We start from the raw sequence: 1153433 nt of genomic DNA on the forward strand, positions 1-1153433 counted from the left end.
ACATCACCAGACTGACAATACAAATGTAGTCATCCTAGCAATTATATCATCTTACCTTCTATTGTCTGCATGTAGACATGTCTTTCAGAAATATAGGTCTGGAACATCCCTCTCAAAGCTCTACTGTGTCTTTAAGCTCCTGTAACTGAGTGGCATATTTCTTGTTAGTCACTCCTATGTTGGCTCCTTCCTAACAATGTCTTCTACAAAGGAAAGTACCTATGACCTCTATTAAGTGGGTCAGCTGTGTGAATCCAATACTCTTGTTTCCAAATGGTCACAGATGACATACTGCTTGAAATGGTAGTGTCATTTGAACTCACTGAGAAAAATGACAGAACTCAGCTAGAATGAAGAAGCTGGTGTCAAGTTCATGATGATATCAGTGAATGAAAGCTGGAGAGTCGAGGCTGGCAGACAATGGTGAGGAGGAATCGGGGACTGCAGACCTGAAGAATAGGAGTATCAGTCACACAGAGGCTTTGAGATAAGGGAGAAGGCAAACGTCTGGCAGCTATACTGTTAATGAAGAAGAAGGTAAGATGACTTCCACTCTCCACACTAAGCTGTGGAAGGCATGCAAAATGTTCACCAGTGAAAAATGTGTCCTTAGGGATGAACCACATTTTAGTCAAGACCGGAGTAAAATATACTATCAAGAGATTTAGTGTACAGAGGCATTTGCTTACTATGGAAAACCAGAGGGCACCACAAAAAGTGTGGTATGGAGAAGAGAGTAGTGAGAAAATGGACAAGGGATGGGAAGAATAGGGTCACGTGGGGTTGAAATTAAGAAAAGGTGGGTAGCTGAAGGAGCTGTCCCAGGAAGAGTGCACCATTCTCTTAAAAAGTTGACACTAGTGGCATAGTTTTATTTTGCTCTTAAGAGAGACAAAGGCCAAGTGAGCAGTCAGTCACAACATTTCCCTTCCTCAATGTGTGAGGTATTTTCTGAGATTGGCAGAGACATTTTGCCCCCTCTCAGAACAACTCTTATATTGTCAGGCTAGAATTGTTTCACTTGTCCACCCACAGTTGCTACTGGGTAACAGAGTACTGCTATTCTCGGAGAGCAGTCCATCTCCTTCTGCAGATCATTACTACTACCAGGATGGTAGCCATCTTGAATGATGTTAGTTACCTTTAGACTTTCTATCTTGGACTGTGCTCTCTGCTTACTCAGGTTGTCCCTACAGACAATGGGAGCAATTTTTCACCTATTTTGTTTAATTTTATCTTCAGTTTTATTTCCAATATCCTAGATCAGGGTTTCTCAAGCAACAACATTATTACCATTTTGGGTTAGATAATTCTCTGTTAAGGTGATGGATTGTGTTTGTGTAATGTATAATATTTTAGCAGTATCTCTGATCTCTACCAGAAATGCTAGTAGCATGCCTTGAGTGTCATAGTGATTTATTCAATTTATATGCTAAGAAATAATTTATCAAAGGGATAAAACAAGAACTTAGTAATTTGGGATGAGATTCTGCAATAGAAATTTGTTTCTCTGAAATATTTTGAAGATTTTTTTATAATATTGGTGTTCAGGATACAAGAGAGTAGAAAATTTTAAATCAAGATTCTTGGAGACTTGTTACTAAGAACAAAAATGCCACAAACCAATAAAATTTTTCTCTACTTTTTAGACCAAACATCACTTTTAAGAGTTTTTAAAAAATCAATTGCATTTCTATAGATAATTAGAGCATCTTCCTAATTAATTAGAATATTTTCCTAAGGCAGAGATAAGATAATAATTTATAACTCATTTTACCAATGATAAATAGGTTTGTAAGCACAAACTGTTCCATTAAAAATTAAATACATAATAAATATTATTTTTAGTTAATGCTTAAATTTTATCCCCCACAAAACAATTTGGTTTGTTAAATTTTTAAAATTGAAAATGAAAATGCAATCCTATATATTATATGTGATACATTAATGTCTTGTGCATTTTTCTTAGTGTATCATTTTTTAATAAAAGAAGATATTTGTGAGTATCAAAAGGTATGAAAGCCATATTTGAAAATGTAAAGAATATCTTTTAAAACTATTGTTTAAAGGAATCCCAAAGTCAACACAAACAAATTCACATGCACACACTTTTTTTTCCACATTTTAGTTTCATACCTTTTTTATTATTTTTAGTAACTTTCATAGAAAGCCATTTCTTGCATAACTTATAGCTTTTACATAGATTCTTCTTTGGTTTAGCTTTTTATAACCTGATAATGGTACTCTTATTAGAGGTGCTAAGAATTATTTTAAGAAAATTATTAACTCTGGAGCATAAATGAATTATTCAAAAAATATGAATGTTTCAACAATATGGAAGTGATAAGAGATGAGACAAAAAGTTAAGCATACAAGAGGATTGTAAAACATGCTTCCTTTGTTTTCTGCTTCAGACTCTATACTAACCATTCCTGAAATAATAGTATAGCAGAGTAGGTAGACTCCCAAGGTCAAGAAGCCTCACTTGCCTGGCAAGAGTAATTCTTTCATGGCCCACTCCTACCCATGTTGAGTTGCTCCACCTCTTTCAAACCCATTGATCTTGACTAGATTCCTTGACAACTCAGTGGTAGAACTCCATTATCCTGATATAAGGAGGAAAGTGCTTTTCATCTCAAATGCTCAAATATCTAAACCCCTATCATATGGTAAAACTCTTCTCATTGAAATAAGTTGGTTTCCTTAAAGTTATCATTTTCCTACTGTAAATTTTGAGTTACATATTAACTTACATTGATATATGTGATTTAGAATAAATGACGGTCATGATTCAGCTTTTCTCAAATTTATCTCAAATTTCAAATACTACATAATAGGTTAAAAAACAAAATGTTTATTTCATTATTAACACCTTTTCCTTTGTATGTATATCTTCATCATAAATTGATTCTATAATATATACCCCTAAATTTAAAAAATATTTAAAATTTACTTTTCACAGATAGGAAATACAGTGCAATAATTTAGAGAATAAACTTTGGAATGAGATCTCTATTTAGTTCCATTTATTAGCAGTTGGTTTTGAGCAAGTTTTCAAAATAGTCTCCCAGTTATAAAATGTAAATAGATCATATGCACATCATAGGTTTATGTTCATATTAAATAAAACAATATAGAAATAAACCAGGTGGCAAAAGACAAATACCATATGATCTCACCTAATACAGGAAACTAATGAACAAAACAAGTAAACAAGCGAAAGAGAACCACAGGCATGTAAACAAAGAACAGACTCACAGTGGCCAGGGGGGAGGGGGAGGGGAAAAAAGGGGAAAGAAGGGGAAGGGTCTAGTCAAGGAACTAGTATAAATGACCCATGGACATGGACAATGGGGTGGGGATTGACTATAGGAGAGAGGGTAGGTGGGAAGGGCAAGGGAGAGCAATGGGAAAATAAGTAGAACAACTATAATAGAAAAGCAATATAAATAAATAAATTTCAGTTGCTTTAAGCCACAAAAAAATTTAAAATAGAATAAATAAATAATACATATAAATTAACAGCCATTGGGCTTGTCAAACAGTAAGCACTCAGTATATATTAGCTATTTTTTATTATTATGTAAGAATTAGTTCTATAAGTCTACACAGAACAGGAAAAAACTCAGCCTTGGATACATGAAAATATATGTGACGAATGTACTTTGCTTTTTATTGACCTCAGTTTCTAAACTGTGGAATTTTTGATGATGAAACAAAGGCTTTATGGATCTGTGGAAGAGTTAAATTGACTTAGATTAAAGTCTCAGGGATTATTCACACTCCTTGTTGTGCAATGGCCTCTTCCTTAATTTAGACCTGACCCTGTTTACAGTTTGAGATGGAATATATTTTCCTCAGTTTTCCTGAATGTAATCTTTGCATAAACTATTGAATAAATGAAAAGGCTAAAAATGCCATTGTTTTATATAAAAGCAAGTGCTTCATAGTTATAGATACTGTTCAATAATTTATGCTAAATTCAGAAATTTAATATACAAATAAAACAATAATCATATTGATTCGATATAATCAATGATAGAAAGTAAAATTAATTTCACTTAGAAGAGATATGAGGAAGATATAATTAATGTAATGGCTTCCTCAGTATGAACTTCAAATCAATATGTTATATAGAAAAATGGAAAGGTCTGGCATGACCAATGTTATTTTTCCCCAAACAATAGTAAATTAAACTGAAATAAAAACATGAATAATATACAATATGGCATACTCTATATTTCAATATCTCCAAATTTGGGTTTTTATAAATATGATTCCATCTATGTTTATGAAGCACCTTGATTCATTTAATTATGCCTATTTAGTAGTTTTAAAAGCTATATGGACTATAATTTAAAGGAGAAATGTAATAAATATCATTGTAATATTTAATAAAATATTATAAAATATATTCAGTAGAAATAAGTATTCTTTTTCAAATTCTTTCATGGATGTTATTCTTGAAAATATGTTACCCTAGCATTGATTGCTAACCTTGACCTAATTTTTCCCAAAATTTTATAAAAGGAGAAACCAGGGAATTTTTGGGTTTCAGAGTACATGCTGACTGGGTTCTTCTCAGATTGGAATCCTAGGAGAGCAGCAGCCCAATTGTTCCATTCCATTATAAAATATGAAGTGAGGAAGGTGACATTCCTCTTTCTGGTGGTATAATTCTGGTGACTAGATGGCAAATTTTGGGAATTATTCCTTGAATTTACACATTGGAGGCTAAGTTGTGACAAGAGATGGTTAGGTACTCATGTTTGACAGAGAACAGGAGCCAAATGAGGGGAGGATCATGGGAATAGGAGAGCTCAGAACAAGGAGAGGAGAGGACTAGTGCAATGATATACCTCCTGAAATGGAAGTATATGATTTCTGTCAGGAAAAAGTCTAGTCTTTTTTAAAATAATAATGGTTTGTGCAACATCTATGTAAACTAGCAGTCAAGGAGAGTGGACTGGAATGCATGTATGTGAACAATGGCGACTTCACTGCGCTAGTCAGTGGGGGTGGTATGCGCCACTGAATGAGCATGTGTACTGTCTGGCTGTTGCATTCAATATGACTGAGTGAGTCGAGCAATGAACCTGCATCATATTTTGTGTTAAGCTTGCATGTTCTTCCACGGAAACTATTTTGATGATTCAGAAGGCTGCAGCTAAGAGCAACTGCCCAATTGGCAGCTTCATCATAATAACGCATCTGCTCATGCATCATGTCTCATGCAGAAATTTTTGGGAAAACATCAAATCACCCAGGTGACTCAGACCCCTACAGCCCAGATTTGGCACCCTGTTACTTCTGGCTTTTCCCAAAACTAAAATCACCTTTGAAGGGGAAAAGATTTTAGACTGTTGATGACATTCAGGAAAACATGACATGACAGCTGATGGTGACTGAGAACTGTGTGATGTCCCAAGGTCCCAATGAGGCAACATTGTCCTGGGTACAATGCTTCCTGTATCTTGTATCTTCTTCAATAAATGTCTCTAGTTTTCATAGTATGTGGCTGGATACTTCCTGGATGCACCTCATATACTTTAAATAAAGGATTCTTTTTCCTTACTGCTGGAGTCTGTCTCCAGAGTTTTTGTCTAAGGATATATTCTGGAGAGACCTCACAAATGCCTAGGTGGCTTTCTATTCATTCATCAAAGACCCATAAGCATGCTTGATCATAAAGAAAGATAAAACACCATTTCTCACTGAGGAAAAGCCAGAGCATTTTATTTATTTAACTTCTCAAAGCCATTCACTTGTTTGGGTTCATTCATTTGTCAAATGCATTATGCTCCCACATGGTTTATGTAACAGATCTTCCTGACTAGTTTGAATGCCTTAGCCCCACTAGAAGCACAAGTCCATATAATATCTAGAATAACAAACTCTTTCCTGTAGGTTTTCTTAAAGGTTTTACAATCCCTATAGTAACAGCAAAGGAATTACACTTGCTCAAAACTCCCAGTGTTTTCCTAAGGGCCTTGGAATCTTATAGGATTTAAAAAGGGAATTGCTGTACATGCTCTGATTTTCAGTATTCATCTAAAAAGAAGAGTTCAAGAGTAGCTCTAGTGAATATATATGATTCTTCAAATATCTAGGTTACATTTTTATCCAGAAGTAATAGCTTCATGTTATTTGAAAGAAGGTTAAGTTAGAGCATAATGTGCGATCAATAGAGGACCAGGAAGGGTGGGATTAGTATTAAGGCTGGTCTGTGACATTCCCATCATGAAAGACAGTAGTGCACAATAGTGTGAGAAGTATTACTCACTCTAGAAACCATTTTTTAAAAGACCTCTGGAAAATAACACCCTGTATATTCTCTTGCTCCTTTGATAAGGATCCCTAATTTGTAGTTTGCTCAGCTCAGATGATTGATGTACTTGTTTTTTATATGACCTAGGAAAAAGAAAGAGAGAATTTTAATAAAGTTAAAAGTAGGGGGAACTATGATGTTTTACAGGGCCATATAAAAACACATATCTTGATAGTGATTAAACAGAGAAGGAGCATGCCAAGGAGATGAAGAAAACAGAGAGGGGTTGTGCGATAGTGAATGGGCCAGAAGATAAGGGAACTGATTGAGACCTGAAAGGCATTTTTATCTGCTTTGAATTCTCTATTTTTTAATTTTATTTTATTCAATATGCACAGCCTTACAGTTTTGCAAAATGTGTCAAGTTTGGCAAATATTCCAAATAAGGACAGCCAGATAACAGTATTCAAGGTCACTTTTTCCATACTCTGTTTTCATTGCTGAAAAGAGCTGGAATGCTGCTAATAGTAAAGCAGTTTCCAGGACTGACTGAGGCTCTACAATTACCATTCTTTTTAACAAAGCCCTCATTTCCTGAGGTTCAGACCAGTGGGTGAAAAAAGGTTATCTTTAAGTTATTCTTTTCTAATTTAAAGGAACACTGTGCTATTGAATGGAAAAGCAGGTTTTCTGTGTCTTTTTTAAAATGTATATTTAGGTTAGTTCCCTATTTAATATTTATCCTATGCATACACTTTTTTCTTAAATTACAACACTAAAAACTCAAAAGAGAGTCATAATATGTTTACCATTAACACTCATTTAATAAGAAAAAAAACTGGAAACACAGTATGTTTTCTGTACAGTTAATAAATTCTTCATTAAAAATACTTGGTCACTAACAGTCATCATGTTACTTAAATAATTAGCAGAGCAAAATTTCTGGCCTTTGCATTTTTATACAACTTTATGACATCATGGTTGAAATTGTCAATGTAGAGAAAAGTCTAAGTCTCTAGAGAATTTTTATGAGTTTATTTGAGCCAAAGTGACAACAATTGCCAGGAAGCAAAATCTCAACTAACTGAGAAAATGCTCTGAAGTGTGGCACGGTTGCAGTTTATATTATGCATTAGAATTTAAGGAGGAGTACTAAGAAGGTTTACATAAAATCCATTGGTGGTAGATTAAGGGGGCTGGAGAAAGCAAAGCAGGGAAATCTCTGGGATTGGATAAAAAGTAAAACAGAGATCAAAGATGGCGGAGTAGTAAGTGGAAGCTACACTAATCTCCTCCCAGGACCAGTCTGGATTTACAACTTAAATTTGGAGAAATCATCTGGAATAACCAACCGAACACTAGCTGGAGAGAAGTGTTATAACCACGGAGAGACAGAAAAGGCCGCTACATCACTATGTGACCAGTAGGGAGTGCGGAGATGAGGAAGAGCTGACTGGGCTCCTACGGGTGGCAGCTGAAGGGACTGAGAAAGAGCTCAGCAGCCGGGGATTCCCCCTGAGAAGGGCAGGGTCTAAACCCCCAGCTGGGCTTCCCAGCCTACAGCAACAGAGTAGAAAGTAAAATAGTATCCAGCTGTGAAAAGCGAAAAGCCACAGTGTTTCTTGCTGGCCAGAGAGAAACAGATGGAGAAAAAGAGCTCTTAAGTGGATCACATACAAAAATATTTTGGTCCCCACTTACCCTGGGCTCAAGCAGAGGGAAGGCAGAGAGGACTAGAGACACTTGGGGAGAGTTTGGCATGGTGGCTTTGAGGGGAGAGCTGGGGGAGAAGCTGACCGGGTCCCAGTGCTGACTCATCCCCAGTACTGCAGGCAGACCATTCCCCTCCAAGTGGCATCAGCCTGAGGGGAAGCAAAAGCCCTGCCTACAGGAATTAAGCTGCCACACCCACGGTCCTTAAGCCTGACAGCTAATCACAGATTGAATAGATTAAAAATGAAAGAAGACAGACTAAGGCAGTAGATCCCTGGAAGTCTCCAACAGGCTGCCTAGGCCCAGACTGGTACAGGATCTGATGCCACCAGGAGCAGATCCAGGAAGTGCAGATCACTCTAAGAAGCACCAACAAACAATAAGAGTCACAAAAATGGGGAAACAGAGAAACAACCCCCCATCAAAAGGAAAGATCGAATCCCCAGAAAGAGTGCTAAATGAAATAGAGGGGAGCAAACTATCAGATATGGAATTCAAAACATGGATTATGGAGAAGCTCAATGAGCTCAGCGGAAACTACAAAGAACTCCAGAAAAACTACAAGGAACTTACTGAGAATTACACCAGCATGAAACAGGACAAAGAAGCTATCAATAAGAGCCAGGAGGAAATGAAGAATACAATCTCTGAATTGAAGAGCACAATAGAAGGAATTAAAAGCAGGCTACAGGAAGCAGAAGATTGGATCAGTGGGCTGGAGGACAACATAGACAAAAACTCCCAGACAGTGAAACAAAATGAAAAAATATTGAGAAAGAATGAAGAGGTTCTAAGACAGCTGCAGGACAACATGAAACATAATAATATCCATATCATGAGAATTCCAGAAGAAGAAGAAGAAGAGCAAGGTATAGAAAATCTCTTTGAAAAACTAACAACAGAAAACTTCCCTAACATGAGGAGAGAAAGAGACACACAAGTCCAGGAAGCACACAGGGTCCCACTGAAGAGGAACCTCAACAGGCCCACTTCAGGGTACATCATAATTAAAATGGCAGCATTCAAAGACAAAGAGAAAATCCTAAAAGCAGCAAGAGAGAAACAACTAATAACATACAAGGGAGCTCCAATAAGGCTATCATCAGATTTCTCAGCAGAAACACTACAAGCCAAAAGGGAATGGCATAAAATATTCCAAGCAATGAAAAACAAAGGCCTACAACCAAGAATATTCTACTCAGCAAGGCTCTCATTCAAAATGGAAGGTGAAATAAGGAGTTTCCAAGACAAAAGAAGGCTAAAAGAATGCATCTCCACCAAACCAGCATTGCAAGAGATGCTAAAGGGTCTGCTTTAAGAAGATGAAGAAACAGAGAGAGACAGAGAGGAACATGAGTATAAAGGGGGAAAATGACAATGAATAAGTACTTATCACTTATAACCTTAAATGTAAATGGATTAAATGCTCCAATCAAAAGACACAGGGTAGCTGAATGGATTAGAAAGCATGACCCACATATATGCTGTCTAGAAGAGACCCACCTTAGAACAAAAGCTCTACACAGACTGAAAGTGAAGGGATGGAAAAAAGTATTTCAAGCAAATGGACATGAAAAAAAAGCTGGGGTAGCAATATTTATATCAGAAAAAAACAGATTTCACAGCAACGGCCATAAAAAGAGACAAAGAAGGACATTTCATAATACTTAAGGGAAAAATCCACCAAGAAGATATAAGCCTTATAAATATATATGCACCCAACTTAGGAGCACCCAAATATGTAAGGAAAATTTTGAAAGACTCCAAGAAAGATATAGACAGCAACACACTCATAGTAGGGACCTTAACACCCCCTGTCAACAATGGACATATCTTCGAAGCAAAGAAACACCAAAGATATTGAGGCACTGAACAACACTCTAGATCAGATGGACTTAGTCGATATATGTAGAACTTTTCACTCCAAAGAAGCAAAATATACATTCTTCTCAAGTGCACATGGAACATTTTCAAAGATAGACCAGATGGTAGGACACAAAAGAAGCCTCAACAAATTCAAGAAAACTGAAATTATATCAAGCATCTTCTCAGATGACAATGGCTTAAAATTGGAAATCAACCTCAAGGAAAAAACTCAAAAACACTCAAACTCATGGAGAATGAATAACATGCTATTAAATAATGAATGGATTAACAATGACATCAAGGAAGAAATCAAAAAGTTTCTGGAAACTAATGATGATGAACACACAAAAACCCAAAACATATGGGACACAGCGAAAGCAGTCCTGAGAGGAAAGTTCATAGCAATACAGGCCTACCTAAAAAAGCTAGAAGAATCTCCAATAAAAAAATTTAACCCTACAGCTACAAGAACTAGAGGAAGAACAACAAGCAAAGCCCAGATCAAGTAGAAGGAAGGAAATCATCAAGATCAGAGCACAATTAAATGACATAGAGACTAAACTAACAATTCAAAAGATCAACAAAAGTAGGAGCTGGTTCTTTGAAAAGATAAACAAAATTGACAAGCCTTTAACCAGGCTCATCAAGAAAAAAAGAGAAAGGACCCAAATAACTAAAATTAGAAATGAAAGGGAAGAAATCACAACCGATGCCACAGAAATGCATAGGATTGTAAGAAATTATTACGAACAACTGTATGGCAAGAAATTTGACAACCTAGAGTAAATGGACAAATTCCTGGAAACCTATAGTCTTCCAAAACTGAATCAAAAAGAAGCAGAAAGCCTGAATAGACCAATAACAACTAGTGAAATTGAAGCAGTAATCAAAAACCTCCTGGCACACAAAAGCCCTGGACTGGATGGCTTCACAAGTGAATTCTACAAAACATTTAGGAAAGAACTAACTCCTATCCTCCTCAAACTATTCCAAAAGATCCAAGAAGAGGGAAGACTCCCAAGCTCATTCTATGAAGCCAGTATAACCCTAATTCCAAAACCAGGTCAAGACACAACAAAGAAAGAAAACTACAGGCCAATATCGCTGATGAACATAGATGCTAAAATCCTCAACAAAATATTGGCAAACCAGATCCAGCAACACATTAGAAAGATCATACACCGCTATCAAGTGGGATTCATCCCAGGGATGCAAGGATGGTTTAATATTCGCAAATCAATAAACGTAATCACCACATAAACAAAATGAAAGACAAAAATCACATGATCATATCAATAGATGCAGAAAAATCATTTAATAAAGTACAACACTTATTTATGAGGAAAACTTTCAGCAAAATGGGAAAAAAGGAAGCATACCTCAACATAATAAAGGCCACATATGAGAAACCTGAAGCCAACATCATACTCAATGGGCAAAAATTGAGAACATTTGCCCTGAGATCAGGAACAAGACAAGGATTTCCACTCTCTCAATTCATATTCAACATAGTCTTGGAAGTTCTAGCCACAGCAATCAGACAAGAAAGAGAAATAAAGGCATCCAAATTGAAAAAAAGGAAGTAAAACTGTCACTATCTGCAGAGGACATTATAGTGTACATAGAAATCCCTATAGACTCCACAAAAAAACTGCTCACCTAATAAATGAATTTGGCAAAATAGCAGGATACAAAGTCAATATTCAGAAATCGAAGGCATTTCTGTACACCAACAATAAAATCTCAGAGATAGAAACTAAAAGAAAAATCCCATTTACCATAGCAACAAGAAAAATAAAGTACCTAGGAATAAACTTAACCAAGGAGGTAAAAGACCTATACTCAGAAAACTACATGACACTGAAGAAAAAAATTAAAGAAGATGCAAATAAATGGAAGCATATACCATGCTCATGGATGGGAAGAATCAACATTATTAAAATGTCCATACTACCCAAAGCAATTTATAGATTCACTGCAATCCCTATTAAAATACCAATGAAATTTTTCACAGAACTAGAACAAATACTTCAAAAATTTATATGGAACCAAAAAAGAGCTCGAATAGCTACAGCAATTTTGAGGAAGAAGAACATAGTAGGAGGAATCACAATACCTGATATCAGAGTATACTACAAGGTAACGGTAATTAAAAGTGTCTGGTACTAGCATAAAAGCAGACATATAGATCAATGGAACAGAACAGAGAGCCCAGATATAAACCCAGGTCTATATGGTCAACTAAATTTGACAAAGGAGAAAGGAACATCAAATGGAGTAAAAAGAGCCTCTTCAACAAACGGTGTTGGGAGAACTGGACAGGGACATGCAAAAAAATGAAACTAGACCACCAACTTACACCATACACCAGAATAAACTCAAAATGGATCAAACACTTAAATGTAAGCTGTGGCACCATAAAAGTCCTAGAGGAAAACATAGGCAGGAAAATTTCAGATATCCCACGTAGCAACATTTTCACTGATATATCTCCTAAGGCAAGGGGAATAAAGGAAAGAATAAACAAATGGGACTACATCAAACTAAAAAGTTTCTGCTCAGCTAAAGAAAACATCAGCAAGATGAAAAGGAAACCAACCATATGGGAAAATATATTTGCCAATGATATCTCAGACAAGGGATTGATCTCCAAAATATATAAAGAACTCATACGACTCAACACCAAGAAGACAGACAACCCAATTAGAAAATGGTCAAAGGACCTGAAGAAACACCTCTCCAAAGAGGACATACAGAGGGTCCATAGACATATGAAAGAATGCTCAACATCACTAACCATCAGAGAGATGCAAATAAAAACCACAATGAGATACCACCTCACACCAGTCAGAATGGCCATCATCAACAAATCAACAAACAATCTGTGCTGGATAGGATGTGGAGAAATGGGAACCCTGGTGCATTGCTGGTGAGAATGCAGACTGGTGCAGCCACTATGGAAAACAGTTTGGAATTTCCTCAAAAAACTAAAAATAGAACTGCCGTTTGAACCAGCAATTCCATTGCTAGAATTATATCCGAAAAATCCTGAAACACCAATTCAAAAGAACCTATGCACCCCTATGTTCGTAGCAGCACTATTTACAGTAGCCAAGTGCTGAAAACAACTTAAGTGCCCATCTGTAGATGAGTGAATCAAAAAACTGTGGTACATTTACACAATGGAGTACTATGTAGCAGAAAGAAAGAAGGAACTTCTACCATTTGCAACAACATGGATGGAACTAGAGAGAATTATGCTTAGTGAAATAAGCCAGGCAACAAAATAAAAATACCTTATGCTGTCGCCTATTACAGGAAATGAATGAATAACACAAACAAATGAGCAAACTTGAACCAGAGGTATGTAAACAAGGAGTAGACTAACAGTAACAAGTGGGGAGGTGGGAGGGAGATAAGGAGGTAAGAAGGGGAAGGGTCTAGTCAAAGAACATGTATAAATGACCCATGGACATGGACAACTGAGTGGGGACTGAATGTCGGAGAAGGGAGCGACAGGGTTCAGGGAAGCAAGAGGGGAAAAAAAGTGGGACTACTGTAATGGAAAAACAAACAAACAAAATTTTAGTGGAGGAAAAGTGAAAATATGAAGAACGGAAATGCCTGTTCAGTGAATATTAGAAGGACAAGGATTTTCCTCCACACTGTATATTTTTCTCCCTATCTGATTTTTTCAGAGTTTGGCATTCTAAAGAAGTAAGTAATGACATAAATTTCTTTGCATAAAGCTAATAAGACCACTTGTTAATAGAGGTTTTTTTTGACCAAGACGTTGACTGGAATGTCATGCCTAAAGGAGACATGCTTGGCTCTGGTTGTTACCAAAAAGCCCTGAGGAACTGGGAATTAGTTTCAAAGGTAACAAAAGCCCATGAGATAAAAGGCCTGGTACTGTGGTTGGATTTGCGGTCCATGGCAATCTTTCCAGGGAAGGAATGAAGGTTGTTTTCCTGAAAGATGGCTAGATGGGACCTTAAGGCACAATGAAAACCTGAAGGACTTGGAAAAGACAGGTGTGTACAGGCAAGGCTGAATGCCAGGTATGTGGCTCAGCTTCTGTGCCTTGAAGGGCAGACTGAAGGTCACCCTAAATGTTCCTTGCGTAAGTTCCAGCAAAGCAGAACTAAAGATCATAAGTGATCATTTGCTGCTCTTGTTGTGTTTATGCAAATGAACAGGATAAATTAAAAATGGACTTAATGCAGTCCCTTTAATGACAAGGAGGGTAATCTTAGGGAGAAAAATTGTTATTCAAGGGAAATCACAATGATCAGTGGCAGACTATAAAGTAGTGCAGCTAACCGTCTTAAAAGTTTCTTTTCATTTAAAACATGTTTTCATTTGAAAGTTAAACTATGTCTGTGGTATCATCAAATATGTTTAATTTACAGGCAAGAAGAATGTCAAATGACTTGCAACTGGATGTCTTTCTAATAAGACAGTCTTACAGATTTAGAGACTTGTTTGTGGGTTATGTTACTTAAATTAACATGTGTTTTCTGTTTTTAAAGGGCATAAGCCTATGATCTCATTACCTGAGTGATTGTATGTATAGGCCTCACTTAATCCTGTCTGCATCGCTGCCTCCTGAGACTCAACTGTTTGGCTGAACTAAGTGGCTGGGTTGGTGAAGAATGGGGTGGTCTGTGGGCTTCACTTTACAAAACCGGTTTCTCTTTTTTATCCTAATGGCTTGGACAGAAGGGGCCCAGAGGTCTGAGAGGGGGGGAAACCTAAAATATTTCCCTCATCCCAAACTATGTATAATGGGCAAAAGTGTTTTGGACAGGTGAAATGTGCCTGGCACACCTTCCTCCAAAGAAGCCCTGTTTTTGTCTAATGTGGGACATTGAAAAATTAATCCCTGCCTTCTGTTATCTAGTGGTTATGGATTGAATGATGTCTTTTAAACCTATTGCCAAATCTGTTGCCCCCAGAATACAGCAAGGATGCCAGCCTGTTAAACCAAGCACGTTGTTGTCCGGGGACTGCCAACTGACCTGGAGTCTGCACGATCATTCCCCATGTGGGAAGGCCACCCTCCCCTCCGAACCCTCACTCTTATTAGGGATTTCTGGACCAAATGGTAGGTAGGATGACGACCATGTCCAGCTTGAAGCAGCTAGATGAGCTTGAGACCTTCGCCCATTGTCCTTCATAAGATTATAAAGGGTCTTAAGTCTGAGAGGGAGGAATTGTTATTTTTTATTGTTAAAATAATTAATTAATAATTTATTTATTAAAAAAAAGAAGAAGAATATATGAAAGGGTGAAGCAGGAGAGCTTGTATGTACGACCCATGGGCATGGACTTGGGCGAGGATTGCAGGGGGAGGGGGCGTCTGGGTGGAGGGGAGCAAAGGGGAAATAGTTGAAACTGTTGAAACAATATAATCAATAAAATATACTTTAAAAAAAAGTAAAACACAGAGACACATACTTATTTTACACTGGTGGGTACAGGATAGTTAATAATTAACATTTCTAGTACACAGAGGTTTTATGCCTGGAACCAGATCACAATGAGAGGTTTTTCTACCCTGAGGGCTCTGGAAAAGGAGATTACTCTGCCCAAAAGACAACAAACAGGCTCACTTAAGGTAAAGATTGATCTTTGTACATAAGCTATAGGCCTAGGAGATTACCTGCTTTTTAGATAGAAATTTTAATGTTCAAATCATCCTCAATGATTCGTTTGGGTCTCTGTGTTTGAAAGGCCACCACACATGCCTCCCCTGAGCTTGTCAGGTTTAGTATGTGGCCTCTTTACAGTCCACAAAATGATAAATCTTACCACCTAGCAACACTGAGAACCAGCTATCACTGGACAGAAGACCTGGCTTTGAGCGGGTCTGCCTAGGGCCAGCCAGTAGTATGTGGGTTCTTGACTTTGTGCAGGAAAAATATTACAGCATGAATCCAGATGACTATGAGGGAATGTTTATTGAAGCTGGGGACAGTGAAACAAGGAGTGACCTAGTGTAGAAGAAGCAACAGGAAAGAGCCGAGGCTGGACTGCCTTAACTCACTGGGAAATCAGAGAAAATTGGGCCTTGGAGAAAAGTGCAGGGATTTAGCCTGGGACAAGCTGCTACTGCCTATTGCTCCCATGGTTGCAAGTCTTGTGGAGACCCTTAGAGTTTAGAAGATGTGTGCTCATGGGGAAGAGGAGAGGGAAGGAGAGGGGGAAGGGAATGGTGCGGGTTGGTCCTGAGAGGGATAATGCATGCTAGACTTTTTTCGTGAGGATTTTTTCTGTCTTGCAGGTGGAAATCTTAGGCGAGGTCTCAGGGGAGGGTTTCAGCAAATCTTCATCAGTTTTCCAGGTGTGTGTATTCAAGGCTGTGGTCTCCAATGATTGGTCAGTGCGAGGACTGGAGGTCATCAGTCACTGCAGCTGGTCCTGCCCCTCTCTGGGCCTGGAGCTAAAATACAACTCAGGCATAGATGTTATCTCTAGGGAGGTGAACTTTTGTATGTGGCTGTAAATTGCTTGGCAGGTTTGCTCAGCCATCTGTCTCAGTTTTTCCATTCCACTTGTCCTGGCTTACTGGCCTGCCTCACAACAAGTTTCATCTCAGAAGTTTTCCTTTCACCTCTCTTTAACTTTCCTAACTTTAACTTTACTTGAGCCCCATCCAACTTTAGCAGGAAGCTACATCTGCATTTGAATCTTGCTTCTGTATACAAGGCAAAAGTAGGTTTACAGTTGTAAATACAGAAAACACAGGCTATATTCTAGTATTATTATTTTAATGATTTTATTATTTTCCATATGAACAACTGTAAACCTACTTTTGTCCCATGCTATATTTTTTAACTTCTTTGAACCTCAGTTTTTAAGTTATGAAACAAAGGCAAACATACCTGGTTGTTGTGAAGATTTAATGCACTAACATGTGTTAGATCTTTTTCTGAGTCAAGCATTTTGTTTTAACTAACATGTGTACTCCAATATTGTTTCTCAATTTTTAGCTCTAGTAACTTCCATGAAGCCTCCCTCTGCGAAAAAGAGTCAAAAAATTTCTGGAAGAAATTATTATTTTCCTTTGCAATGCTTATTTATGGTAGATTATAACTTCTGTAAAGCAAATTTTAAGAGACACGAAACAAAAAAAGCACTTAAATATAATATTTAGAAAGCAAGAAATGCAGAAATAGATATTTATGGAAACTATTAATATTACAATCATTATAAATAGCTCTAATTATCTGCTGAAGGCAAAAAATGAGTCAAATGTAAATGATTGGAACCTTCTCTACACACACCCACACCCACCCACACATGCATACTGAGCTGTCTTCATGGGGTGCCATCCACCTTGGCTTTTACACATGACTTCTAGGAATCAAACACGGTGCTGTTGGTTGTTAAGTAGGCCTTAAGTTCAACCAAACCATTAGCACTAATGCCAAAAGAGTTTAGAATCTTGATATTAAAGGGAACTTCCTGCTTTTTAGAAATCTGCACATATTGATACTAGAATGGGAAAGGATGAACTGGTATTATGCTTACATTGCAAAATAATGATACTAATAGAAAGCACTTAAAATTCCACTTGTATGCTCAGTGATACAATTTATTCTGGAAGGATTCAGTATGCCTCATTTATTGTAATAGCAAAAAATTCATTCTATGTTTCATCATGAACATCTTTTCTTTAAGCCTTTAAATTTTAACATGTATTTTAATATCTTAGCTTTAATTGTGATGGAATTTCAACTCAATACTATGATGATTTGTTAATTACAAATTCTTTTTGAAGACAGCTGCTTACTTCTCTGCAATTTATAGCCTTTTAAACCTACTCAGATTAGCTTTGAAATATATAATTAGGCAACTTCAAAGTCATATGTAATAATCAAATATATAAAATAATCTTTTACTTTAGATATGAATGTAGTAACTTTCAAACTACATCACTAATATTATTTGGAGAGGTTTTCAAAAACTATATTACTAATTCACTTTTTACATTAATATTGCCATCATACAGATCACACAAAGGATTTTTTCCCCTGGAGGCCAGTCTTTAAATTCAATAGCTAGTAGCATTAAAAGGCTTTTGGGATCTGAGGGAGGGCTGAATATGTAGAGAGAATATAGGACTGAACAGAAGTTCAGGCAGAGAGAGAAACATCTCCTGTGTATAACAAACAGTGCACGATTTCATTGTACCTCAAGACCACTAAAACTTCTGAATAGACAACGAAGGACTTTAACTGTTATTCTATGGAATTCACTGTGACTATTTTAACATTTTTGGCAATTTCATTTGTGGTAAATACATATAGGGAAGATTTTCTGTATGTATTAGGTTAGTATGAATGAAACAGCTGTCATTTAAGATAGAAAGACTTAGCAACGTATAGTGATATATTAGAAGGAATTATTTTTCTTCTATTGGCTTCTAATAGAGTCAAAAGATTTTATCTATGATAAGCAGATTTTTAAACAAAGAGTTATGAAAATGAAGGCATATGTAGGAAGCAGTTTCTTTTAGATCCATTTGCACTGTTTCAGATTGGCTTTCATTTCCCAGTCATTTCTGTGGTATTTACATTCAGGTAGCTGAATCAGCAAAGGGGATATGAGAACAGACGTGTAATGGAAATGATTTGCTCAGGGACCCCTAGCAGTAAAAGCTTCAGTACAGTGAGCAGTGCAATGCTAAATGATTTGCATGCTGGTGGGGCGAGTATACCACACTTCTGTGTTCTTCATTTCCCCCGCTTCCTACTTCTATTACTGCAGATGGAAACAGATTCACTGGAACTTAAAACGGATAGAGAATTATTAGTTTTTACATGAACTCTTTAAATTTCTATGGAACAATATTTTCTAGCTTTTATAAAAACCCATGAATAATCTCCTCTCTGCCTCTGACAGATAAATTGTGTTGAATTTTTAAATTTTCTAATGTTGTCAAAGTACACTGTAGGCATATTCTGAGATATTGTAACTATTTTGGATTAAAAGGAAATTTTTTGTTTCGACATCAAGGATAAATATGTCAATTAAATAGAACATAGTGAATGGTTCAGGGAAGAAAAACAAATGAAAGCACAATATAATGTGCTTTAACATAACTTTTCCCCAGACCAGCAACTTTCAACCTGTGTGCTGCAAGAATCTTTAAAACATGCAATTCCTGATTTTTTAGTCAGAAGCACTGGCCTCTTTTCCCCTTAGATTGCCAAATTAAAAAATAATAACAGCCAACATGACAATAGCTGTCCACTGCAAATGAATCAAAATTCTACCTAGTTTTTGTCAGATTGGCGAAAAATGTAATAAAGGTTTTGATGTGCCACAGAATTTTAGTAATTAGTTTATCTGATCCATGAGATAAAAAGTTGAAAATTGCTGCCCTTGACCACTAAGCCCAGATGCATTGGTCTGGTTTCTGTGCCTCCTACTTAGAAATACAGTAGACTTGTTCCCACCTTAGAGTCTTTTGAACTAGCTGTAGCTCTTCCTTGTCTTTCAGACCTCCATTTAAATGTACATAAAAAGAGAGTCCTCTGTTGGCACCAAAGAAGTCACCCATCACACAGAGTGTCATTTTAATTCCTTGTGCTTATAGCATTCGTTTTTCATGAAATCATCTTAGGTATTTGGTTATCTATTTGTTATCTTTCTACTTTCTTACCCTACTCCTGTTCTTCTACCAATAGAATATAAACCCCAGAAAAGCAGCAATACTTACTTCTTTGTCCATCCGTTGTCTTTAGTCTGGTCATGATTGACAAATCTTAGGTGTTCCATAAATATTTTTTGAATACTAAAAAGTGTATTACTAATGAGTAGATTTTACATTTAAAAAATAAATTAGTCATAGTCTGGCAAATTCAAAAATATTTGATTCATATTTTTCTTTTTTTTCCTTTTTATTGAATTTATTGGGGTGATACTTGTTAACAAAATTATACAAGTTTCAACTGCACAATTTTACAACATATCTTCTGTACACTGTGTTGTGTGTTCACCACTCTAAGTAATTCATGTTTTTTAACACTTTTTTTCCATTAGGGAGGGTAACTTGGAGTTACTTTTATATGTCTTCAGTACATTGGAGGAATTTATATATTCAATGATTTAGCAATTTGGTTATGATGCATATTAATAACCATAGATACAATATACTGAATACTTGTTCAGGTACTATTACATATTCCCATGTCCTCTCATTTAATTCCCTCAAACACTCAATGATATTAAACACTATTATTACTGTCACTTTAAATATGTGGCAACTTAGGACTAGTGAGGTTAAATAACTTACCCCAAGTTGCTCTGGTGATAAAATGAAGAGCGAGGTTTTGATGCCAGTTCTGTGGAACCTACAAAAGCAGTGATCTTAATCACTACATTTTTTGGCCTCTGATTAAATTAGCTGTTATGTTTACATCTGTTCTCATTATTTACACAACAGGGCCATATTATTCTTTTTCATAAAATATGCCCTCTAGTTAAGCAACAGTTTTGTCATTTTCCCTCCTAAGTTTTGGTTTTAAAAAAAAAAATGTTTTGTTTTGTTGAAACAGACATGCACTATCTACTTACACATTTTCTTTTTTAAGCAAAGCTAAGGTAGTCTGTGAATATAGAAGAATGTGAAATGAAAGAATTCAAATAGTGACCCTGCTTCTATGATGGCATTTGCTTGCTGCCTAGCCCGCGCACATTCCTTGAAAAACTCTGTCAAGTGCATTATACTACTCTATGAGTAACTGGTCTAAGGATTTGGAGGCAGGCTTTCAGATGCTGAAAATAATGTACTCATCACTGGAAGCTTAATTCTTGAAAATGGAGTCACATGCTTAACTCAATCAAGGGATTAATAAGAGTGGAGTTCATCTTGTACTTGGTTTTACTTCAAAATGGACTCATTTTGGTTAAGACATTGGAATAAATAACAGTATCTACTATGGTAGAGAAAGAAATAGGAGAGGGAGGAATGGTAAGAAGAAGAAAAGAACAGAACATGGAGTTAAACAAAGGTATAGAAAACAAAGAAGAAATATTTTACTTACCTTTAAAAGCATTGTTTTAAAGTCAAGGAATTTTTTCCTCTGGGAAGTATTATATAGAAGTATTTTCATACTGCTATATATTCTGCACAAAAAATTAAATACCTGCAGTTACCTAAATTAAATATCTATAAACACCTTAAAATTTTTAACAGTTAAGAAAGAAAAACTTTTAGTAAGAGATCTCTATAGATTTTACAGAGTACTGAGTGACTTTAGGTCATAAATTCATGCAGGTTTTTGAGGCATAACTTATTATTGCCCTGGAGACTGAAAACCATTCTCATTTTAAATTTATTGTTAATGAACATGTATTTAATATGGTAGTGCATTCTATATGCTTCAGTACTTGTGCTACCCTTTAAATTTTTTTCAGGAGTTAGTTAATTGTCTAGGCTTTAGGCATACTTTTCCTATGAGAACATTAAACATTAACACACGGAGACAGCTTGTGCCTTCATTAGAAGAAAATACCAGATTGAACTGATAACATAGAAATCACAGTCTCATGCCCTGAATTGGAAGAGCAGGTGAGCCATGTTATTGCAAATAATGTAGCATCGACCAGGAAATTATTACAAGGCAAAACTGGCTTTTTATAGGTAACCTAATGTTATAGCTGTATGATCTGATTTTATCAAGGTGTGGTATTTCTAAAACATATAAGTTAATGCATAATTCTTAAAAAATTAGATAAAAATAACTTTTAAGCAGATTCTCATTGTTTACAATGTTCATATTTTTTTATATATAAAGGATATAGACCTTAAGGGGTTCCTAATGATATCTAAATATCAAAAAGTCCAACCATCTATCTCTCTTTAGAGGGATCTTTAGGAAAAGAAATTTCCCAAGTGTGTACTTGCTCTGAGTAGTCACTAACACCCTGACCTATATTTTTAGGCTGTCATTTTATGCAGGATAAAAATAGAACTGCCTCAAAAAATGTATGACATAAAAATATTGAGTGAAATATGCACATCAGAATAACCATTTGAGTAGTGGGGTAAAAAAAAAAAAAAAAGAATAACCATTTGAGTTCAGGAAGGATCATGATTTAATTTAAACTTGCTGGTTGTTTTTCCAGTCTATTTCTAATTGGTGCCTGTCCTAGGCAGTAGCCACAGGGTTTGCACCAGAGTATAACTTAAACAACTCTTCCAACATACAATGCTTCTGTAAAACAGTACATTATCTTTTTTATTTAGGCATTTTAATCGTACATAGTATCTCAAAACAAAAAATTTAATGTTTTGATATCAACAACTAGATACAAAATTAACTAAATAAAAGTTGACTGAGAAAAATTACAAAACTGCATTTTTTTCATTTATTAATTCTCAGGAATATGCATCCACTCTGTTATCTTCCATGAACAGAGATTCTCAAATATATAGGCAGCATAAATATTTTCCATTATGTCCATAGGTATCTGGCAAAATATTTAGTGTCTGAGTTAGCAATTAGTTATAAGAATAAAAAAATAAAATGCATAGACTAAAGATAAAGATTAAAAATATGTAAAGTTTTATAAATTTAATGTTTATTACAATATATTCCCAAACACAAGCTTATTTGAATACTAAAAAATTAACAAACATTTATTAAACTCAACAATAGAATAATTATTTTGCAGGCACTTGTTTAACCAAGATTATATAGTCAGGCAAGATACATATTTTTGGAACTCAGGCCAGATAAAGCATCTGATAGCCATCCTTTCCTGACAACCCACCCCTTAAGGTGGATAATTTATACCTCTGACATATAATACAAAACATTCCATTTTGCATCTATTTTGGCCCTTATCACACAGTTTAGTAATTGCCTATTTATTTATTCATCTTTCTTATTAGATTCTCAGTTCTCCATATATATTTTCTATTTCTGTATCTCCACAGTTTATAACTCTGCTTAGTATAATGCCAATGTTTAATTAAAATTTTATTATTCATCTTTTTATCTAACTCCTGGCACATAGTAGACACTTAGTAAATATTTGTGGACTAAATGAATAAATGAGTGAATGCCATCTGCTTTTAGAATCATTGTGAAAATGCATTTCTCAACTATCAGTTGTCTTACAAATACTGAGATTAATTTTTAAAAATGCCATACAAAATCTTACAAAATTTATACAAAATGGCAAGAATTTGTTTTGTTTTCTAGAAGAGTTAGTGAAGATAATGTTGAAACCCTTTTTGTCCCCCATTGTACTCTTATATATGCATCTATCATCAAATAGATTGTATTGTGCTTTTATTCAGTGTTGCTAATATACTGTGAGGGGCAAAGGTAGCTTTAGAGATCAGAAGGCTATTGCAATAACCTAAGTGAATGATGATGGTGGCTTAAAGCAGACCGTAGCAGTGGAAATGGTTGAATGCTATATTATGTGAAGGTAAAGCCAACAGGATTTGGTGACACATTAGATGAGCATTACAAAATAAAATGAGAAACTAAAAATGACCCAGAGATGACCCAAAGGACTGCAACATAAACAACTGAAAGAATAGAGTTGATGTTGACTGAGGAGACTGCATACAGAACAGATTTTGAGAGGAATTTAGAAGGCTTTGTATATTTTAAGTTTGAGATGCTTCTGCATACAAGTAGAGATGTCAAGTGGACAGGTAGAAAAGAGTTAGGTGCTTAAGGCTGGAGTTACAAACCTGGTTGTCATCATCATTCAGATGGTATGAAAACTCTGAGCCTAAACGTGCTCACCAAATAGTGTGTATAAATAGAAAATGGAAGTTTAAGTCTTGAGTCATGGAATGGTCCAAATGTGGGGGTCATGAAGGTGAGTTGAATCAGTGAAAGTGACTAAGAATGTATAGGGAGAAAGTTAAGTATGAAAACGAGACTGTGGTGTCTAAGTGTCCCAATGCCTGAGAAACCAAATGGAAGAAATGCTTCAAATAGAAAAAAATGACTAAAATGATCATGTTAATGTATGATTTAGTCATTTTTTACTTTGCTTACAGTTTACATCTAATCCTCAGTACCTCTTTGGCTCCTTCTACAAGATATAGCCATAAATAAGTGTGCATTTGATAAGAGAAACAGAATATGATTGATAGGATGAAGGGATTTATTGTAGGAATTAGACATGCAATTGTGGGAGCTGAGACGAAGTCTATGCAAGTTCACTGAGACTACATCTCGTGTTTTAAAATCACTGAGATCAATAAACTAGCAGTTAGGAAGAAAAGCTGTGTGGACTTGGGGTCATCTGGGACAAACTGAAATCCTCAGAATCAATTGGACTTCCAAAAGACAATCTTGACCTACATTTGTCTCTTTCCACCTCTAACCTCAACATTACAAGTGATACATAGAAGGACCCTTTACAATAGAGTTTCTTACACGTATACAGCGACATTCAGAGGATAAAGGAGTTGTTTTGGCAGGAACTGAAGGAGTCGCAAGCATAGCTGCTGCCCTAAACCAACGAGGTGAGCTCGCAGTTCAAAAACAAGGAACATGAGATGAGACAGCACCTGGTTCCCTGTGCTAACCTTCAGCATATAATAAAGCTGATACTGCATTTCCTTCTCCCAGATCTTATGGAGACATCTTTTCTGACAACCTCAATGAAGAACTATACAGGAAAGGGAATTCTGGGAAGCACAGTTCCAGTTTAGTGAGGTCAACATAGTACAAAGTCACGCAAATCCAAAATCCACTAAAGTAAAGTGAGGACTGAGAGTTAACTATTGTAATCATTGGTTGTAGTGTGTCTCCTATGGGATTGCAACTTCCTTGAAGGCAAAGAGTAACTGTCTATGTATCATTTTCATTGCCCAGTATTCTAATCATTTGTATCCAGGACTGTCTCAGTGGAAAGCATTTTTCTTGATTTTGGTCTCAAGAGTATTTGGCTTATTTAACATCTTTAATACAAATTTTTTGAATTATTAAGATACCTTTAAATTCTACTTTTCTATTATTTTAAATAAACATGTTTTGTAGATACTAACAATGCAAGATTGGTAAGACATTACCAGTTAATGTAGATCATGAAATAATTCTTATATATCATATTTGTGAATATAGTTCTCCAGTATATTTAGACTGACTCTCAATCTGTAACTCCTATCTCATTTAACTTTTTTTGACTATACAGCATGGCTACATAAATAATTACCCTTTATTTAACTAGGAGTTCTCTCTACAGCTCCCTGTGGAGTTATTTCATGACAAATTTTGCTGTTTTTTTTCACTTCTTTTACTTTTATTATTTTTCTCACCTCTTTTATTTTAATATTTCATATTTTTATTCAGTTTTTATTTTCTATGATTCAACCCAGTACAAGAAACATCTAATGCACCAAGATCCCATGTTTTTTCAGAGAGGTGGCATTCTACTGGCTGGAACTTTTACCCATAAGCATGGTCATAATATATGGAAAAGAAGAAAATAGTTAACAACTATTCAGTCAAAAAAGCAAATGTGGTAATACTAAGTACCATATCTCAATCCCAGGATCAGTTAAAGTTTTTGGAAAAAGCTGAGTTTATTGTCTTTTATATCTTCCTCAGTGTTGACCTGTGCTATGGTCTGAATGTTTGTGTCACTCCACCCTTCTCCCCAACACCCCCCCCCCTCAAAATTTGTATGTTGAAATTCTAAAGCCCAATGTGATGGAATTAGGAAGTATAATTTTTTCAGAGTTTCTTGGTCATAAGAGTCCACCCCTTTGAATGGCATTGGTATTGTAAAAAGAGACTCTACTGAGATCCCTTGCCCCATGTACCAGGTGAAGACACAGTTATAAGACACTGGGCTCTCACCAGAGCACAAACCATGCTGGCACCCTGATAACAGACTTCCTAGCCTCCAGAACTGTGGGAACAAAAATGTCTGTCATTTATAAGTCATCCATCCACTCAGTCACATTTTGTTATAGCAGCGAAAAAGTACTAAGACAATCTGCCATGTTGTCACATCAAAGCTTGCCACACTCTTCCCTATGACTGAATATTGCTTACTCAGTGCTCTAGTAGTGTCTGCAAATTTCATTTTATTTACTTATATTTTTAAATTAAAATTCAGTTTATTTAAACTAAAAAAATAGTTCACCCATTTCTCCTACTCTCCTACTCCCCACCTCTGGCAACTAGCAATCTTCTCTCTTATCTACAAGCTTAGTTTTATTTATTTACTTATTTATTTTTTATATTCTATATGTAAGAGGGATCACGGTTTTTGTCCTTTTCTCTGACTTATTTTATTTAGCACAATGCCCTTGTGCTCCATCTATCTTGCTGAAAATGGCAAAAATTTATTCTTATTTTAAGGTTGAATGATATTCCATTGAATATATACCACACGTTCTTTATCAGTTTATCCATTGATGGAGACTTAGGTTGTTTCCATATCTTAACTATTGTAAATAGTGCTGCAGTGAACATGAGGGTGCATCTAACTTTCTGAGTTAGTGTTTTTTTTTCCTTCAAATAAATACCCAGAAGTGGAATTGCTGGATAATATGGTAGTTCTCTTTGTTCCTTTCCTTCTTTCCTTCCTTCCTTCCTTCCTTCCTTCCTTCCTTCCTTCCTCCCTCCCTCCCTCCCTTCCTTCCTTCCTTCCTTCCTTCCTTCCTTCCTTCCTTCCTTCCTTCCTTCCTTCCTTTCTTCCTTCCTTCCTTCCTTCCTTCCTTTCTTTATGAATTCATTGGGGTGACATCTGTTAATAAAGTTAAATGGGTTTCACATGTTCAATTATACAATACATCATCTGTATTGTATGTTTACCAGTCCAAGTCAAGTCTTCTTCTATCACCACTTATCCTCCCTTTACTCGTTTCTTACTTCCCCTGTAGCCCTTTCATCTGGCAATCACCATACTGTTGTCTGTGTCCATGAGCCTTTCTTTTTTTCTTTGCTTAATCTCTTCACTCTTCTTACCTAGCCCCCAATATCCTCCCTTCTGACAGCTCTCTATTCTCTGTATCCATTGAACTGTCTCCACTTGGTTTATTTTGTTCATTAGATTTCCCACGTAAGTGAAATAATTTTTGGAACCTCCATATTGTTTGTTATGGTGCTGACAAATTTACATTCCCAACAACAGGGCACAAGGTTCCCTTTTCTCCACATTCTTGCCAACAGTTGCTATTTCTTACCTTTTTAATATTGGCCATTCTAACAGATATGAGGTAATATCTCATTGTGGTTTTGATTTGTATTTACCTAACAATTAATTATGTATAGTATAGTATCTTTTCATGTACCTGTTGGCCATCTCGATCTCTTCTTTGAAAAAAAAAAGTCTACTCAGACCTGTTCATTTAAAATCATACACACACACACACACACACACACACACACACATATTTATAACATATAAATAGTTTAGCTATTGAGTTGTATGAGTTCATTGTATATTTTGGATAGTAGATCCTTTTCTGATATATGATTTGAAAATATTTTCTTCTATTCAGGTTGCCTTTTAATTTTGTTGATGGTTTCCTTTGCTGTCCAGAAAACTTTCGTTCAATGTAGTCCCACTTGGGTTTATTTTTGCTTTTGTTGCTTTTGCTTTTGGTGTCAGATTTTGACCTTAGTCAAAAAGCTTACTGCCTATGTTTTCTTCTAGGAGTTTCATGGTTTCAGGTTGTAGGCTCAAGTCTTTAATTCATTTTTTGTTAATTTTTGTAAATGGTGTAAAGTAGTGGTTCAGTTTTTTGTTTTATATGTATCTGACCAGTTTTTCCAGCATCATTTATTGAAAGGACTGTCTTTTCCTCATTGCATATTCTTGACTCTTTTGTCATATATGTGTGTTTATTTCTGGGTTCTCTATTTTGTTTCATTGATCTATGTGTCTGGTTTTATGCCAATTTATTTTTCATTATTAATCATTGTAATATTGTTTGAAATTAGGGAGCATGATGCTTCCAGTTTTGTCCTTCTTTCTCAAGATTGCTTTGGCATTTCATAGTCTTTTATAGCTCCATACAAATTTTAGGATTGTTTGTTCTATTTTTGTGAAATATAACATTGTAATCCTGATAAGAGATTGTGTTAAATTTGTTGATAGCTTTGGGTAGTCTGGATATATCAACAATATTAATTCTTTCAATCTATGAGCAAGAAATATCTTTCATTTATTTGTATCTACTGCACTTTCTTTCTTTAATATCTTGTAGTTTTCATTATACAAGCCTTTTACCTCTTTGATTAAATTTATTTCTAGATATTATTGACACTATTGGAAGTGGGATTATTTTCTTAATTTCTCTTTGTGATAGTTTATTATTTGTGTATATAAATGTAATAAATTTTCACTCATTGACTTTTGTATCCTGAAACTTTACTGAATTTGTTTATTTGTTCTAACAGTTTTTAAAAATATTTTATTTATTTTTAGAGAGAGGGGAAGGGAGGGAGAAAGAGAGGAAGAGGAAGAGAAACACTGATCAGTTACCTCTTTTTTTTTAATTTTAGTTTTTTTGTTTTTCAATCACAGCTGTCCCATTTTCTTCCCCAATGCTCCCCCCCACCCAGCCCACCCCTTCTCCCACAATCATATCCCTCCCTGTTGTCCATGTCCATGAGTCATTTATACATGTTCCTTGACTAAACCCTTCCCTTACTTATCCCCATTCTCTCCCTCCCCCCTCCCACCATTGACAGTTATTCTGCTCCTTGTTCTATTCAGTTCATTTGTTTATGTTGTTCTTTAGTTTCCTGTATTAGGTGATATCATATGGTATTTTTCTTTCTTTTCCTGGCTTATTTCACTAAGCATGATTCTCTCTAGTTCCATCCATGTTGTCGCAAATGGCAGGAGTTCCTTCTTTCTCTCTGCTGTATAGTATTCCATTGTGTAAATGTACCACAGTTTTTTGATACACTCATCTACAGATGGGCACTTAGGCTGTTTCCAGCATTTAGCTATTGTATCAGTTGCCTCTTGAATGCACACATGGTTGCATTTCAAAGGCACCCCCACCAGGACTGAACCCCCAACCTAGGCATGTGCCTGACCAGGACTCAAACTGGTGACCTTTTATTTTGTGGGACAACACCCAACCAACTGAGCTACATGGGTCAGGGCTCTAATATATATATATATATTTTTGATTGACTACTTAGGATTTTCTATGTCAGGTCATCTGTGAATAGTAACAGTTTTTTTTTTTCTCTTTAAACTTGAATGCTTTTAATTCCTTTTTCTCGCCTAAATTCTTCAGATGGGAGGACTTTGATACTATGCTGAATGAAAGTGGTTCAAGTGAGGATCCTTGTTTTTTTCCTTATCTTGGAAAGCTTTTAGCTTTTCACATTGAGAGTAATGTTAGCCATGAGCTTATCATATTTGACCTTTGTTGAGGTACATTGCCTATATATGTTGACTGTTGCAAAATTATTTTCCTGCATCTGTTGAGATAATCATAATTTTCATTCTTCATTTTGTTAATGTGGCATATAATCTTGACTGATGTGCAGATGCTGAACTATCCTTTCTTCCCTGGAATAAAACCACTTAATGGTGGAGTATGATCCTTTTAATGTATTGTTGAATTCAGTTTGTTAGCATTTGTTGAGAATTTTTGTATCTATGTTCATCGGAGATATTGTTCTATAATTTTCTTTTCTTGTGGCATTCTTGTCTGGTTTTGGTAACAGGTTAATGCTGGCCTTTAAAAATAAGTTTGGAAGAGTACCCTCATTTTAAAATTTTCTTTTCAAAGTCAGTTCAAGAAGAAAGATAACTTATGAAAGATGTTTAAAGAAAAAATATTGCCAATAGTTAGAAGGAAAATAAAGGCTCTTGAAGGGATAATGAACAATATGAATTTTGTGTTACATATAATTTTCAGGAAATGATAAAGTAAAGCTACAGTCATATGCACCATCTTTTGTGTCACATATTATTTTGCTTCAACTAGGCACTGGGGATATATGAGAAGTAAATCAGTCATGGGCTCACCATTGGATTTTAGTCTAGTGGGAGAATTTTCTCTGGTTGGTAGAAGAAGACAAAGTTAAGGACTTGAAGCATGAGAATGAGTCAAAGCAAATGTTATTGGCTTAAAGGGGAAGAAGACACATGTCAAGGAAACAGAGACCTCTTTCATACTTTAAGAACTGAATTCTGCCAACAACCAGAAAGAGCTAGGAAGCTGATTTCTGCCCCAGAGCCTCCAGATGGAGGTGTAAACTCAACCTGGATAACACCTTGATTTCAAGCTTGTGATATTGAGCAGAAAACTAGCCATACTTTGCAAGAATTCTGATCTACAGAACTGATCTAAGCAACTATGTTTGTAGCAATCTGTTATGCAGAAATAAAAAACTAATACAGTGCTTGCTTCGGCAGCACCTATACTAAAATTGGAATGATGCAGAGAAGATTAGCATGGCCCCTGCAGAAGGATGACATGCAAATTTGTGAAGCGTTCCATATTTTTGAATCTAAAAAAATAAGAACAAAATCCAACTAAGCAAACCAGAATAGGAACAGAATAATGGGTATGGGGATCATTTGGAGGGTTATCAGCTGGGATGGAGAAGAGGGAGAAATGGGGAAATGGAGCAGGAATTAAGCAGCATAATCAGTTGGCACAAAATAGACAGGGGAAAATCAAGAATAATATAGGAAAGGGTGAAGTCAAAGAACTGATATGCATGACCCATGGACATGAACTAAGGTGGGGTGGGACTGCTGAAGGGAAGGAGGGTTAGGGGCAGAGGGGAGCAAAGAGGAAAAAATTGAAACTACTCTAACAACATAATAAAATATACTTTAAAAAAAAAAAACCTAATAGTTTGTCTCTGCTCCACGTGATTGGCAGGAGATAGATAGATTTGGAGCTGGAGGACATACTTTCATGATGGCGGACATATTAGTGCTATTTGCATGTGGAGTCTGTAAGATGATGCCAAGGGCTGGGGTCATCAGTTCTCCATTTGGGTCTTATATAGGCTACAGGTCTTCCATATAACAGGCAGCAAGGTTCCAAGAGAACAAAGATAAAGTCCCTGCCAATTTTATTACCTAATCTAGGAAATTACATGACATAATTTTCACTATATTCCATTGGTGTGGTCAGTCATAAAATTTGCCTAGGTTCAAGCAGAAGGGATAATAACCCTTATCATTCAATCAGAACTGTTTCAACATCTCATTGTAAGTAGTCAGTATGAAATGGGATATTTTGTGACAGCCATATTGGAAACATGCAATTACATGGTGGTTTAATCATTCACTCCTATCTCAATACCCACTTGTTTGTTAAAATATTAATATTTGAATAACACTGTAGAATTGGGACAGTGCAAAGAAAAACACCATTATATCTTAATGATAAGTTAGGGATGTGAGTGATTTAGATGTATACATCAGCACATATTAAATCCCAAAATGACAGAAGTCAAAAGTGCTTGCTAACTTTAACATTAACTTAAATTTTTAGAAAACATACGAGATGTTGAAGATGGGGAGTGAAAATAAAAATTAAGATCTATTTAAATGTAAATGTGTTATTTTAACTGTAATTTATATTACTTTAATTTAAATTACATTACTATTGGTTCTTAAACACTTATTCAATACATAGCAATATGTAACATTAAAAATAGTTATATTTCATACATGGCACATTTTGGTTTGTATGGTATGTAAAGGCTAAGAAAGCAGAGAAATTACTATTCACCCAGATATAAAATGTAAACAACTTTTCCATTACAGGGTTAAGTATCTCATTTATGTTTACTTTTCCCAGAAAGTAAGCAAAATTTAGTATTGTTTTTATTTACGGAATACATGGTAAGTGAATATAAAGCAATGACATTAGCCCTCAGCAGATCAAGGCCACATAAAAACATACAAATGATTCCACTTCATCTTCTACATCTGTATGATTAAAAATTGAATCTCCTTACTGAGTGACCAAAAAATTTAGAAAAACACTTCAATTCATGATAACATATACATTCATTATTGAAGTTAAAATTTTCATTAAACATTGTATAGGTTTGGCAAAATAAAAATGACATCCATTTTACATGACTTCATAAGTCTAGAATTCAATGTGTGAGAGAAATTTTATACAAATCACAAAAACAAGGAAATGTATTTTCTACATTTTAATTAGAATTCACATGTCTATGTCTCCTGTTGAGATGTTTTGTTAGAAAGAGATCTGATTTTTGAAACTGCCAGTGTAGAAACTGACAGATTGTAAAACCAGTTTCCAACCTGCTTAAGTACTGGTTTAATATAGTTTAGATTATTTTATTAGCACTGTCTATTTTTGCTATGTAATAGCACAGAGAACTATTACTGTTATGTTACAGTTCTTGTGCTGTTATCATTAGACCTATTTTTATGAATTATACATAAATTTATTATGCTTTCAGATTTTATCAATATACTATTTTTAGAGATGCTTCAACTGATAATTTCTCTAAAAATATATGTCAAGTTTGTTTATTTCAATGAAATGACTACAAACACATAGATGTCTGGAGACAACCATAATAGAACAACTCAAAACCCAATTAAAAAATCACTTTGATAACTGTAGCTCATAGACCTCAACAAATGAACCAATTAATTGGATTAGATATATTTTTTAATATTACAATCAGAGGAGATAAGTATTCAGAGATGAAAATTACCTCATATGAAGGTGAGAAATCCTGAGGTCATTCTCCAAAGACATCATTAATCACAAAAAACAATAAAATTACTGGGGATCTACTTAGAAAATCTCCTTTTGTATTATTTTTAGTACAGTTTACTTCCCTTAAAAAACAAAGAGATGTAAATTCAGAGAATATCAGTGTTGTCAGCTCTCCTCCTTCCACCACCTCAACTATTTCCAGCTCTCTAAACTGAAGAGTTTCCCCTGGAAATCACCTCAGTTACTGGGTAATCAATGCTTCTCCACACTCTCTGCTTTGTTTCCTTTCAGCCCTTTAAATGGGCTTAGAACTAGATCACTTTTTAAACCAGGAGCCTGGTGGCTCAATGACAAGGACAGTGGCATATATTCACCTTAATACTCTTGTTACTGTGTTTGTCCCCTGTGTAGTTCCCAGATCAAAGACAGCTGATGCAGGGAATCTTTTGACCCAGTCTTCTGGGCTTAGGTTCTGCCAAGGATTCCTGTTTGAAATCCTGATCAGTTGACCTGCCTGGCCTATTAGTTTCCTCCACAGTGCAAGAACATGAATAGACTTTGCTGTTCTGACACCTGGCATAATTTCTCCTGGAAAAAAAAAAAAAAAAAAAGACAACTTACCAAATATCATTATCTCTACTAGATTTCAGAAAAATAATTCTATCTAAATTTGCATCTACTGTGTTCTGCCTACCAGTAAGTAGGCTGCCACAATTAATACAATGTTAAGATTCAGTTTCTCCTATGCTCTCTGGACCCTGAACTGCAGCTGAGAAATCCCACCCTTTATCACCAGTCCTTGATCTTGAATCAAGTGATTGCTTCAGGCTCCTGCTGCTCTAAGGTAGGCATAATGCCATTTTTATTTTACAACTGTTGCTACCAAAGGATAATTTATATTGTAGTGTTACGGAAGAAATCCAAAATGTTAATACCAAACCTTTCATTTTCTCATTTCATTTCTTTCTTTTCTTTCTTTTATTTTTTTATTTTACTGTTAAGTTCAAGCAAAGGGAGAAAATGGCCTTCGCAATGACTGTGTACTCATTATAGGGTATGAAGTAAATTAGAACACAAAAATAGTAAGGACAGAAAAAGAGAAATGCAACTTTTAAATTTATTTTCTGATACTGCATCTACAAGCATTGTTTGCAAATGTTTTAAAGTTAATTCACTTTCTAAAACATCTCATGAATTTCATTATAGTAATAGGATTGAAAATAAAAAAAATTTATTCCCCTCCATTTTCCCTAGGCACTAATTTACTTTTTAGGTATCACTACTGAAGAATTTCTAATTTGGCTCATAACTTCAGTGGGAATACAGTGCACTTAAGGTGCACATATGTAATTGGCAACCTAATTTTTCTGCTTTCATCAAATGGTGCAATGCCAAATCTTCATTGAACTTGCCAGTTAAATGCACTTGGGAACCAAACAGAAGCAAGCATAGGAGATGAAAATGAACAAACTGGAAAGAGTCATTAGCTTTCTGTTTTCTTATCACAACAAAAATTATATCATTCAAAGTGTAGTGATGTGGGAACTTCTACTTGAAACATTAAACAATATTAAAAGAGAATAATTTATTTAGTTAACTTCTAAAATATTATTATAATTTGTAAATGGGATTTCTAGTACAGTCTTTTTTTAACAAATACAAAATAGTTAAAATGAATCAACTTGTTAGAAGTGTGTTTCAGGTGACATTTATATATACATATATATAAATATGTATATGTACATTTTTTGTCTAGTACATATAAACTCTAGACTTTATTTGGAAAGCAAAATTGTTAGAAAATTACGTGAGAAATGCTGACTTTATTTAATAACTTAATGAAAAAAGGCAATGGACAGATTGTCATGGTTCTCACTAATTAGGGATGCAATTGAGAGTGTGAAAATTGCCATCAGTTGTGGTTACCAAAAATGTCCTTGAAATATCTGGTCTAATATATAATTTTGAGGTATGCAATATAGAGTCATTATTAAGTTATCATTATTGATGACAATTAAATAGAGAACTAGGACAATAAAAGCACTAAAAACTTGCCTAATACAATTAAGCATCATTCTTAAAGCGGGACAAAACCTTAAAACTATATCTATTTACAGCTCTTAAATAGACCACGTAAAATGGGGAATGCAAACAAACCCAAAATTATCTTCTGGAGGGCAGGCTTCTTGTATTACAGGTTTCCCTCCCACTCCTCCAACTAGGTGAGTGTTCTAGGAACCCATCTGTACCAGTGTACCAGCTGGCATTGTTGTGAGAGGATGCGTTTGGCTTTAGTAAATATTTTTTGAAGACTCTTTCAACGTATTTGCCTATTTCATGATGGGTGATTTACAAGCACAGCTGCCCACACCACTCTGAGTTTTCTGCAGTTTTGACCAAAAACAGCAAGACCTCCATGGCCCACCCTCCTTATTCACCTGATCTCAACCCTGGTGCCATTTTTTGTTTCTCTGGATGAAAAAGTCTTCGAAGGGAAAAGTTGTGCTGATGTGGAAGAGGTAAAACAAAAAATAGCAGAAGCACTAAAATGCATCAAAACTGAAAAGTTCCAAAAACTCTTTTTGAGCAGTGGAAAAAGCATCTTTTAAAATTTTTTAATTTTTTTAATATGATTTATTGGTTATGCTGTTACAGTTGTCCCAATTTCTTTTCCCTTTGTCCCCCTCCAACCAGTGGCCGCCCTCCCTCCAGTTGTCCCCCACCCTTCGTCCACGCCCATTGGTTATGCATATAGTTCTTCTCAGCATTTTCCTATCTACTCCACTCCATCCTACTATGCTTCTTAATTCCTGTACCATCTCTCTCCCTTTCCCTTCCCCCTCCCTGCTGACCTCCCCCTACAATGTTCCCCATACCTATAATTCTTTTCCCACTCTTGTTGCCTACTTAGTTTGCCTTTGTTTCGATTCCCTAGCTGCTATTGTTGGTTGTTGTGACACAGTTTTTATTTTAATGTTCATAGTTTTGATCCTCTCTCTCCTAAACAAGTCCTTTTAACATTTTATATAACAGTGGTTTGGATCTGATGAAATCCTTCAGTTTTACTTTGTCCTGGAAGCACTTTTTCTGCCCTTCTATTCTGAATGACAGCTTCGCTGGATAGAGTAATCGTGGTTGTAGGTTTTTGCTTTCAATTACTTTGAATATTTCTTGCCAGTCCCTTCTTGCCTGCAGAGTTTCTTTTGAGAAAGTAGTTGATAGTCTTTTTGGGACCCCTTTGTACATAATTCTCTTCTTCTCTCTTACTGCTTTTAAGATTCTCTCTTTATTCTTTATTTTTGACATTTTGATTATAATGTGTCTTGGAGTGGTTCTCCATGGGTCCAGTTTTTTTTTGAACTCTCTGTGCTTCCTGGATCTATGAGTCTATTTCCTTCCCCAAGTTAGGGAAGTTCTGCTTCATTATTTTTTCACATAATTTTTTCAATTTCTAGTTCTTCTTCTTCATCTTCTGGCAACCCTATGATTCAGATGTTGGCCCGCTTATAGCTGTCCCATAGGTCTCTGATCCCCTCCTCATTTTCCTCACTTTTAGTTTCCTCTTTCTGCACTGGTTGACTGTTTGTTCCTTCCCTATGTTTCAATTTGTTGATTTGATCCCTGGTTTTCTTTCCCTCACCACTAGCTTCATATATGTTGTCATTCATTTCAGCAGGACTAGCCTTCATTCCTTACCCATCTTGTTTAAGGTCTGCTGTTAGGTTTGGTTATATCGTTCACATAACCAAAGCTCTGAACTGAGCCTCAGAAAGATTTCCTATCTGCTGAGTTCTTACATTAAATATTTGCTGGCTGATATGCTGCATCACTGGGATCTCTATTATGATCTGTGCAATCCTGACAGTTTTGTGTTTACCTTTGCTTCCTGGTGGGGCTGTCACACCTCCTATGCTATAGGGGGGTGGAGCCCCATGCACTCATCACTACCAGGTGACACTTCTCACCACACTGTGGTGCTTTGTGTGGGGGCAGGGTTCCAAGATGGATTTCTGCTGTTTACTCTCCTCTGAGAGACCAGGAGCCTCTGCCTCCATCCCCATGCCTTCTGGTTCTCACAGTCCGAGGCATTGGGGGATCTGCCTTCCCTGGCATTGGAATCGTGAGCTGACGGTTTGGGCTGCAGCTAGGAGTGCTCCCAAGGTACTTCTCACCTCCCCTTAAATACAGGTGACTGTGCTTACCGCTGTTCCGTTGCTGTTGCCGCAGCTGCTGCCACCAGTAAAACTTGACCTCTCTGCCCTGGCTTTGTCCCTCCTACCTGTCCAGATGTGCACCACTTCTTTATAACTTCATACGTTGGACTTTCATGTAGCTTTATTTTCTGGAACTTCTGGTTATTTCTGGTTTTGCGGTAGTTGTATTCCTTCTTAGTTGTGGAGGGAGATGGAGCATGTCAATTTAGGCCTCCTTCATGGCTGGAATTCAAAAGCATCTTGATAGGTGTATAGCATTAGGTAGCGAGTACTTTGAAGGTGACTTAAGTTTAAACATGTAAGAATAAATACACAACTTTTTATAAATAAATTCCAGTTTTAGGGTCCCTCCTCGTATTTATTAGCTCAGTGAAAATGTTCAAATCAGGGATATCATTTATAAAAAATTTCCTACTTTTTTCATTTTTAAGCCTAAGTAGTTAGGACAGCCTTAAATCCTTTCCCAACCCATAGAAATGAACATTTTGTAAACCCTTCTTTCAATGGAAAAGAAAGAAAAGGTACAAGGATCATTCCAAAAGATTGTAGGTCAGCTCATTTTATGATTATCAAAAGCTCTAAAGAAAGTATTTAAATTTTCAACTAAGCCAGGAGTTCTGAATAGGAGGCTGTATGGACAGTAGAGTAAGATAGACTAAGGTTGAGTTCTAGCTTCACCACTTGATCTGTTTGTGACCTAATTACTACTTCTTCCCCAAACCTGACTTTTGTCATCTGTGAAATTGAATGATAATATCATTTTAAAACACAGGCACACACACATTAAGTTCCAAAATCCTTTGTTAGTGTGTCCATTTTCCAATGCTTAATCAAAGAAGCTATTATGTCCTGTATTTATATGTTATTGATATATTTGTCCATTGGTCTGAACTTGCTTCCCTTTCTTAATTACTGATAGATGCTTAAGCCACTTTTGACGGACTTAGACCCTAAACTCTTTATATGAGACACAAAGGAATTAGGGGAAAGGAAAATCAATGTGCAAAACCTAAAGACATAGCAATGGTCATGAGCTACTACTAACAAGGATAGGATATATAATAACTGAGTTGTCAACCTTCCCGCCACCTCACAGCCTCCTAAATACTTGTCACATTTATGAGAAAAAAGTTTTCCACAGTTTCCCCATTCCAAAAGCAGGGTTTTATTCATGCCAAAAATACACATCAATGACTAACACTCATTCAGAAATAAACCTTGATTTTACACCCAATTGATTCACATTTCTGAAGTCAGATCATAGCCAGTTAGATTACTTAGAAAACACACACACATCCTTGAAAGAAATATAGATTGCTTGATTCCTGGACTCTGTTTCCCAATACAGTAATACACCAGATCACAAATAGCCTGTAATCTGGGCAGGAGGCTAATTAGGGTATAAGGGATGTGATGTCAGGTGTACAAACTTAACACTGGGGATGTACGAGTATTATCCAATGAGAAATGGTCCTACACACCAAGATAATGGGTTAAAAAGTGTTTCACATACACAGTTAAATGCATTCCATCTGCTGTACTGCCCGCTAAAGACATAAATATATAGGAGTGGAGATAAAGAAGGGGATAGATGGGAAAGAGTTCAGGACCCAGTGTAAACTGAGGCAGTGCAATGGGAGAGAAAATGTAGGGAAAGTAAATTACATAAGTAACAGCACCATGTAACTGGAGTGTTCTCTGTCTCTAAACTGGAAAATTTTCTCCATGGGGCCATCTGTCAAACGATGCCAACATGGTAGCTGGTTCTGTTTGTAATTTTGCGTTTTCGAGGACCATATGTGTAGGAACCCAAGTTCCACTCCAGTTCACAGTCCCAATGCTTCCATTATCCTCTAGAAAAATCGATTGCTGTAAATGGTTCCTGGAAGGTGTGACTTGCTTTCAGGAAAGAAACCTGACGAGCTGTCCTGAAGGGAAGAGAGACCTGTCAGAATGTTAATAGGTTGGGTGTGGGTGAAAAGGGGAGAAAGAGCCTCACAATTTCCTCCCTGAGAGGAGGAAGAGAAAGAAGACAATATCGATGGTTTGGAGAAAAGATCCAGTGCATTTTCAGCATCCTCAGAGTCGTTCCTTGAGCTTTAGCCCCCCCACCCCTTTCTCTCTTGACCTGTCTCTGCACTTGGACTCGACTTAAGCAAAAGGATAGGCTAAGGGGAAAGCCAAGTCAGCACGGACGGATACGGGCTTTCCCTAAAATGAAAACTCAGCAGCAGGCCAGCAGTGGGTGTGCGTTCGTCGATGTGTGAGTATGCGTGTGTGGAAACCGGAGGACGCCGTTGGCCCGGCGCCGCCCCAGCCCCTCCCCCACAAATCCTATAAAGGCCGCGCTTGCCACCGCCCTCCTCACAGTCGGAAACGCTGTGTGCCTGGGAGGTGGCTCCCCGGCTCTCCGGCTCCCCACACGGTCACACTCCGCGCACTCACACACTTGGAAGCGCCTCCCCACGTCCCTCCCCTGCCCTCCTCTTGCTCTGCTCTTCTCTCTCTTACCACAAATAGTCGGCGACCGACTGCCAATCCGCCTCTCTCAACAACATGACTGGCTGGGAAGCGGTGGCTCAGGCAGAGCTGCTCTGCCGGCGCAGGCAAGAGGAGCAGGAGGATTATTAAATAACGCAGCTCGACTCTGTGCACCTGGAAGTGGAGAGAAGGAGCCCAACAGCCGAGAAGGGGAGGGAGGGCAGAGGAGGGGATCCAGGAAAGACACCCCAGTGCCCAGAAGACATAAACCCCGGAGTGCCCGGGAAGAGCCTTAACAAGCAGCGCGGAGCCCTCAAGGTAGTAACGCCCCTGATGCCTCTGAGCCCGGAGGGTCGCGCGTCGTGTCTTCGCTGCACTGGGGCCAGCCTCAGGCGGATGCCGGGAAGACCGCTGGGCAGGTGACCGCGCAGTGGTCTGGCTGCTCAGGAGCAGCTCCTGCCCAGGCCTGGGGCGCCGGGAGCGGGAGCGGCAGTGCGTGCGCGGCGCTGAGACCTGGCCTTGCGGGTGGGTGGGAGGGGGCGGAGGGGCTCGCTCGCTGCTGGTCCGTGACTCCGGGCGCTGCGTGGCCCTTCACTCCGTGCTCCTGTCGCTCTGCTCCCCGGGGCCGCGGCCGTCGCTCCAGGACTATGCGGAGTGTGGCCGGCCAAGGAGGCAAGAGTTGGCGCAGGCTCTGGGCCGCTTCTCTTCCTCGCCACCCGCATCCCGCAGGTAGGGGCGACCCAGCTGCTGGCGCCGGGGCGAGGGCGGCTGCGAGGAGGGCGGTGGGGGAGAGGAGATGGAGGGGGCGGGGAGCCCGGGGCTCCTGGCTGGAGCCGCAGTGCTGGAGCCGGGACCGCCTCGGGCCCCCCCCTGCTTGTCCTCTGGCTCTGGCTTCCTGGATTGGATGGGAGACCCTCCCTGGCAGCTTAGGAACAGCAGCGACTTAGTGTGAACAAATTGCTTTGTGGTGGCGCGTCAAGGGCTCCCGGGAGGGGTGTGTGTGTGTGTGTGTGTGTGTGGTGTGTGTGTTTGTTTGTGTGCATTAGCGCTCCTGATTAATCTATGCGTTGGTTCACCTGGAAAGAATATCAGTCCTGAGCTGAAATCGCAGGTGGCCCCTTGGGCCCTCTTATCTCTTGGTTTGTTTCTCTGGGACTACACATGGTACCATCTCCCGCGGGGGTGCGGCAAGAGGGGTGCGGGAAGGGGTGACGGAGGGATTTGTGAATGGTGCCTCAGCGCGTGGAGGCTGAGCTTTGCTGATGTCAAGGAGGAGGTATCCCTAGTGAGAAGAAAGACTATTTATGGCCAAGAGTTGTGAAATTTCTCGGGGTTTCTTTCAGTGTATCTTAAGCTTCACTCTGTCTCGCCCTTCTTCCTTCTCTCATATCTCCCCTCTTCTTTCACAGAATCAGAAGGATTTTTGCTTTCCCCTGTCTCTTGTGGGACCTATAATATGAAATGAACTCAGAAAGTCAGTTGTCTTTTACAGGTGGAAAAATGCTTCTTTGACGATCGCTTGCTCTTTAATGCTTGTGTGTACTTAGTTTCCACTCCTCTTAACTCTTCAGGCCATCAGTAGGACCCACAAGACAGAAAGTACCCACTTGATTTCAACAGCTTTCATTTCTAATATCTTTACAGTTCAATAGCTTCCCACTGAAATGTAACACATACCCTCCATCCCTACCCCCTAAGAAAGGCTGTTAAAAATGATATGCACACATTTTACTGTAAAGCTGGTTTTATTAAAAGTGTTGGGGAGGAAAAAGAAGTAGAAATTTAGCTGAGTTTATATTGATTACTACTGATTAAAAACTAGCTATTAAGAGATCTAAAATACTATTTATTAATAATAGGCTACAACATAGTTTGTTTCTGTTTCTCTTTCTATTTGCTTTTAAACAAGAACAAATTACAAAGGCATAACTCGAAGCTTAGATATAACTTGAGACAGTGTCTACCGACTGTGTTTTAGCAAATATGCACGTGTTTGAAAAGTTAGCAGCCTATGATCTTACAGAACCAATGACTGGGTTGTGACGGAAATGGTAGGGCAGTGTCCTTATTAATGTGTTAAAAAATATTTTATTGTTTATGTTATTAGAACTGTCCCAGTTTTTTTCCTTTGTCCACCTCCACCTAATGTGCTTATTATTTTAAGCTGGTGTATAAGGTCTGCCTGCCAGGCCACTGTGTTCAAAACATTGAAATTGTATGTTGCAACCACCCTTTCAATAATATCATAGAGAAGAAAGAGAAAGAAACTGGTCAATCTATTGTAAGAGTGATTTGTCTTTCTTTTATATTAATTATGGAGCTCCTTATTTTGATCAAAACATGCCAACTGTTCTAGGGTATTCCACCCCTGCCTTCACGCAGTGTGAAAGTAGCTTTCCTTACCACCCCTGTTCATTTTGAAGACAGAGTAGTGTTAAGGATTTGTTGGTTTGATTTGGTTATGTTCATATTGGTTTAAAATACATTTTCAACATTGGCACAGGTGCAGTTTTATATGTTACCTTAGGACGTAGACTGAGAGCCCCACTGAGTGTTGTTCCTGAACCATTGCGGTGTAGAAGAAATACTGAGGAATTTTAGAACAATTTTGCAATGTGCTTCATAAACTGTATTATTATAATCATTAAAGTCATATTTGTCATATTTATGAATATTTTGTTTTTTGACACTCAGAGAATCAGCAACTTTATTTTCATGATGCGTTATTTATACTATAGACGTAAATGTACGTCAAACTCATGAAGTAGCAAATGAAAAATATATTTTATAATTATTTGACTCTTTATTGCATTTTATTATTCAACATAGCACTCATAATAGCCTGTTATGTGCAAGGTACTATTTAGGCATTGTAGAGTGTTTCTAGCTCTGCTCTTCAGGAGCTTATTCTCCACTTGGGAGGAATCTTATGCCCATGCTTAAACAGAGTTAACAACTCATGACAATAAGAAATTGCATGTCTAATGAGGACTGCAGGAGTTCAGAGCATGATAATAACATTTCATACTGGGTTTTGTTTGAAAAGGCTTCAGAGATAGGTAGAATTGCTTGGTCTTGATCTTCCAGGATAAATAGGATTAGTGGCTTATGGATGAGAATATGAAGTATAAGATGCAAGTCTCTTGGAATTATAGAAAATAACAAAAGATATGAGGGAAGATATGTTTGATTTGAAATAGATTTACATATTGCAAAGTGGTTGCAATTGTTGTTCCAAGTGCAGAGTGAGTCTGTTTTTAATATAAAACATTCTGTACATTCTATTCTTGTAATAAATTGCCAACACATGTTTCTGTACCTTAGAAAACAAAATTCTGACTTTTTATTGCCTTTTGATGAAAAGAAAAAGCTTGACATATATTTGTAGACATTATTTACTCTAAATATTTAAATATACCACATCACACTGAGGTGGTGAATTTGGTATTGATAACAATGTAGCACATAGAAGAACCTCTTTGAAGCATGTTTGAGGTACATCTTTAACCCTACTTAATAAAGTATGAGATATGTAGAAAAACAACTGTATAATAGTAAGGAATTATTAAGCATCTACATGCTAGTTAATCTATCCTTACATTATTTTCCATGAATGGCTTGTGGAGAACAATTTTAGAATTGTAGCAACAATTTTAAAGATAGTTTAACTATCTTCTGGTAAATAGGTTGTATTAGTAATAGAAACATGTCTTATCTCTAAGCATTCTGAACTTACTTATCTTTCTTTGTATATATATTTGTTTTTATAAATACACAGAAATGTTTAAAATACATTTCTTCTTTTTAAGACTACAAGGGGAAATATCTGAGTTGACTTTTAGCGTGTCTTTCAATATGACACAGCAGAACTGTGTTATGGTGACGGTAAAGAAATAGTACAAATATTAAATATGACTATCAGTAAATAACAGAAGACAATTATTGTACTTTTAGGTTAGTTGAATTAAGAGTTTTGTATATATTTTTTGTTGACAGTGAACAGATAAGCATTATTAGAAAAATGAAAAATCTATTAAATCACCAATTTTATATTTGTACAGGAATGGGATGATTTCTAAGGTAGTCAGAGTACAAACCAGACGCTGTTAATTGGTCTCTTTTGAGTTTGGTTTTGGACTATATGTCACAGGTGTTATCACTCTGATAATATAATCTCTCTCACTGTATGACTGACAGCTTCTGCATGATTTTCCTACTGATAGTGACAAAATCTGTTGCCTTTATATCCACTTCTTTCAACAGTATTATTTTGCTATGCATGAGTGTCAGTTAACGATAAAACATAAGGTCTGGGGTGGGATAAGCAGTGACAAAAGATGGCAAGATTTCAATATGTAGCTTAAACTAAATATAATATAAAAATGACCAATCTAAACTGCAATGGATACAGTGCCAAGATATTGTTATTAGTTTTTATTTTAAAACTGCTATATTGCATTTTAATCTGTTTTATATGGGCTAAAGAAAATGAAAAAGTGGTTGTTGAAAATGCATACTAGGTTCTGTGCTATGACATTAAAATTTTTTTACAGAGCTTTCTGTTTAGATAATTGACACATGAAGTTTGTTGTTTGGCTCAGTTGTGGCCCTGCACATAGATTAATTTTAAAAAGCTTTTGGTTTTGCATTATTTGCATTGTATTAACAATTTCTATTTATTTATTTATTTATTTATTTTAACTTTGAAATTTCAGTTAAACTGATTTAAATTTTGAACGCCATAACTCTGTTCTGAAAGTAAATAAACTCTAAAGGTCATTTATAAGGAAACATCTAATGGCAAATTCTTAACCTAGAGTAGTTGTTCTCAAAATGTGGTCCCCTGAGCAGCAGCACCAGTGAATTATTACAGTGCCAATCCCAGCACAGACTCATTGAATGAGAAACTCTGAGATGGAGTCTTGTATGTGATTCTTACATCCAATGAGGTTTGAGAACCACTGACCTAGAGCATTGTATAGTGAAATGTGAAGATTGTGTCTTCCACCTGTTTTATATCTGAGTACTTTTCTCAACTGGTGGAGATAGCTAAGGTTAGACCTGGAAAATACTGTATTATACTCTCCACCAGAAAATTTTCATCTTAACTGTAATTAAAAATAATTTAAATGAGTTTCTAATTCTTGTGCACATATGTTGTTTGGGGGAAGTAGTACATAAGTGTAGAATTTAGCCAGACAGTAATGACCCCAGCAGGACCTTACTGATAGTCATTTATAAAACTAAAAATATTCACAGTGTACTAATGTTGACCATTTTTTGTTTAGTCTTGTTGACTCTTATGTGATATTTTTGGTCTTGGCGTGTAGCAATCCTCTTTCTCTGTACAAGATTATAGTTATTTTAGCTGCACAACAATAGCATCACATTATGGAATGTTGTAGAAAACTAACTGTTGAAATACATTTTAGACCACACCTCTACATCTTTCACGATTAAAGATAATGTATTCATATCCCATATATCTTTTAGTTTCCCTCTCCCTTTCCCTTTTCTTCTCCTCCTTCCTCTTTGCCTCTCTCTTCCCCTCAACCCCCAACCCCCAACATCTCTCTGTTTCAGATATTAGCTCAGTTATCTCTTCAGCCTCCTTTGCTACATCAGTTACCTTGTTACATATTGCTTCATTTCCATGTTCCTCTACCTCGTGGTACTTACTGTAGTCTTAATCTTACATTTATTGGTGTAATTGGTTTAATATTGTATCACCAGGGATGAACAGTACCCATATGCAGTGGATACCCAATAAGTCTTGGCTGAATGACTATATGCCCTTGTTCTATGGATGTTTTATGTTTTTCCAAATAAAGACACTGTAAGAAAGACTTTAAAATCAAGAGAGTCTTAGAACATATATGAACATAAGTTATTGTTTTCCCTTCTATTTTTCAAATGATGACTTTTTAAAAAAAATTAACAGCAGCAATGGCCATAATGGGCTGAACACTTCCAACATCATGAGCAGTTTATATATGTTATGCCATGTGATTCATCTGAAATTATAAACATATTTTTGTGCATATTTTAGAGATAAGGAAACTGAGGCTCTGCTCTCTGATCTGCCAAGCTATCTATACCAGAGTTTGATTTTTTTAAATTACAATGATGCAAAAATTATGAAATCAGTAGACAGCAAAGTATGAAGAAGTGTATCTTCTTTTTCCCGATTTAACCCAGTACTACCTAACCTGCTGGTGCCATTTTCAATGATGCTGTTCTTGCTTCTTGTGTAACTAGAACAAGAGATGAAGGAGTTGCAAGGCTGAAGCTTCCAACTTCTTATTCTTTTCAGTCTGATATTGTGCATCCTCAGTATCACACAAGCCCAGTTTTCTTATCCTATCTAGTCAGAATCTCCCATTTTATTAATGAAAATTCAAAATGTAGCCAAGTATAATTTTAAGAATAGATGCATTTATGTAGATAATGTTCAAACATTAGATATTCTTCATATTTGAAGACTTGCAGCTTATCTTCCAGAAAGATTCACACAGACCTTTGAGTACCTTGATTAAGCAAAGTTGGTCTTAGGTGCATCTATTAATCCAGTTTATCTCCCATGAAAAGGAAATATCATATGGTAATATCAATTTAGTTTGTTTTTTTGGCTTTTATTCTTCAGTTCACTTATTTAAATGTGGATTTAGTCACTGTTCAAATGTTCATAGCAAAGGAAGTATTTAAAGACTGGTTCTGTAAAAGTCAATGAACAATCAGAAAGTTAAAGTTGGTTGCTCTGAACCCCTCTTCTCGACTAAATGTACAAAGCTATATAATTAATGTGTTTAAATCAGTCAATTACATGAATAACAGTAGATGCATAATATCAAGAATAAAAAAGTTAATTGGTTGTTTAACTGAGTATTTCAGATATGGCCTATTTTGTAGCTTTTGTCAGAATTTGTTTCTGTTGCTGGAATAATTTAATCACTAACTGGATCCTCAGTCATGCCCCTGATTCAGGACCAATCCTTCTATGTAGTGGGAGGATTGTTCATAGCCTGATAATTTGGGACTTAACATCAAGTCAACCCTTGATATCTAGCTCTAATATTATTACATATGTATAGTAATGCTTTTTATTTTTTAATAACTGAAACTGATTTGTCACCTAGTATCTTTTCCAGCATCTTGATAAACCACCATTATCACCAATTCTTCTACTGTTTGAGCTAGGCTTTCTTTATATCTTTAGAGACTGGGATCCTCCCTCTGAAACCATCTAATTTTCTGAGTCCTTTTATGTATCAGGAAACCCCTCCCAAAATACCACTTTCCCACATCTTTCAACATTACCAGCTCCCAGAGGGATGCTCAATTTTTAGTACTCACCCTTGGACCTCCATGATGTCAACCACTTAGGGCATATTGCCATGCCTCTGGATACTCAGGCTAGCTGGACTTCTTAGAACTATTTACACTCTTGTTCTGTGTTCTGACCATCACCAGTGTGCCTCATTTTGATACATGTAATCTTCCCTTACATTATAGAGCTACATCACTTATCATCATTGACAAAAAACAGTGTGTAAATGCTTATTATGTATAAGCCATTCTGTTTCAAAAAGAATGTTCCTCCTATGGTTCCTAGGGTTCCTGAACAGCATTACCAATGATAAATGAAATACACATTCTTACATATCCTTTTGGTACCCATATGTGATATGTGTATACAAATATTTGCAGGAGATGCATGTGAATTCTTTAGGATTTGCCTGTTTCTCCTTTTCTAGTCAGTTAATTTCTAGATGATCTGACTCTGCTTTAGCCTCCTTCATAACCTTATTTGTACATGATATGTTTGGAATGTAGAACAGCTGGAGACATATATTCCAGAAGGTATGATGCCTTCTCTGATATTTCTCATTCATTAATACCAACTGGCAGTATTCCTGTGTTTAAGAAGTGATTGTTAAGCCAGGTGTCCTACCCTAATTCAACTCTTCTGTGTGTCTTAGTGATATACCTTCCTCATCAACCAAAGTTAGACTGCCTATCATAACTCTTAGGTGCCTATTCACTGCAATTAGCTGTTTTCTAGAAATAGGTAAATACTGTGGTTTTGTTAATGAGTTGTTATTGTTGTATGTGTGGTTTCTTTGATTCTTGTTTGTTTTTGACAACAGCAGGAAAATATTGATCTCAAACCTATATCAGGTTTATAAGTGAAACCAAACAAAGATAGATGAATAAAAGCATGGTAAAAATAAGTACAAGCGTAGGCTCTAACATTCTAGGCAATTCTTCCTGTTAAAACTGCCTTTATATTTGTTTGTTTGGTTGGGTTTTGTTTGTAGTTATACAAATTGCTGGAGCCTTAAATCTGAATATATGCAATATATTTAGTAAGTTCTCCTTTCTAACACTCAGTATTCTTTAAGATATTGAAGAAAAGCTTGAAGGCAGAAAAACACAAATATCCCAAAACCATCAGATGAGCAGGTTAGGTAAGGGAAGAAAAATACTTCTAAACCGAACTCAGGTTCAATATTAGAAATGTGGATTAAAAATAACTTATTTCAGGTAAGGATTCAAAATACCTTATTGATAACAAAACCAATGGGTCTGTATGTATCAAGATTTTAAATTTTTCAAAGGAATTTTACTGATTAGGTAGAGAGCTCAAGGATATTTATTTGATTTTGTTTTTAATTTTTAATATTATATTCATGTATAAGCAGAACCAAGAACACAAAGTATTCATTAATTAAGGAAATTACTTAGTTAGAAAGTACCTCCTGTAGTAGTAATTATAAAAATAAAGTATAGATTACTAAATGGGCCTTTAAAATCATTAAGATTTGTACACAACAACGATATAAACTTATAGCAACATTATGACTAAAATTAACTTTTAAGGGTATTCCTATAGCATACCTCAAGGTGTAAATGTGGTGGTACTGGGGAGCTTCTGAAATGATAAAGGGTCCTTCAGTGGGAGGATGTAAGTTGATTGGAGGGAGAGTATAATATGATGCATCTCTGGGGGAATTTTGAGGGTTCCAGATTTGTGCTGTTTAAAACAGGAAGTGACAAAGACCCTACAGTGCTGTTCAGTGAAGGAAGAAATTGCCTTCCAGGATATTTCTAAGGAATATAATCAGTTTTATTGGATGCTGATAGAGAAGACACACAACCCCCGAGTTCTAATGAAGGAAATGAATGGATGAAGTATTTTGAAAACCAGTGAGTTTTTATTTGAATGTAAGACAGATTGGTTAATTTGAAGTTCTGGAGATCCTCTATTTTGTCTTCCAATCTGCTAGACCTCAGTCTCTCCAATCACCATTCATGCCAGGGAGCTATCCAGGGTACTAGACTCCTGTTGAACTTCTCTTGCAAAATTATGCAACAATTTTTTTTTGCTTCCCCCACCCCCTCAATCCTCGGGCCTCCCAATTGGAAGACATTACATTATTCACTTGGAATGGCTAACCTATCATTTGTTTTATTCCAGTGTGTTCTTCAAGTCCCAATTCAAATATAAATTAAAGATAGCCTACCCCAAACTCATGCAAGAGGCCTGTTTTGAGTTCTTGTAACAGCCTGTTTATATCACTATCAAATCTCCACTTAAAGTATCATAATTTACTGCATGCTTGTGCCTTTCCCACCAGATTGTGAGCTCTGTGAGGGCAGAAGTTTTGTATTCTATGCTCTTTTTTAAAGCAGCTGGTCTAAATCAGTGATGTGAGGATCCTCAGTAGTTGATAAATGAGTGACTAAAGAGTGACCTGAATTTTGTGCATTTTATGTGAGCTACTCCCAGTGCTAGCCACTGTCCTGACTCATATTTAGATTCACTTTGAATATTTCCCTCCATGGATTTTTCAAGGACTGAATTTTTTTTACTGAACTTGGAACTGAGTAACCTAAAAAGGCTAAAAGTCATGAAGAAAAAGTAAAAGGACTAGAGGAATTCTAGAAACTATGGCATATGTACCATGGCCATTAGGGGATCTGCAAGGTTTAAAGAAGCAAGAGAAAAAGCAGTAAACGTTGCTATGGAGAATGAGGGTCAAAGGAGAATCTGTTTTTTTACTTCCTCCAACCAGAATTTAGAGCATCAACTCCACATTCATTGTGTCACACCTCTGGAATATATCCTTTCCTCTCATTTCCCAGATCTACATTTTGAAATGTCTGCAGATCTGAGGCCATGTGAGGCTGGTAGGATCCTTTCATTCAGTAAACAAATGTTAATAGGCCCCTTGCATGTGTTGGTTAATGAAATACATATGATTCCTGTCCTGCTGAAGCACAAAGTCTAGTTTCCAATTGTAGTACCCAAATTATCCATGGTCCTTGGTGAGAATAGAAGTTGGTAGACTTCTTTTCTCTGTCTTCTTGTAGCCATGTTAATGACTTCCTGGACAGCCATAAAGAGTAAGTGTGCTTTTGTTTCCAGTAATCTGTCCCCGCATATATTGTACTGAATGTCCAATGTGGCAACAATTGACTACATCATCATAGAAAAACACTTTTACTTCCATGTAATACATCTTGTCACTGGTGTGATATTGACTTATTTATCACTTTTCCATGATGTTGGTAGTTTGTGTGCCAGTTTATATGTTCCCTTATTGGGACATTCCAAGAATAGATTATATACCATAGTTTATCTTTTGATCAGAAATTCCGTGTATTTCAAGTGCATGAACCATAGGAAATGGTTGTGTGGTCTCATGTAGGGAATATTTTCACTTTGAAATTCTACCATTCATAGTGCTGAAGTGCATATACTATTTATCCCATAGGTCATGTAGTTCTCTTCCTGCTCCTTTGTTTTACCTAAGCTAGCAGGAATGTTTCAATTTTAAAGAATTAAAAAAAGCTCTAATCCTTATCAATTTGCCCCTTGAGAATCTAGTTATATACCTTAGAGAAATAATATGGATTCAAAATAACTTAGATGTAAAAGAAAGGATTTTTAGAGTGTAAAAAATGAATGAAGCAAGGTTGTTGTGTAACCATCTCAAATGAACTCATTTTGAAGACTAATAATTTCTTTGCTAAATATTTAGAATTATGACAAATAAGATGATTATCATTAATTTTATGAATTGAAAACTGATAGAGCCATTTTTTAAATAATAATACTGGAGATAAAGCACTCCTGTAAAAACTATGTTTAATCTATCTGGAATAAAAGTTGCCTTAAAAAATATTTCAGGAGTGAGTGCGATGTGTACTCTCAATTTAGGTGTTTTATGATGAAACTATTAGGAAATACAGAGGAATTTTTGGAATCATGTGAATCATTTGTGTTGTGTAAGCATAGCCCCAGGAATCCTCAGCACCTGGTCAAACCTAAGCATCCAAAAGTGATGATGGCCTCTGATTTAGAATGTGGTCAGATAAGATGGGTCCTGCAGTGATTACTTTCTTCAACAGAAGAAAGCAATGAAGTTTACACCTCCAACAAAACCAGTTTACAAGTCTGTACAAATATTACCAAATTAAAATGTTTTTTCTACAATATTATATGACATTAAGTGAAAACTTGGATCAATTTTTTGTTATATCTGTGTATGCACAAACATACACATGTATATAGTGTCATGTTATAATGGGACCTATTTTGTCTACATTTCTTCTAATAGTGTGGATGTCCTTAGTTAATTTTTTTGAGAGGGAGAAATGAATCAGTCAGTGCTCTCCAGAAAAAAAAATACATATGTATGTGTATATATATATGTAGATTTTAAAAATAAATTTGGTTCACATGATTGAGGGGGCTGGAAATCTGTAGGACAGACTAGAAACTCAAACAGGTGTTCTATGTTATAATTTGAGGCAGAATTCCTTCTTCTCCAAGAAACTTCAATCTTGCTCTTAAGGCCTTCTAATGATTGGATGAGACCCACCCATTATTGATGGTAATTTGCTTTACTTAAAGTCAAATTATAGATATTAATCATAACTATAAAATATTTTCACAGCAACATCTAGACCGGTGTTTGGCTAAACAATTGAATACCATAGGTAAGCCAAATTGACATATATACAATTTAGCCTTCACAAAAGGAGAGGTACAATATGTTAACAAGCCTGCTCTGGTTTACATAAGTTAATGTATACATATTTTTTCTTTGTCCTGAGTTACTTTAATATTATTCAACTATTGGTATCGTAGGCATAGGTTATCATTCATTTGTTCTTCATTCATTTTGTAATCATTTATTAAGTGTGCACTATGTGCAAGAGACAATGCTATCAGTTGAGTAATTTACAGAAAATGGATGATGGAAATACACTTATCTTCTAAGTGTATTGATTCTAGTGGAAGATTCACAAGTATATTAGTTAAGTAAGTTTTTCTACTTAGTCAATTAAATGTCATTTTCCCCCATGAGCAACCAACAAACAAAATTCACATCAGTGGTTAATAGACTAAGTTACTCTACTTATTAGTTTGAGTATAACTCATGTAAAATCGGATTATGAGAAGTATGCTTGTCCGCTGCAGGTCAACTTTATTTATACATTGTTGACCACAAATACATTTATTTCAGCACTTTAAAGGACTTGTATTTGTATTCAACCTATGCAAAGATGATTCAGTATATACTCATCAGAGGTGTGACAAATGGACTGTCATGTTTTGTTGACAATCTTGTTCTTCATATAATATAGGGCAATAAATGTTTTCTTTACTGTCTCTAAATGGGTGTTTACACATGATACTTCCTCATTCCGAAACTACATTTTGTTTTTCTTGTCTTAGTCAAGGAATGTGAACTGTCTGCCTGGAATTTGAGGCCCTCTGTAAGCTCACCACACCTTATTAATCCAAACATAGATCTTTTACTTTGTTAATGTCAGGTAAATTAGAGCACTCTCACACATGCAGAATATGCATTTAATCTTTTCTGTCTATGCAAATATCAGCTGTCATTACAGGCCTAACTCCATGAAACCTTCCAAGACAACTTAAAACTGCCTGGGAGATCCCTTTGCTGCACTCTGAGTTGTGAGCAAAACTTAGTTGGTACTAGACAATTAAGTATAGTTTGTTCTGCTACAATGCATCTTTCTGTAATGTGAATTAGCTTCTACATGATGGGTCAATAGGGGAATTATGTTAGTAAAATGTGTAACTTGGTTAATGTGTAATTTTTTCCCAGCATATTAATATTTAACTTTACCTAGTAATCAAAGCTGAATGCAAAGTATATGACTATAAGCAAATGCAAAATACAATAGAGGGATACCCTTTTCATCAATCTACTTTAATATTTTTTTAAAAGAGTTTATGTATTTACTATATTATTTCTTTTTTATTAGAAATTTTACATATAATTTTAAGCATATAGGATTTTTATTAAAATCGTTATGGTTTTATTTAGAACTTTGGGTTATTAGCTGTATCAGTTTTGAGTTTCTGCCAAGCCCTGTTTTGGGGATTATAAGCTTTGTTGTAGTTATTGGCTAGTTTTTTAGAATGAAAGAACTCATGTTGCAATAGAAGGTATTGAACAAATTTATTTCAAATCACTCAATAGTTGTCGAACATCTACTATGTGCCAGATACTAGTGCTGATTTTGGATGTATGAAAGATGAGCAAGGGAGACAGAGCAAAAATCCTGTATGATGGTTGTTCTATTGCAGCTCAGTAGATGAGGAGGAAGAAAGACAAAACATAACTGTGACCTTTGTTTATGTTTCTCTATCTGCCTGGAATGCTCTTTCATTCCTGTTTAATTTAGCCAATTCCTTGCCAAACTTCCTTTCTCAAGTGTCACTTCTTTATACTATTTTAAATTCTCAGAGCACCATGCCCTTTTCTTTAAGGTAGATGTAATTTTACAATGATTTGTGAGATTATTTAGAATACATATATATATTATATATATATATATATATATATATAAAATTCTTTTTTTACTTAGACTGTAAGGCCATGAGAACAGAGCTCATGTTTGTTTTTTCTGATAAATCTATTTCCATTTCATGTCAAGTCCTTAAACACACACACACACACATATATATATATATATATATATATACACACACACACACACACATATATATGTATATAAATATATATGTATATATAAGTTTTAGTTGCATGAGTGGATGACTGGGTGAAATAATTTTCTTTCTTTTCTTTATTTTTTAACAACTAAACTTTGAATATGCTTCTCAGAATAAGTCTGTTTTTTTCTATCCATATTACTTTTGTTATCACTGCATTTCTTGGTAGTGTATGAATTTGCGGAAGTTTGTGGTTTATATATTTCTTTTATAAAATTTTATTAAAAACATTATGAAGGGAAAAATGTTATAGGCCCTGGAACTTCTTATATTTATATCTTCCAAAAACTGAATAATTTAAAAAATGTACAAAATCTAAAAACTTAGAGAAGAGAGTATGGAACAGTATATTTATTATGCTTGATTATAGAAGGATAACTTAAAAAAGGCCTTAAAAGGAAAAACTTAAAAGAAGTAGTTGACACTTTTTGAAAGAAGCTATTGCTTATTTTTTTAATTAAGAATATCTGAACATCAAAAGGCACCATAAACCATTCTCAGTCCCTTATTAACCTTTCCCCCTCCCTTATTAACCTTTTCCACACTTTTATAAACACTACTTATGTTCTTAAACATATTCTACACTCTCAAACCTATGTAACTTTAACAACATACTTATACAGTACTGCAAAATCCCGCGATATAGTGAAAAGTCTATGATAAATAATTAATATAATATTTAAAAAAATCCCGTGATACAGTGAGACCACGATAAGTGAACCGCGATATAGAGAGGGACTACTGTACTTAGTTTTGGTGGGAATGCAGAGTATTATTAATATGCATTTCTTGTGAGAGTGTAAATCATTATGAATACTTTGGGGACCCCTCTGGTAATATATGGCAAAGTTGAAGATATGAAGAGTCAATTATAAAGCAGTTCTATTTTTAGGTTTTACATTAAAGTAATTGACTCGTGCATCAGAATACATTAAAAAATTCGGTGCAGCATTTTTAAAAATAGTGAATAACTGACAACAGTCTTAATGACTCTTCACAGATGTACCTTTGTAAGAGTTTAAAATTATTTTTGTCTTAAACTTGCAAATTGAAGTTATACATTGTATATGGATGCATAATATTTGTAAAATGGCATGTTGTGTGCCAAATTTTGCGTAGTGATTTTTTCTGGGCAAGAGGAAAAAAAGATTAGAATGGGTTTTGTACAGCTACTAAATTTAATATAGAATACAATCATATCTGTATTTTTACAGGGGAATAAACTGGTACTCAGAGAAGTTGTGAGTTGCTCATAGTCACTCAGCCTGAGTTGTGCCCCAGGTGCCATGTTTGATGTCAATTTGTTGACATCCTTAATATATGTGAGCTGTAAATTCTTTTCATATTGCATCCTCCCAAACAATGTTATTTGCGTATCCATTGCTTAAAAGGTCACTTCAGCACCCAAGTGATAAAATATCTTTTTTAAAAAAAGAAAGATAGAAATTCTTGTTAGATTATTCCATCTATTGCCTTTTCTCCCTAAACTTAACAGTTGAAATTTGTTTCTTGAAATTTCATTTTAGTATAGCTCACAGGTTTCCTGAACTTGTGTTTATGCCTTGCCTGGTGAATATAGAGCAAATTTATATTCAGCTTTTGTCAAGGAAACTTGATAGTAGAAGGTACCCTCTACTATTCATTGGAATAATTATAATTTCAAACTTGTGGATGACATCTTTGTTGTTTCCCACTTAATATGACCTGTAGGTGACTAGATTATTTTAAGTGGAACATTTTTTGTTCAAGTACATAGTGCGACACCATATATGTCTTGTAACATTGATCCCACTACCAGCTATTAATACTTGCTTCACTGCCACAGCGTTGGATATAAATTAGTTGCAGTTTTTGTGCATGTGATCTCTGATTTAGTCAATGCACATAGTGGAGCAGCTGGGTAAAAACTTGTTTAAGCAGTGAGGTAAAATAAATGATGAAGTAGTGCAATATAATTACAAAATATTTTGATGTGACCAGATAATGTTCATAAAGTATATTAATAGTTGATTGTTATTTCTCCAAAGGAAAATACATTTATTAGAACAGCATGCTTTTGAAAATATTTCACTGGAAAATGACTAATTGTCCTTGAAGATGTGGCACTGCTTTGGCCATGGTCTTATATTTTTGACTTTTGTCAAATCAGCATCAGTGCTGCTATTACTCTGACAACACACACACACACACTACTTCTGTTTTAAGATACTACCATATCCTTACAAATGTGCTTAACAGCCTTAGCCTGATGGTCAGTTGGTTGGAGCGTCATTCTCATATACCGCCCCCACCCCCCCCAAAAAAATAAGTTGCTGGTCCTATTGCCAGTCAGGGCACATACCTGGACTTTTGTGTTCAATCTCTGGTTGGGATGTGTATGGAAGGCAACTGATCTCTCTCTCTCTCTCTCTCTCTCTCTCTGTCTATGTCTTACCCTCTTACCCTCCCTTCCTCACACTCTCTCTAAAAAAATAAGATAAACTAACATAGAAAGTTAAATACTCATTTTTATTGAGTACATTCTGTGTACAAGGCAGAACACTAAATTCTTCACATTCATGGTCTTATTTTATTCTTAGAACCATTCTATGAGACAGATTGTTTTTAATAATCTGTTTTTGTTGGAAAAGGGAGGCATAGAAAAATTAACCCATCAATGACTGCATGGATTGTATGTGGTAGAAGAAGTTATTTCCCTTTATCTTACATAACTTTATTATATCAAATAAAATATTTCATTGTAAAAGGGACTTTACAAACCAGAAGTTATTTTTGGTGTAGTAAAGTACCCATCTACTTATAGATATGAAAGTAATATTGGCACTGTTAAAACACCTAAATGGCTATTATAAATTATTCTGAAAAAATACTTTTATTAAATATATGCTTCATAACCATTAGTATGTCAAGAAATCAGTGTAATTGGAGCAAAAGGCTTAAAATTTTAGAAAATATCCATGACATAATTATTTCAGGTTTGAAAGTGAAATGAATACATCTATAAACACAAACATTTAAAATAATTTTATATTTATATTGAAAAATAGAAATGCCATTCTATTGGTCTAACCAATGTGGTTTTATTAAAGAAAATATTACTGTATAATATTGTAAATTTATATAGATTAGAATATGATTAATTTTGAGCAAGGTAATTTATTTGAAGATCTTTTACATTTTCTAATTTAAAATTTTAAGTTATTGCCACTTTTGGAAGTTGAGGAAACAAATGATCTTTTCCCCCCAATTAACATGTGCATAAACAAACAAAAAATTAGTGTTTGTAAGTTCCAGTACTGTTTTCTTTACAGCAGGGAAAAAGCTGAGAGAGGAATTGATGAGGAGTCAATATTTGGATATACTGAATTAGCTACTCAGGGAGCCATTGAATATTAGGATCCTTGGAGTTCAGTTTTTCAAAGCCTTTTATTTCACTGGTGAATATTTTAATATTCACAGAATATATAGTGATTTACTCGATTCCCATTGCTTTACATTTTGGAGGTAGTTTTCACAACCAGTTCTCTTAACTAAGCTCAGTTCTCTGTCCATTTAACATAGCTGCCTCCATGTTTGATATATACATTGATATATTTTGTCAGAATAATAAATAATGCTTAACATTTATTGAATATCACTTTATTTCAGAAATTGTGCCAAGCCATTTTTACTCTTATTAACAGTTTTTACTTGATAAGTGTGATAGTTAAAATCTTAGTATATAGTGTTACTGAATACTTAAAACATGACCTTTCACTGTTAAGCACTTTTCATGTATTATATACTGTGCATTTAATAACCATCCTATGATAACTAGTGCTGTTATTTTCATTTTACAGATCGGAAAATTTACACATGAAGATGTTATGTAATATACCTAAGATCACACAACCCAAAGGGGCAGAGCAGGATTTGATTTTATAAAATTATTTTACTCAAACCAGTGCACATTGTTGCCATCAAAGTAAATGCTTAAAATGGTATTGTAGCTAAGTGAAGGAAAGGGGGTAGTCAAGACACCTGAGTTTGGAAATTAGAAAGGTGAGACTAAAAACTTATCCAGAGTTAGGCCTAATAGTGCCGATGATACGGCTATCACAGCGATGTACGTTTACGATGGGAATTGAAGCTATGGGGTTGGGTTATATTTACAAGGGTGAATTAGAGAAAGATAAGAGACCTAGAGTCAGAATCTGGGACCAAGCAACTAAAAAGTTAGGAGGACCATCAAGAGAGTTCAGTGACAAAGAATGCAATGAAGATTAGATTTTTAAAACGAAGAAGATGACCAAAATTCTCCAGTGACATAAGGAAAAATCCTGTTAGGTTTGGATAACAAGGAGCTCATTGGTGGCTTGTCAAGACACCCATTTTTATCATGTGGCAGTTACAGAAGGCACTGGAAATAGTGTTAATGAATAAGTGCAGTGGCTCTTTCTAGTTGGAGTGAGATTCCATTGGAGAAGGAAATTTTCAAGAATCACAAGGGAGACAATCTAGGTAATGTAGCTTGATATTGGAGACTATGGAAAGTAATAGAATGGAAAGCACTAGTGGGAAAAATAGCTTTAACAGGAATTCTAGAGAAAGAAGAGACTGATGAAGATTTAGAAAAAAGGCATTCTGCAGTCAAGGGCAATTGGGAATAATCTCATTGATGAGCTCGGTGCTCTCAGTCACATATATGACTAAATTGCCATTGTACTTTAGTGAGATTATTTTGCCAAATACCACATATACCACAATTACTAAATTCCCTAGAAATAAACACTTTAAAAATTCACATTTAGCTGCCATAAAAATAAGCTACCAAAAAATATGAATCATGAAAAATAAAACTGCCTGCCTATACTGATGCCTGATAAAAATGCACAACTCATGCTGTTGTGCCCTAAGTGAATATAAAGATAAAAATAAACTTGTGAAGTCTTCACATTTCCTATCATACATTTACTCATTCTGTGTTCTTTTCTTTTTTGCTGATGACCCTTAGCCTGAGTTATTACAGGTGTGCAGTTTCCACCTTCTCTCTAGACCCTTCCTCAATGCAGAATAAGAACAGATTGCATAGTCAGTTTATAGTAACAGTTAACATTTATTTAACTTACTATGTTCCTGGCTGTGTTGTAATGGCTTGGACATAATAAATCATTTATGACTCCCACCAAATTTGAGTTAGATATTCTTTTTAGTCTAATGTTGCAAATGAAAACACTGAAATATAGAATTTATATACTTTTTGATTAATTTGCTATTTGCATTTTGCTTTAATTAATTCAAACACAATCATGTTTATGAAATTAAAGAGCTCCTTTTTATCAGAAAGAGGGTTTTTTATTTTTTAGTAAGTAGAAAAATGTTGCATTGGATAGAAAGGCTGTTAATATTAGGTCTACTCCCCTGGTCAGAGGTGGAAAAGGACAAAACTGAAGCGTCTTGGAAGGTGGAGTGTGGTAGAGTGGGAAGGGGATAAATTGTTGAGAGGTGCAGTGGCAGAAGGTATAAACCACGTTCTCTCATGCTGACCCTCTTTTTGACTTGGCAAGCTCATTTTGACTGTTACCCTCTCATTGGGATATTTGTTAAGAAACTGTCTTACCTATCCCCCACTCCCAACCCAGGGCAAAGAAGGAGGCTTTTACTTCATTAACTTTATCCCAATTTGAAAGATTATTTTCGTCGTCGTCGTCGGCAGCCGTCCGTCTCGAGAGACGATGGTGTAGCTTCTTAAGAGTCTATCTGCACCGCCGAGAATGGTTGTGCAGTCCGACTCGGGAGTGACACGGCATCTGTCTCCTCCCGTGTTGAATCGACATCTTGCGATGACGCTGGAGTGTCCTCTCCAGTGAAGCTGAAGCTACAGAGCCTGGGCAGGGTGATATGGAGGGTCTGCTCTTGCCCATGCAGCAGACCCCCCCTCTCTTCGCAGCTGAAGGGTCCAAGGGAAAGACGGAGTCAATACAGCTTGGCTTCAGGTGCGCTGCAGGAGTTGCCGGTGTTGACTACAACGTCAAACCGCCTTAGGGACTCCGGCTCCGGATTTTCTGTCGGGGTTTACTCCCTTAGCCTTTCCCCTGAAGAGGTATGCCGCAAGGCAGCGGAGGTTTTTTGGAATCAGAGTTTTCCTTCTCTGACAAAGATTATTTTACATATTTACATATTATATGGACCTGGCATAATAAGTTCTCATGTTACATTAATATTTGGTAATTGTAATAGCAAAAGCCTTATATATTCCTCCTGCATCATTTCTTATCTGATAATGACATTTTGGATAAAAATATTTAATTAAAATTCATTCTTAATGCTTGTATTTACTTTCTGTATGTAAAAGTTAACAAAATATAGATTATATATTCAGTTGGAAAAGAACATCTAAAACTTATTTTATATTTAAATGAGAGTGCCAATACCATTAAACAGTATTCTAGTAGTCTGAAAAAAGTGAAGACATCAAAACCTCAACAGTGGTAGAAAGTCACTTGAGCAGTGACAGGAACAGGGTTCAAGAGTCATAAATAAGCTAAATTAATTCAGAAGCAGCAGGGTGCTGCAAAGATGTGGTTGCTACCTTTTGATCTGTGACATAAAAACACATCCTTTTGTTGTTCCATGGTATACAAGGATAGCCTCCTGAGGTTTTTATTCACTGAATTTACAGTATTCAGTATTTGAATATGAAAGTAAGAACAATGATGTTTTTAAAAAATGGTGGATTAGAGTGTCAGGGACAGTGACTTAGATAAGTGTGTTAATATTTCAGGTCACTAGAGAACCACTTAATTGAATAATTTAAAACCTTTATGTCTTTGCCCAGGGAATAAGAGACTGAGGAAATTATTGAGATATATCACAATTTAAGATTATTTTTATTCATGTATGTGTTTGGCTGTTATATTTTTATATATTTCAGGAGAAGGGAAATATATGATTATTACTTTTCAACTATTTTGCCATTTAGTTTAGAGGTAAGCTGTTTACTCACATTCAAATAAAATCTTTAAATTTATTTGTGCTTTCTCATATATCAATATTGAAGAATTTCTTACACTTTTAGTTTATGATGCAAAAAATAATTGCATTTTTAAAGGCAGGTAAATGTCATAAGGTAGTTTTTAGTGTAGTAGATAGAAATAATAATAAACTATTTCATAATTGTATTTGGCAACGCAAGGAATAGTTCATGGAAAGAGAACAACATGGTTAACTGACTCAGAACTTACACATTTTATCTCCCTAGGTCTTGAATTTGGTTTAATTTGTGTATTGATCTGCTATAATTATCCTTTCTATACTGGTAAATACATAGGGAAATTACATTTTTTATCTTCTGATCAAGGAATTTAATAGTTCGTTTTATCAGTAAATGGAAAAATAAAGAAGAGTTTAACTTCTGATTTATAAACCCACACTTTTTCAATGTTATTATTAATGTATATTGATTAAATATTTGCTTTCAGCCTAAAACTTTTCTAGGTACTTAATGTGTATTATCTAAGTTAATTTGCAACACTGACAAGAAGTATTTTTTGTCAGTCTGCTCCATGTATCCATGTCTCTGTTTTTATTTTGCTCATCAGTTTATCTTGTTCATTAGATCCCACATGTAAGTGAGAGCATATTGTATTTGCCTTTCTTTCTTTCTTTGGCTTAAGTAGATTTTGCTTGGGGTAATGGGCACATGATGCAGTGGGCAGATGATGTTTTATTAAGTTGTACACTTGAAACCTGTATGGTTTTGTGAACAAATGTCACCCTAATAAATTAAGTCAAAATAAGTATTTTCTATTATTATTCTGATTTTAAAATGAGAGGTATGAGATAGAGGAAGATTAAGCAACATTACGAAAGTCAAGTAGAAGGCAGAGGAGAGAGGCTTAGATGATTATAAATTTTCTAATTTTACTTAATTCCAGATTTGTCTCCACCCCCCAAAGAAGATTAGATATATTAAGTTAAAGGCATTTGAGAACCTCATGAGATACCACCTGACTTTCTGGATTTCTCATTAATAAAATGGGAATGAAAAATGGGAGAAATACTATATTTACTAGGAAAGCTTCATTCGTTGCCCTTGGCATATGGAAAAGGAGAGCATTTCTTTTGAAATTTTTGAAAATTTGCAGCCATTTCGGCTGAACATCTTAAGTTTTTCAAAGTGTTGAATTTCAATGCATTTCATTGCAGTCTTTGTATCTGAGTATCTGCTGCTCTCATGGTTCCTATTTGTCAGGGGCTGAGAGCACCCTGAGATGTCATACACATTCAAATCAGCAGCAGGATCTCTGGTACTTGCGAATGCTTCCTGGATTACTACCTTCTGTCCAATATAAGGGTCTTCAAACTTCCATAACTTAGTAGCATTTCAGAAGCTACATGAAGATATTCCACAGTACAAGTTAAATAAGGACTTTTTTTGTCCAAATCATGAAGGAAAATAATAGCTAGAGTTCCCCACATGCTTAAGATTTAATTTTTTTGCTTTAAATCTTGGCTTATGCTATTACTTGCCTATGGAAAAGGCTATTCTAGTGGTTACATTTATATGTTAGCTTGAAATTTATATTCAGTTATTGAAAATATGGAAATCACAAAAAATTCAAGAAATAGTTGTTTTCTCTTTAATGATTGTTGGCTAAAGGAGAGTGATTGTTGCTGAGTTCTTGAGGTCTTTCTGATAATCAGAATAATGGACAGGGAGATGGTATTTTGAATTACATAAGAGAGAACAAATAGCTAACTAGATATTATCAGAAGTGGATTTACAAGATAGACACAATAAAATAATCTGAACTAATATGTCCAGAATTAAAGATAAAATGAAAATAAAAAATAGTCTAGATTTTTTTTTAAATAGAGGGAGAAAAAATTGTGAGAAAACATTGTGAAACAGCTCCTGTGTTTTATGTGCCATTGTCTAAAGACAAGTGTCTGATGTTTTTAAAAATTGTTTTATTCTTTGTTGCATTGATATACAAATTCACCCATCCACTCTTTTACTTCTCCCTCCCAATTACTGTTTGCTCTCCTCTTGACAATTGGTAAACTTTGCATGGTTTTGGATTTCTCTTTTTTTATTTTTTTAGATGTGCATTGGTGTTTATGAATATTATATATAACATGCAGACATAGACCATAAGGCAGAACAATGTGGAAAAAATAGTATTTAGTGTGTTTTTCTCCTGAAACACAAAGACATATAGGTGTTTCATAACTTGAACATGTTGAAAATCACTAGCTACATTTTTTTCTTGGATTCTAATTCTCAGCTCCCAGGCTAAACCTGTTATCTACTTGGCACTCTTTGTGAGAATCTAGAATCCTGACCTTAGTGCCCATGCCTTGTAGTTGATAGAATCTTCTCTGATACCAACTGTGCCAAGTATTAAGTTTCATTAAACACAGTAGCCAGTGTTATACCTATACTTGGAGTCAGTAAAGGCCTAGTTGTTGAAAAGGTGCCTAAAACTACTCTAAGCAATGTTGATTTTTTTTTAAGCTATTGCTCTTTACTAATTATTGATTTCTTTATGTTCAGCCTGTTTAGTTTGGAAAATGCGGTGTGAATTGAAATTCCTGAAACTACACTAATATTACCTTATCATCTCCTGGTAACTCTGTTATCCGAGATGCAATAATGAATAAGAACTCTCTTTGACTTCATGGATCATATTAAATATTGGAGAATACAACTATGTAAACAGATTAAATGCATCTTTCTATCATCCTGATACACAGATGTGATAAATGCTAAAATAGAGGGAATCGCAAGACAATAATCTGAGAGTTATATTAATTGTAAAGGACTGGTTGACATAGGGAAGGAATCTGAATGGTAAAGATTAATTGAGTTGAAGACTTTACAGTGGGTGAGGCAAGGTGAGTTTAAGAAGTAGAATTGAATGATAAACTAGGAATGAGTGAAACCAGAGGATTATTAGTTCAATATTAAAATTCCTAGGGAAAGCCAGGATGCAACTGGGTATGTTGATTTCTGGAAGTTAAGAATGGTGGTTCAAGATGTGAGTTCATAAACACAATTCATATTACAAGTAATAGGAAGATTAAATAGCTACATATAGGAACAAATAAGTATATTATCCTAGATTATTAAACATTATACCATATTTAGAAACTTGACATAGTGGTTTTTGGAAATGGGACTCTCAAGGAGGCATTTTCTTTAGACCATTAAGTTTATAGCATTTTAAAAAATCAAAGTGAGAATAGTTCTCAAATTTTCACTCCTTGCTAATATCAGTATAAGTGAAATGCAAATGTAAGTTTAAAGAACATAATTCAATGAAGCTTTCCTTTTGTGATTTCTAAAATAATTTTACAAAAGTAATCGCTTGCAGTAAAATCAGCTCTAAGGCAGCCTTGCTGGTGTGGCTTAGTAGGTTGGTGCATTGTCTTGTAAACCGAAAGGTTGTAGGTTGGATTCCTGGTCAGGACACATGCCTAGATTGAGGGTGAGGGTGAGGTCCCCCATTGGGGTGCATGTCAGAGGCAACCAATCGATGTTTCTCTCTCACATCCATGATTCTCTCTCTCTCTCTTAAATCAATAAGCATGTCCTTGGGTGAGGATTAAAAAAAAAAAAAAAAAGGTGGGGGAGTAAACAGTTCTAAAGCAAAAAAAAAACCACCTAATTGCCTCATTATAGTCAAATACAGGTCTTTTTCTTGCAAATGTTAAATGAGTTTTAAATATCAGCTTTTAAAACTTATTTAAAGGATCATGGTATGCCACCTTGATTTAAATAGTATATAATTAACCTATTTAGACTGTTTAATTAATATACCAGTGATTAAGCAATTTGGGATCATGATGTTCTTGAACTGAGGCCATGTAACTTTTTAAGTAGTTTTTCTTCTTTTTGGCTATATTTTTAATTTCTGAGAAAGTTCCTTGCTAGAAACATTAATTTAGTTAAGTATTATACTTTATTAAAACATAGCCTTAGGTTATCTGATATATAATTTTATTATAATCAATGATCATAAAAATGACTTTACATAAGGAAACCAGGTAAAATAAACTCACCAATATAATTTTGAAGTTTCCAATTTTCTATGTTAAAGATACAAACTTAAAGAATTACAAAGCTGTTAAATATTAAAATATCAATGAAGTTTATCATTTACACATATCTTTTTAAAGTATATATTCACTTCCTAAATATATCTTTCAATCACAGCCATTAAAAATGTGTTAATTTGAAGGATTTTATTACAGAGGTAAGACTACATAATGAATTTAAGAAATTTACAAGAATATTTCAATAAGGTTGTAAATTGTCATTTTATCAATATCAATCCATGCAATAATGAGTAGTCATTTATACCAAAAGATAATGAGAAAGACATTTTGGGGTAAGTTTAACTGGGTATGAGAAAATCAAGTTTCTCTCAGAACGAGAAAGAGAAAGGATATCATTTGAAAAATTGTGGCATTGCTATAAACCATCATGTTGCTGAACTGTATTATTTTTACAAGCCTCTACACCATAGCAAAAGTTTAATGTGGAGCATGAAAACAACTTCTTCCTTCTCTGTACATACTCAACATTTCTTCATTCCTCATTAGTTAACCTTTGTCTGTGCTTATTTATAGGTTAGTTTCTGTGGGTGTGGACCACAGAGTTACTGTGTGTATTTACCTAGTGTTCCTGTTTGATTCTTAGTTCTGAGCATATACTCTCTTGTTTAATTTTCCAGGCAGAGTCTTCTATGGCAACCCACTTAACCTCTGTCCCCTCCCCTTTCCTCTTCTCCCCTTCCCTCCCACTTCTCTCTGCCCTTCTGTTTTTATCTTCCCAAAAGAGGTGACTCACCTTTATTCTGGTTCATATCATCCCAGATTTCCTTTAGTTCTCACTTATTTCCAGGTTCCTCTAAAAGCTTCCACATTTCTTCACAACTTCTACATCTTGGTTCATACCTAATCAGATGCCCATTTCACTCTTCTGAAATGTGGGGCAGATAGGCAGTGTATCTACAAATAGTTTGCCTCATGCTAGTATTTCTATACCAGAAATTTGATTTCTATAGAAATTGTACTTGGACATGCAAACAGATTCAATACCTCCTGTTATATCATGTATAAGATTTATATTGTTGGCCCCACCACCACCACAAACGTATTGAACTGAAGCCATGGCTATGTGAAAAGAATCTGGAAATACCTCTCTATTCTCTAAGCCCATACACACCCAGCTTAATAATAACTAACATTCTTTTACGATCTGCCTGGCACTGAACTCAACAATTTAAAAATATTTTTTAATAATATTTAGATTATGAAATTTCCCAGTTTTCTTTGACTGTTTACTCAAATTAAAATTAAAAAAACAATGTTGTTATTAAGTTCCTTCTAAAGCCTAACCTGAATGCTTATTATGTCAATCTGCCCTCACAAAAACAGAATATTCATAATATAAACATTTACTACTATTAAACACTCAGGTTTCTCTTGTCTACTATATATTCTTTTCTTAAAAGTCTTTTTAATCATACACTGATTAATTTGGGCTTCTTTTGGTAATTTCAATGTAACCTCCAAATAATAAAGAGGTTTTAACTTAAAAACACTTCAGATGTTTTTCTTTACTTAGAAACAAATTCCACCATGTAAGTCCCTTGAAGTTGTTATAATTATTATAGCCTGTGGAGATTAGTATATTGTAAGGAGATTACTTGAGTTCTTTACTTAGCAGCACAATGAGAGAAGGTGCACTGTGAGAATAAAGAGCAGTAAATGTTTGAGTTGTACAATCAGAAGTTTTGGATAAACATGTTATATTCCAGTACCCTCTTTAAAAAACATCAGACCAACTAATTTTGAGTACTATTCTGTATATATTATTTTCTATATGGGATAGAGTATAGAAAAATATGATGGTTTTTATTCTCAGGAATTCTGCAATCAGTTTTTAAGAAGGGATTTGTATATGTTATAGGCATTTTATAAATTATCTTATTAATAGTGTTATTTTAATAATAGTAAAGTGAGAGACACTGAGAATTAGAGAAGTCAGATAGAAGCCAAGAGTTATACAGGGGGTAATTCAAAAGGTATAGAGTTGGAATTCAAATTTGTCTGGGTAAAAAGGTCATGCTTTTTCTTCATGATAAATCAATTAGATTTAAAAAGAAATAAAAAGCCCATAATACCCTGTACTCTTTCTTTCCAACTTGGGCCCAGCATAACGGCTCCTACAAAGAAGTGTGGGAAGAAGGACTGCTCTGCCATCAACAAGGTAGTGACCAGGGAGTACACCATCAACATCCACAAGCACATCTATGCAGTGCGTTTCAAGAAGCGTGCTCCTGTCTGGCAATTTGCCATGAAGGAGATGGGAACTCTAGATGTGTGCGTTGACACCAGCCTCAACAGAGCTGTGTAGGCCAAAGGAATAAGGAATTTCCCATAACGTATCTGGAAGCAGTTGTCCAGAAAACTTAATGAGGATGAAGACTCACCAAACAAGCTCTATGCATTGGTCACCTACATACCTGTCACCACTTTCAAAAATCTACAAATATTTAATGTGAATGAGAAAAAACTACTGATTGTTGAATAAAGCTATAACACTACCTAAATAAATCAATCAATAAATAATCACTCATAAAATAACATTGAGTCCTTAAGTGATGATGACTTGCATTGTGAGTATAGTATATAGTTGCTCTAGAAAACCTCAGGGTAGGTTAAAGTAACCCAACAATGCTTTGTGGAAGAGACGAGAATTGTTGTGTTTTAAAGAGAATTATGGTAAAGAAACATACAGGGAAAATCAAAGTATAAGAGAAAGAATTTATGCAAAGGCATGTAAATAGGAATAGGTTCCTTGTGGGGTGTTCAAATGTGGAAGCCAATAAATCAATTTTGTCAATTTATAGTGGAAAGATTCTTTTAGTAAGAGCTTGGGAATAAGATTGGATAGGGCGTAACTGTAGTAGCTACATCGACTGATAATGTCCTAGTTATGGTTTCAGTTAAGTACTTTAAATATATTAGCTAATTTAATTTGCAGAACAACTATGTCAGAGGGGTATTAAAATGAACATTTTATAGGTGAAGTCATGGTTGTATAGAGGTTAAACAGCTGTTCTCAAGTGCATACAGCTATTAAATGGAGAACTTAATTCAAAACTAGGCATCTGGTTCTAGATCCTATACTCTTAACTATTCATTGCTCTGGGAAAATGATAAAATATTACATGCAGCCTTGAAAGTCATACATGCCAGCTATACTTGGGACAGAAAAATAGAATAATGACCTAGAATCAAAATGAACTGCATGCCTGGTTTGGTTTGAATTAAATAGTGGGTGTGTGCTGTAATATCAGAGAGTAAGATCGTAAAGTCTGAAATAATTTGTGATTGGATATATATATATATATATATGAGGTGAGGTAGTGTTAAAATGTGTATGAGGTTCTGGATTTTAATGATTGGAACAGTGCTGCATCATTTACAGAGAGGCAGGTTGGTTGTGAGACCCATGTGGAAAGGAAAGTTCAGTTTTTTGTTCTGAGCCAACTATGAAACATCAAGAGATTGATACCCAGAAGGCATATTTTAGAATACAGGAAAGACGATCCCCTGAGGAACACAAATTAAGTTATTAACTTAGGAGTTGTGCTGCCTAGTATAAATATTTAGGAGTATAAGAAGTTGCTAAAAAAATGTGTTACTCAAACTGGATTTCATGGATCTATACTCGTCGGCAGCCGTCCGTCTCGAGAGATGATGGTGTAGCTTCTTAAGAGTCTATCTGCACCGCCGAGAATGGCTGTGCAGTCCGACTCGGGAGTGACACGGTATCTGTCTCCTCCCGTGTTGAATCGACATCTTGCGATGACGCTGGAGTGTCCTCTCCAGTGAAGCTGAAGCTACAGAGACTGGGCGGGGTGATATGGAGGGTCTGCTGTTGCCCATGCAGCAGACCCCCCCTCTCTTCGCAGCTGAGGGATCCAAGGGACAGACGGAGTCAATACAGCTTGGCCTCAGGTGCGCCGCAGGAGTTGCCAGTGTTGACTACAACGTCAAACCGCCTTAGGGACTCCGGCTCCGGATTTTCTGTCCGGGTTTACTCCCTTAGCCTTTCCCTGAAGAGGTATGCCGCAAGGCAGTGGAGGTTTTTTGGAGTCAGAGTTTTCCTTCTCTGATGTGCCCTGACTGGAAGATCGAACCAGCGACACTTAGCTCGCAGGCCGACGCTCAATCAATCCACTGAGCCAAACCAGCCAGGGGGGGATCTATACTAGGCCACAAATTATTACCAGTAAGAATTAAGAATAATTCATGTTTGTTTTATTTTACAAAAGTATTGATATGGTTGATGTTAAAAAGTGGGTCTTTATGACAAATACTTTAAGAATCACTTCTCTGTATGGTTACATCTCTTTACTGTGTAATAACTGGTCAATATCAAGGTAATCCAGACAGATTGAGACAATTTACAGCATTATGGGATCAAGCTCAATTAAATTCACTTTATTCAATTTTGTCCTTCCAATGGCCCTTCCTGATAATTAGGAGCCTGCATCACCAATCTCATCCTGAAGTGCAATGTCCTAGAAGTTTTGGACAAATACTGGGGCAGAGCATTAATTTTCTGTAATATGTGATTAAAGAGAACACTCCAAGAGGCAGAATCTTGTAATGGTACCAAAATCAATCCAGACAAACCATTCACTCTATCATCGATCCAGAAGGGCTAGACACAAGGTTAAGGATTAAACATAAAGAACTGGAAAGAAAACAATAATTTTCTCTTCACCTGAGAAAATAGCCAAAGTCATTTTCATACATCATGTATATGTTTTATGGTCAGTTAGGGATTTTTTAGGAGCATTGGTCATACCTGTACAGTTATTATCTGGCAGTCATCAGACTTGATTAACTAAACATCAGCATGAGATGGTTTGTTTTCCGTTCCTTAAATTGTACCTGCACCATTGCTATGCTTCCTGAGGATCATCAGGCTCTTATTTAGGCTTTTTAAAGAAGGGTTGACTGAGCCCATCAGGCACTAGAATGGGGCAGGGAACACGTTATTTAAAGTAGTTACAGTATGGGGTTTTCTACAATAAAAGTGAATTGACATTCTCTCTCTAGGCCCTTTTCTCTTTAGGTAGAATGGTAGGAGAAAAGTTCTTATCTCAGAAGACCTTGGAAGTTTTGGTGCTCTTGGGGGTCTGAGATAGCACCTTCCTTCTGGGTCAGCCTCTGTCCAGTGGCCATTGCTCAAGGTCTCAAACACAAATGCCCACTGCAGAGTCCTAGTGGTACTGTGACCAATGAAAAAGCACAGAATCCAGGTAGAGCGCCTGTTTCAATCAGCTATGTATAACAGGAAGATCAGGCAGATGCACCAGGTTTTCTTTTCCTTTCATCCAAGTCAAAAACAACACATCTACATTATTAGCTTATCTCTTTGGTCAAAGTAGCTGATATATTTGTTTAGTAGCTAAAGTTTCTCTGTAATCTCAAGCAGCAGGCAAGAAGAGGTGGGTATAGAAAATGCCTTTTAATAATAAATGATCTGAGTTGCCTAGAAAGCCATAATGTCCACAGTATGAGGAATACAAAAATAGAAGAACAATCTACCTGTGTTATGAGTTTACAATTAGCTTATAGCACCAAGCATACCAAAAGTCTATAATTAAGAATATAAACAAATGGCATTTGATGGACCCATTTGGCCTTACACCTGAAACAGCAAAAAAACAGACAAAATATATGAAGCACTCATTTTCAAGACACTAGATATCAGCCAACAAAGAGCAATGAACCTTAAAGGTTGGAGAACAAATGAGGTGAGTCTTAAGTTTTTACTCAGGTTTAGTGCCTGGTGAGTTTTCAAGTCTTGGTGAATGGATGGGAAATGCAGGGGAAACCTGGTGGATTTCCTGTGATGAAGAGACCAGTGAAAGTTCAGGGAGTCAACAGCAAGTAGAGATTGCAGGACAAAATACTGGAAAAGAGAGCTGCACACAAATGAAGAACCCCAGAGATATGCAGAGGATCTCCCTTATTAGCTGAGTACTAAGTAGCATGTGTGTGTAAGGAAACTACCTGAGGTCAGTAGAAGAAACACAGTATTTACAAGGCACGGAGGTAACATTGTCTGATTCTTACACAGGGCTAGTAATAGTACCCACTGCAATAACCACACACCTATTCGAATGACTACAATTAGAAATACTGCTCATACCAAGTGTTTATGGTAATGTGGAAAAACTGGAACCTCACACACTACTGGTAGGAATGTAAAATGGTAGAGCAATCTTGGAACACAGATTATCAGATTCTTAAAATGTCAAACATATGTCTACTATGACCTTGTGATATTTTCATACATAAGTATCTGCACAAAAGAAATGAAAGCATATATTCACAAAATGACTTGTACACATGTGTTCTTGTGAGTTTTATTGTAGAAGCCAGTAACTGGGAACAAACTGAATGGCCATCAATCAGCGAGTAGATAAACAAATGGTGGTATATGTATATACTGAAATATTATTGAGGAATATAAGACAATGGGCCATTGCTATAATAATGGGTGGATGTCAAATAATTATATTGAGTGGAAGGAGCCAGAATAAAATAGTGTATAGTAGATGGTTCAATTTGTATTAAATTCTGGAAAATGAAACGAATATAGTGATAAAAATCAGTTCAAGTGGTTCTCCGGTGAGGTTTGCACTGGCAGGAGGAAGGGTTACATGAAGGAAACTTTTAAGGGTGAGAGATATGTTTTTTTAATAAACCAGATGTTTTTTAAAAAATATCTTCACCTCAGGATATGTTTATTTATTTTTTGGGGTGGGGAAAGTGGAAGGGTGCAGGGAGAGAAATATTGATTGGTTGCCTCCTGTATATGGACACAACCTTGGTCTGGGGCCTGACCAGAGATTGAACAGGAAGTCGTTTTTGGTGTACGGGAGAATGCTCCAACCAACTGAGCCACCTGGCCAGGGATATATGTTCATTTTCTTGATTGTGTTAATGGTTTCATAGGTTCTTACATATGCCAAGACTTATCAATTAGTACAACTTAATAAGTGCAGTTTATTGACTTCTGGCCAAGATAGAGGTGTAGACAGACATGCTGAGTCTCCCTCCACAACTAAGAAGGAATACAACTACCTCAAAACTAGAAACAACCAGAAGTTCCAGAAAATCAAACTGCATGGAAGTCCAGCAAACAGAGATATAAAGAAGAAATACTCACCCAGACAGGTAGGAGGGCAGAGTCGGGGTGGAGAGGATGCAGTGTGGTGGTGGCAGCAGCAGCAGCGGTAGGCTGGCAGAAAGTGCAGTCACATGTTTTAAAAAGTCAGGAGAGACACCTGGGGATCATTCTCAGCTCCTTACCGGCCCTCACCCCTCATGGTCCAGCACCAGGGAAAACCAAAGCTTGTTGCTTCTGACTGTGCAGACCAGTGGTGTTTGGGGTGGAGGCAGAAACTCCCAGTCTCAGCAGAGTCTGCTTATTTAAAGGCCCCCCACAGTCCTGGAACATCCTCAGACCCACCCACTCAGAGAATGACGGCCAGGGAAACAGCTAGAGGGGCTCCAATCAGGTGCAGAAATGGGAGAGGTGCCTGGAAAAGGGGCGAGTGCTGGGCAGGCGGCATTGTTCCCTCTCAAACCCCTCCCCCACATACAGCGCCACAATGTAGTGAAACGGTTAGCCCTGTACTGACGAATCCCAAAGGCTCCACCCCTTACAAGGTAACAGGAGCGACAGCTCTACCTGGGATGCGGAGGCAAACAAACAAAGGAGCCTGTCAGAATGAGGAGACAGAGAAGTATGGCCCATAAGGGGGAACAGATCAAGGTCCCAGTGGGAGAACTAAGCGATGAGGAGATAGCCAACCTAACAGATGAGGAGATAGACAATCTAACAGATGCAGAATTCAAAACACTGGTGATAAAGATGCTCACAGGCTTGACAGATATGCTTGAGTACGGCAAACGCATAAGAGAAGAAGTGAAGGCTATGCTAAGTGAAACGAAGGAAGCTCCACACAAAATTAATGGTGAAGGGAAGGAAACCGGTGTTCAAATCAATGATTTGGAACATAAGGAAGGAAAAAAAACAGTCAACCAGTGCAGCATGAAGAAGCAAGAATTGAAAACAATGAGGAAAACTTCCCAAATTTTGTGAAGGAGATGGACTTACGGGTCCAGGAAGCATGGAGGGTCCCGGGTGAGCTGGACCCAGGGGGGGACACCAGGACACATCATGACTGAGATGCCAAAGGTGAAAGATAAAGAGAGAGTCCTGGGGGCAGCAAGAGAGAGGCAGAGAATTGCCTGCAGGGGGTTGCCTATAGGACTATCAGTTGATTTCTCAGAGGACACTTTCCAGGCAGAAAGGGACCAGCAAGCAGTATTCAATGTGATGAAAGGCAGCCTACAGCCAAGATCATTCTATCCAGCAAGGCTATCATTTGGAATGGAAGGGCAGATGAAGCGCTTCCCAGACAAGGTGAAGCTAAAAGGAGTTCATGATCACCAAGCCATTATTACATGCAATGTCGACTTACTTAAGAAAAAGAAGATCAAAACTATGAACACTAAAATGACAAAAAATTCACAACTATCAACAACTGAATCTAAAAAATAAAAACAAAATCCAACTAAGTAAATCAGAATAGAAACAGACTCATAGGTATGGGGATCATTTGAAAGGTTATCAACTGGGAGGGGGGAGGGGGAGAAATGGCGAAGTGGTGCAGGGACTAAGAAGCAAAATTGGTTGGTACAAAATAGACAGGGGGAAGTAAACTAAGGAGGGTGGGATTTCTGGAGGGAAGGAGGGTACTGGGCAGAGGGGGGAAAAGGGGAAAAATTGGAACTACTATAACAACATAATCAGTAAAATATATTTAAAGTGCAGTTTATTATATGGTGATTCTTTCTCAAAAAGCTTTAATAAAAGAATATAAACAAATTATGTTTGCTAAATGAAGGATAGACACAGTACATGCAATAGTTATTTAGAAGAGTGTGAGAGAGAAGTAGAGAATATAAATTACCATCAGATGAGGAAAGCTATACAAAGGAGATGAGTTATGTGTTAGAAGTAAAAAAGGTAAACATTTTGATAGGGATGAAAGATACATAGGGATTTGTACAATATAAACAGTCATCAAAGTGGTATTCATGAAATTTTCATGGGTTATATAGGCTGCGATCTCAGCTAGAGTGATGCCAACTGGTGTTAAAGAGAAATAATGAAATGGGTTGGAACTTTTGAATGATTGGCTAAGGAGTTTTGGCGGTATTTTTAGAGTATGAATGCTTGGAATTATCAGAGGGCTGGAGTTATCCAGCCCTCTAGAGCAGAGGACACTAATTTGAGTCTTCAGAAGCACATGAGTTAAGTGGATTCAGGAAAAAGAGTTACAAAGACATTTTTTGAAGGAGTGGATGTAGAGAAGCATGCAGTCATTATGGTATCAAAGAGGCTAATTTGGTAAAAGAGCTTCAGAAATATGGATACAAGTTTTGAAACTTCGGAAGAGAAGTCCTAGAGAAAGGAAGAATCAAAGGGTCGTGGCTTTATCAATGAGAAGATACTGGTTTCTTTAGTAAACACAATGAATGCGTCTCTGCGAGGAACTGTGTCAAACATACCCAATGGTTAAGAGGACTTCTGTGAGAATACATAGAAAGGAGGGAAAATTCAGCTGTGTACATTTTTTCCATAAAAAATTGGCTTACATTTGGACCTATTTTGAGTGTCAAGAAACTCTGAGAAACTCTTAGAACCATTCCAAGTGCTATTAACATTGTGACAGATTTAAAGTTAATTGACATCATTAAACTTCAAAATAAGTAATACATTGGAAACCTTAAAGTTAGGAGGGTCCTGCTAGGGAGGCTGACATTTTCCTTTCTGAGTTTCAGTGGGAACCAAGCAATTCTGAAGAATGTAATAAATGTAGGTTAGGCCACTGTGTTATTCCCTGGGTACAAATTAGGCTCTGACAATCTCATTCTCTTTGTAATAGAACAACCTGCTGTTGATAAATGAGTTAGCATTACATTATGAGCAAAACATGAGCAAAGGGGTTGCAACATTATATTGGTACATGAAGCGGTGATAGAGTTGAAGTGACAGACTCTATCAGCAGTATATTAAAAGTGCCCTCTGGTAAAACTTACCATGATATTTTCAGATCAACTGTGTGTTCAGGACACACGGATAATGACAAGATTGTGAACGTTATCTCTAAATATGAAAGTTGTGATAGGTACATGCTCAGCTATCAAAGAATAGTTTATTTTAAAATAAGCCATATTTTCCTGTAGTTGCAGGGCAAGAGAAGAGAAAATAGTTTATAAAAGAAATGAAGATGTTGATCTCTGACAGCCTGTCTTTTCAACCTAAGTAAAAACATCAACTGTAGTGGCAGCAGCAACAAACTTACCAATTTCCCTTTTTATTTCAAAGGTTTCTTGTACCTTTAAAGTGCTTTTAGTGATGAATGGACTAGGTTTTCATTTTCCTCTCCAGATCACTAATCTTGGATGGGTAGTCATGGTTGAAATGGCCCAATAAACATTCCAGTTGTGGAGAATACTGTTGATGGGATAGACTGCTCTTCTGTGAATACATTGTAGGTCTTACCAAAGTGGTCTCTGGGACTCATCCACTCTTTTATTCTTTTCATATCTCTTCTTCAAAATATTACCCGTCTTCACTTCCTGCAAAAATCACTCTGATGGTAAAGGTTAAATCCATCATTGCATTTTTAATCCTGAATCAAGGGGGCTATTACTGCTTTTCTTCACAAGAGAAGTTCTTTTTGTACACTTTTTCATTATAAGTTGTGCTGAAACCATAACAGTTTCTTATAACATGTCATAAGAAGTATTACATTTCAAGGAGAATACACAGGTCTTGTTTTGACCATGCTTATTTACACAATCAGGGAAGGCACTGATCACCTGTATGGAAACATTGAACTTTTAAATTTTTAAACATATTATTTTATTTGACAGTAAAATTGTTTCAGTTTGCTTGAAACTAAAATACAGCAATTTAGTATAAATTTTAGAACATAACTAGAAAAGTATTTCAAGGATACTTGCAAAATTGTCATTTCTAGGTTTGAAAAAATAAAAGTAATTGAAGTTATAGTAAAAATACAATAACTGGAAGGAAAATTGGACAGCTATAATTAATGGAAACAATTTTTTTCTAACAAAAAAATTTGTTGTTTTTTTTTCTTTTTCCATTACCTTCTATCTTAGGACAGTGCTCTAATCAGGAATTTTATGCTGGATTTTTGAAAGATCAAATATTTGATATTAATTTTTGTTTGACGTAGTGAAGGCTTTTCTAGAAAACTGTGAGTTCCAAAGGTGACATTTATTATTGTATTATGTGTCCTTTCTGAAAATAATTGAATAAAAGGAAGTGTTAATTAGTGTCCTGAGTAGCCTGGAAAGAATCAAATATCCCTCCTCACTAAAGGAGAAAAGCTTGGGGTGGTGTGTGACAAACTATGCCACATGAGTTTGTTGGACTGTGAAAAGACAATGTCATGGACACAACAATACATCCCTGAAAGACTATTGTAATTCTTCCAAGACTTATGGAATGATTGTTTTGCTCTCAAGGAAAAAAGTTCAGCTGGTTAAATTATGTGCATGATTTTAAAGAGTTGCTTATATTTTTCAATGAAATTCTGTATATGTTTCCAAAATGTGAAATTCTTTTGCCATATGGATAAATAGTAATATTTAGAACTGGCTAAATAAGCAGCTCCTACTTGTTGTTCTTTTTTCTTATCCTTTTTCCTGGTAGAGAAACTTCACACACACACACACACACACACACACACACACACACACACACACCACATACACCCTCAGGAAGTTGTTTTCAGTTTCTATAGATTATCACACTTTAAGCGATGCTGGTGTAAGCAGTTCTTGTTAGTTTTACACAGCTATTGCTTTCTGTTATGAAGAAAATAGTACCCTTGCACACCTTAGGAACAATCAGAACAAGTGATCAGTGTTCTTTCTTTGAAGAACATATCTGAGTGAAAGCCTTTGACATGGTATGTTTAAGAGGAAAAAGTTAAAATAAAAGAAAGTAAATAATAGCCCAAAGATAAGCTAAGAGTAGCATCTAAAGTAAGTAGGCAGTTTGACATGAAAGGAAAGTTATCCAACTTCATATCTGCAACATGTACAAGAAATTTTCAGAGGTATAGCTAAAAGCATTTTAAGCATTTCCTGTGAGTGGTTCCAATCATGGATATCCAGTAACTTCCTTTGAATTGTTTTTATATAGCCTAATTGCTGTTTCCTTAGAAATTATTTCCTGATGTTTAACCCAATTTTTCTTTATCCAGTTCAACTTCATTATTTCTAGCTGCTGTAATTATAAACATACTAACAAGCCTTTCATGGTTTTGTGTGTTCACAAAAGATCTGAAACCTTCATTGTTTTGTATTTTTGCAATTTTATAAGGCATGTCTAAATTAAATATGCAATAATCCTATCAAATTAGAAAAGATGAAGCACCTCTAATATATGATGGAAAAAAGAAAGAAAAAAATTAAATTAGGCTAAATTTTGTTATGGCTACTAAATAATTTTCCCATGAATATATTTTAATTTCTAAAAAGGAAAGTCGTTGGTATGAAAGACGTAATAGTATTATTATATTGTTTTTGCTTTTGTTACCTTTAGGCACCTTACAATCCTTTTAATTGTGTATATATCTTATAGAGTTGGAACACACTTTTTAAGTACATAAGATATCTTAACTCTTAAAATTAAGCCAAAATTAAGAGTAAAGAAATACTCAATAATTGCTTCTGCCTTATCAAAACTTCTCCCTCCATGTCCTCATTATTGCTAGTCACCTTCCTAAACGTCCTGTTTTGAATCAATGAGTTAGCATATTTTCTTTTAGTCGCCTATCCTTTCACCTTCAGAGGCACAATCATCACTCTCACTAAGGCTTGAGAAACTGAGAAAGGGAATATATAGGTATTTAGTAAGTACTTAAGGGATTTGATAAAAAGTAACACTTAAAATGAACATCATCATGTAAATGAAATGTGGCTGACATGGTAGGCTGAGCTACATTATATGGATTTGAATACTCTACCATTGCACAAATGATCCTTGTGCAAGTTATTAAGCCTCTCTGTGCTTCAATTTACTTAACTATATAATGTGTATAACAATAATGTCTCCATCATGTGTTGTGAGGATCATATGCATTAATACACACAAAACACTTAGAAAGTTTTCTGGCCTTGGCTGGGTGATTCAGGTAGTTGGAAGTCATCCTGTACAGCCAAAGGTTGTGGGTACAATTCCCAGTCAGGCCCACATACCCAGTTTGTGGGCTCAGTCCCTCGCTGATACCTAGTCATGGTGCAAATGGGAGGTAACCTATTGATGTTTCTCTCTCTCTCTCCCCCAACCCCCTTGCTCTCTCTCTCTCTCTCTAAAAACAAAAGAGTTTTTTGGTACAGAGTAAGCACTTACAATAATTATCTAATGATGGTAGTAATAATATAATAACTCATATAAAATGTACTTTATTTTTTCAAGGGAAAATATATGAGCAATATGATAGAAAAATAATGCAAAAATGATGAAGTTTTGATACATGCTGCAACATGGATGAAACTCAAAGAAATTATTCTAAGGAAAATAAGTGGACACCAAACACATGAGTATCTTTTTACCTATCTTCTTCCATGTTTGCTTTCTACTCTCCATCTGTAACCCATTCAGTAGAGAACAATGGAAGGAATAGAATAAGGAGAATATGTAAGAGGTAGGGGAAAGAAGCAAAAGCAAAAGCAAAATAATGAGACAGAGGAAGGTGCAGGGGAGGGGTTAATCTGCCTTTTCCATTGTTCCAATGAACTTGTCGGTTTTCTTTTCCTCTGATGAAGTTTCAAACAACTTTTTGATTAAAAAATTAAGTTCCCCAGTAACTTCCATCTTTATCAGCATGACTCGGGAGATTCTCTGAAAGCTTCCAGATTTTTTGACAAAGGAAAGATTTTTAACTTATAGGATATAGAGCTAGTGAGTCAGCTGACTGCCTTTCCGTGTTTCTCTACTTCTCCCAGTCCTCTGAGAGTGAGAGAAAGGAGCATTTCATAAAAGCAGTCACTTGGTAAACATTTAAAGTTGAATTGAAAAACAGTGGGAGTTTTGAGTCACAAGATTTGGAATAAAATAAGGGGTCACATGACAATAACTGATTATTTGTTTATAGAGTCTGTGGGCACAGTATTTCTTAAATAAATTTTTAAATATGTCTAGAAAAAAAGAAAAATGACTTGAAGCCAGGTATTTTGGAGATAGAAAGCCCTTTTGTATTCGTCATCGTCGTCGGCAGCCGTCCGTCTCGAGAGATGATGGCGTAGCTTCTTGAGAGTCTATCTGCACCGCCGAGAATGGCTGTGCAGTCCGACTCGGGAGTGACAATCCCTGCCACACTTGTTACAGGTGAAGGCAGATGGCTGTTGTTGCTGCTGTTGATGCTGCTTCCGCCTCGATCTTTTCTGGACCGCCTCCTCGTTGCGCGCAGCCTCTGCGCGTGATGCACCTTGCCTGACTGCGAGCCTCCAGGCTAGGCGGTCGTCTGCTTGAACTTCCCATGTGTTGAGATTGATGGAGCATTGTGTCATGTCCTTTTTGCAGATGTCTTTGAACCGCAGTTTTGGGCGCCCTGTCATCCTCTTGCCTTCTGCTAGCTCGCCGTAGAGGAGGTCTTTGAGGATACGGCCTGCATCCATTCTTTTGACATGGCCGAGCCACCTGAGGCATCTCTCGCTAAGAACTGCATGCAAACTGCTCATATTGGCTCGCTTCAGCACCTCGGTGTTGGGGACCTTATCCTGCCAGGCGACATGCAGGACGCGTCGCAGGCACCTCATGTGGAAGCTGTTGAGTTTCCTTTCGTGCCTTGCGTAGGTGGTCCACGTCTCGCTGCCATAGAGGAGAGTGCTGAGTACGCAGGCTTGGTAGATGCGCAGTCTGGTTTTCTCAGTGAGGCTGGAATTGTTCCACGCTTGCCGGTTCAGTCTGGCCATAACTGTGGCTGCCCTGGCGATTCTCCGGTTGACCTCCAAGTCGACTGACAGAGAGCTCGAGATGGTGGACCCGAGGTAAGTGAAGTCGTTGACAACCTCCAGGGTGTACCCGTCGATGGTGATGCATGGGGGAGTCCCCGTGCCTTGAGCCATAACATTCGTCTTCGTCAGGCTGATGGCTAGTCCGAACTCCTTGCATGCGTGGGAAAGGCAAGTGACTAGCTGCTGGAGTCCCTCTTCGGAGTGTGATGTCAAAGCTGCGTCGTCGGCGAAGAGCATCTCACGGATGAGCACCTCTTTGACTTTGTTCTTGGCTCGTAGACGGGCCAGGTTGTAGAGCTTGCCATCAGATCTGGTGTGAATGAAGACACCCTCGCTGCAGTCCTTAAAGGCGTATTGGAGGAGCATGGAGAAGAAGATTCCGAACAGCGTAGGCGCGAGGACGCAGCCCTGCTTTACTCCACTGCTGACTGGGAAGGCCTCAGAGGTTGCGCCGTTGTAGGACACCGTGCTGTGCAGGTTGTCGTGAAAGGACATGACCACAGCAAGCAGATGTGGTGGACAGCCAATCTTCCGTAGCAAGCTGAAGAGACTGCTTCGACTGACCAGATCAAACGCCTTCGTAAGGTCGATAAAGGCGAGGTAGAGTGGTTTATGCTGCTCGTGACACTTCTCCTGCAGCTGGCGTAGGGAGAAGATCATGTCCACTGTTGATCGGCCAGCTCTGAAGCCACACTGGGACTCTGGGTAGACGCGGGAAGCAAGGGTCTGCAGGCGGGCAAGAGCGACCCGGGCGAATACTTTGCCGACGACGCTGAGTAGAGAGATGCCCCGGTAGTTGTTGCAGTCGCTGCGGTCTCCTTTGTTCTTGTACATGGTGATAATGTTGGCATCTCTCATATCCTGGGGGATGTAACCCTCCTTCCAGCAGTGACAGAGTAGATGGTGGAGCGGCTGTAGCAGGACTGGTTTCCCGCTCTTTAGGATTTCTGGAGGGATTCCGTCGCTTCCTGGTGCTTTCCCGCAAGCGAGGCGGTCGATGGCTTTGCCGAGCTCTGCCGCAGTAGGTGGGGTGTCTAGCTCCTCCATGACTGGTAGGTCTGGGATGGCGTTAAGAGCAGTGCCTGTTATGGTGTTCTTCGTTGCGTACAGCTCGAGGTAGTGCTCGGTCCACCGCCGCATTTGCTGTTCCTGGTCAGTGATGACCTCACCTGTCTTGGACTTAAGGGGGGCGATCTTGGAGGGGATTGGGCCTATTGCCTTCTTGATACCCTCATACATTCCTCGTGCGTTGCCTATATCGGCGGCTTCCTGAATGCTTCTGCACAGGTTTAGTCAATAGGTGTTGGCACAGTGGCGGGCAGTCTTCTGGACTTTGTTCCTGGCAGCCCGTAGAGCTTGAAGTGTACTGGGAGTGGGCGTGACCTTGTAAGCCAGTAGGGCCTTCCTCTTAGCCTCGATCACGGGTTCCATTTCTTCCCAGTGAGCCTCGTACCAGTCAGCGTTCTTCCGCTCTTTCTTCGCGTAAGCAATAATGGCGGAGTTGTATATGGTGTCGCGGAGACGTGGCCAATTGGATTTGATAAAGTCATCTGCCGCCACTCCCTCGCCGAGTGCATCTTCCATCTTGTTGATGAATTGCTGGGTCTTAACTGGGTTGCTGGCACAACTGGTGTTGATGCGTGGGCGACCCTTCATCTTGGAGTGGTGCAACCTCTTCGGCATTATGCGCACCTTGCTTACCACGAGGGCATGGTCCGTGTCGCAGTCTGCACTGTGGTAGCTGCGGGTGAGGAGGGTGCTGCCAATATCCGTTCTTCTGGTGATGACGAGGTCAAGCTGGTGCCAATGGCGGGAGCGGGGTTGCCTCCATGACACCTGGTGGATCTCTTTGCACTTGAAGAATGTGTTTGTCATGCACAGGCCGTGGTGACACGAAAGCTCAAGCAGTCGCTGACCATTCTCATTGATCTTTCCTCTCCCAAAGTTTCCAAGGCAGGTGGGCCAGGCCATGTGGTCGGCTCCTACTCTTGCGTTGAAGTCTCCAAGGAGATAGAGAGCGTTACTTCTGGGGATCTTGGATAACGCTTCGTCCAGTGCATGGTAGAACTGTTCTTTCTCTTCGATGGTGGCGCAGAGGGTTGGGGCGTACGTGCTAAGAATGCTGACTGGGCCGAAAGTTGTTGACAATCGGAGGGTAAGTAATCTCTCTGTGCCTCCTGTGGGTGGCTCTACGGAGTTAACAAGCGTGTTCTTCACAGCAAACCCAACACCGTGCTGTCTTGGTTGGTCCGGAGACTTCCCTTGCCAGTAGAAGGTGTAGTTGGTTTCTCTGATAGTTCCGTTGTCGGCCAACCGGGTCTCCTGTAGAGCCGCAATGTCGATGTTTAGTCGTGCCAGTTCCCTATCGATGACAGCGGTTTTCCTGGCACCCTTGATCCACGGAAGGTCTGTAGTAAGTCCGGGGCACATGGTCCTGATGTTCCAGCTAGCGAGGCGAAGAGCCGGAGGCTTCTTTCTTGTTGTTTGCTTGGAATTAACTGGTGCGGGTGTTTTGTGGCCCACTTTTCGAGAGGCGCCTCTCTGATCCCCACACACCCAGTGGGGCAGGCGAGCCATGGCGAGACGGCACCTAATTGGCTGGGGCTGCCCAGCTTGAGGCGGGCGGTAGCTGTCCAGTGAGGTGCGATGACCTCTCCCACCGTCAGAGGAGACCCCTGGCGCTCGTTTCCTTCGCCAATCGGATGAGCTTATAACCGGTATCTGTCTCCTCCCGTGTTGAGTCGACATCTTGCGATGACGCTGGAGTGTCCTCTCCAGTGAAACTGAAGCTACAGAGCCTGGGCAGGGTGATATGGAGGGTCTGCTGTTGCCCATGCAGCAGACCCCCCCTCTCTTCGCAGCTGAAGGGTCCAAGGGAAAGACAAAGTCAATACAGCTTGGCTTCAGGTGCGCCGCAGGAGTTGCCGGTGTTGACTACAACGTCAAACCGCCTTAGGGACTCCGGCTCCGGATTTTCTGTCGGGGTTTACTCCCTTAGCCTTTCCCCTGAAGAGGTATGCCGCAAGGCAGCGGAGGTTTTTTGGAGTCAGAGTTTTCCTTCTCTGATTTTAGAGATGTCCTTCCTCTTTCCTCGAATGTTTCATTTTAAAAAAATGTAAATGGTCTCAACTAGTGGTTGGCAAACTTTTTCTGTGAAGAGGCAGAAAATATTTCAGGCTTTGAGGACCATATGGCTTCTGTCCCAGCTACTTAACCTTGCCACGGTCGGGGCGCGCTAGGCGGCCTCATCCAGGGGCACCTGCGGCCAGGCAGAATGGGCCCGGACGGCGCAGTCACCGAGAGGGCGAGTCTGCCCGCCCACCCACTGGTGCCGTCCCCTCCGACTGCCCGAGAGAGCGCAGTCTCCCTCCTCTGGACGGAACTCGGATACCCCAGCTCCGCCGGATGCCCCCGCCAGGCTCCCACCCCCTTCCCCGGCAGCCTCCCCCTCTACACCGTTTTCTTAATACAAGAAAAAATACTAAAGATGATTCTAATTATGTGCTACAAATTGTTTTGTTTTATATTTTTTCTTTAATTTTGAGATGGAATTGAATTGCCTTTGTCAACATATTATAAAGTTTCACTTCTTGTACTTAAAAAAATGGTTATAGTTTTAAAATACTAAGAACATATTTCCCTTTAGTTTGATTCACTTTACTTGACCTCCAAGAGATACATATCTGATTATCTATGATTAAGATGGATAGAAATTTCTAGGAATCAAAATTGGTTTATTCAGTGCAATTATATTTTTCATTGTTGTTAGCCCAGAAGAAGTAGAACTAGTCTTTCTGCTATTCTTTACTGACTTCTCTCAGATATTATAGTCAATTTGCCTTACCCAGTGGTGAAGGACAGATCACAGAGTTTCTGTGGATAATGATGAGGGTCTTGGTAAAAATGATGTCTGAGGCTGACTTTTCAGAGAAAGAATGGACTATTTAAGCTTCTTTCATTTAAGAAATTGCAGATTTTTGAGTATCATTGGATAATTTTTAGTAAAACCTATCCACCTCTATTTTGGAAAGGAAGATTGGAGGGGCAACATAAGCTTGGAGAAAATACTGTCTTATTTTTTAAAGATTTAATTTTTTTAGAACAGATTTAGGTTTACAAGAAAATTGAGCGGAGGCTACAGAGATTTCCCATATACCCTCTTGATTCCCACACATACATAACCTCCCTCATTATTAACATAACTCACCAGAATGGTACACTTTTTATCAAGGATGAAGCTACACTGACACATCATAATTTTCCACAGTATGTAGTTTACCGAAGAGTTCACTCTTGGATTGTACATTCAGTTGGGTTATACAAATGTATTATGATATATATTCATTAGTATAATATACATTGTATTTTCACTGCCCTAAAATTTTTTTATGCTCTGCCTGTTCATCTCTCCCCTCCTCCCCCAACTACTCCAAAACAGCTGATTTCTTTATTGTCTCCATAGTTTGGCCTTTTCTCAAGTGTCATACAGTTGGAATCATACAGTATGAAGGCTTCTCAGGTTTGCTTTTCTCACCTAGTAATAGAAAGATTGACTTTACAAAGTAAATATGCACTTAACACTGATGAGATACACATCTAATACACTTATGCTGAAAGAAAATTGCATTCAACACTAACATATGAAGAACATGCTCAAAAAATTGGTTTAATAAGAGAAAGTATTAACTTTCTCTTTACTGATGTTTGCTTAAATAAAAATTCTATTTAATTAAATTCTACTTGCTATTAAATAAACTGTTGCAGAAGTGAAGGAAATCCAGTCATAATTAAAGATAGAAAAATACTTTATTTTTCCAGTACTCCTCTCTCCTTCCTCTAAGTTTTATATCCTCAATTTTCTCACTTGGTATATAAGAAAACATAAAATGTGTTTTTTTTTTTTTCTATATGTTATCATTATGAAATAGGAAACCTCTGAAAAATTATTAGTGGATCTTGGGGAAATGTTTAAATTATGACATCTAAGATAACGCCTAATCAAATATTCAGTATTCTCTATAAGCAAAATTACAAAGTGGGTGGTTTGTCTTAATTTCCCTTGCTAGATTTCCTCCTTATTTATATCTCTGTGACCTCCAAACACATACATAGACAGACACACACACTCATACACTCACACACTCTATTTCTCTACCCTGTAACTTCTTAATCATCAAATGGGGACAATAACTAATCTCTTACTACAGGTGTAAAATGATAATGGTTTAGGTGCTGCCAAAGAAAACCAGGGGTAAAAACAGAATTTATTTGGAACTATGGCAATAGAGGAAAAGACACCTCATTATAGAACTGAAGTCAATTACCAATACAACACAGAAAAGTGGGGATTTATAGCCAAGGAGCAGTGTGGAGGTTGGTGGGTGGAAAATTACTAAAGATCAGGGGTGAAGGGGTCTGGCTAAACCTACCCAACAGGATTCTTGTTAAAGGCAGACCAGAATGATCAGATATCACTGGGTGTGGGGGATGGTGGAGGATGAGAAACCTGATTAGATGTTGAGAGTGATTCATTTGGAAGGTGGGGATTCTCCTTAAATGATTTATCAGAGTTCTTGCTGAAACTGGATTTTACAAGGAGATTTGTAGACTGACCTAGGAAAAAGTTCAGGAGCCTGACTAAAGTTTGGTCAAGCTAAGGATCTTTGTTAGTATAAAGTCTGTGATCATTATAAGAGGAAAAGGGTGGGAAGGTCAGAGAACAAGATTGGAATGATAAAATCATTCCATCCAGTTACATCTGGGTGGAAAGATTTCGAAAATTTTCACTTTCCTTACCAAGTGTGTCAGTGACTTTCGCCATTCTACCACAACACACAGACACACTCATGTGTGCACATGCACACACACACACACATACAATAGTGGAGTGAGTCAGGAATAATGGGCCTCTATTATAATAGCTCTGAAAAGGTACTCACTCAGCTATACAACTATTCTGATGAGTTTTTCACTAACTAAATTTTTAACCCTCAAAGGCAGTCTTTGCCAAGTTTTGAATGTTTCCATGAGGACATGACTAGAATTATTGTAAATTAAATTCTCTTCTATTGTCACAATGGGGCAGTGTCAAGCACAATTTCATTTTACTGCAAATAATATATTTGAAGGATATTTTCCACACACATTTGAATGAAGTTTTGTTTTCAGGGTAATTGTTAATTTGACAAACTTCATTTTGATTTTATTTATATGATATCAAGATACCATATGAAGGTGAGAAAAATCAATAAATAATACTGTAGAACTGTAAAACTCTATGTGTTGTTTGTGCTTCCCTGTAGAAAAAGAAAACTGTACTTTGAAGAGCATCATAAAGCACATCTGAACGGAAATAATCTCCCTAATGGCTGCTGTGTGCCTGAAATATCCAGCACTAATCCAGAAATAATATATAGGGGAGGAGGTTCTGTTAAATTGTGAACATATTTCTTGAAAACAGTAAGACAGTAGTCATGGCTATAACATAACACATTTATGCATATTTGGTTATTACTTTACTTGATTTTCATATTAGAAAGTAGACAACAATACTGAGGAATAAGACATGGAACACGAGGCTTTCTGTTGAAGGAAAACACAGTACTGGCCAATCCTAAGTGTGTTGATCTATATTTGTAACCCCTGTTGGGAGTTGACAAAAGATTTAGCACCAAGGAATAGATTTACAATTAAATGCAAAATGATCTATGAGGATGACTTAAGATCAGGCTTTGACTTCTTAAATTTTTTCTTTAGCGACTTAGTACTATTTGAACCCAGATGCCAGATGTCAGGATTTTATATATATATATATATATGTATATATATATATATATATATATAATCTTTCCTGGCTGGTTTGGCTCAGTGGATTGAGCGTCGGCCTGCGAGCTAAGTGTCGCTGGTTCGATCTTCCAGTCAGGGCACATCAGAGAAGGAAAACTCTGACTCCAAAAACCTCCGCTGCCTTGCGGCATACCTCTTCAGGGGAAAGGCTAAGGGAGTAAACCCCGACAGAAAATCCGGAGCCGGAGTCCCTAAGGCGGTTTGACGTTGTAGTCAACACTGGCAACTCCTGCGGCGCACCTGAAGCCAAGCTGTATTGACTCGTCTTTCCCTTGGACCCTTCAGCTGTGAAGAGAGGGGGGGTCTGCTGCATGGGCAACAGCAGACCCTCCATATCACCCTGCCCAGGCTCTGTAGCTTCAGCTTCACTGGAGAGGACACTCCAGCGTCATCTTAAGCTGTCGATTCAACACGGGAGGAGACAGATACCGTGTCACTCCCGAGTCGGACTGCACAGCCATTCTCGGCGGTGCAGATAGACTCTTAAGAAGCTACACCATCGTCTCTCGAGACAGACGGCTGCCGACGACGACGACGACGATATATAAAATCACTGAAGCATGGGAAATAGAGAAACGGGCAATAGAACCTTCTGCAGATAATATTGGAAGAGATGGTGCAGTAGACTGAAGACATCGGAGTATTTTATTGAAACTTGTGTTTATTAATTGATTAAAAGTAGAAGGTTTCTGTGCGTTTAACACCACACTCTAGCTGCTGGAAAAGTCAAAACTGAATAATTATTCTGAATTTAAGCAGGTAAAATTCTTGCATAGCCTGCCGAGGGTTTTGACACACCTGATGTAGTTTCTGCCCCTGGGATGAGCAGTGTAAACACTGAAAAGGAATTACGATATGGTGCAGTGTGTTTTCAGTGCAGTTGGGAGGGGCAATGTGAGGACAGAGGGAGGGATCGCAGTGGAAATGTGACCTTAGATCTCTAAAAGATGATGTGCTTTACACACTAGTTATTGCTGAAGTTATGGATTTTCCACGTAGTTTGGGACAAAAGAAAGCAGCAGTTCCTGTCTTTGTGCCACAAACCTTTTATTCTCTAGGGTCTGACAAGAATCTGAGGTTACTTGACCTTAGGGAGTGGGAGTGGGCGTCTTGCCACCCATGGCTGAATCTCCAGCACTCTTTCAGGTGTCTGCACAAGGCTGGCAGTCAGCACTATTGAGCTGAATACTGACTTCAAGGAGCCTGAGAGAATACCTTCCCACCATCACAATTTGTTCAGATTAGTAGTCTTCGCCTTCTGTGAAGAGAAGCTGCTTTTTTATTTTTCTAAAGCTTTGATTTCAACATGCATTCATTCAACAGATGTTTTCTGAGGACCTCCTATATATTATTGAGAAATAATTGATTTGTATCAATGTGTAAGTTTAAGATGTACAATGTGTTGGTTTGATACATCTATACCTGTGTATTGCAATATGATTGCCACCTTAGCCTTAGTTAACACCTCTATCTCCCCAAATACTTATTTCTTTGTCATGGTGAGAAAAATTAAGACCTAGTGTCTTAGCAACTTTGAAGCTTATAATATAGTATTGTTGACTATATTCACTATGCTGTTCATTATATCTTCAGAACTTATTTATTAGTTGCAAGTTTGTACACTTAACACCTCCCTGCTTCCTTCACCCCTCAGCCCCTGTCAATCACCATTCTACTCTCAGTTTTTATGAATTCAGCTTTTTACAATAGATTGCACATATTTGTCATTTTCTGGTCTAACTTACCTCACCATAATGCCCTCAAGAACCATTCATGTCCTTGCAAATGGCAGGATTTCCTTCTTTCTCATGGCTGATAATATTCAGTATTGTGTGTGTGCATGTGTGTGTGTGTGTCTGTTTGTGTGAGTATCCATTGTCTTTATTTTTTCATTGGTGGAAACTTAAGTTGTTTCTATATCTTGGCTATTTTGAACAATGCTGCAATGAATATGTGTATGCTTGATATATTGATGAAATTCTTTTGAATATATACCTAGGAGTGAGATTGCTGGATCATATGGTAGATCAATTTTTATGTTTTTTAAGAAGCCTTAAGTGGTTCATAATAGCTGGACCATTTTACATTCCCACTAATAGTGTATGAGTTCCCTTTATTCTCTATCTTCACCAGCATTTGTTATCTTTTGTCTGTTTTGATAGCAACCATTCTATCATGCAAGGTGATAATGTGGTTTTGATTTTCATTTCCCTGATAAGTAAGGTTAAGCAACTTTTCATGTACCTATTGGCCATTTGTATGTCTTCTTTGGAAAAATGTCTATTCAGAGCCTTTACCTAATTTTACTTGGATTATTTGCTTCTTTGTTATTGATTTGTGAGAGTTCTTTTATATATTTTGGATTTTAATCCCTTATCAGATATATGGTTTGTGACTCTTTTCTCCCATCCTGTAGGTTACCTTTTCTGTTTATTGATTGTTTCCTCTGTTGTGCAGAGTGTTTCAGCGAGATGTAACCCCACTTGTTTATTTTAGCTTTGATAACCTGTGCTTTTGGTGTCTTATCCAAGAAATCATCACCAAGACTAATGTCAATGATCCTTTCCCCTATTTTTTTCTAGAAATTTAATGATTTATGTTCTTGTATTTAAGTCTTTGATTAATTTCAAGTTAATTTTTGTGAGTGGTATGACATATGCTTCCAGTTTTATTCTTTTGCATGTGGATGTCCAGTTTTTCCAACACGATGTATTGAAGAGATTGTACTTACCTATTGTTTGTTCTTGGCACCTTTATCAAAATTAGTTGACCATATATGTGTGGGTTCATGTCTGGGTTCTCTCTTCTGTTATACTAATCTGTGTGCCTGTTTTTATGCCAGTAACATACTGTTTTGATAACTATAGCTTTAAGTCAGGTAGTGTGACTCACCAGCTTTGTTATTTTGTCTCAGGGTTGCTTTAGCTTGTCAAGATCTTTTGTGGTTCCCCATAAATTTTAGAATTTTTTTTTATTTCTGTGAAAAAATGCCATTAGTATTTTGATTGGGGTTACATTTAATGTGTATATTTCTTAGGTGGGATTGACATTTTTACAATATCAAGTCTCTCAATCCAAGAACATGAGATAGCTTTCCATTTATTTATCTCTTCCTTAATCTATTTCTTCAATGTCTCAACAGCTTTTGTTGTTCAGATCTTTAACTTCCTTGGTCAAATTTATTCCTATTTCATTGATTCAGATGCTATTATAAATGGGATTGCTTCCTTAATTTATCTTTCAGGTAGACCATTGTTAGTGATAGAAATGCAACTGACTTCTGTGTTTTGATTTTATATCCTGCTACTTTACTGAATTTATTAATTAGTTCTAACATTTTTTTCCAGTGGAATCTTTAGGATTTTCTATATGAAAGGTAATATCACCTGCAAGCATAAATACTCTTATTTCTGTATGGATGCCTTTTATTTCTTTTTCTTGCTTAATTGCTCTGGCTAAGATTTCCAGTACTATTTAACTAGAAATGGTGAAATGGGCATCCCTGTCCCAACTATTAGGCATTTTCATATTGAGTTGCAGAATCATGCATTTTCAAGGAGTATATTATACTCAACATCTCTCTGTTATCTTAGATATCTAAAAGTAAAACAGACAAATTGTTATCAGAGAAACCCTGGTTCTTCTTGCTGATGCAATAAAGAATTTACAGATCAGTGAGTCTATTAGTGTGCACGTAAAGTTTATTAGTGAATGGGAGAGCCAAAGGCCAGGGTGTCAAGTTTGCCCTAGTGTGGCCAATGCCAGGGACCAGAGGCTGGGGGCCAGAGGGCCAAGAGAGCCCAGTCCTTTGTTCTGAGGACTTTCATAGTTGGTGGAATGGGGGATGGGTGAAGAAGTTACATATTGATTGACAGGTAAAGGTAGTGCTAACTTTCCCAGAGGAACAGGGCATGAATACTCAATGTTAGTAGGCTTCTTTCTTTAGGCCTTGTGGGATGCAAACACAGTTTCAAAGGCTTTCCTTCCTAGATAGTGGAAAAGACACATAGAATTCCAAGGACTTTCCTCCTCCCGTGCTAACATAGTGCTTCTTGTGATGTTGGAACACCTGGCAATACTATCAGACCAGGCCCAGGACTGCTGGGTTAGCGGGCAAGACACTTCTCCCTCTTCCTCTAGCCTCTTCTGTTAAGTTCTTTGTTAGATTGCAGTGGTGAGGGTCCTGCCTTTATTTTCCCTCTGCTACTCATTCTACTGTAATAAAATGGATATTTCATCTTGATCTCCAAGAAATAATTTGTTTAGAACACTGTTTTAGGCAGATAATATTAATTTTACTTTAGAGGTGAGGCCTTACAGAATATTTCATCTCTTTATATGGCCTTTCTATCATAACTAAAATTGCTACTGTCCTTCTCAAAGGCTATGTCTCAGGTAGTTATGCTCCTGTGAGGTAAAGTTAAATTATTTCTACATGTCTTGCAGTCACCAGTGGCATAGCTTATATAAAATCTCAGATATTTGACCCTAGCTGACTTTGAACTCTGCTCTTAATATCAGAAGCAAACACTCATTTTAGTATAAATCAGTGTCTTCCTGAAGCCTTAGAGAGGGAAAGGGTGTCACACATCATAAAATATGAAATAGAAACCATGAGCAAGTAAACTTCTTTCTGGTTTTGAGAACAGTTGAAGTATTTATCATTGAATAATGTCAAATCACACACACACACACACACACACACACACATATATATATATATATATATATATATATATATATATATATATATATATATATAATGATCATTAGGTAACCCAAATTTTGAGTGTTCTTAGAAGTCTTAATAGAAATGTGCTTCTTTAGTGGTATCTCCTATATCCTAAGAATGTCTAATTGTCTTCATGTTAAGATATAGGCAATATTGTGAAGGTTTCTTTTTGTTTGTTGGTTTTTCTGCTTTTTTGCTTCTCTCATCATCTTTGCTTTATATCCTTATACCCCAGCCTTGCAGCATGGATTCCCCCATTTCTATCTTCATGGTGCATCAGAAGCCTCTTTTGGGTAGTAGCCTAGGTTAAGTCTATAAACTGAGCAACTTTTTTCTTTCTTTCTACCTTTTTCTGCATCCTTTACTTTTCTCTGATAATCTTTAAAGTTAATATTCTTTATGGTTTTTATGACTGGTCATAGATTAATGCATGTTAACAATTGTTAATGATATAATCAGCTACACTTCCTGGGTGAAATATTTGCATTTTAAAAGAGATTTTTAGAATCAACCTTATTTAATAAGATGACTCAGTGTGAGAATTTAAAATCTGTTGATGATCAGTAGGGAGAAGTACCATGTTAGATTTTTCCCACATTTTAACATCTCTGAGAACTAGGGTACCTTCTTAAAACTGGTGTGATAATAAAACATTGTGTCATAGTTTAATTGGAAGAATGCTTTTTTCATTCTCAGTGCTGCATAACATAATAATGTGTCTTAAAATCAATGACATAATACATTTGGTTAAATACAGTAGCCATATTTTGCTATCCTTCAAGCCATGTCTCAGTATAGGTAGAAACTGCCTCATCATATTTCACCCTCACACACACTAAAACTCACCTCTCTAAAAATTAAACACATGTGAATAAACACATGTCCTAGCACCACTGGACCACTGGTTTTTCCTAACTGGAAGTATTTGAGGGTTTTTCCCATATTAAAGAAGCTCCCCCAAATTGGTTTAAGAACATTTTTAAGAAATCTGCACTGGGAATATGTATTTATAACACCTATTTTCTATTTTTAATATCATATATAATACTTTGATTTCTTTTATTCTGTCTTGCTTTGTTTTGAGAGATGATCAATATGAGTAAATACCACAAAGGAATATAGGTCTTGAAGGATTAGCTATCCTTTTTCAGATGAAAAGGCTTTGTATCTGTATTTACTGATCACATGATACACAATTTCAAATAAAAGAGTTAGTGTCATTTTTTCTTTTTAGAAGACGTTAGAAACAATTGTAGAATGAAAAGCAATCTCATCAACAACAAAAAAAATCAGTCAGAAAATTGGCTAAAATTCAGCTCTTTGTGCTCTTCAGACTAAAAGCTGTAGCTGAAAGAAAGCTCTTCAATTTTCCACCATGCAAATCATCACCTCCTTTTAGATTGGTTTATTCTTTTGAAGCAGTTAACTAGTACAATTTCTTGGCAAAAACCTTCAGTTAAATAATTCTTTGCAATTTCTGTTTATTTTTCCCATGTCTCACTCGACTCCATTGCCCACCCTGCACCACGAACTTCACATACTGGTACGAGGTATGAGGAATGGACACTAATATACGTTCCTCTAGGCTATCCTTATTTTATTAACTTTTAAGTTCAAAATTAGCATTTTGGAATTAAGGACTTTTAAAAATATATATTGCCAGTCATATTTTCATTATTGACATCGAGTATATATTTTTCAGTCTTCTTGGTGAATAAATGGGGTTTTGATTTAACTTCTATTATCATAGTCTTATATTTACAAGTTTTCCAAAGGTTTAAAAGCAGTGTTGGTTTTTGCAGGGACACTGTTATTCATGTAGTTAATAGGTTACAGAATAAATGGTGAAACTTGAAAATATGATGGTCCATTGTTTTCATGGAATTTTTTGTATGTATAGCACTAAGTAAAATTAGAAACTCTAGTAACTGTGAAATGTTAGTATTAACCTATTAGCTCCTTCTTAATATGTCAGCCAGGATTAGTGTTTTTCAGATTAATGATATTCAAAGAGAAGTGATCTGGGTGAGTAATAACAAAGGACAGGGGACAGTCATTGTGAGAGTAGAAAAACCTGATAAACCTGATTCATGGTTGATAATCAATGGTTAGAGGAGGCTGCTCCAAACAAATAAAGAGCATTCCAGAGGGTGTGGCCTCAGAAAACAAATTTTACCTTCTTTATATTTTGCATAGGGTTAGCCAAGGGGCTTTGTTCATTGGAAAAATTAACATCAAATGATGCCATGTTCATGTTAAGCTAAACCCTTTAGCTGCCATGCTGTAACAAGGAAGGAGATGTTGTGTTTAGAAGATACCCATGAAAGTCTGCTGGACCAAGGATCTGTGAAATATGGTTTTGTCAAGAAGGGCACCTCTGAGTCTATTACAATTACAGAACAATGCAGTCTATAATGAATCTCATCCCTATTTTTTGAGAACTCTAAAAATAGAGTAGATAGCCAGGTCTTTAAGTGGTTAAAGAACTGACCTGCTCAAAGGAAAGGATCTCCTTAGATAACCTCTTAATGCCCCTCTCCATTCTGTAATTTGAAGTCTGAGATAATTGGCTTATGAAATGCACTGAGCCTATAAATGTGTACAAGATATGTACAAGTATGTTTAGTTTGTATACATAGATATGTGTTTATGTATATATGTGTATGTACATACATGTAAACCTATATACCATGGTAAAATTATCTGTTTAATATTTTATGCTCCTTTTTAAAATTTCATAAGCCTGTATAAAATTTTCTCTCCCATTCCTTCCCATCCTCCCTCTTGCCATATATATTATGTCTTTTATATTAAAATATACATAATTACTTTTGCAGTTGGATGTCAAATATGTGATCTTTGAAGGTTAAGTTTCCTCATTAAATACCCTATGACTTTATCCTTGATGTTTTCCTGAGAGCTCTGTGTCTCTTTATTGAGTGAAAGGCATATTTTCAATACAGTATGAGTTTTATTTATGAAGAGAAAGAAATGTACAACATAGAGTTTAATTTGGTAACATGATATTTACACTTACAACTAGAAAAGGGGTGTGTGGGTTAGAATCAACATCAATTTTTACTTTGTTAATAAAGGGTCTTCTAATATAGGACTACTGATAGATATATGAGTATCAGAGAACTGAGCATTTATGCATTTTGATTTGGCTCTAATGCTTAATAACTATAGTTAGTCAAGAAGCCAAAGTACAAAAATGCCATTTGACTTTGCAACCACATCTGAAACAATGAATAAAACCCCCCACCTCTGGGTCAGACACTTAACTACAAAAAGGACTCCTCCCGAAAAGTAAATACAGCATTTGCAATCATATTTGCATTCATGTTGAAAAGCAACCTCCTGTGACAGTCATTGTGGGAAAAGTTCAAAGCCTTGGTTTTTTTTTTATGTTAAGAGCCACTTCAGTAGCAGTTTCTTGATAATGAAATTATTTACAATGAGCTGGTCTTAGAAGACATATTTCATCAGAATGCAGACAATTGCTTTGCTACTTTTACTTACAATAAAGGAAAAAGCATTCATTCTCAGCTCTCAAAAATCCCTCCTCACATTTTAACACCATAGAATCTATTCACAGATTTGTGTGTGTTTGTGTGTGTGTGTGTGTGTGTGTGTGTGTGTGTGTGTGTGTGAGAGAGAGAGAGAGAGAGAGAGAGAGGGAGAGAGAGAGAGAGAGATATAACAAACACATTCACAAAATTTAAAGGACAGGCAATTCTTTGCCAGTTGCTCCCAGGCATTAGTGATAGTAGTTCACTTATCCCAAACCTTATTTTGTCCCATATTTGTTGCTTTTGCCAAACTACTATCTGTCTGGTTACTCTGTTATCTCTTGTCAGCTCTCTTATGTGATTAGGAAAGAACACTTCTTTGGGCAAGATGCAGATGCAGTTGTTAATGGAACCAAGGATTTCTTCCTGGTACTTGGAACAAAATTATTATTGTCAGCAGCTTGAAAATAGAAAATTTGAAACTCTCCTAATATAATATATAAAAACATTACTGGAAATAAAATCTTTATATAGCTAATACAAATTGAAGAAGAAGAAAAAAATTCTTAAAAAGAACTAAAAGAACCTAATGAGAATTGAGTGTCATGTCTAAACATATTTAAGGAATTTAGCTTTCCTCCTTTTTCTGGCTTCTCTTTGGACTAGTTTGATTGAGCAACTATTGTTGCAGTACTTTGTGGTCGAGGGCGCGGAAGTAATTCCAGCAGACAGAATGGGATGGACGGAGGGCTGCTGTGCACTCAGGCAGGTCAGCACTGAGCAGAGCAAGCACCTTCCTTTTATTAGCTTTTACAGATATGCTAATCAATAGGGAGGGTAAAGAATGAGCTCACAGGCACATTCCAGGAATGATTACAATGTACTTGAGACTTACAACAGAGGAAGCTTAAAGGATTAACTAAAGAGAACACTTCCTGATAAACAAGTCTATATAGCATCTATAAAGTCAATCATCTATTCTTTCAAGGCTGTGGAATGTATGCACTGTTCCTTAAACACTAACAGAAAGCAATCAAGGTTAAACACCATTTGTGCTTAGTTTTGTTTGATTTCCTTATCAACATCAGGGAAGATGGAGTACTCAGCAATATTCTTTTTAAGTCACAGGATGTCTTAAGACCCTGAGGCCTGAGCAGTCAGAGACTGTCCACACCAGCGAGTCCAGCTCGCTACTCGGATCATTAAACACCGGGACCGAGAGGCATGTAAACATACCTCAAATCAGAAGTCTTGATTTCCAGCATCAAACTATTTATGTTCATAACTTAGTAAGTTATAAGCTTTACAGGAAAAGTAGAATACCTGGCTGGCCAAATTCTTCCAGTTCAGAGCTTTCTAGAAAAATAATTGCCAGATGTTGCTTATAGTAGATTAGATGAGGCCTCTTTCTCTCTGTATCTCTGTCTGTGGCATGAGATCATTATTACAGTCTATATGTGGATGGGGTATAAAATCTGGTGTAAAGCCTACCCACTACAATGAGAGAGGTGATCATGTTACTGAGCAAAACAGGGCTCATTCACGTGGTACCTTGGAGTATGACCCAACCATTTGTGTTGAAAAAAACAGGTCTTTCTTTATTTACAGTATTCCAACTTTTGGGGAGGGTGGCAGCTGTGTTACAGAACCCCTGGGCTACTCCAGTTGAAAACAAACCCACGGGCTCTTTAGTTAGGGGCCCGATTGCCCGCCGCCAAAATTATAACTCTCAATACCAGAGTTTAGTGAAAAGAAAAAGAATAGTTTATTTAACAGTTATATAGATTTAGTTATTTGCGGATTTCTGTTGTTAAGTCTTATGTTCTTTAAAACACCCATAAACACATATCCTTGCCTCCCCCCCACCAAACCAGGCTAGTTTTAGAAAAGTCAGAGAAACCCTTTCCCTACTTTCCAAACACAGTTCAGCTTTACCAGTAGCTGCCAATCATTCAATCCTGATTGGGGAGACCTCGTCTGTGTTATGGGGTCCACCAGCTTTTAATCCAGAACCTCATGGATTCTCAGCCTCCTTGTAAACTGTATAGTTAGTCCTTTTGTAATCTGCACAGTCAGCCTCAGCCTTAGTCCAATTCGCACAGTCCGCCTTAACCTTAGTTAAATCCGCACAGTCAGCCCTAACCTTAGTTAAATCCGCACAGTCAGTCCGCCTAAAATGTCTGCCGCTTATTTTTAAATCCCTGACTACATCCTCTGATGTAGTGGGTGCGGTAACCAGTTCTGACCATTCACAGAACCTCACGCAGGCTCTGTGTGCTTTCTCCATACCATCCCCTGGTTCAAGACTCCTCCCATCTACCTGAGGCTTTGGATGCATTAAAGCCATTTTGCATAAAAAAGACACTAGCCACCGGCCTCAGGCATGTGGAGGCATTCTGAAAAGCTGCTTCCTTCTCCCCATCCCCCAGCTGCAAACTCTGGGGTTTTTTGGAACACCCCTGTTTCTGTAAGTTTCCCCCCTCTCAGACTTAGACCCTTTATAATCTTATAAAGGACAATGGGCGAAGGTCTCATGCTCCTCTAACTGCTTCCTGCTGGACGTGGTCGTTGTCCTACCTACCCTTGGGTCTAGAAATCCCTAATAAGAGTGGGGATGTAGGGGAGGGTGGCCTTCCCACATGGGGAAGGATCTTGCAGAGTCCAGGTCAGTTGGCTGTTCCTGGGTAGCAGCATGCTCAGTTTCCAAGGGCTGGCACTGCTGGACAAGCTGACATTTTTGTAGTATTCTAGAGGCAACAGATTTGGCAACAGGGTTAAAAAAAAAACACAATTCAACCTACAACCACTATATACAAAAGGCAGAAGTTAATTTTTCAATGTCCCACATTAGAAAAAAGAAATGGCTTCTTTGGAGGAAGGTGTGCAGGGCATGTCACACCTGTCCAAAGCCTTTTTGCCCACTTCACTTAGCTTGGGCTGAGGGGTATAAATTTTGGATTTCCCCCCTCTCAGACCTCTGGGCCCTTTCTGTCCAAGCCATTAGGACAGAAAAGAAACCAGTTTTAAAGTGAAGCCCACAGACCACCCTATACTTCACCAACTCAATCACTTAGTTCAGCCAAACCGTTGAGTCTCAGGAGGTGGCAAGGCAGATGGGCTTCTTAAGTGAGGCCTATATGTACAGATAATCACTCAGGTAGAGATCATAGGCTTATGCCCTATGAAAACAGAAAGAACATGCATGTTAAATCACAACACAGTTCACAAACCAGTCTTCAAACCTGAGAGACTGTCTTATTGTTAAGACATCCACTGACATTTTTCTTGCCTGTAAATTAAACATCCTTTATAATGTCACAGACCTGGTTTAACTTTCAAATGAAAAACAAACTTTATAGACAGCTGCACTGAGCATTGTGATTTTCCTTGAGTCACAATTTTTCTCCTTAAGATCACCCTCCTTGTCAGTAAAGGGACTGCATTAAGTCCAGTTTTTAATTTAGCCTGTTCATTTGCATAAACACAACAAGAGCAGTGATTGATCACATATGATCCTTAAGTCTACTTTGCTGGAACTTATACAAGGAAACTTCATGTTGACTTTAGTCTGCCCATCAGGGCACAGAAGCTGAGCCACACACCTGCCATTCAGCCTTGCCTGCAAACACCTGCTTTCCCAAGTCCTTTGGGTTTTCCATTGTGCCTTAGGTTCTTTCTAGCCATTCTTCAGGAAAGCAACCTTCGTTCCTTCCCTGGAAAGACTGCCATGAACCGCACAACCAACCAAGGTATCAGGCCTTTTTCCTTCTGGGCTTCCCTTAGCTTCAAAAGTCAAGTCCAGTTCCTTAGGGCTTTCTGGTGACAACCAGAGCCCAAGCATGCCTCCTTCAGGCATGTCACTCCAGTCAAAAGTCTTGGTTAACAATACCTTTATTAACAACTGGTCTTTTTAGTTTTATGCAAAGAAACCTAATGTAATTACTTACTCCTTTAAATTGCCAAATTCTGGAGGGATTAGATAGGGAGAAAAATACACAGTGTGAAGGAAAATCCTTGTCCTTCTAATATTCCCTAAAATTGCATTTCCATGCCTTATACTTTTTTGTTCACTTTTCTACATGTGAAGTTTTTTAACTTTCTTTGGGAAACCTTAATTTTCCTTTCAGATTATATGGCCAGTACCAATACAGAGAATTCCAGACCCTTCCTAGGCCTTAGAGAATTCTAGACCTTACATAGGTCTCCAGTGGCTAATGCCAAACCAATACAGGGAATTCCAAATGACCTTTCATAGGTCCCAAGGCTAAATGCCAACACAGGGAATTCCAAATGACCTTTCATAGGTCCCCAATGGCTACATGCCAATACAGAGGTACAGTAACCATACAATTAGACCACAAGTAGTTGAGGTTTCCCTTTTCCCAGGTTTAAAAACTTTCACAACCTTTCTACATATTTTTATGACTTTCCACAGACCTTCTGCAACATTCACAAACTTTCCATATATTTACCCATTCAGATTTAACCATAACCCATTTCCAATTCTTTTCCACACTGTAAAGGACTCTACCCAAACTCAGTATTTGGCAGCTAAAATTCCCTAGATTTGTAGATATTTTGCAGTTTTCTGAAGCTTAGACCTTGCAAATACCTCTCATGCAACAATGACTTGAATGTTTAGACATATACCATTTTGCAAACAAAGCACATTACCTTAAGAGCATACCTAACCCACCATTTTGCCCACTTCAAAGATGGCGGCAGCATTACATGCAGCATCTTTGAAGACAGTGGCACCCATAAGTACCACCCACAAGATGGTGGCAAACCCACGTGACTCATCCACCATGGTGGAGCACTCACGTGGCGTACCCAAAATGGCAGTATACCTATGAGGCTCAGTGTCCAAATCACAACCTTCATGCGGGCTCTGGAGGGAGAGACCCATTTCTCCTCCTGAAGAGGTGGAGTCATTGGCTTTGTAGTCACTTCAGAGGCCATAACCAAAAGGCGTGCTGAGAGGGAAGTCCCTTGAATCTGCAGATGGGTGGGCACTGCAGAAGCCATGCCCACCTGCAGAGAGGGCTGCGCCCCAGGAGCTCTGGATGCTGCCTCGGGAGCTGCCCCTACCTGTGGAAGGGGTGGTGCCATGGGAGGCGCCTTTACCTGGGCGCAGTTTGGCGCCAAAACAGTTCCTTTGTCTCCCGGATTTAGAGAGTTAAAGAGGGCTACTTCTTCATTTTCCTCCTTCTCTGGCGTTTGACTTTCAGGAAAAGGCTTTTTGGCCTCTTCTTCCCTCTGCACCATTATTTGGCCCTCTACCTTCACCAAGGCTTCATTATACAACTTTACAGATGCATCTAGATAATAAACATCTTCCCAATTTCCCGATTGCAGACAGTACCTCTTTAATTGATTAATCATAAGGTAATTCAGAGAACCATTCACAGGCCACCTTTTCTTACCACCCAGAACATACTCAGGCCAAACAGTGTTACAGTAATAAATTAACATTTTCTTAGTCATAGGATAACGACAGTACATATCCCAATTTTCCAAAATTCTCTTCAGTGGACTGCACTCAGGGGCTTGCCAAGAACTGCTTTTATTGACCCAGACATACATGACAATGGCTATAACCAGAAAAACCCCAAAGACCAGAAAGCATATATACCACTCAGGCATCCATAGTTCTGTTACTTCCAGGAATTCTCCTAATTGGACAAACAAATCTAGTATCCATGATGCCATTATTTCAGAAATACTTCAGAAATAAGTTTTAGCAAACAATCTTACTTCTCTAATCCCTTCTCAGTTCTATTTTCTTTTCACCACATTGGCGTGCTTAGGCGGTCGGCGCCCTCAGAAGGTGTCTCCCAAGGGGATCGACCTGCCACGGGCAATTATTAACGTCCCGTCTGCGTCGCCAAATTGTTACAGAACCCCTGGGCTACTCCAGTTGAAAACAAACCCACGGGCTCTTTAGTTAGGGGCCCGATTGCCCGCCGCCAAAATTATAACTCTCAATACCAGAGTTTAGTGAAAAGAAAAAGAATAGTTTATTTAACAGTTATATAGATTTAGTTATTTGCGGATTTCTGTTGTTAAGTCTTATGTTCTTTAAAACACCCATAAACACATATCCTTGCCTCCCCCCTACCAAACCAGGCTAGTTTTAGAAAAGTCAGAGAAACCCTTTCCCTACTTTCCAAACACAGTTCAGCTTTACCAGTAGCTGCCAATCATTCAATCCTGATTGGGGAGACCTCGTCTGTGTTATGGGGTCCACCAGCTTTTAATCCAGAACCTCATGGATTCTCAGCCTCCTTGTAAACTGGATAGTAAGTCCTTTTGTAATCCGCAGTCAGCCTCAGCCTTAGTCCAATTCGCATAGTCAGTCCTAACCTTAGTGAAATCCGCACAGTCCGCCTTAACCTTAGTTAAATCCGCACAGTCAGTCCGCCTAAAATGTCTGCCGCTTATTTTTAAATCCCTGACTACGTCCTCTGATGTAGTGGGTGCGGTAACCAGTTGTGACCATTCACAGAACCTTACGCAGGTTCTGTGTGCTTTCTCCATACCATCCCCTGGTTCAAGACTCCTCCCATCTACCTGAGGCTTTGGATGCATTAAAGCCATTTTGCATAAAAAAGACACTAGCCACCGGCCTCAGGCATGTGGAGGCATTCTGAAAAGCTGCTTCCTTCTCCCCATCCCCCAGCTGCAAACTCTGGGGTTTTTTGGAACACCCCTGTTTCTGTAACAGCTGGGAGCACTCCTGCTCAGAGCCCTGTTTTCCCCTGGCACCCAGCACTTCCCTTGCTCCCCCAAAGGCTATAAGCAGAACCGAGACCAGAAGTTCCCCATCCCTTATCTGTCATTTGTCTCCTTCAGGATCTGGGGTATGATGTCATCAGCCTCCATATCATAGGTCAGGAAAGCATGTGCCATGTTGCACTGGAGCATGGTGAAGTCCAGGAAAGGCACGAGTCCTAAGAGAGCATCCTCTCCATATGTCACGAGTTCCAAGAGTCCAGATAGAGTCCGGGTCTGCAAGGCAGAGTCCTTGGTGGCTTTGGAGTGAGCCGGAACAGGCACAACCAAAGCAGCATGGTTTCTTACGAGCCTAGGTTGCATGGTCAAATCCTGATTACAAACTGCATGGCTGCTTGCTGCTTCCCACATGGCTGCTACAACATCTTCCTACATCATGGCACTCTTTCATCATGCTCCTTCTCTCAGGGCTTCCTGCCGTTCCTTTTAAATCCTGAAAACCACTCTACACCTTTTGCCTGGGGTGGTAGCACAGCTTTTATTTAGTTACCAGCTGGTCATAGATAGGCAAAGTACCTTTAAAGCTATATTATCTCCTTACTCCACTCCCCAAATGTGGGCTGTGGGGACTTTGGGAATTCCTCCACCACTATGTTTCAATTAGAAAAAGATTATTTGTTCTTATTGCCTAATGCCAGACTGGTCTGGAGTGCCTGGCCCTTTGTCAGCCTAGATCATTTAATCCATGGACAAGAGAGCAGTCAAGTCCAACCTTCCAAGAGGAAGCAGAGAGACTAGAGAGAGGGGCAGTCATTTTACCACACTAGCAACAAGTATAAAGGACATGGTAGAAAGGATAAGAGGGCTTACCATGAGTGGACACTGGCCTTTAACCAATATTCACTCCAATCATTTATGAAAAAAGTCCCAGCAACATCTTAGGTGTGGATGATCAGACATCTCCTATTTGGGAAGGAATTGGTAAGGAAACAGGGAGATGTACTGAGTATTTCCTCCATCAGCCTCCTCTAGTGAGAAGTTGCAATACACATTGAAAGTTATTATTCTGTTTAATTACCTAATTACATAGTTTTACCTGCTACATAGTTATTTAATCTCATTTCTACCTGTACTCCCTTGCATGGAGTCTGAGAAAGCCACTTAACATGAGTTATTTTTGCCCAGTAACAGTAACAATCCAATTAGTTTTAAGTATAGGTCATTAAAAAGCTTAGAACACTACTACCTACAGGAAGATATCTATATATTTTTAACATGTATCTCATCTCATAGAAAGTATAAAAACTAGGAGGAAAAAAATGGATCAGGAGAATGCCCGTTGATACAATCAGCAAATTCTAGAAAAGTCTAGTTCTTAGGACAAGGGAGTTAAAGTTAAAAAGATGGACTAAAAATATTGAAATTAGGGACTTTGATTTTATTCTCTATATAACATATTAGGTGGTCAGGATGTACATTTTAAATATTTATACATTTAAATATACTGTATGGACTGTATGTTTAGTAAACATTCAGTCATCCATTCAGATGAATTCATTAAATTCTTTTGGAATAAGTTGGGGTATTAATTTGTGTTGTCTTTGTAGGTCCAGTGAATCAGTAGTCACAACAGGATGCTTTAGGAAGAAAAGAGCACTCTGTTTCCTAGGGCAGTGATATTATAATTAGAAGATTATAGTTTAAAACAAATAGCCTATATCATAACTCCAGCCCACTTACTTATCGGTACCTTAATTTTAGGCAACTAATTTAACTCAATTTTCTCATCTACAAAGTGGAAAAACTATTGTATATGCTGTACTATTCTTATGAGGATTAATTAAAATTATGACTTAAGGGCAGTTGGTACAATGTTCAGCATATGAACCATGCTCAGTAGCTGGCCCCTGTTGTTATTTAGGTACTTGTTAATCTGAACTTTATTAGTAATAGTTACTTATATCAATACATCAGTTAATATTCACTATAGCTAACTATACTTAAATGAGAGGTTTGGACTTCATGGTGTTTTGAATTCACTACAGCTTTAAAACCTATGATTTGTTAAAGTGTGATTGCTGCTGAAGAACTTGTACTGTGTGTATATAAAGTTGAACATGTAAATATGGGATTTATTGAACTCTAGAATATTTTATCTCATTTTTGTGGTCTTTATTGTTGCTATTAATTTATGACCTGTGTCATTCACTTTGGATAGCTGAAGGGCCAAATAGATTGTTAAAATAACAACAAACTTTGTTTTTCATAAGTAAAAATGACAAAGAAACTCAGACCTTACTAGTTAAACCAAGAACTTAAATAACATAAAAGGAAGCAACTCATAATCTTAGTAATTTGGTTATTCTTCTGAAGAAAGCGTAGAATTAGTCTTTTGAAAGTAAACTAAGTTCTTCTGTAAGTTAAGGTACATAGAAATGTTTTTACATAAAATATGGGAAAGATTGAAATATCTATGTAACTGCCTTAAAATAATCAAGACATTATGCCAAATTAAGTACCTTTTAGCCACAGATACCAGGGATACCTATAAAGTGGGCAGATGGGTTCCAGGACTCTCTGCAAATATTAAAACCCAGGGATGATCAAGTCCCTTATATCAGATGGTGTAGTACTTGAATATATAACTTATATTTGTGTACAGGCTGCAGCAGGGTATGCATGCCAACATATCACTTCATTCATGTGGATTCAGTGTAGTGCTTGGTGCTAGTCTCAAATTTACTTAAATTTGCTTGTGGAACATTTTGTGATTAAAAAAAAAGTTTCCTGTCCATGGCTGATACTCATAGAATTTTTAGATGTGAAACCTGCAGATGTGGAAGACCAATATATATCTTTTAAATAACTAATAGGCTTGCCTGTCACAATTTAATAAAAGAGAAGCTTAAAAAAATAACCTTAGCCTTATTGTATTAGACATTCAGTTGTTCAAGCAACAGGATATAAGACATTTTAATGTTTGAAATACTTTTTTCTGAGGCAACAGTGAAGAAGTATGAATTACTATGACATACAGGATTGATGCTATATCACAAAAGAAATAGAAACATATTTTAACAACTCTATGCCACGGTAAAATGTTTATTGACTTTTGCTGCTGCAAACTGAGTCCTTACATTGGATCTAATGTAAAATTTCAGTGAACTTTATCTTGGTGAATTTCAGCTTTAGAGGAATTCAGCTTTTGTAAAAATCTTCAATTCACCATCTATAGTCAGCACTAAAAAAGATGCTTATTGGACTTTACACTTAAAAAGAACTATTTGAAATCATGTAAGAGACATTTTAATGAGAATGTGCAAACCCATCAGTCCAGAAGAGCTTCTTCCTTGAAAAAAAGTGATGAAGAATCAATAAAAGTTATTTTTAGAAATATATATCCACAAGGCTTTACATGAACAGGATAGTTTTGCAAGCATAAATGCCTTGAAACCTTTTAGATTATTCTGATTTTTCTATTTATTGTAAAATTTATGAACTTGGGTTGCCATTGATGTTTGTGTTTTTTACATTTGTTTATAGTAATAATAATAATTATATGTTGTAAAGCTTTATGTATATCAATTTCCATATATATATGAATATATATTTTAAATATTTTATTTATTTATTTTTAGAGAGAGGGGAATGGAGGGAGAAAAAGGGAGAGAAACATTGATGTGTGCAAGAAACATTGATTGGTTGCCTCTCACACACCCCCAACAGGGGATCCAACCCACAACCCAGGCATGTACCCTGGCTGGGGATCGAACCGGTGACCTTTTTGTTCCCTTGCCAACACTCAACCCACTGAGCCACACCAGCCAGGGTGCATATATTATTTCTAATGCTTACAAGTCTTGGTATTTGATTCTTATAGAAAGAAACAATACTAGAGTCACTTAAATAATTTAAACAATATCACATTGTAAGTATGTAGAAGAATTAAGGTTCAGATTCATCATGTCTGACTCCAACGCAATGTTTTTCCCATTATATTATTAACTTTCCTTCTCTACTCCTGCCTTGATACACACACATGCTCACATGCATTTTCTTTCTGATTGCTGGTAGCTTTATTACTAGCACTCAGTCTTCTCAGAGCTCAATGTGAGCAGTAGATTTGACAAAAAGCCTTCAATTTGAATTTTTAAAGTGTATGGTACATATACTTATAAAGTTATAGAAACAGTGTGGCTATGCCATCCCCTTACCTTGCTTAAGGTAAATATGTGAATTAAACTCTAATATTAGAATGAGTTTACTATATTAAAATAAGTAACATCTCCTTGATGTGATAAGTGAAAGCATATTTATTTATATTCATATTAACTTTTCTACATTCTTTGTAGCCCTCTAGCTTCTGTAAAAGAAGCATGTTCTAGAGATAGAAAAATAAATTAGCAGAAGTTATTATATAATTAGTACAGAATATTATATAGTTGAATAAAATGGGTACTGTAGACCAGAGTTGTCCCCACAAGTGTAATGCAAACCATGAGTGTGATTTTAAGTTTTCAGGAGCTAAACTTTAAAAATTAAAAAGAAACAGGTCTAATTAACTTACTAATACATTTATTTAACCTACTATATCTAAAATATTATTTCAACAGATAATAAAAGTGTTGATGTGACATTTGTATTTTCTACTAAATATTTAAAATCAATATATATTTACATTTACCTCAGTTTGAACTAGCCACATTTAAAGTTTGAATAGCTATATATGGCTAGTGGCAACTGTATCGGACATTGCTAGATAAATTAGCATTACAGATGTTCAAAGAATATTCAGATCAAACAATAGTAGAAGTGTATAGAATACATAATACTTGTTCTGAGTCTTGAAATTTTAGTGGAATTTATGCAAATGTAAGGGAAGAATATCCAACAATAAAAAGGATTGCTAGATTTTGAAACATAACTTATTGAGAATGGTCATTGTAGTTTAAACTGTTGAGCAGATTTCTAGTTTATAATGTACTTCGTGTCACTCTTACAGAAGATTAGTATATAATTTAAGAAGTGTGTAACCCATTTGTTACTCTTACTATATTTTCTAAGAACATTAGACAAAGCATTTCCAAAAGAGTATTCATTGAATAGTAATTTCTCACGATATTATGTAGAAATAGAATTTTTTGGTTTAAATAGAGTTGAAAACTAAATAATCCTGCGTGGTGATTCACAATGAATCCCAGAATAATAAGGTTTTTTGAATGTGTTGTAAACATTTTAAATTTTGTTTAATTCAATCTTCCCAAACATCCTGTGCTAAGGGGTCTCATTTTCATAGTACCACTGTAACATTCATGGATTTGGTGTCCCGTGGAACATATGTTTGGGAGCATTGTAATGTTTTTTTTTTTTTTTTTTTTTTAAGTCTGCATAAAATGTGTATGGAGAGTGTTTTTTTCACTGCCAGAATTTAGGAATACTTAATTATGTCCTTTTAATTACTTACTCAATTTGTTCATTTAGTTAGATGATGACATTTATCCATTTATTCACTGAAATTGCTATCTATCTTCTTATCTTTGGAAATGCATTTTTTGTAAACCACAGTTGCCTATGTGATTTCTAATGGCTCATGTAAACTGATAAATGACAGGTGCAGTACTTTGTATCTCATTAAATATTCTGCAGTTGAAAGGCCCAGGCATATTTGCAATTGTGTTTGATTATCCACTGATTTTTAATTGATTTTCAAAAAAATTATGGAGCATTCTAAATTTTTCATCATTAGATTTTTTTAAAAATGGAAGGATTGAGCAAAAAAGATAAAGGACTCATGGACGTGGACAACAGTGGGGTGATTATGTCAGGGGAGAGCGTTTTAGGGGGCTGATGGTAATAGAAAAAATACAATAAAAATAATAATCTGAAAAGAGTTTACTTAACATTGTCAAATTACTTGTCTATAGTTTGTCTTCAGAAACAACTATGATTACCACATATATTCTTTAGTAAACAAAGGAGAGAAAATAATTTGTTATATGACTATGCTTTAAATATTTATTTAATCATTTATTACAAAGTAGTTGATTTTTCTTATGTATTGCTTTTGTTGGGCTCTGTATTGAAAAATAAATGAAAATATCATTTTTAGGTGTTCTTGTTTTTGTCCTTCCAGAAGATGCTCAGAGGCCTACCTGTGCATAAGACATGGGCCCATTACAGTGACCTTTGGAGGGAGTCTTCTGTTACTGATTGCCTCCATTCACTGTAAAGCTACAGAGAATGATCCATTGAAACAGATAGCTGTGTGATTACAGGAAGGAATGAACACTAAGTGTTCTGGTCTCTGAAATTCAAGTGAGGGGCTGCCAGAGTCAAACCTAGCACAAAGGAGTGGATTTACCTTTGGATCACCCTTCTTTGCAGTACTGGCATAGATAGGGATCTGGGTAAATGAAGCCAATGTTCAGCAGTGAACAGCAGAGTGAGGCAACTGGTGGAAGGGCAGACTCCAACAACCTACAGCTCCAAGGATAGGCAGGAGAGACAGCGGCCTGATCACACCTGGGTCACTTACATGAACAGAAGTCTAGCCATGCTTTTCTTTGAACTGCTTATGTGCTGATTATCTGAGGGGTCCGTGCTACAAAAAACAAAAACAAAAACAAAAAACAGGCTTTTGTGAAGAACTTTGCTCAAAGTACATACATTACTAGCTTTCCCAAGGACCTAATTAGTGGGAACTAAGGCAATTCTAAACTTATTTAAGAATAATGGTATTACATTTTGAATTTCAGTTTTCCCTTTACTTTGCTTCAGATTGAATTCTTAGAACTTCCTCTCCAAACTAAATTTCCCTGAATAATCAAGCTCATTGTGTTTGTTTGTATAATTTTTTTTCCAAAAGTTTTGGTATACTCTTGTTTTAACCGCATTAAAAATTAATATTTACTTACTATTGTTAAAGGTTCATCATATTTTAATTTTTCCCCTGTAAATACTGAGGAAAACCAGTCGACCCATCTCATTCTGTGTTTATTTGTATGTGTGTGCAGCAGTACTGTTGTCAATTGTAATTTCTCCTAATCAGTTTGTCTGGTATTAAAATTACTGTAGCCTTTCTTTGTCAGTATCTTACAGTTTTAGACTTCCTGCATACTGCTAACCAGGGGAATCTCTTCTTTACTCTCACAGGCTCTCTTCGCACTGTTTTCAGTAGCCCCAGAAAGAGTTATGTAGGGGAAAGGTCTTTTGATAAAAAGAAGGAAATTGAGCAACCATTTCCCCTTTCCTTCTTTGGACTGCACCTGCAAGCAAGTGGCCTATGCTTCAATCGTTTCTGTTTACATCATTTTAAAAGAACTCATAAACATAGAACAGTATGGTGATTACCAGAGGGAAAGGGGTGGTAAAGGGTGACTGACAGAGAAGACTTGATCTTGAGTGGTGACCACACAATATAATATACAAATGACGTATTATAAAATTTTACACCTGAAAACTATAAACTATATAATTTTATTAACCAGTGTCACCCCAATAAAGTCAATTAAAATTTAAAAATCAGTTATTGTTTCAGAGAACTTATCTTTGAAAAATTATACATAAAAATAATGGAAAATTAATGCTATAAAATTGACTGTTCATTGTATGCTGTTTCTTAAATTTGAATTGTAAGTTATAAATAGTTGGCTTCACCTGCATTGCTTATATCTATTTTCTGTATGCAGTATCAGGTATTCTGCTATCATTGCTAATATAATTAAGTACACATGTGGCAAAACTCTAATGATTATTTGATTTTGTTAGGCAGTACTTTTGATAAATTAGAATTTTTAACATTATTATTTAAAACATTACAGTATTTATATTTAGCTTTAGTTAATGGTCAAAAGGTAAAGGATATAAAAATACAGTTGTTTTTGTGGAGCACAGACACCTAGTATGAATTAAATTTAGCAGAGAAGTGATATTCAAATACCATGGACACTGTGAACATAAAAATTTGGTTTTATATACAAATATTTAAACAAACCTTTCAGAATATTTCATGCTCTTTATAAATAATGATAAATATATATGTGCATATGTTAACAATGGCATAGTTTTCCAAATTTTGTTTTTGTAGATTCAGTGGCTAAATAAGCATAATTATTTAAATATTATATTCTAGAATTGTAATATTTTACTTTAATTTTTAATTCTGTTATAGATTACTGCTAAAATCTTTTTTTCACAAGTATGCTTTTATATATGATTTAATTAGCATTATGATAATTATATTGTCTTATGGGAGGGATGTATTTTTTTAATTTAAACTGTCCTGTGCCATATTCTGACACTTTCAACATTTTACATTTTCTTTAATGTTCCACTGAGTGTTAAAAATTTTCAGTTTCATAGGTATTTTATTTTGCATGACAGTATGACAATGGCTAGGGATTTAGTAGTTTTTTGTACATCATTGGGATCAAAGTAAACTTCTTGAGGAATCCATTTAAATCACTCCTAGAAAGAATGGAGCATCTGAAATCTCCATGTACGACAAGATTAGCAGATCTTCAATTCTGCTTTCCATCCTGCAATCTAGAGATCTGTGGGTTTCTCAGATCCCTCCTATATTTTAAATCATTTCTAAGAATCATATCGCTGTTGCTGATGCCTCTTGGGTTCAGTCAAGCCATGGCTAGTCCTGCATCATTCTAGCATTATTGCTTACACTATAATTCCAGGGCAGGAGAATTATCACAAAACTGGTATACTTATATTTAAAGGGAGATTCATGGGTGTTGCTCAGAGAACTCCTGTTTTGACTATGGCATCTGCATAGGAATCTCTTGTATTCTATTGGATATTTAAAAAGTCACTAAGGGCAGCACAGATACAAGAAGTGACTCTGCTTTTAAATGAAGAGAGTAGCAAAATCACACTGAAGAAGAGGCAGTGGGATGGGAGTGTTCTTATAGCCATCTTTGGAAATGTAATCAGCCACAATAGATTACCCTGATAATCTTCATTCTATAGGTGACTGAGAGTTATTGAATAATATTAGAAAGGGATAATAATATAATCAGAAATATATTTACTGATAACCTTTTGAGAAAAATAATATAATCAAGGAAATTCATTGCATTTTGTCCTTAAAAAATTTTCAGAAGTGTTTTGAGCATACGTATAGACAGAATGGGAAGAAGTAGAAATGAAGAAAGTATCAAATAATCTTAAAGGTAGAAGGAAACACAAAATACTTCTTTAATGAAGCAGACTCCTTCCAGTAATTTACATAATGTATCTTGGTGGAATGCCACCCAGTTTAAATATAAGCATCAAGCAGATGTCAGCCCATTTCTATTTGAACACAACTCATTAAATACCTGCTTTCATTAAGTAGAAAAATTTTAAGATGTGTTGTGAAATTGAGCACCTTCTTCTGGAGACTCTGATTTGCCTATAAAACCCTAATTAAAATATCTTATATGTAGTGCAGAGATGTTTAAATTACCATAAGATACTGTCATTTTGAATTCCTAGGTATCCACTGCAAAGAGCCCAAATTTTGAAGATTACTCAAAAAGAAGCTGTATTTCTTTGGCTTGTCACGTATGTCAATATACAAAAGTTGTATTTATTGATGGAAATTGTTACATTTGAGTGTCTTATACTTATAGCATTTTTATTTGGAAATATTTTTATTACCACTGAATATTAAAATGTTGATGATCCCTTGTTAAGGCATTTTACATTACTATTTTGTTTACATCAAGTTTGCTTCATGTTGTGTCACTCCAAAAGGGTAGCGACCTCATAAAGGCAAATGCATCTGGAGGCCTGACTTTATAAAGTTTTATAGGAACACAAAAACAAAGTGAAAAATAATTTCAACCCTGAATAATGCATCTTAAATATTTAATCATATTAGACAATTGTTTACAAAATATTCATATTTTATCTAATAATGTTGGAGAGTTTTGAATTCTTAACTCTATAAGACTGTGAATATCTAGTATGTGTGACATTAACAAGTGCTAAGGAGAGTATTAAAGTGGGATATTAGGAAATGGGCATGTGATAGCAGATCTATTTTTATATAAGATTTTTTTTTTTACATTTTTTTGTTTTTCTATTGAAGTTGTCCCATTTTCCCCTCCATTGCGCCCTGCCTCCCCTGCCCTGCCCCCCCCTCCAAACATTCAATCCCTATTCTGTTGTTCATGTCCATGGGTCATTCATACTAGTTCCTTGTCTAGCCTCTTCTCCTTCTTCCCACCCTTCCCCTCTCTCCCCTCCCCCCTGGCCACTGTCAGTCAGTTCCCTGTTTACATGCCTCTGGTTCTATTTTGCTCATTTGTTTGTGTTGTTCATTAGTTTCCTGTGTTAGGTGATATCATTAGTGAAATAAGCCAGATAGCGAAAGACAAATACCATATGATTTCAGGGAAGATCTTTTTGAAAATGTAACCTTTGAGCAGAGATCTAGGGGGTGCAAATTTGTGGGAAGAATGTTTCAGTCAAAGAGAACATCGAGCAGGAGGGTACTTGGCCTGTTTGAGATGGGCAAAGAACAGAATGTCTGCAGCAAAGTGGCCTCATGGGAGATGAGGCCCAACATGTATATGGGGAAATTAGAGTATGAAAGGCTTTGTAAAGAACTTGGTTTTTATTCTGTATGATACAGGTGATACAGGAAAGATTATGAATGGTTTTAAAGATGAGGGAGAAGATCATATTTAACAGGTGCAGTGTGTCTTCAGTGATGGAACTACCCTGGTAGCAGGCTGACCAGGTGAATGTTGATGGTGTTTATGAGGGCCACAGCAGTGGCAGTGACCATATTGAGTTGCTAAAGACTTGATGTAAGGTGTGAGAGAGGGATTTCAGGGATGACTGGTTTAGAGGCTGGGCTGTGGACATGGAATTGCCATTTACTGGTACAGAGAGGTGTGTGAGATGAGCAGGTACCAGAAAAACCAGGTATTTAGTTTGGGACATGTTAAGGTTGAGATATGTATTAGACAGTGAAGTGGGAATGTTGAGCAGGCTGTAGAACATGTGAATCTGGATTTCAGGTCTAGGCTGGAAATGTATTTGGAAGTACACAGTATATAACTGGTGTTTGGAATGTGAAACTAGGAAAGCGATGTACCTGAAACTCATACAGAGTGATATTGAATGTAAACTGTAATGGAAAAATAAACAAAAAAGAGGAGAGATCCCAGAACTAAGTAGTGTGCATATTAGGAGATTATGGAAATGATGAGGAAGAACTAGCAGGTGCACAAGGATGAGAAGCCAAGATGGGAGGGAGCGGGAGAACTAGGAGTATGTTGTACCAGAAGTTAAGTAATGAAATACTTAACTTCTGGTACAACGAATGCTGCTGATAGGTCTTAAATAAGATGAGAGATGAATTTAACAATGGTCTTAGCAGTGTAAAGATCATTCATTTATTTTGACAAAAGCTGCTCAGTTGAAATGGTGGCGATGAAAACAACTAGAGTATGTTTAAGAGAAAATGGGAGAAGTAGTATTGGAGACTGCAAGTACGAGCAACTTTTGGAGTCGTTTTTCTATTAAAAAGAAGAAAATAGGGTTATAGGTGGAGGGAGTAATTAAGGGTTTTTTTTGTTTGTTTTAAAAACTGAATACATTATATTTGCAGGGAATAATCTAATGCAGTATTTCAGAAGAAAAGAGAAAATTAACCATGCAATTAAAAAACATACATTTACTTTTGAAGTGAGGCCACTGAGTGACTTAGCACAGAATGGAGTGCAAATGGGGAAGAATTGGTCTTAGATAGGCACATTAATTGTTTATCCTTAGTAATGGGAGGGAAGGCAGATTGCATGGGCACAGGGGAGGGAGGGCTGCAAATATGAGATGGGAAGTCTGGGTGAGTTCTTTTTAAGGTGCTTCATTTGTTCTTGATAGACAAATCTGAGAGTGAGGACATAGGAGAAATTACTGAAGGTTTTAGGGAGAGGAAAAGTTATCTAGGTGACTTGGAGAGGGATGGATAATCCTGGAGAGCACCCAGGGATACACTGGAGGTTAAATCCTGTGAGTCTAAGATCAGAGTGATCAATAAACATTTCTTGACAAAAATAAATGAATTGTGTATTTTTCAGTTCTTTTTATAGCAGCTAGCTTTGTAGTTGGAAGAATATTACAAGGCAATGGAAAGCCAGTGTATTTTCTAAAAAAGAGCTTTATATTGGGAGATCTGGGCAAGTCTATGGATTTGGTAAATAGCAAAGGCACCATCAGAGTTCTTACTCATTCAGTCTTGGATGAAATAAACTCTGATATGTGAACTATCATAAAGACATGAGATAACTGACTCCAGAAAGAATCTGTAGAACATTTTTATAATTTTGTAAGCAAAGAACCTGAAGTCTAGAAAGGTTAGAGACATTCTTTACCTTTTGTGAATCTTACTTCTTACAGAGAATTTTGAAGATTTTAGTAGCTATATTCTCCTACAAATGTTACATTTTATTCTATATTCCTTCTGATAGAACATTGTTGTTTGTTTTTTAAATTTATGTTTGATTTCACAGTTATCTAAATTCTTTTTGGCAGATTTGTTATTAAGGGGAGTAGGAATTCCAATTTAAAAAGCTCATTAATTGTAAAGGAATATGTTTTGAATTAATGTTTTGAGTGCTATTTTTTCTTTTTATATCACTTCTTCTGGAGGAATAGAATTCTATCAAAAAATAGGTTGTTTAAAAATGATTAGATAGGAGTTATATAAAATTTCATGTACACTGTTACTGAGAAATAGGTTGAAATGTAATACTCAGTAGTGAAGCATTATCATTAACAATACAAGATTACATTGTAGCCCTGCTTTACAAAGCTAGCTATAAAAATGTTTTCTGTTTAAACATTTTCAAAGTGTCTTTTAATGGGTGAGGATTTATTAAATGAAAGTCCTCTCATCAATGTTCAGTATGTATTTCTTAAGCATACTGACTGGGAAAGAATGTTCTTGACCTACTCACTTACAAAAAATATAAATAGTTACCTTCTACTTGAAGTATAACAGCAAGTTTAATGATGAGTGAGTAAGCTATCACTGTCCAGATATCAATATCAACTGACTTTCTGGAAATTCAGGAAAAACAGTTGATCTCATTTAAAAAATAATCAGAAATACATGTTCATGCTCACTTTTAAAAATCATTGTTTTGTCTACTTGGATAACAAATACACATTTTAGAAGTATGTTTGTATAGTAAAATGCATCAGCTTTTCCTGACTACTAAATTTAGAGATATGATCTAGAATGTGCTTTTCACAAGAATTCCTTTCTATCATCACTGACTTGTTCATACATTGAATTTCAGAAGCACTTCTCTAGAAGCCAGAAATGTTGCTATAAATTCCCTTTTGTATGAACTAAGGCATAATATAGGGAAAGCGTATTTCTACTTACAGTTGGAGTTCATACTCTCCTATCGTGAAGTTTTTAGTGCTTTTGAAATAGCCCAAGAGATTCCAGGGGAAGGAGGTGTTTTGCGATTGTACAACCTCAAAATTGTAGCAATCAGAGCGTGTTATTTTTAAGGCACATTAGAGTTTTACATTTGTAAAAGAATTTTTTGCTGCTAAATTTAAAAAATGTTTTTAAAAGAAAAGAAATAAAATATTAAACTTACTGTGAAGAGATCTGGTTTTTATTATCTAGTTATGTGCAATTACTACATAATAAGGGCGAGTGAAAACCTCCCAGGGTCTGGATTCCTCAGGGACAGTTTACTATGCATAGGCTGAAAGTGGGGTGAAGTGTTTGGAATTTATCTCTAGGCTAAGAGAACTCGTTGAAGGGCTTAGAAAAAGGAGTGAAGTTGGCATTTTTGATGACTGATACTGGCAAAGAAGGGGAGTAAACAAAGCCACAGACAGATATAAGCTAGACTCTATTTGAATAATATAGGCAAATATGATGGTAATATGAATTAGACATAGAGAAATAGGGATGGGGAGAAATGAACTATTTAGGGGGAGGAATCTATACATACAGCCACTGATTGTTGGGGGTTGGTGAGAAGAAGGGAAATGTCATGGCTTATTCCTGTGTTTTGGGCCTTCAAACCCCTGATTTCAAGTTGATTTGAAAGGAATTGATCGATTCTGTTTTTCTTTCTCTTTTCTTTCTTTCTTTCTTTCCTTCCTTCCTTCCTTCCTTCCTTCCTCCCTCCCTCCCTCCCTCCCTCCCTCCCTCCCTCCCTTCCTTCCTTCCTTCCTTCCTTCCTTCCTTCCTTCCTTCCTTCCTTCCTTCCTTCCTTAGATTGAACATCCAATTGAAGATGCTTGGTAAACAGACATCTGGTATTCATCCCTTAAATATTTAATTATTTTGAGATAATTATATTTTCTGTAACATTTATTCTCATTATTCAAATAATTGAATATATAAATGCCTTCATATCTACATTCTCAGTCTAGATTACTCACTAGAACTCAAATTCCAAATGTAACTGGAGCATCAGCTTATTTTCAATAAAAATTATGCCTTGATATTCATTGGAAATAGAAGTAGGTGCTTTTAAAATTCCTCTACTTTTATATGGCAAATGTAACTTTATTCAGTTTCAGATTGTGAGAAACATAATTATTTAGGGGCAAGGATGGTGATGGAGCTTGTTTTAGTGTCACTTTTGTATCTAAGAACAACACCTTAGAAATGCTCCATGTTCAAATAGTTATTGCATTACACACTGGACATCTGAGTCATCAAATGTCTTCTATAAATTAGGAATGAGGAAATGAATGTATGAGAAATGAGCATGATAATGATGAATAAATAAAGAAAATAGTTTTATTTTAGCACTGGTGAAAAAAATATAAAACTGGACTTCTCTAGTACTTGTTTTCCCATGATCTTTGCCCTTTTTTGACTTCGTCATCTATATCATTTTTCCCCAGCACATGAATATTTGCTTAGATTTTTTTAAATTTACTTTTGATTTTGAAGAAAATACAGATGACTATAAGGATATTTAATGTGCTATGTTTTTTGTTTTTCTTTTTTTTTTGACTAGAGTTATCATTCTTAAAAATATTTTAATATAAAGGATTTTTGATAACATAACAAAACAAAAATCAGGTTTGTAGACTTCAACATAATCTGAAGTATATATCCTGTCTGAAAAAAAAAATTCAAGCATTCAACACAGCTGGCACCTTTTCTGTATTTTGCATCCATCTCCGCTAGCCAATCTTGTGTATTTGTGACAGCATCGACATTGATGAATCACTTTAATTTACCAGGCAACAGACAGTTTGCTGAGGCTGTCTGTAAGAACCAGCTAGATCTGGTCTTAATTGTTACAGATATGTGTATTTTTTTCAAAAAATGTAACTGATTAGAAACAATTTAGATGTATCTTTGTACCATAAGGACATAGAAATGCATTTTTTACTATCCTCTTGATTTTTATTTTATGACTATTATGGAAAAATAAATACCTCTATAAATTTTTGCTAATTTAGTTATTTGATAAAATGGATTGTGATATAATTAGATGTTTTTAAATGTTGAGGATAATTTTTAAATTAAGTTTTTATAATCAGGAATTGGAATTTACAAAAAGAATATATTTATGCCACTTTATATGCTTTAAAATAACAAATAATTGTTTTGACAATAATACGTTGTGTTATCAATTTTTAAATAATTAGTTTAGACTTTAGGTGAAGAACAGAAAGTGGAATACATAAAATATCAAAGATTGGGTTGGCCAAAAAGTTTGTTGCAGTTTTTCCCGTACCATGGCTCTAGGAGTGCTTAGGTGTCTTTAACTTCATTTGAAACAATTTTTTGTATTGTGACAGCTATCATATCAGTATGCATTTAAAAAGAAAACTTATTAAAAAAGACCTCTGGAGACTTCTGGCCAAGATGGAGTCCTAGACAGACACGCTACATCTCCCTCCACAACTAAGAAGGAATACAACAACCGCAAAACTAGATTCAACCAGAAGTTCCAGAAAATTGAGCTGCATGGATGTCAAAAAAACAAAGCTATAAAGAAGAAATACTCATCCAGACAGGTAGGAGGGGCGGAACTGGGGCAAAGAGGATGCGGTGTGGAGGTGGGAGCAGCAGCAGCAGCAGCAGTGCCAGGCCAGCAGAAAGTGCAGTCACATGTTTTAAAAAATGGGGAGGGACACTTGGGGAGTGCTCCCAGCACTAGACCAGACTGCGCAGTTCATGGTTCCAGCACCAAGGAAAATAAAGCCTCATTGCTTTTGACTGTGAAAACCAGTGGGGATTGTGGCAGAGAAAGAAACTGCTGGTCTTTCAGCAGTGTCTGCTTGTTTGAGGGGCCCACACAGTCTTAGAATGTCCACAGACCCATCCACTCTGGGAACGATGGCCAGGGCAACAGCTAGAGAGGTACCAGTCCCATGCAGAAGTGGGAGAAGTGCCTGGGGCGAATGCTGAGCAGGCAGCATGTTTCCTCTTGGACCCCTCACCCACACACAGCGCAACTATGTGGTGAAACGGGTCGCCCTCTACTGATGAATCCCTAAGGCTCCACCCCTTACAACATAATAGGAGTGACAGCTCTACCTTAGACACAGAGGCAAACAAACACATGAGCCTGTCAAGAAGAGGAGACAGAGAAGTATGGCCCAAAAGAGGGAATGGATCAAGGTTCCAGTGGGAGAACTAAGTGACAAGGAAATAGCCAACCTAACAAATGAGGAGATAACCAACCTAACAGATGAAGAGATAGCCAACCTAACAGATGCAGAGTTCCAAACACTGGTGATAAAGATGCTCACAGGCTTGACAGATATGCTTATGTATGGCAAATACATAAGGGAGAAAGTGAAGGCTGTGCTAAATGAAACAAAGGAAAACCCACACAAAATCAATGGTGAAGGGAAGGACACTGGAGTTCAAATCAATGATTTGGAATGTAAGGAAGAAAAAAACAGTTAACCAGTACAGAATGAGGAAACAAGAACTGAAGAAAATGAAGAGAGGCTTAGAAACCTCTGGGACAACTTTAAACATGCCAACATCCGAGCCATAGGGGAGCCAGAAGGAGAAGAGGAAGAGCAAGAAATTAAAAGCTTATGTGAGAAAATAATGAAGGAAAACTCGCCAAATGTGGTGAAGGAAATAGATATACAAGTGCAAGAAGCACAGAGAGACCCAAACAAGCTAGGCCCAAAATGGATCACACCAAGATACTTCATATTTAAAATGCCAATGGTTAAAGATAAAGAGAGAATCTTAAAAACAGCAAGAGCAAAGCAGAGTTACCTACAAAGGGGTTCCTATAAGACTATCAGCTGATTTCTAAAAAAAAAACTTTGCAGGCAAGAAGGGACTGGCAAGAAGTATTTAAGGTGATGAAAAGCAAGGACTTTACAACCAAGATTACTCTATCCAGCAAAGCTATCATTTAGAATGGAAGGGCAGATAAAATGCTTCCTAGACAAGGTAAACTTAAGGAGTTCATCATTACCAAGCTATTATTATATGAAACGTCAAAGGGGCTTTCTTAAGAAAAAGAAGATCAAAATTATGAACATTAAAATGGCAACAAACTCACAACTATCAACAACTGAATCTAAAAATAAAAACAAAATCCAACTAAGCAAACCAGAACAGGAACAGAATCATAGATATGGGGATCATTTGGAGGTTTCTCAGCTGGGAGGGGGAGTGAGAGAAATGGGGAAATGGTGCAGAGATCAAGAAGCATAACTCATAGGTACAAAATAGACAGGGGGACGTTAAGAATAATATAGGAAAGGGTGAAGCCAAAGAACTTATATGCATGACCCATGGACATGAACTAAGAGGGTGGGATTGCTGAAAGGAAGTGGGTACTGGGCAGAGGGGGGCAAAGGGGAAAAATTGGGACCACTGTAACAACAGAATCAATAAAATACACTTAAAAATAAAATCAAAAGAAAACATCAAAATTGGTGAATTTTTGTGCAGCCATTTTAATATTGAAGATTGAAGAAAATAGACAACCATTTTTGACATATTATACTTTATTATTTTAAGAAAGGTAAAAAAGCAACTGAAATGCAAAAAAAAAAAGATTTATACAATGTATAGAAAAGATGCTGTGACTGATTGAACGTGTCATAAGTGTTTTGTGAAGTTTGTTGGTACTCTTGACATTTTGGCCGAATAATTTTTCGCTGCGGGGCTGTCTCATGCATTGGAATATGTTTAGCAGCACCCCTGGCCTCTATCCACTAGAAACCAAGAGTGGGAGATAGCCAACATACTCAAGATATCCAAATCAATAAAGTTATTGGTGAAAATGAAAAATGTGTTTTACTTTTATGGAAAAAAATATAGAGCATTTGGCCAATGCAATATTATACAATTTTAAGGAAGGTATACTTAATAGTGGTATAAGAAATGATAATCTTGGGAAGACTGAGGAGAGAGAAGTTTATTACATATAATATGCAAAAGTCATATTTTCTTGATCATTAGCATATATGCAAGTTATATGTTTTTGAACTGCATTAAAAACTATCATTATATTTGGACTAGATAGCTTGTCCATGGTTATATGGTACTATTACAGAATTTTTTAAAAATCAGCATATGTATATAGTATCTATCATATGCCAAATACTGCACCAGCCATTTTCACATGTCAGTAGTGCATTAAAGAAAATGTTATAACATGTAGTGGGGTCTGATGTCCTCCAAATGCCTCTTACTGCCACATTTTGGTTTCTGAAACCCTACTGATTAAACCTCAAAACTTAAAACTTTATTACTATTAAAATGGTGTATATATATATATATATTTAAGTTATTGGGAGAAGTTATTCTTTGTATTCATAAATATCATAAATATATATCCCCCTTTGGTGTGAATGGTCAAAACCTCTCCAACCAGGCTTTGACAGAGGAAGTAGAAATGATTTTAGAGGCTTTGACTCTTTTAACTGAGCTGGTAGAACACAGAAAATAAGGACCAATGGATCAAGAGTTGTTTATTCATTTGTTTAGCCCACATTACATATCAAATAGGGCTACTGCAGGCTGGATTTAATATGGTTAATTGAATAAAGCATATCTTATATATTAGATAAATAAAATTCATACACCAAACCTGAAGTTATTTTTTGGTTTTTCTGTGTAATATTCCAAGAATGGCTCATATGTTTTTACTTTATAACAGTAATGCAAGCACATCAAAACATCAGGTGGGTTTGAATTTCTCCGGCTAGTGTAGCAAAGTAAGTGGGTATATGGGAATTATTTTAGAGGTGAGGATGCCCATGAAAAATTAATGTGAGTTAACAGAGAAGTTGTGAATGACTTCATGAAACCTCCTAAATTGAGAGAAGTCCAATTCTTGTCATTATTTTTGTTTGCTTTTATGTTTTCTGCCACAGCCCTCTGTAGCAAGGTGGAAACGGGTTGTATCTTTGGGTAGAGAAAGGTAACACACCTGATTTTCCTACTTAGGAAACAATGTTTTGTGCATTCAATAAGTTTTTGGCACTTTATATTTACAAAGAACATTCTAAACATTGTCTATGAAATCTCAGTCATGACTTTTCCTGTCAAATTAAGGAAACATAGTTCCCTACTTGTGTGAACACTCTCTCCAAAGATTCTCTTTTAGTCCAAGAAAGCTTGAACATTCATCATCTTCTTTATTATTTAGGACTCTGGGTTTGGGACTAATAGATGCTGGTACTAAAAATTATATGGATTATTACTTAAAATACTATTGTTTTAGTTTATTTTAATAAGTAAATTGATCCACTGTTTTGTCACCATAGTCTGATTTCTCTCTACTGGGCACTTTCCCACCAACTGGGCCAATGTCAAACTTGGGTAATAGAGGTCAGGCTTTAAAACCAGAGCCACAGGCAGTATATAAACAATATCTGTAGTAGATGAGGTGACAAAATACAATTCAAAAGGAGCACATTGAGAGCGAAAGGAGGTATTATTAATAATAGTGCTGGAATGCTGTGCGTAAACTAGAAATGCCTCTAAGGACCTGAACAAACACTTCTCCAAGGAGGATATACAGAGGGTCCATAGGCATGTGAAGGAATACTCAACATCACTAACCATCAGAGAGATGCAAATAAAAACTACAATGAGATCCACTTCACACCAGTCAGAATGGCCATCATCAACAAATCAACAAACAACAAGTGCTGGCAAGGAAGTGGAGAAAAGGAAACCGTGGTACAATGTTGGTGGGAATGCAGACTGGTGCAGCCACTGTGTAAAACAGTACAGAATTTCCTCCAAAAACTAAAAATGGAACTGCCTTTTGAATCAGCGATTCCATTGCTAGAATTATACCCAAAGAATCCTGAAACCCCAATACAAAAGAACTTAAGCACCCCTATGTTCATAGCAGAGCTATTTACAATAGCCAAGTGCTGGAAACAGCCTAAGTGCCCACCTGTAGATGAGTGTTTCAAAAAACTGTGGTACATTTACACAATGGAATACTATGCAGCAGAGAGAAAGAAGGTACTCCTGCCATTTGCGACAACATGGATGGAACTAGAGAGGATTATGCTTAGCGAAATAAGTCAGGCAATGAAAGAAAAATACCATATGATATCACCTAATATAGGAGACTAAGGAACAACACAAATGAATGAACAAAATTGAACGAGGAACAGAGTAACGGTTATCAGGGGGGAGGCGGGGAGGGAGAGAAGTGGGTAAGTAGGGGAAGGGTTTAGTGAAGGAACAAGTATAAATAACCCACGGACATGGACAACGGGGTGTCGATTGACTGTGGGAGAAGGGGTGGGCTGGATTGGGGGGAGCAATGGAGGGACTAGTGAGACAACTATGGTAGAAAAACAATAAAAATTAAAATTAAAAAATATAACAGGAAATCCTCACGTGAACTGGGACATGGAGTTATCCCAATGATATAATTAATATAATTATTAAGACTAATGCTACATGACTTTACTAAGGCTTCATTTTTTTGAAAGTTGTGGTCCAGAGGATGAATAAGAAACATTATTTTAAAGGTACAGGGTCAGGCAGACATGTCCCATATTTGGACAGGGACATATTTAAGTGGGATATTCCTAGGACCTTCTTTGGCTAAGAGAGTGTCTTAGTTCTAATTAGCATATTAAAAGAGACTTACATAAAATATTTGGGATTTAAAATATATTTTGATCCAGTCCAATTTTTTATGCTCTTGTAAGTAATTTTCCTTTCCTTTCTCTCACCTCATAATTCATGGAACAACATTTAAACATTCCTTATAGTTGGTGGTAGAAGTTATGTACATAGTTCAGAGGATGAATCGTTTTAATAGCATTGCTTCTTTTCTTAAAGACAAGTTTGGGTTTGGCTGGATTTTGGAGTTGCTTTGAAAATTTGGCTTAGCATATTGTTTTCAAATGAAGATAGGAGAATTAGAACAAGGGAACAGATCATACAACTCTCACATGGTATTTTATATTGGTATTTAAAATACAAAGTGAATTAAATTAAATTTTAAATTCTTGTCTCTGCCACTACAGCATTTTAAAAGTACTAAATGTTATATTCCTTGTATCTTTTCTATTTATATCTCCTATTTATGTATCTTTTATATACTTGTATCATTTTATATTGAGACTCTTATGAAAACATGCTCTCTGTGTTTCCTTTTAATTGAAATTTTATTGAGCTAATTCTAGATTTATATCCAGTTGCTACATACAGAGTTTCTGTGAACCCTTCACCCAGTTTGCTCCAGTATTAACATCTTTCAAAATTATTATACAATATTGCATGTAGGAGATTTTCATTGATTCAGTATGCCAATATTATTCAGATTTTACCAGTTTTGCTTGTATTCATGTATGTGTGTTAAGTGTGCAAGTTCTATACAATTTTTTCATATGCAGATGTCGGTTGAGATACTGAACAGTTTCATCATCCCAAGTGTTCCACCTGTTGCCGATACATAATCATACTCACTTCCCTTCTGCCTCACCGACACCATCCCTAACCCTGGGCAACCACTAATATGTTCTCCATTTCTAAAATTTTGTGACTTCAAAATTGTCTTACTAATGGACTAATATAGTATGTAACCTTTTTGGATTGACTGTTTCTATGTGTTTAAAACATTATGCATTTTTCATGGTATGTTTTTTGACCTAAGACTGTAAGAATGTAATAAAATATAATGTTTATTTTACAATGTTTATTAGAGGTTCAGGGAAACTAATCTTTTTTTGCATATATGGAAATCACTAACTCTTCATTATTGGTATTAATGGAAAGAGCTGAGAGACAATTAAGTGGTTAGAATATTACACACTGTAAACAAGAAATATGTGACTGTGGGTCACAAAAATACTGATTACATTGATGTTTAACATGGGAGATTCACGTGGACACGATCACTGGAGTATAACATGGACAAGGTTTTATCAGGAGTGTCACAAGCAGAGAGAGAAAAATGTGGATTTAGAATCAAAACATCTAGTAATTTACATTACATTGAGCTCGTTTTATGACCTTGATGGACTCATGCTATAGGGAGTTTATTAAACATGAACAATATTAATCCAGTGACATGATTTTGGATCTAGAAGAAACCATATAACTAAAATTTTCTGTATTGCATTGAATGTGATGTAGAAGATTGTTCAGTTGTAGGCCTCAAATTATAAAATGTTTTTCTAATATAGTTTCTCAGTTTATATATGCAGAAGGAAACAAAGTTAATATTCCTTGGCTATTATAAAAAGATAGGAAATATGTGTTGGTGAGGATGTGAAAAAAAGGCAACTCTTGTGCACTGTTGGAGGGAATGTAAATTGGTACAGTAACTAAAGAAAACAGTATGGAAGTTCCTCAAAAAATATAGAATTATGATATGATCCAGCAATCCCATGTCTGAATATATATCTGAAGGAAATGGAATCATTATTTCAATGAGATCTCTGTACCCCGGTGCTCACTGCTGCATTATTCACAATAGCCAAGGAGTGGAAACAATCCTAAGTATCCACCAGTGGAGTATGGATAAAGAAGATGCCATAGAATATTAATCAGGCATAAAAAAGAGAAAATCCTGTCATTTGTCCATTGATGATGGACCTTTAGGGCATTATGTTAAGTTAAATATGTCATGCAAAGACAAATAATGTATAATCTCACTATGTAAAATCTTAAAAAGCCAGATTCATAGGAACAGAGTAGGATGGTAGTTGCCAGACCTGAGGATCAGAAACATGCAGAGATATGATTCAAAGAACACAAACTTCCAGTTATAAGATAAATAGGTTCTAGGGATCTAATGCACAGCATGGTGATTATAGTTAACAATATGTTGCTGAGAATAAACTTAAATATTGCATTAACATATTTTGTGAGGTAATAGAGGTGTTAATTAACTTTATTATGATAATTATTTTATAATGTCTTACATATATTGAATCACCACCTTATGCACTCTAACTTACACAGTGTTATATGTCAGTTTTATCTTAATAGAGCTGGATAAAAGAAGATGCCCCCCAAATATCCAAAATTAATATTTCTGATAATTACATATTGATGACTTGATGAAGATAGATAGTGTCTTGTTTGTCTTTGAATCGTATAAGCTTAGGCAAAACAAGTTAAGTAAATATGTGTTGAGTAACTTGTTTTATTAGAATGGAAAATTGCTCTAGGGAAATATATATAATTTCAGTACTTTTAAAAATCAACAGTTACCTGACTGTCATCTATCTACTTACTTATAAGCTAGGTTGGAATTTATGGGTAGTAGCATCATTCACATCTTACTGGCAAAGGATTCTGTATTCATCTATGGACCTAACCCAGCTAATCAATTTTGTTCCTAACTAGAGCTCTAGAATTCATTAGAAGACAGAAAAAAGGCAGACTCCTGAGGCTAATATATTACAAAGAGATCTTCAGTGTTTCTCTTTTCACTTTTTTTCATTGTTCCTTTCCTATTTGTATGTAGGATGTCAGCACCACCTAACAAATATTTGAAATGATTTTAAAGACATTGTTATAAAACAATTGGTGGTATTGGTTTGCTCAGGGTGCTGCATTGTTCAATAAAAAAAGCTTAAGTTGAAAACCTCTGGCTCCAGTGAAAATGGTCTTATGGCTGGAAGTCATTTATATAGTTTTTTTAATCTGTGTTTAGTCATTTGCTATTCTACTGTACTATAACATGTTTTTTCAATCTCTTAAATATTTTATTTTTAAAAAAATGATTATAATGTACAACACATGTAATGATTAATGAATGAAACACAATGTGGTTTATTTCACACTTAATTTAAGATAACATTCTAAGGAAGAGGAGATTTTTGTCTTTTTCACAACTGTGTGTAATGTTTGTCAAGTAATATTAACTCAGCACAGGTGTTTGAAAATAAATGAGTGATGTGATTTGTAATTTGCATGTTTAAAAATGATACAGAGGGCTATTGGTAGTTTCAGTAGTATTTGAGAGGCTCCAGAGGTACAATGATAGGCAATAGGGTCATAATTAGCCCAACCCTTATTAGTATATTACAAATGACTCTGAATTTTCCAAGAACACTAGGAGCTTCTAGTCTCTGACATATATACCTAAGAAATAAGAAGCCCTCAATGGTTCAATATGCAAGCCCTCAAAACTCCCACATGCATAACTTTGTAATCATAAGAAAAGCCCATGGTACTTCACCTAATCTGGTTCAATTCATTCTGCCTCCACCCTTCTTATAGTTACCTTTCCCTGGATCGAGAGTGGCCCTAGAAGTTACCTCTTCTTGAAGTTAAGAAGAGAAACAAAAATGAAAAACCAAACTAAAAACTCCCACTCCTGATTAAGACAGATTTCTATAGGTTCATTACCCCATTTGATTCTTATATCAACCTAAAGAGAAAGATAGTATTTTGTCTCTTTGATAGTTGAGTAAAGGAGGTTCATAGAGGGTATGAAACTAGGATAGTATCAAGTATCTAGTAAGACAAATTATTATCTTATTTCAGTAAGATCTAAAGCTCTACTTCTAGGTTATTTCTGGATCAGGTTGCCACACTAAAGTAATTTGTTTTTCCTTTGCTCCTATCTTTGGTATAGAACCTACCCATTCTGTTTTGGCCACACCCACTTAGAACTCTATTTCTTTTTTTCTCATTTCTGTCTCTTCCTTAAAGATTGATTCTTTAAATGCACTACTGGCTTGATAACAGATTTACCTCAGTGGTTGATTAAAGTTGGTCATAAATACTTTGCTGCTCCTCTCACCAGAAGGTGGGATCTGTTTCTCACTGTCTTATTCCAGGAGATAGCTGAGGGACCTGCCTTGATGACTACAGTGTGGCTTAAGTTGCGGTGTGCCAGTTATGGGATTAAGCTTTAAAGAGGCCTGGCAGCTACTACTTTTACTCTCTTGGACTCCTTAGTCACCATGTAATGCAGTTTACTACCCTACCAGAGATGCTGTGAGGACGAAATGAGAGAGATACAGGTTAGCCAGCAGTGGTTTTGACCACCTCAGCTGAAGCACCAGGAATATCAGTGAGGCCATTCTGATTTCAGCCCTATTTGAGCTTCTAGAAGACATCTCCTGCATGAGTAGTCAAGTGAGACAAGCCAAAACACCCAGCTAACTGAGCCTTGCTCAGAGTGTGGACTCATAAGCAAATAAATGCTTGTTTTGGGGTTTAGTGATGAGTAGATATCTGAAATAATCACTGACTTCCAAATATACTCTGTCTACATGTACTGAAAACCAAGGATTATTTTCTATCATCTCTATGCGATCTTAAGATACTGAGACCTCAGCTAAGGTGAGGTTCTAATTTCTCTAGGAAAGGGAGTTTGGAGAAAGTTAAGGATTTGGAGTGTTAAAACTGAACAAATGAAAATTCAAGTGGGTTAAAAAAATTATTTTCAACTATCTGAGGGCTGTTTTGATAAGAGGAATATAGTTGGTTTTGAGAATTGAAGGAATGGAAACATAAAAAATGATCAGAAGCCACATATGACTAAATATATTTAGTTTCAATGTGATGAAGCTTCCCCCACATTGAAATTAAATATGGAGCTGGCACATGTAGTACACTTTCAAAAATAGCACTGGTGCTCAATGAATTAGTACATTCTCCATTGCTGGCCAGTCAGGGGGCCTTAGCTTACTACTTTTTTGAGATGTGCAGCAGTCATGGAGTCACGCTGCTTGGCCTCCTTTCAAGAAAACTTGTTTTTCAGCTCCGAGGGGTATAGTTAGCAGACATTTAACTACAGAATCATTAGAATCCTTTGCAGCATTCAAGCTAAAGCAGTGCTCTTCCAGATCATCCCCCAGCTAATGACTGAGCATGGTAAGCATGACAAGTTCCTAAATGTTGGCCGTTTCTGACAGGCTGTTTTTTCTCTAGAGCTTCCTATTCGATTGGTCAAAACTTTGTGAGGTTGGCATTTATTCTGTATATATTTCTCCGTGTCCAATTCTTCCTACTCTATATTTTCCCCCACATGTTGGATCTGCTTTATGGTTTGAAGGCTTCCCCTGGACTATCTTATTTCCTTTTTCTTTCTCTCTCATACATGTACTCCCCCATACACATCTTGTACTCCTCATTCTGGTTCAGCATATGTTCCTATTAGGACTTGAGCAAGATGCAGCTGATGGCACTAAACTGACAGGTGGCTTAATTTAGAAGGATTTGAAGGGCCCTTGTAACTCTGCAATCTTATAACATTATGCTCTGCAGTCTAATTGCTCCTAGGCAGAGTTGGATAATTGTATCACAACAATTCTAAGACGTATGGCACGAGATATATTTTGGGGGTAGAGAGGCACCCATTTCCATCACAGACTTTATACTTTGGAAAATATGTGTTTTCTTCAAAAAATTTAAAGGTGCACGTGTATTGTGGTTTTTAAATTTTTATTCACTTACTAATATTTGTAACCATCTGGAGTCATTTAAATCTGCTACACTCAGCAAAAAAAAAAGATGAAAATATATCATTGTCTAATAAAAGAGCTCTACTTAAGCTTCTTGCAACACATTTTCTGGGCAGATAGCACTAACATTGAAGATGATTAAAGAAAGACGAGTGGGAAAACTTGTAATCATGGTGCTATTTATTAGAATTTGGAGAATAATCTTCCATTTACTCTCCTATTAGTATGTATCATTAATATGAACAATGTACCCAGATACGGCATAATTAGCACATAACAAATAACAAGTAATAAGTAATAACAATTGGTTTTTGAAATATGGATACTATTAAATTATGCATTTCTTAGAATATATGTAGAATTCTAGAAAAAATTAAAATGTACTGAAAGAAACATTACTCGAGTTAAATGAATTTCTTTAAAGGTTTTTTTAATGTTGTACTTATGTCATATGAATGGAAAACAAATGCTACTTTTAAGGTTTGAAATTAGAAAATTCAGGAAATATAGTTATTAGTCCATCCTATGATTCCCAGACCTCCTGTGGTATACAGGTGGTAAAACGAGGGCAAAAGTAGAAGCCAAAATATAACATTCCCCTTGGGCAATGCGTACACCTACACCTCTCATGTTCTTTTGAGATGAATTTTGGAATTCCTGGGTATATTGTGAGACTTGGTAATAAGACATAGCCCTCATGGCACACGAGGCTTTGATTTGTCTCTTTTTTGTGTGTTTTTTTTTGTTGTTTGTTTTTTTTAGAGCCATCTTTATTGAGCCTTTATTATCTTCTGGATATTATGCTAAGTTTCTTAGGTAAATTATCTCATTAATTATCACCACAGTCATATTATATAGGAACTATTGATACTTCCATTTTAAATATGAAAAATATGACTTTAGAGAGGTTAAATAATTTGACCAATGTTACTATAGCTCATAATTGACAGTGCCTGGGTTTTAACTGAGCTGTGGCTGGGTGCAAGGTCTGTGCTGTCATAAGCACTGGGTTACCTAAGCTTTCCTATTCCCATAATTGTTTTGCTGAGCTGTCAGTCACTGAGACCCAAAAGTGCTACTGGTTGGCATGGAAGATGCTGCTGCTGCTTCTCTGCCATTGTCTGCCAGTTTTCCTGCCATAGAGACCAGGCTGTGGGTGCCAAGGTATAGGGAACTGATGTGCAGGCGGCTAAAGAAACTCGTGTGGCTGCCAGACTCTGTTATCACTACCTGCACCGCTGCTCCATTAGTGCTGCTGCCAACCTGCCAGCCCTGCTGTTGCCGGTGCCGGAGCTGCTGCTGCCTGGGGCTCTGAGCGTCCCATGGCGATTCTCCAGACAAGCAGCTGCTTTTAGATTTTACTTGCTCATTACCTATAGATCCTTTGCCTCAGGACTCAACTCTTAAATCCATGGAGCCTGAGGCAGAAGATGATTGGAGGTATATTTTATCTTCCCTAGAATCTGGGACAACTATTCTTGAACCAAACATGTGCACCTACATTCTCTATTCTCTTTGTCCTTAGAGATTTCTTTTCCTCAGAGGTTCTTCCATCATGCAGTGCCCCACTAGCCCTGGAAACATGAGCATAACCACTGGAACCTTAGAATGAACATTCTTTCTTTCTTCCTCTCTTCCTCTTTCTTTCTTTCTTTCTTTCTTCCTTCCTTCCTCTCTTCCTTCCTTCCTCTTTCTTTCTTTCTTTCTTTCTTTCTTTCTTTCTTTCTTTCTTTCTTTCTTTCTTTCTTTCTTTCTTTCTTCCTTTCTTTTTTTCTTTCATTCTTTTTCTATCTATCTATCTATCTATCTATCTATCTATCTATCAATTATATATATCTATTTATCTATTTATTTGCTTGCTTTTTGTGGGGGGATGAGACCTGGTATCTCTTATTCTATCATCTTGCTGAGGTCATTCAGTAACTTATTTTCTTTCCTTTTTATTATAGTTTATTGATTATGCTATTACAGTTTTCCCATTTTCTCCCTTTGCCCCCTCTACCCAGTGTCCCTCAGGCAATCCCAAAACCATTGTTCTTGTCCATGGGTCATGTGTATAAGTTATTTGACTACTCCTATTCCTATACTGTACTTTACATCCCCATGGCTATTCTGTAAATAACTTTTTTTCTACTTCTTAATCCCCTCCCCTCCTCATCCATTTCCCCACATCCCCCTCCCATCTGGCAACCAGCAAAATGCTCTCTGTATCCATGATCCTGTTTCTGTTCTTCTTGTTTGCTTAACTTGTTTTTTAGATTCAATTGTTGACAAATATGTACATATTGCCATTCTATTGTTCATAGTTTTGATATTCTCTTTCTTAAGTGCCTTTAACATTTTATATAATAATGGTTTGGTGATGATGAACTCCTTTAGATTTTTCTTGTCTAGGAATGACAGCTTTGCTGGGTAGAGCAATCTTGGCTATAGGTCCCTGCCTTTTATGACTTTGAATATTTCTTGTCAACCCCTTTTAGCCTGGAAAGTTTCTTTTGATAAATCATCTGACAGTCTTATGGGAGCTCCCCTGTAGGTGACTAACTGTTTTTCTCTTGCTGCTTTTAAGATTCTCTCTTGATCATGAACCTTTGGCTTTTTAATTATGATGTGTCTTGAAGTAGACCTCTGTATCCATCTTGTTTGGGACTCTCTCTGCTTCCTGGATTTGCATGTCTTATTTCCTTCACCAAATTAGGGAAGTTTTATTCCATTATTTTTTTTCCAATAGGTTTCCAGTTTCTTGCTCTTTCTCTTCACCTTCTGGCACCTCTATGATGCAAATGTTGGAACACTTGAAGTTGTCCCATAGGCTCCTTACACTATCCTTATTTTACCTTTGCTTCTAATTCTAACTCACAAAGAAGCCAACATTGTCTTGAAGCTAGAAAAGAAGGAAATAGCATGAAAATTTACCAACCTCTACTCTTAAGGATATGCAAAATAAAGAATATTTAACTGGAGATAAAGAATGTCACATTGCTGAATTATTTGTTACATTAAACGAAAATAACATTTTGTTTGAATTTTTTAATTGTGAAATACCTTATGGGAGGCAATGAGCTCCTTGTTTGGAAGAGCTTTTAGTTCTATGCTAAAAAAGTTTTTCTTTAACTTTTTCTTTTTCTTTTTCTTTTTGCTTCAAGTAGTCCAACAAGAAAAACAATAATTTTATCAAGGTCCTGGTCAAGATTCTCTTTGTCAAGGAGTTTACTTATTTATTTAATTAATTAAAAATTTATATTGTATTTTTTATTACCATTTAGTGCCCTTATACTCCCCTCCCCCAGCAGTCACCACACTGTTGTCCATGTCCGTGAGTCCCTTTTCTTTTTGCTCAATGCCTCCATGCACTAACCTCGCCCACCACCCTGCCAATAGCTGTCATCCTGCTCCCTATCTATGACTCTGTCTCAATTTTGTCTGTTAGTTCAGTTTGTTCACTAGATTCCACATATGAGTGAAATCAATTGGTGTTTTTCTTTCTTTGACTGGCTTATTTCACTTAGCATAATGCTCTCTAGATCCATCCATGATAAAGCAATCAATTTTCTTGTTTGAGTATAATGCAACTTTATATTTCCATTTCACCTGCAATAATAATTGAGAGTTTTGTGTTTTATTTTTAATTAAGTAATTTTAGATTGGTAAATAAATCTTAACTACATGCATTTCCAATAGGGTGAGCATTTTGATGTGTCAGACCCATGGAGTTATAGAATGAATTTTCATCCAGACTCTTCTTTTCCCCTGGGTGAATTGCATGATAAATAGAATTCATTTAATAGATATAAATATGTTAATTTTGGAATATGTATTTTTTTTTAGTTATCCTAGCAGACATATGTGGATGTAGTTGTGTTTGTGTACTCAATATGCATATTTTCTTTCTGAGTTGTTGTTTTTCTTAATATTAAAGTTGGAGTGAAAGAAAAATAGATTAGTATATGACACATTTAAAAAATCTAATAATGTTATTGTGTTTAAACATCATACCTAGATATGTGGTTTGCTATTTTATGAGCTGTATGCTAGCATATGTTATAAAGAACTCTAGGGATAAAATTAAAATAAAAAAACAGTGCAGGGAAAAATAAATTATAGTTGCCTTACATTTTCTATCCTGTTTATATTTTAGCTTTTAACAGCAATTCATTCCTCTTATGTGAAGATACTAATGTTCTCCAAAAGTTATGAGGAAAAATAACTTTTAAAATTTTATAGGATCGATGTCACTTATAAATATTAATGTTTATGAGTACTGAGTATTCTATCATCTATCATCTGTACTTGGTACTATCATTTTATTTTAATAGTATGTGTAAGAAATATTTGTTCTATGCTTAGAGGTCCTTTTCTAGATAGTTTTTCTTTTCCTTTTTCTTATGCTCCCAATCGGTTTACACAGATGAGATTTGAAAGTATTTGAATTCAGTTAGTTCATAGTTGAGCAGACTAATGAAAATTTTTCTCAGTAGCTTTTTCAAAGACGTACTAACTAGTTCATTAAATAGATTAATATCATTTTTATATTTACTATACATAACCAAGAAAACTTTAGTTTGTAAGTCCTTAGAAAATTAAAACAAAAAAAGAAAATAATTAATTAAAACTATAAACTATTCAGGGAGCCACTGGAATTGGAAATGCTACAGAATATTACTACCAAGTAGATTTTTTTTTAATGTATGAATTTATTATCCTGTGAAAGGAGAACTTTTATATTGAAAATAATGACAGCACTTTAATTATGTTGATTTTATTGAAAGCTGACTATAATAATAAGATGCATTCCAGGTTTTTGGAGCAGTAGCAGCTGTCAAACACCAACATTTTTCTCTCAGAATAGATTTACTGCGGTGTTTTTCAAGGACAAGTTGCTCGGCTCTTGTATCAGTGTGTGCTGCTAGTTAATATTCAACAGTTTTCTTAATCAAAATTGTGTGTCCTGCTCCCTAGAGAGTGTGTTAAAGTGAGTGTGTTTATCAGAGCCTTCAACAGCAAAAACAGCATATTTCTGGATGAGGTGCTGGTAATGAGAACCTATATTATCTCAAGGTGCTGATAAGAATAAGCAAAATACTGTCAAAATACATTGTTTGTAAAAAAAAAAATAATTAACCTTAGCTCAAAAAGTCAAACCTTTCTTTGAAGCCCTTGTACTTTATATAACATCAATTGTTTATTTAGAATAATGGGACAGCAGAGGTATGGCAATATCCTACTGTAAACTCCAGGAATGGCGTGCCAGTGATCAAATAGTCTCGGGGTCTATTAATCATTGCTTCTGTTGCATGGCTGATTAAGGTTTTCACAACCTGTTTCCTTTAGATTACAGAAAGTTCCTAATGAAGTAATGCTTGGAGGGTGAGCATTGGAGAGCTTAGTTTGGCATTCTTCAAATGGAATTGAAAGGTCATGTGGGGAAAAGGAGTTTTGACAAACGTAAAATAATGCAACAGCTAACATTTTTTCATAAAATACTGTGCCTAAGATGCAGGTTTTGTTACTACTTTTATTTTTAATCTTAAATTATTTTCTATTTCTATGGTGATACTCCCCTGAAAGCAGAAAACAGAACTATCTTGTTAGATGTGACTTTTTGTGCCAAGGGTCTCACCTTTTTCTTTCGCTCCTTCTCAAGTAGTCAAGGACACATTGTTTGTAAAGCATGTCCCTATAATACTAAAAAGAACATTTATTTTGAATGTCCTGTTGTCTCTAATGGAGCTCTATGAAGGATGTTGTCTTCCGTAAACAGTTAACTTTAATTATTATGTTGGTGGATTTTCCTCTAGAATTAGAAGATTTAATACCAAAAAGACATTTTTTAAAAATTATTTTATGTAAGAAAAAGCACACTTTGTACATTCATTAGGAAACAATGCACCTACATCTCATAGAAGTTAATCTTCATAAATAACAATCTTTTTTTAGGCTATAATCAGAGATATTGATTATTTCAGTGATACTGAAATGTGGACTGGACCATATACATTGTTATTTGATATAGAAAGATGGGAACATTAATGTAAAAATTTATTACTGCCACATATTTGAAACTTACACTGTTTGCTAATATTCAAATTAACTCATTTACTTGGTATGGTTATGTGAAATCAATTTCTAATTTACCTTTTTAAAAAATTGGTCATGTCTGTATTTTTATTTATTTTTAGGTGTAGCTTATAATTGTTTCAAAACTTGGCTCACAGATTGTTTTTTACCAGGTTTTAGAAGAATTGTGTATCAGTAAGTACAGTCAGGAAATGAAAACCATGTTAAATAAATGAGTTTAATATAAAAAAATTATTACATCAAAATAAAAAGTTTTTGCACAGCAAAGGAAAATATCAACAAAATAAAGACAACCCAGAGAATGGGAGAACATATTTGCTGATACATCTGATAAGGGCTTAATATCTAAAATTTATAAAGAACTTACAAAACAACACCAAACCAAACCAAACAAAACAGCCCTATTAAAAAATGGGCAAAGGGTCTGAATATACACATCTCCAAAGAGGACATACAGGTAGCCAATAGACATATGAAAAGATGCTCAATGCTCCTAATCAGCAGAGAAATGTAAATTAAAACCACCATGAAATATCATTTCACACCTGTCAGAATGGCTATCATCAATAAATCAATAAACAACAAGTAGTGGAGAGGATGTGGAGAAATGGGAACCCTTTTGCACTGTTGGTAGGAATGAATATTGGTACAGCCACCATGGAAAGCAGCATGTAGATACCTCAAAAAATTAGACATGGATATGTTTTTTGACCTAGTGTTCCCACTTCTGGGAATATATCCAAAACACTAATCCATAAGCACCCCTATGTTTATTGCAGCATTATTTACAATTGCCAAGATATGAAAGCAGCCCAAGTGCCCATCAATACATGAGTGGATAGAACAACAATGAGACATTTACACATTGGAATTCTGCTCTGCTATAAAAAAGAGGAAAATTTTACCCTTTGCAACAGTATGGGTGGACCTGGAGAATATTATGCTAACTGAAATAAGCCAGTCAGAGAAAGACAAATACCATATAATTCCACTCATATGTGGAATCTAATGAAAAAAACTGAGCTAACAAGGAAAATAGGGACAGACTCATATGGAGAGCAGAAGACAGCTAGTTGGGGAAGGTGAAGCGTGGAGAGATTGAGCAAAAAAAAGAGACTCATGGGCATGGACAATGATGAGGTGATTGTGGGGTGGGGGAGGTGGGTATAAGGGCTCTAAATAGTAAAGGGAAAAATACAATTTAAAAAACTCAAAACAATCCCAACATCAACAACAAGAGAGAACCAGAGGCATAGAATCATGGAATAGACTGACAGCTGAAAGAGGGGAGGAGAGAGGTGGGGACCGGTTGAACGAAGGTGAAGGGATTATTTAAGAAAGACAAATACCACAGGATCTCACCTAATACAGGAACCTAATGAACAAAACAAACAAGCAAAATAGAACCAGAGGTGTGCAAACAAGAACAGACTGACAGTGGCCAGAGGGGAGGGAGGATGGGGCGAAGGTGGAAAGAAGGAATTAATTTAAATGACCCATGGACATGCATAACAGGGTGGGGATTGTCTGTGCGGGAGAGGGGGTAGGTGGGTGGGACAAGGGAGAGAAATGGGGGAAAAATGGGACAACTGTAATAGAACAACAAATAAAAAAATAACAACAACAAAAACTCATGAAGGACCCATGGACATAGATAACAATGTGGGGAATGACTATGCACCTGAGGAATGAGCTAGGGGAGGGGGTGAAGAGGGGAAACTTGGGACAACTGTAATAGTATAAACAGTAAATATATATTATTTAATTAAAATTATAAACTACGACAACAGTGTAACTAGGAGATACAGGGAAACCTACATGATACCCTAGGGCTGAGAGAGCATACTAAAGAAGAACAAACCTAGAAGGGGTTCAGATCTCTGGAGAAAAGTTGTAGTAATTCATCCTGTTGGCAGCAGAGAATTTCAGAAGTTTGGCCATGCATAGAGAGGGTCTGCAAGTCACTGGATAAGGTGGTGGCAGAGAGAGCAGGTCAGTACCAGCAATCAAACTGGGGACTGCCCATTAGAAGGCCTGGACCTCTTGGCAACAGAAACTGCGAGAGAGCCACTTTGTCCTGCAGTGTCCCTTCAGTTTTTCTATCTAAGAACTTTAACATACTGCTTATTGTAAAGGAGAAGTTCTTAAAGGATTTCCAGCTATGATCACAAAACATATAATTATTGAAGAGTGCAGTCACATTTGGGAGGCAATTACAGTTAACCCTTGAACAACATGAGTTTGAACTGCTTAGGTACACTTACATGTAGATTTTTTTCAATAAATATACAAGTTGATCCTCCATATCCCCAGTTTTCATGTCCATGGATTCAACCAACTATGGATAGAAAACACTATTTTTGATCTGTGGTGGGGAAATCTGAGCATGTGTTATTCTACACTTTTATATAAAAGACTTGAGCATCTGTGGATTTTGATATCTGCAGAGGTCCTCAGACCAGTCCCCCACAGATATCACAGGATGACTCAAGTAAAGTTTTTGGGGAGTTAAAAGTTATACCTGGATTTTCCATGTGGGACTGGTTACCCTAACCCTCTCATTGTTCAGGGATGAATTGTCATTCATAACAGGCATATGTTAATTCACATTTAGATGTTATAGTTAATGTTACAGCAAAACCAACAATTCTGATTTCCTTAAGAACATCATGTTCTTTACTGCCACCTTAATTTTAGCGCTTTGTACTTGTCTATCCTGATTAGTCACATTATTCTTGTTTTCAGTAGTTGAGCTTAGGTCTGTGCTTACTTTTCACTATAGCTTTCCAATGTACTGCATATAGTTTTTTGCAGTGGAATATGAAGCCTTTCTATATATGCCACTGTATGTCTGCCCAAATTTTTTACATGAAGTGTTTGAGCAACCTTAGTGGAAGAAACCTGTGCAGTATCAATAAACTCTGTTCTAATTAGAGCCTTTCATATCTCTTTTATAAGCAAGTGAAGAAACTGTTTACCCCTCGAGTCTGCACTAGAAATAGCACACAGTTAGTTCATTTGGCAAAGCTAAAGGGCAATATTGATTTTGAGGCACTGAGGAACATGTAAGTGTGTAGATCAATTTGTTACTAGTCAGTTGTTATTTTTCTCTCTGCTATTATTGTGCCACCTATGCCATTATTGTGGCATAGGTGAGAAAGCATTATTATTAGTGACTGTTTCCTAGTTTTCTATAGATATGATCATTTGCATTTATGAATATATTTATATACTGTTGTAATCAAAATGTCAGTGAATTGTCAACTATTATATATTATGTATATGTAAGAGACAGGTGTCCAGGTGTACAAGTGTTAAATATAGTGTTTAAAAAGATATACACTAATTAGTAATTCCTTGATAAAGCTGGTTTATTATGAACCACATTAACAGCCATGTGCTAAATCACTCAAAATATTTCTGTGTATTCTTGCTCTGACATAAGAATTGCCACTGGCAAGCAAGTATTTTTCTAGCAGCTAGGACATTGAACAGATTTATTATAAATGGTGTATTCTTTCTTAGGTTAAAGGAAAAATAAAGTTTTTGATGGAAATACTTTAATTTCTTTGGCAATTTGCTTTGGGTTTATAATCTTTCCTCAAGGTGCTTTTTTCCTCCCCTTTAGGTAAAAGAAGATGGGGAAGGGGGTATTGTATTATAAATGTTTTAAAGAATTTCATGATGAATAAGTCCAACAGGTAAATTGCTTGCAATTACCTTTTTTAAAAGAGTGTTGCAGGAACATGAACATTGAAAAACTAATACTTAAATTGAAATGGTTTATTTGTAGTGTGGAAAAAATAGGTGATGCTATGAAAACCATTATAAACCACATCTATAAAATGACAAATAGAACAATTAATTATAGGACAAAACACCTGCCTTTGGTATATCTTCCAACATTAGTAAAATTTACTAACCCTGATTTTAATGCATGATAATAAGTTTTATGAATGGATTCATCTCCATCTATCATGAATATAGCAAAGCATTACATGTTGTAGTGGATGTAGAAGTAAGATATTATTTCTGACTTTAATGAACTTCAAATAGCTCTTTAACTGTAGATATTTTGTTTTTGCTAAACTACCAAGAAATGGATAAGGTTTGTGCAAAAATAATGTTCAATTTCGAGTCTATTTTTAAAATGAAAAAACCCATGATTATGAAAATATTTATTTGTTAACATAACCTCCTTTGCTTTCTAGAACCTCATTCCATCTGTCAACTAGCTTATACATGCCACACTTGTAAAATTCTTTAGGTTTTGAAGCAAAATATGAATCCAACTCATTTTCAACCTCTTCTCTAGATGTCAACCTAAGACCATCAAAATGGTTCTGTAGTCCCCAAAACAAGTGATAATCAGAAGGGGCAAGGTCAGGAGAATAGGAAGAATGAAGCAATATTTCCCAACCAAGCTCTTTCAAGAAATTTTTGGCAAGTTGAGCTGTGTGAGGATAAGCATTATTGTGATGGAAGATGACACCCTTTCTGTTGACTAAGGAGGGTCGCTTTTGGTTCAAAGCTGCTTTCAAATGATGAAGTTGTTCACAGTAAAGATTGGCAGTAATAGTTTGATTGTTGTCTGACAGTTTGTAATGGACAATTCATTCCATATCCCACCATACACTCAACATGATCTTCTTTGGATGAAGTCCTCCTCTTGGTTGTTGAACTCTTCTTCATCCTTGGCTCATCCACGATCAGTAGCATTTAATGTTATGGTAAAGGATCCACTTCTCAGCACCTGTAACAAGCCTACCTAAAAATGGTGCCTGAAGTTGTTGAGAAAGCAATGATTCACAACAAGCAACATGCTGTTGCAGATTCTCTGGAGACAGTTTGTGTGGGACCATTTTTCAAATACTGAAACCTTTCTGATCCTTTTCAGTTGGCGTAGCAGGGTTGTATGGGCTATGTTAAATTGTTCTGCAAGTTCCCTAGAGGTAATGGTGGGGTTTTCTGTGACAACAGCTTCCAACACTTTGGAATCAAGTTTTTTTGGATGACCCTCTTTTGGCTCATTTTTCAAACTGAAATCCCCACTTTGGAAATGGGAAAACCACCTCCTGCAGCTGCTTTCAGTCACTGCATCATCCCCATAAGTGCTCTGTATAGACTTCACTGCAGTACCTGCATTGGCACCTTTATGAAACTCACAGAGTAAAACATTTCTAATGTGGTCTTTAGATGGGACGAACATGGGTGCAAATATTGTAGATGATTGTGAACAATACTTTGATAATCAGAAAAAATAATGTATAAATCAGTCACTGTGACATCAAAAAATTGTAAGAAGAAGCACAAATTTAATAAATGCTATCTAAAACTTCCTTTCTAAAGAAGTCAGACATTACTTTTGCACCAACTTGATATAAGAGAGTTGAATCAAAAATACATAAGTCATTGAGAACAAAAAAGTGTAAAAAGGAGATAAAAGGAGGGAGAAGAACATAGAGCAAATAAATTATTATGTATGCATGGTAGGTTATCAATGAACAGACATCCATAAAATGCATCATTTCCATGGTTCTGTGAAAATTAAGCTGGAAAAACAATAAGTTCATTTTTTCTTTATTATAAAAGGGCAACAACTAATCATAGATAGCATTCATTGAGGGTACTCTTAAGTAGATGACTGATATGTACAGAATTGGTTGTCTTTCCCATTATTCAGGACCTCAATTTTAAATGGATGTTCAGACACAATAGGAGACTTGGTGCATGTAGTCACACAGCCAAAAGTAGTGAACAGAGATACAAACCCTGTACTGCACATCCCCAAAGTCCAGGCCCTTTCCACTATACACTGTGGCTTCTAAAAGTTCAAAATAATTAAAGCACTTTTCTTCAGATGTTAACTACTTGATAATTTTATTAACTTCTATGTGGGATTTAAAGACTAAAAATTCAGCTGATAATTTTTATTAGATTTGTAGTCATGTCACTTAACTTCTACATCTGTTTACCTAAAGTATAAACATAGATGAAACCTATAATGTGATATGAGTGATCAAGGTAAATATGTTATAATTTTTAAAAAAATAATTTGTTTTTCTATACCTGGGAACCTTTTTTGCTATTGAGGCTTTCACTGATAACTTCATATTTCACTCTTGGCTCACATAATAAAAACTAAGTATGTTGATTTCCTCTTTGTGGCTTATTTATAGATCCTTTTCTAACATTAATTCTTAAGTATTGCAGTAATGAAAATAATAGCTATCTCAATAGTGAATTATCAACTTTCTCTTTTTTTCTATCATTTCATTATTCCAATAAATGTTTAGAGAATTTTGGGTTATTTCTTACCTCTCCAGTTAGGAAAATAAGCTTTTTAATATTTGTATCACCATTTTCTTTTAATGAGGGAGACTAAACTCAGAGGTGTTTATATAATAAATATTATAGATTAAACACCTGATTATTCTGGGTGGAGAGAGAATTATGAACAAGGTTTTGCTAATTGTAACAAGATGATTGATAAGTTTGGAGTTTCCTAAGTTCTTGATAAGATTTGTTTATTATGATGATATGTATATTTACATATTGAGAATTTGAAAAATTGCATTTTCATTAGTAAAAGCCCTGAAAAATGGAAAATTCACCAAATATTTTGCAGTGGAGTGGTGTAATAACATCTGGCAAAGGTTAAATGCTTTGACATCAAAATCTAGAACAAGTCTTAAGTTATAAACTTTCTTAGAAATGTGCTTAGAGGCATCATGACCAACTGAATAGAGAATGAGCTTTAGACGCACATGACCTGGGTGTTTGAGTTCCAGATCTATCATTAGTTCTATGAATTTAGCAAGTTGATTTCCCTTACCATGTTTCTTCACCTATAAAATAAAAATAATAGCATGTCTTATGTGAGACTTTTGTGAGGATTAACTAGAATAATGAAGGAATTCTATCTGGTACAAATAGGATTCTCAAAAAATCTAGCTCCTTCTAATTTTAAATATCAAAGTCTATTTGATGTAGATTACTTGAAGTACTTAAGATTATTAATATTAGACTATTATGAGGAAAAATCAAGGGGATTTAAAATATTACAAAAGATTGTTTAAATCTGTGAATAGTATTTTAAAAAATAATTTTAAAGTCTATTTTTATAATAAATATGTGCAATGCCTTTTAGTTCTTTAGAAAATTTAGCCGGATGTTTGTGGTTCTTTCATGGTGTAATTAGTCTTCTCATCTGAAAGAGTTAAGCTGCCTGTGGCTGACTCTTTCTCTAGATGAATGGGTGTGTTAAGAACTTTAATCTGTTTCATTTTAGTTTCCTTCTCATAAGTCACCGAGTTCAGGAAAAAGACATTCTTAGTGAGTTCCTTTTATTACTTGCTCCTATAACAGCCCATTGTTAGTTGAAAATTAACTATAGAATTTTATTCATATGTATGGTAAAAGTCAGAGCAATTTTACAAAACGGAGCATGAGCATTATGCATCAAGGTATTATGCAAATGAAGCATATGTATTTTCAGTTGAAGTAGTTGTTTGGTGGTACTGGTTTTGACCTTATATTACTGAGTTCCTGCAGGCCAATTTCATATATTCTCTCCTTCACTTTCTGGTGTTTGTAAAATGGTCAGTTGCAATGATGATATTCCACTTTGAAATGTTAGGTTTATCTATCTAATTAAGATGCTGCAGAACACATTATAAAATATTTGTAACCACAAGGACTCTAGTAGCCTAGAACAATTAAACAGAATAAGTAGCCTTCTTTTTTTTCTCATTAGGGAATCAGTTTAAATAGAAATTATAGAGAAGGTAATTAATATTGTTCTCTAAGTATTCGGCCATCCTGAAATAGTTATCTCTCTCACAAAAGGGGGCATTGTTATTTAATAGGATTACAGACCAATTATCAACTGGCATCCTGGTGGCTCACTGTGGATTGGTAAGGGAATGAAAAAGCCTTTATTAAGCATTGGCAATTTTATAGTTGCATTTCATACATAAAGCACTTTTTGTGCTTAAAAATAGTATGTGTGTTTGTATTTTCATTTTGCACATGACAAAATTAAGGCTTAGAGAAGTCAAACTTTATTTTTGGGGTCATATGTTTAAAACTGACAAATGAAATTTCAACCAATGTAGTCTGATTTCAATTCTTAATCTTTGCTGTCATGTGGCTTTTGTGTCTGGACTTCATTATAATTTTAACTGCCTTGCTGACTAAAATACAAAATATATTTGTATCTTGTTCCCAATAAAAACGTATTCATTCATTCATGTACATTGGGCAAGGGACCTAAGTTATCCTTGCAGTAATTGCAGAGTGGTAGGTGATGCGTTTAGAAGGCAGACCTGGGTCAGATCACATAGGGGTATATACCGTATTTTTCACTTCATAAGATGCACTTTCCCCCCCCAAAGAAGTGGGGGGAAATGTCTGTGCATCTTATGGAGTGAATATTGTGTCACAGACCATGATGTGTATTACCTGACCTGTCAGAGGTGGTGACAGCTGTTAGAAGAGGAAGCAGTGGGCCCATGCGAAACCTCTGGAGATGCTTAAATGTCCCACTTTACTGCTGAATCTGAAGGCGTCTGGTCTGTTGCCGTCCACCTCTGCCCATCACCCGGGGCCTGGGAGAGTGCAGAGAGCCGCCTGACACTCCCAGCTGCAACCACTGACCTCTCGAATCAGCTGAGGCTAATAACGGGTATGAGGCATAGTACCAATTGCCAGTTGTCTTTGACACTGGGTGGGGTCTGTGTCAGTAGAACCACCTCCAATCACCAATCACCAGTCACTGTGTTTTAAGCTCTGCCAATCATGAGAGGCAGATGGGTGGAGCTGAAGTAACATGTTCTTGGCTAGCTACTGGCTCCGTTAGATGCTGCAGCTGTCTCGTCTACCTCCATACTGTTTCCCGTGCACACCAGATTTCTGTGTGAGGAGGCCAGCAGTAACTGGATGAGCAGCCATAAATGCTGAACTTCATAGTATATAAAGGGAGTTCTGGTGGGGTCACTACTCTAGTAGTAACAGAGGCACCGAAGGGATTAAGGGGTATCATTAGCTGTAACAGGCACTGGGGGTAGTCCACCAGAACCTGTAACTAGGATAGTGATACTCTCAGTGACTATTGCAAGTAGTGATACTTCTTAACTCCCTCAGTGCCTGTTATTAAAGGCCCCCATAAAGTCTGACACTAGCAATGATGAGTTCTTGGTGTTCCCAGAAAACTGGAAGAGTGCTTGAACCTTAAAGTCTCTCCTCATTTGTTAATGACAGTGATGATCGTTCTTAATACTGCTGCTGACTGCTATTCACTTTACGTGGTTGAAATATCATTCTGTTATATTTTATTAAATATTTTAGTACACCATTTGGTTCAGAATATTATTTTCTTGTTTTCCTCCTCTAAACCTAGGTGCATCTTATGGTCAGGTGCGTCTTATAGTGCAAAACATATGGTAATTTATGTGCTGTTGGAAGGCACAATAAGGGGTTAATTAGAGGATAGACAAGGTGATTCTTATGATTTCTGGTGTGTGTACTTCGGTGGTGGTGGTGGTGGGGGTGGGGGTGGCAGGAATAGAAGCAAAGGTGCCAGAGAAGAGATGTGTGCCATGGCCAAGCTGGAGGTGAAGCCATGCTTGTGGCTTCCACTGCAATGAGTTGGATGTGGATGGGGAGTACAAGGAGAAATCCTGAATAGCCCCTTGACTTTTGTTGTATATGCTGGTGGATGATGGTAAGTTTATTGACAAAGAGAACAGGCAGTAGAACAGATTTACTGGTGGGAGTGAGAGATTCAGGGTTTGGTTAAGACCAATTAAGTTTAAGTATTTGTTTGAATCATGTGAAATTGCTTATATTCAATTTTTGTCCATCAGAAATGGTAACTTCATGTAGTTCAACATAATATCTATTAGACATCCTAGTGGAGATATCAAATAGGTCATTGCACATATAAGTCTGAAGTGCCGGAAAGCAATCTGGGATGAATACATAGATTTGGGAGTCATCACATTGGGACCAGATGAGATGGAAAAAGGAGTGTGTAGATAGAGCAAAGTACAGGTCCCAGGATAGTCCAAAGTGGAAGCAAGAAGAATTGTATAGGCTGGCAAGATGTGGAAAGTTATCAATAAGTTCTTTTTCTTTGCTGTCATCAGAACGTCGTTACTTGTGTGCATTTTTGTTGGAATCTGAATGTGAAACCTAACCTCTCTCTGTTTACACATTTTGCATCCTATTGGTTAAGTGAACCTTGGGCTAATCTGAAATTTTTTTAAAGACCCATATGTGGTACAATATAATCTGAGGGATAAATAGCTGGTAGAGGTGATAAATAGAACTTTCATGGCCCAAGTGGCTCTCTATTAATTTTTTTTCCCAAGAGTATTGCTTTTCAACTTGTCAACATGCTTATACATAAATAAATTCACCTATATAAATTATCAAAAACATCTAGTAAGCATACATGTATATGTACATATTGCATAAATCATCAAACATTTCTATATTTAAGTTCTGAAAGTGAAAATGTGGTAAGCTTGTGAATGGACTTTAGAAACAGGTTCATATAACACCAGCAGAAGGACCTTGTCTCCTGCCTACCATGTTCTTCTTAGAGCCTGACATATAATAGATTCTTAATAAATATGTATTGAATTAGTTAAAGTATTAAATTACAAGGGTTAGGGATGAAAATCTGGACATAAATGATTCTTTTTATTTAATCTTTATTGTATTTTTTTTCATTGCCATTTAGTCCCATTATAACTCCCTACCCTCAGCAGTCACCACACTGTTGTCCCTGTCCATGAGTCCTTTTTCCTTTTTGCTCAGTCCTTCCATCCCCTTCTTGATGGCAATTTTGTATAGTAGGTTCTTCATATTACTTGACTGCTGCTGCTTGTTTCCTATTGCATAATTGGGTTTTACTTTCCCAGCCCTACATTACACATTTCACCTCAGAATCATGATATACTTGATAATTTACTCAACAGTAACTCAGGAGCTTAAAAATGTTGGGCACTTAACAATGATATTCTGCTCAGGTCCTAATTTAACTCTTGGATATGTATTGCTACTAACTACCTAGTCACTCTCAAGTCCCACTCCTCTGCTAGATTTTATATGCTACCTGGATCTAGCTGAGGGTAGGTTCAAATGAACATGTTCCATTACTGTTGTCTGACTTGTATAATTTTTAAATTCCTAGTTACTTTTCCTGAGCCCCTAACCATGGTAACAAATATCTAAGTTATAATTATAGGGAAATGAAAGCTTCTTTATGTGGCAAAGGCATGATATAGTTCTAATTCTTCATAATATAATCTGTGTTTCACAGCCTTAGTCATTGATCATCAGGGAGATAAAGGATGGCTTAGAGGGAAAGTTGATCCTTATAACAATTGAATCTTCTTATTTGTTGTCTCCAGTAAGGAAAGCATACCACTAATAGGCGAGTGAGTGTGTATGTGTGCGTACGTGCATGCACGTATATCCATCCCTTAGGATTTTCTGGATGCCAGATCCTAACATCATGTCTGCAAGTAGAGATAGATTTACTTTTTCCTTTCCAATATGAATTCTTTTTTAAATTTATTTTTATTTTTATTATTTTTATTCCTGTCCTGACTAGAACCTCCAGTATAATGTTGAATAGACATGATGAGAGTGAACCTCCCTGTTTGTTCCTAATTTTACATAGAAGGCATTCAGGCTTTTACCACTAAGCATAATGATAACCATGGATGTTTTGTACATATCCTTCATCAGATTGAGGAAGTTTCCCCTCTATTCTTACTTTCTTCAGAGTTTTTGTTATGGAATTTGTCACATACTTTTGCTGCATTTATGAGACAATAATGTGCTGTTGTTCTTTATTCTGTTGTTATAGTGTATTACATTGATTTGTTTTGAGATGTTAAATCAACCTTTTATTCTGGAAAAAATTCATTTCATCATGGTATATGAACTTTTTATTATGATTGTAAGGATTTTGTTGAGGATTTTGCATGCAAATTCATGAGAGATATTAGTCTCTAGTTTCCTCTTTCATGTCATTGTCTTGTTTTGGTATCAGCGTAATACTGGCCTTATAGAATGAATTGAAAAGCATTCCTTCCTATATTTTGGAAGTTTATGAAGGGTCAGAATTAATTATTCTTTAAACGTAGGGTAGAATTCTCCAGTGAAGTGATATGGGCATGGTCTTTTTTTTTTGTGGAAAGTTTTAAATTTACTAATTAATTATATTTAGTTTTTATAGGTCTATTTAGATTTTCTATTTATTATTCAGTTGGAATTGGTCATTTGCCTTTTTTAGAATCTGTGCTTTTCATCTAAGTTCATAGTACTCCTTATAATTCTTTTTATTTCTATAATGTTGGTAGTGATTCTCTCATTTTTTGATGTAATACTTTGAGTCTTCCCTCTTTTATCTTGGTCAATCTTGCTCAAGGTTTATTCAATGTTCTTTTTTTTTATTTTTTGCATTGTTTTCCTATTATTTATTTCAGCAATTTGTATACCAATCTTTATCATTTCCTTTATTCTTCTTTTAGATTTTATTTACCTTTCTATTGCTACTGCTTTCAGGTAACAGGTAATTATATTAATTTGGGATAGTTTATTTTTTCTTTTTTAATGTATATACAGCTATAAATACCCCTCAATGCATTGCTTATATATATATATAAGTATATACATGTACTTATGGAGAAAAACACAGAAAGATAGTTTATATTACAAACCGTATCATACATTGTTATAATTATTAATTTAAATAAGTTTTAGGTATTTTAAGAAAGCTGAGAGTAAGGGAGAGCCAGTATATATTTATAGAGTTTTCTTATGTTAACTTTTTAATTTACCACTTCATTTTTTCCTGTGGGTTCCTTTACCACAAGGTGTCCTTTTCTTAATTCAGTATGACTTTTCTCCCACCTACTTTCTTTATATTGTTATAAATATATTACATTTCTACATGTTATAGGCTCAACAATATAATTATATAAATATATTTTGTCTTATACAACTACATTAACATCAGTCAAGAGAAGAAAGGAGAAGGTGCAGTTGTCTTTTATAATTTTTAAATAATTACCTTTAGTGACATATTTTATTTTTTAATGTAGGTTCATACTCCTGTTGGATGTCCCTTACTTTCAGCCTTAAAAATTTCCTTTGGTATTTCTTGAAATGCAGATGTGCTATATAATGAATTCTTTCAGTTTTTGTTTATCTTAGAATATCTTTGTCTTCATATTTGAAAGATTTTGCTGAATATGAAAATCTTGACTGACATGTGTCCCCTTTCAGCACCCTGAAAATATCCCACTGCCTTATGTTCTCCATTGTTTTTTATGAAAAACCAGTTATTCTTCAGAGGGTGCCTTTCTATGTGCTATATTGTTTTCCTCTTGCTGCTTTCAAGATTTTCTTATGCTCATCACTGTTTATTTGTTTAGTAATTTTTCCCAACTATTTTAATAAAGTCCATTTCTTCCACAGTGTGTAGCCTCTGGTGCTGTTCCTCAGAGGCACAGCCTTGGCACGTGCATAGTCACCCCGACATCTGTTTTTATCAAGAGATAACAGTAGCTTTAGTCAGTCTCATTTTGATTGTCTCTTACTCTGATTTCCCTGTTAAATTTCCAACTGGTCTATCTCTATTGGTATCATCTGCAGCAGTTAGCCTCTTCTAGCCTCTTCTAATTGCTTTTGGATTCCTCTATTATTTTGAACAACACCTAGGGAAATTATTTCTTTGCAGTTTGAGCCAAATAAATTTGAGTCTGTTTTCACAGGTTTTCTTTGGAATAAGACTTTTCTCTGTTAAAACTTGTAGCTTCTCTGCTGTTATTATTTTTACTCTCATGGAGCTACTAGTCTGCTCTTAATTTATCACCATAAAACTTCTGTCTTTTAAGCATCCTTAGACTCGCACTTTCCATGTTCTGTCCCAAATAAAATAAGTCTCTGTAAAGAGAGCTTTGGAATATTCTGTTCCTATGGCATGTCCCTTCTTCTGGGAAGAACAGTTGAACTAGTACCTCAGAACTGGGGATAAGGCAGGGGCTCACTTCTCTAGGGCTGACACCCTTGTTATAATGAGTATGGTAGTTGACAGGGGTGTTAGTCCTTGTTCTTGCATTTTTCTTGAACCTGAACCCTAGGAGCCTGGTTCTGCAAGGGTGATCAGGGCCCAGTGCCATCATCCAGATACATGTGGGTGTTCATTTGGTTGTTCTTGCTTGGAATAGAGCTTTGGCAACACTGAGCTGGGCAAGATGAGGGATGCTGGTGACCTCCTCCTCTTGGGAAGAAACCATAACCCTAGAGTAGAATCTTGGGAGACAGGTCTGTGTTCTTGGCTGCTCATCCTTGCAGTAGAGCTTCCATCAGGCAGAGCTGGGTAGGGAGAAGGGGGTCATTACTCAAATACTACAGACTCTCACTGTTTCTATTGAGGCTTATCAGCTTTTGTTGAATAAATGTTTCTCATGTTGCATTCCCTTACAAAATTTCCTGGCATAGTTACATAATTTTTACCTGTTATGGTTGTTTCCCCAAGGAAGGGGTCTAGGGAACTCTTTATACCCACATTCTGAAAGCTTGCTTTCAAATATATTTATTTTTTGTCTGCAAAGAGTGCTGTCTCCAATGATCATTGTGAAATTGAAGTATTCTGTAAATTAATAGAACTTTAGGTGGGTGTGAAAAACCAAGGAAATTCAGAGATTCAATGTGGTTTGTTTATTCTTTGGATTTGTAAAACACCCTTATTCTAGGAGCCCAAGTGTTAATTATTCCTTTTTTAAAAAGTATATTTTATTCATTATGTTCTTACAGTAGTTCCAATTTTTTCCCCTTTGCTCCCTTCTGCCCAGTACCCCCCTTCCCTCCAGCAATCCCACCCTCCTTAGTTCATGTCCATGGCTCATGCATATAAATTCTTTGGCTTCACCCTTTCCTATATTATTCTTAACGTCTCCCTGTCTATTTTGTACCAACCGATTATGCTTCTTAGTCTCTGCACCATATCCCCATTTCTTCCCTTTTCCCCTCCCAGCTGATAACCCTCCAACTGATCCCCATACCTATGGTTCTGTTCCTATTTTGGTTTGCTTAGATGGATTTTGTTTCTATTTTTTATATTCAGTTGTTGATAGTTGTGAGTTTGTTGTCATTTTAGTATTCATAGTTTTGATCTTTTTTTTTAAGTAAATCCCTTTGACATTTCATATAATAATGGCTCGGTGATGATGAACTCCTTTAGCTTCACCTTGGCTGGGAAGCACTTCATCTGCCTTTTCATTCCAAATGATAGTTTTGCTGGATAGAGTAATCTTGGTTGTAGGTTGCTTTTCATCACATTGAATACTGCTTGCCAGTCCCTTCCTTCCTGCAAAGTGTCCTCTGAGAAATCAGTTGATTGTCCGATAGTGACCCCCCTGTAGGCAACTCTCTGCCTCTCTCTTGCTGCCCACAGGACTCTGTCTTTATCGTTCACTTTGGCATCTAAATCATGAGACATCCTGATATTATCCCCTCTGGGTCCAGCTCATCCAGGACCCTCTGTGCTCCTGGACCTGTATGTCCATCTCCTTCGCAAAATTTGGAAAGTTTTCCTCATTTTTTTCAATTCTTGCTTCCTCATTCTGCATTGGTTGACTGTTCTTTTTTCTTCCTTATGTTCCAAATCATTGATTTGAACACCAGTTTCCTTCCCTTCACCATTGGTTTTATGTGGATTCTCCTTTGTTTCACTTAGCATAGCCTTCACTTCTCTTACACGTTTTGCCGTACTCACGCATATCTGTCAAGCCTGTGAGAATCCTTAGCACCAGTGTTTTGAATTCTGTGTCTGTTAGGTTGTCTATCACGTCATCTGTTAGGTTGGCTATTTCCTTGTCACTTAGTTCTCCCACTGGAAACTTGATTCATTCCCCCCTTTGGACCATACTTCTCTGTCTTCTCATTCTGACAGGCTCCTGTGTTTGTTTGTCTCTGCATCCCTGGTAGAGCTGTTGCTCCTGTTGCATTATAAGGGGCAGAGAGCCATAGGGATTCGTCAGTACAGGGCGACCTGTTTTACCATGTTGTGGTGCTGTATGTGGGGGAGGGGTCTGAGGGTGAACAATGATGCCTGTTCAGCACTCGCCCCTTTTCCAGTCACCTCTCGCAATCCCACACCAGACTGGTGTCCCTCTAGCTGCTGCCTTGGCCATCATTCCCAGAGTGGGTGGGTCTGTGGATGTTCTAGAACCATGGGGGGCCCTTTAAACAAGCGGACTCTGCTGAGACTGGCAGTTTCTGCCTCCACCCCAACCCCCACTGGTCTTCACAGTCAGAAGCAATGAGGCTTGATTTTCCCCCGGTGCTGGAACTGTGAGCTGTGAGGTCCAGTGAAGAGCTGGGAACCGGGAATGCTTCCCAGGTGTCCCTCCTGACTTTTTAAAACATGTGACTATACTTTATGCTGGCCGGCTGCTGCCGCTGCTGCTGCTACAGCTGTCGCCACCACCACAGTGCATCCTCTCCGCCTGGCTCTGCCCCTCCTACCTGTCTGGATGAGTATTTCTTCTTTATTTCTTTGTTTGCTGGACTTTCACGCAGTTTGATTTTCTGCAACATCTAGTTGTTTCTAGTTTTGAGATAGTTGTATTCCTTCTTAGCTGTGGAGGGAGATGCAGCGTGTCTGTCTATGTCTCCATCTTGGCTGGAAGTCTATTGTTGCTTTTTAATGCTTACCAAAGATGTGTGGAAAGTGAAAAACTGTTCTAAATTGTGGGAACTCTTGATTTTTTTTGAGAAACAAAGTTGGACACATCAATATGCATAATGCAATTTTTAAAGGATCAGTTGTCACAGGACTCTTAACATGAGAATGTTTAACTGAATATTACTGGTATCCTTATGAAGTTTTGAAATACAGTATAGCTTATATCAATAGGTAAAATGTGGCGGTCTGCAGACATGTTACATTTTAAGCAGATCAAAGATATAAAGATGAAATTTAGAATAGATGCATTTGTGAAAATTTTATTAATTTTTAAAATAAGAAATTTCATATTGGACGTCAACTGTAATTGAAAAAAAATAAAAAAATGAATCCCAAAAGAGTTCTTTCAAATAGTTTCCTCATGTAGCATTCTTAACATTTACTTTTACAAAAATTTGTATATGTTTATAAACAACTATACATTGATACATTTATTTCCTTTATGAACATATTTTCCCTATATGTATTTATTCTGCCTCTACCAGTAAGTGTATTTGTGTATGTGTGTGTGTGTGTGTGTCTGTGCATGTGAAATGACAGAGGTTATCAAAACACATGTCAGGGAAAATGTACTCTAGTGCTTTGCATCACCAAGTAACAATACTTTCATAAACACCATCTCCCTGTTTCATTACAAATACTACCAGAATCCAAATTTATTAATTTACAAAGATAATTATAATTATTACATAAAAATAACTACTTGAATAAGCATCATCATATATTTTTCTCATTAGAGAGATATACATAGGAAGTAAAATTACAATCAGAAGATTGCTTTGTGATCACAGAATCTGAATAATAGCGAAACTTCAATAATTAGAATGATTCATAGTATCAAGTCATTATGTTTTGACTTTATTTTTGCATTTCACCCTCTGTTCTACTGTCAATAAATTTTATTCAATTTATAGGAATACAGCCTATAAAAACTAGGGCATCTCAAACATAAGGATACTAATTCTAAAAATTTACAATATAAATCAAAATGATAAATGCAAAATTTTGACATATACAGAAATGTTTTCCAAATTTAGCATTTGGACTTTTTAACGATTTCACATCTCTATTCTTAGAGAACAGATGCCTGGCCTTTACATGCAATATATCACACCAAAATTATCATTGTTACCAGTTGCCCAAAGAAGAGTAAAAGAGCACAGTTTAAGCAAGAGAAATCTTTTGAAAACACATCATCAATAGCCATTTCACAAGTATGGTAATATCTAATGTTTCCTTTCTATGTTTCAGATACTGTCCACTTCACATGTGTATTTTTGTTTAGTCGTCACCGTAAATAGGAACATGTTTGTTTTACAGAAGAGGGATCTCTAACTTGGGTGTATATGTAATGTATCTGAGTTTCAGAGCTAGCTAATGATGGGACTGTGGCGTTCGCCTTGGCAGCCTAACTCCAGAGCTGTTACATTGCATCTGAAATTATGTAAAGACTTTTTTCTCATCTCCTTTAGTTTATTGCCTTAGGTTTCACAGATCTCAAAAGCATGTTTATTGACACTCGTCCAGATGCAACTGGAGTTCTCTCTGTTATTGTAACTTGGCTAATTAAAATGCTGGAGGAGGCTATCCATTATAGACATGGATATTTCCAGCAGGCATTATATGACCTGGCCTATTCTCTCTATTGCAAAAATACATAATTTGCAGGATAGTTAAGATGAAGGATATAAGAGGCAGGCCAAAGCATAGTTCTCCAGATATTATTCTAGTGCTATCTGCATGTTACTTCATTTCATCTATGGTAATATTCTGTGGGATGGGCATTGTTGTCTCCAGTTTTACAGATGAAGACATTTAGAGTCAGTGAGGCTAACTAACACGCTTTGGCTACATAGTTTTTAGGTATTGGATCTGAATTCTGTCCCTTTGTTCTGAAGATTGTTCTTTTCCATAGTCCTTGTCATATCCTCAGATGATTTCTGAGTGCCAGACATCTCAGGCTTTCTGAGCAAACTCTCATGAAAATGTTTCTGTGGAGGTGGTTATTATTAATCCTCTATTAAGAAGGAGAAACTATTAATCAAAAAAAGAATAGTCATAAGAAATGTTTACATAGTTCACCTTGAGATTGCTATGAAAAATTAATAAGCAGTACAATTACAAAGTGGATAAGAAATAGTTTTATTTATTTATTGTTGAACAAAATAGTGGTGCTGTTAATAAATATACAACTTTTTTGAACATTAACATGATTTTAGCAAATGAAAGAAAAGAGATAACATTCAGTATTAGTGTTCTATGTCATAAACTGTAATCTGTCAATAATATAGCATTGCTATTTATTATAAAATATCTGTTATCAAAATGAGCAATTATGATTCTAGGACAGGGACCATATATAGTTCTTTTTTTAATGTCTAAAACATTAAACATAATGGACACTCAATAAATGTGTATTAAGGGAGTAAACAAAATATTTTTCAGTGTATTTGAAATTCAAATAAGCAATACAGAAATTTATGTTGGTGGAAAAGAGATTCATTGTGGGCTAGGTAACATACAGCCTTTATTAGTCTGGTTTTTCCAGAAAACAGAACCAATAGGGAAGGGAGGAAGGGAGGGAGGAAGGGAGGGAGGGAGGGAGGGAGAGAGAGAGAAAGAGAAAGACGCAGAAAGAAAAAGAATGGGAAAGTGGAAGAAAGAGAAACTGAGATTTATTATAAGGAGTTGGCTCATGTAATTATGGACACTGAGAAATCCCAATATCTACAGCTGGCAAGCTGGATGGATACCCAGGAGAGCCTCTGGTGTTAAGTTCCGTTCTGAGCCCCAATACAAAGGCAGAAGACCAATGTCCCAATTATCTGGGCAGCCTGTGGCCCAATTAAGTTGAGACATAGAATTGTTTCACTGCTCAATTTTCTGTTAACTCTAGTCATTTGAAAGGCTCCAGACTAATGGTACAATGCTACAGAGTTGGTAGCTAGCAAATATATTATAGTTTTTATAGAATAAAGACTCCAATGCTTCAATCTGTATTTGATGACTATTGACATGACATTATAGAAACATGATTATTATCAAATTATTTATTCATTTCAAACAATTATAAGAGGGAAATATAAAAATTAAAAAAATTAAGTGTATCATGATTTTTAAGAAGTTTCTCTTTTATAGTTGCATTTCTCAGAAGTAAATAGTTATAATGGTTGATATATTCCTTTCTAGCATTGTTTCTACACAAATGAAATTAATTATATCTGCTATGTTAGTTTGGGTCCCCCAAAAAACAGACATCAGAATAGAACCAGAAGTGCAAGAGGTTTAATGGAGGAGACACCTGTGAAGGATAAAGGAGAGTGAGCAGAAGTAGTCTTGGGGAGTTTTCAGACTATGATGATCTGACATCTGTAAAAAGAGGCAGGAGGGAAAATTGGGTAGGAAGAACCTCAGACAACAAAATCATTTGAGAAAGTCTCAGCCAATCCATTGAGAGGTCCTCAAATGGATTTTGCCCCTAATAGAATTCCATGTCTAATAGGAATGACCTGATTCTAGGAGCCCCGTCATGCTCAGTCACTGACTGAGAACAGACTGGGGAAGTGTGACGTCAGCGTGAACACCTTGGTGGATCTAAACATTGTGGCAGCTGGAGGCTGTCAGTTAGTATTGCTCCCCACAGCTGGTTCTCTTAAAGGAAGGTCTGAGTGGAGCAATTGTATAGCCACTCTGCATATGCATACCATGTTTTACTCAATGGGGTCATAGTATAAATATATATATATAACATGTTTTTTGACTGTAAATTTGTCATGAAATACTTTCATAATCTTTCTCAATGAAGAATAGTATCAGTTGTGTGTCTTCAGAACAATTTAACCATCCAATCCAATTTCTGAATTATTTATTTGAGAAATATTTTAAATCAACTGTGGAAACTGATATGGTATTATTATATTTGATTTTTAAGTCATAAGATATTTTTTTCATAAGGTACATTTTAAATTATAGAAGTATAGCTATATATTTTTTATTCAACATTCATAGATATATTATACATCCAATGTGCCTCTAAAATTAATGAGATACAGTGAAAGCCAGACATGCCTAGGCTAGTTAACCAAAAACAAACTCAACCAAACAATAGGTAGTTTATTTAACAACTTGTTAGCCCAACACAGGTGCGCAGTTAAGGAAAGATTAAAAAAGAGTAAAAGGAACTCAGCAAACACAAACAAGTGAATTAATAGATGACCAGCAGTAATGCTTGGACATAACCTTATTCCCTGAAACAGGCATTAGTATTTGTTTAAAGAAGAATCTACTGTTATATTTTTACTGTGATTTTTGCATAGGATTAATTCAATAGGATAGAAATTATTGGGAGTGCTACCTTTTTAAACAGATGGGGATTTTAATTTTATCCTTTGCACACTTTTCACATATTTAAGATAATTTCTGAATAAAGCTCTCTCTTGATGCATTTATATAGAAGAGTAAAATCATACTTGAGTATTATTGGAGCAGTAGGAAATGTTTGATGATTACTGAGAGCTTCTAAAAAATTTGCATATAAGAAGTCCCTGTTTAAAGACATTTTTGTAATTTTAATATAACTTGAGCCCCTGGGTCTTTGGTTACATATATAGGATAAGATGAACTCGTAGGAATTCCCAAACTAAAGATTCATTCTTTTATGTTTCTGAATGAATTTCTTGCCTCTGGAATAAACTTAATTGGGCCATTTTATTATCCTAAAAGCCTTTTATTATGTGGACCATGCTATAGAACTAAAACTTTGAACTCAGATGGAATTGCATTTATTTGTGATAAGACCTTTTGAAATTGAAAAAGTAAATTATGGTAAGTTAAGTAATCATCAAATCTGATAACAGCCTTGTTACTATATGCATTAAATCGAAATGCTTAGAATTACAACTTTTGGAAAAACATTATACCATGTTTAGATTGATATGTATGAATTCATTAAAGCTGGATATTTCAATTATTCCGATAATTTTAAGTAAATGTTTTGAGGAAAACAAGTTTATTGATAAGTGAAAAACAATGAAATGAATTATATAAAATATATTTATAAACATCCGTATTTTGATTGGTACATACAAGTTATCCCATTTTATAATTGACAAAGCTAAAACCCTCTTTTTTCCCTACTTATCTGTGTGTATGTGTGTGTGTTTGTGTGTGCGCATGCATGTGCGTATGTGCACACAGCAGATGGGTCATAGACTATTGGGAAAATATTTTCATTTCCTCACAAAATTGGATGATGAAATAAAACTTTAATGTTATGCTTAGGATATTTTCTTTTTGGTTTTAACGTTTATCTGAGGTAATTTCAAATTGTCAGAGTTTCTGGGGTAATATTAACCTGAAATCAAATGTTAGGAGCCCTCTTCTGTCTCTTCCAAATCCTTCTATCACACTGTTTTAAACTATTTTTATGGTTGTTTCTAAGATGGTGCAGTCTTGGGCTATAGACATTTTGGAGAACATTTCACTTTTGAGAGAGCACAGAAGAATCTTTTTAATACTAATACAGAAAGTATTCAAACATATAAAGAAAGGAATTGATGTGTCTAGGGATTTAATTTGATGGTAGGCAGTTAACTGATTCTGAATGTACAAAGCAAATTATTAACCTGTGGATAATACAATGCACACAGCTCATAATTGTTTAAACTTTGGAAATGCACCTCTACTAAAAGCGTTAGAGCTAATTTAAAATAATTTTCCATTTATTCATCTTTTAAACAAATATTCTTTAATGCTTATTATAATCTGGATATTGTATATAGAAGAGAGCAAGACAGATAAAGTCACTGCCCACTTGGAACTCATACTCCTATCTGGAGAGGTAGACAGATGGGAAAGTAAGGAAATAGGTTAGCAAGACAGTTTTGAGAGAAGAATGAATACTACGAAGCAGGCAAGTAGGAGCCATAGAGAGATGTTCTTAAGTAGAGTGAGGAGGTAGGAGAATAAACAATTTGATATAAAGAGTGACCTGCAAGTCTCTATGAGGAGGTGAGATTTGAAATAAGACCTGAATAACAAGAATGAGCCAGTCGTGCACAAATGCAGGAGCAGGGGAGGCAAGAGTAAATAAGTAAAAAGGGCTTCCATATGGTCAATAAAAAGAAAGAGAAAAAAAATAAAAAGGTTAATGTAGCTGAAACAGCACCAGCAGTGAGGATAACCTGCTATAAAAGCAAAGAAGTAGGACTTTGTCAAATGTATATGATTTATTTGGATTTAAGTACACTGGTAAGTCTTTAAAGACCTTAAGTGAGGGTATGACAAAAGTATTTTTAAAAACATGAAAAAATATCTTTGGTATGCATGAAAGACTGTGGAGGGACAATGATGGAAGCAGGGAGTCAGTCCAGTCGTAGAATTTTTAGTTGATTTGACAGGAGATAATGCTAAATAAGAGTTTGACCAGAGCTTAGAAGATAGTTTCATAGGAAAATGAGATGTGTTCTCACTGTAAGTGATCTTTTTTGTAAACTTACTAAAATATATTTCTTTAAGGAAACACTTAATGTTATATAACTGGTTCTGGTGCAAATGGTTGTTTCAGGGAAAAAAGCCACTTTTTAGCTATATATATATGAAGGTACAAATTCAGAGTAAATACTTTGGAGAAATAAGTTTAGAACTTTGCCTGAAAAAATGAAATAAAACATAAATAAATTGATAATTGCAATGATGGCTTCAATACAAAGAATGAAAAAAGAGTGATCAAGTGTTGATTTCGAAAAGCCATTTTACAGACATAAAGGTGTAGTAGAAAGATGCAACAGCTTTCAATTCACACATGACTTTTAACAACACCATAATAAAGAGAATCTCTAGTTCAAAAATATTTAAGGGTTTCATCCATTTCTTCAAGGACCTAATATATGGTATTCAAAGAATGCTTTTTTCTTGCACAAATTTTGTAGCTATTTTCTCTTCTTTCATAAGTCTTTATCTTATAGTTTTGATTTGTCAGTGGCTTTGTGTGTGTGTCGAGCAGTTTTCTTCCTCACTTTCATGAGTTTAGTGAAATCCTGCTATTCTTGTATTCTCTGCAATTTTACTTTGGAATTTATACATTTTATTTGCATTGAATATTTGGTTATTTACAATGAAAGCATAACTCCCAAAGACATTGATATGATTTCTGGGGAGTTACTGGATTATTAACTGAGATGAGAAATTTTGTTGACTATTAACATTATAAAAGTTTAGTTTATTAGAGAGTATTTTCATGTTAGGATTAATTTTGTCATCCTTTATACTCCATACAACCTCAGCTAACACTATTAGAACTAACAAAAACATCCTTTATATTGTTATACTTTCCTATTTGCAGTAATGCTTTTCTGTAGTTTTTCAAGGGAATGGGAATGTTTCTAAGCTTTCTTTTCCTCTATCTGCTGTTAGTTAACAAATCCACTGCTCTATTCAATGTATACATAGCTGTGTGGCACACTTAAATTTCTTTTAATGAATTTGCGTGATGTTCTGAATGGTTGAGTTGGCTGAATCATTTCTATTTCTTTCTATCTGTCTGTCTGTCTGTCTATCTACCTACCTACCTACCTACCTACCTACCCATCTGAGCACTTAATATTCCTCTCCAGACTATTAGGGTTATCTTGATCATTATTAACTGAAAGTTTTTACTTTGTCATTCTCTAAATTGATATGTTAATTCTGAATTTATTCCTTCAAAAAAGAAGTCTCCTTAATAGAGTTTGAATTACATTCTTTCCACTAAATGCAACTCATTTTTATGATATTTATTGTTGATCCACTTTATTTTAAAGAAGGGATATAATTTTTATTCCATCTCCATAAACAAGAATAAAAATAATATCTACTAAACAATATTCTTGAATTTCAGTCAGCTTATATATTACAATTTTTACCTTGTGAACAGATAAATCTTTATAGGGTTTATGTCAAGGAGAAAATGACATGAACAACTTGTAATTTCTTATTTGACCCTTTTATGGTTCTTAAAGTAATTATACCAAAATTAGTATGATTGGTATATAATAAATATACCAAATAATTATACCTGCTTATTTTGTCAGGGCAGTATAATATAATTAATTTCATTTTTAAAACTTTATTTTTGAATAGTTTTTAAGATGGATATTTATATTAAGAAATGTTCATTTAAGAAAGGTTATTTTAACATTTACAATAACATATTTGTGGATATATGTAGATATCAAGTTAGATGACAATCATGACTAAACATGTATTTAAAAATGAACCTGATGAATAGGTGGTAAATGTTTAAATTTCACCAGTGTAAAATTAAGTGTGGTTAATAACAATTTTACTCTTGACTATAATGATACAAAAATTAAAATGTGTTAATTATTAGGTAATTACATCTAATCATTTTAAAGGCATTTCTTCTCATATTGCTGTATTTTAAAGAAGGTCAATGAAAGAATCTATCAGAAATTAAAATAAAATATTTTGTATTCTACTATGAGGTTATATCCCTGGTTAGTTCAAAATCAAATGTGTCTTTCTGGGTATAGTGAGGAGAAGATATTTCATGCTTAATGCTGAATCCAGCTGTTTTACTCCATGAAATATTAATTACATGATCTTAAGGATAAGAATCTCTTTTACAGTAACATTCTGTAGGAAAAATAATTTGATCATCATTGTATTTCATTTTCTTGATTGAATAGATACATAGAATAAAATACACTACCATCTTTTGAGAATCACATCCCGAGGCTCTGATTAAATGCTTCTATTATAACCTTAAAGCATTTTTAGCTTTTCAAATTCAGATCTAGTTCTGCTGTAGCCTTCAGGTGTTTTGCAGCAAAATACTTAAATTCCTTGGCTGTTCAGTAGCCCTAGGTGTGAGGTCCTTGACTTTAATATTCACCTTTAAATTATTTTACTTATGACTTTATCTAAATATTTAAAATTGTAATCATATAAAACAGAGATCTAATATAATAATTATTATGATAATGAAACAGACAAGGAGTACCATCATTCATCTTAAAATTCCAATATAAAACTATTGGAACAGAGTTTAAAAATATTCTAAAGTCAATTTCCCCTCTCTTCCTCCCATTTTACTTTGATAGTTGCCATTAGAAAACTTAATGTTAATAATTGTCATTATAGACACAAAATTTACTGTCACGTGGCTTAGAAAAGTCATAAAATTATTTCCTCTACGCTGTTTGTAAATCATTGTTAATTTCACGTATTTTCATCTATATATATTCCAAAAATATATTTTTAAAACGAGGTTCTTAATCTGATCAAATTTTTTTTTAGAAATTTAGTTTTTTAGTCATGACATTTTTAGGCTAACTCACAATAACTAGTTTATGTAGTTAGTATAACACAGCCACATCCTATTACATTATCTCCTGGATATACATGACTTTGACTCTCTATAGAAAAATGCATTCTGAAGTTAAGTTCAAAATGTCAGGGTAATTCTTCCTAATTCCATAATCCAACCTCTGAATAGTGATTTTCTCTTGTGCAGTGAATCAGAGCAACAGAAGTAATACTCCCAGGGACAAGAAGTATGTGGGAGGGAGAAGAGAAGGAGGCGTCTGTGCATTCTGGCATTCTTTAAGGTTGTTGGATCTTACCAAATGTGTTGTGATGGGAACACAGGATAATGTAGCCCTCCCTTCATTTTTAAGAGTAAGACAAATTAAAACTACCTGTGGGTGGATGCTACCCAAATATTTTTGAGACATTGACTCCAATGAATCCAAGTCTTCCACATCCTTTTGTGTCCAAACTCAGCTGTTCCTACCCTTCCACCCCAGCTAACTTTGAATGAGAATTTGTCTTGGAATAGTGCTGTATCCAAACTTTAAAAAAGAACATTGAGGAAGGTGCATGAGACTTCTTTTAACAGTCTGGTAGATTCATGTCATCAAGTATAGAAGTCATGGTGGCAAAACATAAGAAAATTACCAGGTACTTGTAGAGTACTTGACTTAAAACCAGTAGATAATTAAAGATACATTGAGCAATCTTTTTCATACTATGTATGTATTGTTGTATTACTTCGTTATTATATTTGCTTGAAGAGTTGTTACCACAGCAGTTTTGCTGTTGAGGAAACAAAGACATGGTAATGTAAACTAGTGGGGAAAGGGAGGGATGACTAGACAGAAGACAGATGATTTTTAGGGCAATTAAAATACATTGTATAATACCATAACGATGGATACATATTATTATACATTTGTCCCAAGCCATAGAATTCACAAAGAGCATTAATAATTTTGGGGGGAATGTGTTTTGTCACTAGTGCTCTTTTACAACATCTTAAACCTAAGACAGTATCTTTATTAATTCTGTAGAGTTCTACCTCAAAAGCTAGGACAACTCAACATTTACTGACTGTTGCCAATTTTTTTATTGTGTGTGTCTCTTCAACATTTGATTCTTGTTTAGAAATCTCTTGAAAAGTGTTTTCTAACTCAGATTGCACTTAGATTTCATGAATTCAGAACTAAGGACAAGAAGGGAAGAACAGGAACAGAGTTTTTATTGAAAAAGTGAGTTGATAGGATATACATCAATAAAGTGAAAATTTAATGTCTTTAGTTGGTGGTTGGCAAATCAGGTGTTTAATAACTTTAATGACTGTAGGGTTTTTCCTTAAGAGTAGGTTAATAGCTGGACAGTCCAGGTTATAGCAGAAAATATACAGCTCATGGGTTACCAGCTTTCTCTCCATTGTCCATGTCACACATTATATTGTATTGTGGCAGTTTTTATCTTTTATTTTTACTACTGAGCTTGGAGAGACCTCACAATTGTCCTCAGTACTTCACTCAAAGTAAGCCCACTAATTAATTTAAATTGGGCTTCAGGTAAAACTTTGGTGTAGTGCAACACTTTTCAACCTTTTTTATGTGATATCACACATAAACTAATTACTAAAAGTGTGTGGCACACCAAAAAACATATTTTTGTCAATCTGACAAAAAAATAGGTATAATTTTGATTCATCCATGCCAGACAGCTAATGTTGAGTTGGCTGCTTTCATTTTTTTTTTAATTTGACAATATAAGGGAAACGAGGTCAGTGCCCCTGACTAAATAGTCAGCTGTTGCATGTTTTAAAAATGCTTGCAACACCTCAGTTGAAAATTGTAGGTGCAGTGTAATCTAGCCATTACTGGAATGTATAAAACTAATGTGACTAGACAGATATATAGATGCTTGTATTTTGCTGGATGATTATATTCTGAAATTCTGTGGAATATAAATAGATAGAGTATATGGAAATAATTTTTATCAGTGTGGTGTGAATTGGAGACAGGCATAACAAAAAGAGAGAGGATCATATGTCATACTACTATGGAAGCTAAAGTATGGAAGCTAAAACTAAGTGTTTATGATATTCATTGTATACTGGAAGAAGTAGCCACATAGCAATAATACAAGGTGAAAAACAGAAAATTACCTAGGAAGATTTTGGTAGCTCCCAAATGAGGCAGAGAAATGGAATAGAAATTGAATGAAAGATCTAGCAATTACCTATAGCATTTCCATGATGAATAAAAATCTTGTGTAGAAATTCTTTCCTGTTCCTTGCTGTACTTTATGTGTGTGTGTACACAGACATATATGAAAAAATTATTTTATTATGTGAAAGTAGCTGGAGCATATCAGGACACACCAATTAGGAAAAATGGTTCCTTATTCATTTAATATTCAGATGGCCATAACTACCTACCTGTTGCTTCAAATGGTTAATGTAATCCGTTGGCTGTAATAGGATCCAATGCTTTAGGAACTCACTCTCTAGAAGTGACTAGCTCTTTGAAGTAATTTTGTTTTGTACTAATGTGTGCTGTGAATGAAAATTGTATAATGTGGCTTATGAATGCTAGTCAAATATTAAAAGCTTATTATAAAATTAATCTTTGACATCTTCTCTGTCAAGACAACCCAAGCAAAGATTCTAAAATTTTCATTCCATATAAAAATGAGAAGAGTTAAAGGACCTTTGTTCAAAATAAATTTGTAGCAGAGATGGGGACAAATACACTTCAAAATCCCATATTAATAAATTATGAAGTAAAAGGAGGTTTGCTGAACTACATAAAAAAATGGAAACAGTTGGTAAAAGGATTACAAACTCACCAATTGTATGAAACTGTTTCCATGTTTGATTTCAAGAACCAGAGTACTGAATGAATGAATCCATTACCCCACATCTGGTGGACAAATTGTAATGATGGATATTTTGGCCTCCATAAAATATTTTCATGGGCAAATAATGAGGTTTTTTGTTTGTTTGTTTTGTTTTGTTTTAATTAAAAGGACTGTTTGAACCCAGCACTAAGCAATGCCACAGCTCTACACAAAAGGAAGGAAATGGAATGGGAGGACTCTGATATTTCTTCTCATGTGATTGCTGGACTTTCAATAAATGGGTCCCTGTTTTAAGAGTTGAAATCTGTGGACTCACACATAACTCTAGAGGCTATAAATCAGACATAACCTAGGTCCTCATTTACATGTGGCTATAAATTTCCTAACTATCCTCCTCTCTCAGAGTGTCTGCTTTCCAAGTTAGAATTTCGAATAAGAAAACCAGCCTCTCCTGACACATGAGAATGTCTTTTACCCATTAATCTAAATATTTTATCACATTGGTTGAAGTGTGGCCTGGAAGACTTCCAGTAAAGTGGAAGTCTTTGTAGCTAAAGCTCTGGAGTTATGTTTCAGCACAGATTATTATTTTAACAGTTCCATTCCTGTTGCTTTGCTAATCACCTGATCATATTACACAGCCCAATGTTTGTTCATATATAAAGTTATATGAATGAAATAACATTTGAAATAATACTAATATTTACATTTAAACACAATGGTGTCATTTTGTTTACTAAACAAATCTAGGTATGTAGTAGCATAGATATTCAGAATTTCCTGCATATTTTAAACATATTTTTGACTATTGCTGATTTGGGTTATATAGCTTCCCTAGTTCTGTCCCACCCAAGTAATGTTTTTTTATTCATACCTTATATGAAAAAATACAGAAAAATAACAATCATGCCTTCTAAAGCAATTCATAGGAATGAATCACTGCCATTCTCAAGTCTTTTTTCATCTATGTTAGCTTTTCTCATGAATGGTGTTGAAAAGTCTGAAAACTGTGAATAGTAATGAATCCATTCTATATTTTCATAGAGCTAGATAAATTCACACAATTTTCAATTATTTTATGATTCTGAACATTTAAACTTGAACATAAGCAGACTTGTATAACTGAGATAGCATTGGTATATTCATTGAAAAAAAAATCCAACTAGAGTCACCATGGGGATACCCATGATTGACTTGCTTATTTGGCTGCATTTCACTCTCACACATTTTGATGGGATAAAAACACTGTATTTTCTAAACCAGATTTTCCAAAGACACTCAGGATGACTGAGCAAAGCATTTTGTTGTCAGTAGTGCTGTGCTCAGATACAGTGTATGAAATCTACATTTATGTCTGCAGTTTTGGAGAACTAAGAGCCATATGGTATCTTGGTTTTATACTTCCTGAATCAGCTTAATTGCAGCTGCATGCCAATTAGACTTGAATAAATATGTTGAGTGCTTTTTAGTTGTTGATATTTTGTTACAAAGCACTTATTTACAGTTTTACTAAAAACATTCTAACTGTACTTTTTTTGTTAAAGGGTTACTAGCTTATATTAATATATATCATATGTCATATTCTTTTTATGCCTAAAAAGAGCATTATTTTGGGTGTGGTTATTAATGTCAAAATGATATAAAAAGTAAGCAAACCCTCTGTGAATGAGGTTAAATTTTATATATACATCTATACAATACATATTATATATAACATATAATAGATTATACATTCATTGTATGTATTTCATTGTTAATAGTTAATTTTTATAAATCACTATAGAATGTGAATGAACTTTTAACTTGTTGGCATTAGTGTTTTTAAAATATTTTAAGTGGTTAAGTAAATTTAAGTACAGCTATAGACCCAAAACTTGAGATTTATACACATTGAAATCTTCAATGTTTTAGATGCTAGTCTCAATTTACCCAAATTATTGTATCGGCAGAGCTCTTTTACAAATCCACTGTATTGTCCCACTCACCCAATCTATTTACTATGTCCTCATTATGTTACTGTAGAAGACACACTTTTTTGAGTTCTTGGAAATGAATATTTAAAGGAGTTGCATAATTCAGTGAGGAGACATTATGGGTCACTGTATTTCACACATTCAGATTAAGGTCCAATACTCTATTCAAGCCACTCTTAGATCCTATTGATGCTGATAATAGTTTTCTATCCTGTAAAAGAGGATAGGTAAGTGCTAAATTATTAAAGTTACAGCAAAGCATTTGGTATAAAGCAGTAAAATGATCATCATACAGCATTACTATAGGGTTCCTCACTGCTGTTTTAAAAGTAAACATATTTTGTTTACCTGAATTTATATTTCCCATTTATTTTTTTCTCTGTAATCTACTGTATGGACAGTAGGAGACCATTACCTAGTAGCAACATGTTATTTTATTGACATTATCTTTTAAGTAAAATTTTAGGAAAGCCTCTTTTTCACAGAAACTCTAATACTTCATGGTATTTTGTGATATAAAAGTATATCATCATTGGTGTCATTTTAAAGTCAGATTTCATAGCATTAATGCTATTGATTCTGTTACATTCTGAATAATTGTTACATTATGTTCTACTGCATACCTGCTATTAAATAGAATTTAAAAATTTCAGATTAAATTCATTTTTTTATTTGCCCCTTTCTTATATTTGGCAATTTCATTGTTTGGAAAAGGAAATGAAAGCAGGCTTTATGATTTCACTATAGTTGTAATAAAATTTCAGTAATTTTGGGGAATGACTAGTTCAGTTTATTAAATAATTATAGAATTCTCTGATTGTGTTACACAAATTCCTTGCTAGATACTTTCTTTATAAAATGTTTCCCAGTGATGAAAGTTCACATAACACCAAGGAAAGTAATTACTTTATTATTAAAAAAAAATTATTTCTCAGGAAGAGTGGATTTTGAAGACTGACTTAAGTTTAGTGAGCATTTATATTAGACATATTTCTTTAATCTTGGACAGGGATATTTTGCCTCAGAGAAAAATTTATACTCATAATATTCAAAGAGCTCTCTCTACACTCTAGTCCCAAATCAGTTCCTTATTTCATTATGACTTCACCAATCTTTTGTACCACTAAACTGGTACAGTATACATGGTACACAATACCCAAATCCTATGTATACATGGAAGGTGTTTTGTTTGTTGATTGGTTTCTGTATCTAGTGGTTATAAAAGTCTAGTGTCTAGGGCCAGCAGCAGCAGTAGCATCTGGGGATTTGTTAGAAATGCTAAACCTACTTTGTCAGACCTACTGTTTCAGAAACTGTGGGAAATCCAGTAATCTGTGTGTAAACAAGACCTGTAGGTGATTTTTATGAATGCTAAAATTTGAGTCTAACACTTAAAAATATAGATGAATTAACGAATTAAACATAAAAATGAACTCACAAGTATTTGAAGAAATAATAGGTGAATTCTCACCTTTTGGAAAAGATAAAATTTTTCAAAGCATAAAGTACTAAAAAATAATAAAAGATGTGACTGTTTCATATTACATAAAAAATTAAAAAACCAACATTCAGCCCTGGCTGCTGTGGTTCAGTGGATTGAGCATTGGCCTGCAAGCCAAGTGTTGCTGGTTTGATTCCCAGTCAGGACACATGACTAGGTTGCATGCCAGGTCCCCAACTGGGGGCGTGTGAGATGCAACCACACATTGATGTTTCTCTCCCTCTCTTTCTCCTTTCCCCTCTCTCTAAAAAGAAACAAACAAGTAATTAAAAAAAATTCAAAATTAAAAAATATTAAAAATGAAATAGGAAGATATTTACAATTAATATTGTAAAGAGCTATATATCCTTAATATATAATGAAAATTAACAAATACCTAAAGAATAAAAGAAAATGCCCAAAGAAAAATAGGAAAAGAACATTAAAAGACCATTTTTTTTATTTGTATGGTTTCTATTCTGTTTTTAAAACAATTAATTCTATTTTACTTTTAAAGTAAAAAAAAATCTGGAAGTGATTTTATATCACATGTCTTAGTTAACTTAGTTTATCACCAAATGAAAAGGGAATAAATTTTTTTTGTATATTTTATTGATTATGTTGTTACAATAGTTTCCCCCTTTGCTCCCCTTCCCTTAGCAATCCCACCTCTCCACCTAGTTCATGTCCATGGGTTGCGTATATAAGTGTTTTTGCTTCACCCGTTCCTGTATTCTTCCTGTTTAAAAAAAATAATTAATTTTTTGTAACAATAAAACGTAACAATTCCCCTCTCTCAGACTTAAGACCCTTTACAATCTTATAAAGGACAATGGTCAAAGGTCTCGTGATCCTCTAGCTGCTTCAAGCTGGACATGGTCATCGTCCTACCTACTTTGGGTCCAGAAATCCCTAATAAGAGTGGGGGTGTGAAGGGGAGGGTGGCCTTCCCACATGGGGAAGGATCATGCAGACTTCAGGTCAGTTGGCTGTCCCCGGACAACGGCATGCTTGGTTTAACAGGCTGGCATCCTTGTTGTATTCTAGGGGCAACAGATTGGGCAATGGGGTTAAAAGGCATCATTCAATTCATAACCACTAGATGACAAAAGGCAGGGATTAATTTTTCAATGTCCCATATTAGGGGGGAAAAAAGACTCTTTGAAGGAAGGTGTGCAAGACATGTCATATCTGTCAAAACACTTTTGCCCACTATACTTAGTTTGGGCTGAGGGGAATATTTTAGGCTTCCCCACTCTCAGACCTCTGGGCATTTTCTATCCAAGCCTTTAGGACAGAAAAGAGAAACCAGTTTTAAAGTGAAGCCCACAGACCACCCCATTCTTCACCAACCCAGCCACTTACTTCAGCCAAACCATTGAATCTCAGGAGGCAGCAATGCAGACAGGATTAAGTGAGGCCTATACATATGGACAATCACTTAGGCAATGAGATAGTAGGCTTATGTCCTATGAAAACAGAACACAAATGCTAATTTACGCAACATAACCCACAAACTATTCTCTATATCTGCAAGACTGTCTTATTGGAAAGACATCCAGTTGCAAGGCATTTGACATTCTTCTTGCCTGTAAATTAAGCATCTTTGATGATATCACAGACCTAGTTTAACTTTCAAATAAAAACAAACTTTAAATGAAAATAAACTTTAAAGACAGTTAGCTACACTACTTTATAGTCTACCACTGACCATTGTGGTTTATCTTAAATTGTGATTTTTCTCCTTAAGATTACCCTTCTTGTCATCAAAGGGACTGCATTAAGTCCAGTTTTAATTTATCATTACATTTGCATAAACACAACAAGAGCAGCAAATGATCACATATGATCTTTAAGTCTGCTTTGTTGGAACTTACACAGGGAACCTTTAGGATGACTTTCAGTCTGCCCTTCAGGGCAGAGGAGCTGAACCACGTACCTGCCATTCAGCCTTGCCTGTAAACACCTGTCTTTTCCAAGTCTTTCAGGTTTTCAATTGTGCTTTAAGGTCCCTTCTAGTCATCTTTGAGAAAAGCAACCTTTGTTCCTTCCCTGGAAAGATTGCCATGGACTGCACAACCAACCAAGGCACCAGGCCCTTTTTTCTCGTGGGCTTTTATTACCTTCAAAAGTCAATCCCAGATCCTCAGGGCTTTTTGTTAACAACCAGAGCCCAAGCATGTCTCCTTTAGGCAGGACATTCCAGTCAAAGTCATGGTCAACAAAACCTCTATTAACAACTGGTCTTATTTCTATGCAAAAAACCTTATGTCATTGCTTACTTCTTCAGAATGCCAAATTCTGGAGGTATCAGGTAGGGAGAAAAATATACAGTGTGAAGGAAAATCTGTGTCCTTCTAATATTCACTAAAATTGCATTTCCATACTTTACAGTTTCTTTTGTTCACTGTCCTACATATGAGTTTTTTTTTTTTTTTTTGGTGGGAGGTGGGTTTGCTGGATCATTTATTAATTTATTTTGCTTTGATTCTTTTCCCCCACTGAAAATTTTGTTCGTTTCTTTTTCTATTACAGTTGTCACACTTTTTTTTTCCTATTTCTTCCCTGCACCCTGCCCACCCCTTCTCCCACAGTCAGTCCCCACCCCATTGTCCATGTCCATGGGTCATTTATACATGTTCTTTTACTAGACCCTTCCCCTTCTTAACCCCTTCTCTCCCTCCTTCCTCCCCCCATTGTCACTGTTAGTCTACTCCTTGTTTACATACCTCCGGTTCAATTTTGCTTGTTTGTTTGTGTTGTTCATTAGTCTCCTGTAATAGGTGATAGCATAAGGTATTTTTCTTTCATTGCCTGGCTTATTCTGCTAAGCATAATGCTCTCTAGTTTCATCCATGTTCTTACAAATGGCAGGAGTTCCTTCTTTCTTTCTGCTACATAGCACTCCATTGTGTAAATGTACCACAGTTTTTTAATCCACTCATCTACAGATGGGCACTTAGTTTGTTTCCAGCACTTGGCTATTGAAAATAGTGCTGCTATGAACATTGGAGTGCATAGGTTCTTTTGAATTGGTGTTTCAGGATTCTTTGGATATCATCCAAAGAATCGCTGGTTCAAAAGGGAGTTCCATTTTTAGTTTTTTGAGGAAATTCCAAACTGTTTTCCATAGTGGCTGCACCAGTCTGAATTCCCACCAACAGTGTACCAGGGTTTCCTTTATTCCACATCCTTGCCAGCACAAGTTGTTTGTTGATTTGTTGATGATGGTTATTCTGACTGGTGTGAGGTGGTATCTCATTGTGGTTTTTATTTGCATCTTTCTGATGGTTAGTGATATTGAGCATTCTTTCATATGCCTATGGACCCTCTGTATATCCTCCTTGGATAAGTGTTCAGGTCCTTTGCCCATTTTTTAACTGGATTGTCTGTCTTCTTGGTGTTGAGTCATACTAGTTCTTTATATATTTTGGAGACCAATCCCTTGTCTGAGGTATCATTGGCAAATATATTTTCCCATATGGTTGGTTCCCTTTTCATCTTGGTGATGTTCTCTTTTGCTGAGTAGAAACTCTTAAGTTTAATGTAGTCCCATTTGTTTTTTCTTTCCTTTATTTCCCTTGCCTTAGGAGATATTTCAGTGAAAATGTTGCTACATGGGATATCTGAAATTTTCCTGCCTATGTTTTCCTCTAGGACTTTTATGGTGCCACGGCCTACATTTAAGTCTTTGATCCATCTTGAGTTTACTCTGGTGTATGGTGTAAGTTGGTGGTTTAGTTTCATTTTTTTGCATGTCCCTGTCCAGTTTTTTCAACACCATTTGTTGAAGAGGCTGTTTTCCCTCCATTTTATGTTCCTTCCCCCCTTTGTCAAATATTAGTTGACCATATAGACCTGGGTTTATTTCTGGGCTCTCTATTGTGTTCCATTGACCCATATATCTGTTCTTATGCCAGTACCAAACTGTTTTGATTACTGTGGCCTTGTAGCATAGTTCGGTACCAGGTATTGTGATTCCTCCTACTGTGTTCTTCTCCCTCATGATTGCTGTGCCTATTTGGGGTCTTTTTTGGTTCATATAAATTTTTGAAGTATTTGTTCTTGGTCTGTGAAATATGTTGCTGGTATTTTAATAGGGATTGCATTGAATCTATAAATTGCTTTGGGTAGGATGAACATTTTAATGATGTTGATTCTTCCCATCCATGAACATGGTATATGCTTCTATTTATTTGTATCTTCCTTAATTTCTGAGTACAGGTCTTTTAGTTCCTGGATTAAATTTATTCCTAGGTACTTTGTTTTTCTTTTTTTTTTTTTTTTTTTTTGAATTATTTATAGATTTTTATTGTATGTTTTATTTTTTTATTATTGTTTTTCAGTTACAGTTGTCCAATTTTCCCTTCATTGCTCCTCCCCACCCAGCCCACCCCTTCTCTCACAGTCATATCCCACCCCGTTGTCCATGTCCATGAGTCATTTATACATGTTCTTTGACTAAACCCTTTTCTTACTTATCCCCCTCTCTCCGGCCCCCCTCTCCCTTATAACTGATACTCTGTTTCTTGTTCAATTTAGTTCATTTGTTTGTGTTGTTCCTTAGTCTCCTGTATTAGGTGATATCATATGGTATTTTTTTTTCATTGCCTGGCTTATTTCACTAAGCATAATTCTCTCTAGTTCCATCCATGTTGTCGCAAATGGCAGGAGTTTTTTCTTTCTGCTGCATAGTACTCCATCGTGTAAATGTACCACAGCTTTTTAATTCACTCATCTACAGATGGGCACTTAGGCTGTTTCTAGCACTTAGATATTGTAAACAACGCTGCTATGAACATACGGGTGTGTAAGTTCTTTTGAATTGGGGTTTTAGGATTTTTCGGGTATAATCGTAGCAGTGGAATCACTGCTTCAAAAGGGAGTTCCATTTTTATTTTTTTGAGGTGATTCCATACTGTTTTCCACAGCGGCTGCACCAGTCTGCATTCCCACCAACAGTGCAGTAGGGCTCCCGTTTCTTCACTTCCTCTCCATCACTTGTTGTTTGTTGATTTATTGATGATGGCCATTCTGACTGGTGTAAAATGGTATCTCATTGTGGTTTTTATTTGCATCTCTCTAATGGTTAGTGATTTTGAGCATTCTTTCATGTGTCTATGGACCTTCTGTTATCCTCCTTGAAGAAGTGTTTGTTCAAGTCTTTTTTATTTTTCTTGTTGCTATAGTAATGGGACTTTTTTTCTAGGTTCCATCTCTGACATTTTATTGTTGATGTACAGAAATGCCTTTGATTTTTGAATATTGACTTTGTACCCTGCTATTTTGCCAAATTCACTTATTATGTAGAGTAGTTTTTTGTAGAGTCTATAGAGTTTTCTATGTACACTATCATGTCGTGTGCAAATAACAGTTTTACTTCCTCTTTTCAAATTTGGATACTCTTTATTTCTCTTTCTTTTCTAATTGCTGTGGCTATAACTTCCAACACTATGTTGAATAGGAGTCGAGATAGTGGACATTCTTGTCTTGTTCCTGACCTGAAGGGTAATGCTTTCAGTTTTTGCCCATTGATTATGATTTTGGCTTCAGATTTCTTGTATATGGCCTTTATTATGTTGAGATATGCTCCCTCTATTCTCATTTTGCTGTGAATTTTCATCACAAATGGGTGTTTTACTTTATCAAATGCTTTTTCTGCACTTATCTATATGATCATATGGTTTTTGTCTTTCATTTAATTTATGTGGTGTATTATGTTTGTTGATTTGTGAATATTAAACCATCTTTGTATCCCTGGGATGAATCCCACTTGACCATGGTGTATGATATCTCTAATGTGTTGCTGGATCCAGTTTGCCATTATTTTGTTGAGGATTTTAGCATCTGTGTTCATGAGCGATGTTGGCCTGTAGTTTTCTTTCTATGTTGTGTCTTGACCTGATTTTAGAATTAGGGTAATACTGGCTTCATATAAAGTGTTTGGGAGTTTCCCTTCTTCTTGGAATTTTTGGAATAGTCTGAGAAGGATAAGAGTTAGTTCTTTCCTAAATGTTTTGTAAAATTTGCCTGTGAAGCCATCCGGTCCAGGGCTTTTGTGTGCTGGGAGTTTTTTTATTACTGCTTCAATTTCAGTAATTGTTATTGGTCTGTTAAGGCTTTCTGCTTCTTCTTGATTTAGTTTTGGAAGATTATATATGTTTCCAGAAATCTGTCCATTTCATCTAGGTTGTCAAATTTCTTGTGATACAGTTGTTCATAATATTTTTTACAGTCCTTTGTATATCTGTGGTATCGGTTGTGATTTCTCTTTCACTTCTGATTTTATTTATTTGGGTCCTGTCTTTTTCTTGATGAGCCTTGTTAAAGGCTTGTCGATTTTGTTTATCTTTTCAAAGAATGAGCTCGTACTCTTGTTGACCTTTTATATTGTTTGTTAAGTCTCTATGTCATTTAATTCTGCTCTGATCTTGATGATTTCCTTCCTTCTACTAGCTCTGGGCTTCGTTTGTTGTTGTTCCTTTACTTCTTGTAGCTGTATATTTAGATTTTTTATTAGAGATTTTTCTATCCTTTTTAGGTGCACTTGTATTGCTATGAACTTCCCTCTCAGGACTGCTTTCGCTGTATCCCATAGGTTTTGAGTTGTTGTGTGTTCATTATCATTTGTTTCCAGAAACTTTTTTATTTCTTCCTTGATGTCATTGTTAACCCATTCATTATTTACTAGCATGTTATTCATTCTCCATGAGTTTGAGTGCTTTTGAGTTTGTTTCCTTGAGGTTGATTTCCAGTTTTAAGCCATTGTGATCTGAGTAGGTGCTTGATATAATTTCAAATTTCTTGAATTTGTTGAGGCTTGTTTTGTGTCCTACCATGAGTTCTACCTTTGAAAATGTTCCATGTGCCATTGAAAAGAATGTGTATTTTGCTTTTTTTGTGGTGAAAAGTTCTATATATATCAACTAAGTCCATTTGATCTAGAATGCTGTTCAATGCCTCAATATCTTTGGTGTTTCTTTCTTTGAAGATCTGTCCATTGTTGACATGGGGTATTGAGGTCCCTACTATGAGTGTGTTGCTGTCTAGATCCTTCCTGAAGTCTTTCAAAAATTTCCTTACATATTTGGGTGCTCCTATGTTGGGTGCATTTTTGTTTACAAGGGTTATATCTTCTTGATGGATTTTTCCCTTAAGTATTATGAAATGTCCTTCCTTGTCTTTTTTTATGGCCTTTGCTGTGAAATCTGTTTTGTCTTATATAAGAATTGCTACCCAAGCTTTTTTTCATGTCCATTTGCTTGAAATACTTTATTCCATCCCTTCACTTTCAGTCTCTGTAGATTGTTTGTTTTAAGGTGGGTCTCTTATAGGCAGGATATATGTGGGTCATGTTTTCTAATCCATTCAGCTACCCTATGTCTTTTGATTGGTGCATTTAATCCATTTACATTTAAGGTTATTTTCGATAGGTACTTATAGTTTTTTCCCTTCTTGTACTTGTGTTCCTTTCTCTCTCTCTCTCTGTTTCCTCATCTTCTTAAAGCAGATCCTTCAGCATCTCTTGCAATGCTGGTTTGGTGAAGATGTATTCTTTTAGCCTTCTTTTGTCTTGGAAACTCCTTATTTCACCTTCCATTTTGAATGAGAACCTTGCTGGGTAGAGTATTCTTGGTTGCAGGCCTTTGTTTTTCATTTGCTTGTAATACTTTTTTGCCATTCTCTTCTGGCTTGTAGTGTTTCTGCTGAGAAATCTGATGATAGCCTTATTGGAGCTCCCTTGTATGTTATTAGCTGTTTCTCTTGCTACTTTTAGGATTCTCTCTTTGTCTTTCAATGTTGTCATTTTAATTAAGATGTGTCTTGAAGTGGGCCTGTTCGGGATCTCCATTGGGAACCTCTGTGCTTCCTGGACTTGTATGACTCTTTCTCTCATCAAGTTAGAGAAGTTTTCTGTCATTACTTTTTCAAACAAGTTTTCTAACCCTTGTTTCTCTTCTTCTCCTTCTGGAATTCCTATGATATGGATATTATTACGTTTCATGTTGTCCTGCAGCTCTCTTAAAACCTCTTCATTCTTTTTCAGGCTTTTTTCATTTTGTTGCACAGTCTGGGAATTTATTTCTAGTTGTCCTCCAGCTCACTGATTCGATCTTCTGCTTCTTCTAGCCTGCTTTTAATTCCTTCTACTGTGTTCTTCAATTCATAAATTGTATTCTTCATTTCCTCCTGGCTCTTATTAATAGCTTCTATGTCCTTTTTCATGCTGGTGTAATTCTCAGTAAGTTCCTTGTAATTTTCCTGGAGTTCTTTGTAGTTTTTGTTGAGCTCGCTGATCTCATTGATCTTCCCTATAATCCATGTTTTGAATTTCATGTCTGATAGTTTTGTTCCCTCTATTTCATTTAGCACTCTTTCTGGGAATTCCTCCTTTCCTTTCGATAGGGGGTTGTTTCTCTGTCTCCCCATATTGCGACTCTCCTTGTTTGTCTCTGCTTCTTAGATTGATCTGCACTTCCCGAATCTGTCCCTGGTGGCATCAGATCTTGTACCAGTTGGCCTAGGCAGCCATTGGAGACTAGCAGAGATCTACTGCCTCTGTCTGTCTCCTGTAGTTGTTAATCTATTCAATCTGTGATCATCTGTCAGCCTTAAGGACTGAGAGTGTGGCAGCTTAATTTCTGTAGGTGGGGCTTTTGCTTCCCTGCTGGCTGACACCACTTGGAGGAGAATGGTCTGCCTGCAGTGTGGGGAATGAGTCACCACTGGAACCCATTCAGCTGCTCCCCTTAGTTCTCCTCTCAAAGGAACTGCCCCAAATTCTCCCCAAGTGTCTCTAGTCCTCTCTGCCCTACCTCTGCTTGAGCCCAGGGTAAGTGGGTTCCAAAATATTTTCGTACGTTATTCGCTTAAGAGCTCTTTTTCTCTAGCTGTTTCTCTCAGGCCAGAAAGAAACCCTGTGGCTTTTCCCTTTTCACAGGTGTATACTATTTTACTTTCCCCTCTGTTGCTGTAGGCTGGGAAGCCCAGCTGGGGGTTTAGACCTTGCCCTTCTCATGGGGAACTCCTGTCTGCTGAGCTGTTTTTCAGTTCCTTCAGCTGCCACCAGTGGGGACCCAGCCAGCCCTTTTGTTTTTCCACACTTCCTACCAGTCATGTTGTGATGAAGTGGCCTTTTCTGTCTCTTCATGGTTATAAGACTTCTCTCCAGCTAGTGTTCGGTTGGTTATTCCAGGTGATTTCTCCACAATTAAGTTGTAAGGACAGAGTAGTCCTGGGAGGGGGTTAGTGTAGCTTTCACTTACTCCTCTGCCATCTTGGATCTTCTCTGGAAATACAACTTTAATGAAGTGTACACTATTTATAAGCAGCAGATACATATTCCAAGGCTCATTTATGGCAAGGGGAAAAAAATAAGTTGCTGGAACCAAGAGAAAATTTGCATTCATATTATAGTGGAAGAAAAAAAAATGAAAATGATATCCTGTGAGTGAGAAATCATGCTTTTGGTTTTTGCTCTGCAATTAACTAGCAAATAATTACCTCATGTTTGTCTACAAATTTGTCCTTGATTAGCTTAGGCCAGTTGTGTTTACTCCATAGCCTGCCTCAGTGCATCAGAATCATTTAAAGGTCTTGGTAATACACCCAGATTACTTGGGGAGACCACCACAGTTTCTGATGGAGCATTTCTGGGGAGTGTGGCCCAACAGTTCACATTTTAAATGATTCTTCAGGTGCTGCTGATGCTATTGGATTGGGAACTATACAGCAGGTCCTATAATAATGTGGTTTGGTCTAATTCAGTTTCTTTATAATGATGAGGAACAGAAAGTAAAAATTTGATTCCCAGGCCAGGACCACTTTCTGTGTAGTTTGCACATTTTTCTCTTGTTTACATGAGTTTTCTCCAGAGATTTTGGTTTCCCTCCACATCCCAAAGATGTGCACTTGAGGTGAATTGGCATGTCTGATTGTCCAGTATGAATGTGTGTGTGGGTGTAGGTGTGCCCTAAGCTGCTGGGAGAAGCTCCAGCCACACATGAACATGAACAGGAATAAGTGGGTTGGAAAACAAGCATCTTACTTTTTTAAAATTAATTTTTCTTCAGTGTGTGTATTGCTCACATTTCCGTGTTTAACACTGGATGTGTTTTGGGTCTTCATTTAAATGTTTGATGTTATCAATATATGACATAGGAAGCTATCTCTTGCTTATAACAATTACTCTATGGTAAAACTGGTTTTGTTATACATCGTTTTGCTTAGAGTCAGTTTCCAAGAAGGTATCAAACACATTAAGTGAGAACTTCCCGTACTTTTAGAACCACTTCTTTCCTGGCTCCCATGCTCATGAGCTAGGTCTAGTATTTTATTGCTCTTGCAACCTCATGGCCGATTGACAAATAAATGAGGAGGGAGAAAAAAAGAGATGAACATCCTCAGTGTCCTGCCAGAAAGAGAATAGATTTTTCAATGGGTATGTAATGAATAAATGAACTCCGCAGTCCCTAAAATCTCAAAAACATCACAAAAACTCTTCTGTCTCAAATACTCATGCCTTAGTTTGCTCCTTTATTAATAGTTGTCCTCTCTAGTCTGCATCACTTTCTTTTCTTTTCAGAACTATAATTGCATTTTTAGTCAATACCACAGTATCATTCATATCTGGCCTGTTTCCTTTTATGTTAGTTTAATTAGATCATAAAATTCTGAAGGTCAGGGAACAAGTCTGCATTTATTTTGCATTTTCCTCATTCTTGGTACAGGTCCCCCACTTTTTAGGTAATTTTAATAAAGTATGCTGAATTATTTACTTGTAAGTTGATTTGCATTCTTTGTAAATGTCTTATCTCAATGTCAGTATTATTCACTTTGTTGCCTGCTTTCTTGACTTTATTTCTCAAATTAAAATCCTACAGAGAGGTGCTCTTAACTCTGTCTACATGAATTCAAATGAATTAATCATTGCAGAATGGGAGACCTTGTAAGGACGAATAAACGCAGTTTAGTAAGACACTTTTGCCTCTGATGGCTGAAGCCATAGTATGTTGCTGTAGTAATTTACTAAATGCTCTCCTAGTGGCCTAAAAGAGTTTGTAGGTTTCAGGACAGGTTCAGTTATTACTAAGAAGAGATTTACACATAGGACTTTGGTCCAGCTACATTGATAATAGAAGAAATATAGCCATCAGGCTGAAATCCAAAACATCACTTAGGGTTCTATCATTAATAAAAATGCCAAACACGAAGTCAGATAAAAAACAGAGGTATTAAATGCTATCAAATTATTATTTAGCAATAAAATGAATTACTTTTATGATAATATAGTATAGTATAAGACTGCCATTTTTAAAAAACAGAAACAATTTAAACTGGTAATTTCCCTTAAGAAATACTACCCAATTGTTAAAACTTTTTGAAAAGTTAATAATATATCAAAAATTGCTAAAAGATACATTTTATATGCATTTTACCTCAAAAATGTAAAGGTTACTGAAAAAAAAAGGCACTGATTTGCATTATCTACTGTGTTAACCGAGACTCATGAGATATAAGTACTACTGAATTATGCAAAGCTAGGATACAGTTCCCATATGCACATTTCAGTTATCATAGTACCATGCAAATCAAAGACTCCTACAATTTAAAATAAACTAACAGAGTACCGTGGATGGGATTGGATGCCTTTAATTTTTATTTTGATAATATTCTTTGTATTTTCCAATTTTGAGATCAAATAATGGACTTATATTTAAAGACTATGTTGCAGAAACACTTTGCTTTCAATATAAAGATATTACTTAGGAGTCAATACTAAATCATAATTTAAGAGTTTGAGTGTCTGTTTTTCATTTATCTATTCCATATTGGGTTTACTATTATGATGGTCATTTTGAGTAGTGTTTTTTCCCCTAGTTAAAACAAATAACAAACTCACTACAATATTAATAAAAAAATCTAAACTTAAGGCATTTTCTCTTATTCTTCTTTTAATTGCTCCTCACTCGTTTCCATCAGTGTTTTTGTTGGTACTGCCCATGAATTATGACTATCCAAGCTACACCACCATTATCTCTCCTTTGGTTTCCCAACTGGCCAGCTACTACTTCAATCCCTCCTCTACAAAGAAGATATCTTTTAACTTAGCTCACCAATAGGGTTTTCTAGCAATTGGAATAAGCATGTTACAAAGGCCTGTGAGACCCTACAATATCTGGCCCCTCTACCTTCATGGTCTGCCTCATCTCATACACATTCCCTTAACTCACATAGACCAAATGCAGGCCTGCCCCATGGATAGTACTTGAGGTTGCCTCTCCTAGAAATGCCTTTCCCATTGATCTTCATTTACATCAAATATTCACACCTCTGCATTTTCCTCTTCACTTTTTATCTCCTTACTGTGATTTTTTTTTACATGATATATAAGGTCTGTCCAGAAAAATTCCAGCCATTGTTAATATAGCTAGAATGGTTTGTGTGACATCGATGTAACCTGGCAGCAAAGGAGGGTAGACTGGAATGTGCACACATGAACAATGACAACTTCACTGTACTAGTCAGTGGGGGTGGTAGGTATCATTGAGTAAGCATGTGTACTCTTTGGCTGTTGCATTCAAAATGACTGAACAAGTAGAGCAATGAGTGTGCATCATATTTTGCTTAAACATTTCTCCATGGGAGCTATTTGGATGATTCAGAAGGCCACAGCTATGGGAAGCTGGTGATTGGCAGCTTCATCACAACAATGTGCCTGCTCATACATCATATCTCATGCAGAGTTTTTGGCAAGACATCAAATCACTCAGGTGACTCAGCCCCCCTATAGCCCAGATTTGCTGCCTTGCAATTTCTGGCTTTTCCCAGAAGTAAAAATCACCTTTGAAAGATAAGAGATTTCAGACCATCAATGAGATTTAGGAAAATATGAAAGGGCAGTTGAATGGTGACTGAGAGAATTGTGTAAAGTCCCAAGGTGCCTACTTTGAAGGGAACTAAGTCATCATTTTTTTTATCACTATTTATAATGTTTCTAGTGTCTTTTATCTTCTTTAATAAATGTCTCTATTTTTCATAGTTCATGGCTGGATACTTTCTGGACAGGCCTCATATGTCACTTTTGAATTATCTGTCATATTTATTTGACTTCTTATTTGTATTCTGTCTCTTTCACTGAAATAGATACTCCACCAGAAAAGAGAATTTGTGTAGTTTTTCTTTTGAATCATCTGTGACAAGAAGAGTATATGGTTCTAATTTTTGAATTATTTGAGTAAGAGAACCCACAGAGCACTTTATGTATGCTGCAGGCAGTGGTATTCAGACTGTAGTGTGGTAACTCAGGGTTTCAAGGACTTACCTGGTCTACATAAGCATAAATAGCTGTAAGAGAATTAATTTCTCAATCCTCAATTTCCAGTTGTGATTTTTTATATGATTTCCTTGCCTGAGAAACTTTTGAGTGTTGCCTGTTCATCTTCTTTACTTTGCCTTTTATGGTCTCTTCCTTTCTTTTTAAGGGCAAACTTCTTATCTTTTCTGAATTTTTCTAGGATGCATTGATTTTCCAGTGTATAAAAATCTACAAGCTATCGATCATAGATTTAATTCCTCAGGGGGTCCCTCGAGTATGTCCTAAAGAAATGTTGGAGAAGATGGTGCTTTATTTCATAGAAGCAGCATTTTAAGTCATTCTCCTTTTACCTTCCTCCCCTTCCTTCCTCCCTTTTCTATCAGATTTCAAAAAATGACTAAGCGAGAATGCTGACCTGGAGTATTAAAAGGTTTATCTGATGATTTAAACCTTTTCTTGTTCTGAATACTCTTCATTGTCTGGTTGGTTTGACAGTGAGGATTTAAAAAAAATAGACTATAATAACTTGCATTTACATATCTTTTCCTTAAATGAGCTAAATATGTCACTAGACAGTATTAATACAAATCTATTTAAAGCACACGTAGAATATAGAACGTGCCACAAAAATATGTCCTTTGCTGTATTTAAAAACTGGAAGAATTGTTAGTTGTTAACTTTTGAAGTGTGGTAGGGATTATATAGATTTTCAGTTATTTTAGTAAAATAAGCTTGAAATTACTGTATTAGATAATATGAACAACATAAAATGATCTAAGGTATCAGTGTAAAATATAATTGAATAAAAGAAAAAAAATGTTTGCCTTTCACATAGAATGTTAAGATTTATTGCCTCCATCTTTCTTCAATATCAGGTTAACAGTACAGTTCTCTATGCTAGGGCTTATGGAGAGATATTATCTGCTCTATCCAGACATACACTATTTTTACTTGTAGCTCGCATAGAAGCAAATAATCCTTATTTAGTGAAAATTCTGCAAAGGATGTTGCTTCAATAGTTTTTCTCACTCAAGGCATTAAGTTCTTGACACTTTTTTCTTTCACACTTTGAAAATATACAAGTTGGATACACTTTAAATAATTTTGTAATAAGAAAATTAGATAACATTTATTGTGTGCTTACTCTATGTTTGGCACAGTTCTAAGCACTTAACATGCATTCACTCTTGAATCCTCATAATAGTTAGCTCTATTGTGGTAGGTGCTATTTATTTCCCCATTTCACATGTAGTGAAACTGGGGATAAGAGAGACATTAAGTAGTTTATCCAAAGTTAATGAGTGTAGAAGCCAGAAACCAAATGCAGAAAATGTGGATCCAGAAATTTAACCCATAGATTACACAGAACAAAACCAGAATGAGAGATTAAGTTGTTCAGAAGAAAAGTAAAAAGTTATTTTGAGACAACTGTGACCCTCATTCTGTTACAGAGCAAAAGCAGGTTCTTTGATGTGGTGCCTTGGTGTAAAACCCACCAACTACTGTTGAGGAAAATGGGTCTTTATTTACAGTATTCCAACCTGGGGAGTGCAGTGCACACTTTAGCTCAGAGCCCTGTTTTCCCATGGAACCCAGCACTTGCTTTGCTCCCCAAAAGTCTAGAAGACAAAAACATTCCCAGAAGTTCCCATCCCTTATTTGTCAGCTGTCTCCTTCAGGATCTGGGGTACGATGTCATCAGCCTCCATATAACAGTCCAGGAAAACATGTGCTTTGCCCTTTCAAAGCCACATGGTATTCTCCCTTTCAAAGCAGCATGGAGTTCTCCTCTGCCCACCTTGCAAACCTCATGGATCTCCTCTCTTCTCTAAAAGGGTTACTGCCTCATTTTTAAATCCCAGACTGCAACATAATGGGCATGGTAACCAGTTCTGACCATTCACACAACCTTGCACAGGCTCTGTATGCTCTTTCCTCACTATTTCATAGTTAAATTCCCTCCCACCTCCTTGGGGCCTTGGAAGAACCGAAGCCATTTGCTTAACTAAAACACTAGCTACCAGCCATAGTCATGCAAAGGTATCTTAAAAGCTGTTCCCTTTTTTCCATCCCCCAACCCACAAGCTCTGGGGATTTTTGGAGACCCCACTCTGTAACAATTCTGTGATTATTTTGTTATATTATTAAAGTATTTAATACAGTATATATATATATGTGTGTGTGTGTGTGTGTGTGTGTGTGTTTGTGATATAAAATATATAGTGGTGGTCCAATACCATTATGTGGTTTCTCCACAAACAAAGCTATTAGGACTCCCTGCAGGTTCTTCCAGTTTCTGGTAACCTTCTGTTTGTTGTGTGATATGGTTTCTTTTACTTACTTCATTCTTTGAAGATTTTATTGTGAATCACAAAATGTTCTTAGGTTCCAGTTATGTCTTTAACACTTAGTCTTGGACATTGAACTATTAGCTTGGTTAAATCTGTAGGCTGGCACAGCCATTTCTGTCTTTCCTTCTCTGCCCATTTCTTTTGTTGTTGAACTCAACATTCTGCATATTCTTTGCTAGTGGGGACGTTTTTCATTCTGAAGATTTAATATTCTCTGTGTGCTATTATGATTGGAGAGTCATTTAAAACTCCTCTGAATTATCTCGCAATAGATCTATCCTTGGAATACTATGCCACTCCCAACTATGCATTCTTAGGGTAGCAATAAGAATATTATTATTTAATATCATATAATATTATTATTACTGTATCTATTTTGTGCACTCAGGCAGAGTGATATGATTTCAAAATTTGTTTTAGCATCAGAAATACCATGGACCCACCAAGGATGAACAAGTGGGTCCTAGAGCAAATTAAACCTGAAACATCACTGGAGGCAAAAGTGACAAAACTGAAGCTGTCTTATTTGGGGCACATCATGAGAAGGCAGGGTTCTTTAGGGAAGACAATACTGATGGGGAAGATAGAAGGCAGCAGGGAAAGAGGAGGAACAAATATGAGATGAACTGACTCCATAAAAGAAGCCATAGGCATGATGGATGAGTCTATACAGGAGCTGAGCAGGGCTGTTGAGGACAGGACACTGGACATCACTTATTCATGGTGTTTGTTACCAGGAGGAGGAGCTGACTCAATGGCAGGTGATACACAGAAGAATATTTAGTTCTCAACAGTCGTTCAGATGATTAAAATGGGATAACTTACATACTCATTAAATATGAGATCACCCTATGTTTTTTAAAATAAAAGCCAAGAAAAAGGGAAACGAGATGACATTATGTTAATGTAGTTCCTTGAAACATCAATTATATATTAAGGTTATGCAAAAATGGTGACAATATTCAATTATATAGATATATTAGATGCTTATAGAACAAGGGTTCTTTTGCTCGTTCAAAATAAAAAGTTTCTGTCAGTGACAGTCTGCTTTTATTTGACTGGATTAGAGTTAATTTCATTATCAGGAACACTGAGCTCTATGTTAGTGTTGCCACTTATTTGTGTATCTTTGAGGTATCTAACCAATCTGGATTTTGATTTCTTCATTCTCTGAAAGAAGTCCACTTTTCAAGTGGAACACTATGTAAATTGTATGACCATCTAACCACTAAGCTGCACATCTGAAATCAATAAATTAGTAATAATAATAATAAGTAGTAGTAGTAGTCCACCTTTCAAATGTAAAATCCTATACAATTGTTCACCAAGGCAAAACTCTTTAAATGTTCCAAGATGCAAAATCTCCCTCTAGACTCAAGTTGCAGCTCAAATAAACTCAAGGCAAGCACATTTCCCTTGCTACCAAGTACAGCTAAAACAGCCCTTGTGGCATAAACGTAGGTCCTCTCATGATTTCATTCTTAGTAAATATTCTATCAAATTAACAGTAAATGGCTCAGTATAAATTATTTAAGTCAGTCATACCTTAGACTGGTTTTTGATGAAGGTTTTGGTCTCATAAGATGATTTAGTAAAATTTTAAAGAAAGTTTAGGGATTTTTTTAAAAGAAAGAAATTAATTGAATTTATTATGTTTTATTCATTGTAATAATTATATAGTTCCTTTTAAAAATAAATAAAATTTTAACTCCATAATATAGGTAATAAAATATACTTTTATTTATTTATTTATTTAGTTCTGAACATAATTTTATTTTCCTATCACTTTTAAAAGTTTATTTTTAAGAATATTTTATTGATTAGGTTGTTACAGTTGTCCCAAGTTATTTTCCCTTTGTTCCCCTCTGCCCAGTATCTCCCTTTCCCTCCAGCAATCCCACCCTCCTTACTTCATGTCCATGGCTCATGCATGTAAGTTCTTTGGCTTCACCCTTTCCTATATTATTCTTAACATATCCCTGTCCATTTTGTACCAACAGATTATGCTTCTTAATCCCTGTACCATTTCCCCATTTCTCCCCCTTTCCCCTACCAGCTGATAACCCTCTGAATTATCCCCATACCTAGGATTCTGTTCCTATTCTGGTTTGCTTAGTTGGATTTTGTTTTTATTTTTTAGATTCAGTTATTGATAGTTGTGAGTTTGTTGTCATTTTAGTGTTCATAGTTTTGGCCTTATTTTTCTTAAATAAGTTCCTTTAACATTTCATATAATAATAGATTTGTGATGATGAACTCTTTCAGCTTTACCTTGTCTGGGAAGTACTTCATCTGCCTTTCCATTCTAAATGATAGCTTTACTGCGTAGATTAATCTTGGTTGTAGGCCCTTGCTTTTCATCACCTTGAATACTTCTTGCCAGTCCCTTCTTGACTGCAAAGTTTCATTTGAGAAATCAGCTGATCACCCCTTTGTAGGTAACTCTCTGCTTTTCTCTTGCTGCTTTTAGATTCTCACTTTCTCTTTCACCTTTGGCATTTTAATTATAATGTGTCTCGGTGTGGTCCTCTTTGGGTCTAGCTTGTTTGGGACTCCCTGTGCTTCCTGTACTTGTATGTCTATTTCCTAACCAAATTTGGGAAGTTTTCCTTCATTATTTTTTCACATAAGCTTTCAATTTCTTGCTCTTCCTCTTCTTCTTCTGGCACCCCTATGATTTGGATGTTGGCATGTTTAAAGTTGTCCCAGAGGTTCCTAAGCCTCTCCTCACTTTTTTTTTCAATTCTGATTTTCTCATTCTGTACTAGTTGACTGTTTTTTTCTTTCTTGTGTTCCAAATAAGTGATTTGAACCCTGGTCTTCTTCCCTTCACCATTGGTTTTGTGTGTATTTTCCTTCATTTCATTTAGCATAAACTTCATGTCTTCCTTTATGCATTTGCTTTACTCAAGCATGTCTGTCAAGTCTGTGAGCATCTTTATCACCAGTGCTTTGAACTCTATGTCTGGTAGGTTGGCTATTTTCTCATCTGTTAGGTTGTCTATCTCCTCATCGCTTAGTTCTCCCACTAGAACCTTGATCCATTCCCTCTTTTGGGTTATAACTCTCCTCATCTTGACAGCCTCCTGTGTTTGTTTGCCTCTGTGTCTTAGGTAGAGTTGTCACACCTGTTACATTGTAAGGGGTAGAGCCTTAGATATTTGTCAATACAGGGCAACTGGTTTCACCACGTTGTGGTGCTCTATGTGGGGGAGGGGTCTGAGAGGGAACAATGCTGCTTGCTCAGCACTCAACCCTTTTCTGGGCATTTCTCCCACTTCCCATATGGGACTGGCACCCCTCTAGCTGTTGCCCTGGCCGTTGTTCCCAGAGTGGGTGGGTCTGTGGATGTTCTGGGACTGTGAGGGCCCTTTAAACAAGAGGACTCTGCTGAGAGACTGGCAGTTTCTGCCTCTGCCCCAAACCCCACTGGTCTGCACAGTCAGAAGCAATGAGGCTGTGAGCTGCGTGGTCTGGTCTGGTGCTGGGAGTGCTTCCCAGGTGTCCTTCCCTACTTTTTAAAACATGTGACTACACTTTCTGCTGGCCTGCTGCTGCCTGCACTGCTGCCACCACCACACTGCTTCCTCTCTGCCTTGGCTCTGTCCCTCTTACATATCTGGATGAGTTTTTCTTCTTTATATCTTTGTTTGTTGGACTTCCATGCAGCTTTATTTTTTGGAACTTCTGGTTGTGTCTAGTTTTGAGGTAGTTATATTCCTTCTTAGTTGTGGAGGGAGACACAGTGTGTCTATCTATGCCTCCATCTTGGCTGGAAGTCCCACTTTATTATATTTATTAATTTCTACTTTTAATTATATTTTATAAATCTACAGTAAATCTATTAATCATTGGGTTAATATTGGACTTTTCTACCAATGTAAAATATATCTCAATATAATTTGAAAATTTAATCTGATACTATATTGTATCAGAGGCTTTTGTTTTCAAAATATGTTAAATATCAGTCATCTCTTCCTTCATAGATTCTAAAAACTAAGTACCTGTTTTATTTTATTCATTATAAACCACAATTTTAAATAATAAAAGTAAGAAAATTTGAATATGATTTGGTGAAGCTTATTGGTTACACAAGTAAGTACAATATAATGGGAAGAAAGAAACATCATATTCCTAATTTTATCATGTAACGAATAGACTTTATTCCCAGATGTACTTTTGCTCTCTTTTTGTAAGATATGCTACATCTGTGTTTGTGGTAATAATTAAGACATATTGTGAAACAGTCTCTGACAAATTTGATCATTATATGTTGAGTTTAAAGACAACATTTTAAAGATGACAAATCTATCCCGGCCAGTGTGGCTTGGTTGGTTGGAACATCATCCAGTAAACTAAAAAGTTGTGTGTTTGATTCCTGGTCAGGTTGCTGTTTGGATCCCCAGTCGGGGTGCGTATGAGAAAACAACCAAATCATGTTTCTCTCCTTCTCTTTTTCTTCCTCTCTCTCTAAAAGGAGTAAAAAAGAAGAAACTCTTAATTTTGCAACACCATGGATGGACCTGGAGAATATTATATTAAGTGAAATAAGCCAATCGGTGAAAGACAAATACCACTTGATCTCACTTATATGTGGAATCTAATAAACATAGTAAACTAGTGAGCAAAATAGAAACAGAAGCATAGATACATGGGACAGACTGGCAGCTGGAGGTGGGGACAGGATGAAAGATGGTGAAGGGATTAACCAAAGAACATTTTTTCATACCCCATGGACATGGGCAGCAATGTAGAGATTGACTGAGGGAAGAGAGAGGGTGGGGCTGAGTAGAGGCGGGGAAAGGGTGAAAAAGTGGAAACAACTGTAGTAGCATAAACAATAAAAATTAAATAAAACGGTCTACTTTTAGTCTTCATAAATAAATAAATAAATAAATAAATAAATAAATGCAGTAAAAAAATGTCCTTGGTTAAGGATAAAAAAAAATTAAGAAAATTGACAAATCCACAATTCTGTTTACAAAATGATTCTGACAGGTATCATACTCCATGCCAACACATGAATGGATCGCAATTAATATATTCTTTAACATGCTGCTATTAGCATTGTAAATGATACAATAGTATTTATAACAGAAGCCAGGCAGGAATGACTTTTGGATATACTTACTTCTTTTTTTCCTCTCACCAGACCAATGGCTTTTTCCTCTCAGCAGATCAACCAATGGTTACTTTCTATTATACTGACCTTAGTTTATAGTTATATTTGTAGTGACCCAGTTTATAGTTGAATTGGAGCATAGATTGAAAATATTGGATTTTATGTTACTGCTGATGCTGATTTATATTGTTAGGTATAATTTTACTGAACATGGACACAACATACACATAATTATATATATTGAGTGTAGCCTACTTTAAATTTAATTTCCTAATATGTATTTAAAGATTATTTTCTTTTAGTTTTTGTATCACTTTATCTTGACATATGATAGTATTTTTCTTTTCTTATTTATATTTGTGTCTGTGACCATGAGCTGTTATATGCAATGTCATAAGTATAATTTAAAAAATAAATGATACTTACAACATATAATAGGAACAAGATATGCTACTATCTTTACACACTTTTGCACTAATATATATTTTTACAAACAAGTGCTTATGTTCTCCTGTTGCTCCCGAAATGATGAGAGGGAAATACCGGGAAATAAATAATAAAATTGAATTGATATATATGAATCTAAATTACTTTTAAAATATAAGCCCTACACATATTCATACATTAAATACTAAAAAACCTTTTATTTTCACTCTTCTAATCATTGTTTAAAACTTTGAAGTTGAGTTAGGAGTCTTCCTTTAATTCTAAAACAGACTTTTTTTCTAAGATGCTAATTGTTTAATTAAACAAAGATTTAACTTTCAAAAGTATTTGGAGACTTTTATTTTTTATTTACATAAAGGGCTTTGTGATATTGTTGATAATTAACTGCGCAATAGCTTAAATTGGTTCTGAAAGTTAGAACAACTGACTTTAAGGAAGATCTCCTCCACCCTCTGCTGACTGGTAAATGCAACTGCAGTTTATTTGTTATAAAGTTGGTTATTTTTTAGTGAAGAAAATAAAATGTAAGGCAAATCCAGTCATTTTAATATTTACTAAACAGACTATTATAAATGTCTTAAAGAAGTATGTATTTTGAATTGAGCAAATATAAAACCGACCTGTCTAGTTAGTTTACTAGCCTTGAGAAGAATGGCATAATAGCATCAATTTGTTATTAACGACAAAAAGTCATAGTGCTACATGCTTCCAAATCATCATAGAACTTAAACTTATTAGCCAACTGCATAAACTAATCTATGGTGGATTAATGTTTATGCTATGGAAATGTAAAACATTTAAAAGATTGCAAAAATTCCTAAATGATCATTTGTGTCTGACTTATCACTGACGATATGTAGAGATGAATTATGTAATAAAGAAATAATGAAAGATTTTTTAAGAAGGAGGAAATAGTTTTTAATAGTTGATTCATAAAAAGATGCAGTTTGAACTGATATATAAAATATGAATTTTTACTATTAAAAATTTAGGTTCATGTATTGTAAGTATTGTTTTTCTTTCATTGTTGACACTATTACAGATGTCCCCCATTTACCACCCCTGCCCTTTGCCCCCTTCAACTCAGGCCCTGGCCTTCACCACACTACTGCCTGGGTCTGTGGGTGATGCATATATATTCTTTGGCTAATCTCTTTACCTTGTTTTATCCAGTCCCATCTACTCTCCTCCCCTCCGAGATCTGTTAGTCTGCTCTGTGTATCTATGCCTCTGTTTGTATTTTGTTCGTCAGTTTATTTTATTCATTAGATTCTATATATAAGTGAGATAATACAGTTTTTGTCTTTCTCTGACTGGCTTATCTTGACTAGCCTAATAATCTCCGGGTCCATACATGCTGTCCCAAAGAGTAAGAGTTTCTCCATTTTTTTATGGCCATGTAGTATTGCATTGTGTAAACTTATCACAGGTTTTTCATCCATTCATTTTCTGATGGGCACTTGGGTTGTTTCCATATCTTGGTGGTTATAAACAGTGCTGCTATGAACATAAAGGTGTATATATTCTTTTTTATTGGTGTTTTGGGATTCCTAGGGTATATTCCCAGTAGTGGAATCACTGGGTCAAAAGGCAGTTACATTTTTATTTTTTTAAGGTAACTCCATACTGCTTTCCACAGTGGCTTTACCAGTCTGCATTCCCACCAAGAGTGCACTAGGGTCCCCTTTTCTCCACATCTTCGCCAGCAATTGTTTGTTGATTAATTGATGGCAGACATTCTGACAAGTGATACTGTAAGGATTCTTTACATTTCATAGGTTTTATTTGTTCAAATATATTGTATTAAAATTCAAGAGATTATTAAAAACTCAGAATTGATATTTGTGTTTGTCATAGTTGGTCAAATTACTTTTAGAAATAACATTTCCTCAGGTGCTCATTTTTTTTCTTCCAGAGGCAATGACTATTTAAAAATTTTAGGCACCCTTCAAATAACTTTTAAGCCATTTACATGTCTAAATTCTTCAATATTATGTAATTTTTGATAGGCCATATATTTTTATACTACTTTAACTTAAATTTTTAAAAGTTTTAATTACCAAAGTAACTTATGGATTTATTATCATTATTAAAACTCCATATCACATATAGTACTAATGTCCTAATTTATGACAATCCCCAATGCAAAGGCCCTCTTCAAGCATAACCACAGTTCACACCTTGAAATGTAAAACCTAACATATTTTTTCCTATGCATTTACATGTTGCTTGTTTATATTCTTTATTCATTTATTTTTGCTTTTGGGTTGTCTTTTTCTCATTGATTTATAAAGATTCTTTATATATTCCAGATATCAATCCTTTGCCTGTTTTATATTTTTCAAATATTTTTACCCATTCCTTAGAGAAGTCTACAGATGGTTGACTAGCATGGGGATCCAAGGACTAGCTACTCTATCGAAATACCAATTTGTACTCCAGATCCCATGGGCTCAGTCTCTGGCTAGTTTCCATTTGAGACCACATCTTGGGTTAGCTTTTCCCCCTATCCTATCATGGCTTCTTTCCTCACCTTCTCCTGAGAGTCGTTGGCAGCCGTCCGTCTCAAGAGACGATGGTGTAGCTTCTTAAGAGTCTATCTGCACCGCCGAGAATGGCTGTGCAGTCCAACTCGGGAGTGACACGGTATCTGTCTCCTCCCGTATTGAATTGACATCTTGCGATGACGCTGGAGTGTCCTCTCCAGTGAAGCTGAAGCTACAGAGCCTGGGCAGGGTGATATGGAGGGTCTGCTGTTGCCCATGCAGCAGACCCCCCCTCTCTTCGCAGCTGAAGGGTCCAAGGGAAAGACGGAGTCAATACAGCTTGGCTTCAGGTGCGCCGCAGGAGTTGCCGGTGTTGACTACAACGTCAAACCGCCTTAGGGACTCCGGCTCCGGATTTTCTGTCGGGGTTTACTCCCCTAGCCTTTCCCCTGAAGAGGTATGCCGCAAGGCAGCGGAGGTTTTTTGGAGTCAGAGTTTTCCTTCTCTGATGTACCCTGACTGGAAGATCGAACCAGCAACACTTAGCTCGCAGGCCGACGCTCAATCCACTGAGCCAAACCAGCCAGGGACATCCTGAGAGTAATTATGTAATAAATTGCTTGAATAGGCATCCTTTGCTCAGGCTCTGCTTCTAGGAAGCCTAGTCTAGGAAACTATGAGGATTTTTTTCCCCAAAAATAGTATTAAAAATCCAAACCAAAATCAAATTCTCCATTGTAAGTTAAAGAGTATAAAAATAATACAATTATTTTTTATTAACATGTACACTTTTAGAGGTGTGCTATCCTTTTTTAAGTGGCATATTTGTTGACATTGGCATTGCTCAAGAAACTTATCAAAGTCATCTTTTGTGAATCACATTCAGGGTCTGAGACACAGTCTTTGAATATTGATAATATTTTCACTGATTTGCTCCTTGAAATCTGGATTATTTTGTTCTAGATTAAAACCTAAGTCTGCATAATTAAACTCAATATTTATTTAATAAAAAATTCAACTGAACTTGTCTTCAGGAAGGAGATCAACATAGTCAATAATGTTTTTTGACAAAAGCAAGCCATGATTGAATAAAATTATTTGTATGAGACTATTTAAAAAGTCTGATATTGGCCACATCACTATTTAATCAGTGACAGGTAGGCAGACTGGATAGATAGGTAGATGGATAGAAAGATAGAGAGATGTAGTAATTCAAAGCCCCACTGCCATACAGGTCGTCGGCAGCCGTCCGTCTCGAGAGACGATGGTGTAGCTTCTTAAGAGTCTATCTGCACCGCCGAGAATGGCTGTGCAGTCCGACTTGGGAGTGACACGGTATCTGTCTCCTCCCGTGTTAAATCGACATCTTGTGATGACGCTGGAGTGTCCTCTCCAGTGAAGCTGAAGCTACAGAGCCTGGGCAGGGTGATATGGAGGGTCTGCTGTTGCCCATGCAGCAGACCCCCCCTCTCTTCGCAGCTGAAGGGTCCAAGGGAAAGACGGAGTCAATACAGCTTGGCTTCAGGTGCGCCGCAGGAGTTGCCGGTGTTGACTACAACGTCAAACCGCCTTAGGGACTCCGGCTCCGGATTTTCTGTCGGGGTTTACTCCCTTAGCCTTTCCCCTGAAGAGGTATGCTGCAAGGCAGCGGAGGTTTTTTGGAGTCAGAGTTTTCCTTCTCTGATGTGCCCTGACTGGAAGATCGAACCAGCGACACTTAGCTCGCAGGCCGACGCTCAATCCACTGAGCCAAACCAGCCAGGGGTACTGCTGTTCTAATAACATCTCTGTGTTCAGGATTGGCTTGGGAAATGACAGTATTAGGCTACCAGTAGGTAAAAGTTGAACTTCCAACTAAGAGAGGTTGGAGAAGTTGTAAGCTAAATTAACATACATTTGCTGTAAAACAGCACAAGAATGGTTAATTTTCCTCATAAATAAATTATAGTTATTAAGCACTTATCATGTGCTAGACCCTGTTCTAAATGCCTTTTTGCACTTACTTATTTGATCCTCATACAAGTTCTTTAAGGCAGCACAATCATTATTCACACATTTGGAGTTTAAGTAACTTTTTAATTCAAATCTAGATATTCTTGTCTCAGAATCTGAATTCTCAATAGTAATGCATTCATTGTGTGTAAATCCCAGAATATGTAATGTCCTTTAAATACAAATGTACTCTCATGTTTACATCTAAGCTTCGTCACATGTAGATATGGCTTTAGATTACTTTCTTCTGTCACTCCTAACTTCTGTCTAATCTCTGGCCAAGATTTATTCTTTCTCTCTTTATTTACCTTCTCTCTCTGTTGTCACCTTTGGTCACAAAAGAGCTAAGATCATATCTGGCTGGGTCTCAAGATTACATGTCATGTTAAATATGTATCATGGCCCATCACATGGCCTTTAATTAATTCAGACAAGGAACTCATCTGTTCCTTAAATTCTGCTAGAATAATCTCTTTGAAATGAATTCTCCTTTCCTGTGGCAACAGTTCCCATTATCATGCTAATTTGGCATCTCTTTTTACTTAGGGGATTGATTTATACAGATTTATTCAGGGACAATCTATCTTACATACTACCTTTAGGATCAAATCATTTTTAGTAGTTACATAAAGATAGATATTTTTGATGGACTCAATTCTTTCTTTCTTTCTTTTTTTTTGGCTTATTTAAAAAATTAACTGTACTCAATGTGGCTAAATTATATGCAAATTTAATAAATTGTTAATTAAACACATCCAACCAATCTGTGATTTCTGACTCATTCTGCTGGATGACAATCTCATTTTCTTCCTGTGACCAATCACCCACATGATAACAATAAGTCATACTTTCAGCGTGCCTCATATTTTCCTCACTGCCCCTGCTGGCTGAAGTGGCCCTTCATCATGTTGTGCAGGTGATTTATCTATTAAACTGCTTTCATTAGTTCCCTATCATTTATGGGAACATGAGAAAACATTTTGTATGTCCTTTGTAGTAGAAAGAGTCTGGAAGGCTTTCCAGCTAAACACTAACCACCTAACAAGTGTGAGCCTCATTTAAATTTGTAGCTAAATTACATAATTAGATAAGATTGTTCTGGAAATTTCTTCAAGCTGCTATTGTCCTGTTTAATTTTGGTAAAAACTGATCAATGCCCTTTGAGATATTTGCATATGATTTATTTTCTGTCATCACTTTTTTAATGTTGAAAAATTGTTACCTAGAAACTATTTGGTTTCTGTGAATTTTCTTTCTTCTATTTTATCATGTATCATAGATTTTCTTTTCAGTCTGGTCATTAAGGCTTTACTGGGTCATTTTCTGAAATCTGAGAAAGAATAGAATTGGGACAAGATTTATTTCAAGCAACATTTCTCACAAGCATTTCAAATATTGTACACTGTTTTTAAATTCCAATAAAAATGTATACTTTGGGGGAGGTTCATCATAAGGGTTTAGAATACGGATCTCAATTTATATATCCCCCACCCCAATATTTTTAAGTGTTTTTGTTTAACATAGGGCTTGGGATAGATTTTGAAAAGTAGCTCATTTTCATAATTACTCTATGTATGTGCTGCACCACCATGAACCACTTGTTTGAATGTATTTCATAGAAAAGGAAGAAACTGAAAATATACTCTATACCAGGCAGTGTTAATTTTCTTTCTATGTTGCACCTTCTTACCCTTAAAAGAAATCAATATAAAATGATTGTTACCTATATTCTAGTTCATGCTACTAACACATGGCAGAGCTTGGATTTGAAACTTTTTTTTTCGCTTATTGCATTTGTGTGTCAGAGGTATTTTTATTTAGTTTTGCTCTTTCCCCACCCCCCACAAAATGCCATCAGTTTTGGAAGAAAGACAAAGGATACTTAGGACTATTTCAGATGTGGACATAAGATGATTCTTTTATCACCTTTGGCTCACAGTAAAAAAATATTAGGTTTTAAAAATTCTAAGGAAATCCTTTTTAAATGTTAGAAAAGTAAAAGGTGAAGGGGATTTTGTTTTGCTTCTTTTACCTCCACAGAAAGACATACCTGTATGCATGGTAATCAGTTTCCAAGATGATAGCTCTGCAATCCTGCAAGGTTGTTTTATGCCTTTGGATAAAGCCTTTGGAATCATGGAAGTCTTTTTCTTTGTCTTTTTTCAGTATTTCTTATTTCTTTAATGTATTTCATGTTTACTCTAATTTTAAATAGGTAACATATTAACAATTCATATAATCCCTTCAACTAGAATCCATATCATCCTCAACCATGCTAAACAAGATATTTACCTCTGATTTTATTCATAATAGATCCATCATTTGAACTTGCACTCTATTAAGGGTAATGCTTGTGTTTGCTAAGAGATCACTGAAAAAAAAAAAAAAAAACTTTATGGGAGTTTTTTTGTTAGCTGTGGTGCTAAAGAACAAAGGATATTATTTCTTCAATTGAGATCACACTGAGTTTCACACCACTTCTAATAGGGTCAGTATGCATCTATGTAGTGATATTTCCTACAAGTCAGTATTTTTTGCTAATTTATGCAGCTTAAAAGGTATAATTAAAAGACCCTCTTTTAGATAAAGAATGTGCTTTTCCAAAGAATATAATGTTTATGGTTGTAAAGGTCCCTGGACAATGGGAAGGTCTAGTCCAACCCATATATTTTTAGGACCAGTTATGTTTGAAGTGACTATGACTTCTGAACCAAGAGAAGGACTGAAAAAAAATATTTTATCTGATTTGGAAATTTATAAAAGTATATGAAAGTATATTCAAGGTTTGGGAAGGAATTAAAGGTAATAAAAATAAAATAACATGTTATAATGTTATATTTATCTTTCATTAGTAATTGAAGTTGATGTGATGATATACTGTTCTAAACTTATTCAACATTGTCTTTTCATGTTAGCAGATTTTAGATTATTGAATAATATTACAGTTTGAAATGTTTTCAATTAACTTGTGAATCTTTGAAAGTTGTAATTCAGCATAACCTTAAATCATAGCATTTATTTATGGTAGAGAGACTGAAATTATGTTTTTTTATGTTTGAAATACTGATGTATTCAAGATAAAACTTCATTTTTGGAAATATATTTATTCTTTGGGTATCAATTTTGTATTAATTAGGTATTGGGTTCTCAATGCAAAGCAGAGACGGACTTTGCTACTATGGTAGAATAGTGAAGTCAGATAAATAAACAGATGTTTACTATATAAAAAAATACTTGAGGATTCATAAGGGAGTATTACATCTAAAATATAAGAGGGTGGGACAGATTGGACAGGAGTGGCATCCTGGAAGGGGATGGTGTTATAGAAACAGGAATATTGCACATCAGAATTCCAGGAAAGGCATGCCAGGCAGGTGGAAACACATCTGCAAATGCCCAGCAGGTAAAAGTGGATGGACAGAAAATGGAAAGCATAATCAGTGTGATTAACTAATGAAATGTGAGGAGAAATGCATTGAATAGATGGTATCTAGACCTTAAAGAGTCTATCTAAAAAATATGGATAATTCCAACTATAGATATTTTTATGTGTCTTGTTGAGCTGGAAAGTTCTTAGTAGGAAATAAAGAACTTCATTTAAACAACTATCAGTAGACAAAGTAAAATCTAAAGGATATTTGTCTCTAATATATTTATATTCACTCCCTGTGATCCATTCAGTGTGCAAATATCTCTTAGTACCTCTATGATGTATTACTTAAAGAAATTATGAAAAATATATTAGTAGCCTAAATGTATTATTTGTACCCAATGGAAGTCTGGTCATTTTCATTTAAGTACTTAGGAAGAGGAATAATTATTATAACAGTTTTTTATTAATTTTTAAATTCTTTGAATACTTACAAAGAGATATAGAACTTGAATCACTTCTGTTTTTAAATGCTGATACAAATGCAAAAAATAATAAAAAAGAGGCCAGTAACTATTTTAATATACATAAATTCTGAAACTATTTCAATAAAAATGATAAATATCTTGACATTAATGCATTGAAGGCCATAGGTTCATTACAGCTGTAAATCATTATTGTTGATAATGCTATAATTAGAGCAAAATCTTCACTGGACATTGGATCAAAACAAATCTTGCATATAAATGAAAAATCACAGCTGAGAATAATGTTCTTTAAAGCATTGTGATGAGTGAAATCATGAAAAAAATTGTATTATATTTTGTATTCACTTTGGAAAACTTAAGCTGGGAGGAAAATGAGATATTTTTAAATTCCTGGAAGACTTTAAAAGCTAAAATGTCTTTGTTTATATTTTAAGGTTTCTTCAACCAAAACCTTATAAGAATACTGAAATATATTGGGGGTGGTTTATACATTGTTTGATTTAAGTTCAAATTCAATAAGTGTAATTAAAAATCATCCTAAAAATCATATAATGCAAAACTTAGATTTTATATCATTTGGAACAAAATAGTAAATATATATGAATGCATATCTGAAAGAGAAAATATTTTCCATTTTTATCACGTATTTCTTTAAGGACATGGAACTATTTACTTGCTCAAGCTAATAATATATGAGTAAGGATGATAAAATAAAGGGCTTGTCATTTTATATAATATTTGTCATTGTTTGGTTTTAGTTGCAAAAAGCAACAAAATGAAATAGCCCTGGCCGGTGTGGCTCAGTTGGTTGGAGCATTGTCCCATAGCTATAAGATTGCTGCTTTGATTCCTAGTTAGGGCACATGCCTGGGTTGTGGGTTCGATCCCTGGTTTGGGTGAGTAAGGGAAGCAACCAATCGGTGCTCTCTCTCCCTTCCTCTGTCTCTAAAAGCAAAGAAAAAAATTTCTTCAGATGAGGGTAAAAGCAAATTAAGAAAAAAAAAGCAAAAAATTGTAACAGAGCCTCAATCAAGTTGACAAAAGGGGTATGTACTAGTTAAGGTATTAAGTAAAATTTAGAAAGAAAGCAAAACAAAACATGAATCAAATCACGACATATTATGAAAACCAGGGAAAAATAGAAGTCACCAGAATGGCAAGACTGACCATACAACTTCAGGGGAAGTGGAAGCACATCTGGGCCTTGGCCAGCATGTGTTTTGGGCTCTTCACTCCTCTGAAAGCTATATGTACCATGCTGATCATGAGCTGAACCTCTGGTTAGATAAGGCTTAGCTTCTTATTCCTGCTTTACCACTTTTTAGCTGAGTGACATTAGGCAAGTTACCTTTGTGCTGTAAAATGTCCATAGTAACATATCTACTTCTACAGTCAGAAGCATTAAAAGAGGTGAGCTGTATAAAAGTACTAAGTAGATCAGAGTTGAACTATGGTCTCTTCCTTCTTCTCTTTCTGATATTAATATGGTTCAGAAATTTTCTATGCTTCTGCTCCTCTCAGTCTGTGTTCTTATTTGTCTCAAGATTACCAGTTGAATTAGTGTTAAATTAGGCCTTCAACTCATAGTTGTGGTTTCTTCGTAACTTTATCTTGCTTATAACTCTGAACTATATCCTTTGTGGCATAGTTGCCTCTGCCATTGGCCTTATTATCTCTAACTATCCAGTCAAACTCCAAGGGGAAGAAAACATCCTAGTTGTTTATTCCATGAGTGGAGTTTCTAGTGTCAGGTCATACCTTAGACTGGTGTGTGATTCTGTTAAGCTTAAGTTAATCACTTGTTGAATCCTGTGGTCTATCTGGTGCTGCCTAACAGAGGCAGTGGTGAGATCTTTACCCAGAGGGTAACCATCATGGGCTCTCACATGCCTGGTACATCTAAACAAATAGACATAAAAAGTTAAGATTATACAACTTACCAAATTATAGAACCACTGTGAATAGTAAGGCTGAGTCTTGAATAATGCTGTTGTGTTTCCGAACCCAACATGATTTTGAACAGACTTTAAATATTCTGGGTGATCTTGAAATTTTTGCACCATTATAAAATTGCTATGCGAAGTATTGGACAATTTTGCTACTTTTACCTTTTTAATAAAACCCTTAAGTATCGTAATATTATTATTTATTGTTTTAGTATAAACCTAATTGTATTCTATGTTTTGAAGAATAGTGATATATTTTACAATGTCTTACTTATAATTGAATTCTATTGACTTGTTCTTTTTGTCTTTACTTTTCCCAGGCTGCTAAGTTGGCTATCACAGTGCAAGCTTTGGGGTCCCAATGGGGGACTCTGGATCAAGGCGATCTACCCTGGTCTCTCGGTTGCCAATATTCAGAAGAAGTATTAGCAGAAGACATGATTCTCTTCCTTCTTCACCCTCCTCCAGTAACACAGTTGGTGTCCACAGTTCCTCTCCTTCCAGCACTAACTCAAGCTCAGGTAGTACAGGTAAACGCAGGAGCATATTCCGTACTCCTTCCATTAGCTTCCACCATAGGAAAGGGAGTGAACCGAAGCAAGAACCTACCAACCAGAGCCTTACTATTTCCAATGGTGCTCAACCTGGTCACAGCAGTATGCAAAAATTGAGTTTGGAAGAACATATTAAAATCAGAGGAAGACATTCTGTTGGTTTTATTAGTTCACGAAATAAGAAGATAACAAGGTCTTTGACAGAGGATTTTGAAAGGGAAAAGGAACACTCAACTAATAAGAATGTCTTTATAAATTGCCTAAGTTCTGGAAAAAGTGAGGGGGATGATTCTGGATTCACAGAAGAACAAACTCGTCGTTCCGTTAAGCAGTCAACGAAAAAGCTGCTTACTAAATCTTTTTCATCTCACTATAAATTTTCTAAGCCAGTTCCACAGAGCCAGTCTATTTCATTAGAACAACAGTCTGAATTTTCGTTGGAAATTACACAGTACCAAGAGAGAGAACCTGTATTAGTAAGAGTTTCTCCATCTTGTTCCGTGGATCTGACAGAACGGGCAGGAAGTTCTTTACAATCTCCCTTGCTCTCTGCTGATCTTACCACAGCTCAGACACCTTCAGAGTTTTTAGCTTTGACTGAAGATTCTGTGTCTGAAGCAGATGCATTTTCTAAAAGTGGAAGCATGGCATCCCACTGTGACAACTTTGGCCACAATGATTCTACCTCTCAGATCTCTCCCAATCCTGCTGTTGTTACAAAGGCAACACTAGACCTTATGGGAACTGTTTCCTGTGCAATTATGTCTCCTGGGAAATATAGGTTAGAAGGTCGTTGTAGTACTGAATCTAATTCCTTATCAGAAACCTCTGCTGCTAATCAGAAGGAAGTGTTATTGCAAGTCACTGAACTCCCTGTTACCAATGGGAGTGACTCAGAGACTCACCTATCTGCAAATACTCAAGGAGAAGAGAATATAGTATTACAAAATGGTGAGTCGATGTTGGTGACAAGCTCCCCAAGGAAACTTGGATTTTATGAGCAACATAAAGCAATAGCTGAACGTGTTAAAGGGATCCATCCTGTATCAGATTCGAGAAAAATACCATCTCCTGGTGATCATCATATTTTTAACAAAACATGTGGATATGATGCAAATCCTGCAAAAGGTATGTTGATTTTCTTTGTATAATAAGTATAAATTATAATTTTTATTATGATTATTTAATTATATAGCTTAATATATTTCACATTTTATACGAGATCACTTTTTCTTATCTGCCTACTTTAAGTTTTTAAAAATCTTTGTAGCTTTGCTTATACTTTTGGCTTTAGTTTTACCTGCTTAATCCTTTAATGTATAATTATAAGAATGATTATGAGGAGATAGTGATAATGGACACCCTTTTTATACACTTAATATATGTCAAAAATATACTAAGGAGTTTGCATAAATTGTTTCATTGAATTTTAACCAAAATTTTATGTGGCAGTTATTAATAACTGAGGTTTAAGATTGAGTTAAATAACTATGAGATCACATTGTTAGGACATGGTGGCTCTCAGATTGGCATCTTGGCAGATTTTTAAAGGAATAGCACAGAAGTAGGTAGAAATATATTATTCTGATTATATCTGATTCTGATTTAGAAATGATAACTGTATCAGTATCAAATTGAATACAGTAGTCCCTCTCTATATCGCGGTTCACTTATCGCGGCCTCACTGTATTGAGGGATTTTTAAAAATATTATATTTACTTATTTACCGTGACTTTTTCACTATTTGGCGGGATTTTGTGGTACTATATACGTATGTTGTTAAAGTTACGTAGGCTTAAGAGTATAGACTATGTTTAAGAATATAAGTAGTGTTTATAAAAGTATGGAAAAAGTTAATAAGGGATGTGAAAGGTTAATAAGGGACTGGGAATGGTTTGTAAGTATGTGGGAAGGGTTTATAAAGCCTTAAAATACAGTATTCCCTCACTTGTTGTGGGTATTACGCTGTAGAACTCCCCCTCTCCTCGAGATAGGTGAAAATCCACAAAGTAGGAACCTTACATTTATTTTAGTATATATATATATATATATATATATATATATATTTTAAAGCTTTATAAACCCTTCCCACGCATTATAAAGTGTTCCAGTCCCTTATTAACCTTATAGTAACAAATCCACGATAAATAATTAAATATTATATTTTTAAAAAATCCCGCAATACAGTGAGGCCACGATAAGTGAACCGCGATATAGAGAGGGACTACTGTATATATAAATATTAAAATAAATGTAAGATTTCTACTTCATGGATTTTCACCTATCGCGGGGAGTCTAGAATGTAATACCTGCAATAAATGAGGGAATACTGTATTGTATATATTTATTCCTGTGGAAACTAGAGAATGACCAACAATTAACCTTGCTATTAATCTGTTGACTGAGATCCTAATTATGAACTATTTAACATATTAAAGTAATTTCACTGAATTTGCCAATGTGTTGCCTGTTTTTGGTCTGCTATTTATTAATATTATTTGCAACTTATAAAGTAGTGATAGACAAATTAGTTGGTAATGTTAACAGGGAAAGATGATAATATACCATCCTCAAATAGTGGTCATGTTTACCTGCTATTCATAAAGATTTTGTAATTTGGAAGCTTAACATTTTAAAGCCAGTTAAGTATATGTAGTTTTTGTAAGATAGAGTTGCTGTACACATTAAATTTCATAATACTAAATTTATTCTGTATTTATTATGAAATATATTTAAGCTAGTATTTAATACATATCTTGATATATTAGGTATACAATCAAATCAAAATTAAAAATATAATGTTGATATATCTGGCAATATAATTTTTATTCATTCACTTAAAAAGTTACTTTAAAAAGAGCTGTGTTGGCCTAACAGGGTGGTCTGGCCAAAAGTCTTTAAGCCAGGAGATGAGCCTATATAGAACAGTTCATTTATTCACTCACTCACTCATGTAGTCATTCATTCCACAAATATTTGCTTTGGCACTGTTTTAAGCACTAGAGATACAGCAATAAACAAAATAAGCATGAATTTCTACATTCATGAAGCTTACTTTTACTGGGAATATTCAGGCAATAAACATACAATAAATAAATGAGATATGGTGGTAACTGCTGAGGATAAGTTTAAACCAGAATGAAAGAGTAAAAAATGGGGAATGGGATTGTATTCTGTATTTATTTCCAGCTTTATTGAGTGTAATTGAAAAATAAAATGGTAAAATATTGGAATTCTACAGTGATTTAATATATGTATACAATGTGAAAGGATTCTCTACCATTGAGTTAACATATCTACTATCTCACATATTCACCTTCTTTTTTGTGAGAATATTTACATTTTACTGTCTTAGCAAATTTCAGTTATATGATATAATGTCATCAAATACAGTCACCTTGTTATACATTAGATCTCAGACCTTATTCATTTTATAACTAAAAGTTTGTACCCTTTTACTAACCTATCCTTTTTCTCCCTACCTCCTAGCCCTTGGCAACCACTCTTTGTTTCTATGAGTTCAACATTTTTATTTTATTTTTTTTAGATTCCACATATAAATTATACCATGCAGTATTTTTCTTTCTCTAGCTAACTTATTTCACTTAGCATACTGCCCTGTAGGTTCATCCATGTTGACACGTATGATAGATTTCCTTATTTTTTAAGGCTGAGTAGTATCCCATTGTATATAATACCATATTTTCTTCATTCGTTCATTCATGAATGCTTAGTTTCCATACTTTGGCTATTGTGCATATTATTGCTTTAAACACGGTAGCACAATTATCTCTATGAAATGATGATTTTATTTCCTTTGCACATACCCAAATATGGGATTTCTGGATCATACAGTAGTTCTATTTTTAATTTCTTGAAGAAACTCTATACAGCATTTTCTCACTTATATGGGTATTACATTCTAGAACTCCCTGTGAAGTAGGAACCTTACATTCATTCTACACTGTTAAACCTACATAACTTTAATAACATACATATACAGTACCGCAAAATCCCGCGATATAGTGAAAAATCCATGATAGATAATTAAATATAATATTTAAAAAATTCCTGTGATACAGTGAGGCCACGATAAGTGAACCATGATATAGAGAGGGACTACTGTACTCTTTCACAGTGGCTTTTCCAGTTTACATTCCTACCAACAGTGTATAAGGGTTTCCTTTTTTTCACATTTTCATCAAACTTGTTATCTTTTGACTTTTTGATAATAGCCATCTAACATATCTCATTGTGGTTTTGATTTGAGTTTCCCTAATGATTAGTGATGTTGAACACTATTTAATGCACCTGTTAGCCATTTATGTCTTTGGAAAATGTTTATTAGGTTTTTTGCCCATTTTTAAAATTGGGTTGTTTGTATGCAAGGGTCGTTGTTGTCTTGTTTTGCTATTGAGTTGGTTGGGTTCCCTGTATATTTTGGATATTAACTGCTTATTAGATATGTGATTTGCAAATATTTTCTCCCAAATCTATAGGATGCCTTTTAATTTTGTGAATTCTTTGTTTTGCTGAGCAGAAGCCTTTAAGTTTGAAGTAGTTCCATTTATTTTTGCTTTTGTTTCCTGTACTTTTGATGTCAAATCCAAAAAAATCATTGCAAGACCCATGCCAAGACTCTTACTGTCTATGTTTTATTCTAGGTTTACAGTTTAAGGTCTTATATTCAACTGTAATCCATTTTGAGTTGATTTTTGTGCATAGTGTAACATAGGGATCCAGATTCATTCTTTTGCAAGTTGCTATCTAGTTTTCCCCATATCATTAATTGAAGAGACTGACCATTCCCCATTGTATATTCTTGGTTGCTTTGTCAAAATTTAATTGGCCATATAGGCATGGGTTTATTTCTGAGATCTATATTCTGTTTTATTGATATATATACCTGTTTTTCTGTTAATATCATACTGTTTTGATTTCTATGTATTTGTAATACAGTTTTTTAAAGTATATTTTATTGATTATATTGTTACAATAGTTCCAATTTTTTCCCCTTTGCTCCCCTCCACCCAGCACCATCCCTCCTCCAGCAATCCCCCCCCCAAGTTCATGCCCATGGGTCATACGTACAAGCTCTCCAACTTCATCCTTTCATATATTCTTCTTCATTTTAAATAAATAAGTGATTAATTAATTATTTTAACAATAAAAAATAACAATCCCTTCCTCTCAGACTTCAGACCCTTTGTAATCTTATAAAGGACAATGGGCGAAGGTCTCGAGCTCCTCTAGCTGCTTCAAGCTGGACATGGTCGTCGTCCTACCTACCCTTGGGTCCAGACATCCCTAATAGGAGTGGGGGTGTGGAGGGGAGGGTAGCCTTCCCACATGGGGAAGGATCGTACAGACTCCAGGTCAGTTGGCTGTCCCCTGACGACGGTGTGCTTGGTTTAACAGGCTGGCATCCTTGTTGTAATACAGTTTTAAAGCAAGGAGTGTGATGACTGTAGCTTTGTCCTTCTTTGTCAAATTGCTTTGGCTATTTGGGGTCTTCTGAGGTTCCATACAAATTTTAGAGATTTTTTTCTATTTCTGTGAAAAATGCCATTGTAATATTGATAAGAATTGCATTGAATCTATAAATCACTGTGGATAGTATGGAAATTTTAACAATATTAATTGTTTCATTCCTTGAACTTGAAGGTGATTAGGGAGTAAGATATAAAAATATATAAGAGATGTTTTATCAGTACAAAGTCTATTGGGTGGAGCATGCCTGAAGTTTCCTAGGGATAACAAGATGTTCAGTGTGGCAAGAGGTCCAGTGTGGCATAAGCATAGGAAGGGTGAGGAGGGGAAGCAGAAGATGAAATTAGAAATGTGAACAGATAAATGATGGGTAGACCCCCTGTGTAAGAGTAGGATCATATTATGAGGAGCCTGATTGACCAATGGGAAAACATCAGCTTTATGACTAGAGCAGTGATTGTGACCCATCTCACTAATATTTAAGCATGCCATTCTGGATACCATGTCAAAAGTAGATTGTATGTTGGTGGGGAAAATGTGGGTAGAGACAGGGACAGGAGATTATTAGAAGTATTACAGTAATCTATGCTAGCATTGATGGAGTTCAGTCAAGATATTAGTGAGGGAGGTAGTAAGAAGTGATCATGATTGGATAAAAAAGACATGGGGCATATATATGTAGTAGAATACTACTCAGGCACTAGAAAAGATGAAATACTGCCATTTGTGACAACATGTATGTTTTTCACAGTATCATGGTAAGTGAAATAAGTGAGACAGAAAAAGTAAAAAACCGTATGATTTCACTCATATGTGAGATATAATACTGAAAGCCACTAATGAACAAACAAAAACAAACAAAAGCTCAGAGACATAGACAACAGAAGGAAGGGGGTGGCGGATACTAAAGGGCAAAGGGTATCAAATATATGGTGAAAGAAGATTTGACTTTGGGTGGTGGGCACAGAAATGCTATACACAGATGATGTATTATAGAATTGTACACTTGAAACCTATATAATTTTATTAACCAATTCACTCCAATAAATGCAATTTAAAAAGAAGTGATCAGATTCTATATACAATTTGAAGATAGTGAGTGCAGAATTTGCTTATGTGATTTATGTGAGGTACAGAGATGCCTGGATGATTCCAACAGTTTTGGGCTTCAAAGTGATTGCATGACTAAGCAAACTAAACTTTAACTATTAATATAAAAAGTTATAGTGATAGATAATTTTTAAATGCTGTTCAGGGTTTCCCGTATGCTTTCAATGGAGCACTTATAAAAAGTGCATTTAAACATTTATATTAATTTTATTTATTTATTTTTACTAGTTCTTGCCAGTAGCCTCAGTCCATATCGTGAAGGAAGATTTGTAGAGAGACGACTGCGGTCCTCATCAGAAGGAACTGCGGGAAGTAGCAGGATGATTTTGAAACCAAAAGATGGAAATGGAGAAGAAGTTAATAGTCTAAGAAAGCAAAGAGCAGGTTCATCGTCTTCAAAAATGAACAGCATGGTAAGTCAATACATATGCCTGCACATGATAAAATAATTCTATCTATATCTGGTATGTTCTTGCATGGAAAATGGAAACAGACTGAAAAACAGAGTCTTTATATTTGAAAGGAAAATTGATCTCCATACTTGATGTCACCAGTCAGAGATGCTAAGTTTTCACCGAAGACCCTTATGAAAGGAGCACACCATGATAGCTGCCATTAATTCCTGTCTTCCCTGCTTCAATAGAAAGTTCAGTGTTTTCCATTCTATAGCAAAACCCTTGGATACACAAGCTAAGAAAAATGCTGAACATGAGGAGTCCCTCTAACACCATCATGGCACACCACCCCATAGCCATTGTAAAATATGTTGTTTTATAAACCATACTTCTGCCAGTACCACCCTTAGATCCATTAGTGGACCCCCAGCTGTCATTTTACAGTCACTCCGACACACAAAGTGAGGAGCCTGAGGGTCATGGCAAAATCCAGCTTTCACACATTCTAGGTATCCGAGATTCCAGGTTCATGGTCCAAAATGTGGAAGCCAGCCAATGAGGGTGTGGGTGGCATGTGTATGAGGGATGGGTCTGGTCTTGCACTTGTGGACTGCATGTCTTAGGGGCATGTGCATGAAGCTTCCTCATAATTTTAGATGGGAAGAGATGGCCAATGGACTACAGCCCAAGGGGTCCAGGAGGCTTTAGGTCTCAAATATTGGGGTGGGCTTGCCTTTTGGAGAATTCCAAAGTCTAATTTAATTCACTTTCTCACAAATGTGTTCTCTTTCACCAGTGTCTTTGATCCCTAATATTTTACAATTTTTTTTTCAAATGATCTACCTACCTACATATCTATTTATGTTTATATTTGAAAAATGTACAAAAGTACATAGTTAATGATATCTCTAGGTATTTTTGATTATTGTTTCATATGAAAACATTAGCTTATGTAGTTCAGACAATCATGCTATGAAGAAGCCTTAAGTTACTGAGGCACTACTGAGTGCTAGCAAAATCTTTGTACTTGAAGTCAAGCTTGGCCAGATTTTAACCTTGAGCAATTCAGAATCTACAAAACAACAAATAATAATGGCTTCCCTGTTTCTATTATACTAAAAAATGATTGTGTGTATTTATATGTGTATATATAGAAATATATTTCATCTTCTTTGTTCTTTTTTGCTCTGAAAATGTTATTGTGGCAATTGATATTTTTTGTCTTAAGTTTAAGAACATGCTCAGAAATATTTCCAATTGATGCAGCATTAAATGTTGTGGCTAATGAATTATTATGAAACATTCCTCTTCACAGAATTTTTATTATTCCTTCATAGAGTTGTATTTATATTAATAATTGTACACTATTATAGTTGCCCAAAGTTGGGTCTTTTATGTATTCTTTATATCTCATTTTTATACTACATTTAAATAATTTCCCTTATAATGTCAAAGAATTGCTTTTCCTCTAAAATATGCTTTCAAAATTTAAATGTGAAAACACAAAAATGTAATTTTGTTCTTTTATTTGAGCCTTTTTATTAATTTTCAGAATGTGTCACTGCAGTGATGTAAATATTTCACTAGATGGCAGGACTACATCATTGCCATGGTGAGGGAAAGGCTATAAACAGAGATTTTCAACCTTTTTCATGTCATGGCACAAACAAATATTCTGTGGCACACTAAAAATATATATATATATATATATTTTTTTGCCAATCTGACAAAATATAGAGATAATATTGATTCAGCCACAACGACAGCTGTTGTATTGGCGGAAGTCATTTTTTATTTGACAACCTAAGAAAAAGAGGTCAGTATTCCTGACTAAAAATAGTCAGGTATAATGTATTTTAAAATATTTTGTGGCAATTGGTTGAAAACCATTGCAATAAAGATTAGGACAGAAACTTGATTAAAATATTGTGCATTTTTACTGGATTTACAGGTAAAACTTGTTGAATAAATACTGAACTTTAAGTTTTACATGAAACCTATGAAAATTAATTTATGACTTTACTGTTTTCCTTTGGAATTTGCAACTAATAACTCATTATTAAATAATTTACAGTTTAATAGTTAATTAAAATGCATAAAATATATTTTAATTCATAGTAATCTAAGTAAGAAATGCTAGTTTTCTTTATGTACTTTTAGCTATATATAAAATAAATGACATACATTTAGAAAAGTATAGCTTTTTGTGTGAAAAGTTACACATATTTTTTTTTGTATTCTTTAGCAAACTAATTTAAATGGTGGAAGAGGGCAAAGTGGGGGACAACTGTAATAGAGTAGCAATAAAAAAATCTTAAAAAATAAAAATAATAAAAATTAAAAAATATATAATCATTCAATAATAAAACAACAACAACAAAAAGAATATGCACACAGTTCAATTATTCTTTTCTTTTAGACCAATAACAATAGTAACATGTATTTTTAAGGCTAATTTGAACCAAGGGACTATTTGTAATGCTTTTCATGTATTATCACATTCATTCCTCACAAAACTATGAACCAAGTGTTACTGATATTGATCACAGTTTGCCCAAAAACATTGATAGTAAGTGACAGAGATAAGATATATATATGGACCCTACCTGTCTAACTTTAAACCACACATACAGTGGGGAGACCCTACCTGTCTAACTTTAAACCACACATACACTGGGGAGATATAATAGATTTAAATAAATTTTTCATTTTTCCTGCATTATTATGTGTCATGAAGTTAGCACATTTAAGGCAATCTATACTTGCTCTAAGTGTAGACTGAGACCATCCATAACGGATACAAAAAAGAAAAAAAAAGTACTTATTCTGAACTTAAAATTTGGTAGAGTTTCTTGATATGTTCATTAATGGTATCAATGTCTTTATTGAGGGATAGCTCACTCAAAAATGAACTTCATCACAAATGAAGATACTCATAGTTAGAAAGAACCAGAGTAAGTCTATACCTTGTGTCTGGAAGGTATAGACTCAGATGAGCCTGGTTGGCACTGATGACTATCATATTCTCAAATAATTTATTTATCTCAGTTATTTTCACTAACTGAGGTTTCCTTCGTGTCTTCTCCCTCCCTTCTGTTCACAGTCATTTAATGGTCACAGACTTTATGTCTCACATTGCACTGGTCACTGGTTTAACCCTTTGAGTGTCAACTTCTCTGTGAGCAACACTGACAAATTTTCCCAAAAGTGCCAGCGTCCCTCCCAGCGACGCTTTTTTCCGATAGCTATAAATGTAAATAACAATGGAATAATTCGTATTTTATGTTTTGTTCTCTTTTTTTGTACCTCAGGTTATATATTGATATAACTTTTTCTCATGTTGATCCAAATTTTGAATTTTTACGCTTGTTCAAATACTGACATATTAATTGTTATAATTTTTACTTACATTTTAAACGTTCCTTTTAATTTCATTTATCTTTGCAATAATCGTCGAAACTCTATGTAGTGTGTATGATAAGGAAGCTTTTGCTAATGGGCATTTTCATTGCTTCATGGTATCGTGTTAGCATTTTGTTTATACACTGTTTTTCACTGTTGATATCTATTGATATATTTCTCTAGTGTGGATGCTGTTTGTGTTCATTTTTTTGTATGTTATGAAGTTTTCTTTTTTTCCAAAAATTTATGCAATATTTGGCATACTTCTTGCTTGTTATTCATGTTGCTATGTGTTTTCTCAAATTATAGTCATAGATTTTATATTATGCCATATATTATACTTCAAAAGCCATATTGAAGGAAAGAATACTTTTCTAAAATAATTGTTATAATAAAATAATTTGAATGCAATAACTTTTTTGATAAATTGCATCAAAGAACACTGCTTATAAAAGAAGAGTGTATTTACTATATGTCATGAAATTTTCAGCAAATTAATATGAAGAATAATTTTTATAGACATTTTTCATAAACTCTATTTCTCTGCAAAATAGCCTGGCATTTCTCACATGAATTTTAGCGATTACGCATGGCGCTCACCGGATTAAAAAGTTGAAGACATCTGTGAAATTGAAGGATTCATTCCTTACCCCAAGTTTTATATTTTGGCATGTACTCTCTTCCTAACTGAAAGGTCTTGAGATGTATATCTAAAAAGTACTTGATTCAATTTCTGGGAATCCGACTATATTTGGAAGTATTTTTTATTACATTAAAAAGCTGATTTGTAAAGTTGTATTATCTTTAAATGACTCAGCAAATGCATCCACAAAGTTTGCCTGAACTATTTGTGCTAAGCAATTCTATCAGCGTTCATTTATGACTAGTTTTACTTTGACACAATGTAATTTCTCTCATTTGCAGCCTGGCATCCTGCTGCTTTTGGGTAGAAACTGTGAATAGCATAGTGAAAACATAAGCTGTATGACTTTTCATTAGAAAGATAAATTGGATTTATATTTAATCAAATGTTATTACTTGCAGATTATTAACATCTCAGGTCATATTTTAATTATTTGGTATGTCAAAATCCAGAATTTAGCTATTACTAATAATAGTTAAATAATCGAAGACTAATTAAGCCTTTTGTTAAATAGCCAAGTGCTTTGCTATGCATTCACTTTTCTTCTGCAGCCTACTATTTTCTCCTTTAGTAAGTTAACCTTTATCCATTTACCCATTCATCAGTAAATCCACACTTTCCTTCAATAAATATAAATAGAGAGCCTAATCTGAGGATGAAAAGATGAGAGAGACTAAAGAGAAAGCCCTTTAGGAATCTAGGGTGTTCCTTATTGGGAGACATTAACATGATCTTGTCAATAGAACAGATTTAACCATTGTGACCATCTTAAAATTCAGAATGGGTGGGGCTTGGTTTGGATTGTGACTTTGATATCAAATGTTAAAAAGATTGAGAAAGGGCACATGAACTTCTTTATCTCTAATTTATATAGTGTCTATTTTACACTCTCAATTGGCACTTGAATATATGTGAAAATTCTTGTGTCTTTTGCTAATTTCTATCACTGAGGCCCACCTGCTAATAAGCAGGGACTCTGAGAAGCAGCGAGACTGTAAAAAAGAAAGTACAGAATTAAGTTTCTTTCTTTAGAAAAAATGATTATATTTTTTCATTATCATCTAATTTTCCTACCCCCTTACCCTGCCCCCCACAACACACACAATCACCGCACTATTTTCCATGTTCATGAATTCTTTTTCCTTTTGGCTCAAATCCTCTACTCCCTACACTACCCCTGCCCCCCCTAGTGTTAAGTTTCGAAAAATCAGTTTCAAATTACCCCACCTCTTCCATCTACCAGGCAATGGAACTCTCCTGGCCCTGTTGGGTATATGCACCTTCACAGCTACATTTTGTGGCATGGAAGTTGTTTATGCTCAAAATTAGAACAAAAGAATGAGGAATAAAAATCTGAAGAAATTTATCTTCTTAATCCTGAAATCCTCAATGAGACATTCAAATATGAAAAATTGTTAATGTCTTTTTAAGGGTTAAAGTAATAATCTCAGCTTTTGGTTTAACTCATTGTCAGTTGAATTAAAGCAAATATCATTGCTTACTACAAGGACATCTAATGAGAAAAAGTTCCTAAATTTTTAAAAATAATTTATTTATTTATTTGTTTATTTATTTATTTTTAGAGAGAGGGGAAAGGAGAAAGAGAGGGAGAGAAACATCAATGTGTGGTTGCCTCTCACTCGCACCCCCAACTGGGGACCTGACATGCAACCTAGTCATGTGCCCTACTGGGAATCAAACCAGCGACACTTGGCTCACAGGCCAACGCTCAATCCACTGAGCCACAGCAGCCAGGAGTTCCTTAATATTTTTAAGGAACTAGTCACACAAACCATTGTCTTCAATCCTTATATACTTTAAGAAATAAAATCATAAGCATCACTCATTCAATATGAAATTACATTCGTATTTTAGATTAATAGCCCCAATCCTTAATGCCTTTATTGACTTTTCTAGTTACTAATGATCCTTTCCTATCAAAGTCATTCTTAGTTATATGATGTATATGCCAACCACTGCTTAGTTATTTGAATGTGTCTAATTTTACCTGTTAGACTTTAATCTTTTAAATGGAAAAAATTTTGTATGTATTAGAATTTCTTATAGCAGTTAATGTAGTTCCTGGTACACAAAAGATCTGGGTGATTTAAAGGTAAAATTGTTGATTAGGTTTTGATGTATGCTTTTAGTACAGTCTTTGTGTGTGGTGCGCTTATGCACATTTTTCACAATTTATATATGTACAGATGTTTTTATGAAGAATTTTTTGATAAAGCTTAGAGTTTTGATGCTAAGTTCTTGATCATGAAGGCCATACCAATCATCACATTATTCCAATAGAAACATAATTTATTTTAGAATAACCAGCCTTATGGAATGGTTTATAAGATCATAACAGTACAATAGTTATGGACTTCCCATACAAAGAAGACAAGAAATAGTCAATTATTTGTGATATTGGAAAAACCATTTAAAAAATACAAGTTCTTGGTCAAGGATATCTAAGGTGATATTTTAAAACTCCTGTGAATATTTTATCTAGTCCAACTCTCTTCATGTCTTATAAACTTGAAGATTCATAATTACTTTTACAGAAGCAGAATTGGATAAAATATACCATTTATTTTTTCACTTTTAGCTTTTGGGGTGTCATTTTTATTTAGCAGCCATCACAGTATGTTTGTCCCACAAAATTATGAATACCTTATTTATGGAGCTAACTCACTTCATTTTAAATGACCTTAAGATTAGTTTGAGTAAATAAAGTTGCAGTATCACAATTATTACCTATCTCTTCATATAGTTCACATGAGAATGTGCATAGGACCTAATCTTTTCCTCCATGATTACATTCTTAAAACTGAAAATGCATCTTAGCTCCTTAAGGAGATATAACAAAATATCACAGACTGGGTAGCTTATAAATAACAGAAATTTATTTCTCACAGTTCCTGGGACTGGAATTGCAATATTGAGGTGCCATTCCTGGTTCATAACCAGCACCTTCTCTTTGTATCTTACATGATGGATGGGGCTAGGGATCTCTCTGGAATCTCTTATACAGGTACTAGTTCCATTCCTGAGGTCTCCACCCTCATGACCTAAGTATCTTCCAAAGACCCTACCTCCTAATACCGTCATATATGGATACATATGAACTTTGGGGGACAGACATTTAGACCATAGCAATAAGCAATCATGTTATAGCAATAGCAATATTGAACAATAAATATTGAAACCTTCATTAAGAAAATTACATATTTTTATTTATTATTAAGGAAATAAGAAGGACAGTTGTAGAAAAAAATTAAAGATTTTTTTCTCTAACCATACTACATTGAGCATACCTGTTAGATAAACAGTTCATATTCATCTAAGATTAATAAATTGGATAATTAAGGTTGCTTACCTTTTGTCTTGATGTTAGAGTACAAAAATGACAATTTTAATTTAAACTGGATCAAATTATCTCACTTTTCTGTAAGACCAAAACTGTTAGGTAACCCTGTGGACTTGCACAGCTTTCATAGCAGGAGAGAAAATATTTATTGATTCAGGAGTCATGAAAAATCTCTGACCATTCGAACAGCTGCACAAGCTGTTGACCTTGAGTAAAATAATTGCCTTTTCTGACAGAATAGTCATTAGATGTTAAGTTTCTACATTATTGAAGTTAGACAATGAAGCAAAATTTATTCTTAGACTCTGTTATTCTAAAATTTAAATACAACATAATAAATTAATTTTAATAATTAAATAATAATTTTTTTTGACTTCCAAGTCAAGAAATATAGTAGTAGAAATATATTTAATATTAAGCATTATTGTTTATAGAAAATATAACTATTTTAACATATTAACATTATTTTGAAATAATTTTAAAATCGAGACAGACATTTATAATTATATCACAAGCCATCATATTTGCAATGTCAGTATAAAAAGATGTGACTTAGACATGAATCATGCATATCCATTTCACACTTTTCCAACACAATGATGTTTTTAATTTAGTCATTTCTAAATTAGAGTAGCTGTCATTTTATCACTTCTATAATTTAATTCAGTGATCATTTCACTCTAGTATTTATTTTTTAACTTCAAATTAATTTATTTTTAATTCAATTTTTACTGTATTTTTTTTCTATTACCATTTAGTCTCCTTAGACCCCCCTCCTCCCAGCAATCACCACACTGTTGTCCGTTTGCTCAGAAATGCCTCCTTTGTTTACTTCCTCTACTGTGCTTAGCTCGTTACATCCAACCTGAAACAGCCTAAGTGCTGATATTTTTTAGTGCCTTCTCTTAGGCTTTTATCGTATACATTTGTTATTCCTTACAAAATATCAGCTAGTTGTTTTTCAACATTGCCCAATAATTAGTGTTTGTGTCAATGAGAAACACAAATAATTTTTTGTTTAGAGAGACTCACATGAAGAAGAGCTTTTATCAGGTGTCAAGAGGCACAGTTGAGGTAGAGAGAGATCTGGAGCACCTTCCCAGCAACCAGGTCCTTCCAGCGTTTGATGGGCCCTTGCCCAGATTGCTGGATGAGGTTTTGATTGTTGGACATGAACAACCACCTCCTTTACACAGAAGGAGCCACCTCAGTAAAAAACATCTCTTGTTTACTTTTTCAACCATATTCATCATGCTGTACATTACTTACCCAGAACTTACTTATTTTATAACTGGATGTTTTTACCTTTTGACCATATAAAACCTCTCTGTTTTATACTCAGATATGTATCACTCATGGATATTTTTCAATGAGCCCTAGCCCATAAATCTCTACATTCCCGGTTTAGTTTTCATAAGTAATCCTAGAAAATTATACACATTCTATTAAAAGCTTTCCATATATAAACTCCCCTACTAGTGAAAAAAAATTAGTTTGTTAGTTTGTGTTTGTTTGCTACGAGGTCTGTCATTAGTATGTTTACAAGGAGATTACACTAAGTCACCTGCCTTTTCATTTTCTAGGAGGCATACTCCATTTCCCCCTGCAACAGGGAAAATGGATCACAGACCAGTTGCTTAATCCAGGCACTACATGTAAATATTAAACACTCCCCTCAGGCTATCTATCTTGTTCTTGCCACTCACTCCAAAAACATTCCTGTTATTACCAATTAGACCTTCATTTCCTCTGATCTTAAAGATATGTGTCCTGCATTCTTCAGAGCACTTTTTTCTACTTGTCTTCTGGATTTCAACCCCTCACCTCCTTTAAAACAGTACTTCATCAATATGCTTCCTCTGTTTTTATTCCCAGTTTTTTCTCCATCTCTTCATTACTATCAACACTACCAAGTATTCTATCATTGAGGAAAACAAATAATTTCTTTTTTCTACATCCTGTCTGCTCCTAATTATCTCTATCTCATTTTTCTATATACCTGCAACGCAAAAAGTTCTGAAAGAATAGCCTTCTCTTGCCATATTTTTTTTTTTTCTAATTGGTCACAAACTCCCCAGCGTCATGAAGTTTGGTTCGTGTAATATACAGGATGTATCTCAACACCAACACTATTGATGTTTTATCCTGGATAGTTTTTTTGGGGGGGGAGGGGTGTCTCATGAATTGGATAGGGTGTTTAATAGCATTTCTGAGCCCTCCCCATGAAATGCCAGTAGAACCCCTGAGTTGTGACAACAAAAAATATCTCCAAATATCACCAAATATGCCCTGATCAGCAAAAATCGCCCCCAGTTGAGAACTACTCTAAAAGCATCAGTGTCTTCACCAATTTTCAGATTATTTGTGTTTCTCTTTACCTTTCTTGACCTCCCTTCAGCTTCCAACACCGTTGAAGACTTTATTTGTATACTTCAACGATTCTTCTTTTTGCAGAGCTAACTCTCCTCTGGTTCTTTTCTTATTCCAGACTCCTTGGCAGGTTTCTCCTTCACACTCACACTTTAAACGCAGCTATTACTTGGCATTTGGTCCATGATCCTTTTGCCTTTTATTTATTTTTATCTGTCCTGTGAGAAAATGTCACACATAGGTAAAGTAATATGCAGATTCCAAATGAATAGACAAGAACTCTATTTTATCAGAAATATGACAAAACCCATAGGCATTGGGAAACACAATATATTGGATTTATGGAAGTAGAATGAGGGTGTATGAGGATGTTTGCATAAGGAGAGTAGCTGAAACTGAGGACTAAAAGTTTGGAGTGGATGTGGAAAAATAGGCAGTGAGCTGTCTTTTGCCCTAATGGCAAGTGACTTTTGTCCCCCATCTACATTACTATCTTATTTCTGTTTTAAAATGTACACATTTTTCAGCCTCCTTTTAAGATATGCCAATAATTCTAAATCTCCCTCTGTTTCTAAAGTCACACTGGCGAAGCAGCAATTGTATCACTTGAAATAGGCCATCCCTATTAGAGTCACAGTAAATAATAAATGTTACCTTCCCTATTATCACCCACCACTACAAGTTTTGTTTTGCTTTTTTTTCAAATTGACAGCAGCTTTAAGTTGAGCAAAGTACAGACAGTGACAAAAGTTGTGGGCATTGTGCAAGCAGTACGTATTTGACCTTCTAGAAAACTTGGTAACCACTAGAGAACCACACATGTAACAGAACCCATGGACTTTTTCAATTGAAACTGAACCCACGGGCTGTTCAGTTATGAGGGGCCTGATTGCCCACTGCCAGAAGCATAACTCTCAATACCAGAGTTTGGTGAAAAGAAAAGGAATTGTTTATTTAAAGGTTATACAGTTTTAGATTATTGGCAGATTTCTGCCATTAAGTCTTTTTTCTTTTTTTTTTAAACACCCGCAAACACATAGCTTTGCCTCCCCCTCCCAAATCAGGCTCATTTTAGAAAAGTCAGAGATACAGTTTCCCTACTTCCCAGACACAGTTCAGTTTTACCAGCAGCTCCCATCATTCGAGCCTGACTGGGGAGGTTTTGCCAGTGGTGCCATGCTTTCCAGCTCTTAATGCAGAACCACGTGGAGTTCCCAGCCTCCTTGTAAATCGCATGGATCTCTCCTCTCTGCAAACCATGTGGTTCTCCTTCCAAAATGCTTGCTGCCTTAATTTTAAATTCCTGATTGCATCCTGTGACGCAGTGGGCAGGGTGACTAATTGCAGTCACTTGTAGAACTTTACGTAGGCCCCGTATCTTTTTGTCACCATTCTATGGTTAAAGCCGCTTCCATCTCATTGGGGGCCCAGCTCTATAACACACATAGCCCACCTCTGTCCTTCTGTGTAGTCTCCACACCTACTATTTCTGTTTTGTCCCTCTCAAAGCTTCCTGTGGATTGTGCCTCAGGCTGGCTCTGGTGCAAGAGGAACTTATGGTGTGCAGTGTGTGTGTGTGCAAGGGGAGGAGGGAGTAGTAAACAGGATTTCAGGAGGCAGAGGGAATCTATAAAATACCATTACTTCCTAAAAATACAGAACAGTAATTTAATTAAAATGTAGTAAATTAATAACAAAATCTTATATTTTCATACTGTTTACACTTTATTTTGTTCCAAAATGCCTCTAGTGCCTTTTAATTTTAATATAAGAATACACATTTTTATTTTGTCTTTGTGACATCTGTCTGGAATAAAAGTGTATTGCTTAAACATCAAAGGCAAACTATTTCTAACACACAAACATGACCAAAATGGAAAAAATAAATAAAAGTAGGAATTCTTAGGGTAGGAAGATAGTGTCCACATAGGTGGAAGCTGAGCATACTTGCTCATGACCCGGGCACAGATTTTCTGACCAGTGACCTGAACAATCAATGGAATCATAGCGGAGGTGAGTTTTTGAAGCCAAGGAGTACAGAAGATGCTTTGCACTATCCAGTAGGAGATTTTATGAGTTGAAAGGGCAATGCATTGTGGGAGGTGTCTGAAGCAGAGGCGAGACCAGACCAAAAACACAGCTTAGTATAGCTCCCTCCCCTCCCAGATTGGGGGTGGAGGACAGTCCCGCACAGGGATCCCCCAACCGCAGCAGGGACTTGGGAGTCTGGGAGTCTCAGGCTGCACTCACACGGCGAGCAGCATGTCCATTGCTGCAGCACCAACCAGAAGAGATCCACAGAGAAATTCTGTCTCCTACAACTGTCAGAGGCACCGGCAGGCTGCTGCCAGCCCCGACCAAGAGAGACGTTTTGCTTTCTGGGGAAGTGGAGTATGCAGGGAATTGGGCGGTGACTCCCGCTGCAGTGTCGGTGCTACACAGAGACCTTTTAAACAGGGAGCAGAAGCCTGGCTGGACAGGGACCCTGCACCCACACACGCACAGCTGCCCTGCCAGAAAAGAAACCCGATTGAAAGCACAGTTTGTACCCACAGAATCCGGCTGGGCAGGAAGATTAGAAAGCTGCAGGGCGAGGGGACTGCAGAGCCCCGTCATTCACGGCTGGTGAGCGGAGGGCTGTGTGCAGAACACAGGTTCGCATGTGAGCCTCCTGTGAGAGCAGTGGGCTGGGAGGTAGATGGGCAAGAGCTGAGCACCTGAGATTCTTTGCAGCTAGGCAGGTCTCCTCATACTGTGGAGCACACAGCGCTAGGAAGAGGAAGGTGTGCTGTCCTGCCCCCCCCCCCCCCCACTCCCCGCCCCACCTCCAGGATTGCAAACTCAGCAGGACAGTAAGCCTAGGCGCAGGAATGCCCTGATGGGTGTATATCCTTAGGGGAAAGAAAGAGAATCTCCAAAAGAGCCCTTTAAAAACTTTCTATCAGACAAGACAAGTTACACTGGTTCCTCCTTGTACCGTATTCCACTGAAAATAGCAGAGCAGAGATTAGAAACTGGTTTCCAGGGCCCAGCCCAGCCTCGGTTCTCACAAGAGCTGCCATTAGCACCAAGCATGGAAGAGCTGGCCCTTTCACACAGGTTGGCCCCTCACAGGAAACCGACAGCTAATTCATCAGAAACTATACGTTATTAGAAATAAGCTGGGACAGACCAAGACTTACGGTACAGGGGTTGGGGGACACAGCCACCATCTTCCGTGAAAACTAAACAGCACCTCTCAGGAGAGAACCAGGGATCCCACCCTCCCCATCACACCAGGAGCCCCTCTAGAGGCAGATGGAGGGAGTACATGAGGTGCTGTCAGACATTAGATGAACCACCCCTGGGCCCTGTGCTGATAAAAAGCCAGCAGGGCAGAACAATGAGGAGCTGCCAAGCCTGAAGGACACAGGCAAAGACTATGGAACGCTTGTAGCCTCAAACAGGCCCAAAAGCTAGACTGGGACACGGTCGGACATTATGAGACATATCCCAAAGGGAAAAACAGGAGGCAAGCAATAGACTCCGCTGAGATGAATCCCACCTTGTTCTTTTTCATTATTGGCATTATTTTTCTTCTGCATAGCTTTTTGATTTTTTTCTTTCTTCAACTTTGTTCCTATTATTTCACTATTTTTAAAATTTTAGTTTTATTTCAAATCTCATATCCTACTTTTCCTTCTCTTACTTCATTTTGCCTACTTTCTTCTCTTTCTTATTTTCATTTTAAATTTTAGTGTTTTCCCTTCTATGTATTATTTTTATTCTTTACTCTTACTTTCACTTCCTTCCATCGTCTCAAAACAATTTTTCTTTCCATTAATCATCTTTCATTCTTATTCCCTTTTTAATAATATTCTTATACCCTCTCCACCCTTATTAATCTTTGGTCATTTGTCATTGGTATTGTGGTTGTTGCATTTCTTCAATTTTATTCCTAATGTCCACTACTTTTTTATTTCAAATCTCATATTTTACTGTTCACCTGTCCTGCTTCATTTTGCCTCCCCCCTGCTCCTTCTTATTTTCATTTTAAATTTTATTTTGTCTCTTTCTTAGCCTGGTTTCTAATCCATACACTTATTGTTTCTCCTCCCACTACCCTCTCAATATCATTTTTCTTTCCTTTAGGCATCTCATATTCTTTTTTTTTTCATTCCTTCTTTTCTTTCCTCAAAATATTCTTATTTTCTTTCCAACTTTATTAATCTTTGCTCATGTTTCATGAATATTGCTGTGGTGGATGTTTTTCTTTAACTTGGTTCCTTTTTTTTTCACTTAAAAATGTCAAACCTCATATTATACTCTTCCTTTTTCTTACTCCATTTTGTCCTATTTCCTCCCATTTGTATTTACATAGTAAATTTTATTTTCTCTCTTTCCCCACTTTTTATTATTTCTCATCCCTCTACCATCACAAAATCATTTTTTATTTCATTAGTCACCTCATATTTTTTTTCCTTTCTTATAATATTCTACTTTCACCTTTATTAATCTTTGCTCTTTTGTTGTTGATATTGCAGTTGTGGTTAGGAGGTATTTTTGCTGCTGTGGGTGTTGTTGATGGTTTTTTTTGTTTTGTTCTGGTAGCACCTGTAAAACAGCATACAAGACGTGGGTTTTTTTCTTTTCTTCTGGCAGTACCTGTAAAACAGCATACAAGACTTGGGTGTGTGACTCTCACTCAGTTAGCCAGAGGGGAAGACATATGAATGAATATGCCAACAACAACCAAAATCCAATTACAATAAGAGAGCCCGCATCAACTGCATAAAGGGCATCCATATAGCATGCAGCTCAGAAGATCAAGGAGACTGCACCACTGAGTTCCATAGAAGGCCATGTCACAAAGACAGTGAGTCAAAGCAGATCAATCTGGTATACAGAAACAAACAAAAAGAGTCACCTAAAATGGGGAGACAAAGAACAACCCCCAATCCAAAGGACCAAAGGAAAGGAGGAATCTTCAGAAGGAATGCTAAATGAAATTGAGGCAAGCAACCTATCAGATACAGAATTCAAAGTAATGCTTATAAGGATGCTCAAGAAACTCAGTGAGAACTATAAGGAACTTTTTGAGAGCTACAGGGAACTTAGTGAGAATTACGCAGCATAAAAAAGGACATAGATACTGTGAATAAGTACTGAAGAATACACTACCTGGAATGAAGACTACATTAGGAGGAATTAAAAGCAGGCTAGATGAAGCAGAAGATCAAATTAGCACGTTGGAAGACAAAGTAGGAAGAACACCCGGTCAGAGAAACAAAATGAAAAAAAGAGTTAAAATGAATGAAGATAGTTTAAGGGATCTGCAGGACAACATGAAAGGTAACAACATGCACATCATAGGGATACAAGAAATAGACAAAAAGGAGCAAAGAATAGAAAACCTGTTTGAAAGAAATAAAGACAGAAAACATCCCTAACTTGGTGAGAGAAGAAGTTATGCAATTTCAGGAAGTATGGAAGTCCCAATCAAGATGAACCCAAAGAGGCCCACTCCAAGATCCATTATAATTAAAATGGCCTCTTCAACTGGACTGGTACATGCAAAAAAATGAAACTAGATTATCAACTCATACCATATATGGGAATAAACTCAAAATGAGTAAAAGACTTAAATATAAGTTGTGATACCATAAAAGTCCTACCAGAAATCATGAGCAGTAAAATTTCAGATATCCCACATAGCAATATTTTGCTGCTATATCTCCTAGAGCAAGAGGAATAAAGGAAAAACGAATGGGACTACATCAAATTAAAAGGCTTCTGCATGGCTAAAGAAACCATCATCAAAATTAATTGGCAACTGACTGTAGGGGAGAACATATTTGCCAATGATACATTGGACAACTCTTTAATCTCCAAAATATATAAAGAACTCATATGACTCAACACCAGGAGGACAATTCAATTAAAAAATCAGCAAATGACCTGTATAGAAACTTCTCAAAAAAGGACATACAGATGGTCCATAGATGTATGAAAAAATGCTCAACATCACTAACCATCAGCAAGATGCAAATTAAAACCATAACTAGATACTACGTCACACCTATCAAATTGCCATCATTATTAAATCAATTAACAACAAAGGCTGGTGAGGATGTGGAGAAAAGGGAACCCTAATGAACTATTGGTGGGAATTGCAGACTGGTTCAGCCACTGTGGAAAACAGTATGGAATTTCTTCAAAAAACTAAAATTGGAACGGCCTTTTGACCCAGCTGTTGCACTGCTGGGAATATACCATAAGAATTCAGAAACACCAATTCCAAAGAATTTATGCACCCCTATGTTTGTAGCAGCACTATTTATAATAGCCAACTACTGGAAACAGTAGGTATTGCTTCTCACTGCTATGTCCTCATATGAATCCTTTACTTAAAAAAAAAATGGTAACCAAATTTACTTTGAGACTACACAGCACCAGCTGTGGTAACAATGTTGCTTTAAATTTACCAAATACATTTTATTTTTATTTTATAATTTTATATTTACAGAAAAATCAGAAGAATTATACCAGAAACTCATATATCCTCTACATAGATTCATCAATCATTAATTTTTACTACAAAATTTTTTTTTACCATGATACATACATATACATAATATTTATACTATCTTCTTGAAGTCTCTGGAGTGAGTTGTACACATCATGAACTTTTACTCCTAAATATTTTAGAATACATTTTCTAAGAACAAAGATATTCTCATACATCACAGTGTATCAAAACCAGGAAATTTGACCTTGACATAATACCTTATTTAATATAAATTCCTATTTAATGTTTACTTATTGTTTTGATTTTTTTCAAAAATATCAGAATCATATGTTATCTTTACATTCGTTTTTCTTAGTCTAGAATGGGTCCTCACCGTCCTTCATCTTACATGGTAATAAGATTCATGCCAGGTATTTTGTGGAATGTTCTTCAATTCATGTTTGGTATTTCACTATTGGATTCAGCATATGCAACATTTGAAAGGAAAAATATGTGTGTAATATTGTGTTTTTAGTGAATCACATTAGTAGGTACATAATATTAGTTTGTCTCATTAAGGTAGTTACTTTTTATCATTTAGTGAAGGTGGTGTTTACTAGGTCCACCACTAATGTTATTATTTTTCCTTGTTCATTAATAACTAATCTTTGAAGGGATAATTTGAAGCTGTGTAAATATCATATTTATCATCTTTTACCCAGGAGTTTTAGTATCCATTGATGATACCCCCTGAATTATTTATTTTCTGTGTTACTTGTACAATAGTGATTTTACAATATCATCCCTTCTATATTAATTAATTAGGATTCTACTATAGGAAAGTCTTTTCCTTTTTTTCTATTTAGGTAAGTATATATGCATATATATGCATATAGGCATATATGATTTATCAGAAGTAAATAATGAGTTCCTGTTTTATTCAATGGATTATAATTTATTGTCATCATTGATTTTGGTGCTCAAATTATTGCAGATTTGATTTGAGGGGGCCTCCTCAAAGTGCTCCCGAATCACTTTAAAGATGGGTGATGGGTGATATTGGAAGGCTGAGCGAAGCTACCTTTTAGCAAGTATATGGGTATGTGTCTGGTGGAGCTTCCATCTCTTGGTATTGGTAACATTTTAACACTTTTATTCTCTGCCTTGGTATTATAAATTTCATGGTATCTATCCATCCCCAATAGTTTCAAAGGAAACCAATTGGCCATGAGAGTTTTACTGTTAAACTCTCTATTACATATAATAAAAAAAGTACTGTATCTTTTTAATTTAAATATTTATTTATTTTTATAGATAGGGGAAGGGAGGGAGAAAGGGAGGAAAATATCGATGTGACAGGGACTTCAATCAGTTGCCTCTCGCACATGTCCCAACTGGGGACTGAACTCACAACTCAGGCATGTGCCCTGATCGGGAATCGAACCAGCAACCTTTCCCTTTGTGAATGATGCCCAACCAGCTAAGCCATACTGGTCAGGGCTGCACTGATGAGGTTGAGTTACCTTTTCCAATAAGATAAGTAAATAAATGTTGATTTTAAATTCATTCATATATGCTTCCATTGACTTATTTAATTCACATTTATGGTTAAGTACACTTAAGTACTAGATTTTGTTAAGCCCTAGAGATTCAGTAAAAATGTGAACAGGGTCTAGGCTACTAGGGCTCTGAGGTGCAGCAAACGCAGAGAGAAAAGTAAATAAATTTATGTATATTGCTTTTATGTTACTATTAGCAAGGTAGAGTAGTGACACAAAAGACAGAGATAAATTCTTGAGTATTACAAAAGGTTTTATGGTGTAGTTAATAGGAAAACCAATATAACTTAAAGCTGGTTCAAAGAGTACTTGAGGAACAGGTTATTTATAGGAATTTTAATAAAGAAATGTTAAAATAAGGTTATTAGTTTGATTATAAAACTGAATAATATCTTGTAGGTGAAGAAACTATAATATTTGAGTTTTCTTTTTCACAAAAACATTTGTACTTCTGTTGGATACAAACTTACAAGTTAACATGTAACTTCACAGAGTCTGAGCCTTTAATCAATTGCAGACAGCAAGATCAAAAGCAGGACAGTCCCCTTGTAAATTAAATAATCCCTCAGAATGACATTGACAAGGTGTGCAATCATTATCTTGGTCTTATTCCTAATATTTGGGTTTTTTCCTTAACATTGCTCTCTTTGATCCCAAATGTTTTTTAAATATTATTGTAATTTTAATATGTATATTGTTATATTACAAATATATTTATTATAAAGTTATAACATATTAAGATTATTATTGATCTCAGAAAAAGGGCTAATCCTGATTTTTATTATAGACTAATTATGTATATCTGTGTGACGCAAGATGTTAATGATTTGTGCCTTCCTGAACATGGAGTATTGAGTTACTATTATATTAAATGTCATTAAGAAATACAAGAATAGATCTTTTAAAAGCTTTATTACTTGCTTTCAATACTGAGGCTATGAAACTATGCCCACCTCTCCATTAGATGTCACTTGTAGTACCTATAATTTTGGTGAATTCCTTTCTTCTGAGGTCTCCAAAATTTGCTAAGGTTCCTTTTCTTCCAGTAAGTAACTATACTTATGAGTACAGTTCTTTCCACAAGATTCTGAGACTGCTTTTTTAGATCCTAATTTCTGGCTTACATATATATAAATCTCAAGAGTTGCTTTTCTTTTCAGTGGGCACATAATTTTAATTAAGTTTATCTCCCAACTAGACAGACAACATCACCACCAACACCAACAACAAAATCCCAATTAAATGAGATCCTATTGTGTCTCACCTAATAGAGGACAGGTATCTATCTTCAACATAATACATATTGTCAAATAATCATACTATTAAATTAGATACTTCACAAATGGGGAATTACTGGTCATGTAAAACCATACTCCCATATACTCAGGTGCTCTTTTTGACCATGTAATTGAAGCTGGCTTAGCTCTACTGGCATAGTCCCTTGCTTGGCTGGGACAGAACACCTGTGAAGCCATTGCTTACACAGGGTGGTTTCTCAACTATACATTTGTAACTGGCTTAGTTTTTGAGATGAGACACAGACTGAACAGCCTTGAGGCTTGATTGTGCAAAGGATTGTAGTCCTAAATCAGGAGGTAGGCATGGAATGGACAGAATGACAAAATTTGTCAGAAGCCAAACAAACAAAACTAAAACAATCAAATTCAAGTAAAATCAAAAGAAAGAAAAAAATAGCAAACAGAAAGTCAGCAAAGGTAATTACTATTGCCAGCTGGAAGTCACTTTGGGATCCAAGAAGAGACATGTTTGTACAGTGAAGTGGCTTCTCTGGCATTGCAGTTTAATTGCCTCTCTGTGAATCTGAAGTAATTTTTTTGGCCTTGTTTCTAAGTGTTGGGTAATGATTCTTTTTTTCCTTTCCTTTTAAATTACATTATTGGAGTAATGTTGGTTAATAAGATTGTATAAGTTTCATGATCTGTATATCACATTGTGTGCCCACCACCCAAAGTGAAATCTTCTGTCACCATACATTTGACCCCTCTGCCCTTTACTACTCCCATCCTTTTTCCCTTTCATAACCACCATACTGTTGTCTGTGTCTATGAGTTTTTGTTTGTTTGTTTGTTTTTCTTGTTTGTTCATTTGTTGCTTTTCATTTCATATCCCACATGAGTGAAGTCATATAGTTCATGACTTTCTGTCTGACTTCTTTTGCTTAGCACGGCACTTTTCAACCTTTTTCGTCTCGTGGCACACGTACGCTAATCACTAAAATCCTGCAGCACACCAAAAGATGCATTACATTTTTTGCTAATGTAACAAAAAATAGGTATAATTTTGATTCATTCACACAGGATGGCTATTGTTTTGTGTTGGCTGTTGTCATTATTGATTTGACAGTTTAAGGGAAAAGAGGTCAGTGCCCCTGACTGCATAGTCAGGTATTGCATGTTTTAAAAATTCTTGCTGTATGCCTCTTGCAGCATACCAGTGTGCTGCAGTACACAGGACGAAAATTGCTGGCTTATTCTCAAGATACATCCATGTTTTTGCAAATGGCAGTATTTCATCTTCTCAATGACTTAAGAATAGAGTTATCATAGGACCCAACAACTTCTCTTCTGGGTATCTACCAAAAAAATTAGAAAGCATTTATTTGCAAAGATATATGCACCCCCATGTTTATTGCAACATCATTCATGGTGGCTAAGACATGGAAACAACCGAAGTGTCCTTTCATAGACAATTGGGTAAAGAAGATGTGTTGCATATATACAATGAAATACTACTTACTCAGCCATAAGAAAAGTTGAAATACTGAATAATGTTCTTAACACAGCCATTACCCCCATGGTGAGTTCAAGAGAATAGCAATTTATATCTAGAGCAGCAGTTCTGAGTAATTGCCTTAATGTATGAAGTAGTTCTGTAAGCCAGAAATGTTGGAATAGAGGTGGGTTCTTAAAATAGGGGAAGAAAAATAGGGAAGAGAGTCAGAATCTTGTAATAAGTCGGGAGCCACTGATGTTTTTAAGCAGGATGTTGGCATAAGTAAAAGACTTAGAATTATTAATCACCTAATTTTAAATGGATTAAATGAATTCATTAGGTGACTATAGGTTACAGTGATAAATAACTTACATGAGAAAACTGCACTTTTTAATTGTGTGAATATAAAATAACATATTGCTCTTTTGTTGACATTTGAGGTAAACCTTATATTCAAATTTAGTTGAGACACTTTGCTGTGAAATTAAAATTATTTCCTCAGCACTTCACTAAAGTTTTATTTTATTTATTCAATTATTTGTTGTCCTATGTTTCTAAAAATTGTGAAATTGTATAACTGAAGGCTTTCCCATTAGTGAATAATATTGAATAATTAGTAATGTATCAATTAAACCTCAGTGGAAAGTAGCAATAAAGATATTTCTAGAAGAAGGAAAGCACTGAATTATGCATGGTTTGGCTATTTTTTACTTGGCAATTTGTTTACCTTTCTCACATTACAGTGTATAATTCTGCTTAGTTATAAAGTACCATAATTTATTAGCTACTGTAGTCACATAGCCTATTTATGAACAACCCATTTTCTAGGCAAGCCAGTTTTTCATTGTCTCTTACTCAATTGTCAACCTGCAATATGTTCATAAACTTTGAATGGAAGGTCATGTGGAAGGTGATATAAGGTAATAGGAGGACTTTATAGAAATAGAAGATATTTGTAGGTAGTTGTGTCTGTGCATGTAGGGATTGATGCCCTGCATTGTAATTAGCAGTGCTTTTTTTTTTTTTTTTCCTGTGTGCTCACTCTGGAATCAGCTCTCTTCTTCAAAGTGCATCTTTTTACTAAATCTGGTGACATGAAGGAACAAGAGGCCAGAGATGCAATCTATCTGAGCTTATTACAGGATTCTTTTCTAAGCAAAATGATGTATCATGATTAAGAAAGTGAAATGTACTGTTACATAGACTTTTTAATTGATAGAAAAGGAAGTGTCGTACTCTCATTCTACACCATTTCTAAACAACTTCAGGGAGTGTACTTAAAGACAACAAACTAATTAATTAATGATGGTGTATTAGACAAGGGACATACAAACAACCATGTCTGAAAAGAAGAAAGAAGTAGCGATTATGTATAAACTTGCAGGTCATTATTATTAGATGTTCAGCTTTTTTTTTTCCACATGCCTAAGAATATATGCTTTTTATAACTATTTCACCTATAACTTTCAGAATTAAAAATTTTATAATGTTTTCCCCTTCTTTTAACTTTTATCAGAGCAAATATTTATTTCATAGTTTATATTCATGGATAGGAAAATTAGAAAGTTAATAGTTATTAGGAGTTTATTTTGTATCATAGATTACATAATCACTTTTACTGTGGGAAAGATTTCATATTTACAACCCTTCTAAGAAGAAAAAATTTCACTAAAGAGCTCTTTAAACCTTTGTGAAATGTCTATTGTTATTAAAATTATATTTTTATATTGAACTGAATTCTGCCTCCTTCTAATTTGTATCTAGTTCTCTGATGCTACACTCACTTCTAGTCCTTAAGATATTTAAAGCTTTTTAAAAATACTTATGGCAGTTTTAAAAAATAAGTAGGCTTAAAACCTATGTATTTTTTTCAATAGTCAGGATCCTTATCATTTTCTGGTTGTATTTATAGTCTAGTTTTTAGGAAAAAATTAGAAGTGTGTAATATCCACTGGCAAATAGCACAAATCACATGTCTGTACACTGAGTAGAGAGATAATTAATTCTCTCCTTTTCTGGACACTAGACCCCAGAATATCTTTAATTATTTTACTTTCTTCTAAGAGATTTTGCTCTGACTATTGAAATTACCACAGAATGATTATTTTGCCTACTGGCTTGATTAACTTAACTGACAACTATGCATTACTGAGTTAAAGGACCAGAGGGACAATGGCAGAATTATTTGTTAGTTGTATAGTTTTTGTTAAAGATATCTGCTTAGCATAACTGATATGTGGAATAGTTTTTCAGATTCCAAGCCTGGGATTCAGCATGCGTCATATAAGATAATGTAAAATGAAAGCAAACAAACAAACAAACTTGTGACCAAATTGAACTAACAAGTTTGTGCTTTCATTCATAAACTGTTGTTTAACCTCAACCAGTTTTTACCTCTATTCTTCTTAGAGTTAATTTTTTAAAAATTGGTTTTATGTAAGGATGGGAACAGCCTGTTAAAGACTTTTGTAAGTTTTCAACTGCATTTTATTATTGTGCAAGAAGTATTATATCATCCTGGTCCCTATCCTTGAGGACATGTGTCCTAGATTTATGTCTTTTGGGAGAGGAGTCATTTCTGATGATGATGTTTATATGTGAACTTTTATAAAACAAGTGAATTTGGAGGTTATGATATTTGTATGAGATTTTTGTAAATACCCTCAATAATAAATCTCTCTTTTGCATTCATTATCATCAGTAATGATGGAAATTTATTAAGGACTGGTTATCTATAGGATGGCTCCAAGTCTAGAATGGAAGGTCAACACACAATATATGGTTTATTAATATAATGTTATGAAATGCAAATCGTGTAATATGTTTGAAAATTAAATGGAGGTTAAATTAAAATTGGGGTATTTTTAATGCAAGTCAATAGCACCCAAGTGAAGTGTCTTTTGTGTGTACATATAAGAGAGAGACATTTATTGAGAGGTAACATATGAATACAGAAAAAGTCAAATATTGAACTACTGGAGACCGATAATGCTCCCATTCTCCACAAGGAACTCAATTATCAGGAATGTAAACTAATCAATTTAAGAAGATTATAACTATGTTTTTCAAATGGTTTTCTGATTGTCTTCTATTATTTTCCATTGCTTTACACCTATTTATACATTTTTCTGTCTGCTCTTTATGATAATGTCCTTTTTAAACAACAATTTTCTAGCTATTTTTATTCTGTTCCTTACACAGGAAAATAAGCAAAGAACAAATATGCCACCTTTTGTAAGGAAATAAAAATATTTCATCTCGATTACTCTGTGAGGATTTGAGTGCCTAAGCATAGTATTCAGCCAAGAAGTGTTTGTTGTGTTTAACTTGATTGACCACTTTCTGTCTCTGTACTTTATTTTACTGAGCTAAGAATACTGAGGCTAGACTGAAATGCTGAATGATACTGAGACTATGTTACTTAAATCAGGTATTACTGACTTTAATCAGATGTGCTATCTATGTGCTTCAGAAAGATTACTCTGTGTGTGTGTGTGAGGGGAGTGAGCAGAGCTGGTAACAAAAACTATCTCCTATACCTATGTATACTTTGCTGTTCAGATGTTCCACATGATGAATATATCTTATTATTGTATTCACATCATCACATAATACAAGTCTAGCCACATAAATTAATAAAATAGATTAGTGTAGTTGTTTCCAGTTTGTAGACCATGTATATCTGGCAAACAGCTTAGTTTTTGCAGAAGGTGCTAATTAAAAGTAATATTTGTTGATAAATAACATGATGTGCACAAATGTGCTCCTCTAAATTTAAAATGTTTGTTGTAATTTTTCATTAAAATTACAATATACTTACATAGTTTATAATATGATCCTTTGGCAAAGAAGAATTCTTTTATTTGTATGGCACTCCAGACTACTCAACCCTATTTCCTGCTTCCTTCCTGTTACTCATGCCAAGAAACTTGAGCTCTTCCTTCCCCATGTTCCTCTTCTGAGAACTTTCATTAACAAATTCTTTTGTTTCCTTTGTCATAAGGCATTCAGAATATGATCAGTTTTTATTATCTACAAAAGTACCATATTTCCAGCCCATCTTTTTGGCTAGAATATTGCAATAGCCTCCCAACTGTTCTTCCTACTTTTGTTCTTTTCCTACTCATTTATAGCCTATTTTCTTTATAGCTGCTGAAGTGATCCCTTAATATTCAAATTAAATTGTGTTATGTGTATCCTTAAAAATATCCAGTGCTTTTTCATTTTTCCGAAGAAAAAGCAAAGGGCTTACAATGGCCTAAATTTCCCAAAATGATCCTTCCAGCTTTCACTCGAGTTATCTTCTATGTCCCTTTGGCTCAGTGTACTAGCCTCATTAGCCTCCCTGATTTTTTCCAGCTTGTCAGGCAATTTCTCATCTCAGTCTTTTTGCACTTGCAGTTCCTGCTGATTGGAACACTTTGTCTCCTGATTTGTGTATGTAGTCCTCTCTAATTTTCTTTGTGTTTCTGCTCAAATATCATTGGTTCATCCTTGACATTCTATGTAGAATACTTATCTTCTGATATCTCTTTTACCCTTTAATTTTTCAATCATATCACTTATGACCGTTTTACATAGTGTGTGTTTGTTTGCTTGTTTATTGTTGGCCTCGCCCCATATTGGGATAATAGATCCTTGAGTGCATGGGTCACTTTTTTTTTTTAAGTGAACTATCCCCAAGGCCTAGAAAAGAGTCTTGCAAAAAGAAGACATGAAATACATATGAATGAAAGAAAAAAGAAAAGAATAATTGAGATTAAGATTTATAAATTTATAGTAACCCTTTGTTATTTTATAATTTCTCCATGACAGTTTAAACAATCTATATATTACACTGGGGAACAATTTTTAACATATTTCTGCTGAGTTCAGTTTTCAGCTGTTTTAGACTTAAATAGGCATGCTGATTACAAAAGTGCAGTTTTTTTTCTATCACGTCAAATTTTTTCTGTACAGTTTATCTTAATGTGACCACTCAAGGCTGAATTGAACCTGGATCAAGGGAAGCACTAGTGCTCTCCTATTGGCTGAGAGCAAACCTCCCTCGAGTGGGGAGGGTTGGGGGCAACCTTGGAGACCAGTGACAGGTTCATACTTGTCTAGGCTGTTCAGTTACACATGAGACAGTGTAGTGAGAGGTTGTGTGCCACTCTATATAGTGAATCGTATTCCGAAGTGCAGTCCGAGTTCTTGTCTGTATAGAAGGAGTTAGAATTATTTATTTTTTTATTTCAATGTTTTTATTATTTTTTAATATGCTTTATTGATTATGCTGTTACGGTGGTCCCAATTTCTTTTCCCTTTGTTCCCCTCCACCCAGTGACCCCCCTCTCTACAGTTGTTCCCCCCCACTTAGTCCATGCCCATTGGTTGTGCATATAGTTCTTCGCAACATCTTCCTGTCTACTCTACTCCCTCCTACTATGATTCTTAATTCCTGTACCATCTCCCTCCCTATCCCCCCAGCCCCCTCCCTGCTGACCTCCCCCCAATATGTTCCTCATACCTATAATTCTTTTTCCACTCTTGTTGCCTACTTAGTTTGGCTTTGTTTTGGTTCCCTAGCTTCTGTTGTTGGTTGTTGTGATACAGTTATCATTTTAATGTTCACAGTTTTGATCCTCTTTCTCCTAAATAAGTCCCTTTAACATTTCATATAACAGCGGTTTGGATCTGATGAACTCCTTCAGTTTTACTTTGTCCTGGAAGCACTTTCTCTGCCCTTCTATTCTGAATGACAGCTTCACTAGATAGAGTAATCATGGCTGTAGGTTTTTGCTTTTCATTACTTTGAATATTTCTTGGGAGTCCCTTCTTACCTGGAGAGTTTCTTTTGAGAAATCAGCTGAGAGTCTTATTGGGACTCCTTTGTACATAATTTTCTTCTTCTCTCTTGCTGCTTTTAAGATTCTCTCTTTATCCTTAATTTTTGACATTTTGATTATAATGTGTCTTGATGTGGTTCTCCCTGGGTCCAGTTTATTTGGAACTCTCTGTGCTTCCAGGACCTGTAAGTCTATTTCCTTCCCCAAGTTAGGAACGTTCCGCTTCATTATTTTTTCACATAATTTTTCAATTTCTAGTTCTTTTTCTTCACCTTCTGGCAACCCTATGATTTGGATGTTGGCTCACTTATAGCTGTCCCATAGGTTTCTGAGCCTCTCCTCACTTTCCTTACTTTTTGTTTCCTCTTTCTGCGCTGGTTGACTGTTTGTTTCTTCCCTATGTTCCGATTTGTTGATTTGATCCCTGGTGTTCTTTCCCTCACCACTAGTTTTATATGTGTTTTTGTTCATTTCAGCAGGACTAGCCTTCATTCCTTCCTTGTCTTGTTTAAGATCTGTTGTTAGTTCTAAGCATTTTTAAAACCAAAGCTCTGAATTGTGCCTCAGAAAGATTTCCTATCTGCTGCTTCATTAGATTAGGCATTTGCTGTCTGGTCAGATGCATCACTGGATCTCTATCATGATCTGTGCCATCCTGACAGTTTTGTGTTTACCTTTGCTTACTGGGTGGGGCTGTTACACCTCCTACACTACAGGGGGTAGAGCCCCATGTACTCATCACAATTGGGAGACCCTTCTCACCATGCTGTGGCATTTTCTGTGGGAGTGGGGGTCCAAGATGAATTCCTGCTGTTCACTCTCCGCTGAAAGACCAGGAGGCTCCTCCTCCATCCCCACCTACTCTGGGCTTCACAGTCCAAGGCAATGGGGAGTCTGCCTTCCCAGGCATTGGAATAGCCTGATGGGTCTGGTCTGCAGCCGGGGGTGTTCCCCAGGTGCTTCTTGCCTCCCCTTAAATACAAGTGTTTGTGCTTACTACCATCCTTCCACTGTCACCACAGCTGCCACCACCAGCACAGCTTGACCTCTCCGCCCCGGCTTCTCCTCTCCTACCCATCTGGATGAGCACCACTTTTTTATAACTTCATATGTTGGACTTCCACTTATTTCCTGGAACTTCTGGTTATTTCTGGTTTTGCATAGTTGTACTCCTTAGTTGTGGAGGGAGATGGAGTGTGTCAGTCTATGCCTCCATCTTGGCCAGAAGTCAAATTTTTTTATTTACATACGTACTTATATCCTTTCCTTCAGAGCATGTCTGCCTCTGCTATTTTTCATCATAAGTGCCTAAACAACCCTGATTCGTTTTGTTATATTTGTGGCAGTTTCACCATTCACAGTCAAAGGACAAACATCAGAGCATTTGTCAGGCAAGCCTATTTTGCATATTTTAAAGTAAAACTTGGTGATCAAGATAAGTCTTAGGCCCCTCACAAGGTGTGCAGTGTGTTGAGCATTTATGGATGTGGACAAAGGGAACACATGATAAATTGCCATTTGGTATAGCTGTGGTTTGGCAGGAGCCCAGAGATCATTCAAGTGACTATTACTTTTGTATAGTGAAAACATCTGGATAGAACAAGAAAAATAAATGTAAAATAGAGTATCCTTGTCTATTATCAGCTATACGCCCAGTGCCTCATTCAGCTGAAATCCCAGTGCCAGTTTTCATTGAACTACCCTCTTTCAAAAAACAGTAGTATGGTGAAGAACTAAGTGACAGCAATGATGAAGATTTTGAAATTGAAGATGACTCAGTTCATAAGGGATTTGATCAGCATGAGCTGAATGATTTGGCACAAGATTTGGGACAATCCAAAAAGGCTTCAGAACTCCTAGCATCAATACTGCACAAGAAAAATTTGCTTAAAAAAGGAGCAAATGTATCCTACTTTTGATCAAGAGAAAGTGCATTTCTGCACTTTTAAAGTGACAGTGGCTTTACGTACTGCCATAGCATACATGGTTTAATGGAGGAATTGGAAATTCCAATCTAGAACACAACTGAATGGTGACTGTTCATTGATAGCTCAAAGCAGAGCTTGAAGTGTGTCCTTATTCACAGTATAAATTTTATTTGGTGCAGTCCCAATTGACCATTCAGTTTGTCTTTGTGAAGAATATGAAGATGTAAAGAGAGTCATTGATCTGTTGCTATATCACAAGCACAATTGGATCATCTGTGTTGACCTTCAAATGGCCTGCTTCCTTCTTGATCAGCAGCATGGATACACCAAGGATTCCTGTTTTCTGTGTAAGTGGGATAGCAGAGCTTGTGAGAAGCATTAGATGGAGTTGAATTGGCCTCCAAGATCTGACATCAAACCTGGTGATCCAAACATTCTACATGAGCCACTTGTTGACAGAAAGAACATTATATTCCCACCTCTGCACATAAAACTGGGTCTCATGAAGCACCAAGGTGCATTTTCTGCATAGCCATCTTGCTGACTTCCAAAAAAATCTTGGTGCAGTCAGTGATGAGCAAGGTGAACGATTCCACCAAGATTTTAAGGTGACGGAGGAATGTATCAGGGTAGATGGGACGTACATATGATGGCTGACTATTGTTGGAGCATCAGGTGAGATTGTCCACAGATTGAACACTCTAGGAAAAGCTATAAGCATAAATTTTTACCTTAATATGTATGTTTTGATAGCAGAACTTTACTACTTGTACACAATTTGACTTACAGTAACAATATATAGCCTTTGTATAAATAAAATAACTAAAAAAACAGTATATGCAGGTAATTTTTTCTTCATTTTCCTTTGTATGTACATTTTGTATGATTTGGGGGACAAAGGGAGGGTATACTGTACCTTAAAAAGTTGACGTGATAGAGAAGACTGGGGTCATTTTTGCATTCAGATGCCAAAAGTCAGTCAAAAACAAGTGTCAGATCTAACTCACTGAAAATTGTGTTTTCCAGTGTTATTACCTATCCCCCCCAACACACACTTGCACTTTAGATGCTTTTATGCCACTGGCATAAGAATTTGCTAAAACAGGCTTTCTTAATCATCAAAGTATGTATTAATTTCTCCCTTGGCCACAGAAAAGGAGAATTACTTCAAGTGGTACAAGCACATTTTTATATTAAAATATGCATACTAATGCATAATTGTAAGGCTCCCACTATATTTGTTTATTCTGAAACATTGAGTTACAATTATCCTCAAGCATTCAAAAGAAGAGGAAATGAATGCTCTGTTCCTTCACAGTAAATTTCTTGTATAAGGAAAAACTTTTTTTTTTTCTTTTTAAAAAGGTCCTCAGAGAAAACTTACTGCAATTATTTCTGTCAAATTGAATTTCATTTGTGAATTTGTGGTAGTTTAAGACATTTAGAAATCAGACATTTGGCACACTTTATGGATTCAGAGCAAATTATAATAACAGTAGTCTAAAGCTATGAAAAAAAATAGAAACAGTTGAATCAGCTATTGTGCATATTGCATAATTTGTAATTTTAGACTTGGTAATTCAGTTAATTTGACATGTCAACTTTTCTGTGCTTTACAACTTGGCAATTTCAAGGGATTAAATAATTTTTTTCCCTTTTTTATTTCTAACCATTCCCGTAAGATTTACGCAAGTCTTGGAAATACTAATATCATATGGAGTACACTTTCTATTAATTTGAAATTTCATTGTTAATTGTAGTTATTCATCCATTTCAGAGCCCAGTGACATTTCTCAAAATGAATCATTGATTCATCTTGGAATAAGGTACCAGGCTGAGGCATTAAAAATTTAACCAAACAATTGGATATGTTTAATAACAATGAAGTAATGAACAAATTTACAATATACAAGGTGGGGCAAAAGTAAGTTTACAGTTATGAGCATGTGAACACAGGAGTTTATCTGTATTCAATATTATTATTTATTAATTATTGTATTATTTTGCATATAGACTATTTTAAACCTACTTTTGTCCTACCCTATATGTATAATATACACATTTTCACATATGACTTGAAAGGTGCTTAAGATTTGAATATCAGTAATGGGTTTTTATTGTAGTTACAATATAATGCAGGAGGAATAGTGTGTTTTTCAAATATAATATAATTTTTACAACCATTGCTGTCATTATAGGATTGAAATTTTATGATATTTTTGAAAATCACTACATTTAAAAGCTGAAATATCTGTTTTCTCACATGAAAAATTTTAAAACAATATCCTTACTCTTGCATTTTTGAAATGATGTCAGTGAAAATGTTACTTGATAAAGTGCTTAGCTTTGAGATCTTGTAAGAGTTTAATTAACTTCTTCCTGGATGAAAAATATCTCATTAGTATTTATCTTTAACATTAACTTGACAAGGTTTAGAAAATAAATAAATCAAATTATGATACTTAATATAAATTCACAAGTAAATTTATGATTCTTTGGAGGCTATAAATATAAAAGAAATATTTTCTAGTATAATATTGTTTTGGTGAAATTATTAAGAGAACTAAAAATTAATTTTCTCACGACCCCAATGACTTCAAATATTCTATTTGTTATTACATTTTTATTTACCAGTTCAAGTGAGTTAAATAAAATAGCCAATTTTCTATAACTTTCTTTACCAAAGTATTAACATTTTTCTGCATTATATTTGATGGTCAGTGGATAAAGAGGCTTTAACTCGTTAGCATGAGCATTACACTGGACAATGAATTCAGGTTTGTTTGGTTTTTTTTTTTTTTTGTCTGTTTTCTTATTTAGACTGACCCTGATTTATTATTACACCAAATAAATTAAATACACATTATTTTATTTGAGAATAATTTATTTGACCTGAATCTGCTTTAATTGTGGAAATTAAATGACAATGAGAAATAATAAATTTGAGAGAACTTAGTGTCTTGTAGCATATTTTATTATGGAGTCCTTACCTTATATGCATAGATACAGCAATAAAACACTTCTGTAATGGACTTCCAGCTAAGATTGGGGCCTAGACAGACACGCTGCATCTCCCTCCACAACTAAGAAGGAATACAACCAACTCAAAACTAGAGACAGCCAGAACTTTCAGAAAATCGAGCTGCATGGAAGTCCAACAAACAAAAATATAAGGAAGAAATACTCATTCAGACAGGTAGGAGAGGTGGAACCGGGGTGGAGAAGACACGATGTGGTGGCAGAAGCAGTGGTGGTGGCAGGAGCAGTGGCAGCCTCAGGCTGCTGGAAAGCACAGTCACATATTTTTAAAAGTTAGGAGGGACACCTGGGGAGCACTTCCAGCACCACACCAGACCATGCAGCTTACAGTCCCAGTGCTGGGGAAAATAAAGCCTCATTGCTTCTGACTGTGCAAACCAGTGGGGGTTGGGGCAGAGGCAGACACTGCCAGTCTCTCAGCAGAGTCCTCTTGTTTAAAGGGCCCTCACCATCCCAGAACATCCACAGACCCACCCACTCTGGGAACAATGGCCAGGGCAACAGCTAGAGGGGTGCCAGTCCTGTACGGAAGTGGGGGAAGTGCTTGGAAAAGGGGCAAGTGCTGAGCAAGTGACATTGTTCCCTCTCGGACCCCTCCCCCACATACAGTGCCACAACGTGGTGAAACAGGTCACCCTCTACTGATGAGAAAACCTAAGGCTCTGCCCCTTACAATGTAACAGGAGCAACAGCTCTGCCTAAGACACAGAGGCAAACAAATACAGGAGCCTGTCAAGAAGAGGAGACAGAGAAGTATGGCCCAAAAGGGGGAACAGATCAAGGTTCCAGTGGGAAAACTAAGCGACAAGGAGATAACCAACCTAACAAATGAGGAGATAGACAACTGAACAGATGCAGAGTTCAAAACACTACTGATAAAGGTGTTCACAGGCTTGACAGATATGCTTAAGTATGGCAGATGCATAAGGGAAGAAGTGAAGGCTATGCTAAATGAAACAAAGTAAAATCCACACAAAACCAATGGTGATGGGAAGGAAACAAGGGCTCAAATCAATGGTTTGGAACATAAGGAGGAAAACAACAGTCAACCAGTACAGAATGAGGAAATGAGAATTGAAAAAAAAAAATGAAGAGAGGCATAGGAACCTCTGGGACAATTTTAAACGTGCCTACATCCACACCAAAGGGGTGCCAGAAAGAGAAGAGGAAGAGCAAGAAATTGAAAACTTATATGAGAAAATAATGAAGGAAAACTCTCCATATTTGGCAAAGGAATGGACATATAAGTCCAACAAGCACAGAGAGTCCCAAACAAACTAGAACCAAAATGGACCACATCAAGACACATCATAATTAAAATGCTAAAGATAAAGAGAGAATCTTAAAAGTAGCAAGAGAAAAGCAGAGTGTTACCTACAAAGGGGTGCCTATAAGACTATTAGCTGATTTCACAAAAGAAACTTTGTGGGCAAGAAGGGACTGGTAAGAAGTATTCAAGGTGATGAAAAGCAATGACTTACAACCAAGATTACTCTATCCATCAAAGCTATCATTTAGAATGGAAGGGCAGTTAAAGTGCTCCCCAGACAAGGTAAAGCTAAAGGAGCTCATCATCACAAAGCTATTATTATATGAAATGTTAAAGGGACTTACTTAAGAAAAAGATCAAAATTATGAACACTAAAATGACAACAAACTCACAACTATCAACAACTGAATCTAAAAAATAAAAACATAAACAAGCTAAATAGGAACAGGATCAAAGGTATGGGGATCATTTGGAGGGTTATCAGCTGGGAGGGGAAAGGGAGAGAAATGCGGATATGGTGCAGGGATTAAGAATCATAATTGGTTGGTACCAAATAGACAGGGGGAAGTTAAGAATAGTATAGGAAAGGGAGAAGCCAAAGAACATATATGCACTACCTATGGACATGAACTAAGTGAGGGTGGGATTGCTGGAGGGAAGGGGTGTACTGGGAAGAGGGGAGCAAAGGGGAAAAATTTGAACAACTGTAACAACATAATCAATAAAATATACTTAAAAAACACTTCTGTATCAATTAATGCATATAATTGTAGAACCTAAGGATTTGAAAGAATAACAATCAGTGGGCACTGATCTTGTTTTCTTATGGTCACCTCTCCCTTGAAGACTAAAAGTTCTAGTTCATCTTCAGTTCCAGATACTTACTAAAAAAGTAACAAATTATTTTGTTTTAAATGCAGACATTGTGTACGATTTGAATTTAAGATGAGAGGTGAAAGAGGGAAGTGTACCAAGAAAACCGGTTTATTTTCTACTTTCTTTAGACCAATAAAGATACATTAGAGCTGGGAATTTAATATGTTGTGGAAACAGAATGAATTGATACCAGGGCATGCATGAGACCTCCACACTTGTGATCTTATCACCAGCTGGCCAGTGCCTTCACATGGCTCTCATCATCTTGCTCTCCATATTTTACTATAAGTCTTAATCATTGACTACCGTCACCCCTACCCCACCCTCCTTTCTCAGGAGGTAAACTTGTTTTTATTTCCACAGAGAAAATGGAGACTATGGGAGTTGAACTCAGGCAGTCTGCCCATTATTTCTCACATATAAATCTATATATAGTTCCATTTAGCATTATTTCTTTCACTCTAGTCTTGAAGGGAAGTTAATTAGTCAAGAATCTTATTTATAGGTGAACAGAGAACACTGGTGACTGTCCTTCTGCCACCTTACTTCTCAATTTCATAGCCAATCACTTCGAAAACTTTTACTTTCTTACCATCTAGTACGTTTTCAACAGACTGCAGCACATTGTAGGAACTGCTTTTGCTAAAGATGCCCCTAGTTTCTTCATTGTCACTGTTGGTGGACTTTATCATTCTTCTTTCTCTTATTTTATATTATCGATTATTCCCTTATTTTTTTCTTTAAACATTACATTGAATGGGTGACATTGATTAATAAAATTATATAAGTTTCAAGTTACAATTCTGTGATTCATCCCCTGTATATTGCATTGTGTGTTTACCACCCAAAGTCAAATCATCTTCTATCACGATATATTTGTCCCCTTTACCCTTTACTATCCCCACAACCCCCCATCCCTCTGGTGACCAACATAATGTTGTCTGTGTCTGTGATTTTTTTGTTTTTCTTATTCCTTCATTTGTTGCTTTTAGTTTTGTTCCCACATATGAGTGAAGTCATATGGTTCTTGACTTTCTCTGCCTGACTTATTTTGCTTAGCATGATATTCTGAAAATCCACCCATGTTGCAAATGACAGTGTTTTATATTTTCTTATGGTTGAGTAGTATTCCATTGTATATATGCTTCACATCTTTACCCAATCACCTGTGGAAGAACACTTCAGTTGTTTGTGTCTTGGCTACCATGGAGAAAAAGGAATCCTCATTCACTGCTGATGGGAATGTAAACTGGTACAGCTGCTATGAAAAACAGTATGGAGGCTCCTCAAAAAATTAAGAATAGAGTTACAATATGACTCAGCAACCCCTTTTTTTGATGTCTACCTAGTACCTAGAAAATTTAAAACCATTATTTGCAAAGATATATGCACCACTTTGTTCATTGCAGTATTTCCTTATTCTTAAAACAACTTTTCTGGCTTTCAAACCACTGCATTCTTTCTCTTTTTTATTCTCTTGCTCATTTCTTCTCAGTTACTTTTGCTAATGACTTTTTAAAAAGTATCGATGTTTCTCAGGTATTTGTTATGGGCACTTATGTTCTTTTTCAAAGCATTTTCTCTGAATTATTTAGTTCATTCATCTTTTAGTGATGACAATAAACCTTTATCTTCAGATCAACCTTTTAACTGTATGACCCACACACGTCACTGTTAATATGTTTAAAGTGGACTATTCTTATTATCTTGCAATCTTTTCTCCTTTCTTCTTGAGGGCCATATCAGCTCACTAATGAAATCATTTTTCATACCTTTTAAGTATTAATACAGATTCTTTTAAAAAATTTATTTATATGTTTATTTATTTATTTATTTTTAGAGAGGGGGAAAGGAGAAAGAGGGAGAGAAACATCACTGTGTGGTTGCCTCTCACTCGTGCCCCAACTGGGGACCTGACGTGCAACCTAGTCACGTGCCCTGACTGGAAATCGAACCAGCGACACTTAGCTCGCAGGCCGATGTTCAGTCCAGCCAGGGTGATACAGATTCTTAGTTAACACTTCATACTGTCTTCTTTCCATTCTCACTCTCATTACCTGAATTCAGATAATGAATTAAGTAATTATTACCTATTACTTACCACCTAGGTAACTGCAATGACCTTCAAACTAGACTCTATTCTTTAATTTTGATCTTCTCTAATATATTCTCATATAGAGAGTTTTTTTTTAAGACAGAGGATGTTATATTGATTTTCTATTATTTAAAACCAGTCAAATTAAAATCCCAATTGTTTATTAGACCCTTTTGGACCTTATGGTTGCCTATACTTCATCCTCACCTCTAACTGTGTTCCCCTTTACGACACATGAAATGATACCCAACCAAATCATATGAAGTCAAATTAATTTCATTTTGTTTGCATTTATTTATTCTTCTGCTTAAAGTACTCTTGATATATAAACAGTTTGTCTGTTTCATATCACATTTCAAGAGATAACTGAAGGACCTTCTCCCATGGTACTGTGTTCTAAAACACATTCTTTTTATAGTTATTATCATGCTTATTTTCATTTATGTGTATAATGTTCATTTTTTTTACTGGCTTCTCAGTACAGCATGAATGTAGACACTATTTTATTTATCCATCTGCTCTCATGCAAAACACAGTAAATTGTGCATAATAAGGGCTCAATAAACATTTAAAGAATGTGTGTATGTATTACATTCTAATAGATATAACCAAATAAGAACAAAAGGGTAACTTCAAAAGAGAATTTGTGTGTGTAAGATATACTAATTTATTTTTGCAGAACTTATATTTAATCGAGGTCACTTTCTTCCTGTATATATAAAATATTAAATATTTAAAATTTCAATTTCCACATAATGTTTATTTCACAAACTCCAGTCAGGAAATCCATGATTTCCATTCCTAATAGTCTGTTCATCTGCTAAAGATGAAGAGAGAAAAAAAGAAGAAAAATTAAAATCCTCTTCTCTCTAATCAAAGACTTTGGCACTATTATATGACATCATTATTAAATATGATTTTAAGAATGATAGTTACATTTAAAATGTGTTTACATGCAAGCTGGCCTTTAAAAAGTACAGTTAACAGAACTATATGTGTAGAAACGAATGGCAGACCCATAAATGTTAAAATCATTGATTGCCATGTTATTGACAAAGTGTTTAAATGGAAGTAACATAAAGAGATCAGGTTGTCTTCTAAACTGTGTAGATTCTATAGGCTGTTTTTTTTTGTTTTTGTTTTTAGTTTTAATGTTTGGAATTGAAACATTTTAAGAAACATCTATCAATTTTTAGTGGCAAGTGCTAAGCAAAGAGTATCTTTAAAAAACTGGGATGCTGATGCTAATCCTTCTAAATGTATATACCTTATAACACAAATTTTTGTTCTTTTTTTATTTTTTATTTTATTTATTTATTTATTTTTATTTTGGTTTTTCAATTACAGTTGTCCCCCTTTCCCCTAATTTCTCTCCCCCACCCAACCCACCACCTCTCCCGCAATCATATCCCTCCCCGTTGTCCATGTCCATGAGTCATTTATACGGGTTCTTTGACTAAACCCTTCCCTTTCTTCTCCCCATTCTCTCCCTCCCCCCTCCCCCCTACTGACTACTATTCTAGTCTTTGCCTATTTAGTTCGTTTGTTTGTGTTGTTCTTTAGTTTCCTGTATTAGGTGATATCATATGGTATTTTTCTTTCTTTGCCTGGCTTATTTCACTAAGCATAATTCTCTCTAGTTCCATCCATGTTGTTGCAAATGGCAGGAGTTCCTTCTTTCTTTCTGCTACATAGTATTCCATTGTGTAAATGTACCACAGTTTTTTGATCTACTCATCTACAGATAGGCACTTAGGTTGTTTCCAGCACTTAGCTATTGTAAACAGTGCTGCAATGAACATAGGGGTGCATAAGTTCTTTTGAATTGGTGTTTCAAGATTCTTCAGGTATAATCCTAGTAGTGGAGTCGCTGGTTCAAAAGGCAGTTCCATTTTTAATCTTTTGAGGTAATTCCATACTGTTCTCCATAGTGGCTGCACCTGTCTGCATTCCCACCAACAGTGCAGTAGGGTTCCCGTTTCTCCACATCCTCGCCAGCACTTGTTGCTTGTTGATTTGTTGATGATGGCCATTCTGACTGGGGTAAAATGGTATCTCATTGTGGTTTTTATTTGCATCTCCCTGATGGCTAATGATGTTGAGCATTTTTTCATGTGTCTATGGACCTTCTGTATGTCCTCTTCGGAGAAGTGTCTGTTCAGGTCCCTCGCCCATTTTTTAATTGGGTTGTTTGTTTTCTTGATGTTGAGTCGTATCAGCTCTTTATACATTTTGGAAATCAGTCCCCTGTCTGTGATGTCATTGGCAAATATGTTTTCCCATGTGGTTGGTTTCCTTTTCATCTTGCTGATGTTTTCTTTTGCTGAGCAGAAACTCTTTAGTTTGATGTAATCCCATTTATTTATTTTTTCCTTTATTTCTCTTGCTTTAGGAGATGTATCCGTGAAGAGATTGTTACGTGAGATATCTGATATTTTCTTGCCTATGTTTTCCTCTAGGACTTTTATGGTGTCACGGCTTACATTTAAGTCTTTGATCCATCTTGAGTTTATTCTCGTGTGTGGTGTAAGTTGGTGGTCTAGTTTCATTTTTTGCAGGTCCCTATCCAGTTCTCCCAGCACCATTTGTTAAAGAGGCTCTTCTCCATTTTATGTTCCTTCCCCTTTATCAAATATTAGCTGACCATAGAGGCCTGGGTTTATTTCTGGACTCTCTATTCTGGTCCACTGATCTATATGTCTGTTCTTATGCCAGTACCAGGCTGTTTTGATTACAGTGGCTTTGTAGTATTGTTTGATATCTGGTGTTGTGATTCCTCCTGCTGTGTTCTTCCATCTCAAGATTGCTTTTGCTATTTGGGTCTTTTTTGGTTCCATGTGAATTTATGGAGTATTTGTTCTAGGTCAGTGAACTATGTCATTGGTATTTTAATAGGGATTGCATTGAATCTGTAAATTGCTTTGGGTAGTATGGCCATTTTGATGATGTTGATTCTTCCCATTCAAGAACATGGTATTTGCTTCCTTTTATTTGTATCTTCCTTAATTTCTTTCTTCAATGTTATGTAATTTTCAGAGTACAGGTCTTTTATCTTTTTGGTTAAGTTTACTCCTAGGTACTTTATTTTTCCTGTTGCTATAGTAAATGGTATTTTCTTTTTTGTCTCTGTCTCTGATATTTTATTGTTGGTGTACAGAAATGCCTTAGATTTCTGTATATTTATTTTGTACCCTGCGATTCTGCCAAATTCACTTATTATATTGAGTAGTCTTTTAGTGGAGTTTATAGGGTTTTCTAGGTATACTATCATGTCATCTGCATATAATGATAGCTTTACATCTTCTTTCTCAATTTTGATGCCTTTTATTTCTTTTTCTTGTCTGATTGCTGTGGCTAGGACTTCCAACACTATGTTGAATAGGAGTAGGGAGAGTGGACAGCCTTGTCTAGTTCCTGATTTCAGGGGGAATGCTTTCAGTTTTTGTCCATTGAGTATGATGTTGGCTTCAGGCTTCTCATATATAGCCTTAATTATGTTAAGGTATGCTCCCTCTATTCCCATTTTGCTGAGTGTTTTTATCATAAATGGGTGTTGTACTTTATCAAATGCTTTTTCTGCATCTATTGATATGATCACATGATTTTTGTCTTTCATTTTGTTTAGATGATGTATTATATTTATTGATTTGCGAATATTAAACCATCCTTGCATCCCTGGGATGAATCCCACTCGATCGTGGTGTATGATCTTTTTGATGTGTTGCTGGATCCTGTTTGCCAAAATTTTATTGAGGATTTTAGCATCTATGTTCATCAGTGATATTGGCCTGTAGTTTTCTTTCTTTGTTGTGTCTTGACCTCGTTTTGGAATTAGGGTACTACTGGCTTCATAGAAAGAGTTTGGGATTTTTCCCTCTTCTTGTATTTTTTGGAATAGTTTGAGGAGGGTAGGAGTTAGTTCTTCCCTAAATGTTTTGTAAAATTTGCCTGTGAAGCCATCCGGTCCAGGGCTTTGTGTGCAGGGAGATTTTTGATTACTGTTTCAATTTCCTTCTTTGTTATTGGTCTGTTGAGACTTTGTACTTCTTCTTGATTCAGTTTTGAAGGTTATATGTTTCTAGAAATCTGTCCATTTCTACTAGGTTGTCAAATTTCTTGCCATACAGTTGTTTGTAGTATTTCTTACAATCATTTGTATTTCTGTGATATCAGTCATGATTTCTCCTCTTTCATTTCTAATTTTGTTTATTTGAGTCTTCTTTTTTTCTTGATGAGCCTGGCTAGAGGCTTGTCGATTTTGTTTATTTTTCACAGAACCAGCTCCTAGTTTCATTGATTTTTTGAATTGTTTGTTTGGTCTCTATGTCCTTTGATTCTTCTCTGATCTTGATGATTTCCTTCCTTCTTCTTACCCTAGGCTTTGTTTGTTGTTGTTGTTCTAGTTCTTGTAGCTTTAGGGTTAGATTTTTTACTTGAGATTCTCTATCCTTTTCAGATATTCCTGTGTTGCTATGAACTTCCCTCTTAGCACTGCTTTTGCTGTGTCCCATAGGTTTTGGGCTGTTGCGTGTTCATTATCATTAATTTCAAGATATTTCTTGATTTTCTCTTTGATGTCATTGTTAACCCATTCGTTATTTAATAGCGTGTTATTCATTCTCCATGAGTTTGGGTGTCTTTGATTTTTTTCTCTGAGGTTTATTTTTAGTTTCAAGGCATTGTGTTCTGCAAAGATGCTTGATATGATTTCAATTTTCTTGAATTTGTTGAGGCTTTTTTTGTGTCCTATCATGTGGTCTATCTTTGAAAATGTCCCATGTGCATTTGAAAAGAATGTATATTTTGTTTCTTTGGGGTGGAAAGTTCTATATATATCAGTTAAGTCCATGTGGTTTAGTGTGTTGTTCAATGCCTGTATATCCTTGGTGTTTGTTTGCTTCGATGATCTGTCTATTGTTTATAATGGAGTGTTAAAGTCCCCTACTATGAGTGTGTTGCTGTTAATATCCTTCTTCTGGTCTTCTAGTATTTTCTTTATGTGTTTGGGTACTCCTATGTTGGGTGCATATATGTTTGTCAGTGTTATATCTTCTTGATGAATTGTCCCCTTAAGTATTATGAAATGTTCTTCTTTGTCTCTTTTTATTGCCCTTGCTTTGAAATCCGTTTTGTCTGATATGAGGACTGCTACCCCAGCTTTTTTTTCATGTGTGTTTTCTTGGAATACTTTTTTCCATCCCTTTACATTCAGTCTGTATAAATCTTTTGTTTTGATGTGCTTTTTTTGTTGACAGCAAATATGTGGGTCCTGTTTTCTTATCCATTCTGTTACCCTATGTCTTTTATTTGGAGCATTTAATCTATTTACATATAAGGTTATTATTGACATGTATTTATTCATTTCCCTTTGTACCTATTTTCCTCTCCATTTTTTTTTTCTTTTTTCTTAAAACATTCCCTTTAGCATCTCTTGCAATGCTGGTTTGGTGGAGATGTATTCTTTTAGTCTTCCTTTGTCTGGGAAACTCCTTATTTCACCTTCCATTTTGAATGGGAGCATTGCTGGGTAGAGTATTCTTGGTTGTAGTTCTTTGTTTTTCATTGCTTGAAATATTTTTGACCATTCCCTTCTGGCTTGTAGTGTTTCTGTTGAGAAATTGGATAATAGCCTTATTAGATCTTCCTTGTATGTTATTTGATGTTTTTCTCTTGCTGCTTTCAGGATTCTCTCTTTGTCTTGGAATGTTGCCATTTTAATTACGATGTGCCTTGGACTTGTTTTTTGGGGGTTCCTCTTCATTGGAACTCTCTGTGCTTCCTGAACTTGCATAACTTTTTCTCTCATCAGGTTTGGAAAATTTTCTGTCATTATTTCTCCTAACCAGCTTTTTTATTCCTCATTCCTCTTCTCCCTCTTTAATTCCAATGACTCTGATGTTGTGTTTCCTCATGCTATCCTGTAATTCCCTTACATCTTCTTCATACTTTTTCAATCTTTTTTTATTTTGTTGTATTGTCTTGGAATTTTTTCTACATTATCCTCTAGCTCACTGATCCTATCCTCTGCTTTGTTTAGTCTGCTTTTGATTGATTCTACTGTGTTTTTCAGTTTAGAGATTGTGTTCTTCATTTCTTCCTGGTTCTTGTTAATAATTTCTATGTCCTTTTTTATGCTGGTGTAGTTCTTTGCAAGTTCCCTATAATTTTCTTGAAAAATATGGAACACTTCACGAGTTTCCATGTCATCCATGCGCAGGTGTCATGCTAATCTTCTCTGTATCGTTCCAATTTTAGTATATGTGCTGCCGAAGCAAGCACTATTCTACATTCTTAAACCTATGTAACTTTAACAACATATGTATACAGTGTCCCAAAATTCTATGATATAGTGAAAAATCTGTGACAAATTATTAAATATAATATTTTTTAAAAATCCTGCAATATAATGAGGCCACAATAAGTGAACTGTGATATAGAGAGGGGCTACTGTACTTCATAAAATAGCACCAAAAATAATAAAATACTTCAACTGTACATAAAATATAGAAAACGGTTTCAAGAAAAATTTTGAAAGTTTTTATTGGTACAGAAAAATAATCTTGAAGAAGTGGACTAGTATGCCTTAGTCCCAGATAGAAAGAATCAGTTTCATAAAGATGTTAATTTTCCCCTAGTTAATCTATAAATTAATTACATTTTAATAAATAACCAAATTTAAAAAAAAATTATAGTAGATATTTTATAGCACTTAGGAGAAAATGAGCAAATAAGATAAGCCAGGAAACTTTTCAAAGAATTAAGAGCATACTATTCCTATCAGATATTAAAACATATAAAACTGTAGTGATTAAAAGGTATGCTACTCTAATAAATATTAAAATATATTATAACACTAAAAAAATTAAGTTTTGTACTGGTGCATGTATAGTCCTTCAGATCATTTGGGAAAAATAAAAATTCAATAGCCAGGTCTAAATATGTAAAGATATTTAGTGTTATAATAAAGGTGGCATTTGTAATCAATGGGCAAAGAAAAATTATCTAGTAAATAGTTTGGGATGTCTCGGTAGTCATCTAGAAAAAATTAAAGTTTCTTCCCTCCTCTATCACAGTTTACACCAAAATAATTCCACAGAGAAAGCAAACATAAAGCAATAATAGAAAACAAATGCCTTATTTTTTTTTAATTTGAAAATGGAAAACATTTTAAATTATATTACATGCTTAAAGACATAAAATAAGCATGAGTACATACAAATAAAATAGAACTCCACATGTAATAATAACAGTAAAATAACTACCAGAAAGTACTTAAAAATGAGAAAAAAAAAAGAACAAAATACATTTGTCAGTGTTTATGTTCAACTACCCTTTGGGAAGAAAAAGAAAATATTTGTTGACTTCTGGTCAAGATGGAGGCATAGGAAGACATGCTTTGCTTCCTCGTGCAACCAAAGATTTACAACCAGAGCTCAAAACTAGTAACACCGAGAACCATCAGAAAATCGAGCTGTATGCATATCTGACAACCAAGGATTTAAAGAAGACACATTCATCCAGATGGGTAGTAGGGGCAGAGTCATGGAGACAGGTGGAGGGGCAGTGTGGTGCAGAAAGCCAGTGGCAGAGGTGGTTGAAAAATGGATGGGAGGGATACCATGGGAGTGAGCAATGCCAGCCTCAGGCGAGGCCACACAGTCCAGGGTTCCAGCACCAGGAAAACAGACCCCTGTTACCTCTGGCGGTAAAAACCAGTGGGGGTTGAGGCAGCAGAAGAAACTGCCCCATTTTTGCCATTTAAAAGGCCAACATGGTCTTAGAATGTACACAAACCCATCCACTCTGGATTCACCACTGGAGCACCAGCTGGAAGGGTGCCAGTCACACAAGAGAAGGGGGTGAAGTGACTGGAAATGAGGCAAGCACCAAGCAAACTGCCAGAAGCCAGGTGGCAGCATTGTCTTCTCGCCGAACCTTCCCCACACAGCCACAAAGCATTGAAGCAGGTCTCCCCACTCTGGCAATTACCTTAGGTTCTGCCCCACACAATTTACAGGTGCCTTTGCTACAGAGACCATGCTATGAAGACAGGGAATAAAAGCAGCTCTACTGAATACACAGAAACAAACACAGGAAGGATGCTAAATTGGGAGACACAGAAATATGGCCCAAATGAAAACAGAACAAAACCCTAGAAAAAGACCTAAGGAAAATGGAGATAGCCAACCTATAAGATGTAGAGTAAAATACTGGCTGTCAGTTTGCTCAGAGAACTCCTTTAGTATGGCAAAAAAAACAAAAACAAAAACAAAACAAAACAAAAAAAACAAAGGAAGAAATGAAGGTTACACTAAGTGAAATAAAGAATAATCTACAGGAAACCAATAGAGAAGGGAAGGAAGCCAGGATTCAAACCAATGATTTAGAGCATGAGGATGATCCAAACTTTCAACCAGAAGAAAAAGAAGAAACAAGAATTCAAGTTAAAATGTCTAAGCCTCCGTGCTTTTATCTACTAAATGAGAATGATATTACCAACCTCATAGATCTGAAGTGAGGACTGACTGAGATAATCCATTTAAAGCACACAGGGAAACAAAATTTAGCTTCTACCTTTGTTTTTGTTGGATTGAGTATTAACTTATCTATTTATTCAATACAGATACCATATAAATCTATATATTTAATAATTTCTGGTAATATTTTAGAAGAGAAATTAAATAGTTTCTAATATACCAGACAAAAATAAGTGAATCTATGATATTTTCACTATAACTTTCAGATTTTTTTTGATATTACAAAGTTTTGAAAATTAATAGAATTTAAAGCAGAAATGAAGTGAGTTGGTCTAAATAAATTAATTCATATAGAAATAGACATGCCAAAAACATTTTGACCAATTCTATTTGGAAAATTCAAGTAGGTTATGAAATTACATTTTAAGAGTCTAATAAAAATGCTGAGTTCTCCTCTTTTTCTAACAATAGTGAGTGATCAAAGGATTGTTTTTTATTTTTATATTTTTGCCTTTTTATCATGCTACTTAATGGCAGAATACATTTATGTAATTGCAGAACTTCAGTGTTATATTAAAACATATATAAAACATATTTAACAATCACCTCTCATGTGCTTTTAAAAATTATTTTATGTATTCTCATTATAGTTCCTCACATAAGGTATATGCGACCTATCAAAGCTACTTGGCTTCAATATTTTGTACAGTTAATCTTATTGTCGTCCACTTGATGGCAGTATAACACTTGGTAAAGTCAGTATTAGGGGTTTTTTTTTTAAACACTTGGTTTCTTATGTAACAGAGTAAGTAAGCCTTTCAATTAAAACATAAATTATGAGAGACTTATTTTCTTCTAATACCTAAGTGGTTATAATTCAGAAATATTTAGTGGCGGAACCAAACTGGAACAGTAAAACTGTTGCATGTTGGAAAAGAGGTACTCTTGAGAGAAGAGGCAATAGGTATTTACAGGATTTAAAGTTCATAGCTCTGAAATATTTTTAGTTTTCATCATTCTTAATGGTATATTCACTTGTAGAAAAAGGTCACCAGGGACGGCATGATAAAGAATACATATTCATTGATTAATAGGTCAAGTATTAAGCTTTAACTAGAGGAAATATGGTGTACATCACAAAAATAATTAATCACTAATTGCAGGATAGATGTTTCTGCTTTTGTCTTACTAATAGGATGTGGCAGGCCTATCGAAACTATCAAGTCAGCTCCTTTACTAGCAATAAAGAGACATTTTTTGCTTCTCAGCTTCTAAAGCTTCATTGAAAATAAGTCCTACATTATGATGCTCAAAATACTTTAGTGTGAAAGAAAAAATTTTCCTGCCCTTACCATTAAAAACCATATCCCAACAATTAACCTTCTATAAAGTGTCTCAAAAACATATATGGAGTTCTTGGGAATAATCTGATTTTAAAACCTAATAAATAGATATCTTGGTAAGATATCTCAGTTCTTAGCAGAAGTTTAATTGTGAGAAAAAAAACCTTACTATAAAATGATAACATTTTGAAAAAAGATGTTTTGGAAGTAAGTAAATAATACCGTATGTCAAATAGTCACCTCGATATGGTGATTCTTTCTTTTTAATGAACATTTTGTTTACTTTTATACATTTGCATTACCTCAATTTGGATTTTAGTTACTTAGATTGAAAAAGTACATATTCCATGTAGTCAAACTATTAATTCGGTATCTGAATAATAATTCTGTTATCATTATTTTACATATGAGGAATCAGAGATACTAAAATGCTAAATAACTTGCCTAACATTGTATACCTAACACATGACAAAGCTGAGAGTGATTATGAGTGAAGAAACATAAAGTTAAAATAGTCTCAATCCTTGTTTTCCAGTTTAGGTCTTGCCAATATCTAATCCAGCATTTTTTATGGTATTCTGTAATCAATTGATTTGATTATCTCTCAAAAAAAAAAAAAAAAAAACACTAAGAACCCCAAGAACAGGCATATATTTTGTCTTTTAAACTGTGTCTTTAAAAATACTTTTGTTTTTGTGTGTGTATTGCAAATCCTGAAGGGATACTAACAACTGTCACATAATAGATACTCCATAAGTGCTCGTTGAGCAATCTCAGTGTGGTCTTACAGTACGCCAGATTGTGAGGGCATTTCTCCTTGTTTTACACTTCCTGACTTTCAGGGCACTCATGTTTTGAGAGTTTTATATAAAAAGACAAAAACAAAAACTGATAACCCAAACACAACTTGGCTAGCCAACTGTAATTTGGCAAACATAGACTTTTAAATTTTGATCTTTATTGCATTTTTTTCCATTACCATTTCGTTGCCTTATACCATCTCTGTCCCCAGCAATAACCACATGTGCATGAGCCCTTTTTACTTTTGACTCAGTCCCTCCACCCTCTAAACTCACCAGCCCCCAGCTGTCATCTGCTCTCCATTTATGATTCTTTCTCTGTTTTCCTTGTTAGTTCAGTCTGTTCATTAAATTCCACATATGAGTGAAATCATATGGTACCTGTCTTTCTCTGACTGGCTTATTTCACTTAGCATACTGTTCTCCAGGTCAATCCATGCTGTTGCAAAGGTTAAGATTTTATTTTCTTACAGTCTGGTAGTATTCCATTGTGTAAATGTCCCATAGTGGTTTTTTCCGCTCATCTACGGATGGACAGTTGGGCTGCTTCCATATCTTGGTGATTGTAAATAATTCTGCAACAGACATAGGGGTGCTTATGTTCTTTTGAATTAGTGTTTTGGGTTCCTTCAGATATATTCCCAGAAGTGGGGCAGCTGGGTCAAAAGGCAGATCCATTTTTAATTATTTGAGTTATCACCATACTGCTTTCCACAGTGGCCGCACCATTCTGCATTCCCACCAACAGTGCACTTGTTGTTTGTTGATTTATTGAAGATGGCCATTTGGACAGGTGTGAGATGATACCTCATTGTGGTTTAATTTGCATTTCTCTGATGATTAGTGATGTTGAACATCTTTTCATATGTCTATTGGCCATTCTGTAGGTCCTCCTTGGAGAAGTGTCTATTCAAGTCCTTTGTCCATTTTTTTAATGGTGTCGTTTATTTTTTTAGTGTTGAGTTTTGGAAGTTCTTTATTCTGGATATGAATCCCTATCAGATGTATCAGTGAATATGGTCTCCATTCTGTGAGTTGTGTTTTTATTTTGTTGATGATTTCCTTTGCTGTGCAAAAGCTTTTTAGTTTGATATAGTTCAATTTATTGATTTATTTATTGGTTTCCCTTGCCTGGAGAGATATATCCAAAAAATATTGCACTGAGCAACATCCAAGATTTTGCTGCCTATGTTTTCTTCTATAACTTTTATGACTTCAGGTCTAACATTTAAGGTACTGGCATAAAAACAAACACATAGATCAATGGAACAGAATAGAGAACCCAGATATAAGCCCACACGTTTACTGTAAATTAATATACCACAGAGGAAGTCAGCACATACAATGGTCTAAAGATAGTTTATTTAATAAATAGTGTTGGGGAAATTGGACACATACATACAGAAAAATGAAACTAGATGATCTTATACCACCCACAAGAATAAATTCAAAATGGGGCAAACATAGATTTTCAAGTAAAGGTGAAAAAAGAAAGTTGTCAAATTAAACAAAACTTGAAATATTTTATAATTTTATTTTTTTATGTAATTGCCTCTACAGGGTTTCCCCAAGCATTATTGTAGTCATGCTTTTCTGTAGTGGTCTAGTGTTGCCAGCCAAGGTGTAGAAAAATACTCTTTTAGAAACATGTTTATTCTACAAAGAGATAATATTTTTAATATAAAATCAAATCGATGGCCAAGTTACATTTTACCATTGTGGAATCCCTTGAAAAACTGTTGAAAGGTATACTTTGGTTTGTTTCTTTTCAAAATTATCAGTTGTTATTTTAATGTTTTCTGCTTATAAACTTTGTTTCCATGTTGGAAAGCAAGTGGGGGAAAAAGTAGGAAGTGATCTTGTTTAATAAGTTGGGTTTATAAAGCCTTTTTCTCTTGTAACATAGAAGTAAAGATTTTTATATGAAACAAAATAATCTCTGCGTGTCACACTATATTTTTACCTTTTAATAGATAATAAAATTGACCCCTTTGGATGGAAATGGTGGAGAGAGGACAGAAAATGTGAGCCTTTTGAATTATGTCTCTTTCCTTCAAATTCAGGCAGTACCGCATTTCCCTCTACTCGCAGTTTTCACACAAACCCCAATCCTCTTTTTAACCAAGGATTAAGTTTACTGTCTTTGGTGAGAGAAATTTGAAGATTGTATCAATTGTCAACTGAAATTAAAGGTTGAGAACCACTACAATAGATGGTATTCTGTTATTAGGATACAGAAGAAAATGGCAGTTTAAAAAACATGACATTTGATCTATTAGCTAGTGAAAATATAAACTATGGAGTAAAATTTAAGCCAAGTATTTTTATACCAAAAATCAACTTAAACAGTATACAGATTTTTAAAAGAGCATTAAAATAATTTTTTATCTTTAAAATAGTAAGCTAATTCTATTTTATATTATATCTCTGTTACTAGCTACTAAGCGCTAACTCATGATGTGGGAAGTATTAATATTTTGTGCATACTAAGTATGAAGATGTATAATATTAAACAAAATAAATTACAGTTAATGGTTAAAAAATGAGATCTTCAGTTTGAGTTTATATTGAAGAATAAAAATAAAAAAGAATATTTCTTAAAGGTCAAAATGAAATTTTGAAAATATTCATTTCTTTTTTTTTTTTTATTTTGGTTTTTCAATTACAGTTGTCCCCTTTTCCCCCAATTTCTCTCCCCCACCCAACCCACCCCCTCTCCCGCAATCATATCCCTCCCCACTGTCCATGTCCATGAGTCTTTCATATAGGCTCTTTAATTAAACCCTTCCCTTACTTATCCCCCTTCTCTCCCTCTCCCCTCCCCCCTATTGACTGCTATTCTGCTCTTTGTTCTATTTAGTTCCTTTGTTTGTGTTGTTCTTTAGTTTCCTGTATTAGGTGATATCATATGGTATTTTTCTTTCTTTGCCTGGCTTATTTCACTAAGCATAATTCTCTCCAGTTCCATCCATGTTGTTGCAAATGGCAGGAGTTCCTTCTTTCTTTCTGCTACATAGTATTCCATTGTGTAAGTGTACCACAGTTTTTTGATCCACTCATCTACAGATGGGCACTTAGGTTGTTTCCAGCACTTAGCTATCGTAAACAGTGCTGCAATGAACATAGGAGTGCATAAGTTCTTTTGAATTGGTGTTTCAAGATTCTTCGGGTATAATCCTAGTAGTGGAGTCGCTGGTTCAAAAGGCAGTTCCATTTTTAATCTTTTGAGGTAATTCCATACTGTTCTCCATAGTGGCTGCACCTGTCTGCATTCCCACCAACAGTGCAGTAGGGTTCCCGTTTCTCCACATCCTCGCCAGCACTTGTTGCTTGTTGATTTGTTGATGATGGCCATTCTGACTGGGGTAAAATGGTATCTCATTGTGGTTTTTATTTGCATCTCCCTGATGGCTAATGATGTTGAGCATTTTTTCATGTGTCTATGGACCTTCTGTATGTCCTCTTCGGAGAAGTGTCTGTTCAGGTCCCTCGCCCATTTTTTAATTGGGTTGTTTGTTTTCTTGATGTTGAGTCGTATCAGCTCTTTATATATTTTGGAAATCAGTCCCCTGTCTGTGATGTCATTGGCAAATATGTTTTCCCATATGGTTGGTTTCCTTTTCATCTTGCTGATGTTTTCTTTTGCTGAGCAGAAACTCTTCAGTTTGATGTAATCCCATTTATTTATTTTTTCCTTTATTTCTCTTGCTTTAGGAGATGTATCCGTGAAGAGATTGTTACGTGAGATATCTGATATTTTCTTGCCTATGTTTTCCTCTAGGACTTTTATGGTGTCACGTCATTTCTTTTATAAAATTACAATTCTGTTTCCAATAGAAAGACTACTTTCTATTCAGTTTATCACAACTGAAGATAAAGATGTCAGTAATTTAATTACTTTGGAATCAATATTAGTGTGTATTTTAAACAATTTATTTGAGGTAGGGGTTTAAATACTTATTTAGTTTTTTTTTTTTTATGCCCAGTGTAAAGTAAATTTAAATAACATAATCCAGTCTATTTTACAAATTTTACATGTAACAATTTAAACAAAAAGCAGATATTCTTGAAACCACATGTAGACAACTAAAAGTCTTCTGTGGTAAGATGACTGAATGAAGAAAGATTACAGGATTTCCTTACTACAAAATATAATGAAGGGTGTATATAAATCAGCAAATCAAAACCAATAAAGCATTTTTCTTAATCTATGAGCATACAATACTGTATATTTAAAATGAAGCTTTATGGCAGATAAGCAGTCATTATGGAAAGCCCATGAAATTTATACACTGTATTGGAGCAGTTATATAATAGTTACAGAATTGTCAATATTAAAAAAGAATGAGACAAAAATGAACAAGAATATGTTAATTATCTACTAAAGCTAAAGCAAAAAGATGAGGAAAGAAACAATGAAATAAAGAAAAGACAAACATCCAATAATGGAAGAATGATATATATTTTGTTGTGGAAAACAACAACAATAACAATAAACAGAAGAGAATTCACACAAGATGTACCATCCGAATTATTGCAGTGAATAAGCACATAAGCACCCTGGCTTCATAAACCGGACTAATGTGGTCAGATTCCACAGTTAGTGTGATGTTGGGCAAGTAACTTAACGTTTGTGTTTTTTAGTTTTCTCATAGTAATATGAGAATAATAATAGCAGTTTCTCCAGAATTTTTGTTGAAAAATTAAATATTAAGGACGGTGCCTGGCAGATAATGCTTATTAAGTTTTAGCTAATCAAATCTTGTGTTTAGGAAAAGCTTAAGGAAAAAAAGAAGTGAAAGAGAAATGCACAGGAGAAATTAGTTTAAAAATGTGGTATCAACATGAAAAGAAAGTATCAATAGAATAGTAGCAGAATTTATGGACTTAGTATGTGAAATAAGAAAAATTAATAAAACAGAAAGACCTTTGGAGGATTAACTTATTAAACATAATGATGAATATGAAAGTTATGGCAGAAAATTGACTTGGTTACAGAGATAAAAGGTTCCAGAAAATAGTCCAATTAAATACTTAGGGAAACATCAGCAATTAAAACAACTAGGAGGTAATTTTTCACTTTGTACAACTAAAGCTTCAAGAAGAGGACATGATGATCCTGAATTAAAAATAAATTATTTCACATATCGCATGTGATTTTGGTCATCTACATTTCTGTTTTAAGAGTAAAATTAAATATTACTCAAAGTTTAGCATGTTTTGTATGTGTTTTGTGGGGAATCTGAAAAAAAAAAATCACAGAGCCTGCATTCCATTTTCTTTTCTAGCTTATTACACACATTCTTTCAGGAATGTTAATTTTAAGTTATTTTTTTCAAAGGATAAAAGCTTTTCAGATTTTTTTCTTGTAGAAAAGATATTCAAAAGCTTTACCGTATTCACATAGCATTTTAATTGTGGTTGCAAAGGATTCTATAAGTTTAAAGCTCTTGCTGTTTTCCTTATGGTAATTTTTATTATAATTATTTTTCCCTTTGAAGCATGTGAAGTTTCAGAAGATGGAACATTAATTTTGGTCATGAATTATTCAGTTTTGTTTTTCAAAACTGACCTTAGTTTAAATGGCTTAACATTTTCCCTTGGTGATTCTTAGATTTTCTAATGCAGCTCATAATGCTAAGTTTCTTATCTGGTACAAAGCTTGATGCATTAGCTGATACAAGCTGTTGCAGGAAATAAACCCAGACCTTGACTATAAATAACTATCTAATTTTAATCTGAAATTCTAACATCATATAAGATATGAATGCTTATAGTTGTATAGGGTGTGTGATCATCTCGTCTGCTTTTTGGGGAGATGATGAGAGCAAATGAATCCAATTAATCTTAAAATATCCCATTTCCAAGAAATCCACTGTCACCCAGAAAATGATCCTTATGCTGATTTTTTTTTAAATAATAAGTTTGTGAAGTTAAGATATAATATGTGCTTTAAGAATTAACCCTTTGGGTTAATTTCTTAATTATGCTAGCAACTATAATAGAATATGTAAATCAAATATGTTTACAAATAATTGCTATGCTTTAACACAATAAATGATATTTTACTTAACTTTAAGTAGTGAGATAACTCCATTATTCAAAGATTAATGAGAGTTTGTACATATTAAAAATTAGAAATTAGCTAAGGAAGAAAACCGTTATGAGACATAAATTGAAAAGCACCATAGCAACAAAAATACTGTTGTTTTCATTATCATTTTATGTTTGGGAATAATTTAGAGTTATAAGACATCTTGGAGATTATTTAGTTTAACCTTTTTTTTAAATGGATAAACAGACCTGGAATCAAGTTATTGCTCTAGTATGAACTGCCCAGTTTGACACCATTTCTGGATCCATCATTGTAGTGGACATGACAACACACCCACCATTGCAGACTAGTCACAAAACAAAAGACCCAGGTTTCTTATAAAGAGGCTACCCTTGCATGAAAGACTTGTGGCTCTTGTCAAAATTGATGCACTTTTCTTGCATGGTGCAGATAGTCCCTTTACACAGAACACTGTTCCCTCCCACTCCTGGCACACTGACTACATTGGACCTTTGACACTCTTTTTAGTGTCTTATTGCTATTAATACCTTTTCAGATTACAGTGCTGTTCCTGTTCAGTCAGTCCATTTTGGCCATACCTTTTTGTACTTTGAAATTAAGCTTTGCCATATGTTCTGCTTCCTAAACTTTTGTGGTCTGACATTAGTGTTCCTTTGGTTACAAAAGCCACTAGATAATCGGCTCATAGTTAAGATAACGAAACTCGTGTACTCCCTATCATCTACAGTTGTCTGTTGTGTTATAATGGCATGTCCAATTACTAACTCAAAAAGACTTTTTACCTCCTTTACTTCTTCCTGGTAAAGACAATCTTAGTAAGAAAGTTTAGTCAGTGAGTACAGCTGTCTCCAGAAAGGGTCATTTCCTTGCAGCCACTGCCTAACAAAAGGGGTGGTGGTTTTAAAGATCTATTTTGAAAATTTGGGATACTGCCTATTATTTTTTCATGATGTTTCTTTCTCCCAATGGAAACCTCCATTTGGCCTGATTGGTAAACCCTCTGGGTAGCATCCCAGGAAAAATGAGACTCAAAGGATTCAAACTTAATTCTAGTTCATTCATCTGAAATCTTTTGTTGAATCGACATGCTCTTAGATCAACTGAGTGCACTGCTTAAGCATCCCTGGAGTGGTCCACATGAATCATGTGAGTGACACCTGGTTCTATGTGGACTTAAAATATAAATGCCTTTGTCATCTTTCACCTTATTCCTTCCAGATGAGAGGGCTGGAGACAGGAAAAAGGTAAAGTATAACTACTACAATGGGACAGGAGAATTATATAGTAGCAGAGGAAGAGCACCAATTCTAGAACCTAGAGAGAGAATAACTTAGACCCAGAGGGATTTGGGGGAAGGAGAGACCTTAGTCATTCTTCTTTTTCAGAATCTCACCTGTCCCCTTCCACTTGAAGGAAATCACCTTGGTACACTTGTTCAAACTATAACTGTCTACTTAAATTTAATTGAGAGCTGGGTCTACCATGTCCCACCTGATGGCTGTAACTATGATTTTATTACCATTCCCCTTTAAACTTACTGTGAAATGTATTGATTACAGCAGGGGTGGCTCCAGTTTTTGTATCTCCAGTGGAAAGCACCTGCCAAAACTCCTGATATCTCCAACTCGCAGATTTTCTGTCACCCAGTCAGTTTGTAGGCCAGACAAATGCACCTGACTGGTGCCATTGACAAGATAGGTTGGATTCATTTCTTAGGCAGTCCTTCCAAAAACAAGGACTAGATCCAATTATTTGAACTTAACTGGGTACACAATACATTCCAGCCATCTGGGAGGACATATTGAAGGCACTCTTGACCTGTGCCCTCTACGCCCATTTTTTGAAGGAGTAAAACAATTGCTAAAAACCCTTCTGTTTCAGGGGCACCATATGTAGCCCTCATACCATATTATTTGTGTAGAAGTGAGGCATTAACTTGCCTCCTTTCTGCAAACATGTACATTACAGGGATAGTCATAACTGACCTTCAAGTATTTAAGGAACACATACCCATAGATCATGTAGCCATCAGATGACTGTGGAGATCTCTTTAATAATAGGTTACCTGCTATTACTGGTGGTGTTTCAGGGAGGAATAACTGACTTGTTATAAATGTACACTTCATATGCAGTTATCCCTACAATGGGAATCACCAAATTGAAAAAAAAAAAAAGGTATGAAATTTCTCTCTGCCTTCAGCTGCAGCGATCAATGGCACAGCTTTAACTCTCGAAGGCATTCAGTCAGTCTCAACTCGCTGACCAGGGTAGTTATGGGTGACAGATGTGCCACAGACTTTCTCCTGGCTTGCCAAGGCTGACTCTGCAATCTAACCGTTCCTGCTGTGCTGAGTTAATCTTTTGGGTCAAGTGAAAGGTCAATACTGAAAGCCATATAGCTGATCACTTGTAGGATTTGTTCAGTTGTCTCGGCCTGGCACCCTGGCGGACATGGTTGAGTTTGATTATGCAAGTCAGCTTCATAGTGTTGCTTGGAGTCTTCTTGTTAGTAGCCTTAACTAAATGATCTATGGAACAAATGAAATGTATTTTGTCCCAACCTCAGTCAGTCAAATTAATCAGAATGGACAACAGGTTGTTGTAATTGGAAAAATCTTCTAAAAATTAAGACACTATAGAAAAGAGTTGAATATTGTTAAGACCCAATACTCTCCATGGATATTTCATACTTCTGTTCCTCTTGTAAGAAGAGGCACTTAGTGACGCTGCCAGAATATTTTTTCAAAAATGTTTAATAGTGGGCAGAGTTGGAGCATATAGTGTCTTATTCCAAAACAAATGGCAGGTGTTCTTACTTCCATTATCAAAGATTTACATTCTACCTGCACCTCCCAAACAGGAATTTTTTTTTTTTTTTTTTTTTTTTTTTTGTCAAACAACCCAGTGCAAGTATACCCATCACCTGGCTCTCTTTGTGTTTAATTTGTGGGAATAGGTGTTTAGGAAATTATCACCAAAAAATGCTGGCATTTTGCCTATTGCTTTTAGTGTGACTAATGAAGTTCTTTGTGTCTAACTAAAGAATCATATATTTTCTTCTAGAAGACCTAAAATTGTGGTAGGCTAAAGCTTAGCTTGCAGATAGGGTAAAATATTAGGCACTTTATACATACTTCTTCATAGATACCTTATGCTGGATAGTATAAAATAATATTAATGTGTTGTTAAAGCTAATTTTCAGAGAGGAGATTATATCCCACTAACACTTGTAACTAGCTAAGAAATCTCATTGTTAGTGGAATTTAGCTCCATAAAATGTTTTGCTATTCAAAATCTGAACATGTACCAAACTATAAGTCCACAGTGCACAGCACTGGTATAAGGTGCTAGTTAAATTGTGTGTAATTTGGGTAGTAGAATCCTAATCGACCCTGGCTGGTTTGGCTCAGTGGATTGAGCGTCGGCCTGCGAGCTAAGTGTTGCTGGTTCGATCTTCCAGTCAGGGCACATCAGAGAAGGAAAACTCTGACTCCAAAAAACCTCCGCTGCCTTGCAGCATACCTCTTCAGGGGAAAGGCTAAGGGAGTAAACCCCGACAGAAAATCTGGAGCCGGAGTCCCTAAGGCGGTTCGACGTTGTAGTCAACACCGGCAACTCCTGCGGTGCACCTGAAGCCAAGCTGTATTGACTCCGTCTTTCCCTTGGATCCTTCAGCTGCGAAGAGAGGTGGGGTCTGCTGCATGGGCAACAGCAGACCCTCCATATCACCCTGCCCAGGCTCTGTAGCTTCAGCTTCACTGGAGAGGACACTCCAGCGTCATCTTAAGATGTCGATTCAACACGGGAGGAGACAGATACCGTGTCACTCCCGAGTCGGACTGCACAACCATTCTCGGCGGTGCAGATAGACTCTTAAGAAGCTACACCATCGTCTCTCGAGACGGACGGCTGCCGACGACGAGAATCCTAATCATTCTAATGGAAAATTGATTGTATCATATAAATACAAAAGACCCATAGTTTCCAAGGTAAAAGTTACTGGCACATCGAAAACTGTTAATTTGTTGGAAAAAAAATAAGAAGAGACATCTGAGAGTTGGAATAAAACCAAATAACAAGAATCTATGGAGTAAACACTGATAAAATTTTAATAATGACTTACATTAATCAACTTGTGAATATCATGCTCTACTAAGGTGTAGGAAGCCCAAAGTAACTTAATGTAGCATTTTCTAATAGATCGATAGTAACTGAGATGAATGTTTTAACTACGCATAACAAAATATTAATATAATTGGAAAAATACAAAAATTTGGGAAATTAACTATGGATGAAAAATTTCCATAGAAAGTATTTGTTATTAAAATTTTAAAGCTTTTTTTCATGAAAAATAGGAGAAATGATAAAAATAATATCTTTTTTCTTTCACTATTTTTTGTTTCATCTCTAATGTCTCCTTGCAATTTAGCTCTTATTTCTTCTTTGTCAATAAATTATATTATGCATTTATTCATTCATTCATTTACTCAATAATTTATTTGGCAAGTATTTATTAAACATCCATTCATTGGGCAACACTGTTCATGTATTTATGGATTTTTAGAATTTGATAACTTCAGGTTATTATATATTCTGTCATGGAGATGAACTCTGCTTATAATAAACAGTACTTGTGGATGGGCCTGATATTTTTAGCTTTGACACAACTAAAATGCATACTTGACTTGGAATCTAGACTTGATAATAAGTAATATTTGCAAAACTGTGTAGTGTTTTTTCAGAATTTTATCCTAACAACAAGTGTGAGCTAGATAAGTAGGACTGACTGTTTTCACTTACAGAGAAAGAACACAACTCTTTAAGAGGAAGTGATCCAAAGACAGGTTGCATGGGCAGAATTTCACAGAATAATTGGCAGATGACAGATTGGGTTAAAAGATTTCCAGCTGCAATATGGAATTAATTTTTGTATCTTTAGCATCTTTTGGAAGTTACTGTTTAAGACTAGGTCTCACTGAAACTGCATTCAGACACAAAGTCATTTAATTCTCAGTTCTGTGATATCCCAAATATTCCTAATATAATATACCTTGATTTTGCAGTGCAGAATTTCAAAGTGTTAGCGTTTGGACCTGCTTTTAGACATGGTTGTCTATGTTATTGTTATAACCCAAATAGTACATCATAAATTTGCAGAACAATTTGATTTTAATGTGACGTATATGTGAATTCTCATGTCAATGGATTTTATTATTAAAGTCTCTCTACAAGGAAGAGCAATATATTCTATAATTTAAATATATAGTAACTTTCTGTTGCTGCATCTCAGTATTTGTGAACTTCATTTAAAATGTGCAAAGTAAAAAAAAAAAAAAAAAGATTCCATAAGGTTTGAAACACATTATAAAATTCCTTAAGGAAATTTGGTACACAAAGCATATTGACAAAATGATAGTCAATAATGCCAATGATTAAAAAATTGTAACAGAGACCTGATAAAATTTAGAAATGCAAGGCTATTTAAAAGATATTTTAGAAGAACAATTATTAGGATATTACAAACTTAAAGACAAAAGTAGAAGAATAGAGCGCATATGATATAAGCAAAAGAATAGAATGATAGTTTATTAGGATATACTGGCATATGTAGTATTAAGAAATAAACCATGAAAAATCTTAATGGCTTCAACACAACAAACTCATACAAAACCCAGTGGAATCTGGCAACTCTACTCAGCTGTCCTTCATGTTATGACTGAAGCTTTCTCCATTTTGTGCTTCTGTCATCTTAATGTATGGACCTAGTCAGAGGGAGATAGAGGTTAGACAGGAATGCTTTAAGGTCAAAACCTGGTCACATGGCTCTAACAGAGTGCCAAGGGAGTCTGTAATATATAGGCTAATGTCTATTATAAGAAAAAGTTAAAGATAGGGAGTTAGAAAGCAAAAGCTAGAGCCTTGGCTGCTGTGGCTCAGTGGATTGAGTGTCGGCCTGGGAGCCAAATGTTGCTGGTTTGAATCCCAGTCAGGGCACATGACTAGGTTGCACATCAGGTCCCCAGTTGGGGGCGTGAGTGAGAGGCAACCACACAGTGATGTTTCTCTCCCTCTCTTTTTCCTTTCCCCTCTCTCTACAAATACATAAATAAACAAACAAATTAATTAATTTAAAAAAAAGAAATGTTTTTCTTCATGTTTGATAACCATGTGAGGCATACTCTGAAGAACTTGTAAAGTCTTTTCGGTATCAGTAATTAAAATGCTTATCACATGATTAATGGTGACACAGAAGATAAAACATTTGAATATAGAAGAAGAGGTAAAAGTGGTATATAGTAGTCCCTCTCTATATCACGGTTCACTTATCGTAGCCTCACTGTATCGCGGTATTTTTTTAAATATTATATTTAATTATTTATCATGGATTTTTCACTATAATGCGGGATTTTGTGGTACTATATACATATGTTAAAGTTCTGCAGGTTTAAGAGTGTAGGATAAATGTAAGGTTCTTACTTTGCGGGGGTGGTGTCTAGAATATAATACCCGTGATAAGTGAGGGAATACTGTATCAAAGGAGCTGTTTGCTTAATACAGCAAGGAGGATTGGTGGTAATAGAGTTAAGAAGGTATAATGGAAGCCTTTGCAATAAAGGAAAGGCAACTTAACTTTCTACATAAATTGGGATATATATGGCATGATATAAGAATCTGGGCAACAGTCTCAGAATTATAATAGAAGTTCTGGTAGTTATAATAAGCATTCCGAATATCTCAGAGAGTAATTAACAAACAACAAAAAAAGATATTTCCTAGGGCAAATGTATGATAAAACTGAAGGGAAAAAATGATGAAAGTGGATTCCTCTCCTCTTATAAAAATAACTATAAGTTAAATAAATCTTCAGGTAATAATTTAGAAAATTTTTATTAAAAAATATATTGTATTTTTTTCATTACCATTTAGTCCCCTTACATCCCCTCCCCCTCCACAATCACCAAACCATTCTCCATGCCCATGAGACCTTTTTCCTTGTTGCTCAATCACTCCCCCTCTTAGCATCCCCTACCTTAGCTGTCATCCTGCTCTCTATGAGTCTGTCCCAATCTTGCTTGTTAGTTCAGCTTGTTGATTCCACATATGAGTGAAATCATACCATATTTGTCTTCCTCTGACTGGCTTATTTCACTTAACATAATGTTCTCCAGGACCATCTATACTGTGGGAAAGGGCAGTTTTTTTCTCTTTTTTTTGATTGACTAGAATTCTATTGTGTAAATGTCCCATAGTTGTTTTATCCACTCATTACTGATGGGCACTTGGGCTGCTTCCATATCTTGGTGATTGTAAATAACACTTCAATGAACATAGGGGTGCTCATATTCTTTTAAATTAGTGTTTTGGTTTCCTTTGGATATATTCCCAGAAGTGAAATTCCTGGGTCAAAAGGCAGATCCATGTTTAATTTTTTGAGGTACCGCCATACAGTGGCTGTACCAGTCTACATTCCTACCAATAGGGCAAAATGGTTCCTCTTTCTCCAGCACTTGTAGGTTGTTGATTGATTGATGATGGCCAATCTAACAGGTGTGAAATGCTATCTTATTGTGGTTTTAATTTGTATTTCTCTGATGATTAGTGACACTGAACATCTTTTTTTATGTGTATGTCTTCTTTGGAGAAGCCTCTATTTAGGTCCTTCGCCCATTTTTAATTTTTATTTTGTGTGTGTGTGTGTGTGTGTGTTAAGTTTTTTAAGTTCTTTATACATTTTGGAGTTTTGTAAGTTATTTATACATTTTGGATATTAACCCCTTATCAGCTGTAAGGTGAATATGTTCTCCTATTCTGAGGGTTCTCTTTTTATTTTGTTGATGTTTTCCTTTGTTGTGCAAAACTTTTTAGTTTGATGTAGTCCTATTTATTTTTTCTTTTGTTTCCCTTGCCTGGGGACATATATCAGAAAAAAATATTGCTATGAGCAATGTTCAAGATTTTGCTGCATATGTTTTCTATGATTTTTATGGTTTGAGTCTAACATTGAAGTCTTTGATCCATTTTGAATTTATTCCTGTGTGTGGTTTATAAATGTGATCTAGTTTCATTTTTCTGCATGTATATGTCCAATTTTCTCAACATCATTTATTGAATAAACTATGTTTAGCCCATGGTATGTGCTTGCTTTCGCTGTCGAATGTTAATTGACTCTAAAGATGTGGGTTTATTTCTGGACTATTTTGTTCCGTTGACCTATACAACTCTTTTTATGCCAGTACCACACTGTTTTGATTACTATGGCCTTATAGTATAGTTTCATATTAGTTAGCATGAGTCCTCCAACTTTGTTCTTTCTCAGGATAGCTGTTGCTATGTGGAGCGTTTTGTGGTTCCATATAAATTTTTGAAATATTTGTTCTAGTTCTGTGAAATGTGTCATTGGAATCTTGATAGGAATTGTGTTGAATTTATACATTGCTTTGGGTAGTATGGACATTTTGATGATGTTAATTCTTCCTATCCATGAACACAGTATGTGCTTCCACTTATTTTTATTGTCATCACTTTCTTCAGTGTCTTATAATTTTCCAAGTACAAGTCTTATACTTTATTGGTTAGGTTTATTTCTAGGTATTTTATTCTTATTGAGGGAATTTTGAGTAAGATTATATTTTAAATTTCTCTTTCTGTCAGTTAATTATTGGCATATAAAATACAACTGATTTCTGGATATCAATTTTATATCCTGCTACTTTGCTCAATTCAATTATCAGTTCTATCAGTTCTAGTAGTTACTTAGTGGAATATTTGGGGTTCTTTTTGTACACTATCATGTAATATGCAGAAAATATCAGTTTTAGTTCTTCCTTTTCAATTTGGATGCCTTTTATTTCTTCTTCTTGCCTGATGATGGTGGCTAGGACTTCCAGTACTATGTTGAGTAAGAGAGGTGAAAGCGGGCATCCTTGTCCAATTCCCGATCTTAAGGGGAAAGTTTCTAGTTTTTGCCCATTGAATATGACACTGGCAGCGGGATTGTCATATATGGCCTTTATTATGTTTGGGTATTTTTCCTCTATTCCCACATTGCTGAGAGTTTTTATAAATGAGTGGTGGATTTCATCAAATGTTTTTTCTGCATCTATTGATAATGATCATATGGTTTTTATCCTTCTTTTTGCTTATGTGCTGAATCACATTTTTTTATCTGTGAATATTGTACCAACTTTGCATTTCCAGAATAAATCCCACTTGATCATGCCATATGATCTTTATGATTCATTACTGTTTCTAGTTTGCTAATATTTTGTTGTGGATTTTGGTGTCTATTTTCATCAGGGATATTGACCTATAATTTTCTTTCTTTGTAATGTATTTATCTGGTTTTAAAATTAGGATAATGTTGGCCTTTTTGGGAGCCTTCCTACCTCTTGATTTTATGAAATACATTGAGGAGGAGAAGTGTTAGTTCTTCCTGGAATGTTTGATAAAATTCACCTGTGAAGCTATCCGTCCCAGAGATTTGTTGGGAGTTTTTTTTATTACTGCTTCAAGTTCACTAACTGTAATCTATCTATTCAGATTCTCTTGATTCTTCCTGACCTAGTTTTGGAAAACTGTATGTTTCTAGGAATTTATCTATTTTGTCCATGTTGCCCAGTTTGTTGGCATATAGTTGTTCATAATATTTTCTTGTAATCCTTTGTAATTCCTTAGTGTCCAGTTGTTATTTCTCCTCTTTAATTTCCTATTTTATTAATTTGGGTCCTCTCTCTTTTTCTCTTGATGAGTCTGGTTGAAGATTTTTCAATCTTATTTGTCTTTTCAAAGAACTAGCTTTTGGATTCATTGACCATTCATATCATTTTTTAAAACACTAATTCATTTATTTCCACTCTGATATTTATTATTTCATTTCTTCTACTCACTGTGGACTTTGTTTATTGTTCTTTTCCAAGTTCCCCTAAGTGTAAAGTTAGATTATTTATTAGAACTTTCTTTTTTTTTTTTTTTTAGTTAGGCCTGTAATGATATGAATTTCCCTCTAAGGATTGCTTTCCCAGCATCCCAGATTTTGGGTGTTGTGTACTCATTTTCATTTGTTTCAAGGTATCTTTTGATTTCTTCCTTGATCCCCATGTTGACCCATTAATTGTTTAGTAACATGGTATTTAGCTTCCATGTCTTTTTGTATTTTTCAGTGTTCTTCTTGTGATTGGATTCTAGTTTCATAACATTGTGGTCAGAGAAGATGCTTGATATGATTTGCATCTTCTTAAATTTATTGAGACTTGTGTTGTGTCCTAACATGTGGTCTAACCTAGAAGACATTCCATGTGCACTTGTAAAGTGTGTATATTCTGCTTCTTAGGGATAACATGCTCTGAAAATAGCAATTAAATCTATTTGATCTAGTGTGTCATTTAAGGCTTTTGTCTCCTTATTGATATTTTTGGTCTGAAAGATCTATCCATTGAATTCAATGGGGTGTAAAATCTCCAACTATGGCTGTATTTTTGTTGTCCCTCCCTTTATGGCCATCAATATTTGATTTATATATTTAGGTGCTCCTTTGCAGGGTACAAAAAATTTTACCAGATTGTATGCTCTTTTTGGATTGTTCCCTTTATCATTATGTAGTGCACTTCTTTGTATCTTACTATAACCTTGGTTTTAAAGTCTATTTTGTCAGATATAAGCACTGCTATCTCAGCTTTTTTTTTTCTTTCAGTTTACATGAAATATCTTTTTTAATCCCTTTACTTTTAATCTGTGTGTATCTTTTGATCTGAGATGAGTCTATATGGGTCTTGTTTTCTTATCCATTCAGCTACCCTATGTCCTTTTGTTCAAGCATTTAAGTCATTTACATTTCAGGTGATTATTTATAGATACATATTTAGTGTCATTTTATTGTTAGACTATTTTTCTCTGTTCTTTTCTTTCTTTCTCTTTTCTTCTTCATCCTTTTAAAGCAAGCCCTTTATTAGTTTCACTACTGGTTTGGTGTTATCAAGCTCCTTTAGCTTTCTCTAGTCCAGGAAGCTCCTTGTTTCTTCTCCAATTTTAAATGATAGCCTTTCTGGGTTAAGTAGCCTTGGTTGTAGGTCCTTCCTTTTCATCACCTTGAACATTTCAAACCATTCCCTTCTGGCCTGAAATGTTGCTGTTGAGAAACAGATGACAGTCTAATTGGTGTTCTTTTGTATGTAACTACCTGCTTTTCTCTTGGTGGCTTTTATGATTTTCTCCTTCTCTCTAAGCCTTGCTATTTTAATTATGATGTGTCTCAGTGTAGGCCTCTTTGAGTCTAGCTTCTTATGGATCTATGAGCTTCCTGGACTTATGTGCCTTTTTTCTTCACCAGATTAGGTAAGTTTTCAAATATTATTCTTCAAATAGGTTCTCAATCCCTTGCTCACCCCTTTCTTCTAGTATTTTCATGATGTGGATCTTGTTATGCTTCATGTTGTCCAAAATATTTCTTAAGCTTTCCTAATTTTTTAATGCTTTTTTTCTGTTTGCTGATCTGCTTGGGTGTTTTTTCCTATTTTGTCTTCCAAATCACTGATTCAGTCCTCTGCTTCATTTAACCTATGTCTATTCCTTCCAGTGTATTATTTATTTCAGATATTGCATTCTTTATATCTGACTGGTCATTTTTTATGGTTTTTATGTCTTTTTTCATGCTGTTGAGTATCCTTATAATCATTACTCTAAATTCTCTATCTGAGAAATTGCTTGCCTCCATTTCATCTAGATCTTCTTCTGGAGAATTATCTTGATGTTTAATTTTGGTTTTGTTTCTTTGTCTTTCCACTTTACCTGCTTCTTTGTATTTGTTTCTGTTACTGAGGTAGATCTGCAAAGACTCTGGTTCAGCACTTTGTTAGACACTGCCTGTGACTGGCCTTAGGTAACTGGTTTGGAGTGGTCAATGATCCTCTGCTGGACCTGGGTGTGTGCAGAAAGAACCAGGCTGCACAACAAGGCAAGCTTTTACTAGCACCAAGAATGGGTGAGGGTCATATAAAGTCTCAGAGCTCCCAGAGGGTCACCTTAGTTGTTAAACTAATCATTGATGTAACCTCAAGCTCTCCCAGCAGCCTGGCTTAAGCTCCAGATGGTGGGGCAGAGTAATTCCTGTAGGCAGGGCTATTGCTTCCCCTCAGGCTCTTGCTATTTGGAGAGAAGTCCTCTGCCTGAGAAAGATGGCTTCTGTAGTATGGGCAATGACTCATCACAGGGATCCTGGCTGCTGTTCCTTCAGCTCTCTCCTCAGAGCAACCAATCCAGACTCTCATCAAGCATCTCTAGTGCACTCTTCTCTCCTCCTGCCAGAGCCCAGTGTAAGTGGCTGTAAACAGAACTTTGTATGTTGGTCCTTAAGGAGGCTCTCTGCGTCTCCAGTGGTGTCTGCCTGGTAGACGGAAACCCCACTGCTTTTCACAGTTGCATGTTATCTGGGGTCCTTTATTTTGTGATTAGTTTTGTGCTATAGGCTGGGGAGCCCAGGTTAGGGTTTAGACTCCACATTTCTCAGGGGGAAGTCCTTGGCCACTGAAACATCCCTCTGGAACTTCAGTTGCCACCCATGGGAACCCAGCTAGCCCTCTCATGCCTCCTTCACACTCTCTACCAGTCTCACTGTGGTGATGTGATTTCTTTCATCTGTACTTGATTATAATGCTTCTCTCCAGCTGGTGTTTACTTGGTTATTCAGGATGATTTCTCTACAATTTAATTGTAATTCCAGATTGGTAATTCCAGGAGGTAGGTATAGCTTCTACTTACTTCTCTGTCATCTTGGGTCTCCAGCCTTTATAAAACTTCAAAGATAGTATTGTATTACTTAATTGTTGTCATTAATGATATTTATTTTCAAGGCACTTGATATGTTATTACTACTTGTGTCTTTATGTAAATTAATATTAAATTTTGAATGTTTACCTATTTATCTTTTGTGGAGTGATATAATGTTTTACCTCAATTGAAATTGTTTTGGCCACTCAGAATACATTTAAATTATTTTTTAAATAAGTATTCTAACTAACTATTCCACTATTTTATTTTGGAATCTTTTTTGAAATATACTTTTCTTATATATTCTGAAAATATTTCTACTGATTTTAAGTTTCTGTTACCTGCTTTAGCCATGCAAGGAAATGTTGTCACTGTTCATGCCTTTTGAAATTTTGACAACTATTCTCAATCTCTATTTTCTAGGTGACAATTATAGTTTTATTTATGACAGATAAAATAACTTATTTAGGTACACACATCTAACAAATAGCCAATTCATTCAAGAATTGTGAGGTACTGTGACCCGTCTCCTACTCCCTAAGAGTTTAAAATCTAATAGAGGCAATAAATAATCCACAAACTGAGTGGAATGCAGTGCAAAGTGGCAGAACCAAAGTAAGTATAAATGATGTGAGAACTAAAAGGAAGACACCTGACCCAGACCACAGAGTTTGACACTAATGGCACCCAAACAGTTGGCAAAACCAGGGTCAAAGTCTTCAAAGAATGTAGAAGAAACTTAGAAATTAACAATGATAATTAATGTGCATACTATGGGCAGGGATAATTCTATGAGGGCAGGACAGTTGTGGCCTGAAAGCAAGTGTGGGAAACCAGTCTGATCTGGCCACCACTGTGATAATTAGGATATGGGACAATTATAGCAGAAATTAGCCATTAGTTAGAGCTACATTTTAACATCCTGAATTATGTTGGGTTATTTACTTTAAGATACTAAAGAGTTTCTAATTTAATAGTTTCTAAGACTTTCCTTTAATGTATGAAACAAAGTTGAAAAGTCTAGGTCTTTTAGAAACAATGGTGAATTTTAAAGGAAAATTATAAACCAACAGCTTCATAAAATACACACTCTGATTTTATATTTATTTTGCATTATATATATATATATATATATATATATGTATTAACTTATAAAATACAAACCCATTAAGATGTAATTATATCAATTAAAAATACTTTTACACCAAAGAATATCATGGTGTATATACATGGAATTAATACTGGTCATTGTATTTCACAAATGCAATGATCTTGTTGCTACAATGGAAAAATGAAGAAAGAAGGTAAAATGAACTCAATGAATGCATTTTAGTGTAATGCTTGTTTAAATAAATCTTAAGCTGTAATCATAATAATGAAAGAAAAAAATCTCCAGAGTAAAAATAAAAGATTTATAGTAATATCATATTGTAAAGCAACTATAATTTTATTTAAAAATTTTATTTGTTTAATTGATGTTTCTCTAAACTTATTTTGAAAATCTTCCTCACTATTTATATACCTCCCATAATTTTATTATAAATCTAATTAATTTGTACATTAATGAAGTTGAATTGACTGGTTTGTATTGATAGATTTCAAGTACTGAACTAGATTTCTGTTAATTAAAAATAATTTATTTGCTTATAATTTTATAGGTCCTCTTCTGCCACACTCACTTCTTTTTAAAAATAGAAGAAGTGTATCGTTAAAATACTTTAATCACACAAAGCCTTAAATAAAGACCTATCAACTATCATGATCATGCATAAGAACACTGAATATGTGTCCAATACATTTACAATTAAAATCTAAATAGTTCATGGATTTAATATGATTATATTACATTTTTCATGGTTTGGATTATATGTAATGAAAACTGATGTGAATGGTAGGACTAGATGGAATATTCTAATTTTGTCTTTAATTTTGTAAGTGATTTAGATAAAAGAAAACATTTGTCTCATTTTATATTGATCTTGACTATCATTTACTACAATTATTTCTCTGACTTCCAGTCTAATGATACTTTCTTGTTCTCTACATTTTAGAGGAAATGTATATTTAGTGTACTTGATATTTATGAACACAGTAGTCTCTATATCACAATTCACTTATCCTGGCCTCACTGTATTAAGGGATTTTAAAAAATATATGTAATTATCGCAGATTTTTCACTATCTTGCGGGATTTTGCACTACTGTATATGTATGTTGTTAAAGTTATGTAGGTTTAAGAGTGTAGAATATGTTTAAAAGCATGAGTAGTGTTTATAAAAGTGTGGGAAAGGTTAATAAGGGACTGGGAATGGTTTATAAGTGTGTGTGAGAAGGGTTTATAAAGCCTTAAAAAATATATGTATGTATGTATGTATATATATATATACTAAAATAAATGTATGGTTCCTAATCCATGGATTTTCATCTATTGTGGGGTGGGGGTCTAGAACGTCATACCTGCGATAAGTGAGGGAATACTGTATATTTATTTTGTGATGTGTTTTTATTTTATAGCATATGTCAATATTGTGTGTTTTAAACTAGTCCTTCAAGGAATAGGAAATAGGGACATAAACCTTTATAAATTATGATAGGTATTTAAGCATTAAAGATATTCCTGTTGATAATAAAGCACTTTGAAACTAATTATGTCCACATATAAATATTGATGAGATATTTCTTTCTTTTGGATGATGTAACATTGTTTTATTTTAGTAATTAAAATACTAATATTTTTACTACATAAAGGAATATCAATTTCATCTTTCAAACAGATAGGAAGTTTTAATCTTATGACAAAAAAGAAAAGTGCTTTGCAGTTGTCTGTGGTGTGCTATTTCTGTAGCCTGAGAGGATGTCTTTGTTTGTACCTTAGCACAAAGTACATTAATATGAATATTATTTGGTAAGTAAAATTATATTGCTTTCCAAAAGACCTCCAATATGATACTTTTAACAAGTGAAATATAAAACCTATTTAAATAACTGTATTTCTTATTATCTCAGGAAATGCTCTAATTTATATATTATACTATATTGTATTCAAGAAGTTCACATTTCAAGACAGTGTGCTATTTGCATAGTACTGTTTTACATTTGTAGGAGCTGCAAGGAGAGAGTAATACACCATATTTACTTTCAAGATGATGTAAATTAGCCACGTGGAAAGAAATTAATGTTAGTAATTCATGTAGTTAACAGAAAATTATGTTAACCTATGAAGATGAGGGAATCTTTATAAAGGAAATAGATTCTTAGTTGGACCTTGCTGAAAGTGTAAATAAAAGGTAGACATTTGGTTCAATTTGCAAATGTGAAAAAAAAAGAAAATGTCAAGCAAAATTTGAAAGATTAGAGTTTTTCTAACTATCTTACAGCATAGTGAAGGATCACTTTCATGTGAAAGAAATTACAGATACGGAAAATACATTATCAGGGATGATTTGCCTTCATTTTACTGAATTATGGTCCAAAGAGAATAGTTAATTTGTTTGAGATTCCACAGAAGGTAACAAAAATAGGAGCATACTTGTTTAGGCAGTTTAAGGAAAACAATCTAGAATTCTCTTTCATAACTATACATATTCACTTATATCCAAGCATCTAGTAAAATGCTTACTAACCTTTTCAAAAAAAAAAAAAAAAGTGTTCCACCCTTGCCAGGCATATTCATGTCATGTGAAGGGAAACTTAGTAGAGAAATTTTTATCTTCAGACAAACATATGTTTAAGTCTTGGTTCTGTCACTTTTTGTGTCATGGTTTTGGACAAGTTATTTAATTTTTCTAACCCTCAAGTTTTTCATGTGTAAGATAATACATGTCTTTCTGACTGTTGGTATGACCCATTAGAAAATGTTTCCTTATTATTAATACTTGTCAGAGTGAACAGGATGATTTTCCTAAAATGTATATTTAAGCATGTCACTCTGCAATGATTTCTAAGCTCCTTACCTGCCTGGAATTTTGTTTTATCACATGGCCTAGATCCTGCATACCTCTCTAATCTCTTGTACCATTCTCACCTTGCCTCTGTTCTGCAACCATTCCAGCCTCCTTCCTGCCCTGTTAACACACCCGCCTCACAACCACATTTGATGATTTGCAGATACTGTTTTCTCTGTTAGGAATGTTTTACATTATGATTTTCATATGACTGCTGATCATTTCATGACTCAACCCAAATGACACCTTCAGAAGAGTTTCCCCTGCCTACCTTATGTAAAGTAGTTGCCTCCTACAACCAGTAAATATTACATTAATCTTTATTTTAAAATAATACTCTTCAAAGTTGAAATTATTTTATTTGTTTGTATATTGATAGTCTAATTTAGAAAACTTTTCTCTCTTATTTATTGTTCGGAATTTAGTACTGTCCTGGCAGTTTGTAAGCCTTTAGTAAATATTGTTGAGTGAGGAAATAAATTAACTTGTCTTACCAGAATTATGAGTCAAATGTGGGAAATTTGGGGAAAAGATGCTGAAAATAAGCAATAAGTCTTTAACCCAGACAATATACACCTCATTTTTATACATATTAGTGAATTATATTATCTGTGTCGGCAGCCGTCCGTCTCGAGAGACGATGGTGTAGCTTCTTAAGAGTCTATCTGCACCGCCGAGAATGGCTGTGCAGTCCGACTCGGGAGTGACACGGTATCTGTCTCCTCCCGTGTTGAATCGACATCTTGTGATGACGCTGGAGTGTCCTCTCCAGTGAAGCTGAAGCTACAGAGCCTGGGCAGGGTGATATGGAGGGTCTGCTGTTGCCCATGCGGCAGACCCATTATATTATCTATTTAATATTAAAAATACACATTGATTTAAAAAGAAAACAAAGATCACAATGATATTTCCCACCTGTAGATATCATTCTGGAATCTGACAAAGAAGAAAAAAAATCATATGACATAATTTCTTTTTTTGTATTTAGGCTAAGCTTAAGTAATTTAAATTAGATCAAGAGCTATGCACTATCCCTGGAAACATTTTGTATATGTATATAGTGAATTGCACCTTAATCTGTTATACCTGGGAAAACTGTCTGTGTAGGGTGGGGGGCTAGCCACACTGCTTTGCATGAGGCTGCAAACACCTGACAAACTTAGGATAGGGCTAGCATGCCAGAAGGACTAACTGGCATTTATGGTGGAAGCTTTAGGTCATTTTATATCACATAGTCTGGAGGCTGAGATCAACCATGTAGACTATAAATCAATCAGTAATACCTATGTAATAAAGTTACAATAAAATCTCTGGACATGAAAGTTTGGGTGAGCTTTCCTGCTGACAACACTCTGTGCATATTGTCATATATCAGTGTTAGGAGAGTAATAACATCACGTGTACAAAGAAAACTTTGTATTTGGGATCCTACCAGACTCTACACTTCTTCCTTTGGATGATTTTTGACCTCTACCCTTTCCCTGTAATAAATAATAATCATGAATGTAGCTTTCAATGAGTTCTAAGTTCTTCCAGTGAATTATTGCACTTGAGAGTGTGTTCACAAACACTTCAAACCTGCTGTTAGTATCAAAATAAGAGCAGTTTGGGGTACTGTGCCCTTGGACTTTGAAGTTTGGCTAACTCTTGGTGGTATACTATCATGAGAAAGAAGCTCAGAGTTGTCTCATAAACGTTAACATTTTAGATTTGGATAAATTTACAGAGAATAACCATTTTACTATTTTATTTTGGGGAAGGACATCAGGCAGGTTATTATTCACTTCAGTTCATAGAGTTGGTTTTATGGCTGGGTAACAATGATCAACCTCAATATTTTGGGTTTCCCACTATACTGTATTATTTAATACAAGGTCATATTATTGGATAGATTTGATTTCTATCTGAGAAATAAAATTATGATAGTTCATAATTAATAAATCAGTAAAATATTTATTAATTTTATATTATCCTATTTATAAAGATAAATCTAGAATAAAACCATAGGCTTAATTGTAGGAAAACTATGTATGCCTAAAAATACCTAGATTTCTCTAAAGTCACTATCTTCATCTGGAAAGTATCAATTTACTTTGTGATTAACAGTATTTTCACTGACTTAGCAAATTTACATAATAGTTTTTTTTTTTTTTTGCTAATTCCAATTTATCACACATTTGAATAGCAAAATGATAGGAGACTCATACAATTTTATGCACAGTGAAAATAATGAAAAATAAACATTTCTAGTGAGGCTAAATGACAGCTTTAAAAAATGTCAGAATTTCAAATTCGTGTAGAGCTAGCAATGAAAGAGTTCTTAAATATTGCTTTGTGTTACACATGAGTGCTTTTTCTAGATAATATATTTTCCTTAAAATATCTAATAATTTTGAAAAATTAATGTTCTAAAAAGGACACTGATGTTCTTCACTAAAATTGTTTAGCAGTAAGACATCTCATTTCAGAAAATTAAATGAGATATTATTATAATATCATATATAAGATATTATGAGATAAAGGAGATCTTTTCCATATGCTATAATGATACAACACTGGAGACTGAAAGTGCAAGAACTCTCTGCTTAGGAGTAGCACAGAGAATGAGACAGTCATATATGTTTTTCTGGACTTCTCTAGTAGGAAATACATTGAATAGTCCAAATTATTGTCTAGGCCAATAGACTGCTTTGTGTACGTACATTTAATGGTCTTATGTTTCATAAGAATCAGTACATGCTGCATATAAAGGGAGTATTTTAGAGAAAGGCTTTTCAACGTTTCTAACATTATCAAGAAGTGCTTTTTATCACCTGTTGCAAGTTGTAAAAAAATGCCTGTGATATAATAAGTGTGAATATGTTACCTCGTTTTTGCTCTTAAGGCATTTGGAGCAGGGGAGTAGACTCAATGCAATGAAAGAAATGCAAATGGAATTTTCAGAAAACAATAAGTGAGTTTGGTTATAATAATAAGTTTGCAGGAAGCAATTTGGGAGAGGCATAAAGGGATCATATTGTGGGGATTTTAATAACAAGGGAGGTAGTATTTATTTTTTAGGCACATATCGTTGACAGTTTTTGTGTGCATTAAGACAGTGAGGGGATGTACACAAATGGGCACTTTAATAAGAGTCAGCTCAGAGCAGTGTGTAGAGAGAATTATAAGTGAAAGTTGAAGAATTGCAAAGGTTCATGGCAAAATGTTGACAGGGACACCAATTAGGAGAAAATGAAGTATTCTTCCTAGCTGTGGAATGTTCAGTTACCATAATACACAAAGAAGAATGAAGGCTATAAATAATGATCTCTCTGAAATCTCTCATGTTTATCAAACTCTTTGTGTTGCTTTTGGCAATGACACACTTAAGTAGTCAGGTTTAGATGAAGAAAATGGTGTCTGTGACATTGATTCCACTTTGTCATGAAAATAGAATGCAAAAAACTTCATTTTTTCCTCCATATTTTAAATGATGACAAGAAAAAAACATGCATTTTTAAACTAACAGCAATCATTCAATTTTAACTTTGAATGATAAAGTTTGTTAATTATGTTACATATTTACAATTCCTATTTTCTTTTATTATGTAAAAATAAAAATTAACTTTAGTTTATTCCCTTACATAGTTTAAAATGAAAATGTTCAGAGTTTAATTTTTAATTTTATGTGAATCCAGTTTGTTTAAAATCCATGTAAAATTTATGGTTTTATGAATTTATATAAATGTTAACTTTTCTTGTAAAGTGAAGGAATATATAATATTTTCATTTTAGTATTTTAGTGCTGTGATACTTGTAATGGCTATAGGATTGTTTAACTTTTATTAGTATAAAGGGAAGAATTATCAATTTGGCATAGCTTTATCAATGCCATTTGCTAAATATTTCACAAATACAAAAATATACAACAATCAAAATATTGCTCTATGTACCTATTTATAATGGCAGTATTGTTTTTCTTTTTAAAATCTTTACTGTATTTTTTCCATTACCATTTAGTCCCTGTACACTCCACCCCACCCCTACAAATCACCGCACTGTTGTCCATGTCCAAGAGTCTCTTGTTCTTTTTGCTCATTCCTTCCACCCACTAACTGCCCGTCCTGGCTGTCATCTGCTCTCCATCTATGAGTCTGTCCTCGTTATACTTGTTAGTTCAGTTTGTTATTTAGATTCTACGTGTGAGTGAACTCATATGGTATTTAAGACCACCATTCACACTGGCAAGATACATATTTTTGGACGTAGAGTGAGAAGTCTTATGAGTGAGGGTGGATTAAGAATTAAGACAAATTTTTGAAAATATTTATTTAAGATGTATTTGAGCTATAGAAATTTATAAGGTAAATGAGTAACTAGCAAAGAGCGAACTGTGAAAATAATTTATGGCTGCTGTGTCGAATGATAAATGTAACTATCATGATTAAGTATACTTTCTTTATCCAGCAAGGAGTCAAAACCAAATAACTATCTTTAGAGAACTAATTATAAAATATTGTCATGTAGAAGGGCAGAAGGTGATGGCGGAGTAGGTAGCAGTGTTGTCTTCTTGCTCCTATCCTGGAAAGGCTTGAAGAACAAACAGAGACGAGTGAGTGAGTGCGAATTTCGGACAGTGCGAGCAGGGAAGGGAGCGCAAGAGCGGAGTGGAAAAGGGCAAAAGACTCGCCCGTGCTCTCAAGGGGAGTCTCTGGGCACCCCCAGCCCAGTTGCTGGGCCCACTGAGCCCAGCGCCACTGCCCCACCACACCCCAGGGGGCAGCTGCAGACCGGCTCACAGGCCGGGATCTGCCTGGAAACTGCCGCTTGCGTAGGCGCTGGGACCAGAGGAATCCCAGAGGGAGACAATAGGAAGGTTTCCTTGAAACAGCGGAGGTGTGGGAGGATGGCAAGTGGCCCAGACTGTGGGAAGCTGTGTGAACTGAGTCTGGGTGGGGAACCCCTGGACTGGCAGGTCTGAGCCGCGGGCACCACGCCCCAGGTGCGCACATCACAGCACCACGGAACAGAAAGGAGTGGAGCTGGGCCGGGAGGGCTGCAATAGAAACACAGGCTTGGTGGGGGCCCCAGTTGGACGGGCAGTGTGCACAGAGGAACAGTGAGACACTACCAGCCAGGGACAGACACAGCCCAGTGCTTCAGCTTGGAGCACAGAGACTTCTTGGGAGGAGGAGCAAAGACAGGACCCAAGGCTGGGCAGGGACTAGGAACATGCGCACTGGCTTGCCAACAGAACAGCATTGCTAGAGAAGCCTGAGGATTGCTGGAGGATGCCACAGGACAAGTGGGGGGAGACCCACCTCAGCAGGGCTCACAGCAGGAAGTTACAGCTGGCCTATGAGTGAGAGAAAAGCAGCCACAGAAACCAGCCAGATCTCCTCACAGCCAGTCAACAACAAAAAAAAAAAAAATTGAAACTCATGGAATTTTGACCAGATGTGGATCCAGAAAAAGAAGACTGCACACAAAGGCTGAACTGAGTAAAAACTTTCTTTCTTTCTTTCTTTTTATATATATATGTATTTTATATCATAATTTTTATTTTATTATATATATATTTATTTTATTATTTTATTATACATTTTAAAATTTTTATTATTTTATTTTATTTTTTTAAACTATCTCTGTAATCTGTTTCATACCTTCTCTCCCTCCCATCCTTCTTCTTCAATTTTTGTTTGTTTCTTTGTCAATTTTGTTTAGCCTCCCTTTTACACTAAACATATAGCATATAATTGCTATATAAACTTAATACTATACACTTCCACTTTCCTACTTTATTCTGCATTCTTCCCTCTTTTTCTTAACATACAATGTAAATAACACTTACTGTCTTGCATAGCCTTGATCCTACTTCCTACTATTATTATTCTATCACTCCCCTCTCAAAAATCATCTTTTTTTTTCCATTAAAAAAATCTCTTATCTATTTATCCTATAGTATAATAGTCTTAACCTCACTACATTTATATTAATACTGGCTCATTTGCTGCCGATAGTGGAATAGAGGGTGGGGATATTTTTGAGGGTGTGGGTTTCTTGCCTGGGCTGTGTGTTTATGTTTTAACAACATCTTCATAAAAGAACTCAAGACAAGGTGGGCAGAGTGACTCTCAGTCAACTAGCTAGAGAGAAGGTTCCAACAAAGAGTAACTGAAATATAACCAGACAGCACAAACAAACGACATAAAGGGTATCCCAAGAGCGTCAGGCTCAGGAGATCAAAAGAGACGGCACCATTGAAACCCCTAGGTCTCCTATAAAGAATCTCATAACACAAAGGTGTGAAATCAAAACAGACAAATCTAATAAAAAAAAACAAACAAGAAGAATACAACATGGTAACACACAGAAACAACCTCCCAATGAAAGGAAAAGAAGAATCCCCAAGAAGAGAGGTAGATGGAATAGACATAAGCCAACTATCAGACATGAAAGTCAAAATAATGGTGATGAAGAAGCTCAATGTACCTGACAACCTCAAAGATAACTACAACAAACTCCAAGGAAATTACCAACAGCTCCAAGAAAACTACAGGGAACTTACAGAGAATTACACCAGCATAAGAAAGGACATAGAAACTATTAATAGGAACCAGAAAGAAATGAAGAATAAAATTTCTGAACTGAAGAACACAGTAGAATCAATCAAAAGCAGGCTAAACGAAGCAGAGGATTGGATCAGTGAGTTAGAGGACAATGTAGAAAAAATCCCCAGACAATACAACAAAATGAAAAAAGATTAAAAAAGTATAAAGAGGGTTTAAGAGAATTGCAAGATAACATGAGGTGAAATAATATTTGAGAAGAAGGAGGACAAGGGATAGAAAACCTGATAGAAAAAGTAATGACAGAAAATATTCCTAACGTGAAGAGAGGAAAAGTCATGCAAGTCCAGGAAGCACAGAGAGTTCCAAGGAAGAGAAACCCCCAAACGCCCACTCTAAGGCACATCATAATTAAAATGGCAACATTCAAAGACAAAATGAGAATCCTAAAAGCAGCAAGAGAAAAATAGCATAAAACATACATGTGAGCTCCAATAAGGCTATCAACCGATTTCTCAACAGAAACATTACAGGCCAGAAGGAAATGGTCAAAAATATTTCAAGCAATGGAAAACAAAAGCCTACAACCAAGAATACTCCACCCAGGAAGGCTCTCATTCAAAATGGAAGGTGAAATAAGGAGTTTCTCAGACAAAGGAAGACTAAAAGAATACATCTCCACCAAACCAGCACTGCAAGAGATGCTAAAGAGAATGCTTTAAGAAAAGGAAGAAAAAAGAGAAGGAGAGGAACACAGGTACAAAGGGAAATGAGTAAATACATGTCAATAATAACCTTAAATGTAAATGGATTAAATGCTCCAATTAAAAGACATAAGGTAGTGGAATGAATATGAAAACAGCACCCACATGTATGCTGTCTACAAGAAACACACCTCAAAACAAAAGATTTACAGATTGAAAGTGAAGGGATGGAAAAAAGTATTCCAAGCAAACTGACATGAAAAAAAAGCTGGGGTAGCAATACTCATATCAGGCAAAACGGATTTCAAAGCAAGGGCCATAAAAAGAGACAAAGAAGGGCATTTCATAATACTTAAGGGAACAATCCATCAAGAAGATATAACTCTGGTAAACATATATACACCCAACATAGGAGCACCCAAATATATAAGGAAAATATTAGAAGACCACCAGAAGGATATTAACAGCAACACAGTCATAGCAGTGGACTTTAACACTCCATTATAGACTATAGACAAATTTTTGAAGCAAAGAAACACCAAGGATATAGAGGCATTGAACAACACACTAAGCCAAATGGATTTAGCTGACATATATAGAACTTTTTTACCCCAAAGAAGCAAAATATACATTCTTTTCAAATGCAAATGGGACATTTTCAAAGATAGACCACATGATAGGACACAAAACAAGCCTCAACAAATTCAAGAAAACTGAAATTATATCAAGCATCTTTTCAGATCACAATGCCTTGAAACTAAAAATCAACCTCAGAGAAAAAAATCAAAGACACTCAAACTCATGGAGAATGAATAACATGCTATTAAATAATGAATGGGTTAACAATGACATCAAAGAAGAAATCAAGAAGTTTTGACAACAACAACAAACAAAGCCTAGGGCAAGAAGAAGGAAGGAAATCATCAAGATCAGAGCAGAATTAAATGACATAGAGACTAAACAAACAATTCAAAAGATCAATGAAAATAGGAGCTGGTTCTTCAAAAAAATAAACAAAATCGACAAGCCTCTAGCCAGGCTCTTCAAGAAAAAAAGATAGAAGACCCAAATAAACAAAATCAGAATGAAAGAGGAGAAATCATGACTGATACCACAGAAATACAAATGATTGTAAGAAATTACTACAAACAACTGTATGGTAAGAAATTTGAAAACCTAGATGAAATGGACAAATTTCTAGAAACATATATCTTCCAAAACTGAATCAAGAAGAAGTAGAAAGTCTCGACAGACCAATAACAAAGAAGGAAATTGAAACAGTAATCAAAAATCTCCCTGCACACAAAAGCCCTGGACCGGATGGCTTCACAGGCGAATTTTACAAAACATTTAGGGAAGAACTAACTCCTACCCTCCTCAAACTATTCCAAAAAATCCAAGAAGAGGGAAAAATCCCAAACTCTTTCTATGAAGCCAGTATTACCCTAATTCCAAAACCAGGTCAAGACACAACAAAGAAAGAAAACTACAGGCCAATATCACTGGTGAACATAGATGCTAAAATCCTCAACAAAATATGAGCAAACAGGATCCAGCAACACATTAAAAAGATCATACACCACGATCAAGTGGGATTCATCCCAGGGATGCAAGGATGGTTTAACATTTGCAAATCAATAAATATAATACATCACCTAAACAAAATGAAAGACAAAAATCACGTGATCATATCAATAGATGCAGAAAAAGCATTTGATAAAATTCAACACCCATTTATGATGAAAAACTCAGCAAAATGGAAATGGGGGAGAATACCTTAACATAATCAAGGCTATATACGAGAAACCTGAAACCAACATCATACTCAATGGACAAAAACTGAAAGCATTCCTCCTGAGATCAGGAACAAGACAAGGATGTCCTCTATCTCCACTCTTATTCAACATAGTGTTGGAAGTCCTTGCCACAGGAACCAGACAAGAAAAAGAAGTAGAAGGCATCTAAATCAGGAAAGAGGAAGTAACCCTATCATTATTTGCAGATGACATGATAATATACATAGAAAACCCCACAGACTCCACTAAAAAACTACTCAATATAATAAGCAAATTTGGTAAAATAGCAGGGTACAAAGTAAATATACAGAATCTAAGGGACTTCTGTACACCAACAATAAAATATCAGAGATCAAAACAAAAAAGAAAATCTCTTTTACTATAGCAACAAGAAAAATAAAGTACCTAGGAGTCAACTTAACCAAAGAGATAAAAGACCTGTACTCTGAAAACTACGTAACACTGAAGAAAGAAATTAAGGAAGATACAAATAAATGGAAGCAAATACCATGTTCATGGATGGGAAGAATCAACATCATTAAAATGTCCATTCTACCCAAAGCAATTTACAGATTTGATGCAATCCCTATTAAAATACCAATGACATATTTCACAGACCTTGAGTAACTGCTTCAAAAATTCATATGGAACCAAAAGAGACCCTGATTAGTAAAAGGAATCTTGAGACAGAAGAACACAGTGGAAGGAATCACAATACCAGACATCAAACAATACTACAAAGCCACTGTGATCAAAACAGTCTGGTACTGGCATAAGAACAGACGTATAGATCAATGGAACAGAATAGAGAGCCCTGAAATAAACCCAGGACTATATGTTCAACTAATATTTGATAAAGGGGGAAGGAACATAAAATGGAGCCTCTTCTACAAATGGTATTGGGAGAACTGGACAGGGACGTGCAAAAAAATGGAACGAGACCACCAACTTACACCACACACGAGAATAAACTCAAGATGGACCAAAGACTTAAATGTAAGATGTGACACCATAAAAGCCCTAGAGGAAAACATAGGCAGGAAAATTTCAGATATCCCACATAGGAATATTTTCACTGATACATCTCCTAAGGCAAGAGAAATAAAGGAAAAAATATAAACAAATGGGACTACATCAAACAAAGTATTTCTGCTCAGCAAAAGAAAACATTAGCAAGATGAAAAGGAAACCAACCGTATGGGAAAAAATACTTGCCAATGATATCTCAGACAAGAGATTGATCTCCAAAATATATAAAGAACTTGCACATCTCAACACCAAGAAGACAGACAGCCCAATTAAAAAATGGGCAAAAGACCTGAACAAACACTTCTCTAAGGAGGATACACAGAGGGACCATAGACACATGTAAGAATGCTCAACATCATTAGCCATCAGAGAGATGCAAATAAAAACCACAACGAGATACCACTTTACACCAGTCAGAATGGCCATCATCAACAAATCAACAAGCAAGTGCTGGGGAGGATGTGGAGAAACGGGAACCCTACTGCACTGTTGGTGGGAATGCAGACTGGTGTTGCCACTATGGAAAACAGTATGGAGTTACCTCAAAAAACTAAAAACGGAACTGTCTTTTGAACCAGTAATCCACTGCTAGGATTATACCTAAAAGATCCTAAAACCCTAATTCAAAAGAATTTATGCACCCCTATGTTCATAGCAGCGCTGTTTACAATACCCCAGTGCTGGAATCAGCCTAAGTGCCCATCTGTAGATGAGTGGACTAAAAAACTGTGGTACATTTACACAATGCAATACTATGCAGCAGAAAGAAAAAAGGAACTCCTACCATTTGCAACAACATGGATGGAACTGGAGAGAATTATGCTTAGTGAAATAAGCCAGGCAATGAAAGAAAAATACCATAAGATCTCACCTAACACAGGAGACTAAGGAACAACACAAACAAATGAACTAAATAGAATAAGGAACAGAATAACAGTATTAGGGGGGAGGGGGGAGAGAGAGAAGGGGGAGAAGAAAGGGAAGGGTTTAGTTAAAGAACACGTATAAATGACTCATGGACATGGACAATGGGGGGATATGACTGAGGGAGAAGTGGTGGGCTGAGTGCGGGGGCAATGGGGGAAAAATGGGACAACTGTATTTGAAAAAACAAAAAAAATATTTTTTTGTCAAAAATAAATAAACTAATTAAAAAAAATAAAAGAAAAAAATTGTCATGTTAATTTATTTTTCCAAATATTAAAAATGAAATTGTATCATTTAAAATATATGCATGTATTAGTGTGTCCTCTTCTCCATTGTATATATAGGTGTATACAACTCAACTCTTACCAAATTATCTAAATATGCACCCAGCCTATTCAATACTTTTTTTTAAATGATGGGTATAACTTGTCTTTTTATGTCTCTCATTTTTTATAATTCGTGTAGTTTATCTTTCTGAGGTAATATAAATTACTTAAATATACCTACTAAAGTATTTGACTTTATCTTTTTATCCCACATAAAAAGCAAATATAATTAATTGTAAGGTAATTCTCAGAATGTATTTTTAAACTCACATAGGGAAGTTTGACTGAAGGTCTTCTACAATAGTTACATCATATATTTCCAGTAATAAAACAACATTTTCCTTTTAGTCAGTCTGTGGAAACTCCTATGAATAGATTACTAAAAAATGAAATGTATAGCATAGAAACACCTGATTGTAATGTAGAATAACTAGAAGAAGAATCTAGACCAGATTGACTATTCTTTATTAATTTGAATAATTTTCTTTACACTTGTAGACACAATAACAATCAGAACAGTTTTATTATTACATTAAAATTACATAAACAGCTATCGAAGTTCAGACCAGGATGCCATAGCTTGCTTATAGATGTTTTAAGTTTGTTTGTAAAGTCCTTTGATGAAAATGTAACACTGTAGAAATGCAATTAATAACATCTTTATAATATCATAATTAAGGATATTTAACTAATTTAATAAACTCCTTTGAAGGAATTCTTTATTTTTTAAAGCAATATTTACATGTGTAGTAACATGTCTCAGTCTTTTTTATTTTTAGCAGAATCATAATTATTGTGATAAAAAGACAAGGGTAACAGGTTATTTCAGAATGGTCCTCATGGGATGATTACATATTATTAATGGAATAACCAGAGCTTTTTTATTCAACATCGTGGCTTCATAAATTCAATTTCATTATTTCAGCCAATAGCAAACAGGCTCTGGAGAATTTATTCACACTAAGTAAGCCTATGAGACTGACTTATAAATGATAATATTTATTTTATTTATTTTTTTAAATGATTAGAATTTCTCTACTAGAATACAGATATGAAAGGTCTATTAGGAAAGAAAACTTGCCTACCAGGTTCATTGTTATACCCCTAGAACTTAGAAAATTAATATCTTAAGTAATTAATAACTGCTTAGTTTACTGTAAATACCTTGAAGTCATTTAGGAAATTATATGAGTAATTGGTATTTTGGATACTCTTTAAATATGTGCATAGAGAATAACTTAGTAATACTTGTGCTTGATTATTAAACAATGTTCTTGAAATAATCATGTATCCTATATACTAATAAATTGGAAGTATATTCAATTTTAATGGTATTTTAATAGTTGAAATTTTATGTAATCAATTCTTCCCATTGTTTTATTAAAATACCTAGTCTAAAATATCAATTTATCTTAAGTTCTTTAGCCAGTTTTAGAGAAGAAAATTATACATATTATAGTGATCCCAAAGCAAATCAATATGCTTTCCCTAAAACTGGTTACAAATGTCCTTATACTAGTGATTTACATTTATCTTTTTCTTTCTTACACTTTGCTGATGTGGAATCTTCATATTTCCCTGAGATTTCAGAAATAACTGAGTCTATTTTTTGTACTTTCCTAGGACTTAATAACCATACCAAACTTAAAATAAAGTTATCTATTAAATTTTATCTATTCTGGGTTGTTAACTAGGTAATTTTTTGTCCAGTCAGTACATTCAGAGATGATTTAAACTCAAGATACTGGCCATCAGGTTGGACTTTATTTTTTAATTAAATTTTCCCTATTATATGATTTTTTTAAAGTTCAACCCCAGCTTTTAATTTTATGCAATATTAGTGTCCCCTCTCAAAGTCATTTGCATAAGTTCTAATTGCTTGTGTTACATACCAATATTCCTATTATTATGATATATGCATCTCTGGTATATTAATGTTATTAACTCAGGAATTTTCTAATTATATCTTTATTATATAGCGCTATTAAGTTTTTATCTACCAGGAAGGGAAGGAAACTGGGGTTCAAATCAATGATTTGGAACATAAGAAATAAAATAACAGTCAACCAATGCAGAATGAGGAAGCAAGGATTGAAAAAAATGAGGAAAACTTCCCAAATTTAGCAAAGATGGACATGCAATTCTTTTTTACACTAGCAATAACTAATAAACTGCCCTAGGCTCTGCCTTGTACCACAAAGGCCTCAGGTCACCTGTGGGGCCCTATTCGTCACAAATCCAAAGTCGTACTCACAAAAGCTGCCCTTTTGCCCCACTTTGAGCCTAGGGGTGCCCACACCAGCACTCTGGGAGGAGGGACCCAGGGAAAAGGCTCTGGAAGAGAGGCTGAAACCCTTTGAGCAAGGAAATGGGGGCTTTACCCCTTACAGTATGGTCTGAAAGGGGGTATGGGCTCTGGTTGGCACAACTCCTGGGCCACTGGGCCACATGGCCTCACCCTGTGGGTGTTGCACAGCAACTAGAGGAGGTCCAGGGAAGGATCTTTAAAGCACAGAACCAAGGATCCTACATGTAGCACTGTCTTGGGTCAAATGGATTTCCCTCTCTAAGCATCATCTGTAAAATAAACCACTAGGATCATTACAGAGCACCTTGTTGGTGCCAAGTGTTATGCTTGGTGACAGCTCAGGACTTTTCTTATTATATCTTTATTATATAGAGCTATTAAGTTTTTGTCTACCAGGAAGTAAGAGACTATTTCTGCTTAGTTACCACTTCCAGATATTTTGCTAACTTATAAAATGTCTGAAATATACAGTTATGCCCTCTTAGATACTTGGTATAATCAGTATTGTTAATTAAATGCCAGACTTCTTTTTTACTTAGTTATTATCTGTTACCATTAGTGCTGATCAGTCTTTTCTATTATTGTTACAGAACTACTGTATTTGATGCTATTACTTTCCTTACTAGTCTTTCCTAATAGAGATGGAAATACATGTCTTCATATTACAGATGCACATATTATTAGAGAAACCCCACATATTAAGTATTTATTAAGAGCAATAGAAATTAGATATTCCCTGTTTGTGGTTTTTGAGTGTATAGCATAATGTCTATTTATATCTTTCATACTAACTTTTCTGTTTTAGCATTATCTACTCTTACCCTTTGACAGACTGAAATTGTTTTATTCAGCCATAATGCTTTTTGTTTTTTGATATTTGTAATTTCAGATATTAACCAGGGAGAAGCCATTTAGGTTACTTTTCTGAGTCTTTCAAAATGGCTTCCAACTTTATTTTAGATAAACTTTGTTTTATGGCACCAAAAATAAATGTACCAGACATATTCTTTTTTTTTTCTTTTCATAATAACTGAAGAGTTTTTTTAAAACAATTTTATTGGTAGATATTGAACAACAAGTATTTTGTTTGCCCATAAGTGCTGGCAGAGGGCAGAAATATTATTGCTGCTATTAGTTTCTTTTAAGGAGAGATCTGGAAAATAGATGTCTTTTCAGGTTTATGAGTTCACATTGATTTTTCTTCTGTAACATATCATGTTGCTGCATCTACTTTCCTCTTCTTATGAGGTTTTATCAGCTTCAAAGACTCTTTCCACACTAATAAGGAAGTTGCTTAGCAAGCAAGGTACCAAAGTGAGACAACTTAGAATGAGCAGTTTTAAAATTAGTTCATCTAGACCAGCGATTCTCAACCTGTGAGTTGCTACCCCTTTGGGGGTCGAACGACCCTTTCACAGGGGTCTCCTAAGATCATTGGAAAACACGTATATAATTACATATTGTTTTTGTGATTAATCACTATGCTTTAATTATGTTCAATCTGTAACAATGAAAATACATCCTGCATATCAGATACTTACATTATGATTCATAACAGTAGCAAAATTACAGTTATGAAGTAGCAACAAAAATAATTTTATGGTTGGGGGTCACCACAACATGAGGAACTGTATTAAAGGGTCATGGCATTAGGAAGGTTGAGAACCACTGATCTGGACCAATAGTAAATGGGACCCTATTACTAAATGTCAATGGTCACCTACAAAGTAAAAATAAAATTGTAAGTGTAGTGAGTTCTTCAAATTTAAGTCCTTCACTTTGTGTTATTTTTCTTAAATGTTGGAAGAACAGTGGCAGGGTTTAAATATTTTGAACTGTGTGTGGATGTATTAAATTGTCAAAATTCAAAAGAAAATTGAGCAATCCAACCTTGAAAAGATCATGTGCTTTGACCCCCTGTCTTCATGGTGTGGCCTCTATGGTATGATACCTGTGGGATTCAGTGATGCAGTCTCCTTGATAGCCTAAACTTGATGCTCTTGGGATGCCCTTTATACCATTTATGTGCACTCTCTGGTTGTAATTGGGTTTGGTTGTTAAGTCATTCTTTGGTGGGTCCTTCCTTCTGGTTAGCTGACCAAGAGTCACACCACACACAACATCTTGTATGCTGTTGTACAGGTGCTGCCAAAACAAAACAAAACAATACAATAAATAAACCCACACCTACTATCCATGTCCACACTTTCAACAGCAAATGCACAAATTTTAATAAAGGTGTAAAGAAATTGAGACTATTATAAGAAAGGAAAAATAAATATGAGATGACTAACTGGAATAAAAATTACTTTGAGAGGGTCAAAGGAGGAGAAATAATAAGAATAGGGAGTAGAAACAAGTCAAAGAAAGAAAAAAAGTAAAATTTACATTATAAATAAAAAGGGAGGGACAAAGGCAGAATGGAGTAAGAGAAGGGAGAGCATATTGTTAGGTTTAAACAGAAATTTGAAATAATACAATGGAAAAATAGGAAAAAACTGAAGAAAAAAATGCACCACAGTAGTATCAACAATAAATGAGCAAATATTAATATAGATCAAATGGGAATAAGAATGAAAAAAGAAAGAAAAGCTCATGTGATGTATAGAAGAAAGAAAAGAGATTTTGAGAGGATAGAGGGAAAAGTTACACTAAGAGTGAGGAATGCAAACCAGGCTAAGACCAAGAAAAATTAAAAATTTAAATGAAAAAAAAAAACAACAACAACAACAACAAAAAAACAGAGCAGGGGGAAGGTAAAATAGAGTAGGAGAGGGAGATGTTAAAATTTAAGATTTGAAATACAAAAATAGTGAAGATCTAGAAATAAAATTGAAGAAATGCAACAACAAACACTATATCAACAACCAATGAACAACCTTTGATGAAGGTGGAGAGATAATACGGGTAATTTAAGAATGGGATAAAGAATGTGAGATGACTAATGACAAGAAAAAAAGCTTTGAGAGGCAGGAGGGGGAGAAATGTAAGAGTGCGGAATAGAAACAAGTCATAGCAAGAGAAAAAATAAAATTTAAAACAAAAAGAAAAGGAAGGAAAAAAGGTAAAACGGAGTAAGAGAAGGGAGGAGCAAAATATAAAATTTGAAGTTAATATATGCAAACTAGTGAAATAATAGACACATACGTGAAGGAAAATAAACGAATGTTATAAACCCTTGCAGGAGAAGAAATAATGCAAATCATGAAGAAGACCATGGTAGAATCTGATATTTACCACTGTTAACTCTTTCTGGATCTGCCCATGGAAATGTCAGATGGTTTCCTAATCTGGCCCTAGGCAGCCTGTTCAAGACTGCATGAGATCGACAGTCTTCTATGCCTGTCTTCAATTTTGGCTGGTCCTTGGTGTTCTGCCCTGCCAGCTTTCCATCAACCCAGGAGTAGTTCATTTAATGACAGAAGGGACTGCCAGTACCTTCTCCACCAGCCTCCAGAGGGGGCCTCAGTTGTGATCTCAAGGGTGGGAACCCTTTGTCACTCCTGGGGGGCACTGTTCAGTCTTCAGGGAAGATGGTGGGAGTGTTTCCCTGCCCCCTCGCCACACGGTTTGATCTATTTCAGATTCTTTCTAATTACTTGTGGTTTCTGGAGAATTAGCTGTCCATTTCCTGTGATGGGCCAATCTGTGTAAAAGGGGCAACTCTTCTCTGCTTGGCGCAGACAGAACCTCTTTCTAGGTGCTGAGTCTGGGTGGGCCCTGAACATACCTTGTTGTGCCTGTCTCTACTTTCTGGGCTCTGATTCTGAGGAACAGTGGAGTTTGTAGTGTCTGATAAAGGGACCTTTCAGAGCTTTTTCTTCTTTCCCCTGTGGAGATTCGCCCAGCAGGGGGGTCCTGAGCCTGGCCTCAGTGATCTGCAGAGCCTGTAATCCCGCAGGTGGGGCTTGGGCTCACCCATCTGTGAGGGACCAGCCTGGCTGCAGCAAATCTCAGGTGTTCGGCTCCCTGCAGTCCAGTCCCCAGCCTGCTGCTCTCTCACTGGAGTCTCGGGCGGGAACTCTCTACTCTGTAAGGCCCTGTTGGGTCGGGTCCCACATTTCCTTCAGCTTGACTATCCCTCTGAGTTCTTTGTTTGCAGAGCTGCTGCGCACACTCACAGGTGCTCTGCTCCCTCCAGGTGTTCTCAGTCTCTGGGCGTCGGCTCTCACTGCACTGTTTCTGCAGCCAGCACTTCCCCAGCCGCCTCTTTACTCCTGGGGCTCACAGCTCCTGGGCTGCTCTACAGTCACCCCCAATCTTCACAGGCAGAAGTGGTGGGTTGGGCTGCAGTGGCAGTTGCTCCCCTGGGAGAGCCTGGGAAGCCTACTCCCAAGTGCCCTGCAGGCAGGCAGGCTCATGCCCACTCACACATACTGCCTGCACTCTCGTCCATGTACACACTCGCTCCCCCACGCTGTCACTCACTCTCTGCTGGATTTTTGAGATGGTTGCTCTGTGGTTTAGCTGCAAGACTGGTCTGGGATCAAGTGGACGGAGCTTCCATCTTGGATCCTAACCAATGTATTCTTGACTATCAGATTAAGACGCTCCCATTTGGATAATGCTTAATAAACACTAATGGATATTTTGTACAAAGTTTCCCTTCTTAAAATTCTGCCTTTTCCCCACCTAACTTCAAATATGTTTCTTTGGTTGTTTCAAATTCAAAAAATATTTTTGCATATTGAGGATAGCTGCTTATCTTTTGATGCCTATATCTTATGACATCTTTTTGATGCTATATAAATAAACAACTTACTCTCAGGGAGCTATCCCTGCCACAGAGTATGTGTGCATGTGTATGTGTACACGTATAATATATAGATAATCATATATATACATATATATAACATGTCCAGAATGTATCCAGCCATGTACTATGAAAAGGAGAGGCATTTATTGAAGAAGAAATAAGAAACATTGTACATAGGACAATAATGCTTTTCATAATAAATATTTACTTCTTTAAATATGAATTATGGTAACATTCAAATCAACAGAAAAATAATCTGGAGATGTGATATTATTTAGTATTTAGATCTTTTTTCTATCCTCTTTTGTACTATTCTAATTTCAATCTTAGTCCCTAAATATAAGTTCTTGCTTTTCTTAATATTTACTACCTGTCTATATACACAAATAAATTCTTTATTCTTCTCTCAAGAATCCCTACTTTTGTATATCACTGTTTATCTTCAAGACTTCTCAACATAACCTTCTAGTTTACTTTGCTGCTTGCCCTCTTAAAAAGAAAACCAGAACATCTAACTCTGATGTTTATGACATTACAAAAATCAACTTTAACTTTTAATCTAATTGTTTTATTACTTTCATTCATCATTCTAATCTAAAGTAAATGACTGAATAATACCTGAATCCCCAATTCCAAATATGATCTAAAATAATGTCTTGTATTTGGCACTCTACAAAAGTTGCTTGAGAAATAATTTATTAAATATATTATAAGAATATCACACAGATTTGAAAGATAAAGATTAGAAAAATAGTCAAAATTTGAAGTTCATAGGCTTCCATACATTTGAAAAACATATCCATTTTGTGCATTTTATTAAGTAAAATCTCATCTGTTTGTTAAAGGAGTTTTTATTAAAACAAGTACTTTTCTGTATTCTAATATTTTGGACAGTTGCTTACATATATATTTCTGTTTAATTATACGTGTCTTTTTAAAAAGCTAACATGCAAGTAATTGGAAAAGTTAAGATTTTTGTGATAATTCTTATAATTTTTATTGGGCTGACAACCTTAAAGCTAATGAAAAAATTTCTGTGTATCAGTTAAAACTTTTCACTTCTAATTTGATATAAATATATATATTTTTTGCTTCATAGCATCTTCATGTGAATATTTTCTCAGTGTTTGAGTGTTTTGGTTTCTAACTATTGATTTTGCTTTTTCTTCAGGATGTTTTAAATAATTTGGGATCTTGTGAATTGGATGAAGATGATCTAATGCTTGATCTAGAATTATTAGAGGAACAGAATCTTCATCCTTCTGGTAAGTATTGAATAAATGCACAATGTTCTACAATTCTGATCCTAGTCATTTAGCTTTCATTGATAAGATAAATATTGTTTAGGCTGAGTTCAGGCTTTTCAGCTCTCAGTTTGTATTTATGCAAGGCACTTGCTAGGTATCATTGATTCACGATTCTGGTTATCTTAAAATCTATTATAAAAATATAAATCCTGTTGTAAGATAATTATAAATTTTAAAAGAAAACCTATAAATTAAAAGTTGTTTAAAAGAAGGAAATACTAATTAAACACTTAATGAAATAGTTAATATATTTAGAATAAAATAATAATTAAAATTCTGATTTTTAATGTACTTTATATAACCAAATGGATGATTTGTGGATCTAGATTTATTGTTTCAAATCTTAGTTACTTTAATAATAACTGCAAGGTTCATGTTGATGCAATAGAGTTGACCACAAAATTAATAATTACTGAAAGTAACCACAATACATACTCATAAACGCATATACACACATAGAATTATAGTATGAGATAAATTCTTGTTGAATGAATTAATAAAGGAGTCCATTTTATTTTTAATGCTTTAAATTTATATTAAAGCATAAAATGCCATGGCTTCATGTACCAAATTATTCTCTTTGAAGCTGTTATAGGAATAAATTATTTTTTCAAATTTAGATATTTGACTACAAACTTTGATTTCATTTTTTATTATAAGCAATACCTTTAGCATAGTTTTTTTCAAGCCAAAGTAGAAATAAAATTAAATTGGAGCTAAGAAATTTTGGGTCCTACTGTATACATTTGAGAAAATCAAACTCTTGGATTTTAGTGTCCATGTTTTTACATATTAGGATTTACATATAATTTTCAGCCTCTAATATTTTGTGATGAATTTTGTTCATGCAGTATTCTTACATTTTTTATAATATCATATTAATAATTCTCAAAAAATGCACTAACAGTATTGTTAATTTTTACACTTTATTTTAGGTTAATATCAACAAGAAGCTACTTACTTTTTTTTCAATTGAATACAAACAGAATAACCATTTTTTAATATAGATTTTTCTCACTTTTATGCAATATCTTATGTGATTTTGTCATTCATATTTATCATAAAGAGTTACTCCTGGTGTGAATGTGCACTATATGGAAGGAATTTCATCAGTCTCTAGCATTTACCTTTAGATCCAGTTTTCCAACTTTTAGAAATTTAATCCAAAGTCAGTGGAAATATGCAAAATAATGTATGAAAATAACTATTTATTGTAAAATATGTAATAACAAAATATTGGAAACAACTTAAATCTATTTTTCAACAGGACACCTGTCGAATGTACAGTGGTATATTAAGCAGTCATTACAAGGAATAATGAAGGTGTCTATTATTTGTTGTAGCACGATTTTAAGGATATGTTCTTGTTGGAGAATTTTGCAAAGTTAGATTAGACTGACAGTACCTGAACCCACTATTCAATCTTAATGTCACTAAAAGTGTAACAACTAGATAGTCTGTCCCTCTTAATGCCTAGAGAAGTACCCAGTCCTACCACTGCTGCCCACGGGTATTTAAGGCTACTGAAGTTTCTTGATTAAACTACAATTTTATAGGAAATATCAAGATGAAGAGAGAGGGAATGATGGCATGATGAGATTGCCAGCAACAAACTCAGTAAAATTTAATATTTTCTCCTAATAGAAAATCAAACACTTTTAATTAAGAAATTTATTTTAATGGACAAAGTTTGACAATTTCTGATTTAAAAATTTCATTTCTCAAAATGTGTATATTGAATACTGTTCATACTGGTTTATTTAACATGCAAAGAGACACTCTAAAAGACAATAAAATGCATAATATATGTACAATACTACCTGTACTTTGAGCAGTAGTCCTAAAGTATATCAACCAGCCAAATAAAATATCAGAATACCAAGAAACAAAAGAGGAAAAGCCTGTTTGAGTTGTATGGTTCAAGATCTGACATAGAAATGTTCACATACTTACACATTTGGATATGTGTATGTATATTTTATCATGTTTAATTTTGTGCTTATGACTCTACCCACCTTGATAAAGATGGCTATTTATTATTTTAGTCATAATAATAATTCTGGACATCTTTAATATGCTTTTTATTCATTCTTTGCTATTTATTCTCATCTAAAAGAGAATTGTAAGTTTACAGTAGGTTTTTAAAAATTTGTTTTTTAACAACTGCAATGGACAATTTGAATAAAGTTACCAGGAATCCTTTGATTATATAAATATACCTGTAGAGTACTAAATTAACACACTTACTTTGTAAATGGAGGGGTAGTACAAACAATAGTACAAATTAAATATCTATTTTATAGTGCAGTAAGTGGATATTATTTTTTTTAATGAAAGCAAGAAAGGACAGTTTCAGATAATGGAAGAAATATGAATTCAAAGAGAATTCCCACAAAGAGAGTTGCTTTGAGGAGAAAAAATAAATAAAAGCAACTTTTAAGTAACTTACTCTTATCTTGGCATTATCTGATTTTTTATCTTTATAAATTCTAATCTAAAAGCTTAGCCTATGGATAAGCCTTCCAGATATTTTTTATTACATTTTCTTTAATGCTTAAATTACTCAACTGGATAATATTACTTATGAATAATTAATGTGCTTAATATTTCAAGTACAGGCTTATAAAATTCTTTTAATACCAGGCATTTTATTTCTCTTGTGGTAAAATGTTATATCTATTGTTTTTCTATTTAATTAATAATGTATAATGCATATATAGCTAAGTAGTTATTTTAATTAAAAAATATAATATACTATCATTTATACCTTGATAAATTAAAAATATATTATTGACCCAACAAAACTTTTATATCTGTCTTCACTCTGTTAATTATGTTGTTATGGTGTTGCTTTTGTTACAACTGAGTCATGGGACATGTTCGCAGTGATGTTGGTTAGATATACCTCAACAGTGTTTGGGGAAAAAATAAAGTGCTATAACAAAATGCATTATGTCTAAGACTCAGATAAGTGACCTGAAGTATTTCTTTACAGTGAAATACATATTGTGAACTATACAATCTGTCAAAGGAAAAATACCAACAATATGTTTTTGCTCAAATTTTGAAAGTAATTTTAAATATTTTTGTTCAGGTTTTAAAAATAAATTATTGAAACATCTTGCAAAGTAATAATCATTTGAGGAAAACAGGGTAACAATAAAAGAAAGATATAAAAAATAAGGTGAAGTTACAGGTAAGGTTGGCAAACAAAATATATATTAGTATTACTACAATTAGTGGAAAATATTACTTGGCGTGTTCTGTTGGTATGTGTGAGAGAGAAACACAACCAGTAAAAGATTCAAATTATATGCTATCATTTAGTCAACCAACCAATGCATTTTTTAAATAAAGAAATTCTTATTACTAAGAGCTGAAATGTATTTTGCTCACTTGTCTTATAAGGTATAAATAATTTGCTTTCAAGAACAATTTCTTCAGCAACTACTTTCAGTACAAGCTAGTAACACCATGTTCAGTAGAAGCAGTTCTAAATGTTGACACAGCAGTGTAGCCAAGCTTGGAGCTTTATGAGGATTTTGCCTAATACAAAGATTAAACCTAGTTCTTCATATATAGTTCATATTCCTCAGATAATTTTAATATTGAGAGTAAAGTACATGTTGGAAAGCATTTTCCTCAGACATAAGATAAATACCATAAAGTTTAATACAACGTCTAATGTTCAGCACTGTTCCTGATGAGTCCTCCAAAATTAACTGTAAAATGTAACCCTTGAGTAACTGAGTAAATTTTTTACAAATAGATGGTCTCAAAATGCCAGTTAAATATCAAACAGTACATACTGTCTTATAAAGAACAAGAATAAGATTTTGAGTTCTCTATTTCGTTCCTTGGCTTCCATGTTAATCCCAGGAGTGGGTTGTGTAAAAGCTTTAGCAATTAGTAGCTGGAGATCTAAACTGATGGCAAGGGAAACTATGTGCCTATAATGAGTTAAGCTCTTTTCCTCAGTTATCTCAAGTTAATCCTCACAATAACTCTCAGAGAGGAAATTTCATTTTAAAGATCCATTCAAATTAAAGAAACTACAAATTAATATGAAAAGAGAATAGCCACTTGGATGAGACACATCCAAGTTAGAAATTCAATTTTGTCAAAGTGGCCTTTGGCAAGTGATCCAATCTTTCTGAACCTACTGCCCTCTTTTTAAAATGACAATAATAATATCTATCTTAAAATATCATCCTACCTAAGTGGGTGACATATTTATATGTAAAGTGCCTTTCACAGTTGACTAGGATAAAATAGGAGCCCAGTACAAGTTAGTTACTCCTTTTGAAATCTTAGTTTTAATTCCTTGTCAAAGAGTTTGTCCTATCATTGTTTTTTTTCCCCATAGTCCTTAATTTCTTAATGATTCATCATTATTATATAGTATTTTAAAATATGCTTTCTGATTTGAACTTTTATTATCTAAATTCTTTGTAATGTTGTGTTTAAGTGTTTCGTTAGTACCTGTTACTCAAGAATTAGGGGTCTGGCCCAGTAGCTCTATTGGTTAGAGTGTCATCCAGATAAGCCAACGTTGCAATTTTGATCTCTGGTCAGGGCACAGACAAGAAGCAACCAATGAATGCATAAATAAGTGAAACAACAAATTAATGTCTTTCTCTCTCTCTGTCTCTCTATCATATCTACCAATTAATTTTTTGATACTTTGCTTATAACAGATATTTCTTTGTGTTAAAAGCAATTAATTGAAATGCAAGAAAGCATTTTTCCAGATATTACTCATATGTCCAAAATACTACTACATATTTAAAATAGCAGTTTCTCAAAGAAAGAATAAGTCCTATGTTAAATACTTTAAAACTTATTAACCCAAATTCTTAATATTCAGAGTGAAAACAGGCTCTTACTTTGTATGAAATCTGGTCTTAACAATTTGCAGATGAGTTATTCAATTGAAAATATATTTTAGATAGATATCATTCTTTGATAAAAATACCAGAATGGTCATTTAGATGATAAAGTGATGAAATTTTATATTGTTTTTGTTATTTTAGACACTATATCTAAAAACACCTAGGACAGTAACTCTTGGTATATGTCCAGATGCAAATGGGGAAGTAGTGGCCCAATGATATCAATTAGAAATTAATTAGGTAGTTGCTAAACTATTTTGAGTCTGATGAACAAGCAATATCAAATTCTGCAGTGAATTAGGAACTCCTCCTGTGCGTATTAATTAAGGAGATAATTTTTGCTATTAATTTTTGATGGCAGAGATCAAACCCTAGTGGCTTTGCTAGTATGAATGGTAATATGCAAATTACAACATTCAGACAGGGAAAACTATAAAAAATAAACTATAGGTTTTTACAAGTTTTGATATGTCTGGGCCAGAAAATGTGTGGGAGAAGTATCTTCAATCTGATTACATAAAGCTACAAAACATATGACGCTTTATTTTGAAAGTATAGTACAGTAGCTAGAATTTGGAATCTGGACAAATCTAAGCCAACAGCCAGGCTATTTATGAATAAAATATTTAATCTCTCTCGGGTTCCCTATCTGCACCTGAAAATTGGAGCAACAAAAGTATCTACCTTATAAATTTGTTGTGAGAAATGATAAATTTATAAAGCCCAGTAGAAAGCACTGTCTCATGTCTGGCATACAATATTTTTTAAGAACTATAGCTAATTTGACTTTTTACAATATGCATGATAAAATAAGTTGTACCTGAGGATTAATAGGAGTCCAACCTTGCAAATTTTGATGATTTTTCCAATCTCTCTTAATGGAATATCTCAACATTTTCAAGAATAGTATTTCTCAAATTTTAACTATAGAATGGCATAGCACATGCAGTTAATTCACATATCTCAAAATTTATATAATTAAAACATTAAATAAAATAAAAGAATAACATAACTTTTTTTAGTTTAAGTGCCAATTTATTAAGTTTTTAGGTTTGAGAAAATTGAAGTCTTTGAGTGATAAAAGGTTACAGGTACTAGATATCTCACCTGGACCCAGGTTTTTCTAGGTCTGGACATCTGTGTTTAATGATTATGATTCTTTTGACTAATCAAATTAATTTATTTTAAATTTTAAAATCACAGTTACACGGGAACTTTTGTTTCAAACGGGCTCTTCCTCTTCTTTTCAGATATGGGCTTTGCTTATATATGTTTGTCTTTGACTTCATGCAAGAAACTAAAATTATATTTATTTAATGAAGCGTCTGTGTTGTGCCAAAGACTGGTCTAGACACTAAGTTGTTTCTGTTTTTTGCTTGTTTTTAAGCAATAATTTATAAGCATGTTGGATGATCTCATTTAATTTTATCAACAAGCCTTTAGGAAGTACATGTATTATTCTTTTTGCTTCATGGATGAGGTGATGGAAACACAGAAGAGCATTACTGTTGGTCCGGGGTTACAATCTAGTTAAGTGGCAGAACTAGGGTTTAAATTATACATATTATATGATTTGATGCCTATCTACTGTTTTCACTATATAAAGCTGTGAATGATTTTAGTTTCTAGAAGGAGCAGTTATAATAAAGGTACATAATGCTCCATTGTAATACACTGTCTGGGTAACAGATGTAATAAGGATGCAGTTGTGGCATTAGTGTTCACTTTGTGGTTTTGATCAGCTAGTGCTATTGCTTTTGCTTTTAGAGTACCTGTTATCTACGCTGTTGCCATTAGATGGCAATCTTATTCTGATAATGATGATAGTAATCGTATCAAACATTTGTATTCTGCTTTATATTTTAGGAGGGATTTCAAACATATTACCTCCTCATTAAATTATCACAATAACACTTTGAAATATGTGTTAATATATCCCAAGTACAGTAGAAGAAGCAAATACTATATGGTTAAAATGTTTATTGAAGTTCATACAGCTAATATTAAAACCCAGATCTTAACATTAAATGACAGGTTCTTTTCACTATCTTTTTATACCTTGCCACTTCTCATTTTACACATAATTCTAATACATTTGGTTAGATATTTTCCAAAGTCATTGCAAATCATAGTAACATCTCAGAAGAGGAGAAAAGGTTTGCTTCAAGCAGACATGCTTAATGTGAAAAATAAGGACTGCTAGCCTAAAAGGAAGAAAAAGGCAAAAATTTTGAAAAGTAGACAAGGTCATAAAGCAGAACAGAGTGAGGTCATTTAATGTAGGAACAGAGATCTCCATCTGTATCAGTAAGTCATGAAACATTACTGTATAGCAATATCTTACTCCATAGCACTTTTAAAATCATATAGCCCTGAATCATCAACAAAAAAGTAATATTCTGCATTCTCTGATAAGATGGTAAGCTGTATAATTCACTTTGGTAGTGTGTTTGTCTGCATTGTTATTTTTACTCTTTAATCTGAAGAGAAAAAATTCCTAGTTCTTCATAAATTTTAACTATCCTGCAGTATAATTTCATAAAGATTCTGTATTGTAAAAAATTTGAGTATATTTTAAAAATATTTTAAAATAGATTAATTTTTAAAATAACTTTTATATTTTTCTCATATTTCTTTCCCCAAGTCCTAGCAAATGACTGAATGGACATAAGAAATGTTGTGTAAGAATGTTTATGTATTGTTGCTCTTGAAAAAGCAATAATTTATTTATGGTCTACTGATAGGGTACAGGAATCATGACATTCCTTAAACACAAGACTACACAATTGTCGATTCAGGCTTGGACAAGATGGCGGAGGAGTGAGGGGAGGCTGCTCTCTCAGGCTCCCGAGACCCGTCTGCAGTTTGGGCTAATTGCAGACAGAACATCTCAGTGAGCAGCTGGACACTGGCAGGAGTCGAGCCTTGGCACTGCTGGATTAGAGAAAATCCATCTGGGAACAACCTGTTTAGTGAGGATAGCGGAGGAAAAAGGGACGAGATGGGATACCTGACTGAGGTGGCTACCCGAGCTGCGGCGGGAAGCACACAAAGGCTTTTTGGCGACCACAGGCTTCCCCAGAGAGGAGTCGGGAGAAGAGCAGATCTCTGCCCGCTGGCAGAGATGGGACTCCACCAGGTGGCATTGGCGCTGAAGGACAGGAGACAGCGTGCTGTTGTGCAAGTGAGAACATAATTCTCCTTTATATTTTTCTCTTGTAGACTGCAGAGAGGGGAGGAAAGGTTGGGGGTGATAGGACATTCTTGAGGAGCGCAGGCGCAGAGGCGTGCTCCTCCACTCTGCAACCCTCCCCTTGAGTGGCGGGGGTGCTCATCGGGAAGTGCCCTCATTCACTGGCCCAGGTGTGCGGGGCCCCACATCCAGGTGCCCCTCAGACACTCCCCAACAGACATAAGATCAGTGCCCCAACGAGTGCAGGGAGGACCCACTGGACACGCAGAAGACCGTGCGCAGACACCCCTGCCCAGCTCCAGTGGGCGCCAGTCCGGAGAGCAGACCACTTGCTCAGGCTCTGCTTGTACCTGCCCAGGCGGGTGCGGGAACAGCAGGCAGCAGGGACTCCCAGACGCTCACTTCCACTGTGCCCAAGTGTCTGGGGCCTGGCCCTGGGAGGCGAGAGACCAGCTCCCGGAGCGCGGCTCCACAGGCCTGAGGCAAGCTCTCAGGCCACCCTGCCTGCGCAGGGGCAAGCACGCAAATGCACCTCGGCTGGCTCCAGCTGGCCCCAAGGGAGCACGCTGAGCAGGCCACTGAGGGCGCACACCGCTGCTGCAAGGAACAAGAACCTCTGACCCGCCACGTTAGACCAGCTGGGGACGCAGAAAAAGAAGACCACACACAAAGGCTGAACTGAGTAAAAACATCCCTTGTTTTTTTTTTCCCTTCCTTAAAAAAGGGAAAAAAGAAGAGAAGAGAAGAAGGGGAAAAAAATATTTTTTTTTCTCTAATTTGTTTCATATAGTCTTTCCTTCTGATCCTTCCTCTTTAATCGTTGTTTATTTGTTTGTGTGTCTAGTGTAGCCTCCCTTTCACTCTAAATAAATAGAATATAATTACTATATAAATCCAATACTATACAATCCCACTTTATTACTATATTCTGCATTTTTCCATACTTTTCATCTATTGTTATTAACATACAATGTAAATTTACCTACTGTCTTGCATAGTTTCAACTGTTATTAATCTGTCATCCCCTCTCTCAAAACTCATATTTTTCCTCCCTAAAAACAACTCTTATCTATTCTTCCTATAGTATAAAAGCTCTAATCTCTCTGCATTTATATTAATACTGGCTCATTGGCTGACAATAGCAGGATAGAGGGTGGGGGATATTTTTGAGGGTGTGGGTCTCCTGCCTGGGCTGTGTGTTTATGTTTTTAACAGCATCTCCACAAAATAACTCAAGACAAAGTGGATAGAGTGACTCTCAATCAACTAGCCAGAAGGAAGATCCTACCGAAGAGCATCTGAAATATAACCAAACAGCATAAACAAATGACATAAAGGGTACCCCAAGAACATCAGGCTCAGGAGATCAAAGAGACTGCACCACTGAAACCCCAGATTTCCTATAAAGAATCTCATATTACAAAGGTGGAAAGTCAAAGCAGACAAACCCCAAATTAAAAACAAACAAGAAGAATCCAACATGGTAAGATGCAGAAATAACCTCTCAATGAAAAGAAAAAAGGAATACCCAGAAAGAGAGGTAGATGGAATAGACATAGCCCAAATGTCAGACACGGAATTCAAAAGAATGGTGGTGAAGAAGCTCAATATACTCGACAACCTTAAAAACAACTATGACAACCTCCAAGGAAGTTACCAGTAGCTCCAAGAAAATTACAGGGAACTTGCAGGGAACTACATTAGCATAAAAAAAGACATAGAAACTATTAACAAGAACCAGGAAGAAATGAAGAATTCAATGTCTGAACTGAAAAACACAGTAGAATCAGTCAAAAGCAGACTAAAGGAAGCAGAAGATCAGATAGTAAGTTAGAAGATAACGTAGAGAAAAATTCCTAGACAATACAGCAAAATGAAAAAAGATTGAAAAAGTATGAAGAAGAAATAAGGGAATTACAGGATGGCATGATGAAAAACAATATCAGAATAATTGGAATTAAAAAGGGATCAGAAGAACAAGGAATAAAAAAAATGATAGGAGATATAGTGACAGAAAATTTTCCCAACCTGATGAGAGAAAACGTTATACAAGTTCAGGAAGCACAGAGAGTTCCAAAGAAAAGGAACCCCCAAAAACCCACTCCAAGGCACATTATAATTAAAATGTCAACATTCAAAGACAAAGAGAGAATCCTGAAAGCAGCAAGAGAAAAACAGCAATAATATACCAGGGAGCTCTGATAAGGCTATCAACCGATTTCTCAACAGAAACACTACAAGCCAGAAGGGAATGGTCAAAAATTTTTCAAGCAATGGAAAACAGAGGCCTACTGCCAAGAATACTTTACCCAGCAAGGCTCTCATTCAAAATGGAAGGTGAAATAAGGAATTTCCAAGACAAAGGAAGACTAAAAGAATACATCTCCACCAAACCAGCATTGCAAGAGATGCTAAAGGGAATGTTCTAAGAAAAAAAAGAGGAGAGGAACAAAGGTACAAAGGGAAATGAATAAATACATGTCAATAATAACCTTAAACGTAAATGGATTAAATGCTCCAATTAAAAGACATAGGGTAACAGAATGGATAGAAAACAGGACCCACTTATTTGCTGTCTACAAAAAACACACCTCAAAACAAAAGATTTACATAGACTGAAAGTAAAGGGATATAAAAAAGTATTCCAAGCAAATGGGCATGAAAAAAAAGCTGAGATAGCAGTCCTAATATCAGACAAAATGGATTTCAAAGCAAGGGCAATAAAAAGAGACAAAGAAGAACATTTCATAATACTTAAGGGAACAATCCATCAAGAAGATATAATACTGATAAACATATATGTACCCAACATAGGAGCACCCAAATACATAAAGCAAATACTAGAAGACCACAAGAAGGATATTAACAACAACACACTCATAGTAGTGGATTTCAATGCTCCATTATCAACAATAGATCATCGAAACAAAGAAACACCAAGGATATACAGGCATTGAACAACACACTAAACCACATGGACTTAACTGATATATATAGAACTTTCCACCCCAAAGAAGCAAAATATACATTCTTTTCAAATGCACATGGTACATTTTCAAAGATAGACCACATGATAGGACAAAAAACAAGTCTCAACAAATTCAAGAAAATTGAAATCATAGCAAGCATCTTTTCAGACCACAAGGCCTTGAAACTAAAAATCAACCTCAGAGAAAAAAATCAAAGACACCCAAACTCATGGAGATTGAATAACATGCTATTAAATAATGAATGGGTTAACAATGACATCTATGAAGAAATCAAGAAATTTCTAGAAACTAATGATAATGTACACACAGCAGCCCAAAACCTATGGGACACAGAAAAGCAGTCCTGAAAGGGAAGTTCATAGCAATGCAGCATACCTGAAAAGGATAGAAGAATCTCAAATAAAAAATCTAACCCTAAAGCTATAAGAACTAGAACAACAACAACAAAAAAAGCCTAGGGCAAAAAGAAGAAAGGAAATCATCAAGATCACAGCAGAATTAAATGACATAGAGACAAACAATCCAAAAGATCAATGAAACTGGGAGATGGTTCTTCGAAAAAATAAACAAAATCGACAAGCCTCTAGCCAGGCTCATCAAGGAAAAAAGAGAGAAGACCCAAATAAACAAAATCAGAAATGAAAGAGGAGAAATCACGACTGATATCACAGAAAGACAAAGGATAGTAAGAAATTACTACAAACAACTATATGGCAAGAAATTTGACAACCTAGAAGAAATGGACAAATTTTTAGAAACATATAACCTTCCAAAACTGAATCAAGAAGAAGTAGAAAGTCTCAACAGACCAATAACAAAGAAGGAAATTGAAACAGTAATCAAAAATCTCCCTGCACACAAAAGCCCTGGGCCAGATGGCTTCACAGGTGAGTTTTACAAAACATTTAGGGAAGAACTAACTCCTATCCTCCAGATATTTCAAAAAATTTAATGGTTTTTGTTTATTTGTTTTTGCTTGACCAGTTTATTAGTCAACTAATTAATTGATTCAATAATTTAATATTGATTTTTTAATTTCGATTTTTAAAATACTAAAATTGTTCAAAATATGACATTCACCTAAGCATATTATTTTTTGTATTCGGTTCACTGTGTTAAATGGTGTACTTAAATGACTGAAGAATGGACATAACTGGAAGAAAATTTCAGATAACATGAAATTCTGCTTCCTATGAATATTTATTGTTTTAAAGGTCTTGTTCAAGGTCATGTTGTTGTTCTATAGCACAAACAGGACTGTTAATAAGAAATTGTCTAGCTCCATTTAGTAAGCACAGCTGTAATTAATTATTTTTTTTATATAATTGCCAACAGAGTAAATCATCTGTATTAGTGGATGTAAAAGTGCCTCTAGCTGTTTTGCCTGTCAGCCTTTGCTATACTTCAAGAAGATTGCTTAGCTACAAAGAAGGTTTTCAGGTAGAATAGTTTTCAAAATCTAATCAACTATATTTGAAGAATGTTTACACATTCTGACCTAACTTAATATTAAATGACAACAATTTTAATGAAGTCATAGAATTGACTTGTAAGTTGCTTTCATAGCATTTTCTACCATTATAAACACCCTTCTGCTGTACAATAGGACAGTCAGTAGCTCAAGTTCATTAGAGGATGCAGTCAGAGAAATGATTTCTTTCATTCAGCATTGTTTTTCTGGAGTAATTAGAAAGAAAATATGTGTCTCAATATAAAATTTCCTGGCCTTTTTCAATTATGGGGTTATATCTCCATACAGTTGCTTGAATAATGCCAACAAAATCAGCTGTTGCTATCAAAATGAACAAGTAATTAAGAAAGCAAATTCTGTTCCTCTAAAGAAGTAGAATATTTGTGTATTTAAAATTGGTCACTAACAAGAAAAATAACCACTGACATGTAACAGAATTTTCTACAGTATCTGAGACAGAAAAGAGAGAAATAATGAGCATTTCACACTAACCAACAAATTAAAACTGTACACACTAAAAATTTCTATACCTTGGATTATAAAAATTTAATAGCATCATTTTATCAGGTGTTACTCTATCATGTTTCCCCTTTCATTTATATTCTGATTCCCTATCTTACTCAAAATTTCCTAGAGCCTACAGTGGAACTGGGGATCTTGTACTCTTAGGAGGAACACCTTTTCTATAACCGGATATCTTAGTATGTATGCTAGGATAACTTAAATACAACCAATAATTTGTCTGAATAGTTAGTAGATTTGAGCGATGTCATGGTAATAGTATCAAATACTGACTCCCCAACCTTTGATAAGACCTGGCTCAGTTTATTCTTTACTGACGTAATGGGAAAATGTCACCTCCACTGAACTCTGGTACTTTTTCTTTGGAGTGGGAAGAACAAATTAGAATTTATTGAAATTTTTGAACTTGGTGGATCTTTCATTTTGGGAGCTTAATCGGGATTGGATAAAGATAATTATATAATAGTTTAGGGAAGTAAAATTGGAAACAGAAAGGTGAGCCTTTTTGAGAGAGAGAGAGAGATTGCTTTGTTGTTCCACTTAATTATGCATTCATTGGTGAATTCATACACATGCCCTGACCAGGGATCAATTCTGCAACCTTGCAGTATCAGGATAAGCCTCAAACCATATTAACTAGCCAGCTAGGGCAAGGTAAGGGTTTTAAGGTGAAGGGCTTTATGATTTTTAGAGCATAAGCTATCTGTTGATGTTTTCTATTAAAGAATTGGTGGGTCTTTGGGGGAGAACCCATAATGAACAAGAGTTATTTGGAATGGTTAAGTTATTCCACTAAAGACAATGAAATAATAAAGTGATATTCATATAGATGGTTACCTGCATGGGAATTGGTGGTTTTAGGTCTGAATCTCCCCACTGAGGGAGACAGAATGAAAGACCATTTTTAACTGGAGGTGAGATCAGTCCAGATTTTTACTACTGTTAGAGGTGTCATAATCACATATCAAGTAGTCTAATCATCTATAAAAGTCAGATTTTCCTCTTCCTTCTGCTGAATGAGGTTTCCTAAACTGCATCACTTGATAGAGGAGCAGCTGGGTAACATCATTTAAGACTCTGGAGATGACACTCCTGAACTGCAACACAAACAGTGAAAGAATTCTGATTAGGGTTTATTGTTCACTCTCAGCCAGAAGTTGAGTCCCCGGATTAAACAAGAGAATAGGTCCCATTCCCATTCTGAAGAGCCTGATGATCTAGATAAGCGATTGTTAACAGAACTACCTAATTTTCTGATGCATTTTGCTTTTAGGCAGGGTACCTTGGGTAAGAGGACAAACGTATCTCTAGCTTAGGCCTCAAATGGGTATCTGAAAAAGGTTTATATAGAAAGAGGAAATATCTCCTGGACTAAAATATTTTAAAACTTTGTCTCAACATCATATAGGAATACTATCTGAATGATGGGTTAAACCAGATTGTCATTGTAAATTTGTCCATATTTTAAGATAATTTAGACCCCAAAAATCTCTTTTATTGTTCCTGTGAGATGTTGTTTGCTAACTAAACATCACCTATTCCCACTGAAAGATCTGGGCTCTTTTTGGATATCTTGACACCAATAATAATGTGGGCCTGCTCCCTCACTCAGATTAGAAAAGTATTAAAACACATATTATTTGGGGAAAATAATGATAAAAATACTGTGAAGAAAATGGAAATGGAGGTATCACTAATTTTACCAGGTGTTTTTTAAAAAATAACATAGTTCAATAATTTGAAGATTCACTTCATTTCACATTTTAATATCTGATATTGATATATTTATAATGAAGATATTTAAGCACTGTGTCTTAGATTAACTGCAATTTCGTTTTTCTTTGAAGCGGTCCATAAAATGTGTCTTAAGTCAATGGTGTCTTAGACCTAAAAATATATTATATAAGAAAAATAGGAATCTCTGAGACCCATAGGGGAATAAAATATTAGCCTGTGTTATTTTCAAAAGGAAAATATTTATTATCATCAGTATAGTACTAACTACAATACTCATATTTCTCTACTTCGGTACATTGGTTATATAGTATATTTTATTGTTTTGTGCCTACTCTGCATTTATATGTTCATATTTTTCTAGCTCTACCTTCTATGATCTTTGTTATTCTTATATAAACTATCTTCATTATTCCTAAGTAAACTACTTTCAAGAGGCTTCTGTTATTGAGAACTAAATTTTTATCTCATATTCTACATTTTTATTACTCTGTAAAAATAAGAGATCAATTTCAATCATTACTCAGAAATATTGATTCCAAAATCTCTGTTCAGTTTAAGCCTCTCTGATGTACAGGTATATCTATTAAACTGTCTGTTAGCAATTTCATCCGTAACTGTCAGTTACATGGTTTAGATTTAATAGATGCAAGATTAACCTTTTTCCTTCTACCTTATAATTTATTCTTGCCCTGTTTATTTTTCTCTTGGTGCATGACCCCAACATTGTGCAGACTATAAAATTTGAAATCAAGTATTGCTGGTTTTCATCGATTCAGTTTTTTTAGCTGTTCTCGAGTCTACACATTTCTCTCCACAGTTCTCATTTAAACACTTATTCAGGCTAGCGTCATTTTCCCTCTAATTCTTTTCCTAGTTGAAGTTTTGAGGCCGTTTCTCTGGCTCTGATGACCATCTTTGTTTTTATCTTTTAGTTTCCAACTTGATGCAGAACTCGAGATCTTTTTCAGTTTCCCATTCCTTATTGCACCCCACAAGTTTTTTCTATCACATAAAAACTTTCATGGTTAATGTTGACTTCATTTCAGATTTTGGAGACGTGGGGAGTAGTCACTTAGTGCAGGTAAGTGTACCGCAGTTGAAAATGCACAGAGGTGAGAGAGAAGGTAGAAAATTCACGAGTTTCTTTTTTCTCTGTTTTCCGGACTTTCCCTTCTTTCCTGCAGCCATATTCTTCTCCAAATTCTAGCCCTTTTGTCTTCTTTCATTATTTAATTCACACAAAGCAGGTCCACAGGCTACTCCCAGGTGTCAACTGGCTCACAGGCCCAAGGCACAGACTCCACCCTCAAAAATGGTTTAGCAGAGCACCATCCCAACAAAAACAGGGCTTTTTCCAACTGGAGTGTCATAACTGCTGCTGCGGGGTTAATCTAGTTCCTGTCTAATTACATACTGTTGCCTCCTACTTTATCTCTGTTTGATCTCCTGTGCTCCATTTTCCATATGGCCCACTGGTGTACTAACACACCAATCTGATCTTGGTCACTGATATAGTTATAATTTTATTTTACTATTCCCTATTACCTTCATTATAAATTGCAATTTTCTTATAAGGGGGATAAATGATAATGGAAAAACACAATAAAATAAACTCTTAAAAATAACCATTTCTTAGCATGGCTTATAAAGTTCCCAAGCTTCTCACCACTTTTTTTTACATAAATAAGATTGACTTCCAAAAAATATTTATTTAAGTCATATGTAGTACCATCTCTAGGATTATGGTATCAAAAACAAGACACGTTTGTAACGTATGTTCTAATGGAAAATTCTATTTTTAAACAATTGTTAAGGAGGAGTTGTACAGTGAGTGGAAGGAGTTGACAATTTTGGTGGTGAAGAAAGATTTCCTAAGGAGATGACATTTAAGCTTTTACATGAAGGATAAATGGGGAATAAATGTAATGTTTCAAGTGCTGTTTTTTCATCCTGAAATGTTCTTTTCTTATTTACTGTCAGCGTTCAGCTGCTAAAACAAAGTCTGGAAACCATTGATCTATTTGAAGTTAATTTTTAGGTGCTCATGAAAAATACGTATAATACTAAAACGATGATAAGGGCTGAATAAACATAAGATATTATATTTGGTGGGTAGGTGGATTAGACTTTAGGAGAGGTTGTATTTAAACTGTATTTAAATAAAGTGCAATAAAGTTGGGGTGAGGAGGCATTCCATCAGCAGAAATCAATATAAAAAAGTTTAAAGACATAAATATTTAAGTATATCTGAAATATAATGGAGGGTTAGATAGGACGCTGTGAGGGGACGTGCAGAACTCAGGTCGTGTCTTTGCAACTTTGATTCCCTTTTCTCAGCCTACAGTTATTTCAAAGTTAAAAGTGTTTTATGTAGTATGTAAACGTGCAGCTGAATAGGGTGGTCCTGGTTGCAGGTTATATCTTTGTTTGCTGGACTTCCATGCACTTTGATTTTCTGGAACTTATGGTTGTTTCTAGTTTTGAGGTAGTTGTATTCCTTCTTAGTTGTGGAGGGAGACGCCGCATGTCTGTCTATGCCTCCATCTTGGCCAGAAGTCCTCCTAGTGAATATTTTAATTGAATTATTATATTCTTCAATTCCTGAAGTTCTGTTTTTTAAGATATTTTCATTTTGTTCATGCATCATTTTCCTGATTTTCCTTAGTTGTCTGTTTTCTCTCGAAGTTCATTGAACTTATTTAAGATGGTCGTTTTTATTTTTGTCTCATAATTATTAGGTCTTCATTTCTTTAAGGTTGTTTCTGTGCTGGCTTAGGGGAGGGGCTCTCATGGGTGAAATAATTTTTTTAACCATTTTAATGTAGCTGGTTTTGGCTTTGCACTTTCCTGGGATATTATGACTTTTTAACTGGTTTCTGGAGTTCTCTTAAAGCGTTTTTAGACAGTATATTGTTAAGTTCGTGTCTCTGTGGAAGAACAAAGTGTGGGGCTTCCTATTTTTCTAAAGGATTGGGCTGGCCTGACAGAGGGTCCCTGGTTTATTCTTTGGGTGTTCTAGAGGGAACAGGCTATGAGGCAGAAGACTGTCATTCTTCCAAAGTTGTGTAGTTTTTGTATTTTATGCTGTTTTAGTTTGTAACTAGCCCTATAGAAATAAGGTGATTAAAACAGGGGGAAATGATAGCAGGGCCCAGGTGTTAGAGTTTAGCCTTAATTGATAGGCTTAAGTAATTGAAGCTGTGACTGGATAGACTTTCTTTATCACCAAACCTTTGCTTCTGGAATTTTGCCTAGAGGGTGGCGGCAGGCAGCAGGACCCCAAATTGCTTTTCGGTAGCATAACTACTATTGAATCAAGATTAAAGCATTTCCATCTCCCTAAAAATTATCCTGTGTCTTGTTGTATCATCCTTTCCTCTAGCCCCATAGCCCAAGGCAACCAGTGATCTACTTTCTGTCTCTATAATTTTGCATTTTCTAGAACTTCATGTAGACTTTTATGCTTTGCTTCTTTCACTTAGCATAATGCTTTTTGAGATTCATTTGTGTTGTTTTGTGTATCAGTATTTTGATCTTTTTTATTGCTGTGGATGTCTGTGACGCGATATTCTAGCGTCCGCATCGTTTAGAGCTGCGACTCAGAACATGGCGCGTTCCTAGAAGCCGCTTTCGGCATCAGTGGGCGGCGGCGCGTGGACTTGCAAGCGTGGGGCGCGGGACCAACCGACGCCACTTCGTGTTGGACAGTGGAAGCTGGAGAGCCGGGCTATTCGGACTGAGCCAATTGGTTTCCATGGATCTCAATAGTGCCAGCACTGTTGTTCTTCAAGTCTTAACTCAGGCCACCAGTCAGGATACTGCTGTGTTAAAGCCAGCTGAGGAGCAGTTGAAACAGTGGGAAACACAGCCAGGTTTTTATTCAGTGTTGCTGGTAAGTTGCTTAAAAATAGTTATTATTTTTAATAAAATGAGACACTATTCTATTGTTTTAAAAACCTACTTGTGTTGGTGGTTTACTTAGTGAAACTGATCCAAATGTTTGGCTGCCATTGCACTGCCATTTACTAATTTGAGGCATGGCACTTGGAGGACATTTAAGAGATGTTTATTGTTGGGTGAGTATACCCAAGCAGGGTATTGGTAGTATCTGCTTAGAAGGTTACACTGCCAGTTTTCTATTTTAGCCTGTAAATGCTGCCCTCAAGACTGTAAAGGAGGAAAGAGGAAGGACATCTCTAAAATCAGAGAAGGAAAACTCTGACTCCAAAAAACCTCCGCTGCCTTGCGGCATACCTCTTCAGGGGAAAGGCTAAGGGAGTAAACCCTGACAGAAAATCCGGAGCCGGAGTCCCTAAGGCGGTTTGACATTGTAGTCAACACCGGCAACTCCTGCGGCGCACCTGAAGCCAAGCTGTATTGACTTTGTCTTTCCCTTGGACCCTTCAGCTGCGAAGAGAGGGGGGGTCTGCTGCATGGGCAACAGCAGACCCTCCATATCACCCTGCCCAGGCTCTGTAGCTTCAGTTTCACTTGAGAGGACACTCCAGCGTCATCGCAAGATGTCGACTCAACACGGGAGGAGACAGATACCGGTTATAAGCTCATCCGATTGGCGAAGGAAACGAGCGCCAGGGGTCTCCTCTGACGGTGGGAGAGGTCATCGCACCTCACTGGACAGCTACCGTCTCGCCATGGCTCGCCTGCCCCACTGGGTGCGTGGGGATCAGAGAGGCGCCTCTCGAAAAGTGGGCCACAAAACACCCGCACCAGTTAATTCCAAGCAAACAACAAGAAAGAAGCCTCCGGCTCTTCGCCTCGCTAGCTGGAACATCAGGACCATGTGCCCCGGACTTACTGCAGACCTTCCGTGGATCAAGGGTGCCAGGAAAACCGCTGTCATTGATAGGGAACTGGCACGACTAAACATCGACATTGCGGCTCTACAGGAGACCCGGTTGGCCGACAACGGAACTATCAGAGAAACCAACTACACCTTCTACTGGCAAGGGAAGTCTCCGGACCAACCAAGACAGCACGGTGTTGGGTTCGCTGTGAAGAACACGCTTGTTAACTCCATAGAGCCACCCACAGGAGGCACAGAGAGATTACTTACCCTCCGATTGTCAACAACTTTCGGCCCAGTCAGCATTCTTAGCGCGTATGCCCCAACCCTCTGCACCACCACCGAAGAGAAAGAACAGTTCTACCATGCACTGGATGAAGCGTTATCCAAGATTCCCAGAAGTAACGCTCTCTATCTCCTTGGAGACTTCAACGCAAGAGTAGGAGCTGACCACATGGCCTGGCCCACCTGCCTTGGAAACTTTGGGAGAGGAAAGATCAATGAGAATGGTCAGCGACTGCTTGAGCTCTTGTGTCACCACGGCCTGTGCGTTACAAACACATTCTTCAAGTGCAAAGAGATCCACCAGGTGTCATGGAGGCACCCCCGCTCCCGCCATTGGCACCAGCTTGACCTCGTCATCACCAGAAGAACGGATATTGGCAGCACCCTCCTCACCCGCAGCTACCACAGTGCAGACTGCGACACGGACCATGCCCTCGTGGTAAGCAAGGTGCGCATAATGCCGAAGAGGTTGCACCACTCCAAGATGAAGGGTCGCCCACGCATCAACACCAGTTGTGCCAGCAACCCAGTTAAGACCCAGCAATTCATCAACAAGATGGAATATGCACTCGGCGAGGGAGTGGCGGCAGATGACATTATCGAATCCAATTGGCCACGTCTCCGCGACGCCATATACAACTCCGCCATTATTGCTTACGCGAAGAAAGAGCGGAAGAACGCTGACTGGTACGAGGCTCACTGGGAAGAAATGGAACCCGTGATCGAGGCTAAGAGGAAGGCCCTACTGGCTTACAAGGTCACGCCCACTCCCAGTACACTTCAAGCTCTACGGGCTGCCAGGAACAAAGTCCAGAAGACCGCCCGCCACTGTGCCAACACCTATTGGCTAAACCTGTGCAGAAGCATTCAGGAAGCCGCCAATATAGGCAACGCACGAGGAATGTATGACGGTATCAAGAAGGCAACAGGCCCAATCCCCTCCAAGATCGCCCCCCTTAAGTCCAAGACAGGTGAGGTCATCACTGACCAGGAACAGCAAATGCGGCGGTGGACCGAGCACTACCTCGAGCTGTACGCAACGAAGAACACCGTAACAGACACTGCTCTTAACGCCATCCCAGACCTACCAGTCATGGAGGAGCTAGACACCCCACCTACTGCGGCAGAGCTCGGCAAAGCCATCGACCGCCTCGCTTGCGGGAAAGCACCAGGAAGCGACGGAATCCCTCCAGAAATCCTAAAGAGCGGGAAACCAGTCCTGCTACAGCCGCTCCACCATCTACTCTGTCGCTGCTGGAAGGAGGGTTACATCCCCCAGGATATGAGAGACGCCAACATTATCACCATGTACAAGAACAAAGGACACCGCAGTGACTGCAACAACTACCGGGGCATCTCTCTCCTCAGCGTCGTCGGCAAAGTATTCGCCCGGGTCGCTCTTGCCCGCCTGCAGACCCTTGCTTCCCGCGTCTACCCAGAGTCCCAGTGTGGCTTCAGAGCTGGCCGATCAACAGTGGACATGATCTTCTCCCTACGCCAGCTGCAGGAGAAGTGTCATGAGCAGCATAAACCACTCTACCTTGCCTTTATTGACCTCACGAAGGCGTTTGATCTGGTCAGTCGAAGCTGACTCTTCAGCTTGCTACGGAAGATTGGCTGTCCACCACATCTGCTTGCTGTGGTCATGTCCTTTCACGACAACATGCACAGCACGGTGTCCTACAACGGCGCAACCTCTGAGGCCTTCCCAGTCAGCAGCGGAGTAAAGCAGGGCTGCGTCCTCGCGCCTACGCTGTTCGGAATCTTCTTCTCCATGCTCCTCCAATACGCCTTTAAGGACTGCAGCGAGGGTGTCTTCATTCACACCAGATCCGATGGCAAGCTCTACAACCTGGCCCGTCTACGAGCCAAGACCAAAGTCAAAGAGGTGCTCATCCGTGAGATGCTCTTCGCCGACGACGCTGCTTTGACATCACACTCCGAAGAGGGACTCCAGCAGCTAGTCACTTGCCTTTCCCACGCATGCAAGGAGTTCGGACTAGCCATCAGCCTGACGAAGACGAATGTTATGGCTCAAGGCACGGGGACTCCCCCATGCATCACCATCGACGGATACACCCTGGAGGTTGTCAACGACTTCACTTACCTCGGGTCCACCATCTCGAGCTCTCTGTCAGTCAACTTGGAGGTCAACCGGAGAATCGCCAGGGCAGCCACAGTTATGGCCAGACTGAACCGGCGAGCGTGGAACAATTCCAGCCTCACTGAGAAAACCAGACTGCGCATCTACCAAGCCTGCGTACTCAGCACTCTCCTCTATGGCAGCGAGACGTGGACCACCTACACAAGGCACGAAAGGAAACTCAACAGCTTCCACATGAGGTGCCTGCGACGCGTCCTGCATGTCGCCTGGCAGGATAAGGTCCCCAACACCGAGATGCTGAAGCGAGCCAATATGAGCAGTTTGCATGCAGTTCTTAGCGAGAGACGCCTCAGGTGGCTCGGCCATGTCAAAAGAATGGATGCAGGCCGTATCCCCAAAGACCTCCTCTACGGCGAGCTAGCAGAAGGCAAGAGGATGACAGGGCGCCCAAAACTGCGGTTCAAAGACATCTGCAAAAAGGACATGACACAATGCTCCATCAATCTCAACACATGGGAAGTTCAAGCAGACGACCGCCTAGCCTGGAGGCTCGCGGTCAGGCAAGGTACGTCACGTGCAGAGGCTGCGCGCAACGAGGAGGCGGTCCAGAAAAGATCGAGGCGGAAGCAGCGTCAACAGCAGCAACAACGGCCATCTGCCTTCACCTGTACCAAGTGCGGCAGGGATTGTCACTCCCGAGTCGGACTGCACAGCCATTCTCGGCGGTGCAGATAGACTCTCAAGAAGCTACGCCATCGTCTCTCGAGACGGATGGCTGCCGACGACGACGAGATCTGCCTTTCAAAAGCAAACATAACTTGGGAATTATACATAAAATTATTAATTCTGTTATTTTTTATGAAGTGTTTTTAAATACTGAAAAAGAAAATAAGACTTTGTTTCTAACTTCTACTATCAAATAAAATACTAAATATATAAATCTTTAAATAAAGGAATAACTTGTTCTTTTTTAATATATGACTCTACTGATATGTGTCGATGAAGATTGTCATAAAGTATCAACCAGGAATGATAGTTTTATTAACTGGATCTTTGTAATATACGTCTCTAAATAACTCTATACTTCTATTTCTAGCAGAAGTGCTTTCAAATTGTTTTGAACAGTGGAATAATCTGAAAAAAATTTAGCTAATTCATTCAAAAATTTTAAATGTGTTTTTATGAGATGGGAAAGTAATATATCTGCAGAAAAAAATTAACTTTACATAGAAACTTTTGAAAATAATTATTAAAATCAGCTTTCTTTCTAAACAGTTTGAAAATGTTAAGGGCCACTTCGTGTGTCTAATAGCCAAATATGTGTTTATGTTTTTTATCCTAGTGAGATCTAATACAGATACTTTTCTTAGTTCAGCTATTTAGTTCTTTGAGGATTCTTTTTCTAACACTGAAGAATTAGTACAAAAATTATTAACTTTATTAAAAAGAGCATATTATTTTTAAAAAGGAAGGAAACTTAGAAATATTCTATTCTAACAGTCTTTATACATGAGGAAATTCAAATCCAGAGTAAAATGACTTGCATCATCTAACTTGCAAAAAATAAAATATAGAATGGAGCTATATGAATTAATTTTAGGTATTAGTTTAATAAAAGTAATGCATATTATAAATTAAAATATAAGTTAAGCTTTAGGTGACTGTGAGTCTTGATAATGTAGTATAAGACCCTTCTATGACACCATTTTAAAATTTGTGGTTGACTTTATCCATCAAGTGTAGTTCAGAGCTATAATGATTATTTTTATGAAACGTCATTCAACACCCAGTGAAAAGAAATTTAAACAAAAATACAAACAAGGCCCTTGCCAGGTGGCTTAGTTGCTTGGAGCATCATCCCATACACCAAAGGTTGCGGATTTGATTCCCTGTCAGGACACATACCTGGGTTACGGGTTCAATTCCCTGTCAGGGCACTTGGAGAAAGTATCCAATCGATGATTCTCTTTCAAATCAATATTTCTCTTTTTCTTTTTCTTTATCTTTCCCTTCTACTCTCTTTGTCTCTAAAATCAATGGGCATACTCTCAGGTGAAGATTTAAAAAAAATAAAAGCAAGGATATTTCTTTAGCATCGCTATGGTCTTAAGTGTATATGCATATGATTGGATGTAGATCTGATATTCCAAGTGTATTTTAAATTTGATTTCAATTATATTCAGTAATATATATTTATATGTACTGATTTTGAGCTTAAAGGCATGATGAGATTTTTATTACGTATTCTAGAGTAAAGGAAACTGTACTCTTAATGATTAGAATGTAATGTTAATCAGCCTCATTTTCAATCTAGCTTTTTTAATAGCCAGCAGTAACAGAAACTCATTTTTGTAAGAGGCATATCTGTGGTTTTGTTATATTAGCCAGATCTTTTAGTACTGACTGGACCTGCCTGTTATAATTAGGTCCTCATAGAGGGATTTGCTAATTTATCTTTTATTTTTTATTTTCTACTTTATATTTTCAGTACACCTCAGCAGATGAATATATTTGCTAAAAATACAAAAGCTGTAGGCTATTATGCAGAATGTAGAGTTGCTTTTTTAAGCAGAATTTCACAGTGGAATCTCCCCTCTTATTTTTACTTTATTTTTATTTTTTAAAAATTCAGTCAGTGCTTTCTTCAGTTTTTCTTTTAAAGATTTTATTTATTTATTTTTAGAGGGGAAGGGAGACAGAAAGAGGAGAGAAACATCAATGTGTGGTTGCCTCTCGTGTGCCCCCAACTGGGGACCTGGCTCGCAACCGAGGCATGTGCCCTGACTGGGAATCGAACCAGTGACCCTTTGGTTCACAGGCCAGCTCACAATCCATTGAGCTATACCAGCCAGTGGTCTCCTTTTTATTTTTTACCTTCTACATTGCCATCTTACTCTGAAACATATCTTTCCAACAACAAAAAAAGAAATGCTCTGTTACACTTAGTAGGAGAATAATGTAATATATATATATATATATATATATATATATATATATATATTTAATTTCAGTATATTAAAAATTAAGTAAACAATATGAAAATCAGAATGTCAAAATGATATGTTAAATGAAGATAATTGATAATAGTGAGTCAAGCTTGCATTCAAAGAATGTAGTCTCCTAGGAGAAATGCTTTTTGACACAAATCATATATGTACTTATTTTAGGAGATGCTTTGTGCTTACACTTAGCTTATCTATAAATATCTGAATGGACTTACCTTAAGCATCTGAACTTACTCTTCCACATTTGGGAATTATTTAGTAATAAGTGTAGCCTCAGATGCCTGCATAGTACAAGAATGCTGCTCATTCTTTGGTAGATGCTATTTAGCTTAATATTTACAAAATTAGACAAATACTAAATATAATTTAAATCTTTCTCCCAATATCCATGCTGTCAGGAAACTGCCTATCTCATGATAATTTTATAATTAATAATAAAATTTATACATTTAAAATTTTGTGATTATGAAAGAATAAAACAAAAACAACCTCTGTGGGTAAATATATTTAAGAAACATTTACGTAGAAGTGAATCTGTGCCCTGGCTGGTGTGGCTCAATGGATTGAGCAATGGCCTGTGAACCAAAGGGTCACCGGTTTGATTACCAGCCAGGGCACATGCCTGGGTTGCAGGCGAGGTCCCCAGTTGGGGGCATGCAAAAGGCAACTGGTTGATGTTTCTCTCCCTCTCTTTCTTCCCCCTTTCTTCTGTCTCTAAAAATAAATAAATAAGAATCTTAAAAAAAAGTGAATTTGTGCATAACTAAAACACATCAAATTGAACTATTTTGCTTCTATAGTATATAGGTATTTGATTTTGTGCACTGAAATAGGGTTAAATGCTCATAGACTGTGGTAAAGACGGGTATAAAACCTATTCCTATAGATATGCTCTGTGCATTTTTTGTTTTGAACAGAAATTGTTAGGAGTGTGTATGTGTGTGTGTATCTTGGGGGTAGGTGAAAGAAGGAGACAAGCGGAGGGGTAAAAAGAGATATCATAGAGTATTAAGCAATGAATAACTGAATGTGTAAGTCATTATAAAATATAATAATAAAAAGAGGTTATAAAGATATTATCTTTAAAAAGATTAAGATACAATGCAATGATCCATAACAATATTTGACTGGAAATTTCTGAGTATAATTATAGATCATGAGGCATTTCAAATCTATTTTCTAAAGAAAAATATCTGTAACTACATATGCTTCTTTTAAACAGTATCAGTTTTCTTACAAAGCAAATTCTATTTATTAGAAATTTGCCAGAGTATTAGTTATTTAGTCAAAATGCTTTTGGATGAAGAAAACTAACGCACTCATTTTCATTTACTCAGTTGCTTTAGAGAAATAAAAGTCACATTGAAAATATAATAAGTAGTGTAGAATAAATCACCCCAGAGGATTAGGTTCAGAGCATAGTCTTTCTTTCATTGAAAGTAAATATCTTTATTCATTAAACATTTCCATTTACTTGTGGGCTGCACATAATGACTTGCAAAGAAAAGGGTACAGTAAGGCGAAACAAATGAATGCTGTTACAGTTGAGAAATCTGACAAACACTGTGTTGTTGATATGATGTCATAAAAATGCTACTTTGCCTCCATAAACTTTCCTAAAACCATGACCTCAGTCTAATCATGATAAAACTATTAGACCAATTCTAATGGGGGAGCATTGTACAAAACACTAGACCAGTACTCATTGAAATCAGTGAGATCATCCAAAACAAGGATGTGAGAAACTGTCGCAGTCAAGAGAAGCCTAGGAAGATAGATTAGGTCCCAAGGCCAATTCCAGCACGTGCGCACACGTGTGTGTGTGTGTGTGTGTGTGTGTGTGTGTGTGTGTGTTTAGGCTTCTTTACACCAAGAAGCAATTCTTAGACAAAAGCAGGGTTTCCGAGAGGTCAGTTTAATTTTGACAAGACCTCAGCCCTGCAAGATCACTTTCCACTTTAGACTCCAATTGCAAGCCCAGGTTGTTACCTGTACTTCTGAGATAACAGTTATATATCGAACGTTCCAATAACCACCTCCAGTTGAGGATGTCAACAGCAAGTGTAGGTGGTTAGTTGGACTTCTTATGGGCTGCCTATAAATCAGAGGTTCCCACAGCCCTGCCTTGGGTTGTGTTAATTTGCTAGACCTACTCAAATAACTCAGGAAACCCATTTACTCACTAGATAGCTGATTTATTACAAAGGACATTAAAGAATACAAATCAACAGAAATACATAGAGCAAAGTCCCAAACAAAGGAGCTTCTCTTGGGGAGCTTAGGGCCCAACATGATAGCACATGGGAACATTCTGGTTCCCCACTTTGAAAGCTCTCCAAACCCTGTACTTTTGGGTTTTTATGGAGGCTGCTTTACATACATATGATTCATAAAATAATTGATTATTGGTTTTTAACCAACCTCCAAGCCCTGTCCCCTCCCTGGATGCCAGGGGATGGGACTGGAAATCTAACCCTTTAATCATATGGTTGGTTCTTCTGGTGACCAGTCCCCATCCTTAGGTAATCTAGGGGCATTCCAAAGTCACCTCATTAATGTAACAAATTACATCTCCATCACTCTAATTAAGGAATTCCAGGGGTTTTAGGAGCTCTATGTCAAACATGGGTACTAAGATGAAATGCATATTTTATTATAAATAACAATATCACAGGCAACATGACAACTAATGTACTGTCATATTCTGGAACAGGAAAAAGACATTAGGTAAAAACTAAGGAAATCTGAATGAACTGTATCATTTACTTGATAATAATGTATCAATAATTGTTCATTAATTGAAATAAATACACTATCATATGATGTTAATAGTGTTAAATTGTGTATAGGGGGATATCTGAAATCTCTATGCTATCTGCTATTTTTCTGTAAATTTAAAACTGTTCTAAAAATAAAATCTATTACCAAAAAGGGAAGAATACTGCTTTTAAAAATATTTAGTGTTAACTTTCAGAGGAATTAGTCAAAAGTGAAATTTTGATGAAAAAATGTATAACCACATGATCATTGTGGAAGTCCTTAAATTATTATAAGGATGCAAATCACTGTTTTACATGAAGAGCTGTTTTAATGGCCCTGGTCTGTTGACAATCAGAAGATAGGCATTTGAAATAGTAACCTATATGCATAATGTATCTTTAGATTCCCATGTAATCTTTATAATAATATACAATATGAGATATAAGGGACTAATGGTATATACATTTACACTTCTGGAAAATATAGCTTTTTTCTTTTATTCCTGAGTTATAAAACAGTATTTGTAAAGAGGGGTTGAAATAACACATGACCTGGGATTTGGAAAATATTGTCAAAAAAACTATTAATATTTGTAAATTATATCAAACTACTTTTGGTGACTTGGTCTTAGAGAAAGGAATTATTTCAGGCTGTATTTAAATGACATAAGCAGATAAAAGACTTAAAGCTCAAAAAATATAGAGTGAAAATTATTCCAGCAATAAAAAAACAAATATATCATATTGATAGAGATTATGTGGCTTGTCAAAATTTAAGCAACGAGATTTAAAAAAAAAATGTTTGGCAAATGTCTGATTCAAATGCCATAGTGAATTGGTATATTAATTTTCAAGTTTTAATTCTTTAGTGGTAATGAAGGTAGTAGTGGTCAGAATAAACAAACTTCATCATTTTAGAATTATTATTTTATATTTCACATTATTTCCACAGGTATTATGTGTTTAGCAAACATCTGTACTGTCATGTTTAATTCTTTTTTTAATGTTTTTATTAATAGAATTAAATAGTTTTCAAGTATATAATTTTATAATACATCACCTGTATATTGCCTTGTATGTTTATCACCCAAATGACCCAATTGGTAAGACAGGATAATGAATCATTTATTAAATGAAAACCAAACAATAGACCTTGAAACATAGAAAAAGGAATAATTCATTCTAATGTCCAGGGGTGGGAAGTATCAGACAAATCTCTCATCTTTATGGACCAAGACTTGAAAACTGAATGCATATTCAAAAGTAAAGGAGGTGTATGCAGTTGATAAAGCGGATGCCTTCCAAACAGTCCAGGTCCCCCACACGTTTGAGGAAAATTTTAAATGCTTGTAGTAGTTATGTATTTATATTTTCTACCTGGTACACTTCCAAAGAGGGTCTCAAATGACATTTTCTTCTTTGTATAACTTAATAAGGTTGCAGTTATAATTTGGATTTATTTTATATATTAAATAAATTTTGATTAATTGTGAAAATAAATGTTTACATATCAAGTTATGTCTAACATTTGAATTTCTATTAGATAGAGTTTCTTTAAGGGAAAAATGTGATCCCAGCTCTGCAAAACAATAAAAAATGTAAAAAGGAGTTAAAAATCATCTGTGACAATGTCAAAATCCATTTTCAAGGAGATTTCTGCCTTTGTGTGTGCAGAGCCTATATGCATTTAAATCTCTAGTAGAAACTCTAAAATTCATCAAAAAGGAAATTAGTCCACATTATCTTAGTACTCCTTAAAAGCATATGTAAATTAAAATACATCACATAGCTAAGTCCAATTTTATTAACTGTTCTTATTGCTTCTCGGAAGTTGAATGTTTAAGTATGTTAGCAGCCACATTGGTTGGTGTTTCAGGAATATCACTAGTTCAGAAATATAGCAAAACTCACTACCTGTGAATGCCAGACAGCAAACTTTCAAGATTTTTTTCTTACAACAGTGTATGTGATTCCTACGTTTAAGTGTCAAACACTATTTTTTCTCCAGAAGATAATAATAAATAAAATCCTATAGTAAATGTGTTTGTGTGTATGTGTAATAACCAACAAATAAATAACAAAGTTATCTTTTGTACCTGACATATTGGTTTTAGAGAATTTCAATAGGAAAACATTTGCAATATTGTCTGAACTAGTAAAGGATTTGAAGATATTTTCAATACTTTTGTGACAAGTTCCACAAATTAGCAGAACTCCAGGTGGACATTATAAAACATTAGAAATGGAAATAATATTTTTCTTGCTTTATTAATTACATGCATAAGTCTAAATTTATGCTAGGTAAAATTGTTTAAGGACTTCTCTTTTGTGGAAGAAAGGGGATTATGAATGCAAAAATAGAACTCGAGAAATTTGACTTAATTTTAAGAAATTCTGTTTTTGGACTTTTAACATCATCTCTGTAATGCTGGCTTAAAGAAAGGAGAAGTTCCTAAGTGCTCACATTTTAAAAGTTTGAATTTTTTAGGAGGGTGTTATAGGTAGAAGGTTGCTTTAAAAATAGTGATATTGAGGGAAAGAACCCTTGGGGCTAATTTTTCTCAGGTTAAACACCAAAGTTCTTAAAAGGTAAAACTGATGGCTTGTTTTAATTTTACAGTAGGCTCAGTTTACAGAGATGAATAATTTATGTTTCGTTTTAGATCTTTACCTAACCTAAAGGAAGTAATGAGTCCCTACACAGTACACTCTTTATTACATCAATCCACTCAGATACCTCTCTATCCTCTAGGGAAGTAAATGTAAAAGTAGAGGAAAAATGGAACATAATCATAAGAATCTGAGAAATGTGTAGGTGAGCAGATATAACTAGTTGAATAGCATCAGTCACAAGCAGAGCATTCTTCTGTGTCTGAAAAGAGCAACAGAGCAAATCTCTGAACAGCAGCTATCAAGTGTCGCATAAATTGATGGTAGTATGTCATTTGATACAGTTTATAAAAACAAGCAACAATAGCAAACAAAAACCCTTCATTTTAGGAATTTTTCGAGTTAACTTGGTTGTAGATTTACATAGACAAATCTGATGACGGGACCTTAAAATAAGGGTGGGGGCAAAAAGCACTATCAAGACAACATGGAAACAAATGTCTTCTGCTAACTGCTTGTTTTGGGAAGAAAACAGGCCTTTACCTGATATCTCAGTCATTAGTGAAGTTACTGTTATATATTATACTGACTAACTCTGTAAAGGAATTAGTATGGTTAGAAAGAACATATAAAATAAAGCCACATGATTCATTTCTAGAATGCATTATGTCAATCTATAGAAAAACTGCACAAGAGCCTGATGTTGATAGGAATAGCACACTGGAGATTTTAGTGTGAGGGCAAGTCTCCTGTTACTGATAGCTCAAGAAATAATCAAGTAATGAAATCCTATGTCAGTTTCCTACTCACTGTTTCTTACGGTGTCTAAGGTTTTTGATTCCCATTGACACAGTGATAATTAGAAGGAGATGGAAATTTAGCAATCCTTCTTTTTGTACCTGAGAGTGTATAAGAAATAAAATGGTGGAGGTCTGATGACTTTCATTAGCATAGCACTCACATTTCTTCAGTCTTTACCCATCTTTCAACTTGGTTTTGTACAATATTGTTGGCGAGTGGTTGCCCTCGTCTCAGCAGTTGTGATCTAATTAAAATAAAGAACATTTGATTTTTACCTCAGAATAACTTTTATAAGTCACTTGTAAATGTATATGGCTAACAAAAAACCCTGTCCTTTCCTTTAAAATATCTTCCCATTTGACCCTCTTCCACATTGGCACATGTCCCTGGACAGTAAGGCTGGTCCCCTGGCATTCTTGGTGACACTGCTGCAGGCAGGTGCACCTTTCTCATTCTGAGACCCCCAGACCTTTTCATGGCTCTGGAAGTCATGGATATTACTGGAGCGTGAACACATAGTGGCACCTAACAGGTCCTGAAAAAGGCCCCAAACCAAAGTCCTGCTTTCTACTCCTTAGCCCCCCAAAATTTGCTCTTCTCAGTATTTTTCATCTCAGCAACTAAGTCCATTCATAGTGGTAATTTATTACCTTATTCAATCAATTGTTCTTTAAGTATGGTCAGCAGACTCTTGAAGGTTCCCCAAGACCCTGTCTGGGAATTCACAATGTCAAAACTATTTTCCTCATAATACGAAGATATTAACGTTTTTAGTGTTTTCTTATCTATAACATGATCTTAACAGCAATAGTACCAATAGTAGCTTAATGTCTCACACAGTTTATATAATAAATATTATTGAATAATTTATTAAAACATAATTGAATATTTTGAAGTTATTGAAAGAAATCAATGGACTACCCAGACAATTAGATGTCATGATATCAAAACCAGCTTTTTTACCATAATGCTGTAGTCTCAAAAATAAACTACAATAAATTTTTGGAAAATTTGCTTAATGTCAGGTTTTCTGTCTTTTTTTCTTATAATGTCTTAATTTGTACTCTTCTACATTAAAAGTGCACTCTAATTTTATAGCAGAGAGCAGATAATGGAATTTTGGAATAAAAAGTGATCATAATTTTGATTCTCTAGATACAGCAATTTATATGTCAAGAGTGTAAGAAAAATTAAAGGTCAATGACTGCATATGGGAAATTATTTTTACTACATAGTCTTTTTAGAATAGTTACTGTTTTCAAGCTTTTGGTATTTTGATGGTTAAAGAGAGTTATATTATTTGAATTTGTAACTTTCCACTCACAGCTATGGTTGAATCAGGTTTTTACTTCTCCATTTTGTTTTCTCATTTCCATTTTATCTTTTATATCTGTGTGGTTGTTCTTATCAGAATCTTAGTTTACTTTAGTGTTGTCAGATCACACACAAGCTTCCTCATTCTTTTCTCTTCTTTATTTTAATTTTGTTCTTGGAAATTAAAAGTATTCTTGACACTTGATTTTTAGATGAAAATTTTATTGCAAGTGATTAAAAAGGATGACAGGAGAACAATTTACTACTAGCTTCTAGTACATAATAATTATACTCTTCTCCATTTTTCATGGGAAAGTTGATTTTTAACCCTTTCCTACTCTATTCTTAGGCAGTGGAACACGGGCATAATATCTTCCAAGCTCATAGCCTCTCTATGACATAAAATTTCCAAGCCATTTAGTGTCTGTGTAGCTGCATTAGGAACCACAGCAACTACTGAAAACCAACAGAAGTTCAAAAAATATCATTTAACTTTAGTTTTAAAGGATAAGGAGTTTGTAGAACTGGAAAGGAAAGGAAGCAGCACATTAAAGGCAGGAGAATGGTTTGGGCTAGTAAGCAAAAGCAGAGGTTTTCAGGGTACCGCATGCCGCTGGTGATGCAGGAGCAGGATGGGAGATGAGCATGCAAAGCCAGGGGCACGTGACTGGAGGAAGCTTGTGTTCCAGACTCGGGGGTTTAGGCTTTATTTGTAAGTGTTGAGGATTTGGTGAAGATTTTCTACTCAGGGAAACACTGTGATCCAAAGTTGTGGTTTGGAGGAGTTCACCAATATAGTGCTCCTGCTATTGATGGATTGTGTTGAATGTCTATAACCTGAATATAATAGTATTGGGATAATAGGATTGCATTATTCTTATAAATTACCATTAGGCCAGTAAAAATTATTCCTTTAGTTTTGAATTAATTTTGAATCTTTGCAGGAGGGTGAGGAACTTTAAGTGATGGCCAATGAATAGTGTTTTACTTATGCTGATTTATACATAATATGACATTAAATATGGCAATATTTTAATTGTTTTTCAATTAAGCTGTGTAATACATGGCTGCCACAGGTTATGATACTTAAAATTTCAATTAACATTAATTTTTTTTCCTGGACAGTAAATGATACTCATGATATATTAAAAATATTCCTTGTTAATGCCTGATTAGAAGATTTGTTAAGTTGTTTAGAAACTATAAAACTAGTCAAATACAAGAGCTATTTTTAATTTTTGTTAATTTGTTTAATTTTAAATACTTTGTTTAATTTAAAAGGATTTTAATGTTTCCAACTTAAGTCAAAGTACAAAAATTTCAATATCCAGGACCTCATGGATAGGTAGAAAATTATATTTTCATTTATGTATAAGATATACTTGACAGAGATCAAGACTAAATTTAGGTAAGGCTCATAAGAAAAACAACATTATATCAATTTTTAACAACAGGATTGTGCCTTTACTTTTATATGTTAGCACAATCAGTGACATTAAGGGAGGTACTATCCCTTGATAAATGGGATTATTGATCAAGAATAAATGAAAATGTCCTTTTTCTAGAACCTAATTTGCATTGCCTTTTAAGAAAATCTAACAAGCAAAATTTCAAATAAAAGGCAGGTACTTAGAAATTTCTTGGTATCATTCTTCAGCAGGAAAATATGACTCAAAACTATGCTCAAGCCAGAAAATACAATTATTACCTAGCCTAGCAATGTGGATCAAGGCCCATTTTTAAATACAATTTATGTTTCAAAAAAAAACAAACTGAGCTGAAAATAAGAAATCATCTAATTTTGAGTCTTTAGTGCATTAGATGAAAACTATTGGGACCTAAGTCATATTAATAGTTAAAATCAGATCTATGTAAAGAATCAAATTTCATGACTCTAAGCCTAGTATGTTTATACCATAAAAAGTCACTTATAACGCTATACATATTTATAAAATTATGTAATAATAAACACATTATATATATTTATTCATATATACATATTTTATATATAAGCAATATATATAATAGTATATATTATATTAGCCTTTATATTCAAGGAAAAGTTTATAGGATGAAAAGCCTCAAAATTAGACACAGGAAGAGTTCTTATTTTTATTTTTTAGATTTGAAGATATAATTTATATTCAACACACCTATATATGTGAAGATGTATACATTTTATGTTTTATATATAATAATATATATACTTATATCTATAATTTTTCATCTCTTTTTTTTTCAGATTTAATGTGTTTTATTGATTAAAATATTACATTTGTGCCAATTTCCCTTCCCTCTGCTCCCCTCCACCCGGTGGCCCCCCTCCCTCCAGTTGTCCCCCCCTTTTAGATTATGTCCATTAGTTGTGCATACAGTTCCTCCCAACCTCTCTCCGTCTATTCCATTCCCTCCTACCTTGATCCCCAATTCCTATATCATCTCCCTCCCTCTCCTCACTCCCCCTCCCTGTTGACCTCCCCCCAATATGCTTCCCGTACCCACAGTTCCTTTTCCACTCTCGTTGCCTATTTAGTTTGCCTTTGTTTCATCTCCCTAGCTTCTGTTTTTTTTAAACCAGTCCCTTTAACATCTCATATAACAGTGGTTTGGATCTAATGAACTCTTTCAGTTTTATTTTGTCCTGGAAACACTTTCTCTGTCCTTCTATTCTGAATGACAATTTCGCTGGATAGAGTATTCGTGGTTGTAGGTTTTGGATTTTCATTACTTTGAATATTCTTGCCAGTCTCTCCTTGCCTGTAGGGTTTCCCTTGAGAAGTCAGCTGATAGTCTAATTGGGACCCCTTTGTACATAATTCTTTTCTTCTCTCTTGCTGCTTTTAAGATTCTCTCTTTATCTTTAATTTTTGACATTTTGATTATAATGTGTCTTGGAGTGGTTCTCCCTGGGTCCAGTCTCTTGGGAACTCTCCTTGCTTCCTGGACCTGCAAGTCTATTCCCTTCCCCAAGTCTGGGAAGTTCTCCTTTATTATATTTTCACTCAATTTTTCAAGTTCTAGTTCATCTTCCTCATTGTCTGGCAAACCAATGATTCTTATGTTGGGCCTTTTATAGCTGTCCCAGAGGTTTCTGATCCTCTCATTGTTGCTTCCCATTTCCTCTCTCTGCATTGGTTGACTGCTTGTTCCTTCTCCATATTCCAGTTTGTTGAAATGAACTCTGGATTTTTTTTTTCTCACCATCTATCTCGTATACGGTTTTGTTCCTTTCGTTATGAAAGTTTTTCGCTTCTTTCTTATCTTTTTCCTGCTCTTTTGTGAATTTTGTAAGCCACCTGATAACAATGGCCCAGAACTGAGCCTCTGACAGGTTTCTTATCTGTTCATCTGTCAGGTTCTCTATCTGCTCTCTGGTGAGCTGCACCACCGGGATTTCTATAGTTGTCTGCCTCATTTTGACAGATGCGTTTTGTTTTCTTGGGCTGGCTGTCGGGGGCAGTGCCTGTGTACGCGTCACAAATCAGCGACCGGCGCCTGTCTGTCCGCGACCTATTTCGCAGCCCTGTGGTGCTTTCTTTGGGGGCGGGGGTCCAAGATGGATTCGCACAGTTATTCCGCTAGGAGACCGGGATCCGTCCTCCCGCCCCCCTGGGCCTCACTGTTCAAGGCGATGCGGCGGCCGCTCTCCCCAGCGCCAGAGTCGCGCACCGCCAGGGGCTTGTATAGCCGGGATTCCTTGCCGCCCCGCCGCTGTCCCAGGTGCAACCGCAAACAGCACCGCCCCCTTTCGCTCCCCTTACCTGCCCAAATGGCACCGCTGGTTTATAACTTCATATGTTGGACTTCCGTGTAGTTTTATTTTCTGGAATTTCTAGTTATCCTTTGTTTTGAAGTAGTTGTATTCCTTTCTAGTTGTAGAGGGAGACCTAGCGTGTCCGTCTAAGCCTCCATCTTGGCCGGAAGTCCTCAATTTTTCATCTCTTGAATGATAATTATCATTCATCATAATGGATGAGACAGGAATACATAGTTGGAAGCAAAAATCTTTAATTTTCCCTTTACTTACTAGCAGGCTGTCTTTGGAAAATTGGCTAATACTCCTGAATCCATTTGCTTTCTTTTCTGTAAAGTGTGGATAATGAAGCCAAATTTGCTGGTTGTAGGGAAGGTTAGAGATAATGCAGATAATGTCGTCAGCAATCATTCTATGTTGTTCTGTTTGTACTATGACACACTTTAGCACATTTAGGCCAGTGGACTCTTTATGTCTCAATGCAGTATTTCTAATGTACTAACATGATTTAAGTCTGAAAATATACTACTGATTACTTGGGTACATAATTACCAGAAGTGTAATTATTGTGTTAGTATGCATGAAAATGATCTTTGGGAATTGAATAACTAGTTGTGGTTTAATGTCCTTTAGTCTATTCCTCTTGGCTAATTGTAATCTGAATTTTTATCAATAGTAGGTAAAACAGGGACTTTGCAATCAGAGAGACTTGGTTTAAAGCCCTGGATTAGCCACTTAATAGTTACATGAGCATTTTATTTGCATCACATTTCTGTGTAAATAAAAGAATAAAAAAATAAATGTCTTTCCTGAAAAAGTTATTGTGAGGGTTAAATGAACTAGCATGTTTAAAAAGGCTTTCATAGTGTTTGATATAGAAAACTCAGTAAATGTTAACTTCTGTATATTATTATAGTTGTTATCACTATTATTACAAATGCAGTCTCACTTTTCATCTCCTATAGAACTAAACTTAATTTTGTACAATCATAGTAGTATTAAAGTTTTGGGAAACTGGATAGATTGCAGTGCTTTTGGAGAGTGGTATATGACCAGTGATCTCTTGGTATTAACATGGGGAGACAATAAATGGAATAATTTATTTTAAGGATTATCATGCTTCATTTAGTTAAGATATTTTCAAAATCTGATTCACCCATTGTTATATAGCCTTTCTGTTCTTATGCTGCCAAGCATTGATATATTTCTATAATATTTATATAATTCTATAAAAAATCTACAAACTTATAAATGACATTGTTATGGTAAATTAACAACAAAAAGAACTGATTAGTATTATAATAGAGCAATAATGAAAGACAGCTGTAAAAAAAGAAAAGGAAGGTCTAATTTATGTACCGGTATAATATAAACTTGTAAAAATAATTTATTTTCCTGGAAGAGTAATAAAGTCTAATCTAAAAATCTTAAAATAATAAGAAATGCATAAGCATTTATTGAAGGAAAACAAAATATTTCATGGTATATCAACATACCTGACCTTAATCAAAATTGATATTGTCACTTAAGAAGACAGTTACAGCATCCTAATATATTTATCTATCTGTCTATCTCTCTATCATCCATCTATCTATCCATACATCTATTACTTATCTGTCTACTGTCAAAGAATAAGTTGATGACACTCTTGTCCTACATTATTATTAAAGTGAACTTCTTATTTGATATAATACAGATAAATAATGAACTTACCAATATGAGCATATTTGAACTATGAAAAATTACATTATTTCTGATTTTTAACTGGCATGCTACTATCCATGATAAAATAATAAAAAGACCTGAGTAATAAAACATTATGCAGTTATAATTTTATTCCTATATTATTTTGATAACTGTCATTGTAACAAAACTTATAAAGAATATACATTAAAATACTAATTTTTAATAATTGATAATATCCTATGTCATATTCTTTTAACTTACTCTATTTGCAAAAAGTTATACTAATATATATCTACCCTGCTACTTATTGATTGGAGTGGAGTATTTTGAGTCTTACTCTGCTCTGTTCCAAGACTTTCAAAATGTCCTGTAGACTTTCCTTCTCTATCTCCTAATTCTGGTTTAAGGCCACTCACTAAAAAAATAAAATAAAATAAGAATATAAAAAAATGCAGGGAGAACTAGGGTAATTTGGGCTTGGGCTTCTGGTTTTACTTATGAGTGCTGACTAAAGACAGTCTGTCTCTAAGGTCTTCAATGTACACATCCTTTATAGCTTGCTGGAATGGATTTGAAGAGGAATGATTTTGAGTCTCCAAAAGACGTTGTTCACAGTACAGATTTTCTAAATCTCTTTGTTTTCAATGTGTTTTGGAATGCTTTATGTCAGTATCACAATCTTTTCTACTTGTTATTCCCATTCTTTTGTTTTATTTTTTCCAGAGATAGTTCCTAACCTTTGCACAAATTGATAAAATCCCAGGAGTACTTGATTATACAAGGTCTGTCCAGAATGTATCCAGCTATGTAATATGAAAAATAGAGACATATTGAAAAAGACACAAGAGGAATTGTACAAATGACAATGATACCTCAGTCCCCTTCAAAATAGACACCTTGGGAGCTCACACAGTTCCAGTGTCATTAGCAACTGCAGCATGATGTTCCTTCTGCACTGGTAGCAGAAGCCACAGAACAAATTTTGCCGTGGTATGTTTCATGCCAAGATCCTGAGTGAAAACCTTGAACATAGTAGGTTTTGGAACCCCCAGATCAGCTTCTATTTCTGGCACTGTCGGTCACCGATCTTACTTGACTGCAGTCCATACATGTTCAACATTCTCATGTGTTCTGCTTGTTGCAGGCATTCAGAACATGGATCACTTTCAACAGATTCTCAACCATCTTTGAAGCACTTGTGCCCAACTTTTTTAAAAATATGCTTTATTGATTATGCTGTTGTCCCAATTTCTTATCCCTCTGGTCCCCTCCACCCAGTGACCCCCATTCCTCCAGCTGTCCCCCCCCTTTTAGTCCATGTCCATTGGTTGTGCATATAGTTCTTCTTAACCGCTTCCTGTCTACTCCACTCCTTCCTACTATGCTTCCTAATTCCTGTACCATCTCCCTCCCTTTCCTCCCTTCCCCCTCTCCAGTGACCTCCCCCCAATATGTTCCCCATACCTATGATTCTTTTTCCCCTCTTGTTGCCTATTTAGTTTGCTTTTGTTTTGATTCCTTAGCTTCTGTTGTTAGTTGTTGTGATACAGTTTCGATTTTAATATTCATAGTTTTGATCCTCTTTCTCCTAAACAAGTCCCTTTAACATTTCATATAACAGTGGTTTGGATCTGATGAACTTCTTCAGCTTTATTTTGTCCTGGAAGCACTTTCTCTGCCCTTCTATTCTGAATGACAGCTTCGCTGGATAGAGTATTCGTGGTTGTAGGTTTTTTATTTTCATTACTTTGAATATTTTTTCCCCATTCCTTCTTGCCTGCAGAGTCTCCTTGAGAAATCAGCTGATAATCTAATTGGGACCCCTTTGTACATGAGTCTTTTCTTCTTTCTTGCTGCTTTTAAGATTCTCTCTTTATCCTTAATTTTTGACATTTTGATTATAATGTGTCTTGGTGTGGTTCTCCCTGGGTCCAGTTTTTCTGGAACTCTCTGTGCTTCCTGGACCTGTAAATCTATTTTCTTCCCCAAGTTTGGGAAGCTCTGCTTCATTATTTTTTCACATAATTTTTCAATTTCTAGTTCTTCTTCACCTTCTGGCAACCCTATAATTCAAATATTCACTTGCTTATAGCTGTCCCAGAGGTTTCTGAGCCTCTCCTCATATTCCTCACTTTTTGTTTCCTCTTTCTGCACTGGTTGACTATTTGTTCCTTTCCTATGCTCCAATTTGTTGATTTGATCTCTGGTTTTCCTTTCCTCACCACTTGTCTCGTATGTGTTTCCATTCACTTCAGTATGACTAGCCTTTATTTCTTCCCCACCTTGTTTAAAATCTTTTGTTAATTTTGTAAGTTGCCTTATGACTATAGCTCTGAACTGAGCCTCCAAAAGATTTCCTATTTGTTCATCGGTTAGGTCCTCTATTTGCTGTCTGGTGAGCTGCATCACTGGGATCTCAATCATGATCTGTGTCATCCTGACAGTTTTGTGTTTACCTTTGCTTCCTGGGAGGGGCTGTCACACCTCCTATGCTATAGGGGGTGGAGCCCTGTGCACTCGTCACTACCGGGTGACCCTTCTCACCACACTGTGGCACTTTGTGTGGGGGCGGGGGTCCAAGGTGGATTCCTGCCGTTATTCTCCGCTGAGAGACCATGAGCCTCTTCCTCCGTCCCCATGCCCTCTGGGCTTCATAGTCTGAGGCAATGGGGTCTGCCTTCCCCGGCATTGGAATCGCAAGCTGATGGGTCACGACTGCCGCCGGGAGTGCTCCCCTGGCAGTTTCACCATCCTTTGCTGCAGCTGCTGCCTGCAGCACAGCTTGATCTCTCTGCCCCTGTTTCGCCCCTCCTACCTGTCTGGATGAGCACCCCTGGATTATAACTTCATATGTTGGACTTCCTGTAGTTTTATTTTTCTGGAACCTCTGGTTATTTATGGTTTTGCGGTAGTTGTAGTCCTTCTTAGTTGTGGAGGGAGACAGAGAGTGTCAGTCTAAGCCTCCATCTTGGCTGGAAGTCTGTGCCACACTTTTATTTGTGCTGTAATCATTGCATCATCCCCAAAAGCCTTCTGAATCATTCACATAGTTTCTGTGGAGGAATGTTCAAGCTTAATGCAAAATTTGATGCAAATTTGTTGCTCTTCTTGCTCAGTCATTTTGAATGCAGTGGCTACACAGTACACATTTTCATTCAATGGTGTCTACAACCCCCACTGACTAGTACAGTGAATCTGTCATTGTTCACACATGCGCATTCCAGTCCGCTCTCCTTGGCTGTCAGGTTACATCAATGTTTTGCGCACTATTCTTATTATACTAACAATGGCTGGACTTTTTCTGGACAAACCTCATATTTTCTGAAAACTATTTTAAATTTCTCTTAGAATATCTTTCTCTTCTGTCTAGGCTTTGAAGTGTCTTAAAGATTTACTCTGAGCTCATACTGAGACCTGAAATTAAAATTTAAATCCTTTAAGACAAGGGACTTTCCCTATTCTCAGAGAGCTTTAGGTTTAAGAGGCAATTTACCTTTGAGGGTTTTCTTGTGGCCAGAGAAAAAAGGCAGTAGGTCAGAGAAGATAATAAAAGTTAAAGAAGGAACATGGGAAAGGGGAAAATAGCAAGATAAAGGCAGTTAGGTTTAACTTATTTACCTTATCAAAGAATCCTTTAAGAAGATAATTTTGGATTCTCAGTTTCTTTTGGAAACAAGAAAAATCCAGACAAATGTTTGGTATTTTGCTTCCCTTTTATTTTAATGCCCTTTTTATATAAACAATTTTATTCATATTCAAAATTATCAAAACTTGCCTAATTAGCTCAGGCTGCCGTAACAAACTACCACAGACTAGTGGTTTAAAGAGAAATATATTTTCTCACAGTCTCAAGGCTAGAATTCTAAGATCAAGGTGTCAACATTGTCAGTTTCTGGTGAGAGCTCTCTCCCTGGATTGTAAACAATTCTCTTTTCAGTGGAAAGAGAGAGTATAAGCTCTCTGAGTTTCTTATAAGGGCACTAGACCCATCATGAGGACCCCACCCTCATGACCTCATATAAACTTAATTCTCTCCCAAAGACTTCAACTCCAAATCATCACATTGGAGGTTAGGGTTTCAACATATAAATTTTTGGGAGATGCAATTCAAACCATAGCAGAGAAAAGTTCTCATAAGTTTCTGATAGGTGCTGAAAGGCAAAGTTTGTTTTATATATCTGTTGAGTAAACAATATATTGTGTTGGTTATCTGGGCTGATTCAAGCGTTAGTCTTTTTGAACTTATGTCTGTTTTCTTCCCTATATATTAACCTCTATATACTCACAAAATAAAAAGAGGAGAACAGTTAGGATGACCAGTAATATTTTTAGTAACAAGACAGATTTTCACCAAGTATAATTTTTAAAAAATCTGATCAAATAATCAAAAGATTCCTAAAAGTCAGAATCAGTGTCTGACACAATTTCATTTATGGCCAAAGAGCACATTCTTCATGCTTTAATAATATTTAACTGCCATTTGTTCTTCTTCAGGATCACAAAGGAAGGAGAAGATAAGTGAAGGAGAAGCTTAAGTGTAGCCATGTGAAATTTGACCCTTGGTTATTTCAATAGAGATATTACAAAGCTGGCATTTTCTTTATAGCTATTTTATGTTTTGCCAAATTATAAAAAAAAAACACATCTCTCAATTTCTTTAATAAGTTTATCATCCATTATTTAATAAGGACAGTAATCTTGGCTGTGTTTGCTAATATTTATACTTCCCAGAGTAAACAACAAAGCTTTTGTTACTATAATATGCTATTCTGTGGTGTTAAATGGCAACAACATTATTAATGACATTTTCTGATTCTAATGTATCCATGTTTTATTTTATGTTGTCATGAATATAGCATTGATAATCCAGGAAGTATATTTAAATATTAAACATTTCTGTTTTATATACACATAATATTTTAAAATACCCTTATCGAAAGGGTGAACAATTATTCGTGGATCTGTACAAATTATTTTTCATGTTTGACTATTAACTATTCACACTTAAGATCTTTTCAAAAAGTGATATTTTTTCTGACCAGACATTAGCATCTGTTCAGAAATGGGGTTTAATTAGTGTCTAAAAGAAAGTTTGTGATTGCAGTAATTAAATCAAGATCCTATGGACTGAATTAATTTCAATTTACCCTGGAATATGAACTAAATTATGCTTGTGTATTATCTAGATGTACATAATTTCTGGACATTTTAATGATGTAAAACACAGCCATAACCTCAACCCTCCTGGAACACTAATGGAGCTTGAAGAAAGGGAGTACTGTAACAATAACAAAAAAAAAAAGTTTCTTCAGAATTATGAGATTTGTTAGTAAACTATGAAAGGTTAGATTCTTTCAGATAACTAATTCTTTAGGGAGACACCTAGAGGAAATTGAGAGGTTTGATATTGCTACTGTTGTTTCTTTCCTCTCCCCTCTAAAATGTCTTGGTGCTCCTTTGGAAATCCTGGACTGTTATAGTTACCTGTTAATATTTGGTCAGATGTTCAGAATGATGTTATATATCTTGACTTATCTCATTAGTTACCTCTGGAGCTTTCTGTTTTACTTACCGGAATAGCAGTATATTTTATTCAAGATTAGCTCCTGTGAAATTTAGAACTTGTGTATGAATTGAGAACTTTGGTCCCACAGGATGAAATACCAACAACTTGGCTTGATATTTATGGCTCTACATACCTTGGCCCCTATGTTATTTTTATCTATGCAGTTATACTTCCTGGCTTCACCAGCTCAAGCGTAGGTTTTAGTTATGCCAGATTCCTCGAAGGCCATCCTTATTCTGGCTTCTACATTATTACTGAAGTTGGATTATCTACCTCCTTTTCATCAAACCAAATCATACTCAAATTAGTTGATGATGTCATTCTTTCTTCTAAGTGGAAATTTAGATGTAATTGAACAGATATTAATCAATTGCTTCATGTGCAATAATAGAAGAAGGCAAAGGGAAGTTTGTTTTTTTTTTTTGGAAATTCACAATCTGTTCTAATGATAGCAAGAGGTGAGCAGTCTAAAATCATTAGATGCAATTAATTGAGTTCATTTTATTATTAAAATAACCTAGCAAAATATATATATATTGTTATCTGTGATTTGTAATTCATATGTGAAATTCTGAAGAGTGGTGTTTTTTAAGGAGACAATTGGATAACTTATTTAACTTCTTAAAAGTGAGGATGAATGTTGTGTAGGTTATATTATTCTCCATACTTCTGCAGAGTGAAGCCCATTAACCCATCAATACTCCAGAATTAAAGACTAATCAATTATGTCTCATGACCTGTGAGAGATTCTTCATATAGATAATGTAATTTATTTAACAAAGACTAATAAATTATTTAATACTTGTTCTTTTTATTCTGGTCAACCAAAAAGTTATTGTAAAAGAAGACAAAGAAAAGAGAAGGGAGAAAGGGAAAGGACAGGAAGAGGAAGGAGGGGAAGAAGAAGGAATGAGGAGGATGGGAAAAGGAAGGAGGAGGAAGAGGGGGAGAGGAGGAGAAAGGAGGGAGATTTGTTTGTCTTAAAATAACATTGACTTATGTTTGCAGTAAAAAAAGATAAATAAAAGAAAAAATACAAAGATTTAGCTGTTAGAAAAAGTCTTGTTTATTTAGTAACTACTTACTGGTTTATGGTAATTAATCTAGTTCAAAAATTAGGGAGTAAAAACGTGAGAGAGAATTTACTAAGATCTTTGTGAAAAAAGAAAAACAGAAAGAAATTACCTATCTTGCTCCTTCTTACTGGAACCTGAGTAGTACAACCACTACCTTTTATTTTTAACAAGGTTACTTTATTTTACTTTATTTTTATTTTATTTTATTTATATGTTTTTAGAGAGAGGGGAAAGGAGAAAGAGAGGGAGAGAAACATCACTGTGTGATTACCTCTCACTCACACCCCCAACTGGGGACCTGGTGTGCAACCTAGTCATGTGCCCTTATTGGGAATCAAACCAGCAACACTTGATTTGCAAGCCGACGCTCAATCCACTGAGCCACACCAGCCAGGACCACTACCTTTCTAATGGTGTTGAAATCAAATAGCAATAATTCTCTGAAGGGGCAAGGATATTTTCCTGTTCTGTTCATTATTATGTCTTCAGAACCTAGAATATGGCTGGCACAAATATAGGTTTGATAAATTTTTAAATAAATTGTCTTATTTATTTAATTAAATTACATGAGATGCTATATATATATAAAGTGACCACTCCGTCGCTATTTCAGTTTGTATTACATTATAATTCCCAGGCAGGTTATAAACAAAATTTGCATTACTGCCTTGATTTATATTGTGTTGTATATAATAATCATCAGTATTAAAAACAAGCAAACAAACGCCTAAGAAAATACCCAAGGCAAAACAGCTTTGGGCTGATAAGAGACGAAATGTGAGGTGATCATAAAAGTTAACATACACAAAAGTGTGACATTTTTGTCTAGTAACTGTGAACACAGGAAAATTATATTTAACACAGTTTTATTACCATGTAATTAGAATATTTTCTTTTCCATAAGTCTTTAAAGATTTTTACAAGATTTAATGTTAATTTATTAGTGGTTTTATTTTTCCTTCCTTTAGAAAACCAAGTAGAATATGTTTCTTAACAGTGTATAATGTTGACACATTTATCTTGGAAGAATGACAATAAAATCTATTTTGGTTTAGCTACCCTTCCCCTGAGGTCATTATCTATTACCTATGTGGAATGCTTTGTGGAGATTTTTTATATTCTGCTATATATATATGTCAAGCACCTTTTTTTTTTCTTTTTAATTATTTTTATGTATTCTTGACTTTAGGATATAATGTGCAGACATTTTTGGTTAACTGTTATTTAAATGATGTAGGCCTTATAGTGCATGTCTTCCCAGAATGGATAACAACTATGATTTCGTGTTATGCTTGGAAAATTCATAAAGTATTGTTTTGAATGGTACAGCACTTATTTGTCTGTACTTGCTATAGAAAAATTGCTCCAAGGAGAGCTCCAGGGCTCTTTCTGGGTTTGCAATGAGAAACATAACTGGACAAGTCAGCACACTTACCAGACTATCTTTTTCCAAATATAGATATACTTTGCTAATTATATTATTTTTTATTCTTATAGTATTAAGCTATAGAAAAAAGCTGGATGAAAAATTTAACTATTATTAGTTTCTCTAGTTTTCATTCATAAATTCCACATATGCAAGTGGGCAAGTCTTTGTGGCAAAAAATGCTTTTTCCTATATTATTTAGGTAAATTTTTAATTAAAATTTGTCCTGTGGCAGCAAAATCTATTTTTGCCATTAATTACAAATGTTCTTTATGATTGTATTGTTTACCTATTTTTGTGTAACAAATATTCATAAAACTTAATGACTTAAAATGGCAAACATCATTCATTGATCTTTCTTGATATTTGTGGGTCAGAAATTCAGACAGGGGGTAGCAGGGAGAGTTTTCTTCTACTCTGTGATGTTTAAGGACTCAGCCAAAATACAAAGCCCTGTCACATACATTCCATAGTTGTTGATGGCTTCCACTGAGGGTCTTGGTGGGACCATCAGCCAGACTATCCATTTGGATATGGCTTTCTCACAGCACGATGGCTGGGTCCTAGCAGCCAAGTGTCTCAAGAGACAGCCAGACAGAAGGCACAGAGCCTTCTATGACTTAACTTGAGAGTCAAAGAACAGCCCTGGCTGGTGTGGCTCAGTGGATTGAACACTGGTCTGTGAACCAAATGGTTGCTGTTTCAATTCCCAGTCAGGGCACATGCCTGGGTTGCAGGCAGTTGGGGGCATGCAAGAGGCAACCACACATTGATGTTTCTTTCCCTCCCTTCTCCTCTCTCTAAATATACATAAATAAAATGTTTTTAAAAGGACGTTACATTAAAAAAAGAAAAGGAATAAAAAAAACAGCATCACTTCCACATTCTTTTAGTCAAGGTAGTCACAAAAGTTATAAAGGTTCAAAGGGAGGGAACTGAGACCCCACCTGTCAAATAGAATGTTAAAAGCAACAGAATGAAATGTGTATTGGTGGGACCAACTTTGGAAAATACATTATGCCACATGTATATTAACTATCCTGCAAAGTTTAACATGGAAAGTTCGATAAACAAAGCATGTATCCTCTACTCGATTATTAAGAAGCAATAGGCCACAAATAATGATGTCATTCTAATATTACATGTGGAATCTTTGCCAGTGACAACAGACTTCAGAGAATTCTAGTGCTACTATTGTTAATATAATCGCCTTCTGTGGAAGACTGGAAAATACCTAACACGGGGTCTTACCCTAAATGGTGGCTGTACATTGGAAGAAATTCTGATAAAGCTTTTAATATCTAAGTTATCAGAATGTAGTAATAGTTGTTTATGACTATTCTTTCTGATGCTCTGTATATTAAATGTATATTTGTATAAAATGTATATATGTATGTAATATATGTATTATGTATAATATGTACATATGCAATATATCTTAAAAATATACGCATACATCTATATACAATGCATTTGGAAGAAGACAACCAGAATGACAATGTATAAAGTTCCCAACATCAGAATTATTGAACTACAAGTTGAATAACCTGAATGAATATCTGTCAGAGATTTTACAGTGGAAGAGGATATTGGTAGATTCAAGTGTGAGTTAGGACTGAAACTCTAAGATCCTTTCATTAAATTATTTACATTTTATTTAACTATTAGTAGTAAGTTAATTATTTACCTTTTTAATAAAATGGCCATTGTATCTGTTTGGCAGCATTGGTAGTACAGCCATAACAAATACCTCACTTGGTGACTTAAATAACAGAAATTTATTTTCTCACATTTCTGGAAGCTAGAAGTTTAAGCTCAAAGTCTCGCAGGTTTAATTTCTTCTCAGGCCTCTTTCCCTGTCTTGTAGATGGTCCTGTTCTTTCTGTGCCTACACTTGGTCTTCCCTCTGTGTTCATCGGTGTCCTAATTTCTTCTTAAAAGGAGACAAGTCAGATATTGTTAGGGACCACCCTAATTTTAATTTAATTAACTCTTTAAAGGTCCTGTCTCCAAGTACAGTCATATTCTGAGGTACTGGGGGTTAGGATCTCAACATATAAATGGGACAGGGAATACTTCAACTATTAACAGCCATCAGATAGTATTTTTCTGTATATTAAAACAAAATAACACTTTATCCATAAATTTCTTACTCCGCAGCCAGGAAAAATTTATAAATGCCTTTTTCGTGTTCAGTATTCAAGAAAGCCATCGGCTATTTCTGCTTGCATTTAATGTGCCAAGGATGCATTTTGCCTGCCCCAAACATAACAGTGTTTGAGTTATACTAATAAAATTGCTAACTCTACAAACTGAATTAACATATTTATATTGTTCTGTTTTTCTCTATCACCAGTAAGATTTCAATTTTATTCTAGAAAACATTTGCAGATTCTAGGATTTATGAAAAGAACTACTCAAAAACTGAGACAAGAAAAAAATTGTTGGAACTATGAATTTGGTTAAAAACATGCAATTTTGAAGAACAAAATTTTATAATAAACATGATGACTGTCTAAACCCATGTCACAAGGTGAAAGGTTACTATTGGCACACAACAATAAAAGTACCAGAATTTGGATCATGTGAGATAAGCTTGACAGAGTTGTTTTTTACATTTTATAGTTTTGTTTCAAATTTCCAAAATATAATTTTTTCATTTTTATTTCTGTATTTTTTTCTGACATCAGTTATTAGTTCAGGATATTAACAATTTCTATAAAATCCTTCACATAAAAAAAAAAAATTCCTAAGCCCTTACCAGTGTGGCTCCGTTGATTGGGTGTCATTCTGCAAAACCAAGGGTTGCTGATTTGATTCCTGGTTAGATCACATGCCTGGGCTATGGGTTGGGTCCCAGTTGGGGCATGTATCAGAGGCAGCTATCGTATTTTTCACTCCATGTGATGCACTTTTTTTCCCCAAAAGTGGGGGGGGAATTTCTGTGCATCTTATGGAGCGAATATTGCATCACAGAGCCAATTACCTGACCTGTCAGAGGTGGCGACAGCTGTTAGAAGGGAAACGGTGGGGCCACGCTAAATCCCTGGTGACGCTTGAATGTCTCACTTTACTGCTGAATCTCAGGGTGTTTGGTCAGTATGAAGATAGTGAAGAAAGTGATACCAGTGATTGTGAGCAACTGAGCTTCATAAATTCTGACACTAACGATGATGAGTTCTTGGGGTTCCCAGAAAACTAGAAGAGTACTTGAACCTTAAAGTCTCTCCTCATTTGTTAATGACAGTGATGATGGTTCTTAATACCGCTGTTGACTGCTGTTCACTTTACATGGTTGAAATATTATTCTGTTATATTTTATTAAATATTTTAGTAAGCCATTTGGTTCAGAATATTTTTTTTGTTTGTTTTCCTCCTCTAAACCTTGGTCATCTTATGGTCAGGTGTGTCTTATAGTGTGAACAATATGGCAATTGATCTTTCCCTCTCTCCCTTTTTCTTCTCTCTCTAAAAATAAATAAATAAAATATTTTAAAAAATAAGATAAAATAATCCTCAAGATGATATCCTTACACAATATGGATGTACAACATATGTTTTCTAATTTACTATTTAAGTTATTAATTAATTAATTTAAAGGTATTTGCTTCCTGCTTTTGCCAATTCTTCTTTCTCATCTATTCAAACTTTCACTATAGTTTTTGTTTATGTAATATACTGAGAACTTTGTTTCATTTAATAAAGTAAGCAAGTAAATATAGAATGTGAGTATATGTTTGAAATAGAAGTGTTAAAATTTCTGCTACTCTGCACTCCGATGTTTCCCCTTCTTTTTAGTGCACTGCCGCTCCCAATGATAGGAAACCCTCACCATTTCTCTTTTCATTTATTACAGTAGTATCGTAACTGGGCTCACCTGATCCTCTTCCTGTATTTAGATGTGGCCCGGCTTCTTTGTGAATGATTAATATCATATCCACATTAACTTCAGAATCAAATAATAATGTTTTAGGGCTGCCTAGAAGGTCTTTAAGGTGCTGGTACAATTTGTATTTCAGTTCCTCAGCATCTTGCTTCCTGTCCAGGCCCCAGCCACACTGAATTTTCTTTTAATTTCTCAAGATAAAATTTTCTCATATTTCATTGCCTTCTAGCACTGTTTCCTATGCGTGGCTGGCATCTCTTTTTTTCCTTAATGCCTCAGTTCATGTTTTCAATCTCCTATTTATTAGATGAATATTTATCGAGTGCCTCCTTTGCTTCTGGCACCACGTTCAGAAACTGGAGTGAATGAGATGGCAGGAGTCCTGTGCCCGTCCTACTGGATGCTTTACCTGGCTGGCTTATATGATAGCATTTTCTGCATGGTATTATTTCCCCATTGCACTTAGATACATCATTGCAAACACTTTATGACAGTGCCTGGACATGGTGTAGCTCAATGAATACTACTGACGAAATGAATGTGTGTACTGACTTTTGCTCAATGTGTGTTTATGTATAATCAGGATGCAATGACGTATTTTATCTGCTTATTTTTCAATTCTGGATTAATATTATTTCATCAGAAAAGCCTTTTATAAGCACTAAGTTAAAGATATTAATTCAAAGGAAATATTTAGAGATTCACCAAAACTAGCATCTAATACTAAAATGTCATTGTTGACCAATGACCGGAGAAGCAGAACCAGTAGATTGGCTATGGGATTGTGAGGACTGGCTAGGCAAGTCCTGTGTCTGTAGATGCACATTAGGAAGAACAGGCTGGAACTGTTGACATGGGGAGTTTTTATCTTCATCCAGAGTCTCAACTGCTCTTAAATTTTCAACTGATTGAATCAGGACTATCCATATTATCTATTTTAATGTCCCTTACTTAATGGCAACAATAATGGACTCTAATCATATCTACAAAGTGTCTTCACAGCACATCTAGATTAGAATTTGATTGAATAACAGCAGTCTGATATACCAAAAGTAAACCAAAAGTAGTTATAAATAATAATGTGTGGTAACATTTTAATATTTCTTACAATTTCTGCAGCATTACACATGCATTAGTAATTTATTTAATCCTCACAGTAACTGAAGAAGATGTTTTTATTATTAATATTTTACTGATGAGGAAAAACTGCAAAGAGGTAAATTTGATTTGAGATTCTAATCCATTAGAAGATATGCCTTCCACAAAAACATGTATTTTTGTCACTTATATTTACCGATGTACCTCAAGTGCTGGGAAAGAAAAATCAACAGCAATTTATTACAAATAAATTGGAAAATAAATATTTTTCTAAATCATATATTTTCTTTATCATAAATAAATGTGTCTAATAGTGAGCTTCACCCTGACACTTTCCACTCATTCTCCAGTGGAGCAATAGTACAATAATTGTAAGTCATTTTGAAACAGCTTGTAACTTGAATCATTTGCATAATAAGTCAAAGTTGTGTTATATTCTGAGGCAAATTGTTTAATGATTATTTAGTCTTATTAGGCTAAAGAATTCAGATGTCAGAATATTAATGAGTATAAATAGAACTCATTTTACATATTACATTTATTATTTCAGAACCCTTGATATATTTAAATGAAAATCAATATGGAGTATGGTCAATAGCATAATGACTAGAGGCAAATTGATTGAATATTGGTTTGTTACTCCCAGACTGTGTGACCTTGAACAGTGTACAATGGGTATAATGATAGTATTTACTCTGTATAATGTTTGGAATATAAAAACGTTATGTAACTATAAATTGATAGTACATAGAACTATACCTACCACATAATGTTATTCAAACATATGTTAAATAAAGGTTACCCTTTGGCTAGGTTTACCAGTGGATTATGTGGTAAATACCTGGACTCTGGATATTTGGAAAGGAAAATAGAAAAGTCAACACTTCCAATTTAAAAAAATCAAATTGTTTTCTTTTAAACTTACAATTTGTTTATTGTACTAAACTATTCTGGTAAATTGGAGTAGTGGCTTCAAATGTAGTTATACATTATATTTATAAGTTAACTTTGTTCTAGGCACCTTCAGTAGTGTAAGATGTTTTAATTTTGCTTGAAAGAGAAAAATGCCTCTCCTAATACACCTTTTATATTTTTGTGAGAATGTATTAAATGTATTTTTTTCTTATTGCTTTAGAACTGATTTTATAAATTAAAAGACCAAATGAATATAGGAGTTCAGTAGTTAAATGAAATGTTTTTGATACATCAACCTAGAGATAAAGAATAACTTAAAATTTATATGTAAAGAGTTTTGCATCTCAATTTATGTGTTTGAAATAAACATTTTGTAAAACACAGTAATAATGGTGAGTCATTTCATGTAATAGCACATTATTTGTGGTCTAATAAAAGGTTACATGACTAGACTATTCGATTTTAAAATGAGAAAGGAAATCTTGCCATTTGTGACAATGTGAATGAATCAGGATAGTATTGTGATAAGTGAAATAAGGCAGGTAGAGAATGATAAATACCATATGGTTTCACTTATATTTGGAATCTAAAAACAAAGCAAAAACAAACAAACAAAAAACAGACTCATATATCAAAGGGTTTCTTATCAGAAGGGAGGGAATGGGGGATGGTTGAGGAGGGAAAAAGGAATATAGTCAAGAATATTGTGATAAGTTTACATGGTGACAGAAGATTACTATTAGTGGGGTGATCACATTATAAAGTATTAAAATGTCAAATCACTATATTGTGCACATGGAACTAATATAGCCAATATAAGATTGTATACTAACCATACATAAATTTATAAATAAATAAATAAAACTAGAAATGATTTTTACTCTGTCCCAATAATTGCAGATTTCTGACTTCAGGGGTCCCAGAAGGTCTGATCATTTTTGATGTTCATATAATTATAACTACCTAGAAATATTCTTTAAAAAAAAATCTGTACTTCTCTTTTATTATTTCATTTACTTTTTTTGAAGTTATTACTTCTCTAATACTTATTTGCCTTACTTGCATTTATTACCCTAATTATTTTGTCTTACAATAAATAAAATTGAAAGATATTGCAACTTGAGTGCAGTTTAATTTCAGCTAAATATAAAAGGTTAAGCATTTACTTGGAGGTCCCAACCATCCATTTTCAGACAGGCTTATTAATTGTCACTTTTTTCATAGACCGATTAGTGGGAATTATTTTCTTCTTGACCTAGTTATTAATTGTTTTTAATACCTTATACCTTTGACTGCATTGTCAATTGTTCCAGCCTGTAGATCATAAAAATTAAGTAATGATATTCAAATCATCTTGAATTATCAAATGTTTCCTGTTTTTGAATTTTTTCTTATTTACTTACTAGGATTTTCCCTGCTCACTTTTCTCTCTCTTAAAAACAAACAAACAAAACAAACAAACAAAAAAAAAACTTAGCTCTGTTTCCCCTTATAGAGAACTAGGTAAATGCTTTCACAAAACCTGGTCAGAAGCTATTGCCCTAATATTTGAAAAATATCTCTAGTAGAAGAAACCAAAGCTTCATTAAACACATGTTGGGGAGAGGGGTATTTCTTTCTTACCCAGAGTAGATCCCTATCGCTCAACATATTTCTTGGGACGTATCAGTAGTACATTAAGTATTTATTGAATAAGTGAATGTTATCTCAGAAATGTAAGTCAATAATATTCTTTGTCTATTTCTTTACTAGCAGTGGTTAAGCAATAGTGTAACTTTAAAGTATAATAGAATTCTCTGCTCCCACCTTTGAAATTGTTTGTTATAGAGTCAAAGCTCATGCTAAGAATAAGTGCAGAAAATTAAATTAAAAATAAATAAATAAAATCTGTTTGATGGCATTGGAGAGATGATGAGTAAACCAGGGCCTCTCTTGAAACACACTAAATATTAATTTTTATCTCTGAATGTCACAGGATTGTTCTAAATTTAGCTCTGCTTAAAAGAGTCATCTATTTTATACTCAGACTCTAACCCTGAGCAGATTAATAATTCAGCAAATAATTTTTATAGAAAAATGGAATAACCTGGGACTATTTCTTACACTTTTTTTCTCTTTCAAATCACATCCACTTCTTGGCTGACTTGTGTTGCCTCCATTGATTATTCTCTTCTCTTTCATTAACATGTTCTGTTGTGTTTAGTATTTCCTTCTTTTTCATTGGGCAGGGAGTTAATTTGCTGTCTAGCTCTTAGTTCTTGAAATGAATACTTAGATCAATGATTATTGACCTTTCATTTATAATCAACTCAAATATTGCTTCCAGCACTAGCAGTTTTCATTTCTTTGCTACACTTCTATTTCCACTGGCAAATTCCATCCTTAGAGTATTCATTGTTGTGAAATGTCACATGGGTTTTTCACTGGAAGACAAGGGAACAATTCAGCTACACACTTTGAGGTCTGTGCTTAAACTGAGTAACAGATGCATAATGACCAATCATTGACAGACTTTGAAAGAAGCTTTGATTAGTGGACTAAAGAGCTAGTAGAGAAGTTTGTGTTTTATACAATTACAGTTACTATACCATGCTAATTACCCTGGCTGGTTTGGCTCAGTGGATTGAGCGTCGGCCTGCGAGCTAAGTGTCGCTGGTTCGATCTTCCAGTCAGGGCACATCAGAGAAGGAAAACTCTGACTCCAAAAAACCTCCGCTGCCTTGCGGCATACCTCTTCAGGGGAAAGGCTAAGGGAGTAAACCCCGACAGAAAATCCGGAGCCGGAGTCCCTAAGGCGGTTTGACTTTGTAGTCAACACCGGCAACTCCTGCGGCGCACCTGAAGCCAAGCTGTATTGACTCCGTCTTTCCCTTGGATCCTTCAGCTGCGAAGAGAGGGGGGGTCTGCTGCATGGGCAACGGCAGACCCTCCATATCACCCTGCCCAGGCTCTGTAGCTTCAGCTTCACTGGAGAGGACACTCCAGCGTCATCGCAAGATGTCGATTCAACATGGGAGGAGACAGATACCGTGTCACTCCCGAGTCGGACTGCACAACCATTCTCGGCGGTGCAGATAGACTCTTAAGAAGCTACACCATCGTCTCTCGAGACGGACGGCTGCCGACGACGACCATGCTAATTGAAATTTGAAACATATTTTTAGTGGTGTCTAGTATTATTTAACTAAACCACATAACTGAAATCTGTGCATATCAGAATCATGTAAAATGAGGATTTAATATATATATTCAATTCATTAGTTATCAGAAAAATATAATTTAAAGCTACAATGTGATATCACTATACAGTTATAGAAATAGCAGTGATAGGCCAAATTCTAAGATGACAGATGACTTTAGCCCTTGTATAATTACTTCCACTGGGAAAATGATAGGACTTCACTACTGTAATTATGTTATGTTACATGGCAATTGGGTTTTTGCAGATATAATTAAGATTATTAATCAGTTGACTTTGAGGTAATCAAAAAGGAGATATTCTAACCTAATTATATGAGTCCTTTAAAAGCAGAGGAATATTTCTCCAGCTGTTAGCAAAAGAAGAAATCAAATATGAAGCATGAGAGGTCTTCAGTGTGAGGGACAGGCAACTGGCCACTGGTGAGCAGGTAGCTTGGGGGAGCTCAGAGTAGTCCTTATCTACTAGCCAGAGGGGAAAAGGGACCTGTGTCCCACTACTGCAAGAAACCACATTTTGCTAACCCAAACAAGCTCCAAAAAACAAAGCCAGTCTGCCAACCTGATATTGGCCTTGAGGGGCCTTATAAGCAGAGAGACACAACTGAGCCTACCTAGACTTCTAACATACAGGATTATGAGATACTAAATGGGTATTGTTTTAAGCTGATAAATTTGCATTAATTTGTATATAGCAATAAAAATTAATACAATATTAAAATTTTAAATAGAAACAAACTGAAAAAACCCAAGTGTTGGAATAGATGCAGAACAACTGAACCTCTTATTCTATTTTGGGGTATCCAAGTTAGAACAATCAGTTGAGAGAACTCTTTGGAGCTATTTACTAAAGCTCAACATAAAACATATATATATATATATATATATATACATACCCTAGAAGCAATTCATAAGTATTTTTCCAATATAAATTTATTTATGCATCAAAAAAGTATAAGAAATTTTATACACACTTTTGAAATATCCCCAGACCAGAAATAATCCAAGTGTCCATCATCAATAAAGTGTGTCTGTCTGTGTATACAGGGTGGGACAAAAGTAGCTTTACAGTCGTTTGCATGAAAAATAATATAATAAGTAATAAATAATACAAGAATAAACTCTGTGTTTCACATACTTACAATTGTAAACTTACTTTTGCCTCACCCTGTGTATGTATGTATACACATACACATACAACACACATATATACATATATAGATATATAACATTCATTGGAAAGCTACACAGTTATACAGTTATAAGAATGAACAGCCCTGCCTGGTATGGCTCAGTGGATTGAGCACTGGCCTGTGAAGCAAAGCATCGCTGGTTCGATTCCCAGTTAGGGCACATGCCTGGGTTGCAAACAAGGTCCCCATTTGAGGGTGCATAAGAGGCAACCACACATTGATGTTCCTCTAGCTCTCTTTCTCCCTCCCTTCCCCTTTCTCTAAAAAATAAATAAATAAAATCCTTTTAAAAAATGCACAAACTGAAATAAGCCATACATAAAATAATGCACCCACAAAAGAGTATGATGTCATTTATATAAAGGTTAGAAATAAACTAAACTATAGCTACATATGTAATTATAATGGCTAAGTTTGGAGGCTACAATAGTGATTGGGAAAAGGTCCCACAGGATTTTTACGGTGCTGGTAATGTCATATTTATTGATATTAATGCTGATTAAACAGATATGTTTATGCTGCAAATATTAATTTAACTATGTATGATTTGTGTTCTCACTCTTAAATGAAAAGCTTATTATTATTTTTTAACAAAGGACTGTAAAGTGTTGGCAATACCTTTTTCACTGTGGTTTAAAAACAGAATAATTGCTTAAGGTCATATAACTAGGGAGTGAAAAGTAGAAAATTATAATTAAGGATAATTTAATTTTAGTTAATGTTTTAGTTATCACTTTGACTGAAAATAAAAAAAGAAAAAGGTAAAGAGTATAGTTAATAAGTAATTTTTACATTTACAATTGATTCTTTTAATAAAAACAGTTTGCCGGGAGGATTCATACCACTCTGTAGTCTCATGTGCTGCCGTAGTTCTCACTCCTATGGAGCCAAGGATAGAAATGAAGAAGAGAGAAGAACTAAAATTTCCTGAACCTTCCAAGCAGTAAGTTGTTCATTTGAATTTTTAAGCGTTGTAAAACTAATAGATAACTGATCAGAATTAGATTGCTCAGAAGTTGTGATTTATAATGAATATGTTAATACTAGCATATTGAAAGCACAGAAATAAATTTGTGCAATATTGAAAATCAATCTACCATCTCATGAATAACTTCTATGTCTTTCAACTTCATGTGTTTGAACTATATCTCATCCAAGGTTCATGTTGCTGCCTTACCTTAGGGATGGGACAGAGGTAAGTCGTCTGAAGAACTTGGTTTCCTTAACTGTGAATGTGGATGCACTTTGATAGCTTGTTTTATAGTCGTAGGACTTAATGATCTAAAATGTGATCATATTTTAATATAAACTTCCTAGCCTAAATTTGGTTTGCATTTTATTAAGAATGGAAGTTATTATTTTTAATAAATTATCCTAAGTTAAAACTTCATACTATTTAATATTTTTCTATTGCTATTTAAACAGATCAAACTTAGTTTATATTTAAGTTTGATCTTATACTGAATAAATGATAATTTTTTTTCTTATAATGGCTAGCGTGAGCTAAATTCATAACAAATGTGAGATGTATGGACTTGAAATATCAAATAAACTAGGATTATTTCTAGATATACATTAAATATACAAAGAAGGAAAATTTACTGATGATTGATTTTCCAGTGAAGGTAATGCCATATCTGCTTCAAGGTTGGCAACTTGGTGATGTATGGTGTGCCAAGGGTTGCTGGCTCACCACTTACTTCCTCAGTGAGACAGGAGGAGCCTTAAAGCTCTTGCTAGTTCCCCCATTGATAACACTGTGTCACACTTGTTTGTTTCTTGATGTCTTCCTACTGAATAAGCTCCTGGAGACAGAGTTCTCTGGAACAAAAGTGCTTGCTACTCTTTGTAAAATCAATTAGAAAGTCCCTTAATGTTACATTTAATAATGTTGAGCTCAAATGGAGCAATATGTGTATTTGATTGCATGAATGTAGTGTTAATATCCTTATTATAGAGAAAGGATATATTAACCAATTCAGAAAGTTATTATTGTAATTCAGTTTTAATACAATGTAGAAGTGAAAACAATTTAACTGCTCTTAATATCACCTAATTTTTAGGTTCCAAAGCCATTTTTTTGTCCAATGGCAGGAACATTACATCATATATGCCAATTGACTTACTATATTTGAAAACTAAAATATATTTTATTGCAATATATGTTTTTATATACATTACCTATATATTTGTAAATTGGAGCTTGAATTCTTTTAATTATCTTTTAGTGACTCTGTTCAAAACTGGTTAAAAATGTTATTCACTTATATAAAATATAATTTTTCCATTGTCTACTTTATTAATACTCAGGCTTCTTTTTTCTGAGCTATATAGTAAAGTAGACGGCATTTGTTAACTGGTTCTCCTTTTCTTCCTATTACTCTACATCTGCTCTCATGCTTCTCTGTATTCTCTGAATCTACTTTCTTATTTAAATATTCTCTCCCAATAATATTCATTCATTTAGTCATTCATGTAAGTTGTTATTGTTTATTTTCCTGAATTAGTGAGATGTTTGTTAAAATCTTTGTTCTGCTACATATTATATAAAAACTGGAGACGTTGTATTTAGTCTCTGCACTTCCCTTTCTTAATCTGTTAATTGGTGTGATATCACCATCCTTATAAGATCACAGTAGTATTATGTGAAATTACATTGGTAAAAGACCTGAAATCTAAAAGTCCGTAGATGTATTAGTTATGGTGCCCCTTCCATAGCTTCAACTATCAACCTGACTAATGATTTACAGATGTCTATTCTTCTCCTGAATGCTCTTCTGAGTGCAAGTCTAATATTTCAAGTCATTTACCTCACTAGTCTTGGTGTTCTATCAGAATCTTACACTAAGTATTTCTAAAACTAAATTAATGATTCCTCTAGTTCTCTCAAAATTTTTATTCTTTCTGATTTCTATATTTATGTAAAGCTACTGTGATTTTTCTTTTCTTAAATTTTTGAAATGTTTTACTGCTTCCATCTCACATTCAATTAACACTTGACTACTTCGTTAATGTCTGTTATGTTCTTTGTACAATTTCGGCTGATCAGGTAGCTGTATATATCTAATATTTGAAATTTTTTCTAACATATATATTAAATTGTGATCTTAATGAAGCCCTTTAAATAGGGGTCATCTATCAAATAGAGATTACACATGCCCTCAGTATCTCACATTGCTATTTTGAGAATTAAATGATAGGTGTGAATATATGTCAAGAAAACAATATAAATATAAAGACATAGTGATTTATTCAAGATGCTTGTTTACCAATGTGAGAAGCCACGAGGCAAATTGATTTCAGAAAAATCAAGAGTAGTGGTTGTTATTGGCTCATGTAATTAAAAATTATAGAAGTTGAAATTTCCTCAAGTATGGCTGGGCCTGGTACTCGAATGATGTTGTAAAGAGTCATTCTCTCCAATTGCATCTCTGGTTCTGCTTTCCTTCCTGTTGTTTCCATTTTCAGGAGGTTCTTCTAATGGTGCCATTACTGTCTTCAGCACTATTGAACATATTTTTATCTTTTAACGAATCCAGTGAAAAGAGATGGTTTCTCTTTCCCTTTAACCAAAATTAAAAAGCCCCAGATTTAACTGTCCTTGGCTTTGACTAGCTTAGCTTGACATGACTATGATGAGGCATTTACTGTATTCAGGAGTATTTGATGATATGATTGGCTAGAACCAAGTTACCTGACAAACTCTGGAGCACAGATGAAGATAAGAAAGAAAAGGTGATTCCACACTTGAACTATGAATGATGTTGATAAAAGAAGACAGGGATCAAAGCCAGGAAGTGAAAACAATGAATTTTCAATATAGGTAGTAATATAATCACCATTATTTTAAAGTCAGAATTCTATTATATTTAAACTATAGACATTCAAATACTATATTAAAATTTAATGATATTTATCTTCATTTCTGGTATTAAATGACTTTTTACCTATTTAATTTTATTTAATATTATTTAATCCAATTGTGCTTTTGAGAAGCAATATAACTTGGTGGTTAGTAATCTAGACCTTGGACTAGTTTTTTGAAACTTTCTTAAATATAGTTTGTTTCTTCTAAAGAAAAGCCTCTTTATCTTATAGTGCAATGAAGAATATAAAAATTTTATAATTTTTATAATTTTATAATTTTTATAATTTTTTAACAACAAATATATTAGGTAAATAACCATATTACATTTTTATAGATGGAGTTACCAAAGCTCTATATGGTGTTAGTTTAGTGTATTTTGGATTTTCCGTTAGGAAAACTAGTAATTCACCAATACTAAAATGCCAAGGTACTAGAATTTTGTAAGTTGAAACCTAATGTTTCCTTTAAATTCTCAATTTTATTGTGCAGACCTTACATGATAAATACCAATAAGTCTTTGAAACATAGGACTGACTCATAGAGTCATATAATTCAAAACACAGCAAATCTGTTGCTAAGAATTGCAGTAATCTCAATATCTGGCTTTGGAACACATAAGAGTATACATAAGAAAAAAATGCAAGATAATGTATTTTTGAGGATGTTATAATCTAGGTGAAGAGATAAAACATGCACTTAAAAGGTAAACTATGGTGTAAAGGCAACAGATGCTATTTATCTAATTTAGGATATTGACTTTGGTTAGGCATATGATTGTTTAAAGTCAGATCATGTTTATTGACATATAAGCTTATGAAAATACACACATAATATTGGTCATAATTATACCATTGTATTGCTATAATATTGCTATATCAATTTAGAATGTAAGAAATATTTTGTGACTGAAATAATTGTATTTTCTTTACCAACTTTTAGTTGTAGTCTGGGGATAAATATTCTAATGTTGACAATTTGTTTTTAAATATTCTTATATATTTATCATTTTTAGACACTTTCTTTAAGGAAAAAAGTAGGGATAATGAATTTCTATTAGGAATGAAATATATATTTCAGCGTAGCAAGTAGTAAAGAGAAAATATCTAAATCTTTTAAGAAGGAAAGTTGCATTCTGAGCGCTGTAGTGGGATGGAGTCAGACCTTTACTCTTGTTGATATATCAAAGATGCAGGTTTTACTGTCCTTTTTAGTCTAGTCTGAGAGGTGGCTTCAGATAGTATGGAAAGGGTAAATATGCTAGAAAAATAGCAACAGAAAAATCCCTGTGATCCAAAAATAGTATACAGTTTTCATTTATTTCATCCTAAGCATAGACTGTTGGGATCAAAAACCATTGAGTGCAAAGTTTTATAAATTTATCAAATCCTAATATTTAAAAATGTCCACACATCCAGCCACACTTAACATGTTACTCAAAAATATACATTTCTCAAATCATAGTTATGTGCTATGAGCACCTTAATGAAATGTACATAAAATTCAAACTGAAGAGAATGAAAGAAGCCATTTCTATTATTAGTTTTTGGAATTTATTTTGTGCTTTGATTAGGAATGCGTTTGTTGAAATGCATGTATTCTGTTTACACATACCATGAATCGACATCTGAGAGAGATTTTCATAGCCGTTGTAAAGTTAGAAATCTAAAGGTGAATTTAAGAGAAATTATTCTCTAACTTTTGACAATTTCCATGCTCTTATTTTATTTTATACCGAGAGATCAAAACTTCCTGAGAGATTTGATTTATTGTTTCAATTTGTGGAAATGATGCATTAGCTAAACATGCTGTCGTTCACTCCAGGTTCAAGGCCTCCTTGTAGTGCTTCATTTTGTTGATCAAAAAGGTTCATTGAGCTGCTACTGAAAAGGCACAGATGACTTCCTTTTGTACAGATTGTCATATTTTTTTAAAAGGGCTAAAATGAACCTATTTTATTTTTAAATGATTCTTAAGAACACACATTTAAAGTTCTGTCAACTGTTTTTCTTTAGTTTTATCTGAATGAATAATGTATATTAAATTTGGAAAAGTTTAAGTACTTTCTAATGTCATCTATGAACTTGTTACACAAACTCTATAGCTCTGGGAAAGACACATCAAAGAATCCTTTCATCAGCTGATCTCTAACTCCCTTACAAATTTCAGAGGAACATACTTATTTATACTTTCAGATACGCATTTACTAATTTATTTAATCTATCAAAAAGAAGTAATTCTTGAATGTTAGCTTTGTTCTAGCCACTGTCCTCAGGGCTGGGGATTTGGAGCTGAAAAGTGAGTTCTGTCTCATAAACTTAAGAGCCTGGTCAGGGAGACACTCATTCATTGATTAACTCTATCAAGAAATCCAAGACTGTAGATGTAACAACGGCTATAATGTGGAGGTAGTATTGTGTTATAAGGACTTTAATATGGCGCTTTAACATACCCAAGAAGGTCAGGGGAAACTTCTCTGAGGAAGTAACTCTTGAGCTAAGATCTGATGGATATTAGTTAACTAAATGAAAAAGCAAAGGATGAATTTACCTGCACAGAAAATAGCTTAATTACTCTGTGAAGACTGGGAGTAGGGAGAAATTGAAAGAAGGTTGGTAGAAGGAAAAAGAAGCCAAAAACATTTTTAACCAGACCCCAGGTGACATGACCTTTTAAAAACTGCATCCTCTGTTTTTATCAAGAACAAACTGCCTTGTTGCTGTGGCTTAGTGGATTGAATGTCAGCCTGCGAACCAAGTGTCACTGGTTCGATTCCCAGTCAGGGCACATAACTAGGTTGCATGTGAGGTCCCCAGTTGGGGGTGCATGAGAGGCAATCGCACATTGATGTTTCTCTCCCTCTCTTTCTCCTTTCCTCTCTCTCTAAAAATAAAATAAATAAATAAATAAATTATAAAAAAGGGCATGAACCCTTAAACATGCAATAACATGAATGAATCTCTAAAACATGCTGAGTGAAAGAAGCCTTGCACAAGAGGCCACAAACTGTATGATGCCATTTATGTCATGCCTCAGTTTCTGATTTTTTTAAAGCACCAAGTGATTGAGAATAAACAAAGGCTAGAGACCAAGTATAGAAGAGAAGTTATTAGTAAAGAATCTTAAGAATCTCCATAAGGACCTAAGTGGAATTTATTTATACTCTTGAGGATTTTCAGTGAGAATCAATGGCAATGATTCAGAAAGGAATTTTGTGCAAAGCATGTTCATATCTTTCCCACATACATAGTTCCATTTATAATATTCAATATAAAGTAAAAGAATATCAAAAGTCTCTCTTGACTAAATTATTACTAATTTAAAATAACATGTTGGATTGTAACAATATTACATTATTTTATCATAATTATAATTAGTAATACACATATTTCTTCTTTAACCTTAGTGCAAGTACTTGGTAATATACTGAAGGTTTTAGGTTAATAATCATATTTAATTTGCCTAGTTTCTGAAATATATATTGACTCAGTTTTTTCTTTTTTTCTCACCATCTCCAATGCCAGCACCCTAACCCTTTTATTAGTGAGCGGTGTTGTCACATAAATCAGTTACAGTTTGGTTGTTCATTCAGTCTGATCCTCTTTAGACCACACTTTGCAGTCACAGAATCATGGAACCACAGGGTCTTTGGGTGTGGAAGAGGGATCATAAAGAACACCTTTCCTTAATCCTGCACTTACACTACTGATATGAGTGCTTGGTACACTGCCCATGAAGTTGCCCAACCCCTGCTTGATGTCTCTAATGACAGTTCATTTCCTTAGAGGAAGCTTCTTCTGACCTTGGCCAGCCTGGCCTATTAGAAAACACTTCATTTTCAGCACCTTCCTAAATCACTTCACAAAGGTCCGAGTTCTTATAATGGGGCCAGTCCAGCAGTCAGCTCCCTCGTCCCCACCACAGGCCGTAGGTGTCCAGAAGGCACGACCACCACCCAGCAGCGTGCCGATAAATATTTAACTTACAACTTTAGTGTAGTTATTTGTTGGTGTACAATATATATTCCATTATATACATGTATCAAAATGTATTTATCCAATATCCTGTTAGTAGATATATACATGGCTTGCAATGTTTGTTTTATAAACAGTTCTGCTATGAACATTCTTGTGCTCCTGGAGCTGGTGTGAGGTTTCTGTGGAAGTGGTATGGCAGGTTTGTGAGGCACATATATCTTTCAATTTAACAGGCAATGCTAAGTCACTCACCAGAACTCTTTATTGTCCACACCCTTGCCTGCACGTAGCCTTGTAAGGCTTTATACTTTCCCTGGTCTTAAGGTTGTGAACTGGCATGTCATTGTGGTTTTGATTCACATCGACTATTTCTAGTCACATAGAATTTCTTAGCAAATGATCATTGGACATTTGTGTTTCCTGTTCCATAAACTGCCTATCCATCATCTTTTGTACATTTCTTTATTGGAGATTTCTCTTTTCTCATATTTATTTGCAGAAGTTCTTTGTATATTCTGATTTCTAAACTTGAATTGCTATATGCATTGCCAAACTTTCTTCCAGTTTGTGGGATATCTTTTATTAAGTTGTGGCTTTTAATCAACAACATTTTAGTTGAAAAATAAAAAGAAATAGAGACATGAATATAATAAATACCAGGTTACTATATGAATATGAATCAGCCCTCTTCCCATGCAGGTTTTAAAAGAAATGGTACCTGTTTTGTGATTTTGGTCAATTCAAAGGTAGAAACAGGTGTCAGAAGAGTTAAGAGAAGAGACTTCTGTGCAGAGAACTGTTACCTACATTTGAGTCCCCTCAGTAGCTTTTGGAGGAGGAGTTGGGGCTGGGAAGAGTAATTTTCTTATCTCAAGCCTAATGAAGAATCTTCAAGGGAATCATTCAGAGAGTTTCAAATGTGTTCTCTGCAGTTGGAAACACAAAGGACAGATGTTGGTTTATGCCTGAGAAAACTGAAGGATACCATGGACTGAAATCTGACACCTGTCCGGAAAATCTAGAGGGTGAAGGTTGGCTGGCCAATGGAAAGCTGCACCACCTTGATCTCTCAAAGCTGGTCAGGGACCCTGCAATGTATTTTTGTAAACTATCTGGAGGACAAGGATACCCAGGAAATGGAAGTGAAGGATGTCCATCTACCTACAATCAGGGAATTGAGAGAGAGTGGCACAGAAGGAGACCTCTAAAGAAATCACTAGTGTGTCCATTTGCTGGTCCTACAGCCAAGTAAAACCTCCTTAAAACTCTTCTGACTGAGTACTTCCCTGTTTCACCATTTACCCTGGAAGCAGGAATCTGTTTACTGTGAGGCTGAAGAAACATACCTTTCAGGACCCTTACTTGCACTGAGTACCTTCACAAAGCCCTGGAAGGGATTGTGGTATTTTGTTTTTCTTTTGCTTACTAATGCTATTTTTCTTCAATGACGCCTCCAGATTCTGTAAACTTCAGAACTCAGAAAACCTGAATCTGTCTCTTAGTACCAGCTTGCTTAGATCTAGGCAGTCAGGATTCTTGCCTTGGATTCTGCACTTGAGAGGACTGGGTTTCGTCCTTTTTCTGGCTGTACTTCCATCCACAAGGAGAGTTCCAAAGAGCTAAGGGTTCCCACTAACCAGGAGCTAATGCTGCCTGCTCCCACTGGCTGGGAATTCCCTTCTCAAATGGCCCTGAGTCATCCCCTCTGTGGTATACTACCCATGAACCAGAGAGCTACAAGGAACAGCTGATCACATCAGTGGTGGACAGAGCTGAGAAAAGTGGTTGGGGCATTCAGCCTGTGAGACCTTATTGTGCAGGAAGAAGCCCAGGGTGTAAAGGAAAGAGGGGGAAGGTAGGTGTATGATCGATTAAGCTATATCAACTAATGTCACTTATAAGAGGATACTTCAATGTTTCAGACTATCTGTTTGCCTTATTGGAACATGTGGTCTCAACAGCCACTGGTTTGTTAAATTAAAAAAAAAAAAGACTTAAGAAAGTTGATTGTTTTTAGACTTCATGTGTTACTGAAGAGCAAGGGGATTTTAATACTTAATACATTAAAATATTCACAGAAAATGCTGCCCTTGATTGAGTGTTGCTATTTTATCTCTTGGTTGCTTATTTCTCTTTAGTGAGTTATATCTTGTCCCTCGTGCAGGCAGCCTGCCTGTCAAGTCAAGAAATCCTATTGTAATATTTGCGTCTGGTTTGATGATCCTTCTTTGTTCATTGACCACTATGCTATTTTTCAGATGAGTTGGGACAGCCTTGATAAGATGAGTGAAGTGTTTCAGTTCACGAATGCAGTACAGTGCCACTGTAGTCTTTACAATGTAAGGTAAATATAACTTGTCAGGCCACTGAGAAAGGCTGCAGGTGCATTGCCATTGTTGTGAAAGCGGCTCTTATGCACAGATGAAAGACATGTTGCCAGCTTTCAACTGCCCCTGCTAACATCATCTCATGGAAGATTTCTGTTTTCAGATAATTGAAATATTTCATTTGGATGTACAGTATTCCCTCACTTATCACAGGTATTATGTTCTAGACGCACCCCCCTGCCCCCCACAATAGGTGAAAATCCATGAAGTAGGAACCTTACATTTATTTTAGTATTTATATATATTTTTTAAGGCTTTGTAAACCCTTCCCACACACTTATAAACCATTCCCAGTCCATCGTTAACCTTTCCCACTCCCTTATTAACCTTTTCCACACTTTCATAAACACTACTTATGTTCTTAAACATATTCTCCACTCTTAAACCCATGTAACTGAAACAATATATGTATACAGTACTGCAAAATCCTGCGATATAGCAAAAAACTGTGATAAATATAATATTTATAAAAATCTTGCAATACGGTAAGGCTGCGATATGTGAACTGCGATATAGAGAGGAACTACTGTATTCTATAATGAATGTAGGTAGATAATATCATAAATCATTTAGTAACACTATAAAAATATTATCCTGTGTTAAATTTTTTATTTTCCCTTTCCATGAGAGAGAGACTGGTAGAAAAATCACAGGCTTTGAAATTTAACTTTTCTCTGCTTAACAGCCTGAAGATATGTAGAGCATCTTATTAATTTTAAAAATCAAATATCCTCACTGATAAAATAAGGGCAGTAGCACCTGCTGTGTAATATTATTTTTAATATTTAATGTATAACTATAAAACAGCTAGAATAATTTGGGGCACAAAGAAAAGAAACAATAAAAAGTAACTAATTTAATATCTCATATGAGTAAGATGAAGGTGGAGATGGGGAGGAGGTCAATAAAAATACAAATTGTTCTATAAAATTTATGATTTTATATTTTCCTCAGTTTACCTATTCAGAACTACTTATTTCTTACGGACGTGTTGTCTTTTATTATCTGCTAGATTTGACTGTTTTTAAAAAAATCTGTAATGGAGTCAAACCCTCGTTCTCCAACATCTCTCATCTCGAACAATTTGGTTCTCAACAAAGTTGTTCACACTAAAAAATGTCTCAGTTATTGAACAAAACTTTGGTACTTGACTTGACCACCCTTTCATGGTGATACCTGTAATTTTAATGGGAAAGAATGATTCAGTTTTTGAATGAATTGCTTCTCAAACAGTCTTCTGGAACAAATAGAGTTTGAGAAACGAGGTACCAGTGTACTTACATAATAATAACTAGCAGATACTCAAAAATACTGGAGACTTGATTATTTTTGAAGTTAAATATATTATTTTTGTGGTAGAATGTAGAGCCAACCACGAGTGCTTTTTGACACTATCAAATTGAAAATACTAAATTAGGTTTGACTAATGCATAACCATTATTAATGTATCAATATTAACATAGTAAATATTTGAATAATTAATATTTGAAGATAGTAAATGGAATTCAAAAAGTCATTTTACCATACATATTAAAAAGAAAAATCTCTGAACTAGGAGTCTGGAAACCTGACACCCGCATCTGGGACAGAGCAAGGCTGTTTGTATTTCCACACCATAGTTAACAAATACTGGTAGCACAGACTTCACTGAGAAGTTCTAAGTAGTAAAAGTGTAAGAGAGCTTGTTATAAAATGTGAGGAAGCCTCCTTTTCTTTGTTGCTTTTTAGAGGAATCTGTAATAAAGTTGTATGAATATTATCAAATCTGAATTAAAGGATCCTCATGATTGATGGAAAAATCAGGGTATTTATAGACTGACTTATGCACTGCTATGATATTTAATCACCTCTATTATGGAACTTATTACATAAAAATATAATTGCCTGTATACTGTGTTGTCTCTCACAAGACATTAAAAACACGTATCTTTTGAGGACAGGTATTTTCTATCAGTCTTTTGTTTTGTTTTTCAATTTCTGATGTCTAGCACAAAATTTTATACATTATAGGCACTGGGCTATTATTTGTTGAATTTATAAATCGTCGTCGGCAGCCGTCCGTCTCGAGAGACGATGGTGTAGCTTCTTAAGAGTCCATCTGCACCGCCGAGAATGGCTGTGCAGTCCGACTCGGGAGTGACATGGTATCTGTCTCCTCCCGTGTTGAATCGACATCTTAAGATGACGCTGAAGCTACAGAGCCTGGGCAGGGTAATATGGAGGGTCTGCTGTAGCCCATGCAGCAGACCCCCCCTCTCTTCGCAGCTGAAGGATCCAAGGGAAAGACGGAGTCAATACAGCTTGGCTTCAGGTGCGCCGCAGGAGTTGCCGGTGTTGATCACAACATCAAACCGCCTTAGGGACTCCGGCTCCGGATTTTCTGTCGGGGTTTACTCCCTTAGCCTTTCCCCTGAAGAGGTATGCCGCAAGGCAGCGGAGGTTTTTTGGAGTAAATATATTGTTTTAACTAATATATTTACTTATTCAGTAGCACTTACATCATTCACATTAAGTGTCATGCACTATTCTAAGCTTTACAAATATAAACTCATTTAATTCTCCCAACAATGTTATGTGCTGTTATTATCCTCAGGTTATTACACCTGAGGAAACCAAGGAACACAGAGATTAAGTAACCTGTCCAAGATGACTCTTGAAAAAAAACAATAACTTATACTTTGCTTTCAATTACTTTAATTATTAAATATTGAACCTTGGAAATATTGACTAGGAAATCATTCCTGAAATTTTCTTAAACAGAGCAACTAATTTTGTCTTCAACTGTCCCACTTAGATTATACCCAGAGGTATTTTCATTAAAAAAAAAAAAAAAAAAAAAGTCTCTAAGTAGATTACAAGTGCTCATCCCTTAGAATTTCAAAGTACAACAGTCATTTTCTCTTTTTTGTAAATTAAAAAAGTCTCCTCTATTAGATACTTGTTTGTTAAGTATATATCACAATGATTTTTTTTAAATTTGATGAATGCAGGGACCCTTTCTCTTATTCACAATCACATTTGAAGGCCATACCACAGTGCCAGATTCATAGCTGAGGCTCTAAGTGTGTATGGAATAAATTGTTAAAGTGATAAATAGCATTTATCTAGTGTTATATAGGTTGTAGTAGAGATGTCAACACATATTAGTAGGAACAGCTCCTCATAAGAAGTGATATTTCAACAGTTTTGAATGTTCATAAGAGTTTACCACTTAGAAAAAAATGGAGGAAGTCAGGTCTTCAGAGAGAGTGTGTTCCCTGTTTCTGACCCACCATTAGTGAGGAAATGTGAGATGAATTGTTGGGCTACATGATATTTAAGGCCTTCATAGTCCAAGGTTTATAAGTAAAGAAAGCTGCATATATCTGAAGATAATATGTATAAGAAAAAGACCTTTAAATGTGAACCAGCAAATATGAAGATCAACACTTTATAGTAGAAAAGATTTAAGTGGCTGAAAACTTAAACAATGTGATAATAACTTGTTTAACTTATATTTTACATTTAGATTATAATTTCAACTTTTTGGAGGTAGAATGTTTTGAACAAAGAGTGATGGCTCTCAAGATAAGGACATCCTTTAATCCAAGGCATACTATTGTTATGAATTTGACTTGGACAAACATGACCACTGTTAATGGCCAGCTACGTGCTGATTTCCCAAATTAGTTAGCTTATTAAAACTAACTGCCTTTTTCTAGTTACTTTATTTTTTATTGAATTTATTGGGGTGACATTGGTTATGATGTTTTATAGAATTTGTGCCTATTTACTTTAGAAATGGATATTTATCAATCTCTTAGGTGGTTACAGCTTAGCTGCCTTCACATCTACTTTATTTCATTCTTATGGGAAATAGAGTGCCTGAAATAACAGATGTTAATGTATTTCATGCCAACAAATATATAAATCATTTATCCAAATAAATAATGCTCTATTGTAGCATTAATTATATTTGAACTAAAGGATGCTCACTAACTTTTATATGGATATTTAAAAATTAAAGTTATAACATGTAATTGTAGTAATAATACACGTGAACAATGGTTTATAGCTTGTTATATTATTTTTTATTTTTTCATAAGAGTTCTAAATATATGGAAGAGATTATTATTTTACAGATGTAGAGGTTGATGATTCATGACTTTAAATAAAGGATCCAAAGTAATTCAATTCTGAGTTCTAGATTGTTAATAGATAGTTCTATAATTATCAGGCCTCTGGAGCAGTGAAATAAAATGTGGGAAGGAGTAAATCATAGCCCTTTGCTTTTATTGATGAAAGACATTTTGACATTAAAATTAATTAATATCAATTTATGAATATTTATTTTCCTCAGTAAAGGGATCTATTCAAATAATATCTCTTGCAAAAAATAAAAAAGTTTTACTATGTCACCTGCTCAGTGTTTAAAAATAAACACAAACCTCTCAAAGAGTAAATGGCACCTGTTTCATGATGTTACTTAAACAATAGTGCTGGAACATAATTTTGATAACATAAGTCCATAGTCACTCAATGAAAGTATAATAGATTCCACTTGAAGACACAACAATTAAAGAAGCTTGATAGAATGGATTTAGTTCCTATGGTAATTGTTACTGAGCTATTGAGGGACAGTTTGAAAAGAATCAAAGAATCATTATATTTTTTACAGAAAATGATCTGTGACAGGTTTATTTAAAAGTACAAAATAGAAAATTCATAGCTGAAATTACTTCACTTAGTATATTTGTATTGAGGGGTTGGAATTTAAGACAAATATTTTCAATATGAAGTATTGACCGAGAGATTCAAATAGAATTGAAAGCAATAAAATTATCAGTAGGTTTCCTACACTTTATTATTTATAAAATATGAGTAGATTATATTTCTTAGAATTAATTTGTACTTATAAACTGAGTGTGACTAATTTCCATTTTACCAAATTTTTATGCGACCCACTGATTAAGCTTTAAAAAAAATGTATTGGTCATTTTAGTCAAACATCACTAAGTTTAATCAACCATGATTAACCCAACCACTATGTTCCTTGAAATAGATTAAAACCTATTACAGAAATCCTAAAGAAAATAAGTTATCAAATACATAGAATGGAAGAAAGACCAGTATGAATCACTCTTCATTTACTATGATTTCTAAGTCAACAATATTGAGATGTTATCAATAAATGTAATATTGCGAAGTTATTTTTTGCTGACTGAAAAATGTTGATCAATACCAGCAGTCCTTATTTTGCATGGTACCATGGTAACTGAAATTCATGCATATTGAAATGTGTCCTTGGTTTGATTAAAGTTCACTTACATCTGAACCATTTGAAAGTGAAGCGATGATTCTGATTGTGGATGTTTCAGTTAAAATAGTACCATGCAAAGAGGGAACTGTTTATATTTAACTGTGAGGTAATTCCTAAACTCAGAACCAAGTATTCAAGAGCCATCAGTCAATATTAATATATATTGAGCATATGAAGAGTTGTTTTTTATTACATCCCCCTCATAACTAAGAATGAAAACAAATTATCAATCTACTCTAACCACAGAAAATTTTGTAATGTTATCTTAAATAATTTGCTTTTACAATATACTTGGGGGAAATTTGTATTTTTGTGTCAATGGATTGATTGTTTTTAATCATGAAAGATAATGCTTAATTTAATATCTAGCATTTTTCTTTCAATCTGCTGCATTCCATAACAGATTAGAAGTAGCGCAGCACAAATGTGTAATGTTATGATAACTTAGAAGTGGAAGAGAAAGTCGGTTTAAAGCTAAAAAATATATATAAATTACTGTATTAAGTTTACTGCACTAATATTGCGATAAAATAACTGCACATCTCAGAGCTCATTGGACTTAGGATCAACTTTGTTTTTGCGTTGCTTTCTGAAATCAACTAAAGCAGCTTAACTTGGCTTTGGCTGAGAGTTGGACTCAGATCTGGTGTAGCCCGCTCCTCATTCTGGTATCAGAGGCTACTCAGGGAATGATTTTTTTGTGGTGGAGTACAGGAGTACAAGACGGTAAGTTGGAATCATGAAGTTTCTCTTAAAGCATACATTAAAAACTAGCATTCAGACCCTTCTTTCTCCATTCCACTGGTTACATGGATAAGTCCAAACTGAAAATAACTCACAAAATATAAGCTGTTCATAGGAAAATGAGAGCTGATGGGAGGGGCGGGGCTGGTATCTGTGAACAACAGGTACTATCTAAAACACATGTCTTCTGTTAGTTTTAATGTACTTGCTATAATTAAACCTTAATATGTATTTTGACTTTATTAAATTTTTTTTAAAATCCAACATTATTTTCAAGGTCTTATTGTATTTAGTATATTAACATTTTTGATAAGATTTATGTTGAGAACATACATATAAAACATGATATAACACAGAATTGAAGTAAAAGTTATGAAGCCTTTCTGCCTTAATTTCAAATCATTGACTTGATGATATTCTATCAACAGAACAGTTGTCTGGTTTAATATTACTTCATTATAGACAGGTGCAATAAATTTTAGGTGATAAAAGTTCTGTCTTGTCTATTCTGTAACAAAGAATTAAAGTTTGTCATAAACAATGATATATTTTATATTCACATCACAAAGAGAATGAAAATTCTTTATATGTTTTAAATATTTACAAGTCTTATATCTTATTTTGTTTTATAAGACACTAGTAATAAATAGTAGTATCATTTAGGTCTTTAAATAGAGGGAAAAATTTACCCAGATATTAAATTGAGCATTGTTTTCATACCATGACATGATGACATAAATTGAAATCCTCACATTTTAAACTTGTTGGAGCCTCAGTAATCTAAAATAGTGATGAAGAGTTTCATGCAAGGGCTATAGACCCTCACATTTTTGAGAGTTCCAATTCGTGTCCCTTACCCTTTCTTAGCCCTCCAGGTAATATTGCTTTCTTTCTCTGTTTCCACAGTCCCAATCTTAGCTCTAGAAAGCTACTTATAACTTTGTCTTGTAATCCCACCTCCATGTCTCTTCAGGAACAGTCGACTGATTCAAGTGTCGCCTTCTGTGCCTTCCTCAGACCTCGCACATGTAGTTACTTAGTAAGTGTCAAATTAGAGTGTGAGTACAGAAAGCGAATTACTAAACTTTCAAGTCTTCTTTTGAGTCTGTAGGTTACCTGTATGTATAGAAAGAGATTATTCCTAAAAAAATAGCATCAGTCTAATGCAAGCCAGGAGCATTAGAAAACATTATACATCAGAGAATTCTTGTAGTTATTTATTTTATGGCTAGCAAAAGGAGAATTTAGAAAACATTTATATAATAAGCAAAATTCCAGTGAGAGGGCGTAAATAGAAACTAATATTTTTTCTTACTTGTGATTTTTAGAGCTTTATTAAGCATCATTGTGCTTGCCTTACATATCAGTATACTTGTTTTTAAGCTCATGTAAATTAAACATTTTCTCAGTATTTAAATATGAACTTTGAAAAGTGTCAAATGTTGCTAAATTGCCTTTATATTTTGTATTCTCTATCTCACCCAAGTTGTCTCTTGTTTTGGAAATTATTCTTTTGTATCTTGTATACCAGTACATAATTTCATTCTGTTCTAACAGGTAGGTGTATAGGTTTGGTTGATACGCTCTCTTTTTTGATTTTCTTGTCATTGAATTAAAATTTGTAAGTAGTTATATCATGATTTGAGTACTTATATTTTATGAACAATTTTGACATTTAACAAGAAAAATGGAAGAATTAAATGAAGCATAAAGGAATATGGATTTGTACATAGAAATAAAATGCAAGCATGAAAGAACACACTAGTTTTGTTCTTTACACTGATTGCTATTTGCTAAAATAGCAGCGATTATCTCTTTCTCATATCCCAAAGCAATAAAAGCATAATGGCTCAGAACAAAGCTGAAGAAAATACACAGATTGTAAGTTGTACAATTATTCTTTACCTCTTTTCTTTGTCCCTTGAATATAGGAAAAATTAAAAGAATAAAAAGCATAAATGGACGAAAAGGGCCAATAAGCAAGAATGATAGAGGCTTTTACATTGTCCAAACATTATTTAAAGAAAAATGTCCTTCTATCTGATTTTGAATTGTGATTGTTAATATCTGAGATTTTTAGTTTATTATTTTCTGCATGGAGAATTGCTACATATTCTCTTTCCCAAAAAAAGAGAAAAGAGAAAGAGATAAAAGACATGTTTTTGTGTATATCCATTACCATCTTTTCCTAATCAAGGCATGACTGTTTCCCTGTCTGGCCACTTGCCTTCAGGGCCTGTGACTGTGAAAGCCAGGAGCTCATGCAAAGGCTAATTTTCAATTAGTTAAGAATATTTTTAGCTGTGCCAGCTTTGTTTTCATAGAAAACCTGATTTAAGGATATAATTTCCCTCTTCTAAATCAAACTTTCAATAACTCATTGAGATAAAAATAAAAGCTAATTTTATTTTACATAGACATAAGGTAACTTTTTTTTTAGCATAAATATAAAATGAACCCTGAAAATAAAGAATGGAGTAAGTGTGACTGACAGTAGTATAATGTGTCTATATAGAAACACATTAGGGTTTATATGTTAACTAATGTGTGAATTTAGTTTCATTTTGTGTTGCTGATGTTTAATATAATCTATTCTCTTTTGGATTGGGTGACTAGGAAATTTATGGGTGCAAAAGAATTTTAAGAATTAAAAAAAAATAATTGAGAACACTGAAATTCTCTCTCAAAAAAGTAGTTGTACTGAGAAATCTACTAAAGGAAGAACAAGATTTGGTTGTCTGTCCTCATTTTATTTTTATTTTTCCTCTTCCTCCTCCTCTTCTTCACCTCCTCCTCCTTCTTCTCTCTTTATCATCTATCTCTCCCTCTATCTAGTCTATTATCCATTCTATCTATCTATATCTTACATATCTATACCTTATAAAAGTAATTTAACAATCTTGTTTATTAAAATTGAAGTTGTTATTTTTCTGGATTTTTTCCCTTTGTTAGACCTCACACACTATATATTTTGATCCTAGATACAATTTACTGTGCTATTTTGCTCATTTTTGCTCCCTTCTCCTTATATTTTGAGTCATTTATACCTTTTCTCTGCACAAGAAATCTCTAAAATTCCTCTGCAATATATCATTTGGGTCTGCCCTTCCACAAGAATGGATCATATGCTAACTGTTTTCTTATATCTTTTTATTGAAAATTATCTCTTCTGATCTGTAGTATATTGATGGGACATCTAGGGGGAGGTGACTGAATATTGTTGTCAATTATTTCTTGAATGTTTTTCTCTTAATTAATTCCACTACAGTTTCATATGTAATGGAGACAATTTTGAACTTTCATTACTAGTAGTTGGGTGATCTAATCTTATTATAAGTAATATTCTCATTTTTTTAAAACATAGAGGTGCTTTTAATATAATTAAATATTTATGCTCATTGACTGTAGAAATTACTATCAGAGCAGTTAATTTTCTTCTGTCAAATATCTATCTAATTTTGAAGTATATGATATCTTGATGTTTACTAAACAATCATATGTTAATTTTATGTATTGCTTTTTAAAGAAAGTTTTCATTTTAAAATATTTTGTTATATATATTTTTAACTTTGTTTTTATTGTTGACACTATTATAGATGTCCCCATTCCCCCCACCCCTCTTCCTCTTTACCCCCCTGCATCAGCCCATGTCACCCCTTCCTTCTGGCCATCACCCACTGTTAGCTGTGTCTTTGGGTTATGTATACATGATTTTTGACTAATCCCTTCACCTTCTTTCATTCAGTCCTCCCCACTCTCCTGTTCCATCTATCCAGGGCTGTTTCTACTTATTTTGTCAGTTTATTTTCTTCATTAGACTCCACATATAAGTGAGATCATACTGTATGTCTCTTTCTCTGACTGGCTTATTTCATTTAGCACACTTAGCATAAAAAACTCCAGGTCCATACATGCTGTGGCAAAAGGTAAGATTTCCTTCTTTTTTTATGGCCACATAGTACTGTATTGTAGTATTGTACCACAGCTTTTTCATCCACTCATCTACTGATAGGCACTTGGGCTGCTTCCAGATCTTGGCTATTGTAAATTGTGCTGCTATGAACATAGGGGTGCATCAGTTCTTTTGAATTGCTGTTTTAGCATTTTTAGGGTATATTCCCAGTAGAGGGATCACTGGGTCAAAAGGCAGTTCCATTTTTAATTTTTTGAGGAAATTTCATACTCTTTTCCACAGTGGCTGCACCAGTCTGCATTCCCACCAACAGGGCACTAGGGTTCCCTTTCCTTCACATCTTCACCAGCACTTGTTTGTTGATTTATTGATAGCCATTCTGACAGGTGTGAGGTAATATAACCCATTGTGGTTTTAATTTGCATTTCTCTGATGATTAGTGATGTTGATTTTTTTTTTCCATATGTCTAGTGGCTATCTGTATGTCCCATTTGGAGAAGTGTCTATTCAGGTCCTTTGCACATTTTTAAATTGTATTGTTTGTCTTCCTAGTGTTGAGTTGTATAAGTTCTTTATGTATTTTGGAAGTTAACCCCTTATAAGATGTATCATTGGCAAATATGTTCTCCCATACAGTGGGTTCTCTTTTAATTTTGTTGATGATTTGTTTTGCTGTGCAGAAAGAAGATTTTTAGTTTGATGTTGTCCCATTTGTTTATTTTTTCCTTTGTTCACCTTGCCCTAGGAGATACATAGGCAAAAATTTTACTACGAGAGATGTCTGAGATTTCATTGCCTATGTTTACTTCTAGGATTTTTCTTGTTTCATGACTTAAGTCTTTTAACCATTTTGAGTTTTCTCTTGCATATGGTATAAGTTAGTGGTCTGTTTTCACTTTTTTGCTAGTCTCTATTCAATTTTTTCAACACTTTATTGAATAGACTTTCTTTACTCCATTGTATGCTCTTGCCTCCATTGTCAAGTATCAACTGACCATAAAGGTATGGGTTTATTCCTGGACTCTCTGTTCTGTTCCATTTATCTATATATTTGTTCTTATGCCACTACCAGGCTGTTTTGATTGCAATGCCCTTGTAGTATAGTTTGATATTAGGTATTGTAATACTTCCAACTCTGCTTTTTTTCCTCAAGATTGCTAAGGCTATTTGGCATTCTTTTTTGATTCTATATAAGTTTTAGAAATATTTGTTTTACCTGTGAAATATACCATTTTGTTATATATATGAGGCCTTTCCAGAAGGTATCCAGCCATGTAACATGAAAAATAGAGACATTTATTGATGAAGGTATAAGAGATAAGAAATATTGTACATAGGATAATGACGCCTCAGCCCCCTTCATAGCAGGCACCATGGGGCCTCACGCAGTTGTGCCCTGTCAGAAGTCACAGGACACTAAATCTGGGCCATTGGGGGACTGAGTCACCTTGGTAATTTGATGTTTTGCCGAAAATCTCTGCATGAGACATGATGCGTGAGCAGGCACATTGTTCTGAAGAAGCTGCCAATCACCAGTTGCCCATAGCTGCAGCCTTCAGCATCATCTGAATCGTTTCTGCAAAGGAATGTTCAAGCTTAATGCAAAATTTGATGCAGATTCGTTACTCTACTCCCTTATTCATTTTGAATATGATGATCACACAGTACACATGCTCACTCAGTGGTTTCTACTGCCCCCACTGACTAGTACAGGGAAGCTGTCATTGTTTGTGCATGCGTATTCCAGTCCACTCTCCTTGGCTGCCTGGTTACTTTGATGTTGTGAAACCATTCTCGTTCATATAACAATGGCTGGACTTTTTCTGGACAGACCTCGTATATATGTCTGTATACGTACAGGGTGGGCAAAAGAAGGTTTACAATTGTAAGTATGTAAAATGGTTTATTTTTTATTATTTATTAATTATTATATGACTAATTTGTATTCCAATTGTAAATCTATTTTGCCAGCCCCTATATGTGTATGTGTGTGCGAGCATATATAGATATAGAAGTATGTGTGTATTTATTAAATTCAAATAATTGACCTATCTTAGGAGTCTTGATTGTAGAAGAGTTTGGGAGTTATGCATCTTTATCATTGAATGTTTGCATATATGTATGTGTATGAGTATATGGGTAGGTGTGTGTGTGTGTGTGTGTGTGTGTGTGTGTGTGAAAAAAGCTGTAATAATGTACACTTCTGTCATAGTATGGAGAAACTAATTATTTCCTTCAACATCTAAACAATAGAACAAACTTTACTCCACACTATCTTTCTGGAAAATTGAGATATATGAACAGCAGAGATTCTTTTATTATATAATGAAATTCCAGGAGAATGTAAGTCTTTATGGCACCTGAGTTGAGGAATAAACATTAAAAAATAACAAGAATAATGCATTATTATATATATATGTATATATTTATAAAGAACTGCCTGAAATGTACCAGTTAAATTCACAAACTATAATTCAGACATAAGAAATCTCTATTGAGTAAAACAAGGGATTGAATTGTCTTTTCCCCTAATTACAACAGCAAGTGTTTTTTAATCGTAATTATGCATATCTTGATTTGCCTCAAGCCAAGCACTAACTTTAACCTGAAAGAGTAAACCTTTGATTAAGAATACTTTTAGAGATCAATCTTTTTTTCTGTCTTCTTTCTGACCACTGCTTTCTTGATTGTACATGAACATTATTACCATGATTATTTCCTGATTTATCTCAGTTATTTGAGCTCTGTTGCAACACAATGCTGACTAGAGAGGTAATGGGGGGCAGTTATGATACTTTCATTACTGATATAGTTGGGTGTGCTAGCCTAACATATATAACTTCCAGGAACCCATCACTGAGTGTACTCAATAGATTCAGCAACTTTAAGTGAAACAATGTAAAATGAAACCAACGTTATCATAGGCTAATAGATATAAACAAGAGTTACATTCCCATGACATCTCATCAAAATTATAATGAAATTGCATTGAACAAAATAATTTTGAGGGTCTGCTCTACTTGAATATTTAAAATATATTCTTTGCAGAACTAAGTACTAATCTTATGACTATTGATATGTTCATTGGGTTTAGAAACAATTTTGTTTTAGCAACTGTCTTGCTATCTCAAAAATCATAACTAAATTTTATGAGACATAGAGATTAAATTTGTATCTAAAAGCAATTAATACCCTGCATCTGTAGTAATGTCAGATCAGATTTTCATGGTTTGTTAATCTCACAGTATGTTAGAATTTAAACATTTCTCCTTTAGATGTGTTCATTCACATTGGAACCTAATATGTGATATTGAAGGAGTTCTTAAAGGACAAATGCAGGGAAAAGTAAGTGAAATGGAATAAATATGTCTTGTGAAAAGCCTCAAAATATTATATTACCAATAATGTACATTTTACAACTTTATGCTTACTATATTCTTTTAAGTATTTATTACTATTTAGTCTTTCCTGAAATGAGATTGAGATGCATAAAAGTATTAAATGGTCTCTAATAGTCAGAATAGATAAAAGTGTTTTGTATTCTAGGGTGAAATGTATTTTTTTTTTGGCCAACTTTTAATGAAATTTTTGATATTTAGTAATTGATATTACTTTCTTCCAAGTTACTCTCGCATAAACTAATGATAATCAGAGTACCAGCTGTTACTTTTTCATTCATCTTTTCTTCTTTTTAATCTTTTTAACATACATTTCAGCTGGCATAATCACACATGAGATGGATTAATGATTTGCAGAGACAAAAAACCTGAGCCATACTGAAGGAGGAGCCAGTGAGGGAGGAGAAAACCGGGGGTAATATCCTGGAAGTGAACCAGGGAAGTGTTTCCAGCATGAGAGAGGCAGACTAAGATGAAGTTGAAAATCACTGGTAACGCTGACACCAGCCATTCAGTGATGTGGTGAAGAGTGAATGGCTGTAAGAACGAGCTTGGAGAGAATGAACCAAGAGCAATTGGAGTTTGTGAATACAGGAAACTCCATCAACCTTTGTTTTGGTAAGCAAAATAGAAAAATAGGGCAGTAGCTTGAGGGAGAAATGGAATAAAATACATTTTTTTACAGCATATTTGAAAGCTGCTGCAAGTAGTAAAATGAATGGAGAAAAAGTGATAATGTGGGAAAGAGAAAGAAAATAATTGCTGAGAGAAAAATTCCCTGAGGGGATGTGATTCACCAAGGGAGGGGATGAGATCACAGAAAAGCCCAGAGTTGTCCTTAGGACAGGAGGGAAGCAGGTATGTGGGAATATGCGCTCCTGCTCATAGGTGTGAATATGCGGTTGCGGGGTGTGTGGAACCTTTTTTGTTGTTTTTTTATTCTATTTTCTCAATAAGAGCAAGATAATAGGCTGAGAGCAGGATGAGCAGGGAAGTATTGAAGATCTGAGAAGGAAGAAATAAGTGTAGTGATCTAGGGCAGGCTCTACAAACTGAGGACCATGTACACTTCCCAGTGAATATGTGGTCACCAATCATTTTTACAAAGTCACCTTCAAAATCTCCTGCTCTATGGTGTTCTTCCTTAAAAATTACCTGCCTGGATGTGGGGCTGCTGGGTAGGTTTCTCCTTCTCACCTCTCCTTGCACTGTCTGCCACAGACCTGCACCCTTCTGGTGCATTGCCCCCAAGTGAGAAACCTCTGACGCAAAACAGAAAAAGATAAACGCAAAGTATTATTATTTTAGTTAAAAAAGTGAATGATTCTATCATCTAAGTAACAAGCCCTTTCACAAATCAAATGGTTTTCAAATTATTTGCTTTAATCAAAAGTGAGGACCTGATCAATTTAACAACTGTTAAATAATGAACTGCATTTGGTGATATATCATGATGTGATTGTTGGTATTCTTAGGACTTCAATAAACTGACATACATTCCTATAATAAATCTCTTTCTGTCCCCATTTATTTATTCTTGCATCTATAAAAAGGATAATAAAAATAAAAATTTATATGGGACTCAGTCTAATTTTGTCAATAATATCAATCCATTGATACACATACTAAATCAGAAAAAACAAAACCTAAAAATGCCTTTGTATCTTATGATGTAATATAGCCTAATAAATTATACATTTATAATTGATAATTACTAATCAAGTTATTAAATATAGTTATCTGTTTTCATTTATTGTAAATTACTAATAATTGCAATAACTCAATATAACAGAAAACAAAACTACATAGAGCTCAGTGGTCACAAAAATAATTTGTATCCATAACCCATGTTTTGTTTCAGACTAATGACACATACTTATTGTTTATAAGAAATGATATATTTTGCAACTATTTTAATTTATAATAAAGGTTTCAAATTTCATCTGAGAAAACAGTAGGGATACAGAATTAAAGAAAATATTTTAGAAAATTACAAGCAAAACAGTTTGTTGATAACTAGTGGAGAGTGGCAGAGTGCATGCGCTAGAGAAATAAAGTCACCAGGCAGGACACAAAATCGCATTTGAGATTAGAGAGCATGAATGTAAAGGAAGCTCACTCAGCATACTTTGTGTTTTTCTCCCCTCATGTTTAGTTGCATAGATGCCAGTAGAAATAGCATTATGTTTTGCCAGGGTTGTTTGATTAAAGGAAATGAGTTTGTGTGCAATAAATATGATGCTGAATCATGAAATTTATTGAGAGTAAGGAGATGGGTGAGGAATACTAAGAAACAATTGATTTTGTCAATGGATGGTAGGTCTCTGGAATGTGGAAAAATTGTTGTAAAAGGTACTCACCAATAATGAGTTTTGAAGATCAGAACTCCTGAAATTGCAACATTGGATGGATTGCAGTTATTATTAAAAACAAGTTTCAGGTTTAACTATTTTATATTGCTTTTTCTTTTCTCCCAACTAGAACTCAAGATCCTTTAGAGTAGGAATTTTATTTCCCCACCTCTTCCCCACCTACTGAGTCCTTAGTTCCTTAAATATTATGTGATGTTTCAGAGAACTGAACAATAAATCTTTATTGAATGGATGAGTGAAAAATGCATGACCATGAGAAAGAATGACTGAGATTGGATGGATGAAAAGATTATTTAGGAGACTGAGTTCAAGAATCAGAGAGACCTAAGAGAACATTTGAGTAAATTAGGAAACAGACTCTTCAAAAAATGAGGTGTGAGAGGTGTGGTAGATGACTGTGAGGATGAAGGGCAGTTGCTGGTGTATTTGATGACATGAGATTTAAGGCTGGGGGTGGTTACAAGGCAAAGGGAGAATGGCTCAAAAGTATCAAAAAGTAGTAAGTCAGAAGGATACCTATGCTACCCAAGGAAAACAGGGGTATGGGAGAGAAAAGAGCTGTCATTTGAGAGAGCTGCGGGGGAAGCTGTGGCTTGAAGAGCCACATTTCAGTTAAAACTAAAGGAGAAGAAAATTTACAGAAGAGAAACTGAAATTTGCAGAAACCTGATTAGAATTTCAGAGGAGAGCATGAAAGAGTTTTAGGAGTTGGGGAGCAACTTGGGGCTTCTTAAATAATGGATCCTTTCTAGTAATAAAGTCTTGAATTTGATGAGATTAATCTGTTGCAGAAATGATGATCTAAGAGTGATATATATTTTCTAATAAAATATATATTATAATAAGTTATGGAATATAATATATTATATTTTCAGTGATTAAAGATCCATATGATAAAAACATGCTTTTAATCTTTATTCTGTTTTAGGTGGAATTAATCATTATTTTAATACTGTGTTTATTTTAATAACTGTGGACTACAGATATAAAATTTATATAACATTTTTAATGAATTATCGCTATAAAATTATCTGGGGATATAGTCCAGAAAACATTTTACATCTATATGGTCATATACATACATATATAACTATAAGTATATATTATGTAAATACATAATTTATAGTTACTTTATGCATTTATTAATATACCTACTAAGAAAAGAAGCAAATAAAGTATACATTTTTAAAAATTAGGTTTATACAATGATATTTAAAATTCTTATCAAATATAGTAATTGGTGATACCATAGTTAGATTTTACCTCATAAATACTGTCTTGCCTTGCTTCTGATGCCCCGTGATTTTTATGTGCCCCATAAAATGAATCATTAAGATTTCCTTAATAAATTTAAATACTTTGAAGGCTCTGTATACTTTTATTTTTATGTATTATCAGACCACCACTCATTTATCAGTGTTCTAGTGATGTTGAATTTATTTTTATACATACCTTTCTTTTTTTAGTCAACTGAGAACTCTTTATTGACTTACAGTTTTCATTGTACTTCCTTTGTTTTATGTACTGTTTACATAATAAAATAGTAACAAGTACAGTAATACTTGCATGGCACTTATCAATTCCAAACCCATAAACGTAAGCACTTTTAGATGTTAACTTATTCAGGTCTCACAACAAGCATATGTGATAAGTTCTATTATTATCTCCTTTAAACAAGTGGGAGAAACACTGAGGCATAGAGAAAATGAATCACTTGGTTAAGATTTCAAAAAAAAAAAGTTTATGGCAGAATTAGAATTGAAGCTTGGGGAGTTAGATTCCAGAAACCAGACCTTTAACCACTACATTACACTCACTCTATAAGGTACATAGCTAATTTATAGTTTGTACTCACTAGTTGTAACAGAGAGAGCACTTAACTGAATTTATCCTTTTTCCCAATAAATATTTAACTAGTGCCCACAGTGCCAACCACTCTATTTTCCAGTTAATAAAACTGAAATGATTCCTCCCTTCGTGGAACGTAGAGTGATATACAAATATAACTTGCACACACAATTGCAAAATTGTGGTTACCAAGGACAAAAAGAAAAGGCTGTTATAAGATGCTATAAAACTCAGAACCTTTTTCAGATTGTGTGGTCTATCTGTTTCTTAAGAAATGATATTTAAGCTGAGACTTGAATTATGATGAGGAGCCAGCCAGGTGATTAGTTCTGGAAGCGTTCTAGGTAGAAGAAACAGTGTATGAAAAGCCAGGATTCCTGGAACTAAAAGAGTACCCTTCTTTTGTGTATGACTTTGGTCCAAACAGGAAAAAGATGGCATTCTAAAACTTAGACTCTTGCCATGGAGGCTTATTTATGGAGGGACTAATTGCAAAGATAGAGGCTACATTATAGAGGTCACTGAAGGAATGAAGGAAAAACTTGGGATGAACTGTAGTGGAGTTGTTGCTACCCCAAGACCAAAAGGGGAAACAGGGGTTGCTGGAAATGGAATAAAGAGGTCATGTAGGGTCATCCTCCTTACGAGATGGCCTTTTTAATTCAAAGGTTGGGTTTGCCAGCTAAAGCAAACCCAAAAGGAGGGAGACAAAAGTGAATTCCTGACAACACTTACTTCCTGCCCTCCAGTCTCCTAATGGGGTTGGCTCTTCATTGCTGGCATGCTCTCAGAGGATAGGGCATGGGAGTGGACTGATCAGTCCATTCACTGCCTCCTGGGGCAGTGAGCATAGTGAAAAAGGTAGAGTGAGGGTTTGGATATTCATTAAGTTTTTCAGCAGCTAAAGGATCATGCCATCTATTTAGGTTATTTTATATCTGTCTTTTATTTTAGACAAAATGAGGAAACTTTGAAATGGAGACTTCTACTTTTGAATGGGGAATAGATTGTTGTTAAATGCTCTGGGACCAATTTTCAACATGAAAGTGGGTAGATTTCTCTATCAGGCAATAAATATTTGACACCAACTGGGTGTCCTACAATTCAACTTAATTTTGACACTATCTACTCAGAGATAGCATCGGATATTGCAGGTTAAGGGCTCAGTTCTACAGCACTGCCCCCTACCTAACCCACCATCACCACTTCAGATGCCTGTAGAAAATCCAGGTTGTCACCTCTGCTTCTGACCAGAGGTTTCAATGACCCCCTCCTTGGTTGATAAATTTGCTGGAGTAGCTCCCTGAACTTGGAAAAATATTTTGCTTATTAGATCACAAGTTTATTTTAAAATGATATAACTCAGAAATGGCCAGATGTAAGAGATGCTTAGAGCAAGGCTGGCGGTGGGGCATGGAACTTCCATGCCCTCTCTGAATGTACCCCTCTCCCCAAATTTCTATATGTTCACCAATCCAGAAGCTCTCAGAACCCTGGCCTTTGGGGGGTTTATGGAGATTTCATTCCATAGGTATGACTGATTGAATCCTTGGCCATTGCTGACTGGACTGAATCTCAAGCCCCTCTCCCCTCCCTGGAGGTCAGTGGGTGGAACTGAAAGTTACAATCCTGTAATCACAGTGCTGGGTCCACTGGCAACTAGGCCTCATCCTTAGGTTACAGAGGACATTTCCAAAAGTCATCTAATTAACATAACCACAGACACCTTTTAGGCTCTCATTACTTAAGAAATTCCAAGGGATTTAGAAGCAAGCTCTAGAGCTGTTCCAGAGCTAGAGAGCTAGAGACCAAGACCACATTTATTTGTTTGTTTGTTTGTTTGTTTATAATTATAAATCACATATCACAGTTGTGATCAGATTTGCATTTGGAAAAAAATGGTTCTAGCTGCTACAGTGACTTTTTGGAGGACTGTGAATGTGAGACCATGCAGAAAGGCAAGATGGAGTTTTTGAGGGGCAAGAGCAGGAATGAGGGCAGGAGAAACAGTTATTTGGCAATCCATTTGTTCTCTTCAGTTAGTGTGATGGCAGATTTTTCTGAAGGTATAATTAACATGACTTAATAATAGTTTGGATGGGGCAGAGGAGTGAGGGGAGGCTGCGCTTTCAGGCTCCCGAGACCCGTCTGTAGTTTGGACTAATTGCAGACAGAACATCTCAGTGAGCAGCTGGACACTGGCAGGAGTCGAGCCTTGGCACTGCTGGATTAGAGAAAACCATCTGGGAACGACCTGTTTGGTGAGGATAGCGGAGGAAAAGGGGACAAAATGGGATCCCTGACTGGGGTGGCTGCCCGAGCTGCGGCTGGAAGTACACAAAGGTTTTTTAGCGACCACAGGCTTCCCCAGAGAGGAGTTGGGAGGAGAGCGGATCTCTGCCCGCTGGCAGAGACAGGACTCGACCAGGTGGCATTGGCGCTGAAGGACAGGAGACAGCGTACTGCTGTGCAAGTGAGAACATAATTCTCCTTTATATTTTTCTCTTGTGGACTGCAGAGAGGGGAGGAAAGTTTGGGGGTGGTAGGACATTCTTGAGGAGCGCAGGCGCAGAGGTGCACTCGCCCACTCCCCAACCCTCCCCTTGGGTCCCGGGGGCGCACATAGGGAAGTGCCCTCATTTACTGGTCCAGGGGCTCAGGGCGTGAGGCCAGGTGCCCCTCGGACATGCCCCAACAGACATAAGATCAGTGCCCCAACGGGCACAGGGAGGGCCCACTGGACACACAGAAGATCGTGCGCAGGCACCCCTGGCCAGCTCCAGTGGACGCCAGGCTGGAGCGCAGACTACTTGCTCAGGCTCTGCTCGTGCCCACCCAGGCGAGTGCGGGAACGGCAGATGGCTGTGGTGCGGGAACAGTGAGGCAGCAGCGTCTGACTCATAGACGCTCACTTCCATTGTGCACAAGTGTTTGGGGCCCCGCCCTAAGAGGCGAGAGACCAACTCCCAGAACGCCGCTGCTTGGCAAGCCTGAGGCAAGCGCTCAGTCAGCCTCGGCGTGCAGGGCCATGTGCGCCAAGGCACCTCGGCTACCTCCAACAGGTGCAAAACTAACGTGCTGTACCAGCCACTGCAGGCACACACCGCTGCTGCAAGGAACAGGAACCTCTGACCGGCCTCATTAGACCAGCTGTGGACACAGAAAAAGAAGATAACACAAAGGCTGAACTGAGTAAAAACATTTCCTTTTTTTCTTTTTTTTCTTCCTTAAAGTGAGGAGAAGAAGGAAAAGATAAAAAAAAAGGAAAATAAAATACTATATCTCTAGTCTGTTTCATACAATATCTCCATCTCATTCTTTCTCTTTAATTGTTGTTTATTTGTTTGTGTGTCTAATTTAGTCTCCCTTTCACCCTAAATAAATAGAATATAACTACTCTATAAATTCAATACTATACAATCCCACTTTCTTACTATATTATGCACTCTTCCCTTCTTTTCTTCTATTGTTATAAACATACAATGCAAACATTACCTGTCTTGCATAGTCTCAACTATTATTAATCTATCATCCCCTCTCTCAAAAATCATATTTTTCCTTCCTAAAAACAACTCTTATCTATTCTTCTTATAGTATAAAAGCTCTAATCTCTCTGCATTTATATTAATACTGGCTCGTTGGCTGACAATAATAGGATAGAGGGTGGGGGATATTTTTGAGGGTGTGGGTCTCCTGCCTGGGCTGTGTGTTTATGTTTTTAACAGCATCTCCACAAAAGAACTCAAGACAAAATGGATAGAGTGACTCTCAATCAACTAGCCAGAAGGAAGATCCTACCAAAGAGCACCTGAAATATAACCAAACAGCATAAACAAAGGACATAAAGGGTACCCCAAGAACATCAGGCTCAGGAGATCAAACAGACTGCACCACTGAAAACCCCAGATTTCCTATAAAGAATCACATACCACAAAGGTGGGAAGTCAAAACAGACAAACCCAAAAATCAAAAACAAACAAGAAGAATCCAACATGGTAAGATGCAGAAATAACCTCTCAATGAAAAGAAAAGAGGAATTCCCAGAAAGAGAGGTAGATGGAATAGACATAGCCCAAATGTCAGATACAGAATTCAAAAGAATGGTGGTGAAGAAGCTCAATATACTTGACAACCTTAAAAACAACTATGACAACCTCCAAGGAAGTTACCAGCAGCTCCAAGAAAATTACAGGGAACTTGCAGAGAACTACACCAGCATAAAAAAAGACGTAGAAACTATCGACAAGAACCAGGAAGAAGTGAAGAATGCAATCTCTGAACTGAAAAACACAGTAGAATCAGTCAAAAGCAGACTAAACGAAGCAGAGGATCGGATTAGTGAGTTAGAAGATAATGTAGAGAAAAATTCCCAGACAATACAACAAAATGAAAAAATATGGAAAAAGTACGAAGAAGAAGTAAGGGAATTACAGGATAGCATGAGGAAAAATAATATCAGAATATTTGGAATTAAAGAGGTATCAGAAGAACAAGGAATAAAAAAACTGATAGGAGAAATAGTGACAGAGATGAGAGAGTGACAGAGATGAGAGAAAAAGTTATACAAGTTCAGGAAACACAGAGAGTTCCAATGAAGAGGACCCCCCAAAACCCAGTCCAAGGCACATCATAATTAAAATGTCAACATTCAAAGACAAAGAGAGAATCCTGAAATCAGCAAGAGAAAAACAGCAAATAACATACAAGGGAGCTCCGATAAGGCTATCGACCAATTTCTCAACATAAACACTACAAGCCAGAAGGGAATGGTCAAAAATATTTCAAGCAATGAAAAACAAAGGCCTACAACTAAGAATACTCTACCCAGCTAGGCTCTCATTCAAAATGGAAGGTGAAATAAGGAGTTTCTCAGACAAAGAAGACTGAAAGAATACATCTCCACCAAACCAGCATTGCAAGAGATGCTAAAGGGAATGTTCTAAGAAAAAAGAAGAAAAAAAAAAGGAGAGGAACAGAGGTACAAAGGGAAATGAATAAATACATGTCAATAATAACCTTAAATGTAAATGGATTTAATGCTGAAATTAAAAAACATAGGTAATGGAATGGATAAGAAAACAGGACCCACATATTTGCTGTCTATAAGAAACGCACCTCAAAACAAAAGATTTACATAGACTGAAAGTAAAGGCATATAAAAAAATATTCCAAGCAAACGGACCTGAACAAAAAGCCAGGGTAGCAGTACTCATATCAGACAAAACGAATTTCAAAACAAGGGCAATAAAAAGAGACAAAGAAGAACATTTCATAATACTTAAAGGAACAATCCATCAAGAAAATATAACACTAATAAACATATATGCACCCAACATAGGATCACCAAAATACATAAAGCAAATACTAGAAGACCACAAGAAGGATATTAACAACAACAAACTCATAGTAGGGACTTCAACACTCCATTATCAACAATAGACAGATCATCCAAGCAAAGAAACACCACGGACATACAGGCATTAAAAAATACACTAAACCACATGGATCTAACTGATATATATAGAACTTTCCACCCCAAAGAAACAAAATATACATTATTTTCAAATACACATGGGACATTTTCAAAGATAGACCACATAATAGGACACAAAACAAGCCTCAAGAAATTCAAGGAAATTGAAATCATATTAAGCATCTTTTAAAACCACAATGCTTTGAAACTAAAAAACAACCTCAGAGAAAAAAAAAATCAAAGACACCCAAACTCATGGAGAATGAATAACATGCTATTAAATAATGAATGGGTTAACAATGACATCAAAAAAGAAATCAAGAAATTTCTAGAAACTAATTATAATGAACACACAACAGCCCAAAATCTATGGGACACAGCAAAAGCAGTCCTAAGAGGGAAGTTCATAGCAATACAGGCATATCTGAAAAGGATAGAAGAATGTCAAATAAAAGATCTAACCCTAAAGCTACAAGAATTAGAACAACAACAAATAAAGCCTAGGGCAAGAAGAAGGAAGGAAATCATCAAGATCAGAGCAGAATTAAATGACATAGAGACTAAACAAACAATCCAAAATATCAACAAAACTAGGAGCTGGTTCTTCAAAAAAATAAACAAAATCGACAAGCCTCTAGCCAGTCTAATCAAGAAAAAAAGAGAGAAGACCCAAATAAACAAAATCAGAAACGAAAGAGGAGGAATCACAACTTATACCACAGAAATACAAACGATTGTAAGAAATTACTACAAACAACTGTATGGCAAGAAATTTGACAACCTAGAAGAAATGAACAAATTTCTAGAAACATATAACCTTCAAAACTGAATCAAGAAGAAGTGGAAAGTCTCAACAGACCAATAACAAAGAAGGAAATTGAAACAGTAATCAAAAATCTCCCTGCACACAAAGCCCTGGACCGGATGGCTTCACAGGCGAGTTTTACAAAACATTTAGGGAAGAACTAACTCCTACCCTCCTCAAACTATTCCAAAAAATCCAAGAAGAGGGAAAAATTCCAAACTCTTTCTATGAAGCCAGTATTACCCTAATTCCAAAACCAGGTCAAGACACAAGAAAGAAAGAAAACTACAGCCCATTATCACTGATCAACATAGATGCTAAAATCCTCAATAAAATTTTGTCAAACAGGATCCAGCAATACATCAAAAAGATCATACACCACGATCAAGTGGGATTCATCCCAGGGATGCAAGGATGGTTTAATATTCGCAAATCAATAAATATAATACATCATCTAAACAAAATGAAAGACAAAAATCACCTGATCATATCAATAGATGCAGAAAAAGCATTTGATAAAGTACAACACCCATTTATGATAAAAACACTCAGCAAAATGGGAATAGAGGGAGCATACATTAAAATAATTAAGGCTATATATGAGAAGCCTGAAGCCAACATCATACTCAATGGACAAAAACTGAAAGCATTCCCCCTGAAATCAGGAACTAGACAAGGCTGTCCACTCTCCCCACTCCTATTCAACATAGTGTTGGAAGTCCTAGCCACAGCAATCAGACAACAAAAAGAAATAAAAGGCATCCAAATAGGGAAAGAAGAAGTAAAGCTATCATTATATGCAGATGACATGATAGTATACCTAGAAAACCCTATCAACTCCACTAAAAGACTACTTGATATAATAAGTGAATTTGGCAAAATAGAAGGGTACAAAATATATATACAGAAATCTAAGGTATTTCTGTACACCAACAATAAAATATCAGAGACAGAGACAAAAAAGAAAATACCATTTACTATAGCAACAAGAAAAATAAAGTACCTAGGAGTAAACTTAACCAAAGGTGTAAAAGACCTGTACTCTGAAAATTAAGTAACATTAAAGAAGATACAAATAAATGGAAGCAAATACCATGTTCTTGAATGGAATGAATCAACATCATCAAAATGGCCATACTACCCAAAGCAATTTACAGATTCAGTGCAATCCCTATTAAAATACCAATGACATATTTCACAGACCTAGAACAAATACTCCAAAAATTCATATGGAACCAAAAAAGACCCCAAATAGCAAAAGCAGTCTTGAGACAGAAGAACACAGCAGGAGGAATTATAACACCAGATATCAAACAATACTACAAAACCACTGTGATCAAAAGAGTTTGGTACTGGCATAAGAAAAGACATATAGATAAGTGGAACAGAATACAGTCCCGAAATAAACCCAGGCCTCTATGGTCAACTAATATTTGATAAAGGAGAAAGGAACATAAAATGGAATGAGAAGAGCCTCTTTAACAAATGGTGCTGGGAGAACTGGACAGGGACGTGCAAAAAAATGAAACTGGACCACCATCTTACACCACACATGAGAATAAACTCAAGATGGATCAAAGACTTAAATGTAAGTCATGACACCATAAAAGTCCTAGAGGAAAACATAGGCAGGAAAATTTCAGATATCTCATGTAACGATGTCTTCATGGATACATCTCTGAAGGCAAGAGAAATAAAGGAAAAAATAAACCAACGGGACTACATCAAACTAAAGAGTTTCTGCTCAGCAAAAGAAAACATCAGCAAGATGAAAAGGAAACCAACCATATGGGAAAACGTATCTGCCAATGACATCACAGACAGGGAACTGATCTCCAAAATATATAAAGAGCTTATATGACTCAACATCAAGAAAACAAAAAACCCAATTAAAAAATGGGCAAAGGAACTGAACAAACACTTCGCAGAAGAGGACATACAGAAAGTCCATAGACACATGAAAAAATGCTCAACATCTTTAGCCATCAGGGAGATGCAAATAAAAACCACAATGAGATACCATATTACACCAGTCAGAATGGCAATCATCAACAAAACAACAAACAACAAGTGCTGGCGAGGATGTGGAGAAATGGGAACCCTATTGCGCTGTTGGTGGGAATGCAGACTGGTGCAGCCACTATGGAAAACAGTATGGAATTACCTCAAAAAAATAAAAATGGAACTGCCTTTTGAACCAGCAACTCCACTGCTAGGATTATACCCAAAAAATCCTAAAACCCTAATTCAAAAGAACTTATGCACCCTCATGTTCATAGCAGCCCTGTTTACAATAGCTAAGTACTGGAAACAGCCTAAGTGCCCATCTGTAGATGAGTGGATCAAAAAACTGTGGTACATTTACACAATGGAATACTGTGCAGCAGTAAGAAAGAAGGAACTCCTGACATTTGCAACAACATGCATGGAAGTACAGAGAATTATGCTTAGTGAAATAAGCTAGGCAAAGAAAGAAAAATACCATATGATATCACCTAATACAGGAGACTAAAGAACAACACAAACAAAAGATCTAAATAGAACTAAGAGCAGAATAGCAGTCAAAGGGGTGAGGGATAAGTAAGGGAAGGGTCTAGTCAAAGAACATGTATAAATGACTCATGGACATGGACAACGGGGAGGGATATGATTGTAGGAGAAGGGATGGGCTGGGTGGGGGAGAGAAATGGGGGAAAAATGGGACAACTGTAATTGAAAAACAAACAAACAAAAAAAGTTTGGATGAATGGGTTGAATTAAAATATCACAGTGACTCTCCTGTATTGTGTATATGACTTGTGTGTAGATGCTGGTACCACAAACTGCCATAGGAAAAATTGATTATTAACAGAATGGGGTAGGGATGTTGACGAAGAATTGAGTGTTTGTATGAAATATTCAAGTAGAAGATTTAACAAGTTTAATGTATAAGTTTAAACCAGTCTGGGCAAGAGGCATACATTTTGGTAGTCCTTTGCAAATGGACTTGAAGCTATGTAATGATGATGTAATTTTATGGAAGAGTATATTGATATACCAGAAAGGTGACAGAACTAAGCCTGGTAAAACTTGGACATTTAGAGGCAGCAAGTCAGATAAGGGTCAACAAAGGAATCTATGGTAGTGCTAGCTAGCACTTTTATGTGTTTTCCCACTAAGATTATAATGATTTTATGAACTAGGTGTTATATGATAATATTATGAATGAGAATTTGAAAGTCAGCTGAATCAACTTGGCTATAAGTTTCCTTTGGTTTCTGCCTCACCCCAAAATTAATGCTTTTTCCATAACACTGTGGATCATAAATGCTATTCAATAAATGCTTGTTAAAGTCAACATTTTCCTGGAATAGTGACAAATAAAAAGGGGGATATTTAAACGAGGGAAGGAGTTTTAAGTTTCTCTTTATTTATCTATCACTTCTGGTATTTATTATAATTAACAAACCCTCTTTTCTCTGATGATATGATTTTCCATCTTTTAAATGAGGTTAACTCAAGCAACAAAAACACTTTTTAAAATAAATTTTGCCAAAGAGTTGCCACAAATTTGGTTTTACTACTTAATGGGTGGAAAATTAATTTAATGCCAAGCTTGATTTATGAAGAGTTTTGGTACTTATTCCCAACAACTCATTTCTAATGACTGAGCATGTAATTTATTAATAGAGCCTAGACAGTAGGTGTTGGAAATGTACAGCTGAAAACAAGACTTGGCATTTAAACCTCATTACATAAAAATATGAAATCCATTATTTTCTATTAGGGTATTAAAACAGAGCTTTAAACATCTTTGGTAATGACTGCATTTTCATAATCAGTCCATTAACCACAAGATAACTGTCATGAAATCAAATAGGTGTTCAAAATGATCAGTAAGTGCTTTTGCTGAGGTGTTCTTATATAGTTAGGAGGGGAAAGTACCTTTTAATTCATACTAACAGTGACTGTAATAAGTCCTGACTAGAAATATTAATGAACATGTGACTTTGACCTGATTTGAGGTGTTAGGATAGAAAACTTCATCTTAATCTTAAACTTTTCATAGTTTGTAGCATTTCTAGATCCTACATTTTTGCCATGTGAAAATTATTTATACATTTTCAATAACATATTTACATTTTAAACTTGTAAAGGCCAAACTTTTATATTAAGACATATAAGTAAGATACATTTCTACTTGTGCGTTTTATGATATTAAGTTCAAGACATCTACTTAGCAGAAAATATTTGAGCTACAATAGAGGAAATTTGTTTCCATTGAATAGCATAACTGTAGTAAGGGAGGATGATCAATGGGATAATTTTTTGAAATATTTTCTTGGAGACATGGGTACAATTTTTACTTTAATTTCATGATGAAAACATCTTTTTCATTTTTAAGTTTATAGTAATTTTTTTGGTTTGAAGTTGCAATATGAATATAACTTTTGAATCTTTATTTATTCATCCTACCTCCTATGTGCCAGCCACTTTTCTAGTTCTTGATGATATAGCTTTGAAAATTTTTTTAATAAGCCTTTACTGTCATGAAGCTTATAGAGAATCAAGGATGGAAAATAATAAGTAAGTAAATACATGTTGCTGTTTATTGCCCTAATTTTGTTGTTATAAAATTCTTATTTTGGAAAAGTTTAAGATGGTACAATTAATTAAAATAAGTAATATTAACTGTATAATAATTTAGAACTTCTTAGAATATGATCACATTGACACAAATTGAAACTTGATGTTTTTAATGGATAATTCTCAAACCAAGTTTTACAAAGGGAAGGATAAAAACATGAGATGTTTCCAAAGTGGTACCAGTTAATTAGTGATATAGTATTTTCAAAGTGATATTAAAATAGTATGTTACAAAATCTATTACAAATCCTTTATCTGTAAATAAAGTTGATTTTACAAATAACATTGAGAAAAAATAATCTAACACCACTAAATAGTAATTATGATGCTTAATGTTACTCATTTTTGTTTTTGTCAGAATCAGACTTAAAATATTGGTTTTTATAGTGAGATATTGTTGCTTGCATTTTATCAAATCATAGCAGATACAACTTTTGGACTAATACTTTTGGATGAAAAGATAATTTACATTTATTTAATGTTTAATTACCTCAGAATATCATTGTTCTACTAATAACAGATGAATACAGGAAAAATGAATATCATTTTAACTCATGCTATTTAAGAGCTAGATTTTCTTTGAAATGAAAAATGTACATTGATTTGCTTTAAAATATGTGGTGCAATGGTTATGGCATGAACTTTGACATTATACCCTTTTGGATATGAATTCGTGTACCAGCAATTATTGGTGTAAGCATCTCAATACTCTATTTTCCTCTTTTATTAATACTATTATGTTATAGTTTATGGTGATATTATATGAGATAACTTTTTTTAACCTAAGAATGCTGGGCATAAAAAAACCTTTAATAAGTGCAGGCTATCATTCCTTAATTGTTTTATTATTAATATTGTAACTTTGTTATATATAATTATATGTAATGTAAAATTTTATTATATGTTACGTATGATATATAGTGTAATGTATTGATTGTATTATAATTATATATAATCATTTATATAAATTCCAAATGAAAAAGAATAGCCATATCCTAAGTATTTTTCAAATAATAATTATCATGATAGGTAACCTATATCCTTGGTATTTTTCCAATAACTATTTAGAGTATACCTATGTCCTTAATATTTTTCAAATTGTAATTATGGCTTCACAATTTTTTTTGAAAAAAAGGATATAGGTATTCTTTTTAATTTAGAATTTACATAAATAAAATTTTTTTTAGATTGTATTATATAGGTAGCATGGGATCCTCTGTTACCTAAAATGGCTTGTGGATATTGATGTCATCAAAACCATAATTCATTTTAGTAGGTTTTACTGACATCGTAATTAAGCATTATATTTCTAGCTTTTTGCTGGCTTTCATCCTAAACCCCAAAGCCCTTCAGAACTATGTGTTATGGAATTAACAACATTTAGTATATTTTCTCTTACACATGAGTGAATTCATGAAAAATTTATAAAATTTTAACAACATAAATTAGCCTATCTCTTTAATAGTTTATTAAACGTGCTACCTTTTATGAAGGGTACTGGTATATTATATCTTTAAAGAACACCTGGGCACAAAAGAAAATAAACAAATGATCTAAAGACAATGTTTATTAAAATAGATGTGAGCGAAAATGTATGACTGAGTTTTTACCTCGCAGTAGGAGGAGAAATATGAAACATTAAAGCTTGTTTAGTATAATTAATTCATATCACGAATATTTTATAAATCTGAAAAGTACTCTAGAAATTGATTCTTTTTATTTAATAGACTACTCTCAGATGAAAAATACAAGTTCAGTTTCCTCTCTGATTCTTTTTTCTTTGAGCAGAAATGTTTTGTTCCCCTAAAGTTCCCAATCTATTGCTATCAATACCCAACATATATAAAATGTACACTTACACCAATAACAGACTTAAAAAATTCTCTTAAGCCATCATAATAATAGTAATAAACTAGTAATGAAATGAAAAAGGAAAGACTGGCTAAAGGACCAAATGTGAAGAATATAATTATGGTAATACTTGTATTTGCCATCAAGAGCAGGGTCTTTAACAGAATATGGACTCAGTCTATGTTACAAAAAAAAAAAAAAAAAAAAAAAAAAGAGCAGGGTCTAACACGTTGAGCATTAACAGTCTACAAAGAAAGTGAAAAAGAAAATTTGGCACAATTCATCAGATTGAAAGAGTATACATTTTGTCTGAATTTTCACCTTTGTTCACAAGCTTTTCCCCTCAGACGAGGATAACCCTCTGAAACATAGCTATCTACTAGACAGAACAATGAATAAATGGCTTATTGCAGCAAGGGAAACGAAATGGTGACTATAAAACTAAATTGTAGTCATGAAAAGCAAGCAGATGGAAACTCATTCCTCTCTGCAGGTTAGAGATAGAAACTCTGCAGGATTCATTTTTTAGACCAAGCAGCCTTTTCATTCTTTAAATATAGTGAAAAATATATATTGACTTATTTTCTTTATGATCTCTTTTGCAAGTTTTTTTTTTTTTCCACATAAGACTTTTGGGCCTTTCTTAAATAAGAGTCATTAATTTAAACCTAAGATAATGTTGGCCAAGATAGCGTTTGAAGTAGAAATCACTCCGTACTTCTTGACATTTTCTCCTATTCAAATGTCAGACTATGCTGATTGGTCACTCTGTTATAGTCTTCTTCATTGACCTTTTTTCCATTTATGGTAATTCCTTAAAGAATAATTGTCTATAAAGAAACTTTTTTTTTGTCCCCTCTCTAAACACTTACTGAGTTACCTAATCAATAACTGGTTAAAATGCTCTATAGAGAAAACTCTAAAATCTTGTTTTACTTTTTATCATTGAGCTTCAGAAACTTATTACCAGTTTTTCACATGTACAAACCTGAATTGATTTCTGCTCACATCCATACAGTTTCTCTTGCTTCCGTATTCCTAATTGTGGTTAAAAATACCATTATGCAACCCATCTTCCAAGCTAAAATATCTTGGTGTAGTACAGGTCACTTTCTTACACCCACAGCTTAAATCACCAAACCCTGTACATTCTAGAATTGTTCCTTTTATAGTCAGAGCTTTCATGTTTCACAGCTTTAGGGCATACATTAACTATTTTCTTCCAATATTATTGAACAATCTCCTAAATGAGATCTTTGCCACTTTCCTCAACCAGTAACATGATGATGAGTTTGGTGTCAGTCATCTATTGAAATCCAGTTTAGCTCTGTTATTCTGCTGCCAAACTGTAGGCACAGGGCTCTGTTCATCATAGTCTCAAGTCCCGCCTCCATTGTACTTCTAAGTCTAGACCTGAACTTCCTCTCCAGCCTCAATTATGACCATTCCCCATCAGCGATGCCATATCCATATCCACTGCTCCTGTATAGGAATTTATCCCCATTTTCTGAGCAGGCCATCTAGAGTCTTTGCTGATGCTTTTCCTTCTGTGTGAAATGCTTTCGCTTCTTAAGGGCCTGGTAAACCTCTCCATATTCTCCAAGATGTCTCATAAATATTACCTCTTCTGTGAAGACTTTCCTCACACCCTCTTGTCTTTTATGCTCTATACGAGAACATGACATACATAAGGTGTGTTTATAAAGGTTCCTTTACAAGAAAATCTTTTTTTTCTGATAGAAATTATGTTTTTATATTCTCTATACAGAACATAATGCCTGTTTCAAAGCACGCATCACTTAAACATGAATTTAATGATTATGCTCCATTATTGCTTTAAATTAATTTTCGGTTGATGTGGATATAATCTCTGTGATATTAACGGCAGCCTGTTTTGACATATTCTGATTTGAAATTCTGTAATTATGTAGCCCTCACCTTTAACTTTATTTTTGTTCCAAGCTCTATAGCCAACTGGTCTTTAGGTTAGAAACATTATGAGGATTTCTAGGTCAACAATTTATTGGTTTGGGGTTGAGAATGGCTGAAACTAATTATTATTTACTGCTAGTACAACCCAAAGACTTTATTAAATATTAAATATTTAAGCACTTATTCAGTAATTCTTACTGTAGTAATATGAAATAACCAATATGCTCATGTGAAAGATGTTGAAATATGCTTTATTTGCCAACTAATCAATTCTAATTATAAGAGGAACATGTATATTAATTTAATAGAACCAGTGTAGGATTCGAGAATGTATTTATATTTTAACATTTTTATTATTATTTAGAAAAAATTAGAAAGACTATTCAAATTCTGGGATTCGGAAACTTCAAGTTTCAGACTTGGTTGTACTGCTTCTAGCAGTTTAACCTGTGAAGTCTGTAGGCTTTCCAAGTATGTAGAAGAATCAGGAAAAAGAAATTCTGAAAAATCACTATAAAATGTTAACAATAATCAGTATAGACATATAATCGCCAAATTCACGCTGTATGCATTATTAAGCTAAATGTGCCAATATCTAAATAGCATGGCCTGTGGTCATGAATTTGACAACCTTAGGTGAAAGATGAGACAAATTTTTAAGTTACTTGTAGCAGTTTGAAATATTATATATAATATTCTAAAAGGTGAGAGCTCAACAGGATCAAGTAAAACAACAGGCATTTATTTATGTGAGTAGCAGACGAGCATTTCCGGCTAGGCCAAAATAAGGAAGAAATTCTGGGAATGAGTAAACCAGTGTTTATTCTTTTGCTTGAATTCCTTAAAGATGGGGAAGTATTTATTTATAAAGATACCTTAGCAATCTGATTAAAATTAAGCTTTGTACGGGAAAACAACAGATTTTTAAACTGGTAAGGAAACTTCAGGCCTATTTTCCAAGGAGATAGGGCTGAAGTGTCACCACAGCAAGCTGCTGTCGTTAGTGTGCAGTGGTTAGCTGAGGGGAAAACAGCTGAAACAGAGCTTGTGGAAAACAGTGGGATACTTCCAAAACACAAGCACCTTGTGTCTAATTCTTGTGTTCTTTGTTGTGCAGGTGAAACTTTTCATTATTACAAAATCCAGACAAATGAAATTCAGCTTTTTTATGTTTTCACATGTTCTTGTTATTCCTGTAAATGTTTTAACACTCTAATTTTGTCACTCCTTTCCCCCCAATCAGCCAAATTATTATAACTGCCAATATTAGAATATCTAGTTGTAGTGATATATACCAAGAAAAGGTATATACAATTTAATTTCACTGTATAAAATTGTGCAAATGACTGGAAGATTCTGTAGTAAAAATATTCCTATTTGAAATGTTAGTTAATATTAAAATACTGTTTCAAATTTTAGATACTTTCTGACTCTTTAAAGTTCCCTATATCTCTTAATAATTAAATCATAATCAAACAATGTTTACTTTAATGTTTATTGCATCTCTATTATTGAATAGTAAAATATAAAGTCTTCCAGTGTTTTAGTTAAGATACCTACTTAGTATTTTTTTAAAATACTCTTTTGACAGTTTTTCAAATGCTAGCTATAGTTTTCTCACTTCTTTAAAGTTATCTGATAGCTACCTTTAATAAAATATTTTCCTTTATACATTGATAAGGCATACATAATATAATTTCAATTAACACAAGGAGGAGAAAATGCTGTTTTGAGCCCTTCCCAGATTTTCTACTTCTAATCTGTACTCTGATCTATTGAACTAGATTGAGTGCTGCCTTAACCTATTTCAGTGTATTACAAAAAAAAAAAAAAAGACACACAGGTTTTGAAGTAAACTGGGTTTAAATCACAGCTCTCTCAACAGCTCAAAGGCCCAAAGCAATATTTTAACTACCATGAGATTCGGCTTTCTTAACTATGATATGTAGGTAACATGATAAGGCTCTTCATGATAATTAAATTGGTTGGGCATTTAATACAGAAATATTATAACAGTGGGCCTTTAATATAACAATTTTACTAATTACTAGGCAATGTTATTAATTAAAATAATATTCACCATTTTATAAGTTAGGACAATCTCTTCCCAGCATGGATTTTGTTTACTCTCACAAAAATCAGGACTCCTTAGACTGTTGGAATAATAGAATTTATATTAGCTGAAATTAAATCAAAGCTAGAATAATGGATACAAATAATTTCTAAAAAGTATAAAATTTAAATTACTAACACAAAAGACTTAACAAATTGGCTTTTTAAAATATATTCTTTTTATCTGATTATCCTGAATTCTATATAGTTTGCATAAATTACTGAATTTAAATTTTTGTTTGGCCATGGTATTTTAATAAATTGATGATATTATTTAAGTAAAACTAAAGAAAATACATGAGTATAATAGTTTTTAAAGCTTTACATAACATGTATAAGTCTTGGAAGGAACACATATTATTTTACATTTATTTCTTTATCACCATATTAAAGCTCCTTGCTGACAGAATAGAGGAAATTATAATGATTTAAAGAGTTAATCCTTATCAGAATTTGACAGAAAAGGAATATGATGATAACATACAAAGAGGTATTTATAACAAAATAGAACTTGAAATTGGCAGTCACTCAGTGTTTGAGTCATACATTTATTCTAGGCAGAACAGACTTCCACAGTCCACTGGGTTCTCTTTTCATCTAGAATTTAAAATACAAAAATATACATTTTGGGTGTACAATGATTATAGACATACACATGAGGAAATAGTGGTGTGACATGTTTTTCAGTTTTTTTTTTCTTATGCCTTTCCATGAAAGGTAGTTTATAATTTTGGTATTGGCTTATTAAATTAGCGTTTGACCTTGTTGTAGTCAGTAATTGACACCAACCAGTTTCTCTTTGCTGTTTTATGTTCTACAAAAGGAAAAAATAAATAAACTATCAAAAATTTAAATAAAACACAAAAAGTATAATTCAGAAACTCAACTAATAAAGAGAGTTCTTGATTTTTTGGTTGTTGTTGCCATGTGTTGGTGGAGTCAGTTTGATTTAGAACTTTGCCTTTAGCAGTGCAGTTTTAGAAACTTAATTTTTTTCCCAGTTAACTCACAGAGGTTTCTGGGTTAGAATTAATTAATCCATGAAAATTTAAAAGAACTAATAATACCATTTCATTTATGTTCACTGATTTACCTGAAGAGATGTTGTTTAGATCTGCTATCCAATATAAAAGTAAATTTGTCTGTCAAGCACATGAATATGTTCTGTTTCTTAGTAATTTTTTTTCTCACTTGAGAAAATAAATTAGCTTGAAACTTTATTCATGTATCTATTGATGTAAGAAACATCTAAATCTGTAAAGATTTGTTGTAAGAGTTTATTTGAGCCAAAACTAATGACAGTTATAGGGAAGCAAGATCTAAAATGCTCCCAAGAGCAACAATTTTGTAGTATCATTTATGCATTAGGAATTAAGGAGGAAATATAAGGAAGATACATGAATGCGGGAAAAAGCAAGGTGGGGATTGGATTAGAGGATAGCTAACAAGTTTATGTGCTCTCTTAAGTGTGGTTATCCTTATTTCAAAACTGTTAATTTAGATGCACAAGAAACAATGGACAGGACTTGCTCAAGGCAAAGATATCTTTTACTGAAAAGCTGTTATATTTACCATTGCTTTGCTAAATGACTGGCAAAATTAGACAGAAACATTTAGCAAAATATGAATGTTGCTAAATTTGTCCCAAACTTAAATCTGAATTACTTTTCAGGTTCTATATTAAGAGTCCTGATCTTATAATGTTCATATTAGTTGTACTTGTTAACAAATTTTCCTAAAACTCAGTAGAAATAAAGATATTTCTTTAGATATAAGTAAAATATTAAGACTACCATATGATGATCTTCTATTTTTATAGGGGAACATTGCTCTATCAAGAAAAGGGAAAAGTTATTTTCCCTGAAGCCATTCAAGAATTTACATCCACAGGGAGCTCTCAGCAATCATATCTGGAAGACAGATAGATATAACATTAGGGAAATCCAGAACAATTTAATCAAGTCATCTAATCACAGTCTTTTCTGTAATTCAGCTAAAACAGAGTAAGCAACTTTTTAGTTTTTATAGACTGTTGGTGTCAATGAAACTGTGCCCAAATATATGCTCCTATTCAGAAGAAAAATAAAAATACTGTCAAAAGCAAGTATTTTACTTAAATCTGACAGATGATCATCCTCAAAACCATGTGTATAATTCATCTTAATTAGTAATTGGCTGAAAATTAGCCCCACTTTTGTTTGTGTTTGTTTATTAGCCACGCGTACTATCTGTGAATTAGTTTTATGTGAATTGAAATATTTTTTCAAATGTAGTCTTTCTTTTGTTTCTGTCTGTTTTGTTTTGTTTTTCTTTTTTCCAAGGAGCTGTAGTAGAAAATGGAAAACAGATCGGTAAAGGAAATTATATTTTCTAAATACTCTTTTCTCCCTGCATAAACACATTTATTGTTAGTTTGTTAAATTGCTTTGCCTTATAAAGACCTTGGAAATCTCAAAAATGGGTATTTACTTCCCTGTAGATGTCTTTATTGAGTTTAATAAAATCCTCAGTGAAATTCATAAGCTGCGGGTTTTCTTTCTTACTTTTGAAATTGCAAGCTCTTACTCACCAGGTGTCTTTTTATTAGTTTGTATGGTTCTGACCCTGAATGTTTATTTTACAAGTCCATTCAACAGACTATAAAGCATTTAAATCAGTAAGAGGAGGGGAAATACTTTCACTGCTGCTTTGAATATTAATTATTTAAAGGACCATTTTGATGCTTACATTATACTTAGAGTCAGAATAGTCAGGATACACTTCCTGATTTGGACCTGAGAATTAGTTATTTAAAAATAGAGAACTACTCTCTACACAAATGTATGATACACATTGCATCACTGAAAATTCTAATAAAAACTAGTCTGGACCCTGTACACACACATAAACACACATACATTCTTTTTTCCAGTTAAGTCTTTCACAAGTCAGCTCCCTATTTTTAATAAATTTAACTCAAATGGGACTAAATAAGGATTCTGTCAGCATGCTCAGTATGAAAACATGCTTTCAGGGGTTCATATCATTTGAATGGGAAAGCATTAAACTGAAGTCTCAGTTGAAAGGGTTTGCTCTTCAGTGTTTGTTTATTTATTTATTTATTTATTTATTTGTATTACTTTTTTACAGTTGTCCCAATTTTTTGCCCATTGCTCTCCCCTGCCCCACCCACACTCCTGCTCCCAGAGTCAATGGGCCTATATCAAATTAAAAAGCTTCTGCACTGCTAAAGAAAACACCGTCAAAATAAAAAGGGAACCAACCATATGGGAGACACATATTTTCCAATGACACCTCAGACAAGGGTTGATCTCCAAAATGTATAAAGAACTAATATGACTCAACACCAAGAAGACAAACAATTCAATTGGAAAATGGGCAAAAGACCAAGGAGGACATACAGAGGGACCATAGACATATGAAAGGATGGCCAACATCACTAGCCATCAGAGAGGTGCAAATTAAAACCACAATAAGATACCACCTCACACTGGTGGCCATCATTAACAAATCAACAAGTGCTGGAGAGGATGTGGAGAAAAGGGAACCCTAGTGCTCTGTTGGTGGGAATGCAGACTGGTGCCGCTGTTAGGTCTGGTGAGAGTGAGAGGAGAAATGGCAGGAGAACAGGCCATGAGTTTACAAGATTTATTTGATCAACTGCAACAGACAGGCTGAGACCAAGATGGCATCAACCCCGAGCAAAAGTAAGGCAGAGGGTTTTAAAGGGAATAAGGGAGGAAGGAGTTGAAGGGACTTTCTGCAGATGGCTGTGGGAGATTTGGCTCTGCGAACAGGGAAATTACTAAAACAGAAAAGAAACTAAATCCTTGCCAGCAGGCTAAGATGTCTCTGAAGGACACAGGCAGTCACTGGCGTCAGCAGTTACTGAGGGGGCAGCAGATCTATTGGGGCTTGTTAAAGCCAGACCTGGATTCCTGGAACCCAGGTCTTATGCCTAAGAACAGCCCCTGTGGAAAACAATATGGAATTTCATCAAAAAACTAAAAATGGAACTGCCTTTTGATCCAGTGATTCCACTGCTGGGATTATACCCCAAGAATCCTGAAACACCAACTCTAAAGAACCTATACACCGCTATGTTTATAGCAGCGCTGTTTACAATAGCCAAGTGCTGGAAACAGCCTAAGTGCCCATCAGTGCATGAGTGGATCAAAAAAACAGTGGTATATTTACACAATGGAGTTCTATGTAGCAGAAAGAAAGAAGAAACTCCTACCTTTTGTGACAGCATGGATGGTACTGGAGAGTATCATTCTTAGTGAAATGAGCCAGACAGCAAAAGACAAACACCATATGCTCTCACCTGTTGTAAGAGGACCCTAAGGAACAAAACAAACAAATGAGCAAAATAGAACCAGAGACATGGAAACACGGAACAGATTGACTGTGACCAGAGGCGGTGGGTGTGGGAGGGGGATAAGGGGGAAGGAAAGGGAGAGGGTCTAGTCAAGGAATGTCTATAAATGACCCAGGGGGATTGAAAGGGTTTTTACAATACAGCAATATAAAACTAACTTCTTAGAATCTGGTTTTAAAAGAATAAATAAAATATGTTCTTATGAGACCTTTTTTTGGCAAATCTTATAATTTAGATTAAGTTATAGTGCAGGTGAGAGAACGTATACTATCTTTATAAATCCAAAGTCTACTTATTCATCTTATGTAGCCACTTAACCCCTTCTGCTTAGTGTCCTATCTCTCTAAAATTCTTCAAAGCTATTGAGAGAGGATCCACTTCACAACTATTTGATTTCCATATCTCTAAATCCAGCAGGCACATTTGAATCTTTTATATAGGCCTGACATATTTTGAAACAATTACTCATGTCTGCTAGCCTAAACACCTTTTCTTTGGCTTCCATGAGTCCATATTTTCCTTTCTTCTCCTCTCACTCTTGACTGCTTTTTCTCATATCACTTTTGTACTCAGTTTCTATCCTGCTAGCCTCTTCTACTAGTATTTTTGAAAGTTGGATCTTGCTTTTGTTGTATTCTGAGCCAGAAAGGGCAAAACTTTACTATAAAGGCACAAATAGTAATTATTTTAGGCATTGCAAAATGTGTGGTTTCTGCTGCACTATTGAATTTTGCTGTTGCAGCAAGAAGGCAGCCATACACAGCACATGAATGAGCAGGGCTGGGTTTCAGGATATGTTATTCTGCTTGCTTTTTTTTTCATGAAATACTTTTGTGTGGGATTCTACCAACATTCTTTTCTGCTTCTCAAAGTTAAAGCAAATTATTTTTACAGAGAACATTTGGCTAAAATCGTTTTTCTAACTTCAAAAATTTAAACCTTCCAATTCTGTTATTTTCACAAAATCATCAAAAAGATGAGTCTTTACTGCCTCCTAAACTCCCATTAAGTATCTATCTTTACCTTTCTCTGATTTTTCCCTCTTTAATTTTTAATGACTTTATTTATTTATTTTTAGACAGAGAGGAAGGAAGGGAGAAAGAGAGGGAGAGTAAAATCAATGTGTGGTTGCCTCTCACGTGCCCCCAACTGGACACCTGACCTACAACCCAGACATGTGCCCTGACTGGGAATTGAACCAGCCACACTTTGGTTCACAGGCCGGTGCTCAATCCACTGAGCCACACCAGCCAGGGCTTCCCTTTCTTTTATGTTCAGAACAATTTAGGTTATGCTCTTTTTTTCTTTTCTTTTCTTTTTCTTTCTTTCTTTCTTTTTCTTTATTCCTTAATTTAAATTTAAATTAATTTACATTTTTAAGTATATTTTATTGATTATGTTGTTATAGTAGTCCAAATGTTTTCCCCATTGTTCCCCTCTGCCCAGTACCCCTCTCTCCCCAGCAATCCCACCTCCTTTATTTCAAGTCCATTGTTGTGCATATAAGTTCTTTGGATTCATCCTTTCCTATATTATTCTTAACCTCCCCATGTCTATTTTGTACCAACCAATTATGCTTCTTTTTTTTTTTTGTGAGACGAAAAAAAAACTTTATTGATAAATAGTTTACAGTGCAATAAATAGTAATTGTTTCTAGGCAAATAAAAATTTCAACAGAATCTTAGTCTCTCTCCACCCTGCCTCTCTAGCTCTTAGCTTCTGTCTTCTTATTGGTTCCATCGGATGGCAAGGCCTTGGTGGGCATACCAGACCTTCCTGGGCCCTTGGGGACCTCTATCTTTCTGGCCAGTGGTATAGGTATGGTCTTAGACACATTGTCCTTAGGAGCAAAAGCAGCCTTGGCTTTCGACCTTTGCCTGCCCCCCGGGCAGCGGCCTCTTTAGGGACTGTGCTCCCGGTCTTCTTTGTGGTGGGGAAAATGGCACTGTTTTCACCCTTGGTGACTGTGGGTTTTGAACTCTGAATCCCAGCTTTGGTTTTCCTGTGGGCCTTGTCATCTGCTGGGCTGTTCTTTCTGCCTTTAGCCTTTGACTTCCCACGGGTCCCGGTGGCACCAGGAGGGACCTTTGCGGCCTTGTCCATTCTGGCCTCTCCATCCTTGGTCTGGTCACTTTTCTTGGGGGCCTCCTCCTTGGCCTCACCAGGTCTCCTGGGGGCCAACATGGTGGGCGGTTTCCTGGGCTTGATTTGTTTTGTGTGATTGGGAAATAATTTGAAGCTGCCGGTGGCCCCCTTGGCCTTGGAGTTGGTGGGCCTGACGAGGAGGCCACGTTGCATGCCGGTGTCCAGGGCCCGCTTCAGCAGGTACTTGAGCCAGATGGTGTCTACTGTAGGGTACTTCTGCAGGATATAGACCTTGATGACCACCACCAAGGTGCCCCGGTGCTGCTCACCCACCTGGAGCGCCTCCAGCACCATGCCCAGCATGGGTGGGTGGCAGCGTGGTGCTCTGGTGGCCCTATGGCTGGGCCCTGTCTTCCCAGTCCCAGACCATCCAGATGTGGAGTTCATGGAGGTTAGGAAGGTTGAGGAGGTCAAGGTGTCGCTGGAGGCCACGCTTCCGGGAGCCATTGCACAGGAAGACACAGATGCCGACGTCCAATTATGCTTCTTAATCCCTGCACCATTTTCCCATTTCTCCCCCTCCCCACACCCAGTAGATAACCCTCCAAATGATCCCCATACCTATGATTCTGTTCCTATTCTGGTTTGCTTAGTTGGATTTTGTTTTTATTTTTTAGATTCAGTTGTTGATAGTTGTGAGTTTGTTGTCATTTTAGTGTGCATAATTTTGACCTTTTTCTTAAATAAGTTCCTTTAACATTTCATACAATAATGGCTTGGTGATAATGAACTCTTTTAGCTTTATCTTGTTTGTGAAGCACTTCATCTGCCCTTCCACTCTAAATGATAGCTTTGCTGGATAGAGTAATCTTGGTTGTAAATCCTTATTTTTCATCACATTGAATACTTTTTGCCAGTCCCTTCTTGTCTACAAAGTTTCTTTGGAGAAATCAGCTCATAGTCTTATAGGAACCCCTTTGTAGGTAACTCTCTTCTTTTCTCTTTCTGCTAAGATTCTCTCTTAATCTTTCACCTTCGGCATTTTAATTTTGATGTGTCTTGGTGTGGTCCTCTTTGGGTCTAGCTTCTTTGGGACTCTCTGTGCTTCTTGGACTTGTACATCTATTTCTGTTGCCAAATCTGGGAAGTTTTCTTTTATTATTTTTTCACAGAAGCTTTTGATTTCTTGTTCTTTCTCTTCTCCTTCTGGCACCCCTAGGATTCAGATGCTGACATGTTTAAAGTTGTCCCCAATCTTCCTAAGCCTCTCCTCATGTTTACAAATTCTTATTTCCTCATTCTGTACTGGTTGACTGTTTTTTTCTTCCTTGTGTTCCAAATCATTGATTTGAACCCTGGTTTTCTTCCCTTCAACACTGGTTTTGTATGGATTTTCCTTCATTTCACTTAGCATAGTCTTCACATCTCCCCATATGTGTTTGCTTTACTCAAGCGTATCTGTCAAGCCTGTGAACATCGTTATCACCAGTTTTTTGAACTCTGGGTCTGTTAGGTTGGCCATCTCCTTGTCGCTTAGTTCTCCCACTGGAACCTTCATCCATTCCCCCTTTTGGGCCATACTTATCTGTCTCTTCATTCTGACAGGCTCCTGTGTTTGTTTGCCTCTGTGTCTTAGGCATAGCTGTCGCTCCTGTTATGTTATAAGGGGCAGAGCCTTAGGTATCCTCAGTACAGGGTGACCTGTTTCACCACGTTGTGGCGCTGTATGTGGGGGAGGCCTCAGAGAGGGAACAATGTCTCATGCTCCGGACTTGCCCCTTGCCAGGCACTTCTCCCACTTCCATATGGGACTGGCACTTCTCTAGATGTTGCCCTGGCCATCATTCCAAGAGTAGGTGGGTCTGCGGATGTTCTAGGACTGTGGTGGCCCTTTAAATAAGTGGACTCTCCTGGGAGACTGGCAGTTTCTTCATCCACCCCAACCCTCACTGGTTTGCACAGTCAGAAGCAATGAGGTTTGATTTTCCCCAGGGCTGGGACCATGACCTGTAAGGTCTGGTCAGGAGCTGGGTATGCACCCCAGGTGCCCCTCCCAACTTTTTAAAACATGTGACTGCACTTTCTGCCAGCCTGCCACTGCCGCTGCTGCTGCTGCCACCACACCGTGTCCTCTCCGCCCCAGCTCTGCCCCTTCTACCTGTTTGGATGAGTATTTCTTCTTTATATCTTTGTTTGTTGGACTTCCATGCAGTTTGATTTTCTGGAACTCATGATTGTCTCTAGTTTTGAGGTAGCTGTATTCCTTCTTAGTTATGGAGGGAGACACAATGTGTCTATCTAGGCCTCCATCTTGGCCAGAAGTCCTAAATTAAAAAAATTTTAATTGAATTTATTGGGATAACATTGGGCCACAAAACCTTACACATTTCAAGCGTACAACTCAATGAAACACCATCTGCACACTGCATTGTGTGACCATTGCCCCAAGTGAAATGTCTTTTTGTCTTCTTTTGCCCACCTTTACCTATCCCCACCCCCTTTCCCCTCTGGCTGTCACCACACTGTTGTCTTTCTATGTGTTATAATATGTTACTTATTTATATCATGTATGTGTGTGTGTGTAATTTTTTTATTGCTTAATTGCACCATTTTTCACACAGTTTTCCAACCCTCCTCCCCTCTAACAAATGTTAGGTAGTTTGTTCTATGTACCCATGCCTCTGTTTCTGTTTTGTTCCTTTTCATTGTGTACTTTGCCCTAGAAAGGAGTTTAGGATTTTTAGTTTTGAGATTTTACATAATCCAGAATATTCCACTTTCTTACTTTACTGTGTGCCCCTTGAATTCACCCACTAACTTGAGTCAGCTCTGTTTTCTTTCTGTTTTAGCTCCTGTTCTCTGATTGATTCATAGCAATGAGTTGGGTTCTAAAAGCCATGGATGCTGTACTGCTGGTTTGTCTTGCATTATTACTGATATCACTTGGAGTGATTAGTAGTTTTACCAAATTATACTTTAAAGTTCATAACAGTTTATAACTGGAATTTGTAGTAGATATACAGGGATTTTAGTTTTACTATACTGATTTTATGGAAAAATTTGGGAAGTTTAAAAAACTGTTCTATTTCTGCGTTTTCCAATAAACCTCCAAAGAAGTCATTTCATGAATTTATTTTTCAAAATAGAGAATCAATAGCTTAGGATTCTATATTTCAGTATTGGAGTATATTTTTGTCTTTCACTTTTTACATTGATTCTTTTATTCATTTAAAAATGGCATTTATTTATTGAGCTTCTCTGATATTCCAGAACTTGACTAAATGGTTGTGATTTAGGAAAACAGAGTGTTCCAGATATCATTTCAGGTGATTTAACATAGAACAGCCAATTTACCCTTCAGAACATCCAAGTTTTATTTTTTTTATTGAAGGCTGAGAGCAATTATATTTCTGAAGGTCACAGACAACTTCAGTAAAGGGTCTTTGAGTTTATTGTACATTTGAATGAAAAAATATATATACTTTAAACCATCATTTGCTGTTTACAGTTGTCACTCTGGGCACTGGGGATAGGATAATATGTCAGCCTTTTCCATCATATTTGATTACTTTCTATATTGAAAACTTTACTATTGAAGGGAGTCACTATTGCTTTTAGTAGGATATTAAGCAGATATTACAAGGCTAAAAGAAATAAAAATAAACAACTTTCACACACTCACATAGGCATGCCAAAAATAAAATAAAATAAGTGAAAATACACTGTTCTAACATTATTCTTTACTTTTAAGCCACTAAGGATAGAGATTCAAATCAGGTTTCCACTGTAAGGAAGAAATGATAACTCTTCTGTAAACCAGGCATTGTTATTGTGTTACTGTATGCTTAGCTGCTCACCTGAGATATATAATTTTCTTTGTGTCTAGGCCAGATCGACTCAATAGCAATATCATCAGTCCTCTCTTTGGACATTGCTGCATATTGTGTGAATCTGAAAAGACCAAGTTAAAAATGTGTTTATGAAAACACCTGTTGTTATTTCTATAGATGATTTTTGGTCATAACTAATGCCTACTAAAATTAATTGATTGTTTTGCACATGCCTACGTTTGTTACCCATATAGTGTCTGCATTAAGCATTCTCATATACCTTGCTACTCAAAATGTGGTTCAAGGGTCAGCAGCATCTGTATCACTTAGAAATTAAAAATGAAGAGTCTGGGCCCTACTGAACCAGAAATACATTTTAACAAAATCACCAAGTTATTCTTATACATCTTAAATTTTGACAGGTACTTCTTCAATATTTTTAAACTCATCAAGTGTGGGAAGAATATAAATATCAACTATCAAATTCAAAATAACTTCTTAAGGAATATTAAAAAATTTAATAATATTTGAACATATTAAATAATTTTGTGAATTTTTTATTTAAATATTTTTAAATGCTGTATAAAATGTTGTACTTAAGTTCAGAATTTTGGGAGAATTTTGATAGTAGGGATGGGCATTAGCTATAATTTTATATAATTTTAATAGCAGCAGAGCTCATATATTTTTATGGGAATTTCTTTCAAAATTCTATTGATTAGGAATAAGGTTGTGCAGTGTTCATTCAGGCTACATATGTGAAGTCCTGCCACATCTATATCTACACTTGTAGCTAGCATGGAAGAATCATTAGGGCAAGGATCATTTTAAAAAATTTATATTGATATATAGAACAGTACCAGGCAGATAGTAGGAGTTCTGTAAATATCATTGAACCCTTACCTTCTCTGCCAGATATTATATCAGCATATCACATTTACCCTTTAGAGCAACTCAACTGACATTTTCTATATCAAAAGCTGAGAGCAATTACGTTGCTGAAGCATCACAGATAATATTATAGGATGATCAGGGAGATAGCATACATTTTCAAAAATAAATCAATGAGAAATATGTTGAATATCTTATATGTTTAATAGTCAGATATTTTGCTTTCATTTGAAAATTTAGCTTATTCTTGAAAGAAATCTGATTTAGTGGAGTTAATCACATTTTTATGTATTAGGTAGGATATGAAGGCTCCAGTTAAATTTCTTGACTATAACATGCCTTTGGTTTGGGAACTCAAGAGTTAAAGATTTTAGCCTTAGTTAATAGGATTATGTGATTAATGCATGTGGAAAGCTATTATTCCAAGAGCTAAAATGCACAACCTGTGTGACTTCAAGAGGTTAGCAAGCAATTTAACTTTTGTGTCCCAGGGCATCTGCTAATGATTAAGATCGTATCTGAGCCATTGCATTCCAGGGAGGGAACATCCTTGATGCTTATAAAGACCCTTATGAGGGCACAAAACCTGCAGTTTTCTCAGATAGCCAGCATCTGAAAAAAAGCATCCATAAAGATTCAATCCTTGTCTCTATTTATTGGTTCTGGTAGTGACAGGCAGCATGAATGCTGACTTTTCTGGTTGCACCTTTATTAATAGAATATAACAATATAATAAAATATATAACATGAAATGTTATATGTTGACACTAATATTCCATTTTTCAGAAATGCTTTAGGTTTCCCCCTTATAGTATTGAGGGTTTTGTTATTAGAAATATCTGTGCCTATCTGAAACATAACTGGCAGAATTAAGTATATATTTAGTAACTGAGAAAAACATACTTCTGACTCATGCCATATTACAGATATTTGAATATGTGGCAGTTGTTGATTGCAATGTGTGTCTAGAATCTCTAGCTTGACCTTGGTTAATTTAGAAGAGAAAGCTGTGATTTAATTGAAAGTACACTAACTGATCATTGAAGATCTGGGTTTAATTTCCCTGGTTATTGAAGATTCTGGTTTAAGTCCCAGTTCTGTTACTGATGCTACTTTGAATTTAATCTTCTCATTTAATCTTGCTAATCATTGTGTGTGTGTTTTTAATAGAGCAGGAAAAGTTCTAGCTACCTTATATGACTATTACTAGCATTTAAATTCATTTGTAGTATATTCTTTAAGGAAGACTGTTGAGAGAATTCCCCAAGTTCCTGTATCTTGAAAACTCTTTCTCTATTCTCAGTATTTATTGGGTTTTATATTTCTTTGTTGCCTTGCTTTGTATAATAGTTTTGAACATTTGATGTTAATCTAATTATTTTGCCTTTGTAATGTATTTGCCACTTTGCTTGGAGGCCCTGAGGATTCATTATCCTTGATATTATTCTAAGTTTGTTATCCTAATGAGCACTCTTAATATGTAGATTTGGGTCTCTTTCTTTCTTGAAAAAATTTCTAGGTTTATAGTATAATTATTAGCTTTGTTCAGTTATTTTGTTTTTTTTTTTATGTCAAATTAATATATGATAAATCAAATGGTAATTATTTTTTACCAGTCCTTTTTCCCGACTATCTTCTCTCTGACCCTTTTGCTTATGTCTTTTTTGTTGTTATCTTTCTGCCTTTCTTCAATGAACCTTAGCAAATTTTCAGTTGAGTTTTTTCTGCTTTGAAAATCTTCTAATGTATTCTCTAGTTCAGAAATAATTGTATATTTTTCACCTGTTTCTTTCCTGAATTTAATCAACTTTTTTTTCATTAATTGATTTATTTTTTTTTCACTTTGTACTTAGATTTTAATTTCTGATTAAGGGTACTTTTTATGTCATTAGCTTCTTATTTGAATGTATTTAATTCTTCACTGTGTCTTAACAGTTTTCTCCTGCTATGTGGCTCTTTTGTGTGATAGAATTCTTTTCAGTTAATGTGTAGAATTTTGTTTATTTCTTAATTTTCTGCCATAGCTCTATAATGACTTCATTCTTCTTCACTTTCATGCTATAGGCATTTTATACAACACACCAACTTTAATAGTTTCCCCTTCTACCAGTATGGCAAATCCAGGTACTTTATAAGACTTCATTTTTTTTTGGGGGGGGGGGTTGTTGTGGTACTCTAATTTTATAGTTTACTTTTTGTCTTTTCTTCTTCATCACTAAATTACCAAAGGGTACTTTTTATCTTTTCTCTTTCCCATATGTTATACTTTTCAAAGTGTTCGCCTTTAAATTACATCTGTCTCTTTTAATCATGCTGCTCTGATATGCACAGAAATTTTATCAATATTAGGGGACACAGAGGGGAGGTTTCATCTTTAAAGTGATTGTTGTAAATTGTTATTTTGTCTTACAATTTCTCTCAGCCTGCATTGGCTTGCTTATGGGTAGGCATAAGGCTGAACCATGAGAGATCATCTTGCAATTAAACTTGAATTTACATAGAATTTAATTTTTCTACTGATTTTTAAATGGAAAACTTAATAATTCTCCTTTTTTCTTATTTGAGGGGAATATTGTGGGAGATATGTGGCAATATCATCACTGTAGTCTTCAGGTATCCAGGAATTCTTTTTAAAAGTTTTTACTTCTGTTGAAATTGAGACAACAGGCCCCCAATAGAGTTACCTGTTCTCAGACTGTGTTTAAAAGGAAACTTAATGCCTAATTTAATTACTGTTTTAAACTCTCCCAGGAGAGAGATTAAATCAGTTATTCTGGAATTACCTGGTAAGCACAAGTGAGGTCATCTCTCTGATAACCCTTGTTGATCCCCAAAGAAAGGTGACCCTGCCTTAAGTAATCTATTCTTTGCCAGTAACTTCCTTGTCCCACCCTCTTTCTTCTGTGAAAGTCTTTCATTTTGTACAGCTCTTCAGAGCTACTTTTCATTTGCAGGATGGAATACTACTCAATTGATGGATTGTTAAATAAGGACAATAAGAGCTTTAAAATTTACTCAGTTTAATTTTTAAACACAACACTACAGTTATATTATTTCACTACTTGACAGCTTTGATTTACCTTTGCTCAGATGTTTCTTTCATAAACATTAGCTTGAGAGCATTGTGCATTGTTTTGCAGCAATAATATCCTGTACTTTGTAACAGCACCATTGGTTCATTTTAAATCATACTTTAGCCTGTTTATGAAACAAAATTAATCCATTGATGGATTATTCACTTGTTCTCTAATTGAAATATTTGAAATATTTATCTTAAAAGCCTCCAGACTGTCTCTGTAGAGTAGTTCAGATTTCTTTAAAAATAATGTAATTATACCACAATTATGATGTAAAATATAATGGTGAGGACATTATTGAATGAATCATTCAGATATAACATATTTTTAAATATTTAAACTTTTTTCAATATTTGCATATTGCCAATTACTTCAATTTTGTATATGTTTGTAAAGGTTAATAAAATAAAATAAAAATTCTTGCACATAGCTGCTAAATATTTTTTAAAAGTCTTATACTTTTTATCTTTAATATTTATGTAATTAAAAAAGGACTCAATGAAAATTATATCCAAATAAACACTTAAAACATTATATGCTGGCAGTAGTCTGCAAGGGGTCACAAGAAAAGGTTCTGAATCAGGGTGTTGGTAGCAGGAATAGAAGGAAGGAATTTAATGTAAGCTTTTTTTTAAATTGCGATATAGTTGGCAAACAGCATTATATTAGTTTCAGGTGTACATAATTATTTGATATTTGTATATATTGTGAAATGATCACCACAATAAGTTTAATTAACATCTGTCACCTTATATAATTACAGAATTTTTTCTTATGGAGAAAACTTTAAAGATCTCGTCTCAACAACTTTCAAATATGAAATACGGTATTATTAATTATAGTCACCATGCTATGTATTATATGCCAAGATCCTGTGTCAAATCTCGGACACAGTAGTTTTTGGAATCCCCAGAAGCCTCTAGTTCTCACACTGTCAGTCACTGATCTTTGTTGATTGCAGCCCATACATGTTCAACATTCTCAGGTGTTCTGCTGTTGCAGGCCTTCCAGAATGTGGATCACTTTCAACATATTCTTGGCCGTCTTTGAAGCATTTTTTCCATGCTTTTATTTGCACTACATTCATTGCATCATCCCCAAAAGCCTTCTGCATCAAGCAAATAGTTCCCAAGGAGGAATATTCAAGCTTAACACAAAATCTGATGCAGATTTATTGTTCTACTAGCTCAGTCATTTTGAATGCAATGGCCACACAGTACACATGTTCACTCAATGGCATCTCTCGCTCCCCACTCACTAGTACAATTCAAGTCATTGATCACACATACACATTCCAGTCCACTTTCCTTGACTGCCAAGTTAGTTACATCAATGTCTCACAAACCATTCTCATTATATTAACAATGGCTGGACTTTTTCCAGACTGATCTCAACGTAAATTGTGTGTGTTTGTGTGTATGTGTGTCACAAATACCAGTTTGTTTATCTATTCATCTATGAATGGACACTCACATTATTCCCATATCTTGCCTGTTGTAGGTATTGCTGCAGTGAATGTAAATGTGCATATGGTAGTTCTGTTTTTAATGTTTTTGAGGATCCTTCATACTGTTCTTTTTATAGTGACCACCAACAGTGCACAAGTGTTCTCTTTTCTCCACATCTTTACTAATAGCTATTACATCTTGTCTTTTTGATAATAGCCATTTTAATAGGTATGAGGTTATTTTCCATTGTGGTTTTGGTTTATATTTCCCTAATGATTAATGATGTAGAGTATCTTTTCAAGTACCTGTTGGCCCTCTGTATCTTTGGAAAAAATGGCTGTTCACATATTTCACCTATTTTTTAATCAGATCTTTTTGAACTTTTGAGTTGTGAGTTCTTTATATATTTTGGCCATTAATCTTTATTATATATATGATTTGCAAATATGTTCTCTCATATAGTAGTTTGTGTTTTCATTTTGTTGATAGTTTCCTTTGTTGTTCAGAAGCTTTTTAGTTTGATGTAGTCTCACTTGTTTATTTTTGCTTCTGTTGCTTTTGCTTTTGGTGTTAGATTTAAAAAATCATAACAAAGACTTAGGACCAAAGCTTACTGCTTTTGTTTTCTTCTAGGAGTTTTATGGTTTCAGTTCTTAGGCTCAAGGCTTTAATCCATTTTGAGTTAATTTTTGTGCATGGTGTAAAATAGTGGTCCAGTTTCATTCTTTTGCATATGACAATCCAATTTTCCCAGCCCCATTTATTAAGGAAACTGTCTTTTGCCCATTTTATATACCTGGCTCAATATCATAAATTAATTGACCATGTATACATGGGTTTATGTCTGGGCTCTCTTCTGTTTCATTGATATATGTCTATTTTTGTGTGGTTTATGTGAGTAGTGGTACTTTATCTGAATTTTGAAGAAGAGGTAGGATTTCCAAGGCATTTACCGATGTTTGTATTCTGGAGAAAAAACTGCAACAGCATGGAAATGGTAAGATAAGGGCAATATCTGACATTGACCAAAGGTTATTTATAAGGATGAAGTAAATTTGTGCAAGTGTATTTTGCCTAGGTTTGAAATAAACCTAGATGCTAAGATGAAGTTTTAGACTTAGTTGATTTGGTAGATAGCACTGCTCCATTAACAGACTTTGAAAAATGAAATATTCAACTTAACTTAGAAAAAGAATATTGCAAAATGTTTTCTATAAACCTGTTTTATAGATATATACGTATATACATGATTTCTTAAATTTAACAACTACATTTTTAAAAAAGTAAAATAAAATTTGTAAGGATATAGGGACAAAAAATAGATAAGGCCTGCTATGCACGCCTGTGCATGTGTATGCATTTGTTTATATTTCTAAGAGGAAAAGTCTGCATTGTTGCTCATACTAAGTTGATAATTGGAGTAATGTTCAACTTCCTTCCAGAAAAAAGTCAACATCTCTGTTCAAGAGCATTGCTTCAAAAACAATTATTTTGTCTTTATGTAGTTAAAGTATTGATGACATCATAGAAGACGCCTATGTTGGAAAAAAAAAAAAAGAAAGCCATTTCCATAGGCTTTAGTTAGGCTATCACTTTTCACTCACTCTTCTCAGGGGAATGCATTTACTGTATTGCAGAACCTCAAAACTAAGGAAATCAAGAGTATTTAAATATGCCTTAAATTCTTTAAAAGCAATGAATAAAGAAGAGTACATTATGAAAATTAATTATATGAACATCAGTATTTTCTATTTCCAAATATTATTAGTTGGTTATAATTCCCTTTATCCCACCCCAGTTTTTAAATCAGCATATTTATATTTATTAGTAGATACTGTTGAATGTACAGATGAAATCACACATCATTATAGCAAAGAGTTTAGGCGCTTTCAGGGTTTATTGGCTTCAGACAGACCTGGGTTCCAGCACCTACTTTGCTCCTTCCCAGCTCTTGAACTTCAGGCAGGTTAATAACTAGTAAGAGCCTTAGTTTCTATAATATAAGACAGAAACAACAAAATAGTAATGAGATTACTGTAGAATTACTTGACATAATAAATCCATAGCACAACAAGTGACTGTTTATTTAACAATCAATAGACATTTGTTGTTTCATGATTAAGATATTATAATCATGGATGATAGAGATTAAAACTACGAAATACTCTTCTCCCAATATACTGAAATTCTGCCCTTCAATTTTTTACTAAGCCTACTTCTTGAAATTCTGCCATTTATTGAGTCATTGGTTTAGAAAAATTTCTGCCACGGTAACCATGTGATGTTTATAGATATTGACCATTATCTCTTTTCATCCTGATGTGAAACTATAGTTAGGGAAGTGAAGAGGGAAGTGGAGAGGGTGAAAAGAAATTAATTAAAAAAAAAAAAAGTACTGACTTTAAAATTGTTGGGTGTTCAAAGCAGGAAGCCAGAGAACAATGTGAGTAAAACAAATAATTTGAAGAAAGTCTGAGCATGAAAGTGCAAGTGAATGTGAAGAAAGCTCTTTCTCTACTACTATTAAAATTATAACTTTGGTTAAGTCAATTTTTTTATCCTTAAAGTCATTTTTTCTCTGCCTTTCTCAAATGACACTAAAGGACTATAGAGAGCATGAACTCAAGAATTAGATTGCTTGGTTTCAAATTCTATCTCAAACTCTATAAATTATCTAATCTGGAACAAATTACTTGACAACTATGAACATAAATTTATCAGTCTGTAAAATGGTGACTTGTAGTAGTACCTAACCCAACAGGATTATACATCTACTTGGTTTATAAATTATATTGTTATATAAATATCAATTATTTTCAAAACTGGCCCTGCCCTTTACTTTGTTAGATAAAAAATGATTATTTTTATGTTACCCAAGTACCACAAATCCTTTACCTATAAATGGTCTATGATATATTCAGCAACAATGTTACTTATTTAATATTCACACAGTGAAACTTGTTACACAATTTATTCAATATTATTTATTTAAAGAAAATTTCAAAACCAGATATCACTTAATTTACTCTTTAGTTTTGTATTATTTTTATGAGATTGCAAAATCTACAATAACAATATGGAAACAGAGCTTCATTAGTGATATGCTCCTTTGACTCAGTATCTAACTAACCATTTTTTACGATTTGCTTAAAATATATATTTATGATTAAAAAACTATCCAGAGAAAAACCCAGATTAAAAAGCACAAAATATCAAAAAGCCTTTTTGGAATTCCAGTTATCAGTTCAAATTGAAAGAAAAAGTCATCAAAATGACTAAGGGTTATATAACTTCAGGTTTTTCTTTGTTACCTAATGACACTATTAAAAATGGACAGTCAGATCCCATTATGTCCACCAAATATATTCTGTAGTTTAGATGAAAAAAGAATTTTCGTACAGCTGGAAGAAAGTGAGAAATGCCCTTATTCTAGTCAGGCTCAGAGATGCTTTTTTTTTTTTTTTTTTTTTTCTTTTAGTGGTATGGGATGGCAATTGCATCAGTAATAAGAAGGGTATCAAGTTAAAATGCATGGACCATAATGAAGTTGTTTGGATGCAAATAATTTCATTCATTTAGGGTCTCAGTTGTGGCAAACTGTGGTAACAAACTTTAAAAATTAAATCAGAACTGAATTGCAAGTAGTATACATTAGATAAAAGAGGGGAAAATCTTTTATCTTTTAGTAGGCTCAGTGGTTATTTGTATAAGTATAAAGACTTTAAATATTTACTATAAGATAAGTATGAGTGTTGTTGCAACTATTTTTTAAAAGTCAGTTTTTAGTACCACATCATCTTAATGGAGCTTTTGTTACAACAGTATTTAGAAGCAGTTGGGCCTGTTATCATATTTGGGAGAGTATATTTCTCTGAATACTGTAAACAATTTTCAGAAAATAGTGTTTTTTCCAACCTTGGTGTTTGGCATTGGGGTTGGTCCAAAGAGGAGTAAAATTAATTTATTAAAATAGATTTTTTTAATTATAATTATACCTTACAAATATTCACATTTACTTCAAAATTTGTATTTTTAAAATATTTGATTAATGAAAACATGTTTGTTTACTGACTAACATTTGGTGGTAATACAGGTCTGTCAATGAAAGAACTGAGACTGATTAGATTTCATACTAGGAATTCAAATGCAATTGCCTATGTTTCATATTACTGTGTAATTTGTTTACATATCCCTCAGTGGTTGTTGAGTAGAAATTATAACACATATAAAGAGAGACTTGCCATGGAGCTGAACACAAAGAAGACAGACAGTCCAATTAAAAAATGAGGAAAGGACCTGAACAAACACTTCTCCAAGGAGGATGTACAGAAGGTCCATAGGCATATGAAAAAATGCTCAACATCACTAGTCATCAGAGAGATGCAAATAAAAACCACAATGAGATACCACCTCACATCAGTCAGAATGGCCATCATCAACATATCAACAAACAACTTGTGCTGGAGAGGATGCGGAGAAATGGGAACTCTGGTGCATTGCTGGTGGGAATGCAGACTGGTGCAGCCACTGTGGAAAACAGTTTGGAATTTCCTCAAAAAATGGAACTGCCTTTTGAACCAGCAATTCCATTGCTAGGATTATATCCGAAAAATCCTGAAACCCCAATTCAAAAGAACCTATGTACCCCTATGTTCATAGCAGCACTGTTTACAATAGCCAGGTGCTGGAAACAATTTAAGTGTCCATCTGTAGATGAGTGGATTAAAAAACTGTGGTAAATTTACAAACTGGAATACTACATAGAAGAAAGAGAGAAGGAACTTCTGTCATTTGCGACAACATGGATGAAACTAGAGAGAATTATGCTTAACGAAATGAGCCAGGCAATGAAAGAAAAATACCATATGCTATCACCCAATACAGGAGACTAAGGAACAACACAAATGAATGAAATTGAACAAGGAACAGAGTAACAGTTATCAGGGGGGAGGGGGGAGGAAGGAAAGGGGCTAAGTAGGGGAAGGGTTTAGCAAAGGAACTAATATAAATGACCCATGAACATGGACGACAGGGTCAGGATGGACTGTGGGAGAAGGGGTGGGCTGGGTGGGGGGTAGCAATGAGGGGAAAAGTGGGATAATTGTAATAGAAAAACAATAAAAATAAAGTGAAAATAAAAAAAGAGATTCCAATCTAAAACACACTAAGTTACGATTAAAATCTTAGACATGTGTACCTAAGTTTTCACTGTTCACTGCTAGGAGCAAGTTGAAATGGGTCTTTTCTGTATAGGAAGAGATTGTCAATATGTTGATGGGCACTAAAGCCTGAATTTGGAAAGCAGTCATACCATGCTAGATTGTAATCATAAGTGTTTCTAAATGGGAATTAGATTTGGAAAATTTAGCAGCCAATGGAGATAAGTATTTCAAAACCTTGTTGGTGATTGGTTTTGTTTGCTTTTAATTAAGTCTAAAGAGAGTGTATAGGATGTCACATGGTAAATAGAAGCTGTCACCTTAAATTACTAGTCACCCCATGACAGAGTCTGGCAGCGGTGCTGCAGACCTTCACACCACAAAATGAGTTTGCTTATCAACGCGCGGAGTGAAATATTTCTGTCTCACAGGAATGTCTGATATACGCTTCTTTAATTCTACCCATAGGCCCCTTCACTGCATTTTAAAGATACTATCTAATGTAACTGAAACCATTTCCAAACTGGCCACTTGTTCACTCTTAGAATGATTTTTTTTTTTTTTTTTGTTAATAAATCTTTCTAAAGTTAGCCATGGTTAGTACTAGGGTTAAACAATCAAGTCAGAAATTGTAAAAGTGTTTAAGATTTTACCCTGCACTCAAGCATTAGCACTGAGTTAGCCTGTCACAATTTTATAGATATTGGCAGAAAGATATGCGTTATTTGTGTCAGAGACAAAAGAATTTATTACTTTTAGTGTAAGCAGCATCCTCAGTAACATTGTAGTGTTTTTCTCTGAGCCTCAGTTCCCGTGAGGCAATGTGTTGAGGGCAAGGTGATGCCTATGCATGTGGTGGGGGTGTATTTCAGAACATTGAAAGGAGTTTATCTTTGATAGGAGCGTTTGGAAAGTCTGCCCATCCTTGGTCATAGAGAAAAGATTATCTTTATTACCTGAGCAAGGTTAGAGAATAATCCACAGGACAGTTCTCACTTCTGACATCAATTACCAGTCAGGCATCACCAAAACCACCCTGAGTTTTCATAATTTGCTGTATGGACTCACCAAACCCACTAAAAGCTGTTATAATTGAGGTTATTGTTTATTATGATGAAAGAATACAGATCATTATCAGTGAAAGGAAGAGATGCATGTGATGGAGTCCAGGAAAGTTTCAAGCACAGAGTTTCACTTGTCCTCTGCCAGTGGAGTCATGAGTGCTGTTCTCCCAACAATTCTGTGGGACAGTATTAACAGAGGATTGTGAAACCAGGGAGGCACATCAGAGCCTTGGTTTCCATGGTTCTTTTGAGGTCTGTAACTTAAGCATCATTGACTGTCCACATGACCAATCTTTGTCTTCAGCCCTTCCTGAGGGCAAGATGATACTGTGTGACCCAAGACTCCCATCTCAAATCAAATCTCGTGTGGGCAGATCCCACCTAAATTTCTATTGTTAGACTATCCAGTGTGACCCAAGACCCTCCGGCGATCAAAAACACTTCTATCAGGCATGGCATTCCAAGGGTTTAAAGATTACCTTGTAGATGCTAAGGGCAAAGTTGAATTTAGACAAGGTTGAATTCTTTAATACATACCTTCAAAAGTAAGCAAATCTCACTCTCACCAGGGAGAACAGGAACTTATGTTTATCTCCATCTTTCCAGAGCTGTTTGCTTATACAAATATTTCAGAAAAACTAGTTCTGGAGCAATTTGATTATTAGCGCCTAGATGTGTAGGGTCATAAAGAATCATATGCCACGGACTAGGTATGACTTTGCAATTGATAAATCTCATCTTTTCAGATTCCCATTTCCCAATTCCTTACCCTTCAGTTGGACTACTTCAGAAGTCTCCAAATTATAGTTATTAGATATGCATAAAATGATCAGCTTAATTCTTTAACCTCTCTGGTTGGTAAGAGAGGAAGCCTTTCCACATTATGAGGTGGCTTGCATCTCTTAGGCATAGATACATAGCTTGAGCAAACTTTAGGAGATTTTCAATGAGAAGAGAAATCACAGGTTACCTGGAGGTAATAGCAATATGTCTCTTCATGAGATAGCATTATTGAGGTTTGTCTCAATTTTTTCTCCTAAAAAAAGTGATTTATCAATGGATATATAATTAACAAAACCTACCCATGATTTAGAATTTAAGGTACTAATTTTTTGTTCCTTAAAATGCTGCCCAAGTTTTGATAGTGACAGTCCCCACTCTGACCACACCAGTTAGTAGTGGAAAGGAAAGGACAGGTACTCCACTACTCTTTGCTTTTAGAGACCCCTGCCTGTCAACAGCTACACCTGATTCCTATTAATACACATGATTTTAGCCATGACTTTTGCTCTACCATATTCATTTTCCTTTTAGGCACTCCTAGTGATCCAAACAGGAGGTGCATCTGATGCTCCTTTTTATGTATTTGGCTCATACTTGAATATTTTTCCTTGATATCCCATAGAAAGGTTGGGACATTTAAAAATATTTCTCTAAAAGCTATGGCAGCTTTCCCAAACTATTTTCACTAAAACATGATTCCCTTAAAAAAATTTGGCCATCAAATACATTTGTAATGTGCTTTAAATAGTATTTTCTCTAGGGAAATTTAAAATATAGGCGTTGGCAAAAGTAGGTTTACAATTGTGAGTATGCAAAATACAGACTTTATTCTTGTATTATTACATACTAATTATTGTGTTAACTTCCATATGAACAACTCTAAACATACATTTGCCCATCCCTGTGTGCATTATGCATAAAAGGCTGAAACAAAATCTTGCAGCAAAATCTAGTCAGGATAATAATCTGTAAATAAATACAGAATAGAGCATGATATTGACATGTTTTCTTATAAGATATGTTTTGCCCCTACAGCAGTGGGTCTGAGTTCCAAGGGCTGCTCCTCATGTGAGAGAGCTCTGTTTCAGCTTTCATGCTCAGGAGCTTTGCTTGAACTCGTTTGCCTCCTTAAGATCTAGACCTAAGAAAGTGAAGCTCACAGAAAGAGGTTATTTGCTCTCCTTCTTATGTAATGCTTTCTTCCACTTTCTTGTTCTCTGTGGATACTGGCATGGCTGGGTCTACTAGGGAAGAGTAAATCCATCCTCATGCTTTGGCCTTGCTCTCTGACTCCAACGGGATGCCTAATTCAATGTAACACATTGCCTCCATAATTCTTACATAAAATGTAGTTACTAGAGCAGAGCTGAGGTTGTGGAGACATCAGTGTTCTCATTTCACTGAGATTGCTTAGATATAGTTTCTATATACGTAACTCAAGGATCAGGAGCTTTTTTCTGCTGTAAATAATGTCTGGATCAATTGTTTCTATTCTATATATGTTTTAGTATGCTTAGATATTCCTTAGTATACTAATATTATATGTATAAAACAACTAATATTGAAGCAAGAGGACTTGGTGGAAAACTGTTACAATTTATTATTTTCTACAAAATGTGTCCTATATTTTTAGGTAGAAAATGAATGACTAAAAGAATATATTCTATAAAGGATACAGATTATTTTTATTGAAAACAAAATACTTCTCAATATTTTGGTTTTGTTTAAGAGGTTGCAGTCCTTCAACTATGAGAATCATCTGCTTGAAGAACTTGAAGTTCCTGAGAAAATTTAGAGAGTGTATTTATAAATAGACTCCATTATATCAGTTTATAGTCATTCTTGTTCAGGTTTACTTTGTTTTACATTCATTTTTGAAGGCACTTTTTACTTTGTATTGACTAGGGCACATTGAATTTAACTTTCAAAATGCTGTCCAAAATCTAATTTGTAAATCTAGTGTTGCATATATGTATACAGTATTCCCTCACTTATCATGGGTATTACGTTCTAGAACCCCCCGCGATTGGTAAAAATCCGCAAAGTAGAAACTGTATATTTATTTTAGTATTTATATATATTTTAAGGCTTTATAAACCCTTCCCACACACTTATAAACCTTTCCCACTCCCTTATTAGCCTTTTCCACACTTTTGTAAACACTGCTTATGTTCTTAAACATATTATACACTCTTAAACCTATGTAACTTTAACAACATTCATATACAGTACTGCAAAATCTCGCGATATAGCAAAAAATCTGCGATAAATAATTAAATGTATTTTTAAAAATCTCGTGATACAGTGAGGCCACGATAAGTGAACCGCGATATAGAGAGGGACTACTGTATTATCAGCTTAAGGCTGCCAACATTTGATTGAACAGAGTTTTAATGGATTTGTAGGAAGAATTTATTAAAACATTGGATTTAAATTTTATTCTTGCAAAGTCAGAAAGATAAAGCATACATTTGAAGGTAAATTTACATGTGAAAACTTTTGGAGAAATTAATTTCATGCTATTTATGGCTTATTTGGTTGATATTTTGTCTATGCCTCTGGTTAAGTGATAACAATAGAGGTCTATAATGTGATAGCATTTTATTAGCAAAAGACGAAGGATAGTTGTATAGTTGATGCATTTTATTTAATTGTTTATGTACTCTTTTGAATGGGTTCCTTATAGAAATGTTTAATTCCATGTTTTAGAATAAAATGTCTATTCATCCACAATATATAACCAGGAAAACAATATTGTTATTTACCTTAGCCAAAGAGAAATATGTTATGTGAATATATTCTACCTTTTCACTTTTATTTTTATACTGGTATTTTATTTTTAGTTGCATAGTCCAATTTATTTTACCTAAACTATCTCTGGACTAACAACTCACACATATAATTTGTGAGAAATAGAAAAATGAAAATGTATTTTGTGTCTTATACTTTAAAAAACTTATACTTTAAACAATTGGAATGCTTAATTAGAGAAAGCTTTAGAAAATAAGGACATTCCATGAAAATATCCCAGTTCTTTCTCTACCATACATATCTGCTAAACGTCATCAGATATACTTTCACTGATATTAATTTAGAGAATGATTCCAAATTAAAAGTGACTTGCTAGGTATCAGATAATTTGGTTCTAAATTTTATGTGTCTTTATAAATTGACCTTGATTCAGATGGAAATGATTTGTGAAAGGTCCACTCTATGCCATTTGATTTATAGAGCAGTTGTAAAATATGCCTCACTGGTATGTTATTAGAAATATATGTTTGCTAAATTGTTCTTTGTTAAATGAATCTTTTACTAAATACAGCCACCAGCTAGAAAACTTATAATTTACATTTTAGCTAAAATTGAGGTCAAAGGAGTTAAAGAAGAAGCTTCAAGTTGACATTTAATATACACTGTCATATCTCTGGAAGTAAGGAGAAGACAAGGACAATCACTCTGGGGTGAAATTTGCATTGTAAGCTGAACAGCAACTAATACTGGTAGTATAAGAGGACTTTTAAAGCCTAAGTCAGGATCTCTTCTAGGACAAGAACCCTGATGGTACACATGACTCTCTTATGCAGCCAAAGAAAAAGTAAGTAGATTCCTCTACTACCAGTCACATGCTTTACTCCAGACTCAGACTCAATAGTCCACACAATTAACCCATTAAGGTACCTTTTAATCTGTGCACTAGTCATTCTCTAGCCCCAGATATAACCTTTTAGTGTGTGTCTCTGTCACCTGAGCTTATAAAGCAGTAGTGCAGACACACAAGGCTCCCACCTGGTACAAACACACACAACTGTTATTTTCACTAACATTGTGAAAGGACAGAAAGAAAGGAAAGCTTGGCACGGGGCTATAAACTGGAACTCTGGGAATGCCTAGTAACAATGTAAAGGGCTCCCAGAAGTTCTGCAACTCTAAAGCCTTTAGATTTTAGGGTAACAATCTAATGTGGCTTATCCTCTAGTGAATTGTGGGAACTAGGAAACTCCCATTAGTGCCATGCTAAACAGAACAGATTTAGAAAAAAATTACAGTAACATTTTGTGTACAATTTTAAACATCATTTAAATGTATATACTGATATTGTCTTCCTCAGTAATAAAGTGCTCATCCTATGTTGTTTTCAATCTTTAGAATGCAAAAACTCATTGGGGGAGGGGAGTGGGTAGATTTCTTAATACGAGATTTCTGAGTCTTGTTCTTAGATTGAATTGTTCAAGATTGAATTGGCCTGGTCTGGGAACCAAGAATTTGTTTTCCAAATAAACGTCAATTCTTGATTCAATTCCAGCAGACTTTGGAACAAACTTTACGGCATCTACCAATATTTGTTCATGGCACACAATATGCATTGTGCACCCACAGCAATGTGGGCATTATTCAAAGATCACACACCAGTATTGCCTTCACTGTCTTCTTTCCTATAAATCTTCATTCCATAAATAGTAGTTGGCCAATGTTTAGTAAAACATGGTGCCTATGCACCATTTACCTTCATCTTAATATGAGAGTATTTAATTCTCTTAATATTTACTAAATGTTTATAATACAGAAATATATACATGAGGTTTCTCATTCAACAAAGTTTGTCTATTAGGGGAATTGTCACATACAGAAATAAGTGCCATGAGAGAAGTCAAGACAAAGGCTTTTCCCAGAAGGAGAGTGTTTTTTCAACTTTGGGTAAATGTGAAAATAGGGTGTTTCAGGAAAGCATTCATAGCACTTTTAGAATATGAGTTAGGCCATGAAACACAGTCACAGCTTCGTACACTTGGGAATGAGGAAATAATATGGGCAGATAATGGGAAAGTGCATGGTATGCACATAGAACCCTGTATTGCATATGCATATCAAGCAACCTTGGGTACTGTATAGAACAAGTAAATAAAAGTATGAGAGAAAAGAAGAGACCATGCTAGAACACTGAGCTAAAAGACCCCTTCAAATGCTAAATAGATTATAATCCTTATTGTGTAGTAAGGAATTGTCACTCAGATTTAGCAGTAGGGGCAATATTTCAGGATGATGTTCCAGGTAAGTGTGCAGTAGATGAAGAATGGGAAGGTTTAGATTAGGTGGGAAGTGAAATGTACCCAAACTTAAATAAAGAATAAAGTAAAAATAATGTGAAGAAGATTTACCCAGGTAGATTCAATAATCTCAATAACTACTGGACATGGGAGAAAGGAATGACAAAAAGTGGTCTCTAGCTGGAGCATTTGAGATCTTACTCCCAGGCATATATCACCAGATTGGCTTAAATAAACTCTTACAAAAATTCTCTACCAAAAAAAAAAAAAAAAAAAAAAAAGAATTTCAAAGCTAGGTGACTAAGATAGTAGCAACAATACAAAGTAAAAGTTACCGCACCATCATCAAGACCATCTATTAGATTCCTTTGTAAGTACTTAGATTTTGCTTTTGCTCTTTTTTAGTACTTAATTATCCTCCCGTTGTGGAATTTGGAAAATGCAGGTTGAATACCGGGGTAGGAGTAGCCAGTGAGGAGTTGAGAAGAGAAAGGAGTATTTACAAGGAGGAGATTCTTGATTTCTCTTTCTATAGAATAGCATGTGCTAAATATATAGATACATTTCAATATATACATATTTATGTGTACATATATACATATATATGGCAAACTATGTAGCATACTGAAAATTAAGTAATCTTACCCTTAAAGTATGTTATTTACAGATTTTTAAATATTTATTTAAGATGGAAAATCCCTGAAGGAAATAATAATTTGGGAAGGTGTTTGATCCTTCCGAAAATGAGTTTTTAAAATTTACTTACAAATTTTATTATTTCCTGTTTTATGTGAGGATCTATAATATTCTGTTTTATTTGCCCAAATATTTCCCAGTAATTTTTTGGCAAATAAACTTTTTATTTGTTTATTTTCAAAGTTACATTTTCCAATTCCTTTAAGCTACCAAAAGTTAATCTAGATAACTATATTATTCAGACAAAAAAAGTTTTTTGAAACAATTTGAAGTTGAAAAGGATGAAGAATGTCAATTTACTTAAAAGAGGATTCTTCAAGATCTCTGTATCAAAACTGAAAAAGAAACAAGTGAGAGAGAGCATTAGTATTTAAGCACTTGAAAAGAAGTAAGTTTATTTAATATCGCAACATTAAGGGTTTGGGGGATGGGCTGGTCGCAGCTATTGTAGTAGTTGAAAGTCACTTCATGGTGAATGTTAACCTCTTTCTAGTTGAAAATACTATCTGAATATTGTTATATAAAACACATATGATGAGCTAGTTTGTCGGTAGATTTTAAAAACTTATTCTTTAATATGCTTGATGCATCAAGTTTAATTTGAGGAAAGAATTAGTTTAGTATGGTACTATAATAAACATTCACGGAGTACCTTTACCATTGATAATTTAAGGAAAGGCCGCCAAGAGTATGCTGGCATTTTAGTTTTGCAGAGGTTTTCTTTTCTTCTGTTTTTGTTAAAAAGACAGTCGTGAATGTAGATGTGATGTGATTCCTCAGTATAGTAGTTCCTAGTGCTGTTGTACCAAAGGACCACAAAGTGAGTGGCTCAGAACAATGGGAATTTACGCTTGCACAGTTCTGGATCCCGGCAGTCCAAAAGCAAGGTGTCGGCTGCGCTGTTCCTTCTGCAGGCTCTGAGGGAGAGTCCATTGCATGCCTCTTAGCTTCTGATGGTGGTTGACAATCCTTGGCATTCCTTGGCTTCCAGGTGCATCACTCCAGTCCCTGCCTCCATCTTCACAGGGCATTTTCCCTGTGTTTCTGTGCCTTTATATGACCATTTATAATGACACCGGTCACATTGGATTAGGGGCCCACTCTACTCCAATATGACCTCATCTTCACTGAGTGCATCTGCAATATCTGTTATTGCCTAAAAAAAGTCACATTTTGAGGTTCTAGAGGTAAGAACATCCATGTACCTTTTTTTAAGGGGGGTGCTACAGATCAACACATAACAGTAAACCTGTTTCAGTGAGGGGTCTCTAGAGAAGCAAAACCAATAAGATGTGTGTGTGTGTGTGTGTGTGTGTGTGTGTGTTTTGTGTGTGTTAAATATTTACTTTAAGGGTTTGGCTTACACAGTACAGTATTCCCTCACTTCTCACAGGTATTAGGTTCCAGAAGCACCCCCCCCCAGTCGCGAAGTAGGAACCTTACATTTATTTTACACTCTGAAACCTATGTAACTTTAACAACATACGTATACAGTACCACAAAGTCCTGTGATATAATGAAAAATCCGTGATAAATAATTAATATAATATTTTTAAAAATCCTTCAATACAGTGAGGCCATGATAAGTGAACTATGATATAGTGAGGGACTACTGTATTGGTGGATGGCAAGTCCAAAATCCATAGGGTAGGCTGGCAAGGTTAAAACTCAAAAGAGACGTCTGTATTGCAGTATTGAGGCAAAAATCCCTTCCTCGCCAGAAATCTTCAGTATGGCATTTAATGATGATGCCCACTTGCATTATCTAGAGTCACACTTTTAAAAAATTTTGTTTATTTTTAGAGAGAGGGGGAGGGAGGGAGAAAAGAGGGAGAGAAACATCAATGTGAGAGAGAAACATCATTCAGTTGCTCCTCATACGAGTCCTGACAAGGGACCAAACCCCAACCCAAGCATGTGTCCTGACTAGAAACAACCTGGCAACCCCTCACTGAATGGCGTGATGCCCAACCAACTGAGCCCCACTGGTCAGGGCTCCAGAGCAATCTTTATTTAAAGTTAATTGATTTTAAATATTAACCAAATCTATAAAACACTTTCTCAGTAACATCAAGACTTATGTTTAACCAAACAACTGGGAACAATTGACTAGCCAAATTGACAAATAAACTTAACCATTATTACTAGCAAAACCTAGATACTGAAAATCATGGAATGAAAGGAAGAGAGAATATGTGTAAATAAAAGTCTCTTTGGGTAAAAGGATCCTTTGCTTTCACATTTGGATATCTTATTAATGTTATTTAAGTTATTGCCTAATATTAGGTGAGGTTCTCTAAGTGTGAAATTCATGCTACTATGATTACTCTGGGTTGTACTCCTGAGTCTATTTTGTCAACACATAAAATATTGTTTTCCTGATCATTATCACAAGTCACATTATCTCTCATCCTTATGTTCGACCTAGAATTTTTCTTTTAAAAAGTGCATATGGTGTTTAAGCATATTCTATATTATTTAAATTACCAATTAAGTGAAAATTTATATATTAATTAAAATATGATCTATTATATATTGAATATATAAGTATAGAATGTGTGTGTATGTATATGTATATACTCACTAGCCTAGAATTTTAACAGCCTGCTATGTTTTTCTAATTCTGGAAATGAGGTTTCTGACAAAAACCTGTGATGTTAGTATACATGATATTTATTTCTGTCTCCCCATTGCTTTTAGTGCAAAATCCAGGTCTCTTAAAATGTCTTGCAAGACCCAGGAGGATTTGGACCCTGTTTTTTATTCATGTCATTTTTCACCTGTTCATATTTGAACTCTAGCATTACTAATCTGTGTGCTTCAGGAAATGACTTCTATTCATTTCAAGTCTAAGAACTCACTTTTAGCCACAGAATTCTCATCTCTAACCAGTCTCTTTCTTCCCATCTTTTGCTTGGCTTCTAAGCATTTTTTATGTCTCAGCAAGTCTACTAAGTTTCCTTTAGATTTTACTTCCTCTGGAGAGCCTTGTTAGATATCCCTCAATTCTCTAACCGGAATATCAATACTTCCCTTTCATTACCAACTCTCTGATATGTACATTGCCTATTTCCTTATATCTCTTCCTCACTGGACTCTAAGCTCAATAAGGGTAGAGACTATGTCTACTTCATTCACCCATGTGTCCACAGCACCTAAGCACAGTGCAGGTATATGAGAGTTGCTTAATGTTACAGGAATTGACATATTAATGTCTTACTTTATTATAATTAACTAATATAGCAAATGGTAGGCCTGTACTCCAATCAAATATTCTGTAAACATTGCAGTATAAAATATTAATTATAATACTAGGATATTAATTTTAATAACAATATTAAATAAATTTTCATCAAGGAGTGTGCTTTATGCTGTGCTATATGATTAGCCTTTTATAACTCTTTGCATGTTAGCCATGTAAAACTTACTTAACACATTTGATTTATTGATAATACCATAATTACATTGTGAAATTATTTCTTTGTTCTTAATATTAAAATAATTGATCTGATATACGTTTATATTTAACTTAAAATCTCTGAACCAAAGTGTTAACATTTAACAATACGTAAGTGGTCCTTAAATTAAAACTTTTTTCTTAAATATAGCTTTAATAAAGTAATACATTGTTTGTTTGCTAAAGTTCCCTTTATGAAGTATTAATTGAATTGTGCTCCTAATCACAAAATATTTGAAAAATTAAAACATTCTTATAAAATGAAAAGAAAGTAATCAATGTTAACTTTTAAAAGAAAAGGGTAAATGCAGACAAAGTTGACTGAATTACTACTATAATTTTTTATTAAATGTTTTATGGCTTTAATTTTTAATAATTAAATATGTATTATTTATATTACACATTAGTGCTATTAATTAAATACCCCAAGGTTACAAGACCTATGTCTTGCCCGTCATCCAGTGCCTGCGAGTGCTCAATAACATTTATTAAGGAAGAGAAACCAAGTTATTTACAAATTGGGGAAATTGTTTATTTATTTGAACAGATTGAAAAAATAATTTTATAAGGGGGAACCCTTCCAAAATTGAAATTTATTTATAAAAAATTGCATGTTTAAACTTCAGTCACCTTCAAAGTACTCTCCATTTGATGCAATACATCTATCAGGATGTTTTTCCACTGCTCAAAACCATTCTAAACTTGTTGATTTTAATGTAGTACTTCTGCCATTTTTTGTTTCACCTCTTCACATCAGCAGAATATTTCCCCCTGAGGACTTTTTTCATTGGCAGGGGGATGTCCCTCGGGGAGGGATGGGGTGAATAGGGAGGGTGGCGCATGGGGGCCGTGCCATTTTTGGTTAAAAACTGCTGAATACTCAGCATAGTGTGGGCATGTGTGCTCGTAAGTCACCCACCATGAAATGGGCAAACATATCAAAAAAGTCGTCAAAAATTAATTCACTGAAGCCTCTCACAGTCTCTCACAGCAATACCAGCTGGCACACTGATACAGATGGGTTCCTAGAACACTCACCTAACAAGGGAAGCATCTACTACAAGGGCCCGCCCTCCACAAAATAATCCCAGTTGTGGGGGATCCTCCCTCAGATTTTACTGTGTTATTTTAATATTTTTACTTCATGCTTACTTTTCACATCTGCTACAGAATGTCTGACCAAGAAGAAGTTATTGTGTAGTGCAAAGAGTTGGATTCTCAGATAGGAGTTTTATTTACTATTTAATTCATTTACAGTTTCTGAAGTGCATTTTCTTATTTGTAAATGATGAGGTAACTACTGTCTCAAAGGGTTGCTGTTCAAAAAAGGAAAAAGGAGTCATGGATATGGACAATGTGTGGCAATTGCAGGGGACACGGTGTGTGTGGAGGTGGAAGGGGTCTAAGGGGGACAGATGATAATGGACAAAATATGATAAATAAATAAACAAACAAATAAATGAATTCTCTCAAAAAAAGAGATGCTGTCCATACATCAACTTATCTAATAAAGTAATAATTTAAAACACATTAAAACCAACATATGCTATGTGAACCATTTACTTTTACCAAATTTTGTGTTTTATGTCTTCTATATATCATAATATTTAACAGCATTATAGGTAAAAGCAGACAATTGGAGAGAACAAAATGAATACATCGTGATACATCCAAAATATGTGACAATATGTTTCCATTAAAACAAATAGGGAGGATTTGTATTTACTGTAGAAAGATGTCCATGATATATTGTGAAATTAAAAGTGCACTCAGAACATTAACAGCATAGATGCCAAACTGTTAGCGGTTATCTCGTCCCTGAGAGTGAGGGTAGAGTTTTCCAGGGGGGAATTTCTGTTTCACCTTGTATACACTATTTGAAAATTTTAAATAATAAAATGGATTATTTTTGCATTAAGAATTCAACTCCCCTTTAATAATTAAACTATTAAATAAATTTAAAAATATCATAACAGTTGGGGGATATCAATTATATATGGGCACATCTGTACACTTACATTGTTCCACTGGCTTGTGCATGGGGAAGAACTCACAAATGAGATTATATTGTTAAGACCCAGCCAGCTGCTAAAAGCACATCCAGAAGGACAGGATCCAAAGTACAATGGAGAATTTCCAAATGGAAGATCTTGAAAGCATGTAAATTGTTTGGAAGAACTTATACTTCTGTAATTGAATGCAGATTTTACTTTTCTTAGCCCCAAAGCTAAAGGGTCTGGTTCCTAATGGAGATATTTGGTAAGCAGAAGATGATGCTGTTTATGCTACTGATCTCTTTAGCACCCAGGAGAATAAAGAGTAGAGCACCTTGACCTAATGAAGATGAGAAGAGATACAATTCCTAATTAAATATTTTCTTGAATCTGGCAGTAAAAGGAATGTTCTAAAAACTGATAAACACTTTGGTTACATCAAGGACTTTTATATTCCCTTCTTTATTATGCCAGTTGTGTACTGCCAACTTAAGTAATTATTGTTTCCCCAGTAGGAATTTGCTGAAGTGTATTTATTACTGAAAAATATACTAACCAAAAAAAAAAAAAAAAATCCAGTTTTTCCTCCTTTTTTAGTTCATTTTCACACAAGTGAAATAATATATAAAGCATTTTTAAAAATACTTTGCATAGTAGCCTTTATATAGGAACACTTTTTGATATGGGACAGACAAAGAAGCAAGTGTCTTTCCAAAAGAAGACTTACCCTGACAGCTTCTGTCTTAGGTAACACAGTAGAAGCATCAAAAATAAATAGGCATATTAATATTAATAAAAATTACTCAGATGATTTTTGCAGCCAATGAGTTGTGATTATTATCTTCTATTAAAAATAGTCAGCCACATTTATTGTATTTAATATTTCTGTAATGTTTAAACATAGAAAGGCATCCATTCTCCTCATTGTCTGCAATTGAATACTTAAAGCTTATTATTTTGACCAGCAATATTTGCTATTTGTGATTTACTTCCCATGAGAACGTGCTTAATATAAGATTGTTCTCTTCTCAGTTTGAAGTAAACCTTCAATTTTGATTTCACCTTTGTAAATGTCAAAATGATTGTAAATAAGGGAAAAAAGAGAAATATTTAGAAAAAAAACATGTAAATGTCTTTGTTACTGCTAAATGTTAAATACTGTTACCTAAAGAAAATTAGTAGTCATCAAATTTACTATTTATATTATTTGTACTTCAGTTAATAATAATTACTGGCTTTAGCAAAACATTGTTTTAAAAGTATATCAATACAGATGAATAAAAAGGAAATTATTTATTTTCAAGGACATGAATAGCAAATATCTTAGATTTCACTGAAGAAACCATAGCTTACACAGCATTTTACTTAAGACAGCAAATTATTTTATATTATAATAAAAATTTAAACATCCAAATGTATTTAATAGTATTTTACCAGTTGGTATTAATGATGTGCATGGTAATCAATGCACAAATAGTACATATGCAGTCAAATATGAACAGAAGAAATAGAACAAAAAGCAGCATTTAATATGCCAGGATGTTAAATCATTCTTTTGGAGTAAAAAAAGTGGTATTTTGCTATATTTTTGAATACTCATATGAAGGTAGACAAACACATGTATTGTGAAAACTTCCACAAATCAGTTAGTAAGTGATAGAAATAACTTTTTTTAAGAAAAGTAGAAACCAAGTGAGAGTTTATACTTTCACGCAACTTTCTTGGCCCATATATGAATAATACATTATTTACTAAATGTATGTAGAAAGAACAAGTACAGAAGATTGTAGAAATAAGATCTCATTAGCAGAAGATTTATACTTATATAAAGCTAAGTTATCAAGTGGAAAATTATATATGTGTGTGTGTGTGTATAAAAATGCATACATAAATGTACATACATTTAAAAATTTCAGTAAGAGAAAATAGATTACTACAGTTAGGGTAAGGAAGTCACAAGAGAGAAAGATTTGTATAACTACTCTATCTTAAGTTTTTGACTATGTGCTAGAGATGTAAACATGAATAGACCATAAAGAACTGTGGTAGAGAAAAATTTGTGAATAAACCACCATACCACACAATGTAACAATGATTAGAACCAAGTTTTATTCAGGAATAAATCTGGAATATAATTTTAATTAGAAAAGTATATGTGTAAAAACTGCATTTTTTAAATATGGGAGACACAAATATACTTTCTTATCTTCTTAACCATAAAATTCTCACTTTCTACCTAGAACTTCTAGGAATATCTCAGAAGAATTTACTGGAAACATCAATTAGAATATCAATATTTAATATTTTCAGTATTGATTAAATAGTAATCTATTTTACTGAATTTTTTATGATGTTATTACCTAAGTTTGATCATAACAGAAAATTGAAATTTAAATTGAAAATGTTTTATAAGAAGTTTCAAGCTTACATACTTTTATTTAAACTTTTATGAAACTAATCATATTAATTCCCATTTATTAGCAAATATAAATAAAAATGTGTATCAACATTCAATAAGAACTTATATTTTAGATATGATGCATATCTACTAACTTAGAAGTAGGCACTGTGTATGCTCTGTTCTTTTGCTGTATTTATGGCATTGCCCTTCCCTACAGTAATCAAGATTTATAAATTTTAGGATTTTAAGGAGATGTACCAAAAGGCTTATGAGATTATTCTGGAGTTGGCATCTATGATGTTTGAAAGTAAACTAAAATTACTCAGTGACTAATACCTATCTTGAATTTGTATATCATGCATTGTCCGTAACTGCCTATTAACCATTATCTTACAACCAGAATAACTGAGGTACAGAGCAAAGTTTTTATAGCGACCAGGAAACTTCAGAGAACAGTTATGAATTTTGGAGATTCTAAATATATCATATTAATAGATGAATATGGTTCTACTATCAATCATATTGCTAGTAGAACAAATCTGTCTCGTTTTACTTTTTGTTAGATGATGGGTATACTTGTTCTCTTTATACTCATTAAATTTAAAAAAATGTTTTCAAACATTTTATTTTAAATAAATATTTATTTTAGCAAATATTGTAGTTTTAGGTAGGGCCAGAAGCAACTGTTTTGTAGTAAATGGCACTATTGATTTTTGTAGACGTTTCCACAATTTCAAAAATAGAGTTTCACTAGTATAAAATGGTTATATCAATATAATCTTTAAATAAATAATTTATACAAAATCAAGTGCAGGAAATAAATCCTACTGTATTTTCATATAGTTTCTTTACTGACATTTTCAGTCAATATTTTCCCCAAACCAAGGTAATTTAAAGTATGTAAAAACAGTTCAAACATTTTCTGCTATATGCAGTTATATAGAAGAAAAGACATGAGACATTTACACATCGGCATTTATTTTTGCTAATCAATCTTCTTAAACATCCTTTGATAATTTTTTTTTACTTTAAAACTGTAAATATAATGTCCATATCTACATCTGTTAGGGTTTCTGCAGGGGGAAAAAGGGCACACAAACTGGGTAAGTCAAGAAGAGTTAATAAAGGCTGTTGCAAAGGCATAAGTGAAATAAATATAGGGTCATCAGAAGGTTTATGGCCCTATAGGGTCTATTACATTTACTAGGCCTGACAAGATGAATGGAGGAAGAAACTACTTTCCTTAGGAAGATGGAAGTCTTGTACAGAAAGCAGGCTTGAGGCAAATTTTGATTTTAGTGTGTTAGATGCATCTAGTTGGACGTAGTACATGGGAAAGGGCCAGAGCAATAAACCTTTGCCCCCTGCATTGCTTCAGATACACTGATGCCCCCCTTGGCCAAACCTCACAGGACACCATTGGGTAAAGAAGCTTGCAGATGTGGTCTATGCAGATTAATCTACCAGAGTGGATAATAGGCCATGGAGTATGGAGATGGATCTGGAGGAGTAAATGGAAAGCAGCTTATACAGTAGCTATGGCCATTTCTATGCTTCCTCAACATTCTGTGATTGCCATGCGTTCTGATAAACATTCCGTCTTCGTTGCCTTAACTGAGGAGGGAATTTCAGGGCATATTACCCATCATTTCAATGGGGCAGGCCCTGAGGGGGATGTCTAAGATTATGTGGGATCTTGCAGTTCTTCCAAAACCACACTTAAGATAGAGTTCATCATGGCCCCCCAGAGAAGACTGTTTATAAGGTCTGGGTTCTGGGAATTAGTGTGGTAATTGGCTTCCCTGATGAGCATCAAAGATTTCTGACTAGAGAAAAACTGTTTCAATTAACTAATAATTTAATGGAGATCTAGTCATTAAGGAAAACTTAAGATGTCAGCAGAAATACAGCCTACCAATTTTTTAAAAAAATTTATTTACTTATTTATTTTAGAGAGAAGGGAAGGGAGAGAGAGAAACATCAATATGTGATTGCCTCTTATGTGACTTGTAACCCGGGCATGTACCCTGCTTGGGAATCAAACCGGTGACCCTTTGGTTTGCAGGCTGGTACTCAATCCTCTGAGCCACACCAGCCAGGGCTAGCAAATTCTTGAAGTTTTGGTGACTTTATCCATTTTCTGAGCAGTGGGCATTTTCTTTGTAAATACAGGAAAACATTCCAATATGATATATAAGATCATGTTGTTGCTGTCATATAATACTATGGTCTAGTCTTAGCTTTTTTATTGATATGCTTTGTGACTACCGCCAAGTCCATTTTTCATGCTAAGCTTCAGTGCCCTCATAGAAAAACATAGATAACATTTATATCTACTGTTTGGGTTTTTGAGATTACATGTGATAAAATGCAAATAAGCCATATAGCATGCTGCCTGACATATACTAAGCTCTTTATTAGCATTAGCTATTACTTTAAAATAAAAGTGGAACAATTTGGTTTTATTAGGCTGCAGACTGCCTGAAAAACAAACATCATATCCAAAATCAAAGCAAGAGAATTCATTTTACTTTTTGTAGTAATAGCAAAGCTTTCCAAGGATCTTTCCAAGCAGATATACATTTAGGTTTTATTGACAAGAACAGTATTATATGACCACCCTACCTGTAACCAAGGCTAGAAAATCAGAGTGCAGAATGGTCCCAACTGTACTAGAGCAATCATGATTCATTCATTGTGCAGTGTCTGGATGCTAAATATACATGAAGACAAAGTAGGGATTCCATTATCAATAATGAAGAGCAGAGTGGGTGGGAAACTAACACTCTATAGCACATCAGTGTTTTTCTTTGTCATTATGTCCTTTCTTGGAAAGATAACTTAGCAAATTCTGAAGATGTTTCTTTCACAAATGTAGCAAAGTTTTTATATGATATTACTTGGCATTGTTTCTTATATTTTCAAGTATGAACACTTTAAAAGTATTTAGTACCATATTTTAATAAGTGATTAGTGCATTATGTAGTGTGAAAAAGTATGAAAAAAAACTGGATTTTAGTTTAGAATTATTTAGTTTAAAATTTTTTATTTTGAGATGTTTTTATTTCTTTTTTAATGTATTTTATTGATTATATTGTTACAATAGTTTCAATTTTCTCCCCTTTACTTCCCTCCACCCAGCATCTCCCTCCCCTAGCAATCCCCCCCAAGTCCATACCCATGGTTCGTAAAAAATAACTATCCCTCCCTCTCAGATATTAACACCCTTTGTAATCTTGTAAAGGACAATGGGCGAAGGTCTCAAGCTCCTCTAGCTGCTTCAAGCTGGACATGGTCCTCGTCCTACCTACCCTTGGGTCCAGAAATCCCTAATAATAGTGGGGGTGTGGAGGGGAAGGTGGCCTTCCCACATGGGGAAGGATCGTGCAGGCTCCAGGTCAGTTGGCTGTCTCCGGACAATGGCATGCTTGGTTTAACAGGCTGGCATCCTTGTTGTGTTCTGGGGGCAACAGATTTGGCAAAAAGGGTTAAAAGACATCATTCAATCCATAACTACTAGATGACAAAAGGCAGGGATTAATTTTTCAATGTTCCACATTAGGAGAAAAAAAAAAGAAAAATAAAAGGGCTTCTTTGGAGGAAGGTGTGCTAGGCATATCTCGCCTGTCCAAAACCCTTTTGCCCATTATACTTAGTTTGGGCTGAGGGAAATAGTTTAGGTTTCCCCCCTCTCAGACCTCTGGGCCCTTTCTGTCCAAGCCATTAGGATGGAAAAGAGAAACCAGTTTTAAAGTGAAGCCCACAGGCCACCCCATTCTTCACCAACCTAGCCATTTAGTTCAGCCAAACCGTTGAGTCTCAGGAGGCAGCGCTGCAGAGAGGATTAAGTGAGGCTTATGAGTACAGACAATCACTCAGGTAATGCAGTCATAGGCTTATGACCTTTGAAAACAGAAAACACATGTTAATTTATGTAACATAACCCACAAACAAGTCTCTAAATCTGTAAGACTGTCTTATTGGGAAGACATCCAGTTGCAAGGCACTTGACATTCTACTTGCCTGCCACTTGAATATCTTTGATGATATCACAGACATGGTTTAATTTTCAAGTGAAACCATATGTTAAATGAGAAGAAACTTTTAAGATGGTTAGTTGCCCTACTTTATAGTCTACTACTGATCATTGTGATTTTCCTTGAATAGTGATTTTTCTCCCTAGGATTACCCTCCTTGTCTTTAAAGGGACTACATTAAGTCCATTTTTAATTTATCCTGTTCATTTGCATAAACATAAGAGCAGCAAATGATCACTTATGATTTCAGTTCTGCTTTGCTGGAACTTACCCAAGGAACATTTAGGGTGACCCTCAGTCTGCTCTTCAGGGCACAGAAGCTGAGCCACATACCTGGCATTCATCCTTGCCTATATACACCTGTCCTTTCCGAGTCTTTCTGGTTTTTCATTGTACCTTAAGGTCCCTTCTAGCCATCTTTCAGGAAAACAACCTTCGTTCTTTCCCTGGAAAGATTGCTGTGAACCGCACAACCAACCATAGTACCAGGCCTTTTATCTCACGGGCTTTTATTACCTTTGAAAGTCATTCCCAGTTTCTCAGGGCTTTTTGGTAACAACCTGAGCCTGAGTATGTCTCCTTTAGGCTTCACATTCCAGTCAAAGACTTGGTCAAAAGAAAAAAGAAAAGAAAAGGAACGTCTATTAACAACTGGTCTTATTAGTTCTCTGCAAAGAAACTTATGTCATTACTTACTTGTTTAGAATGCCAAAGTCTGGAGGGATCAGATAGGGAGAAAAATATACAACGTGAAGGAAAATCTTTGTCCTAATATTCACTGAACTGGCATTTCCATTCTTCATATTTTCATTTTTCCACCAGTAAAAAAAAATTTTTGTTTGTTTTTCCATTACTGTTGTCTCACATATTTCCCCCTCTTGCTTCCCTGCACCCTGCCCCTCCCTTCCCCCACATTCAGTCCCCACTCAGTTGCCAATGTCCGTGGGTCATTTATACATGTTTTTTTACTTGACCCTTCCCCTTCTTACCCCATTTTCTCCCTCCCACCTCCCCCCTTGTTACTGTTAGTCTACTTCTTGTTTACATAGCTCTGGTTCAATTTTGCTCATTTGTTTGTGTTGTTCATTAGTTTCCTGTAATAGGTGACAGCATAAGGTATTTTTCTTTCGTTGCCTGGCTTATTTCGCTAAGCATAATTCTCTCTAGTTCCATCCATGTTGTTGCAAATGGTAGAAGTTCCTTCTTTCTTTCTGCTACATAGAACTCCATTGTGTAAATGTACCACAGTTTTTTGATCCACTCATCTACAGATGGGCATTTAGGTTATTTCCAGCACTTGGCTATTGTAAACAGTGCTGCTATGAACAATGGAGTGCATAGGTTCTTTTGAATTGGTGTTTCAGGATTTTTCGGATATAATTCTAGCAATGGAATTGCTGGTTCAAAAGGCAGTTCCATTTTTTGAGGAAATTCCAAACTGTTTTCCATAGTGGCTGCACCAGTCTGCATTACCACCAGCAATGCACCAGGGTTCCCGTTTCTCCGCATCCTCTCCAGCACAAGTTGTTTGTTGATTTCTTGATGATGGCCATTCTGACTGGTGTCAGGTGGTATCTCATTGTGGTTTTTATTTGCATCTCTCTGATGGCTAATGATGTTGAACATTCTTTCATATGTCTATGGGCCCTCTGTATGTCTTCTTTGGAGAAATGTTTGTTCAGTTTCTTTGCCCATTTTTTAATTGGGTTGTCTGTCTTCTTGGTGTTGAGTCATATGAGTTCTTTATATATTTTGGAGATCAATCCCTTGTCTGAGATGTCATTGGCAAATATATTTTCCCATATGGTTGGTTTCCTTTTCATCTTGCTGATGTTTTCTTTAGCTGAGCAGAAACTTTTTAGTTTGATGTAGTCCCATTTGTTTATTCTTTCCTTTATTTCCCTTGCCTTAGGAGATATATCAGTGAAAATGTTGCTACGTGGGATATCTGAAATTTTCTTGCCTATTTTTTCGTCTAGGACTTTTATGGTATCACGGCTTACATTTAAGTCTTTGATCCATTTTGAGTTTATTCTGGTGTATGGTGTAAGTTGGTGGTCTAGTTTCATTTTTTTGCATGTCCCTGTCCAGTTCTCCCAACACCATTTGTTGAAGAGGCTCTTTTCACTCCATTTGATGTTCTTTCCCCCTTTGTCAAATATTAGTTGACCATATGAACCTGGGTTTATTTCTGGGCTCTCTATTCTGTTCCATTGATCTATATGTCTGTTTTTATGCCACTACCAGACTGTTTTGATTACCGTGGCCTTGTAGTATAGTTTGATATCTGGTATTGTGATTCCTCCTACTGTGTTCTTCCTTAAAATTGTTGTGGCTATTCGGGCTCTTTTTTGGTCCTATATAAATTTTTGAAGTATTTGTTCTAGGTCTGTGAAATATGTTGCTGGTATTTTAATAGTGATTGCATTGAATCTATAAATTGCTTTGGGTAGTATGGGCATTTTAATGATGTTGATTCTTCCCATCCATAAGCATGGTATATGCTTCCATTTTTTTGTATCTTCTTTAATTTCTTTCTTCAGTGTTGTGTAGTTTTCTGAGTACAGGTCTTTTACCTCCTTGGTTAAATTTATTCCTAGGTATTTTATTTTTCTTGTTGCTATGGTAAATTGAATTTTCTTTTAGTTTCTATCTCTGAGTTTTTATTGTTGGTGTATAAAAATGCCTTTGATTTCTTAATATTGACTTTGTATCCTGCTTTTTTGTCGAATTCACTTATTAGGTTGAGTAGTATTTTTTGTGGAGTCTATAGGGTTTTCTATGTACACTATCATGTCATCTGTAAATAATGACAGTTTTACTTCCTCTTTTCCAATTTGGATGCCTTTTATTTCTCTTTCTTGTCTGATTGCTGTGGCTAGAACTTCCAAGACTATGTTGAATAGGAGTAGAGAGAGCGGACATCCTTGTCTTGTTCCTGATCTCAGGGGGAATGCTCTCAGTTTTTGCCCATTGAGTATGATGTTGGCTTCAGGTTTCTCATATATGGCCTTTTTTATGTTGAGGTATGCTCCCTCTATTCCCATTTTGCTGAGGTTTTTATCATAAATGGGTGTTGTACTTTATCAAATGCTTTTTCTGCATCTATTGATATGATCATGTGGTTTTTGTCTTTCATTTTGTTTATGTGGTGTATTACATTTATTGATTTGCGAATATTAAACCATCCTTGAATCCCTGGGATGAATCCCACTTGATCGTGTTGTATGATCTTTCTAATGTGTTGCTGGATCCAGTTTGCCAATATTTTGTTGAGGATTTTAGCATCTATGTTCATCAGCGATATTGGCCTGTAGTTTTCTTTCTTTGTTGTGTCTTGACCTGGTTTTGGAATTAAGGTTATACTGGCTTCATAGAACGAGTTTGGGAGTCTTCCTTCTTCTTGTATCTTTTGGAATAGTCTGAGGAGGATAGGAGTTAGTTCTTTCCTAAATGTTTTGTAGAATTCACTTGTGAAGCCATCCAGTCCAGGGCTTTTGTGTGCCAGGAGTTTTTTGATTACTGCTTCAATTTCACTAGCTGTTATTGGTCTATTCAGACTTTCTGCTTCTTCTTGATTCAGTTTGGGAAGACTGTAGGTTTCCAGGAATTTGTCCATTTCCTCTAGGTTGTCAAATTTCCTGCCATACAGTTGTTCGTAATAATTTCTTATACTCCTTTGTATTTCTGTGGTATCAGTTGTGATTTCTCCACTTTCGTTTCTGATTTTATTTATTTGGGTCCTCTCTCGTTTTTTCTTGATGAGCCTGGTTAAAGGCTTGTCAATTTTGTTTATCTTTTCAAGAACCAGCTCCTAGTTTTGTTGATCTTTTGAATTGTTAGTTTAGACTCTATGTCATTTAATTGTGCTCTGATCTTGATGATTTCCTTCCTTCTACTTGATCTGGCCTTTGCTTGTTGTTCTTCCTCTAATTTCTTATAGCTGTAGGATTAAATTTTTTATTACAGATTCTTCTAGATTTTTAAGGTAGGCCTGTATTGCTATGAACTTTCCTCTTAGGACTACTTTCACTGTATCCCATAGGTTTTGGGTTGTTGTGTGTTCATTATCATTAGTTTCCAGAAACTTTTTGATTTCTTCCTTGATGTCATTGTTAACCCATTCATTATTTAATAGCATGTTATTTATTCTCCATGAGTTTGAATGTTTTAGAGTTTTTTCCTTGAGGTTGATTTCCAATTTTAATCCATTGTGATCTGAGAAGATGCTTGATATAATTTCAATTTTCTTAAATTTGTTAAAGCTTGTTTTGTGTCCTACCATGTGGTCTATCTTTGAAAATGTTCCATGTGCACTTGAGAAGTATGTATATTTTGCTTCTTTGGGGGTGAAAACTTCTAAATATATTGACTAAGTCCATTTGATCTAGAGTGTTGTTCAGTGCTTCAATATCTTAGGTGTTTGTTTTCTTCGAAGATCTGTCCATTGTTGACAATGGGGTATTAAAATCCCCTACTATGAGTGTGTTGCTGTCTATATCTCTCTTGGAGTCTTTCAAAAAGTTCCTTTTATATTTGGGTGCTCCTAAGTTGGGTGTATATATATTTATAAGGGTTATACCTTCTTGATTGATTTTTCCCTTAAGTATTATGAAATGTCCTTCTTTGTCTCTTTTTATGGACTTTGCTGTGAAATCTGTTTTGTCTGATATAAGTATTGCTACCCCGGCTTTTTTTCATGTCCATTTGCTTGAAATACTTTTTTCCATCCCTTTACTTTCAGTCTGTGTAGATCTTTTGTTCTAAGGTGGGTCTCTTGTAGACCGCATATATGTGGGTCATTCTTTCTAATCCATTCAGCTACCCTATGTCTTTTAATTGGAGCGTTTAATCCATTTACATTTAAGGTTATTTCCAATAGGTACTTACTCATTGTCATTTTTCCCCTTTGTACTCGTGTTCTTCTCTGTCTCTCTCTGTTTCTTTATCTTCTTAGAGCAGACCCTTTAGCATCTCTTGCATTGCTGGTTTGGTGGAGATGTATTCTTTTAGCCTTCTTGTGTTTTGTAAGCTCCTTATTTCATCCTCCATTTTGAATGAGAGGTTTGCTGGGTATAGTATTCAAGGTTGTAGGCCTTTGTTTTTCATTGCTTGGAATATTTTTTGCCATTCCCTTCTGGCTTGTAGTGTTTCTGCTGAGAAATCTGATGATAGCCTTATTGGAGTTCCCTTGTATATTATTAGTTGTTTCTCTCTTGCTGCTTTTAGGATTCTCTCTTTGTCTTTGAATGTTGCCATTTTAATTATGATGTGTCTTGAGGTGGGCCTGTTGGGGTTCATCTTCATTGAGACCCTCTGTGCTTCCTGGACTTGCGTGACTCTTTCTCTCCTCATGTGAGGAAGTTTTCTGTCATTAGTTTTTCAAAGAGGTTTTCTATCCCTTACTCTTCTTCTTCTCATTCTGGAATTCTTATGATACGGATATTATTACGTTTCATGTTGTCCTGCAGCTGTCTTAGAACCTCTTCAGTCTTGTTCAGTCTTTTTTCATTTTGTTGCATTGTCTGGGAGTTTTTGTGTATGTTGTCCTCCAGCTCGCTGATCCGATCTTCTGCTTCCTCTAGCCCACTTTTAATTCCTTCTACTGTGTTCTTCAATTAGAGATTGTATTCTTCATTTTCTCCAGGCTGTTATTGATAGCTTCTATGTCCTTTTTCATGCTCGTGTAATTCTCTGTGAGTTCCTTGTAGTATTTCTGGAGTTCGTTGTAGTTTCCCTGGAGTTCTTTGTAGTTTCCGCTGAGCTTATTCAGCTTCTCCATAATCCATGTTTTGAATTCCGTATCTGATATTTTGCTCCCCTCTATTTCATTTAGCACTCTCTCTGTGGATTCTACCTTTCCTTTCGATGGGGGGTTGTTTCTCTGTCTCCCCATCTTTGTGACTCCTATTATTTGTTGGTGCTTCTTAGAATGATCTGCTCTTCCTGGATCTGCCTCTGGTAGCGTCAGATCATGTACCAGACTGGCCCTAGGCAGCCTGTTGGAGACTTCCAGATATCTACTGCCTTTGTCTCTTTTAGTTGTTAATCTATTCAATCTGTGATCAGCCGTCAGGCTTAAGGACCGTGGGTGTGGCAGCTTAATTCCTGTAGGCAGAGCTTTTATTTCCCCTTAGTCTGACGCCACTTGGAGTGGAATGGTCTGTCTGTTGTACTGGGACTGAGTCAGCACTGGCTGGTCCTGGGAGGAGGTTAGTGTAGCTTCCATTTACTCCTCCGCCCTCTTGGATCTCTGTCTGTGTTGTCCTTGATGTTATTTCTTTAATCTGTCTGTTTGTATTTCAGCTACTTTTTGGTGGATCTTTTTCTCTGGTTAGTTGACTGAGGGTCACTCTGCCCACCTTGTCTTGAGATTTTTTGTGGAGGTGCTGCTAAAACATAATCACACAACCCAGGCAAGAAACCCACACCCTCCAATATCTCCCCCAACTACAATCTCACTATAGGCTGCAAATGAGCCCGTATTAATATACTTGTGGAGATATTGGGACTCTTATTTCATAGGAGAAACAGGAGTTGTTTTAAATGAAGGAAGGGTAATTTTTCAGCTGGAAGTTGATAGAGTAATAATATTAGCAATTGGGATCACAGTTATGTAAGACAGCAATTAACATTTACACTGTATGTTTGAAAAGGAGAGGGTTACAGTGTGGAGTGAGAAAGTGGAAGTGTATAGTATTAGGATTATATAATCGGTATATGCTATATGATTAGCGTGGAAGGGAGGATAGTCACAACAGACATCCAGGCAGACAGACAGCCAGAAACTGAAGCAGAGGGCTGAGGAGGTTAGAAGGTAGGAAACAGATTGAGAGAGAATTTTTCAAGAATAAAAATACAGTGTAGAAAATAGCAAGACATGAATGGAGAGAGGAAAGAGAGAGAGAAAGTAGAGAAGAGAAGGGTAGGAGAGAGAACAAAAGAATAAGGGGAGGGAGAAGAGGGGGGACTGGATTAAAATATTTTTTAAATTATTTATTATAAAAAAATATTAGGAGATTAAAACATGATATAAAATTGCAAGATAGAGAGAAAGAGAGAATATAGAGAAAGAAGAATAAGAGATGGGAAAGCAAGAGGATGGGGGAGGGAAAGAACACGGAGGAGGGAAGGAAATCAAGAGGAAGAGGAGATATTAGGGAGGGAAAGATTGAAATTGAAGAGTTGACAAAAGATAAGATGAAGGAGAGAAATACAAGAGGGAGAGAAAGAAGTAAGGGGATGGGGAGGAAAGAGAGAAGGGGTAAGAATGGGAGGGTGAAGGGAGAGGGGGATAGATTAGAATTATAATTTGAATATTAAAAGATTAGAATATAAAGTGGAATAGGGAGAGAGAAAGAAAAAGAGAGAGAATATTTATAGGGAGAGAAGGAAAATAAGGGCAAGGGATAAAAAAAACAAATGTAGACTGAAGGGGGACAAAATAAAGAAAGAAATTTAATAAAATTGAAGGTGCTTAGCGCAGAGAAAGGAGAGAGAGAGAAAGGAAATGGAGGGAGGATGAGAATAGGGGGAGGGAAGGGGATTGGAATAAGGGAATAGGAAGGAAAGGGAGAGAACTTAAAATTAAAAAAATTAACAAAGAATAGGATGCAGGGGAGACATGCTAAGGGGAGAGAAGGGAGGGAAGAGGAGGGGAGAAAAGGAGAGAAAATAAGAAAGGATGGGAGGGGCAGTTAGAGAGAGAGTGAGAAATAAAAGAATGAGAGGGTATCAACTCAATTCAACTTTTAGACACAGTCTCTGGGTATTTTTGGTTTGTTTGCTTTTTTGTTTTTCCTTCCTTCCTTCCTGCATCTGCCCCTATTCAAAATTCCATGAGTTTCAAATCTTTTCTGGTTGGTTGGCTGGTTGTCGGAGGGTTCTGCTTGATTCTGGGGTTGCTAGTCTTTTATTCGTGGGCCTACTGCCACTCTGCTGTGAGCTCCGTTTAGTTGTCCCCTCCTGAGGCAGCCTCAGCCCTCCTCAGGCTTGTCAAGCTGCGCCTTCCCACTGTTGGTCCAGCCTGCGCCTGCCAGCAATCCCCGCTCTGCCTCCAGCCGTGTCTCTATTCCCAGGCTACAGCTTCTGCTCTCTTCCCTGTCTATATGCCTGCGCACCCTACCTCTCTCCCTGTCTCAAGACCGTCCCTTTGTTCTGCAGGACTCCGGCACAGTTGGTCAAAGCGCTGGGCCCAGTGGCACTTTCCTGCCCAGGGCCTCTCCCCTAGTCTGGAGCTCTGCAGCAGCTTTCCCGCGTGGGCTCTCCTCCTTGCCCCCAAACTGTCTCTATTCTGAGCTACAGCTTCCGCTGGCTTCCCTGTCTATAGGCCTGCGCGCTCTATCTCTCTTCCCACCCCAGCACCATCCCTTTGTTCTGCAGGATTCTAGTGTGGTTGGTCAGCGCAGCACTCTCCTACCCAGGACCTCTCCCCTAGTCTGGAGCTCCGCAGCAGCCTTTCCCTACGGGCCCTTCTCCCTGCCCTAAAACTGTTTCTACTCCAGAATCACTGCCTCCGCTCTCTTCCCTGCTTACACGCCCTGCGCATCCTATTTCTCTCCTAGCCCCAAACCCGCCTTTTGTTCTGTGAGATTCTAGCGCAATTGCTCAAAGCGCTGGGGGCATGCACTGTTCTCTTGCTCAGGAGCTCTCTACCAGTCAGGAGTTCCGCAGCAGCTTTTCTGTGCGGCCAGTCTCCTTGCCCCAGAACTGTCCCTTTGTTCTGTAGGGCCCTAGGGCAAGTGCTGCGTGCGCCCGGAATGCCGAGCTTTTGGTCGGAGGTTGCAGCTGAGGAGATTTCCCTCTAGACTCAGATCACACAGTTTCTCCCAGTCCTGGTTGTTCACTGTTCTCTCACTCCTCTGGTTTTTTCAGCCGAATCCTCTCCCTAACTCCCTACAAGGCTTCAGTTATCTGTGTGCCCCTAGCAGGGGGAGCCTCCAAGCAGCTCTCAGCTAGTGAGCTCTCCCGCTTGGTACTGCAGACGCACCGAATGACTCAGCCTGCAGTGTGTGGTAAACCCCTCCACCCCCCTCCACGCTGCTCCCACGCTCTCCTCCCTGTTCATGCTATCGGGGATCCACACTCACTCAGTCACTCCTCTCCGCATTTGTTTCTGGAGTCTCTCCTTAACAGGAGCGAACAGAGAACACTGCCCCTACTCCACCGCCATCTTCCCCCTCCCACTCTTGAGATGTTTTTATTTCTGTGAATGTTTCTTTTGAAGCATAATTCTAATTTCATTATTTAAAACATTGGTAACATAGAGCATATTTGTTGTTAAATAACAAATGAAGGATGCATCTAAAGAGATTATAACTTCTATTTTGTCTTGCCCTTGAGATAAGCTTGAACTTTAAAAGAGCATCTTCTGGAGATCAATGATTATTTCAGGAAAAAAAAATGCCAGTAAATCAGAGTATTTGGTATCAGATGGTAGCAATGTGTTCTTTAGCATGTTTGGATTGCAATTATCAAATGAGACATTCTGGAAAATTCTCTGTAGAAACATTATTATTATGCAAACTTGAATTTACAAGGGGCACATTTAGTAGAAACTAATAAAGTAATACATAATTTATAAAAATCTGTAAAGAAATTCCAGGGTATCACCTCACTTTTGGCCTCACTTGTTTCCTATCTAGCCACCTAACCAATATAACCTAAACCCTCTGGTGTCTCCTCTTTAAGGGCATTACCCTTATGACCTCCTGTAAACTTATCTTCCAGTGGTCCCATGTCCAAATGCCATTGGGAGTTAGGGCTTCAACATACAAATTCAATTCTACATACTTGGAACTCTGCTGGGAGTTTTATTTGCAATAGTTTTATTTAAAAGGTAGATAACATTAGCCTCATATAACTCAAATTGTGGAATAATTCATCAAGTATAATAAATGATGGAAATAGTCGTGAAACAATATGAAATGGTGTCAAGGTGGGAGAACATTCTCCATACTGAAGAGGGAGCAGCTGCCATTTAGCTACAATGATTGTTATTGTGTAGTCATGGGAACTAAGCTTTCCTCAGTTTTAGGTTTTTAAAGAGAACTTAAATATGTGGATTTTTATGAAATATTCCTATATAGAATGTTAACAATTGAATCAGGTTTTTAACAAATTAAAATAAAACCAAATATAGCCCAAGGGATGCCAGTGCTAGGTCTGCTCTAAGAGATTTTATAGTCGACTTTCTGCCACCTAGCGACTAAGTGGCAAAGCAGAATTCCAGCCCAGATAGGCCTGGGCCCACAGCACTGCTTTCTTCTAATCCACACCATCTTCTGAACTCCAAGTGTCTATAAACACCCTTTTCTGATTTTTATAGTTTTATTTCTAGGCAGCTGACCATTTCTAGATAAGAGTTATGAAATTAATCTGAATGCTGCCAAAAGTAAGCTGCCTCCCTTTCATTAATTAATCTATAAACTTAACAATATTTTCACAGGCTTTAATTCCCTAGATAATAATAAATCATTGGATGTGTATTGATATTAGGGTGTTATCTGGAATGGGAGAGAAAAAGGTGCGATTAGGTAAGGGGAGTATAGCTGCAATTCAGTTTCAGCCAAGGTCTCAGCTGAGCCTACAGGGAGCTCTGAAACTAGGATGGCCTAAGTTGGGGTTAGGGGTTCAGGCCTTTATACTATACTTACATTGAGCAGTAATTGGATCTGGTGGCCCTGGGGATCTCTCTTTAGCTTATTCTGTAAAGGACTGACAGCTAAAGGCTTTTTATTTGTTTGTTTGTGTGGGGGTTTTGTTTTGTTTTTGTTTGTTTTTATTTTTTGCCAGCACCACTCACTCTTATAGTAAAAGCCTGTAATAACACACCCTAGCATAACAAAATTTTGGATGTGATATAATGCGTGATTTGCTAGACCTATGTTCTTAAACAGAGACTGGCTATGTTTGGTATCACCCATGGGAAAACGGAGGAAGAAGCACAAAGGGGAAGTGATAGGCCATTGTCTCTCAGAAAGCCAGGAGACCCAGGATATGTCCCTGAATTCAAATATTTACAGTTCCAAAGCTCTAAACACCCTAGATTAGATTGAAGAAATGGATAATATATAATCAGAGATTTCTGGAATTGTAGTTACTCTATTGGAAGTGCCATTCAGATACAGGATGCAGAATTGCCCTAGCAATACTCAGTTTGGACCACACAGCTTTACCTCATGGATCCAAATTGTCTAGTTCAGACAGGGATAGATCCTGATAGGCCAGCTGCACAAATGACTAACACTTTTATTTTGTTTTACAAGCATTGTTATCTATATTATACTGCTCATTATAAAAATGATGTGTTTGATCAATGTCATCTTCATGGGCCCCTAATGGCACTTTGTAGGGATTTTAAACTCTTATTTAAATGTATGATTTATTGGAAATTATTCACCCAATATCATTCCCCTTATTATGTGGGATGCCTTTCTAATATAATTTCAAGTTATTTAACACCTTTATCTTGAACAATAATATTAATAATAGTACCATTATAAATGCCTAGCTACTTTATTAAAATGTTGATATATTTTTTATAAGATGGTTCTTTATTACTATAACATTCAGTGACTGAAAATGTTGTTAATCTGGTTTGTGTCTGACGATTTAAAATTATTTCTAGTTGTTTAAAAACCTTGAAAAAAATAAAATGAGTCTTAGCTCAAATCATCTGGCTAGTGATTTTACATGTAACCAGGAATTGGTCTGTAGCTTATTTTAATCACAATATGTTATTCAGTTAGTATTAACAATTCTCACTTCGTATTTATTCTTATTTACAATTTTATCATAGTGATATATAAATAAAGTTTATTTCAGAAACCCATGGTAATGGACTTTCATAAGATAACACACAATGAATATGTTATGACTCACCTTTCATAGATCTGTCCAGAAACACAAGATACCTCTCATTATCTTCTGATCTATTCTGTTTCTTACCTCACCTTTGCCAGGTGATTTTTATTCCACATAACTCTTTGGGCCTTCTGAAATTATTAATTTAAAAGCTATTCACCAAGACTCAGTCTGAGAGGGAAATAGCTCATTTATGGGACTTTTCATTGGTTTATGGATCTGTGGCACCCTTGACAGTACCACAAATCTTTATGATGTCTTAAGTGTTAACTTTAATGTTTGTATCTTCAATTTACCTGAAATATGTGTAAAATCTCCTATATGCAAATAGCTCCCTCTTGGCTGAACATAAAAACTTGGGTTAAAGCATAGTATTCTAAGAGATATCAATCATGACTTATGCTTAGTAATTTATTTTTGAATCTGTATTTCCAAGGTATACAATGTGAAAGGGAAACTTATTTTTCCCCCTAGAGTTTATTTGCAGCCATGTGCTAGTTTTATGAAGATTGCCTTTAGATATCTAGACTTTCTCCAGTTACCCTATTATTTACAATAGTATAGCCATTAAATTAAATTCATTAAGTAACCTTCAACCACCACAAATAGCAGTAAGGCAGTTATAAGGACATGTCTGCTATATAAATAATATTTTCTTATTTATCCAAGTCATTATGGGACTTTATTTTTACTTTATATTTCTAAGATTGGAACATGACGTTGAAATCAAAATGATCATCAAACATGGGGAGGGAGTTGACTGTGAAGATGAATTTAAAATCACACTATGAACGCTGGCTGGTGTGGCTCAGTGGATTGAGTGTTGGCCTGCAAACCAAGTGTCGCGGGTTCGATTCCCAGTCAGGGCACATGACTAGGTTGCACATCAGGTCCCCAGATGGGGATGCAAGTGAGAGGCAACCACACAGTGATGCACCTCTCCCTCTCTTTCTCCTTTCCCCTCTCTCTAAAAATAAATGAATAAATAAACAAACAATTTTTTTTTAAATTATAAAATCACAGTATATTTCACATGTGGCATACTCTCAACTGGTTTCTGCTGAAGGTACTATTTGGCATTACTAATGGCTGATTCATTCCCTATTTGACTGTCACTGATCAGATTGGTTTAATATTAACCCCTTCAAAAAAAGTCATTCTGAATTTTTCATATGTTAATCAGAATTAAAAATCAAAGGGAAACAAATAGCAAAGCGTATTTTAATGTTGTAAATTCCATGAAAAATTTATTGTGTCCCCTACTTGTAAAAGAAAAGGACGGGAGTTAAAATAATAGAAAATGTATTTTTAAAAGAAACAAGTCAACAATAATTTAATTTATCATTTATTTTTCAATACAGTTGAGGTACAATATTATATTTGTTTCAGGTATATAACATAGTGTTTAGACACTTACACAAAGTTGGAAAGGATATTGGTAAATATACTCCAAATACAAGACAAGTACTTACAATGTTTACACTACAATTGTATTTGACTTAACAGTATAAGACCAAATGTTGTTGACTGTTATGCCCTTTTAACTTTTTCTGAAAATTTATCATTTATAAAAATGTTTGATTGATTTTTGTCATTTTGCAATGTAAAAAGATATATCATCAATACATATTTTGTTACTACTTATATTAGTTAAAAATTATTAATTTACCTATATTAAACAAGTGACAAATAAAGCACCTGCTTTAAATTTTTGGACACTGAAATATATTTCAGACCTTATCAATACATACTTCCTAATGGCACCAAATTCTATTTCATTTTTGTCTGTCTTTTTGTATCTCTTGGGAAATTTTTTGTTCTAGAGAGTTGTTTTAAACATCTTCTTTTTACTGACACCACTTAAAGATGTGGAGTAAATGAAGAAAAATTTTTGCTTTTGTCTTAACAAAGCAAAAATGAAATATCAGCTGAACAAAATTTTAACAAAAAATGTTAACTAAATTGTTTTGCTTAAACTACAGCTACATAATAAAATTATAACATAGTAATTTCCCTCCCTGAATATAATAAACTGTAATATTTAATGAGTATTTTTCTCCCTTTTCATGTAGGAATATACAGAGGGGAGCTGAAAGGGTTCAATATAGTCTTGAGATAACTTTATATCCAGAATTTCAGGTACTTAATTGAATTATTTTCTCCCAAACTGTCATTTATCTCCTGCCTTTACCTTTTTCTCTGTGTACTGTTTCATGATTCATCAATTTCTGCTTCTTCCTTTCACTTCTGACCCACTCTTTTATTAAATTGCATCTGTTAGTTTAGCCTCCAGTTGTCAGTGATATTACAGCAATTCTGTTAACATGTAAAATTACATCATGTAATGAATACCTGACCTGAACTTTAAATGTACTCTCAATGTTACAGAAGCTTTTTAAGAAATCTAATCACTTTTCTCTCTTTGACTTTAGAATAATGTACATATTTTATTTCCTTGAGTTCTGTACTCTATTTCCCTTGTCATTTTTAAACCTTGTGTGTTTAGAAATGTCTTCATTCTTTCTCATTTAATGAACAGTTTAGCAAAGTATGTAATTATGTTTCTGGAAAGAATTGTCCAGCTTCCTCCTTACAAGTGGGCAGGATGACTTGACTCTCTTCTTAATGCTAATCTTGTTCTGCAGGATTTTATATTTATAATTTTCCCCCTATGCTGTCAGTTTCCACTTCGGTATCTGCCTTTTATTTTCCATTCTTGGCCTTATATTGTTTATTCACTTTCTTTTTATTCTTGTTGGATAACACCTTTTCAAATATTCTTTGCAATTATTTCAATAGGGTTTTGGGAGAGACATGACATAAATGCATTTATTCAATCCACCATGTTTAATGAAAAAAAGCTTAGTTATTTAAACGTATGCTTTATTATAACTACTTTCTGCTATCTAATGTTATAGGGTGAAGTTGAGTAAGTTATTGAGACAATACTAAGCTATATTCATTGAGAAGGGTATCTATGCCTTTTACTTTGTCAGAACTCTATTATTTTATTTAGTACTTCCAATGAGACTTGTAGTGATGTCAAACTCTGAGAGGTTGTTACTTTCCACTTCACAAAATGAAAAAAGAGAAATGTCTACCTGGACGTCTTGATTGAAAAATCCAGAAGTTTCTTTACTAAATTATCCTACTTAATTAAGGACAATTTGGTCGAGATTTTTGCTGTTATTACGAGAAATGTTTGTTTAACATTTTTTCTTTTATGATGTACATATGAGATTTCATGACTTACACTTTCATGGTATATACTGAACTGTTAGCATCTGTATTTAATAGTGTTACTATCAGTAACAATGGTAATATGCATTATTTTTGCATAAAGCTATGTATTTTCAAAATATTTGAGTTAGTATTTACCTAACTAGGAAGTACTGTGGCATGGTAGAAAGGGAACTGACCTTAGAGTTTGTCAAACATGGGTTAGACTTGTGTTACTTTTTACAAGTAGCATGATATCTGACACTAAATACCCTCTCAAATTTATGAAAAACAGAAAAAAAAATACTTGGAATATTTGTAAGAATTAAGCATTAATATATGTAGATTATTGTGTTAGTGGTTTAAGAAAATAAAAATTTATTATGGGTCACAATTTCATTATGGGTCTCCTTGGCTAAAGTGAAGGTGTTAGCAGGGCTGTGTTCCTTTCTGGGAGATTAGGGAAGGATCCATTTCTTGCATTTTTTAGCTTCTAGAGCCACCTACATCTTTTGACTTAGGTTCCCCTTCCTTCATCTTCAAAGTTAATAAAGACAGGTTGAGTTCATCACTCTGGCCCGATCTTTTGCCTCTTTTCCTACATTTAAGAACTCATGATATTACATAGAATCCACCTACATAACCCAGGATAATCTCTTATCTCAAAGTCACCTGATTGCCAATCTCATTTGCATCTGCAACCTGAATTCCTTTTTTTATAAGTATATTTTATTGATTATGCTGTTACAATTGTGCCAATTCCTTTTCCCTTTGCTCCCCTCTTCCCACTATCCCCCTTCCCTCAAACAATCCCATCCCCTTTAGTCCCTGTCTCTGGGTCATGCGTATAAATTATTTGGCTTTACCCTTTCCTGTATTATTGTCAATTTCGTCTATTTTGTTCCTACCAATTATGCTTCTTAATCCCTGTACCCTTTACCCATTTCTCCCCCTTCCCTCTCCTAGCTGATAACCCTCCAAACGATCCCCATACTTATGACTCCATTCCTATTCTGGCTCTTTGCTTTTTGTTTCTTTCTTTTTTTTTTTTTTTTTTTTTACTTTTTTAGATTCTGGTGTTGAATTTGTTATCATTTTAATGATCATAGTTTTCATCTTCTTTTTATTAAATAAGTCCCTTTAACATTTCATATAACAAAGGATTGCTGATGATGAACTCCTTTAGCTTTACCTTGTCTGGGAAGCAGTTTATCTGCCCTTCCATTCTAAATGATAGCTTTGCTGAGTAGAGTGATTTTGGTTTAAGTCCTTGCTTTTCATCACTTTGAATACTTCTTGCCAGTCCCTTCTTGCCTGAAAAATTTCTTTTAATAAATCAGCTGACAGTCTTATAGGAACCCCTTTGTAGGTAACTCACTTCTTTTCTCTTATTGCTTTTAAAATTCTCTCTTTATCTTTAACCTTTAGCATTTTAATTAGGATGTGTCTTGGTGTGGTCCTCTTTGGGTCTAGCTTGTTTGGGACTCTCTCTGCATCCTGGACTTGTATGCCTATTTTCTTTGCCAAATTTGGGAAATTTTTCTTCATTATTTTTCACATTAGTTTTCAATTTCTTGTTCTTTCTCTTCTTCTTCTGGCACCCCTATGATTCAGATGTTGGCATGTTTAAAGTTGTCACAGAGGTTCCTAAGCCTCTGCTCATTTTTTCAATTCTTCTTTCTTCATTCTGTACTATTTCACTGTTTATTTCTTCCTTTTGCTCCAAATCATTTATTTAATCCCTGGTTTCCTCCTCTTCGCCATTGGTTTCATGTGAATTTTCATTTGTTTTATTTAGCATAGCCTTCACATTTTCCCTTATGCCTTTGCTGTACTCAAGCATATCTGCCAAGTCTGTGAGCATCTCTCTCACAAGTGTTTTGAACTCTGCATATGTCAGGTTGGCTATCTCCTCATCTATTAGGTTGACTATCTTCTTGTCACTTAGTTCGCTCACCTGGAACCTTGATCTGTTCCCTCTTTTGGGCCATACTTCTCTGTCTCCTCATCTTGACAGGTTCTTGTATTTGCCTCTGTGTCTTAGGGAGAGTTGTTGTACCTGTTATTTTAAAAGGGGTGGAGCGTCAGGTATTTGTCAGTATGGGGCATTCTGTTTCAGCACCTGTGGTGCTGTATGTGGTGGTGGGGTCTGAGAGGGAATAGTGCTACTTGCTCAGCACTTGCCCCTTTTCCAGGCACTTCTCTCTCTTCCTGTATGGGACTGGCGCCTCTCTAGCTGTTGCCCTCGTCGTGGTTCCCAAAGTGGGTGGGTCTGTGGATATTCTAGGACTGTGGAGACCCTCTAAACAAATGGACTCTGCTGAAATACTGGCAGTTTCTTCCTCCATCTCAACCCCCATTGGTTTTCACAGCCAGGAGCAATGAGGCTTTATTTTCTCTGGCACTAGAACAGTGAACTGCACTCTCTGGTTTGGTGCTGGAAGCACTCCCCAGGGGTCCCTTCTGACTTTTTAAAAATGTGTGACAACGCTTTCAACTGGCTGGCCACAGATGCCACAGTCCCCATACTGTATCCTCTCCACTCTGGCTCCACCCCTTCTACCTGTCAGGATGAATATTTCTTTTTTATATTTTGTTTGTTGGACATCCATGCAGCTCGATTTTTCTGGAACTTCTGGCTGTCTCCAGTTTTGAGGTAGTTGTATTCCTTTTTAGTTGTGGAGAGAGACACAACATGTCTATCTACACCTCCATAATATATTTGCAAGTTTTGGCTATTATGGTGTCGACATATTTGAGGAGTGATGCAGGCTATCTTCAATGCCCCAGCTCAGTGGAAATTCCCTGTCCAGCAGAGGTTTCAGGATCATGGATGAGAGAAAACAACATCACCCGGACTCTGTCTTTTGTCTGGGAGTAGGAGAGGTGGCAAATCTCTCTAGTGGAGAATAGCGCCTAATGTTCTCTCCTAATCCCTTTTATTGAGGAGGGGATTTGGGAGACACAAGGTCAAGACTCATGAACCATCAATTAGCTTTAGACGCTTGGAATACAGTTGACAGTTACTGATTACAGATGTCAATGTAAAGAACACAGTGACCACTCTGGGTCAGGGTCTGTTAAACATCCTGGCACCATATTGACATCAGGTTTTAAACATTCTTTGTTACACACTGCTTATAATTAAGAGGTAAGAAAAGAAGAGTGAGCTTTAAAGCATAATATGTATTCTTTAAATCTAATTCCCATGGGAATCCTCTGAGTGGACTTCGACTCATGCCTGCCTCTGACCTTCCTGGTTTTCCAATAGGGTCTTACAGGGCTAGGGGCCTGGCTTGGAGCTTGGGATACATTTCTCAAAACCAGACAGAGTGGTCCCCTACGGTGTGTTTTTTCTTCTGTCTATCACAAGTATCTAGGGTAATTCCTAAAATAGACTATTGATAAATGGAATCTATTATTTTTTGAAACAAAAATTTATTAACTTCTAATTTCACACACATTATCTAGGTTTCCACTGTCTAATTCACACAAAGCTTGGAGGTAGGCAAAACAGTTATTTCTCTAGCTTTACAAATATTTAACATGATTTTAAACATTCATACTAGAGATGTGGGAAGGTAAACTATAATCTTCTCTAGATACTATGAGTGCTTATACAAGTTATAGACATTATGTTATCTATGGCTGTTCACTTATTATTTTTGAAAGATAATCGACTAAGGTTTTTACTTTAATCAAAAAATTAATAATATTTTTACTAATCATAATGGTTTATGTTCTTAAAATATAAAACTAAATAAAAATGGTCACATTATGGCACAGTGAAGATTAAATTTATATATGCAACATTATAAGATTACCATTGTTAAAGTTATATAATTTTAATAACAAAACAGATATTCAAACAGTATTTTCAAGGGTTTTGTTTGCTTGTGTTATTGCAGGTCTGGCTGGTCTGCTCATATTCTTGTAATAAACACAGTCATTTTGAGCAATGCAGAGGTCACAACTCTACTAAGTGTTTTCTCATCTAGCAATTTTTTTCCTATGGGAACAATTATTCTACAAAATGATAGAGTGGCAAGGGCAAAAGTATAGTTACAAAGGGCATAAAATCACTTTTTTATTTCATAGTTGGGATTCTTGATCTCATTAATAGCCTGAAATTACATGACAAGCTTTTCCATTTAGGCAATTAACATATTAATCTACTTTATGTGGTATCCATCTGCTCATATATAATTTTCAGAAAGACTATCCATACCTTTTTGCACTCAAGTCTCATAGCTATTTTCAAGAGCAATATATAATTATTAGATGGTATAAAATACTAATATACAGTACCCGAGGGGAATTATTGGCTTTCAGAAATGAAAAATTACAGGTACATTTAAAAATTTTATCTCTAAAACTCAGATATTGAGGGATAGTATTAGAATAACTCATTTTTCAACTCAGCTAATTTTATACTTGAGATTTTTATGCAATTTTGAAATATCAAAACTTTCTGTGGGAATTGGAGGGTAATGTCATTCATAGGGAAGGGTTTTCAAAAAAAGATGAGTCAAGTCTTATACAGTTCTGTAAATTCACAGGTTTTCTCTCTTCTTTCCTTTTTACAGTTAGAGCAAAAATGCAAACTTAAGAGTAAGAGAAAATAAAAATGAAGAAAACGGTCACAGAAGTATTTTAAAAAATAAAATAAGAATCTTTATATAGCAAATCAAATCAGGTTTGGTTGTGCCTCAGGTTTCCTGTTTTTTGAAATGCATGGGGAGTCTGAGTTATACAATTATTCAAAATCTATAAATATATAAATGCACACACATAATTGTGCCACTGAATATTGTAAATGATATCACCTGTGTCAGTTAATGGACGGTTTCTGAAGCTGAATTACCTCAGAGCAATTCCAGATTGTCCTGCTTGGTACTATGTAACTCCAGTAACACTATCTAACCTTTCCATGCCTTGTTTCCTCATTCATAAAAGGTGAAGTGTTGTAAACTAGGGAAATTCACTTAAGCTTCAGGGACATTGGCCAAGAGCCAGTCCTGAAGGCATGCCTTTTTTGAGAATGTTCCAGGTTTGAACACAGACCTTGTTAATGCCCTCCTTTACAAGGCTCCTAAATAAACACTTCTGAACTCCTTATGTTGCAAATTATATTCAAAGATTGTCAAGAGCAAAGTCTTAGATACTTGCTAAATCTATTTAAATTTTTTACTACAAATATAGCCTCTATTAGTGAAACTGTTCAAGTGTATTTTTATTTCACTTGAAAATGCATTTGATTAAAAAAAAGAAGAAACTAACATTAACAGCAAAATATAAAGCTTAACAGAATCCTTGAAGAGATATGAGTTCTGATTCATTATGTACTTTATTTCCAAGGCCTAACTAGAGAGACCTCATTTAAACTTTTTCACTGAAAATAATTCTAAAATATATTTGAGTTATTTCTAACCTTCAAAAATCTACTTTAAGTTTTATAAAATAAATTGAATACTTTTCCATTCAAAATACTTAATTCACACAGTTACAAAACATGAAACAAAACTGGATTAATAAATACCTAGTAGCACAAATAATTTAATCTGTAATACTATAGTACAGATTTGTAGTATCTCAAAACTGCTGCTATTAAATATCATTAGCATATATGGATGAATCAGTACTAATCTACAAAGAGAGTGTTTAAAGAAAACTCTCTAAACAATTTGTGAGCACATGTAAAAGATAAATTGTAATTTTTCATTCCAGGTGGGGGGAACCTTTTTAATCTGTGATTTAATATATCGTTTTTGTTAGGGGAATTTAATAGGAAAGTAAAGTGACGAGGTTATCATTATGAGACAGAAAGGAAAGAAGACCTGATTCAGATCTGTTTGGTTAGGTTCTACCTAATGCAGTTTTCATCAAGGCAAGATATTGTTAAGAAGGAAAAAGACATAAGTGAGCATGTGCATGTGAAATGCATATATTGTGTTATTATATATAATTAACATCTAAAGATTTGGCAAGAAATATTTTCCAGGAAGTTCCTAAATAGCTTAGGTTTTGAGAACAGAAAATGTGGGTCCTATGTCTCTGGATTTCTGTGTGATCTTGGACAAATTATTTACCTCCCTTGTCAAGAATAGTTTTTACTTGTTTCCCCATCTGTAATTTGAGTTGTGTCTAGGTAAGGAAGTTTAGTTTAAGTAGAGGGAGGCATGCAGTGGCTTGGATCTCAACAGATAATAGTTCTGGAAATTAGAAACGCCTTGCTTGGCACATTCGCCTTGCCTGACAAGTGGACAGAGTAGGATTGCCAAAAGTATGTTTACATGGGGTCTAATTGATCCTCTGCAAGAGAACTCCATGTTAATGAAGAGAGTACAGAAAAAATAGCTTCACTTTACTACAAAGCCTTGGTATTTGGAGGGAAATTAGTAATTTTTGCAAAGTGTTGGCAGAAGCGGCAGCAAGTCTTTGTGTGTGGTGGTCGTCATCGTCGGCAGCCGTCCGTCTGGAGAGACGATGGTGTAGCTTCTTAAGAGTCTATCTGCACCGCCGAGAATGGCTGTGCAGTCCAACTCGGGAGTGACACGGTATCTGTCTCCTCCCGTGTTGAATCGACATCTTGTGATGACGCTGGAGTGTCCTCTCCAGTGAAGCTGAAGCTACAGAGCCTCGAGAGACGATGGTGTAGCTTCTTAAGAGTCTATCTGCACCGCCGAGAATGGCTGTGCAGTCCGACTCGGGAGTGACACGGTATCTGTCTCCTCCCGTGTTGAATCGACATCTTGCGATGACGCTGGAGTGTCCTCTCCAGTGAAGCTGAAGCTACAGAGCCTGGGCAGGGTGATATGGAGGGTCTGCTGTTGCCCATGCAGCAGACCCCCACTCTCTTCGCAGCTGAGGGATCCAAGGGAAAGACGGAGTCAATACAGCTTGGCTTCAGGTGCGCCGCAGGAGTTGCCGGTGTTGACTACAACGTCAAACCGCCTTAGGGACTCCGGCTCCGGATTTTCTGTCGGGGTTTACTTACTCCCTTAGTCTTTCCCCTGAAGAGGTATGTCGCAAGGCAGCGGAGGTTTTTTGGAGTCAGAGTTTTCCTTCTCTGATGTGCCCTGACTGGAAGATCGAACCAGCGACACTTAGCTCGCAGGCCGACGCTCAATCCACTGAGCCAAACCAGCCAGGGCAAGTGTGTGGTGGTACTATGGTCATATCTATAGGGAGGGAAATATTTTATGGTGGGGTGGAAATAATTGATGAATTTAATGAGCTGATTAGTTCTGTTTTGTTTTGCTTCATAACTAGGAATTCCAGATAGTCCCCTAAAAATCTGGGGAGGATTTGCTGAATCTGGATTTCTATATTAGTTGGTGACATAAGAGTTAGTTCCATGGGGATGAAACTGCTGCTCCAGATGATTAGTACAAAAATCAGATTACATAATGACTGTAAAAACACTTTATAAACCATCAAGTGAGAAGTAGTGTTAAACAACCTTTATTACCAATTGGATAACACCAATGTACAATCAAACAGATTCAGACACAGAAGAGTTTTCTATCAGACGTGTGAGGTGAACTTCAATGAGGATTTTCTCTCATTCTGTTCTCTTGGCTGTGGACAACCAGCTCAAATAAGTGTAATTGAAATTTAACAGTAGTCTGTAGGAGACATGCACATTTAAAGCAGCTCCTTCAGGTATTATTTGTTGATGATAATGTTCACACTTTAAGACAACAGGGTGAAGTGGAAAATTGATCCAATTATCTGATTAATTCATGCTTGAGAAAAATTATTTTTTGCATAGTCTATGAAAAATTGACTAATCTTACAAATCCACTACTTTTAACTCTTGAGAAATTACTAGGTTGATGTGTTAATATGTAATCTTCTGAAGAATCATCATTAATAGTATTTTTCAGTTCATAAAAACATTTTTTCTTCTCTCTGCATTGATTTTACTTTTCATTGTTATTAGTAGGTCTTATTTTCACATATTCTGCTTTACATTAGCTACCTGCTATGCCTAATTCCACTCGATGTCTTTCACATTTTTAAAATTCAGAAACAATGTGTACTTCTGTGAATTCTATATATGCTCCAAATACTTTTTATAGATATTAAGAAAAGGAGAAACACACTTTCTGTCAAATGTGCTAAAATGTTAACCCATATTTTAGTGATGACTGAACCTTTATTTTTTTTAGAAATGTATTCTGAGTATTGATTTTCAGCCAAGCTTGTCTCTATTTCAAAGGTTACAGTTCCCAAAACACCTTAAATGTGGTTTTCTAGCATATCTGTTTTTAGTTTTAGCTAAATATAAGAGGTTAAAAATCAACCATGGATGAAAATATTCAAGAAAAAAACAAGATTTCTTTTGACAAATATCAAAGGAGAATCTTTTAAATGTTAAATAAAAATATTTTAGGAATAAAATATAGTCCATGTTCTCTTTGAACTATGTAGCAATTTACTTTCAACTTGAACACATTTTTCATCATTAGTGCCCAATAATATAGAACATATAATTTAAGAGAAAAAAAAACTATCAAGATTATAATTATGCCAGTTAAGCCAGATGTCACCATGGTATGCAGAATTCTCAGAGATTTCCACCTCTTGGTGCATATGCACTATATAATTCCCTAGGACAGTGAAGACTTTCACTCCTATGATTAGATTAAGTCACAAGGCCAAAGAGAATTTGCATATATATATGTAATTAATGTCCCATATTGTTGACCTTAAAATATGTCAGTTATTGAATTTTGGTTGCTTTAGTCATAGCGTATTTTTAAGTCTAGTTCTAGAGGTCAGAGAAGGATGAGCTCAGGAGTTCCAGCATGAAAAGGATGTGATATGCCTTTGCTGGCATGAACAAGAGGAACGTCATGGCAGAGAGTGGCAGTGGAGACCCAGCAAGGAAATAAGGACTTCCATTTCTTCAACCATAAGGAATTTAACTGTCTAGTAGAATGAGATTGTGAATGCTTGACAGTGAATTGTTTTCCCAAGAAACTCAAAAAAAGACCCCAGCCAGCTGAAACTTTGATTTCTGCTTTATAATAACTCTGAGTGGAACCCAACCACTATGTGACAGGCTTCTGACCAAATGAAGTGTTAGCTAAAGAATGGGTATTGTTTTAAGCCATTACATCTGTGATAACTTGCTTTGTAGTAGTATAAGTCTAAAGTAGTCACTACAGATTTACCCAAGTAAATACAACATGTAGCACAGTGTTTAATAACAGATTTTAATATAAAAATTTTAAGTGACCCAGACAATTTAAACTATGCCCAGGATAATATATGAAACTATGAAGCATGTGAAATATGTACTTAGTCATATTTTAGATTGATTTTTATATAAACTGTAAAGTTGATTGTAAACAGATTCTTCAAACAAAGATAAAATCCTCTGTGTACAGTAAAATTCCCAGTAATTTATTTAACATTATAATTAAACCTTGATTAAACTGTAAATTGCTTTTATAAATGCAGAATGACTGCCTTGATATAAAAACCAAAAACCAAAAACAAAAAAAAGCAAGAAAGTTTTTTAAAATATGTTTGTTTCTTTAGTTTTGATAGAAAAAATCTATCAAGATTATAATTTTGCCAATTAGGCCAAATGTCACTGTGGTATGCAGAATTCTCAGTCTCAAAGACGTGAAAATGAATGTCCCCACATATTCTAAAATCTTTCTTATTCTTGTAAATCTGCCTAATTAATGTTATATTAAGAGTAACCATTACTACTCTATTACTCGAATTTTCAAAAGTATTTTTAAATTGGACTTTCAGTCAAGATGGAGGTGTAGGTAAACCGGACTCACCTCTGTGCACAATATAGCAAAAATTACAACTAAACTGAAAACAAATTCCCCCCAGACTCATCAGAAAATTGAACTGTGTGGAAGTCTGACCACAGAGAATTTAAAGAAGCCACTTTCATCAGATGGATATGGGGGGCAAAGATGCAGAGAGGCACAGAGACAGAGAGTGGCATGGAGAGGTATAAAGAGGCTCAAAGAGGTGGCAGAACGGGTGGTCGCACATTCACGTGTGGTGGATAAAAATTGGGAAGGATATCTAGGGAGTGAGCAATCCCAGCCCCAGACCAGATAATACAGCCCAGGATTCCAGCACCAGGAAGGTAAGTCCCCATTACCTCTAGCTGTAAAAACAAGTGGGGGTTAGGGCAGTGGAAGAAATGGTGAGATTCTCAAGAGACTGTTCTTAAAAGGACCCCAACAGACTTAGGATTCACTCAGACCCACCCCCTCTGGGATTCAGCACCAGGGCAACAGCTGGAAGGGCACAGTGGCATACAGGGACAAGGGGAGAAAGTGAAGTGACTAGCAGTGGGGTGGGTACCAGGGGACAGCTTCCTCTCAGACAATCTCCAGAGGCCAGGCAGCAGTATTATCCCTTTTCTGAGACCTTCCGCACACTGGGCCACAAAGCAATAAAGTGGGTTGACCCACCCTAGCAATTACCTAAGGCTCCACCCCACACAATTTACAGGTGCCTTTCCTACAATAGGCCAGGCTACTAAGACATGGTGTCAAAGAAGCTCTACCTAATACACAGAAACAAACACAAGGTAGCTGCCAAATTGAGGAGACAAAAAAATATGACACATATGAAAGAATAGAACAAAACTCCAGGAAAAGAACTAAATGAAATGGAGATAAGCAATCTGTCAGATATGGAGTTCAAAATGCTGGTTATCAGGATGCTCAAAGAAATCAGTGGGTACTGCAACAGCATAAAAAAGACCCAGGCAGAAATGAAGGTTCTATTAAGTGAAATAAATAAAAATCTAACAAGAAGCAACAGTGGAGAGGATAAAACAAACAATCAAGTCAATGATTTGGAACATAAGGATGAAAACAACAACAACATAAAATCAGAACAGCAAGAGGAAAAAAAAGAATTAAAAAAAAAATGAGGACAGAATAAGAAGACTTTGGGACATCTCCAAATGTATCACCATCCAAATCATAGGGGCGCCAGAAGGAGAAGAGAAAGAACAAGAAATTGAAAACTTATTTTAAAAGAATAATGAAAGAAAACTTCCCTAATTGAGTGAAGGAAATAGACATGCAAGTTCAGGAAGCACAGAGAGTTCCAAACAAGATGGACACAAAAGGGACCACACCAAGACACATCATAATTAACATGCCAAAGGTTAAAAATAGAGAATCTTACAAGCAGCAAGAAAAGCAGGGAGTTACCTAAAAAGGAATACCCATAGGAATGTCAGTTGATTTCTCAAAAGAAACTTTTCAGGCAAGAAGGGACTGACAGGAAGTATTCCAAGTAAAGAAAAGCAAGGACCTACAACCAAGATTATTCTACCCAGAAAAACTATCGTTTAGAAAGTAAGAGCAGATCAAGTGCTTCCCAGACAAGGTAAAGGTAAAGGAGTTCATCATCACCAAACCATTATTATATGAAATGTTAAAGGGAACTATATAAGAAAAAGAAGATTAAAACTATGAACATGAAAATGACAACAAATTCACAGCTATCAACAACTGAATCTATAAAACAAACTAAGCAAACAAGCAGAACAGGAACAGGGTTAATGATATGGAGATCATTTGAAGGGTTATCAGCTGGGAGAGGGAAGGGGGAGAATGGGGGAAAGTTATAGAGATTAAGAAGCATAATTAGTAGGTAGAAAATAGACAAAAGGGGTGTTAAGAACAGTATAGGAAAGGTGAAGCCAAAGAACTTATATGAATGACACATGGACATGAACTATGGGAGGGGATTGCTGGAAGGAATCAGGATAACGGTCGGAGGAGAACAAAGAGGGAAAATTGGACGACTGTAATAGCATAATCAGTAAAATATGTATTTTTAAAAGTGCATTTCAATTTGTATTATCAATATAGAATTATGTTACTATATTGAATGATTTTTCTTCAATTTAATGCTGATTAATATTTCTAAAATAGTCATTAAAGAAACATAAGGTGTTTGATCAATAATGTTAATGGCAAAGCAATGGTTTTCCAGCTCTGTTTCTATATGTACATATACCTCAGTAACATGTTCTTACTGAAATTCTAATTATTGGTTAGATATATTACCTAATTTAAATCTCACAAAAACATCATGAGGCTTATTATTTTCTCTTATTGTCCCATTTTATGAATAAAAATACATATAGATTTAAAGCTCATTCAGAATGTTATTCATTTAGAAATTCCAAGGCATCTGAAACAGTGACTCATAAGATAAATATTGGTAAAGAAAAATGTTTAACAGTATGCAAAATTGCTTAATATCTTTCAGGTCAATAAACTATAATGCTTGGGGTTACTCTTTAGCAGACAGAAATCAATCACATCTGTAATGAACAACATACGTTTAGATTGCTATGGACAGGAATACTTTTCATTGCTTTATGACAAGAATCACTTTCATTGCTAACAATTTTTTAAACATTAATTTCACAAGTTGTTTATGTGTAAATTTTATGGAATCAAGGACCTTTCCAAGAACCTTATTGACACTGGTAGTACTATGCTGTGGACAGAATAATGCCCCCCTAAAGAATTTCACACCCTAATTCCTTAATCTATAAATATGTTACCATACATGGCAAAAGTTACTTTGCCACTTTGCAGATTTATTAGATTAAGGATCTTGAGATAGGGTGATCATCCTGGATGATCTGGTTGAGCCTAGTGCAATCACAAGGATTCTTAAAAGTAGAATGGGGAGGCAGAAGGAAAGTTAGTGACAGCATGAAACAATGTGCATAGGACTCCAGCCTTCATTGCTGGCTTTGAAAATGGAAGGGGGCCATAGCCAAGGAATGCAGGCAGCTTCCAAAACCTGGAAAGGCCAAGGAAAGGGACTCTCCCTATAAGAACAAGAAAATAACACAGATCTGCCAACATCTGGATTTTAGCCCAGTAAGACCCATATTAGACTTCTGACTTATGAAATTGTAAAATAACATGTTTGTATAATTTTAAGCCACTAAGTTTGTGGTAATTTGTTAACAGCATCATAAAAAATTAATACAGAGGGATACCATAGTACATTGGTACATGCTCCATAAGTACCTTTTGAGTGAACACATTATTTAATGGTTGAATAAGTGTAACTTGTTCAGGATGTATAGCTAGTAAGTGTTGAACCCTAAGTCAAGCCTTTTGTGCCACTTTCCATAACCTAGTCTTTCATCCATTGAATTCCTCTGTTTCTTATGTTGTTACAATAGTATCCTTTAAGTTATTTTCTGAGATTTTCTCCTGAGGCATAACATGTAAACATGTATAGAAAACCAGAGATCCTTGAGCATCCATTCAAATAAACAAATGGTTTATAGTCGATATTATTCTTTATTTCTTATAAAATGGAAAAATTGATTAATGTTTGGAATTTTTTGTAATTAGAGATTTTCTCTTTATTACTGCCAAGAAAAACCTATTGATGCTGAGATTGAAACTCTTACTATCTCATAATGTATCTACTTTCTTATTTTTATAGATATACTTAATTATTACATCAGAGAGTTCTATTTTGTTTTTATCAGCATAAGAAATAGAATTAAAAAGCTGAGAACTTAAATATTAAGGGTTGATCCTCCCAATAAGTTTCTATATTGAAAAAAGATTGGTTTTCCATATAACACCCTTCAATGTGGAACAACATAGTAAAAATTTTAAAGAAAAATTTAAAAGTTATATGTTTTTATAGTTGCCTTACAGTAAAGCCATGCTCTAAAAATTTATGCGCACATGTAGATGTTCTAAAATATCAGATTTTTAAACAAGTGAATGTTAATAAAATAAACTGCCCCCTTTTACTGCACACTACTTTATTTAAAATGTAAATTGTTTTGGAGTATATTTGCTAATAATAATTACATGTATAGTAATAAAGCATGGTATCATTTGTAAAATATCTTGGACATTTTTATTTAAAAATGCAAATATTAGGATTTTTCAATCCATTACCGCTTAAGACCTGTGAACACCAATTCTAAAAACTAAAGGCAACAAATTCATGAATGTTGACTTAAGGTCATGACATTGTCTGATTGGATGAGATTAATTGTTGAGCTAATTTCTACCACCAAATCACATTTTTTCTTTATCTTTCCATAAGATCTAAGTAATTAAAAGAAAGATGTATCGCTTATTCATAGTTCACTAGCTGATGCATAGTAGATGTTAAATAAATGTTTATGAAATGGATGAATAATATAGTACATGAAAAAGTACTTTAATTCTGCTGTTTATAGTAGAGCTCTTTTAGTAGTAGTTCTGTATATATTATACTAACTAGATATATAGATATTCATTTTTGGATATAGTCTTCTTGTTATAAAAAATAAAAATCAAAAGATATATGGGATAGCTCTTACAAAATGTAGTCTTAATGATTCTATATAACTTTTTGACATGTGTAGATGTAAATATAAAGGAAATATTTATGAATAAATAGAATAATGCTTTTCTGAGTTGTACAGGTAGTTAAACTCAGAATGAGATGCTCGAATTAATTGGACATAGTCCCTACCCATGAAGTAGATTCTAATCTAGTAAGGATAGGTGGACTAAGGCAAATACACCAGTAACTAAATACAAGAAAAGTGTACCAAAGAATAATGAATATACAGGGATATGAGAGTCAAAAGGAGAAATTATTTAGTTGAGTAGACTTGATAAGCCTTTATTATCATTAAAATAGGAATCCAAGTGGAAATGAAATCTGCAGGATTTATTGAGTTTTGTTGGGTTAGGATGAATAGGTGATGGGGTTAAGGGAGAATTATAGTACTATTACTCCAGAAGATGACTTAATTTTCTGCTTAATGGAAATTTCAAGGCCATCCAACAAAAATTAGCTCAATTGTTTTTTGTCCTCACTACTTCAGATGTTTTTTTTATGCTTTTTTTTCATATCTTCTTTGCAACCAGCTAAGATAAACCTTCTTTCTTGCTGAAAATAACCTGTCCTCTTCTGGGTTTGTCTGTTTCTGTCCTCTCTATTATCTTCCTTCACAATTACCTTCTTTAATCTTTTTCATTTTTAGTTTTTCTAACTTTTATAAATCTTTCCTACAGACTCAATGCCTTGGAACCAGTTTACCAGCTTTTTTTCTCTAATGATTGATTTTGATTTACTTTTTATAGTGGCTCTCACATTCATTCCTTTATAACCATTCACACTACCATAACCTAATGCCACACAGGCCCTTTGTAATTGATACCTGGACTAGTGCAACAGCCTCCTAGCTGGTAACCTCCCTTAAATATCTTCTCCCTTTTATGCATCCAAATTCTTTATTATAACACATTCTCATTTGTATTGCTTCCTTAAGCAAAATTCCAGTAGCTTGCTAATGAATGGTGTATTCACAGTAATTGTGCCAAAATAATTTTGTAACCTATTTTTCTCCAGGTGTCTATAATCACTTTTTAAGGTTTAAAATAAAGTACTGTTTTCTTATTTCTATTTGCTAGCCACAGACAAAAGCAAATGCGGTAGCCCACTTCTAAATTCATAAAAGTAACTGCTTTGGATCACTATAAATACTCCTGGCCCAAACTGCCACTTGTAATTTTAGCTTATCTCCATTTATTGTAATATTAAAGGGCAACACAATACTTGTATATATTAACACTAGTAAAATGTCACCTTACACACTATATCTACTGAATTAAACATCAATTTAGCTTGTCTTAACTTTACATGTCTTCAGAACTCCTGTATTTGGTTAAGAGCTTCTGCACTATATTTTCTATCATGTGTTGAACAACTAGAGACAACATATGCACTGTATTTTTATTTAGCATCCCCCCTGTCATCTAATGAATCAGAGCATGAAAACTTAAAGCTCAGAGACAATTCTTATAGTTCTTACCTGATAGTTCCTTTGAAGCTTCTAATACAGCACTCTGTACTTACTGGGCTATCAGATATAGCTAGCAAAGCATGTGGTTTAAAGTTCAGAAGGATTGGATTCAAATTCTGGTTCTACATGTAAACTCAGTACACTTGGGAAAGATCTCACTCTTGTTGAGCTCCAGTTATCTCTTTTTTCTACAATATTAGACTGGTAGGGTCAATAGTAGTCTCTCAAGGACAAACGACAATATTTGTATAAAATAATCATAAGTTTGAGACAGGCACAATTTTCATATTAGATGAAGAGTATAATAACTTAAAGTATATAGAGATATTAATGTTTGCAAAAGATTGCTATCTCAATGAAATTTACTCTGAGTTTACTGTTGTATTATATTAGACCACAGGAAAACCGTATAGGTCCCCACTCATTTAGTTGTTCTGATTTATATTAAAACAAATAGAAAAAAAAGTGAATCAAATGCCATTATTTAAATCATACAGGCTCTTTTCATTCTACCAAAATCACTAATATTTATATTCTATATATTGTCATATATTCCCCCTTGATGTTATACTCATGTCACCTTTCTTCACTCCTAAACCCTGCTTGGATGCTTCTCTTTTGTGGTTCCAAAACAGCATAGACATTTCCTATTATATTGTATATTATAGTTTATTCAAATTACTCTGTACTTGGTTATGTAGTCTATAAGAGTAGAAGCTCTGTGACCTAAGGGATCATGTCTATCTTCTTCACTAATATATCCAAAATGTATAGTGCAGTGTTTAACACATACTAGGGACTCAGTATATATTTGTCAAATGCATAAATGCAGATTTATAGTGTGATTAAATGTAATTGCAACTTTTGTTTAAATGGCTTCCTATTAGAGAAATAAAAATCTTTACAATCCAAATGTAAATAAAACCTCTGGAACTTACCTTTGGGAATATCTCTATGGACATTCACAAGGTAAATTGGCTAGGATTTCTCTTATTTTTAAGAAAAAAAAAAAAAAAAGAAAACACCAAGCTGGCTTTGAGAAAAGATGTTTTATTAACTCTTAACTGACAAGAAAAGAATGTGGCATGGCTTATGGTGTGATCATTGCTCTGACTTGCTCTGCTCTGTTTTGCTCTGTGGGTTGTCTCAGATTCTCAGGTAGGCTGTCTCTGGTTTTTTTAGGGCCAGCTTTGCTTCTTGCCACTCCTAATACAATTAGAAGCTTGGCGCCATCTCCCATGGTGCCTACAGAAATACTTAGGGAAGAATTAGCACTTCTGGTCAAGATGGAGGCATAGACAGACATGCTGCATCTTCCTCAACAACTAAGAAGGAATACAACTACCTCAAAACTAGAGACAACCAGAAGTTCTAGAAAATCGAGCTGCATGGCAGTCCAACAAACAAAGATATAAAGAAGAAAAACTCACGCATAAGAGAAGAAGTGAAGAGCCCTGGCTGCTGTGGCTCAGTGGATTGAGCATCGGCCTGCCAGCCAAGTGTTGCTGGTTCAATTCCCACTCAGAGCACATGACTAGGTTGCACGTCAGGTCCCCAGTTGGGAGCACGAGTGAGAGGCAACCACACAGTGATATTTCTCTCCCTCTCTTTCTCCTTTTCCCTCTCTCTGAAAATAAACAAACAAACAAAAAAACAGAAAAACAAACGAAAAAACACAACAAGAAAACACCTTGGAGGTCCACTCAATAAACCTTAAAAAAAAAAGAGAGAGAGAGAGAGAGAATAAATGAAGGCTATGCTAAATGCAACGAAGGAAAAATCCACACAAAACCAATGGTGAAGGGAGGGAAACTGGGGTTCAAATCAAATGATTGTACATAAGAAAAGAAAAAAAAAAAGTCAACTAGTACAGAATGAGGAAACAAGAATTGAAAAAATGAGGAGAGGATTAGGAACCTCTGGAACAACTTTAAACGTGCTAACATCCAAACCATAGGGGTGGCAGAAGAAGAAGAAGAGCAAGAAATCAAAAGCTTATGTGAGAAAATAATGAAGAAAAACTTGCTAAATTTGGAAAAGAAAATAGACATACAAGTCCAGGAATTAGAGAGAGTCCCAAACAAGCTAGACCCAAAGAGGACCACACCAAGACACATCATAATTAAAATGCCAAAGATTCAAGGTAAATAGAGAATCTTAAAAGCAGCAAGAGAAAAGCAGAGAGTTATCTACAAATGGGTGCCTCTAAGACTATCAGCTGATTTCTCAAAATAAACTTTGCAGACAAGAAGGGACAGGCAAGAAGTATTCAAGGTGATGAAAAGCTAGGACTTAAACCAAAATCACTCTACTCAGCAAAGCTATCATTTAGAATGGAAGGGCAGATAAATTGCTTCCCAGACAAGGTAAAGCTAAAGGAGTTCATCATCACCAAGCCAATATTATATGAAATGTCAAAGGGACTTACTTAAGAAAAAGAAGATCAAAATTATGAACATTAAAATGACAACAAACTCACAACCAGCAACAATTAAATCTAAAAAATAACAAAATCCAACTAAGCAAACCAGAATAGGAACAGAATCATAGGTATGGGGATCATTTGGAGGGTTATTGGCTGGGAGGGGGAATGGTGCAGGGATTAAGAAGCATAATTGGTTGTTTCAAAATAGACAGGGGGAAGTTAAGAATAATATAGGAAAGTGTGAAGCCAAATAACTTATATGCTTGACCCATGGACATGAACTAAGGGGGGTGTTGCTGGAGGGATGGGGGGGACTGGGCAGAGGGGAGCAAAGGAAAAAAATTGGGACTACTGTAACAACATAAAAAATAAAATATCCTTTAAAAAAAAAGAAATACTTAGGGAAGGATTTAATTAACTGATTGATTATAATGTCTATTCTTGGACCATATGATCACTGCACCAAAGGTAGAGACAGGGTAATGTTATTAGACACCACGGTCACATTCTACCACTAAAATAGGCAGTCTCAGGGGACTAAACAGATTGAGGAAGAAATTATTTTTAGAAGGAAGGCATGTAAGGCAGGTATAAAGTATTTCCCACTATATGTGTTTCTTTAGTTTTGCCTTTACATAGTAAAAAAAAGAAAAAAGAAAAGAAATGCTTCTACTGAAATTTTCATCTAAAGCATCTTACCTCATCAAACAATAGGGTTTTTACCAACAAAACATGGAATTGTGAACTTTTTAATGTAAGAAATCTGCCTAAGGTAATGAAAATATCAATTGAAATATTAAGAGAGTCTGAAAAATGTTCAGCATCGCCATTACAAACTCTCCCTTGAAATCTTGTTTTGATAATACAAATAAAAATACTAAAAAAGTAATGTGGGTCTGGTCAAGGTGGAGGAGTAGGCAAATGCTGTGCTCACATCAAAACTAAAACTAAATTATAGAAAGTTTACCTTTGAGAACCATCTCAAGACTAGCTAAACAGAACTTTTGTAACTAAGGATATAAACACAAGGAATGTTGAAACTGTTAGGAGGGGTAGAGATGTGGACAGGGCTTGTCCCAAACCCACGTGTGGTGGTTGAAAATCAGGAGGGATTTTCATTTGTGGAGATACCCCTGAGTAGCGAAGGGTCCCAAGCCCACACTGGGGTCCCCAATCCAGGGTACCAGTGCCAGGAAGAGTCCCCACAATATCTGGCTGTGAAAAATCAGCAAGAATTACATCCAGGTGAGATAGTGGGCTACTGGAGATGGTTTCTTAAAGGGCCCATGCACAAACTTTCTCATAGGTCGACTCACTCCCACTGAGCTTCATTCAGCACCTAGGGCAGCAGCTCAAAAAGCATCAGGGACATACAGGGAGGAACTGAATTTTCTGGCTTCACTGTGAGGGCTGGAGGGGCAGCTTTGTCCTGGACTGAAGAGCCTGCAGGCACCATTGCTCCTTTGTAAGCCCAGGCATGTGCGAACACTGAGCCTCCATTAACCAGGCTAAAACTGCTCTTGACCCACCATGGTGATTCCCTGAAACAGCCACTCAGCCAGAATCAATTTCAGTGTCTAAATCATACAAGCTGTCAGTCTTAACCAGTGCTGGGGACTTGCCTAAAATCCCTCAGAGGTCCACAAATTCCCAAGAAGCAGCTGCTGGCCTCAGTATGCCCTATACCTCTTGCTAAGTGATCCCAAGCCTGACACTAGTGGCAGCCAGCCTCACCTCACAGCGTAATTACTCCCTGGCACCCCTAGCCCAGCACAGTTAGCTACCAACTGCAAATCACTTTGTAGCTCCAGGATAGACACAGTCAGTGTCCTGCACTGGATCCCCTCCTAAGAGGTCCTAGAACAAATGCACCTTGTGCCTAGCTTCAGACTACACCACAGCACAACTCATTATTCCACAAACAGCACACCTAAGGGTGGACTCAGCAGGCATCAGAGCCCCAGTAAAGTGAATTCAGCTCCATGTGGTCAGTCATAGCACAACACTTTGTCTTCTGTAGTTGCGGCCAGTCCTCACAGCCAGTCAGCCTGAGGGTCAATCCCACCCACTGACAGGACAATAGCAATCAAGGTACAACTCAACAAGAGGGCACACAAGCCTCATCAGGGACACCCCTGGAGCACCTGGCTCAGGTGGCCTGGGAGACGGTGCCACTGAACTGCACAGGACACCTACTATATAAGGCCATTCTGCAAAACTGGGAGATATAGCAGCTCTACCTAATGCCTTGAAACAAACATAGGGAGGCAGCCAAAATAAGGACACAAAGAATCATGTACCAAATAAAATAACAAGGCAAAACTAAAGAAAAAGACCTAAACAAAATGGAGACAAGCAATCTATCAGATGCGGAGTTCATCTATAAGGATGCTCAATGAACACAGGGGAGGGATAGATGATTTCAGTGAAAACTTCAACAAAGCGTACACATAGAAGAGAAGATATGAAACACAGAAAAGAACCAGTAAAAAATAAAGAACATAATAACTGAAATGAAGACTACATTAGATGGAATCATTAGCAGATTAAACAGGCTCAATTAGTGATTTGGAAGACAAGGTAGCAGAAAACAATCGGAACAGCAGAAAGAAGAAAGAATTTAAAAAATTAGGGTAGTTTAAGGAACTGGGACAACATCAAGCATAACAACATTTTCATTATAAAGATCCCAAAGGAGAAGAGAAAGAGCAAGGAATTGAAAAACTATTTAAGGAAAAAATGACAGAAATTTTCCCTTACCTGATGAGGAAAATAGACATACAAGGCCAGAAAGTACAGAGTTTGGACAACATGAAAGCAGAGGCTCACATTAAGACATATAATCATCAAAATGGCAAAGGTTAAAGATAAAGAGAGAATCTTAGAAGCAGTAAGAGAAAAGCAATTATTTAACTGCAAGGGAGCTCCCATAAGACTGTCAGCTGCTTTTTAGCAGAAACTAAACAGCAGGCCAGAGGGATTAGCATGAAATATTCAATGTGATGAAAACCAAAGACCTACCAAGATTATTCTAGCCAGCAAGACTATTATTAAAAATCAGAGGAGAGATAAAGATCCTTACAGAAAAAGCTGAGAATCCTGAAACACCAATTCAAAATAACCTATGCACCCCTATGTTCACAGCAGCGTTCTTTACAATAGACAAGTGCTGGAGACAGCCTAAGTGCCCATCAATAAATAAGTGAATCAAAAAAACTATGGTACATTTACACAAGGGAATACTACACAGCAGACAGAAAGAAGGAACTCCTAACCTTCATGACAGCATGGATGGAAATGGAGAGTAATATGCTAAGTGAAATAACTCAGGTGGTGAAAGACAAATACTATATGATCTCACCTATAAGTGGAACCTAATGAACAAAACAAAGGAGCAAAATAGAACCGGGGACATGGAGATAAGGAACAAACTGACAGCGACCTGATGGGAGGGGTGAGGGGGATAATGAGGGAGAAAAGCTGAAGGGTCTCATCAAGGAACAAGTATAAAGGACCCATGGACATGAACAACAGGGTGGGGATTGACTATGGGAGCAGGGGTGTGGGTGAGGCAGAGGAGAAAAATGGGGGAAAATTTGGAGAAGTGTAATTGAACAACAATAACATTTTTAAAAAAGACCAAAACATTTTAACAAATATACTCTTAAAAAGAAAGAAAGAAAGAAAGAAAGAAAGAAAGAAAGAAAGAAAGAAAGAAAGAAAGAAAGAAAGAAAAGAAAGAAAGAAAGCTGACAGAGTTCATCAACACCAAACTGGTATTACAAGAAATGTTAAATGAACTTATTTAAGAAGAAGAAGAAGAAAGAAAAAACAAGGAAGAAGAAGAAGGAAGAAGGAAGATGGAAAAAGTGGGAAGAAGAAGAAGGAAAAAGAAGAAGAAAAAAAGTACAAAGTAGAAAATTGCAAAGAAAATAATTCTTACTGGCAAAGGCAAACACATAATAAAAGCAGCAGATCAACCAACATATTAAAGTTAGTACAGAAGTTAAAAAGCCAAAGTAGGAATATTATGTGTAATTACAATTGTAATTTAAGGGAAACACACACACGAACAGAAGTAAAAAATGACAAAAACATAAACATGGAGGGAGTATAAATGGTAGTGATTATAGGATATTTTTTAATTTAAGCAAATGTCAACTTGAAATAAACTGCTATTAATATAGCAATCTTGATATATATGAGCTCATGGTAACAAAAACCAAAAATCTACAAGTTACAAAAAATAATTACAGAAAATTATTTACATACAAGAGAAGACAGCAAGAGAATAAGAAAGGAACAGAGAATAACAAAAAACAATCATAAAACAAAAAATGGCAGTAACTGAATGCCTATCAACAATTACTTTAAATGTAAGTTGAATGAATAAAAGATGAATGAATAAAAAAGAAGTGAGAGAGTAATATAGTTCAGTTTTTAGTATTGATACTTACAAATATTCTTTGTACTCCTTAACCAGACCTAGGAGTTTCCTGTTTGAATTAAAACATTCATTTCATAAAAGTTAAGGAAAAATAAGGAATCTGGTAATATCACTTAATTAGACTATACTGGGCTGACCATATCTTCCACTGGAAAGAGATGTTGTAGACTTCATATAGAAAGAGAGGAAACCCTTCTCATATTCATATACACAGGCCAGTGCCTCACAAATTTAATGTTCATGCAAAGCATCTCGAGAATTCAGTAAAGCATTGGTTGTTTCATGGACCCCACTGCTAGGGGTTCTACTTCAGTACATGGGGTCTGAGCCTGTGCATTTCTGTGATACTCTCAGGTGATGCTGATGCTCATGGTCTGGGGAACACCCTTTGAATAGCACCTATGCAGATTAAAATGAGGAAATAAACTATTTCCCATTTTAAAATTAAATTATGAGGATTAAAAGAAAACAAATTGAAATATACACAATAAAATAAAATCAACGTTTATAAATAAAATTATCTGATATATCTTTCCAGACAAGGGAAACAAAAGAAAAATAAATGGGACCATATCAAATCAAAAATTTTTTTGCAGAGCAAAGGAGACCATAAACAAAATAAAAAGACAACCCATGGAATGGGAGAACATATTCACTGATATACCTGATAAGGATTAATATCCAAAATGTATATAGAACTTAAAAAACTCAACCAAAAAAACCCCAAACAATCCAATTTAAAAAATAGGCAAAGGACATAAATAGATACATCTACAAAGAGGACATACAGATGGCCAATAGACATATGAAAAGATCCTCAATATCAACATCAGAGAGATGTAAATTAAAACTTCAAGGAGATATCACCTCACGCCTATCAAAATACGTTTCACCAATAAATCAATAAACAAGTGTTGGCAAGGATGTGGAGAAGAGGGAACACTTTTGCACTGTTGTTGGGAATGCAGACTGGTGCAGCCACTGTGGAAATCAGTATGGAGATACCTCAAAAAATTAAAAATGGATTTGCCTTTGACCCAGCATCCCACTTCTGGGAATATATCCAAAGCAACCAGAACACTAATTCAAAAGAACATAAGCACCCCTATGTTCATTGCAGCATTGTTTTCAATTGTCAAGATATAGAAGCTCCCATTTGTCCATCAGTAGATGAGTGGATAAAACAACTATGGGACATTTACATGATGGAATACTACTCAGCCATAGAAAAGGAAAAAATACCCATTTTATCCTTTGAGATGTTAAAGTTTTATATTTATTTCAGGCACATGTAATTTATCAGACATATGCTTTACAAAGGTTTTCTTCCAGATTGTGGCTTATCTTTTCATTCTCTTAACAGTGTCCTTTGAAGAAAAGTTTTGATTTTCTCATAAACTTCAGTTATCTCTTTTCCTGTGAATTCAGATTGTTTGAAATTTTGTTGTGGTGTCCAAGAAATATTTCCTTAGCCCAATGACACAAAAGTTTTCTCTTGTAAGTGTTATAGTTTTAGGCTTTTCAGTCTTATTTTTGATTCTTTTTTTAGATTAATTTTCATATATACCATGAGGTGTGGTATGAAGAACTTTCCTTGGCATATGAATATTTGATGGTTGTGGGAAAAGACTATTCTTAGCATCTTTATAAAAAATCAATTGTTTACATATTTATTGGCCTATTTGTAGACTTTGTATCTCTCCCTTCAATTTATTGGCTTATTTTTATACCAATAGCACACTATCCTGATTATTATAATTTAATAACACACCTTGATATCAAGCAGTATTTGTCCTTTAAATAGGTGATCTTTTTAAGTCATTTTGGCTATAATATTCTTTAAATTCCTTTTGAATTTTAGAGTCAATTTGTCAATTTTCCCTAAAAAGCCACCTGGGACATTGATTGAGATTACATTTAATTATAGATGAATTGGTAAGAATTTTTATTTTATAACATTGTGTATCTATGAACATAATATATCTATTTAGGTCCCCTTAAAGCAATATTTTGTAGTATTTGGCATTTTTGTCAGATTTATTCCTAAGTGTTTCTATTTTTGATGTTATTGTTAATGTCATTATTTTCTTTCAAACTATGATTGCTGCCAAAGCAGAGATCATGACGGATTTTGAATATTGATCTGGTATATTGCAACCTCATTAAACTCACTTATCCTAGTAAATTTAGATTTTCTAACATACAATTATATCGTGTAAATAAAGGATAGTTTTACTTTTTTTTTCCAATATGGATACATTTTACATTTTATCCTTGCTTTATTGCATAGTCTGGAAACCCAATACAATCATGAACAGTGGTAAGAACAGACATCTTGGTTTTGTTCCTAATTTTTAGAGAAAATCATTTACACTTTCATCATTAAGTGTGACATGCATTTAGAATATATGAATTTAATGCTCTTTTCTTCCTAAATATTGCTTTTGAAACATTCAAAATATTTTTATATGTTGTATTTTTATTTTCATTCAGTTAAATATAATTTCTAATTTCTCTTTTGGTCCTGGGTTATTTTTAAGTGTGTTATTTATTTTCCCAACATTTTTGGATTTTCTGTATTAATTTTTATTTAAATTATATTTTGTCAGAGAACATATTTTATAATGACTTGAATTTATTAAATTTATTAAGTTATTTTATAGTGTTGAATATGGTCTCTCTTGGTTAATGTTCTATGTGGACTTGAAAAGAATTAGTATTGTGTTGTTATTGGATGGAGTGGTCTATAAATTTCAGGTGGGTCAAGTTGATTGATTATGTTGCTTCAGTCTTCTGCATTTTTATTGAACTTATGTCTATTTTTTCTATTAGTATTGAGAAATGAGTATTGAAATCTTTGACTATAGTTGTGGATTTTATCTCTCCCATTTTGTTTCATGTATTTTGAAGTTCTGTTATTATATGCAAAAACATTTAGAATGTTCTGCTCTTTTAAATCAATAATCCCTTTATCAATATGAAATAACCTTCTTTACACACGGTAATATTATTTGCTCTCAAGTTTATTTTGGCTAGTATTAATATAGCTGTTCCTGCTTTCTTTTGATGATTATTTGCATGATATACTTTTATTATTTTATTCTAATCTATTTATACCTTTATATTTTAAGTTTTTTTGTTTTTTTGTTTGTAGTTAGTATATCATTAGATATTGCAGCTTGACTCAATTTGACCCTATCTGCAATTTATTTGGGAGTCTTTCAGTTTCCCAATTTCTATCTTGGTGTATCGATCTTATTCATTTTAATCACACATAGTCGTCGGCAGCCGTCCGTCTCGAGAGACGATGGTGTAGCTTCTTAAGAGTCTATCTGCACCGCCGAGAATGGTTGTGCAGTCCGACTCGGGAGTGACACGGTATCTGTCTCCTCCCGTGTTGAATCGACATCTTGCGATGACGCTGAAGCTACAGAGCCTGGGCAGGGTAATATGGAGGGTCTGCTGTTGCCCATGCAGTAGACCCCCCCCTCTCTTCGCAGCTGAAGGGTCCAAGGGAAAGACGGAGTCAATACAGCTTGGCTTCAGGTGCGCCGCAGGAGTTGCCGGTGTTGACTACAACGTCAAACCGCCTTAGGGACTCCGGCTCCGGATTTTCTGTCGGGGTTTACTCCCTTAGCCTTTCCCCTGAAGAGGTATGCCGCAAGGCAGCGGAGGTTTTTTGGAGTCAGAGTTTTCCTTCTCTGATGTACCCTGACTGGAAGATCGAACCAGCGACACTTAGCTCGCAGGCCGACGCTCAATCCACTGAGCTAAACCAGCCATTCCAGTATTTTGTTAAGTGGCCAAGTGATTTCAAAAACAGCTAGTAACTGCTAGGCCAGCTTGCTGTATTTTATGGGTTTGGTCAATAGGAAGCCATGAGAGTTTATTACTCATGGCACAGCAAACAGCCTGATATTCATGTTTGCACTGCTTTTTCTGGACACGCCACCCCATCCACTGTTGCCAAGTCCCATAGAGGCAATATAGAAAGAGTCCAGGTGGATACTGCACACATAGTATTTATCTTCACTTTGTCACAGAGAAGAAACACAATGTTATAAGGGAACTGCTAACAAGCCTGTTCAACCTTTACCCCACAAGGAAGTACCATCTTTTTCTTTTACCCTGATGAGGAATCAAATCTGTCCTTTCCCACTCTGGAATGCCTCTGGGGAAGAGAAGAGACTCTATCTAGCTTTATTACCCTGGAATGTAAGCAATATCTGTCCTGGAGTAGCTTTGCAAACATTCTTGCAAAAAGCTGTTAATGCCCTTTGTTTATACATTATGAAGAAATTGCAGAATCATGAGACATTATCTCCCAACATACATATATATGTGTTAACCAGAGTTCTGTCATAAAAACAGAAGCCACGCTAAGTATTTAGAGTAAGAAAGGATTTAATATAAGTAGAAACTAGAGACTTACACAATAGTAGGAAATGTAGGGGCAGAAAATGTTAGTGAGACCCTGTGCTTGTTATTAGAATGTCTGGAAGTGCAGGCAGAGCCAGTGAGCTGATGCTGCAGATCTGTGCTGCCTGTGGTATGGAAGTGTTTAATTCTCAGGAGGATGCCTGAAAGCTATTGGCAAAACCTCAAGTCTTCAGTCGCTGTCATCCAATGCCCTTGTGTCTGTCCTCAGCAGTGCCAGAGAATACTGGCTTATCTTACTGTTTCACATCCTAAATCTCATTCAAGTGATTGTCACTGGCACAACCTGCAGGCACTCTGGATATTTGGGAAGGATAGCTCCTGTGTTATAGCAGAGTGTGGATGAAGAAAGGTGATGCGGAATTGACAACAAATGACTCATCGAAGTCTTTATTAATGTAATTTCTAATATTTTTCTTTTTCTAACTGTACTCTAGTATATAGCTTTGTACATCTACATTTTGGCATATATGGAAGGAGTTCCATTGGATTGATTCCTAGGAATGAAATGGCTTACAGTGTGTGCCTATCTCACATTTTGATAGATGGCACCTAATTACTCTCCAAAAGCAGTTGCTTTCCAGGGAGTTACTACAGGAGACTAGAGGAAGGAAAAACCTGTTTGCAGATAATTTAGGAATAGAAGTTTGTACCAGATCTGTCCTTGCTAGACATTAACTGAGTGCCTTTGAGTGGTGACGCCTTGAGGCAATGAGAGTGAAGATGAAAGTGCACTTTGAAATTTTATTATGAAACTTAATACCTAATATCAATTCCTTCACTACTGAGAAGGAAAGAAGTAAAGGATTGAATGTCTTTTCTGATAGGCATTATGCTAGCAGCTTTCACATGTGTTTTCCAATTTCATTGTTAGTGTAATTCTTTGGATAGTTATATTATCCTCACAATCATCCCTAATGAACTATTGAGCCTTAGCTGCCAAGTAACTTGTTGAATATCATGCATTAAATAAATGGTAAGGATAAGGTTTAAAAACAGCTGTGAAAAATTATAAAACCTATGTCACTCTGTCTTTTTTGTGCATTTCCCTAATGCAGATGAGATAAAAAATCAGAAACAGCTTGAAAAACTTGGTGATGTGTTAGTGGTATTCATATAATATAAAATCCATATTCATGGACTGATTGATGAAAATGTAAATACACTTATTAAATTTTCTGGACTTACTAGTGCCAGTGCATTTAAACTGGCCAAAAATTTTGGTGCAAATTTTGTATATTTTAAAAATATTGAGACAGTAAATGTAATTTGTTACTACAATATATCTTAACAATATATTTCTTGTTTAATAGCGCTTAAACTTATTTGAATGCAACTATAATTAATGTTATGTTAAACTTGATGATAAATTACATTGTTACCTTTTTCTTTTGATAATTTTCTTGATTCTGAGCATGAGCAGTCTTAAAAACTGGTACTACAATATTTTTCTTACTTTTTAATATGTTCACACCTATTCAGTCCCTATTCTCTTTGCTCAGAAATCTATTTATGAAAGAAGGTATAATTTTTGGATGGATATAGAATACTTCTGAAAATTTTCAATATGGGAGAGATAAATGTATATACTTGGAATATATTATCTAAAAGTTATGCCTTAATCTCTTCTTTGCCTGAGGTAATAGTCTACCAGTTGTTATACTTTCATTAAATAAAGTTTCTATCTCACTTTTTAACTGTATGATTATGAAGAAACTTTTATAACATGTCAATAAATAACTTTAATTCTTAAAGTAATATGTATCATTTTATAGCAAATCAATGACATGGATATACAGCATAAGGGGAATAAAACTCCTACTGTAATGGTTCATTTCTGCAAGTATGATGTGTCTCAGAGGTAATAATATTCATAGGTATATGTAATATTTTGCTCTGAAATAACATGGACATCTTAAGCTATGACAGTTAATGTGCTACTCAGACAGATAAAACTGATTGTAATGTGTAAATATTAACATTGGCATCAGACTCCAGCTGAGCTCTTATATACACACCAAATAGTCATCTTTCAAAAAAGATAAATTTTGGACTGAAGATATTTTCATGACTTCTATGTTTTTATTTTGTTGATGAAATAATTTTAATTTTAATTTTCTTTTTGTATCCTCACCCAAAAACATTTTTTATTGTTTTAGAGAGAGTGGAAGGGAGAGAAAGAAACATCGATGTGAGAGAGAAGCAGTGCTCAGTTGCCTCCCGTATGTGCCTTGACTGGGAATCAAAGTGGCAACTTTTCATTTAGGAGATGATGCTCCAACCAACTGAGCCACACTGGTCAGGTCCATGAACAATTCTTATAAAGCATAATAGTCATTGCAAATGGATGGGGGCAGAATAAGATTAATTCCAATCTTGTAGGGAGGGAAGATTTTACAAATGGTTTTAGTTAATACATTTAGTTATGGGTGCCTAAAACACAGCATTTTAATTCTTTTAACAGTGTGATAAAATAGAGAAAGTATTCTTCCCGTCATTGTTCAGCTCAAGTCATTTTTAATTTTTAATTGCCATTTGTATTATTTCACTTTCTTTTTTTCCAGTTCCTTGGATTATTAGTATTTTTGTAACTGGTTTCTTAAGAACTCATATGACTAAAATGTTAACCATTTCTCGTGCATTACAAATGAAATACCATGTTTTTGTTATTTTACTGTGCTGTTTTGTTTTTGGTTGTAAGAACTTGTGTATTGAAATAGAGTCAATTCTGTTTAAAAAAAAGTTTAGAATATCTACATTATTGACTCAGCATCTAAAAAACAATGAAAACAGTTTGCTGTTTTGGACATGCATGTATATTTTGATGTGTACCTCGGTATTTAATGGATTAAATCTTATCTGAGTGATAAGATTTGGTTAAAATAAAAATGATAAATACAACAAAATCTAAGAACATAGGGTGTATCATTGGTTTGTTATGGCTGCTGTAACAGATAGGGTCACTTAAACAACACAAATCGATCATCTCATAGTTCTGGACACTAGAACTCTAAAGTCAGGGTGTCAACAGGGCTAGTTCCTTCTGAGGTCTGTAAGGAAGATTCTGTTTCCTGCCTCCCCCTTAGCTTTTGGTGGTTTTCTGTCAATCATTGGCCTTCTTTGGCTTAAAAGCATCACTGTAATCTCTGCCTTCATCTAAGTATGGCATTCTCCCTGTATGCTGTTTGAGTCTTTGGAGAAACGCTCACAATAAAAAACGCTGGGACACAGGACTTCAGCAGTAGCCAAGGCTTTGTTTATTCACAGATCTGCAGAGCTGGGCACACAGCAAAGGTATGCACACCCAAACAGGCAAAGCAAGCTGCTTTTATACTAACTTAAGTCCGTCCCCCCCCACCCCCAAAACTTCCCCTTCCTCCTTCATTTCTCCATGCTTAGATACTCCGGAGTTACAATCTAATGTGATTAACTAAATTAACTGAGGGTAGTAATTTCCTAAATTGTTTGCTGATCTGTCTAGCTACATTTTCCCATTTCCTGGTGTTTGGTGATGAATAGCTTCCCCTTTTGATCTCAGGGGCATTTGCGCTGAGCTGTGGAAATATTACTTCCTGATTTGTAGGTGTGCTAATACTGTTGACTCTGATCAGAGACCCCCTAATTCAAGATTTAATTACATTTGTTCTTTGCTGTTACTTATCTTCTATTCTTGTTTGAGAGTCACCAGTTTCTTTGTACCTTACACTTTGTCATAGTTATATTGAGGTAAGGTCCACACTACTCCATTATGACATTATCTTAATATCTGCAACAGCCTTATTTCCAAATAAGATCACCCTATGAGGTACTGGGGACTAGTACTACAACTTATAAATGTTGGAGAGACATAAGTCTTCTTAAACATGGATCTTGACCTTTAGCTTGCCTTCTTCCTCCCTTTGAACTAAATTTCAGTTCAAAACATGATATAATTTGAAGGAAAGACTGCACTTAAGATCTTCAGATTTCTGGATACAATGAAGTCAAGGTGGAGTCAATATATAGTGTGCACTTCAAAGCTATTTTTAGTAATGCTAACTCCCCACTTTCCAAAAGCACTTCTAAAACTGTTAGATGTTTCTTTTCAACATTGCTTTCTGAAAATTGACATGCTATTATTCAAGGATCCCAGTAAACAAAAAGAAATAAGGGCAGGGTTAGTTTAATGTGCCAATCAGTAATAACTAATTTAAAAGTAAACAATTAACCACATTCAGGTTTTGTTTTATTTACTATCAAAGGGCATAAACAAATACAGTCTTCATTAATTTGTAAACATTTGAAAATGCATACTGTAGGTCAGGTATTGTTCTAGGCAACTGTAACAGGTCAATGAAAAGAGTAGACAAATGACCCTCCCAGCTTGGGCAAAGAGGGAGATCCAAACAATGAACACAATGCAAGGTCTGTACAAAAAGTATCCAACCATGTAATATGAAAAATAGAGGCATTTATTGAACAAGATACAAGATACAAGGAACATTGTACATAGACAATGGTGCCTCAGACCCTTTCAAAGTAGGCACCTTGTGACCTCACACAGTTCTTCCAATCGCCATCAGCTGCTCTGTCATATGCTCCTAAATCTCATCCACTGTCTGAAAACTGTTCCCTTTCTAAGGTGATTTTAATTTTGGAAAAAGCCAGAAGTAGCAGAGCACCAAATCTGGGGTGTAGTGGGGCTGAGTCACCTGGGTGATTTGATGTTTCGCCAAAAACTCTGCATGAGATGTTATGCATGAGCAGGCACACTGTCATGATGAAGCTGTCAATCACCAGTTGCACATAGCTGCAGCCTTCTCAATCATCTGAATAGTTTCCACAGAGGAATGTTCAAGCTTAACACAAAATCTGATGCAGATTCATTGCTGTACTCGTTAGGTCATTTTGAATGTGATGGCCACACAGTACACATGCTCACACAATGGCATCTACCACCCCCACTGACTAGTACAGTGAAGTCATCATTGTTCCTGCAGGAGCATTCCAGTCCTCTCCTTGGCTGCCATGTTACACTGATGCACAAATGGTTTTGTTTTATTAACAACGGCTGGACTTTTTTTGGATAGACCTCATATATATGTAATCTCAATTTCACCTTGCATAAAATGTAAATGATAATTGTTGTGAGAATTAAATAAGATAATAAATATATAAGCTCTTGGTAAAGTAGCTGTCACATAGAAAACACTTGATTAATGTTAGAAATGATGAAGGTTACAATGATAATAATAATAATTGCTAAACATAACCCATGCTTCTATCTTTCCACTTCTCTGGTTGAGAAATAATGTGAGATCCCATTAGCAAATCTTAAGCACTACCTCTAAGACACTGACTGTGACAAATACTAAACTCAGAGTTAAAAACAAAATGTTATGGACATTCAAAGCAATAGATGGCTTTTATATACATATGTGCACACATGTACATACATACACACAAACCAATATTTTTGTCTTTTTCAAAATATTTGTTATAAGTAAAACACATTCCTATTTACCAGTGGGATTTCTTGCTAGTCTGAATAGGCATTTATTTAATATTTAATCTAGATTTTAAAAGTTAATAGATGACTTCAGTGAAAGACTATGATAATCTTCTAATATTTAGTATTTAATCTCTATGAAATTCTCAAAAAAATCACTGATGACCCTTTCTCCTCACTTTTTTGATGATCCATTTATTCCCCCTGAAAATTTGAAGATTATCAATGTAAATAAAGTATAAAAAATCCTACTTTTAAGTATTAGTAAATAGCACTTTTCTTTTTTCCTTCAAAGGCTTAAGTTTGAAGTAAAACATGCCCTATTTTCTCCTATTCTTTATGGGTATTTTAAGTTTAGAATGATGAATGTGATTGGATTTAAATTGATTGCATACTCAAACAGAATTATTAAGATACCACATAAATATCTATCTTAATTATAAATATATGTACTTGATCCCTAATTAAAAGCCATAAGCTCTAATTTTGCATATTTCAGTGTAACTCCATCCCATCATTTTTAATGTTTCTTCTCTTTTTTAATTCATATTCCTTACTAACTGAAACTTAAAATGTTGCTTTGCTTGTCATGACTTCTTTTGACATGTAATCCTTATTAACCATACATATAACATGAAGATTATAAATAACTTACCATTCTATTTTTCTTCCAGAAGAAGTCTTTTTTCCTCTTTTTTTTTACTTTCCAAGTCTCAGACACATTTTGACAAGGAAAAAGCAAGTATTTAGGTGTTTCATATTCATTTTGTTAACCAGACAACCAGTGGGGTCCTACTACTGCTCCTTGCCAACAGGCAAAAATCTCTGGAGGCAGAGTTGAGTGGAAAAGAAAGGAATCTTTTTTATTCAAAGTTCATACGGTTTGAAATAATGGCAGGCTTCTACCTCAAAGCCCGTTTCCTCTAAGACACCCAAAGAAAATCACCCTGCCAACCCCTGCCAGCTCAGTTCAAGGTTGCGCCAAGAACCTCTTCTCCCACCCAAAAGGATCTCCTTATGACACGTAGGAGGCTAACCACAGTTCCCAGTCGCTGTCCAGCTTCGGGCATCTCTCCGAGTCTGCCTGTCCAGGCATCCTGCTTGTGGCGTGCTGTTCCTCGTCCATCAGCTGCTGCCCTCTGGTGTGTCCCACACAGCTCGGTTCCAGTTGCCGCTGGGGCTGCCCCTGTGAGGAGAGGAGAATGGGGCTTGTCCCCTGGCCTGCCTGGGCCTCCTCCCTTTTAAAATCTCTTTCCTACTGCGCCACCTCCAGGGCCGGCATCAGCCAGTCCACTAAGCCTGGCGGACCGCGGAGCAGGTGGAAGGGCACCTGTGGTGGGCAACTGCCATTGCCAGGCCCGCGCTGGAGGCCCTGGCGGCTGTCCGCAGCTTCCCGCGTGGCGGAGGGGCGCGGGGCTTTCCGTGCAGCCACACTCCTACTGGCCCAGCGCCGGAGCATCTCAGCCGGGCCCCCGGAGCGCTCCAGGAGCGGCCCCAGGCACGTTCCCAGCCCACGCACTCCCCAAGGCCTAAGACCCAGAAACTCCAGCCCCCTCTGGCTGGGGAAAAGAGAGATCCAAAACGGCCACGTTTCTGCACGCCCTCCTACTTAACTGTTTCCCTCAGAATCCGCTGTCCCCTGCTTGGCCAGCATCTGTCGCCCTGGTTGCCAGGACGATGTGCAGTGGGTTCGGGAGCCCAGTGCAGCTGCCACTCATATGCCGTCCTTAGTGCTTAACACCTCTCGCATTTCCATACCATTTCACGAACTATAAATGTGGAGATTCAAATTATACTTTTACTGTAGATTCTGTAATCGTGTCATTAAAGAAATGGATAAAATACATTGTGAAAAGTGTTTTACAGTTTTACTTTTCTTCATTTTAAAAGAACAAATAAGTCTGAGCGAGATATAGTTTGGTAAAACAAAATAGAGATTTGTTTATGTAGTTATACTCTAAATTTCACTCCTAGCTCTTTTGTGTTTTGAATATTGAGACCCTTATTATTTTCTGAACTGTTCCAGTTAAAAGTTTTTAGATTTTATTACACATTTTCCTGAGAAGTACAGTACAGAATTCACTCATCGTGTGAAGTAGGAACCTTATATTTATTCTACACTCTTAAACCTACGTAACTTTAACAACATATCTATACAGTACCGCAAAATCCCGTGATATAGCGAAAAATCCGCGATAAATAATTAAATATAATATTTTTTAAAATCCCGTGATACAGCGAGGCCGTGATAAGTGAATCGCGATAGAGGGACTACTTTTTTAAAATATTATATTTAATTATTTATCGCGGATATTTTGCTATATCGTGGGATTTTGCGGTACCGTATACATATGTTGTTAAAGTTACATAGGTTTAAGAGTGTAGAATATGTTTAAGAACATAAGTAGTGTTTATAAAAGTATGGAAAAGGTTAATCAGGGAGTGGCAAAGGTTAATAAGGGACTGGGAATGGTTGGTTTATAAGTGTATGGGAAGGGTTTATAAAGCCTTAAAATACATGTAAATACTAAAATAAATGTAAGGTTCCTAATTCACGGATTTTCACCTATCACGGGGGGTTCTAGAACACAATACCCATGATCAGTGAGGGAATACTGTAGTTATTTTTGTAAATAATTCCAAGATAGTTAAGATTTTCCATAGGTATGTAGAAGTCCATATAGATTATTAACGCAATATCTAATATAAAGCACATTATAGAAGGTTTGTCACACACTGGAAATCAAGGAGCTGTAAGTTTTTACTCTACAAAAACTAGTTTGCAAATATGGAAATTTCTGTGCTATTGGAAATTTCTCTGTTATGTCACATGTGCCTGTGGTGCACTTGAAATATGGGAAGTGTGGTTGAGGAGCCAAACTTTTAATTGTATTTAATTTTCATTAATTTAAATTTAGCCACGTGTTTAGACACTGTCATTGGACAACGTCAATCTAATTTTTTTTTCCTATATATTTCCATCAACTTTGTAATCATTGGATTATTTGTGCTGTCACTGTAATTATATCAATACTTCTTTCCAAAAACACATTATTAAGAGTGTTCAAAGTACTATTAAAATTTGAAAACAGCTTATCTCAAAACATTAGATTACATCTTGAATCAAACTGTAATTTTTATATTGTATATCCAATTTCTGAAACAAAATATATTTTAATGTGTAATTGCCTCACTCTATAGACTTGACATTTATTTTGAGGGCCATATTAATTTGTTATGATGATTTTCAAACATTTAAGAGTAAAGTTGAGGACAACAGCTATAAACTTGACACAGACACTCAACAAATAATTGGTAAGTGAATGAATAAGCACAGGTAGAAAAAACATTAATAGAGGAACAAGTAATGAAATCTTAATTTTTGATCCATGCCAGTGCATTGTGGTATGTGACGCAAATACTGATATTGTTACACTAAATTCAGTGTGGCTCTTTGCTCACTGATTTGATATGACTCTTTGAATTTAATAGCAGAAAGACACATTTACTCCAAAAAAAAAAAAAAAAAAAAACAAAAAAAACCCTTTCATTTTATGCGTGTAATAGAAAACTTCATTATATGCTGTTACTTATATGAAGAATCATATTTGTATGACATACATTTTATTTCCAAAACATGTAAGAATGACCCCTGCAATTGTCAAACTTTGACCAGTTTCAAAGCTCCTGAGCCACTGCAGAGTGTCCACAGCTGTCCTTGCTGGGATTTACCGTGTTCCCTCACTTATCGGGCGTATTATGTTCTAGAACGCCCCGCAATAGGGGAAAATCCGCGAAGTAGGAACCATACATTTATTTTAGTACTTATATATATTTTAAGGCTTTATAAACCCACACACTTATAAACCATTCCCAGTCCCTTATTAACCTTTCCCACTCCCTTATTAACCGTTTCCGCACTTTTACAAACACTACTTATGTTCTTAAACATATTCTACACTCTTAAACCTATGTAACTTTAACAACATACGTATACAGTACTGCAAAATCCCATGATATAGAGAAAAATCCACGATAGATAATTAAATATAATATTTTTAAAAATCCCGCAATACAGTGGGGCCACGATAAGTGAACCACAATATAGAGAGGGACTACTGTATCACTATAGAGATCTGCCTAATGAATGTTGACACAGACATTTCAAAATGAACTGGAGCAGCAAAGCTGAAATGAAGCCCTGGCTGATGCATTTAAAAAATGAGAAACAGCTCAGTGGATTGAGTGTCGGCCTGCGAGTCACGTTTCGCTGGTTCGATTCCCAGTCAGGGCACATGACTAGGTTGCCCGTCAGGTCCCCAGTTAGAGGCCTGAGTGAGAGGCAACCACACAGTAATGTTTCTCTCCCACTCTTTCTCCTTTCCCCTCGCTCTAAAAATAAATAAATAAGTTAAAAAAATAAAAAATGAGAAACAAAACTTAGAGGATACAATCAATACCAGAAACAAATTTATAAGACAAACAATTTAACATTGGGATGCCAGTTTCATAAACAATGGAAAAATGGATGTGTCTTCTTTCCTTTTGCAGTCAATATATGATTATATAACAAGTACTGCAACTCCTAAGTTCGTTGAAAGGCAATTTCCTATGTGTCTAACAATTCCTGTAGGTTTTGAAAGTAGATATACTGATTGTCTTTCTTTTTAAATATTTTTTCAAGAATGCTTGTTTGTATACCAGTCAGTCTGGGCAGAGGCAGTATGTTGTCTTATGCATTATTGCCTTTAAAACTTGAGATAATTTTTTTTTGCTGCAACAAAGGAAAGGCATGCCCTCTTGTTATTATTAAAGACAGTTTTCATAATATCAGGACTCTCCTGTAACATAGCCCATTTTGTTTGCAGATGTTACACACTTCTTTGAATCACCTTGGGGGAACTGGGCTTAGGGAAGTGCCTCAAGAAAGTACTGATTCTCTAGTTACTGTTATCCCTGTAAGTAATAAAGTTCCCATGTCTCTGCCCCAGAAATGGGTCTTCTGTCAGCATTCATAAAAATGACTGGTTCCCTTGTTATTTACAAGTAGAGTAAAATCTCAGACCCTTCACAGTTCTTGACATAGCTTTATCATTCTTAAAAATTTCCTGGCATCCCAAAGTGATGGAAATGTTAATCGTTCATGTAAAATTTTTTTATAATTTAGGTTGTTTATATGAATTAAAGCAGAATGTGTATAAAATACACAAATATAATTAGCTGTCAAGTACCTGTATATAATATATTTGTCTATGGAAGTAGTAATATTTATAGCTGTCTACAAAAAGCTCTTCTATCTACAAGCATACTATTTCTGTGACTGTATTTCTTCACATAAATATTAATTCAACATCATGTTTTTACTATAAATATATGAAAATGAGGAAATGGCAAATAGTGTAATAAAATAAAATAAAATAAAATAATTAGAATAATTTAAAAAAGAGGAATGTTCTTTTAAAGGCTCCTCTGATTGGGTCAGGCCCATTAGGATAATATTCTTAAAATTATTATTAACTGAAAGACAAATGATTGTCAAACTAATCACATGATATCCCGTCATATCCACAGGTTCCATCCACATGTGAGGGAAATATAATGTGCAAAGCATGAACACCAAGAGCTGGAATCTTAGAGTTCTACCCAATATAATAACAAATAAATTCTATCTCAATAATATGTACACCATTAATAGACAATATTAATAAAAATGAGATGAATAGATGATTAAAACTACAAAAATATTGTATTTCCATTAAATTCCTAGTGTGTATAGTATTATAATGTAGAAAATTTTTTCACTATTAAGCCTTGCCAATTTTCTTTTCTCTTTGCTATATTTTACTTGATCCCTGATTTTTCTGCTTCAGTAGAAGGCTTCTCAAATGGACCTTTCATACAGGTTATTGTTTAAAGGTTTTGATCTATTTTATAATAAGGAAAGTAGTTTATTTTTCAGTACATTTAAAAAGTCATGCTTACATTTACAAATTTTACAAATGAGAAAAGAAAGGAAAATAATTATAGCCTATGAAATAATTCAACTAATTCTTATATGCTCATTAAGCAAGAAAATCTATTAGTATTTCTGTGTCACTAATAATGTCCTTTATTAATTAATTGAAGACATTCAAAGCTAACAGATTAAATTTCATCAGTGTGAGGTTTAGCTACTCAAAAATTGATCTTTTAAGCATCTTTTGAGACTTACAGTTTTGATGACAACTACTTATAAGAACAAAGGGAATGGAAGGAATTGAGTACGCTGATTCCACAATGTAAAACATTCTGGAATGTCTTTTTAATAACATGAATTTTTTTAAAAATTATAACTTTTCTTTTGAAAAAAAAAAACTTAGGGACATTTCAAAAAAGAATATTTGTGTTTTCATATACCCTTCACCCAGATTCCCTTAATGTTAATGTCTTATATACCATACAAGAATTACCAAAATTAATGCACTATTATTTATATAATATACTTATTATATTGCAGACTTTATTTGGATTTCCTCTGCTTTTTTTACTGGTGTTCTTTTTCTGTTATAGGATTAAAGCCAGCATTGCAGATCCCATGTAGTTGTGTTATTCTCTCTATTTTTTTATATTCTATGCCAATTCGTCAGTCTTTCTTTGCCTTTATGCTTTTGAGGAGGACCAGTGAGGTATTTTGTAGGTCACTGCTTAATTTGGAGATGTCTGATATGTTTTTCTCAATAGATTGAGGTTAATTTTTGGCAAGACCACAGAAGCAATGTAATCTAATACCAATCATGATATTGATATGTCAATCACTAGTGATGTTAACTTCATCAGGTTCCTCCACTGCAAAGTTATTGTGTTTTTTTAAATATATTTCTTGGGGCAAATATTTTTAAAACTTTGCATATAACCTATTTCTCCTTAAACTTTCACCCACTAAATTTAGCATCTGTGTGTAGATATTGCTTGCCAGAATTATTATTGTGGTGCTCTATTGACAATTTTCTAGTTCCCTTATTGGAAATTGGAGAAATTGAAATTATTATTATTATTATTTTTAAAAACTCTCCTTAGGATGTAAGTTATTTTGGTCTGAGAGTGACAAAAAACATTATGCTCTTAATTGTGGCTCAGTTGATGAGCAAATGACACAATATTTCAAGAAAAAAGGAAAAATAATTCACAGTAAAAATTAGTGTATTAGTATTAAATTATAGATTTATAGAACTTTAGAATTGACATAAATTTTTAAAATTATTTGTCCAGTTTTTTCCTTTTATACCTGAGGAAATAATGTCTTCTCATTTATGTGGAGGTTTGGTCTTACTGTGGTTTAATATCAATATATTATTTTATAAGTTTCTAGGAGATTGCTCTAGTGTTCATAACATTTTGTTATATTTATTGTACTTACTTTTATAGAATTTACATTTAACTTTGCCCAGTATTATAGTTTGCTATTTATTTCTTAATGTCAATTTCTTTTTTTTTAATTTATTTTATTTTTTGGTTTTTCAATTACAGTTGTCCCATTTTTCTCCCATTGCTCCCCTCCACCCAGCCCACCCCTTCTCCCACAGTCATATCCCCCTCATTGTCCATGTCCATGAGTCATTTATACATGTTCCTTGACTAAACCCTTCCCTTTCTTATCCCCCTTCTTTCTCTCCCCTTCCTGCTATTGACTGCTATTCTGCTCCTTGTCCTATTTAGTTCATTTGTTTATGTTGCTCTTTAGTTTCTTGTATTGGGTGATATCATATGGTATTTTGCTTTCTTTGCTTGGCTTATTTCACTAAGCATAATTCTCTCTAGTTCCATTTATGTTGTCGCAAATGGCAGGAGTTCCTTCTTTCTCTCTGCTGCATAGTATTTCATTATGTAAATGTACCACTGTTTTTTGATCCACTCATCTACAGATGGGCACTTAGGTTGTTTCCAGCACTTAGCTATTGTAAACAGGGCTGCTATGAACATAGGGGTGCATAAGTTCTTTTGAATTAGGGTTTTAGGATTTTTCAGGTATAATCCTAGCAGTGGAATCGCTGGTTCAAAAGGCAGTTCCAGTTTTAGTTTTTTGAGGTAATTCCATAGAGTTTTCCGTAGTGGCTGCACCAGTCTGCATTCCCACCAACAGTGCAGTAGGGTTCCCGTTTCTCCACATCCTCGACAGCACTTGTTGTTTGTTGATTTGTTGATGATGGCCATTCTGACAGGTATAAAGTGGTATCTCATTGTGATTTTTATTTGCATCTCTCTGATGGCTAATGATGTTGAGCATTTTTTCATGTGTGTATGGACATTCTGTATGTCCTCTTCTGCGAAGTGTTTGTTCAGTTCCTTTGCCCATTTTTTAATTGGGTTGTTTGTTTTCTTGATTTGAGTTGTATGAGCTCTTTATATATTTTGGAGATCAGTCCCCTGTCTGAGATTTCATTGGCAAATATGTTTTCCTATATGGTTGGTTTTCTTTCATCTTGCTGATGTTTTCTTTTGCTGAGCAGAAACTCTTTAGTTTGATGTAGTCCCATTTGTTTATTTTTTACTTTATTTCTCTTGCCTTAGAAGATGTATCCATGAAAATATTGCTATGTCGGATATCTGAAATTTTCCTGCCTATGTTTTCCTCTAGGACTTTTATGGTGTCACAACTTACATTTAGGTCTATGATCCATCTTGAGTTTATTCTTGTGTGTGGTGTAATTTGGTGGTCTAGTTTAATTTTTTTGCACGTCCCTGTCCAGTTCTCTCAGCACCATTTGTTAAAGAGGCTCTTCTCACTCCATTTTATGTTCCTTCCTCCTTTATCAGATATTAGTTGACCATATATTCCTGGATTTATTTCTAGACTCCCTATTCTGTTCCTTTGATCTATATGTCTATTCTTATGCCATGAAATTATTTTTAAGGGAACTCTTTTCTTTTCCCCTATTTATATATTGACTCAATTATTTATATTAGTGTGGCCTCATAAATGTTTATTTTATAGATATAATCCAAAACTGTTGTTATTTATTTTGTTGCTCAAATCATTCCAGTTTTGGCCACCGGGATCTTTTCCAGGTTAGCTTTGTTACCCTGTGGCATTCCACTGTTCTTTTTTAGCATTTCCCTACTTTTTGGCACTACAAGATGCTTCAGGCTCATCTTGTGTTTTCCCTGATCTGTCCTGGAATCGACTGATTCTCTAAGCATCCAGGTTTTTGTTTGTTTGTTTGTTTTTGTTTTTATTTAATGGAAGTTGTATTTAGAAACCAAGATCTGGATGCTAAAAGTACTTATTGCTTTTTGTTTGTCACTGCTTCTTGGTGCTGTCATTGGAGAGCACTAGAAATATATATGTATGATACTAACTCCCTTGCTACCCAAACTGTGGTCTGTGGAACAGCAGCACTGACAGCCCCTGAGAGTTTGTTAGAAACCCAGAATGTCCACCACACAATCTAATGCATCAGAATCTGCATTTAATAAGATTCAGAAGCTCTGACCTAGACAGCAGTGTTTCTCCTATCTTCTCCGTTAAAAATCACTTGAAGAGCTTATCAGTAGTTCACCTTACCAGGCACTTACCCAGGCAATTCTGTTTCAGTAAGTTTTGCTATTCATATTTTTAACTAAATACTTCAGGTGATTCTTATTGTCAAGTAAGTTTAGAAAGCACTGATCTACAAGTTTATCAGTAGTAAATGCAGTAATGGAAATGTCTTTAATATTTGAAATAGTGCTATCCCTGACATAAATCAGGTTATACATTCCCCTATTGATTCTTAATACTTTACATTTGGAAAGCACTTTATATATTTCAAAGTGCTTTTGTGTTAGTTATGTTTGAAAAGCTATCTTTCAAAAAGAACTATCATTACTCTAGGCCTTCCTTCATATCAACTCCAGATTTATCTTCCTAAAAGAAAAATGAAACCACCTAACTACTCTCTTCAAAAGACTTCAGAAGTGTTTCATTAGTTCTAAGACCAAAGTCGTGTCTGGTCATATATGACCTGCCATGATTTCACTCCAATATTTACTTTTTAGCCTATCCGTCTATATTATACCCTTATCTCACCCCATGATTCTGTTCATTTTGTTCTCTCTTTATGGGATTCTTTCCCCCACTTGACCTCATTTGTTCTGATAGCGTTCTGTTAACATCTGGTACATGTCTTAAATGCTACTACTTCTGATATAGAAACCTGGATTTCTGTAGATATCTGTAATAACTACATTTTGGATGTTTACTAGACTTGGCCATATTAGAGGTGTGAACAGTTTTCTTTTTTCTGCCTTATGTGTGCATAGATGTGTTCTAACTGCATCCCTTGCTAGATAATGAGAACATAGAGGGTAGAAATCAGGCCAGAATGGGATAGTATATCTCTCTCTAGGCATTGATAAGAGTTAAATTGTTTCACTTTTCTCTTTACTCTGGTTGGTATTGATTAGTTCACATATTTCTTTTAGTAATTAATTAAGATGATTATGACATATTATTTAAAAATCATATACTAGTTATATTTAAATACTATTACAACACCTTTTAATCTGTCAGATGATGACTGTGCCAGCACTCTATTTCAAAAAATAAAAAGCAATCTAGTTTTCCTTGTGAGTCAAAGAGAACACATTCAGAAGGAAGAAATGAAATATTCTACTTAAAGACCTTATCTCAAACTTCAAAGTGCAATGAGAATACTTGACATAACTATTTTAGAAAAAAAAAACTATGGACCTCTAGAGCATTATATCAGTATATGGAGTCTGGTGCCACTTATTGCCCAGTTACAATACTTGTTGGATATCAGCTATCTCTATCTGCACTTAGCTAGCTAGCTAGTTAGCTATCTATCTTAGAGTTACTTTATGTAGGTGAACACTCTGGAAACATTTATAAATAAAAGTAGATGAGACTACTGGATCTAGACTAATGCAACCCAGTAGGATGTGTGCTTCAGTAACCACTCGCATATTAGAGTCATTGGTCTTAAAATATTCAATACATATTTTATATTATTTTACTTCTCACTTGAATTACATAAGATTAATTTTGATTACTGTGATTTAAGTTGGAAAATGTATTTCTTACCAAATAAAAATTTATATTTACTCATAGAATGTCAGTTTAAATGTGTCATTTCAGGAAACAGTAACAACAAAAAAATCCCAAGGAACCTACCATTCTGAGTCAAAAACTCTGCTGTACTTCTGCTGTTATACCCAATCTCCTCATCTTAAACATTCAGGAAGAACAATCACAGACAACTACAAAGAACTGCTTTATAGCCATCGCTTACACATATCATACATGTATATATAAATTAATAAATTTAATATTATATAAATAGTTTAAGTGATTTTGTTTTCTACGACCGACATCTTGACAGAGAGGCTATTGATCTACTTCAGTTGATAGAAAAGAAAAGTTTTTATACTATTTATTTTACTACTTGAAGAGTTGGCTTTTAAAAATGTTAAACTACTTAGAAATCAAACCAAAAATTACTCCAAACCATACAACAATAAACTTCATCTGTCAATATTATTGTGAAACTGATAGTGGTTGATTTAAAAAGGTACCACTTATAATGTCAAATTTCTTGATGTGAATTGAACCAATAAAACTAGGATATGTAGTATACTTGATAGCAATTGTGAGGTAAGAAAAAATGAATCTCAAAGTAATGTCATGAGTTAATATTTTTAATAAAAGGCAGTCGATAATAAAAAATTATAGAAAAAATGAAATATGTCACTTTTCTTTAGTTATTGGACTATTTTGGTGACTAATATTTTCTAGTCTTTTTCTTGTGATTTGAGGGAGCTGAGATGTAAATTCAGAAGATATTTTTTAGTATATGACCCAGAGTTTGAAGGCACAGTACTTTATCCCTTTGATGCCTTAACATCCCTACAGGATCAGTGGGATTTATTCAAATCTCAGTTGGTTGCACAGAGAGAACAAAATGATCCCAGGAGTAGATTTGTATTCAGCAATGCCTAGTTGGCTTGGTGTCTGAAATCCAAAACAGACATTTTTTAAAATGAATGCTCAGTTCTTATATGATTGGCTAATTTCATTTGTGTGTGCATTCATTACTAAACAAAATCTCAAATGGATATTTTTGTATTTCATGTGAAGAAAACTTTTAAATATATAAACATATATATTCCTTCAATTTTTTTCTTGTTTATTTTCTTTTAAGTGGCAATCACAGATAAATCAAATAGCAAATATTTCTATTTCTGGCTCTATACAAGTGTATGATAATTTAAACTTACACATGCAACGTTAAAACATAAAATAAAATATTTTGATTCAAGGTAATATTTTAGTTTTTAGAGACTTTTTTAGTGAGAATATAAGGGGAAAAAGGATACACCAAACAAATCATTAAAAAAAAACGTGGAAAACATATCCTAAAGGTCCTATTGATAATTTAATAGGGCAATATACTTGGGGAATAGTAGGTAGTCTATCATTTAAAAGACAAGATAATCACAGAAGACACCCATTAATGTCTACCTTTCTAATGAACAAAAAGAGAATCTGAGTTAAAGTCAATTTATTGGAGTTACCTATGAAAAGAAACTTAGGCAGTAAACATAAAACAAGATTTATAACACAGGCAACTCCATTTTAAAGCAGGGTAATTCCACATTAAACAGAGCTCATATAGTTTTCTAGTGCTGACCTCCAGCCGCTTTATTTTCCCTGGTGACAGGAGGTTATAAAGCTCTAGTCTTAGAACCACATATAGTCTTCCCTTTAAATTCCAGAGAAATTGTTATGCAGAATACATTGTTTCCTGTATAGTATGGTTTGAGAAGCCTAAAGCCACAAAATGTCTGTTTTGAGCAGACACTATATCTTAAATTTTTGTATGTGAAGTCATTATTTCTGAATAAGAAATATTTGTTAAAATAAAAATGTTGTACCAGGTCCTTATCAGCCACCAGCACATTAGCTGGATTAATTACCTAAGAGGGGCCAGGGGCATGAGGGCTAGGACATAGCATCAGTGTGTTTTGACAGAGGAGTTACAAAAAGTGAATGGCCTCTGACTTGGAAAGTGCAAAATGCAATACAGCGTCTCGATAATGAATTCTGAATATCCAGGGAGCAATGATACTGGAAAGCGAACCTGGAGAAGATCACAGAAGGGCCTGGCAGGAATGCACCAAAGGGTGTGAGGGCAATGGAGAAAGCTGTATTACATTTTGCACTTTAGTCTTGGCTCTGCCAAATGTAAATCAGAGTTCTTTGATGCAAGCCCCAGATACCTAAAACCAGATATTTATTCTAAGAATATGCAGTAGTTCATAGAAATAAAGCAAAAGTCAAATAGACCTCAAGAGAACTTAGACAGCAGGGCCAGCCACACAATTTTTAGGGCTCAGTGAAAAAGCAAAATGCAAGGTCCCCTACTAAAAAACTAATGGTAATTTTAAGATGGTGATCACAGAATATTAAACCAACGTAGGGCCCTTTCTTAAAGCATATCTTGTGTGACTGCACTGGATGAGAGGCCAAATCCCAGGACTGCTCAAATGAATGCACAGTTCTTCAATGCTCCCTTAGAGTAAGTCAGCAACTATGTTTTCCTGTCCTTGTGCTGTGTTCCTCAAGTTTCATTCTTTTGGCATCCAGAGTTTGGAGACCAAGCCCAAGTCACATGAAGATGTGGAAGAAGAGATGGGGGGAGCTTGTTTAGCAATTCCAGAAGGACTGCATGCAGTCATGGAGGAAAGGGGTTCTTTCTCAAAGGAAAGTAAATGCTTTGTTAGTAAAGAAAGGAGGAGAATTTTTCTGTGTGCAGGGGGGAAAATAATCCATTCTAACCCTATTATGACCAGTTTTAAAGGTTGCCCCTAAGACCGTGGATAGTTTATTTATAACAATGCTCCAACGAAACCTCCCCTGGGTCATCATAGACATTCAGCTTTAAATATCCCAAAATTGTTAACTTTAATGATTTTAGGATACTTGTTTTTAAAGCAAATTGTTTTCAGTTAAATTTCCCAATATAAATTATTATATATAATTCCCTACTCTTCTATGAAACTATTGAAGAATAAGATTTAAAACTGTTTTAGATGGAAAATAAATATAAATATCATAGAAATTACTCTGAAGTAAGATTTGCTTATTTTTCCAATCAGTATGCATTTATGACTTTTAGAGTCTGTCTTAGCAAGCTCATTGAGCTTTTACAAGCATTGGTCTCTGGAAGGAACAGAAAACTTATAACATGGACTCTGGAGCAAGATTCTTCAAATTTAAAGTCCAGTTTTGCTATTTGCCTCCTGTTCAATTTCTGTGCCTCAAATTCCTCCTCTGTAAATTGTTAATATAATAATTGACTAGGAAAATAGTCATCTGAAAAGGTGACAGAATTTAGGATATAATTAAGATTTATAATAAAAAACAAATTTTATTCTTTTCAGCCATCAAAAATTAGATATAAAACAAAGTCATTTTGGGAAGACTTATTTTAGGAATGAAATGTGCTTTCTTTCTGAGGAATTCTTTTTTCCTGTTATTCTTCCTAAATAGGTAGTCTCTGGAGAGGAAAGAGCAAAATGGAGGTTTCCTTTTATCAGGTCTTCTTTGCTCAAGTAAAGAAAAGGCTGGGTATTTTCTTTTTTTATCCTCATCTCTGTTTCAGAGACAATTGACCATTGATACCAATCTGTGTTTCTGCTGCTTCTGTAAAGGAGAAACTATCCTATGCCACCAGCAAGCACTGTTATCTGGTTTTAAATGTCAAGTACACTTCAATATAGAAAGAAAGAAACCGAGATAACACTAAGAGAGGAATATATTGGAGCCAAAGATAGAGTCCAGTAATCTAAGTGTCTGTGTCATCAAGACTGGAGTTAGGAGAAAGATTAGTCATCAGAAACCTAAAACATTTTGCAACTTCTAACTTATCTACCCTTGTGATTTATAGCTACATATCATGTTTATAAGTATGATTGTAGTATTTGTCTATGTTGTTGCTATCCCAATGAATAATGAAAAGGTAGTTCAGGTACTTTAAACTGAATCATTTAAATCAATTCAGCTATGACATTCTGTCTTAATGTTATTCTGTTTAAGACTGAGCCTCAGATTCTCTTGCTAGCCTTGAGGACTTGCAACAGATACTTATCCTTTGACAGTTCTATGATGTATAATTAGGGATAAACCATATTATGTGTTTTTCATTTACACAAGTGATATAGCCTATTATTTGTACAAAGTCCAGTGGTTTTTTTTTTTTTTTTTCCCGAAAGAGGAAAGGTAGACATGCTTTGTTTTCCCTACCCATTACTGGTTAAGTTTATTATTGTGTACAAAGTAACTACATTTTTTAGAATCAGGACCATTTGATGGTTCTACATATTGCGAGTGTGCTTTCCATATATAATGCTTATTATTATAACATCTAGCATAGATATTTAAAATAAAGGTAACACCTTTTTGAAGCAATTTTGTAATAAGCCATTCAAGTATCTTCCTATGAAACTGTTTACTATACTGTGTCACAAAGCTAGGTTCTTAGGATATTAATAGATATTTTCAGTGTTCAATAAATATTTAGTGAAATTATGAATGAATATTCAAATAAATGTAGGAAATAAAATTGCCAGTGTTATTTAGTTTTTATTATGCTAATACTACACCAGGAGCTCCTAGAAATGTAAACATTTTAAGCATATTTGATCATTGATATTTTGTTAAAAATAAAAAGGGATTATATTTCTTAGCCCCTAAAGCCACACTTGTATTATATATCACATGGGAGCAATCTGTTATAGGATTGGGTAAACCAGGAGAGCTGTTTTTATTCACCACACACTACAGCTACAGTTCAAACTAGCCATCCACAGTCTGGACCATGGCATTTTAATCCACACCAACAGATATCTATAGGTTTGCTTAACTGAATTCGTCGGCAGCCGTCCGTCTCGAGAGACGATGGTGTAGCTTCTTAAGTGTCTATCTGCACCGCCGAGAATGGCTGTGCAGTCCGACTCGGGAGTGACACGGTATCTGTCTCCTCCCGTGTTGAATCGACATCTTGCGATGACGCTGGAGTGTCCTCTCCAGTGAAGCTGAAGCTACAGAGCCTGGGCAGGGTGATATGGAGGGTCTGCTGTTGCCCATGCAGCAGACCCCCACTCTCTTCGCAGCTGAAGGGTCCAAGGGAAAGACGGAGTCAATACAGCTTGGCTTCAGGTGCGCCGCAGGAGTTGCCGGTGTTGACTACAACGTCAAACCGCCTTAGGGACTCCGGCTCCGGATTTTCTGTCGCGGTTTACTCCCTTAGCCTTTCCCCTGAAGAGGTATGCCGCAAGGCAGTGGAGGTTTTTTGGAATCAGAGTTTTCCTTCTCTGATGTGCCCTGACTGGAAGATCGAACCAGCGACACTTAGCCCGCAGGCCGACGCTCAATCCACTGAGCCAAACCAGCCAGGGCTTTAACTGAATTATACTTCATAGTATATTACTGATATCATGATTGGCTTTAAGATATCTTACAAAGTGGTGTAATTTAGTATAGAACTGACTGATATTTCAAGAAAATAATAGATTTACCAATTTATTAATCTTCAGGTACTTTCTAAGTTTTCTTAATCTTCCTTCAGGCACAGAGTTGTAACTGGTCCAGTACTATGATTCCAGCAGCCTCTTACTTTCTAGAACTAAAGTGTTGGAGGGCTTATTGGCTAGAACCTAATTATGTAGGTTTTATTTAGGAAGAAATAGCTTCAAAATAAATGGGAAGCTATACATTATTTTCTATAGTACTAAATATGAGGTCTTCCTCACCCAAATAATTGTGCCTTCACTACAACTTTATTTTCTAAAATAGGTCTGCCAAGAACAAGAATCTCACATCTCAAGAGGAGCTAGATTTAAGCCTAGAAGCCATGAAAATTCCTGCTACACTTTTTCCTTGTGCAACTATTTGATATATATATTCATACTCAATCATAGTTTCCTTTATTGTCATTATTAGTATTTATGTCATTATTATTGTTTTCATTATACCTTAATTTCTTCTTCTCTTTATTAACTGACCCATAATATTTTTACTACCTTGAATATTTATACCTTGGTAGAACTCCAAATATAAGTCTAAAAAGTGCTCCATGAAAACTTGTGATATACAAACATATTATTTAGGATTTTTAAGGTAAAATTCTTAGCAAATAACTGTCATATACTAATTCATTCTTTCAACAAATACTTTTTAATTCAAAAAATACTCATTGAGAGACTTTTTGGTGCTAGACACTTGGAAATACAAAGATCACCAAAAGAGGGTCTCTGCCTACTTTGGAGTTACTGAACTAAAGAGGAAAATCAATTAGTGTACCCTGCGGTAGTAGAAAGGATTAGAGAGGACTTCCTGAGAGAAGGAGTACGTTAATCCAGGCTTTAAGGATAAGAATAAATTAGCCATTCTGTATTAAAAACTCATATATATACTGGGGAAAATTATGACCAGTGAGTACAGTATGCCGGATTTCTTGTGCTAGTGCACTACATGTTTTGTTTGCCTTGTCAAGTCTAACAAGAAAAGATAAGATACGATGGGCTGGAGATAGAGTCCTGGAATTCATATATTTAAAAGTAAGTCAAATGATTTGTATGTGTGTATAAGATGTCTGTCAAGATACTTGGAAATCCTTGATTTTTAGTAACCTGTAAAAATCTTACTTTTCTAGTTGAAATTGAATATAGACCATTACCTCAAGAATGGAATCTGGGAAATATGGTTGATAAGATTGATATGGGTTTTATTAATATTTCCAAAATTGATAAGTTCTGTGATTCTAAAGATTTACTCAGAATCATAATCTCCAACTTTTTTATTTTTGAAAAGTAATGGAATTTTTTGTTTTCTTACCACTATATATAATGCCAATAATTTTAGGTATTGCCTTTATGCCAAGTTACAAAGCAAGAATCGATTTTCTATTTGGAAACACTACTTCCTAAATTATACACTCATAGATAACAGTTGTCATACTTAGATATTGAACATTTTAAAAATATATAGGGCATACAGCTATCATTTAAAACTGTGCTGTTGTCTGCAGGTTGTATAATATTTAGGATATCATCAATAGCATATATTATAACAGAATATTTATTGTAATTGACCCTAGCTGCTTATATTTGTAAAACATTGTATTTTATAAAGGCTACTTAGAGGCAAATTGAAGATATTATATAGTTTTGTTTTTTAAGTTCTGATATAATGTAAATTATTGGAAGGAAATATAAAGTAACATGTTTTCATAATTTTTATACATTTTACCACTATGTGTGCTTGATAAGTGATGATAAAAAGAGAATTTTACATAAAATTTTAAAAACAATAACCTTAAGCTCTAAATATTTTATGTGGTAACAAAATAGGATGGGTTTATGGAGGTAGTATGGTCCTAAAAATTCAATCAACTTTTCTACATCATATGGATTTGAAACAAGACACTGGTATTTTTGTGACTTATTATCCTGACATTAAAGGGAAGAGGGCAGGAAACAAATAACATTGGATATAAAATTATTTTCAAAAATATAATTTTCATCTCTGAAAATGATTCTTATCTTATTGATTTTATTACACCAAAAATATGAAACTCTTATAATTGAAAAAAGTTTATTTGAAAGAAGAAAACTATTCATAAAATGCAAGTTATATTACAGCTTGAGATTGTAACTTAAAAAAAAAAGATTTATAAAAGCAAAAGTACAATGAATAATGAATTCTCCTCTGTATTTTTCAGTCAAAATACTTCAAATTAATTATAATATATAGTGTTAAAAATATGTCTAATAGGTAGCTATAAAGTATGCATAAGTAACTATAAAAATTCCTAGTATCTAAAATATATTGATAGAATACCATGACCAAGCAAACATTAACTAGAACGAAATAATATAGTAAAACTCCTTTCCATTTTTAGATGGTTTTCATCTTTATAAATGCATTTGAAAGTAAATTCACAGCAATTTACTTCAATGGAGTTGAATTTTTAGCAATTTTGAAAAGATCATCAGTAATAATAATTGTCATAGTGAGATAATTATTCCTCAGAGATCAGGTTTTGCTTGACTATAACTTGTTTTCCTTGTATAGTTTAAAATTTCCTAAATAAAATAACTTCTATAAGGTGGTAAATGAGAAGGGTGGGAAATTTTTACTTCTCCCCACAAAGAGTAATGTACAATAAGGCAACTGTTGAATATAAAAGTCTGCAAATGCATTAGGGAATTGATGTTTATGTGACTGGAGAGAAGGTTTCTAAGCATTTTTAAAAATATTTTCTTGATATCTATTAGACAAAGGAAATCCAGTAAGTCTGTGAGATTTTCTAGATTGAGAATCACTTCTAAAATATCAGGAAGCATTAATAAGAATTTTATTTCCATCCGTACAAAATGTTTTTGATGATTCTGTGCCCTCAAATTTCTCCTGTTTTTAATGCTCTGGGAAAGAAAACTAGTTATACTAATTATTCGATCATAACACAGTTAAAACATACAATATGCTTAAATGACTAATTACAAAGTGAAATATGTATGTGAGCACAAACAGATTTGATGTTTATATATGTGCATGCACATGTGATCTTTTTTAAACAGTAATTTGAGTCATTCTTTGGTGAGCTTTACTGTACTTTCATCTCCACATTTATTAATTCTAACTCTTTTTCTTAGGGAAATGATCTTAAACTGAATTTTAAATGATATGTGAGAACAAAAGTAGAGATTTGGAGGAAGAAATGTGTATAGCATTAATGGCATGGAGAAAAGTTACTTAACATAGACATTAGGCCATCCTTATTTTTTTCAAGTTGAACGATTACATTTAAAGTCTGTAAGAGCAGACATCTATTCATATAATATGTACTTTTTCTAAAATTTCAAAGAGGGAAATTATAACTTTTCTGGGGAGTAGGAGTCCTTACTATTTAAACTCACTCCCTAATTTTATAATATAAAATTTCACTATTCCAGGTACAGTGAAAGAATAGAGAAATATGAATGTATTTTAAATGTTAATTCAGTTAAAAGATTGTTATGGAAGGGAGAGAAAGACCTGAGTCAAGAAGCTCCCTCCCCCACCTCAATTCTTGAATTCTCATCCTCCAAACACAAATTCAAGCGAGAGACAAACACGTATAGTGGAAATGAGATAGCAAGTTTATTTATGAAACACACGAGCACAAAGCTGCAAGTGGGCACCCATAAAGTTGGTAGTAAGTTTGTTAATAAGTGAGCCAAGGCTACAAGTGGGTACTTAGCTAATCTAAGTACCCTGACTGTTGGGGTTCAGGGGTTATATAACCCAATTGGCTTCTAGGTTCTTCCTCCTCCCCCCTGAGAATAATGTCCACCTACAGAGACTTGCTTTCTTAGTTAGTAAAGGCTCTTTTTCTTAGTGAATTTGTTACAGAAACTCCCTTCCCCAGCATGGGCTCCTCTCTTCTTCTTGTGCCATTCCCACCTGTGATGTTCAGCACACCCAGCAGTGTTAGTCAGATTGTTGCAGAAGCCCCTTTTCTCAGCACAGTCTTAAGGACTCTCTCCTCGCCGCGTGCTATTTTGCTTGTAATGCTCGGGACACCTGGCAGTCTTATCAAGTGGAGCTCTGGACTGCTGATTTAATTGGTGAGACTTGGTGCCCTTTTGCTTCTAGCCTCCTGTATTAAGTTCTTGTTAGATTTTAATGGCAAAGGCCCTGTTTGTATTTCCCATCTGACCACTCATTCCTAGCTGCTACTAACAAGGTGATTTAATATTGAAAACAGAATGCTGGACTACAAGTCAGGAGATCAGAATTCTACATCTGGTAGCCGTGTGACACTCAGAAAATCAATTTAGGTTTGATCTTCCTCATCTGTTAAGTAAGAATGTTAAACTCAAAGTGATGAAAAGCAAGGACCTACAACATAGATTACTCTATCCAGCAAAGCTATCATTTAGAATGGAAGGGCAGATGAAGTGCGTCCCAGACAAGGTAAAGCTAAAGGAGTTCATCATCAGCAAGCCCTTGTTATATGAAATGTTAAAGCGACTTATTTTAGAAAAAAAAAAAAGAGATCAAAACTATGAACAGTAAAATGACAACAAATTCACAACTATCTAAAAACAAAAACAAAAACAAAAGAAACCAAGCAAGCAACTAGAACAGGAACAGAATCATAGATTTGGAGACCATATGGAGGGTTATCTATCAATGGTGAGAGTGAAGGGGGAGAAGAGACGGGAAGGTGTAAGGATTGAGAAGCATAATTGGTAAGTGCAGAATAGAGAGAAGTATGTTAAGAATGGGAAAGGAAATGGAGAAGCCAAAGAGCTTATATGCACAACCCATGGACATGAACTAAGGGGGAATTGCTGGAGGGAAGTGGGGTACTGGGCAGAGGGAGACAAAGGGAAAAATTTGGGGGACAACTATAATAGTGTAATCAATAAAACATACTTTAAAAAAGAATGTTAAACTAGGTGCACTAATTTTTTTTAGTATTAAATTTGATTAATCTATTGATATGAGTGTTACACACAATTGTGCAAGCTTTTGTGGATACATTAATAAACAAGAAAGAAAAGTACTGTTCCTATTTCCTTAGAATATGTCTCAAATAAAACCATTAAATACTTAACACAATTAATTGTTATTTTTTATTTCTAGGTTTAATGTCCTTACTGGAATATATTCTTTAGTAGTTATACTAATTAGAGTGCTTTCAGTTTGAGTCAAAAAATATGTTATCTTTTCTGACAAGAAATCTGGAAGTAGTAAGTCTTCAGTGTTGATTAATGCAGAGAAATTATATCATTAAGTAGACAGGTGTACCTAATGTTTTGCTCCTCAGTTTTCCCACAGCTGAGTCTCTTCCTATTTGCAGAGTACATCAATAGTTCCAAACAGTACATCAAGTGAAAGAAACATCAAACTAAAGACAGCTCTCCCTTTCCTATGTCTCTGTTTACCAGATATTTCCTTGAAGACCCCCACCAAATTTCCTGTTAATTCTTGACATCATGGAAAGCCAGCACGTAACCAAATTAGGGAATTTCTTATTTTTATTATGTTTTTGTTTTAAAGAAGCAGGAAGGAGATGTGAATATTAGTGGGCAGGCAGCTAAAAATGTCCACCATATATATATATACTATCAGAAAGCATATGTTTCTAGACTTTTTATCATTTTTATTTCTCTGATGCGATTAATCATCTATTTATTTATTATGTCTTCTTTTTCTATTAAGACTTTGAACATGTTGATAATAGTTGTTTAAAGTTCTTGTCTGTTAATTTTAATATGTGGGTCATTTCATAGTGTCTATTAATTGTCTTTTGTTTCTTTGCCTGTCTATTCACTTGAATTTTTGTCAGACATTGTGAATGTCATGTTTTTGAGAGTCTGCATTTTATTTGGTTTTCCTTTAGAGAAAAAAAAGCGTTGTTCTAGCAGGCAGTTAATTTACAAATTGATCAGATTGATTTTTGAAGTTTTTTTCAGTTTGGAATGCTTATGTCTCCCAGCACTAGGTGACTTCTTTGTCTGGCAGGTATTCTCTGTATCTGCATAGGCATAAAAACTGCAGCTTCTGTTTTTACAGACCATAACCAATTTTAACACCCTGAGACCATCACAGTGCCAACTCATATAATCATTGCTGTTTTGAGTTTGTGCTTTTGGCACTCGGAAATGTTTCTGTCTTTCTATCATGCACTGTAATATGTTTAAAAATAAATGAGGTTATAAGCTGTCAAGTGTTTTTCCGTATTTGGAACAAGAGGTGAAGTTAGTGTAGGTCAGCTTAGTCCAATGTATTCCCAGAGGTCTGCTCAAATTTATTTTTTTAACTGCATCTGTGATAAATGCTACCACGAAAGGCTTAGTATAGAAAAGAGGAACCTGTGTAGGTTTGAAAGGCAGAGATGCAAAGGAGGTTTCCCTGAAGAAGTACTTATCTGAAGGTGGATAAGCAACACTTTACAGGCAGATAGAATAACATAATACAAAGTTCCTGAGAAAGGATGGAGCTTGGCACATTTCAGACCTGAATGAAGGCAAATAAAATTGAAGCTCAAAATCAAGGAAGCAGTTGTTACAAAATGAGATATAATGAGGCAGACAGGTGCTAGGTTATGAAGGTCCTTGTTGGCTATGTTAAGATACTTGGATTTTATTTTACCTTCCCCCCATATAATCCCTCTCCTCTATCCATTAGTTCAGGTAGTATAAAATTCTTTTACATGAATATTCATATGTAAATGTAAGGTGTCAACAAGTTTTTACAACCCCTATACTACCATGGAGGGATGGATGCTCGTTCCATCCCATCTAAATATACAGCTAAATATCCAACTGTAAAACAATTTGAGGTACAAGGTTTTTTCCTAAAATGACACTTTCAGATAAACAATATATTTTATAGTAAATATGAGAAAAAATAGCTTATTCATCAATAGGCTTTTTGTAGTTCCTTTAACTGACAATTTTTATTAGGTTATGGGCTACCAGTTTATACCAGAGTGATACCTTTGCATCTCTCTGAGAATTATTCAAGCTGAGATTTAATATACCATAAATAACCTGGCCCTTTTTGAAAATCTACTTAATGAAGCTTTTGAAGGCAGATGCAAGTATATGCTTATTTATAGTGCTGAGCAAATAGAGATTATTTTTACCTCCACTCTTTGGATATCTGGTTCAGAAATCATAGCCACATTATAAAGTATAAATCTTTGAGGTCCCTGTGGTCATAGATGTTTACTATAATGAAAGGTGTCAGTGCACTAAAGAAGGAGTAGCTCCTACGACAGGTAAGAGCATCAATCCTTTGCAACTAGAATGATCTTGTTTTTTGGCCATTGTATTAGGAAGTTTTCAAATGATTTGAAGAGTACATATGGATGAGAAAAACATTTTCTCAGTGTTAAAATGATAGTGCTAGTTATAACAAAATGATAAAATATGAAAATACTCTTATTTTTTTCTCCCATGTAAGGAAAAACCCTTTACTCATTCTACAGTTTTTATATATATTCCTATTGAATTTGTCTGTCACACTGAAAAGAGAACTAGCTTGATAGAAAATTCCTTTCACACAAAGGATAGTGAAGAAAGTACAAAGCCAATTCACCACAGTAGTATAAGTCATATGCTTTAAGAAACACTTCAAACTCAGGTTTTTCAGGTTGAAACTTTCAAAAATATATTTAATGTAACATTTATGAGTTTTGCTTTTAATTTTATTAAAAACCTTTGTGGTTTTGGTACTTATGGACAGAGAAAGACCACTAAGTCTCAATATGACTTTATCTAAATGTTACAGAATTTTAGACTTAGTCAGCATCATAAGCAACAAGGCGAGTGTAAATAACCACCAAACAATTCTACGAAAGATTCAGGGAGTTCAAACAGAGAGGGGGAAATAATGAGCTCAATGGTGACTACATTGCCTTTGTTTTTGTGTGCAGTAGTTATGATAATTAATGAACCACTGTTTCAGGCCTCAGTATTTAATTTTTTTTTCCAAGTTAAGGGATTATCTTTCTTTATATAAGCAACATTTGTTCAATTTCCTGAAACTACAACAATTCAGGGTTGGCGGACAGAGAGCCATATATCCCAAAGTGCCTAACTGTATTATGTGGTGAACCCTCCTAATGCAGGAACAAGGGAGGACCTAAGCCTACCTCTACCCTCTGGGTTTATTATGGGTTGTCTGTGCTAGAGGAAGCCACGTTTCCAAATTAGTGACGTTCTCATTTCCTTATGAACTACAGGGATAGATTTTTTTTTTTTTAGGTGAATTTATTCAGAGACACTCTGGTAATTTTGGCTCAATAAAGGTCTATTGTGAAAAGCACCAATATTCAAAATATTTAACAATTGTAGACCCTGAGCATGAATCAATCAGAAATACAGTGACCGCACACATAGAACAGGAGGGCTGTGCTGGCCCGTGCAGTAAAGAGCAGTCCTGTTTAACAGCCCATTTTACTACTTCAACCGAATTAAGAATGGTTTTGATTACTGTGACCTTTAGCCAACTATTTTTCCTGGAGAAATAAAATGTTTCAAGATAAGAAATTCATGTGAAAGAAAATCAGTTGTTATTTTTTTTTGGTATCAACTACTACGAAGTTAATGATTCTGGGGAGACTCTTGAGGTCAGTGACCCAATCCTATTAATCCTTGAAACTTCAGCGACTGTTGCTGTGCTGGACACAGTGGCATGACGTAAATGTTTCCCATCATTGTGAAAATATGCCATCATTTTGTCTTCTTGGAATTAAGAACAGATCCAAACTTTTCAAGTGAAAAACAAATGACTAATTTTATTGTCTGAATGCATTGCTGTATGTAGCCCATTCGTAACTGTGTGAAAATGACAGATATCTTTAGTTTTTTAAATGTTAAATTATAATTCTCAGAACCTCAATAAATTCCTGAAACTAGTTTTTAACTTCACATTAGTACAGTTTCTGAAAGCTTTGTCAGTCTTCACTGATGTTTAGAATCACGATTAAACAGTTTACACACACACACACACACAAATAGCAATCTAAAAGGAATTATAAAACGTTAGCTTAATTATTTTTTTCTAATGGTGGTGGTAAATTTTCAACTGTTGGAGGCAGCCCTGTAATACATAACAATTCGCCTTACAGAAAAATTTCTGGGTGCAAATGAGTTGTGTGTATAGAATATTACAAATGATTGTGTTACAAAGACTAATCAGAAATATGAGGGTCACAAGGCAATGTTTTCTAGCTCACTACTGACATTGATGGAAAATACAGCTGTGAATATGCTACATTATAATTTTTGCTTATTATTTTTCTTATTAGGAACCTTTCACTGAAATTAACAAAAGACATTGATCAGGAAGCCAGGCCTTCCCACATTAGCCGCATGCCCAGCAGCCCATCTGCAGACTGGCCCCTGCAAGGTGTGGAAGAAAATGGAGGCATAGATTCTCTGCCGTTCAGACTGATGTTACAGGACTGCACAGCCGTCAAGACATTATTATTAAAGATGAAGAGAGTTCTTCAAGAGGTATGGTTTACTCTAAGATTAATGTCTTTCAGTGCTGGTACACAGTTAGTCCTGAATTCTGTTACTAATTAACTGCATGACACTGGGTAGGGATCAGGTAGCCTCTTGGAGTTCAGCTTGTCTCATATATCAAAAGCAGGATTAGGAGTGCTGGTGTAGAGGTACCCTTCAGCTCTAAAATTGTAATATGCCGTGAAGAAATTGAAAAAGAATAATTGATACCAAGCCTGGGAAAAATCAGGTAAAAAGAAATAGGCATTAACTGCTATGTTTATATGTTTTTATAAAGCTAAATAGACACACACTAAATGAACTTCACTTTAAAGATACCGAGGCCTTATTTATATGATATGTAAAAATTTAGTCATTTAGTTCCAATAAAAATCAACCCAGTAAAATGTAATCTGAATGTTTGACTGTTTCTCCTCTATAGAACACAGTTGTCCTGCACAGCCTATGTTCATTTAGATGACGAGCGGGTTAGGAATGGGCCTAATGGATCCCTTTCATTTTTATGTCCAAGATTCATCTGTTCTTTAGATTCAAGTGTGTTATGGTTTTACTTTTATAATTACCCCAGTTATTTCCTGTCAGGGATTTTTATCAAAGGTGTATGCATTAGAATTCAAGACAACTGTCTCCAATTTCTGACTTCTAATTCAATGACTTTACTATATGCCATTGTTATTCACTTGGTTTCTTTTTGTTGATAAGATATACTTATAAATAGTGTGAAAAGAGAACTCAGTAATATTGTGGTTAACCTTATAATGATAATCACTGATAACTGTTTTTCTAACACTTTGATTATAAGAAAAATGCTAGCTGCTACCACTAGAGGCCACAATGGAATTAGGAAGAGAGAAGGATATTTAAGAGAAATGATTTTGACAGACTATTGAGGACACCCAGTCACGTGTTCTTTTAAACCAAAAACTGGAAGAGATATCTACATCTCATACTAGTTACTATTACTGGTGGTCTTTTTGTCTAGAATATATGCAGGGGTGTGCAGGAGTTAGGTATGCTTATACTTGATTACTGTTAGAATTTCAGGAATTTTGAGAGTAGCAGTTAAGTACAGGCACAGAAAATTAAATTACATACACTTATAGTGAAACATTGCATTTTTAAAAACCTAATCAGAGCTCAAAACTCATTTTCTATTTATTATACAATATTTTACTATTAACTATACTCATGACCTTATTTGTATTTATTGGATATATATGTGGATATTCTATATAATAGCTACTGTGCATATTTCCCAACTGTAGATTCATTTAGGTCATTTTGGTACCTTGATATCAGCCACACGGGAGTGTTAAGCCACAGAAATTGGCAAACACTATAAATTAAGGCATTTAATTTTTGATGAGCATTGTATTAAATATTTACCAACACACCACTATCTGATGACTATATTGTTTCTACATTGATAACATAAGCATTTTTTTGCACTTGTGGAATATCCCTGACCTTTGGCTCAACATACAGTCTGAACCACTTTGAACAAGGCAAACTTAATAACAGCTGTTATATTAAAAATCATCAATAAGTCAACAAACAGCAACTGCTTGCAAGGATGTGGAGAAAGGGAACCCTCCCGCACGGTTGATGGGAATGCAGACTGGTGCAGCCACTGTGGAAAGCAGCACAGAGATACTCAAAAAATTAAAAATGGATCTGCCTTTTGACCCTATGATCCCACTTCTGGGAATAGATCCAAAAATAAACAAAACACTAAATTGAAAAAACATAAGCACTCCTATGTTCTTTGCAGCATTATTTACAATTGCCAGAATATGGCAACAGCCCAAACGTCCATTGGTTGATGAGTGGATAGAACAACTATGGGACATTTACACAATGGACTGCTACCTGGCCATAAAAATATATATAAAAAAAAAAAGTTTTACTATATATGACAATATGGATGGACCTGGAACATTATGCTAAGTGAAATAAGCCAGTCAGAGAAAGACAAATACCATATGATTTCACTCATATGTGGAATCTAATGAACAAACTGAACTAACAAGGAAAATAGAGCAGACTCAGAGAGAGCAGGTTGAAAGCTAAACAGGGGAGGGAAGGGGGTGGAGGGACTGAGCAAAAAGGAAAAAGTACTCATGGGTGTGGACAATAGTGTGGTGATTGCGGTGGGGGGAAGGTATAAGGGGACTGAATGGTAATGGAAAAAATACGATAAAAAATAAGATATTAATCTTAAAGCTGGTAACATTCAACTCTCTGGCTTTCTATTATCTCTCTTTAGATTTTAACTAGAAAAATAATTAATACAAGTAAAGGAAAGTAGAAGAACTGACAGGAAGAGCCAGGAGGCTTTCTTAGGGTACTCAATTTTATAATTTAAAGCTATTTAGTGATGTTCACTATCAAGTCAATGTTCAGAATATCTTGAGACTGTTTTTATACTTATGTGTTTTATACTTATCTGTTTTCTTCATGAAAAAGTATTTGAAGAAACTGAAGAGAATTGATTTTTAAAGCTGATGTACAATAAGGAATAATTACATCTATTTGTTAAGCCCAGTCAGAGAACAGGGAGTCTTAAAGTCTCCTTGGTCAACAAGAAAAGCAATATTATGCTTAACATAGACAAGTGTTCTAGTAATAATATGTTCATACTGGATGCTTTTAAATAAAATGGTTTATTGAAATATTTTTAAACTAGGCATTTTCAATGGAATTTCACATTTCATTACTATATTTGAGTTTAATACCAACTATTCATTTTATATTAAAATATCTTTTTAATATAGAAAAATAGCGTTTATTCCTAGTTTATGAACTTATTTTTTATGCTGCATAGTAGTCCAACTTTAATATACACATTATATTTTAACTGTACAAGAAATCAGTTATTTTGTTTTTAAGGTAAAAAGGTAATTAATGAGTTTAATATATCACACTAGAAAAATCCTCTTATTTGAAAAATTTCCTAATGGTGCTCAGTTGATATTTAAGATCTGAATTCTAAGATGGATCAAGTGTGAAAAATCTGAATGAAATCTCACACTCTAATTTTGTTCCCCCTTTTGTAGATAACTTGCTGTTACTAAAATGCACATATATATTCCCAACAACCCCAAACATCACAAATATTGACTCTTATTTTTAAAAAAAGCTGACTTAGGGCCCTTAGAAATTCTACTGTCATTTTATTCTATAGTATTACTGGCAAAAGAAGTGTCTATAGCAAAGGCGATTGTTTTTCTGCTTAATTTTTTAAACATAATTTCATTAGCTACAAGAAGAAGATGCTTAATATCTACAGAAATAGTTTCTGTTATAATGTTTCCCTTTAGTTTGCTCTGTTCTTTTATAAACTACTCTCAGAAGTAACATATCATTGCTTTTGTGAAATTTATTTATTGATGACAACAACCACCTTGATTCAGCATGGAAAGGCACTACACAAAGATCTGGTGACGAGGAGGTGGGGAACATTATAGCCCTTCCTGGAGGCTGGCTACCACATTCTACCCTCTGGCCCCCAATGATGCATCTCTCATAGTACAAAGTACACTTACCCCCTCCTAAGGCTACCCAAACCATCATTTCATTACAGCATCAGCTGAAACTACAGAATCTTATCATGTAAAGCATGTGCAGTTGTAGATGAGGCTTAAGTACAGTGACTCAAGTACAGTTCTTCATTTAAAGGCTGTTAATTAATGCATAGGATAGCAGTTTCTTGATTAGGACTTAAAGCCTGAGAATAATTTGCCATGGTTTTTAGTTCCTCCCTCGTATTCTCTATTCTACCCTCCTAATTATTATTTCTTTTCGTGTAAAATTAGCACATGTTTACAGCTGAATAGTTTTCTCCTTATTTATGCTTGCAGACATTGTTATCCAAAGGCCTCTTTTATTTTTGTACTGTCTCTTTCCCTTTAAGTCCAACTACAAAGTCTTTTTGTAAATATAATTCACTTAAATTCTTTCAGGATCTCTTGTGAACCTTATAGGGAATTCACTCTATCAGACAAAAGCCACACTCACAAATCTCTACAAGATAAGCCCTTCTTTAACTTGAAATAGCTGCTGGACAGTCCTTTACGATTTTACAATATTAATTGTCAGTTGGTAGGATTTGTGAGACACACCCTAAAACCTTCAACTGAAGTCACCTTTTTTTTTTTTTTTTTTTTTTATTTTGGTTTTTCAATTACAGTTATCCCCTTTTCCCCCAATTTCTCTCCCCCACCCAGCCCACCCCCTCTTCCGCAATCATATCCCTCCCCGTTGTCTATGTCCATGAGTCTTTTATACAGGCTCTTTAATTAATCCCTTCCCTTACTTATCCCCCTTCTCTCCCTCTCCCCTCCCCCCTATTGACTTCTATTCTGCTCTTTGTTCTATTTAGTTCCTTTGTTTGTGTTGTTCTTTAGTTTCCTGTATTAGGTGATATCATATGGTATTTTTCTTTCTTTGCCTGGCTTATTTCACTAAGCATAATTCTCTCTAGTTCCATCCATGTTGTTGCAAATGGTAGGAGTTCCTTCTTTCTTTCTGCTACATAGTATTCCATTGTGTAAATGTACCACAGTTTTTTGATCCACTCATCTACAGATGGGCACTTAGGTTGTTTCCAGCACTTAGCTATTGTAAACAGTGCTGCTATGAACATAGGAGTGCATAAGTTCTTTTGAATTGGTGTTTCAAGATTCTTCGGGTATAATCCTAGTAGTGGAGTCGCTGGTTCAAAAGGCAGTTCCATTTTTAATCTTTTGAGGTAATTCCATACTGTTCTCCATAGTGGCTGCACCAGTCTGCATTCCCACCAACAGTGCAGTAGGGTTCCCGTTTCTCCACATCCTCGCCAGCACTTGTTGCTTGTTGATTTGTTGATGATGGCCATTCTGACTGGTGTAAGGTGGTATCTCATTGTGGTTTTTATTTGCATCTCCCTGATGGCTAATGATGTTGAGCATTTTTTCATGTGTCTATGGACCTTCTGTATGTCCTCTTCGGAGAAGTGTTTGTTCAGGTCCCTTGCCCATTTTTTAATTGGGTTGTTTGTTTTCTTGATGTTGAGTCGTATCAGCTCTTTATATATTTTGGAAATCAGTCCCCTGTCTGTGATGTCATTGGCAAATATGTTTTCCCATATGGTTGGTTTCCTTTTCATTTTGCTGATGTTTTCTTTTGCTGAGCAGAAACTCTTCAGTTTGATGTAATCCCATTTATTTATTTTTTCCTTTATTTCTCTTGCTTTAGGAGATGTATCCGTGAAGAGATTGTTACGTGAGATATCTGATATTTTCTTGCCTATGTTTTCCTCTAGGACTTTTATGGTGTCACGGCTTACATTTAAGTCTTTGATCCATCTTGAGTTTATTCTCGTGTGTGGTGTAAGTTGGTGGTCTAGTTTCATTTTTTTGCAGGTCCCTATCCAGTTCTCCCAGCACCATTTGTTAAAGAGGCTCTTCTCACTCCATTTTATGTTCCCTCCTCCTTTATCAAAGATTAGTTGACCATAGAGGCCTGGGTTTATTTCTGGACTCTCTATTCTGTTCCACTGATCTATATGTCTGTTCTTATGCCAGTACCATACTGTTTTGATTACAGTGGCTTTGTAGTATTGTTTGATATCTGGTGTTGTGATTCCTCCTGCTGTGTTCTTCTGTCTCAAGATTGCTTTTGCTATTCGGGGTCTTTTTTGGTTCCATATGAATTTATGGAGTATTTGTTCTAGGTCTGTGAAATATGTCATTGGTATTTTAATAGGGATTGCATTGAATTTGTAAATTGCTTTGGGTAGTATGGCCATTTTGATGATGTTGATTCTTCCCATCCAAGAACATGGTATTTGCTTCCATTTATTTGTTTCTTCCTTAATTTCTTTCTTCAATGTTATATAATTTTCAGAGTACAGGTCTTTTATCTCTTTGGTTAAGTTTACTCCTAGGTACTTTATTTTTCTTGTTGCTATAGTAAATGGTATTTTCTTTTTTGTCTCTGTCTCTGCTATTTTATTGTTGGTGTACAGAAATGCCTTGGATTTCTGTATATTTATTTTGTATCCTGCGATTTTGCCGAATTCACTTATTATATTGAGTAGTCTTTTAGTGGAGTTTATAGGATTTTCTAGGTATACTATCATATCATCTGCATATAATGAAAGTTTCACTTCCTCTTTCCCAATTTGGATTCCTTTTATTTCTTTTTCTTGTCTGATTGCTGTGGCTAGGACTTCCAACACTATGTTGAAAAGGAGTGGAGAGAGTGGACAACCTTGTCTCGTTCCTGAGTTCAGGGGGAATGCTTTCAGTTTTTGTCCATTGAGTATGATGTTGGCCTCAGGCTTCTCATATATAGCCTTAATTATGTTAAGATATGCTCCCTTTATTCCCATTTTGCTGAGTGTTTTCATCATAAATGGGTGTTGAACTTTATCAAATGCTTTTTCTGCATCTATTGATATGATCATGTGATTTTTGTCTTTCATTCTGTTTAGGTGATGTATTATATTTATTGATTTGCGAATATTAAACCATCCTTGCATCCCTGGAATGAAGCCCACTTGATCATGATGTATGATCTTTTTGATGTGTTGCTGGATCCTGTTTGCCAATATTTTATTGAGGATTTTAGCATCGATGTTCATCAGTGATATTGGCCTGTAGTTTTCTTTCTTTGTTGTGTCTTGACCTGGTTTGGGGATTAGGATAATACTGGCTTCATAGAAAGAGTTTGGGATTTTCCCTTCTTCTTGGATTTTTTGGAACAGTTTGAGGAGGATAGGAGTTAGTTCTTCCCTGAATGTTTTGTAGAATTCGCCTGTGAAGCCATCCGGTCCAGGGCTTTTGTGTGCCGGGAGATTTTGGATTACTGTTTCAATTTCCTTCTTTGTTATTGGTCTGTTGAGACTTTCCACTTCTTCTTGATTCAGTTTTGGAAGGTTGTATGTTTCTAGAAATTTGTCCATTTCTTCTAGATTGTCAAATTTCTTGTCATACAGTTGTCTGAAGTAATTTCTAACTATCATTTGTATTTCTGAGGTATCAGTCGTGATTTCTCCTCTTTCATTTCTGATTTTGTTTATTTGTGTCTTCTCTCTTTTTTTCTTGATTAGACTGGCTAGAGGCTTGTCTATTTTGTTGATTTTTTCGAAGAACCAGCTCCTAGTTTCGTTGATCTTTTGGATTGTTTGTTTAGTCTCTATGTCATTTAGTTCTGCTCTGATCTTGATGATTTCATTCCTTCTTCTTGCCCTAGGCTTTGTTTGTTGTTGTTGTTCTAGTTCTTGTAGCATTGTGGTTAGGTTTTTTATTTGAGATTCTTCTAGCCTTTTCAGATATGCCTGTATTGCTATAAACTTCCCTCTCAGGACTGCTTTTGCTGTGTCCCACAGGTTTTGGGTTGTTGTGTGCTCATTATCATTAGTTTCTAGAAATTTCTTGATTGCTTCTTTGATGTCATTGTTAACCCATTCATTATTTAATAGCATGTTATTCAATCTCCATGAGTTTGGGTGTCTTTGATTTTTTCCTCTGAGGTTGATTTCTAGTTTCAAGGCATTGTGATCTGAAAAGATGCTTGATATTATTTCAATTTTCTTGAATTTGTTGAGGCTTGTTTTGTGACCTATCATGTGGTCTATCTTTGAAAATGTCCCATGTGCACTTGAAAAGAATGTATATTTTGCTTCTTTGGGGTGAAAAGTTCTATATATATCAGTTAGATCCATGTGGTTTAGTGTGTTGTTCAATGCCTGTATATCCTTGGTGTTTCTTTGCTTTGATGATCTGTCTATTGTTGATAATGGAGTGTTGAAGTCCCCTACTATGAGTGTGTTGTTGTTGATATCCTTTTTGTGGTCTTCTAGTATTTGCTTTATGTATTTGGGTGCTCCTATGTTGGGTGCATATATGTTTATCAAAGTCATATCTTCTTGATGGATTGTTCCTTTAAGTATTATGAAATGTCCTTCTTTGTCTCTTTTTATTGTCCTTGCTTTGAAATCCATTTTGTCTGATATGAGAACTGCTACCCCGGCTTTTTTTTTCCGGTCCGTTTGCTTGGAATTTTTTTTTTATATCCCTTTACTTTCAGTCTGTGTAAATCTTTTGTTTTCAGGTGTGTTTCTTGTAGACAGCAAATATGTGGGTCCTGTTTTCTTATCCATTCCGTTACCCTATGTCTTTTAATTGGAGCATTTAATCCATTTACATTTAAGGTTATTATTGACGTGTATTTATTCATTTCCCTTTGTACCTCTGTTCCTCTCCTCTCTTGTTTTTTTCTTCTTTTTTCTTAGAACACTCCCTTTAGCATCTCTTGCAATGCTGGTTTGGTGGAGATGTATTCTTTCAGTCTTCCTTTGTCTGAGAAACTCCTTATTTCACCTTCTATTTTGAATGAGAGCCTTGCTGGGTAGAGTATTCTTGGTTGTAGGCCTTTGTTTTTCATTGCTTGAAATATTTTTGACCATTCCCTTCTGGCTTGTAATGTTTCTGTTGAGAAATCAGTTGATAGCCTTATCGGAGCTCCCTTGTATGTTATTTGCTGCTTTTCTCTTGCTGCTTTTAGGATTCTCTCTTTGTCTTGGAATGTTGCCATTTTAACTATGATGTGCCTTGGAGTGGGTTTTTGGGGGTTCCTCTTGATTGGAACTCTCAGTGCTTCTTGGACTTGCATAGCTTTTCCTCTCATCAGGTTCGGAAAATTTTCTGTCACTATTTCTCCTATCAGATTTTCAATTCCATGTTCCTTTTCTTCTTCCTCTCGTATTCCGATGATCCTTAAATTATTTTTCCTAATGCTATCCTGTAATTCCCTTACATCTTGTTCATATTTTTTCAATCGTTTTTCATTTTGCTGTATTGTCTGGGAGTTTTTCTCTACATTATCTTCTAACTCACTAATCCGATCTTCTGCTTCGTTTAGTCTGCTTTTGACTGATTCTACTGTGTTTTTCAGTTCAGAGATTGTATTCTTAAGTTCTTCCTGGTTCTTGTTAACGATTTCTATGTCTTTTTTTATGCTGGTGTAGTTCTCTGCAAGATCCCTGTAATTTTCTTTGAGCTGCTGGTAACTTCCTTGAAGGTTGTCATAGTTGATTTTAAGGATGTCGAGTATATTGAGCTTCTTTACCACCATTGTTTTGAATTCCATGTCTGACATTTGGGCTATGTCTATTTCGTCTATCTCTCTTTCTGAGGATTCCTCTTTTCTTTTCATTGAGGGGTTATTTTTGCGTCTTACCATGTTGGATTCTTTTTGTTATTATTTATTTATTTATTTATTTATTTATTTATTTATTTATTGGGGGGGGGTAGTCTGCTTTGACTTCCCTCCTTTGTGGTGTAATATTCTTTATCGAAGGTCTGGGAGTTTCAGTGGTGCAGTCTCTTTGATATCCTGAGCCTGATGGTCTTGAGTTACCCTTTATGTCGTTTGTTTATGCTGTTCGGTTATATTTCAGATGTTCTTTGATAGGATCTTCCTTCTGGCTACTTGGTTGAGAGTCACTCTATCTGCTTTGTCTTGAGTTCTTTTGTGGATATGCTGTTAAAGACATAAACACACAGCCCAGGCAGGAGACCCACACCCTCAGAAAGTATCCCCTACTCTATCCTGCTATCGTTAGCCAACTAGCCCGTATTAATATAAATGTAAAGAGATTTGAGCTTTTATACTATAAGAAGAATAGATACGAGTTGTTTTTGGGGAGGAAAAATATAATTTTTGATAGAGGGGTTGATAGATTAATAATAGTTGAGACTGTGCAAGCCAGTTAGTAATATTTACATTGTATGTTAAGAAAAATAGAAGAAAAGGATAGAAAAATACTTAGTATAGTAAGAAAGTGGGATTGTATTGTATTTGGGTTTATATAGTAATTATATTGTATTATTTAAAGTAATAGGGGGGCTAAGCTAGACACACAAACGAATAAACCACTATTAAAGAGAAAGGATGAGAAGGAGAGGTTATATGCAACACGTTAGAGATAAAGTTATTATTGGAAGAGGTGGAGGAAAAACACCCCCCCAAAAAATCCCCAAGAAAATAGAAGAAAGAAAAGAAGAAAGAGAGAAAGAGAAGAAAATAAAAAATTTACCACAACCCCCCCAAAAAAACCCCAAAAGGTAAGCAAGAAAGGAACAAAGAAAGATAGAAAAGAAAGAATACAGAAGAAAGAAAGAAAAAAGAGAGAGAAAAAAAAATTGAACCAAAAAAAAATATATAAATATATATATATATATATACCCCCCAAAACCCCCCCCCAAAAAACCCCAGGAAAAGAATAAAGAAAGAAGGAAAGAAAAGAAATTATTAAGAAGAAAGAAAGAACAAGGGAGAAAAAATTTGGAAAGAAAAAAAAAAAAACGATGTTTTTACTCCGTTTTAGCCTTGGTGTGTTGCCTTCTTTTTCTGGGTCCGCAGCTGGTCTAGTGTGGGAGGTCAGAGGTTCTTGTTCTTTTGCCGGACTGGTGTGCGCACCCGGTTGCCGCTATGGTGCGCGCCCGCGGTTGCCGGCACGGCGCGCTACCTTGCTGCCCGCTGTAGCCAGTTGAGGTGTCCTTGCGCGCAAGCCCCTGCGCGCTCGGACGGCCCGAGAGTTTGCCCCGCGGTTGGAGCCCACTGCTGCCGGGCTGCGGTGGTTCCCCGTTCGTGCCAAGGTGTCTCTGTCCGCGCGGGCGGCCCGAGCGCTTTCCTCGGGATTGGCTCCCGCCTTCGCTGGGCCGCGGCGGTTCCCCGTTCGCGCCGAGGTGACCCTGCCCGCACGGGCGGCCCGAGCGCTTTCCCCGGGATTGGCTCCCGCCTTCGCTGGGCCGCGGCGGTTCCCCGTTTGCGCCGAGGTGACCCTGCCCGCACAGGCGGCCCGAGAGCTCCCACTGACCCCGGGCTGAGGTGCTTTCACGCTCGCGCGCTGCCCCGTGCCCTCAGTCCCGCTGAGCCGAGCTCCGGGAGTTGGTCTCTCGCCTCTTAGGGCAGGGCCAGGGACACTTGCGCTCAGTGGAATCGAGCGTCCGTGGGTCGCCGCCTCTCGCTGTTCCCATGCTGCAGCCGCCCCGTTCCCTCACCCGTCTGGGTGGGCACAAACAGAGCCTGCGCTAGTGGTCTGCTTTCCGGCCTAGGGCCCTGCGCCCACGGGAGCTGTCTAGGGGTGTCTGTGCACAGTCCTCTGCGTGTTCAGTGGGCCCTCCCTGTGCCCGTTGGGGCACTGATCTTATGTCCGTTGGGGAGTGTCCGAGGGACGCCTGGACTCACGGCACCGCGCACCTGGGCCAGTGAATGAGAGCACTTCCCTATGTGCGCCCCCGAGACCCAATGGTAGGGTTGAGGAGTGGATTAGCGCGCCCCTGCGCCTGGGCTCCTCCAGAACGGCCTACCACACCCAAACTTTCCTCCCGTCTCCACCATCCACTAGAGAAAAATATAAAGGAGAATTATGTTCTCACTTGCCCGGCAGCACGCTGTCTCCTGTCCTTCAGCGCCAATGCCACTTGGTCGAGTCCCGTCTCTGCCAGCGGGCAGAGATCCGCTCTCCGCCTGACTCCTCTCTGGGGTAGCCTGTGGTCGCCAAAAATCCTTTGTGTGCTTCCCGCCACAGCTCGGGCAGCCGCCCCAGTCAGGAATCCCGTTTCGTCCCCTTTTTCTCCGCTATCCTCACTAAACAGGTTGTTCCCAGATGGATTTTCTCTAATCCAGCAGTGCCTTGGCTCAACTCCCACCAATGTCCAGCTGCTCACTGAGATGTTCTGTCTGCAATTAGACCAAACTGCAGACGGGTCTCCGGAGCCTAAAACCGCAACCTCTCCTCACTCCTCCGCCATCTTACCTCTGAAGTCACCTTTTGACTGACTGAATAGGTACTCTGCAGCATTTTTCATCTGTCAGAATATTTCTGCATATACTAAATTAATTTCTAAGGTCATAAAAAGTGTTTATCTGCGTCGGTGTAGTTGTTGCATAGGTTTACATTTTAATGAAGTTCATCAAATGTTACACAATATGACAGCATACAGAACACCATTATGTAACTAATAACGTCATATCTAATGGTGTCAATTGTGGAATTTTTATTCTTCTCCTGGGAGACCTGTAAGAGAACTATGACCATATATTATGCAGACCAAGTTAGAGCACTATTGTGAATTCTTACAAATTGTTGTTAGAGCTTAATTTCCCCCCATTTTTAGAATAATATAAGTTAAAAGCATAAAAACATACCACTGTCCTCATATATTACAATGGATTCCATTGTATATTCCCTGAAATAAACTTGTGGTCTTAGATTTACTGAGAATGGGTAGGTTTCTCTCTGCCTACATAAGTCCTGACTCTTTGGGAGGGGATAAAAATAGTCTGGAAAATAGATATGAAGGGAAGGGTAGTATAATTCCATGGCTCTTTTGCTTTGTAAGAAACCTTAACTTCCAACAGTTCTCTGGGAAAAATTAGAGAAGTTAGAGAAAAACTCTTCCCTAAACCCCAGCCCCATTTCACTCACCCAGTCCCCCTGCAGTAAGCATAGTAGAGTGGTAAAAAACACAGGTGTTTGGAATCATTGAGATTTATATTTGATTCTCACTTCTGCGGCTTACTAGTTGTTACAAGTTAAGGTTTTTGAGTCTCTATCTCATCACAGGCAATATTACTATCTCATAGGGTTATTTGGACAATTAAACAATAAAATGTGTGTAACAAGTTATCACAGTTGGAGTATGGAGTAAACACTCAGAAGCCTGAGTTACTGCAATGATCTTTTTTGTGTGTGATTATAACTGTGTTTAGGTAAGTGGATAATATTTGAAATTTCTTAAACATTTGGAAATATATCAGTAAGTATTCTTTAATAAGACTTAAGTCATATTTATTGAATAATTCAGTATTAATAATTGTCAATAAAAGCTATACTAGCTGAAACTAAAAATAGAAGTTTTGCTGCCATTTATGCTTTTCTGAGCTTTCAGTTGTGGCAGCACATTTGACTTGATATTTTGGGGCAAAAGAGCTACTACAGTCAATTAAATTTCCTATTTACAGTCAATATAAAAGTAAGGTTTTCTGAATGAGAAATCATGGGGACGATGGTGATAGCAGTTGAGAGAGAGGAAAGGGAGAAGATGTGTGACATGTTTTGGAAGTAATGTCAACAGTACTTGCTGGTGAGTTGGAAATTGGGTGACAGAAAGAGTAAAAGAAAAAGATAACTGAGGGTTTCAGTTTGAGTAACAGACAGATGTTACTGCCATTTCTGGAACCTGGGAAGACTAGGAAAGGAGCAACCTGTGTGAGGCAGGCAGGAAACAAGAGTTCTGTTTTGGCAAGGCTAAGGTTGGGATGCTTATTTAACATGCAAGTGTGTGTCTCAAGTAGAAATTTGAATTAGTATCTGCAAATCCAATAAGATCAGAGTTGAGTCTTCATGATTAAACAGATTCTATTTAAAGCTATGGAAGAGAGAGCTTATATCTAAAACCAGGGTGGGATACTCCAATGTTCACTGCTCGGATAATCAAGAACAAGATTATCCATTAAGACAGGAAGAACACTAAGAGTGTAGGGGCAAGAAGCTAAGAGAAAACATTGTTTCAAGGAAACCAACATAAGGTATGATGCTGAGAGGTAAGTTAAGAAAAGAAAAACAGCCACACATTGATCAATTCCAAAAGCATGTTACCTAGGCTTCAAGAATTTCAATAATTAAATGACCTAGTCAGTGTTAATTTAGAAACCAAGCCTAAAGTAGACATAGTAACCATTTCCAGCTGGTACTCAGTTGTCATATTATTTATTAATCCATTTGTTTATAAGGCATTGGTCTATCCATTTAAGGATATGAAAATGAATAATACATGTCTTGAAAGACTTTATAAAATATATTTTCAAGTAAAACATGTTTGTAAAGAGACTACAGATTTTATTAGGTTAATTTACAATGATAACCAAAAGTTCATTTTACATAAGAGCAATATAAGAATACACATAATAAAATAGTACTCTCCACATTGAGCTATTATTTTCCTTTTAAAAATATGATTTATGTCACTTAAGGTTATTACTTATACTGCAAAGGCATTCTAGCATAGTGATCATGATGTAATAGTCTATACTAGAACAGGCTGCTCAAATTTGAATTTCAGCTCTCACTAGGCACATGTGACTTTGGGCAAGGTGCTTAATCTCTCCATGAAAATCTGGTCTCTTCCAGAAGTGGAATTACTAGGTAAGTGCATGTTCAAAACTAGTAGATATTAGCAAGGTTTTCGAAAAGTATATACTAAATTATTCTCCCAGCAAGGTATAGTATGTTCACTTAACAGAATGCCTTATGTTTATATATCATCATTTTCAACAAAGAATATTTTATTTTTCTCTGTATCTCTCTGACTATGAAAGTTTTAGAAATATTTTGGCTACTTCTTTGCTGTCCATGTATCTTCTGATGTTTATGTGAGGTGGAAATAAAGTGGAGTGCGATCGCAGTGACAAAGTATATGCCTATCAGTCAGAGAATTACTTCCTAGTTAAGTATCCTTATGCTCTCTGTTAGTCATGTGTATTATTTTAATGCTTATAAAAATAAAAAATAAAATATTACAACCCACAGTATTAACAATAAATGCCACTCTTATTGTACCTGAATGCTGTGGGTATATGTGTTATAATCATATTTAGTGATTAATCAAATAACCGCTAAGTGGTTTTGCTATGGATGTCTAACGTTCAGTCTTCTCCATGAATCCAGCATTAATGTCAGTTTAACACAACTCACGTACTGTTATGTAATTATATGAGCTAAATTTGGCATTGAGCATTTCAGGCTGCAACATAGCAGATATTCAGCAGATGGCACCCTACAGTGTCTCCTGGGGATACTTAAAGTGTTAGCACTCTGTCAGGGGAGGAAGGGAGGGAGAGAGCACAGAGCCACTGAGCAAATGGTAGTGGAAAGCCTGCAGTTGTGTTCCTCTGAGACGCATTTTGACTGGAATGTGTTTTGTTTTTGTTGGAAAATCAGAATCAAAGCAATATTTAACTACAGTGAAAATGCCCATTTTAATCACTGGGTATATAAATGATGGTGGTACAGATTTAGATAACATAATGCAATTGCCTAAGAGTGATATAAAACTTAAAGTATTCATATGTTTACAAATGAGGGAAAGTGTTTCAGCATATAGTGACTCATTTACAGTAAATAGAGAGCAGTTATTCCTTAACGCTTTCACTTTAACCTTGGTGAAAATGAAAACTTGACAAAACTATTGACTTTATTTTAGCATAAATTTACTAATAGAAATACCGATGTTTACTATTTCAAATATACTTTTAACTAGATTATTTTCTGTTACTGTTTTTTTTTTAAGTAAAAGTGAACTATACATAGAAGACTCGTTATTAATAAAAACAAACCGACTCAATTTGTATTTGTAACACATGAGAAAATGAATAAATCTATAGTTGACCATTGGAAAATGCTGGGTTTAGGGTCATTGACTCCTTGCAGTCTAAAATTCACACATAACTTTTGACTCCCCAGAAACTCAACTATAGTCTTCCCTTAGTATCCATTGGGATTTCTTCCAGGACCCGATGGATACCAAAATCTGTGCATGCTCAAGTCTCTTCTATGAAATGGCAAAGAAAAACACAGTTTGTCCTCTGCATTCTCAGGCTCCCAACCATGGATTAAAAAATACTGTTTTTGATCTGCAGTTGGTTCAATGTGCAAATGCAAAACCCCAAAATATGGAGGGTTCACTGTATATTTATTGAAAATAATTTACATATTAGTCGGTGTATAACAACTCAACCGCATTTTAATAAGAAAGCAGCTTTATGACATAAACAAATGAGCACAGCTGGACTCCCATTAAACTTTATGTAAAAAACAGGCAGCAAACCAGATGTGGATTTTGTCCTAGGCCTGTTAATATTACTTGAGAGAGGTGATTAAAGTATCATGAGAAAGCACTGGACATTTAAGAAAATTAGTTTTGAGAGCTAAAATATACAGTCTAAATTGTACCTCTTTACTTACTAGCTGAATTATCCTAGCCAAGTTAAACTCAGAGATAATAATATTAACATATTATTTAGGTTTGTTGAGAACATTAAGTGTGTCAATATACTTAAAATGCATGAAAGTGTTGGACACATAGCAATATGGAATATATATTAGTTGTTATTATTATCACAAAGTCTGGGGGCCACTAGTGAAATGAATATTATGGATTTGCCATTCAGGCAAAAACCTGAATTCAAATCTTAGATACATAGCAAATTAGCAATATTATTTTATTTAATTTTATTCAATTTCTTTGATAAATATTAGGCTTTCTCACATATAATAAGAGGATAACAATTCTTATAAATTTTATCATGAATATTACATTTAAATTGTGTTTGGCAAAGGAAAATTCTACATAAATGTTAGCTCCCTTCTTTCCCCTAATATTTGCTGAAATAAAAGCCTGTTTTAAAATTATCTTCTTGCAAGGAATTGAACTGATTTTCTTAGTTTCTATTTGCAGCCAACATACCAACAATATTAGTGCATTTACATCTTCCTTTGAACAATTTAGCTTTCCCTCAAGGTGGTACTTTGTTTAAAACATTATTTTAATAATGTAATATAAGATGAAATTTAATTATTATTCACTATAACCTTAATTATATTATGATATTTATTTCTTATTTAGGGCTCTCCAAATTTAGCTCACAGTCAGCACATTGCATTGTTCAATTTAACTCTTGAATATCTACCACGGACACGTGGTTATAGAAGAAGTGTGGTCTAATAGAGTATCTACGGAAAATTATGTTCAAATATGCCTCTATTGTGTTTGAAACCTAAGGCTGTTTGAAACCTGGCTGATTTTTTAATATCTTAAAGCTTCTTCATTTACTACACATTATTGGAAAAAAATTACTTAATGGCTAGAAATTTCCTTAACTGGGGAAATGTCAAATTTAACTGCCATTGAAGAGACAATTGCAACTTGTAAATATTTTTGAATTGCTTCTTCTGGACATTTCTCTTTATTTAATTGATATCTAAGACTATCCATATTCCTGGCAAATTACTTAGTACCTACCAAAATTATGCATTTTTCCCTCAAGAAACCTTCAGAAAAGAAAACAGTTTTTTTAGTAATGAATAGTTAGCCAAAAACAAAAACACTTAATATTACTATTGGTACATAGAACCATGTGACCCATTGGCCAAGAAACTGCTGGAATTGATTTTGGGAGCAAAAATTTTACAGATAATATCTACCTTTCTATGCACACCACAAATATAGTTATTTATTGTTGAAAGATAGTCACACAATGTAGTAATTAAAATATGCATTTGAGAGCATTGCAATATAAGAGAATGGAAGAGATATCAGGATGCCAGGTGTGTTTCCATGCATCTATATGCATGTACACAAGTCCCAATGTGTATTGGGGGTTGTTGAGTGTATATTGTATATATTTACATGCATTGGGTTAGAAAGCAGGATTGGAAAGGCTCTTAAAAATAGATCCAAAAAACAAACACCCTATATGCATACTAGTCATCAGTTTGCTTTCTTCTTGTCAGATTAGATCTGGCCCTGTTAAAGGTCTACACAACCTTTCCAAAAATAGTGGGATGCTCCTAGAAGGTACACCAGGGTATATCCCCACACTCACAATCTTTACTTCTGAGTTATTGTCTTATCTGCTTTTCTTCACTAGATTCGCTTAATTTATATTCCTGTAGGCTTTTTGGCTCTGGCTTTCACCTTCGTTTCTTGTGAACTGACTAGCAATAGATTACCTTTTAATGACCCAAATCTCTCTATCTTTTTTATTAACCCCAGGACATTTCATATCATTTTTCTACCTTAAGGGAATTCTTGGTTTATTTGGCCAAACAGAGTAGGAGTGACCTGGACTCCACCTTAAAACTCTTAAGGACTTAGAATTTCCTAATACTGTTCCCCTTCTCTCCCACCCCATCACACACATCGTTTTTATTTAAATCACAGCCCAATATGCATGTTTTCCCCTGATACTCTTCATCAATGTTTCAGACATCCATGGTCTTTCAGCTCATTGTGCTTCCCTCTGAAACTGAATTCCTGTTCATGAAATAATAAGCAAGCATTTAACTTTTTTAATTAAGAGAACTTAGTATTTAACTTTTTTAATTAAGAGAACTTACTATAATGAGAGTTATTTTCCTTAACACCATCCTTCCTATAGCTGTTCCTGGTATTTTACCAGCTATTTTCTTGATCATGTACTTCTTTGAAGCTTTACGTGTACAAACTGAGTCAATATGACTACCTGCCACAAGCACCATGGAACTTTATTACTGAGTGAGATATGGACAGGAGCGGTAACTCTACTCCTGTTTGTGTTAAAGGAGTAATAACCCTATTGATTCTGTACCTTTTTTTACCCTTAGATATAGGCATGTGACCATGTTGATTTTTTTTTTAATCCTCATCTGAGAACATGCTTATTGATTCTAGAGAGAAGGGAAGGGAGTAAAAGATTGAGGGACAGAAACATAGATGTGAGAGAGAAACATCAATTAGTTGCCTCTCACATGCGCCCTGACCAGGGACCAAACCTGCAACCTAGCCATGTGCCCTGACTGGGAATCAAACCTGTGACCTTTTGGTTCACAGACCAGTGCTCTAGTTCACTGAGCACACCAGCCAGGGCCCATGTGGATCATTTTTAACAGTGCCTTGTAGACACCAAGAACTATTGATTAATTTAGCCATTGTTACTATTTCATACTATTTAGAAATGCTCTTTATACTCTAACCTAAAAATTGAAACAAAGCATTGGAACACAAACTAACATAGCTTCCTCCCCCAACCCCCCAAGTATGCTGTGTATTTTTAAGGTAAGTAATGTGAATGAAATAGAGTAAATATTCAGTAATGATAAATCACTGTGAAAAGTTAGATTTATTTTTGACGAGTTAAAAAATAGTATTGGTATTCCAAATTGTATATAAAATATTTCTTTAAAAGTAGTATTAATTGGAGGATAGGGCATTGGTAAATAGCAAGAAAAATCCAGATATTGTTTATTTACACTTGGATAGGACAAGTTCAAATGTACTTAAATTATTATCTTAAGACTTTAGGAAACAAATTAAAGGAAGTTTAAGATAGTAAGAAATCTGGGTGAAAAAAGAAACCTACCAATTAATAAGTAATAAAATGTTATCTGGCTTGTGATAGGTGTAATTTTGGGGAAAAATGATGCCTGTATTCAGAATCTAAATGAAGAGAGATAGGCACAATAAAACACTTTTTAAATAAGATATTTTGTATGATATTTTAATTGTGCCTACATGTCTTAAGATAATTTTTGTTTTATTGACTAACTGCTTGAGCTTTGTGTTTCTTTTTTAGATTCCATATTAGGTTTATATGTGGCATTTTATTTTACAGACCCCTTGCTATAAAATACAATTCAATATATACAGAAACTCACAGTCTTATGTTTAGTTTTTCCACAGATATTCATTAAATAGTCTCTGAGCCTATAAAAAGAATGAATGAAAAGAGGAAGGAAGAAAGAATAGAAGGAAGGAGGAAAGATAGGATTCGCTGTCAGAAAAGGCATATACAAGTTTCTCATATTCAGAAAGTAAAGTCAAGCTTAAAGCCTGAAGTCTCTATGGGTGTAGGGCATAGTACAATAAACAGATCCCCCAAATTTTATTTGTGGAAGTCCTAACCCCTCATGTGACTGTATTTGGAGATAAGGCCTTTACAGGGATGATTAAGGTTCTAAGGATGGGCCCTAATGCAATATGACTGGGGTCCTTATACTAAAAGAGATAGTCACTAGGATTACCCCCACATAGAGTAAATTTGGACACAGACAGGCACAGAGAGAAGACCGTGTAAAGACAAAGAAAGAAGATGGTCATATCTAAGGCAAGAAGAGAGACCTCAGGAGAAACCAGACTTTCCAACATCTTTATGTTGGACTCCTGGTCTCCAGAACTATGAGAAAATACATTTCTGGTATTTAAACCACCAAGTCTGTGGTATTTTGTTATGACAGCTCTAAAAAATTTATATATCAGTCAACATTCCAAATAGAAGTAACCAAGTCAAAAGCAGAGTTTATACAGGGAACCTGATGGCTTTGTCTGTTGTACTGGTACATAAAGAACCATTGAGGAAGTGCCATAGTCTTACAATGTTGATCAAAAAACCAAAGCTAACTGCTTATTGTTACACATTCATCTGCACATGTGACAAGAAAACTTGACAGCGTTGTACTGATAGGAAGAAAGGGACAACCCTTCCTGAATGGTTTTACTGTTAAATGGCCAACAACTTAACTTTATGCTAATATCTTGTACAGAGGCATGTTGTGAAAGTAGTGGTCCTGTCCAGAAATTAATTTGGTTTTAACAGGCAGGTTTACTGGAGTAAAGATTGCTGGGGGAATGCAGGTCAGATTAGAGTGGTTCAGGTTTGAGGTAATAAAACTGTGGAGTTGGTCAGTGTCAATCGGTATCAGGGGAAAAAGTGGGGTCTGGACGTTATATCAAAATTGAAATGAAGATCTTAATGACTAATTTTGTAAAAGGATTGAGGAGAAAACATGTCAAAGATTGTTCTCATATTATAAATTTGGGGAGAATAGCACTGCCTGACATTAAGGGGGGGATTCAAAATTCTATTTCTGGAGACAAAAATCTGATTTAATTTATGTTGGATTGGAGGTAGTGGTGGCTTATCCAAGTGGCTAATGCATATGACTTAAGAATGAGTCATCAATACAGAAGAAATTAGAATAAAAGGTCATGCCTGAAGTTACATGTTTATGAATTTATTTGCTTAGATATGCTTAAATGTTGATGTGATTCATTGTCCTTCTGTGATTTGTGAAGTGGGCAATGACAGGCAAAATTAAGAGAAAAGTGTAGGCACAGTAGGTCTGAAGAAGGGAACAAAGGTAAGGTATATAAAGAAGCAGTTATTTTTTAAAATCAACTAACACTTATATAGTGCTTACAATGTTTTGACATTGTTGTAAGTCATTTACAAATATTATCTTATTTAAGCCTCCTGACATCCTTTGCTAATAGTGTTCTTATTATCATCTGTATTTCGTAGGTAAGGAAATTCAGATCCAGAGTACTTAGGTATTTTGAAGGGAGCATCTTAAATAACTAAGAGCTTCAGATTCCAACTCTTAACCTCTATGTTATGCTGCCTTTTCAAAGAAAAAATATATAGATTTACTGAAAATAAAGGGTCAAAGAGTGAGCTATATGGGGAGAATATTCTTAAGCAAAAAAAGAAAGGGTTGTCATAGATTTTTTGCAGAAATAAGGAGAATAGTTTGTTGGATTAGATCAAAAACAAAGTCCTTTATTTAGAAAAAGAACATTTAAGATAATGACAAGATAGGTTTGATTTTACACTCTTTAAGACTTTGGATGAAAATTTTGAGAAAAGAAAGTTTATGAATACAAACAAGTCATTCTTAAAAAAAAAAAAACACAATTATTTGAAATGGAAGGATAATCAGTGAATGGAAGAAAGCACTCTATCTCTGGTCCAGTCTCTTCACATGCTGATTTCTTTTCTTAAATACAAACCCCATTTCACATGCAGCATGTTCATGATCGATGCTTCTTAGTATTAATATTCCCTTTCCCCAAATATTTACATGTTATTTCCACCACTGTTTTTCTGAATGCCAAAGCTGAAAACTGTGCAGCTCTTAGACACAGCTTTCTTCTTAGCCAGTGTGTCTCTAAATCCTATTCTTTTCCTAAATTCCTTTTTTTTAACCTCATAATTTACTCTCCATTTTTATAACAATGCTTTTGTTCAAATTTTCAGTGCCTTAAGTATATGAAATATTACAGTAGACTCATAACCAGAAGCAGTATTGCAAAATGTTTAAGAGGAGAAGCTATTAAGCTACACAGACTGTGGATAAAATCCCCCCTCTGGCATTTGCATACACGCTGCATTTGGGGAAGTTATTTAAAGTCTCCGAGTTTGTTTCCTCATCTGTAGAATGAAGAATTATATTAAAATGTGTGAGAAAATGAATAAATAATGCATAGTAAAAAGAGTGAGTGAGAGAGATATATGAAAAGACTAGTAAATACTGCAGAGTAGAAAAACAAGATAATAAAATAACTTATCTTTTCCCATTCTCTTTTCTAATCCAGTCTTTTTCATTTCATCATGATATTTTTCTTCAAAAAATGCCAGCAAACCCTGTTTCATAGAAAATAAAGTCCACTCCTCGATCTTTATTCTAAGGTCTTCATAATGTGGTGATTCAGCCTTTTCTCCCAATTAATGTCTCTGCTCTGCTCTGGTCATTGTGCCCTTTTCGTGACTCTCTAGATATGCCGTGCTGATTTTTTACTGCAAACTCTTGCACATTTTACACCCTAAGCCTTGGCATACCCCTGTCCTTCTACTCTGCCTGTATAAATTCTTAACCTTAAACCATACCTCTTTAATAAGTCTGTCTCGATGTTCTTATTACCTCTTTTATGCATTTAATCATTCACATTCCTGCACTATAACTTAGTTATTAAGGTCAGTGCATGTGTTTCGCAGCTACAGACCACGTCTTTTCCTCTGTATCCCCCAGAGCACCTAGCACAACCACAGGTAGAAGGGGGCTGAATAAATGTTCTTCAGTGTTTGACGAAAGTATATGGGTATTAGAGAGGAGGAAAAGACTTTTGTCAAAATAAACGTCAAATTTATTTTTTAAATAATTATATGTTGTAATGGAGTACTTGTTGATTATTATAAAATTTAATCCTGATTTCTGGATTTTACAAGATAAAATATTGGTTTATTTCTGAATTTTATTTTTTAAAGTTTTTTTTCAGCAGTCTCAATAAAAAAGAAAGAAAAATAAAAGCGCTAAAATCTTTAAAATAAATTGACACATAAATGTACATAGAATCAAATATTAAAATATTTAATTTTTATAATTGCTTTAGATATTATTAAATCTACAGCAAAACCAATACCCGTAGAAGAACCCATTTTGCTAAATAACCTAACTGTTATACTTAGTGATAAATGCATGTTGACTCAACTTGGAAGATAAAGGTAATATCTCTCTCTAGGGCAGAGGACAAAATCATTTTGACCAGAGTTGTAAGTATAATGTCTCTTTCTAGGGCAATGTTTGGGCAGTTTGTGAGCACCACATTTAAAAAATTGTAACTTTTTAAGTTAGTTTCTTTAACTGTGACATCGGTTGTGCGCCAATGCACCTGGGTTGCTCCGCATAGCCCCCAATGGAATTCAGGTGGTCGGGTGGACAAGCAGAGCTAATGAAGACATTAAGCTCATACTGCCTGCTGAATCCTCAGTAATAAAGTCCCTATGTCCCTGACACAAGCGCCTCTATTCTTCTGCTAGTGAAACTGTTGTGTGCTAATTTATATTTATTGAGTGAAATCTCAAACCTTTCATGGTTCTTTTCAAATTTCATGTGCCAGATTTTCTTCCTTTAGAAATAATTTGCAAAGAAATTAAAATTATAAAATTATAACTAAATGTAATTCCTAAGTAAATTTAGAATTACAGTATAATTTTCATATTTCAGGATGACTGGGATTTAGTAAGATAATGCACCTATTGTTAATACTAGAATTAAGACTTTCTAGTTTTGTAGTATCCTTTATAAGAATGTTTTCATGTGATCTTAGAAGTAGTACTGAATGAATTCATTTGTTGTTTTCATTATTAATACTTGTACTGATGAAATTATGGATATTTAAAGTTGGGCTCTTCTGTAATTGTTTATATTTCAAAATAAGTGATAAGTTTTGTACATTTTGTTTTGTGGCAATGGATGGCATTAATATCACTATAGAAAAAAGTGTGTTTGGTTTCTCTCTTGGTGATTTGAGATAGTGTAACCCAATGAATTTTAGTTTTGTGTTTCTTGTATCATATCTAGCAGGTTCAATAAAGAATAAAATGATTCTCTGTTTTTCTTAGTTATGGATAGTTAATTGTAACAGTTTTATAATAGTATCCTCATATCAGCTGCTCTTTAACTGAAGTCATGGTTTGATGAGGTGAAAGATGCATTTTATGAACAAATTTCTACAGTGTTATTTCATGGTGTGCTTTATGGCAGCACAGTCAGTCTAGTGTTTTCATGGCTTTTCGATAGCTTTTTGTTAGTTGCTAAAAGAGAACGTTGGAAAGTGTTTACTCTCTTTTGTTTCACATTAAAACAAAACATTTTATTTTTTAATATTTGGGTTTTTTTGTGTGCTATAAAGAAAAATGTTTCTCTTTTTCTAATATTTGGAGCTCATTTGTGAAACTCTGAAGGTGAGTAAGGTCAAATCTTGAAAATTCTGATCTGATCTGGTCCAACAAATCTTTCTGTGAAAATAACAGTGTGTTCTCAGATTGGTCCTGATGATGCAGGCTGTTCCTTTACAGTTTTCAGTTCAGAGATTTAGTGTGTTCTAGTTTGGGCAGTATAAAGAATATCCTCTAATAAAAGTTTGAGAGTTGCCAAATTATAGCTCAAATAAACATGTATATAGGTAGTTATTGAAAATTTAAATGACAAAGAGAAAGATAGGATTAAACACTTGGCTGAAACAGACATTATTAATTTTATATTACCTGACAACATGAAACATGTTTTTTAAGAGATATACCCTAAATCCATGAAAATCAAAGGCATAGTAGACTAAACATCCACAGAAGGCACATGACAAGATATTGTGAGAGATTTATGGTTTTAATATGCGTGGCCTTTTCCTTTTATTAATATCCTGCCCCCCCCAGTCTAGAAAAGCTTGCTTTAATTTCTTTCATTCTTCATTGCCCTCAATTGTTTTGACCACATCTTTACTACATCTCTCTCCCTAATAAGATAAAAAGATATTCAATTATTTGACATGTTAGTAGTCAAAATTTTTATTTTAATGGTTTTTAAAGTTGTTTAACACAATAGGTTTTTAAAAACTCCTTGATTGTTTAAATATTCCCAATAAAATATTTTTATGTCCCTGTAAATTTGTTTTCTTTTGGATATCCAGTACATTTCTGAGGGATGTATGCTAAAACCTTCAACTAAGAATATGAAATTTTTAAATTTCTTGTTTTTGGTCAATTTGTGTTTTATATATTTTGAAACAATATTATTGGATGGGTTGACCCTTTTATAATTATGATAATATAGATTATAATTATTATAGTATACTTATTTTCATCTCTATTAAATCTGTATCAAGTCTACTTGGTCTAATACCAGCTTCTGTTGGTTAGGATCTGCCAGGTATGTATCTTTCATACTTTTAGTTTTAATATTTCTGTATTCTTTAATTTTACATGTATCTCTAGTAAATAGAATATAGTCAGCTTTTTTTTCTTAAACTCCAGATTGAAAAAGCCTTACCTTTTAAATGGAATCTGTACTTTTGTTTGTCTTTAATTAACTACTAAAATATTTGAACTGAAATGTATGATATTAATATTTGTTTTCCTATTTGTCCCACTTGTTCTATGCTTCCTTTTGTATTCCTTTGGGTTAATTATTCTAATTATTCCATTTCCTTTTTTATTAGTTTGTTAGATACATATACATTATTTTAAAACTTTTCTTTTAGTAGTTATGCTAAAAATTACAATATACAGTATATCTTTAAACTCAAAAATTAATTCAAATACTTATGCAATTTTCTGTGTAATATTAGAATCTTAAAAACACTTTTACCATTTTATTTCTATTTATTTCAGTCATATTTTAGTTTTATATTTTAATTTTACAGGTATATGCCCATAACACATTATCTAGTCTTCAATATTTGATAATATTTACCCAGATAATTTACTATTTTCTTTGAACATTAAACATTCCTACACCTCTGGCTTCTGGCTGAGATCATTGTTCTAGTTCCTGAAGAAATGTCTTAATATTTATTCTAGTATGGGTGTGCTGGTGATACATTCCTTCTGTCTCTGCCTTTCATTCTTTTTTCCCCTAAAATGCCTATTTCAATTTATTTTTAAGCATAGTTTAAATGGATACAGAATGCTATGTTTGTAGTTGTTTTTTATTTTTAGAATTTTTATTTTTTGACTTTTATTCTAGTGAAGTTATTATTATTATTTTTAGAAACTAATAGGTCTTTTCTCTGGCTCCTTTTAACCTTTCTTTTTCTTTGGGTTTTAGTAAGTTTTTATACTGTTATATGGAATTCTTTGTTTTTTCCATTTGTTTTTCTTGTGATTCAGATCTGTGGCTAGATTTCAAACAATCTGATCTAATATATCTTCACATATTGCTTCTTTTGTCCATCTCCTCTTATTTTCTTCTGTTTCCAATTACATATATGTTGTTGCTTCATCATATACCATATGTCTCTTATGCTTTTTTATCTGTATTTCTATGGTTTATTCTCTCCAATTGTTATTCTAATATTCATCTCAATCCGATCAGGGATTGAAGTTATTCCAGGATGGACATGAGTCATTGGGAACGTAGCAGGGTAACAATGGAAGGAAAGCCAGAGGTCTCCCTGTGACTTCTCCTTGGGAGATCTGAATTCCAGTGTTGTCCTTTTAACCCAGTCTCACTGCTGATAACTCTGCTCAAGATCTTTAATCCTCAGACACTGCTTGCTGCTCGGTTTTTCAGGTTTTTACTTTTATATTGGCAAATGGCTCTGAAAGGACAAGCTGTATTTCTTCCTCTGCTCTACACTACTACCACACTCAAAACATCTGACACCAGAAGTGTAGGGGTTTTCCCCAGACCAACCAATTCTCCAATTCTCTGCAGATACCAACTGAATATTCTACAACTGAATTCAATTCAGTTCTGACAAAATCTACCTGGAGTTAACATTGGATCTCACAATTTAAGGGCTCAGTCTTGTAAGACTGCCCCCATTTCAGACACTAACATCAAATACAGATGTGCTTTTGACAAACTGGCTATAAATGAGTTTCCCAAAACCCCCTTTTAGAGTTTGATAATTAACTAGAATGGCTCAAAGGACTCAGGAATACTTTATTTCCTGTATTATTGGTTTGTTATAAAAGGATGCAACGCAGGGATAGCCAGACAAAAGAGATGCATAGGGCACAGTGTGGAAGAAGGGACATGGCATTTCCATGTCCTCTACAGTTGTGCCACCTTCCCAGCACCTCCACATGTACACCCACCTAGAAGCTCTCCAAGTCTCTTTGACTAGGAGTTTTAGAGAGGTTTCATTAAGTAGGCATTAATGATTAAGTCATTGGCCATTGGTGATTAAGTCAAGTTCTAGCCCTGCTCCCCTCCCTAGAGGTTAGGGGATTGGGCTGAATGTTCCAACCCTCTAATCATATAGTTGGACTCCCTTGCAACCAGCCCTCATCTTGCAGCTATCTTGGAGCCCCCCGTCACCAGCCATTTGGTTAGAATACAGAAACACTGAGCACTTATGGGATTCCAAGGCTTTTAGGAGCTATATGCCAGGAAGCCCTTGGCAGAAACCAAATGTAAAGTTGTCACAGAATCCCAGGATAAAGGTGGCACTAAGTGTCACACTCATTTCTCTGGCTTCTGTTTCTTTCTAGAATCTTGAGATTTCAGGCCTTTGACATTTCAAGACTGCATTCATAGCCTTGTGAGGTCTCTAAAGATATTTGGGTTTTGGTGAGACTCTTCTAGTTTTTCTTAGGAGAAGCATTGGTCAGTCCAAGAGTTAGAGAACTATGACCTATGAGCCAAGTATATCCTGCCACAGGTTTTTATGAATAAGATTTTATTGGAACAACTATTTGGTTACTATTGTCTGTGGCTGATTTCCTGCTCCAAAGACAGACTTGGGGCACAAGTGGGTAGTTGTGACAGAGTATATGGCCCGCAAAGCTCTCATTCACTAGCTTGCCCTCTTGCAGAAAAAAAAGGCCAACTTCTGCTCTAATCCACAACTACCAGATAAAAAAGAACTAAGATTAATTATAAACTAATCATTTCTTCTCTCTCTCTCTTGGGAGAATCATCTCATTGTCTTGGATTATCATTTTTTATAAAATATATTTAAAACATAATTATGTATGTTTTTCATATGTAACAAAAAGTCTAATGAAACTTTATGCTTTCGTTGTCCAGATCCCATTATATTGTTGTTTATTAAATCCCAAACCTATTTTTTTTCATTATTTGGGCAAATTATTTAAAAATAGATACTCTAGGAAAATACTTCAGCAATGAAAGAAATGCCAGTAGACAAATATGTCTTTTATCCTGAAACTATACTACTTACTTATATAAGCCAAGCAAAACTAAACATTTGTGTACTGAACATACAACTATTTAAGTCACTAGATCGTGAACAGAATTAGGTCGCTGGTTTGCCATTAGCTAAATTCTCAGTTGACCAGTGCACAGATTATTCTCAAACCTCCAGTGCTTCTCTTCCTGAAATTTAGAATAATGTTCTTGAATTAGCAGCAGGCTATCTGTACTATCAAGCATGTTTATGCAAGCAATTCTCTGTAACTCCTTCCAGGAATAACTGGAAAAAAAAAAGGATAAGGCACTTAAAGAGTCAATAAACATTTAAATATATTTACAGTGAATATTGTTTTAAGAAGCATGGTACCACTGAGTCTGATCCTCCACAGCACTTCCTGAATTAGAAATATTAGAATGTGTTAAAAAGTTATAAGTAATTTGAGACCAGTTGGCCATATTAAAGAAATCTAACTGATTGTGTTACATATTCACACATATATGATATTTGCCTTCTTATGTTCTTGCCTATTTATGTAGTTTGGAGATATAAGAAAAGATTGTATGTATAATCTTTCTATTGTGAGTTAGCCTCTCAAAATAATGGAAAATGATAGATTTTTTTGAGCCTCAAGTCACAAGGAAGACCTACTCCTGAACTGTTATAATGGAACTAATATCCCATAAAGAATTTTGGGGAGATCATTCACTGATGCTGCTACTTTGTTAGCACAACCCACTGAAGCCAACAAACAGGCAAGTGACATACTCACCCTTGTGCCCAGTTATGGATTCCAAATCTGGATGGGACTTTCTGAATATGAATCTCAGTTCTACCACTTAAAAAAGTGGATAACCACAGCAAGTAAATTTTTTTCTCTCTGTGGATAAGAATTGTACATACTTTATAAAATTAATATTAAATGAGATTATACATACATAGAACATAATAGTCATTCAAAAAGAGTTGTGATTTTTCATCATTATTACTACCACCAGCACTTCAGTACTTCCAAACTATTTATTGTAGGCTCAAATTTATTATTATTAAAACATTATGATCTTAACTGTTTCATACAGCTAACTATATTTTTAAACACCATTGTATAATGAATTTTATTACCTAACTAGCTTTCTTTCTATATTCATTACATTCATATCACATTATATAGTATTTGAACTTTAAAAACTGCCTATCTAAATGTGTTTGTAAGCAAAATACGTAAGTTTGACTGTGTATGCATGCTGTCCTGATTTTTAATGAAGTGTTGAAAAGTATTTGGCTGGTACACTTAAAACACATATGTTTCACTGTATGTCAATTTTACCAAAAAAATAACTAAAGAAATATTGAGCTCTAGTTAATGATACACATTCTGAAGTATTTAATAGTGGATAGTGATACCTAAAATTTACTTTGAAATGCACCAGAAAAAAGATGGGTTGACGACTGGATAGAGGGAGAGGCAGATGAATATATACATATAAATGTTAATTTATGTATGATGCAGCAAATATAACAGAAGTTTAATAGTATTTACAATTAAGGATAATTTTATATATGTATTCCTCTTATAATTCTTAAAATTTAGTCTTAAAGGAGAAATAATAGAAACTACTAAGGATATTAAAGAAAATGTGCCATAGGAACATACCAAAGTTATATATTACATTCTTTAAGTTATGTATTGGCTAATAATCATATAGTTGTGTAAGTCATAGAAGCTACTTAAGACATGAAATAATATATGCCAATTTGTTAGCCCCATTAAAAGAGAAAAAAAAGTGCAACGTTAACTAATATTTTTGTATATATTACAGGGGTCAGATAAAATGAAGTGTTTGTAATTTCTAACCTCTTTCTACAATGGATTTTAAATGAATTTTAAAGCAGAGGCACTGAATTTTGCACCAAAGTAGAAATGGTGGATGCAACCATTTAGTTGCACTGCGCATAGGCTGCCGTCCACTCCCACCTCTTATATAACGTAGACATTTAATGGACTTTGCCACCTCAGAATGCATCCAGTCTTTCATATGTGAAATAGTGTATTAATAATTTTCTTGAGGTGTTAAAATCAGAGTAAATAATTTTAATGTATATAAAACACTGGACCCTTAGCTAATGCTCAGTAAAGGTAATGGATATTATGTTGCTACATTCTGGAATAAATAAATAAGTGCTTTTCATGGTGACTAAAATAAAGGAAGCAGTATTTATTTGGCTCTAAATTCTGATATACTACATCTCTTAAAATTATTAATATTATTTAAATAGAGTGATTAGCACATTTATTTCTGTATTACTCCTTTCCCCACCTTCAAACAAATTATAACTTACCAAATGTTAAGAATGAATCTTCCAATTTTAGACACAAAAATTTTAATGTTATGTTCTAGTTGTTTGAAAGCAAAACAGAAATCTAACAATGTAAGTTACCTGTGTACCACTTCCTTTAAAAGATAGGACTGTTTTCCAGCTCAGAGATAATAAAAAGCAACATCAACAACAAACTCTATTTACTTTACTTTATGTACAAAAAACAAAAACAAAAAAACAAAAAAACTCTACTTTATTTATTTTATGTACAAAACAAAAAATCTATTTATTTTATGTGCAAAACTACTTTGGGGCATTCATTTTTTACATTAACTTTTAAGAGTCAAAGGATTCATTTAAAAATAGTGATGCTATGTCTATGATAGAAATATGAAATGAATACAATATTGTTTATGTACTTCATTATTTACTAATGAAATAACATGATGATTTCTCATTTCAATACAAATTTCCAGCTAGATGGCAAACAATTCAATATGACACTTAATGTAATGATATAATTTAGTGATTAGTTTGTCTCCTTTAAGCTTCCAATCATAGGTTATATTTTAATTTGGGAATGTACTCACATAGCATAAACATGGCATAAATTCATACTATATACAAATGGAAAAGGGACTCATTTTGCTAAAGACATTAAAGCAATTTTATTATTAGTAGAATTTAATAGCACCATATTTTTGTACCTTTATATACTACTGTGTGATTTACATTAATGATTATAATACTAAATTAATTTCGTTAATTTACACACTTGGATGATCGATGTGTGGCTATTTACAAAGCTGCCCAAGAAACACTTTTGGTATAAAGTAATATCCTCTTACTGAATTTCAGTGCTGTAGCAAAGTAGATCTTTGCCAAGATTATTATATTAAAAACAAATCTTGATCAATGCATGTCTATATTCAGTGAATTTATTGTTCCATTTCTCTTGTCTTTTTATTGTTATTATGCAATATAACTTTACCAAATTCCTACTAAGTTCTACTATGCTTGGTGGTTGGGTATAGTCTGACTATAATGAGTAGTATGCCTACTAAAAATATAGCAGGGAAGAAAACATTAAACAAATACAAATGTCCGATATGTTGTATGTTTTCTGGGCTTTGGGACGTGGAGCGATAATCCAGAGGGAGGGAGGGATCCTCAGGACTGAAACATGCTGATACTTGAGGAATGAAAGAAAGTGACAAAGTGTTTAGAAAGCAAGTAGCATCTTAATTTTCTATTGCTGCAGTTAACAAATTACCACAAATTCATCAGCTTAAAATAACACAAATTTATTATCTCACAGTTTTGTAGTTCAGAATCTTAAGTGGAAAGTTTGTGTAGTTTTTCTTGTCCAGGTCTCAAACAAGGCAAAACTCAAGGTGTCAGCTGCCTGGGCTCTTATAGGGTGGTTCCAAGGACGAGGAGGATGCAGGAGGGAAATCATCTCCAAGTTGGTGGCAGAATCTCATTTCCTTGCTGGCTGTCAGCCAGGAGCTTCTCTCAGCAATTTAAAGCCTCCTACTTTTCTGTCATGTTGCTTCTTCCAGCGGTTTATGGAGTCTTTCTCATCCACTGTATCTTTCAGACCTCGCTTTCTGCCACATCTTACTGAATACCCTTTTCTGCCTTCATGTAGGAAAAACTCTGCTCTTCAGAGCTCATGTGATTACATTGGGGCTATAGTTCAGTATAATCTCTCTATGTTAAAACCAACTAATTAGTAATTTTAATTATATTGACAAAGTCCCTTTTGCCATGTGATATAATATATGCAGAGGCTTGACAGCATGGGTGTAGGTCATGGGACCAAATTCTGCCACCACTGTTAGGGACGTTTCAATGCAGAGGAAGAGATCAAGGAACTTAGTGAGTGAGTTGTTGTTTAGATCATATATGATCCAAATGATGACAGGGTTGTGGTGGAGAGGAAACTGAAGTCAAATGCAAAAGTCTTCAGTAAATGAAGGGAGATAACCTGAAGGTTGGCACTTGATAGACACAGGGATGGGTAGAGGGTGACATGAGCTTCACAGATTAGAGGGGTATTGTCCACTGTGGGGGCTTGGTGATCAGGGAGCTGCTTGGGGTGCTCATCAAGTGCCGAAGAAAGAACTACCATCAAAGGAGAGAACTCAGGAGAACAAAGTACTCGGGAAAGGGTGACATTGCTGATAGGTCAAATGTTGAGCTGAGTGCTCTTCCAAACAATGTGTGACGCTGAGGAGTTTATTTACAGTGGAACAGGCTTTCTAGGGATAAAGTAGAAAACTGGGGGAAGGAAGAGCAATCAGGGGAATGGATCAAGAAAGAGAACAGAGATTACTTTGTGGGGATGGGAGCATTGGAGAGAGATGAAAGAAAGTTAGGGTGAAGGTAAAGTGAATTCAGTTGACTACAAAATTGCCAAGAAAATAAGAAATCAAATAACCCCTTGGTGGTGGCTGTGTTTCCTTCCGTAGTTATCAGATGATCTGCAAAGAAGTCAGTAGCTGAGAACTGCATGGTCTTCAGAGGTGGGTGGGAGAGTTGGTACTGACCGGACTTTAGGGACTGTGAGGTCTAGAGCATGTGTGAGCCAAGTCAACCATCCGTTTCCCTCAGGATGTGTTGTGGCGTGTGAGAATTGGTACATCATAATAATTAGGAGCACACACTGCGGCACCGGGTGCAAGAGTTCCAGTCTTGGCTCTGGAACCACGAACAGGTTACCTAACATCTCAGTGCCTCAGATTCTTTACCTGAAAAGTGGAAATGATGACAATGGTGACTATTCCACTGGTTAGTTATGAAGATTAAATGAGTACATGTCCCATTATAAGCACTCGTAACTATTAGCTGTTATTTAATGGTCACTCATATGATTTATCACCTACCTGTATAAGATTTAAAGATTATATAACATGCAAAGCAGGAAAACACAGTTTTTCAGATTGGAAATCTGTGCTAAACTCAATTACTTTATGTTTGCCAGTTTGTCCAATGTTGCTGCCTAAAAAACAAAACATTAACCTTAGACAAGTACCTATTATTGCTTGTGTGTCCTGGTGGATCTGTATCAACATAGTTGATGGGAAAATCAGTTACAGTTCAAGTGATTTTGGTATATCTAAAGGTGCCAATTAGAGAAAGGTAAAATTGACTGATGGATTATTTTTAACAAAAAGAGCCATGGTTTTCTAGAAGTAATGATCTTGAGAAATGTATTTGTCATGAAAAACAAAGGGGGTCAAATTATTTTCTAGGTATATTAGTCAAAATAAATATCTACTGTCACCTATCAAGAGGCAAAAGAAATATAACGTCACTTCTCTTGTCTATCCCTGTTCTGGCTCTCTCCTCTAAGCACCATCTCACTGGGAATTACCTTTGTACAACTGAATTTGCAGAAAAGTATAATGTTTTCAAGATATGGAGACTTTTTCTAAAATGCTAGCCTATTACCATTTAGGATTGGTTCAGACTAAATAGTTGACAATTTGAAATCTCTTAAATGCTTATTTTTATGCTTTGTGAGTTGAATATACCATACAATTCATTCTAACTTATTATTTTACAAAGAAAATATTCTAAATGCATCAGTATTAGATGCTGAATCTGATTTTATTTAAAAGAATGCACAAGGAAGTAAAAAATCATTTATATGAAATGTGAGATGAATTGTGTCTTCAAATACACCTTGTTTAAAGTAGTTACATTCACTAAATTAAAAAGCTTTTTTAAAAAATATTTTATTGATTATGCTATTACAGTTGTCCCATTTTTTCCCCCTTTACCTCCCTCTGCCTGGTACCCCCACTCCCTCAGGCAAACCCCACACCATTGTTCATGTCTATGGGTCATGCTTATGCATATAAGTTCTTTGGCTACTCCATTTGATATACTGCATTTTACATTCCCATGGCTATTCTTTAACTACCTATTTGAAGAATATTGTTTTCTTATATTAAGTATTTGGTAATTATGATTTTGATAATTTTGCTTTTAAGCAACATTTTTTTTGTATCTGTAACTATAAAATTAATTCTATCTCGATTATTTTCTGATAGGACTGCTTTTTAAAATTAATATGTACAAGGCACTTCATTAACCATTTTTATTGGATATAAAAATTATTCAATTTAGTCCCTTTCTTAGGGTGCTAATACTACTAAGGGGATGAATCATGTACACACATGACTATCGTCCAAGATACAGTATAGTAAGGACCATAGGGAAATGCAAAGTGGAATAGAGTATAAGAAGGTAGAGGTTGCCAGAAATATGCCAATTAAACTCTTTCGTTATATTGCAGATAGAGAATAGAAATATTAAGTGGAAAAATAGGGTACAGGATATATAATAACATCACAGTATTGTAAACTCTAATCAGGCGTATTTTTATGAATGCACATATACAAATACAAAATATTAGAGGAAACTTCTTAAAAGTGTATACTAATATTTTGTTGCTGGTGTGTTCTCAAGAGAAAGCAGTGAGGGAGGTAAGAGAGGGCAGGGAAAGTCTCTAAGCAAGAATGTGGTGTCTGCTGGAAGCTAGATTCATTCTGATCCCATGGGGACAGGAGGAGACTCTGAAGCATGACTTCTACCATGTAGTTGGTCCCACCTTGAGGCAAAGAGCCTGGCTGGCCTTTTGTGCCTTTATGCCTCAGTGATTGACTTTGGAGAAGGGGCTGGTAGTCTCCTAGGTAGAGCAACTTTCCATAGGCAAAGGGAAATTCTCCAAAGAAGGAAGCAACTATGAACCTTTTAACAGCCAGCCCTCATAGCAGCTGGGCCTAATAAAGGGCATAGGGACAGGACACCAAAGTAGTCAATATGTATACATTATCGAGAAATCAAGACATAGCCATATTTTGTTATTATTACATACATAATAACAATAATATTATTATTATGTAATAATAATATGTTCTGTCATTGAGTACCTTTTAACTTCTGGTAATAAACAGGTTCAAAAGGTATATAACTTCTTTATCCAGGAGGATGTCAAAGTCTCAGTGGCAGTGGTCATGTATATCAATATTTATGTATAATGGGCTATGTGTTAAAGTAATGTTCTATATTCAATTATTATAGAAAGACAGAGAAAGGCTCAACTATTTCCACCTCTTATTTACATTCTTGAAGTACACTGAGAAAAAAATAAATCAGGGTTATGATTATTTAAATTTTAAGCCTCACTTCTCTGAAAAATTCAACCTTATGGAATATCTTAGTTCCATGAAATGCTGTATAAACTGTGTATGCCCACATACTTGTGCCTATGACATGATATGCATAGTAACATCTCATTATCCAGTTGCCAATTATCTCCAAAATTAAATTGGTTCAAACATGATGTGGATCACATTAGTATTTGAAAGCAATAAATGAACCCCTGAGAACCATAAAGGGCACAGAATGTGGCATATGCACCTAATGTTGGGAATATGAAAACAAAATCTATTCTCAATCCAGAATCCTCTCCACAAAGGTAAAGAGAGAAAGGAAACCCTTTTATTATTGAATAAGCATTAAAACCGAAATGTGATGCACATCACAGGCAATCCACTAAGAGGCTGCAAAGGCAGAAAGCTCACCCCTTTGTATAGCCAAGACCTTATAACCTGTTATATGAAGCTTTCCAAGTACAGTTGTACCTCATTTTATTGTGCTTCCCTTTATTTCTCTTTACAGATAAATTGTGTTTTTTTGGTTGTTTTGTTTTGTTTTGTTTTCCACAAATTGAAGGGTTGGAGCAAGCCTGAGTCAAGCAAGTCTGTCGGTACCATTTTCCAGTAGCAGTTGACCACTCCATGTCCCTGTGACATTTTGGTAATTCTCTCAGCATTGCAAAATGTGTCATTATTATTATATTTGTTATGGTGACCTGTGATCAGTTTCTTTGTCATTACTTACTATTGTAATTGTGTTGGGGAGCCAGGAACTTTGCGCTTATAAAACAGTAAACTTTATTGATAAAGATAGTGTGTTCTGACTGCTCCACCGATCAGCTATTGCCCTATTTCTTTCCCTCTGCTTGGATTGTCCTATTCTCTGAGACACAACAATATTGAAATTAGGCTCATTAATAAACCTGAAGTGGCCTCTAAGTGTTTGAAATCAAAAGCTAGAAATGATTAAGCTTAGTGAGAAAGTCATGTTAAAAGTCAAGATGGGCTGAAAGCTGGGCCTCTTGTGCCAAACAGCCAAGTTGTACCTACAAAGGAAAAATTCTTCTAGGAAAGCAAAAGTGCTACTCCAGTGACCAGATGAATGGTGAGAAAGCTAAATAACCTTATTGCTGATATGGACTTTGTTTTAGTGGTCTGGATAGAAGATGAAACCAGCTACAACATTTCATTAAGCCCAAGTCTAATCTTGAGCAAGGCCCTCACTCTCTTTGGTCCTATGAAGTCTGAGGGAGATAAAGCTGCAGAAGAAAAGTTTGGAGCTAGCAGAAGTCGGTCAGAGGTTTAAGGAAAGAAGCCACCTACATTACATAAAAAAGCAAGATGAAGCAGCTATTACTGATATAAAAGCAGCAGCAAGTTATCCAGGAGATCTAAGTAGGATGATTAATGAAGGTAGCTACTCTAAACAACAGATTTTCAATTAGACAAAACGGCCTTATATTGGAAGATGATGCCATCTAGGACTTCATAGCTAGAGAGAGGTCAATGCCTCCCTTCAAATTTTCAAACAACAGGTTGACAGGGGCTAATGCAGCCCATGACTTTAAGTTGAAACCAACACTCTTTTCCCATTCCAAAAAGCCTGGGGCCCTTAAGAATTATACTAAATCTATGCTGCCTGTGCTCTATCAATGCAACAGCAAATCCTGCATGACAGCACTTCTGTTTACAACATGCTTTACTGAATATTTTAAGCCCACTGTCGAGACTTACTTCTCAGAAAACTATTTTTCTCAAACATTACTGCTCATTGACAATGTACCTAGTCACCCAAAAGCTCTGATGGAGAAGTACAATAAGATTAAGCTTGTTTTCATGCCTGCTAAACACAACATTTATTCTGTAGCCAATGTATTAAGGAATAACTTTGACTTTCAGGTCTTACTATTTAAGAAATACATTTTGTAAGGCTGTAATTGCCATCGATAGTGATTCCTCTGTTGGATATGGGCAAAGTAAATCAGAAACCTTCTGGAAAGGATTCAACATTCTAAATGCTATTAAGGACAATCATAAGTCATGGGAAAAGGTCAAAATACCAACATTAAGAGAAATTTGGGAAAAGTTGATCCAGTCTCTTATGCATGACTTCGAAGGGTTCAAACCTTCAGTGAAGAAGTAACTGCAGATGTGAGGGAAATCGCAAGAGAACAAAAATGAGAGGTGGAGCCTGAAGATGTGACTGAATGGCGGCAACCTTCTGTTAAAACTTTAACAGACAAGGAGTTGCTTCTTATGGATGAATGAAGAAAGTGGTTTCTTGAGATGGAATGTACTCCCTGTAAATATGCTGAGAAAATTGTTGAAATGACATTAAAGGTTTAGAATATTCAACTTGATAAAGCAGTGGCAAGGATTGAGAGGGTTGACTCCAATTTTGAAAAAAGTACCTCTGTAGGTAATATGCTATCAAACAGCATCACAAGTTACAGAAAAAAAATTGTTCATGAAAGGAAAAGCCAATCAATGCAGCAGATTTCATCACTGTCTTATTTTAAGAAATTGCCAGAGCCCCCTCAGCCTTCGGCAACCACAACCATGCTCAGTCAGCAGTTAACAACATTGAGGCTAGACTTTCCACCAGGAAAGGTGTACAACTCACTGAAGGCTCAGACGATGGTAACATTTTTTTAACAACAAAGTGTTTTTTAATTAAGGTATGAACATTTTTTAGACTAATGCTATTACACATTTAATAGACTACCTACAGTGTAGTGTAAACATCACTTTTCTATGCACTGGAAACCAAATAGTAGTTTGGGTGACTCACTTTACTTCAATGATTGCTTTATTGTGGTGGTCTGGAATTAAATATCTCCAAGGTAGTATTCTTGTAAACAATAAGTCAGGTAAAGAGAACTTGACAGCATAGTTCATCCTAAATTTACCTGGTAATCAGAGTGACCATCTGTGTTAAATAATTTATTTTATCCAGGGGAGAAACAAATTTCTTTTATCGTTCTAACAGGCGTACATTTGTAGGTTGGAGCAAGGTGCCCAGAAAATTAGTCAACTACCCTCCCAGAGAAACTGGGGGATAGCGATGCTATTTCTCTTGATGTTTACATTTCAAAGAAATGACTCCAGATTTTTCTAGAAAGATGTCCCTGAATTTAAAAGCTGACAAAAGGCCTACCTAGGTTCCAAAAGATGTTTGTATATTTCAGTGAGAGGAAAAAGTATTTGTAATTACAAGTTTTCTAATATTCTAAGACAATAGAGAGGAGGGAAATTTCTTCTATTATTTTCAACATTGAGAATTGAGCCTCTTAATCTGAATTTGTATTTGTTAATGCACTACTCATATTGGAGCTCCTTTGGCCGTAAGGGAGTCATTTACTCTTATTCCTGACATATTAACGTAGTTTTAAATCCCACAGCAGATTGTACATTCTTGGGATGCAGGCTTCTGGTTGGAGACAGACATGCTGACTACAACTTTATGAAGGGACAGCTATCAAGTCTGACAGTGAGTGAAGAGATCATACTTATAAAAAGCAGAGAAGTATGAAAAGGAAGGAACAAGGAGGGGAGAGAGTAGGAAGAAGGAATCAGTGAAAAGCCTTTGCTAGTGGGAAGAAACAGCCCTGCCACTTTGACACCCCTGAAGGCATGATTTTATTACCTTTAAATATGTATCTATGATCAGTAAGTTGTTTAATACTTTCAGTGCACAGTCTCAAGGTTGCTTTGAGGTCACACTCCTGGCATCTTGAATGATGCATTTTGATCATCTCCCTGAGGTTTCTCTCCTTTCCTCACAGCCTATAAAATGTATGTACATTTTCTATGAGTGGTTGTTGGGTTTAATAACTATTTGTATTAGGGGTTGTGCACAAATTATTTTGTATGTGAGTAAGTCACCCTCAGGTAACATCAAGGAAATCTGACCTTGGATGAAAGCAAAGAACAATTGCTCTATTGCAGTTGTAAACAAAGTACCATATTTTTTGCACTATAAAACACACCTGAACATAAGATGCATCTAGGTTTAGAGGGGAAAAACAAGAAAAAACAATTCTGCACAAAATGTTGTACAAAAATATTTAATAAAATATAACAATAATATTTCAACCATGTAAAGTGAACAGCAGTCAACAGTGGTATTAAGGACCATCATCACTGTCATTAACAAATGAGGAGGGACTTTAAGGTTCAAGTACTCTTCTAGTTTTCTGGGAACCCCAAGAACTCATCATTGCTAGTGTCAGAATTTATGAAGCTCAGTTGCTCACAATCACTGATATCACTTTCTTTGCTATCTTCATATATGATACTATCTTCAGTTTCATCTAAGGCACTGCTAATACCACATTTTTGAATGACCATACAACAGTTTCATCCTTCGTTGAGTGCCATGATGTTTTCACCCATTCATAAACTTGAGTGATACTGGGACTCTTCATCAGTCCAGTAGGTGTCAGATCATGATTACCAGCAGTGATCAATTTGTTCTACTCTTCTCTCATAAAGACTTTAAATGATTTATTGATGGAAATGTCAGAAGTTGTAACTGGCTTGTAAGACCCCCAGGAATTACAGCTAGATGAGTCTTCACTTCCTTAAAGCTCTTTTTCGTAGTTTTGCTATTATGTGCTCTAAACTGGTCTAGCATTAATATGGGAGGTTTTTTTCAGAAGCCCTGCAGGACATTTGGACCACACTTTTTCAACCCATACCCTCATTCCATTTTCACCCATCTATCCTTTCTCATGAACATGTACAACAATTCCTTGTGGAATCACTTCTTTTGGAAAGTTTTTCCTTTTGAAAATTAACATCGGTGGCAATTTGGTGCCGTCTGCACAGCAGGACAACACAACGATGTAATGGGTTTTCTCATGTCCTGAGTTTTTCATGGTTATGGCTTTGGTACCTTTCAGATCAACAGTCTTATTAGATGGCACATCAAATGTTAGCGGGACTTCATCCATATTCCCAACCTGGCCAATTTCATAATCATTTTTTTCCCTAGCATCAATAACAAATTTATGAAAAGACAGAATCTTAGATTCATATTTTTTGGCATTTTTTGTGCAATTCCAGTTTTGGTGTGCACAGCAAGGCTACATCGTCTCATAAATCTGTAATACCATGATGGTGATCCAGTAAAATCCTGAATGCCTTTCTCTCCAGCGATATGTTTGGCTTCGTATATTATCATTTTTGTAGAGACTGAGAAGCCATTATTCCATTGACATGTGATCCATTCTTTCATGCCTTTAATAACAGGCATTGAGGGAGTTAAGAGGTATCACTAGTTGTAACAGTCACTGAGAGTATCACTATCCTAATTACAGGTTCTGGTGGACTACCCCCAGTGCCTGTTATAGCTAGTGATACTCCTTAACTCCCTCAGTGCCTGTGTTACTACTAGAATAAGTGACCCCACCATAACTCCCTTTATATACTACAAACTTTCAGCTCACCCAGTTGCTGCTGGCCTTCTCACACAGAAAGCTGGTGAGCACTGGAAACAGTATGGAGGTAGACAAGCCAGCTGTAGCATCTAATGGAGCCAGTAGCCATCCAAGAACATGTTACTTCAGCTCCACAGAGCTTACGACACAGTGATTGGTGATTGCAGGTGCTTCTACTGACACAGACCCCATCCAGTGTCAAAGACAACTGACAATTGGCACTGTGCCTCATACCTGTTATTAGCCTCAGCTGATTTGACAGGTCAGTGGTTGTAGCTGGGAGTCAGGTGGCTCTCTGCACTCTCCCAGGCCCCAGGTGGTGGGCAGAGGCAGACGACAACTGACCATATGCCCTGAGATTCAGCAGTAAAGTAGAACATTTAAGCATCCGCAGGAGTTTAGCGTGGGCCCACTGCTTCCTCTTCTAACAGCTGTTGCCACTGCTGACAGGTCTGGTAATACAAATCACAGTCTGTGATGCAATATTTGCTCCATAAGACACACCTGTGATGCAATATTTGCTCCATAAGACACACAGATATATCCCCCCACTTTTGGGGGAAGAAAAGTGCATCTTATGGAGCAAAAAATACGGTACTTCTCTCTTATATTATTATGGCTGTTTTTCAGTGGGTGGTTCAAGTGAAGCATATGCTTAGTATATAGATGCACAGCCTCTGAAACCAGACTGCTTGGGTTCAAATTCTGTTTCTGCCACGTTCTATCTATGTGACCTTGACAAGTTATTTAAGCCTCTTGTATCAATTTCTTCATTTTAAATAATTTTAAAATGGTGAAGATTAATAGTGTTTACTTCAGATGAGTTTTCAGAGAGAGAGAGAGAGGGTGTTAAAAAATAACAAATATAAACTTTTTTAACTATTACATGCTTTATTTAAGGAAGAAAAGAATGAGGAATAATATTTATTAGAAGAACTACTAACCAAAATTCATGTTTTGTTTTTTTAATCACATGTTGACAGTGTTCTCTCTAAAACTGCAAGAAAGAAGTAATGTTTATATTTTCAGTATATGTTTATTATCTAGCTAATTGTAGCTAAATTCACTTCATGGATTCACAAAATATTTGTTTGAAATTGTATATCTTTTTAATTTAATTATGTTGAGCTCAATTTTATTATTTCAATTTTTAGTGTATATCAGTTAAGTCAAAAAAATTTTTCTGCTTATGCTGACATTTGTTTTGATAGTAATGATATATTTAATTACTTTTATTTAAATTTTTAAATTTTTTTTATTTTTTGGATTTTCATATTTTATTACTTTTGTGTTAATATACATAATCCATATTATTATGATGTGTATGTTTACATTCTATCACTCATGGTAGCACATGTTTATTTGTAGACTGAATTAAGAAGTGAGAATTGCACAGACTTCACAGAACTCAGAACTACAATAATGTTAGAGATTTTCTTTTGGTATTGCAGTCTTGGGAAATAATGAAAATGGAAGAAATGTCAAAATACTTATAATTTTCAAGTATTGTCTAAAGAAAGCAAAAATAATCCTCTACTTGTCATTATTGCTGATACTAGACTGAATACGTATAAATTATTTATTATTTAATGTATATTTCACTGAACTACCAGTGTTAAAACCTGCTGAACAAGCGTGAAGCAGTTTTTCCTACCTCTTTGATATCCTGACATAGGTCTCAGTTAGCCTGCAGGAATTACACCCTGACAAATTTGGTAAACTTGGGGGGATAAATCATCTTGGAGATTACATATGTGTATATACATATGTATACTACATATTATGTTTCCAGTTTTCATATGTACATATATAAATAAATGTTCTTAGAATGGGTTTAGAAACAAATCTACTCTAAACTTTAAATTCTAATAACCCTGTTTATATTGATTCCATTATAAAGTGTGCCAACACCTAAAATTAGATTTTAAATTTATCATTTGTTTAATTGTGTAGAATGACAATAGGCATTTTTACCAGGTACCTGCCTTCTTCTTTTCCCATAACTTAACATGATAGAGAATTGTTTCTCCAAGATATCTTTATTAGGGTACAGTAGGTTATGTATCAATATCAGATTATTATAAAATCTCAGTGGTTTAAAATAACATAATTTACTTCTTGCTTGTGCTATGTATTAATTGTGTAGCCAAGGCTTTGTCCCATAAACTCATTCAGGGTTACAGACTATCCTGTAGCTGCCTTTTCTTGGTCAATGCAGTGGCAGAAGGGAATGTACTGAGAGCTTATGATTGTTCTCAGCGTTATCCCAGAACAGACATACTGTGTTTCAGCTTCCAGCCCTGTAGCCAGAACTAGACCCAAAGCTCCAGTTCACTGAGGGCAATAGGTAAAAACAGAGGAAGTGGTTACTGGTAAGCACTAGTAACGTCTATTGGCATCGAAGTCTCATTTTGCCATGAACATATGTAACGGAGATTATGTAAATTTTTAGAACTTGGTGAATACATGAATGTTACTGTATATATCCTTTTTTAATTAATTCCTAAATAGCTTTACATTTTGAATAAATTTTGATTATAAAATTTTGAAAATATTTTTATTTTGTATGCATTCACAGTAAATTATAACATTTTCCAGATTATTTTGAATACTCAATTATAATAAGTTACCGTATTGCCTGATGGCAATCATATTGCTGTTAGATAATCCATGTTTTCCACATTTTCCTATACATACATTATAAAACATGGATTGGTTTTCACTAATCTCTAAGTCATTTTTAAATTATAATTTTAAAAAAATCTAGTTTTCATAATCCCATTATGAAAAATTTACAGAGTAAATTAATAATTTGTGCAATGGAAATGGTTTTAAAATAAATAAGCTCTAATTAAATTGCTTTGGAAGCAGTTTTTTTTATTCACCAATATATGTATTTAAAAATATTTTCTGCTAAAATGTTTAATTATGTTTTTAATTATAAACTACTGAATAGAAAACAACACACACATTGGAATCAAGAGAAAAGAAGCATATCCATAAAATAGAGAATTTGGGGTTTTACCAAAATTAATAAAAAATACACCTCAAGTAATAAATTAATGAGAAATTATATTTGCTAATTTTCTGAAATTGTCTTGTGACACATGTTTCTTTGACTGAAAGAGCAACTGGAACAAAAGAACTGCTATCTTCTTTTAGTCTTTTCCTCTAACATATCTCTAAGCCTTCAGCAGCTAATGGCAATTACACAAAAGATGCCTTCCCAAACCTTCAACCTGTCATGACTGTTTGTGCTCTAGACAGTGCTCTGAGTTTGATTGACTCAGTGATTATGTTTTGAAATAACAGCTTCACATCATCTTCTAAAATTTAAAATAAAGTCTTATAACATTTGTCAAAATTAGAAAAGTAGTGATCATAGTTACAATTTTGTGTAACAAAGGAATATATCTATGTTGTTTCACTTTATTTTGGCATGAAATCAAATTTTTCAAGTAAATGTGTTGTACCTGGGAAAGAAGCTTTGAAATATGTTTCCTTTAACTTCATTGAACTTTGATTTTCTTTCTTCCAGATCAGATTACTATAAATATCTCTTTCTTTTGAGGATCAAATAATACAATAGAACCAGCTTAGTGCATGCCATGCTATCGCCACTTAAGAAAATAATACATCTTACCCATTATTTTTGTCCTTACTGTTTAAGCTTTGTGTTTGTTCAGGTTTATAAATTCTTAGGGCCAGAAGGAATTCTTAAAGTCCTGTAGTTTCTCTACACTTTTTTAAAAAAATTATGTTTTATTATTATTTTTGGTAAATGTTTCTTGTTTAGAATTTTAAAGGCAAGGAAAAATAGAAAATAAAATAGGCTAGGCTAAAGTTTTTCATTAATACTATTGCTTTTATAGAAAGTAATAAGTAGTTATGGTTGCAGTTTAAATCTGGACACAATTTCATCCTCTGATAATACACTGTGTAGTGTGATTGTTTTGATCTGCAAGTCACAGAAAATCTCAGCTCTAGCTTTTTCAAACAATATCCACAAATGATAGCACAGCTGTGGTTAGTCAGGTCATCCAGTGCCCAGGTACTTTCCAGCATACTCCCTTGTCAACTGGTGACAGTACGAACTTCAGGCTAGTAGATGGCAACAGTATTTTCAGGCCACACCTCCAGACAGAGCCACATCCTAATTAGAAGATTAATCTGTAACTTTATGCGTTTCAATGAGACTGAGGAAACTATCCCCCAGACACTCCAGGAGATTTATCAGAATTATCTAGTCCCTACAAAAAGTACCGGGAGAATATAATATTACTCATTTAGGAATACAATGGATATTAAGGTGTCAATCAATGATATCACTATAGGCTCTGTTTTTAGCTACCCATCATATAAGCACATGTTCTTCCCATAGCACTTGCAAAACTATCCCTGCCTATCTGAAATATATTTATACCTTACTAAAAATAAGACAACAAAAAGGCTTCTACAGTTACTAAAGAGAGAGTTCACTGTTCAAAGTGCAATTCTTTCAAATTAGAATGTAACTGTTTGTAGTTCAGTGAAAGAAAAGTTTTTTTACTCTGCCCAAGGTCAACAACTCCTGATAGTGGAGAACAGGAAATACTACTTCTGTAAAAACTTTACTTTAAAAAAGGGGGAAATGAAACACAGTGGTACTGCTTCATAGCACGTTTCCTATATAGTGAGCAGTGTCAGTTCTAGTAGCTGACCAGATAATTTTTTGGTCTGCAAATCGGACAGCTCTACGTTCTGTTCGCAACTTCCTTGTGCGTACCTACCGCGGTGTCTGGGGCTTACCTTGGCACTGCGCCGCTGTAACAACTCCCTTCCTGTGGCGTGTGTTTGGTGAGCGGAAGTTTGGTCTAATTATAGAAACATACTCTTGATGAGGCTTCAAGTCACTGTGGTAATGCAATGCCCTTAAATTTTTGGTTGGCTTCTCTTTTGCATCCAAATATATGGCCTGCCAACCTAGCCAGAGAGCTCGCTCAGCAAGTCATTTTTCCTGGGAAATTCAGTCTCAGCCACAAGCCAGCTAGTCCATCCCCTCCCTCCATCCCACGATCATCACTTTTCAAAGGTCTCTGCCATGAGGAAAACCAAGATAGTCTGATGTGGGAATGCTTACGTATAACTTGTCCTTTCCACCTACATTTTAAAGATAAGATTTCCCCCTTTACCAAATTAATAATGTTCGACTCTAGATGTTTGCTAGAAGTCTGGGGTTACAGAATTTCCTTTTGTTCCAATCAAATATTATATTCGGCCTCCATTTTCGCTGTCTGTTTGCATTGCCTACAGCTTGGGGTACAAATTTTGGCTTTTCACCCACCCCCTAATTTATCACATTATTGGAATCTAAACCTATTAGCATTGTAGCCCAACAGTCATGAAAGGCCTCTTTAAGCAGAATTGTATTTTATTTTTTCTCTGCTTTTCAATGCATCAACCTTAGCTGAAGCATAGCTCTCTCGAGAGGGACTTAACAGAGTTGCAAGATGTAGCCAAACACCAACATTCTAAACATTTTCTGTCAATTCTCCAGATGAGCAAACATTTAGTCAAATGCTTCAAAACCACACAAGAAAGGCCATTAAACAGGAAGCTCTGAAGAATAGAGTGGCTCATTCGTTCTCTGCTTTATCTCCTAAGTTCTGCAAGTTCAACATTTTAGAGTATGTCGTTTGTTGTTTCTGGTGATAGATTTGGTATCAGGATGCTTCTGTCAGCAAGTAACTGCAAACATCAGTGAAACAGAGAAAATTATGCCACATAACTTGATACAATGAGGTTCCCAAGTGCCATATTTCAGGGTTCAACAATACTATAATTTCCCTGGCTTATGCCTTTCTCCAAGACTGGTAGCAAAATAGCTTCAGCTCTTTCAGACAAGATACTGATGATTATATAAAAAAAAAAAAAGAATGATTTCTTCCTGGATCTCTCAAAGCTGAGTAAAATTTTCACAGACACACTTCAAAATTCTTCTCTTAATGTCTAATATAAAATTCTCAAGAACATCAACAGGTCATCACCGATGAGAAGTGATTTCTTCATAACATAAGGTAATACCCGTCTGGGAGTCTGGAAAGCAAAACACAGAAATATTTTTCAGGAATTCTTGGCTCTAACTCTGATGTAACACCCCCAAATTATCCCCAACCTCACTCACCTTTGTTAAGGTGGTTTTGTTAAAGATGAGTTTTATTCCAAAACCAGGGAAGTTTGACATTCATAAACATTTCAAGTGGATAAGCATAGATTGTGAATGTAGGTTTTTCTGAGATGGTAATATAAACCCAGATGTAAACTGGCAGAGTTATATATAGTAAATACTAATCTATGTTATCAACTCTGTCTGGAGGCTACCTTCAGGCCACTTATTAAGGACATCTGTGAAACTCATTAGGAACCAGTCAGTGATCAGGGACAATTACCCAAGATATGCAGCATCTGCTCCCACTCCCAATACCTTTTTTATTGTACTGTATGTTCTGTATTCTTTGCTAAAATTATTTTCATTTTTATTCATTATCATTATTATCATTATTTACATTCTGAACAGACCTTGTACTCTCTTAAGGTCAAAATATCTAAAATTTAATTTTTTGATTTAATCTTTATGGTATTTTTTTCATTACCGTTTAGTCCCCTTATACACCCTCCACCCATAGTCACCACACTGTTGTCCATGTCCGTGAGTCCTTTTTCCTTTTTGCTCAATCATGCTACGTCCTCACCACCTCCCCACTAGCTGTCATCCTGCTCTCCATCTATGAGTCTGTCCCCATTTTCCTTATTAGTTCAGTTTGTTCATTAGATTCCACATATGAGAGAAATCACATGGTATTTATGTTTCTCTGACTGGTTTATTTCACTTAGAATAGTTTTCTCCCGGTCCATGCATATAGTCACAAGGGATTACATTTTCTTCTTTTTAGAGCTGAGTAATATTTCAGTGTGTAAATGTCCCACAGTTGTTTTATCCACTCATCTACTGATGAACACGTAGGCAGCTTCTGTATCTTGGTAATTGTAAATAATGCTGCAATGAACATAGGGGTGCTTATGATCTTTCAAATTAGTGTCATGGGTTTTTTTATAATATAGTTCCAGAAGTGGGATTGCTAGGTCAAAGGGAAGATCAATTTTAATTTTAATTTTTAATTTTTTGAGGTATCTCCACACTGCTCTCCATAGTGGCTATACCAGTCTGCATTCCCACTAACAGTGCACTAGGGTTCCCCTTTCTCTACATCCTTGACAGCTCTTGTTGTTTGTTGACTTATTGATGATAGCCATTCAGACAGGTGTGAGATGACATCTCATTGTGGTTTTAATTTACATTTCTCGGATGGTTAGTGACATTGAGCATCTTTTCATATATCTATTGGCCATCTGTATGTCCTCCTTGGAGAAGTGTCTGTTCAGGCCTGTTGCCCATTTTTAATTGAGTTGTTTGGTTTTTGGTGTTGAGTTTTGTAAGTTCTTTATAAATTTTGGATAATAACTCCTTATCAGATGTATTGGTGAATATGTTCTCCTTTTCTGTGGGTTATATTTTATTTTTGTTGATGTTTTCATTTGCTGTGCAAAAACTTTGTTTGATGTAGTCCCATTTATTTTTCTTTTGTTTCCCTAGCCTGGGGAGATATATCTAATAAAATTTTGCTATGAGCAATGTCCAAGACTTTGATGCTGCTCTTTTCTTCTACAATTTTTATAGTTTTGGGTCTAACATTTAAGTCTTTGATCCATTCTGGATTCATTTTTGCATGCAGTATAAGAAGGTGGTCTAGTCCCGTTCTTCTGCATGTATCTGCCCAGCTTTCTCAACAGCATTTATTGAATAAACTATCTTTAGCCCATTGTATGTGCTTGCTTGCTCTGTTGAATAGTAATTGACAATAAAGGTGTGGCTTTATTTTCAGACTGTCTATTCTGTTACATTGACCTATGTGTCTGTTTTATGCCAATATTCTGCTGCTTTGATTACTGTGACCTTATATAATAGCTTGATATTAGGTAGCATGATTCCTCCAACTATGTTCTTCTTTCTCATGATTACTGTTGCTATGCAGGGCCTTTTGTTCTTCCATGTACAGTTTTGAAATATTTGTTCTAGTTCTATGAAATGCATCATTGGAGTCTTGATAGGAATTGTGTTGAATCTATAGATTGCTTTGGGTATTATAGATATTTTAATGATGTTAATTCTTCCTATCCATTAACATGGTGTGTGCTTCCACTTATTTGTATCTTCTTCAATTTCTTTCTTCAGTATCTTATCATTTTTTAAGTACAGGACTTCTACCTCTTTGATTAATTGATTCCTAGGTGTTTTGTTCTTTTTGTAGCAATTGTGAATGGCATTTTTTTTCTTAATTTCCCTCTCTGTTAGTTTATTATTGGCATATAAAAATGCAAGTGATTTCTGAATATTAATTTTGTATCCTGCTACTTTGCTGAATTCATTTTTATCAGTTCTAGTAGTTTCTTGATGGAGTCTTTGGGGTTCTCTATGTACAGCATCATATCATCTGCAAGTAATGGCAATTTTACCTCTTCTTTTCCAATTTGGAGGTCTTTTGTTTCTTCTTCTTGTCTGGTTGCTGTGGCTAGGACTTCCAGTACTGTTTAAAAGATACATAAAAGTGGGCATCCCTGTTTCATTCCCAATCTTAAAGGGAATGCTTGTAGTTTTTGCCTGTTGAGTATGATGCTGGCAGTGGGTCTGTCATATATGGCTTTTATTTTGTTTAGGTATGTTCCCTCTAATCCCACTTTGCTGACAGTTTTTACCATAAATGGGTGCTGGATTTTACCAAAATACTTTTTCTGCATCTATTGATATGATCATGTGGTTTTTATCCTTCTTCTTCTTCTTCTTTTTTTTTTTTTTTAACGTGGTGAATCACATTTTTTGATTGGCGAATGTTGTACCGAACTTGCATTCTCAGAATAAATCCCAGTTGATCATGTTGTATAATCTTTTCAATGCATTGCTGTATTTGGTGTGCTAATATTTTGTTGAGGGTTTTAGTGTCTATGTTCATCAGGGATATTGGCCTATAATTTTATTTCTTTGCAATGTGTTTATCTGGTTTTGGAATTAGGATAATACTAGCCTCATAAAATGAGTTTGGGAGCTTTCCCTCCTCTTGAATTTTATGAAATAGTTTGAGAAGCAGAGGTGTTATTTCCTCTTGGCATGTGTGGTAAATTCACCTCTGAAGCCACCCAGTCCAGTGCTTTTGTTTGTTGGGAGTGTTTTGGTTACTGCTTCAATTTCACTAGGTATAATCTGTCTATTCAGATTCTCTGATTCTTCTTGATTTAGTTTTGGAAGATTGAATGTTTCTAGTAATTTGCTCATTTCCTCAAGTTGTCCTGTTTGTTGGCATTTTAGAGTGGGCCGTAAGCGGGGTGCGTGCTGTGCATGTATGTGTGTATGGTCTCTCCTTGCAAATCCACAAACCACAAACCACAAAAAACACAGTACACTAGACTGTAAAACAGTTTAATGGTGTACATATCTCCTGCTATGAATGTCCTTTTAAAAAGCTTTTAATCTAGGCTACCCCTTAGTTCAGTGATTTTCAACCTTTCTCATTTCATGGAACACATAAACTAATTACTAAAATTCTGTAGCACACCAAAAATATATATTTTGCTGATCTGACAAAAAATAGGTATAATTTTGATTTATTCACATGGATGGCTATTGTGTTGGCTGTATCCATTTTTTATTTGACAGTCTAAGGGAAAAGAGGTTGATGTCCCCGACTGAAGAGTCAGGTATTGCATGTTTTAAAAATTCTCCACACACACCAGTTAAAAATTACTGCTTTAGATGATTATCACAGTGTTATACACTTGCCATCTGGTTTAACATAAGTACCTAATAAACATATACTGAATTTAAAGTTGAAATAAATTTTAGCCTCTCAGAAGAGTAAAGAAGACCTACTAAAATGTTTAGGTAAATAACCTTGTTGATCTCCATGCTGGGCAATGTTAGATGGTGGCATCTTCACGTCTCCTGTGAGCCTGTTCTCGCAACATCCCAACTATTTTACTCATACACTGAGACAGAAAAATATATGACAAACCTATTTAATTGATGCATCTATAGAACATCTAAACACTTCACATGAAATATCTACTTTGGGCAGGCAAATATTTATATACTTACCTTTGATAAATCAGTTGTGCTTTCAGATTCTGAGGCACTTCAAGGCTCAGTATAAATATACAATATTATTTTTAACTCAAATGTATATCTTTAAATATTTTTATATTATCATGCTTTAGAAGATAGATCATGTGCTACGTTTGGGCTAATATGGGTAAAGTAAACTGAGAATAATATTTTAATTAAAACTGTCTGATGCACACCACATATATTCTGGAAAGATTACACATTTGCTTAACCATTTAGACATGGCAACTCTTAATGTGTACTTAATTCTATTTTAAATCTTGTGATTTTTACTCTGGAAATGCTTGAGATATATGAATTAAAACTTGAAGACATTTTTCTCTCTCAGTCTTATAGTATTCAAATAAAGCAGGCAACACTCAGATCTAGAAAAAGGGGAGCAAAATCTATGCTCACTGGAAATGACTGAACAAATCACATGAATTCTGTATGCTCATTGGTGTTCAGTAGGTCAAAGTTTAAGTCAGAGCTGAATGCTCTCTGTCTAAAAAGCAATTCTTTATACCGTTCAACATATCTGGTCATTATACATTATTCGTTGTTTAAGAGATTTATTTTATAATAATTTATTAATATAGGTAAAATTGAACTGAGCTTTTTAACATTTAACATTTAATTTAAATACTATTCACTTATCACTTATTTAGTACTTGCTTTATGCCAAGGACAAGCTTTGGTGTTGGGACATAAAATAATTAGTCATACTCAGATTCAAGAAGTGCTATAGGTTGGATGCTACAGTAAGTAGACATTGAGCTTAAAGTTCAGGTATAAATGATTAATAGTCCCCAGGATAAAGCAGTAGGGAGTGGAGAAAAGAGGAACCGGAAGCCAGAGAAGCCAGGCAGTGAAGAAATTTCAATTAAAGTTCCAGGCTCAGCCTGATCCTGGAGGAAGCCCTGGAGGTTAACTTACACTTGAGAATTTGTCCTGAATCTAGGCCAAGGAGGACAGTTTTAACCAACTGGCCAGGACAAGAGGCATTTGGGGGGATGGGAGTGAGGTAGTGTGTAAAAACTCCCAGGTGTGTCCACAATTCCCACAGTTGGAGAGACTCCAGTATCCAGTGCAGGCAGTCCTCTGAAGGATGTAGGTGGAAGCCATTTGAAACAAAGCACATAAACTTGAGAGGCACGCATAGAACTGGCCAAAGGGATGGAAAACAGTATGTGTAGGGCGCCAGTGGTAATTCCTACCAGAAGTTCACGTTCTGGAAGAGGTGTTAAGCATTAAAAATATTTATGTGATAAATTCAATAATGTATTGACATTCAAAGCACAGTAATAACTTAGGAAGGGAGTTGGATAAATCTCTCTGTGGCAGAAATAGGGATCAAGAAGTGCTCGAATAGAAAGGTAAAGAGAACACCAAAATACTATTCTGCTTGCCATTATAAGCTAAATGTTAAAAGCATTAGTCTGGTTTAATTATGAATGCATCTGTATAGGGAGATTAATAATATTTCTCTTACCCCTTAGAGGAAGGTTTCTTTTAGTTACTTTCTTATGTCCTCTTCTCAAATCTCAAATTGTCTCACAGAATGAACTAAATTATTGTCCTTTAAAACCTATTAAAAATTTCCTCTTAGAGAAACCTGCTGTCCTGTATGCCAGATATTTCTAGATTCTATATGTTCAGTCTTTTGCTTCTTCCAGTCTGATTTACTCTTGTTTTTTCTAAGTTGTGCTTTTCTTACCCTGTCAGTGAGACCACATTCTCCTCGTGTGTGAGCTGTGCTCTCTTCACCATTCCAGTCTTCTCCTTATTGCTTCTTTTATTTATTTCTCTCTCTAGGCTAAAATAGGCCATTTAATTATCTGGGATGATCATTTAGGATTGAAATTCCAATGTCCTGATAAAATACCACATAGATTATGATCCCAAATTACAAAGTTACATGCTTTCATCTGGCGCTTCCATTTTCTTTCCCCCAAGGAGTCTGACTTAGACTCTAAAATCAGACACAAAACCCAAGTTCTGCCACTTTCTTGGAGTGCAACTTTTAATAATATATTTAACCTAAGTCTCATTCCTCTATCTGGAAAATAGATATAATCATTGTTCATATCTCATAGAGTTGCTCTAAGTGTTAAATATATGCTCAATGCAGTACATGAGACTTGGTAGATGATAACAACTACTAATAATAACAATAAAAATAATATAGTAGCCTTCTTCAAGATTATCAATGAAGTAGAATAACTTTGTTTAATAAAATTACTGTTAAAATTTTATCCTATGGTTTATAAACTCCCAAGTTTTACTCAAAGATATGCTTCTCAGTATCTTATAGATACATTTACTTCCTGTGATTTAAATAGTTTTGCTTATTTTATTCCTAAGTCCATCACTTATTTGAGTAGTATTTCTCAAACCATGTTCCAAAGAACTCTTATATTAAATAAGATGTTAATTGGTGTTCTGGAAGAGTATACCACAAAATATCTGCACAAAATATCTAAATAAAAGTGTTTTTTTTTTAAATTTAGTAATCAATTATCCTCTTACAATTTACGTTCAAGATAGATATGAAAAATACCAAACACATTTGTAGAGCTCTTGTGATTATTAGATATTCGATTTAATAAGGTATTTTTAATGGGAAAATTCCATCATAAATTTGGAAACTAAATTACATGAAACATTAAACAATTTTATTTAATTATTTTTGATTTAATGAATTCCATGACAATTTTGCTAACACCTGTTCAATAGATGGTCTATGTAATGTGCCTTAACTTATAATTTTGTGTTTGTTATGTTACTAAATATTCTTGTTAATATAATCAAATGCTGATCGTTTCTAAATTCAAATAAATTTCTGGCATCTACTTTAATCCTAGAACACATTGATATCATGACTTGCTTATTGTGTTCCATTGATGCGTTATAATATGAAAATGCTACATGGTCAAATGCATTTGGAAATCCTTGGGTTAAAGGGAACACATTAGGAAGGGGATTTGCTAGAGGTATAATGGTGGCAATAATGTGAACGAACACTTGGCAGAATGGCAGTATTCAAACTGCAGACCTGTATAACAAAGCACATGAGAGCAATTGATGTTTATCATGCTCCTAAATTATAAATTAGAATACACTCTGGTTCAGTATACATAAATTAATAAACCAGTGTTTATATAATAGATTTTAAAATAATGTTTAACAGAATTTAAAAAATAAATTTTGACATTGAAATGGGAACTTCAGTTATCTTGAGAAATGTAAAATGCCTCATTTCATAATTATATTGGTTAAATAATTTGTTAATTTTGAAATATCAGTTCTGCTTTATGAATGACCATTATTTATTAACCATTTCAGTTAGCTAACATAATTAGAATAGTACAGTGCTTTAAACACATTAAATTAGCTAATGTAGTTTCTTTAATAAATATGTCTGAACTTTAATCCTGTCAATCATAAATTACAATATGATTTTCTTTTCTTTTAGTCCTTTATCACTGAACAACATACATTATCAAATACAACAGTATCAATAGTTTAAATTTTAAAATTGTTTTATTTTGCTTATTTCTGATTTAAATATAATAGATGACCTGTTGCCAATCAATGTTGCTTCTACTCTTTTCTTATTTATGTGCATATTCTTTATTCTTTCTAAAGGTGTTTAACTCTTTATTTGTAGGAAGAATTAAAGAAACTAATACTATCCCAAAAAGATGACTACAGTTTCATAGCGTGAGTCTGTAGAGTTCAGTACAGTGGGACTGCTAAGGATAGGTTAATGATATATGTGGTTCATTAAATCTTATTCTACTTCACAGTGGCCTGAGTCTTCAAGACAACTAACCTTTAGTGAGTACTTACTACATGGCAATTACTGATCTCAGATAAGAGTTTTATATGTATAAATATATTTAATTTTTATAGACTTCATGAGATAAAAACAAAAACAAATGTTAAAACATTTTCCATTTGCATTTCTGAGATGTGAAAAAAAATTATAGAAATGGTTATAATAATTCTGCCCCCATTTTCATATGTTTTCATTTACTCTTTCCAAACTACACGTTGGAGTTGGATTTCATAGACTATGATGAAAGAAAAGTAATTGTAAAACTCAATATATATTTCATTCAGGAAAGGAAATGTGTTGACAGGAAGAGATCAGTCAAGGAGAATTTTATTGAGGTGATAAGGAGGAGAAGATTGTGAACAAATGATAGAAAGGAGGTAGTCTTGATGACTGGAAAATTTTCCTATTAGTAGTTCATCACTCAGGTGACAATCAGATGCAAGACTTGGTTTTTGTCAAACTTTGCAACTAGTTATTGTGTAACCTCTGGAAAAATCTCCAGGCTACAGTTTCTTATGAGATAAGATTTGGGATCTAAATTATTTATAAGTACTCTAATTTTTGTGATATTCTGAAGTTATGTTATCAAGGATACATCAAAGCCAATTAACTCCCTAAGTATCTAATGCATGTCTTCCACCACATATGCTGCTATGGGGACTTAATACATTCTTTACTATGAATACAGGAAGGCCGGAAGGCAGGAAGGAAAAGAGGGAGAAGTGGGAGGAAAGGGTGGTGGTGGAAATGTTTCTATCCCTCATTTTACAATTTAGTTGTCAGAACAAAGGTAGACATGTTAAAAACTGAAAAATTCTTCCATGACAATGAAAGTGCCATGGCAGTTTAGAAATTTATGTTTGCCCTAATAATTTTAATTAGGGTAACCACCTGAACGAGATAATGGCTAGTGCTATATGTAAAAAACACTGGACCAAGAATCAGTAAATTTCAACAAATCCCAATATTGCAATATTATCCTCGTTGAATAGAAATGGCAGTAATTATGAGCATCTGTCATAATTAGGTACTTTGCTAATACTTTTCATATGTTAATAATACTCAATCCTAATGTACCGAAGTTGGAGCCTTCACATTTTTGTGATTAAGTGGGCAACTTATTTCTTTCCCTGGTAGAAGACTTTAACATATCTTATGAAATTTTTCATGAATCCTTGTGTTCTGGAAGTTATGGAGATTAAGTGACTAGTCATTTAATGTTTGAGAAACATAATTTATTTAGTCTGTGGTATGATGGTAACTTTCCCTGCTTAACTGAGAGAAAAGGACAATAGAAGTAGGAAAGAAAGTTTTGGTATCGTTCTTTCATGTGCATACCAACTTTCAGTCCCAGTGGAATGTTTTGTGCTGTAGACAAACCTAAAGGTTCAAAATGTTCTATTCTTTTGGGGCATGGAAAATAGCTTCATGTTTGTTTGGTTTTTGTTTCCTCAAGTAAAATTCCAGAGCTGGGAATAACTCTCAAAATCTTTTTTTCAATATAAGAGTCAGAGTGCTTATTAAATGTGGCAACCTCTGCCAAATGCTCCCTTCAGTATAAAAAGCTCCATTTAGACAGTATATTGGGCATTTTCTCACTGCTTGATGTGTGTGTGTGTGTGTGTGTGTGTGTGTGTGTATTTTAACTTATGAAACCAATTTAAATACTGAATCCTTAAAACACTGGCTACAAACCTCAATTTTACAGAGTAGAAAAGATATTTGGAAATTACTTAAATAATTAACTGTACTATGAAATTTTAATGCTAATGACTACAACTTATCATTAACATGCACTTTTTTTTTGGTTATTGTTGCCTTCCTTTGCTTTCAGAGGGCATGTAGAGAGAAGGCCAGAATTGGAAAGCAAAAAGTGTTTTGTTTGGTTTTGGCCAATCTAGAATTTCTCATCTCTATATACTTTGGCAACCATTATGGAACTAAAAGATGTGTAATTAAAAATGAAATTAAAATGTTAAATTCAAGGACACAGTGCTTTGAATAAATGCCTCAGATCATGTGAAACTGAGAAGTACATCAATTATAAATAGAAGATCTAGCATAAATTAATAATTTTGTGACTTGTGATACTAAATAATTTTTATCCTGCATTTAATACAGTAAAAAATTACAGGGAATTAATTTATAAACTAAACCATTCACCTATAGATATTAGATAATAACATTTCAGTTTTATTGCACAATTTGTAAGACACTATGTAAGAGTTCTAAAACTTGCAGCTGAAATGGATTAGTTTACTATTATTAATTTATTTCCTCTTTATTAGCTTACTCTGAGTAGATGTTATTACTTGAAATATCATACAAAGTTAGATCTAGAAAGATATAGGGAATGGAATTAAACCTCTTATTTACATAAGAGGAAAGTATAAAGGCAAAGCAGTTGTGATTGTCCAGGTTCACATGAGATTTGTCTATGATCCCACAAGCTTATTTAGATGAATCTCAATAGCATATGAATTTTAGAAGAAAAAACACTCTCTTTACATTAGTACATTTTGTTTTATTTCATTTATTGATTTTATTTAACCAAATATATGTGTTTGGATATCCTGGTACTGATATTTATAATTTTTCAAGAAATTTTCTTCATATTATTGCATGAAAATGTGTATCATATTTTATTGAATGCAAGCCTTGCTAATATGATTGTAGTATTAAGATTGATTATTTAGAAAAAATTATTAGACAAGGTATAAGTAAACAAGGACAGTAAATGAATTCCTCAATATTAGTTAAATTCATTTAATTATGAATTTTTAAATTATTATAAATGCTGTACTTTCTGTAAATAATTACTCTTTTTTATGACACATTGATTACTTTCCCCTAATATAAATCTTATATCCAACTATCAACTTTAATTTATAGGCAGTGAACATTGAGGTGGATTAGCATCATGCTGATTTTATTTTTTAATTTCATTTTAATTTTAAAAATGCACTACCAGTCAGGGTGAATAATGTCTACAGATAATGTGCACTGTGTTTTGTGGTTAAATTTATTTGCATTCATATTAACTGATTTGCTCCTGTCAAGCAGTTCCACATTCAACAATTATTCATAGAAATGACTCATTGTATTTTTATATGTTTATCAATTTGGATAACAAGATGTATCTTCTAACATGCTGAGTATTTTACTGTGGTTAAAATTAATTGAGAAACTGCTAATTTTTTTTAAAATTACTGAAGTTCTATTAATCTGGACTTACCAAAACAAGAGCTTTCAAAGGCATTTTAACCACTTGGCTTTTTTAAAAGTAATCATTTAAATTCATAATAATAAACAGTGGAACAAACCCCAAATGCATAATGATGGTAGTTCCTGTGGTATAAGAGTGAAAAACATACGGCTCAGTCCTGAAGGTGGTTCACCTTTTTAGCAAACAGACACATAAACAGATAATTCCAATATAGTATGAGAATAGCTAAAAACTAGCACCTAGCACTTGATGTGTGCCAGCTCTGGTCTTACTGGTTTAACCTTTTTTACTCCTCCCAATAACCTTTAAGAGTGGGTTTTATTGTCATCTCCATTTTAAGAACAGGAAACACTGCCCAAAGAGCATATGTAACTGCCTAAGGTCATATAATTAGGGATTTGCTAAACGGAAATCAAAACTAAGCAGCCTGAATCTTGCTTGAAAAAAAGAGGCATGATACATGGGCTAGAATTGCAGCAGAGGGATACTGCTGAGCTACAGATTGAGAAATAAGTAAGACCGTGCTGCTTAAGGACTGCAGAGTGATGGAAAAGGACATTGAGGGGTTGGGCAAGTGGAAGCTATTAAAGGGCTTTCTGGGATAAGAGAAGAGATTTCTTGAGGGAAATGAGCTAAAGACCAATGGACATATATGAAACAAAAAATAGACGATTCTTATTAACACGGCCTTGTTTTTCAAAGTAAGAGTACAGATCATCTGGAAAAAGAAACCTTTGGCTATACCATGAATATACAGATTCCCAGACCATGTCATTTTTCTCCCGAGTCATAATCTCTGTGGTAGGACCTGAAGGAACATTTTTAAAATCATAATTTATTGATTATACTATTAGAGTTGTCCCAATTTTTTCCCCTTTACCTCCCTCCACCCTGCAACTCCCACTCCTCAGGCAATCCCTATATGATTGTTCACATCCATGGGTCATACATATGGGTTCTTTGGCTACTCCACTTCCTATACTGTACTTTGCACCCCCCTGGCTAGTCTGTAACTACCTATTTGTACTCCTTAATCCCCTCACCTCTTCTTCATTCCCCTACACCCTTCTCCCATCTGGCAATTATCAAAACGCTCTTTGTATCCATGATTCTGTCTCTGTTCTTCTTATTTGCTTAGTTTGCTTTTTAGATTCAATTTTTGATAGATATGTATTTATTGCCATGTTATTGCTCATAGTTTTGATCTTCTTTTTTTTAAATAAGTCCCTTTAATATTTCATATAATAATGCTTTGGTGATGGTGGGTTCCTTTAGTTTTTTCTTGTTTGGGAAGCTCTTTATCTGACCTTCAGTTTTAAATGATAGCTTTGCTGGGTAGAGCATTCTTGAATATACATCCTTGATTTTCATGACTTTGGATATTTCTTGCATTTTAATAGAGCATGTCAGGTGATTCGATGTTCTGCATCATAATTTCTAGGATCCTGTATGAGACTGTAAAGTTTAGGATGAAAAGTGTCAGAAGGTAGTTAAGGACCAGATCACGATAAAGCTTTAAATTTTTCCTCTTTCTTATTAGGTTAATTAACAAAATAAAAAACAATATTTCAAAATACGCACTAAATATTGACATGGGTTAAAAACATAGGAAGAAAATAAGTAGTTCAATAGAAAGAAATGAAATTATTTGTTATATATCTATTTCATTTGTCTTCTAAATTAATCCATAAGAAAATATGGATTCTTACCTATTCTTTAATTAAGATACACCCCTCCCCAATCATTCTATTCCATTTATTTGCTACTTATACAAATCTTTACTTCTTTAGGAACTCTTTCAAAAGATATGAGCAAGTTCAAAATTCATTCATTCATTCATTTGTTTAACCTAATAATTTTCCTGGTGGCAAATAAGGATGACCGAAGGAACTTTTTATAAAAGGAGAACAATTGATTTACAGTTATTTGTCCCAGTATCAGTTACATGAAAGTCTTTCTACTCTGTACTCTGAGGAATACATGTGTTAGATAAGCACACTAACCACAAGGAACTTGAAATGTAGAAAGGGAATATGATATGTATACAAATATAGTAAGTCAAAATATTTTAAGAGCCCAAAAGAGGTACAGGTAATACACTACAGGAGTTCAGAGAATTGCAATATTGCTTGCTGTTGAAGGCATTAGGGAAGTTTTCAGCAAGAGTAGGCAATTGAGCTTAGTTGTAAATGATGGGTCAGGTTTTCATATTAAGATTATTGAAGAAGGGCATTTCCAAATTTTCTGATGAAGTTACTGAAAGGAAGTAAAATTTAGTGAGGGAAATTATGTGAAGAAGATTGCTGGAAACAGCTAATACTTTGTCTTGAGAAGTGGACTCAGTTGAAGAAAAGTGACGGAATAATAAGAGAAGTTTGTTCTCAGTTTGAGAGACCTGAATATCCACCTAAAGAGTGTGGAAGTCAGTCATATCCCTAAGTAAAATAATGAAATCTTTCAGCAAAGAAGAGACATGAAGAACCATGTTTCAGAAAGATAAATCTGATGTTAGGGTGTGGGGAGGATTGGAGAGCGGGGAGACTGTACAGACAAGGGTTGTATTTTGAATCAGGTCTGTAGCACTATATAGAGATGGAAACTTGAAAAATGATAGTTTGGAAAAGAAGCCCTTATTTAGGAATTGACCTTCCCTGTGTATTTTGCGATCATTTCTTTCTAGAAAACAAAGAAATAAAAATAAATAAATTTAGTTAAAGCTTCATCTGCTTCTTCTCAGTCTTGTGTAAGTAATTGTATCCAGTGAATGTCTGTTTATTGAATGTGTCCAGTGGCATGTGGGTAAATGATTAAAATCAGCTCTCCAAATGAAAAACAAAACAAAAAACCTGATTTGTAATTTACCAATTTCTGTATTGTGAATAATCTTTCCATGGCTGTTTTTAAACTGTCGGTGTGATGTAGCTGAACATGAATTTGGGAAGTTTGGGAAGGAAAACTTTTCTACTAATTAGGACTCACTTCTGGGCTCCTCAAAGTAACTGACAACAGACAGGTTAACAGGAGAAAAGTTTACTATGCATGCAGAGCTTCTCAGTAGTAAATCCTTGAATAGCCAGAGATAAAGGTCCCTATACCCACTTAATAAAAAGGTGTGAGGCAGTTTAACACTTCAGTGTGAAAGTATGCAAGGTTTTGTTGGGCTTCTCTATGCTAATGGGCACCTGCTAAGGGACCAATGGTGGCTATACTTTTGAGAGGTTCTGCTTAAGTTTAGATAATATTTCTTTCTGTGGCTACTGATTGTTCAGAAGTTTTTTGTTTAAAAGGAAAATTATACTTTGGTGAGCTGTTAATCCCTTTTGGAACAGAGGAACCCAATCAACCCTAGGAAGCACTGCCAAGGTGGCTACTGTACACTAGTGTATGTATCCCACCTCAAAATTTCCTTTTTCATGTAGCAAATTAAGTTATTTAAAACAAGGAAACAAACAAAATATCAAAATCTAAAGTTGCCCTCAACAGCTGTGATTTGGACATGGTAAGAGGGATGACACCATTGGTAATCAGGGTTTACCCACTAGGATTGGACTGATTGTGGAGACTAGTACAAAGGTCCTTGATAACTTGAGGGACTTTGAACAAATAAAGTGTGGAAAAAGAGGTGAACTGTATGTTACCCTCATAAAGATTGGAGTATATATTAGATCAAAACTAAATTTAGACAATTGGTGTAAAATTGAAGTCAGTGATTTCTATTTATTCTGCTCATTCCATAATTTGGTTTTATTTGTTGTAAATTGTTTAAGTTGGTTGTAGCTATATTTGCTACAGGTAGGTGCTAAACTTCTGTCTTTGGTAGGGCTTATGAAAGAAAAATGTAAGTGAAATATTTTTAGTTTCCAGGTAACATAGCTAAGTGGTGGCTGTTTTCTTGACCATGCCCCTCATGTCAAGGGGCCTAGGGAAGAAACAGGGGCCCTTCTTGCTACTCATTATTTTCTGACAGCTCTCTTTCCTTCCCCCTATATTCTTTGGCTTCAAAGCTCATGTCATTCTTCTAAGTGGTCTTTCAGCTTCCACATTGGCCCTCCTGTAGTCTCTTTTTAAACTCGCATTTGCCAAATATTTTTCACTGTAAGCAAGTTACCAAATCCAGCTCACACTTAGGGAAGGGTATCACACAAGAGTGTCAATGCAGAAAGCATTAGAGGCCATTCTAAAAGCCCCCTACCACAGGCAGCATATCCACTTCTAAGCATTAGAACGGAGGACACTCAGAATTTAAAGCTAGAAGCTTACTAGTCCTCCGTAGCAGACACAAAATTCAACTGTCACTTAATTTAAAAGCAGTGAACATTATCCTATTCACCACCACTTTAGAAGTCCAAGACTGGAAAAACAACCTTCCTTTCAGTTCAGTAATACACCAGCCTGATCTGCTAGTGAAAAACTGCCCTGTGTAGTTGAAAGTCACCCAGCAGCAGCTTGCAACTCCCAAGACTCTAGCATCTGTGTTTTGTTTGAGACTACTCCTGGCCTTTACCTTTCTGAGGTTGTTGAGATCCAGAGGCTTTGCTGAGGCCCGTTCATCCTACAAAGCATCACTTAAGACTCAGAAGAATGTAAAAGTAGCTTCCTGCCTGTGGGAGTAGTCTCCAGAAGCAGCAGTCTTCCGGGTAAAACTCATGATCTAAAGCTTAAACCTCTTACTCAGACCTTATCAGTAAAAAGCCAACTGAATAGCTGTTGAAGAAAACACATGTTCTCTGTATGTGACCTTGCTAGCAAAAGAAAGGAATTAGGTGAGCCACATTTATTTATCCCAAATTTATCAGCAAGGAAAGTGATCCTTTATTTGCTAGACAGGAACCAAGAATGTAACACTAGCAGAGCTCCTTCTGCATGAAATGAAACACCAGGAATGAGGAATAAGTGTTCTCATCAAACGTCAAAATTTTACAACTGTTTTATTTGCTTTATAATTTTCTTTTTTTAACATGCAGATAATTCAGCATAGTCACATAGATCAGTCTTCAATTTTATGATTTAGTTAGGTTTATGTTTAGAAAAATCCTCCCCATTCTATGATAACTGAATTATAATGTCTACCTATATTTTCAAGTGCTTGTTTTGGGTTATTTTCATATTTAGCACTCTAATCAGTTAAGAATTTATTTGAATGAAATTTAAGGATATATTTTTCTCTAATAAGTAACTAATTGGTAACTCAGAGACTACTAAATAACCTGGTATATTTCTTTTTACCTATTGAAATTATAACGAAATTAGAACTCTTAAACTTCTCAAGTCAGAATAAAAATCAGTACATTAGCCTTGGAGGAAAATTTATCAATATATGTGAAGTCAACCAATTATATGCATATTTTATAACTAAAACCTTATAATTCTGTAAATGTATTAAAACAAATAATCACAGATATGTTAAAAAATATTACCAGAGCATTTATTGTAAAGAAAACAATGGCAATATAAAAATGTCTAAAATTAAGGGTCTGACAAGATAAATAAAGTTATAATTATATGATGGAATTATATGCATTTATCATGAATCATATTGAAGGAAAATATTTGATGTGAGAAAAATCCTGACAATATAGTTTAAGACAAAATTTATGGTAGATTTTGTATATTAATTCCAATCAATTACGTTGCACAGAAGAACACTGTAAAAAAATACACAGATATTTTATCAGTAATTATTTTTGATATTTGGATTTTATCTATCTATCATCTACTATTCATTCATCCCTTTTTTTTAAACTTTCCATAGTTGCTTGTCTTTCCTAATGCATTTAAGATCATTAGAGTGAGGAACTATTTTTATTAAACATACGTCTTTGCAGAATCTGGTTTGTGGTAGATTATCAATACTGTCTGTTAAATGTTGTTATTAAATGACATTATAATTTGAACTTGTTCAAAGCAGTAAAACATACCAAGGAAATAAACAAAGGGATAATGGAGTTTTAGTCATAGTCCGAAACATAAAGAGATCCAGTAGCACTTGTTCTGGATCCAACCTCAGAGATTAGGAATCAGAGACAGAATTTTTCTCCCTGGGAAAAATGGTGAGTTAAAAAAAGGAATCTGCCTTATAGTATCTGTATAACTGGGGGTAATGATAAGGACTTTAAGGTTCAAATATCATGAACTCCCAGAATTTGGATACAGGAGTAGAAACTGAAGTTTCCTAAAACTGCAACAAACCAAAAGCAAAATAAAATTAATATGCTTAGTTATTGTCGAGATGACCAATAAAACCATGAATAAAAACAGATAACTAGTGGACGGGGAGAGGTGATGTCAATAGGAGAACCTTATTCTTGCTGACACATGTTAAGAATTACAGATCAGTAAATCTATTTAGCATGTAAGCAAAGTTTATTAGTGAATGAGAGAGCAAAAGCAAAGGTGGCAAGCTCGCCCTAGTGTAGCCAGGGGCCTGGTGGCTGTCAGAGCATGGCAGCAGCTGGACTGCCCATCTGGACTTTTGATGTATGCAAATGAACCATATGCAAACTAACCTGGTCCCAGCCTCTTCCCTAGGAAATAAAAATGGACTTCGCTCATCCTCAGAAGAAATGCTGATGGACCTAGCCTGATATATTGACTGGCCTGGTGGGGGAAAAGCAGGAAGATGTAAATGACCTGCTGAATGTGTTGATGGGCAAACTCACCGTAACTTAAATATATGTTTGGAAAGGTGTGGAGACTCTTCCTTCCATCTTCCCCCTTCCCCTTCCCCTTCCCCTTTTCCCTCTTCCTTCTTCCCCCTTCTTTCCCCCTCTTTCCCCTTCTTCCTTCCCCATTCCACCTTCTACCTCTCCCCTTCCCCTTTCCCCCTTCCCCCTTCCCCCTTCCCTTTCCCCCTTCCCTTGCCCCTATGGGCTGGGAGTTCTCTCTTACCTCTAACCCCTTTTCCTTCCTTCCTTCAGTAATCCTGGTGCAGAATCCTAGACTGTTCTCAGGGTGATTTCTCAGAGCAAGGCTACATGACAGGGGGCAGAGAGTGTGACTCCTTTGTTCTGAGGACTTACATAGTTAGCAGGATGGGAGTGAAGAAGTTTCATAGTGATTGATGGATAAAGGTGGTGCCAGCTTTTCTTGGGGGGATGCAACTACCCAAACTTAGGTATGGGGGGGTCTGTTAGACCTAATTCTTATCTTGCTCCAGACTCCATTTGTTCATGTTGTTGTACAACACCTAAGTTTAGGGAGACAGTTAATTAAAGTTGGGGTAGTTACCCAAAGTTATTTATGGGTTCTTTCTGTAAGTATTGGGGACTCCCTCATAAAACAGATAGTGACCAGAGGTAGGCGATTAACCAAAGTTGTTTTATGGGTTTCTTCCCTTTGGGCACTGTGGACCCTCTCCCTCCTTTCTGGCCTTGGGATGAAAGCACAGTTTCAAAGGCTTTCCATCACAGACAGTGGAAAGGATACATAGGATTTCAAGGACTTTCCTCCTCTTGCACTAACATAGTGTTTCTTGTGATGTTGGAACACCTGGCAGTATTATCAGACCAGGCCCAAGACTGCTGGGTTAGCGGGTGAGGCATGTCTCCCTCTGCTTCTAGCCTCTTCTCCTAAGTTCTCAGTTAGACTGCAATGGTGAGGGTCCTGCCTTTATTTCGCCTCTGCTACTCATTCTACTGAAACCGTTAGTGGGTGGAGGCATTGAGCAAAAAGAACAAAGGACTCATGGACGTGGACAACAGTGTGGTGACTGCTGGGGGAGGGGTTATAAGGGAACTGAATGGTAATGGAAAAATACAATTAAGGTTAAATTTAAAAATATTGTTAATTAGATTAGTTATTTCTCTTCTTAATTATGCTGTGGTGTGCCTGGCATGAAGTAATTGTGCTTTTTGTGGTTGATTTTTAAAATTGTTTAAAGTGAACGAGATAATTTTGTCACTATGGGGAAATCTATAGCATTGTTCAAAGAAAAAAGTGCTTAGGTTCTAAATGATCTGTATTTCTTGATACATTTACCATTGCTTGACAAAAGCATCTTTTGAGAGTAACCAGTTACTTGTTTTAACTTTATGGTAAACAAAGAATCTTCTGCTCTGTAATGTGGTTTCTGAGTGGTTTTTTGCACCAAAAGGAAATAACTTAAATAGGTTGCCACCCTGAGTTTAGTTTTCATTCTTAGTTACTATGCTGGCCCATATCTGACAAAGTACAGTCTGCTGCTCATTTAGTTATTCTGAATCATCCTGCAAAATTACTCATCCCTATGTGAATTGATATAATTTAATTTGTAACACTTTCAAACTAAGAATCAATTTCTGATTTCTCCTGTGGGATTCACCCTGAAGGAATGAGTCATTTTATTTTGTCGCAATAGCCCAATAATGCAGGCTACTGTGGGGTTTGGTCACAGCTTTGATTTCACTTTAATTTAATGACGAAACAGTAAAGAAATGAGATTAGTCATTGGAATTGATCACAAGATCAGAATGGAGCAAAGAGCAAAACCAATTGAACACTGAGCCAGGTAACTGTTGGGTTAGTTTCTTTAACTACCTTAGATTATTGAAATTATGCAAAAGAAATTTTGAAGACATCATTTTTAGAAATTTTGTGATTTTAGGAAGGTGAACTTCAACCAGAGCTTTTGTTCACCTTGTGGATCTGTACTAAAGGCGTTTTGAAGTAGACAATACATGAGGCAGCATGAAACTATTTATTCTTAAGCCTTAGGTGGGTGTATAAATAGAATTTCCATGCAAGATAATTTGGCAAAAGCATTCAAAATTACAATATATCTTTAGCCCAGTAATTCCAACTCCAAAATATTATCTTATAGATAAACATGCATATAATATAAGATTATTTATTTCAGCTCTGTTTGTAAAGAATGGAACTGCAACACAGGTTAACTGTATTATAACATAGACAAAAAATGGGATACTATAAAGTAATATAAAAGAATGAAGAAACTCATTATATGCAAATACATGGTAATTTGATATCTGCTGCTTTGCCTTTCTAGTATCTAATCCATTTTACCACTAACAAAATTTGATTTTCCTTTGGGTAATGATATCTCCTAAACACTCAACCCATTTGTTTTGAGTAGTGCTGAGCCAACATCCTTGAAGTAGATGTGAGAATATAACAGAGTCCTGCATAACCTTTCCTATTGGACACAAAAAGCTCAGGAGCCAATTCATTTAAATGAAGTTAAAATATGGAAATTGTTTGTATAGTAGGCTATATTTTGTGTACAAAAGAAAATATGTGTATATATATATGTCTACATGTTTCTATTATATTTGAGTACATATATCATCTATGGAAGGTTATATAATAAAGTGATAAAATTAGAGGTCTGCAGGTGCCTGGGGACTAGGAGTATAAGGGAAGTTTTCCTTGAGAAAGACTATGTTAGTGTGTTATCTAGTCAAAAGTAAAATTTAAAATACCATATATACAAAATTAAAAAAATAAGTGAATACATTCTTATAACCAGGCATCTTTTGACCAAATCATGAAGCTCCAAATTCAAAAATATATAAGTGAGTCCCCCCAAAATTTAAAAATAGTTTTGTAAATTATTTTCCTATTGTAAATATTAGTAACTTCAAAGCTTAGACTAGAGTAGTATCCTGGCTATCTACTCATGTCAGCCAATTCCAAAATTTAGATTCTATAACTTGCAATTTCCCAACAATAGAGCTTATTCCTATATTAGAGGATGCTTAAATCTCAGGCACACTGTTTTGTAAAAATTATTTGACCTTGTAGAGCTCAATTATCAGTATGTTAAACATATATTTAGGACCCAAGTATTTTTCTCTTCATTTCTTGTATTGGCTGTGTGTCGGATTTTCTCCTAGGAATGCTCCATGTACTTGGTTACCTCTGGCAAATCAGATAAAAACATATTCTTTGACTTTAGCAACATTAGCTGAATGAGAGGATCTCTTTCTCAAAATTCTAACACAGTTTTCATGTTTGAACTTCATTTAAATTAATTGGCTCCTGCGCTTTTTTGTGTCCAATAGGAAAGGTTATGCAGGACTTTGCTATATGCTCACACCTATTTCAAGGATGTTGGCTCAGCACTACTCAGAACAAATGTGTTGAGAGTTTAGGAGACATCATTATCCAAAGGAAAATTCAAATTTTGTTAGTGGTAAAATGGGTTAGATACTGGAAAAGCAAAGCAGCAGATATCAACTATAAAACTGTATTGTAAAGAAATATGTTTCTCCAAAATTTCCTTTAGAGAAAACAAGACTGATAAAAGATTTGACATAATTGGTAAGGTTGTTGAGTTTGGCTAGTACAAAGAGATCATCCTGATTTAGATATCAAACTCAGTTTACTGTCCCTCCAATTTTACTTTACTGCCAAAACAATAAACAAGTAAGCATGAAGTATATACCACTTAAGTAATGAAATGAGCGAAATCAACTTCCCCATGGTCAACAGGTTCCTCATGGAGGTATGCCTGAAATTTAGTGGTCAGCATCCTGGATTGAGGAGGCTGGGGCTTTTGGCTCATTGTCATTTGTAAGATATACAAATGATTCTGCTCAAGACTCCACCCTTGAATATATAAAGAATCTTTTTGTATCGTGATTAGATGTTCTGCACTCGCTTTCTTACTAAGTCCTTGGGACAACAATGTCTTACAAGTGGGATGAATCATGAGAAAACTTAACACCTAAGGACAGGGAAGCCTGTTGTACATTCAAAATTATTGAATGGCTGAATGAATAAATGGATACATTTTCATAAAAAAATGATGCATCTAAGGGAAATATTTTCAAGAAAAATAGCCCATTTAACTACAGAAATCTAGTTATCCTAAGTAGTTTATCAAAGTAACACCATTGATTATTACAACAGCAAATAGTATAACACATGGTGCATTTTTGTAAAATTTTAGAGCTATAAGAATACATGTTCAAGTTAGAGTTAACACATTTAGGCGACACCTAGAAGGTTACTTTATAAAATTTACCATAATGTTTTTAAAAATGAAAATATTTTACTTACACTCAAATCTGTTCATGTGCTCAATAGATTTGAGCTCAACTGATCATGTTTTACTTCAAGAAACCCTCATTAATAAACTTTAATCCCATAGGACAGAGCCATTAATTATGCTTTCAGGGGAGGTATAATTAATGGATCCATGCTATAGAATTATGGCATTCAGTAAATATTAATAGGGTAAACTCACTTTACCAGGTACCTTAAGAATACCCAAACAAATAGATAATTTTTTAATGGCTGAAGCTTTCCTTCACATCCTCATGTGGAGCATAAAAACATACAAAAAAATTTTACTGTCAGCTTTTCCATAAGATCTTCACAGAAGATGAAAAATTCTTTGGTAAAGAGGTTATGTACCACAATAAAATGGTCTGTCAAAATTTATTTTTGTGAAAGTTATAAAAGCCCTGATGAAAGCTTACAAGCTATCAGTAAAATGACAGTCATGTATTACAATCCTGATAAAACCTGGTTATATTGCAATGAACAATATTTTAAAATAGTCTTTTTATAATATTTTAAAATAGTTTCAGATTTATAGAAAAGTTGCTGAGATAACACAGAGAACTCTTGTACACCCCTCATCCAGTTTCCTCTATTGTGATCATCCTCCCTCAGCAGAGTAAATTTGTCACAACTAAGAACTGATATTGGTACATGGCTGTTAACTAAACCCATCAATTTATATTGGTGGCACCACTCTGCCTAATGTCCTTTTTGCCATCCCAGGGTTTCATCCAAGATTGCACATTATATTTAGTCATCAGAGCCACCCTAGAAACATGATCTCTCATACTTTTCAGATTTCCCATGTTTTTGATGAGCTTGGCTTGGGTCAAATTCTTTGCAAAATGACCTTCAATTTGGGTTTGTCCAGTATTTTTCTCATGATTAGACTGAGCTAATTGATTTTTGTTAGGAAGATCACAGAAATATTACTCATCACATCACATTATATCATGTTATCTACATGAGAACTTGGTTGAGGTAGTGTTAGCCAGGTTTCTCCACTGTAAAGTTGCCTCTCCTCCCTTTTCATACGCTACTCTTTGGAAATAAGTCAATGAACAAAGCCTAGGGAAGGGAGTAGGGTGTTAGGTTCTACTTCTTGAAGAGAAGGAGTACCTACATAAATTATTTGGAATTCTTCTGTAAGAGAGATTTGTCTCTTCTTCACAATTATTTATTCACTTTGCTCAGTTATTTATGTATTAATTCATAGCTTTTTTGTTGTTTTAAACTTTCAGTTGTACTATAATATATGTTATTTATTTTGTTGCTCAAAGTGTTTGATCTTTGGCAATTGAGAACTCTTTCAAGTTTGCTCCTTTGTCTCTTTGGCATGTTTTATTCTTATATCTTTTGAGCACTTCTTTACTTTCTGGCACAACAAAATGCTTCAGGCTGTGATGAATTTCAAAATCACTTTGCTGAGTGAAAGAAGCTATACCCCAAATAATTCATATCGTACATTTCTGTTTATGTGAAATAAATGGAAGGCAAAACTAACTTATGATGATATAGCATGTCAGTATGCAGTGTTTCCTCAGACCAGGGATAGGGGACACCTACATAAAAACGAGAATGAGGGAACATTGTGGGGTGATGAAAACTATATATATATATATATATATATATATAATGTATATGTGTACATATCTGTATATATTAGGTATACATAAGAGGGTAGTATTCACCAAAACATGTCTGATATGCTCAAAAGTAAATACTTGTCTAGATTTTATTATTGAATTTTAAATTAAGATTAAGCTCAATCTGGAGAAAAATATACAATAATATAGCATGCATGAGATAGAAATAGAAAGGGGAGGAATCTAATAATTTGGATGAAATAACATTTTAAGTGCAGGAATAATGTTAGGTATATATTATTTAATCATCTAGTGTTGGAAAGAAGCAGATGTTTATTGGACTTCGAAGCAGAAGACGAAGTTTTAGGGCACTTGTCAGAATTAGGTTAAGCTTCTTATAACCTGTCAAGAACATCGAGTACATTCTCCAAATAAGTCCAAATCCCGAGTGTTACAGGAGAATTAAGGAGATTCCTTCTTTTGGCATGATTTACTTTTTGTACAGAATAAGTCTTCTATATTCCCATAAGATTGACTTTTCACATTGTTGTAAACTGGCCATTCCCACAGTCTCTGAAATACATAATAAGCAGATAACGCCTTAATGCTAACAAAATATTTTATGAAGATACTGAAGAACACATACTGTTAGCTTTTAAAAGCATCAAATACAACTTATGAAGTACTTTGTTCATTTGTATCTAGATACACAATTGAATTGGTATTGCTATCATTGAATGAAGGGGTAAATGAATTGAAGTGTAGTATGATGTATAATAAGACACATCTGAAGAGTTTACTGTGGTATTTGATCTGAAAGGATAAACAGATTGGAACTGCAGCTAAATTACAGATCACTGAATTGCAAATAGAAAAACAATAAGCTAAAAATATAGGTCTTTTTATTCTGTTCTTTGATATATTTTTTCAACTTAATAATTAAGTGCAGTTTATCAGATGCTGTCCTATAAGATGATATGTTTTTTAGAGTTTTCTCAAGATTTTCTAACAGCGAAAGAATTAAAGTGTCACACTATGAGATGGATTTGAAAGAGAAAGCTGGAATGAAGTTTTCTCTAAGACTGACATTCAAAGATTCAAGGTTATATGATGCAAAATTTAGAGTTTGTTTACTACAGTCTTAGGATGGCACATTTATTTCTGAAATGTTATAGGGGAACTCAACCGTAAAAAAAGTTAACTATGAAGCTTGATTTTGAACTACTCTACTTACAGAAATTCAAAAACCTTCATTTGCAAGAATATGATCCAGAGTTTTATATTTTTATAACTGAATGTCATCGCTGTTGCCTGAATATATGATTTTTAAGGGCAAATTCTTTTAGTATGCTATGAAGAATATCATTACGTCAGGAAAATATCATGCAATTAAACTGCATATGAACTGTGTTCTGTCACTTGCTTAAATTCTCACGAGAACTCTGATGAGAGAAACAGCTCAAGAATCACTGTTTTTCTAATTCTGCAAAAAAGAAAATCATTTCTTATGTTAGAATTTTATGGTAAATTCATTCCTAAGAAAACCTTTGTTTCTCCATTATATCATGTAATCAAACAGAAACAGTCAGCAGTAGAGTATTTCCTAAGTTTGTTTAAAATAAAATAATGGCCAAAAGACACCGAATACATTTACAAATTAAAGTCAATAACTAACTCACCTCAGTTATCTGGTGCATGTATTTTCCAGCTTCCTTTAGGGAATTATGATTCAATTTATGCCTGACTTCCTCCTTTAGACATTTTAATTTAATATATACTCTCATATCAACTTCTAAAGTAGGTGCATGTTATATGAAAAATATATTGATTGTCTTGAAATTCCTATAGTTCTTACCATTGTGGATTAAAGAGTCAGAAGTAATCTCACTTTAATGGATACTTTTAATGTGTCTGGTTTATTGTACACACGAATAAAAAAAATTGAAAGTAATTTTTGAATAGAGTCTAAGAACTTCTAGCACTTGCAGCATCTGTCCTTTGAATTTGTTCTTTTGTTGGAACTGAAGTCAGCCAACCTTGTCTGCTTGTTCCCTTATCTCAATCAAGGTTAATTTATTCCTTCGCTTTAATCTGTACTGCAAATTTTCTTGTATTTATGTGCATGTACATCTGGAAAACAAGCTGAAAATGTAGATGTTAATTATGTTCAGTGCTTTTTTGCTTGTCTACTTAAATGAAAAATTCCTCTTGGAAAATAAGCTAAGAATATAGGAAAATAACTTATATTGCTACCTATTATCAATATCTTCTCCTTGCTTTAAGAAAAAAAATAATGACAAGCTTTTTTTTTTCAAGCCGATCTCTTATTTAAGAAATTTTAAGTGATTACATTTTTAAAGGACTAGAAGAACAACATTAGCAACCTTCCAATAATGCCCTTGTATTTGTGTAAACCTTTGGTTATTAAAATGATTGTTTAGCAGAATATAATAAGAAAGGTTATAAAATTTCAGGGTCTATGAATTTGGGAATCTTAATAATTTAATATTTCTTCTTTTTGCAATTGTATAGTAATGGCAGACATACTTTTATAATTAATAAAAACTGGGTACAATAGTTAATCTCTCCATAAAAGGAAGAAAGTTTATTAATTCATATCTGTAAATTAGTTTGAAAGACATGGAAATAGCAACAGGTGAATCATTACAGATATAGTATTATTTTACAAGAAAAGGTAAAAAAATGCAGAAAGAAAATAAAATACTAAATACTGCCCTAACACAAAAGATGATCATTGTATTTAATAAAATGCATTTGTAATCTACATTGTGATAATTTGACTAATTTCTCAAATAACTATTTCCAAATGAGTGATTTGCTATATAAAAATAATAATTTGCATTTTTCTACACCCATACTTTATTTTTTATTTTAATAAGGATTATATTCCAAATTAAGAATAATAAAGATAACTGCAAAATAGTGTCGCTTGAATGCAATTTGTTTTTCTTGCAGAGTGCAGATATGAGCCCAGCCAGTAGCACCACTTCACTTCCTGTTAGTCCTCTTACTGAAGAGCCATTGCCTTTCAAGGTAAAAAAGAAACAAATGAACAAAAACAATTGCTTATAATATTTTAGGATAGTTAAATAGTAGTAAAGTAGCTAATGTAGTAAAAGATATTTTATGCATAGGTGATAAAGTGAACTGCTTTAATATGTAATTATCTTATATCAAATGTTAAAATTTTTTAAAATTTTATTTTGTTGTCATTCTAGTTGCTAAATAAAGGTAAAGGTTTGGAATAGAAATTAATACTTTATGGAATGCATTGTTTGCTTGACATGCAAAAGAGTAATTTCACTGTAATAGTTTGATGTTACATGAATTTGAGGTTTCAAATTTTTTATTTATATTAATTTTAAGCAATAAATTTTGAATGAATGTTCAGCTCCCATTGACTGGTTAGATTTTTATTGATGACTCTAGGTCATAATCATCTAACATTTACAAATTAAGAGTCAAAATAAGAATTGAAATATGGAATTATTCCTCTAAAACATTATATGTTTAAAGTATTTAAGTAAATATACAAATAAGTATTTAAGTAGCATGATTAGTAGAATTCTTCAGTTTGGGAGTGTTTATACATTACAAATTTGTAGTCATCTTTTTGTTTTCCTCTTTAAGATTTATGTTAAGGCTTGTAAATCAGCTATTTTATATTTATGCCAGAGATATTTGGATTTCATTTGAACTGTTATACATAAGGCACCCCTTAAGATCATGAGGATAAAAAGAAAAACTTAATGTTGGGATGATACACTATGTGCAATACTTTCCATTTAGTTTGGTTTAAAGACAGGGAAATGTACATTTGAGGGTTCACTATGACTTTCATGAGTTTTGTAATTACAATAAAATTGGTATTGTGTTTTTTATTTCTTTTTTATATGAAGATGGTGTCTTATTCAACTTCATGCTGCTTACACCTAGTACAGTGGCTAGCATGGCTTTACATACACTGAATACCTGCTGTATTGTTAAAATGAATATAATAGAAGGCTACGAGTTCCATTGGATATCTTAGTTTTTTAATTATGCATGTTTTCTTGCTTAATGATAGATAATAATAATTGTTCAAAGCTTATAAAATTGTGATTATATTATTTATTGATTATATTATTCTGATATTATTTATTGAGGGATATTTCTTTATCTACAACAAAAGGAGAAAATATTAATGTTTCAAAGCTTAGTGTTACTTATTTTCATCTTATGGTGTATGGGACAAAATTTACAGAAGAATCATAACTTTAACAAGGTTTTAATTGGATTTTCAAAGCATCATCAAAAGCCATTTTCTTTTTTAAATATATTGACACTGCCTACACTCAATGAAACTGAATGTATTTTTTAACAGAGGTAAAATAATAGGTGAGATATAGTCTAATATTAACTGACATAAAGCTAATATAAATATAACTGTTTCAGTTAGTTTCTCAGGTTGGTTCTAGGAGATCAGTATAGTTCCTATGTTAATGTGTGTAAGGGGTTTTATAATCAATTAAAACTTCCAAGTGTTTGTAATATATAATTTTGGCTTTTGATAGCCAATATAGTTATAGTACCTCTTAATTTACTGTTTTGTGAAAGAAATAATATTTATATTTTTTCAAAAAAATTTATCATATATAAAAACATCTAGTTAGTATTTTAAAGTATTTAAAATTTGAAATTACAAAATGAAACTCCTGTATTTGCTTCTTTAATTTCTATATTATAAATTGTTATTATGTAAATGAGTAATAGAATATTTGTTTATTGTTATGAAAATAAAAAATATATAGAAACTCTTTTGAGAGTTCCTACAGTGCAATCTAATGCAGTATAACTGCAAAAATATGTTAGAAACTGTTTAACACACAAAAGATATTTAAGTTTTCTTATAACCATAGCCTGAAAAAGCCTGGTGTTATCATCTTTGCATATAAAACTCTGCTTAATATTATATTTTACTAAAAATAATTTTTTTCTTATTCCCCATGAATGTGGCATGGCCTTTCAAGTTAATATAGAATTAATTATCTTTAACCCCTTAGCTTCCCTTTCTAGGACAGTAATTCAGACATCAAACTCTATAATCATCTGTACTAATAAGGCCTCTAAAAGATAAGTTTTGATGGCTAATTGAGGGATTTGATTTTTCTTTTCCCACTGAAATGTAATTAAGTTACTAAAAGACATGTATTCATTCTTTTTTTCATCTGTTTTGGAAGCACTGATGCAAGAGTTGGAGGAAAATATCTTGTTTTGGCTCATTTATCAAAATAAGTGCTTTTCCTTAATTATAATCTTTAGAATGATATTCAGATTGAACTGATTTTAACCATAACATTTCAAATAAGGAGATATACACACACACACACACACACACACGCACACACACATATATATGTATATATATACACACATATATAATTAGGATATATGTATATTATTAATAATTCAGAGAAGGAAAACTCTGATTCCAAAAAACCTCCGCTGCCTTGCGGCATACCTCTTCAGGGGAAAGGCTAAGGGAGTAAACCCCGACAGAAAATCCGGAGCCGGAGTACCTAAGGCGGTTTGACGTTGTAGTCAACACCGGCAACTCCTGCGGCGCACCTGAAGCCAAGCTGTATTGACTCCGTCTTTCCCTTGGACCCTTCAGCTGCGAAGAGAGGGGGGGTCTGCTGCATGGGCAACAGCAGACCCTCCATATCACCCTGCCCAGGCTCTGTAGCTTCAGCTTCACTGGAGAGGACACTCCAGCGTCATCGCAAGATGTCGATTCAACACGGGAGGAGACAGATACCGTGTCACTCCCGAGTCGGACTGCACAGCCATTCTCGGCGGTGCAGACAGACTCTTGGGAAGCTACACCATCGTCTCTCGAGACGGACGGCTGCCGACGATATTATTAATAATTATGTTATGTATATATATCCTAATAATTACTAACTACCTTCCCACTAATGTATCTATCTTTATTCTAACCTGAGTGTTAGATGGAAATTGGCTATCAGTAGGCCAGTAGTACTACAGTAGGATCTATTAAATGTGGAAGAAAACTGGGTAGTATCCTGGAGAAAATCTCCCAAGGAGTCAAGACAGGTAGATGAAACAAGACATATCTTGTTTGGAACAAGTGCTTCTTTTCCACAATAAGGCAGTATTTTTCACCACTATTAACATTCTTCGAGTTAATTTTTAAGCAAAACGAGATCTGCACTGAAAGATAGTTCAGGCCTCATAGACTTACTTCTCTGTTTTCTAATTGAGCATTTAGCCTCCTAAACTTCTCAGACTTTCACTTACCATTTAAAACCTATTTATTTATCTTTAGAGAGAAGGGAAGGGAGGGAAGAGAAAAAGATAAACATCAGTGTTCAAGAGAAACATCGATAGGTTTAGTCCGGGCCCACAACCCAGGCATGTGCCCTGACTGGGAATTGAACCGGTGACCTTTCTCTTTTCAGGACTACACTCAACCAACTGAGCCACATCTGAGGCTAACCTCTTTTTAAAAATACGATGTTTAGCATTATATAATCTCTATATACACTGGTCTGTCATACACCACTGCATCATTATGGAAGAGCCAAGGGATAACTAATTTTGCATGGGTAGGAATAATATGTTAGAAAATAAGCATAGTGGAATCATAAAAGTTCACAATAATTTATCTAAGGCTTTGATTTGAAAAAAAAGAGTACACTGCTTAACTGTTCATTACAATTTTTATGTTTTTTTCTGTAGAATAACACTGAACCTCGTTGACATTGTTAAATTTCATTCTCCAGTTTTACTGTATTCCATTTTCTCTCTGCCATTCCCCCTGCTTTTTCTCAACCACCTAATCACCTGCCTCCTCTCTCCCATGTTAGGCTCAGTCAGACATTCCATATCTGAGATGCCCTGGGGACACCAAATTTTACTGTTCTTTAGTAGCATTGCCCTATTAATTTATTTGTATGTTAACATTCTCAGTCCACTCCTGGAACTACCACTCTTGAAGCTAAATCTAGCTCATTGTTCCCAGACCTTCTATAATAATACATGTTATTTTGTCCATGTTGTTTTTGCCAGCCACATTTATCGCACATTTTTACATTTATTTATACTCCAGTGAAGCATGGTTACTAGATTTAGTTCTCTTTCCTCCAAAAAACATATTTTCTCTCATTAGATATGTTAGAAAAAGGTATTTTTCTCCCTTACCCTTTTATCCTTACCCTGTGAGAAATTCACCAGGATAGAAACAAATTCAACTCTATTTTTCTTTAGAATCTGCTTCAAAAGTACACAAAGGTACTGAAGTATATCCTCCATTCACCAATCTTCAAAGCCTAAAAATAAACAAAAATAACTCATTGCCTTTCTTGGCCCATTCATTGACTAATGCTTCTCCGTGATATTTGAGTTCCAAGTCTGTCTAATGAGTTTGTGTATCAAGTGCTTAGAATATGCAATGGGGCCACCCTATCTGAGGTCCAGCCACCTTTCCAGAAGCAGCCACAGAGTGGTGCTGGGCTCTTACCTGGGTCTACTCATGCAATCCCAAGTTCTCTTGACTCCTTTTTCTCATCCCCAGAAGTCATCATTGAACCTAGATAAGAAAAACTCGTCAAAGTTTTCTCAGATATTATTCCTCTCTCCTTCAATTAGTCAGGGTCTGGAAAAATCATCTCAATGTACTTTTTAGCAATAGAGTTAAGGAAAGGAATTGTCTGAAGTGTTTGAAGATTCTTCTGTCCTGACACAAGTCTCACTTTAAGAAGCACAGAGTCACCTGTTTAAGCAAGGGACAGGAGGTAGAAATAGAAATATCTTGTCATGTAATACTGGGATGTTAGGGGGAGAAATGATGATAACTCCACTTGACCAGAGAGCCTAAAGTCAGAACTTAGCAACATGTAGTAACATACATAGTTTGCTCTCTATTATATGAAATAAATATTATATAGAAAACAATCCAGAAAATATACAAATATCAACCATTATACTTTAAAATTCTTTTTTCTTTAGTTTCTATAATGGAAATTTATCTCTACTTTAAGAGCAATATTTGTTTTTAAGAAAATGGAACGAAAGAGTTGGGAACAGTAGAAACAATGTAGCCTGGTTAGGAAACTGCCCGGAAACAAATCTCAGTTCAGCCATTTTTATCTGGGTGACCTTGAGTCTCTGTGCCTCAATTTCACCATCTATGAAAGGGAACAACAGCACCCATTTCTTCATTGGGTTCTTATGAAGTTACACAGGTTAAGGAATAGAAAATGCTTAGAGTATAGTACAACATACAGTATACAGTATATGTGTTAACTATTATTTTTTAGGAAGAAATACTTGTAAGTTTAAGACAAGACAGTTCTATATGTTATTAATAACATGAAGCAGAAATATTTTCACTCAGTCCCTCATTCTTTATTTCCAACTGTAAGACCAGAAATCTATTTTAAATGTAAGTCTTTACTTTGGTGAAAAACAGCATTTAATATTCATTCCTAGAAGCCATGCTATTTATTTTATACACTTGAGTATTCAGATAAGCTCATATATCTGATTCCTCTTATAAAATATAATTAATGGAAAGGTTCATTAATTATGAGGGAGAAGAAGTAAATATAATAAGTTTCCCTCAAGGGAAAACCAGTAAATATAGTAAAATTTTACTGGGAAAAAAAGAGATAATCGTTTCTGTAACTATAAGTATCTTTTTATCAGAATTATAGTATAGTATATTTTCATTTAATTTCCCAAGCCTCCCTTCATGAGTCAATCTGGTAAACTCCTAAATGTGAGTTTTACTAAAGGAACATTGTTCAATCGTATTAGATACTGGGTAAGACCGCATTGTAAACAGAGCAGTGTTGACATTTTACTCTTTATGTGCTAAAACATCAACATTTATGTGCTAAAGCTTCAGTTTATTTTGTCTAACAACATAATGGAAAAGAGCACATTTGGAGACTTCAGGAGAGGAGTCAGATAGTGGCATGACCTGCACAGCACCATCTACTGTGTATCCTGCACAGATTTAGACTTTTCTTTGTGTTTATTGTTGTTGTTTTTCATGGATTTTATGATCTCTCTTATTATTAAAAATACTTTTATGTTATAGGAAGGTCCCTAAATGTTCTATTTGCACTTCTGGTCACTTTTGACAAGGATGACTATCTGTTAGTAAATCACTTTATTGAATACCTACCATGTACATGATAGTATTGTAAACACTGGTACTTCAATGTAAACTACACAGACTAAATTCCTGCTTTCTTGGCATTTGGACTCTAGTGAAGAGATAGACAGTAAATACACAAACATACAACACTTCAGGGATGGATAATAATGCTATGATGAAAAGTGAAACAGGATTTGGAGGATAGAAAGTAACTGAAGTGGGCTGCTGTTTCAGGAAGGATGGGCAAAGATGGCACTCTGACTAGGGGATATTTTAGGTGAGAGCATAATGAAAAAAGGGAGAAAGCCACACATCCATCTATGGGAAGAAGCCTGAGAGTAAGAAGTGAGAGACCTATGAGGCAGGAGAACACTTGGCCTTTTTAGGATAGTCAGGAGTGTAATTTTGGCTGGAGCAGTGTGACTGGGGGTCGAGGCAAGTAATAGGAGATAAGGTCAGAGAGAAACCCAATCATGGAGGGCCTTGTAGACCAGAGGAAAGACTCAGGATCTTACTTTATTAGAGATAAGAAAACATTCAAGTGTTTTTGGAAAAAGAATGACATAATCAGACATTTTAAAAATAACTGTTACTCTGACTTCTGTGTAGATATTAGCACAAGGACACGTGTTAGAACAAATAAGTCCAGGCTCCTGTAGGTGAGAGATAATGACAGCTTAAACTAGAGTAGTAAAAGTTGAGAGGTAAACATCGGTGGGATTCTGCACTCATTCTGAATGTGAGTCCACAGAATTTATTAATGGATTGTACATGTGATATCAAAAACAAGAGCAATATCAAAGATTATTCCTGATTCTAACATTCTCTATATTTTCCTATTTTACCTCTTTTGCTATCTTTCTGATGTTTCAGATAAATAGCTATCATGATATAGAAATTATAGAACTCCTATTTGTTGTTGTTGTTGTTGTTGTTGGTTTGGTTTAATTTTTTTAGTAGTAGTGAGGCAGAGGGGCTAAATTCAAGGTGGCAGATGTCAAGTTTACTAGGGCTAGCATTCAGTCCTACAAGGAACACTGATTTAGTCATCTATTTTCTCTCCCATGTAACTGAAACACACACAAGTAAAGCTAGATTTAACTTATAATTTTATGTTGATTTATGTGGATAATAATTATGAGATAGAATATGACTCTTTAGTGCTTAGTGGAAGAAATAAGCAAGCAGAAAAAATTCTCCAAGGGATAGCTAATAAATTCAGAATATAAAATCACACTATGGTTATATATTTAAGGGATTGACTTATGATATGATAATAATTTTAAATTCAAAATGGCATTATTATGTTTCCCTAGTAGGAATACATTTTAAGAGGGATCTATTATCTATAAATTTTAAGCAATTATTTTTGATGACTTAAAATTAAAATTATTGTTTCCATTATCTATTGCTGTGTAATAAACCATTTTTAAAACTTCACAGCCTAAAACAATAACTTCTTTTTGTTGTTTATGATTCTTTAGGTTGACTGAGCATATCTAGAGAGTTCTTGGTTGAGGTTTAAGTGGGTATAGTAAGATGTAGGCTAAGAATGTCCTTATCTGAAGAATCAAGTGGGAGAGACATCCAAGATGACTCCGTGTGGACTAGCTTGAGATTTTTCACAGTGTGATGGTTTTAGAGTAGTTAGAATTGTTTCATGACCTCTGACATTGCCCAGAGTGAATGTTCCAAGAGGAGAGGAACTGGAAGCTACCAGGCCAATTATGGACAAAACACAGAAATAGACAGCTTTCCCTCCACATCATTCTATGCTGGTTAAGCAGTTACATGGTATGTTGATAGTAACACAAGACTGATCCTATGTTCAGAGATTTCTAAGAAAGACTCACAGAACTTAGCTTGTAGCATTACAGAGCACACACACCATTCTCCAACAATGTAAGTGATGTTTTTATCCAGTGAAGCCCATTAGAAATTCGACATTCAAAGAGTTTATTAGGAACTTGTCATATAAGAACCCTCAGCCTAGAACATGCAGAAATTCCAAACTCCTACAAAGAAGTCAGGTGTACAGTGTCAGCAATGCTGTTTGTACAAATGGTCTAGGCACAGTGAGCCACTTTTAACCTTTGCAGAAAGTTTAATGTGTGTAGATCCCTGTTTACCCATCAAGTTCTCAGAAGTCAGCCAATGGCCAGCCTTGCACGCAAACCTAAGGATAATATATTAGTTTGCTAGGACTGCCATAACAAAATACCACAAACTAGGAGGCTTAAACGACACAAATTTATTTTCTCACAGATCTGAAGGATAGAAGTCCAAATTCATGGTGTTGACAGGGTTTGTTTCTGGCGAAACTTTTCTTGGCTTGCAGATGTTCTTCTCACTCTTCTCTAATGGGTTTTTCCCTGTGTGTGCATATTCCTGATATTTGTTCCTCCTCTTATAAGGACACCAGTCATATTGAAGTGGGGCTCACCCACATGTCCTCATTTTAACTTACATTTTAAAGATCTTATCTTCAAATGTGGTTACATTCTAAAGTCCTGGGAATTGGAGCTTCAAAATATGAATTTTGAGGGGTTACAACTCAGCCCATAAAAGATAAACTCAAGACTGCTATGATAACTCGTTTCTGTACAGAGGGTGCACCATGACTTCAAGGGGAAGGCAGAATAAACTGCATCTCTTGGTAAAGAATGACAAAGATTTGCAGCAGTTTTAATCTAATATATAGATTAATGATACTCTTTTATTAATACATTTTTCATTGCTATTGAATTCTCAGACAGGTGTGAGAGTTTGGGTTTGAGGAAATTAAGAAGGAAATAAGAGATTTCCTTAGGTGTTTATATTTATTAACCAGTATATTCATTTGAGTATGTTTTCCAATGCTATTTTAAGTTTCATTAAATTTGGGAACTTAAACAGCACCATATTTGAACTAACTTATAGCCCTTAATATTTTGTGGTTGTAGTATAAAATAATTATGATTTCAAAAATATTTTACCACATTCTTGATTATTACCACTGAGAGTAAAATTCAAATTGAAATAACAACTACCAAACAACACTATTTGTATTTCATTTTTATAGTGTAATTTTATGTTAACTTTTTATCTTTTTTGTTCAGTCAAGATAACTTTTGAATGAATAAAATATCTATTATTTGATTTTTGCAGATAGTATTACTGATGTAAGATGAATGCTCACATAGCTAGCATATTAAATAGTTCTTAAAGTATTTGAATTTTCTTATTGAATTACTGAGTTATGAGATTGTATTTTCAATTGCTTGTTCTTATTTGTTGGCATCTTTATGTAATATATTCAATTTGAGTAATGCTTTTTAAATTGAGGTTTATGTTTTTTTTATTATCATAGAATTCATATTGAGCTATGTGTGCCTCTTTCTGAACAACAAAGCATTAATTTACATCTATGTCTATAGTTTAGACTTTAAAATATAAAGATAACCCAGTATTTTTTAATTTAAAAGTATAAGACAGAATTTGCTTTAAGACAATATTAAAAGTTATAAGCACATTCAAAATTCTAATATAGGCCATGTTCTAAATGTTTGCTCAGAAGTTTTCTGTTCAGAATATCCCTCCTGCTAAATTACAAAGCCTCTTTCAACCCATAATTTATCTAAAAGTAACTATAGTATAGCCTTTAATGGTCTAGACAGATGGTGAGGTGTTTTACATATATTTTTCTCAGGAAAAAGCTCCATTGATTTGGCCAGGCATTTTTAATCTTGTTTTCCATAAGAAGAAACTAAGACTAAAGTCTTTAATATTTTCAATTTTCTCTAATAATTGGCAAAGCAAAACTAACTTCAAAACCCATGCTTTAAACTATTGTGCTATACTACAGATTGTTCTGTGATGTATACACAATTGTGTGTCTGATTCAATGTGCCCTGTGTTAATTGGATGAAGACAGGGACTAGGTCAGAGTACCTCTTATGACCGCTCAAAGTATGTATTAACTGGATAATTCAGTTTCATAGAAGAGCACATTGTCATGAGTTCTAGTAACATAAATAACAGGCAATTTCAAATACCTATCTGAGTTTCTTATAGAACTTATCCTAATTACTATAATTACTGGGATATGTTTATTTTTTCATATCTTCATTATAGGCGCCACCTCTATATATTACACTATTGTGTCTCTCTATAAATTACCATCCTATCTAGTTCTGTATTTTATATAATAGTCACTAGCTGTTAAATTGCTATTAAAATGACAAACTTACTAGTTTGATATCATTAGCCATTTTCTGATAGATGCTAAAAAGCTGGAGAAGCCTCGTCTTCTGTTGTAAGCACTTTTGCATGTATTTAAAAAAAAAAAAAGTAACACATTCTGTTTTGTACTATATTCTACATATAAGGCCAAATTACTTACTTAAATTAGAAAAAAAATCCAACTGAGTTTGCAACATAATTTATAAAAAAGCAATTACCAATGCAAACACTGTTAACTGTGATTTGTCTTAAAAAAAAAACAAAATGAACATTCTAAAGTACCCGGTAAATTGTGAACAAAAGGACTATCAGTTACTTTAATGAAGATAAACACAGGGGAAAAGAAATCCAATAATACTTACACCTTTGACTAAATTACATGCAGTGTACAACTTATATTTTAAAACTATATTTGCAATTTTACTCTGAATGTTTGATTTTACCTAAAAACCAAGCTTTTAAAATTTATAAGAAAATATTTATTATGAAATTGTTTCTGTCAAAATGCCAAATATCTCAATGATCTGTGTAACTTTGCAATGATATCATTAAAAAAAAATCTGCCTCTATATTCAACTCCTATATTTAAGTTTTTAAACTGAAGTTAGTATGGTCTTTTTTCATAGTAAGTTTCTAAGCAATTTTTAGATTTGTTTTATGACATTATGTAATATGTCTATTCATTAGTGACAGCTCTATGCCATGTACCAATGTTTATAAGAATTGAACAAATGAAAATTATGTTCTCAGTTCTCAGTTTTCATGTCAAATCTGCAACAGCTAGAGGAAAAAACCCACACCCTATATATTTACATACACACACACACACTCTCTTTATGAAATACCTAGCAAAGTGCCTTGCATATTTTAGATTTTTATTAAGTACTTATTGAATAAAATTAATTCTTAAGTGAATTTCATTAAGTATTTCTTGGAAATATAGGAGAACATTAGGTTAAAAGGATGAAATAAATAACACAGAGAACACATACATTGTTCACTGATTTGAATGTATTATTGAAACTAAAAATAAATTTATAAAGACTCAGATTTAAACCCAAATTAAAATGTTAGTAACTTGAAGGTAACCTTTTTTCCTCTCATAAAATAAAAAATAACTTTATAAAAAGATAGTATTGTAGCAGATTCTGTGAAAGTGCTAAAATGTAAATGGAGATTTTGTTCTCCAAGAGATTAGAAACAGTGTGTTGAATAAGAAAACAACTGAATACTCTAATCGGGTGGCCAAAGTAGTGACTTGAGAGACATTCACATGTCTGGTGGTGATGGGTAAGAAGGACAAACTGGAGGGAGAGGGAACTTAATATTTCAGACCCTTGTATCTGAATTCCCCCCATTTGTCATGATTTCTTAGTACCAGTTAACACACTGCCTCCAGTCCCTTTTCTCTTAAATCCTTTTTGTCTCCTCTGTTGGAACAGCTTGTGCCTCTTCCTAAACCATCTGAATGACCAGAGCTTATTTCTGGACACTAACATTGCCTCCCAAATAGTGAACCGCATCTTTCTTTTGTGCCTCTGTACCCCTCAAAACAACCTCAATTATATTCCCCATGATAGTGCATAGGAATAATTGCTTATCCGTTACTCTATTATCCTGTAATTGATCCGATGGTAAGTATGATGTCTTATTTATCTCAGAATCAGTTGTGCATAATGCATTGTCTACAGTGCCTAATCAATAATGAACTTTCAGTAAATCTCACTGAATAAAAACGATAACTAGAAAATTGCATCCAGTTTTCTCAGGATGTTGGGGAATAGAAAAAAACTCAAGCTACCTCAGTAAACATGAGTTTAGTTTATAAATAAAACAGAAAATGAAGGAGGAAAAGAATTAGTTTCAAAAGCAAAATAGTTAAGAATTGGTGGTGTGCTCATAAATATTTAATAATAAGCCCTTTAAAAGAAAAAAGTAAAAACACCAAACTGATTTGTAGCATTTGCCAGTTATTTGGTGTTGTTGGTCTACGATGGCCGGTTTCAAGCTACCAAGTCAAGTTACTGACCTTGGAGTTGGGGGAAGATGAGCAGTCAGCTCTTACAAACTTGTGCGGGTGAATCCAGCAGAGAACTCATGGTGAACTGGAACGTCAATCATCCTCTTTACTGTAGCATCACGGCTGTGTGTCTGATACCCAGCAGCCCGCATGTTAGGATGCCATGCTCCTGACTTCCCTTCTGTACTGCTTTCATGTGTCTCTTGTCCTATGCTATTGACAACTTCTCTCAATGTTCTTTTGTTTTTAGACGGTAACTTCTGCTTAGATTGGCTTTTGTTGTCAAATAATTCCTATCATGTCATGTCTTCTGTTCCTAATATTTATATTCTGCTACCTAATATCTACTGTCTACTTTCCCACATGCGTCTGGGATGGTTGGTACTCAAACTTGTTGAGAGAAGTTTTTATTGATTTGGCAAGTTACTATCTAGTAGACAATGCCAAAGTTAGTGTCCTCATTAACAGTTTCCTTTTATGCTTCTGCGAAGAAAGCTTTGGAGCCGAGAGGTTTCTGACTACTCACTGCTCAGCTATAGGTAGCATCCTTCGATCACCTGACTTGATAAAACAAAACCAATAAATAAGAAACTTCTCAGACACAGCTATGGGAGTGGCAAGTTCTCTGATGTTATGCTGTGTATGTATTGCCTTTTCTGTGACGGAGGGCCATGAGTGAGGTGACACTTCTCAAGGACAGGGCAGAACAAGTGCCACAATTTATAAATCTTTCTGATGCTAATATTTTTATATACTTATAATACTGTTGATAAAATCTGATTGCACAACATAATTAGAATTTTCCTGTAAACTTGATCCTATGGCCATGAATTGCAACTGCTTTTTTATAAACTGCCCAGATACTACGTATAGACTTATGTCAAGCAGAAGACCCAAATTCATAGATGTCTGAAACAAATTGAAAAAGTGCCACTATAATTTATACATAAGCATTTCTAAAGCTGTCAAATACTATGCATTTATAAATATATATTGTAAATATAATTATATACATTCAAAAATGCTTTATATATATTTAGAATATATTTAGAAATATATGCATTAAATATATATGTGTACACAAATGTGTTAATGTGTGTGCATATATATATATATACACACACATATATATACACAAAAGTTGTGTCTGTATACACAAAACAGATTTAATCATTTTAACAATTTCTCTACCACCATCACCACACACACACCGCAAGTGTGTATTTAGTGGGAAGCGATGATGACTAGATCGAGAGGAAATTTATTAGTTTCAGAAAATTTAAAAACTGTAAGAAACTTGATTTCAACAAAGTTACACTCATATGGTTAAAATAGCTGTATAAAATTATTTAAATATAATGTAAATTTTCTTTAAAACTTATAGTTTAATATTATAACAGATTATAATTAATTATTTTACTAAAAACTTTATAAATATTAATTTTTCAATTTTACTATGAGAAAAATCTGCCAAGTTAAAATGATCTTTTGAACAATAATTATTGCCTATTTCAAATAAGACTTGCAGGATATATAATGAATAAATGAGTATATGAAGTAATAGATGCCATTTGGGGTTGAAAAATGACTATAATTTCAACCAGTAAATTATTTTTAGATTACACTCAATTTAAGATTGCAACATGAATACTGACTGTACATAATTTTATTCTTTTTTAACATTTGAATTAATGCTACTGTTAATAAGTTCTTACCATTAACATCTAGTAGGAGAAAAAAAGAAGACAAAAATACAAAAAACAAAAACAACTTCTTGTAAAAGCTGATAGGAGATCATTTCTATTTTCCTGTGATACAAAAAGTGCACTTTCCTTAAGTAATTTAAATTTTTATCTTGTCATTGGGTCTTTTACTGCATTTACTATCATAATTATAAAGTTATAATATTGTTTTCTATTAATATTTGAAAAATATACTAATGGAATTTCTAATTTATTTAAGAAATTGAACAAGTATTTTGTCTGACTTATTGATAACAGTTATTGATAATATCCAATTACTGAAAAACTAGCCGACTTTTAATTTATGAAAAGTAATTAGTTTAAAAAAATAAAAGTATTCTATTCCATCAAGAGATGGAATATTCTAGTGATTAAGCCAAGGGGGGTGGCAGAGGGGGAAAGAGGAGGAAGGAAGGGGAAGGGTCTAGTCAAGAAACTAGTATAAGTGACCCATGGACATGGACATCCACAGGGTGGAAATTGACTATGGGGGTGTGGACAGGGTCAGGGAGAGCAATGGGCAGAAAATGGGGCAACTGTGATAAAAATAAGCAATTAAAAAAATACAAGTTTTAGAAATAAATCTAAGTTGAATCCTTGCTTTGTTTCTTGTTATGAGCTTAAAGTAAATTGGTTAACATAATCACTCACATGAATTAATTCTATGCCTGAAGTTATAAAGTTATAAAACTAAATAAAGCAGGTTAAGTCTCTGTTCTCATGAAACTTTTTTTTTTTTTTTTTTTTTTGGTGAATACAAACAGTGAACAAATACTTATAATGTAATAGCAGAGAAGTACAGAGAGCTACATGAGTAAAAAGCAGAAAGTGCTTAATCTATTTTCAAAATAAGAAGGTCCTGAAAAAAGTGGTGTTTAAGCTGACACTTGAAGAAAATATTTAGCTGGGTGAATCCAAATATATGAAATGACAACTAGTAACACCTAATTTATAAGGCTTTCCAAATTAAATTAAAATGACACATGTAAAGCTCCTAACACCATCCTTTGTCACATGGTAGATGCTGAATAAGTGGTAGGTGCTGCTGTTGTTACTATGTTTAGACTCTGCCTACAAACTTCTGTAGTACCTCATTGTTTCACATGATAAAAATTACATAATTGTGCTTTTACTATTTATAAGTCACTGTACCATAATACTATAAAGTCAATGATACTGGCTATTTTATCATATTCAACTTTTGTATCTGCACGTGATCACACTGCTTTTGAATTTAATAAGTTCCTAATATGCATTTTTTTAAACAAATAAGTACATAAATAAATGGGGAAAATACAGCCTTCACATTAATAGGAAGTCAACTTTTATAACTAGATAGAGTATCCCCCAGTGAATATATGTAATTATGACACTGTACTTCTATTCTTCTGACTGTCAACATAAGAACATTGAAACCTGTGGAGAATTTTTATAAGAGTTTATTTTAGTTTCTTTGAGCTAAACAGAGAATATGCCTTCAAGCAAGTTCTTAACAGACTGAGAAAAATGCTTCCCAAAATGACAGTTTGCAGTTTCTTTTATGCATTTGGATATAAAGGGAGAAAGCAAGGTGGGGGTTGGATTTTGGGATAGTTAACAAGCTTGTGTAACCCCATGAGGGTGGTGAGGCCTCCAAGATGTCTGAAAAAGAGGATTACTCTGACGTTTCAATCGTGCATTAACCTAAATGCACAAGAACAATGGACAGGGCTTGTCTAAGGCAAAAATAAACATTTTACTATAAGTTACATGCCTGGGTGTGACTACCCACCATGATCTGTCCAGTTATGAATTTAGGATGAAATCACCCTGTGAGATACATCACTTTGCATCACTGGACTTGTCAGTTTTGATACAGAACCCCTTTTTCATCCACATGGCCTCCTGTTTATTAAATGCATATGTCTGATTTCCAACTAATTATTCAACTGTGCAGGTTTCAGTGTCTTCAAAAATGATAATTGAAAAGCAACAACAATGCACATATTTAGTATGTTGAGTCTGAAGAAGGGTATTTTATGACTCAATGTCTATAAATGTTACTGAACAGCACGTGGGGTCCTGCTGTCTACAGCCACCCTCTAGGCAAAGTTCCATAGGCAAAGGTTTGGTGATAAAGGGAAGGAGTCTATATTCAAAAGCTACACAATTTTGGAACAACAGCTTTCCGCATGCATTAGTCACTTAAGCCTATTAATTAAGGCTAAAGTCTTTAACTCCTGAGTTCCCAGGCATCCTGAGGAAGAGAGCCCAAGAGCCAGTCTTTGCCCTCCTTTTATTTTAAATCTGGTCCCTAATTCCACGTGCTCTGGAGACGTTCAGTTTCTCAGCCAGTTCTATCCTAGGCTGTTTACCGTTGCCTCAGGCAACCTCCTATGGCCCCTCCCTCCTCCTTTCCAGTGATCTGATCAGATCTCTCTGTATCAATTCCCTGCCTTAACACTTTTGGACCTTTGTAAACTTAAAGGCAAATGCGTGAAGATCTCATTCTTCCGTAGCTACTTCTTGCTGGCTATGGACATCACCCTGCCTAACCCCTAGTCCAGAGATTCCTAACAGAAAGGGGGTCTGGAGTGGAGGGAGGCCCTCACACAAGGGAAAAGGGAAGTGGTGTGTGCCATGTGTAAAATAGCATTGCTGGACAAGTTGCATTCTCGTCATACTCTGGAGGTGACATATTTGGAAAGAGAGAAGGCACAATCAGCATCATAACCACTAAATGACAAAGGTGGGGCCCAGTTCTACAATGTCTCCAATTAAGAGAGTGGTTTCCTTGGAGGAAGGTGTGCAATGCGTGCCACACCTGTCTGAAGCCCGTTTGCCCACTATACTTAACTCAGGGTAAGGGGAAATATTCTTAAGATCCTCCCCTTTCACATTTATGTGCCCTTTCTGTCCAAACCATTAGGGCAGAAAAGGAAAGCAGTTTTAAGCAAAGCTGACACACTGCCCGGTATTTTCACCGACTCAACCACTCGTTCCAGTCAAACTGTTGAATCTCAGGAGGTAGCGATGCAGATAGACTGCTCAATTGAAGCCTATGCTGTGTAAACAGTCACCCAGGTTATAAGATCATAGACATAAACTCTATGAGAACAGAAGGAAGTACACAACAACCGACAAATCAGTCTCTGAGTTGGCAAGGCTGCCTTTGGAGAAGACATTCAGTTGCAGGGCTTTTGCTGGCATGGTTTGAAACACTGACAATCTGGCAACTGTTTCCTGCCTACAGATTGAACATCTCTGATGATGTCACAAACCCAGTTCAACCTCTAAGTGAAAACAAAACTTTGAAGACAGTTAGCTGTATTAGAGTCCAATGTCCACCATGAAGCATTGTGATTTTCCTTGAAACATTATTTTGCTTCTTAAGATCACCTTCACTATCCTCAAAGGGATTGATTTAAGTCCAGTTTATTGTTTGCCTGCTCCTTTGAATAAAAACAATAAGAGCAGTAATTGATCACGTAGTTTCTTTGAAGCTGCTTTGCTGGAACTTACACAGGGAACGTTTAGATTGAGCTTTAGTCAGCCCTTCAGGCCACAAAAGCCAAGCTACACAACTGCCATATGGCTTTTCCTGCCATACCTACATTCCTCACGTCTTTGAGGTTCCTATCATGTCTTAAGTTTACTCCTTTGGTCCCTCCCTGGAAAGACTGCCATGAATCACACGACCCACCGAGGTACCAGGCCACTTCTCCAGTGAACTTTTGTTAGCTTTCAAAGTCAATCTCTGTTCCTCGGGGCTTTCTGGTAACAACCAGAATACAGGCATGCTTTCTTCAGGCATGGCATTCCAGTCGAAGTTTTAACAAAACCACCAATTACAACTGGTCATATTGGTTTTATGTAAAGAAATTTCGTGTCATCCCTTACTCATTAAGAATGCCAAATTCAGAAGGGATCAGGTAGGGAGAAAAATTTAAGGCATGAAGGAAAATCCTTGGCATTCCAGTATCCACCAACATTGCATTTCCATGCCTTATACCTTTCATTGTTTACTTTCCACTTGATGTGAAGTTTAACTCTCCCTGGGATACCTCAATTTCCTTCCAAACTGAAGTAAAAAGTAAAGTCCAGAGTGAAGACAGAGTTCCAAAAGACAGAGACAATAGAACCAATCTTAGACTCTTGTCTCATAACCACCGGTCACACTAACCAGTCACACAGAAGACCTTTCTTAGGTCCCAAATTGCCCAAAACCGCAAAGGTTGAGGCCCTCTCCTGCCTACCAGCACATCCACTAGTCTCTTGGCAGAGACATGACCTCTCACCAACCAGTCTCATGGCAGAGACATGCTCCCTCTCCTTTAGCTGGACTCTCCCCAACACCAGATGACCCTTCCTAGGTCCCAAATGGCAGAGGCATTCTCTCCAACCAGTCTCACAGATGACCTCTACAAGGTCCCAGTGGCCAAACAGTAGAGACAGAGAATTCCTGATTTACACAAAACAGAGTTCAAGTCTCCATCAGATCAGAAAGTAAGCAACGAACAAAACAAGCAAAGTATAACTGCACCCAAGAGCTGGTTTCCTTTTCTTTCAGGTTTAAAACTTCCACAACCTCCTATAGCCTTTACAACTTTCTACACACCTTCTGCAAGTTTCACAAACCTTCTATATACCTTTACTCATTCAGAAATAACTATGGTTCACTTTCACCTTGGTGTTTTCAACACTGGGAAGAACCATACTCTTTTTTTTTTTTTTTTTTGGTTTTTCAATTACAGTTGTCCCCTTTTCCCCTAATTTCTCTCCCCCACCCAACCCACCCCCTCTCCCGCAATCATATCCCTCCCCGTTGTCCATGTCCATGAGTCTTTTATACAGGCTCTTTAATTAAACCCTTCCCTTACTTATCCCCCTTCTCTCCCTCTCCCCTCCCCTCTATTGACTGCTATTCTGCTCTTTGTTCTATTTAGTTCCTTTGTTTGTGTTGTTCTTTAGTTTCCTGTATTAGGTGATATCATATGGTATTTTTCTAAGAACCATACTCTTAACTCAGTATCTGGCAGCTAAGAGTCCCTAGCTTCGCAAGCACATAAATAAAGTAAAAGGAACATTGTCACTTTGCATTGGGGTTGCTGTCTTTTCCGAAAGAGAAATCTTCTGGAGTGCAGGTCAAGCTTTCCCTTTCAGCGTCAACCACAGCAGGATTCAAGCCCTTCTCAGGCAGTGCCCATTTTATCTGTGTGTGGTGGATCCAGGGCTTGAATCCAGTTAGCTTTAGAGAAGAGTGAGTTGTCAACAGGACATCATTTCTTGGTGAGGGCTTCCATACTATTTATTTTCTCTTTTGAGTTTCAGGCATTCCCTTCTCCAATGGCCTTTCCTCCTTGCAATAGACAACAGTGATTGGTACCTACTGGGTATTTCCTCCTTCCTTAAGAATTCCACCCCTTTTTCTAATTTCCCCACACTGTTTCTAAGAACACTGTGGCCTGTTCTACCTTTCTTGCTTCCAAGACATTATAAACTTTAAAAGCTAAATTCACTAATTGAGAGGGATTCCTTCCTAATATCCCATCCAAAACCTGCAATTTCTTTCTGATATCCAGGGACCTTTGCCCAATAAGTCTTGTTCACCATCCTCACTTTTTCTGGTGCCTCTGAGTTAGCATCAGTGTGCCTTCTATAGGCCTGATAGGTCCTCTCACAAAATTCAGAAAGATCCTCATCTGGCTTTTGCTGAAGGGCGTATATTATAAAATTTCGTTGGGCATCCCCTTCTTAAACCCCTCCAGTATGCCCTGTCTGTAATGTTACAGGAAGGCTAGGCCCCACCATGTGGGTTCCAGTCAGGCTCTATCAAGGGAATTGTCCCAACTGGGTTGGGGGTCCCATTGGAATCATCTTGGTGGACACATTGACCCTCTTCATAGGCCTTATTTATAACTAGCCATCTCTCATACACTGTTAACAAAATATTGAGGAGGGCCTGTACGTCTGCCCAGTTTGAACGATGAGAGGCAAAAATGGGGGTGATAATATCTGCCTGAGGATGCTCCCTATATGAGGGGTTGGGATTCTTTCAATTCAGTAAGTCCGAAGTAGAAAACAGAGTATGGGCCCAATATTAGCCAGCAGGCTGACCTTCCTGACTGACTCTACCTATAGGATATTGCCTCAAAGGAAACTGCCTTGCTCTGGATAGGGATGCTCCCTGGCCAAATCGGGTGGCCTGATGGGTCTTCAATGGGGAGACCCATCCCTTGTCACCCAGGGGTGGAGCTGTTGGTTCTGTGGGCCCCACTGCAGGAGTAGCTAGTAGAGGCAGCAGTGGCAGGGGAGGTCCTCTTGCCACCAACCCTGAGTCTCTTGGGTTCATAGCACTGATGAGGTTTACCTCCTCATTCTCTTCCTCCTGAGCCGTACTGTCAGGGAGAGGTTTCTCTGCACCATAATCAGATGGTGCTCTCTCCCTGGGGAATTCCTGTTATGCCATGACATAAATGCACAGACATAATGGATTTCATCTCGTCTGTCCAACTGTTGGCAATGCTGTTTCAATTGCATGATGGTATAACTCAGGGAGCCATGCATGGGCCACCTTTCCTCACAGTCCAAAACATATGTAGGCCACACAGTATTACAGTAATAAATCAATACCTTCCTAGGTTGGATAATGGCTGTAAATACTTCAGTCTGTCAAAATCCTACCCTATGGGCTCCCTCTAGGAGCCAGCACAGAACTGCCCTTATAGGCCTGGATGTACAGACCAAAAGCTATAACCAGAAAAATTCTAACAACCTGAAAACATTTAAACAAAACTGGTATCCATGACTCCATTATCCCAAAGAGTATTCACAAGCAAATCTTCTGCCAACCAATCTCACAAACTGTGGTCACCACACAGTGGATTTCTCAAAGCTTGGCCAGTTTTGACCTGATCCCTCCTTGGGGTCTATCACCTTCCCAGGCCCTTTTCCTTTCCAGACATGTTTAGGTGATCAACATTTTAAGTGAATGTGCAGAAAAATCCTGGAGACTGGGAAACCCCACAGTCCCACTTTTGGGGTTGACCAACCATGGGCAGCTTGTGTCCCATCAGAGTCACTGTTACCAAACAATAAGTAGGGTCCCACTGCCTACCACCACCCTCTAGGCAAAATTCTGGAGGGAAAAGCTTGGTGATAAAGGAAAAGAGTCTTTATTCAAAAGCTGCAGAATTTTGGAATAACAGCTTCCCACCTGCATTAGTCACTTAAGTCTGTCAATTAAGGCTAAACTTTAACGTTAGTTACAGCTTTAATCACTTAAACCTATCAGTTAAGGCTAAAATCTTTAACTCCTGAGTTCCCCTATAGTTCCCCCTGTTAGTTTTTAATTATCTTATTTCTATAGGTTAGTTTACAAACTAAAATGACATAAGATACAAAAGTACACAATTTTTGAAGAATGACAGGCTTCTGCCTCAGAGCCTATCCCTTCTAGAACACCCAAAGAAGAATAACCCTGCCACCCTCTGCCAGGCCAGCCCCAGCTTAGGATGCACCTGGGGTTTCTTCTCCCATCCAAAATACCGACAGTTGGGAAGCACAGGCAGGTGCAACAAGATTGTCCAGGCTCCCTTGAGGAAGAGAGCCCAAGAGCCAGGCTCTGCCCTCCTTTTATTTCAAATCTTCTTACCCATAATTCCATGTACTCTGGAGGCATTCATCTTCTCAGGCAATCTCATCCTAGGCTGTTTACCTTTGCCTCGGCAAACTCCTCCTATGGCCCTTCCCTACTCCTCCCCAGTGATCTGATCAGATCTCTGTATTATAATTATCCCAAATTGAGATTGAATTGGAAAGGAGTCTGATGCAGCATTTCCTTAAAAGTAGTGTCTTGATTTGGGGCTTCATTGAATAACTAAATTAAAAAGGTAGATTCACTGATTTTCCTTCCAGTTCCTTGTAAGAACAGCAGATGAGAGATGTAAATTTTAGACTGTTGTAAACAAAATGAAATGCTTGCTATGGCTCACACCAAGAGAAGACACCAAAGCATCAGTCACTTCATAAGGAGACTTATCAGCATGCCAAGGAATGTTTAAGAAGTGGTCAAATTATAGTAAAATAAAAACAAAAGAATAAGAAATAGTCTACATATGAATATTCAAATAATATATTTTAATTCTAAGAGAACCACGTATATTGACTCGTTTGGTCATTAGTGTTTCAAGCATCTCTATGCATACATTCCTTAGATGTGTGACTCCTTAGATATACATCCCCTTTTATTGACCCTCCCTAGAACTCAGAAAGCTTTTTCAGGGTTTTTACTTTTGTTTTTTTGTTGTTTAAGTTGTTACATGATTACTAACTTCTGGATTTATTTTCCAACCTTCTTATCTTTTTTCCTTGTGATTTGCATTGCTTCCTTCTCTCTCTCTCTCTCTCTCTCTCTCTCTCTCTCTCTCTCTGTCTGCTTTGATTTATTTTCTTTACTAGATACTCAGTCACTAAATCAGGCCTCTAAAGAAAATATTTTCTTTTTCCATTGTCTTCCATAAGCTTTTCATTTACAATCCATTTATTTAGTTCTACGAAGACTAGTTGAGCCTCAGCCTCCTTAAATTTTGTTGTTGCTGTTCAGATTGTTATCTCTCCAACGGTTTTACTTTGATGAAATGCAACAAGTATGGTCATTTCACTGCAGTTTTGTTCTCAGCCAGTGGGTCACATATGTTTCATTGTTATTCATACGGGCTTAAGTCTAGCTGTTACTTTACATTATGGCTGTCTAATAGGTAGTGAGAGGTAAAGCAGTGGAATGTTAACCTATGTAACAGGGAATAGCTGGGAGCAGAGCTATTTCTTCCTCATGCTTTGTGCAGCTCCCTGTGATTTATTGGAGCCAATGAGGCCAACGGATGCACTCAAGGACAATATTACAATTATTTGAATGTTACTTAGATTGAAAATTAATTAATTAACTCCAGGAAACCATGATTTAATGATAATAACTGCAGTTATTCATGTATTGTCCCATTGCAGAGATCTGCAAATATTCTAAAATTTTTACAAATTATATATAATAGCGTTTGAAAAGGCCCATCTAGTTATGAACAATCAGTTCACACAGCATCATATAAGATATGCCTTTTCCCAGTCCACCATTTGTGTCCCATGGTTTTGCCTGTTTCATGCTTGAGGCACAGGCTCCCCGAGAAAGATTAGAAACATTCCTGTCTAGGATCTAGCCATTTAGTTCAAGAGTGAACAGGACAGGCCTCCCGGTTGCCTTTGTTATCTCTCCAAGTGATGACAGGAACAAAAACTTAGGCTCCCCTGTTCACGGGACCATAGCTCTCCTAGCAAGCATAAGAATCTTCCCTCATCTCCTGAGCATTTTTCAAAAGTTTTCTCACTTTCCTATTACTTTCAAGTATTCTCAGCATCATCCCTTCAAGATCTAAAGTATTTTATAAAAAGTCACAGGATTTTATAAACAGCTTATGTCTCACGTTGACTCTCCTTTAAAATAAATGTAGGTCCTTCCTTAAAAAGAAAGATGAAAAACATATGAGGAAAAAAACCAGGCATCTCAATATTTCACTGTTATTCTGGCTCACCAGATCACTTCCCTTGTTATTTGCTTCTCCTACCACCTGATTGCCTCCCCCAACCCTTTTTTTTTTTTTTCAGACCACCTTCCATACTTCTAGCACTTGTGTGACGACTGACCTTCTAGGGAGATTGTAATAATCAGTGAGGGCAGGCTTGAATTTAATATATATTTACTTAATAGACATTTCAATTGAAAATATCTCCAAACAATGTTCATGTCTTTTTTTTTTTAAACAGGATTAACTTTGTCCAATAGAATATAAATAGAGCTATAATCCAGGAATCTGTTCATCTATTATGGAGAAGAACTAAAACTTGGTCTTTAAGTATAAACATCATCATCACTAATAAAGCTGCATTTATGGATGACACTGAAAATGCTGATTAATTTTAATTTTTTGCAGGTGTCTTATGCCTACAGAGACATCAGTTATCACCTAATAATGGTGGAGGCTATGGTGTGGGCTGCATGGAACATACTGGCAAGCTTTATTTAAACAGAAAGCAGAGTATCAAGGCCATAATATTTTCTTTGTAAGAATTAAAATATTTATTAAAACAAAAGCATAAAATTTTAAAATATTCTTCTTTAACTTTTAAACTTAACCTATTATTCAGCCATTTGAAAGAATGATGAAGAAAATTTTATTTAAATGATGCCAAGTTTTGGAAAGTTAATTTTTCTCAACTAGAGAATTAGTTGAAAATCTATAACCTGAGATTTTCTAAAAAGTCACTTACAACTTAGATATTAGTAGCAATTTATGCTCTTTTCTGCTGGTCTAGGTCACTTCCAAGTACTTTAATTATGGCAATTTACTGTTAACTAATATATATTTCTAACTACCAATAAACTAAGCAATCATTTTGTAAATGAAAAATGTCATTATTATTTTTTTCAGTCTCACTGTTCTCATTCTCCTTTGGTCGTTTATGCTGCTTCATTTTCCCAAATGAAAAATAGAGCAAAAATAGTCTCTGTACAATGCCTCTGTCCAGAATTTTTTTGCAATCGGAACTTGTTCCTTTGCAAACAAGTCACTAACTCATTTAACTCTCTCCTATGTTCTTTGAGTTGTCCCTGTAGCAAATCTGAATTGGCTTAGTAGTTAATAACATGTACAAGGCTTTTGGGCAACAAGTTTTTTTAAAAGGGCTTCTTAAATACCCTTTGGTGTCCTTAAAGGATTCAGAACCTCTGCTTAAAATCCTAATACACTTATTAGTACTGCATACATATGCAGATTTTAAACAGAGTGAGAGAGAAATTTCTTTCCTGACTCCCTAAGGGGCATCCTAATATTGCTTTCCTTTACACCATTTCTTGACCTATGAAGATCTAATACACAAATGTTTTACTCAAGGCTCACTCCAGCATCTTGGCAATTAAGAAATGCACCTGAAGACCAGCTTAGGCTTGCTCTGTACTTTTCTTTATTAGGACCTTGGAGGCAGAGATTTAAAAGAGAATCATCTTATCTTTCTATTTTCCCCAGTCATAAAACCTTTTATGAGTGTATGTGTGTATTTATGTATTTATTTGTTTATTATTTTTATATTTACTCTTTGCAAGTCACTCCATTTTAGCCAGGGTTGCAAAATCAACCCATTCTCTGGAAAACTGCAGTCTAGTGAGGAGGAAAACAAACCAACAAACTATAATTATAGGTTAAATTGTTAATGGTTAAAATAGATATTTTTAAAAGATTTTATTTATTTATGTTTAGAGAGAGGGGAAAGGAGAGAGAAAAGAGGGGGAAAAACCTCAGTGTGTGGTTACCTCTCATGCACCACCAACTGGGGACCTGGCCTGCCACCCAGGCATGTGCCCTGACTGGGAATCGAACCGGCAACTCTTTAATTCACAGGCAGGCACTCAATCCACTGAGACATACCAGCCAGGGCTAAAATAGACTTTTAAGTAAATACAAACATTAGGAACCTAATTTAGACCGAGAGATTCAGATTTCCTTGAAAGGGTACTGTTTGTTCTGAATTGCTAAGAATTATACTGTGCTGGAATAGGGAAAGGCCTATCTGAGCAGAAAGAAGGGTGGTGTAAGTATGGTGGCGAGGGCATATAAGCAGCTCACGACTAGAACCTGCATGGGTTTCCATGAGGGATGGTGGTTGAAGTCCAACTGGTAGACAGGATCATTAAAGGCATTGGAGAAAGAAAAGGGAATACACAAATTAAATTTTAATAAACTAACTTAGAAACTTTTAGAACATCAATTGTTAGAAAGTTGGGGACTTGTAATATGCCAAAAATCTAAACAACAAACCAATTAATCTCAGTCGAACATCCTACTCATATTTGAACATAGAAAATTATTTTTTCTAATGCACATGGGCACTCTATTTATTAAAATAACTCTGAACATTTTGTTCTCATAATTTTCTCAGTTCATGTGAAATATTCTTTTTTAAAAATTATTTATTTATTTATTTTTAGAGAGAGGGGAGAGGAGAAAGAGAGGGAGAGAAACATCACTGTGTGGTTGCCTCTCACTCGCACCCTCAACTGGGGGCCTGTCGTGCAACCTAGTTATGTGCCCTGACTGGGAATCGAACCAGTGACACTTGGCTTACAGACCGACGCTCAATTCACTGAGCCACAGCAGCCAGGGCCATGTGAAATATTCTTTATGCAAAAATTTTATTTACATCTCAGATTTTCAGGATCATGCATATTAGGTGATACCACTTACAACTAATTGGAGAAAAGTAAAATATCTGAATGCACTATTTTATTTGAATACATTACCTATATGCAATAAGTTTTATACAAAGAATATGAAGCAAATCATAATCAAAATGATTGTGTCATTATGTAATAAATACACACATATTTTAAGGGATTTTAATTTTTTTTCTGGATTCTTTCTCTGTGTTCACAAATTCTGACAGTAACTTATTTATTTTCTCTTCATTGATACAGTTTTAGGGACAGTGTAAAGATATAAGACAGTTTATGAGGTTTAAGAACCCTTAAGTTCTATACCCACTAGAGTTTATATGAGATGTGATCTATTTTCTGTAGTTTAGGAGAGCAAAAGCAATTCATCACTACCTTAGCACTCAGTTCAACTTAAGATGAGTTAACTGACAAATTTGATTGTACTGCTGAGCAAGTTGAAGGCCATTTATCTGATGAGAGAATGGTGCCCAGACAGTTACCTTACAGATGCTCTGTACTTTGTTCAAATTTGGAAAAATGCATATGATAGTCATTATATTAACATCACAATATTTGACCAACAGAGCCTCTGGACTGATTTCATGGCAAGATGTAAAATGTATAATGCAGCATTTTTTCCCCCTGCTTTTCTGTGTTCCTACAGTTTTTTCTTAAGGTATAATCTAATCGGAATAGAATTTACCAATACATATAGTGCAAACATGCACATTTCTAAACAAGGCAAAATACACATATAGACTATTTTTGTGCTAGGTATCATAACATGATCGTATATGAACTTTGGATTTGCCATTTCTTTTATGGTTTAATATTGTCATGATTTAAACAGTTCTTTTGCTTTAAAAATTATCTATGAATGATTCTCCATAGAGATCCGTTGAATTCCAGTTTGCTGATACTAAACTAAACCAAATGATTGTTTTAGTGAACTCAAAAAGGCTGCTTTTTATGTGTGTTAATAACTAGATATTTGAGAAAATATAAATCTTACAAAGTTATACCATGTCTTAGAACATTCATATCTAAGCTACCTTTCCCGCACAGTACTCTGTCTCACTCTCCCTTGTGTCACCTGCCCCGAGGAAGGCTTCCATGTCATGAGGAAGCCCTATGGAGACACCAACACGAGGAATATTGGAAAAAGATCCCTCAGTTCCAGTTGTTTTATAGTTGAGAAAATTGCAGCCCTGGTTTAATACAACCTCAGGAGACCTTAAGTCACAACACACAGCTAAGCCACACCCAGATTTCTGACTCACAGAAACTGTGACATGATAAATATTTGTTCCATTTTCTTTATTACACAGCTACATATAATCAATAAAACAATAAATGGTTTTTAATAAATATTTAAATGGAAGTTTAAAAAACTGGGTTTTTTTAATTTTTTTAAATGGGGCCTTTAAGGATTACTATTTTTAGACTTGTTCATGGGGTCATTTAGAACAATATCACAAAAATAACATATCAAAGTTTAGTTATTAAACAAGGTGCTATAATATCTTAATATTATCTCCAAATGTTAGAGAAAAAGCCCAAAGCAAGCTACATTCTTTATAGTAACTTTTATCTATCTGTAATCCTTTGGTAAGTGTATTTATTCAGTGGTTACCATTTATTATACCAACCATCATGTCCCTTTTTCTTTCACTTTACTGTTCCTGTTCTCCAAATCTCTCTCTTGGTCTCTCTCTCTTTCTTACTCAGTTGCTTAACATTTTTCCCCTCCCACAGCTATCTTTTTTTCTTTCATACAGGTATTCACTCACAAAAACACAACCATGTGCAAGTGGCAAAATAATAGATTTATTGACATAGTTAAAACTCTAGGAGTCAAATAAAATGTCTTGCTCAATAGTTTACTAAATGTCTTAATTGAACAAGACATTTGAACAGCAACGCAAATGAAATCTTCTCTTAAGTTAGAGAAATAGGAGTTTTGATGTTTTCCACTTGTTTCCAAAAATGCTAAAAGCAAGAATTTATTTTTTTAAAATCCATTCAGAACAGTATGATTATTCTGCAAGTACAAAATATTGTAGCTTTCTCTGGGACTGTGTTAGCTATCATAAATATAGCTATGGAATTTTTTATTCATTATCAGTTATTCAACCTTTATATAGCTATAATTTTAAAGTGCTAACATGCTGCTAAAATTTACGTTAATTATAATAATTCACCCCTGTTGGTTTTTCTCTTAGCTCAGACTGACTATTCCTAAGTACCATAGACTGGGTGGCTTAAACTACAGATACTTATTTCTCACAGTTCTGGAGAGTGAGAAGTCTAAGTTCAAGGTCCCAACAAACTTGGTTCTTTCTGAGGGCCCCATTGTAGCTTGCAAACATGGCATGGGGGGTAGGGGAGGTAGTTCTGTTCTCTCTGCCTTTTTTTTTTAAAGGATCACACCCATATTACCCTGTCTAGCCCTCATAATCTCCCAAAGGCTCCACCTTCAAATACCATCACATTTGTGGTTAGGATTTGGACAGATAAATTGGGGGGGGGGTATAGAACATTTAGTCCATAACAGCTTTATCTTTAAGATAACATATCTTCATTAGAAATAATACATGAAATAGTTTTCATTTCTTATAAAATATACTTTGTATTATTTGTTATACATAATGTGTTGTTTTCCTTACTGTCTTCCTTTGAAAAATATTATTGAGTGGCCAAATATTTATGCAAAAGTTGGTGTCCTTAATGAAAATATATTTTCATTGACCCATTTATATCATTTTACAGTTTTATTCTTAAATTGGTAAAAATCAAAATCTACTTTTTGTACCTCCTACTCTTTCTTTTCCTCTTAGAGATATATAGTATCAAAGCACTTCTATCAAATAAAATAATTGTATTCAGAAACTGCCAGGCATTATGAAACAAAGAAGAGAACAAAACTGACATTTTTGTAAAATTGAGGTACTGTATTGTATATAAACAACTTCCAAATATATTGTGTTGGGCTATAATGCATTGAAGCAATTAATTTGAAGGTTTTCAGTTATGTGCCAGTTTCACAAATACTGATATTGACATGGGAATTTAGGTTTCACTTGGAACCCCAGCAGATAATACTTGTTTTTCTTTTTACACACAGCTTTCTGTGATGTATCCCTTGGTTTTATAGTACTATTTCTACATTGTTGTGATTTAAATTGGTGTCATTACCAGTGGCAGTAAGAGCTAAAACATATAATCTGAATAAGTTTTGCCTATATGGACCCCTGAGTGGCAGTCCTTGTCTAAATGCCAGGTGCCATCAAACTAAGACAAGAAATTATACAATCCTACTTATAAGCTTTAGTTCTGCAGTTCTACAGACTTTTCACTCTGAGAATGTTTGGTCTCAAAGGCAAAAAGCTGCCAACATTTTTGTAATTAAAAAAAATGATTCTGCAAGAAGTATATAACATATAATTAAAATTTCATATTATAAACACATTCCATTATTTTGTAAAGATTTTCCTGGCATTGTTATTCAAATATATAATTTTTAGGAGGGACAGTGAGAGTTACTGTGGGGGCACAAAAAATACTTCCAAGTTCACCTTAGTTTTTTAGGCTGGACTAACAGTCAAATTAACATGAGACAGATTTAACGGGAGAAAATGACTAAAGTGAATTACGGATGTAAAGGCGAGGGAGCCATAAGAATATGATACCTGAAGACACACTGGGTGGTTGAGGTTTATATGCCACCTGGAGCAACTGAGAGAGGGGTGTGGGGGATGCTTGGGGAGTTCAAAGGGCAGCAAGGCAATTCACACGGAGATGGGAAAGCAAATGCTTGGTAAATAAATGTTTGCTGGGCCATCTTTACTATGGGACAGAGAGGACTTTGAACAAAGAGCCCTGCTAGTGTTTTCCTGTCCATCATAGTTATCTGTGATGATAGCTTCCTTCCTGGAGTAGGTCTACTCATGGTGAAATGGCGCCAGGTGTTAGACCTTTGAAGTCAGATGGGACCTCAGTTTAGATACCTTGGTACTTGAGTTCTGGCTAAGAAAGAATTCAGAGCCAACACTCAAACTATAAGAGAAAAATTATTTAGAAAGTCACAGAGGTAGAAGAAGTGAGCTGTGGATGAAATAGGCTCAGGAAACAAATTACAGAGGCAAAATAAGGGCCTTTGGAGCCTAAAAGAAAGAGGCAAGGAAAACATACGCGGGAGAAGGAGGTGGGGAAAGGCACAGGCATGCCCCATAGAGAAATCTTCACTGGGTCCTTAATCCTAAGGGTTTTTAAGGGTGGGAATTTTAGGGAAGATCCCTGGGAATGATCTCAATAGAATATATATACCAGATTTCCAGGTATGTCCTTTCAGGGTTGTGGTCTCCACTGATTGGTCAGCAGCAGGACAAGGTCATTAGTCATTGCAGTTGGTCCCAGCTTCAGCCGTGGTTTCCTGCTTGCTGGGCCTGGAGCTGAAACACAGCTGAGGCCTAGATGTATTTGATGCAGATCAGAGGAACCTCATTGTCCTGGGGGCTTAAGAGCTATTTTCTATCCTTTTGTTAGTTCCCCTTCTAAGGGGGTCTAACCCACATAACTAGCAACATGCCACGGTGTGGGGGAGGTCAGGGGAGGATCCAAGATAAATAACCCGTGATATGAAAGGTCAAGGGATCTAAACCCCATGACCAGTGATATGCTAGGAAAGGAAAGGTTAGCCTTGGGGAGGTGGGTGCTGAGGTCCTTGTTTTCCCATTTCCTAGGTACCCAGCGCTTATCTCCCTGGTGACCTTCTGTACCTGGCCCATTATCCTTGCTCTGCTCACGTCTGTCTAACTGCCCACCACACGTCTGTGCCTAAATTCCTTTTAGGTGGTTAGAGGGAGGATCAAAGGATTTTCCTGAGTCTTTTGTTTCTTACAAAACAACTTAAAATAATATCTCAAAGGGGATACTTTGGGGTGACACACTCTGTTCCCCTTCATTATCATTAGAGTTTGTACTTTATAGCAATTACTATTCATTATCAAAATTAAGACCTTTTTTGACAAGTGATGTGTGGAACACTTACCAAATATATGCTTATTATTTATTGATGATTACTTTATATAAGTTAATAGGCAAATTTTCTCACAGAAAATATCAGGTATAATTTACACTAATTTCTGGAACAAAATGCAAGTATTTGTGTTATTTGAAAAATTGACAAGGAATTATAACTTTTTTATGGTACATCAATTAATCAGTCACCAGACTGCCGTCATACTTGAAAATGTATCCAAGCTTGGACTTAAGTTATTGTAGTGCTCAAACATTTGAGTTGTCCTGTAACAGATAACATGAAACCTCAAATCACTCTCTAATCTCTAGAACATCCTGGAAGAAGTACTGAGACTTGTCTGTTAAAACTGATTTCCTCTTAAGGAAAAGTAGGCTATTCTTATTGTGTTAAAAAATGATTTTATCTATTTAGTGTCTTTTCTTGTGAAGATTCTTTTATTTTATGACCTAGAAGGAAAAATGTTTTTATCTCCATAGTTTTTATATCCTCTTATACTTACTGATCTATTGTCTGTATTGCTAACAAGATGAAATATAAACGAAAAAGAGTATTTTAAAATGGATATAAAATGGGCAACCATTTCTAAAGTTATCGATTGCTCCTATCTTAATTTGAAACATATGGATTGGTTAATTTTATGATGCTTTATGCTTTTAATGAAATCAATTGATGGCAGATTTGTGTGCTGAATCAATGTGTCATAGGATAGAAAATCAGACTATAATAGTTTGAAAGCTGCTGGTAAAACTTAGGCAAGCAACTTTTTTTAGGACACTAATATTTGTTGGTGTTTGGAACTGGGATGAACTGTTCTGGCTGTTATTGTTAGTGAGGATGGTTAAGTTGTTTGTGGTTTTAATAAGACTACACAAGAATATAAAGAATGCAGTTAAACGCTTTACACTTAATTCCCAATATTTTTTTATTTAATCTTTGTGTTTTTTATTAGCATTTAGTCCTCTTATATGCCCCTCCCTCCTGTATTCACCACACAGTTGTCCATGTCCATGAGTCCTTTCTCCTTTTCACTTAATCCCTCCATCCCCTAACCTGCCCCCACCAGCTGTCATCCCACTCTCCACCTGTGAGTCTGTCTCTCTTTACTTTGTTAGTTTACTTTGTTCATTAGATTCCACATATGAGTGAAATCATATTGGTACTTGTCTTTCTCTAACTGGCTTATTTCACTTAGCATAATGTCCTACAGGTCCATCTATATTGTCACAAGGAGTAAAATTTCTTTCTTTCTCATGGCTGAGTGGTATTCCACTGTGTAAATGTCCCATAGTTGCTTTATCCAATCACCTACTCTTGGACACTTGGGCTGCTCCCATATCTTGGCAATTGTAAATAATGCTGCAATGCACATAGGGGTGACTGTGTTCTTTTGAATTATTCTCTTTGGTTTCTTCAGATACATTCCCACAAGTGGGATTGCTGGGTCAGAAGGCAGATCCATTTTTAATTTTTTGAGGTTTCTCCATACTGCTCTCCAAGTGGCTGCACCAGTTGGCATTCCCACCAGCAGTGCCAAAAGGCTCCCCTTTCTCCACATCCTCGCCAGCACTTGTTTGTTGATTTATTGATGATAGCCATTCTGATAGACATCAGGTCATATCTCATTGTGGTTTTAATTTGCATTTCTATGATGATTAGTGATGTTGAGCATCTTTTCATATGCCTGTGGACCATCTGTATCTGCTCTCTGAAAAAGTGTCTGTTCAGGCCCTTTTCCCATTTTTAATTGGGTTGTTTGTTTTTGATGTTGAGATTTGTAAGTTCTTTATAAATTTTGGGTATTAAATTCTTATCAGATGTATCAGTGAATAGTCTTCCCAACTGTGTGCTGTCTTTTTATTTGTTGATGTTTTCCTTTGTTGTGTAAAAAATTTTTAGTTTGATGTAGTCCCATTTGTTTATTTTTTATTTTGTTTCCCTTTCCTGGGGTGATATATCTGGTAAAATATTGCTATGAGAAATGTCCACAATTTTGCTGCCTATGTTTTCCTCTATGATTTTTATGGTTTCAGGTGTAGCATTTCAGTCTTTAATCCATTTTGAGTTTATTCTGTGTGTGGTATAAGAAAGTGGTCTAGTTTCATTTTTCTTCACGTATCTGTCCAATTTTCCCAACACCATTTATTGAGTAAACTATCTTTAGCCCATTGTATGTGCTTCCTTCCTCTGTTGAATACTTTAAAGGTGTGAGTTTGTTTCTGGGCTCTCTATTCTGTTCCATTGATCTGTGTGTCTGGTTTTATGCCAGTACCATGCTCTTTTGACCTTATAGTATAGCTTGATATTAGATACTGTGACTCCTCCAACTATGTTTTTCTTTCTCATAATCACTGTTGCTATGCACGGCCTCTTGTGGTTCCACATACATTTTTGAAATATTAGTTCTAATTCTGTGAAATATAACATTGGAATCTTGATAGGGATTGTGTTGAATCTATAGATTGCTTTGGGTAGTATGGACATTTTAATTATGTTAAGTCTTCCTATCCATGAACATAGTATGTGCTTCAACTTATTTGTATCTTCTTTAATTTCTTCAGTATCTTATAATTTTCCAAATGCCAGTCATTTACATCATTGGTTAGATTGATTCCTATGAATTTTACTCTTTTTGTAGTGATTGAGAATGGGATTTTTTCTTAATTTTCCTGTTAGTTTGTTATTGGCATATAAAAATGTAACTGATATCTTGATATTAAGTTTATATCCTGCTACTATGCTGAATTCATTTGTCAGGTTTAGTAGTTTCTTGGTGGAGTCTTTGGGGTTCTCTATGTACAGTATCATATCGTATGCAAATAATGTCAGTTTTAATTCTTCCTTTCCATTTTGTAGGTCTTTTATTTCTTCTTCTTGTCTGATTGCTGTTGCTAGGACTTCCAGTACTATGTTGAATAAGAGATGTGAAATCAGACATCCCTTTCTTGTTCCTTATCTTAAGGGGAATGCTTATAGTTTTTGCCCATTGAGTACGATGCTGGCAGTGAGTTTGCCATATATGGCCTTTACTATGTACATTTCAGTATATTTCTTCTTTTCCTACTTTGCTGAGATTGTTGTGGTAGGTTTTATCAAGTACTTTTCCTGCATCAAATGATATGATATGTGTTTTTTATCCTTCATTTTGTTTATGTGGTGAATCATTTTTTAATTTGTGAATTTTGTACCAACCTTACGTTCCTGGAATAAATACCACTTGATCATGGTGGATGATCTTTTCAATGCATTGCTGTATTTGGTTAGCTAATATTTTGTTGAAGATTTCAGTGTCTATGTCCATCAGAGATATTGGCCTATAATTTTCTTTCTTGTGTCTTTATCTGGTTTTAGAATTATGATAATGCTGGCCTTATAAAATTAGTTTGGGGGCCTTCCCTCCATCCTCTTGAATTTTATGAGAAGGGGAGGTGTTATTTCTGGGCATATTCTGTAAAATTTACCTATGAAGTCATCCTGTCCAAGGCTTTTATTTGTTGGCAGGTTTTTAATAACTGTTTCAGTTTCACTGAGTGTCATCTGTGTATTCAGATTCTCTTATTCTTCCTAATTTAGTTTTGGAAGATTGTATGCTTCTAGGAATTTGTCCATTTCATCCAGGTTGTCCAGTTTGTTGTCATATAATTGTTCCAAATATTTTCTTACAATCCTTTGTATTTCTTTGGTGTCAGTTGTTATTTCTTCTCTTTCTGATTTTATTTATTTGGGCCCTTTCTCATTTTTTTCTTTTTCTTTTTTTTTATATTTTAGCTTCTTTATTATTTTTTTATTTAATAATTTTTAATGTGTTTTATTGATTATAATATTACATTTGTGCCAATTTCCCTTCCCTCTGCTCCCCTCCACCTGGTGGCCCCCCTCCCTCCAGTTGTCCCCCCCTTTTAGATCATGTCCATTAGTTGTGCATACAGTTCTTCTCAACCTCTCTCTTGTCTATTCCATTCCCTCCTACCATGATCCTTAATGCCTGTATGATCTCCCTCCCTCTCCCCATTCCCCCTCCCCGTTGACCTCCCCCCAACATGTTCCCCGTACCCATAGCTCTCTTTCCAGTCTCGTTGCCTGTTTAGTTTGCCTTTGTTTCAATTCCCTAGCTTCTGTTGTTTCTTGTGATGCAGTTTTCATTTTAGATTTCATTGTCTTGATCCTCCTTTTTCTAAACCAGTCCCTTTAACATCTCATACAACAGTGGTTTGGATCTAACGAACTCTTTCAGTTTTATTTTGTCCTGGAAACACTTTCTCTGTCCCTCTACTCTGAATGACAATTTCGCTGGATAGAGTATTCGTGGTTGTAGGTTTTGGATTTTCATTACTTTGAATATTTCTTGCCAGTCCCTTCTTGCCTGCAGGGTCTTCCTTGAGAAGTCAGCTGATAGTCTAATTGGGACCCCTTTGTACATAATTCTTTTCTTCTCTCTTGCTGCTTTTAAGATTCTCTCCTTATCTTTAATCCTCGACATTTTGATTATAATGTGTCTTGGAGTGGCTCTCCCTGGGTCCAGCTTCTTTGGAACTCTCTGTGCCCCCTGGACCTGCAAGTCCATTTCCCTCCCCAAGTCTGGGAAGTTCTCCTTTATTATATTTTCACTCAATTTTTCAAGTTCTAGTTCATCTTCCTCGCTCTCTGGCAAACCAATGATTCTTATGTTGGGCCTTTTATAGCTGTCCCAGAGGTTTCTGATCCTCTCATCATTGCTTCCCATTTCCTCTCGCTGCATTGGTTGACTGCTTGTTCCTTCTCCATATTCCGGTTTGTTGAAATGAACTTTGGATTTTATTTCCTCACCATCTGTCTCGTATGTGGTTTTGTTCCTTTCGTTATGAGTGTTTTTCGCTTCTTTCTCATCTTTTTCCAAATCTTTTGTGAATTCTGTAAGCCACCTGATAACAATGGCCCAGAACTGAGCATCTGACAGGTTTCTTATCTGTTCATCTGTCAGGTTCTCCATCTGTTGCCTGGTGAGCTGTGCCACCGGGATTTCTATAGTTGTCTGCCTCATTTTGACAGATGCATTTTGTTTTCTTGGGCCGGCTGTAGGGGGCAGTGCCTGTGTACGCTTCACAATCCAGGGACCGGCGCCTGTCCACGACGTATTTCGCAGCCCTGTGGCGCTTTGTGTGGGGGCGGGGGTCCAAGATGGATTCACACAGTTATTCCGCTAGGAGACCGGGATCCGTCCTCCTGCCCCCCTGGGCCTCACTGTTCAAGGCGATGTGGTGGCTGCTTTCCCCAGCGTTGGGGTCGCGAGCTGCCGGGGGTTCGACTGCAGCCGGGGTTGTTCTCCCCGCCGCTGTCCCAGGTGCGACCGCAAACAGCTCCGCCCCCTTTCGCTCGTCCTACCTGCCCAAAGAGCGCCGCTGGTTTATAACTTCATATGTTGGGCTTCCGTGTAGTTTTATTTTCTGGAATTTCTAGTTATCCTTTTTTTTGAAGTAGTTGTATTCCTCTCTAGTTGTAGAGGGAGACCTAGCGTGTCCGTCTAAGCCTCCATCTTGGCCGGAAGTTCTCATTTTTTCTTGATGAGTCTGGTTAAAGGCTTGTCAATCTTGTTTATCTTCTCAAAGAATCAGCTCTTGGATTCATCGATATTTTGTATTATTATTTTAGGCTCCATGTCATTTATTTCTTCTCGATCTTTATTATTTCTTTCCTTCTTCTCAGGTTGGGTTTAGTTTCTTATTCTGTTTCAAGTTCCTTTAAGTGTGAAGTTAGATTGTTTATTTGAGATTTTTCATGTTTTTTTGAGATATGCCTATAATGATTTGAATTTCTCTGTTAGGATTGCTTTCCCTATGTTCCATAGATTTGGGGTGTTTTGTTCTCATTTTCATTTGTTCAAAGTATCTTTTGATTTTTTCCTTGATCTCATTGCTGACCCATTCATTGTTTAATAACATGTTATTTAGCTTCCATGTCTTTGTATATTTTTCATTGTTCTTCTTGTGATTGATTTCTAGTTTCATACCATTGTGTTCAGAGGAGATGCTTGATATAATTTTCATCTTCTGAAATTTATTGATACTTGTTTTGTGTCCTAACATCTGATCTATCCTAGGACACATTCCATGTGCACTTGAAAAGTATGTGTATTCTGTTACTTTGGGATGAAATGCTCTGAAGATATCAATTAAATCCATTTGATCTAGTGTGTCATCTAAGACTGCTGTCTCATTGATTTTCTGTCTGGAAGATGTATTCATTGAAGTCAATGGGATGTTAAAATCCCTAACTATTCCTTGTTTCTGTTGCCCTTTCCCTTTATGTCCATCAAGATCTGCTTCACATATAAGATGCATAAATGTTTACTAGGGTCATATCCTATTATGGGATTGTTCTCTTTATCATTATGTAGCATCCTTCTTTGTTTCTCACTATAGCCTTGGTTTTAAAGTCTATTTGTCAGATATAACTACTGCTACCCCAGCCTTTTTTTCCTTTCCATGTGCATGAAATATCTTTTTCATCCCTTTACTTTTAGTCTCTGTGTATCTTTCAATCTGAGATGTGTATCTTGAAGACAGCACATATATGGGTCTTATTTTCTTATCAATTCAACTATCTTATGTCTTTTGGTTGGATAATTTAAGCCATTTATATATAAGGTGATTACTGATATGTGTTTAGTGCTGTTTTATTGTTAGACTCTTTCCCTCGTTTTTTTTTTTTTTCTTTCATTCTTTTTTTCTTCTTCTTACAGCAAACCCTTTAACATTTGTTGAAGTACTATTCTGATATTAACAAGCTTTTAGCTTTTTCTTGTCTGGGAAGCTCCTGATTTCTCCATTGATTTTAAGTCATAACCTTGCTGGGTAAAGTACACTTGGTTGCTTTCCATCACCTTAAACATGTCATGCCACTCACTTCTGACCTGAAATGTTCATGTTGAGAAATCAGATGATAGTCTAATTGATGACCAGTATGTAACTACCTGATTTTCTCTTGTGGCTTTTAGGATTCTGTTCTTGTCTTTAAACGTTGTCATTTTGATTATGATATGTCTCAGGGTAGGTCTCTTTGAGACTCTCTGAGCTTCCTGGACTTGTGTGCCTTTTTCCTTCACTAGATTAGGGAAATTTTTAGTCATTATTTCTTTAACTAGGTTCTCAATCCCTTGCTCACTCTTTTCTCCTTCTAATATTCCCACGATGTTGATTTTGTTATATTTCATATTGTCCAGACTGTTTCTTAAGCTCTCCTCATTAAAATATTCATTTTTCTTTTTGCTACTCTGCCCGGGTGCTTTTTTTCCTTTTACTACTTTGTCTTCCAAATCACAGATTCAATCCTCTGCTTCAAGTAACCTATGATTTACCCCTTCCAGTGTATTATTTATTTCAGATACTGCATTTTTTATTTCCGACTGGTCCTAAACACCTAAAAACTGGTGTTTTTATGTCTTTTTTCATGCTGTTGAATATTCTCATAATTATTACTCTAAACTCTCTATCTGATAAATTGCTTGCCTCCATTTCAGCTAGCTCTTTATCTGGAGATGCTCTCATTTTTTCATTTGGAGTTTGTTTCTTTGTATTCCCATTTCAGCTGCTTGTTTGTATCTGTTTCTACAAATTAGGTAGCTCTTCAAAGATTCTGGTGTAGACTTTTGTCAGACACTGCCTGTGACTAGGCCTGGCCAACCTTTCTGAAGCTATCAGAGATGCACAATATGTGACTCCCTCTGCTGGGCCTGTTTGTGTGCAGAAAGAACCAGGTTGTGCACCAAGGCCGGCTTCTATCAGCACCGGGCTGGGGGAGGGTCAGCTGAAGTCTCATAGAGCTCCCAGAGATCCACCTTAGTTGTTACTTGTTACACTAATTAGTAATAATAGCCTCAAGCTGTAATCTGTTGCCTGGCTGAAACTCTGCAGGGTGGGGCAGAGTAATTCCTGTGGGCAGGGCTATTGCTCCCCCTCAGCTGATGCCATTCAGAAAGGAGTGCTCTGCTTAAGAAAGATGGCTTCTACAATATGGGGAATGACTCAGCATAGGGATCCTGGTGGCTGTTCCTTCTGTTCTCTCCCCAGAGCCACTGACCCCAGACTCTCATAGTCCACTGCTTGAGCTCAAGAGCTTTAAATGAAATTTTGGCCATTGGCCCTTTAAGAGGCGCTCTGCATCACCAGCTGTTTCTCCATGGCAGACAGAAACCCTGTTGCTTTTCATAGCTAGATGTTACCTGGGTTCCTTTCCAGCTCTGGTTCTATAGGCTGGGGAGCTCCATTTGAGGTTTAGACCCCACACTTCTCAGGGGGATCCACCTGGCTGCTGAAACATCCCTCCAGAGCTTCAGCTACCATCCATGGGAACCCAGCCAGCCCTCTCACACCTCCTCTGCACCCCCTACCAGTCTCACTGTGGTTTACTTCATCTGACCTTGGTTATAAGGCTTCTCTCCAGCTAATGTTCAGTTCGTTATTCAGGATGATTTCTCTACAATTTAGTTGTAATTCCAGATTGGTCCTGGGAGGAGGTTAGTGCAGTTTCCACTTACTCCTCTGCCATCTTGGATCTAGCCCAATATTTTTAAAGTTAGATTTTACCCCACCTGGGTGACATCTATGGCATCTATAGTAAATTTTTAAAAAGCTGCTGCTATTTTTTTTTTTGCGTTTGTTGCTTAATGACACCTTATTTAATTGTAATGTTTTATAATTAGAATGTTTCCTGTAAAAACAAAACAAGCAAATAAAAAATGCATTAGAGGTAAGGCCAGAAATTGCAATTCCCCACCTGAAACTATAATGGTATCATTTCTGTAATAGCAGAGGAAAAATTAGAATTTCTTGAGTGTATTGCTCACATATTTGGAGAAATAATTCTAAATTTTGAAAGAATGTATTCATAAAAGTAAAGGTTAGATTGGGGAGTCAGAAGCTTCAATATGCTGTCACATACATCAAAATGTAATAAAATTCATTTCTTGATCAGTAGAATGAGGATTGTGCTTTATAGACACTACTTAACAAGATATGGTAAAATAAAATTTGGTAAATTGTCAATGGTATGAATGCCTTGGGAATGAGATAGTGTATAAGTAAGTACATAGTTTTTGTTTTTTGTTTTCTTTTTTTTCTAGTTAGTCCATGAGGTTTAACTTCTAATATTTATATGGGGCCAAAATATTAATTATGATATGATTGTAAGGCTAATTTTGACGTAAGGTTTAAAAAGATATTAAGAACAGTTTAAAAAGAATGTTTTTATAAGGCAGTAAGAACATTTTATAAAGAATGTTTTTATTAGAAATTGCCAAAAGAGCCCAGTCATTTACCTCTAATCTAAAATATGTTTAATATTTGGACTTGCTTGTGACTTTATTTTTCTATTTGATCAAAGTTATTGGTATATTATTCCTTGGAAGTAGTGATGCCTAAACCAATATCATCTGAAGGATTACTTTGTTAAAAGACATGACTACTAACATTTTTTGATAATATATGAGTTGTAGAAAATTTGCATTAAGATTTATTGTTTAAACATAAGATACTTAAACATTTTGCAATAATTATGGATCTAGCACTCTGTATGCCATAACAGTATTTTGAAGTACTATACTTTGCATTCTGCTTCATAAAAATAGTTGATTTGATAAATTTCTTTTTGCAAGATGCTGTCGTGCCCATCTTTTAATACCCTCCTTGTTCATTATGAGTGTCCTTAGCCATACTGCCTAATCAAAGGTACCTTGTATCAAGTCTGATTACTTCTCTAATGTTTTCCAAGTGTGCGTGGCAATGAGCCTGGCATATGAAACAATTTCCTACAGCAATAAAACTAATTAAAATAGGCAGTCATCCACATACCACTTTCTAATGAATTATAATAAGCTCATTAATCTCACCCACTCTTATTCCAGGAAAGTCTGTTAATAGGACCTGTATGTAAGAATAAAATTCTCAGCCTTAAAAGTGGGCATTATTGCAAAATCAAAGACTTTCTGAATTTAAGTTACAAATCACAAATAGATGATTGATGTTTTAAATGAAAGGTGTAACTTCAAAACTCTGCCCAGAGTGCATATTGACAAGACTCTTTTCTATTTGAGTTTTTCTATAATTGATTTAACAAAGGAAAAATGATTCATTGTATAATAATAACTCTTATGCACCTTGAAGACTAAAATTGAATGAACCCACTCCACATTTGCTCCCAGAGATCCTATGATAATGTTGAATTGAGTACTTGAGATAAAGTGATAAAAACACAGCTGGTTTCCTCTCCAGGATTGGGGTATCTACTCAAATGTCAGACATAATAGTAACTAATTTTTGTTTATTTTTCTCCAAATCTGTGTGGTGCCTGGTGAAACAACATAAGAAATATTAGTCTATTAATTTACAGATAGTCTACATCACAGACGTATTGTTCTGGAGATATTTTTACTGTGAAATGACAAGGTTGTTAAATATAACACAGGGAAAGACAATTTCCAAACTACAAATATTAACAGTAAGAAAATATTTTGAAGGATAGGGTGGAGGTTTATTTTATATTTATTATAATTTGAAGTATTAAAAATGTCAGTTTCCACTCTGAAGATTATTATTACTATGACATACTTATCAAGTTCTCCCTTAAGAAGTTAATTATAAATATATATATTTCAAAATTAATACAGAATAATTGTAATGGTTTAAATATAAATAGGAAGGCAACTTTTATGAAACTAACATTCAAAATTGTTATTTATATTCATGAATTTTCAGCTAGTATTCCATCATTATTTACAGGGTAAAAGGTTGGATAATCTGTGCAGAGTATTTTCTTTGTAAAACAGACATTTTAAAGCATGATAGCTTCGGTAGGTAAATGCTCAGAAAACCTGTCACTGTGTTACTGTTTCCCAGTGTTGGACCAGCCATATAACTGTTGTGGTCAGTTACTATTATATGTGACGATGAGCTGGTTCCATGCTGTAAACACCAATTTAGGGGAGGGATTTGGTACATTATCTATCTGTATGGTCTTGAGAAAGTAGGTTATACACCTAATTCAGTATCTTCATGTGTAAAATGCAGGGATTAGGCTAGAACACTACATGCCAAAGTGCTGAATGTGTCATTGAGAGTAAATTTGTTGTTTAAGTAATTATATTGCAACAATCAAAAATAGGATATCATATGAAATAAAACAAGTTCCCTTTTAAATTCCAGTTCAATTCTCCTTAAATCAAGGAAAAACATTTTGTGCTTTTAGTCCATGATATTTCTTTAACACGGAGACAAGGAAAACATGCTTCTAAACAGAAGAATTTTGCATGTAAGTCTTATTAAGAGAGGCAAATTTTTTGAATGTTATCTTCAAGAAAAAAGAATTAAATGAGAGCTTTAGGAAACTTTTTGGAGCTCCATTTGATATTGTTTTGAAATGAAACCCTGTTTCAAAAAGACTTGCTTCAAGTAGTAGATCTAATTAATGGTGTCTAAACTTTGGTAATGTGCTTTAATGTTAATAGGAAATATGACTCATCATTGTAATGCCCTACATTAGTGTAATGCTTAATAACTAATATTTATTGAGTGATTGGAAGTCAGGAACTCTTTCTAAATTATTTACATATATTAACTCATACTAATCTTTATCATTCATTTTAATATTTAAAACAACCATATAAATTAAGCAGTGGTATCCTCCTCATTTTACATATGAGGAAACTGAACTACCAAGATCTTAAGGAATTTGAGAAAGGTCAGACAGCTAAGTAAATGACAAAGTTGTTAAAAATTCTGTTCCATATCCAAGTACCCCATAGATTTCTATCTCTTTCTGTTCTCGATTTCATCACCTCAGGTAAGCCTTAGTTAACTTAGTCCTCTCAGTTCTCAACTGTAACCTTATTTCTTTCAACATTATATAGCCAGTTTTGGGCACACGGTAGGCACTCAAAAAGTATTTGTGAAAAAATGTATTAAAACAATAATTAATAAATAAATTTCTGCTATAAAGGACAACTTTAAAAATGCTGAACTTAGAAGCAAAAGAGAGATAGACCCATAGAGAGCGGGATGGCAGCTATGCGGGGATTGGGGGTGGAGGGATGGAGCAAAAAGGGAAAAGGACTCATGGACATGGAATACAGTGTGGTGATTGCATGGAGCAGGGGAGGGCAGATAAATGGTAATGGGAAAAAATACAATAAAAAAGACAAAAAAAAATGCTTCTACACATAATCTCTTGGACACTAAGTGCTCATGCCCAGCACTTCCTATTCTTTGTCTTACGTAGATTTCTCCTGATAATTTGTCAGGATTTCATTGTTAATCTTCAGTCATTAGGAACCAGAACAGTGTGCTCTGTTGTCAGAGTACATAGGTTCAAATAAAAACTCCATTACATATCTCTAGCCACTATTTAGCTGTGTGACATTAGAAGATGTATTTAGGGGTCTCAGAGTTTGTTTTTGTTTGCATAATAAAGATTAATATCTAACATATCTATCCAGCATTATTTATTTTTACTAATTGAATTAGATGTGTTTAAAATACCAAAGAATGCTAGACATATTGTAGATGTTATATGAAAGAAGCAATATAGCATTATATTGAAATATCTAGCTTCATAATGCAACATTGGAGCCAAACAGACCTAATACTATTACTGTGTAGTCCTGGAAAATTGAGTACATTGTTTACACATATAGAACATTTTTTTTCCAATGCTTAATCACAAAATACAAGTTCCTAACAAAAGTTTCTTGTAAGGGTTAAATGAAATAATTTGTCCAGAGTGCCTGACATACAATTAAAACCAAAGAAATGTTAGCTGCTTCTTTTAGTAATAATTCTCCTTTCCTTTAAATTGTTTTTATTCTTTTGGTTTAATATCTTGGGGGAGAAAGAAGACAATTCATTGCTCCGTGACTGAATACATTTATTAGACTAGTTTCATGTAGTTCTTTCTAAAATATAAGCACTATTTTTGCCTTATAACAGTATAACTCAAATTATATTATCTTGAACACTAAGCTGCTTAAAGTTACTACTTTAGGAAGTAGGAAAATTGGTTCTAACAAAAGTTAATTTGTTGAATCTGTATTTTACAGACCGCTGGCAATTGGAGACTATGATAGAGAGAAGATTTATACTCTATCTTTGTATTTATAAGTCCCTTAATAGAAAGAACCACAATTCAAGCATTTGAAAAATATATTGAAGAATATTAATTTGGAAGTAGGATGTGCATAAGTGCATGGATATATGTAGCTCTTATTGGATGATTGCAGTTATGCCTTGCTGTAGAAGTATCTGAGAAACAAATTTTATTATAATCAAGTTCCTCATTAAATGCCAGTATATGATTGAAACACATTCTTCTAGAAAACTAAATCAAACCACTTTACAAATTAAAAAAAAACCAACAACTATCATTCCCAAAACCAAAACCCAGAGATTATGTACTTTAAAAAAATTATATCTTGCATTTGTAAAGGGAACAGTTCTCTGCAATAAAGCCAGTGAACTTCATGTGCGATACCACATTTAACTTACAGGAAACCTTCCATTCCTCAAGATTCCTGATCTCTTAGGGATAAGGTTAGAGTGTCTTTTGACTTTTAAAAACTCTTTATTAAACTACATTGTATTAATTTGCAATTATTTTTTTTAATCAGGTGCATTAATACCTTGGTATTGATAGTAGTTGAACATTGTCTTGGAGGAATTGTAACAAAATCTGTAATTCACGGCTTCTGCTACCAACTTACTTAAAAATGCTATTACAGTAATTCCTCACTTATTGCGGGTATTACATTCTAGACCCCCCACCCCCGTGATAAATGAAAATCCTCGAAGTAGGAACCTTACATTTATTTTAGTATTTAGATATATTTTAAGGGTTTATAAACCCTTCCCACACACTTATAAACCACCCCCAGTCCCTTATTAACCTTTTCCACACTTTTATAAGCACTACTTATGTTCTTAAACATATTCTACACTCTTAAACCTATGTAACTTTAACAACCTATGTATGCAGTACCGCAAAATCTCGCGATATAGCAAAAGATCTGTGATAAGTAATTAAATATAATATTTTAAAAAATCCTGTGATACAGTGAGGCCACGATAGTGAACCGCAGTATAGAGAGGGACTACTGTAACAGTGATGCAGTGAAAGTTAAGGCCTGAGGGCACCTGCATCACAGTTAGGGTGTTTTTGAAAGGAAGTAAAATGATACCCACCTAAAAGTGGCTTAAACAGAAAAGATGTTAATTATCTCATATAACAAGATGAGCAAAAGTAGGTGGTTCCAGGTTCAGTTAATTCAGCAGTATAACATCATCAAAGACCCAGATACTTTCTAGTTGTTTTCCCTCATCCTCAAAGATTTGGCATTGGTGTTCCGGTTTGACCCTTTACATTTGTAGAAGGCAAACACAGATCCAAAAAGCATGTTCTCAGTCAACTGGATTTAATAGTGGAAAGAAAAGTTTCTGCTCACAAGTGTCTTTTTTTTCTTTTTTTTTTCATCCAATGCAAGTTTTCCCTGCTCTGGTCCTTGGCCAGGTTTGGGTCACACAATAAAGCCCTAACTTCAAGGGAGTATCAGGCATTTTTTCAGCTGGTGGGCTCTATATCATAGAATAATGACTCTGAGGGGAGGAAATCAATGAGGTAGAAAAGGTTGTGGGCATAACCCTTAAAGAAACTCTCATGTGAGCTTGTAATCTTATAACTCTTATTATTGTAAACATCTTTCATTCAGTAGGGTACAGTATTCCTTCACTTATCACAGGTATTATGTTCTAGATCCCCCCGCAAAGTAGGAACCTTACATTTATTCTACACTCTTAAACCTATGGAACTTTAACAACGTAAGTATACAGTACCACAAAATCCCGCGATATAGTGAAAAATCCGTGATAAATAATTAAATATAACATTTAAAAAAATCTCACGATACAGTGAGGCCACAATAAGTGAACCATGATATAGAGAGGGACTAGTGTATTTAGAAATAAGTAAATGTTAAACGTTAGCCACTGTACAAGGATCTGAGAACACAGCAGCAAACACAATAGAAAAAGGGTGCTTATACTCTTTAGCACAAGGGACAGATTTTCAAAGCATGATAATGTTATGGAAGAGAACTACTAGATTCTAGGGAAATATAATTTAGTCTTCTTTGATGAGGTGATGTTTAAGCTGAGATCTAAATGATGGGATGGTCTTGCTTTGGGAAAGAACATCCACACAAACCTGGACTACTGGACTAAGGTAAGTAGGAACTCAGAAAGTTCAAGGACATAAAGGATATCTAGCATAAATGAAGTATGAAACAAACAAGAACAATATGGTTGTTGACAATGCTGTAAAATAAGCCATAACACATTGTGCTTCTTAGATTTTATCTTAAGGACAAGTGGAATGAAGATTTTAGGGCTTTATCTAAGGATAAGGGTTTTTGATAGGAATAGAGCATAGTCTTTGCATAAAGCAAAAACACTGATTGAGGGAATAAGAGGAGGGAATAAAGTTGTAAGAAAGGAAGGGAGGACGCATTAGAAGGCTATTACAATATTAGAGGAATATATACAGTAGTCCCTCTCTATATGTTTAAGAACATAAGTGGTGTTTATGAAAGTGTGGAAAAGGTTATTAAGGGAGTGGGGGAGGTTAATAAGGGACTGGGAATGATTATAAGTGTGTGGGGAGGGTTTATAAAGCCTTAAAAGATATATAAATACTAAAATAAATGTAAGGTTCCTACTTCGTGGATTTTTACCTATCGCGAGGGTGTCTAGAATGTAATACCCGCAATAAGTGAGGGACTACTGTACACAGTTAGTCATCATTTTCTGTTGGAGTGAGGAGGACTAAATTTGTCTATTACTCAATGAGGGAGACTCTTCCCTGACCTTCGTGTCCTCCTTTTCAAAAGGAAGATGGGCTGGAACCCTACAAAAGCGAGCCCAAACATCGTTATCCTTTTGTGCTTCCCTTCTAAATGATCTCTTAGAATATTTTAGGTTCATTAATGATCCTCAGAATAATTAAAGCAAAATGCTGAGATAGTAGAAGTAGTACAAATACAGTCACTTATTTTTATTATACTTGCAGGCTTCAAGCCCCAGAGAACAGAGACCTTTTCATTACCACTGTCAGATAGAGTGCAAGGCCAAAGGGTGTTCAGTCATCTACCATGGATTTTTCTTCAAAAGTTGAAGATGGGAGTCAATGGAGGCAGTGGAGGGGCACTCTATTTCCATCCAATTAACTCTATCTGAAAGAAAAGACACAGACAAAGGACAATAGGCAATTACATAACATTGATATTTTTCTTTCCAATGATTCTGTTAAAATAATTATGTAAGCACTGTAAGCCAGATAGATGATCAGGTAGGATCATTGTCCAAGAATATTACTTAAAAAAAACGTTATTAACATTTCTGTATGTCTATGATCTTTAATAGACCATGGTATCTTGGAATTCAGAATAGAAGAATTATATCCTATAATCTTTTTATTCTCTATAGAACCAGACAGTGAGCTCAAGTCACAAATTAGTCATTTATCAAACATGCACTGTGTGTAGTTCCTTTTAATGTAAGTATAACTGTGAATTCTTGGCTGTTGAGGCTTCTCTGATGCACTCTGTTCTGTAAAATCTCAGTAATACCAGCTAACTCATAGGGTTTCAATAAAAATTAAAACTAATGAAATGATGGATATAAACCCATGGAACTGAATGGCTAATATTTTCATATTTCTCTAGAAGTTAAATTTTGAAGAGTTTTTGATAAAATATGGAATATAATAATTAAATTGTTTGCTTTTGAGGCTGAAAACAATTGGGGGTTTTGTACACATTTTTTTCTGTGTTATTTAAAAATAACTTTATATATAATATATAATTTTGGCTTTAGAATTAGGCAAAATAAAAATTTCTGCATTTTTCTCAGTTTCCTATAGTTGTTGTCTACAAGCATGAAATTATGATTTTTATTTGTTATTGAAAAAAGACAGCCTTTTATTTCAGCTCTTTCGATAACTTTTGAGTTTGCCTTGAGCAAGTCACTTATCTTTTCTATCCTATTTTTTATTTCATTTTACTTATGAAAGATAGGAAAAAGGATTGTGATGTGATGTACTTTACAGAGAAGATAAAATCATATTGAAAAGAATGATGAAAACTAAAGCAGTGTGTTAAATGTCAGATATGGCAGCAAAAATTAAAAAAAAGGACATTTCTATTATATAGTAATATATTAGAAGTGGTTTTAATAATGTGAAAGATGGTAGAATTATTTCTTGATCAATGCTTTATAGAGTATTCAGGGATAAATAATGCAATATATATTATATTATATAATAATATATAATATATTATATTATTATATTATACAGAAATATATATAGTATAATTTATCCCTGAATACTCTATAAAGCATTGAATATTATATTATTATATAATATAATATATATATTGTATAATTTATCCCTGAATACTCTATAAAGCATTGAATATTATATTATTATATAATATAATATATATATTGTATAATTTATCCCTGAATACTCTATAAAGCATTGAATATTATATTATTATATAATATAATATATATATTGTATAATTTATCCCTGAATACTCTATAAAGCATTGATCAAGAAATAATTCTACCATATAATTTTACCATATATATATATGTAACACACACACACACACACACACACACACACACACACACACACACATATATATATATATATATATATATATATATATATATAAATTTCTGTCTGGCAAAATTCCAGCTGTTGTTAATATAACAAGAATAGTTGCAGGACATTGGTGTAACCTGACAGTCAAGGAGAGTGGACTGGAATGCACATGTGTGAACAATGATGACTTCATTAGATTAGTCAGTGAGGGTGGTAACCACCATTGAGTGAGCATGTGTACTGTGTGGCCATCGCATACAAAATGACTGAGCAAGTAGAATAACGACTCTGTATCCAATTTTGCGTTAAGCTTGAACATTGCTCCATGGAAACTATTCAGATGATTCAGAAGGCTGCAGCTCTGGGCAACTGGTGATTGGCACCTTCATCACGACAATGCTCCTTGTCATGCATCATGTTTCATGCAGAGATTTTTTGGCAAAAAATCAAATTATCCATGTGATTCAGTCTCCTTACAACCCAGATTTGGTGGCCTACAACTTCTGGACTTTTGGCTTTTCCCAAAACTAAAATCACCTTTGAAAGGGAATAGATTTTGGACCATTGATGAGATTCATGAAAATATGATGGGGCAGCTGATGGCGATTGGGAGAACTGTGTGAGGTACCAAGGTGCCTACTTTGAAAAGCATTAGTTGTCATTGTCCTATGTGCAATGTTGCTAGTATTTTGTAACTTCTTCAATAGATGTCTCTTATTTTTCCTATTACATGCCTGTATACCTTCTGATTTTTGCACTGATTATATATAATCAGTTTTAACTTCAAATTTCAGCCTAATTATCTTTCTAAAGCACTAAAGGCATATAGGATAGTAGATGGTTTGTCCATCTGTTTATTTCATTGATATTTCTAGAATGCTTCCTCTGTGAAACACATTGAACTAGATGATTTGTGATATGTAAAGATAAAACATGGTCCTCCCACTGGAACCTTGATCTGTTCCCTCTTTTGAATCATACTTCTCGACTCCTCATCTTGACAGGAGTCAAGTGTTTGTTTGCCTCTGTGCCTTAGGTAGAGCTGTCGCACCTGTTATGTTGTAAGAGGCAGAGCCTTAGGTATTTGCCAGTACCGGTGACCTGTTTAACCACATTGTGGCTTTGTATGTGGGGGAGGGGTCTGAGAGGGAACAATGCCACCTGCTCAGCACTCACCCCCTTTTCAGGGACTTCTCCCACTTCTGTATGGTACTGGTGCCTCTCTAGCTGTTGCCCTGGCCGTCGTTTCCAGAGTGGGTGGGTCTGTGGACATTCTAGGACTATGGGGGCTGGCCTGCTGCTGCCACCACCACAGTGCTTCCTCCCTGTGCCAGCTCTGCCCCTCTTACCTGTATGGATAAGTATTTCTTCTTTATATCTTTGTTTGTTGGACTTCCATGCAGCTCGATTTTCTAGAACTTATGGCTGTCTCTAATTTTGAGGTAGTTGTATTTCTTCTTAGTTGTGGAGGAAGATGCAGTGTGTCTGTCTAGGCCCCCATCTTGGTCAGAAGTCCACAAACTTTATTTAGAAAGTATTCTTAGGGGTGCCCAGAGACAGCAGAGGGGGCAAAAATAAGGATGATAGAGGAATTTGAAGCTTCTGGGGCTTATAGCTACAACAAATATTAAACATAGCCCAACTTCCTGCAAGATTAACATAAAAACTTACAATATTTCCCCCAGTTATTGTTACCTACAATATCACCTGCTTTAAAAAATATTATAGGGTATGATAAAGGTAGCAAAAAACACACAGTCTGAAGAGACAATGCAAGCAGCAGACCCAGACATATATATCCAGACATATGTATCACTCAGATTTTAGAATTGTCAGTCAAGGAATTTAAAATAATTATAATTAATATGTTAAGGGTTCTAGTGAAAACCAAACAACATGCAAACACAAATGGACAATAAAGCAGAGAGATTAAAACTCTAAGAAAAATTTAGAAAGAAATGCTGCAAATCAAAACCACTTTTGATGGACTCATCAGTAGATTAGACAAAGCTGAGGAAGGAATCAGTGAGCTTGAAGATATGGCTGCTGCAACACAAAGAGAAAAAAGAATTTGTTAAAAAATAACAGAATATGTAAGAGCTCCGAGATCATTTCAGATAGTATAACATGTCCACAACTGGAGTAACAGAAGAAGAAAGAGAGAATGGAGCAGAAGACGTATTTAAAGTAATAATGGCCAAGACCTTTTCAAAATTAATGGCAAATGCACACAACAGATCCAGTAAGCTCAGAGAATTTCAAGCAAGATCCCAAACAAAAAGTATCTACGCATATACATAGCATATTGAAACTGCAAAAAGAAAAAAGAAAAGGCCAAACAGAAAATCTTGAAAGAATTCAGAGAAAGAAAATACCTTACCTATAAAAGAATAAGAATTATGATGGAATTCTCATGTGAAACCATGCGGTGAGGATTTTTTATTTGCAACTTAGAGTCTGACACGCCTGAAATATAATAAGTATAAGCCTTCAGGAGGTGGTTAGAAATTGGGTCAAGATTTTATAAGATGAAGGGTGGGGGATGATAATAAATGTTGAAATGTTAGTTTATAGGTAGTTGTTGAGATGAAACATTTAAGGGAAAATGGGAGAGGGATCTAGACAAAAACCTGGGGAATATTTTTTTAAATAATTTTGAAAGAACAGGGAAAGGAAAAATTATAAAAAGTCTAAAAAGTATCCAAACTATCTAACAAGAGAAAAAAGCTAGTGGTGAGGGCCAGGAGGAAGAGATAGTGAAACGAAGGGGTTTTGTATTGCCAAACCTAAAGCATAAATCAGGCTGAGCACTGAAAAATAAAATGTTTCTACTTAACACTGATGAGAGCAATTTTAATTAAATGACTCCAGTAGACACCAGCTTTCAGAAGCAGGAAAATTGATTATTAGGTATTTATTTATGGTGAATAAATTGTCCGTGAGGATGTGAATTCTATATGTAGTGCCTCTTCAAAGAATCTCATTAATAAAAGGAGAAGTCAGGAATAGAAGTCAGGCATCACAGAATGATTGCTGTTGTTATGTTTGTTTGAGGAAAGAGAAACTTAATCTAGTTTAAAGACTAAGAGACTTACTAGAGAAGGTCTAAACTCAAAGTTACTCTAATGTAGAGGGCTTTTCCCATAGACGAGTATTCTGAATACAGTGAACTAATGTGTAACATTTTCCATACTGCTTATGACTTTCTGTACAACCAACTCAGAGCGATTCATGGAAAACTCATCTTTTCTCCGTCATACTGGACAATGGAAAATGTTTGCCACATGAGGACAATCTGTGGGACATTGTGATTACAATAAGCAAAATTATACCAGTTATCAGAAATGCATATGCTCATTTTATACATATATGCTGGGAATCATTCCCTTTTCAAATTCTTTTCAGTAACAACATATTACAAATAATGAAATTTAAAAAATGGAAAAAGGTGGGTCCCCACTCACACCGTTAGTTGGGTTTCAGACCAGGGTGGTGATTTGTGTAAGTTAGATGATTTAGGTAAATTTCATTCATTCTCTATTGAAAGCTACCTTTCTAGTTTGCTACTCATGTACTGACTTCCTTCAATACACAGTTTTCTTTTCTTTACTTTTTATTATGTTACAACTTTGTGACTTTACTGGCTTTCTTCTTAAGTTATTAAACCTTGCACAGCTGGGAAAATTTTAAGTAGCAACGGAAGAACACAAATACCTATTACTTTCAAGATAGTATAATACCATTAAAGAGTAAATCTCTCAATGTGACAAGTTCAGAATAAAAATCTGATGAATTAAAATTACAATTTCTGTGTTCAAGCAAAATAACTTAACAATTATGGACAGAAATAAGGTACAATTTGCCTTTACAATATGTTGCTTTCTGTATAAATCTCAGTATAATTCCATTTACAACTGTAAAGTTGTACGCTTCCATTAGTTGCCATTTTTTTACAATTCTAACATTTTAGTAGATTTTCAGTAACATCTTTTTTGAACTGACAGTTCTGGAATACTTTCTTAAAATTAACAAACTGTGCACTGCTTCCCTATGTATAAAGAATACTTAATTTCAAAAAGATGCAAGGATGTCATTCTTAGCTGCTTTATCCCACGTTTTTTGGTGTCTAGTAAATATTCAAATGCTTCTAAATATGGGGTAATTTATGGGGGTGTATTTATGTGAAATTGTTTCCAATTTTTATCTTTTTTCTATGTACTAAAAAAAAATTGGTCTTAACTACTTTTGTCCCTCCCTACACTCTGACTGGGGCTGCCTTATCATATACACCTTTAAGGGTTTTTATGATGCAAAATCAAGGAGGAAAACTGGGCAGGGAGAAAAAAGAACTTGTGAATCCTCTCCTAAGCAAGATAAGCAAGGGCTGTAGGAAGCTTGCGACAGAGAGTAGTGGAAGTGTATCGGGGAAACTGGCAGAGGAAAAGAGAAGGACAATAGAGTAATAGTAAAAATTATTGGTATGAACTATGTGTTCTAGTCATGTTGTTCAGGATATGCAAATGAAAATATGTGGTTGTTGTGAAATTCTTTCATGGAACTGGAATAGTTTCTTTTGATCACAATATTACTCCAAGACTATATCATATGTGCCTTGGATTCAGTAGGTTACATGATTGCTCAATATATTTGGATAAATATTTTGTTTCCCATGCATATTTTTTCTGGATATAGCACCTTTAATATTGCAAGCAAATTACTGAAAATTTAGAAATTAAAAAAATTAAGTTACACATAAAGCCACAACCCTAACAAAATAATTATCATAATTTTGCATATTTTCAGATTTCTGATATGTATTTTATTTAGAACTATATTTACAAAAATGTATATTTTATTTAACCACATAGATTTTGTAACCATTATTTTAAAAATTGCAGAATATATCATTGAATAAATTTACCATAATTTAATAATAGTTGCTTAATTGTTACATACTTAGGTTGCCTTCAACACTTAGACATCTAAGTATTTAGGTATCTGAGATATAGCTGCTAATTTTCAGTCTTCAAGGATGTTTTCTTTTAACTAGAGGGCTGAGATGGGATGAGGATGGGCTATATGTATCAAACCATTTATTTACATTTTCTCCCATGCCTGGATGTGATATTTTTCTTAACTACATTTTGATTATGTACGAAAAGGAATCTGAACAATTCCATATCTCTGGGAACTTCATCACATACTGATTAGCAGTCAAAATGAATTTGACTTTTATTGATTGACTTGTCTAGACATTTTGATGAGCCTCAAGTTGCAACAATGTGGTGGTTCCTAACTGTGGTAATGGTTGCCCTACTCTGTGCACAAAAGTCCAAACAGTAAACTCTGTGGTTCATTTAAATGGTAGGTGAGTGTGGTTTAAAGGCAAAAATACTGCCTCAAATAATAGACTCAAGTAGATGCAATCACCTCTTCACTTGCTCAAGAATAAAAAGACAAAGATAATGATATGTTATGTTTATAACTTTAAAGAATAAAGAAATACTGTTATGTTTGATATGCTAATATGCCCATCTTTGTAATATTACTCTATGTTATAAACATGAGTAAGCTCTTAGCTTTTTTAAAGGTAAGAGACATTAAAAAGTAGGTCATGGTTTATATGAAGGGGGACCCCAAAAATGGAATTATCTTCTGGAGCGTGGGCCCCTTTACGTACAGGCTTCCCCTGCTAGGTGAGTGTTCTAGGAGCCCAGCTGCATCAGTGTACCAGCTGGTGTTGTTGTAAGAGGCTGCATTCAGCTTTAGTAAACTTATTTTGAAGACTCTTTCAACATGTTTGTCCATTTCATGATGGGTGATTTGCGAGCACACCTACCCACATCATGCTGAGTGCTCAGCAGTTTTTGACAAAAAACAGCATAACCCCCATGCCCCACCCTCTCTAGTCACCCGATTTTGGCTCATGTGACATTTTTATTGTTGTTTCCCATATGAAAAAAGTCCTCAAAGGGGAATGTATTGCAGATGTGGAAGAATTCAAACAAAAAATGGCAGAAGCACTAAAAGGCTTCAAAATCGATGAGTTCACAAGCTGTTTTGAGCAGGAGAAAAAAAATGTCTTGGTAGACACATTGCATCAAATGGAGAATATTTTGAAGGTGATTGAAGTTTAGACATGTAAGAATAAATATACAATTTTTCAAATAAATAAATTCCCAGTTTTTGGGGTCCCCCTTGTATACTATTTTATCTATTCTTTTTTAATTCTTTATTTTTGCTCATTTATTAATTATTGACAAATCACATGTCAACTCAATTGTTTGCATATAATCTATATGAAGGTGTAGCAGCTGAGATTATGTATGTCTGTGTATTAGTTTCCTAAGTCTGCTCTCATGACTACCACAAACTGAGTAGCTTAATGAACAGAGATTTATTGTCTCTGTTACAATTTGGAGGCTAGAATTGTAAGAGAAAGGTGTCTATAAGACAGTGCTCTCTTTGAAGGCCCTTGGGAATGATATTCCTGGCCTCTCTCCTAATTTATGGTAGTTCCCTGGTTTGTGACAGCATAACTCCAATCTTCATGTGGCATTTTCCCCCATGCTCATTTCTCTGTGTCAAAACCCCTCCTTTTTATAAAGACACCAGTCATATTGGGTTATGGGTCTATCCTATCCAGTATTTTCTCATCTTAACCAGTTTCCTTACCTGCAAACTGTGCATAAGAAGGATATTCTGACCTCATAGAACTATCAGGAAAGTAAGTATAATAAAGCAGTAACATTTACTGATGGCTTACTTTCTGACTATAATAAAATATATGAAATTGTCATTTCTTTGTAAGAGCTTTCAACTTTTTTTTTAGTATCTTACCTCACTTTAGTTTTTTTGTTTTCTTTATCTGTATATCCTGATCCATGCTGGTCTAAACTAGAGCTATTTTAGGAGAGTGGTACTAGTAATAAAATATAATTTAATAGAATATTTTTACTTAAAAAGACAAGAAGACAATGGAAGCAAGAATAAATAGGATCAGGTTATTCTGAATTTTGAGAAAGAGATACAGAAAATATTCTATATATATTTAATAAATTGCTGTTGAATTACATTAATCCAGAATAACAAATTTTATTTCATCTGTGTTGCATCTAATATCAGCAACCTCACTCTCCTTCTTAAAGTTATTTCTGGCCATGGCTATTATAAAACCATGCTTTCTTCATTCTCAAACAGCTAATTTTCATATTTCTTTGCTTTTTCAACTTTATTTTCCACTACATCAGTATACTGGTGATTCTCAAACCTCCATTTCCTGACTCTCTCTCTCTTTTCTGAGGCCGCATCTACATAGCCAGTGCATACTGTATTTCTTCAGCTGGATGTTACAATTCATCTTTTCTTCTTCTGAGATTCTCGCACCTCAAACTGCATTTGCTCTCAATGGGAGTGAGCAGCAACTGCATTCACCCAGTACATCTGCCAGAAACTTAGTGTGATTCTTGACACCATTCTCATTTTTTTCCCTCCCACACGACCCATATCTGGGAGAGCAAACCTTCTAAATGGGCTTTCAGTCCACTCCCACAGCCCCATTTTAGTTTAAATGCTAATTATTTCTAGCTTGAATTGTTAAACCAGCCTCCTAACTGTTCCTAGTTTTAGTCTCATCTGGCTCGTTCTCTATTCTATACCCAGGGAAAAGTGCATAAGCTTAAATGTGATAATACTTTTCCATGAATTAAAAGTCCTATATTGGTACATCATAGCCTTCTGAATAAAATATAATTTTTATTGTGGTATAAATGACTCTTATGGTTTGGTTCTCAGTTGTTGCTCCTTGCCAGTTTATACCTCTCCCCACCGTTATGCTCAAAGACTTGTTCCCTGGACTCCTGCCCTGGCTTCCTCTGCCTTCAGGAATTCTCATGGTTCTGCATCTGCTTGGAAACACTGGCCTTCCTTTGATCATTTACTAATTCCTTCTGACCATTGAGGTTCTGGCTAGATATAGCTTTCTCAAGAAAGCTTTGTGCAATTGTTTTCCAGTGCTATGTGACAAATTAATACAGACACGTCGACTTAAAAAATACTTCTGAGTTTTTGCCAGTCGTCCAAGGCTGAAGTTGGCCAGCTGAGTTCTCATCCAGAACCAGGGTCCCTTCCAAGTGCATTTCTGTTGGAAGAAATTACTTCCTTGGCATTACAGGCTTAAAGTCTCCTTTTCTTTCTAGCTTTTAGCTGGAGGCTTCTGTCATGTCCTATGATCCATCTTCCTCTCACACAACCCTCTCAATCCTCAAGGCCTTCTCATGCTTTGAGTGTCTCTGGCTTTGTTCTTAGGTGACCCAAGAAGGCTCATTTGACTAGATTAGGCCCATCCAGATACTCTTGCTATTTTAAGGTCAACTGTATCATAGAACATAATACCATAACCATAAGAATGATACCTTGTCATGTTCACAGATGCTGGAGATGAGGACAGGGCAACTTTGGGGTGCCATTGTACACATTCTACCTATCACAGCCTACTTGTGATTGTTTCCTTCATTTGTATTTGAATGAATCTCACTGTGGAAAAAACAAACAAACCATGATCTTCATTTCATAAGGAAAACAAAAACTCGAGGAAGTAGTATAGACTACTACTGAGATACAGTGGTTTGGTGATAATGCACAATTGAGTTTACTTCAGTAATAATCGTTTTATTTTGTTCAATAGTATAGAAGCATTAAAACACGGGAAAATGTGGTTAATAACATGTTCCTCGTTAAAAAAAAAAAGGGTTGTGATTATCCACTGATGATGTATGTATTTGGGATTATTTCAGAATTTCAGTAAATTGTATTTTCGTCATTAGTAATTGATTTACTTAAGGCCACACAGATAAATTGTGACAGAACAAAGACTCCAATGCAAGTCTCCTCTGCCTAGGTTGAGAGAGAGCAAGAGGCAACATGAAAAACATTGCTAGATTTATAGCGTTTTTTTCTACAAAAAGGATAGGTTAATGTCATTTCATTATAATCTAAAACTTCACAGAATCTTAACTCTAATCTATGTAACATTTAAACCAAAATTTTGTTATTTTGGTGTAAGTTAATTATGCAGTCGGGCACAGTATACAGGCATTCACTTATATAAGCAACCATTCAAAGGTGTATCCACTTCATACATTGAACAATCTACTTTTCCCTAATTCATGTATATGCCATCTTACAAGACTCCTGCTTAACAATATACCTATAATGAGTATTTGAAGATACAGTTACTACTGTGTATGCCATTATTACCTGTTTTTGCTCTGAAAAACACAGAGCTCGACCTTTCCTTCCTTGCTTACTATCTAGTACTGGTTTCCATTTTGTAGCTGTGATCTGTAGCTTCAGCTAATGGTCACTGCTTTTTTGCAGCTTAGTTTTCTGGCTTCCCAGACAGCCTAAAATCCCTGTACAGCATTAATGTTGAGCTCTCTGCTTTATTTCATCCCCCAAATTCTACAGTTATGCCAGAGTCCCTGAAAAACACCCCTAAAGCATTACTTATTTCTGCATTCTTCATAATTGTCACAATTTAGCACCCCACCAAATAGGATACTACATATTTTTTAGGATCTGATAATATTATGATGTTCCTCCTCTGGACTTTTTACTCTCTTAAGATAACACTAACTCTTCATTGATAAGAATAAGGAAACAGGGCTAAATGTAACTCATAAAGCAAAGCCCTCCAGAGAGATGACCAAAGTCTATAAATAGTCATCATGACTCAATACCAATTTTGACAGGTTTTTATAACTAGTATTCAAGAGTTATGTTTACAGTTTTATCTGAGAAATTATGTGGAGGTTTGTGTTAGAAATTATTCAAAAATTTTTTTTTAAAAATCTGCTTTTGTAATGTAATTTCAGCATATGATCATTTTCAAGGTGGTTTACAGATTCTACTTGCTTTTAGTTTCTTATACTTACTCTCTGTTTATATAATAGTTTTAAACAATAAGGTGATTCTAATTCCAGGCAAAAATAAATCATAGAGTATATGAGACTGGAGACAGCTTCAGGAAAAATTACCCAAATATATGGGTATCTAGCTCTAACTATTCATATGTATAAAAGTACAAAAATAAAATAATTTGTAAGGAATTTTTATATATGTACTTCTAATTTTCTAGTAGTTTATATAATGAGAACATAAATATTATTTTATGCATGAAATGAGCTTTTTTAAATATACACAAAATAAGTTAAATCACCAAGATTATAAAGTAAATCACAAAGTATTTTATGTAAAAAATTAGCTGCATATATTTTTATATAACTATAATGAGTCAATTTACCTAATTCTAATAATTTGAAGTTTGTCTATATGTTCAAACTTCATAGCTCAAAAATATACCTTTATTTTGTTCATAATTTTATAAGTCAGGAATTTTGGAATGACTCTAGTGTGGTAGTTTTGGTGAGATACTGGCAGGAGCTCTGGTCACCTGAAGGCGCCACTGGGCTAAATGTGCCAGGTGACTCACACTCAGGGCTTGCAGTTGATGCTGGGTGTCCTTCAGCAGCTCAGATGAGAGTGTCCGTGGAAGCATGGCTGCTGGGTTCTCTCTGCAAGGGAGCACACTGAGAGGGAGCATTCTCAGAGAGCAGTTGTGGAAGCTGCTTTAGGTGTTTTCTGATCTAGGCCTAGAACTCATGCAGAGTTACTTCCATTGTATTTTGTTGGTCAAGCAAGTCAATAAGACCAGATCAGGTCCAAAGAGGATTAGATTCCATGTTTCAGTAGGAATAATTGCAAAGGATTTGTAGCTATCCTTATTATATTATGAATTCCATATTTATGAATAACCATTGAATTAGAAAGTAACTGAATTGAATTTAGTCTTAAAATGTATTATATACTGTACTTCAATGAAACAGGATGTTATAATTATTAAATTATATGTTTTCCTATTTGTGGATAATATGCATTTAAATAAGCACAATATTAAATTGTTTACATTAACCTTTATGTTAATGGATAACCTTATTTTAAAAATCAATAATACTAAAATCCAGTTAATTCTACACATTAAAATGATTTCTAACTCAATATATCATTCTGTCAAATACGTCCCAGAATTCTGTAAATATAGTGAGAATATTGAGGGGCTATTGCTGTCAGCCTTCATCTCAGAGTAAGAATTGTTCAAGGGTTTTCATTTTTGTGTTAAGCAGCTACCTCTGTGAATATTGCCACAATATAATGACTAAAAACAAAATTCTAGGTAACTAAGTTTCATTTGCAACATCATTCTGAAGTAGGGCTTTTAAAAATGATTTCTGATGACATATAATATTTAATGTATTATTCTATAATTAAATGCAAGTGATATGTTAGGACCTACCTGATTTAAAGCTGTGAAATTCTGATCTTCTTGAAAAAGTTCCCCAGGAATGAAATTAGGGCACTGTGTAAAGTGAATATATTTTATGAAAACCAAGCTTCTTTACAATTTCCATTAGCCAAAGTATAGATAAATATTTCATTTTAAATGAATTAATTGAGAAAATATAAATAAATATACAAAAGTTTTTTTAAATAATTAACTCAAACCAATTGTAGTAGATGCAAGCTGAGGCTCTGATTCCCTTTCCGTAAAGGACTCAACACCCAACTTCAAGCCTTGTGGCTAGCTAACTGCCTTTATCTGTTAGCGACTTTAGGGCTTGCCTCAGCTGAAGTCAAGGTCACTTCTGGGTTATCTGAGAAAACGAATGAATTAACAACAGCTGAGATCTAGTTATCTTGAGACAGCATCCAACCAGGCACTCCTGGCTTTGGAGCTTCTCCTTCTGCTGGCAGAGGATTTGTGGGGTAGGAATCCTGTCCAACTGTACCTTGGCCCAATTATTACTCTTTTATATTCAGGTATTTGTTTCTTGGAGAACCTAACTGGTGAACTTTTATTTTATAAAGAGGAGTTATTTTTTATCAAGTGAGATATTATGTAACACTTGGGGAATACGAGGTAGTTTGCAGTCTGGCGTTATCAATAACCTCCTCAAAAATGTCCAAGGGGCTCAAAGAAGCTTAGTAACTAGCACAGAGACACAGGGCTACTTAATTGTAGTACATACCAAGGATTTGATCCTTGGTCTCTGATTCTAAGAAACCTCTTAAGCCTGCTATTTTTTCTTTGCATTATGGGCAAGCTAAGCCTTTTGCCATTAATAGTATAACTTGTAATGTTTAGAATCTATGAAAATAAATACTTTAAAAAGATGAGTATAAATTCTCATGAAAATCCATGATTTAGGGAAGAAATAGGACTACTACAAAAGAAGAGGAGCAGAGATAATTAGCTTCTCCCAGCCAAGGTGGATGTCAGCAACTGAAAGTAGATATTAATAAATTTGAATCATATGTTCTGTATTGTTTAAAGTAAAAATTAATACCATGAGAACCAGAATAAACATGTATTCTATTTTCTCTAATGCATTAGCTGTTTTCTTCCTTGCGAGCTCAGATAAGGTTAAGAGATTGAGAAAAAGTGAGAATTCTCCTAATGTTTATACTGTTTGGTAATTTTATGGGAAGAAAAGGTGTATTTGAGCATATTATGTGTGTCAGTTACAATGTTTGGTGCTAAAGAAATAACGGCATACCTCAAAGATATTGCAGGTTTGGGTTCAGGATACTGTAATAAAGTGAGTATTGAAATGTGGAAAGTCATAATCTTTTTGCTGGTGAAAAGTCTTGCCTTCAATTTATTTTTAAAAACACAACATCTGCGAAGCTCAATAAAATGAGGTAGGCCTGTAGTCCAGCCACCCAACAAGAGAAAACATTAGTGCATTGAGGCTGCAGAACAAGCAGATAGCACTTCAAGTGTCAGTATTGTATGAGATGATGTGTGATTTAGGTGGTATGGGGCACGCCCTTGCCCTCTAGGGATACGTAACTCAGCCAGCGATGGAAAGCTTCCTAGTGGAATAGGAGTATGTAATGCTTGAAATGCCTCTTAGAGCATGAGAAATTTGAGGGGGATAAAGGGATGCAGTGGGTAGTTGGCAGTGTAATCCAGAGACGTGTATGTGTAAAGCAAGGAGATAATAAACAACATTTTGCGTTTCAGTTCTGTAGGTGAGCAAAGGTTGGTAAGAAACTTGGAAATGAAAAACATTGACACTCTAGAAGTAAGCAAGAGCAGACGAGGAAAGGCACTATATGCTATGCAGAGGAGTTTAGACTTCTTTCCTCTAGAAGAGGGTAAGAGGAAGTAATTAGCTGTTATAAAGTGATGCAATTAATTTCATTTAGGAAAATATTTCTGGCCGATAGGGAGTTTAGAGACTTAATACAGTAAGTCAGGTAAGAAGCAATGAGTACCTAGAGAAAGTCAATGAATAATAGAGAGGATTGAGTCAAAGAAATATGAAGAAAATAGAGATGAAAGGGTTTGATTTCTGTCAGAGGGGAGGGGGTTGAGGGTCTGGGTGGAAAAAGTGAGGGGATTAAGCAAAGAAAAAAAAACCCATAGACACAGATAACAGTATGGTGATTAGCAGAGGGAAATGGGGGTTGGGAAGTAAAAGAAGGTACAGGGGGATAAATGGTGATGGAAGGAGACACTTGGGGTAGTGAACACCCAATACAATACACAGATGATGTATTAAAGAATTGTATGCCTGAAACATAATTATTAGCCAATATTACCTCAATACATTCAATAAAAAATTTTAAAGATAAAAAATAAAAATAAAGTTTGGTACCAGATTTTGTTTCTAGTGAGTAAGAGCTGATACTATAGGATGACTTCCTTGTTATTTTAGAAAATAGAAAGATGTTGGGAGAAATAAGTAGAAACTAAGCTTTGGGATAGGGAAAAAGGTTGTTGAAATGAAGGTTGAGTTGAAATGTCTATAGGACAACGTTAAGTATATGCTCTCTAAGTAGTTTTATTCAATGGTTAAAAATTGGAAGACAGATAAGCCTCAATTAAGTATTTGCATCTGAGAGTTACCAGCATAGAGTAAGGTAACCCGCAGTGGTAAACGTGTAGTGTATACGGAGACTGTGGCTGAGTGCACATGCAGAGTAAGGAGATTAAATGCCCACATCTCTAGGGATAAATGTTATAGTGGCATCGTTAAAGAGAAAGACCTTAACATGGCAGTTGGTTTGGGAACTAATATTTAATTACAGCAGGGGAACAAATGGTAAAGTTATCTTTTTTAGAGTATAAGTGTTTTTATTCCACTGATATGTATGCACAGAAATGGGAGGAAAGAAGTTAGGATGACTTCATAGGTTTCTGTCTTTGGCAACAAAATGAACAAATGGATATCTGAAGGGGGGGTGGGGAACATGTGTGTCTATCATATATAGCATAATATTTTTGGATGCATTCGTTTATTGTGCAAGTGAGAATATTATAAAAATATCATACTGTAGAGGAAATTTCACTTTTACTCGTCAGATTTAATTATTTTCCACTCTGTGAGGCCGACTTCCCTTATCAAGAGCAAAGTGAAATGGCTAAGCCTATTATGCTGTTTCTTTGATGTTTTTATAGGATATAATGAAAGATGACTGCTCAATGTTGAAGCTGCAGCTGAAAGAGAAGGATGAACTCATTTCCCAACTTCACGAAGAGCTGGTAGGTAATAACAATATCAGCCCACAAGTGTGTTTTCCTTGCAAGGTTATTTGCTATAAACCCTTATTTTATAACAACAATATTAATCATTTATAAGTTGTTAGTGATTCAATCTGATTATCAGTTTTTAAATCATATGGCAATATGAATTTGAGAATCTGAAAAATAGAGAACATGTTTTATATTATGTATTGAACTTTATATAATTTCAGAAACAGATCACTAAAGCAGAGTTATACATCTCAGTTGAATCTATGAAAAATTGTGAAGGATAAGGCCACATTTCATTTTGTAAAGTGCATGATTTAAATCTACTGTACCTAGAGATACAAACATGTAGTATAAAACTAAATAATCATCCTGTAAACAAAAACAGATTTTATTTTTTTATTTTCGTAAAACCATCCAAAATGTATTAACCTAATGAAGCTTAATAAGTATTATATTCTATAAATCCAAAGGGTAAATATTATACAAAAATATGAAATGTATATAATTCATGTTTTCATGGTGTTTTTAAAATGTGCCATCATAGTAAATCATACTTTATAGTATGAAAATACATTTGGTAGGTAAAAAGTACTGGGTATTACTTTTCTAAGCATGTTTTCATAGTTTCATCAATTTATGATGATTTCATAGTTGACTACATTAACAATGTATTATGTAATCATTATATATAATTAAACGACAACACCTTTTCTAGACCATCAAGCTTCTGAGAACTCATATGCTATATATCATAAAAATTTAGAGCATATTTTATTGACTCAACAGTTGACAATGTTTTTACTGAGACTTGGCCTTTATTTGGACTCTTCTATGACTGCATTGATGCTGATTTTTGGTGCCACGAGCATAGTATTATTGTTGATTTAGAATTTTTTTGAATTCTGTATAAGTGAACCTGAACAGTTCAAACCCATGTTGTTCAAGGTTTAACTAGTAGTCAATTTGGGTAATTTAAATTTATAGTAAAAATATACATTTGTGCCTTATTTTACTAAATCAGACAACAGAGGACTCTTTTTGGATGGAGGGGTGCTAAATTACTTTAATTATAGCTATGTAACATTGAATCTGGAAGTAATAATTTCTTATTTCATTCAATAAATGAATAACCAATATTTATTAAATATTAGGATATTAGCATGTCCCAGGGTTTTATATGTGGTGGAGCAACAATTAGAGAAAACAAGATATGTTCCCTTCAGGCAGCCATTTTTGGTTTCATAAACCTGGAGGAACTGGATTACACATGGGATATTTACTCCCAATTCTTTTATAATAGAACAATATCTCCTCTGTCCTGCTGTGAGGTAATGTGAAGAGCACTGGCTAGTCATACTTACGTGACATGAGATTTGTGAATGCTATTTTTATGTTGATTATAAGACCAATACAAGGTATAATTTATTAAGTGTGTTCAAAAAAATGGAATAAGTCAAATGACATTTAACATTATCTTACCAAGTTTAAGTACATTCTGCCATCAAATTAAATCTTTAAGATGTTTTTATTTTAAACTTTATTTTAAACTCCTCTACAAACTTACATGAATTTTGCTGAGAGCTTGTTGAGGACTTATAGTGACTTCAGTTCTTTTAGTTGGTTTTCCTTTGAAACATTTTTAATCTCTTTTATGAATTCTTATTTGTGACATATTTGCAAACCCTTAATCACAGTATTACCTGTTTAGATTCAATTTATATATAGTGTAAGATTTATTACACATCACTGCTTTCTTTCCTCTTCCTCTTCCTCCATTGTATGGTTCCTTCTGATATATTTATGGTTGGTTAGAATCCTTTACCAAGTGTTTTCTTCACATAGGTGTTAACAATGTGGTCTCTAAATCTTTGAAGATCTCTTTACCTTGAAAGATAAAGGGTGCTGCTATGGATTTAATTGTGCCCCCCCACCCCAGATTCATAGGTTGAATCCCTGCCTCCCAATATGACTATATTGGCAGTCGGGCTTTCAGGAGGTAATTAGTGTTAAATAAAGTCATAAACGTGGAATTCAAATTTGATAGAATTAGTAAGAAGATGAAAACAGAGAGTGAAATGTCTTCTCTCCATTATCAAGCACCAAGGAAAGGCCATGTGAGAACACAGAATACAGCTGTCTACGAGCCAGGAAGAGAACCCCTATGAGGACCCAACCATGCTGCAACCCTGATCTTTACTTTTGTACTCCAGAGCTATGAGAAGATTAACTTCCATTTCTTATGCATAATATTTTTAGGATTTGATTTTTTTTTTTGTAAATATAATAACATGCTATGCTTTTTAAATTTGTGTATTGCACATGACATTCTTCCATGGTTAATCTAGGTGAGTGACTATTTTTCTTCCTTAATTATTACTGGTATCAGTAATCCCATTCAGTCAATTCAAGTTTTCTTTCAAATTATGTAATATTTTTTTCTCCTGAAAGCCTTATTTACATATTTGGTCTCATGGATATATCATTCAAATCCCTTACATTTTTCTCTTAGTATTGAACCATTTTACCTTTAGCTGAGTTTTTTTCCACTAATATTCCAAGCCACTAATTTGATCCTCAACTTGACTATACTTTTGCCCTGACCGGTGTGGCTCAGTGGGTTGTATGTCCTTCTGCAAACCAAAAGTTCGCAGGATCAATTCCTGGTCAGGCCATATGTCTGGGTTGCAGGCCAGGTCCCTAGTGGAGGTGAGAAAGAGGCAACCAATTGATATAGCTCTCACACATCAATATTTCCCTCTCTTTCTTCTTCCATTCTTCTCTCTGAAAATAAATAAATAAGTGCAATCTTTAAAAAAATACATTTAAAAAGCAACGACTATTTTATAGTCTAATAAATATTTAAATTCAGAAATTATTTGTTAAACCTATAGAATAATTTTGGTGTTTTAATTATATACTGTTAAATATTCTTAGTATTTTGATGTTGTTAATTCATCACTTGTGTGGGATGACATTTCTATTATACCTGTAGTGGCCTGTCCTTAATATTTTCATTGCCCTTCCTTTCTAGGATCTTTGGTTCTCTTCAGATCTACAATTACTTTCTTTTGCTTATTTATTTCTCTATTCATTTTCTGTACTTGGGCAAAAACATTGGAAAATTTAAACCAGAGATGGTCAAAGTCCCAATAGAATCTGCTTTTGTTGGCTGGTAACAATAAGTAAATTTGAAGGATATTAGTCATTGGCTTTCTTTTGTGGCACCTTAAGGTTACAAATGTTAGACACCACTGGCCAGTCTGGGTGGTGCAGTTTTTCAGCCAAAAGTACTCTGCAGATCTGACTAAGATAACAAATTAGGAAAGTATCATATTCTTGCAAGGGCAGATATAGTCATCAGCAGTTTTCTCTCTAGAACCTTTATTTCTCATTTTTAATAGTGGTTTATTGGATCCTCATCCACTGGCTCCAGTTAAGCCCCAAGAACAAAGTATCAAGCCTGCTGTCTTCTCTTCACACGCATCAGAACTTGAACTCTCCCACATGTGCCTATGAGCCTTGCCTCCCTGCCCCAGCCTCTGCCCCAGCCTCTGCCACAAGCCCACAAGAAGTTAGTGTCAGCTTGGGAGAGGATAGGAGGGGTGGATCCCCCGAAATAGTTATCTTCTGGAGAGTGGGTCCCTTGTAGTAGGGGCTTCCTCCGCAGGGTGAGTGTTCTAGGAACCCATCTGTATCATTGTGCCAGCTGGTGTCATCTGGAGAGGCTGTATTCAGCTTCAGTTAATGTTTTTGAAGACTCCAATGTGTTTGCCCGTTTCATGACGGGTGATTTACAAGCACACCTGCCAACACTACGCTGAGTGTCCAGCAGTTTTTGATGAAAAATGGCACAGCTCTGGTGCCCTACCCTTTCTATTCGCCCCATTTACCCTGAGTGTCTTATTTTGTTTCCTTGAATGAAAAAACATCCCAAAGGAAACCCTTTTGCCAATGTGGAAGAAATGAAACAAAAAATAGAAGCACTAAGAGATATCAAAATCTGCAGGTTCAAAAACTGTTTTGAGCAGCAGAAAAACATCTCATAGAAGTATTGCATCAAATGGAGAGTACTTTGAAGGTGACAAAAATTTAAACATGTAAGAATAAATACACAATTTTTAATAAATAAATACATTTTTGGTCCCCCCTCATAGTGTCAGAAAAGTGTACTCAGGATATCATCTTCTTTTGAGACTCTTTCTTCATGCACTCTGATGAGCAAATCCAAAATGGAAATATATTATGCAATCTCCCCTCCACAATTTCTTTGAGCAAGGATTCAGTGGCAGGCACCTTACATGAAGCCTCAAGGCTTATACCAGGTTTGATCAGCTTTGCATTGGATTAGAAGATTACCAGTAAATAAGAAATAGAGCAAAGGAGGCATTTATTCCCTTCATCTTCCTATGGTCTTATCTTTCTTTGTTTGAAGAGGAGAGTGAGTGAATATAAAAATTCAGGATATGAATGTTTAGACTAATTGCCTATATGTTTCTTCAATTGTCAAATATTACCATGATATTAAAAATATAAAACACATCTATCAATAATGAATAGGATGTTATAATATATCGTCGGCAGCCGTCCGTCTCGAAGACGATGGTGTAGCTTCTTAAGTGTCTATCTGCACCGCCGAGAATGGCTGTGCAGTCCGACTCGGGAGTGACACGGTATCTGTCTCCTCCCGTGTTGAATCGACATCTTGCGATGACGCTGGAGTGTCCTCTCCAGTGGAGCTGAAGCTACAGAGCCTGGGCAGGGTGATATGGAGGGTCTGCTGTTGCCCATGTAGCAGACCCCCCCTCTCTTCGCAGCTGAAGGGTCCAAGGGAAAGACGGAGTCAATACAGCTTGGCTTCAGGTGCGCCGCAGGAGTTGCCGGTGTTGACTACAACGTCAAACCGCCTTAGGGACTCCGGCTCCGGATTTTCTGTCGGGGTTTACTCCCTTAGCCTTTCCCCAGAAGAGGTATGCCGCAAGGCAGCAGAGGTTTTTTGGAGTCAGAGTTTTCCTTCTCTGATGTACCCTGACTGGAAGATCGAACCAGCGACACTTAGCTCGCAGGCCGACGCTCAATCCACTGAGCTAAACCAGCCAGGGTGAATGTTATAATATATATTTATAGTATAAAATGGTCTATCCAGAAAGTATCCAGTCTTGTAATATGAAAAATAGACATTTATTGAAGAAGATACAAGGTACAAGGAACACTGTACATAGGACAGTGACACCTCAGTCCCATTCAAAGTAGGCACCTTAAGATCTACACAGAGTTCCCCCAATTGCCATCAACTGTCCCTTCGTATTTTTCCTGAACCTTATTTATGGTCTGAAATCTCTTCCCTTCAAAGGTGATTTTAGTTTTGGGGAAAGCTATAAACCGCAGGGCACCAAATCTGTGCTGTACAAGGCCTGAGTCACCTGGGTGATTTGATGTTTTGCCAGAAAACTCTGCATGAGTGGACACATTGTCATGATGAAGCTGCCAATCACCAGTTGCCCATAGCTGTGGCCTTCTAGTTTCTGTGGAGGAGTGTTCAAGCTTAACGCAAAAATTAGATGTAGATTTGTTGCTCTACTAGCTCAGTCATTTTGAATGTGACAGCCACATAGTACACATGCTCACTCAATGGCATCTACCGCCCCCACTGATTAGTACATGGAAGTTGTCATTGTTCATGCATGTGCATTCCAGTCTATTCTTCTTGGCAGCCAGGTCACATTGATGTTGCACACACTGTTCTCACTACAATGGCTGGGCCATTTTTTGACAGATTTTGTGTTATATCTATAACATATATTTACATAACCATGTTTATAAAATTAAGTGGGAATAACTGCCTATAGTATACCATTGTCTAATAATATACATGCATAGACATTCTAGTATAATAAATAATTATCTTTAGGTTATATTAGAATGTTTAGATTCTGTTTTATATAATTTGGTAATATTTCACTTTTAAAACAAGTATATAGTTCTTTTACAGTAAAAACATCAGACATATCTGTTTTTGAAAATACATAAAGTAGATTGAGTTTAGTGGTTTTCATTCTGTGATTGTGTGTGTGTGTGTGTTTTGAGGCAATGTCTTAGTCTCCTTGAATTACTATAACAAAATGCCATAAACTGAATGGCTTAAACAACAGACATTTGTTACAGTTCTGGAGGCTGAAAGTCTAAAGTGTTGGCAAATTCAGTGTCCGGTCAGAGCCTTCTTTCCGATTTCTAAGTGGCTGTTTTCTCCATATGTCCTTACAAGGCCTTTCACTGGTGCATGCACAAGGGGAGGAAGAGAGAGAGCTCTCCTGACTCTTCCTCTTCTTCTGAAGTCACTCATTCTGTAGTGAGGACCTCAACTTTATGACCTTATCTAACACTAATTCCCTTCCAAATTTTCACTTCTGAATACCATTATATTGGGGCTTAGGACTTAAACATATCCATTTTGGTAGACACAAGTGTGTAGTTTGTACCAGGGATATAAGAGTATCAGAAGTCTTGTGGAATTACACCCCTTTACAACCATTTAATGGTAGCAGTTATGATTTCACTGTTTTTCCATATTGTAATTCTCTGTGAGATTGTGGTTGACAAAAACTCACATCTAAGAATAAAAATGAATCAAAGAAACCAAAAACCTAGACAAAGTGTTTGCTAAGGACTTCTGTGAATTATTAGATCAGAGTAAGAAATGAGATAAAAAGCTATAACACATAGTTCATGGAGAATTATTCAATATTATGTAGGTCAGGTAAGATATTGAAGGCATGAAAAAAAATCAACATTTAAAGTCAGGACTGATAAGAACTTAAAAAATATTTAAATGTATTCAAATATAAGTTTATGTTTATTTTGTAGACTATATTAAACTTTTTAAATATTAGAAATAACTTTCCTACACAGCACACAGATTTGGGGATTTTAAGAATTTACATCATTAAGCTATATAATGCATAGGTATAGGTTTGGACCAAAAGTCTAAACATACTAGCTAAAAGTAAGAGTAGTTAATCAGAATCATTTATAATAATAAAAATTATTTAAAATAATCACATATTTAACTTTAGACTTATCATTAACTATTACATTTAATGATATAAAACAGAGATCAATTTTTGTCACTTATGAGAAAGTTTTAGATTTTTTCCCTCACTGATTTTGTGAAGGTCAAATTAAAGAATACAGTGTAATTTTTCTGTTAGTATGAAACTGAGTGACATTGTAAATATTACTTTCTTATGCCTAAATAAATCCCAGATATTTATCATAAATGTTCCTGGTGAAATGTAGCCTTGTGTTTTCAGGGGAAAGATATTTTCTTGTAAATGATTCATACTATGGGTGAAAAGTATGTTACATATGTGAGAAATGAAGAAAGTGTATTAAGTATTTATGGATTGATTCAAAATATTTTAAAATAAGTTGTAGGTAACTTTAGTTGTACCTAAGACTGTAGAGTGTAATTTAATTGCCCTAAATAGGATTAATAGACCATGTTATGGGATGACTGCTTTGTTATACCAGTAATTTGGATACCTATTACTTATGCTCTCTCAAAAATATTTAATTATGTGGATAAACACATTAGAAAAGTGATTGTCAGTAATTCCAAGCTTTTATGATTCTATCATATCAGACTTTTCCCTTTGGAAAATTTTATTTCATTATCTAGCTGATCTGAGTAAAAAGTATTCAAATGTAACTTTTTACAGTATAATTTTTAAAAACAATATATTTCTATTTAAAAGATCTGTTTAAATGGGTCACCCTCAAATCAGTTTTCTGGGCATAAAAGTTTCTTAGTCCTTATTAAAACAATAAGGAAAAATAAAACAAGGCAAAACAACAATACTTCCGATGTTTGCTTTTATCGTCACCCTCTGTTTACCAAAATGACATTCATACTTGTCAGAAGGTACTGAAAGCTGTTACCTTAACTACCACATGTTTATAAGCTAATCAATAGGGGATACACTGACTGTAAAGGCATTTAAAACAATAATAAAAAATGACTGAAAGTCATCTGTATTTACTATTACCAGAGGTGAGCAATGTTAGTGGTAGGACTCCTCCCTGAAAAGATTTCCTGTGGGCCTAAATGCTAATTTAGTAACTCCAGCTCTTGACTGAGTTAGCACTTTATACACATGTACTTTTAAAGATTTTAATTACTACATTTTGGTACTCATTCCTTAACAAACATTGTATTTTTAAATAAAAGTTAATTCAGAGAACTTTCAGTTAGAGTTGAAACACACACAGAGATTTAACAGTTCAGTATCATCCAGTCAGTTTGAAGATCAATTTGTATTTCTAACTCCTGTGATATGACATATTAATGTATTGGACACTAAATTCAACATAAGAATGAGAGCATAGTTATTGTAAAGAAGAAAGAATGGGCCTTGAGTTACTTCAGTTCTGTCATTTGAAGTAGACATTTGGTGTATTTATTTTTATTTAGGACTTGAACAAATGGAATGACAACTGTGAGGTGTAATATTTGGGGGGTATTTTTGTATTCTTCTGGCTGGGTTAATAGTCAAATTGGCATGAGGAAACCTCATGAGAATATATACATGTTTATTACATATGTACACACAGATATGCCATGGGAATAGGAGACTGGAGGACAAATCTGGCAATTGAGGCGTATGTGCCGTCTTGAGTTAAGGAGGTGGGGTTGGTGTGGTCTGGGACTTCAGTGGCTGGGAAGGCAACAGAAATGCAAGTGTTGTGTCAACAAATGTTTGCTGGGCCAACAATCAGAGAGGACATTGCTGGGTCCCCCATCTGCCACACTCCTTTGTGTTAAACCAGTATCTCTCTTCCTTAAGCAGGTTCTTGGACTAAATTCCTTTCAGACTGTTAGGGGGAAGGTCAGAAGTTTTCCTTGAGTCTTTTTCTTAAAAATAACCAGTTTAACATAATCAGTATCTGAAAGAGGCATAATTTGAGGTAGCAAACTGTCCCCTCTCACTTACAAATTTTAGTTTGTACATTTTCTTATCTTCAACTATGAACCTTATTTTTCTAATACTAAAATGTATGTTTGAAAACTAATGCACTAATAAAAATTTTAAATCAGGGTACAATTTAATAGTTACCTAAATTGTATCTTTTTTAGACTCGATAAACAAACATGTTTACTGAAACATTACCTTTTAACATAATCACATTTATGAAGTTCAATAAGAGAAAAACTTAACTAGCTGCATTTCTTTTGTGGCCATTACTAATATTTATTTTGTATTATGATTATTATTAAAGTTATTTTTATATAAGAGGAGGGTTTTGAAAATGATCTGTTTCAGGTATCCAACATATAAGTCCATCACTGAGTTTGAACACTCCCTTCTACAATGTACAGACTAATTGGAGAAAAATTATATAAGGAAGTTTAAAAAAATATTTTTTGTGTTATTAAACCTTCCTGGTGCTAATTCACAGCAAATATTGAAAATTATATTCTTACTTTAGTATAAGTAAACAGAAAAGCAATAATTTCTCCCCATTCTTTTAAAAATGCCATTTACTTTATTTAAATGTAAGCCAAGCTGTCAGCTGCTCATTTGTAAACGTTTGAATAGCAAAGTAGGAGGATCAGCACAGACACTTGTAAAATTAATGAATTTTGAAAACTTGAAGGCTATTGAAGAACAGAAAGTGTAGAATGATGTATAATCAGGTTACTATGCATAATAGAACAGGGAAGCTAAAAATAAAGGACTCTAAGAAATATGTATGACTAAATAGCACTTTATCAAGAATTTGGTGAGGGAGTAATTGTGATTTGGTTAAAAATATAGGTAGAATTCAAATAGAATAAAGTTGCATGTCCTTGAAGCTTTAATAACAGAATAATTCCATCTCGATAAGAGAAATGCTTTTTTTGTTTCTGCATGAAAACCATATCCTGAATTAATCTTAAAAGTAATTTTCCACTTACTCTATATAGTCTATTATAATTTATGGTATTATTTCATGCCAGTCATTTTAAGATTGAATATTACAGGCCCATGCATGATTTACATAAGAATAGACAGCTGTAAGTACTTTCAAATCCTCTTCTTTCTCATATTTAGGAAACATTATGAACAGAAAAGAAATAGATTAGGTATACTTAAACATTATTAAAGTGGCAGGGTACTTTCCTTTTCTCAGGCAGCATATTAATTGCATATATTGCAGAAAAGGCTTATCTCAGCAGTAATTACTCACCTGTCAGGTCAGTGAGACAGATGTATAGTGTGAATGTTACAATATCCTATGAAACATAATAGGGTTTAGCCTCCCATTTCTTAAACTGTCCAGTACTATGATGAAGAGCTACCAAAAAGATACAATTAGTATTATTCCACCACACTTGCCTTGGCAATCTTACATATCTGTTTCTTTATCACAAAGCATTGTCATGTTGCATGGATATAGGAAAATAACAGTGGTATAACTTAAATGCCAGTGAGAAAGTATTTTACCTTAAAGAAAAATATGTTTCAAAAGAAACGTAGCCATATTATTGCCAAATTAAGCATGTAGCTGAAATTAATTTATACCTAAAGTTTTTGGGTATTTTCGGTATTATCATTGATTCTATAAGATATGTCATATAATTACGTACTTTCCCATTTATTTTTTTAATGTTAGTTTTATTTTACCAATCAAGATTCCAATGCTTGGAGTAATTACTAACTAAAACTATTTAAGAAGCTAACAGGATACAAAGATTGACAAAGACTCAGAATTAGGAAAAACAACAAATTGTGTTCCTAAATTACTGGTAGAGTTAATAAGCAAAAGATGAAATATGTGTGTGTGTTTATGTGTGTGTGTGTGTGTGTGTGTGTGCATGCTGTATATGTTATGCGTATGTATGTAGATATGTGTATATATGCAAATAAATTATATATAAAACATTGTATATATAACATCTTCCAGTGTTCCATTTCACAATAATTACCTTTAAAAATTTAAAAGCCAGCCTGAGCTTGACTGCAGCAAGGGCTAACAAGATGGACTGCACTTCTCTCTCAAGGAGCCAGCATTCAAATGAGGGGGGCAGAAAAAAATAGATCATTTGAATAACAATGGCCATTATTTACTGAGTTCCTACTCTTTGACAAGTGCTCTGATGAGTTATTTAGGTTTACTATTGCCTTTCCCTTTCTTTTATAATAAAATTGAGAAGTGCATATGAATACTTTTTTTCATCTCTAATAAAACTGAATTCAGAAGAACCGAGTGGTTTGTTCTGTATGCCTAATAAACGATACAGTTAGGATTTGAAGCAAAATGTGACTGCATGAATCTATTTGCCTTTACTACATCAGATTTAGAAATTGCAAAGCATTGAGGTAAGCACCCTGCAACAGGATGCCACAGTTCTCCTTTGCTCAGTGTCAATATCATAGCAAAAACAGTAGGTCCTGTTCATGGATTGTTTAGCCTGGTGGCAACAGTCAGGTTTGGGGAGTCCAGGCAGCCAGTTGTGTGAGACATGACAGGTAGACAAATCAGAGCAGTCACTTGCTGCCCCTTCTCATGGACATCGAGCTGAGCATGGTACATTTCCTCAGAATAAGCATGGGACATCACAGATCATTTAATGTCATATCTGTCACCATGTCCTTTTTTATTTTTTGTGAACATGCCTTTCATCTAACGATACTAAATGAAACTAACTTTTTAGAAGTACTTGGAAAATTATCACTTACTATTATGAGTAATGAAGAGGTAAAGAGGAAAAATCTATTTTATCTAAAAGCTAGGAAAACAGATGTTTTTGATGATCTTAAATACAGGGACGGGCAAAAGGATGTTTGAAAGCAACCACCTCAGGAGGCAATGAGGCTAACCCAAGCAGGTCACTGAAAATTCAGGTTTCTTTACTGATTTTCAAAGAATACAAGACCATAAATAATGAAGGCCAATAATTTGAGACCTTAACAAGATTGTACCTAAGTGCACTGTGCCAGTGTGGCATTCTTTTGAGTTAATAAAGTTTTTGTAATAATCATAACCTGTGTCAAAAAATGTGAATACAGTATTTACATACTCATATATATTTCATATCATTAATAGATTTACCTTAGTCAGTCTGATAGTGGCTGTGGGAATTGTCAGAAGGGAGGACACCCACTAATCCAAACAAACATCACTAAGTATGAAAAAATATTTTACTTAATTGATGAACAAAACATGAATGAATGACCTGGAGATGCTTTTTAATAATTTTATACCATCTCACTTCCCAACTATTTGAGCTATATCTAGAAATAAACTCAAGGATTTGAAGTTTAATCAGGCCTTGTTCCCACCAATAAGCTTGGACTTAAGTGCCCTTCTTGTTTGCTCACCTGTCCACGCTCAGATGTGACTTTTTCTTTCTCATTGATGAGCTCCTTAATGATAGGGCCTTGTCATCCTCATATGCTCAGAAGCCAGCAAAGTGCATAGGTGTTCATTGAGTGTTTGAAGGAATGAATAAAATTTATATGTATCATAGTTCTTGGTCCTATATTTATTAGTGAAATGTTTAGAGAACAAAACCAGATAATATCACATTATTAAATTATGTAATTTGGCAAATGCAAAATTGGATCCTGTATTCCATTATTGTTCCCCACTATTCCATAAATCTTGTTGGTTTCATTATTTCCACAGCGTCGTACACTGGGAAACTAAGGTTCAGGACTGTGAATGAACTTCCCCATCAGCTAACAAGCAGCAGATGAGAGACAGGGCTGCTTTAGGGCTGCATACCTTGCCTTTGCTTAAAACGGACTTTTTCATGCTGATATGCATTTTGGAGGAGAGGAGATATGCTAGAATCAATTGAAAATATGTTTCCTTATTTTCATTTCCCAGCTAATCTGATTTTTCCAATTAAAAATAATAGTTTTCTTTTTAATTAAAAATATTCTTTTTAATTACAAATATCTTTTTGTACACCAAGATCTTGTATTTCATAGTGTATCTCATTATAATCTGTCATTTAGGAAGAATTTCTATATACAATTTTGTCATGGTTGAGAGTCTATGTGTTTTTTCCTCCTATGAACTTTGTCACAATAGACATATTTGTTTTAGTAAAAGTAGCCAAGCTGCTAGAAAAATGACACTGTGCCTGTTATACAGTTCAAGATAGGCTACATGTTTGTTTGAGTTATCCCCAGTATGTTGCAAAAGGCAGACACTTGGAAAGTTTAATGTCATCTGTCCGATGTAATTGAACTTAAGGTTGGATGAATAACACTTTATTTCATCCTTGAAACTTTACAAACACAATAGCCATTATATCAACAACAAAATATGATTTTTAAAGAAGTCTCACTATTTGTATACTGTAATGGAGGGTATTTTGTACATAAAATAATAACCTTGAGTAAATGTGTGGTAAAATATATTTTAGATTATATTTTGGTAATATCTTTTATGAAAGGTACCTAGTGGTAGAAGAGAAAAGGGTTACCCATTATCCCACTAGTACAACATGATTCTTTTGGATATATTTAGGTATCACAGCCACCATTATATAGTTGAAATGATAATGATGATATATTTTGTATTCTTGATTTTTCCTAATTATATATCAAATTAATTATAAACATTTAATTATTTTCTTTTTTTATTTTATTTTTTGGTTTTTCAATTACAGTTGTCCCATTTTTCCCCCATTGCTCCCCCCTCCTAGCCCATCCCTTCTCCCACAATCATATCCCTCCCCGTTGTCCATGTCCATGAGTCATTTATACATGTTCCTTGACTAGACCCTTCCCTTACTTATCCCCCTTCTCTCCCTCCCCCCTCCCCCCTATTGACTGCTATTCTGCTCTTTGTTCTATTTAGTTCGTTTGTTTGTGTTGTTTATTAGTTTCCTGCATTAGGTGAGAGCATAAAGTATTTTTCTTTCGTTGCCTAGCTTATTTCGCTAAGCATAATTCTCTCTAGTTCCATCCATGTTGTCACAAATGGCAGGAGTTCCTTCTTTCTTTCTGTTACATAGTATTCCATTGTGTAGATGTACCACAGTTTTTTGATCCACTCATCCACAGATGGGCACCTAGGCTGTTTCCAGCACTTAGCTATTGTAAACAGGGCTGCTGTGAACATAGGGGTGCATAAGTTCTCTTGAATTAGGGTTCCGGATTTTTTGAGTATAATCCTAGCAGTGGAATCACTGGTTCAAATGGCAGTTCCATTTTTAGTTTTTTGAGGTAATTCCATACTGTTTTCCATAGTGGCTGCACCAGTCTGCATTCCCACCAACAGTGCAGTAGGGAGGGTTCCCTTTTCTCCACATCCTCGCCAGCACTTGTTGTTTGTTGATTTGTTCATGATGGCCATTCTGACAGGTATAAGGTGGTATCTCATTGTGGTTTTACTTGCATCTCTCTGATGGCCAATGATGTTGAGCATTTTTTCATGTGCTTATGGACCTTCTATATGTCCTCTTCGGAGAAGTGTTTGTTCAGGTCCTTTGCCCATTTTTTAATTGGGTTGTTTTCTTGATGTTGAGTCGTATAAGCTCTTTATATATTTTGGAGATCAGTCCCCTGTCTGTGATATCATTGGCAAATATGTTTTCCCATGTGGTTGGTTTCCTTTTCATTTTGCTGATGTTTTCTTTTGATGAGCAAAAACTTTTTAGTTTGATGTAGTCCCATTTGTTTATTTTTTCCTTTATTTCTCTTGCCTTAGGAGATGTATCCATGAAGATATTGTTACGTGTGATATCTGAAATTTTCTTGCCTATGTTTTTCTCTAGGACTTCTATGGTGTCACGGCTTACATTTAAGTCTTTAATCCATCTTGAGTTTATTCTCGTGTGTGGTGTAAGTTGGTGGTCTAGTTTCATTTTTTTGCATGTCCCTGTCCAGTTCTCCCAGCACCATTTGTTAAAGAGGCTCTTCTCACTCCATTTTATGTTCCTTCCTCCTTTATCAAAGATTAGTTGACCATAGAGGCCTGGGTTTATTTCTGGGCTTTCAATTCTGTTCCACTGATCTATATGTCTGTTCTTATGCCAGTACCAGACTGTTTTGATCACAGTGGCTTTGTACTATTGTTTGATGTCTGGTATCGTGATTCCTCCTGCTGTCTTCTTCTCTTTCAAGATTGCTTTTGCTATTCGGGGTCTTTTTTGGTTCCATATGAATTTTTGGAGGATTTTTTCTAGGTGAGTGAAATATGTCATTGGTATTTTAATAGGGATTGCATTGAATCTGTAAATTGCTTTGGGTAGTATGGACATTTTGATGATGTTAATTCTTCCCATCCAAGAACATGGTATTTGCTTCCATTTATTTGTATCTTCCTTAATTTCTTTCTTCAATGTTGCATAATTTTCAGTGTACAGGTCTTTTATCTCTTTGGTTAAGTTTATTCCTAGGTACTTTATTTTTCTTGTTGCTACAGTAAATGGTATTTTCTTTTTTGCTGCTGTCTCTGATATTTTATTGTTGGTGTACAGAAAAGCCTTAGATTTCTGTATATTTATTTTGTACCCTGCTATTTTGCCAAATTCACTTATTATATCGAGTAGTCTTTTAGTGGAGTTTATAGGTTTTTCAAGGTATACTATCATGTCGTCTGCAAATAGTGATAGTTTTACTTCTTCTTTCCCAATTTGGATGCCTTTTATTTCTTTGTCTTGTCTGATTGCTGTGGCTAGGACTTCCAACACTATGTTGAATAGAAGTGGGAGAGTGGACAGTCTTGTCTAGTTCCTGATTTCAGGGGAAATGCTTTCAGTTTTTGTCCATTGAGTATGATGTTGGCTTCAGGCTTCTCATATATAGCCTTAATTATGTTAAGGTATGCTCCCTCTATTCCCATTTTGCTGAGTGTTTTCATCATAAATGGGTGTTGTACTTTATCAAATGCTTTTTCTGCATCTATAGATATGATCATGTGATTTTTGTCTTTCATTTTGTTTAGGTGATGTATTATATTTTTTAATTTGTGAATATTAAACCATCCTTGCATCCCTGGGATGAATCCTACTTGATCATGGTGTATGATCTTTTTGATGTATTGCTGGATCCTGTTTGCCAAAATTTTATTGAGGATTTTAGCATCTATGTTCATCAGTGATATTGGTCTGTAGTTTTCTTTCTTTGCTGTGTCTTGACCTGGTTTGGGGATTAGGGTAATACTGGCTTCATAGAAAGAGTTTGGGATTTTTTCCTCTTCTTGTATTTTTTGGAATAGTTTGAGGAGTGTTGGAGTTAGTTCTTCCCTAAATGTTTTGTAAAATTCGCCTGTGAAGCCATCCGGTCCAGGGCTTTTGTGTGCAGGGAGATTTTTGATTACTGTTTCAATTTCCTTCTTTGTTATTGGTCTGTTGAGACTTTCTATTTCTTCTTGATTCAGTTTTGGAAGGTTATATGTTTCTAGAAATCTGTCCATTTCTACTAGGTTGTCAAATTTCTTGCCATACAGTTGTTTGTAGTAATTTCTTATAATTGTTTTTATTTCTGAGGTATCAGTCATGATTTCTCCTCTTTCATTTCTGATTTTGTTTATTTGGGTCTTCTCTCTTTTTTTCTTGATGAGCCTGGCTAGAGGCTTGTCGATTTTGTTTATTTTTTCAAAGAACCAGCTCCTAGTTTTGTTGATTTTTTGGATTGTTCTTTTAGTTTCTATGTCGTTTAATTCTGCTTTGATCTTGATGATTTCCTTTCTTCTTTTTGCCCTAGGCTTTGTTTGTTGTTGTTGTTCTAGTTCTTGTAGCTTTAGGGTTAGATTTTTTATTTGAGATTCTTCCAGTCTTTTCAGATATGCCTGTATTGCTGTGAACTTCCCTCTTAGGACTGCGTTTGCTGTGTCCCATACATTTTGAGCTGTTGTGTGTTCATTGTCATTAGTTTCTAGAAATGTCTTGATTTCCTCTTTGATGTCATTGTTAACCCATTCATTATTTAATAGCGTGTTATTCATTCTCCATGAGTTTGGGTGTCTTTGATTTTTTTCCCTGAGGTTGATTTTTAGTTTCAAGGCATTGTGGTCTGAAAAGATGCTTGATATGATTTCAATTTTCTTGAATTTGTTGAGGCTTGTTTTGTGTCCTATTATGTGGTCTATGTTTGAAAATGTCCCATGTGCCTTTTAAAAGAATGTATATTTTGCTTCTTTGGGGTGAAATGTTCTATATATATCAGTTAAGTCCATGTGGTTTAGTGTGTTGTTCAATGCCTGTATATCTTTGGTGTTTCTTTGCTTGGATGATCTGTCTATTGTTGATAATGGAGTGTTGATGTCCCCTACTATGAGTGTGTTGTTGTTAATATCCTTCTTGTGGTCTTCTAGTATTTGCTTTATGTATTTGGGTGCTCCTATGTTGGGTGCATATATGTTTGTCAGTGTTATATCTTCTTGATGGATTGTTCCTTTAAGTATTATGAAATGTCCTTCTTTGTCTCTTTTTATTGCCCTTGCTTTGAAATCCGTTTTGTCCATTTGCTTGGAATATTTTTTATATCCCTTTACTTTCAGTCTATGTAAATTCTTTGTTTTGAGGTGTGTTTCTTGTAGACAGCAAATATGTGGGTCCTATTTTCTTATCCATTCCGTTACCCTATGTCTTTTAATTGGAGCATTTAATCCATTTACATTTAAGGTTATCATTGACGTGTATTTATTCATTTCCCTTTGTATCTCTGTTCCTCTACTCTTTTTTTGTTTTTTCTCTTCCTTTTTCTTAGAATATTCCCTTTAGCATCTCTTGCAATGCTGGTTTTGTGGAGATGTATTTTTTTAGTCTTCCTTTGTCTGAGAAACTCCTTATTTCACCTTCTATTTTGAATGAGAGCCTTGCTGGGTAGAGTATTCTTGGTTGTAGGCTTTTGTTTTTCATTGCTTGAAATATTTTTGACCATTCTCTTCTGGCTTGTAATGTTTCTGTTGAGAAATAGGTTGATAGCCTTTTTGGAGCTCCCTTGTAAGTTATTTGCTGTTTTTCTCTTGCTGTTTTTAGGAGTCTCTCTTTGTCTTGGAATGTTGCCATTTTAACTATGATGTGCCTTGGAGTGGGTTTTGGGGGGTTCCTCTTTATTGAAACTCTCAGTGCTTCTTGGACTTGCATAACTTTTTCTCTCATCAGGTTCGGAAAATTTTCTGTCACTATTTCTCCTATCAGTTTTTCAATTCCATGCTCCTTTTCTTCTCCCTCTCTTAATCCGATGATACTGATATTATTTCTTATAATGCTATCCTGTAATTCCTTTACATCTTGTTCATATTTTTTCAATCTTTTTTCATTTTGCTGTGTCAGTTGAGAATTATTACCTACATTATCCTCTAACTCACTAATCCGATCCTCTGCTTCGTTTAGTCTGCTTTTGACTGATTCTACTGTGTTTTTCAGTTCAGAGATTGCATTCTTCATTTCTTCCTGGTTCTTGTTGATAGTTTCTATGTCTTATTTTATGCTGGTGTAGTTCTCTGCAAGTTCCCTGCAATTTTCTTGGAGCTGTTGGTAACTTCCTTGGAGGTTGTCATAGTTGTTTTTGAGGTTTTCGAGCATATTGAGCTTCTTCACCACCATAGTTTTGAATTCCCTGTCTGACATTTGGGCTATGTCTATTCCATCTACCTCTCTTTCTGGGGATTCCTCTTTTCTTTTCATTGAGAGGTTGTTTCTGCGTCTTACCATGTTGAATTCTTCTTGTTTGTTTTTGTTATTTGGATTTGTCTGCTTTGCCGTCCCACCTTTGTGGTATGAGATTCTTTATGGTAGATCTGGGGGTTTCAGTGGTTCAGTCTCTTTGATCTCCTGAGCCTGATGTTCTTGGGGTATCTTTTATATCGTTTGTTTATGCTGTCTGGTTATATTTCAGATGCTTTTTGTTAGGATCTTTGTTCTGGCTAGTTGATTGAGAGTCACTCTATCCACTTTATCTTGAATTCTCTTGTGGAGATGTCAGTTCAGCCTTTATGTGTTGTCTTGTTTTTCTTTATCCACAGCTGGTCTAATGAGTTGGGTCAGAGGTTCCTGTTCCTTGCAATAGTGGGCCCCTGCATGGCGCGTTCCTTTGGTGTCTGTTGGAGCTAACCAAGGTGTCTTTGCAGGCACGCCTGTGAACGGGTAAGGTGGCCCGAGAGCCCACCTCAGGCCTGTCGCACTGTGCTCCAGGAGTTGGTCTCTCACCTGCCAGTGCTGGGCCCCAGACACTCGTGTACAGTGGAAGTGAGCGATTGGTGCCTATTTATGTCGGCGAGGTATTTTGGCACTTGTGCATCCCTGCTCGCCCAAGGCAGCCAGGGATCTAGCCTCAGCGCAGCACTCGGGTAAGTGTCTGTGAGTCGCTGCTGCCTGCTGTTACGGCGCCACAGCCACCCACCATTCCCGAACCCGCCTGGGCGAGTACGCGCGGAGCCGGAGAGAATGCTCTGTGTTCTGGCCTGGCACTCGGGCCTGGCTCCCGCTGGAGCTGGCCAGGGGCAACTGCACACAGTCTTCTGTGTATCCAGAGGTCCCTCCCTGCGCCCGTTGGGGCACTGATCTTATGTCTGTTGGGGTGTGTCCGAGGGGCCCCTGGACTCTCAGCCCTGCACACCTGGGCCAGTGAATGATGGCACTTCCCTATGCGCGCCCGCGACCCAAGGGGAGGGTTCGGGAGTGAGCGTGTGCACCTCTGCACCTGCGCTCCTCAAGAATGTACTTTAACCCCCAAACTTTTCCCTCCTCTCCGTAGTTCACAAGAGAAAAATATAAAGAAAAAAATTATGATTTCACTTGCTCAGCAGTACGCTGTCTCCCATCTTTCAGCGCCTATGCCACCTGGTCGAGTCCCGTCTCTGCCAGCGGGCAAAGATCTGCTCTCCTCCTGACTTCCCTCTGGGGAAGCCTGTGGTCGCCAAAAAGCCTTTGTGTCCTTTCAGCCGGCTCGGGCAGCCACCCCAGTCAGGAATCCCGTTTTGTCCCTTTTTCTTCTTTCACTATCCTCACTAAACAGGTTGTTCCCAGATGGATTTTCTTTAATCCAGCAGTGCCATGGCTCGACTCCTGCCAGTGTCCAGCTGCTCACTGAGATGTTCTGTCTGCAATTAGTCCAAACTACAGACGGGTCTCGGGAGCCTGAGAGTGCAGCCTCCCCTCACTCCTCCACCATCTTCCTCCCTGACCTAATTATTTTCTTAACTTCTCAAAATTAACATTTCTGGAGTAAATGTCAAGACATCCTGTTTTTTCACAAGCATTAGGTATTACTATTTAACTGTTTTCTAATTCATTGATACCAGTATGTATTTACTAGTAATAAGTTTTCTGTTTGTACTGGAAATGGCTGCAAACAAATAGAAAATTCTTGATTTTAGTTCCCTTTTTTTCCAGCTAGAATAATAGATATAGATAGAGATAGACTTTTGACAATATGCCTAAAGCTATGATATTGGGTTGCCCAAAAACTCCATAAGATAGCCCTAGTAGCAATTAGTTGTCTTTAACTTAATTCAAAACAATTTTGTTAGATTGTATTGTGACAGATGTCATATAAGCATGCATTGCAGCCGCTATAGAAAACAATATGGAATTTCCTCAAAAAACTAAAAATGGAACTGCCTTTTGAACCAGCGATTTCACTACGAGTATTATACCCAAAGAATCCTGAAACCCTAATTCAAAAGAACTTATGCACCCCTATGTTCACAGCAGCCCTGTTTACAATAGCCAAGTACTGGAAACAACCTAAGTGCCCATCTGTAGATGAGTGGATTAAAAACTTGTGGTACATTTACACAGTGGAGTACTAAGTAGCAGAAAGAAAGAAGGAACTTCTACCATTTGCGACACCGTGGATGGAACTAGAGAGAATTATGCTTAGTGAAATAAGCCAGACAATGAAAGAAAAATACCACATGCTATCACCCAATACAGGAAACTAATGAACAACACAAATAAATGAACAAAATTGAACAAGAAAAAGTGTAACAGTTATCAGGGGGAGGGGGGAGGGAGGGAAGCGAGTAAGTAGGGGAAGGGTTTAGCAAAGGAACTAATATAAATAACCCTTGAACATGGACAATGGTGTCGGGATGGACTGTGGAAGAAGAGGTGGGCTGGGTGGGGGGTAGCAATGAGGGAAAAAGTGGGACAATTTTAACAGAAAAACAAAAATTAAAAAAAACCATCAAAATTAGTGAATTTTTGTGTAGCCATTTTAATGTTGAAGAAGGAAGAAAATGAGCAACATTTTTGGCATGTTATGCTTTATTATTTCACAAAAAGTAAAAACTCAATTGAAAGACAGGAAAACATTTATGCACTGTATGGAGAAGGTTCTGTGATTCATTTAATGTGTCAAAAGTGACATTGAAGTTTCCTGCTGGAGATTTCTCACTGGACGATGCTCCATAGTTGGGTAGACCAGTTGAAGTTGATAGTGATCAAATGGAGACATTAATTGAGAACAATCAATGTTATACCATGAGGGAGATAGCCTACATACTGAAAATATCCAAATCAATAAAGTTATTGGTGAAAATGAAAAATGTGTCTTTTATTTTATGGAAAAAAACAAAAACTTTTAGGCCAACCCAATGTTTTGTTTTGTTTTGTTTTTGTTTTTTGTCCTATGCCATAACAAATGGATAAACTATATATAAAAAAGAAGCTTCAATATTTACTACTGTGCAAAAAATTGCTTGATTTTTAGAAAACTACAGAACTTAAACAAGCATGTTAATTGAGGAGACTTTTTCCTGTGTTTGATGATTCATCTTCTGTGAAGAGTGGTTATCAAAATGTACTACTTTAGAGATGTATAAAGAAAAGTGATACTGCTTACAGAAAAACAAGTTGTATCTGTCGTTAGGCAAATGTGCATTATTCCTTTTGTTAGTTCCGAAGTCTGAAAATATTTTTTATATTCCTAATTTATCAGAAGCATTTTTTATAAATTTGCATCAAAAAACACTGAAAAGTCTGGTCTTTCACAGATCTGTATATTTCTGTCAAGAACTAAATGGTATGCACTTGAACAAAATATTATGGAACAATGAAATTGCAACTTATAGTCTTCATCCATAGTTAAAATGATAAATTTATATATTTTAAGAATTCATTTTCTGTATATAAATGAGAAGATGTAAACCTACTTTAAATCAAGTGCATTTTACTTATTTATACTCCATCTTGGAGGAAAAAATGATGTTACGCACTTATTATAGTGCATAACAAATCTTTCATTATTTAGCACTTTTCCAATAACCTAAGGGGCTAATTCCCTCTTTTTCACATAAGGACAGTGTAGTCTCTGAAGTTATGGAAAGTACTAATAATCCTTTCATTGTGCTTATTCCTTGGGACCTTTTTCTTGTCATTAAGAAAAGACTTATGATAAGGGATTTGTGTAGGTCTATGAAGTCATTCCACTTGTATATTTAATGAATAAATGAATACATTATTCTAAGTAGGCAAAAAAAAAAAAAAAAATTCCTAAGCCTACAATTGAAATAAAAAAGTAAACCCTGTAGGTGTGTTACATATGTAACTCTAAATTAATTTTCCTATATTTTCACAGTTTAAAAGAAGTTCTCTCTAAGATCCCTTTCAATTGGCCCTCATGGAAATTTCATGCCTATTTCACCAGGTGCTTATCAATGATTAGGGTAAACTCTAAATTAAGTAATATACAAGGCCTGTCTGGAAAAAGTCCAGCAATTGTTAATATAAGAGGAACAATTTGCTCAACATCTACGTGACCTGGCAGCCAAGGAGAGTGGACTAGAAATGCACATAAACGAATAATGATGAGTTCACTGAACTAATCAGTGGAGGTGGTAGATGCCATTGAGTCACTGAGTGAGCATGTGTACTCTGTGGCTGTCACATTCAAAATGACTGAGCGAGTAGAGCAATGAATCTGCATCAGATTTTACATTAAGCTTGAACATTCCTCCATGGAAACTATTTGAATGATCCAGAATGCCACACCTATGGGCAAACGGTGATTGGCAGCTTCCTCACAACAATGCACTAGCTCATGTATTATGTCTTGTGCAGAGTTTTTTTGGTGAAACATCAACTCACCCAGGTGACTCAGTCCCCCTACAACCCAGATTTGGCACCCTGTCACTTCTGGCTTTCCCAAAACAAATCACCTTCAAAAGGGAAGAGATTTCATACTGTCAGTGAGATTCAGGAAAATATTATGGGGCAGCTGATGGCGATTGGGAGAACTCTGTGAGGCCCCAATGGAGCCTACTTTGAAAGGGACTGAGGTGTCATTGCCCCATGTGCAGTGTTTCTTGTATCTTGTATCTTCATATTATATGGCTGGATACCTCCTGGAAAGATCTCATATTTCTTGCTAACAATTAGCTTTAAAGTCATTACAATCTCATACATGATTTTCAAAGGGTAAGGAATATTAGTACCTCAGTAAGCTGAATGAATTATTGATGCTAAACACCATGTTGGTGTTAGATGCTACTTGAATTAATTGTTTCAATACAATATTTGTTTTACTATTAAGGTTCCTTGGCAAATTATAATACAGAGGAAAATAGTTAATTCCAATCTAGAAGTATTAGCAGATACATTTTCAGGTGTTCATTACTAATGGAGATAAGAACTGTATACAGTAGTCCCTCTCTATATCGCGGTTCACTTATCATGGCCTCACTGTATTGCAGGATTTTAAAAAATATTATATTTAATTATTTATTGCAGATTTTTTGCAATATCGTGTGATTTTGCGGTACTGTATATGTATTTGGTTAAAGTTACATAGGTTTAAGAGTGTAGAATACGTTTAAGAACATATGTAGTGTTTATAAAAGTGTGGAAAAGGTTAATAAGGGAGTAGGAAAGGTTAATAAGGGACTGGAAATGGTTTATAAGTGTGTGGGAAAGGTTTATAAAGCCTTAAAATATATATAAATACAAAAATAAATCTAAAGTTCCTACTTCGCAGATTTTCACCTATTTGGTGGGGTCTAGAATGTAATACCTGTGATAAGTGAGGGAATACTGTATTAAATGATATATAATTTTTTTCATCTGCCTTTGATATTTACTTAAAGTACTTTTTCCATTTGCACCTACCACATTTTTTCTTGTGGTTTTAATTTTACCTTTTTGTCAAACTAATACAGCCAATTACAGCTTCATATTTGAACTTCTAAATGCAATGATATAAGACATATTTACTGCTTCATGTTTAAGGCCTTTCTTATGCTGTGAAGTATTATTGCCTTGGAGCCCTGAGAACATTCTGCAAGACTGTAATCCCAGTTCAGTGATATGCTTAGAATCACTGTGTGTTGCTAAATGTAGTTTGCCCCTGAGCATATTTTATTTAAATCTGGTTGCAAGACATTTTTTTCTTTATACATCATTGATAACATCTAATGCTTTTTCAGCGCCCCCTGGAACTCTCATTATATATGACAGTTTAGGAAAACTGATTTTATTTCTGAGCAACATATCCAACTAGAATATAGTTTTAATTTTGCCAAGTTGAAATAGATGATACTAGATTGTTTTAACTGTATGCAAGACATCTGGGAGAATTTTGCTGCAGTTTAGAGAATCATGTACCATTGTTAAACATTTTCTTTATTATAGGCAACACACATTCTGGGACATAATGACAAATGTTTCCTAATTTTCTAATGACTCCACTTTCCTGAATGAAACTTAGAATGCAACAATGGAAACTCTGCCTTTCATATATATGACTTAAAGTTATTTCATGATTTGGAAAAAGCTCTCCTATTTTGGTCTCCTTCCCAGAATTCTGAGATAGTGGGGATTCTCTTCTGACTTGGTGTGAGATTTCTGATATTTTTATATGTGCAAATTATATGGTATTATTGTATTATTCGGTAGATCATTTTTAGGAAATATAGAGGTGACAAACAGACTTTCATTCTCATCCATGCCCTTATTTCCTTACCTTTCAGATACTGATGAACAGATATATGCTCAGCAAGCACAGAACAGAAACTTAGATCAAGCTAAACTTTGGCTCTGTCATCTTCATGAAGAATTATTAATCAAATGTCAGAAACTATAGAAAATGTTGTTTATAATTTAATATAGATGAGGAGATGCATATTCTGATGAGCCTTCTCAACTCACAAGGCTTTCTATTTGGATCTCCTTGGATCTCCTTTGCCTCTCTGGCCCTCTCTGACTCAACTGCTCCTAGAGTTCTTGGCATGCAGTCTAATCGTTTTAGTCTCCTAAAATTTAAATAAAAATTTATAAATTTTAATATAGGCTATGTAGGGTATATATATCAATATAGAAAAATATATCAGTAACATATTTATAAAATTTAAGAAAATCAGTGAATTTTAATTAATAGAAACTCATGGAGTATTTTCATTATTGGGATACAGCTGACACAATACACTTTCTTATGTAGTTATTTAAAAATATTTCAGTTGTCCAATAATCAAATTATTGAAATGTAGTATAAAACAAACTATTTTCTGCCATTAGATACACATTTGAATTTAATTTTTATGAAATGCTCAATCATTTTTAACTTGTGAACTATCAAGTGTTTTGTGTGTCTTCTATATTGCTAAATGCTTTAAGAAACATTATGATCTTTATCCAAAAAGGAATCTATGATCTACATAAAGAATCTAAAAAATACCTATATGAGCAATTAATATCGCATAATAATCTGTTTCGGTGAAGCTGACAACACACCAAAAATACCAGTTCATCCAACACATGTATGGACATAGATTTAAGTAAACAGAGCATGTTTAAATAAATAAAGTGAGTGAACTTTTCATATAGCTTCCAACTACAGATACTGAAATGACTGAAATCCAAACATGGGGTAGGACAGCACTTACCTGTGTCCTCCATGTGTCCCAGATCTTTTCTGGACTGCTAGAACGAAATACATAGTCTGGGTGGGTGGCTTATAAACAAAAGCATTTATTTCTCACAGTTCTGGATGCTGATAGGTCAAGATCTGGGTGTCTGCATGGCTAGGTTCAGGAAAGGGCTCTTTCAGGTTGCAGACTGCTGCCTTCTAGTCATATCCCCACATGACAGGCAGAGCAAAAAGAGCTATCTGACCTCTCCTTAAAAATCTGACTTCTATGGGCTCTACTCTGATGAACTAATTATCTCTCAAAGGCCCCACCTCCAAATTCTTTCACAGTGGGGATTAGGTTGTAATATATGAATCTGGGGGGAGAAGAGGCACAAACATGCAGTTTATAACAGATCAGTAGAGTAGCTGCTTTGTAATCTTGCTGCAAGCATGCTGCTTGCTTTTCTAGAAGGCAGGAGCTAAGCCCTGGTCCAAGTGTGTTTACTTGGAAGGAAGAACAAGAGAAAGCCTACATCAATAGATCAGATTATCTCAAAACAGAGACTGTTGCAAAGGCCGAGCTCCCCGTATTTTATCTTTTGCCCAATCTCCCCAATTAGATAAGACATTTCTCTTCTGTTATTAAAGTATAAATCAGGAAAATAGAACAAAGACTTGAAATTCTTCTTTCATTTTTCCAAAAAGGTAGAGTTCATATTTTAAAAAATAAGATAGAAACACTAGGAAAAAATGGTTTCCCCAAAGAGAACTATAAAAAAGATTGGTACATAAGTTGTCTCTTATTTTTCTTATAGTCACTAGGCAGTACTCTGGTTTTTAAATTAGTAGACTGGATTGAAATTAATTATAATGAATTAATGTATATACAATATCATTCATTGTAAAGACAAAAACATAACATAGGTTCTGTAAAGCACCCTTTGATTCTTGCTGCTTTAACACCTGGAGATTTGTTATTTTATTAAATCTGCTATTAAAATGAACATCACTTATTTAGTTTAGTAGAAGAGAGAATCCCTTATTTTACTTAAGAGAGAAAAACTTAAATCAGTTCCACCGGTATCTAATATTAAATGTGTGCAGGTAAAGAAGAATGTTGAGAAAGGCTCTATCTTAATTTAGACTTAGGAAGGAGACAAAATAAATATTTTCTCTTACAAAAGAGGTTGACTTTGACATTAATTTCACCTTGGCAAATCCATAATCTTCATTAAAAAATTAATTGATAGACATACTATTTATGAAGTGCCATGTGCTGAAATCCTTGAAGAAATTTTCTGCTTTATGATTAGCCTAAGATGTTTATCCTGGGGTGTTTCACATTTTTCTACCTTTGTGATTACATCTTCCTACTAAGTATCTGATGAACTGAATGAAGTAGACAGCTCTAAATTTCAGCAAACTCACGGGTAAGGTTTTATGAGCATTAAAAAGTAATTTAAAATGTCAATATTCAATATGTTTCACAGTTGGTCTATTTTATGTCTTCACTGACTACAGTGCTTAAAGCAGATCAACGAAGAGACACCATTATACTGCAAAAGGAAGCCTCCTCGGCTATGAAATGGCACTCATAATTTAAAAAAACATAGTTGACACTCTTATCTCCTGATCACTCTGAATTTCAATGGCAGTTTTGGCATTTTTCATCAAGAAGTCTTTTTTTTTTTCAGTTGGTGAAACTGAAACAGAACCCACGGGCTGCTCTGATTGCAGCAGAACCCACGGACTATTCAGTTATGAGGGGCCCGATTGCCCACTGCCAGAAGCATACCTCTCAATACCAGAGTTTGGTGGAAAAAAAAAAAAAAGAATGTTTATTTAAAGATTATACAGATTTAGATTATTGGCGGATTTCTGCTGTTCAGTCTTATTTGCTGTAAAACACCCACAAACACATAGCTTTGACCCCCCCCCTCCCAAACCAGGCTAGTTTTAGGGAAGTCAGAGATACAGTTTCCCAACTTCCCAGACACAGTTCAGTTTTACCAGCAGCTCCCATCATTCGAGCCTGACTGGGGAGGTTTTGCCGGTGTTGCCATGCTTTCCAGCTCTTAATGTAGAACCACGTGGAGTTCCCAGCCTCCTTGTAAATCGCATGGATCTCTCTTCTCTGCAAACTGTGTGGTTCTCCCCTCCAAAATGGCTGCCACCTTATTTCTAAGTTCGTGACTGCGTCCTGTGACGCAGTGAGCAGGGTGACTAATTGCAGCCACTTATAGAATTTTCCTCAGGCCCCATAAGCTTTTCATCACCATTTTATGGTCAAAGCAGCTTTGCAATTATAACATAAATTAAGTAGATTACCTAATTCCTTACAGCTCTAAACACCATAACTCTGCTATGTCCCTGTTGAGAATTTTACCTGAATCCTAGAGACAGTGAGTCAGAAGCTACTCATTCGAAGTGAGAGGTAACAAGCATTTGTTTGAGATTAAAAAAAAAAATAGCAATTTGGAAAACACTGATTAAGGCAGAAACTCAAACAGTCTTCTGATTAAGGGGAGATGCTAACTCTAAAGAATGTCTTTAACTTTAGTCCTTTGATAGTCAAGATGTCTGCTTTCCTGTTAGGTTAGCAAACAGTTGTTTGAAAAATGTTGTTGCTGTGGCTCAGTCCAAAGGTTATTTTGTCCAGCTTAAACATCCCAAAGATGTGAGGAATAGGATGTGCAAGACATTTCCTCTAGAACGGGTGACATAGCTCTTTTTTAAAATGGCAACTTTTCACATCGATAAGCTCAGTGTTTAAAATGCTCCATACCTAATGTAGACACAAAATGACAAGCCTTCTCAAAAAGAACCTTCACTGTCAAAATAATAGTTTGTAACTTAGATAATTTACTTCTAAGACAGGAACTCAGGTTTGCGTTTAGGGCCAGGATGGGAACAAACATAAAAATCAACACTTAATGAAAATATTTCTGCATATATTCCCTGATACAGTCTAGATCAGGAAGCATTTTGAATTATTACTACTTAAGGATCTCAATTTTCTCCTTTGTCAAGGTTTCTGGCTACTCTGTAGGATTTTAAAACCTGATTGGGTTTTATTACATTATAAGTCAAGTAGAAACTTCATTATACCTATTTTGAGGGTTGTTCTGGTACTCTGGAAATATATCTGGCTCTCATTCATCCTCACAATAACCAAAACTTTAAGTAGAAAGAATGTGTTTTCTCTTGGCCATTGATTCCTATGACTTGCCAGCTGAAGGAGAATTTAGACAGCAATTACAAAAAGGAATTTCTGTGTAATCTACATGACTGTGCTGTTCTTTTTGCCTTTCCTCTCTCCTGATTGTTAACCTATTTAAAACTTTATTTCTTTTTTTTCCTTTTGCAAGATAATACTTGGCATTAGTGAGTGCTCAGTCAATGTTAATTACTTCACCACACTAGACTTCATGGGCTAATTTGTTAGTCTATACAGCTTATTTCTTCTCACCAACTTCTTATTTAAAACATCTTTAAATGAACTGTAATTTGAAAGCAAAATTATAATTATTCTTCTGTTTTAATACAATTATCAGTAGTTAGGTTAATAATGTTATTAAAATTGTTATTTTTACTCTGCCAGGAACAAGTTATAGAAGAAATGTAGGGGTTTTCGTTTTTGTGTGCATAATATCTAATTCTCGACTGGGTTAGTTTTATGGCTGAGTGGAGCCATTTACTTGCTTGTTTGGCTTCAATTGGTTTTCTCTGGTACAGGAGGAATAAATAGGACACTGGCAGTAACATGGAAGTGAAGTAGGTGCAGAAACCCTGGGATGAATTAACATCTGGATTATACAGGAAACCAGTCCAGTTTAGGTAAGCAATTAAGTATGAAAGCGAAGGAGGAGGACATTTTGGGATGCTCAGTGGGGCATGGCTTTGGATCAACAGAGGAGAGACTGTGGGAACTTGTCTAAGATGTCGGATCATCAGAGAGAACCAGAAGAAAATGAAGTAGAAAATAGCAATAAATGGGCTCAACATCAGGGAAAATAGCCCCTACAGGATAGAAGTAGACACAGGGACACTGCCTCCTGATAGGGTAAGGGCAGGAATTGCTAGGGAATTAATACCAAAGGAAATGAATAGGTCATTCCGAGAACCCCCATGTCTAATGTGACTACATTCTGGTTTACCAAAGAAAGTGATCACAAAGCTGTTTTTCCTAATTATTAATAGTCACCTTTCTCATGTTCAAAAATGTAACAGTTTTCATAATAAATTGCATACTCACTTTATACAATACCCAAGAGGTGTGTATGAGGAGACTTCTGCTTAATAGGCTATGAAATTGCTTATGTCTTCAGAAAAAACTTGATGATACACTGGAGAAAGAATACCATTGGTTTGATTGAACATATGAAGACTCTTTCTATAGACTTCATAAGTTAAAGGTGGTGGAAGTATAGGGGAGGAAGAAACTTTCCTCTACCTCAAGGTTCTTTGGGCAGGACATGAGACAGATTAATGAGGGAAAATAATCTAATTTAATACATAGGAACCCCACACACATGAGAGGTTCAGAGACAGAAAGGGACAACGGGAGTATAAGACATCCTGAGCTAGGGATGAGGTAAGGTGCCTTGGGGCTTCAGAGGTAATTGTAGGGAGAGCATTTGTTCAATAATTATTAATTCACACTGCCATAACAATAGGTGCAAAGTCATTTCTGGTTTTAACTCTTATGAGCCAAGCTTCTAATTTAAATTCTTCTATATATTTAGGGGGGTGGGAGACAGGATATTGGCAGAAGTTTCTTTTGATTCTCCTGATCTCTTTTTTTCTTTAGCTCAAAATAATCTGCATGCCATTGAGGCACATTTTGGGTTGGCTCCTTCTGAACCCTTACAATGGCATCTCATAAAATCAGCATAGGTTAAAACTTAAGTGCGGTTTTTTGGTTTTTTTTTTTTTTTTTTTTTTTTGGAGCTGCACTGGACAGTTTAAGGCCTAATTATTTTGCATTTATTATTTGTATGATCTTTGGCAAATTACATTATATCTTCCTCTTTTTCTCATCAGTGATACAGAGGTAATAATAGTATCTACTTAATACAGCTCTTGTGTCAATTAAATACCTCATAAAAAAAGTGTACTTATAGCAGTGTGGCTATTTACTGTCAAAGTGGTTCCCCCCTGGCTCCAGAAAATTGGTTACTGACAGATTTCCAGGTGTTCTTTGATCTGCTGCATTAAACTTTGTCTACAGGAGAAATTGGTAATAAACTGAGACAGGCTTTTTATCAGTGTTGCCTAAGATTGTCTAAAGCACTTTTCAAAAGTAAAGTGTTATTAACCTGCACTCATTTTTCAGTTTTTCATATTATTTAACACTTCAGAATATTATTTTACAATTTAAAATTTTGATCTATTTTATTTTTTAAGTTATACTTTATTGATTATGCTCTTACAGTTGTCCCAATTTTTCTCCCTTTGCCCACTCCCTCAGGCCATCCCCATACCAACGTTTGTGTTGTCCATGGATCATGCATATATGTTCTTTAGCTGTACGTCCTCAGGGCTGTTCTGTAACTACCCATTTGTACTTTTTAATTCCCTTACCTACTCACCCAATTCCCCCACACCCCCTCCCATCTGGCAACCATCAAAATGCTCTCTGTATCCATAATTCTGTCTTAGTTTTTTAGATTCAATTGTTAATAGATATGTATTTACTGCCACGTTATTGTTCATAGTTTTGATCTTTTTCTTAAATAAGTTCCTTTAAAATTTCATATACTAACAGTTTGGTGATGATGAACTCATTAGCTTTTTCTTGTCTGGGAAGTACTTTATCTTCCCTTTGATTCTAAATGATATCTTTGCTGGGTAGAGCATTCTTGGCTGTAGGTCCCTGCTTTTCATGACTTTGAATATTTTTTCCAGTCCCTTCTAGCTTGCAAATAATCTTTTGAGAAGTCAAATGACAGTCTTATGCTAACTTCCCTGTAGGAAACTAACTGATTTTCTCTTGCTGCCTTTAAGATTCTTTCTTGATCTATAATCTTTGGCATTTTAATTATTACACATATTGGAGTGGGCTTCTTTGCATCCGTCTTGCTTGGGACTCTCTGTGCTTCTTGGACCTGTATGTCTATTTCCTTCACCAACTTAGGGAACTTTTCTTTAATTATTTTTTTCAAGGAGATTTCCAATTTCTTGTTCTTTCTTTTCTCCTTCTGGCACTCCTATCCAATGATGAAAATGTTGGAACACTTGAAGTTTTCCCAGAGGCTGCTTACACTATCCTTTTTTCTTTGCATTCTTTTTCCTTCTTGTTATTCTAATTCATTGTTTATTGCTTCCTTATGTTCCAAATCATTGATTTGGTTCTCAACTTCATCTTCTCTACTCTTATTTCCCTGTATGTTGTTCTTAATTTCAATTAGTGTATTTTTTTGTTTCTGACTGGATTATTTTTATGCTCTTAAGGTCCTCACTAAGTTTTTTGATCATCCTTATAACTAGTGTTTTAAACTCTGCATCTGATAGATTGCTTATCTCTTATTTTGTTTAGTTCTTCTTCTGGAGTTTTGATCTATTCTTTCATTTGGGCCATGTTTCTTTGTCTCCTCATTTTGGCAGTCTCCCTGTGTTTGTTTCTATGTATTAGATAGAGCTGCAATGACTCTCTGTCTTGGTAGCATGGCCTAATAGAGTAGGTGTTTTCTCTAGGGTCTAGTAGCATAGTCTCCCCTATCACCCAAGCTGGGTGTTTGAGGTACGCCCTTTGTGTGGGCTGAGTACACCCTCCTCTTGTAGTTGAGCCTTGGTTGCTGTTGGTAGGTCAATGGGAGGGATTTACCCAGGCCAGTAGGCTGCAAGGATTAGCTGTGACCACTGACCACCAACCTCCATCCTGCAGGGAGGACTAGCAGTGTGGGGACAGGGAGGCAGTGCTTCGATGTGGTCTATAGCTATCCACTGGGTGTGCAGGCTCTGGAGATTCCCGGGTGGCACAGGCAAAGGTCTACCTCCTTCTGTGTTTTGCCTGGGGTACCCTCCCTGAACTACAAAGCAATTTGAATAGCTACTACTTGTGCTGGGCTTGTGGAGTACCAGGTGAAGCCATGCTGTGAATCTAGGCTGGCTGCTGCTAGTGCTGGGTGTGGGGCCATTTAGCAAGAGGTATGGAGTCTGGGTGCTCACAGAAGCTGACTGTTGCTTGTTTGAGAGGATTTATAAAGTTATGAAACATGACCCAAGACCTGCCATTCATATTGAAAAACAACTTGGGTGGGCCCATTAGTAGGGTGGGTCAGAGTCTCTGGGGATCTCCAGGGTGGGACAAACAGTGTTAGCCAGATTGATGGAGTGTCTGATATGGTACCAGCCTGCTGGCTCTGTGGCTCTGTGGCTCTGGGTGGGAGGATTCATAAAAGGGACTTTGGCTTCTGCCCAACTTCCTATTTGGAAGGAAGCTATCCCCCAGCACTTTCCTTAATATCAGACACTTCAGTTCCTCCCTGTAGGCCACTGTTGCCTTTCAAACTGCTACCCAAGTACTGGGTAAATTCATGTGTGGATTATTTATGGGGAACTGCTGGGACTCCAGAAGTTTCTTTCAATGACTAATCCCCACTAGTTTTTTCAGCCAGAACTTAAGGGGACTTATCTTCCTGGCACTGAGATGCTGGGTTGGGAGGCCTGATGTGGGGCTTGGACTGCTCGCTCCCAAGATGTCCCTCTTGAATTTTTATCTACCACATGTGGATGTGGGTTCAGTCTGACCCATATCTCTGGCCCTTCTACCAGTCTGGATGGATGTGATTTCTTTAATTCTGTAGTTGTCAGATTTCCATTCAACTCTATTTCTGATGGTTCTGAGTGAATGTTGTTCTATAATTGAGTTTTAATTTTGATGTGGTTGTGTGAGGGGGTGAGCCATTTACTTATGCCACCATCTTGACCAGAAGTCCATCAGTAGTTTTTCCCATTCTTAAGAGTTATTATTTTTCTCTCTCAACATCAAAACATTTTGTAGAGGACTTTTCTTTAATGCTGTAATATGGAACTTTTCATATTTTATTTTACCCAACATAAAATAATTTTTTCATACTTATTTATCCATTCCTTCATCTTTTGCTATTTTTTCATATGCCCTTTTTTTCTATAACTATCCAAGTCACTTAGTACTAAATCTTTTTTTTAAACAAATCTTCTAAATTTTCTTGACAATATGAATCTATTTCAGAAAAGTACATATTATATTTTTCCATGTTTTACAAACTTTCTCATTCTATAATTATTTCTGCAATCCATTAGGAAAACTACCTGATGACTCTAATAACATTGCTTAGTCTCATGAAGCTCAAAGGTAATAATATGAAATATATTCTTTAATGTGTTCAGTACTCTTGAACCCTGGCCAAACCTTTCAAGATCTTGTGAATTTTTCAAGCACTCTATGACCTCATATATCATTACATTTAGATGTTCTCCACAATATTGTTATAAATCATGTCACCATTCCAGTCTCCTTTCCGGTAATATATAATATGTATTGAGATATATGTAGCAACTGGATATTACTAAACTAACACTAGACTTCAGAGTTCTTAAATTATACTTGCTTAACCACACATAATAAAAAAATAATCTCTTAGCTCATGTTTTACAGTAATTACTGGGAAGTAACAAATATTGGTACCATTGAAGACAATACTCATTGTTAGAACTACCTTCTCCCCATTTATTCTTCCAGTCAGGCTGCCTATTCTTGCTTGAACATACAAAACATGCTCCTTTCTTTGGGTTATTTGCCTTAGCTGCCTCCTCAGCCAGAGCATTCTTCCCCAATTCATCTACTTATTACTTTCTGTCCTTCAAACTTCTATTCAGATGTTATTTTCTCAAATTCCCCTACTCTGCCCTATTTAAAATGGCCCCCTCTTCAGATGTTCTCTTCCTATTGCTTGGCTCTCTTTATTCCACAATATTCATTACTTTCTAATATACAATACTATTTACCTGTTTATATGTTATTGATACCTGCCCACCCCAGCCAATAGGTATGTGCCAGGAAGCAGATATATTTGTTTCATTCACCAGTGTATTAACTAGTTTATAGGCAAGGAATCAGCACACTTTTTCTGTTAAAAATCAAAAGTGTAAATGATGGTGACTATGTTCCAATAAACTGTTATTCTCTAAAACACTGTAGGATAAAATTGGCTCCAGTCTGCTGTTAATGTTTAATACATAATGAGCTCTTAATTAACATCTGTTGAATGAATTAAACATATGTATTGAAATTAAACATATTAAAATATGAGCAGAAGTTACCTAACAAGTTTACCTCTTCTTTTACCCTAAAATTAGTAGTCATGTCTTCTCAAGTAAAATATTTACTCTGGCCTTAGTGCCCATCTTAAAAGAGTTCCTCATTCCATTAAAGCTAAAATATATTCTTATATACAACTTAGTAACAATAGTGTGTAGCATACAATAGAGAAATTAGAATCATAATGAGCAGTAAATGGCTGTCCTGGGTCAAAGGACAACAATACCCAGAGTTCAAGATTAGAATAAGTACCTGGGTTAGTATTTATTTTTAAATGTAATCCCCAATAACAAGTATTTCTTCAACATTTTAAGAAATCATGATTTCTATAGTGTATAATATTCTTTCTTATTCAACTGTGAGAATAAGAGATTTTTCTATCTCTTGAGTTAGACATAAACCTGAAATTGTGGCAGTGGACTTGCAGCTATTATTTTCTCACCCAGTAGCACATTTTTAAGCAGCAACATAAAATGGGGAGCAATTAGTGTCATAGTGTTATAAGGGTATTTAAAGATCTTATTTATGAGTGTTATTGATCATTAAGTGCTTAACATGAAAAAAAGGAAGGAGATTAGCTTTATCTAATCACAGGGGAACAATTAGTTATGTTATAACAAACTGAAGGGTGATCTAGTGACAAAAAATAGAAAGTTAGTTCATTATTTCATATATAAATATCTTTTGAAATTCATTGGATCATTTTGTTTCTGATAAGCTTCAGAAGACTTCTTAATTGCTGAAGAAATTTAAGGTGATTGTGTGCTTTTTCAAAATAGTGGTAAGTGTGTTGGTGTGTAGAAACCTTCAGAATGAAATTTCAGAGTGAATTTTTCCATCTTAAAGAAACAAAGGCATCAATTATAGACACGAGAGGTGTGAAAAGCTTAGGGATATCATCCATCTTCACAGAATATAACAGTATGTTGTCTATGGGATAAACTTATTTCTTTAATGGAAATCTCCTTTAACATTTTTATGAAGACTTAGCCAACAGAGAAATAATTTTTGGCATTTAGATTATATCAAGATGCAGAATGACAAATGGTCAGGTGGTTACCTTCATAGAACATCCAAAATAATTTACTGAAGTGTGTACATTTTACAACTGCCTAAAACAATTTTTTCAGTTTTAGAAATAGTAATATATAAAATACAAGGAAATCTTCAAAAATAATTGTGATCAGACCTATTATATCAATAAAAGAGATATTTTAAAATCATTTTTTTCTCAAACAAATATGGACAGAACTCTAAGTGGGTAATCCATGAGCAATATATTAAATTAGATAATTTGTGGTTTCTGACAAAAATTATTTTTCCACAATTTTGTGATATTTACATTTAAATCATAAATATTCTGACGTCATATGATCAAACTTTATTTTTATTTATTTTCTCTAATATGTCTATTGATTTTGAAACTGAATTCCATTTTTGTAAGACACAACATAATTCATTTACTCATATTTTCTTAACCACTATTACAGGTTTTATGTATTCATTTGTTTAATTATTCATTTATACTTATTTAATGCTTACTTTATGTAAGGACCAGGGATTCAAAACAATATGACCCATACTCCTAAGCCATAATAGTCTTGTGGGAAATATAAATACATTTTAGTGAATAAATTATTTCAGTTCAGTGTGAGGAATGTTGGGGCAGAGAATGTACAGGCTGTATGTGTACACCGTCAATGGAGCACCTGATACAGTCTGTTGACAGTGTCCCTTTGGTTCTGATAGAGAGACTGTGACATTTATCACTTCACAGCTCAGAAGTCTCCCTCTAATTTGTCATTCCTCCTAACTACAGGCTTTTTCCTTCATCATCTCAAAATATTTTCTTGCATTGCTTTTTTAATCTAGTGAAACTTCTTGTACTAAATCCAAATTTTTAATAGTGTATTCTCATTGCTCATTTTATGTTGAATTCTACTTTTATATTAGAAATTTTCTGTAGCTCCATTCTCTAAACAATAATAAACACTTACTTCGTCACACTCAATCTTTGTTATAAGATTTCTTTTAGTTTTCTTAGTTTGACATATTTTAAATGTATACTTATATATACTTTAGAAAACAAGGAAAACATGGAAAAAATAGAAAGAATTCCATAAAACAATATAAAAACTGTCATTCAAATCACATAGACACAATGATCTCTTCATAATTATTTTCACGTTTCATTTTTTATTTGTTTGCTCTTTTTAGTTTTTGCCATAGATATTCAGTTTTTGTTTTTATTACTTTTTCTTTTATCTTTCTTTATTACTCAAAGATCTTCATTGATAAATAATATATGTATGCATACCTATCCCAAAAGTACATTTGTTTTCCAAATTTAGTGTGTGATAGTTATATCATGATTAGATAAGACAAACATTTGCCATTCTCATTTAAGGAGGATTTTTTTGTTTTTGTTTTTTTAATTTGTTTTTAAAGAAGAGGGTCATGAGTTAAGTCTTTATACTTGCTGCATCTGTAATTTTTCTTCTATAGCTACAGGAATTAACGCATAACTGTATATTTGGTAAATGTAATAATATATGAGGTAGCAGTGTTAATGGCAATGTTGGCTCTTGGTTCTTGACTTTATTAAAGAGCCACAAACTCTAGCACAAAAGGAAGTTTTTTGGCATGCAAAGCGAAAATACACTCAAAGAGAGGATTTGAGTGGGCTACTCAGAGATATGCCTTGGCCTTTTTGAAGGAAAGTCACAGAGGCAGAAGAAGTGAGCCAGCATGGCTGTGTGGATTCAGGAAGCAAGTTACAGTGGCAAAAGAAGGGCCCTTGGAAACGAGTGCAGGGGGTCAGCACAGGATAAGCAGGGCTGCCCACTGTTTCCCTGGTTGCTAGTCTCCTTGGGACCCTTAGAGCAGCGGTTCTCAACCTATAGGTCGTGACCCCTTTGGGGGTCGAATGACCCTTTCACAGGGGTTGCCTAAGACCATTGGAAAACACATATATAATTACATATTGTTTTTGTGATTAATCACTATGCTTTAGTTATGGTTGGGGGTCACCACAACATGAGGAACTGTATTAAAGGGTCGCAGCATCAGGAAGGTTGAGAACCACTGCCTTAGAGCATAGAAGAAAACAAGCAAAGATACATGCCCAACAAAAGAAGGTGCAGTCATGCTCTAGAGGAAACATGCACTGGGTTGTCTTAAAGTTTTTATCTGTTTTCTAAAGGCAGGAGTTTTAGGGGATGTCTTCGGAGGATCTCAGTAGAATATTCATCAGCTTTTCAGGTGTGTCTTAATATGCTGATTTATCAAAATGAGCATATAGGGTCAGGGTCATGTTCTCTACTGATTAGTTGGCACAAGGGTAGGGGGTCATTGGTCATTGCATCTGTTCCTAATGTCAGCCATGGACTTCTTTTATCTGGTGTTGCTGCTTTTCTGTGCCTGGAGCTGAAACATAATTGAGGCCGACGTGTTATTTCTAGTTTGACCAAAACTCTGTCTCTGTGGTCAACAGACCCAAGTTTTTGTTTCTAAGATTTTTTGATGCTAATCAGAATCTCATTGTCCTGAGGGCTGACTGCTTAAGGGAGTGGTCATGCAAGGGAGAAGAAGGCAGGTGAATCAGGGTTCTAGATGAGGCCAGTTTCAATCAACTGTCAGTCTCAGTTTCCCCATTACACTTACGAGCGAGTTTTCTTGCCTTTTTACTATCCTGCCTCAGCAGGAGCTGACGGCTCAAGAGGTAGGTAGCTAGCAAAAAGGAGACAAATATACATCAATTCCATGTAAAAGTGGCACTTAAATATTAAGTTGTTTTTACAGAAACTATATCTAGAAACTAAGGGCAGATAAGGGCATAAGAGATAGATAGCAAGTTGAGGAAAATATTTTAAGATATTGAAAACTAACTCAGTTGGTCAGAGTGTTATCCCAAAAAGCCAAGGTTGTGGATTTGATCCCCAGTCAGGGCACATAAGAATCAACCAACGAATGCATAAATAAGTGGAACAACAAATTGATATTTTCCTCTCTCTCTCTCTCTCTCTCCTCTTCTTTCCCCTTTCCCCTCATTCCCTCCTCTCCCCCCTCCTTCCTTTCTCTCTCCCTCTACTCTCTCTATAATCAATAAACATTTTTAGAATTATGGAAGAGTAGTATAAATATATTCTAAATTAATGCCCCCCCATCCCCAGATAAAAACACAGTGATTGAAATCCCTTTTCTCCAAGTTTGATAATGTCTCAAAAATTCTAAAGTAACCTATTTTTTTTCTAGTCATCAGATAAACGTGCAAGCTTATTTAAAGTGATTTTGATTTCTATATTTACAATTTATACTGGTTAGTATGAATTAGCTTCCAGCAGAAAACCTAATAATAGGTAATTAATAGATCATGATATTTTATGATTATGTGGATGGTAAATATTTTTTGGAAAACATCTCGTAGAAACACCCTGAATAAGTAGCAAAAGTGAAACAAAGGAATGCTACAGGCACATATTTTATTCCTCATGATTTTGACCCAAATTGCAAGCACAGAATCAGACTTCTAGGTTCTTAGCAAGGATGAACACTTTGATTTTTCTTTGCCAATCATTGTCTTACTCCTACTTATAGAGCCTTGCCTGAGTACATGAAAGGCTGTCTGGTCCTGGAAATGGTCATAATTTACCCTTGAACCAGTTTAGCACCAAAGAATCTATGCAGTGTACTGTTGGTTGGCAAAAAATGTCCATATGGTTTTTCCGTAAAATAAAAGACACATTTTCATTTTCACCAATAACTTTATTGATTTGGATATTTTGAGTATGTCAGCTCTCTCCCGTATGGTATACACTGTAATGTTGATTGTTCTCAATTAATGTATTGATTTGATTTGATCGCTATCAACTTCAACTGATCTACCTGACTGTGGAGCATAGCAGGGCGAGAAATCTCCAGCATGAAACTTCACAAAACTTTTGACACGTTCCATCAGTCACAGCACCTTTTCCATGCAATGAACAAATCTGTGTGTGTGTGTGTGTGTGTGTGTGTGGTTCAGTTGCAGTTTTACCTTTTTTTTGAAATAATAAAGCATAATATGGTGAAAATGTTTATTTTCTTCCATCTTCAATATTAAAATGGCTACACAAAAATTCACCAATTTTGATATATTTTTTCAAAAAAAGTACACTGATATGACAGCTGTCACAATACAATCTAACAAAATTGTTTCAAATGAAGTTAAAGATGACTCAGCACTACTAGAGCCATCTTACAGAAAAAAGAACAAACAAAAACAAAAACAACAAAAAAAGCATTTTTGGCCAGCCCAATACATTATTTCGGCTACTTATGGAGCTGTTTTTCTCTGACTTGATGTTCAGTGTCATGCCATTTGTACACAGAGCTAGATTGTACTTTATAACTTTGGGGACTATGACTCTTAAAGCTAAACTTGTTTCTTTTAAAAATTTTGATTATTAAAAGTATATATTTTTTATTACTAGCTTAAGTGTGCAGTTCATCTGGTGATCATATGTAGCTGTGTGGCATGCTTTTCTGTGTGTTATCCTATTCCTTCCTTTTAAATGTGCCTGTTGTTTGCTTTCTCCAAGCATTCAGAAATGTATACATTTAAACTATCATTTTTATGAATTTCTTTGGCATAATATTATCAGTTTCTACCTTGTACAGATTATATACAGCACACTCTCAAGTCCTTTGTGGAAAACTATATCAGTTATGGTCCTGTTAATGAGATAGGCATCTCAGAGTAATTTGAACAGAAGTTAATATAAATAATATTAATGGTATTTGTAGATCCAGATAATGTAGCATTAGCTAGTATATAGAAGAGAATGCTTAGGAATATTTACAGAGCACTTATAAAGAGCAGCCACTATTCCTAAGACTGAAATAAAGCAACCACAGAAGTGTTTTCCCATCCCCAGGTTGAGACCTTGTTGGAGAGAGTGCAACTATGACTCCCTGGAGGGCAGGGAAGCCATTATGGTGCTGCACTGGCAGAATCTCCTGGGAGTCTGTCCTCTGGTACTAGGGAACTTCACCCTGTAGAATGCTGGGGAGTGTTGTTTATGGGTTTATGGGTGGAGGCACTCTTCTACATGACTACCTGAGCAGCTTGCTGGGGAAAGCTTCCAACCACTGAGTGCTTTTGGCTGCCTTGCTCTGGGGGAACCTGGCAGTGGGAGAGCCACGGCGCTGCAGAAGCTGGAGCTTCAGAAGATGCCTCAATTCTAGGAGCCCAGAACTCAAGAAACTTCTCACGTTATGGAAGCCTGTTGAAAGAGCTTCTTGGAACCAGGAAAGGAAACACCTTTCTCCTGCAATGTCACTGTAGCCCCTTATACTGATAAAACTTAACATCATGCTGCCTGGCAAATGAAGAATATTTAATGTCCCAACTCTTATTTTTGCACAAAGGCAGTGAAGGGTAAATTTGGAGCTGAGAGACCATTAATTACAAGAGGTACACACTCCTTGTCATAAACAAATAATTTGTTTTTGCTTTAATTTTTCTGTGCAGTAAGTCCTCACTTAATGTCATCAATAGATTCTGTGACTGGAAGCAAAACTATGTGTAATTTTACCATAGGCTAATTGATACAAACAAGAGTTAAGTTCCGGTGGCATCTAATCATTATGGCAAAATGACTTTATTCAAGGTCTTGCTGTATGTGATTTGCAGAATAATCTACAGAGACTTTATGTATTAAAATGAAGCTGTTAATCTTATTGTAGAGCAATTCATACATAGGGTGGTTTAAATCTCTTCCTAATTTATGGAAAATGTAGTTATTTTCCCCAAGGCTAGTAATTTGAGAGAGACCCTAAGCTACTTTCAATATCAAACACCTGCGTTTGCTTCGTGATTCAGAATGACTGGGCATGAGCAAGAGTAATGCAAATAGAAAGAATGAAATAAAAAACTCCAAAGTTTCATCATATAAACAATCAAAATAGCAGCAACAACAGAAAAATGGCAAACAAAAACCTGAGGTCCCTTTCCTGTCTCTGTACCTATCTTACCATTTTACAGGCTTTTTCTCTCTAAGGTTAACTTTTTCAATGGCTGTAACAAGGAATGAAAGTTTATGCACAGAATGGATTATTTTCCTATAATGGAGTGCACTTCAGAAATGGTCATTTTTGATCTAATATAGCTTCATTTTCAGGAATTTAAAAATAACAAAAATCTTAGAAAACAAAGAAACTCAGTGAACCAAAGCAATGCTGCTGTAATTTGTTTTACCAATTATTAGGTACAAGAAAACCAGACAAGATGTAAATGTAAACAAACTCATAATTAAAAATCCAATTTAACATTTAAGCTAAGAATGAATTACTATTTTTGATAAGTTATTGATTCACTTCATAGGGCTACTTTGAGTTTTTTTTCTATGCTTTTATTTTAACCTTTAGATCTGAAAAACACATCTTTAGCTATATAAGCCAATGCCTATAAAGATCATATTTCATTAAATAAAGGTCTTATGTATTAAAATAAAAACAACTGAGGAGTAAACATATTGATTTAAACTAAAAATATTTGAAAGAACAAGCCTATAGATAGTTTGGATAGTTCTGAAAAATAACACATAGGATTTCTAATATCTTGTATTTTATTTCACAGACATCAGTACCCATATTAGTATAGCATTTATAGTTGTCGAGGTGATAAAACTAATTCAAATTGGCTTAGGGAAAATGTATTTGCTCATGAAATCCAAGGAAGGCTATGATGATAAATGATGGGAAGGGGGCGGTGTAGCCCACTAATTCCAGTCATACAAATTAGTACACTCGTCTGTCCATGAGGTGTTTTTAGCACTCACTATTATTCTCAAAAGGAGACTCAAAAGAAGAGTCCAGAAGAGTATACAGTATAGCTCTCGACCTCACTGAATTTAAATAATATTTGCTCCTGATGCAATCCAGTGACCTTTCAAGTAGTTGGAGATACAAAAATGAGTAACAGTAAGACATAATCCAAATTCATACAGAGTAGTAGTTGATTTCCAGATATGAGTGCTTTGAAATACTTCATGGATATGTTGGGATTTAATTAGGATATCAAAGAAAGAATAGTCTCTAGTTACATGATTAGAAGATTCATCATTTTGGGTTAACAGCGTAAACAGGCACACAGTTCCAAAGGGAAGGGAAGGAATCAGAAGCAAATGGAGTTGGCTGGAATGAGCAAAGTTGAAGTATAGGTAGTGAGTTAGAGGTGCATTTGCCATGCTGGAATTAGGAGAGTAATTAAAAGGAGTAGCTTCCCTCAAATTCTAAAAGGGGATATTTCAAGTGATTGTTGCTTTGTTATCAGATTATGTTTTATAAGCAATTATCCATTTTATGCTAAGGTCATTGTTTACATTGCTATTTTATTTTAGGAAAACATGTGCTGCCTACTGCCAGGGAACTACAATACGATTTTTAAAAAGTTCCCTGCACAATGTTTCAGCCTAGAACACTTCCCTGAGTTCTCTTGGAGGGCAGCTTTCACACTCAATTGTGCAGCTAAATGCAGCCTCTTTTACATTACACTTTTTTGCAGACTGAAAAAGAGCATTCAGAATTTTCTTTTTAATTTGAAAATTATTGATATTAATTAGGGGTTATTCTTGTGTCTCTAGGATTACTCCTTTTGTTTTCTTTCTCTTGAAATCTCACAGTACCACTTTGCCTTTTACTATGACTATTCACTCTATCCCTAGTGAAGACAAAGGACAAAGCACAGTTTGAGAACCCCACTGCTATCTTCTCAATCATTTTAGGTTTTTAATTATAATTTTTATAATGAATCTACTTCTGGGATGAATGTGAAGTTATTAAACATAAATATTTTGTTTCTTATGTCACTTGCTCAGCAAGAATTGAGACCAAAGGACAATTCTAACAAGTTTAGATATTACATCTTATAACTGGTTTCTACTATCAACATTTGGCATATTTTTATGTAGTGCAATCATTATTCATTGAGTTCCTCAACAATTTTATAAATCACTTTTTATTTTTCAATTACAGTTGATACACAATATTACATTAGTTTCTGGTGTATACCCCAGTGATTATACATTCTATAACATTTGAAGTGATCATTTCAATAAATCTCGTACCCGTTCTATTTCATACATAGTTATTTGAATATTATTGACTATATTCCCTATGATATTTCATTCAGTAGTTTTTACTAAAATAATTTTCTGCCAGCTTTCTACCCCTAAAATACGCTATAATAATAATTTTTGGAGATATGTGATATTTATTAAATGATTACAATATCTTTACACTGTGGCTTCACTGTCAATTAGATGTCTGCTTACTAACAGACATTGTTTATCATTGACATGATAAACAATTATTTGGGAACGATTCATATAAAGAAAAAGGCAATGTTTTTGGAGTCAGGCAAATTTCAGCATTTATTAGCTGCGGTATTAAATATTTATCTACTTTTTGCATCAGTTTTTTCATCTATGACATAAATAATAATATTCATTTAGTTATTCAACATTTTTAACAACTGATTTATATAGGAGCTGTGTTAAACAACAGCCAATGTAAAGGGCAAAAGGAGAAAAAAATACATGATGACTGTTTAATACACATATTGTTACTTGTCAAATTCGAGTATATAACCTATTCAAAATATTAACTCACTACAGATTCAATTCAATTAAATTATTTCCTCTCACTCCATTTCTTACCGTTTTCCAATGATAATTCTAAGATAGAGCTCTGTGCTGATTAGCCTCAGCATATTTGGTAGCTTCATTGTTATGTTCTGTTTGGGAAAGCCAATGTTTATTTCTAATTTCTAATGCATTTGCTTTACTTAGAAATGTTATTGCTGTAGTTGCTAGTTGGTAACACTATTTTATAAGATAATTAATATTTGGAATATACTCATTTTTAAATCATATTTAAAATTTAAAATCTTTAACTTACATTTATTGATAGGTTCATATAAACAGCATATATTGTGATTTTGAAATTTCAAAAATGAGTGTGGCAATATGGATGAGTTTTGTAGAGAATAAAGTGATAAGCTTATCTGTTCTTCTGAGGTAGCATGCCATGTTTTATAACATAGTATTATGTTATTTATATGTTGAAGTGAGTTTTCCAGCTTGAAGTGGTATTGCTAAAGGAAAATAATACATAAAAAATGCATTTCTTACCTTGAGCACGTATAAGTCACAGTAGCAAGAAAGTGTAATCTGGTATCACTATATAAATTAGATATAGTTTATTATGGCACTTATTCCATGCAAGCACTTCCCAGAACTGATAAAACAGATACATTTTTCTTCAGGAATGATTCTGTCTTATACAGCTGCTTATCATCCTTTCCAGCTATGGAAGGAAACAGCTCTCGAGAAATAACTAAGATCAAAAGAAGTGAGATATCATTTGACACCCACTAGGATGGCTATAATATCAAATACTTTCAAAAACAAATTCTGACAAGGATATGGAGAAATTAGAATCAGCATATGTTGCTGGTGGGGATGTAAAATGGGGCAATTGTTTGGAAATAGTTTGACAGTTTCTCAGAAGTTAAGTAATAGAGGTAACATAAGAGCCAGAAATCTACTCTCGGTGTATATCCAAGGGGATTGAAAATATATGTCTACCCAAAAATCTGTCCATGAAGTTCATAGCAGCATCATTCATAATAATCAAAAAATTGAAATAACTCAAGTGTATCAACTATTGAATGGATAAATAAGGATGGTATATCCATATAGTGGAATGTTACTCAGCCATAAAGTAATGAAGTACTGATTCAGGCTACCACATGGATGAAACCTGAAAACAACTCAGTAAAAAAGACAGAAAGAAAAGGCCACATATTGTATTATTCCATTCATATGAACGATCCAGAATAAGTAAATTCCCACACACACAAAAAGTAGATTAGTGTTTCCAGAAGATATGGGACAGGGGCATGGGAAATGACAGCTGATGGGTGCAGAGTGGTTCTTCAGGGTGAAGAACAGTTTCTGAAATTACATAGTGCTGGGAGTTGTACAACTCTGTAATTATACTGAAAACCACTGAACTGTACACTTCAAAAAGGTGAATTTGTGCCATTCAGGAAACAAACAAGATACAGAAAGAGACAATAATTCAGGGAGATAATTTTTTAAAAATTAGGTTAGATTTTTGAGAAGCACAAAAAATGCAAATCTTTGTGCTTTTGGATTTATTACTGAATGCAGAATTGTCTAATAATGGTATGAGAAGTTACAAAACTTGAACTCAATAAGAAATCTGAATGCTAAGCACTGAGAGATGTAATGCATATTTTAATCAGTCCCTGAAGGGCTTATTTATAGCTTATGATTCTAATAAATAGATTTCAGAAGCAGTAACACAATACTATCATGTGTAATGAGTAATGTTCCAATGTTAGAGACATATAGCTAAAGAGTTATACTCATTTTACTCATTGAAATAACTGAGAGGTTACATTTTGAAATAAAAATATAGTAAGTATACACTCTTTAGAAGCTTTGGAGTTTTCATATTTTAAAAACACACCATTGAGTAGAATGATTTAGTACTTACTTTTAATGAATTTGTTAGTATCTTTGTTTGAAGTCAGAAGGTACACAAAATTAACCATTTAATTAAACAAGTGTCAATGAGAAAATATAAAAGTTTCATAGGTATTGCAATTTCACTTCCAACTTCCAATAACAATAATGGTAAATATGAATAGTTTTTGAACTTTTCAACACACCTTGTGAATACCATGTCTCATTTGACCCTCACAAAATCTGTGAGATAGGGTATATAGCTATCATTACTCAACCTTTACCAATGATAAAGTGATGATAATGTAATATTGCATAGCTTGGTGATTTATTATGTATGATGTACTAATATAGCACTCTGTCCATATACATATTTTTTTTTCCTGTTAGAATAGTGCTAATTGAATAGTGGTGTTAGTGGGATGGGAGTTGTGTGGGATGATATGAGGCTAATAGTCAAGAATAATGATTTATTTGATAAAGAATAGATAGGGAGTAGGTAGTTCAGAATCTAACAAATAAATGTATTAAAATTAAATAATTTATTGAGCAATTATTAGACACATTTCTGAGAGCATTAGCTTATAAGATTTTGTGAATAGTATAAAGCTATTACAGGAGACTCAGGAGGTTCTAAGCATAAAAATATGTTATCAATTAGATTGTCTACTTATATGTACATGAAATGTGCTTTAAAAATGTCTGGGCTGCTGCTATGTCTCCAAGACTAATAATTAATTATGTAAGTTAGAAATATACAAACTGATCTTTCTTCTGAAATAAAAGTCAGTTACTCTCTAATGAAGCATTTCAGCGAAACATTTTGGCTGTTTCCCAAATAAATCAGAATTAATTGCTTCTTTTTAGGAATGACAACCGATCTAATGATGGCTTTGGTTTTAGATGCCCCTTTTAATGCCTTCTGTAACTGTTACTCTAACCTACCTTTTAAGACCACAGAATGTCACATTATAGTGCTCCTAACTAGTTCTACCAAGCATGAGGCATCCCTTACTGCCTGAAGATGATACCATGGCACTTTACATAACACCAACTATAGAGGTTTCCCCGATCTCCTACTTCAAGTTGGAAACCAGACAGTGTAACTAACACAGGGACACAAAAGCTATTGTTTCATGACTAAAATTGCAGAATAGAAATGATCCTCCATTCCGTTATGTTGCTGAACTCCATAAAAACACAATTAGCACTCAACAACCTGGCCTGGTTTGGAATTGAGGCCACTATTTGCCACATCAGTGCGTCTTCACTCCTTTTATATTATTGAAGTATAGATTTAGAAGAGAAAAATCTTTAAAATACTTTTTGCTTTATTTTTTTATATTTTTCTATTTCACAGTTGTTCCAATTATTTCCCTCTTCAACCCCCACTGCCAAGCGTGCCCCCACTTCCATAGTCAATCCCCATCCCACGGTCCATATCCATGGGTCCTTCATATATGTTCCTTAACTAATCCCTTCATCCTCTTACAGCTGTCAGTCAATTTTGTGATTCTATGGTTGTATTTTGTGTATTAGTTTATTTTTTTTATTAGATTCCTGGAAGAGAAAATCTTGATATAGTACTTTATTACTGGACTACAGTGATTTTGCCTTTTAGGGAATACCTGGATATAATACTCTCCTTTATTTGATTTCCTTCAAAATTATTTTATTAATCTTTTATTATCGTGAGGTACAAATAGTGAGTTTTTTCAATGTTTACACATGTATTACTCATAGAAATTATTTTCTGTTCCCTCGCCAGTTCAATAACTATTTTCTTTTTCAATCAGATTCTACTTTTATATATCACTTCTCATTAACTGCTAATATAAGAATAAATGTGCCTGGCTGCTGTGGCTCAGTGGATTGAGTGTCGGCCTGCGAACCAAGTGTCACTGGTTTGATTCCCAGTCATGGTACATGCCTGGGTTGCACACCAGGCCCCCAGTTAGGGGGCATGTGAGAGGCAACCACACATTGATGTTTCTCTCCCCCTCTTTCTTCTTTCCCTTCTCTCTAAAAATAAATAAATAAAACAAAATGAAATAATAAAAATACTTTTTTAAAAAAGAATAAATGTGATCATATGTATTCCTATGATAGACCCTTTTTTCCTTCCCTTATCCCTTTTTTTTTTCTCTGCATTACTTTATCACAGCAAACTAAGTTTTTTACTTAGTCATCTTTATCAATTTAGCATATTTGTAACTTTTTGTTATATATTAACTATTGGGACAATTCCAAATAATGCTTCATATTTTAAAGTTGTAACACACACAATCAGAAAATAAAAAGAGTGAATGAAAGCAATAGAAGAAAGGAAAGGAAGGGAGGAAGGGGAGAAAAGGCACTTTGTTAAATCTTCACAACCAGAAATTTGATAAATACATTTTGCTTTTTCTAAGTGGTAAAATTGTAGTTCCATGTAGCACTACTTTGTCATTAAAGTCCCTTTACTACTTAGGTGACCAAGAAAATCTCACCTAGACCAGACTTCCTTCTGCACTGTCCTCTGCTTATCACCTTTTAATGAGTTTTCCTCCACCACAGGGATCTGCGCTGGAGTGTCACTATTTTGTATCGGGCCTTAGTCTTCATTTCCTCCCTTTGACCTTGCATCTAGTTCAGCCCACTAATATTTTAAGGCTGGCTTCTTCCCATATTTGCGGCAAACTGTTGCTCACTTGCTAAATCTATGCCTTAGCCTTGCTTCAGTGTACTTGCTTACTGCTGCCCTTCTGCGTTCTAACCTGAGTGCTCTGGGCTTGCTTTCTGTCTGTCTTGCTGATAGACTCTCATTCTACAAGTTTTTTTCAGAAGAAGAAAAAGTTGAATTTAGATTGCAAATGAAAAAAGGATCTACAGATGCTGTAAAATTTTCTGAAAATCTGTAAGAATAGTAGTATTTCTCTCCTGATCTTTGTTGGTCCTAGAACCACGGCACAATATCTGGACTAAACAATGGTTGGGCCTAGTCTACAGCAGATCAGATGAGATACATGTTTATGGCATGTCCACCATTCGTATAGGCTACAAAAATGTGCAGTATCTTCACATAGACTATGTTACGTAAGACTTGCAGTTAATGAGGTGTCTATAACCTGGGCTAGGTATTCTCAAACTATTTTGCCTATTAAGTATTAAGAGATAATTTTTCTTCATATGCTTCAAAACATTTAAGTTAGTAAGACCCTTAGGGTTTTTTAAGCAGGTTTTTTTTTTTGTTTGTTTGTTTTTTAAGTATATTTTATTATGCTGTTACAGTTGTCCCATATTTTTTCCCCTTTGCTTCCTTTGGCCCAGTACCCCCTTCCCTCCAGAAATCTCACCCCCCTTAGTTCATGTCCATGGGTCATGCGTATAAGTTCTTTGGCTTCTCCCTTTCCTATACTATAAACATCTCTCTATTTTGTACCTACCAATTATGCTTCTTGATCCCTGCACTATTACCCCTTTCCCCCCCTTCCCCCTCCCAGCTGATAACGCTCCAAATGATCCCCATACCTATGATTCTGTTCCTATTCTGGTTTGCTTAGTTAGTTTTTGTTTTTATTTTTTAGATTGTGTTGTTGATAGTTCTGAGTTTGTTGTCATTTTAATGTTTATTGTGTGATCTTCTTCTCTTCTTAAATGTGTTCCTTTAACATTTCATATAATAATGTCTTGGTGATGATGAACTCCTTTAGTTTTACCTTGTCTAGGAAGTACTTTATCTGCCCTTCCATTTTAAATGATAGCTTTGCTAGGTAGAGTAATCTTGGTTATGGGTCCTTGCTCTTCATCACTTTGAATACTTCTTGCCAGTTCCTTCTTGCCTGCAAAGTTTCTTTTGAGAAATCAGCTGATAGTCTTATGGGAATTCCTCTGTAGGTAGCTGTCTTCACGTGCTAATTTTAAGATGCTCTCTTTATCTTGAAACTTTGGCATTTTAATTATAATGTGTCTTGGTGTGGTCCTCTTTGGGTCAAGCTTATTTGGAACTCTCTGTGGTTCCTGGATTTGTATGTCTATTTCCATTGCTAAGTTAGGAAACTTTTCCTTTATTATTTTTTCACATAAGTTTTCAATTTCTTGATTTTCCTCTTCTCCTTCTGGCACCCCCATGAGACAGATGTTGACATGTTTAAAGTTGTCCCAGAGGTGCCTAAGCCTCTCCTTGTTTTTTTCAATTCTCCTTTCTTCATTCTGTACTGGTTGACTGTTTATTTTTCCCTTATGTTCCAAGTCATTGATCTGAACTCTGGTTTCCTTCCCTTCACCATTGGTTTCATGTGGCTTTTTCTTCGTTTCACTTAGCATAGGCCTCACTTCTTCCCTTATGCATTTGTTGTACTTAATCTTGTCTGTGAAGTCTGTGAGGAATGTTATCACCAGTGTGATGAACTCTTCATCTGTTAGGTTGGCTGTCTTCTCATCACTTAGTTCTTCCACTGGAAACTTGATCTGCTCCCTCTTTTGGGTCATACTTCTCTGCCTCCTCAACTTGACAGCCTCCTGCATTTGTCTTTGTCTTAGATAGAACTGTCACAGCTGTTAACATTGTAAGGGATGAAGCCTTGGGTAATCATCAGCAGGGCATCCTGTTTCACCATGTTGTGGCGCTGTATGTGGGGGAAAGGTCTGAGAAGGAACAATGCCACTTTCTCAGCACTTGCCCCTTTTCCAGGCACTACTTCCACTTCCCATATGCTACTAGCATCCTTCTGACTTTTGCCCTGGTTGTGGTTCCCAGAGTGGGTGGGTTTGCAGTCATTCTAGGACCATGGGGGCCCTCTAAACAAATTGACTCAGCTGAGTGACTGGCAGTTTCTTCTGCCCCCTGAACCCCCACTGATTTTCACAGTCAGAAGCAATGAGGCTTTATTTTCCCCAGTGCTGGAACCGTGAACTGCATGGTCTGGTCTAGGCCTGGGATTGCTCCCCAGGTGTGACTGCACTTTCCAGTAGCCAGCCACAGCCACTGCCTTGCTGTTGCCTCTGCCTTACCATATCCTCTTTGCCCCTTCTCCCCCCTCCTATCTGTCTGGATGGGTATTGCTTCTCTATATCTTTGTTTGTTGGTCTTATATGCAGTTCAGTTTTGTGGTAGTTCTGGTTGTTTTTAGTTTTAAGGTGGTTGTATTTCTTCTTCTTGTTGTGGAGGGTGGTGAAACATGTCTACCTATGCCTCCATCTTGGCTGGAGTAGATTTTTAAAAAAGTTTTAAACAATAATTTCTCATTTTGATGAATCCAAAATATTTTCTTTATGAAATCATGTAACATAAATGCCATTTATAGACATAGTAATTATATTATAGACAATCAATAGCCCAAGGACATAGAAATATGCTGACAGTAATCAGCTAGAATTTGTCTTCTGATGCTCACTCAAAAATCAAATGCTGTTATAGTTATGATCAAGGGTAGTGAATAAGGAAGATAATATCTAAATGTATCTTTAGCATTCCCTTTAAGCTTATGTCACTTCAATTTTATAGTTTTGTTTAGTCAGAATTTATCTTTTGAGCAGTGAAAAGAAAATTTAACCTCCAACTGCAAATCAATTCATACTAATTAGAAGTTAGGAAGTCATGTGACTACAACAACCAAGCTAATATTATGTATCTGAGATTTTAAAGTGCCTACTTTCAGCCTGACTGGTGTGGCTCAGTGGGTGGGATGATATTTCATAAACCCAAAGGTTGCCCGCTTGACTCCCTTTCTTGGCCACATGCCTGGGTTGCAGGTCCGAACCCTAGATAGCAGCATGCCAGAGGCAACCAACTGATATTTCCCTCTCTTTCTGTCTCCCTTACCCTTTCTCTAAAATAAATACATAAATAAATATAAAATCTTTTAAAAAATAAAGTGCATATCTTTAGATTCTGTATATCTGATACCTTTGCTGAAAATTGTTGCCTGTTATGACACGCTGCTATTACAAATTAATGTCCTGGACACTAAACTAGGCAGGTAGTAGTCATATGGTCCATTATAATAGAGTCGTTCACATTATCTCTCTCTAGCATCATACCCATCTCTTTTTGCCTCTCTCTACACTTCTCATAATTATTTTTGTATGAAAGACATTGTAAGTCATATTTTTAATTAAATATTTAAGGAACAATTTAAAAAACAACAGTGCAACTCTATCTTTTATTATCCTTTATTTCCTCATCTTCTTCCATACACACATACTTATGTTGCTACTTCCCCGCTCTTTCCTCCTTCGTCCTCTCTTTCCTCTTCTGCTTGATAAAGACTAATGCCACTTACCTTATAAAACTACTGATAATTAGAAATCATTTACTAATGTGACTAATTTTCTGTGAGAAAATATTTGTGCATGTTACAAATGAGTTAGTAAAGTAATGAGGCAAATTATAAAGGCAAAGAAGCATTAATCATATTTTACAGTTTCACAAAAGGTTTTTATAGCTACTCCCCAGAACAAGATATTATTATATAAAAGAAAATTAACATAGAATAGCAATGATATTGTTTGTAAAGGCATTAGCAAAAATCTGCACCCATAATTTGGAATCAAATTACTGATATCCTCCCGTCTTTTCACATATCTTTTTAAAAAATAACCCATCAAGTTTAGACTTAGATTTTAGAATACAAGTTGAATCTACAAGCATAAGAAATGTTCTAATAGGTTGAAAGATTATGAACATACCACTTTTAAGATGCCATGTAGGCAATCAGAGTTTACATAGAATAATCACCACTTTTACTTCCCCATGTTTTATCACCTTGAACACTTAATTATCCAGGTTTCTTTCATCCACATGCCATTCCCCTCTTACTGTATTCTATACATTATGCTGTACCAAAGCCAGAACACCTTTGATGGTTTAATATTGCCAATATGTGAGAGAGTTAACAGGCAACTTATAATCTAGCTTCAGAATACCTTAGTGGTATCATTTCCTGCCACACCCCCTGCCACATACACTATGCTCTTAAAACAGTTTTCAATAAGCAACATCTAATACACTGTACCAGAGTCAATCCTCACAGATAGTTTGAGGGTTGACCCCACATATTAATGGACTAATAGCAATCAAGACTAAATTAAACAGGAGGGTCCACTAAGGGACATTCCTGGAGCACCCAGAATAGATGATCAAGGAGAATGTGCCACTGAGTCCTACAGGACACCTACTAAGATGGGGAATCAGCAGATCTACCTAATACATAGAAACAAACAAAAAGAGGCAGGCACAATGGGGGAACAAAGAAACAAGCTCCAAATGAAAGGACAGGAAAAATTTATAGAAGAAGAGCTAAATGAAATGGATGCAAGGAATTTATCATGGAAAGAATTCAAAAAAATGGTTATAAGGATGCTCAAGGAACTTAGTGATAACTTGAATAAAGAGATAGCAGGCGTAAGAAAGGATAGAGAAACCACAATAAACAGCTAGTCAGAAGTGAAGAATACAATATCTGAAATAAAGAATGTACAAGAAGGAATAAATGGTAGATTGGAAGAAGCAGAGAACTGAATTGGTGATACAGAAGACAAGATGACAGAAAAGACCCAATCAGAGCAGCAAAATAAAAATAAGAATTTAAAAAATTTAGGATAGTTTGAGGGACCTTTGGGACAACCTGAAGCATAACAATGTCCACATCATTGGAGTACCAGAAGGAGAAGAGAGAGGGCAAGGGATTGAGAACCTATTTGAAGAAATAATGACCGAAAACTTCCCTAACCTGGTGAACATAAAAGACACACAAGTCCAAGAAGTGAAGAGAGTCCCAAACTAGATGGACCCAAAAAGGCCAACACCAAGACACATCATAATTAAAATGTTTAAGAGAATCTTAAAAGCAACAATAGAAAAGTAATTAATTACCTACAAAGGAGTTTCCACAGACTGGCAGAAATATTTTAGGCCAGAAGGGTCTGGCTTGTAATAATCAAAGTGATGAAAACCAGGGACCTTCAACCTAGACAACATGACCCAGAAAGGCCATCATTTAAAATTGAAGGAGAAATATAGAGCTTCTTAGGCAAGAAAAAGTTAAAGCAGTTTGTTACCACCAAACCAGTATTAAAAATAATGTTAAAGGGTCTTCTAGAAGAACACCACCAACAAAAAACAAACAGAGGAACATAGTTAAAACAATAAAATGGCAATTAACACATCTGTATCAGTAATCACTATAAATGTAAATGGCTTAAATGTGCAAACAAAAAGATATAGGGTAGATGAATTGATAAGAAAGCATATATGACATCTGTCCAGAAAGTATCCAGCCAATACTTTGAAAAATAGACATTTATTGAAGAAGATACAAGACACAAGGAACATTGTACAGAGGACAAAGACTCCTCAGTCTCCTTCAGAGTAAGCACCTTGAGACCTCATACAGTTCTCCCAATGGCCACCAGCTGCCCTATCATATTTTCCTGAATCTCATTGATGGTCTGAAATTTCTTCCCTTTCAAGGGTGATTTTAATTTTGGGAAAAGCAAGAAATTTCAGGGCACCAAGTTTGGACTTTAGGGGGGCTGAGTCACCTGGGTAAGCTGATGTTTTGCCAAAAAACTCTGCATGAGACATGATATAAGAGCAGCTGTGTTGTTGTGATGAAGCTGCCAGTCACCAGTTGCCCATAGCAGCAGCCTTCTGAACCATCTGAATAAGTTTCCATGGAGAAATGTTCAAGCTTAATGCAAAATTGGTTGCAGATTCATTGCTCTATTTGCTCAGTCATTTTGAATGCAATAGCCGCACTCTACACATGCTCACTCAATGGCACCTACCACCCCCGCTGACTAGTACAGTGAATTTGTCATTGTTAACACATGTGCATTCTTGTCTACTCTCCTTGGCTGCCATGTTACATCAATGTCACATGAATGGTTCTTATTATATTAAGAATGGCTGAACTTTTTCCAGACAGACCTCATGCGTGTGCATAATCTATTAGACCCAACTCAGAATGAAAGAAACACACAGGCTAAATTTTTTATGAAAGTGGGGATAAAAGCATTGGACTAACAATACATATATCTGACAAAGTGAACCTTTAAAAATAGCAATAGTAAGAGACAAATAAAACACTACATAATAATTAAGTGAGAAATTCACAAGAGGATATAATGCTTGTAAACAGTTATGCACACAATGTAAGAGAACCTTAATATGTACAGCAAATCTTGATGGATATAAAGAGAGAATCAATGGTAATACAAACATAGTAAGGGATTTGTTAAAATGTATAAATCTACCAGAGAGGAAATCAACAAGGAAACAGTAGCCTTGTTTAGGTGGATTTAATTGATATCTTCATAGCATTTTACCTCAAAGCAGCAGAATATACATTCTTTTCAAGTGCATATGGGGAATTTTCTAGGATAGACCATGTTTGGTCATAAGACAAGTCTCAATAAATTTAAGAAGATTGAAACTGTATTAAGCATCTTCTCTGACCATAATTGTATAAAATTAGAAATCAGTCATGAGAATAAAACTGAAAAACACACAAAAACATGGAAGCTAAATAACATTTTACTGAACAATGAATGGGTTAACAATGAGATCAAGGAAGAAATCAAGAGATACCTTGAAAGAAATAAAAATGAGAACACAACACCCAAAATCTATGGGGTATAGCAAAAGCAGTCCTGAAAGGGAAATTCATAGCATTATAGCCCTACCTCAAGGAATGAGAAAAATTTCAAATAAATATCTAACTTTACACTTCACGAAACTCAAAGAAAGAACAACAATCAAACCCTAAAGTGAGCAGAAGAAAAGAAATAATAAAGATTAGAACAGGCATAAGCCCTGACCATTGTGGATCAGCTGATGGGAACGTCATCCTGTAACCAAAGGGCTGAGGGTTCAATTCCTAGTTGGGACATATACCTGGGTTGTGGGTTTGATCCTCAGTCTGTGCACATGTGATCCCTGGTCCAGGCATATATGGGAGGCAAGCAATCAATCTTTCTCTCATATTGATGCTTCTCTCCTTTCCTCTCTCTTTAAGTCAATGAAAAAATGTCCTTGGGTGAGGATAAAAACTTAAAGATTGGAACAGAAATAAATGTAACAGAGTATAAAAATACAGTACAAATGAATAATGAAATCAAGAACGGGATCTCTGAAAAGATAAATAAAGTTAACAAACCTTTAGCCAGATTTATCAGGAAAAAAGATAGGACCCAAATAAATAAAATCAGAAATGAAAGAGGTGAAATAACCACTGTTGCCACAGGAATACAAGGGTTTGTAAGAAGATATTACCAACAACTATATGCAACAAATTGGAGAACCTGAACAAAGTTGATAAATTTCTATAAATATACAATCTTTTAACACTGAATCCAGAAGAATCACAGAATCTGAATAAATGTTTACAATTAAAGAAATTAAAGCAGTAATTAAAAAACTCACAACAAACACAAGTCCTGAATCAGGTAACTTTACAGGTGAATTTTACCAAACACTCAAAGAAAAACTAACACTTTTTCTTCTCAAACTATTCCAAAAATTTCAAGAGGATGAAAGACTCCCAAGGTGCTTTTACAAGGCCAACATTACGCTAATTCCAAAACCAGGTAAGGAAATTGCAGAGAATGAAAATTGTAGGCCAATATTCCAGATAAACAGAGATGCTAAAATTCTCAACAAAATATTAGCAAATTGGATTACATTAAAAAGTCATTAATGGGATTTGTTCCAGACATGCAAGGTTGTTACAATATCTGCAAATTAATAAGCATGATACACTACATATATAGAATGTCATATAAAAACATATAAACATATCAATAGATATAGAAAAAGCATTTGATAAAATCCATCACCCATTTGTGATAACAACTCAGCAAAGTGAGAATAGAGGGAACACACTTGAACATAATAGAAGCCACATACAACAAACCCACAGCCAAAATCATACTTAATGGACAAAAACCACGAGTATTTTATGTAAGATCAGGAAAAATGCAGATTTCCATTTTCACAACTCTTATGCAACAAAGTACGGAAAGCTCTAGCCACAGCTAAGAGACAAGAAGAAAAAATAAAAGACTTCCAAATTGAAAAGGAAGAAGTAAAACTTATTATAAAATTGGTGTAAAAATAATGTCTGATTTCAAGGTCTATTATAAAAATGAAAAAGCCCATGATTATGAAAATATTTATTGTTAACATAACCTCTTTTGCTTTCTAGAACCTCATTCCATCTGTCAACTAGCTTATAAATGCCATGCTTGTAAAATTCTTTAGGTTTTGAAGCAAAATATGAACCCAACTCATTTTCAACCTCTTCTATTGATATCAACCTAAGACCATCAAAATTGTTCTGTAGTCCCCAAAACAAGTGATAATCAGAAGGAGCAAGGTCAGGAGAATATGGAGGATGAAGCAATATTTCCCAACCAAACTCTTTCAAGAAATTTTTGGTGAATCAAGCTGTGTGAGGATGAGCATTATCATGATGGAAGATGACACCCTTTCTGTTGACTAAGGAGGGTTGCTTTTGATTCAAAGCTGCTTTCAAATGATAAAGTTATTCACAGTAAAGATTACTGGTAATTGTTTTATTGTTTTCTAATAGTTTGGAATGGATAGTTCCTTCCATATCTCACCGTACACTCAACATGATCTTCTTTGGATGAAGTCCTCCTCTTGGTTGTTGAACTCTTCTTCCTCCTCAACTGATCCACAATTGGTGTCATGTAACGTTATGGTGAAGGATCCACTTCTCAGCACCTGTAACAAGCTTGCCTAAAAATGGTGCCTGAAGGTGTTGTGAAAGCAATGATTCACAGCAAGCAACACACTGTTGTAGATTCTCTGGAGACAGTTCATGTGTGACCCATTTTTCAGCTACTGAAACCTTTCTGATCCTTTTCAGTTGGCATAGCGTGCTTGTATGGGCTACAATTGTTCTGTAAGTTCCCTAGAGGTAATGGTGGGGTTTTCTGTGACAGCATCTTCCAACACTTTGGAATCACGTTTTTTTAGATGACCCACTTTTGGCTCATTTTTCAAACTGAAATTCCCACTTTAGAAATGGGAAAACCACCTCCTGCTACTTCATTCAATCACTGCATCATCCCCATAAGCACTCTGAATAGACTTTGCTGCTGTACTTGCATTGGCACCTTTATAAAACTCATAGAGTAAAACATTTCTAATGTGGTCTTTAGATGGGACCAACATGGGTGCAAATATTGCAGATGATTATGAACAATACTTTGATAACCTGAAAATATAAGGTATAAACTGGTCACTGTGACATCAAAAAACTATAAGAAGAGGCACAAATTTAATAAATACTATCTAAAACTTTCTTTTTAAAAAGTTGGACATTACTTTTGCACCAACCTGATATTTGCAGATTACATGATACTCTATATAGAGAACACTATAGATTCCACCAAAAAGCTACTAGAACTGATAAATGAATTTAGTAAAGTAGCAGGATAAAAATATAAAAATCCAGAAGTCAGTAACATTTCTATACACAAATAATGAACTATCAGAAAGGGAAACTAAGAAAACAATCTGATTAACATTGTATCAAAAAAATCTAGAAATAAATTTAATCAAGAATGTAAAATATCTGTACTCAGAAAGTTATAAGACACTGAAAAAAGAAACTAAAGATACAAATAAGTTGAAACAAATGCTACATGCAAAAATAGGAAGGATTAACTTAATTAAAATTTCAATACTACCCAAAGCAATCTGTAGATTCATTTCAATTCCTATCAAGATATCAGTGGTGTATTTCACAGAACTTGAACAAATATTCCAAAAATGTATATGGAACCAACAAAGACATTGGATAGTCACAGCAATCTTGAGAATAAAGAACAATGTTGGAGGAATCACACTAACTGATATCAAACTATAATACAAGACATGTTACTGGTATAAAAATAGACATCGATGGGACAGAATAGACAACCCAGAAATAAACCCACATTTTTATGGTCAATTAATATGACAAATGAAGCAAGAGCATACAATGAGGTAAAGGTAGTATATTCAATGAATGGTGTTTGGACAATTGCAAAAAGAAAAAAGAAAAAACACATCATTTCCTTACACCACACACAAGAATAAACTCAAAATGAATTAAAGACTTAAATGTTAGACTAGATATCATAAAAATCCTAGAAGAAAACATAGGAAAATCTTGGACATTTCTAGCAGCGATATTTTTCTGATATGTTTCTTCAGGCAAGGGAAACAAAAGAAAAAATGAACAACTGGCACTATATCCAATTACACAGATTTGCACAGCAAAGAGAACCATCAACAAAATGAAAGCACAGCCCACTGAATGAGAGAACATATTCTCCAATGATACATCTGATAAGGGGTTAATATCCAAAATCTATTAAAAACTTATAAAACTCAACCCCCCAAAACCAAACAATTCAATTAAAAAATAGACAAAAGACTGAATAGACACTTCTCCAAAGAGGACACATAGATGGCCAAAAAACATATGAAAAGATATTCAACATCGAGTCATCAGAGAAATGCAAATTAAAACCACAATGAGATACCATCTCACATATGTCAGAATGGCTATCCTCCATACATTAACAAACAAGTATTCACAATGATGAGGAGAAAAGGAAACCCCCCTATACCATGGGTGGGAATGCAGACTGGTGCAGCTACTGTAGAAAATAGTATGCCCCTGGCTGGTGTGGCTCAGTGGATTGAGTGCCAGCCTGAGAACCAAAGGGTCACTGTTTCAATTCTCAATCAGGGCATATACCTGGGTTGTGGGCTGGGTCCCCGTGTTGGGGTGTATGAGAGGCAACCACACATTGATGTTTCTCTCCCTCTCTTTCACCCTCCCTCCCCTTCTCTCTAAAAATAAGTAAAATCTTTTTTTTAAAAAAGAAAGAAAACAGTATTGATTTTCCTTAAAAATAGAAAGGAACTGCCTATGCCCCAACAATTCAAATTCTGGGAATACATCCAAAGAGATCAAAACATAGGTTTGAAAAATATATGCACCCTTATGTTCATTGCAGTGTTATTTACAATAGTGAAGATTTGGAAGCCGCCCAAACTGTCTGTCAGTAGATGAGTGAATTTTTATTTTTAAGTTACATTTACACAATGGAATACTACTCAGCTGTAGAAAAAAGTCTTAACATTGTGTGATAGCATGGATGGACTTGGACAGGATTATGCTAAGTGAAATAAACCCACCAGTGAAAAACTAACACCGTGTGATTTCACTTATTTGTTGAATCTAATGAACAAAATAAACAAACAAAAAAAATAGAAGCAGATTCATAGATACAGAAAGCAGAATAAAGCTGCTTGATGGGAGAGGGTTGGGTGGGCTGGTTGAAGAGGTAAAAGGATTAAGCAAAAATAAGAAACAAAACAAAAAAAAAAACCTCATGGACACAGGCAACGGTATGGTGGTTACCAGTGGGAAATGGGTTGGGGGTGGTTAGAAGGAGGTAAAGGGAGACTAAATGGTGACAGGTGGCAGAAGAAGCCTTGACTTGGTGAACACACGATACAGTACACAGTGATGTAGTATAGACTTGTACACCTGAATTCTACATAATTTTATTAAACAATATCACTCCAATAAATTCAATAAAATTTTAAAAAGATAAAATAGAAAATATTAGTAAGCAGATAAAAGCATTGATATTGATATGGTGTGTTAATAACAAAGAATAGATAGTATAATTAACTTTTACATTTAGACTTTCATGTCAATATTAGAGAGATGTTTGTTGAAGTTACTTAAATGAGCACACATTTCATTTATAACTGACTATAACTTTATTATTAACAATGTAACACATGTATACTCTCAGACAAAATAGTGAACATTATTTTCATTAATGAAAGTAATCAAATTACTATTTTACATATCAATTTTTGTGGTTTAGTGTTGTAGTAATGGATTAAAAGTTTGATCAGTATGATCCTTCCTCTTTAAAGCCTTAAGTGATTATTTCAGCCTTCACCGACTTTAAAATTTTTTTTTTATTATTGATTATGCTGTTACAGTTGTCCCAATTTCTTTCCCCTATTCTCCCCCCCTCCCTCCAGTTGTCTGCCCCCCTCCTAGTCCATGCCCACTGGTTGTGAGTATAGTTCTCAACATCTTCCTGTCGACTCCACTCCTTCCTACTATGCTTCCTAATTCCTGCATCATCTCCATCCCTTTCCCCCCTCCCCCTCCCCGTTGACTTCCCCCCAATATGTTCTCCATACCTATAATTATTTTTCCCCTCTCGTTGCCTACTTAGTTTGCCTTTGTTTCAATTCCCTAGCTTCTGCTGTTGGTTGTCGTGATACAATTTTCATTTTACTGTTCATAGTTTTTATCCTCCTTCTTCTAAACCAGTCCCTTTAACATCTCGTAAAACAGTGGTTTGGATCTAACAAACTCCTTCAGTTTTATTTTGTCCTGGAAGCACTTTCTCTGCCCTTCTATCCTGAATGACAGCTTCGCTGGATAGAGTAATCGTGGTTGTAGGTTTTTGATTTTCATTACTTTGAATATTTCTTGCCAGTCCCTTCTTGCCTGTAAAGTCTCCTTTGAGAAATCTGCTGATAGTCTAATTGGGACCCCTTTGTACACAATTCTTCTCTTCTCTCTTGCTGCTTTTAAGATTTTCTCTTTATCTTTAATTTTTGACATTTTTGATGATAATTTGTCTTGGTGTGGTCCTCCCTGGGTCCAGCCTATCTGGAACTCTCTGTGCTTCCTGGACCTGTAAGTCTATTTGCTTCCGCAAGTTAGGGAAGGTCTGCTTCATTATTTTTTCACATAATTTTTCAATCTCTAGTTCTTCTTCTTCACCCTCTGGCAATCCAATAATTTGAATGTTTGATCGCTTATAGCTGTCCCAGAGGTTTCTGAGCCTCTCCTCATATTCTTCACTTTTTGTTTCCTCTTTCTGCACTGGTTGACTGTTTGTTCCCTCCCTATGATCCGATTTGTTGATTTGATTTATGGCTTTCCCTTCCTCACCACTTGTCTTGGATGTATTTTTGTTCATTTCAGCAGGGCTAGCCTTCATTCCTTCCCCGTCTTGATTCAGCCCCACTGTTAGGTCTGTAAGCTGCCTTATGACTATAGCTCTGAACTGAGTCTCAGAAAGAAAGATTCGCTGTTTGTTCATCGGTCAAGGCTTTTTTTTTTTTTTTTTTTTTTTTTAGCTGTGTGATTGGTATTTCAATGATTAATTCTGCCATTCTGACCATTTTGTTTATCTTTCCTTCTTGGGCAGGGGCGCTGTCACACCTTCTACGCTATATTGGGTGGAGCCCCGTGTGCTTGCCACAACCTGGCGACCTTTCTCACCTCTCTGTGGCTCTTTGTGTGGGGGCGGGGGTCCAAGATATATGCCTGCTGTTACTCTCCACCTCCGAATGGGGTTTGCCTTCCCGGGCGCTGGAATTGTGAGCTGACGGATCTGGTCTGCAGCCAGGGCCAGCTCCTAGGCATTGCTCTCCTCCCCCCAAATACAGGCGTCTGCTTACCGGTCCCGCTGTTCGTTGCTGCGGCTGCCGCCTCCAGCACAGTTCAATCTTTCTGAGCCGCGGGTTCGCACTTCCTACCCGTCCGGACGAGCACCACTTGTTTATGACTGTATATGTTGGACTTCCATGTAGCTTTATTTTCAGGAACTTCTTATTATTTTTAGTTTTTCAGTAGTTGTAATACTTCTTAGTTGTAGAGGGAGACTGAGCATGTCAGTCTATGCCTCCATCTTGGCTGGAAGTCTCCTGATTCTTTTTCTACTTTAATTTAGCAACTAATTTTATGGTTGTGTAGTTAATTATTATTTTATTACATGTTATCTGTACCTTCTTAACTTAATTTCACAACTCCGAAGTACAGAAATCATATATTTATGCTTTTTTCCCCCCACAGGGCTTAAGTAGATCCTGTGCACATAAACATTCAATAATTTCTATTTATTACTAACTGTAAAAACAGCTCTTGATTGTAAACTTCTCTGTAGCCAGTGACTTGCTATAGCTCTTCAGTCCAATATAATTAGTAATGTGTCAAATTTTGGCAAATATTAAAACAAGGTATTTATTGTTAAATATTTATTTTGATTTCCAAATTCTTCAGTTAGGAATTAGATTTTCTTAAAACCTTCCATCAAATTGATCTTTGATTTTAATGTTTGGTGTTCAATTCAATTCATTTTAATACCAAACCAAAGCTTTAAAATGATGTTTACCTTAAATATCCGCTGCAGATCTCTAATAAAAAACAATTAATATTTTATTTAAAGATAATTGTTTTAAAATATTATTAGGCTCTACATGACATTATGGTTTTTGACTTGTGATCATGTTGAACATTCGCAGATAATGTTAAGTACTAAAAAGAAGAAAAATGAACATTACCTGCTGAAATGTATATATATATATTTTTTTTTTATTATTTTTGAAAAGAAACAAATGGCAGTGAAATTGTTATAGCAAATATTTGGGGACACACAGCAAACATTAAACTAAAAATCAGAGTGCTTTGACTTCTCTTTATTGATTCTATTATTTTCTCTGCCTCTAAAACAACAGATGGCATTCAGAGTCTGAATAGGCTATTCCCATATTTTAGATTTATCAAGATATATTATTTAATAACTGGTTTTATTTTAATCCTATTTTAAAAAATGTAAGCAAACAATTACATATAGTACTACACTACTAACTATGTTAATAATTTTGTTTTCAACCTTTCCTTCTTTAATCTGTTTTCAAGGAGAAAGAATGCTGCTGTAGTGAAAAGTGAATGATTCCTTCACATTTGATTCTCCTATTTTCAACTTAAAAGTTAACTATGTACCTAGTCAGAGGTATTGAATAATGTTTCTTTCTACCTAAAATTGCTATTGAAGCATTTTTCCCTCTTACACTTTATTATCTCTAGGCACAGCTTTAGGTAATATTTTAAAAGTCATAAAGTATTTTTTAAGATATGATTACACACATCCTTTATCTGCAAACACAAATCATACAAGGGTTTGCATTTGAAGTTTTTAAAATAAGCAAAACTAGTGGCTATGTAACAAATTTCTAAACTTATTTAAAATGTTCCCTTTTTCCCTTATTCTTGTAAAAATATTTTATGTATTTCACCCCTTGGAGAAGTGTTTGTTTTTATAAAGAAATCATGCCATGAGGTTTCCATTTTGATATTAGTCTTGTGGAAGAGGCATTTGGCCAGGCCACCAAAAATTTTAGATCTCACCAACTTCTATTTTCCTCTGTCCACAATCCTTACCTCTAGGGATCTTCTGAAAGTTACTTACTTTTCTTCATTATCTATTCCTATCTATATCTGAAAATGCCATAAAAATAAATTCAACAAATGCTTATAGCTGACTTTGGTATTCATAGATCAATATTCTTTCAAGGAAAGAGATCATCTCTTATTTTTCTTTGCTTATCTTATGTAGTGACTTGAAAACCCAATGCCAAACATACATGTTTTTCTCAAGTTCTTGAGTTCTGTAATGATCTATAACAACGGAACAGCCTATATTGGCTGTACTGCTTGAATAATTGTGCATCATGTTGAACAAAGAAAAGGGAACATGATAAATGAATATCCTTTTGTTTTGAGGGATATTAAATGCCTTCACTTTCATACAATGAGAAATTTGATGAACAGAGTTGAATCTCATGGTTAATGACATTTCCAAATTCTAGAATCTCTATAAATAATGGAGGAACTTTGTTATAAACAATGGAGAATATAACAAAAGAACCTCTCTTCTGACACACGAGAATAAATTACTTCATATTGCATCTATACTTAGGAGAATGATGTTGGAGTTTATTCATTTATCCTCTGATGCACATTTTTGGATAAATTATGGCATTCTTTTCAAACTTGAAATCCAAACGACTTAATATTATAAAATATGTGACATTTTACAGGCATTTTGTAACACATCTTGCATGTCACTGTAGTCCACTACATATGACATCAGTTATTACCTAAGGTATTATATAGTTGTAGGTCATAAACTTTTCATTTAAATTAAACATCACAGCTGGTTGCTTTAATTTGTTCATTATACCACAAATGTTTCAACAGCTTGACTAAAATGAGCCATACTGAAGATTCAAAAGGAGAGTGAAGGTCAGTGCACATGGAACCTAGTCATATGCAAATTTTCTTTGGGCATATTTAAAAACATTCTGCAGAATATATTTTAATAGAATGTAACCAAACAAAAAACAAGAAAATGAAGTAGACTATTGCAATGGCAGATCACTTATGGAGAATAATACTAAAAATTCTTAATTTCATGACATTGTTTATAATACATTTTAAAATCTTGAATATTGTGCTTTGAGAGTGTTGTTTACTTCATCCATTGTGATAGTCCTGACTTTTTTTTTCAGGCTTTTAAAACATCACTAAATCTGCAAATGAAGGCAGTTAGTAGAAAAGAAAAAAAGCAAAACAAAATGATCCCCCTTCTTCTCCCTATCTACTCAGAAAGATTTTTTTCCTCTGTAATTCAAAGACCAGAGAGCTGTCTTTTCACTTTCTATTTGCACTCCAAGTCTTAGCTAAGAGGATTGATAATAATATCTTTAAGACTATCATTCATTACAACATAAACCCAATTTTAAAACTGTCATATCTCCAAGGATCTTCAATAACAATTAACTCTAAATATCATTGTTAAAATGATTCATAAGTTACAATAATTTAGTCACTTATGATCAGAAAATAAAGTCTTTCAAATTATATGTTGGCAACACAACTGACGTAAAAGAAATTAGTGCAGTAGAGTAATACAGTGATATTTCAATATATTATAAAATGTAACCAAAGTCGTCGTCGGCAGCCGTCCGTCTCGAGAGACGATGGTGTAGCTTCTTAAGAGTCTATCTGCATCGCCGAGAATGGCTGTGCAGTCCGACTCGGGAGTGACATGGTATCTGTCTCCTCCCGTGTTGAATCGACATCTTGTGATGACGCTGAAGCTACAGAGCCTGGGCAGGGTAATATGGAGGGTCTGCTGTTGCCCATGCAGCAGACCCCCCCTCTCTTCGCAGCTGAAGGGTCCAAGGGAAAGACGGAGTCGATACAGCTTGGGTTCAGGTGCGCCGCAGGAGTTGCCGGTGTTGACTACAACGTCAAACCGCCTTAGGGACTCCGGCTCCGGATTTTCTGTCGGGGTTTACTCCCTTAGCCTTTCCCCTGAAGAGGTATGCCGCAAGGCAGCGGAGGTTTTTTGGAGTCAGAGTTTTCCTTCTCTGAACCAAAGTACTTCCTTTATAATAATAAATTCATAGAATTTTGAAGATGAATGAAAACCAAAAGATCTTTGGGAGAGTTTGTTCTCAACAAAGTGGCACCTATATACTCATAATCTCTCAGTTCAGAAATATTTGTTGTCCCTAAAACATAATGCCCTTAACTATGACATTGGGAGCCCAATTCAGTCTTATCCATATGTTACTGAAGTGTGCTCTATTACACATTCTGATCTAGTCAGTGTGTGTGTGTGTGTTCTTAGCCAATATTTTAAACACCTTTCTTCCTTTTAACATTACTCAATTACTGTCTCCTCCTAGAGTCATCCTAAATCTTTTCTATCAAAATAAACTCTCCCTTTATTTGTGTATCCACACAACTTTATTATTACAATATTACAATTATGGAACTCCTCTTTTCTATTATAGGTTTATTTTCACAGCTAAAGCATTCACTCCTTTGGTTAATGTAGTATCCATCTCTTCTTCAGCTCGCCATTTCTCTGTGTACCTAATTAATGTAAATTGAGGTGAATTGAACCAAAATTCTAATCCAAAACATTTTTTTTTTATAATGGAGAAAGTTGAGTTTCAGGGAGATTGTCTTCTAAACAAAATAAATAAATGTTATTTCCAGGATCAAGAACTCACCATGCATAGGTGTCTCATGATATATAACAGAAAAACTTGCTCTACTTAAAGTTGGTGTTATAATCAAGGTTTGGAAGTACCTGTTTTGATTTATCAATGCAGCTTTCATTGTAATTAGCAGAAACATGTCCTGATGTCCTTATCTCCTGTTTTTCCCCTAACTTTCCTGTGCACCAGTATTTCTGGAGTTGATTTTAGCAGCAGTTATAATCTGCCTCACCTCATCTTGCCTGTTGCATGGAGGAAAGTGTAATCAATTAAAAAGATTATGGCATTTGTAGTAGAGAAACCTAACTGGTCATATTTGCTAACTTTGCATTTGCATTTTAGTTATTTTTGGGTCGCTCTTACCCCATGCCTTGCACAAACTAAGGGTTCTCTCCAGATATAAACCTCTTTCTCAGTGGAGAGGCATATGCACTCTGGAATGGATGTTCTGGGTTTGAATGTCAACTATGCCCTATGCCACTTACTTGTTCTGTGACCTTAAATAAGATATTAAAGTCATCTGTACTTCGGATTTCTAATGCAAGAATTAGAGTAAGAGTTGTTGTGAGAATTAAGTGAATTAGTAATTGTGAAGCACTTAGAATACCATATGTTTTCACTAGTATTGGCAGTTTTATAGAACTAAAATGACCATTTCACTTTCTTTGAGACATTTCCAAGAAAATTAAATTTTAAAGAAAGCATTGTTCTTCCCAATATCCTTGATGGCATTACCTTCAGAGGTCTTGCCTTTTCTCTAACACATTTTTCCCCCTGAGCATTCACCGTGTTTGCACATTTATCCTAGCATGTAACTTCACTGCCTGAAATCCTTCATTGAAATATCATTGTAAATTCCCAGGTATGTGACCATTCTAGTTTGAAAGAATTAAAATATTCTCTCATATTTTCATCTTATAGACTCTTCATTGTCTAAATGACATGACTAGTGTGGGAACTTTAGGTCTGGCAAAGGTGATGGTTGAGGGAGTTTTAGCAGTTGGCAGGGGAGTTCCAGATCACAATATTTTACTTTCATTAAGGTCAGGTCTGGTCTTAAATACACAACAAAAGACACTGAAAACACAGGATGAGGCTGTGTTAGCTGGATGGGCTAATTCCAACATTTACTGGTTTCTTTTCAAATGTGAAGACTATTATCTAATATTGTCTAATCACATCATAATCCTTTACAGTCCTTTATAATTTTTTTCTATAACAGCCAAGCAAAATGTGAATTTTAAGTGTATCAGGTGTAATCCCTAGTCATGATAAGGAACTAAAGTCATTGACACAAATTTACCAGCGACAGTTATATCTGTCCCCGTAAACCTGCTCATACATGAACCCACAGGGCTATCAAACCATAGAAAAAACATTAAATTATGAATATAAAGCATACTATTTAGCAGGGTGTGGAGATTCTCAATACATTTAAACTGTTTACTTAATATTTTATATTGGATATTTTTTCTGAATTTAATTTTTTAATGTATCATGGTAATATAATGACTGAACTCCTATGTCACAGAGCTGCTATGAGAATCAGTGAACTAACATGTGTAAAAATGCTTTAAAAACTAAAAGTTGAAAAGATTTTGGAAGGTTTTTTAAAAGAACTGAAGTTAAAACAGCCAATGCTTTTATAATTGAGCCCAGTCTAATCATCACAGAATGAATGATTCTTGTTTTCCTCATTTATTCTATACCATAGAAAGCACTGAATGGCTTTTTCTAATTCACTAAAATTCTAGCCTTACTTTAATCCTGAAAATAACAAAGTCATCCCCCCAGAATATATATAGAAAACAATTTTGTTTAAGAATAAAATACATAATTTCTCAGTGAAGTATTTGTAAATAAGGTCTAGCATGAATTAAAAAATAATCACACAAATAGTAGACAATGTTTATCGAGTGCTTACATGATCACATTTTTTAAGATGAATTGTTTATTTAAAAAGTTGAATAAAATCATTGTCGTCGGCAGCCGTCCATCTCGAGAGACGATGGTGTAGCTTCTTAAGAGTCTATCTGCACCGCCGAGAATGGTTGTGCAGTCCGACTCGGGAGTGACACGGTATCTGTCTCCTTCCGTGTTGAATCGACATCTTGCGATGACGCTGGAGTGTCCTCTCCAGTGAAGCTGAAGCTACAGAGCCTGGGCAGGGTGATATGGAGGGTCTGCTGTTGCCCATGCAGCAGACCCCCCCTCTCTTCGCAGCTGAAGGGTCCAAGGGAAAGACGGAGTCAATACAGCTTGGCTTCAGGTGCGCCGCAGGAGTTGCCGGTGTTGACTACAACGTCAAACCGCCTTAGGGACTCCGGCTCCGGATTTTCTGTCGGGGTTTACTCCCTTAGCCTTTCCCCTGAAGAGGTATGCCGCAAGGCAGCGGAGGTTTTTTGGAATCAGAGTTGTCCTTCTCTGATGTGCCCTGACTGGAAGATCGAACCAGCGACACTTAGCTCGCAGGCCGATGCTCAATCCACTGAGCCAAACCAGCCAGGGGGAAAATCATTGTACACATCATAATATACAAAATTGTTTTTATAAGATCAACCATTTCTAAAATTCCAGATAGGCAGCAAAGAGAGAAGATATGTACAGACAAAATTGAAGATTTCATTTTTAATTAATTTTTAAGATTTTAAAATTCTTATTCTATAACAACTCTATAATGTACTTTCTATTATAGCCCAATTTAACTGATAATAAAATTAAGGCCTTGCAAGGTAAAGTAACATCATCACATAAATGTAGTACATAGTAGAGCTAGAGTTTGAAACCCTTGTAGTCTGACTCCTGAGTTCATGGTCTTAGCAACATCCTATCCTGTTTTGCTGACCTATGCAAGATTCAAGAATAGTTATATTTTTATGAAATTTATCATTTATGATTAATGACAGCAGTGAATTAAAGGAGACAAATATTAATTGTTTCCCTATGTGAGTAAGACAATGCTATCATCAATGACAAACTACAAGCTTTGTGTTAAAAAACCTACAAACTTTGTTTTAAAACAGGCATATTCACCAAAGGAAGTACATTTAAATTCAGTTCATTTCCCACTCATATTGATTTGGGCACCTACAATGTACCAGGAACCATGTGCTTGGGTTACATAAACAGTGATAAGATGGGGGAAAATAGAATTCTGCGTACCCTAAAAACAAAGGATCCCTGAAGGATGAATACATGATAGACAAGAAGAGATAACTTCTTAAATAATAAAACAACTTAGATAACAACTTAAATAATAAAAACAATAATAGAAAGTCTGAGTTTTTTTCAGGCAGAATGAACAGCAAATGTACATATCTCTGAAACAGCTAGCTATGTATGGGAACTAAGAATAATTCAGAGTTAATGGAGAGCAGTGTGAGGCGGAGAGTGGCAGAGCGGGAGCTGGGATAGTGGCAGGTGCCAGTTAGCAGGGAGCCTTCTATCATCCTGTCATGGTGAGGTCCTCTGACTTTGTGCCATGAAAATGACTTAAAGCTGTTTCTTCTTTCTGGTGGGTTGATGCTGAAAGCTTGAGAGTGAACGTGATCCTGAAGAGATTGAAATAATACAGAAAGTTGACAGGCATCTTAAAAGGACAGTTGGAGAGGAGATGCACTTAAGAATTATTCAGGAGTTAAATCATTGGAGATTGGTGACTAAATGGAGAGGAATATAAGGTAACCTCTAATATATAAAGTGACTGGGTAACATGTGAAACCATTTATGATATTCACAAATTAGGAAGTGGAATCACTAAGGGGATGGAGGAGCCTGATGTATCCTCCACGGAGCTCTATCCAAATGCAGAGACACAGATGGTTGGAGCTCAGGAGAGAGGTCAGGACAATGGACTGGGGAGTTGTAACCCACGGGTGGTACTGAAACCATGAAAAGAGCACTGAAAAAGATTTTGTATGACATTGTGTTTGGCATACAATAAATTCTCCAAATTTATTTATTGAAAACTAAATAAGGCAAGGTGTAATGAGTCAGGAAAAGAATGTGGTGGAAGGATAGCACAATTAAGGGCTAAAGGAAGCACCCCCTGTCAAGGGGTAGGGAGGACCTGCATAAAATATGGTATAAATTATATAAATCATGTCTGGGGTCATATACATGTGTAGTAAAATTATAAAATAATCCAGGGAAAATAAGCATCAAATTACATTAATGATTAACTCTAGGTAGAGTAGGAGGTAAATTAGACAACTGAATGACAAAGGACTTTAACAGTATTTCTCTTTTCCTATTTAAGAAAAAAGAAACTAAAGAAACAGGAAAACATGCTACAATTTGACAGAGTGTTTAGTAAGTCCACAAATATATGCTGGTTTTAAACACATTTATATATGCTTGAAATATTTCCTAATAAAGTTTTTAAAGAGTAATTGGAGAATTTGGAACATAATCTAAGAGTGAAATAGACTTTGTAAAACCTGAGCTTGAACGTATAAAGATGAGAGGGTGTTAGAGTGGACTCAAGACAAGGAGAGATTTTTTATTTTTTTCAAAGATAGGAGAGACTTCACTATTTTATAGATTTAATAAAAGGACGTATGGAGGACAGTTTTTGAAATTTAGACAATGTCTCAACAATAAAGTTGTGAAATCAAAAATGAGAAAATTCATGCCATCCAGTATGTTTGTCCTTCAAATTCCATCACAAAAGAGTTAGAACTTTTATAGTTTTAATATATTCCTTAGAGTACTAAAAGCATAAACTCATTTTGTCTAGTTCTGCATTATAATAAAGAACTAAGGGGGGAAATGTTATACTTCTTAGATGACATCATTCAAGAAATTATAGTAAGACAGTCACCTAATCTATTTTTCTCAAAGGAAATTAGTGATCATGAGTCGTTCACAAATTGCAGTGCATTTATATTTTAAAATGCTGTCCCACAGATGCAGTACTCTTGCTAGTACAATAGCATCACCAAAATAAAGTGAAAGAGAGCACCTGCTAAAAGAAAAGGGGAGGAAAATGTGTTCATTTACCAACATATAATTTTATATTTCTAAGTATTGAAGACTGTTGTAAAGAGAATATAATCGAAGTCATGGAAATGTCACAGGATTGATAATGGAAATTTTATTTAAAACATAGAATTTCTTAATGACTTCAAGAATTGATATCCCAGGTGAAATAGAATTGCCTTTTACCTGCCCTGTATAATAGCACTGGTTGTGATAGCGTGAGTCAGAAATTCTTTTAGGATCTGAGCAATTTACCTGGAACTACCTTTTATGGGGTGGGGGGTGGGGCAGGGGAGTACCTTTTATTTTTGCCAAATTCATTTTATATTTCGAGATGTTCTTTTGTTTCATACTTAAACAATATAGAATATTTTCCTTAGAAGAATTTTAGCTATGGAGGCCTGTTTAGTTGTATTAGAACAATAAATGGAGTTGAGAAAAAGGTGACAATGATAGGATACAGTATTTGAGAAGAATTATGATTGTCATAAAAGATGGCATTACAACCATCTCTTGAGCAACAGGTCTTAATGAAATGCCAGACTTCCGGCCAAGATGGAGGCTTAGACGGACACGCTAGGTCTCCCTCTACAACTAGAGAGGAATACAACTACTTCAAAACAAAGGATAACTAGAAATTCCAGAAAATAAAACTACACGGAAGCCCAACATATGAAGTTATAAACCAGCGGTGCCATTTGGGCAGGTAAGAGTTAAAGAGGGCAGTGCTGTTTGCGGTCGCACCCGGAGCGGCGGGGCGGCGAGGAGTCCCGGCTGCGGTCAAGCCCCTGGCGGTGCGCGACCCCGGCGCTGGGGAGAGCGGCCGCCGCATCGCCTTGAACAGTGAGGCCCAGGGGGGCGGGAGGACGGATCCCGGTCTCCTAGCTGAATAACTGTGTGAATCCATCTTGGACCCCCGCCCCCAAAGAAAGCACCACAGGGCTGCGAAATAGGTCGCGGACAGGCAGGCGCCGGTCGCTGATTTGTGACGCGTACACAGGCGCTGCCCCGGACAGCCGGCCCAAGAAAACAAAACGCATCTGTCAAAATGAGGCAGGCAACTTTAGAAATCCCGGTGGCACAGCTCACCAGGCAACAGATAGAGAACCTGACAGATGAACAGATAAGAAACCTGTCAGAGGCTCAGTTCTGGGCCATTGTTATCAGGTGGCTTACAGAATTCACAAAAGAGCAGGAAAGAGATAAGAAAGAAGCGAAAAACATTCATAACGAAAGGAACAAAACCACATACAAGACAGATAGTGAGGAAAAAAAATCCAGAGTTCATTTCAACAAACTGGAATATGGAGAAGGAACAAGCAGTCAACCAATGCAGCGAGAGGAAATGGGAAGCAACAATGAGAGGATCAGAAACCTCTGGGACAGCTATAAAAGGCCCAACATAAGAATCATTGGTTTGCCAGAGAGTGAGGAAGATGAACTAGAACTTGAAAAATTGAGTGAAAATATAATAAAGGAGAACTTCCCAGACTTGGGGAAGGGAATAGACTTGCAGGTCCAGGAAGCAAGGAGAGTTCCCAAGAGACTGGACCCAGGGAGAACCACTCCAAGACACAATATAATCAAAATGTCAAAAATTAAAGATAAAGAGAGAATCTTAAAAGCAGCAAGAGAGAAGAAAAGAATTATGTACAAAGGGGTCCCAATTAGACTATCAGCTGACTTCTCAAGAGAGACCCTACAGGCAAGAAGGGACTGGCAAGAAATATTCAAAATAATGAAAATCCAAAACCTACAACCACGAATACTCTATCCAGCGAAATTGTCATTCAGAATAGAAGGACAGAGAAAGTGTTTCCAGGACAAAATAAAACTGAAAGAGTTCATTAGATCCAAACCACTGTTATATGAGATGTTAAAGGGACTGGTTTAAAAAACAGAAGCTAGGGAGATGAAACAAAGGCAAACTAAACAGACAACGAGAGTGGAAAAGGAACTGTGGGTACGGGAAGCATATTGGGGGGAGGTCAACAGGGACGGGGAGTGGGGAGAGGGAGGGAGATGATATAGGAATTGGGGATCAAGGTAGGAGGGAATGGAATAGACGGAGAGAGGTTGGGAGGAACTGTATGCACAACTAATGGACATAATCTAAAAGGGGGGGACAACTGGAGGGAGGGGGGCCACCGGGTGGAGGAGAGCAGAGGGAAGGGAAATTGGCACAAATGTAATATTTTAATCAATAAAACACATTAAATCTGAAAAAAAAAAAAGAAATGCCAAATGTATTAATTGTTTAGATCACATCAAGTGTTATGGCAAGTATATCAAACGAGGGACAAACAATTCAGCTGCCATTACTATTAATCCTGTTATCAAAAAATTCCTTGGTCTTTACTCTTTTCATTCCTAATGTCCTTTTCCTTATCCTTTTGCTAATGTTATTTTCTCAATATGATCACTGCTATGTCTGCATCTTTATGTCATTTCACCATCTTGGGCAAGTCGCCTTGCATTTTCTCTCCTGACTCCCAGCTGCTCTATGTTGCTGTTCCCCAGTGACCCCCCTCCCTCTGCATTAGCCAGCATCTCGTATGTGCACTGGACAGTTGTCCAGTCAGACGAGGAGAGTCTTAAATGTGCTGGCTGCTGTTACAACAGCAGGGACAGGTGTGCCCTTCACCCTTTGTGGATCTAAGCTGGAGGAATTCTTGGGAGAATTATGGCAAAAATAGCTCATGATACTTTTCAATTTGCAGATGTGGGCTCTTTTTAATCCTCTCATCATCTTCTCCTGACTTCAGCCTTTTTAAAAATTGTATCTTTTGGGCATCAGTTTTCCAATTCAACCTCAGCCTATCTTGCCATGGAAGAAATTCATGTCACGTTCTCAAATACAATAATGATTATTCTAAGGGAGCGACCTCCAAAAAAATCCCTGTCAATTTTAATGAATAATTTTAAACATCTGTGAAGAAAAAAGTTTTGCTTCACAGACCTTTAGCTAATTCTGAAATGATTGGTAATAATTGCAAATTATTGATAAGAATGATAATAACATTGAAATGTTATCATTTACCATTTTTCTTCTCATTTAATCCTCAGAACATCTCTATGATATGCAATAGATGATTATCATCATTTTACTGATTAAAAGGTTGAGATGCAAAAAGGTTTATAAACTTAGAAGTCACCTGACCAAAAACAACAACAAAAAACAGTACTGCTGAGCTTTCACTCTTATTTATTAATGAAGCTACCATTATAAACAGTAGCCCATAAAACTGTGTCTGCTTAGTTGAAAAGGATAAATTTTGGGCTATTGCTGGATTCATTATAATGCTCATAGGGTCAGAAGTTCTAAGCACCCTCTGGATGAATTATTGCTTCTGCTTTTAGGTATCATCTATATTGGAAATACTTAGGGTAAATGAAGACAATAAACCTACCAAATTAAAGCATTTAAATAAGGAAGTTAGAAGAAGAGGGGATATACACAGAGATAGAAATACCCCTTAATGATGAAGGATATAAAACTTACAGAAATGCTTTCATTATGTGGGATACAGTGAAGATACCCCCAGATTGAGTTAGGACTTTCAAATGCAGGCCACCAAGAAGAATTATACCGGTTCAGGCTACCATCAGCATAATAAAGCAGCATACCATCAGCAGAATAAAGATTTTACAAGGAACAGAAATTCACATTTGTCATTTTTAAGGAGGGAGAGAAGGGGAGAGATGTTATAGTCTTCCGAATCCCTTCTGCGCTCCCTTTCTGGAGACTCTAGTTCCTTGCCCACCTTCACACCATGTGCAAGAAGTTGTGCAAAATATCTCGAAGTGCCTTCTTGTAGCTGGGTAAATTGAAAGGTAACTTCTTGGGCATTCTGATGCAGCCATCAGGCCAGCCAGTGTAAAGTCCATACTTTTACCATATCTCTTTATATTGAAGGAAATTATAAATTCACACATTTAGGGACCTTTTAGAACATTCTGAATTTCTGGAATATCCAGAAGAGATACCAAGTCTGATTGGGGGCAGGGGGTGACATACCAATTAGGAATCGACAATGACAGAGATTCACACAATTCTTAAAGGGACATTTGGATTGTACAATATGATTAAAGCACAGTTTTAGTGTAGGAAATGGGGAACAAGTTGGAAAGAGCCAATGTGAAAACCACATGAGAAGGAAGTGAAGTTAAGAGTAAATTGAAGCCCTAAAGTGTCCACACTTACACTGATAGCAGTAAATATACAGCACCCTTATTTATCATTTTCTTTATTTCTGTCTTGAAAAGAAATTTAAGCCAACTGGGCATTAATTAATACTTCTGTAACAGTGGAATTAAAAAAGTTCAGTTGCAATGGCAATGAAAAACAACTCATTATACATCATATGTGGATATTTTAAAAAATAGATTAAAAGGAAAAACATTTGCATCCCTAATTACTTATTTTATTACTGATTTATTCTACCCTTTATACTTTAATATTAAGTGCCTTTTCTTGATTTATATATACTTTAAAAGTTCAAGAGTGGAACAAATAATGAATAAGAAAGCATTAAAAAGAAATTCAGAGAAATAATCCTTTTTCTTAGCCCTGGCTTAGAGATTTGTTTTATATTTTACCATTTGATGATGTAATTCTTATCACAAAAATAAGTATCTGATACTATTTTAAAATGAATAAAATAAAAAGTTTAATGTTTATAGTTTTACAACTCAAACTGTAAAAGTCACATGTAACTTTGAGGAATGCTTTAACATTCCTGCATAACCTGTCATTCAAAATCAAGTTAAATTATTCAAAAATGAGCTTGAAAATCCCAAGAGAAAAAATGTTTTGAGTTGAAAAGTATAAAGAGAAAGCCAGGACAGCTGTACTCAGTTTTCTCTCCAGCACAGTGTCTCGTGATATCACAATAGCATTGGTAAATATTTATAGCTTTATATTGAGCAATTGTTTAGTCTTCCTTTTCAGACTCAATAGTTGTCAAAATTTACACATTTTTATGTTTACTTGATCAATAGTTTTATACATGAAATATTAGACATATTTAAAAAAATCAAACTGTTATTAATATTACATAGCAGTGTCATATATTTTAGTAATATATACAAGTGTATATGTTTGTGCAAATATAATTTGTAATGTTTTCTTTAAACACCCAGTCCCTCAATATTTGTTCTTCCTTATTTGAAATAAGTAACTCTTAGTATATATAGCATAAATAAGATATGAAAATACATAGCTTATAAAGCACACATAAATTAAATATATTAATGAAGCTCAAGAATAAATATTACACTATGAAGACACCATTATAATATTTTTCCTATTTGCTCAATAACAAACATCTAATCTTTTTACAATTAAAAAAAAAAAACATCGGGATTGCTTTCAAGTACTGTATAGGAAATACTGTTAAGTAATAATCCCACAAAAAGTTTTTATAAAAGAAGTTAGGTTATTAATGTACAATATTGTCATTGAAAGTAGCCTGACATGAAGGAGTGGAGACCTAGATTCTGGTCTTCTGTTGGCCACTTAACTAATTTTGTCATTCTGGTAATTGTATCTTACCTCATCAGGCTTCAGATGCCTCACATCTTACTTCAGGAATTAGACTCTAAAGTCATTTCCAGATAAACTGTAGCAAGTGCTGCTGGTGCTCTGCCCATATCTTAGGTTTCTTTATTGGGGTGCATGCTCTCAGGGCTCCAGGTCGATATTCTGGACCAGTGCCTGACTGTCTTTGTCAGTGAGCTGTCAAAGTTTCAGGAACCTGAGGCTCAGTTTACTTACAGAATAAACCTCCTTTAACCAATGATTGATTGGCCTGTGTGGAGGGATCTGGCTCCCTTTGCCTTGGATAGGGACAGTTTTGACATATTTCCCCTTTCTCCAGACTTTCCTGTGGGATACAGCCAAAGCCACCTTCTGAGTGAAGCTGCGCTTTTAGATACACTTCTTCCCCTCCCTTTCTCTTTTCTTCACTCTCCTGCTAGTATTTTTCCTGGGAGCATCTCCAAATAAATCAATTTCACAAGGATTCTCATCTCAGAGTCCATTTCTGGATATCTCAAGCAATAATCTTTTTTAAAAATTTAAATTGAGATATAAGTATATTTAACAATACAAGCAGGAATATTCTGATTCATTTTGTTTCATTTTAACATTGGTTTATGTGAACTCTGTCTAATGTCTGTCATTAGATAATACGTGTTATCTCAGAAAAATATTGCAAGAATTACTGTACTACAATCTTAGTACCTGAAACAAGTCACTATAAAGATTATTATAAAGAAGACTTATAAGATAATAGTTACATTATAAAATAAAATAATGATAATGTGGAGATTTGATGGTGTTCTTGCCATCTGTGAACCACCAGCATAGATTCATATAAGTCAGATATTTTCCAAACATTCCATTACCGAATAATGTAATAAATGGAAAGGCAAAGGAAAAAATTAAGTAAACAGTTAAATAAGTAAAAAAACAAGTGGACAATCTTATACAAACATTAAAAAATACAGGGTTAACCTTGAGTAGTGTGTATCAATTGGTTGAGCATCATTGAGTGAAACAAAAGGTCAAAGGTTTGATTCCTGATTAGGGCACATGCCTGGGTTACAGGTTTGGTCTTCTGTTAGGGTGTGTTCAAGAGGCAACTGATCAATGTTTCTCTCCCCGCTTTTTTCACCCCCCCATAAGTAAATAAATAAGCAAAAAAATAAACTCTTTAAAAATAATGTAGAATTAACATAGTATGTACTGAGATTAATGTTGATTTTAGATAAAAAGATTAATAAGTGACTCAAATAGTGATTCTATTTTGTGTTTTATGTACTTTTAAAATCAAAATGATATTTTTAAAATAAAATACTATGTTTGTGGTACTGGTAATACATAATAAATATATATATAGTCTTTGAAAGTTATTTACAAATCTCTAAAAGTATTGGTGTGTGGAACATGTGTTAACTCAAGAAATTGCCTTTGAGTAACACTACTTGTAGTTTTAATCAGATCAGTTAAATGTTACGCATTTTTCTAAAGACTAAAATATTTCTGAGGGAAAGGACCTCTTTGATATATACTGATATTTCAAAATATGTATTTATTTTTCTCCCAAGTGGCAAGTGAAATCAGAAGAAAAAAAAATCAACACAATAGCTAAACTTAGCATTTATTCTTTTCTATTTTACCAATTGTTTCCCTTGAATTCAACCTAAGAAAGAAGTTTTTGTCTAAAAAAGTAGTTTAATGTTAATAGTACATTCATGCTTATTTTGCTGAGCAATAATTTCAAAATGTAGTATATATTATTTTGACAGATTCTTCAAGAATGTAAATGCTACCTAGAAATGTAAGATCATCAAGATCTTTATTTCACTGTCATGCCCACTTCATATCTTCTTCACTTTGATTCCATGTAACTTGTTTTATTAGTGTGCATCACCTAGCAAGCTGAAGTGAAAATTTAGTTGGTTCTTTCATCTTATTAAACATATTGTCTTATTTTTAAAATAAAGTTATCTAGAGAGATATTTAATTATTGGTCTCACATAATCTGAAGAAGAAAACTGAACTTCTTTATTTTCAAGCCACCTCTTCTTATATTACTATTATTGTTACTATTTTATCTTTCAGTCAGGATGATATATACAAAGCTTATGTAAAGCCATACAATACTGCAAATCATCCAAAGAAGATTTTGTTAATCAGAAATTAAGATTGTTACTCCAACTTTCTTGATTTATATTTATCAGCTATATGTTTTCAGTCCTTTTATTTCAATATTTATGGGTTTGTTTGTTTCTTACAACATAGTATTTGATCTTGTTTGCATTTCTTTATTGTGTGGGATTTGTCTTTTATTTGGTTGTTATAGTGGCAATGTGGGCTCTTAGTTCTTGACTTTGTGCAGGAAAGATTTCACAATATGAGCCCAGGTGACTTTGAGAGTGTGTTTACTAAAGTTGGGGATAGTGAGACAAAGGAAAGGCTTAGGATAGAAGAGGCAAGATCATAACAACAGGAGTGAGCGTAGGCAGAGCTCTATTGATCCTCTGGAAATGTGAAAGAGTTGAACCCGGGCATGGCTGCCTTGGCCCTTTGGAAAGAAAGCCACAGAGGCAGAAGTAAGCCAACTGGGCTATGTGGACTCAGGAAACAAGTTACAGCAGCAAAAGAAGGGCCCCTTGGAGAAAGAAAGCAAATATATGCATGTTAGGAAAGGAAAGGAGGAAAAGCATAAGCTTGTGAGAGAGAGAGGGAGAGAAAGTGAGAGCACTGGTTCCTTTGTCTTAAGGGTTTTTCATCTATTTTCTACAGGCAGGGATTATTTTGGGGAATATTTCAGGAGAGGATCTCAATAGAATATTCATTCATCAGCTTTCCAGGTGTGTCCTTTCAGGGTTGTGGTCTCTACTGATTGTTCAGTGCCAGCACAGTGGGTCATCAGTCATCGCATCTGTTCCTGATGCAGGCCCTGGTATCACTTCATTTAGTTTTGCTGCTATTCTGGGCCGGAGCCAAACCGCAACTGATGCCTGGGTGTTATCTCTGGTTAGACCAAAACTCTGTCCCTGTGGTCAGCCATCTGGAGGCTTTGTCCCTAAGATTATTTGATGCAGATTAGAACCTCATTGTCCTAAGGGCTTAATGCTTAAGGAAGTGGTCCTGCAAGGGAGGAGGCAGGTGAGTCAGGGTGCTGAATGAGCAGAGTTTGAATAAGCTATCTGCCCCAGTTTCCCCATTCCTCTTGTCAAGGAATTGTCCTAACTTCTAATTATCCTGCCTCAGTTAGTTTAATACATCTTCATTTTTAAAATTTCTATGTAAGGGGGACTTAATTCCTTCATTATATTTAATATTTTTTCATTTCCCGTACCTAATATGCTTTTCTAATTTAATTCTATAAAATTTTCTTCTGATGTTTAAAAGTAATATAGGCTAATATTATTACTGTTTCTCAAAACTTAAGAACCATCTATAAGATAACTTCTATTCCTTAAACATATCAATGACTGTATCCTCCATCTTACAAAGACACACCCCGTACCTTTTGTTCCCTCCATCTTCCATTTTATTATTAATACCTAGAATATTATTTTTGTTAAAATTGTTAAAAATTTTCCCCTTCTTTCCTTCCTCCATTCATTCATTATAGTATATTACTCATTTAAAAATATTTGATTTTATGTATTAATACTGTGTTTCAGAAAGCATTTATTTTGGTACAGTTTATTACTTGTCTTTAGAAATATAAGCACTCCTCAGAAGTCTAATTCATTTGGCCTGTGAGCTCATATTACCTATGGAATGCTGGCCCCTTAGTCTTGGAGAAGGACCAAAGTCCAGACCGTAGTCTATGTCAGTCTAGGGTAGTTCAGGATGCATGTATGTGAGGGGTAGGGAGTGTGACACAGACTTTCTGATAGAAAGTCTCAGGCATCACCAACCAGAGTATCACTTTATTTTGCAACAACTCAGCAGGAAACAACTATCAGGATTTCACCCCCAAATCCTTAGAAAGTGTAATATAAGAAGAAGGCAGTTTTGCATGGTTGTAATCCACAAACTCTGGGGTTGGACCATGACAAGGAAAGGACTGATGCTCAAAGCAGGTCAGCCCCCACCTACTTTGATTTCATCCAGTAAGTTTCTTGGTGGAATAGATGTCCACAGCGGATGTTTGAGGAGGAAAGGAAGGAGACAATGACTGTCCAAAGGCAGGGAAGTAGAAGGGCAGGGTGAGGGGAGACAAAGCAGAATTTAAACTGTTTTTTCGCTGGCGCGGCTAGTTAGGCTCTGCCCTTAGCTGTGGCCACACACTTTATACACAGAGCAATTTAAAGTACTTTCATTCTTGCAATTAGATCTTGGATTTGCCTCTCATTACTGTGTGTTCAGATTCATTTAGCAGTGGTAACCAGCAACACATGCCACTTAGAAATCTTATTGAATGTATGAATTTTGCGTGTGTGTGTGTGTTAGTTTGTAACTGTATTCAATATGCATTATGTAAATCTTTTCTATTCATTGGTGTAAAATTTGTCCCATACTCAGTTTCCTCTTTAAAATTGTTCACATATTTTTGTTTTATATTTTGCAACTATTAAATTTATAGCTATATAATATTGTAGAGTTGAATATCTGTGTTTATGTTACAATGAAAAACTCTCCATTTACAATAAAAATAGATATTCAGATATCTGACTTTATAAGTATTCCTTTGAAAGGACACTTAAATGAGGTATGAAAATACCAAATAGCAGCTAATAAATCTTTGTGAAAGATGTTTATATTCAGTTTTTAAATGCATCCATTACTTAGAAATATAAACACAGAATAGATAACATGTGATGAGACTTCTGCAATCTTATCTAAAATGTTATTCTTTTGTGGATACAATTGAATACTGCTATTACCTCTTTTATAGACTAAATAATCTCCACGCGTTATTTAAATGGGTTAAACAACCATATTATCTTTTTTGAAGCATAATTGAATAAAAGGAAAGGATGGTATGTTTGTTTCTATCCATGTGCTTATTTATATGAACGCATGAACAGTAGTATATGGCCTCATATTGGAGGTGACAAGGCAGCTAATATTTGTTTAAATACCAGTTCATTTTATTGACTTCCTGCCCTGGCCACTTCCAAGAAAGCACCTTGTGTTGTTCCAAGAAACACTGGCCATACTGCCCATTGGCTCCATCTCTCCCTTTCTCCACCCCACGTCCCCCTTTTCCTCTTCTTCTTCTTCCTTTTCAACCTGTTTCTCTTTATTTTTGCTATTTCTTCTACCATTTATTTTCTCTCCATTTCTCACACTTCTGCCTCTTTCCCTTTTTCTTTCATTATCAAGTAGTAGTGGTGTATTTCTCATACTCATACATACCAATGATGGTCATATCTATTATTCATTAAATGCTTTCCATGTGGTCAGCTTTTTACCTTATAATTAAATTTGTAGTGCCAGGGATCCTGATATGGTCTAAATGTTTGTGTTTCCTCCAAATTCATAGACTGAATCCTAACCAACAAGGTGATGGTATATATTAGGTAGTGCATTTGGCAATTGATTATATCATGAGGGCAGAGCCCTCATCAATGGAATCAGTATCCTTATAAATGGGATCCCAAAGAGGTCTCTCACCCTCTCCACCACATGGAAAGGTGTCTTCATACACCAAAACTGCAGGTGCCTTGATCTTAGACTTTCCATCCTCCAGAACTGTGAGGAGTAAATTGCTATTATTTATTTATATAGCAGCACAAACAGACTAAGACAGATTCAATAGAATTTGGTGTGTGATTTCATTAAAATCATGCTCTTGAAACTTTGAAATTAGAGTAAAATTAATGAACTAATGAATTTAGATTAGAAAAGGTAGATTTGAAACTCCAGAGTTGTGTGTATATCTATGTATCTGTGTATATTTTTAACAAAGTATATATTTTCTCTATGTATGCTTTTTTCATTTGTTTTAAATGTTTTATTAAAAACAGAACATGTATACAATATTTCAGGTATAAGTATTTAAGGAGAGTTGAAAATAATATAATTAAATTTCCCATAAAATTCTTTAATGAATTATTCTTTAAATATTCTAGCCATATTCTTTTCTTTGCATTAGAATATCAACCAAAAACAAATAGTACTTCATAATAAGCTCAGTAGATATTTAGAAGTAACTAAAAATTGCCCCTTTGGATTATTAAGTTCTGTATTAGTTTGTTTTATAAGAAGTTGATAACACTAAACTGAATCAAAACTAGGTTGATCTTTTTAAGAATAACAGCAAATTTCAAGGTTTGCTTTGTTCAACTCTTTCAAAAAGAATAAAAATAAGCCCTGGCTGCTCTGGCTCAGTGGATTGAGCATTGGCCTGCGAGTCAAGTGTTGCTGGTTCGATTCCCAGTCAGGGCACATTACTAGGTTGCATATCAGGTCCCAGTTAGGGGCATGAGTGAGAGGCAACCACACAGTAAAAAAAAAAAAAAAGAATAAAAATATATAAAGCCATTTGCATCGTAATTGCAGGAATAAAATTAGTTTCATCTTATAGACTCAAAAAGATGTGAAATTTGTAAAATAATTTACACTTTAAATCACAAGAATCCTGAGCCAAGTGAAGAAAAAGGTGAAGTAAAACATACTTTAGGCTTTAGTTAAAATATAATAAAAAACAAAGACACCTTAGAGAATTATCACATTTCTTGGACATAAAGTCACACTTTTTTTTTTGTGTGTGGGGTGTGGGGGGCACGCTTATAGTGTTCTGGAGAGCGGTAGACCAGACAGATAGCTAGAGACCAGATCATGAAGAACCAGATGAATAATGTTAAATGGTATTAAACTTACCTCGATTTTGTAAGAAATCAATGAAATATCTGATTTTATTTTAGAAAGATTAGTTTGGCTGCAACATGGCACATATATTAAGAGTAAAAAACTGGAGGAGAGAATGATGTTAAGAATTTATTGCAGTGATTCAGGAGAAAGTAAAAATATGAGGACCTGGAGTAAACACTGGCAGCTAAAATAGAAAAGACATGACACGTTTGAAGAATAGTTTAGAAGAGAATTTCTTGGATTTGGGATGGATGAAAGTGGGAAGTAAAGAAGGTGGGAAGCGAAGCCACCAGGATGACTCCTAGGGTCTTTATTAAGAGATTCTTTGATATGATACCTCTTGCTGTTACAGAGAACCCAAAAGGAAAAAGAAGTGAGAAGATGACAAGTTCTATTTAGAATATGGTGAGATCGTGATGCATTAGGGCTGTCTACATGGACATACCTACTAGACATTTTGACATATGAGATAGACTTTGTTCAAAGAAGTGCATATATTTTACTATGAAATGATGAAAAGCATAGATGTGACACTATCATAATTTTGATTTGCTGAGTTGTAGCTTTTATTATTAATACTAGTTTCATTTCAAATCAACTTAGTCCTTAAACCTATGCATTATTAGGACTTCTGTAATATTTTCAAAATTGAATATTTTATTAACTGGTATGAAGGAAAATAAACATAGTAGATAGAACAGAAAAGGGAGAGTTAGTGTATATGTACCCAGTAATATTCATTTTCCCTGGTTAGTAAGCAAATACAAATTCAAAATCACACATTATATTCACCAATTTAGCCAATATTTTCTAAATATAAATTCATTGCTGAAGCATTGCTAGAAAACTGGTACATTAATTAACTTCTAGTAACATTTTAAATTGTTATAATCTTTCAGAACATAATTTAGAAATATGTAGCATGAGCCATAAAGATAACCATACTATTTGATTAATTCTAATCTTACAGTTTATCTCTAAGGAATAATTCAAAATTAAAAAAAATTGTGTATTACAAAAATGTCTAATATGGTTCTAAAATAGTCTAAATGTCCCACAGATTTAACAAGTAATGTAATATCAGCAAAATGCAACAGGATATGCCCATTACTAGTTCAGAATGGAGGATAAAATTAAAAGATGCCCCATTAGACTCTGAATCTTTAAAGATTTTTCTTTTTACTAAGAAAAATTTTAATCAATTGGAATTACATTTCCTTTTTTAAGTGACTAATTATACAACTTGTTTTAAACCTAAATAATATTTATATATCAAAATTATACACATATTTTCCAATACTTACAATAAAATTGTAGAAAATGAAAGTTATAGTATAATGTAAAACAAAGTAATTGTATCCAACAATGTAAATATCAATAATAAAGTATATTGGTGCTGTAATCTTTCATAACAGAGGACTACTAGATACTATCTAAATTTTTCATGTCAGAAAATAGGTTTAAATATATCACCTAAAATATTGGTGATTATTAATTAGAATTAACAATATTATTGAAGATGGAGACCTAGACAAACATGCTGTGTCTCCCTCCACAACTAAGAAGGAATATAACTACCTCAAAACTAGACAACCAGAAGTTCCAAAAAACCGAGCTACATGGAAGTCCATCAAACAAAGATATAAAGAAGAAATACTCATCCAGACAGGTAGGAGGGGTGGAGCTGGGGCAGAGAGGACGCAGTGTGGTGGCAGCAGCACTGGTAGCAGCAGCTTATTTAAAGGGCCTCCATAGTCCCCGCCCATTCTGGGAGCTACAGCCAGGGCAACAGCTAGAGAGGCGCCATACAAAGTGGGAGAAGTACCTGGAAAAGGGGCAAGTGCTGAGCAAGTGGCATTGTTCCTTCTCAGACCCCCACCCACAAACAGCACCACAACGTGGTGAAACGGGTCACTCCCTACTGACATTACCTAAGTCTCTGCCCCTTACAACATAACAGGAGCAACAGCTCTACCTAAAACACAGAGGCAAACAACACAGGAGACTGTCAACATGAGAAGACAGAGAAGTATGGCCCAAAAGAGAGAATGATTCAAAGTTCCAGTGGGAGAACTAAGCAACAAGGAGATAGCCAACTTAACAGATGCAGAGTTCAAAACACTGGTGATAAAGATGATCACAGGCTTGACAGATATGCTTAAGTATAACAGACACATAAGGAAAGAACTGAAAGCTATGCTAATTGAAACAAAGGAAAATCCACAGAAAACTAATAGTGAAGGGATTGAAACAGGTTCAACTCAATAATTTTGAATATAGGGAAGAAAATAATAGTCAACCAGTACAGAATAAGGAAACAATAATTGAGACAAATGAGGAGAGACATAGGAATCTCTGGGACAACTTTAAACATGCCAACATCCAAACCATAGGGGTACCAGAAGGAGAAGAGGAAGAGCAAGAAATTGAAAACTTATGTGAGAAAATAATGAAGGAAAACTTCTCAAATTTGGCGAAGGAAATAGACATACAAGTCCAGGAAGCACAGAGTCCCAAATAAGCTAGACTCAAAGAGGACCACACCAAGACACATCATCATTAAAATACCAAAGATTCAAGATAAAGAGAGAATCTTAAAAGCAGTAATAGAAAAGAAGAGAGTTACCTACAAAGGGGTGCCTATAAGACTGTCAGCTGATTTCTCAAAAGAAACTTTGCAGGCAAGAAGGGACTGGTAAGAAGTATTCAAGGTGATGAAAAGCAAGGACTTACAACCAAGATTACTCTATCCAGAAAAGCTATCATTTAGAATGGAAGGGCAGATAAAGTGCTTCCCAGACAAGGTAAAGCTAAAGGAATTCATCATCACCAAGCTATTATTATATTAAATGTCAAAGGAACTTACTTAAGAAAAAGATCAAAATTATGAACATTAAAATGACAACAAACTCACAACTATCAACAACTGAATCTTAAAAATAAAAACAAAATCCAAATAAGCAAACCAGCATAGGAACAGCATCATAGGTAAGGGGGTCATTTGGAGGGTTATCAGCTGGGAGAGGGGAGGGGGAGAAATGGGGAAATTGTGCAGGGATTAAGAAGCATAATTAGTTGGTACAAAATAGACAGAGGGAAGTTAAGAACAATATAGGAAAGGGTGAAGCCAAAGAACTTATATGCACAGCCCATGGACATGAACTAAGAGGGGGTGGGATTGCTGGAGGGAAGGGGGGTACTAGGAAGAGGGGAACAAAGGGAAAAAATTGGGATTACTGTAACGAAATAATCAAAATATACTTAAAAAAACAATATTATTAATAATTATTTAACCAATGAAAGTTGCAAGGTTAAAAAGGAAGTAGAGGATAAAGAAAGTATGTGACAATTTCTTCACCATTTATTTAGATATCAATGGTGTCTAATTGTGACAAATCAAAAAAATGGAAAAAATTTTATTTTAAATTATTGTTGTAATTAAAAAAAAAAAAAAACCATAAACAGTTAAGAGTGTTTAAATCTGTAAGGGTGACCAATGTGAGGACAGAATATTTTCACTTTATTTTTATGTACTTTTATATGCATTGTGTGAGAATGTTTTAAAACATTACATCTGTAAAATATTGTCTAGTTTTTAAATAGTTGGTATTAATATTCACTATTGCAAAGTTTATTATATAATAGAAAAAAGAACCAAGTAAAAAAAATATATTAGCATTATGGTATAAAATACATAAGATTGCCACAGTAGTCAACATGTAATACATATGAATGTATACAGAACATGGTTGTATATCTTTTCTTAATAAAATTTATTTTTGATTTCTAGTTCCTAGTTTATTTAAATGCAAAACCTAAATACATATTTAAAAATTAACTGTAAACAAAACTAGACTTGAAGACTCTACTTAGGATCCTACTACTATTTATTGTTTTTTGAAAATACATATTTTTTGAATTAGTTCTCTTTTCTTTACCTTTATTTTTGGCTTTATCTTTCTGGATTAGTTTTCTCTTGATAATAAATTTCAGGAAAATAATTTAGTCTTTCAAAAACTAATATAGGAATTTATGAAAAGACTGCCTGAGTGACTCATGAAATCCAAGACAAAACTGAGGTTGGGGCCCAGGAACAACTGTCATTAACAATTAAGATGATAGTAATTTTTATTCTCTATACTCATCTTTGCTATTCTTTGAACTTTTTTGTTCTCCCCAGCCCTCCTTTCTGCTTGAAGCCAACTTTCATTGTCTTGTACTATCATAAACTTGTACTATGCACTGTAGCTCCCAGACTTAACCAGTTTTGATCCAGGCACCACGAGAAGGATTAACTTATTTTTCTTCTTGTACCAAAATTGCCAGAAAAGGTCTCTAATCTGGCTTGGGAAGAGGGCCCACTCTCTGTGATCCATAAACTGTAATGGAGTAACCATATTGCACTCCCCAGCAGCTCTGGCCATAGCCATGTGACTGAAGTGGAAGAAGCTGAAGATTCCAGGGGAGTATGGATGTGTGAAAGGAGAAATGAGGACTGCTGGTTAGAAAACAGGGGTGTTGGCTATTATTTGAAAGAGCAATGCATTATTTAAAAATTCTTTGTCTTCTTGGCCTTCTTACTAGTTCTATTTATAGCTTTTAGCAACTTGACCATCTCTTCCAACTCATATCACCTCGTATTTGCTTCAATGTCTCAAAATAATCTCACTTATTAATGTGCTCAATCTTCCATTTATATTTCTGCTCAGTTCATCCTATTTCTTGATCTCCCAGTCACTCCTATTTCCAATTGAACCTGCTTATCCTGCAGTGCTCCCCAGATGAGAGATGCAACCACCATCTGCCTTCTGGTTTGCTCAGAGCAGAGTCCTGGGAGTTATTCTTGACCTTTTCCTTTTCCTTAACCTACCTATGCAATAAATTACTAGCTCTTAAAATCTAGCTCTTACTTTGAAGCTGGAAAGTATATCAGACTCTGTCCCGTTTGCCTAAAACACTTCTTCTAGACTACTACATTATTTAGATTCCCTTACTCCTATATATTTCTATTTCTTGACTCTATTTTCTTCTCCATATAGCAGCTAGAATGATGTAGGCTAAATTTTGAAACACACTAAACATTTTCATGGTTTCCCACTGAACTTAACATGAAATCAATGCTTAGCAGAGCCTACAGTCATCCTATGTCAATATTCATCTTGCTCACTAAATTCTAGTCACACTGTAGATTTTTCAGCTAAGAAAAAAACCGTACTTACCCACACCCCCTGAACCTTCTTCAATCGCTCTCTCTCTCTCTCTCTCAAACAGTTCCCTGTCTACAGCCTGTCTGTGTCCTTGTCCTGTAGGTTTAACATTAAGGACCATTTTCTCAGGAAGGCACTCTATCATCACATATAAAGGGCATCCTTCCTGTTATTCTCTTTCCTTGATACACATTGCTTCTCTTTATATCACTTACCAAAATTTGTAATTTTATACTTGTTGGTTTCCTGAATGGAAACCTATCTCCTCTATGAACTATAAGTAGGGAAACAGCAAGGAAACAATTTTTTCACCACTCTCTATGGAATGAGAGCATTGGGTTTAGCATTCCATACAGACCACTCCCTCTTGAGAGAGCCTGACCCATCCTCCAACTGCACAGCTGAGTTATGTCTTCCACAGGAGTGGGTCTCTAAAGGTGGCTCACAGTGAACAGTTAGCCAAACATTTTATAGAAATAGTTTTATTTTTAAATATAAAATACAACACATATTAAACAAAACAAAAAGTTATTGTATTTCTAATTAATCAGAGAAAACAGTGAAATCGTAGTTTATTTTATATACTTAAATGTACTATAATTACTAACAGATGAATTAATAAATTACAGATACACATTAAATATTGTTGGAATCAATTAAATCCACCTTTAAATGTATTTGTCTAACAATTGTGTAAAAGATAAACAGACATCTGAAGCAACTAAGTAATTCTTCTAGTCACCTGTTATCCCTTCACATTCTCTGTTTTATTAGATTCTGCTCTTCAGATATATTTGAGGTTTTATTTTATTCTTTTTTTACGTTTGCTAATGAGTGTGCTGAAGGGCATTTGAAGGACGATACATTTTGTGACATTCATAATTTCTTGAGTTTGACAGTGAAGTTTAATCTGTGTGGACAATTTATTTAATGAAGTTTGATTCATAACATTGTTTTTTTCTAGCTGATTTGTTAACCTGTAATGCCGAGCTGACTTGGCATGTCTGTAGTGATCTTCCTCTTGTCTCTTTTATAACTTGTGTTCCTGTAATGCTGTCATCAGCACATTGCTGTTAACGAATAACTGCCTTGAAGACTTTTGTGTCACACAGTTTATTGTAAGAATTTGTATGTACATTAAAACTAAATAAATATAATGAAAGAACATGCTCACAGTCCCCTAATGTGAATCTTTTCTTTAAAAAGGGAATCTCATTTTTAGTCACAATGATAAAGTGGGCAGGGTATTATATCCTGACCTTTCTAAATAAAGATATCAAACAAAGAAAGCTAAAGAAATCTTTGCCATACTTGCGAGATGTCAATCTCAGTATTGTAGACAGATTTGTGTTTTTAGTAATACATATTTTTAATTATGAAAAATTTTCAAGGTTGAATTAAGATTCTATGGTCATTGTACTGGTAATCACTATATAACTCCCTTAGACATTCCCAATAACCATGTTTAAACTCATTTTTTCCAAGTTGATTCAATGTGTGTGTGTGTGTTTGAAATGTAAAAAGGGCAATAAATAACATCCTTCTTTGCCCTCCTAAATTCAGAACTAATTATAAAATAGAAGATTTGAAGAGATTGAATTATGATATAATACAATCCAAATCTGGATTGGAATGCATCCATATAAGCTTCCAGTACAGTCCTCTCTGAACTGAAGCGAACCACTAAAGCTGCTGACACTAGGGAAAATTCCATTCCTTCCCACAGGGCAGGTCTGTAAGATTATGTCTGGACAAGCTGAGATTTAGGCTGTAGACAGGCCATGCCAGTAAGTAGCAGAGTGTGTTTCTTTATCCCAAGGTTACTTACCAGTTTATAGATGAAGAGGAGTGACTGAGAGGTAGGGAAAGAAACCAGAGGTGTACTTCTAGCAGAACTCCCCTCTTGAAAATATAGGCCAGGGGAATGAAGGGTCCCCTGACTAATAGAAAGTGTGTTTTACAGACCAGGATGGTGTTTGTAAGGGACCATTTGGGACTTGATGTATCAGAATATTCTCTTGGGCTCTATTTCCTATAGAAGATTCTTCTACATTCATTTTTTCCTCCCAGTTACCTTTACTGGATAAATTACTTCATTAATTTTCACCCACAATATAAAATTTAGGCAAGAGTGAGGATGAAGTGCATAAGCTTTTTGTGAAAACTAAAATACTAATCCATGAAAATATTTTTCACTTGATTTTACAGCATCATGTTCTCAGACACATGTTTTATTTGTACATATCTTTCAATGTCCTCGCTTTGTCTCTGCCTTCTTTTTTCTGTTTTCCCTTAAGACATTTGTGTGGACTAGAATTACTAGGATAATAACCCCATAGTTACTATATCATTCCAAGTACGCTCCTACTTAAATACCATACAAATGCCAGAAATTTTACTGGGCTTCTCATGTCACTGATATTCAATTCCCCCTTGCAAATGCTTTTGCAATATGTCAAGTTCACCAGCTGGTCTCCCATAAACCCTCTGCAGCCTATGCACCATGTCTCATGCACCTTCTTCCTCATTTCACAAAAGTATCAAGTACCTGGAACATACCAAAAACTACAATAGGCAGTGTGGAGTCAATATGGCTTTAAATAGAGATGATCCTTGCTGTAAGGAGCTTACATGCTAGCGCAGAGGACAGAGCAAGTGTAGGCAAACAGCCAAATAAAAGAAATAATTGTCAGCTGAAATGAAAGACATTTAGTAAAAAAGAAGTTAAGAGAAAGAATCACCGGGAGACAGGACTCTCGTTTAGAGAGGATAGTAAGGCAGTAACACTTAATGTGAAGAACATTCCAGATGCAGGAAGAGGCATGATAAAAAGTTTAAGTGCAAAAAATTTGGGTCCACTCAAGCAACTGAAAGAAGATGACTAATAGTCACTTTTGCAAGGAGAAAACTGGTATGAAATGGAATTATCATAATATTTAATAAGGGCCAGGAGAGGCAGGGACTATCCATCATGGTAAATAAAGGCTTATTTTTTATTATGTATATATGCACCACAGCAGTTCCATAGAAATATAAAAGAAGCAACAAATGGTAGTTATTCATGTAATTAATTATTTCAAATGCATTTTATTTAATTTAACATATGAAAAATGGTATTATTTAAGATGCAATAAATATAAAATTAATGATATATTTTATTAATGAGGCTTTTTTTTTTGCACATACATCTTCAAATCCTAGTGTGTTTTTACACTTAACAACACATATTAACTTGGAATAGCTACAAATCAGGTGTTCATTTGCCATATGTAGCTATTGGCTAGTGTATTGGAACGGGATATTAATAGGTTTTAAGCAGGAGAATGATGTGATCCAAATCACATTTTCAGGTTACTTTGCTGTTATTTACAGATAAGATGGAGTATATAAATTATGGGTGAAGACAGGAAAACCAGTTAGGAGGTTGTATTAATTTCCTTTGGCTGCTGTTAAAAAGTAGCACAAATTGGCTGACTAAAAAAAAACAAAGATGTATTTCCTCACAGTTCTGGAGACTAAAAGTCTGAAATCAAGGTTTTCTCATGATTATGTTCCCTCTGAAGTCTCTAGGGAAGGATCCTTCATGGCCTCTTCCAGCAACAGGTGGTTGCTGGCAGCCCCAATCATTGTTTTGCATTTAGATATATCAGTCTAATTTCTGCCTCTCTTCAGATGGCCTTCTCTTGTGTATATCTGTGTTGCTGTGTCTAAATATTTTTTTATAAGGGCAACAGTTATATTGGATTTATGAATTATTCTAACCTAGAATAACATCATCTTAACTTGACTACAGTTGTAAGTCCTATTTCTTGTTTCTTCTTTTTTTAAGTATATTTTATTTATTATGGTGTTACAGGAGTCCCAGTTTTTTTCCCTTTGCTCCCCTCTTCCCAGTAGCCCCCTACCCCAAAATCCCACCCCCATTAGTTCATGTCCATGGGTCATGCATATAAGTTCTTTGGCTTCACCCTTTCCTATATTGTTCTTAACTTCCCCCTGTCTATTTCATACCTACTAATTATGCTTCTTAATCCTTGTATTATTTCCCCATTTTCCCCTGTCCAGTTGATAACCCTCCAAATGATCCCCATATCTATGGTTCTGTTCCTATTCCAGTTTGCTTAGTTGGATTTTGTTTTTATTTTTAAGATTCAGTTGTTGATAGTTGTGAGTTTGTTGTCATTTTAATATTCATAATGGTGGTCTTATTTTTCTTAAATAAGTCCCTTCAACATTTCATATAATAATGCCTTGGTGATGATGAACTCCTTTAGCTTTACCTTGTCTGGGAAGCACTTTATCTGCCCTTCCATTCTAAATGATAGCTTTTCTGGATACAGTAATCTTGGTCATAGGTCCTTGCTTTTTCTCACCTTGAATACCTCTTGCCATTCCCTTCCTGCTTGCAAAGCTTCTTTTGAGAAATCAGCTCATAGTCTTATAGGCACCCCTTTGTAGGTAAATCTCTGCTTTTCTATTACTGCTTTTAAGATTCTCTATCTTGAATTTTTGGCATTTTAATTTTGATGTGTCTCAGTGTGGTCCTCTTTAGCTCTAGCTTGTCTGGGACACTCTGTGCTTCCTGGTCTTGTATATCTATTTCCTTCACTAAATTTGGGGCATTTTTCTTCATCATTTTTCATATAAGCTTTCAATTTCTTGCTCTGCCTCTTCTCCTTCTGGAACCCCATGATTCAGATGTTGGCACGTTTAAAGTTGTCCCAGAGGTTCCTATGCCTCTCCTCATTTTTTTTTTTTTTTTTTCAGTTCTTGTTTTCTCATTCTGTACTGGTTGACTGTTTTTTGTTTTTTTTTTTTCTTCCTTATATTCCAAATCATTGATTTAAACCCCAGTTTCCTTGCTTTCACATTTGGTTTTGCGTGAATTTTCCTTCATTTCATTTAGTATAACCTCCACTTCTTCCCTTATTCATCTGTATATCTGTCAAGCCTGTGAGCATCTTTATCACAAGTGTTTTGAATTCTGCATCTGTTAACTTGGCTTTCTCCTTATCACTTAGTTCTCCCACTGGACCCTTGATCCAGTCCCACTTTTTGGCCATACTTCTCTGTCTCCTCATCTTGACAGGCTCCTGTGTTTGTTTGCCTCTGTGTCTTAGGTAGAGCTGTCGCACCTGTTACATTGTAGCAGGCAGCTATTTGTCAGTGTGGGTGAACTATTTCACCATGTTGTAGCACTGTATGTGGGGGAGAGGTCTGAGAGGGAACAATGCCACTTGCTCAGCACTCTCCCCTTTTCCAGGCTCTTCTCCCACTTCTGTATGGGACTTGCACTTCTCTAGCTGTTGCCCTGTCTGTCACTCCCAGAGTGGGTGGGTCTGTGTATGTTCTAGTACTGTGAGGGCCCTTTAAACAGGCAGACTCTGCTGAAAGACTGGCAGTTTCTGCCTCTGCTCCAACACCCACTGGACTTCACAGTCAGAAGCAATGAGGCTTTATTTTCTCCAGTGCTGAGACCATGATCTGTGGGTCTAATCTGGTGCTGGGAGCTATCCCCAGGTGCCCCTCCCTACTTTTTAATAAATGTGACTGCACTTTCTGCCAGCCTGCTGCTGCCACCACTGCCACTGCTACCACATTGCATCCTCTGCCCCAGCTCCACCCATCCTACCTGTCTGGATGAATATTTCTTCTTTATATCTTGTTTGTTGAACTTCTATGCAGCTTGATTTTCTGGAACGTCTGGTTGTCTCCAGTTTTGAGGTAGTTGTATTCCTTCTTAATTGCGGAGTTCTTATCATGTCTTTCTAGGCCTCCATCTTGGCCAGAAGTCTATGCAAATCCTATTTCTTAATAAAGACACATGGACAAGTTAGATAAGAATTAAAGAGGGATACTATTCCACCCAGTACCGAGGCTGCTGGAATGCAAGCTGGTGATCGGAGGCTTATGCACACCCAGTGCACATTTATGCTCTGTTCTCCTTTCATGGATCCAGGCTAATGACAGTAGATATAAAAGGAGTGGTTGTGAAATAAATTTGAAATGTAATTAAAAGATGAATTGGGGAGAGGCCAACCCCAGAAAATACAGGTGATATTTCTTCCTTTTTAAAAAACTTACTTTTCAGCATATGTTGACATTCAATATTATGTTAGTTTTAGGTGTACAAGACAGTGATTAGACATTATGTAACTTACGAAGTGATGGGTGTCATTTCTCAATCACAACTGCTGTCATGCTTTTTCTGATCAATTACTAAACACTTGCTCTTTTTAACTCAGGAAATTCATGTCCCTGGCTTCTTAAATACCTATCTCAGGGACATCTCCTTCATGTCCCTCTTTATGACGTTCTTAAATAGCTTCACCTTACTGAAAAGAGTATTAAATTAGAGGAAATAAATTAATCTGTCATAAGCACTAAAGAAATCAAATATATATGATTAGTGGTATTTATGTATAGCACAATGTGCTCTTTGGAAAAAGTAATTAGGGATCCAGAACAGTAATGTTAGAATTGAAATGGAAAGCATTATTTAATTATTGTTGGAGAAAGTTTATATGTTTTATATCTAGAATGTTGCATTCAGTTATCTGGGTACAATTAGCTCCAATTATTTCAATCTGAAAAATTAAAAAATTCCCAATTTATATTTTAATTTCGTTCTTTCTTAAGTGAAGTGGCATAATCTCTTCCTAAAAATAGGTATATTTTCAGTTTATATAATCTCTTGTGCATAATGAGTTCCATAAATTTAAACTGTGGTGTATAATGATATGTCCTCTCTTTTTCTTGGAAAAAATAAAAATCTGTGCTGTCTCCAAGTGGTGGGTTGTAGAGGATGTCAGGCACTTTCCTAATTCAGAAGTCAGAAGGGTAGATGAAGATAAGTTATCTAGATGCTCGCTTTATTGCTTTACTGACATTTCCTTCAGAAGCACATTACTGACCAGTGGAGCTATTTAAGTATATAGCTAATACTAACACTTCTTATTTATATTCTAATAAACATTGTTGAAATTGAGTGACTAGTGGATAGGGATTCTTTGTATTATTTTCCCCATTTTTTGTTTTATGATAGCAATTTTCCATAACAAAAAATAAAATAATATTAACACATTTTAATATCCAAAAAAACTTTATGTTGTATGTAAGGTGTTTTGATCTGCTTGGTCACTGTTGCACCTGTTTATAATTCTGCTGGTCTCTACAGTGGTATACAATGATACTCCTTCATGGAGGCAGGTGAAAATACTGTGATCTCTGTACTATTGTCTTCTCATTCCTGAACTAATCCTTGGACTCTGTGTCATTAAGCAATCACAGTTATTTTCCCTTCTGTTTTTTCCTTTGTTTTTAAGTAATCTTTTACTCTTGACATTGAAGTATCATCCTTCTGTGTTCACATTTTTTTTGAGCCACCAAATTTTTAATTTAAATTTCACTCAGAACACTTTTTGAACTTTATTGTGTTGGTTATATTACTTTTTAATTTTAAAAGTTAGCTTTTCTCCTCCTGCGGTGTGTTAGTCTTTCAATGCTATCTTTCTCTCCATAAACTTAACCATTCGATTCATGATTTGGGATCTGAATTTACAATTACACTATTCTAATTCATCTCTGTGTTATTTTTACATTTTTAAGATAGTCCTTTTTTTTCTTTTTTTAACTAAACCTACCTTTTACACAACTGTCTTTTGCATATTTTGGATAACAACACAGATGATTTTTCTTCCCTTTCAGCCTTGGCATACTTGTACATACTCATTTAGTAGTATTGTAATCACTGTTGCATGTTTCTTTTATCAGGTTCCTGTTAATTTTATTAATTAATAAGAGTACATTTTCTTTTATTATAGTTTCTAAAGCTATATTGCAAGTAGGCCTTCAAGTTCTAATTTTTAAAGTTCATCTCCTTTTCATCTTGTAGGTGAATTTCACCATCTCCTGTGCAGACAATTAAAATACTAATTTAAGACAAATTGGAGTGATATCTTGGGATTACTGATGATTTTCCTTTCAGCTTGGTTTTCTGCACTTAGTTAAACATGCATACATTTTTAAACAGTTCTAGTGGATGATAATAGATGTTAATATCTAAGCTAAAAATAAATCAGTTGATTAATAAACTGCTGGAATTTTAAATATTGTTCATAATTGTTTTTGTTATTCAAGGGTTTATCTAATAATGTAAATAAATACAAATATATTCTAAAATAAGAATAAATGATTCTAACAGTTTAGGCAGAATATATTTTTATATCACTCTGCTTAATTGATCATATCATCACTATTTAAAGGATTTCACACCTATTCTAAGTACACATATGTTTTCTTAATCTTAAATAAGAAAAAAAAAAAAGGAGTGTTTTGTTAAGTATTGATATTTTTACTGTGTGAAAAGGCAACCTTAAAGACAATGAGATATTTCATCCAGGGTATAAATTTACTTATAAAAAGTATCTACCAGAATTTGAATTGTTTCATTTCTACCCTATCCCTCTGGGAGATGTTAGAAGGAGGAGTCATAAAGTTTACTTACATAAAACAACACTGAAAGACAGCTACATTAAATCACCTTATAAATTAATTAGTGGCCAAGAAAAATAAAGATTAATATACTTCAACTGTTTCTCTTCTCTATGTTGCTTCCTTTGTGTTATGTCTCTTATATATACAGTGGAATGAGGTACTTAAATAAGTTCTGTTATAATTTGTTAAAATATTTATAGCCTTATCTTTAAAGTAATATTTGAAAATATATTCTTTTCTTACATATGAAATAAAAATGATCTGCAATCCCACCATCTAGTAATAGTTATTTTTGTGAAATATTTTCTATTTGATTATCTATAATACTCTTTATTATATGTTAAATTTATCAATCCATAGATATCCATTTAACAGAAATGCAAGAGATTCATAGATAGTTATCTCCCAATAGCTATATGCTGTTTTTATTTAATCTTCTAATTGTGTATTATAGAAATTTATTATAAACTGTCATATATTTTCTTTCTACTATTGAACTAAATAAAATATTTAATTCTTATTTATGTGTACCTAAATTTATTGGAACCATAATTTTACTCTCCACATTTTAAATTGGCTAAGTACATACATAATAAGTAATTAAAATATGACATATTTGTTGTGGAAATGCCTGCAAAAGGGAAATCAATGAATTTTGTTAGAAATGTTCATATTATTTTTTAATTTTTGAAGATAACTATTCTTTATTTGGGGTTTATTTGTTTTGCTTTGATTAGAATATTGGTTAATGAAGCTTTTTGAATATTTTATTTATATTTATTTGAATTTCCTAAGTCTTAGAACCCATGTGATAGAACTTGTCAAGGCTTTCCAACTCCTATCCTCACAATGGAAGCCCTTGAAAATAGAAATGTGAGCTGAAGCATAATGGCAGCATTTGTTATTCATTCTTCCCCAGTCTCCTTAGGTCATGATCTTTAATTCATATACAGACATTTACATCTATGTACCTACCATTTTATAATAAAAGTTACTTTTCTAATACTTATGACTCCAGCCTATTTCAAAAGTGAGTAATCTTTTCGAAACAACCTTTGAATGATATCAAACGTTATTGCTTCCTTTACCTATTACTATTGATACTTCTCTGTTTTTTCCCCACCCCCAGTCTAAATAAACAACTTATGTCTCACTTTAGTTTGGAAAATGCAGCTATGTTTTCATTTATCCTTTCAAACAATTAACATCTTACCTCACTCGCATTACATCCTGAATGATCTAATATCCATTTCATTTTTGTCTGAGTAGTAGTGCTAGAAATTTTGTGATAGAGTAGTTAGTAGGTATGAGACATTAATGGTATATAAAGTGTTTTCTGTATTTCAGTCATTCAAAATTGTTTATCTAAATTTTGTAGTTACTTTGTTAAACAGCTCAGATAATGCAAATCTCTGGCAGATTTGAGGAAAATGCAGCGGGATGGGGAGGGAAGTGGAGGTAGGGGGAGGGGAAAGGAAAGATGAGTTTTGTGTAATTGGAGTTCTTCATAGTAAGATTCTTGATGAGCACTGTTTCTTCCTGGAATAAAGTTGTTTAAATCACATTTTTTCTCAGTAAGATAATATACAACTTTTATTAAGCATAGAAAAGAAAAGAATTTATTCTTTGAAGTAAATTAAGACAAAAAGAGAGTCTAATGGAATCATATGGACTTCTGTGGAAACTTTCTCAAGTTAAATGTTCTAAACTGTATTGTTCTCATTGAAAATGGGTGGTAACAACAGCCAACTGACCTGGAGTCTGCACGATCCTTCCCCATGTGGGAAGGCCACCCTCCCCTCCACACCCCCACTATTATTAGGGTTTTCTGGACCCAAGGGTAGGTAGGACGATGACCATGTCCAGCTTGAAGCAGCTAGAGGAGCTTGAGACCTTCGCCCATTGTCCTTTACAAGATTACAAAGGGTCTTCATATCTGAGGGGGGGATAGTTATTTTTTACGAACCAGGAGTATGGACTTGGGGGGGATTGCTGGGGGAGGGAGATTCTGGGTGGAGGGGAGTAAAGGGGAGAAAATTGGAACTGTTGTAACAATATAATCAATAAAAAACATTAAAAAAAAGAAAAGAAAAGAAAATGGGTGGTAACAGTAGCAAAAAATCCAAAAACGTGAAATGATCATGTGAGTACAGCGTTCCTAGCTGTGCCATGCACACAGTAGACACATTACATAATAATTAAGTTCAAGATCCCCTTTTATTTTAAGTGAAACATTTAGGACTGAAAAATGATTTTTATTAATTTCAAAGAAGATTTACAATAAATATTTCAATATTAATGGTTTGGGGAGGAGTTTTTCCTGTTGAAAAAGCTTTAATATGTATTATTTTATAACTAGGTAAAGGAAAATAATGCATTTGAAATAGGAAATCTGTAATTTCCTTCATGCATTACTACTACCCTTACCTAGTTGGAAAATGATTGGATTAGTGTCAAACCCCTTGAAGTAGAGATTCCTAAATATGCAGATTCCAGGAGAGAATTAAGAAGAAAAGAAAATCCTAAATAAAATTCGCTGGGTGATATTATTTATTGAAAATGTCCTGGGTTTTAAATGTAAATGCTTTGGAACAAGAGCAGTAAAATTCTATGGATTTAGTTTACAAAGAACAACTAATCAGAAGCATAACATCAGCAGTTGGCCTTGGGTCTAAGCAAATCATGTCTCTCTAGGATTCAACTGTGGTTCTGACTCAGTGGTTTTTGTATCAAAGAAATTATTGCAAAGGTGGGATAGTTATGACATGAAAATTAAAGCTGTGAATATTTAAGCTGGTACCTAAAGCACCAACAGAGTAAAGTATGCACACAGAGTATCATGAACTGTGCACTAATCAGATCTTAGTAAGTGGGAATATTAGTATAGAAGCAATGACTCACCAACATTGTTTTTTGTTTTTGTTTTTGTCTGTTTGTTGCTTTTCATTTTGCAGGAAAAAGTAAAACATTTACAGAAGGCTTTTGCTTCAAGAGTAGATAAATCCACACAGACTGAAGTTCTAGGTTATGATGTAAGTAGCTATAAAAAACCATTTTATCTTCTTTATTGGTATTCAGATTTCCACAGCTTATTTGCCTCTGCCACAACTGTGTCCATGCATTGATTTAGTAGAATTTAGTGGTGCACCATTCATCTTTTGCTCTTAAGTGATCCCCAAATACCTTCTGGAACTGAAAAAGATAATTACAGGCACTGACTAGCATACTAATGTCTTATTATTATTTTTTAAACTAACATTTCTAATACAGTCTTTTGAATTAGTACATTTGCAGACATGTGGATGATACATACTAGAATACTAGGACAATTTATTTTAAAGAAAGTACTAATTCATTTATTAACAGTTTAATAAAGTTTGCCATCACCAAAGCCAAGAACATCATTTTTATAATCTGGCACATAAAAGGAAACAACTTAGCAGAGACATTTATAATAATATTTTAGCTCTTGGGCTTTAGAGCAGGCTGCAGAAAGTAATTTAATTGAAAGTTAGCATTCTTTTTTTCTTAGTGTGGCATAGTTATTGAACTGTCAAAATAATATTGTAAAACATATTTAAATACAAGATTGCTTTTAGTAACACTAGATTATTTTGGATAACTTTGATTCAAATACTTGTCTTAAATGCAGCTGTGAAATTTTCATTTTGACTTGAATTGTTACGAAAAATAGAGGAATTATTTTCTTTATCCTGTAGGTGACATTTGTGAGAACTCTCCTATTTAAAAACATTTATTATAGAAGTTTTAACAGTTTATTGACAAATATAAATAGAATAGAGATAATTTTAAGTTATTTTAAAATTGTGTATAATGGAAAAATATATGTTTTTTGCATGTCCTCATTATATTACACATAAATATGGATATTATTTTTGTATTTCCTTGCAAAGCACATTAATATATTTGATATAAACCTACTTGTCTTTATTAGGAAAGAAACCAAAGTTTTGAATTCTAGTGCAAATTATTTTGCAATATTTATATGCAGTACTTTTAGTTTACAAAACATTGAAAGTTATGCTTTTATTTTGAATTTTGTTACATTTATTTTCATGTTTTCTAGATACCTAAATCTTCTAAATATCAATATTGTAACTATAATACTTCTTGAATTCCAGTGTTAAGTATTATTTAAATAATGTTTCAAATTTTTAGAAAGAGCTGATTTTTCTTAAGTTCAAAGAGGATTTACCATAAGTATTTCAATATTAATATTTTAGAGGTGTCCTTTTCCTGTATAAATTTTTTAGCACATATTATTTATATATGTTTCTAGGATGTAAACACATAATGTATTTTACAAATAATAACCCTATATATTACTAAATATTCAAGCCAGAGGGTTATCCAATCAGTAAGAAATTCAGAATTGCCATGAAATCTTATTCCGATGTACAAAATTATACAACACAGGAAAAACAAGTTAATGTAGAATCCTCCTACTTCAAAACTCTCAATTTTCAAATAAAGTAAATGCATTCCTGCAAAGTGAAGTCACTTGTTCACCACCAAATGATCATTGTGGTGGTGGTCAAATCTAGTCTTATTACAAGTAATGTATTCTTTTTAAAAAAAGGAAAAAGCAGCGAAAGTCTAGTCTTTAATTAAAAATAATCTATTGGGGAAAAATGGATTGAGAAAAAAAATGAAAGAAAAAGAATTCCTTTACAAAAGATGTAATATATTCTTATAAAAGGGGGAAACATTTGAATTTTGGTAACTATTGCATTTTACACAATATAAGAAAATTATATTTGGGAAACTGAATTCTAAATGTCTAAATCACTGAATATAAATACAGAATGGAAGAGATCTGTAACACTATTAGACTGCTTAGGAGAAAAAGTTGCTTATGAATGCATGGCCCCATGGGGGGGGGGCTAACTAAGCAGAAGCTACTACCATCCTCTTCTGTATTTGCCCATCTATGCCTCATAATATTCTTGTTTCTGCATAACTTTTTATATTAGTGCTATTTAGTTCTCTAACCATGTAAATAAAATTTTAAAATAAAGCCATGAACACAGTTAATCCTTATTGTTAAATCATCATTGTTACTAGCTTCTTTTCATATCTGACAATGAGAGCTTAATGTATTTTACTGAATTGAATTATGTTAAAGAATAATAATTTCTTGGTAGTGAGTCCTTAAAGAATCCACTTGTGAAAGCGTCTGTTATTATTTTGGTAGTTGTTTACATAGAATAATAATCTTTTCTAAACAATTCATGTTCACAATTCTTAGAAAAATATTCTAGGGTACAATCATCAGAATCAGCAAATTAATTACCAAATGTATTCATATGGAACTTTATGCTAGTAACTAGAGGTAATTATAGTAATGAACTTTAGAGTATTTTTTTATGGAAAATTCTGGGTAGAAAAATATTTTAAATAAATTAGAAATAAATAAACCACTTTAAAAGTGATGAATTGTGTGACTATTTGGAATATATGATTTATCAGTAGTGTAATTTTCCATATATTTTCTATACTTTTCAGTATCTATAAATAATTTTTCACATTTTATATGCAATAAGAATCATTTATCATTTAATGTATAATATTTTGCTTGCATTTTCTCCGGAAATATAGTTGATATTATTTTTCACAAATGTGATACACATACCCACACAGAATATTATACTTCTTTATAATTTACAATAATACTTGTCAAAAAATTGAAAAATCTTGTAGCAATCTAGCATATTATGGATGATTTGTATACTACCCTCTTCCTTGCTAAAGCTGCCAAATATTAACCACAATTTTTTTTTTATGGATCATTACAAATCATGTTTCAGTGATATGAATGTCACAATGTAAGGGATACAAGTATGCATTAATATAATTTCTTTGGGAAGATAGCTGTTGCTACACATTTTACTTAAGTTAGGGAAAAGAACCTCCCCCATAAGACACTGATATAATGAAAACCATTAAAAGAAATTTTTAAAAATCCACTACCGTGAATAAGTTCAAAAGTGTGTGCAATAAACCATTCTATCCTGTAACAGATTTATCAGGAGACTTGAAACTAATGTTAATGTACAGTGTGCTCTGATTTGTAGTGCACATGGCAAGAATTATTTAAAAATAAATGTGGAGTGTCTCAGCAAAGGACTATAAATACAATAGTTCTTGTGATGAAGGAGATTTGTTAAATAAATGATGAATGTGTCTTAAATAATCAATGCCAATTTAACCTCTTTCACCTTCCTCTGTCTGCACAGGCTTAGTTTATTGAAAGATCAAAGAATAATTTCTTAGGTGTCACTTGTGTTATTAAAACAGGATAGAAGATGAATAGATGTAGTCAAGTAGTAATGTTGCCTCTTATAAGATGCATTAAGAGTTAGGGAAGATTGTTCTGATTACATCAACTATATAAATAGATGCTTCAACATAGCACATATGCTATCTCTCCATAGTTTATAGTTTGAACTCCTGCAAGTAACATTTTGGTTAAAATAATTGAGAATGAATAGAAAAAATGCTGCAGTGAAGATTTTATATTCTGACACAAGAAAATTTGGGTATTTTTATTAATTTGACATCTTCATGGATAACTTCTGTTTAACTTTCATGTGATGTTCTGCAGAAGACTTGTCTTTTTTAATGTGGTTTACTGGCTAAGTATAAGTTTTCTTTTCAATTAGTGCCTGAATGTAGAAGAGTCACAAAGTCTGTAAGCTGCTATTTTAGGCAAAAGTATTAACATTTTTAAAAAGGTTCTTCTTTTCATCAGTGTTTTACACTTATATTTAATAAGACATATTTATTAGTTTTGAACTTGCAATGTTTTATTCATATTTTCTTTGAGTTATTGGGCATATCATCAATATTAAATCGTTAGTAATCTCTGTTACTTTAAATACCATTAGTGGTTTTCATTTGCTTATGTGAAATTGACTGAATTGTTGCATCACTCATATTTTGTCTCGGTCACATATGAGTGAAGCATAAATCAGTTTGGAAATACATGCTTATACCATTGCATGTTTCTCAAGTATTTTAATGCATTTTCTGAAAGGTGGGATTTACCTTATAAGTGCAGCTTTCTTCTTATATGCTAGGAAAATAATAACACTAGCTGTGATACAAATACATGTTTTGAAAAACTGCTCAATGCAATTATCTGTGTATTCTTAACCTGTGCTACTTTTCTTAGATTTAATTTTGGAGATCCTCCTGGCACAGTTAGTAGTGTGCAGGGAGTGCTAGTAAATATGAAAATATTTATCATGTAAGTAATAAGAGTTATTAGTTTTTACTGTAACTGTTTTATTAGCTATTAGACAAAGCTGTCTTCTGTTATGCTAATGTCTGTGCCAGCCTATGGATTAAGCCCTATTCTAAGAATTGAGTAATTATTAATTAGACTCTCATGTACCTGCTAATAAACTATAGTTTGTTAAAGCTTATTATTTAGGATCCATTCATTGCTACTATCTTCTTTAACTCAATACTTCTGATCGTGCATCAAAATACCTCAGCATTTATTAGATGAAAGCATTCCCCCACATGCTTTATTTATAGTTACTTATCTCAGGTATTCCTGTTTGTTTTTACAAATTAAGAAAGCAGGTTTAAAAACTGAATGATATATTTCAAGTTTTCTTTTGAACTACAGTTTCTCATATTACATTAAGGATTAAGTCAGACAAGCACATTGATTAAAAATGATTACAGGAAGCGTGATCATTTGCCGCAGGTACTTATTAATATTTAATAGAGAAATCACAGCTCCACCAGTGGTGAAGTCTAAGGGCATCACTTTTGAAAATTCTTACATGAATTTATTTAACAAATATTACTAAGTGTCCCTGGAAGCCAGGCCTGTACTGTGCGCTTGGGATACACCCTTTAATCAAACAACAAACATTCCCTCATGGAACTTGCATTTTGTGAGGGGAAACTTAAAAGAAGCAATAAATAGAAGAATAAGTGAATTGTATACTATATTAGAAGGTGCTGAGTGCCATGTGAAAAGAGGAAAATATCACAGGGAAAGAATAATTGTGAACGTAGGGATGAGAGTCAAAGCTATGATCAGCGATTTTAAACGAGTGGATCTAAGCATGTCTGAGGTTGAGATGTGAGATGTGAAACTTGAAGAAGGTGAGATGAAAATCACATTTAGTCAGAAATTCTTTTGTAATATGTGCTTCATGAAAACCCCTTGAAGACCCACAGTCAGTGAGAACAAATTGCTTTATCTTGCTGCAGTCTTAGGTAAGAATAGTTGGCTTCATTTACAGGCTGTGCAGTACAGATAAAAATGCATTCAGTACCATTAAACCCTAGAATCAGACGCAATGCAGTAGGAAATTTTTCAGGGGAACAGACCGCCTGCGCGAACAGCCAGCTGAGGCCCCTCACAGCGTGCTCACTTAGAAGAAACACTGAGAAGAGAACTGGTCGGTTCAACTACGCTGTCAATTACATTTTCTTCTTCTTTTGCACGTACCCTCTCTACCCCCTTCTCTTCCTGTGTGTCTCTCTCCTTCTAGAGTTGAATTTATATGCTTTAAATATATAATTATACTTCGTTATTCATCAGTGTGTCCCATTTATCAGAAGTGTGCTGGTAAAGAAATACAGAAAGTGCTCAATAATTACTTGATGAAAAATAAATTAACTTAAAGGCTTGAATGTCACTTTAATGATCCTAAAAATCTGTAACAAATCAGCGTGCATTATTTTATTCACAAGAAAAGGTACAGAAGTGGGTATTGCTATCCTACCTTTTATTTTATAATATGTTGTTATATATAACACATTTTGAAAGGACTACTTTGTGTCTTTTAGAACAAAGCATTAAATGCAGGTTGGCATAGACAACCAGTAATTTTCAAGCTTAAGTGCTAACATGCAGTTGCCTTTACAGTGTTGCATTAAATGATTCTTTTTAAAATCCTGAATCTTTATCTAGGAGCCAGATGATTCCTGGAAAGCCTCCAGGTCTTTAATTCAGCTTTGACTACAAACAATTAGATAACTAATAGTTCTCTTGTTAAGAGAATTTGTGGTTAAAATCTTTATGAGAGGAAAGCAAGGCTAGGTGTTGACTATAAAAGCTCTTGTAATTATAAATATATTCATTAAAATGAAATAATAAGACACATAAAATATTTTGTATAGCTTAAATTATGTAGGGAAGGAAAAATAATTTTCCCTCTGCCCTTCTAGGTTTTTGGCTGAGACTCCCCCCCATCCCAATAAAAGAAAGATTAGCAGCAAAAAAATAAAAATAAAATAGAAATTTAGTAACATGTATACACATGGGAGTTACCCAGGAAAATTGAGTAACTCCCCAAATGACCCAGCAATGGGTTTATTGAGGGAAAGGGGGGAGGGAGTTGGAGGAGAGAGGCAACCCACAGACTGATTTAAGGGCCTATAAGAGCAAGGGGAATGGGGAATGGGGAATGGGGACTCCTGGTCCTCCTTGTGGGCCCGTAGGAGTCTCACCCACACTTCTGCAGGCACCTTTTTTATACTTGTCAACCACACATTTCAATGAGGGTGAGTTCACTTATCAACATATTCAGTAGGTCATTTGCATCTCATTGCTTCCAACCCCCCAGGTTAGTTAATGGGTTAAGTCCACTAACATATCATCTGGGAAAGTGCTAGGTCCATCAGCATATCCTCTGGTTGGTTAGCATATATCAAAAGTCCAGGTGTGCATTCAAGCTGCCTCCTTGTTCTGACAGAGACAGTATAGGAGGTCACCAGGAAAAACCTGGTAAACAAGGTTCTGCTTGTTACGCAGATTAAGATGGAGCCTTGTCTACTGAGTTTCTAGACATTAGTTATCCTGCTGTCTCTGATACTGAAAGGGAGACACCCTAAACATAGAGATTTCCCTTAAAAATATAAATGTCTCACAAATGATACCTTTAGAGCCTATGTTATATCTGAGTTTCTTAAAAATAAGCAGCTCAAAATAATTTATATGTCAAAAAGGACTATTTGAGAGTGGCAAATTCTATTCCCCTTCTCTGGCTTATATCTTCCGCCAGTAAAAAAAGTACAAAAAAACAAAAACAAAAACAAACAAAAAAAAAAAAACACAACAACTGTTAATTATTTTAGGAGGAAAAAGACCTTAAAATATTAGATTGTTAGTGTGTTAATAAACAAATTCAACTAAGTAAACTTGAAGGTCTAATTGACTTTATTAAGCAATTCATGAATCTTATATCAATTTATCTAACAAGTAGAAAGGCAGTTCAAGGGGTTATACAAATGCAAGGTTATTTTTTTCCTTTTGTTAATAGGAGGAAGTGTGGAGCCAAGGAGCTCTTTAACAAAAGAAAATAAGTGATTGCTTCTAGACCAGGGTACCATTTTGGGGGAGAAAGGGGACAGCAAGGGATTTTATCATGCAGATTGCTTCTTTTCTCTAAAGGGGAGAGGCTGCCAGCTGGACAGATTACATTATTGGTGTTGACCAGAAAACTACAAATTGGTTGATTAAGATTATGTTTCTAGGAGAGGTTGAAATGGCAACTAGGTGAGATATGAACTCTTGGTTTGTTTATCACAAGTTTTAGCACAGGTGATGCCATTTTGGGCCTGTGGTGTTGTCTTAAGGAGTTTTTCAAAAATAAAGATATACAGTATTTTCATAATACATAACTATAAAGAAGTAAAGGGGAAAAGTTTTATAAATATTTGGCTTCATATCAAGGAAGCAATGGAATGGGAATTTTTATAATATTGCATTACAGAAAGTTTCTAAAAGAGAGCCACATGTAGCATTAACTTCGTGCTCTATAAAGTAAGTGTACCAGGAAATGATACTTTAATATGACACCACATTGTTAAGATGATAATTAGTACTTTAAATTTATAAAGCTGAATTACTTTTGAGAACATTTATACCACAAGAGTACAATTTACAATTCAAAATACTGAAAGATTTCAGATTCGTCATTATTTTAAGGGTTTTGTGCTTATAAATTAATTTATAGATTTAGGTTTAATCCATTAAATTAAAGGAAATTTTGTTTAAGGTATAGTCTAACATAAAGTCATTTTCAGAAATAAAAGTATTCTAAAGAGGTTTATCATTTTTTTGCATTGCAAAAGTATAACCTGATAATCGATGAATTGTTGATTTTTTAAGCCTAAGAAAAGGCTAATGTAGAATTGGAAATATAGTGTTTTTTAGCTTTTCAGATGTTAAGAAATACTTAATTGTCAGGGCAGCTCTGCTCTGAGAAATCACCCAGAGACCACTGTGGGAGCAGGCAACAGGTTTATTGAGGGAGAAAAGGGGAGGGAGGAGGAGGGGAGAGGCAACCCCTAGACCAACTCGAGGACCTGTAGAAGCAAGGGGAATGGGGAATGGGGACTTCCGGTCCTCCTTGTGGGCCCATCGGAGTCCCACCTGCACTTCTGCAGGCGTCTTTTTTATACTTGTCAATCACTCATTTAGGTGAAGGTGAGTTTGCTTATCAACATATTCAGTAGGTCATTTGCATCTCATCCCCCCGCCCCAACCAGGTTAGTTAATATAGCCTTTGGGAACAGGCAAGGTTCATCAGTATATCCTTTTGGAACCCGGCCAGGGCCAGGTTGATTAGCATATATCAAAAGTCCAGGTGTGTGTTCTAGCTGCCTCCATGTTCTGACATTAATATTGTTCCAAAAATGTTACTCGCAAGTCTTTTTTAATTTATTGAAAAGTTGCTACAAATCCTAATTGATTGTGAAAGGACTAACTTTTCTTTTTTGAGGAAAGGAACATCAGTAATCACCCACTCTTAAGCCTCAGTCAAAAGGAACTTAACAAAAATCATAAAAATATACAAAAATTACTTTTTTTAGTGTATGTGTTATTTTGTACTCTTTTAAAAGTTTTTTCCCCATCTAGATTTTTTTAGTATGTTAAACATATAAATCCTGAACCATTATCTATAACTATATTATATGTACATCGTCGGCAGCCGTCCGTCTCGAGAGACGATGGTGTAGCTTCTTAAGTGTCTATCTGCACCGCCGAGAATGGCTGTGCAGTCCGACTCGGGAGTGACACGGTATCTGTCTCCTCCCGTGTTGAATCGACATCTTGCGATGACGCTGGAGTGTCCTCTCCAGTGGAGCTGAAGCTACAGAGCCTGGGCAGGGTGATATGGAGGGTCTGCTGTTGCCCATGCAGCAGACCCCCCCTCTCTTCGCAGCTGAAGGGTCCAAGGGAAAGACGGAGTCGATACAGCTTGGGTTCAGGTGCGCCGCAGGAGTTGCCGGTGTTGACTACAACATCAAACCGTCTTAGGGACTCCGGCTCCGGATTTTCTGTCGGGGTTTACTCCCTTAGCCTTTCCCCTGAAGAGGTATGCCGCAAGGCAGCGGAGGTTTTTTGGAATCAGAGTTTTCCTTCTCTGATGTACCCTGACTGGAAGATCGAACCAGCGACACTTAGCTCGCAGGCCGACGCTCAATCCACTGAGCTAAACCAGCCAGGGCATATTATATGTACATAAACATATATGTATTTACATACATTTTGGCATTTCAAAAATAATGAACATTATTTTACTGTAATTTTAATAAACATACTTTATTGTATAATTTAAATTACTGAATATTATTCAGTCTTGTAAAAATAATATTTAAGTGTTTGTTTTTTTCTTCTTTAAAAATTGCATTATCAAAGCCCTGACTGCTGTGGCTCAGTGGATTGAGCGTCGGCCTGCGAGCCAAGTGTCTCTGGTTCGATTCCCAGTCAGGGCACATGAATAGGTTGTACATCAGGTCCCCAGTTGGGGGTGGCAAGTGAGAGGCAACTACACAGTGATGTTTAAAAAAATATTTTTTAATTGCATTATCATATGGCAGACATCTATAAAAGGGGCTTTTGAAAAATGTAAAAAAATGTATATTTTTTTTGTTCCTCTATCCAGCAATGCTATCTCTACAAATCTACCCTGAACATGCATATTCACATATACTATTCACAAATAGTATTTCTACAAGGTTTTCCTTAATGAGCATTATTTCTAGTAACTAACAATGAAAAACAACACCAATGTTCATCAATAGGGGGCTGTTTGATAATGGCTGCTATTCATAAAATGTAGGACTGGAAAGCGTCCCCAAATGGGAAGATATCAATGTTCCGATATGACCTAATCTCTAGATTTTATTGTAGATTTAATTGTAATCCCAGACACACAGATAATTCCAGCAAGCAGAATGATAAAGATGATCGGGGGGCTGCAGCACTCTCTAGCAGTCAGCAGCAAGCATGAGACCCCAAGTCCTTTTATTAGGATTTCAAAAGTTACAAAAAATAGAACAGGGGTGGGGGTGGCTCTACAGCCAATAGTGAAAGAATTTTTACAATGTATCATTAACATGTAAAATACAGCTAGGGTAACTTACGACTTAGATAGCACCTATCAAGGATACAAAGCAGACACACTAATCCTCAAGGCCAGCTCCAATTAAGACTTTATTTACAAGGAGGCAGATGGAGTACTTAACAGACTTCTTTGTTCTCAGGATACCATGACCCAGTGGCCTGTACAGCCTAGAGCCGCAGGTGGAGACAAGGCCAGCTTATCTCCTGAGCCACAGGACACCTGGACAGAGGAGCATGTGAACATACCCCTACCCAGAGATCTGAGTTCCTGCAGCACTATATTATTAAGTAAAACAATCAGGGTGTGAAGCAGTTATGTAGTATTTCATTTTTATAATATTTTGTAGATGTGCCAATAATAAATAAATAAATAAATAAAAAATAAATAAATAAAATGTTTACCCATTGAGGAGGCAAGAGAGAAGTATATACTAGTGCAGAAGATAAGACAATAAATTGACATTCTTTGAGTATGTATTTTAACATAGTTTTCATGTGAAAAAAAAACTAAAAGATTAAAATCCACTTGAAATACATAAACTTAATGCTACATCAAGTTAGTATAATAACCACGGGGGCAGGGGGGCGTGGAATTTTTAAAGTAATTTGGAGCCCTTTCTCTGGTTGTACATCTTCAGTTGGCTATAGTCTAAAGACAGAATTGCAAAAATATCTACAACTTGGCTCAGCAGTACAATTATATTGCTACTATAATAATTTTGAAACCATGTATGATGTAAGAATCAAATAATAATTCAATAGATATTACTGGAACCCAAGGTATTTAAGGATGAGAGAAAAGAAATATAACTATAAAAATTAAAAAGGAAAAATAAACTCTGTAATATAATATTCAAATAGAAACTATCAATATGAATCCATACTTTGCTTAAAGAATATACTTTAGCTCTGCCCTCCGAAGGAGTATAGAGTGATAGGCACATCTAACCTGAGATGATTCAAGCTTATATGCCTAACTTTCAGTATACAATAAACACAGGATCTAGATGCGTTCATAAAACAAATACTATGAGTTAACAATTAGACATGTCCCAAGTAAGCAGTATTCTGAGGCAATTAACATGTACCCTTAAAAAAGAAAGTGTCATTAAAAATTCAGGGATTATCATTACTAAAGAGACTAGCAAGACATAATGACAAATGTAATGTATATACAGAATTGTGTGTGTGTGTACATATGTATTGGGAGAGAGAAGAAAAAGCACTGTGGCGACTCTAAATTGCTGAAGTTAGGTGATATTTATGCAGGTGTTAATGGTGCCAGTTTTTCTACTTTTTGGCATGCTTAGAAATTTTCCCAGTAAAAGGAAAGGCTATTTCATTTTTTTAAAATTAGAAGCAAGATTTAAAGAACATTTAAATGCATGTGATACATGGTACAGGACAAAATCTTGAGTTGGGCAGTTCAGTCGTAACATATATTTAAAGGATATTTGAGGACATTTGAATGACAACTGTTAGATAACATGCAAATATATTGACATATATTGACAGGATCTACTGTATGATCTCATTTATTAAAAATATTCAAAATTGGAATTTTTTTCTAATTTGACAGTATATTGAAAGCTTTATATTTTAAAGCCCAAGATGATCTAATGATAACTGATTTCCTTAATTTACAATATTCCCAGAGTGGTTAATCATAAAAGAGAAATGTATTTTCAAATTATTGGTGCCTCTACAGAGTGCTCACAGGGAACCATTTATTATCATCAGTTGAGCTTTAATATTTCTTTGCAGTCCTTTCTGTGTTCTACTAGCTAAAATGACAGAGAACTATTGAGGCTTTTGTCCTTGCTGTTTGGCAAGTCCTAAAATATTATAAACTTTTATGTTAAGAGAAATGTTAGTGTTATATATTTTAGTGACATTTGGGTCTCTGAAAATATTCAACCTATTATATTTTTCCCTTCATTTTACTAACATTTTCTAGAACAGTAAAAAGGTGGATCTGGATTAGAGTTTTATTAAAAATATGAATGTCAGGAGGCTTAAAATACCCTTGTAAAATGGCAAACCTAGTCTAACTTAGTAATGGGTTTCAAGTCCTTTATTGAAGGGAAAACAATAATCCATGGATTGGGGAGTGCAGTGCCTCACAAGCAGTGAAAATACTGCTTAGGGATTTTGGACAAAAGTGAGCTTCATAGAGAATTAAAAGCAGCAACGTTAACAGCACATGATTGGCTAGAAGATTGGGGATAACCTGATAAGGCTTAACAGGTCACAGGCCCTGTTTTCTAGTGTAAAGTGAGCTAGTTAAAGCTGAGTTGGAGGATTGTGGCTGGTATGTGTGCTAAGTTTCCTAAATAGTGAGGTGTTTCCCGTAAGTGTGGGCTACTTAAGTTTAGATTTGTCATGTGGCTTAGGCCAGTGACTGAACCTCCATTTTATGGGTTCTGATATACAAGTGTCCTTTATCACTTGCCCCCTTTTGACCAATACTGTCAGTTGTACTGAGTTGTACTTAGAGTATTGATCAAAATTTAAGGTATTAGTGCAGTTCTGAGAAACTCCTTTTTGTTAATGTTGGAGCAGGTTGTATCTAGGACTGGAATTCATAGGTTAGCATATTGAAGTCTCTGTCTCTGAGTTGATAATTTTCTTTATCCCTCTTAGCATTCTGAGCAAAGGGAGGTTATTTGTCTGTTTTCAGCAGCTGCATGCATACGTTTCAAGCCTTTGAGAGAACACAGCACACTGGGAAACTATTAGAAGAACTCACCTCAAGCTAATACCCAACATTTGGAGGGCACCCTGAAGCCATAGTCCCCATGATCCAAACCAACTATGATTGCATTGACCAAAGAATGGCTCCATTGAAGGAGCCTTTGGCTTGTTCTGTGATCCTAATGTAGCTGAGTCAACTTTCCCAGAAGTGTTCATCCAAATGCAGCAAGTGGTGTTGGCTGCAGCACAGTAACACCTTCTTGCTCTGCTAAAGCAATCAAGGGCTATCCTACTATCAAGAGTGATTGTACTGAAAGAATCTAAGGATTTTGGTTGGGAAGTTACAGCTTTAGCAGTAGATTCTGCCACATCTTCAAGAATTAAGGAGAGGTTCCTGATCATAGTTTCATTTGCACTTACACGTAGCCAGAGGAGTAGGGAACTGCCAAAGGAAGTGAATCTTAAATCATAAATGTCTCCTGGTAATGTCTGTTTGGTTCAGTAATGCAAATTGAAAGGAGTTGATTACTGAGAAGTCTATTTGATTGTGGAATATTAGGAGTACAATTAGATAATGCAGATGACACTATGATTAAGCATTACCCATCTGGTCTTTCATAGATAGACCCAAGAAGGATATTTTTCCTTAAAAATGGTGCAAAGAAAAATCAACCCTGCGGTGGCATATACTACTCCTGTTTAAGTAGTGTTATTAATGGATTCATTGGCTGGGAATTTTTCATTTGCCCAATTAAGCATGGATCCATTAGGTGTCATCACATTTGGGAAGAGACTTTTCTATACTAAAATAAATGTACTAAACTCTTTTCAGAGGCAGATACTTGTAGAAAAAGTTGCAGTTCTAGGCTATGGGCAGTTTGTATTGAATTATAAGAATGTGGTGGTGAGAATGTTTTTAGTTATTCTTGTCTGTCTGAGCTCATACAGTTACAACAAGAGAGAGGTTAAAGCAAGGCACAGAGGGTTCTGACTGTAAAATTCAGACTTTGTAACTAACCTCTAAGGAGAGTTTATTGTAGTTTATGGTGACATTAGGAATGGAAAAAAATTGGTCACAGGGAGGACCAGGGTGTACTAACATCATGGACAGATCAGAGTTTTCAATGACAAATTCTGTAGTCTGATAGGATATCCCCATTAGTGGTGTCCTGGGGGAAGTATGGATAATTGGCATTATCTCTCCAGGCCAATGCCAATGTAAAGGTAAGAAAGAGGAAAAGGAAGGGTTTATGTTTGAGGTTAAAGTATGGAGTTATGATCTGGCACCTTGGGTAGAAATAGTCTACTCCAGATGAAGGTGAGTGGAGGGAGTTCAAGTCCATGAATCAGGTTGTGTCCTCTTCATTTGAGATATATGGAGCCAGGGTCCAATGCCCTGAAGCTTGACAGCTGTGTTGGTAGTGAGGAGCACTTGATAGAGGTTCTTCCACCAAGGTACAAAAGCAGATTTATTTTATTTTATTTTTTGATGTCTCATGAGAGCCAAGTTTCAGGTTTTGAGGAGGGAAGGTCATGGAATCTGGGTTTGGAAAGTCTTCCTCAACCTGTTGGAAATATATCTTTGTGTGCATAATACTTTAGAGATTTATAATATTGTACCATTTCAGAGTAAGTGAAAGAAGTGTCAATATGAATTTCGACCACAAGGGACACGAGCCTCACTGTGATAATCTCATAAGGAGTTAACTTGTGACTTCCATTTGATGTTCTCCCTATGGTAAATAGAGCTAAAGGTAGATTTCTAGGCCATGGGAGTTCTGTGGATTCTGAAAACTTTCATAATTCAAGTTTGAGTATGCCTTTTTTTTTCAGCTTTTTTTTTGATGATTGAGGAAGGTTGGGACAATGCCAATGCCACCTAGTATGGGTACTGTATGGGTACTGTTATTGAGGGCCTGTACGATTTGTCCGGTGAAATACATCCTTTAGTCACTGGAAAGTTCTCTAGGTATATCTCAAGTAGAAATAGCATGTTCTGCTTTTTTGGTTTTTTCTTTTTTTTTTGCAACAGAAAGGACATCAATCTTTCTACAGCGAAAGGCTTCAACTCCTCCAGAAAATAGTACAGATTGATAACCTTGTACCAGAGCAATTGAATAACACCCAGTTGCTAATGTTCAAATGGTTCCATCAGTGATGGAGTTATTCCCCTTGAAGCTTGGATGGTTACCAGGGTTATGAGTTTGACAGGTCTTGAACCAATTAAATACTTTAATGGCAACCTTACAGTAATTTTCTCACCAATAATATCCCCTAATTCACGTTATTTTTTCTGTTCTTTGGTGCGTCATGGGATATAAGGTATGGAGAAGGGGTGGCAGCTTGAGGGACTCTGTGAGAACCAGGTGGCCTTCCTCACTTTCCAGAGCTGGGAGGTCTCATGGAATTTACAAGCCTTTGTTTTCCAGTATTGCTGTTTCCTTGGTGGGGAAGTGAGTTGTTGTGAAATGATGACTTGGGATGTGAGAAGTTGAGTTAGAAAACTAATGGGCTTTTGAACTATGTAGTGGATTTTATCAATTTTGGGATACAGTCGGTTTGGCATGAAAATCTGCCAGTACATTTCCCTGATACTTGGACTTAGTTCCTTTAGTGTGAGCCTCACTCTTAATTATACTGCATTTTAAGGAGAACTAGAATGTCATAGAGAAGTTCTTGTACTTGTACCTAAATTTAATAAGAGTGCTGCTTGAAATTAGAAAACCTCTTTGTTCTCATAGCTTTCAAAAATCATGTACCATGCTAAAGGCATAGTGCTGTTGGTGTCAATGTTAACTGATTTTTCTTGAATGATTATGCATGCTTTGGTCAAGGCAAAAAATTCTGCCTGTTGTGCTGAGCTGCGTTGTGGGAGAGAGCTGCATTCGGTTAACTCAGATTCAGTAGTGACCACATAATCAACTTAATATTTTCATTGCTTATTTTAGGTGTAGGAGCTATTCATATATATAATTAAATCTGGGTTATATGGGAGTATATGCTTTAAATGTGGACATGGGTAACTGATTGGAAAATACCTGTCTCATAGTCATGTTCTTTCTTACCGGATAAGGGAAGTAAAGTAGCAGGATTAAGGTCACATTTAAGATGTATGTTAAATGGAGATAAAAGTAGATAATAAGTAAAGCATCTACTTGAGGAAAGGTGTTGAGTTGGAGCTGAGTTTAGAAGACTCTGAACAGCACAAGGTGTTTGGAGATAAACATAATTTCCTAAGATTAGATATGCTGAGGTTTCTGCTAATTTAGCTGCAGCCACGACCTCCTTAAGACAATTTGTGTAAACTCTAGCTAGTGAGTCTCTCTAAAGACTGCATGGTATAATATGCAATAGGTCTCATTCTTTCACCTTGGTCTTCTATTAAAACTCCTAAAGCCTAATTATGCCTATCACAGAGGAGTAAGGTAAAAGACTGGTCCTAGTTGGGTAGGCCCAATGCTGGGGGATTTGGGAGATCTGTCTTAAGGTCAATAAATGCTGTTCATGCTTGTCTTTCCCATAGTAGAGTTCTGGTGTGGAGGTTTTGGTGACTCCACAAAAAGGGGAAGATGCCAGGGAAAAATTAGGAACTCAAAGCTGGCAATATCCGGAGAGGCCCAGAAGGCCGCTAAGGATGTGTGTGTGTGTGTGTGTGTGTGTGATAGATTTTGGAAAGTTTTGTGTTAATTGCATACCCTTTGGAAAGAGTGAGATCTCCTAAATGCTTTTCCTTTCTGACCTTTGCTTGCCAATTGCTGGAGTAAATACAGGGTTGGCAAAAGTAGTTTAACAGTTGTTCATATGGAAAAATAATGCAATTAATAAATAGCAATGCAAGATTAAACTTTGTAAACATACCCCCCCCCCCCCCCGTATATTGGTATATTGAGTCTAATTTAGAGGCTTCCTCAATGGGAGAACATAGCAACAGATTGTCACATATTGTAAAAATGAGGATCCCTGTGGGAATCATAGGGTAATAGATTTTGATAGAGGGCTTGGGAAAGAGTTGGAGACTTCAGTAAATCCCTGAGGCATTATAGTCCAAGTGTATTGCTGATTGTTCCATGTAAAAGTAAATAAATATAGTCTATTTGGGACTACAGTGTTGCTAAAGAAAGTTGGATATATGTTTATCACTGTGAATCATTTAGGATTCGATAGGAACTGTGATAATAAGGTATTGCATTGGGTTCAGAAAATGAGGAATCAATTTTATTTATTGCCCCTAGATCTTGCATAACTCATAGTCCTTGCCCCTTTGGCTTGTTAATTGGGAGAATGGGAGTGTTACAAGGGTTGGTTGGTGCAAGGGGCAAATAAGCCTTGGAAAGTAAACATTTGGTAATGGGGATGAGCCCTTGTATAGCCTCTCATTTTAATGGCTATTGAGGCAAGTTAGGCAAAAGCTTCATAGAGTCTGTTTGGACTTTTCTGTATTCAGCACTCTTGATTCTCCATTGTGTATTAATGAAGTCACCAGAGAGTTTTGAGAGTTTCAGGCAATTCTAGTCTCATAGTATGACTCATCTTTGATATCATCTATAACAAGTTGTAAGGCACATAATAGTTCTTATTCAGGTTGGTCAGACAATTAAAGGGTTATTTTTTCATCAGAAGTGAAATCTTTGCCCTTATAATTTAGATAAAAGATCTTGGCTGATTAAATTCAAAGGAGTTGAGTCACAAAGTAGAAAGGTATAACTGTAGGAGATTGGGCCTAGGGCCAGTCATCTGGGCCAGCCTGATGTGTAGTCTCCTTGTGTCTTATTTGACTCTCCCACTATTTTATATTGTTTTACTTGGTGGGGTGGTTGCTTGGAAAAGGTGGAGCTTAACATAGGTAAGTTCCCTCCTGTATCTACTAAAGTTGTACATGTTTCTCCATTTATTTTGATTTGAATTTCATTCTGTTCATTTAGAGGGACTGCAGAAAGCAGCTTTTTGGCCCTGGCTGATGTGGCTCAGTGGATTGAGTGCAGGCCTGCAAACCAAAGGATTGCCAGTTCAATTTCCAGTCAGGGCACATGCCCGGGTTGTGGGCCAGGTCCCCCGTGCGAGAGGCAACCACACATTGATATTTCCCTTCTTCTCCTTCTCCCTTCCTTCCCCTCTCTCTAAAAATAAATAAGTAAAATATTTTTAAAAAGAAAACAGCATGTGTATTTCCCAGGAGCCCCACCACTGAGGTCATTTTAGAAGTATGGAAGATGGGTACCCCATATGTTCCTTTGGGAACAGTTTTTTTCCCCCATATCCTTTGTTTACAAATATGTGACATGGGCCTGTGGGCTAGGCTTGTTTTGGTCAGATCTCTTAAAGTTTAAAATAATAAGGTGGCTTGGAGCTGGAGAGCCATGGGTTTGGTAGCTTTTCTAAAATACATTCAAAATGTTCAGCCAGAACACATACTTCATCAATATTCATGACTTTCCATTCTGGTCTGTTATGCCAATCATACTAGAAAGATCTGGGAAGAGGCCACGCATAAAGAGGGACATGAGGGCAAATTGATTTGAGGGACTTGTTTCAGTAAAACCTGAGTGTCTCGGTAATAAAGATTCAAATCTAGTTCTAAAATCTGCTACTGATTCACCCTTGTTTTGTCTGCAAGATTGGAGTAGAGTTCAATTTGTTCTTAGTGGAAATATTCTGGGAATAGCCATTAAAAAATCTTGAGCCATTTTACAAGCTCATCTAGCATCTCTGGCAGTAGCTTAAGCTTCTGATCTCAGTTCCTCTTTAGATTTCCTCCCGCCTGCCTCTCTAACCATTTTTGGGATCTAGCAGAATGTATGTCAATTGGGATAGGTCAGGAAATCCTGTATCATAAGCATTAGTCAGGATCCTAAATTCCTCAGTAAATTTTTTGAGGATCCTCCTTTGGTTTCAAGAAGTCTTTTAACTATGACTCAGTCTTGGACCATGCTGTAAAGTGGTTGGGGTTGGGGAATAAATTTACGGACATCCTTGGTTTTATTAGGATTTTCTATTGGCCAAGTTTTAAAAGAGAACTGATGCCCTGGCCAGGTGGCTCAGTTGGTTGGAACATCGTCCTGTACAACAAAAGGCTGTGAGCTCAATTCCCGGTCAGCGCATATACCTAGGTTGTAGGTTTAATCCCTAGACGAGGCAAATGTTTCTCTTTCACATTGATGTTTTGCTCTCTCCCCCTTCTTCTCTGTCTAGAAAAAAAATAAATCAATGAAAACATATCCTCAGGTGAGGATTAAAAAAAGGAGGGGGCAGAATTGTGTGATAAGATCTTCAGAACAGAAAGGAAACTCCAACAGTGAGTTGAGAATCTCAGGGTAGTTAAGAAGGGAAGTTAGAGGGCTGAGTACAGTCAGACTTAGAGTTGATGTGTGTGTACGGTGTCTTTTCTGATCTTTTAGATTTCTGTTGTTTTAGCTGTGTGGTGGCCTTTTGCAATGACTCTATAAAAGACACAATTTTTTGAGTCAGAAATTTACATATTAACATACAAATCAAAGAAAGTACCCTATTCTTTTTTGTTTAGTGTTTGAACCTCTACTGTCAAGTGTTCTTCATAAGTATATAATGTTATCTAGGTTATAGAAATCCCAAAGTGGCCACCATAATTCTAAATTATCTTTGGTTATTTCTTGCCAATGTTTTACAAATGAACAGTGGTTTACACCCTATTTTTTCATCATACAAAGGGCAAGAGTCCCAGACAGTGTGTCCCTGCTTTCTTTAGATTGAGAGGTAGCCATTGTTTTCCCTTGTTGAAAAATCTTATAATTCACACAGATTTACTGCTGCCTGTGCACAGTTCTTGAGAACTGTAAGTCTCATTGTGAAAACCTGGAGTCTCCCACACCCTACTTTTCTAGTGGGAAGGATTATAACAAAAAACTTCCTAGAGCTCATAATGCAAAATAAGTGGAGCTCAATCTGAGAGAAGCTCACGGGAGATTCTGGAGAGGCAGCAAACTTAAAGGGTTCTCTGGGCACCTTACCTTGTGTCTGGGAGCCATTCCTGGAATCTTCAGCAGGTTTCTTCAGATTCCATCCTCATTGCCAATCTGTCAAATGACAAAAGTATAGAATTTATTCATGAGTTTGATGTTCTTTATTCAAGGGAAAACAATCCATGGATTGTGGAGTGCAGTGCCTCACAAGCAGTGGCACACTCTTCCTGAGGCATTCTGGGAAAGATCAAGTTTTATAGAGTATTAGAAGCAGCAACTCACACTTGAGCATGATTGGCTGGGAGGCCAGATATTTCCTGGCAAGGCTGGCATGTCCTGTGTTCTAGGTTGTAAGGTGAGCTAGCTAAAGCTGAGTTGGAGGATTATGATTGAATATGTTAGGTTTTCTAAACAGTGAGGCGTTTCCCACAAGCATGGTTTGACAAGTTTAGGTTTGTGATGTGGGTCAGATCACTGGGGAGACCTCTATTTTGTGGAAGCAGAATTCCAAATTTCTCAAATACATAAAAATATAAAAATATATTCCCTGTCTTTTCACATTGATCCAACTAACATTTGGGGAGCCGGTCTGAACACTGGACATCTTTTGAATATTTGTTAGTGTTAATGGTTCTGCAGACTTTTTTCATAAACATGTTTGGTTGTCAAATACATATCTGCACCTATATAATGTACAGATTTAGCCCTGTGGTTACTCTTGTCATGGGATGTTTTACCCTTTTTATTTATATAATCATTTAAAAAATAAGGGTATTCCAGGCACTGCGACTGTAGCAGTGAGCGATAGACAAATTCCCTTTTTTTTATAAGCTTCATATTCTAGTGGATGAAGATGGAAAATAAATTATAAATGAGGACCAAACAAGATAATTTCACAGTGATAAGGCCCATGATGGAAATAAACAGAACGATGAAATGAATAGATGAATCAGGTGAAGAGGAGATCTTGTGCCTACAAAAGACTCATCAGGGAAGACTGTTGTGAGGATGTTGCCATGAGCTGTAAATTGAGTGATGGGTCAGCTGTTAACTAAACTGAAACAAGCATCTTGACAGAGGAAATCATATTATGAAGAATAGCTACTTTCCAATACTGCTTGCTGCTTTAGGACTTCACATTGTTTTGGGTCTTATCTTCCTTCTTACAGGCTCTACACATTCTAATCTATATAGTACCACAAATAACTACAAAAATAAAGCAAAAGAAACACACAGCTTACATTGTGTTGTATTTGAAACTCTCTCTCTTAATGGATCACTAGGCTTAAATGATAAAATTCACATTGCTCAAAGCAGCATCCATAGCTAGTAAAATTATGCCCTTTCTTATGTATGCTTTTTTAGCACCTGCTGTTCCTAAATTGCTCCAACATACATTACTATATCTTGTCTCCATTGTTTAGTGTTTTGGTTTATTTGTTTTGTTGTTTTCAACCATTTTATCTGCAATAGCCCCTCCCCTAGAATATATCTCTTTTTGGACCAAGATCCACTCTCATTTCCTTGATTTGACCACTCAACCCAGGAGTGACCTCTTATATCACAGAACTTCTTCAGCAGTTATCAGTCTTGTATAACCTACTATTTCATAGTTGTCATTACTATTTATCAGTTCTTGATACATATTGATATATTTGTATAAATATACTTGCATGTGTATATATATCCTATATATTTACATATAACCAATCGTCTTGTAGTATAGCTCATCTTTTCTATATTTATATGTCTCCAACTAAATTCTACCTTAGTTGGGTGGCAGATACCATATTCTACACTTCTTTGATCTATATTTATTTTTATCTACATTATTTGAACAAAGGAGTATTTTTTAGGCGAAAAGCTTTTAAATGTTTTAGTTTCCAATCACTTAAAACTGATCAAGTATAGAAATTTTAAAATGGTAATAATTGCTGCAGATTGACAAAACTCTGTTGGAGCTTTGTGTTTAGGACCTTGGATTATAACTAAATGTGGTTTACAACAATGCCAGGAGAGCCATGTGAGACTTATTACTTATTTATTTTTCCAAGGTTTTTTTACTTGAAGAATACAAAGAAGAAGGAGTTGAATAGAACTGTTATTTTTGACTCTACAAAACCAAGGAAATAATAAAATTTAGTTCATTGATCTTCCCTCTTTCATATTGTGTTTAATAGTAAGGCATAATTAATTTAAAGTTGGGAGCTGGGAAACATTGCTAATATAAATATTTTAGTAAGTTTTAATAGCAATTTTGACTTAGAAAATCATAAGTACAACAGTTTTATTTTGGTCTGTGTTTTTTCTTTAAGTGTTTAAGCATTTTATATGTTCATATAACATTTCATTTATTTTGTTTTATTAATTTGCTGTTATTTATTTATTTTGTTTTCTTCTCTTTAAGGCCCTGTGGGACCCCGCGTGCTCTGAAGGGCTATTTAAACCAGTGCATAGTTCAGCCTAGCTTACATTAATGTTTGACTAAGAATACATCAAGAATTGGTGACATATTAAATGATGAATATAATCAATTTTCCATTATTCCATGTTAGTTATTTTTCAGAGTATGCAAGACAGAAATGTTTCCATTCTAAATATTTCACACTTTTTGCTTTTGTACAAATTGCATAAAATATTTATGAAAGTTTCAACTAACATATTCCTACCTTATTTTTACTGTACTTTTAAAAGAAACAGACTTTTATTTTAAAATTATCTCTATGTGCAACTATTCTAAAATGTAACATTCCACTTGGCAGTACATATTTTTTTGTTCAAGTTTCTCATCCATATCATTTGTCTCTGTGGTTATTGTCTTCATTTAAGTTTATCACACATTCTGTGTACATTGGGTAAGTTTATAAACAATGCTTCTAGTTTCTCTCATCCTCGTGGGACAATTTCTACTGAAGAGCTAAATGATCTCTATTTTTCTTGCACTAAGATAAAAAGATGAAAGCAATATGCCTTCAGATGGAATAATGAAGAGTTGTATTCCAACTACAGAAAATCAAAAAACTATTATTGCTAAACAAGTGAAGAAAATTAATTGGATATGGACTTTATACTGAGGAAAATTTCTTGAATGTGAATGTGTCATAAATGAAAGTCTATCTCCTGGACTTGGCCCCTCTACCTGATTTTGGCTAACGTCTGTTTACTGACTTCCTATAATAGTTCACTTTGATTACCAAATGGCTAGGAAGCAACTGGGCACTCTATAATATGGTAGTTTATTGCAAGGATAAGTGATGAAGCCCAGAGAGTGGCTCAGTGTTGTGGGCAGGGTTCAGGGAAACAAAACACTCATAGAGCTAAGGAGAAGAGAAGCAGTGAAATAGTCATGGTTAATGGTGGGATCATTCAGAAATATGTTATAAAATTTCTTAAATTATTTGAATTATTATGTAACATATATGCATGATTAAATGCTGGGTTTAAACCACGGTGTTGAAATAAAATCATAATTAAATTTATTTACATAAAAACAATCGATGTCTCTTTGTTGGCTTTGCCATTTAAAGCACCCTTTTATGATTCAGGATTTAAAAACCTCTGCTTCTCTAATAGTTTTCTAGAGTTTATTCTTCTATCCTATTCCTATCTCTTTCTTTTTATTGTCTTATTTTATATTTGAAACCTTTAAATGCAACTAATGTAAGAAACTCCATCACCTACAATAAAGAATTCCACTGGTAAGATCTTTATCAGCTTGAATGGTCAATATAATTTTGAAGAAGAAAGATTTCAATTAAAGATGCTTTGACTAGGATGCAAAGGAAAATAAAACTTTGTATTAGCACCTAGGTTAAGTCAATAAAGAAAGGTACATTTTGTCTCAAAAGCAATGTAGCAGAAGCTGTCAATACAGACTAAAAACAAAAACAAAACAAACACACAAAAAAGACACATACCTCAAATGGTACTATTTCATGATTTCTCTTTAACACCAGTAAGACACTTCACTGCTGCCTGCTTGGAAAAACAGGTTAATTATATTTTCATGAAGAAACATATTCAGATTCTCTCACAGTGTATATTATATAATCTGTCCATTTAACTATAAAATGTTTTGTATTTATTTGATTACTTAAAAGTGAATTAAGCTCGGGCTGCTGTGGCTCAGTGGATTGAGCGTTAGCCTGTGAGACAAGTGTTGCTGGTTCGATTCCCAGTCAGGGCACACGAATAGGTTGCACGTCAGGTTCCCAGATGGGGGCGCGAGTGAGAGGCAACCACACAGTGATGTTTCTCTCCCTCTCTTTCTCCTTTCCCCTCTCTTTAAAAATAAAATGAATAAACAAATGAACAAATAAATAAATAAATTTAAAAAAGGTGAATTAAAAACAGGGATGAACATGAAGGTGTTTTTAGATAAAATGTATAAGAACCATTGTAATTACTGGACTATATCTGAGGCTGTAATAAAACTAAGGTTGATAATTATTCCCCAAAGAAGAAGAAAGGTGCATCAAAATGTATCTGAGTGTTGCAAATAGTACAACACTAGTATTTATTAATGAAAAGTAACATTATGCTTTACCATTACACCTGCATGTTTGTCTAAAATACTCAGACAGTCACTAAGTGAAAATAAGAGATGGACAAGCTTGGTCATTTTCTAAATAAGAACAGTGGAATTTGGAAAGATTGGGTGACTTTCTCAAGAGACTTTCCAGCAAGTGTCAGAGCCATAGATTGTGCTAAGGTGTTCCAGATCAAAAGTCAGGATTTTATTTAGTTTTCCTCATTTCAGAATGCTGGTGGATGGCATGATTGTACAACTCAGTACAAATTATAGATGTATTCAATATTACAAGTGCAAATATATAGATAATTGTATTCTGTATGTGTGTTATATTATTAAATATTGAATTTCTCTAAAATCTCCATATGGGCCAGAAATCATTGTGGTGATGAAGATTTATTATGTTTATTATGCTTAACTGTCTAGGATGTGTAATATATAAGCTAAGAAAATAATTTTATGATAGTGAGAATTATTTATTTAGATATACAGAAGTTCTAAGAAGGAAAACCATGGACATGGTTTGCTATATATTTTAAGTGTTAACACATATTTTATCTATATTTAAAATTATTCTGAAAATTTAATTTGTAGTACCCTGAAATATACGCATGTTAAATGTTTTTATTTATCATATTTTAAAATATAGCCAACTTCTTCCTCTTGGTTAGAATTATGACATATAATTGTTATAAAGGTTTTTGGTAACTCTAAAATAAATATGTTATTATGCACATATGAATTTTAATATGATATACATGAAAACTTCCTTGCCAAAGTGTTCAAAATTATATAATTTTGCAGTTACCTAAATTTGATAATATTTTTAATATTTTTTAATTAGAAAACAAAATGTACTTCCTTTTCCACACTTAACTTGCTGCTAGAGGCAGGAATGTCCAAATTTAAAAAAGGGATGCTTTTCATTTTTTTGGATTTTGTACCTATTTGTCCTTACAAGATTCTCTACATGTAGTTCCAGCCTATCTCAATTTGTTATGTATAATAACTCTTTCTAAAAAAATAAATAAAAACAAACAAACAAAAATACCCTCTCTTTCTCTTCATGCTTTATTGGTATCAGCAATCACCATTATGATATGCTGGGACCATTTTTAAAACCTGTAACAGTATCTCATATATTTTTCAACAAACTAATTTCATTTGATATATATACTTGAAAGATGTCCATATGTCAAAGATAGATTGACATAGGTATCCTCCATTTAAAAGAACTGATATTCTTGACATTAGTAAACATTGAGAACTGTTAGATTGCCCTATGCCTTCCAAGTGATGTCTGTTGAATATGTGAATTTGCATAATACATTTATACCATTTGTAATGGAGAAGAGTAAGGTAGGCTGTAAAATGGGGGTAAAAGAAATATCAGTAGCTTTTTTATTTTTTAACCCCAAATCAAATATTTATCTATTGGGTATTCTCCTACATCTACTTTGTGAAAACTTTTCTCTGCTTTTCTATTTTTCTGTTTATATGCCATATATTGATGCACATACAAGAGATTTACGGGCAGGTGGCTCAAATGATAATAAAATATTTTTGGTGACCATACCTATTATCTGAAACCTATTCATTGCATCTTTAATTTGTAAACATTATGGTCAGATTACACATAAAGTGTGAAATGACAAATGACTGCTAAGTGAATTCTGATGAAGAAAAACAAGTATTGCAGCAAGGGTAAATCATTGTTGCCATACTTATCTCTGATATTTAGTTTAGTTTTTTTTTTTTTTTAATTAAAAAAAAAAGTCTCAAGAGATGAATGAAGTGTCCTGCATCCTCTAAGGAAGAATAGCCGGTAGCTTAAACATTGATGAACAGTCTGAAGGCTTACTACTAAAGCCTTTTGAATATAATGATCAGGGAAAATGAATAAATGTATTGACTTTCTACTCAGACTTTTCATAGGAACTTCTTCATCATAAGGCTGGAAGGATTTTTGATCTGGAAAAAGATTTATGTGTACTTTTTTTTCTTAACTAAGAATAGCAGGGTGAACTTGAGAGAACATGTAAATTCATTTGGCAATAAATGTGCTACACAGATTTTTAATTTTCTTTGTATTATGGTGTGTGCATGTTTTAAAAAGTTACTATGTTAATATAAATTTACAGTTCCATTTGTATTAGTAAAATTTTATACAACATTGTTTTATTATTTATGTTTTTGGAGATCTTTATCATCTGACTGCCATTTGGGTGTAGCCACATGAATTTTAAAAATAGTTTTCTACAAATCAATGACTAGTCTCTTGAAAATTGCATTACGCACTTGGTTAATACAAATTCAATATGAGTAAAATTTTATATGCATAAACACATACTATATTATTTTTCTAATGTTTTATCAGAATGTAATCTTCAGAAACAAAACAAAAAAACATTTTTTGCATTAATTTGATTTTAAAAGTAAAAAGCACCTAGTAGCATAGTGTCATATATGCATTGGAAATTTATTGCTGATTTTTAATGAAAGAAGTCTATTCTATATATAGTGCACTAACACAAAGGATCAGATTGTCGAATTGTACTCATACAATAGATTTTACGCTAATACCAAGCTTTACTAATTTTGCAAAGTTCTGGCAGTCAAGCTCAGAGGAAAGAGGGACAGGTCTGCAGTGTTGAGGGGAGTTCTTCTAACTCGTTCATCCTCATTGAACATCTGCTTTCTAATCCAGAGTAAAACATCTGATTTCCAAGTGAGATTTTGTAGGCTTGCCTCAAACAGCAGGAAAAATGTTTCACACATGAAACATTTGTATTTTATACCTGATCGGTGTGACATTTTTCAGGAAGCCATGTTCATGAATCCACAGATTCTAAGTTTAATACTCAAATCAGTCCTTAACCAGGACTTGCTATTAAAATATCCTTAGATCAGGACTCTTTCAAGCAAACATTATTAGTTTATTTTCCTGCCATCCAGTGTTCATGTCAGTATGATTAGGCAATGTTTACCTGCTACATTTCCACCATTGATTCTGAGAATGGAATGGTAATCCTAATGTCCATTTTTTCTTCAATTGTAAATAAAATGGTGTATAAGAAAAATCTTATTTGACCTGAGGTTGCAGTTATTTTTGTCTTCTGTATTTCAAAACACAATTTTTGGCCAGTGATAAAATATTGCTTTTTTTTTTTTTTTGAGATTCATATATATATATATATGCATTACTTAAGGCAAGCTTTCTGGAATTACAGTTTTTGAAGGTCAAGAATATTGTGAATCAATTATGGAAAGATTTTTTGGATGTATACTATAATATACTATATAAGAGAAGAGATACTTATTTAAATGTTATCTTTTAAAAAATAAATTGATAATATTTTAAACTATATAATATTTAAAATTATAAACATTTGTAACATTTTGTTTCAATTTGCTATTTATACCAAAGTACTCCATTTGATTAGTTGAAGTAGAATATATTCTACATTTATGTTTTCTTTTTTCAATTATACTATATGTATAATTGTATATTTTATTGAATATAAAATGTCTAGTCTTAAGATATGTTGGATGTAGGTTTATTTATGTAAAATAATCCATTATTTTGTATTTCGTTTTGTTCTTCTTGGGTATACATCAGATGTATAGTAGAAAAATTCCATAAAACACATACAAGAAAAACTAAATCCAGCATTTGCAGCCTGATTTACCTGGTTTTCTGCTGTTCCACACATAGATTGTTATATCTACCCTCTAGTCTCAGTATCTTTACTCATATCAGCCCCCTAACTTACAGAGCTATTTATTCTCTCCTAGCTTGTTCACAAGAAGAAGAAACCAAATTTCATTTTCCCTTCCCCACCCCTAGTATAGTCTCTGGCTTCTCCAGGAAAAGAGAGAGTGACAGATTGTAAATACAATGGATTTTACATTTTCACCCAGAAGTGGCACATTACATTTTTACTCCCATTTCATTGGCCAAAGAAAGTAAGTCAAATGGCCACAGCTAACAAATGCCAAGAGGTCAAGACTTAACCAATCATATGCCCAAAATTGGGGAAACCATGAAAAATAGGCAAATGGCACCAATAGCTACACTTGTTATCTTTTTTTTGGTCTCTAAATGAATCTGATCTTAACTAAAATGTGGAATATCATTATTTGGTAAATATTATGACATAAAAATACTTTAATTCCATTTAAGATATTCACAAAAACCTAATTCAGCTTTTTTAAAATAGTGGAAGTAAAATATATTGGGGGGACTTCCGGCCAAGATGGAGGCGTAGATAGACATGCTATGTCTCCCTCCACAACCTAGAAGGAATACAACTACATCAAAACTAGGAACAACCAGATGTTCCAGAAAATCAAACTACATGGAAGTCCAGCAAACAAAGATATAAAGAAGAAACACTCATCCAGACAGGTAGGAGGGGTGGAGCCATGGCGGAGAGGATGCGGTGTAGTGGTAGCAGTGGCAGGCCAGCGGAAAGCGCAGACACACGTTTTTAAAAAGTCAGGAAGGACACCTGGGGAGCATTCCAAGCTCCTCACTGGGCCCTCGAAGCTCACAGTCCCAGCACCAGGGAAAATCAGGCCTCATTGCTTCTGACTGTGCAGACCAGCGGGGGTTGGGGCGGAGGCAGAAACTGCTGGTCTCTCAGCAGAGTTTGCTTGTTTAAAGGTCCCCCACAGTCCTAGAACGTCTCAGACCCAAGCACTCTAGGAATGACAGCCAGGGCAGCAGCTAGAGAGGCACCAGTGCGGTGCAGAAGTGAGAGAGGTGCCTGGAAAAGGGGCGAGAGCTGAGCAGGTGGCATTGTTCCCTCTCCAACCCCTCCCCTACATACAGCACCACAACGTGGTGAAACAGGTCACCCTCTACTGGTGAGAAAACCCTGCACTGACGAATCCTTACAATGTTAACAGGAGCAACAGCTCTACCTGGGACATGGAGGCAAACAGACACAGGAGCCTGTCAGAATGAGGAGACAGAGAAGTATGGCCAAAAAGGGGAAACAGATCAAGGTTCCGGTAGGAGAACTAAGGGACAAGGAGATAGCCAACCTAACAGATGAGGAGATAGACAACTTAACAGATGCAGAGTTCAAAACACTGGTGATAAAGGTGCTCACAGGCTTGACAGATATGCTTGAGTATGGCAAACACATAAGAGAAGAAGTGAAGGCTATGCTAAGTGAAATGAAGGAAAATCCACACAAAACCAATGGTGAAGGGAAGGAAACCGGGGTTCAAATCAATGATTTGGAACATAAGGAAGAAAAAAACAGTCAACCAGTGCAGAATGAAGAAGCAAGAATTGAAAAAAATGAGGAAAACTTCCCAAGTTTTGCAAAGGAGATGGACATATAGGTCTGGGAAGCACAGAGGGTCCCAGAGGGGACCACATAGGGATACATAGGGATGCATCAAGACTGAGATGTCAAAGGTGAAAGATAAAGATTGAGTCCTGAGGGCAGCAAGAGAGAGGTGGAGAGTTGCCTACAGGGGGAGGGGGCCTATAGGGCTATCAGCTGATTTCTCAGAGGACACTTATCAGGCAGGAGGGGACTGGCAAGCAGTATTCAATCTGATGAAAGGCAACCTGCAACCAGGATTACTCTATCCAGCAAAGCTATCATTTGGAATGGAAGGGCAGATCAAGTGCTTTGCAGACAAGGTAAATCTAAAGGAGTTCATCATCACCAAGCCATTATTATATGAAATGTCAAAGGGATTTACTTAAGAAAAGGAAGATCAAAACTATGAACACCAAAATGACAGCAAACTCACAACTATCAACAACTGAATCTAAAAAATAAAAACAAAATCCAACTAAGCAAACCAGAATAGGAACAGAATCATAGGTGTGGGGATCATTTGAAGTGTTATTGGCTGGGAGGGGGGAGGGGAAGAAATGGGGATATGGTGCGGGGATTAAGAAGCATAATCATTTGGTACAAAACAGACAGGGGATGTTAAGAATAATATAGGAAAGGGTGAAGCCAAAGAACTTATATGCATGACCCATTGACATGAACTAAAGGGGGGTGAGATTGCTAGAAAGAAGGGGGTTACTGGACAGAGGGGAGCAAAGGGGAAAAAACTGGAACTACTTTAACAACATAATTAATAAAATATACTTAAAAAAATATTGGTTACTTGCTCCATGCCAGATACTGTTCCAAGAGCTTTGGAGGTATGCTCTACTTAATGCTGACAAGTTACATGGGCAGATCATTCACTTTCAAACAGCTGGTACATGGCAGAGCCAGGATTTATTTTGTTTAATTTTTATTTTTTTAAATTTTCAATTACAATTGACATACAATATTACATTATCTTCAGGTGTATGATATAATGGTTAGACACATATCTTTTGAAGTGATTACCCTTATAAGTCTACACATATGACAGTATGCATAATCATTACAATATTATTGATCAAATTCTCTATGCTGTATTTTATATCCCTGAGTCTGTTTTTTATAACTGGAGATTTGCACCTCTTAATTTCTTCTCCTTTTCACTGATATCTCATTCCCCCTCCCATCTGGTAATCATCAATTTATTCTTTGTATTTTATGAGTTTGTTTCTGTTTTCTTTGCTGACTTTGTTTTTTAGATATTCCACATGTAAGTCAAATCATGTGGTATTGGTCTTTTGTCTGACTTATTTCACTTAGCATAATACACTCTGGGTCTATCTATATTGTCACAAATGGCAAGTTTTCATTTTTCTAATGGCTAAGTAATATTGTATTATATATATGTACCATATTACCTTATTCAGTTTATCTGTCAATGAATGTTGCTGCCATATATTGGTTATTGTAAATAATGCTGCAGATAACACGTGGGTGCATATTTCTTTTTGAATTGGTGTTTTAGATTTTTCTCGGAAGTGGAATTGCTGAGTTTTGTTTTTAATTATTTGAGGAATCTTCATACTGTTTTCCATAGTGGCTGCACCAATTTGAAGCACCATCAACAGTGCCTGGGAGTCCCCTTTTGTCCACATCCTCACCAATACTTGTTTGTTGATTTATTGATAATAGCCATGCTCACAGGTATGAAGTGATATCTCATTGTGGTTTTAATTTGCATTTCCCTGATGATTAGTAATCTTGAACATGTTTTTATGTCTTTTGGCCATTTATATGGCCTCTGTGGAGAAATGTTTATTCAGGTCATCTGCCATTTTATTAGTCAGGGTTATGTGTGTGTGTGTGTGTGTGTGTGTGTGTGTGTGTGTGTGTGTGTGTGTGTTGAGTTGTATAGATGCTTTATATATTTTGGATATTAAGATTTATTAGATGCATCGTTGGTGAATATCTTCTACCATGGAAGATTGTGATTTCTTTTTGTGATGGTTTCCTTTGCTGTGCACTTAGTAGTTTGATGTAGTCCTTTTTGATTATTTTTCTTTTGTTTCCCTTGCTCTTTGGAGACACATCCAGAAAAATATTGCTAAGAGTAATGCCAAAAAGTTTTCTGTCTACATTTTTCTCAAGGAGTTTTATGGTTTCAGACCTTGCAGTTAAGTATTTAATCTGTTTTGAATGTATTCTCGTATATAGTATAAAAAGTGATCTAGGTTTTTTTATTTTCTTTTGTTGTTGTTTTGCATGTATCTGTCCAGTTTTCCCAACATCATTTATTGAAGAGCACATCTTTATATCGTTGCATATTCTTGCCTTCTTTGTCATATATTTATTGACCATATAGTCATGGGTTTATTTCTGGGCTCTCTATTCTGTTCCATTGATCTATGTGCCCTTTTATATGCTAGTACCATATACTGTTTTGATTATGACAGCCTTGTATTATAGTTTGATATAAAGTAGTTTACCTCCAACTTTGTTCTTCTTTCTCAAGATTGCTCTACTATTCGGGGGTCTTGTGGTTCCATATAAATTTCAGGATTTTTTCTAGTTTTGTGAAAAACATCATTGGTATTTTGATGGGGATTGCATTGTATCTGTAGATTGCTTTGGGCAGTATAGCCATGTGAACAATGTTAAGTCTTCCTACTCATCAGCACAGTATATGCTTCCATTTATTTGTATTCATGTAAATTTTTTTCTTTGATGTCTTATAGTTTACTGAGTGTAGGTTAAATTTATTCCTAGGTATTTTATTCTTTTTGATACAATTGTAAATGGGATTGTTTTCTTAATTGTAAAGTCTTTCTGATAGTTCAATATTGGTGTATAAAAATGCAACCAACTTCTGAATATTAATTTTCTACCTTGTTACTTTACTGAATTAATTTGTCAGTTATAATAGTTTTTTTTTTGTGTGTGTGTGTGTGGAATCTTTAGGATACTCTATAGTTTTATATCATCTGCAAATAATGACAATTTTACTTCTGTTTCCTTTTTTGATGTCTTTTATTTCCTTTTCTTGTCTGATTGCTGTGGCTGGGACTTCCAATACTTTGTTGAACAAAAGTGGTAAAAGGGGACATTCTTGTCTTATTCTTGATCTTAAAGAAAAATCTTTTAGCTTTTTATGTTTGAGTATGATGTTAGCTGTGGGTTTGTCATATATGGCCTTTATTATGTTGACATATTTCCCTCTAATCCCACTTTGCTGAGAACTTTTTTTTTTTTTAATGAATGGATATTGGATTTTGTCAAATGTTTTTTTCTGAATCTATTAATATGGTACTATTTTTATCTGTCATTTTGTTTTTGTGGCATATCATGTAAATTGTTTTATAGAATTAAACCAACTTTGCATCCCAGGAATAAATTCCACTTTATCATGGTAACAATTTTTTAATGGATTGCTGAATTCATTTCGGTAATATTTTGTTGAGGGTTTTATCAGAGATATTGGCCTATAATTTTCTTTTGGTATCGTGGTAATGCTGGCTTCATAAAATGAACTTGGGAGCCTTCCTTCCTCTTTAACTTTTTTTGGATAGTTTGAGAGGGATAAGTATTAATTCTTCTTTGAATGGTAAAAATTCACCTGTGAAGCCATCTGGACTAGAATTGTTTATTGGGAGGTTTTGATATAATTAGTAGTTTTGTTTCTGTTCATATTTTCTGTTTCTACTTGATTCACTCTTGAAAAATTGTATGTTTCTAGGAATTTATCCATTTCTTCCAAGTTGTACAGTTTGTTGCCATATGACTGTTCATTGTATTTCCTTATAGTCCTTTGTATTTTGTTATGTCAGTTGTCACTTCTGCTCTTCCATTTCTTGTTTATTTGGACCCTCTTTTTTTTTTTTATTGATGAGTCTGGTTAAAGGTTCATTAATTTTGTTCATCTTTTCAAGGAACCAGAAACTCTTGGTTTTATTTGTCCCTTGTATTTTTTTTTATACTCTATTTTTTAAATTTCCACTCTGAATTTTATTATTTTCTTCCTTCTACATATCAGCTTTGTTTGTTCTTTTTCTAATTCCTTTAGGTATAAGATTAGGTTGTTTTTATGAGATTATTCTTGTTTCCTGAAGTAGGCATGTATTGCTATGAGTTTCCCTTTGAGGACTGATTTTGCTGTGTTCCATAGATTTTCATCCATTGTGTTTTCATTTTCATTTGTCTCAGGTATCTTCTGATTCCTTCTTTGATCTTGTTAACCTATACATTCTTTAGTAGCATGTTATTTAGCCTCCACGTGCTTTGTGCTTTTCAGTTTTCTTCTTGTAATTGATTTCTAGTTTCATTATACTTGATATAATTTTAATGTTAAGTTTATTGAACTTGTTATGTGGCTTAACATGCGGTCTATCTCAGAAAATGTTTCATGTGCAATTGAAAGGAATCAATATTGTGTTTTGGGGTGAAATTTTCTAAAAGTATCAATTCTGTATTATCTAATGTGTCATTTAAGGCCAATATTTTTTTTATTTTCTCTCTAGATGATCTATTCATTGATGTTAGTGGTATGTTAATGTCTCCCCTACTCCTATTGCCTTACTGACAAATTCTCCCTTTATGTCTGTCAATATTACCTTTATATATTTAGATGCTCCTACACCGGGTGTGTAAATGATAACAATAGTTATATTCTCTTGATAGATGGATCCCTTTCACATTTTGATATGTCATTCTTTGCCACTTGCAATATAGCCTTTGTTTTGAAGTCTATCTTATCTGGTATATCTATTGATATCTCAGCGTCTTTAAAAATTTGCATGATATTTTTTTCCATCCTTTTACTTTCAGTCTGTATGTGTCTTTTGATCTGAATTCAGTCTCTTGTAGGTAGCATATGTATGGATCTTGTTTTTTAAAACTATTCAGCCACCTTATGTATTTCAATTGGAACATTTAGTCTATTTCCATTTAAAATAATTATTGCTAGGTATATTGTTATTACTATTTTATTAATTGTTTCTTGGGGGTTGTTTTGTTTTGTTTTTTAATTGTCTTGCTCTTGTGTATGCTGAGAACTTTCTCTTTCTACAGTTTTGTTTTTGGATTTCTTTCTCTTAATTTCTTATATATCTTTTATATTTTTGGTTTGTGGTTTACATGACCAAACTATGTTTATAGTAGTCCATTTAAGTTGATGACTACTTAAGTTTGAATACATTCTATAATATCTACAATTTGGTGTACAACTCTATGTTTACGTTTGTGTCATATTTTTACTCCTTTTGCATGTGTATATCCCTTAACTTATTGTTGTAATTACACATAATACTTCCGATTTTGTCTATTAACTTTTGTACTAGCTTTATAGTTGGTTGATTTACTGCTTTAATGAAGATTTTTTTTCTTCCTATTTCTTGGTGTGTTTTTTTTTAAAGAAGTTCCTTTAATATTTCTTATATACTAGTTTATTGCTTAGTTTATTGGTGATAGACTCCTTCAGTTTTTTCTTGTCTGGTAAACTCTTTGTCTCTTCTTCAATTCTAAATGATTGACTTGTTTGTGAAGTAATCTTGGTTGTAGGGTTTTGCTCTTATTACTTTGAATATTTTGTTCTAATCGCTTCTGGCCTATAAAATTTCTTTTGAGAAATCAGCCGAAAGTCTTGTGAGATATTTCTTCTATATAACTGCTTTTCTCTTGTTGTCTTTAAGATCCTCTGTCTTTATCCTTTGACATTTAATTATGATATGTCTTAGTTTGGGTCTCTTTGGGTTCATCTTGTCAGGGGCTCTGTACTTCCTGGATTGTATGTCTATTTACTTCGACAAATTAGTGTAGATTTCCGTCATTATGTCTTCAAATTGGTTTGCAATTTCTTGCTTTCTCTCTTCTCCTTCTGATAACTCTCTGATAAAAATGTTGGTACATTTGTCCAGAAGACAATAAACTATCCTTATTTTTTTTTAAGATTTTATTTATTTATTTTTAGGGAGAGGGGAAGGGAGAGAGAAAGAAAGGGAGAGAAACATTGATGTGCAAGAGAAACATCAATCAGTTGCCTCTTAGATACCTCCAGCAGGGGACCTGGCTTGCAACCCAGGCATGTGCCCTGACTGGGAATCAAACCGGTGACCTTTCAGTTCACAGGTGAGCGCTCAGTTCACTGAACAACACCAGCCAGGGCAACTATTCTCATTAAAAAAAAAATGTGGTTGTTCTGATTGTTTTCTACTACCTAGCCTTTCAAATCACTGATTTGATCCTCTATTCCATCTAATTATCAATGATTCTCTCTAGTGCATTCTTTCAGTTGCTTTATTCTTTGTTTCTGACTCATTCTTTTTCATGTTTTCTGTCTTATTTTTGCAGTTCTCACTGAGTATATCTATTCTTCCCATAAATTTATTGAGCATCTTCATAACCAGTATATTGAACATAACCAGTATGTGTTAGGTAGATCTGCTTCATCCCACGGCCTCTGCAGAGTGGCCTATATAGGTGACCTGTGAGACCCAGTGGCACAGGCCTCCTGGTCACTGAGCTGGGTGCTTTGAGGGTGTCCTTTTAGGAGGCTGTGTGTGCCCTTCTGTTTGGTTGGGCCGTGGCTTCTCCTGGCATGTCAGTTGGTGGAGTAGAATCCCAGGTTGACTGGCTGTAGGAACTGGCTATAAATACAGTCATATACTGTTGCTTGGGGGCTGACCACATGGAGTGGGAGTCACTATTGGGGCTCTGGTGCTGGTGAGTCCTCCCTTAGGGTATGTCATTTGTGGAGCTGGTGGAGTCTGCCCTGGTATGGTCTGAAAACAGTCGCTTGGTGTGTTGATTCTAGAGCCTCTTGGGAGGAGCTCTGGTGCAGGCCAAGATTAGTTGCATTTTGTGGTGGGCTTAGGGCCTCTTGATAGAAGCTACAAAGTGATCTGTGGTTGGTTCCTAATTGTGCTGGGCTCAAGGACTTTGAGAGGAAGTGGCTGCACTGCCAACTGAGGCTGGCTGCCAGCAGCGCTGGGCCTGGAACATTGCAATGGGCACCACTATGTGAAGTGAGACCTGCCACCACTTTTGCTGGGCTCCTGTTCACTTATTTTGAAGCTTCATTCTGTGCCAAGACTGGATGCTGCTTATGCCAGGCTTAGGACCATCTGATGGGTGTAACAATGCAAGTTGTGACCTATCACCACTTGTGCTGGGCTTGGGGTGACATAGCAAGAGCTGTAGCACATGCTGAAGCCAGCCATTGCCTATGTGGGGTTTGTGAGTCTTTGAGAGATTTAGAAAAATTCTGTAGCACTAGCCAAGGCAGGCCACTTGTGTGAAGGTGCTGCTGGAAGAGGCTTGGGCTGGGTGAGTAAGTGGGTGTTTCAAGGTTTCAGGAAATCACCAGAGTAGGGTGAGTGGTGTTGGCCCAGTTAATGGAGAGCACAGATTTGGCACTCTGCCAGCTGGGCGGGAGGAGCTCAGAACGAAGGAACAATGGCTCCTGCCTGCACTTCTGTCCCTGAAGAAAGCTGTCTGACCTCTGCCCCTCCAGTGCTCACCCTGGTGGTACTCAACTTAGTTCCTCCCCATAAGTTTCTGATGCTTTTTGAGCTGCCCCTGCACTGGATTTCAGAATGAGTGAGTCTGTGTGCAGGCCCCGTAAGAGGAGCACCTAGGTCTCCAGCAGCCCTCTGTCTCACTTAGATGGAATCCCCATTGGTTTCCACAGCCATATTTTATGGAGACTCCTCTTTTCAGCAATGGTGCTCCAAGCCGGGGTGCCTAGTGTGTGGCTGGGACCTCTCACTCCTCAGGGGCCACCTCTTCAGTGGAGCTATCTCTTCTGATTCTTAGTTGCCACACTGTGGGTATGAGATCCGCCTGTTCTGTGTCTCTGCCACTCCTATCAGTCTCTGCATGGCTTCTTCTTTATATTCTTAGGTATAGGATATCTGTTCCACTAGTCTTCAGGTGGTTCTCAGGGATGGTTATTCTATAATTGGGTTGTAATTTTGATGTGATGGTGGGAGGAAGTGTAATTCGAAAATTTTAAACCTGTAACTGAATACCCGTTCCTTAAAATGGCACATGTACGTAATACTTATCTCAATTTTTGACATATGATAAATGTATTACTTCATATTCTCTAGATACGTTTCAGTCAATCTACTAGATTTACAAATATTTATATTTTATTAGAAACATTTATGCTTAAAATCAACAGACTATCTACTGATTATCCTAGAACTTGTCTATGTTATCACAGTCCTATTCAAGCTTATTGTAACTATTTTAAAATAAACGATCATACCCATATCTATAATAGAGGGTTTTTCAGGGCTACTTGATTTCTCTCCCTCTAAATATAATTACTTTACTTGTCAGAATAATTCAGGTTGACAGTGTTTTTCTAGCTAGTCATTTACTTTCTTACAAGCACATGTTTTCCTCTGTAAGTATCTCTAGAGCTTTTAAGTGACAGGTATAATATTTTAAATGTGTGAACAAAAATGGCTTTCTTATTCCCAAATGATATGCTATGCTTGATCCAGCAGTAGATGATTGGAATCAACAAAGAGATTTCATGTTAAGTTTTTCTTCCCTCTAATTTAATGTTAAAGACTCCTCATATTATCTCTTAAATCATGTATTATATTTTCAACCTTTGTGACATAAAAATATAAGCATCTTCAATTCCCACAGTATAACAATTTATATTCTTATTTATTGAGAAACTTGTCTTAATATTTTAGTTTGTAAGTAAATTGAGGTATATTTTTCTGCTTGCTTTTTTCTACTATTAGATGTCATATGAAAGCTTTGGTGCTATTTACTTCCAATCCATATTTAATTTGCTGATTCTTACTATACTAATTATTCAAACTATTTTCATTGTAAGTAAAATAAATAGTTAGCTCAACACTCATCATGTTATTGTGGTAGTTAGTATTACCAAAACTATTAATATAATTTACTTTAACTTTAGTCTAAATATAATTATGTATGTGTGTTTATACACATATATGAATTACACATACATATACAATTAGGGTTTTTATTTATTTAGACTGATCTTTTCCATATTCATTTTTAGAATATAGAAAACATGCAACTTGGAAGATAGCATTAATCTAAATGTGATATATATATAGTATTCTCAATATTTTAGTCACATTTATACTTTTTATATTTATATCATACATTAGGAAAAGAAAATTTGTAAATATTATAAGTATTATTAGCCTGTATTTTGCTGTCACAATTTAAAATTTTATCAATAGTCTTTAAGTGCACAAATTATAAAAATATATTAGTTCCCACTACATATCAATAATTAGTTTTCTGAGTTTAAAAATATAGATTCCGACATTGTTAAGCAATTTTTAAACATTAGAAATGTCAAAAATACAGAAATAGGAAAATTCAAATCACCAAATCAATAAACAATATTTAGAAAGTGTTTGTTGTACATAAAAGAATAGTTTGTGAACTGGGAGCCTTCAATTTCAAAAATTGATATGGTGCTGAGGGACATGAAGTTGTAGAATAGCTTAAAAGTGAAAATGAAGATGTTATTCACCCTTTGCAAAACTGATTATTACAATGCGGACTCCCAGATGGCAAGGGATTGCTAAAAATGTGATTCTGTCATACCATTTTTATGGTTGTCAGAGGCATTTACAATAACTAACCTAAGTTTCTCCTATGTTTTGTGAATTGAGATTGATTTAGTTTTGCTTACAAGGCTCACTTAAATAATTTTATCTGCTTAGGGAATTCTCAAGTCAGGTTTTCATTTTGTATTTAATTTTAATAGAAAATAGAAGTAAGTGAAATATTCAGAATATTAGATTGAGTATAAGTTTTATTTGTCAACCAAACTTTACTAGGAAATTATGATTTGCACAAATTCACATTATTTTTGTTCAATTATTTAGGAAAGACTTACTAAGTAGAATGTATTAGAGCCTGGAGCATAAAGCCATATAATACTGGGTACCAACCAGCCAAACATAGCTGAGTAGAGACTACCAAGCTATATAGGTATAATCACATTGCTTTTTAATATTATAATTATCATAATAAAAAGATGTGAAATGCATTAATTACAGAAACAATGAATTTTTAAAGTGACTATCAGTAGATGAGTGGATCAAAAAACAAAAACTGTGGTGCATTTACACAATGGAATACTATAGCCGAAAGAAAGAAGGAACTCCTACCTTTTGCCATAGGATGGATGGAACTAGAGAGAACTATGCTAAGTGAAATAAGCAAGGCAGTGAAAGACAAATACCATATGATTTCATCTATAAGAGGAATCTAATGAACAAATAAATTAATGAGCAAAATAGAACCAGAGACATGGAAACATGGAACAGACTGACAGTGACTAGAGAGGAAGGGGAAGGGGATAATGGTAGAACGTGACCAGAGGAGAAGGGACTAGTCAAAGAACATATGAAGGACCCATGGACAAGAAAACAGTGTCAGAATTGACTGGGAGCGGGGGTGGGCTGGGCATGGGAGGGCAAAGGGGGGAAATTGTGACAACTGTGATGGAATAACAATAAAAAATTATTAAAAATGTATTTTAGCATAATTTGAGAACCTCTATGATCTTATTGATTTCTAGGATTATCTTGTAGATTACTATAGAGAAGTAGAAGAGATGCTAACATATTAAATACCTCTGAATATCAGACATAGGCATACTTAATGCTTCTCCATATGTTCTGATTTCTTTTGTTTTCTTTTATTAGTTTCTGAATGAAAAAGACACACTTGATGTCTGTTTATATATGAGCAACCATATTTCATAGGAATCAGTTTATTCCTTTCAGTTTCTTCAAATATTTAAGAATACCTTAAATTTAACAAGTTTAAAGAAATCACCAACTACTACTAGATAACGAAAAAACACATAAATAAATATTTAACTTGAAAGGACATCATATGCTCAAACTAGTAAAATATTATAACTAATAAAAAATTAACACAATGTGGTAACTGGGAAAAGGTATGAGTGAGATCTCAATCATTGCCACTACATGGCGTCAGGGGAAGCCATATTGTACCAATAATGTACTCAATTGATAATTAAATGTCTATAAGCAGTTATGTTTTGTTCTCATGTAATGTATTCAGGAAAATAAATCATTCCAATGCAGTAATGTAAATGCTATATCATTCATACATTTATCCATTTGACAAAATATGGATTGAGTAGTATCTGTTATATGCCAGGTACTCATGTAGGTGCCAGGTGAATGTAGTAAACAAAACAATTATAATTCTCACTTAGTGTGCCTTCATTTCATTTGGTACCCATAACAATTGTAAGTTGCAGACCCTGTTATTATCTGTACTCAACAAATGAAAACAGGTTTATAGAGGATAAATGGGCTGATGTCACAGTAAGTATTAAGTGTCTTCCATGTTAGAGACTGAGCCCATTACATCACACTACACCTCTCCAGTAGGTAGAGTGTTAGGGGAGATACAAAAGTGCAAAAAGATGCAAAAAGGCAGTGATGAATTATTTTCATTTCAAGGCAGATAGGAATAGAAATGTGTGGAAAGAACCATACTTATTTAATATCAACTCTTTGACCAGACTGTTTGTTAGGATCCCAATTAAAACTATATTTTAATAAAAGAGAAGGTAAACTGAAATAGATAAAAGACAATCTTAAAAACATTTTGATTGTTATATCATATAATGGATTAATGACTTAGAGAATGAATGAGTTTGAATTTCATTTTATTGTATTGTCTTTGCATTTCTGAACTATCACACTGATGTCTTATGAATTTAATTTTTTTCTTGGAGACTAAACTTGATTAAGACTGAAATATATTTTTATTACCAACTACATCTGCTGGTGAAGAACTGAATAAACAAAGAACAAAACTGAATTATGTTGCTACATTCTAATGTCATCACCTACTAATCAAATATAGAAACTCTTAAAGGAAACCATAGCTCTAGCCATCTGATTCAGAGAGACAGGGTGGAACTCATCTCTGTTTACTTTTTTTTTTCCTTAAGGCTTTATATATTTATTTTTAAAGAGAAGGGAAGGGAGATAGAGAGGAAGAGAATCAATAAATGAGTGGATAAAACAACTATGGGACATTTACACAATGGAATTTTACTCAGCCATATAAAAAAAAGAAAATTTTACCCTCTGCAACAGTATGGATGGACCTGGAGAACATTATGCTAAGTGAAATAAGTCAGTCAGAGAAAGATAAATAGCATGTGATTTCACTCATATGTGGAATCTAATCAACAAACTGAACTAACAAGCAAAATAGAAACAGACTCATGGAGAGAAGGATGACAGCTAGAGGGGAGGAGAGATTAGTGGGCAGAGGGATTGACAAAAAAAGGAAAAAGGACTCATGGACATGGACAACAGTGTGGTGATTGCTGAGGGGAGGGGAGTTTAAGGGGAAAAATGAAAAAATACAATAAAGATTTAAAAAAATAAAAATAAATTAGAAACAACAACAACATCCATATGTGAGAGAGATACATAGCTCAGTTGCCCCTCCGCATGCCCCCACTAGGTCCCAGGCCGACGTTCATTCAGGCCACTACACCACACTAGCCAAGGCTCACCCTGTTTTCTATACAGACTTTTGTAGAACTATAGAGCTAAGAGGCATATTTATAGCCCTCCAGCAAGCACACATGGTAATTAAAAACAACAAGGTTGCCACCTGCATAGTCAGATTATCTGGGGTATAGGAATAACCACTTCTGGCTGACACATTAGGGCATTCCTGTAAGAAATATGATAGCACTGTAGAATCTCTGTTTTCTTTTTCTGACATGTAATTGAAACATAGCTGACATGCCTAGACCCTTAGGGAACCATATGTTACATTTGCAAGTTCCACAGATAATGGTTAACATTTTTAAACACAGAAAGTGTGAGCTCTCTCATTATCACCAACTTTCTTTGACTAACGGTTTATTGGATACGTGCTATGCATGCAGGATAGGCAGTTTTATAAGCAGAGTTACAGGGAGAATGAAACTAGAAATTTCACTCAGGATTGGCAGAGATTAACAGCATAAATTTATAAATTTCATTTTACTAAGTACCTACGTGTGATTTCTCAGAAACATTGATGTCATGAATCCCAATGGCTCACCACCTCAGGTCAAATGGTTAATGGACTAATGTCTCACCTCTCAATGTCCCTGGATTTGTTTACTTTAGTTACTTAAAGTATAGAAGAAAATGATAGCAGGACCTTCACACATAACTTTTGGTCTAGCACTCTCATCCAAGAAAATGTAATAACACTTAATTTTGAAAAAATTACTTAGAAAATAAATAATTTGTCAAGGAACTCCAGGAGAGAAATATTTGCACCAAAAGAGAAAACAAAAATGCTTTAAGGGGCATAACCCTTTTTCAGCTGATAATATTTTTAAAACTAGGGGAGTCTCCCCTCTCCCAGGTATCTTTCTTCCTTTTATAAAATGTCTCATGAGATAGAAGAGTACTGAAATGGTGTGTAAAGATTCTTCTATGTAAGTTTTCATAAAATCTACTGTTGACATTCTGTAGAAGTTTCACAAGCTTTGTTAGAAGTCCCATTCAATAAAAAAGTAAGGAATATATTTTATAACTAATAATGAAGAGATAGTATCAAGACCCATACTTAATTAACTCTTGGCATGTCCTGCAATGAGTAATAGGATGTGGTATCTGGTTTCCTATAAATGCATTTAAAGATTTTCAGTTAGCATGGGCAATTGTAATTTTTATTTTGAATGCTTCTAAATTCTTTGCTCTGGTTTTTACTATTGCAAGTAGAAAGTTAGATTTTTCAAAGAAGGAGATATTGAGGGAATTATTGTACATGAGCTCTGATTAGTTAGGCTAACTTTTCTAGTCACATTAGGATAACTCTAAATAGGGATTCTCTGAAAGTTAATTTAACAACACACACACACACACACACATACACACACTTTTCTTTCTTTTCTCACTTAACTATAATGAATAGGGATTGAAAACTCCTGTACATTTGTAGAAGAATAAGTAGAAAAAATAAAACAAATCACACTGCAGGAAAATTCACTGGTAAAGGGACCTTTCCTAGAGGCATAGATCAATCACATATAATTAAAGACATTTTCTTTTTGTTGATTCAGTATAAAAATATTTATTAAAATGTGACAAAGTAAATGTGTGAAAAGAAAATATTAAGTCAAACTATAAGAGAGGAGAGCTGAAAAGAAAATCTTTAGGTAAAGCATGCTTATTATTTTAAATACCGCTGCCTTGCGACATACCTCTTCAGGGGAAAGGCTAGGGGAGTAAACCCCGACAGAAAATCCGGAGCCGGAGTCCCTAAGGCGGTTTGACGTTCTAGTCAACACCGGCAACTCCTGCGGCGCACCTGAAGCCAAGCTGTATTGACTCCGTCTTTCCCTTGGACCCTTCAGCTGCGAAGAGAGGGGGGGTCTGCTGCATGGGCAACAGCAGACCCTCCATATCACCCTGCCCAGGCTCTGTAGCTTCAGCTTCACTGGAGAGGACACTCCAGCGTCATCGCAAGATGTCGATTCAACACGGGAGGAGACAGATACCGTGTCACTCCCGAGTCGGACTGCACAGCCATTCTCGGCGGTGCAGATAGACTCTTAAGAAGCTACACCATCGTCTCTCGAGACGGACGGCTGCCGACATATTTTAAATACCTCTCTTCTCCATCCTCCCAGGGAACCTTGGGTAGTGTCTGGGACCATTTTGATTTCCTCATTGGGGGATGCTACTGGTGTCTAGTGGGTAGAGGCTAGGGATGCTGTTTCATAACCCACAATGCACAAGACAGCTTCCTGCAGCAAAGAGTTATCCAGCCCAACATTTCAATAGAGCAAAGGCTGAGAAACATTGCTGTAGATTAGCAATTTTCAACTGGTGTACTGCAAGCATTTTTAAAACATGTAGTTCTGACTATTGAGTCAAGGGCACTGACCACCTTTCCCTTAGATTGTCAAATTAAAAAATGACAACAGCCAACACAACAATAGCTGTCTGGTGTGAATGAACCAAATTATACCTATTTTTTGTCAGATTGACAAAAAGTGTAATATATCTTTTGGTGTGCTACAGAATTTGAGTTATTAGTTTATGGGTGTCATAGTATGAAAAAGGTTGATTACTGCTCTAGCAATGTTACAGCTGTCTCAGAACTGAGTCTCTTTTATCTCAAAGTAGCCTATCATATTCTCTGTAGTTACCTCTGAACAGTTCTGTTTTCAGCCCATTACTTTCCCATGTCAGTGTTTGAGTTGCAGTATCTAGGGAAATAAATTTTAATTATAGACTGTTTTTACATGTGCTTCTGTCTGCCCCCATTAGGCTCCAGAAGATCATATACACATTATAGCCTAGAAACATCCTTGAGGCTCACACAGACAGAAATCTAATAGTGACACTGAATTTTAAATTATTTTTTCAAATCTCTAAATTTAAGTGCTATAGAAAAAATTATTTAAAGCATTACTGCTTTTCCCTTCTTATATCTTTCTGCTAATGTATTATTTTATACATTATTTTTCTATACAAAGGGTTTTCATGTGTAACTTCAGTGAAATTTTATGTTGTCTTTACATCTTATACTCATATATGATTTCCCCCTCTAGTTAACTTTTTTATTACAGCTGACACTTGAACAACACTTCAACTTTGCTGATTCAATTATACACATATTTTTTAAAAAATAAATACTATAACTGTATATTAACTTTTTAATAATTTTCTTAATAACATTTTCTTTTTTCTAGCTTAGTTTATTGTAAGAATACAGTATATGATACCTATAATATACGAAATGTGTTAACCGATTTCTATGTCCTCCAGTCAACAAAGGGTTTCCGGGCAACAAAGGGCTATTAGTAGTAAATTTCTGGGGGAGTTAAAAGTTATATGTGGATTTTTTATTACATGGGAGTTAATGTCTTAACTCACATGTTCTTCAAGGATCAACTGTATAGTTACAAAACAAAAAAACACTATAGTATATTGGTGATAAAGTTTTGATGTAAATCAGAAAAGTAAAAGATTGGAAATCAAGTTATGTATCTTAGAAAATCAAGAAAACAATGTTTTCAATTTGAATTTTAGGAAATAATTTTCATTTACAATGTGATTATATTGATTTTTTAAATAAAAAATTAAATTTGTTGAAATAAAAGTATTCTTACTAGCAATATTCATTCAATAAATATTTATTAATGCCCTGGCTGGGTGGTTCTGTTGGTTGGAGCATCGTCTCATATACCAAAAGCTTTCAGGTCAGGGCACATACTGAGGTTGTGGTCTAATCCATGATCAGGGCAAGTAGGAGGGGCAAGCTATAGATGTTTCCCTCTCACATTGATGTTATTTTTCTCTCTCTCTCTCTCACTCTCCTCTCTCTGAAATCAATGAAAACATATCCTCATGTGATAAATTAATAAATAAACAAACAAATAAATATTAATTACTTATTATTAGCATAGCATTGGATAAATTATCCATTCTAAAAATATTTCAGAATATACTAATATTTAAATAATAACTGAATGTTAAATATGAATGTGGGGAGAAGAATAGACCATTTCACCTGCATCCATTATATAAGTACATACACACACACATATATGTATCATATATGTATTGACCCATTTTTGTATTGACTCATTTTTCTTTTTCGCCCTTTACTGAATAAGTGAATTCACAGTATAGGTTTCAGCGAGTTATGTGTGTCTGTAAACTTTCAAATAAAAAGCAATAGACTTAAAAAAATAAACTTATCTTGTAAGTCTATATCACTTTTCCAATAATCTCTTTAGCAATAGGGGAAAATGATAAACCTTTTTAGAAGCTTTCACAGAAGTGGTTCTTAAATATTCCCTCCCTGTTGCCTTCAAAAAGGTAATGTATACTATCAATAATGTTAATCATTTTTGTTGATTTTTATTGATATGTACCTTCACTGAGTTACAATTATGTAACATTTTATACCTTTAGAGGTACATTTTATAGACCCAACTTGAAAACATATACATTCTATAATATTATATGTTATTTATTTACTTATATAATATGTAATATTTTATCTGTATTTGCAGCATAAAATATATTTTGCATGCTTCAAAATGAAATGATTCTAGAGAACTGATAGCACTTATATTTGTTCTTATTCTTAGAATGATATTTTAATCTAGTAAATATATTTAGTAGTTAACATTTTTAATTTTTATTGTCTTTCAATAGTAAATTGGCCAATTTTATAATTTAATTAATTCATTTGTTTTTATTTATACTTAATTTATACACAGCATTCTACTGAGTCTTTATCTTATGAAAGATAATTGCATTAGTATATCACAGGGATTTAAAATCATTCCTAATATACTTCTCATCCCAAGTATCTCATAAAATTGGTAATGTTAGTTTAGTATTATTGTTCCATGTTCACACAAATAGTGTTTTCAGCTTCTACTTAGTGTGTGACTGAATAAAAACATATACCTAATGCAAAACAAATGATGCTTAAATAATCTCAATCTCTTTGTGAATATTTCTTTGTAACCCCAATGAAGCAAGTTTTAAATCTATTTTGATGGCTTTGAAATTAATTTTTTGTGTATAAATGGCAAGCAGTCCATTTCTTTAAAAGTGAAACATTATTACTAAGTGATAAAATGATTGACTTTTATCAAAGCTGCTACTTTGCAGTGTCTGAAGTAGCAGAATCATTCAGAATAAACACTTCTGTGAAGGTATATTTAGTATTAAGTGCCTACATTTTTAAAGCGAAGAGATCAAAACACACACACACATGTACTCAAAGAGATGGGGGTAGGGAGAAAGAAAGCAAGGTCTGAAAAGGTGTACAGCAATGTATCATAACTGTGTTTATCTGTTTATGTTGGGATTATGTGATTTCTCTGTTCTTATTTATGGCTACTATTTTTTCCATTGTGAATGCTTATATTCAATGAAAATGGAGTAAAATTTATTTTTAAAATAATATGTGAAGGACAACAAGTTTGAAATATAAAATGTTAAATATTTTGTGTCCTTGACAATCCTAATGTAGCTAGTGCCCCATCCTCCCAAAATCTAACTCATCTATGATCTATTCTCAACAGAACAGTTAGAGGCTGCTGCTCAGTGACTTTCACTTTCTCTGTGGGTAAATTATAAAGTCCTTACATAGTCTGACCCATCTTCATTCCCAGCGCATTAACTCTTCTAACCTCTTTGTTTTCTCTCTCCATGCGTACCCACTGCGCTGTTACTACACTGGGTCTGTTTCTTGTTTTGTGTACATATCTCCAGTCTCAGGGACTTTACTCCTCTGATCCTTCTGCCTAGAATTATCTTTCACTACATTATTTATGCTTGGTACCTCACCTCTTAAAGTCTTTCATGGCCTTAATAATATTGTAAATATTCATCTCCTATTTTCTATTTTTCTTTCTTGCTTAATTTTTCATCTTAACAATTGTCATCATCTAATAGGTTACTCTTTTGAGTATTTATTTCCTGCATCACCATTTGAATATAAATTAAGGATGGGATGGGTTATTTTTTCATTGCTATACCCCTGTACTTAGAAGAATAGCTGATCAACAGGCAGAGACACTCAAGTAAGTGTCTATGAGTAAAGGATGCCAGGGGCTTGCAAATCACAAGGCTGCTGTTACTTTGCAAGTGTGCCACATTTGGATTGGTTTTAATCTCTAGAACAAGATTTGAAAAATCACTCCTAAGAGATTGCAGCAGGCAAGCATTAGTTCACAGAATAAGGCAACTTGGTTGAAAGAAATTAGTCCAATCAAGTATAGTTATTCTGCAACTCCAAGTCTCATTAAAGCAAAGTCCCAACAGTAAACACTCCTTCATAGAGGTTTCTAAGCTTTATTGTGGCACTCATAGAAAATGATATTTGAATAGCTTATTGGGGTAAATGGACAAAGCTGTTTGTGCCCAGAAGATACTTCCTCAAGACATCTCATTTCTGCAGATATCTCATCATACTTATAATAAAATCTAAAATTCTTAATCTGATTTATAGCTTTATATAATCTGACTCCTCATTGCCTTCAGAACCAGTCCTTATTCTTCTTGCCCTTGTATTATGGCCTCACTCCTACTGCTGGAAAAAATTAAATCCCATCTTAGGGTATTTGTATTAGATGTTTCCTCCCTCTGAAAAGCCCCTCCTTCTTTTTGCTATTCTGATGTTTGTTTCAGCTCACAGCTTACATGTGACCTTCTCAGAAGGCCATTCCGTTTGAAGAAGCTACATAATTAATCTTGGATCGCCAAATTTAATATTATGCATAAGCTTCATCAACATCCAATATCTTTCCGTGTACGTTATCACTGAACGTGTTCATTCTCTGACACCGCGGCCTGAGCAGGAAGTCTCTCTCATTCACTAGAGATGAGCAGCACCAGAACTATGCCTGGCCTACCAGAGATATTTAGTAAATATTTAACATGAAAACATGACTAAAATTAATTTCTTATAAAGAAAAAAGTAAAGATATTGCCAAGTATTTTAGACATTTGTCCACAGCTAAAATATGGTTTCCTTACATAACTGCAATTAAATAAAAACCCACAGAAACATTATTATGTAAGTGGTTTCAGGCCAGATATTGGCTTAAGAAAGACCCACTAGTTATGGTCTGGGACAACTTACATAATATGCCAAAGTTCCAGGTCCTCATATTTTAAAAAAAAAGGATAACATCTAATTCACAGGATTTTTCTAAAAATAAAATTATATATTGTATATGAAACACTATATGAGTGATAAGAGTAACTAAGGTAACCTCTTGAACAAGTCCCCAATGATAGAAGAGGATTGTCAGGCCAGATTTATAAAATAATTTATTCTTCAGTCACTTATCTGTTCATTGATTTATTGAGCTGCTCTGTTTTCCATGAATACACTGTATGCAAGCCATAAAAATTAATTTGTACCAATCATCAAAATTACTTTTCTTATGGAGAAAAGCACATAAATAAGTAACTAACATACATTTTAAGACGTGATATGCTATTGGCTTACACAAGCATTTCATGGGCAGCATGAATTCAGAACTCCATCTAATGTTATTTTGTTAACTTAATTTTTTTTTCTTTTATTGATTCCAAAGATAGGGGAAGGTAGTGTTACCAAGCAAAATGGGGCTCATTCACATGGCATCCTGGTGTAAGACCCAACAACTGGTGTTGAGAAAAACAGGTCTTTATTTACAATATTCCTACCTGGGGAGGGCTGTGAGCATTTCTGCTCAGAGCCCTGTCCTCCCGCAGAACCCAGCCTTCCCTTCCTCCCCAAAAGGCTGTAAGCCAGAACCAAGCCCAATAGTTCCCCATTCTTTATCTGTCAGCTCTCTCTTTCAGGATGTGGGGTACAATGTCATCAGCCTTCGTATAATAGTCCAGGAAAGCATGTACTGTGTTGCACTGGATTGTGGTAAAGTCCAGGAAAGGCACAAGTCCTAAGAAAGTGTCCTCTCCATATGTCCTGAGTCCCAAGAGTCCAGATAGTGTCCGGGTCTGCAAGGCAGAATCCTCGCGGCTTCAGAGTCAGCTGGAGAAGGCACAATCAAAGCAGCAGCATGGCTGCTTCCTACTAGCCCAGACTGCACGGCCGAATCCTGACTGCAAACTGCACAGCTGCTGCCTCTCATGTGGCTGCTACAACCTGCTGATCCATCGTGCTCCTCTAACGTGCTCCTTACAACCTGCTGATCCATCATACTCCTCTAACACGCTCCTCCCGTCGCGCTTCTTCTCATGGCAGACAGTGGTCTTTCAAACTGCTTGGCCCTTCTTTTACATCAGGCTTTATGGCAGATAGCAGGTCCCTTCCTCATTCTTTCAAACAGCATGGCCTCCTTCCTTATGGCTCCCCCAATTTAAGTGCTGTCCTGGAGCCCCATACCTCATTATTATGAAAAGTATCTTAAACTGTATCATCAGCCCTTTTGCTAAGGTGGCAGCACAATTTCCCTTCAGGACAGGTTCAGCTATCTCTTTGTCATTGATATGCAAAGTATAATATAGCTATATTATCTCCTTCCCCTATCCCAAAAACCATGGGCTGTGGGGACTTTTGGGACCCCTAGGGAGAAAGGGAGAGAAAAACATTGATTACTTGCATCTCACATGCACTGAACACACAACCCAGGCATGTGCCTTGACCTGGAATCAAATGCGTGATCTTTTGGTTTGTGGGACATCACCCAGCCAACTGAGCCACACTAGCCAGGGCCACCTGATATTTCTAACTGAGGGCAAATCTAAAACAAATAGCAGTTAGCAAGATGAAAAAAAGGAAGTAATGACAGGTACATAAAGTAGCAAAGGCACAGAAAGAGGCAAGAATATAGGGAATGAAAAAAAAAATTGGGAACAATGAGAGGAATTACTATAAATATGACCAAACAAAAGTAATGTTTAGCATTTTTTTAGACTGACAATATTGCCAATGGAGAGCCATTGCTTGTGTTTCTTCAGATATTTAGGTAACACCCTGCCTAACAGGTCATTACAAATTGACATACAAAATGATCAAAGCCTTGGACGTCTGCCTTGGCTCCTGAAAATAATGAATTAATTTAAACTTGCACCTGCAGGGAGCTTGAAATGTCATAGTCACTCAGTTGGAAAAAACAGAGAGTAATGCCTTACAGTTTGAAGAGGCACTTTGAGTTACTTGAGAGAGCTTCTAAATTAGCCACGGGACACAAACTCCAGTACCTACCTAATTAAGTGCACTTGGACACTCCTGTGAAATCCTCTCAGGGATGTTTAAAAAATGTGTTTATGGTGTGCACCAAGTTTTGTTAATGATTAAGATACCCTGCATTGTCTCTGAGTTAGAAATAGTCCCTTTTTTTTTCTTTCAGGAACTATGATCAGGTACATTCCAAATGGTCATGGGCAAAGTAACTACACATTAAATAACTGCTATTCTCTGCCATATCAGTGTGTGGTGATAACTAGCTCTCTGCAGATTTCTGTCTCCTTTCTAACTTCTGCAAGGGCCTAAAAACCATCAGGGTGACAGATCTCATCACTCACCCTTCAAAATGCTGTAGCCATTGTCTCTATCCCATGTGGTCTCCCTGTGTACCCCTTGGGTAAGATCTCCTGCATAGCAACATCAGCTTGCACGTCTCTCTGAGTTTTTTCTTTCTTTCTTTCTTTTTTTTTTTTTTTTTTCTTTTTCTTTCCTGCGCCACTGCTTTGGGCAAGGTGTGTGTGTGGTGGGGGAGGGGATGCTGGACTGAAATCCAGTAAGCTGGCCTTGGCCTACCTGCCAGCATTAGAGGTAGACCTCCATCCTTTCGTCCCAATTTGTGTTTAAATTATTGAAATATAATTTTCAAGAAGTTAAGAACATGACTCATACTAATGTAAATAAATGTCTATCAAAGATTTTATTCAATGCAGTAATTAGTAAGATTATCAGTGAGATGTTAACATTTTTTTCAAATTGCATTTGAGTAACCAGGTATTTATATGCAATGAAGACTGTTAGAATAAGACTGATGGAGTGATTTGTTAATCAGAAATTATTTGCATTTCTACTGTAAATTCTATATGGTAGCATCTGCTCTTACAGAATTAAGAAAACAGCCCCATCAGTAGGAAGTCAGGGCCTCATCCATAGCAGAGAGAACACAACACTGAAGAGAGGCCCGGTAGTCTCTCTGCCTGTTTCCAATACCCATATTGAATTTCTGAAGTCATATACTTAAAATGCTCCCTTAAATAGTTTTTAAAGAATATGGACTGTTAAATTTTGTGCACCTTGTTTGGAATTGACCTTTAACATTTGCCGTTCTCTTTGTCTGTTATTGTTGTTATTGCTTATTTCTCCGTAGTAGTCCCTGAGTTAGTTCTTCTTCACTCTAAACTATCCTGGCTGCTAATCCTGACAATAACTAACACGTACGTACTTCATACTCAAATGGCCAACCCTGATGCCCTCAGCCAGACATTCAGTGGGCTCTCAGACAGAATCTGAGGAATACACTGCACCTTAACTGCCCCTCATTGAACACGTTATTAGTCTTTTTATTAGGCATTTTATTCATCTTTTTGTCACAGTATTGCTGCATAATACACTTCCCTCAAACACAGTGGTAACAAACATTTGTTTCTTTGCTCATGGGACTGTGATCTGGGTATGGCTGTGCTGGATTCTGTTGGGATTTTCTGGGTTTGATTCCAGGCTGAGGCTCTGGGTGTTTCTCCATTTTCCTTGGACAGGGCCCCACCTCTGCATATTCTTCTTGGGCTAGGTCACCAAAGGGCAGAACCATGTCAAACCACAGTCATTGTGTTGCATTTGATAATATCCACTTAATCAAAGCTAGTTTCAGAGAACAGCCCGCTATCTGTGGAGAAGGAAGTAAATTCTTCCGAAAATGTAAGGAGGAAAGTTGATATTTGACTAACAAAAATCCAAACTATCGTGTACGTGTTTTATGAGACATATTTGTAATATGCCAATTTCTAGGTAGTGAGTCTTAGCTAAGATAACCACCTCCTGAGGTGAACATTTCACAAAAGGAAACTCAAGATTCTAGATGGATGTATAGCGGTCAATGACTGTTTCATTTATTGAGTACTTACTCCATGCCAGGCAGTTGGTCAGATGTTAGGGCCCATTATCTCTGATGCTAAAAATAACCCACAAGTAAATTTTTATAGATTAACAGATTCAGAGAGGTTAAGTGGTCCAGAGTTCACACATTAGTAAGTGGCAGACCTGAGTTCTCTTTTTCTTTTATTTATAAATTTCACCAGGCACTATATTAAGTAATTTATAGGCTTTAGGCCATTTACCTAAAAATAACAATAGTATCTCTACTTTTTATGAGAAAACTAGGCTTAATAGGATTAAATAATGTGCCAAAGATAAATTAGACACCATTACCTCTGGCTTCAATATATAGGGTAGGGAAAAAAGTAGGTTTACAGTAATGAGTATAAGAAAGAGTTTATTCTTATATTTTTATTTATTATTGTATTATTTTCCATAGGAACTACTGTAAACTTTCTTTTCCCCACCAAGTATAATCCATAATCAAATAAAAGAATAGACCTCAAATTCCTGGTTAAATTCTGCCTCTGGGGCTTTTTTTCCCCCCTCTTTGACAGCAATTCATCTTGTCTACCTACTTTAGTCAATCCATATCTTGACCTTTAAACCCTCTTTTCTTCTTGCTTGTGACCCCTGAGCTTTTCATCTCAACTTTGCCATTTGATACAAACCCTTTGTACCCTGAACCTCAGTTCCACTTGGCTGTCTGCTTCAGGCTAATTACCCAGTTCAGACTATTAATCAGAGCTTTTGCTTCAGCATTAGATGTGCCTGTGCTTGTCTCGGAACTGTGCTCCAGAATGACAGCTCAGCAAAAATGGTCTAAATGCTATCCCTTGAAGATAAGAAAATGGCTTTTCTTTGTAATAATTGGACATTTAATGCTATGAGTTAGAATGGCAAGTTACCTGAAATTATATTTTACAGAGCATATCTATTCACACTGTTTCCATTAATTTTTCATTCTTTTTTTAAAAAAATTTATTTAATAATTGTATAAGTAAAACACTGAGAAGCACACTTCAAGAATACAGAGATGAAAATTAGACATTACTATGAAATGGATTCACTCTTTGAGACAATTATATTCACTAGAAAAACTACATAGTAAAATAAAACACCTCGTATCTAACTTTGGCATCTCTCCATTCCCCACAGGAGAGACATTTGATCCTTTACCCACATTCTGGTACCTTATCAGTCTTTATCCGACATCCCTACCCAGTCTGCATCATTAGGCTCATGATACCCTGTACCTAAAACCTCAATTGCACTTCAGTTCCTAAGCCAACATGGACTAAAGCAGGAAGCAGATGTGTCTGATCTGCACCCTCCTGAGCCTACCCCAGTCTAGATGAATTCAGTATTGTCTTCCTTCTTTGCCATCTTTCTTTGAATAAATGCCTCACTGCTGACCTGTGGCCTTTTATTTTCATTCAGTGTCGAAATGCCACCTGCCTTCAGCCCAGAGTTCTAATTTGGGTAATGGAACCACTATACTTGGTGTTCTGACTTGACTCGTTGCTAGAGGGGTGGAACTATGTTCCTATTCTTAACTATTAGATTAGACTAGGTCTAGAGGTTTGTACAAAGTTATAAAATACTTATATAGCACCTTAATATAGTTAGACACTGCTCTAAGTACTTTAGAAATACTCTAAGGAAGAAAGTATAGTTATCCTCATTTTAGAGGTAAAGTAATGCAGGCAGTATAACTCTGAGTCAATACCCTTAATCACCATGCAATCTGCTTCTCAAATTATATCTTCCACTTACAGCTGTGCCTTCATTGCCGGCACCTGTAACTCAAACCTTGTCCCTAGAACCTCTGAAGCCAGTGTTGACTTGCAGCCCTCCATGCCATCAGCTCTACTGGCTGTAGTACCTGGACAAGCTCAGAGTTTTCTCAGCGGTACAAATCTCTAGGTTCTACTTTATCCCATTCCTTTTGTTGTATTTGGGGGCCTCCTACGTTCAAATTGCTTATGTACCATCTTCTCTCCTTATTTAGAACTCACTTTCCTAGTAGCTACATTATGATTATTCTCTCCCTGGCTGGTTTGGCTCAGTGGATTGAGCGTCGGCCTGCAAGCTAAGTGTCGCTGGTTCGATCTTCCAGTCAGGGCACATCAGAGAAGGAAAACTCTGACTCCAAAAAACCTCCGCTGCCTTGCGGCATACCTCTTCAGGGGAAAGGCTAAGGGAGTAAACCCCGACAGAAAATCCGGAGCCGGAGTCCCTAAGGCGGTTTGACGTTGTAGTCAACACCGGCAACTCCTGCGGCGCACCTGAAGCCAAGCTGTATTGACTCCGTCTTTCCCTTGGACCCTTCAGCTGCGAAGAGAGGGGGGTCTGCTGCATGGGCAACAGCAGACCCTCCATATCACCCTGCCCAGGCTCTGTAGCTTCAGCTTCACTGGAGAGGACACTCCAGCGTCATCGCAAGATGTCGATTCAACACGGGAGGAGACAGATACCGTGTCACTCCCGAGTCGGACTGCACAGCCATTCTCGGCGGTGCAGATAGACTCTTAAGAAGCTACACCATCGTCTCTCGAGACGGACGGCTGCCGACGACGATTCAGTATGTGTTCAATGACTCTTAATTCCAGTGTGGGCCTTCTAGCTCGCCTCTTTCACACACACACACACACACACACACACACACACACACACACACATATATATATATATATATCCTTAAACATACATATCATGAGGTAACAAGTGTGGCTCAATTCAGTTACCACGGATCAACCATTATGCCATCTGATCCATCTTTTAGCTTTGTAACCTTATGAATGGAGGATGTAGATATATATGTATAACTATATTTTATGTACTAATAAATATACATGTATGAAAGTTACAGAAAATTGAACAATCTGGCCAAAGTCTCCCCAAAAATTCTGTTTCAAATGAATATAAGAATATTAATATAAGGTTTTATATCTTAAGTACTAACAACTCACAAATGGATTAGAAATCACTGACTGATTATGCAAATTTGATTTCAAAACAGTATTTATTAAATGTCCATTCAAATTCTAAACTAAAATGTTTACATTTATAAAAAGTTAGCATGTATATTCATTGAATTACTACTGAGCACAGTAGAAAATTATTGTCATTACAAAAGACCAGAATGTGCATAATAGGCTTTAATATCAATATAGTACAGAATTATCTTAATGAGTTCATTTGACTTGTATGAAAGATGATAATTGATATCTTAAATTAATTAATTTTGGTCAATTGTTTTTTCTTTGTCAGCCTGATGGCACTGACAGGAAAAATAAATAAACAAGAGCAGAAAAGATTCAATACAGTCATGCACTGCTTAATGACAGAGAAACATTTTGAGAAATGTGTCATTAGGCACTTTTGTCATTGTGCAAACATCACAGAGTGAACTTACACAAAACTAGATGGTAGAGTCTACTGCACATGTAGGCTATATGGCATAGCCTACTGCTCCTAGGCTGTAAACTTGTATATCATGTTACTATATAAAACAATACAAGATTAACCCTTGCTTGTGTGGCTCAGTGGATTGAGCACTGGCCTGTGAACCAAAGAGTCACCAGTTCAGTCCCCAGTCAGGGCACGTGCCTGGGTTGTCAGCCAGGTCCCCAGTTGGGGCATGCAAGAGGCAACCACACATTGATGTTTCTCTCCCTGTCTTTCTCCCTCCCTTCCCCCTCTCTAAAGATAAATAAATAAAATTATTAAGAAAAAACAATACAAGATTAGAATCAAGCACAAAAAAAAGATTCAACTAAGGGACACAGAAATATGAGATATATGAAGCACCTGCTGGGATAACATGGCATACTGTTTTAAGAAAAAAATTTTCTATAAGAAGAAAAATTATACTCTAAAATAATGATAATATATATATTAAACAGGCATTTATTATCATTATTAAGTAGTATGCACTGTACATAAGTGTACATGCTATACTTTTATACACTGGGCAGCGCAGTAGGTGTTTCCACACCAGCAGCACCACTAACAGGTGATAACATTCTGTGCTACGGCACTGTGATGGCTACGACATCACTAGGCAGTAGGAGTTCTCCAGCTCCGTTGTGATCTTACGGGACTGCTGTCATAACTTCAGTGTGTACTGGACCAGAACATCATTATGTGATGCATGCCTGTACTCACAATGCTTAGATAATCTCCTTTCAGAAAAATCATTGTTTAAAACCCTTGTTCACTGAGCAGTTTTTCTGTGCTGAGAATTTTCATTCATTTCTCACAACCCTAATAGAAAGGCTTTGTCCCCATTTGAAAAGAAGCTGAACTAGAGTGGTTCCGTGCTTTGCCCACAGTAACGCAGTAGGTGAGCAGTGCAGCCAGGAATGTGCCCTGGGTCTTGATGAATCACTGAGGATTCTTCAGTATTTGTATTCTCTCAACCTTTCAGTTATGCTGCCAATGTAAAAAAATACTTTCTATTGATAAAAGGTAAAAATAGTAAGATATAAGTAAGCAATGAATAAGGGCAAATTTATTGATTTCTCCTTTGTTGTAAAGCTGAAATGATGGCTGTTGCCAAATTATACATAAAACCATGAATAAGAACTTGCCACTTCTGTGTTTAATGTACTATTTAAACGAAGAAGCGAAAGAATATTATTTTGACTGTAGTGGCTTAATTTTTAAATTGGAATATCTTTAAATTCAATATGACAGTAAAATAAGGAGTAGTTGAAATTATAAATATTTATTTGCCCTTGATCTTGGTTCTCATAATGTACCTCAGTGGATCATATGGCTAATATTTCAAACTGAATATAATCACATTACAACTGAAATAAATATAGGGCTTGGTAATGAGCATTTGAAATATGTAATGTTTAAGCAAGCAATGTAAAGTAATTACATTAAAAATGAGAGAATATAAAGTAATGGCAAAAGACAAAATACTCAAAGGTGTTACCTTTCCATTTCCAGGTATTATAACCGGAATAACAGGATTGTTTTTCTATATTTACTGTAGCATGTTTTTAATATAGGGCTATTTTAAAATTCATTTATTTGCTTTTGGATAATGAAAAATTCCACTAGTCACTGAAGGCAGTTTATTAGCATTAATAGTAATATAACCACAGTATCATGACAGGAACAAGTTATAACATGAGTTTAGATAATTACATATTGTTTTGTTTAAGAGAAAGAAAAATCAAAATTATCTTTTAAATTTAAATGCTCCTATTTTTAGTAAAATGATAAATCATAATTGGATTTTAATATATTGCTAATTGTTTAGATTTTTTTTACTTAAAATATGTCTTTTTAAAAAAGTAATCATTATTGGATATTTATAGTTGTATTGAAAATGTCTTACCAATATATTTCTATATGCTGGTCTATTTGAAGGTATTTGTGGAAACTAACACTGACTTTAAAATTATGAAATAAATTTGACCTGAATATATGTTGACTAGCATCTTGAATCTCTGAGGATGTGATCTAACAGAATCCTGGAATTAGATTTCCTAAGTACTAGAATTTTCATTTTCTGTGAATTATGAAAATTGTTGTGAAGATGATATAAACACAAACTTTTTTTTTTTAGTATCTGTAATGAACTGAATTGTGCTGCCTCCAAAATTTATATGTGAAAATTCTAGCTCCCAGTACCTTAGAATGGGATATTATTTGGAGGTAGGGTATTTAAAGAGATTATCAAGGCTAACCAATCATTTTAAAGAGGGTGGACCCTAATCTAATATGACTGGTGTTCTTATAAAAGGGGAAAGACACCAGGGATGCATATGCACAGAGGAAATGTTATGTGAGGACACAACAAGAAGGCAGCCAGGGATGCATATGCACAGAGGAAATGTTATGTGAGGACACAACAAGAAGGCAGCCAGCCATCTGCAAGCCAGGAAGGGAGTTCTCAGGGGAACCCAAACTAACTCACACTTTGATCTTGGACTTACAGCCTCCAGAACTGTGAGAAAATAAATGTGTGTTGTTTAAGACACCGTGTGTTGTAGCAGCCCTGGCAAACTCATATAGTACCTTATCATCTATTGAAAAATTCAAATACATATATATATATATATGTGTGTGTGTGTGTGTATATATATATATATATATATATATATATATATATATATATATATATATGACTTCAAAAAGTTAGGAGTTCCTGTCAAATATTTTATTTCCTCCTTCTCCTGCTTTTTTTGGTAAAGATCTCATTCTGGTATTTATTAACTGTGTACCCTTAAACTTCTCATTTAATTTCCCTTGTATTAGTAACTTCATTTTAAAATATCAGAGATTTATCTCTGAAATTGGTTCAATGTGCTAGAAAATGTTCCATTTTTAGCATTGCAAGCATATTACATATGTAAAAAGCCATTAACCTGAGGAAAAGATTTGCCTCAAATTTTGGCAGGTAGAATGAATCTCTTAGTTTACATCGCAAGAGTACACACTATTAAGAATGGTATTGAGAATCAAATTAGTAAATTGGAAGGGAAATGAATGTATAATTTGAGAAAGACACTTAACCCATTCATTATTTAATAGCATGTTATTCATTCTCCATGAGTTTGAATGTCTTTGAACAATTTCCTTGAGGTTGATTTCCAGCTTCAAGGCATTATAATCTGAGAAGATGGGTGTGAAGAATCAACATCATTAAAATGTCCATACTACCCAAAGCAATTTATAAATTCAATGCAATCCCTATTAAAATACCATGGCATATTTCACACATGTAGGACAAATACCAAAAATTTATATGGAACTAAAAAAAACCCTGAATAGCCACAGCAATCTTGAGACAGAAGAACACAGCAGGAGGAATCACAATACCTGACATCAAACAATACTACAAAGCCACTGTGATCAAAACAGTCTGGTACTGGCATAAGAACAGACAAATAGATCAATTGAACAGAATAGAGAGCCCAGAAATAAACCCAGGTTTATATGGTCAACTAATATTTGACAAAGGGGGAAGAAACATAAAATGGAGTGAGAAGAGCCTCTTCAACAAATGGTGCTGGGAGAACTGGACAGGGATATGCAAAAAAATGAAACTAGACCACCAACTTACACCATACACCAGAACAAACTCAAGATGGATCAAAGTATTAAATATAAGTTATGACACCATAAAAGTCCTAGGGGAACACCTAGGAAGGAAAATTTTAGATACCCCATGTAGCAATATTTTCACAGATATATCTCCTACGGCAAGGGAAATAAAGGAAAGAATAAACAAATGGAACTACATCAAACTAAAGAGTTTCTGCTCAGCAAAAGAAAACATCAGCAAGATGAAAAGGGAAACAACCATATGGGAAAACATATTTGCCAATGATACCTAAGACAAAGGACTGATCTCCAAAATATATAAAGAACTTACATGTCTCAACACCAAGATCACAGACAACCCAATTGAAAAGTGGACAAAGGACCTGAACAAACACGTCCCCAAAGAGGACATACAGTAGGTCCATAGACACATGAAAATATGCTCAACATCACTAGCCATCAGAGAGATGCAAATAAAAACCTCAATGAGGTACAACTTTACACCAGTCAGAATGGCCATCATCAACAAATCAACAAACAAGTGCTGGCGAGGATGTGGAGAAACGGGAACCCTAGTGTACTCCTGGTGGGAATGCAGACTGGTGCAGCCACTATGGAAGACAGTATGGAATTACCTCAAAAAACTAAAAATGGAGCTGCCTTTTGAACCAGCGATTCCATTACTAGGATTATACCTGGAGAATCCTGAAATCCCATTTCAAAAGAACCTATGCACCCCTACATTCATAGCAGCTCTAGTTACAATAACCAAGTGCTGGAAACAACCTAAGTGCCCATATATAGATGAGTGGATCAAAAAACTGTGGTACATTTACACAGTGGAATACTATGCAACAGAAAGAAAGAAGGAACTCCTACTATTTGCGATAACTTGGGTGGAACTAGAGAGAACTATGCTTAGTGAAATAAGCCAGTCAATGAAAGACAAATACCATATGATCTCACCTAATATAGGAAACTAATGAATAACACAAACAAATGAGCAAAACTGAACCAGAGGCATGTAAACAAGTAGACTAACAGTTACCAGGGGACAGCGGGGAGGTACAGAAGGGGGGTAAATAGGGGTAGGGTTTAGTCAAGGAAGATGTATAAATGACCCAGGGACATGTATAATGAGGTGGTGAGGATTGACTATGGGAGAAGGAGTGGGCTGTGTGGGAGGGAGCAATGGGGAGAAAAGTGGGACAACTGTAATAGAAAAACAAATAAAACAAAAATAAAATTTTTTTTTAAAAAATGAAAGAAAGGCTCTTAAAAAAATGGAAAAATACTCAGTAACCAACATGCAGATAATACAATTTTCATGTTTCTACACAGAACTTGAAAGGGTTTAGAATTATACTGTTTAATTTAGTTATAGATCAGATGATGTGTTTGCTACTATTGTAAGAGAAATTAGCAATAATTTATTGTTAAGTAATTGGGCAGTAAGAATCAAAATAAAAAGAACATTAAGAGCCTTCAACCCAGTAATTCTATTTCTGAATTCTACCTTTAACATAAATCAAAATAGTATAAACACTTTAAGATTAAAATAATGATTGTAAGCATTATTTTTAATGATAAAAACTAGAAATAATCCAAGGACCAAACAAAAGTGAATATTTAAATAAAATATGGTACAGTCTTTTTGTAAATTAGTAAAAATAAAGTAAATGAACCAAGGAAAATAATGCTGAAGAATTCATACAATTTTGTTATCAGCAGTTGTAGGTGTTAAAATATGGGTGATTATTTCTTCAAAGGCTTTTTTAAACATTTAAAAGTTTTTTAAAATTATTTATTTATTTTTTTGTTTATTTATTTTGTTTTTAGAGAAAGAGGAAAGGAGAAACAGAGGGAGAGAAACATCACTGTGTGATTACCTCTCACTCACACCCCCAACTGGGGACCTGATGTGCAACCTAGTAATGTGCCCTGACTGGGAATCGAACCAGCGACTCTTGGCACGCAGGCTGATGCTCAATCCACTGAGCCACGGCAACCAGGGCTCTAAAAGTTTTATATAACTGTTCCTTATTGTGTTATACATATAGAATTCCTTACCCAAAACCGTTTTCCATTTCTTCCTTACTAATAAAACCCTGAGTTTCTTAGGCATTATGCTCAGCTTAAAATATTAATTCAGCATTCCCGGAAGATGATGGTGCCACAGAGCATTTGGACTTAGTAAAACATAGGCAGAAAAGATAGAGTGAGGTTTCCAAGAAATTTCTCCAAAATGGGTTCATCTTTTAGGACAGCCACCTTTTTTCTGTGTTCTTTTGTCCTTCCCCATTTCATGCCGGCATGAAAATTCAGTGCTGGAGGTGAAACAACCAATTTGTGACCACAAGACTACAAATACGAAGCTAAAGTCCCATGCTAAGGAAGGCTTAGCAGACAGGGAGACAGCACCTGGACTTCTTACATCATTTTGGAGACTGTTCCAGCCCTGAGCCACTTACTTCCAGACTTCTTAAGGGATAAAAACTAAATCCCTAATTTGTTTAAGCCACTGTTGAATGACATTTTCTGGTACTTGCAGCTAAAAGCAGATGCTGACATATTTATATATATACAGCAGGTTCTCAAATAACATCATTTCACTCAAAGTCATTTCATTAAAACATTGATGAAATGCCAAAGGAATTTAACTCTTATTTATTTCAATTAGCCTCTGGTAAAAATGGTTTTCTTATACCTTGTTTTGTTTAAAGTTTTAGAACCTATTAAAAACATTAAATGAGGACTTACTCCATTACATATAAAAAGCCAGACACTAATTATTTTATATATTATATATTTAAATTAATGGGTTTGTATGTGTCTATGTATTTGCAAATTATATACATATAAATTGAATAGATATATGTGGATATATCTGTTTACTTATAGATAGATATGAAGGAATGTACACTGGACAGAAAAAGAACTACATGTATGTCTTTTTGCATCTGTATATAGATGAATATGTAGGTATATATGTGTATGTACATATATATACATATGTGTGTGTTTAATTCTCTGTCCAGTGTACTCTGATTCATTCTTCAAGATTTAGCTCAAAGGCACCTCCTCTGGGAAACACTCTCATCCTGCTGTCTTATAACTTGGATGTGCCTCTGTTACAGCATTTATTTATGATTTTATATTGTAATAATTTGTGTTTGTGTGTGTATATAAAAAATCTTCCCACTTCTTGTTTATTAGTTGATGGGCAGCTACATTTTCTCAGTCATCACTGGTGCACATTTTAATAGAGAATAGATTGATAAAAAATTCTAGTGATTTAATTAGATATCATTTTTAATTTTTTATATTTCTTTAATTAGAAAGTGTCCTCAATTCCTTTCCAATGCCCCATGTACTATTATGTACAAAACAGATGTTCAGTGATACATAATTGATTAATAACATATACAACACATTTGTATGTATTAGGGTTTCTAATATCTGCAACTTTATATAAAACATGAAGCATTAGATCTGATGCTTGCTGTTCTCGATTCAAAATGTGATAGGATATTTTAAATATTTACGTAAACTGCCCTTCCAGGGAATGCACTAGCCACAGTGTTGCAAACGGCCTACCACACAGGCTCTGAAACCAAACTGTGTGGCCACAGGCCTGAGCTCCAACAGTTACTAGTTCTGTGAATTCAAGCAAGTCACTTAATCATTTATTTTTTATCTTTCTCATTGGTAAAAGAATAATAATTGCATTGTCTTTATTCATCAAATTGGTGAGAATTTAAGTGCCTAGATCAGCATTGGACAGTTAGAAAGTTCTCAATAAATGCTAACTGTAAGTAATAGTTGTAGTCAACATGCACAATTAGATCCTAATTTGCCGCTTAGAAAATACCTGCCAGGTGTTTGTCTTTCCAGAATATCTATTCTTTTATTTTTATTGCTTCATTAAGTCTTCAATTAATTAATGTATTTATGTTATAATAATCTAACTTAGATTTAAAGTATGTGCTAAATTTTCTAATATAGCTTCTCAATACAAAAGTAACAAATAATTCTTTAGACTGAACAAAAATAAGTTAGAGCAAGATTGAAAGTGTGATCTTCAAATTAGCTTCATGATGAGGGATCCATAGACTGTTATTCAGTCTTTCTCTTTGGCTCTGTTAGGTTGAAGTCATTCCCTAGGGAAATGTGAAGTTTACATATTTCACATGTATGATCTGTAGAAAAACCATTGATGAGAATTGTTTATATGATAGTCTTTAGAAAGCTTCTGTGATAAATTTCAATTCTTAAAAGGTTTCACTTCAAGAACAGTTGTTTTAACCCAGTTTCCCATTTTATAAGAAAGCTTTACTGTCATAAAATATGTATATAAATATTATGTATATCAAAAAACAGGATTGCCTTTATAATTATATCAATAGAATCATAAAAGGATTCTGGGAGAGTTAACCAACAACAAACAACTACTTTTAAGAATCCTAACATAAACATTATTCTTCCCATATTCATAAATTATATTTTCCTATGTGAATCCTATTCACATCTGTGTGTATATATTTCAAAACTGTATATATGTGTACACGTATGCCTAAACATTTAAAATTTTTATCTTTGATAGCACAGCCAATTGAATATTTGTACATTCACCAGATTACCCTAATTATATAATTATTCATCAAAGATTTATTTACAGCTTATGTATTGAGCATTCTAGGTGCTAGGGATCTGAGTAGAACAAATAAAATCCTATTCTTGTGGAGCTCGTCTATCTACTAAAATATTTTATATTTTAAATGTAATTCCTAGGCAGATGTTAAGAAAAAGGTTCAATTTTTGTTCATTCAGCAAATACTTATGTATTATTAATATAAGCTACGTACTTGTAATAGTTATTAAAGCTATCACAACGACATCAAAATTAAACTTTTCTGCTCCCTGCCATGCAACATGCTTTGACCATTAAAATGTGAATGGGAGTCACGACTTCTGTTACTTCTGAGTACATTTAAGTCAGAGTGATCATGAAAGATGTGACAAATGGGGTTTTCCTGTGTGGTTGAGTGATGGTGAAGAAAGCTTTATTTCACATTCACCTTGCCTTGTAGACTGTGGTGAAAGATACTCTCATCCTGTTAAACCATGAAATGTTGGAATTGTTTTCATTAATGAGGCATAACTTGACATATGCTGACTAATATAGCACCATTCTAGGTGCTGAGGATATAATAGTGAGCAAAGCAGATAAAGTACTGAAACCAAGTCAGGGCTGTCTGTCAGCATTCAGCCAAAAAACAGAGACAAGGATTGCATTTTAATTGTGCCTCATTAATAAAAGAGACCAACAATCTGAGAAGGTGGTGGGTAAAAATCCTAACATTCACCTTACCTTGAGCTTTCAGAAGCAAGTTTATAGAGGGGAAATGTGGGGATTTGGGAGGGGGAAGTTTCTAGGGGGAGTGCAGACATGCTGTTTCTCTTGGGAGAGAGAGCTGAAAGGGAAGTCCATCAGCTTCTTCCCAAGCTGGCTCCCTCTGTTCCAGTGTTATCTCTCCTGTTTGCATTTGCATGGACAGTGAAGCTGTGTATTCTTTTGTTTAGGAGGAGAGATATAAGCCATTTGCTCTCAAGTGTTTTGGTTAGGGGAGATACAGTCTTGGGATTCACCAGCTGGCTGTAAAATTCTCAGTTTGGCCTTGTTTAATTTTCTTGTCTCAGTTTCCCCATTCCACTTGCCTAGGAATTTTCCTAGCTCCTTGCTATCCCTGTCTGAGAACCTTCCTGTGTGGAGCTTATATTTAAGCAATGAAACTAAAGTTTAAAATAATAATGATAAATTGGTATAAATATAAAAGTAGTATAAAGTGCTATAAAAGTAAAGTTTGGTAAGGAGATAAAGAATGGCAGTGGGTACTATTTTAGACAGAATGGTCAGGAAAGTCATTTCTGCAGAGGTGATACTTGATCAGACACCTGACTTAAAGGAAAACAAGGGATAACATTCAGAAGGATCTGGCCAAGATGACAGCATAGGCAGACATGGCTCGCCTCTTTGTACAACCACATCAAAATTACAACTAAAACACAGAACAACCATCAACCAGAACCATCATAAATCGAGTTGAATGGAAGTCTGACAACTATGTAATTAAAGAAACCATATCCACTGAGATGGGTAGGAAGGGCACAGATGCAGAACAGGCTGGTTTCTCACCCATGTGTGGTAGATAAAAATCTGGGAGAGATACCTCAGGAGTGAGGAGTCCCACAGCCCAGGGTTTCAGTGCCAGGAAGGTAAGTCCTCACAAGTTTTGGCTGAAAAACCAGTGGGGATTGAGTTGGTAAAAGAAACTGCTGGACCCCCAAATAGTTCCTCAAAAAGGACTCTGACATGGACTCACCTGCTCCGACTTACTCCCTCTGAGCTCCAGTACTGGGGTGGCAGCTTGAGGGGCACCAGCGGTATACAGGGAGAAACTGAAGTGTCTGGCACCAGAGTGAGAGGAGGCCATTGTCTCTTTTCTAAACCCTCCCCCGACAAAGCCAGCAGGCTGGTGCCATATATGAGTCTCCCTCAACCTCATTAACTCTGTTTGGCCTGCCTTGGAGATCCCCAGAGTCTCCATCCCACTCAATTTATGGGCCCACCCAAGCAGCTTTTCCATATCAATGGCTGGTCTTGGCTCATGGTTCACAACTTCCTAAATCCTATCAAACAAGCAACAGCTGGCCTCAGTGAACTCAAGGCTCAGCATTACCTGCTGCTAGCTTAGATTCACACTTTGGCTTTGCCTGGGAATCTTTAATCCCAGGATAAGTAGCGCCATCTCAGATTGCTTTATAGCTCAGTCAGGGTTCCCTGGGCAAAAACAGGTGGGAGCTAACCTTGGCCTGCACCACCTGGGAAATGCCAGGGCCAGTGTACCCAAAGGACAGCTACAGATCGTGTTAAAGCACCACCACCCTGCCCCTACATAGCTGGTCCTCCACGGAGGGTGGAGTGAGGCTGATCTTCCTCCAACGCCCTGGCTTAGTTGGAAGCTCCATGTCTAGTGGAGCTTTCGTGACCACGGTGCAAGAAATTTATCCAGGACACTGTATTTTGTCTGTGGGGAATGGGAGGCAGCTAATCTCTCTAGTGGAGAAGAGCACAAAACTTCCATCTCCCATGCCTTTTATTGAGGCAGGGTATTTGGGAGATACAAGGTCAAGACTTATGAGTCATCAATAAGCTTTTAGATGCTTGGGTTACAGTTGACAGTTACTGATTACAGATATCAATATCTGTGTCAGGGTCAAGCTCTAAAGCATAATATGCCTTTTTTAAATTCAATTCCCATGGGAACCCTCGGAGTGGCCTTTGGTCTTGTCTGCCACATAGCCTTTTGGTTTTCTGCTGAGACTTAGAGGCTTTCCCCAGGGTGGGTCCTGGCTTATGGCTTGGGCTACAATTCCTGAAACCACAAGGAGTGGTTCACCACAATGGAGGTTGGTGGTAAGTAGTCACAGCCAATCCTTGTAGCTGACTGGTCTGGGTAAATCCCTGCCATTGATCTGCCAACAGTAACCAAGGTTCAACTACAAGAGAAGAGCGCATCTTGAGTACCAAGTTTGGGTGATAGGGGAGGCTGTGCCATTGGACCCTACAGGGCACCTACTACATTAGGCCATACTACCAAGATACAGAGTCAAAGCTGCCCTATGCAATGCACAGAAACAAACACAGGGAGGCTGCCAAATTGAGGAGGCAAAGAAATATGGCCCAAATGAAGAAACGGAATAAAATCTCAATAAAATAACTAAATGTTATTTCTGGAGATAGCCAACCTATCAGATGCAGAGTTCAAAATACTGGTGATTGTGATGCTCAGAGAAATCACTGCATATGGCCATGAAATAAAGAAAGAAGTGAGGGCTATACAAAGTGAAATAAAGAAAAGTATACAGGGAAACAGCAGTGATGGGAAGAAATGAGATTCAAATCAATAATTTGGAACAAAAGGAAGAAATAAATATTTACCCAGAACAGAAAAAAAAGAAATAAGAATAAAAAAAAAAATGAGGAGAGAATTAGGAACCTCTGTGACAACTTTAAACTTATCAACATCCAAATCATCGGGGTGCCAGAAGGAGAAGAGGAAGAGCAAGAAACTGAAAACTTATTTGAAAAAATAATGAAATAAAACTTTCCTAATTTGGCAAAGGAAATAGACACCTAAGTCCAGAAAACACAGAGAGTCCCAAACAAGTTAGACCCAAAGAGGACCACACCAAGACACATTATAATTAAAATGTCAAAGGTTCAAGATAAAGAGAGAACCTTAAAATCAGCAAGAGAAAAGAAGAGAATTACCTGCAAAGGAGTTCCAATAAGACTATCTGCTGATTTCTCAAAAGAAACTTTGCAGGCAAGAAGGGACTGGCAAGAAATATTCAAAGTGATGAAAAGCAAGTACCTACAACCAAGATTACTCTATCCAGAAAAGCTATCATTTAGAATGGAAGGGCAGATAAAGTTCTACCCAGACAAGGTATAGCTAAAGGAGTTCATCATCACCAAGCCATTATTATATGAAATGTTAAAAGGACTTATTTAAGAAAAAAAAGATCAAAACTATGAAAATTAAAATGGCAACCAACTCACAACTATCAACAGCTTAATCTAAAAAAAAAAAAAAAAAAGAGCAAACAACCAGACAGCAACAGAATCATCGGTATGGAGATAATTTGGAGGGTTATCAGCTGGGAGGGGGAAGGGGAAGAAATGGGGAAAAGGTACAGAGATTAAGAAGCATAATTGGTAGGCACAAAATAGACAGGGGGAAGTTAAGAATAGTATAGGTAACGGAGAAGCCAAAGAACTTACATGCATGACCCGTGGACTTGAACTAAGTGGGGTGATTGCTGGAGGGAAGAGTACTGGGCAGAGGAAAGCAAAAGGAAAAAAATTGGGACAACTGTAGCAGCATAATCAATAAAATATACTTTAAAAAAAGATAAAGGAGAACGAAGACCCTCAGGGCCTTGTGATGCAAATGATCACACAGCTTCTAAATCAAACTGTATGGATACAGTCCCAAACCCACCAGTCACTGGCTATTGTCAATATGTGGATGAACAATGAAGTTGGAGGCTATGAGACAAGAGAGTGCCCCATGTGAACAGTGTAGAGCCCAAGTGCCTACAGTGGCCTGAGCAAGGGGAGATGTGCAGGAGGTATGCATTTAGGGGTCCTGTGGGTATATAGATCAAGCACTTTGATAATAAGTGAAAGAAGACAATTTTGAATACAGGAATATGATTTGACTTATAGTTGGACAAGGTAACCTTGACTTCTTGGCAAATATCAAACCAGAGGGGGGCAAAGAGTGGAAGCAGAGACTAGTTAGTATGCTGTTAAAGTACTGGGTAGTTTTGATAGAGGTGACACAAAACCTCAAAATAAGAATGTTTACAGACTGAGCTGACAGTGTTTGCTGTGATGTTGTGGTTATAAGTTGATGGGAGTGTGTCAGATACAGGGGAAAGAAGCCAACAGCAAGGGATGTAAGGATAGATTAAGGAGAATGGCTGGAAATATAGAGTAACTAGAAGGAAGGAATACCAGGATGAATTCCTGGAACAAATAGAATAAGTCAGATCTCATTCTGAATTCCAGAGCAAATTTGACCTTGATCTACATTAAGGAGCTCATACTTTAACTATAACAGTTATTCTTTCCTTCCAAGAAGTGTTACCTGAGATTCATGTAATGCACACTTTTGGTAGCCTACCCAGATCCCCTTGATAAATTACTATTTCTGGGCTTGTAGGTCTAAATTTCAGTCAGCCTGTACCTTTGCCTGAAGGCTCCCAGTAGATGCAAAGTGCCAGGGAATTAATTCCCTCTGTGGGAAGCTGTTCAACAATTACTTAACAGAAGCTGGTGGGTAAATAATTTAGCTCTGAGGTGGGCATTCCATACCTGCTCATAGAGTTTCCTGTGAGATTAAACTTTAGTTGTCCAGATAGGTAATATGTTTGATAATTCACCCTGTATCTGTGCCTTTTTCTTCTCTGCTCACCTGTCTCCCTGATGATGGTTTCTAGTATCAGTTCCCCAAATAATCTATTGTGTTCAAATCCTTTTATCAGGCTCTGCTTCTAAGGAAACCCAAATTAAGACAGTGCATGCATAGATAACAGTGTTTTGAAGTTGAATAATTTCTGAAATGAAATCTGTGGTTTTACATAGTCAAAGTGAGTCAATATATATTGATGGTTCACAGATACAATTATTGCAGAGATTATCACACTTATTCCTCATAGCAATTATATAAGGTTTATAATTGAGAGCTGCTATAAGAGAAAGTAACTATTTAAATATAAGATTAAATCATGCCAAAAGCAAGTTTTTTGTTTTTTTTCTTCTTTTCCTTCTGTGTTATTTATTGATGAATGCCAATGACCTGGAAGAGCCTGTCATATGCAGGCACACAAGGACTATTTTAAAGAACTCTTAAACTAAGCAAAGTTCAGGTCTACCTCAGAAGGATGTTGTTTTGATGGGTCAGACTCAAGAGAGGATCTACCTGAGTTATGAAGGAGAAAGGAGCTTTCAAGCAAGCCAGAGAGATAAACCAGCGAAATTGGAGATCAGAGGGACAGCACATACAATATCCCTTCAACGTTGTGGATGTTATAAACAAGTTTTAGAGATGCATTAACTAAAGCTCAGAGGAGTGAAACAATTTCTTCACAGTTCCAAAACTAATAAATAGTAGAGATTAGATTTGAGCTCAGTTTTTTCCTGTCTTCCTTCACCTTAGCATATTTGTTAACTCTTGAGGACTAGCCCAAGGTTATGCAGTTATGCTTTAGAGAGACTGTATGTAAATCCATGGTTTTTTTAAACAGAGACTTTTTTTAAAAATGAGTACCTTAGTCAATTTGAGCTGCTGTAATAAAATTCTATAAACTGGATGGCTTAGACAATAAACATTTATTTCTCACAGTTCTGGAGGCTGGGAAGTCCAAGATACTGATTCTGGCAGATGTGGTGTCTGGTAAGGGCCCTCTTCCTGGGTGGCAAAGGATGGGAAAGGAAGGAGATCAGGTCTCTTTGCCTTCTCATAAGGACACTAATTGCATCTGAAAAGACCTCACCTAAACCTAATTATCTTTCAAATACCATTACACTGGGGATTAGAATCTCAACACATCAATTTGTGGAAGATACATTCTGTTCATAGCAATTAGCATAAATTTACAAGATAGTTTCAATATTACTTCTCAGGTAAAATTGGAGATTTTAATCAAGGCTTAATCTGGGACCAGAATGGGAAACATAGAATGCTAGATTTGGGGACAGTAGGAGGAAGAAGGTTGGCAGTTCCTCTTCCACATTTGAATAAGTAAATGGCAACATATATAAAGTCCTATAATATATGATAAATTAAAACATGCTTAAATAAAAGTACCTAAAATAAACGAAGTGCCATCCGAAAGGAAAGTAAAATTCAACTGACAGTTCCCACAAAGGAGAAAAGAGGGTCATTTCTTTGAATGTAAGAAGCTGATAAGAGCAAGAAAAACATCTCTAATAAGACTTCTATAATAGGTTCCTGAGGCTTGAGACCCTAGAGCCAAGCAGAACTAAAAACAAAAGATGGGCAGAGTCCTGGGAAGGAAACCATTGGACCCACATGCACTCCCACCCTCAGGCTGAGAGCACAATTCATACAGAAGTGCACGTGCATCTCCTCGGGTTTTCTGTGACCTCCATCAGTTACCCTCTCCTCATTCCCTCTCGTTTACCAGTCAGCAATGACTTATGCCATGCATATTTATCCAACCCTCACCTCCAACACAGGGACCCAAGCACATTCTTTCACGAATCACTATCATAATCTTTTAACAATTAGGAATATTTTAAAATAAAAACAAGGAAGGTGTAGCAATTTTTTGAATTCCATTTTTGCCCTTGGATATAAGTAATCAGTTATTATAGTATCAGATTATTGTAGAGGCATCTCATGCCATTTTTAAAAGATTATTTACACATTAGTCTCTATCTATAAAACAGGTTTCCATAACTCTAATTCCAAAGTTTAATCTTATTTTTCTGTATATACTAAATAAATTGTTTTCAATAACTCTACCTGCTATTTTGTGAAGTTCACTGTAAATAAAATCCAGAGATCTGGATATATGCCCCCACAAGTCTCTTCAATCACAGAAAGTCTGTAATCCTGCATAAATATTTCTTGAATTCCCTCCAGAAGTGTTCATTGTTAGAAATACTTGAAGACTCCTGATTTAACACTATTTCTTTATGACACAGAGTCCCAAGACCCAAGTATAGCAAGCCATTGGTGTATTCAAGCAAGACTAACAACCCAAAATAATTTAAGGAAAGAAATAACAAATATCATAAAACAAAACAAAACGCACTGAAGAGAAGGAAAAAGAAATGGTATATTTGGGCTATTAGACATTCTTTTCTCACATACTTAGCCTTTAATATGTTAGCTAATAAAATTTAATACCCCAGAATTTTTCTTTAGAATATATTTTATTTTGCTATGTACTGTTCTTTAGTGCATCATCTATGGTACTCATTTGTCCAGGTACTACATGGCTTGGCACATAATCACACTGTTTATACAAGTTTTAATATCCTTTTCTCCTTGGTAGATTACAAGTAATTCAATTTGCTAAAGTACTGGTTTCTCTCCTTATTATCAGCTACAGTACTGAAGTAACCATTATTATACTTCTCAGTATAACCGACAGTCTTGGGCACAATGCCTTGTTCATAATAGATTTTCTAACACCAGTTGAGTTAATAAATAAATGAAGAAGTACTTGCTGAGTTGAATTAAAATTAAATGCATGCTGGGGAAGAATTGCTGTTGGTGGAAATCACTGAAACTCTTCTTGTTGTCTAAACTGTTAACATGTTCATTATCCTTAGATGTGTATTATTGACATAGTGCTATGTGCCAAGTACTGTTAAGTACTTTATATACAGCATCTCACTTAATTCGCAGAATAACCGTAAGGAAATAATTAGTTTTACATTCTTCTCTTACAATTTACAGAACATCGAAATCAAGTGAGTTTAAACAAGGGGCTTGTAGCATAACTTCATTCTGGATCACATGGGCAAGGACATGTCTCCTGGCCCTACATCATCTAAGGTAGGCTCCTGGTAGTGGCTGCAGTTAGCATAAGGTTCTCCCTTGTTGTTGGTTGCAAGATGATTGTAGTTACAGGGAAAACAAACCTACACCTTCAAAATATTGAAAATGCAGAAAGGCTTCATTCCAAGAAGTCTCAGCAAATGTCTTTCCAGATGTTCTATGTACCCATTTGAACCAGTCACTGTAATGGGGAAGGTAGAGTACACAACCAGTCTAACCAAATCAAGGTTTCCTGGAATGGAGGAATATCAGATCACTTGGAATCATATAGAAAGAGAGGGGGAAATAAATTGACAGCAATATCAAAGTATGTTCATTAAAGAATGTAGAAATGGACACTGGGAGACAAAATTAAATAAAAGAAAATTACTATGTCCATGGTCTCTATTTTAAAGTTAAGGAAACAAAAATGCAAAAGGCTGTGTGTCACCTTCCCAAGATCACACAGCTAATACTGGCAGAAATGCAATTGGAATCAAGTCTGTTTCTAATACCAATACATTACACAGTCTCCCTTAAATATTTATTCACTGTCTTGAGTGCTCCATTTGCCATTTCCTGCCAATGAAAGAGTATCTTGTAGACTATCATTACTATATATATATATATATATATATATATATATATGTATATATATATATAAATTATATATATACACACATACATGTATTCTAATATATATATTAGAAAATAACTATCTGAAGACATGTCTTTATTTTGTTATTCATTTCTATTTAACTGATAAAGTTTTTATGAACTGCCTAGCCTAATTTTTTTTCCACAAGCTAATGCCCACCAACTTACATTTTACAAATGTGATGAATATGTATATATCTGTATGAGTTAATTGTTCAATCAACAATGACAGAAAATTAGTTGGAGCCATATTTATATTTACGACAGCAAAAATACTATAGTATTAAACAATGCATTTAGTGTAGGAATTATTTTTTTTATTCAAAAGTTTTTTTGTAATGAGTCCATAGTAGTAGTTTAAGGAAATCAGTCAGACCATTCTGGGTGAATATTATTTTTGCCTTCTGTTAACCTTAAAATAAAAGAAACCAAAGTGTGAGGCAACAAGTGTTTATTTGATATCAAAAAGAATTTCAATTCTTGGAAATATTGATACAGGCAGAAACACAGTCTTTCAATTATGAGGTGAAGAAAAGGGGTATTTATGAGAAGAGAAGGGAAATGATTACATGAATTGAAGGATGCAATTTCTATTGGTACTAATAAGCTAAGGCAGGAATTTCTATTGGTTCTAAATATACTAAATTATTCTTTAGCTATACATGGTGGCGCTAATTCTAAAGAATGTTCTCATTTTCAGCCTTGATAGTCAGGAGGTCTGCTATCCTATTAGCTTTACAAACAGTTATTTGGATTATAATGTTGGTTTGATCCAGTCCAGAGGTTATTTTCCCAGTTCAAACATTTCAAATGTTTGAGGAACAAGGAGATTTCTCTGGGATGATGGTTCCAACTCCATTTTGAAATGGCTCCATTTATGTCATTTTTCACAATATATAGGTTTTTTGCTCATGGTCAGAGCTATGAATGGCCTTAACAAGCTAGAAAAGGTAAGAAAACACATTCTTCCCAGAACCTCCAGAAATGAACACAGTCTTTCCGACACCTTGATTTTAACCCAATGAAATTCCTTTCAGCTTTCTAACCTACAGAACTCTAATAAATTTGCATGGTTTTAAACCACTAAACTTGTGATAACTCATTATAGTAGTGATAGAATAATATGAGGGGGACCCAAAAAACTCAGAATTTATGGGACACCCCCAGAAACCCAGAATTTATTTATTAAAAAAGTATTTATTCTTGCATGTTTAAACTTCAGTCACGTTCAAAGCAGTACACCTATTAAAACATTTTTGAACTTGTCAATGTTTTTGTCTTTTAGTGCTTCTGCCATTTTTGTTTCACCTGTTCCACATCAGCAGAATATTTCCCTTTGAGGATGTTTTTCATCCCAGGAAACAAATGTTTGTAGAAATATGGATGTTAAAGATCATATTGGGAACTAGTATAAATAACCCATAGACATGTAAAATGAAATGGGGATTGACTGTGGGAGAAGGGGTGGGCTGGGTGGGTGGAGACAATGGGGGAAAAGTGGGACAACTGTAATAGAAAAACAATAAATAAATTAAAAAAAAATCACACTGGTGAGTTCTCAGACAGAACTGAGGAACATCTTATTGGATAATGGAGAAAAGGTGGTCCATGTTATAAAGTGGCAAAATATTTGGTTGAAGTGTGTTCTTCTGTTTTGTGGTACATAAAATGGTGATATTTGATATTTAGCTGAAGTGGTTTCTAAATAAAATGTTGAGGATGCAGCTTGGGTTTTCCTGACTTTTAGAGTAAAATGTGAGAGAAGAGAAACAAATTAAAGAAGAAATTGTTAAGTGAAAAAGGAACCAAAAATTAAATATTTGAGAAGTTTTCAGCTTCCCCATATTGCAAAAATGTGAACATGTGTCCTGAGAACACCAAAGGTGTGTCTGAAATATCACCTGCTAAAGAAAGAGATTATGGGATTATACCAGAAGAGACACTGCCAGTTTGAACTGAAGGTGTGGGATATGCACACAATGAAGGCAGGCTGTCAGGCATAGATTCTACCAGGACCAGACAATAGAGCTTTTTGCCAGTGAACATGCCTCATTATTTAAGAATAACAATGATAATAAAAAAGAAATAATGACTCCAAGGCAATTCAAAGATGGGCAAAACTGCCACTTCCGTCACAGGCCCAAGGGGAAGAGATATTTCCTACTGGTTTCTAAGGCTGGGCCCTCTTTACTATCAAGTGACAATATGTCACCACCTAGCAACTCTTCCTCTTGTTCTAGACTTACCTCTCTGAACAGGGCTTGATTTTAAGCACTTTAAAAAAATCTGGTTAAAAATATGCAATAGTTTAATACCTAAGTAAATTATTTTGGAATATAACTTTCCTCAGGGCTCTGAAATTTTAAACACTGGCCAGTTTCTTAAATATATATGCTTCTTTGATCAAGCTGCTGGTATTCAAGATTAGTAAAATTGCTAGATAATTCGAGAGGAAAACATTTAATTTTTATCATTTTTTTAAACATGTATTTATTGTCTAAAATTATCCTGGTATTTTTATTTCTAACACTAGACTTAAAAATATGTTTGCTTAGGTTACAGCAATGTGGTTTGTCTCATAGATCTCTGGGGGTGCATGTTTATTCTCTTCTACTATTAATAGTGTCACCAAACAGAAATAGGGTCCTGTTGCCTGCTACTCATAGAAAAACTCTGGAGACAGAGATTTGGTGAAAAAGGAAAGGAGTCTTTTATTCAAAAGCTTCACAATTTTGGGAGAATGGCAGACTTCAGCCTCAGAGCCCATCCTCTCTAGAACACCCAGAAAAAAACCCCACCACCTTCTGCTAGACCAATCCAAAGCTGTGCCTGGAGTCTCCTCTCCCATTTCAAAATACCATCCTTTGGGAAACTGCAGGCAACCACTGAGTCATTTTCCAAGCAGCTCAGCTTCTTTCCCCATTACTGTCAAGTCTCAGAATCCTTTCTGGAGTCTACATGTGTGGTCCACACCACTTTTTGTTATTGGGGCCCAGGGCCTGTCACCTGGCCACATGGCTTCTAGGGCCCTCCAATCTGCAAGTGCTCTGGCCTGCCCGTCTATGCCGAGCAACCCAGAGGAAGAAGATGGTGTGGTCTGGGACTGTCTGCACAGTGGCAGAAGATGCCATAGTGTCCTGCAGGCTACCGTTGGTGCATGCATCTCTAGGGCATGGCCCAGCAGGCATGACCCAGAGTCAGAGTATGCCGGCTCCCACAAACCAAACAAGTGGAAAATGAAAAGTGGTGAGTGTTGTGTTTCATCCTTCCCTCTATTTAAATGTCCCGGCCCAAACTTTCATGTGCTCTGGAAGTGTCCAGCACCCTAACCAATCCTGTCCTTTCCCCGGCTAGACTGACAGGTCTGCACCTCCCCCTGCAGCCACGTTCACCATTATGGTACACGTGCTGCCATGACCTCTGGTTTCCATTCCCATCAGGAATTGGAAGGCATAAAAAGGCTTTTCCTTTGTGCAAACATTTCACTAGCCTTGGGCAGACCTCCACAATGACTTTTTCCTGCCATGTCTCTACCCAGAGGGTAGGGAAAATGTAGTCATGTGCCATGCTAGGATGGTTACAAGGGCAATGCAAAGATGTCATGCTAGTGTGTTTACCTGGGGAATGCAGCCTCTCCTGTGCTGTCTTGGGACCCCTCCCCTCTGCTCCTGGCACCACACCAGTATCAGTGGCACTCAAGAAAAAAAGTTTGATAAGTACTGCCATAGAAGAATCATTATTATAAATAGAATCCAATTTATTTACATAAATTTTATAAGGTTTAATGTTTCTAATGTTTGAAACATTTATAGTTTCTTAATTTTCACAAGCTTGCCAATATTTTTAAAGAAATTGTTAGAGGAGGGTATCTGGCATAAACTCAGAATTAAAATCTACATTTTTGCGGGTTCAAATAAAGAAAACAAACTTAAAAGTTCTTGTGTTGACATATTCATTAGTTAATATGGCATAATATTGAATTTTTTCCCCATATCCAGCCAGTTTAACTTTCCTGAGGGTCATACCTGTCTGCAATGCCAGCAGAGAATTTCAATTGTGTTCAAATAAACATTATTACTGGTGTTACCATATTTTTATTTTATAAAATAAAATGACAAAATGATATTTCTAATATTATGCTACTGTGTTATCAAAGGGGTACTAGTGATATTTATACTTAATATTTGTTTTTTAATATAAACTGCAAACATTTTTATTTAATATGATAGGTTTTATGGCTAATTTGTTTTATTTTCATTGTTGCAACTCTCACATATTTTCATTTGATGTTAGTACTTTAATTTCAAACTTTAAACCTTGATAAAAACATGGGAAATTAGAAGCCATTATGATAAATAAATAATGAGATTTTCCTGCTAGATTTGGTACAAGTCAATAGACCATTTTGTGTCTCTGTAACCAATTACAGGTTCAGTTGCCACAACAAAGCCAAACTTGTGAGACAGGTGGTGGTGAGAAAGAAAGTGGTTTATTCAAGTGTTGGCCACCTGAAATGACGGCTGTCTCTTGTCCCAAAGCCCATCTTAACATCTCAGTTTAGTCAGGGGTTTTTACCATGACAGAGAGAGAAAGCAGAACAAATAAATCAGGGGAAGAGTGCTGTGGACTTGCAGTCAGTGTTCTTGCTGGTCCCTGTATACCCCTTTAATGTCAGCTTACAGGAGCTGGTCAGCATCAGTAAGCTGCCCCAAGCCCAGGCAGGATCTAGAACAGCCAGTTTCTGCAATATGCTAAAAAAAAAGAAAAGGCTGTTAGTGATTCATGGCAGGCATGTTGTGTACGGTGTGCAGGATGTGTAGGCTGTGAAGGACGTCTTCCCATAGGCCTTGATATGGACCTTTATGGTCACTATTCTTAAGTTGGACATTGAAGGGTATAGAAACTTACCTTTCTTGACCTGGATACTATATAGCTCTTAGTGCTGCTGAAGATTTCACTAGCATCTCTGGCTGCCTGTAAAAATCTGCAATCATTTTAGGATTGCAGGAAATACTCCTCACTTTGGGGGATGTTTCTGGAAAGCATGTGCAGGTCACTCCTAATTCAGAATCAGATGAAGTGTTCCCTGCAGGTCCAGTTTTGTGGTCTTATGTTCCACTGGGAGAGTTGGAGGGGGTATTACCACTTATAAATATGTATATTTGAGATGAATTTGGCATACGTGCAGAAAAACAAAAAGATTAATTAAAAACAGACCTGCAGTTGAGTCTGAGCCTACATAGTTGAAGGGCTGGAGCACAAAAAGAACAAAAATAAAAAATGAAGAAGCTTTACTTGGAGCTAGATAAATAATCCACTTCGGGAAACAAATATAAAGGAGCTTTCATACCATATACAAAAGGAAAGTAAGAAAATGATAGTCAGAAACCTATATTGAAAAACAGGAAAGTATTTTAAGATGGCAACTCGTACTGCAGCTCTGTGTGCTGCTGTAGAAAAAGACACAATCAAAAACATAATTATTTTCAATAATTAATAGGACCCAATTTCTTCTGGTTCCTAATGCTTTACAATTTCAATACAAATCTAGGGTTAGTACCAATTCCCACATACCAGAGCTCTTTTTTCTTAAATTTTAAAACTATAACATGGACAACAGTGTGGTGATTGCTGGGAGGAAGGATAAAAAGAGGACTAAAAGATAATGTAAAAAAGTACAGTAAAGATAAAGTAAAATAGGAAAAAAGATTATAAATTTCATGATTTAACTACTTGCACTTTAGATCAGTGTTTCTTTTTAATTAAATTAAATGTATCTTTTAATTGAGGTGTAATTGACACACAGCATGCTATTAGTTTCAGGTGTACAACATAATGATCTGACATTTGTATGTACTGAGAAATGACCGCCACAGTAAGACTGGTTATCACCCATTGTCCTACATAGCTACAAGATCCTTTTTTTTTCATGTCGTGAGAACTTTTAAGATATCCTCTTTTATACAACACGGTGTTTATTAACTATAGTCATCATACTGTATATTATATTCCCATGGATTATTTATTTTCTAAGTGAAAGTTTGTACCTTTTGACCCCTTTGCTGACTTTACCCACTTCCTCCAACTCCCCCATCTCTGCCTCTAGCAGCTCCTAAACTGCTCTCTTTATCTATATAAGCTTAGGGTGAGTGATTTTTTTTAGGGAATAGGGGTTGTTTTCTGTTTGTCTGTTTGTGTTTTAAGTTGCACGTATAAGTGAGTAGATTGGTGTTTCTTTAGTGTGATTATATCACCATAATAGCAAAATCCTAGGCTCCATACTCAGGGACTACATTTTTGGACACAGTTTATGGGGCCCAGGGATATGCCTTTTAAACACTCAAGTGGTTTTGCAAGAAAGCCATCAATATATTAATACTTTTCTTAATCCTGTCCTCCTGTTCCTTCCAGGATAGTCCTCCTTTCAAGTTTTCCCTTTATAATGGAATCTGTAACTTCTCTATTACCTTGAATTTTTCTCAGTATGAGCAGTCTTAAAAACAATTATATCACAAGATTATATCATTTAAAACTTGTATTAGCTTCCTACCACTGCTATAATAAATTACCTCCAAACAGGATGGCTTAAAACAACAGGAATTGATTGCTTCGCAGTCCTGAAGCGTAGACATCAGAAATCAAGACATCTGCAAGACATGCTCCTTCTGAAGCCTCTAGAGAGGGATCCTTCCTTTCCTCTCAAATTTATGATAGCCCCCACCATCCCTTGGTTCGCAGCAGTGTAGCTCCTGCCTCTGCCTCAATCTTCACACGGCCATCTTCTTTCTGTTTCTATATGTCTCAGTGTCTTCACATCATGTTCTCCTTTTGTTTCCATTTTCTTCTAAGGACAGTCATTTTGGACTAGGGCCCACTCTAATGTAGTATGACCTCATCCTAAACCTGATTATATCTGCAAAGATTTTATTTCCAAATATAGTCATGCTCAGCATAACATTTCAGTCAGCAATGGACCTCATATATGATGATGGTCCCGTACGGTTATAATGGAGCTAACATTTTTCTCTCACCTAGTGACATTGTAGCCATTCTAACATCAACATCACTCATGTGTTTGTGGCAGTGCTAGTGTAAACAAATGTACCGCAGCTGCCATAAACAAATGTAGCAAATACAATTACAGTAGTGGGTGGTTTGTGTAAGTGCTCTCTAAGATGTTTGTACAATGACTAAGTCACCGAAGGGTGCATTTCTCAGAACATATCTCTGTCATTAAGTGATTCATGACTTTAAGGTCACATTCACAGCTACCAGAGTTAGGACTTCAGCATATCTTTTAGAGGACACAACCCAACCTATAACAAAACCGTATGTTGCATTCCAGCTATTAAAATTTGTATTTATTATGCTTCTTCATTGCCTTATTCTTTTTCTGTATCTATCTTAGAATGTAACCTCCTTAAAAACTTGTTTTCCACTCTATCACATACATGTACATATATATGTATAACCATGTTTGCCATATAGTCGTCGTCGGCAGCCGTCCGTCTCGAGAGACGATGGTGTAGCTTCTTAAGAGTCTATCTGCACCGCCGAGAATGGCTGTGCAGTCCGACTCGGGAGTGACACGGTATCTGTCTCCTCCCGTGTTGAATCGACATCTTGCGATGACGCTGGAGTGTCCTCTCCAGTGAAGCTGAAGCTACAGAGCCTGGGCGGGGTGATATGGAGGGTCTGCTGTTGCCCATGCAGCAGACCCCCCCTCTCTTCGCAGCTGAAGGGTCCAAGGGAAAGACGGAGTCAATACAGCTTGGCTTCAGGTGCGCCGCAGGAGTTGCCGGTGTTGACTACAACGTCAAACCGCCTTGGGGACTCCGGCTCCGGATTTTCTGTCGGGGTTTACTCCCTTAGCCTTTCCCCTGAAGAGGTATGCCGCAAGGCAGCGGAGGTTTTTTGGAGTCAGAGTTTTCCTTCTCTGATGTACCCTGACTGGAAGATCGAACCAGCGACACTTAGCTCGCAGGCTGACGCTCAATCCACTGAGCCAAACCAGCCAGGGACATTTTCCATATAGTAGTTATTCAATAACATACTTATTGAAAGATTAAGTAATAAATGCCACTTATCATTGTGCAGCATTATGATAAGTGCTTTATATAGACTATCTCATTAATCTTAACAAAACTCTTATGAATCTATTTTCAATTTTATTATTTTTCTCTTATGGATTGGGTAAGAGTGGCAAAGCAATTTACCCAAGAGCATATGTAAAGTAAAGCTGAGATTGAGACCAGGGCTGCATAATTACAAAGCTCATGGTTTGGATCTATATGATATACATTTTATTTACAACCATGAACATTGCTCAAAATGTTATGTATTTGAATATGCTGTTACTTTTTGGAATAGTCTCTTCCTTTGGTGATTTACTTAATCCTTTGTGGTAGGATTAGAAATCGGATAACTTATCTCTACCGGAAAATTGTTGTTTCTTCATTTTGCTCAATACCCCTAGATATTCTGTTTTCTGACTCTAATGATTATTCTAAATGCAGCTGTTATCAAGCAAGGAATACCATTTTACAAACTGCAATGTTCTGAACACAGAGCAGAGTCATACCATTGGGCATGCTCTCCACTCTGCATTTTGATCTGTAACTTTTATCCACAAACCTCTGCATTTTGCAATTAGGAATTCCCCAAACATCCCTTGAGATAAGTGAATAGTTATTGTCTCTATTTCACAGACACATAAAGCTAGACATAACTAAACATAAGCAAGTTCTTCAAGGGCAGGTAGTGGGCTGATTGGGAAATCATGGCTAGCATTGAACATACCAGATTACTGCTACTGAAAGGAATAAATGGTGTCTTAAGTTGGTTTCATTATACATAGTTGAAAAAATGTTTAAGTGTTTTCAGTATATCCTCCATTAATTTTTGTACATTACCCAGAAGAATTCCCAGTAAATTTATGAATATAAATTTACCCTTAGATACATATGCATTTTATATCTTTTGGCTTCTGTGGGAGAGGCAAAAATGAAGCTGAAGAAAGAATTTAGCTCATAGTAATTATATCTTCCTGCAGAGATTCTGGTAATTATGTTTGGAGATTTTTTCACTATATAATTTAAAGGTTTTTATTTTGTAATGTAGCTCTAATTTAGCACATATAGTAAGCAGCTAATTAAGCTGAGATTACTCTCTACTCATAGTCAACATTTAGAACATAATCAGAGTTATTATTTTAAAATTGTTTAAAGTAATATTTCTATTTATGAATATGAACCCAAACCAAAATGCATGGTGTAATAACATAAGAAAGACTATCTTATTTTAGTGTGTTGCTATTTAATAACCTAATTAAAAGTATATGTTCTCTATTTCACCAGTGGCAGATTTTAGACTTATAAAGGATCCTTATTTGATTTGTAACTTCTGATTATCTGGGTCTTAAACAAGATGATGTATTTTTCAGATACTTCTTTTTTTCTTTTTTAAATGTAAAATTAACTTAACAGCATAGATATACAGTGTATTACCTCTGCATATAATTTTTAATTGGTTCAGATTTTGAGATTTTGTTGAATTAATTTAAATTTAGATGCATGGTCAAAATCATTGTGATTGAAATGATATTTTGTAAATTCCAACAATGCTATCAGCAAGAAAAATTAATATTCAAAAGGGAATTTGTTTAAGGTTAAGTAAGATTTTGTTTTCATCTGCATATTTCATTTCAATCACTGATGAGCATGCATTGATATAATATTTCCTGGTAATGTGACAAATATGTTTTGCAAATGTGTATCTTAGAAAGGTAATGAATAATGTTTTTACTCAGGGACTCAAACATTTTTTTCACAGGCTCCTATAGAGAATTAGTTGCAACATTTTCAGGGTATCTTAACAGATTTTCTGAGTTATACAATTTAAATATTTACTTCCTAAAATAGCTGCTCCATTAATAGGTGAGTAGATGATGTTTCAAAGAGATCATGTCTATTTCTCTGACTTTGACTGTCCTGCTTCCCCTCTTTTCTTTATAAGGATATTTGTGCTCATATTGGACCCAGCTGGACAATCTAACTCAGTCTTCCCATCTCAAAATCCTTACTTTAATCATTTCTGAGAAGTCTCTTTTGACAAGTAAAAACCTGTGAATACAGTTTCTGGGTGTTAGGATGTGGATATCTTTTATTGGGCCAGGGACATTAAATAATAAAAGCTAATGTGAGATCCAAACACACAACTCTAGATTTAAGTGAATTTGACCTCTATCATCAAAAAATAAATAAAAATAGACTCAGCTTCTCTTGGGAATAAATCCACATGATCAGCGCGTGTTTAATTTTATAAGAAATTCCCAAACACTTACAGAATGACATCACCATTTTACATTCCCATTGTTAATATAAGAACGATCCAGGTTCTCTGCATCTTTACCAGGACTGGGTGTTGCCACTAGTTTTTATTTTATTCTTTCTGGTTTGTGTGTAGTAAAATCTATGTGATTTTTATTTACATTTCCCTGATGACTAATGTTGAACATCTTATCATGTGTTTATTTGCAATTGGCATGTCTTCTTTGGTGAAATACCTATTTTTTCTCCTTTCTAGCTGGATGATGATGATGGTGATGATTATCATTATTATTATTATTTAGTGTTGAGTTTTGCATGTTCTTTATATATTCTAGATAGTAGTTGCTGATCTGCTATGTGTTTTGCAAATTTTTACTTTCAGTCTGTGGCTTTCTTTTAATCTTTTTATATGATTTTTTTACAGAGCAAACATTATTTATTTTGATGAGCCATAAGGCTTCTGATTTAGGAAATTATTCTTGCTAATTCTTAGGGCTGCTGAAAATTTTGGGAAGGTGATTAAGGGAATTACAGGATAATTGACACATTATATTCAAAAATTTCTGCATTCAGATAAATAGAATCCCACATAAATTTACTGTTGGGCTTTGTTACATGCACTATGACTATGAGATTTTTCTGCAACTCTGTTACCACTTATTAGAGTTATGTAATTTCTCTTTATTAAACCAAAAATGTGACACTTTGGTAGATTCCCTTATAACAAGTGAGAGAAAATTTTACTAATTCATTTATATAATTAATCAGTTTACTGAAGATTATGAAATACATATTTTAATTTTCTTTGTTCTTATCAATCAAATGATTATTTATACTTATTTCAGAAAACAAGTGAATTGTTCTGTGAGAGTCTCTGAAGAAAACTAACATGTTAAAATGTTATAGGACTTATATTTCTTTTTCTGTAACAATCAACCTGTGTATTCACTTCTTTGCAAGTACATCCCCATGCCTTGCATAAAGGAAATACATGCAATAAGTAAAATGAAAATAGAAAACCAAGCCTTTGGAAGGAAAGTGAGATCAATTAATATGATTATATAGCTTTCATGAATTTTAGCTTCCTGGAATTCATCACACACACACATGCAAACTTGCATGCTCACACATTCACAAGCGTATGTGTGGAAAGTCCCTCTTAGCCCCATAAGTATTATCCAAATGAGCGATGTATTCTAGTTCCTAAAGAGAATCAAAGATTTTCCTCTTGTTCAGCTTCATAGAAAATGTCTCTTTTGGAAACTTTTTGAAGAATACACAAAGAAAATAAGCAATAGTTTTCAAGTGAATGCAGACATGATCTTTTTTTATTTGACTATGTCTTACAATGATGCCTGATAAAATTTGAGGGCATATTAAAGTATAGCTCTGAAAAGTCATTTCTGCTAATGTGCTCTTAGTATTTAGCTGAAAAGAATAGAATATACTCACTCTAATTTCTCCAGTTGAATATTCAGTATTAAGAATAAAAACTTGCTTAAATCTACTATTTAAACACATCTTTTTTTTCAGATATTCTTTTTCTTGATGCATATTAAAGATAAATGTTGTAAGATTTAAACTGTATTGGTTCACAAAACTACTTCTAGTGGTAATATTTAAAATAAATAGTATCCCCTTAAAAATAATCACATCCATAATGAAATGTACTCGGTATAATTTTAAAGAATTCCATTGAAGTAAAAAGTTACATAGGTGGATTCTAATTTAGGTAATTTCATTCTTGCCTTTAAATTACTAAAGTCCTGACACTGAAAAAAATATGTGTTTTATAATTTTTTTAATGCAAATTAGAAGGTTTAGGCTTTCTGGTATAATTCTTTGTAATACAATAAAAAAAACTCTGACTTAGTTTGCCATGTGATCCAGTTGGCTCTGTTCTCATGCTGCCAATCTTGTGCACACTCTAGGCCTCTTTGAAGTATGACTATGATCTCAATTATCACTTTGAAAAGATCTACAAACATAAATCATTTATGGTTGATTGTTAAAATGATCAAATCTAAGAAAAGCTCAACATTTATTACCAAGAGAAGCTGAACCCATTTTTCTTTATTTTTGATGATAGAGATCAAGTTCACTTTAATCTAGAGTTGTGTGTTTGGATCCCACATTAACTTTAATGACTAAAAAGAAAATGTATTCTTTTGATACCAAGAATTTTATTTACTCAACTTATTTATCTATTTCAGAATTAGAACCTTGCACATTGAATGAAAATATCATAAGGTAATTTTTAATGAGTTGGTTTACTTTTTAATATTCTATGCTTTTCTAAAGGGAGTATTGCTTTACTCTATAATAATTAATATAATTTGCAAAGATACAAATGACTAGTATATAATCCATAAAACTTTATTGTTAATTGATCTGAAAATAAACAAATTTAATAAAAAGTATTATTTGCGCACTATATTTTAAAAGCTAAGTCAGTTTGTCATAAATTTTCATGTGCAAATATAATTTAGTGTTTTATAGAACATTTTCTCCCTCCATCTCCCTCCTTTTTTTGACAAATTCTTATCTTCTGCACCTCAATTGTAAAATAAATCCTTCAGGAGACCTTCCCACTCTAGGATAGTTCTGTTAAATAACACCTGTAAAAGCACTCCCTCTATTAATACTCTACTATCAATGTCACAGGAATTTAAATATTGTATTTAACTTAGGTTTTTAATATCTGTTTTTGCATTAATAATTTAAGCTCTATAATCGCAGAATTCCAATGTAGTTTCTTCTACTCTCTATCTCAGGGCTTAGACCCAAGGACTGGCACATAATGGATATGCAATGAATACTTGTTAGCTACATACGTGAATAAAATTATCACTGTCTAGTAAGAATGATTATAATATCATTGATATGTGATGAAAAATAAAAGAAACATTTTGAGAAGAATTTTTCCAATGCACATCTATAAACCATTCCTTTTCTTATCTATTCTCCAGGTATTAATTTTATTAATAGATTTTCTTAAAACATTGTAGTAGCTAGTGGGCATATCAAGATGAATAAAAGGCAGTCTGAGACTTTAAAGAAGTCACATATTGAAGACAAACACCTGTCCAAATAACTATAACAGTCATAAATCCCGTAAGAGAGACATAAGTTCTATTGAAGGAGCAAGACCTCACAGAGGAGGTGATGTGGAACTGAAAATCAATCTGAAATATTTGACTTTTGTTCCTAATTTTTTCTAGACTAAATATAAAATAGACTTAGCTCCTGGTCCTTGTTGCCATGTAGTAATGTGGGGCAGATTTTTTAATTCTTTAATAGATGTATATTAATAATTAATTATTATTATTATTATTGATTTTGAGGAAGTTTATACAGTAAGAATTGCTATTCCTCCTGCTTTTCTTATGGCAATGCAAATCATGACTAAAGAAGAACAAGTGAATAATTTCTTGGAATGCTATTCTTCCAGATTTTAATCTCTTTCTATGGACTTCAGCTACTTACACCTTTTCAAATCACATACCATTTGTATTACACTTGGCATTGATTACAGATACAATTATGAAAGCTCTCACAAAGTAAATACATTTATTATTCTGTGTTAGAATTCCCAGCAGTCATAAACATGGTGCTTCTGGCGTGCTGCACACCTCCAGCATGATTTGTTGCAGAGACGTGCAGTGTGCAGCCAGTTTAATGGTAGACATTGAATGGTCCCTGTCACAAAGGAGCAATCCTAAAGATAATGTAACCAGAATAGTAAGCACTGGCCCTTTTGCTTTTGGCCTAAAATTAACCTCAGTAATCAAAATTCTTAACCTACTTTCTTTTTCCCTACTGATTTTATTTAAAACAAATTATTATTATGAAATATTTACATTTGACAAAACTGAATTGGCTGGTAGCCAATGCTAGTGATTGACATGATGATATATGGATCAGAAATTATAGACCCTGCTGAAAATTTCAATGAGTAATGAATGAAGCTTGAGACATTGCAAATTTTTGACAACTGCTTAGCACTACAATCAAGTTTCTGGGTTCAGTAATTTTGGGACTGGTTAGTTTTTAAGTTTATAGGTCTGTGTTCTTAACCTCAGAAAATGAACTCAAAAATAGCATCAGTTGTAGTGTTGACAGTAGTTTAGTGTAAGGGTATTTAGTATAGAATAGATCTTTTGCCACTATGAGGTGAAACAATTTTAAAGCAACTTTTTTCTGTGACTAATAGATCAGAAGTATATAAACAATGTTATACTTTAAAGCTTCTTTAAAATACAGAGAGGTAAATTCAGTATAAAAATAAATTAATTCCTTCATATGGTGCTAAAGTTGCAAACATGTAATATGTAGTTTGGTTATCCTTTTATTTTTACTTTTTTGGATATTTAATGTACTTCCCAACTTAAGGAGAGTTTATATTATCTTTTCTGTTTCCTAAACTTCCAAATAGGAAAAAAATGATGAACTCTATCTAATTAATAATCCATTTCCCTTCCATAAAGATCAGAGATCAAGGTGTTTAGAGAGCATCTGAACATGTGATTCTCAGTTATATATGCCAGGAATCTTTTCTGATAGTACGAGAAATACTAATTCGTGAATATAGTATTTTAAAACATTAATCTAATTGTGGAATTTAATGCCTACTAAAATCCTGATGTTCAGTAATGGTTTTATTAAGGTTTTAACTTACAGAATATTAATTTTATGGACACAATTTTGTCATTTTGCAATATTGTATGTAATTTCGCAGTTTTAACATGTTGCAATACTGACTTTAAACTATTGTTTAGAAATAGCCCTTTTTAACAAAAAAGTAAAAAAAACAATAAACAATAATTAAATAATTTCAACTTTTTAATAATGAAATCAAGTGTATATACACAAAATTCTTTTGGTCCATGTAATTACTTTCTTGAGTTTTTTGTGCCTGGCAAATTAAATATAAGGTTGGTTAGTCTCATAAAATTTTCAGAAAGGGTGTTAAACAAATAAAATCATAATTAAAAACAATTTTATTTGGAGCTTTCAAACACTCAACATTCAAACTCTCTACTTAGGACAGCTTTTCTAATATTCCTAGATTAATGTTTAAACACTGTATGATTTGCTCACAAATAAGATTAGTCTTTGGCATTAATATGTCATGTATTTCTGAGTAATTTATCCAGTAGTAGGTATTATTTCTGAGTTTTTTACAGCTTTATTCTGGTTGATGAAATAAGATCATAGAGACACTTTCAGGTCTTGGCCTCTGTTCTGTATTAGCGCGGATGCAAATGAATGGGAGCACATTTACACTGTTTTTCACCAACTAGAACGACTTTGACAGAGAAGCATGAAGTGAATAGGAAGAGTGTTACTCTAGGTACTTCTTTTTATATTCAGTCTGAACATTGTACATCTGACATCTTGGTATGTTTAAACTTTGGAATCATCCTAGGAAATCATTTTCTTGTCCACCTTTATTCACTTTTCAAGTGAAAAGCCTTGAAAGCCACTTTGCCTCAACTTGTGGCAATAGGATAGCCCTGCATGCACTGCTAAAAAGCAGGTTCTTCTGTCAGATGAGAGAAGAGAATATTGGTCGAGTTCCAGTGTGAAGTTGTTGTGTCTGTTCAGTCTTCAGTGAAAACTATGATCCTACCATTTGGCATATTAACTTCCCATTTTATTGTTTTACATAGCACAAAGCAAATTTAAAATAGGTATTATCAATATTGATTTTCATAATTCTATGAGATAGGAATGAACCTTCAGGTTGTTTAATACCCAGTTCACTGCTGAGGAGAGGTTACATTGCCTAAGGTCACACAAGCCACACCAGCCTGTGAAGAAAAAGGAGTCATATGAATACAATTTAAAATCAGCAATTTAAAATATTTGTCTATCATTTAGCTATTCTCAACCTACTCCAGAACCGTGTAAATTCTCCAACAGGATTTTCTAGATTCAAGTCTTTTTTTTCCACCAAGGCTTCATATCTGTCCTTAGGTGTTCCTTGTTTTCTGTCTTTCTTTTTCCAGCTCCTTTATGACAATTCTGTAAGAGGTCATAACTTCAATCTAAAATCTATGCTATTGATTTAAAAACTAAGCATGTAACAGTCCATCCTGTTATAGCTTTTATGGATATATAAACAAGAATACTATTTACTACTTATGAGAATGAGATTTTGAAACAAACTTTTTGACAAACTTTTCATTTTTTTCCTGGTGACTTTTCTTTACTTCTGATACCGGCTGTACATGAGGGATGGATTTTGGTGCCTGTTATTTAGTATTGCTCATCTATTTTAATCCTTAGAAATCTATAGATGTCTGTTTAATGTGCATTAAATCTTCCAAATATTTCCATATAAAATAATAAAAGAAAAACTTATAGCACCAATTCTAATAGGTTTAATAAAAGCATGAGTGTTATGAGCATTTTCTGTACTACTGACTTGCAGTTTCTTCTACTCCAAGATGATCTTTGTTCACAAGTTTCACTCTTTCTACTTCCCCACCACCATGTGTGCTATTAATGCTGCTATATTCCACCCTGGCCTGTGTGGCTTAGTTGCTTGGAGCATCATCCTTTGTGGGTTCAATTCCCAGTCAGGGCACATGCCCAGGTTGCGGATTTGATCCAGGTCAGGGCCTGTCCAAAAAGGCAACCAACAATGTTTCTCTCACGTTGATGTCTCTCTCTCACTCTTTTCCTCCCTCTTTAAAATTAGTTAAAAATTGTACTTAGATGAGGATTAAAAAAAAAAAAAGCCACTATATTCTTTAAAAATTATATTCCATAAAAGTTAAGTTCTGTAAATCTTAAGCATTTTATTACCTAATGAATTTATCTGGGTACTAAGCAACTAAGTTTCATATAATAGCTTTATCTGAAGCAGTTATACTCACTCACTATATGATACAAAATTCTTTTTTTTTTAAATAGAGCTGATTATTTCCTGACATATTGAAAATGATACATTTAAAAATATTTGTACATATCTACTTCACACATAAGCCTGAATGAGAGATTAACTGTTTAGTATTTAAGTGAATTTATGCAGAAATAAACTAGAAGGACATATCGTGAGTTATTTTTTTTCCCTCTTCTGCAAAATTTGGATTGCCATACCGAAGACAATTAAACTCTGTTTAGACAACATTTCATGTAGAGAAGTTCAAGTTCAGGTAGAATTAAACCCACAACTTATCTCAGTATACATTTTGAGAATAATTATTCTCAAAGCTTTATTGTTGTTCATAAAGAAAAAATGCCATATAAATATAAGTATACTGTATAATTCACTGACCCAATTTAGAAAGTATTTTCTGAGCAAGATTAACAATCTGTACTTGTCGCCATCTGATATTTATCAAATGATACTAGTCTGTTTATCTATTTTATTATTTAATAATCTATTTTCCTATTCGATTTGAGTATAATACACAAAAGTGATATTTTCATTCTAAATTTATGCTTATTTCATACGCTTATATTTAAAACATATATATACTGTTACCTTCAATTGAATTAAACCGTATACCAGGAAAGTTCTATCTGTGATCTTAAATCATAAAAGTTATATAAGAATAATAATGCTTATTCATCTTTTAAATCAGACCTGCTTTTCAAACATTTTTTTAATGTGTTTTATTGATTATAATGTTACATTTGTCCCAATTTCCCTTCCCTCTTCTCCTCTCCACCCGGTGGCCCCCCTCCCTCCAGTTGTCCCCCCCCTTTTAGACCATGTCCATTAGTTGTGCATATAGTTCTTCTCAACCTCTCTCTGTCTATTCCATTCCCTCCTACCATGATCCTTAATTCCTATATCATCTCCCTCCCTCTCCCCCTTCCCCCTCCCTGCTGACCTCCCCCCAATATGTTCCCCACACCTATAGTTCTTTTTCCACTCTCGTTGCCTGTTTAGTTTGCCTTTGTTTCAATTCCCTAGCTTCTGTTGTTTCTTGTGATGCAGTTTTCATTTTAGATTTCATAGTTTTGATCCTCCTTTTTCTAAACCAGTCCCTTTAACATCTCATATAACAGTGGTTTGGATCTAATGAACTCTTTCAGTTTTGTTTTGTCCTGGAAACACTTTCTCTGCCCTTCTATTCTGAATGACATTTTCGCTGGATAGAGTATTCGTGGTTGTAGGTTTTTGCTTTTCATTACTTTGAATATTTCTTGCCAGTCCCTTCTTGCCTGCAGGGTCTCCCTTGAGAAGTCAGCTGATAGTCTAATTGGGACCCCTTTGTACATGATTCTTTTCTTCTCTCTTGCTGCTTTTAAGATTCTCTCTTTATCTTTAACTTTTGACATTCTGATTATAATGTGTCTTGGAGTGGTTCTCCCTGGGTCCAGTTGTTTTGGAACTCTCTGTGCTTCCTGGACCTGTAAGTCTATTTCCTTCCCCAAGTTTGGGAAGTTCTGCTTTATTATATTTTCACTTAATTTTTCAATTTCTAGTTCATCTTCTTCGCCCTCTGGCAAACCAGTGATTCTTATGTTGGGCCTTTTATAGCTGTCCCAGAGGTTTCTGATCCTCTCATTGTTGCTTCCCATTTCCTCTCTCTGCATTGGTTGACTGCTTGTTCCTTCTCCATATTCCAGTTTGTTGAAATGAACTCTGGATTGTATTTGGTCACCATCTGTCTCGTATGTGGTTTTGTTCCTTTCATTATGAGTGTTTTTCGATTCTTTCTCATCTTTTTCCAGATCTTTTGTTAATTCTGTAAGCCACCTGATAACAATGGCCCTGAACTGAGCATCTGACAGGTTTCTTATCTGTTCATCTGTCAGGTTCTTCATCTGTTGCCTGGTGAGCTGCGCCACCGGGATTTCTATAGTTGTCTGCCTCATTTTGACAGATGCGTTTTGTTTTCTTGGGCCGGCTGTAGGGGGCGGTGCCTGTGTACGCGTCACAACCCAGCGACCGGCGGCAATCCGCAACCTTTTTCGCCGCGCTGTGGTGCTTTGTGTGGGGGCGGGGGTCCAAGATGGATTCACACAGTTATTCCGCTAGGAGACCGGGATCCGTCCTCCCGCCCCCCCTGGGCCTCACTGTTCAAGGCGATGTGGTGGCTGCTTCTCCCAGGGTTGGGGTCGCGAGCTGCCGGGGGTTCGACTGCAGCCGGGATTGCTCTCCCTGCCGCTGGGATTGTTCTCCCCGCCGCTGTCCAGGTGCGACCGCAAACAGCGCTGCCCTCTTTAACTCTTACCTGCCCAAAGGGCACCGCTGGTTTATAACTTCATACGTTGGACTTCCGTGTAGTTTTATTTTCTGGAATTTCTAGTTATCTTTTGTTTTGAAGTAGTTGTATTCCTCTCTAGTTGTAGAGGGAGACCGAGCGTGTCCGTCTAAGCCTCCATCTTGGCCGGAAGTCAGCAATAATTTTCTCTCAAACATTTATTTTTCACCAATTTATTTGAACTAATTTGCTACAGTGATTAGGTGTTATCTCTGTTCATCACATAGAATTAAAGTCAAATTCCCAATTATTTATATGAACACATGGAAGAGAGGGAGGAAGAAAGAAGGGAAAGAGAAAAAAATAATTTTTAAAAAGGGGCCTAAATAATCCATAAATCAGATTCTTTGGAGTATAAATTTATAAAAGTTCTACCAATCTTTTAATGTGGATGATATTTTCGTTTAAGTTGTATGAGTTTATTTTTCTTAGATGTTAATTTATATAATTGAATATTCTAAAATTGATGTTTATGTTTGAGAAAATACAGCATTTAAATCTTCGTTAAAATGTGTCTATTATAAAGTTTATATAAATATTAGTAGTTATTTGCTATATAAAATATTGCTTTTACTCATGTAAAATATATTTTATTTTCATACCCAATGTATTAAAAGCCATTCAATAATAATTAGAAAATAAACTTTAATTTTAACATTTGCAAAGGTTCTTTCTTATTCAGTTAAGTACTTGATGTATGTTATTAAAATATTTCAAACTCCACATTTATAGAAAACTTAGAGCTAATCAAATATAAAACATAAAAGACTAAGTTAATAGCATTTTTATAAATATGAAAAATATTATGTATAGGCTTGATACTTGATTTATTAAGATTTCATTTAAAACACCTTATATTCATTTCTTAAGAATACTTTTTACTAAACAGATTTTTTATTTGGATCAAGAGTTTCCCTCTGTCTATATTTATGGAACTTATGTAAGTTATTGACTTGAAGCAGCAGGAAATGTTTATAAAAAATCAAAATAAGTATAGTTTTAATGTCTCTTCATTTTCACTTGCAATTGAATGAGGTTGAATAGTTATGTTTTAAACTTGTACTTTTCTTTTCTTTCAAATATGTCATTAACAAAATTAATTTGATCTCAAGTTATATAATTTTAAAATAATTTTGTACTGTTTTATATCTTTAAGAGCTCCTGGAATTCATTTTTTTCATAATTTGTTTTTACTCTAAAGATTTTATTCATTTTTAGAGAGAGCGAAAGGGAGGGAGAAAGAAAGGGAGAGAAACATTGATTTGAGAACAATAGATCGATCAGTTGCCTCTTGTATGGCCCCCAGCTGGGGAACTGATCCACAGCCCAGGCATGTTCCCTGACTAGAAATTGAACCAGGGACTTTTTGATTCACAGACCAGCTCTCAATCTACTGAGCCACACCAGCCAGGGTGAGGAATTAATTTTTATTATATCAGCAGAATGATTACAATTGTATATGATTACTTCTTCTGATTTGGATAAGCAATGGAAAATTACTCCTTGAACATTTTAAATATTAGGTCTGTTCAGGAAAAGTCCAGCTATTGTTAATATAACAATTACAGTTTGTACGATATTGATGCAACCTGACAGCCAAGTCATGGAATGTGCATGCATGAACAATAATGACTTCACTCTACTACTCAGTGGGGGCGGTAGATGCCAGTGAGGGAGCATGTGCTCTGTGTGGCCATCTCACTCAAAATGACTGAGTAGAGCAACACATCTGTATCAAATTTGGCATTAATCCAAACAACAAGAAGTACTACCTCAACATTCTTTGTCAGTTGAGAGATGCAATATGACTGAAACAGCCACAACTAAGGGCAACTGGTGACTGGCAGCTTCAGCATGACAATGCACCGACTCATGCAGCATGTCTCACGTAGAGTTTTTTTGGTGAAACTTCAAATTACCCAGGTGACTCAGTTCCCCTACAGTCCAAATTTGGTGCCTTGTGACCTCTGGCTTTTCCCAAAATTAAAATCACTTTTGAAGAGCAAGAGATTTTAGACTGTCAGTGAGAGTTAGGAAAATACGAAGGGACAGCTAATGGCAATTCCAACAAAGGATTTTACAGAGTGTTTTGAAAGTGGAAGAGATACTGGGAGAACTGTATGAGGTCCCAAGGGGCCTACTCTTAAGGAGACTGAGATGTTATTGTCCTATGTACAATGTTTCTTATATCTTGTTTCTTCTTTGATAAATGTCTTTATTTTTCATAATACGTGGCTGGATACTTTATGGACAGACCCCGTATACTGCAAACATGTATACATTTAAAATAATCATCAGTTTTACCAATGCCAATAACATCATCATCATCATCATTTATACTATCATTTCTACTATGATTATGACCTTGATAGTTATACATTGAGACCAGGGGATACATAAAATTAGTCTCTTCCTTTTCCAATTACCTACCATTACAAATAGATCTCTGATGTTGATATTCTAAAAAAATGTATATATGTGTACATATAATATATATGTTACATATAGTATATATAAAATGTATATACTATTTAAAAATGAAAAGTAAATTTTGGTGGGTTACATAAAATGTAGTGTTCTAGATACTGTACATGGAGATAGAAATGGTGTGTCACTAATTAACTCCCTAGTATGGGGGGAGAGAAGGATATGGTTTTAGAAATATTATTGTTGTTTGTTTTATGTTAGGTAATTACTTAGTTTTGCTTCTAAAGTGTGAGTGATTCAAGTGTTATGTATTAAGGTTAAAGTAAGACCCAGGAGGGGGTGTTTGAAAACAGGAGAAGAGTATGTGAAAAGGAAAGACACTGTAGGAGACAGGAAGGCATAACACTCAGAGGTGACAAACTTAACTAAGCCTTGAAGTACCTGTCTCCAAAGAGACTTCAGGTGGGGATAATAAGAATAAATAAATACATAAACAGATAATATTGTTGGGGTAGAGCATGGTCAGCAATAGAGAAAGCAGAAAATTGAGGAAACTAATACCCAACAACTTTTTTTTTAATGTAAGCAGAGGTAATGTAATGTCAACTCCTGAAACTTCCAACTCTTTCCATCCATCTCCTAATGAAGGAGAAGTAGATATCTGAGAAAAAATGAACAAATTTTTAAACAACAGCAAGAGGGAATAATGGGAAAAAGAAAAGAGTAAAGAGATGTGGAAGGATTAGACAATATCAGTAAAGATATTTTACATTAGACCCTGATTTACTACTGCTATCATTTTCAAATGTTTTTAGATGTAGATTACATTTAAGCAGGAAGAGTATCTTTACTTGCCATATGAGCACATCAGTTTTAGAGCTTAGTTGTCCAACCTATAGGGCTGCATAATATTTCTTATTTCCAGGTTGTGGGAGATGAGGAAAAAATATTAAATAAGGGATGCAGGGAAAGTCAGTGAGCTACATTTGGAAGTAACAATGAAACTATATCAACCAGGGATTTAGCTCAACAAAGTGTACTGTATTTTAGAATCTGACATTTGCTGTGTCCCAAGGCTACACCCAACATAACTTTACTTCTTTATTTTAAAAATATATATATTCTGATCATAGGTATAGCCATGAAGGAGTTTTTTCTATGGTTTCTTAAGATTATAGATCACTAAGAACTGAGGAGTTTGATAATATTTTATAAGAATATGTTAAGGAACCATTATTATGGTGATTTTGAACCTGGAAAAGCCAGTGTTCATGCTACCTATCACTAGCAGAACCAAAAAGGGGAGATAAGAATTGAATCTTTATGGCCACTCATATCAAGATAACCTGTTTATAAGGAGAAGAAAGGGTAGGTAAGGAGTTTGGGGAAAAAAAATTGATTGGGTAAGAGTTGCAGTCTGGTGGCAATTTTCTTAGTAATTATTTATCTGTTGATCAACAAAGATGCTCTTCGCCGACGACGCAGCTTTGACATCACACTCCAAAGAGGGACTCCAGCAGCTAGTCACTTGCCTTTCCCACGCATGCAAGGAGTTCGGACTAGCCATCAGCCTGACGAAGACGAATGTTATGGCTCAAGGCACGGGGACTCCCCCATGCATCACCATCGACGGGTACACCCTGGAGGTTGTCAACGACTTCACTTACCTCGGGTCCACCATCTCGAGCTCTCTGTCAGTCGACTTGGAGGTCAACCGGAGAATCGCCAGGGCAGCCACAGTTATGGCCAGACTGAACCGGCGAGCGTGGAACAATTCCAGCCTCACTGAGAAAACCAGACTGCGCATCTACCAAGCCTGCGTACTCAGCACTCTCCTCTATGGCAGCGAGACGTGGACCACCTACGCAAGGCACGAAAGGAAACTCAACAGCTTCCACATGAGGTGCCTGCGACGCGTCCTGCATGTCGCCTGGCAGGATAAGGTCCCCAACACCGAGGTGCTGAAGCGAGCCAACATGAGCAGTTTGCATGCAGTTCTTAGCGAGAGACGCCTCAGGTGGCTCGGCCATGTCAAAAGAATGGATGCAGGCCGTATTCCCAAAGATCTCCTCTACGGCGAGCTAGCAGAAGGCAAGAGGATGACAGGGCGCCCAAAACTGCGGTTCAAAGACATCTGCAAAAAGGATATGACACAATGCTCCATCAATCTCAACACATGGGAAGTTCAAGCAGACGACCGCCTAGCCTGGAGGCTCGCGGTCAGGCAAGGTACGTCACGCGCAGAGGCTGCGCGCAACGAGGAGGCGGTCCAGAAAAGATCGAGGCGGAAGCAGCGTCAACAGCAGCAACAACGGCCATCTGCCTTCACCTGTAACAAGTGTGGCAGGGGTTGTCACTCCCAAGTCGGACTGCACAGCCATTCTCGGCGGTGCAGATAGACTCTCAAGAAGCTACGCCATCGTCTCTCGAGACGGACGGCTGCCGACGACGACGACGATCAACAATTCTTTGTCTGTATCAGTCCTGTTCCCTCCTTGAAACACAATGGTTCTGATACCTTCTCCATGGCTTTCAGACCCCTGGGGCACAGAGGTTGAATAACTTGTCACCTCCTGGAGTCATGCAGGTTATGCACTTCAGGTCCTGGAATAATAACTTTCCATATGCATTAATCACTTAAGTCTATCAACTATGACTAAAGCTAAAATCTTTAACTTTTGAGTTCCCCAGTCAATTGGATTCTACATCTGGATGGGAAAGAGATGAAATAAGTAGCCTCATTTAGAAAGTCATCATCATCATCGGCAGCCGTCCATCTCGAGAGACGATGGCGTAGCTTCCTGAGAGTCTATCTGCACCGCCGAGAATGGCTGTGCAGTCCGACTCGGGAGTGACAATCCCTGACGCACTTGTTACAGGTGAAGGCAGATGGCTGTTGTTGCTGCTGTTGACGCTGCTTCCGCCTCGATCTTTTCTGGACCGCCTCCTCGTTGCGCGCAGCCTCTGCGCGTGACGTACCTTGCCTGACCGCGAGCCTCCAGGCTAGGCGGTCGTCTGCTTGAACTTCCCATGTGTTGAGATTGATGGAGCATTGTGTCATATCCTTTTTGCAGATGTCTTTGAACCGCAGTTTTGGGCGCCCTGTCATCCTCTTGCCTTCTGCTAGCTCGCCGTAGAGGAGGTCTTTGGGAATACGGCCTGCATCCATTCTTTTGACATGGCCGAGCCACCTGAGGCGTCTCTCGCTAAGAACTGCATGCAAACTGCTCATGTTGGCTCGCTTCAGCACCTCGGTGTTGGGGACCTTATCCTGCCAGGCGACATGCAGGACGCGTCGCAGGCACCTCATGTGGAAGCTGTTGAGTTTCCTTTCGTGCCTTGCGTAGGTGGTCCACGTCTCGCTGCCATAGAGGAGAGTGCTGAGTACGCAGGCTTGGTAGATGCGCAGTCTGGTTTTCTCAGTGAGGCTGGAATTGTTCCACACTCGCCGGTTCAGTTTGGCCATAACTGTGGCTGCCCTGGCGATTCTCCGGTTGACCTCCAAGTCAACTGACAGAGAGCTCGAGATGGTGGACCCGAGGTAAGTGAAATCATTGACAACCTCCAGGGTGTATCCGTCGATGGTGATGCATGGGGGAGTCCCCGTGCCTTGAGCCATAACGTTCGTCTTCGTCAGGCTGATGGCTAGTCCGAACTCCTTGCATGCGTGGGAAAGGCAAGTGACTAGCTGCTGGAGTCCCTCTTTGGAGTGTGATGTCAAGGCTGCGTCGTCGGCGAAGAGCATCTCACGGATGAGCACCTCTTTGACTTTGGTCTTGGCTCGTAGACGGGCCAGGTTGTAGAGCTTGCCATCGGATCTGGTGTGAATGAAGACACCCTCGCTGCAGTCCTTAAAGGCGTATTGGAGGAGCATGGAGAAGAAGATTCCGAACAGCGTAGGCGTGAGGACGCAGCCCTGCTTTACTCCGCTGCTGACTGGGAAGGCCTCAGAGGTTGCGCCGTTGTAGGACACTGTGCTGTGCATGTTGTCGTGAAAGGACATGACCACAGCAAGCAGATGTGGTGGACAGCCAATCTTCCGTAGCAAGCTGAAGAGTCCGCTTCGACTGACCAGATCAAACGCCTTCGTGAGGTCGATAAAGGCGAGGTAGAGTGGTTTATGCTGCTCGTGACACTTCTCCTGCAGCTGGCGTAGGGAGAAGATCATGTCCACTGTTGATCGGCCAGCTCTGAAGCCACACTGGGACTCTGGGTAGACGCGGGAAGCAAGGGTCTGCAGGCGGGCAAGAGCGACCCGGGCGAATACTTTGCCGACGACGCTGAGGAGAGAGATGCCCCGGTAGTTGTTGCAGTCGCTGCGGTCTCCTTTGTTCTTGTACATGGTGATAATGTTGGCATCTCTCATATCCTGGGGGATGTAACCCTCCTTCCAGCAGAGACAGAGTAGATGGTGGAGCGGCTGTAGCAGGACTGGTTTCCCGCTCTTTAGGATTTCTGGAGGGATTCCGTCGCTTCCTGGTGCTTTCCCGCAAGCGAGGCGGTCGATGGCTTTGCCGAGCTCTGCCGCAGTAGGTGGGGTGTCTAGCTCCTCCATGACTGGTAGGTCTGGGATGGCGTTAAGAGCAGTGTCTGTTACGGTGTTCTTCGTTGCGTACAGCTCGAGGTAGTGCTCGGTCCACCGCCGCATTTGCTGTTCCTGGTCAGTGATGACCTCACCTGTCTTGGACTTAAGGGGGGCGATCTTGGAGGGGATTGGGCCTGTTGCCTTCTTGATACCCTCATACATTCCTCGTGCGTTGCCTATATCGGCGGCTTCCTGGATGCTTCTGCACAGGTTTAGCCAATAGGTGTTGGCACAGTGGCGGGCGGTCTTCTGGACTTTGTTCCTGGCAGCCCGTAGAGCTTGAAGTGTACTGGGAGTGGGCGTGGCCTTGTAAGCCAGTAGGGCCTTCCTCTTAGCCTCGATCACGGGTTCCATTTCTTCCCAGTGAGCCTCATACCAGTCAGCGTTCTTCCACTCTTTCTTCCCGTAAGCAATAATGGCAGAGTTGTATATGGCGTCGCAGAGACGTGACCAATTGGATTCGATAATGTCGTCTGCCGCCATTCCCTTGCCGAGTGCATCTTCCATCCTGTTGATGAACTGCTGGGTCTTAACTGGGTTTCTGGCACAACTGGTGTTGATGCGTGGGCGACCCTTCATCTTGGAGTGGTGCAACCTCTTCGGCATTATGCGCACCTTGCTTACCACGAGGGCATGGTCCGTGTCGCAGTCTGCACTGTGGTAGCTGCGGGTGAGGAGGGTGCTGCCGATATCTGTTCTTCTGGTGATGACGAGGTCAAGCTGGTGCCAGTGGCGGGAGCGGGGGTGCCTCCATGACACCTGGTGGATCTCTTTGCACTTGAAGAATGTGTTTGTCACGCACAGGCCGTGGTGACACAAAAGCTCAAGCAGTCGCTGACCATTCTCATTGATCTTTCCTCTCCCAAAGTTTCCGAGGCAGGTGGGCCAGGCCATGTGGTCGGCTCCTACTCTTGCGTTGAAGTCTCCAAGGAGATAAAGAGCGTTACTTCTGGGGATCTTGGATAACGCTTCATCCAGTGCATGGTAGAACTGTTCTTTTTCTTCAGTGGTGGCGCAGAGTGTTGGGGCATACGCGCTAAGAATGCTGACTGGGCCGAAAGTTGTTGACAATCGGAGGGTAAGTAATCTCTCTGTGCCTCCTGTGGGTGGCTCTATGGAGTTAACAAGCGTGTTCTTCACAGCGAACCCAACACCGTGCTGTCTTGGTTGGTCCGGAGACTTCCCTTGCCAGTAGAAGGTGTAGTTGGTTTCTCTGATAGTTCCGTTGTCGGCCAACCGGGTCTCCTGTAGAGCCGCAATGTCGATGTTTAGTCGTGCCAGTTCCCTGTCGATGACGGCGGTTTTCCTGGCACCATTGATCCACGGAAAGTCTGCAGTAAATCCGGGACACATGGTCCTGATGTTCCAGCTAGCGAGGCGAAGAGCTGGAGGCTTCTTTCTTGTTGTTTGCTTGGAATTGCCTGGTGCGAGTGTTTTGTGGCTCACTTTTCAAGAGACGCCTCTCTGATCCCCACGCACCCAGTGGGGCAGGTGAGCCATGGCGAGACGGCACCTAATTGGCTGGGGGCTGCCCAGCTTGAGGCGGGCGGTAGCTGTCCAGTGAGGTGCGATGACCTCTCCCACCATCAGAGGAGACCCCTGGCGCTCGTTTCCTTCGCCAATCGGATGAGCTTATAACCGGTAACTGTCTCCTCCCATGTTAATTCGACATCTTGCGATGACGCTGGAGTGTCCTCTCCAGTGAAGCTACAAAGCCTGGGCAGGGTGATATGGAGGGCCAGCTGTTGCCCATGCAGCAGACCCCCCCTCTCTTCGCAGCTGAAGGATCCAAGGGGAAATACAGAGTCAATACAGCTTGGCTTCAGGTGCGCCGCAGGAGTTGCCGGTGTTGACTACAACGTCAAACCGCCTTAGGGACTCCGGCTCCGGATTTTCTGTCAGGGTTTACTCCCTTAGCCTTTCCCCTGAGGAGGTATGCCGCAAGGCAGCGGAGGTTTAGAGTCAGAGTTTCCCTTCTCCTTAGCCTTTCCCCTGAAGAGGTATGCCGCAAGGCAGCGGAGGTTTTTTGGAATCAGAGTTTTCCTTCTCTGATGTGCCCTGACTGGAAGATCGAACCAGCGACCCTTAGCTCACAGGCCGACGCTCAATCCACTGAGCCAAACCAGCCAGGGGGGATTTAGAAAGTACCCGATACATAAAAAATATAGAGCTACCAAGTAACTGTGGTTTTCCTTGGACAATCTTATTTATAGCCATGATTTTAGTCACAAGTTAATTTTCTCACCACGTTTTTATTTCTTCACCTCAGCCCTTTATCATGTGCTTCAAACTTGCTTCCCTCACACTTAGCATATCTTAAACTAAACTTACCTTCCCCAAAACAAAAATATATGTCCTGTAGTATTTTCTTTCTGAATAAATGGTACCAGTAAAGCCAGGAAGTCTTTGCTCTCTCTTTTCTTCATTCCCTGCTTCGTATCAATTAGCAAGTCCTATTGATTTCATCTTCAGTTGTGCAGATCATACTTATCTCTCATTTGAACTACTTACCTCCAAAGTAATTTCTTTATCTTGAATCTTTTGTTGTTGTTGCTGTTGTTACAATTTTTATACCCATTTTCTAGATCTGGTACTGGTCCACCCCACAGGGAATCTTCAGCTTTCCCAGTTTCTCCACTGAATATTTCAACTGAGCTAAGTTCACCCAGTGTTTTTGAGTACCTAAGTCTGGAGACAGTTTGAGATACACTTAGGGGTGGGATCAAGGTTGTCTTTACATGGAAAATTTGGCTACACTCCTTTTATTGCTGTAAAATGAAATATTTAATTGTAATGAGAGTGTTATTTGAGGTTTGGAATAATTTGGATGTGGCTGGGAGAAAATTGGCCTTTGCTTAGTAACTCTTTCTTCATGGGAGTACAAAAAGATAGCGAGACATGAGGTTAAGAGAGAGGCATTCAAACAAGACATTTAAAATCACATTCTCCGCCCTCTTCCGCTGACAGAATCATCTTACTAAAACATATATTTGATCAGAGTATTTCCTAGTTCGAAGTCCTTAATGACTTTCCGTTACTCTTATTTAGGATAAGAATCTGTTTCCTCACTAGTCCTCATAATAGGACATCTGCCCATTTCCTTGGTTTCCTTACTTGCCACCTCCAGAGTATGCTAAGCTCTTAATTTACTGATTATTTGAAAGTTCAGTACCCCAGTGTCTGAGGCCTCTGAGTCTTTTCTCATACTGCTCCCTCCTCTGTCTGGTACATTACCTCCTAAGCCCTATCTTTGCCTGGGCCAATCCTTGTTTGCCCTGCAGTTGTACATTTACTTCCTTCTGGAGACCTCTTTGACTTCTGAGACATTGTTGGATGCCTCACTCTGTGCTCTTATAGCACCCTATATTTCCTCTATGATTATGCTCACCCCATATTATTGTGATAATGACTCCTTTGACTGACTTCCCTCTTACACTGCCCTGTGCGAGAGCACAGACCGCGCCTACCTCCTTCCTCTCCAGTAGGAAGTACAAACGTCTGACACTGGTGATTCATGGATGACTAGAACGCTGTGAGTTCAATATGGGGTGATAATCTGGCTTCCTACTGTTGCTATTCCCAATTTCAGTTTATCTCTCAATGTGATATTTTAAGATACTTCTTTTCAATGTTCATTTCCATTTTTAAAACAAAGTCTTTGCTTGTGACTCTATTAATAAATTTATTTATGAATTGATTTCTAAAACATGTATTTTAGACTTAGCCTCTCACTCAAAATGCTCCATTTTGGCTAGTTTCACATTGCAAACTTCATATCATGGGTTTCGTGTAGAACTACTTAGAATTTTTTTTTACTACTTTATTTTTCAATGCAAAAGACATACTTATCCTTATTAAGTCTAAAAACAAATGATTTTAGCTTATTAATTAGATAATTACTCTTCAGAGTTTACCTTAGTGCCTGTGAAATCTGATTAATATCAAGAACATAGAAAGGCAATCTTATCAGCTTTGTGCTGGTTTTTGAAAGTCCACATGATGATTTAAAGGATAAATAGGCAAACCTGTGCCTCCAGTTATGTTCACTTGTGCACATACCCACCATTTTCTTCTCTTTCATAAGCATATTTGCAACTGTTACTTAACACTAGGGAGAATAATCAATAATGATGAATAATCATGTTATGTACCTGACTCAGAAGAGGCTTATTATATGGACTTTAGAAGTAAATTACATGAAAATTCTCCCTTGAAATGCCACAAAAGTCATTGATGAATGGGATCCTTAGAGCACAGTACATGCCAGACTAGCTTTAGACAGCATAATGGTTTTGTGCATAAGTAAGTAAGTAAATCTTTGACATCACACACTGCTATTTCTTTAAGCTTACTCTCCAATTATGGGTACATGTGAAAATATATGATATATTTACCAGTAGCCTTCGAAAAGAAAGATTATATATAATTTCAAAATAATGATAGCATTCAAAAATAGAAATCACCGCCAATTTTAATTGAAGACAAGTTCATCAGAGCTACTATTTATCGAGTGAAATATATAATGTACCTATAATCTTTATAGGGAAAAAAAATAAGAAAGCCAAAATGAAAACTTAAATTAAAAGATTCAATTTGAAAATAAATGCTTATTTATGATATAGTTTTATCTGCACTTGGAGTTCAAATTTAAATTTGCATATAAAACTAATGTAACTTTGATACTGTGGCTGTTGCTGTAGACCCTCACAACATGTGAATTTGTATGTACTTCTTTAAAAATTTTTAATTAATTACTTAATGCACATACATAGTGCATTTTATTATTATTATTTTTTAATCCTCACCCAAGGACATTTTTTCATTGCTTTTAGAGAGAGAGAGAGAGAGAGAGAGAGAGAGAAGAAAACATTAATTAGTTGCTTCTCATACACACAGCGACTGGGGATCAAACCTGGAACCTGGATATGCGCCCTGACCAGGAATCAAACTTGCAGCCTTTTGGTCTAGGGGACAATGCTCCAGCCAACTGAGCGACACTGGCCAGGGCATATGTACTTATTCCTTAAAGAATATGTAGCCTTTTGGTGATGATTCTCTAATTATTAACAATTTAATGAACACATCACTCTTTAAAAGTACATACCTTGACAACTTTACAAGAGCAAAACAAAAAACAAAAAAAAAACCACAAATACTAGGAAATCTAGAGTTTGTATATCTAACCAAATGTATTGGGTTTTAGATCATGTCTATTTTCCAATTTCTCTTTGTTTCTGCATTGTTCTTTTTTTCCTCCTAGAAACTAGGACTCAAGGACCTTGAGCCTTCTGTAAATGTGGTCTATTATACACTGTTATATGGGAAGCTTAACCTACTTGTAGTTATAAGTAATCCAAATTTTTACTGTGTTCCATTACATCTTTAAAAAGATGAGATATTTTGAAGTTAATGTCTTTAAAAATGTTCTTACAGGGAACACCTACCCATGAAGAGAATATGCCAAAAAGAAACAACTGACTTTTGAAATTAAATTCTTATATGAGTATGAGGAAGAATTGGCAAGTTTTGCTTTTAAACTCTTAGGGCAATTTAAAACTTCTCACGATATTTTGACTCAAATCTCTAGCTTTACCCCTTTTCTTTTTCCCTTTTCCTTTCTTCCTGAATGACTTCTAAGTCACCGATAGAAGAAAAGAGAAATTACAGTATACATTGTGCCCAAAGCCAGAAAAACTGTTTTCCATGAAATAGTACATAGGATAAAAAGTGAAAACTTTTCCAACAGATTATTTTTATAGCCAATATTGAAAATGACAGATTTTGAGAAATGCAGTCACTAATCTTAAGATGATATACAATCATAAACATTTCAAAGTGATTTTAACAATAACTCTAATAAAAATACTTTACAATGACAAAGTGTATATTTGCAACCTAATTGTTCAGTGCACATATTTTTGTGAAAAAAAAATGAGTCAAACATCATTCTTCCCTTTTTGTTCAGAAACATATATTTGCACCCTCTGTTTTAGTAGAAGCATTTTATCATTTCCTCTTAACTTATACAGCTTACACGGAATGATTTATTTACTCAGCACTTACATACTGATCATGTACTATGTCCTAGAAACTGTAAAAGAGATAGGATAATATTATGTACAATAAGTCTTCTCTAAGCCAGTTACCACAAATTCCACATCATGATACATCTCAAGTGGTGGAAGCAATGACAATAACACAAACTTCAGAGCTGACTGTGTTTTTAAAGATCTTATATGAATCATTCATTTGTTTTCAGTTAATATGTGTGAACACCTACAGATATAGACAGAAATACAAAAATAGGCATATTTAAAATAGTTAACTTTTTATATGTCATAATTGTGAGTACTCTCAAAATCAATATATATTGGGTTACTTAATTTAATCCTTCTCAAAATGTGATTACAAAAATATTTATTGCTGGTACAAAATAAACATAGAAATTGAAAGTATAAAATTTATAGAAATTTGAATATTAATTTTATTGTCTGTTAAATCTAATGAAAATATGAGGGGTTTCTATTTTGTATAATTTGTTTTAATTTTTATTTCTAGATTTGATTCATATTCTTTTATTTCACCAAAAAAAAAGTATGTATGTATGTATGTATATGTATGCATGTATTTTTTTATTTGATTTAACCTTTATTGCATTTTTTCCATTATCATTTAGTCCCCTTATACTCCCACCCCCCAGCAATCACTACACTGTTGTCCATGTCCATGAGTCCCTTCTCTTTTTGGCTCAGTTCCTCCACCCCCTAAAACTCCCCCCACCACTAGCTGTCATCCAGCTCTCCCATCTGAGTCTGTCTCCATTTTCCTTGTTAGGTCAGTTTGTTCATTAGATTCCACATATGAGTGGAAGCATATGATATCTGTCTTTCTCTGACTGGCTTATTTCACTTAGCATAATGCTCTCCAGGTCTGTCCATGCTGTTGCAAAAGGGAAAATTTTCTTCTTTTTTACAGCAGAGTAGAATTCCATTGTGTAAATGCCCCATAGTTGTTTTATCCACTCATCTACTGATGGACACCGGGGCTGCTTCCATATCTTAGTGATTGTAAGTAACACTTCAATGAACATAGGGATGCTTATGTTCTTTCAAATTAGTGTTATGCATTCCTTCGGATATATTCCCAGAAGTGGGATCACTAGGTCAAAGGCAGATCCATTTTTAATTTTTTGAGGTAATTCCATACTACTTTCCACAGTGGCTGCACCAGTCTGCATTCCCACCAACAGTGCAATAGGGTTGCTCTTTCTGCACATCCTCATCAGAATTTGTTTGTTGATTTATTGATGATAGCCATTTTGACAGGTGTGAGATGCTATCTCATTGTGGTTTTAATTTACATTTCTCTGATGATTAGTGAAGGTGAACATCTTTTCATATGTCTATGGGCCATCTGTATGTCCTCCTTGGAGAAGTGTCTATTCAGGTCCTATGCCTATTTTGTATATTTTGTTTTTAATTTTATTTCTAGGTTTGATTCATATTTTGTTTTCCAAAACGTTGGTCTGTAACAGATTTTTTTTAAATGGTTCCTCACCATAGATCATCTGAGAAGCACTGATTTAAGTTGTAAATAAGAACTCTAACAGGAAGTTAAAGAAACCTTTCCCTTTTCTTAGTTGAGCTCTATAAAATCTGTGAATATGAAAATCCTTTGTTTGTTAACCCCTGTCAAAATTAGCAAAAATGAGTTTCTTAGTTCTTAAATATTCTTCAGGGGCTTGAGATAATCAGCATTAGAAATAAAATAAATGAAATAACTGACTGTTATCCAAAATAAGGATAATATAATCAAACTATATGAGTTGTACCTCTTATTTCTATTTACATTTAGAGAGATAATGCAAACTTGTAGACACTTGAAAACAGTACTTATTAGTAATTCTTTTTTGTTTGTTTATTTAAATTACTATGCAATAATATAAGAAAGTTCAAGTTAATGGAGCATAATTGTATTTTTGTCAGTGTAATCTTTTACAACCTGGCTGGTTTGGCTCAGTGGATTGAGCGTCGGCCTGCGAGCTAAGTGTCGCTGGTTTGATCTTCCAGTCAGGGCACATCAGAGAAGGAAAACTCTGACTCCAAAACACCTCCGCTGCCTTGCGGCATACCTCTTCAGGGGAAAGGCTAAGGGAGTAAACCCCAACAGAAAATCCGGAGCCGGAGTCCCTAAGGCGGTTTGACGTTGTAGTCAACACCGGCAACTCCTGCGGCGCACCTGAAGCCAAGCTGTATTGACTCCGTCTTTCCCTTGGACCCTTCAGCTGCGAAGAGAGGGGGGGTCTGCTGCATGGGCAACAGCAGACCCTCCATATCACCTTGCCCAGGCTCTGTAGCTTCAGCTTCACTGGAGAGGACACTCCAGCGTCATCGCAAGATGTCGATTCAACACGGGAGGAGACAGATACCGTGTCACTCCCGAGTCGGACTGCACAGCCATTCTCGGCGGTGCAGATAGACTCTTAAGAAGCTACACCATCGTCTCTCGAGACGGACGGCTGCCGACGAATCTTTTACAAATATATCATATTCAACATATATTTGAGTGAACAAAAAATTTTAAGATGAAATTTGCTATCTAGCTGTTATGACTGTATTTTCTTTTAACTAAAATTAATTGCAGGAACATATTTGTTCGGCAGCCGTCCGTCTCGAGAGACGATGGTGTAGCTTCTTAAGAGTCTATCTGCACCGCCGAGAATGGCTATGCAGTCCGACTCGGGAGTAACACGGTATCTGTCTCCTCCCGTGTTGAATCGACATCTTGCGATGATGCTGGAGTGTCTTCTCCAGTGAAGCTGAAGCTACAGAGCCCGGGCAGGGTGATATGGAGGGTCTGCTGTTGCCCATGCAGCAGACCCCCCCTCTCTTCGCAGCTGAAGGATCCAAGGGAAAGACGGAGTCAATACAGCTTGGCTTCAGGTGCGCCGCAGGAGTTGCCGGTGTTGACTACAACGTCAAACCGCCTTAGGGACTCCGGCTCCGGATTTTCTGTCGGGGTTTACTCCCTTAGCCTTTCCCCTGAAGAGGTATGCCGCAAGGCAGCGGAGGTTTTTTGGAGTCAGAGTTTTCCTTCTCTGATGTGCCCTGACTGGAAGATCGAACCAGCGACACTTAGCTCGCAGGCCGACGCTCAATCCACTGAGCCAAACCAGCCAGGGCAAGACAAGAAAGTAGTCTTTGGTTTTACATACACAGAACAATAGATTGAGCTGATTTTATTATTTTTCAATTAAATTTCACTCTGTACCATTTTAGCACTTACTCTATAAGTACTTTCTGAGGTAATAGCTTAGTGTAAAGCTTATAAAGCTATTAAGTAGATTTAAGCAATCTTGTTTAAAGGAAGAAGCCATGTTTTTGCACACCATTAGCTGAAAGGTATTAATAAAAAGTGTGAATTATTAGGCAATAAAGATGAAATCTGGATGCACTCACTTTGCCAGGAAGAGTCAAAGGTTGGCAGGAAGCCTATGGACAAACTACAGTTTTAATTAAATTAAAAATTTTTATTACTTTGTCAATTTTTTAAAAAATTATGATTGAGAGATTATTTTTCTTAGTGTTATTTCATAAGATAAATATTTACACAAAGCTAATATAAATCAGTACTTTAAAAATGTTCTAAGATAAGAGGGGGCTGCCAGGTGAAACAGAGGATATCCATATTAAATTTGAACTTCAGATAAACAACAAATATCTTTTTAGAGTATGCCCCAAATATACATTTAATATATTTATAATAAAAATTCATTAATTGTCCAAAATTAAAATGTAATTGCTTGTCTTTTATTTTTATTTGCTAAAACCATATCCCTAAACTAGGAACCAAAGAAGATAATCACAAAAGTGATGACTAGTGAACCTAGTTAATCAGCTTAGTTAATTCTTAACTTTATTCATTAAGAACATAGAAATTTTCTTCAAGACATTATAATAGGTCATGCATATACAAAAATTACATGTTTAAATACCTTTTTGCTGCAGTCATTAGATCAGTAAAGACAATATTATACCTACCTGAATAGATTCATTTGTAGCTAAACTTATGAAGTGAAATATCTTTTTACAGTTATGAAATATATAAAGTTTTATGTGCCTGTCCTACTTACAGCCCCCTTCCCTCTTCTTTATTTTAAAAGGTGAGATAAGCTTACATGGTAATGTTATAGTATTTATAATTTTTCTCTCTTTCCCCTCCATGCACACTGCTTTCATTTAGCTACTGATGGTTGGTCAAGGTACATGTTTAAGTGCAGTGGTGGCATATTGCCCTATGAATTTTGGATTGATTAACATGAGCCACAGTAAGTTTTCTTTGGGAAGCAGAGCTTAGATAATATTGGGTCCTCACTGGAGTAGTTAACATATATGTCAAAACCACATACAAGACAAAATTGTGGAAGCAGAAACAACAAATGCATTCTAAGTTGTAGCTTGAATGCCTTCTATATAATACTGATCAACATATTCTAACATTGCAATTCTACTCTAGTTAGAATATGAAAAAAGAAAAAAGAAGGGTGTATATAGGAAACTATTATATATAAAAATTCACATGTAGAAAACTATTGATTTATTAGAGTAAAACCTATACACGGTAAGTGAACCACGATATAGAGAGGGACTACTGTAACTTTACTTGAACATAGATTTATAATAACTAAGTAAAATATTCAACTTATATATTTGTATATCTATAATTTAATAATCCTTGCTTTTGAAATTAAGTAAATTTTTGGCATGTTTATAAGCATGAAATGTTCTTCATTAATCAGAAGTAAACTATATTGCCCTTATGTTTAGGAGTCCTAAGTTGGCTATAATACAGAGTTGATAAAATAGAATTGTAGGTAGTATATGCAAGTGTTACCTTTGAAACAATTGAGTTTAAAGGGGAAAATATTGCTCTATTAACACACTTTACTGGTACAAAAATAACTCAAAGGGCATGTCCTAATGCCATTCCACCAGGCATTATTTGCTGACAAAAAAATAAAAATAATAAAAGTAGTTTTGTTAACTGAACAGAATGTGTAATACCAAACCTGTTAATAAATAATGCCTTGAGTAAAAGGGTGGATAAATATTAGCAATACAATCTTATTGGGTTACATAATTCTCCACTAATACACACAAGTAATCTGATTATTTCTTTGGTGCTTGTTAACAGTTTCCTGATTATTCATGTGTCCAGAAGAAAATTCATGCTTGAAGCCCTAAACCTAGTGAATATAATGAGCATGGCTCCCCATGGTTATGAAAAGAATTAGATTGTTGGTTTGAGACACATGCAGCTATAACTAAAGGGAATGTTTTACATTCATATCACATTGTAGCAGGAACATCATTTAGAAACTTTAATACATATTATTAATATTATGTTCATGACAATTATAAGCTCCAGAAAATAACAAATAATGATCCAAGAGAAGAATAAAGTTATTTGGTACTAGAAATTTTACTAGTTATATTCATATGGTCACTTTATAATTAACTTTAGTATACAAGCTAGAACACCCTGGCTGGTTTGGCTCAGTGGATTGAGCGTTGGCCTGCGAGCTAAGTGTCGCTGGTTCGATCTTCCAGTCAGGGCACATCAGAGAAGGAAAACTCTGACTCCAAAAAACCTCCGCTGCCTTGCGGCATACCTCTTCAGGGGAAAGGCTAAGGGAGTAAACCCCGACAGAAAATCCGGAGCCGGAGTCCCTAAGGCGGTTTGACATTGTAGTCATCACCGGCAACTCCTGCGGCGCACCTGAAGCCAAGCTGTATTGACTCTGTCTTTCCCTTGGACCCTTCAGCTGCGAAGAGAGGGGGGGTCTGCTGCATGGGCAACAGCAGACCCTCCATATCACCCTGCCCAGGCTCTGTAGCTTCAGCTTCACTGGAGAGGACACTCCAGCGTCATCGCAAGATGTCGATTCAACACGGGAGGAGACAGATACCGTGTCACTCCCGAGTCGGACTACACAGCCATTCTCGGCGGTGCAGATAGACTCTTAAGAAGCTACACCATCGTCTCTTGAGACGGACGGCTGCCGACGACAAGCTAGAATAAAATCTTATGTAAATACGCTAGAAATACATTCAGAATAAGATCACACAAAGGAATATAGAGTGATACTCTTTACAGTATAAAGCAAATGGAATGACCATGAATCAACTGGTCATAGTTTTTTCGATTTCTTTTCATTAAGTGCGTTCACATATGTGCTCAAAAAAAAAATCATTAGCTTAGAATTTCATTTGATCCATCTCACTAATTTTAGTAGAATATTTATCATGTAGAATTTTCTTCAACATACAAATATATAAAAGTGCTGAAGATACTTGTTGAGGAAATTATATACCAAAGGCAAAACTATGCTCTGAGAGACTCAACCATTATTTTAAAACACATAAACATTAGATATTAGAGATAATGTACCTGGATACTTTGAGAAACAAGGGGAAAGGGTTCTCTATTTACTGAATACTTACTACATGCTAATTGTATGTTATACAATCATCTAAGTTATCATACTCATTTTAAAAACAGGTGTGTACTGTTAAAGAGAGTATATGACTTGTCCAAAGTCACAGAACTAGAAATCATAATAGGCAGGGTTAGAGCATCCCACGCTGCAATGTAGTAGTTGTACAACTTTAGGCAAGCTTTGAAATCTCTTTTAGCCTCAGTTTCTTCTTCTATAAAATAAAAATAAAAATTGTACCTACCATAAAGGTTTATTGTGATAAGTAAGTTAATATAAAGCATGTAGAACATAGTAGTAGCACATACTAAATTTTATTTGAGTGTATGGGTCTCTAACCCTATGTTTTACTGCACCACAGAAAAAGTGGACATTGAAATCACACTAACGATGCACAGATACTTTTACCACTATAATATTATTGTTTTATATAGATTTATTTATTGCTGGCTGCAAGATTGACTCTATTAATGTCATTAATGTTTCCTGGTAATGAATACATAAGTCATATGTGGAATATAAATAATTATTGCTACCTGGTTTTTTCAACACTAAACACAGGCCACTTGCCTTCTGACAAATGTGCTGGAGAACATACAGAACATGAGAGAATGGGAAATTGAGGTATATGAATTTTTAAAAAGCCAGAAAATCACATTACATTATCAATGTGTTAAAAGAGTTTTAAAAAAGTTTCAAACTCAGTTGAATTGAGATACCAACACTGTCCCATTAAACATTTGGCTATAATGGAAATGTTCTCTACCTAATCCATCTAACACGGGAGCCAAAAGTCATACACAGCTATTGAGCACTTGAAATGTGGGTATCATGACTGAGACACTGTATTTTGTATCTTACTGTAATTTACTTATTTATTTTTTACTGTAAATTAATTAAATTCAAATAATTACACACAGATTTTAGATAGCACAACTCTCTTGACAGGCAGCAAGGGAGAGCTGACGCCACCCTGGAGGATGATGGAGCTGTGGAGTCAGGATAGGCCCTTGATCATCCGTTTCTGTGGGGAGGAAGTGACCTCTGAACCTAAGAAAGAAAGGGATTAGTAGATTGAGCAAATGAAGTCAAAGTAGGAAGAATTTGCCAAAATCTCAAACTGTTAGTCTTTGGTCCATATTGGGTGTGTTAAAAGGTAGAAAATTTACATAAAAACTCCAAGTTCCAGATTCTCTGAAAAAAAAAAAAAAAAAAAAAGAATGTATGGAGCAAATTAATTCATCTCTCTGAGGCATATTCTCTTTAGCTGTAAAATGCAAAAGCTGATGAAAAAACATCACTTCATCTTGAAAGACTACATTATACTTATACATTATTCTATTAGGCACAATACTATTTTTATTGTATTTGTTTAGCACAGTTGCTTATAGCAATTTCTCCAAGGTCACACCTTCCATCCTCAGAAAGTTCAGTTCTTTTCAGATTGTTGACTAGCCAACATCTCATAAACATCTGCCTTGCTGATAGGAAACACCAGAAGTGTAAATAAATGTTTCTGCTGAGAAAAGTAATGAAGCAGATCTCTTCCACTGTGGTTCACTGTTGCAACCTTTACATAGGAACAATATACAAAGTAAGGTGGACTGTTGCAGATGTTACCGCCTGGAAGAGCTCAACTTCTGCATAAAATATGTATTTAATTTTCACATAACTGTTTACAAACCTAGCTGTAAAGTGTATTAGGTTATCTTGAAATAAACTCTTCCTCTGACATAGAGTCCTGGAATGCTCTTTGTCCTTCATGGATGAGCCCTTTACCCCAGCCAGTAGTTTATGTGGGGTCTCCTGTAGCATCTGGAAGGCATCTATTTGACAATAACTATTTGTATATAATAAATGGATCTTATTTTCAAGGTATTTATTCCTCCTAGGTACTGATTTATAACAAATATTTGCAAATGATTATTTAATAAGAGCTCCATGGAATTTAGAAATAATGCCTGCCAAATTCATCATAAATGTCAAACCAAATGTATTAAATGCCTAAGTTTTATGTTGTTTAGTTTGACTACATTTTTCTGTTAGGCTTTTGAAAGTCTAGAGCTGTTACAATCCTTTTGATCATTTCTCTGTTGTAGATCATTTCAGCCCTACTCTTTTTTTTTTTTCTTTAGGAGATTAGTTGCTTTTCCTGAGAATTAAATATTTTTTTGGAGTTACATAAATTCTATAAGGGTTTAAAATACCACAGATTGTTTGCAGCATTATTTTTGAGTGACTGCACTACAACACAGATATATTTTGGTAATACATAGTATCATGTAAATGAAATGAATCATTAAAATATATAAATCTGTGCTGTAAAAATTTCTCCCTTACTACAAATTCCTTCTTGTGTCACATATATCTTTTTTTATTTATTTAATCTTGATAAATGTATTATAAGTAACACTGATTTATTCTGAACCATAAATGTGTTAGATGCTGTTATTTTGTCACCTCAATCAGTTTTTACTTCACAATTCTATATTTATACATTATATTTTTAAAAGTACTTTTTATAAAGCAATTGACAAGCACTGAAGGAAAATAAAATGTGTATTACCTCATTTAGTTTTAATACTGCAATTTCATTAATTCCCTAGCCTTTATTTATATTGCTTACATGTTATATGTTTCTTAAAAGAATTTACCTTGGGACTGAGTATTTTAATGTGCACTTCCAAGTACTGATATTTTTGATAAGTCAGAAATATTAGAATAATGTCTGACCCATCTATATTCCATAATTCTAGAATAAAGAATTCAAGGAATATTGAGGTATTATTTTTACTCTCAATAATAATCTAGAGGACACTAAGAAAACAAAGTGAAGATGGAGAAAAGGAAAAAGAAAACTAAGCACATTGCAGTGTCATAAGGCAGCATAAGCAACACAAAAACATACCAGAAAAAAGAAAGATTGTTTTCACTTTTGAAAAGCAGGAAAGGCTTTGAGAGCAAATGCCATTCATGTCGACTTTGATAGCAAACAGGATTTTGGTAGATAAAGAAGAGACATAGACCAAGAAGGCAGGTTAGAGTTAACTTCTAGATATTTTAAATAATAACTGCATTTCATTGCAGGAAATAGATACTGAAAATTTCTAATATACAGGAACATGGATTACATTTCTTAATTGTTAGTATGAGCCTAGTTCTCAAACTACAGAATACAGCAGAATTACCTGAAAATGCTTTTAGACACAGATTGCTTGGCCTCACCGCCGTGTTTCTGATTCAGTAAGTCTTCAGGGAGCCCAGGAATTGCTTTTTTAACTAGTTCCCAGATGATGCTGATGTTGTTGATGGCTTGGGACCACTCTTCGTGAACCACTGGTCTAGAGTAAAACTTTTCCTTCAACATTTCCTGCCTGCCTCCCAAGTAAGGGAGTCAAATAATATTAAACTATGTTTTGTTTTGTTTTTTATTAGCAGCCAACTTGTATATTGAAACTCTCTAGAGAGACAAGTCCAAGAGAAAAAATATTCAAATGCACAAAATTAAACCTTTAATTAAGTAAATAACAGTAACTAGAGTAAGAAATGTGGGAAAATATAATACCTGTATTATTAAGAATTCTGGCAGAGAAGAGACTTCATTCAGGTGGTTTTAATAGAGTGTTTAACGAAGAGATAGTGAGAGACATATGGATATGTCAAGGTGGCTGGAAGCCAGTGCCCCACCAGGTGTCAAGGGAAAGGTAGAAACATTGTTACCAGAGTTCATGCAGCGCTGCAGCCATGAGGTAGAGGCTCCTGGAAAGGGTTTGGAGTTTCCTTAGAAGGATGCAGCATCTGTCAAAGAAGTACTGAAGCAGGGAAACGGGGCGCAAGAAATACCCCAGCATCCCTGCCTCTTGCATCCAGTCTTCTGTTGGTGCTTCCTTTGGGATGAAACCAACCTGAAGCCAGTGTGTGAAGCTACCATGGGAGAGGCAGCCAGGGCGAGCGGTTTCTGGGAGTGCAAACAAGTTCTCAGAGGTTTGAAGACTGTAAGTAAGGGACCCGATTCCACGTTCCCTTGTGTTATTTTAAAGCCCTGTTCCCAGTTCTCCTTTATTCCTTTTTATTTAGGGAGCAACAGGCCGAGTACCCAGCAGCATGGGGTGAGGTAAGCAGTCTAGCTCAAATGGTTTTAGAGTCTCTTTTTCAATGGGAAACGAGTTCTAACATTGCTACCACATCAGAACCTTAAACATAATCACTCATAATTCAAAAAATGCTGTTAAAAGACTATTGTCTGCCCTGAATATATGGAGATAAATGAATGTCCAATTGAAGCTGCACGGGGATGATTTGCTCCTTCCCCCTGGGTTGACTTCTAGGGCTCTGAGGCTTGTATAATACCAAGAAGGACCAGTAATAAATACCAGTAAGAACTCAGCTGTCTCACCATCAAAGAGGAAGCACTATGTACAATCGGTTTAGTACCTGAAAGTAGTTCAATGTGATAAAAACCAGTACTATTTATAACTGTCAGTCACAAACAAGAGATTGCCTTTATCGTCTCAGTTATTTTCAGATCCCTTTCTGTAGTCTCTCCAGAATTTCTGAAGCAAGAACAGAGACAAAATTTATTGCCTGGTGATAGCAATAAGACAATACTTGGCATTCAAAATGATAGGATGCCAATTGTCTTCTTATCCTTAAGTCCTATGACTTTTCTATATGTCTCCTAAATATAAGGTAAAGGAAGTAAAATATTTTTCACCAAAACCACATGTTTAACTCACTCCGCATTTTTGCTAATGCAATATATTCTGCTGAAATCAGTTTTTCATATTCTGTGCCTGCTTGTTAAAATATGTACTTTCATCTGAAATACTTGTCTTTCTATGAATTCTCCTTTTATTCTTTCAACATGAAGCTCGAAATCCAGAGCACAATGTATTACTTTTAAGTCACTTTTATTCTACATTGTATTATAACAAAATAACTAAACATTTAATACCCTCAATTTGATGGAGCTTTTGCCCCTTACTGCAGTGATTTATAGAGAAATATTTGTGCCTTGAACATAGTATATCTGAATAGTTGTATGAGTGTCTGTAAGTTATTTAATTTTGTTATTTAATATCTCCAGTCTCATCTTTAAAATGAGTACTGTCTAACTTACCTCAAGGTGTTATGTTGAGATCCAGTTGAATAAACAGTGGTTAAAATTAGCAAATGGAATAGCAGAATATAAATATTAGTTCAATTACTTATTTTTTTAGTGTTTTTTACATGGTAAGAAGCTAGAAAGTTTGTATTAAGTTTTAAAAAATTGGAAGTACAAAGAAAATTATACTGGGATTAAAATTATTAATTTTGCTGAGTGCATAGAGAAAGAAAGAGGGAAAAGTATTTTGACATTTTCTTCATGTTTGTAAAGTCAGAGCGAAACATATGCATGTACATATGTCTATGAATCTCATTTCAACCAGTTTGAAAAAGCTTTGTAAAAATGAATAAGAAGCAGCAAGGTATACCAACAGAATGCAAAGACAAAAGGGGTGAGGCACCGACATCAAAGTAAAATCAGGCATGGAGAGGGAGATAAAACCAACACCCCAGTATTATGAGAGCCAAACATAAGGGAAAGTCAAAGATGAATTGGCCAAGAGAAGCACAACTATTTCTGGACTGAATCCAAAGAAAACATTTATTCTTTCACCTCCTTTAAGAAGATGATGTATCTTAATGTGGTGAACAGTGACATTTTTAGAGTAAATGTACAATTCGATTGGCTATTTCCCTCTGTAAAAGTGGAGGGCACAGTGCCAATCTGTAGCTCTGCAAGCGTACACCATAGGGCGTCATGATCATTGAGGTATGCGACTTTCTCAGGGCGGCTTAATCAAAGACACTTTAAAATATTAAAGGAAAAGGGACTGTGTATTTTTCAGGAAATCCGCCCTAAATTTTGGTGCTCTATACTGCGGTTTGATCACTACTGTCAAGTGGTTAATGTGATGGCAAGTACTCTTTCCCTCATATAGACAGGGCCATTTCATTTCACAGGCAGGCAAGCAAGGGCTATAATTGATAGGTTCTGACAGAGGCATGAATTACAGGCTATCATATCTCTTAAAATTTAGTGTGAATGTTGATCTCAATGCAGGTAAAGAAAGGAATTCTGTAAATACCTCAAAAAATTAACATCAAACTGTTCAGAGTATTATCTTTGTGGGGTGAGATAGTTGGAATGGAGAGGGCTATAGGATATTTTTATTTTTATTTACATATTTCATACTTTTTAGTTTTATTTCCAGTATAATACATTGCATTGATATTTTCAAAAAGGATTATAGAATCTTTGAACAAGTCAAAACTTAAAATAATAAGTAATTCTGGGTTCTCTGTACAACTGGCCTAATGTCTGACTGAGGACCTTAAGTTCTTAGCCATAAGTCAGTGTTTCCCAAGCTGTTGATTACAACTCACAAAATAGGTATGCAATAATAAATACATTTTGGAAGTTCAACCTATAACAGTCTCTTTGAAGTCTCATATTAAAGAACCATTTTGGACTTTATTTAACCCACAAGAGTTGAAAGTGGGCAGGAAACCCCTTCCAAAGGGCACCTGAAATTATGTGTGTGTGTGTGAAGGGTATGTTCGATGCTCAAGGATTGGATGGACATGATTTAAATCTAGTGAGCTGGGACCATGGATACTAAAAATGCTCCAATATGTAAGACAATTTCATAAAACAAAGATATCATAGTACTTTAAATACCCAGAGTTCCCTCTTGGAGAAATATTCTTTAAACAAACTTATGACATGAAACAGTATTTTGTAGCATCCTTATTATATAATATAGAATGATGATTATTCTGAAATTTATATTTTAGTCTAAAGCCTTAGATTTCAATGTACACTTCCCCTCTTGATATTGCAACTTAGTTGTCTTAAAGATAGCTCAAAGTATATGAGTCTAATATAGAATTTCAGATTTACACTCCACACCAAAATTTGTTTCCTAAATCAGAATATATTTTGTGTTGGTAAGTGGAACTATCAACCATCATTTGTTTGACAGAAACCGTGAGCCTAAATTTTTGTTTATACTCCATAGCTTCTTTAGTCCATTACACCTGTAAAATATATTTTAACTCTTTATTTCTAAAACTATGAAAGGTAAAATCCTGAAGTGAGGGTTTAATGTAAAACCAGAAATGCTTTTTAAAAATAGAGATTATTTTCTTTTAAAGGCAAAGACACATTTTAGAATAGAAAAATAATGAATTAGAAAAATGAAGCCCCACCTTTAAAGAAATGAAAAGCAAAGATGGAAAATAAACCGCGGACTGAATGACTAGAACAGCCAGCCAAGTGTGGTGTCTTCCATTCCTCTCAGTCCCCTTCGACACCCACCCCACACACATGCCCTCTTCTGTTCATAGCAGGCTGCTGGCCTTACCTATGATTTGCACTCTAGGAGTTTGTCTGGAGAGCACGAGTCATCAGAAAATACTTAACTACTGCCCTATCCTTCTAAGCAATTTCAGATGTAGCTGGAGCAAATCAACTTTAAGGAGTAAAGGAAAAATATTATCTATCTACTGAGTTTTTATTTAATTTTAAGTGTGTTTCAATTTCACTGTCATTTTAACACCAATCTTTTCTTAATCAATTACCTTGTTTTATCCTTAGTTTTCCCTTTTCTCCTTCTGGACTCCTACCAAATCCCCCACATTTTTAAAACTTATTTTAACACTTGTGTAATTCCTTGCCCTATTTTACATGAAAATGAGAAGAAAGAGGACTCATGGAGCAAGGTTTATGTACATATCTTAAAATGTGTGTATTTATAAATACCTTAATCTCTTCCTTTATTTTTATAAATTAAATTTGATGGAAATAAAAGTTACCCATTTTTTCAGCTTTACTGATGTATAGATGACATATAAGATTGTGTAAGTTTAAGGTGTGCCATATGTTGATTTGATACATTTATATGTTGTAAAATAATCACCACCACAGCATTAGTTAACACCTCCCTCCCGTCATGTAAAGGCCTTTTTTTTTGCATTGAGAACTTTTAAGATCTACTGTCCTAATACCTTTTCAATTATATGATATAGTATTATTTGCTACAATCACCATACTGTGCATTAGATCTGCAGAAATGGTTAAACCTATAATTAGAAGTTTGTTTCCTGTGATCAATATCTCTCCAATTCACAGACCTTTCATCCCTGGTAACCAGCTCTCAGTGTCTCTGAGTTGAGCTTTTTTCAGATTTCACATATAAGTGATATCATTCCTTACTTGTTAAAAGTTACGTTTTTATTAATATGTAATTACTGAATGCCTATGTTTAGTGAAAAATAGAAATTTTAGATTGTTATTTTTATAATAAACCCATTTTTATTAAATAAGTATACATATGCAATAGAGCTATCTCTCTGGAGAGTGAAATGTATTTTTCTTAAACCATCTCTTTACACATCATATTTACAAAGAACATATGTTACTTTTGAAATTAGGAAAATAAATGAGTATACTTTAATGCTTCAGTTTTTTTTTTATTTGGGGACCTGATAACAATTATGTCATAAAAATAATGTCAATTGATAGGTACTCTCTCCACAGGAAGTTTTCCAGCCAGACAGAGAAGGCCCAGGTGCAAGAACTTTTCTTAACATGAATGAATCAAAATTTATTTAATATTATATTTTTTATAGGCATTTATATTGACTAACATAAATTGTGCCATCACATTTTTGGATGAATATTTTTACATACATATCTTTGTACACATAATCTAGGTAAATTTCAGGGATGACTTTCAAGAGGTGATATTGTTGGGTCAAAGTGATGTAATTTTTGAGATAGCACCAAACTGTTTTTCAGAGTTGTACTGATTTCTAGTATAACTCCGTCGTCGTCAGCAGCCGTCTGTCTCGAGAGACGATGGTGTGGCTTCTTAAGAGTCTATCTGCACCGCCGAGAATGGCTGTGCAGTCCGACTCGGGAGTGACACGGTATCTGTCTCCTCCCGTGTTGAATCGACATCTTACGATGACACTGGAGTGTCCTCTCCAGTGAAGCTGAAGCTACAGAGCCTGGGCAGGGTGATATGGAGGGTCTGCTGTTGCCCATGCAGCAGACCCCCCCTCTCTTCGCAGCTGAAGGGTCCAAGGGAAAGACGCTGTACTGATTTCTAGTATAACTAATTATTAAATAAATTATTCTTTAAATTTTTAAATTACAATTGACATAAAAATATTATATTAATCATTGGAATATTATTAACTATATTCCCTAAGCTATATTTTAATTCCCCTTGACTGTTTTTATAACCAGAAATTTGATTTACTTAATTTTTGTCAGTTAATTTTTAAATTATATATTTTTCATTACCACTTATCCTCCATATGCCCTTTTCTACCTCCACCTTCCATCCCTCATTCCGGCAGTCAACACACTGTTGGCTTTGTCCATGAGTTCCTTTTTTTTTTTTTTTTCTTTTTTGCTCTATCCTTCCACACACACACCCCCAACCCCGACTGGTCAGACTACTCTCTATCTGTGTACTTTTTAATTCTTTCACTTCTTTCCACCATTCTCTCAACCCCATCCCAATTAGCAACTATCAATTTATTTTCTGTATCTATTAGTTTGTTTCTGTTTTCATTGTTCACTTATTTTGTTTTTTTAGATTCCACATATAAGTGAAATCATATGGTATTTGTCTTTCTCTGACCAACTTACTTAACTTAGAATAATACCCTCTAGATGTATCCATGTTGTCACAAATGGTAAGATCTCATTATTTCTATGGTCAAGTAATAACCCTTTGTGTATATGTACCACAGTTCTTTTATCTACTTGTCTATTGGGGGGCACTTGGGTTGCTTCCATATCTTGGCTATTGTAAATAATGCTGCAATGAATATAGGGGTGCATGTAGTCTTTCAAATTTGTATTCTGGGTTTCTTTCAGACATATATCCAGAGATAGAATTGCTGGGTCATAAGGAAGTTTCATTTTTAATTTTTGAGGAAACTTTATACAGTTTTCCATAGTGGTTGCACCAAATTATAATTTCACCAACAGTACATATAGGTTCCGCTTTCTCCATGTCCTTGCCAACACTTGTTGTTTGTTGATTTATGAGGTAATTCTCTGCTTTTCTCTTGCCGATTTTAAGATTATCTCTTTATCTTGAATATTTGGCATTTTAATTATGATGTGTCTTGGTATGGTTCTCTTTGGGTCTAGCTTGTTTGGGACTTCCTGTGCTTCCTGGACTTGTACGTCTATTTCCTTTGCTAAATTTGGGAAACTTTACTTCATTATTTTTTCATATAAGCTTTCAATTTCTTGCTCTTTCTCTTATCTTTCTGGAACCCCTATGATTTTGATGTTGGCATGTAAAGTTGTCTCAGAGGTTCCTAAGCCTCTCCTTTTTCTTTTTTTTTCAATTCTTGTTTCCTCATTCTGTACTGGCTTATTGTTTTTTTCTTCCTTATGTTTCAAAATATTGACTTGAACCCTTGTTTCTTTCTCTTCACCATTGGTTTTGTGTGGATTTTTCTATTTTTCATTTAGCATAGCCTTCAATTCTTCCCTTATCGTTTGCTGTACTTAAGCATATCTGTCAAGGCTGTGAGCAGCTTTATCACCAGTGTTTTCAACTCTACCTTTGTTAGGTTGGCTATCTTCTCATTACTTAGTTCTCCAATTGGAACCTTGATCCTTTCCCTCTTTTGTGCCCTACTTCTCTGTCTCCTCATTTTGACAGGCTCCTGTGTTTGCCTCTGTGTCTTAAGTAGAGCTGTTGCTCCTGTTATGTTGTAATGGGCAGAGCCTTAGGTATTTGTCAGTGCTGGTGACCAGTTTCACCATGTGTGGCGCTGTATGTGGGGGGGGGGAGCCAAGAGGGAACAATGCTGCTTGCTCAGCACTCGCCCTTTTTTCAGGTATGTATTCCACTTCCGTATGGGACTGGTACCTCTCCAGCTGTTGCCCTAGCTGTAGCTCACAGAGTGGGTGGGTCTGTGGATGTTCTAGGACCGTGGGGCCCCTTTACACAAGTGGACTCTGCTGAGAGACTGGCAGTCTCTTTCTCTGCCCCAACCCCCACTGATTTTCACAGTCAGAAGCAATGAGGCTTTATTTTTTCTGGTGCTGGAACTGAGAGCTTTGCCGTCTGGTCTGGTGCTGGGAGTGCTCCCCAGGTTTCCCTCCTGACTTTAAAATGTGTGACTGCACTTTCTGCTGACCTGCCACTATCACCGCTGCTGTCACCACCAGACCGTGTCCTCTCCACTCCAGCTCCACCCCTCCTACCTGTCTGGGTGAGTATTTCTTCTCTGTATCTTTGTTTGTTGGACTTCCATGCAGCTCAATGTTTTTGAACTTCTGGTTTTCTCTAGTTTTAAAATAGTTGTATTCCTTCTTAGTTGTGCAGGGAGATGAAGCATGTCTGTCTGGGCCTCCATCTTGGCCTGGAGTCTTCTACTTTATTTTTTAAATTGTTTATTCTATTACAGTTGTCCCTTTTTTTTTCTTTTGCACCCCACCACCCAGCTCACCACTCCTTCACACAGCCAGTCCCTTCTCTGTTGTCTGTGCCCATGAGTCATGAGTCATTCAGACATGTTTTTTGAGTAGTCCCTTCACCTCCCTTCTACCATTGCTGCTGCTCTCCTCCCCTCCTACAACTATCACTCTGTTCCCTGTTCTCATGTCTTTGTTTTTTTTCTTGTTAGTTTATTTTGTTCATTAGATTCCAATTATAAGTGAAGTCATATGTTACCTGCCTTTCACCAACTGGCTTATTTCATTTAGCATAATAGTCTCCAGTTTCATTCATGCTAGTGCAAAAGATAGGAGTTCCTTCTTTCTTTCTGTGGCATAGTATTCCATTGTGTAAATGTACCACAGTTTTTTAATCCACTCATCTACCGTAGGGCACTTAGGCTATTTCCAGTACTTGGCTATTGTAAACAGCACTGCTCTAGACATAGAAGTGGGTAAGTATTTTTGAATTTGTCTTTCAGGATTCTTAGGTTGTATTCCAGCAGTGGAGTCACTGGGTCATAAGGCAGTTCCTCTTTATATATTTTGGGTATTAATATCTTATGTATTGTTAGCAAATTTTTTTTCTGTCAATATGTTAATTTTGTTTGTTTGTTGACTGCCTACTTCACTATGTAAACAATTTTAATTTAATTTATTTTTTATTATCTTTTGCACATAAAAACATTTTAGTTTGATATAATTCCATTTGTTTGCCTGGTTGTCTTTTTCCTTTGTTTGCCTTGCCTGAGGAGACATATCAGAATGATGTCAAGAGTTTACTGCCTATAACTTCTTCTAGGATTCTTTGGTTTTGGGTCTTACGCTTAAGTCTTTAATCCATTTTCAGTTTATGTTTGTATATGTTGTAAGAAAGTGATTTAATTCTATTTTTTGCATGTTCTATCCAATTTTCCCATAACCATCTATTGAAGAGACTGTCTTTACCCTATATACAAGGTCTGTCCAGAAGGTATACAGCCATGTAATATGAAAAATAGAGACATTTGTTGAAGATACAAGATACAAGAAACACTGTATTTAGGACAATGGTGCCTCATTCCCCTTTAAAATAGGTACATTGGGACCTCACACAGTTCTCCCAGTCATCATCAGCTGCCTCATTGAATTGTCCTGGATCTCATTGATGATCTGAAATCTCTTCTCTTTCAAAGGTGATTTTTGTTTTGGGAAAATCCAGAAGCCACAAGGCACCATATCTGGACTGTAGGGGGGCTGAGTCACCTGGGTGATTTGATGTTTTTCCTAAAACCTCTGCATGAAATGTGATGCATGAGTGGGCACATTGTCACGATGAAACTGCCAGTCACTAGTTACTTATAGCTGTGGCCTTCTACATCATCCAAATAGTTTCTGCAGAGAAATATTCAAGCTTAATGCAAAATTTGATGCAGATTCATGCTATATTTGCTCAGTGATTTTGAATGTGACATTCACAAAGTACACATGCTCACTCAATGGCATCTACCACCCCCACTGACTAATATATTGAAGTAATTATTGTTCAAAAGAAGTCTACTCTTCTTGGCTACCACTTTATCAGTATCACACAAACTATTCTCATTATATTAACAATGGCTTGACTTTTTCTGGTTAGACCTCATCTACCCCTGCCTCCTTTGTCATAGATTAATTGATAACATAGGTGTGGGATTATTAATGGGTTCACTGTTCTGTTCCATTGACCTATGTGTCTGTTTTTATGCCACTACCATCATGTTTTGATTACGATAGCTTTATGGCATAATTTGATATTAGGTAGCATGATACATCCAACGTGGTTCTTTTTAAAGATTGTTTTGGTGATTCAAGGTCTTTTGTGGTTCTGTATAATTTTTAGGATGTTTTGTCCTAGTTCTGTAAAAACTATTATTGCTATTTTGATATGGATTACATTGAATCTGTAGATTGCTTTGGGTGGTGTAGACATTTTAATTATGTTCATTCTTTCTCTTCATGAACATGATATATGCTTCCATTTATTTGTATCTTCTTCCATTTCTTTCTTCAGTACCTTGTAGTTTCCCAAGTACAGGTATTTTACTTCCTTGGATAAACTCATTCATAGATTATTCGTAGATATTTTAATTTTTGACACAATTGTAAACAAAATTATTTTTATTAATTTCTCTTTTCAATAGTTTATTGTGGCTATGTAAATAGGCAACTGACTTTTGAATTTTAATTTTTTATTCTTCTACTTTACTGAATTCATTTATTAGTTCTAATAGTTCTTTGGTGGCATCTTTAGGGTTCTCTCTCTATAGTATCATGTCTTCTGCAAATAATGACAGGTGTATTTCTTATTTTTCAACTTGGATGCCTTTCATTTTTTTGTGTTGTCTGATTGCTATGGCTAGAACTTCCAATATTATGATAAATAAAGGTGGTGAAATTGGACATCCTTGTCCTATTCTTGATCTTCAAGAAAAAGCTTTCAGCTTTTCACCATTGAATATTATGTTAGCTCTGGGTTTATCATATATGGCCTTTGTTATGTTGAAGTATGTTTCCTCTTTTCTCATTTTTCTGAGAGTTTATATCATAAGTGGGTGCTGGATGTTGTAAAATGCTTTTTTTACATATATCGTTATGATTATATGATTTTTGTCCTTCATTTTTTAATGTGGTAGATATCGAACTAACCTTGCATCCTGTGAATAAACCTGCTTTGATCATAGTGTTTGAACTTTTTAATGTATTGCTTAATTCAGTTTGTTAACATTTTGTTGAAAATGTTTGCATCTGTATTTATCAAAGATAGTGGCTTAAAAATTTTTTATAATGCAGTTACATGGTTTGGGAATCAAGGCAATGCTGGCCTCATAAAATATGTTTGGTGGCTTTCCCTTCCCTTCAAATTTTTGGGTTAGTATAAGAAAGATAACTGTTAATTCTATTTAGAATATTTGGTAATAGTCAACTGTGAAGTCATCTGGTCTAGGACTCTTGTTTGTTGTGAGTTTTTTTTATTACTTATTTGATTTTGTTAGTAGTTATCAAAATGTTCAGATTTTCTATTTCTTCTTGATTCAACTTTGGGAGATGATATGTTTCTAAAAATTTTTCTATTCTAGGTTGTCCAGTTTGTTGGCATACAACTGTTTATAGTATTTTTTAAAAATATTTGTGTTTCATTCTTCAGTTGTGACATCTCCTTTTTCATTTCTGATTGCATGTATTTAGGCCCTTTTTCTCTCTCTCTCTTTTTTTTTTTTTTTTCTTTATGAGTTTATCTTTTCCAAAATCTAGCTCTTGGTTTCATTGATCTTTTGTATTTTTAAATTCTATTTAGTTTATCTCGGCTTTGATAATTATTATTTGCTTTACTCCCTTTGGCTTTTTTTTTTTTTTGCGCGCACGCGCGTGCATGTGTGTGTGTGTGTTTTCTAATTCCTTTAGGTAGAAGCTTAGATATTTTATTAATTGAGATATTCTTTTTCCTTTTCTAAAAAATCTTCATCCAAGTATATGTTTATGGATTTGAGAGAGAGAGAGAGACATGGGTGTATGAAAAATATATATTGACCAGTTATCTCCCATACATGCTCTGCAGAGGATTGAACCCGCAACCTATGAGGTATGTGCCCTAACAGGAAATCAATCCCATAACATTTTGGTGTATGGGATGATGCTCCAATCAACTGAGCCACCCAGCCAAGGCAAGGTTTTCTTGTTTCTTCATGTAGACTTGTACTGATATGAATTTCCCAATAGAATTCTTTTGAATGTGTTCCATAGATTTGAGGGTATTTTTTTGTTTCCTTTTTATTGGTCTCAGTGTACCTTTGATTTCTTTCTTGAACTCATTGTTAACTATTTTGTTATTTAGTAGATTGTTATTTAGCCTCCGCGCTTTCGTTTTTGCTCTCTTTTTGTAATTGATTTGTAGGGTTTTTTTTTTTTTTTTTTTTTTTCCAGATCTTATTTATTTTTATTTTAGAGAGAAGGGAAGGGAGGGACAAACACCAGTCTTGCTTCTCACACACCCTGAACTGGGGACCTGGCCTGTATCCCAGGTGGGTGCCCTGGCTGGGAATTGAACTGGTGACCCTTTATGGGATGGAGCTCAACACACTGAGCCACACTGGTTAGGGCTGATTTGTAGTTTTATGGATGTTTGATGTGATTTCTATCTTCTTTAATTTATTGAAATTTGTTTCGGGGCATAACACGTGGTTTGTTCTAGAAATATTTCATGTGCACTAGAAAAGAGTGTGTATTCTGCTTTTGGTTGAAATGATCTAAAAATAACAATTACTGTATTTTTGGCTCCAGGAGACGCACTTTTTTCCCCAAAAGTGGGGGGAAATTTCTGTGCGTCTTATGGAGCGCATATTGGGTCACGGACCATGATGTGGATTACCTGACCTGTCAGCGGTGGCAACAGCTGTTAGAAGAGAAAGTGGTGGGCCCATGCGAACCCCCTGGGGATGCTTAAATGTCCTACTTTACTGCTGAATCTCAGGGCATCTAGTCAGTTGCTGTCTTCCTCTGCCCATCACCCAGGACCTGGGAGAGTGCAGAGAGCCGCCTGACACTCCCAGCTACAACCGCTGACCTGTTGAATCAGCTGAGGCTTATAATGGGTATGAGGCACAGTGCCAATTACCAATTGTCTTTGACACTGGGTGGGGTCTGTGTCAGTAGAACCGCCTCCAATTACCAATCACTGTGTCTTAAGCTCTGCCAATCACAAGAGGCAGATGGGTGGAGCTGAAGTAACGTGTTCTGGGCTGGCTACTGCCTCCGTTAGATGCTGCAGCTGTCTCGTCTACCTCCGTACTGTTTCTAGTGCACACCAGATTTCTGTATGAGGAGGCCAACAATGACTGGGTGAGCAGCCATAAATGCTGAGGTTTGTAGTATATAAACGGAGTTATGGTGGGGTCACTATTCTAGTAGTAACACAGGCACTGAGGGGATTAAGGATTATCACTAGCCATACCAGGCACTGGGGGTAGTCCGCCAGAACCTGTAACTAGGATAGTGATACTCTCAGTGACTGCTACAACTAGTGATACTTCTTAACTCCCTCAGTGCCTGTTATTAAAGGCCCCCATAAATTCTAACTCTAGCAATGATGAGTTCTTGGGGTTCCCAGAAAACTAGAAGAGTACTTGAACCTTAAAATCTCTCCTCACTTGTTAATGACAGTGATGATGATTCTCAGTATTGCTGTTGACTGCTGTTCACTTTACATGGTTGAAATATTATTCAGTTATATTTTATTAAATATTTTAGTACATCATTTGATTCAGAATATCTTTTTTTCTTGTTTTCCTCCTTTAAATCTTGGTGTGTCTTGTGGTCTTATAGTTTGAAAACTACAGTAAATCTATCTTGTCTAATGTTTTTAAGGCCGCAGTTTTTTTATTAATTTTCTGTCTGGGTGATCTGTCCATTGATGTCAATAGAGTGTTAAAATTTCCTACTGTTACTGAATACCTGTCAATATCTCCCTTTATATCTGTAAATATTTGCTTTATATATTTAGATACTCCTACATTGGGTACAAAAATATTTATCAGAGTTATATTTTTGTTGGAATAATTTCTGTGTGATAATGAAATATCCTTTCTAACTCTTGTTATAGCCTTTATTTTACACTCTATTTGTCTAAATATTGCTATCCCAGCTTTTCTTAAAAGTTTCCATTTGCATGAAATATCTTTTTCCATTTTTTTGACTTTCAGTCTGTGTGTGTCTTTCAGTCATAAGTAGGTCTTTTGCAGGAATCATGTGTATGGTAATTTTATTGTTTTTGTACAATATTTCTCCATTCCTTTCTTGTTCCCTTGCTTATTTTTATATTGATTACTCTCTGTAGTAGATTTGGATTTATTTCTCTTTGTTTCCTGTATATATCTTGTAGATTGTTGATTCATGGTTATCATGATGAAAATGTTACTATGCTTGATATCATCTCAAAGTTCTTTAAATTATTGTAATTTAATTTTTTTGGTGTTGTTGTGATTAGGTATTTTCTGCTACATTGTCTTGCAGATCAATGACTTGATCCCCTGCTTTATATAATCTGATATTGATCCCCCCTAATGTTTTCTTCATTACAGTCATTGTACTCTTTATTTCTGACTGGTTAATTTTTATGTTTTTTAATTCTTTGTTGAGATTCTCACAGAGTTCACTCTTATAACCAGTGTTCTGAACTCTGAATCTGCTTTACTGCTTGTCTCTATTTTGTTGAGTTAGTTTTATTTTTTTCTGAAATTTTACCTTGTTCTTTCGTCTGGGACATGTTTTTTGTTTCCTTATTTTGGCTGATGCCCTGTGTTTGTGACTGTGTTGTTTGGTGGATCTACATCTCCTTGACTTGGCGGAGTGAATTTATGTAGTAGATGTCCTGTGAGGCCCAGGGACACAGTCTCCCTGTTCATCTCAGCCAGGTGCTCTAGGGGTGTCCTTATATGGGCTGTGTGTCTCCTCCTCTTGCAACCGATTCTTCATTGCTATTGGCAGTTGGTGGGTGAAATTGACCCTCAGGCTCACTGGCTGTGAGGGATGGCTGTGACTATATCAGAGAAGCTATTTTGTAGAGGTTGACCCCATGGAGCAGGACTTGCTTTCAAAGGTCTCTGGTGACAGCTGAGTCTGCGCTTTGTGTATGGTGGTGGCTGGGTGCTGCTCTGGTATGGTCTGAAGCTGGATAGTGAGTTTGTTGGCTATGGAGCCTCTTGAAAGGAGCTCTGGTGCAGGCCAAGGCCAGCTCCCATTTGTACCCAGCTAGGGGTTTCCTGGTAGGAGCCATAAAGTGATCTGTGTTTGGTTGCTGCTTGTGCTAGACTTGGAGGCACTTGGGAGGGGCAGTGCTGCAAGTTGAGGCTGGCTACCACTAGCAGCTTGCTTGGGACCTTTAGGTGAGCACTGCATGAGCTGAGGCCAGCTACAACCTGTTTTGTGCATGCGGCCACTTATTTGAAGCTACTTTTCAAGCCAACACTGGCAGCAGCTTATGGCAAGTTGCGACCACTTGATGGGAGTTACACCGTATGTTGGGAAAAGCCCCCGCTCTTTCTGGTATCCAGGGCCATTTACCAAGACATACATGAAATGCAGAGGCCAGCTGCCACTTGTTAGAGGTTTGTGAACCTTTGAGAGATTTTAGGAAAATTGGCAGAACAAGCTAACAGGCCATTTACGTGGAAAAGCTGCTAGAAGCAGCTGGGGCCAGGCATGTGAGTTGGGTGGGGTGAATCTCAGGGAAAATGGTATTAGCTAGGTTAATGGAGAGCTTAGATTTTCCACCTCTCTCTGACTGTATGCTGGGAGGTGGCGGGGTTCAACACAAGAACCTGCCAGTGCTTCTGTCCCTGTAAAGAGCTGTCCTGACTTCTGTCCCTGTAGCTCTTGCTGTGGAGTTAGTGAATTCTGTTCCTCCCATGAGTCTCTGGTGCTGTTGTAGCTGCTGCCCCTGCCCTGGAGTCTAAAACAATTGAGTCTGTGAGCAAGTGAGTACAGGACCCTCAGTAGGAATTCCTGGGACTTCAGCAGCACTCTGTTTCACTTGGATGCAATCATCACTGGTTTTCACAGCTCGTCGTCGGCAGCCGTCCATCTCGAGAGACGATGGTGTAGCTTCTTAAGAGTCTATCTGCACCGCCGAGAATGGCTGTGCAGTCCGACTTGGGAGTGACACGGTATCTGTCTCCTCCCGTCTTAAATCGACATCTTGCGATGATGCTGGAGTGTCCTCTCCAGTGAAGCTGAAGCTACAGAGCCTGGGCAGGGTGATATGGAGGGTCTTCTGTTGCCCATGTTTTCACAGCTAGATATGAAGTTTTCTCTTTCTGGCACTGGTGCCTGGGTGGGAGTGCTGGGTTTGGGACTGAGAGCCCTCCTCTCCTTAGGGGAACCTCTGCAGCTGAGATATCCTTCATGATTTTTAGTCACCACAGTTTGGATATTGCATCTGCCTGGTCCGTGTCTCCACCTCTCCTACCAGGCTTTTTATGGCTTCTTCTTTACATCCTTAGTTATAGAACTTCTGTACAGATAGTCTTCAGATGGTCCCAGTTATGGTTGTTTTATAATTTAGTTGTAATGTTGATTTAGTGGGAGAAGGCAAGCACAACATTTTGCACCTTCTTGAGTAGGTGTTTGACCCAGTTGCAAGTATTAGCACAAGGTGAATTCATTGCTTCTATGTGCGTGAGCAGTACAGATTACTTTTGTTGCTGTTGTGATGAATTTTCATCACAGTTCATTTACAGCAAAGAAATATATAGTAAAGAAATGAAACATTGCTCATTTGAATCCTCTATAAATGAAAGATTATATTCTATTTCCTGAGGTACTTGTAAAGGATATATAATGAAAGGAGCCTATGTTTTAAATGAGATTTAAAACAGAAGCTAATATTTCTTAGTCAAGATACAAATATGTAATTAGCAGAAAGTTAAAAATGAAAAGCAAATAAAATTTAAAATCTCATGTGAAAAGACTAAAATTTTTAAAAATACCTTTATTTCAGATATAATTGAAATAACTTATTATCCTTATTAAGAAGGATGAATAAAAAGCAAAACATTAAAAAAACAATTATAATGGAATAAAGATGATCATGTATCTTTGATTTTCTAACCTAAGTACTTTTTAAAATTGTGGGTTAGCATTTGATTTAATCAAAGCATTGTTGGAGTAGCAAATATAAAATAAGATAAATTAATCCTTGCATATTTTCCTGCTCTTTAAGTTTATCATATTCATTCTGTCTTATGCTTTTGTTAAAATAACAGTGTGAAATGAAAATGACTTAGGGGTAATGTTTTATTAAGGATATGAGTGGTAATACAGGATTTAATGTATTTCTGCGGTCAGAAAGAGGGTGTAAGGAGACCAAAATCAGTGCTGGCCAAAAGACAACTTCAAATATTAGGTTGATCCATGAACCTTAAACAGGCCAACTTTAGGAACACTTGTAGCTTTAAATATTATAGTTTCTTAGTTCCACCTCATAATTCTTTCTATATATTTTAAGCACAAAATGACATCCAGTTCTTTACAAAAATTATAACAGTATATGACATTCCCTTTTCCTTTTTCATTTCTTCAATATCAGCACATTAAGTTTTCCTTGTTTTTTCTAATAGCTGTATAATAGCTCAGCATAGAATGGTGAGGAAATTACTATTCACTTCTTAGAATTTCAGGCTCTTTCCATTTGGTTGCTGTTTTTTCAATGGTGCAAAAATATGTATTTGTGCATACATATATATACACACACATAAACATCTGTATACATACTGTATATATATATATATATATGTTTGTGTACATATAGTATATATATACTTGAGTACTAGCATCTGCAAATATTTGTAAATGTACAATTACAAGCATGTGTATGTAATATGCATATGTGTGTGTATGAAATGCATATCTATACACTCACGTATCTGAGCAATTCTATCTACAAGAATAATTATGCAAAGTAGAATTTCTGTGTTGAAGGGTATACATGCTTTAAATTTCAGAACCTATTTACACAGTCGCAGTGCATTGTCTCCTGTGTGGCTGTCCTGCAGAAACAGGTCTGCTTCACTCAAATGGCAACAAAAAAATGTCCTCTAGTTTTACTCTAATATTTTATGGTTCCAAATTTTATGATTGAGTCTTTGATGAAGGTTGAATCTATTGCGGAGAAAGGAATAAGAAAGGAATGCAAATTTACAGTGATAGAAAAAGAGGCTTAATAGTGAAGTATGACTTGCTCAGGGTCATGGGCCTGTAGATATCCAGGATGATGTTAAATAAAGACTGTATAACAATTCATTAAGCACAATAATGTATTAAAAAATAACAACATTATACTTCCCATGTTTTAGGTACTTAAGTTGTTCATTTATTTTAATCCTTTAATTAAAAAAAGGCTTTGTCTTGTTTTGAATTACTAATTTTTGAGGCATAGATAATACATTAATAGAGAATAACGTTCAATAGTCCAATAAAAGTGATGACTTGGCTGGCCAGAAAGAGCTAACCTCCTGCACCACTCACTCTACACTGTGTGTTGTGGGCAAGGATATTACCCTAAATCATGTCCAAAATACTAGCAGAGTCTAGAACAAAAAGCAGAAAAAGGCATCCAACAGAGCGGGGAGGGTTTATAGTATTGGAAGCAAAAGAAGTATGATCCAAACTGGGTTGTAGGATGTTTAGAAGCAGAGAACTGATAGGTTTCCCAAATAAAGTGAAAAAGAAAAAAGCCCAGTTTTCCAAATAGGAAACAAAATATACATGCAGGACAAGCTGATTTACTGTTTGGGAAGAAACAGAAAATTCAGATGAATCCAGGATGGGGCCAGATTCTTGAAATGTTTCACTACTGCTTTTGTACTTTCTAGTAGGCAGCTCCTAAAGGTATTTAAATAGGCAAGAAACATTAAAATATATATATATATATATATATATATATATATATATATATATATATATATATATATTATTTGGGGGAATTTCACCTGGCATCAGAATCTCAAATGAATTAGAAAGATGGACCAGAAGAGCAATGGGGTTTGTTTGGGACTTTAATTTTTCCATAATATGAATAATCCATGCTATGGGTCCAAGGTTCTCACCTCTGCCTTACAAGATTTTCATGCTTATTGTTTTAATTTTATTTAAAGAGTTGCTTGATCTTTTGTGTATATCATTCTCCTACACATAATTCCTTTTGGTCAGTGACAACTTATCAGCCTTAGAAATGATAAATTGTTGTGAGAAATTCTTATTCTGTCTTTCTCTATATCACTTTTGATTGTTTGTTTTGACTAGCATTGCTTTGTGGATTACATTGGAAAAAGAAATCTGAAAAACATTTTCTTCATTTCTGAAACTTAGTGTTACTGTGAAACAGACATGGATCACTTGGAAATAATTAGAAGCAAAGAATCCCCATGACTCCATGCAACAGATTCCCAGATATGCAAATGCCATCACTTGCAGTACTTGAGTTTGACATGACAGGTGCCAAGTGTTACAGGTTTAGTTGTTTTTAAAGTAAAAGTAAAAACAGGTAAGCACCTTCACAAATGAAGCAGAACAGATTCTGCCAGCATAAAATGCATGGCATACATATCAACAAAGTAAATTCCAGCTGTTTTAATCAAGTCCCAAATAACCTGTTTCAATATACATGAATTATAATGTTTCCGAACTTTTTGTTCTTAAAAATCATGCACATGTGCCTCAGATACTTGAGAAGTGGTGTGTATTCCTGCCAAACTCCTGAAGATGAGCAGACATTGTTTGATGGATTGAAATAATCACATCTGAGGTTCACTTCTTAGTTCTTTGTTTATTAAAAAATATTATTCTGACAGTACCAGTCAGTGATCTTCCTTTTCATATATTATTTGACATTTTTCATTCAGTTATTAAAAAAACTAAACTGGAAGAAAAAACAAGGACATCACTTACATTTTCATGGTATTTTTTGTTTGCTTTTTGTGAAAGTGCTTATTTGTAAAATTAATTAGCTGTTTCCTTATTTGGTTTATCAAAACATCTTGTGCATGCATTAATGAGGATAGAAAGATAAGCTCAGTTTTTCACCAATTTTCTGTATGTTATCTCTTATCTAAAATGTGTTCCTCTTCCTGTTTTCCCACATTAGTAAATGTTACCATTACTCAATCAATTATTCCTGGAAGAAACTTAGAATTATAGAAACTTGGGTTGATCATACAATTTTTAAAGATTTGCTCACCCTCATAATGCCCTATTGAAGTGTCAGTGAAAGATTTTTAGAAAAGATTTTATTTATTTTATTTTGAGAGAGTGGAGAATGAAGGGAGAAAGAGAGTGAGAGAAAGATAAATGTGTGATTGACTCTCATGTGCCCCAAGTGGGAACCCAACCCACAACCCAGGCATGTGCCCTGACTGGGAATCAAACTGGCAACACTTTGGTTCAAAGGCAAGTGCTCACTTGACTGAACCACACCAGCCAGGCCCAATAATTTTTTTTTTTGAAGGATATAATCCCCAAACCAAAAAAGTAATTGTCTTTTGCAGATGTGAGATTTTCATATTTCAAGAAGATGGAAAGGGAATGGAAGAGTGGTAACTGAAATAACAGCAAGGAACATTGGCAGCTTGTTATATAAGCAGAAGGAAGTACAGCTTGAGAAAGAAATAATCTCTCCTGTGGATACCCAGAGAACCAAGTAACTTAGAAATCTGTAATTTAGAAAGTCAAATGTTCAGTGGTGAAATTCTGTCCCAAGATGAAATCCCAGCAGTTGGCCGGAAGACCATCCAGTTCAAAATGGTGTCAGATAGAGTCTTCTGTAAAGGAGGGCTGCAGGAAATAAATAATTGACAGACTTAAAATATGAAGATGTATTTAAAAAAGGAGAAATTATTTGAACTTTACTTTAAAAACAGTATTGTTTGGAACAGTAATCACAATAGTAACTATATTCTGACTGATTTTTGGCTTTAGAGTGAACAAATTTTTCATGATCACACTTTTTGTAACTTACAAGTAATTTATAGACATATTAATAAGGACTTAACTATGATTATCTTGGCCTAGATGATCTTCCCTTCATCTTAGCCTCATCTTATATAACCCTCTCCATCATCCCAGTACACCTCTTTTGAGGTTGGTCTACTATTTTCTCATCTGTTCCATCTCTCTTCTTCCAACCCACTCCTATTCTCTTTCAGATTTCTCAGATAAATGTGACCTAATTCTCTTCACCAGGTTAGTTTTACATGTACCTCTCCTTTGTAGCACCTGACATATGATGGGGTACCCCCCCAAAACAGGAATTATCTTCTGGAGGATGGGCCCCTTGTAGTACATGTTTCCCCTGCTAGGTGAGTAATTTAGGAACCCAGCTGCATCAGTGTACCAGATGTGGCAATGTTGTGAGGGGCTGTGTTCAGCTTCAGCGAATTTTTTTGAAGACTCTTTCAGCCTCTACCTATTTCATGATGGGTGATTTGCCAGCTCACCTACCCACACTGTGCTGAGTGCTCAGCAATTTTAGACCGAAAATGGCCTGACTCCCATGTCCTACCTTCCCTGTTCACCTGATCTCACCCAGGGCAATTACTTTTTCCCCCTGGATGGGAAAAATCCAAAGGGAAACATTTTGCCTGTGTGGAAGAGGTGAAACAAACAAACAAACAAACAAACAAAATGGCAGAATTATTAAAAGGCATCAAAATCAACTGGTTTAAAGATGGTTTTGAGCAGTAGAGAAAAAGTCAATAGTTATCATATGGAGAGCACTTTGAAGTTGACTGACATTTATACATATAAGAATAAATACAGAATTTTTATAAGTAAATTCTGTACTTTTTTGGGTCCCCCCTCATATAATAAGTAATCAAAAAGTCTTTGTTAATCATATGAATAAATGATATTTTTATTGCATAAAATTCTCCCTGTTTGAAATATGCTGTTTTTCATTTCTTTGTTAAATACTTTATCATTTATATACTTGCTTAGGTGACATGCCTTTTTTGCAATCTTTAGTATCTTTGCTCAGAAAATAAGTCATTTGCTCTACCTTTCATTAATAACATGTGTTACCTTATATTATTCTTTACTGGATATGCAGAGGTCTGTGTCTTATGTACATAAACCTAGAACAGTGCCATATAGTTGAAAGATAACCCACCATAGTCCATAATATGCCTGTAAGGAAGGGCACTCACACTTAAACTGAAATTATTTTACCACTTGTAAATTCTGCAGTCACTGAGGCAACCTTTTGGAACTTCTAAATCAGTCCAGTAGAATCCCTGAATTAAAATATAAATAAATAAAAATTTAAAATTTAGTTTGTGGGGAGTTCTTATACTCTTAATTAAACATTACATAATTTATAAAATAAATGAAAAATGTTTTCTGTTTGCTGTTACCTTGAATGTTTAAAAAAATTCAACACCCTTTGTAGATTTCCTACATTTTGACCATTGGGTTTCTCTTTTTAAAATAGAGATATTACTTACATACAAATTGTTCTAAAATTCCTTAAACCACCATGGTTAATTCATTTTTATTTATACAAAATGTCAAATAATGATTCTATTACTATGACAATATTTCTATTCTAGAATTCTACATAATATTCAAAATTAGAATGGGACTTTTGCTATCTTTTCTTTAAAATTTTTGTTTCTGTTATACACATAGATAAGAAAATAACATTACAAGTTTGGGGTATAATAAAAATGGACACATGTGTAGAGATGACTACTCTACATGTAATTTTCATCTCTATTTATGTTCTCTTTTAATTTTTTAAAATTATAGTCTCAAATTAATTTTGTCACTCTTGAGTATTCATCTTCTATAGGTTTTAACTAAGATATAGTTACTTGAAGGTAACAAATTAAATCTTCTTGTGTATGTATGTTTTTCTGTTTTTACAAAATTATTTTAATTTCTCCTGCTTCATGTTACTGTTTTTCTTTTCAGTAATTATCAGAAATTAACTTTTAATATGTAAAGCTTTAATCATTTAATCAGAGCTGCTTTTTCAATTTTCATTGATATTCTTGAAGCACCATTTATTTATTTTTATTATTGTTCTTTACTCAAGTAGTAACATTCAAATCCAAAATCACATTTCTGAGCTCATACAAGAAAGACCTATTCCTCATTCAAACTGAGCCCAAAATGTTTAAGCCGGTTCTCCTCCTTTTTGTAGCAATGACAGTGAGACATGTAGTTTTCAAAGCTTTGTAGTAACAGAAGAAGAATAAATGTTATGTTTTTAAGGGTGAACATTGTTTCTATCATTTCTGTCGCAATATGAGCGACCAGAATTTAGTCACATGGCTCAGAAACCTTCAAGGGGTATGGGAGTTGTAGGAAAGCAGAACAGTTAATAACTATGTGGTTCACTAAGCTTAAAGTGAGAGTTGCAGTGAACTGAGTTTTAGCTTTTAGTGTTGAGTCTCAGTATGATATTAATAGTAGTCATCTTAAAATTATTTCTACCTATCTTCTAACTCCCTCCTTTCAGTAGCTACTTGTTTAATTATACATGTAAAAACAAAAAGAAAGTTAATGTGAGCCCCCAAAAATAATGTTTTAGCTTTGTAAGCCAGAATATCCAAGCCACCTCTCTTGACTCAGCATGCCCAGATAAACTAGTCACAAGCCTGTTTTGTGTCAAATGGCCTATTTTCTATTCCACTCATTTCTGACATCCTACCAGTCAGAACTCATATCTGATTGCTTCTAATTCTTGGCTTTGTTTTTCATATCTGACCTTCCTCCTTCTCATTCATAATTGGTATTGACATTTAGACCTCAGATTCTCCCTATGAACTTGAATTTGATTCACTACTGAGATTATATGTGAGACTACAGCTTTGGATGAAAAACCAGTTACTAATTCTAATCTCTCAGAGGTAATTTTTGAACATATGCTGTGAAAGAGGGTGTTTAGGCATCTGTTGTGTAGGTAGCCAAGGTTTATTTAAGACATACATGAATATTATCTAGAAAATAAGTTCAAATCCTTAGGGATCTTAAAATATATTAAGGTAATAAATAACAAGCTTCTCTCTTTATCTAAATCTAACTTCTAGCAAGTAAAATGTATAATAAATAAACACTAAGCCCTAATTTTTGCTCTTTGAGGGTAAATTATTATTTAGTGTATAAAAATTCCTTATTAAAAATTATATTGTTCATTGACCCCCAACTGAAAAAATGATTTATGTAAGACTACTAATGGTATAACAACAAATATTCACTGGGTAGTTATTAAAGAGGCTTTACAATATTTTCATGAATATCAACCTCCTACTAATTAATTGATGTAACTGCAAGAATGACTTAGAAAGGTAGATGACAGCAATTAAACCATGTTATAGTTACTAAAAAAGTATTATATCAGATTTTAAAACACATATCTCTAACCATGAAACAGTCAGATTTCTTCCCCCACTATTTCTTTTCCTAGACATTTAGAAGTATATTTGTCTTTTCTTCTTGTTCTTCAATTTGCTATAACTTGCAAAAAAATTCTAATTTAGTAAAAAATATAAAAATCAATCACCAAATAATGTATTTTTGTTTGAAAAGATTTCAAAAGTGGGACCTTTAATATAACAATTGCAATTTAACTAGAGTTTCTGTTATTTAATGGTAGAGAGAATTACCAGGTTTGTAAGAAAGATTATAATGCTTCATTGTGCACAATTGTACATAATTACTTAATAATCTAATAGCCCCTGAAGAGCATGATTATATACTCTCCTTCACTTTTGTGATAAGTAAATCATTTCCAGAGATCCTACTCATTAAGAAGTTCCTCTGCATTACTAAAATTTACTGGAAGTTTAAAATAGAATTTATGAAGTGAGTTTATATTGGTGGAGCAGTGATTCTTCATAGTAATTATACATTCCAGAAGTTTCTAAAATGAGTTTCAAGTACACATTGCACTATGGTCATAAGGAGATCAAATAATGAGATTACTTATAACTCTCCATCAGTTTATCCCATGCTTAATGATCCATTACTGGCATAATAAAACTTTAAACAAAAACTATTTGTAATAAAACTGTAATAAACTAAAGTCTATAATATTTAAGGCTTCTAACATCCTTAATGAATAATTTCTAATGACTAATAATTTACCTTACAGGCACATAACTTTAAAGATACAGACATCTTGGGATGAGCAGGACAGGGGAGTGTAACAGGGAGAAATTGGGACAACTGTAAAAGAAAAACAATAAAAAAAGGAAAAAAGACAGACATTTTAATAACTTTTTAAAATATTAATTAGAAATGACTGTTACATATATTGGTCCATTTAATAACATTTTTGAATGAGAGAGAAGGTCAACACTATAAGAAATGAAAATATATTTGTGTTCATTGTAAGACTAACCAGTTACCAGATTTAAACCAAAAAGGAAGCATCACAAATTATAGAAACAATAATGATATTTAAAAATAGTCACAGTAAGTGGATCTGGGAATAATATAACTAATATTCATTGCACCAATTTGATTCCTTTACATGGCATATCCTGTGTATTTTTACCAACGTTGAAACAAAATTAGAGGGAATTAAATAATTTACCCAATGTTACATAACAAACAAATGGTCTACATTCCAATTATTGTATATTTTTTATTTCTGACTGGTTCTTCTTTTGTGTTTCTTATCTCCTTTTTTTATATTTCCTGTCTCTTTGTTGAAGTTCTCCCTGAGTTCATCTATTATCCCCTAAATTCACTGAGCATCCATATGACCAGTATTTTGTACTCTGTTATGTAATGGATTGCTTGCCTTGATTTCATTTAGTTCTTTTTATGGTGACTTGTCCTTTTCTTTCATTTAGTACATGTTTCTCTGTCTCATTTTTGCTGCTTTCCTGTGTTTGTTTCTATGTGTTAGGTAGATCTGCTGCATCTCCCAGTCTTGGCAGAGTGGCCTTATGTAGTAGGTGTCCTATGGGGTACAGTTGCACAGTCTCACTGTTCACCTGTTCTGGGTGCACCAGGTGCATGTGTTGTGTGTGCCCTTCTATTTTGTGGGCTTGATTGCTACTGGTACAACAGTGGGTGGGACTGACCGGCTATGATGACTGGCTAAGATTATAGCAGATAAGTTGTAGTTCAGAGGCTGACCCCATAGAGTGGGATTTGCTTCAGGCATGCTCTGCTGTCCGCCAAGTTCACCCTTTATGGTGCTAAAGTGGGTGGTGCTGTGGTATGATCTGAAATCAGCCACCAGGTTCTTTGGTCCTGGGACCTCCTTGTGAGGGACTCTGGTGCAGGCCAAGCTCAGCGGCTGCCTGTGTCTCAGCTGGGACTACATGGTAGGAGTGACAAGGTGGCCTGCAGTTGATTGTTGCCTGTGCTGTACTTGAAAGTGCCTGGGAGTGGTTATGCTGTGAACCAAGTCTGGATGCAACTAGAGCCAGAAATGGGGCCACTTAGTGAGAGGTACAGGCATGCTGAGGCAGCCACTGGTTGTTTGGAGTTTGTGCACCTTTGAAAGATTTCAGGAAATCCTGCAGTGCTTCCAGTGTTAACTAGATACCACCAGAGCTTGCATTTATCTTCTGAGTCTCTGTTTTCCTCTGATTTCCACTTGGTTTCCTAGCACAGATGACTGTTAGTGTCTTACTTTCAAGGTTTTGTGTCTCCTTTTGGAATAGCTATCTCCTGAAAACAATAAGAAATCTGAAATACCTCCTGTATTGTAATCATTTCATTCCTTTCTTATAATGATATTTTCAAACAGGAGAGAAAGTTTATCCTTGATCGATGATATTCTCTCTCTTGTTTTTGGAATTTCATGCCAGATAAGGTATTTCTTTTTAGGGTACTGTTGAATGCTAGATTTATAAGGAAACAGGAAAAAATAAAGATTTAGAGGTGCTAGTCATACATTTCTATCTGTTTTGAGAATTATAGTGCTTGGAAAAATATTGGAAACACAAAGGACTGAAGGTAGGTTAATATCTATAATATGCAAATAGCTCTTAACAAATGTCAGGAAGACAAAGTACCCAATGCAAATCATATCAAAAGAACAAATCAAAGGGAATGCATTCAAATGGAAAATAAACATGAAAAGATATTTAAATACTAGTTGTTAGAATGCAACTTACACTTACAGTGACTTAATAATTCATATTCCTTAGACTTGTAAAAAATTTTTAAACCTATAAATGTGAATTTTCACAACTTTTTTTAGCTTTATAGTCATGTAATGGCTATATAAAATTGGAAGATATTTAAAGTATACATCATAGTAATTTGATAAAGGTGCATTTTCAAATAATCAAATATTTTGTACTTCTTGCACTTGTATGTCTATTTCCTTCACCATCTAGTTAAAAAAACTCCCATCTAGTTAATTAATACAACTATTAATATACATGGCTTACTACATTAGGCTAATGTAGTAAGTGTCCCATAGGGTCCAGTGGCATAGCCTTCCCTGTTACCCAAGCTGGGAACTCAAGGTGCACCCATTGTGTGGTCTGTATACATTTCCCCTCCTGCATCACAGCCTTGACTTCTTTTGGCCAGTCCATGGTAGGGATCTATCCAGACCTATCAGCTGCAAGGACTGGCTGTAACCACTGACAACCAACCTCCAACCACCATGGAGGATCAGCTGTGCGGGGGCCTACTTCACAGAGCAGGACTGATTTCAGCAGGGCTCTGATGCTTGTTGAGTCTGCTCCTTGAGTGTGTCACTTGTGGCAGTGGTTGGGTGGCAGTACTCCAGTGTGATTTGGTGCTATAATGGGTGTGCAGACTCTGGGGCCTCCCAGGAGGTGCAGGGCAAGGTCAGCCACCCTCTGTGGTCTGTCTGGGGCCACCCAAATAAGCTAAAAATCAACCTGTAGTTGGCTGCTACTTGTGCTGGGCTTAGAGAGACCCAGCCAGTCCAAACTATAAAATAAGGTCAGCTGCTGCTTGTACCAGGCCTGGGGCCACTTAGCAATCAGCATGGGGCATGCTGAGGCCAGATTCTGTTTTACTGAAAGGATTTACAAAGACCTGAATCATGAGCAAAGACAAGTCATTTTTATGGAAAAGCCACTGGAAACAGCCTGGGTGAGACTAAAATTTGGGTGGGGTAGAGCTTCAGGGAATCACTGGACAGGTAAAATAGAGTGGACCAGATTGGTGGAGTCTCAGATATGACCCCTGTCTTCCAGCTCTGTGGCTCTGTGGGGTGAGCATTCAGAAGAGGAACAATGACCTCTGCCAGCCCTTTTGTCTGGGAGAAAGTAGCTCCCCAGCTCTTGCCCTGATGCTAGACAATTCATTTTATCCCTGAATGTCTCTGATGCCTTTTAAGCTGCTGCTCTGTGCTGGAGCTCAGAGGGAATGAGTATGAGTAATTTTTTTATGGGCCCTTTAAGAGAAACTGCCTGAGACTCTAGCAGTTTTTCTTCCACAGCCTCAGTCTTCACTGGTTTTTGCAGTTAGAAGTTATCAGTTATCTTCCTGGCACTGGAACCCTGGGCTGAGGGGCCTGGTGTGGGACTGGGACCCCTCTCTCCCACAATTTCCCTCCTGATTTTTATCTGCCACATGTGAGTGCTGTATCAGCCTGTTCTGCATCTCCACCCCTCCTTCTAGTCTGAATATAGTTTATTCTTTAGCTCTGTAGTTGTAGGACTTCAGTTCAGCTTGATTTCTGATGGTTATGAATAATGGTTCTGTAGTTCACTTGTAATTTTGACATGGTTGTGTGAGGAGGCAAGCTATGTTTATCTATGCCACCATCCTGAACCTTTCCAAAATGTATATACCGTTTGACGCAGCAAATTCTTCTTGAAATCAATTGCACAGACATAAAACCAGCAGTATTTAATAATGTATGTATGAGGTCTGTCTGGGAAAAGCCCAGTCATTTGTTAATATAATGAGAATTGTTTGCATGACGTCAATGTAACCTGGCAGCCAAGGAGAGTGGACTGGAATGCACATGCCTGAACAATGGTGGCTTCACTGTACTAGTCAGTGGGGTCAGTAGTCACCATTGAGTGAGCATGTGTACTGTGTGGCTGTCACATTCAAAATGACTGAGTGAGTAGAGCAACAAATCTGACTCAAATTTTGCATCAAGTTTGAACATTCCTCTGTGGAAACTATTCAGATGCTTGAGAAGGCTGCAGCTATGAGCAACTGGTGATCGGCAGCTTCATCATGACAATGTGCCCACTCATGCATCACATCTCATGCAGTTTTTGGTGAAATATCAAATCGCCTAGGGGACTCAGTCCCCCTTCAGTCCAGATTTGGTGACCCGTGACTTCTGGCTTTTCCCCAAACTAAAATCACCTTTTAAAGGGAATAGGTTTTAGACCATCAATGAGATTCAGAAAAATATGAAGGGGCAGTTGATGGCAACTGGGAGAACTGTGTGAGGTCCCAAGGTGCCTTCTTTGAAGGGAACTGAGGTATCATTGTCTTATGTACAATATTTCTGGTATCTTCTTCAGTAAATGTCTCCATTTTTTTTAGTACATTGCTGGATATTTTCTGCACAGACCTATACTTATTTATTTCAATCATTGTTGATAGTGGGAAAATAATAAAAAGGGATTTATGCTCCAGCAATATGAAAATAGCTGGATACATTATAGGGCTTTCACACAGTGGTAAAATAATGCAGCCTTAGAAGGAAGAAAGGGAGGGAGGTAGGAAAGGAAGAGATGGAGGGTGGAAAGGAGGAAGAAAGAACAGCAGTTTTCAGAAGAACAGACTTTTTCAATGCGTTTGTATGCATTTCCAAGGTAATAATGCTTGATTGATTGCATGTCATAACCTTTGATTAAATATTTTGATTTGTGCATTATGTCATACATGTTGCTTCATTTTGTGAAAATATTAGATCAGTTTTTACTAGAAATGCTATCTTCTAAATTCATAATACAGTGGGATAATCATGTTTAAAAATCTACCTTTGTAAGTATATCAGTTCATAGGAAAATACCTGAAATTCTATATTTTTTTCTTGCTTCAGTTGAAACTATACAACTAATTTTAAAGAGCTATTTTCTAGGGAAAATGTACAAGATAATTACTTGAAATAACTTATTTATATAATTGTTATAAAGGCTAGTTTTGGAGGTTTTGTGAAAAAGTAAATAATTTTATATGATTGTAATTCTAAGAGATACATAAATTGAATAGAGCAGGAATAGAATAGAATACTTAATTTTAACAATTATACATTACCATTGTTATAAAATATACACCCAGAAGTATTAACATAACAGAATTGATCATAAATGTATGTATATTTTTTACTATTTCCCACTCAAGTTATTGGATTATCTTTAAAAGCTGGTCCCAGAGATTCCAAGACTATATACGTCAGGAAAATTATTATGTAATAAAATGGGAGCTTATCTTGCTCACATTTTCCAGTGAAAAACCTTTATTCTGGTAATATGGAAGGAAGTTTTACAATGTAAACATACCTAGAGAATGTTAAGCCAGCAGAGGCAAAAACTAAAATTGAAAGAAGAAAATATTTTTTAAGTATATTTTAGTCCTCAAATCTACTATGTATATTTAATGTCACAGCCAAGATTTCACACAATTCCTAACCCTTGTATAATTATAAACTTTTTGTAAGTTATTATTGTAATGATACTTTTTTCATGTTCCCAAAGCAAATTTTAAAATGTTATGTATATCCTATTTGTACTTAAAGTTTTGGTAAAGCATTCTCACTTAACTAGATATTATAATTTAATTTATACTATGTACTTTTCTATTTCCAAAAAGCATGTAAAATAGCTTATGATAATATAGTTTGTAACCACATATCTATGGCTCATAAAATATAATCTAGATAGAATAGCAAAAAAAGGATGCACTAGCCATTTGTGTCCAGAGTATACATGCACATACATAAAGTAGTTATTATAAATAAAAAAATATTTTGAAGTACAGAAGTCCTTCTCTATATCATGGCTCACTTATTGTGGCCTCACTGTATTGCGGGATTTTTAAAAATATTATATTTAATTATTTATCGCAGATTTTTCACTATATCGTAGTATTTTTGCGGTACTGTATATGTATGTTGTTGAAGTTACATAGGTTTAAGAGTGTAGAATATGTTTAATAACATAAACAGTGTTTATAAAATTGTGGAAAAGCTTAATAAGGGAGTGGGAAAGGTTAATAAGGGACTGGGAACGGTTTATAAGTGTGTGGGAAGCGTTTATAAAGCCTTAAAATATATATAAATACTAAAAGAAATGTAAGGTTCCTAGTTCATGAATTTTCACCTATCATGGGGGGGGTCTATAATGTAATACCTGTGATAAGTGAGGGAATACTGTAATTCAATTTTAAATCATCTAATTATATAAATGATAAAGATAAAAGCAACAAATAAATACAGTTACACATATATCATGCTCCTGACAATGGACTAGTTTCTAAAAAGAAATAAGACTTTCACTACCAGATCCAGAACTTTTAAAACTTTAATTTATTTAATAATTAGTTATATAAGCCTCAAGTTAAAAAATACTTTACACTAAATTTAAAATTCATAAAATCATTTCTGCAAGGGTGTGAGCTACTGAGGTCTAGGTATATAATGCTTAAATGGTCTCGATTCAAATAGAAAAATTATGATAACTAAAGGAAGAAGTGAAAAGAATGTTTTTTTGGAAATTGTCTCTATATAGTTCTTCTCACCCAGGCTTTTAAAACAAGCTGGGAATAAGATCTTTAGTTGCAGACTTGTACCATCATAGTTTATGCGGAGTTGGATACTACACAAGCAGGTGTTAAGAAAGTTGGTATTTGTTCTAATAACAATGAAGAGTCATATAATCTACTGCTTTGCTAGGTAGGGTAGGGCTCAACTCTGAACAATACGATGAATTTTTTTTTAAATATTAGAAAGCTGTAAACACTTTATACCTTTATTGTATCTACATGGCTACCATATGTAAGTCCCTTAGCTATTCCCTAAGTTTGTTTGTTTTTATTTTCCTGTAAGATGGCTCTGGTAGCACTTAGTTGTTTTTCGTTTTTGTTTTTTTTTTCCACTGTGTGGTTGCCTCTTACTCGCTCCCCCAACTGAGGACCTGACGTGCAACCTAGTTATGTGCCCTGACTGGGAATCGAACCAGCGACACTTGGCTCGCAGGCTGATGCTCAATCCACTGAGCCACAGCAGCCAGGGCTAGCACTAGTTGTTTTTAACTTCATTCAAAACAATTTTGTTAGATTGTATTGTGATAGCTGTCATTTCAGTGTGCATTTTAAAAAAATACATATCAAAATTGGTGCTTTTTTGTGTAGCAGTTTTAACATTGAAAATGAAAGAAAATACACAATATTCTCAGCATATTATGCTTATTATTTCAAGAAATAAAAACAAAAAAAATTGTGCAGTGTATGGAGAAGGTGCTGTGACTGATCAAATGTGTCAAAAGTGGTTTGCAAAGTTTTATGCTGGAGATTTCTCATTGGATGATGCTACATGGTTGGGTAGACCATTTGAAGTTGATAGCTATCAGATTGAGACATTGAGAGCAATCAATGTTGTACTATGCAGGAGATAGCCAACATACTCAAAATATCCAAATCAATAAAGTTATTGGTGAAAATGAAAAATGTGTCTTTTATTTTATGGAAAAAAAATGAGCATTTTGGCCAACCTAATACTATTTTCTGTTATATAACTATCATGGCCTGGTGTTCAGGCAGGTATCTCTCATTTCCAGATGATTTTTTAATTTTTAAAATCATCATGATGCCTGGTTTAGGTCAGCTTTACAGTCTTGTATGCTCATTCTTATTTACTCAAATATTACTTCACCATTCGCGCCCCCCCCAGAAGTCTTATAATCCTTGTATTACTCTCTTCTCTCCCCTGCAAGCTATAGAAAGCGTATTTTTCTCCCTTTCAAGAAATCTGCTTTTCCTTAGGAGGCCTTAGAAGTCTTAGGAGCCCTGAGCTGAACATATTGGTTTATGGAACACTATTAAATATGATTTTTCCCATCTTGTAGATGAGAAAACTAAAGCTTATAAAATTTAAGTAAGTTGCTCAGGCTCACATAGCTTTTAAGTGGGGGATCTAGGACTTGAACTAGGTTTCTATTTAACCAATATGCAATATTCCTTCCCCCAAATAAGGAATTTAACAGGTTGGTTTATCATACCCTATATCCTACTCTATAATAATTCCTATAGTCATTTTCCCTCCAAATACAGAATACCAAATCTATTTCCTATATAAACATAAGAAGTGTTTACTAATGATAGAACACGATATATGGTTTTTAAAAGAAAAATGCTGTGGAATTTGAAAGAATACTATACTATACTACTTTTGTAGTATTGTGAGACTGCCAAAGAATAAATTTTGGGAACACTTTTATTTATTTATTTGTCATATCCTAGTATGGTTTATATTTTTTCTATATTATTCATAGAAGTTTCCTAAACCTCAGCAGTTCTTGAATTTGCTTAGATATAAAGAGGAAAAAATATATTCTTTTTATTTTTTTGAAACAAGGCACTTAAGTTGGAGCCTGTGTACTTGTTTAATAAATGATTTGATTTGTGTTCATTTATTAAGGTGATATGTATATATCTCCAATTACAAATCCTAACTTTGAACACTGAATGTCTGTATTATGGTAATCATTTGATAATAACTCATGATTTGAATAAAAAGGTTTGAGTACAAAATATGATTGATGAGACATATGCTCATTGTTTTTGTTTTTTAATGAAAGCAGCATAATAGGAATTCTATTAGCAAGAGAGAGAAAAATGAGAAGTCATAATTATAAAACCAAAAATCATTAATTCAATATTTTATTAGAGGTCCATTATTCATTGTTCTATTTTATGAAACTACTTTTAAGTTTCTAGAAAAACTAATATGACCTATCATGAGTCTATATCTGACAATCTTTTTCTTTAAGACATTTATATAAGATCTGATCAGTCCTGCATTAAAACATGTTAATATGTTTTCAGACAATCATGATTTTTAAAAAGCCTGTATACAAAACCTCTAAAAACCTCTTCACTACTCTAATGACAGTTTCACACAGACCCCTATCACTGTTGAAATGCCAAAAATAGTAATTGCTTTTTTTCTCTAGTATCTGTTTTCTTGCCATAGTTCAAGCTGCTGAACAATCATTCAATCAGTCTTCTAGTTGTGGTCTTTTAAGAAGCTCCATTTCTCCTGCTGGGTGAGGTCAGTATTTGATTCAGGAAGATATACTATTATTTTTGTAGCTCTGATTCTTTTCTCTTCTTAGCTAATATCTTTAAAATTTCTTATGAGCCATTATAATAGTAATTGAAAATATCCAGCAGTTTTAAGGGATGGGACAAAAGTAGGTTTACAGTTGTGAGTACAAGAAACACGGAGTTTATTCTTGTATTATTATTTATTAATTATTATTTTCCATACAAACAACTGTAAATGTACTTTTGCCTCACTCTGAATTATGATGCTAAAACCAATATCCTTTCCTGAAACTTGGTTGAGGAGCATTGAACATAAAAAAAGATCGATAAGGGAAAAATAAACAAAATGTATTTATTAGGAAATATTGTAAATTTTAATTAATAACTAATATCCTTATTATTAGGTTAACCTTATTTTAATAATCTCATTATTTACTAAATAAAATTTAATAAGTACAAAGGTAATTGGCTAATCCTTTTTCAAAACCTAATTCTATTTTTTTTAACCCATGGCCACATTGGGATAATTTAATGAGCAGTATAAATAGAATGCACCTTCAATGTAGAAAAATTGATTTTCAAAGCTACAAAAATAAAATGAGAACTTGACATTACAATTCATGTATCCAATGGAAAATTCTATGAAGCAAGTTCTTTTTTAAAATGTCATTGAAAAAAAAACCTCTCAAGCTCTCCCCACAACCTACAGTTCTACTTCATTTGCTCTTGCCACTCATACCACGTCTATGCTTGTAGTTCTTCGGACTGGTCAGTTGCTCTCTGCTCTGAAGTCTGCTTTTCTGTAACCAACTTCAATACTAGACCCTGTGTTCTTCAGATACATCATGTGTTTCCCAGTTCAACAATTTAAATGGGGTTGATGATTGTGTAAATTGTTATATATGCACACACCCTATGCATTTTAATGGGAAATTGTTCACATTTATATACTGAGCATAATATTTCATAATTTTTTCACATATTCTCCCTCAGGAACTTCATCTTTCTGTTGTAAAGTAAATGTGGAAGTTTTTTAATATTAAATTTTTCATAAATTACCCAATTATATTGTAGTAGTTTCCTTTAAAAATAAAAATTGTTTTTCCCTGAATTCTTCTATATTAAAAATATTTTTACCATTTTAGTTTGTATAGGCAAGATTCTTAGTGAGAATAAACTTAATTCTGATTATTATTCTTTTGCTCATACACCTATATAATGACTTTAAAATGTATTTGAGTTTATAGATTGCAATACACAGCAACAAACATCATCTCATTAGATATTCATAATAAGCCTCTAATATCCTTAGGGCTCATATTGTAAATGAAAAAACATTATGAGGTTAAATAACTAGTACAAGGCTTTATCAGTGCAGACACTTTCAACTGAAAATTACAAAAACCCAATACAAACTCACATAAATAATAAAGAAACTTACTGTTCACATAAGAGAGAAGGCAAGTTTCAAGGCTGACTTGATCCCCTGGATACAGCTACGGATCCACTTTTCTGCAATTTTTTTTTTCCCTTTTCTGCCATGCTTTTTCTGTTATCATTATGTTGGGAATCAAATAGCTAGAGGAAATACTAGTCTCATATTTTCCTGTGTAAAAGTCCAATAGAGAGAAAGACGATTCCTTTCTGTGGCTAATTGAAAATTAAATTCAAATTTCCCAGAAGTTATAACAAGCTTTACTTATGGCTCACTTCTGATCTAACTTATGATGACAGAGGTATCATTCATTAATAACTATTTATGACTCCCTCCTAATAATGATTATAATTAGAAGAGTAAGCAAACATATTTGTGTGTGCATTAAACTGTTTAATTTCTCTCATCTGCGATAGAATTTAAGATCTTCATGTTAGGGTTTGTGTCTCTTACTGCATCGCAACATACCCAATTCCCTTGAATATAGTACATATGTAATAAATACTTGATTATAAAGTGAATAAAAGGTGAAGGAAGTTCTTGTAATTACTTTTGTATGGCGTTTAGTATTTTATTTAGGTTAAGTGGGGGCTGGAGGCCATCAGCTTCCTGGGGACAAAATACACTACAGGAAATCATTAAGCTATTATCCTTGTTGTGCAGGATCTTAGTACATTTATATACCTTCTCTCTTTTTAGTCTCTTATAGTCAATATATCAGATATTGCCACACCATATTTGCTCACTGAAAAAAACTAGGCTGCAGAAATAGTCTTACATCTCTTTCTTAAATTAACTGCAGTCAGCAGATGTTCAATAACTCTGGGTTAAATTTTGCCTTTCCTTTAATTATTCAGACTACTCCAGAGTTTACAGCCCTGAAGGAATCAACTTTTACTTCTTTACCCAGGCAGAAGGAACACTAGAATTCCTCCTTGCATCCTTGCATTGATTCCTGCCATCTTGCAGTGTCAATGGCCGATGCCCAGTGAATCCATGACGTGGCTTTACTGATGTGGCTGATTGTACAGGCTTACTCTGTCCCTCCAGAGGATACACAACCTCAGGCCTCATCTCAGACAAAGGGTTCTCAGACTTTGTCCTCTGATATTGCAACTCTTGGTGCTACCTTCATCAGTGCCCACACAGCCATCTCTCTGGCACCAGGTGGTGCCAGGATTGGATTGCTGGTTTGGACCATGCATCAAACATTTCTCTTAAGCTGACCTATCTCTAAAAATCAAGTATATTATCATTTTAGTTCTCAAAGCATAAAGAACCCACATATAGCTGTTTTCTCCCAAATTTATTCATACAAGAGCACACTGAACTCATCATTTACAGACATTTTATCTTCAGTAATTTTGAGAAGATTCTTTTGTTAGCTCTCTCACTATAGAAGAGGAAGAAAAAAAATCCACAAATATAATCTCTAGTAGGATTTCCCACAATATTAAGTACCTCACATATTGGACTTCGTTTTTGAATACACACTGATTTATGCAAACTGGCAAGGCAAACTTGAAAAGCAAAATACTAGGAATAACCAATGATTTCATTAGGCCCAGTTCAGTACTCTATCAGACTATACTGAGATATCAAATAATATTCACATTTATATTATGAAAACTATGTTATTTTTGAAATGAAAAACTGATATTTAGCTATGACATGAATAGATACATTCAAATGAAATAGAAAATCATAAAGTTTTGTGTTCCAAGCCAGAGCAGAGAAGCAGGAAAATGCTACAGTGTTATTTAAGAGGAATCGTGCTACAACACAATACACCTACATATAGTACGTGTAATACACCTATTCTGCTGGGTTCTCACTAGCAGTATGGACATGTTGTAATAACATAAAATCTGGAATGCTTCATCTGCAAATTTGGGATAATAATAATATCTAACCTCTAAGGTGGAATATAGGATTACATGAGATAAAGCATATGATGCAATTAGCAGCCTTAGTGCCTGGTTCACAATAAACAGCTGAAAGAGTTTTAAAAGAAAAAAAATTTTTTTTAGTTGAATTAGATGCATTCTGGAGGATTGCTGGCATTTTTAAGAAAAATAATGATTAAAAATTTATTTTCTTACTCTTGAGCAGCTGCTATTTGTCTTGACTCCTTTTCATAGTCTTTATTGTTCCCTTTTTTCCCCCAAATGAAGGTACAGGCCACCATAGTTCTAACTTTGTGCATAGAGGTCAGAATTTGAGAGAACTACATGTTCCCAATTCTTTTTGCAGCCTGAAACCTTTAATTATAGAGCAAATAAATCCTAGTTAAATATAACAATGTTCAGCAGTATTTAACACATTTTAACTTAGTTCATCTTCTCAGCATCCCTACAAGAGTGGCGGGCAAGTCTTGTTATCCCATTTTACATATTCAGAATTGGTTCACAATGAGGTTAAATAATTTCCCTAAAGTCTTATATCTGGGAAAAGGCAGGATGGTAACTTGATTATAAAACCCAGTGATGTTTTCTTTTTACTATATTATCTCCCCAGTATCTTTCAAAATGCAACTTAATCTTTAGAAAAAATACATTTTACTTTTCTTTCACTCTCTCATTTTTTAAGTAGGCAAAACCGTGCTTAAACTATGACATTGTTGTGAGCAAGTAGAAATTGCTGATAGAATGAAGTGCTAGGAGGTATAAGGACAATTAACTTTTCTGTATAACACTGGGTTATTCATCTTTTGTAATGAGAATCTCTGAGTGATTGGAAGAAGTTTGCTAAGAGAAATAACAAGCCAGTATCTAATTAGTTCTTCCCTCCGTCATGATTCCCAAGACTGTTGGGTAAATTGCAGGAAGGACTCACAGATCTCAGAGGCTGTTGTACGCACGGCCATGGTTTATTACAGTGAAAGGGTGCATGGCAGGAAAACATAGGCCGTGTTTCTCCACAGGAAAGCCTACTGGGAACTGGTCATACAGGCACTCTCTGCCTGTGTGATCAGCCACAATCATAGAAACTCCCTATTCCAGAAGGAAAACGGATGCTCACCATCCATCAGACTGCTGCAGTGAATTCAGTGACACGGGCCAACAGTACAGCCTTACCCATGGAGAGAACTCCAAGCGCCAGGGTCCCAGGCACCAGCAGAGGGCCGGCCCTGCCAGCAGTTCCACTGAAAGAGCAATATCAGGCCTCTCCGGTACACGTTAGTGTCAGAATGGGAGGACAGTGGAACACAGCAGATTTTGAATCAAAATATGCAATTGAAATATGAGAAAGAACACTAAATAATGGCAATAGTCTTCTGTTAGCAGTCGAAGAATACTAATTATCTAAGGCTGGGTTTTTAAAATTTTTTTCAGAATTTCACTTCCATTGTTAGAACAAATCAGGATGGTTAAATATAACTCAGGAGCACACAATTTATTAAAGTCTGTTTGCTCATTCTCTACCACACTGTTAAGAAGTGAAAAGTACAGTGCTTTGGTAAACCCAAGGCTATATTGGTTGAGAGGGATGGACGTGGATATTTCATGTGGAGAGCAGACCATGGTAAATGCTTTAATAAGTGTTCAAAGGATTAAGGAAATATCAGAAGATTGAGTATGAATTTCCTTTAATAAAACTAAAAATGCTCTAGGAGCTAGTAACATTTAAGCCCTGTTGTTCATAAAGATTTCTATGACAAAGATAGTACAATGACATCCTTGTTATAGGGAACAAACACAGCTGTGAATATACAGCATTGTATTCTTTCATGTACTACTACAGTGTGATACAAAAGTATACATTACTATGAGGTCTGTCCAGAAAAAGTCCAACCATTGTTAATAGAATGAGAACAGTTTGCACTACATCAATGTAACCTGGTAGCCACAGAAAGTGGACTGGAATGCACATTTGTGAACAATGATGACTTTGCTTCACTAATCAGTGGGGGCAGTAGACACTGTTGAGTGAGCATGTGTACTATGTGGCTGTCACATTCAAAATGGCTGAGCGAGCAGAGTAACAAATCTGCATTACATTTTGTGGGAAGCTTGAGCATTCCTCCATGGAAACTTTTTGAATGATTCAGAAGGCCACAGTTATGGGCAACTGGTGACTGGCAGCTTCATCATGACAATTGCCCATTCATGTATCGTGTTTCATGAAAAGATTTTTTTGGCAAAACATCAAATAACCCAGGTGACTCCGCACCCCTATAGTCCAGATTTGGTGCCCTGCAACTTCTGACTTTTTCCAAAGCTAAAATCACTTTTGAAAAGGAAGAGATTTTAGACTGTTAATGAGATTCAGGAAAATGCGAAGGGCAGCAGATAGTGATTGGGAGAACTGTCTGAGGTCCCAAGGTGCCTTCTTTGAGGGGGACTAAGGTGTTATGGTCTTATGTACAATGTTTCTTGTATCTTGTATCTTGTGTCTTCTTCAATAAATGTCTTTATTTTTCATAATACATGACTGGAGGCCTTCTGGACAGACCTCATATATAATTAATATATTAATAATGATATAAATTATTATATTTGTATTATGCTATTAATATTATTATCATAATGCTAATTATAAATTATATCAGAAGTATGAACTGTGCCAAGATTGCAAGGGATTGATTTACTAATTTTCTGTCCAAAAAAGGAGAACTATCTCATTGACTATTAAGTAGCATATTATTTCTCACAATTTTGGAAAATCATGTGATAACACTGTGTTGAGGTTTATCACTTAAGAAATTAGAAAGGTTATAGGAGCTCTGTGACAGGAAGTGTGAATAAAGACAAAATATATATTTATTATAAATCACATTATTACAACCTACTTGTTTTTTAGTGACTCATATGGATTTGATTTTTGCCCCTTACCTATACAAAGAGAACACTAAAAAAATATTTAGCTAGACCTGGTCTAATTGTTCTGGTATATTTAAACAAATTCCTTGAGAAATTATATTACATTTATTTATAAATATTTCACCTTCACTGGACTTAGATTATTATCTGATGCTTGTATATGTGTAGAAATTATAAAATGTTTTTTACCTCTGCAACTGAAATTTTTTAATTCATTTTTTACAATTCATATTTAAATATGGTTTCCTACATTAGTCGTCGTCGTCGGCAGCCGTCCGTCTCGAGAGACGATGGTGTAGCTTCTCAAGAGTCTATCTGCACCGCCGAGGATGGCTGTGCAGTCCGACTCGGGAGTGACATGGTATCTGTCTCCTCCCATGTTGAATCGACATCTTGCGATGACGCTGAAGCTACAGAGCCTGGGCAGGGTGATATGGAGGGTCTGCTGTTGCCCATGCAGCAGACCCCCCCTCTCTTCGCAGCTGAAGGGTCCAAGGGAAAGACGGAGTCGATACAGCTTGGGTTCAGGTGCGCCGCAGGAGTTGCCGGTGTTGACTACAACGTCAAACCGCCTTAGGGACTCCGGCTCCGGATTTTCTGTCGGGGTTTACTCCCTTAGCCTTTCCCCTGAAGAGGTATGCCGCAAGGCAGCGGAGGTTTTTTGGAATCAGAGTTTTCCTTCTCTGATGTGCCCTGACTGGAAGATCGAACCAGCGACACTTAGCTCGCAGGCCGACGCTCAATCCACTGAGCTAAACCAGCCAGGGGTCCTACATTAGTATGATTGAATTAAAATATTAGGAAAATACTGAGAGATTCTATATGTAGTAATTTATTCTAAATCCTAGGTGCAAAGTATACTTATAACTATAAACTGAAATCACTGTATATAAAGTGTATAATTAAGGTATTAAACATTATTCATTCACTTAATTAAATTTTTATTTTATATTTAATTTGTAGCATTTTATATTTTTTCATAAAGATTTTTAGTTTCTCCTCAATTGGGACAAGATGTGCTTGGGATGGTATTAGCAATAATTCAGAAGTAAGACATAAGGATATGACTTTATTAAGGATATTATTCATGTAAACTATTTTCAAAAATATCAAAGAACCACTAAAATGGGTCATATTCTATAAATGATAGATTTGGCTTTTGAAACAAATTTTCATACTTTTCTCTTTAAAAATCGTGCCATTCTGAGGAAGAACTAATTATCTTAAGGCTCTAAGTCTACTGTTGCCAAATGGTCTCACAGTAAGCAACAGAAGAGAAATGAAGTGCGGAGCAGTAAACCTTGGGGATTCACCTGGCCTCCTTTGCAGCCAAGATTGTTCCTATGGTGTCAGACAATAATTAAAGAACCTTAAATTGAAGGTGATTCTGAAAAGGGCAAACTGGAAAGTGTAACTCTCTCAACCAGGTCATCCATGTCACAGGGAAATAATAAGCAGAGTAGAGTGAAAGAATGAGATGAAGAAAGGGACAATTTAAAGAGCAGAAGTAAACAGGTAATTACCCTTATAGATACATAGAGAAGTAGAACAAATACCGATATCATATACAACAGTGAGCAAAAGTGGATTTACAGGTGTTCATATGAAATAATGCAAATAACTAATACAGTAATTAATAAATGATACAGGAATAAATTCACAACTATAAACCTACTTTTGCCCATCCCTGTATACTATGGACATTCACGGACTAGAATCTTGAGAAGTCATATTCCCTATCTCTAGGCCTCAATTTCCACACAAATAACAAACAAAAATGGTCAAAATTATTTCTTAATTGCTTTTTAATGCTCATATTCTCTATATTTTTATTAAAATTCCACATTTTAAAACTATTTTAATATAAGCACTATAAGAAATATACCTTGTTGATCTTGTTCCAGCACATAGTAGGCACTCAAAATATTTGTTCAGTGAATGAATAAGCCAGACAATAAAAGTGAGCGGTCAGTGGGTTGTTTAAATGACTCTCAGCAGAAGGATAGCATATGCTAACACAAACATTGGTGAAAAAGACCTAGTCTGTCCTTCCTTTCTAATGTAAACTGTATCCCTAGTGATGGGTGGTGACAGGAGAGGATGGGCAAGGAGAGAGTCCCCAGGAAATTTCAGTTTCCTGAAAGCCTGCACATCCTTGGTTAAAAAAAAAAGCTACAAAATGGTTTTAAATCTTTAAGACTAAGGAATAGTATTTCTGACAGCTTCTCTGCGATACAAATATCCCTAGTTCTTCAGGCTGTGGTCAGATTGTGCTTGCATGTGGAGCAGTGCCTAAGGTTTCCATGGCTACATTTCCACATTGAATAAATTGGAGAACAGTATCATTAGAGTTAACTAACACACATGTGTTTAATTTCAAACTATATTTTCCCAACTGGTACATACTGCCTGGCTAACCCTTGCCAACTGTAGCTGTATAATTTATTTAATTCACTTCTTCTTATGATAACAAATCACTAGACTAGTTTGAATGGAAATATGTATCACCTGACTTTTCAAAGATGTAATGTTATTATGAGGTTGAGAGGATAAAAATAGACCCTAATAGTTGTGACATTCTTTTCTTAATGGTCATACATTTGCAAGAGAGATCCAATTTTCCAAAAATTCATGATGCAAATTCAATTAAATTAGAGTAGATACTCAGAAGACATGGAAATGGTCATTTTATTTTCAGGTAGGTCTTTGAGTTTGAGAGGACATTAAATTACATTATGGAACATTGATCTGTCAGATGAAAATTTGAGCTATGGTCCATTTTCTGACTTGCAGTCTGGCACTACCCATGTATTTTTTTGTTGTTTTGCTGTGCCTAGAAATTAATAATGACAGAAATAAACACATTTAATAAAGTAAGATCTCCAGCAGTGGATCTTGACACAATTTGATTTATTTGTTTAATATTGAGCCTTCAATAGAGGTGCTCAGACAATATAGAGTTTTAAATTATGAATACTGTATTTAAAAGTAGAAACTTTACATGAATATACTGAAAGCTATACCAATTTACAAGGTAAAAAATATTTAAAATATTACATATCCACAGCTGGGTTTAGATAATGCACTCATACTGGCACAAGGTGACTTGTTTAATGTTTTTAAAAAGTTCTTAAAGAAGTTGAGAGAGATGTTTAAATAAAAGCCCGGAGACACTAATTTCACATAGGTGAAGGCCACAACCATTAATACAGTTCTTGAGCTGAAACTGATTAGATAACAAAGCTCAAATATTAAAGTTGAGAGGTTTAAAACATAATTTTCTCATAGTAAAGAAAGTCTCTTAGAGCTAAAAGAGATATTTAAGACAATCTAGTTCAATTTTCTAAGTTTTCTGAAAAGAAATGTGATCTCAGAGGTTCAGGTTATTTGTCCAAGGTCGATGAGAGAAAAGAACCAATTAATTCAATTCATTTTTCTTCTGAATGAATTTAAATTCAAATATTAAAGTTTTTATGTTAATACCATACTTATAAAAGGCAGTTAACAAATATGACAATTATGGAGACTTATTCCGTCCACTCAACAAAAATGTCTTGGCACCTACTAAGTGCCAGACCCTGTTCTAAATACTGGGGTTATAAAATTTTACAAGACAGAAATGTCACTTACCATCATGTACTTTATATTTTAGTAAGAAGAAATAGCTAGTACATAAAATAATAAATACATAATAAGTAAATAAATAAGAAATAGTTTAGGTGGTAAGTCTTAAGTAGAAAATCACAACTGGGTGACATGACAGTAAGCAACTTGGTATCTATTTTAGATGCAGTGTGCAGGGAAGGCCTTTGATGCAATAACTTTGAACTGAGGTGTGAATGGCAAGGATATAGCCTATAAACCTATGAATATTGTAGGGGAGGATCATTATAAGAAACAAGCAGCTGTTATAAAATCTCTAAAATAGTAAGGATTTAGATTTCGAGGGCGTGATGAGAGCAGTTTTCAAATCTGTGATCATAAATTTAAAGACAACTCTGCATCTTTTCTACAGCAACACATTGTAAGTTATTAGGTACAGCTGTACCTCTTGGAGATGATACCCAGAATCTAGACTGGACTAGGGAAGTGCAATAGAGGAAGAAAAGATTCAGAAAGCTGAAAGGTTTGTGCCTCGTCCTGATGATTATCATGGGCCTTGGACTTGAAGCTTAAAAAAGAAGGAACTTAGAGAAAACTAAGTGAGAAAGTGGTAGACTCAAGTGATCAGAGATCTCCATGAGTCTGAATAAAGTTTAGATTGATGGTGAGAAGCTCCCAAAAGCATTTGAGCATTTTTAGTTATTATAAACAGCAACTCTCAGTGGCACATACATGGCATTATTAGCAATATGGGTTCAAAAAAAGCTTTTGGAAAGATAATAAGCTGTCTTAAAAAATGTTATCAGTTGTGTGCTTTAGGCACTTTTTAATGTGGAAAACCTTTATCCAAGGTATTTTATTATGTGTCTTTGGGCAGTTTCTTTTAACTTTATGGACTAATAGTTCTCATTATAAGAATGAAGGTCCTTTCAATCTGCCAACTCCAATGTATTAAAAGTCCCTTACACTTCACCAGCTAAAATACCAGAAGTTATCCAAATCTCTTTGTGTACAGATATGTATTATCAAATGTGTTCTTACCGGAGCTTAAGAAAGAGCCTGTCACAGGGCTGATGTTCATACACAGGTCACCCACATCGTCATTGTGAAATGCACAAATGGTTAAAGCCCATAAGCTGAAGCAACGCTCAGTGACGTTCAATTGTGCAAAACATGGGATAAAATAGTTTGTCTTTTACAGAATGGTAGTTTCTTTTTTTTTTTTTTTTACTCTTTTCCAAAGAGTAAACTTTTGTTTTTCACAAAAGCAAGAGGCATATAAATTCATCCTACCACTACAATGAAGCAAACCACACAGAGTTTACAGAGACTGTTGGCCAGAGAAACTGCAGTCACAGCAAAAAAAAAAAAAAAAAAAGGGCATTGTCAAGGGATGTGCCTAACAAGCAGAGAGGGAGACCCCTCCTGGGTAATAAGTAACTAATAGTAAGCATTTTGCAAAGCCCCTTTAGCAATATAACTCATAAAGAGACATTATTTAAAGGGGACTTGGAGGAAACGAAATGTTGAGATTTCTGCAAATAATAGAAACATGATAAATAGAAATAAATCTTTTCTTTAAAGATTTTATTTATTTATTATTTTTTAGAGAGGGGGAAGGGAGGGAGAAAGAGAGGGAGAGAAAGCCCGGTGTATGGCTGCCTCTCATGCTCCCTCAGTTGGGGACCTCGCTGAAGACCCAGCCTGCAACCCAGGCATGCGCCCTGACTGGGAATCAAACCAATGACCCCTTGGTTCACAGGCTGGCACCCAATCCATTGAACCACACCAACCAGGGCTGGAAATAAATCTTAATGCAGACTGCCATTAGTGGAGAAGTGTTTGCAACACAAGAAAAGAGGATGAACAGAGTGTGGGCCAGTCAAGGAAGAAGAAAAGTTTAAATAGATGCATTGTCTAGCTTTTCTCGGATTTTCATCAAGATCCTACTTAACAAGAAGAATTGACAGGCTCAGTGTCAATAACAGAAACCATTGGATGTCATTTAGAATCCACTACAGGTATATAATCATATGTAATTTTACCCTTCAGTCTTTTTGAACCAAACCTTTTTAAATTTTTTAAATTGTGATAAAACTGAATAATTAGTTGTGATAGATTTTATTGTTATTTATTTTAACTGAGTTCAGTTTATACTTCTAAACTTACTTTTTATTCTGAAATAACTATTGTCATCTTGGTAGAAAGCAGACACTGTCCAGTTGAAAATGCATTCTAAGGGCTTTCCTGAAATCAACAATCTTTTTCTTATAAAGTCTTTGTTATTGATTGTTGTTTAGGCATTTAGTAGAAAAACATGATGACCCACTTCCTTAGGAGTTGTCAAAAAAATACAGTGTGATAAGAAAATGCTGAAATGCTTAAAGTTATAAATGAAATTTTATATTTTTGATAATTTAACAGGAATGGAATAAATGAATTTATCTTATCTGGAAATTGCTTAAGCCAGCACCACTTGTACAGTTTACAAATATACATTGATACAGTACAGATTGGGTAGAACTCTTGAGATACATGGATGAATGGAAAAGTAAATATGAGAGCGGCTGTTTGCAGTCTCCAGCGGGTGGTGCATTATGGCTGACATGCAAATCCGGCACAAACACTGGAGAGGCCCATGGGCTGCCTAGAAGCAGGATCCCGTGCCTCTGACACGCCCTGTGGGTGTGAAAACCACGCCGCAGAAGTAGGAGCAGTTGCTTATGTGCAAGCCTTTGACTCACTGCTTGCTGGTCCTGTGGCAGAGTGCCAGAAGGTCTGTAAAGAGGTCGGAGGAGACGTGCAGAAACACGCGAAGATGGTCCCCACAGGTCTGAAGTTGGAGCACGCTCTCTTTGCAGCCCCTCAGTGCCAGCAGCCAGTGGGTAATAAGCTTTCTGACCTGCTGGGTCCCGTCTCAGAGCAGATCCAACAAGTGATAACCTTCTGGGAGAAGAACCGAGGAAGTAAGTTGTTCTATCACCTGTGAGCCGTCAGTGAAAGTATCCAGGCCCTGGGTTGGGTGGCTGCAGCTCCGAAGTCTGGTCCATATGTGAAAGAAATGAATGACGCTGCCCTGCTTTATACAAACTGGGTCCTCAGGAGTACAAAGATGTAGATAAGAAGCAGGTGGACTGGGTTGAACCTTACTTGGGTATGTGGACAGAGTTGCAGGCTTACATTAGAAAGTTTCATACCACCAGTCTGCCTGGAGCAAAACGGGGCCTGTGAGAAAAGAACTAAGTGGATTGGCACCTTGACCCTCTGCTGGATCAAGTCCTCCTCCCCCAGCCCTCACCAGGCCCACCTACCCCACCAATGCCTACCAGTCAGGATTGGATGACTTAGCTTCATGCTCAGCACTTTTTGTGCAGATTAATCGGGGGAGAGCATCACATGTGCCCTGAAATGTGTATCTGATGACATGAAGATTCACAGGAGCCCCTCTCTGAAGGCCCTGAGTGGTCCAGTACGAAGTTGCCCCAAACCATTGTCTGCACCTAAACCAGGAGTCATCCCATCCCCAAACCAGCCACAAAAAAAGGAGCCCGCTCTCTTCAAAATGGCGGGTGGGAATTGGAGGGTGGGGAATCAGGAGAATGTCTCCAACCTCGTGATTAATGACACAGAGCTGAAACAGGTGGCTTACATACACATGTATATCAACATGGCACCCCAAATCAAGGGCAAAATTAGCTCCATTATAGTAGGTAACTGTAAGAAACATGACCTGGTGTTTGATGACATGGTGGTCATTGTGGAGATAATAAATAGTAGGGATGTCAAAGTGCAGGTAATGGGTCAAGTGCCAATCATATCCATTAACCAAACAGATGACTGTCATGTCTACCCAAGCAAGAATTCCCTGGATGGTGAGAGAGTCAATGTCAAATCTTCTGAGATCAATATCTTCATTCCTACAGAAGGCAGTGACTTGTATGAGTTTTCCATTCCTGAGCATTCAAGACCCTGTGGAATGGGAAGAAGTTTGTCACTACAGTGATAGAAATGGCTGAATAAGCGAAGTGCCACTGGGTTCTTTGCCCTCTGCCTCACACCATGGGAGAAATCTGTATCAAGATTTTTTTTCCCCAGATTTCCTTTACCTTTGCGCTCTTAAGCTGCTTCTCCGCTTTGAGAAGCACAGCTATCTGCCTTCACTGAAATGTGTCTCAGGCTGAGATGTGGGGCCGGGTTAGCAGGTCAGTTGATGTGTAGGCAGGTGCCACTTTTCCCTGTCAACTCAGCTGTGCCGCCAGTCCATTCTTGAGGAATTGCAGTCCAGGACTGGTGTGTTCTGGCTTTCAACCTTTGAGGATTATTCCACCAAAAGACAGTCTTTTGGGAAGAATAAAGCAGTCCCCAGGAAGTTATGGCTCAGAAAGTTTGCACAACTTGATCTTTTCCTAACAATGAGCATGAAGATAGCAGAAGCTGGGGTGACTCCAGCTGGATCATCTAACCAGACTCATTTTTCACTGCTGACAGGTGAGGCAAGAATTGCACCGGCCAAAGGCTGCAGCCCAGCCATCTAGCATCCCAAGCAAAATTGTTTCCTATACGTATTCCTATTATTCTGCATTCCATCCTGCCTCTGCCTGAACCCGAGATAGTAGGTTCTCCTGTACCAGCTCCTGTGGCAGTGACCTGCACCAAGCCCATGAAAGGAGTCTTGGACCCTTCCTTTCTCTGATATCCTTGCCCCGTGCCTTCCTACAGAGATGAATTAAAAGGAGAAGAAAAAGAAAGGAAAAGTACCACAGCATTCTGCGGAACCCGGCATTCCTTCCTGCTTCCATGGAAGGTGCCTGTCACCCATCCTCACTGTCTCCTTTGCCCTGTCATGCTCCATAGCTTTTGGCTTGTCTGGGCACTAGAACGAATAACTAAAATCTCCACTGCAAGCTGGTTTTACATCTTTTGTAAGCATCTTGCACAGCATTGTTAATGTAAATTTCAGTTTTTTCCTCTAGGACAAACATACAAAATTATGCAGCAATTATTTTTGGCGGGACAAGAGATTGTCCTGTGACTCTACCCATTTCCTGAGGCCTGTAAAAATAGACACTTATGTCTTAAAGTTATACAGAAAATAGAATAAAATTAATACCAAAAATTGAAAGTAAATATGTCATTCATTAAGCAAGGGAAGGGTCTAGTCAAGGAACGTGTATAAATGACTCATGGACATGGACAATGGGGAGGGATATGATTGTGGGAGAAGGGGTGGGCTGGGGTGGGCAATGGGAGAAAAATGGGACAACTGTAATTGAAACAACAAAAAAGAAAAGAAAAAAAAAGCAAACATTTAAATACTAATGTAGTATTTACCATACTCTAGGCAGCATTTGGGCAATTGGAATAATTCAGCAAAGATCTCTGTCTTTGCAGCACTTAAGTACAAATCTGTGAAGACAGATAATACACAATAATAGTAAATTTGTAGAGTATGTTGAAAGATTTTAAGTGTTCCTGAAGGTGAAGTAGGCAGTAGGCTATAATATTAAATATGGTGATAAAGGGAGACCTCGCTGATCGGATAAGAAGTAGGCAAAGACTTGAGAAGCCACAGGAGTTGGTCGTGCAGATATATAGGAAAAGAGAGTTCTGGCTGCAGTTAGCGCCTAGTCCAAAACCCCATGGAAGAAGAATGCCTAGCATGTCCAAGGACTATCAAGAGGGCCAGATTCTGCCATGGAGTAATAGTGATGGAGTTTATAGAACGAGATGGGGCCATAAATTGTAGACAGAGATTGACTTATAGATAACTGTATTCTAGCCATTAATCTTCTTTTTTGAATACTCCAGTGTATTCTCTTTTACAGTTTCATGGTAATGATATAAAAGACAACTTACTAGACAGATTAATGATTTGATTAGCTTAGCATAACCAGGGAATAATTTTTCAGATATTTCACAATGCCACAATCCACACATTGGTACTAAGCCTGTCATGTCTGTTTAAATTCTCAGTTGGATTGATGTTTACCACCATGAGAAAATTCTGAAGCAATACGCCTTTCATTGACAATATTTAGGGTTATTTGTTTTCTGAAACTAGGTCTTTAACTTTCTATTTAAGAATTAGATTAACAAAAGGAGGTTGTCAAAAATCAGGAGTGCTCCTCGGAAAGAGAGAGCAATCCCTGGGGATAGAAGGGGGAAGGGAAAGGCACGGGCATATTCCATAGAGAGAACCACTTACATGAAGTCTTAGACTAAGTTTAATGTTGTTGATTAGTCTTTTATCTGAAATGGGTAGACACTTTCATCACAAATGACCTCCCAGCTATGAACATTAGAAACACTGGGAATACTCCAGTTTCAGGGTGAGTTCCATTGTATTTAAGCTCATAAAATGTGAGGACTGAAGTCCCTGGAGCAGAAGGAATTGAATTTGTACAGTATGCCAAGGTGTCAACTGCGAGAAAATGGGAGGCATGGAAGTGTTACACTTATTTAATACTTTAGTTAGCCTAGAGCAACGATAATCACAAACTCTATGAAACGTTATTTGTGCCCACATACTTACATTAATTTTCTTTTAACCTCTGTATGCTCCGGGAAATATTTCAATTGAATTCTACTTTTTTTTCTCCCAAGAAATCAAGAACTCTGGAATCCAATCTCATTTACTTAAACTTTTTTCATAGTTATTTGCAAATCCTAAATGAATTTAGAAGCAAGAATTTATCTTGCATTTACTTCTTCAGTATACAAGTATAAAAATGACAGACATTGGGTTAGGTGAACTTCAATATAATTTTGGTATTAGGCATTTTTCTCTAATGGGTTTTTCAATCATTTACTTATTAAATACATATTTATCAAATTCATATTAGATATTCATCTTTATACACATAAAACAAAGTAATAGTTACTTTTGGAGGAAGTATGTATAGGGGCCGCAAAAGAAGCTCTGTGATCACATACTCTGGGTCAATACACTACTTGTTTTTGCCATGTCTCCTTAAGCAAGTTACTTAACGTCTCCCTGCCTCAATTACTCATGACAAAAATGGGAATTAATATCAATGCCTGCAACATTGTGTAATTGTGAGGAAGAAAAAAATAAGTAATGTAAAGGCCCTGTCATCTAGTAACAATTCAACAAATGTGCACTATTTTTATTATATGCATGTGTGTACATTTAAAAGAATCCTGTGTTATAGTTATAATATTACTTAGGAAATGTGGGATGATTTTTTATTTTTAAAATGCAAGATTTTTAGCAATGAAAAATAGTGAAATCTCTGACAATAATGTCATATCTTAGTTTTTGAAGCTTCCAGTGCATGGTACAGAGTTTCAAAGATGATTAGAATAATTTTGAAAAAAAAGTTTCATGTTTGATAAACTCTATCATTTTCCAGCAGGTGCACTACAGATCTCTCAGTGACATTATTTCAACATAGAATAAGAAAAAATATCTTCCAATGTAATGACTATAAGAGAGATAAAGAACTCACAAAAATATTTAAACTATGTTTACTAACTTTAAAGGAAAACTGGAAATTATATGTAAGAATGAATCCTTACAGTTTTTACATTGGTTTAGCAGCTGTGGGAGTTTCTGAATTTCTAAGTCTATTCTCTAAACCTATGTCTAGTCACAAATCTCATACTAACTTACAAAAAACCCTAAGTAGGACTGAGGTTAGAAATTCATGTATAGCTAACGATATTTTATCAGCAATGTAATTGAAACTTAACATTGAATTTAAAGTCTGTGCAGCGAGCTGATAGATGAAAAGGTAGCTATCCAAGTTAAGAAAACCAGAATTCACGAACTGAATATGCATGGCAATAGGTGTATCAAACTGTGTTTAAACTTGGAATTTTTTTAACTTCTTGAATTGTTTCAGCAGTCTCACTGAGAAGCCATACAAGATAGAAAGATGCACAGCGAGATCCAGTAAGAGAACCAGTCTTCCTGTTTTAAAATGAGAATATAGCACAGATATTCTGTTTTAAAGCTCTACAGAGATTATCCATTACAATGCTCTCTATCCTCCCACCCCCCAACTCCCGTTATTTTCTTGATGGGTAAACTCCAGCCCAGAGTTCAACATTGTCCTGATCCTCCAAGAGTGTGCTTTTCTCCCCCAAATGATGCCACTGTTTAAGAAGAAATGTAGTGGTAAGAAGGAGGAAGCCAGGACTGTTTTACACACTTGCCATTCATTGGTCCCTATACCAGAGCTGCAAAATAATCTTAAAATAGCAAGCACTAAGGTAACATATCTTCATTTGCCTGAAGAAATTGGTTCAAAACAGAACAATTAAAAGATCATTTTTATTTCTGTTCAATGTGGGAAGAACTATTTGGTTTTAATATGTAATGCATTATTATAAGAATTGGACTAATCCAGGTAAAACACTTTGAACAGTCCTTGACACATAGAGACCAATAAAAAATACTAGTTATATTTATAATTGTATTAATAATTAGTCTTTCACTTGAATAATATCAACAAAAGAAGCAATATTTTAAGCTACTATTAAAAATTAGTGCATATTTCCCTGGCCAGGTACCTCAGTTGGTTAGAACATCGTCCTAATACACCAAGGTTGTGGGTTCAGTCCCTGGTTAGGGCACGTACTATCAACCAATGAGTCATAAATAAGTGGAACAACAAGTTGATGTTTCTCTCTCCCCTTGATGTCTCTCTCTAAAAAATCAATTAAAGAGTTAGTGCCTATTGGGGTTAACTATGAACTAGGCACTGAGCTGTGTTTTATATAGCTTTTCTCATTTATTTCTATGGGTTGTCTCAGTTCTACAAATAAGGAACCTAGTGTATACAATGGTTAAGGAATACTCCAAAGGTTATACAACTTTTAAGAAAATGGTTTTTAACAGAACTACTGAAATAACTTGGTAAAAGAAAGGTATTCCTGGATTGCAAACCCACTGATCAGAGTTTGAGACCCAAATCTGCCACTTATAAGTTAAGTTCCCTGCTGCATGCCCCCACAGCTGTCAGATTAAAAGGTTGGATTACAAATTATTTAAAGTTCCATCTAGTTCTTTCTTGTACCTCCATAGCTAATGCTAAACATAAAAGTCCCACATTTATTTGAGTACTTTAAATTCTTAATTTTTGGCTTTATCCACTTAAATCATAACTACTTTTTACTACAGTTAAGAAAAGTTATCACAGTGAAACCTCCACCATACTGGAAATGAATTATCTACTCTATCTGTTCATCCTATAGCTTTCCATATTAGACAAGTAAGTCAACCACATCTAGGGGTATTGCATACTATATTACTGACTTTTTGTTTACAAGGAAGCGGGGGAAATCTTTATGACATGATAGCAACTTGGGAAAAGATCATAATCACTGTGAAGAGAAGATCTCCCCCTAATGTATGCTTCAGACAGAGATGTTCTCACACCTGGCCTAGTTACCAGAGGTGTTCACACAGATTCCTGAATGCTGTCCTGCAAGACACTTATGGTAGGAAATTCAACTTTTTTCAGTTAATAGCTTTTTCCCGTAACACCTTACTAAACTATCTTAAGTTATCACACTGCAGAGAGTATACTTTGGGGTATTTTTTAACCTACAATTTATAGCTTTTTCGTTTGGTCTCATGTGCTTAATTTCAATCCACACAAACCATTTAAAATCTCCAGTGAGAAATATGTATAGTAAGGGAAATATATTTTCCTCAACCATATTTCCAAAGTATTTTTAAACATGATTTTCACAAGACTTGCTAAATAAATATTGTATTCTTAAATATGTGTATTTAAGAATAATGAAGTAGATTTAAGAGTTTCTGCTCAGTGAAAGAAAATATCAGCAAGATAAAAAGGGAACCAACTATATGGGTGAATATAGTTGCCAATGATACTTCAGACAAGGGTTCGATTCCCAAAATATATAAAGGACTTATATGACTCAACACCAAGACAGGTAATCCAATTAAAAGTGTGCAAAAGACCTGAGCAGACACTTCTTCAAGGAGGATGTACAGAGGGCCCATAGACACTTGAAAGAATGCTCAACAGCACTAGCCATCAGAGAGATGCAAATTAAAACCACAATGAGATACCACCTCACACCTGTCAGAATGGCCGTCATTAAGAACTCAACAAACAACAAATGCTGGCGAGGATGTGGAGAAAAGGGAACCCTAGTGCATGTTGGCGGGAATGCAAACTGGTGCAGTCACTGTGGAAAACAGTATGGAATTTCTTCAAAAAACTAAAAATGGAACTTCCTTTTGATCTAGCAATTCCACTGCTAGGATTATACCCAAACAATCCTGAAACACCAATTCAAAAGAACCTATGCACCCCTATGTTCATAGCAGCACTATTTTCAATAGTCAAGTGCTGGAAACAGCCTAAGTGTCCATCAGTGGATGAGTGGATCAAAAAATGGTGGTACATCTACACAATAGAATACTACACAGCAGAAAAAGAGAAGGAACTCCTACCTTTTGCTACAGCATGGATAGAACTAGAGAGAATTATGCTAAGTGAAATAAGCCAGGTGATGAAAGAGAAATTTCATATGATCTCACCTAATACAGGAAACAAATGAACAAAACAAATAAATGAGCAAAATAGAACCAGAGACACCTAAAGACGGAACAGATTGAGGGCGACCAGGAGGCAGGGGAGAGGGGAGAAGGGAGGAAAGAAGGAGAAGAGTCCAGTCAAGGAACTAGTGAATGACCCATGGACATGGATGGACTGTGGGAGAGGAGAGAGATGGGTGGAATAGGGGAGAGCAAAAGGGGGAAAATGGGAAAACTGTAATAGAAAAACAATAAAAAATAAATTTAAAAAATAACTTATAAACCTTGTATTAATTTTAATAGTAAACCAGTGTACATACATTTGTATATAGATATAAGCAATTTTACTGTTCTTGTCTACCTCAAGTCTTTGAGAGTCAGATTGTCTTAGAGACTATAAAAAATAATAATTTTCTTCTGAATTATTTCAATACATGTTTTAATCGATATTACACAAAATATAAAAATGCCAAGTATTTTTTAATATAAAAATGTGAACACTGTGCAGTATATATGTAGGTGAATGCAAAGAAGGGGTTGGCTTTCTTTGAGTTTGATATTTCTTTTGAATATATTTCTTGTCTTACCTGTTATTGCTTATTGATAAGGGTGAAGTTATGGTCTGTTATTTCAAAGCAAGTGAACCGTGTTACTCTTGGTAAGAGTCAGTGAAATCATGATTGCTGTTGTTTTCCTAGTAAAAGCTGGAAGTCACAGTTGGTGCTTTCCCCTAGCAGCTTTCATTACTCAAGCCACCTGACCTTCCAACTAGAAGGCTGAATCTTAATCTAGCATTCAGAGTGATTTCTGCTATCAGTTCACACCTCCCAGGTCATACCTCAGTAATTCTTAGTGGATCTCATTATGTCTTATATCATATGACTTCTCTATTGAGATACATTCTTGCCTGGGGCACTGTTAGCATATGAAGAATTCTCTTCTATTATTATTTTTTTCTCATATGGCTTCCAAATTCCTGTTGTCAAGATTCTCTGATTCAGTTCTTCAACCTCTAGATTGGTCTTTTGATAATTCAGTGCCCAAATTATGACCAATCCTTTTACATAGTTTATACAACATATTATTGTATAATAATACAATAATACCCTGGTGAGTCTACCCTTCAGCCCCTATTTCATCCAAGGGAGCGTGCTTTTTTCTCAAAGTCCTGGTGCCCAGCTTGTCTTGATCACTGTTGCCTTGGAGAAGCATCATGACTTTAGCATGAGTCCCATGTTACAAGTAATTTGTGTCCATAAGTATAAAACACGTGAAAAGTTTTTACTGCTATGAATTTGAAGAACCCCGTTTAATAATGAATGTACTAATTTGGTATCCAGGCTCTTAAAATATTGTTTTAAGTGTTGCTTTTGTACTTACTAGCTCTGGTACCTGGATCACATAATTTAAATTTTAGAAGCTTTGATTTTATTCTTTGAAAAAACAAGTTTAAAATACTTTGGCTTCTGCTTCAATTACTGACAGAGTAGTGTCTAGAATGCCCTCTGCTGTAATAATTAGAAAATTGGAAAAACATATAAAACAATTGTCACAACACTAAAAATCTGACAAGAAGGTACATAATGCTTGAGAGAATTGAAAGAGAGCTGTACCATACCTGGATTTCTGCCTAGTGATAATTTTCAGACCATGGTACATGGAGGAACCATACAAATAGAACATCAGGGTCTCCACATTTTGTAGTTGAAGAGATCTGAGTTTGGAGAGAACAAGGCACGTGTGGGGTAGATTACCAGAAGTACACAGAGGGAAAATACACAGAGAAAGAGCTCTCAGGTGTTTCCCTGAGAATTTTGTTTGAATAACTATCTTGAGAAAGAGAAAGAGAGAGAGATGAGAGAGAGAGAGAGAGAGAGAGAGAGAGAGAGAGAGAGAGAGAGAGAGAGAGAGAGAGAGAGAGATTCTTTGTTTTGCCACAAGCACTATCTACAATAGGTTTGCTAAGAATAAGATGAACTCTTCTTCTGTTTATATTAAGCATCGTGTTCACTGGGAACTTTTAGTGTAGAAAGTAGTTATGATAACAGGAGATGGAGAAAGTCCTTTGTCAGGAGATAATATCTTTAATGTTTCCTAGATGATGAGCAGTGCTGCCAAGGATGCTGCTGCTCTGATCTTCCTTACTTATGTTTGGGCCCCAAATGTGCCAGACCCACTGCCGTAGAGTCAGAGCTTACTATCACAGCATATCCTGGACATACTGCTTCAGTGTTCAATAGCACCTTTTAGGTTGTGGTTTTACCAAGGGACAAGTAATCATTACTGAAACAAGTACTTTATATTGTGATTTCACTTGTGGTCTTAAAATTTAGCAAGAAATGCATTGGTACCACCTTTGAAAACTTATGCAGCTTTAGATATTGACATCTGTGTGAGACACTCACCTATATTCAGGGTTTTTATGTTTGTTTTTATTAACACCTGAATATAGATGAGTATCTTTTCCTTTTACTTCAATTTTTTTTTGCACTAGTACCAATTGTTAGTTAACTTCTTTGCCACCATTAATATATTCTGTTATTTTCTTTCAGGGTTTGAACCTGAAAAGACTGGAGGCAGTACCAGGAGGGAGAGAGGTAAGAAAGTCTAAGGGGGAGGGATAGGGAGGAAGAGAAAATGGTTCCAGTGTTGCAGTGATGTGGTTAGTGAAGGTGACATGATGATGACAATGATGATGCTGCTGCTGCTGCTGCTGATGATGATGATGATGTTGATGATGATGATGATGATGATGGCAGTAGGGATGTGGTGAGAGGAATTTTGTGTACATATATCCCATTTATTCTAGCCAAAGGACATTTTACACATATTTCTGTAAATGTATCATTTGTGTTTGTTCCTCTGAAACTGAAGAAAATGCTTTCCATTAAAATGGACTTTTATGGTGGTCAGGCCCACTAGAGAGGGGAGAAAAAAAAATAACATTACATGCAACATTTGAAATGATGTACTGAGAAATTAGAAAAATTCTAACAATGGAAACATTTTATGATATCTGGGATTCTTTACTCTCCTATCCAAGGCTATTGGTTTATGCTATGAGGCTAGTAAATGTTATTGATAGTGTGAAGTTGCTCTGGTAAGACCAGTGATTTTAAAACTTTTATTATTGTTTATCCTAGATGCTTTATACAGAAGGGTAAATTTTAATAACACAAACATACTACCATATTGTATACATGCTGTGTATTGTTATTTTCTAAATCTAATGGGCTGACTTAACCATGATAAAAATTCTTTTCTTGTTAAATGTAAAAAATATACTTTATCAGTGATTAGCTGGTTGGAAGTAAGGGGATGGTAAAACATTTACTTTAGTAAATCAATATTTTCTTATTGCCCAAAAGGTAATTTTAATTTTTGGTGATATTTATATAACAATTTTGGGGGGGAGGCAAATGTAAAGATCTTTTGTCTTACAAAATGAGAAAATAAATCTTATCCCCTCCCTATCTGTGACTTCTCTTTTGAAAAATGTTTTTTTTTTTCTGTTTTTACAAAAACCAGAAGAAACATGTGGTGTTTAACTCTTCTTTCCTTGTTGTTATAATTTCTAGTTGTGTGTTTTTAAAAAATATTCACATTTTAATTTATGGTAAACTTGTCATTTAATGCCTCTTCCCATTTATTTGCTATTTTCCATTCAGATTAATCGGTTCCTTTTGAGAGATATATAGTAGTTGTCTCATAATACTGTCAGAAGAGCTAAAGAATAGAGACTTTTCACATGGTAGGAGAGTAAGGTAATAAGGACATGGTCATCAGTGCAGCAGAATGGGAAAAAGTGTACTCTATAAGGAAGACCTCAGAGCTATTTACAGTTTTGTGAGGGTAACTACTTTTGTTCAGACATGACCAAAATGGATCTACTTAGAGAGAGAACTTAATTCATCACCTCCTAAGTGAAAGTTCACAGCCAAGCAGTACTGCCACAATTTATCTCTGCTGATTCAGTGCCTTTCAGGACATACAATTCAGAGTTACCCAGTTTCTCCCTGCTGTATTCTAGTCCAGTAGCAAATCTGTGTCCAAAGAAGGAAAACTTAAATTCATATATCTGTGTAATGGCATTGCTAATTGATAACAATATACTTTATTTGTTTTATTAAGATTTTTTTAGTGTTTTCATGATAATTTTAAAAGCCTAATGACTGGTTTTAATTGAAAAGTGTTAAATTTTATTCCATTTTTATTTTCTCTAATTTTATTTTAAATGCACTTATGGTTAAAGAACATGCTGATAATGTGTTTTAAAAGTTAAAAATACTTTTTCTTGAAACTATTTTATGGTTTATGTGAAGGCCAAAATTTTAATAGCCTACAATTTAATAAACACATCTACATTGTGGGGAAAACCTTGATTCATGCCTTCTTTCTGAGGTTAGTAGAATAGTTTTGAAGAAAGTAAGATCATTACATTAATGATAACCCGGTAATGCTTTTTCCACTTGATGTGCTCAATTCATGAATAAAAAGCAGATGTCAACTACTAGAATTTGAAAAAAAAGAACTTCACTTCTTCTCCAGGCAGCACTGTGTTACTTCGGAATACTCCTTTTCTACTTAACACTCACCTTAGTTCTCACCTTAGTTATAAAGCCTAATCTGTTCTATGGTAAGACACTTTAGGGATATATCAGACAATTAGGTGAAATATGTTATGAAAAATGTTCTGCCTACTCTCAGAGTTACGTGATCTGTAAACAGATAGCACAATTACTATCTAGGGTCTCCTGATCTCTCTTGCTTAAGAGCTGTGACATGAATCCATATGATTCTTCTTTGTTGTGTTGTATTACATGTGTATATTACAAATGTGAATAATGACCTCTGATTATGTTAAATTGAAATGGGTAGATTTAGAAAATTCCTACTCTAAATATTCTATTAGAATTTCTCATCCAACTGCTGTGATTGATGATGGTTTAATGACAATGATTGTTCCTTAAGATTAATTAATTTGTTTTAGTTCAAATGACAGATATTTCCAACAAGTGCTGATAAATGTCATACTAAGGGCCTTTTACCAAATATTTATAGGAAGGTTTAAGAAGTGTCATTTAAGATGTTCTATTTACTTATTTGAGATAATGACAACAGTTAGAGTATGCATGGAAAATTGAAGCAGTCCATTATACGCTATTTAGCTAGGTCTTAAATAATATTAAAAAGCTAATTGCTAGACAGGAAGGCCAGATTTGAACAGTAGATACTGTATAAAAATATAAATTAGGAAGTGTTTGTTAGTTATTTTTCTGAAGAAAATAGTGATGGGTAGCATTTAAATTGTGTTATTGTGAAATATTTGAAAATGTATATTAGTTGTATTTTTAAAGTTACATTAGTATTTTTGCAAGTTTATACATGCATACCATTTATAAGTTAAGGAGGCTGATCATAGTAGTTAATAACAAGGTTGTTTAAAATGGGAAATTAGTGAAATGCTGTGCAAAATGTGACCAACTGATACTTCTATTTGATTATAAACAAATGTTCTGCCTACAGTGGTATCTCGTTACTTGTAGAAAAATCTCAGTGCAAATTGATTGCGTCTGACACACAGATAAATTATTATTTTGTTTTTAAGGAAATTTGTGTTTTTCCATATAGCACTTTTAAAATAAAATTTAATTAGACTTAAGTTACCATCATCTTTCTTAAAATTGTATAGTTTAATTTTATTTTAAATAGTATTGTATTTTCCAAAGTACAGTTTTTTGTTAACTTAATATGACTTTTCTATGTGTATGCATGTCTGTGTAAGTGTACACAATTTGAATGGCAAATTGTCTCTACTTCCACCCTACCTCAATAATACTCAGCCACCCATATTCTGGATATTTTATATCACAAGTACAAGTACATATAATGTGTGACTTTATATCATACACAAAGCAAACTAATTATTATTGTTGGGTATATAAATCAGGATTAAACATTTAATTTCAGAAATTGTACTAAATGTGGTAAACTAATGTGAGAGATTATGGTTAATGAATTTTGGATTATGGCTGTGTTGGAAGTTACATAGAATCCAGAATGATAAAAGCAATGAAAATATAGTGCAAGTGTGTAATGATCGCAAATCACTTTTATAGTAGTAAAGCTTAGATCTACCAAAGTTAGGAGCAAAATAAGCAGAAATCATGTTATCGTTCTTTATCTGAAATTATGAAGGCGAGATTAATATCAGTACATTTGAACGCTTTAAATCAATAGTTTTATACTTTTAAAAAATATTATGGATGTGCTTCTCAAATATCTCTAAGAAAATCAACACTTTTGATAATTTCTAGAGGCATTACTTAGAAATATGACCAACAAACATTACAGATACATCAGAAAATTTCCTCATTGTAGTTTGGAAAATTTTAGTTGATTATATTTGACAATGCCAATGATATTAAAAAATTTCACTTTTACTTGGGGGATTGCAAGTATAAACACATAAATTCTAATTGACTCATAGTTAGGAAAAAGTGAATATTTCAAATTATTAAAATAGGTGATTTATGAATATGTCATCCCCAAGGAATTATGAGAATGTCTTGCAATCTATCTGTTTTGTAGTCCAGAATGCTTCACTAACTCTCTCTATTTGATTACAGTGTTCCCAATCCACCATTTTCTTTGCCAAATACCATAAAAAAGAAATTTTTCTTCTTTTATTCCTTCAAAAACTAATCTGTTTAATAATTTTAATTAAGTTATGAATGGAGAGAGAAATCACTGGCAACGTTTATTTTGTTCCACTATAACTATGCTTACGTTAATATTACAAGAATAGAAATTATTTTGAAATATAAAATAATAGTCATTCTTATAAATGATGGGAACGTCTAATACCTAAAGAAACATGATTAGCAGTATTTGAAAAAATATATTGAAAATCAGTTGTTTAGTTCAATGCTATTTTCTTATTCCTAGTTTATATTTATATGCATATACATTTAAATTAATTTTTTAAGCTTTATTTATGTGAAGTATCATGAGCATATAATATTCCTAAAGAGAGTAATTATTTTACTCTGATAAGTAGTTGGTTTTATGTCTTTGCTAATATATTTAAATAGACTTTTTTCATTGTTTATTCCTTGTCATATTATTTATATATACTTTTGAAGATGAAAGTCATTTTTATTTTTTTTATTTTTTATTATTTGTTTTTAATCCTCAGCTGAGAATATATTTATTGATTTTAGAGAGAGAGGAAAGGAGACAGAGAGAGAGGAGCATTGATGTGACAGAGAGACATTGATATGAGAAACATCAATCTATTGCAGTTGCCTCTTGGACGTGCTCCGACCATGGATTGAACCCACAACCTTTTGGTGCATGGGACAACATTCCAACCAACTGAGCCACCTGGCCAGGACTAAAGGCATTTTAACTTTTTCTCTCCAAAAGAGAGGACATTCAAAGAATGACTAATGATATTTTGTATTTCAAAATAATTTGTATCCCTATAATATTAGCACAAGTAAACTTATAGTGGAATAAAACAAACATTGCTAATGAAGGGATAAAAGAAGAAAAAAATTGAGTTCTAAGAGTAAAACTGAAATGGAAGTGTCTTGTTCTTGGCAACAGGAGTTAGCAGAAAGTGTTGATATGCCATTGTTCTATTAAAATCTAATATTTATATAATTTTGAAATTGTAGAAGGTAACTATACTTCTTTTGTAGCTTTGTGTATCAAATATAAAATCTTCACCAAGAAACACATCATGATTTCCACTTATCTTTATTAACTTTTCTGCAAACTTCCTTTCATTTGCATGTTTTCATTATTGTTCAATATTCAGAATAGACTGATGTTTCTACTTGTGTTCAAATTTAGCTATTTCATTTTTGTTTGCTGTGAAGTTTTGTAGAATAAAAAGATACTTTATAACCTCAGTGATAACACAGTTTGGGGGAGAAATATATATTGGCTAATATAATATTCTTTGAGATTCTTTTTGTAACTAGAATTTTTCAATAGTTCAGTGCCTATGGTTTTCCACTAAGATGAATTTGATTTACAGTTTGATTTTGAGATCAAGAGACCTTCTAAGGACTTAGTAACAAGTAAAATATGTCTATTTTTTCCCTTCTTAGGATTGACAGGCAATAAAGAAAGTAAAAGGTTGTTGTACTTATGAATCAGTATTTAATCAAAATAATTACATTTTACAAGACCATAATAAGTATTCCTGCTTCCAAAGATTGTTGAGAGGATAAAATGAGCTACTATATGTAAAGCACTTTGCATAAGAACTATCCAATACATGGCAGTAATTACTATTACTGTTTCTCATATCATCTGCTCTTCCCTTCATCTTTTCTTCTATTAGAGATAGTCTGAGTGCCATGTTGTTGGGAGACTTTACTGTCTACAAAGAGTAGCCTAGCCTGACTCTTTAAGGATTTTATATTTGAATTGGTTATGTGCTTTTTTTTTTCTTTTTTTTGCCCATGTCCGTGGGTCATTTATACATGTTCTTTGACTTGACACTTCCCCTTCTTACCCCCTTCTCTCCCTCCCACCTCCCCCCTTGTTACTGTTAGTCTACTTCTTGTTTACATAGCTCTGGTTCAATTTTGCTCATTTGTTTGTGTTGTTCATTAGTTTCCTGTAATAGGTGACAGCATAAGGTATTTTTCTTTCATTGCCTGGCTTATTTCACTAAGCATTATTCTCTCTAGTTCCATCCATGTTGTTGCAAATGGTAGAAGTTCCTTCTTTCTTTCTGCTACATAGAACTCCATTGTGTAAATGTACCACAGTTTTTTGATCCACTCATCTACAGATGGGCATTTAGGTTGTTTCCAGCACTTGGCTATTGTAAATAGTGCTGCTATGAACATTGGAGTGCATAGGTTCTTTTGAATTAGTGTTTCAGGATTTTTTGGATATAATCCTAGCAATGGAATTGCTGGTTCAAAAGGCAGTTCCATTTTTAGTTTTTTGAGGAAATGTTATGTGATGACATATTCCAAATAGTACAATAAAATCTATTTGAAATCCAACATTGAATATCAAAAATCCTTAATTTCATATTTATGTTACAGACAAGATAAACAATTATGTACCTATTCAATTTATTTATAGTGTTGTTTTCAGAGAGCTGTGCCTGAGGCCTATAGGTTTTATAAGTTATTTTTCATAGTCTTCGTATTTTCCAGGTGACCTTCAAGTTAGATTTTGCATATCTTTTCTATGCTTTTAGACATTGGCATTCCAAGTGACTATCCAAAAGAAACCAGTTGATTTAACAAAACTAAACTTATTAGAGCTTCTTCAGTAAGAAACAATACAGTCTTAGTAGTGTCTCAAATGAGAAGGAAAATCCAAAAGAAATGCACAGCATTTAATTTTTTTCTCTTTCTTTTGGAAATGTTTGATTGAGTATGAAGTTAACATATTTCTAGAATATGTACATAGTGACAGAACAATACTTCCCAAGAGAAGTAGGAAAAAGAAAGAGGAAAGAAAAGAAGAGGCAGCCAGCTTTGGACCTGCATGAAATCATCACTATGAAAGGATAAAAGAAGACTTAGATATAGGAAATCTGTTACACACATATATAGGCACATATATGGAGATCTACACAAAAGGATGTTTGCAGTAGGTTTAAACAATAATTTAACCCTAGTGAAATCATCAAGCAACAATTCAAGTAATGTTCATGACAAAGTTCCCCAAAATGGACTCTGTAATTTTAAAAGGGAATGGGTGGAATTATGCCAGTTTGAGACATAGGAACATGAGATAAAATATAAATTGGATAAGGCAGACATGGTACATATGTACTACAGAATACTACTCAGCAATAAGAAAAGATGAAATATTGCCATTTGCGACAACATCGATGGATCTTGAGAATATTAGGCTAAATTAAATAAGTCTGTCAGAAAAAGCTAAGAACCACATAATTTCACTCATGTGTGGGATATAAAACTGAAACTCATGGACACAGAGACAATAGGATGGTGGTTACCAGAGGGAAGAGGATGGGGGATAGTAAAGGGTAAAGGGGGGCAAATATATGGTGACAGAACATGATTCGACTTTGAGTGGATGGGCACAAAATGCAATATACAGATCATGTATCATAGAAATGTGTACTTGAAACCTATATGATCTTACTAATCAATGTCACTCCAATAAATTTAATAATAAGTAAATAAATAAATGAAAATATAAAGTAATATGGACCTTGAGGGTCAACTAGATTAATAAGACCACATAAAAATTTTTTCTTGGATAACCTTCTATCTTAAGAACCTGTCCTAAGACGAGGTGGAGGGAGCCTGACAGACCCTCTAACTCCAAACAAAATGAAACTAAGTGGAACCAACAAAAACAAGATTGAAGAAAGTCCTTATACAGTTTTCAAAGGTTACTCAAGGAAAAGTTTGTCTTAAGGGAATGAGACTGACACAAAACTTCTGAACTCATGAGTGCTTGGAGTTAGACCTCTTATTATTGATTCACAATGGAGAGTCATGAAAACAGACCAACAGTCATGTTGCAAATAGAAGATCAGGTGTTTTCATCTAGGCTAAGTGTTTTCAAATTTGATTGGGATTACTGAAAAATGTTCACATTTTTAGGAGGCAGAGACTCTGCATTTGGGAGATTAACAAAAATATTTTAAAAGTCTAGACCCAATGTACGAGGGGGACCCAAAAAACTCAGAATTTCTTTCAGGAGGGCAGGCCCTTTGTACAGGCTTCCCCCACTAGATGAATATTCTGGGAACCCATCTGTATCAGTGTACCAGTTGGTGTTGTGAGAGGCTGCATTCGGCTTCAGTGAATTTTTGTGAAGACATTTTCAGTACATTAGCCCATTTCATGATGGGTTATATCTGAGTGCAGCTGCCCACATCATGCTGCGTGTTCAGTAGTTTTTTGACCAAAAACACTTGATCCCCATGCCCTACCCTCCCTATTTATATAATCTCTCCCAGAGAGACTTGCTTGTTTGTTTGCTTCCCAGGATGAAGAAGTCCTCAAAGGGAGACATTTTCCCCTGGCTGATGTGGTTCAGTGAATTGAGTGCTGGCCTGTGAACCAAGGGTTGCTGGTTCAATTCCTAGTCAGGGCACATGACTGGGTTGCTGTCTAGGTTCCTAGTTAGGGCGTGTGAGAGGCAAGCATACATTGATGTTTCTCTCCTTCTTTTTCTCCCTCCTTTCCTCTCTCACTAAAAATAAATGAATAAAATCTCTAAAAAAAAGAGGAGCGGCATTTTGCCAATGTGGAAGACATGAAACAAAAACCGCCAGGAGCACTAAAAAGCATTAAAATTGATGAGTTCAAAAACTGTTTGGAGCAGTGGAAACAATGTCTTGATAGGTGTATTTCATTAAAATGAGAGTACTTTGAAAGTGACTGAAGTTTAAACATGTAAGAATAAATATATAATTTTTTATAAATAATTCCATTGGGGTGGGGGGTCCCTTCTCATAGGGCTTACCTCACTTGCTATGTGAGAGACTCCTGAAAGGGAGACTTCAGTAGCCTCAAAAGAACATGTTTCAAGTAGAAATGCTTAAGTCAAATTGCATAGGGTTTTTGATGGAACCTTTAATATGTCTATAATTTTTGACTATTGCCCTCACAAAAGGTCACAACCTTATTGATCAAGTGAAACTAAGTTTGTTAGAGCTACTGCAATAAAAACAAACAAATAAACAAACACCACATTGACATAGTTTTAGATCTCTAAACTGGGAAATTAGGAGAGAATATTTAAAGCATACTGATGTCCAGGCAAGATGAATTGAAGGCAAGTCTTGTAGGAAATAAGTAGAGGTTAGGCAGAGTTTATGACACTATAGCTTTGTATTGATGTGCACAATAGATGAAATAAATCAAGATTCTGACATCTGGGTTCTGAAATAACAGCATATTTTTCTCATTTATTAGTCTTTTTTTCAAAAATATTTTGATATAAGAAAATGTAACTTTAAAGTGAATTTTACAAAGATAAGCACCAAGAAGGATTAAAATAGAATGATTTTGACTTTCTAATCAATATAAACTTAGATATCTGTTTTTGTAAGGAACATAAAGTATTATTTTTAGAATAAGTTAAACCTTGGAGATACTTTCTTTTGAAAAGGGAAAAATATTAAGATTTTATATGAAAGCTTATACGGTATTTTTTGGGGGGGGGGGGTTGGTTATTGCCAGAGGGAAAGGGGCTAGAGGAAATACAATAGAAAAAGGTAAAGGGGGAATAAATGATGATGGAAGGAAACTTGACTTGGGGTGGTGAACACATGATAAAATATACAGAAAAAGTCAAAATTTTGTTGTGAGAGTTAAATGAGTGAACCTGTATAAAATGCTTACAATGATAAGCACTTTCCAAGTGTTAATCCAAAAATTTTTTATGGTAAAGAGACAGGACCTTTCTTTCCTAGTGGTTTTGAGTGAAATGTATTCTGAAACAGATACACAATTTCTTCAGAGAAATACCCGGAGGTGCAATTACTGGGTCAATGGTGGTTCCATTTTTCATTTTTTGAGGAACTGCCATCCTGCTTTTTTTTTTTTCTTTTAGCATTTCTTCTTTTATTTTTTAAAATATATTTTATTGATTATGCTATTATAGTTGTCCCAATTATTTTCCCCTTTTCTCCCCTCTGCCCAATATCCCCCTTCCCTCCAGCAATTCCACCCCACTTATTTCATGTTCATGGGTTGTGCATATAAGTTCTTCTGCTTCACCCTTTTTTAATATTATTCCTAACCACCCCCTGTCTATTTTGTACCAACCAATTATGCTTCTTAATCTTGGCACCATTTCCCCCCCTTCCTCCACCCAGCTAATAACCCTCCAAATGATCCCCATACCTATGATCCTGTTCCTATTCTGGTTTGCTTAGTTGTATTTTGCTTTAATTTTTTAGATTCAGTTGATAGTTGTGAGTTTGTCATTTTAATGTTCATAATTTTGATCCTCTTTTTCTTAAGTAAGTCCCTTTGACATTTCATATAATAATAGCTTGGTAATGATGAGCTCCTTTACCTTTACCTTGTCTAGGAAGCACTTCATCTGCACTTCCATTCTAAATGATAGCTTTACTGGATAGAGTAATCTTGGTTGTAAGTCTTTGGTTTTCATCACCTTGAATAATTCTTGCCAGTCTCTTCTTGCCTGCAAAGTTTCTTTTGAGAAATCAGCTGATAGTCTTATAGGCATCCCTTTGTACATAACTCTCTGCTTTTCTCTTGATGCTTTTAAGATTATCTCTTTATCTTTCACCTTTGCATTTTAATTATGATGTGTCTTGGTGTATTCCTCCTTAGGTCTAGCTTATTTGGGACTCTCTGTGCTTCCTGGACTTGTACGTCTATTTCCTTTGCCAAATTCGGGGAGTTTTCCTTCATTATTTTTTCATATAAGCTTTCAATTTCTTGCTCTTCCTCTTCTCCTTCTGGCACCCCTATGATTCGGATGTTGGTATGTTTAAAGTTGTCCCAGAGGTTCCTAAGCCTCTCCTCATTTTTTTCAATTCTTGTTTTCTCATTCTTTACTGGTTGACTTTTTTTTTTTTTTCTCCCTTATGTTCCAAATCACTTATTTGAGCCCTGGTTCCCTTCCCTTCACCATTGGTTTTATGTGGATTTTCCTTCATTTCATTTAGCATAGCCTTCACTTCCTCCCTGATGAGTTCGCCATACTTAAGTATATCTTTCAAGCCTGTGAACATCTTTATCACCAGTGTTTTGAACTCTTCATTTGTTAGGTTGGCTGTCTCCTCGTCGCGTAGTTCTCCCACTGGAACCTTGATCCATTCCCCCTTTTGGGCCATACTTCTCTGTGTCCTCATCTTGACAGGTTCCTATGTTTGTTTGCCTATGTGTCTTAGGTAGAGCTGTCACTCTTGTTACGTTGTAAGGGGCAGAGCCTTAGGTATTCATCAGTACAAGGCGACCTGTTTCACCACGTTGTGGTGCAGTTTGTAGGGGAGGGGGTCTGAGAGGGAACAATGCCACTTGCTCAGCATTCACTCCTTTTCCAGACACTTCTCCCACTTTGTATCAGACTAGCGCCTCTCTCACTGTTGCCCTGGCTGTCGTTCCCAGAGTGGGTGGGTCTGAAGATGTTCTAGGACTGTGGGGACCCTTTAAACAAGCAGACTCTACTGAGAGATCAGCAGTTTCTTCCTTCACCCCACCCCCCACTGGTTTGCACAGTCAAAATCACTGAGGCTTTATTTTCCCCAGTGCTGGGACCATAAGCTGTGTGATCTGGTCTGGTGCTGGGAGCACTACCCAGGTGTCCCTCCTGACTTTTTAAAACATGTGACTGTGCTTTCCACCAGCCTGCTGCTGCCACCGCTGCTGCCACCACCACGTCCTCTCTGCCTCGGCTTCGCCCGTCCTACATGTCTGGATGAATATTTCTTCTTTATATCTTTGCTTTTTGGACTTCCATGCAGCTGGATTTTCTGGAACTTATGGTTTTCTCTAGTTTTAAAGTAGTTGTATTCCTTCTTAGTTGTGGAGGGAGATGCAGCATGTCAGTCTAAGCCTCCACCTTGGCCAGAAGTCCCATCCTGTTTTTAAGAGTAGCTATATCAATGTACAATCCTCCCATAGTGCACAAGGGTTCCCTCTTCTCCACATGCTATCTAACACTTGTTGTTTGTTGTCCAATATGGAAGTCGTAATGCTATTATTGCTTGTTATTGTTGCTATTACCTTAAATTAGTAAAAGCTGTGGACAGTCTAGTCTATCCTCTGAGTGTAAATCTACTTATTCCACACCACATCTCAGATTAAATGTTACTGATTTCAAGAAAAAACTTCCCAGGGATTCCTACTTGCAAAAATAATATTTGATGCACAGTTCTATTATGTTATCGTGTTATCACATTGTCTTGTGACTCTGTATATTTATCTACTCGTCTGTCATGTCACTGATCCGTGACAATTAAGGACAGATTCTCTTTAAAATTACACATGAAGTGCATTAGCATTAGCATTCAGAAATTAGCCATGGAATAATGAAATTATTGACAAAGCAAGTATTTTTTCTATTTTCTACTAACATGATACAAGATGAAGAACAAGGAAAGGATTTGAATTTTAATAATAAAATAGAGATTATGTATGTTTAGGAAGCCATAATTTGTAGATATTTAACTGACAAAATAGCAGGAATAGCTCTTCTTTTTCAACCTGCCAGTGCCATGAATGTGAGTTAATGTCCTAAATTCATGAGGTAGTCTGTTATAAAGGAACATTAAACCAACTGGGCTCTTTTCCCAGAAAATCACTGAAGCAAGAGAGAAGAAAAGAGAAAGAGAATAAAGAAAACAATAAAACAAAAAACGGAAAGGAAACTAGATGGCCAAATTTATGAAAAAGTAGAAAAGTAGTCAAATAAATATTATCTTGCAGCCTAGGAAGGAGTACACTCAAAGCATAAGCTAGGGTTTGGGGTTATAAGTGGAAAATTCAAATTCATCTTATTTCATGAAAGTGCATGGAAAGAAATTTATGGCTTTATGGGGGTTTTTTCAGCCTAAATATATATTTTAAAGTTATATTCTGCTATATCAGATATTCCTATCATCAACCTATTTTCAAAGCCATTTTGTTTTTAAGCATGCATCTATAACTTACTAAGGGACTGCTCTGAACAAATTAAGGGTGAGTCCAGGTCTTATTTGGGACTTCCTTATTAAACTGTAGTGTCCCCTAAGATCCTGATCCTGTATGTTAGCCCTTCCTGTATTGACACAGGTTTCCTAGGAAATCTTATCCACTCTGGTGGCTGGAACATTGACTACATGCTGATGGCTCCAGAGTCTCTTCGCCAGACATGTGTCTATCCACTTACTGGACATTTCTAGTTAAATATTCATCAAGTTTTAAACATATATTCAAAAACAGTGAATTTATTATCATTATTTTTCCTCCCCCATAAATCAGTTCCTTCTACTCTGTTTTTTATTTCATTTACTGACATTAGTTCTTAATAGTCATTATTCCAGACAACATAGTATCAACATTTCTTTTTTCTCCCTGTGTTCACATGCTCAGGGTCACACCACGGTCTCCACTCACCTTCACACATATCTGTCTGTTATATTTGCCCTGTCTGTCCTTTTTCTAATGGATAACCTTGGACATTCACCACCTCTCCAGAGGAATATTGTAACAATCTCTTAACTGGTTCTCCAGCTTCCCTTCTTTCTTATCTCTGATCTGTCCCCCACATTGTTGAATGAAGATAATTATGATAATTCCTTAATAAAAAAGGTTACTGTCTTCCCATCACACAAAGATAAGGGCTAAACTCCTTAGCACATCAACCAAGACTTTAGCAAATAGGCCTTAACTTACCGTTTTAGAAATCTCCATGGTTGAGAGTGTGGTGGTTGTGTGGGACAGGGGTTTGAGTGGAGGTAGAAAAGAGTATAGGGAGCATAAATGGTGATGGAAAAGTAAAATAAAATAAAATAAAAACAGTTAAGAAAAAAGAGCCCTGGCTGGTGTGGCTCAGTGGATTGAGCGTTGACCTGTGTACCAAAGGGTTGCTGTTTCAATTCCTTCAGGGCACATGCCTGGGTTGCAGACCAGGTCCCCAGTTGGGGGCGTGTGAGAAGCAACCACACATTGATATTTCTCTCCCTATTTCTCCCTCATTTCCCCTCTTTCTAAAAATAAGTAAAAATCTTTTAAAAAAAGAAATCTCCAAATTTCCTAATTTTTCTTCAGTGAAACTATAATGAGGGAATTTTATTTATTCTTTAATATCCAGTACAAATGGAATCTTCTTTGACAGAGTGGGCTGTCTTTTCTGTAGCATATTCAGAGGTGTGTGTGTGTGTGTGTGTGTGTGTGTGTGTGTGTGTGTGTGTGTGTGTTTTACTATTATTGTAGAAATAATTACATTTTTAATATTATAGTAACTGGCTAACATGTGTCTGGTTTGCTAAAGCCAGAGCTCCTCTAGGATAGGTATTGTGTCTTTCACATCTCTGCAATCCTCAGAACTTGATTCAAGAGCTTAGAGTACAGGAGATACTTACTAAACATTTTCTGATAGAATAAATGCATGACGTGTTGGGAGGTTCTGTGTTGCAAAGGTGGCATTCTTGAGGTTTGCAGGATTACCACTAGATGTCACTAGCACATTTACTATAGCATCTAGGCAGCATGGACTAATCTTTACTGAGCACCTACTATGTGCCAATCCCTTTTTAATAATTCTGCAAAGTAGCTGTCGTTATCATAAATCTACCTTGAAGACATATGCTTAGACTAATTAATATGTCATAGAGCATATGATGTAGGGGTGGAATTTAAATCTACAGGTGTCTGCCATCAAACCAATAGTTTTCCCACAGTGGCAGCTATATTTTATTTCTCTCCTTTTGATGAACTTCTGGCATCCAAATGACAAATGTGATATGCTACCTTTTTCAAACTAATTAAATATTTTTGACAAAATACACTATTTGGCTAACCATTCTTTAAGATCCTTCTAGTTAAAAGTCAGTGATTTTGCTTCTTTAATAAACTTTTCCTGAATATAAAATAAACTACCATTCAGAAAAATCTTTTTAATTAAAAATAAGAATGTTTTGAACAGTGGAAGTTATGTTTCTACTGCATTACTAGTAATTTTTTCAATTAGCATTTGGAAATTGATCTCTACTATTTATAAGGTGATACTTTTAGTAATTAAGGCTGGACACATGAATAAAATATAGTCCCTACCTTCATGTAGCTTATAAACCTGTAATATGTTCTTGATTCAAAGTCAAGAACCTCATAATATTCTTACAGTAGGATGCATTTAATATGAGATGTGAAGACCAAATAGAACTTAGAGATACTAATTACTTTGCTAATGTGACTTAATCTATTCTTCAATCTTAAAAAATTAGAAGCACATCTCTAAGTATGCTGAAAGTCCACTAGTTCCTGCCTGCTTACTTTAGATTTCATCTTATATTTTTATTTTTACTTGCATCATCAGTTTTTATTGCTGTTCTATTACAGTTGTCCCAGTTTGCATTGTCATTTTTAACTGTGTTTCTTCCATTACTATTTGTCCCCCTCATGCCCCTTTACCCCCGGCCACCACCACACTGTTGTCCATGTCATCTTATATTTTGGAATACAACTCTGCCTGTAGAATCCCAAGCAAGACGCAGAGCTGGAGGAGATATGTATTTGTAGAAGCTCCAGTCAGAGGACAACTGTAAGAAAGCCCAATGAGATGGTGCTTAGGTCTGAATACATGCACTTGAATGCTCCCCTGGTCGTGCTTTCCCACCCTGTGCAGGTGGTGGCAGCAAAGCAGTCAACCGTTGTACAAATGACGGAAGGATGAGGAGGGGAGGAGTGGCTCCTGCATCTTCATATCTTTTTCTTCTTAAACTTTCACCCAAACTCAGTGGGGTTGTTAGTATTTTTGCTTTTGCTATTATTAATCATTTGAAGGATGTAAGTCCCATCAACTAATTTAAAATTGTACATATATACAATATGATAATGTTCTCTGTAGATTTTTAAAGATAATGAATTAATGTGGTCATGGAAACAGTTTATCTCCCTCTCTCTTTCTTTTTTAAATATTTTATTTACTTATTTTTAGAGATAAGGGAAGGGAGGGAGAAAAAAAGGGAGAGGAACATGAGTGTGTGGTTGCCTCTTGAACACCCCCAGCGGGGGACCTGACTTGAAACCCAGGCATGTGTCCTGACTGGGAATCAGACTGACAACCCTTTGGTTTTTGCAGTCTGGCACTCAATCCACTGAACCACACCGCCAGGGCTCCCTCTCTGAATATTTTATATGTGGTATGAGAAACTAAATTACATGACTTAAAAGTAAGAAATGTAAAAGGAAAATAAATTTTCAATTTATTTCAAAAATTAGAAATAATTTCAACCCCCTATATTTAAAATGCATAAAGAAAAGTTTAATGTCAACGTAAAGGTCAAGTGAATAATAAATGGTCTGTTACTCTACAAAGAGATATCTCTTTAGACGTAAGCAAAAATACCTGTCAACTTTATACCTATATTTGCATTGAATAAAGAGAGTTTTTAAATTATGTGAGGTCATTAGCAACATGTTCTCAAATAAAATGTGTCCACTTTATACTTCTTTCTCAACAGAAAACAGCATCAATTTATATATCTTTTAAAATTGATAAAAGCTAGAGAAGTGTCCGTTGCCTATGTGCCTATATATGCATTAACTTTCCACTTTTGACTGGCACCGGGTACATACTAAAAATATATATTTATTAAAATATTGACTGCATGAATAAATGAATTGTTGGATAAATCAAGAAAGTGAGAGGAAGGTTTAGTGATCACGTAGTGGCTTCATTTTCTTGCTCCCCTGCCCATCCCTGGCACTTTGTACTGAGAAAACACCCCGGAAGCTCCAAGAATCTGAAGTGCAGAGGTTGCACACCCTGACTGAGTACAAGAGAGGCAGAACAGCTTTGGTAAGAGAACGTGACCTATGGCACCAGAATGGCCAGGAACAAATCCCAGCTAAATCACTTACTAGCTCTTGTAAGAACAACAGCAAAGCCTAAGAAACTGTCTCAGTTTCCTCATCCTTAAAACGAGGGATAATAACAGTACCTACCTTATGTGGCTATTGTCAATAGTAAGTGATCTTGAATATCTAAGGCCATTAGGCCAATACATAACTTATTATAAATGCTTTAGAGGTTTCTGTTGTTACTATTGCTATTGCTGTTTTGTTATTGTTGAAGAAAATTGCAGCTTAGAGAAATTATAAACAAACTATCCAGTAGGTTTCCTGGTTTTCTCTTCAAGTGATAATCAAAACACAGGGTTCTGTTCTATTTCAGTCTGCATGAAAATTTAGATTCACTAAGTGGAAATCTTGAGAAGGTTTTTTGTTTATGTGTTTATTTGTTTTGTCTTAATAATTCTATGAGAAAAAGATAATTAAAAATGATCTTACCTAAACATAAATGAGAATTAGATAAGTGATTTTTAATAGTTCTTTACAATCAGCTATTTTAATGCAATTAGCTTTTATATTTGCTTGCTTTAAAGAAAAATATGAGTACAAAGTCTATGAGTCTGTTATGAATCCTAACAAAAATAAATGGTGACAGGAGACTAGATTTTGAGCGGCAAACACATAATACAATGTACAGATGATGTATTATAGAACTGTACACTTGAAACCTATATAATTTATTAACCAGTGTAACCCCAATAAGCTCAACAAAATATTTTTTAAGAAGAAACCTTCTGCATACAGGTCATGAGCCATAAAATGGCACTGCTTGAGGGCAGAATGTTCTGATTGCAGGTAAAAAGATGAACAAAAAGAATCAGCTTTTTGTGCTAAATGGATAAATTGAAACAATAAAGGTAACATTCTTTACTGCAACATGCAATTATCTATCTAAATTTGCTTCCATATAAATGAGCCTTGAGACTTAGCAGGACTGTAAACAGTTGGAGAGTGTGAATATGATCAATGAATGTGAAAGCTTTCAGAGACATCCTGGTGTGATGCCTAAACCCAGTCAGCCTGCATTCAAATCCTGACTTCACCTCGTTTTATCTGTTGAATTGGCTTTAAGCAAGATATTTAACTTCTTCATGGGTCAGACTCTTTGTCTAGTACCAATCTCAGTTATTGTAAATTAAATAGCTTATATTTATAAGATTCTTAGCATAGTATTTGATGCAGAGTAAGTGCTATGTAAGTGTTTAAGTAAATACATAGAAATTCTTTACTGCATATTCATTTCAGTGTAGTTCATACGATGAGACCAAAGCCATCTTTTAAAGATTTCTTTTTTCTCTTTGAGGTATATTATTTTTTCTTTTAAATTTTTATTGAACTTATTGAGTGATGTCAGTTAAAAATTATATAATTTCAGGTGTACATTTTTCTTCCTTTTTTACTCTTTTTAAAATTTTTAATTGTTATTTTATTACAGCTGTCCTAATTTTCCTCCCTTGCCCTCCTCTACCCAGCCCGCCCCCTGCTCATATAGTCACTTCCCACATCATTGTCTATGTCCATGGGTCGGTCATACACGTCCCTTCCCCTTCTTTCCGCCATTGCCCCCTGTCCCCTCTCCTCTGACAACTGTCAGTCTGTTCCCTGTTTCCATATCCCTTGTTCTGTTTTTCTTATTAGTTTCATTTTGTTCATTAGATTGGGTCATATAGGGTTACAAAGTCAAAGCTCTAAAAGATACCTCACTTTGGTAACCTCATGTTTTAAGAAGCAATCTTATATAGTCCCAATCAACCAACACTATAAAACAAAATAGAAGCATCGGGTTTATGGTGTTAATCACACTTAAAAAATCTTGGCTTTGCTATTAATCAATTATATGGCCTTAGTGAAATTAATTATTTTCTTTAAAATTTATTTCTTGTTTTAGGTCAATAATAAGAAGAGAAAAATATTATTTGTAATTAGTTTCATCCTTATTTACTTTCTAGCAAAATTCAAAAACTTCTTGTCTATCACTCAAGTGATTAAGTCTCTCCATATCTGATATTTCAAAATATAATTTATAAATCTGTTATAAGTAATTTTATGGTTATATGTAATAGGTATTTATATATTAAATAATTTTATTATGTATTAGATAACAAAACATTAGCATTATGTATATCTAATAACCATTTGATTTTCTTATTTCTATCTCCAAAATTTAATATTTTCTTCTAATCATTAACTCTGCTAGTGAGAGATGCTTATAATTATATGTATAGATACTCTAAAAATAAAAGTGTAAATTTTAGGAAATGTTAATTAACAATGATCTGTTTTTCTTCTCCTTTGTAGTAATCTGTTTATGGAAGAAGTAACAACTATAGTCATAGAGACTAATCTTAGTTTCTTTTAGTCTGGATCACTTCATAAGAAACTAAAGCACTGAATGGGAAATAAACATTTATGGATAATCACCTTTTCAAATATCCCCAGAGAATGCCTACTGTTTATATGAACAAAGGCTTCCTTCATAATTATACCTCAGTGTTCCTTCTGTCTGTTCCGTGTAGCATCTAACTTGCAGGTTTCTGGTTGCCGTGTTAGACTCTGTCATTCTGAAGATGAGTATTACATCAACTCTTTCCAATAGTTTTTTTTGTAGATGTTTTCTTCAGTGGAATTGAGGTAAATTGTTCAAATTTAGAAACCTTGATGATATAGCCTCATTTCCTCCACAGGAAGTCTAGGTAAGGAAAATATGTTTTAAGGTTCTCAGTGAATGTGCCAGCCAATGTTTAAAAGATGACTCAAATTTTCTTCTTTAACAGATATGAGAAGTAGTGAGTTATTGAAGTTGTAATCTGCAGTTTTGATATTCATGTAGGAAAGGAGGCAGATGTTCTTTTCTGCTAAATCATTTCCATAATACATTTACCCTGTATTCAGAGATGAATACGCTTACTTCCAAGCCTTGGCAGAAGGTTTCAGGAAAATATTGATTAAGCTCCATTGGTGAACAAAGGAGAGAAGAAGATAAGTTATGTAAAAAGTACTGTTGTTCTTGCAACCTTTCTTAGCTTCTCCCTTCTTAAAAACTTCATTTGATGTATAGTATTTAGCATAAAATTAACCATCATTTTAATATATTTTCAGATAATGAAAATTTTATATCTATAACATATATGGCCAGAACAAACCCCTGAGAATACTCCTACACCACCTTTTAACTTTTATATTCACTCATATTTTTAGAAGTTATATAGCCTCTAAGTATATTTTTGATATGATAAAAAGAGGATAAATAATAGTTCATTAACAGATTCAAAATACACTTTATAATCAAAATAAAAAGTTGATAATGTCAGTTTTTCAAACTGGAGATAACTCTAAATACTGGCTAATAAGACATTTGTACTGATTATCTGTGCAGAAATATAAAAATTAATAAATTTATGAGTATTTCTATATACAATAGATTAATAAGACTGCCTTCAAAATTTATAAAAATACATACCTTAATAAATTAATTGGTACACAGGTAGATAGATGAATATATGCATCTATTGTATAATTTTGATTTATAAATATACATATTTTAAAAAAGAATCTCTAGTTAGTATATTATGAAAATATTAGTTAGAATAGACTTGGAACATTGATAAAGTATAGAATTTCCAGATTTCCTGGTATTTTGTAGATTATCTAGTTTTCCTTTCATAATTTCAGACATAATAAAACTGACTTGTACAACTGAATTTACATGATGACTAAAGGAGTTTAAACTTAAATTCAATATAAAGGATATTAATTATAAGCTATGTATTGAAGTAGGGGGCATTATTAATACAATTTGTATAATAATTTAGATATTATATTCAAGGGTCAATGACTGTACCAGTTTCCATCCATTAATTCAGTATTATTAAATTTTTGCTATGATCAAATAATTCTGTTAGAATTAAATAAACCTTTGGAAATGACATTTAACTACAACAAAGTATAACTGGAACAAAATTTGGGCATGGTTTATGAAGGGAGGCACTTGTATGAGGTATACTTGAGAGAGAGACAGAGAGTTTCATTACATAATTGTCTCCTTATTCTTATATCAACAAGGTGATGATGAAAGCTGAAAGACAGCGAGGGCAGAGTTAACATGAAGGATGAGTTGACACATCTTAGCCACTAGTGGAATGTGACTTGAAAGAGAGAAACAGAGTGGACTGCAAGGTTTTAGTTCTTCCAGAACCGTGTGTCAAGTGTAAGGAAGCTCAGAGCAAAGCTAAGTTATGGGATGGTGGTTTAGTTTTAATCTTTTTTCCCAGATAAAGGGGCACTTGTGAAAATTCTCCCTCCTTAATTCATGAGACGCTATCTTTCTGGAGACAGAACAATTTGGGGGACAATCCTGGGAAATCATCATCAGACAGGAGACAGGTGAACCCAGGAGGGAAATTAAGATTTTCATTGTGTAGAGAAAAGCACCAGATCTCTATGGATGATGCCTTGATTCTGTCCACATGTCCAGGGTGATCACAAAGAGGAACTTGAGATGGAGAGAAAAATACCAACCAGGAACAATTTAAATAAAACCAGGATGGTGTAGCAATTAGGAGAAGGATGTTAAGAGGAAATAAAGAGTACCTCAAAAACATCTGTTCTCTTTTTGTATCTTATATAGAAAAATCTTTGTGTGTGTGTGTGTCTTTCTCTCATCCCCCATTCTGACTTTGAACAGGGCCATGGAGAAATGGATGTTTAATAAAAGTGCACTAGCGCTATGCACTTCACAGCAAAGAACCCAACACACATATGGATGATAAAAAACTTTAAAAATAAACCTGAGATTGAAGATATAGTATCTGTATGCAAAAACTTAAAATGGACAAGGTAAAATTTTCAGGATATATATTTTTGTCACTCAGGAGGAAAAAATTCACAGGAGCCAGAATGTCTATGAAGATGCCTTGCAACAAAGAGCATTTATCCTTTGTTTGGAAAGAGCTCTTTGTAACTGACTGAATCCCTACTTTTGCCATCTTCCTCTGGATAGCAATAAGCTGAATCATGTGTCATCTCATAGAAAGTACAATCAGAGGCATATGGTTGGCTAAGAAGCTATGACGCTTTCAAATTAGAATCAGCAAAGAATCTATAAATCCCCGTGATTCCTCTCTGAAATTGCCAAGGGTACCATATAAATAAAGTAAGTCCAGGCAATATATGAGAGAGAAATGAAAGATTCTGAAATATACGAATTTAATCAGTTCTACTATTCAGAAGACTATGCTCCTTCTATTTCAAAAAATGGTTCCTGTAACCTCACCGACCATGTGCCAACTAATCGGCCTCCCCTCATTTGTCATTCAGCTGCAGGTGCTTTTCCTCAGAAAGGCCATGAGCTTAAGCATTATCATTCACTCAGAGATCAATTTCCTTTGACAGCAAAGTATTACAGGCACAAATCTGCAAATGCAGTGTGGTAATTTTTAAATTCTACAAATTGGAGATTTTGAATGCCCTTGTTATTTATTTATTTTTACCACCTTAACTACCTTTATATATTTTTTGTCCCTGGGGAGAGGGCGGGGAAGAAAACTCTCTTCAGTTTTTCAATTAAGAATTACACAATTTATTTATTTCATAAAATTATTTTGAAGTTATAGTAAAATATTACCCTCTTCAGTGTAGTTCTGCCTCATGGGTGGTAACCAAGGATGTATTTAGTAGCCATGGTTAATAAAATAATTAGACAAATTTTTGCTTCAATCCTGCAAATAGTTATCACATGCCTACTAGGTATATGGTATTGTTATAAATGCAATGGACTGTAGATATACTTCAGTTGCCAAAAATCATACTGCTTTGGGATACATATAAGGTCACATTAACATAAATGCTCAAATTCCTGTTGCACTTACCTACCACATGCCCAGGTCATCATCACTTTTGCAATGGGTCCCAACAAAATATTTCTGGCTGACCTCAAAGAGTCTAAAGGGTTCAACCATGAGGCCAGCCCTGTTAGTCCTGCTGCTGCTCTCCCACATGAAACCATGGACCTCCGTCATGTCTGTCATCTGGGCTCTGCTGTGACTGCTGCTAAAGGTCATCTTCTTTGAGCTGGCCCCACCCACACATTTCCTCTTGAATCAGTTCCTTCAGTTTTTGCCTCTTTAACCCTTCTCTCTGCAGGGTCAACAAACAACAAAACCAACCATTTCATTATTTTATAACCCTTAGTGGTCTCTTTATTTTGTGAGACTGTTATATTTGATTCTATTCTCTCCTTCAACTTAAAAAATTAATTTTCACATTTTACAAATATTTAATAAAATGTAGACTTTAATCCATATTAGTCATTCCCAGAACTTTCTTCTGGCTCAACTGAAGCTCCTTCCACTTACCAAAAAGAATTTATCCTCCTAATTGGTCTAATTGGGTTACTAGATGCAAGCATGTTGTGATTATTAAGGTATATATAATATAAGTAACTTGTTTTGGAAATTAAAAAAAAAAAAGGAATTGTTTGGTTCTAATCCTGAGGTTCAAATAAGGCTTGGCATAGCATTTAAATGAAGGATGGAAGAATGAGTCAGATTTCAAATTAGTCTGAGTAGGAAAAGTGGAGTGACAACCATTGTTCACTCAGGTTACAGTACAGAAAACACAGAGTAGTGACAGGGCGTGTAATTCAAATTTCTAAATGTTCTTGGGAAATGGTTATGGGAAAGCAGAGTTAGACTTGTATCAGGCTTTGATGATATGAGATGCTTTGAATTCTATACCAAACATTGTGAATTTTCTCTGGTGGATAATTAGGGATAGCATCTGGAATTTTGAATAGAATAATGTGTTTTTACTTCAAGTAATAGAAGAAGGCCTGACTGAAAGAAAAAGTAGAACATTTATTATCTCACATATCAAGAAGGTGTAGAGATAAGTTGGATCCAAGGGTAGTGAATTTGTCATCCAGTGAAAGCATGTTTCAACACCACTTCTCTGTAATTCTTTCCCCTCATTTTGTCTATATGGCTGATTTCATTTCAAACATCACATTCTCAGGCTATCTGTCCAAAGATGGGGCTAAAGCTTTTATTGTTTTTTTCATGTTCTTGCCTAGAAATCTTATGCAGTAGATTCCTCCTCCTATATACATGGCCAAAAATCATCTATAAGCCTACTTGGAAAATTATCACTGATATGGGAATGGAATGACCTAATCCTAAATTATTTTGTAATTCCCAGAGTCCCCCAAATATGAAGCTCCCTGATAGCTGAACATTATGAGGGTTGAATTAGCAAGGAAGAAATTGGGGACAGGATCGATAATCAACTAAATCTGATGAAGATATAACAAGACGAGATCTGCTTTTTAGACAGCTAACTATAGAATTAGAGTTTGGGATAAGTTAGGGAATGTGAATGAAAGAAGCAAAGAGATCACAGCTGTTTAATGCAATGGGGAGGTAAGAGAAATATTAACTAAGACATAGAACCAGAAATTCCAAACAAAATACAAACATCACCAGCAGTCTCTGGGGCATGAAGAGTGAAAGAAAAGACAGAGATAACCCCAGGGTTGAAAATGGAAACTTAACAATATCATTAGCTGAGCTGATAAATAATAGGGAGAGTTGGTTACTATCTGCATAGTAATATGTTGACCTTTATCTTGAGAAAATAAATAATGAGTCTATTCTATTTCCCCTATATGGAGAAATTGAATAGAAACTATACTGATTAAAAATGCTTAAATTCAGGACATGAAGTTTTTCCTTAGAAGTTAATTTATTCTTGATTTATATGTTGTGTTTTTTCACTACCTCTTCAGATTCAGTTCAAGAAATATTTTTGAAGAATTATCTTAACAAAGGTCACTGGCCATATAAACAGATCTGTGACTCCTCTCAATTATATAATTAACATAGACTTTTTAATATATATTATTTAAGAAAAATCAAACTAGTAGGCTAGCAGTACAAAACAGATGATGTAATTATATGTCCATGATACTTAAATTCAATTTCAATTGATTAAAAATATTGTCAGACCCTATGTCAGCAGATTTAGAGAGACTGCTTTATATGAAGAAAAAATGTTAAGTGGCTTATTTCTATTTACTTTTTAAGTACATAAATAAATATTTAGCAACAAAGAATCACTGTCTGTTTCAGTTGAGCCTTTATAAGTGTAATTAAACAACATTCGTGGTATCATCCAACTTGAATTTATTAACTCTCGAATTTGCATCTAAATTTCATTGTATTCCCCCTCTGACTAGATAATAAAAGAAATTGTTTTATACCTGAACAGCTCCTTATCAACACTCAAGATTTATTATGGTGATCTGCTCTCCTCATCCCTGATTTTTGTTTGTCTCCTTGGTACTCATGGCCATTTCCCTCTCTTTTATATAACCTTTTAACTTTACATTGTAAAACATTTTGTAAAATTAAAATACATGTATCTGGAATGCTATCAACGAAATTGATTTGTTATGCTAACCCATACCTCTCTGATCCTTTGAAAGGCTTGCTTGGTGTATGACTGAATAGCTGACCAAAAATTTTTTTAAAAGCCTTGATTATTATAAAGAAAGCAATTTTCTATTGTTCCACTATTGGGAAGCAAATAACCAGTTGTCTTAATAAATTGCTAATGGTAATAACTAAAGATTAGAACATAAGAAAAAGTTTGGGATATTCAATTGCTCTGGTGGTTTTTTTTTATTAGGCATACCTTTAAGGTTAAAATATTTTATATACCTTATTTTTATTCCATATCTCTATATAAAGCTTTGTTGCATCATGAAAGCAGCTATAGACATTCACATACTATATTTACAAAAAGAATAAAGACATAATTTTTATAGATATGTATATATGTATGCATATTAGAGAAAGCATACACACAATTCTTATGGATCTGAATATGTATTCATACATTTTAGAGAAAATGGTGTTCTGGAATTACTTATTATTTTGCCTCTGAAAATCAATGGCATGAATATTGAATAATATTATTTAATATGTCACCCTTATTCACATTTTCTGGACTGTTCTTAAGATGTTATTTATACCCATTTTATTTTATTTTTCCAATATAGAATCCCTATATTGTATTTCATTTTTATGGTATTTAGTGTTATCTAGAATAATCCTCCCCTTTTAATTTTGTATCATCTTATATTAATATATTTTTAACAATTCCAATTCTATTGTCGTATAGAACACTTTTCAATCTGGCTTTGTCTGATAGTTTCCTCATTGTTTGATTCAGGTTAAATATTTGTGGCAAGAATACCACATAGGTGATGTGTGCACAAGCAGCATATAACGTCCTTGTATGTAGGGAATACATGCTGAATTATATGAGGGTGAAGTATCATACTGTATGCAACTACTTTTAGATCGTCTACAAGAAAAAATATATGTGTACACATACACATACATATACATAGTTATAGAAAAATTATGAGAAAAAGAGAGTGAATCTAGGTGAAGAATATACCAATGCTCATGGACCTAGTCTTTTAACTTTTCAGTAGTATGAAACATTTCAAAAGAAAAAACTGGGAAGCAGTGGGGTGGGATTGTGAAAACAAATGACATGGAATTGATACACTGAGAGAGAGTAGTCATTCTGCCACTTGCCATCTGTGTGATTTTGGATAAATCTTTGGAAATATCAGAGTTCAAATAGCTTAGCTTTAAAATGAGTAGGAAACACTGAGCTTCTATTTTGTTTTTAAGACTTAAAAAGATAACATACCAGAGCTCTTCACACAGTGTAGCTAGATACAGAATCCCAAAACGATTCCAGATTCTACTCAAACCGGAAGTCTAGTCAGTCTACTTTAGTATCTTACAGAAGGACAGAGTCCATGAATAAAGACTGTATTCATCATTTTGTAAAGTGACAAGTTTAAACTGGTTTGCTGTTCTATTAAAGAAATGAGTTTTGCATACTTAAAATGACCTTGATGACTGTAAATAAAATGAAGTTCAAGGGTGACTAGTGTAGAGTTAATTAATATAGGAAATCAATAAATAAATACAGATATAAGGTGAATAAGAAATGGATAGTATACAAAAGGTTATAGAGGGTATTGATGTAAACATGTGAATAATGCAGTGTTGAATATAAATTATGAAGCTGACACTAGAATATGTAAATGCTAATATTGTAGCACTAGAGAACTTCCTCTACCTTCAGAGTGATTTCACAATTGCCCTGACCCTGACTCTTTGCAACCATCTTGTTTGGGACTCTCTGTGCTTTCTGGACTTGTAGGTATATTTCTTTCACCAAATTAAGGAAGTTTTCTTTCATTAGTTTTTCAAGTAGGTTCCCAAATTCTTGCTCTTCCTCTTTTTCTCCTGGTACCCCTATGATATGAACATTGGTACACTTGAAGTTGTCCCAGAGGCTCCTTACACAACACTTGGTTTTTTGGATTCAATTTTTTTTTCTTGCTGTACTGATTGGATATCTTTTTCTTCCTTACATTACAAATTATTGATTCAAGTCTCAGCTTCATCCACTCCACTGTTGATTCCCTGTAAATTGTTCTTTATTTCAATTAACGTATTCTTCATTTCTGACTGGATCTTTTTCATGTGGTTGAGGTCCTCAATAAGTTTCTTGAGCATCCTTATAACCAGTGTTTTGAACTTTGTATCAGATAGATTGCTTATCTCCATTTTCTTTGGTTCTTTTTCTAGAGTTTTGACCTGTTCTTTCATTTGGGCCATGTTCCATTGTCTCCTTATTTTGGCAGTCTCCCTGTGTTTGTTTCTATGTATTAGGTAGAGCTGCTATGATTCCTTGTCTTGGTAGTGTGGTCTAATGTAGTAGGTGTCCTGCAGGGTCTAGTGGCACAGCCTCCCCTATCACCCAAGCTGGGTACATGAGATATGCCCTCCGAGTGGGTTGAGTACTCCCTCCTCTTGTAGTTGAATCTTGATTACTGCTGGAAGGTCAACGGGTGGGATTTACCCAGGCTAGTCAGCTGGTAGAACTGGTTATGATCACTGGCCAGCAACCACCTCCCCCCATGGCTTGTGCAAGTGGTTGGGTGACAGTGCTCCAGTGTGTTCTGTAACTACCTGCTGGGTGCACAGGCTCTGGGACTTCCCAGGTGGTGCAGGCCAAGATCAGCCTCTACCTGTGTTTTGTCTGGAGCCACTTAGCATAAGCTATAAAGTGATCTGAAGATGGTTCCAGCTAGTGCCCGGCCTGGGGCCACTTAGTGAGAGGTACAGGGGCTGGGCTCAGCAGTTACTTGCTTGAGTGGATTTAGAAATGTGTGAAGTCTGTACCAAGGAAGCCATTCATATGGCAAAGTCATTGTTAAGAAGTCAGTTTGCCTGTAAGTTGGGTGAGGCAGAGCCTTAGGTAATCACCAAGGTGGGCAAAAGTGTGAGTCAGGTTGATGGAGTCTCAGATCGGGCACCTACCACACCATGGTTCTGTGTAAGGTTGGGCTCAGAAAAGGTATAATGGTCACCACCTATAGTTTTTTCCAAGAAGAAGCCATCCCTGCTAGCTCTTTCCCTGATGCCAGACACTTCAGTTCCTCGCCATATACTGCTGGTGCCCTTCAAGGTGCTTCCCCAGTGCTGGAGACCAGAGGGAGTGAGTCTGAATAAGTCCATGTTCAGTGCCAGGCCCTTTAAGAGGACATGCCTGGGAATCCTGCAGTTTCTTCTGCTGACCCAACCCCCACTGGTTTTTTACAGCCAGAAGTTATGGGAACTTATATTCCTGACACTGGAACCTGGGCTGGGTGGTCTGGTGTGGGGCTGGGTTCCATTGCTCCCAAGATATCAATCCTGATTTTTATCTACCACATGTGGGTGTGGAACCAGCCCATTCTGCACCACTCTGTGTCTCCATATCTCTGTATCTCTGCCACTCTGTCCTTCCTATCCATCTGGATGAATGTGTGTTTTTTTTTTTAATTCCTTAGTTGTTGGGCTTCCATTCAGCTCAATTTTCTGATGGTTCTGAGAAATAGTTGTTTATAATTTAGTTATAATTTCTCTGTAGTTGTACAAGGAAGTGAGCTGTGTTTACCTACACCTCCACCTTGACCAGCTGATTTTTAATAGAAAGACATATAGCTATATATAAATGTCAGTATGTGTGTGTATCCTCTAGCTTTGTCTTTTTGAGAGAGCCAAGAAGCAGTGACATTTAGAAGCAATGATTTCACCAAGCACTCAGATGTTAAATACCAGTCTCTACTCAAAGATACGAGCATTCTTGAATAATAACTGGTTACAGTGGGGAAGCAGTGAAAGTTCAAGGTGAGCTGGCACTTTCCTTTTTTATAAGGCAGTACTCCAAAGATGATGAGTAGGGATTTTTTTTCTTTTTTTGAAAATATTCAAGAATGTCTATTTATTTATTTGATGAGTAGGATTGGGTTTTATTTTTTGTAAAAATAAATAATAAAAATGAAAAAAATGAAGGAGCCAGCATGAAGAGTTTTTGCTTAGTAAACCTATGAAATGTCAGCATCAAAATGAATATTGATAATAACAGATTACCTACTAAATAAAATAGAACTCTGTGAGACCCTACTGACATAAAGAAATAAATAATTATACAAACAGGGAGAAGAGAAAGCTCTCCCTTATGAGAGAATGACAACTAATGCACATAGAAGGAAAGGTGAATTAGAAAGTAACCATTGGGTACAATCATGATAATAATCAAATTAGACAAGAAGGATTAATGAATGCTAACTAGACAGTGAAATTATGTTGAAAATTGAACATTTTCATTCTCAAAATAGCTCCCCATAAATACTTATTAACTGCAAAGGTGAAATTAATAATTCTGCTGTTAAAGCCATCATCTTAACCAAATGATTGCCAGTAACTGGACAAATCAATATCATTTTTATTATATACATAATATAAGTGCAGAATCGTCGTCGGCAGCCGTCCGTCTCGAGAGACGATGGTGTAGCTTCTTAAGAGTCTATCTGCACCGCCGAGAATGGCTGTGCAGTCCGACTCGGGAGTGACACGGTATCTGTCTCCTCCCGTGTTGAATCGACATCTTGTGATGACGCTGGAGTGACCTCTCCAGTGAAGCTGAAGCTACAGAGCCTGGGCAGGGTGATATGGAGGGTCTGCTGTTGCCCATGCAGCAGACCCCCCCTCTCTTCGCAGCTGAAGGATCCAAGGGAAAGACGGAGTCAATACAGCTTGGCTTCAGGTGCGCCGCAGGAGTTGCCGGTGTTGACTAGAACGTCAAACCGCCTTAGGGACTCCGGCTCCGGATTTTCTGTCGGGGTTTACTCCCCTAGCCTTTCCCCTGAAGAGGTATGCCGCAAGGCAGCGGAGGTTTTTTGGAGTCAGAGTTTTCCTTCTCTGTAAGTGCAGAATATAAAGCTAATAATAAACAAATATCAAGTAAACTAAAACTGAGGAGCATTCTATAAACTAACTGACCATGCTTTTAAAATGAATTAAAGTCACAGAAGTAAAAATAAGATTTCGGAATAGTTCCCAGATTGAAGGAGACTAAAGAGATCTGACCAAAAAAAGCAACATGTATTCTTGTATTGAATCCAAGATGAGAAGGAAAAAATATCTAAAGAGAGAAATATTTAGAAAATTGTTAAAATTTGAATGAGATCTGTGTATTAAATGGCAGTGTTTAGATGCTATTTTTTATATTAATTCACTGACTTAGAGAGTCCTTTTAACTTAGAAAATTCACTCTAAAACTTTCAGAGGTAATGGGGTATCCTGTCAGCAACGCAGATTCAGTTGATTGAGTAAGAAATATTACTCATACATATACACACAGGGGAGAGAAAAAGAGACAGACAGAGAACAAGAAAGAATCTGGGAGTGAAGGAGGAAGAGAGAGAGGGAGGAAAAGCAAAAGCAAAAGTGGTAAGATATTCACAAATATGGACCCTGAGTTCTGGATGAAAGGAGTTATTTATATTATTTTTGCAAATTTTCTCTAAGTTTATTTTTTAAAAAATCCTTAACTAAGTCTATATTTTTATGGCATTTGAAGTCATGTGTATATTGATATAAACCTGAATTAAATGTCAAAATAATTAAATTAACTTAAATGCTGAGGTAATGATATGTAGGCATTATGCGGCAGGACATTAAAATTTCATCCTTAAAGTCCAAACATTTTTGTTACTAATTTTTAGTTCATTTCGTGTGTGTGTGTGTGTGTGTGTGTGTGTGTGTGTGTGTGTTAGTATTCTTATATGATCATTCTCCTGGGATTTAAAGAAATGTGATTGAGTTTTAGTTCTGAATGATTGCCTATAACTTATTTATTGTCTCTGTATCTTAGTTCATAACTTTTAGAATATAAATAGTAAAATCTATTTTTTTACAGAATTGTCTTATTACATTGATGAGTTTATACTTATAAAATGTAGTCTGTTTTGATTATGCATGATACTTATCAATTCATTACAAATGACCAAGACTAAGAAAGTAGAAATTGAAAATTACAGGTCCCAAACATTTGATAAGTAGTCATTAGGCCAGATTTCAAAGGGATCTCTAAAATTTCAGAACCAAGCTCATTAGATTTCTATGTGTTCATTAATTTTTCTCCATTAAATTGCCAATTAATGAAAGTGATACACAGGAAAATTCACCATGTCCAAGGTTCAGAGCAGATATATGATTAGATATTTTCTTGTTTTTTCTATACAACTTATAAAAATCTTATTATAAAAAATTTTTACCTTATTAAATAAGTTAAATTCAAATAAATAATTGTCATGGTGTGGTTATAGGTACTTTTAATTTTTACTATGCATCTATTCAAATATATTTTATTATAAATTTATTCTGAATAGTTCTAAAGTTGTTTAAAATACCTCCTAGGGTACACATATAAAATTTCACTCATGCTAAAAATCTGTATGTTGAATCCAAAGTGATCATATTCTGGACTTGGCCAGGTAGCTCACTTGGTTAGAGCATTTTCCTGATATGCCAAGGTTTGGGGTTAGATCCCCAGTCAGAGTACATATGTATGAGAATCAACAAACAAATGCATAAGTAAGTGGAACTGCAAATCAAAATTTCTCTCTCTCTCTCCCCCTCCAGTCCTCTTTCCTAAAATCAATACATAAAACTAAATTGAAAAATAAGCAATTCTTATATTTTATTTTTTACATTAAAAATTTTAAAGCAATATACTATAATAGTTTGGGAAAATCACTGGGAGAGGTAGTGGTAGCTAAAAAATAGTGTAAAACAAATGTCTTAGTAGGCCTCTTGTAAATCTACCTGTTATGTAGAGAAGACCTTAGGGAAAATGGCCAAAAATGCAGATAAAAATGCTAGTCTTTGGGATTAAATACAAGCACATAGGGAAGGCACTTCAAGTACTATCTCTTGTCTACTTGTGTGCTTTTCTCAGAACAAACATTTGAGAAAGATTTATTTTGCTCATTTTGTGGAAGAATCCAATTAGAATGGAAAATTTCAAGCCATATTTCTAAGTGCTCTAAGATTTGCATTTTATTTCAGCATATACTAAGCAGAAAGAAAAAAGACAAGAAGTAACGGAATCCAGAGAAGGGTATACATATATGTAGTGGGGATCTTAGAAGTAGAATGTTGAAGTCGGAAGGGCTCCAATTAATAAAAACTACCTTTCAACACATCCAGCAAAATGCATAGAAAATATCACAAACATTGAGGTAACATTTAATGTGAGCAGAGTTTATAAGTGCAATCTAAAAAATTAAATTTAGAAAATGCTGTTAAACTTAGCTAATGTTTACTATAGACCTGTGATAAGCAATAAAAACAGTGTTCAAAACTACTGGCCATACAATTGATTACCTGAAACCCTTTGGTACAAATTTGCCAGCAATTGTTTTTTGGCTGGTCCATTGAGACTAGTTTGTTTATATCTTCTTGTTTTGAAAAAGGAGAAAGTTCTTATTGATGAGAGAAGTTAGTTAAGGAGAAATTGCATGCCCCCTGGAAATAAGTAGCATTTTTTATTGAATTTTGTGTAATGAATAATTTTTAATTACTTAGTTCCTTTATGGATATACAGAACTAATAAAAATTGTGCTTTATTTCTAATAACTCATTAGTATATATAAAATTATTTTTAAATTTACATATAAGGCCCTTTTTGCATATTATACAAATTGTATTCTTCCTTCTTTGGTGTTCTGAGACCCAATTTCAATGTATGTGGGAAGCATCCCTCATGACACCAAGTAATTTTTACATACCAACATGGTGTCTGAGAATTGCACAGAATATTTACACTATCTACCTGAAGCTAGAATGAAACTCCACAGGGAAAAGGCTAGTTTCACAAGAGTGCCCTCTACTTCAGATACTAGTTACAAGCCCAGGTTTTTACCTGTTTTTCCAACCAACAGGCTGTAAATCAGAGCATTGCACAACCCTCTCCATGGCTTCAATTAATTTTCTAAAGCAGTTCATGAAACTCAGGAAAACTTATTTACTCACTAGATTACTAATGTATTGCAAAAAATATTAAAGGATACAAATCAACAGCCAGATGGAGAGATATATAGGACAAAGTCCTGAACCAAGGAGCTTTTGTCATGGAGCATGGGGCCCAGCAAGGTGGAACATGGGAGCATGCTAGTTCCCCAATGTGGAAGCTCCTCAAACCCCTTTATTTTGGATTTTATGGAGGCTTTGAGGCATTTGCAGGAACTGAGGACAAGAGATCAAATATTTATAACAAAAGATACTTCCAGTGATTTTACTACTCAGGAAATTCCAAGTGTTTATGAGCTGTGAGCCAGAAAACTGTGGGTAAAGACCAAATATATGTAAGAAGTATATTTTGATAATTTGAATGACCAAATATATATATATTTCTTATAATCACAACATCACATACTTTCCAACAGTTCCCAACCTTTTTGGCACCAGGGACCAGTTTTGTGGAAGACAGTTTTTTCATGGGTGATGGTTTCAATGATTCAAGAGCTTTACAGTCAAGCTCACCTCCTGCTGTGTGGCCTGCTTCCTAACAGGCCTGTACCAGTACCAGTCCCAGGCCCAGAGGTTGGGGACCCCTGCCTTATACCACACCATCTGATGTTTTAAAATATGGTATAACCAATGAGAAAAAGATATTAGAGAAAAGAATGTTAAAAGACTAATTCAGAGTGGAGTGTTTGTTACAACTTTATAACCATTGTTTCAAATATTAAATATATTTGACTTAATATATATTAACTTAGTGATATATTTTAATAATGTTCTTTTAGAGCTTCAATAATAAAATTTGTCTAAACTGTTATTTGTTTTTTAGATTTAAGATGATAATATTTAGAAGCTATGACTTATAATTTACCGTGTAATTTTGGTATTGTTAATGGCAAATGGCACTAGATGTAACTGGCAAAATTAAACCTTGGTCCTTGATTTTGTCATAGAAAGAATTCAGAGCCAAGAACTCTAATTATAGAGAGATTTTATAAGGTTGGTACAAAAATGATGTCCAATTTTGAGGTCTATTTTAAAAATGAAAAAGCCCGTGATTATGAAAATATTTATTTGTTAACATAACCTCCTTTGCTTTCTAGAACCTCATTCCATCTGTCAACTAGCTTATAAATGCCACACTTGTAAAGTTCTTTAGTTTTGCAGCAAAATATGAATCCAACTAATTTTCAACCTCTTCTCTCGATGTCAACCTAAGACCATCAAAATGGTTCTGTAGTCCCCAAAACAAGTGATAATCAGAAGGAGCAAGGTCAGGAGAATATGGAGGATGAAGCAATATTTCCCAACCAAGCTCTTTCAAGAAATTTTTGGTGAGTCGAGCTGTGTGAAGGTGAGCATTATCGTGATGGAAGATGACACCCTTTCTGTTGACTAAGGAGGGTCGCTTTTGGTTCAAAGCTGCTTTCAAATGATGAAGTTGTTCACAGTAAAGATCACCAGTCATTTTTTGATTGTTTTCTAACAGTTTGTAGTGGACAATGCCTTCTGTATCCCATCATACTCTCAACATGATCTTCTTTGGATGAAGTCCTCCTCTTGGTTGTTGAACTCTTCTTCTTCCTCAACTGATCCACAATTGACAGTGTTTAATGTTATGGTAAAGGATCGACTTCTCAGCATTTATAGCAAGCCTACCTAAAAATGGTGCCTGAAGGTGTCGTGAAAGCAATGATTCACAACAAGCAGCATGCTGTTGCAGATTCTCTGGAGACAGTTTGTGTGAGACCCATTTTCCAACTACTGAAACCTTTCTGATCCTTTTCAATTGGCGTAGCACGGTTGTTTGGGCTACAATTGTTCTGCAAGTTCCCTAGAAGTAATGGAGGGGTTTTCCGTGACAACAGCTTCCAATACTTCGGAATCAAGTTTATTTGGACGACCCTCTTTTGGCTCGTTTTTCAAACTGAAATCCCCACTTTAGAAATGGGAAAACCACCTCCTGCAACTTCTTTTGGTCACTGCATCATCCCCATAAGCACTCTGAATAGACTTTGCTGCTGTACCTGCATTGGCACCTTTATGAAACTCATAGAGTAAAACATTTCTAATGTGCTCTTTAGATGGGACGAACATGGGTGCAAATATTGCAGATGATTATGAACAATACTTTGATAATCTGAAAAAAATAAGATGTAAACTGGTCACTGTGACATCAAAAAATTATAAGAGGCACAAATTTAATAAATACTGTCTAAAACTTTCTTTTAAAAAAGTCAGACATTACTTTTGCACCAACCTATTAAGAGTATCACAGAGGTAGAAGAAGTGAGCTAGTTGGGCTGTATGGTCTCAGTAAAACAAATTACAGAGGTGAAAGAAGGTCTTTTAGGCTTAGGAGAAAGAAAGGAAGGGTGTGAGCTTTGAAGGAAGAAAGTGGGTAGGTAAGGTATAAATCTGAGAGAGAGACACACACAGAGACAAAGACAGAGAATGTGAGCATTCACAGAAATGCACCTATTCCTTTGTATTAAGGGGTTTTATGAATTCTCTAAATGTAGGGAATTTAGGTGAAGTGTCAGGGGAGGATCTCAATAGAATATCCATCAGCTTTCCAGGTGTGTCCTTTTCAGGATTATGGTCTCTACTGATTGGTCAGCACTAGAGTAGAAGGTCATTGGTCATTGCACCAGGTCCTGTTATTAGCAATGGCATCCCTTTATCTGGCTTTGCTGCTTTCCTGGGCCTGAAGCTGAAATACAACTAAGGCCTAAATGTTATCTCTAGTTTGGCCAGAACTCTATTACTGTGGTCATCAGGCCCAAGGTCTTGAGGTCTTGTTCTTCAGATTACTTTATGCAGATCAAAATCTTATTGTCCTTATGGTTTAATTCTTAAGAGAATGGTTGTATGGCAATGACTTATATGTAAGTCATAAGAGGCTATTCTCCAGCCACTTGTTCTTCCTCTAAGGGGGCCTACCACATGCCTTGTGACATGCAAAGGTAGGAAAGGTCAGGAGAGAGGGTTCAAACCATACAACCAGCAGCATGTAAGATCAGGGGCTCTAAACTGCCTGCCCACCCTACGGAAGGAAATGTCACCTTGGGGGGTGAGGTCCCACCCCACAATACTTGTTTTCCTAGTTTTGCCCATTGCTAGGCACCTGGGGCTTTCCACCTCCTCTGACCTTCTATACCTGGCCTATTGTTTCTACTCTGCTCATGTCTGTATAATTGCCTACTATATCAGTATTAAACTGTATATTCTTCTTGTATGAGTCAATCTTGTCGTCGGCAGCCGTCCGTCTCGAGAGACGATGGTGTAGCTTCTTCTTAAGAGTCTATCTGCACCGCCGAGAATGGCTGTGCAGTCCGACTCGGGAGTGACATGGTATCTGTCTCCTCCCGTGTTGAATCAACATCTTGCGATGACGCTGAAGCTACAGAGCCTGGGCAGGGTAATATGGAGGGTCTGCTGTTGCCCATGCAGCAGACCCCCCCTCTCTTCGCAGCTGAAGGGTCCAAGGGAAAGACGGAGTCGATACAGCTTGGGTTCAGGTGCGCCGCAGGAGTTGCCGGTGTTGACTACAACATCAAACCGTCTTAGGGACTCCGGCTCCGGATTTTCTGTCGGGGTTTACTCCCTTAGCCTTTCCCCTGAAGAGGTATGCCGCAAGGCAGCGGAGGTTTTTTGGAGTCAGAGTTTTCCTTCTCTGATGTACCCTGACTGGAAGATCGAACCAGCGACACTTAGCTCGCAGGCCGATACTCAATCCACTGAGCTAAACCAGCCAGGGCGAGTCAATCTAAAAAATAAAATCTTAACCTTTGGAGTTAAAAGTAAGTATTAATCTATCATATTTGATTAAGGAAGGAATTTTGAACATTACATACAATTTTTCACCTTCTTCTAAGTAAAATTTAATTATTCAATTGGAGTAACATTATTTGTGGCAATAAAAGTTAGGGACTACAGACCACAATTTTACATTGATTGCCTTTAGTGACTACTCCATTCCCCTATGATGTTCTAATGCAATTGAGTTCTATTTTAACTCTTCATAAAAAATACAAATTTAAATCAGAAAATGTATAATAAATAACTAAATATATTCATGGCAAAATCAGTGAGCCAAATGAGAAAATGCTACTTGTAAAATACTAATCATTATACAACTACTTTATTCCTTATAACATAAAGTTTGCTAATATTCTCCATACATTTTCTGTACTACAGATGAATTAATTTGGAGATGCAACCAAAAGCATATCTAATTAAAATTTGGGGGTTTAATTACATGCTTTACTCAGGATAATGTGAGTAATATCATAAAATATAGAGATGAAAAGACTCCTATACTGTTTTTCATTACTTAAGTAAATTTATGACATTACAATATGCATAATGCAAAAAACTTTACCATAGCAACTCTTAGCAATAATTCTTACATTAGTGATGGGACCCTGTCTTTTGAGGCAGTCTAACTCATTTTTAAATACCTTTGATTGCTATAAAATTATCTCTTTAATTGAGACTAATTTATTCATTGAGGAAAGGTTATTGAGTTCTTAAGATATTCTAGACACAGTTCTGGGAGCTAGAATTCTATCAGTGAGCCCCACAGACTGGGTTCCTGACCTTGAGGAGCTTGATTCTGGGGGAATGTTACTTAAAAATCATTTTCTTTTAACCTACATTTCTGTAAAGCCTCCTAAGTGTCAGACATTATCAGAAATATACTTATAATACTACTTTGGTCATAAAAAATAAGAAAATTGTACCCTTTGCAACAGTATGGATGGACCTAGAGAGCATTATGCTAAGTGAAATAAGCCAGTCAGAGAAAGACAAGTACCACATGATTTCACTCATAGGTGGAATCTAATGACAAAGTAAGCTAACAAGCAAATTAGAGACAGACTCATAGATGGAGGGCAGATGACAGGTGGGGGAGGGGAGATTAAGGGATGGAAGGATTAAGCTAAGAAGGAAAATGGACACATGGACAAAATTTTGGTGATTGCAGGGGGATGAGGGTATAAGGGGACTAAATGGTAATGGAAAAAATAAAGATTAAATTAAAAATACACTTAGAAAGATAATAAATAAATACACACACATGTGCACACACACACATATAAGACAAATGTCAGATACTGACAAGAGCTTTATAGAAAATTGAAATTAGGTGATACAAACATATTGATGCCTGATTTTTCTGTATTGCTCTATATCAGTCACAAGTCTGTGTTTATTTCATTTTATTTGTATTGAGTATTATATTAACATAATTCCCAATGCACAGATGAGGAAATAGGGACCAAGAGAGATTTATAACTTGCCTAAATCACAGAACTATTAAGTAACGAAGCCAGAAGTTAATCCCAAACAGTTTTGTTCTAGAGATTATGTTTATTATTTAAACAATATGTGCTTCAATTGGGCTTTATAATATGCAATAGAGGAAGAAAAGAAAGGAAGGAAGTCCTGAGTCCTAAAGGCTTAAAATATCTCATAATTTTGACAGTTGGTTGTGGTAGTTTTAGATGCCTACTGCGTATTCAAGTGCAGATGTCAAGAACTTTGAAAATACGAGCCTGTAGTTCTGTTGAGATATCAGAGATGAGGATGCAATTTGGCAGTCATAAATGTGTAAAGAAGGAGTTTTCCTGTGACTTTCATCTAATGATCCTGTTTTTTCTGATGGACTGATAAAGAATAAATTACCTCTCTCTTCTACTTGCTAAGTCTTCATATACTTGAAAATAGTTAATTATATCTCCCTTTATTCCATTAGTCTCTTGCTGAAACTATCAAAAGAACTGGTAATATAGTTAAGTGGAACAGGACATTGAAGGTGAAAGATAAACTATCAATATTAGAGAAACATCAATATACAGAGTTTTGAATGAGTGACAATGTTCTAATACAGGAAATTCATCAACTAGGTTATATTTTGTTAGAATCATAGAAATGTGCTTAAAAGAGTATCCATAAAAATTGAAGAGTAATATTAAAATATTTTAATATTATTAATAGTATTAAATTATAAATATTGTAAATGTTTACAAATGAAACTATCTATTTTTAAGACTCTTACCTTGCAGCGGTAATGCTGAAATATTTATGTGTGAATTAAGTAATATCTGGGACTGCTTCAAAATTATATAGGGAGTAGATAATTGGGGATATAGATAAATAATTTATTCATGAATGTGTAAGTATTGAAGCTGGGTAACGGCCAAATAAGAGTGTGTTATATTATTCTACTATTGTAAATACTTGGAATTTTCCACTGTAAAAATTAAAAACAGATTACTACATAAATAAAACATTTAACATCTAATAAGTAGTTTCATCCTTAGATGTTATCTAGTCCAATCGCCCACTAGATGCTTATTTTTGCTGCCCAATATCTCTGTTACATCATCATTTACTCTATCCTTTACTTTCTCTAATAATGAGAAATTTCTTCCTTTTTTATCTTACTCCTGCTCTGATCTTTGTGAATTTACTTCTTCTGTGCCATAGGTCTGTCTCACCATAATTTACACATTTATTGCCTGTTTGAAAGTATTTTTATAGGCATCAAAATAATACATTTTCATTTTAAAAAAACTAAAATCTTCTGAAATATTGAGCAATAATGAGGATCCAACTGAGAAGGCTGACCATAAATAAAAGCTAAGAAAACAGGACCTTCATCTTTCAGAAGACAAATCCATAAATCTATCTGCATTTGCACATATTTTCTGTCTTCACTCTTGTTAAATGCAAGACATAATCATCCCCTTATCAAGACAGTTTTTTAATTTATGCCCTTTTTTTTCTTGCTACCACCATCTTGGGATGTCTTTTGTTTATCACTCCATTCTTCCTTATTCTAACCTTATTCTTTCTATTAATTTCTCTTTAACATGATACATATCTTTAATATTTTTTAAAAGTCCCTCCTCATCTCTATACTTTCTTCCACATATTGATCTTCAATTTACTATTTAATCACTTTTATCTGCCTTCAGTTTTAATCTTTTATTATAGTGGAATTTGTCAAGAGAGGGTTCTATAACATATTATTGGTTCTGCCATTCTCCCTTTCTATTCCAGGCAACTCTGTATGCCAAATACTTGCAAATGTTTTTTTCCAAGTTACATTTGGTCTGGAGTGCCCATTTGGTAGTTCTTGTTTATCTCAGAGCTAACTTGATTGGCACTGAATTCTTGGTCTTTGTCCTCAAGCATTCTGCTTTCATAGTCTCTCCAACGTCTCTAAATTATATCATCTTTATATCCCATCCATCACCAAGTCCAGGTCCTATGTGAAAATTAGTCTTCTAAATGTGTTTGATATCTGAATACTCTTTGTCATTTTCATTACCATTCCCTTAATTAAAACTACCATTATTGTTAACTTTGGCTGCTGTGACAGCCTTTTACTGACTACCATGCTTAGAATAGACAAATATCTTTAAAAACACAAATACTGTATATGTGTATCACATCTGGATCCAACTGTCTACTGATGGGAACTTAGGTGGCCTCCATATCTTGGTTATTGTAAATAAGGCTGTGATTAAATAGGGACACGTATATCTTTTCCAATTAGTGTTTTGGATGTCTTCAGGTAATACCCAGAAGTGGAATTGCTGGCCTACCAGGTAGTTCTGTTCTAAATTTTTCTTTTTAGTCCTTACACAAAGATACTTTTTTAAAAAATGATTTTAGAGAAAAGAGAAAGGAGAGAGATATATAGAGAGGGACATTTTTGTGAGAAACATTGATGTAACATCAATCAGTTACCTCCTGTACATGCCCTGACTGGAATCAAACCTGCAACCAAGGAATGTGCTTTTACCAGAATCAAACCTGCAATCTTTTGGTGTATGGGGTGATGCTCTAATCAACTGAGCCACCTGGCTAGGGCTACTTAAAATTTTTGAGGAATCTCTACATAATTTTCCACAGTGTTGCACCAATTTGCAATCTCACCAGCAGTGCACTAGGGTTCCCTTTTCTCCACATCCTTACCAACACTTGTAGATGTATTGATGATAGCCATCCTGACAGATGTGAGTTGATATTTCATTGTGGTTTTAATTTGCATTTCTCTAATGATTAGTGACATTGTGCACATTTTCATATGTTTATTGCCCATCTGAATATCCTGTTAGTACAAATGTCCATTTTTTAATTGGATTGTTTGTTTGTGTGTTTGTTGGTTTATTGTTATTTTTGGTGTTAAGTTGATGAGTTCTTTATAAATTTTGGATACTAACTCCTCACATGTATCATTGGTGAATATCTTCCCCCATTCAATGGCGTATTACTTGGCCATAAAAAGGAATGAAACCTTACCATTTGTGACAGCATGGATGAACACAGGGGGTATTAGGCTAAGTTAAATAAATCAGACAGGGAAGGACAAATAGCATATAATTTTACTTATATGTGGAATCTTAAGAACAAAGTTTAAAAAAACAAACAGAAGCGGCATCATAGATACAGAGAACAAACTTGAGGATTGCAAGATGGAAGGAGGGTTGGGGGACTGGGTGAGAAAGGTGAAGGGATTAAGAAGTACAAATTGTTAGTAACAAAATAGTCATGGGAATATAAAATAGAGCATAGGGAATATAGTCAATGATATTGTAATAATTACGTATGGGGGTGAGTAGGTACTAGAATTACTGGGGGAATCACTTCTTAAATTATATAAACATCTAACCACTATAATTGGAAAATAATATAAAAATTTTCACAGAAAAAAACAAAAAACACACAAATTAAATGTTTCACTTACATGTTTAAACAGCTCACTGACTTCCCACTTATTTATAATTAAATACAAATTAACAAAATTTGATTTGTAACATTAGCCTTTTTTAAAATTTTGCTCTAACTCTCTTTCCCAGAGGTCTGTGCTTATATATAATGGCCATACACCTTACAATTACCAAATGAGCTTTTAATGATCAAATGTTGATTTTTAAAAATTTATTCAGTATTTTTGTTGTGTAAAAGTACCCTTAGAAGAAGATAACATTATACTTTGAAGATAGTTTTTTGTTTAAAAATTATCTCTTTAATGTAGAGAATGTTGAGTCTTCAAGAAGATATGTGAACCAGTATTAAAATGGTTAGTGTCACAATAATGGTTCTCTATTTAACTTTACCTAAAATAATAACATCTGAGTATAGTTTTTGTCACTAAACTTTTTGATTAATTTTTTAAATTTTATTTAAAAATTTAAAAATATTTTTACTGAATTTATTTATTTATGTAAGGGTGAAAAATATACCATATATCTAATTTCCTAATCTTAAAAGCATTATATAGGTACAATAGGTATGATTTTCTCCAACTCATTGTTATATAGATAAGGAAAATTACATAGATAAATTATATCAGTACTAACAAATACCTCTACAGTGCTTGTTATGTAGGTATTCTTCCATATGTGTTACATACACTAATTCATTGAATCACACAACCCTTCGAAGTTGTATGATCCCTGTTTTATAGGTTAGGAAACTGGAAACATGGTTTAAGTAACTCGCCCAAAATAAATGGTAGGGAAAATTTTAGCCAGGTAGTCAGACTTTAAAATCTCTGCTCTCATCTTTTTTTACTAATGGCCTCTCATAGCAGGATGATGATGATGGTGATAATGACTGCTATTATTTTTGTCTTAGTTGTTTTATGTACTCCTGGTAATTTAATTTCATTAACAGTTTTTAATATTTCCTTTCATATTGTTGAGGTCTCCAGTTGCTTATTCCCCTAATTTTAATCAAATATATTAGCTCCCATCTATTTTCACTCAGCAGCCTTTATCTCTTCACTAAATATTTTTAAAACCTACCTTTTTCATTCCCACATTGTTTCCTTTTACCTCCTGTGAGCCTAGTACTAGAAAATTTCTTACAAATTTCTTCATTCTTATCCTTCTCATAGAGCCTCTATAGAGGATGATAGTGGTAGGTTCTGTATTTAGGAAATCAGGAATTATCTCTGATCTAGAACAGGGGTCAGTGAGCTACTAGCCTGCAGGCCAAAGGCAGCTTGCTGCTGTATTTGTATGGTCTGCAAATTAAGAATATTTTTTTCTATTTTAAATGATTTTTAAAAACTGAAGAAGAAAATATTTTAAAACACAGAAAATAACATAAAGTTCAAATTTATGCATCCATAAATAAAATGTATTGGACCACAGACCCATCCATTTGTTTATGGATTGTCTATGACCACTTTCACACTACAATGACAGAGCTGAGTCGTTGTGGCGGGCACTATGGCCCGCAAAGGCTAAATATTTACTCTCTGAATCTCCACAGATAAAGTTTGTCGATTCCCAGTCTAGAACTTGTCTCTTCTTATGTGTTTCCTTACATAAAGAATTCAGTCTACCATCAACCCCAACCTTGCTCATTTCCAACCTCATTCTACTTCTTGTGTAACTTTGCCTTATGGAGAAATAAACTACTCCAGACAGAATGCTCTCATATTTATCCTCAATATCCTTGAGCAACAATAGTTTTATTGTTGTTATTCATTAACAGGCTTATTTTGTAGAACTTAAGTACTAATAGTCATTTTCAGAAAATATAGAGAGATAAAATGCTTAATATTATAAATTGAAATTAATTTGTAATAAAACACTTTTGACCTTCCTCTTCTTTTCACATGAGTCTAGCTGCTTTATATTATAAGGCATTTTTTTAATCTAATTATGTATTATTATAATATACTTATTAGTATTATCATCATTCCAGTAGTGATTTTTTAAAAATGTTCTCTTAGGGTTTAAATGTTTTACCTGGCCTGTGATGGTAACAGATACTTTCTTTTTGTACTTTAATATTCAATATGAAGAAATCTTAAACTGTACATCAAATACAATTTGATTCAACAGGTGATAGCATTCTTCATTTATAGTTATATCTCCAGCTACATGTTAATGTTAGGGGCAGCACTTACAGAACTTACTACCACTTGGCTGGGCATCATTGTCTTTCAGCATTTGTAACTTTTATTGCAAATGAAATGTCAAGTCTAATGTCCTAAATACAGCACCAAATCTGGGAACCCTATTTCCCTGACATCTGGGTGTTCTTCTTTACAGGTAGTATAAGAAACAGTCAAATAGTTTTTTTTATTGTATGTGTCCCTTTTCAAAATCTTACATTTTATAGTGAATAAGGCAAAGAAAATCTCAAAAAGTTATTAGATTGAAGCATTTCTTTCAGGCAATAGAACAATTGTATTTTTCACTTATACTTTATTATTTTTAATGTGTTTTGTTGATTATAATGTTACATTTGTCCCAATTTCCCTTCCCTCTTCTACCCTCCACCCAGTGGCCCCCCTCCCTCCAGTTGTGCCCCCCTTTTAGACCATGTCCATTAGTTGTGCATATAGTTCTTCTCAACCTCTTCCTGTCTACTCCACTCCCTCCTACTATGCTTCTTAATTCCTGTACCATCTCCCTCCCTATCCCCCTTCCCCCTCCCTGCTGACCTCCCCCCAATATGTTCCCCACACCTATAGTTCTTTTTCCACTCTCGTTGCCTGTTTAGTTTGCCTTTGTTTCAATTCCCTAGCTTCTGTTGTTGTTTCTTGTGATGCAGTTTTCATTTTAGATTTCATAGTTTTGATCCTCCTTTTTCTAAACCAGTCCCTTTAACATCTCATATAACAGTGGTTTGGATCTAATGAACTCTTTCAGTTTTGTTTTATCCTGAAAACACTTTCTCTGCCCTTCTATTCTGAATGACAATTTTGCTGGATAGAGTATTCGTGGTTGTAGGTTTTTGCTTTTCATTACTTTGAATATTTCTTGCCAGTCCCTTCTTGCCTGCAGGGTCACCCTTGAGAAGTCAGCTGATAGTCTAATTGGGACCCCTTTGTACATGATTCTTTTCTTCTCTCTTGCTGCTTTTAAGATTCTCTCTTTATCTTTAACTTTTGACATTTTGATTATAATGTGTCTTGGAGTGGTTCTCCCTGGGTCCAGTTGTTTTGGAACTCTCTGTGCTTCCTGGACCTGTAAGTCTATTTCCTTCCCCAAGTTTGGGAAGTTCTGCTTTATTATATTTTCACTTAATTTTTCAATTTCTAGTTCATCTTCTTCGCCCTCTGGCAAACCAGTGATTCTTATGTTGGGCCTTTTATAACTGTCCCAGAGGTTTCTGATCCTCTCATCATTTTCCTTGCTTCCCGTTTTTTCTCTCTGCACTGGTTGACTGTTTGTTCCTTCTCTATATTCTGGTTTGTTGAAATGAACTCTGGATTTTATTTCCTCACCATCTGTCTCATATGTGGTTTTGTTCCTTTCATTATGAGTGTTTTTCGATTCTTTCTCATCTTTTTCCAGATCTTTTGTTAATTCTGTAAGCCACCTGATAACAATGGCCCTGAACTGAGCCTCTGACAGGTTTCTTATTTGTTCATCTGTCAGGTTCTTCATCTGTTGCCTGGTGAGCTGCGCCACCGGGATTTCTATAGTTGTCTGCCTCATTTTGACAGATGCGTTTTGTTTTCTTGGGCCGGCTATAGGGGGCAGTGCCTGTGTACTCGTCACAACCCAGCGACCAGCGGTGGTCCAGCAACCTTTTTTGCCGCACTGTGGTGCTTTGTGGTCACAACCCAGCCACCGGCGCCTATCCGCAGCCTATTTCGCAGCCCTGTGGCGCTTTGTGTGGGGGCGGGGGTCCAAGATGGATTCACACAGTTATTCTGCTAGGAGACCGGGATCCGTCCTCCCACCCTCTGGGCCTCACTGTTCAAGACAATGTTGTGGCTGCTTTCCCCAGTGTTGGGGTTACAAGCTGCCGAGGTTCGACTGCAGCCGGGATTGTTCTCCCTGCCGCTGGAATTGTTCTCCCTGCCACTGTCCCTGGTGCGACTGCAAACAGCACCGCCCCCTTTCGCTCCTACCTGCCCAAAGGGCACTGCTGGTTTATAACTTCATACGTTCGGCTTCCATGTAATTTTATTTTCTGGAATTTCTAGTTATCTTTTGTTTTGAAGTAGTTGTATTCCTCTCTAGTTGTAGAGGGAGACTGAGCGTGTCCGTCTAAGCCTCCATCTTGGCCGGAAGTCTATTTTTCACTTATACTTTAATGTGTACTAAGTTACTGAACAGAGTTGAAAGTAATAAAATTCACTTTTCAGTAAGCTGGATTTGATAAGATATAATTATGATTCTGATATTTACATCAACTGACCCTACTGTGTTTGTGAATTAAAAGGAAAAGGATTCGTATTAAAGAAGGTGAAATTTTAGTGTTAAATTTAGGGGCAACGATATTGAATACTTCTCACTCAAAGCAACAAAAGAATAGTATCTTGCACTTCTAAATTATTTGACTATCTATCAGTTAATAATAAATATGTTGTTTGAAGGTTAAAATACACCTAATGCCATTTTATGAACTCTCTTGCCTAAAAATATCTTTATTCCATGGTGATGACTCTGTTGGCACAGAGCACCACCCTTCAAGGCAGGATCCTCTGCAGCTCAGGGGGAAAATATAGTGTCGATGAGTCCCCCACCAAAATCAACAGCCATCTTAGATCTAGAAGAAATTTATTCACTTTTTCCCTGCTTCATAATTTATTTCCCTTTTATTATTGGAGGAAATTCTGCTCCAATATCACAATATATATATCACATCATCTCTATCATATGGCACATAGTAAAATATTATGACCAGTTTACTGATATTTATACACACACCCACACATACACATATGTATATACCTTTTCATATAAATATATATGTATATATGTAGTAAATTTTGGAATTTAGCAAATCAATCTGTGTCACAGACATACACACACATATCACAAGCATGACTTTTCAAGACTTATTCTAGTGACTTTATTATTTCTAACTTGATGCTGTGAGTTCTCATAAACTAATAAATACCGCTAATACAATTAATGAGAGACTCAAAAGAAAACTAGGATCTAGGAATTACTGGGAACAAGAATACATTGGTTTACTATCTTGAAGATATCTCTTCCTTTAAACTTCTTGCCAGGAATATAGCTTTTAACTTTTGTCATTGCCTTGTCATTCTTCACACTAGTCTTTCATGCAGTTTAAACTTCCTGCAGCACAGCTCAAATCATATGAGGTTTGTTTGAAAAAAGTCCAACCATTGTTAATATAATGAGAACGGTTTGCATGATATCGATATAACATGGCAACCAAGGATTCTGGACTGAAATGTGCATGCCTGAACAATGATGACTTCACTGTACTAGTCCTTGGGGATAGTAGACGCTGTTGAGTGAGCATGAGTACTGTGTAGCCATCGCATTCAAAATGACTGAGTAGATCAATGAATCTGCATCAGATTTTGTGTTAAGCTTGAACATTCATCCATGGAAACTATGCAGATGATTCAGAAGGTTGCAGCTAGGGCAACTGGTGCTTGGCAGCTTCATCATGACAATGTGCGTGCTCATGCATCATGTCTTTGCAGAGATTTTGGGCAAAATATCAGATCACCAGGTGACTCAGCCCAACTACAGCCCAGATTTGGCACCCTGTGACTTCTGGCTTTTTCTAAAACTAAAATCACCTTTGAAAGGGAAGAAATTTCAGACCATCAGTGAGACTAAGGAAAATACAATGGGACAGCTGATGGTGATTGGGAGAACTGAAGGAGACTGAGACATCATTGTCTTGTTTCTTGTATCTTGTATCTTCTTTTATAAATGTCTCTATTTTTCATAATACATGGCTGGATACCTTCTGGACAAATCTCATATATTTTTTCCAATTTCTAAAAGTCTCTACTACACAGGCCTTCTGACAAACTATTAAAGAATGAAAATAGTGTATTTGCTACTAATTAAAAGGGAATATTAATGGAGGGAATAATTTTATTCTTGGAGTATAAATTAGATATCAGTTGTGATGCAATAATTAGCAACTAATATTTCAAGTTTCTAAATTTATTTTGAAAGACTATGTATACTGCTATCAGACATAATATTATTTTATTTTTAGCTGACATTTATCTAATTTTAGAAGGTATTTCCTATCAAGGTACATAATGACAACAATACAGAAGAATATAATACAAGTGTCAGTGTGGAACACAGAATGAGTTAATGTGCTTTCTCACTTTACTGGGTCAAAGCTTTTGTCATGGCACTAATTTAATATAGACATTAAAGAATGGTTGAGATTTTGTCAGAATTGTAAAAGGGAACATTCTAATCAGAGGAAATAGTATTACTGAAAGTGGGAAAGTACAGGTTACTGAAGCCCCAGGAATAATGAGGTGAAAGATGAATTTTAAGAATTGAGCTACCATTATGACCCAGCAATCTCTCTTCTGGGTATCTACCTGAAAAACTCAAAAAAATTATTCACAAAAATATATTCACCCCTATGTTCACTACAGTATTATTCATGGTGGCCAAGACCTGTAGACAACCAAAGTGTCCTTCAATAGAGGATTGGATAAAGAAGTTGTGGTACATATAGATTCCCTAGTCTATATAGATAAAAATATAATTTTAAATATAACTGAAAATTTTAGGGATACTTAAATTCCAAAAGATTTTCAATATGACAAAGTTTTATTATAAAATCATGGTTTTAAAGTCATCATTACTTTGAAAATGTTAAGATATTATAAAGCTACATTGTTTAGAACTGAAATCAAATAAAGAAATGAGTCAATCTTCAATAATTAAATGTGAAGATGAAATCTGTATGTAAATTGTTATTGATTTTGAGAAGAAATATATTGTTTGTCACAAAGATTAATATAGATTTTAAAAAAATCAAATTTTACTTATCCTATAAATTGTTATTTATATCATTAATTGATTCATTAATTCAGCAAATAATTGTTGAGCACTGACTATGTGCCATGCACAAACTGTTCCACATACTGGTGAAAAAAAAATGATCAAAGAAGACATTCTCTTTGACATTACTCAAATGGTTACTTCAAACCAATCTTAGTTACTCTAATGAGAGACACTGCCCAGACAGAAAGTCTAATTAACTTACTATTATTGGCCATGGGTAAATAATTAAATTTGACATCTTATGAGCACTTATTTTTTTATGTTTAAAATGAAGTTTATAAAACAATGTACCACACACGTTTAATAATAATTCTGATTTATTAAGTGGTTTTTGTATACCATAGAATATCTTGTTATTTTTATCATCTTTTCTCATTTGGTGGCATGCCATTGGCAGTATTTTAAGTTTGATGAGAAAATATTTTCAGTGAAAAATTTGCCTTATTTTTAATATAAAACCAGACTTACGTAAAGAGAACTTTGATTTGCTGGAAATTTAAAATGGAAACACAGATTATTGCATATATTTCTTCCTCCTAATTCTTCATTTTCTTGGGTCTCACTTTTCCACTCCACTGGGTCAGACAGATATAATTTTTTTAAGCCAGAAATACATTTCTTTTTAACAAATGTCAAAATACACATGATTTTTCAATTTTCTAGTTTCTAGTAATTTTATGTAAGACTTTACAAAGACAAAATAAAGTGTTAAAGTAGAGATTACATACATTAAATGGTGCATATAAAAAATGACAGACAATATCAACAGTGTTAAAAAATACACATGGATGGAACTAGAGAGAATTATGCTTAGTGGAATAAGCCAGGCAATGAAAGAAAAATGCCATATGCTATCACCTGATAAAGGAGACTAATGAAGAACACAAACAAATGAGCAAAATTGAACAAGGAACAGAATAACAGTTATCAGAGGAGAGGGAGGAGGGAGAAAAAGGAGATAAGCAGGGAGAAGAATCTAGTCAAAGAACATATATAAATGACTCATGGACATGGACAATGGGGTGGGGAATGACTGTGGGAGAAGGGGTGGGCTGGGGGGGGAGCAATGGGGGAAAAATGGGACAACTGTAATTGAAAAACACTTTAAAAAAAAACTAGTATACTTCTGAGAATATAACCCAAGGATCCAGAAACACCAATACAAAAATATATATATGCACCCCTATGTTTATAATAGTGCTATTTACAATAGCCAAGATTTAAAAACATCCTAAATGTCCATTGGTAGGTGAGTGGATGAAAAATCTATGGTACATTTACACATTGGAATATAACACTGCAGTAAAAAAGATGAAACCCTTATACTTTGCAACAGCATGGGTGGACCTGGAGAAAATTATGCTAAGTGAATTAAGTCAATCAGCGAAAGAAAAATACAACATAGTCTCTTTTATATGTTGAATCTAATTAACACAATAAACTAATAAACAAAACAGTAACAGAAGCTTAGATCCATTAAACATATTGACAGTTGCTGAAAAGGAGGCGAGGGTGGATTGAATGAGAGATAATGAAGGGATTAACCAGAGAACATTTATGCACAACCCATGGACAGAAACAATATGGGACTGGCTTGGGGAGGGTGAGGGAAAGGCTGGGAGGAGGTGAGGAAACAAAGAAAAAGCAGGAATGACTGTAACAACATAAACAATCAAAATAAAATTAATAAAAAATTAAATAAAAATACTAATATATTAAGCTAGTTTTTATCCCCTTAAGGTAGAAATATGAATGTCTGTCAATATAAATTATTTCATATATTAATACATTTTTGTCATTACATGTTATTTACTAATATTCTGATTATTATTTCTTAAACTTGAATAAGTATATAAATTATACTTATTTTTATACATGACAGAAATTAAATGCAGTGCTTAAAATTGATAACTGCAATATTTTATTCATTTTAATTGATTTGGAAAAAAATGGTGATTGTCATGTTGTACATGTATTTATTAGACACAAAGCAGTCTATAACATAAAGCATACTTTATATAAATATTTACATTGAATTGTGATTGCATGTGCATTTTGTGGACAGTTTAAATCTATTTTTAAAATATATTTTGTTGATTATGCTATGAAGTCATGTAATATTAAAAATAGAGACATTTATTGAAGAAGAAACAAGGTACAAGAAACATTGTACATAGGACAATGGTGCCTCAGTCTCCTTCAGAGTAGGCACCATAAGGCCTCTCACACAGTTCTCCCAATCACTATCAGCTGCCCCATTGTATTTTCTTGAATCTCATTGACTTCGAAATCTCTTTCCTTTCAAAGGTGATTTTAGGTTTGGAAAAAGCCAGAAGTAACAGGCCACCAAATCTAGGTGTAGGGAGGCTGAATCAGCAGTGTGATCTGATATTTTGCCAAAAACCTCTGCACAAGATGAGATGCATGAGCGGCATGTTGTCGTGGTGAAGCTGCCAATCACCAGTTGCCCATAACTGCAACATTCTGAATCATCTGAATAGTTTCCACAGAGGAATGTTCAAGCTTAATGCAAAATTTGATATAGATTTGTTGCTCTACTCACTCAATCATTTTGAATATGACAGCCACACAGTACACATGCTCACTCATCAGCATCTACTGCCCCCACTGACTAGTACAGTGAAGTCATCGTTGTTCATGCATACACATCCTAGTCCACTCTCCTTGGCTGCCAGGTTACATAGATGTTGTGCAAACCATTCACATTATATTAACAATGGCTGGACTTTTCCAGACAGACCTTGTATATTTAGTAAATACATTTTATCCCTAAATGTTTGCCCTTTCATCTGATAGGAAATATTTAAGTTGGATATTTAAGATAAAAAATTATGCCTAGATATCTAAAAGTCTAAGTTATTGGTCACACAAATTCAATTAATTGTTTGATGTAAATAAATACTTAGCAGATGATATCAGTGGACATCTGTTTGCTTAATTTTTGAGAGGTTTCTCTTCAGAAGTCTAGTTTTACAAATTAATGCTGAAACTTGGCTGAGTCAAAAAGCAAAATAAACATTGGTACTCAAAAGGTACAGAAATATTAAAAGTCACATAAATGTTTTTGAAGTGGAATACTATCAAATTGTCAGCTTAACTTATTTTCCACCTACTTAACTTACAGACATACCTAGTATCCTTGAATTTGTTTTCAGAGTTTTGTCTAAACTGTTATAATACCCCAGGCCTCAAATAATTTGATTCTACTGAGCTCAGTTTTTCATTCCAAGGAATATTTCACTTCTCTGTACACTGTTTTATTTAAATTATGCATCTCAGGCATTGGAGGGCTTCACTAAGTGTGCGTAGTCGGAGAGCTTAGTATTTCATCTGTGTGGTCCTGCCACCTTCCTTGTCCGATGCCATGGGAGTGACTTATGTATTGCAGAGGGCAGGCATGTCCAGCAGTCCGTGGAGCTCCTCTCCCAGAAATGGAGATACTCAGGGCAGGGAAGCAAGGAACATTCTGTGTGGACTGTGAAACTACCACCTGGCTGCCTCTGCCCTTGGCAGTCAAGGTCAGACCGTGAAGCTGGTGTATGCGATGCCCAGTTCAGAGTACCCTTTGAGCTGCTTTGCCCTCTATGAGAATGGCCCTTGTCTTATTGCCGACACCAACTTTGGAGTGCTCATGGTGAAGCTCAGGGGCTTCTTCCAGAGTTCTGAGGCCAGCAAGATTGAGACCTGGAGCACCCGTTACCAATACTGTGACTTCCTAGCGAAGGTGGGCATGGTCACAGAGGGGCCCAGTGCCCGAGGCATCGCCGTGAAATGGGGGGATGACCCTCTGTGGTAGCCAGTGGCTGCCGGAGCCTGCTGTTTGAATCCATTCCGGGTTTCTAGGCAGCTGCACACCACGGGCCCCCACAGTGTTTGGCCACAGACATGACATGGTCTACGGCCCAGCAGATACCATGGTCCAGTACATGAGATTCTTCAACAAGATTCACAAGCAGCAGCAGGTGCTGGTGGCTGGGATTCATCAGTGAGTTTCTCTCTCCAGAGGACTCCAGGGAAGGAGCCCCTCAGGCACCTGGGCCCCAGAAACCCAGGGCAGATGTAGAGGTTTCTCTCCCTCTCTAGTTCCCAGCAGTGGCTTTTGTTCTGGGGCTCAGGACTATCTGCCCCAGTCCTCACACGCAGCCCCCTGACAACTGTTTCACCCCACGTCTTACTGGACTTGGCCATTCCTCAGGAATGGTAACTATGAAGAGTGGAGAAGCTTGGAGATTTCCTTCTGTAGGGGAAAAGTTAGGATAGGGGCATCCCTGCCTAGTGTTGGTGGGCAAAGCCGTTCATCTCCAACGACTGTGGATTTGGTCTAGGCCAGCACAGAACAGCTGCATTTTGTGTCTGGGCTGTGCTGTAAATAAAGGCCTCTTCCTCCCCTCAAATGCTGCGACACGCCTCTCCTAGAGAAGGAGTGAGAGGCCAGCTTGTTTTATGGATGTCATTTCTGATCTGTTTGCTCAAGTGAATTGTGAGTTGACTTTCCTAGGATGGTGCCTGAATCCTTGGAAGTCTGTCTCTCTCTGACCACTTTCCAGTCTGTTGTCAATTATGTTAAGCCACAGGTGAAGTCGCTATAATAAAGAGAACCTAGTAGAAATTTAATTTTCTCTCTTCCAATAGTACACAGGTAGTCAGATGTTCCAGGGCAGATTTAACTCTACAAGGTCATCAGGAGCATGGTTTCTTTTTATCTTATCTTGTTGTTCAGCCACCCCTAGATTGTTGTCCTTGCCTGCAAGGTCAAAGCAGACTCTTCAGTTCCATGTCCATATTCCACTGGGGAAAGAGAAAACAAAGTCATTTCTTTTTTAAAGGAGATGACCTGGAGTTGCTCAAACCACTATGGCCACACTTTGTTGAAAGGGACACTGGGACATGGAGCCTCTTATTTGCAAGTCACATGCCCAGTCAGTACTCAAGTGGTTCCGTGACTAAAGAATGAAGGAGAAAATGGAGCGGGTGTCCAGTTAGTGGCCTCTGTTACATGGAGCTCAGTGGATGTGCCCACGAATGCTGTTGGCTGTTACTTCGCAGTTAGTACCCCCATAACTAAGCCTTTACCTATGAATTAGTTTGGGATAGGGCTGATGCCTAAGCCCCTTTTGATTTAGCTGGATTAGTCATACCAGAAAGTTGGTTCCGAAGTCTTAGCAACTAAGCCTCTCCAGTTCTCATGAACCCAGAGCTTAGTGTTAGAACAGTTAACCTGATACTTGCACTGCGCTTCATGGTTTCCTGTGCTCTTTCTCCTCATCTCATTTGAGCCTCCAAGCTGCTCATTTGACAGACATTGCCTGCCCATCCAACTCCTGCTGTAGAAATGTTCAGTCCAGCTAACATTGAGATACACACAGTTGGGAATGGGCGTAGGAAACGTGTTAGTGCACGTACTGCCATGCTGTCCTCAAAGGTGCTGTCCCTCACTGAAGGCACTTAAAGACATTTTTTTTTTTTCAGACAAAAAGGCCCTGCAACAAGAATCAGATAGTGGTGATGGTTCCCTTTGAGCTTTGGCTGGCAGGAAGCTCAATTCAGCTTTATAACTGCAGGACCTGTCATCTGCATTTTTTGTTCTCACTTTTCCCTTGTTTTTTTGTTTATGCTAAATTGAAAATGAGGTATGTTTTAGATATCATTAACACACAATAAAATGCACAGACATTAAAAAATAAATTATACATCCCATATAAAAGAATGAAATACCCAGGAAAAATTTGAATGTGATATTCATTTGAAGATTGGATGTACTAAGGTAATCTAATATACGTAATTATTTTGTTAACCTATGAATCATAGAACTGTCACCATGAAAATAATAATTTTGCATTTTAATATCATTTTTTATTATTTCAATCCACTTAAGTTTTTTATGATATTCTCCTTCTTGAGAAATTCAGGGTTAGCCTTTATGACTTGGTACATTTTCCCCCTAAAAATATTTTAATATTTTTTATAGTCAATGAAATAAAATTTTCTTAGGTTCCCATATGTTTTACATGGCAAAGCACCTTTTTTCTTTTTAACCTAAGTTTTATAATGCTTCAGTGATATAAATTGATATGTTTTAAATGTCATAGTAATATATCAGCAATATAAGAAAATCCATGACCCTCACATTATCATGTCACATATTATTAATAGGTTTAAATTTAGAAATAGTAAGTCTAGATTATGTTATCTGATTTCAAAGTTTAGTGACTTAAAGGGTAAAAATGATATATAATATTAGGGATATACTTAGTGTTAAATTTTGCTTGTCTATGCAAGTGGATCAACATATTAAAGTTAATGATATTCAAAAATAGATATCAATAATAGTATAGTTAAAAAATAAAGGTATGTATTTAATTCTGGCTCCCGAGTGCATTTTGCATGCTCTTATTAGCATTTTACTTAATATTTTTGCCTATTTTAATAATAAATAAAGATTATTTAAAAATTTGATGATTAAAGAAAAAAGGGTATCTGGTCTACATTTACCCTTTGGTCTTATTGACCTTCAACATAAAATGTTGACAGAATTAACATATATTTATTGTCTTGTGACTATGTTTAAAGACTATGCTAAGAAATTAGATTGAGGCTAAAATAAAGATTTTGATAAATTTATTCTTTGTGACTTTTTAAAAAATTGAGTTAATGTTTACTCAAAAATCTCTAATAAAGTAAGAAATACAAATTAGTCAAGGAAAATCTTATAAATATATAAATGTGACAATGGACTTTTAGAGACATTTAGTGTCCTTGCTATACTCCACGAAAAGATTCCAGTGTGTATATCACTGACCTCTCCAGGAAGCCTGGAATTAAACTACTTTCCGCCTCTGTTCCCAGAACAGGGAAAGTTATTTCTTCTACTTTTACTTTCTATTTTGCTTCTTCACTAAAATGGGGTAAAACAAGAAAAAGTAAGTGGTAGAAAATAATTTAATGTACAGCTACTTAATAAACATGTTATATTGGCATTTCTTCCATAACGCTTAATGATCAGACTAAATTAGGGGGAAAAAATAAAACTAAATGTATACTTGATTGTGTTAATTGTTCTATAGTCTTCAGATTGCAGAATTTTAAAATTTATATTGGATACAATTTATTTTCATAATTATCCATATTTATTGAAAATAAATTAGGAAATAAGAGTAAACAAGATGAAACCACCTCTAATGGCAAATATGTCTTTAGTTAATGGAAAGACTTTTGATGTTTCAGAATCGAAAGAGATAAATATTAGTGATAATTCTGAGCATTAAAGCCACATTGTTTTGAAAAAGTGTTTGAAGAGTTAAATCAAATTACTCTTTTAAATAATATTCTAATTTGGGTGATACTCTTTCCTTTTCTTTTTGTTTTTTAAACATAGTTTAAATTATCATCTGTCACCATATATTTAACCGCATTTACACTTTACTCTGTTTACCCTATACTACTCCCCATCTCCCTCCCTTCTGTTAACCACCAAAAAACAGTCTGTGTCTATGAGTTTTTGTTTGTTATTCTTGTTTATTTGTTGCTTTCAGTTTTATATCTCACATATGAATGAAATCATACGGTTCTTAACTTTTTGTGTCTGACTTATGCTCTTCATATTTTAGGACATTTATTTTATCACCATTATCTTCATTTAGTATACATTTCTAGTGTTCAGTATGGTATTGTTGATTTATGGTCTATATTATTAATGGAGAATGTAATTATAACCCATTCCCAAGAAAAATGCTTTTGATAAAACAAAATTTTACCCAACTATTACACTTCATTATTTTCTGAATTTGAACTACTAAATGTATTTTAAATTATCATCTCATTACTTAATATTTAAATATTGTAATGCCATTGATAAAATTAGATCATCCAAATAAACGCCATATAGTTCTTGAAGTATTCACTTACTTTATTTTTTTCTCTTAGTTTAATTATAACTTTCCATTACCATTTCTCCCAGTTATATCCTCTTGGACCTCAACCCACTCCCCTCCCCTCCATGATCACCACACTGTTGTCCGTGTCCATGAGTCCTTTTTCTTTTTTGCTTGACCCCTCCAAGCCCTCAGAGCTGTCATCCTGCTCTCTGTATGTGAGTCTGTCTCAATTTTGCTTTATAGTTTAGTTTGTTCACTAGATTCCACATATGAATGAAATTATATGGTATTTGTCTTTCTCTTACTGGCTTATTCCACTTAGTATAATGCTCTCCTGATCCATCCATGCTGTTGCAAAGGATATTCCATTGTGTAAATGTATCATACTTGTTTTATCCATTTATCTACTGATTGACAATTGGCTGCCTCCAAATCTTGGCTATTATAAATAATGTAGCAGTGAACATAGGGATGCTTATATTCTTTTGAATTAGTGTTTTGTATTTTTTTGGATAAATTCCCAGAAGTAGAATTTCTGGATCACAAGGCAGTTATGTTTTTAATTTTTTGAGGCATCTCCATACTGTTTTCCACAGCGGCTGCACCAGTCTGCATTCCCACCAACAGTTCAGAAAAGTTCCCTTTTCTCCATATCCCCACAAGCAATTGTTGTGTTGATTTATTGATGATGACCCATTCTGACAGGTGTGAGATGATATCTCATTTTTTTTAATTTGCATTTCTCTGATGGTTAGTGACATTGAACATATTTGTATATGCCTGTTGGCCATCTGTGTGTCTTCTTTGGGGAAGTGTCTATTCAGGTCTTAGCCCATCTTTTAATTGGATTTTTTTGTGTTGAGTTTTATAAGTTATTTATAAATATTGGATATTAAGCGCTTATCAGATGTATCAGTGGTGAATATGTTATCCCACTTAATGGGTTATTTTTATTTTGTTGATGGTTTCCTTTGCTGTGCAAAATATTTTTGTTTGATGTAGTCCTATTTCTTTATTTTTTATTTTATTTCCCTTGCCTGAGGAGATATATCAGAAAAAAATATTGCTATGACAATGTCCGAGATTTTACTGCTTGTTTTCTTCTAGTATTTTTATGATTTCAAGTCTAACACTTAAGTCTTTAATTTATTTTGAATTTTTCCTTGTGTGTGGCATAAGAAGGTGTCCTAGTTTCATTTTTATTCACATGATCAATAAGGATTCATTCCAGGATACTAGGTTGGTACAACATTTGCAAATTAATAAATGTAATACACCACATAAACAAAATGAAAGATAAAAAGCACATTATCATATCAATAGATACAGAAAAAGCATTTGATAAAATCCAGCACCATTTTATAATAAAAATTCCCAACCAATTGGGAATAGAAGGAACATACCTAAACATAATAAAGACCATATATGACAAATCCACTGCCAGCATCATGCTCAATGGGCAAAAACTAGAAGCATTCCCCTTAAGATCAGGAACAAGATAGGATGTATGCTTTTATCTCTCTTATTCAGCATAGTACTGGAAGTCCTGGCCACAGCAATCAGACAAGAAGAAGAAATAAAAGGTATCAAAATTGGAAAGGAAGAAGTAAAACTGTCATTATTTGCAGATGACATGATACTGTATATAGAGAACCATAAAGATTCCACCAGAAAACTACTAGAACCAATAAATTATTTCAATAAGGTGGCAGGATACAAAATTATTATCCAGAAATCAGTTGCACTTTTATATGGCAATCAAGAAATATCAGAAAGGGAAATTAAGAAAACAATCCCATTCACAATTGCTTCAGAAATAATAAAATACCTAAGCATAAATCTAACCAAGAATGTAAAAGACCTGTACTTGGAAAATTATAGGACACTTAAGAAAGAAATTGAAGAAGATGCAGATAAGTGGAAGCACATACTGTGCTCATGCTAGGAAGAATTAACATCATTAAAATGTCCATAGGTTTAATGCAATTCCTATCAAGATTACAATGACATACTTTGCAGAACTAGAACAAGTATTTCAAAAATGTATATGGAACCACAGAAGGCCTACATAACAACAGTAATCCTGAGAAAGAAGAACCAAGTTGGAGGAATTATACTGCCTAATATAAAGCTATACTATAAGGTCATGGTAATCAAAACATCATGGTATTGGCATAAAAACAGGCATAAAAGGCAATGGAACAGAATAGAGAGCCCAGAAATAAACCCACACCTTTATAGTCCATTAATATTTGACAGAGGAAGAAAGCACATACAATGGGCTAAAGATAGTTTATTCAATAAAGGATATTCAGTTAATTTAAACATTTATTGAGCACTTCCTCTGAGAGATGCCCCATGTTAGCTTTTTATCTAACACATGTCTGTCATATTAATTTTATCTGTGTAATATTAAGGACAGACTTTTACATCTAGATAGCATTTTCATAATTATAGTCTAAATCAGATTTCTGACTTTGAATATAAAAATGAAGCCAAATAACAAAAAGGCCCAGAGAATTTAAGTTTCCCGAGAGGTTTGATAAGCTGTCTGAAATAAAAGTAAACTATGAACATAGATGTTAAGAAATTTGGTTATTTGTATAAAATAAAATTGAAATTCACAGGACTAAGCAAGGGAATGAAAATTTTATGTTATAGAGACTATTTTTAGTCAGGAGAGCAAGTTTTTTCCTAATTTGTTTAAGGTTACTATAATAGTCATCCTCCTAATTTTCTAATAGAAATATTTTAATTAGTTAAAAGAGTTCCAGAGAGTAAAATATTTTAAAAAATTAGCTGAGCTTAGAAAAGGAACAAATACAAATTATATTTATAAAAATGCATAAAGAGTTCCATAATAGTTCTTCATCTGTAGGTATTAATGTTGGATTTGCATAAATTTCATCACTTGAGTAAACTTTTTTGTTTATTTATTTATTAGTTTAAATACATTGAACACAATTTAAAAATAAATAAAAAACAAAGTTATTGTCAGAAATAAAAGCAAAATTCTACATAAGTCTGGAAATAAAACAATGTTAGTTTAACTTGCAAATAATAAGGATAAGGGACAAAGTTATCAATTGTTTATGTCTTTAAATTTTGCTCTATCAGTTATTTGCTGTTAAAATAATGTACTATGCATTTAATAATTGAATAATGAGAAGACAAGATATATGGTGAATAAATACAATCATCTACATTTAAACTGTCTATAGAACGATTAACATCAATAGAACATATCATAATCCAACCAAGTCTCTCCTATCATCTAGGTTGTATATGTAGCTTCTGATTATGTTTAATTTAGAGTAAAATTATAAAAAATGTTTTATGAAATATAGAGTTTTTAAAAAATTAAACTTATTGGGGTGACATTCGTTAATACAATTATGTAGGTTTCAAGTGTACAAATCTATGATGCATCTATATTGCATTGTGTGCCCACTACCCAAATTCAAATCTTCCATTAACAATACTTTTGGCCCTCTTTCCTCTTTACTATTACCCATCTCCCTTTTTTCTGGTAATCACCATAGTGTGGTCTGTATCTGTGACTATGGAAAACAGTATGGAGGCTCCTCAAAAAATTAAAAGTAGAGTTAGCATATGACCCAGCAATCCCTCTCTGGGTATCTACCTGAAAAATTTGAGAACATTTATTCACAAGGATATAAACACCCTAATGTTCATTGCAGCATTACTCATAGTCGCCAAGACATGAAAACAACCCCAGTGTCCTTTGATAGATGAGTGGATAAAGGAAATATGGGCATACATACAATGGTATACCATTCAGCCGTAAGAAAAGATGAAATACTGCCATCTGTGACAACATAGATGAATCTTGAGAGTATCATGGTAAGTGAAATAAGTCAGGCAGAAAAAGTCAAGAACCATATGATTTTACTCACATGTCGAATATAAAACTGGAAGCAACAAATGAACAAACAAGAAAAGCAAACAAAATATTAACAAACAAGCAAACATTTTAAATGTAATATTCCTTTATGATAATTTTAGTTGACTTTAGAAAATACTTATAATTTATATTATTGCCCATTTTGTCCCTGTGTTAAAGGGGGTGTCTTTCTTTCTTTCTTTCTTTCTTTCTTTCTTTCTTTCTTTCTTTCTTTCTTTCTTTCTTTTCTTTCTTTCTTTTCTTTCTTTCTTTTTTTTTTCCTGAATGGGGTTTTGCCTGGTGAAATGGACCTCTTATTGGAAGTGCTTATAAAGTATAGTTTTCAAACAAGAAAATCCATTCCATTCTGCAGTGCACTGGTCAATAGAATCTCTTTCTCTCAGTAACCATAACCTTGAACTCACTGTTGCTCAAAAACTTTTACAGAGCTTGCCTAAGGGGTTGTGTGTAATTTTTGCATTTCTTGACCTGCTCTAAGAATCTCATGAAAGCTCATGGTGCTCTCTGCTCCCTAAAGAAAAATACACCTCAGCATGCATAGCCCCCACCCCCTGCCACACACACATCTTTAGGAGGTCCACAGATTTTGATGATATCCAAACTCCTACCCTAGATACTCTAAGATCCTCTTGAATTAGGCTATTCCACCATATAGCTGGCACTAGACTGCATCTACTGGTGCTCCGTGAAATTCCTTTTATAATACAGTATTATGTTCTGGTAAGAAACTATCAGCCTTTATTAAGGTACATTATAAGAAACCAGCCTATAAAAGCCAACACAACATTTACTGTAAGAATGGTTTTAGAAGGTTTATTACATTAAATAGTACATTTCCTAGAGGACCCACGGGGAAAAAGAAACAAACAAATACTTTTTCCAGGTATTGCTGTAAGGAATAGTTAAACTTATGCAACTGGTTTGTTTTAAATCATGAACACTGCAATTGATCTCTTTTTTCTTCCAAAACACTCTGTGACCCTACTTTAAACCAAGCATAGGAACTTCAGGGGTATATGCTGTATGCTAATTTAATTCCTGGCCTCATCTTATTTTCCTCTCCTTATATTCACAGTGATTTATTTTTTAATTTTTAATTTATTTCTCTCATGCTATATTTGGTTGTGGAATCCTCCTAAAGTTCATTTTAGACAAGGAGGGTATGAATAAATAAAATATTTGGTGTTTATTTTTCTCTTCTTTCATTTCCTTCTTTTTTGGAGGAGGATAATGGTGATCTGGAAAATTTCTGTGGTTCTAATATTTTTTTCCATTAACAACAGTTAGAAGTGGAGTGTAGAAAGTAAGAGGATATGATTATATTCTACTTATAAAATTCAAAGAAAATAATTGTTAAAAAGTAGAAAGAAATGCATATAATGCTGAACAAACATCACAGAGAACTTATATAAAAATGTTAACCAACCAAGTATTTTATCTCTTTTGATATCAAAACAATGGTCTTAGATTGTAGGAAGAGGAAGGTAAACTGGACATATGAATGGGTTATTTACTTAAACATATTGGGTGCCTACTGCAAAACAGAGCAATAGACTTTGTGAACACAAAGAGGAATAAGACCCCATTCCTGTCCTCAGGACTGTTCTGTGACCAGCTGATAAACCTGCATGGAATAAGGAGCACTGGGTCTGCCTGTCTGGGCTTGACTCCATGTTCCATCATATAAGCTGAATGACCTTTCTATTTCTAAGCCTCTTTCTCGTACACATGTGATGCGCCTAGAAAAGGAGGCATTATTACTTATCAAATCTATGCTACTGGAACTGAGAAGCCACATGACATATTTAGAAGCTGGAGGAAAGTGACCATAAGACAAAAAAATTACTGAAGTGCTGCATACATCAGAGACTGTGGAACCTCAGAGGTGGTAGGAGGAACCAGTGTGCAACTGAACAGCTTACAGAGCAGTTCCACATGCAGACTGTTCTGTCTGAGTCTCACACAGGCCCATGCTCAGAATGAAGAACCTAAGTCTTAAGGATCTTGAGTGCACTTAGCACTTCACACTGTGTGACCCGTAGATCTCTTCACTGGAAATATCATGCTCTCTCCACTCCAGGGGACATCTACTATGATTGTCTCACTTTAAAATATTTGCCTATTATGTAAATCCCATGAACCCCAGATCAAAACAGAACCCATAAAGTACAATCCCATACCATAAAAGTCTATTGAAACAGTTGTTTTAGAAAACATATATTAGTATTTCTCCCTCTACATCTGTATAACTGCAAAAAAAAAAAAAACCTCATCACATGGCTTCTCTAAAAGTGCTTTGTACAGCTTGATAAAGCTCTTATTTTAATGCTACAATTATTTACCAATGTTTATTTTTTTCTCAGTTTTCAGAAAACATTGTCTATAACAATACTAGGTCAAGTTTACAGTAGTACTTATTTCTCAGTGTTGACGTTATGGTGTTTTGGTTTGTTTGGACAGCTGTATCTTGACTGTATTTTTAAAAATATTTTATTGATTATGCTATTACAGTTGTCCCAATTTTTTTCCCCTCTGCTTCCTCTCCACCCAGCATCCCCTACTCCTGCAGGCAATCCCCCTCACCATCATTCATGTCCATGAGTCATTCATATATGTTCTTTTGCTACTCCACTTCCTATACTGTACCTTACATAGCCACATCCCCATGGCTATTCTGTGACTACCTATTTGTACTTCTTAATTCCATCACCTAAGTTGTTCAAAGCCTCCCACCACTCTGATAATTTTATTTTGCCAATTATTCTGAAAGCTGAAGGAAGTAAAGGTCTTGGGGGAAAATATGATGAGGTTGACCTGTTCCAGGTATTACATATTTACAGCAATAGCTAGTGTTTATTAAGTTGCTATTATGATGCTTTTCATAATTTATGATAAATATTTTTAAATGCCTAAGTACCCTGGGCTTAAGAGTAGAATAGTGGCAGGAACTTAATCTTGTTACTGGTGCATCTACAACATTACCTAACATGGAGTAGGTAGTCTGTAAATATTCATTAAATATCACTTGAATGAATAAATTTATCTGTTTGTATGCTTAATGTGTTTGTGATTCAAGCACTAGATTCATACTGAGAAAATGTAGATCCAATAAAATGTTATCTGGGTTGTGTGCCTGCCTATGAGAACAGGCATAATATACCTATAGTTGTTAACATTGTGCTAGTTAGATCTAGCATGCCTATCTATATATGTTCCAGAAAGGGAGGTCTGTCGCTCTCCTGCGATGACAGTAACAACAAAACACCTCTAAGAGTTACCAGAGTCATAGACTAAAAAAGTTATAGATAGATTAGGAAGAGAAATCTGCTTTTCTAGCAGGTATCTACAGGTATCCCAAAATGTGTATATGATGATTTTAGGTGTATATGTGGAATATTTTAGATCTAAAATAACTTAAGTATCAAATGATTTTTCTCAAAATAGACACTATGGTACCTAGTACACAAATGGTATATCTTAAAACTTGTCATAGCTTAGCTTTATAGTCAGGCATTATACTCTTGTCTTCTTTATCAACAAAAATGATTTATGAATCTGTTTCCTATTCTTCATTTGATATAGGTAGAATCCAAGTATTCCAAGAGGTATTGTGTCCTGGATTTAAAATCAGGTTTAGAGCACATAGATGTACTTATTTTGATGTCACTGTATTCATTCTTAATTAGGACAGGAGATGCTGAAAATTTATTTAGTAATAAAGTTAATAATTCTCCTCCTGTAGCATCTGGTCTCCTGTGGCCTGGAGTCATTATCTAACCTGAATTTGAGAATAGTTGAGAAAGTTGTTTTATATGACCTCATTTGAATTATAGTCATTGATATAGTAAGTCTCTTTAAATTCACCTGGAAATTGTGTGAATATTCTGGTGTCCTTGGCCCAATATTTCTGTGAATCCAAATGAAATTGAGGACCACCTAAAAATACAATTGGTTAATTATTTTTTAAAATTCACTTTATACTTTATTTTTTTCCAGAGTGTTATATAGCTATTCAAGGTTATGATTTTTAGATATACAAAATTTTTAAAATGAAGTAAAATATAAATTGAGTGTTTGATTTCTAAAATTTTTAATTAATAATTTAATATTTGAATTTAAGTGGGTAGTTTTATTTTTATTTTTATTATTAAAAGTATTTTAAATAGTTATAAATACTAGTCCATGATAACTGAATAGTCTTTACATGCAGTTATATTCGATACCTGAAAATATAAAAATTCAGTTTAAAATTATAAATGCAAAAATGTTGTGTTCCATATGGTTTGTTTCTAAGAGCAAGAAGGCATTATTTAGAAAACTTTATTTAACTATTTAACATCTGTTATGTGTTCAAATTAACTATAAGGATTGAATTCATTTAAATATAAGTGATGGGTGTTTTTGTAGGTTTTAAGTACATTCCATAAGCAGTTTATTTTTCCAGGTTCAGAGTTAAATTACCAAATAATTCACTTAATAGTTATTTTAAATCTCTATTCCCTTCAGCCTCTCATATCAATCATAGTTCTCTTCAATATTAACTATTAATTACCAACTGAAAGCTAAGGGTATGCAAAATAAATTGTCTCCATTTTTCCTCCATTATCTTTTCCTGTGAATACTCACACCCTGAAACTTCATTCTCTGCTCCCTTTTCTTTATCTTAGGATAGTGTCTGGGAGTGTTCCTCATAGCAGAAGAGTCAGGTGCAAGTATAACCCTCTTCTGTCCTGTGGCAGGCCACTCGGTAGTCCATGTAGATATTCCCTGAGTGCGAGAGTAAGTGTCTAGTCTTGTGGACATCCCCTTTGCACCCAATATTGGATTCTATGGCCCCTGGCATACCTGTGTTTATTAAGATGTTTATACTTCATGGTTTCCTTATCCTAAGCCAAGTCTTCTCTGTGCTCATTGATTTATGTAAGGCATCTGTTTTCTGCACTAAATCTCCTAGATAGCTAGGGTGAACAGCAGTCACAATCTCATAAAACTTTTCTATTCATATGCAATACTGGATATGTTATTGAGTTGTACCTTTAAGTTTTAGCTTTCTTTTGAGGGGTTTAGAAACCTCAGGGATGCTAACATCACCTTATCACTACCATGATTCCTTCAAAAATCTCTGCAAACTCCATACACTTAAGTGTTTTTTTTCTCTTCCCATGTGACGAGAACTTATATATCGTATCTTCTATCCTTTCTATACTGTATTTTTTAAAATTTTTATTTATTTATTTTTAGAGATGGGGAAGGGAGGGAGAAAGAAAGGGAGCAAAATATTGATGTGAGAGAGAAATATGTATCGGTTGCCCCTAGTACATGCCCTGACCGGGGACCAAACCCGCCACTCAGGCATGGGACTGACTGGAATCAAACTGGCATCACTTCAGTGAAATGATGCCCAACAGACTGAGCCTCATCATTTGGGGCCTTTATATACTGTCTTAAAACAAAACTGTTAATGCAGACATCTAAGGCTTGCTCTTAATGTGTAAGGGGATTTTTGGAACTTAAGAATTCTCCCCCCACCCAAAGCCTGACTTTTAAAATAGTCTTTTGAAGACTTGACAAAGAACCTAAATAGAAACTCAGAGCTGAACAATGATTTCTCTGTTTGAGACTGTATTCATGTGTAGTTCCTACAGAAATGAATGTCAATGTCATTGAATTAAACGGTAGGGCGCTCTTGGCGAATATGATTTATAGAGAGTAAAATATATATTTTGTGTGGTTTCAGAATGTCATCCTCATTCAATGTGTATTGCATTACTTATTATATTATCCTTAAAATAATTTAATAAAACCTAGTTTGAATACCTAGTTTATGAATATGTTGACCTCAGCTTTCTCATCCGTAAAATGTCAATAGCAATGCCAACCTGGTTATTATCAGAATTAAATGAGATACTTAGAATAATATCTGAAGCACATTGATGTTTTATAGCATGTGCTATTAACAGTACTGTTAAGATAGTATTTACTATCTAGTACTTGTAGTTTAATGATTAAATTTTAAAAAGAGGTAAATCCTAAGCACCATATTTCTAAAGAGCTTCTAGAAAGCTCTCTGCAGAAGTTAATGACCTTTCTCCAGGATTCTTTTGTTTTTTGAAAGCCAACTCCCTTATCTCTACTCTCAGTAACATGATTTCCTTCCTCCTCAATAGGCCTGTTGTCATTAAATATCTATTTTTATTGAATGTTCAATTTCTTTGCACTCACTCGTCTCATATAAACCCCTCTGTGCTAAACAACTTGTCAATTCTGCTTCAAGCTTTTTTCTTTCTAGTGCCAGACTTATGGATACATATTGAAAAATGTGTATTATTATTACTGCCCAGCCTTTGAACCTCCATGTTTTGTAGAATTTCCTTACTTTATGTATCTTGGTAAGAGTAAGAGGATCTCTTATTGGAAAATCAGGGTCTCACTTTCCCAGCTTCCTTTACTACTAGGGTGGAAACACAAGACCCAGGTATCACTAACCTGGTGTTCCTATTTCAAAGACACAATCATAGCTAGTCACTTTCAAGGCAGTTTTCACAGTTTCAGGAAGACTGAGGGCCGAGCACTGTAGTGACAGTGGGGTTAGTGGAACTGACCTTTGTCTAGAGCTAGCTGCCTTGAAAGTGTGAAATGTATTATTTGCTCCTGAGATGTGATGGCATTGTGTTCTCGTTGGGTCTTGACTGTGGTGTGCATGGCCCCAAAGTTGGTTACTTATGCCTTTGCAGTTCTAATAACTCTCAATATCCTTTTAATAAATTCCTTCTCTGCTTCACTGCGCCAGAGGTGGTTTCTGTTGCTTGGAATCAAGAACCATGATGGAAATAAAGAGTAGCCTGTTTTTGTGGATTCATCTCCTTTCCTTCTGTTCTGCCTTGAACTCTCTGGAACCAGCTTCCATCCACACTGAAGACGGTCTGTCTCTTCTATGGCAACATGACCTAACTGTTGCCAAATAAAAACCTCACTCCTAATCCTGCTGAGAGTCACTGTAGCATGGGATGCCTTTGCTCTGCCTTTTGTGTGAACCATTCTCTTCCTCTCCTGATTCTTCTCCCACCGTTGATTCCTGCCTTCCAGTCTTATACCTTGTCTTCTATCCGTGGATTGCCACTTTAATTGTACTTGTGTTCCCTGGTTTGTCTATTTCTTCACCATACTCCTAAATATTTCTCTAGGAGCATTCTTTTACGTCCAAGACTTGACTTTATCTTTGAGATTTCCAATGTGAAATCACAAGCCAATATTATGCCTGGATTTCAAAATGTTTGCAGGATAACTGTCTTATCCCATATACACCTCTGACTCATTGTGTCTCAAATTTGACCTTCCTGCCAACCTGGTTAACCTGGGATATTTCCTATTTTAGTTAATGGCTTTTGTCAATTACTGAGAGCTGTCAAATGCTCCCTTTCCCTTTTTTGTTTTTTGACCCTACTTCTCATGACCAACAAAACTTGTTTCTATCTCTGAAATCTCTGAAATAACTTTTTAAATGCTCATCCCCTTGGCAGAGCTTAATTTGGCTCTCCCTATATATTAATTGCCTTCTGGTATCTTTGACTATGTCTTTTTTTTACTCTGTTTCCACATTTTTGTCAGCATTATATTTTTTATTGTATGTTTTTCCATTTCCATGTAGAGCCCTTATACTCCCCCTCCCCACCAGTCATCACACTGCTGTCCATGTCCAGAGTCCTTTTTGTTCATTCACGAGTCCTTTTCCCTTTTGGCTCAATCCCTCTGCCCCCTAACCGCCCCTCCATCCCCCTACTCCTTGGCTGTCGTCCTGCTCTCTACGTCAGCAGCCGTCCGTCTCAAGAGACGATGGTGTAGCTTCTTAAGAGTCTATCTGCACCGCCGAGAATGGCTGTGCAGTCCGACTCGGGAGTGACACGGTATCTGTCTCCTCCCGTGTTGAATCGACATCTTGCGATGACGCTGGAGTGTCCTCTCCAGTGAAGCTGAAGCTACAGAGCCTGGGCAGGGTGATATGGAGGGTCTGCTGTTGCCCATGCAGCAGACCCCCCCTCTCTTCGCAGCTGAAGGGTCCAAGGGAAAGACGGAGTCAATACAGCTTGGCTTCAGGTGCTCTCTACGAGTCTGTCTCTATTTTGCTTGTTAGTTCAATTTGTTCATTAGCTTCCACATGAGTGAAATAATATGGTTTTGTCTTTCTCTGACTAACTTATTTCACTTACCATAATGTTCTCCAGGTCCATCCATGCTGTCATAAAGGATGATATTTTTCCTTTTTTACAGTTGACTAGTATTTCATTCTGTACATGTTCTATAGTTGTTTTATCCACTCATCTACTGATGGACATTTGGGCTGCTTCCATATCTTGGTGATTGTAAATAATGCTGCAATGAACATAGGGGTGCTTATGTTCCTTTGAATTAGTGTTTTGGGTTCCTTTTAATATATTCCCAGAAGTGGGATCACTGGGTCAAAAGCAGTTTCATTTTTTAATTTTTGAGGTATTTCCATACAGCTTTCTACAGTGACTCCACCAGTCTGCATTCCCACCAACAGTACAAAATGGTTCCCCATTCTCTACATCCTTGCCAGCAATGGTTGTTCATTGATTTATTGATTATAGACATTCTGACAGGTATGAGATGATAGCTCTTTGTGGTTTTTATTTGCATTTTTTTAATGACTAGTGACATTGGGCATCTTTTGAAATGTCTATTGGCCATCTGTATGTCTATTTCAGGTTTCTAGCCCTTTTTGTAATTGGGTTGTTTGGTTTTTTGGTGTTGAATTTTATAAGTTCTTTATAAATCTTGGTTATTAGCCCCTTATCAGATCTAGCAGCAAATATGTTTTCCCATTCTGTCCATGCAACCCAAAGCAATCTATAGATTCAAGGCAATTCCTATCAAGATTCTAATGTCATACTTCCCAGAACTAGAACACATATTTCAAAAATTTATATGGAACCATAAAAGGCCCCCACATAGCAATAGCATCCCTGAGAAAGAAGAACAAAGTTGGAGGAATCACACTACCTAAATGAAACTATACTATAAGGTCACAGTAATCAAGACAGCATGTCACTGGCATAAAAACTGACACATAGATCAATGGAACAGAATAGAGAGTCCAGAAATAAATCCACACCTTTATAGTCAATTAATATTAGACAGAGGAAGCAAACACATAAAATGGACTAATGATAGTTTACTCAATAAATGGTGTTGGGAAAATTGGACAGATACATGCAGAAAAATGAAACTACACCACTTTGTTATACCACACACAAGAATAAATTCAAAATCAGTTAGACTTAAATGTTAGACCTAAAACCATAACAGTTGTAAAAGAAAACGTAAGCAGCAAAATCTCAGACATTGCTCATAGAAATATTTTATCAGGTATATTATCCCCAGCAAGGGAAACAAAAGAAAAAATAAATCGGACTACATCAAACTAAAAAGTTTTTCCACAGCAAAGGAAAACACAGAATAATTAAAAGACAACCTTCCTTATCTTCTTATAATACAGCTGTGATGATGTTTGTTTTCTAGTCAAAACAACTGGTTTTTACAAAATGATGCCTAAATTATTAATTCTTAAATTTCTGCACTTAACTTTTTAATTGTGTGTACTCTGGATAATGCCCCTGGTATATTGGTAAGATTTATACTCCTAGACACTGACTTTCTAGCCCACATCTTTTGATTAAGATATTTTTTCTGACTGGAGTGTCATTTCCCTCATATGAACTGTTTAGAGCTTTTTACATCTCTAATTAAATGAGTTAATTAGAATGATAACCTTAGCTGACTTCTAGCTGTCTCTAGGTGACTTCCCTACATTATATATGTAGAATTCATATTTCCATTTCATATGCTGTCATGAAATTTATTTACATCAATATGTATATTTTTTCTTAAATCTGTTGCATTTTATCTTTCCTGTATGACTACATACCTTTTTTATATCAGCGTTGTTTGGGTATCTGAATGTAAGTAAATTTTGGTCCAGAGAAGCATTTCTTTTTCATGTGTGCCCTGTCTTATTGAAAAAAATTAGTTCACAGCAAACATCTCCCGCAATGATCCAGTTCCATGATAACGGTGTTTTCCTTAAAATAATAGAAGTAGGAAGTATGTTTCATTATCCATAGGAAATTTAAATCAACTTTGTTCTTAATATTTTGAACATCATAAGGACTGATAAAAGAGAACCACCCAAAAGTAGTTCCTCTTTCTTGGAACTAGTTCTAGTTCTGCAATCAGTTGTAACCTCAGATAAATCATATAATCTCCCAAAGCCTAAATTTATTTACAATAATAACAAGGGCAAATGTAACAAAATTACTGTAAAATCCCCCAAAATTACTGTAAGCCAAAGCACTATGAAAACTGTAAAAAATATTATATGAATATGAAATATTATACTGTGGTTATTATTGTTGCACTTTCCACCAAAGTTTCTTGATATGCTCCCATCTAAGTCCATATTTTCAACTCAGTGTCACTCCTAAGGTATCCTGACTCGTATAAGAGAAACAATGTTCCACTGCTTTTATATATACACTTCTACTTGAGAATTACCTTCCTGCTTGTTTTATTTTATCCTCCGACCCCCACGGAGGCTCCTGGCCTAATGCCTCTTATGGTTGCTATATTTTTGGTAATAGAGGATTCATAATTGTTTTAATTTGAGGCAATTCTTGATAAACTCAACAAGAACCCAAAATATATGATTCTTATCATGATTTTAAGTGACTCTTGATTTTAAATAAATTTAGCCAACTTATATTAAAATCATATATAAATGACCCATGGTCATGGACAACAGGGTAGGGATTGACTGTGGGAGAAGGGGAGGAGAGGCAGGAGAGACCAACAAGGAAAAAATTGGGACAACTGTAAAAGAATAGCAATAAAAAAAGGCAAAAAAAATAATTTAGCCAATTTATATTAAAATGAACAATGTGAACTATCCTAATAAGTTATAGTGGGTGATAGTTTCTATTAAGAAAGAGGGATAGATCAAGCAAAAATATAATTACAGTACAAAGAAAAATTTAGTAAGTGCCTATAACAAGTAAAAATAAAATGCTATAAGACTTCAGGATAGAAGGAGATAAAATTTGAAGCAATAATAACAGTAAAATATCTTTGCATAGAAGAGGTGATATTTGGTGAAAAACTTTTCATAAGCATTCTTAGCACAGCAAATCACATCACATTAATGTGAGAAAAGGAATAATTTTCACCAACATCCTGTTTCCTTTATTTTATTGTAACAAATATATAGAGTGGAAAACATACACTCAGAAACATGCAGATAATAGTTGTCTGCAAGCAGTCTGTAGTTTCACTGCAGTAATTTAGGAGGCATCTTAATATGAGGCTTCATTATGTTTGTCAGAATAAGGTCAAATGTGCAACTCATAACCCTGCATCAGTCGTGGCTTATTCATATCCATGAAACTCATTGGAGTCTGTACCACAAGAAAATCTCTTAAGTGTTTTCATTTCCTTAAGAAATAGCTTGCATGCCCTATCTACAAAAACTAATTGCATTATCTGAGAATTTACACTGGGATATCATTAAATAAAGGAAGAAAGTGATACTGAATCTGCTATATTTATTTCCTCATTTTCCTAATCATAAAACCTGAAATATTTTAAAGTAAATTGTTAGGTTCTTGAAGTTAGTGTTTTTGAGTCTCAGTAAATTGTCAGTAGTTACAATGACTTTGGATAATAGATATAGGCTATCTATGTTAAGGGAGCTATTTACACTTGACTCTTATGCAAATGTTTCAGCCATTAAGAATATTGCAATGTCAATTACTAAAAATAGAGGTCATAAATGTTTTTTTGTAAAAAGTGTGTGGGGAGGGTCTATCATTGAATGCAGTCTATTAAAGCCAGTACAGCCAATGTTAACTTTTTAAAAAATGTTTGAGAGCTCCTCTTGGTTACGGCTTAAACTCTACCTCGCACACATTTCAAATACAAAAAATGCTGGTATTTTAGCAGGCATAGTGCTATATCAGATACTTGCTAAGATTTGAAAGGTAACCAACCTTTACTAATTTCATGGGAAATTTTTTGGTACAGTATCACAAGTGACATTACCGAATTTTCTTTATGGTCTACTTGAGAAAATTAATATAATCCACTAGAAAGAGATGGGAGAAATTGATTTCATGAGAAGTTATATCTGAAATCAGAAAACCCCTACGATTTTTATATCTACTGTGACTTTACTTATTTTCTCTGCTTTCAAGATATTTGTAATGCTTTACTTACTTATTCTCATTATTCTTTATTGGTATATAAATCAATAATACTATTAATCTTCATACTTGATATGAGAAAAATATTCAAAAATGCCGCTCTCCCTCCCTCCCACTCTCTCCCTCTCTCCTGTCTCTCTCTCTCTCAGATCTATGTGGTTACTGGAGGCCACAGCTACCCAGTATTCAGACTGCACTGCTTTCTCCGTGCAGTAATTTCATTGTCTATTCTGCTGTGATTTACACCATGCCTCTCAACAACTCTGCAATGACTTCCTTTTGCTCTTAAGACAGAGCCCCAATCTTTCGATGAACCTCCATAGACTTGGCATTTCTCTTCTGTCTTGTTTCTATCCCAATGTGGTTAACGCAGCTGCAAGATGAACCTACCAATTTTCTGAATTCACCAAATGTGATAATTTACTCAAAACTTAGAAATATGCTTCTTAATTTGTACTCAATGATGTGTTCAACATGAAATACTGAAAAAAACAATGATGTTTCAAATGTAAAAACCTGAGGATTGGAGATTGGAATAATTTCTTAAAAAACATACGCTTTTTGTGAATATACTCTGTTTTAAAAGACTTCTTAAATATAATTATATACATATTTTCCTAATGAATAGGCCTCAAATCTTAGCATTGAAATAATCATTTAGATTGGGTTGGCTCAGATACCTGATGTTTATATTAGAAGAAATTAAGGAGAGAGGCCGCCCTCTGCCATTGTAAAGAAACAGCGTGGCTGTGGATCCTGCTCTCAGAAAAAGGAGAGTCTGAGTGGCTGAGCATGGGCGGTGACGTGGGGTACAGAGTGGGGAGACAGAGCACCAGAGAAAAGTCAGTGGAGTCATCTAGGTCTGACTGTGATTTTATAAATTGTTGTGACAGACAAGGTATTGGTAAATATATGTTTGATGATTGATTATTTTGGTGAATTGTTGTTTTCAATGAATCGCCCGTTTTGTGAAATGACTTTCAGGGCATTGAGCCCCCCATGTAAGGTAATCTCACCCTTCCTCTTATTATTCTAATTATACTTACTTGCTCTGGGCTCCTCTATATAGCTTTTTCTCTTATTTAGCAGCATTTCTAAATACTTCTTATTGTTGAAAATTGACTGTCACTATTCTGCAGAATAAACTCTGCTACTCTTCAGATACAGGCTTGGAAGGTAGTTCTCTGGGAAGGCTTCTTTAGTCACTGTAGTATTGGTCAAGGATCCCGGTTCAGAAAAGAAATCTAGTCTAACAATTTTACACACAAATGGATTTATTAGAGTAGTGCTGACTTGAAAAATGTGAGATTGGCTGGAGTAGTTGACTCTAGGTTGGTCTTTGAACAACTTCTGAAACCACACCAAAGAACTGCACTGGCAAAGGAGCTGTATGCTTTGTGGAGATCAAGAAGCTGCCTTAATAGGAAGCTGCCCCCAAGACTCATGATGCCAGAACCACACAAAAGCTACTCTGATCTGTGATAGCAAACCTCTGCCACTGGCTCTTGCTTTCTTCCCCAGGTAATTCATTTATCAGTCTAAGCCTGATATGAATACATTTGATTGGCAGGACCCATCTTAGCTTGTGGGGAGGCTTGAAAATAGAATTTTAAGCTGTGCAGCCTGTTTTACAAAAGATGGTCTGAAAGGGAATAGAGAGAATCAAGTCAAAACATCCCCTGTACGTGCCCTCTCTTCTAAAGCTCAGTTCTCAGATAATCACATGCCTTTACTGCTTTCAACAAAGTCATCACATAAAATAGTATACTACTCTTACAATATTATTTTGTAACAGATACATATTGAAATCTTTCTGTAGACATAGTAACCAAATGCATTACATCTGAGCAAAGACTGTGGTGTTTTCGTGCTAAGCACAGGTTCATATTGTTGTATGATTTAGACAAAAGGCTTTTTCAACAATGGCACTATTAATATTATGGATAGTTTGTCTTGGGAGATGTCATGGACATTATAAAATGTTAAGAATCATCTTTGGATTCTCTACTTATTAGATGCCCATAGCATCTCTCTGTCAGTTGTGGCAGTCTAAAATGTCTCCAGAAATATTGCCAAATGACCCTGGGAGAGAAAAACTGCTCCAGATTCAGAACCACTGTACTGGAAATAATTTACATACAGTGCATAAATCAAAGATCATTAAGCCTCAATTAATCCAAGATAATACAGAAAGATCTATTAATTTCTTATGTCTTTTATAGAGGTATCATTATAGTACCTACTTTTAGTCAGTATTCAATTTTATTTTATTTTATTTTAATCCTCACCTGAGGTCATGCTTATTGATTTTAAAAAGAGGGGAAGGGAAGGAGAGAGAGAAGAAGAGAAATATCAATGTGAGAAACATCCATTGGTTGCCTCTCACATGTAATTCTGGCCTGGGACTAAACCTGCAACCCAGGCATGTGTCTGACCGGGAATCAAACCTGTGAACTTCCAGTTTACAGATAATACTCCAATGACTGAGCTACACTGGCCAGGGCTAGTAAGTATTCTAAGACCAGGGGCCAGACCATTATTCTTGATTAACATTCTTTCCAGGAAAATGCTTATCTTTATAGCTATATAAAATTATTATGGAGGTTTATATATATCAAACTGGCATCATCTTTCAGTTTTCTTTGACTCTCATTAAACAACTAAATATATGAATAGGAAATAATATGGTTGTCAAGGCAAGTTTATTATCACTATTTATAATATGACACAATTTAGTCATTAGTTCTTTACAAAATGATCTCTGCCTTCAAGGGGGTGACTTAAAAACAGTAAAGGGTTGTGCAGGGTAGAGTATAGACACGAACAGTGGGGAATGTAATTCTACCTGGGGAAAGTGATCAGACACCTGCAAATTGACTTCTGAGCTCATTAACAGCTTGCAGAGATTGTGGATAAGATGGACTTACACCATAGAAGATGATAACGCCTTTAACTTCCACTTGCTTTGCTATAAAAGTCCCAAAGGTCTCATTATGTGTACTATTTTAAGAAATATTTTCCCACCTCCTACAATAAATATACATGTATTCATCACAGTCCTTTCAGCTGTCTTTATACTTCAGTTTATATATAAAAGGTTTACAATCTCTTAAAACTTCTTGCAAGATATGAATATTTTACTTTATTTGGGGATTGTGTACAAGTAAATTCATTGAAAAAGACTGTTTTTTTATTCTTATAAAATTAAATTAAAACATTATGGTTTCTATGGGATGTACCTTTTTTTCAGCACATGAACACCATGAACAATATGCATTCTCCTAAAACTTCAATCATTATTAATTGATGGAAATAGTTTATTTCCTAAAAAAGTTAGTATGAGGAGTTTTTTACATAAATTGTAAATTAAATATTTAAATTGCAGTTATTAATATTTTTTCAAACTTTCTTTTACACAGTGAAACATTCTTGTTGTCTTTAAAAATGAAGGCAACACTTAAAAACTTTTATATAAAGACATGATGTTTCTTTTATATTTCTTAATTTAGTACTCTTCATTCATTAAGTTTTCCACACAGATAAATCAAAACAGTACCCATTATTGTATATAAAAATAGTTTTAAATTATCTGTTATTTATAAGACCATTTATTTTGAAATTGAATATGCAATGAAATATTTACTAATAATGAAATTTGAAGGCATTCTTAAGTTATTGAAATATTCTGAATATACTCAATATGATTTGGTAATTAATTTTCCCTTCAATATTACATTAAAATTAAAATTAAAATCCTTAACTGAATCTTTGCTCATTAAAAAGCACTTAGGCAGCTTACTGTCTATAGAACGTACACACATTATTTCAGGAGGCAATACATGACCTCAATTTTGACTAATATTGCTTTATTTGATAGAGTTTAACTATCAAAATAGTGCTAGAAACACTTAACATATTATCTTTAATTACAGACATTTTATGCCTCTTTAACCGGAGATCAGTAAAAATTAAGTACATTTATATTGGCGATGTTAAAAACAACTAGTGACAAAAATTATCATCATTTCCATTCATAATGATGGAGGGGAGAAAAGGCAATCTAGTTTTACTCCTTAATTTTCAGTGACATTTTTCTTTTTATTAATTTTTTTTCCTTTCTCCTTTTCTGTCTTCCTCCTTCTTTCTTCTTTCCTCCCTCTTTACTTCTTGTTTTCAACCAATTTCTTCTAGCTTCTCTTTATTTCTCTGTTTTGTCATTGCAGGCTCTGAAGATACAATAGTATTTTTTGAAATATTATTAGGCATTTTATTTATTCAGTAAATAAGCATTTATTTAACACAGCTCTATACCACACATTGCATTACTGGGAAGAGAGAAAAGAACAAGATCAACATGAGCCCTAGCAAGAAAGACAGTCTTTAAATAAAAGTAATATAACATCTTATTATAAGAGAAGTACAGAGAGCTAAGGGAGAGTAGAGTGAAGATACCCAGCAGAATGTAAGTATCCAAATAAAACTGAAGTTATGCTTAAACTGAAATCTAAAGGATTAGAGAGATGAACCAGGGATGTTCTGGAGAAAGAAACAACATAGATGAAAGCATGGAAGAGAGAGCTCTTTCCATTGAAAACAGTAAGTAATTTTGCTATGGCTTTATAAATGTATGTTCCTTGAAGGTTAAATGGTACATTTTTGTTTGCTCTATCAAGACTCATAAGTTTATAACCATATCCAACCACTTGGGGAAGTAATCATCATTATATATTTAAAAACACCTCTACCGCTAATGAATAAAATTTGTCTTTATGTTTGAAAGATGCAGTTAGTCTCCCATGCCTGAAAGGTAATGAAGAGAAGAAAATTGAGTGTCAGCTTGTGAACCAAGTGTCGCCGGTTCGGTTCCCAGACTAGGTTGCATGTCAGGTCCCCAGTTGGGGGTGCAAGTGAGAGGCAACCACACAGTGATGTTTCTCTCTGTCTCTTTCTCCTCTCTCTAAAAATAAAAACAAACAAACAAAAAAATAAATAAATAAATTTTTAAAAAAGAGAAGAAAATATGTTCTTCAGATATGTGAATCTTGTAGAGTAAAATAAATTTCAGTTTGAGGCTAAAACTCACACCTAGGACCTCCACCAGTATAGAGATATTTGCTTGTTTTCAACATATATTTTTTTGAATACAGTCACAACAGTATAGACAAGTCCTTGCTCCCCTGGAACTGAAATTTCAAATGGAAAATCAAGATAAGGGCCCAAAAGGACTGGAGAGTAAAAGGAGTGACTGTCAAATTAAGTGAGAGTCATCCTGAAGAAGCGTAACTCCTGTTTAAGGAATATGGCCACCTGTGCAAATGTGCATATCTGGTCAGAGTAGAGCACCAGCACTCAACAGCACTGCCTGATAAGGCAAGGGACTTTGGTAGCAATGGCTGTGCAGATAGCTAGACTCTGTCCTGTTTGGTAGTGGACATTGAAGGACCTCTACTTTGCTCTGCATGTACCTTGGGAAATTGCTGAATCATTCTTGATTTGATGTACCTTCTGTACGTGAGTCTCTGGAATCTTCTTTCTGAGTTTGGTTTGCACCTTTTGTTAGACATTTTAGTACTTACCTTTAAGTTCTAAACAACCAGACTTGCAGGTGTAGTATTTCCTTCCTTCAGCTCTTTCTACCCAGAAAAGAAAAATTAGATATGTACATGGTTACTTAAAGGGTCAGGCACAAGATAGACTGGGGAAAGGGCATTATACATAAAGGAAACAAAGTATTAAAGGAATGGACGTATGAGGAATATTAGGACTATAAATGGATATGTAGTTAAATGGAAGGCATTGAAACTGTAGTGATTCTACTAATGAGGAGAGAGAGAGAGAGAGATCTTGAGTGTTCAAGCATGATTCAATGAGGGAAATCTAGATAGAGATAAATAAACAAAAATTGATAATATTCTGGGAATGAATGATATGCACTTAAACTAACTTAAAATTAATTTAATAATTATGTAGAAGCTAGAAATTAAAGGGCTGTATTAATTTATGTCAGCAAATTTAGAGCAAAAAAAAGAATTATAAAAAACATTTTTGATAACATTTACATAATTACTTTAGTCAATAAATGTTAATGGTGCATTTATTATGTTGGGCAATTCCCTACATAATAATGTTAATAATAAGCAAAAGCAAATGTATTCCCTTACCTCATATGAATTCATTAACCTTCATTATAATTTTTATTATTTTATAATTTAGCTTATATTAAATTCAAATTTTAAGTTATTTAAAATACTCACAAAAAATAAAATATGCAACACGCTACTAAAACTAAAAAGACTGACAACCATATTGGAATTGTGATGTAGACCAACCAGAACCAGACCTCTAATACTTGTTGGTAGAAGTGAAAATGGTACAACTTCTTTGGAAAAAAATGTTTTAATAGTTTTATATAAAAATAAAACATACTCATCCTTGATGACTATGGTATTTACAACCAAAAAAACCTTATGTTTCCAAGTAGTTTGTACTAGAATATTTACAGTAAATTTATTTGTGGTAGTTAAAAAACTGGACATCAACTAAGTATCTACCAAGAGGAACATGGAAAATGAACTGTGGTGTATATTTATATGAAACACTGCTCAACAACAAAAAATAATGAATCCTCAATAGTTGCTGCAGCAGCACGAATGAATTGCAAAATGTTATTCTGAGTGAAGGAAGCTTTACACAAAAGATTACATGCTTTGTTATTTCCTTTATATTTAATTCTAGAACAAGTACAATCAATCCACTGTGACAAAACAAAATACAATAATAGTGGCCTCTGAGGTGGCGGCAGAGGAAGAAGAATGAGGGAACTTTCTGGGACAATAATGTTCTATTATCTAATATTCTGTGATAGCAGTATGGGGTACAGAAACACAGGTACTTTGTTATATGCAAATTTTAGCTCAAAGGAAAAAAATATGAGCTGTTAAAAAAATGACAAAGTAGTGGTGTGACATTTCTCTGTAATATTTTAAGTGAAAGAAATGCTACTGTACTTTGTTTTAAATCATTTCAAGTTTTTATTTTTTAAATCAATATAACAAGAACTTCTATCTTAGTTCTTTTTGTGAAGCTCCTGAAGATTATTAAAGTATTCAAGGAATTTACATGATATTCATAAAACAAGAGAGGGTCCTGGTTCCAATAGCCCTGTGGTTTATATTTCATGTGGTCACTATATTGCTGTGAAGTCTGGCCCTCCATATTCTTCTGGGCATGGTTCCCTGTTGGACTCATTGGTGCCAGGCCAGGTACAGTCATAATGATTAGCCTTCAAAGAGGCCCTGTAGCCACGCCTCCCTGGTTCAAAGTGGAAAAGGAGCAAGATATACACCGTTTGATGACATTTATACATCTTATCCTCTTTCTGGTAGCGGCAAAACTTACATTCTCCCTCCTAAGACTGGCCACATGCTCTGTCTCCTCTTACCTAGCAGCTTTGTCCCCTCATCATCAAGTACCTGGTAACTTGTATCTTTAATCTGAAAAGAAAAATAAGCTATTAAAAACCCTTTTAAGCAGGAGCTTCCATACTCTTCAAACCAAGGCCTAGCCAAATATGTGGTATTGAGGAAGCAAAAATACCTCTCATTCTGTCAAATCCCTCATGGCAAAGAGATCAAAATTCAAACTAATGTCAATTAAACTCTGCTAAAATAATACACCAATAGTTGCAAAATCATGAGATATACATTCGAAATGCATGCACCAAGAAATAACTAATTTTAATTATTTTTGGTAAAGGAGTCTTAAAGCAATTTATATTCTGAGCATGTTACCTAACTTGTGGTTTTTGACTAAGAATCAGATGGTGGGAGAAAGTACTACTAGAACAAGATAACTTCTGATTAGATTATTATTGCCAAGTTCCCAGTCTGGGTCTGAATGATACAAGATATATGAAGGAGGAATGCAAAATAGCCAGAATATCACCTGTATTAATTTGAAAGAATTGGCTTCCTAACATTGGCCCCTAGTATTAGACAAACTTACCCACCTAAGAGCTGGCAAAGCTGAGTCAGGGAAAACTTCCCCTTCATGGGTGAATCAACAGATCCCCCCCGAAAAGAAGGAAACATAGAGCTGAGCCAAGCAGAACTGGTTTACTTTCCCCCAGATTTACTACTCATGTCATCAGTCATTTTCTCTTGAGAAGGAAGAGCTAAGGGTGAAAGGAGGGCAGGAACTGAACACTGATGGGTGCTCTTCCACAAGGAGAGATGTCAGAAGAGGGAGGAAGCATTTCCTCGTAACACTAGTGAGGTTTCGGTAAATGCTGATTGTTTTAGCATTGATTTCAGCCCAAAACGACCATCTGGGAGGATAATTAAATCATGCCTAATCTAAATAGATTATAAAATTTTTAACATATATTAATCTCTCTGTTTCTGACAAATACTACATTGGTGTGCGTAACTGAGAAAATGGAAATGTTCTAAACAAGATACTGAAATAAATGCATAGCATTTTGGAAAGAAAATGAAACAATACAGTCATGGAAATGATTTGGCAATATCTGTTCTAGGGCAGCAATAGTAGTAGAACTCACTGGCTCCAAAGGAAGGCAAATGAGATTAGGATATTCAAGGATAGACAATACAGGTGCTTCCAGAATCTGGAGTATGAAATATAGGAACCAAAGTCAGCCAAGCAAGACTGAGCAAAAGGGAAAACAAAAGAAAACAAACAAACAAAAAATACTAGCAGCTATAAATTGAAAATAAGATGGATGAACACAGATATAATTCAAAGGTGAAAAAACAGGCTAAGCCAGGGGCCAAGCTACCATCTATTGTTTATTTAAACAATGTATTGAGGAACTACGCATTTTGTACCAAGCCTCTTCTACCTACAGAGAATATATCACTAAATAAACAAAACAAATCCTTGTTTTTATAGAGCTTACATTCCATTTCAAGGGATCAAGGAAACAGACAGTAAACAAATTCATTAATATAATATAACAATTCAAATAAATTGGAGTAACTGAGGATGTGATTGGATTTGGATGGGGTGGTGGTGAGGCAGAAAGGAATCTTGGGGAAGTATGTTCCAGGTAGAGAAATTAACAATTGTAAAGATCTGAGGCAAGATGGTGCTTGCTGTGTTCAAGGAACTAGTGGTTTGAGGCCAGAGAGAGTTGGAAGTTATAATTGTCTACTGTAAAGGACCAAGTAATAATGTTGTGTCTTAAGTTATTATCAAAGCATTATCTCTTCTTTTCCTTCCTTTCCTGAACATTTCATTCCTAAAGCTATAATGCAGTGCAGAGTTAGGTAGGCATACACACCTGCAGGAGTAGGCCATGGGGGATTAGTTCAGGTGTAGGAGTTTAGAAAAGGTCAAGAGATTATCCCAATAAGAGTACTGAATTATATGGGATAATATGTAGACAATATGCTTGTTTGGAGGATGGAGAAGGGACAAGTGCCAAAAAAGCAGAGAGAAACTGAGATGCCATTGAAATAATTTAGAGGAAGATGGCAGCCTGAACTAGGGATATAAAAGAGAGGGTGGTGAGCATCAGTTAAAGTTTAGTTATATTTTGAAATAAATTAAAGAAAACTAGCTGGATGTGGAGTGTGTAGGAAAGACAAAACACACAGAATGACTAGGCAGATAAGGTTCTCAGACCCAGAAGCATTGACTGTGACAGCTCCTATAATCTGTACATTTTCATCTTCTGGCACTTCTGCTGTCATACCTTAAAGGTGTGGTAAAAGGCAACTATAGTCTAAAAATTATTTAAGTTATTGAGAATTAAACTAACCATGAATTATAGAACTCTGTCATGTACAAAAGCCTTAACAAAGATATTACTGCTATATTCCATCAACGAGGGGGGTGGGGAGCAATGTAGCATGATCATCAGAGTAAATGCTAAGGTATTAGACAGAAATGGTTTTAGGTTCTAGCTCAGCTAATTATAATTTTGGAAAGTTGCTTAAAATCTAGGAACTCAGTATACTAATGTATAACATATGAATAATATCTGTTGCAGGGTATAAGGATTCATTGATAATGTACAGTGGTTAGCATTGAGCTAAATATTTTTAGAGTCACTATTAGTAGTAGTAATAATAGTGGTAGCAGTAGCATTCTACATTATCTGCAAAGAATAAGACACACTTCTTTCAATGTCTTTCTTCCTAATCCAATTTTGTATTCTCTATATACTGTGCCTGATCATTATGCTAAGCCTTGTTTGAAAACAGTTGTTCTTAATTGTAAAATTGAAGTGCACCTCATTAAGCTCATGCCTAGATGCTTTTGAGTCCCTTGATGGTTTGGAATGTGGGGATGCATCCACATTTTCTGCCATTTCTTTTTATCTTTTCTCTTTAATGCTGTCTCTTCAGTGTTTCAGCTGCTAAGTTGTTCTAGCATATGTCTGATATAATTTTCTAATGACTGATGCATTGTTCTCACTACTGGTATGTCAGCAGGAAGGCCACCTGTGTGTGTGCATTTGGGACCAAGAGGACTGTATTTTTCCCTGAAGCAACAGGGAAAATGTAGAATAAAATAGAAAGAAGCATTCGAGTTCTGACTATTAACTTCTGATATTTAATTTTGCACCAACAGTAACTGTAAAAATAAAAACAGTATAATTATATGAGCTTTATAGTTAATCCACAAAGAGATTTGAAATATTTTGACTTTTTAAAAAATTGCAATTTTTCAAATTTTTATATGGATATTTGTACATATATTTATTCATTATTTGTGAATGCCTACTTTGAGCCAAATATTTTTTGGGGGGTGCTGGAAATAATATACATAGTCTCACTTTTATAAAGCCTAAAGTTTACTTTACAGCTATAGTTTTACCATATTGAATCTCTCAGCTTCAAAGATACTAAGTTGTTTTATTGTGATATATGTATTAGAAAGAGTTAGTGTTGCATGCATCCATTCTGAAACTGGTTGAAATTCTTGCTATCTATATAACCTTTGTAAATCACTTAACCATTGTGAGTTTCAGGTATGACTAATATAAAGTGTGCGGGTCCTCTCACCTAAAAAAAAAGAAAAAAAGAAAAAGAACACTGCATTCCATCTGGGCTTCTAGACATTCACAAAGCTTTATGAAAAGGGGACGGACCCTCTGAATAAATTTGATCCAAGAGTCAACCTGCGCAATCAAGGCAGCATGAAGCTTGTAGTCTGGATTTACAACTTGGGTTCACAAAATTCAGTTTATTTGATATCAAAGTCATTGCAGCAATGGAAGCATATGGTCCTTTAATGATGCCAGGAACTTGATTTTCTAGACCTGATGTTGGGCTTTCCACTAATTCTTTTTGTTGCCATCAGGTTGATATATCATGCCATCTCCTCTGGACCAAAAACATTGTTACAGATTCTCAGATTCTTCTGTGGAGAAACCTTAAACTGTTTACCACTGTACTTCTTATGCCTTCTCACGTAGCAGCCTTTCTATTTCCATGGAAATTCCACAGAGGGTTTGTCAGTTTGAATTATAGACAAGACCTGTCCAGTCCTTAGATAACTAGATCTCATATGTGGGTTTGCTGGGAGTCATTGAGGTTAGAAAAGAGAACATAAATTTTACGCTTATATCATGCCTATCAACAAAAGAATACCAGAGGTATTACAAGCACGTAGCAAGGTAGGAGTCAGTGAGAAATCACATATAAGTTTCTTTTTATTCAAATTACCCTGTATATCTAAGCCATGTATTAAAGAATAGTTAGTTATCTTTAATTCTTTAATCTTCATCTGCACAGAGATAAAAGTGCCTACCTATGTATTTAATGAAGTCACAATCCTTTTTTTGTGTCTTTTGGTTATACATTTTGTATTGTGATGGTCATTTGAAATAAAATAAAAAATAAAACCCTATCCCAGCTCTCTATACCTGAACATTCAATAGTTTCAGTACCCATGCCCTATAAAGAGATCATCAGCCAACTAAAGTAGTTCCTGCCTACTTCTACTACTCTCTAACATGTTAGTTCATTTTATAGCTTCACAGCCCCTCAAAGCTGCTGAAGCTCATATTTCAGTTCTTATTTATTCATCATTCTTTACCAGTTTTCACTAGAATCACAACTACTTATCTTTTTTTGTTCACAATAAAACAACTGGTTAAAACAGTGCCTGGAAGACAGCATACTCGCTATGTTAAGTTAATGGGAAGTTCACTCTCCTTTAAATAAAATGAGATTATATGTTCTAGAAGGGATTGTTTTAAAAAGAAAATGAGAATTTTCTTCACCTACCACTTACAATAAGAAGAGAGAATATTCATATTATAAAAATAATTGTTTTATTAATTTTAAAGTAAACCTTATTTCATTTCAATTAAATTATCATTCATTTTAAGATTTCATTAATCAAGATATTCAATTAGCTGGATATTATACATATTATTTATAATTATATATATTATTAAGTTCACAATAAATGTACTGAAAATTTATAAGATCCTGAAATATTTTCTTGTCTACAGAAAATAAAAAATTATTTAATAAAGTTTTAAAGGTTAAAGTAACTATTTAAATTTCTCTCCATTTATTATGAGTAACCTATTTATATATGAAAGGTACTTAGTGTCCTTTAATTAGAATACCTTATTATCACATTCCATTTATTAAAATAGAATATACCTTTCTACCTTATATTATGTGAGCCTTGTTAAAAATTATCAATTTTCTAAAATTATTATTATTCAAACACTAAAAATTAGAGTACTTTGAACTAGATAAGGACAACTAATAATGTTTGTATTCTGATTTCCCTTGAAAAACTTCATTTATATATAAAGGAAGACCATATATATATACAATATACATTTATTAAAAGTTAATTTTTTAGACCCCAATTGAAATCTATGCAATTATTAAAATTCTCTGATAGATAAAAACAGTAGTGGTTTTTATTGTCATATAGATTTTTGTTAAAGTAGAACTTCCTGAGGACTTGGAAACTACTTAAATTTTCCAACACCAAGCCTTCAAATATGACTACATCAGCTCTGCTCCTATCTTTCCCTCTTATAACAAAAGAGGTCTGTTTTCTTAATCCCACACTCTCTCTTCTTCTAAAGAATTTTTCTTCTTGGATTGGATTAGCCACTTTATCCTGACTCCTCAACTCATTTCCTAATTTTCTGTTCAAATGTTTCAAACAAGATATTGACACTCGAGCTTCTCAATTGGTGTGATTCTTCAGACCTATGGCTGGCCAGAAGGTACCTTCCAGGCCTACAGCCTTCTAGCCTACCTTTGGCTATTGTCTCCCTTGTCAGTTTATCTCAGTGTGTGCATACATTTTATGTTTTATATGAGAACATGATGTAATTAAGTAGGACAACACTAATTTATGCATGTTGTCTTGACTTTATGACATCCTATTATCATTCATTTTCTTTACTTATTGATTGATAGATTTTTACAATGTTCATACCTGGCTGCTAGGCCACCATTCACAGGTATAGCAAGGCCTGTGTCTATGAGTTATGCATGCATGTTCTTTGGCTAATCCCTTCACTTTCTTTTATTCTTTTTGTTTCAGAGAGTCCCTTACACTCTTCCCTATGCACAGAACAGATTCTTTCCTGCTTTATTTTATCCTGTTCTATCTTATCAGAGTACTTTTTCCACACTGTAATTAAATATTTTTTAAAGGTTTTATGTATTTATTTTTAGAGAGGGGAAGAGAGGAAAAAAGAGAGGAAGAGAAGCATTGATAAGAGAGAAACATTTATCAGTTGCCTTTTGTACATGCCCTGACCAGGACCAAAATCACAACCCAGGCATGTGCCCTGCAGAAAATGAACCAGGGACCTTTGGTTTTGCATATGACTCCCAGCCAATTTAGCCACACCCTCAGAGCAGTAACTAAATATTGTTATGTTAGTTTACTCACTTGTTTGTGTCAAATGAATAAATGAATGAATGGGGCAAATATATACAATTTGATATACTTAGGTTTCATCTTATTTATCAACCCTTTGTTATTTCTTGGACTACAAATAATGTTGTTATGAAAGAGAGAAAAAAAGAATATAGAAGTATAGTAAGCCAAGATTAAAGAGGAGTCACTGAATGTGGACATACCTGATTTTTATAAAATTGTAATATTATGAGAACTTAATGATACATATCACTTATATCTTTTGCAGAAATTTTATTGAGGTTTGGGTATACTAGTTTTGCATATTTAGTATCCATCCCCCCTTCCTTTGGGACACTCTATAGTTTTCCCTCCAGATAAGAATGTGTATCTATCATATCGCCTCACTTATGTTACCACAATGGCCTCAGCTGGCCCATCAGATTATGAAATACCCCTGGAAACTATGGCTGATCCTGGACTGACAGCTACACCAAAAAGGTGTATCTTTTGCCTAGTGATTGACATAATGTCAATTAGAATTCTTTCCTGTGATTGACATAATATCACCATTAAATATCTGTAAGCCTGGAACTGCTATGACCATTTTGCCCCAACCAGAACACCTGATTAAAAATTCAGCAAACATAGAGTGCAAAGATATGAAATGTGAAAGAGAGTCCTAGTGGGCTCCTACTAACTTCTGGATCTAGTATATCCTAAATATGTCCAGATTTTTCAGTTATATGAATTGATTTTATTAGCTTAATCTAATTGGAGTTGATATATCACAATATAAAATTTCATAAATTTATTCTAATGATTGATCAAAACACATCTCAAAAATCCATTTTCAAATATACTTGTCATCAATGCTAATATGTGTCCCCCTTCATAGATGACTTCTACACTGGCCAGTTTGGGGGGGGGGTAAAAGTAAATTGTAAATGTTCACACATTGGCTTTAAATAGTAATATATATTTTTTAAACCTTGATGGAAGGGAGAGAGAGAAATGATCCGCGAGAACTTTTTTTAGCTATATCAGCTTAGGGCTAGAGATCCTGTTGGCAGCATGTTATTTTTATGAAGACTGCTGCCTCTAAAATAGTATAATATGTTTATAAAAGTCATGGAGAATATACATTTTTACCAACCTGAATCTCTGAATCTACTAATTTTAGTTACAACCCTATGCTTACCAGCATAAGTATCTGTCATCTATATCTGCCTTGTAGAAACTCATATAGGTAGAAATTCATATGTAGAACAATTCCCATACTTATACTTAACCAGTATCATTTTGTATTAACTTAATATTTTTAATCTAAAAGAACCTTCCTTTAACACATTGTAAGCTTACTCAAAAGTTCACAAATTATTAGTTAAATTTATTAACATAAATTAATATTCCAGTTAAGCCTGTGATTGTTCTGGTTGAGATGAGAGTGGAGATGCAGAGTTTGGCCTTCCTGATCACTTCACTCATATGACGCTTTGGGGAAGGGCTTATTGAAGCTCTTTGAAATCTACTAAGATTTTTTTTCAAATGTGGAGCAAAGTGAAAAGTTACAGGTAGATGTAGAATTGCACCTAGGTTATCGTGAGGACAATAGAGTTTGCCAAGCTCCCTCACCCAGGATGCCTAGGCATGGGCTACTTAGAGATAATAATTAGATTTGCATGCACAATGCACTTGCAGTTATATAAGCATCGATATAATACTTTGGCTAGTAGCTGGCTTTTTCTACGTGTAATATATAAGCAGCAGAAACCCCCATGGAGTGTTGGAACAACAAGCGGGCAATGAGCGAACAGTGAGCGGCAGCTCAGAGTGGCAGCGCTGAGCACGGTGCTCTGAGTGGCAGGAGCGTGGCTGGCAGCCGGGTATTGGTCCAGCGCATATGCACAGTGCTGTACACATGTGAATACTGTAATGTCTGCAATAACGGAAATGTCAGAGATTCCAACCTTGCCTCACATGTTCTTCTGATCGTCAGACAAAAAGAGCCTGCCTTGGAGATTTGACAATTGGCATAGTTGGCAGGACTCGCAGTAATCTGCCCTGCGAGCTGAGGGAGGGATGGTGAAGCTGCGAGCAGGGACAGAGGCTGAGCTTCCCAATGCAGAGCTGCAAGTGGAGACAGATGGTGCTTCGCGATGTGGCAAGGGCCGGCGAACCTGAGAACGAAGGAGCCTTGCAGGCTCAGATCCACGGGCTGGAAGAAGATCTCCAGATGACAGCATTGTGCCAGGATCCAAGGCAATCCGGTGTAGAATTCGCGCCGATGGGAGGCGTGGAGGGGTGGCCTGCCTAGCACTCAGTGGCAGGTCTCCTCGTGACTTGGGGCCCCCCACAGGTCTCTCCTGAGGTCAGTAGCGCCCCCAAAACAGTAGAGAAAGACCTGCAGGAGGTGGGCAAGAGCCTATCGAAGTTAAGCTCGAGGGTGGCGGTGGTTTCAGTTGGTTGGATTTTTCTTGCATTCCTGAGAGCCAAAGCTAGGACTGGGACAGTGGTCCTGGTGGAGATAATGATCCCAGAGGTAGCGGCAGTGGAGATAGCAGCCCTTGGGGATGACATGTTTGGGAGCTTCTGGGAATGGAGCAACACTTTGGAGGCTTGAATTTGTGCGCTTGAAGATAACATCACTCAGTGATCATCTGGAGCTCCCCTTCCCTAGTTGTAATGAGGACATCTTCAGAGGATTTGGAAGAGGGGGAAGAGCCAGCTTCCCTACGCACCCACTCCATTGTAGAGTGGAAAATGAAATCACAGCAGTAGGCTGGGGAGCCTCTGGTGGTGTGTCCCCACTTTAGAGTGTGAGAGTGGATAGCATTTTGCTTTCCAGCCGGGAAATGTATACTGAGTTACAGCTGATGTTGTAAAAGCTGGGAACTTATTTTGTTAATAGTGTTCTGTTAACTTTTAACTTTCTTACAGGTTTAGAACCTGTTGCATCTTCTTTGAAGAAACATTTGCAGCAGCAAGAGTAGGGTACTCAGACTCCCACACTTGACAAGTAGGGAGCTTATCTGAAGCAAAAAAGCACTCTCTCCATTAGCCCTTTGTGAGCTGAGTTGCAGGAGGTAGAGAGTGAACCCATGTGGGTGACCCACACCCAGATGTGGGTGGATCTTCTAGGGGGCTAGTGTCTATCACAGAAAGCTGAAAGATCAATGACCCCGGAAGAAGAAAAGGTGAAGCAGCTCAGGCTTATGCCCTGAGAAAACTGTTCTGTGTGTCTTGAAGACCACATGGCTGTCCCAGCCATCTCTCAAGAAGAGGGAGGGATACCAGAACAGGATTCACTCTCCTGTATAGGAACCCTGAGAAGTGCCCAGGGCCTGAGGCCCATATAGACATTTATGGGGGATGCAGTGTGAAAGGGAAGGCTGTGCAACTTTCACTAGGCGTTGGGCACCTGCCCCCACTTAAGTATACTGCTTATGTGTCCCCTAACTCCTGAGTATATCTTGGGCACTGATATGTGCCAAGAGGTGCTTGAAGCTACAGACCACTGTCGGGGAGTTCCACCTATGAGTGTAGGTAGGGAAGGCCTTGAAGGCCATTCTACCGGGGCATACTGCGCATCCCCTGGTGCTGCTGCCTGATGGCAGCCGGGTAGTGCTTACTGCACTGAAGTGTTTGTGTGCTGCTTATGGGTGGCCCCTGATCATTGAAAGTGATTGGGAACACATTTCACTGGGACCCAGGTGCAACAATGGGCCCTAGACATGCTTACTGCCTCCCAGGGTGGAGTGTGTGCCCCGGTAGGAACTGAATGTTGTATGTATGTCCCTGGTGCTTAGCACAATGTTAGCCAAGCCTTGAAGTTTCTGGCCTCTGAAGCACATGCCATTGAATGCCTGACTGGTGATCCATTGCAGGAATAGCGGGCATCCTTGACCTCCAGATGGAGGTTGGCCCTTGCTATAATAGAGGGCATGGCTTGTTTCTTACTTACTTGTTGTAGCCTTTATTGCTGTTGTGGTTTTGGGTACAGAGCTCAGCCCTCCTCACCAAGGTAACCTTGCAGAAAATCAATCTCATGTAAATTGTAAAATAAAAAAGCCCAAAGGAATGAAGTGTAAGAGCAATGGAGTCTCTCAGGCTCCCTCACCCCAGATGCCCAGACATGGGCTGCTTAGAGATAATAATTAGATTCACATGCGCAGTGCAATCTCACTTATATAAGTATTGATGTTATCTTTCGGCTAATAACAGGCTTTGTCTATGCATAGTATATAAGGGGTGTTTGAGCAGCAAGTGAGTGGGCAGCGAGTGAATGGTGAGTAGTGGTGCGGTGAGCAGTGGGAGCATGGCTGGTGGCAGGCTAGTGGTCCAGCGCATGCCTGTGGTGCTGTCCATGCATGAATACTGTAATGTCTGCAATAAAGGAAATGTCAGAGAGTCCAACTTTGCCTTGCATATTCTTCTGATTGCCGGACAAGAAGAATCTGCATTGGTTTCCATGACAGTAGTATATTTTTATCATGGTCACATCATTTGTTAGACGTATTGTCTTTATAAATGCCACAGATTGAGAAGTAAGAGTTTGCTCTGTTTTGTTTGTTTCTCTGGTAACAATTGCCTCTAGAAATATGGGCTAGTCCCTTACATGCCAGTGTGTTCACTGAAAAGATGGCAATGATTTGACAGTTATGACAAGGAATTTGTTTTGCCTGAGTCACTACATATTTAATTGAACATTAAAAAAATGATTCTTATGATTAGGTGATTAACAAGAACAATATGTTGGAAAATACTGTCTGCTAAGAGCTGGAATACAATGAAGGTTTGAAAGAGTTTCCTTATGTGTCAAGACAGTAATAGTTCAGAAACATCTAAAATAAATGAATCAGGTTAGTGGGAATTGGCATGTAAAATTTTATTTTGGTAAGTAATTCACTGTTTGGTAACTAATTGACTAGTTCTACCACTGTAGCAGCAACTCTCTCTCTCTCTTTTTTTCTGGACTACTTCGCATAATTTCACATGCAGTCTCCTTAAAGAATATACTGGATATAAAAAGATGTTGAAAAAATTACACTTTACCTGAGACTATTCACTGACTGGGAGAATATATTTGTATATTCACTATTGGCCTTGATCAGTGATAGAAGAATTGCTAATGTGGCAGACAGCTCCCTAATCTACCCACCTTCACTCCATTTTTCTGTTTAGCATTTAATTTACTTTAGATTTGTTTCTTCCACTAGCCTGCATTATCTTCTTTCTTAAAGATTAGCCACCCAGTTGCTGAGTATTATAAATGCTAACTAGATAAGCCTTCACTTGTCCCTCATAAACCAAGTTCCCACATATGCTTAGGTCTCTTTCTGGGCTCTTTTATTTTATTCTGTTGATCCCTATTGCTGTCCCTCCTACAATACCTTAGTGCTTGAGTTATTATAGAGCAGTTAAAATAAATGAATATGAATATGTATCAACCCGAAAGATCTAACTAAATTTAAGTTGATACAAAGAAATATTACACATTATTTATAAATAAATAATTGAAGTGGTGTTTATCAAAGTATAATCTGAAAACCCCTGCAACCCTCCTGATCTTCTTTTACCTACTACATATCTGTGTCAATCAGATTTTATATACTTAAAATAAAACCACACATCACAGTAAATTTAATGCAGAAGCAGAAGTGATAGTTTCACTTTATTCTATTTAGGCAGACATTAAAAATGTAGAAAAATATAATTTTAACACTTTTTTCCCTTTTGGAAATTTAGTTATTTTTCTTTAAAATGCTATTTATGGTAACATATAATGGGCTTGTTACTTTTATGTATTTGAAATCAATTAAAATATATTTTCTCCGTTTTAATATATGATAAATCTAAATAGAAAACAAAAACTTAAACTCTTTGCTCATTAGTAATTATAAGTGAGAAAAGGTGTCTTCAGACCAGTTTGAGAACTGCTGAGTTGAAAATAAATATATACAAACCAATTTTGATAGTGATTTTTTTTTGGAGGAAGTAGAGAATTTTTTATTCTGGGAAGGAAAATAAAAGGGAAATTCACCTTTATCAATCATGAAAGACTTGAAGAACTAATGAAAAAATACAAATATTTGCATTTCAACTCATTTACTTTTTGTAAGAGTGGTGTTACTTAATATTTTTGGATTTGACTAATTTGTTTTTTGTAAAATTGGTATGAAAAATATTTCCTTTTTCTAATACTCATAATTGCATATTACATATCCTTGTAAAATATTTTTTTGCTCAAAACTACCTAGAAAAATCCACACGTTGCTAATGCATATGTGTTTGGGAGAAGGATGTTCAGATGAGCATAGCTCTATGGCCAAATGTAATCACTGGTGATCTGTGTTACAATCAATGTTGACTCTTTCCTTTTTGTTTCTTCATACTAATATGCTTCTTTCTTGAGTATTATTCTGTTATAAAATGAAAAACTATCAGCAATATTCATTATTAAAGTAACATGAAATAGTTTTCAAATAAAAATCAGATTTCAGTTTATGTTGCAGTATTCTGAAAACAACTCAACAAAATTGATTTTAGTAGCCTAGAAGAACTTGGCTTGAAATAGATAATTATTTTAAAATAATTTATTTGTTTGTTTATTTATTTTTAGAGAGAGGGGAAAGGAGAAAGAGAGGGAGAGAAACATCATTGTGTGGTTGCCTCTCCCTCGCACCCCCAACTGGGGACCTGATGTGCAACCCAGTCATGTGCCGTGACTGGGAATCGAACCAGCGACACTTGGCTCACAGGCCGATGCACAATCCATTGAGCCCCAGCAGCCAGGTGAATTAGATAATTTTTATGTAAACTCATATCTGTATTTCAGGCAATAGAATAGTATCAGGGATCAAGCATTCATTTGGCTTAGTATTTTTATGCTGGTCTCTTCACAAATGCATTTTTACAAAGCATATGATATTGTCTGATTGTAAGACATCCCAAAGTTAGGGATCTTTCATTCATCACTTTTTCTTTTGTATCATACAGGGAAAAGATGTAGCCAGGAATGTTGTATCATGGAGAGGACCTAAACTGAGAGTATAAATATAGGCTGTTTTATTAGGTATTCCCCTACTGAGAAATTGTTGTTTTTGTGAACTCTCTTAAGTGACACAAACCACAAAACCACTGTATCTGGTTCAACTAAAAAGAAATATTTGTAGTAAAGATTTAATAGTATGCCTCAGGGATTATTAGGGACAGAAAATGAGGCAGGCTTCAAGGAACCATGATATAAATGGAAATTTTTTTAAAAAATAGCTAGTTATACCACTCTTTTTAGAGATTTGTCTTTCTTCCAGCCTCTGCTTCTTTTGTGTCTGAGCCATTGTCCACTGTGAACTGTCTTCCTTTACTTGTTCAAAATGTGAAATTTTTTGCTTTCACATGGTTTTGACTTCTATGTTGTTCACTCTAGTCTTAACCAGATATGTTTTATCTACTTAAGAATATTCTCAGATCACTATGATGGTTAGGTGGCTTTTGCTCTTACCATGAATCATCAACTTAAAAAGCAATCCATCTATAAAATTATCAGCATGCACCGTAGATCACTATGGAGAGGTTCATTTTCCACTCCACACGGCAAAGTTTAGTCAGGTTTTCTCACTAGATACTACAGTTCTCTCTCCAAACTCCTCAACCTTCTACCTCCAGGACTCTTTGTTTTCTTTCTTTTGTAATGCTCTCTATTGTTCAGATTTGTAGGGCTGTAGAGGTATCCATTGTGGAAAGGCTGTACAAGGAAGATGGCAGACACACACTGGATTTCTTGAGCCTGATTTAGACTTAATTGCATACATAATGTGAATCATAGAATGTGTTATAATTGACCATTATATTTAGAGTCTTCCACTTAAAAAATTCAGGCATGCCCTGGTTGGGTGGCTCAGTTGGTTAGAGTATTGTCTCATACACCAAAAGGTTGCTGATTCAATTTCCAGTCAGAGCACATACCTAGATTGTGGGTTTGGTCCCTAAAGCAACTGACCAACGATGCACATTTCTCTCTCTCTCTTTCTCCCTCTCTCTCCCCCACCCTCCTCTTTCTGCCTTCCTCTCTCCCTCTCTCTCTAAAAATCAATAAATGTATTATCCGGTGAGGATTTAAAAAATCAAAAATTGCAGGTATAACTAGTATATATTATGAGTTTCTTAGGGATTTTTTCTGCAACTCAGTCAGACTTACCATGTTTTATAAATAATAACAAAGTTGATTCTTTCAAAAAGAAAATATTTATCAAGTATGAAAAATTAATGGTGAACTACATTTTTACAACTAAAAAAAATTATTTCCAAATGAGTTTTATATTTGGAAGGAATCCTTAAATGCAGCCACTTTAGAAGCTAGTCATAGTTTTGTTGTATTTTTGTCAGTTTTTTGCTTTGAATATGCTGTTCATGAAAATAATTTCTGCACCAAACATGTGAGAAATCTGACTCAGAAAACAAATTAGCTAAAAAATAGGGAATTAACATTGCTTCAGATTCACTCACATCAATCTACACTTACCTACCATGTTCCTTACATAAATTTAATGAAATGGAAGCTTTGTTCAAACACATGTGAATGTCCAACAAGAAGAGAAAATAATATTATAAGTACACTATTGGAGGCAAAGAAATAAGGTCCATGTTTTAATATTAATTTTTAAATAAATCTGTGACTAAATAGCAAAAATCAGATTTTCCCTACATGTTCTCAGACTTGTGCAATAAGAGTTTGCATGATGATTGAAATATTTTGTGCCTGCACTGTCCATCAGTAGCTACTGGTCACAGGTAACCATTGAACATTTGAAAGGTGACTACTGGGTCTAACTGAATTTTTAATTTTATTTAATTTTAATATAAATATAAATAGTGTAGGCTATGTAATTTTTCAGTATTTACAGCCCATTTATATCACATGGGACAACAATATGAATAATTAGGAAATCTGAATGGTTGAGTATATAATCCTTAAAATTAATAGCATCAAGCTCTGTCTACTGTAGCTCAGTGGGCTAAGCATTGGCCTGCAAGCCAAGTGTCAGTGGTTCAATTCCCAGTCAGGGCACATGACTAGGTTGCACGTCAAGTCCCCAGTTGGGGGCGCGAGTGAGAGGCAACCACACAGTGATGTTTCTCTCCCTCTCTTTCTCCTTTCCCCTCTCTCTAAAAAATTTAAAAAAAAAAACAAACAAAAAAAAGCACAAATAACTTTTTTAAAAAATAAAAAATAAAATTAGTAGCATCATATTTCCTATGTACAATACTAACTTCTCTTTTATTTTTAGTTATTTATTTTATTTATTTTCATAAATGGGTGCTGGATTTTATAAAATGCATTTTCTGCAACTATTGATATGATCATGTGGTTTTAGCCTTTCATTTGTTTATGTGGTGAACCATATTTATTGATTTGTGACTGGTCTACAAACCTTGCACTTCTGGAATAAATCTCACTTAATCATGGTGTATGATATTCGATATATTGCTACATCCAGTTTGCTAATATTTTGTTGAGGATTTTAGCATTTATGTTCATCAGGGATATTGGATTAAATTTTCTTAATTGTAGTGTCTTTATCTGGTTTTGAAATTAGGGTAAATGCTGGCCTCATAAAATGAGCTTGGAAGCCTTCCCTCCTCTTGAATTTTTTGAAATAGTTTAAGAACGAAGGGTGTTAGTTCTTCCTGGAATGTTTGGTAAAATTCACCTGTGAAGATATCTGGCCCAGGGCTTTTGTTTGTTGGGTGTTTTTGGTTACTGCTTCAGGTTCACTAGGTAAAATCTGTCCATACAGGTTCTCTGATTCTTCTTAATTTAGTTTTGAAGATCGTGTGTTTCTAGGATCTTCCCTATTAAATGTGACCTATTTGTGCTAAAATAATTTGGCATTGAATATAAAAATATATTTTCTTTCTAAACTCCTATCTCCTCTTCTCTTTGTAATGTTTTATTAACAATAAATGAATTCCTTCAGACTATAAGTAGAGACTACAAAAAGAATGCAAATTTAACAATAGACCTGATGTTGTCTTACAGGGATTAAGAATGAAAAATATGTGTAATAGATAAGTATTAGAAAAGACAATCTCAAGTATCTGCAGTTATTGCTTGAGATCCTTTTTAAGTAGCATTAGATGATTTGTTTTTGAAAATACTTGTTATGTCAAATCAGAATGTTATAAAACACATAAATTTTCTTAATTTTATTTGTAAAAATGTTTTTAGAAGTTCATGCCACCCTAAAATAAAATTCTTGCAATAAAGTAGTATGGTGATAGGATTTTAATTTTAAAAGATATATATATACATATTAATATATATACATAAAAATTCAATACCGTGTGTGCGTGTGTGTGTGTGTGTATGTATTCAAGAATATAAGTTAAAATTCAGGTGTAATCATGATGACTATACACCTACTTAATTTTATTTTCCTTAGGTATATAAAAGAAAGTTAAAATATTCCTGGATGTCAAAATGGCACAGGAAATACACAGTTTTTACATTGTTTTATGACATAGATAACTTTTTAACTTTTTAAATAGCAGTAAGAACCCATGATAGAAAACAAGATCTATTTCTCTCTGCCATCGACAAGTGCGAATGTTTTGAGGCTCTAACCTCCTATGAGTTAGTTTTGAATCTCTTGAATATCTCTGTACAGGTTTTATGGTCAAACTTTGGTTTAAATCCTGATCCTTTTAATCTGTGTACATTGGGTAAATATTTTTACATTGTATATTCAATGCAAAGTTTGGAGTGAGCTTGGAGAGGCAAGAAATATAGGTCATTCTTTTGGTAGAGTCTGAGCACCCAATCTTCGGAACTCAGACATCGACGCTGTAAGTATAGAGCAAACACAAGTAATGTATGATCCTGATAAAGGAACTGGAAGTAATTTGTAAGTTGATAGACAAAACATACCAACAAAATCCTTAAAATAAATAAAGAAAGAGAGAAAATAAGTAAATGAAAGAAAAAATAAGATATATACAAAAGAAGTGGTAAAGGAAAAATGCAAGGTAGGGAGTTATGGTGATTCAGTAACAGATCAAGAGGTAGATCAGTTAATTTGGAAGAATAGATGTAGATATGTATTAAGCTTTAATCTGTGAAGTTGTATTTGTATGACACAGCTATGCCAAACCCTTGGAATTTGCACAAGAGAAAAATATTAAGAATTTTGAAAATATGACCCTAAAGTAAAAGAGAAATTTTTGTACCACTCATTTAAATTAAAGATTATCCTCACCCTAAACACAAATAGATCAGAATTCTACTTGGTTTACTTTTTTTTTTTTTTTCCATTTCTTTTATATTTCTTTCTTGTGTGGGGGGGGGTGGGGGGGTGGATGCTCATGAATGACTAGATCTAAGTGCTTGTGGACTGGACTATGGAGAGGGTGCTTCTCCATGGGCCCATCGATGATGAATAATTTTGCAGTGTAGCAATTAATGGCATGGATGCTTTTTGAAGTAAGACTGTGTAAATATGACTTCAACATTTATTGGCTTTGTATTTGAACAATATTCAGTCTATTTTTTCTTCCTCTTTTTCTTGGTGTGAGTTTGTTAGATAAATCTAAGTCCATTTGAATTATGCATTGGAACTTGCTGTTTAAATACAATAAATTGTGTGGTTCAGTGGTTTAGAGCAGACATTGTCAACTAGTATGCTGCAAGAAATTTTAAAACTTGCAATGTCAGACCTCTTTTCCTTTAGACTGTCAAATTAAAAAAAAAAAAGACAACAGCTAACACAACAGCCATCTGGTGTGAATGAATCAAAATTGTATGTATTTTTTGTCAGATTGGTAAAAATATATTTTTCTTGTGCTATAGAATTTTAGTAATTAGTTTATGAGATGAAAAAGATTGAAAATAAATTGCTGGTTTGGAGCATTATTTACCCAAGATCAAGACTTCTTTGTATATCACCTCAACAGTAATTGGCCATTTGACATTGAACACATGTATCTCAGCCACATTGAATCATCTGTAAAATGGCCATAATTATCATAATAGAGTTAGCACAAGCACACACGTATGAGAATTAAATGAAATGATCCATATAAGGCCATTAGCAAAATGCTTGAGTACCTACCTGCATGTTGCAAAGTTACTCCCTATAGCTTAACACACTATAACTGATAAATTACACATTACCAGTTATTGTCTCACTGTAAATGAATGTGATTGATGTGATTACATAGGCAAATTCAACTTACTAATGAATGTTTTCTATTATATTTTTAGTTCTCTAAAACATATAATACATAAATATAGGTTTATATAGTAGTTCACAATTTTTATAACTTAAAGTAGTTGAAAATAGGTACAATTTAAACAACAAACAAGAAATTAAGAAAATCAGAAAATAAAGGAATCAGAAAATAGAAAATAGTGTCCATTTATTAACATACTCAGAGAAGAACTTGAGAGCATTTATTTATTTATTTATTATTATTTTTTTATTTTTGGTTTTTCAATTACAGTTGTCCCCTTTTCTCCCAATTTCTCTCCCCCACCCAACCCACCCCCTCTCCCGCAATCATATCCCTCCCCATTGTCCATGTCCATGAGTCATTTATACATGTTCTTTGACTAAACCCTTCCCTTATTTATCCCCCTTCTCTCCCTGCCCCCTCCCCCCTATTGACTGCTATTCTGCTCTTTGTTCTATTTAGTTCTTTTGTTTGTGTTGTTCTTTCGTTTCCTGTATTAGGTGATATCATATGGTATTTTTCTTTCTTTGCCTGGCTTATTTCACTAAGCATAATTCTCTCTAATTCCATCCATGTTGTTGCAAATGGCAGGAGTTCCTTCTTTCTTTCTGCTACATAGCACTCCATTGTGTAAATGTACCACAGTTTTTTGATCCACTCATCTACAGATGGGCACTTAGGTTGTTTCCAGCACTTAACTATTGTAAACAGTGCCGCTATGAACATAGGGGTGCATAAGTTCTTTTGAATTGGTGTGTTAAGATTCTTCGGGTATAATCCTAGTAGTGGAGTCGCTGGTTCAAAAGGCAGTTCCATTTTTAATCTTTTGAGGTAATTCCATACTGTTCTCCATAGTGGCTGCACCAGTCTGCATTCCCACCAACAGTGCAGTAGGGTTCCTGTTTCTCCACATCCTCGCCAGCACTTGTTGTTTGTTGATTTGTTGATGATGGCCATTCTGACTGGTATAAAATGGTATCTCATTGTAGTTTTTATTTGCATCTCTGTGATGGCTAATGACGTTGAGCATTTTTTCATGTGTCTATGGACCTTCTGTATGTCCTCTTCAGAGAAGTGTTTGTTCAGGTCCTTTGCCCATTTTTTAATTGGGTTGTTTGTTTTCTTGATGTTGAGTCGTATCAGCTCTTTATATATTTTGGAAATCAGTCCCCTGTCTGTGATGTCATTGGCAAATATGTTTTCCCATATAGTTGGTTTCCTTTTCATCTTGCTGATGTTTTCTTTTGCTGAGCAGGAACTCTTTAGTTTGGTGTAATACCATTTATTTATTTTTTCCTTTATTTCTCTTGCTTTAGGAGATGTATCTGTGAAGAAATTGTTACGTGAGATATCTGATATTTTCTTGCCTATGTTTTCCTCTAGGACTTTTATGGTGTCATGGCTTACATTTAAGTCTTTGATCCATCTTGAGTTTATTCTCGTGTGTGGTGTAAGTTGGTGGTCTGGTTTCATTTTTTTGCAGGTCCCTATCCAGTTCTCCCAACACCATTTGTTAAAGAGGCTCTTCTCAGTCCATTTTATGTTCCTACCTCCTTTATCAAATATTAGTTGACCATAGAGGCCTGGGTTTATTTCTGGACTCTTTATTCTGTTCTATTAATCTATATGTCTGTTTTTATGCCAGTACCAGACTGTTTTGATCACAGTGGCTTTGTAGTATTGCTTGATATCTGGTGTTGTGATTCCTCCTGCTGTGTTCTTCTGTCTCAAGATTGCTTTTGCTATTCGAGGTCTTTTTTGGTTCCATATGAATTTTTGGAGTATTTGTTCTAGGTCTGTGAAATATGTCATTGGTATTTTAATAGGGATTGCATTGAATCTGTAAATTGCTTTGGGTACTATGGCCATTTTGATGATGTTGATTCTTCCCATCCAAGAACATGGCATTTGCTTCCATTTATTTGTATCTTCCTTAATTTCTTTCTTCAATGTTATGTAATTTTCAGAGTACAGGTCTTGTATCTCTTTGGTTAAGTTTATTCCTAGATACTTTATTTTTCCTGTTGCTATGGTAAATGGTATTTTCTTTTTTGTTTCTGTCTCTGATATTTTATTGTTGGTGTACAGAAATGCCTTAGATTTCTGTATATTTATTTTGTTCCCTGCTATTTTGCCAAATTCACTTATTATATCGAGTAGTCTTTTAGTGGAGTTTATAGAATTTTCTAGGTATACTATCATGTCATCTGCATATAATGAAAGTTTTACTTCCTCTTTCCCAGTTTGGATGCCTTTTATTTCTTTTTCTTATCTGATTGCTGTGGCTAGGACTTCCAACACTATGTTGAATAAGAGTGGAGAGAGAAGACAACCTTGTCTAGTTCCTGAATTCAGGGGGAATGCTTTTAGTTTTTGTCCATTGAGTATGATTTTGGCCTCAGGCTTCTCATATATAGCCTTAATTATGTTAAGGTATGCTCCCTCTATTCCCATTTTGCTGAGTGTTTTCATCATAAATGGGTGTTGTACTTTATCAAATGCTTTTTCTGCATCTATTGATATGATCATGTGATTTTTGTCTTTCATTCTGTTTAGGTGATGTATTATATTTATTGATTTGCGAATATTAAACCATCTTTGCATCCCTGGAATGAAGCCCACTTGATCGTGATGTATGATCTTTTTGATGTATTGCTGGATCCTGTTTGCCAATAGTTTATTGAGGATTTTAGCATCTATGTTCATCAGTGATATTGGCCTGTAGTTTTCTTTCTTTGTTGTGTCTTGACCTGGTTTGGGGATAAGAATAATACTGGCTTCATAGAAAGAGGTTGGGATTTTCCCCTCTTCTTGGATTTTTCAGAACAGTTTGAGGAGAATAGGAGTTAGTTCTTCCCTGAATGTTTTGTAGAATTCGCCTGTGAAGCCATCCAGTCCAGGGCTTTTGTGTGCAGGGAGATTTTTGATTACTGTTTCAATTTCCTTCTTTGTTATTGGTCTGTTGAGACTTTCCACTTCTTCTTGATTCAGTTTTGGAAGGTTGTATGTTTCTAGAAATTTGTCCATTTGTTCTAGATTGTCAAATTTCTTGCCATACAGTTGACTGTAGTAATTTCTAACTATCATTTGTATTTCTGTGGTATCAGTCATGATTTCTCCTCTTTCATTTCTGATTTTGTTTATTTGGGTCTTCTCTCTTTTTTTCTTGATTAGACTGGCTAGAGGCCTGTCGATGTTGTTTATTTTTTCAAAGAACCAGCTCCTAGTTTTGTTGATCTTTTGGATTGTTTGTTTAGTCTCTATGCCATTTAGTTCTGCCCTGATCTTGATGATTTCGTTCCTTCTTATTGCCCTAGGCTTTGTTTGTTGTTGTTGTTCCAGTTCTTGTAGCTTTATGGTTAGGTTTTTTATTTGAGATTCTTCTATCCTTTTCAGATATGCCTGTATTGCTATGAACTTCCCTCTCAGGACTGCTTTTGCTGTGTCCCACAGGTTTTGGGCTGTTGTATGCTCATTATCAGTTTCTAGAAATTTCTTGATTTCTTTTTTGATGTCATTGTTAATCCATTCATTATTTAATAGCATTTTATTCATTCTCCATGAGTTTGGGTGTCTTAGATTTTTTTCGAGAGCATTTATTTTTAAGATTACATTTTGATTTTTAAAGTATTCTGTTGTGAATGTCTACTTCTGTATTGCAGTGGAAAATATTTAGTTAAATTACAGCTTCTAAAAATGGGGTCTATGCTTCTTTGTGTGCGTCTTTCAAAGAAAGCATATACCTAGTCAAATTTAAGAATAAAAAATCTCCAACTCTGTAACACTGATGGTTAAGGATTATGCATTTCATAATGGGATCAGTGGGAATAAGATAGACTGTGAACATAAGCAAAGAGAAAAAATGAAAAAATAATATGTAGAGTCATCAATTATTTCTATTTTTAGGATATAAATTTCAGGCAATTAACATTATTTTTCTGAACAGACAGTCCTTTGAATGTATTTAACATCATGTCTGTCCCCAATATCAGATTTACCCACTTGCCCAGGGATCTTCCCTGGCCTTACTCCAACTATTTTAAAAGATAGAATAATAATAATAATAATAATAATAATAATAATAATAATAAACTAGATTGAACAGGAAAAGGAACAAGAAGTATTTTGAGAAAATTCAAAAATTTTCATAATTTGAGTAAATATGTTGGGGAATCCTGTTACTTGGTTTCTTAAAATAAGGTGTAATTTTAAATTTTAAAAAAGTACCTAGTATTCTTGAAACTAACAAACATGCTTTATTTCTGAAGGAATAAGTTTTTAGTTTTCAAAAACAAAAGCCTGTTTCTTTGGTTAAAAAATAAACATATTTGCAAGATTGTTTACAAACAGAACACACATGCATAGACACACACACACATGATCTACACTGAAAACTTATTTTCAGCTTCTTACATAAAATATAGTGTTAAATTTTACAGAAACATAATATAAGCTGATTAGTTAACAATCTGAAAATAAAGACAACATAATTTTAAAGAAATATACTTCTTTTAAAAATATATTTTGTTAGAGCTATAGTCCCTCTATAAATCAAATGTCTATTCCATTACATAGCAGAAAAAATAAGATTATTTTTACATTTTTATTACAAATAGTTTTTTTATCCTTATTAATACATTTTATCAACTAACAGTATGACCTATAAAAATATTTTTATTGTTTAACTTCTAACTGTAAATGGAATAAAGATGGACTCTATCCCCTCACTTCACAGCCAAAAAATAATAAGAAGAAAAAATATACACAAATATGTTTAAGCAAGGTCCATCTGAATCAATGAACTGAAACAAATGAGGAAGAGCTGAGAAATGCCTGGAAGGTCAAACAGGGTTATGAGGATAGCTTCAAGCAGGCATTGGGATTCCAATCTCAGCAAAACCAGCAGAGCACAATTCTTTAAAGTTTGTTACAAATCTTGAGCAAGAAAGAGAACAATTCTTTATTTGGAATGTCAAAAAGCTGAACAGGCTAGCTCTGGAAGCCATCCATAACTGCTTTGGAAACGAGACACTTAGTAGAATAGAACAAATCATGTTGAATCACCATTGGAGTGGCAAACACTAAACATCTGCAGTGTGAGTAGCATGCGGCTGCCAATCTCTGATGGCTGAGAATAACTAAAGGCTGATACCCAGCCCGTGCGAAACCTGTATTACAAGAAACTTCAAAATGAAGTAGGAAGAATTACTGATAGTGGCAATATTACCTCAACATCTATATCAAAACAAAGCAAAACAAAAACCTTCAAAAGAAAACACAGATTATAAAATAGAAATATAAACTAGTTGTAGATTTATGGGGTAATTCCCAAAATTAAAAAAATAATAACATACAGAACTCTTTGGGACATCTAGAAAAGAATTATCCAGTCATTTGAGGGGACAAAAATCATGTTAGTCTCAAATTTCTTTCTAAAGACATTTGATTTTAGAATTTGGGGGATTCTTACAAATTTCTGTAAGTTTGATCTGGTTATTTTAAATTAAGTCAAATATCCATTAGAGTACTAAAACGACAGACAAACCAAAGATTTTAATGGACAACAGTGTGGTGATTGAGGTGGGAAGGAGGGTAGGTGGAGATGGAAGCAGGTGTGGGGGGATAAATGATAATGATAAACAAACAAAGAAACAAACAAAAACCTGAGCTGATGAAAAATTTCTAGAAAATAAATTTCAGCCAACAAAGTAAGTGAGAAAGAAACTACACCAAATAAATGACACAACGGCTGAATCCTTTAAGTGCAGTGTAAGAATTATAACACACGTGTGATTACAGAATACTCAGAAATGCAGAGTTTTAGTGAAAAAATTACATAGCTTACAACATTGTGGTGATGTAGGGATGAGGAAACTGAGTTAGTTAACTTGTTTACAGTAAAAAATAATTAGATAAAAATGTTAGAATTATTACTATGTTTACGGCTATAAGTTAAGCATTGAAAAAAAAAAAAAAGCTCACCTCAACCAAATAGATGATGAGGTAAAACAGGATGAAGTATTGGAAATACGCTAAGCCTAATTGGAAGTATTCTAATATCTCATTGTAGGGGGTAGAAATATTTTAAGAAATTGCAAATTAATGATATTATATACATGGTGCATGACACCTATCTATATGTTGTCTGTGTATGTTGTTGAGAGTACAAAAAGAAAATCCACACAAAACAAAGCAAAGCAAGCATAGCCCATAAGGTGAAAAATAATAAAATATTTTAAAAGTATTTGGAACATAAAATATTAATAGAGATTTATGATCAAACACATCTTAAATATATACATGAATAAAACCATTAATAAAAGGAAGATAATTCTTATTGGGCACACATTAAAATATATTCAATACTGTTTACAAGACACAAAAGTCATGTTGTAATTCATTAGTGTTCAGAGAAAACAAATGAAATAAACAATGAAATTTTACATTATATCCATCAGATTTGCAACGGTATCTTGATTATCTATTGCTTTTAGGCTGCAAGAAAATGATACACTCAAGTATTTCTAATGAAAAATATAAACTGCTTTAGCCATTTTGGAAAAATTCTGTCAACATCTAATAAAATAAAAGATTTGATTTAGGAATTCTATTCCAAGACATCTTTACCATATAATTAAATATGCACTTATATAAGGATATATAAATGAATGGACAATAAAAGGGATATGGCAAAATAAAATGGATTATCTGCAAATGGAATATTATTCAACAATATTTAAAAATTAATTTACAGATATGTCATTTGACTCAATGTTTTCCATAAGATATTGTATGAAAATGAGACAAAAACTGTGAATATAAGATTATTCCATTTGTTAAACAGTAGCTAAAATTTTTAAAATCACGTATCTATTTTACTTATTTATTTTTATTGATTGATTTTATAGATATTGGATGGAAGAGAGAAAAACATCACTTTGTTGTTCCAAGTCAAACCCTCAACCTTGGTATGTTAGGACAATGCTCTAACCGACTGAGCTACCCAGCCAGCGCCTATATATCTGATTTTATTGTTCATAGATATATGAGAGAAAGAGAAGATTGGGAACGAAGCAGATAAGGAATGAATACCTGAGAAATGTAGAAGAAAATATAGCATACATACAGGCTGTTCACTCGGGTGACTTGGTCAGGAGTGGAGACGGTATTGTAGATGAAGCAGGAATCAGGCAAAAAGGAAAAAAAAACTCATGGGTATGGACAGCAGAGTGGTGATTGCAGTGGGGAGTGGGCTACAAGGGGACTAAATGGTAATGGAAAAACTGCAATAAATTTTGTTTTTTTAAATGTTGCTGTGGGAAGATGATGACATGAAGCAATCAAAAAGGGGAAAAAGGTAAAGACTGCCTCTTAAGGGTTTTTTGCATGACACAACCCAATTTATGAAATTATATAGAGATTGTATGTGCAGCTATATCAGCATTTAAACATTAAAGTCATAATGCTATCTGAATAGCAAAAGTCAAGCCAAGCAAAAATAAATAAATAACTGAAAAGCCAGGCTTCCTGTTCACTAGCAGACACTTTTAAATTCAGACCAAAAGCTTTCGGGGCTTTAAAAATGGATCTCAAATATGTAAAAGTTGCCAACGTCATTTAAAATGAAAAATAAATGACAAATCGAAAGAGAAATATCATATATCTCAATTATGGAACACTAAAAAGTTTGATAATTCACTGTTTGGCAAGATTATGGGAAATACTAGTGGAAGTTTAATTTGTATAACTTCTAAGAGGGCAATTTGATATCTTTTAAAATAAAAAATATATACTCAGCAGTTTCACTTCAGGAAATTTATACTTCAGGTACAGTTTCACACCTGTGAAATAAGGTACATATAAGAATGTTTAGTGTGGTGTTTGCAGTAATAAAAGTTTGGAAACAATTTTAATGCCCATTGATGGGAATGTTTCAATAAATTGTATTAACATTTATACAGTAGAATGCTTTGCATTCTTGAAACAGATTAAGTGGCTCATATATGTTTATATAGAACTATTCTTGAAATCTGTTAAGTGGAAAAGGTACAGAATAGTGTGTATAATAGGCTATCATTTTGACAGAAAGCAGATATATAAAAATACAACTATACTTATTATGAGTTGTTCTGGGTAAAGGAACTATGTGGCTAGAAAATGGAAGCAAACCTGTTTTTCATGGTTTATATTCTTATAACTATTGAATGTTGTATCATGAACATGTATTAAGTTATTCAGAATATAATTAAGTAATTTAATTTTTAAATACACAATTTCATTCTTAAAAAACGTAAAAGTGTGTATCTATGTATATCTCATTTGAGTGTTCCTTAAAGTTGAACCTATAAGAAAGGGTTATTTTTACAGTGAACTTTTTTTCTATCTTCTATTTTTTTAAGTATATTTTATTAATTATGTTGTTACAGTAGTCCCAATTTTTCCCCTTTTCTCCCCTCTACCCAGTACCCCCCTTCCCTCCAGCAATTCCACCCCACTTAGTTCATGTCCATGGGTCGTGCATATCAGTTCCTTGGCTTCACCTTTTCCTATGTTATTTGTAACTCCCCCCTGTCTATGTTGTACCAACCAATTATGCTTCTTAATCCCTGCACCATTTCCCCATTTCTCCCCCTTCCCCCTCCCAACTAATAACCCTCTAAATAATCCCTATACCTGTGGTTCTGTTCCTATTCCGGTTTTCTTGGTTGGATTTTTATATTTTTTAGATTCAGTTTATGATACTTGTGAGTTTGTTGCCATTTTATGTTCACAGTTTTTATCTTCTTTTTCTTAAGTAATTCCCTTTGACATTTCATATAATAAAAGCTTGGTGATGATGAACTCCTTTAGCTTTACCTTGTCTGGGAAGCACTTTATCTGTCCTTGCATTCTAAATGATAGCTTTGCTGGATAGAGTAATCTTGGTTGCAAGTCTTTGCTTTTCATCACCTTGAATACTTCTTGCCAGTCCCTTCTTGCCTGCAAAGTTTCTTTTAAGAAATCAGCTGATAGTCTTATTGGACCCCTTTGTAGGTAACTCTCTGCTTTTCTCTTGTGGCTTTTAAGATTCTCTCTTTATCTTTCACCTTTGGCATTTTAATTATGATGTGTCCTGGTGTGGTCCTATTTGGATCTAGCTTGTTTGGGACTCTCTGTATGTACTTGTACATCTAGTTCCTTCACCAAATTTGGGGAGTTTTTCTTCATTATTTTATCACATAAGTTTTCAATTTTTTGCTCTTCCTCTCCTCCTTCTGGCACCCTTATGGTTTGGGTGTTGGCACGTTTAAACTTGCCCCAGAGATTTCTAAGCCTCTCCTCATTTTTTTTCAATTCTTCTTTCCTCATTCTGTACTGGTTGACTGTTTTTTTCTTCCTTATGTTCCAAATCATTTATTTGAAGCCTGGTTTCCTTCCCTTCACCATTGGTTTTGTGTGGATTTTCCTTTGTTTTATTTAACATAGCTGAAGGCTTCTTCCCTTATGCATTTGTCATATATAAGCCTACCTGTTAAGTCTGTGAGCATCTTTTTCACCAGTGTTTTGAATTCCGTGTCTGTTAGATTGGCTATTTCCTTGTTTGTTAGATTGGCTATCTCCTCATTGCTTAGTTCTCCCACTGGAACCTTGATCCATTACCATTTTTGGGCCATACTTCCCTGTCTCCTCATCTTGACAGGTTCCTGTGTTTGTTTGCCTCTGTGTCTTAGGTACTGCTGTTGCTCCTGTTGCATGGTGAGGGGTGGAGCCTTAGGTATTCCTCAGTATTGGGCGATCTGTCTCACCACATTATGGCGCTGTGGGGGGGGGGGGGTCTGAGAGGGAACAATGCCGCTCGCCCAGCACTTGCCCCTTTTCCAGGCACTTCTCCCACTTTGTATGTGACTGGCGCCTATCTAGCTGTTGCCTTAGCCGTCGTTCCCAGAGTGGATGAGTCTGTAGGTGTTCTAGGACTGGGGGGTCCCTTTAAACAAGCAGACTCCACTGAGACACTGGCAGTTTCTTCCTCCGCCCCAACCCCCACTGGTTTGCACAGTCAAAAGCAATGAGGCTACACCTTCCCCGGCACTGGGACCTTAAACTGTGCAGCTGGTCTGGTACTGGGAGTGCTCTCTAGGTGTCCCTCCTGACTTTTTGAAATGTGTCACTGTGCTTTCCACTAACCTGCTGCTGCTGCTGCTGCCACCATACCGCATCCTCTCCACCCCATCTCCATCCCTCTTACCTGCCTGGATGAGTATTTCTTCTTTGTATCTTTGTTTGTTGGACTTCCATATAGTTTGATTTTCTGGAACTTCTGGTTTTCTCTAATTTTGAAGTAGTTGTATTTCTTCCTAGTTGTGGAGGGAGATGCAGCATGTCTGTCTAGGCCTCCATCTTGGCTGTAAGTCTACATTGAACTTTTAATTCAATTGTTATATTTCTGTTGCCTGACATAAAAACATTAAAGGTATAAAAAGGTATATAAAGTTTTGTCCTGTGTAAAAATGTATACATACTCATGGAAATATATGCACAAAAATTCCATGAAGGATATTCTAAAAAAGTATTAAAAGTGGCAATCTCTGGGGAATGGAATTGTTAGCTACTTGGGGTTGAGAGAATTGAGACATGTATTACTACTAACATTATATTTTAATCTGTTTGAATTTTTAAAATATGAGGCATGTCTCATATTTATGAAATAAAAGGAGACAGTGAATTATCCTATTCCAAAGTGAAGAGGAAGTACGCTTTTCCAAGAGACCAAACTTTTGAAAGTGACTAATTTGTACTTTCTTGTTGAAAAAGGTATCTCAGCAGTCTTTTTTAAAGAAAACAACACATTTTTAAATTAAATATGTTTCTTAGAGATAACTCCTCTGGAAAGTGAAATGAAAGGTATAATGAAATAATCACTTTGTAGATAAGTGTCCTCACTAAAAATCACCTTGTTGGAATTCAAGGAGAGTCACTGAGCAGGGATTTTATTTACATTATTGAATGGAATGCATTCCTCAAGTCTCTGAAGCACAAAAGCTAATGCTCAATTTAAAAGATAAGTTAGTGTAAAATGCTGATTAGGTCATTATCAGAATTCACCATTAAAATGCTATTAAGGTTTTTCTCTTTGCTAACTTTCCCTTTCACTAATTTGAACAACATTGTCTTATGGAAGGTTGAAAATTTGAACCCCATTAGTTTCCTCACATACTGAAATAAAAGTCCAGACTATAAGCTAAACAAAAGAATACTGTAAATACATCTTTTGGTCTCAATAAATGGTTTTTTAGTTTATGAATTTATTTTAATGACCAACATGTATCATTTAAAGTACATTTTAATGTGTTACTTTTTCACCTTCTTCTGTAGATGTAGCATGTGACCTCTATATTGAAAAAAAATAAATTTAGTGGAAGTATTACTAATTATATTCAAAATAAATTGTATTAATTACCTACATTTTTAGTATATTGTTTTCTTCTGTCAACCATTCAGTGAACTTTTCTAGATATAAATATATTGTTTTCTCATTTTATATACCTGAAAATATTTTTTATTAGTAAACAAAAAGTACAAACATTTGAAGCATTGTAAAAGAAGGCAATAGCAGAATGCAAATTCAAAAAACAATTTGAAATACCTTTAATTTTCAATTATGTAAAGTCCACCTGTCAGAAGTGCCTTGGGAGTTTCAGCTTCACATTAGTTTTCCAGTCAGGTCTCTTTATTCACTCATCTCATCCTTCTCCTTCCATTAGCTTGATAAACAAGGATTGTAAACCTTTGTGATTCAATCTTACCATTCAACATTTACTCTGATTCTAATTTAATTCTTTGTAGGTACTCATCAATTTGTGTGTTTTTTTTTTCCCTTATTCTGTCATTGCTCTAATAGATGTTTCAATTAAAAATAAATTCTAGGATCTGAGCAGAGAGCTTGATTAGAGGTTAACTAACCAAAACCTCAGAGTAGAGATTATAAAAAGGCCTATAGGCAGAAATAGTTATAATTTGCAGGATATAGGATGTATTTTTATTTAATTAGGAATTATAAGATAAATTTTAAAACCATGAAATAATTTGTGACACATGAGACTCTACAGTTATCTAGACATAATTTGCACATTTTGCCATTTATAAATCCAGATGGAATTTTGAGAATTTATTGGAAGATAATTAAAACATTTATTTTAGTGTTGTTGTATTGTGAGTAAATCTAGCCTCTCTTTTATTACTTCCTTCAAATATGTGAAAACCTTAAACAATTTTTCTCCTGGTATCTTCCCTTTTAAAATCTGGGTGTTTCTAGGATAGCTGAATTAATAGGAAAAGATGACCCATACATATACTGTCTACAAAAGACCCACATCAGGACATAGGCTGAAAGTAAAAGGATGGGAAAAAAAAAAATTCCATGCATATAGAGATGAAGAAAAAGCTGGTAGCTATACTTGTGTTTTACAAAATAGACTTCAAAACAAATGCCATTAAAGAGACAAAGAAGGTCACTCCATAATACTTACGGGTTCAGTCAACTAGAGGATATAACCCTTGTAAACATATATGCACCCAATATAGGAGCACATCAATATAAAGAAAATCTTGCAGGACTTGAAGAAAGACATCAAAAGCAATGCAATCATAATAGGGGATTTTAACACACTATCGTCGACTGTGGACAAATCTTACAGAGAAAAATCAATAAGGAGGCAGGCCTTAAACGACACACAAGATTAAATGTATTTAATTGATATCTACAGAACATTTCACCCTAAAGAAGCAAAATATACATTCTTCTTAGATACAGATGGGTCATACTGAAAGATAGACCTCACAGGAGTGTGAGAAACCTTCACAACACCAGGACACAGGACCTGAGCAGCAAGGCAAGGCATTTATTCACGAGTCTGCACTGCCAGGTGTTTAGCAAGCCAGGGGCATGTGCATGTGGAGTGGACAAAGAAAACTGGTTTTATACTAGTACGATTAGCTCCCCCTACCCGCTCCTTCTCCCCCATTTTTCTCCATTACTGGTTAATCCAGGTTCACAATCTAACGAGATTAACTACTTAACTCAGGGTGTGATTAACTAAGGGTAATCCAGTTATAGGTCTATCTCCAATTTATTTGCAAAGTTATCTAGCTACATCTTCTCATTTCTCTGTGTTTGGTGAAAACAATTTTCCTCATTTTGATCCCAGAGATATGTGTGAGGAGGTACAGAATGTCATTTCCTTGCCCCTTTTCCATGATTCATCTGTTAATTATCTTCTACCATTTGAGAGTCACTGGCTTCTTTTTCCCTAACAGTAGGATACAAGGAGGGTAAATTATCTGCAAACGAATAAACATGATGCATCACATAAACAAAATTAAAGACAAAAATACATGATGATATCAATAAATGCAGAAAAAACATTTGATAAAATCCAGCGTGCATTTATGATAAAAACACTCAGCAAAGTGAGAATAGAGGGAGCATACCTCAACATAATAAAGGCCATATATGAAAAACTTACAGCCAACATCATACTAATGAGGAAAAACTAAAAGCATTTCCTTGAAGATCAGATACAACATAGGGGTGTCTACTATCACCACTTTTATTCAACACAGTACTGGAAGTCCTAGCCAAAGTAATCAGACATGAAGAAGAAATAAAAGGCATCCAAACTGGAAATGATAAAGTAAAGCTGTCATTATTTGCAGATGACTTGATATTGTACATAGAAAACCCTATAGGCTCCACTAAAAACTACTCAATCTAATAAATGAATTTGGATAACTAATGAGATACAAAGACAATATTCAGAAATTGATGGCATTTTTATATAACAATAATGGACATTCAGAGAGAGAAACTAAGAAAAAATTTCATTTACTATAGTAACAAATAAATAAATAAATAAAGTTTCTAGGAAACTATTAACCAAGGAGGTTAAAAACCTGTACTTGGAAAACTATAGGACACTGAAAAAAGAAATCAAGGAAGATACAAATAAGTGGAAGCATATACTATGTTCATGGATTGGAGAAATTAACATCATTAATTGTCCATGCTACCTAAAGCAATCTACCGATTCAGTGCAATTCCTATTAAGATATCAATGACATATTTCACATATCTAGAACAAATATTTTAGAACTTTATATAGAATCAAAAACAACCCCAAATAGCATCAGCAATCTTGAGAAAGATTCATACCAGGTATGAAACTATATTACAAGTCCGTTATTATCAAAACAGTCCGGGTCTGGCATAAGAACACACACATAGATTAATGGAATAGAATAGAGAGCATAGAAATAAACCCAGATCTTTATGGTCAATTAATATTTGACAAAGGAGGCAAGAGTATACAATGGAGTAAAGATAGTTCCTTCAATAATCAGTGTTGGGAGAACTGGACTAGTGATTTCAAAAATATGAAACTAGTCCACTGTCTTACATTGTATACCAGAATAAACTGAAAATGGATAAAAGACTTAAATATAAGTTCTGATACCATAAAAATCCTAGAGGAAAACACAGGGAGTAAAATTCCCAGTCTCTTGCATAACAATATTTTTTGACAATATATCTCTTAGGGCCAGGGAAATAAAGGAAAAAAAATAAACAAATGAAACTCTATAAACTTAAAAAGCTTCTGCATGACTAAAGAAACCATCATCAAAATGAAAAGGAAACCTACTGTATTGGATATCATATTTGCCAATGATACATTGAACAAGTGTTTAATCTCCAAAATATATAAAGAATTTATAAAACTCTAACAGGAAGACAAATAATACAATTTCAAAAGTGGGCAAAGAATCTGAATAGATACTTCTCCAAGGATGGCATACAGAGGGCCCATAGGCCTATGAAAGAATGCTCAACATCACTAGCCATCAGACAGATGCACATTGAAACCACATGAGATATCACCTCACACCTGTCAGAATGACTGTCATTAATAAATCAACAAGCAATAAGTGCTGGCGAGGACATGGGGAAAAAGGAACTTTTGTGCTTTGGTGGGAGTACAGACTGTAGATACAGTATGGGATTTCCTCAGAAAATTAAAAAACCAGACCATCCTTTGACCCAGTGATTCCACTGCTGGGAATATACACAAAGAATCCCGATACACCAATTCAAAAGAACCTATGCACCCGCATGTTTATAGCAGTGCTATTTACAGTATCCAACAGTTGGAAACAGCCTAAGTACCCATCAGTAGATGAGTGGGAGAAAAACAAACAAACAAAAACAAACAAATAAAAAAACTGTGGTACATTTACACAATGGGATACTATGCAACAGAAACAAAGCAGGAACTCCTACATTTTGTGACAGCATGGATGGATTTGGAGACTATTATGCCAAGTGAAATAAGCCAGTTGGCAAAACAAATACCACATGGCCTCACTTATAAGAGGAATCTAATGATAAAAATGAAGTAATGAGCAAATTAGAACCAGAAGTATAGAATCATGGAATAGACTGACAGCTGTAAGAGGGGAGGGGTGACGTGGGGACTGATTGAAAGAAGGTACAAGGACTAGTCAAAAAACATATAAAGGACCCATGGACATGGTCAATGATGAGGGGGCTGATTATGGAAGTGGGGGGTGGGCTGGGTGGAGGGAGGTAGGGGAAAAAGTGGGACAACTGTAATAGCATAAACAATAACATATCTAAAAAAGAAAAAAATCTGGTATTTCCAGTCCCTCCATTACTCAGTTGTCATAGTTTCTTGACATTTCATCCTATAATCAATATTCCTGTTAAATTCAATAATCATTTGTACTATTACTCGTCCAAAATTTCATGGATTTAGTGAACTCTTATGAGTGGCCAGGAGCACAAACCCTGGAGTCAGACTGGCCGGCTTTGAATCATGGTTCCATCATGTCCTAATTGTTTGTTCTTAAATCACAAAATGGGAAAAAAATCAACAACATCAAACTACCTTCCTCGTAAGGGTGATGTAAAGATTGAGAGAGCTGATATAAACCAAGTACTTAGAAGAGTATCATAAGCCCTTATTGTTATCTTTTGCTCTAGCTATTTTATTTCTAAAGTTTAGCCTAAAATAATCATAGGTGCTTTTCCCTTATTGGAAGAGAGGTATACACTCAATATTGACTCATGATATACTTGTAATGAAAAGCTAAAATGTTTAGCATATTTTACATGAATTATTGAAAAGCCAGGAATTTATTTTCTCAAATGTGTACAAGAGTTCTTAAAAACACACTGAAATTGTGTGTAATTCTTGATATACTCAGAAGGAATAGACAACTTACCATCTACAGTCTCTCAGAGTCTTTGTGGTATTTTTGCTCTAACCTATATTAGATAACTATACATTATTGAAATTTAGAAAAAATATGGAACAGACTAAGTTTCACTTTCTTTGATCTTATTTGTCTGTCACCATTCTTGCTTTGTACTAGATTAGATTTAACTTGGGACATAATCAATATATCTTTTTTATAATTTAAAATCAAGGTTCATGTCCTATATTTCTCCAATATAGGCTAGCCTCATTTTTTTCTTAATAGAGGACAGACCTGGTGAAGGAGCTGTGTTAAGGTTATTTGGGAGTAATCAGGTCAAAACCAAGAAGCAGTCTTTTGAATTCTGTTTGAATATTTGCTCATTTGTGACTTGGTAATATTGAATTATAGAAAGTAAGTGTAACTATATTTCCCCTAAAAATGGAATGATCAGAGATACTGAAAGAGATTGTTTCATGTGTTGCTGGATCAAAATATAATGTTTTATAATGGGTGAATTAATTGTTATTAATTATTAATTGTTAGTAACAGGATGATTACTTCTGTTGCCAGGGCAACAAAAGTTTTCTTTGAGTTAAACACATTTTTAATGACATATTCAATCAAGAATCAAAATTATGAAGTGGGCTGAATGTTTTCTCTAAATAATAAGTAGGGGTGATGAAAATTGACAATGGTACTGCCAGAGTAATATACAATCTTTTACAAATATCCCACATGTAAAATTAGAAAATTTCACCTATTTCTAATTTTGCTCAAATGTCTTCCAATCATCAATTGCAGACTCAGCCTGCATATAAAGTTTTATTTTCATGTTGTAACTTTTGCATAAATGTTAACCTACGTGTTTCTCTCTAATTTCTCATTTTTTCTGTCTTTTACCATCATCGCTTTTTTACTATTTTTTCCTCTCCTATTTTATAATTTTCTGTTTAGTCCATTCTGCTTCAGAAAATTTATTTTACATATGAAAATAAAACCTGCTCAAGAGACAATCTTTTCCTTAGTCAAAATCTTGAAGTAGACCATGGTATAAACATGTGGATTGCTCTCAGTGAGGAAGGAAGCTAAAGTGAAATAATTGTCTAATGTGGAAATGTCAGTCTCTGACATTCAGTACTAGACTTATTCTAAAAATCACTTTGAGTGTAGGGTACAATGCAAACACAATGGTTCCTACTGTGTGATTTTGGTCCTAATTTAGGAGAATCAGGCAACCTTTATTTTAAACAAGATTTCTAATTTATTGTTGTTAAAGGTAGCTATGGGCCTCTCTAAAGGAAAGTAATCTAAGAAAGCCAGGCTCTGGAGGTAGCTCTGGTTTGATGAACTGGCCAAGGGAATGACAGCTAGGGGAGTGCAGTGACTGACTGTGCTAAAGCAGGGCCTTTGGGCATGATGTCAGTGCCTGTCTAATTCATTAAACTCTTGGATCTTTATTGGCTGAAATATTTATCAGTTGAGTCAGAAAGTTGAAATATTGAGGTACTAGCAGTCCCAGAAATTGCTCTCTACATTTCATAGGCTTAGTCTGTTTGTACATAGGAAGTGCTCAGCTATTTCTGATCTAAGAGGGTTAAGGTCACACAAGTTTTTATCCTTAGTATTGCATAAGTATTTTACCCTTAATAATAGGCTCAATACATAATATAAAAATGGACCTTCTGAAGAGTATAATCCACTTGATAAGTTTAGTGAAACCCTAAACATTTTCATTAATTTAGTTTCTTACTGCATTTCCTGGCACAGCCATGTACCAGATGTATTTTCCCTGAAAAGTCAAGTAATATAGACTATATAAGAATGTGCCTTTTAAGAGGCTGATATGAATCACCATTGATGGTGAACCAATAATGAACCTAAAATACTTGTAATTCAGCCTGTAATCAAATTCTTTGCAAAAGAAAGTGCTTTCATTGGATTATTTGTTGAGGCATATTGACTGAGTCTGAAGAGGCTTTCATCTGAGAATGAGAATTGGGAAAGAGGTCATGAGTTCAAATAAGAGGACAGCAGTCAAGGACGTGTTAGGGGTATACTTACCTAGGGTTTAAAAAGGCAATAACAAACATATCACAACAAAATAAGGACCTAAAATCAAGTGTTTAAAAGTGAAATAAAATCCCAAACCCCAAAGGTCAGGTGGTCATTGTAAAGCCAGCAATTATAATACAGAAGTGAATCTGTGACACATAGTTTATCCAGAAAATTCTTAGTATTTCTTACAAACTTGAAGGACTAGTAAGTAACTGTGCACATACTGATCCTGCATGTGTATGAAAGAAGATAATAACAGGTTTTTCAGAGTAAAGGAATAGTGCTGAAACCTGTGCTTTTATACTTAGACAGGCAATAGAGAAAATATGGGAAGTTCTACAAATTAGGAGACATTTAGTAGATCTGATATTAAGATATATGTCAAATTAAAATAGGTAAATTTAGTCAGAACTTAATATTAGAGAAGAGATACAAGGTTTTACTTGTGGAAATTGCCTTAATGGAGTCTCATTGTCCCCATTCGAATCCTCCAATTTGTGAGGTGTGTCAGAAAATTTTTTGGGTGATTAATTTATAATAACAGAAGTTTTAGCAACTTAACTTTTTTCTTAAAGCAATTACTAACACTTATTGCCATTATTGTTTTTATTTTTAATTTTTATTGCATTTGTTTCCATTACCATTTATCTTCTTTATACAACCCTCCTCCCCACAATCACCACACTGCTGCCCATGTCCATGACCCCTTTTTCCTTTTGTCTCAATCCCCCCACCCTGTAACCCTTTCCTCCCAGAGCTGTCATCCTGCTCTCTATGAGTGTCTCAGTTTTACTTGTTAGTTTAGTTTGTTCATTAGATTCCACACATGAGTGAAATCGTATGGTATGTCCTTCTCTGACTGGCTAATTTCACTTAGCATAACGTTCTCCAGGTCTATCCTTGCGTCCCAAAAGATAAAATTTTCTTTCTTTTCTATGGCTAATCAGGAAAAATAAACAAATGTGACCACGTCAAATGAAAAAGTTTTAGCACACCAAAGAAACCAATCAACAAATAAAAAGGGGAAAAAAGGGGGAGGATCTAATCAAAGAAAAGTATAAAGCAGATGTGAACAACAGGGTGAGGATTGATGGTGAGAGCAAGGGGCGGGAAAGGGAGAGTTATGGGAGAAAACTTGGGACAACTGTAATTGAACAACAATACAACATTTTAAATAAATAAATGAAAAGACAGCCCACTAAATGGGAGAACATGCTTGCCAATACACCTGATAAGGAGTTAATATCCAAAATTTATAAAAAACTTATACAGCTCAACACACATAAACACACACACACACAACAAACAATCCAATTAAAAATGGGCAAAGGACCTGAGTAGACACCTCTGCAGACATTCAGATGGCCAACAGACATATGAAAAGGTGCTCAAAATCACTAATCACCATAGAAATGCAAATTAAAACCATAATGACATATCACCTAACACCTGTCATAATGGCCATCATTAATAAATCAACAAACAAGTACTGGTGAGGATGTGGAGAAAAGAGAACTCTTGTACTATTGGTGGGAATGCAGACTGGTGCAGCCACTGTGGAAAGCAGTATGGAGTTAACTCAAAAAATAAAAATTGGATCTGCCTTTTGACCCAGCCATCCCCCTTCTGGGAATATATCCAAAGAAACCCAAAACACTAATTCAAAAGAACATAAGCACCCCTATCTTCATTGCAATGTGATTTACAGTTGCTAAGATATGGAAGCAGCCCAAGTGTCCATCAATAGATGAGTGGATAAAACACTATGGGACATTTACATGATGGAATGCTATTTGGTTGCAACTTCAGAATGGTAATAACTTACTGACTTAGAGAAATATTATTAGGAAAAACAGCATTCACATGTTCTGTTAGCATGTTCTCTGCAGAAAAAATCTAGAAGTGTATTTGGTGTTAACTCAGTCACAATATGAAGTAATTGGCTCTTCTTTGGAGAAATATGCTTTCGTGTTCTCTGTCCATTTTTAATAAGATTGTTTATTTATTTGTTATTGAGTTGTATGAGTTTCTTATATATTTTAGAGATCAATTTCTTATCAGATAAATCATTTGAAAATCTTTTCTTTCATTCAGTGAGTTGTACTTTTATTTTATTTTATTTTTTTTTAAGGTTTCCTTCACTGTGCAGAAGCTTCTTTTTTAGTTTGAGGTAGTCCCATTTGTTTATTTTGGCTTTTGTTTGCCTTGCTTGAGGGGAGAGATCCAAAAAATATTACTTAGACTGATGTAATATGGTTTACTTCCTATGTTTTCTTGTAAGAGTTCAATGGTTTCAGGCCTTACATTTAAGTCTTTAATCCATTTTGAGTTTATTTTTCTATATGGTATAAGAGAGTCATTCAGTTTTGTTTATTTTTTACATGTATCTGTCCAGGTTTTGGAGTGCCACTTGTTGAAGAGACTGTTATTAGTCTAATGTATACTTTTATCTCCTTTGGGATAGATTACTTGACCATGTAAGTGAGGGTTCATATCCAGGCTCTCTATTCTTTTCTATTGATTTATGTATCTGTTTTTGGGTCAGTACCAGACTGTTTTGATTATTACAGCTTTGTAATAAAATTTGAAATGAGGGAGGGTGAGAGTGATACCTCCAAATTTGTTCTTCTTTCTCAAGATTGCTTTGGCTATTTGGGATCTTTTGTGATTCTATATACATTTTAGGATTATTTGCTCTAGTTTTAAGAAGGAAGACATTGGTATTTTAATAGGAATTTCATTGAATCTATAAATTGTTTTGGGTACTATGGTCATTCTAGTATAGTATTCCCTCACTTATCATGGGTATTACATTACAGAACCCCTGTGAAGTAGGAACCTTACATTTATTCAACACTCTTACATCTATGTAACTTTAACAACATACGTATACAGTACCGCAAAATCCCACGATATAGCAAAAAATCCACGATAAATAATTAAATATAATATTTTTAAAAATCCCACGATACAGTGAGGCCGCGATAAGTGGACCGCGATATAGCGAGGGCCTGCTGTGTATTAACCCATCCAGTCCATTAGCGCGGCGTGCCCTTCAATTTACTCATGCTTGCTACAGTCTCTCTCCTCAGTAGTTTGTGGTTTTCAGGCTACGAGATTCCTGCCCCCACCTTGGTAAAGTTTATTTCAAGTTCTTTTTTTTTAATTTTTTTGTGTAATTGTGAATGGGATTGTTTTAATTTATCCTTCTGATTCTTTGTGATTAGTGTATAAGAACATGGCAGATTTCTGTATACTAGTTTTGTATCCTGCTACTTTACTGAAATCTTTTATTCTATTAATGTGTTGGTAAATTCTTTAGGGTTTTCTATATATAGTATCATGTTACCTGCTCAAATATATGAAAGGATGCTCAACATCTCTAATCATCAAGGGAATTAAAATTAAAACAACCATGAGATACTACCTCACACCAGTCAGAATGACTACACTGGGGAACACAATTTTTGTTGAGTTAAATCTGACACTTGTTTTTGACTAACTTTTAGCATCTGAATCAAAAATGACTCCAGTTTTTCTCTATCACGTCAACTTTTTAAGGTACAGGGTACCCTCTCTTTGTCCCCCAAATTATACAAAATGTACATACAAAGGAAAACAAAGAAAAAATTACCTGAATATACTGTTTATTTAGAGTCATTTTATTCATATAAAGGCTATATATTGTTACTGTAAGTCAAATTGTGCTCAAATAGTAAAATTCTGCTACCAAACATACATATTAAGGTATTTTTTCTTTTCAAACGATAGGCTAGGAAATGCCAAAATGAGATACTTGAAACAGTCTCCTCCAGTTGGCAAAGCTTTAACAAATTGCTTCATAAGACCCAGTTTTATGTGCAGTGGTAGGATTATAAAGGGTTTTTTTTGTCAACAAGTGGCTCATGTAGAATGTTTGGATCACCAGTTTTGAGGTCATATCTTGAAGGCCAATTTGACTCCACCCACTGCTTCTCACAAGCTTGGTTGTCTCACATACACAGAAAACAGGGATACTTGGCATATCTACGTTACTGACCAAGAAGGAAACAGACCATTTTAAGGTCAACACAGATGATCCAGTTGTGCTTGTGATATTGCAACAGAAAAATGACTCTCTTTATGTCTTCATATTCTTCACAAAAACAAACTGAATGGCCAGTTGGGACTGCACCAAATAAATAGCTATTGTGGAGGAGGACACACTTCAAGTTCCGCTTCGAGCTATCAATGAACAGTTGCCATGCAGTTGCCTTATAGTTTGGAATTCCCAATTCCTCCATTAAACCATTTATGTTATGGCAATACACAAAGCCACCATCACTTCGAAAGTACTGGAGTAGTTCAGTGAAAACTGCCACTCGGATTTCAGCTGAATGAGGCACTGGGTGTATAACTGATGGTAGACTAGGATACTCTATTTTACACTTATTTTTCTTGTTATATCCTGATGTTTTCACTATACAAAAGTAACAGTCGCTTGAATGAGCTCTGGGCTCTCGCCAAACCATAGAAATACCAAATGGCAATTTATTACATGTTCCCTTTGTCCACATCCATAAACTCCCAACACACTGCTTGCACACCTTGTGAAGGGCCCAAGACTTATCTTGATCACCAAGTTTTACTTTAAATATGCAAAATAGTGTTGCCTGACAAATGCGCTGATGTTTGTCCTTTGGGAATGGTGAAACTGTCACAGATATAACAAAATGAATCAGTGTTGTTTAGGCACTTATGATGAGAAATAACAGAGGAAGACATAACCTGAAGGAAATGAATTAAGTACATATATAGATAAAAAAGTAAATTCTGCTAACTCCTGTATATAGACAAGAACTCAGACTGCACTTTGAAATATGGTTCACTATATAGAGTGGCACACAACCTCTCACTACACTCTCTCATGTGTAACTGGATAGCCTAGACAAGTATAAACCTGTCGCTGGTCTCCAAGGCCATCCCCCACACCTCCTCACTTGAGGGAGGTTTGCTCTTAGCCAATAGGAGAGCACTAGTGCTTCTCTCGATGCAGGCTCAATCCAGCCTAGAGTGGTCATATTAAGATAAACTGTAGAGAAAAAAACTTGATGTGATAGAAGAAAACTAACTGCAGTTTTGAAATCAGCATGCCTGTTTAAGTCTAAAACAACTGAAAAATCGAACTCAAAAGGAATTATGTTAAAAATTGTTCTTCTGTGCTATTATCAAAAAATCAACAAATAACATGGGTTAGTGAGGATGTGGAGAGAAGGAAATCCTTGTGTACTGTTGGTGGGACTGCAAACTTGTACAGCCCTCTGTAAAATATACATAGATTACTCAAAAAACTAAAATAAGTAAAACATACGACCTAGCAATTTTACTTCTGGGTATTTATCCAAAGAAAAGAGAACCCTAATTCAAAAAGATATATGCACCCCTTTGTTCACTGCAACATTATTTACTTAAGCCAAGATACAGAAGCAACCTAGGTGTCCATTACTAGATGATTGGATAAAGTGGGTATGATTTATACATATATACAATGGATTAATATGCTGCAATAAAATGAAATTTTGCCATTTTCAACAATGGGTATTATGCTGAGGGAAATAAGTCAGGCAGAGAAAGATAAACACTATATGGTTTCACTTGTATGTGGAATCTAAAAAGAAAACAAAGAAATAAAACAAAAACAGACTCATAGAAACAGAACAAAAGGGTGATTAACAAAAGTGTTAGCTATGGGTAAGGGTAATTTGGTCAATAATAATGTGATGTTTACATGGTGACAGTTACTAGACTTAGTGGTGTGATCAAAATGTAAGATATAATAATGTGGAATCACTATATTGTACACCTAAAACTAATATAATGAATATAAGATTTTATACCAACTATACTTAAGTAAAAAAAAAAAGAACTATAAAAAGAACTAATTGGGTAAAATTAGGTGAATTTAAAAGTTGGTAATTGTGCTATGAAAATCTCATAACTTAATCCCCAATGTTGAATATAATTACAAAATAAACTCAAACCACTTTGTCAACAAGCCCAATAGTCTTCCCCTATCAACACTATATATACTCTGTGGTTTCCTTTTGCAGAAAAATATTTTTTCCAATATAGTCAGGTGGTTAATTAAATTATGTTCTTTTACCTGGATTAGGTCTTGATGAGATTAACAATGTATATAATTATTTCTGTCATTGTTTATAAAGCAACCATTTCTCCAGAAGCCATAATTCTCAAACTTCATATCGGATTTATAGGAAACTTGTTTTAAATTTGGTGGTTTTGGTGAGGGAACCAGAAACAACATTCAGAGAAATGCTGCCCTGAGAAAATTCTGTAAATAATTAATTTCATTCACAATACAGTGTAATTTTACAACTTGAAGTCTGAGATTTGTCAACATTCCACTGAAGGATGTCTTCCTATTTAACATTTTAAAAAAATAACATTTACTCATGAATAAGAATGGCTTAAGAGAAACAAGAACTTCAAAGTTTAAACAAGTTATTTGATTACTTTTCTCTCTAGGCAAGTAAAAATCTCAAGTCAATCAAAGACTCATCCCCCGCTCTGAACATAGGCTAGTGTTTTTTCCTCAGATTGGAACTGTGTTAATATCACTAAATCAGTTTTACAATTTGGGGACTAATCTGATAAATCATTGAGTTCAAAATGCATTTCTCATAGAAGAGGAAATTAGGTGATTTGCCTAAAATGACAGTTATCTAACCTGGGTTTAAATCTAAATTTCATAATTCTTAATATTGTCATTTTTTAAATATGGCACATTAAAGATCCAGAGGGGAATATGTAAAATGCCAAGCCATCGTCAAAGATAAATGTGATTTTAAACTGACACAATGTCACAGCTTTTACACTGATCCATTTTCTAAGAAAATTTCAGCATGGGCAATAGTAAATGTATTTTTAGGTCCAAATTTTAGTTAATTTGCCTATAGAATCAAAAAATTCACAGATATTAATAATTGTTAAAAATTCCATAAGGGTTCCTTCTTTCTTTCTACTGCATAGTATTCCATATGTAAATGTACCACAATTTTTTGATCACCTCATCTACAGATGGGCACTTAGGGTGTTTCCAGCACTTAGCTATTGTAAACAGCACTGCTATGAACATAGGGGTGCATAGGTTTTTTTGAATTGGTATTTCAAGAGTCTTCAGGTATAATATTAGCAATGGAATTGTGGGGCCAAAAGGCATTCCATTTTAAGTTTTTTGAGGAAATTCCAAACTGTTTTCCACAGTGGCTGCACCAGTCTGCATTCCCACCCACAGTGCACCAGGGTTCCCTTTTCTCCACATCCTTGCCAGCACTTGTTGCTTGTTGATTTGTTGATGATGGCCATTCTGACTGGTGTGAGGTGGTATCTCATTGGGGTTTTTATTTGCATCTCTCTATGGTTAGTGATGTTGACCATTCTTTCAAATGCCTATGAACCCTCTGTATGTTCTCTTTGGAGAAGTGTTTGTTCAGGTCCTTTGCCCATTTTTTAATTGGATTGTCTGTCTTCTTGGTGTTGAGTCGTAAAAGTTCTTTATATATTTTGGAGATCAATCCATTGTCTGAGATATCATTGGCAAGTTTGTTTTCCCATATGATTGGTTCCCTTTTCATCTTGCTGATGTTTTCTTTTGCTGAGCAGAAACTCTTTAGTTTGATGAAGTCCTATTTGTTTATTCTTTCCTTTATTTCCCTTGCCTTAGGAGATATATCAGTGAAAATATTGCTATGTGGGATATCTAAAAATTTCCTGCCTATGTTTTCCTCTAGGACTTTTACGGTGTCATGGCTTACATTTAAGTCTTTGATCCATCTTGAGTTTATTCTCTTGTGTGGTGTAAGTTGGTGGTCTAGTTTCATTTTTTTGCATGTCCCTGTCCAGTTCTCCCAGCACCATTTGTTGAAGAGTCTCTTTTCACTCCATTTTGTGTTTTGTTCCCCTTTGTCAAATATTGGCTGACCATATGGACCTGGGTTTATTTCAAGGCTTTCTATTCTGTTCTATTAATCTATATGTCTGTTCTTATGCCAGTACCAGACTGTTTTGATTACAGTGGCCTTGTAGTATAGTTTGACATCAAGTATTGTGATTCCTCCTGCTGTGTTCTTCTTCCTCAAGATTGCTGTAGCTTTTCGGGGTCCTACTATTTGTGACAACATGGATGGAACTAGAGAGAATTATGCTTAGCAAAATGAGCCAGACAATGAAAAACGAAACCATATGATATCACCTAATACAGGAAACTAATGAATGACACAAACAAAACAGCAAATTTGAACCAGAGGCATGTAAACAAGGAGCAGACTAACAGTTACTGGGGAGGGAGGGAGAGAAAAGGGGTAAGTAAGGGAAGGGTCAAGTCAATATATTAGTATAAATGACCCATGGACATGGACAATGGGGTGGGGATTGACTGTGGGAGAAGGGGTGGGCTGGATGGGGTGGGGAGCAATGTGGGAAAAGTAGAACAACTGCAATAGAAAAACAGTAAATAAATTTAAAAATTGCTTAAAGGTTTAAAAAAAGTATACTTTGGAAAAAAATTGCATTTTCTTACTATTTCTTTAGATTAAATTGAGGGAAAGTGTACAGATTAAACTGTTTTTATTAAAAAAATGACTTAGAGGACTGAAAGTTGTTTTATATTAGATTGACTTAGCTGAGTTTTAGGGAAATAAGTATATTTTCTGTGATCTAAATTAAAAATATTGAAGAATTTAATCCAAAATAATTTACTTATGATGTTTAATAAATCATTATCTAAAAATATTTATTGAGTGTTTGCAAAACATTATACTGTATGCTTTGGAAATAGGTGAACTGAAGTTGGAGCCCAATGAAATGAAATAATGTATTTTATATTTTATTTCCTACCTAACAAATAATGGTTCCTCAATATGTATTTTTGGTGAGTACATACATAAAGGTATAGAACATAATCCCTAGTTTTTAAGAATTAATATTCTGTAAGTTATAAGAAAATACAGAAGATGAGAAAATGAATATAATATATTTAAATTTAAAAAGTAAATATATGCTACTTATTACTGGAGAAGGATAGACAATAGATAATATCAAAGTTTAAAGAGTAATGAAAGGCTAATAACTCACCTGAATTTGGGGAAGTTCTGTGAAAGCAGTGGGTATAAGCTAGATTGAAATCTAAGTTTTAATTAAACAGAGTAATGAGAACTCCTGGTAATTGGTTGTACCTTCGGAATGTCACTGATCTGAACAAGAACAGACCCATTAGGGCCAATTTTGTAGGACTTTAAATTCTGGGTTAAAGATTTCTAACTTTATTTTTGAATATTTTTATTGGACTGTTGAATCATGTACAGTTATAACAATCTATTTTAAATTCAAACTTTTTATTCTCTTTGTAGCTACAAGTTTATAATATATAACATAAAAATTTGTTTTGATTATAGTGAAATCAATGAATATCATGTGTCCTTTCTTTCCTATTTATGTTTATATCTGTCAATTCTTATGTAATAATCAATTCACTTATATTTGTGATATACCTTCAAATTACACTTCCAGGGTTTAGGTAAAGATATTTAGACAATTATTATAATTTGTGAAAAAAATATTACTAATTTATTTCTAATTTATTTCTAAAAACCAACAAACTAGAGAAGGCATTACCAAAGTCAAAATTTACTTTATACATCTTGTCTAACAGATAAGTTTGATTTAGTACCCATTCTCCTACTTACCCAACTGCAGAAAAAGAGACAGCTTAAAAGAAATCAATGTGCTAACATCCAAAGCAAAGGCCTATCATCCAGCAAAAATTTCTTCAATACCTGCTTCCTACATCAAACCATGAAAGTGCCTTCTTTGCTATTAACTTCTCTCTCTGTCACAATTATTCTAATCTCAAAAAAAAGTGCTATGTAGTATATCTCACTGATATCTACTTTCTCTTCTTATTGTACCTTATTTTTTATTTTAAGAAGTCTTTATTATATATATTTTTCCATTATCATTCAGTCCCCTTATACCCCCTTCCCCCCAGCAGTCACCACACTATTATCTTATCTACTTTCTTTCTTATTTCATTTAACTCACTCCTTGTTATCTTTATTTGGGTTTTTAATAAAGATATGGAGATTTCTGGAGATCTCTGTAAGGAGATGCCAAGGCCTGTTTGGATGTCAGGAAAAGGACCCAGCATTAATGGAAGAAATTGATAGAACTGAAAAAAGAAAGGAGACGTGGCAGAGAAAGAGAAGAAAGCGAGAATTACAGAGAGAGGAAAAGTAGAAGGATATTTTCAGTAGTTCACTGTGAAGTATGAAATATAAATGATCTCTTCCTTCTTTTCCATGGAATCTTAAGGAAACTGTACTGTGCTCATCACTGCTTATGCATGAGTAAATTTATTTAGGAACACTCATCGTCGTCGGCAGCCATCCGTCTCGAGAGACGATGGTGTAGCTTCTTAAGAGTCTATCTGCATCGCCGAGAATGGCTGTGCAGTCCAACTCGGGAGTGACACGGTATCTGTCTCCTCCCGTGTTGAATCGACATCTTGCGATGACGCTGGAGTGTCTTCTCCAGTGAAGCTGAAGCTACAGAGCCTGGGCGGGGTGATATGGAGGGTCTGCTGTTGCCCATGCAGCAGACCCCCCCTCTCTTCGCAGCTGAAGGGTCCAAGGGAAAGACGGAGTCGATACAGCTTGGGTTCAGGTGCGCCGCAGGAGTTGCTGGTGTTGACTACAATGTCAAACCGCCTTAGGGACTCCGGCTCCGGATTTTCTGTCGGGGTTTACTCCCTTAGCCTTTCCCCTGAAGAGGTATGCCGCAAGGCAGTGGAGGTTTTTTGGAGTCAGAGTTTTCCTTCTCTGATGTGCCCTGACTGGAAGATCGAACCAGCGACACTTAGCTCGCAGGCCGACGCTCAATCCACTGAGCCAAACCAGCCAGGGGGACTTTATTGCTTATGCTGTTATAATTACCCTTATTATTTTCCCTTTGCCTCTTCCTCCCAGGGCCCTCTTCCCTCCAGCAATCCCTCCTCTCTTAGTTCATGTCCATGGGTCCGAAATGTAAGTTCTTTAGCTTCTCCCTTTCTTATACTATTCTTAACATCCCCATGTCTATTTTGTACCTACTAATTATGCTTCTTGATCCCTGCACCATTTCCACCTTTCTTCCTCTTCCCCCTCCCAGCTAATAACCCTCCAAATGATCCCCATACCTATGATTCTGTTCGTATTCTGGTTGTTTGCTTAGTTTCTTTCTTCTTCTTTTTTTTAGATTCAGCTGTGATAGTTGTGAGTTTGTTGTCATTTTAATGTTCATAGTTTTGATTTTCTTTTTCTTAAGTAAGTCCCTTTGACATTTCATATAATAGGGGCTTGGTGATGATGAACTCCTTTAGCTTTACCTTGTCTGGGAAGTAATTTATCTGCCCTTCCATTCTAAATGATAGCTTTGCTGGATTGAGTAATCTTGGTTGTAGGTCCTTGCTTTTCATCACATTGAATACTTCTTGCCAGTCCCTTCTTGCCTGCAAAATCTCTTTTGAGAAATCAGCTTATAGTTTTACAGGAACTCCTTTGTGGGTAAGTCTCTTCTTTTCTCTTGTGGCTTTTAAGATTCTCTCTTTATCTTTAACCTTGGTTTAATTATGACATGTCTTGGTGTGGTCCTCTTTGGGTCTAGCTTGTTTGGAACATTCTGTGCTTCCTGGACTTGTATGTTTTTTTTTCTTTGCCAAATTTGGAAAGTTTTCCTTCATTTTTTCACATAAGTTTTCAATTTCTTGCTCTTCTTCTTTTCCTTCTGGCACCCCTATTATTCAGTTGTTTGTGCGTTTAAAGTTGTTCCAGAGTTTCCTAAGCCTCCCCTCATTTTTTTTCAATTCTTGTTTCTTCATTATGTACGAGTTGACTGTTTATTTCTTCCTTATGTTCCAAATCGTTGATTTGAACTCTGGCTTCCTTCCCTTCACCTTTGATTTCAAGTGGATTTTGCTTGTTTCACTTAGCTTAGCCTTTACTTCCCTTCTGCATTTGCTGTACTCAAGCATACCTATCAAGTCTGTGAGCATTTTTATCACCAGTATTTTGAACTCTGGGTCTGTTAGGTTGGCTATCTCCTCATTGCTTAGTTCTCCCCCTGGAACCTTGATTCGTTTCCTCTTTTGGATCATACTTCTCTGTCTCCTCAACTTGACAGGCTCCTGTGTTTGCCTCTGTGTCTTAGGTAGAGCTGTTGCACTTGTTAACACTGTAATGGGCAGAACCTTAGGTACCTGTCAGCACAGGGTGACCCGTTTCACCACGCTGTGGTCCTTTATGTGGAGGAGGGGTCTGAGAGAGGGAACAATGTCGCTTACTCAGCACTTGCCCCTTTTCCAGGCATTTCTCTCCCTTCCCATATGGAACACTAAAAGCATTAAAAAAGGGACCAACTAACATTTGAGTTAATTTTCATGCAATCAAAAATATCTCTTGAATGTGTATGTGTGTCAAGCAGTTTTAAGGAAAGAGGGGCAATTAAAATGGACCAAGTGGGACTTCCGGCCAAGATGGAGGCTTAGACGGACGCGCTAGGTCTCCCTCTACAACTAGAGAGGAATACAACTACTTCAAAACAAAGGATAACTAGAAATTCCAGAAAATAAAACTACACGGAAGCCCAACATATGAAGTTATAAACCAGCGGCGCCCTTTGGGCAGGTAGGGGGAGCGAAAGGGGGCGGCGCTGTTTGCGGTCGCACCAGGGACAGCGGCAGGGAGGACAATCCCAGCGGCAGGGAGAACAATCCCGGCTGCAGTCGAACCCCCGGCAGCTCGCGACCCCAACGCTGGGGAAAGCAGCCACCACATCGCCTTGAACAGTGAGGCCCAGGGGGGCGGGAGGACGGATCCCGGTCTCCTAGCTGAATAACTGTGTGAATCCATCTTGGACCCCCGCCCCCACACAAAGCGCCACAGGGCTGCGAAATAGGTCGCAGACAGGCACCAGTCGCTGAATTGTGACGCGTACACAGGCACTGCCCCGGACAGCCGGCCCAAGAAAACAAAACGCATCTGTCAAAATGAGGCAGACAACTATAGAAATACCGGTGACACAGCTCACCAGGCAACAGATGGAGAACCTGACAGATGAACAGATAAGAAACCTGTCAGATGCTCAGTTCTGGGCCATTGTTATCAGGTGGCTTACAGAATTCACAAAAGATCTGGAAAAAGATGAGAAAGAAGTGAAAAACACTCATAACAAAAGGAACAAAACCACATACGAGACAGATGGTGAGGAAAAAAAATCCAGAGTTCATTTCAACAAACTGGAATATGGAGAAGGAACAAGAAGTCAACCAATGCAGGGAGAGGAAATGGGAAGCAACGATGAGAGGATCAGAAACCTCTGGGACAGCTATAAAAGGCCCAACATAAGAATCATTGGTTTGCCAGAGAGCGAGGAAGATGAACTAGAACTTGAAAAATTGAGTGAAAATATAATAAAGGAGAACTTTCCAGACTTGGGGAAGAAAATAAACTTACAGGTCCAGGAAGCACAGAGAGTTCCAAAAAAACTGGACCCAGGGAGAACCACTCCAAGACACATTATAATCAAAATGTCAAAAATTAAAGATAAAGAGAGAATCTTAAAAGCAGCAAGAGAGAAGAAAAGAATTATGTACAAAGGGGTCCCAATTAGACTAGCAGCTGACTTCTCAAGGGAGACCCTGCAGGCAAGAAGAGACTGGCAAGAAATATTCAAAGTAATGAAAATCCAAAACCTACAACCACGAATACTCTATCCAGCAAAATTGTCATTCAGAATAGAAGGACAGAGAAAGTGTTTCCAGGACAAAATAAAACTGAAAGAGTTCATTAGATCCAAACCACTGTTATATGAGATGTTAAAGGGACTGGTTTAGAAAAAGGAGGATCAAGACAATGAAATTTAAAATGAAAACTGCATCACAAGAAACAACAGAAGCTAGGGAATTGAAACAAAGGCAAACTAAACAGGCAACGAGAGTGGAAAAAGAACTATAGGTACGGAGAACATATTGGGGGGAGGTCAACAGGGAGGGGGAATGGGGAGAGGGAGGGAGATGATATAGGAATTAAGGATCATGGTAGGAGGGAATGGAATAGACAGAGAGAGGTTGAGAAGAACTGTATGCACAACTAATGGACATGATCTAAAAGGGGGGGACAACTGGAGGGAGGGGGGCCACCGGGTGGAGGGGAGCAGAGGGAAGGGAAATTGGCACAAATGTAATATTATAATCAATAAAACACATATAAAAATAAAATAAAATAAAATGGACCAAGTGCTTCTTTTGCATAGTACCGTAGGTAGAATTCAAAGATGACCCTCAGTCACCCTATCTCTTGTGTCACCGCCTTCTCTTTAGTGTAGATGGGACCTGTGAATATGATGGGATATCCTCCCATATTTAGGCTACCAATCATTTAACTTTGAGGTAATAGACAGAAAGATTATTCTAGATGAGTCTGACCAATGAGAAGAAGCCTTAAAAAGGACAGGGCTATTTTTAAAAGAAGAGATTCGAAACATGAGGTCTATGGAGGAAGCCACATAGCATGAACCTGAGCGTGACCTCTAGACTATGAGAGTGGTCCCCAAAACAGATGGTAAATAAATGGGGACCTCAGTCCTACAGCTTATAGGGAATTATTTTTTCCAAAAATTTGAGATAGCTTGCAAATCTTCGGATGCAGATGCATCGAGCTGAAACCTTGATTTCAGCCTTTGCAGACTCTGATCAAAAGTAGACTCCTGACCAATGGAAACTGTGGGATAATAACTTTTTTTAATGGATAAAATTGTGGTAATTTTTTTACATGGAAATAGAAATATAACACATTTCTCTTTCAGCCTTCTCTTCATGTGGTCCTGTTTCTCTGTTATTATTATTTTAACATCATTAAATGAGAGAATCCGATTGGTTGGCCACTAATCGTTCAATACCGAATACCTGTTAATAGACGCCCTCTAACCATACCCTTGCAAAATTTGGCACCTTGGCTATGCAGACCATATGATTAATAATAGCAATATTTCATATATGTTTGATACTTTTGAGCATTTTTCATGTCATGTAATCATTACAGCCATTATAATTAACCTTCATGATATGTCTGAGATACCTGAGGCACAGAGAGGTTAAGTAATATTCCCAAGGTCACACAGCTAGTAAGTGGCAAAATTGGGGTTTGAAAATCCAGGCAGTCTGGCATTAGAGTGATGAGTTTAACTATTTTCCTACTGCCTCTCCTGACATACCTTTAGAGAATGTTACCTGAACAAGCCCTAGTCACATTTGTATGTGTCATATTGAGTAGTCTGAAGGTTCCTAATACACCTGGCAAGATGGAGAGGTCACCCTGTAAGAGATTTTCCCCAAACTATAGAAATATTTCATAAGTCTCACATTGATTAATAATTCTGAAATGCTGTACCTATACCAAAATGACAGCTCTTAGGGAGTGTTCAGAGAAGCAAGTGGAAATCAGTGCTTCTGAAAATTTGTGTTTATAAATGAATAATATCAAAAATAATAAGACCTTGAATTGAGCAGCCACTATCTAAAATTCCTGATGAAAGAAATTCTTTCTTCAAAAAATATGAAAAATTCAGATATAATGGCAGTTCACAAGATTTTCAATATTAGGAAATTTTGTCATAAGTAAAATCTAATATTAGTACAAATGCAATGCTTTGCAGTTCCTATTAGAACTTTCTAATCTGTTATGATGAGATATTATTATCTGTCTTGCTCCTATTGTTTTCTCTGCTAAAGTATTTCACTGCTATAAGTTAATGAGCATAAGAAAAAAATCAATCTGTAAAGTGAGGACATACAGAGAATAATTTTTGTTAATAGTATCTTCATGCCATATCAATTTGATTATAATAGAGTGGTTTTGTCAATGAATTAGAAAATATTCAGAGGCTTTTTTTCCCTTAATATTAATCGTTAATGCAATGTACCTATTTTAGAATGGTAGAGTACTAAAAATTTTACTAATAAAATTATTTTTATATGTTTTAGATGTAATTACTATCCTAACTGTACATGTTTTCTCATTGGCTTTAATATATTCTCTGTTATATGTCTCCCTGGTTTGCTTTTAAAATTTTATTTCATTCAATAATGCTCCTTTTACATTTTAAAATGTGATGGGAATGAACTCAGGTTCATAAAATAATGTATTGCTCTAGAATATTTAGGTCTTGTGCTGGACAGTGAATATATGGTAATAAAAATGCATTATTCGTGGCATCATGGAGATTTTAGCTTAAAAGAAAGCTCTCTGTATATGTGTATGTTTCTGTGTATATTTTTTTTATACAGTTCCCTTATATCTCTGGAAGTGATATTAAGAAAAGAACCAATTTGATAAGAAATATTAATAGATGAGAACTATACAAAATGATGCGAGACTAGGGTACATCTCTAAGAAGAGATACAATCTTAAGGTGTAATCAGGCATTTGAAAAACAGGAAAATGTGTTTGAAACAAAAGAAATGGAGTGTATCAAGATTCTGAGGTTAGAAACCCTAGGCATTTAGAAAGATTGTCAGTGTTATTAAAGGGTATACTGTGCAATCAGAGACTGCAAGATAATTGGTTTGGAGAGGTAGGTAAGTCCCACTCATAGAAAGCTCATTGTACCTGTTATGGAATTTAGAGCTTTAGAGAATTCTTTTATAGTGTTGCAGAAGTGATTACCTTCATCTGAGTTTACTTTTATATACAGTGTTATAATATTCTCTGCAGACCTTTTATCTTTCCCCAAAATTATCTTGAAATGAATCATACATCTACAGGTGACATGCAGAACTTTAAAATATGTAAGAGAAAATATGTAAAAATCTACATGACCTTAGGTTATAAAATAAAAGTCACAGACTGGGAGAAAATATTTGTAAAATACTTATCTCATAAAGCACTTATATGGAACGCACACACACACACACACACACACACACACACAAAACCCTCTTAAAACTCAGTAATAAGAAAAGAAACAACCCAGATGAAAAATGGACATAGGACCTGAAAATACCTCATCCAAGATGCCAAATATGCATATGAAAAGACACTCAACATCATTTGGCATTAGAGAAATGCAAATTTAACAACAACGACATACTTCTATGCACCTATTAGAATGGATAAAGTAAAAAACTTAATACAAATTTCTGACAAGGATGTGAAGGTTCACAATTCTGGAAACCACTATATACTGGAATTTAACAATGAAGTAAAAGTATACTTAATGTTGGAAGCCAGAATTCTCAGTACTAAATAATTTATACTTTTATAGATAAACAAGGGAGGATTCTAGAATGGTCCATGTAGTCATAGATTAGAGTTGGAAACACCAGTATACATTCATGTTTAGCTGGATGGGTTCACACATACACACACACACACGCTTGCTTGCTTTATCAGCTGACAGGGACTAACAACAATCCAACAACCATCCCTAGATCTTCATTTCTGACATAATGCTCCAATAAAAGGAACCAAGATTGCTGGGAGAAAGAGCTGATTCTAGGACTGAGGAGGTAACTACACAAGAGGACCCGGAGCATCTCGCATTACACAGTTGCAGAAATAAGAACATGCTCAGAAAACAACAAAACAAAACCAAAAACCCGCACTTATGAAACTGTGTCCAAACGGCGCAGGAGCCAACTGAAAGAGCTCCCAGTGCCTGACGCTGGAACAATTTGAACAACAAAATTTAAAAAGTGCTCTTGGATTATAACCCAAAGTATAAAATAAATATCCATGAGTGCATACTTAAACAAAGAAAGAAACATGGAGAAAGTTCCAAGCAGAAGAATTCCAAATAATTTATGTGAGTATTCCTCCCATAAGCAGATAGAACGTAGCCCCCACGCCTTAAGTTTGAGTGTGGGCTATGATAGATTCCCTTCTAAGAATACAGTCTGGAAAGGAGGGGAAATGACTAACTACAATGGGGAAACAAGAAAGCACTACCTTAGCCAGGGACTCAAGGTCACCACCAACAGTATCAGTCAGATTTTATTATGCACTCTTGAATATGATGTAATGAGATTGGCACTTAACCTCTGTAGTTTTTCTCAAAAAAAGAAAAAAAGAAAAAGAAACTTCAGTTTAATCATGAGAAAAGCATCACAAAAATTCCAATTAAAGTACTCTCTACAAAATACCTTAGCAAGACTCCACAAAACTACCAAAGTCCTTCAAAAATAAGCAGACTGAGAAACTGTCACAGCCAAAGAGGAGCCTAAAGAAACAGGACAGTAAATGTAATGTGGTATTCTGAATGAGCTCCTGGAATAGAAAAGGGACACTAGGTAAAAACTAAAGAAATCTAAAAAAGGTATTTTGTTAATAATGTATCAATATGATGTATAAATATATTAATGGTTACAAGTAAACTAAAGTAAGGTGTTAATACAAGGGCAAACTGGGCGTAAGGGGCATGAGAAATGAATTATCTCCACTATTTTTGTAAATTTACAACTATACCCTAAAATATAAATTACTAAAAAATAAAATCACAGTGTTTAATGAAAATGAAAAGATTTCTGTGGATACTCCCTGACATACTCTAGGTTAGGATGCTTATTTTTACAATAGAGCTATCTATGATCAGTTTTCCACTTTGCTTTGTTTCTGATTACTCTAAAGAATTTTAAAAGCTGGATTGAAGTTAATTATAGTTTAAGTCACATAAATTAAGTAGAATGCATATGAAAATTTCCTGTAAATCCCAAACTTTCCTAAAATAAAATATTTATTTAAAAATTTATGGTTGTAGTTTTATAACTTTTTCCAAATTTGAAGGTTTGAGTTGGTTTACATTTTAAGCCATTTCCATGATTTTATGTATCACGTTTTGGAAGACTATCACAGTACTGTTACTGTAACCAAGGAAACAAAAATGTCTTTTCTTTTTCTCAATAATTTAAATTTTCTTCAATTAAGTGGATTATGGGAGATGAGACTGCAAAAGAAAGTAGGTTCCCACTTTGAACTTAAAAAGTTTCAAAGTACAAAAGCTCGTGAAATCCCAGAGCTGTAAGAATACCTTTTCATGACCATTTCTAGAAGGCTGGCTTTTTTAGATCACTTGTCCTATCTTTTCTCACTTTCTGTCTCTAAAGGTGTAATGGATTTATTTTACCTCACCCCTCACTGTTGTAATATTGAGCATATCAGTCAGAATATTCTAGGTTTTATGTTCCAGGCTTTTATTTAAGTTGTTCCTTCAGTATAGCAGCCTGTTTTTTCCCTTTAAAGTTTTCATTTTTCCAGAACGTCTTTCCTGAGTCCAGAAGTTGGACTATAACTTTTCGATTTTTCCTGGTAGTTTATTCTGGGTGTCATATATTCAACATGCTGGGTGTTTGTTCATGGCTTCTGAGCTGGATCCATCGGCTCATTGAGGGCAGAGAGAGTGTCCTATTCATCTTAACCTTCAGGATTTGGCAGAGTTGTTGGCATATAATATGGGTTTTGGAAAAAAAAACTTGTGATTCCAAATGAGGAACATCTCTCTGAGAATGCAGGATTTACAAAACCAAAACTTTTTTGAGAGACTTACTCATTTTCATGATTCCATGATACATTTTCTCTCAGGCTATGATTTTCCTTGAACTCCTTGTCCTTAACAATGCCCTGTTACTGCTCCTGAAGGCCAGGAGATGAACTTACTTCATATGGTAGGATAATAAAATGGTTGCCCAAATCTTTCACACATGTCTGAGAACTGATCTGAAATTCAGATTCCTCTGATAATAAGATGGCTTTAGAAAAAATGTAAGTTCTTCCCTCTCTTTAATAAGTATGTTGGGTTTTTTTTTCCTAATGATAGTTTACAATAGATGCTACTCTATTAGATTGTATGGGACGCTTCTATTACAGATGTGTGTGTGTGCTAATTCTATGTAGTCAGCAGAGTTTAAAAAGAATTTTGAAATGAAAGGGTTAAAATATTATTTCCTAAATACTTCTGTTTAATTTTAAATAAATTATAAATGTGTGTGTGTGAGGTTGATAAATATTAGACAAGTGAGGATATTTTTTTCATTTGATTTTCCAAAATTCAGAAGTGTGTTTTAAGCACGCATGTAAATTTATAACCAATTACTGATATTGTGTAGCCTAGCTTTATAAAAGTTTACCTGTAATATATTACAGTCTATACACTGTTCTAATCCTAAGTATGCAAATGACATATTTTTTCTTGTTGTTCAATTCTCAGTTTGTCTTCCAAAGTGATAAAATTGAGCTTTAAGAATTAAAAATAGCAATGCAAACCTATGTTGGATGTATGGAATTGGAAATTGATATTGTTACTTTTCCTTTTAAATTCCTAGCAGTTCTTAAAGAAAAATAGAAGTAGTAAGTGCAGCATCAGCAGAATATAACAAAATTGCATTTGTAATTTGAAAATATCCAAAGAATATGTAACATCTCATTACTAATAACCATTGTGACATGTATAGGGAACTAGCTATGCTCAGAGCTTAATGCTAAGTACTAGATAGATTTGCTCCTTACATTTCCAAACGAACCTACAAAGTAAATACACCATTATTTTCATAGTGTCAGAGAGAACTCTGAAGCAAAGAGAATTTAGATAAAGTCATATAGCTAAAATAATAAAGGCAAATTAAACACTAGAAGTTGGACCCAGAGCACATGGTCATGGAGACCATATGTTATGTCTTCAAGGGATGAAGATAACCCTGTTAAGCATTATTTAATTTTAACATAAATATGGCCCAATGTTTTGTATATTGTTAAGTAATCTACTCAGTATGACTTGGCTCTGTCTGTATATTTGTGGGTTCTCACATAAATGGTTAGTAATATTTGAAATTAGAGATTGTTCTATTATTTAATTCAACTATGTTCATACATAAAAGCTTCTCAGTTATATTCATTTAATTTTATTAAAATTATAGAATATCATATATACATATGTATCAGGCCAAATTTAATATTTTAAATGATAATTTATGATAATTTTTAATATAATAGGTATTGTCACTCTATGGTTATTATCAATTCAAGTCTTCCTTCTGATTTTTCCCTATTAATGACAATATAATTTTTAAAAGGTCACCCAGTTTCAAAATTCAAAATTATCTTTGACCTCATGTTTCTTTGCCACTGGATCAAGCTAGCCACAGAATCTTGCTGATCCTATCTTCTGAATTATATATATATATATATATATATATTCAATTTTCTACTCCCACTTCTAAATTTCAGGTCCTTATACATACAACTCGTTTCAACTTTCCTTCTCAGTGCCACTCCCCCTTTCCCTCCATGCACACCTTAATCTTTAGCTGAATGATACCCCACCCCAAATATTCCCCTTGTTTCTTAATATCTTGCCTTTGTTCATGCCAAAACTTCTCCTTGTAATTTTACTTTCTCACCATGAGTTACACAAATCCTATTTATTCTTTAAGATTTTGCCTGTTACATTTTATAAAAACACAGAAATGGAACTTTGCCTTCTTAACCTGCTATGCACCCTTCAGTCAAATAAGCTTATCTCCAACCAATACCTGCAAGAATCATTTTCTCATGTCTCTGAGTTCACTTCTCCTCTTGACAATCTTACTTAATATGAGAACACATCACTTCTTTCTTCATTACATATCGGATAACTTTTAGTCTTCCTCCTGTCACTAGACTTTACAGTGAGATCCGTGAGGGTTTAATATGTTCCCTGCTCTATCCCTAGGCTCTCCTCATTAAGCCTGGCATAAAGCAAGTAGCACAGCCAATGTGTGTTCAGCAAAGAAAAATCCAGATAGAAATGATCTCTTCTCATATATGTTTTTATATTACTTAGCATATCCTAGCTATATTATTGTTTTTATGTTTTTGATATTTTGTCATTTCATTAGTATTTTAATATGAGTTTAAAAGGGAAAATTTTTATAATTTATTTTGTATCTCTCATGGTGCATTTTATGTAGCAGGCCCACAGTAAGAATTTTAATGTGTGTTCCCTAAATGAATGTATCACAAGCAAATATTTATGATAAAGGATTATTTTAAGATTATGCAAAATTAGAGATTGACTGATTTGTCCTTTCAGACATTCATTTTGGTCATTAATTTTAATTACAAAGGAAAAGACCAGTTGACATATAGCTACTCTCATGCAATGGCAATGATTAATAAATAGTGTAATTTCAATTTCATAACATCCAAGTTTCCTATATAATCCTGTATCAATAAGAATAGGTGAGTACTGCATTTAAAAACTCTTTCAAAAACACCATAGTTTACTTTCTTGAATTTTATGCACTGGTTTAAAAATGTTATAGGTTAATTACTTTAAAATACTTAAAAATACATTTCTAATTTCTAATAATGTTTATATTTAACTGGAAGTAGCATATTACAGGATCTTTAGAACCCAGATAGATTGCCAATAATATAAAAATAATATGTTAATTCTTATTTACCTTGTAATAAAACTTTACTTAACTTTATGGGAGTTTGTTAAACCTCAAGGAAGAAATATAAAATAGGCAGTGATATTAATGTTAATATTAGTGAGCCAGCTAGAATATTAATGATCTTATTAATAAATACTCTAGAAGAACTCTGGCACATAGAAGTCAGGACACAGTTTCTGGAACCAGAGGTCTGGGTTTGACACCTTTTTCTACAGTTTACTTTTCTGACTCAGCTTCTTCATAAGAAAAAGGTGTATAATAAAAATACTTAACCCAAAGGCCTTTTATTACCATGGAATGTGTTCGTATATGTGAAGAAATTACAATAGTGTCTCACATCATAGACCCGTAAAAGTGTCTGTTAACTTTATTCTCATTACTGAGGAAATGTCACAGTTGATAGTGATTTTTTGAAGTTCTAGTATCTAATTGTCAGCCTGCAGAATGATAAACTCCTTTTAGCACTCCCAGATCCTCCATCACTCATAGGCAGACTCACAAAAAAAATGAGTTTATGAGACTGACGTACAAACTCAGGATTCTAATTTATCTTTGTACAGTTAGAGCACTGACTACACTAGGGAAGCAGATACATTATTCAACCTTGTCTCCATGTGGGTAGCACAGAAGTAGCCAAAATATAATCAAAATGGCTTACTGAGCATGTTAATTTAAAAAGGAATTAGTTGTTTGGTTTCTATGTTAAGCTGCATTATAATAAAAAAAAAAAAGCCTGCCAGGCTTCCCCTTTGCTATGCTTTCTGGGCTAAACAAACCTGCTTTTGGGTGACACAGTTATTTCCCATAGGTATGTTAATAAGTCAGTCATAATATACTCTTAAAGGCTTAGTGATATCTTGTCACTTTATGAAGACTTTTAAATATTTCAGTCTATCTATACATTTTAAGAAAGAAAGGTTGTGTAAAAATATCACTGTAGCCTCCAAATGCTAACAACATATACTATTAATAAAGTGATTAATATCATTATCATAGGATAAAATCATAAAACAAAAAGTATTGATATATACTTAGGATTATTAAGTTTCAGAACACAACTTTTTGTTAGATTATATTTTATCCTAATAAAGTTTGACATGTCCCAAAGTAGTCTACTGATGCAGTCGACTTCAAAGACACAACCAAATATTTCATTTTTTAAGACAAAAACTCTTTCAGTAATTAATCCTAAACTTTTTTAATGGCAAGATAAGTGCAGTATGAAAGATGCATTTTAATATTCATGATTCAACTTGCCTATTCTGTTTTAATTATGTGAATTCAATAAGCTTTGAATACAAAAAATTCATGCACTCACACATACACACATTTCTGAAAATCTAGAACCACATTCTAATGTAAAGCAGCCAGCTAACATATTTATTCTAGGTAGTTAAATGGCCTCTTAAAATAAAACACACAAACCAAATGTGTTGTCAAAAAGTGTCTTATAAAAAATAAGACTCTTCCTCTAGAGATCTGCTGTAAATCATTGTACCTGTGGTCAACAATGGTGTATTTTACACTTAAAAATTTTAAGAAGTAACTCTCATATTAAGTGTTTTTATCACAAAATATGAAAGTTAAAGAAGACTAAGGGTGCATAGTAAAAGTAAGTGTTTCGTGTGTTGTAATCTCACAGTATGCTTAATGTGTATTTGTGAAGAAAACCCTCAACTTGTTCTGACTAGAATGATTCACCTTAGTATTCAATGCCCACCACAGAAAATGCAAATGTTTCTTCCATATGAGCAGCAAATGTGCCAGGAGACCATGAATAAAATATTTAGTACTAACTTTAAGATAGAAATATGTCTTCCTTATTGAGCTATAACTTTACTCTGAGAAATATTTCTGCAAAGAAAAGATTTAATATTTTTGCATTTAACTGAAGGTTGTTTATGAATAATGGTTTTGCTTTAGTAAAATTATTTTCCAGAAAATAAAGAGGAAAGAAATACATGAGATTATCAGTAGGAAGTGAGACATGACAGCTATTATTTCAAAGTATATAAATGTCAATTATAACCTTATTATATGCTGGATAAATTCTATGGTTGTTCAATTAAGTTTACTACTATAGATATCAATAATTTAGAATTTGTAATTGTTTGGAGTCAGTTAAATAGAAATATAATTTCTCACAATGTAGGAGACCTAGGGATAACATACACGAAATTGTAATGCACTAAAAATTAAGTTAACTCTTCAAAAAGCTTTGGATAGCTAATATTTTGTGTGCAATAAGATGACATAGAATGTTATTTAAAACAGTTCTTTTCATCAACAATATTTCCAGGCAGTGTCCTTGGGGCAATACATCCTGTCCCTGAGAGGCTGTTAACTCTCCCAGTGCTGTGCTTCCTGGGTTAAGCAAACTCCCCTCCACCTGACACATGAAAATACATTACAGAAAGTTGAGTTAATATCAATATTTAGTAATAATTTAAATTTCTAAAGCACTGTAGTTTTCTTTTAACTAATCTCTTATATTACATTTGATTGATTGTGATGGCAATCTTGTGACATAATAGGTATCACTGTCCATGTGTTTAAGGTGAGACTGTTGAAACTTGAGATTATGATTATTTAATATAACACAAGCAATTAATTGTGAATATAAGTGACCAACCTCAAATTTATTCATTGATTACTTATTATGTCAGGCCCTATGGGAATATGCAAACATCGATCCATGGTACTTATTTACATAGCCCTTACTAAAATACCAGAAAATGTTCTAAGTGCTTTCAAATATAATTCATTTAATTAATTTTAGAGGAGAAAATGAGGCAGAGAGGAAAAGTTGTCAAGCATCACCAAAGGACTGAGAGGTGGAGCCAGGACAAGAGCCCATGTATCCATAATTGTAGTACTATGTTTCTTTCTTTTCATATGTCTATAAAACAGGACTTGAGAGATGGGTGGGGGGTGGAAGGGTGGGAGGGGGGCAGTTGGAACAGCCATAATAAAATAACAATAAAAAATGATTTAATTTTTAAAATAAAGAAATTCTGGAAAAACTTTCTGCCTGAAAAAATAAAAAAAAGAAAATAGAATGCAAATTAAATCTAAATTAAACTTACTAAAAAAACAACTGTACATTGTAAGTCAGAAAAGAATGTTTGAGAAAATAAAAGGAAGAATTTTTAAAAGAAATCTTAAGAATAAAAATATGAGGAAAACTGATAAATAAAACAGCATTATTAATACTATTCTAAATGGAAACAAGATTCAAAAGCATTATGATGAAAGTGGAGAACTCTGGATGGATGTTATCTTAAAGATACATATTCAAGGGATTTGGCAAATTCATTGGCATATTTCTTTCTTTAAAAACAAAAACATTAGTTCCATGGTTCTGTTTCAATTGAATGCTTAGTATTAGAATATAATAGGATGCATATTTGTTCTCAAAGCATTTATATGAGCCATTTAAAAATTTTTTCTTATAGTCCTCAAAGAGGCTGTGATATTCATGAATGAAAATGAGTTCATACAAATACAAGCAAGACCTTGGTAATCATAAAAGAAGAATTTGTTCAAGTTGGAAGCATTTGGGAGAGGAAGCAGTTACAAAAAGAATGAAAATAAATAGCATGGATAGTTGAGTGTTCAAATATACTCATGCTTTCATGTATATTATTTTTCAGATCTGCATGGGTACAAACATCAAAATTCAATCATTTCACAGCAGGATTAACTTCTAGAATCACTGTGGATATACATCTGAGTGCTATGACCTCAGATCCTATAAGCTATTACTTTTCATTACTTCGGTGAGCTTACACTCTCACTTTAAAAATAATAGTACATTGAATAAGCATGAAGCATATGAAAAATAGGCAATAGAAAACCAAGGACAAAAAAGTTTATCCAACAGACTAACATACTGTTTTCCCTACTCATTACTCCATATATATATATATATATATATATATATATATATACACACACACACACACACACACATACACACACACACACATATATTCACACATGAGCTTGGGAAAGAAAAATAAAATTTCCTACAATACTTTCTACCTCACTAAAATTAATCATATAAGTAATAACTACTATTTGTATAGATTTTGTGCTAGCTTTTACATTAATTCTCTCAGCCTTCCCATAAGGGAAGAACTATATAGTACCTCACTGTGTAGATGAGGCAACTGAGCTTTATGGTGATTAGTTGGCAGAGGCAAGTCTCTATTTCTAAATATATGTTCAAATTAAGTTATGGAAGAGGGTTCCTTGCTAAAAACCAATTTTTAAAACCGGTGTTGTTCATGGTCCTACTTCATGATTCTTGGTTTAAATCATCTTATGGCATTGTCCTTAGAGATTCTGAAGAGTGATTGGCACTTGAACAAATTTTGCTATAACATTAAAATCAATTACCTGAGAAGTTGTTAAAATCCCCATGACTAGGTCACACCCCATACCAATTGAATCACAGCTTTTGGAGGTACAGTAATACCCAGACATAGTAATTTTTTTGTAATTTTCCAAATGATTCCAAAATATAGCGAAGCTTGAGAGCCAGTGTTGTAGAGACCTTTCTTCCTACCATTAGTGCTCATACAGCCTTTTCATCACATCTGCATAGCTAGCTATTCAGTCTCCACCCAAACATTCCTGGTAATAGCTTTAACTGTCAACACAGTTCTTAGGTTAATTCAACATCTGCCACTCTTCCTTCCATTATTTGGTGCAGGTCCTGTCTCATGGACATAATATAATTTTATATCCATTTTACACATGGCAATACATCAGAAGTCAGTTTTGTAATCCCTTGAGTTTTCTCATCTTCAGAATAACTCATTTATTTCTTTTAACTGTTTCTCTGTGACTTTCTTTTGAATAGACTAGTTTTCAGTATGATATCTTAGAAAGAACTTGGACGTTGGAGTCAGAATGCTTTTAGTTTATATTGCTTATCTGCTACTTACAAGTCTTGTGAATGTGAATGAGAAACTGAATTTCCTCAGCTTTCCTTCTGCCACAAACAATGATGCTTCATGTAACTTTTATGACTATAGAACGAAATGTACAGAGTAAGACTCTTAGACACTCTGAGCAATGAAAATTGTAGTCGCTTTTCATGGGCCCACTTTACCCCCTGCATATATGTAATTTGAATGGAAATACCACTAAATCACAAAAGTAGAAGAAAGAAATCCAATATAACTCTAATATTTTCCTCCATTGATAACTATGAAGATTTTTAAAAATTATTAAATGGCAAGAATACAATTTGTTAAATATATAGCATGCTTCTTTGTACTTTTATATTGCTGGTGCTCCAAGGATGCACCGTACCTACTCCTGAGCAATGTAGTGCCAGCGTGCCCAGGTTCACCTCTGCTTGGTAGATTTGAGAGGAGGGCAGACAAGTATGACTTCAGGCCATCGTTTAACCTTTTCCATAAACTTCATTTTCCTGAACTGCAAAATGATAATAATGTTTGCCTTGAAGGATTATTTTGAAGATGGTTAAGATCTCAGAGGATTAAAATTAATGATGTATAAAAAGTGCTTATAATGATAAGAAATGGGAGAAATAGTGTAGTTGGTAAGAACTTGACCTCTGATGCTGAGCTATTTGGATTCAAATTCTAGTGCTTGATGGCTCTGAAACCTGGGGCAAATTATGGAATGTCTATATCTCTCAGATTATTTTTCTTGGAAAGTGAGGATAAAAATTCATCTACCTAGTAAGGTTGTTTTGAGTTTTTAAAATAATTAACTCTGTTAATGGGTTCAGCACAAAATAAGATCTCAGTTCAGGATAAATAAAACAAATGATAATATTTATTAGACATGAAAGTAGCACTTGATAGGCACAAGGTATGCTGGCACAATTTTATTTTCTTTTTGAGTTAGTTGCCTGTAGTTGAACACATTACTGAAATATAAAATGGTCTGCACATGATGGGTATTCAATGAATATATGTTGAAAGAATGAAGAAATGTGGCCTGATCACAAAATATAGGAAGGAATTAAATCTTTATAACTTTCCACATTGTAGATATAGATTCACATTTCTGGTTAGCATAACCTAAAATATATATTTGTATTTTAGTACTTTCAAATGACTTAAATTTCAATTAAAATAGTTATTATTTTTTTAACTTAAAAGCTCTTTAATTATTTTTCATGACTTTCTAATCACACTTACGGTATTCTTACTATGCCCGAATAATACAGTACGGGAAGAGAAAACAACAAAAAATGTTCTAATCTATCTCAATATTATATGACAGCTGAGCATTAAATTTTAACACCTGTGATTCAAACTTTTAAGTTCTTGTTGCATGACAAAAACATATTGAGATTGTTTCTCAGTTTAGCTCAGTTTAGCACATGCTGAATCCCTTCACCTTCAAAGTCATTTGCTCTAGTAATTACTAACACTGAGGCCTTTGCATGTCATTTCAAAACTCTGGGTCTCAGGAGCAGCATCTGCTAAATAGAAATAATATTATCTAGCTCATGAAGACTTGTTAAAGAAATAAATGATATGGTAATATGGAGATATCTAAAAATACAGATATACAATATACATACACATATGGCAACTGTATATATATATATATATATATATATATATGTGTGTGTGTGTGTGTGTGTGTATATAAATATATATATATATATATATACATATGTATGTGTGTGTGTGTGGTTTGTCCAAAAAGTATCCTGCCATGTACTATGAAAAATAGAGACATTTATTGAAGAAGATATAAGATACAAGAAACATTGTACATAAGACAATGATGCCTCAGTCCTCTTTCAAGTAGGCATTGTGGACCTCACACAGTTCTCCCAATTACTATCAGCTACCCCGTTGTATTTTCCTGAATCTCATGAATGGTATGAAATCTCTTCCCTTTCAAAGGTGATTTTAGTTTTGGGAAAAGCCATCACAGGGTACCAAATCTGGGCAGTAGGGGGCCTGAGTCACCTGGGTGATTTCGTGTTTCACAAAAAATCTTCATGAGTCATGATTCATAAGCAGGTGCATTGTTGTGATGAAGCTGCCAATCACCCGTTGCCCATACCTGTGGTCTTTTTTGTCATATTGCATCTCTCAAGTGACAAAGAACATTGAGGTAGTCCTCCTTATTAATTCTTTGGCCTAGAAGGGTGTCCTTTGATGGATAACACCTTCCCAATTACAAAACACAATTAACATGGTCTTGATCTTGCTTCAACTTTGCAAAACCTTCTTCGGGCATGGAGAACCAGGAAACTTCCATTGGGGTGACTGGGCTTTCATTTTCAGATCATAGCTGTATACCCATGATTCATCTCCAGTTATGAACTTCTTGAGGAAATCAGGTTCATTGGTAGCAGTTAGAATCAAGTCATTAGCAACTGCAGCACAATGTTCCTTCTGCTCTGGTAACAGAAGTCATGGAAGGAATTTTGCCACAACATGTTTCATGCCAAGATCCTGCATCAGAATCTTAGATATAGTAGGCTTTGGAACCCCCAGAATAGCTTCTAATTCTCGCACTGTCAGTCACCGATCTTTGTTGATTACAGCCCGTACATGTTCAGCATTCTCAGGTGTTGCGCTTGTTTCAGGCCTTCCAGAATGTCGATCACTTGCAGGCCATCCAGAACGTGGATCACTTTCAACAGATTCTCAAACATCTTTGAAGCATTTGTTCCACACTTTTATTTGTCCTGCACTCATTGGATTGTCTCCAAAAGCCTTCGGAATCATCTGAATATTTTCCATGCAGGAATGTTTTAAGCTTCATACAAAATTTGATGCATATTCATTGCTCTACTCACTCAGTCATTTTGAATGCAATGGCCACACAGTGCATATGCTCCCTCAATGGTGTCTATCCTTCCCAATGAGTAGTATAGTAAAATTATCATTGCTCATGCATGTGCAGTCCAGTCCACTCTCCTTGGCTGCCAGGTTACATCGATGTCATGAAAACTGTTCTTGTTATATTAATAATGGCTGGACTTTTTCCAGACAGACCTCATATATCGAAAGAGGGAGATTTGCTACTTCCTCAAGCATATCAAAAGGCAATCAAAGTACTTATGCCTAAAGTTCAGAGATTTGCTTCAATAATTTGATCATTCTGAAAGTAACTACTTCATATGCTTATTTTGCTTGAAATACTCATATAACTAGTATGAGAATAAAGAGCTTGTGTTTTATACTTGTAACAGGTTGGAACAGGTTAATTTTAATTGTGATATTATATACTTAAGTATCTATAGCCTGGTGCCAAAATTTTTAATTTAAACTTACTCATTTTGCTTCATTTGTATATATAGTAAGAGTTAAAATTATTTATTTTTCCAAATATATATCACTTAAAATTTTTATCACAAAATAATTACATAGACTAAAAAATATTTTAGAGGATGTTGAATCTGTAAAATTACTGATCCACATTCCATAGCTGCTATCCCAGTGAACATTTCTGATATGTCCCTTAGCTACCTAATTGCTTCTACTTTTCTACTTGATAAGCCAAGATGTGATTCAATATATTTCAAAATGTTTCTAAATATTAGGCATAGAAGATTTTAAAAGTAACATCTCTAAAAATAAAGCAGAAAGTCTGGTAGTTTAGTCTGAAAAGTGAAGTTTAATAGCAAAATACTGATCATAAAAATTGTAAAATTTTTTAAAAAATAAATAAATACTGGAAAAAAAACATTTGGTTTCATATTAGGAGTTTCTAGAAATTAAAGCTACTTTTTTCTTTACTTTGATATGCATATAATATAGACACAAGAATATATATTTTTAAAATCTGTGCTGTTTGTCAAAATAAAAGAACTGGAGGTTCCTTCCAACTCAATCCATTTCACAAGAGTATTGCATATTTTCAATATAGGTGATATTTTTATATTTTAAAATGTGGAAAAATGGGGGGAATAGGGAAATAATTATACTACCATGTACCAAACCATAAATATGCTCCCTGCTGACTTGAGCAAACCACCAGTGTAAAAAACTAATGATGGTGAGCAAGAGAATGGCTAATCGTTGGCAGCCGTCCGTCTCGAGAGACGATGGTGTAGCTTCCTAAGAGTCTATCTGCACCGCCGAGAATGGCTGTGCAGTCTGACTCGGGAGTGACATCGTATCTGTCTCCTCCCGTGTTGAATCGACATCTTGCGATGACGCTGAAGCTACAGAGCCTGGGCAGGGTGATATGGAGGGTCTGCTGTTGCCCATGCAGCAGACCCCCCCTCTCTTCGCAGCTGAAGGGTCCAAGGGAAAGACGGAGTCAATACAGCTTGGCTTCAGGTGCGCCGCAGGAGTTGCCGGTGTTGACTACAACGTCAAACCGCCTTAGGGACTCCGGCTCCGGATTTTCTGTCGGGGTTTACTCCCTTAGCCTTTCCCCTGAAGAGGTATGCCGCAAGGCAGCGGAGGTTTTTTGGAGTCAGAGTTTTCCTTCTCTGGAATGGCTAATAATTTTCCTAAATCCCATTTATATTGCATTTATAGAATGCCTTTCTTGGGAGAGCACAAATTATTTTTTGTTAACAAAGAACTGTAAGAAAAAAAAGTGCTGCTGTCTCTTTTTTCTTTTTTTTTTTTTTGAGAGAGAGTTTAAAATTTCCCATAGTTTTATCATTTTTAACACATGATGGAAAAAGAAAAGTTGCTTGTACAACAATAAATTGTGCTGGTAGTTAACATTATACATATGTTTGTAATCTTTCTAGTTTCTTATATTTTAAAGGTATGGGATATTTCTCAATAATAAAGCCTGTCTTATTGTTTATATAAAATCATTCTTAACTAGTTTATTTTTCTATAAAGAGAGCACTTTGTGAAAAGAATTATCCACTGCTTTCTCATTTTTAAAGTTTCTTTTATTTATTTGCTTTCAAAACACAATCTTTGATATTTTCATATAATAAAATCTTATACTGCAATTTTGAGTCCACTATTTTATAAACCACAACTGACTTCTAATGTTTTTTACTACCATTTTTAAACTGGGAGAATACTGAAAACAATTTTTAACTAATTTAATAATTATTTTATCAGTGACTACTGAGAATAAAATTTCATGAATAGGAGAGAAAATTCCCAATTCATAAAGAATTTTACTGAAATATTATAAAGAAAATATATTATTTATCTGAATGTATATATGGCTAATCTATGTTTTTGTAATATTCTATTTCTACATTTATTTTTCACTGTAAGTTTGGTAAAATTTATTTCAGACACAATTACTGTTAATAGCACGTGAACTGTTATTTCCTGATTTCAATCATATGAAAACATAAGAAGGAAATATTGATATAACTTAATGCCATTTCCTAGATATTTCAGTAGATTTTTCAGCAGCCACCGACTTTCATTTTTTTGCCTATAACTAATTTCACTAATCAATACTAAAATCTCAGAGTGGTCATGTTATTGAACATACAAACAAATTGAAAACTAAGTTATTGACTAAACAATGATTTATATAATCATTATCTATTTTATATTGATATATATTAAAAACACCATTAATATACCAACAGAAGGGTCTGAGGTATGGTGAATTAAGGACTTTTTCAGGTAATTGAAGATTATCATGTATGTATCATAAATTAATTTTTTGATAGCACATGCTCCTGTCACTTTCTGATTATCTTAAAAAATGGTTACTGAACTTTATTCAACATCCATTGATCATTCTAGATCATAGGAGGATACCACTTATCCAACTCAGTTAATTCAAAGTCCTCATTCCCTCTGGAAAGCCATGATGCTGTTGATAAGCATCTCTCCCAGTGGTCTCACTTTTTCCGTGAGCCATTTGCCCCTACACATTTATTTTAACTATTATCATTATTAGGTGAACTAGTAAAATATTAGGTAAACAGATATATATGCAAGTGAAAACAAAGAACAAAATCAAGTTGAATGTTTTAGAAATTCACGAAAACATTTAAAAAATTGGGAGAAATGAACAAGTTCATAGAAAATCAACATTTAGATTATTTTGCAAGGAACTTTAAGCCATAGAGGCACTTTATATTAACTTGCTCTGGAATTTGAAGAAGACATTATTGTGACTTTGCAAATAAAAGAAAGGAGAATGATATGTAGAAGACCCTCACACAAAGACAGACCGTGGACCTGTATTAAAGTACTGATAAATGAATGGACCTCCATGTGTATTAGGTTAAATAAAATATTTAACATAAAAAAATGCATTTTTTAAAGATTCTTGGTTTTATAGATTTTTTTCCAGTGCCTGAGCAACTGATACTGATTTTACAAATGAGAGGGCATTGATTTAATGTGTTTTTTTGTATGTTTTAGATCAAGGAAGTCTATACTTTCTGGCTGTGAAATAGTGCTGTGATAAAATATCTTCTTTACTATAGTACTTGCAAACCACTTTACTTTCAGGTCCATATTTTTCTCATGCTTCTGTATATTTTGCATGCCTGTTTCCAGGAATTGGAATGTTACTGTATCCTCAATATACAAACCTACTCAGATAAAGTTGCAGTTTAGCAAATCCAGACATAAACTTTGCAGAATTGTATCCTTCCTCCCTGTATCTCACAATCTACATATTTTTCCATTTTATTAAACAGCCAGCCTGAATGTTATTTGGGAAAGTGATAAGTAGATTTACAGGAGTAAGCGAATGTAAACTTGTAGCAAACTTGAGGGTCAAACAAAGATTTAATTCTGCTATCATTGGAAGCACTTAGTTTTTTTTTTAAATGGATATTTGTACATGTTAGGTGTATGTTTTAGAATGATTAAGTTAATCTCTTTGGTTTTTGTTTTTCATTACTTTTTGTCATTTTTTTCTGTTCTTTTTCTGTAAAAAGCAGAATTTATCCTAACTGGTATGCTGTGTCAAATGAGAAAAGAATTTTAAAGAGAATGTTTATCTCTACCTCTACAAAATATAATTAATAGCCTATCCTTAGTGTTAGTTTACTTTCCCTGCTTCTGTTGTGTGAATAGTGCTGACATTTAAATATTTTGATTTCCATTAATAATAAATGAACACACTGCCAGAGAAGAGCACTCTAAAATTGATAGGGGGGCGCATGTAAAGTCTTTCAGGCCTTCAAATTAACACTCAGTGCATGCTGCTTCTTATTGTTACAAATGTCAAACTTCTTGAAAGGTATCTTTTGGGAAATAGTTCACTCCATTTCAAAGGCATATCATACAAGGAAAAGTCTTAGGGCAATATTTAAGCAATGAAAGAAACATGGGACATTTATAAACTGGCTGGGAGTAACTGATTGCCTTTGGCTGTGCCTTGGGAAATCCCCAGAAAATACAGTAAGTTGTGATTACTATTATAAGTTAAAAACGATAGCAAGCAGAGGAATTTGTGTTTTTCTTATAGGTGGTATTGCAGGTCATAATCTCAACATGTGTTCAGAGTTCATACTCATCCCCTGTGTTTCTTACTGAAGTAATAGCAGGAGATAGATTATTGAAACTAGCAGAAGAATAACTTTCATGAGTCAAGTTAACAAAAAAAATGAATATAAAGCTAAATTCATGGAATGCAACTTACTTGTTTTCATATGCTTCAATTAAATGTCTCATAAAACTAGTAATGTTTTAAAAACTAATAATATCAAAATTTATACTGCAAATTTTCATTAAAGCATATATAATAAGTGTATTACCATGTATGTAACTATGGTAAATACAGTGTTAGAGGTAGGTAAAAAAAAAGGGCAGTCATAAATTTTATGTTCTTGGTACAATTTTACTGTGGTTATTTCCTTAAGAGGAATAAAAATCTTTAGACTTAGTAGCATTATTTGGAAGCTGTAAGGATTTGAATCATCATTACTTTATAGATTTTCATTTCTAAGTATCCACCAAGTTGTTGAGACAATAAAGTATACCACAGATCTCTGATATTTTTTATTGATTAAAAAATATTTCTGTTTTTGCTTTCTGGCAATTAAGAGATCTAATACCAAATCTACTTACTTTATTGGCTCAGATTTACCGTACTACCTTATGAAATGCTGACAGTAGATATTCAGCCTGCTGCTCACTATTTTTGATTATGAGAAATAAACTGGATACAAAAAAGCAGTCTATTTAAAGGTGCTTTCACCTTGCAAGTTCTGCACACTGCCTGGTTTGATTAATGAGCAAATAAGTCTATCACTGTATGTCATCCAAAGTAATAATTCAAGAGCATGACTTGAGCAGGTCTGTGATCTAAGAGAGATTTAAAGAGATAATATTTTAATATGTTCAATTTGGGTGCTTTAATGAAGAGTTAAAGTAACTATCAAAGCAAGAATCTAAGCAGAAAACTAATAAACTTGTTTCTTGTATAATTTGGCTACCTAAAATACACTCACCTGAATAGTTTTCAACTTCAAGGACAAGCATTTTAGGATCTCCATATTTCCTGAACTATTAACCTGTATCTGTTAGTTCTTGAGGGTAGTTCTAATGGTATATGTGGACTTAAAATCTTACTCTATAAAGTTGCAGTGGAAATTCCACCAAAATCATGAAGCAGTGTAATAATACTGATATATTTATCATAAATACCTTGTCTTCATTTAAAATCATATTTTCTACAAAATTTAAAATGCTTATATTAACGTAACTTACTGTTTCTATATATGTGTATCATAAGAGAAGAACGTCAAACTTTCCCTTTACTTGTGATTACTCTAAAAGATGAGCATCCTTTTATAAATGCTAAAATCCTAAATCTGTTTCCTTAGATAACTATTTCTTAAAGTATTTCTCAAAAACAAACAAACAAACTAACTAACTTTTTGAGGACCTAGGATTAGGCAATTAAATTTCTAATTTTCTTAAATTTCATACCTCATTGCTATTTTTCCTTTCTTCTGTTAAAGTATATTTTATTGATTATGCTGTTACAGTTGTCCCAAATTTTTCCCTTCGCCCCCCTCTTCCTGGTACCCCCCTTTCCTCCAACTACCTCCCTTCCTGTTCTTAATTCATGTCCATGGGTCCTGCATGTACATTATTTGGCATCACCCTTTCCTATATTATTCTTAACTTCCCTCTGTCTATTTTGTTCCTATCAATTATGCTTCTTGTTCCCTGAACTATTTCCTCCCTTCTTCCTCTTCCTCCTCCCAGCTGATAACTCTCTAAAGGATCCCCATACCCATAATTTTGTTCGTGTTCTGGTTCTTTGCTTAGTTTGTTTTTGTTTTTTAGATTCACTTGTTGATAGTTGTGTTAGCTGTCATCTTGATGTTCATAGTTTTGATCTTCTCTTTATTAAGTAACTCCCTTTAACATTTCATGTAATAAAGGCTTGGTGATGATGAATTCCTGAATTCCTTTAGCTTTACCTTGTCTAGGAAGCACTTTATCTGCCCTTTCATTCTAAATGATAGATTTCCTGGGTAGAGTAATCTTGGTTGTAGGTCCTTGCTTTTCATCACATTGAATACTTCTTGCCAGTTCCTTCTTGCCTGCAAAGTTTTTTTTTTTTTTTTTTTTAGAAATCAGCTGATAATCTTATAAGAACTCCTTTGTAGGTAACTCTTCTTTTCTCTTGCTCTTTTAAGATTCTGTTCTTATCTTTAACCTTTAGCATTTTAATTATGATGTGTTTTGGTGTGGTCCTCTTCACAAAAATAAAGAACTTTTCATTCATTTTTTTTTTTCAAATAAGTTTTCAATTTCTTGCTCTTCCTCTTCTCCTTCTGGCACACCTATGATCTGGATGTTGGTACATTTAAAGTCCCCAATTCCTAAGCCTCCTCTTTTTTTTTTTTTTTCCAATTCTTGTTTTTTCTTTCTGTTCCAGATGAGTTTTATTTCTTCCTTTTGTTCCAAATCGTTGATTGGAATCCTGGCTTCCTTTTCATCACTGTTGGTTCCCTGTATCTTTTTCTTTATTTCACTTTATAGAACCTTCACATCTTCCTTTGTTTTATTTTCTCTGAGCATTCTGATCACCAGTGTTTTGAACTCTGCATCTGATAGATTGGCTAACTCTGTTTCATTTAGGATTTTTTGTTTGTCTTTTTGTTTGTTTGTTTTTGTTTTTGTGGGGTTTTGTTCTGTTTTTTCATTTGGACCATATTTCTTTGCCTCCTCAATTTGGCAGCTTCCCTGTGTTTGTTTCTATGTATAGTGTAGAGCTGCTTTGACTCCATGTCTTGGTAGTATGACCTAATGTAGTAGGTATCCTATAAGGTCCAGTGGCACAGCCTTCCCTATCACCCAAGCTGGGTACTTGAGGTTCAACCTTCATGTTGTCTGAGTACACCTTCCTGTTGTAGTTGAGTCTTGGTTGCTGTTGGCAGGTCAATGGGAGGGACTTTTCCAAGCCAGTCAGTTGCAAGGACTGGCTATGACCACTGATCACCAAACTCCATTATCCCTGGATGACCAGTTGTCCAGGGGCAGGGTGGTGGTGCTGAGATGTGGTCTGTTGTCCACTGGGTGCTCTGGCCCCAGGGTTCCCCATCAGACCAACGTCAAAACCAACCTGTTTTTTGCCCATGGTGCCCTGCCTGGGCTGTAAAGCAAGGTGCCCTGCCTGAGCTGTAAAGCAATCAGTGATGGTGACTATGTGTGCTGGGATTGGAGAGTCCCAGGCAAAGCCAAGCTGTGGATCTATGCTGATTCCTGGTAGTGCCAGAGCTAGAGCTCACTGAGGCCAGCTGTTGCTTATTTGAAAGGATTTAGGTAGCTGTGAAGCATGAGCCAAGATCAGCTATTTATATGGAAAAGAAGCTTACCTGGCCCTGTAAGTTAGGTGGGGCAGAGTCTCTGGGGATCTCTAAGACAGGTCAAACAGTGTTAGCCAGGTCAATGGAGTCTCGAGTATGGCACCAGGTTGCTGGCTCTGTATGTGAGGAGGGTTTATCAAAGAGACAATGGCCTCTGCTCACCTTGATGCCACACACTTTGGTTTCTCCCTGTATACTACTGGTGCCTTTCAAGCTGCTACCCTGGTGCTGGATCTCCAAGAGAGTCAGTCCAAGTAGGTGAGTCCATGTGTGGGCTCTTTAAGAGGAACTGCTTGGGGCTTCACCAGTTTCTTCCACCAACTCAATTCCCACTGGTTTTTGCAGCCAGAAGTTGTGGGGACTTATCTTCCTGGCACTGGAGCTCTGGGCTGGGGGCCTGGTGTGGGGCTGGGACTCCTTGCTCCTGAGATATCCCTCCCAAATTTTTATCCACCACACATGAGCAAGAAACCAGGCCATTCTGTGTCTGCACCTCTTCTACCCATCTTGAAGGATGTAGTTTCTTTAATGCTATTGTTGTTAGACTTTTAGTCAACTCCATTTCTGATAGTTCTGGCTGATGGTTCCATATTTTAGTTGTAATCCTGATGTGGTTCTGTAAAGAGACAAGCCAAATTTGCCTATGCTGCCATCTTGACTGGATCTCCTCCTTGCTTTCTAATTACACACATGAATAATTTTATAGCTGTTTAATCTCTTATCTGCAATTCTAAGATTCAAAACAAACAAACAAAATCCCCTAAAAACTCAGTTTTCCCATGACTTGCTGGTAACCAAATCTGACCTGATCTAAATCAAAAAGAAGCTACAAGGGGGACCCTCCCCCACCAAAACAATGTATTTGTAAAAAATTTTATATTTATTCTTACATGTTTAATCTTTAGTCACCTTCAGGGTACTCCCCATTTGATGCAGTGCATCTATTGGGACATTTTTCTACTGCTCAAAACAGTTTTTGAACTCGTTGATTTTGACGCCTTTTAGTGTTTCTGCCAGTTTGTGTTTCACTTCTTCCACACTGACAAAGTGTTTCCCTTTGAGGACATTTTTCATTCAGGGAAACAAATAAAAGTTTCTTGGGGTGAGATGGGGTAAATAGGGATGGTGGGCCATGATTGGTCATGCAGTTTCTGATCAAAAACTTCTGAACACTTAGCTCAGTGTGGGCAGGTGTGCTAGTAAATCATCCATCATGAAATGGGCAAACATGTTGAAAAAGTTTAAAAAAAAAAGTCACTGAAGCCACGTGCAGCCTCGCACAACACCAGCTGGTACACTGATACAGATGGGTTCCTAGAACACTCACCTAGTGGCCTGCCCTCTGGAAGATAATTCCATTTTCACTGGATTCCCCTTTGTATTCATAATTTTATCAGATCACAGTGGGGTTATATTTTTGCTGCAGAAATATTAATGCATTTGATTACTCCAGCTCTTGACTTAGCTGGAGACATTATTTTGTGAATTTTGAATAATTCTGGATCTTGAAAAATTCTTGGCCCAAGGCTTTTGGATAAAGGTTACTTAACTATTTTCTCATATTTATATATCCATTCCATGTCTGGCACTGTTTTGCTTTTTGTGTGTGCCTGGGGCCAGTGAATAAGTCCTGAATTCTTATTCATCATAATTGAGATGTTATTTTAACATTTTCTCACCCTGACCAGAATGTATATTTTTCTTCTCTATCTCTGTGTTCTGAACTTTGCCTACAATCTCTTTTTACTAAATGCTTCCAGAGGAGTAGGAAGGCATTAATGGGGTTTGTCAAATTTTTGTGTGTGCTTTTTAAAGGTAACTTGCTCTGTGACTGCAGGGAATCTGTCATATCAGGTACTTTTCCATAATTCTGACTTTGTAGTAGTAGCAGTTTTTTGTTTTGTTTTTTTGTTTTTGTTTTTCCTCAACACCACAGTGATAGCAGAAAACCTAAAAACCAGCAGTGGTCTCTTCTGTCTGTAGCTCCTCTAGCACTTAAACATTGGTTTTGTGAGCACCTAACTACATTACATTCTTCTTTTGCTTACCAATACATAAATAAATAGATGGACAGATAAAGGCATTTATTGCCTTTCTTTTATGGATTTCTGGTTTTTATATGTTTTCACTGTTCCAGAATCTCCTGTTTATTTTCTCTTATTTACAATTAAGATAGTTCATAATGCGAATCACCATGTTCTCATATTTCATAGAGCATCCTCTGTGTGGGGGGTTCTGATCTCATATTCACCTTGACCACATTCTTAGCATGGGGTAAGGAAGCTGCTGGATTGTAGGAGCCAAAGGAAGTAAGTTCTAGGCCTGCTACTGCCACAGCCTGGCTTTGTAACCATGGACATTCACTTTTCTACTTTCCCTCTAACCTATTTGTGGTAATGGGAAATGTATTATATGGAGATTTCATGTGCTTCAAAGACTTTTGTTCTTTCTTTTATAGCAAAACATATGAAATAAGCTCATCGTGTGGTATAAAGCACTGTAAAAATATTAGTTATATAAGTACAATGATACCCATGAACTGGATTGTCTGTGTGAAAGAAAGTTGGAGGGGTAAGTAATTCTCTACTGGATTTACTGAGGTTCTGATATTAAACTGAGCACAGGCTTTCTTTTAACGGAATCTTGGATGAGTAATTTAATTCTTTGATTTCAATATAATTATTGTTAATAGTTGCTCAGTTTATAGTCCCAAATTATAGATGGAATTTCTAATCAACTTTTTAAAAAGAAAACGGGTTAGAAAGAAAATTATGTGAGTAAACTGGAGAATCTAGGCTTAGTTATCATGTCGTCTTTAATATTTCTAACTGATTCTAAGTTGCTTATGTTAAGCACTTTTCCTAAGCACAATAATATTTTCTAACAAAGATAAGTCTTCCTATGGAAATAGCTGATAATTTGTTACTTGAAAAAAAATTAGTAATATTTGCTCTCCTTTTGTTCTTAACAACTACACATATATTAGTGTATAAAGTCAGGGTTTATACAGTCATATAAAGTTTATAAAGGCTGGAAATGTGCTATCTTGGATTTAGCATTTCATTTAAAACAATTACTTTATCAATATTTGGTTTTTATACTGACATTTGATGGCATTTTTATTTGTCCAAGATTCTACCGAGATACAGTCTCTTCCAAAGGCAGTTTAACAGGATTTTTTGTTGTTGTTGTTGTTTGTTTGTTTGTTTTACAAAATTAAACGTACTCTTACTATAAAATCCAGCAATTGCCTTCCTTGGCAATTACCCAGATGAGTTGAAAACTTATGTCCACACAAAACCAGCACACAGATATTTGAAGCAGCTTTACTTATAATTGCCCAAACATGGAAGCAACCAAGATGTTCTTCAGTAGGTGAACGGATAAACTGTAGTACATTCAGACAATGGGATATTATTAAGTGTTAAAAAGGAAATGAGCTACCAAGCCATAAAAAGACATGGAGGAACCCTATGTGCATATTACTAAGTGAAAGAGGCCAGTCTGAAAAGGCTGTATCATATATGATTCCAACTGTAGGACATTCTGAAGAATTCAAAAACTATGAGACAGTGAAGAAGATCAGTTGTTCCCAAGGACTGGAGTGAGGGAGAGGGAAAGAGGCAGAGTACAGAGAATTTTTAAGACAGTGAAACTAGTCTGTATGATACTATAATATTATGGATACATGTCAGTCCAAACCCACTGAATGCCACTGGGTGATAAGTTTATCAGTTGCAACAAATGGACCACTATGATGGGTGATGTTAACAATATGAAAGATAGCATTTATTAGGAGCAGAGAATATAGGGGAAATCTGTACCTTTTACTTAATTTTTCTGTGGACATAAAACTGCTCTAAATACTAAAGTCTATTTTGGAAAAATCCATTGAGCATAAAATATAACTAAATTAAATGACTCTGAGAAGTATAATGAAAACCACAGATACACAGCAGTCACCTGTGGAAAGTGCAACCAAAAGAAAATTGATGCAGAAAATAGGTAACTTAAGGGGGAAAAGGTGATCTGGAAGACAACTCAAATGATGTATGTACTCCATGCATCAGGGTTCTTATTGGAATGAAAGAAGTATCATGCAATATGCTGCTTGGAGCAGCTAAAAGAAAAACTGAAAGCCAAGCTATTCTCCGTAAGATTTCTATTGAGCTACTGAGGGTTTACCTAATGTGACATTCACCACCCAGTTATCACAAGTTAACATTTTAGAATTCAAAGACTATCTTCTCCAATCAAGTTATATTAACATGATATATTACTTCCTTGTATTTTACATTTTGGTCCAGTGGTGAGTTCCTGATTTATTATAGAAATAAATTTAAATAAACATATTTCTCTAATTATATATCTAATAAAGATGAGTCCTAATATACTACAAGCCTTGGAAATATTTTTGTAATAAACAGGAAAATTAAAGTGATTTTTTAGTTTCTATTCTGAGTTTCAGTAATACAGCTTTAAAGAAAAAAATAAATTTAGTTTTTTTATTACTTAGACTTGTGGTAAGTCCTTAAAATTCTAAAAAGTAAAAACAAACCTCAATAAATTTCTCACAAATGATGAATTTTTGCTACAAATATTGATAATCTTGCTGCAAATAATGATGACATTTTAAAATCAAGCTTGCACAGTGAATAATGGTTTTGTGCTTAGAGTGAGACCTCTGTGTATGTATATTATTAGTTTAGGATCTCCAAGATTTAGGCAGACCTCTCAGATCTACATTTTGCATGGGTTTCTTTCCACCTGAATAACCCAGATATGACTTGATTCCACCACAAATGCAAAACCAGAACAGTTCTTAGATGTGACCTGCCCTGATTTCTGTCTATGACCTCAAGGTAGGAAACAACAGTGTAATCAAGACTCTGGCTTGCCATAGTCCAATACTCAGGGGTGAATGACTGACTGGTTGTTGCTGATAGTCTACACTTGTTCCTCTAAAGAAAGTTTCTGGAATATTGTGCTTTCTTCTAAGTGGAGGTTGCCATCTTTTGATCAAATTCACTCAAAAAGCATCTATTCAGGGCAAAATGTATTTAAACCTAGCTCAGGCAAATCCCAATAAACCAAAGACAAAAGAATATGCTCTTTCGTAGGTAGAGTTAGAAATACAAACATATTCTTATACAAAGAAAATTTAAACAGGTGACTTGCATTTCTTATTTATCATCCCTCAAAGTAAGCATGCACATCGTTTACAAGATAAGTTCTTTCTTTAGTATCAAACTTGCACAAGGAACCAAGGCCCTGATACTAACATTTGCTATTCTCATTAGAAGGAAAATTCATTAAATGCAACAACAGGGAGTATTTTGTGGATTCCTCATTTCAATTACATAACTAGCCTTAAACAAAGTGGATAGTTTGTTAACTGATTTAAAACTAAATCCAAAGTCACTTAATCAATTCTAAAGAGTTTTCTCATTAGCAAAAATGGGAATCATAATAAATAAAAGTAAACAATTGTAACCACCTCAGGGACTGTTGTGGGAACTAAATGAGTTAATGCTATTCATGTGGTAAGCCTAGCAACTTTAAAGAGTAGATGTCCAATAAATATTAATCTTTTTCAAATACGCTTGTTATATGTAAGTTATATTTATAATGAACTATTGATTTTCATAGAGATCTGTGTTTACATAATATGTTAAAACTTCTTGAGCATATCGTAATGTAATTTTGTGACAGAGATCAGTGCTGGAAATAAATATACAATTTAAATGGCAATATGTTTATGCAGAGCTTTGTCAACTGGAGGGATATAGCAAGTATTCACAATGTGGTTGTGGTTGTTCTAATTTTGGTGCCTATCATACACAATTAATATCTTTACTTAATAAAATTTTCTTCCCATTTAATTATTGCTGTTGCTGAGTGATTAACTTTTATTAATGCACAGATTAGAGCCATTTTATTGAGGTCGTTATTTTTGTTTTGTACACTGTTTTAGGCTGAAAAAGAAAGAGCAACTAGCACATTATTTAGTTTAGACTTTGAGAAAATGTTTGCATCAGATAAGTAACTGGTGCAAGGGAACCTACTTTTTAAGGAGGCCACTTCACAAATATTGTATGTTCTACTTTTCACAAACTTTCTTTCTGTAAAATTAAATGTTCCCATATTTTGCTATACTTTTTATTTCTATATCTTATTTTGGTGAATTACATATTTTCCTTAATTTCAAACAAATATTAATTTAATATATTATCTCTGCCACATATAGTCACTCAAAAGCTTTAGTTAACAAAAACAGCCTCTTGAACCTTATTTATTTATTTATTTATTTTATTTATTTCATTTTCTTTGTTCATTTTTTTACCATATTTTACTGTTTCGAATGATCAGTTGCTCCAAAAAAAAAAAAAATGTGTTTTATTTACAGGGCACAGCTTATGGAAGTGCTCCTGTACCTTCTCGCAGGCAATTATGTGAGTCTTAAATTCAGCTCTGTGTTGTAAACATGACTATGTGTTCCTGTGATGTAGCATGGCATGCGGATTGAGACCAAATGCCCTAAGGTCAATATGCAATTCCCAATGTTGTATATTACCTATAACGTGCTTGTAGCAAGTGGTTCCCTTTGCCTCTTCCTTATCTGTTTGTCGTTATGCAGCCCGTTTAAGAAAACCGCATTGCAATGTTGCCCAGCTCATTGAGGCTTCGGTAATGGCTCAAAGTCTGGGGCGAAGACAGAAGGGGCTCTTATTTCAGTTCACTTTTAATTAGCAACAATGATACTACTTTCTCTGCCAGCCGAATCAGTAAGCTTTCTTAAACCCTAACTTCCTATACATGCTTGTTCAGAGAGCTCTTATACAGAGCTGTGTTTTAGCCGCAGTTAATGAGACCTCTTCTTGCAAAGGAAAAACCCGTTAAAAGAAATCTTCTTTCAGTGAATTTAAAGCAAACTTGACTTTCTAACCGCCTTAACTTATTTCTAAGTCATACGATTCAGAAAATTTGAAAATAATCTATAAATTTTTAGATAGAAATCCCAGACTTTACAACCTTGTTCAGCTGTGTTATAGATATATGCACCTTGCCAATTAATCAGATACTTGCATTTTAGTGAGGAGATTTCTGTAACAGCTTGTCTGCTTTAACATGAACTTCTTGTCAATGAGAGATGTATATGTAAATGTAATATGTGGGATCTCCAAAGTGCCATCAGACTTTGAGAACGAGCTATTTTCATTGCCCATTCCACCCTTGTATCTTCTTTTTCCCACACCAGCATCCATCAGAAAATCATGGTTGATTACTTCCATTATAGGCTGCTACAGCAGTACACCACGTGATTCTAATTGTCGGGCCTACCAATAAATGCCAAATAGATTCATCTTAATACTATGTTAAAGGTGATTCAGAAGTGCAGTTCTGTTTGCATAATGGTTTTCTTCACTGTTAGCAGGAGAAACATGATTTGGTCATATTCACTGAGAAAGATCTGTGAATCGACTCTTTAAAAAATAAAGTACTTTACATCATGATAAAGCTGGCTAAACAACAAACAAAGCTATGCACTTGTACTATATACTTTTTCATGAAAGAATGTTCAAGGTTTAGATTCTTATGTATAAAGTTATGGTAGAAAGAACCAGTAATGTGAATAGAAGATGAGATTTAGCTATCTTAAATATCCCCCTAAAATTAAATAATCAACAACGGGTCTCTGATTGACCCTTGTTGTTATTTCTTTTTATCTTTTTCTCCATTACCTAACTCTTTGTGTACTGAAGCTGTGGTACCTTTTATGTAAGTATTGGTGCAATGTTAATTGATAAAAATTAAAAATTACAGCAAGGATTATAATGAGATAAAATATTTTTCATTGACCTCTTTTTGAAGTAAAAATTTACTCTTATACATATGTTATATCACTGAAGATAAAAGAATATTATTATGGAAAGAGAAAATATTCTTTCTAGAACATTTTGGAAATTTGAATTTGTGATTTGTGACCTGAAAGAATGAGTGAAAATATAAAAGATATGGAAATATACTCTTCAATTTAGATAAAGTGATTTCTCACTTTCACAAAATCAAAGTGCAATATGAAAATAATAGTAAATATTTGAGATTTCAGATTATTGGTTCTGGTTAAATGACAGTTAATCTTACTAAAATGAGGAAAACATTAAAATAATGTATGGTTTCCATTAGTTTGAGCAACTAAAATTAAAATGTATTCTGTTTCAATATATAAGACCATCCATAAAATGGATATTACCCTCCTAAACATGTGAACTTGGAATTAGTAAACTTGTAAAACATGGATTTGGAATGCTAATTTCCTTTTGGTTAAACACAAGATTTAGGATCTCTGAATTATGTATTAGTTGAGCCTTCTTAAATATTTGTAATTGTAGGTCTCATCACAGACATGATATTGAAAGAGTGAATGTTTTATTCTATACACAAACATAAGACTATTGATATTATATACCTTTATTCCTACCCTATTCTATAAAACCAACACCTATGTAGACATATTACAGTTGATTGCTGATTCTAGCATTTATATTTATGACTGTTGGAAGCAGTGACTAATATACTTTTTTGAGGTTACAATTAACCAAAGCTTTTTTTTTTCTTCCTTTTGTATTCAGTATTAAGGACTTCCTTGTTTTATGGCTATCACTTTAACAATTTCAAAAATATATCTAATTTAACAATTTTCATTTGGTGGTAACCCACAACAAAATCTAGCAACACAGAGAGATTGCCTAGATAGTGAGGTAATCTGAAAGGCTATGAATATAAAATGAAAGGATTCACATCTCCATTTCAGGAAACACTTTATGGATTTTAGTTAACAGGACCAGTCAAATATACTTTTGTTAGAAATAAATGATCAAAGTGAAATTGCAAATAATATAGTCTTGGTTAATACTTTTTAGTTTAATAGAAATGCTTGCAGAATAATTAACTAACTTGGGTAAGGGGGAGTCTTGAAAAGTTATTTGAATAGTAAGACTAATTTTTATTTTAATGCTAAAATGATACATCATCTAGTCTAATGATACTGACTTCTTAATTTCCTACTAATTTATGTTTTAAAAATTATAATCAATTTTAGTGAGTGATGCTCTTTCGCATGCTAGTAAGACCTACTTGAAATTTTTGTGAATTAAGATGTGTAATTTGAATAAAATTTTACAAAGATTTGACTCATAAAATTCTATCCCAATACTCCAAAATGCAAGAACTAATTTTATATTTGTTATTGTTTTACATTTTGTGATTATAGTAACCATTTTAAGTTCTGAATTATAGAATTATGCATTTCTAAGAGGTATGTGTCTTATTTTTTCAAAATATTTTAAAATTTAATAAATTCAAAAATTTCAGGAGCTATGTTATGAAATATAAAATGAAAGCACATGCATTTAATTATTTTAAGCAAATAGAATTGAACACTTGAATCCTATATAATTTTATTAATCAGTGTTACCCCAGTAAATTTTTATACAAAAAAAAAAAAAAATCAAGCAGAGAAAGACAAATACTCTATGACCACACTTATATGTGGAGCCTAAAAAAAAAATGAATAAACAAAACAGAAACAAACTCATTGATACAGAGAGTAAAGTGATGGTTCCCTAAGGGGTCGTGGATGGGTGAAAAGAATAAAGAAGAGCTTTCTTATTGCTAACAGAAAACTCATGGATTCCTTTTTTTTTAAAGAGAACTTTATATGGGCACAATTGTTGCACTCCCAAACAATTGCTATAGTAACATCAAGTATCACTGGTCACAAATCACCATAAAAAATATAGTAAAAAGTTTGAAATATTGTAAGGATTACCAAAAACTGACAGACACAAAGTAAGCACATCTGTTGGAAAAATGAAGCCAATTGACTTGCTCAACTCTGGGTTGCCAGAAAACTTCATTTTTTAAAAAATGCAATATCTCTGAAGTGCAATAAAGTCAAGTACAATAAAACAAGGTGTGCCTATATCTAATTTAGCTGAGCTATTCTCCAGGTAGTTGAATGTCTATCTAATTGAAATGACTACACATGAAAATAATACAGCCTTCCTATTTAAAATCAGACAGCAGTTACCTTTCTAACACAAATAACCTGGAATTGTATATTTAAAACAGGACATAAACATGAAAAAAAATACATATTCTTGTTTGATAAATATTTTGAGGGATTACCTTATAAAAGGGAAATTATTTTTGCTACTTATGTTTAAAGGATTAAATGTTTCAAGAGGGTTTTGCACATTGTACTTCTATCTACCCTTGAAAATATATCAGTATTCTATGAAACAACAGCCATTTAATTCAATTAGTAAAAAATTAATAGTATCTATTTTTCAAGTATATTTTCCCCTCATTTGCTTTAAATTAACTTCCTTCATTTTTCTTTTTTAAGAGCTGAATAGCAATTGTGTTTTATTCTCACCTCCTGAGGACATGCTTACTGATTTAAAAGACAGAAAAAGAGAAGGGGAGAGAGAGAGGGAGGGAGAGAGAGAGAGAGAGAGAGAGAGAGAGAGAGAGAGAGAGAGAGAGAGAGAGAGAGAGAAACATTGATGTGAGAGAGAAACATCAATTGGTTGCTTTATACACCCACCCACCCCCACCTTGGTATGTGCCCTGACGGAATCAACCCCATGACCTTTCTATGTACAGGACGATGCTCCAACCAACTGAGCCACACCAGCCAGGGATAAACATTAATTTTTTAAAATCAAATTGGTTTAATAAGCAAATGGCGACAAGAAACAAATTCAAGAATAAAGGAATGATAAAGTTTGTATTTACAATAATATTTATCTTAAAGAAAGAAGAAATAATTTTAAGATGCTAAGCTTTGTGAGAATAGATTTTTCAAACTATATTTTTCCACTGTTCCTTCTGATTTATTCCTTTTTCTTTTGGGTTTATCAATTTATTTAATGTCATCTTCCTTTTTTTCTCTGTTATTCCATATAACATATTTGCAGTATTTATTATTCAATGTTAGATCTAACTTCGATTTTACTTTTCTTCATCCTTTTCTGTGGAAATGGACACATTAGATAACTCAAGGCTCCAGCTTTTTTTTTTTTTTTTTGTCTGTATTATTCCATGCTCATGCACCCTTCTTTTTTGGATCTGTGAGCTGCCTTTCCACCGGTCATCTACAGAGATAACATACTTATAGCCAGGGTCGGATGGCCCTAGCATCTGCTTTCCTTAGCAGAATGACTGAAATTGGAAATCAATAAATTGACATTGATTTTTACACAGCTTTCACATGAACCTTGTTTAGATGAATCTTCCATAAGAAATCAATTTGTTCTTGGTCTGTTTTCAAATGTGAGAGACTAAAGGTACAATTCTGAGAGACTAAAAACGCACTGAACAAAGATTTTCTGGGAGACCCCCCCACAGGAATGTTCCCTAGTGGCCCTTCTTCCTACCTCGCCACTCCTTGTAACCCTTGCTAAGTCTCATTCAGAGCAATGTTGTAAACATCTATAAATTGAACTTTTAGTTTCTTAATGTCTGGTTTTATTGGCTTTATAGTATTTGAAAAATTGGTAGACATAATAAATTTAGAGAACCCACTTGACTGAGAGACTTACTAATCTCTAGTCAACAGATTGAAGTACATTCTTATATTGAGAACCTTCGCCTGTGCTCAGTTCAGCAACACATATACTAAATTCAGAATGACTCAGAGAAGATTAGAATGTCCCCCATAAAAGGATGACATGCAAATTCATGAAGAATTCCATAGTTTTTATTGCGTTAAGATTACATGGTGAAAGATGATTACTAGAATTGGTGGGGTGATCACAATGTAAAGTATAAAAGTCGCAAATCACAATATTCTTTACTAGAAACTAATATAACCAATATATGATTATATGCCAACAAATTTTTTAAAATAATATTTATATAGTGTATCATTTTAAATCTATTAAATGTCAATTAATATCTGAAATTAATAAAATATTTTAATCAAATTGTTAACTGCTCTTTTTTCAATTTACATGGGAAAGAAAAAATCATTGGGCATTGGGATTGTTTTATTGAACCTTGCTGATCAGAATTTCCTTAATGCATATTTAGAGGTAGTTCTGAGTTTTGCAGCCTTGTCTCTTTAAAATTTTGTTTTGTACAATATATTATTTGTTAGAAAATGTTATATACCTTTTTTTGGCCAAACTTCTATTTACTATTATTATTAACAAGAGTATGTGTCTCTGCTGTCATGTTAAAGAATAGCCAAAACAAGCAAAACATTAAAAATAACAAAAAATAATGTAGGGGTCAGGCTGTCGAGATTCGTCGTCGGCAGCCGTCCGTCTCGAGAGATGATGGTGTAGCTTCTTAAGAGTCTATCTGCACCGCCGAGAATGGCTCCCTCTTTCTGCCTAGATATCACCCCTCTCTCTCTCTCTTTCTCTTGCACTCACACACATACACACAATCAGTGTTGTGCTTTCCTTTGTTAACTTTTTCAATAAGGCTTTACACATATTTCAGTTAAATCCAGTCCCTTTTGGATCACTGAGCACATGAAGCTTTTTCTCTGTCTCCAGGTCTTGGTCTCATGAGTGCCCAAAGGGAAACAACAAACATGAACAAAGACACAAACAACAAGAAAGAGTCCTGAAGGCCTTTACATTGAAGCCATTTCCTTATGTAGCAACAACAAAAGTCCTAACAAGTGGAGACCAGAATAACATATAGGTGGTTTGTCCTGTTTAATATTAATAACAGCATAAAGGAAGTTGTGGTGACAAGTCAGGGGTTAGTATTGCTAACTATTTATATTAATATCTGATCTATTACCACCACTGGCTGGTTTGGCTCAGTGGATTGAGTGTCGGCCTGCGAGCTAAGTGTCGCTGGTTCGATCTTCCAGTCAGGGCACATCAGAGAAGGAAAACTCTGACTCCAAAAAACCTCCGCTGCCTTGCGGCATACCTCTTCAGGGGAAAGGCTAAGGGAGTAAACCCTGACAGAAAATCAGGAGCCGGAGTCCCTAAGGCGGTTTGACGTTGTAGTCAACACCGGCAACTCCTGCGGCGCACCTGAAGCCAAGCTGTATTGACTCCGTCTTTCCCTTGGACCCTTCAGCTGCGAAGAGAGGGGGGGTCTGCTGCATGTCGAGATTAACACCTTTATATAATAATATAATATAATTATATAATATAATTATTAATAATAATATAATTATTATAATTAATAATATAATTATTCTTCAAATTAGAGCTAAAAAAGTTTTCTCTGGTTCTCCGGGAGCTAAAAGTGTAGACAGAGTCCCTCCCTTGTCTTTTCATTCTTCCACTACACTTCACATTGGGGTCCATGTGGACAGCCCTGTGGAAGGGTCAGGACAGCAAATGTTCAGGAAAAAGATGAAAAGTGTTTATCTGACTCACTGATATTACAGGAGATTCGAAAGTGTCATGTAATTCCCAAATAACTAATATTCACTGCATTTAATTAAATTTTCTCATCATGCTGGTTTCTAAATCATCAGCAATATGGGAAATATACATAAAATTGCCATTTAATGGATTGTCATTTATGTAAACTTATACAAATTATATTTACACTTCTTGGTAAGACAAGCATATTTTAGATATGTTCTTTTGAAAAATCCTAGTTGAGACGGGTCTTGCATGGTTTTCGGAAGGGTAACCAATGTGTGTGAGTGCTGCTGGGTATCACACATCGGGTTAAGTGGTCAAGGTTACCTCATTTAATTTTCTTAACAGATCTGAAAAATGGTCATTAGCCTCAAATTTAAGTGAGAAATTTAACTTTCTTTGTGAATGAATGCCTGCATTAATTTCCTAATGCTGCCATAACGAATTATCAAAAATATTGTGTTTAAAACAACAGAAATTTATTTTCTCATTATTATGGAAGTCAGAACTCAAGAGTATAAGATGTCAGCAAGGTTTGTTTCCTTCTGGAGGTGTAAAGGAGAATCATTTCCATGTTCCATTCCTGTCACCTAGGAGTGGCTGTTAGCAATTCTCGGCATTGTGGACTCTATTCCAATCTCTGCCTTCATTTTCACATTGCCTTCCCTCTGTTCGCTCCTCTGTCTTTTCCTTTTCTGTTTCTTATAAGGACATTGGATTTAAGGCCCACTCTAAATCCAAGATGATGTTATCTCACCTCAAGATCATCAACTTAATTACATCTGTAAAGACCCAAATAAGGTGACATAATGAACTGGGAGTTACTGCTTGGAAATATACTTAGAGGGTGACTATTCAGCCTATACCGATAACGCAGTGGTAGTCAGAATTCAAGTTCTGTTTTTCTGACCTTGGAGGACAAGTGCTTGTCATTTTTCTGTACCAGATCAATAAATATGGCCAAGGTTCCATACTAGGCACAAGCTGATAGTCTTAACAAGATGACTAAAGTACAGTCCCTGCCTTTGAAGTGCACACACACTAGTAAAATATAGCTAGCTCTTTAATTTCTAAAAAAACTAACAATGTCATCTCACTGCATTTACAAAGAGAAAATATAATTTAAGCTGCCTGAAGAAATATATTGTCGGCAGCCGTCCGTCTCGAGAGACGATGGTGTAGCTTCTTAAGAGTCTATCTGCACAGCCGAGAATGGCTGTGCAGTCCGACTCGAGAGTGACACCGTATCTGTCTCCTCCCGTGTTGAATCGACATCTTGCGATGAAGCTGAAGCTACAGAGCCTGGGCAGGGTGATATGGAGGGTCTGCTGTTGCCCATGCAGCAGACCCCCCCTCTCTTCGCAGCTGAAGGATCCAAGGGAAAGACGGAGTTGATACAGCTTGGCTTCAGGTGCGCCGCAGGAGTTGCCGGTGTTGACTACAACGTCAAACCGCCTTAGGGACTCCGGCTCCGGATTTTCTGTCGGGGTTTACTCCCTTAGCCTTTCCCCTGAGGAGGTATGCCGCAAGGCAGCGGAGGTTTTTTGGAGTCAGAGTTTTCCTTCTCTGGAAGAAATATATTAATACATACAATATTATGCCAGAGGTATATTTTCTGTAGTGTTTAGACTATAAACTAGCAAAGTGAAAAAATTCATTTAGGTACAATAGCTATTATTTCTTATAAGATTTAAATAGCTATTTAAATTGTCTTATTGTATCAGAAAGTTAAGTAGATAAGTTATAAAGAAAATTAATTTTAAGGAAATATTAACCTTTTCAAGGTAAATATAAAATATTAACTCTTAGTAAATAAACTCCAAGAAAACTAAATATTTTGAGTATGAAAATTATGAGAGAGATAAAGTTATTTGTGATTATGGTGTTTCTTTCTGAAGGAGACAACTACTGGATTCTAGGCAATTAAATACTTTAAAATATTAGAATAGCAATTATATTTTATGAAGATCATCAATGCATATTTAGAAAAATAGTTTTTTGATAGCTATTAATATGTGTTTATATTAATAAATATTGCATACGATGAGAGATCTCTAGGTTTGTTTTTTCTTGTTGATGCGGGATTTTCAGTATTTTAGGGAAGAGTGGCTTTTAAATGATATGGTGTCACAATTATCCTCTGTGTCCTTTTACATATTACAGCATGAATTAACCAGTCTACATTTTTACATACATCACAGTAATTACAGATGATCCCGAACAACATGGGGGTAGGGACACTGACCCCACACAGTCCTAGTTTTGTGTGTAACTTTTGACCCCCTCAAAACTTAACTACCGTTGGTTGACTGGAAAACTTACCTATAACATGAAGTCAATTAACAAATATTTTGTATATGCATTATGTATAATGCATTTTTGTAATAAAGTAAGCTAGATAATAGAAAATGTTATTAAGAAAACCATGAGGAAGAGAAAGTACATTTACAGTACTGTACTGTATCTGCTGATATTGTGAGTTTACATTGTCTGCTTATAAGATGAATCATCTGTCAGTATGTACATCAATATTGTTTTATATGATAGAAATACTGAAGATATTATATGCTACTAATACTAACATAACTAGACGTCAAAAATGAGAGACAATGTGAAAAGAAATTGTATTTATTACAGGTATAACAATGCAATGCTAACAAAGAGGCAGCAATATGATTGCTTTATGGTAGTTGAATTGCTTTATAGTAGAAAGAATATCTTTAAATTTTTTCAATATTTTTATTGAAGAAATATGTGTATAACTGGGCCCATGGCTTTAAAGGCCACTTGAGTATGTTTCATATTAGGATAGCTATTTTATAGAAAAAAAATATAAATTAAAACAAAAAAGAGTTTAACCTAGTGGCTTTATTGTAACTAAATGGAAATTTGTGTCTGTAAGTACAATACACTCTCAAAGTATTTATATGACAATGTGTCTTTTAAATAAAAAATACTGAAGTAATTCCTCAAATCTTTCATTTAAAATCAGGTTGGAATTTACACAAAGTTTCAACAGACTTCATAAATGAAAGGGTGAATGTTTCTGTGGAATAAATTCCATATAGATTTTGGAATAGAAGAATTAGGAGTCAAGTTCTGGGGAATGTGGTTTGTAGGATAAGGAAGAAAGCAGGTATAGAAAACTGTAAGTCAAAACCTTTATCTTCTTCCTTATATTTTCCACTCTGAAAATAAATGATTCTACTTTTTATTTTCCTCCCATATTTCTATCCATCTCCTTTTCTTTGTATTTCTTTCATTTTACTTACCTTCTCCTTTTGTCCCTGAAACCTTCTCTTTTCATGTGGCATAATGATCATTGGGTTTAGAGGTGGAAGACAATATGCATTAACTCAAAGACATTTTGTAATTAATTCTTAGGACTTTTCTAGGTTTTCTTTCCTTGGTTGATTAAAAATAAGTCACTAATAGATAATACATAGAATTAATTAGAGAAGGTTGAAAAATTAGCAGTAACTAATTTGTTTACTAAAATCCTTATCTGATAGATACAGAGAAATAGCTATTGTTTTCCTATTTGGTTTTTTTTTTAATTTTTTTTTAGAACATAAAGTCTGTATTGACCAAATTTACTGTTGTCATCTCACTTGTTTATTTATAAGATATTTGTCACTGTACCTGGGAAATCACCTGGTCCAGTGGGCATGGGAGATAAGTAAATTAGTAATTATCATTATGCATATTCAACTACTGAACATAAACATAAATGAACTGAGAATGCAGTCAAATGGAGGGCAGTCATCTGGGGCATTTGGGTATGCTTTAAAAGCAAGCAATGATGGAGGTTTTTGAAGAATGATAGAAATGACTCTTTTATTTTTCACAAATTCCAAGGTGTTTTTTTACAATACATCTTATAAAAGAGAACACAGATTTCTATTTACAATCATACCTTCATTCAATTATACAGCAGTTTTGAATGTGTAACTCAGAATATAATTGGCACTTTAAGATAAGCCACTAAGATTGAATTTGATTTTTACCTTGATAACTTGAAGGATTTAACAAAACAATTTTAAGTAAAATTTACTTAAAAATACTAATCAATGGATCTACATATTAATGTCTACTTTAACTATCCTTACAAGGCAAGTCACTAAATCACATATTATATCTGCAATATAAATTTACTTTGTAATTAAAAGGCCTGGAATTTTAACATAATGGTGAGAGAATACAATAGGTAAATTATGCATACTTTATTCTCTTTGTAACATTACCACCTACATGGTTAATGCTCAATTAATTTATCAAAATTACATTATTAATCTCTAAATAAACAAAAAAAAGTACAGAAGTCATTATTCCAAATTTGGATTTGAGGCGTTATGTTTTTGACCACTAAGTTATTCTAAATAGTCCAAAATAAAATTGAGTTTTGTTAGGTATTATTAGAGACAGTACAACTGAGTAGTGTTTACTTCTAAATCTTCATTTTGGTTGCTATGTTTTAATTAAGTTCTGTTTTTTCTTTGATGTAGCAAAAAAAGGTAACAAAATATGCAAAAATTAATTCAATCCTTTAAAATTAGACATTTGAAAATAATTATATACTAAAATATTATATATTTGTTAACTATGTTATATATAATTAGACACTATCAGAATTAAAATTTATGTTATATATAATATATAATGATATACTAAAATATATAACATATAAATTCTAAGTAATTATATACTATATTATTTATTAGGATATATAGCTATTTTGATGTCTTAAAAGGATAGGACTGGCCTTGTGTAATTCCCAGTCACACAATATTTATTTCTACATAGAGGAAATTAAGTCATGGAGAAGCCAAATAATTTATCTAGGTCACATAGGCAACAATTCATGGAGCTAGCTTTTGATCTCATTCAGTTTGTCTCAAGTCAAGTGTATAACGCCTTTCTAAAATGAGGCAATGGCAATTGTAAGTCAAAAGTATGAAAAGTAAAGGTATAGATTGTTTTGTTTTTTTTTAAATAACTTACGTGAGGTATAATTGACATAACATTGTATAGTTCAGGTACAACGTAATTTGATATTTGCATGTATTACAAAATCATCACCACAATAAATATAGTTAACATCCATCACCATATACAGTGCAGATTTTTTCTTATGATGAAAACTTTTAAGACCTACTCTATTAGCAACTTTCAAATATGCAATACATAGGAGTAGTAGTAACTATAGTCATTATGCTCTACATTACACCCCCATGACACACTTATTTTATAACTGAAAGTTTGTACTTTTTGCTATTGAGTTGTATAAGTTCTTTATATAATTTGGATATTAATAACCTACCAGATATACGAGATGCAAATATTTTCTCCACTACCTATTGTAGGATGCCTTTTCATTTCGTTGATAGTTTTCTTTTCTGTGCAGGGCTTTATAATTTGATTTAATTTAACACAGTTTTTGAAGAGGAATTTTTATCTGGTTTCTTATTCCAGTGTGTATATATTTGTATTTTTACAAAATACATCAAAACATTGTTAAGATTCAAGGGCACAAAAGGCCACAGGACAAAATATTTTCTGAAAACACTAAAGAGGGCAGGTCTTTGCTCTAAAGATGAGGATATCCAGGGAGAAGGTAAAATTAAGCAAAGACTGTAAATGGAGTATTCAGGAAAGATGCTGAAGCTTAGAAGGAAAGTCTGGTTTAGTCTGTGAAGTTCTTGGCTAAAGGGCATGCATTTATCATTTGAGAATTTTATTTTTATTTTATATTGTATTGTTTTCTCCTTCAATAAGCATGTGTGTTACATTAAAAACTAAGTATATTTAAAAACTGGAGAATAGATGTGCATATGGGTTACATAAACATTGAAAAAGTAGATAAGGAGCTATGGACATATTTAGGAAGTTAAAGGATTCAGAAGGCTTAATGGATGTTGTTAATAAGGGTCAAAATTGACATACAGAAATAAGTAGGGCATTGATGAAATTGAATGAAAATGGCATAATAAAAGCTAATAAAAAGTTATATTATTACCTGTGCTTATGAGATACAGAGAAAAGGGATAAGGAGTGAAAAGAACTGTTAGAGGGGAATATCAGTCTGATCTTGGTGCAGATATATAAAACTACTGAAAACAAGAAATTATAAAATTGTTGGAAGTGCAACTGAACAGATTCATCTGCCTGCCACAACGAAGCCAAACTTGTGAGGCAGGTGCTGGTGAGAAGGAAAGTGGTTTATTTAAGTGTCAACCACCTGAGAAGGTGGAGGACTCTCATTCCCCAACCCATCTTCCCAACGCAGTTCAGGCAGGGTTTTTATTAGTAGGGAGAAGGAAAGCAGAACAAAGAAGTCAGGGGGACAGGGGCTGAAAGGTTCTGCATGTAAGTCAGTACAGTCGATCTGCCGTTATCTCAAAACTGGTCAAGTGGAGGTCTTATTTTTGTGGTTGAGAGTCAGCAAGTCTCCAGGAGCCAGAACATCTGGTTGCTGGAGTCACCCTCCTTCCCTGAAGCTATTTCCTGGAATTCTTACACAAGAACGCAATTTATCCATGGGTTACATACATATTTGTTAACACTTTGCCTTTTATAAAAAACACTTTTAACAGGAGAGAATAGAGATGTGGGTTATAGAAGGACAACTGAGATGCAGAGGCCAGGAAGCAGCAGGAAAATCACTGTCGACAATCACAGCTGCCCAGAGCTCCAAATGACCACATAGGAGAACATGAGGCCATGTGTTGGAGCCTTTGTGTAAGCCACTATTCCTGACAGAGAAAGGGTGCCTTTGGCCTCTCTTGTGCCTTCCCAATTTTACTTGCATGCATCTCCTTGACAGAGCCTAAAGCCAATCCAGAAATGTAGTTTCCAGGATTCAGGACTCTTAGATAAAGGGAAGAACATAGAAGTGGGGGAGGGGATGGAGAGTGATAGACAAGCACAAGAAATTTATGAAAATAAGAACTAAAAATCATAGAGCAAACAAGAATTGCACTCTTAAAAACTTCAGTAAGTCTTGTTGACTACACACCTGTCCATGCCCAGGTGACTGCTGTAATACCAAAACACAGAAGGAAAGAAAGGGCAGGACCTCAGACCTGATTACTTCTCCCAAATTCTACCTGCCTCAACCAAACTATTGGCAAGTGCTGGGGAAGAGTGCAGTGCAGTGCTTATAGTACTGACTATATCACTCCCAAAACCCATAGGGGAAAACCAGTCATTTTTTTTTTTTAAGCAATAGCTTTTCAAGTGTGGTGCCTAGACCAGCAATAGCAGCACCTGGGAACTGGTTTGACAGGAAATTTCTCAGGATCTAATCCAGGCCTACTAAGTCAGAGATTTTAGAGGTGAGGCCCAGCATGCTGTGTTTTAACAAACCCTCTGGGTAATTCTGATACATGCTGAAGTTAGATAAAAGAACTGTGGTGATAGGCTTCTACTTAAACACTGAAGCTCCATTATGCCCTTAAAAGTGAGTCATGCATCTAATTAAGTGAGATTACCTAAACGAAAGCATGGTTTTTTCATAATATGCTGCATTTTATAAGTTGTACAAATGTTATGTCTGTGAATTTTCTGATTAAATTGAATTTTAAGAAACACAGAGACTATCATTTGAGAAATTATTTCTTGACTTTATTTAATAAAGTCCCAACTATACATTTTGGTATGCAAAAATTAGTATAGCTGACACTAAATGGCACTTAATATAGTGATGCATTGCTTTGAGCACATACTTATACTAACTTAAAACTCACCTACACAATAGCTGTCATTTCTATCACCATTTTATAGACAAAAAAGTGAAGGTATGTGACGGAGCCGAGATTTCATAGTTACTAGTTCAAATCCAGAGTCTGCTGTTTGCACTAGCCCCTACTGTATTAGTAAGAAAACAAACTACAAGGGTATTTACATACTCTAGGCATATTTTTTAAAAGGAAAAATTATTTTCTTCTTTTACGTGCATGACAAAATTAGAAAACAATGACTTTCTGTAAAAATAACAATGAACATTTTAGCTTGGAATTTTCCCTATAAAACTTTTTTTAAAAAGTAGATATTAGTCCTCATATTACTGAATGGTTTTACTACGTTAAAATTAGTTTTTAAAGCATACTACATTAAGTGATATTTGCTTTAAATAAACCACTTGCTATTATGACATCGAATTTTCACTTGGAGTCTCAGTGATAGGTGGAAGTAAAAGAGAGACACAATACACAAAACAAGCATTGCCAAGCTAGAGTTCAATATAAACTAATGCTTTTCCTTAGTCTAAATTTTATTTTTTCTTGAGGTAATGGCTCATATTGTTGTCTTGACTAAGGAAAAAACTTTTAAGACTCAGGAAGTCAATTAATGTGTCTTTTCAGTGTAACCAATTCCAGTGATATCAGTGGGGCATATTAGAAAAATATATGACAATATGTGGTCACATCTAAACTGTAAGCACACCATGTTCTGTTAATTGCTGTGTGAACAGCTTTCTGATAATAGGATTTTAAAAATATGGTTTATTAAAATGTCTAGTTTTGGAATTCTCTCATTATTTTAGATAAATTACAAGTCTGAATAAGATTTGAAGGCACCATTTTTTAGAGCCAAGAAAATAAAGTAATATATGTTCATGGCAGTGAGAATGAAGCTACCATCAGCTCTGCTAGAGATATCATATACAAAAGCATTCATTGCTTTCAGAGGCAGAGAGATCTGTGTCTTAGGTAGATACTAATTTAATGGTATTTCTTAAAGTATAATTAATTATTCAAACACAAAAATAAATTACTCAAATATTTTTAAATAATGATTTCTCTCAGCACATATTTAGAGGAACACTAATTTTTAAAAAACTCAGTATTGCATTCTATTTATCAATGAAAATATAATATTTTCAAAATATTTCTGAAAGATTTTAACTGACAACTGAAAAAGCGAACAAAGAAAAGCTCTGTGTTAAGCAGTATAATTTATTATTATAAGAAATATGTATCACTAAGAGAGCTTTCAAAGTTGTAGATCATGAATCATATATAACACAGGGGAACAATTTTTAACATAATTGCTGGTGAATAAGATTTTTCAGCTGTTTTAGACTTATATAGGCATGCATATTTCAAAACTGCAGTTAGTTTTCTTCTATCACATCAAGTTTTTCTCTACAGCTTATCTTAATACAACCACTTTAGGCTGGATCGAGCCTGGATCGAGGGAAGCACTAATGCTGTCCTATTGGCTGAGAGCAAACCTCCCTTGAGTGGGGAAGGGTGAGGGATGACCTTGGAGACCAGCGACAGGTTCATACTTGTCTAGGCTATTTAGTTACACATCAGACAGTGTGGTGAGAGGTTGTGTGCTGCTCTATATAGTGAATCATATTCTGAAGTGTAGGCCAAGTTCTTGTCTATATAAAGGAGTTAGTAGAATTCATTGTTTTATTTACATACGTACTTAATTCCTTTCCTTCAGATCATGTGTGCCTCTGCTATTTCTCATCATAAGTGCCTAAACAACACTGATTTGTTTTGTTATATCTGTGGCAGTTTCACCATTCCCAGTCAAAGGACAAACGTCAGCGCATTTGTCAGGCAAGCCTATTTTGCATATTTTAAAGTAAAACTTGTTGATCAAGATAAGTCTTGGGCCCCTCACAAATGTTCAAGCAGTGTGTCAACAGTTTACAGATGTGGACGAAGGGAACATGTGATAAATTGCCATTTGGTATATCTATGGTTTGGCGAGAGCCCAAAGATCATTCAAGTGACTGTTACATTTGTATAGTGAAAACGTCAGGATAGAACAAGAAAAACAAATGTAAGATAGAGTATCCTAGTCTACCATCAACTATAAAGTAGTTTCCCTCAATATTGTGGTTCATTTATCATGGCATCACTATATCATGGGATTTTTTTAAATATTATATTTAATTATTTACTGCGGATTTTTTGCTATATCATGGGATTTTGCAGTACTGTATACATATGTTGTTAAAATTACGAAGGTTTAAGAGTGTAGAATAAATGTAAAGTTCCTACTTCATGGTGGGGTATGGAATGTAATACCTGTGATAAATGAGGGAATACTGTACACCCAGTGCCTCATTCAGCTGAAATCCCAGTGCCAGTTTTGATTGAACTACCCTCTTTCAAAAAACAGGAGTATGGTGAAGACCTAAGTGACAGCAACAATGAAGATTTTGAAATTGAAGATGACTCAGTTTGTAAGGGATTTGATCAGCATGAGTTGAGTGATTTGACACAAGATTAGGGACTATCCAAAAAGGCTTCAGAACTACTAGCATCAAGGTTACACGAGAAAAACTTGCTTGAGGAAAGGAGTGAAGGCATCCTACTTTTGATCAAGAGAAAGTGCATTTCTGCAGTACTTTTGAAGTGATGGTGGCTTTGTGTATTACCATAACATACATGGTTTAATGGAGGAATTGGGAATTCCAATCTATAAGGCAACTGAATGGCAACTGTTCATGATAGCTCAAAGCGGAACTTGAAGTGTGTCCTCCTCCACAATGGCTATTTATTTGGTGCAGTCCCAACTGGCCATTCAGTTTGTTTTTGTGAAGAATATGAAGACAGAAAGAGAGTCATTTTTCTGTTGCAATATCACAAGCATGATTAGATCATCTCTGTTGACCTTCAAATAGTCTGCTTCCTTCTTAGTCAGTAACGTAGATATGCCAAGTATCCCTGTTTTCTGTGTATGTGAGACAGCCAAGCTTGTGAGAAGCAGTGGGTGGGGTCAAATTGGCCTTCAAGATATGACCTCAAACCTGGTGACCCAAACATTCTACATGAGCCACTTGTTGACAGAAAGAACATTATATTCCCACCTCTGCACATAAAACTGGGTCTCATGAAGCAATTTGTGAAAGGTTTGCCAACTGAAGGAGACTGTTTCAAGTATCTCATTTTGGCATTTGCTAGCCGGTCATTTGAAAAGATAAAATACCTTATTATGTATGTTTGATAGAAGAAATTTACTATTTGAGCACAATTTGACTTACAGTAACAATATATAGCCTTTATATGAATAAAATAACTTGAAATAAACAGTATGTTCAGGTAATTTTTTTTCCCCTTTGTATGTACATTTTGTATGATTTTTGGGACAAAGAGAGGGTATGCTGTACCTTAAAAAGTTGATGTGATAGAAAAAAACTAGCATCACTTTTGGATTCAGATGCCAGAAGTTAGTCAAAAACAAGTGTCAGATCTAACTCAACAAAAGTTGTATTCCTCAGTGTAATAGATTTGGTAACTTAGGTTAATATTAAGGTTCTTTGATTCATCATGCCCTAAACAGTAGTAAGATATATTCTTGAATTTATAAAAACATCTTTTCTTATAAATTTATAATTATAAACATTTATTTTTTAAAAATGAAATGTTGAAAAAGGAATTAGTACATGGCTTATCTCCTGTCATACACTCCAAGAGATAAAAATATATTCACCCTATAAATATTTTGACATTAATAACAAATAATTTCTTTTTTCCCTTGTGAAATAGGTGGGTCCAGATGGAGTTGTTGTTTATATACTAAGAAGCACTTAACAAAATAGAACTGAAGGTCATATTAAGTAAGGACTTTGTGCTATCTTATGGATGAGAAATAAAATGTGTTTTACTCTATGCCCATGACCTTCATGGGCAGTTGTCTCAACTTTTTCAGATTGATACAGTACATTTAGAGATGGCATCTCATTCACTGATAGTTGAAAATCAGTTCAAAGCAAGAACCAAAGCTTAGATTGTAGCATACCCATCACAACAAAAACTGAATTGGAAGAAAATGAAGTCACCTATTATAATGAAGCAAGTAGGGTTCTGTGAGCACTAAAAATCAATGGGACAAAAATGGACCACTTTCTTTCCATTGATTGTTTTTACCTTTTGCTTGTTTCTTGAAGCTAGACTCAATTATTCAATTTTTCTGATTCCCTTCTCCTTTCCCATTCCTTTTCCTTTCTTCTTCCTTCCCCTCCCTTCCCTTCATGGTATTATGGAACATAGTCCTTAATAACAGGATTCCCATAAAAGACAGCAATGTCATCGTAACCTCCAAATTTGAATCGCCAAATTTTGAGCATATATTCAACTGCCAAACTGATAGCTTCATTTGGATATAGATGTAATTATCTAAAATTCATGGGGTATCACAATAAAACACTCAGTACTCACCTTTGAATATACTCCTCCCTGTACTTCACCTCAGTAAATGGCAGTCAGTTTTGAAGCCAAAAAACATGGGGAACCTCTATGGTTCTTCTTTCCCCTCAACCCAGCTTTCATTTCAGAGACAAATCCTGTTGGCTCTCCTTCAAAGGACATTCCAAGTTCTTCCACTGATGTTTGTTTCTGCTGCAACCACCTTAGTCCATGTCAACATAGTTTCTTATTTTCACAGTCACTTCTTGACTGGTCATCAATTTTCAGCATTGTTTTCCTCCAATCTAATCTCCATAGGGAAGGGAAATAATACTTTAAAAAACATAAATCAGGGCAGATAAGCCTTCTACATAAATTGTCTATTTGAAATTCTCCAGTGGCTTATTTATTGTGATATAAATACAAACTTCTTGTCATGGCTTATAGGGCCCTATCATTCTGGTCTGTCCTTTATTGCTTTTCCAAATTCCAAATACTTTAATTCCTCTCTGCCACCACTTTCCTGTTCTGAGTGCTACACTTGCTCAAGTCTTACAGCTTTGCGATGGCTCTGCTGTCTGCTTAGGGTGATTTTCCCCCAGACTATTTTTTTCATTTGCATATCAGCTCAAATTATGTATTTTTTCACAATATTTATTAATATCTGAAATTATGGTATCAAATTATTTAATTCTTTGTTTATCTAATTATTGATTTAACTAAAAGAAAGAACTCTCTCTGGCTTATTCATCATTATATATTCAGTGCTACAGCAATACATAGTAATTCTTCAATAATTAAATAACCATAAATTGTGTTCCAGTCTCACAATTATCAATGTAAAAAATTTTAAGCAAGTGCTGAAATTTACACTTGGCATTATGAGAAGACATATGATGATTCCAATGATCTAATTAATGTTAAGAATGATGCCTAGTCACCTGAATGCATGATACATTTATAATTTATTTATTAGGGACTTTCAAATTAATATCCAAATCAGTCATATAAAATTAAATGGATAATTTAGTTATTACTACTGCTTCAGGGTTTCATGATGATGGATGGTGTACCAATCATAAGTTAAGGAATATTTTACAGAATTCATGTCACAGGCAAGGGAAGCCTAAGAAAACATGACAATCAAATGTAATGTGATATCTGAGATGAGATACTAGAACAGAAAAAGAGCATTAGGGAAAAACTAAGAAAATCTAAGTAAATTATGGACTAATTGAAAAATAAATTATGAACTATAAATATTTAGTTAATAACACTATATCAACATTTATTACTTATAACAATTGTACCTTACTATAAAATGTTAATAATAGGGGAAAATGAGGAAAGGGCAGGTATTGGAGGTATATGGGAACTCTCCATACTATCTTCTGGAATTTTATTTTCTTAAAGCCTATTAATAAAAAATAAATCACCAGAGTGAGGCAAATAGTGTGAGCCAGATTGATGGAGTCTCAGATATGGCTGTATGAAGGGAGGGCTCATAAAAGGAACAATGGCCTCTGCCAGCACTTCTTTCTGGGAGGAAACTGCCACCCAACTCTCACCCTGATGCCAGGCAGTTCACTCCCCTCTCCCCCTATATGCCTTTCAATCTGCTGCCTCCATGCTGGAGCTCAGAGGAAGTGAGTCTAAGTAAGTTTCTGCATGGACCCTTTCAGAGGAACAGCCTGGGATTTTAGCAGTTACTGTCTTTCACATCTCAATCCATGCTGGTTTTTATAGCCAGAAGTTATGAAGACTTATCTTCCTGGCACTGGAAACCTGGGTTATAGGGCCTGGTTGTCGGGCTGAAACCTCTAACTCTTGAGATATCCCTGCCAATATTTATCTACCATACATGGTGTGGGACCAGCCCATTCAATTTCTCTGACCTTCCTACCAGGCTTGATGTGGTTCCTTCTTTAATTCCTTAGTTTTAGGACTTCCATTCAGCTCAATCTCTGATGACTGTGATGATAGTTATTCTATAGTTTCTTTGTAATTTCTGTATGGTAGTGCAAGAAGGCGAGCCTTGTTTACCTATGCTGCCATCTTGACTGGAAGTCAACCTGGCTCACACTGTTTTCCCCACCCTAGTGATTCCCTGAGTCCCTGCCCCACCCAACTTTCAGGTCTACCCAAGCTGTTTCTAGTGGCTTTTCTATATGAATGACTTGTCTTGGTCCATGCTTCAGATTTTACTAAATTCTCTCAAGGAAGCAGCATCTGGCTTCATTGAGACTCATACATCTTGCTAAGTTGGCTCAGGCCCAGTACTAGTATCTACCAGCCTTGGTTCACAGCTTGGCTTTACCTATACACCTCCAAGCCCAACAAAAGTAGCAGCCATCTGTGGATCATTTTGTAGCTAATACAGTGTGAATCCAGACACAACCTTGGGCATAGCAATAGCAATCAAACTCAACTACAAGAGGAGGGTGTACACAGCCCACCAGTGGGAGCACCTTGAGTGCCTAGCTTGAGTAATAAGGGAGGCTGTGTCACTGGACCCTACAGGATACCTACTACATTAAGACCACTCTATCAAGCCTGGAAGACATAGTAGCTCTACATAATATGTAAAAACAAATACAGAGAGGTGGATAAAATGAAGAGACAAAGAAATACGGCCCAAATAAAAGAACAGAACAAAATTCCAGGAAAAGAACTAAACAAAATGGAGAAGAGCAATCTATTAAATGTAGAGTTCAAAACACTGGTTATAAGGATGTTCAGGGAACTTAATGAGGACTTCAACAGCATAAAGAAGATCCAGTCAGAAGTGAAAGATACAATAATTGAAATAAAGAACAATTTACAGGGAATCAACAGTAGAGTGGATGAAGCTAAGATCAAGTCAGTGGTTTGGAATATAAGGAAATAAAAAATAATCAATTAGAACAGCAAGAAGAAAAATAATTTTAAAAAATGAGGATAGTGTAAGGAGCCTCTGGGACAACTTCAAGTGTACCAACATTTGCATCATAGATATGCCAGAAGGAGAAGAGCGAGAACAAGAAATTGGGAAATTAATTGAAAAAAATAATGAACAAAATCTTCCCTCACTTGGTGAAAAATTAGATATACAAGACCAGAAAGCACAAAGGGTCCAAAACATGATGGACCCTAAGAGGAACTCACCAAGGCACATCATAATTAAAGTCTCAAATGTTAAATACAAAGGGAGAATCTTAAAAACAGGAAGAGAAAATCAGTCATTTACTTACAAGGGAACCCTCATAAAACTTTTAAATGATTTCTCAAAATAAACTTGGCAGGCTTAAAGGGATTGGCAAGAAATATTCAAAGTGATGAAAAGCAAGGACCTATAACCAAGATTACTCTATCCAGCAAAGCTATCATTTAGAATGGAAGGACAGATAAAGAGCTTTCCAGATGAGAAAAAGCAAAAGGAGTTTATTATCACCAAACTAGTATTATATGAAATGTTAAAGGGTCTTCTTATAAGAATATGATTAAGAATATGAACAATAAAATGGCAACAAATACATCTCTATCAATACTTGAATCTAAAAAACAAAATAAACAAGCTGAACGAAAACAAAATCATAGATACAGAGAATATTTTCATGGTAACCAGATGGGAGTTGTGTCAGGGGGATGTGTGTAAAAGATAAAGGAATTAAGAAGTACAGATTAGTAGTTACAGAAATCATGGGGATGTAAAGTACAGTTTAGGTGATAGAGTAGCCAATGAACTTGTATGCATGATCCATGGAACTGGACGAATGTGTAGAGATTGCTTGGGGAGGAGGGCTGGGTAGAAGGGGACAAAAAGGGAAAATTTGGGACAACTGCAATAGTGTTATTGCAGTTAAAATAACATTTAACTACATTTAAATAGCAATAAAATTTAATTAAAAAGTAAATAAAAAACTATTCTTAGTGACAAAAGGAAATCAATCTCACACACACTTGTTGAGAATAACCCTGAAGTAAAAAAAAAAAAAATTCTCTTTGAAAATATTATAATAGTGATATTCCTTAGTCAACTCCCATGTATATTAAGCCATCTTTTGCTATTTTAGGGGAGTAAAAATTTACTAATGATTTTTCAATTAAATTGTGTTTCAAACTGCTTAATGTTCTGCCCTGGCTGGTGTGGCTCCGTTGGTTGGAATGTTTTTTGTAAACCTTATGGTTGCAGGTTTGATTTACAGTCAAGACACATACACATGCTGCAGGTTTGATTCCTGGTGTGGAATGTATGAGAACGCAACCAACTGATGTTTCTCTCTTGCACTGATATTTCTCTCTCTGCCTTCCTCTCTCTCTAAAATCAATTTTTAAAAAATGTCCTCGGGTGAGGATAAAAAAATAATTGCTTAATTTTCTAAAGAATAAACTGTTTTACCAACACTGGCTATATTAGCCTGGGTTATTCAGAGGAACAAAGCTAATAGAAAATAAATATACAAATATTTGATACTTATTTATATTACTATATATAATACATCACATATATAGTCTGTCCAGAAAAAGCTCAGCTGTTGTTTACACAACATTGATGTAACCTGACAGAGTCAAGAAGTGTGTGTGTGTGTGTGTGTATGTGTGTGTGTGTGTGTGTGTGTGTAGGCTGTCCAGAAAAAGCCCAACCATTGTTTGCACATCATCAATGGAACCTGGCAGTCAAGATTGAACTGGAACGTGCATGTGTGAACAATGAGGACTTCACTGTAGTCAGTGGGAACAGTAGACACTGTTGAGTGAGCATGTGTACTGTGTGGCTATTTTATTCAAAGTGACTAAGCAAGTAGAGCAATGGATCTGCATCAGATTTTGCATTACTCTTGAACATTCCTCCATGACAACTATTCAGATGATTCAGAAGGCAACTGATGATTTACAGCTTCATCATAACAACACACCCACTCATGCATCACGTCTTGTGCAGAGTTTTTTGGTGAAACATCCAATTACCCAGATGACTCAGCCCCCCTACAGCCCAGATTTGGCATCCTGTGACTTTTGACTTTTCCCAAAACTAAAATCACCTTTGAAAGGGAAAAGATTTCAGGCCATTGATGAAATTCAGGAAAATAAGCCAGGCAGCTGATGGTGATTGAGAGAACTGTGTGAGGTCCCAAGGTGCCTACTTTGAAGGGGATTGAGGCATCATTGTCCTATGTACAATGCTTCTTGTATCTTGTGTCTCATTCAATGAATATCTCTATGTTTCATAGTACATGCTGTATACCTTCTGAAAAGACCTTGTGCATCTCTATTTATTTACCACAATTTATCCTAATGAATCAGCCCATATGATTATGGAGGTTGAGAATTCCCATGATTTAAATTCATTAAGCTAGAGACCCAGGAGTGTTGATGGTATACAGCATAGTTCTCCCTTATCTCTAGGGGACATGTTACAAGTCCTCCAGTGGATGCCTGAAGTTGAAAATAGTATAGAACCCTATATATACTCAGTTTTCTTATGTATACACATACTTATAATAAAGTTTAACTTATCAATTATTCAAAAGGTATAATAAGAGATTAATAATGATAACTAATAATAAAATAGAGCAATTGTAAAAATACGCTGTAATAAAAGTTATGTGAACATTATTTCTCTCTCTCAGAATATCTTATTGTACTTTATTCACCTTTTAACTTAAAAGAAACACATGGTAGATAGACATGCTGTGTATCCATTCACAACTAAGAAGGAATACAACTACCTCAAAACTAGAAACAACCAGAAGTTCCAGAAAATCAAACTGCATGGAAGTCCAACAAACAAAGATATAAAAATGAAACACTCATCCAGACAGGGCCCCCACAGTCCTGGAACATCCACAGACCCATCAACTCTGGGAGTGACAGCCAGGGCGATGGCTAGAGAGGCACCAGTCTCATACAGAAGTTGGTGAAGTGCCAGGAAAAGGGGTGAGTGCTGGGCAAGTGGCATTGTTCCCTCTCAGACCCCTCCCCCACATACAGAGCCACAAGGTGGTGAAACAGGTCGCCGGTTACTGGCGAATCCCTGAGGCTCCACCCCTTACAACATAGCAGGAGTGACAGCTCTACCTAAGACACAGAGACAAACGTACACAGGAGACTTATGGCCAAGATGAAGGCCTAGACTGACATGCTCCATCTCCCTCCTCAACTAAGAAGGAATACAACTACTGCAAAACCAGAAATAATTAGAAGTTCCAGAAAATAAATGGAAGTCCATTGTATGAAGTTATAAAGAAATGGTGATCATCCAAATGGGTAGGAGGGGCGAAGCTGGGGTGGAGAGGTCAAGGTGTGCTGGTGGTGGCAGCAGTGGTGATGACGGTGGGACGGCGTTATGCACAGACATCTGTATTTAAGGGGAGGCGAGAATTGTCTGGGGAGCACCACTGGCTGCAACTTACAATTCCAAAGCCAGGAAAGGCAGACCTCCATTGCCTTGGACTGCGAGGCCTGGAGGGGATGGAGACAGAGGAGGAGGCTCAAAGTCTCTCAGCAGAGAGTGAAGGGCAGGAACTCATCTTGGACCCCAACCCCTGCAGAAAACACCACAGCGTGTGAGGAGTGCACAGGGCTCTGCCCCCTATAGCATAGGAGGTATGACAGCCCTGCCCAGGAAGCAAAGCTAAGCACAAAACTGTCAGGATGGCACAGATCATGGTAGAGATCCTGGTGACGCAGCTGACCAGACAGCAAATTTCTAATCTAATAGACCAACCAGCAGAGAGATAATCTTTCTGAGGCTCAGTTCAGAGCTTTGGTTATAAGAATGCTTACAGACCTAACAGCAGATCTTCAAGAAGATGGGGAAGGAATGAAGGCTAGTCCTGCTGAAATGAACAAAAACACATATGAAACTAGTGGTGAAGGCAAGAAAACCAGGGATCAAATCAACAAATCAGAACATAGGGAATGAACAAACAGTCAACCAATGCAGAAAGAGGAAACAAGAAGTGAGGAAAATGAGGAGAGGCTCAGAAACTTATCGGACAGCTATAAGTGGGCCAACATCTGAATCATAGGGCTGCCAGAAGGCAAAGAAGAAGAACTAGAAATTGAAAAAGTATGTGAAAAAATAATTAAGCAGAAATTCCCTAACTTGGGAAAGGAAATAGACTTACAGGTCCAGGAAGCACAAAGAATTCCAGAAAAACTGGACCCAGGAAGAACCACACCAAGACACATTATAATAAAAAATTAAGAATAAAGAGAGAATCTTAAAAGCAGCAAGAGAGAAGAAGATAATTATGTACAAAGGGATCCCAATAGACTATCAGCTGATTTCTTAAAATAAACTGCAGGCAAGAAGGACCCAGCAAGAAATATTCAAAGTAATTAAAAGCAAAAACCTACAACCACGAGTACTCTATCCAGCGAAGCTGTCATTCAGAATAAAAGGGCAGAAAAAGTGCTTCCAGGACAAAGTAAAACTGAAAGAGTTTATCAGATCCAAACCAGTGTTATATGAAATGTTAAAAGGACTTGTTTAAGAGAAAGAGGATCAAAACTATGAACATTAAAATGAAAACTGTATCACAACAACCAACAACAGAATCTAGGGAATCAAAACAAAGGCAAACTAAGTAGGCAACAAGAGTGGGAAAAGAATTATAAGTATAGGGAACATTATGGGGGGCAGGTCAGCAGGGAGGGGAAAAGGAGGAAGATGGTACAGGAATTAAGAAGCATAGTAGGAGGGAGTGGAGTAGACAGGAAGATGTTGAGAAGAACTATATGCACAACCAATGGGCATGGACTGAGGTGGGGGACAACTGGAGGAAGGGGTGTCACTGGGTTGAGGGGAACAAAGGGAAAAGAAATTAGGACAACTGTAATAGCATAATGAATAAAGCATATTAAAAAAAAGAAAAAGAAAGAAACACATAATGGCGTGGCTTGTTTTTGCCATATCCAAAATGCCAGCATAACTACTTCTGTGCTTGGTGCTGTTATTAAGTAAAATAAGGGTTACTTGATCACAAGCCCTGTGATATCCTAAAAGCTGATCTAATAACAGAGATGCCTATGAAGTAACTGTGGGAACAAAGGAACAATTCACGTGCCAGGCAGGACAAGAGAAAACACTATGGCTCAGGTTTTTATCACACTGGGCAGAACAGTGCAAAATGGAAAATTTATGAATTATTTATTTCTAGATGTTTTTATTTAATATTTTTGGATCATGGTTGATTGCAAGTGACTGAAGCTGCAGAGGAGAAACCTTAAATAATGGAGAACTATTGCAGTTCCAGTAGAATCCTAGGCTGGAAACAGTCCGGCAGAATGCTTACTTCCTAAGCCTTTTGTTCCACTCAGCTCTGCAACAGCTTGGGTGAGGCCCACCTCAGTGGGGAGAACAGTCTGCTTTTCTCTGCTTGTAGATTTAAATATTATTCTCATCTGGACATTTCAGACATTTACTTAGACACAGATATACCCAGAATAATATTAACCAAATATCTGGGCATCCCAAGGCACGGTGATGTTGACATATAAAATTAACCAACACAATAACAATCTAGAAATTGTGAATTAAAATGAAATTCAAATTTTCACTGAAAGCTAGACCTTTATAGCAAAACTAGTGAATGAATATTTCTTTTTGCTAAAGGCAATTCAGCACTAGTGTATTATGTTATAATTACTTTTAACAGTTTAGTATTATTTCCAACACTTGTCCAATATATGTAAGAAAATTATTATAAAATAAAAAATATAAACACAAACTGTGTGAGAACAAAACAAGAATATATTCTTTTATCATTTCAATTTATGTGGATGAATTTTCTAAAATATCAGATGTTTCCTGAAAGGAAATATGAGGGTTTCTTGTCTCATGATTTGATTTTATACTGGTTGATAAAATAAAACTAGTTTAAAAGTAAAATAAGTACAAAAACGGTCTGTAATTTTAGCATTATGTTTACTGACATTTAAAGGAAAGGTTTAATAGGATTAATATTTGTTAAATTTATGCAAGACATATATATATATACTTTTTGATACATTTGCTAACTTCCATTTTACCAGGCAACTCAAACCATCTGGCATAATATCCCTACCTACATTTTGTGAGTTATATCCCTTGATTCATCATGTCATGCACCCCAGATCATCAAAAACATCTAACCTTAGCAAACCAATATTGTTTCAAGGATTTAGTAAGCTAGTTTAATTTGCACATTTTCACACATCATATACTTTCCTTTTTTCCTAATGGAGGGCAGCCAGAATTTAATTAGATCACAGAGTTCACACCACAGGATATACAGTCTTTTAATTAGTAGCATATATTGTTTCAGACATTTACCTAGACACAACTGTTAACACTATGAGCAAATCACACAGAAGCCCAAAGTGTTACTGGAAACATATTTATTTACTATTTATTGTTTTCATTTATAAAAGTTCATCTGCTTTCTAAGTTATTAAGAGGATATAAAAAGAACATTATTTAAATAAATGTATTCTAACACTAATACTAAAGTAGAAAGTACAATTACATTGTGAAATGCACGTGTTTCTTAGGACTTCTCAGTTCTGGAAAGCAAATTTCTGTCTTTTCCTTCCTTCTAGGCTATATTATTTTTTCTGTTTCAATGAGGCATCATGTATGATTTAGCTTTATACTGTGTAAAACATCTGAAACCTCAGACACATAGAAATATTTTGGATCTTCTTATTCTTTCAAAAAATATAGTTTTGATTCATTTAAAAATGTCTAATTATCATCTTGATGAATGTCTTATTCCTCTATGGTCTTCCTTTTTTTCAATTTATTAGATTGTTCATAGACTTATTCAAATGTTGTTTTTACATGTAGAGGAAAGCTATCACATTTTACCATTCCATTCATTTTCTAAAAGGCAAAAAATGCTTTTAATTAAAGCTCTTAAACATTTCTATAACTAAAATAAAATGAATATAACAGTAAACAGAATTCATTTGAGATCCAACATTATTTGAAGGAAAGTTCAAAGGGTAACATCTGCAATTATAAAATGCAGAAACTTCTTCAGTTATATGCATTATTGCATATATTTACATTCTCAACTTTGAATTGATGGTACAACATTATGTTACAAATTATTTAAGAACAACATTACATAGAAACTACTGTAACAATGTTATCAATATATGGGCTGTTGTGTAAACCACTTTGCAAACTGTATTGGTTTATTTACTTTTAGTCTACTGCTTATTAGCAATTTGAAAGTGGACCAATTGAATTATTTTCTGGTTTGTTTTATTTTTTTAGGGGAGAAGGTAGAAGAATGTTTAAAGAAACAAAACAACAAAAATTCATAACTACATTTTTATAGGACATGACTGCCTAGTATTGACTGGAAGCCTTACTGATAAGAAAAACAGTCAATTAACACATATTTCACATGTTAAATGTATTATATACTGAATTCTTACCATAGAGTAAACTAGAGAAACATGTGATTAAGAAAATCACAAGGAAGAGAAAATATATATCCAGTATTTACTGGAAAAAATTCACACATAAGTAAACCTGCACAGGTCAAGTATTGTTCAAGGGTCATCTATGTATTTTTAAGGAAACCTACAACTGGGTTCATTCAAACCTGTAAAAAAAAGGAAAACAGCTAAACTAAAATGCTTGTCAAATTCTAAAATATTTATCAACATTTCACTATGTTCAAAGTTTTAGAAAAATTTAGTATTTCACTATCCCTGCCATTTTGCAAGTATTAGAGATATAATAGCATATTACAATTGTTAATTTACTTTGTTTAAAGTTACAGAACTTTCAGTTAGCTAAATTGTCTTTTTTTTTTTTCTATTTCTTACTGTTGTAATCTAAGGAAGATGTCATACTTTATTAAGGGTAAATACTGTTTAAGATGTCACTGTTATCTAGAAAACATTCAAAACAATTTTAATAGTAATGAGGAGAAATTTTAATTATTCCTGGCTGAAATAAATTATGATTAAAGGTATTTCTTTTGGTATGATATTCTATTTAAATGTAGTCCGTAAATAAGAACAGCAAAAATCTATGAATTTTTAAATGAGTATATTAGAAAAACATGACTTATAAGAGTACACTTCTATCCAACATGTATCAATTTTTATTTTATTTTATTCCAGCTTTTTAAAATTATGATTGAAAAATAAAATTGCAGATATTTGTATGTTGTACAACCTGATTTTTTTTAAATGTACAATGTGATGATGTCATGTACATATACATTTTGAAATGCAATCAGGGTAACACATCCAATTCCCTGGTTGCCTTTGTGTGTGTGAGAGAACACTTAAGATCCACTCTCCTGGCAAAATTTCAAGTGTATGTCAACTCTAATGAAAACTTTTCTGTGTAGTGACTTTTCATGAAGCAAAGTTAGGAAATAATATAAGGAGGGACTATGAACAGATCCAGTAGAAGCATAAGTCTTTGTAACCCTTTTTTAGTCTCACTTTTTCTTATTTCCTCCCTACAAACATATTTCCTATATTGTTCTTTTTGTTTGATCCCTAAAGGAGTGTAATACATATGCCAGAGCTTAGATGGGTGTATTTAACCTATCACTGCTGTGCTATTAAACTGTAAGCAAATCGCTAAACTTATTTTTCCTACAACTGGACATTTATATACCTTTAACTTGACCTTTCTTATAGGAAACATTTTGCTGATGGGTTCTATGATGTGGTGAAAACATGGCACAGCTTATAATGAGTAGGAGGAGCGTGGGTGGGAGAGCAATGTTGTGCCTACTGGAACGTGAAAGGCTTTAAACTCTAGAGAACAGAAAAAAATAGTTCCTGGCTGAAGGTCAACTAAGAGAAAGTGTGGCTGCTTGAATAGAAACCATGAAAAGCTATTTTGGTATAGTAGCATTTGCATTGTAATCATTGCAAGGTTTTTAGTATTGTTTTGGACCTTTAAATTCACTAGAGTACTGTCAAAAATGTTGGTCATTTATGTCCTTTTTTAACAGGGTCCAAGCAGCATTAACATATTATCATGCTCTGTCTTTTAAGTAGCCCTTGAGAGTCACCTTACGTGCTCCTTGTCGTCCGAGGGCTAGGAAATGCTTTTGGCAAGTGAAAAGCTTCTGACTGTTGAACACTCTATAGGTAAAAGCTCCCTTCATGGCTGAGGTCTGGGCTTAGGGAATGATCATCCCTGTCCTGATCTGAGTTCACTGCAATCCCATTTCCAAAACTGCCTCCCCTTTGCGTAGATATATGCTCATTTGAAGGTGTGTATGAACACAAAGAGGTTTTACAGCATTGCATTGAATAAATTCTATAGTTTGTTGTTCACTGAACTGTAGTCTCTTCATTTACATTTTGGTGATCCATTTCATCTTATTGATCTGTTTCATCTCATAATGATTAGCAAGTGTGTACTATGCTGACCCTGTACTAAAGTCATTAAGGGACAGACTATCATACTGGATATTAAAAGTTTTAGGATACCTGGAAATATTTTGAAGGATGTGATTCAGAAAATGGTAGGTAAATCTGTAAGCAATTGGAAGTCAGTGAAAGTCATTTGCCATTGCAGTATAAAGGACATTGTAAACACAACCAAAGAGTGGAGAGACTAGCACAAAATTTTATGGGCATTATTATAAGCAGTGTTGTCTGGGCCTACTATGACCTCAGGAGATTAGCAGGAAGTGAAAGAGTATTTGCTAACGTTACATGTCTGGTGTGCCACACATTAACGTAGTAGCTATGCTTTAATATTTAACATGGTAGATTTTATTTGGTCAGTCACTCCGAAGTCCAAATTTGCATCTCTGCTATTGCATGAGCATGCACATATTTCAAAACATACACGTACAAAATTTGGAGAATTATTGGCCTAGGGCATTCAAATTGTTATTAGTCTATGTTTCAAAAAACGGGAATCAAATTTTGAGTGGAATGGGGTAAAGGTAATTAACCAATAGTAATGTATAGCTAGGTTAATGGTATTAAAATGTATAAAAATATTTTGAAAGCCCGAGGCTTTCTTTAAAATATAATCAAGCAAATAATTGTCATAATTGAGTAATTTTTTTTTCTGTCTGGGAATGGGTTATTTTTAAAGTTTTCTTCTTGATAAAATGGAAAAACATTCATGAAAAACAATTTAGATTATTTGAGCCCAATTAAAAATGGCAATTTCTCTGGCTACTGGCTCAAACCCTGTGGACGGTGAGCAGCCCAGCTTTTTAAGATACTTCATTTAGTTCTCATTTTCATCCTGAGTTCCTTTCAGATATTACACTGTAACATGTTGCTTCATCATTTTTGTATGGCAACATCTTTGGCAAACATGGCAAATGAAGATTTTTAATCTTTTTCATCCTTTTTAGATGATTATTCTAATTGTACAACTACCTCTCCTGACGTTGGAGTGCATATAGGTATCTGGTTGGCTTGGTACTTTTTTCATCTAATGCAAGGCTGATATCTGTTAACACATCTATTTAAAATGAACAAACAACAATAAAAATCTTCAAGGAGACTACTGGTGATTATGTAGAAAACTGTGTCTGTATATGTGTGAGTGTTTGTATATGTGTGTGTGTGAGAGAAAGAGAGAGAGGGAGAGGGAGCAAGAGAGAGAGAGAGAGAGAGAGAGAGGGAGAGAGAGAGAGAGAGAGATCCAGACAGATTTCATTACAGAAAAAAAAAAAAAAAAAAAAAAGCAATACATGACTGTTTGGTAGTATATTGACGTTTGCAGAAAATCCTTATCAAAATGTAATGACCCTAAAGGTAGATATTGATTTTCCTTTCTTCTCAGACTATATTTCATTTGTGATATTGACTTTGCCACAATGAATGTTTGCTTAAAGTAGTGTTACATGTTATAGAGCAATACTACACAAAAGGCTTGCAGCCCTTTGTACTATACAAGGAACAAAGAGGCGCATTGCTGGCAGTGAGATGTGAAAACAAATCCAAACCCTTTTTTTCTTTCTTTTAAAAAATATTTAGATTGAAATTTGATTTATTTTAATTTGGTTTAGGTATGTGTGTTAGAGCTCTTAAGTGCCTTGTCAGTGTAAATTCTGGATTTGGCACAGAAATACGTTAGTGCATTAGTTTCCTGGGGTTGCCGTCACAAATACCACAAACTGGGTAGCTTAACCAACAAAAATTTAATATCTCATCTTCCTGGGGGCTAGCAGTTGAAGATCAAGGTGTAGGCAGAACCATGTTCCTTCTGAAGGCTCTAGGGAGGCTGTATTCTGAGCCTCTCTCCAAACTCCTAACTTCTGACACTTCTTTGGTAAGTAGCAGCATAAAAGATTATTGGGTGTTCTTTCACTGCTCAGCATTTCCACAGGACTCTGAGGATTATATGGTGGGAGTCAGGGCTGAGGATCTTTGATTGGCTTTCTCTTGCACAGACTACTTTGTAGCTCTGTTGAGGTAGAAGTTCTGTGTTGGAAATTGATAGTAATGCAGTGATTCTTGTTATGGTGATGCAATTGAATCTCCTTCAGTAGAGATGTGTTCATTTCTGTCTTATAGAAAGGATCACCCCCCAAACAATAATTTATTGCTTTATAGCATACTAACTGGTTTGACTGGTTTGCACCTATTAACAACTTCATTTCAGCATTCTTGATTCCTTATACACTCAAATTCTCTTTTAAACTGATCCTAACATCTGTTTTGGTTTGCTTGGGCTACCCTAACAAATACCATAAACTGGTGACTTAAACAGCAAACATTTATTTCTCATGGTTCTGGAGGCTAGCATTATAAGATCAGGGTGATAGTGTGGTTCAGTTCTTGATTATGTCCCTCTTCTTGATTATTTCCTCATATGGCCTTTCCTTGGTACCAGCATGAAGAGAGACAGAGAGAGAGAGAATTTTATATATCTTCTTTATTATTCCCACCATGGGGGCTCCACCCTTAGGATCTCATCTAAACCTAAATACCTCCCAGAGGTCCCACCTGCAGATATTAGTATATTAGGATTAAGGTTCCAACATGTAAATTTGGGTGGGGCACAAACAGTTAGTCCATAGGAACATCTTACTGAGTTGCTTCATTAATTAATGTGTCAAATAAAATATTTGACATTTTACATTTGGATTAGAGTCATATCTTTTATTTTTTTGAAAATTTGACATAGAGCATTATCAGGGAAGTGAACACTGATTAGTAGGTTGTGGAACTGTTTGTCAAAATGTTTATCTCAAGGTTCTAGAAAACATCAATCATGAATTATTATTGTTTTTGAAAACCTATTACAGCCAACCATCTAAATGCTACCTGTATTTTTACTACCATTCATTGCTGCATTTTCCACTTAATATCCTATATTCTTCTTTTTTTATTAAGTAATGTGATAAAAATAAATAAATAGATAGTCACACCAATTTTTTTTCAAGCCACCACAATCAGCCTTCTCTTCTCACCATTGCATCACTGAAACCACTTTGGCAAAGTCTCTAATGACCTTCCAATATCCAAATCTAATTAATTGATCTCTTGTGTTTTTATTACTAGCTATATCTGAGATTTTTGATACTGTTCAACACACTTTTCTCCCTGAGGGATTTTCACACTTGGCTTCCTAGGCTCTTCTCTCTCTTGGTTTGTATTATTTCTATGCTTTATCTCTGAATCTCTTATTTTACCTCCTGATCCTCTGCTCACTTGGCTTCAGATCCTACATATAAGCCTGATACATATAAGATACCAAAATCATTTTGGAATTGTTTGTTATAATAACAGCACCTTTCTTTGTCTCTCTTGATACACATTTACAAGGGAATATTATTTGTCCCTCACCGCCTTGAATCTTAGACCAGCAGGAGTGGCAGAGGTGACATGCAGGTAGTACAGAGGTGACATTGCAGGTGGTACAGTCTTTGCCTTCAGAGACATTGCAGTTTCCATTCTTGCCTCTTGGGATTGTACCTCCAGGCTAGCATATGAGGAAGCTGATGTGAAGGATGCAAAGCCACTTGAGGAAATAAACCAGTGCAAGTCCCCATATCTCTGGTTGAAGCCATTTTTTATCTTCCATTTCAACCAGATTGTTAACTAAATGTAGCTATAGGAGTGAGTCCAGGTGAGATAAGTAGAACTGCCTAGCCAACCTTCAGAAAAGTGAAAAATAATAAATCATTGTTGTGGTAAGTCCCTAAGTATAAAGTGGTTATGTGGCAATAGATGATTGATATAGAACTTTATTATGAAATCTCCAAGTCTTTCTCTTTCTTCTCCATATGCAATTACTTAAAGTATAATCTCCTGATGTTCTAGATATATTTTAATGTCGACATCTTCAAAACTGAATTAACAATCTTAGAACTTCTTCTTCTACTCCATAATTCAATGCCTATTTCCCCTGTGACTTCTCCCATGTTATTGCATGGTATATATACACACCCAGTTATCAGATCAAGCAGAAAAGAAGTTGTCCCTGTTGTTTTCTCTTCCCATACTCTATCTTGTCACCAGGTGGCCAAGATTAATTGGTCCCACCTCCCTAACATCTCGCTGATCTCTATTCTCTTCCCCATTTTCATTGCTTTGACTTAGTTCATGCTTTCCTTGTATCTTCTTAGACTTTACACTGTTCTGATGGCCTCTCTGTTCTCTATGGAACTGTATAATTTCTCTTTTGTATTGCTTCAAGATTCAATTTTCTGAAATGCGTACTACATATTATCATTTTGATAATGAAAACATCAATAATGACTCATCATTGTCCACAGAATTATCTAACCTTTTTATCAAGACCAAGAAGGTTCTCTCAGATCTCTCCCACACTATTTCCCTAGCTTATTCCTTTCACTACATACTATGCTGTAGGCATGCTGAACTCCCTAATACAGTGACACAGACTTTTCACACTCTGTATTCATGCAAGTTCTCCACTTTTCCTAGAGTACCTCCTCCTCTGTATTGCCTTAAAATATTCTCAGGATGAATTGACAATTCTTTTTTTAATCTTCACCATACCCAATATATATGTCTATCGTATGATCAATAGCTATGTTGTTTCTCATATTTGTGTACATACCCACATCCCTGTATCACAGTTAAGATTCCCCAAGAAGCAGGGCTCCCTAAAGGCAATGATTCAAATGAAAGTAGATAAACCTAAAATACTACTATTGAGTAGTGAGACTACTATAGTAAAGAATAACTAATAAATTATGAATATCAAGCTAAATACCATTGTACGTAACTGCAACTTAATCCTGTGGGAAAATTCTGAAAAAAAAAGAAAGGTAGAACACAAGTCTCAGAATTATGTCACCTAAAGGGTGAGGGAACTAAGGTATTATCACTGATTTCGGTTACAGGGTATGAGCTACTGTGAGATGGGATTCTCTGTGTGTGTTGTGTGGGTGATTATTCCTCTGGCTTGTCCTGAGGCAGGAACAAAGTAATCTTCTATGACTACTGATATGGTCCTCAGAAAAAGGGATTCAGATGAAAGCCATACTTTAAGATGGTTCGGCTCTAGGGATAACAAGAAATGCTACCTCCATTATAAACTCCTTTCAGGCAGAAATATTGCCATATATATCATTTTATTTCCAGTGCCTAACAAAATAACTGCTTGGCAATGTATTGGGACCACATACACAACTGTCAATGAATAAGTTATACAGTAGTCCCTCTTTATATTGAAGTTCACTTATTGTGGCCTCACTGTATCATGGAATTTTTAAAAATATTATATTTAATTATTTATCATGTATTTTTTGCTATATCATGGGATTTTGCAGTACTGTATATGTACGTTGTTAAAGTTACGTAGGTTTAAGAGTGTAGAATGAAAGTAAGGTCCCTACTTCGCGGGCAGGGTGAGAGTCCTGGAACATAATACCCACGATAAGTGAGGGAATATTGTATAAGTGAAGAGTCACTGGTATCACAGTACTTTTAGTTGGCACATATTGAATATTTCTATATGCCAGGAGCTGCCTGCTCTTCATAGACATTGAACCTAAAGTGAAGCAAAAATAAACAATTTAAATTCTTCTTAATGTTGAAAATGTGAGGAGAAAAAAACACATCCATGAACTAATCAACTTAATCAGTAATAATTAATTTTCAAAGGTTAGAAGTCAATTAACCTTTCATTGAGCACAACTATAAGCCTATGCATTTCCATTTACTTACAACCAACAGTGAAGCAGAGCAGTTAAGGAAGTAAGCTCAGGGCTGGGCCGTCTGGATTCAGTTGCTAGTTTCACTACTTGAGCTTGGACAAGTTATCTCATCTCTCTGCTCTGTGAAAGAAGCATAATAATAGTTTTTAAGTAAAAGGGTTCTGAGGGTCATATAAATAAACAAATTCAAAAAACACAGAACCATGCCCTGGCACACTGTAATCACTCAAAAAGAGTTTATGAGAAGAGAATGAGTTCGTTTTCAAAGACTTCAGGGCTATAGATCTTTGTACCAACTACAAGCAAGAACTGTGATTGAAATTCGTGACAATTTTCAAATGTTACTTATAATAGACTACCATTAATTTTACCATAACATATACTATGTTTATTCTATGAAATCAAATGGATACATCCTCTTAGATATGTATACTCAAGTTTTAGAACCAACAGCACAAGCTATCATAAGTAATGAAGAAGACAGGGTAATTGCTATGGGGCCTTCTATAAATAGCTGCACACACAAAAAGGAGTGTTTACATTAGCAAAAAGATCTTTATCTGTATTATATTTGTCTGCTATAATTGTGTGCAGTGTCCCTGCGCCATATAGCTCTTGGTGTTCCAATCCTGCAGTCCCTAGTTGAAAGTAGGAGCAGAAGGAAGGTAGCTGACAGGTGGGTAAACAAATGTGCTTGTGGCTCCCAGGACCAGAGAAACCAAGGAACACCCACAAAGACCAGAAAGCTAAGTGGAAAAGGACTGGGTTTTATAGAATGGTGTTTCCTATTGCTCCTTTATGACATCTCTTCTTGATTTCCTTTCACCTGAGGACTGATACATTTTATATATTTTAGCCAATTCCTATAAAATCAGCCCATGAGGGAATGTCAAAGTTAACTCTATGGGCCTGCCTAGAACTCGGACATAGTAGACATTGTCTTTTGTTTGGAAACAATGGCGCCTGTGGATTGGTAATGGATTGTTGATGAACACAGAGGCTTCCTCCCAACAGTTGTCTTCAAATCCTAGAACTCAGTTGTTCATTCTGCTCCCAGGAGACAGGAACACCATTCTCTTGCAAGTGTGGTAAAATCAGTCTAATTCAAGTATAATGTTAAAAAATGTTTTATTTTGTTTTTAACTTATTTTGCCTCCAAGGTGATATTCTATTCTCTGTAGCATTCTTCATGTAAACTTTATGCATTGTCTGATTTTATTTTTCCACTTTAGAAAAATTTACACAGAATCCATTATCTTTTGTTGTACTGTTTTATGGCAAAAATAAGTTCAGGAGGTGAGAGAAAAAGTGAGGAATCCTGATGTTGTCTTTCTGAGAGTTATGAAATGTCTGAAAAGCATCTGCAACCTGCAGAGCATATTCCCTACGGCCACGACCAGGCATGACAGTTCCTCATCTTTCTCTCTGTGTGAAGTTTTCTAAAAATGAAAATAAAATACTGCAGGGCAATGTGTACAATCTGAAGGTTGAGGAAGCAGAGATGTATTACAAATCTAGAGTAGAGCCTGAAACACAGTAAGGACTCAAGAACTTATAAATTATATAAGAATACCACCAATGTGTTTGAGTATTTGGGCAGACAACAGCACTAAAACAATTATGCCACAAAGAACAGCTAAAATCCTCAGTCTCACTTATGCTCTTTCTCCTCTACAGAAGTGACACATACGATTCTAAGAAAGGAAACTAATTTGAGCTCCTGTGAGATACTGGAGCCTTCACATAAGTTCTCATTTGATCCTTACAACAGTCTTATTTGGTTAATGTGACCCATATTTTATTTGAGATAATTGAGTCTGTGAAAGAATTTTTCTTTCTCCCCTTGTTGTACTATTGGTAACTGGCAGAGTCATGATTTAACCCAGAATTGCCTGCCCCCAAGCGCAAGTTTTCCCTTGTATCTTGTCTATTCAGATCCAGTACATAATTAGGAAAATTTAAGTCTTGTTATTGTTCTGAATAATTTTAATGAAAAAATGCATTAGAAAAAATAAAACTTGACTTATATACAAATTATTTGCTTTTATTCTGTATTCAAATAAAAAATATAAACATCAGTGACCCCTAAAATCCTCCACTGGTTTGAGAGCAGAACAATTTTTACTGAAGCATCAGGAGTTCTTTCTTTGTCTCCTAAATGCATTGAAGCTATAACTACGTCCCTCACATGTGGTGACCAGTGACTCAGCAGTGGGGGACTTTGAGGGCACCAGTAGGACAGCTGTATGCTTCACTTTCTGTACAAAAAACTCTGTTTCTTTAACAATACAGTATTCCCTCACTTATCATGGGTATTATGTTCTAGACACCCCTGCGATAGGTGAAAATCTGCGAAGTAGGAACCTTACATTTATTTTAGTATTTATATGTATTTTAAGGCTTTATAAGCCCTTCCCACACACTTATAAACTGTTCCCACTCCCTTATTAACCTTTTCCACACTTTTATAAACACTACTTATGTTCTTAAACACATTCTACGCTCCTAAACCTACGTAGCTTTAACAACATATGTACGTATACAGTACCGCAAAATCCTGCGATATAGTGAAAAATCTGCAATAAATAATTAAATATAATATTTTTAAAATCCCATGATACAGTGAGGCCACGATAAGTGAACCGTGACATAGAGAGGGACTGCTGTATTGCCAACCATTCCCCTATGGAATGGTTGGACCATCTTGTTTAGGTTCAGACATCTACCCCCAATCCAAATGGAGCAAAGCAGGATAGGTGCGTGAGGTACACACTCTATCCCCAGCTGTCCTTAGCAGCTCTCACCCTGCCCTTCCATGTTGTCACTGATGGTAAGCCCAGTTATTTCACTTGCCTTACTGGTCTCCTTCTCAAACCTGTTATTAAAATATACTGCTGCACTTGCTAGTCTCTGTCACCCACTGCTCTGCAGAGAACATTTGCTTCTTTCTTATGCCAATGTTATGCTTCTAAGAACTGCTTTTGCCTTTTTCTGGGGATGGTTGGGATTCTTTCAAAGGGCTGCAGCATATACCAACCAACATTTCTCAAACATCTCTCATAAGTTTCTTTCCATTACAAAATTTGCTTTCCTTATGAGCTTTAGTTAGAGCTCAGATTTGGCATGTACACACACACACTCTTTAAGACTTTGTTTACAAGTGTTTGTTGAGTGGTGAACATATGTTCCAGGCACTTTTCTAGGCAAACCTGAGAAACTTTTCTGAAAGAAAAACAAAAACAAAAAAAACCCTGCACCCTCCTGAAGCTGATATTGGCTAGAAAAAAAGTAGGAAATAAACAATAGATGTAATAGATAAAGCAAAGCGTAAGTGAAGGGCAATAGGGAGGGTGTGGCTTGCAATTTTAAACAGTGTAGTTACCTCATTGAGAAAGAGACATTTGGACAAAAAATTTAAAGAGGTGAGGAAATTAGTCCTGAAGATACCTGGAGGGAAAATGCCAAGGCCCAAAGGCTGGGGTGTGTTAGAGGAATAGCACAAAGTGCCAGAATGGCTAAATCTTTGTTGGGAGGCGTGGCAGAAAGGGAGTTCAGAGAGATAATAGGAGTTGGGTCATGTGGACTTTGTTCCACGAGGGAGATGGGAAACTTTTGAAAGTCTTTGAGCCGAGGAGTGGCTTGATATAACATGTTTTAAAAGGATTACTCTGGCAATTATGTTGAGGATAGACTGTAGGAGGACAAGGGCAAAAAGAATATTTTACTAATTGATGGTAGCTCCTCCTCAGGGAGTAGCAATAAAGGTAGAATGAAGGGATTTCCTGATAGATTGGATGTTAGAGAAATAAGGAGTCAAGAGTAACTTTAAGGTGTCGGCCTGGAAAGGATAGAGCTCCCATTAACTGGTTGTAGACAGAGCCAGTTTTGGAGATGAGACCATTTTAATTTCTGATATGTTAATTTTGAGATATCAGTGAAATAGACATGCAAATTAGTCAGTCTTATTAAATAGAGTTTGCCTAGAGATAGATGTTTGGGAGATAATCACCATTACTATATGATCTAAAGCCAGTTCTCTCTGCTTAATTATTCTCCTCTTGACATTTATCACTATTAAAATTCAACATACTGCCTTGATAAAGAATAACTAAGATACTATATATTTTACTCTTTTATCTTGAATTTTTATTTGTCTCTTTCTGCCAGAATAGAATATCTAGGTGGTGATGTGTATGTGTGTGTGTGTGTGTGTGTGTGTGTTTCTCTGCTGTGATATATTAAACAAAAAATTTGCACAGCTAAAAGCTTTTCTGAAAGAAAGGGTTATTGAGCCAACTGCTCACCAGGAAAGGGCCGAGCCCTGAGGCCTGGAGCCTAAGCCACTGGCAGCAGTGATCTGGCTGGAGAAGGCAGTAGGCCCACAGTCCTGGAGTTGATGGCCTTTTTTAATTCAACAAGTGAGGAAAGAAAGATGTGAGTAGTTTTGAAAGAATTTGCATTGGCTATAGATAGAGGGAACAGAACACAGTGAATCAGGGCTCATTCCGTGATAGGCACAGAGTCCAGGAGAAGGAAGTGTTTGTCCCTTTGGATTAGTGGTGTGCAACAGTCCAGAAAGTTCATGTGTAACCAAGAAGTGGAGTACCCAGTGGTCAGTGGCATGTGGCTGTTCTCTTAGATAATCTCAGAAACAGCCACTTGGAAATTAATTCAAAGTTTCAGCATATTCTCAGGAATGTAAGCAGTCTTTTGTTAGTTTTGCCCTGCAGTTATTAATTGATTAACCTCTCTTTTCCACTCTTTCCATGCTCCAGCCTGTTCAAACTAATTTAAGACATCTCAGAATTTTCTCCCATCAAATCTCAGCTTCTAGAAAAGTGTATGGCACATAGTTGCTGTCAATAAATATTGCTGTTGTTTCCAACTGCCATCCAGACTCCAGGATACCCCTTAAATTGCTAGGACTGGAATTCTTCCCAGAAAGTCTTGCGCAGGTTCCTCTTTCCACTTGTGTCCTCTGGGTTCCTGACCCAGATGCATTTTCATTTGGGTCCTCCTGGTTCTCATCTTCCTCAGGTTCAGGTGCAGGATGACTCTGTGGCATCAACAATTTCCTTCCACTACCATATTCTACCACAATCTTCTGAATTTAAAATGCAATCAATCGGTTGTGGCCCTCCTGGTATTTTTTAGGGCTATGGATTAAGTCTCCTGTAAAACAACTGAGAAAACATTTCTAAACACAATTATAAATAATCTAGACTTGTTTAAATTATCTAAAACTAAGGAATTCTTTATTACCAAGGCAAAGAGGTGAGGAGTTTTCCCTGAGTACCATCTTTTCAAACAGCTCACTAAAAAGCCTGCTCTTCATCTCTGGCTCACTAGAGTGCAATATTTATTTAAATGAATTGTAAATGAACATTTTCTGTACACCAGCTGACAGACAATGACTTGTAAAAATTGAGGAATTTTTATATTTATAAATTAATCATGTGTTTTAATAAAACCAAATAAACACAGTTTTCCATTCCTAGCTCCAGCCCATCTTTCCAGTACAATTGATTTCAATTGCTTAAATTTGCTTTCTTGAAAGATAATAGTCAAGCTCAGCCTGTACTAAAATCAAGGTCAATTTTCAAATATTAATACTTAGGAAAGTGAAAGGTTGTCGTGTAGTCATGATTTTTAGAAACTTGATAGACTAAAAGCAAAATAAATAAATTCAGTCTGAAATTTAAAGCAACCTCTGGATCATGATTTTTCACCTTGTCTTATATTTCAGAATTAATTTCAGTCCTAATCCCTTCCTTTGTGATTTTGTAGGTCAGTCCCTGAAAAGTTAATTAATTTGATCTGGGACACAGAACTAGTTAGTAGCAGCGGGAGCAGTTGATTCCAGTTTCATAAATGTTGCCACTCAAACAGTCTTTTTCACTGTAGGTCTCAGTAGGAAGGCTGTGATAATAGCAGCTTAACACTTTTTCGTAGTAATTTTATTCTGATTTCTGTATTGGGTAGTTATGCTGTTATTAATGTTTACTACAAATGAGGGATGGTCTATGATTTAAACTGATTTCAATAGTTAAACCTTGAGTGGTCAAATTGCATTTCATGGTCTGCATCTGATAAAAGAAACTCCTTTTAAGGCTCAATGCCTATAGCATGTAGGAAGTAGAAACTTCAAGAAAGGTACTAATCACAGCTTGACCTGGCAATCACGGATTTCTTAACAAGTAAGGGTACTCAATAGCAACAGTTTGGCTTTATTATTTGTAGTTGTATTATTTGAAGTCAATCAGTTTAACTGATTTTCTTTATTGTTCATAAAATACTTTCCTTTTTAAATTTTCATTTTTATTGGGAAATAGGTCCATTTAGCTTTCAACTGCTGCTTGATGTGGAGGAGGAAGAAACTTTACCCTCAGAGTTCTTTTGGCTAGTCTAATAATCAAATAGGTATGAGACCGATTAGCTAGAGAAAACAAGCGAATTTAATTACATAGATGTGTATGGGAGCCCTACATACATAACAGTCAGAAACACTGCATACATGAGAGATACAAAGACAGAAAGGGAGGATGAGGTATATATGTCATTCTCAGTCAAGGGTCAGTCTGGAACTTTAGGTGGGAGGGTGGTTATTGCTCGATGATAAAAAGAGAAGACGTTTAGTAATTAGAAGTTTGCCCTTCAGCCCTGATGGGCATGGCTTAGGTGGTCAGTGGCTAAGAGATGTCCCTGGTTTGTGGGTTTGTCCCATTCAGGGTGTGTTCAAGAGGCAACCTATCAATGTTTCTCTCCCTCTCTTTCTCCCTTCTGTCCCCTCTCTCAGGAAGGAAGGAAGGAAGGAAGGAAGGAAGGAAGGAAGAAAGGAAGAAAGAAAGAGAAAGAAATTGCCCTTCCCTGTAGATAGCCCAACTGCTTATTATGGGCAAGGCCCCTAATTAAAATTCTTCTAGGTAATTGAGGAGCAGAAGTTTCTACTGAGCCTAAGGTTAAACTGCTCTTAGCTCAAAACAATTCTCATACCAGAGAGGCACAGCTTGGCGTGACTCATTCTGAACCACTACCCACTGGTTTTTTTCTTTCATAATTTTTAAAAACGAAATCATGCTCATATTTAATTTTTCAAATGAGCTATCTTTCCTCCCAGAGTAGAAAAAAAAAAAAAAAGAAAACCTGTGAGAATGAATGAACTACCATTTTCCTCATCTCCAAATCTTCAGATCTTAGCACACTCATCACTTCCTCAAGGAAGCCATCCAAGGTTTCACTGACCATTCCAATTCTTATTTTACTCTCTTATCACATACATAGTAAATGTTTCATTTTGCAACTTCTTTTTGTCATTGTTTGATTATTGTAAGTCTAGTTCTCAAAAATAGAATTCTCTAAGCACAGAAAACATGGACTTTTACTCACTGTTTTATCCTCAGCATTATGAGATAAATCAAGAAATATTCAAAATAGGCACCTAATGAATAGTGGATGAATGAATGAATTATTCAATATTCTGCTGAATACAGAATCACTTATAGCAAAAAAGCAATGTTTTTTCAATTGTTTTGCCTTTAGCAGGTTCACAAATCAACTGAATTATATTGATAAGAGCAAAGAAAAATGTATCGTTTCTTTTTACTTTTCTTATAAATAATCTGATATTATTAAGAATCTCTTGCCTCACTGATTTGCCCCTGGGTTAACATAAATGACTCAATGTAATTATTTTTTGTAAATTTATTCCAGTTTAATAATTTAGTCAATTTTATGTATCTGAGATTCCTTAGATTTCAGTCCTTCCCGATCTTCTCCATAACTTAGTGTCAAAATATGTGTTACAGTTAATATAAATTGATAAAGAGCATGTGAAATTTTGTGAAAAAATTATTAATTAAATGGCTTCTTCCAAAATACAATTCCTATATAGATTTTACTCTAAAATCTGAAAGAGCAGAGAGCATTTCTTATTATTTTTATTTTACTTCCCCATAATCTAACACAGTGGCTAGCACATAGTAGTTGTTCAATAAAAAATTGCCAAATGAATAGATCAGAAACACTTGATGTTAATCAAATGAAAAGGAAGCATGGATATTTACAAGTGTCTGCAAAAAAATTACATTTAGCTATTATTCAGAGTGAGTTTGGTTTCAATATATGTTTCTGCTGTGATTTAATAAATAGATCTAAAAACATTTGTTATAGCTTCAGTAGATATGGAGTCTCGTAAACATGCCAAATTAATATAAAATCAAAGTAGTATGTTCAGATTGTAAAGCTCATTTTATTTTATAAGAAAAAGGAGTTCCTTGATCAACTGAACTGTAAAGTCAGAAATAGAAATGGAGCTTGAATCTAAAACACACTTTTAACATGATAAAAAATGACAGCAAAATAAGGTTCTATATTCTTTTTTAAACACGGAGACATCTATTTAGGGAGCAAAGATTAAAATTTAATGGAAGAACTCAGTTTAAGTACCAATAGTTAATAGTCAAACCAATAAAAAATGAATACCCATTGGACTGGAGCAGACAGTAGAGGGCTAGACCCAGCTGCAGACAACAGGAAGAAATCTAACCAGGCTGGAAAGGCAAGGTACCTAGCAGTCCTAACGACAGGTGTTTGGTGAGAATCCAGGTTGCTTTTTCGTTACAGGTAAGCAGCTGATCTCTGTTATGTGTAGGAGAAAAATAAGTAAGTTCCCCAGCTTTAGTGTGTATCACTCAGAAAGCTTATTAAAGCTTATTAAAGCACAGGTATCATCCATAAAGATTCTGATTCTTTAGGTGTAGGTTATGCTGAGGACTGTACTTTTAGCTAGTGCCCGAGGAAATTATGGAAACCCAAACACTTTTTCAAAAACAAAACCTAAGAAACAGTCTTTTTTCAAGTACACTGAACTTTTACTAATGAATGATTACTTAATATACATACACACATAATGATATAAATATAATTTATCTGGAATAAGAATATTAGAAACCATGTTTAGGATATTTAACTGAAATTTTTCTTTTACAAGCAAAAATATAGATTGTCCTTCATTTAATGTTCCATTAATTGAAAAAGTCTAATTTGAGTTTTCAGTCTCCCCCATTATATTCACATTGGCACAAGTTTTCTACTGAAGATAACAAGTAGGGCCTTGTTGTTGGGATGGTCTACGGGTATATAGCCCCATGGAGCATTTGTTACATGAAATTTGCTTTTCCTAAAACTGGAACTCCTTGCCCTGATATCTAAAATCCTGCCTCATTTTACAGTGGAAGCAACTGAGAAAGACATGCCTAAGCTAATTTAGTGTCTATATGGTGCCTTTGTCCACATACTGGGTTTTGGGGATGCTTTTTTGCATTGATCTGTTCTATCTCCCAAATTCTATCATTTTATTCCTTTACATTTTCATAATCTGCAGAGTATCAGTCCATAGGGCCTAGTTTAAGCCAGTTTTCAACTTGCTTGTGTTAAAATGACTTAATTGCTTTTTTGCTCAACAAAGGGTTTCAAAGGGAATTGACAAACACCGACTGGCTGTATATATTTGTTCACATGAGCAAAATTCTGGGGACAAATTTTGAAAACAAGTTTGATCTTTTAAATTTAAATTTATAATCAAGTAAAATTTAAACTTAAATAAATATGTTACATAGAGTAATATTCTTTTATTTACAAATATGGAACTTTATGTTTTGAATATATCTTTCATGACAGATAAGTAACAAGCATAAAACCTCAGGCAATGATATCATTTAGCGATACATTTAACTCTGAGTAATGATTAAACAAACAAAAACTGTACTTACAGTTATTTAAATTTTTGTTACAAGTTCAGGAAATCTGGGAATAACAATCTGGGGCTGATACAGTGACTCAGTGAAATCAGCAAGGTTCTAGATTTTGTTTTCTTATTGTTATCATTCAGTGCTGAGCAGCTTACATTTTGCAAAAGATCATCTAGCCTGTGGGTAAAGAGGACTTAAAGCCTTGGGGTGCCTGTGACCAGAGGGAATTATTTATTTCTAATTCCCAAGGTGCCAAATGGGTTAGGAGTAGTCCTCTGTTTCTGTCTTCTTGTTTCACCAACATAATAGGTGGCATTCCAACCTTTTGTGTCTGGATTCCAGGTGGGGGGGGGTGGAGAGAGAGAAAAGAAGGGTTTCAAGGTTTATTACCCAGAGAAACCTTACTTGGAAAATGAAGTCATTTGACAGGGACTACTGCCATTAGCTTACTCTCTGGAATTTTGCCACCTGCCATCTATAGATACAAGATAGTGGTGGGTAGAGAGTACTTTTAGCTCATACATTGTGACCCTGGGGAAAATAAAATTAAGATTCTCTCTGTAAGCAGGAAGGGAGAACATGTGTCATATAGTCAGCTAGAAGTAGCTGTCACAGGGAATAATTAGATAAAAATAAAAAAAAAGACCAAATAAACATGAGCCTTGGGTCAAGGTTAAGTGTGCTGCACATTTTCAAAATAAAGATCAAATCTCAGCAACAAAGTTATGCTGAAATAAAGTCTTTTTTTTTTTCATTCATTTCTACTCCCATACTGCACAAAGCTTTCCAGACCTGGCTGCCTGCCATGTGACTAATACAAGAACCAGTTTACTCATTTTACGTTTATAGGACTACAGTTCCAGTAACAATAATGGCAACAGTCTCCTCAGTCTTTATAGCAAAGAAAAACAGTTTAGAAAATGTAATTAACTATTTATAGCCTACAACAGTATAAAAGTTTATTAGTTTTAGTTTGAAAAATGAATGTGTATTTATTGATTAAAAATTATGAATCAATTTAGAAATATATTTTCAAAAAGTCTAGATTTTCCTTTGGGTAATTAACTTTGGTTTATTTTGACAATGTTATATTTACTTTTCTGAGTTTTGAATTCTAGAATTTCTGAACTTAGAACTCATAATATGTGCATTTATAATAGTTTTAAATTACCTTGCTCAGTAGAGAAGGTCTATATTAATTGGTTAACATATACAAAGAAATATAGAAGAAAACTGTTGGTTTAACCACAGAAATATTTTCTGTACCATCTAGATTTTAGGTTTTAGTAAAACTTATCTGAATTATTTGCCTCTACAGATTAGTTAAAAAGGAAAGACTAATTAAATGTACATGTGCTGAAGGGACATATAAAAAAAATAAAGTATTTTTGACCACTCAGCATATAGGCATAAACCATATTAAATGTAATTTTCATTATTAGTAAAAAGTATACTTTTTCATAATTTACAAGGTATAACTGGGGCTTTACATTATATATAGAACTAATTTATTATCTTTGTAGAAAGAATGGTAATTAAAATACTTATGAAAATTAGTAGAGTGACAAAGCAAAAATGTTTTGGACAAACTGACATACCAAGCAATCTGCAAAACTATGATATTAATTTCAAACATAAATCATATCTTCAAATAACAACAATTTAACTTTCAGATGTTTTATTAAACTTTTTTGTATGATTATAGAAGCTAGAATTCACAATATAGTGTTGAACAGAATAACAGGCAAATTTTCTCATTTCTGGAGTGCTTTTAAAATGTCACCATTAGGTATAATATTTATTGTATTACTTATTTTTGTGAGTTAACTATACTGGGTCTGTTTGTTTGTCTCTGATACTTTAATGTAATAATTATGCTAATAAATTTTCTAATTTTGAAACAACCTACCATTCTTGGAATAAACACAAGATAATAGAATTTTTTCTTATATATTACTGAATTTTGTTTGCTAATATTTTCTTTGGGACTTTGATATTTATGTTCTATGAAGGAGATTGGACTGTAATTTTGGTTTTCGTTTTGTTTTTTGGTTTTTTTTGGTTTTTTTTTTTTACTTGCTTTGATGGATTGAAATCAAGGTTCTATTTGATTCCATAGATGATATTGAGTCAGGAGGAAGAGGTGATGTTTTTCCTTTTTCATTTCTGATTATTGGTATTATCAATATTCACAGGAACTCACCACTAAAAATGAGATTTTTGTGTGTTTCTGGGAGGATTTTAAAATCACTTATAAATGACACTTATTTAAAAAGTAACAAATTTGAACAAAAGATTTTCTTTTTCTTTCTGAATTGGTTTTAGTAATTTTCTTTAATTTAGGAGTTTTGCATTTCATCTAAACTTTAAATATATTTGACATATATTGTTGATGATCTTATTTATCTTTTCACATCATGTGCTTCTTTAAAATCCAAATGTCACTTATATTTATTTGTTCTTATTTTTTTTTTCTAGAGGCTTGTTAATTTTATTAGTCATTTTGCTTTGTTGCCCTTCTTTTCTAAAAAAAGTTACTTTCTACTATTAAGAGTATTATTTTCTCTCTGCTGTGTAATTTAGGTAATTCTGTGTTACCTTAACTTCTAATTTTTATTTTTTAACTCATCAATTTTTAGCATTTATTTTTTCTAATGGAATCCTGTTAGTCTATATATTTTCCTCTAAGTACTGATTTTACTCCATCCACAGTTTTGACAATCAACATTTTCATTATCATTCAGAACCAGGAATTTTGTAATTTTTAGGATTATTCAGTTAGGAGTACATTTAATTTTTTTCTGTTATTTATCTTTTGTGTTATTAATTACTAGGAGGCAATAGAAAATATGGAATTGAATTTACATATAGATTAATATTCAGGACAAAAATTTGAGAGCAATACTCACAGGGTTGATACTTGAAGTGTTGGAGTGGATACATTTATCACTATGGCAAATGCAAAACAAGAAAATAGTCGAGAAATTATTCTAAAGGACTATTTGCCTCTGTGTTTTGTTGTTTTTTTTTCTCCCAATTACAGTTTACACTTAATATTATCTTGTATTAGTTTCAGGTGCACAACATATTGATTAGACAATCATATACTCTACAAAGTGTTCTCCATGATATTTCAAGTACCCACCTGACACCATACATAGTTATTACAATATGATTGAATTATATTTCCTAGTCTGTACTTTACATCCTCAGGACTATTTTGTGACTACCAATTTGTACTTTTTAAACCCTTCATCTTTTCACCCATTACCCCAACTCCCTTCCCCTTCTGGCAACCATCACTCTGTTGTCTGTATCTATGAGTCTGTTTCTATTTTGTTTCTTCCTTTATTTTGTTCTTTAGATTCCACATATAAAGAGATCATATGGTATTTATCTTTCTCTGACTTCTATATTTCACTTAGCATAAAACCTCTAGGTCATCCATCCTGTCGCATTGTAAGACTTTATTCTTTTCTATGGCTAACATTCCATTGTATATATGTAGCTCCACGATTTTATCCACTTGTCTGTTGATGGGCACTTGGGTGGTTTCTGAAGTTTGGCTACTGGAAGTAACACTGCAGAGAGCATAGGAGTGCATATATTCTTTCAAATTAGTGTTTTGAATTTCTTCAGATATATACCAAGAAGCAGAATTGCTGGTTCATAAGGCAGATCCATTTTTAATTTTTTGAGGAATCTTCATAGTGTTTTCCACAGTGGTTGCAACAATCTGCATCCCCACCAAAAGTGCACTAGGGTCCCCTTTTCTCTACATTCTCACCAGCCTTGTTTGTTGGTATATAATAGCCATTCTGACAGGTGTGAAGTGATATCTCACTGTGCTTTTAATTTGCATCTCTCTGAGTTTTAGTGATGTTGAGCATCTTTTCATATGTCTGTTGGTCATCTGTATGCCTTCTTATTCATCTTCTTGCTGCAAAAAGCTTTATTGTTTCTATTTGGTTCAATGCATGGGAGAGGGCTCCATGGTACTTAAAAGGATTTCTAGTGGTTCGGGGAGAGGCTAAGGCAGAAACCAGATAGCAGAGAAATGCAAAGCAGCCCCTCAAAGACCTCTGGGCTCCAAAACTCCTAGTTGTGCTTGAGGGTGAGCCTTTCGAAGAGATACTCACACAGCCCAGCTCAAGGGCCCACCAGGCTGAAGAGGTTAGTCAGGTGTTGCCCATCTTCTTGATGAGCTTAGCCTCTTTATCCAGGAAGTGGTTTTCTGGAAAGTCACAGAGATGAGGGTCTATGTGGGTAGAACTCAGACATGCAGATCCAAAGAGCCTGTTTCAGGTTATTCTCCATGGCCACAGAGGCTTCCATGACATCCTGAGTTTTCGCCACTCATCTTGGGGAGGCTTCACCACGTCCTGGAAGAGAATGTGGCCAGCGCAGGTTTTGCAGCTTTAAGAGACACTGGGTGCCTTCAAGCTTCTCCTCCGCCAACTCTCAGAAGTGGCTGACACCCTGCAGAGCCACCTCGTCCTGGTTGAAATAGAAGCCCAGAGAGAGAGGTAGATGTGGAAGGCCTGTAGATACAAGTTGGCCAGCTGGCTGACAGAAGCCTCCGCATTGATGGAATAATTCTGGCGAATTTGGGAGCTCATGGTTTTCCAGCAATGAAGCTTTAAGGTCAAAAATTGGTGTTGGCTGGTCTGGGAGACAGGGTGGCTGAGGTGGTTCTAAAAGTGGTGACTGGAAGAGAGCCTGGTGGTTGGAGGCTAGAAGTGGGGAGGCATCCCTGGGTCTGTTCCGCCCATCACTGGTGAAGCAAGAGACAGATCGGGGGGACTGCTGAGAACACTGTCAATTGTGTGTCTTTTTGAAGTGCCTATTCCCATCCTCTGCCTATTTTGTTAATGAATTTTTGTATTTTTGGTGTTTAGTTCTAGGAGTTCTTTGTGAATTTTGGATATTAACCCCTTATTGGATCTATTATTGGTGAATATCTTCTGTTTAGTAGGTTGTCTTTTTGTTTTGTTGATGTTTTCCTTTGCTGTGCAGAAACTTTTTTTTTTTAATTTGCAGAATATTCTCTTATTACTTCCCTTATGTATTAACCCTTTAGCTGAGCTAAGAGAAACTTTATCTTCCCCTGGGGAGGGCACATGGAATTTGCTAAAAAGACAAATAAATTATTCTCTGGAAACAGATACATAATATCTTTTTAGTTTTCCAGTTTAGACTATCTCTTTTGCAACAGGATCAAGAAGACATTTGCCCTGCAAAGGTGTCTGCCTAAGCTTTTAGCAACTTGACTGTTTTTAACTGTTAGGTAGCAGATAGGAATGAGTAGCCAGAGGGGAAATAAAGGCAAGGCCCTTGCCATTACAATCTACCAAAGAACTTAACACAGGAGGCTAGAAGCAAAAGGAAGACATGTCTCACCAATTAACTAAGCAGTCCTGAGTTCCAACTGATAAGACCGCCAGGCCTCCAGAGCATTACAAGTAAAACAGCACAGTAGGAGGGGAGAGTCCTTGAGACTGTGCTGAGAAAAGGGGCTTCTGTAACAACCTGACTAACACTGCTGGGTGTTCCGAACATCACAGGTGGGGATTGCCCAGGAAGAAGAGAGGGGCCTATTCTTGGGAAGGGAATTTCTGTAACAATTTCACTAAGACAAAGAGCCTTTACTAACTGAGAAGGAAAGCCTTTGTAGCTGTACATTATTCCCAAGAGGAAAGGAGGGGGAACCTAGGAGCCAGCTGAACTGTATAACGCCTTAATCCCAATAGTTGGAGTACTTAGATTAGCTGGGTACCCCTTGTAGCCTCTGCTCAAGTGTATAGAACAAATTTACTAACAACTTTCTTTCCACTATATGTGGGGCATTTAAACTAGCGGGGTGCCTACTTGCAGCTCCCTGCTTATATGATTCATAAATGAACTTGCTGTCTCATTTCCATTCAACGTGTGTGTCTCTCATGTGAATTATTCTCTTGCGAGCAGATGAGAACTGAGGCAGGGGAGGGAGCCTCTTGACTCAGGTCTCTCTTCCATCTGTAACATAACCAGTAGAGGTTTCACTTTCAAATTACCGGTTCCATAAACTGTTAGAAATGAACGAGATCTTTAAAGTCACCCAGTCCAGCCGCCTTCCTTTACATTTGAGGAAAATAACATCCAGTGGAGTTGAGTGACTTAATTAAATCTTTCATTGCTATTTCTTCAAGTCCAGTCTGATCTATTTTTCTTCATTATTACATTCTTCTCTGGAAGCTTTGAGTTTGTTTTCCTTTTGTGTTTGTTTTGCAGTTACTTTTTGAAATGCAAATCTGATCATCTGGCTAATTCTAGACTTACCTTGCACACGGGAGAAAAGCTTAATGTGATTACACGGACCTGCAGATCTGGCCTGCCTTCTTCTAGACTCCTCTTGTTTCAGGTTTCACCTGATTCTCTGCTCTGCTTCAATAACTTTTTCTTTCAGATTCTTCTCTGCCTCGCCTGCTGCAAGGCACTGGCACTTACCGTCTTTTCCTTCCTCTTATACAAGTAATCCTTATTTTGTTTTTCAGTTCTCAGTCTTGAGCAATTCCTTAAGGAAATCTTTCTTCACCTCCTGGTTAACCAACCTTATATAAATTTGCAGAAAATAATAAAAACAGACTCCACAGGTTTTATTGCTTTAATTTGGAAGTCTTTTTCACATTTAAAAAATGTGATTATTTGATAAAGTTAGTGCTCACCCACTAGGCTGTAAGCTCCATCAGCACGGGGACCCTAGTCTTTATAGCATTCTGCACTTAAGACAACATCTGGTATAGGATATTTATTCACGAATAAGTGTTGTCAGGATAAACTTGAAACTTTACTGCAAGTCCTTTATCTCTCAAATAAATGTATCAGTCTATATTATCAGTAGAAATTCTTTGCAATATATTTCTAACATAAATTTGTTTTTATCTCCCTCAAAATTATGGCTCATACCTATAAACATGTTAATGAATTTTCCACAAACTAAAGTTAGTAAAAATGAATGATAATAAGACATTAGATTCTCATTAGTTTATTGAAGTCTTGCTAATTTCTAAATATGTATGTATTGGTTTATTTGGCATAGATTTCTTTGTGTTGAAATCGGTTTTAGAGATCATTACAAACTAACTTAAAGTGGTGGTTAATTTTATTTTCTGCTTCACGTTATTATTTTTGAAATAATACAATTATTTATAGCACAAATGAAGCATTCTTAAAATCATATTTTCCTTGCTAATCAAAATATAATTATTTTTCTATTTTCAATCTGGAAAGCATTGCTTACATTGATAATATTATCACCGTCATTATCTACATTATTGAGTGCTTATAATGCCTGTGCTATATTTATTAACTATAATACTCTACTGCAAGCACTTTTCAGTTAAATATAAAGATTCTGGTCTCAAGGACTATATAATTTAAAGGGAAATATATCAAAATAGAAAAATTTTACACATAAATAATAAATTAACTCTAAGTTATTTAGTAACAAGATGGATATATGAATAAATAACTGGAATAAAGAAAAATTATCTTGCCATTTAACTGTTCTATAATTCTGTAAGTACAAGAATCTCTAGTTTTTTTTATATATATAAATTATTCAATAGATGCAGATAATAGATTTCATATTTTTAAATTAAAAAAAAAAGGAACACTCTCTTAGTTTTGGCAATTTATTACAATGCCACAGAAGGAGGTAGGAGAAAAAAAAACAGGTAAGAGTATTAGCAGTTGCAACATCCATCAGCATCAATAGTAGTTCCAATAGGTCAACTTCAGGTCTCGGGAGCATCAGGAGTTCTTTATACTGCTAATTTAGTGTATAGTCACATCATCTATTGTCCTCCTGCTAAATACTCAAGTGGAATCTTAACCTACATTTTATATAATGAAGTCTTGATGTTTTCCTTATAAAATCTACATAATGCTTTATGTATTGGGGGAGTTACTCTGCCCCATTGAAAATGGCAAATAATTCAGATTATTCTGTATTTTGTACAAAAACTTATCAAATTTGATGTCCCACACTAGAACTTCGGTTCCAAAACTACTTGACAGGAACAAACTTAACTCTCATGGGAAAATGTTTCTCCTTATTCTTGTGTAGATTTTTATGCTTATGAGCATCTAAACATCTTTTCTTGTCACAAAGGCAGTCTTCACCAAACATCTGCAGAAGCATTTGGAATGCTATTGTTATGGGAGGAATTGCCCAAGTGTGCATGCTTTTCTAACATACCATTATGGCTGGATTGATAGTCCCGAAAAAAAGAATTCTGAATACAGTATAATGCACTGTCTTAATTATCTGTCACTGTATATCAAATAATGAATTGTTTATCATGAAATTCTTCAGAATTGAAATGTGAGTTGTTTTCTAGAATTGAAAGTCTTGTCACCTGAAAAATTATTCATTTGAAATCAACTTATTTGCTGAGGAAAGCATTATAAACTCTGGCATGAACTCAAGCTATCTGTAAATCATTCATTTCTTTTTACTCTTAAGGCGAGGGTCTTGTTACTCATTACATTGCTTTGGTACTCCCCCCTTGCTCCAGATTTTTCAGTTTTAAGTTTATCTCCACATTATATCATACCTCCCACTGCCTTGGGTCATGGTTTTCAATTCTGGAAATGGAATAAGGTAGAATAGCTCTTTGAGTTCAAATATACAACCGCATATACCCTCTTTAATTATGGTGCAACCATTGTAAATCAATAAGTAATGTAATACTTTCAATAGTTAAAAATAACTTAATTTTATTTGTATAATTTAGTTAGAGAAATTTATAGTTTGACAAAATTGATTAAATATAGATAGCTTTTACTTAGAGCTGAGATCTGATATGACAAGAAAAAAGGGCATGTGAATAACAGAAGAGTGAGGCAGAAAAGTCTAATGACTGGCTTACATTCAAGTGATTACATTAAAACAGGTTTAATATTAGTCTTTTTAGCAGATACAAATAGTTTTTCTTTACAATGGAAGTAAAACAATTACTGAAAAGTTATTAAGATCTTTTGGAAAATGAGCATGACCTAAGTAAGCATTGCACTAAATTTTAAAATTTTTAAATTTTGCTGAGTTAAACAAATTAGAAACTTAAAAGAATTAGACTAACAGGACATTCAGTGTAATTTTTAAACATTTAACTGTTTCTATAAATTGATTAATGTATAATTTGAGTAAATAAGTTGAAAATTTAATCATTTCACCAGAATTAGAGTATTAATTCTGTGTAAAAAATGTAAAAATCCTGAGCCTACTTTGTTAAATAGCTAGTTTCTTTTACCCCTCAGTATATTCCCCTTCTAATGAATTTTCATTTGCTCATGACTTCTCAAACTTAGCCTTTTCCTCAGTATCTCAATTTCATATGCTTCTTGGGGTATATGGTTCTGGATGTTGCCCACATATGTAATCCATAAGATCTTGCCTGGATGTGTTTCCTATATCATTAAAAAAATACAATAAAATATTCACTAAATATATATTTTGCATAATGTACTATACAATTTGCAGTGAGGAGTGAGGAGGCATGAGGGAGACAGTTGCTGCCATTCAAAATCAGTCTAAGGAGGCAGACAAAAGGAGAAAACACACCAAAAATACCCTGTAAAACAAGGTGGTAGAAAACAATTTTTACTGATCAGAGAAACCGAAGTTTGTTTGTACTGTTTAGATCATACATACTGTGCATTTCAGCAATGTGCTGTGTTTGCATTAGTCTTCACTTTTAAGCATGTGAATGTCCATATGGATTGTATTTTCTGTGCCCGTGATGTTTAGTTGAATGGGGTAGTTTCTGTGTCCAATCGTATGCCTGTGGGTGTTGGTTTTTCTATCATATATTGAAATCATAGTTGCTACATGCTTCCTACATATGTAAAGCTCACTTGATTGGAAAGATATATTTATTTAGATCAAAACTAGAATGACCTGGAATGTAAAGGAGTATAAAATAAAAAAATCTTCAATGTTTATATATTGAATCTGCCCTGAAGGTTTTCTTACTGAGATGAAATAAAACTTCTAAATGTTATCTTTTTTTTTTTTTTAATAAAAAGAAAATACTGCTGTTATTCTGAGTAAAATGTATATTTGCTCTTTGTAATGTAATAAGATTGTGGATAGGGTTAGGTGTTTCTGAGTTGGGGTTTTTAGCCTGGAGTCCCCATGTTCTATATAAGATGTGTGTGGGAAACTAGTCCTGGAATAGGGGAGGGAAAGGCCAGGTAAAGCTGCAGTGAAGTCAGGGAGAAGCTGAGACCTTTGGTGCTTTCTGTTTCCATACCCCGCCCCCATGTGAACTTGCCAACCCTGTCACACTCCAGCCACCCCCACTCTCAGGTCCACCTGCATTTCCTGGGAGCTTACCGTTCAAGAGGAGAAGACATCCAGAAGGTAGCTCTGAGGGAGAGGAGAGAAGGCCAAAGAGAGGAAGCAGCGCCTTCTTTCTGAGCCCTTTCCCCGGGCTATCAACGAGATAATCACTCATTCCACTCATTATGTGGGGGAGAATAAATAAGGCAGAGCTGGAGAAAGGGACTTTTCTCCTATGAATAATGGGGTGGAAATTCTTTCCCTTAAGGCACAGAAGGGATATTATAATAATTATCCACAGCATCAGTGAAGAGAGCAAAATTGGGCTGATTTTATGCTTACAGGAAAAGTTAGGGGGATATTTCTGGTGAAGCAAGTACAGTATTGGGGCCAGGAGGCTAAGTGTGATTGTGGGCAATGTGGTGATTTTTTCTTTTTGGCAGGATGACAAAGAAACAAGGACATATACATGCCTCAGTCATGTTTACTGGGAGTAGGTTCAGAGTTAAAAGCAATCAGGATTCCCTGTGTTTGATCACCATAGTTAATGAGGAAGAACAATTTGAGCTGTGTATATATTTACATTTGCACTACATGCCAAAAAATCAGAAAATTATTTTCTGGCCATATTTTGCTTCCCATTTGCTATACTCTTTTTTTTTTTTTTTTTTTTTAACTGCTCTCCACCCTCCATAGCTTGTTACAAACTGAAAAGAGCAAATTCAGCAGCCATACTTTTATATAACATAGATGAGAATAAAGAAGGAGGGAGTGTGTACAATGTAAGAGAAAGCCTATTTGATATTCAATTATAATGTTATTTATCTATACAATTCATTAATTTTTCTTGATAAGATAATCTCTAATTCCACAAGTTACATTTCAAGACATACAAGCCCAGTGTAGTTACATATGCTTGTTGTTTTTATGCACCTTGCATATATAACATTTACCCTGCTTTGATTAGAATCCATCTTTAACTGTGGACAGAATTGTATAAGATGCAAGTATTTAATATTCTGTAAAGCTATAAGTACATGGAGCTGGTCAATAAAGTTGCTTGTCTTTAATACTTAGTTATTACAACACAAAAGTTGTAAGTCTGGTATTTGCTATGCTATGCCCTTTTTAAAAATACATTGCTACAACTGGAGACATAATGAATTCAAGGAATATCTATGATAAAATGTCCTTTATATATGGTGAAGTTCAGAACTACCACTACAGGAAATGTGGAAAATACTAAATTTTCAGACAAAAATTACATGAAGTAAAGGGCTTAATGCCTAAGATTATTGATATTGTCACATATATTTTAAATAGATTTCCAATAGTAGTTGAATAATAACTATTCAAATTTTTCCTAGTTAGGGGTTACAATAATTTATTTAAGATGAAATAAGGCTTTTACACTTATATTTTAATAAAAATGTTCCCATATAATTCTTACTAAAATTAATTTAATCTGCTAAGGAAGAGTCAATCTTAAATTACTAATGGTATGTCATGGTTTTAAGAGAGGAAAGATGGTCTATCTTTCTTGAAAATTTTAGACAAATGATTTTAAATAATTTCATGTGAGCTGAACAGATGTTTGAACGATAATGCTTATTTTTAATGCATGAATATTTACTGTAGAGTTTCCTAATATGCCACATACATGTTATATCCAAGTAATACATAAGTTTTGCCTTGTTGCCTTCTGACACTAAAGGCTGAATCTGGTGGAATCAGCCCTCTCCAGTCCCTAATCTAAATTAGAATTATATTTGATGGACTGGCCCTTTATTTAACAAGTGTGTCTGAAAGTAGTCTGGATCTTCCCATTTTGGTGTCCAGTCCTTTCTCATATGTAAACTTTCGGCTGCAGTTCCATCAAACACCTAATCTCTGTGACTGGTTTACTTGCTGGCCTTTTAAACACCCTATTCCCATTTACTAGTCTGGGTTATTTCTGGGCCTAAATTTAGACTCTAATCTCTAGCCATCTGAACTGGGATAAAATCCTCTTGTCCTGTTCCTCCAAGGCATTCCTCCTGAGTTATAGTAGCTGTCACACAGATATGCTCAATTATTAAGGGTATTTTTCTAGACATCTTCTGAGATAATATTAGACCTCTTCATGAAGTTACCAACATACAAGGGTTTGATGTTTATTTTTTAAAAATTAAATTAGTAATGGTGGGAGAATTAGACTTTTTAAATATTGTACTATGTTTAAGTTTTGTTATTGTTCAAATTTTAAAATACATAGCAGAGAGGGATGTGTGTGTGGCCATGCAGATGGGGAAAAAACAGTATTTTCAGTACTTTAGGTCCAGTCTTGTACACTTCTAACTGTATCTAAAGCCTCTGTCCTTCTCTTTTAATAAAACACCTTGAGAATAGCCCTGATGAGAATATAGAAAGTATTTAGCACCCTTGGATTTGAACTGTGGCTCCTTCCCATAGCTGGCTAATCCTGTTATCCAGATGAGCTTTGCTATGTGCCCCCCTCTCCCTGATTGTTTCTGTATTTCTTTGTGTCCAGCATAGACTTCTCCAATAGCCTCACACACATAGCTATGTACCTGCCATTATATTGTAACAGTTATTGCAAAAGTGAATTTGAGAATGTAAGAGTTTTATTAATGATAACCCTGTAAATTATTGGGTAAGTATTGTGTAAGGCATGCGCTAGCTTCACGAGGAGGGTATAACAATATTCAATGAAAAACCTTTCTATTTCAGATTCTTCAAAGCATATCTTAAAAGTTCAAAGAATTATGTCTTTGAACCTGACTTTGAGAATTAAGAAAACTATAATTCTGGAAGAATTAAAGTGTAAGTGTCATATGATATTATTTAGAAATTAGGTGAGGGCAATAAAAATAGCATGATAAATGAATTACAGAATCTAGTTGTCCAGAATATATTCTAATTCATAGATTCAACTGAGAACACACAAATTTTTATTTATTTTAAAAGTTTTAAAAAAGATTTTACTTGTTTGTTTTTTGTGTATTATTTTTTATTTAATTTTTTTCCCATTACAATTTAGTCACCTTATAATGCCCTCCCTACCAGCAGTCACCACATGTCCATGAGTCCTTTTTCCTTGTTGCTCAGTCCCTCCTTCCTCTAACCCCCACCTCTCCACTAGCTGTCATCTGCTCTCCATCTATGAGTCTGTCTCTGTTTTGCTTGTTAGTTCAGTTTGATCATTAGATTCTGCATATGAGTGAAATCATATCATATTTGTTTTTCTCTGACTGGCTTATTTCACTTAGCATAATGTTCTTCAGGTCCATACATATTGTTGCAAAGGGTAAATTTTCTTTCTTTTTTACAGCCGAGTACAATTCCATTGTGTAAATGTCCTGTAGTCATTTTATCCACTCACCTACTGATGGACACTTGTGCTGCTTCCATATCTTGGTGACTGTAAATAACACTGCAATAAATATGGGGGTGCTTATGTTCTTTCAAATTAGTGTTTTGGGTTCCTTTGCATATATTCCCAGAAGTGGGGTTGCTGGGTCAAAAGGAAGATTCATTTTTAATTTTTTTCTTTTTTTAAGTATATTTTATTGATTGTGTTGTTACAGTAGTCCCGATTTTTTCCCTTTGCTCCCCTCCACTCAGTACCCCACTTCCCTCCAGCAATTCCACCCCCCTTAGTTCACATCCATGGGTCACGCATATAAGTTCTTTGGCTTCACCCTTTACTATATTATTCTTAATTTCCCCATCTACTGTATTTTGTACCTACCAATTACACTTCTTAATCCCTGCACCATATCCCCATTTCTCCCCCTTCCCCCTCCCAGCTAATAATCCTAAATGATCCTCATACCTATGATTCTGTTCCTATTCTGGTTTGCTTTGTTGGATTCTGTTTTTATTTTTTAGATTCAGTTGTCGATAGTTGTGTTTGTTGTCATTTTAATGGTCATAATTTTGATCTTCTTTTTCTTAAATAAGTCCCTTTAAAATTTCATATAGTAATGGCTTGGTGATGATGAGCTCCTTTAGTTTTACCTTGTCTGGGAAGCAATTCATCTGCCTTTCCATTCTAAATGACAGCTTTTTCTGGATCGAGTAATCTTGGTTGTACATTTTTAATTTTTTGAGGTATCATCATACTGCTTTCCACAGTGGCTGCATCTGTCTGCATTCCCAACAGTGCAAAAGGGTTCCCCTTTTGTCACATGATTACCAGTACTTATTGTTTGTTGATTTATTGATGATAGCCATTGACATGTGGTTTTAATGTGCATTTCTCAGATGATTAGTAACTTTGAGTATCTTTTCATAGTCTATTGGCCATCTATATATCTTTTTTGGAGAAGTATCTATTCAGGTCCTCTGCCCATTTTTAATTGAGTTGTTTGTGTTATTGGTGTTAAGACTACGGTAAACTAAAAATTTTTGGCACAACAAAGGAAATCATCAAAATAAAAAAAAAAAAAACCCACAGAAGGGGAGAATATTTTTGCTGATACCTCTGATAAGGGGTTAATATCCAAAATGTATAAAGTATGCACAAATTTTTAAATCTCTTAAGATGCCTTAAGGTAAGATATAAGAATATAATCATGTTGAATCAACTAAAACAGACTTTAAAATCTAATTTTACATGTAATGATTATTTTACAAGTAAGAATTAGAAAAATTTTCCCACATTAAGTAATTTAAAAGACTTCATTTAGACATGCAACCCACTAATGTGGTTATTCACACTCTCTCAGGTTAAAGATTAATACCATATTCCCAAAAGTAAAGGCCAGAAAACGAATCCATAAAAATTCCCTGCAATGTTCACATGCTAATCTATTATATAATCTGTTCTAAAGAAAGCACAAACTTCACCCTGGCTGAGTAGCTCAGTTGATTAGAATATCATCCCAATACACCAAAGTTGTAGGTTCGATCCCCAGTCAGGACACATACATGAATCAACCAATAAAAGCATAAATAAGTGGAATGACAAATTTATGTTCCTCTTTCTCACTCAAGTCAATAGATTAAAAAAGAAGCACAAGCTTTTAAAAATGCTACTTATCAGTGTTTTGAAAAACAGGCAGTTTGACCAAAACTACTGCACTTATTTGAAGATTGCTTTTTACCAATTTTCCTTCTGTTTTCCCCATCATTTCACATAATGAGTTTGAGAACTAGCTTTTCATTTGTTTGTTTGTTTTTTTACTTTCGTGCATTACTCTTCACAGCTCAGGTAATGTAATAAGTTTCTTGTGTATTGTACTTAGCAAGATCATATCAAGAAATCTAAAAAATAACAAAAAACTATTATAAATTTATTTATTTTCTGGATAGTTGCATTTTCTCAATTTTATGACAGTTTTAAATAGTTATTTTATGACTAGTGGAAGTTGTTAACTCTTTACATCCTTAAGAAAAAAATGTAAGTGCCCATGTACAAAATCATTAAAAAACGACTGAATTATAAGAAAAATTATACCTTGTTTTTAATTTTTTATATCTGTGTATTTTTCTCAAAGATTCAAGTTTATTTAACTTTTTCTAATATTACCTTTTTCATTTGATAATAATTTTAAAACCAGTAATTATTGAATGGTTATGTCAGGTCATGGAGGTTGTATAATTTGATTCATTTTACAAATGAGGAAATTATATCATAAAAGTTTAATAAACTTAAGAAAGTTATTTATGTAACATAATTTTTAGAGCTAGAAACTGAATAAATGGTGACAGAAGGACACTTGACTTTGGGTTGTGAACACAATACAGCACACAGATGATGTACTACAGAATTGTACACCCAAAACTTGTATAATTTTACTAAACAATGTCACCCCAATAAGGTCAATAAAAAATTTTTTTTAAATACATTACACCCAGGTACTATCCCACAGTCCGTGCTTTATTTTTCAAATAATTTGTTTATTGTATCATAAGACACTATTTTTTTATTTTTAAGGATCTAATTGATAATTCCTGGAAATATTAACTTAATTATGATTAAGGTTATGATTTAAGTGTTTTTTTTTAAATAAGTTTCCATATGATGACACACTTTAGGTAGATTGCCTTTTCTGTGCTGTCAGTGTATCAAACAATTAGAAATAATATTTTTCTATATATTTTGTATAAATAGTCTAGCTATAGAATTCGATCTCAATGCTAAAAATATCTTGGTACAAGAGACTGAAATATATACATATTAGTTAAATACATTTTTGCTTTAAGAAGGCTTGATATCCTAGGATGGAAAAAAGATTAAGTGAAAAATAAAAATCATTAAAAATGGATTCTAAATCTGCTTTTAATGACTGGCATATTTCCAGACATATAATAAATATTAGAATGAATGCATTAATTAATGAATTAATTTAAAATATTTCTGTATAGAGCCTATTTTTATTTTTGATCATTTATGAATCTTTGTTACTGAATCTTCTTCTTCTATTTTATTTATTTATTTTTGTAACTGAAAGAAAAGCCAACTCATAGTTCCCTATCAGTGTGAAGATAAGGAATAGAGCTAAATCTAGGTAGCTGAATTTAGAAATAAAGAAAATTCTCAGTTTTTGTCATGTCTCCATGTTTTGGTTCTACCTTTTTGTGTGTTTGGCTCCAGTCTCTGCCTTTGCACAGTAACAACATGGAAGCAGTAATTATCACACCAACATGCTCTCAGATTTCAGTCCAAAGGCAAATACCACTTTCTTCTTCCCCAGAATCTATAGCAAAAAAGCTCAGGTTATACTTCTGGTGCTAGTTGGACAAATATACACCAAGAAACCAATCACTTTAGTTAAGCCCTGACCTAAGTATGAGTGAATTCCACAAAAGGTATGGAATTAAATGTGAGGAAGACTTTTTCTCCTCAGAGGGAAATTGAGATATAGTTTCATGAAGGATGATTAGATACTAATTGGTAAAAAAATAATAGTCATCTGCTGTAGCCTACAAGAAGAATATGTATGACTATATTAGTTTAGGGATTATGATTTTTAATTTTTTAAATGCCCAGTTCTTATTGGGGTCAGAAGATTTGTGTTCACAAGAAAGAGAAAATTTCCGTCTTAAAATGCCATTGATTTGGTAAATCATCAAATTATATGTACTATTTTCTATCCTACTATGATAAGGTATCATAGAGTAATAACATTTTGATGTTCTAATTTAATGAAGCATGTACAGTGTATGCATCTGTTTCATTGTTCTATATATCTTGTGATTCTGATTTTACATTACCTGTTTTATTTTGTACACAGGAAATTCTATATCAATTCACAGTGGGTACTAGAAAAGGAACTTGTGGAAACAGTGAAATAGCACTCTATCAGTTTAAATTTCTTTAAGTATTTCTGTCTGGTTTTAATAATATACAATTAAGATAAAAAATCATTTAGATTTTATCACTTAGTTAGGATCTGTTGGCCTAGTTTCAAAGTTGGTCTCTTGGGCATAATGGATATAATTGAAACTCCTGTTAAGTTTTTCCACTTTAATGGAAATATTAAATGACTTGCAGAGTCGCATGGTAAATTTGCTTCCCATGTCTCAGAGGGCTGGGCTTTGATTTTATTCTGTTGTCTTCTACTACTTTATTCTCAAGATTTACAAAGTTTGTTAAAATGATTTCAGTCCTTTGATTTTATTTTCAGATCATTGCTTTCTAGGGTGACTTGTGTTTTATTTTATTTTCATAATTTTCTCTTTATAATTGAAAGCTACAAAAGGGCAACATAGAGAATGGAAAACAAAATTACACTGATTAATTATATGGTTTTGCTTTTCTGAACTATGGATTGAATAAAGCCAATATAAGGTGATATGCTTGAAACTATAAAGAGCTTTGGTTTTATAAAAGTTCTAATTATTAGTTTCAGAATATAACTAACTTCAATTAATTTTAAAAGTAGCTTTAATTTTTCTGGTAGAGGAAAAAAATGAATGCAATTGAAAGTATGCTTTAACATTTAGAATGTGCATTTAGAATATAATTATAGTTACTGAGTACATTTCTTTTACTTGGGGAAGTTATAAAGCTTTTTACTTAGGCTTTTGACATTGAATGTCTTTTTTAAATTTTTAAAATATTTTTGTGACTCTATATTAATTACTATTATATATTAAAGTAGGAAGGGGCACCGGATAAGAGGCAAGAATACCATTTAATCTACTTAATAAAAGTTTCCACATAATTTCCATATCAACATTCATCTGTCTGCATAAAAATGAGTAGTCTTAAAAATCAAATGATTAAAAACTTCATTAGGTAAATGAAGATATAGTGGATGGATTTCTGGAAAAATAAAATGTCATAAGCTTTACCAATTATTAATATATTCACTTTTGTTTAATTCATTAGTAAATATGTCCAGTGTTTATTGTACCCCTAACTGATCTCTATACAATATCTTGCTTGATATTCCCCACAAGATTTTTGCAGGGTGGATGACAGCGTCCCATTTTACAGATGAGGAACTAAGTCTTGGAGTAAGTAGCTTAGAGTAAGGATTGTAAAATATATAAAATTAGAGTCAGAAATAAAATTCATGATATGGAATGTAATGCCTTCTTTTAAATCTATATTGACCCATATCAACCCCAAATGTCTTCAAAATTTAAATCCTTATGTAGATAACTTATTTTGTTAAAGGGAAGCATTAAATAAAATATATAAACTTAATATTTTTAGATATTGTATACAGAAGGGAAATATTATGATTTAATGAAGTTAACTTTAGAGATAATCTGATTACTGTGGAAAAAAATAAGTAAAAGCTTAATCTACAAAAGAGGGAAAATGGTAAACTATTATAATATTTGAAATATGACATATAGCCACAACTGTTCTGAGCGATTCAGTGTAAAATATATATTAAATATCAAGATATTTTTATTTTTAATATTTAAAAGTTTTTATTTCTACAGTGAGAGAAAAATAAGAATACAAAGAAAAATGTAATAGAAACAGCCAAAACTTAGGAGAATTAACTGTGTCAAGTGCCACCCTACACATTTCACATGTTGACATTTTTAATACTCATAGCAACATTACAAGATAGTTAATAATATACTCATTTCTAGATGAAGAAACTAAAGGCTGAACAGGTTTTTTAAGTTAACAAATTCCCACAGATTTTACAAATATATTGTAAAATATTTACTCTTGCCTAGTTGATACTAAAAATGAACACAAATAATGATCTATTACTCTTTTGGAAATTTCTTTGTCTTCCATATCAGCACATGGAAAATACTTGGAACATAGTATGTGCCCAATGAATTTATATATGTGTATATATACATACATATATATGTATATGCATACATATATAACCCAACTTAAATTGTATTTAACTCTACAAGTTTAAAACTTTTTCTCATTAACTGAAATAAAATTCCACTTTATCTGTTTCCAAGTTTATTTCCTGTAGCTAAATTTCTTCTCTTTGCTCACAAAATTAATACAAATTGATTTTTGTGTCAGAAAAGTCTTTGAGCAAACTAGTGAAAATAAACCAAATAGGCAATGATTTACCATTTTATAAAACACATTTTCTAAAGATAAAGTGAATCTCTTCGGCATTAATTTCTGTGCCATTATGCACTAAGTGTGGAATCAGTAAGTTGGGTTATAGCAGAGATGATTGTGCTACTTTGGACTGGAACACTGATTTACAGAGGAAGATTATATATTTTTTTTATTTTTTACAATATCTAACTTTTTTTTGATCTATCATTTTTGCTGATAAAGTCTTAGTTTTTAGTTGATTGTTCTTTAACACATTAATACATTGCCTTCTATTTGAAAAAAGAGAGAAGACAGGCACTAAACTATTTACCAGGTAGCAACTTCCACCTAAAACTTAGTAATACTGCTTTGTTTTCATGGTATTTTATTTTAAGATTATCATTTCTTTATTGCAAGCTCTTTGGATTTTCCATTTATGATAGTAAAATGATATTTTATTTTCAAATACATAGAAGTTAAAATGCAGTTTATTTTAAGAAATGTAAAAGTAAATAATAGGTAGTACTATGTTATGGTACTTAAAGGTGACATGTGAAAGGCTGAAGTTTGGGTAACTTTGCCATATGTTATTAGAATAATCAGCATAATAATTATGACACATAATCCAAACTCCATATTTTAAAACTTAATAATAATGGTTTTCTGTAATTTCTAATGAAGAAAGGAAAAATAGTGGTAATATAATAGCATATATGTGGTAATGCACATCCCCCTGGCTGGTTTGGCTCAGTGGATTGAGCGTCGGCCTGCGAGCTAAGTGTCGCTAGTTCGATCTTCCAGTCAGGGCACATCAGAGAAGGAAAACTCTGACTCCAAAAAACCTCCACTGCCTTGCGGCATACCTCTTCAGGGGAAAGGCTAAGGGAGTAAACCCCAACAGAAAATCCGGAGCCAGAGTCCCTAAGGCAGTTTGACGTTGTAGTCAACACCGGCAACTCCTGCGGCGCACCTGAAGCCAAGCTGTATTGACTCCGTCTTTCCCTTGGACCCTTCAGCTGCGAAGAGAGGGGGGGTCTGCTGCATGGGCAACAGCAGACCCTCCATATCACCCTGCCCAGGCTCTGTAGCTTCAGCTTCACTGGAGAGGACACTCCAGCGTCATCGCAAGATGTCGATTCAACACGGGAGGAGACAGATACCGTGTCACTCCCGAGTCGGACTGCACAACCATTCTCGGCGGTGCAGATAGACTCTTAAGAAGCTACACCATCGTCTCTCGAGACGGACGGCTGCTGACGGTAATGCACATGGCTTATAAGTAGTGTAGAATATTAAAAAGCTCATCATGCTCTTTAATATAAAAATCATTTACTAGAAAAATGGAATATTTTCGTCACTTATAGAATTTTAAAATTTTTTATAAATTTGTGCTTTTAACCAAAAATTTTAGAGCTCACAAAAGAAAAACAGAAAAGAAAAAAAGAGGTTCCTTTTAAGAGCTACTCAGAGGGATTCAGGTTTTTTTGAATGACAGTAAAAGTGCTACCTAGAGAAACTATATTAAAGGTAAACGTAACCACAGGAATACTAGGGAAAAGGAAAACAAGGAAAAGGAAAAAAGTGAAATATATAATTATATTTTAAATACTTAAATCTTTATCAAAGATTGAAATGAGGATTGAAATTAGTGTGCTCAAAATAAATGAATTATAACGATAACTAAATCAAATACTTGATGTGATTATTCAACAGAAAGAGATCTCATGTAATTAAACAGACTTCTTACATTTTTATGGGCAATAAGTATGTGCCAA

The 1153433-nt window shown here is 35.3% G+C and overlaps 1 protein-coding gene, 3 non-coding genes and 2 pseudogenes across 5 annotated transcripts; 5 read left to right on the forward strand and 1 right to left on the reverse strand.

The window, feature by feature from the left end:
* The first annotated feature begins 30219 nt into the window (after positions 1–30219).
* LOC150019272 (U6 spliceosomal RNA) lies at positions 30220–30326 on the forward strand. Its single transcript, XR_016509382.1, has one exon. It is a non-coding gene; the product is annotated as a U6 spliceosomal RNA (small nuclear RNA).
* Positions 30327–39228: 8902 nt separating this feature from the next.
* Positions 39229–772228, forward strand: CCSER1 (coiled-coil serine rich protein 1). Of its 2 annotated transcripts, XM_090267946.1 has the most exons (10): positions 39229–39556; positions 198470–199831; positions 205532–205716; positions 294256–294349; positions 351499–351619; positions 509217–509424; positions 583437–583514; positions 647113–647196; positions 748698–748775; positions 771182–772228. In XM_090267946.1, exons 2-10 carry the CDS (start codon positions 198511–198513, stop codon positions 771239–771241), a joined length of 2229 nt encoding a protein of 742 aa, XP_090124072.1. In that variant the 5' UTR covers positions 39229–39556; positions 198470–198510; the 3' UTR covers positions 771242–772228. The 2 variants fall into 2 exon arrangements, with proteins under 2 accessions (XP_090124072.1, XP_090124071.1); XM_090267945.1 differs by lacking the exons at positions 509217–509424; positions 583437–583514; positions 647113–647196; positions 748698–748775; positions 771182–772228 and adding an exon at positions 397098–397340.
* Positions 247462–247568, reverse strand: LOC150019274 (U6 spliceosomal RNA). Its single transcript, XR_016509383.1, has one exon. It is a non-coding gene; the product is annotated as a U6 spliceosomal RNA (small nuclear RNA).
* Positions 772229–903914: 131686 nt separating the features above from the next.
* Positions 903915–913347, forward strand: LOC150019275 (adenylyl cyclase-associated protein 1 pseudogene; annotated as a pseudogene).
* A 392-nt stretch (positions 913348–913739) lies between these two features.
* On the forward strand, positions 913740–975675 carry LOC150019276 (mediator of RNA polymerase II transcription subunit 20 pseudogene; annotated as a pseudogene).
* Positions 975676–1090082: 114407 nt separating this feature from the next.
* On the forward strand, positions 1090083–1090189 carry LOC150019277 (U6 spliceosomal RNA). The gene has a single exon (XR_016509421.1). It is a non-coding gene; the product is annotated as a U6 spliceosomal RNA (small nuclear RNA).
* Positions 1090190–1153433: the final 63244 nt, after the last annotated feature.

Source organism: Furipterus horrens, unplaced genomic scaffold (assembly GCF_987537825.1).
Source record: "Furipterus horrens unplaced genomic scaffold, mFurHor1.1.pri manual_scaffold_2, whole genome shotgun sequence".
Lineage (NCBI taxonomy): Eukaryota > Metazoa > Chordata > Mammalia > Chiroptera > Furipteridae > Furipterus > Furipterus horrens.

Coding starts and splice junctions, on each gene's coding strand:
- CCSER1 (XM_090267946.1), top strand. CDS start 198,511: ATGGGGGACTCTGGATCAAGGCGATCTACCCTGGTCTCTCGGTTGCCA. Junction 509,425..583,436: donor TGAAGAGAGTTCTTCAAGAG/GTATGGTTTACT, acceptor TTTTTCTTGCAG/AGTGCAGATATGAGCCCAGC. Junction 748,776..771,181: donor CTGAAGTTCTAGGTTATGAT/GTAAGTAGCTAT, acceptor CTTCTCTTTAAG/GCCCTGTGGGACCCCGCGTG.